The sequence below is a fragment of the Pleurodeles waltl genome, chromosome 9, assembly GCF_031143425.1.
Source record: "Pleurodeles waltl isolate 20211129_DDA chromosome 9, aPleWal1.hap1.20221129, whole genome shotgun sequence".
Taxonomy (NCBI): domain Eukaryota; kingdom Metazoa; phylum Chordata; class Amphibia; order Caudata; family Salamandridae; genus Pleurodeles; species Pleurodeles waltl.
The window spans coordinates 259,426,308-260,579,740 of NC_090448.1; the positions used below are offsets into that span (position 1 = coordinate 259,426,308).

General features: G+C 44.8%; 1 protein-coding gene across 1 annotated transcript; it reads right to left on the reverse strand.

The window, feature by feature from the left end:
- Positions 1-4,686: 4,686 nt before the first annotated feature.
- SLC6A11 (solute carrier family 6 member 11) lies at positions 4,687-973,118 on the reverse strand. The gene is made up of 15 exons (XM_069206667.1): positions 972,559-973,118; positions 971,871-972,104; positions 869,909-870,043; positions 850,820-850,960; positions 782,725-782,815; positions 489,476-489,608; positions 411,959-412,093; positions 247,090-247,193; positions 214,926-215,050; positions 189,240-189,352; positions 177,996-178,133; positions 93,451-93,553; positions 41,365-41,465; positions 27,932-28,102; positions 4,687-10,041 (listed from the first exon to the last, which is right to left on the reverse strand). Exons 2-15 carry the CDS (start codon positions 972,088-972,090, stop codon positions 9,889-9,891), a joined length of 1,863 nt encoding a protein of 620 aa, XP_069062768.1. The 5' UTR covers positions 972,091-972,104; positions 972,559-973,118; the 3' UTR covers positions 4,687-9,888.
- Positions 973,119-1,153,433: the final 180,315 nt, after the last annotated feature.

Below are 1,153,433 nucleotides of genomic sequence, written 5' to 3' on the forward strand. Positions count from 1 at the left end.
AAAATGGATATCCTCATAAATCATCATAATTTAATTTTTGTGACAATTCCCAATTCTGAGCAATGTCATTTTCAAGAAGTTGGTTTGAATAGTTCATTTGCTAAACACTGAATTGGAAGATGGGGGTCACGGTATGTGTATGTAGTTTGAACCACATATATTCAAGGTATATTATTTTCTAACATTGAAATATTAATTTGGCATGCATGTTATTGCTAAGAATTATGTTATTTCATGTTCTACAAAATAAGATGTATGTGCATACGTAGGAGAGTCTGAGTGAATGTAAAAACATGTATAAAATGTACAATAAAATTCTTTTGAAATTAGACATTTTATTCACTATCCCTTTATCTCAATTTTGTGATATCCTGCACCTGGGATTATTTTGCACATTGAGGATATCACTGTGCCTATATTCTGACATATTTCCAATACTGTGCATTTATTTTCATGTAATGTATTAAATCTTTCATGTTAATATTTCGCAAGTGTTAATAAATCCCAAAAGATATTATTATTATTATTATTATTAATATTATTATTATGTTTGGAAAGTCTGTGAAAGTTGGCGATGGGCAGCTTAAATATTATGAAACTGGTGATATTTACATCAATTTATCCACATTAGTTGTAGTGTTTCCTTTTCCCTGAGAGGGGTGCATTTCATACTTGGACTCAGGTAATCGGACTTGGCACAAACTGAAAAAGTGGGTCCTTGTGCAAGACTTAAATTCAGTTTGAGGCCCAAACCCCGTAAGCCTTCCAACAGCACTGCACACCAATAAGTGTATAAATGAGGCCCATCGATGCTGCAGATGTTCAGCTCGTATTAAAAATAGACATTTGCCATGCATTGATCATGTTCAATTTAAGCGAACGATCCTGAAAGTGATCAACCACACAAAAATTATTTTGGATGCCATCCCCATCACACTGCTTTCAAAACTCAGAATACTGATGAACTACAATCTACTAGACACCTAGACCTGAATTACATTGCTGCAGCACTTCATCCTGGTCCGCAATGGGTGCACCATAATCAGGTGCACCTGTCCCAGACAACAACTGTGCCCATGGTAAAAGAAATTGTATGTGCTGTCCCTTCTTCAGGGGCAAACTGACCCCTGTACTGAGGACAGTGCAGCATTATTAGATTTACAGGAGATTACAAACCACAGAAATATCTTTTGAAGTAGGGGGAATTTCATGATTTAACTAGAAGAGCTGGAGCACCAACAGGCAGGAGCAGTGTGCAATTGTGTTTGGCAGTTGGGTGATCCATCAGGGGTCCCTGATGCCGAGGCAAAAGACAACTTCATAGGGACGCACTAACTGCACCACTTTCTAAGCATGAAGGGGCATATTTGTACTTGGCTTGCATTGAATTAGTGCAATTTGTTTGTAAGCTAATTCAGAGCAAACCTAATTCCATAGTCATACTTTGGCGCTAGACACGTCTAGCACCAAAGAAACAGAGTTAAAGTCATTTTTGGGACGTGGAAACCTACCTTGCATCAATGAGATGCAGGGTAGGCGTTGCTGGCTGAAAATTTTCAGTATGGCCTTAGCACCCAATTCAGCCCCCCATGGTAAAATCAAGCACAGGGATGGGGGCCTTGAATAATGGCGCTAAGCTTGTTTAGCGCCATTATTTAACACCTGGGTATAGGCAGGCGTTAGGGGTCCTGTGGGTATGTTTCCATGGTCAGAGACCATCAAAAGAGCCCACAGGTGCCCTTCCCTGGCCCCAGGGACACACCCATCCACCCTCACCCACACCAGGAGGTCAGCCAAGGATGCGGGACATTAGTCTGGGGGGCATGCCTCCTGTGTTCACCAAGACAGGAGTCATGTCCACATGGTTTTAACGTCAGAAAATTACACTAGTCTGGGTAGAGGCATATTTATGCCACTGTCCATACTAGCATCATCCTTTGATGCTAAACCCCCCCGTTCCCCTTACTCCTCCCCCACCTGGTTAGCATCCTTTTTCAAGACGCTAGCCAGACCTTACCGCCGGCTAATGTCATACCATAAATATGATGCCCGCCTGGCGTCTTGGGATGCGGTAGCCAGCGATATACTCTTTAACACTAAACTGCATTAGAGCAGTGTAGCTTCAAAAAGTATAAATCAGGGCCGAAATGTGCACTAATGTGAATGGTATTGAATAAAGTGCCTCACAAGCATCTGCAGCCTCTTGTGTAATTTGGAAGCCCCCAAAGGCATAAACAAATACGTGCAAACACCTATTACACTCCATATCCACTTCCGTAATACAGCCTCTTGTACCAAACACAATGATTGACAATTCTCCATATCAACAGAAATGTGCAACTCTTCAGGAGTACGGAAGCACCTCTGCCACAAAACGCTCTTGCTTTGCCTGGCTAACAACCTACTTAAAGCAGTGACTGCAAAAAACAAAACATGCTTAGATTTAATATAGAAGTATTAGCCTCATTTTTGTGCAAAGGGAAAAACAGCCAAAGAAGAAATACTAAAATAAACATAGCCATTGTCAGACAAATAAAGCCCAAGACATAGCTACAGAAGTGGTAGCAAACTTGCCCAACAACAGATAGAACAATGATGACGTTCAATACTGAAAGAAAGAAAGAAAGAAAGAAAGAAAGAAAGAAAGAAAGAAAGAAAGAAAGAAAGAAACCTAAATATAAGATGAAAAATAAAATAATATTTGCAGAATCTGTTCTGGTTAATAACTAATATGCCTACTCTTTGTCAAAAGGCCAAGACAAACACTTGAAACAATCCCTCTGCATATGTTATAGCACTCTGAGTCACCTTTTGTTGAACTTCACCACTTTACTTGAAGTTCATGTGATTGTTTTCTTCATAGCAGCTACTGAAAGCATCTAGTTCTGTATCCTAGAGCGTCTATCTCTACATGTATGATGTAATAATCAAGAGTTAGTTCTGCTGATGCAACCACCACTTTTAAAATGAGGTTCTTTATTAATGAGTAGACGAAGGTTGCCATTTTCCAAGATAACTCAATGTTTATTTTTTCTAAGTGAATTTGGAATTGTGTGTTAGATATCCAGATGCCCTTGGAACTTTCTATAGTATAGTCGTAGCACTAAGATTAAATTTCATGTATATTTTGGGCTATTGAATGAATATACTTAGCGATGCCTGGCAAATGAAAGGCAAGCCATAATGTCTGTCTAAGTACTGTAACAGAAAAAAAAAAGTTTTAATCTACAAAGTAATGTATTAAAATTACAGTAAGTCCTTAGCAGTGATAATTTTACATTAAATACTTGTGTCTTTCTTCATTAAAAATGTTTGATGGTAAATAAAATACATTTACTTCTAAGGTATAGACAGAGAAATGTAGGCATGGCATAAATAATCATGAATATGCCATGTATCCTAGGTACTGCCACTATCTAGGGATTAAAAAAGCCTTATGACTCTAGAGTCATTCACCTTTTTACTCTTGCCCTTTTACTCATGCTCAATGCACCTATTGTCACAGATAAATCCAGTTTTAGCTAAATTCAGTATCTTTCCAGTTGACAGCTTTTAAGGCTTTTCTCTAATTTGAAACAAACCCACAATTGAGCATTTGAAGGGGCTCTTCTTTATTGTTTAAGTGTAGTTCAACGTTCTAACATCTCTTCAACCTGTCCTGTGAGTCACCTTGGATAAAGTAGTTCACATAGTCCTATTACTATGTATTAAGTCCCTCTTTATATTGTCAGGTACAAGCCTCCTTGCATTACATCCGTTCTAATGATATGCCCTCCGAATATTGAGTAGAAAGTATTGGTGGTACTTACCTAATTCCACATAAACAGACCTTGACTATATTAATATCTTCAAGGTACTCAGATGTGATATTAAGAATAGTGAATCTATACTTTCTCCATATGCCCTTAATTTTCAATAGTTTGCGCCCCAATATTTTATCCATGATGTTTGTGTACCACAATATTCATATTCTTCATATTCAATATAGTAGTCAAATAAAAAAACAGAATATGCAATTCTAAAAAAATAGTTACCTCTCATCCACGTTTAGTTATGGGGCTCTTACCATTCTTTTAATCTCCTTTATCATTGAACTTGCTTGTGAGCAGTGTCTAAGACTGATCAACCATATGATAATAGTGACACTCTACTGAACAAAACTTTACTGAAACTAAATGTGTGTTTTCCTACATTGGACAACATAACAAGTTGAATTTGTGTTGGTCTTGTCCCTTTCATGTTAATGTGGCCTGCTGCTATTATGCAAGGATTAACTGTGTGTGCTGAGATTTAGAACAACTACAGAACTATATGAAATGAAATACATCTATTTGCACCATTTTGCTGCTACAGAATGGAGAATAATAATATTAAACCAGTATGCATCATAGAAAGGTTTTAGAACTACTGGGATACAAGTTGGCAATCCAGATTTGGAAACAATCTGTAACACATATTTTGTTTAGAAGTGCATCTAAGTGTGTGATCTACATTTCAAGAAAGTAGTATTTATCCATAAAGAGGTATTATTTAAAATATGCTGTTTTGCAGAACATGCACTAACTCTGGAAAATTTGGAGTGAAATGTATACACTTTAGACAGTGTAATTGCTGAAAACGAACATACAGTCTGCCTTCACACATACATTATATGCCCTAAGATGTAAAATAATTTTGTCTCTTTTTGATCTAGGCCTTAAACTTGGACACCTATTCAGATTTGAACATTGAATTAATTTTATTGCATCCTCTTTCCACTGCGTTAATATTAAAAATTAATGTGAAATGATTATGCTTTATTAATTACCCTACTCCAAATAATAAGCTTTATTTGTTTATTGAACAAGCAGCAAACATATTGAAAATTGACTTTCTCATTTTAAATAACCATATACTGATAATAGCGAAGTACAACAGCCTGCCAGTATTAACACCACGTAGAATGCAGACTCCAACACTAGCATGGTTATACTATACCTTAAGATAGTGAGACCTATCATTTCTACAAAAGCTAACCCAGACCATATTTGATCCCTGAGATTTTTATCAAAAAGTCATCAGTTTTTGGGCAGGGATCCCAGACAAGGTTCGTAATGCAACGTTGGCATGAAATTTTACTTTCTCATCTAGCAGCTCTCAGCTAGTATTGTCCTGCTGCATAAAATGGGGAGCTGGGGATTAACTAGCCAATTACAGACTGATTTCCCTTTTGGACCGAGTTCGAAATTTCTTTGGCCAGTTTTTGCTCAACTGTTTACAGGGTTGGGTTAACACAAATTATATCCTACTAGATGCCCCAGCTGGTATTTAGAAGAGCGCTAGGTACAGCTGACAGGGAACTGAACCACATATTCACTGTGAAAAATATATCCAAATAAGAGGTCCGCCTATATCTGATCTCTGTTGATTTAAAACAACTATTCATTTGGTCAGTAGGCGCAAACTTTTGAATGAACAACAACCTCTATGCATCGATCAGTCTTTTTTACAGCTATTAAATGCATTTATATGGAAACAATGATCTGTATCACTATGGGCAATCTGGAGGATGTAATGATAGTTTTGTTATTCCATCCGGTGTTTGCCACGTTTGTGTAGTGACTCCTCTAGTGACTCCTCTTTTATTTAGCCTTTTCATAAATGATGTTGCGCCATTCAACTGTGATGGTGCAAAACTGCTTGGCAAAAAAAATCCCATTCTCCTCTACGTGGATGATGCAATTCTACTATCATTGACAGAGAACTTGGTACACATGTTGCTTGATAAAGTTGTAAGTGTTTCTATTAATATTTTAAAATTGACATTCATGTTGATGTAGTCTGTCCCCTCATATGGAAAACTTCAGAACATGTGAAAGTGAGTGATTGTGACTACTTAGATATTTAATAGCACGAGAACCTTGACTGGCTCTCCTACAAAGAAAAAGTTGCAGTTACACTTAAACCAACCTCCACTGAATCCTTGAGTTCAAACTGAATGTTTTGAAGTCCAACATTAAGTGTGGCACTACATGTATTTTGGCAGCATTGGTAGCAAAAGCTTAAAATGGTGCCAAAATGTGAGGCTATAAGAGGGTCCAGGAGATGAAAGTAATGGAAAATAACTTTCTATGCTCCTTGCTAAAGTTAAAACCTAGTACCCTATTTCCAAAGCAAAGATGTGAAAAATGTGTATAATTGTTTCTTTCCTACCTTGTGGCAGATAATATATTTTGTCTGGGCTACTAAAATATTGGTGTTTTACAGATGGCCGTATATAAAGAAAGCACACAAATGGAGTATCTGTATCAAATCTGTATAAAAAAATCTCAGTATGTTTACACGGCTGACACAGAATCAGACATCTGGATGCATCCATAGCCTTAAAGCTAAAGGTTGCACCAATTCCAGCGGTTGTCTACTGGCAACTCGTGCTGCACAATATATATTTTCTTAATCTTAGCAAGACTGAGAGCCACCACATCTTTTTCAAAAATAAGTCTATTTCCAAAGCTGTCTTTGGGTTGATTCTAATTCATTGTATAGTGCAACGCCTGAAAACGTTCTCAGTGTGGTGCTAGACATTGCAATCAGGAAACATGGTAGTGAAAAAGTCCAAAGGCACACAATTCCCTTGACTGGGGACTAAACTGTGTACTTGACAAATGAAGTTTAAAATGGCCCGAGATGTTATAGATTATACACCAAAACACTGTATGCATGCCCTGTCTCCCGGTAAAATTCCATTGCCTTCAACATAATGTATGCACCAGTCTAGAGATAATAAAAGTGAGGTGACAGCCACCAAACAACAATTTAGGCCAAACCACAAAAATAAATCATTGCGTTTTTTTAAGGTGATACCATACCCCTCATTTTCAGGCAGAGGTTTACTCCTTCAATCAATAAAGGAAACATCTTTAGAATTAGCGATGATGTCCTTAAATTGCCTTTTTATTACATGTGGGTACACTAAGGCCCATATTTATACTATTTTAGTGCTGCATTTGCGTCGTTTTTTATGCAAAATCGACGCAAACTTACAAAATAGAACAGTATTTGGAGTTTTGCTGCTTTTGCGTAAAAAAACAACGCAAATGCGGCAATAAAGTATAAATATGGGCCGAGGTGCCCACTATCTTCAGGTGGTCGGAATTAATGGAGATTTCTGGTTGGGTCATGCATACTCACTCAGTGATTACGGGTCCAAATGACTGATAATTCCTCATTCTCCAGCGCATTTTCCTCTATAGGCATTCGCTGCTGTCATCAACTGAAATCTCGCAGGAAAACATGAGAGGAAACGTAGGAGGTAACAGGGTTACCAACCGCTTTAGGAATAATGAGTGAGGTAAAGTCACAATCCTTCTGCAAATGGCATAAGTTTTTTTTTATATGTGTAGTAAGACTTCGAATGTCACAACTTTTGTCAAATTTTAAAAATATGCAATTGCAAAAATATGCAAATACATATTCTTGTGATGCAAAACTAGGATATAAATTACCAAGCTAAAACGTTTTCTTTTATCTATTTATTTCTCCGATTATATTTTAGAATATTCTATCTCATACAGGGCGGGATGCTCTAAGAACATTATTGCCCTTCTGCCTTGAGGTACACTGGTTGTTAAAGGTCCTCACCCTGGGTGTGGGTACTCACCAGGGGCTCGGCCACATACTAGGGTTCAGGGCCTTAAACTTCCATTATAGCCTTTGAGAGCAGACTAGATGATTTATTACAACCTTCTATAGAATCTGATATTAGCTTTGCCAATTACTGGGCTTAGAATTTGGGCAACATATATTGTTGGTTGCCTGCATTGTAAACCTTCCTGAGCTGAGTGAACCTGTAGAGCAGGTATATAAGACAGATGGGCAAAGTAGGCATACATGTAAACATTTGGGGAGGGACATTGAAAGAATGACTGCCACATGCAATTTAGCATTACCAACTAGTAATGGACTCGGCATAGGGCAATAATACTGATAGGTAATGACAAGTTGTTCAGATTTGCATGAAAAAGAACATTAAGTCCTTAAGTCAATGACAATCAAATCAGTCAGAAGCACAATGTGCCCTTTTACATTTTTCCGGAGTCCTACGTCACTTTTTGTTTTACGGAAATAGCCTACCTATTTAATATCTATTGCATGTGAACAATCATGTAAATTATGGGATTATTTTCCCCATGAACATATTCCATATTAATAAAAGAAGCACATTGGCCAAAGGCCATCCGGACTTGCGAAATGAGTTCAAAGACAAAAAGAAAAAACATTTTCTTTTACCTCATCTGAGTTCCCGTAGGCAGAAGGGATCCCTGTTCACTTTCAAATGCACATGAGAAAGTCCCTGAATTGATAGTGACAGGAAACTAGCAGCTATACTGTCCTAAATATGCAAAGGCTCCCTGATCCTTGATGGCTCCACCAGCACAGAATTTCACCATAATATTGAGTTTTAGATATTTAGCACGCCACAATATCATGTCCAGAAGTTCGATTACCACACAAGGTGAGTTTAAATGGGTACGTATATATTTACTATCCACAACATCTACATGCATTGACAGTACTTTGAACTGACTTTAAACTGACGTTGCGTGAGCACACATGCAGCAGATGGTGTTGTTGTTAGGCGTGGCTTGACTGTATGTGGAACCTATTACTCCTAATACTTTCAAACATACAAAGAGTGTGCTTAAGCTCTGCCCAGATAAGTATTTATTCCTCTCACCTCATGCTATTAGCTATTTAGGCCCATATTTATAGTTTTGTAGCTCCGCATTTTGACGCAAAAACGGCACTAACTTACAAAATACAATTGTACTTTGCAAGTTTGCACCGCTTTTGCGTAAAAGAATGACGCAAATGCGGCGCTAAAAAAGTATAAATATGGGCCTTAGTGTATTATTCCACTTCCTATGGATTGATTACATTGAAATCGGTTAAAGACTAGTTTATTTGTTAAAAGTAGACTGAAGCTTCACTTAATAAATTATTCAGCTTATAAGTGCACTGTATATTTTAATAGTTGTTTGCTTTGTTTTTTCACTCCGGCAGGCTTATTAATGCTGTTGTTGGAATTGAAGCCGGAACAGTTGGCATTGCCAGTGCTTGTCTGTTTTTGGGCCGTATATCACTGGTTTGTATATGATACTCCTTCTGCCGGGCTCAAATACAAATCAGTGCCATGCACCTTTCTAAAATATGGCGCCATGAGTCACATTTGATGGAAATTAACCTGTAAAGGTTTTATTCGTCTTTAAGCCATTACTGTGACCCTTTTGCATACAGGCATGTTAAAAACTAGCGATTTCCTTGTGAGGAATTTTCTAATATGTCAGAATATAATGAAACTGTGTTTTGTTTTCTAGGTATAAAAATAGCTGCTGAACTAGAAGCCTCTGGGTATAGTGGAAAGGTAAACTTATCCGTGTGATAAGACAACATCTAGTGCGTGATACAGAAATATATTACAGTCACAGCTTTGTGAATACCACCTTAAGGATGTGCCAAGGTCATTATAGCTCTCTTTATAAACATACATTAGAAGCTGGAATGGTCTGGAATGTTTACATATTAGAAACAGATCAGTATAACACAATGCCTTCAAAAAATCTCAAGTATAAAAGTTTTACAGCACATTATACAAACAGTGTTTTTCTAAAGGTCCTATAAAACATGTACCAAACTCACAATATTCCAGGAAGTCAACACTTGAAAATACCATACAATAAAGGTCTATAAGCAGTTACTTACATAATATTTAAAAAAAAAACACTTTAAACATGTATACAATGTTCACTTTAAAATTAACGTGTTAATACGTTTGTGCAAAACAGGCGAACTTCTAAAATTAAGTGGTGTCTCGATTTTATTTTACATAAAAAAGAAAAGGTGCTTCGTTCAGAAGTGTGTCTCTTTTTCTGTGATGGCAGATATGTTTCCGTCACCTCTCAGTTTAGCCTCACAGTCATTTACTATACTGGTACATGTTCCTGTCGCAACTTTTCCTCTCATCTTCAGGTCTGGACTTGGCTGGATCAGTTTCTTTAATTTCTGTAAATTGGCAAAGAAAATGCATCAGAGGTGTAAACCTTAATTGTCAGGTTAAGTGTGCATCTTCTAAATATAACAAAACAATGTATGGCTTCCGGGAGCAATATTGTGCTCTGGATGGCCTACAGTTTAAAAGCACTGCAGCGAATCATGGCAGGGATAAGTGCCTTTGCCATGGAGGAAGACAAATTTGTATTACTTTAGAGAAGTGGACCCTTTAAGTGTGTGTTATAAGCCCACCGTGGATGTCATTTAGGGGTCTCCAGAAGCTACCGTCTATGGCTTACCTCTTGTGACCCCTGGCACTGACTTGGTGAGTCTTAGCACTGGAGGTAGAAAAATCAGCGCCAAAAATACCGGAGCAGCTCATAGTGCTGAGAATTAAGGCTCCTTGTTTTTCATCTGTTTTTTGTTACCCTAATAGTGAACATTTAATAAGTGCCCTTTCACATCTATGTGACAATTGAGCTTTTAAATACACATCTTGATCTACGTTTCTCACAGGAGACGCCCATCCTCCAAGTCCTCAATAGAAGAGATCTGGCTCAATCACTCTCTACAATTCAGAGCACGTATTATGTCTCACCACTTTTGAAGATCATTTCAGCACTTCAAATTAGGTAGTAGGTAAAATGGGCATTTGTTGCAAGAACGTGGGTCTCATACCTCACATAAAGGCAAAATGCATACTGTCAAAAAGTTTAAGCCAGCGTGTATGCTGTGACAGCAGTTTTCACAACTCATTAAGGGAAAGCACTAGCAAGGGCCATCTGCTAGCAGGCAAATGCTAGTTAGCCTCCTGAATTCCCAGGCAAATAAAGTGTAACTAACGTTTTAAAAGCCGCATTCCTAAATATGTACTAAAAATTTGAATTTGTCCATTAATTTATTTTTTAATAATTATTCAAAATAGTTAATTAATTGCCTCTATAACAGCAGAAGCGTGACGGTTCGTATTCTAAATGTAAGTTTTTCTCATTGGCCTCCCTCAGCCCTTTACCATGAAGAAAGCTCTTAGGGGCTATTCTTTGTACGTACATGCACATTTATAAAATCTAGACAAACTACCTTGAGGGCTACAAGGTATACATATGGGCCACTTCCTTAAGATTCAAAAGTAGAGTTCCTTCATGTCAAAAAGGTTTTTTGATAGGTCCACCTAAATGTTTTAAATCACATCAATCCAGTTACACATAGAGACCTCAAGCCATGTTTTCCTTGTCGATGGTAAAACGAATGCTCCAGTCCACAGGTAACATTTATTTTCCATGCCATTGGTGCATTTTCCTGTAGCATATACAGTGACCGTGTTGTTCAGTTAAATATGTCAATTTAAGAATTAGCCACTTTTGTATCCATGTTTTAGGGGCCAGAGCACATATACTGAGCAGTTAGAGCAGAACTTCTATGTAAAGGTAAACAACCAGTACTATCAGTGGGCAAAAAAATGGGATGACCACCCTGAAAGAGGCACTGTTTAACACCGGTGTTGTGTTACATTAATCACACAGTTACTATGCAGTTGTAATGGAACTTCAGCATTGTCAGTTAATATGATGTCTTCAGGGTTAAGCTGATGTGAGCTCACTCCCTCAGGACATTCAGGATCACAGGCTGTATGATTTCACTTCCTGTAATGTGATTCAGGGCAAACGATGTGTGATGTTGTGAAAACGTTAATTATTAATTGGGGTGGAAGGCAGTCCACCAAACTTTATATTACTACTATCTTGTTAGTAAATTAAAACCTGAGCTCAACTTCTGCTACTATGGCACAGAGTAGACAAGCGCTAAGAAAATGTTTAAAGCATTTATAAGTACCAAAATAGTTAAAAATCAAAAACAAAACACAACATTAATACCACTCTATATTATAAAACTAGATTTAAAAAATAGTGAACAAAGTGACAACAATTCAATGAGGTAGTGAACACATGTATTCCTGATGTTTTAAGTAAAAACAGTTCCAAAAAGAACAAAGCACAAGTGTTAGTCAATGGTCACAGTAGACCAGGACCTAGATGTGATTTTTAGCCAACCACAATGGAATGTGGGTTGGAAACACCAACCAGTAGTGACCCAGTTGGAGGTTTTATCTAGATGTTTTCTGGAAGACAGAATCCCTCAGCAGGGCAAGTCAGCAGATTGTATTCATTGAGGTCTCAATAATATCAGATAGGTGTTATGGAGGCAAGCCAGCAGGTTGTATCCTTGAAGGGCTCCATGATATTGTCTAGGCGTTAAACAAGGTTAAATGATGCATTTGGTTTTGGCAGGAAAATCTCTGAGCAGGAACATTTCAATTGTGCGCTCAGGGAAGCCTTTATGCCAAATGGATACTTTTGGTACCTTTGCACGGTCCAGAATTTTCATCTTCAGACTTAGGCCCTCATTGCAACCGTGGCCATAAATGCTGCCTACCGCCGTGCTGATGGCCGCCAACATACCGTGACCGAGTCGGAAATCCGCTATGGATACTATGACCCACACAGAAAAATCCACCACTATTCAGACACCCATACAAGTCCGCCACACCAAAGGTCAGTGATAAACTGGCGGTACCAAAACCCACACCTTTACTCCAACAGGAACACACCCAGAGTATCACAACCCACGAATCATCACAGCGGTCTTTCAAAAGCGGTAAGCCATTGGCAGTACACACAGCCGCGCTCAAAATACACACACATACTGACAAAACTACACCACATTGGACAATTCCAAACACACACACCTGACACGTATGCACACACCACACCCACATACTCACACCACTATAAAACACACACACACATTACCCAGAACCTTTTACGACCCCAAGGATTTGACAACTGCGAGAGAATCCAGGCAGGAGCACCCACTCAATCAGAGGCACAGAACACCATCACCCATACACCATCCACGCATCTCACACCACACACCACAACACATCACCCCACACATCACCCCACACATCCTCACACCTACCACTCACACCACATCCATGGCACCCCGAAGACACCCCAGGTTTTCAGAGGAGGTGCTAAGGGTCATGGTGGAGGAAATCATGCGGGTTGAGCCACAGCTATTTGAATCACAGGTGCAGCAGACATCCATTACAAGGAAGATGGAGCTATGGCGGAGAATAGTGGACAGGGTCAACACCATGGGACAGCACCCAAGAACAAGGGATGACATCAGGAAGAGGTGGAATGACCTACGTGAGAAGGTGTGTTCCGTGGTTGCAAGACACCAGGTAGCAGTACAGAGGACTGGGGTGGACCCCCACCTCCTCACCCACAACTAACAACATGGGAGGAGCAAGTCTTGGCGATAATGCATCCTAAGGTCCTGGCAGGAGTAGCAGGATGACTGTACTCTGGTAAGTCAAATCTTTACGAGTAAATCCCCCACCCTACCTGCATGCCATAACAAACTCCTACCCCTACCCGCACCCCATCACTCCACCACCTCACAGATACCCCACCATCACAATCCACCCATCTCAATACCAAGCCCTGCATGCAACACCAATGCATGGACACCCATCACAGACCTGCATGGACACCCATCACCACAGCATGTCCATCACAGAGATTCACCCAGCCCACAAAACCACCACGAACACAAGGCCAAGCTGACAGGGAAATCACAATCATACAGGGAAACACACCCATGCACAAGATGGCACACGCAGATACATTTACACTGCATTTGCATCCCCACAGGAAACCTGTTAGACTTTTCATCCTTGGCGTGGTCTCCCTTAACTTTTTGCCTCTGTTCCCCAGGTTGTTGATGTGGGCTGGACTCTGATTTTACTGTTTTTGTCACTCTGGGCACTTTACCACTGCTAACCAGTGCTAAAGTGCAAGTGCTCCTGTTTAAAATGTGTACGTAATTGGTTCTTCATGATTAGCATATTTGTTTTACTGTTAAGTCCCTAATAAAGTGCACTAGAGGTGCCTAGGGACTGTAAATCAAATGTTACTAATGGGCCTGCCGCACTGGTTGTGCCACCCACACAAGTAACCCTGTAATCATGTCTCAGACCTGCCACTGCAGTCTCTGTAAGTGTATTTTTACACTGTAAATTCGACTTGGCAAGTGTACCCACTTACCAGGCCTAAAACTTCCATTTTCGTACATGTAAGGCACCCCTAAGGTAGGCCCTAGGTAGCCCCCAGGGCAGGTATCTGTGTATGGATAACGTAGGACATATAGTAATGTGGTTTATATGTCCTGACAGTGAAATACTGCCAATTTAATTTTTCACTGTTGCAAGGCCTGTCTCTCTCATAGGATAATATGGGGCTACCTTTAAATATGATTAAAGTGTAGATTCCCCTAGAGAGTAGATGGACATGTGGAGTTTGGGGTCCCTGAGCTCACAATTAAAAAATACATCTTTTAGTAAAGTTGATTTTAAAATTGTGCGTTTGAAAATGCCACTTTTATAAAGTGAGCATTTTCTTGCTTAAACCATTCTGTGACTCTGCCATGTTTGTGGATTCCCTGTCTGGGTCAGTTTGACAGTTGGGTTGTTTTTCACCTCACACCAGACAGTGACACAAAGGGAGCTGGGGTGTAACCTGCATTTCCTGATTAGCCATCTCTGCTAGGAGGGAGGGGTGGAGTGGTCACTCTCATCTGAAAAGACTGTGCCTGCCTCTGACAATGCAGACTCCAACCCCCTGGTGTGTGTCTGAGGCCTTGCCTGGGAAAGGCAGGATTTCACAAGTAGGTGTGAGTCCCCTTTGAAGAAAGGTGACTTCAAAGGCTAAAATGGGTATAAGAAGGGCACCCAAATCTACAGACTTTAGAAACACTTCTGGAACCAATAGGAACCTCTGCCTGGAGAAGAGCTGATAGCTGAGGAAGAAGTGCTGCCCTGCCTGTGACTGTGCTTTGTGGAGCTTTCCTGCAATGCTGCTTCTGCCAGAGTAAGAGGGCAAAGACTGGACTTTGTGTGCCTTCCATCTTGTGAAGAAATCTCCAAGGGCTTGATTTAGAGCTTGCCTCCTGTTGTTTGAAGTCTCAGGGACAGCAAAGACTTCTCTCTGCCAGCACCTGGAGTCTCTGGAGAGACTCCTGCTCTGACAAGTGGTGCCCTATCCAGTCCCTGGGCCCTTGAAAGGAAAGCTGGTGGAAATCCAAGGAAATCGACTTCGGCCGACTCCGGACCGACGCCGCTGCTGAATCCGGTAACACCGCCTGCACCCGACGCCGTGACCGTCGCTGGAACGCGACGCTCTTCGCAGGCCCGACGCCGCAGCAGCCCCGCTGAAGTCCGCGACTCCGTGGAAGTCGCCGCACCACGTCGTGACCTACGCTGCTTGAAGTGCACAGATTCAACGTTTCGCATAGACGCCGCGATCCCCGACTTCGCGCATCGGCTTGTTTTCACTCTTCACCAAAGGTACTGTACTTGGGGGTCTACACGACTCCGTGTCCGGCGCCGCTGGTGTCGGCTTGTTGGGAATGACTCCGTCACGACGCCGTGTTAACATCTCATCGAAGCATTTTTGTTTCTAAGCGCTATTTTTTAGTTTAATCTCTAAAAATTCATAACTTGACTCATGTATGTTGGATTTTTGTCGTTTTGGTCTTGTTTTGTTTAGATAAATATTTCCTATTTTTCTAAACTGGTGTTGTGTCATTTTGTAGTGTTTTTCATTAAGTTACTGTGTGTGTTGGTACAAATACTTTACACCTAGCACTCTGAGGTTAAGCCTACTGCTCTGCCAAGCTACCAACGGGGTAAGCAGGGGTTAGCTGTGGGTGATTCTCTTTTAACCTGACTAGAGTAAGGGTCCTTGCTTGACCAGGGGGTAACCTGACTGTCAACCAAAGACCCCATTTCTAACAACCCATACTCAACGTCACCAGAGAGGAGGTGCCAGCCAGAAACAATCCACCCCCTGAAGAGGCCCACAGTGATGACAGCAGCTCTGCACGCCTGGATCAGGATGACCAATCTGGGCCATTAAGGACCTCTGGGCAGTCGGTTCTTCTGCCACAGTCCGAACCTACCACAGAGCCTCCCCCTCAGGAAACACCAGCACAGCATACACCCAACGGGCCCATGCCTCTGTCCCCAGGACACGTCAATCAGCAGTGTGTCTACCACTACAGGGACCCCAGGCAACCCCACAAACACAGGACGATCAGGGACCTGGGGTCAGTGTCAGTGGGCACACAGTTCAAGGGACAGAGGCACAGGACAACAGGGAAGCTGGGAGGACTGCTGTGCGACATGGGGAGGACAGGCCCAGGGAACCCACTCTCCACAAGGCTCTCTCCAACATCCTGGGAGCATACCACCATTCTCTGGAGACTATGGGCCAGATACTGGCCAAGCTGCAGGAGACCCAGCGGCTGCAGGAGGGACAGGTATGACCTAACAAACATCTACACCATCCTGGTCAACATTGCAGGGGTGCTGGGTGGCATGGCCAAGACCATGAGGGAGGCAGTGGCACAACAACAGGCCCCTGACACTAGCCACACAGATGAACAGCCCTCCACCTCCACCGGGGCTAGTGGACAGGAGGCTCCACCACAGGACAAACAGGCCACTAGCACCCCACCCCCTGCAGAAGGAGAACTACCCCACAAACGGTCCCTGCGATCCAGGCAGAAGACAGAGAACATTTCCAAGACCCCCGTCAGGAAATAAGACTCTCCTGATTGTCACCCTTCTGTCCCACTATGTCACCCTGGCCACGTTGAACTGCCATTATTCCCCTTCCTATGCCCCCTTGGACAATGCACCTGTAATACCAAGAGACTGGACTCTAACTGGACCTTCCTCCACCATCACCCCTGCCCATTCCACATCCCCCTGTACTTATGAGCACTGAAATAAACACCCTTGGACCAAATACAAGTATTGTGTCTGTCAATTGATTGCAAAATATATTAGGTGAACAAGCTGTAAACTTTTCAATCCATATGTCCAGTTATATATACATTGGTATGACCTGTAATGGGTAGCAGTACACATAGCAGGAGCCAGAGTGGGCTCACCTATTAGCCACACCTGGTGCCTGTGGACCTGGCCCATCACATATGGGATGCTGCTATTCATCAAGATAAAGACGTCATGCACAGAGCCACGATATTTGGCATTCACATGGGAGATGTACTGGTCCGCCAAACACACCACCTGCACAGTCATAGAGTGATATCTTTTTCTATTGCTGAAAACTTATTCATTTTTCTGGGGGGAGGGAAAATGCCACATGTGTACCATCAATGGCACCTATGATGTTGGGGATATGTCCCAGGGCATAAAAGTCAGCTTTCACTGTGGCCAAATCCTACACCTGGGGGAACATGATGTAGGTGTGCATGTGTTTCAGCAGGGCTGACAACACTCTGGTCAACACGTTAGAGAACATTGGCTGAGACATCCCTGATGCCATGGCCACTGTTGTTTGGAAGGAACCACTTGCCCGGAAATGGAGCACTGACAGGACTTGCACTAGAGGGGGGATACCAGTGGGCTGCCGGATAGCTGACATTAGGTCTGGCTCCAATTGGGCACACAGTTCCTGGATTGTGGCACAATCAGGTTTGTAGGTAATGATAAAATGTCTGTCCTCCATTGTTGCAAGGCCCACCAGGGGTCTGTACATTGAAGGATGCCGCCATCTCATATGCAGCCTCAGCAGTTGGAGCCTATGGAAGAGAACGGTGAGCAGAGGGTCACATTCCCACATCTATTGCACTAATGCTGTTTATTTAACTTTATAAACAAAATGTGAGTCCTAAAATCATTTGCATTGCCAGTGTCTGCTGTGACGAAGTTATGTGCCATGCCCTGAGGCCCTCTGAAATGGTGGATGCCTGACCTGTGAGGAGGGACAAGTGGAAATGAGGTAATTGCGCTGGCATTGTGTGCGCCATCGTGGTAGGCGGTCGATGACCGCTGTGCAACTTCACATTGGTTATCATTGGGCCTTATGGGTTCCAGGACCCAATGGCGATGTATGCCGGCGATGAAAGTATGCACCACCGCGGACGTCACTGCCATTTTCTACCTATCCACTCACTTGCTTCCTGCCCATGAACAGGAGAGGACCTACACTGCAAGCGCTGCTGTGACCTGTGTCTGGAGGCGACAATGGCTCCAGTGTCTGGGGAAAGGGCACCTGCCTTCACTGCGGAGGAGTTGGAGAAACTGATGGATAGGGTCCTACCACAGTACAGGTTACTCTACGGTCCTCCAGACAAACTGGTGAGTACACTGTGAGCATGATGCGTGGGCCATGAATGTCTGGAGTGCTGTGTGTGTAAGCCACATGCTGGGGGGGCTGAGGGGTCCTGGACAGAGTGCAGCATGTAAGGTGGTCAATGTATGTGCGTCTGGGTATGGGTGGGATCTTGTGGACAATGAGTGTGATGGTCTGGACAGGTGAGTAATTCCTTTTTCTGCTGTCTTTTCCCTGCAGGTCAGCGCCCACCAGAAAAAGAGTATTTGGTGTGCCATCGCCAAAGAGGTGCGGACCCTGGTGGTCTTTGACAAGAAGAGCATCCACTGCCGCGAGAGGTGGGAGGACCTGCGCCGCTGGGCAAAGAAGACGCAGAGGGCCAGCTGGGGCTGGCCTCCCAGCGAGGAAGGGGTGCTAGTCGCACCATAACTCCCCTAATGTTCCCATTCTGGCGGTGGCCTATCCAGATTTGAATTGTCACTTAAAGGCATCACAGCAGCCACAAGGGGGTGAGTACTAAATCTGACTCCTGCCTGGGTGTGTTAGGAGTTACTTGGGTGGGGGGTGGGGGCTATTGGTGCTCCTAGCCAAGGGCGAAGATGTCAGGGTAGGTCCCTTGTTGGGCAACTCTGAGGCCCACCTACACCAATAGTGTTAGTGGGTTTCTACTACTGGGCAGGGTCCTTCGAGTTTCTGGGGTGCAGCTGATGGCGTTAGGCATTGTATCCCATGGGCTGGTGGCTATCTTAGGAACTGGTTGGGCATGGCCTAGTGCATAGGGCTGCCCCCTGTGTGTTGTGTATGCCAACAGTAGCGGTGTTGCTGGCATTGACCAAGTGTATCCGCTGTCTCTCCCCCCCTTTTTGTTTTGTCACCCTGTCCTTCTGTGCATTAGCATCATCTGGCAGAGGAGCAGGGGCACCGGCGACAGAGGGAGCTGCATCCCACATGGGCCTGGAGGCCGAATCCACTGAGGGTGAGGGCACCAGTGGGATGGAGGGCGAGGGGAGCTCCATGACAGGGACAGGAGGGGACACCACAGACAGCGACTCCTCCTCCGATGGAAGCTACCTGGTGGTACTTCTGTGCCCACCTCAACAACAGTAACAGCCGCCACCCCCCCTACCAGCACCACCCTCCCAGCAGCCCCTCAGAGTGTTTCCCGTGCCCGCTCACCCAGTAGGGTGGGCATCTCCTTCGCCCCAGGCACCTCAGGCCCTGCTGCGGTCAGCCCTGCTGCCCTCAGTGAGGTGGCTATGGACCTCCTGACCTCCCTCACTGTTGGGCAGTCAACCGTTCTGAATGCCATCCAGGGTGTCGAGAGCCATGTGCAACAAACAAATTCATACCTGGAGGACATTTACCCTGGCGTGGCAGCCCAACAGAGAGCATTTCAGGCTCTGGCCTCAGCACTGATGGCAGCCATTGTCCCTGTGTCTAGCCTACCCCCCCCCAACTTCTTCTATCCAGTCCCATTCCCCTCCACCCCAGCCTATCCCAAGCACATCTTCAGACCAGCATGCACACAAGACAACACACAGGAGTGGTTCAGGCAAACACAAGCACCACACATCATCCCACAGGCACTCACACAAGCACCATCCCCATGCAGATACACCAACATCCACTGCCTCCACTGTGTCCCCCTCCTCCTCATCATCCACCTAGCTCCAAGTATCCGCTCCACTAACACCTGCATGCACTACATCCTCATCCACTACCGCCATCACCAGCATGCCCATCACAACACACCCCTCACAAGCAGTCACCACCCCACAACCATACAAGCGTCCCCTGTGTCCTCTCCCACTGTGTCTGTAACCCCTCCTCCCAAAGTACACACACCCACCCAACAGCCATCCACCTCACAACAGCATCCAGCACATGCACCTTCACCCAAACTCAGCAGACAGACATCTCCTACAACCATTTCCTCTTCCTCCACTCCCAAACCCTCTCCCCCGTCCCGCCCGAGTGTGTCTAAAAAACCTTTCCTAACTAACATTGACCTGTTCCTAACCCGTCATTCCCCTCTGGCCAGGGTGTCCAGAACCCAGCCCAGCACCTCAGCCACCAAGCCGCTGTCCAATGTGGACCATGTGCCCAGCGGCTCAAAGGGGGCACCCGTCAGGAAAACCAGTGTACCACCAACCACTGCAAAGGACCAAACCATACCGCCACCTGCCAAGGTGAAGAAGGGGCCAGCATGCAGCAGGGGCCTGGATGACGTCCCACCCACCAAGGCCTTCTCCAAACCTCCAGCTGACAGAGCCAAGGGCAAAACAGCATCAGCCAAGGTGAGGAAGAGGCAGAAAACAGAAGGCAAGGCACTTCAGCCGACAGAGGATGCAGGTGATGCCCTGGTGCCCACAAGCAGAACTGCCAGCCCTGCCACCTGCACCGTGTGCAGCACCGCCAGCAGCCCCGCCGCAAGCACCGCCACCTGCACCGCCGCAAGCACCACTACTGTCAGCCGCAGCATCCCCAGTGGGCAGCCATCTGAGGCTGAAGGAGAAGGGCTGGAGCCTCCCTCCACCATTGGCAGCACCGGCACCTGCACCACAGCCAGCACTGCCAGCAGCCCTGCAGCAAGCACCACCGTAAGCACAGCCACCTGCACCGCTGACAGTAGTACCACTACCAGCAGCAGCAGCCCCAGTGGGCGGCCGACCGAGGTTGCAGGGGATGGGGTGGAGGCTCCCCCCACCACTGCCAGAACCGACACCAGCACCGCCACTGCCACCACTGAGCAGCCGTCACTGCAGGCGGACAGTGTGTAGTCCTGCCTCCATGGCCTGTTGTGCATCCTGGCCCCTGCGAAGCAATTGGGTGTGACACCCAGTTGAGAGACTGTGACCTTGCACTCCCCAAGATTTGCATCACAGGGCACAATGCCCCCTCCAGGACCAGTGGAAGAAGCCATCCACTCATCCTATTCTTGGCAGGAGGAAGCAGACTGGGCACCAAGCCCCCTCCAGAACCAGTGGAGAAATGCATCCACTCACCCTATCCTTGGCAGGACGATGCACACTGGGTACAAAGTGTCAAAGCCCAGCTCACCTGAGTCCTTGTTCAGTTCTGATGGAGGTTGAAGACAATCCGACCCCACCCTGAAACTGCTTGTTCCAGCACACTCGTTTTTAAAACAGTGCACTAAGAACAGAAGCTCAAGGGAAGGGGGGAAGTGGATAAAATAAAATAAAGAGACAACACCGTTCTTGCGTTTCCACTGTTGAAGTGCTGCATAAATCTGCGGCCCTCTCTGACTTTTGTAGAAACTGGTGCCTAATGAAACATAAACAAAGAACAGATAAGTACAACCTATTCCTAACTGGGTTCCTGACTATCCCTTTATTTATTAGAAATTTTCTTCTAAAAGTACCTCTTGGATCCGGGTCTCTAGTTTCCAGGTTTGGAATGTGTTACTGCTCTGGGATGTGTTTCTATTACTCTAAAGCTTCTAAAACATTAAACAAATACCGTTATCAGAATTACCAATATCAAACATTCATCTTAATATAACTAAAGCCTAAATTCCCAATAGCAGACTCACTTTTCCCATATTTCCAGAATCTTTTATAAAACAAATACTGTACTTTTACGTCAAAATACAGCATGTAATTTGTGCAAGTCCTTGATTTACTGTTTGCCTTGCTGTTAATGGTTTCCACGGTTCGATTCTTAAAAGTTCCATAAAAACAAAAAAATGTTTGCTTCACAAAGTTCCGCAAAGTATTCTTGTAACAAAGAGTTTGAATCACAATGTTCGTGGAAGGTATCTTGTTTCAAATTCTCTATACACAAATCCAGAAATTGTTGTCAAAGTTCTTTCAGGTAATAAAAGTTTTGCACTTACTTGTTGCTGGCAAGAGATACTGATCAGTCTAACCTTGTCTTCTTTCTCTTTTGCAGGTTGCTTGTAGGAGAGAGGCTAAGGCAAGGAGGAACCGGAAACCGGAAGAAGGAAGAGCCAGCAGCTGCGCCCATTGAAGCCAATGAAAGTCTGTAGAGAGCAGGAGTGCCAGCGCCGAGGGATCTGTCCTCAGGTAAGCGGGAGGTAGACGAGCACAAGCACTGGGTGAGGATCGGGGGCTGCCTTTTATAGACAGGGCTGGGAGTGGTCCTCACATGCTGCACATGTTCTTGAAAGGTGTGCAGAGCTGGGTGTGGTTTGAAGAGCTGGGTGTGGTCCTCACATGCTGCACATGTTCTTGAAAGGTGTGCAGAGTTTCAGTTATTATGCAAATGAGTTAAATTAACACATGGCCTAGAGAGGAGTGTTTTAAAGAAGCCTTGGTAAAAGCAAGGCCCAATGTGTAAACAAAACAGCACATTAAACAACATACACAGAAGCCTAGGGGGGGAAGGTGAGATAACAAGAAAGGCTTTCAATAGTAAGTTTAAGAGGGAGCTATTACAGAACCCACTAGTGCAGTGAGAGGGGACATGCTCTTTGCTGTGCACAAACCCTAACACAAAGTCCCCTCCAGAACCAGTGGAGTAAGGCATACATTCACCCTATCCTTGGCAGGATGAAGCAGAATGGGCACCAAGCCCCCTCCAGAACTAGTGGAGAAATGCATCCACTCACCCTATCCTTGGCAGGATGAAGCACACTGGGCACAAGGCCCCCTCCAGAACCAGTGGAAGAAGGCATCCACTTCAGAGACTTGAGAGACCGTGGCTTTGCACTCCCCAGGGACAAGCAGTGGGCAAACCACCCACTAGAGAGATTGTGGATTTGTATTCCCCAGGACCAAGTAGTGGGCAAACCACCCACTTGAGAGAATGTGGCTTTGCACTCCCCAGGACCAGGCAGTGGGCGTACCACCCACTAGAGTGACTGTGGCCTTTCACTCCCCAGATCATTGCTGTGGGCATGGAGCCCCCTCGAGGAGCAGTGGTGTAGTACCATCTTCCAGCTGAGGTGGCCCCCCTTCCCCCTCCCCCTGAGGTGCCTGTGTGTTTTCGACCTGATGCCCCTGCAGTGTTCTCTCCGTATTGAGGCAGGAGTCAAGTGTGGGCTTGGCCCATGATTTTTGGCCCAGTAGGTCACGGATATTTGCAAAGGACAGTGTACGGCCTTCTGTACATATTGTAAATATTTGTATATATTGTTTTTCAATTAGTTACGTATATCTGCATATTTCAAATATTCACTTATTTCACTCAATTCCTTTTGTCCTTGCGTTCTTTCAGGGGTAATGGGGTGTAAATGTACTGTGGTTGAATGTGTTTGTGTGTATGGTGTTGTGGGTGAGGGTGGGGGTGGGGAGGTTGCGTGTGTGTGTGACTCACCCTTGTGCCCTGTGTGCTAGGTGCAGTACTCACCATGGTGGTCGCCGCCGCCTTTGATATTCCTCGTGTATGAGGAGGTAGACCAACATCGGCAGGACCTGCAGCTCGGGCCCCATGTCGTCTTGGTTCTTCATTGCGTGTTGAGCTGTGAGTGGTTTCCCTTCCATAGACTGTTTCCACCCTGCTTTTGATGGCATTGGTACCGCCCCGGAAAAGCTGGCGGATGGTGATGTGGTGGGTGGTACATTGTCCTCTGCCTGTCTGTTGGCGGTGACCGCCACGGTGTTTGTTGCTACCGCTGTTGCGGTCGGAGTGTTAAAATGGCTGTATGTCTGGCGGTTTCCGCCGTGGTTCTGATCCCATTTTTTTTACTGCCGGCCTGTTGGCGGTATTACTGCTGCTTTAACACCGACCGCCAGGGTTATAATGAGGGCCTTAGTCTTTTTTCAGACCTCGGAATCCTCTAGCTGGACAAGGCTATGGACAGTATCAGAAGAGGTCTTTGAGAGGCCAGATTCCTCCTTGGCCAGGTCCAGCTGAACCAGATTTGCTGCTTCAGAGAAGCCCTGAGTGAAAGAAGCCTGCTTCTTCAATGTAGTACTATTGCACCTTGGGTGGATCCACCTGGCAAGTTTGTCCCACTCATCAGGAGGTCCTAAAGTCCAAAAATGTTTTAAGTCACAGGTTTTTTGGGATACTCCAGAAGTCTAGTTAGGCACAACCAAGACTTCAAGGGCTTCAGGAACAGCACATAGTAGTCAAGACTTACTCCAGCAGAGGCCACCAAGAGAGTCTGTGTCAGGTCAAGTTGGTACTGTTCAGGTGGGCACATCACATAAAAGGTTTCCTGCAGGCTGTTGTGGCCCTGTAGTTCCAGGTTTTCTGGGATGCTAGAGAAGTCCTGTTAGACACAGCCAAGAGTTCCAGGACCTCAGGAATAGCACAAGGTGGTCAAGATTCACACCAATAGAGGCCACCAAAAGGTCCCAGTGAGTTCAACTTATTACTGTTTAGCTGGGCACATTGGGTAAAGGTCTCCTGCGGCTTGCTGTGGCACTGTAGTGTACACAGGAAGTTAGTCAACGGACCATTGAAGTTCATTTCTTTGTCTTTGGCACAAGTTGGGGCAGATCCTGTCCTTCTGGTCTCCTTACAAGTCTCACACACCACGTACAGTCCTTCTTCTGTTCTTTCATACATTCATAAAGTATTCTGAAGAAGGTATCTTGGGCTGCCACATTCATGTTTGGCACCAGCGTGTGGAAGACTCCTGGACCCTCCCTAACAAATAGGATGAAAGTTTGAAGGGGTAACCTACCCACTTTTAGTGGAGTTCCTGTGTGCCATTAAGGAAACAATCACAACGTGCCTCTCACTCAATGAACCCTTCTCCCCTTGTGCAGAGCATATGTGCCCATCCATAGGTGTGAACAAGGAAATGATCAGTCCCCTCCTTGGTCACTCCATGGCAGTTCTGGGACAGCTTTCTCTCCACTGGACTTGGTGCTGCATGACTGGGAGGACAAAAGAATGGCCTGTGCAGATGCGATCGGACATCTGCTTGTGACAGGGGAAGCTCCTCTCAAGTAAAATTAAGTTATTGTCCAGCTGGTCTTTCTGCCAGAAGAACAAACCATCTCCCTACACTCAGGCCATTCTCTGTCCTTTTAAAGCAGTTTTCACACCTCATCAGGGGCATTCACAAGTGGGGTGACAGTTGGAGGCTAATCCAAATTAGTCCCTTATCCTTAATATTTATAAAGATCTGACGTCTCTGTGGAGTTGGACATTTAATAAATATTAAAAACATTCCTGGAATAATTTTCCTACCTCGTCTGTAGCCTGAGGTATCAGAAATAATATTTAATGTTGCGTCTTAGTATTTCTCTATGGGCTAGCAAGCCTTCCCACAGTGAAAATAGCATTTGGGGACCAGTCACTGTAAGGGCATGTTGACTTTAATTTTACATCCATCTTACTTTTAAATACCAGGCATCATGCCTTGTTTGCTACAAGCCCTACATACAGTGACTTATTATTATATGTAAGTGAGTTTTTTTTTCCTGTCAAGATGGTTGCAGCATTAAAGCTGCAGCATCCAGGCTCAAGTGGTAGGCTTAGAGTCACATTTGTCTATTCACACTTGTGCATGGCACTTTAGTGCTGTAATCCACAGCTGACGTTTAACTTTCCCTGCCTTTCGTGTACTTTAGGCACAATGTACCATAGCCTTAAAGTTTAATATGCTGATCAGAGTATTAGCCATTTTTAACAAGTTTTAGGGGGTCAGAGGAAATGCACTTGGGCCTGGTTACCAGTGTACCAGTGCACAGAGTAAAAAACAACACCTTAAATTCACAAACAAATGTGGGGTGACCAAGCAAAAAGAGGTACTGTCTCATATTTGGCAATCTGCTACCCATGGCATTTTGGTCAATTGTTATCCATGAAGCCCACAGGGCTGGGATCTTAATATGTAAAAAAAAAAAGCGACATCCTCCTTGTGAGAAACTGAAATATGAACTGGAGTGTATTCTAGTCCTCCACAAGTAGTAAAGTCACTATTTTGTTAGGTCCAGTCAAAGGTTTCAATAATTTAACATGAGCTCAACCGCTGATTGCTGTTGCACAGAGCAGACAGTCTTAACTGTTGAGAAAAGCATAAAATATTTAGAAGAACTAAAGCAGTTAAAAAGTCGAAAACACAACACTATAAAAAGCCTACTCCAATTTATAAAAATAGATAAAGACAGTAATAGGTAAAATGACACCAAAACAACAAAAATCCAATAAGGGGAACTGAAATATGACTTAAGTGGAAAAAATCAAAGAAGCTCAACGTGTCAATGGTAGTCAATGATCAAGTTAAACAGGGACCTAACGGTGTTTTGAAGCCGACAACAATGGGATACAGGTCAAATACACTAAGAAGACTGGCCTGGAAGCAGGGAAGTATAACATTTTCCAAGCCCCAGTTCGAAAGGGACTTTGTAATTTTTCTAAAGAAAACTCTTCTCCTTGTAAGAAGTCCTCTTTTTCTTTTTTGACATTTCTGAAGCCACCCAGGGGATCAGCCATTTGATCCTTGGACATATGTTTGTCTTTAGATTTCAAGTGGAAGGGGGCCTAACTTCCTTAGGGCCTTCTTACAGGCCACAGCTGCCAAGATCAATCGGTTCTGTTTGCCTGGAATCCTTTTACAAGTCCAGTAGTGATGAAGGTTCCTTGGGGTGCCAGATGATGGGTGGGATGTGAGTCCTGGGGTCTCCCTAACCCATTGAGGAAAGGTTGTAGGGGTAAGCCTACCCAATTTGTGAGTAATTCCTGATTGCTTTAATCACAGAGGCCCAAAAAGCCATGTCAGCACCACAAAATAAAATGATGGACTGAGTGTTGAAACTTTTGAAACACTCACTCCCAATCACATGTGTTTAATCCATCATTATTTTGCTCGCCATGTCATCCAGGTTTGGACCCAGCCACATGCAAATCAGTCTTGACTCTGCTCCCCATGGGAATAGTCCAGTCCGAACTACCAAGTCAGGTCCATTCTTAGTTCCTCCTTCCTGAAATGTCAATGAACTATTGCTGGGCTGAAGAAAGTCATGGGTATTATATTCTTGCATAATAGGTAAAACAAATGTGAAGAGTAACAGAATGTCAATGAACCAGGGGCCAGATGTAGCAAAGGGTTTTTCCCATTCTGTGTCAATGGGAAAATGTGTTCGTACATATGGCCCTAGGTGAGGTAGGATACATTTCAAGGTTTAATTCTGTAGCACACGTAGAAAGAGGAAAACGCCTCAGAGGATTGTTTTTTTTTCTATGCAGGAAGGGGGCCTTCAAGTACAAAAACAATCCTGTCTGCAGTGTAGACACTCTTGCACCATGGTGCAAGGATGCCAGCATTGGCACTAGGCAGCATATAATTCTCCAGCGCAAGGGGAGGACAGAAATGCACCATATGTTAAATATGGGGCATTTTTGCCCTTTCCCCATCACACAAAAAGTTCAGCAAGGTGTCTTGCTGCACTGTGTTTTGTGACATTTTGATAAATCTGCCCCCCCTGGTTTGCATGGGTATGTCTGTGTACAAATAATTTGCTTGACCTGTGTTGTGGCTGCAGCAATGCACCAATATCATGAAAAACAGATAGCCTGCTGGCAGGACCCTCACTCTTTAATTCATGGTATTAGGCCTCTTATGGTGGCATTCCAAACTAACTAGAGTCTCTCCCAGTGCATAACAGGAGCTCCTCTATCTTCATGGTCAATTTTCCTTCAAAACGCAAGCAACAGATGACAAATTGTGGTTTGATGTATATGAACACAGAAGTCAATGTCATTATTTTAGTTTAATAATAATAATTTTAAAAATATAAGCAGTACATGATTACCTCCTGAAAGGTTCCTTCCGTTTTCCACATCTTGATGAAGATCCACAATGGGATACAGACCATTGATGAGAGGGCCATCATCCACCCTATTCCATAGCCCCAACTGGGATATGTGTAGACATTATTGTATTTCAGTGGTTTATATTTCACAAGAAAAAATATGAAGGTTCCCTGCAAAAAAACACAGATAGCTTAATCAAAACTGTATGCCACTTAATACAAAAGAAGGTGAATGGCACGTAGCATGCCTGCAATTTTGTCTGACTTGTCCATCATGCACGTACGAATCACTCACCAAAATGTGGTGTAAGTAACAAAAGTATTTCACATATATTTACATATTTTCCTGGCGCGGCTCATAGTATGGAAAAGGGGAGGGCAGCGTGTGGTGAGGGGGGGGTCACAAAAAAAAAAAAAATTTAAAAGTACCCTTTTGTCCCCCGCTGTGCCACGCCTCACCGCAACCATGTGCCCGTACACTGGACTCATGCACAGGCTCACAGCCTGCCCTGCGTCCTATCCTAACTCTGCTTTCATGCTGCTGACAGCAAAAAAGCAGCATTACGATTGGACAGAGCACCCAGTCAGGGTGTTCTGTGGCTGACTGAAAGCCTCGACCTGCTGTCTCCAACCCAGTAACACAGTACCTGCATTGCTGGGTTGGAGAGAGCCCTGTGCACATATTTTATGGTAAAAGTTGTGCAGCTGTTGCTGCTGGCAGGGGGGAGCAACGCTCCTCTGCCCCAATAGAGGAGCCACCCCTGCATATTTTACAAATCCATTGTAAGACCTTTTTGTTTCCTTCATAAGTGTGTTTAGTGCATGAAGAAATGAAAGAACATATGTTTCCTTAGCCTTAGAACTGGGGTTGGAATATTTCAAGGGTCCGACATATTTGTATATGATTGCCCCTAATCCCTCCTCCGATTCACCTCTGGGACAGCTCTTGGTGTAAGTCGGTTAATTGCTACTAGTGGTCTATCTTGGTCTCAGTGAATATTTTAGGCAGGTATATATTGCATTCATTTTCATCAGTTGTGTGCTTTGTAAAACATGGGTAAGTTGCTCTACTCAAACCTGGAAATTTTCATACATCGAATCAAAATTTCTACTGTCCACTAAGAAGAAAACAAAATATATTTCATGAACAGGTGTTTCAGGTTTAAAAGGAACAATACTTGATATTGTGGGCATGAAGCCAATATATCTTATCTGTTAGTAATAACTCAATGAGACAGCGCTTTAGTTCAACTGGTGACAGAAAATAATGTAAATAATGCTAATGTTCAACATCTCATTGGAACTAAACATATCAATCTGAGGCGTCTGTACAACTTGTTGCCCCAAACTGTGGTTCCACATATTTACTATGGCATTGCACAACGATATTTGGAGTATGGCCTCTTTCACAGAATGTATACAATTGACATCAAATAATGGGCACAATTCCAATTTCAAACTTTTCTGTTATGGTAAATATAACAAATGAAGAAGGATAGGATCCCTTTGACATCTCTAGTTGAGTGTTTTTGAGACAACAAATTGCTCATGGCAGACCATGTTGGCAGAAAAGCACCCCACGGAATTCATAGTAATTGCTTCCTCATTGAACAATTTGTAGCAGCCCTCTTAGGTGAATGGTGGAGGGACCTTCATCACTGAGCCTTGTCTTGATAAGAGGCCCACAGCCACTTCAATTATAACTAGTAGATTTCCATTGGAATTGCCACTAAATAGCATTCTGATTGTTCTACAGTCATCTGGAATTCCAACAGGTATTTGTGTTGACACAGGTTATACTTCAGCTTATTAGATGTTGTATTTCCTAGCCCATCCTTTCATGTTGGATGACACATGATGTAGCTGTTAGTCATTATAAATCCATTCTGATAGTTCATAGCACTGAGATATTGTACTGTGCATTAAAGTAATGTGTGTGTTGATAGAAAGTGAAGCTGCTTAGTTGTGTGAACATTACACTACTTCTTCTTGCACACTTTTTAAACTTATTTTGTCTTCTTAAAAATGCACAGTTGCTATCACTTATTTCTGGTATAAAGGGAAAACAGACCCTCTATGTTCAGTTATATTTAATTGGACATAGTTACCTTTCACTAATGGCAGTTTCAGTTCATTGTAATAGAATATATAAGTATAGCAAAGTATAACAAACTATTGTAACTATTTAGTTAGAAAGATCTTCAAAGACAAGTCTGCTTAAGATTTCATTTCTCACTCCTAGTCTTCTTTCTAAGTGGTGAAGACAGAGGTCATCACATGTTTCACCACCTGGTGATTAGTAATTCTGATGGCTTTCTCAAGTCTCAGTGGGGCGTCATTTATTGCAAGCTATCCTCATGGGTTTTGGCAGTGTCAGAGAGTGGGACATGTTTTATTAGTTGGTCCTCAGATATATGTGGGGTCTGCCCTCATGTAAGAATCATCCATAATGATCTTTGTAAAGAGTTTTTTTCTCTTTACATCTGTAATTATTTGACCTATGCTGAATATTTAAATACCTATAAATCTCACTATATTTTTACACATAGGCAATGTACGATAAATAACAGGTAACATAGAGCCAGAGAGTAACTTAATCCTAGCTACATGCAACACGGCACGTATTCGATGCTCTCCAGAAGCAAAGGGAAGTTTGAGAACAAAAATAGAAGACTGCTCAGCTTCACTCCTGTTGCTGAGTCTAGCACAGGGAGGTCCAGTAGATTAGTGTAAGTTAAAGTTGCGTACTTTTACATGTTAGTGAGCAAGTGTGTCACACATGTGAGGACAGGCAAACCATGGCAAAATTAGCAGTTTCCTTGTGTCTTGGAACTAAAGAGTAATAGGAACTGAGCCCAGCCTCCTAGGCGCTTAGCTGGTAGGCTACTACAAGTAAGGAAAAGTAATCATTAGGCAGCCAATGTTACCTAAGGTCCAACCCCCAGACCTCTGTATTGCTCCCCTTCTATCCCAGCAGCCTTTTGAATATCTCCTGTGCCCTGTTTCCATGGGCCCAGGTGAAAGAAAGTTGCATCTTGTATCGCTCTGTCTCTTGAGCAACAGTGGTCCTTGTCCTGGGCTATGTATCTTGGCACTGGTTACAAATCAGGTTGACCATCAATGCTGGAACCAGTGGGCAAGTGGCAGGCAAGCAACATTTCAAAGCCTAGTGGAAATGCCACAAAGTCACTAGATGTAGCTTCAATATTTTAATTTTTAGGTGGGTGATGGTTTTGACATATGCTGACTCGGATGTATTGAGACCACCTTGGATTAATAGCGGCCACAGCTGCAAAAATGGTTGCCTTGGTATAGTGTGGCTATCCGTGGCCTTATGGTGACCCTGTACATTATGTATTCCTTGGCATTACGTTGACAACTACAGATGCAAGGGAATTAATCTCTGGCTTCTGATATGTATTATCTTACATTTAATGGCTTTCCCAGGCATATAGTGAGCGTTTCTGGCATGATGAAGCATACCAAGCATAATTTATCAGTGTTTCAGATGTACATCTGAGTTCGTTATATAACAGGAGAACGTTCTTAAGTATTTATAGGAAAGCTGCTATTTATGGCCTGAGGCCTTTTCAGACAGTTTAATACATCTTAATTTGGTGGAATGGAGTCATTTTATTAAAATGTATTGTTATATCAGTTTTTAAATGAAAAGAGGTTATGAACATAATTTAGAATTAAATTAAACATAGGTAACTTGTTTGTAAATTATTTTTACGAATATATTATATTGATTTATATTTTTACTATTTTAAATGATTTAATTGAGTTTAACATTATTTTTTATGGCCTTTTATTTAGTGTCCCTACCTCCATTGTTTTCTATGGGAAGAAGATGCACTACCAGGAGTAGGACAAGTGTGGTGCTAGATATACTACTATCTTTAGTAATAACTTACACTTGTAAATTAGGCTACTTCCCCGTTTTAGGGGCTGCAGACATGGAAGTTACATATTTGGAATAACTTTACACTCCGATTTAATGAGTAGACAAAAGTAGTAAAATAATCAAAAGTCTAAAAGTAAACTACACATGTATATTCACTCACAAGTGTAAGTTACATTTGTGAATAACACTGTTGATGTTGCCTCTTGTTTTAGCTGTCTATTGGAATATCAAAAATTAGAGTAATGAAAAGTTGATTTTTGGAAATACAGAGTGTGTGACCTGCTAGCAACATAGAAGGAACAAACATATAATCCCTATAGTATGAACTAAACCGCTAGAGTCTTGGTTGTTCCCTTTACCTTTATATTTACTGGACAGTAGAGATACGGCAAAATGTTTATCAACTATGGATTCTCTTAAAGGAATTTTTAAATTGCTCTCAACATTGTAATCCTCTGTTTGACCAATTGATATTGGGCAGATTATTTATGTGTGTACTGCAACCTCAGTGCATTGTAAACAGATTTATAGAAATGACTGAACCCAAAGGTTTGTGAGGCTAGCAGAGAAAACACAAACATGCCCCATACGATGGTATTGTCGACAGAAGTCTATGGTGGTCATTCTGACCGCGGCGGTCGGTGGTCGCCGCCCGCCAAGCGGTTCCCGCCGAAAGACCACGGCGCCCATTCTGGCTTTCCCGCGGGCGACCGCCAGAAGACTGCCGGCCGGCCCAGCGGGAAAGCCCCTTCAACAATGAAGCCGGCTCGGAATGGAGCCGGCGGAGTTGCAGGGGTGCGACGGGTGCAGTTGCACACGTCGCGATTTTCACTGTCTGCAAAGCAGACAGTGAAAATCTTTGTGGGGCCCTGTTAGGGGGCCCCACGGCACCCGTTCCCGCCATCCTGGTTCTGGCGGTGGACACCGCCAGAAACAGGCTGGCGGGAAGGCGGTCGGAATCCCCATGGCGGTGCTGCAAGCAGCGCCGCCTTGGCGGATACCCTGGGCCGGCGGGAAACCGCCGGCTCCCCTTTTCTGACCGCGGCTTTACCGCCGCGGTCAGAATCGCACAGGAAGCACCGCCAGCCTGTTGGCGGTGCTTCCGCCGCCCTCCGCCATGGCGGTCATGGAGCGCCAGGGTCAGAATGACCCCCTATGTTCTTTGAACTGTAGTACCTTCCAACAAATACAGTATAAAACTGAGGCTGTTTGTTGTCCCTATGAGGGCCTAGGGCCATCTACTGTTTGGTCTCCCCACAGACAGCTTTAGCTGTTTGGGGGAACTCTAGTGTGAATACTTTAAAATTTACAATATGAAAAAGTACAGAGAGAGTTGGTGTTTGTTCATGCCCCAGCAGCCATCAAATGTCATGTTTTGTGTTTTGTCCTTTGTCATTCCATGGATAGGTTGGCCATCAAGCCCTAGGCATTTTTTTTAGAAGATTATATCGCCCATTGCTGTTCCCATTAAGAGTGTAATGCAGCCTCAGTGTCATAAGACAAGGACAAACAGTAGTCTCTTTTACAAGATACTGTAATATTGATTTTTTACCAGTTTTTGTCATGTTTCTGTGGACTTTAGGGTACTATGTTTAGTGGTTGTTTGAGTGTATAACACTTGTTTCTGTTTTGTGACATTTTTAACAGCTGTTTGTTCATAGGGCCAGTGGTTAAGTAAGAAAAAAGGAACGCATATGCCATTCTTGAATCACTCCAACATTTTCGGTGGCACATTTGTTCTATTGTCAGCACATTGTAAACGGAACCATAGAAATGACTGAGACCCGAAGGTCTCTAAGGGTAGCAGATAACTCATAGACCTGCCAATAGGATGATATTGTTGACAGGAGCCTATGTTCTTTCAACTGTAGTACCTTCCAACAAAAACAGCATAAAAATGAGGCTGTGTCTTGTTCTTATAAGGGCATAGGGTCATCTACTGTTTGGTCTCACCACAGACAGCTTTAGCTGTTTGGGAGACCTCTGGCACAAATACTTTATAAAATAAAATACAATACAATATGAAAGAGTACAGAGAGTGTGGGTGTTTGTTCAGGCCCCAGCAACCATTAGATGTCATGTATTTTTCTTCCTTTGTCATTGTATTGATGGGTTGGCCATAAAGCCCTTGGTATTTTGGAGAAGGGTACATTGTCCCATTACTGTTCCCATTCAGTTTTTGTGATGGACTACAAGAAGTACTTCTCTACATCATGACTCCTTCACTCCCTGTCTGCTCATCCCTGCTTCTGTAACTGCTTCCCAAGTTCCTCATATTCATAGTTTCCCTTGCTCTCCATCCTCACTTAGTCAAGGCCTTCCCTATCAACTTATCTTTCTTTTTCCTCAGATCCCACCTCCTACTTTATCTCCCTTCATTACTAGTTTCTCTCTCTGTTTAGACACTATCCTTCCCATAAAGTGTTTACATTCCTTATCTGTTTCCCTATTAATACCATCATGGTCCTTGTCATTTTAAAATTCCTTCTGCACTTTCTCGTACCACTTTCTCTTTTCCATCACCATTTTCTCTTTCTGCATTCCAGTCATTGCTTTGACTTGCTCTCCTCACATTCATTTCACTAATTGCCTTGACTGTCCTTACCTACTTTTCTTTCTGGACCTATCAGTTCATGGTTGTGCTGTCCACAAGTCTTGCACTCATTACTTTTGTGAAATTAGAGTGACTCCACACATTCAACTGAGTTTTTAATTTATACAAATGTCTGGTAATACCTATTGATATTAGGGGGACCTGTTCCAGGAGTTGAATTCAGGACTAACACATTATAATCCAGGAAAGCATATTTATTTAGAACACAGAAAAAAGCATAAATAAAATTGCAAAATCTTTGTTGAAGTGATGCCCTCACTATAATTAGTCTGTTAAAAACAAAATTGGGCAGTCAAGTATTTTGCCAGTCTTTATAGCCACTTTCAGTAAAAGGAGACATTGAAAGAAATCTGCACTGTTAATAACAGTAGCAGATGTCAGTGGGCTATCTAGTAGTGGCTTATGACACTACAGCCAGCTTCAAGCAAGGGTTTGTGTGTTACATCAAGGGACCTCTAGCAACAATCTAAGATTTTGCAGCTGGCTACAAAAAGGATGTATGCCTCCTTCAAGGGACCTGTAGTGCTGCCCTAAGTACTGCAGTGTACTACAGTAAGGACATGTGTCTGATGGAAGGACTCTAATTAAATGTCTATGATCATGTTGCATCATGAAAGTGTTGATTACACTTTTCCAATGCTGATGCACTAAGGCTCCCCACATTGTCCTGTGGTAGCTAGGTGGCTGAAGTTTGGACCCAAATATGATATGTGACAGCCCCTGCAAGGAAGCACCAACCGCGAGGATACGGCGGACTTGGGCTGTGCTGAGCAGGGCAACACTGTGACAGTGGTGGCAGCCAGGTTGGTCAGCCAGTGAGGAGCGTGGCAATCCACCGGGGGCCAGTGGAGACCCAACCCGATAATTAAAGCTTCTCATACTCCTGGAGGTGAGGCAGCGGCTGGCAGGCAGGCCCCACCAAGATGCAGAGCATCGACGCTAGGCACTGAGACATGTACATTAGTATTGCAATCTCTCCCGGTGCCCCTTCTCTGACCAACTCCCGCTACAGAGACCTATCGGGTGCTGGTAGGCAAGAGCCTGAAGGCCGTGAGCAGGACCAGGCTGTACAATTGGCAAGAAAGCAATTGACTCAGCGACACCCCGAGGCTCTGTAGGGCGGAAGCCCAGAGGGTCACAATGAGACACTGAAGAGGACCGCTTCCCTACTGCTCCCAAGACAAGGGTAAGGGGGCATGCCTCTGATGGCTTAAGCCCCTGTATTGAAAGAAAACCGGGGGTGAGGACTAGCACTTAGTTGGCCCACACCTCTAGCACTTGGAGGAGAGACCACAGAGTATTAATTGAGGGGCCTTGATGATGCAAATGTTGATCCAAGCCCCTGGTGAGCTGTGAACTATGTAATGGGGAGGGCCCTTCTGGAGTGCTTTGTGCTGACTGCATTGAGTGTTCCTGATTTACACAATGCCAAGGAGGTCTGGAAGATGACAGTGGTCATGTGAATCACAAGGGTATAGTGTGGACCAGTCCTTTATGTGCCTGGAGTGCCTCATTGATGTACTAAGGTCACATCCGGGATCTACTGGCCCACTTTTTAGAAGTACCCAGATGCCAGCTTGTCTGCAGTGATTGTCTGTGTGGGTCCCCTCAGCACAGAGGGTGTGTCTTTGTGACCTGCCTCCTGGCTGGTTAGGAGTTATACAGGGACTCCACTGAATCACCTTTAAGGAGGTACACCAAACGCCTTGAAAGGCATTTGTACTAGTCGCTATTTGATCGTAGAACAAACCTGTTTGGGCCTTGAGGGTGGAAACTATTCCTGTCAGAGCTGGCTGGAGTGCATGATAGGGACTGTACCACCTGCGGGCCAAATGGTGAAGGCCAAATCATCTAGGTCTAGGGGAGGGTGCAGACCCTTCTATCCCTCTTGAGCATAGACCCTACACTCTGGGTCATCTTGAAGCGACACTGCAGTTATTCCACCCAATTCGAGAAAATATTACACGCCATCCTGGACACTAAAAGCACTCTAGAAACCAAGATTGATGCCATTTTGCTACAAGTCAACCTCCTCCAAGCAGGCTATGGAAAATTAGTTGACCTCATGGATGATGCTGAATCCTCACTTACCACTTTGAGACCCATGCTTTAGGAACTCTTGTCCCAGTTGAATGAAATGAAGGCCACAGGACAGCCGAGAATGCGGTGGACCACTCAAAACATACCAATGTTCGTTTCCTGTGCTTCCTGGAATTATCAGAGGCATCGACCATGGAGCTGTTCCTGGGACGATGGTTGATGACCAAGGTACTAATGGGTAATGTCCCTAAGTTCTTCACAGTGGAGAAAGCACACAGCCTACCCAGCAGGCCAACTCTGCAGGGACTCTGGCCCAGTCGATGTTGAAAACAACCTTCTCTGCAGGTTCACCCCCAAAAATTCTGTGTTCCTCATCCTATTTTTGCTGGATATTTAGCAATTGTTGGCCCTAGGACTCCCTGCACTTTACCACTGCTACCCAGTGCTAAAGTGTTTGTGTTCTCCCCTAAAATATGGTTTTATTGATATACACCCAATTACCTAATTGGCATATTTAATTTACTTATAAGTCCCTAGTAAAGTGCACTATATGCTCAGACCCAATTTCTAAAAGCTGGTCGTTGCAATGTTGCTTAATTATAGGGACAGAGACTTGATCCTACAGCTGTTCCACATGAACAGCCCCTAGCAATTTGAAGGCAGCACCGTCTCAGCATATTCGGATTTTACCATGGAGATAAAATGCCTCCACAACTCCTGTGCTGTGGTCAACAAGCGCCTTGAGAAATGCGTCTGAAATATGCCCTCTTTTTCCCTGCCAAGTTTAAGGTGATGGATTGCAATATCGTTCATTTCTTCTCAACACCTGGTGATGCCTGAACGTTGTCACACACCAAGGGACTATTGGGAACAGAAGACCAGGATGTCAATGAGTGGCCAATGCTGTGGCAGCAGTGCCAGAGGCTGTTGGGGACTTGAAGACACTCTTCCCCAACACACTTGGAGGTGGCACTACTGCTTGGCCAGAACTCTTCTGAAGTCCTGAGATTGGACTGCTCATCTGACACTGGGTCAGACACAGCTGGCTCCTTGGCCTCTGATGGGGGAGAATCCCAAAGTCTGGAGAAGAAGCCAATGTTAACGGATGAGCTTTTGTGAGGACATGGGCCTGCACCATTAGGTAAGATCCAGAGGTTGCCAACAAATGTCCAGGTGGCCCCAGGGGAAACACTGGACTCACTGAAGCATTTTGAGGGCTTGTGTGCCTGTGAGCCCTGCCCTTTCGCTGGACACACATCCACTAATCACCAAATAGGACATGTTCTTCTTTCTTTGACTTCTACTAATTGCTGGCTTTTTGTTGACTGCTTTTGGCTGGGTGCTTAGTACAGTGTTTCCTCTTTTTCCCTTTTTGTACAACTGAAGTCTAATATATAGTTTATGTGTCCAGATACTAAAATGGATGAGACATTCGCTTGGTGTCGGCACACTTGGGGGGCCTCCTCATTCCTGTGGGGTTGGGTTGTTATCCTATAGGGAGCTGCACTTGTCATTGCTAACATATATGAGAAGCACATCCAGTCCATGAGCCCCTGAAAGAGAAGCTGGCAGAACCAGAGTAAAAATCCAGCCACTGGAGCTGAGTGGCAGAAAAATCAAAGCAACTCCTGCACAGTGGCTGACAAATTGATGCAGCACCAGTGAAATCGATAATTCACTAGCTCAGCGAAGATTCATCACTGCAGTGCATCCGGATTTTCCATGCATTTTCCCTGGCCATCAAAATCTTCAACGTCACTGCACAGACCAGAGGCTGCTTGTCCCGCACTACTTATCCAGCAGAGAAAGACTCAATGCATGGCCTCACTTACAAGTAAAGAAAAAAGCAAAACATCACTTGCTTATCCGATGCACACTTGCCCGTGCAGCTTTATGTTTGATGCATACCAGGTACTTTGTGCTGAAACAACGCATACATTGATTTTTAGGGATTAAGAATCTTTTTACTTTAAAAATGCATATCTTTGCTTGTGTATTTTAGATTTTAGTTGTCTTGGTCTTGTTTGATTTAGATAAATATTGGCCATTTCTCTAATCTGGTGTGAAGTCCTTTTGTGGTGTTTTCACTGTTTTACTGTGTGTGTTTGTACAAATACTTTACACATTGCCTCTGAGATAAGTCTCACTGCTTGTACCAAGCTACCAAGGAGGTGAGCAGGGGTTATCTGAGCTGTGTATCTCCTTTACCCTGACTAGAGTGAGGGTCCCTACATGGACAGGGTGCAAACTGACTGCCAACTAGAGACCCCATTTCAAACTGCCAAGAAATGCAGAGTGATTAGTAATGGGCACATAAACAATAGTCTTCATTTGCAGATCTCTCCTATTTTGGCTAGCTCTGCTGTTGTCCCTGCTAGGCCAGGTGGAGATCACTAAGATGCTCTTTTTGCTCCGGCTGCTGTACTTTTTTGCTGCCCTGTCCATTTTGCTTCCTAGACCCTTCTTTTGGGAGCTTAATGGAATTCTATGAGAGTTGAATTGGGGATCAGGCAGGAGGTGAGTAGCTCTCACACTCCTACAATGTCCGCTCCTCGGGCGTGGTCTGTGTGCCTCTGATTATGCAGCAGCAGAGCTGCAATGGCCAATGTGCTGAAAAGATGCAACTCCTTGTCCAGAATGGGTGTCCATTTGCCAGATCTTGGATGGGACACACCTGCTCACATGGTTGTTTGACCCCCGGTCTCTGATACTGCACAAAACACACCAGATGAGAGTGCTGCATCGCTGCTGGCAGGTGAATGTACTAGGAAAGGGGTCCTCCCTGCAGTACTCTCCTCTGCTCCCTATATGGACCTCGCCTGAGCTACGAGAAGTGGCCCGACAACATGATGTTCTTACTTGGAGGGAGGTGGAGATTTATCAGCTGGGAGACTTGTTTCTGGAGGGCACCCATATGCCTTATCAGGAGATCATGGACATTTATGGTATACTGGTAGGTCATTTTTGATCTATCATGCCATTCAACACACGCTGCTGGAGATGTGAGGCCCTGTCCGTGCTGAGCCAGCCACATGCCCAATTCTACATGCAATCTTACCACATAGGGGCACAAGAAAACTCATCACAGTCCTCTATGTTGCACTGAGTTTGGTCGTTGGTGCATCAATGCATAGGGTGAGGGAGCACTTGAAGGTGCACTTTCAAGGCCACTCATGGATACTCACTGGACCTGAGTGTTGCAACAAGTTAAGGTGGTTTACCGCAACCCACATTTTCCCTTTACACAATGCAACTTCTTACACAAGGCAAATCTCACACTGAAACGCATCAAACAAATATTCCCCACGTCCTTCCCTGAGTGCCCTATATGCCCTAGATTTTAGTTGCCTGAGGCCAGATTTTTTCATATGATGTGGGACTGCCAGGTGGTGCAATGGGCCTGGAAAGAGGCTACACGAATTACTTCTGCCTTGGTTGAGAGCCTCATTACGCTTTTGTCTGAGCTGTGCCTATTTGGCCTCCAACTCAGGGCCCAGATATATTTGCATAGATTCATGGACCTCATCTTTATCTTTTTTAAACAGCAAACCACGTTGTCTTGGAAGGCTTCAGTGGGACCAGACATTCAGAGTTGGCTTTCCACACTGCTATGATGGGCAAGGGTTGAACGTGATGTTCTTGAGGGGATATGTGTGTTAGGGGTAAGAATGTGGGAGCTGTTGCTGGGACACATATATTTGCAATTTTCCTCCCTTGTTTCCAGTCATTCCTTCTGTTCATTTTCAGTTGGGTTCACTGGGTGCATATAAGGTTTGGTGGGCACCCCTCTGGGTCTTCCAATGGGGGTTTACCAGCTGCCGCTGGGGACCTGAATTTTGGTGTGCTTGGACTGGGAGGGGATGGCTTGGGACTTACAATGATCCTTTCAGATCAGTAGGCTCAGTAAAGGGGGATTGCTCCACTGTCTTCTTAGGCTCCCTTCTCACCTACACGTACTCATCTATATGACGACTGAGTGGGTGTCCTCACGTATTTCCACTAAAAGCACTGCTCACCCGATGGCCTAGGTCTTACCATGATATTCTGCACCCCAAGCCTGCATAGGGGCCTCCCTCATTACCAGGTTCTATCACACTTTCGGCTGAGGGTGTGTGTTGCCCAGGTCTGAGGTGACTCCGCTGTGCTTTCTTTTTAGACTGTTTAACATTATGGTTCTATGTATCTATGACATATGGATGATGGAATAGGTCTCTTCATGACTTCCACTTTTTTATTTTGGTTTTCTTCTTTTTGTTATTTATATGTTAAAATCAATGAAGAAATGTTTGAAAAGACACACTCTATGAGTGTTTTGCAAAGTATGAAAGACCGCATGCATTTGTGCTTGCTTCAAGTAATGCTTGTTTAATGATCAGGCAAATTAACCGTAAAAAACAGCCCACTAGACCATAAAAGAGGCCCAGGGAGAGTCATTATCCCCACATTGTCCTTTCAAACCAGCCCTTTGGGTAACACCTGACACCCTTGCAGACCAATCTGAACCAGACCATTACTGAGAATCGTGCTAAAAGGTAATTTCCAAAATTATTCGCTGTACGAAATTGCTGACCTAAAAATGATAAGGCCATCCACCATACATTTAGAATTCCTACTTTGTTATGTATTTAAAATAAAAGGCGTTATTTCTCTACGGCACTACAGAATATGCATACTTGATAGTGATTAGAAATGAAAAAGGCTAAAGCAATCTGGTCTTGACAACTGAAAATACCACCTGCAAAGTAAATATTGTAAAATGATAGTAATTTTTTTAATACAGAAAATGTGAAATTTTGATTTCAGTGTGAACATGAGGGCTGTATTTCTTACCCTCAAAACACCAGAGATTTTTAAATTTGTAAGAATACTCACAGCACAGATGCCGGGCGTAAATAACATCCAACACCACTTAATTAACACGAATGGCCTGTATCCGATCATGTCCTCTATATTATCATAAAATCGATTGCTTCCTGTAAAATAGAAACCACACATATACTGATTGAAAGCAATAAAACAGTTTACAAACATGGAAGTGATTTCGTCAGTGAAAAGTGGTTCTTGTGTTGCCTGGGCAAGCTTGTCTACAATGTGTGTGTGTTTTGTTTATTATTTCGCTTTACAACTAACAATGTATTTCTTTTGTAAGCGTGGACGTGACTTTTCCAGAAAGGGGTCTGTAATAGGTAAACTGTTTAAGCATTTTGAGACAAAAATCCCTGTACAAACTATGGGCCAGATTGAAGAAAGGTGGTGCACAGTGCCAATTTTCTTGCGCCCCTTTGCGTACCGCTAACACCCCCATTTGTGCACCGTATCTAAGATACAGTGCACCAAGGCTGTAGGTAGCTAGCGTCAAACATTTTGATGCTAGTTCGATGTTTGGCAGGATTAGCATCAAAGATTTTGATGCTAGTTATGCAAAGCCCTTTGAGGCCCATAGTGAACAATGGTGTGCCTCCTTTTAACGCCTGCCCTGAGCAAGTGTTAAAATTGCCAAATAAATGACACAAAGAAATCTTTTAGATTTCTTTGCGCCATTTTTTCAGGCCCCCTAACGGGTCATGCCCCATTTGCATACATAATGTTCTGCCAGGCATAGTGTAGTGGGAAGGGTTACAAAGTGGCGCAATGCATGCATTGCCAACTTTGAAATTGTGTGCAGTGATTTTGGCCTTGTTGGACTATATTAGCGTAAAAAAAAAAACGCTAATGTGGCACAAGGAGGTGCTAGGGGCTCTTAAATCTGCCCCTATAATTTACATTGGAGAAATAACTGAAATATTTATCATTAAAAAAAAATCTTACATTTCTTAAGTAAATCAAAGTCATTGGTTGCTGTTTATTAAACTTTCACTGAACATTTTGATGGGACAGAGGGGAATTAGTACTGTGGCCAAGAAGAATAGGACTCGGAGTAATGTAGATTACCAGTAAGTAAATGTTTCATGATCTCCTTGTTCATCTACATCATTACAATATGCAAATATGTTTGTATGTATATGGTATTTCTTTTGTACAAATGACCCAATAGGGAGTGGAGTGCTGGTACATGGTTAAAGACAAGCATAAAATCAACAAGTAATAAGATAGGAAGCTGGGCTGTAGATGGTTAATACATTGTCATTTAATGTTCTTCAAAGAGGTGAGTCTGCAGCTCGTACCAAAATTGGGGGAGTGTTGTGGGGATCCAGGTGGATATGGGGATGTTGGGCCAGAACATGTGTGCATAGAGGGAAAATGCCGCTCTGTCTTGTTTTTTTCTTTTTTACACTGTTTAGTCTGCATACTGGTGGTGCCTGGCTGCCAGTGTGCTGAAAACCACCAGAGATGATAAGCTTGTTTGCAAGGTAAGCAGTGGTGCTGCCTGTGATAGCTTTGTAGATGATGCATCTGGTTTAGAAGATGGAATGGGCTGGCATGGGTAGTCACTTCATTTGCAATAGGTTGGGTTGATATAATCATATTAATTCAGGCCCTCAATGAGACGTGCTGCAGTGTGTAGCATGCCCCTAAATGATGTGTGACGCCTGGAAGGCCATGGAGTAGGGCATTACCACCTTACAGATGTGAGAATATGAGGGCTTGAACAACAGTTAATAAGTCACTTTCTGGAAGAAAAGGTTTTACTTTCTTTAGAAGAGAGAGCTGATTCCTGACTGAAAAGAAGTTGTGGCAATCAGGTTACTTTTCAAGCTTTATTCACAAAGTGCAACCATCAGCTTAATTTTCAGTTAACCATCTAGGCAGCAACTGTCTGTAACAGAATACCCCCACACAAACTCCCACTACACACTGAATTTTGAATGTACCTTCAGTGAGGTAAGAACCCAACCCACCAACCACCTTTCACTGATAAATGCAGAATAATTGGCCAGCACTTAAAGAAAAAGATAAACAGGAACACTAACCATAAATGAAGCTACAAAATGAAAGCTAACAAGAGTTAATACATTTAGATGTTCTTCAAAACATATTTCCTCAAAGTTTTACAACTCAAAACGGAATTATCACATTCTCACTGTAGCCAGCTGTGATCCAGGATCACTGATCTCACCAGAGCTCCTTTCCATCAAAACATTTCTTAATCATTTTGCCAGCCACCTGTTCTGCAATGGATTTTGCCTTTGAACTATATCTCTTTTTTTTAGTGCTGTTTTTTTATCATTGATAAGACGGAATGATACAGAGCAGAAAAAGGGATCGAAGTCCCTGTACTTTGTGGGAATCGTACAAACTGTATCTCATGGATAGCGGGGTGGGCTAGATACATTCAACAGCAAATTTAAACATTTAAAAAGACACTGGCGATTAAGAGGTTAAGAAATAAGGGTGGGGTAGCAGCAAGGGGGGGGGTGAAAGCTGAGATGTAGGCTGCAATGTGTTGTGTTGCCTAAGGTAGCATGTCGCACTGTGATGGGCCGTGACCTGGAGTGCACTCGCCTCGCATTTTCTTATATGCCCCTGCGGGTTGCTTCCCCTCTAACCTAAGGTCGGGATGTCTGGACTCACTTCGACAAGTCTATGGTCAGTATGTGGGTAGGAGCTATCGTTCTATGTTGCAACTGTGCCTCATTGAGGCCCAGGGTTAAGGGTACCGCATATGGAAGGGAGTGGAAAGCTGAGGTTGATTATCATTAGCAGAGGACATCTGTGGAGTCTGCGTTTGAGTATACCGGATAGGCGGTGTGTCCAAAGAGGAGGGGGGGAAGCAGTGAGCAATTGACAATCGGCCCGGTTGATGAGAGGGAGGGTAAGTCGTGAGGCAATTAATAGGGTGGAGGGGAGAGACTTGTTCGAGGGGAGCGGTCCACAGATCGTATAGTGTATTGTGAATTAATCTGATGGACAATGTGATAGTATATGAACTCTGCGTCGCTACCCGGGATGTAGATGCTAAGGTCTTCGCGGCTATAAAGCAGATCAGCCCTTCATGTTGGGAGAGAGATGTGGAAAAGGAGAGAAGGAGGAGGAAAGGTGGGAGTTAAGAGAGAAAGGGCTGCTGGCAATGAAACAAAAGGAGTGATTTTGGAGGGGGGTGGGGATGGAGTGGAGATGCTACGTGGCCGTTGGCGAGGTCCCCAGAGTGACAACCATAGTGAGCTCTACCGTCTGGAAAGGGGGAGGGAGGAGGAGGTCAAGGGAGGGGTGCAGGAGATGTGGGGTGGTAGTAAACATGTATGTGAAAGGTGCATTGGGGAATGGCAAGGTTTTCACTAAGGAGACAGCTAAAACAAGGGAGGGGAGGGGCGTGTAACAAGAGAGGCTAACAGCGGGTAAGAGTTTCTGCAAGGAAGGGGGTCCACACCTGATTCAGAAGGGCAGCCTAATACTGTAGATTATAGATGACTCTTTTGTGGGCGACTATGCAAGTCATTGCCACGATCCATTTCTCCGGGGTTGGAGGGGCTACCGATCTCTAATGTTGGAGGATACATATTTTTGCAGTTGCTAGAGCCGTGTGCAACAGTCTTCATTGCGGTCTTGACAGGGCCGGTAGAGAGTCCATATCGTGCATTATGAATAGAGAGGGGGATAGCGGTGTTGGAAGCGGTACTGATTCAGCCAGGTTGAGTCCCACAGAGTCCCATAAGGGCTGGAATGATGGGCATTCACTTAGACTATAGAGCAGATCGCAGTGTGTCTCTGGGCAGCACCAGCAGTTTGCGTGCGGAAGAAGCCTAGTCCTGTATAACTTCACCGGGGTCCAGTACCAGTTGTGGATTATCTTGAAGAGACAGAAGTTTAATTGAGTTTCGCGAGTGCCCCTGTCTAGAGCATCCAAGATGTCTATCCAGTTTTCTGTATCAAAGGTCCACTGCAGGCAGGCCTGCCATTGTAGGCTTAGCTTTTCCAGGAGAGGCTGCGAGTGTAGGTGACATGTAATGACCTCATAGAGGCCTGCCATAACGCCTTTGTGTTTCCCCCATGTCTTTTGATAGGTTACCACAGGCGAAGTCTGAAGTCCCCAGCAGGCGATCTCGGCGTTTTGTTGTAGACAGTGTTTGAGTTGCAGGTATCGCCATTCCTGCCGTGGGTGGAGGTTGAATTCCTCCTGCAGCTTGGCGAAGGATTTGAGCACTCCGTCCTCTAAGACCTGAGCCCGGTTGACGATACCAGCTCTATTCCACTGCGGCCAGTTGAGAACCGCTCTCCCTATCTGCAAGCTATCGTTGTTCCAAAAGGGGGCCTAGGCGTTTAAGAAAGGGGGTTCCCCAAGTAGGCGGTGGGCCCTCCGCCATGCCACGCGTGTCGCCTTCAAGATCAGAATCACTGTGCTAAGGGGTGAGGAATCATTACAGTGGTTCCTGCCGAGTCCTCTACCATGGGAAAGCATCTTCTCCATAGACACCCATTGTGTAGCTCCGTTGACCCAGGCAGTGAGTTAGCCAGTTGTGACAAGTGTAGGGCTAGGGCATAATGCACCACCAAGAGGAGCCCCATTCCTCCATGAGTGCGGCGCACTATTAGTTTAGCTGACACCAGTCGTGGGTGTGTAGAGCCCCACACAAAGCTCTAATTGCTGTGTCAATTGGCCTTAATGTTGAGAGAGGTACTTGGAGGGGTAGCAGACCCAAAACGTAAGTGAAGCGTGTACCGTGACCTTTCTCATCGCCTGTATCTTGCCCCACATGGAGAGGCCCAAATGGGTCCATTTCTTGAAGTCAAGCCTCATTCGCGTAATGAGGGTGCCTAGATTGTCTGCCACCATGCTGTCTAGACCTTGGTTGACTAGTACTTCCAGATTTTTGAGGCGTTTTTGAGGCGTTTCGGGGTCCATCGGAATGGGAAGCCAAGAAGTGCAGCCTTTGTTGTCACCTGTGAGAGAGGGAGGGCCCAGCTTTTGTCCCAGTTTACCCTGTAGAGGGGTGCAAATCCATGAATGATTTCCAATTGAGCTGGTAGGGAATGCTCCAGGGCAGTTATAGTTAGGAGGACGTCATTGGCGTCTAAGTAGATTTTGGAGGTTCCGCCCAGCAGAGGGTGACCTACTATTGAGGGAGAGTTACGAATAACAGCTGCTAACGGCTCCATTGCCAGCAGGAAAAAAAGGGGCAGAAGGGGACATCCCTGCCAGGTCCTTCTGCAGATGGGGAAGGGATCCCCAGCAGTTAACCCGCGCCATGGGGTGTTCTTAGAGCAGGCAACTTTGGAGGTGAACTGGTCTCCCAAGCCGAATTTCGCCAGGGTTGCGAATAAGTATGGCCATTCTATGCGATTAAACGCCATCTTAGCATCAATGGATAGGGCTAGTGCAGCCTCCAGTGCATTTCTAGATTCCCATAGGGTATGGCAGAGGGTACATAGGTGATTTCTGGAGGTGCGGCCCGGCACAAACCCTACTTGAGTATGGTGAATTAGGGATGGTATGACTTTACGCAGGCGATTCGCAAGGACGCTGGGCAATATCTTAATATCGCCATTCAGGAGAGATATAGGCCAGTAGCTACTGCAGAGTAGGGGGTCCCGTCCTGATTTTCGGTATGACCCCTATTGTGGCACTGTTGGATACTGCACCCAGAAGGCCCGTCTGGCAGGCCTCGCCCAGTGCTTTATGTAGGACATCAATCATCTCCTCCCCCACCCATTTATAAAATTCCGCAGGAAATCCGTCTTCCCCAGGCAATTTGTGGTAGGGGAGATTATGGATGACCTGTGCAATTTCCAACCGGCTAACTTCCCCTTCAACAGGTGCGGCCCTTGTCAGAGAGAGAGGGTAAGACAATGTTGTTGAGAAAGGACTCGGTTTGGGCAGGGGTGGATGTCGATTCTGGGGTGTATAGGTGTTGGTAGAAGGATGTAAATTCATTGACTATTTCCTGTGGATGCGTGAGTGTCTCTCCTTTGCGGGCGTTGATGGCCAGTATGGCCAGGGCCGCCGTTCTCTGGTGGAGTTGTGATGCCAGCAGTCGACCAGCCTTCTCTCCTTGCTCATAGTGCCGTCCTTGCAAGCGTTGCAGCGCGTATTCAGCCTGGGATGTATATAGCTCATTTAAGGCCATGCGGGCGCGTTCCAAGCGTCTACGTATGGGGAGAGATGGGTGGTCCGTATATTGCCGCGTTAGGCACCTGATATCAGTTTCCAGAGTCACTTGTACTTTTCTTTGTCTGTTTGCCAATGCTGCGACTCACATCATTTGTCCGTATATGGTCGCCTTAGCCGCTGCCCACATGACCCTCTTCGAATCTACAGTACCGAGGTTATCCTAAACGTAGGTGGTTGTATGAGCTCACAACTGTGCTTTACCGTGTGGAGAGCGATAGCGGTGAACAGCAAATCGCCACGGTTTCAACCCGGGGATATCAGGCCCACTTGGACAGCTTTGTGAATTGGGGAGGGGTCCAAGAGACCACCTTCCAGGATTAAGGCATCCTGGGCATGCATCACTATGCTGTGTGAAATGAGAAAATAATCTAAACTGTTGTCCTGCATTACATCCGACTGGAGGGCCCTGTCGGTGCTATTGCTAATATCCAGGGGTCAAGTCCTATCCAAAACTGTGTCTCTAGCTGTGTCTCTAGTCAGGTTCCAGTCTCCCCCGATTACCTAGCGAGTTGGCCCTACTTCTGTCAGAAGGCAGCTGATTTGCAAAAAAATCGATCAGATCAGCCAATATTACCAGGTTTTTTTTTTTTATTATTTATATTGATAAGGGGAGCAAGGGTGGCTCCCGGAGGGGGGGGGGAAATGTTTTCATTAGGCCTTTTCTGCTCCCCCGGGGGCAGATCAGCCTATATTAATTAGGCCGATCTGCCACCAGGGGGAGCAGAAGCCACTAGACACCAGGGATGTTTAAAAAATTGATATTAATAAGGGGGGTTGACCCCTTAGGCAAGGGTCGCTCCCCAAGGGGCAATTTTTTATTAGGCCTTTTCTGACCCCCCCCGGGGGCAGATCAGACTATATTAATTAGGCCAATCTGCCCCCAGGGGGAGCAGAAGCCATTAGGCACCAGGGATTTTTTTTATTTTTATTTATATTGATAAGTGGGGGCGACCCCTTAGGCAAGGGTCGCTCCCCAGGGAACAATTGTTTTTAGGCCATTTCTGCCCCCGTGGGAGCAAATTGGCCTATTTCTATAAGGCTGATCAGCCCAGGGGGGGGCAGAAACCACTTTTTGGGGGGCAGCCCCTTGGGCAAGGTTCGCTCCCCATCGGGCCACATTACTCTTAGCCATATATGCCCCCACCCCAAAATTACAATTACCCCCAATCCACACCCCAGGGGGAGGAAGTCTACTAGATGCCAGATAATTTAAAAATAAACAAAAAATAGTGTGTGGCGGCTACCAACCAGTATGGGCATGGTTATGCCGCCACCCCAACTAAAGGGGGTAACAGTCTTTCAGCTCTCCCACACACGCTAAAACATCTTATTCCACGGAAAGCAAGCGGTCATTTGATTATTTGGGGTTTTGGTTTTAGATTTGGGCAATGAGAGCTTGGCTAACTCTTAAAATTGTCCTACTTGGAATGGTGATGGCTGCACTTTTTGGACTTTGTGAAGCTGCCATGTAGAAAAATCCACAAAACCTAGACATGTCTGAAAACTAAACATCTGGGTGAGTCTAGGGTGGTGTGCTTAACATGCACCCAGTAGCATTTTCTTACCCACAATTCCCTGCAAACCTCCAACTTTGCTGGAAATCACACATTTTTCCACATTTTTGTGATGGAACCTTCTGGGATCTGCAGGAATCCACAAAATTCCTACCACCCAGCATTGTCTCATCTATACCAATAAAAATTGTGCCCCACTTGTCAGCCTAAACATTTTTTTTTTCCAAACTTCCCTTTTGGACCCCTTTTGGTTACCCCTCAATTTCAACATGTTTTTGGCTCTTCCCTGTCACAGGCACTTGGCTAACCTACACAAGTGTGGTATCATTTTTAGCGGTAAACTGAGGGGAACGTTGGATGGTAGGACATTTTTCCCGGTGTGGTGATCCCATACAGAAATGTGGAAAAAAATAGATTTTTTAGCTAAATTTGAGGTTTGCTGAGGATTCTGGGTAAGAAAACACTGGGGGATCGACACAAGTCACACCTACCTAGTCTCCCTCGGGTGTCTAGTTTTCAGAAATGTCTGGGTTTGGTAGGATTCCCTGTATGGCTGCTGAGCCCAGAACCAAAGACGCAGGTGCCCCACCTCCCCCTCAAAAACAGGTAGTTTTGTATTTGATAATTTTGTTGTGTCCAGATAGTGTTTTGGGGAATTTCCTTATACGGGCACTAGGCCTACCCACACAAGTGAGGTACCATTTTTATCGAGAGATTTGGGGGAACTCTGGGTGGAAGGAAATGTGTGGCTCCTCCCACATTCCAGAACCTTCTGTCACTGAAATGTGAAGAAAAAGTGTTTTTTGGCCGAATTTTGAGGTTTGCAAAAGATTCTGGGTAACAGAACCTGGTGAGAACCCCACAAGTCACTCCATCCTGGATTCCCTTAAGTGTCTAGTTTTCAAAAATGCACAGATTCAGTAGGTGTCCCTAGGTGCCGGCTGAGCTAGAGGCCAAAATCCAGAGCTTAGCACTTTGCAAAAACAGCTCTGTTTTCTTTGGAAAAATGTGATGTGCCCATGCTGTGTTTTGGGGCATTTCTTGTTGTGAACACTAGGCCTACCCACACAAGCGAGGTACCATTTTTATTGGGAGACTTGGGGGAATGCTGGGTGGAAGGACAGTTGTGGCTCCTCACAGATTCCTGAACTTTCTGTCGCCAAAATGTGAGGGAAAAGTATTGTTTTTTTGGCCAAAGTTTGAGGTTTGAAAGGATTCTGGGTAACAGAACCTGGTGAAAGCCCCACAAGTCACCCCATCTTGGATTCCCCTAGGTGTCTAGTTTTGAAAAATGCACAGGTTTGGTAGGTTTTCCTAGGTGCCGGCTGAGCTACAGGCCAAAATCTACAGCTAGGCACTTTGCAAAAAACACGCCAGATTTCAACGTAAAAATGTGATGTGTCCATGTTGCGTATCCTGTCACGATCATTAGGCCTACCCACACAACTGAGGTACCATTTTTATGGGGATACTTTGGGAAACACAGAATAGCAAAACAAGTGTTATTGCCCCCTTGTTTTTTCTACATTTTGTCCTTCCAAATGTAAGACAGTGAGTAAAAAAGACATATATTTGAAAAAAGTGCTGTAATTCACATGCTAGTATGGGCACCCCGGAATTCAGAGATGTGCAAATAACCACTGCTTCTCAACACCTTATCTTGTGCCCATTTTGGAAATACAAAGGTTTTCTTGATACCTATTTTTCTCTCTTTATATTTCCGTAAATGAATTGCTGTATACCCGGTATAGAATAACAACCCATTGCAAGATGCAGCTCATTTATTGGCTCTGGGTACCTAGGGATCTTGAAGAAACCTACAAGCCCTATATATCCCCACAACCAGAAGAGTCCAGCAGATATTACGGTATATTGCTATGAACAATCTGACATTGCAGTAAAAAGTCACAGAGTAAAACGTGAGGAAAAATGGCTGTTTTTTTACCTCAATTTCAATATTTTTTATTTCAGCTGTTATTTTCAGTAGGAAAACCTTGTAGGATCTACACAAATGTCCCCTTGCTGAGTTCAAAATGTTTTCTACTTTTCAGAAATGTTTAGCTTTCCAAGATGCAGCATTGGTTTCACACCCATTCCTGTCACTAACTGGAAGGAGGCTAAAAGCACAAAAAATTGTAAAAATGGGGTATGTCAGCAGTAAAATGCCAAAATTGTGTTGAAAAATGTGGTTTTCTGATTCAAGTCTGCCTGTTCATCAAAGCTGGGAAGGTGGTGATTTTGGCACTGTAACCCCTTTGTTGATGCCATTTTCAGTGAAAAACTACAGGCCTTCTTCTGCAGCCATTTCTTCCCATTTATTTGGGAAAAAAGTAAGTCTTTGCTCTATTTTGGCTAATTTCTTGGTCTTCTTCAAGGGAACCCACACACTCTGGGTACCTCTAGAATCCCTAGAATGTTGGAAAAAAAGGACATAAATTTGGCGTGGGTAGGTTTTGTGGACAAAAAGTTATGAAGGCCTAAGCACGAACTGCCCCAAATAGCCAAGAAAAGGCCTGGCACCTGAGAGGGAAAAGGCCGGGCAGCGAAGGGGTTAAATAAAAAAAGAGAAATAGATACTGCAAGACCCACTGTTCTCTAGTTAAATGGATTATTTCTGCTATTTTAATACCTCAGCTAAATTCAACATTCATGAAAATAATTCAGATGATTAACGTCGATCCACTGGAAAACAATAATGTACCATGAACATGAATGTGTGTGGAGTATACCAAATAGATGCAAAACAGATGTCTCTAATTGATGCTTTTTTAAAGATGCTCAGGAAGTGGACATCACCTGTCAAGCTGTCTAGCACTGTTCCTGGAAAATATATACCTGCTTTTTAAAAGGCCATGCTAATGGTCTGTGTCAGCCAGCATCTGAGCGTAGAGAAGAAAGGATTTATCCCTTGTCATAATTCTCCAAATGTTACAAAAAAGCCCACTTTCATAAATGGAGTTTGTCTAGCTACATATATGGATAATGTCTGCTCCTATGGAAATCCAGTGAATGTAAAAGTACTTCCTCCAGAAATGAAGGAGATTTACAACAGACTGAAAACAGAAGCAACTGGTACACACGAAATGAAAAAAGAACATGTGGGTGAAAAGAAGGACTTGGATTTAATATTACCATACTCAGAAAGAATTGAAAAAAGGGCTCTGAACATAATAGAGGTGAAAAATGTCCAATTCTTTTACCTAAACAAATTGCTCTAAAAACTAAATTTATGTATTCTGCTAAAAAAAAGGCACAAGTTTGCATCTCTGCCACTCTAAGAGCCACATGTAAGAACATTTACAATCCAAATCGAAATTAGGAAATCGCAATTCCAAATGTAAGAAACCCTGTTAATTCCTTTTGCGATTCCCAGTAGGTCACAAATAGACATACTTCATTAATATTAATGAGGTTTTTGCATCCATTCACTTTGGACCGCTTCCCCTTTGTTAATGGGTTAACATCAATTTGAAATTGGTGCTAACCGTGATTGTTTTGCGACTGCACTCATGGACACAAAACAATCATACATACTGTCAGACTTGGCATCCTTGGCATGGTCTCCCCTAAATTTTTTCCTCAGTTTCCCAGGTTGTTGATGTGTGCTGGACTCTGTTTTTGCTGTTTTTGTTACTCTGGGCACTTTACCACTGCTATCCAGTCCTAAAGTGCAAGTGCTATTATGTAAGATGTATGTGTTAGTGACTTTCCATGATTGGCATATTTGATTTACTAGTACGTCCCTAGTATGGTGCACTAGAGGTGCCCAGGGCATGTAAATAAAATGCTACAAGTGGGCCTGCAGCACTGGTTATGCCACCCACTTAAGTAGCCCTGTAAACATGGCTCAGACCTGCCCATGCAGTGTCTGTATGTGCAGTGTACTCACTTTCCAGGCCGAAACCTTCCCTTTTTAAAAATGTAAGGCACCCCTAAGGTAGGCCCTACGTAGCCCCATGGACAGGGTGCCGTGTATGTTAAAGGTGGGACCTTACGTGTTTTACATGTCCTAACAGTGAAATACTGCCAAATTGTGTTTTTACTGTTGCAAGGCCTATCTCTTTCATAAGTTAACCTGGGGCTGCCTTAAAATATTACTAAAGTGCAGATTCCCTTTGGCAGCAGATAGACATGTAGAGTTTGGGTTCTCTGAACTCACAATTTAAAAATACATCTTTTAGTGAAGTTGATTTTTAGATTGTGTCTGAAAATGCCACTTTAGAAAGTAGGCATTTTCTTGCTTAAACCATTCTGTGACTCTGCCTGTTTGTGGATTCCCTGTCTGGGTCAGTTTGACAGTTGGCTGCTTGCACCTCTCTCTTGACAGTGACACAAAGGGAGCTGGGTCATAGCTTGCTTATCCTGATGAGCCATATGTGCTAGGAGGGAGGGATGAGTGGTCACTCACACCTGCAGTCTCCAAACCCCTGGTGTGTGTCTTGGGCCTGGCCTGGGAAAGACAGGATCTTTAAAACAACAGAGACTTCTCTTTGAAGTAGGCCTACTTCAAAGGCGGAAAGGGGTATAAGAAGAGCCCCCAAAGCCCCTGAAAATTAGATCACTTCTGGAATCAAGAGGAACCTCTGCCAAGGACAAGAGCTGAAGAGCTGAGGAGAAGTGCTGCCCCTGCCTGTGACTATGCTTTGTTGGGCTATCCTGCAGTTGCTGCTTCTGCTTGTGAAAGGGGACAGACTGGATTTGGTTGTGCATTCCTGCTTGAGTAGAATTTCCAAGGGCTTGAACTTAGCTTGACTCCTGTTGTTGAAGTATCAGGGCCATCAAAATCTTCCCCTGCCAGCACCTGGACTCTCTGCTGAGACACCTGTCCTGCCAAGTGGTGCACTATCCAGTTCCTGGGCCCTTGAAAGGGGAAGTTGGCAGACAAGAGCTGAAAATCCACGCACAGACTACCATGCAGGGAAATGTTTGACGCACTTTTCGTGACGCTGCTGATAAACGTCGCTCCGCTGGCTTCCCGGCTGAAATCAACGATCCACCTGCATCGCAACTGGTAGATCGATTCAATGTGGCTGGAGAAACGATGCACAACACCCGCTAATGGAGGCCGATAATGACGAAACCACACGCACTGTGGTTTTGTGATACTGTGCGACCGGATTTTCAACATTACATCACTGGCCTGGGAAAATCAACGCAGAGCCTGTCCAGACCGAGGTGCCTGTCCGGATCTATGCCTCGCTCTCCTGTGGGAGAGAAGAAATTACACAAACCGACTCGACTGGAGGAGGAATGACCTACGGTCTTGCTTGTGAGTGAGAAATCGACGCATCGCTGGCCTTTTTCAATGCACACTTGCCTGTGCAGCTTTTTTTTTATGCTACCCAGGTACTTTTTTGAAAAAACAGCATGCTCACTGTTTTCTAAGGATGAAGACTCTTATTCTTTTGAAAATTCATAACTTGACTTGTGTATGTTGGATTTTTGTCGCTTTGGTCTTGTTTTGTTGTGTTTTTACTGAGTTACTGTGTGTGTTGGTACAAATACTTTACACATTGCTTCTGAAGTTAAGCCTGTCTCCTCATGTCAAGCTACCAATGGGGTGCGCAGAGCTTAACTGAGGGTGATTCTCTTTTACCCTGACTAGAGAGAGGGTCCTTGCTTGTACAGGGGGTAACCTGACTGCCAACCAAAGACCCCATTTCTAACACATATCATTCAGATTCAGTATTATGAAGGGACGCCCTGAACACGCCCATTCCTAATACCAAATCGCAAGACCCAAATCACAAGTTACGGAATTGCAATTTGGACTTTGTACATCCCAAAAAGCATTTTGCTAGTCACAAACGGGTCATTCTTTATGACTAGAAAAATGCTTTGTATATGTGGTCCTTAATGTCACATTGCAGCACATTGACTGTAAAGAGAGGATTCAGCTAATTCTTTAAAAAACTCTTCTCCTAAAATTGTTAGAACTTCATTTGGATTATGATTATTAAAAGAGGCCTATAAAACCTTGCCCTACATAATTTCTCAAATTTGCAAATGGCTTGTGTAGAGATTAAGGATAGAAGATCCTCTAGACTGGTGAATATGTGGGGCTGTTTCTACTGCACACCACTGCAATTCCAATCACATCCTTTTAAGCTCCAAACCCCCCAACGTAATTGAGTCTATATTGATTCTGGAAGTAGAGAAGCCCTGAGACAGGTAGAGAAGCCAGAAAAGCCAAAGAAAATGGCTAATAGATGAAGGAGCAGAAAATACTATGGTTATCATGGACAACAGGGCAAATCGCAGCCTGATCCTCTTGGATCTTCTCTAGAATGTTGGGGATCAAAGGTTCTGTAGGAAATGCATATAGAGGTTGTTAAACCTGACAGCCTTTGGGTGGTCTTTCTCTGTTTGCCTGCCTCCGTCCATTTTCTAACCTTGTTTTTGCTGGTTTTAGGACTCTGCACACATTACTAGTGCTGACCAGTACAATAGGGCTTGTGCTCTCTCTCTCCTATGCTTGGTAATATTGGCTCTTACCCCATTGGCATGTTTAATTTACTTATAATTCCCTAGTAACTTGCATTAAATGTGCCCAGGGCCAGTAAATGAAATGCTACCAGTGGGGCCGCTTCACTTTTTGTGCTTCCCACATATGTAGCCACTTAACCATATCGCAGACCTGCCATTGCAAGGCCTGTGCATGCAGGTTACTGCCACCTCAACATGGCATTTGAAAATCACTTAAACTTCCCTTTTATTACATATAAGAAACCACTAAGGTAGATCCTATGTGACCTTCTGGTCAGAGCGCAGTGTAGTTCAAAGGCAGAGCATGTACTTTTAAGTTGTACACATCCTTGAAGTGAAAAACTCCCAAAGTTGTTTTTCACTACTGTGAGGCCTACTTCTCCCATAGGCCAGCATTGCAAATTCTTTAATATATGTTTAAACTGTAATTCCTGGTCATAAGAGAGTTGCTACATCATGTTGCATATCTTTGGAATGGTAATGATAAATCCTCAATCAGATTTAACATAACTATTTTAGAAATGCCACATTTTAGAAAGTGTGCATTTCTCTGCTCTAACTGCCCTGTGTGCCTTACAGCCTGTCTCCAATACATGTCTGGGCTAGGTGACAACAAAACTGTGTGCAATTCCTGCAGACAGCCAAAAACAGAGGAAGGCTAGGTGTGGCTGAATACCCATCTACATACATCTGCATTCTAATGGCCCTTTCTGGGCAGGAAGGGATGAAGGGGCTTACACTTTCACTTCATAGGATAGTAGTCTGTCCCCATAAAAAGGACTGATTACCCCCCACAGATAGCCTGGCAGAGAGGATGGGGTTGAAGATGCTACTTGTGCACTTCAAAGCCATTCATTGAAGTCTTCCCCTCCTCAAAGGCATATTTAGGTATAAGTACTGGCCCTCTGACCCCAAAAAGTCGGACACTCCTGGTTCTTGAACTGAATCTCTGGCACAAGGACTGCTATGCTGCTCAAAGGACTCAATTGGACTGTTTTTTCTACAAGGACTGCTTTTCTGCTTGTTGCCCTGCTGCCTGCTTCTCGCTGACTTTGCTGGAAGGACTCTGCCTTCCCTCCAGTTGGTCCCCAATGGCTTGCTGGTTTTCCTCTTGTTGTCTGAAGTATCAGTGACACAAAATACTTCTTGCAATTCTGCTTGTGCTGCTGGACTCTGCCTTCTGTGTGTCTTATCCTTGACTGAGGTGTCCCCTCCAAGCTCTGAGCCTCAGAAGTGGATTTCTGCAGCATTTTCCACCTCAACATCAACACATCAGGGGCTTTGCACTGACCAGAGCTGACACATCAACCCAGACGCTGAATTAGCAGCTGCTTTATAGCATCAGCTTGACCAATATTGCGGCTCAGCATCGATGTAACACTTGCATTATAAAGAGCCTTTATCAACTGTGCGCATCGGTGCTGATGCATCGCCTCTAGCCACAAGATCAATGATGACCCAGCACCCCCTTGACTCCTCGCATCAAGTCTTCGATGTTGACTCTTGCTCCATCCAAGGTGCTTTGTCAGCAGGACTTGTCTAGGTCCTGTAGGTAGCCTACCCTCCATCGTGGTCAGCCTGAAGATTGGATTTGTACCGGTCCCTCACAACCTCAAGTAACCTTTTGACCGCTAGTGACTTCTAAGCAGTGTTTTTTCATTTGTTATCTAAACATTAATATCTTGACTTCTACTGATTGGGTTTTTGTTGTTTTGGTCTTATTTTACTCAGATAAATATTCTCTATTTTTCTAACCTAGTGTTTTCACAGTGTTACTGTATGAGTTATTGCACAAATATCTTACACTTTGCCAGTCTGCTCTGTGTCAAGCTACCGGAGGGTGAGCACAGGATAATTTAGGTTATGTTGTGAGTTACCCTGGCTAGGACTGTGGTCCGCAATTGGACAGGGTGCAAACGTTGACCAAGTAGAGACCCAATTTCTAACAGAAGTCACCATGGCCCCTTCAGAAAAATATCATGTATCCGCGATGCTGTTGGACAAGAATGCACAAACTGAGATAGTTGGTGAACTGGAAGCGTTTATGCAGACCCCGATTCTCAACACACTGCACCTGATTATCCTGGGCATACCCAATGAAGACATCCCACTGAAACAATTGTTGTATTGTATGTTAGATTTTGCGATAGCCAAACATGATCTGTCCAGGTTTGGTGGAGGGGGGTACACACCCACAAAGACCATGTGGTGGGAAAGGATGAATCAGTGTATGGAGGCTGAGAGAGTGGTGACATCAAGCCGGGAATGCCCTAGGAAGTTCAAAACTGTTTGGGGGAAATGGAGGGAATATCACAGATTGACAGAGGGCTTTGATGACTCCCCTGGAGATGGGACTTTGTTATAATGATGCTGGATATGGAGGTAGGATTGGGTAATCAGCACCCAGAACGCCACCAGGGATGCTTGCCAAATTTCTGATTGCTAGGCGGTAGAGTTTTGTTTGCTACTAATATGAGGTCATGGGTGTATTGTGGGGTTACTGAATGTATGTTCCTTTTCTTTTGCTGTTCTGCAAAAACAATAGAATTATGTTAAAAAAATAAGAAAAGTAGAAAAAAATAATGCACAAACTGAATAGAAGCATATCTCATGACTTGTGAATGTTAGACATTAACTCTAGAATCTCTCCACAATCAGCTGAAACACAAATGGACTGAGTCACAGAGCTTTTAAAGTTTGAAAAACATGACTCAAGTGGTCTAGAGATGCATTCTCCATTTGTGCAAGATAGACTCTAATAAAAGCCTGGAGATTTTTCTCTTCCCTAAAATATAGCTCTAAATAATGCATTGTCATTTTCCATTATTGTGTATAATGTAACGTAATTTTGCAGACATTTTCTGTAATTTAATAGAAAGCAAATTGTGCACACCACCAATGTGAATCCAGAATACATGATTCTTTAAAAGGTGAGAACAATTGAGAAAGGTCAGAGGTACTGCTTTCAGTTTTTTTTAAGTTGGATGAGTTAACGTTTTCCAGGCAACCTCTAGACCCCCAGTGCTCAGATCTGTGATGGAAACATATTGGAGATTTTCTGACTTCCACTACCATTGAAGCTACAGTTGTATCTAGCCTATTAATGGAATAAAGGATTCATATTCCTGACAAATTAGGTTAAAATAGGCAAGCATAAATTGTTCCACTGGTTGCAAATGCAATTAAGCCCAAATCAAAGCAGTTAATGTAGAAGACATCAGACCCTGAATCCTCCATCTTTCTTGTGTTGTTGTCATTGGGACTAATAAAAGGACATTTTGATGTGATGTTAATTTCAGTTTTTTGGGGAAGGGAAACTTTCTGAACAACATCTGTGCAAAATAGGGGCCAGTACACTGCAGGTTCTAAACTGGATCTAGATGTGTTATTTCCAGATTTAGGAGAATGTTCTGTACCTGAAGAATGCTGCAGACAACCTGCATTTCTCCCTAAGTCTATGAAAAAGAAGAGGAAGAGATTAACCAGTTGTCCAAATAAAGGAATGCTTGAATACCCTGTGAACATATCATACTTATGAAAATAGCTTAGTGTAGACCCTGGGGGGTTGATATCTGACTAAACCGTAAGCCTAAGAACTGACAATAAGACCTTGAGCACACAATCATAGCTTTGTCGGAGAGCTAGCAAGGTTTGGGATATGAAGATTTACAAGGTCAGGTAAACTCCTTATGTTTTGAAGTAGAACCTTGTCTGCAAGTACACTATTCTAAAGGTTTGACGAGAGATGAAAGAATTCACACTTTTAAGCTCTAACAATGGTCTGAAGCCCTGCAATGTGTTTGCACTTGAAACAGGATGGAAAGCTCACCAGCTGCTTTTTCGCCTGGAGAACAGGAACACTCACTGTTTTCTTCAGAAGATCTTGAATTCCTTCTGTGAGCAATTTGACTATTAGCTGGGGAGGAACATACTACACCACAAGTAATAATGGCTTATTCTTGTTAGATCCAATACAGATTTCAGTAATTTAAACCTGAACTCATCCCCTTTAAGCTAAAGCACAGAGTACACTGGCTTCACTTGAGAAAATGTAAAAGCATTTAAAAGTACCAGAACAGTTAAAAGTTTAAAACACAACACTATTTAAATCCCAGTCTAATTTATAAACAGAGGGAATATTTTAACCGACAAAACAACATCAAATTGACAATGATCCAATAAGGGGAACCAGAGATATGAGTTTTAACATTTTAAAGGAAAATAGCACCAAAAAACACAAAGTGCTAACCACACGCAACTGGTTACTCTAGACCAGGACAAAGGTAGGGTTTAAGGCTGACAACAATAAGGGAGAGATCAGATATGTGGAAAGGTTTGGCCATTGTCAAAGAGTTCCTAGGGATTTAGAAAATTTCCAGAGAAGGTGGAATCTTCAGCGGGGTAGGGCTGCAGACTTGGCCCAAGACTGGCTCGTCAGGGATGGGTTGAGTTTGCAATTTAAACCTACAAAGCCAGGTTACAGGCAGCAGGCTTGCAGTTATGTTTTGCAATGTCACTTTAGTGGTGGTACAATAAGTGCTGCACTCCACTAGAGACATTTAGCTTACAGGTCATGAGTAGTACATTTTGTACCATATTCTAGGAACTATAGGTAAGTTAAATGTGCCCAGTAGGAGTATAGCCAGTTGTGACATGTTTTACGGATCAGAGCACATGAAATAGGGTCTGGTTAGAAGAGTCTCAGTGCACAGATTAAAAAAAGACAGCAGTACCAGTCCAAACGTATGAGGGTGATCCTGCAAAAAGAGGCATTTTCTTACACATCATAGCTCACATTATTTGTTTTGGGAATCGCCTGTGGTACATTTACAGAATGTTGAACATTTATGGAAAGCATATCGACAAGGGCATCTTTTTGAAGCATGGGTTTTGCAAGTATATGTACATGTAAGTTCTGTAGGTAGAGGCTTTAGAAATTTTAGCACCCATCAATATCTTCCCAACCAAATTCACACAATCTTTCTCTACATATGCATAATTCAAAACATTTACACATCTTCTGATGAAGTAGAATGATCTTTAAATGTGTCCAAGCACAGAATATGTCAGTGGAAGGTAACTTATCAGGACTGATCTCTTAAAGTCACTGTACAGAAGATCATCAAATGTGTGACCGTCAGAACTCATTTTCCACACATGCACAAGATATTCTTCTACTTCTTTCAAGTCACATTCTTCTTCTGTATCACCACTTCCTTCTAGAAACTTCATAGGTTCAGGAGTTAAAGCTCCAAGCTTTCTTCCAATTTTGCTCATAGTGTCATCATCTGTAAGAATGTGTGCCTTGATAAGAAAACACTGGGCATCTCTGGGTCAAGTTCCTTGTACAGAATATGAAGCAGGATTAAGGGCCTGATTATGACCCTGGCGGACGGCGGAGGCCGTCCGCCAAGGTACCGCCGCTGAATGACCGCACCGCGGTCAAAAGACCGCGGCGGCCATTTAGACATTTCCTCTGGGCCGGCGGGTGCTCTCCAAAAGAGCGCCCGCCGGCCCAGAGGAAATGCCCCTGCAACGAGGACGCCGGCTCAGAATTGAGCCGGCGGAGTTGCAGGGGTGCGACGGGTGCAGTTGCACCCGTCGCGTATTTCACTGTCTGCTTAGCAGACACTGAAATACTTTGCGGGCCCTCTTACGGGGGCCCCTGCCGTGCCCATGCCATTGGCATGGGCACGGCAGGGGCCCCCAGGGGCCCCGCGGCACCCCCTACCGCCATCCTGTTCCTGGCGGGCGAACCGCCAGGAACAGGATGGCGGTAGAGGGTGTCAGAATCCCCCATGGCGGCGCAGCAAGCTGCGCCGCCATGGGGGATTCTAAGGGCAGCGGTAAACCGGCGGGAGACCGCCGGTTTGCCTCTCCTGACCGCGGCCGAACCGCCGCGGTCAGAATGCCCTGCGGGGCACCGCCGGCCTGTCGGCGGTGCTCCCGCCGACCCTGGCCCCGGCCGTCTTAGACCGCCGGGGTCAGAATGACCCCCTAAGTGTCTCCATAACCCTGACAATCATTGTCTTATGAGCATTGGAATAAATGTAAGTAGCACAACAATAACAGCTAAGCCATTTGACAGTGTAATGATTCTATTGGAACAATTTCAAACAGCCCACACAAAATGTGGCACAGCACGAAGGTGAGGTTCCTCCAATTTGATGTTAAGTTCTTGAACAATATGGCCATACCTTATGAATATATCTCTGCAGGCAGCAACTCTTCATTGCCAGTCATTTCACTTGGAATACTTGGAAATTCATGGTTCACTGTAGCATCAGCAATGGTTTGGTGTTTTAACATCTCAAAGTTCATATTGTTCGATGTTGATGACCGGAATGTATGAAGTTGCACAGGCATAGGTGTTAAATTGTTTAAGCAGGCAAGGTCAATTGTTCCACTTGTTGACATTTTCTGGATCTCTCACATTCTTTGGCAGATAGTTCATGATAACGGTCAAAGACAATATGCAGTTCTTGCAAGGTGCACACTTACTTTGATATCTGTAGAACAGTCTGAATGACCTCTCCGAAGTTTTGCATGGATGAAATCTTGACCATTCACAATGGTAACACATAGTCCATAACAGCAGCAGTTGTCAATGAGGACAACTTTTTAAACTGAGAGCCTCATTTACAAGGCCTTTGCGCCACCATATTTTTTGATGCAGTGGAGGTGCTAAGCAGTGCTTTACACTGCTGCAGGTTTACAAACTGACGCATTGTGCCGAATGAATCAGTTTGTAAACCTTTGCGTCACATTATACCTGTACCACGCATAACTCACACAGTGAAATTTACAACAATTCACTGCATCACTCTGCGACTTCACTGTGTCACAATTTTAACTCCTGCTCAGAGCAGGAGTTAAATTGACACAGGACTTCTGTCTATGGAAGCCTTCCTCACCTGGCTAGAGTAGTATCAGTTTTTTTACACTAGTCCAGCAATGCGTCAGTTTAGTGCCACAGATGCATCAGAGTTTCTGACGCCTCAGTGAAAACGTGTGCCATGGAGCTCTGTATAGTAAATACCACACAACCATGGAGTTGTTAGGGAATCATTGGGCAGCGCAAGAAATCTGACGCCTTAGGCCGATGCATCAGTTTTTTGTAAATAAATCCTTGAAATTCTTCAGATGAAAGGGTTTTTTCAAGCTCTTGTCTGAGTTTGTGCTTCACTGGTTTGGTTGCAGCATCTCCATCAAAAAATGTGTTTGTTGGAAGATGATCATGCAACAGAATGTTCTTGATAAATTCACCCCTTTCTTTTGCTACATCCATCTTTCTATGTGCTTGTGAAAGTTGTTTTTATGTAACCTGTTCTGTAGTGGCTAGTTGGACGAAACTCTCGCTATGGCAATTATAGCATGGAAGTTTAGCTTTAGTGATTATGTCAAACAGCTTTTTCTCCTTCAATACAAATCCCTCCTGCATCAGTTCTGCATATACATTTGATCCATGGTTCAGGACAACTAGTAGACGTGTCTTTATATTGCTATCCACATATTGTTTGGTCACAAAATTGTGTAGTTGCAAAGGCTCAGTCATTTCAAACGGTTTTCTCAGCAGCTGCATGAAATGATAAAGGCTGTCAACATGTTTATTAAAACGTTCTCCTCTATTTTCCACAAGTTCATGGTGAGGAACAGTTTTACAAAGGTCCATTAATTTTGAATTTGTCATCTCTCTGAAAACATTGCAAATAGAAAGGACTTCTTTGTAAACTAGCTGCCATTGAGCAACATGTTTGCTTTTAATTGTGTGACCCACAATTTCCTGGAAGCTTTTCTGTGATATGAAGCCATAGAATTGAACCTTCCCTCTCTATCTTTCACTGCAAAATGTCTTTGGATAAATTTTCTGTAGCGGTATGGTTTTTCCACGGCTAACTTCTTCACACTTTGTAAATACCATGGCCCAAATGTCAGGTAGTTTATGCGATCGAATTTGTGAAACACAGTAATCAGTGACTCCACAGTCTTCACGTGCAGCTCCCATTCACCTTCCCGATCAGCATGTACCAAGTTTTTCACTAGAGCTGTAATGTGTAAAATATTTCTCCAGTACTTGCAAAGTTCTGATTTTTCTTCATATTCTTTGACAAACTTGGGCCCATATTTATACTCTGCTTGCACTGGATTTGCGTCTAGCATAACAAATATGGGGTTTGCATAATTTCAAGGATGAGTGAAACCGTTTTGTGTCAATGAGATGCAAGGTAGGCGTTCCGGTCCAAAAAATGACTCAAACATCCTAGCGCTATATTTTACCAACAGGGCAAAAATGACGCACAGGTGGGAGGCGGACCTGAAAAATGACGCAAACCCCATTTTGTGTCACATTGTAATGCCTGGGTCAGGGCAGGCATTAAAATGAGGCAAACACACCACTACTTAAGGAAAACACACACAAGCAACATCATAGCTCAACAGGACAACATGGAGGTGCTAATGATGCAGCATGCTAGATGACACAGAGCACAGGAACAACAGCAGCAGCCACCACCACCCTAAAGTGGCCCCCGAAGGCAATGTAGAAGGCAGGAGAGGGTCATCAGGACCAGGACAAGCCTCCAGGGCCTCAGGGAACAGGACATTATCGGTAGCTATAGACTCTGCTGGCAAGACATCCAGCAGCTGCTGCGCCAAATTGAGCCACATATAATAGCCAGCCTGCAGACACCACACAATATACCACAGGTGACCAAGCTGCTAGCTGTCCTGCATATGATGGCAAGTGGCTCCTCCTAAACAACGGGTGCCCTAGTCACTGGGGTATCACAGCCCTCATTCTCCGCCTTCCTTCCCTAGGTCGTAGATGCCATCATCTCCCTCACAACCCCTCACATCATCTTCCCCAACACCCAGAAGAAGCAGCAGGAGATCAAATATGGGTTTTTATCAAATGCAAGGCTTCCCGCATGTGCTTGGCGCAATTGACTGCACCCATGTCTGGATCGTACCATCTGCAGCAAGAGAGCATCTATTCCGGAACTGAAAACACACCCACTCCATAAATGTGCAGGCCATAGTTGACCACCAGGGATTGTTCACCAACATCTTGGCCAAGTATCCTGGGAGTGTACATGATTCCTTCATCTTCCGCCCCAGCAGCCTCAATCAGCACTTCCAGGATGGACGATATGGGAATGGCCTTCTTGTTGGTAAGTCCATAAACCTAACAATATACACACGGCATAGCAATCCTGTAGGTCACACAATACAGACACCGCTACATTGACACATGGGCAGGAAGACACTGAGATGTGACACACGTAGTTATGTTGGACACCCTGACACAATGGGATACACACCTAGGGACAAATGACGGCTGCCATTAACATTAGCTGCCACTCTAGAGCTACAAGAGACTAATGTCAAAGCACACAGAAGTACAACTTGAAAGATGAACCATTTACTATTACATTAGGCCACATAATCAATCCAACACCTTCCCAAGCAATATGTAGCGTGGAAGGGGTGTGCAAAATGTGTTGCTGCAGGTCTTACACCATGTGACACATAGCATGCTGAACCAGACTCACATGTAGGTGACATGGAAATACTGAGGCAGTCCCAACATCATATTGATGTGCCACTAATGCAAACTGCACACGGCTGCACACAGTGAAAGAGCCAATTGTCCATCAAAATAACAGATGTACAAGTAGATGGCCCTTACTGCACAGATACATCCACCTCCACAAGGCAGTTAGCCAGGTTCCATGGAGAAAGTTTGGTAGTGTAGGTGCACGGTTGCACATGAGCCACTGGCAGAGGAAACTACAAAGGTTTGCATAGAACTAAGTCACACATGGGACAATTGTACATTGTCACCAAGTCAAATCAAAGGGTCTCACTATTGCACTTCATCTACAATGACATATGTCTAAATGGATGGGATGTCCAGGCCATGTAGTGCAACCATGTTACCACCACATTGGAATATATTGTGTGTGTGAAGTATCCCCTTCAGTGAAAGCACACTAAAACATGTTGCTCACTACACAACGCATGGTACATATACACTGACCAGCAGTTTGGGAACAAAATCATAGATACCAGGTCAAGGAGCCAAACACAAGTTGTCAAGTCGAACAACCGACTGCAGAAAAAACCTCACAGAAGCCCAGGATCTCACACAATCCCACAAACACACATGAGTCACAGATGACACATGATATCAACTGCCATGCTACATGACATTCCTGTTGCAAGCACTAACAAAATATTCACTCCTATTTTTTTTTCAGCTGATCAGGGTTACGGGATCCTACCATGAATCATGACCCCATTCCCCAACTCAAGCACAGCAGCAGAGACTGCCTATAATGAGGCACATCAGAGGACACGCACCATTGTAGAAAGGACCTTTGGCATCCTGAAGTTCAGGTTCAGGTGCCTGGACATCAGAGGAGGCAGCCTCCTATATCCCTCACACATTGTGTGTAAAATAATACTTACATGTGCTATCCTGCACAACATTTGTATGAGGAGGAACATCCCCCTATATGAGCCCGAGCAAGAACTGCCTTCGGAGGAGGAGGAGGATGGTGCTAGGTAAAATGAGGGGGAACATCAAAACACAGCTGTAAGAATGCAACACAGACAGCAGATTGTTCAAAACTTTTTTCACCAATAGTCGCTCTAACCACATTGTTAGGATATGTAATTCAACACCTTACTTTATCACACAATCCTGCTCTGGTTACTTATTTCTCCATCACATGTTCTTTAGGAAGGTGAGTATTACCTCAGGGAGCATGTCACAAATACAAATCTGACTAGTTCTGATGCAACATCAGATGTGATGCGTATGATTGTACAGCAAACATCACACACATATAAAAAAATCATCTTTTGAATTTCACATATGAAGGACAAAATCATAGGACCTCAGCATATGACACACATCCACGTTGCCACAATAGTCTACTGTGGCACATGACACACAGCTATGACATCTCCAATCATAAGGTAAATAAGTGCACCATACATGAGGCAGTGGATGTGAAATATCAGTGGTAACAGGAATGTATGAACAGATCCCTGACATTAGTAAGTGTGCCATTTGTTATCTCTGCAAGGAGCTTGTGAGTACAAGAGGTGCATCATTTCTGAAAATGGATAGCATGAGTGTCCCAGGTATGACAAGCAATGTTTACAACACATGCCCTGTGCAGTCCACCCCTAGAAATAAGTCCTGCCACTGCCATGTGTTAAGTCTCTGTCCTCCCATCTCTAGGGAGTGCTGTGAATAGATTATCTGTACCCTGGGAATCATCATGAACACTCACCCAGACTCCCTTTCTGACTCCTGTTTGCTACCCTTTTCCATATGGCATGCTATAGAAGAACTACATTAGCCTGCGTGGACTTCAGGTCCCATAATGCACTGCCTGATTGTAGGTAAGACCTGTAATCTCTCGATTGCTTCCTATGAGTTGTTTTCTCCCTTTATACTGGATTCTCTCCTCCAGGACTTGTGAGAGACTGAAGCTGCACACACCTGCAACCTCTCTTGTGCAGCCCACCATGTGTCTCTGCCCTGGCCTTGCTGCTGCCTGGAACTGCTTAGAATCTGCCATTCACTGAAGCTCCTCGTCCTGCATTGGAGTACAATTCCTTTGTGTTCCAGACCCTTGTTGGATTGTGATAGAGTCCTGATTACACCTGAACCTGCTCTCTGTTTACACAGTGTTGTTCCTGCTTGTTCCAGTCAGACTCTGCTCCCTGTTTCTCATTCTTGTTCATTTTTAGTTTCATCCAAAGCCTTCTCTGTGGTACCCAGACCTGTTCCAGCCTTTGTGTCAACCATAGCCTGTTCCCTGTGCCTGGCTTTGCCTCCTAGTTGGTTCCCTTGCTTTCTGTTTCCTCTTGGGGTATCGTGTCGGGTAAGTGTACTATCAGTCCTCACCTGTCTAGAAGTGTTTTACTTTGTATTTGGTCTGGCACCTAGTTTCCAGGAAGCTAATCCAGCCCCAATCCTTTGTCTAGTGTTGCATGTAGTCATTAGTGCCTAACAGTGACAGTGTGCTATGTTTGGATTCCAGGAATTGTTACTGTGTCTCCAGCAAGACCAACATGGGCTAGTCTTGTGTAAGTAAGTACAATCCTTGTTTGTGCCCTAAGGGTCCATACACAGATTCACTTCTGCTGCCCCCTTTCTATGGGCCTTGCGTGGTGACTACTTGTGAGATTATTCTGCACAGAGGCACTGACGTTTCCTGTTGCTGTGGGAAGTTCTGAGCCCTACCCTGTGTACAATGTTGGTGATAAGCCCTGCGTGTTTGTCTATTACTGACCCATTCCAAATTTGTCCACACTAAGGTTGCTCTGTATTCAGTTTTCTGTTTTATCTCCCTTATCATAGATGCCCTATCCCCTTGTATGCTTTTAGCTGTTCTTCTGCTTTGGTACACTGCTTCCTTGCAAGATAATCTGTGAACTCAAAGGTTGCCCCTAAGAGACTCCTGAATAGACCCACACAAAACCGTAACACCATGGAGTCCAATCCTGACACAGGGTACACATGCCCACACACTTGAACTGGACACTCCTGTGAAATGCACATCTGAAAATATGTGACCACATGCAGCCAGGGCAGCAGGTCCACCACAGCAACACGAGTAACATAGGTAATTTCCATGAGTCAAACTGATGTGTACATAACATTTTTATGGGTGGAATTAAGGCACTGTGTCTCAAACACTGTACGTACCAAACATGTACACATATGGGTAGTCCACACACAAGTCACCATGAAGTTGCAGCCAACAATTAATGACATATGAGGGGGTAACATATCTGACCTATTACTCATCAGTCATCCTCAAGCACCCCTGAGTTATGTTTGTCGTGTGAAATGTAATGTCCCCAAAGTCAAACAACTACACACATCAAGTGAGTCAACACATATTACAAACACATATCATGACTGTTGTACATCACTGATTGCCATCTGATGTAGATACCCATTTGTAACACATTCATACATGAGCATTATGTCAAATGTATTGAATGTCGTTCAATCAGAAGCACACATATTGTTGTTACAGATGACTCACACACAAAACACATAGGCCATGATTCATACTTTTGCTGCGCTGCATTGTTGTCATTTATTGATGCAAAAGTGGCACAAACTTACAAAATACAATTGTATTTTGTAAGTTTGCACTGCTTTTGCATCAGAAAGTGAAGGAAATGCGGTGCAAATAAAGTATAAATCTTGGCCACAGTTGCATGCTCTACCACATATGGCCAACCACTATACAATACACTGCAGACCATACCATCCTATATCCATCTTGAGACAGGGTGCATGCATGTTAAATAATTGAAAATCACACAAACACAGTTTGAGTCAAAACATTTGATGCAAATGCATAGAAAAACAACCAAACGCTAACTAAACATACATTGGCCCTTAGCGTTAATTCCACCAGTGCACCACACGCATGCGGATATCCATTGAAATAGAAGTTTCCTGGTAATGCCTAGTATTTTGCTGCACATGTTGGTTATGCATCGAAATTATTCACTCAAATATTATATGCATCAAACAAATTACACGCAAGAGGGAAAACGGGCCGCAAAGGGGACATGAAGTGATGTAATAGGAAATCCTGTTTACAGACATGGTACTGGGGGTGTACTTTCACATTACAGTCTGTGCTTTTTCTTGACTGTGTGGCTGTGTCTTGATGTTGCTTGCGTCTGGATTGTGTTTCTTGTATCATGTGGCGTCTCTCTTGGGTCTTTTTGTGTATTCTATCTGTCTATTGAACCTGTGTAAGTGCTTTTGTGTGGTTTAGTGTTTTTTTGGATTTAATTTGTACTGTCTGGTGTTTGTTTGGGGTTTACATTAGTTGGGTTAGTTGGGGTTCGTAGTTTGGGTTGTAAGTTTCCTTCTTTCACATTTATTTTCCATCCTTTTCCCCTTTTTCTGTTTAAATTGTTGTGCATGTCGGGAAGGGCGAGGCAGGAATGAGCACCAGCTGAAGCATCAATGGGCTGACCTGGTGGCCCGAGAATAGAACCGGCTGGACCACCTGGGTGTGGTGATCGGTGGCCCTATTGGTGAGTATCACATTGAAAATGTGAATAAGCGAATGCTCCTGAGTGACAGGAGCAGATATCTTGACGTGCTGCATGCAATGTTTGTAGCCATGTTGAATGCAAGTAGAACAAACTGTTAGTGTCCCAGTACTGAGGTGTATTCCACATGTCTATACATGTTAACAATGCAATCCTGCACTTTGTTGAGTCATGTCCGACTATTATTTAAGGCCACATTAACCAAGCTATTTTTAATTCTCATAAACGGCCTAGTTTTCATATTTATTGTGTTTTCATAAGGAAAAATGTTCATTCAAATGCACACCCCCAATTTTGCCATTCTGCTATCTCATTGCCCAATCACAAAACAGGGTTTTGCTAGTGGCATTTAGGAAGGGGTGTTTCTTTCCTATTAGCGAGTCGCAGTCCGCTGACTGATTCTTTGTTGACTGCAAATGATGGCACTAAACAATTGCAGTTATCATCCATTTCAGGTTGGTGCCAACCCATTTACAAAAGGGGAGCGGTCCCCATGGGATCCCTTCCCCTTTGTGAATGCATGCCCAAAAAATGCTTCTGAGCAGGAAGTTGTCCCACGGACCACTGACTGATTAAAAAAAATTATTTGAGTCATAATATTGGTTTTTCAAATGTAAGGCTGTATTTAAACAAAAATATACATCTCTCTTTGAAAGCAGTCACAGACATGGTGGTCTACTGAGCCCAGCAGGCCAGCATCCTTGTGAGTGCCGCCATTCCCATGGGGTTTACAAAATGAGACCTACCTCATCAAAATTCATGAGGAAGGTCATTTGCTTCCCCATTTGTGATTTGGAAACAGTGTCATTGACAGTGTTGTACCTCAGATCATCCAACTTGCAAATTGCAAGTTGCTAAGTCTCGCAATGTGTGACTCACAAAACATGATCTTTGTACATGTGGCCCTGAGTAACACATTTCAGGTGCAATGAGAACACCTATTCCCCTGCATTCTGTCAATGATGATCAGGTAAGACACTGTCAGCATACCACATTTCACTGTATTGGGACAGCAAAGTGGGCTAGCCATGTTTAGTGCTACATTATCATCATTACACACACATGATCCCTGTCATCATGTTGGCAAAGGGGGCATATAAGGCTTAAGGGACAATGCCAATGGGGCATTTGTTACCTACGCACAACTGTGCCACATCTGTTAAGGACCACTGAATGCATGATAATTGCTGACTGAAAATTGAGCCACATGTCCACCACATACCAACTAGGGTGCCCCTTGATGCACAAGCCACAATACCTGAGTCACTTTTATTGCAGTGCACCAGGGAAATTGTCACCCAATTACAAATCATGACATGGAGTACCATCTGAAATGGATTAGCCACAAATGTGTGTAGCCCAGTGCATGTGTGCAGATGTGTGTCTATCACTCACTGGAGTGTCAGTGTCAATGTGAGTTTGCAGTGGCATGTCTGTTGGAGTGTCTACATGCAGGATCAGCAGCTCACTCATATAAAATGTTACACACTGTGATATGTTGTCCACACGTTTGTACAGTGATCTGACATTGAGCATATATTTTCTTTTCCTGTCTTACAGGTGGACCGGCCCCCTATACCATTGAGATAGTGGCTCGATTTCGGGACCCAGAAATATCCAGTAGGTGTGATAATGTCTGTCCTGTGTAGTGATTGCAGCTGTTGTTTGAGTGACTCGTGTGTTGCACTCATTGCAAGATACGATTAGCTAGCACGTGATCTGATATATTACTTGACTGGAGATTGACATAGTGTTCCATGCAAGGGTTCAACATTCGGAGACAGGGAGTCATATTTTGGGAGTCTTCTGCTGCGCAATAGGCAGCAGCATGTGAACAAGGTGATTAGTAGCCCATGTATGCCCACATGTGACTTGGAAGTGTTCCAGTGTCTGAATATTGTCAACGAGTCATACCTTCATGCACTACCCATGCCAAGTGCACCATGAGTCCCACTTACCGCCAGCCTTTCCATGGCAGTGTTTACCGCCATGGACAGGCTGGGGGTTGGGGACTCATAATCCCCAGGGTAGTGCTGCTTGCAGTGCTGCCCTGGGGATTATGACCACCCTGCGGAAGCCTGGTGGTATACTGGAGGGACCGGCGGTATGACCGTGGCAGGCAAACCTCTGAACTCCTGCCTCCCCTCAGCCCTAATTCCGTCCCCTCCATCCTCATTCCTTATCCAGTTTTTTAGTGGGTTTAGGGGTTTAGTGATAGGTTAGAGTGGGATAGTAGTTTAGATAGGAAAAGTAGGTGGGGGTTCATATTATTACATATTAATTTGTGGGAGGCTGGGTGCTAGTTAATGTTGGGGCTTCTGTGTATTTTATTAAAAACAAAAAATACATATATATATATATATATATATATATATATATATATATATATATACACACATATATATATATATATATATATATACATACATTTTAAAAGAAATACAAAAAAATATTTTTGTTTAGTATTAGTTAGTATCTGTTTAGGTTAGTATATGTTGTCCTACATGTGTCTCGTCATATAAGGGTGGTGGGAGGGCAAATGTTTAGAGTGTGTTGTTAAATGCAGTAAGTAAGCTTAGCATAGGGTAGTTAGGGCCAGTTGTGGGTAATGTACAGTCAGAATAGATTAGGTTAGTACAGGTGTGTTACATAGTTTTAAGTTCTGTTTTGTACATAGTTATTGAAGATTTAGGTACTCCCTTACTGCATGTGTCATATGCTTAGGTCTCTGGGTCTTTGCATGAGTGTACAGTGCCAATTGTCTGTTGGCCTGGGTATTCCGTCCTGCATCCACATCCCTCTCTTGCCATGTTAATTCCCACTTCCAACTGAGCTGTCACATTGGCAGCTACAACAAATCTAATTCTCTATGCATCTGCCATCCATTGTACCCACCACTCAACATGACTGTGGTTCCCATGTATTGGACAGGTAGGTGTCACAGGAATGGTTTTAAAGCTGTCATTGTTTGGTTCCTGTGTCAGAATGTTGGGCACTGTGGGACGTCTGCCTGCAGACTGATGTAGATGTCAACACTGCTAAACTGAGTAGTGTCAATTTCAGATGAGGTCAAGTATACAAATGTCACGCCTATGTGTTTTAATTGTACAGCTGACGTTTTTGGCCAAACACTCCCACACAGCCATTCTTGCTGTATGTTGTGAGTGAGACATGTATGTTTTAAAGCAAATGTCACAGACTCAATGACTTTCTTGTAGGGGATGTGGCCAGTATTGAGTTTCATCTTGTGGATACCTTGGGCCAGAAATATACTATTATTGCACTGCATTTGCCAAATTTCTGGATGCAAACGCAGTGCAAACTTACAAAATACAATGACATTTTGTAGATTTGTGCTGCTTTTGCTTAAAAAATGACGCAAATGCAGCGCTGAAGAATTGGAATTCAAGGCCCTTGGGCGTAAATATCTGCCCACATTATTTCTGGACTCAGGTATTGACATTCTGTGACCATAGACATGTTACATGCATTACAAATCTCCAGTAAAGTATATGTGTCACATTACACAGAGACAGTGGTTGTGTAGGTACTGTTTATTTAAAAGCGCTGTAGTGCAAAATTTACATAGTCCAGGTTTCTGACCCCATTAGTGGAAAGAATTCTATTGTGACACAACACATGTGCAAGGTTGAGGGACATGTCATTGGACATTCTGAGATGAAGTGTTGTTCAGTGCAGAGGAACATGAATTGCCAATTGAGTAGTGAGAGACAATTGCAGTCTATAGTGGTAAGGTTAACAGTGTGTCAGTGAAGAGTGCATGTCACCAGCTATACCAACACTGGCATGTTGTCAAGCACAGGACAAAGGAAAATCAGTGCCCATGTGGCATGGGCTGGTGCTACCGGGTACTCATATGGATGAATATGATCTGTTCCACATCTTCATCCTCTGATGTGTTTGTCATCTCCTCTGCCCTTGATGGTGGTGGTGGTGGGTTTGAGGGTGCAACACACACTTCAGTGGTTGGAGAAGGGAACTCCAAATTCCCGGCAGCTGCCATCTGTGGAACTATGTATGGCATAACTGCAGCAAGGAGGAGCTGCTGATTATTGAATATGGCAGCAACATTCCTGTGGTAGGCAGCCATCTCTGCCCTGAGGGAGTCCAGCTTGTTATCATGCATGCAGCTGCAAGATTGGGAGGGAAGGTGTTGTGACAACTCCCTCACAGAAGTGGTGCGGTCCCTCACACACTGTTGGACTCCTTGTATTAGGGATTTTGTGACTTGTATGGCTGCTGACTGTTCTGTGGACACCATTATGCATATGTGCACCCCCTCAAGGCTCGCTGCCATAATTTGCATCCCCACCCGCACCTCCTTGGCCAGCTCCAGCTGTACCCCCACTACTGTCCTCTCAAAGGTGATCTTTGTGTCAATAGATTCTTCAGCTGTGTTTGAGCTGACAGGTCATGCTATTGGGGTGGTGGTGGGACCTCTGGGTTTATGCTACATGTGTACTTCTCCTTGCGACTGGAGGTGATGTCTGTAGGGTTCCCAGGACATCTTAAAGGGTTTCCTGGCTGATGGTTGACAGCTGGTCATCCAGGTCATCAGGGTAGTCAAGGACAGACAGGTCCCCAGGAGAGCCATGGTCCTCTGCAATGAGATATTGTACAATTAGTGTGTCTGTGTTGTGCCAGCTGTAATGTGACATCACTGACTTCCTAGCGGTGGTACATTGTTATATTGGTTCCCATGCATTGTTCCTGTCATTGGTGTTTGCAGTAGCTCAGCCCTATGCCCCACCTGCATGTCACATGTAGTGTGGGCAGTTTGTGGAATTGTCTGTGTCACATCTTCTACGTGTGGGTTCTGCCCAAATTGTGGCTTGCCAACTTCTTGTCCTAATCAACCCTCCCTCTGCTTCCATTAGCATGGTGAGGCCTTGCAATTATTATTGGTGTGCTGATGCCACATGCACCACACATAACAATATGGCCCTGTCCCAGTCTATCATTTTTCACATACACCTATACAGTGCTGAAACCCAGCACTATACCATGTATTGCATTTCCATAAACGATACAGGGGTCACCATTGGTAGTTTCTCATGTTGATGTTTGCATATGTGTGCTACATTGCATTGCACTGATGGGCCTGACTGAGTTCCATTTCCTCTTATGAATGGGCAGGTGTGTTTGCCTAGCTACACACATATGTACCCCCCCGAATGCTGTTGTCTTAGCACTATGATACCTGACATGTTGGATGGTAGCATTGCAGATATTGTGACACAGGCACATGGGTAAACCCTAGAAAGGCAGCATGGGTATGAGATTAATGCTGTGTACATCATAATGCAGTGACAGTGCCTGATGGTTATTGAGTCTACAGGCATGAGCTGTTGACAGGAGTTGCACTTGAATAGGGATTGATGGGGCTTGATCACATAGTCATACTGAACCCTTATTTTGAGTGTGTTTGGGCCATGGGCACCTAACTGACATTTCACAATTGACCAGCGCACACAGCACAGGTAGTAGTGGCAAGTGTTGTCAATGGTAAATGCTGTTTGAGCCAATGACCAGAGACTGAGCATTGTCCTTTAGTTTACATTCTGACAATACCAGCTGTCCTGTGACAGCAGACCAGTTTTATGTTCTACCCTACCCTCCTGGTCTGCTTCAGCATTTCCAGCAGCCTTGACATGGTGGTATATCCCCATGCAAAGGTTGTTGGTGTTGTGTTGCACCTGGCATGAGTAATGCAGGGAGTCCCGTGCAGTGCCCCTTTGACTTTTCCACTGCCTGAATTTTCAGGGCTGACATGCATTGTGTAGTAGGTATGTGCCTCCCCCTTCTAGCACTTGACATTTAGGCATTTTTGTCCCCATGAAACTTACCCTGCATATTTGTTGTTTCCTGGTAGTCTGCGATGTCCTGTCCTGCGATACTAGAGACGAATTCCTCCAGGATGTCGGCTGCAACCATCTGCTCCATCTCGTCCAGGTCCTCTTGCGGTGCTGGACTCCCACCTCCGGTCTTCAGTGCTGCTTTCATGTTCCTTGACATTTTCTCCTTTGTCCTGCGCTTGGGGTCATGCCAGCGTTTCTTGCACTCCGTGACAGTTCTCCTGACCTTTGCCACACTGTTAATCTTGTCCACAATCTGTTGCCAAATTGCCTCTCTACTCCCAATTGGCAATTTAGAGGTGATGAAGAGTCAATGCTAGTGCTCCGTCACCTCTCTGACCAGGATTTCATGCTCCTCTGCGCTGAAACAACACTTCCTCTTCTTCTTGTCTCTCCACTGGGTCTTGTCTGTGTCCTCCTGGCTGGTTCCTTGTTGTGTGGGGTCTTCCTGGCATCTCCCTTGGTTTCTGGGATCCATTTTGTGGTTCCTTAGCACTATTTGATGCATTTGGGTCTATTTTTAATGCTATTGTGGTGAAAATTGCGCATATCTGTTTTGCGAACCAGGTTAGAGTCATCTTTCCTGCGTTAATGTAATTTTGCCTTACGACAAGGAGCAATGGTTAGCGTCAGGAAAAATGATTCTAACCTGTTCTTAGCACCACGCAGTGTCAAAGTATAAATTTCTCGTCCGGGTAGCGTTAGGGAAATGTTTGAAGCAAAACTGCGTTAGCAGAGTTTTGTGTCAAAAAGTATAAATCTGGCCACTGGTTTCCAGGTTTTCTGATTTTTAACTGAGTATATTGAACATTGCCTGCCTTTGCATTATGGGCCAGATGTAGGAAAATCCAATTTTGCAACTTGCAAATTGCAAGTCTGACCAACTCGCAATTTGCATGTCGCAAAATTGGATGCAGAATGTTGTCTCAGACACCTTCTGCGGCACGCTATGGGGTCGCAAAGACCCACCTCATCAATATTCATGAGGTGGGTTGAATTTTGCGACCCTATAGTGAGTCCCTGCACTCACAGGGATGGTGGCCTGCTGTAGTCAGCAGACCTCCATGTCTGTGACTGCTTTATAAATAAAGCAGTTTTTTTTTTTCATTTTGCAGCCCGTTTTCCGAAGAAACGAGTTGCAAAATGAAAAGTAAACCGAAACCATTTGGTTGCGTTTTTTTTAGAGTAGGCAGTGGTCCATTGGACCACTGCCTGCTCTGAAAAAATATTTTTGTCGACATTCACAAAGGGGAAGGGGTCCCATTGGGACCCCTTCCCTTTTGCGAATGAGTTACCACCAGTGTGATACTGGTGGTACCTGTGAGTTGGTTTGCGACCGCATTCGCGGTCACAAAGCAACTCTAAATTTCGATGCGAGTCGCAAATAGGAAGGGAACACCCCTTCCTATTTGCGAGTCGCATTCCCAAATTGCGAGTTGGTACTGACTCGCAATTTGGAAATGAGCATTGCGTTCGGCCGTTTGCATGCCGCAAACTGCGATTTTTGCAGTTTGCAACATGCAAACGGCTTACTACATCTGGCCCATAGGGTCTTTTGAATGAATAGCACCCTATGCCTTGTTCACATCTGAGATAAAATATGCAAAACCTAATTTGTCATTCTTGTTCCACAAAGTAATCCAACACAATGTTCTATAGCCTCCGATATTATGAGCATTGTAATGAACGAACATAATGAGTTCTGCTCAATACTGACTGGACAGTTAGGTGGAAAATCTTTATTTGATTTCCTGTATTAAAATCATAAAAGCCAGTAATGAAACAAACACAAAATCCAAAACTGTATTAAAAAATATACATCCAAATATTATATACATCAGTGCAAAAAGAGGAAAATAAACATTATACATTTTGAGAAATCATCAATGAGTTCCTGAGCTTATTAGCTGCCCACAGGAACCTCAGCATACTATAGCATTTATGTATATTTGATAAAAAATATAAAAACAAGTAAGCGGGTTGACACTGACTAAAACTATTAAACTTCAAAATTAGCAAATACAAAACTTCCCTAAGTCCTTATAAAATTTGCAGAATAAAACACAACAAATTGTACTCTGTTCAGAAGTAAGATCACAGGGACAGAAATTTGATTCCTGGACCAGTCGTTACTCACCGGGAAGCTGACTAGGGCATGGAATATGTCCAAAAAGCATGCTAAAAAAAATCTATGTTGGGCGTTAGTCATATGCTGTAAACCAGGTTGTAAATCAAATGTGACCAAAGTCATTACGTGCCTATGGACAGTGAGTTTTAATCACCTAACAAGTCAACCTCTGGTCCTCACATAGAGCCAGACAATCTGCTCTAAGTTGTTTTCTACTAGTGTTCCTTACAAGCTCAGATTAGTCAAAGTGTTCCTCGTGCCGCAGGTTGCCCAAATTATTTTACATATTCCAACCAAGTAAGCCGGAAGGCTGCATCTGACTTTAGGCAATCCATGACAATCACAATTGAGGGCAGCTTGCTAGGTAGTCCAAATCTTATGCCATAATACAGTGGGTTGGATTTTCACTAGATCACTGAGAAATGAAATGCCCAGTTCAGCATGACATGCATAAGTTGGACAATTGTCACGCGCTGCATGTACAAATCGCAAAAAAAACATTCTCAACCAAATGCAGCTGTTGGCAGTCAGAGTGCCCCAAAAAACACCATCCCCATAAGTAAGTGTTGACACGCACTTTGCAAAGTAGTTAATAACTCCTTCACAGGTTTCTAACCAAGTTTCCTAATAAAATTATGTAAAACTGCAGTGGTTTTACTATATTGAAGCTTGCTGGTGTTAACGGCCTGCTTCCAACCTCCCTTCTGATTAAACATTATACCTAAGTACACAAATGTTTTTGTAAAATCAATATGGGTGCCTTCTGTAGTTAGGTTCCTGCATTTCACTGGCCTTCTACCACACTTTATGACAAAAGCTTTCCCGTTTTTATTGTAAAGCCCCCGATTTTGTGTACAATTCACAAAAGTGTTCACCAGCCGCTGTAATCCAATAGGGGTACAAGCCATTAGCACCGCGTTGTCCGCATAGAGGAGGGCCTTTATTGGACAACGCCCAACTTGATCATTGTAAAGCTCAATCAAAACCCGCCCCAAGTTGTTAATATAAATAGTAAATAAAAAAGATGCTAACGCAACTTTGCCTGACTCCTCTCATGTGTGCACTCGCCCTTAGTCCTATATCTGACCATGGCTTTACTACCTGCATACAAGTATCTCAAAAATCAACTAGAGCTGGATCTACTCCATTATTGATCATTATACTCCAAAGCTTGTCATGGACCACACAATCGAAAGCAGATGATAAATTTACGAAAGCCAGGTATTTAGATTACGATTTTTAATCAGAGTGTAGTTCCCTATAATTAGTGCCAAATTGAGACCCCGCTCAATTGTGCCAATGCTGGGTCCAAACCTATACTGAAAGACAATTATAATTCCAAAGATTTCAGCCTCCATAAGTGCATATTCTATGCCACATCCACTGAGATAACTTCCTGCACACAGCAGCGCAACTTTTGTTGTGTGGAAAACACCCATCATTGGATAAGGATCATCAAATTCTATTGGATTGCTCATAAAAATGTCAGCTACAATACAGAAAACACCATCATTGCAGAAAATTGGCAGGATAGACAGGTCTTCAATTAGAGCACGTACATTTTGGAACTTTTTTGAAGTTGTCTATACTGTTGCGTTTTTTGTGACTGGAGATGGTATTACTGGTAAAAAATAAACCTTCTTTAGTGGGACGTGATTCTGGGAGATCAGAGCATGAACTCCAGCCCACGGAGGAACTGTCTTTTCTTCATCCTTCATTCCACAACGAATAAGCAATATGAGAAGTTCTCTTAAAGCAGCTTTGTGGACCGCAGCATCAGGTAGAAGAAAATCCATGTCCTCAGCAACTTTGAAACTTTGCGGTGGACTGTGACATGTTGATGGCTTGTAGGGATTTTGCAGACATTGGCAAGGACATTGGGCTGTAAGTTTGCAGCTTCGTTTGTTTATGCCAATAGGATACACATCTTGTTTTCCAGCACCTACTTCATTGGTACAGTCTTAAAAAAGCACCATGGCAGTATCATGTGGGCTGGAAGTTCCAGACAAAGAAGAACTGTCTTCAGAATCAAAATTCTCAAGAGCAGCATTTATATATCCTTTTTTGGTAAAGTGACTTGGAAGTAGTGTGCTGCTATTTTTAAAAATGTCACCCGGAAAAAAAATGGCCCACATTAGCAATGTCTACCCAATCTAAATCACTTCCCTAATGATACAAAAACACAAATCAAAAATAAAAATCTCTGGACACCAATTTTTTCAGGAGCTATATCAAGGGGTTAGGACTGTGTGTGGGAGAGCAACTAGTCAAGGTGCATTTTCAACCTCACATTGTGCATTACAGTAGTGCACAAGAGCACTAGTATGTTTCCGGTGCTAAGAACTTCATTGTAATTGCTAATTTATGTACTATGGTAAGAACTTCATTGTAATTGCTATTTTGTGTACCAAAGTATTTCTTAGAAGGCTTCTAATCATGATAATCAATGCCAGGGTTGTCAAATTCAGGGGTTTTCAGGCTGCCTAGTCTTGATTCCACATCATGCCTCTCTTCTTTATTCTACACTTTCTATGCCGCCTATGTCACTCTTGCAGCTTCCTTATTGTAAATTTCTTATCCTTCTCCTTCTACTTCTTTTTCTGTCTTGCTCTGGGTAAAAGTCTGATGAAGAAAAAAACTCAGAGTCCTTAAAATTAGTGCTGGTGACCACCATCACAACTAATAAAATTACACACTGGCTTGTCAAAACCTTACCACTTTATGTGTAAGTTAAGTATGATGTTAAAGCATGTGACAAGTATACTCTTCTGCTGTGACTTACATGGTTAGGGAACATCGATATATTTTATTCATACTACCGTCATTTGATCCATTTTTAGAGTTAGGCAAATTATGAACATTGATAAAAGTCACAGAAGCATAGAATTACAATGATATATGCATTGGAAAAAATATTTAGATTTGGGACCTGATTACAACTTTGGAGGAGGTGTTAATCCGTCCCAAAAGTGACGGTAAAGTGACAGATATACCACCAGCCGTATTACGAGTTCCATAGGATATAATGGACTCGTGTTATGGTTGGTGGTATATCCGTCACTTTACCATCACTTTTGGGACGGATTAACACCTCCTCCAAAGTTGTAATCAGGCCCTATATATTTTAGTCCAATCAGTTTCATAAACTGTTTTTTGTAACTCCGTTGTTCTTTCTCCACACTTATGTTAAACCTCTGAATTATTTGCAGTACTTTAAAAGTGCCATTTGTTGTCTCACTAACAATAAAACCATATGGAAAAGTAGAGGGCATGAGGGATAGTTGTGACATATAGACGTTTCACAGGTGGGGAGCATGAGAAAATGAGAATCTCCAGCTCTGGGGTCTCCAGCATTGGCCAACGACTTTAGGGGTACTTCCAGAACCAGTCCAAAAGGTGAAACATCTTGCCTTGTGACTGGATCCACCCTGTCCATGAAATTCAGGCAACTAAAATAACCTCTACATGCTTGGGCATTCTGAAATGGTTAAAAATGATCCTATGGATGCTTCCTTTCTCTGCCCAAAGGATCGGACTATGCCAATGTCCTCTATCCTGGGACAGACAAGACTGTGAACGTATGACTCCAAGTGGTACAGAATGCTGCTGCCAGGCTTCTGTTTCATTCACCTAAAAATGCATTGGCATCTGGTCTACTTTGTGACCCATATTGGCTCACAGTTGATAAACACATCCAGTTCAAGGCACTCTGCTATATACACAAAATCACTCTCTTTCTGGACCACAATACCTGCATAAATTGGTATCTCCACATCATCCCTGTCGTGCACTGCCCTCAAGCAACTGGTCACTTTACACAGTCCACAGAATTAAGCAAACTCAGATTGGGGACCATTCCTTCTCTTTTCTTGGACCCAAGCTCTGGAACACTTTCTCAGAGTCTCTGAGAAGCTGCACCTCTCTAACCTCCTTCTGCAAGAATCTGAAAACATGGCTTTTTTAAGTTGTTGTGTGCCTGGCCTCCCTCTTGTTATCTTACACTGGGAAACCCTTGGTAGTAGCTACACACTTTATAAAGCCTCAATAATAATTATAATAATATAATGGTCAACACTGCTTAGGCATGGCTAGAACAGAGGCTGACAATAGCTTATGACAATAAGAAAACAGAAATATAGATTACATAGAATGAAATAGATAACTTAACAGTACGTCATCAAACAAAGAATTAAGGCAAAGCATTCAGTAAAAATCACAACTGTATTTCTACTGATTCCAATTGTAGATAAACAAGTCAAGGAATTACTACTCATCCAAAGAGGAGACAAGGCAAAGGCTACTTCCTTGTCTTACCTTGCAGTAAATTCTTCAAGTTCAATCATTGCGTAACTTGAAAAAAAGTTCTGATCTCTAAAATTAAAGAGGTAGACCTTACCTCCATTACTTTCTTATCATTAGTTGAAACTCCCTCCAACTCTGCACTGCTCCCCAAAAGCCCTGCAGTGTCCTTGCAAAGGCCATGTTCTACTCACTACCCAAATGACTCTTTGGTGCTCCTTCTTTTTACCAAATGACACTACCTAATTCTTTGAACTATGTGCAGATCCTGCCTTTAACCCTGTGCTACACATTTGACCATATGCTGCTACTATTATGTACTCACTTTAGAATCTGTGCGTATCTGTCCCCATTGGTCCAAGAACAACACTTTTAACTCCACCACATACCCCCATAGTACCAATCATTGTGTGTGGGAAGCCAGAAATTATGATGCCCATTCAATGCATGGTCTGTAAGAGAGAAACTTCCCACTCCATAGCCCCATGGGGTATCTATTTGGTACCTGAAGGAATCTTGCACTCTTAGGCCCTCATTACAACCCTGTCGGTCAACGACCACCAGGGTTTAAGTGGTGATCATATCGCCAACAGGCTAGTGGTACAAATCGCCATATTTTGACCGTGGCAATAGCGCCGCAGTCACACTGCCAGGACTGGCGGTTTATTGCCATGGTTGTCCCGGCGGTCTGAATCTGCCCTGGGGATTTTGACTCCCCTTCCTGCCAGCCTGTTCATGGCGGTAGACACTGCCATGGAGAGGCTGGCAGGAAGGGGAGTTGCGGGCCCCTGGGGGCCACTGCACTGCCCATGCACTTGGCATGGGCAGTGCAGGGGCCCCCAGGCACAGCCCTGCCTGGCAGACAGTGAAAAGCACGACGGGTGCTGCTGCACCAAGGCACCGCCACATTGCCGTGAGATCCATTAGGAGCCGGCTGCAATGTTACAGCCCAGCGTGGATATTCAATTGTGGCCAGCGGGTTTCCGGCTGAATGGGTGGCCGACTGGCGGTACAGCCTTGGTGGTCAGCCTTGTCCGACCGCCAAGGTTGTAATGAGGGCCTTAATGTCTTTGCAATAACATTTTTGTGAGGGAATGATACATACACTGCTAATGCCCATGAGGTAAATGTATTGTCTGCCTTTGTGTGAGGCTGAAAGTGGGGAAAACATCACTACCAATGGGCATGGATACTTCTCCATGGCAGAGAAAATTAACTGCCACAACATGAGAACTAAAACAGCAGAAATATGCCACAATGCATCTAACTCCTACAAGCTCAGAAAACAGTGCCATTGATCAGTTTACAAAGCCATGAGCATTCACACTTGAGGTAGCAGATATTTCTTTCCTATAGCAGACTGTAACCTCTATTCACAATTGTTAGAAACTGGATCTCTAGTTGGCAGATGTATGCACCCTGTCCAGGAAGAGACCACAATCCTAGTCAGAGAGAGTCACAACACAACCTAAATCATCCTGTGCTCAACCACTGGTAGCTTGGCACAGAGCAGACAGGATAAATGTAGAAGGAAATGTTTAAAGTATGTGTGCAATAACCCATACACTAACACAGTGGAAATGCCACAAAAAGACTCCACACCAATAAAGAATACTGAGTAAAGCAAGACAAAAATCCATCCAGTGGAAGTCGAGACATACATCTTTGAAGACTAAGGGGGTTATTACAACTTTGGAGGAGGTGTTAATCCGTCCCAAAAGTGACAGTAAAGTGACAGATATATCACCAGCCGTATTATGAGTCCATTATATCCTATGGAACTCGTAATACGGCTGGTGGTATATCTGTCACATTTGGGATGGATTAACACCTCCTCCAAAGTTGTAATAACACCCTAAATGTGAAAACAGTGCTTAGAAGAGTGCTTAGAAGTCACTAACAGTCAAAAGGTTACTTGATATTGCAAAGGACCAGTTCAAATCAAAACCCCAGGCCAGCAAACAGAGGATAGGTCGGTGGCAGGACCCAGCAGGGGCCCCTAAACAGTACCTTTGGTGGAGCAAGACATCCATAGAAGTGAATCTGATGCTTTGTTGTCGGGCCGTGCAGAGGGTCATTGCTGAGTCGTGCAGGCTGTGAATCCACTGTCATCGTGCAAACAATCCATCACTGTTGGGAAAGTGATGTGCTGGTGTTTCTCCCACACTGGAGGCGATGCATTGCTTTTCGCAGAAAGCAGCTGCAGAACCCGCTGCTGAGGCCTGAACATAGAGAGAGCACCTCAGGCAAGGGTGAGACTCATGGGGAGTAGAATCCAGCTGTGCCAGGAGAGCTGTAGGCCATCCTTGTTATCCCTGATACTGCAGGAGAACAGAGGGCAAGCCAGCACGTCCTTACAGACAGAGGCAGAGTACTTCCAGCAGAGCCAGAGACCAACAGGCAGCAGGGCAACAAGAAGAAAAGCCATCCTTCCAGACAAGCGGTCCAGTTGAGTCCTTTGAGCAGCACAGCAGTTCTTCAGACAGAGGTTAAGTTCCAGGTCCAGAACAGCCCCTCTCATCCTTAAGCCCAGGAAGACCCATCAGAATGCAGATTAATGCAGATGCAGTTAAGTGTCTTGTGTTTGTGGCTGTCTGGATGGAAAGTATGAATGTAGATGTCACCCAGCCTAGTCCAGATGTGTATTGGAGATAGGTTGTAAGACACACAGAGCAGTAAGACCAGAGAAATACCTACTTTCCAAAGTGGCATTTCTAAATTAGTAATGTTAAATCTGACTTTACCAGTAAACAGGATTTATCCTTATCATTCCAAAGATATGAAACATGATGTAGCCACTCCTTTCTGATCAAGAATTACAGCTTAAAATTATATTAAGGAATTCCCAATGCTAGCCTATGAGGGGAGAAGGCCTCACTATAGTTAAAAACAATTTGGTTTTTTTTTTTACTACCAGGACAATTTAAACTTAAGAGTACATGTGCTGCCTTTTATATACACTGCACTTTTTCCGGTAGGCCGCATAGGGCCTAGCCTACTTTATAGGTGACTTACATAAAATAAAAAGGGAGTTTTAAGGCTTAGCAAGGGATTTTAAATGGCAAGTCAAGGTGGCAGTAAAACTGCTTACACAGGCCTTGCAATGGCTTGCCTGAGTCAGGGCTAAGGGGCTACTTATGTGGGTAGCACAATCAGTGACGCAGGCCTACTAGTAGCCTTTATTTTACAGGCTCTAGGTACATATAGTGCACTTTACTGGGGAGTTAAAAGTTAATTAAATATGCTAATTGGTAGGAGCCTATGTTGCCATGTTTAGGAGAGAGAGCACAAGCCCTTTAGCAAAGGTCAGCAGTCCTAAAACCAGTAAAAACAAGATCAGAAAAATAGAAAGTGAGGCAGGCAAAAAGTTGGGCGAAGACCATCCAAAGTCTGTCAGGTCTAACAACAGCCATGTCTAGTGAAAACATTTTATGAAAAGCTTGCAATTTATATCAACACATTATCAAAATAACAGTAGGTGAGAGCCTTCTAACACCAAGGAAGCTACAGGTTTGTGCAGTAACTGCAGTTACTAGCCCCAACACAGCTAATATATTCGTCCCATATATAGCAGCTGTGATATATAATAAAACTGTTATTTACAAGCATGTTCTTTTTAAATATTTTCTTAAAAACGTCAACTTTCTATTTTCTAACAAAATACAAATTTCTCCATAAGTAACTGCTTTTCATCATCATCTTACTTTGCTTCGGCAATTGCCAAAAAAGCACAGAAGATGTAATACACTAATACAATAAACCATTCAAATCATTAAAACCATCTCTGTTAAAAGAAATAAATTAGCAAATGAGTAAAAAAAAAAAAAAAGAATGGAAGATCATTCATGGTGTTAAGAAGAGACTTAGGCCCTCATTACAAGGTCGATGACCGCCAGGGTTGAAGAGGCGATCGTACCGCCAACAGGCTGGTGGTACAAATCCCCATATTTTGACTGCGGCGGTAGCGCCACGGTCACACCGCCGTGGTTGTCCTGGTGGTCTGAATCTACCAGAGCAGCACTGCTTGCAGCGCTGCCCTGGGGATTTTGACTCCCCTTCCCGCCAACCTGTCCATGGCGGTAGACACTGCCATGGAAAGGCTGGCGGGAAGGGGAGTTGTGGGGCCCCTGGGGGCCACTGCACTGCCCATGCACTTGGCATGGGCAGTGCAGTGGCTCCCAGGCACAGCCCCGTTGAGATTTTCACTGTCTGCCTGCACCTGCTGCACCGCCAAATTGCCGCCGGCTCCAGGTTTCCGGTCGCATGGGCTGCCCTGGGGATTTTGTCTCCCCTTCCTGCCAGCCTGTCCATGGCGGTGAGAGGCAGGCGGGAAGGGGAGTCGAGGGGGCCCCTGGGGGCCCCTGCACTGCCATGCACTTGGCATGGGCAGTGCAGGAGCCCCCAGGCACAGCCCCGTCGCGATTTTCACTGTCTGCCTGGCAGACAGTGAAAAACGCGATGGGTGCTGCTGCACCAGCCGCACTGCCACATTGCCGCCGGCTCCTAATGTTACGGCCGACATCTCTGTTTCCGCCCGCCGGCCCAGTGGGGATGTCAAAATGCGGCCGGCGGGTTTCCGGCCGCATGGGCGGCCAACTGGCGGTACAGCCGTGGCAGTCAGCCTCGTCCGACCGTCAAGGTTGTATTGAGGGCCTTAGTTATCGGCTGTGTGCTAATAACCCTCCTCCATAATCAAAAAGCGGCATACAATTCATACAGTCACAACCAATTGCATGGTACAACCATAACATGCATACAAGTCCCTGGACCTAGTCAGGTGGCAACAAAGCAACCCTTTTCTGTCTATATCACAACTTATATAATAAATAATAGGAGACACAAATACAAATAATTTAGCTGATCAGATCTTAATATCCTTGTTACAATTTTTCAATCCCTAACATCAAGTTTCTGACATAGCAGCAGAATCCAGGTCTTCCTAAAAGCATGATAATGTGGACAGAAATACAGAACATGATCTAAGGATTCCTTTATCTCAGAACAAAAGTGGCAATTCAACTCTTGTTCGGGAAAGGGCGTCCCCATTTTGCAGTACGAGCTCAAAGTGGCACGGTCCCTATATGATATGTAATGTGCAGAGTTTTTGCAGCCGGAGGCTCAATTGCATCCATATACACTTCCAGAGATTGGCACCTTTGAACTCCTTCCCGAGCCTGTGGAGACCACCATCCACATGGCTCCAATACATCTCTTTAAGCAAAGAACTGGATATACTACATGATGTCTCTGGGTGGGTCCATAAATTCTCAAACCTTATCTCTGTTAAATGTTTGACATACCCCAGCCACAGGATCCTTACAGCCCCAGGGAGCTTTAGCATTTTTTCCAAGCCAATCCGATAAGGTATTAAGTACACAGATGACCAGATCCTCCTCCAGAACTACAATGGTCTGAGTCTAACTATGTGAACAAGCGATAGACTGCCAAGATCTAGCCAGAGTGGAATGAGAAGTGTGCTGGCAGGGAGGTTAGTGAGGAGAAGTATGAAATGATTCTCTGCCAATTCCATGTAATTTACATTATCATGCTCCCAAAGTTCCTCACTGTATAGTGACCTCCCCCACGGGCTTGTAAATTATGGATTTGCAATGCAAGGGTATTCGAAATAAACTAGTGCCCTGAAAACTCCCAAAATGCCACCAACTAAAATACTTGTTGAGTGTATGCCCTAGGTATTCAAAGGTACAAAACCTCTCAGATGGAATGCCATTAAGAACAAGGGGTGTCCGAGACAAATGGCAGTGATTCAGAACCATATATTTAGTTTTATTAAGGTTGATCTTGAGCCCTCTCTGCCTGCAGAAGACACCAAACTGTTTTGCAGGTTTTGAATACCCATTGGTGATTTTGGGACCAGCAAGGTGTTGTCCGCAAACAGGACCACAGGAATCTTCCTATTAGCCAGACCTGGGGCATCATGCTTGCATTGCTCCAGAAAAGTCACAAAATCTTTATTGAAAAACAAAAACAGGGTATGAGCTAAACATACCTCTGTCTTACACCAAGACTTTCCAATGGGGTCTGTCAGCTGCCCATAGGAGCCACACCTGACCTGTGCAAAGTTATGCAGGTGGGACTTCCTGAAGACATCTACTAAATATGTTACATATGTCACCCAAAACTTTCAACAAGGCCTCCCTCGGGACTAGATCAAATGCAGAGTTAAGGTCAAGGAAGATTACATTGAGGCGTCCACCTTTCAAGGTCCTGTATTTCCAGTAGATTCATTGTAATTGGAGTACTTCATTGATGGTACTGGTCTTGGCAGTAAACCCAGCTTGCAAGAGAGTCAACACTCCCACATCCCCCATTCGAGCTTTCAATCTGCTTAACAGTATTCGACTGAAAAGGTTCTGCGAATTGTCGATAAGACTAATAGGATGGTAGTTGGATGGAAGGGACTTAAGGCCCTTTTTAGTTCAAGCTTAGACAGTGCGCATGCACTGTCTGCAAGACCTGTTAGATGACATTTGCTCCCGCATGCCTCTGTCTGCCACTTACAATAAGTTAAAGGCAGTGTTGCTATTGTTGTGCTGCCTCTTAACTGGTTTGGCAGCTGATACGTCACTTCCTGAACTTGGCTTAGGAGCACCAGCCAAGTATACTATAATTACACCTGGAATGTTTTTCTGTTTCTTGGATGGATTACTTTTCTTTGTTTCCTGCCTCTCGTGCTTGTCAGTAAGCACTTGTGTTCACGGGCGTGGCTCCACGTTTGCCCATCACTTGGTCCTTACTTTACATAATCAGTAATTACAAGTAGCTGTTGCTTTATATAGCATGAAATCAACCCAGAAATGACTCCTCAACAGTGGCCCTCCCAACACAGCAGGAGAGCCCATACTACAATATTCACAGGACTCAGGGAAACTCACCCCATAATGATTTGCAGGCATTCCTTTTACAACACGTGTGTGCCCATAACACAGCCTGTGGTGGTCCTAGGGAAATGGGACCACCACCAAAACATTCAGAACGATGTGCTGTTTCTGTACAGGCCATCTTGTGGGTCACACTAGGTGAAAGGGGGCCCACATATCATAACCTCTTCCACCATTCAATGCTTATTTAAATTCTCTTGTATTTGAAACTTTTTACAGCCAAGAGGAGTTTGTGTTATAAGGGTCCTGTTTGTAATAGTATTCTGACAGCCCTGCTCAGCCTGCAAATGTGTAATGCACTATGCTTGCTAAGGGCTGAGGGATGATAATTGCTCCAAGGCAATGCTTACTCAGTTGGCTTGACAGGGACATCTAGCCACTACCAGTGGTACTTCACCTTCTGCTGTTGACCAGGAACATCTAGTAACGACCTGTGGCACTGCACGCTTGTGCCACTGACTCCACAGTTAAATGATTTTTAAAAGGCCTGCTAGGCCTGAAAATGTGTAATACACTATGCTCTCAAGGGGCTAATTATATGATTACATAGCAATATTCTTTATCATTTTTTTATGTGAGTATGCCCTCTAGGCGCTGAATGTATGTTTACATAAAAATGTTTCTTCCAAATGCTATTTTTACTCTGGTGCTCTGTAGATTCAGTTCAGACCATTAAAGTTGAATGCCAATTGTATAAAGGAATGCACAAACATAATTTATTTTAGATAAAGGTTTAATGTCCGTCATGGCTAAATATTTATAAGGTCCTAAATGCAAAGATGTAATTATCATTTACAACGCCAACAGCTCTAACTCTCCTTAATGCGAGACCCATTGCATTGCAAATGCTTGTTATAAATTGGGATGAACTCAGCCCCTGCCCAAGTCCATGACATAGTAAGCACATTCATAATCTTATTAAAATAAAGGGCAAGGTAGGGGCTCCATATCTCCTTCTCAGCTTTAAAGAGATCCCCTGATACCATGTCCAGCCCTGTCCTTTTCCCTGGGGTAATCCAGTCTATAGCATGGGGAACTTCACTCACAATAATAAGGAAAGAAGTGCAATGATTTGCCTTAGTCTACTCATTCTACTGGGAAGCCTATACCACCTAGAGAGCAGGACATGGACACACCTTCAGATGCTCTGTTGCTAGGCCTCGCTACAATATAAGTGGGGAGTATGACCCAGTATGACCAACTCATTCAACCTCGAATCACATGCATAGAGACCTGTAAAATCATCAACCCGAGTGGAATCTGTTATGTTTCTGCACAAAGGGGCAGCAAAGTCTGAACCCTTGTTAGCCAGTCTTTGCCAGAGTGATAGTTTTATCCTTTCCTTGCAAGCAAAGGGACTTCCATTTGGCCACTTCATGGTCTCACTTGACCTTATTTAGAGCAAATTTATAGGAAACTTTAGCTTCCTGGATTATGGTTTGAGGCCCACCTTTGATAGCAGTCGTTAGGGTGCACCTTGCTAGCCTGCAATCCTTGGCATACCATTTGGCCTCATTGGCCCATCTGGGGAGAGACCTAGCAAAACAGGGGGATTGTGGATAGCTACATAACCCTCCCAAGGGTGTACTGTTAGAGAATTCTCTCTCAGGGCTAGTTGGTAGTAGCCTCCTATCAAGAGTTTTTGTTCTTGAAATGGAATGCTATGGCCAATCAAACTCAGCAAGATGTCCAGGGCATTGTGATCACTGTATTGCCTAGAGACAACCTCTATATCAATTATTGGCAACCAGAACCTAATGTCAATCAATATATAACCTATGTGGATAGCGCACCTCTGACGAATGAAGGTGACTTTCCCCTCTCTGTCTGATAGGGTTCTCCCATTGCATGCTTCCTGAACATCATTAAGAATAAAGACATTTAGGACCATATGTACGAACACATTTTCCCATAGACACAGAATGGGCAAAACTGCTTGCTACATCTGGCCCTTAGTTGCAGGGCAGCACCATTTTTTTATCAGTTTGAGCAAAAGCTCCATACTTAACCCTCATTCCCACTGAGAGTATCAGTAGCAATGTCAAGAGGCTAAAAATTGCAATTGAAGTCACCCGCAACAGCCCTGAATGTGTCAGCCATGAGAGAATGCAGGTGTGCATTAATTACATCAATAGCATCTAAGCTAGTCAAGCTACCTTCATGCCTAATGTAAACATTATACAAGCATAGATAAACCCATCAGGAAATTGCAAGAGTACACAAAATACTTCGAGGGATCCACCATCCATAGCTTTGGAAGTACATACCAGGGTGATTTTCAGCCAGGTGTTGCAAGACACCCGACGGCCTGCCCTTACCAAAAAAGAGGGAAGGTCGATCAAAGCTATCAAAACCAGGACAAAATAGAGGTGTAACAGCCCAGGTCTCCTGAAACATGCATATATCAAATTGGTCTACAAGGTCACACCACTCAGGACATGCCATTTTGTTTTTGATGCCAGCAAGGTTCCAGGAGACGATCTTGGTGGAAAGAGCCATACAGGGCACAGGGACACTACCACTGGAAGCACAAGGAGCCGCAAATATGGGAAGTTGGAGACTATAAGGTGCGTGGGGCTGCAACATCTGATTGAGGGGGAAACAAAAAGTATCATGTGCAGAGTAAAGATGGTCCACAACTATGAGGTATGAAGAAGCATTAGAATCAAAATCAGCTTCCATATCACTCAATATTCCAGATCCCCTCTGTCGATCCCTAGATGAAACAAGTCAATTAGTGCCATCCAGACCTGATAGTGGCTAAAATCTATTGAAGGTGGGGACACTAGGGGCACCCAAGGATTCTGGTTGATGACAGGCGATCACTCCACTTGCAGGGTACCTTCAAGGATTTCAGGAAGATACACAGGATCTGGCTCTTCGACAGAGACATTGCACCCCCAGCACCCAGATAACCCTAGGAGGGCAGTGCCACACTATACAAATACTGATTGATTGAGGCTGACCAAAAAGGCTGGGAGGCTGGATTAATAGAAATAACCCAGCAGAATCATGCTTGGGGTTGAACCAATATTACCAGGCCTACAAATAGATTTAAGCAAGTGATGCACCAAGCCTGGGTACCTGCAGTTAATGACCACACAGTCCCCCTCAGATATTTTAGGTTAGCAACCTATCCACTCAATTCTCATCACCAATCATATATCATAGTGCTCTTGTATGGCAAAAGTGGTGTTCTATGAGAGCCAATAGCAGACTTTGTGTGTCAATTCCAGGTGTTATTCCTTCCTGTGAGTTGAAAGGAGCAGTACTCCCACCAAAGCTGCCAAAAACGGACAGCATTTAGGTGGCAGGTCCAGAGTCTGCTCAATTTGTGGACAATTCAGCTAGGGAGGAGGCCTATTAACCGTATTAACCCCATTGGGCCTCTCATGCCCCGGTTCACATATGGCCCAGTTGTTTATGAGGTTAGGCCCTGCCTCAACCGGAGAAATGGATAAATGGACAATTGAGGCAGCTGATTCTACGAGGGACAAGGGCCTCTGATACAGTTATCAGAATCAGTGTTGGAACCATTATCGGGAACTGCTCAGAGAGTTGGGAGTGTAGGGGCAGCAAGTGGCAGTGGATGATTCAGCTTGGAGGACAATAAAGTTTTCTTTCTCCAAATATCACATTGGCACTCTTTAAAATGGATTACTTCTCTCATTATATATACATACTGTAAATTTACCTTAAACTCCAGCTAATCTGGCAAATCACTATTTTTTGCCAGAAATACTCGCTTTTGATATTTGATTAATGCATTAATCATCCCAAAAAAAGAAGCTTGCCATTTTATGAAAACACGGTTTTTGAGATCCCATATAACAGCGTTTGATTTTATTTTATTATATTTGTAAATTTTAACCACAAATGTTGTCCACATGCACATTTATACTTCAGCCCGTGGTCGCTGTTTGGATTGAAAAATACAGCAATAATCAGGATTCAGTGGTCCCTCAGGACACGGCAACTGTGGCACCAATGGAAGCTGCACCCCGGACCTAGAAATGACATTTCTAAGCCAGAGAACGAGATACTGTTTGTTGAAACATATTTAATGGATGGTGGATTTTGCACATTCCGCTGGAATTTGAGCAATTGTTTTCTTTATCATCTGTTTCTGCTAAGTAGCACGTTTCCTTACCATGAAAAAATAAATTATTTCATACTACCAGATACAAACTACTACTGTCCAAAAACATTTTAAGGTATGAGCAGAGAAGGCAATTGCCCATGGCCCCTACTTTAAAAGTGATCTTTTTCTCTACCTTACTTCTGTCTATTTATCTATCTCAGTCTTTATCATATTATTCAATATTGTCTGCCATCATGGGGCTTGAGTTAGACGAAAATGAGTAATAACTAAAAAAAAATTAAAAAAAGTATTCCTTCCCGGGGCCCCACTGCGACAGCACAGATACCGTCTAAAATGTTTGTTTCCATTGTTTAAATCAGAGCCATGTAAACAGTGACGTTTTATTGAAGTAAGATCTTACATTGTCACAGCATGCAAGATACAGTTCATTTAAAATGTTATATAAGGGAATGTAAAATAATGTCACATTAGGAAAACAACATCCTCATTGTGACTTACCATAAACCCAGCCAATGCAAATGCATTCAAATACAGCCACAAACAGAAGGCACATTCCACTAGCCGCATAGGAGTCGAAAAGCTGGAAAACATACATCCCACCCTGTAGAAAAAAAGTAAGAATATTTTGTTCAAAGAGTCAATGAGAAGTATTCGTAGGCGAACTGATTTTAATCACCGAATCTGCTTGTAGTGTAATCATAATTTGTTCCTACATTCACACATAATCAGATGCTCTTTCTTTGAATAAATGCACCAATTTGCCAGTAATCTTTTACTGTTGAAGCACATTTTATTTGGTATTCGCTGTTCCCTGCCCTTCTCCTGCACTGCACATTTGCATTAACGGAGTAAAAATCAACAACTGGAAAAAATAGGACACTTCAGTGAAACTGCTGTGCTTGAAATGCAAATGTGAAAGGCCCTAGGGGGTCATTACCACCCTGGCGGCCGGCGGTAAGTTGGCGGTAACACCGCCAACAGACTGGCGGTGTTCTGCCAGAAAGTATGACCGTGGCGGAAAAGCCACGGCCATACCGCCGGCCCCTCCACTTTCCCGCTAGGATTCCGCCTGGCGGTCATAATCCCCAGGGCAGCGGTGCATGCACCGCTGCCCTGGGGAATATGAGTCCCCGACCGCCAGCCTGTCCGTGGCGGTACACACCGCCATTGAAAGGCTGGCAGTAAGGGGACTTGGGGTGCCCCTGGGGGGCCCAGCACTGCCCATGCACTTGGCATGGGCAATGCAGGGGCCCCCTGGCATAGCCCCGTTGCGCATTTCACTGCCTGAATTTCGGGCAGTGAAATGCGCGACGGGTGCTACTGCACCCGCTGCACATCAGCATTGCCGCCGGCTCTATTATGAGCCGGCAGCAATGTTGATTTGACATTTCCGCTGGGCCAGCGGACGGTAACACTGTTACCGTCCGCTGGCCCAGCGGAAATGTCATAATAGGGAGCCAGGAATACCGCCGGCAATGGCGGTGTTCTGTCTCCCGCGGCCTCGGCGGTCTTTTGAAAAGACCGCCGAGGTCGTAATGACCCCCCTAGTTCTGTAAAGGTGCTTCACGTTCTTTTTAATAACTCCCGCGTTACCGTACAAAGAATTCAGACAAGACTCCAAATCTGGGAATGCTCTCATTCATCTCATAAATATGCAGATGTCCCCTGAATCGAGGACTAGGACAGAGTACATGCGTTTGTAAACAAGCCTTATTGACTTTCAGGCCTTCAGTGATAAATCAGCAAATTAAATTACATACCCTGGAATAATAAACAAGATTTAGCTTTCTCAGTGAAATACACATCTACTCCTTTAATTGGGTTGGCCTGTAGCCCCTTCCAAAGATCGAACATTTATGTGTCTTTTGGAACATGTATTTAACATTGAAAATGGTTACATACAAACCTTTTGAGGAAGATCAAATTGTAACTAACCACTAGCATGTGTAAATCATAACTTGGAGGCTTCTTTTTTAGAAGGACAGATTTATTGCTGTCTGCCAGCTTCCAAACCACCAATTCGAAATAAATAGAGACAAGGGCAATAGGTCAGCACCCCCCTGAGAAATAGTTTTTGTGTCTTTCGTATTTTTGATCCATCCACTTTATAGTTATTGGGTGTTGTAACGGTCTTTCACGAAGCATTATGTATTGCTTTTGTGCTGTTCTGCACACACCCTTACTTTCCTTTAAAGAAGAAAAGTTGCACCACCATTGCAATGCATTGACGACTTAACCACCTCTAAACTCTAGCCACTGTCCTATTACAGAATTTCTCATTCCATTTGCGAGCCCTCCACAGACCCACTTAATAACCACTTACCTGATAAATAGAGCACCACATGACAAATACAAAATTGCGCATAAGCTGTTTATTCTGCTCCTTAGACCCTCATTACTAGTGGTCCAGGCAATTCCAGAATGTGTGGAAACTTCTGTTGCTGTACATACTGGAATTAGGAGTTTTTACTATTAATACTGGACCCCTCAGTATTTCAAAGATTTTTTTGCCAATTAAAACATTAAAACTAGCCGAAAGTTACTAACCAAAAAATGCCCGGAAAATACTAAAATATTCCGATTTTGTTGAGAAAAGCACCATCATTCGATAATTATGCCTTATTTACAGAGGTAAACTCAAAATAGGTGATAATTACTGATGCAATTAACGTCTCATTTCTGGATTATTGACTTTAACAGATGAAATAATTATCACATTTGGGACTAGTGCACTCATAATGAGGGTTTAGGTGTGAGTAGCATAAATCACCCACTGCGAGTGTACCCCTTGCTGATTTTAAAGTGACCAAAATTATCCAAAACCAATACCAAGGAATAACATGTGAGGAAGCAAACCCTGAAAAGCCTTCCACTGTGTATTTCCAGGCTATAAACACAAAGATGAAAAAGAAGATTTGCAAACCTACATTCAGTCGAAGATAAAACCAACCAAATACCGGGGCTGGGTTTGTTTGACTTTCAAAATTAATATGTTTGTTACTTTTGCTTACACTCTATAAAAAATAGAGAGCCTCATTCACAAAAGTAATTTACACTTTTGAGTAAATTTACACTTTTGTGTACGTTTACTACTTTTTGGTATTCACAAACTGGACTTTTGCAATAACTTATACTTTTATAGTAACTGATTAATTTGTCCAGGACTACACATGGCCAATCAATGTTACTGCAGTACCCTCCCATAGGAAATAATAGAGGTAGGATCGTAAAATAGAACCTCATGTGAAATAATGTAAATTAAATAAAATTATTTGAAGAAGCAAAAATATAAACATGTAGTATTTTTATATATTTTACAATAATTTATATTTATTTATCATTTTTAAAGTTCACCCGTCTCTGCTGTTTCCTGAAAAATTTAAGGTGATCAGTCAAGCAAAGCTCAAGAAAAAATGAGGTCTCAAAATACAATATTCGTATGTGTTAGAAATGGGGTCTTTGGTTGGCAGTCAGGTTACCCCTGTCCAAGCAAGGACCCTCACTCTAGTCAGGGTAAGTCACACACAATCCAAATGATCCTGTACCCACCCTCTGTTAGCTTGGCACTGAGCAGTTAGGCTTAACTTAGAAGGCAATGTGTAAAGTATCTGTGCAATAAATTATACAATAACACAATATAGCGCCACAAAAATACACCACACAGTGTTTAGAAAAATATATAATATTTATCTGGATATTTGCATGTCAAAACGATCAAAGATGCAATAAGAAAATGTAAGGATACCACTGAAAAGTGATATAAAGTGTCTTAAGTCTTTTACAAGCAAACAAAGTCTCTTTCAAGCACAAAGTACCTGGTTAGCGTGAAAGGTCTCCGCAAAGGGCCGCAGAGGAGGAGAAGCAGGAAAACAAAGGGGTGTGTGTCGATTTATCAGGCGGCACACAGACAATGCGTTGTTTAGTTTCCATGCAGGGACGGCTGTGCGGAGATTTCCGGCGCTCGGTCGTGGATCCTCTTCGGGTTGTGTGGTTTTCAGACGCCCCCGGGGGCTGTGTGTGGAATCCTGGGCTTGCGACAAGCTCTGTGTCATTCCGGTGGGCGGTGCAGGGAAATCTCTCCCGCACAGCAGGCGCCGCAACGATTTCTCCTCTGTAAGTCGAGCTGCGTCTTCCCAGGTCGGCTGTGTGTCGATCTGGTGGGCCGTGCCTCGAAGTTCCGCTCGCACCGCCGGTGCAGCGTCGATCTTTTCCTTGCGAAGTCGAGCGGCATCGTTCCGGTTCGGCGTGCAGTGAATTTTTCACTGCGGGACAGGCTGTGCATTGTTTTTGGCAAGCTGTGCGTCACATTTTCACCACACAAGGAGTCCAGTTGCAAGAGAGAAGTCTTTTTGGTCCTGAGACTTCAGGGAACAGGAGGCAAGCTCTATCCAAGCCCTTGGAGAGCACTTCTTCACCACAGCCAGGGAGCAGCAAGGCAGCAGGGCAAAGGCAAGGCAGCAGTCCTTCACAGAAAGCAGTCAGGTGAGTCCTTTGGGCAGCCAGCCAGTTCTTCTTGGCAGGATGCAGGTTCTGGTTACAAGTATCTTCTCCAGGAAGTGTCTGAGGTGGTAGAAGAGAGGCCCTGTTTTTATACCTAAATGTGCCTTTGAAGTGGGGGGGACTTCAAAGAGTGGCTTAGAAGTGCACCAGGTCCCCTTTCAGTTCAATCCTGTCTGCCAGGGTCCCAGTAGGGGGTGTGGCAGTCTTTTGTGTGAGAGCAGGCCCTCCACCCTCCCAGCCCAGGAAGACCCATTCAAAATGCAGATGTATGCAAGTGAGGCTGAGTATCCTGTGTTTGGGGTGTGTCTGAGTGAATGCACAAGGAGCTGTCAACTAAACCCAGCCAGACGTGGATTGTAAGGCACTTAAAGATTTAAGTGCAGAGAAATGATCACTTTCTAAAAGTGGCATTTCTAAAATCGTAATATTAAATCCAACTTTACCAGTCAGCATGATTTCGTATTACCATTCTGGCCATACTAAATATGACCTTCCTACTCCTTTCAGATCAGCAGCTACCACTCCAACAATGTATGAGGGCAGCCCGAATGTTAGCCTATGAAGGGAGCAGGCCTCACAGCAGTGTAAAAACGAATTTAGGAGTTTTACACTACCAGGACATGTAAACTACACAGGTTCATGTCCTGCCTTTTGCCTACACAACACCCTGCCCTATGGGTTACCTAGGGCACCCCTTAGGGGTGACTTATATTTGGAAAAAGGGGAGTTTTAGGCTTGGCAAGTACTTTTAAATGCCAAGTCGAATTGGCAGTGAAATTGGACACACAGGCCTTGCAATGGCGGGCCTGAGACAAGGTTAAGGGGCTACTTAAGTGGGTGGCACAATCAGTGCTGCAGTCCCACTAGTAGCATTTAATCTACAAGCCCTAGGCACATATAGTGCCTTCTACTATGGACTTATAAGTAAATTAAATAGTCCAATTGGGGATGATCCAATGTTACCATGTTTAAAGGGAGAGAGCATATGCACTTTAGCACTGGTTAGCAGTGGTAAAGTGTGCAGAGTCTAAAAACCAGCAAAAACAGTGTCAAAAAGTGGAGGGAGGCAGGCAAAAAGTTAGAGGTGACCACCCTAAGGCTGTCAGGTCTAACAGTATGCAATTTTCCAGAAAAAAACTGAACAGTTATACTTGCGAAAATGGCTGAATGGGATAATACCAAATTTTGCAGAAAGCTAGAACCTGGGCCAGGAAGACTGCATTTTGTGAATTAGTTCAGTTGTTTTTGAGAAATTAAGGTTAAAAAACATATATTTTAATGGTTGGATTCACATGAGGCTTGCAAGAGTTCTGTGATCAAACAACTTCAAATAATAGAGTGATCTGATTGGCCCAGTTTTTTTTTTCCCCCATTAGCTACTTTGCTCCTGCAGGAGATAAATGCTTCCTAGCCCTCATGCGGAAACTTGCATTTCAACTGGTTGCCTGTAACATGAAAATAAATGTTGCGTCTGCCATTTCAGGACCTGGAGACTCAGTCTTGGTGTCCTGAAAATTAAAAATAAAAAGGTGAAAGGGAATTATGTGTATGTACTCTGACCCCCCTGGTCCTTCTTGGGGGAATCCCAGAGCCCCTCAAAGCCACATATAAAAGCAATATTTTTACTGTGATCCCATGGGGGTCTTACAAGAGCCAATGTTGCCCCCTGGACTCTAGCGGGAGTCCTACAACAGTGTAGGGGCCATGTTGTCTCCTGCAAGATTCTTGCAGGATTGGGGAAAAAAAAAATGAGGCATGGCCTGAGTGTCTACAGTAAGTTGCTGAGAACAGGTGAAGGCAGCATGCAGCTTTGGAGGAGACTCACTGCCCAATGGGAGTTGAACACAGGGTCTGCCCACAGGTTGCTGTCTGGGTGGGAGAACATGGAGAGATGCTACCTCCGGCCAACATTCGAATCATGTCATGAGTGTGGTAGAAAGTGAAATTATAAATAGTACATAGTAGAGTGCAAGTTACAGTTAGGTCAGTAGACTATAACTCCACTTTAACTCTTGTTTTGTTTTTTAGTGAAGTCATATTTTTTTTTAATATAGCCTAAAATCATATTACCATTCCTAACTAAAACATCACTTTCGTTTTTTAAAAACTATATATGTGTGTGTTGGTATGTATATAAATGTGCATATAGATATGTGTGTATACATATATATAAGCAATACATATTCAAATATAAACCCAAATGTTAAAGTAATTATACTTATGAAACTTTATTTATTCTTTCTATACGATCCAAGCTTAAACTACGCAAACATTAGAAATTTTAAAATTAGTTATACCTTAAATTTATAATGTAAGCACAACCTTCAAATTACTATAACTCTTGCACATGCATACACACTGTTGTTAACTCGCTAGCAACACTGCATTAACTACAACTTGCGCATTCTTCATGAACTGCTTATAAGCTTTCAAATTACATCAGTGATAAATCATAGCATTTCTAATAAGACTCATGACATGTATAATTAAATCAATTATAACACTCTGTGCTTGGTAGAGTGGTGAGTTATAGTTAATGTAGTGTGGCCAGCGAGTTGACAACACTGTGCAGGAAGGTGGTGAGGTGGAGAGTCGAGTGCATACAGCGAAAATGAATAAAGTGGAGTGGCATAGAGTGGAGCGGTGAATAGTGGATTAGCACAGAGTAGAGTGGTGTAAAGTTCAATAATGTAGAGTGGAGTGCCGTAGAGCGGAGGAGCAAAGAGTGGAGTCACATTGATTGGAGTGGCATTGATTAGAGTGGCGTAGACTGGAATGGCACAGATTTGAGTGGCTGTTGAGTGGTGTAGAGGCAAGTGGCATAGAGCAGAAAAGTTTGGAGTGGAGAGATGTAGAGTGGATTGGTGTAAAGTGGAGCTTTATATAGTAGAGTGGCATAGAGTAAAGTGGTGTAGAGTGGAATATTGTTGAGTGAAGTGATGTACATTGGAGTAAGGTACAGTGGTGTGGCATAAAATGAAGTGGCATAGAGTGGAGTGGCTTAAGTGCGGGGGTGTCAAGTGGAGTGACATACAGTGATTTGGTGTAGAGTGGAGTGGTGTTCAGTGTATATAGCATACATTGAAATGGCTTAGAGTGGAGTGGAATAGAATGGTATACTGTAGAGTCAAGTGGTGTAGAGTGAAATATAACCAAACTGCATAGAGTAGAATAGCATATACTGGAGTGGCATGTTGTAGAGTATCGTGGAATAGAGTAGGGTAGTGTCATACAGTGGGCTATGGTGCAGAACTGCAGCATGGAGTAGAATGGAGTAATGTGGTGTGAGGTGGAATAGAGGGAGTTAGCTAGAGTGTTCTACAGTGGAGTAGAATGATGTAGAATGGCATGGAGTGAAGTAGAGTTTTGCAGAGTGGCATAAAGTACAGTGTTGTACAGAAGAAGAGAGTAGAATGTCATAGAATGGATTAGAGAGTTGTACAGCAGAGAGGTATACACTGGAGTGGCATGTCATATAGTTGACTGGCATGTAGTAGAGTGGAGTGGTATGTTGTGGAGTGGCATGGTATGTCATGGGTGGAGTGGTGTTGAGTGTCCTGGAGTGTTGTAGAGTGGAGTGACATGTCATTGAGTGTAGGGTGTCATAAAGTACAGGGCATGTCTTAGAATGGAGTGGGCTGTCACAGAGTAAAGTAGCAAGACTGTTGTTGTGGAGTAGAGTAGAGTGTAGTGGCATGTTGTACAGTAGAGTGGAGTGGCGTGTGATGCAGTGGCATGTTGTACAGTGCCTTGGAGTGGAGAGACCTAGATTGGAGTGGCGTAGACTGTAGTGTGATGTTGTAGCTGGTGTATAAGCAGATACACCAGCATGGGGAAGACCTGCAGCTCGGGCTCCGTGGCGTCCTGGTTCTTCCTTGAGTGTCGAGAGGTGAGTTGTTTCCCTTCAGAACACTGTTTCCGCTGTGCTTTTGATGGCGTTGGTGCTGCCCCGGAAAAGGTGGCGGATAGGCCTCTTGTAATACAGTGGGCGGAACCTTGTCTTCCACCTGTGTTGGCGGTTACCGCTGCGGTGTTTGTTGCTACCGCCGTGACGGTCAGAGTGTTAAAGGGGCTGTATGTGTTGGCGGTTTCCGCTGTGGTCATGATTCCATTTTTTTTTACTGCCAGCCTGTTGGTGGTGTTACCACCGCTTTAATACTGACTGCCAGGGTTGTAATGAGGGCCTATCTTTTCAGATCATAAGCATTGTTTGGTGTATACATAAAAGGATTAAAAACCATCATTATGTGTTTATTTCTATATATATTTATTCTTGCTCTGAGGAGTTATTTTCTGTCTCTCTAAGAATACGTGACCCCCAAAACCTATGTTTTAACATCCAAAGGAAGTGTATGGGTCTCATGGTTCCTGAAATATTACATCATCACTGCAGCAAATAAGCCATTTTAAAAAATTTCATTCTGAAAAAATTTGGCCCAGAGCAGCAATGTCTACCTAAGCTAAATGACTTCTCTAATGATCCAAAAACACAAATGAAAAATGAAAATCTCTGGACAACAATTTTCTTTACAGAGGTATATCGAGGGTCAGGATTAACTGACTGTGTTTACTAATCCCAGCTAAAATAAAAGTGCATTCCAATATGGCTTCTTCATTACTCATCCAACCACTTTCTTCAAGATAAGATAAATCCTGCCTCTCTTGTTTAATTTTTTTCATTTTATGAACATAGGGTAATGCGTTTATCAACCCTGGTGTTTTCTATTTGATCATTATTCTTCGTATACCAATTCTGGTTAAAACAGTAGCATTAGCATCAGACCTCATGAGACTTTAGGGCAGATTCAGAGTTTGGTGGAGAGAGAACTCTATCACAACTGCAATGGAGTACCCTCGGTGCCAAGCTCACAGTAAACCCACCTGATTTAGAGGAGAGTAGCCGAAGGTACGTCGATAACAGAGCCTAGTCCTTCTCCATCACCAGATTACTCTGAAGACCCAACAAGGCTGTTAGAGGTAAGCCATCTGACTGTCTAACCAAATTTAGAGTGGGCAGTTGGATGTTTTTTTTCCTATCACTGCCAGGTAAAACTTAACAATGAGGCAAAAAGGACCACACAACATGGGAAAAATCTCCTGTATTGTTGGGGTTATCAGCTTTATCTTTTTTTAGAGACCAACTCCTGCTTTTAGTTCATATTCCACCTACGGATATTCCTAGTCCAAATTACACCTAAGTCCAGAGGTTTTGGTTTCAGAAAAGCTTTTGGTACACTATCCGTTACAAAGGGTACTACACAACCATTTCAATACAGGAGTAGTGGCTAGGAGGACCTATTCTTAAATAAGTCTTAGGCCAAGTCAGCAGCACAAGGAAACATCCCTCGTAAGCATCACTATGCTTAGAAACACCAGAAAATAGACACAGAAGAAAGATTGTGATTTTTCCATGATTTTTGGAAAGCATTCATTGCAGACAATTGTTCCCTGGAAATCCTGGAAATCCTGAGAGGGATCTTATAAATTCCAGTTGTTTTCAATTTCCCATTCCAAATATGTTAACTGACTTGTAAATCAAAGTGTCATCTATGCTGGCAAGAATTATTAGGATGTGTAAGAGAATGCCTCTTTCTGGACAATCAACCTCATACGTTTGGCCTGATGCTGTTGTCTTTTTTGACTCTGTGAACTTGGACCCTGCTAGCCAGACCCCATTTCGTGTGCTCGGACCCCTAAAACATGCCACAATTGGCTAAACTCCTACTTGGCACATTTAACTTAGCTATAGCTCCTACAATATGGCACAAAATCTAATACTCAGGACATGCAAGTTAAATGTCACTAGTGGCCTGCAGCATATTTTTTACCCCAACTAAAGTGGCAATGCAAAACATAACTGTAGGCCTGCTACCTGTAACCTCGCTATGTAGATTTAAATTGCAAATTCAACCCGTCATCAATGACCCAGTCTCGGGCCACGACCCGCTTAAGATTCCAACTTCTCTGGAAATTTTTAAAACCCAAAGAAACTCTTTGACTAAGGCCACCCTGTCCTCATATTCAATCTGTGCTTTACTGTTGTCAGCCTTAAACCCTACCCTTGTCCTGGTCTAGAGTAACCAGTTGCGTGTGGTTAGCAGGTTGTGTTTTTTGGGCCTATTTTCTTTTAAAATGTTAAAAATCATATCTCTGGTTCTCCTTATTGGATCATTGTCATTTCGGTGTTGTTTTGTTTGTTAGAATATTCCCTATGCTTAAATATTAGACTGGGATTTAGATAGTGCTGTGTATTCAGCTTTTAACTGTTTTGGTACTTATAAATGCTTTAGACATTTTCTCAAATGAAACCAGTCAACTCTGTGCTTTAGCTTAAAGGGGATGAGCTCAGGTTTAAATCACTGAAATCTTAATTGGATCTAACAATACTCATGCCATTATTACTTTTGTTGACTGAGGGCCACATGTACAAAACATTTTTGTAGTCACTGCCAGTTTGCGACTAGAAAAATCACAATTCGGGTTTTGTGATTTGGTATTAGGAAGGGGCGTGTTCAGGGCGTCCCTTACTAATACCGAATCTAATGGCATGTATGATTGTTTTGTGACTGTGAATGCGGTTGCAAAACAATCGCAGTTAGCACCAATTTCAAATTGGTGCTAACCCCTCCCCCTTTGTGAATGCATGGGAAAAAGTTTTTTAAGAGCCCGCAGTGGTTCCACGGACCACTGCATACTCTTCAAAAATGAAACTGAAACAGTTTGTTTTCTTTCTTTTTAAACACAGCCTGTTTTCCTGTAAGGAAAACAGGCTTTGTTAAAAAAAAAAGATAGCTTTATTTAACAGCAATCACAGACATGATGGCCTGCTTACACCAGCAGGCCACCAGCCCTGTGATTTTTGCAATTCCCAGCGGGTCGCAAATTGTGACCTATCTCATTGATATTAATGAGGCAGGGCTATTCGCGACCCACAGAGAATCACAAAAGTAACTCAGTGGGGTTTCCTACATTTGGAAGTGCAATTCCCTAATTGCGATTCGCATGGAATCGCAATTAGGAAATCGCAAATCCAAACATTTGTACATGTGGCCCTATGTTCCTCCCCAACTAATATCCAAATTGCTCACTGAAGGAATTGAAGATCTTCTGAAGAAAACAGTGAGTGTTCCTGTTCTCCTGAAGAAAAAGCAGCTGGTGAGCTTTCCATTCTGTAACAAGTGCAAAAGCATTATAGGGCTTCAGACCATTGTTAGAGCTGAAAAGGGTGAATTCTTTCAATATCTAATCAGAACTTTAGAATAGTGTACTTACAGACAAGTTTCTACTTCAAAACATAAGGAGTTTACATGACGTCGTATATCTTCATATCCCAATCCATGCAAGCTCTCTGAAGAAGCTATGATTTTGTCCTCAAGGTCTTATTATCGGTTCTTAGGCTTACGGTTTGGTCAGATATCACCCCAAGGGTCTACACAAAGCCCTTTTCATAGGTCTGATATGTTTACAGGGTATTCAAGCATTCCCTCATTTAGACAACTAGTTCATTTTGTCCTCTTCGTTTTCATAGATTTAGGAAGAAAATCAGGTTGTCTGCAGCATTCTTCAGGTTCAGAACATTCTCCTAAATCTGGAAAACACATCTAGATCCAGTTTAGAACCTGTATTGTATTGGGTCTTATTGGTCAGATGTTTTCCCTTCCCCAAAAAAACAGAAATTAACATCACATCAAAGATGGAAGAATCAGGGTCTGCTGTCATCTACATTAACTGTTTTGATTTTAGCTTAATTGCAATTTCAACCGGTGGAACAATTTCTGCTTGCCTATTTAAACCCAATTTGTCAGGAATATGAAGCCTTTATTCCAGTAACAGACTAGATACAACAGTATCTTCAATGGAGGTGGAACTCAGACAGTCTCTAATAGGTTTCCATCACAGATCCGAGCACTGGTGGTCTAGGAGCCTGGAAAAATGTAACTCATACAAATGGAGAAAACTGAAACCAATACCTCTGGCCTGGAGGTACTGAAAGCAATACCTCTGGAGTGGGTTGTCGAGTAGAGTGGCATGTAATGTCATAAAGTGTAGTGGCATGTCATAGAGTGGACTGGCATGTGGTAGACATCAGTGTCAGATTCCACATACAAAAGATAGGACAGTCCTATCATTTTATGAGCGGAGGCTGCGTAGTGTTAAGAATACTACCAATAAAATGCCTTTGTGACTTGGAAACAATAGTACACTTACACAGAAGTGTAGGTTTTCCATTGTGAATCATGGCCATGAGATACAAAAATGTAGTGATTTATTGGGCCATTGTGTACTATGGTAATTTTGTGGTCTGCCAGGGTAATTGCCAATGACAGTATATTACTGGCTAATGGCTGCCCTAACAAAATTAAAAGGTACCCTTATTGTTTAGACTACACTTTGACTGTGCTCTGACCTTTAAGTTGATAAATGGGGTCTTACTGTTTTATAAGTGTATAGGAAGGGGCATGCAAGTTTATCTAAGCATGTAAAAGTAATTAAAAGTAGTTTTAATTCTTTTTACATTTTACAAATGTTTGAAAGGTACTTTTGTACTACCATATTGTTTAAACTACACAGTCGGCATTCTGGGTTTTAATTGTGATATATTTTGCAGTACAGTGTTTTTTTCAAGTTTCCTTCAGTATCCTGTAATAGACAACCTTCCCCCTTAAAACCTAGAACGCAGACCAAAGGGGTCATTAGGAGTTTGGTGGACGGAAACATCTGTCTGCCAAACTCCTGAGGAGGAGACCACCATGGTGATGGCAATCTCCCCACTGGCCCCATTACAACTTTCCCACAGGACTGACTGGCAGTGGGAAAGGTGCAGCAGCATTGTTCCCGGTTTACGATTTAAGCGTGCGGTAATGCTGACACACGCAGAGTGCACCAGCACCCTTGAAATTAACACTGTCTACATGGACAGTGCAGGGATCCCCCTGTGCCCTCTGCACCTGTTCTCCACCTGACCTTTCATGGCAGTCAGACAACCATGGAAAGGCTGATGGAGAACAAGTTGTGGCTGATTTCAACCACGATCATGGTCATCCCGTCGGGCATAATTAGGCCCATAGTGTGGTCTAAACAATATTTTGCCCTTCCAAAATTTAAAGTGCAAAATATACATTAGGCCTTGCATAGTGAGCGTTCAGTGTTTTAAGATGAATATATAGTGCAGTACATTTATTTTTAATTTTTATACTTACTTTTTTACTTTTATTTCACATCACACTCTCCCCGCAAAATCTAGAATGCAGACTAAGGGCCTGATTATGAGTTTGGAAGTCAAAAGACCACGAAACCTGTGGTGGCGGTCAGACTGCTGTACTCCTGACGGTCCCACCACCAGATTACGACCCTGGCAGTTGGACCTCCAGGGGATCTCCGCCACTGCCAGGATCATGGATCCTGATGGAGTGGCGGTGGTTGAAGTCATGGTCAGCCACAGAAATGCTGAGTTCAGCACCTCCATGCTGATCACAAGTCCTCTCTTCCCCAACCTGTTAATGGGGCGATCGCTGCCATGAAAAGGCTGTCAGAAAGCCAGTGCTGGGGGCCACAGGGGGTGCCTGCACTGCCCAGGCCCTTTGCATGGGCAGTGCAGGTCCCTCCCTGGCAGCACCCTCAGAATTCCCACTGTCTGTACTCTGTCTGCACTGCAGACAGTGTGCATTCCCAGGGTGCTTTAATGTGACGGCATTGGCCATGATTCCTTTATGGGAGCCAAGGCCAATGCAGTGGCACTGTTTCCACCGGGCTCACTGGTGTAAACGTCACAATACGTTTCTGCTGGTCAGCCCAGTGGAAACATCATAATACGACTGGGGGCGAGACTGCTGGCGTTACGGCAGCGTCCTCTTCGAGGCTTTGGTGGTCAGCTCGTCCGATCACCAATGTCAGAATTAGGTCCTTAGTGTACAATTTAAAAGAAAAAAACATATGTAAATGATTATGAAAACACTGTACTAAACTATATTTTCATTACATATAATGCAGTAGTGTTTTGTAATTTTTTTACATATTTCATTTTTTAATAAATTTCACTGAACATTTCCCCTTACTATGATGTTACTTTAGCCTCTGTGTTTTTCGGTGATTTACTAGGGTTTTTTAATGTAAAGTAATTTTTTATTACCATACGTAAAGCCAAGCCTGCAATAAGGCCTTGCTTCAATGCCCCTGCAGCAGCTACCCCCATGCTGAGATGTTGGCCGGGGCCAATTCCTTTGGGCATGCACAGCAAGGGGTTGGCTGAAGGAGACCAACCCACCCGGGGGCAGTCAACCCCACACTGCACATGACCTTTCATCATGCCCAGTGTAGGGTTAGCCCTGGGCTCAAATTCTAAGGTGAGGGGGAGCGTGGCACCCTCTCTAAGTGTGGGGTAAGCCTTAATAGGCCCCGGGATCCCTAATACCTTAATAAAATGGGAGGTTCACACTGCATCCCTCCCTGATTCTTATTAGGCCCTGGGGACCCCTTTCCTGAAGGGTCTATGTTATGATAAAGGGGAGGTGGGCCACGTGAACCCCCCCAGTCCTATTTTGGCCTCAGGGACCCCATTGCCGCGGCTAAATTCTAAAGGGAGAAGGGGGTGCAGAGCCCCTCCCAAGACCTCATTAGGCCCTAGAGGGCAAATCAAATAAAAAAGAGGAGAGCCCCTCTCCCCATGCCTATTTAACCCCTGGTACCCTATCTCCTGGGGCCCACATTATATAGGTGGGTGTCCCTGGGGTACCCACCATTCACAATGTTTTGGGTTGTGGGGGCAGCCCCAGGGTTCCCATGGCCATGTCCATGCATGGTGCGATAGCAAGCATTTCTTACACTTACAGAGAGCATGTATTCTGATTGCTCCCTTGGGATGGGAGCAATATCAGTTCTGTTTCTCTGACTGCAAGAGTGCAGGCAGGGAAACAGCAAACAAGTCTGCTCCTAGCTGGGGGGAGCATATTGAACCCTCTCATTGGCTGGCAGCATTCTTGAATGTTTGCTCCCGTTTAATGGGAGATTTAAAAATGCTCTAGCCAGACAGGAACAAACATGTCTCCCTGCCCATGGTAATGCACAGTCCCTTCCTCTTTTTTTAAGTAAGCAGACCCAGGCAATTGGGTGCTTGGGCTTTTGAAGGCTTGGTGAGATGGGCTGTGTGGCCCCCTCCCCTTTATTGTACATTTTTACCCTGGGGTTGTGCTCCCCCAGGTCTATAATGGGTCAAGGAAATGAGCCGCACAATCCGCCCGCCTAATGGTATATGGCCCCAGGGGATTGTCCCTCTGGGGATTATAATTGCTCGGGCAGGGAGGGTGTGCGCCTTCCTCCTTTTAAATAAAGAATGTTGCTTTGGGGGATGTGGTCCCCAGGTTCGAAAATGGGCTCAGGGAGGGAAACCCCACTGACGTCTCACTCCCCATATATTTTTTGTTTTTCATTTTTGTCACAATTCTAAAGGAGTCCCACGGGATTGCGGCAAAAATTGCCAATTTGTTTTTAAAATGTAGTCCTTGGGAGGGCCCTGCACTGCCCGCTTATATATATTTTTTTTAATGTCTGGACAGGGGACTATGTTACAGAGTCCTGTAATGGCTGCCAGCAATATTTTCCTCATGTTGCTGGCAGCCAATTAGAGCTCTCGCTCGCATGTACATCTGACTCCCACTAGAGTGAATAGGCCTGTGAGAAAAAAAGCTCCACTGGCCCAGCAGAACCTTAAATTTTTTTAAATTGAGTTTCTGGTGAGAGTCCCTCGGCCCCAAACATCCATATACACAATGATTTTTCAGCTATAGTTTCTTAAAAACTACTAACCAGATTAACTCCAAGGCACAAAAAGCAAAATCTGCAGCCCAAGATTGCCTGCTAAATGTGGTGTAATTTCTTTCAGCAGTTTTTTGTGAAAACTCTTCTGAGAAAACAATCTTAACCTTAAAAAAAGGTGTACGTTTACCTTTGGGAATTAGGGCCCTACAGTACAAGTAAGAGACTTATCTTCACACAAGTGTGTATAGAGAATACATTTATTTTTCACCTATGTATTATTAAAAGTTTGTTATGCTCTGATTAATTTTGTCATTGGCATATTTTGTTGGCAAGTATTATAAAGCTTATTACGCATTGTCTTATGTCATGTATGATGATAAGTTCTTTTGCTTTTGTAAATCTCCTTCACTTTCAGAATGTTATGTTACGTTACTGATGCTTATAAAGCGAGTGTTCAGTGAACCTGCTTCATAGCTCTAGGTGGGGGCAAAAAGGTAAAGGAGAGGGCAGGATGTTAGTTGTATGATTTTGTAAATAACCAGGTTTTTAATGCTTTACTGAAGTTTGTGTAGCAAGAAGCCAATCTGATCTCAAAGGAGAGGGAGTTCCAGAGGTTGGGGCAATGACCAAGAATCTAGTTCCACCCAATCTTTTCTTCTTGAATTTGGGTATAAGGGCAGGGTACAGTGAGGAATTAGGGGTGTACGTTTGGATTTGCGAGGTAATGAAGTCAAGGCTTTTATTGTGGATTGTTTCGAAAGTGATGCAACCAGCTTTGAAGATTGTTCTTTGTTCTACAGATAGCCAGGGGAGGTCTTTTACCAAAGGGGAGATATGGCACCATTTGGGTTGTTTAAAAATTAATCAAGCTGCCTGGTTCTCGATGATTTAGAGCCCTTTAATAAGGCAATTAGACAATCCACCATATAGGGAGTTGACATAGTCTATCATAGAGAGAGAACAAGGGCTATCACAACTTTGAAGAGGGCCTCTAGAGTAAGGACTTTAGCAATTTTCTTGATTCCGTGGAGCATTAGGAAGTATGAAGCTTTCACTGACCCGATTTGTGGCTTCAAAGAAAGTTCAACATCAATGGTCACCCCAAGACTCTTTACTGCTTTTTTAGGGGTGGGGAACTCCCATCTCAGATGGCCATAATGATTCTTTCCAGTATTCAAGCTTATTTTTGGTAATAATGATTTCTGTTTTTTTCAAATTTAGGGATATATTTACAAGCCCCATAGCGCCACCACTTTTTGTAGCTTAATGCCGCCTTGTAAATATGCCCCCCGATGCAGTTTCCTGTGGCAAAGCGGTGTGCAATGAGTTTGATTTTGGTGCTCCACCACAACACCCATTGCTTTTGGCGCTGCTCCAGATTTACAAGAATTTGAAAATCTGCAGCAGCGCCACAAACTATTGCCACCCCCGGTGTGGTGTTAGCATTGAGAAATGCTTTCATTTCTCCTCATTTTTGCTGTTTCTATGTGTGCTGCATTCTTCAGCACACATAGAAAGAGCAAAACTGCCATGAATGATTGTTTATGTGCAGGAAGGTGTACTTTCCTAAACATAAACAATCATTAAATAATGATGTGTTGGTACTTCTATGTGAGCTGCAGAATGCAGCACACACAGAAGCACCAGATCACCATTATAGAGAGTTTATGTGCAGGAAGGAACACCTTCCTGCACATAAACAATCCTTCCCTTCAATGCAGGCACTCTTGCACTATGATGCAAAGATGCCTGCGTTTGTGCTGCCAGTTAAATTTCGGCACCAGAGCTAGAAGACACACTGGGGTGCACCATATTTTTGTAAATACAGTGCATCTTTGTGTTTAGAACTGGCGCAGTGTGGCTCTGCCAATTTTGGTGCGCCACCTCGCTGCGCCAGTTCATTGTAAATATGCTTCTTAGTTTCAGATGGTTGCTGTCCATCCAGTCGTGGATGAATAGCATTGAGGATTGAAAGTGCTTTTTACATTTCAGTTTATTGTATATTCTCAAAAGTAATTGTATATCATCTGCATAGTTGTAAATCATGCAGTTGAGTTTTTTGAGTGTGTGAACTTGAGGGTCAATGGGTTAAAGAAATGTGGGGATAGGGTAGATTCCTGCCCGATTCTGCAATCTAGGTGGACCCTAGATGGTATAGGATGTTAGGTGGACAGACTGAGAGCAATCCTTTAAGAACTAGGTAATCCATTTGGGCGCTGGCCCCTCAGCATTCTATGCTGGGTCTTAATCCTGTGGGAAAGATGATTAATCTATTCCTTTTAACTAAGAGTACATAAACATTGCCTAATTCCATATTTGCTGATGAGTTTTAATGTAATATCTTTAGATAATTGGTTGCCATATCACAATTGTAACATCAGATGCTTGTACAGAAGGGTAAGATATATTCCAATGCTTTTCACGAAGGTTATGTTTCTCCTTAAAACGTGCCCAAACAATTTGTAATCACTATAGATAACAGACTTAACAACCCATTAGCTGGACAAATTCCAAGAAAGCAAACCAGCTTTCTGTGTGTATGTCAGTGATACAGCAATGTCAAGCAGCCCTTAGGCTCATGTTTAACAAGAAAAAAAGAAAAAAAAAATCTTGATCACATATTCTTGAGTGTACATTCCTACAGGATACACTTAAAATGTTCACTTTGTATCCTTCTTTCTCATTTTGGACAAAGTATTGTATGCTAGTTAGAAAGCAGTGGTAACTGTCAAGAAGTTCTTGTGAGAATTTCTTGGGAGATCAGAGCAAGATGGATGCTCCTTGTCATCATTGCAGTTCTTGTCATGCAACCCATTGCTTTGAAAATTAGGGCTAAAGGGTTAGTTAAGATTTAGAAGTAGCACATCTAAGAGTTCATTGTTTATGGATACTATATTGCTGACGCCTCCTTAGCTTGCACTGGGGATCCTCCCGCTCAAAATCAGGACCAATAGGGATTGGTCAGGAATTCAGGCCAAGTTAGCAAAATTGCTAGCCATCCCACTGAAAATTACCTAGGCTAGATTTAGAGAAATATCAAGACAGAAAGGTCTATTTAATAACATTCCCTTTCTAAAACCTCAATAGCTAATTCACTCAGTTCTGTCCAGTGTAACATGAATGAATGAATGAATACACCATTTATAAGGTGCACATCTGCCTTAAGAGAGGTAATCCAGCACTATAGTAAGATACAAGGCTGAGTTAAGAGCTAACCAATGCATGTAGGCATTTAAATAAATATAACAGTTTTAAGTCTTTTTTTAAACATTTTCTATTCCGGTGAGTTGTTTCTTAGCTCAAGACAGAATTTGTTCAAAATTCATGCCACTATAAAAGCCACTATAAAAGGAATGTCCTCCTCTTTCGGCTCTGCAGACTTTGGCACTTGCAAAAAGTCAAGACTGGAAAATGTAAATGATTTTGCCAGCTGAGAAGGTGTAAGCCTTTTTCTGAGATACTAGCTTTATGGTAGAAGGCCCTGTAGGTGGAATCAACAGCTTTGATTTGAACATGTTTTCCACAAGCAGGCAGTGTAGTGTTTTTTAAGAATGGCTGGACCGATTGTCGGTATTGGATCATAAGATTCAGTCTGGCCATCTCATTCTATACCAGTTGTAGATTATGTGACAAATACACTAGAAAACCTAAGTACTGTGCATTAGCATTGTCCAGTTTAGATGTCACTGATAAGTGGACAACCATTCACTTCATTTGATTCAGTATTGGATGAAGCATTTCTTTCAGTGATCTAAGTGTGGCAAAACAGGTAGCAGTCACCATGAGAATATGCAGACTGAAAGTAAGATCTGTTTCAAACGTAAAGCAGATGTTCTTTGCCATAGGAGCAGTGGTCATGGGCATACCCAGCTTAGCAACAGCAACATTTCACCACCAAAAAAGACTTTCAGACATCTGAGTTAAGTTTAAGGCAGCTCTTTCCTATTGAGTCTGACACTGCAATCAGAATACCTGTAAAGGTATCCAGCAACTGTCCACTAATCTCTTGAAAAGACAGCATTAGCAGGGCATCATGTGCATAATATAACACCTACTGTCCATTTTGGTCATGAGGCTGTATTTTGCGCAAAGAAAGCAGGCCTAAATTCTGGGTTACGCGCCTCACATATTTCTGTGTAAGCTCATGTAATTTTGCTGTAACTTTGCATAATTATGATACAGCAAATTACACGTGTTAAGCCACCCGTACTTGATAATCTGGGATCAATATCGATTTCCCTGCTTGTCCGAAATGTGTGATCAGGCAAACTTTTTATTTCACGGAGCTTACTTTTTCATTATTATCACATATGAGAGTTCTTTAAAAATGCTTGAGTTCAGAAAATGTGCTGTAAATGCACCTCTTTTGTTTAATTTTATAATCTATAATATCGTTCCATCCTTAATAAAAGGCTTTACGGTTACATGAATACTGACTTGCCTCTTACTTCACTAATGGTATTGTCATTGATGGAGGGTGAGCAATCACAGGCATGATTTTTCCATAGACCACTTGAAGTTGCTATCTATCAATGCCCCAAAAGGCTGTGCAGGAGAGTTGGAACTCAGGTCAACTGATAATTTTGAACTCTCTGACTTTTACAGAAGTATTGATCTAGACACTACAAACAACATAAATATGAACTACTAATGGCATGTGGCAATAGTCCGAGAGCCCGATTAGAGGATTCTGAGGGATCTCAAGCTGCAGTTTGTCTTCTAAAAATCTGAATATGCTATTTAAAAAATTACCCAGTTTAGTGCAATGCCAAATTGCGTGGAACCAATTCCCTTGTCCATTGTATCACACCTAAAACATTGATTTGGATGATCATTATTTATTTTAGTTAGAAAATTGGGAGTATGATAAATTAACCATTTAGGAAAAAAACAGCATTTTTCAAACAGTTGCACCTTTCAGTGTTTTAAAATTCAATTAATTTATAGCATGCCAAGTCTCTTGTGTCAATGTTATCCCTTGCTCGCTCTATATTATTTTGCAGGGATCTGGCAGTAGAGGTCTACCTTATCACATAATAGTAGATACCTAAACCAGGCCCCTATCTTCTTCTTCTGAAGAATATTGGTTATAGCATCTGCCAACTTTCTCTTCTCAACCATGACCTTGGGATCAATAAGCTGAAGATAGCAAAGAACAGCTCAGCATGACCACTGTAGCCAATATGTATTGCTAGCAATAGAAGATTATATTTCCTCCAAATTCTTCCATTAATCGCATATCAGGAAATCATCTAATTAAACAATCCCATTGGCTGTCAGCTTTTAGCAGTGGCTACATCCATTGTTTGCACATTATCATATTTGATATTCCCTACAATAGACTCTGAATTTATGTAAGGTAGATTATGAAAAATTGTGCTTTGCCTCTAAAAAAACATTGGAGAGTATTGTATCTTGAACAAGCGTAAGAGGTCAAGAATTAGATTATCTAAAATCATAATATCCACAAGATCATTATGCAGATGGTTATACAAATGGCAACATTTTCTAAATCTAAAGGAAAACTTTTAAAATGGGGAAAAAAAAGATCTCAAGTTAGGAAGAGCTAGCCACACATTTTCCCATATTTCTATATAAAATTTCTAGGATTTCAAGGATACCCCTGGGCTAAAAGACAAGATCATAAAATCAACCTTTTAAAAATTGGGAGTACAGAATATAGGACACAGCGGAGAAGAAAAATTAAATAAAGGGTGAACTGCCATCTTTATTAGAGCATCAAAGATAGTAATATCCACTTGTTTAGTAGTGCTTTAACTTTGCTCAAAGGAGCTTTCAAATTCTATCCTACTACTCACCCACATGTTCTGTAACAAAATCGCTCTAAAAGTGGTTTGGTCGGGTATGCACAAAATGCCCTGAAATCAGGAAATAATTTACAGCAGCTACAGAGAATAACATCAATATTGGCCTTATTGACTTTGTATGCCACTAAAATATTGAAGGCCATGAAGATTATAATAAACCTCTCTTTCACTGAAATCTTAGGTGGCAATATTAACATTACATCATTCATAGATCATTTCTTTACATTTTATTAGTTACATTTAATTTAAGTTTAGACATACGGGGCTCTAGAAAATAGTATAAATAGAACAGGAAAGAGGGCAACCCTGTCTAGTTCCATTTATAATTTCAAATAAATCAGTTTCAGATGGATTCAGAATTAACTTCGGCTCAACATTCATATACATTCTCTCTATAAATTATATGGTCTGAGACAAAAAAAACTAATCTCTTAAGAATTACAAAGAGTGTTTCCCAGACCACAAGATTGAACACCTTTTCTTCATCTTAAAGAAGAATTGCTGTTGGGACTATTTTTGTGACACATATATCAACTGCCTCAATTATATAGTTAGTATTAGTATAAAGCTGCCAAGGTGCAATAAACCCATTCTAATCTTCGCTCATCAACTTAGGTGCAAATTTGTTCATCAAATTGCAAATACCTTCATTTTGATTTTGTAATCTGCATTAACTAGAATAGCAGGTTGATAGGAATTAGGTTCTAAAGTGTCCTTATCTTTTTTGGAAAACACACCACATTGCTCCTGTTGAAAGAGGGGCTCCTTACAATATACGATTTTCCACTTCCAATAACAGAGGATTTAAAAGATCCCCAAACACTTTTGGATGGAAATCCATTTGGCCCACCCATTCACCCCCAGGCAGACTCTTCACTACCTTCTCCAATTCTTGGAGAGTAAATACATTATGCATAAAAACCAGATCAGCATTTGATAGAACTGGCATTAGAATATCCTTAAAAAAAGAATCCAACTCCCCCTGATATAAGTCACTAGAGGTACTGTAGATATTTTTAAAGTGCTCCAAAAACACTTTTGATCTCCCCATCAGAGGAGATAATAGCGCCTATCTTGGGGCAATCGATTGTGCTATTTGCACTGTTATTACAGCACTCATGAGTTTGCCATGCCAAAACCATCCCTGCGTGGTTTCTCTCTTCAAAGTGTTGCTGGAGTTAAGTCAAATTCTGAACATAATTTTAGCATAGAAATACACCGGAAGCACTTTTGGCTCATCCAAAGTCTTTCTATTTTCCTGAGGCCTCATCCCGAACCATGGTCACGAAGGTGATATCTTTACTTTGCTCCAGAAAATTCTGAATCTCAATTCTGCAGGTTCTGTCCGCTAAATCAATCTTATCTTTTGGACTTAAGTCTTGGTTCATCTCCCCAGACTTACACCTCTAAGGCCAAATGATCTGAAAAATCATTTGATATCTTATTAAACAGATGTAACCTAATTGCAAGGGAGATCAGGGAAAAAAATCAGTGCAGGATGCATTTTTATACTGATTGGAAAAACAAGAAAATGTCCTTATATTGGGAAAAGTGCACACCAGTGTTAATAGGAGAGAGTCAAACAAACAATTCACCCAACAGCATAAGCCTTAGAGTCATCCTGCCATAAATTAACTTTAACTCTGGCATTCCTATTGATGTATATCACCACTCCAATATGAGCATCCCAAACAGAGGGCAAGCACTTATATCTGGCCCGGACATTAAACATGCTAAACTTATTCAGTTTGCTAGAAGGAGTTAGTGTCTCCTGCACAAATATGATGCTCAGATTGTGCCTTTGAACCTAAGCTTGCTTTTTTCAACTATTGTTCAGCCCATTAGGAGCAAGAGAAAATATCTTGAACCTAGCGTAAGTTAGTTAGTTCTATACTAAAGTATATGTGCAAGAATAAATTGAGGAATAAAGTTTATTATTTCGAAGCAGCAATACAAGATTATAAACAAACTTTCCCAGAGTATATCCCTAAGGTGTATAACATGTAATCTGTGTCAAACCATCTTAAAGTGCTATAAGTGCTGTAAGTGTAGTTGCCCAGAATAACATTCACATCTGCTTCTGATCTTCTCAGTCATATTCCAGTTTCAAAACTTCTTAACCTGTTTCTCAAACTTTGTGCGCACAGGCTGCATGTCATACACCTCCTTTTTTTTCCTGATGCAATCCCTTCCCTCAGAACCCCAAGCCCACGCTCTCTCCCCCTCTCATCCCCCTATTATCCTGCTATTTTCTATCCCTCCCCCTATGAAGTGCCCTTTCCCCAACTACAGGGCCCTCCACCCTCCCACGTAGCATAAGTGTGATGTTTTGGTACCCATGGTCACTTCAGCTGTCCCCACTCTCATTCATTTTGTATTCTTAAAAATTCTTTAAGATAAAGGAAGTTAACACCTCCAATAACTGAAGACTAGTTGCTCAAACAATACCGAATTTCATCAGGAGGTCTCTGAGTGCCTCTTTCTCTAAAACAAACTTGAAATCTGCCTCCCCCAAAAGGTTTAAACATGCTGGTTGAACCAGCTGGGCTTGCATCCCTTTAGCATTGAAATCACTCAGCATTTCTTTAAATTCCCATCATCAGAGGGAAGTCTCAAAAGTCATATCAGGAAACATTTGAAAAGAAAAGTCTTGCTCCATATTTACACTTTTCAACTAATTCCGCAAAACTCGCTCGCGGGTTCTCTAATCCTGAAAATATACTAGTATTGTCCGAATCCTTTTTTTATCTTTAGATGAGCTGCCGTAAGGTACTCCATGTGCTCCAGCAATTGATAAGTCTAAAGCTAGTTAATTGAGCACATGAGTATCTATCAGGTTTGTGACTGCCTCTAGCATTTCAGTTCTCAGGTATACCTACAAGATGCAGGTCATATGAGAAAGAGTGATTCTCCAAATCCTCAAGTTTCCTGTTCATACTCTGCATTACCTTTTGCATTTTTTGGATCCATTAATACCGGTTTGGAGACCATTGGCCAGATGTACGAAGCATTTTTCATGTCGCAAAGGGGCTGATTCGCAGAATCGGCCCGTTTGCGACTTGAAAAATGCTTTTTGGGATTTACAAAGCCCAAACTGCAATTCGGTAACTTGTTACCGAATCACAGTTTGGGTTTTGTGATTCTGTATTAAGAAGGGGTGTGTCAAGGGCGTCTCTTCCTAATACCGAATCCAAATGGTATGTATGATTGTTTTGTGACCTCGAATGCGGTCGCAAAATAATCACAGTTAGCACCAGTTTCAAACTGGTGCAAACTCATTCACAAATGGGATGTGGTCCCCATGGGACTCCTTCCCCTTTGTGAATGGCAGTGAAAAAAAAATTTCAGATCAGGCAGTGGTTCCAGGGACCACTGCCAGCTCTGAAAAAATGAAAAGAAAACTTTTCATTTTTGATTGTGAAATGCATCTCGTTTTCCTTAAGGAAAACGGGCTGCATTTAAAAAAAAAAACATGCTTTATTCAAAAGCAGTCACAGACATGGTGGTCTGCTGTCTCCAGCAGGCCACCATCCCTATGAGGGTGACCATTCCCAATGGGGTTGCAAATTCATTTGCGACCCCATTGGGAATCAAAAACAGTGTAAAGTACACTGTTGTCCATCCGGTTTTGCGACTCGCAAACTGCAAGTCTCCAAAACTTGCGAGTCGCAAAACCGGATCTTTGTACATGTGGCCCCATGTCCCCCGAATTTGACACCCTTTGTTCAGCTGTTTGGAGGGTGCCTAAATCTGAAACTCTGGTTTCTACAGGCTGTAGCCTCACTTCCAATGTACTCATGAGATTGTCTTGGGCTAGTTTAATATCCTGTATTTCCTTCAAGGTCAAATGGAGAGAGACAGAATATTTTCTCCTTCTGGACCTTCGGGGTCTTCCCAAACTGGTGTATTGTTCAAGTCTGAGAAGGCTAAAGGGATGGTGTTGACTGCAGCAAACCTACTGCTTTCCAGGTGTAAACCTGTCAAATCTTTATTAACGGCTGCTAATATATTAGCTTTTTGCGCACTGCCCCAACATTCCTCCTCAGCAACAATATTCTGATGGTGGCCATGCTGATCCAGGGGGGAGTCTCTCTCCTTCCCCATAGATAACCAGTTGCTCTTTGGGTCTGAGACAGTCTTGTTTAAGTTTTTCAGACTGGGTCTCCTAATCGGTGAGGATTTGTGGTAGCAGGTATAATGGAGTGCCCGCCCACTTTTCTAGCCCTGAGGGAAATTGGATATTGAGTTTCACTCTGTAAAATGGCCTTTCCAACTTTATGATTATCCTTAAAAGAGAGCAATGAGAGGTCACTATTGAAAATATGCGCAGCTGGGTTTTCTTCTCACATCAGCTGTTCATTTCTTTCATCGAGCGAGTCCCCCTTCTCTATTGCCTGGGAGTTCAGTTCTGTGTTCATTGTGCCCCAGCAAGAGAATGAAAGGCCACCATTTACATTTGTGCCAATTGTCACACTCTGGCCTTGACTATGGAAGTTTGCATCTTATTTCATGGAATAGTACTTTATATTATATAAGAGTAAATTGGCTTGGAAATGGTATGACTAGTAGTCCTAGCAAGAAAATGAATGCAAAATTCTGGCTGGGTGTTAAGAATTTTCCTTTTGGATGACCATGGCTTGACCACTGCCAGCAGGAAGTCAGAACTGGTGGTTAACAGTGGCCACATAGCAGGGATTAGCCACCTGGGAATGGGGCATTAAGAGGTAGCAACATAAAAGGCAGCTTTCATTATCTTTTCTTTGAGGTAGAGATCCCTAATGTGATTGTCACTCCCAGAGCCACTCTAGACCTTCTGTTTCACCATCAGAAGTGCATATGACAGCTATTCCTGGCAAAAGGGAGACTATGTGCACCTGCTTTGTATGTCCACAAGGCACTGTGATATTACAGAGGGTGTCACAGATGCTTGTGCAGCCCATTCTGTAATACAGATATCGCTGACACACATGTAGCACAAGCGTTATCTCAAGAGAGCTTTCCCTTATTTGCTTGGGGGCGTGGACCCTTGCAATTGAGAACATTTGTTTACCTCTGTGTTCATGCCGTATTATGGATATAGGCATAAAGGCAAAGAAGCCATCAGGAAGTGCACTGAACGTAGGCCCAGGCAAAAGTTTGCTTGCGGAATTGGTGGAATTTGATAACTTGTACTGCCAAATTCCACCAATCGAAGCATGGCAAAATTGTTCTGCAGTTCAAGCAGCATGATTTCATGGGAACAACACAAGGCTCCATCAATGTACGCTTGTGATTGCAAGCAGGATTTGCCAGTGTCTGCTGTGGTTTCTGGTTGCCACGCAGCTTTTGGCTGCCATATTGTAAAGCCGGCAGTCTCGAGCAGTCAGGGATGCTTCTCAAGTGGATTTTCTACTAAGGAAGCAGCTATACCAACCTGAAAATAACATTTTGAGTGAATATTCTACTCAAACAGACAGCCCATGCAGTTTAGTGAAACACACTTTTTTATTCTAATACATTTTTTTATCAGGAAGGGAGTGCCTCAGAAACTCAAACCTCGTCTTTCTGTCCTCCTAGTTTTTTTTCTATCTCCTGGTCAATTTTCATTCGGATTTTGAGGTGAAAGGATCACTCTCTTTGTAATAACTGCTGCGCATACTATTGGATTTTAAGGAGTTTGGCCCAGATTTAAGAGGGCCTAGCTCCTCCTTGCAACACATTAGTGTCATTTTTGTACGCTAATGTTGCCCAACAAGGCCTAAATTGCTGCACCAGATTTACAAAGCACCACAATGTACCACTTGGTAACCCTTGCACCATATTATGCCTGCACCAGGTATAATTTATACAAGGGGGGTGTCCCCTGTTAGGGGGTACAAAACAATGGCACAAAGAAACCTAAAACATTTCTATGCACCATTTTCTTTGGCATTTTAAATGCCTGCTCAGGGCAGGCATTAAAAGGGGGCACACCATTGGTTACAGTGGTTCCCTTTATACTGTTCATGGTTAGTGCCAAAATGCTGGCGCTAACCCTGAACAGTACATCAATAGCATCAATAATTTTGATGCTATTGACCTCTACCTTGCGCCATGGTGTGCTGTATTTTAAATACAGCGATCACATGGTGCCAGTAGGTGGGCACTAAGGGGCACAAGAAAAGGGGTGCTGCACTGGGTGCAGTGCCACTTTTCTTAAATCTTCCCCTTTGTTTTAAATTGTGACATCACAACTTGTAAGTTGAATAACTTTTGGCTAAGGGTGTTGTTTGATGAAGGGCATGTAGCAGGGTGGTCTGAAGTTGTAGTAAAGGCCTATTTTTTGCATTCAATATTTTATCCTTTATAAGTGGGAAAAGGCTGGCAAGTTAAGTACTTTTTCTCCATATTTGTGAAATTTATGCTATTCATTTATTTTTAGGAGTGAAAGATAAATTCAGTTCTGCCAGTGGATTTTGTAGAGTTTTGGACATTATGCATTATGCATGTAACGCAGACTTCCAACTAAGGGGCATATTTATACTCTGTTTGCGCCGAATGTGCGTCAAAATGTTTGACGCACAATCAGCGCAAACCCTGCCCCATATTTATACTTTGACATCCGACCCCCCGGGCGTCAAAATTCCACCATGTGCGTCATTTTTTGGAAGGGGGAACCAGCCTTGCGTTAATTATATGCAAGGTAGGCGTTCCCTTCCAAAAAATTACTTTAAGGATTGTGCCCCTTATTTATACTCTGACGTCATTTTGACGCACAGGAGGGGGCAGGCCTTAAAAAACGGCGCACAGCCTGATGGGCGCCGTTTTTTAAGGCCTGGGTCAGGGCAGGCGTTAAGGGACCTGTGGGCTCGGAAGGAGCCCAGAGGTGCCCTCCCCTGCCCCCAGGGACACCCCCTGCCACCCTTGCCCACCCCAGGAGGACACCCAACGATAGAGGGACCCATCCCAGGGAAGGAAAGGTAAGTTCGGGTAAGTATTTTTTTCCGATATGTTTTGTGGCATAGGGGGGCCTGATTTGGGCCCCCCTACATGCCACTATGCCCAATGACCATGCCCAGGGGACATAAGTCCCCTGGGCATGTCCGTTGGGCAAGGGGGCATGACTCCTGTCTTTGCTGAGACAGGAGTAATGTCAATGAAGGTTGGGCATCAAAAAAAATGGCGCAAATCCGGTTTGAGGCCTGAATTTTGCCTCAGACCTGACTTGCACCGTTTTTTGACGCACAACCCCGATTTTCCCATACGCCGGCGCTGCCTGGTGTGAGTAATTTTTTTTGACGCACACCAGTCCGCAGCGCCAGCTAACGTCATTCCATTAATAAGGCGCCCGCATGGCGCGTTGGAATGGCGTTAGCCGGTGGTAAAATTTTTGACGCACAACTGCGTTGCCACAGTTGTGCGTCAAAAAGTATAATTATGGGCCTAAGTTCCTCGAACCGCTGCATGGCACAGGTTTTTCTTGTGTGCGACTCATCAACTGAAGGTCAGCAAGCGCAAATGAGAACTGGCATCCCCTTGTGTGACTTTTATGTGCTAGGAGGACATGCAGTGAGATTTTCCTAATGTGGACGGTCACAACCATTCGTTATTCGGAAAGCTGCCGTTCCAGTAGAAAGTCTACTCGAGTGGCAGCAAAATCAGCTCGAGCAGCAGTGCTATTCACACCGATTTGTCAGCGTGTAACAAGCTCCTGACTGAAAATCAGTGCAACATGCTTATTTCCGCCCGCTAGCGGAACTTCGAGGAATCTCGTACAGTTTTTATGTAACTCAGTGAAATTCTTTTGAGTGAACCTCACCTTGATCCACCAAGCCTTATTTATTTCACCATGTGGTGTAGTGTGCCCACGAGTCATCCAGCCAGAACTAGGCATTGGGTATAGTGAAATAACTGTTTTTGTGGTATATTTTGTTTTAACGCATCTGTGATGTAGGGAAGGCATTGGATTAAATGCAAAATGCTTTTTTTTTGTATTTCTCACTTTTTTCTGCAACAAAGTATATTTTGTTGGGGTCATATTTTGATACTTTGGGAAATGTAGCATTTTTTGAAAAATGTTATAGCTGAATTTTTTGTTTTTGGCATTGCTGAATTAATTGTAGTGTTGTCTTCTTTGTTTATCATGCCTCCTTTGTTTATTAGCCAACCTGCTATTTTTTAGTCTGGCCAGTGTGCATTTGTGTACACATGTGTGTGTGTTTGCCATTGGCCACCATTTTGTCTTTGTTCTCCATGTCATGTAGCCAGCGGCCATTGTGTATAGTCAGGGTTTATAGCTCTACATGTATTCTTTGTTTTGTTTGAACTTGTGGGCGTCGGGCATTTTGTGTAGTAGTCAGTGTGCTTTTGCCATGTGTTCTTTGTTGTCCATGCTTTTCGTGTGTTCCTTGTTGTCCATGCCTTCTTTGTTGTCCATGTCTTCTTGTTTGTTGTAATTTGAACATGTGCCACTGGCCATTTTGTGTAGTAATCAGTGTGCATTGACCATAGGCCTGTACGTGTTCTTTGTTGCCAGGCCTTCTTGCTTCCTGTTTGATCATGTGACAAGTGACATTTTGTACAGCCAGTTGGTGTGTGTTTACCATGGGCTTACATGTGTTCTTTGTTGTCCATGTCTTCCTGCTTATTGTTGTTTGAATATGTGGCTGGCGGCCATGTTGTGTAGACAGTCAGGGTGCTTTTTCAAAGCCTGCATGTGTTCTTTATTGTTCATGCCTTCTTTTTTGTTGTTGTTTAAACATGTGGCTGGAGGCTAATATGTGAAGCATGCAGTGTGTTAAATCCTTTTTTCCCAGTTTCTAACACATTTTCTAGGGCCATTGGTAGATGAGGGCTATGTCATTTTGTTTTTTGCTCATTGTTTTTACTTTTTCCCTGATATCTGTTTAATGTGCTTGAGGATGAGTGTAGTTTGTATGTACAGTGTTTAGATAATGTTATGTGCATTTTTACCATTTTCCCCTGTACCTCCTTACCTCTCAAAGGATTTTTCATAGTCCCTAGTGAAACAACAACAATTACTTTATTTAAATAATTTGATTTTTACCTGCACAACCTGCTTGTCAAAGGTCTTTTGGGCCAAAGGTGCATATCAGCATTCCTTCTTTAAGGGTTATTTTTTTTTTTTCCTGCATCCCCTGCCTGTCATAGGCACACACCAGCATTCCTTTTTTAGACATTATTTCATTTTCACCTGCACCCTCTGCCTATCATTGATGCATAAAAGATTAATTTTTTAAGGATTATTCGTTTTTCCTCTGCACTCTCTGTCTACCATAGGCTCACACCAGCATTCATTTTTCTAAGGATTATTCCATTTTCCCCTGCAGCCCCGCCTACTACAGGCACACACTAGCATTCATTTTTATAAGTATTATTCAATTTTCCTTTGCACCCCTTGCCTGCCCTTGGTACACATCCCCATTCATTTCTTAAGGATTATTCAATTTTACCGTGCACACCCTGCCTGTCATAGGTCTCTTAGTCCATAGGCATACATCATCAATATTTTTTTAAGGAGTATATATTTTTTCCCTTGATCACTTGCCTGCCATAGGCTCACACCAGCATTACTTTTTTTAACGATTATTCCATCTTCCCCTCCACCCCCTGCCTAACATAGGTGCACACCAGCATTCATTATTTTAGGATTATTCCATTTCCCCACAACCTGTGCATGGCATAGGTTTCTTAGGTCATAGATACACATCAGCATTAAGCTTTTGAGGATTATTCCATTTTCCCTGCACCCTCACCTGCCATTGGTCTCCAAGGCCATAGGCAGATGCGAGCATTATCTTTTTACAGTTTATTTTAATTTCCCCTGCACCCCATGCCTGCCATAGCTGCACACAAGCATTAATATTTTAAGGGATTATTCCATTTTGCCCTACATCCCCTGCCTGCTACAGCTGTTGAATATGTCTTAGAGGCACATAAAGTAACATTTTAAATCTGTATGTTATCATTGAAATATCACATTATGGTTTGGATTACAATGAATACACAATATACATTTTTTGGGATATGTTTGTTTGCTTTGAGGTGCACAAGAGACACTACCCACAGTACAGCCAGACAGAAAGCCAGCACAAAGTGACACCACATTACAGGAGTCCTCCTTTGCATTCGCTTGTGCAGCTAAGTGCCAAATGACAGAGCTTGACGATTGCCCCAAAGAAAGGTGTTAATACCAAGAAAGTGACCAAGGAGGGGTCAAGAAGGAGATTGCCAGCACTGATGTGCCGTCTTCCACCTTTTTCAAGAAATGTGGTTTGACTGCGTCGCCATCCTCCAGACAGCAAAAAGCTCCTGCATTGACAGCACCACCCCAACTTAAACCCAAGTCCATACCTCTCAGTGAGGCAGCCACTGCAGTCATGGCAATGAACACTGAGTAAATTTGATTTGTATCAGCTGCAAAGTACCTAGTCGTTGCCGGAAAATAAGCAAAGTAGACAACAGGAGCTGCAGCCAGCAACAGTTCTTCCTGAAGTAGGAGCGGAACAGGAGATTGAGCTTCTTACTGAGCAAGATGTAGATCTTAAACTATTGGCTGTATGATCTCCAGCAAGAAAAAGAAAGGTTTCTCCACCATCTTCTACAAGCCACTCCTTCTGATGATCTGGACATGGATTTGACCCCGCTGACCTGCCACTAGCAACAAGGGAAAAGGAAAGTTCCTATAAGTCTTAGAATTATGGAAAGTGACAGTGATGAGGATGAGCCATTGACTGTCAGTATGGAGAGTGGCTTAGAGGACACCAAGATGACCCTTCCTATTCAACCTGCTCAGAGGGATGTGGCACTGGCTTCAACACTGCCAGCTTCCATATTTATAGGGCCCGCTGGGACCTGCATCCACTACTACCTCAGTCAAAGTACGCACTGCAGAGAGGCAAATGACACACCCACCTACTTTCAGTTCTTCAGGCATTGGCTGTGCACACTAAAAAAGTTCTCCACAGTTGAGGACTTCTTTACAATTAGCAAGCAGGAGGATAATATTCAAACATGCTCCATATGCCACATGAGTGTTCATTGAGGTAAGCCAGGTTCACACTATGGTACTGGAAGCCAATATGAAAAAAAACATCATACAATCCGTTGGGAGGAGCACCATAAAAAGGTACCTGGTGTTGGGGATGAGAGAGGGGAATCAGTCTCTGATCACGGTGATAGAAGGGCTTGATGAGGACAAAGAGGATGACATCTTTACACAAAGTAGCTCTGTCCCCGACAGTGTGCCAGCATCACCAGCATCGGCATCTTCCAAATGGCACAAGAGTCGAATGGAAACACTACCACATACAGTGATTCCCCCAAGATGCACATTGAGTCTACCACCCCCTAAATCTCTCCAGAAGTTGCCTGTGTCAATCACACCACAAAAGAAAAAAAAGCTATTATGGGCATGTTTAGGCAGCCATGGCCCTATGAATGCAACCATCCAATGGCACATTTGTGCAACAGGATGCTGGTTAAAATGTTAGTGCTGGACCTCCTCCCCTTTTCTTTTGTAGAAGGAGTGGGATTTTTAGAATTTGTGGTGACCATCTTCCCAAAATGGAAGGTTCCCATCCAGACCTTTTCGGTCAGAGTTGCTCTTCCACGCTTTATCATGTTGTGCTGTAATTGTTTGGCCAAGCTATGCAGCATAGGGATGTTCATACTAATCACCTAATGACAGACATGTGGACCAGTTGTCAAGCCATCAATTACAAATTTATTACATGTGCATCACTGCATACTATATAGCTATTGTTGGGGTTAGGCAACAGCTGTCTGCAGTTGTTAGCACTGAGGAAACTTTTAAAGACACTCAGTAGCATGAAACATAAGCAATTTTTACCATGGAGATATTCCATATGGCTGCACACACCTTGCTAGATTTAAAAAGCATGTTATTTGAATGGCTTTAACCTGGAGGTCTCAGAATTGGATTTGTTGCTACAGCAATGGTAGTAATATAGTTAAGGTCATGGCAGATAGTGACATTTCAGGGTTCTGTGTTTGGCCCATTGCATCAAACTGATTATGCAGGACTTTAAAAAAAAAGAAAACATGGTGAGCAACATACTGGTCAACTGCAGAGTAATCTGCACTCACTTCAGTCATTCTATTAAGGCCCGGAAGCAGCCGAGGATCACTCAGTGTACTAATAGAGTACCAGTTAAAGCCCTCACACAGGAGGTGCCAACATGATCAAACTTGCCATACTACATGTTACAACGTATGTTTGCACAGCACTGACCGATCCCTGACTATGTCATTTAAAGAGGAGGGGTTGCAACTGGGGAAAGCATGATCATGGAAATGGGCAAATGGGGGCTAATCAAATGCCTGACCCAAATACTACTTCTTTTTGAGGTTTTCATATGGATGAAATCAAGAAGGAGAGTAAGATCAGCCAAGCAATCCCATTGTTGCATCTGCTACAAGACCAATTAAAAAGGTGTTATAAAGGTTCACCAGTGTGAACGAAGAAGCATATGAATTGGTTCAGAGTCTAATCTTTCGATGACTGTAAATACAAGGCCGAAAAATATATTGTGTCCTCCAAAGAGTACTTCTGTGTCGTAATGCTTGATCCAAGGTACAAAAAGTACTGGCCACTTCAATTCCTTTTTCAAAGGGTATGTTTCACAATACAAGGCTTGGATTGGAATATGTGACAGAACAACTAGATCCTAAACAACTATAGCCTAAACCACTACTGCTAAACAACTAAATAGTCTCTACAACTAAGTACGGAACAACTACTGTCTAAACAACAATTGTGTCTGAATAACAATTGCCTGAAGAAATAATTTATTTATATATATATATATATATTCTAAACAACTAATAAACCATAAAAACCTTACCTTAACATGAGTTGTTCAGGCAATTGTTATTCAGGCACAATTGTTGTTTAGACAGTAGTTGTTCAGTACTTAGTTGGAGATACTTTTTAGTTGTTTAGCATAAGTGGTTCAGGGAAGTGGTGGTTTAGACCTAGTTGTTCAGGATGTTTCCCCTTGGATTGTTCCTAAGCAAGATACCTTGAAGAACAACAGCTGGGTATTAAAGTCCTGGGCAGAAGTTCTGCTGTGCATCCTTCAACCTACAGAGGGATTGTCATCCACCATGAAGATTACCTTCTCCTTGACTCTACAATATTGACATTTACTGTTTTGCAATCCACAGGTCTTCTCTTCTTCTGCACAAAATCTGTATAACATTCCTGCTTACCTTACCAGACTGGTTCAACCATGCACACAAGACAGATATTCTGAGAAGAAGAATGCAGATGTGTTGGCCATTTTGGAATGCATATAAAGCATCATTTTTATTTTCTTAACAATCCTAATTTTTTGAACTGTGTGGGTCTACTCAGCCCTAATTTCTATTTTTCAAACTTAGATGACAGAACAATTAGATAATAAATTAGGTTTCTGGGGCTGAAGGACTATTTGCAGTGCCTTTATTAACTGAACTGTGCCATTTCTTCATTTGGTCTCGCAACAGATTTGATGTTGATGTGCTGCTCATAGACCCGATGACTATTGTTGCTGTGTTTGCCTTAGTAACACCCTTCCCCACCTGCCCATTCCATTCATTCATCCAACCCAGAGGTTGTGTGATATACTGAGGTATGACTTACAAATTTACAACATAAATGGATCATACACTTGATGGTGCGGATATTGTGAAAGCAACACCAACTCACTGTGGGATTTTCTTACCTGAACAATACAATAGTCCATGCCAGTCCCACTCCCCCCACCAGGTAAGAAAATAACAAAATGATCATGGTGCAGAGACATAATTGTATGATGTCTGTCCCCACAGTAGGGAGGGCTAGTGTACACTATCTGGCCTGATTCACAAAGATGTAAGTTTGCTCTTGCAGTTTTACTGAGCTATTAGCAACTTTACTAGTAGCACGTAACGTTAGTAATAACTAACTAATTGTAAGTTATAGTGTAACTTATTTTAAATTGAACACTTACTACTTGCAAAGTTATTAGTCTGAAAGTTATGTATGGAAAAGTTCTTAGTTATAAACTTACACTGCAGGAATAAACTGACAGCAAGAGTGTAATATACTTACCTTTCTTAATCAGGCCTTATGGTGCTTAAAATGATTATCTTTCTCCTGAGTCCTGACTCCTGACTTGAGGATGTTGTATTTTTAGGTTTCTTGTTTTAATAAATGAAATAATTTCTCCCTATTGATTAGAAGTCACTACTGCTAGTTTTTATAATGTGCATTTTCAGTCTAGTTGCCTGTGATGGATAATGCTACTGAAGAATCCTACAGTTGGAGTTCACTTCATTCACAATGGGTGGGAGTGTGACCTAACTTGCAATGTATTTCTTGCTAATGCTAGCCTACTAGTACCACCAGCATTATGAAGACTTTTTGAGATACCTTGCAATTTGATTTTTGAAGGTTAAGAGAAGCAACAGCCATCGCTTCATCTTTTCATGTAAGAGAACTAAGAAGTGAACTAGTTACTAACTTATATTGACATTGTTTTTTGGCAAGCAAAGATAGATAAGTAGGATTAAGATTTCTGTGTATGTTGTAGACATATACATAACCCCTTCATCAATAGTTACACAGCAAGTGTACTATTAACTAACTAGTATGCACTTTGATAATTTGTGTGTGCTGCAAAAGTGGCAAAACCTCATTCAGCAATAAATTAAACAGACCTAGGCCCTCATTCTGACATTGGTGGTAAAAAAAACCTACAGCCGCAACTACGGATGCCAAAAGACCGTTGCCGCGGCTAGCAGCCAACTGCCGTATTAAGGCCACAGCCGGATTTCCGCCAGAAGGATGGAGGAAATTCAGCTTTAGCCATGTCGGCGGATGGCGGTAAGGTGGCTCTGCTGCCAGCAGCAGCACCACGCCAGTAGACCGCTGCCGGCCATATTATGACCAATAATACAGCCTGGCGGTGTTCTGCTGGCGGATGCTGCTGCTGTCAATAGCGTCCCGTCTCCTGCCAGAGGACCCACTGAACACAGGTAAGTCGGTGCTCTGACTTGGGAGGGGGCAGGGGGTGTTGTGTGTATGTTTGAGGGAGTGTGTGAATGTTTGTGTGTGCATGTATGCAGCTGTGTCTTATGTGTTGAATGTGTGTGTATGTATGGAGGTATGAGTGCGTGTATGTTGTGTTGTGTGAATGTGTGTCAGCGTTAATGTATGTAAGTGTGTGCGGATGTGTGTGTGAATGGATGTATGCATGCATGGATGCATGTGGGAATGGGTGTGTGTTTGTGTGTGTGTGAAGGGGGCATGGATGGAGGGGAGTTTGGAGAGGAGAGGGGGTGGGGGGAATCTGGAGAGATGGGTCGGGGTGGGGGAGACCCCTATCAGTGACAGAGAAGAGATTCCCTGTCACTGATAGTGCCTACCACCATGGTTTTCATGGTGGTAAGGAAGCCACGAAAACCATGCTGGTAGGCGGGGTCATAATCCCGTCGGTGGTAAGGTGACGGCCTCCGGGCTGGAGATTGCTATCTCCAGGCCGGGGGTTATTACCGCCGTGGTGGTCGGTGTGGTACATTTGCAGTTTGGCCAATGTCATCATATGGTGGAGAGTACCGCCAGCCTGTTGGCAGTACTTTCCACCATATTACAGCCGACCGCCAGGGTCATAATGAGGGCCCTAGTCTCTTGTTCCCACTGGTATTTGGTATAATGGACTGCAGAAAGTGGATGTAAGTAAAGTAACCTAGCAAAGAAATATATGGCAAGGATTTCAGGTAAGGAAAGTCTGGGGAAAAAGTCGAGGTGAGGTATGTGACTATTTCAGAGAACAGCTTTCTGTCAATAAAGTAACCCTAGTACTGCACTAAAAAGCAGTGCTAAGCGAAAAGACAGATTGGGAGTGATATGCAATAGAAATAAATAAATAAAACATTTATTATTTTACAAAGCAAACCGACCATCTCCTAGCACAGCAGGCCCACCTTTCTCCACAAGCAAATACCCCCAATGTCCTGTCATGTCTGACCCATTCTCCGGCTTTTCTTCCCAATTCCCACCCTCTCCATCCACAGCAACACAGTTCTTCCCACCAAAAGCAGTTCATTTAAAAAGAGGCACAGAGCCCATCTATAGAGGCATGTATGTGGGCCACTTCCTGAGTCAGGATCTACTGCCAATGCCAAAGCAGTGCCAGTTTGTATAGAGTTGGTGGAGAAGGCAGTCTTTCATCGATGTTGATGATGAGGGGTAGTGTTCCAGTGGTCAGCAGTGGACCCTGGCTGCTGCTGGCACTGGCTTTGGTGTGGTCAGGATGGAGGCGGGCCAGTCTTGTGGGAGAAACTAGAACCACATGCCACCTTCTCCTCCACCATGGTCACTTGCCGGGCCACAATAGCCTACATCCGCTGGCAGTGCAGCAAGGCAGCTATCTCCTGTCAGGATCAGTGACCTCCAGCTGCATGAGTAGCTATATAAAGGAAGAAAAAATGAAACCACAAATTGTAATACTCAGTGCTAGCACTTGTTTATAGCGAGACAAGTAGCAGAACATTGCTAGCCCTCTAGGGCCATTGGAATGTTTGATGTGAATAGTCACAGGGCCATCTTAAATTATCTCTCATTAATGAAAAAGGTGTATATTCTGATTAAATATTAGTATACTAAATAGTATATGAGCAACATTAATGGAAGCATGCTAGGGGTTTGCTACACTGCAGCATGTTTTCAGGACAGCTGTAATTAATATTTTACTAACTTATTATAATTATTTCAGTAGCCCTGGTCTTCTCATACTGCCTGTTCAATTCTACCCTGATTCCAAACTTACAACAAGCAGATTGAATACTATGTCACACATGTGATTTATAATCGAGATCCCGTCTGTGTATCTAGGCACAACAATGCACTGCGGTGCAGAGAAGGGAATGGTATAGATTTTATTTGGCATGTTTGTTACAGAGTATCCCATCTGGCAAACTCTAACTCTGGCATTTATTTCCACAATTACATCCTGGCCTCAATCACAATTTTTTTTTTTAAATCTTCACTTCCCAGTAGGGAATGATACTCTACTGTATGATACGTTAGATGGATTAAGCTAGATAGAGGTTTACCTATAGAATAACAGGATCTCACCTATCATGTGCTATGCTTTTGCATAGTCAGTCATTTTGTTTGACGAATGACAAAAGGAAATCAATTGAAACAGGCATACATCTGTCATGGAAGTCATGAAATAGAAATCACTTGGGCAAAAAAAGGCACATGCCAAGAAATAACATTTTAAATTTTTTTGTAGGCTGGGACAGAAGGAAAAAATGACTAAGTGAAGTACTAGTAGTAGGTGACTGAGTGGGCACTGGAAAACACACCTTGTTTTGGCTTATAATGCATTGAAAACTCACTGTTAACTGAAGCAGATTCACATTTCACAGCCTACATGTCAGAATGGAATTGAAAAATGCAGTAGTAGTAGTGGTGAAGCTCCCTGGGCAGGGAGGTGATGGGTGAGATATCTGCCTTGCTTAACAAATACAGTATTGTCAAAAAGCAAGGTGACTCAAAACTTGTCCATGCCACCCCTGGGACTGCACCCACTCCAACTGCCAGGGCCCACTCCGTTCCTGGCTGCTCGCACTGGCTGCAGCACTGGGTACCTGTGTGACTAAAAAAAAACATAAATTACTCATTTTAGATACCAGATTGTCACCTACGTAATTATTTTGCAAAAAGTATAACAGCAATACTGTCTTACACTTTGGTTTGAAGTTTCTTCTGTTGAAACTATCATGTTGGGAGGTTTGCTCTGTGACAACATGCTAAAAAAGCCAGCTAGTCAAGGCAACCAAAAACATTTTTTTCTCTAAATGAATGGACAAGGATATGAAAGGATGAGAGTGAAGCACAATGAAGGGGTGGAAGGCAATGGTCAAATGGTGTAGGTTGGTAATGGGATCTCATTCCTTTCCTGCTATGCTGCACTGTCATGGCAACTGCAGGTATACCATATAAATAAGGCAATATTGGGGGATCCATGACCAAGGCCACTCTATCTCTTTTTGACTGATTAAGAAAGCCTTCTCAACCAACATGTTTGGCAAACAATAGTTTATTTGGGCCATTCTTCTTCACTGTACCAAAAATCTGTTCTCTTAGTCTTACAGAGCCACAGGAAATATAACACTGTTGATGTACAGTCAACTAAAAAGAGAGCAGAAGAAAGCTACGGACAGGAGAAAGGCATATGCAGAAACAGAAAATATAGAAAAACATGGTAATGCAGGAATAACAATCAATAGCTAGGGGAGTTGAAAAGAATTTAGCTTGTAAAAAAATGCCAAGGCCTTATTAATTCACTAGTGGGGAGAGGTAAAATAAGAAATAATAATAAACTGAACTTACTGGGGCCAGCAGAACCATCTGCCATGGCTGTGGCACTGGTGGTAGTTCCACCCGCCGCAGTGCTGGTGGTGACAGCCTTTCACCCTCTGATGCCCTGTTGCTATTGGGTGCAAATAAGAAACAAAGAAGATTGAAAAATGATTAGTGGTATTCTCTAAGAAATATTTTGACAGAGACAGTAGCATTGGACTGTCTAAGTCAGATAGCCTAGTCCTAGGTTCTGAAACCTAAAATCATATTTTGAACTACTTATGCATTGCAATGAATGATCTTCGCTTCTCCACCCCCTTTGATGGTCCAAGCCAGTCTCCCTCTACATACAACATGTCAGAGAGATTGGGACTGTATGAGCTACATAAAGGCACACAGAAAAATGCTAGCACCCTAATATCCTACTACTTTAACAGTGACAGGGCAAGAGTCGCCATCACTTCTTAAATCTGCCCAAGCAAGTACTAAGCACCAGGCTACCTCAAGCTGGAACAGAATCTTGCCAAAATCATTAATTTGACATCCAAGCAACTCCTATCGTGCAACACCATCCATGTTAGGCTGCCAATAAGCACCACTACTTCCAATCCAGGGCCCAGGTTTATCAAGGATTTGTCGTTTGTGTTGGCCTATAAGTATTGTTTTTATTCACGGAGGTGTCACCATCCTACACAAACATTCCAGGAGGCCATGTAATGTATGTGGCACCGTTGTACCATGGCACAAAGGTTTCTGCATTGGTTCTTTAGGTTGCCGCATAGTAATGCGCGAGTAGGAATGTGACATATTATGATAAATTAATAAATATGTTGCATTCCTGTCCTTTCCCTTTGATGCAGTGCATCAAGTTGTATTGCTGCACTCACCTGCATGTAAAATGTAATAACTCTGTGCACCGACTCACTCAGCAAAGTGTAAAGTGTAAAGACAATAAAAGACAATAAACCCAGGCATATTACTGCATCGCCTACCCATTTCTTCAGAAGAGAGACAGTCAACAAACACAACTGCAAGCACTCTCTGATGTTTAAAGTGCATATATTTTGGTGAGTGGAACACACTAACATTAAGAAAAAAATGTGAAAGTTGTCTCAGCATGGTACTACACTCATAAATAAAGAGTTTTGCACCAGAGGGAATAAGTGTCCACAATAATTGTTTTTCTATATATGTATTCTATAAATTTACAAATTATCATAATTTATATTACACAGGCATGTATACATATACATACATATATCTATATATATACATGTATATATATTTATATATTTATATATACACACAAACATATATATATATGTGTGTCTATGTGTATATATATATATATATATATATTTATAGTCAATACCAGAATTTTTAGAAAACAAAAATAAATATTACTCACCGAGCCCCGCAACCTCAACGCCTAGCAGGTCCTGCTCCCGGTCTATGATGTCAGCTCAGTGGTGCGTCAGCTGCTGAGATGTGCACCTCTCTGTTGTGGTGCGCGAACAACCACACTTTCCCCCAGAGCAGACAACGCTCCTGTAGGGACGAAATCTTGCCAGGCCTGCCCCCTGCTGCCAAAATGAGGGGGAGATGGCACTGTACCCAATAGATTAGTTTGGCCTCCTCTGCCTGCTTAAAGTGGGGCAGGCTGCTACCCTTCATACCATCAGCGCCCACAGGACCTCTTTCTGCCACAGAGTGAAAAGGAACTTGGGGAGGAGGACACAAGAAAAGGAAAACAAAAACAAAAACTAAAGTACAAAAAAGTCACGAAAAACACAGAAGGAAATGTAAACACACAAAGAAAGGCAGACAGTGATGAAAACAAGTAAATGACAGGTGGAATTATGATTGGGGTGCTCAGATTAGAGAGGATTAGGTAGGATTAGAAGCAGGCCTGGAGGAGAAACAGAAGCAGGTCAAACAAAATGGCCACGCTTATGCACACTGCATGGTCATTCACCCTGAATTTCAGCTCAGAATGTGCAAATGGTGTGAACGAAACAGTGCAAATAGCAAGAAGATCATTTTGCCACCCATTGGGAAACTACTGCAAAATCTCACTGAGCTTTTTGGAAACTCACCCAGGACTAACTAAAAGTATGCCATAAAAAAGGTGGAGCACTGTCAGTGTTCCCTTGATGGCAGCCTTCTCAAGGGGGAAAAGAGGGCCCCAAGAAGGGCCACCCCAAAACAACACCTTGCAGGTGGGTGTAGTCACTCACTGCACCCACATGCAAGGGAATCTCTAATCCCTCTTAATGTTTGGGAGCGTTGATGCCCGCATGGTGAATCATGGAGCACCTTTAAAGCAGCTGCTACGTATTTCACAGGAATGCACTGACCCCAGGGCACCACAAGTTCATGACTGCCCTGCAAGCATTACATTCTTCATTAAAGGATACACTTTACCTGTTTGTGCACATCACGCCTATTTAAAGGTGCACTGTGGCTCAAACAGGAAAAGTGGGCCCTAACTGTAGAAGGCCCCATGTTTGACTGCCCCACCTAAAAATATGTAAATGCCATAGGAGCAGAGGTCTCAGTTTGTCTGCTCATTTCCCTGGGTACAACTCTAAAAAGAGAGTTTGACTTGTGCTCCAGAACTTTGTTCTGACAGTGAAAGAACTGTACTATCCCAAGCTTGCATTTTAGCAACTGAATGTGCCCTAATGCATTAACCAACCATCAAGTAGCCTTTGGTAGGTGGAAGACATCATCTTGTCAGATTATCTTGTGGTTGGTAATATGTGACAGGATCAAAATAAGAATTAGGTATGGACACGATGCAGAATTAATTATGAGAAAATGTCACTACTGATTCCTATGCAAAAAGAAATATCATTAATTTAGTGTGTAGTGTTTGAGGAAATACAATTTGAAATGTATCACACAGTATGTTCAAACACAATGTGATTTGCGCTGAAAAGTAGGCCTAGAGTAATGCAAAGTAGAGCTTTGAGCTACTTCATGTTACATGGCATCAAGAGGAGTTACATGGCTGGTAAATGGGCATTCACATGCAACCACATGTTTTTTTAATGTAAAGGGTCAACTACCAAACAAGGTTCACAGGGCTTAGTGCCAGTAATATATGCTTTCTTGAGGAAGGTGTAATGTTTGGGAAAACCATATGTATATGTGTGCTGTACTGCATACAATATCAGAGGATCTCAGCAACAGCATCATACCTTTAGATATATGCCACTGTTCTGTTATCACCATTTCACTCCATACAGCACAGCACCTTTGGTTGCTGATTTACGTTGTGTGACATAGTAAACTTGCCTGTCTATGTAATCTGCTTTCATCACTGGCACACAAGACAAATAATAAGTCCTTCTTAATGTTAAGCGACTCTAGTCTTCTCTTTATTAGTATATATTTGATATTTTTATCTCAGCCACTGAATAACATTTTCACTGGGTCAACTAGAATTCAGGAAAAATATTTTTACATTGATTAGGATACAGACGGATATGATGGAAAGAGTACAGCATATATTTCCTTCTCACTTATAAACAACATCAGTTCCAATTGCATACTACCAAGGAGAGATCTACATTAGAAAAAAACACATAAGGTGGTTAAAAAACGAAGGGACTGATTTAAGAAAGGTAGCACTGCACTGGGTTCAGCACTACTATCCTTGTACCCCCTAGCACCCCCTACCTCCACCATGTGTGCACCATATTTAAAATATGGCGTACCATGGAAAAGGGTAGGGTCATTAGCGTCAGAATTTATGATGCTATTTATGTTCTCTGCAGGAGTAGTGCCAAAAGGTTGGCGCTACTCCTGCAGAGTACAAAGGAGCCCATTGTACTCAATGGCATGCCCCCTTTTAACACCTGCACTGAGCAAGCATTAAAATTGCTGAAAAAAAGGGCACAAGGAAACCTTTCCTTGCACCATTTGTTTGCCCCCCCTAACAGTGGAACATCCCTTTTACATACATTATGCCTGGCGCAAGCATATTGTAGTGAAAAGGGTTACAAAGCGGTGCAATGCATGCATTGTGCCACTTTGTAAAAATGGTGTGCCATTTTTTGCCACCAAAATGACATTAGCTTCAAAAAATGAAGCTAATGTGTCTTTAGGATGGCATTAGGGGTTCTTAAATCAGCCGTATGATGCCTGCGCATGCATTGTGCCACTTTGTAAATGTGGGGCATGTAAAAAGCCACTTTCGTGCCACCTTAGTAAAAAGATAATTATGCAATTGCAGCGCTAAGGTGGTGCTAGGGCCTCTTAAATCAGGCCCTAAGTTTAAAAAACGTCTGCTGATAAACTACTTTAAAGCCATTGTCACTCAAGGATTTCCAATTAAATATCAGTTTTTATTGCCCATATAGCTTTCTGTAGGTGGAAAAATACTTCAGTGGCATATTCCCTTTCCTCTAAGAAAGTAATTCAAATACTGACAGAGAGCATCCTCATCAGTATCTATTTTAGATTCAATAATATGGCTTTTTATATTTTCCTGTACGGAGAACAAAGACAAAGAAAGTGATCTTCATTATCAGGATCTTGATAGAAAAAAGCAATAATCACCTACATTTATTAGGCCTCTTCTCAATTGATTTAACCCAGTTCCTTGGACTGTGCTGAAACAGAATAGTAGATATACCTTTGTACTTACTGGGGCTCCACAAAGTTCAGATAAGCTTTGCATATGTGTTCAACCTGAAGTATGAGATAAGTCTTTGTCAATTGACCCAACCGTGCCATTATCACATTAGCTTGCTTCCACTATGCCAGATATAAAGTTTACACTAGCTGGGCATCATTAGGCCTTATATCCTCATATTTAACAATACCTACTGAAGGCCAGAAGTTTGCAGCTGACTGTGGACCAACATAAGCCAAGCCAACTCAGTAAAACCTTTGAAAGAACATCATATAGTCATTCCCTATAAGCATCTACATAAACATGCCCAAATAAGCTGTAATTTTTTTCTATCCTTACCTGTCAATACACTTTAGTATCATATTTATTTTCATCCGAGAAATTAAGCTGTTCAAACACTGGGATATAATGTCCTGCTCCTTATTTGTTCTGTTTTACATTCAACTTAACCCATTTTGTTTAGCATGCGTAAAACAGTCCCATAGCTTCCAAGACCATATCATGTCACCCTTGAGGTACTCTTGACTTCTGAGACATCACATTGTAATCTTTCCACTTCTCCTAATTTAAATTGCTTTTTTGTATGTAGATTTCCTTTTTTCTATAGAAAGTGTTCTGGATGCATTATGGTTGAAATGCTTCTATCTTTGGAATACCAGCAGGACATCTTCATCTACCCTCTACTATAAACCCATTTTATTTCTTCCATGACACATTCTCTACACATCTTTCTCAAGAAAACAGTAGATCTGTTGAAGTAAATTCTCCTTGGAGCACTGTTAGGAATTGGGTTGTTGGTTGACTGAGGCCAGTCCATCAACCTTGGAGAGCCCTGGGCTCCAAGAGCTCTCTCACTCACACTTTCTTTCCAGGCTGAAGTTCCACAGGGGTAGCTGCCCAGTCGTACCACTGCTTCATAAACTTCTGACTATCTTCTGAATTCTTAGAAGCTATCTTTCAGAATTTGGCCATCTGGTTTAAAAGAGCTAACATGCAGCTAACCACTTCCTGTGGTGGATTCTTGGGGGCTTGCTCTCATCCTTCTTTAACTAGGCTGAGTGGTCCCCAGAGAAGGTGACCTTACAGGAGTTCAAATGGGCTAAATCCCACTCCCTTCTGTGACACCTCTCTGTAAGCAAAGAATAGGCATTGTGAGAGAATGCCCCACATCCACATCACAGCCTCAGGCAGGCCCACAGTCATGCCTTTAAGGGTCTCGTTTAATTTTTCAACAAGCTCAGCTGTTTGTGGATGGTAGGGTGTAAAGAACGTGTAAGTAACTCAAAATTACTTCCACATAAACTTGATGTTTGAGGACATGAAGTTGATGCCCCTGTCTGACTCCACTTCCTTGGAGAAACCTACTCTTGTGAAAGCCCATTAGGTCTCTAGCCACTACCGGTTCAGTAATGGTTTTCAGAGGGATGACCACTGGATACATAGAGGTGTGATCAACCAAGAGTAAAACAAATCTACTGCCTAGGGAAGTCTTGGGGTTCAAGGGACCTATAATATTAATTCCCACTCAAACAGTGTGTCAACAAACTGCATGGAAGTCAAGAGAGTTTAAGCGTTTTCTCAGTCTTCCCACAATACTGGCAGGTGCGACAGGTACAACAAATTGCAGATGTGTCTGTTCTCATCATGGGACAATAAATGTGGATGACAAGCCTGTTAAAGGTCTTGTCCTGTTACACATCTCCTGCCAGGGGTATGTCATGAGCCACCCCCGACAGGAAGACAATAAAATATTGGGGAGTTCCTAATGCACACATTGCCCCATGATCAGGGGCGCTAAGCTCACTATACAGGAGATCATTCATCCCAGTACATTAGGTGACTTCCAGAGGTGTCACTAGCTGCCTGGGCTTCAGCTTGCTGCCTCAGGCCCTGAGGAGCTGAGCACTCCTTCTGTGGCTTGCAGAACTCCTCCCTGATGGGCCCCCATTCAACTTACCCTGGGGCGGCGTCCTCTGGTGCCTCATCCACCTGTGAAGCCTTTCTTCTAGTGGCCAAATCGGGATTGGGACACTTTCCCCTACAAACTATTTTGGGGGCTTTTAGAGAACTCCTTGGTTTTATTTTTTTCTCTCCCCTCTTTCTTCTGGTGGGTATCCTAACCACGTCTTCGGGAATCCACCCAGTCACCTTCTTAGGCTTTCTGGTACTAACCCAGAGGTCTGCCTCATCACCAAGCTTCCTGGGGTCAGTAAGCGTGCTATCCACTAGGCATTGGAGCAGCTTTGGAAAACAAGCATTGAGCATATTCTCCCTCAGATTTAGGTTATACAATGTAGCCCAAAAAAATCAGCCACTTTTATGCCCTCCCCCAGCACTTCAGTACCTTTCAGGTATAATCTATGTAAATAATTCAGGATTAATTTGGGAGCTTGTGGATGTCCCTGAACCTCTGACGGTAATTCTCAGTGATGATCCCAAACTTAGCATGAAGGATTGCCTTCATTCGGGCATACATGGTCTGGTCCGCTGCCTCTAGTGTCAGGGGTGTGTCCCTCTCAACCCTGGGTATGTGTTTCCACAGGCTACCCCCAGTACTCTTCTGGGACCTCATGGGCCCAGAGTGCTACTTCATAAGCAGTAAATCACTTGTCTATATCATCGTCCACTACATATTTAGGCACCAGCTCCTGGGGCGTGCGGACCCTCACCTCTCCAGCAGACACTGTTGGTATGCTGCCACCATCACTGTTAGGTCATGTAGGTTTCTTCGCCTTCAGCCCCAGCTCCCTTGTGTGCTTCCTGTCCTCAGCCAAGACCCTCTCAGCGTCAGCCTTGTCCTTTGCAAGGCCCTCTCAGCCACTGCCTGTTCCTTTGCCAAGACCCTCTCAGGTTCAGCCTGCTTTGCCTCCATGGTCAATTTCTTTAACCTCCTTTTTCGACCTTTAATTTGGCCAACTCTAGCCTGAGCTTCCTTTCTTTGATTCTTCCCCCCTGTCCTCCAACTCCTCTGGGGACAGACCTCTGAAAGACACAAATCTCCCTGCTTGGGAAGAAATTGTCAGTCATGGGAGTATGTTACCCACTCCTCAACAAGCTGCATTCCAAGATTCTCCTGCTGGTCTAGCTCTGATCCTTCCTCAGCATCGTCTCACTTCTCATCATCTGTTAGTGACAGGTGGGTCTCTGCCCATGCCCTCAATGCTTTTTTGGGATCCACCTTCCTGGCACTTCTTTTGGTGGGCAGCTCTCTCTCCTTGCAAAACTCATTGAACACAGCCATATTGTTGCTGCCCAAGTTGGCAAGGTCAAGCTCTATCCTTGCAGGAGGGGCACATATAGTCAGATAAAGTTGGGATGAACTTAGAAAAAACAAAATTTAGAAAAAACAAAAAACAATTTGGTGTGAAATTGTAGTGTTCACCACCCCCCTGTAAGACACTGAACAAACAAAAGTAATTTTCTCAAAAGGCCTTTTGCTCAATTTGCCCAGTGCCCTTACCTCTATGCTGATTCCATCCTTACCTGTTCTCGCTTTGATCTCCATTAGCTGCACCTATTGAAGAAATATCCTGCAACTATCTTCAAGTGGTAGCAACCAAGAAAACCAACATAAACATTCGTGATTACCACATCAACAAATCAGCCTTTGCTATTGGAATAGCTATGTGAAAGAGAAGCAATTAAAGTAATATTGACTCATGCTAGTATTTCCTTGCTGATTATTATATCATCTAGCCAACCTGACGTCGAGTTCGTGATGTACTATATTACTAGCCTCATGTGCCAAACCAAATAACCCAAACCATATCAAAAATGCCTGAGCAATTAAAGAGCAATTAAAGAGTGCCCAAACACACTCACATTAAAATTGCCTACTGGCCATCACACTGCAGAGACACATATGTAGATATTTTTTATTAACTAATACGTTCGAGTGTCAACAGAAAGAGCTTGGTTAGTGAAGACATTTTAGTTAATGATAATGAACAGAAAACCTAGTATTCCCCTGCTGTAGAAAGTGAAACCTTGAAACCAATAATTATTATAACAGCAGCATTTGCTTCTGTCAATTCAGAAATCATGAGTTAAGTATTACCATCTTCTGTCCAAGCTCAGCAACTCCAAGCTACTCATTAGGTGCACAAAACGACCAGCTTGAGATCTCCACTGCCTAATTAAGCTAGCAAAGATTCAGATTATCTGAAATATAGAGATTCATGCCCTCATTTTCAGGATCTGAAAGCACGCTTAAATCCTGAGCACAGGAGATGCAGCAGCTAACACACATATTATATTTAATTAAAATTTAGATTTTAGAAGACTACTTAAATTAGAAACCTGTGGAGCTCGTTGACGTTTGTAGACGTTTTAGTAATTCAGACTTGAATTGACCTGTAAACGCCTTTCAAAGACAGACAGAATGTACTTTAAATCGATGCCACAAAAAACAAAGCACACGTATGGATGAGGACTAGTGGCTGCATTTGATGCTGTGTCCAAATGTGTGTGCACAATTGTAAGTGCAGCAGCACTTTTTTTGGCTCCCATTGCATGTGGTACACCATACTTTACACAACCTTTGATGTTGTTTTGTAGTAGTCTTATCATTTCAGTTTAAGGCCGTAAAACAATAGTGTTTTAGCATACAATTCAATATCTTTTTCCCAGTGCTTAAACTGAGCTAGTGGTTGCCGTGGGGCCATCGGCACTCCTTTCTGGTTGCCCGCACTTATTTTTCCTCATCGGACAAAAGAGGGAAAAACGCGCAAAGGGGAAAGAAAGAGAAAAATAAAGACGGAAAAGCTGTCACAAAAGGACAAAGCAGGAACGTGCCAGAGAGATGTCAAAAGGCAGGGAGCGTCTAGTAATCGATTAAAGAAGCATGGGGTCGATTCCGCACTAACAGGCCTTAGTTTTGGCTGCTCCTGTGCCTTCCTCGGGCTTCTGAGCAAAGCTTGGGCACAAGCATTTATTATTCTACAAATTAAACACTGCCTGATCCCCTTAGTCTCAACCCAAATTGGAACATGCTGCTTTCAGCAGTATTCCATTGTATTATTCGTCATCTTAATTTGTGCATGAGCCCCAGGGAAGTCATGCTGAGTAGTCCGGACTTAAGCATCCACCAGTATGCAGGCACCCGAAGATAAAATCTGCTCACTCGATTATCAGATGAAAGATCTATCATGTAAATTTGCACCACTGCCAGTCATTGTTGAATGCAACCAAGAAAGCGTCTTATTTCATCATTACTGTCAATAAAACACTGGATTGAAAAATGGTTGAATGATCTGAACAGATAAAGATATTTTAAAGATGCTTTTATTCATTACTAGACCAGTTCACGCAAAATGTTACTTACACAGAGGTGAAGAGATTGTTTTACTTGTTGACTGTTGAATATACTTTTCCTTAAAAGGATAATTTTCTACATTGACCAACCTAGGAAACAGCGATTAACATCGTATCATTGCCCGTACCCATCATCTTCCTCTACCTTAGTTATGGCAGAGAATTTGGCTATCTTATCTGTCCTTTCAATGATAAAATAAGGTTGCTGGATTCATAGATTCAATTCTACAAGGAGCTAAAATGTGAGTTCCTCCGCCAATCCAACCGCAATGTGTTACGCTTTCGTACAGTTGACATGGTAGTGCATCTTATTAATTTTACCACATTGATATGTCAGAAAATTATATATCACTCTTTGTTGTGTCTGCTTCAATATCCTTGCTGGTCAGGATAAATGGTGACTCTGTGATGCTTTAGGGACATCTGGGATATTAAGAGGAGGTCTTGAACTTTCCCTTACAACACATAAAAAACATTATCTCTCTTGCAGCCCTAGCCTCACTTGTTGTACTCTGACAGACATATTTCAAAACAATCTTGTCATTCCCTCCTTTCATTTCATGATTCCCAATTGCCTTCTTCTATCCAATATGGCCTTGCAGGCCACTCAGCTCTGTATGCAGAAATAAGGAAGAAAGCAGAGAATAACACATACTCTATTGCAGCCAAAGGCAGCAAACGTGAAAATCAAAAGCGTCACAGACATGTCTCAGTAGAATTATACTGAGATCTTGGCATAGTGCTTGAACATTCCATCTAAAACATCCTTACGAGATCACTGGTTTTAACAAGCGATTTATTTAAGCCTAACACATCCTCCCAGAAGAATACACACACTATCAAAATCCACTCTACTTTCAGTTTCTTAACTGAGAGACTTGACCTTTTCCTCACAATTAATGCCAACTGACTGACTGATCAACAGGAGAGGACAATTAAGCTAGGCATCTGCCTGCAAGTCTGCAAAAAAAAAACTATAGATAAGTGTCATGTAAGGAAAATAAACATGCACTTATGCTGAGGCAGAAGCTTGCTTGTGGAACAATCTTGATGGAATCAAGAAGGGACAGAAAAGGAAAAGATAAAATATCAGTTTATGTAGGAATCTGATGTGACGTGCTCCTACTGCCATTGTTTAGTTGATAAATAAACAAAACATATTCCCAATGTAGTTGATAAATTCTGGTCCCAATCAGCTCACACTAGCTCTGTGAAAAAGCAATGGGCACACAAATCATGTTGTGGAATGAGAGGTGGTCATGGCCAAAGTATCGATGAGTTGTACCAATGTAGATTCATGATCTGTGAGACTATTAAATAAACACATTGTTCTTATTTTATACAGGTTATACGAATAAAGTAGGACTGTATATTATGTATATTATGTATATTTGGTCAACATAAACATCGGGATATAAGGACTCAGTCCACATATACCACCTGTAAATATTAACAGGATTCCTAGCTAGTTCACAGTGTCCTGTCTGAACCCCTAAACACAACAGGGTACCAGAAGGGTTTTGAAACCTTGAACATAACTACTCAAATTTGCAAGGAAATTGTGCAAACTGATCTACCCTTTTGTTGTCTCTTAGAGTACCTAGGATTAGACACAAGGAAAAATGCAAAAACGTGTTTCAGAGCATTTATTGTAGCAGCCTTATTCATGCACAAAAAACATGAGTTGTCATTATTAGGCAAATGAGACAGAACATGGTAACCATCATTACAAAGATGATGAAAAAGATAAAAAGTTCAACCATGATTTTGTGATTGTGTTGGTACACTCATCTTTGTGACTGACTACACTGCTGAGAGCATAGTGGAAGCATTCTCTGGCACCTATATTGGGAAACCCCAATCCCCACATCTATGTATGATGTACTGGGATGCTAGGAAGCTGGTTTGATGTACTGCAGGCTATTGGCCCTGTGGAGAGTAAAGGTTGGATTCAGGATCAGCTGCAGACTCAGCCGAGCTGCATCTCAGACACTGCGTGCTACGTTCCAGGATAAGCAAAGCGGAAGTACTCCTCTGTCGCATATGGCCCAGAGTCAGTTTTTGTAATACAAACATCATCTGTGTCACAATGTGTCAGACGTGCAAACTCGATGCTGTGAAATGTCTACAAATGCATAGCTGTCTCCACAGAATCAGATTGTTAAGGCATTGTGTTCTGTGTGCTTAGCCTTGGATAAAGTGTACAGACTAGATGGCATCACTGCATACTAGGAACAAGCAGTATGTACACTGATTTTGCGGTACCTTATCATATGAACAAGAAGCCATATAAAAGGTTACCAACAAAAGGAAATGCTAAGCTAAAAATGTGCATTTAGAAATGGAGGCTCTAATCAGGTCCTAGCATGGTATAGTACATTAAGGTTCATGATCAGTTAAGGAAGGTAGCAGGAAGCTGGAATGAACAGGCTGAGACATCGCAATGTTGTTCAGAGTTGTCGCGATAAGGCAGGGACCAAGCACAATGTGCTTGCATGCGGGATAGCATATTCCATAGAAGCTTGCATGTGTTTGGGAGATGGGATTTCACATGATTAGAGCATGATCTTACCGAAATTAAATTTGAAAGGGCAAGCTCAAGGGATGAAACAGGAAATTCCTATGCATGCCCTCACATCAACTGATGCATGCTGTTGAAGAGAAGTAACATATGATTTTGTCATTTATTTCTGTGATTCCTATTGTTGAATTTAGGTTAGTTATTACTGTGCTTTATTGACTTACTATCCTCCTTTCCTATTGTGGTAATGGGATAAGTTTTGTACTTTCACTATTTCTGAATTAAAATGTGCATGTATAACTACCGTGGGTAGAGGTTTTGCATTCCTTAATGAAATGTAATAATTGCACCATACAAATAACTATTATACATTTTTGTTTGCTGGACTTGCCAGTTTTGGTCCAAATTAATAAGTGTAAAAAGCACCTATGAGGTATAGCTTATGTTTGAAATGGGGTATCTGGTTAGCAGTCAGTTTGCACTCTGTCCAAGCAGGGACCCTCACTCTAGTCAGGGTAAGGGAGGTATACTCCTAAAACAACCCCTGCTCACCCCCTTGGTAGCTTGGCATAAGCAGTCAAGCTTATCTCAAAGGCAATGTGTAAAGTCACAAAACACACAGTAGTACAATGAAAACATTACAAAATTGACACCACACCAGTTTAGAAAAATAGCCAATGTGTATCTAAATCAAAACAACAAAAATCACCTTGGATCCAAAGCAGGTTCATGTTGCTTTTGACACCCAGCGATGTTCCATGTGAAATCCGTCTGCATGGTGATGGAAAACTGTGCTGTGTGGGGTTTGCATTATTTTCAACAGCCTCAAGCAGGTGTTTCGTCCTTTCTCCAGCTGAAATTAAGGTGATGCGTCGATTTTCCAGCCACGATTCACAAGGTGCATCCTTTTACAGCTGCAATGCAGGTGGTGTCAAAAGTTTCCCCTCACTGCTCCTGTGCATGGATTTCGACCTTGGTTCTACCAGCTGCAACTTTCAAGTGCCCAGGGACTGGATAGGGCATCCCTTGGCAGGGTAGGAGTCTCAGCAGAGAGTCCAGGTGCTGGTAGAGGAAGTCCTTGATGGCCGGAGACTTCAAAACAAGAGGCAAGTTCAGTCCAAGCCCTTGAAGACACTTCACAAGCAGGAATATACCACAAAGTCCAGTCTTTGTTCTCTTTCAGGCAGAAGCAGGAACTGTAGGCCAACCCAGCAAAGCACAGTCACAGGCAAAGGGGCAGTACTCCTCCTCCAGCTCTTCAGCTCTTCTCCTTGGCAGAGGGTCCTCTTGGTTCCAGAGGTAATCTAAAAATCTGGGGTTTTGGGTCCACTACGTATACCCCTTTCTGCCTTTGAAGTAGGCAAACTTCGAAGGTAAGTCTCTGTCATTCAAAAGATCCTGTCTTGCCCAGGCCTGGCTCCAGGCTCACACCAGGGGGTTGGAGACTGCATTGTGTGAGGGCAGACACAGCCCTTTCTGGTGTAAGAGACCACTCCTCCCTCCACTCTAGCCCAGATAGCCTGTCAGGATATGTAAACTACACCCCAGCTCCCATTGTGTCACTGTCTAGTGGAGATTCACAAACAGCCCTACTGTCAGTCTGACCCAGACAGGGAATTAACAAGCAGGCAGAGTCACAGAATAGTTTAGGCAAGAAAATGCCCACTTTCTAAAAGTAAAGAAACACAATGACAGACAGAATGCAGAACCAATCAAACACCCCCCCCAGGCACAGATCAGGGTTAATCCATCAATTATTTGCTCCAGGGGCATAGTGAGCCAGGGACCCATGTCTGGGCATACCTGCTGGACTTAGGGCAACAAAAGCAAACAAAAAAAATGATGGACAGAATGCAGAACCAATCAATCATTCACCCCCAATCATAGATCTGGGTTTAATCCATCAACTCTTTTGCTCACCATGCCACCCCGGTTTGGACCCAGCAACATGCAAATCAGCCTTGACCCTGTTCCCAATAGAAACAGTCCAGCCTAAACGTCCAGGCCAGGTCCTCCCTGGACAGAAAAGAAGCATCCAGGGACCGGTGTCAGGGTATTACCCTTCATCAGCCAGGTTAGCTTGAATCCATTTTTATAGTGAGCCCAGGACCCACGTCTAAGCATACCCGGTGCACTTAAGGTGACAAAAGCAAACAAACACAAATGATGGATGGAATGTGGAATCAATAAACCATTAACCACCAGTCAAAGATCTGGGTTTAATCCATCAATTCTTTTGCTCACCATGCCACCCAGTTGACCCAGCCATATGCAAAGCAGTCTGGAACCTGTTCCCAATGGAAATAGTCCAGCCCGAACTGCCAGGTCTGGTCATCCCTGGACCTGAAACAAGCATCCTGGCATGTCAGGCAAAATAACTGATGAATTAAACCTAGATCAGTGACTTGTGAATGTTTGATTTGTTCTGCATTCCGTCCATCATCTGCTATTTTTGCGCTTTCTAAAAGTGGCATTTTCAAACTAACAATTTAAAAATCAACTTTACCAAAAGATGTATTTTTACATTTTGGGGTGCCTTAAATGTATAAAAAGGGAATGTTTGGGCCTGGCAAGTGGGTATACTTGCTAGATCAATTTGCCAGTTTGAAAACTGCACACACAGACACTGCAGTGGCAGACCTGACTCATGTTTACAGGGCTACTCATGTTGGTGGTACAATCAGTGCGGAAGGCCTACTAGTAGCACTTGATTTACAGACCCCAGGCACCTCTAGTGTACTTTACCCCGGACTTACTAGTAAATCAAATATGTCAATCATGGAAAAGCCAATTACAAATACAATTTACAGAGGGTGCACTTGTACTTTAGCACTGGTCAGCAGTGGTAAAGTGCACAGAGTAGCAAAACCAGCAAAAACAAAGTCGAGCACACAGTCACAACATGGGAAGCAGAGGCAAAAAGACAAGGGAGACAACGCCAAGGATGCCAGGTCTTACTGATAACATAAAGCTTCACAGGAATGATTCTGTCTTTATAATAATGTTAATGTCTTGGTGGGCTTGTCTATCTTTAGGACTAAGAATTCTTAATGTCCAGCATTTTTCAGATCAAGCATTATGACTCTCTAATAGGTTTCCAGGCACCAAGCATAGGCCTTTTGGGTAGCCACTAACAAAACTTTTCTCCTTTATATACCATTCCTTCATAAAACGCTGCACAAGGAATTAGTCAGATGTCAAAAAGACATTCATTTTCTGCCATACTAGATACAGACACGAATCATAAAACATTAAAACAAAAAACACATGTTGACAGATTGAATACTTTAGATGTTTGAACAAAACATCAAGTTTTTAATATTGTGATACAATAATATTGAGTCAAAAATATTGTAAGTACAGAAATACTGCATAAAAGAATATTGTTGTCTAGAATATTGCCTTTTGGTACAAGACAACATTATAAATATATTACTTTAATATAGTTGCAAATGATACTATGTTTGTTTAATTTTATATATGTTGGTTAACATTTTTATTTTATGTATTATTGTTAGTATAAATATTTGTAATTTTCTGTACTATTTTATGCACTATAAAATACTTTTTTAAGATAGTAATTTTACATGTAGTAGTGTGTTATTGGGTATTGGCTTTGTAGAGTAATAGGGTGAGATGTAATTTAAATTATGATTAATTTAATGCTATTGTTAATTTTGTATTGCAATTTACATATTTGATTAATTAACACTTATTTAAATTATTTAATTGTTTAATGTTAATTTATTGTATTTAACTAAAAATTGTTAAAGTTAAAATATATATATATATACAATTTTCACAAATTTGATTAAGTATTTTTATTGTAGTAGCATGTTGTTGCTTTTTGTTAGGGAACAGGGTACACATTTTTTAAATTACTAAAAATGTCATACTAATAGTGCTATTAGTCCTAATCAAGTTGTAATTGTCTGTTAAGTATAGACATTACTATAAATTGTTTTCTTTTTTCATTTGTTTGACTCTTTTGAATTTTTAAGTTTACAGTGTTTTAGGATTAATATTTATTTATGTTTCACACTGTATTTAATTGTTTTTATTTTTAGTAGTTATTTATATTTTAGGAGCAGGTTGTTGGTTTTATGGTGGAATATAGTGGGAAGTTATTTAAAGAACAAATAATTTGATTTCAATGGTAAATAATTGTAAATGTTCACATTATGTAATTGCTGATTAATTATGTACATTTTTTGCATCTGTTCTATTCACTTTTTTTATTTTACAGCATATTACATTTTTTACCTATTTCCTAGAAATTCATATTTTGTTAGCAGGGTGTTTTTTGGTGAACTAGGTTGGATGGTATTGAAATTCTAGTATGTTTTTTAAATAATTGTTAATCATATTTAATAAATAAATAATTAATCTTTTTTACTGTTGGAAATGTTCACATTGTCTATTTTATTTAATAGTTTAGTGCTATTTTGTTTTTATAATATTTGTAAATGTATAGTAGTAACATTTTTGCTTTGTTTAAGTAATATACATATTTTTAAATGTTCCATTTATTACTTATGTAATAGTTTGTTGGTGTTTTCATTTTGTGTGCACTAGGGAAGTTCATTTTATTTAAATTTGTGTTTTTTATTTTGATATGCATTTTTGATTTTGAGTAGCATATTATATGTATTTTATATTAATAATATGAATTTTATTTTTTCAGATATATGCATATTTTGGAGAAAATGATTAGGAGGTAGACCTTATTCATAGTCCATTCAAAGTCCTACATTTTCTGTACTGTTGGTTCCAATGGAGTGTGAATAGTCAATCAAACTCTTCCACAGACCAACAATTTCTATACTGTTGCATGGATTGGAGTAGCAATATTATATCTATCTCCTCCATAGTTCAACACTTTCCCTACTGCTGCTTAGATTCAAGTGAGAATAATAAATGTAGCCCCTCTGGAATCTAACACTAGCCCTACTGTTGAGAAACTGAAGTGGGAATAGTGAATCTAACTTCTCCAGAGTTCAACATTTTAACTGCTCTCACTTAGATTGAAATAGGAATAGTAATACTGTAAATAGTAAATCTAACCTCTCCAAAGCCCACCATTTACTGTACCATTTTATAGATTGAAGTAGGAATAGTAAAACTTTTTTGTAAGTTAAATACGTATGTACTTTATGAAGTATGGCTGAAAATAACATTTAGATGTCTGCCCTTAAGCTCCCTCAGAGAACTCCATTAGTTTTCAGACTTTATCTGGACATTCATGCTATTATTCCAACAGTAAGATTGCAACCATTGCTATATTGGTTAAGGATCTGGCTGACCCTGGAGCTGGAACCAAATTGACATGGCCTATATTCCAGGCATGCAAAAAGAAGTTGGCACTCTTCAGTGGCTGAGGTATGTGAGGGCATTGCTAGTATCTCATCGACTTCAGTTACTTTGGTGAAGGACTTCTTTTGCAAAGAGCTTTTTGGAAGTGAAATTTGTCCTTTGGTTTGAGCCATACATGGACAAGATTCATCCACCTTTTACTGTTCTATGTATAATACTCAGGTTCGGCACCTTTGTGCTGGTGTTCTTTAACTTCTAAATGGACGGGCACTAAAGTGGGGAGTAATTGATTCCCAGCATGTACAATGCAGGTGGAATCTGTTAAGCACTTCCTTTTTTGCCCTAAATACGTCAGTCAACATAAAGACTGGCTTGCCTCATTATGTCACACCCCGGGCAAGCATCAACTATGGGTTGCTTTGAGAATTTGTTAGTTTCATATCATACCCTATATTGTATTCTCAGTCACAAGATATTTACAAAGTGCATGCCATTTTTGATCGTGAACCTTACCACTTTCAATCATGTGAATCATGATATTATGCTCTGAGTTATCTTGTCCCAAGGGCACAACTTTAGACGATAAAATGGGATACATTTGTTGTAATACGCTTTTTAATGGAAGATTTTAATTGTTGTGTTTCATTGTTCTCTGGGAAACTGTAATCACTCATGTTTTTTCTTCTTTCTCAGTAGAGACAAATGTGACTGTAGATTAGTTTCATTTTGTCTATCATTATGTGTTTTCCCAAAATGTTTATCATGTTCTATGTATTTATGTTTGTGCTTTTATAGTCTTTGACCAAAATACAGTATTGAATGACTTTATGTAATGTTTTTGAACCCGCATTTGTAGTATTTTGTATTTGTATTTAATAGTGTATGTTTATCTTTTTTAAATTGTTTCACATTATGGTTTATATATTTTTTTTAAATGTTTCAAATATATTTTTATATTTGTTATATCAGTATAATTATTAGCCATATTTGGTGTATATGTTTTTATCATTGTTGTATGTTATAGTTGCTTTAGTGCTGTGTTATAGTTAAAAATCAATAAAGCCCAATGAATGCAGTCCATGTGGCCTGTTTATGGCTTTGCAAGTCAATCTGCACATGACCTTCCCTCCAAAATCAATCCAGCTCCAGGTAATAGGGTACCTGGGGCCTCTAAAAGTCTCAAGGAGGGAGGGTGTGAGCCTCCTTACAATATTAATGGATATGCACCACCCCCAGGACCCAAGCCCACCCCAGGAGGGCAATATAGCATGTGATTTCATACTTTAAATTTTTTTTACCACAGATCCACTGCACATTCTCTGGGACAGCCACACCTGGCCTAGGTAGGAAGGGTATGCCCTAGCCTGCCCTCATATGTTTTTTAATACTTGTCTCTAGGACTGGGGACTGAGCCACTGAGTCCTAAAATAGCGGCCACCAAATCTTTGTTGTAGTCAATCAGATGCTTGAGATCTGTTGGAACTTCAGATTGTCCCAGTCTCTATATATCGCTATATTCTAAATCTTAATTTTTCAAATACTACTGTACAGATTTACACCAAATCAAAAAAAGCACACTTACTACACCAAGATCTAGCTTTCTGCCAAAATTGGTGCAATTTTATTTAGCAGTTTTGGCTGTACCTGTGTTTCATTTTCCGAAGGGAAAATGAATAGAAAAAAACACACTTTAGGAGCCCCCGTTTTGCTTGGCCCTTGTTTGGTGGATCTGCCAAAACTTTCTAGGAAGGATTTGAGGTGGATGAGGCTTTTTTTGGAATGTTTCATGAAGATTCATCAGTTGATACCAACGTTTTTAGAAACCCAAAAATGCTTTTCCTATGGAAACATGGTGCTAAATATAACTACCCATTGACGACTGCCACTTAGTAATATAATATAATATAATATAATATAATATAATATAATATAATATAATATAATATAATATAATACAATACAATACAATACAATATAATATAATATAATATAATAATTATTGCCTAGTGGCGGTCACCGTTATGTAGTTATAGCTAGGACCTAGTTTCTATAGATAAAGCGTTTTGTGACTTGCCTTTATATTTGGTGCCACTTGATGAATCTTCAAGAAATGTTCCCAATAAATTTGACAGTCACGTCAGCTGCTGTCTGAAAGGTTTAGGGGTGATGTGATCTGTCAAACAGAGGCTGAGAAAAGGGGGGGTCAAAAAAGGTGTGTTTCTAATGTTAATTCCCATAGGGATTTTGAACAGGTCTACAGCCTGATCCACTGGATGGAATTAAACCTAATTTGTCAGAAAGGTAGCTCTTGGTCCAGAAAGTGACCTTTCTGTTGTTTGGTGTAAATCTGCTCAGTAGTTTTTGAAAAATTAAAGAAAATCCAAATTTTATATATAGGGACAGAAAGGCTCTGCAAACCCTCCCGATCTCGTGCTGAGATCTGATTGGCTGCCAGCACTTCAACAAGGAAGTGCTGGCAGCCATGGCGGGATTCGTCTTCAGCAGAGTCCCAGAAAAAAGTAACAAAATAAGAAAAGGGGCCAGGGTAGAGTCATCCTGACCCCTTAGCTATGGAGCTGGGGTCCCAGAGGGACCCCTCAGGGATTGAAAAGCATGTTTTGGATATTTTTGGCATGGATCAACCATAGAAATATTTTTTTTAAAACAAATGCATGCTCCAGCACTCCAGGATGGGCCGGGTCCTGGGGGCAATTACCTTTTAAATGGGGGGGCTTGGGCCCCGCAGCATCGGGACTGTCACCTCCCTGGGGCTTTAACAAAATTAATGCCAGGGCCACTCCGGCAGACCCAGAGACCGCAACATCCTGATGGCTTTAAACTAATAAATTATAATGGGCTGCACGGCCCCACTGCAGCCTGGAGACCACATGCTCCCAAGGGGTTTACACTGAAGTGATGAAGGGGCCTTGCAGTCTTTGGGACCACCACCTCCCCAGGACTACAATAAAAGAATGAAGCGGGTCCATTGATGACCCACGTGCCCCAGGGACCACCACCTCCCCAGGGAAATGTTCATTGGAGTGGGGCCATGTGGCCGCCATCGTGAAGCCAATAATGGCCCTGGGACTGCCATCTGCCAAGGCCGGCTCCTGCTATGTTCCGGGGTGCCCACCCTCGGGACATAGCTGTTTGCTTTTCTTGTCAACTCCCACCAAGCAAATGCAAACAAAGTCCACCTTTCCGGCAGTAGGAGCTGTCAAACAGCTCCTGCTGGCAGAAAGCAGAGTTATATAAAAATGCGTGCCGGAAATAGATGAAAACAGATGAAAGCATTTCTTTTTAAAGTAGCTCCCTCCTTGTGAGAGCAATTCTGGCTCTTGCAGAATGTTGAGAGCAGGCTAGGACCATAGTGAGATGGAAGAGAGAGAGAGAGAGATTGTCATTGCAATGGTCTCTCAATGCAATGACTTCAAATAGTAAGACTAGCAAGATGTTTGGTACCAATATTATATTCACGTTGGCATGCAGAGCAAAACAAAGTCACTTCTGGGCTACTGGTCAAGATCTTTTGCTGTCACTCAGTAGGCTGATGGTTCAAATCCTAGTATTGCTTGGCAGTGTGTTTGTTTATTTACTGGTGTTTTGACTGTTCACCCTTCTTAGTGATTGAAAATGTACGTTTTGTTCCAATCACATGCTTGGGTTGACTGTCATAGTTGTGTCTGAAAGAGTATCAGTAAGGAGTCACCTGTGGCCTAAAGGTTAAAGTAACAGACCCTCACATTGAAAGTTGAGGGTTGTACTCCAGGTCTCCAATCTCTTTCTCTTACTCACAGACCCTTGCAGAGCCTTACACACCCACTCACAGACCCACTTAAACACTCAAACAACCACTTAGAGAGCCACTCAGACCCTTGTGCACCTATTCACAGACCCACTCTGACACTCACGCACCCACTCCCAAACCTACTCAGACACTCAAAGACCCACTCAGACTCATACACACCAACTCACAGACCCAATGAAACCCTCACGCTCCCACTAACAGACACACACAGTCACTAATTCAGCCACTAAGACACTGATGCACCCACTCTCACACCTACACAGATACTCTCACAGCCACTCTCACCCCCAGATACACCCTCTCACATATATTCTCACAGGCTAGGCCAACTCTAACCACACATGGCCAAAGGGCTGTGTGCAGCATCAGATTGGGCTGTTAAGGGGGTTGGCCAAAGGGTCTGGCTGCAGTCCTGGTCTTGTAGCCAACCACTGCCACACATGGCTGAAGGCTGTGCAGAGTGTAAGATCGACTGCTTATAGGAGACTGGCCTCAGGGCCTGGATGCAGGCCAGGCCCTGCAGCCAACTGCCTCCATGCTCCGCCAAAGGCAAAGCACGGCAGTGGTTGGATTAACATTTAGTAATGAAAATTACTATACATTAAAAAAAATATATTTATAAATTCACAGAAAAATAACTAAGATTACGGGGACATTATATTTAGGAAATAGAATTTTAAAACCTCCAAAAAATTTGCCTTAAAAAACCTTAGCTTACAGGTAAGTTATAGTTAGGCTCACATTTTAAACGTACAAAACCATAGAAATGCACCTGTTATAGTTAGGGTTATCTCAAGTAACTATAACTTTGTGCCCTAAGATAATCACCCCAAAAACGAAGGCACTCATGACACCTTTGATAACATCATTGATATTATCAATGGAACAATGTAGTCACTTGAGATAACTCTCAATATAACAGGTGAATTTTTATGGTTTTGTACATTTATAATGTCCCTGTAGCCTTTGTTTTTTTCAGTGAATTTCCATGTTTTTTTTTAACGTATAGTCATTTCCATTACTATATGTTAATCAAACCACTGCTGTGCATGGCCTAACTATAATATCCCCATTACCTTTGTTTTTTTTTAATATATAACATTACATAAAGTCTCAACATTGTAATGTTGGAATGATGGCAGGGTCACCTGGTCACCTTGTATAAAGTATGATTAGTTGTACTTTAATGGTTATTGTGTGTAAACAGACTTAATAGGGAACCATTTAACAAAGGTCGAGGCTCACAGTGCTGGTGCATTGTTTCACATTGATCAAGAGATTACATGATTCAGGAGGATATGTAACTCATGGAGTCACTGAGTTTTGTATTACAAAATACCTACAAAATAATTGTCAATGCATTTGTCATGAAATTAATGTTTAATTATGGTAAATAAAAATACATGTATTTTCATGTGTATTGTTATCACTAGATTATGTTGTAATTTTGCACCATCAGTGCATATTTATATGTATTCTGGACTGTTCATAACACAGCATTTGTTTTGTTACAGACCTGAAGAAACAGCAGTGGCCTTGAAACATGTGGGGTGTAAAACGCTTTTTACAAAGAAAGAAGATAACCTTTTTTTGGAAAGTGTTTTTTTTACTCGATAGGGATCGGTACCTACAGCTAGCAATAACATCACAATCACAAAAAAGGTCCAGTCCAAGTCTCAATAAATGAATCCTTGCTCAACCCTTGGGAGTTTGGCTGATTAGTGGTCAGGCCTAAATTAGGACACAGCTGTGTAAAGCATTTAATATCATCAAAACAGTAAATAAAAAAGACTCAGCACACAATAAAAATACAAACCCAATTCATAAAATTAGGATCTTTTTTATTTTTAAAATGACACCAAAATGACCAAAATCCAATGTAGGGAACCAGAGATGTGATTTTTTTTTTTTTTAAATGTAGAAATCTGCTTTCTAGTGTCAAAAAGTGTAAAGCGCAAACTGAGGCTATGTGGTCATACCTGCACAGGAAAGTTAAAGTTTAAGGCCAACTGCAATGAAGCACGGAATGGCTACAATAAGAAGTAGGTCTCGGTCAAACTTTTACCGTCACTCTTAGCAGCTCATTACGAGTTTGGCAGTTGGACGAGCATACTGCCAAACTTGCGGGGAGGAGGTGGCTTTCATCCTGGCTGCCTATCCCCCCACCATATTACAATGTTTCCACTGGGCTGACCAAAGGTCATTCTGAGGGTGCTGGGCAGGGAGGCCCTGGCACAGCCTTTACATTAGCCTTTTCATGGCGGTTGAACCACCATGGAAAGGATGGCAGAAAGGGGACTTATGCTCAGCTTAGCAGTGCTGAACTAAGCACTGCTGTGGCTGAGGAGGAGTCCAATCACCATCAGCCCGTCAGGAACTATGGGCCAGATGTATGAAACTTTTTTGCATTCGCAAATGGTGCGAATCACAAAAATCGGCCGTTCGCGAATGCAAAGACGTGGTCTGCGATGCATGAAAGGCATTCGCAGACCAAAAATAAGAAATCGCGAAAATTGTGATTTTTTGCGTTGCGTCCTGGTTTTGCGAGTCGCATTTTGCGATTCAGTATTTCCAGTAGGAAATTGCGAGGCGCAAAATGCGATTCACAAAATCAAAGTCGCAATTAGTTGAACCAAAAAAATGCGAATTGCGATTTTTTGCAGAATGGCATTTTGTACATGCAAAATACCACTAAGTGAAACCAGGTGGTAAACAGGTGCAACCTATATGAAGAGGCCCAGAATGCCTCAGACTCTTTTTCACAATGGCTGCACTCTACGTAATGGCGAGGAGGACGAGGATCTTGGCAGGTTTGAGGAGAGGGAGGAGGAGACAGGAGCGCATTTTCAGAGTGCACATTATACTTATTAACCAGACTGAGGAGGAAATATTTGAGAGGTATAGGTTGAACTAAGCCATGATACTTGATGTGATAGATGAGCTACAACCCATACTGCAGCGCAGAAAACATAGGACTCACAGTATCCCCACCCATATGCAGGTATTATGCTCTCTTCACCTACTTGCCTCAGGGAGCTATTAAGGGGTCATAGCAGTAGTTGGAGGGGTCTCACAGAATACCCTCTCTAGATTTTTCAATGCATTTATTAACACCATACTGAGCAGGATACACCAGTACATCAGATTCCCCCACACCACACAGGAAATACGGCAGACAAAAATAGATTTTTACCAGATAGCAAAGTTCCCCCATGTCCTAGGTGCCATAGATGGGAAACATGTTGCAATCTGTCCACCATCAGCCACAGAGTATGTGTACTGCAACCGTAAATACCAACATTCAATATACATACAGGTGATTTGCAATGCCTCCTACATCATAACTGATCTCATGGCCAGGTACCCAGGGAGCACCCATGATTCATACATCTTTCGCCATAGCGGCATTCACAGAAGACTGCTAACTGGGGAGTTTGGAGAAGGATATCTACTAGGTATTGTCCCTCTGTACACTGGCGCATTGATGGCGTGCTGATGTCAGATGGCTCTGTTACTCAATATAGCCTCTGTCCCTTCCAGGAGACAGTGCCTACACAGTGCGCACCTACATGATGACGCCCTACCTAAATCCTACTACTCCTGGCTGCTGAACGGAGATACAATGCAGCACACAGGGCGACCCGCAACATGGTGGAGCGCACCTTTGGCCTGCTGAAGAGTCGCATCCGGTGCCTCCACAAAAGTGGAGGGGCACTACAGTACAGCCCAGAGACGACATGTTGAATAGTGGCTACTTGTGCAATCTTGCACAATACAGCTACCACCAGGGGCTTACCTGTGGAAATATCGGAGCCAGACTCCGATGAGGATGATGATCCCATGCCACCCCTACAGCCAGCAGACAGGACCAGTGCAGCAGAGGGAAGGCAAAGGCGTGCTGACATCACACACAACCATTTCAGATGTAAGTATGTAAACACAAATGCACTGACAAATGTACCTGTAGTGAGTAAATTTATTACCTTAAAGTCAGGTAATGTTAGTCCAACGAATACCAACAAAAGTGAGTTTAAAAAAACCAATAGCAGTTCACAGTAAAGCACTATTCCTTCATAGTACTCATTACCCCTCTGGCCACTACAGTCACTTCTTGCGGCCACGCACGCCCTCGGGTGCCCAGTTGCCTCACTGGCACCTCGATTGTCTGCCTCTGTGGCAATGCTGTGCCTGGCACTGTGCCATCTGGTGATCATTGTGGGCACAGCTAGGCTGCTGAGGCTGGATGTGTCGTCCGTGTCCCCCAGTCCAAGCTCGCTAGGTGTGGCTGACCTGTTTCCCATGATATTGTCAATCACATTTGTAATTTGGACTAGTTCGTGAGCCACATCCCTGCTAATGTGTGCTGCCTCCACCTGTGCAGCCACTGCACAACGTGAAATTTGGGAGGTGGAATTAGCCAGCCTAGTGACAGAGCGTCAAAATTCCCTGAACATGCTCATGAAGCGTCGCTCCTGTCTTCGTGGCTCACCCTGTCGTGGCGCAGCTCCTGGCATAGTTCCCTCTCAGCAGAAGTGAGCTGCCTTGTGTCTTGCGATGCCTAGACCTGTCCCTCATGCAGCTGTTCAATGTTTGCATTCAGGCACTCCAGCTGGCGATGCAGGACCCCCATGTTGGCATTATGTTGCTGCATCTGTTTTTGTAATGCAGTGATAATTTTATTCTGCATGCGCTGCTGCTGCAACATAGCCGATTCCAGGCCACCAAAGAAGGAGGTTCCCTCACCTGCCTCATACGCCTGTGCACCTGCATTTGTTGCCATCCTGCGGGGTACTGTGGTCCGCTGCGAACTGGGCTCCTGCATCTGGGTGCATCTGCCAGTTGGGGATGGTGTATGTGGGCCTTCCTGCTGCTCTTTGGAGTCCTGACTGAGTTCTGGCAGTGGCAGTGCCCTGGCCCTGCGTCGGAGTGGCGCAATGTTCAGAGAGCCACTCGTATTGGAGTCTGAAGCAGGATGGGTGTCAGTCTCCCCTAAACTGGCACATGCTGTGGCTGCTGGCCCTGGCCCACCTGCAACGACAATATGCAGCATGTCAGTTATGTTTGTTACAATTATGGTCACACAATGGTAATAAAGGTACAGGTATTTCTTTTCACTGTGTTGTGGGTGTTGTGTTCTTCTGGGTGTCGCTCTACTTAATTACATTGTATGTGCTACTTTCAGCTCTGGGTTGTGGACTGCCACTCCCATAAGGCATTGTTGTGCTGCTTATAAGATGTGGAATGGACTACTTCTCACAATGTTTTACATTACTTGCTAATTCCTAAGGGGCTTTGTGCATACACATATGGGGTTACAATTCAATATTGCAGTTACCTTTGCTGGTACTTGGTGTGCCGGAGGTGTCAATCTCAGTGACCCCACTGACTGCTTCAGGGAGGAGTGTGGACTCCACTAGGTCCTCTATCAGGGTGGAGGATGACCCTATGGGTGGGCTGCCTCCTGTGCTCCTGGCCTCCTGCAGTCTTCTTGCCATCCTCTCCTTGGCACGGGACCGCAGGTCGTACCACCTCTTCTTAATTTCTTCTACCAAGTGCTGTGCCACTCCATCAGCGCAGATCTTTGTTTGTATGTCTGCCCAGAGTCTCCTTTTCTCACTCTTAGGCACCTGGAGTGAGCTTTTGCCAAAAAGCCGAGCATGGCACCTGACCACCTCCTCTGTCAGCACCTCCAGCTCTTGCTCGCTAAATTTAAGCTTGTGCTTTCTTTCTCCCTTCTCCTTTCCTTGGGCAGAGGTGTCCATGGTTGTTCTGGTGTGCTGCCTCCTTCAGAGTGTTGCTCAGTGTGGCTGGTTTGGGTGTGGCACCTGAAACTGCCTGGGATGACTCACTTCCTGCTTGTGATGTCATCAGGCTCCTCCAGGTGTGCTTTGTCGCAATTTCTCACAATTTGCGATTTTCAATTACCGAATCGCAAATTGCGAAAATGCAAATTGTGATTCGGTAAATGGGCCTCGCAAACCACAAATAGCGATTTTTAAGAAATCGCTTATTCCGAATCGCAATTATGATACATGGCCTATTGCGATTCGGAAATAGCGATTTCTTAAAAATCGCTATTTGCGATTTGCAAAGCCATTTCTTCATACATCTGGCCCTATATTCCTGGTGAGGACAGAGTTCCCCTCGTGTTCTCACTGCCAGGGTAGTAATGTGGCAATCAGACCACCGGGAGTGCAGAGGTCTGACCATTACTGTGATTCTGGCGGTCCTTGGACCGGCCGACTCATAGTTAAGCCTTTAGGCCCTCATTATAAATTTGGCAGTCAGAACCACCTGCCCCCCGGTGACGCCCACCAAAAGACTGTCGCCACGGCTACCAACCATCTGCCATATTATGACCAGAGACGAATTTCCACCAGAGTAATGGCAGAAATCTGGCTGTGGCCATTCCAGCGGATGGTGGCGCTGCTACCACCAGCAGTGCCATGCCAGTAGACCGCCGCCAACCGTATTATGACAAATAATACGGCCTGGCGGTGTTCTGCTGGTGGGTGCTGCTGGCGGTAGCAGCACCCTGTCTCCTACCAGAGGACCCGCTGGATCCAGGTAAGTTGGGTCTCCAACAGTAGAGTGGTGTGGGAGGTGTTGTGTGTGTGTGCGGGGGTATGTGAATGTATGTGTGTGCGTGAATGCAGGTGTGTGTTGAGTGTTGAATGCGTGTGTGCATGTACGGACATATGTGTGCGTGTATGTTGTGAAATGTGAATGCGTGTCCGCGTGTATGTTTGGAATTGTGTGTAGATTTGTGTGTGATTGGATGTCTGCATTCGTGTATGTATGTGTAAATGAGTGTGTGTAAGCGTGTGTGTATGTGTGTGTGTGTAGGGGGCGTGGATGTGGTGGGGTGGGGGGTAACTGGAGAAGTGGTGGGGAGACCCCTATCAGTGACAGGGAAGGATTTCCCTGTCACTGATATAGGCTACTGCCATGGTTTTCATGGCGTTACGAACGCCACAAAAACCCTGGTGGTAGGCGGGGGTCATAATCCCGCAGGCAGAACAATGGTGGCCGCCGGGCTGAACATGTATATCTCCAGCCCGGCAGCTGTTACCGCAGTGGCAATCGGAATTGTACATTGGGGGGTTGGCTGGAGCCAATGTCATAATGTGGCGGTAAGTACCGCCAGCCTGTTGGCGGTACTTACCGCCACATTATCGCCAACCGCCGAGGTCATAATGACCCCCTAAGTCACTTTTTTTTAAACTTTTTTCTCAACGTCAAGCAAGTCTCATTGGCAGGCTGGCTTGCAGTTCAATTACAGTGGCTTGCTGCAGCACAAGTCCTTTATAAATCCTGGAGGTCTTGGTTCTCATCATCAATGGTGAAGAACTCTGGAACTTCAGGGGGAAAAATCAGAATTTCAGGCTGAGTTGCAGTTCAACGTTACTGGCTTGACCCGACAACGGATCGGACAACTTAAAGAGATTTTTTCCAAAACGTTTTCAAATGATTCCAAACCTCTGGAGTGTCTGCTTTGTCTTTATTGGGTCTTGAAGGGTCCACAACACCAGCCCAAGTTCCAGAAGTTCTGAGTTGTTCCCTGGAGATTTGTGACTACAGTTCCCAAAATGCAACTGTTCAAATCCTTAAAAGTCCAAGGGACGCTGGTCAGCTGGTCCTTACTTTGTGGAGTTGGTGCAGGTGATTTCTTGTAGCTCTTTTATAATTGTTGCTTTCAGGGAGTCCACTGAAACATTAAAGCAAAGCAAGGTCCTCTGTTATAAAACCCAGAGTGTGCAGCAAGGGCAGTCCTTATGACAGCAGTCCTCATGTGGTACAGATGGGGTGTTCAGCACGGCAGTCCTTCTTCTCTTCATGTTTCTAGGCACGGATCTGAGTTGTCGGGCAACTCTCCTATATTTATTGCAGTTTCTGGGCTGGAATGAAGGGGGCTACCCCTGATCAATGGGGTGCAGGGTGCCACCCTCTGTGATGACCACTTCCTTAAAAGTGTGGCATATTTTTGTCCCAGAAAGTAATTCTCATAAATAAATCGAGAAGATCTCTCCTGGAAGCTCAGGTCTGGCTAAGCCAACCCACAGGTGTGACTAACTCCTCCCTTCTCTTTTCTTTCTGCTCCTCTCCTTATCTAATTAGAGAGGCTCCCATCTACCTGGGGGTGCAGGAAATGGGGGTCAGCCTGGGTCCTGCACTATCTGTTCTTTTCCCTTTGAAGAACAGTTTGGCTAACCAGCCCACCTTCCTCTACTGGCATCTGCAGCAGCAGATCTCCTCCCACCAGATGGTCCTTTTGGCTCAGCCCAGGCTACTTCATAGCTCATCAGAGCAGGTTGGCTCAAGCTGTCAAAGGCTGATCAATCAGAACAGGCTTCTACAGGGCTGATTTAAGGTAACTTTAGGAAAGAATTTCTAAAACTACTTTCCTGCAATACTTATAGAAAATCTAACCGCAACAAGTTGTTAGAATTATTTTAACTATTATTTGGCCATTTTGAATCACTGTTCTAGCTCACTCCTGTCAAAAGTTAGACTTTATTAAAAGTTAATTGGGTATTCCCATGTTAGCCTATGGAGCTAGCAGTGCTACAATGGGGAAAAAATGAAATTTAAGTTTTTCCCTCACAGGGCATGTAAATCATTTTTATAATGTCACTGCTTACTATTACAATGTACACTACCCATAGGGTACCTAGGATAGGCTTTAGAGGTGACGTGTAAAAATAAGTTACTTTAAGACTTTGGACGTGCTTTTAATTCCAAAGTTGATTTTGAACATCTGCAAAAATCCCTGTTTTCTTCCACCTTTGAAGTTTACAATGAATGTGTGATGTATAAATTAAAGATATTTTTGTGATACATTTCTAGACACTGTAGGTATGGCCACAGAGCTCTCAAAGAGTTTAAATGTTACAAGGCTCTGGTTGATATCCAGAGACTGAGAATGCACCTTGTGGGAAACCTTATGACCATTGTTTTTGTAATACAATATATATATGTGTGTGTGTATGTGTGTGTGTGTTTGTGCGTGTGTGTTTTTGTGTAAATAATTGACCAAAACTAGGTAGTTTAAATGTACTTAAATATCAATATTCTTACATTGTTTTGACCATAGTTCTGACACAATATTTTGCCATTCCTCTTATAAGTATGGGAAGAAAATATTAATGTCCATGACATTTTTGAAATAATACTTTTCTGTCTCAATCGTTTAAACTCTATATTGTGTCATGGAACCAACACTTCACAGGTCTGTTATGTGTTCACACACACTTGAATCGTTATCGAAGTAAATGTTCTCAATATGAACTATGCAATTTTGTTTTTAAAGACTGCTCTATTTGGTTTGCTGCATTATAAGCAATGCTCTATTGTGAATACATTCTTCATTGGTTTCTACTGTTTCCCTTGCCTAGCTTTTCACCCACAAGATAATCCAGATATCAGTAGACCTTAGCTGACCTAATGATCCATATCCAGTTCATTAAGAACTGTCCTGGTATTAGCCCTGATTGCTTTTTTATGCCCCATTCAGCGAAAAGATGAGTTTCAAAGTCAAACATGGCTTGCACAGGACCTGATGGTTAATTTATGCTCTGTAGAGATGCCAAAAACTGTCAAAGACATCCCTCAATAGCTGGATGTGAGAAAATGCCTTTTGTGTGGTCACCCCCACACATCCTTTTGCTGGATTTTACTGCTGGTGTAGGACTTTAAATGCTAGGGCGCTTCCTGCTCTGTCACAAAACAATGTGTAGACCTGGCTAATCCTTGACTGTATTTTTAAGTTGACTGTAAGTTCCTAGTCACGCTGTATAACCAGGATCTGAAAATTAAAGGTCGCTAAGGGATTGCCCCTCATATAGTGACTCTAAGCCTGCTCCAGCCTCCTCAGTGTGAAGTTTCAAAACTGCAATTCCAACCAGTTTGAAACCTTCCTTTTTATTATTTATGTTTTTTTAAACGCCCATAGGGTTGGGTGGGAGGTAATTCAAAAGTATGATATGTACACATATGTTTTACATGTTTCACTGTGGCATGCCTGGTTCTCCCAAAGAAAGCCACAACACTGAGTTACATTATAGCACCTTATAATGCATAACTTTAGTTTCAGAATAGATATATGGAACCATAATTCAAATATTCAAATCAATAGCAATTCAATCTAATCTAATGGTCAAGTTTGATTGTAAATTACTATTAAAAAAAGACACTTTTTGAAAGATGGTAGTTTCACGTCTAGTAGCTTTTTCAGATTTAATCACTAACAGTCAACTAGCAGTCTTCTGGTCCCATGCACAGACATGTGAATGCCTCCTAGGAGAGGGAACAAAAGGGCCTTGGCTAGGTGGAGGTGTGACCTCCTCACAGGATGGCTGGGGGATGTGCTCACCATGTACACAAGCTTCAAAGGGGCATCCTTTATGAAAACAGATGTAACTCACACCTAGGCCTGCCCCTGTTTTTTTTTTTTTACAAATAGCCAGAGTTCCAACAAATACCAAAGGGGGGAACCTGTTTCAAAACTGATTTATGGGGAAGTTTCTCATTTCCCCAAACACCTCAGTGGGTGTGCTCAGAGTTCTAAACAAGGGAAGAAAGGTTGTGCAATGTTGAATTTTAATAGAATAATGTACTGTGGGATTGTTTAGGGTGAACTCCAAAGTAAGTGAGGTTGAATTCAGTGAGATAGTCCTTAGGAACTTTTCCCCCATTGATCATGGAGTACCAACCATGCACAAGCTAGTACCAGGCATACAAGTAGCACAAATGAGTACCTTCCTCAGAACACATCTGGACATGCAGAAGACAAATAATGTTCTGTTGAACCTGTGAACAGAACCCCCAAGGGCTGAACGTGCTCCTCACTTGTATGTAGGTCAGAAGAGTGGACTCCATGGGCTAGTTGACTACTTTTCTGTAAGTAAACTTTTCCACCAGGATGAACTTCGTTAATGTATCTGACGTTTGCCTTTGGCTGGGTCTTGCATGACCAGATACCTTTGGTTGGTACTTTGTGGTTTTTAGTGCTAGAAACACCTACAATTTGAAAAATCATATATCCAATTTCCTACATCAGATTTTTGTCATTTTGGTGTCTATGCTTGTTAAAATTGTTTCGAAATTATACATTGGAGTGGGATTTGTTTTGTGTTATGTCTTCTGCTTTTTATCTGTGTTGTGACTGATAAATGGTTTACATATTTCTGCTAAGTTAAGCCTGTGTGCTCTGTGCTGTAGCTACTAAGGGTTGGCTAAGGTTATAATTATTAATACCTCACTGGGCCTAGAAAGGCACAGTGCCATTATTACTTGAAGAAAACTGCCATCCACTTCGACCAATTATCCATTTTCTCACACCAGCATTGTTAAATCACAAAACAATTCCCTTGACTTTGGAAGCAGAATGTAGAACCAGTGTAGAAGTGCATTTAGTAATATAGGTTATGGGGGCATGGACATAAATATATAGTTAATGACTTTATTGGGTAAATATAATGATGTTGAAAGTATTCTATTTGTCACCAGTAGCCAGAGCAGATTACACCTGGACCCAATGATATGATCAAACAGGTGCAGTCCAAGAGCTAGCCTCATGGCTATGTTCTGGATCAGCTGCTGTCTGGAGAGAGGTTATAAAGACAGATCCAAGTACAAGTGTTAATAAGGTCAAGCCTGGATAGAATGGATTGCTGACAACACAGTTGCATGAATTTGTAAAGGATAACTCTGAGAATTTTCCTAAGACATTTCAGTTGCTATGACCTTGCAAATACTACAGAATTAATACATGGTTCAAGGGAAAGTCATTTGCCAACTTAAAGCATAAGGGCCTGATTACGATCTTGGCAGATGGAATACTCCATCACAAATGTGACGGATATTCTGTCCACCAATTTACAAGTTCCATAGGATATAATAGAATCATAATTTGGCAGATGGGCTATCCATTACATTTGTGACGGGGTAACTCCATTCACCAAGATTGTAATCAGGCCTTAAGTTTATCAAAGCAGCTAAACTTACAGGCCGGAAGTAGACATTCCAAAGGGAGTTGGAACAATAGTTCAGAATCTCTGTTTTTTTCAGCATTACATTTCAGCATGTTTGGGCTCACCCATAATTGAATAACAGAAAGGCAAGGCTTACAAATGGCTGTATCTCCCTGTCAGAGTGGGTAAAATGGAAGATAAGCTAAGTGTCATCAGACTGGCCAAATAATTGCATTAGAGGGATCCACCTATCATCCAAATGTGCCATTGATAGTGGTTGGTAATTCATCTGTCAGAAATGTAGAGAACCAGGCAAAAGTTGTACTCCCAGGGCCTACATTTGGAAATGATTGTTATAAATGTCTCAAAAGCTGTGGAAAGATGTAAAAGGATGAGGCCTGCCAGGTGTCCATTTTTCATACTCATGTTTAATTTGTTGAAGATAGAGATCAATGCAATTTTAGTGCCTACTGGAGGTCGAATGCTCATTTGATCCAGATCTAGTTAGTTGTTGTGCTCTAGATGATTCAGTAGCCACTTGGCAGAGTACATTTCGGATTATTTGTAATAAATGGAGAAAGAACTATTATCCTGAAATTAGATTCAAGATATGTCTCAAGATCAGGTTTATAACAGATATTTTCCCCTGGCAAGAAGCAAAGGAATGATTCAAAATAACTGTAATTGCAGAATCACCGTTCTGCTGAGTCATATGGGATTCTGGTAGGGCAAATGTCATCTGGAGAATCTAAATTAAATGGACCTGAGTAGATTGAGTTTGAGAGACACTTTTAGAGCTGGAATGGAATCAACCTTCAGGACTTCTCACCTGTCTAGAGGTTTGAGTACTCCTGTCAGCATCTCTTGTCTGTTTCACTGATTTAGTGAACCTACATGTAAAGTTGGATCATTTCTGATATTGTTTTGATGGTAGAATTATAGTCTGTCACAGTGAGCACCTGGGCACCTAGCCTCCCACTTGCCTGTAGCCTTCAGGTCCTCCTTGTTCCAGCCTGATCCAGTTGCCACCGTTACCCTGGTTTCTAGCTAACCTTTCTTTCTGCCAACAGAAGCCCCACCCACCACAGGACCTACTTAATGCAGGCAGCAGCATGACCACACAGCAGATGCACGCAGCCCATCTGCATCAGTTCATGCCTGGACTGCCTCCAGTGTACTTTTCCAAGCTCTACAACCTGAACCTCAGGGGCATCCTCACCTACCGTCCTCTAGGACCATACCTTCTGCATCTTCATCACTGACTGAAGTTATCGACCCCCTTGCCATAGACTTCAACAATTACATATTCCTCGGGAATCTCAATTTCTATCTTGACGACCACAATGACATCAAATCTGCCAACCTTTCAACAGCAAGAACAACATCGGATTCACCCAACTCATCCACATCCCCATGCACACTGTAGGTGACATGGTAGACCCCATCTTCATCTCCATTGAGCATATCAGGTACAGCCACACCACAGAACTCACCTGGACCGACCACTCCATCGGCCATTTCATCATTACCAGCTTACGAACCTCCGCCCCCCAGTCTGCCCAATGGCCCGCACCACAGCTGAAGCAAAGCCTCCAAGGACACATAGATCAATGCCCTCAAAACCACCCACCCAATCTTTTCCAACAACCTAAAGCAGAAGGCCAGATACTTCAATAATTGGATCACCAACTGCACAGACAGCGTAACTTCCATCAGCAATAACACCCACAGAAGGTCTACCAAGCAGGCTAGCTGCTACACTGACCTCAGAACCACTAAAAACACTGTGAACAACTGTAAAGGAGATGGCACACCAGCAAGGACATGACCTACAAGACCACATTCAAGATAGCCCTCAACCTCTACCATAGACAGTTGATAGAATCAGAGAAAAAGGTCTAACCTCATTCATCAAATGAAGCTCTAATAATTGCAAAGAACTCTTCAACATCGTCAAAGAATTCTCCAACCCCCTCAGCTGCAGAAACTTCAAACCCCAGCTCAAGGCCACCAACTTCTTCAAGCATACCAATGACCCCACTACCACCACAGACATCCGACTTGCTGAATGGAGCCAGCTCTCCCCACAGCACTCCACCTCCATCATGAACTTGGTCCACTCAGGGGCCCCAACCGCCCCATGCCCTCACCACTTCTTCAACCTAGGAGAAGCAAGCAACATACTCACCAACTTGTTCAATGTCTCAATTGCCATGGCCACTTTTTTGCTTATGCAGGGTCATCCCCAATCTTTTTGCCTCCTATTTTGTCTGACCTGTTGCTTTAGTTTTTTTAGCTCTGAGCACTTTACCACTGCTAACCAGTGATAAAGTGCATATGTTCTCTGTGTAAATTGTAATGTTGATTGGTTTATCCATGATTGGCATATTTGATTTACTAGTAAGTCCCTAGTAAGGTGCACTAGAGGTACAGGGGCTTGTAAATCAAATGCTACTAGTGGGCCTGCAGCACTGGTTGTGCCACCCACATAAGTAGCTCTGTAATCATATCTCAAACCTGCCACTGCAGTGTCTGTGTGCGCAGTTTTAACTGTAAATTCGACTTGGCAAGTGAACCCACTTGCCAGGCCTAAACCTTCCCTTTTCTTACATGTCAGACACCCCTAAGGTAGGCCCTAGGTAGCCCCAAGGACAGGGTGCAGTGTATGTTTAAAGTAGGACATATAGTAATGTGGTTTATATGTCCTGACAGTGAAATATTGTTAAATTCATTTTTCACTGTTGCAAGGCCTGTCTCTCTCATAGGATAATATGGGGGCTACCTTTAAATATGATTAAAGCGTAGATTCCCCTAGAGAGTATATGGACATGTGGAGTTTGGGGTCCCTGAACTCACAATTTAAAAATACATCTTTTAGTAAAGTTGATTTTGAGATTCTGCGTTTGAAAATGCCACTTTTAGAAAGTGAGCATTTTCTTGCTTAAACCACTCTGTGACTCTGCCTTGTTTGTAGATTCCCTGTCTGGGTCAGTTTGACAGTTGGGTTGTTTTTCATCTCACACTAGACAGTGACACAAAGGGGGCTGGGGTGTAACCTGCATTTCCTGATTAGCCATCTCTGCTAGGAGGGAGGGGTGGAATGGTCACTCTCATCTGAAAGGACTGTGCCTGCCTCTGACAATGCCGGCCCAACCCCCTGGTGTGTGTCTGAGGCTTTGCCTGGGCAAGGCAGAATTTCACAAGTAGGTGTGAGTCCCCTTTGAAGAAAGGTGACTTCAAAGACTAAAATGGGTATAAAAAGGGCACAAAAATCTACAGACTTTAGAAACCTTTCTGGAACCAAGAGGAGCCTCTGCCTGGAGAAGAGCTGATAGCTGAGGAAGAAGTGCTGCCCTGCCTGTGACTGTGCTTTGTGGAGCTTTACTGCAGTGCTGCTTCTGCCAGAGTAAGAGGGCAAAGACTGGACTTTGTGTGCCTTCCATCTTGTGAAGAAATCTCCAAGGGCTTGAGTTAGAGCTTGCCTCCTGTTGTTTGAAGTCTCAGGGACAGCAAAGACTTCTCTCTGCCAGCACCTGGAGTCTCTGGAGAGACTCCTGCTCTGACAAGTGGTGCCCTATCCAGTCCCTGGGCCCTTAAAAGGAAAGCTGGTGGAAATCCAAGGAAATCGACTTCGGATGACTCTGGACCGCCGCCGCTGCTGAATCTGGTAACCCCGCCTGCACCCGACGCCGTGACCTTCGCTGGAACGTGGCGCTCTTCGCAGGCCCGACGCCGCAGCAGCCCCGCTGAAGTCCGCGACTCCGTGGAAGTCACCGCACCACGTCGTGACCAACGCCGATCGAAGTGCTTGGATTCAACGTTTCACACAGACGCCGTGATCCCCGACTTCGCGCATCGGCTTGTTTTCACTCTTCACCAAAGGTACTGTACTTGGGGGTCTACACGACTCCGTGTCCGGCGCCGTTGGTGTCGGCTTGTTGGGAACGACTTCATCACGACGCCGTGTTAACATCTCATCGAAGCATTTTTGTTTCTAAGCGCTATTTTTGAGTTTAATCTCTAAAAATTCATAACTTGACTTGTGTATGTTGGATTTTTGTCGTTTTGGTCTTGTTTTGTTTAGATAAATATTTCCTATGTTTCTAAACTGGTGTTGTGTCATTTTGTAGTGTTTTCATTAAGTTACTGTGTGTGTTGGTACAAATACTTTACACCTAGCGCTCTGAAGTTAAGCCTACTGCTCTGCCAAGCTACCAAGGGGGTAAGCAGGGGTTAGCTGAGGGTGATTCTCTTTTACCCTGACTAGAGTGAGGGTCCTTGCTTGAACAGGGGGTAACCTGACTGTCAACCAAAGACCCCATTTCTAACAGCCACCTTTTTCAAAGCCTGGAAACCCACAGAAGTTAATGTCAACTAAAGAAGCCACTGGCAGACCCCAGGCAACTCATATACTACCATTCAATCTCCATGATCCCATTCATGGCCAAAGTGTAAGACAAAGTAATTTACTAACACCTCTCCTCACATCTGAACAGAACCTCCTACTCAGCTTCTCCCAATCCAGATTCTGCAGCAACCACACCACTGAGACAGCCCTCATTGTGGCTACCAATGACTGTGAGGAGAGACTGCAGCTCTGATCCTCTTAGACCTCTAATCAGCCTTTGATGTGGTCTCCCACCATACACTCATCACAAAGCTGCACAAAATAAGCATCCAAGGTGCCACTTTCAAATGGATTGCCTCTTTCCTCACCAGAACAATGCTAAAAGGCTGCCTTCCCCCTTTCATCTTTGAACCCAAGGAAATCATCTGTGGAGTAATCCAAGGATCCTCTCTCAGCCCCACCCTCTTCAAAACGTATATGACACCTCTTGTCAGCATTGCCAAAACCTACAGACTCAACATCATATCCTACACTGGTGACACCCAACTCATTCTTTCCCTCTCCTAAGACACCACCAATAACAAAACCAGCTTCCACAACTGCATGACAGATGTGGCAAACTGGATCAATGACAACTGCCTGAAGCTCAACACAGACAAGACAGAGATATTGATCTTTGGAAACAAAAGCTTCTAATGGGATGCAACCTGGTGGCTCTTAAACTTGGACCAAATCTAACCCCCACTAACCATGCTACGAATCTAGGCATCATTCTGGACAGCAAGCTAACCATGATGACTTAGGTCAACTCTGTCTCCTCCTCCTAGTTTTTCTCTCTCCTCATTCTTCGTAAGATATTCAAGAGGCTACCGCCAATCTCAAGACTCACCATCACCCAGGCCCTCACATCCAGCTGACTGGACTACTGCACTGCTCTCTATGAAGGGATTGTAGATCACCTCCTCTGATGACTACAGACCATACAGAATGCCACAGCCAGACTCGTCCTGGATCTCCCTAGACAACCCTACATCAACCTCTACCTCAGGGAATTCCACTGGCTCTCTGTACAGAAATGATGCCAGTTCAAGCTCCTGACCCATGCATTCAAGGCCCTACAGAACTGCAGACCATCCTACTTGAAACACTGCCTGAACTTTCATCAGTTCACCAGCTACTGTTACTCCGCATCCCTTTCTGTAATCCTCACCCCCTCATCCAACATAGCAAATGTAGAGGCTGCTCATTCTCCTACCTAGCAGGGAAGACATTAAATTAACAACCCTTTATCTCCAGAGCTCCTCTTCTCTTTCTGAGTTCAGAAACACCTTGAAGACTTGGTTATTAAACAACTTTAAGAAAGGTTTTCACAATTTGAGAATTTAGTAGCACCTCATGTTTAGCCAACACTTAAATCCATATCAAGGAGATCAATCAATCAATAGATCTGTAGAGATCTTTTTTGTCAGCCGTGAGGGTATCCAGGTGCCGGCATTATCCATTTTATTAGGCGAATAACCATGGTTTGTATTGAGTTTGGTGTGGTTTCAATTTCGGGATGCGTTATTTTCCAAATAATTTTGAATATGTTTAGCGGTATCATGTACAATGTAATTTTGTTTCCCTTTATTCCTTTTTTCGATTAATTAATTCATCCAATATATATCCCTTTTGACCCTTTAAGAACTTTGGATAATGGTACTTAATCTATACCTTCGGGCCTTTGGGTGGTGTCTCTTTAAAAGTAAATAAACATTAAGGCTCTGTCCCCTTTCAAAAAAGCACAGGCAATTAGAGCTATGCGCGTCACGCAGATCGGTGTTTATTTAAACCGAGTGCGTAGATGCTCACGGCTGTTTAAAAAAGAGGCGACCGTGTTTAGATACACACGTAAAGACTGGATCGAGTAAGTACGAAATGGGATACTTTTTGCATTTGGGATACATTACCCATTTTAGCCCTTATATAGTGTCAGCGTATAAGCGCGGACGATTTATACGGATTTAGCGAATATCAAACTAAATATTTGGACATATTATTTCAAATTATTGCACATTATTTCAATAAGTTTCTTTAGCACACAACGGAAGGTTGCCATACTATCATATAAGTATTTGGATATATTCGGCACCCGCTTAATTTGTTTTTAAGTGGTTTACAAAACTGTTGCCAAAAGGGTATTTCTTTTTTTATAAAAACAAGGCAAGGTACTCATATGCTCTTTGATAAACAAGTGACTAAGATGATTGATTTTTTTAAATAATAGAGGGAGTTCAGCAATTTAAGTACAGAGAATTATCCTGTTATACAGAGCATCCCTAAAGGATACTAGGGTGCATGTGAATCTGCGCCATGACAGAGAAGGACTAGATTATTAGATTTCTTTGCTCAACACGGCGAAAGTCATGTGAGTAAATGATAGTTACGGATATCTAAGTTCATGGGGTGCTAAATAATATTTTAATATTTAAGGTCACTAGATGAAAAGAGATACTAATAATAAATAAACAATTGAGACTAAAAAGATAATTATTGGCATTTATTAATGAAAAATCGAATGAGGTATTAATTAATTGCCTTACCATACACTTTTATTTATTATATTATTAAATTTTTTGAAAAAAAATGCTATTGACTTGAAGACACTAATGGAATTAAAGAGAAAAGAAAAAAAATCACAAATATAGGTGCGACCAACACAAAAAGCTTTTAGACTTGAAGATGTTCCTTTAATTAATTTTATATGGGGTTGAAATGTTGACTATCAAATGTGGTTTAACATATAAGGTGACCGAGATACCTGGAATAAAGGTGTCTTTTTGAAGTTCAATGTTCTTCTTGATTGTTTTTAACCACATTTTTGTAAATATTGTATAAAACACTATGGTACTTTAACTATCACTATAATCACTGCACTGCGCCGTTATATTTTAGGAGCACCTATGGTTTAAAATGTATACGTTTTTTACAACTGATGAATGATTTGGTCAGGATGATAAAAATAAAACGTGATTTGTACTGACTTACTGATGGTATGTTTGGTTATAAATAGCTTCTGAATAAAAAGTTAAGAGTGCCGTGGAGGTGTAAACATACGCTTCTCCCGGAGGACTAATGTTTTGATATTTGAGGCAGAAGAATAAGCACTGGCACTCAAAAATAAGTGCCAGTGCTCAGCACTGGAAACAAGCAGCACACATTAAGCACTGATGGGAAGAGTATGCTGCCAGACAGTTGGGACTTAGCGTAGGCATGTACATTGACGTATTTATATTGTAATAGTGAGAGTCCATGCACATACATAGAGCAAGAGATCGTATTCTGAATCTCTAATCACCAAGCTGCAGAAAAGTGAGAGACAAACCAACTGCATGGGTACTCTTCCACCGCAGTCAAAGTGTAACAAAGGTCTGGCAATGACTGTATCCCCAAAATCTTGCCAAGATAACAATCCCTAGAAATAATTTATAATGACAATACAAAGCAATATTTAGCCCCTCCTGATTAAGAAAAAAAAAAGTTTAAAAGCCTTGAGAAACAATAAAAAGCTAACTATAAAAACAAGACAGTGGTCCCACTATGTCAAAGCATATTCGCTGGTGATATTGCAGGTCCATGCACATGCTCAGAATGAGTGCTTGTGAGCAGGACAGCCAGTCACTCAGATGGCTCCTGCAAAGTAGAAGCAAATCTACAGTATGTGTACAGAAAAAGTCTTGCGCCCGAGTCAGTCAAGGTGCAAACAGGTTATGTTACATCTTAACAAGAAAGCTCGGACCAGAATCCAAAGTAACAGCATATTCGTAAACCTTCTTGTGTGGATGCTCATTTTGGGAGGATTAACCCTTATACAACTAGCTCTTAATCTGATCTTTCATTGGGTAGAGTATAGCATTATTTTATGGCGTTTTCACTTTATAAAAAGGGGATTGCCTACAGGAATGTAATTGCTGTTGGTGGTAATGCATTTACCATGGCAGTAATTGTACTCTTAGTGGAAGGTTTAACCATGCAGATTTGTTTTCTTTTGTAACATGCAATATTTACCATCAGAATAATTATCAATTATCAGATCGGATAGTGTAATTAATGCAGTTGATTGTATATTACCACGTAAAGGTAAGATAATTCGAAATAAATTAGGTGTTTCTTTTCATTACTTTTCCCACCTTTCTCTATATTGTAATTATTCATTTCAGATTAAAGCACTATCTACATTTTTACCAGTTTTGGCTTGTAGATGCCCAATGCCACCTTAGCATTTAAAATCTTTACATTTGCACAATTCACATGTTTAGATAAATAACTCATTTATTTTACCCTTTTCATCATGTGGCTGCAGGAGAGGAACACTACACAATACTTTAAGGAACTCAATCTAAATGATCAATATTTGCCAAGTTGGTTGTTTCAAGCTGATTCGGAAACCACAGGTCCCGTCATGCCACATTCCTACTTTCCCTCTTCCTAGACATTATCTTTGCTGTCCACTACCTACAACTATGGGTTAGAAACAATTTTAAAATGGAGAATTACTCTAGAATTTGATTGCAGTAATTACAATCACTGCTGTAATTGCATATTTCTCAGGTGTTGGTGCAGATTTGAAGTACCACGGTATTACTGGTTCTCAAAATTACTGATACCCACAGTAACTGGTGTTAATACAGGTTATTATGTTGTACTCTATTTAAAATGTTGAGTACTAATGATCTAACACAGAAGGGTCAGGAGGATCAGGGATAGTCAGTACAACCTCCAATTAATACATGTTAAAACTGACTGCCTCCGCTTGATGTGTTGGGAAGGACACAACAAATGAAAGGATAGTGTGAGTGAAAACCTTCCCTATTAAAGGATAATAACTCTCTTCCAGCTGCTGTGTGTCACTGGGCCCCTCCTAATGCTTTTCAAATGGAATGCAAGCTACTACACATCAAGTCATTTGGGAGCTTAGGGGGGATCTGGGCTGGTCTTATAGGTGTGAAGAAGAAGAAGAAGAAGAAGAAGAAGAAGAAGAAGAAGAAATTGTTTAAAACCATCACAATATTAACATGTACACGATACACCATAAAACATAAACACATCATAAAATACTTCATTTCAATAGTTTTTCATAAAAATAACGAATTTCATCAAGATACAATTAATGTGGGGGGCCAGAGGGTCAAGACCCTTTGCAACGCCCATTCTGCAGGTTCTGATGCCCCGCTATTAGAGATTTTTTTCACCATCAGGATACAAGTGGTCTTTTAAAAAGAGCAAATGCAAACCACATGAATGATGGCCCTCTTTGTAGCGCCGCATATCTTTTTTGATTGTGAGCTATCAAATTCCAAGATGGTTGATCGGCTATGGATGGCAGGACATCAAATCTGATGCCATCCGTTTTCTTTTTAAATAAAAGGAGTAGGTCATATTTAGATATACTGATGGCTTGAGTTTGCAGTACGACTGGCTTATCATCCAGGCATGCATACGACTGGACAGCGTGTGTTTATCATTTACAAATGAGTGTATTTTTGCTACTTTATTTATTGGTTTGCAAAAAGTAGGGTGGGGTAAGTTCAGGCTCCAAAGATTTGTTGTATTAGTTTCTTGTAATGCTAACCAGAGAAATTTCCGATAAAAGGTACAAGGGTCCTTGTCTACTGACTGCCTTAAAGCATTATGGAGTGAATTGATTTGATTAAACCGTATTTTATACCATGTTTTAATAGTGGCATACTGTCTCCCAGTGAATTGTTTCAATAATCTAAACTCCAGGCACACTTGTGCAGGAGATGCACTCTGAGGCAGTTTAAATACTCGCTTATACATGTTTGTTTGCAGTTTGTCCAAGGATGAAGTGCCAGTTTCACACATGACCACACTCACATAGGTGACCGCCCAGTAACATATATTTACTCTTTTGGACATTGTCTACTAGAATTAATAATGTTGCTAGTGGTAGCTAAAAGGAGTTTAATTGTGATTTCTTTTTACCTGGTACTACAACTCCCAGATGACTAAGGTGGATACCTGCCATCATTTACACTCATCAGATGCAGGTAGTACATAAAACGTTTTAAATTTGATATTACTTTTCAAGCAGAAGGGGCGCCCAGTCCTGATGAATGACACTGACACATCATTAGAAGATTGAATAGGTAGAAACATGTCAACCTCAACTAGTGGGTAGAACTAACGCCCAAATTAATTTTATTCCAAAACTGAGAGGCTTAATAAAATGTGAACATTCCAACCAGTAGGTGGCTGTAATTCATATTATTTCACCGCTGCACGTTACCTTCAAGACCAGATAGACAATAATGGCCTGACAAAGTATCCATCAGTAATCCCCCCCTACGCTCCTCAATGTGTTGATGGGTAATAGCTTGCACTTTACTCCATTGGAAAGGTGCCAGTAGGGGCACGATGATGAAGCATGCCACCCATTCGCGGGTAAGGGTTTTCCTCTTTAAACAATGAAGGTTTCAACTCACTGTCCTCTTCCATGTATTGTTCCCTTCCCTGTAGATGAGAGGCAGTCCGTTCTACTTTGTATTGATGAGCTGCTGAGGATTTCCCAGCTCAAATGGTAAGATCAAGCAAATAGCTTAAAACCAGACAATTTGCGAGCCATTTGTCATGCAATACGTGTGCTTGCTGCCAATACTGCAATCATTTTATCATGTGACGTAGTACATGTGAAAGATCAATCTTACCTCAGTTAACATAATCAATCCAAGGAAAAACGATACAACCGAAAGCGCGAGAATCAGCAGTTCTCTCCTGTATCCCCTTCGGAATGTCTTGGGGTACATATCCACCACCGCTGTCACAAGGCTTTCTACACACACAAACTGCAACACAATCAAAGAAAGGCTTTGAGTACACTATAATTATGCAAAGTGCCTCAACATTAGTGGTATTTTTGGAAGAATTGAAAAGCAGCTGGCGACATTCCCTTGAACAATTATGGACAATGCAAAAAAAAGAGAAACAATTGTATTGAGAGCTGGTGTGTACAAGGGTGTTATAATTTGTACGTATGACGGTTTTCTCTCCAGCAGCCAGAACGCTCTATCACCAAGAGCATTATTCACTTCAGTGAACATTATTCTAGCAACAAAACAACACACCAAAATAATATTTCTGTTTCATGTATAAATTGACACAGCTTGCTAGAATTGTAGAACACGCTATCTCAGAAGCAACTGAGACGTTCTAGAATCTGGATAAATGATAGGTAATGGAGAAAATATTCATTATTTTATTTTTCTGATGGCAAAATTGTCGTGAAACATCAATATCTGTCTTAAACTACTTGGGAATGGTATAATAAACTTTATGCTTAGTCTGAAAAAAGTATTATCCCAATTACGAAATGTTCCAAGAAAAATAATATCTCGCATTAAAGCAAACTATAATCTTCTCTCTGGATTTAGATGCTATTCCTCAATAATTTAAAAGTGTGAATTTGCTCATCTCAGCAATATTACCTTCTCGTGTATGATCTTGAACTGTAGACCATAGAGTGAATGCAAAATTTCTGAAATGTTTAACTGCAATACAACCCCTCTCCATAAGTGAGAAAAAGGGCCATATCACAAACGTTTTTGACTGGCATTATTACATGTAAATGGGGGCAAGTAAAGCAATGCTTGGTGTAAACGTCTTTTACCACCGTACAACAAAAGCAGACTTGTGGAAGTGGTAATCTATGGCAAGATTAGTTGTACAGATCTGTTGTATTGCTTTTTGTTGTGTTAGGGATATGTTCTGTTTGTGTGCTGTTGTGTTTTACTGGTGCTGCGTTATTGCATTATGTCCTAGTTGTGTTCTACTAAGGCTTTTATGTAGCATTCTGTTTTGACTGTTGTTATGTTGTCTAATGACATTCATTTGTGGTAGCAGTGTTATTTCACCTTTCTATCCTGTTATTGTGTTATATTGTATCCTTTATTTACTTTGCTGCTAAACATCCAACCAAAAGCATCACATACCATTAGAATTCCAGTGACAAACAACTACCACTTTAGTAGCATTGCTCCAGCTCTTCAACAATTTAAGATACCAATCAGCCCAAAACTGTGGTAGAAACTGAGGCTAAATTAGCACTTTAAGCAGTGGCGTAGCGTGGGTTGTCAGCACCCGGGGCAAGGCAAGTAATTTGCGCCCCCTAAGAGCTGCGAGTGCGGGGCAAGGCAAGTAATTTGCGCCCCCCAGATGTTGCGCCTGGTGCGGCCGGCCCCCCCTGCACCTCCCATGCTACGCCACTGACTTTAAGTGCTCACTTCACATGATAGTCCCAGAGACCGTTAGCTCCAAAAATCTTAGGGGCATATTTATACTCTGTTTGCGCCGGAATTGCATCGTTTTATTTTACGCAAATCCGACGCAAAGCTAACTCCATATTTATACTTTGCCGTTAGACCCGTCTAGCGCCAAAGATCTTGGAGTTTGTGTCATTTTTTAGCGTGGACAGCTACCTTGCGTTAATGATATGCAAGGTAGGCGTTCCCCTCTAAAAAATGACTCCAAGGCATGTGCACCTTATTAAAACTCCCGTGCAAAAATGACGCACAGGAGTGGGCGGGTCAAAAAAAATGACGTCCAGCCGCTTTTGCGTCATTTTTTAACGCCTGCTCAGGGCAGGCGTTAAGGGACCTGTAGGCTCGGAAGGAGCCCAGAGGTGCCCTACCATGCCCCCAGGGACACCCCCTGCCACCCTTGCCCACCCCAGGAGGACGTCCAAGGATGGAGGGACCCATCCCAAGGAACTTAAGGTAAGTTCAGGTAAGTATATATATATTTTTTTTTTGTGGCATAGGGGGGCCTGATTTGTGCCCCCCTACATGCCACTATGCCCAATGACCATGCCCAGGGGACATAAGTCCCCTGGGCATGGCCATTGGGCAAGGGGGCATGACTCCTGTCTTTGCTAAGACAGGAGTCATGTCAATGGAGGGTGGGAGTAAAAAAAAATGGCGCAAATCGGGTTGAGGCAGATTTTTTGCCTCAGACCGACTTGCCCCATTTTTTGACGCCCAAGCTCCATTTCCCCCTACGCCGGCGCTGCCTGGTGTGGGTCTTTTTTTTTTACGCACACCAGTCAGCTCCGCCGGCTAACGTCATTCCATAAATAAGGTGCCCGCATGGCGCTTTGGAATGGCGTTAGCCGGCGTTAAAATTTTTGACGCGCAACAATTTGTTTTATTTACCCACGAATTGTTAAATGGCTTATTATTATGGCCTGTGTCTTTAATGCAAAAAACTGTCTGCATGATTCTGCAGCTAAATATTTATGCCCTACTATGTGAAGTACTAAGGCCACAACAATGAGCCATTTAGAAGAGTTACACTTAACATACTGGGGTTGTTGGAAAATGGGTTATTGGTAAGGGCAGGTAAGTACCTACACTTAGCAATAGGCCACCAATCTCCACTTAGGTCCAGTTAGGTCTCAGTAAATTAAACCAAGCTCAACCCTTGGTAGCTTGGCAACGAGCGACAAGGCTTAACTTAGGAGACAAAGTGTAAAGCATTCAAATATCACAAAACAGTAACTAAATAAAACACAGGAAACAGTTTAAAAATCCAAAATCAATTTATAAGAATAGGAAATATTTGTAGCTTTAAAATGACACCAAAACGAATAACATTGGATAAGGGGAACCGGAGATATGAATTTTAAAATAATTATTGCTTTCTAGTGCATAGAAACAAAAAGTGCCAATCTGGTCATCTGGGTGCACCTGGACTGGGGCAAAGTCAAAGTTTAAGGCCGACCACGATAGAGCCCGGCTTGGCTACAGCCCGCGGGAGGCCTCGTTAAAAGTTTACCGTAGGACTTAGTCGTTTTTCTGGAGATTTTCTTCAGCGGGATGAACCTGCCAGTCAAATCCAACCTCCTGGAATTCTTCCTCGGATACGCATCGCGGGAGCCCTCAGTGGAGATTTTTACTTTCGGACTTAGTCGTTTTTTCAAGGTGAAAATCCTTTGACCGGAGCAAACCAGATTCTAGATCCGACGTCATTGGAGCCCTCTTTTGATACGCTGGCTGGGAGGTCCCTGTCAACTTCCTATGTTCGGACTTAGGGCCAGAAGTACCAAAGGATTTTACCCATTCTGTGTCTATGGGGAAAAAGCTTTTGTACATATGGCCCTTAGTCTCTTTTTTGGAGATTTTCGCCAACGGGACGAACCTGCAAGTCAGGCCGAGTCTTGGTTGAGGCAAGCCGGCTAGAGTGGCTGCGGCGGGTTGGACCCTCTATGGAGCTTTTTTCCAAAAGTTATCCAAAGTTCTCCAAACTTCTGGATCTTCTTCCAGATGTTCTTTTAAGGGTCTTTTGAGGTCCACGGTTCACCCCAAGGTTCCAGAAGCTCTGATATGCTCCTTGGTGGTGCGGACTATAACTCACAGAATGCACCTGGTACAAACTCCTTTTTGGCCACTGGACAGTGGTCAGCTGGTTGGTTTCTTCAGGAGTTGGTGCAGGGGACTCTGGTTAGCAAGTTTTCACCTGTAGCAAACAGGGAGTTCCTCCTTGAACCAGTTGAAGCCAGGCAAAGTCCTTCTTGTGGTGAAGCCCAAGTATGCAGCTGGTGCAGGGTGCAGGTGCAGGCCAGGGGTCCAGCAGGGCAGTCCTTCTTCTCCTGTAGGTCTTCCTTGTTGGGATCTGATAGGGATCTGAGGTGTGGGTGCTGGTCTTCCAGTTTGATTCTTGCTTCTGGGTGAAAAACAGGGGGTCCTGGTTCTCCAATCAGGGGAAGGGCCATTCTCCCTATGATGACCACTTCCTGGGAAGAGTGGCAAAAATCAATCCCAGTGAGCAACATTCCTCACAAATCCATCATGGCTGAAAGTGATTTTTGAAGGTTACATCTGGCTGAGCCCACCCATTGGTGTGGCTAAAAATCCTAAAAACACCCCTCTCCTGCCCTCTCCTAATCTATTGAAGGGGGCACCTAATTGTCTGGGTTTGCAGGATGTGAAGGTGTTGCTGGGTTGCTCAAAAATGTCCTTCTCCGCCTTTGAAGACCAGTTAGCAGCCCTCCCCCTTCCTGCTTCCCAATCTGCTGAGGGGAGATCTCCTCCCCCAGGCACATCTCTTTGTGTTGAGCCAGACCACTTCACACCTCATCAAGGCAGCCTGGCCAGGCTGCCAGAGGCTGGCCAATCAGATCACAGCAGCAAAAACACTGCAGGGCAAAAGTTGGCAACTTTTCAGGTAAAGTTTAGAACTCTTTACCTGAGCAAGTTATATTAAATCCAACATTTGGAAGTTGTGGGATTTATTATAACAATTAATTTGAAACCAAACTTGTAGTATCTATTACTTAAGGAGATTTTTAAAATTAAAATAAAGTCTCCCCATTCTAGCCTATGGAGGCCATTCACTACAATGAGGGACAATGAATGTGGCTTTTTTACCTCACCAGGGCTAAGAAAACTATGTTTATAAGGTCCCTGCTTATAGTTGCATGGCACCCAGCCCTAGGGGCACATAGGGCATACCTTGGGGGTTGACCTATATGTAAAAATAAGGTAGTTTAAGACTTTGGAACTACTTTTAATTCCAAAGTCGCATTTGCATGTAACTTTAGTTTAAAAGCAGCCAGCAAGGCAGGCCTGCCTTTAAAATGACACTGGGCACCTCAGGAGTGCACCTATGGGGGCACTACCTATGCTGGGCTCCCTAAACCTCCATGCCCTACCATATACTAGGTACTTATAGGTAGGATACATTTGACAATTATAATTCGCCTAATTTGCATATCCACTTTACACAGAGCACTCGCCCTGGGACTGGTAAGCAGTACCCAAGGCTCAGCCAAGAGTCAGTAACCACCAATACCTGTCTAAAAAGTTTGGGGGTGACCAGGGCAAAAAGGAGGACTTTCCTACACTGCCACCCCAGATGAAAGGTGATGGGTACTAACCTACACCCTCGTAGTCCTCATCAGCTAAGTGGAAAAACCGGTAAAGGCCATCTGCATTGGCATGGGCAGTCCCAGGTCTGTGCTCCTCTATGAAGTCCATCCCCTGTAAGGAAATGGACCACCTTAACAGTTTTGGGTTCTCCCCCCTCATTTGCATCAACCATCTGAGAGGTCTGTAGTCAGTTTGTACACGGAAGTGGCTGCCAAACAGGTATGGCCTCAACTTCTTCAGGTACCAGACCACAGCAAAGGACTCCCTCTCAATGGCACTCCATCTTTTCTCTCTGGGGAGTAGTCGCTTGCTGATGAAGGCAACTGGTTGATCTTGGCCCTCTTCATTAACTTATGCTAACCCTGCCCCAATCCCTTCCTCTGAACCACTGTTTGCACTATAAACTCTTTGCTATAGTCAGGGGCCAGTAACACTGGTGCTGAACACATAGCCTGTTTTTGGGTGTCTAAAGCTTTCTGACACTCTGGGGTACAAATGACCTTCTTGGGCTGTTTCTTGGAGGTAAGCTCAGTCAGAGGGGCCCATATGGTCCCATATTTCTGAACAAACCTCCTGTAGTACCCAGTCAGGCCAAGAAAGGCCCTGACCTAAGTCTGGGTTTTAGGAGCCTTCCAACCCAGGATAGTCTGGATCTTGGGCTGGAGAGGTTGTACATGGCCTCCACCAACAAGGTCCTCCTGGTTGCGCCTGGTTTGGGGTCCCTTGCCTCGGTGTAGAGAGCTCCATCCTCCCAGTAAACCTTGTGGGTTCCACTGGTATCCCCTTGTTCTTACCTGGCAGCAGTCTGCCTTAGGCCCTCAAGAGTGGGACACTCTCTTTGTCCCTGGCACAACTCTTCTCTGGTTTGGCCCACCTGCCCCTTGCAGTTCTGCTAAATCAGGCAGAGTTTGCAGGGGAAGTGACCCTCCCTCAGAGGTCAGGTCCTCCTCTTCAGGTTTGGATTCCTCCTGACCCTCTGTACTTGTAGGGGCTGGCAAGCAAGACCCAGTGTCCTTTCTCTTCTTCTTGGAAGCTTGGCCCATTGTTCCAGGGTCCAAGTGTCCAGCACTCCCTGTTGTGCTGCCTGCGACCTGGTCACAGCACACACCCATTCAGGGAGGTCCAGCATCTGTGCATGGACCCTTCCCTCCACCTCTGACCATTCAGATGCTTCATGATAATTTCCCAGCAGACACTCTACTGGGAGGGCGGCAGGCACTACAGCTACCTTCTTAGGGCCAGTCACACCTCCACTTTCCAGGCTCACCATGGCCATGGGATGGAGTTTGGTTCTGCTACCTGCATACGTCACTTGGTGGAAGACACCAGGTAAGACCTGTTCTGGAGAAACCATCTTCTCTGTGACCATTGTCACACTGGCTCCTGTATCTCTCAGAGCTTCCACTTCAGTCCCATTGAATTTAGGCCGCTGCCTATACCTCTCCATGCTGGGAGGTAAGGTGGCCATAGTTGCAATATCCACCCCACTCACGGATACTAAGGTGACCTCGGTGTACCCTGATCCCAGCCCTGGGCCAAATTCCACCCCCATCTCTACACTAGCAATCCCCTGGGATTGCCCACCAGTGGGGGGCTTCTTGGAGCAGATAGCATCTCCTCTTTTGTGTCCAGATTGATGACACTCAAAGCACTTGCAGGCCTTTGCAGGCTCCTGAAACTTTCCTGCCTTAACAGGATCATAATGTTTCCCCTGATAACCTTTCCCATTAGAAGTGGAATGACTCGCCATCCTGAGAAGATTTGGGGACTCTTGTGAGGACTCCTTGGGCTTTTTATCATCTTTCCCTTGGTTCTTCCCCTGAGAAGAACCATGTCCTCCCTTTTTCTAATCACCCCATAGGGGTTTCTGGTTAACCCTAGTTCGTAACCAGTCATTTGCTGCCTCCCCCAGCTCTCTGGGGTTGGTCAACTTAGAAATCAACTAGATACTGGCAAAGCTTCTCTTGGGCACAGTTGGTTAGAAGGTGCTCCCTCATAATCAAATTGTAAACCCCCTCAAAGGTACTTACCCTGTTGCCCTGTATCCAGCCCTCTAGTGCTTCAACTGAGATGTCTACAAGGTCCACCCAGGACTGGGTACTTGTCTTTTGGGTGTTCCTAAACTTGAGCCTATACTGCTCTGGGGTCAGACCAAACTTTTTAGTTAAGCATCTCTTCATACTGGAGAAGAATCTGCCTCCTCCTCCTCCCTCAAGGTTAGGAGCCTATCCCTCCCAGAGTTGGGGACCAACTCCCAAAGAAGTGAACCCCAGTAATGAGGCTTAACTCTCCTCATCTGGAGGTCCCTATCAGAGGCCCTCAGCCACTTATCTATGTCATCCCCCTCCATATAGGCAGGAACCACCCCCTGGGTAATGTGCAGCAAAAAAACCCACCCATGGACACCTCAGCTTCTCTGTCACTGCCACCATCTCTTTTCTCTTCCCTTGCCCACTTTTTTCTTTTCTAGGGCCAGCTTCTCTGCCTCCAAAGCTATAAATGCTAGCTGGGCCTCCAGCTCTCTTTCCCTGAGGGACAGGTTATCTCCTCCTGAAGGGACCCCATTCCCCCAACTAGCTTTGGGTATGCCCCTACTGACTGTGTGCAGTGAGGACCGGTCTTCCTCCTCCTCACTTAGGCTCAGATTCCCTTCCTCCCCTGAGTGGTTGGAGCTAGCATCCTCCCCTGCTTCTTCCTCCTCTGGAGCTTTCTCTGATCCTACTTCTTGGGCCTCAGCCCATGCTGTCAGGGATTCAATCAGGACATGCTTCCTGAGGTCAGTGGTTGCAGGCAACCCCATTGCAGTACACAACCCGCTAAGCTGGACTACTGTCAGTGTGGGTAGGCTAGCTAGATCAAGCTCCATGGTTCCGTAGTTCTGTGTCAACAAAAACGTTTTGCAAAAATTGGAAACAAGAATATAGAAAATTCACAAAAATTCAATAATTGAAATTAATCCAAATTAAAAACAATTTTTGCACTAGGACACTTTAAAGGATTTTAAATTTGTTTTACTTAAAACTGTAATGTGATACTGAACACAAGTGCAGGATTCCACCACTATGCACCAAAAATGTTGGAAAATGGGTTATTGGTAAGAGAAGGTAAGTACCCACACTTAGCAAAAGGCCACCAACCTCCACTTAAGTCCAGTTTGGTCTTGGTAAATTAAACCTAGCTCAACCCTTCGTAGCTTGGCAACGAGCGACAAGGCTTAACTTAGGAGTCAAATCGTAAAGCATTCAAATATCACAAAATAGTAACTAAATAAAACACAGGAAACAGTTTAAGAATCCAAAATCAATTTATAACAACAGGAAATATGTTTAGCTTTAAAATGACACCAAAACAAATAACATTGGATAAGGGGAACCGAAGATGTGAATTTAAAAAAAAGTATTGCTTTCTAGCTCATAGAAATAAAAAGCGCCAATCTGGTCATCTGGGCGCACCTCGACCGGGGCAAAGACAAGGTTTAAGGCCGACCGCAATGGAGCCCGTCTCGGACACAGCCCGCGGGAGGCCTCGGTCAAAAGTTTACCTTAGGACTTAGTCGTTATTCTGGAGATTTTCTTCAGCGGGACGAACCTGCCAGTCCAATCCGACCTCGTGGAACTCTTCCTCGGATACGAGTCGCGGGAGCCTTCGGTGGAGATTTTTACCTTCGTTTTTTTTATGTGAAAATCCTTCGACCAGGGCAAACCTGAATCTTGATCTGACGTCCTTGGAGCACTCTTTTGATACGCTGGTTGGGAGGTCCTGGTCAACTTCCTACATTTAGACTATGGCCCTCATTTCAACTTTCAAAAAGAGGACTTTCCTACAGGGGGACATTTGGATAGTAGTTGTTTCCGACTATTGGAGAAGAAGTGGAAGAGAGATTCCCACATGAACTAATGTCTTTCGGGACGGATGAACTTGCATGACATGTCTTGGGATGTAGGCACCCGAATCATTCACTGACGCACTGGAGTATGTGTCTGCTCTGTAGTTTTTGCCTACTTCCTATTCCGAATCCTGTGCGTGAATATTATATTACTGAATTGTACTCATTAAATAATTGGATTCTGTCTCTAACCAACTACTTACTTTCTGTAATTAATAGTTTGACATTTAAATACACCTATGAACTGAGAACTGGAAGAAGCCTAGTTGTGCACCTTTTCAGCAATAGTTCTGGATGATTATTTGAAAACAGGATTCTCCGTTTCCCACATATCGACCCTACCTAATGTTAATTTTACTGCGGTGTCAACACCATTATTTTTCATAAATGTATACTATGGTATAATTTTACATGTAGTTTTGATAAATACAACAATGATGGGATATGGAGGCACTGCGTTAAAATTGAATCATCCCATTTGTTTGATGGACATTGCCTGACATATCAAGATGTCTGACTGATATGTCAAGGGTAGGATTGGGTTTATTTTAAATTTACCCTTTCTACTTTTCTCTGAAACTAAAGTCAGGACACCCCCTTATTGACTCATTTATCAATCCAATAAGTTTGCAAAGTGTAGGTGGGTGTGTCAATCACTGGCAAACGAGTATGATAGTTGTAAATCTCAGAGGTGAGGATGGGGCACAACAATCCTTTGCACTGAGCTTTATTGCTCAGGCCCTAAAGACAACACGAAATGGCCACTGTTCTGCTGTAGGTGCCTGAGACCACCGCTTGGTTCACTTATATGTCTCATGTGGAGGTAATCGTGAGGGAGTTTGTGGTGTAGGGCCATAGTGTACAGGTAGTGATCCAACAGCCTCCACTAGTTCACTTAATTATCTTTATAGTGGAGAAAATGTCAATGGTTTATTCTCTTTTGGATCTCATGTTGATGGTAAGTGTCCATTAAAGCTCTTGGGCACTTCGTGAGATATAAAAAGCAATTTAAATTTAATTTGAATTTAATTTGTATTGCAAAGGATCTAGGTATTTACGTTCACAAAATATATTTTACATTTTTTTTGGCATAGGTTTACTTGAAATGTATTACCTTTCCTTCAATCCCCCCATGAAAATGGGGTCTAATGGTGCAATTTCTCACACTTTCTGCCCCATGTATGTCTTGTTTTTTTAAGGTGCAACATTAGAAATACTGGTAAAAGTATGACTTTCTTCCCAAATGTTTGTGAATACACCCATATAACTATAACTGCGCTGACATTCAGTTCACTCCATTTTCCCAGCTGCCCGCATGTCACCCTGGAAAGGACTTCTGTTTTTTTCTGCAATCTTTTTCTCAACGTGGTCAATAATTGCAAATGCAGACGTTCCGTATACATTAAGCGGCTGATTTGAAAGCCCCTATGCCTCCTTGCGCCACATTAGCATATTTCATTTTGCGCTAATGTGGCCAGCAAGGCCAAAATCACCATGCCAAATTTACAAAGTGGTGCAATGCATGCACTGCGCCACTTTGTAATGCTTTGCCCTACTTTATGCCTGCGCCAGGCATAGTGTATGCAAAGGGGGTGTTACCCCATTAGGGGGGTGAAAAAATGGCACAAAGAAATCTAAGAGATTTCTTTGTGTCATTCTTTAGGCATTTTTAATGCCTTCTCAGAGCAGGCGTTAAAAGGAGGCTCCAATTGTTTACAATGGGCATCAATGGGCATTGCAGGATTAGCTTAAAAACTTTTGACGCTAATCCTACAAAGCTCCAAACTAGCGTCACAAATTCTGATGCTAGTTGCCTAACCACCGCCATGGTGCACTGCATCTCAGATACGGCGCACACATGGTGGCGTTAGGGGGGTGCAGGAAAAGTGGTGCTGCACTGGGTGCAGCACCACTTTTTAAAAACCTGCCTCTAAATACATTGCACAATGAAAATGACAGGCCTGCCTCCATAACGTAGTTTCTTCCATTGTGAATCACCACGCATGCACGATTTACGACTTTTTACATGCATACTTCAGACTTGCCTCTGTAAAATGCTTAGTGAAATGGAGCCCATTGAATGTGAAAAATGACCTAGCAATATATCCTAGAAAGGTAAACGTAGCTAGTGCGTACAGCCTTACCTGACTGTCCAATCCAAGGAAAATGAGCATCATGAAGAACAGGGCAGCCCACAGGGGAGCAAGCGGCATCATTGTCACTGCCTTTGGATAAGCAATGAATGCAAGCCCTGGACCTGGAATAAAAAAGACAATACACATGGACCTTGCAAAGCCTTGTCTAAGTATCAAGTGAAATCGAAAGGGAATGGTCAAATCTGCCAGATTTTTTGAGAAAATAATCCACCGGATATACAGATTAAACCCCAATAATGCAGATTTCTGTAAATGCTAACAGCAAACAGATGCTTAAAAAATTAACGTAGTAAAATTGGTAATTGATTGAATGTAACCCCTCCTTGCACTTACACATTTCTCTTTGGACAGCTGCTGTAAATAACTGGTAAACCATATTACGTTAGTCTCTTTGCAGTCAAGTAGCAAACTTTCATTACTTCTGCTGTATTGTTGTAGATTGCTTTATTTGCAGAATGTATATATTTTAAATCATGTGTTTCGCTCACAGTATCACATGCAAAACAGAGTCTGCACTGTATCTATTGTAGATGTGCAGTTAATTTGATTTTGCAATATGTGCATACAAATTGCAGACATACATGTAAGCATTCTTAAAATGGACACGAACAGGGAAGGGCTTTGATTGAATTATAGTGGAACAGCAAGGCTCAAAATAATTGTAGATAATTAAATAAATTAAGGCACTATGTGAGAGAACGCAGTCACTGCCCTGTAGTAAGACTGAACTTTAAGAAAATAAAACGTGTTGAAAGGAAGAACTAGCGTTGAATTAACCAGCATTCATATGCTTGTCGATTAGTATTCATGATATGCACTGCCTAACTCAGCACGGAAATTTCGTACAGAAATGTTGCATATGTTTACTTGCTCATTTGTCCGCACTCTACATTTCATAGTGGCCTATTGGGATTGATCTTACTAAACACAGGAACACTCCCTTCTAGGCTGCAGGAGTGTGGGCTTGTTCACGCCCTCGTGGTCTTAGAGTTCCTCAAACCTTCCAACCCGAAAGCATCCTTAAGGTTGTAGGATGCCATTTTCTCCTTGATACTACATGAAATCTGCCCAGAAATGATGCTTCTTAGTATTACATTCGACCCAGAAGTGTTAAAGCATTTTACTTCAGTGATTATTAATTTTTTTGAGTGATTAATTAAAATCGTTGCAATTGATGTAAAAACAAAATGCAATTAAGTGAGTGAAGCCTAAAAGCACTCAGTGTTATCAACTGATAGAATACGCATGTGCTTTGTAATTACCATGGACTGCACCGCAGCCATTAAGAACTAATCATAATTTTGTTGCATCATTATAAAAAAAAAACACTTTATAATAATACGAATAGTTACGGCCTATACACAATGAGAAGTTAAAATGCAATGTACGGTCCAAGTCTGCTACATCTTGAAATTGAGGCATATATACCTTAGCCCCTTGTTCAACGAAGTCAATTTAAATTCCAATCGTTGCCCCAACTCAAACTCAAGGATGATCCACAGTAGGTTCATGCTGTTGGGATGGCCAGGTCTCATTTATGGCTCATAGGGGACACCCGGCATGGTTGTTTTGTTCCCTGCTTCATACATTTTGAAACTCTACCTGTTAGGAGACCTGATTCGCCCCTTAGACACATTTTGACTGCTGCAAAAAAAGGTATGATTGCTCAAAGCTCTGAAAAGGGGTTCAAGGTAGAATTTCCTCAGTATAAGAAGTTTAGGGTCGGTGCAGACAACTTGAGATAGAGTCCCAGTCACAGTTGCGCAAAGTCTGCAATAGCTCTCTGAACTACTCCTAATTTATCAGTACCAATAGGCTCTGAATGGGGTCAAGCCAAACTATATCTCATCAGCCACTTTTTGTCAAACACCATGGGTTGTTTAAGTACAATGGTGCACGGTCGGATTATATAGTGGATTTTTATCTAGCTCTTCCATACCCATCAATCCTGACTGCAGTTTGACCTGCTTATTTAGGTGTTTGTTTTTCACTTTGCCTGGTAACGCCAAGTTCCATATCCTTTTTCCAGCTAACTCGCATATACCAAAGAAAAAGTGAAATATGTGAATAGTGCACACCACTTTAAAGAAAGATATTCTAACACTTGAACTTTACTACTACATGTCTGGTGACATAAGTTTATTCACCACTCTACAGAACAGACTTGTCTAATACGAGGAGGCGGCTGTCAGAGAAACTTACTACCTGGGCATGGAGGCCATGGCCAGAGGATATGGGGAGGGGACAGGGCTGGCAGAACACTCCCTAGGATGCTCCATAAACTTTAGGCTGGTGATTAAATCATTAAGGCCCTCATTATGAACACAGCGGTGTTTACCGCCGTGTTCATGCTGGCGGTCATTTCACTGACCACCAGCACCCCTGGGACCACGCCGGCCGCGTAATGAACAGTCTGCTGGGCAGGCGGGCAGAAACATTGTTTGCACCCGCTGGCTCAGCAGAATGCATGGCTGGGACATTGCCGGCTGCTCCACATGGAGCCGCCGTCAATGCCGATGTGCGGTGGGTGCAGCTGCACCCGTCATGCAGCTCACTGCCCATAAATCGGGCAGTGACCTGCGCAATAGAGCACTGCACAGGGGCCCCTGCACTGCCCATGCAAAGTGCAGCTCTGCCCTGTCGGATAGGAATACACCGCCCCCCCCAGCATTACCGCTGGCAGTGGCAGTGTCTTCCGCCATGGGGTTTTGGGGGTTTTGGGCTGTTCATTATATGGCGGTCTGGGCCGCCATGCTGGATGGCGGTATTTACCGCCAAAGCCGGCATGGCGCCCAGAACTCCATGTACATAATGAGCCCCTAAATGTTTGGATGACCAAAATACAATCCACACCAGCACTGATAACATCATACATACCATGACCCATTGTTACACTGACTTTTACAGGTCAGCTGTGGATCCTGACCCTGATACCTCACACATGTTTTTTGACTAGTGTAGGAAAGTCCTTTTTTTTGCCTGATCACCCCCACTCTTTCTGGATAGGTACTGGTGGTTACTGACTCTTGGCTGTGCCCTGGGTACTGCTTACCAGTCCCAGGGCCAGTGCTCTGTGTAAAATGGATATGCAAATTAGGCTAATTATAAATTGGCTAAGTTAACCTACCTATAAGTCCCTAGTATATGGTAGGGCATGTAGGTTTAGGGACCACAGCATAGGTGGTGCACACCTAGGTGCATTGCTGAGGTGCCCAGTGTCATTTTAAAAGCAAGCCTGCCTTGCTGGCTGCTTTTAAATTAAAGTTATATGCAAATTCGACTTTGGAATTAAAGTTACTTCCAAAGTTATAAACTACCTTATTTTTACATATAAGTCACCCCTAAGGTGTGCCCTATGTGCCCCTAGGGCTGGGTGCCATGTAACTATAAGCAGGGACTTTATAAAAATAGATTTATAAGCCCTGGTGAGGTAAAAACAGCCAAATTCGTTTTTCCCTCATTGAAGTAAATGGCCTTCATAGGCTAGAATGGGCAGACTTTATTTTAAATTTTAAAGTCTCCTTAAATGTTACATACCAAGAATTTGGTATCAAATTGATTGTTATAATAAATCCCACAACTTCCAGTTGTTGGATTTAATATAACTAGTGCAGGTAAAAAGTTTAGACTTTACCTAAAAAGTTGCCAATTTCAGCTCTGCATTGTTTTTGCTGCTGTGCTCTGATTGGCCAGCCTGCAGCAGCTTCTGCCAGGCCACTTTTATGAGGTGTGAAGTGGCCTGGCTTTACACAAAGGAATGTGCTTGGGGGAGAGAATCTCCCCTCAGCAGATGGGGAAGCAGGAAGGGGGAGGGCTGCCAAACTGGTCTTCAAAGGCAGAGAAGGACATCTGGAGCACCCAGCAACACCCCCACATCCTGCAACCCCAGACAGCTAGGTGCCCCCTTGATTAGATTAGGAGAGGGCAGGAGAGGGGTGTGTTTATGATTTTTAGCCACACCAGTGGGTGGGCTCAGCCAGATCTCTCCTCTAAAAATCAGATTCATCCATTTTGGATTTTTAGAGACTATTGCCTTCTGGGATGGATTTTTGCCACACTTCCCAGGAAGTGGTCATCACAGGGGGACGACCCTGTCCCTGATTGGAGGACCAGGGCCCCCCTGCTTTTCACCCAGGAGCAAGGATAAAACTGGCAGACCTGCACCCACGCCTCAGATCCCCACCAAATTTCAAGAAGAAAGAACTACAAGAAGAAGAAGGACTGCCCTGCTGGACCCCTGGCCTGCACCTGGACCCTGCACTCAGAAAGACTGCACCAGCTGCACACTTGGGCTTCACCACAAGAAGGACTTTGCCTGGCTTCCACTGGTTCAAGGAGGGACTCCCTGTTTGCTACAGGTGAAAAATTGCTAACCAGAGTCCCCTGCACCAACTCCTGAAAAAGTGACCAGCTGACCACTGCCCAGTGGCCAAAAAGGAGTTTGCGCCAGGTGCACTCTGGGAGTTGAAGTCCGCACTTCCCAAGGACCATCACAGAACTTCTGGACCCTTGGGGTGAGCTGTGGACCCCAAAAGAACCTTAAAAGAACATCTGGGTGAAGCCCCAGAAGTTTGGAAAAGATTGGAGAAATTTTAGAAAAAAGCTCCATAAAGTGACCGACTCGACGCGGAAATTCTAGCCGGCTTGCCTCAACCGCGACCCGGCCTGACTTCGTGGTTCGTCCCGGTCAAGAAAAACATCCGAAAAAAAGACTAAGTCCGAACGTAAAAAGTTGACCGGGACCTTCCAGCCATCGTATCCGAGAAGGGCTCCACGGACGTCGGATCAAGATCCAGGTTTACCCCGGTCGAAGGATTTTCATCTCGAAAAAACGACTAAGTCCGAAGGTAAAAATCACCACCGAGGAAACCGACTTCGCGTATCCGGACAAGGGCTCCAGGAGGTCGGATCCAACTGGCAGGTTCGTCCCGGGGAAGAAAAACATCGAAAAAGAGACTAAGTCAGAAGGTAACTTTTTGACCGAGGCCTCCCGCGACTTGTAGCCGAGCAGGGCTCCATCGCGGTCGGCCTGAAAGTTTGACTTTGCCCCGGTCCTGGTGCAACCAGATGACCCGATTGGCGCTTTTCGTTTCTGAGCGCTAGAAAATAATAATACTTTAAAAATTCATATCTCCGGTTCCCCTGAACCGATTTTAATCGTTTTTGTGTCATTTTAAAGATAAAAATATAAGCTATTTTTATAAATTGGTTTTGGATTTTTAAACTGTTTCCTGTGTTTTATTTAATTACTGTTTTGTGATATTTGAATGCTTTACACTTTGTCTCCTAAGTTAAGCCTTGACGCTCGATGCCAAGCTACCAAGGGTAGAGCTGGGATTAATTTACTGAGACCTAACTGTACTTTTGTGGAGGTTTGTGGCTTGTTGCTAGGTGTAGGTACCTACCTGCCCTACCAATAACCCATTTTCCAACATAATTGGAAGCAGCGACGGGATCCTGTACTTGTGTTCAATATCACGTTACAGTTTTAGATAAAACAAATTAAAAATCCTTTAAATTGTCCTAGTGCAAAAATTGTTTTTAATTTTTAATTTTAATTTTTTTTTTTTTTTTTTTAAATTAATTTGGATTAATTTCAATTATTGAATTTTTGTAATTTTTCTAAATTCTTGTTTCCAATTTTTGCAAAAAGTTTTTGTTGACACAAAACTAGGGAACCATGGAGCTTGATCTGGCTAGCCTACCTACACTGACAGTAGTCCAGCTTAGGGGGTTGTGTGTTGAGAGAGGGTTGCCTGCAACCACTAATCTCAGGAAGGAAATCCTAATTAAATCCCTGACAGCATGGGCTGAGGCCCAAGAGGTAGAGACAGAGGAAGCTCCAGAGGAGGAAGAAAAAGAGGAAGATGCTAACTCTAACCATTCAGGGGAGGGAAGGCATCAGACCCCAAGTGAGGAAGAGGAGGAACGGTTCTCACTGGACACAGTCACTAGGGGCAGACCCAAAGCTAGTGATAGGAAGAGGGTCCTTTCAGGAGGAGAGAACCCATCCATCAGGGAGAGAGAGCTGGAAGCCCAGCTAGCCTACATAGCTTTGGAGGCAGAGAAGCTTGCCCTAGAAAAAAAGAAGTGGGCAAGCAAAGAAAAAAAAGATGGAAGCAGCGAGAAAGAAACTGAGGTGTCCCTGGGTGGGGGTTTTGCCCCCAGATTACCCAAAGGGGTGGTTCCTGCCTATGTAGAGGGGGATGACATTGATAAGTGGCTGGGGGCCTTTGAGAGGGCCCTCCAGATGAGGAAAGTCAAGCCTCAGTACTGGGGTTCACTCCTTTGGGAGTTAGTTCCCAACTCTGGGAGGGATAGGCTCCTAACCATGAGTGGGGAGGATGCAGACTCATACCCCAGTATGAAGAGATGCTTGACTAAAAAGTTTGGTCTAACCCCAGAGCAGTATAGGCTTAAGTTTAGGGACACCCAAAAGACAAGCACCCAGTCCTGGGTGGACTTTGTGGACATTTCAGTGAAAGCACTGGAGGGCTGGATACAGGGCAACAGGGTAAGTACCTTTGAGGGGCTGTACAATTTGATTATGAGGGAGCACCTTCTAACTAATTGTGTCCAAGAGAGGCTCCGCCAGTATCTAGTAGACTCTAGGTTGACCAACCCCAGAGAGCTGGGGGAGGCAGCAGATGACTGGTTAAGAACTAGAGTTAACCAGAGACCCCCAGGGGGTGATCAGAAAAAGGGAGGACATGGTTCTTCTCAGGGGAAGAACCAGGGGAAAGATGACAAAAAACCCAAAGAGTCCTCACAAGAGTCCCCAAAAACTTCTCAGGGAGGGGGAGCCCCGAGCCAATTCACTTCTAAAGGGAAAGGGTATCAGGGAAAGAATTTTGATCCTGCTAAAGCAGGAAGGTTTCAGGAGCTTGCTAAGGCCGGCAAGTGTTTTGACTGTTTTCAGCCAGGACATAAAAGAGGAGATGCTATCTGCACCAAGAAGCCCCCCACTGGTGGGCAATCCCAGGGGATTGCTAGTGTAGGGTTGGGGGTGGAAGTTGGCCCAGGGGTGGAATCAGGGTACACTGAAGTCACCTTAGTATCCGTGGGTGGGGTGGACATTGCAACTATGGCCACCTTACCTCCCATCATGCAGAGGTATAGGCAGAGGCCTAAAGTCAATGGGACTGAAGTGGAAGCTCTGAGAGATACAGGAGCCAGTGTGACAATGGTCACAGAAAAGCTGGTTTCTCCAGAGCAGGTCTTACCTGGTGTCTTCCACCAGGTGACTTATGCAGATAGCAGAACCAAACTCCATCCCATGGCTATGGTGAGTCTGGAATGGGGAGGTGTGACTGGCCCTAAAAAAGTAGCTGTAGCTCCTGCCCTCCCAGTAGAGTGTCTACTGGGAAATGATCTTGAAGCATCTGAATGGTCAGAAGTGGAGAGAAGGGTCCATGCAAAGATGCTGGATCTCCCTGAATGGGTGTGTGCTGTGACCAGGTCACAGGCAGCACAACAGGGAAATGCTGGACACTTGGACCCTGGAACAATGGGCCAAGCCTCCAAGAAGAAGAGAAAGGGCACTGGGTCTGGCTTACCAGCCCCAACAAGTACAGAGGGTCAGGAAGAATCCAACCCTGAGGGGGAGGATCTGAACTCTGAGGGAGGGACACCTTCCCTGCAAACTCTGCCTGACTTGGCAGAACTGCAAGGGGCAGGTGGGCCCACCAGAGAAGATTTGTGCCAGGGACAAAGAGAGTGTCCCACTCTTGAGGGCCTGAGGCAGACTGCTGCCAGGCAAGAACAAGGGGATACCAGTGGTACCCACAAGGTTTACTGGGAGGATGGAGTTCTCTACACTGAGGCTAGGACCCTCAAAGAAGGGGCTACTAGGAGAGTAGTGGTCCCCCAAAAGTATAGAGAATTCCTCCTTACCTTAAGCCATGATATCCCCTTAGCTGGTCATTTGGGACAGACCAAGACCTGGAACAGGCTGGTCAACCATTTTTTTTGGCCAGAAATGTCAGAAAAAGTCAGGGAGTTTTGCAGCTCCTGTGTCACCTGTCAAGCCAGTGTCAAGACAGGGGGCAAGCCAAAGGCTCCCTTAATTCCACTGCCAGTGGTTGGGACTCCCTTTGAGAGGGTGGGGATTGACATTGTTGGTCCCCTAGACCCACCAACTGCTTCAGGTAACAGGTACATTGTGGTGGTAGTGGACCATGCCACCAGGTACCCTGAGGCAATACCCCTCCGGACAATCACTGCACCCACAGTGGCTAGGGCCCTACTTGGTGTGTTCACCAGAGTGGGATTCCCAAAGGAGGTGGTCTCAGATAGGGGCACAAACTTTATGTCAGCCTATCTGAAAGCCATGTGGGAGGAGTGTGGTGTTACTTATAAGTTCAGCACACCCTACCATCCACAGACCAATGGTCTAGTGGAAAGATTCAATAAGACCCTGAAGGGCATGATCATGGGTTTGTCTGACAAACTCAGGAGGAGATGGGATGTCCTCCTCCCATGCCTGCTGTTTGCCTACAGGGAAGTGCCACAGAAGGGGGTTGGATTCAGCCCCTTTGAGTTACTGTTTGGGCACCCTGTAAGAGGCCCATTGTGCTTGGTGAGAGAGTCTTGGGAAAAGCCTCTCAAGGAAGCCAAGGAGAATGTGCTGGATTATGTACTAGGCCTGCGGTCTCGCATGGCTGAGTATATGAAGAAGGCAAGCAGGAACCTGGAGGCCAGTCAGGAGCTCATGAAGCTCTGGCATGATCAAAAGGCTACCATGCCTGAGTATCACCCAGGACAGCTGGTGTGGGTTTTGGAGCCCATGGCTCCTAGGGCACTACAGGCCAAATGGACTGGGCCCTATCCAATCCTAGAGAAAAAAGGTGAGGTCACCTACTTGGTGGACCTTGGCACCCCCAGGAATCCTCACAGGATCCTGCATGTTAATAGGATGAAACCCCACCAGGACAGGGCAGACATGACCATGCTGATGGTCACTGATGAAGGGAAGGAGGAGGAGGGTGAACCTCTGCCAGACCTCCTGTCCTCAAAGGAAAAAGATGGGTCAGTGGAGGGAGTGGTACTCTCTCCCAAACTGACAGATCAGCAACAACAAGACTGTAAGCAAGTCTTGGGACAGTTTGCTAGTCTGTTCTCCCTGACCCCTGGACTCACCAATTGGTGTGTCCATGATGTTGACACTGGTGACAGCTTGCCTGTCAAGAACAAGCTGTACAGGCTGTCTGACCAGGTCAAGGCCAACATCAAAGCTGAAGTGGCTAAGATGTTGGATCTGAAGGTAATTGAGCACTCTGATAGTCCTTGGTCCAGTCCAGTGGTACTGGTGCCCAAAGCTAGTCCCCAAGGTGGGAAGAAAGAATTAAGATTCTGTGTGGACTACAGAGGTCTAAATGCAGTCACTAGGACTGATGCTCACCCCATACCTAGAGCTGATGAGCTCATTGACAGGTTGGGGGCTGCCAAATTCCTGAGCACATTTGATCTGACCTCAGGATATTGGCAGATTGCCTTAAGTCCAAGAGCCAAGGAGAGGTCAGCATTTTCCACACCAGAGGGCCACTTTCAGTTCAAGGTGATGCCCTTTGGGATGAAAAATGCTCCTGCCACCTTCCAACGGTTGGTGAATAGAGTCCTATCTGGGTTGGAATCTTTTAGTGCAGCTTATCTAGATGATATAGCTGTATTTAGTTCCACCTGGAGGGACCACCTGGTCCACCTGAAGGAAGTGCTTCAGGCCCTGCTTCAAGCAGGCCTGACTATCAAGGCAAGCAAGTGCCAGATAGGGCAAAGTTCTGTTGTGTACCTGGGCCACCTTGTTGGTGGAGGCCATGTACAACCTCTCCAGCCCAAGATCCAGACTATCCTGGATTGGGAGGCTCCAAAAACCCAGACTCAGGTCAGGGCCTTTCTTGGCCTGACTGGGTATTACAGGAGGTTTGTTCAGAATTTTGGGACCATAGTGGCCCCTCTGACTGAGCTTACCTCCAAGAAACAACCCAAGAAGGTCATTTGGACCCCAGAGTGTCAAAAAGCTTTTGACACCCTAAAACAGGCTATGTGTTCAGCACCAGTGTTACTGGCCCCTGACTATAGCAAGGAGTTTGTAGTGCAAACAGATGCTTCAGAGGAAGGGATTGGGGCAGTGTTAGCACAAGTTAATGAAGAGGGCCATGATCACCCAGTTGCCTTCATCAGCAGGCGACTACTCCCCAGAGAGAAGAAATGGAGTGCCATTGAGAGGGAGGCCTTTGCTGTGGTTTGGTCCCTGAAGAAGTTGAGGCCTTACTTGTTTGGCACTCACTTCCGTGTACAAACTGACCACAGACCTCTCAGATGGTTGATGCAGATGAGGGGGGAGAACCCAAAACTGTTAAGGTGGTCCATTTCCCTACAGGGGATGGACTTCACAGTGGAGCACAGACCTGGGACTGCTCATGCCAATGCAGATGGCCTTTCCAGGTTTTTCCACTTAGCTGATGAGGACTACCAGGGTGTAGGTTAGTACCCATCACCTTTCATCTGGGGGGGGGCAGTGTAGGAAAGTCCTTTTTTTTGCCTGATCACCCCCACTCTTTCTGGATAGGTACTGGTGGTTACTGACTCTTGGCTGTGCCCTGGGTACTGCTTACCAGTCCCAGGGCCAGTGCTCTGTGTAAAATGGATATGCAAATTAGGCTAATTATAAATTGGCTAAGTTAACCTACCTATAAGTCCCTAGTATATGGTAGGGCATGTAGGTTTAGGGACCACAGCATAGGTGGTGCACACCTAGGTGCATTGCTGAGGTGCCCAGTGTCATTTTAAAAGCAAGCCTGCCTTGCTGGCTGCTTTTAAATTAAAGTTATATGCAAATTCGACTTTGGAATTAAAGTTACTTCCAAAGTTATAAACTACCTTATTTTTACATATAAGTCACCCCTAAGGTGTGCCCTATGTGCCCCTAGGGCTGGGTGCCATGTAACTATAAGCAGGGACTTTATAAAAATAGATTTATAAGCCCTGGTGAGGTAAAAACAGCCAAATTCGTTTTTCCCTCATTGAAGTAAATGGCCTTCATAGGCTAGAATGGGCAGACTTTATTTTAAATTTTAAAGTCTCCTTAAATGTTACATACCAAGAATTTGGTATCAAATTGATTGTTATAATAAATCCCACAACTTCCAGTTGTTGGATTTAATATAACTAGTGCAGGTAAAAAGTTTAGACTTTACCTAAAAAGTTGCCAATTTCAGCTCTGCATTGTTTTTGCTGCTGTGCTCTGATTGGCCAGCCTGCAGCAGCTTCTGCCAGGCCACTTTTATGAGGTGTGAAGTGGCCTGGCTTTACACAAAGGAATGTGCTTGGGGGAGAGAATCTCCCCTCAGCAGATGGGGAAGCAGGAAGGGGGAGGGCTGCCAAACTGGTCTTCAAAGGCAGAGAAGGACATCTGGAGCACCCAGCAACACCCCCACATCCTGCAACCCCAGACAGCTAGGTGCCCCCTTGATTAGATTAGGAGAGGGCAGGAGAGGGGTGTGTTTATGATTTTTAGCCACACCAGTGGGTGGGCTCAGCCAGATCTCTCCTCTAAAAATCAGATTCATCCATTTTGGATTTTTAGAGACTATTGCCTTCTGGGATGGATTTTTGCCACACTTCCCAGGAAGTGGTCATCACAGGGGGACGACCCTGTCCCTGATTGGAGGACCAGGGCCCCCCTGCTTTTCACCCAGGAGCAAGGATAAAACTGGCAGACCTGCACCCACGCCTCAGATCCCCACCAAATTTCAAGAAGAAAGAACTACAAGAAGAAGAAGGACTGCCCTGCTGGACCCCTGGCCTGCACCTGGACCCTGCACTCAGAAAGACTGCACCAGCTGCACACTTGGGCTTCACCACAAGAAGGACTTTGCCTGGCTTCCACTGGTTCAAGGAGGGACTCCCTGTTTGCTACAGGTGAAAAATTGCTAACCAGAGTCCCCTGCACCAACTCCTGAAAAAGTGACCAGCTGACCACTGCCCAGTGGCCAAAAAGGAGTTTGCGCCAGGTGCACTCTGGGAGTTGAAGTCCGCACTTCCCAAGGACCATCACAGAACTTCTGGACCCTTGGGGTGAGCTGTGGACCCCAAAAGAACCTTAAAAGAACATCTGGGTGAAGCCCCAGAAGTTTGGAAAAGATTGGAGAAATTTTAGAAAAAAGCTCCATAAAGTGACCGACTCGACGCGGAAATTCTAGCCGGCTTGCCTCAACCGCGACCCGGCCTGACTTCGTGGTTCGTCCCGGTCAAGAAAAACATCCGAAAAAAAGACTAAGTCCGAACGTAAAAAGTTGACCGGGACCTTCCAGCCATCGTATCCGAGAAGGGCTCCACGGACGTCGGATCAAGATCCAGGTTTACCCCGGTCGAAGGATTTTCATCTCGAAAAAACGACTAAGTCCGAAGGTAAAAATCACCACCGAGGAAACCGACTTCGCGTATCCGGACAAGGGCTCCAGGAGGTCGGATCCAACTGGCAGGTTCGTCCCGGGGAAGAAAAACATCGAAAAAGAGACTAAGTCAGAAGGTAACTTTTTGACCGAGGCCTCCCGCGACTTGTAGCCGAGCAGGGCTCCATCGCGGTCGGCCTGAAAGTTTGACTTTGCCCCGGTCCTGGTGCAACCAGATGACCCGATTGGCGCTTTTCGTTTCTGAGCGCTAGAAAATAATAATACTTTAAAAATTCATATCTCCGGTTCCCCTGAACCGATTTTAATCGTTTTTGTGTCATTTTAAAGATAAAAATATAAGCTATTTTTATAAATTGGTTTTGGATTTTTAAACTGTTTCCTGTGTTTTATTTAATTACTGTTTTGTGATATTTGAATGCTTTACACTTTGTCTCCTAAGTTAAGCCTTGACGCTCGATGCCAAGCTACCAAGGGTAGAGCTGGGATTAATTTACTGAGACCTAACTGTACTTTTGTGGAGGTTTGTGGCTTGTTGCTAGGTGTAGGTACCTACCTGCCCTACCAATAACCCATTTTCCAACAACTTGATATAGCTTCTCTGGCTGTAAGTTGTCCTTAGGCAGAACATTGATATGCCCTTCTCAGGAGAGGACATAGGACTGTTGAATTTCTGCTTTATTTCTTAAGGTGAAGTTAAATATAATTACAATTAATAATTATAACATCACAAGGGGCCAGATGTACGAAGCATTTTTCAAGTCGTAAACAGGCCGATTCGCAGAATCGGCCCGTTTGCGACTTGAAAAATGAATTTTGGGATGTACAAAGCCTAAACTGCGATTCGGTCTCTTGTTACAGAATCGCAGTTTGGGCTTTGCGATTTGGTATTAGGAAGGGGTGTGACAAGGGCATCCCTTCCTAATACCGAATCCAGATGGTAAGTATGATTGTTTTGTGACCGAGAATGCGTTGCAAAACAATCGCAGATAGCACCAGTTTCAAACTGGTTCTAACCCATTCGCAAATGGGAAGGGGTCCCCATGGCACCCATTCCACTTTGTGAATGGCAGCCGAAAAAAAAAATCCTAGCAGGCAGTGGTCCCAGGGACCACTGCCTGCTCTGAAGAATGAAAAGACAACTTTTCATTTTTCATTTTGAAATGCATCTCGTTTTCCTTTAAGGAAAACGGGCTGCATTTAAAAAAAAAAAAAATACTGCTTTATTTAAAAGCAGTCACAGACATGGTGGATTGCTGTCTCCAGTAGGCCACCATCTCTGTGAGGGTGGCCATTCCCAATGGGATCGCAGTTTGCGACCTACCTCATGAATATTCGCCGGATATTATTGGCACTTTCTCCAGATCAAGCTTTCTACAGTTGCACTTTTGGGAATGTGTAAGCTTCAGCGCGGCAAGGCTGCAGGCTGTTTTCAAAGAATGCTCAATGAAGCTGGATACATTTATCCACAAGGTGTCACTGAATTAAATTTGCAGCTGCAGAGAGGCTCAGAGTGAGAGTGTTAGAAATGGAGTCTTTTGTTGGCAGTCAGGTTACCCCCTGTCCAAGCATGGACCCTCACTATAGTCAGGGTAAAAGAGAATCACCCTCAGCTTACCCCTGCTAACCCGCTTGGTAGCTTGGTACGAGCAGTAGGCCTAACTTCAGAGTGCTAGGTGTAAAGTATTTGTACCAACACACACAGTAACTTAATGAAAACACTACAAAATGACACAACACAGGTTTAGAACAATAGGAAATATTTATCTAAACAGAACAAGACCAAAATGACAAAAATCCACAATACACAAGTCAAGTTATCACTGAAAATGCAAAAAGAGTCTTCATGTAATTTTAAACACACACTAACACTGTTAGCGTGAAAATGTATCTTGGATGAGTCAAAAATAACCCCACTCGGGCAAGTGTGCGTCAAAAAAGGCTTGCGATGCGTCAATTTCACTCATGAGCAAGACCTTCAGTTGTTTCTCCTAGTATTGGGTCGTGCGTGTCATTTCTTCTCCGCCGGAGAACGATGCGTCAATCCGGTCAGCACTCTCGGATCCGGGCAGGCCTTGCGTCGTTTCTACACACCCAGCGGTGTTTGCGTCAGAAATCCAGCCTCACGATGATCTGGAAAACCACGCAGCACCGGTTGGGATCTCACCAGCCTCCGTAAGCGATGCTGTGCGTTGTTTCTCCAGCCCTGGGTGTCTATCTTCGGGTCGCATTGCTGGCGAGCATCTATTTTCAGTCGCGAAGCCAGCGGCACGTCAATTTTTCAGCCACAGATCAGAGTCACGTTGATCTTTTCCCCGAATGGCGTTCTGTGCGTAGATTTTTTCTTCTTAGGCTACCAGCTTCTCCTTTCAGGGTCCCAGGAACTGGATGGCCACCGCTTGGCAGAGTAGGAGTCTCTCCAGAGACTCCAGGTGCTGGCAGAGAGAAGTCTTTGCTGTCCCTGAGACTTCAAACAACAGGAGGCAAGCTCTAAATCAAGCCCTTAGAAATGTTTACAAGAAGGAAGGCACACAAAGTCCAATCTTTGCCTTCTTACTCTGGCAGAAGCACAAACTGCAGGCTAGCTCCAAAAAGCACAGTCACAGGCAGGGCAGCTCTTCTTCCTCAGCTCTTCTTCAGGCAGAGGTTCCTCTTGGTTCCCAGAAGTGTTCTAAAGTCTGTGGTTTTGGGTGCCCTTCTTATACCTAATTTCGCCTTTGAAGTAGGCCTATTTCAAAGCAAGGTCTCTCTTGATTGTGAACCTGTCAAACTCAACCACACAGGGAATCCACAAACAGGCAGAGTCACAAAAATAGTATAAGCAAGAAAATGCTCACTTTCTAAAAGTGGCATTTTCAAACACACAATCTTAAAATCAACTTTACTAAAAGATGCATCTTTAAATTGTGAGCTCAGAGACCCCAAACACCACATGTCCTTCCGCTCCCAAAGGGAATCTACACGTTAATCATAATTAAAGGTAGCCCCCATGTTCACCTATGAGAGGGACAGGCCTTGCAACAGTGAAAAATGGATTTAGCAATATTTCACTGTTAGGACATATAAAACACATTACTATATGTCCTACCTTAACCATACACTGCACCCTGTCCTTGGGGCTACCTAGGGCATACCTTAGGGGATGCCTTACATGCCTTACATGTAAGAAAAGGGAAGGTTTAGGCCTGGCAAGTGGGTACCCTTGCCAAGTTGAATTTACAGTTAAAACTGCACACACAGACACTGCAGAGGCAGGTGTGAGACATGATTACAGAGCTACTTATGTGGGTGGCACAACCAGTGCTGCAGGCCCACTAATAGCATTTGATTTACAGGCCCTGGGAACCTCTAGTGCACTGTAATAGGGACTTACTAATAAATAAAATATGCCAATCATGGATAAACCAATTACATACACATTTTGCAAAGGAGCACTTGCACTTTAGCACTAGTTAGCAGTGGTAAAATACCCAGAGTAACAAAAACAGCAAAAACAGAGTCCAGCACACATCAACAATCTGGGAAACAGAGGCAAAAAGTTAAGGGAGACCATGCCAAGGATGAAAAGTCTAACAGAGAGAAACCTGAATCTTCAGCTTAGTGGCAACACACTTTGGTTTGATCAGCTTGGTATGCACGTATCAGCCTCCAGAGGCCTTGAAGTTGAAAAGGTTTCTAAGCCCCAGGTTTTTAGGTGTGGCTGGAGAAGTCCAAGCACAAGCAGCCCAGGACCTCATGAGCAGTACTTTGAGGTCAGGCTTCAATCCAGCAGAGGCCAAAAGCAGCATCCAGCAGAAGTCCAATTTGAACTGGCCACATGCACAGCTGTAGAAAATGTCTCTTGCAGCTTGTTGTATCTCTATAACTTGGAAAATAAGTCAGTCTTAAACATTGGAGTCCACTTCTTTTTCCTGGTTACAGGAAAGGGCATGTCCAGTCTGTCGGGGCTCCTCTGAGATAATACGCAGTAGGTCCAGTCCTTGTATGTTCTTCCGCAGTTCATAAAAGCATTCTGAATGAACTGTACATCACTGCCAGTGCCCTGGGTCACATGGCTTGTGAATGGCACTGCTGTTGGGATATGTGTATTGCTTCCAGACTGTGAGACAAGAAGGACCTAGGTGTGGATAGCATGGGCCACCCAGACAGAATGACTCTGGAGGAGGCTGTACCTAGCCCCACTTACACTTCAAAGAGCGGTGACTACAGCACACACGAAGGAACCTGAAAACAGGACTGCCTGCCTTTTGACATCATTGACAGTTTGCAGCCTGCACTAGGAGAAAGGGAAGGACTGACCAAACCAGTTTTGGAGGTAGGTCAGTGAATTACCCTACACAAAGGTTGCCACCGGGTAAAAAAAGAGGACCCAAAGAACCACTCATCAGAACCCTCTTACACCTGTAGAAGATTTATAAAAAGGACAGCCCTGCTGCTTGAAGGACCGCCTTGATGTCTCAAGAAGAAACTCTTGAGTGGCTCCAAAAGCCATGGTCTGAGCCACATGGACAAAACAAGCTTCCAGAGTCCTCCCTCCCTCCATCCAGCTGACCTGTGCCCTGCTGGTGGCCTCTTCTGGAGAGAATCCTAATCCTAAAGAGGTCCCCCCTTGCTGGCATCCGTGAGAGCTCCTCCTAAAAGGACAGATGAAAATCCTAACATTTCGGTTACTCACGACCACAAACAAGCCTGCTCATGCCACAACTCTGCCATCCACAATGACCACCAACTCAAAGTTCCAGAAAGACCATCCAAAACAACAAGCAATGCGAGACCTGCACTTCACACTACAGCAGCAACAGCCCATGCTGACCACTAACACAAAACTCCAGCAATGGCTGGACCTTCCTACGGCAGCATACACCGTCTGGGATTCTCGACCTGCCTTTCAGGTTGAAAGCCTCCTCCTCCTCCACGTAAGGAACTGTGCACAGAATCTGAAAAGTTAACTCTTCAGCCAGACTAACCTTGTCCCTTTAGTGACTGGCACTCCATCACAGTCAGACTGAAATTGTGATTTTCCCTGGTCTAGTTCTACCAGATAACGGTGGGTGGCACTTTCTGCTTCTTGGTGCTATTTTTACTATAAACATCACAAATCAATAACTTCAGTTTTACTGATTGGGTTTTGCTTGTTTTGGTGTCATTTTATTTATTAAAACTTACACTAGTTTTCTAAATCAGTTTCGGGTTTTTCTTGTGTTGTGTTCTCACTTTATTACCCTTGGTGTAGTGCATAAATAAATTACACACTGTCTGACTGCTTTTTTGCCATGCTGCCAGAGGGTAAAGCATGGGTTAATCTAGTGTTTGAGTGGTGTTTTCCACCCCGTTAACCAGTAACCCAATTCCGTACAGCTTGCATTTACCACCTACTTTGAGCAGCTGGTAAATGTATGCTGCAGCTTCTATATATGGTGGGATGGAGGGAGATGTGGGGGGTAGAAGAGGGAAGAGGAATCCCCCTCTTCCAGAAAATAAATGGGAAAAGAGCTGCAACTTCATGACATTTTTCCAGGCAGAATTATTGCCCCCTAAAATAGGAGCTAGTGTTTCAACATCCAGGAAAACTGGGTATGAGGTGAACTACCCGCTTAGCATGAGGTGGAGCAGAATTACAAACAGTAATTCCTCTCTGTCTGAATTTATTTAGGGTCTTAAAAGGATATTGGAACTAGGAAGTGGGGGGGGTGACCAAGAACTTTATTTTGTTGGAGAGGGGTTGAGGGGAAATAGAGTGAAGGAGCTTCTGATCTTAGCAAGCATGTTTGAGGCTAAATCTGGCCTATGTGGAAAACAAGATAAAGATGATTATCTTGAGCTGATTTCAGTTAGAAGGCTGCTTGGGCTGTGAAATTGGCAGGATCACAAAGAGTTTACATTTTCTGATGAGTAACTGAACAGTAAAAGAGTAATGGAGATTGCAAACCTGGAATGACTGTTTTTGTTGAAAATTAGATTTCAATCAGAAGGGTGTAGGAGCTTTGAAGTTGGCTGAGCCCTGGGTAGCTTCAGTTTCTTGTTGAGTTGGTGAGCGGTAATTGAGATAAGGAGTTTTTGAACTTGGTGAGTTTGAAGACAGATATGGCCTCCACTAAGAGGTTTTTAATGGTGATCAGTAGCTCAGGATCCAGGTCAGACTGCCACACAGCAACCCCTTCCTTTGGAATGCATACAGGAGCCTTGTCCTGCATGGAAGCATACAGGTGAGTGCTTTTTTTTTTTTTTATGGATTTTCCAGCAGTATCTCCAATGCATAAAGAGGTGGTGGGTGGGCTTGGAAAGTGTTGTGTATTTTCATGCATGTAGGGCTAAGACTGTAGTACAGGAAGACATCAAGGATGGTGGAGTGAGGGTCATGTGTAAGGCATTAAAGATGTTTATATTGTCCATCCAGATACAAGACGCCCAATATATTGAATCACGGGCATCACAACTGGATGCACTTCCCTATCTGCAAGTAGCGCGCGATGTACAAATGAACAATTGAGTTTTGCCATGATGCATAGTTGAACCCAAATGGTGCAGTTTATCATGTCCACTTCAGCTCTCAGCCACTTGTCAGGCAAGGAAAGACTTGTATTTAGGGCAGGGGGGAGCACCATCGGCCCCAATTGCCAAATTAAGTTGGGTTACTGTGGGCTCATGCAGCAATGTGCAAATTGGAAATGCACACAAACATAATAATATTCTAAATCCAGCACGCAAACTTCTCCCCGCTCGAAAGACAAAGTTAATGTCTTTCATTTGACCATCAGCTGTTTACTCACTTAGGCTAGTACGGTAATGTTGGATCAAGCACATTTGAGAAATTTCCGGGTGAGTGGAATCGGAATGCGGACAAACAAAAATAAAAATTTGGGAAGCATCACCATTTTGCCAATGGCCACTCTGCACGTCATAGAGAGTGGCAGATGAGACCACATAGGGAACTGTTCCTCCATTCAGGCAACCATGGTTTTCTCTCCACGTGTTGACAATATTTCTGCTTATCTAAATGCACAGGCACCTGACAGTGAGAGTGCCCATTTCAATGGGTGTTCTGGCAGGGGTAAAGGGAAATATAAACATTTTTGACCAGTTGATGGTTATTCTTAAGTAGTAGCCATCTTTTAGAAATACACTGATTATCAGTGGGATGTTGGCTTTAGGGTCATGTACATAAAGCCTTACATCAGCCACATACATTGACACCAGTATTAGGCAGGCAGTGTAATTAATGGCCTGTGTAACTGACATTGATGTAACTGAGCTGCCAGGGGTTTCATGTTGAATAGAATAGGTGACAGTGGCAGCCTTGTCTAGGGCCTTTGGTTCTGGAGAATGGAGGTGTCATCATTCCAGTCATGCGTAGGCACACAGCGGGCCACATGTAGAGTATACTGATCCATTGAATTAATGGTGTACTGCAACCAATCCACACAAATAGTTTGAATAGGTGTTCCACTCCAAAGATTCAAAGGTCTTTGTTACATATAATAAAATTGCAGTGGCGTGCAGCTGTGGATTCATGGAATGGAGTAATGTGAATATGGTGCATAATTTGTGGGTAGTAGAGTGTCTACGAATAAACCCAGACTGATCGTGCCACACAATATCAGGCAGTAGCAGAAGTAATCTTTTGGCAGGCGGTCTAGCAATAATTTTACTGCCAAAGTTGAACATCAAGAGAGGTGTATATGAGTCACAACAATCTGAGGTTTTCGCAGGTTGTGACTATTACGACCTCACGGAAGAAGGACGAAAGACACCCCAACTGTACAGTTTCTTTGTAGATTGCAAGCAGGTAAGGCTCAAGAATGTAGGCATGTTCTTTATAGAATAGGATGGTACTGGAGTTGGTATGTGTTTTTAGATGCCACACAGTGTATTGTCCAATTTCCAACTCTTTTGTACTTATTGTTAGTTCGCAATCATCAGTGGGGCCACAGGGATAATCAACTTCTACAGATGGGATACCCCATCTGAAGGTGATGCTATTTACTATTTGTTTTTTTGGCTTTGTGTGCACTAGAAGGTTCCACATATTTGCTGATCGTTTAAAATGTAAATGGGAACATTGTTTTTTCATGGCGTAGTTCCCTACATTGAGGGTAGTCCATCTTTTATGTATTAATTGATTTAATTTGATAGTGGGGTGAACGTGGTTGTACATATCAATGTAGGTTGGTACATTTTAGGTTTTTCTGCTAGCAGTGAATTCCTCTTGTTATATGTGGTTCTTTTATGTGCTTTTGGATGACATTCTTGGGGTAGTCCTGAGCACACAGTTTGATTGACATTTCTTCTGCTAGTCAGTCATAATCTCATAGCTGACAGGCTGTGAATTAACACTATGGTAGTGATTTTCTAAAAAAATATTACAGTGACTGACACTATGTTGCAATACTCAAGCTATAAGCGACAAGATCAATGCCCCTATGGAGGAAGATATATGGGAAATTTGATGGTTGGAGTGATTTATTATTACAAAAGAAAGGCTAGATGACCATTTAAATAGGACTTTATTATAACGCAATAATATGTACTTTTAAAAGGATGTAGAAAAAAGAGTTATGTATAGCTAGAGATGTATGTCCATTGTGGATCCATGGTGGCGGACCCGCAAATCCACATGCCAACAGCAATGCCGTGCTTAGCCGGCTGCAACCTGAAAGGAAAGTTGTGGTTGCCATTTTGTGTATTAGCACTGGGTCCTGGGGTGGGAACAATACTTGAAATTGATAGAAGGTGTCAGGGAAGAGGTACCCTGAACTCCTGGGGCTGCTGGAGGAGTGTGCTGGACCCCCTTCTTGGAAAGAAATTGCAGAAACATGATTTTTCTTTGTGCAAGAGGGTCCACAGATCAACTGTGGTGCTCAGCACAGTCCCCCATGTGAATCCACAATGGATTCCCAGATCCAGACCCTATTTGAAAAAAATACACTCTCTCAAATACCAACTCACACGCTCACTCACTCATGCACCCATTCACACTCACACCTCCACTCCTAGAATCACAAAACCACTACCACACCCAGTCACAGACCAACACATCAACTCATACACCCACTCACCTGCTCACATGCCCACTTGAACACCTACACAAGCACTCACACATCTACTCATACACCTATACAGTCCCTCACACCTACTCACATATCCACTTTCACACTCACACAACCACTCACACACCCAAATAGCCACTTGCACACCCACTCACAGACCCACAAAACTACTCACACCCTTACAAACATTCATACACCTACTCACACACTCTTGCACTCACTTAGACACCTACACAAGCACTCACATACCCATACAGCCACTCACACACCTGTCACAGACCCACAAAACCACTCACACACCTACTCACAGGCCACAGGGTCTGGTCATACACACAAAACCATAAAAAATCAGCAGTTATAGCTATACTTATTTCACAAAACTATAATTAGTGCCCTAAGGTAACCATAATTTGTACCCTCGTCATGCACTGCTAATTACCCCACATATTACATCCATCATTACATCTTCTGTGATATCTTTGATAATATCATTGCAGCATTTGCAATAAAAACTTTGATGAGAAAACTGCATGGAGGGGAAGCGAGATATAGTTACCTTAATGCCGAGGTTATCATTTCTTGTGATAAGTACAACTACAACCGCTGGATACATGGACAGGGTTACAGTTAGGCTCACATTTTAAATTACAAAACATTAAAAATTCAGCAGCTATATTTAGAGTTAAAGTAACTATAACTCGTGCCTTAAGGTACCTATAACTCGTGCCCCCACCATGCACAGTTTTTTCCTCAAAAAATGTACTGCAAATATTACAGTGATATTATCAATGATGTTATCAAAGATATCATGAGCATTGATCCATTTAGGAGGGCTGAGGTACCAAACATATCTACCAAATATGGGGATCTATGAAACATAGTATACTCCTGAGTAGCCATTGCTTGTTTTATGCCATTAACTGAGGCCCCAAAAATAAATTTGGTCTAGAAGGGATCCCTAGTAAATCTTAGACTGGTATTTTAGACCAATATATACAATCCTTATAACCCTCCTTGAATACGTTTCTGAAGGACTTGTTGGCTGTAAACCATTTTCCAACAGGCAATATATAAACATCTCTAGCAAAATGCCCCCCCCCACCATTCAGCCCATTCTGAATTACAATGCTATCCCAAAGAGGAGCACAGCCTGATGATGAAGCATGCACCATTGTTGGGTGAGGGCTTGTGCTCCTAAAAAGATCTGCTCCTTGGTTATCTGTCTTTGTCAAAACCCTCACCAATGGTTTTAGAATCCTTTTTTTGGACGGAACGTCACTCTTGAATATAAATATAGACAGGTGGAAATCCCATCTCAAAGTGAAATGCGTGGTACTGTTGCAGTATAGAGCCCAAACATGGTGAAATCACTATGTTAAAACTCACCTAGCATAACTGTATTTGGCAAAATTAACATTAGTACTAACATTTTGTCTAAACAGTGAGGCATTTTGCTCAAAGGCACCAGGACTCGCTCATTCTGTATTGTCCACTTCGCCAGACCTGTATGACCATGGAGGGAATACCATCTTCATGTTGGGTCACTAGGGGTGCCCTGAATTCAGGGTTTGGGCCCAGATCTCTGACTCGGGGTGAATGTATGACATTGCTCAGAGTTCCGCAAGTCATCTTTCTTTTTGTATGTGTCACCCTAAGTGCACCGTATGTGCCCATACTTGGATCCCGGGCTGACTGTGCCATTGTATTCAAGTTAGCCTGGCTGGTGAGAGGTGATACTCTGAAACCAGTCTCAGGATGCTTGTTTCTAGTCCAGGGAGGACCTGTCCTGGCAGTTTGGGCTGGGCTGTTCCTATAGGTAGCAGGGTCAAGACTGATTTGCATATGGGTGTATCCAGACTGGGGTGGCAAGGTGGGTAAAAAAACAATGGATTTAGGCCCAGATCTCTAACTTTCACATTGTTCATCATTCCATCCATCATCTGTTCTTTTTGTATTTGTCACTCTAATTGTGCCGGATATGCCCAGACGTTGGTCTCAGGCTCACTGAGCCACTGGGCTCAAGCTAGCCTGGCTGATGAGGGGTGACATGCCTAAATAAGTCTCAAGACGCTTGTTTTCAGTCCAGGGAGGACATTGCCTGGAAGTTCGGGATGGACTGATCCCAGGGTCATGACTGGTTTGCATACGGTGTGTCTAAACTTGGGTGGCATGGTGGGCAAAAGAAATGATAGATTTAGACCCAGATGCTGTACACATAGAAAAAGGAAAACACCTCTCAGAGTTTTTATGCAGGGCAGTGTAACAAGATGACTGTAAACGAGGGCCACAGTTTAGATGGGTATATGAGAGCATATGAAACTCCAGGTCTCAGGATCAATCATTTGGCAGGCAGAAATTCTTGTTGCACTGCTTGTACAGTCAGGATGCTGTCAGGACACAGGGAGAGTGTGTTACCTTGAATCACTTTTTGGTCTCTAGTCAGCCTCAAAATGGTAATGGGATCTTTGTAGTTTAATAGGTGGCCGAAGATCAGGCAAGCTGGGTCATGCCGGGGTTGGCTAGAGTCCGAAATATCAATGTGCATGTTCCACAAAAACATAGTTATGATGGCCCCTATAAAAATTGAGAGAAACAGATTTTCAATATAGGTTTCAATGTTGTCTATATCCTGGGTCTTAGAAGGCCTAATATGCATTTATTACCATCAGATCTTGCCTCTAGGCCTTTAGTTTTATTTTAAATTATTTTCAGAACTTCCTGCATGAGGAGTAGCTGGTCCTTATTGGCTGTAGATTTATCCTCCTCATCAGATACTCAGATTTCAAGTTGGTTGATTCAATCATCATTTTTATGTATTCATTCTTTCATGGGATAAAGTCTAAAAGCAAGTGTATCAGTTGTAGAGTCAATTGTACAACGGCTTCATTTCACTTAAGCAAGCAGACATTTTATATCTAGATCTGAAGTAGATTCCCCTGATGCCATTGCTGGTAATGGGTCTCTCTTGAGGTCATCACCTGTAGATCTTGTTGGGTGCCTGTTGTCAAATGTCAATTTTGACTGACTGTGATCCTGTTTGCTCATGTTAAGGAGGGTGCGAACATGCCCTCGTTTAGGTATTGCAGGAGTTCTGTTTGTAGGGCTGAATTGTAGCCTTTCTTCTTTTTAGTAATGTTGTATTGTGTAGGGAGCAGCAGGTCCTCCCACACCACACTGATGCCAGCAGAGTCAGCAACATGAGGCACGAGCAGACCCACAACATCATTCAACTGGCTGTAATGTAATCTATTGTGCTGGACATGTCTATAAAAGTACACACCATAGAGTCAATTTACCCAGGTTTATAAGAAGTCCAGATTTAGTACAATAGTCTCTGGTCACTGGTTATGCTCATAGTTTTCACACTGCTCAACCATGTATTTGCGTTGTTGATGGTAAATAGAGGCTAGAAAAGTTGCCTAAGTCCCTCCTATATGGGCAGGTATGGTGCATTTAATAGCAGTGTGGATTATAGCATGGCAGAATGGGCTTGTAGCAAGCTTTTAGGGTGGGAGCTTTATTTTATGCACAGGAGATGTTTCTTCTCTGGGCGCTTGGTCCATATATCAGGTAGGGTCCCCGAATTCCTGCTCCCACCCCAGCATTTCCACTGGCCAGCGCCATGTCCTCACCACAGACTGTACACCTTAACCCCATTACACAACACTCGGACCTCCAATATCCTACTGCCGTTCCATTGTGCTCAGTCCAGTGTTCCTTCTCCCATGCAGGCTGGGCTCTTCATCCTGTCTCTCCTGCTTTGCGAAAGTTTATGGTTAGACGAGGTCACACGGATGATTGTTCACGGATCGGATTAAGCTCTCATGTCACATGTTTGTTCAGGATTATTAGCTGCACCGGTAAAGCCTCGCCATGTTGGTGCCATCTGCCTGCCTGGCTCTTTGGTGCGCATCTCCCTGCAACGTCTTTGAATGCTCACCTTGTCATTCTGAGAGTCAAATGCAGAAACTGTGTACGTGACCAAGTATTAAGAATTAAGTATTAAGAATTAAGTATTAAGGACGGACCATAGGACATCAGAGACTAATAACTTAATCCACCATGGCTGGGGTCCAGTATCTCCTGTCTGGCCTGTGACCCACTTCCCCTGAACAGCTGTGACAAATAACCACGCATTTTGTTAACATGAATTCAAAGCCTGTAATTTATAAACTGGAATGGTGCGCTAATGAAATATTCAATGTTCTTCAATTTACCTGATTCTGCAACTTCAGCTATTGGTACTCCTTGTTCATAAGCCATGAACCCAAGGACAGAAAAGATGGCAAAACCAGCAACAAAACTCGTACCACTGTTCAGACAGCACAGCATAATGCAATCTCTGTAAGTAAAATTCAAGACAAAACGTACAGATGTTTAGTCGTCAAATAAATCACTGTGTCAATCCCCCTAATTATTCATAGTTGTCTAGAGAGAAGAAGTTAGCATAAAATCGTAATTTGGTAGTGGTTACAACATGCAATGTTGCCTGTGGGAACAATAGATAAGAGTTTAAGCTTTGAAAATCGTTTTAGTTTTACTGTGAATACAGTCGTGCAATTGAGAAACGTTACCCTATCCCATTCGGATTTTAATTTCACGTTTATATTATGATTTAATTTTTCAATCCCTCGCCTGTCTTTATAGTATCAACCGTCAAATAGATTACATGTTCCTACTAAACAAGATTAGACAGAAGAAGCTGGAGGCATGGCCAACTCATTGTTACTCAATCTTGTTATCACCAGTATTAGAGTCTATCCTGACATTACAAGGTGTTTTTCAAGCATCAGAGAAAGAAGCACCGAACAGGTTGCCCCAAACAGGTATTCAGCACCATGTTAGAAGCCCGTAGACCTCCTCTAGCAATTGCTACAGTGGAGTGCTATAGTGCAGAGTCAAAGAAGGATATAAGTGACAGAGGGAGTTTTAGGGTCATAATCTGCCAACATTTATGAACATCCTGGTTGGCAAAGCCCACTTCACGTGGGCCAATATAATCGCTTTTAAAGTTATGAGCATCTATTTTCAACCTTACCTAGCGCAAAGGCCTATGAGCTGGCTATTGACTTTATGGTGCTAAACTGAATTTTTATTTACATGGACCTTGTCACAGAATTTGAGGGCTTTAACAGTTCTAAAAATAATCTGCTGCAGGAGGAAAAATATTTAGGCATGTTTGCCAAGGAATGTTGTTTGAGTGATATGACCAACACCCACATTAGAAGTCAGATGATGCTATGAGAACACATTAAATGGTCGTCGTCAACTGTTTGTTTGAGGGCATCGACTGCTGAATTGCAGGCAGGAGGTTTACTGTAAATGTTGAGACTGGAGTATAGTTGCCGCTCATTTAAGATTTAAGCAATGCTCATGGTGTTCAAAGGGCTAAAACTATTGCTTGGCTGGATTTAGAATTTTGAGGCTGCACTCCAAAATTGCATTTGTGAAAATGTGGAATATCATACAATAAATATAAGACGATCTTTTCGTGCGTTGAAATTGTTTGTTGTTCTCTACACAACAGAGGCTATACATTACTTCATTGTGGATAAAGGACCTTTGATTTGGGAAGACACGAGCTGTTAAGGGTGACATGAGCTGCTAATAGCCAACTATATTTTCGACTATGATTTCTTAATTTGACAGAGTCAGGGATTAATGCTGTAGCGCTCAGAAAGATGATGTAGTTACTGGGTGTGTTAATCTCCTATATGTCAAAATGAGTGCCTTCAGTATAATGCAAGTCATAAAGATCCAAAATGCACGGCTTTGGACAGGGTTAGAAGTTAATTAAATGAAATTCACCTATTAAAAATGTTACCTCATTTATCAATCCGTTTCCTTTTGAGAGATGGGAATGGCTTAATATGCTGTATTTTAGCCCAGCGCACTTGCGAACAGATTATTAACATACAGGACTAGGGACCACCAGTATCATTTCCATTCAGAAACCAGGGATGCGCATTTTGCACACCAACCAGTTTGCAAAGGGAAATGGAATTTGTGAAGCAACCTTTTTACTAATAGGTCACATCACAGATTGCTATTTTGCTGGGAGTTGCAAAAAAAACTGCCTAATGAATATCAATTAAAGCTTTATTTGGTAGTTCATAATGCCATAAAAGTGAACCAGTAAAAACATCAACAGAGAAATCGTTAAAAACATTGACCATAAATAGCATCATAATGTCAGCAAATAGGCCGTGTCCACAATTTAAAATGTATTTCCTAAATCAGATAAAAATGCATTTTCCGTAGATTAAGATTGAGATAAAAACAAGAGGTAAGAAATAGGTCAACTTGATCGGTATAGTAAAACAATTATGTATAATGTGATCCCCTAACCACACCATATAGCAGTTGACCAGCACAGCGCCAACACAGCTCTCAGGATGCAACACTCTTCTGCCTGCATCTCCACATGCACAATTGAAAGTGAGAAATAGAGAATACAATTGGAGGTGCTGTGTTGGATTTAAGTATCCTGGATGCTGTCCTGAAGTCTTTGGTCCCCATATTGAGTGATAGAGGCAACATCCATTTCCTCCTACATACATAGTAACATGGGCAGAAAAATTCAAGATGATTAACACATTAGTTTACTTCCAGACAGAAGGGGCAGGCCATGTCAAAATCAGTAGAGGGACATTGCCATTTGGCACTAAAAGAACAGAGTGGCAGGTTCCCAATACGGAACTTGATATAAAATACTTTAGCCAGCAGGGGCTCAATAACATCCATGTGCTCTTCCAAGGTGCAGACATCTTCAAACAATAGGAAGGCCATGATCAAAGGTCCCACTCTTCCACTTCTGAAGAATTCTTCGTCCACATGCCTTCAATACCTCTCCTTGAAGAGGGACTTCAATATTCTTCATGTAGTCCTTGTGTTCATCCACAAATGCTCACACCCCAGTTCTATGAAGCAATATTGAATGTAGCCAAATCAAGGAATCCTGGTAGCTCTGGGTAGCCTTAAAATCTCCTCCAGTCCCATCCAATAAGGCACTAAATACACAGAGGTCAAGATCCTTCTCCAATACATCAAGGGTCTAAGACCTGCTCTATGGGCACGGGATCTAAGGCAAAGTTCTAACCAGAAGGGAATGAGTGGAGTAGCAGAGGGGAGACTGGTTAAAAGCTGTAAAAAACAATGTTCCACCAATTCCAGATAATTTACATTCACATGACTCCATAGTTCCCCTCCATATAATGATTCCAAGAGTGTTGTAAATTATAAATCTGGAGAGCCGGGAATAATGGCTGAGAACTAGGAGCCAGATGTATCAAGCGTGTTTGCATTTGCAAACGGTGCGAATGGCCGTTTGCGAATGCAAAAATGCCTTTCATTATGTATGAAAGGCATTCGCTATGCAATTTTAAGGAATCTCTAAAATAGCGATTCCTTAAAATTGCAAGCCCGTTTAGAGAATCGCAAATTGCAATTCTCTAAATAAGAAATCGCAAATAAGGAATCCTTTTTTGTGTTTTCTTAAGCACATGTATCAAGCTTTTCCTTAATGCGCATTGGGCATTAAGGAATTGCAATTACTACCAAGTAAAACTTGGTGGTAACCATGCGCAAAAATGCATTTTTAAAATTGACATGTAACGCGCACATGCCCCTTTGGCATGTGTGCGCCTTACATGTTCTGAACTATTTTTGGGGGTACATCAGAGGTGTCCTTAGGCCCCCAGCACCCTGGGGTTTTGCATTTCCTAAGTTACGAATAGGTGCAAATGGGCTCAGAATCGCTATTTGCGATTTGGTAATAGCATTTACGATTTTTGAGAAATCGCTATTACATAATCGCAAATATGATACATACCATTTTGCGAATCAGAAATAGTGATTTCTTAAATATCGCTATTAGAGAATCGCAAAGTGGTTTCTTCATACATCTGGTCCTAGACTCTTGGAATGCCTGTGTAATGCTCTAGCTTAACTTTACACTTCTGAATCTGTGCAGCCCAACCAACATGGTCTGTGAGAGTAAACCCTAGATATTTAAAAGTACATACTCTTTCTAAAGGGAAGCCATTTAAGGTCAACGGCCGGTGGGCAGTGTGGCGGGTATCTGGTCTCGTTAAGATTAATCTTGAGCCCTCTCTGCCTGCAGAAAACACCAAACTGGTCCCGCAAATTTTGTAAACCCATAGGATATTTGCAAACCAGTAAGGCATCATCCAGAAACAGGAGGGCTGGGACTTTCTAATTAACTAGATTTGGGGCATCATGCTTACACAATTCTAGTTGTGCCACCAAATCATTCATGTATATTAAGAACAAGACTGGGGCAAGGTCACACCCTTCCCTCACTCCTCGAGTAATTAGGATGGGCACTGTAAATTCCCCGCAGGAGCCAAATCTAACCTGTGCATAGTTGTTCTTATGCAGCCTACTGACGACATCAACAAGGTATTTTTCAGAGCTAGTCAAGCCGGACCTCTCACAGGGAACAAGATCAAAGGCTGACCCAACTACATATAGACAACCAAAACCCAAAGTAACATGTTTCCAGAAAAAAGTTACAACCTAAATACCTAGTCTGTGGTGCTTGTCCTGGCCCTAAACCCTGCTTGTAAAGGAGTCAACAAGACCACTTCCTCAAAACACTCATGCAGCCTACCTAGCAATATCTTGCTAAAGAGTTTCTGCGACCAACATGAGGCTGGTTGGACTGTAGTTGGAAGGGAGGGCTCTTAAGCCCTTTTTGTACAATGGGACAACCTCAGCCCCTGCCCATGTGAGGGGCATTGGCAACCCCTCTAAGATGCAGTTAAAATACAGGATCATGTAAGGGAACCAGATGTCCCTATTAGCTTCAAACAAATCACCCAACACCTTGTCCAGCCCTGGCACTTTCCCTGGGGTAATCTAGTCTATCACTTTACCATCCTCCCTAAGGGTAATAGGACAAATATCCCAGCCAACCCAGGTGGGCGAGGCCACCCAGCGAGGGACATCCTCTGCATGTCTATCCCCTGTCCTTACACTATAAAGACAAAGGTTAGCCGCATCATCAATCGCACAGGGATAAAGCCACAAGAAGTGGTCAATGCAATCTACTGCAGTGATATTACAGGACAATGATGCAGTTGGTTCCATACTCCTATCATCCAAGCTTTTCCAAAATGCACAATGTCGTTCCCTTTTACTACTGCCAGTAGGGCTTCCCATCTGACCACCTCAAACTCATGCTTGGCCTTTAATAGTGTGGCTTTGTAAAAGACCCCTGCTTCCTTAATTAAGACTCTATTTCAACCTTTGATAGCACCCATTAGACCCCTGCAAGGAAGCCGACAGGCCTTACTGCACCAATGCACCGCTTTGGCCCTTTTGGGAAGGGACATAGACTCCACCATAAAAAGCTCCCTTAAGGAGTTAAACAAAGTCATAACAGTGGATAACATTAGAGTCTCCACATGAGTGAGCTGCAAGAGAGTCCCCTCACCTGCTTTAACACAGCTTACAGAGTTGTGGCCAGGACCTCATAAATCTGCTTCTGGATGGCCACATGTGAAGAAAGAATACTCCACCTCAGTCTGCAGTGATCACTAGTGGGTGTAAGCCTCCTATCAAATGGTTCACTATTATTATAGGGTAGGATGTTAGGTCCCAATTAATCCAAGGTGAAATCCAGGGCATTATGGTCGCTATCTTGCGCAAGGTCACCTCCATATCAACTTCATGAGGGCCTAACCTTGTGCCCAATAGTGTATAATCAGCACGAATGGAACTGCCCTGTCAGCTATAAGTGTCCCTGCCCTCTTTTTCTGATGGTATTATCCCATTACATGCTCTCAGACCAATACTATTGAATATTAATTAGGCAGATCGAAATTTGAAATGACCCCTGGCTGCCAGTAGAGGATAGGAAAGCTCACACTGCACAGAAATTGCTTTTTAAAATGGGGAACATTTTTTAAAACAGCCTGTGTCCATTAAAGGAATACTTCTGCCTCAAAAAATATTTCCCATATGAGAATACATCAAGGGCGCAGGCAGTGGTTCTTTGGACCACTGCCTTTTTCCCAGAGGCCATCAACATTATTCATTAAGCGAATGTTGTCCAAAGGGACATCTTCCCATCCTGAATCAGTTACCACCCTAACGCAAAAGCTGGTACATCTTGAATATTTTGCAACCAAAATTGCAGTTACAAGAAACTGATACATTCCTTTTCTAATCAGAAATAAGATGGGGATACCTCTTTCAAGTCTTATACTTTATGCAAATCTGAAAGTATTAAAATTCTCTTTTAAGAGTAGCAAAATACTTTCTGAGTTGTAATAGTGCTTTTCTATCTTAAAAATACTTTTTTCAGTTGTAAACCCTTTGTTTTGTCAATCACAAGATTTGCAAACTCAAAACGGTTTTCTACATCCAGCTCAAGGACAACATTTAGCAGGTGAAGGAAAATACAAGGCAAATTATTTAACTTAAGTTCAAAACAAATTAACAAAGAAAGAAAAGATGTCCTGACAAAATATTTTTAAGTGCAGAAAGAAATACACACAAGCCAATGGGAATTTAGAATTTCTGCCTTAAATTTCTATGTGGCTATTGAAGTCAATTAAAGATTACAAAAGATTACAAAACAAAATCTAAACAAATGCTAGGTGTTATTGTGCATGGTGGGCAGATCCTGTGATGTATGGACATGTATTGTGCCCATACGTCAGGGAGAGCATGTGACTGGAACCAGTATATAATAAACCAGTGTATTTACACAAACGTCTCAATCTTCTACTTCCTTATCCTCAGCATATTAAAGTTGGTTATCATCAATGTCAGAAGGATATTCTGACTTCCAGGTTGTTTAAATAGTCAGCATTATGTTTCTTCACAGCATATCTACAACAATGTCAGACAACAAGACTATGATAAAGGCAACCAGCTTCAGAAAATTAATATTTGCGGCCTGATTTAGAGTTTGGAGAACAGGTACTCCATCACGAATGTGACAAATTAGGTGGATGGGATATCTGCCATATTTACTGTGGAGTGTGGAGTACAGGCGGGGGGAACCTCTGAAAGCTCCTGCCAGGCCTAAGCCTGAAACCTGGCTTAGTTTGAGGTCCTGTTGTAACCTTGACCCCACAACAAGCCAAACTTTCATATGCCTACTACCTAGCACCCTCCCTCTACCCAGGATGTGGAGTTATGCCAGAGCAGCCGACTTTGGGACTGTGGCACCAGGTATGAGTCTCAGGGCTGACTCAAATCCTGTTATTATGAACAAATCATTTAATACCCTCTTCATTTAAAAAATGAATGTCACCTTGTGTAAATGGTGCTCATATAACGCACCCCAATACTCTTGGGTCCAGTTCATGCTATGTAAAAACTGCAGAAAAAAGCAAAGAGGTAAACACAAAACCTTAATATAAGAAAAGAATAGATAGCCATTAACTGTCTGATTTGCACAAAGTGAAAGTAGAAAACCTGGATAAAATGTGGCTTCCCCAGTTAAATTGTGTGATCTTAGGCACATCATTTATTTCACCAAAACTATGTATTTCTTTATTGTCACGTAGAAAAACACTTTCAAATATGTGGACTTCAGAATACCAGTTGTACAAATACCTATTGTGTTTGATTTAATAGACAATAATGCTGCTTTATAATACTGTGGTCCACATTCATGGTTTACATAACAGCTGTCTTAGGGCTAGATGTAGGTAAGTTGGGATTTGCAACTCGCAAATTGTGAGTCAGACCGACTCGCAATTTGCGAGTCGCAAAACTCTATGCACAACAGTATCCCTGACACTGTTTGCGACTCGAGAGGGGGTCGCAAATGCCCACCTAATGAATATTCATGAGGTGGGTCACAATTTGCGACCCCCTTGCAATTCGCTTCACTCACAGGGATGGTGGCCTGCTGGAGACAGCAGACAACCATGTCTGTGAGTGCTTTTAAATAAAGCAGTTTTTTTTTAAGGTATTGCAGCCCGTTTTTGTTTCATGTTTTCAGAGCCATTTACAAAGGGTGCTAACTGCGAATTGCGTTCGCGGTCACAAAGCAATTCTACATTGCGATGGGAATCGCAAATAGGAAGGGGAAAACCTCTTCCTATTTGCGAGTCGCATTCCCATTTTGCGAGTCGGTAACCAGGTAACCATGGGAATGAGCATTGCGATGTGCGAAATTCGCTGTTTGCACCATGCAAAACGCTTGCTACATCTGGCCCTTAGTTCTTAGTTCACTGGTGGTTCATGTTTAAAAACTATCACTTTTAATAAGCACTTTGGGCCTCATTAAGATTTTGGTGGTCATGAGACCACCAAACTCGTCTTAGTGGTCAGACCGCTGCACTCCTGGCAGTCCGACTGGCAGATTACGACCCTGACAGTCAGACTACCATTATCATGGATCCCAATGAGTTGGCAGCGGTCAAAGTTGTGGTCAGCCACAGTGGCACTGAGTTCAGCACCCCTCTGCAGATCACAACTTCCCTTTCCTGCCAGCCTATTCACGGCAGGGTCCCCACCATAAAAAGGCTGGCAGGAAAGGTTGTGCTGGGGCCACAGGGGGACCCCTGCACTGCCCATGACTATGTTGTGGGCAGCACAGGGGCCTAGCTGCCTAGCACTCTCAGAATTCACACTGTTTGCTACGGCAGACAGTGCACATTCCGAGGGTGCTAGGGGCACCCTCAGTGCGACGGCATTGGCATCAGGAGGAGCCGAGACCAATGCTGCTGCACTGTTTCCACCGGGCAGACTGGGGGGAACCTCCTAATATGGATGTTTCTGCCAGTTAGCCTGATGGAAACACTGTAATAGGGCCAGGGGGGACACCTCCAGCTTCTGGGTGGTCTCCTCTCTGTGGGTCTAGCGGGCCGACGGTCGGCTCGCCAAACTGCTAATGAGGACCTTGGTGCAGCACTATAATGTGACATACTAATGTCAAGGCTTGCACATGTTAAAGAAATTCTCTTTTTTTAATTTTGAAGAGACTTTACCATAATGTCTGTGATGCTTGTTGTATGAATCAAATTGCAAACAGTTTCAGGACCCTTGGCTCAGCTCTGGCTCATCTCTACCTGTAAGTTTGGTGACTTGCCCACTTCAGAGTACCCAACCTCCAAACTCTAAATCAAGCCCCTAGAAAGCTACAGCTGAGTGTGCATAAAAAGCTAATCATAAATGAGAAGTCTGTCTTACTTTGCAACATTTGTGGTATTATTTACATACAAATAAAACGCAGTAGCAAAAAACACCAAGGATAAAAATCACTTAAAAGGCACAAAAAAAACATATACAGAATACTAATTGCCTCAACGGGATATGTTTAGGCACCAACAGAAGGAAATGGCAATGAAATGTAGTTATGTAGGATGAGTGCATGACAGTCTTCTAGACACAAAAAGCATAAATATTAAAGGTGGAAGTAAGACGGGACAAAATTTGGAGGGCATTGTGTTTGTTAAAATAAGTGAGAGGATGCAGCCAAGGCAGAGTAAGACAACTAACACACACCAAAACATACATCACTGAATATATAAACATATAGATAATCATACAACTGGTGTTCTCCCATACAACAGTAACCCAGCACACCTCAGTCAGTCACTCTTTGCAGAGCTCACATCAATTTCTGGAGGTAAATGGAATCACAGCTACAGGTCAATATCAAAAAGGGTTGTTAGCATTAAGACAACATATGTATCAATGAGGCCTTTGACACACATGGGCAATGTGGTCCTCACCTAACACATTAAATGCTGACATCTAGAGATAGATTGATAAATGGTTACACTGTGAAGGAATTTGGAAACACTGCCGTACATGTGGAAGATAAATATTAAACAGTACAAGTGACACAAGGTGACTGGTTGTGTTGTTCTGGCATGGGGTCTGTAGCATATACATCAAAGCAAAGACATCCAACCAAGCAAATAAAATCAGTTGAAACAATGATGCGGACATTGATACATCCACACCAAGAGACAACCTCAGCATTGAGCTTGACTGTATAGTTACTACAACTTTGTAACCCTCAAGGAAGCCTGCTCAGGCTGGATTGGTTGGTACACCCGCCAATTCCACGGCATGGGCGAGGCAACATCCTGGTGTGGTGGATCATCAGAAAGGGATCAATGCAGCCCCTCACTATCAATAGGTAGAGGTAATAAAATCAGGTGCAGTGGAAATTGGCCAGTAAGGGCACAATCAAAGATGCCAAGCAGGTATGTGTTCAAAGAAGAATACCAAATGATGCTCAACTATGAGGAGGAGAGTATGGAGGAAGGGGAGATTAGGGAAGTAGATGAAGTTGGAGGAAGGGAGAATCAGTGGTGGGGACAGGGGAAGGGAGTGGGCCGGGAGCTACAATAATCAGAGCGCCCATGAGTGGTTGCAATTAGCTAGTGCTGCAGGAAGGTCTGCCAGTCATGTGGAACCTCTGCAGCAGAGGTAACTAGTGAGGTGGAAGGTTCAGGAATGGCCACTGACCTTGGTGTGAGGGAAGGCTGCAGTGCAGCAGTGGGAGCACAAAGTGTCGGTTGCAGCAGGGGCGAAAGAGATTGATGGCCACGGGGTGGCCCCCTTGCATAGAGGTACTTTTGTACTGGATGCTGGTGTGACGCGTGGGTGATACAAGTGGTAAAAGAAAGCAACAGCAGGGCAATGGAAGACAGCAGCAGGGCACAAGGCAACAGAATTTCCAGGGAGGTACGGGAGCGCAAAGCATTGGGGGAAGGGCTCTAACACCAGTTAAATTGGACAGACTGCAAATCTGGTTAGCACTGTATGACTGCAGAGGAGACAGTCTAATTGTGAGAGGGCTTAACATGGGGGTCTCAACTTGGATACGTTGGACTGAGACAGCGGTGCAGGGCTGACAATATCAAATCAACATGAGCACATAAACAAATAGTACGGAACAAGCTGGACAAAGAGGTACAGGAAGGTCACATGGCAGGCCCTTTTACCAATTGACGGATGCAAAATCTTATAGTTTCCCCAATTGGGTTGTGCTGAGAAAAGAGAAAGGTCAATTTCAGCTCATTCAGCACCTCTCATGGCCAGAGGACAATTCAGTTCATGACTTTATTTTGGAGGAACAGGTGTCAGTCTCATAAGCCTCCATGGATGTGGCAATGGCAATGGTTAAAGAAGTCAGACAGGGGGCACTAATGGCAAAGAGTGGCATAAAGTTGGCCTTTCGTCTGCTACCAGTATACATTGATGACTTCAAGCCTTTAGGAATTCAATTTAATGATTGATGGTATGTGGATAAAGCACTCCCAATGGGATGTTCTATATTGTGTGCCCTCTTTAAGTGTTTTAGTACAATTTTGCAATGGGTTTTCAAAAAACAGACAGGTCGCACACAGATTACGCAATACATGGTGGGTGCAGTGGCATCAGAACACTGCCAGAGTCTGTTGGACTAATTCAAGTTGTTATGGATGACCTGGAGGTGCTGTTGGAGCCAGAGAAAACTGTGAGTCCGAGCATAGTACCGTTGTTTTGGGCATGGAGATTGACTCTGAGGCAGTGAAAGTCCGCCTTCCAGAGGACAAGAAAGTTGGGACTGGCATTGTCAGTGACATGGCTTCCGCATCACCAAGTATGCTTATCGGCGAAGGTGTAAGAGGATTTGCGCATGTGGCAATTTTTCCTAGAGTCCTTTAATGGTACTCTGTTGAGGGCTTGGCAAGAAATGGAATGGGATGCACAGATATTCTCTGTTGCAACAGGCGAAATAGTTTTTGGTCTTTATTGGCAAGGAAGATGGTGGCCCTAAGACTGGAAGTCAGGTAGAGGGACTATTGCATTCTTGGAGTTATTTCCTTTGGTCGTAACAGTGATTATATGGGGTCAGCAATTGGCTCACAAAAAAGTGGTCTTTAGGTGGACAATTTGTTAGTAGTTAAAGTAGATAATCGTCAGTCAGTCAGGGATTCCCAGGTGCCACAGTTGCTGTGGGTATTCTTATTAGGTTTCCTACAGCACATTATTGCATTCAGGGTGAGGCATGTTCCGGGAGTGGAGAGTGACATTTCGGATGCTTTGTCTCATTCATAGTGGGAGATTTTCCATGGGCCGGCCATGGACATGGAGCCCGTCAAAATTATGGAACATAGGAGGAGAGGATGCTGAATCTGGGTCGAAAGTAATGAGCCATCTCTACATGGGAAGCATATGTACAGGATTGGCAGGAATTGTTGTGATATGGGGCATTAAGGCAACAGGCTGAGTGAGAGAGGGTGGAGGATGTAGTGAGGTACATTCTGGCATTGATATATAGAGGACGGGCCAGGGTTAAGATCTCGCGGAAGCATTGCTTTCACAGGGAAAATGTGTTGGGGGTATGCACTGTCTGTGGGTGAGTTGGGTAGGAGGATTTTAGAAGGTTGGGCTAGAGAAGCTGGTAGGGTGGGGATAGAGAGGAATACCCTTATGCTAGAGCTGCTACAGCAGCTGATCAATTTCCTCTCAGCAATATGTACAGGTCAAAATGAGTTATCCTCTTCAGTGCATTGATGTCTTGGATGTTTTTAGGGCCTTTTGCATGTCAAAACTCCTGGGTAGAGGAGGCCGAAGGGGATTACAATGGCAAGACACTTTTTTGGATCAGCAAAGTGTAGGAATTTGGTTACACCAGTCTAAGACAGACCAAACAAGTAAGGAGGATGCAGCATGTTCAAAGAAGTAACCTCTGACTGAAGTTTGTCCGGTATATTGGGGCAAGCAATTGAGAGCACAACACCTAGAAGTAGGGGACCTGGTATTTCAACATAAGGACAGGAGGTCAGAGTTGGCTTCTCAGCTTCTATCTAATATACGTAAAGGGTTGCAGTACAGGGTTTAGAGGCCTCCACATTTGGCACACGTTCTTTAAGAATAGGCATGGCCACAGAAGTGGGAAAGAGGGGATGGAGCAGGGACAGCATCATGCGTCCAGGCAGATGGAGATCAGTTTGCTATCAGTGTTATGTGCGAATCGGGGGGAAGTCGGGCTAACTGGGGGGAGTCTAATGTTTTTATTTGTGTCTTGCAGGTTCCCTGCTGGATCCCGAAATGCATTGGTTATCCATTTGGTTGGTGGGCACTCCTTTCTCAGATGGGCACAGTACCATGCAAAGGAAAGCAGCTGTGTGTTGAATTTGGGTTTTAACACAATGTTCACTGGGAGGGGAAGGGGGATGCGTTGGAGTTATTTGTTACAATGCCTCAATAGATGTTTCATAAGGGGTCAATATCCATATATCTTGCTAATCCATTTAGGGGATAATGACATGGTAGTAAAAAAAGAGCTTAGAGGCAATTAAATCCATGAAGAGGGACTTACAGGAAATCAAAAAGATGTGGTATGGCTGTCACATCATGTAGACAGTTTTTATCCTGTGAAGGTATTGGAGGGGTCACACAGACTGGATGCTACTGAGAGAACACTGGAAACTCAACAAGGAGATGCATTTTGTTTGCTGTGGCAAGGGTATTAGTGTATTGGAACATATCAATTTCGGAATTGAGAGGAGATGGCGTTCACCTGTTCTTTATGGGCTTGGACAGCTACATTTTCCAAATAAAGGACAGATTGAACCAACTTTTGAATGTTTCTTAATTGAACCCTAGGTTGGGGACAGAAAAAGTCAGTAGACCTTCTTCTGGGTGGCAGGACATGGCAAGTTGCCATAGTTAGAGACATTTAGGGTAGTTGAAGATGGCAGTCCAGGTGGTTAACAAAGAGTAGACAACGGCATGCCTCGATGAGCCAGGAAGTTAAAAGTTTGTTATGAATGTAATTTAGTTACAGGTTCAGTGTTTTGATAATTAAAAAGCATTTGATTGTAAGTGCACCTGTTTCCAATAAAGCAGCCTTTTCCACACATAGGCCGTGTGTCTGTGGTTGGTAATGTTCCCTCTTCCCCAAAGACCTGTAATGTGCTGAGAATACAAGCGCTAAATACGTCTGTCAGATGTTCATCCATTTTTCACAGTAAAACCACCTTTGGAAATTATTTTTGGGGGTGTTTGCACTCCTGGTAACTCTAGACATATACGAGATGTTTGTAGATCTGACATTAAGATGGTTTTCCTCCATTTCAGCCCTGATTCCTAGTTTTTCAGAGTAAGTGGTGCTTTTCTCAAATCTGATAAGTAACAATGCCCTGAGCTATGTCATTTATCTGGTGAGATATGGAGGCCCTCATGATGACTTTGGCGGTCTTTTGGCAAGAACGCTGCGGTGGCGGCCGCCAAAAGACGTCCAGTGTTGGAGGTATCACCTAAAAACAGCCACAAATCCAACACCATAGGAAATAGGAGGGTGGGAAACAGGCAGTTGCACCACTTGCACCACCACACCGACAACATTCCACCCACCAGATTACAACCCACAAATCATACAGTGGTCCTTCTTTGGAGGAAAACCATAGGTGGTCCGAAATGCCACGCTCATAATTCACTCCTGTCAGAACACAACACCACAATGGACAGTTTGAATACCACACAATGGACACACATACACACACCAGGCACACCTACTTACAGCACTATACTACACACCCATACACAACCCACAATCCTTTACACAACTAACAATTTACACACACCCTGAGAAGCCACAATTCAATCATATAGCACATGTACATCATAGGCACTCATACACTTCACACTCACCACACAACGCACCACAGCACCAGCAACACCATAAACACATCACATCTAAACACAACTACCACCACCTACCATCACTCACTGCCAATCACCCTCATCCCACCAAGCACCTTACACAGCACCCCACACACACAATACCCCCCCAACGCAACCACCATGTCACACCAAAAGCACCCGCTCTTCAAAAATGAGGAGTTGCAGGTCATGGTCGATGAAATCCTTAGGCTAGAGCCACAACTCTTTGGAGCACAGGTTCAGCAGACCTCCATAGCCAGGAAAACGGAGTTATGGCAGAGAATAGTCGACACAGTCAACTCAGTGGGCAGCCAATCATGCACAAGGGAGGACATCAGGAAGAGGTGGAATGACCTATAGGGGAAGCTGCGTTTCATGGTGTCCAGGCACCAGCTAGTGGTAATGAAGAGTGTCAGTGACACCAATGCTATGGCATTAAACAATGGAAAACTAGCCCAGACACAGCAATGTCATCAATCCAAAGGGCCACTAATCAAGGCACAATACCCTGAAATGGACTAATCCTGGCCATGACAGTAAGGAGGTACACCCCACGCCCAACAGGCACAGACAGGACACTCAACCTTGCATCCACACATACCCACCTCCCTTTTGTACACCATGCTGCAATGTACAGCCATTCCCAATCACATACCTAGCAAGCCAGAATGCCCATTAGCTAACAGGGTAAATCTGTCATGTGAGCCATCACAAAGGAACACAATCAACCCACTGAGCTAAAGTGACCAGGCTGATGCAAACAAGCCCATGGAGCATGGTTCACATGTCTCAATCCACCATCAACAAACAGTGTTAGCAATGTTGTACCTGTCAAAGCCATTTCTAGGCATCAAGTCAAGCCACTGTATGCATCAGACTTACAGATAACCATAAACACCTACAACATGTAACTCTCTCTCACTCCATCCACAGGCACTCCTGCCACAGCAGCAATGGAGAGGTTACCAGAGACTGCTAGCCCTCCTTAGGATGAAGGCCAAAGAGAGGACAAGGCAACTGGATGTCTGGACAGAGACGACCTACCTGGCGCATCTGGGACCCCTGGTCGGTCTGCCACTACCTGCCTCACCATGCCCACACCAACCTCCCCCCCACCTTGTGACAACAACAACTCAGCCAACCCTTCGTCCCCAAACATGTGCCCCAAGGACTGGTCAATTAATAGTGTGATCCACCTGAGTCAACCCCTCACACCCAAGACAATGAAGGACCAGGTGAAACTGGGGTGGGCACACCATGCCAGGGACACAGGCACATGGGGACAGGGGGCGTGGGAGGGAACCTGTGGGCCAGAGGATGGGGCCCTCCAGAGAGGCATAATACCAGGATGCCATCTCCCAAGTCCTGGAAGCATATCAACAATCCCACGACAGAATGGGCCAGATCACATCATATCAACGATGGGGAAAAACCAGAGGCTGCAGAGGAATACCATTAGGAGATCATGCAGCAGTGGCAGGGCTACAATTCCACCATGGCCTCCATTGCAGGGATGCTGATGGACATTGACACCACCCTGCATCCTTCCTCCACCCACCAGCAGGCCCTTTCCACTAGCCACATCACATCAGAGCCCTCTACATCTGCATCTGCTAGTGGAATGGAGGCCCTACAAGAGGAGGCACAGGCCTCAGGCACCCCTCCCTCTGTAACTGGAGAATCCCCCGCAAATGTGGACATCCATCCAGACATCCGGCTGGAACAGATGCCAAGACCAAAACCACTGCCAGGAAGTGACCCTCACCTGAAAGCTCCCCCTTGTGTGCCACTGAGACACACTGTTGACTGTTCAATGCCTACCCTTCTTTTCCCATGGCCCATGGACACAGAGGGGGTCATTCTGACCCTGACGGGCGGCGGAGGCCGCCCACCAGAGTTCCCCCCTCCGAAATACCGCTCCGCGGTCGAAAGACCGCGGAGGGTATTCTAAGTTTTTCCCTGGGCTGGCGGGCGGTCGCCAAAAGACCGCTCGCCAGCCCAGGGAAAAACTCCCTTCCCACGAGGATGCCCACTCGTAATCGAGCCGGCGGAGTGGGAAGGTGCGACGGGTGCTGTTGCACCCGTCGCGTATTTCACTGTCTGCCAAGCAGACAGTGAAATACTTGTAGGGGCCCTCTTACGGGGGCCCCTGCAGTGCCCATGCCAGTGGCATGGGCACTGCAGGGGCCCCCAGGGGCCCCGCGACCCCACCTACCGCCATCCGGTTCCCAGCGGGCGGACCGCCGGGAACTGGATGGCGGTAGGGGGGGGCGGAATCCCCTCGGCGGCGCAGCTAGCTGCGCCGCCTTGGAGGATTCCAAAGGGCGGCGGTACACTGGCGGGAGACCGCCAGTGTTGCCGGTCCGACCGCGGCTTTACCGCCGCGGTCGGAATGCCCTTGGGAGCACCGCCGGCCTGTCGGCGGTGCTCCCGCGGTCCTCCAACCCGGCGGTCATTGACCGCCAGGGTTGGAATGACCCCCTGAATCTGTGCTACCTACAGCTGTTTCACCTACTCTCAGGATTTCTTCTACCATGACCCCACCCATCACCTTTTTGTCACTGTCATAAAAAACACCATTGATCACAGCCACTGCATATGTGTATTTATTTTTACAGTAACAAAAGTATGTTTGCCTATTTGTCATAGTGGAATGGGCCACAATCCAATACGCAGTGTAAAGGACTGCAGAGGCAGGTATCATCTGTAGCAGACACAATATACAACTGATATGTGTGGGAGCTGAGGTAAGGGAGTCACTAGTGTTGCCACACACCAGAGTAAATGTACACATCCAACCTGCAAAGAAACCATTACAGAGATCACCATCAGGATGGTAGGCATGGTGACAGCAAAGCACATATGTAGTCCATAGTGGATGTGCGCAGTGTAGCAGACAACTAAACAAGGCACGACAGGTATCACCTCTACAGCACCAGTCACAGGAAATCCATCACCAAACACTGTACATGGCACCTCTCATGTGCTAAAATCCAACTATGTGCACAGTAACCAAAGGATATAGAACATGCATGCCTCAAGCAACAGGTAGAAGTGTCAAAGATAAACAGTGCACAGTCAGTAGCTGGAATGACATGAGAACAAGAGTATGCAGGACACATTGCACAATACTGACCTGTCCATGAAAGATCTGATGCATTCAACCTGCAGAGAGTACACGTCAGAGAAAATACATTACTACTCTGCAACTTACATGCAGTCAGTCACTTCCCACAACACACACATGGGGAAATGAACATATTACGCCACCATTGAAATACCAAATCAGGAGGACATAGATAAAAAAACCTGTGTTGAAATACCAGACCTGCAAATACACAGACAACATACCTGTATGTTACTGGAAGTACTGATTGATGAGCACAGCCCTTGGCACAGCTCCACCTTCCTCATCTGCCTCCTCATCACTTTCCATGTCAGCATCACCAGCCACTGGTCTAGCTGCATCCTCCTCCTCCTCGGCTAGTAAGGGTATCTGACGTCTCAGGGCTAGATTGTGGAGCATGCAGCAGATTACTATGATCTGGCATACCTTTTGGTGAGTTTAAAGAAGGGCACCTCCAGAGACCTGCAGGCACCTGAGTCTGGCCTTCAGGAGGCCAAAGGTCATTTCTATTACAAGCCTCATTGAAACAGTTTTCACCTTCAGTCGCAGGGTACCTCACTGGTGTCAACAGCCAGGGAAGGTTAGGATAGCCAGAGTCACCTGTGTGCACAGCGGTAGAACCATTTACAGGATGAGTACAGCCACAGGGAACATTGGGATGACAGGTGCCATAACAGGGACAAACAACCAAATGCTTACATACCTATGAGCCAAACCTCTGTAGACGTGTCATCATGTGTGGGACATTGCTGTTCCTCAGAATGTAGGAATCATGCCCAGATCCAGGAAACGGAGCTGTCACTTGGGAGATGTATTGGTCTGCCAAACATACACCTGCACAATAATGGAGTGGTAGTTTTTCCTGTTCCTATACATCTGTTCATTGGCACTGGGAGGGACCAAGGGTATATGGGTTCAAGTGAGCCCCTATCACATTTGGGATTTGGCTCACATCATAGACGTCTGCCTTCACATGGGCCAAATCCCCTTCTTGGGGGAACCTGATACAGCTTTCCAGGTGTTTCAACAAAGCTCACAGTACATCCTTCAACACAAGACTGAACATGGGCTGTGACATGCCTGCTACAAAGCCCACTGCCATCTGAAAGGAGCCTGTGGCAAGAAAGTGTAGCACTGACAGATCTTGAACTGTGGGAGGGATGGCATAGGGATTTTGTATGGCAGGCAATAGATCTGGCTGTAACTGGGTATATAGTTCCATAATGGACTGACGATTCATACAATAGGTCTGAATTACGTGCCTCTCTGCCAGGGTGGCAAGGTCCACTAGTGGACCATACACAGGTGCATGTCTCATTCTTCTCAGTACAGGGTATCTAGGATGGAGAGGAGAAAAGCACAATGTGAAATGCACACCACACATGTTGGCACAGCACATCTCACTTGCACACACCTAATACTGTCCACATGCAGCACACTGCTTGCACATACAACATTGGGCATGCTGAAGCACAATGGACTTCTGCCTTGATGCACATTGCTGCCCCTGATCAATAGTGTCTGACATACATCACACGTGTCAAGCTCCATATGTGGTACACTGACCTGTCCTGCACTGAACCTGTATGTAGTCATGCCATATACCTATACAATGACACGGCCAATCAGCTGACGAGTATCTGGACATGCTGGTCATCAGACACTCAGCCACATAAGGTCACTGTGTCATGCATTTCACATGTATGTGCCAAAACATGATAATACCACTTAGGTCCTACTCCGCTATCTGCTATATAGAGCATTTTTTTGTTCTGCATAATGGCATGATATGTGCCTAAAATGGCAGCCGTCTGACCTGCAGCACCGGACAGGTGGTAGTGACCTAATTCAGCCAGGGTATGTTATCATGGTGGTAAGCGGTCGCAATCGCAGTGCAACTTCTTGTTGGGTAACATTGCTGCCTATGGGAGACTGGGGCCAATGGTGATCACTGCCAGCGGTGACACACCTGTACGCGTCGGCCGTGATTGCCATTTTCTGCATCCTAGCCCACTTGACTCCTGACACGCTTGCAAGCAAAACCTCCATGAGCTGAACTGCTGTGTACTGTCTCTGGTGCTAACATGTCTAGTCCTGCAGGGACCCCCCCTCGCCTTCACCCTAGATGAACTAGAGAGATTGGTGGATGAGGTCCTACCCCTGTATGAACAGCTTAATGGGGCACCAGAGGAGCATGTGAGCCCAATGCCATAGTCATGTATGATAGTGGTGTGTGTAAGGGTGAATGGCGTATGTGTGCCAGTCAGGGGTTACATGCATGCAGGGGACATGGAGTTTAGACTTGTGAATCGTGAGGATGGTTTATGTGTGGGCATTTGGTGGGTCTGATGTTTATACTCTACTGCTGTTGGTATGATGCCAGTCTACATAACTTTCTCCTTCTGTCTGTGATGATGGCAGTTTACATAATTTTCTCCTTCTGTCTGTGTCACCCATGCAGGTCAACGTCCATCAAAAGAAGGGGATTTGGTGAGCCATGGCCAAGCAAGTGTGGACCCTGGGTGTCCATATCCAGCAGAGCACCCATTGTCGCAAGTGGTGGGAGGAACTGAGACGGTGGGCCCAGAAGACTGCAGAGGCCCAGCTGGGAATGTCCTCCCAGTGAGGGAGGGGTGCCCGTTAGACCCTGACACCCCTAATGGCCTGAATTTTGGTGGTGGCTTACCATGAGGTGGATGGGCATTTGAGGGCAGCACAGCAGCCACAAGGGGGTGAGTACTGACTGTATCCTGGGACTTGGCTGCCTAAGTACTGCCAAAGTGGCACTGCAGTTAATGCTACATGTGCATCAACATTTGGAAATTTGAAGTTGTGTCCCCATGCTCTATTGTCAGTGGATTTTCATCTCCCTGTTCCATACCTCTCCAAGTCTGTGATGTGAATATGCACAAAGGACATGGGCACATGTGTGACTCCAACCTAGCCCTACAATGGATGAGAGTGTCAGTAGTACCCTAAGCAATGTGTATGATGAGCCCCAGCCAACTGCATCAGTGGCTCTGAGGTGTTAGTCCACTCCAATCTGTGTAGCCAAACTGTATATGTGACTGTGCGACTCTCCTTCCGTCCCTGAGACTATGTAGATCATGTACCGTTCTAGCACTGCATTGTCCTTCATGGGACAGGAGTACTGGGCTGTGAGCTGACTAGGCATAAATAAGTGACTCTTACACCATAGCTTGGCTATTAGGTTGTGGCAGATTGGGAGTGGTCTGGATATTGCATGACAAATCTGATGTGAAGTGTTTGGGTGTCTGAAAGGTATTGGCCCAATCTGAGTTGTCCTCCATGATGGCCTGTTTATACTGAGAGGGCAGCCATGTTTAGGGTTTAGGGACAGGTAAGTGTAGTGTGCTCAGTGTTTGGAGTTGTCTTCACTGTAATGGACATTTGACAGTGGGCATGGACTATTCAGGTGTTTTCACTGTAAGGGAATGAAGTGTTTTGTTGTGTCATTTGCACATCCAATGGGTGATAGGGGTATGCCGAGGTAAGATATGTAATCAGGCATGATAATGATAGTGCATCGACGGCATTCCTTGCCAGCTTAAGAGGGCATAGGTTGGCATCATGGTGATGAGTCTAGTAGTGCTGTCCTACTAAGGTATTGCTAAAGTTGTGAAGGTGTGCAGCCAAGCGCGGGAAGTAGTGACATGTCATGACATGAAGTATATACTGTGTATTTGGCAATTATATTACCTATGCATGATATTAATTGTGACTGATGTACATGTTTTGCAGTGTCAATGGAGGTGTATGTTAACCATTTTACCCCCTATACCTCTCCCCCTCACTCTCTCATTGTGTGCATCAGCATCATCTGGTGGAAAAGGGGCACAGGCCATGGGACCCAGGAAGGTGGCACCACCGACACCGAGTGACACAGTGGGATGGAGGGCTAGGGGAGTGCCACAGGGGACACCGGATCCAACACCTCTTATTGGAGTCCTTCTTCAGTGGAAACTCCCAAGTGGTGGTGGACCCATCTGGGACCACACCAGCACCATCGTAGTCCACCACCCCCCTTACTATCACTGCCCTCCCTGTAGCTCCCCACCCAGTTGCCCATGCCCGCTCACCGAGGAGGGTGGGCATCTCTTCAACTGCAGGCACCTCTGCCCCTGCCCCAGTCAGCCCTACTGCCCTCATTGAGTGGGCTAATGACCTCCTGAGGTCCATCTCCATGGGTCAGTCCACCATTGTGAATGCCATCCAGGGACTTTCAGCTCAAGTACAACAGAGCAATGTGTTCCTGGAGGTATTCACTGTGCATGGCTGGCCTCCCGAGATCCTTTCAGGCTCTGGCCTCCTCACTGGTGGCAGCCTGGGACCCTTTGTCAGCCGTCCCCCATCCACCTACCTCTTCCAAATTCCATACCCCTCTCTGCACACCCATCCAGAGCACACATTCACACAGGCATGCATCCACCCCAACAGACATGGTTGGCACCACAAGACCTACCACCGGCATGTACACAGACAACACCCATTCCCTGCAAAGACTCCCTCACCAGCCACTTCTTCATTGACACTACACCTGACACTCCTGCAAGCAGCACATCATCATTTGCAGATCCATCTACCAGTCCCATCTTACCCACAGTCACCACATTAGCAGACCCTCAGACATCCACCCCATTCACCACATCCGCACTCACCACAACCACTGACAACACACATGCAGCACATGTACCATACCTGCAGGCACCATCGAAACAGACAGTCACCCATCCAGCATGGCATCTCCCAGCTCCTCCTGCCCAAGAAACCTAAACCCCCACACTCACCCAGCCAACAGATACCCAGCACACATAAGCATTCCACACACACACCCACACCCAAGACAACCGCAAAGACACATCTTACGACCTCTCCCTCTACTCTCAAACTCTTTTCCCATGACACCCCCTGTGTGCCAGAGAAATGTTTCCTATATGAGTTTTCCATGTTCCCCTACTCCTCTCCCACCCTGTGAGACCCCAGAGCCATCTGTATCCCTCCCCAAGTCCAGCCCTTCCACCTCAAAGGTATTCCCTGCTACACCTGCTAGTGCCCCTGCCCCTCCCTCTGAAAAAATGTTGAGTTCCCCCAAGGCCAAGGTCCCCCCCTCCTAGGACCAGACCCATGGACCCTTGCCGAAATTCAAACCCAAACCCATGGACTCCCCCAGCCCAAACACAAGGACCCCCCCAGCCCAAACCCCACCTCCTACTCCCCCTCACCACTGAGGTGCCTGCCTACCCCCGTGATGCCCCTACCCTATGAAGGTCATTTTGTTTCCAGGAGTCACGTTGGGCAGTGAGGTGCCTAATGTGCCTTTGGCACTTTGGACATTGGACTTGCATATGGGCTATTCTTGTACATAGGTGTATATTTCTATTTATTTTAAACATTCAATACATCTGGACCAACTAGCTGTTGGCATCCATCGAACACTACTTGTCCTACCTTTCTTTCTCCATGTCAGGTTTGTGTTTGTGATCCTTAGTTTGTATGTGTGACATGTGTATGTGTTGGCTGTGGGTACTGTTGTGCATGGCCTGCATGTGTGTGTGTGTGTGTGTGAGCCCTGGCATCAGTCCCGCTGTGATGGGTGTGTATTGTGTGTGTGATATGATTGTGTAGTCTCATGCATGTGTGTAACTATATTGTGCATTGTTCATGGTGCAATGTGTTATGTTGGTGTTGTGTGTCATTGTGTGGTTGTTGTGTGTGCTTTTGTGTGTGTGGTATTGGCTATGTCCTATGCATTGTGTGTGGTGTCTGTGTGGTGTGACAACACCTTCGTTGTATGCGTGTGTGTCAGTGTTGGTTGGTTGTGAGGTGTTGTTATGTGTTGTTGTGTGTATGTGAGGTGGAGGTGTGCAGTGAGAGTTGTTGGCAAAGCATATGTGTAGTTTCAGTTGTGATGTGGTTGTGTGAGTCGGTAGTGTTGTGTATGAATGTGTTCGACAGTAACGTTGTTGTGTGTGCACGGGTTGGTGTGTGTGTGTTAAGTGTGTGTTGGTAGTGGTGTGTGTAGTTTGTGTTTGCATGTGTGTAGTATGTGTGTGCGTGCGTGTATGTCGAGGTATGTGTGTGTTCATATGGGTGTGCGGGTACATGTATGTGTGCCAGTTGCAAGGCGTCCCAGCTGTGTGTGTTGTGTGTGGGTGTGTACTAATGACTTTCCCTTCAGTGTGTGCCCGGTGTGTATACTTACGGTTGTTGTCTTCATCACCATCGCTGGATCTGAAGTCATTGTATGAGCAGGAGCAGTGGGAGGACTTCAAGTTCTGGTTCCATGGCGGCTCCGGTCAGTTCAGTGTTCCTGATGGTGAGATTTTCCTTTCATATTATTTGTTTCCACCGGGGTTTTGATGGCAGTGCGACCGCTACGGAAACCCTGGCGGTGTGCAGCCTCATAGTGTGCCTGGCAGAAACATGCCCCCCACTAGTCTCAAGGTGCCCACTGCTGTCCACGGCGGTCAGACAGCATTGGCAGTGTATTGGCTGTATTATGTTGGGAAGACCGCCCTGATCATAATATGGCAGGCTTCTCAGCCAGGCCGTTGGTGGTATGACCAGTGCCGCCAAAATGGCAGTCCGAGACCACCACACTCATAATGACCACCATAGTGTCTATTCCAATTTTTTTGTGAATACCATGTGGATTTTGGTGCCTAATGTACTCAAATATGCATGGTACTGCAAATAGCATACTCTTTTCCCCTGTTAAATTCCGGCAAGTTTGACCTGCCAAAATTTAACAAAAGGTGAGGCATTTAATGCAAGTGGTGTTTACAGGGTGTGTTAAATACTATCCATCTCAGAATATTGACTGTGGGCAAATAGGGGATTGCACAGGGGTCAGAAAATACTGACTCACTCATAACCAAGGCTCTAACATCAGGAAACAAACAGTGGCTTCAAATGAGGAGGAATAAAAAAAGGAGGCTAATAATTCACTGAATTCTATTTGGTTACCCATACATAGTGAAACTCTTCAGTTGAATATTTGTATGATAGCAATTTAGATCAAAAAGATAGAGCCGGGGGGATCTGTCATGTCTGTGCCTCAAAAAAAATTAAGATCCCATTTGGACTGTTAATGCACTCGAGTGACCTGCACCTGTCGGAAGATCTACAATCACTGCCTTTCGCAGAAAAGTCCAATATAAAATTTACACTGCCAACATCCAGCCATCAATTCTTTTTTAACTTATATGAAACAAAGTGTGATCAAGCAAACTCCCCCACATCTTTTTTAGATGCAGTTGAATTTAAAATGTCCAAGCTATAGTTCTCAATTAATGTCCTTACTAACTACGCAAAATCAGAAAATTTACACAATCCTCTTGGAGCCTTGATTGAAGTTGGTAGGCTGCAAAAAAGAGAAGTACGCATGGACTCTATTTACAAATAACTTCACAAAGCTATAAACGAGATTTGTCTACCTTACCAGCCATAATAGGAAGCCATTATTGTGCTCTCTATATCTAGAACCTAGAGGGGAATGGAAAGCAAGTTGCTGATAGGGTAAATAATATCCATCACCAAAATTTGAATTTGTAGATTGAGTTAGTGATCTATGAATGTGATTAATATAATTAAACTTAGTTGTAATAATAAGACAGTATGGGATAAAAATGAACTAACACAAATAGGAAGCAACAGCTAACATCACAAATGTACTACCGTAGATTCATATGCTTATCACTTGTCTAACAGCTCCCCAAGGTGTTCTGACCTTTGAGAAAAAAATAGGAAGCAACAGATTACCATGATCTATATGAGTCTTTTTTCCTACTGTTTAAAAGAAAAATGTATTAGCTTAAATGGAGCAAGTGGGAATATAGTTGTAGAGCTTATTTTTAGAATTGTGTGAGAAATGTCCCACTGAAGTAATAAACACAATCCTTGTCAGGGTGAGTCATAAGTGTCACTAAATAATTCTGTGCTTAACCTTCTGGTACCTTGGCACAAAAGCAGTCAGACTTAACTTAGAGTCAATGTGGAAAGTGTTCATGCAGCACTCAAACATTAATAAAGTAAAAACACAACAAGAGTAAAACCCCAAAATAAAGAATATTATTTTGCTGAATATGATGACACCAAAATGGCAAAAATTCATTAAGTAGACCCAGAGTTATGTTTTTTTTTAATTTCTAGTAAAAATAGCAGCAAAAATTACAATGTGCCATTCACAGCTATTTGGTCACGTTCAACCAGGTCAAAGTTCAGGCTCCCCAGCCTCTCCCCTCTCACTGCACTCTGAGGCTTTTAACAACCTTCCTCCTCCCAAGGACCAGGTAAAAAGCCTTGGTTTTTGGCTGGATTCTCGCCTGACTATGGATTATCAAGCAAAAAGAGTCTCCTCTACATGTTTTGGCATTTTAAGAGTCCTTAGGAATTTTTTTAATCTTCTTCCCCCTACGGCCAGAAGAATCCTCGTTCAAACTTTGATCCTCTCCCGTCTGGACTATGGGAACTCACTGTTTCTCAGCTCCCCGGCCTATGTCATAAAGAAGCTGCAGACAGTCCAAAATGCAGCAGCCAGGCTTCTTAGTAATCTTCCCAGACATTTATCCGCTAAGCCTGCTCTTACAACACTTCACTGGCTCCCCATTAAGCAGCGTACCCATTTTAAAGCCCTATGCATTGTTCACAGAGCCCTTCAAGATAAGGGTCCGATGTTCTTTAGAAAGCAGTTATATCGCTATGCCCCCTCTCGAAGTCTGAGGTCCTCCTCCTCCCGACATGTCATCATCTTGCGGTCTAAGAGAGCTTGGGGAGCCAATTCCTTTTCCACCAAGGCCGCTCGCCTTTGGAACGATCTTCCCTCTGAACTACGTTATGAACCCTCAGAGCAGCTTTTTAGAAAAAAACTCAAGACTATTCTTTTCCGTAGGTAACTCTCTGAATTCTCCTGTTGCCGGCATTGGTCATGTTATGTTAGCGCTGGGATGCTTTAGGGTAACTACGCGCTTTATAAATCCTCAAAACTAAACTAAACTAAGTTCAGGTGGATCGCAATGAAGCATCGGTTGGAAAAAGGGACCAGATTAATTGCAGTGCAGAGTTTACCTTCTCACTGTCCACATCCATGAGAGGAGCTGCAGCAGGAACTTCACCTTGGTAGGCACCACTGGAGCTTTTTGCTGGCGAGAAACATCGGTGGTCCTTTGCAGTCACTAATAGCCTCAAAATTCTGGATGTCAGTCAAGTGTCCAGGACCTGATGTGACACCTCTCAGAACTTACCCCAGCAAAAGCCAGGGAGATCCAGGCAAATCCAATGGGTGCTGATGCACAGAGCAATTGTGGGAAAGGATCTGTACTTCAGGAAGTCAAGCAACTGATCCCTGAAGTCCCTTTTGGTACCCCGAGTTCAAAGCAAGCAGGTCCAATCTTTCTTCTTCAGAAAGCGTGGCAGTCCTTTTTAAGTATCCCACACATCCAGGAGAGCTCTGAACAGAGATTCTGAAGGTTTCACATTTATACATAGTGCCAGCCTATGTGTGCAGGGCAGTCCCTGGCCTACTCCCACACTGGCTTAGGTCCGTTCTTCCTATTCTGCTGGGTTTGGCTCCAAGCTGCTTAGGGTGAAAAAGGCAAGGGCAGGCTTGCTGTTGGGTTCCTTTGCTTGTGCTACAGGCAGGGTCTCTAAAGTGTAATCAGGGCAGGGCACAACTTCTCCCAATTCATCCTTCAGGAAAACCTACTCCCGCTACACCCAAGCCCTTTTGTCCTTATGTCTCGAAGGAATACACCACACACTACAGGGGAGACTTTCACCGTCATATGACCCTGCAAACTGGCAGAAAGGCACCCAACTTTATAAACATTTCAGAACAGTAATCTAAAATCTGATTTAACCATTAAAGGGGATTTTAAAATATAATTTAAATGAGTGTATAAAGTACTTCTCTAACTGTTCTTGAACTTATTGAGTTTAACACAATGTTAGTTTGTGGAAGAGACAGCCTCGCCACTTTGAAAAATGACTTTAGGAGATTTTCACTGTCAGGACACGCAAAACGTAAGCACACGTGTCCTAGTTTTTGAAAACCATGCAACCTGCTCTATGAGCCTTTAGGGCCTGTCTTAGGATTGACGTATAACTACTAAAAAAAAAAAGGCTTATGTCTGGCAAAATCTTTACTGTGCCAGGTGAAAATGACAGTTTTAAAACTGCACTTACAACCTGTGGCAGGCTTGAGGTATATTCTGCAGTGCATTGCAGGGTGGCACAATGAGTTCTTCAGTCCACTAGTATCATTTAATTCACAGGCCTGGGTGCACACAGTATCATTTATTTACTAGGCCTGCATACATAAATTAAATACACCAATCAGGTATAAGGCAAATTACCATGTTTAAGGGAGGGAGTACAAGTACTTTACCACTGGTTAGCACGAGTAAAGTGCACAAAGTGCTAAAAGCCAACACACACATGTTCAGTAAAGAGTAAAGAAAGGCAAAAATTTGGGGTGACCCTGCAGAAAGGGCCCGGTGCAGCACTCAACATTTTTAGTTGAGGAATCTTTCAAAAGAGCTTTATGTTATCTGCATCAAAGTTGAATGATATATTAGAAAGGCTACATGTGGAGGAGAGAAAGTCCATGTAAGTGGTTGAGGTAAAGGAGAGAGAACTGAAAACTGGGAAAGCTTTTGATGCAGTGTTGCAGTGTCAGAGAGGGGTTTAACCATTTTATTATGCACCCATTTTTCAAGTATGACAAGAACCAATTACGCACTGAACCATGAGGCCACATTATGCCATTGAGATATTTCCAGATAATTGTTTGGCTCACTGTGTCGAAGGCAGCTCATAGAAGGATGTGAAGGAAGGAGTTAGCTTCACTTAGAATGTGGAGAGAGCCACAAACATTTTTACAGCCTCTTACAGTTCTTATAAATCACAAACAGAGTTTTCCTGCAAACCACCCAGAACCAGGACAATCAATATACTAAAGAACAATGGTTCCTTGAATGAGGCAATCAATAAAAGTACCATAGTAAGAATTGCTAGAAACGGTCAACAATAATTAATGCAGAACAAATGGTGACAAGAGCTGTGAAACAGATATTTAATTCATAATGACTGTGCTCTGTGTTGAAGGGATCACACAGTGCAGGAGGACCTAGCAAACAAACACATGTGTATAACACAGAAGAGGCAATAGATGATCTAAATAATTATCATAATCATAAATAATAGATCATAAACATCCAAACAAATAGTTATAAAGCACACTAGGACAAGTAAAGTTAATTGTCCAGAGTATTGACAGCACTGTGACCCATAGTAGTTTAAGGGGTCATCACCAGTTCAAGGGATTATTGAGTGTAAGCAATAGTTAATTCAGGTTGTCAAAAAGATCACAGAGGTAGAGGCTGAAATTAACCCAAGAAATACAATTGAAATACAGCATCAGGGGATTACCTGAGTGAGTGGTTAGCATAGCAGGGTCAAGTTGCCATGAACATTTTATTAACTGTCTGAAGTTGGAAGATCAGCTGTAATATTCAGTGCTGCATTAGTGGTCATAGAATGAAAGGACACCACTGCCGGAATCAGCAGACCAAATCAATGATTTAATGTTTGCCTAATTTAACTATACTATGATGATCTGGAGCTTAACTGAGGACCATTATGTAGGTTGTTCTCCCTAATGAAGCGTTTCACATGGATCTTTGTACAGCTCTTTAGCACTTTAGACCTAGGAGGAAGACCAGTGAGAATGTATTCACATCTAAGGGGTGGCCTATTAATATGAAAAAGCTGGGTTTCCCATCTATCAAAAAGCGTTATGTTCACAAGTGTGGCACCAGGTTTTTAGGTTGCTGCACTCAGGCTACAGAGGTTAGGCATGAATGGAGTTGGTAGATGGTACAGGTCAACAGTTATAGATATAAGTATATAATCTATACTTTGACTTTTCCTGTGCAGCAACAACAGTGGCAATGTCATTTTGGGCTTAGTCATTGGGAGAACTTGCCATTTCTAGAGCCACACATTGTCCGCTCTTAAATATTATGTGCTGTACCTTGTGAGCAGCAGGGTTTGCTCAGGTGGGAATTATTTAATATTTAAAATCAGGTTTTCTTACTTGTAAAAAGGGTGATTTTTACATTTATATGCAGTAGGGTTCAAACTGCAGGCTCCCTACAGAGTTCAGCATAAATGTTTGCTCTTACACGTTCCTTATTAGGGTTGGGCATAACTCACATAATTTGCTGCATTGTAATCATGTGAAATGAAAGAAAAATTATGCAAGAGTACACAGTATTATACAATGAGTGAAACCCTGCTTTTAGTGCTGGTGTCTTAAAGCAAAACACATCTTTGTTTCTAAAATGGACCACAGGGTGCATTTGCATTAAGATGACAGTATTAAATCCATCAGAAACAACAGCAGCTAGCTGCCACTCACATTCTGTTCATGTGTTGTTGGGTTGGGAAGGCGATTTTACCCTCAATTATGCAAAGTTATGTTATGTCATACTTTTCAGTACTTTTGCACACAGAGTAACACACAATTACTGAAGTTACTCCATTACTTTGGCATAATTAACAATTCACTAATGCCTAGTCCTTATCTTACTCTGTCCATACCATTTGTTAAGCAAGGTTGTGTGATAGCACCCCTGCCTGTGTGTCACACACTCATGCTACACAACTACAAACATTTCATTTTCTATTCAAGCACTATGGTATCAAAATAACTTTCTACTCCATTTTAATGTATGCGTCCCATACTTTCATATAAGAATATTTAAGTACAACTATAACACCTAACAGCCTGCCCTTATTTGTAGATGCTCCCTACAAATAAATGGGGTTAATGGAAAGAAGTTGTGCAGATCATATCCCATGGTTTAGGAATGTTCAAGTAATATTTGTCGACCAATTGACATAGAATTGCAATTGATTAAGATGAGATCCGTTTCAATCAGGTCATAATAGGCTCTATGCATTTCATTGGAAGAGATGGAAATTTCACCTTTTGTTATTAAAACTTGAATTTGGGCACAAATCATACTGTTTTTAAGAAATGAGGCTCCTGTTTGGTGGACTAAATTATATCCTATGTTGGCCCTCTCTATAGAAAGAGGTACTTTTATATCCATATTCAATCAAGCTATTAATAGTGAATTACATTTAATTGTTATCCAAGCTGCAGCTATCCAGGAGTTGTTGCTGAATGGGATTGATATTTTATGTCCTCAGTCAAATCTGCAAGACCTCTTTTGGAACTAATACATCACTTTAGCATTTGACTCCATGGTTTCTCAAAAAGGCAATGCTGATTAGACACTCCGAACAAAGAACAATGAAGTGTTACCCCTTAAAAACTGAAAGGCCAGTGAATGCTTTACTTTATACAATGAAAAGTACTTTAATAAATTGTTTTATGGTGTGCAGTCATAACAACGACTTATAAACAAATACATGACTACTTGGCAAATGGAAGGTAAAGGAGTCTAGGAGTCAAAAAGACAGAAAGTAATAGCCAATGAGACAATTGAGAGCACGATCAAGGCAGGATATTAGTAAGGGGGAGGTGAACAACAATAAATAACAGGGAGAACAAAATGAGCAGATAATAAAAATGCAAATGTGAACTTCATAAGGGTAGCCCTTTGGCAGAGCAGAGCCTCTGCATCATGCCAGGGCATAATACCAAAAGCATATGCATAACTTGTGAGAACCGAACAACGTGACAGTTATGATTATCCAGTCTTTATTATACATGGGTTAGATTTTTTTGAGGTTGTTGCATTATTTTTTATTTTTTATAAATGTTAGGTTCATTCCTCGAACATTTTGTAATACAATACTATTATTTCCAGGAGTGGCTCGTGGTGTGTTGAAGGGGCGGGGCGGTGCCTGGTGGAAGGGGAATGGGAGGAAAATAATTTTTTGAAAAAGCCACTTACCTGATTCCCTGCCACCACCACTGCACCGCTCCTCTGCCTCCACTGCAGCTGCAGGCACAGGCTCCCAGCCTGCCCTGCAACCAATCCATATGCTACTGTCATGCTGCTTGCCGCATGACAGCAGCATTCAGATTGGCCAGAGTGCCAAGTGAGGGTGCTGCAAGGCAGAGTGGGAGTCTCTGTCTGCTATCTTCAACCCACCAATATAAGGTTGGGTTTGAGAGAGCACGGTATCCATGTGTGTTTGGCCGGCCCGAGACAGCTGGCCAAATATATATGTGTACTGGGGGGAGTGCTGTGCACGCCTCCTCCTTGCTCATCAGAGCCTGTGGCCCCTCTCCATTTACAATAAAATGATAATAAACATAGTTTATTATTGTTTTATTGTAAAGGTTTTGCAGCTGCTGCTGTTGGCAGGGGCAATGCTCTTCCACAAAAGCAGAGGAGCCTGATTATTTTTGGCAATTGTGGCTATTTTTTTAAAACTGTAATTTGAATTGAAACTATACATTTCTCCATGTGTCTTGTCTCTGTTTCAATAATGCAAAATTTGAGTTTTGGAAATGTACTGGTTTTAGAAACAATTATAACATAAAACATGTCAACCAGCTACTTAAGAAATACATAATGGTAAGGTGCTAATGAGCTCACCGATAGCAGTTGTTATTGTAGCGATTGTAACTTCCAAGAGCTGTCAAGCATCCTAAACATATGGCATATGAGAAGAATATCTGTGTGCCAGCATCCAGCCATACCTGTGAGGCAAAAGAACAATGAGGTAGAAAATAAATTGTTGTGTCTGACCTATAGCAGTCACATTTTGCTGATTGAAGACAGTCATAGCTTGGCCATTCTGCAGAAATGTTGTATGAAACATTACTTTGATATCAAAGTTATATTTATTGCTTATATGTGTATTGTGTTATTTGTAATGTATGCATCCAGCACATACAAAGCACCATAGAGCAGCAAAGGTACACAAAAATCACCACTTACTGAATTGGATTGTGCTATTTTGCGATACAACAGTAATCATAGCAATTGTTTTTCAGGTCGTGGTTTAGAGAGCTGCATTGTCAACCAGAGCTATTACTTTTAATAGCTCTAAACCAAACGGAGGGAGTTAGATGAAAAAAAGGTGTTTGCGATATACATCCTAACTGATAATCATAATTGTATGCAAATTGAATATAAATACAGAAGAAGGAATAAAGTGTGAAGTGTGACGGCAGAGGCTCTTAATGCATCACAGGCAGTTGACCTACATTGCATTGTACATCTTTCTGAGTAGTTAAATGTATTTAAGCAGCAGGACATACCCACATGACCAGGCTCAGATTGGCAAGGTGGGCAATCAGCCTTGGGCTGATGGGCCAACTGCTGAGGTCAGTTGGTGAGCCCTTTTTTGACAGGTCTGTCCCCATCTTCAGTGCAAGTGCACGATGTGAAAGACTATTGTTGCAGCCTTTGCATACAAATACTGAGCCTGACCCATGTCAGGCCGGCTAAATGTCCAAAGGATCCTCTCCCAGCTCTTGAAAGTGATAGTATCTCTGTATCAGGGAACTTGGGTCTAGAAAAAGCAAGTCCCACCACTGCAGCAGTCAAGGTGCCAACTAATAACGGGTGCAAACAGGGCTGTGTGTTGGCCTCTCTATTCAGTTGACCTGAGTACCGCACTGGAAGGCCCAGATTAATAACCCCAAGAGTGGGCAGGTGGGCCTTCCTATCTTGCAGTTTTAAGACAATATTGTAAACATGGATCACTCTAGAGTTTGCCTACAGAGAGCCCTTAGTGCCCTACAACACTGCAACCAGGAGAAAAAAAATCTAGGTGAATCAAGGAAAGACCAAGGTCATCATCTTTGGCAAATATCCACACAAAAAACAAGCTCATTGGCAGCTAGGGGACTTACAAATGACAACAACTTTGACTTACAATCATCTAGGTGTCTGGCTTTTGGCAGAGGCCACTCCAGCAGTCCACTTAAGGAATCTCAGAAACAAGTCCACCAGCGTTGTCCACAGCCTGCCATGACTAATAAAGTATTTTGTGCCCCCCAGAAGGCCAGAAGAACAAGGCTGAGATTGGAGCTGGGTCTCGGGAGACCGGACATGTGTATCAGGGAGATTTAGTATAGAACCCTTATAGTACTTAAAGATTTAGTACTATAAGGGTTCTGCAGGCCCCAGAGAACTCCCTCAAATCTTATCTCAAGTCAGTATTCGAAGGGGTGGCCCCCCCAGGCAAACCCAGTTCACAAAGACTATTGATTGTCTTAATATTTTGGCTGCTATCCTGCTCCTCCAAGACATTCCATATTCAGCCTGGCAAAAAGCTGTGAAGAGACGTGATGGAAGTCTCATTTGAACATGATATAGAAAGGCTACAGCCCAGTTTCGGCACCAAGTCACTGAATGACTCCTACATCCTGGGGAAGGCCCAGCCCTACTTTCAACACACTCTCTCACCCCAAGCACATAGGAAAATCCTTTACATGATGCTCATTGCCTTGCCAATTTCTGACTTTAACCCTGCCTGGGCATGGCTGCCTGAGGCTACCACTTGCACGTTATGCAATTTTCCCAGGGAATCATGGGTCCACTTGGTGTGCTGTTGTCTTCAACTTTCTGATGATCGTCGCTGACTGTTACTTCCACTGTTCTGGACTAAAGGCATTGGACGGTACAGAGACCTGTAACCGGTAACACACCAAAGTCCTTAGCTAGACTGGGAAAATGTACAGATTCCATCTGTACTTCCCTCCTTAACGCCTCTACAGGGTGACACCAGCCTCAGTGCATCATACTACAGGCTCTCCTTCTTTCCCCCAAGGATCGGAGACAGTTCCCATAGACTACTGCAAAGACCACATGTAAAAGGCCCCTTGGCCCTGCAGACTGGCTCCACAAGAATGACTGACTTGTACCATCAATCTTCCTGTACCTCCTTTGTGGGCCTCACCCAGAGGGGCTGGTAAGCTTAATCGGCCCAAGTCTAACATCTGATGCCCCCATTAGCTAAGGACCAAACCTGTATAAGGGATAACAATCCCAACCTGATGACACCAACAGGATTCCTTCATTAATTCAACTCTAGGGTACCTGGTGCAAGCATAAGCTTTACAAACCACACTGCTCATTTTTCTCCATTTTTTTACTTTGGACATTATGTCCATGGTACAGAATTGTCAAAAATGCTATGGTCTTTTCTCTACTTTTAATTTTTCACTAATAATTTTTAACACATTTTGACTACAGTGCACTGAGCCCATTTTAGAAATGTTATTATGTGTATTTTATATTTGTCTATAAGTTTCTTTTTTAATTATAATTGCCAATCATTGTACTTTTGTGAAATTATGCTTCTGGCTGTTTACGTGTAATGATTTTAATTAAGCAAACATGAAATAAATAAATAAATAAATAAAATAAAATAATTGGCAGAGGCAGAGTGACAATGAACTGCTCCTTCTATCACAGCATGGGAGTGTGCCTGACCTCTGGCTACCTCGGGTGCAACAGAGGTCTCAAGGAACACCTGATGGGAATCCATTAGCACTACTTTTACAGAGGCTTGGGGTAGGAGGACTGGAGAGTTAGGGTGGTGGGAGGCTGATGAGGGCCAGTGAGGGAGCTCCTGAGGATACTTGTGTCTCCCTTGCCTCATGGAACAGGGGAGAGATACATTTGCACTGTTGTTATCCATTGCCTACCAGTTGACTGGGATAGTATGTGCCCTTTACCAACTTTGAAAATGAGAAACTGGGTTTGACAACTGGCATCAGCTCAACATTCTGTGATTCTGGGAAAATCACTACATCTCCCAACATTCATCCACACAGGCACCCCCACTTACTCGCATTCATCCACACAGACACCCCGTTCACGTGCACACATGTAGACGCACACCCCCATTCATGTGTACACATGCAGACACCCCCGTTCATGTGCACACATGTAGACACACCCCCATTCACTTGCTCCCATGCAGACACACCCCCATTCACAAGCTCACATGCAAACACACACCCCCACTCACTCGCACATACATGCACACAAACATTCACATTCAATCACATACACACATGCACTCACACTACATCCCCCTCCTTCCTCTGCATACATGCACTCACATCACCCCCTTCCCCCTCTGCATACATGGACTCACACTTCAACCCCTCTGCATACACGCACACACGCACCCACACACACAGACACCCTCCCCCCTTTCAGACGACCACTTACCTTCTCCGTCAAGGAGGTCGCCCGGCAGGGGATGGGTCCTGACAGTCTTGCTCGCCAGCACCACCATGCCAGCAGGACTACACCATGCCATTTTACGCCTTTGTAATACAGGGGACGGATTCCTGCTGCTGTGGAGGTGCTGGCGATGCAACCGCCTCTTCGGAGTCAGAGTTCCGCCCAGAAATTGGTGGAAATCCTCCAAAGACTCCCAATATGGTGGGCAACATACCACCTGCAGCGGCTTCAGCGGTTTTGAGAAATGACCACCAAAGTCGTAATGAGGACCTATGTTTGATTTGTGTTTGGTTTGTGATTTTCATATACGGCTTGAGTTTCTTCAATGTAGATATGGTTATAACATGTATGTAGCCTCTGTTTTTATGCCTCATCAGGCAATCCTCATTCAATTGATTCAAGTGATCCACAGGTACACCCTATGCCCATATGTTTCTCTGTGCCTATATCACTTTGAACACTTTGAACAAAGACAATTTTGAAGATTCTTACCCCTGAAGAAGGCCATTAACCCATTTGTGCTTTATAATTGCCTGAAACATTTTGAGCAATGGATCTGGAAATAGTGGCATTTCTTAATATTCACTTTTGCCCTTTTTAATTGTGTAAGTGGCACACCTAACACAATTAAGCTAAGTAAACCAATGGATTATTTTAGATAACTTTTTCTACTATGGGATCCCATTTTCATAATTATAAAAATATACTTTAATTAAAGCTCTTAATCCATTGTCCTTAATGAGGAGAAGAAACCAGAGCTATAGCATGCTACCACTAGTGGGCAAGGATACTGTTTCCTATATAATTATACTGTCAGGATAGCATAATTTCTAAAGCTGAGGGTATGTTGGCCTTAAAATACATAGACGTTGGGTGCACAACTTATCTCCGTCTTTTTGTGGTCTCGACACAGACAGCTTTACATACTGTATTACACAGAGTATACTTTTAGTCAACCCTATACTAATGATTGTATGGCTTTCTTGTCCATTTCAGTTTTCGGCTCTTCTTTGGATGGCTTTGCTCACTAATTCTGTGTTTGTTCCAACCCTTGTAGCGTTTCTTTTCTACATCTGTATTTGTTTGCTAAGCTGTAGGCTTCCACTGCTGACATCATGGAAGTATATTTTATCTGTTTGCTTTAGTTCTCAATTACTATTCCTTGAGTGCTTGTTCTGATCTTTGCTGTCTGCCCTTAGAAAGCATTTGTGTTTATTGCATCACTCTCAAAGTTTTGTACCTCTCTGTCTTTCCACCACATGTCCTAATGCTTTCTCTTTATTTGTGTTATTTTTCCTATTTCTTAAAGCCCTAACAATCCCATTCTCCATTGCTCAGACTCCCTCTTGTCTCTTTTTTTCAACCCTAGTCATCCAATTGTCTCGAACTTTAGCACTGCTGTGTCTAGGTTTCAGGCCCCCTGTACCTTCCTCTGCGTCCCCCGCTTCTCTTACCTTTTTCACACCACTATTCCCTCCTTTCTCACATCTCTGGTCCATTTCTCCTGCTCCCCAACACCCAATATTATTTACTTTGACACTGCCAGATGCTTTTAAAATGTCACTGGCATTAGTAAAACTAATAGCAGCACCCAGCGATCTTGAGAATGTATTTTTCCTACTTTTAATATGTACATCACATTTGACTGAAACACAGTGACCACCACAGTATAACTGACACATTGTGTAGCACCATGGACTATGAAGCAATGCAGCAGCAATACAGAAATTATGGAAAATAATGTTTTCATACTTTTAGGTGGCAATTATATTGTGCCATGTGACATAATGTGATGCAATATGTCTTGAAAGCATACAAGCATTTTATTTACTTTAAAGATGGCTGCTGCATCAACCAATGCTAAGGTGCATCACACATCATGGTGGCAATCTTGAATGGCTTTCATTCAGAATATAAGTTCCTGCTATTGGCTTGACAAGAGAACATTTCAAAAGCATCTGGTATTGACAAGACCAATAGTGGAGACCACAACCCATTGGAAAAGCAAGACTGCTTGGCTTTGTCAATGCTTGATTGAACCACGCTCTCCTACCCTTAGGTCTGAGACTAATTGTCTTGGCCCTAAGGGTAGGGACAGATCAGGGACAGTTCAGGGGTGGATGATCAGTAAGAAGTAGAAGTGGGTATTTAAATGAGTCCCTTGTTGGAGGTAGGTTGGGTCAGCCATGAAAGGAAGAGTCAGTCATTTTTTTAATCACCCGGGGCGCAAACCCATTTGCATTTTTCTTTAGGTATTCTTTGACATTCAAGCTATTCAGGGATTGTCTTTAAGTTTACCAATATATACATGGGGTGCTATCTTCTTTGCTAGATCATTCTGATTTCAGGCTCCTAACTGGATTAGCACTTTCTGTTCACAAGACACACTTCCTCACAATGCATGCTCCAATATTATTTTAAGTTAAAGCCATGTTCAGCTTCTGCTCTCTCTCACATCCACATTGACTGCTGTTTTCACTCCACCCAAGACTGAAAAACACTAACATCTCTTTCAAATCAACAAAGAGTGTCTCTGCATCCTTATCCGTGTACAATACACAACATTTTCTCTTTAATTTTAAGTTTTAATTTGACTTAAAAAAATAATTTATACATTTAGATGGCTGAATTTTTGCCTGCAGCAGGGACTTCTGAAAGTACACAAAAAATGTCAGTGGTATTGAAGCAGGCATTGTGATCAGCCGCATTCAGATGCTCAATTCAACACTGCTGATATACTTCATATACTTTCCAGACCCCAACTGCTAGATTCTATCATGGCTGCTATTCAAAAGTGATGTTCTAATCAGTCAACCTTTAGGGCTTCATGAGTGGCCCGTCGCACATATGGTAATTATCACATCTGTTAAATTTCCTGTGGATCAGAATTTAACACTGAGATAATGATCTCATATTACGACTTCACCTCTTTACAGCGCAGCCTGTCCTATGGATTTTAGTGATTACAACTCCAAAATCTGAAAGCTCTGTATATTTCATGCATTTTTATCTTGGTAAATTTTGGCTGATTTGACCAGTCGAAATTTACCTCGGAGAAAATTGCTGATGGCACTGTATGTATAAAACACCAGGTTCTGGTATATGCGGTGAAAGAAGTTACCATTTAGAGACTGATAAATTAGCATAATTTGCTTTTGTGTAAATATGCAAAACATCTGCAAAATGATGCATAATTAAGTAAAATGCAAATCTGTCATTTCATATAATTTTTTATCACCAAATACATCCTAACGTCATTGTTTGGTGCAAGATCACACTTCACAAAGGTACTGAAGAAAACAGACATTTATGTTCAGATGGGTGCATGCGTTCATGGCAAATTTGAAAGGTTAAAGGAGTGTTCCATGTTAAAAATTTGTGATAAATAGCACATAATTCCTCAAAGTGGTGTAGTGGGTAGTGGCGTAATGTAAGTTATTTCACGTCACAAAAGAAGCGTAACACAAAAAAATCGAAATCATTAAAATTACACTGGTAAAACTTTTGGATAACTTTACTACTTTGTTTATTCACCATTTATGAGTGCAAAGTTATTAAAAAATGTACACTTATGAGTGTCCACCAAGATTAAGCACCACCAGCAGTAATCCCAGTACCACACATGGCCAACCAATGACAATGCAATATCCTCTCATAGAAAATAATTAGAACATATTATTTTATGCAAAACTCTTTTATTCTTAATTTTTTTAATTTAAGATAAATGTGACTGTTTGTAAAATAACTGCATTTTTTTGTTTCCATTCACTCTTATGTTATAGGGCAGACTATAATCTTTTCACTTTGCAAGTGTTACTGTAATCAGTTTGTGAGTTTGTGGGTTCTTCCAAACTTTTCCAAGAAACCTCTTACTTAAAACATCCACTCTCTGCTCTTGAAATATGTTTAACCCCTTCGCTGCCAGGCCTTTTCCCCCTCCTGTGCCAGACCTTTTTTTGCCTATTTGGGGCAGTTCGCGCTTAGGCCCTCATAACTTTTTGTCCACATAAGCTCCTTTTTTTCCAACATCCTAGGGATTCTAAAGGTACCCAGACTTTGTGGGTTCCCCTGAAGGAGGCCAAGAAATTGGCCAAAATACAGTGAAAATTTCGTTTTTTTTTAAAAAAATGGAAAAAGTGGCTGCAGAAGAAGGCTTGTGGATTTCCCCCCGAAAATGGCATCAACAAAGGGTTTGTAGTGCTAAACTTAGCAGCTTCCTAGCTTTCAGGAACAGGCAGACTTGAATCAGAAAACCCAATTTTTCAACACAATTTTGGCATTTTACTGGGGCATACCCCATTTTTGCAAGTTTTTGTGCTTTCAGCCTCCTTCCAGTCAGTGACAGGAATGGGCATGAAACCAATGCTGGATCCCAGAAACCTAACCATTTCTGAAAAGTAGACAAAATTCTGAATTTAGCAAGGGGTCAATTGTGTAGATCCTACAAGGGTTTCCTACAGAAAATAACAGCTGAAAAAGAAAAATATTGAAACTGAGGTGAAAAAAACATCAATTTTTCTCTATGTTTTACTCTGTAACTTTTCCCTGCAATGTCAGATTATGGAAAGCAATATACCGTTACGTCTGCTGGACTCCTCTGGTTGCGGGGATATATAGGGCTTGTAGGTTCATCAAGAACCCGAGGAACCCAGAGCCAATAAATGAGCTGCACCCTGCAGTGCGTTTTCATTCTATACCGGGTATACAGCAATTCATTTGCTGAAATATAAAGAGTAAAAAATTGCTATCAAGAAAACCTTTGCATTTCCAAAAAGGGCACAAGATAAGGTGCTGAGGAGCAGTGGTTATTTGCACATCTCTGAATTCCGGGGTGACCATACAAGCATGTGAATTATAGGGAATTTCTCAAATAGATGTCTTTTTTACACACTCTCCTATATTTGGAAGGAAAAAATGTAGAGAAAGACAAGGGGCAATAGCTAATGTTTCCCCAAGTCTCCCGATAAAAATGATACCTCACTTGCGTGGGTAGGCCTAGCGCCCGCGACAGGAGACACCCCAAAGCGCAACGTGGACACATCCTAAATTTTGGAAAAAAACAGAGGTGTTTTTTGCGAAGTGCCTACCTGTAGATTTTGGCCTCTAGCTCAGCCGGCACCTAGGGAAACCTACCAACCCTGTGCATTTCTGAAAACTAGAGACCTAGGGGAATCCAAGGAGGGGTGACTTGCGGGGCTCGGACCAGGTTCTGTTACCCAGAATCCTTTGCAAACCTCCAAATTTGGCTAAAAAAACACATGTCCCTCACATTTCTGTGGCAGAAAGTTCTGGAATCTGAGAGGAGCTACAAATTTCCTTCCACCCAGCGTTCCCCCAAGTCTCCCGATAAAAATTATACCTCACTTGCGTGGGTAGGCCTAGCGCCGGCGACAGGAAACAGCCCAAAGCGCAACGTGGACACATCCTAAATTTTGGAAAAAAACAAAGGTGTTTTTTGCGAAGTGCCTACCTGTAGATTTTGGCCTCTAGCTCAGCCGGCACATAGGGAATCCTACCAAACCTGTGCATTTCTGAAAACTAGAGACCTAAGGGAATCCAAGGAGGGGTGACTTGCGGGGCTCGGACCAGGTTCTGTTACCCAGAATCCTTTGCAAACCTCAAAATTTGGCTAAAAAAACACATGTCCCTCACATTTCTGTGGCAGAAAGTTCTGGAATCTGAGAGGAGCTACAAATTTCCTTCCACCCAGCGTTCCCCCAAGTCTCCCGATAAAAATGATACCTCACTTGCGTGGGTAGGCCTAGCGCCGGCGACAGGAAACAGCCCAAAGCGCAACGTGGACACATCCTAAATTTTGGAAAAAAACAAAGGTGTTTTTTGCGAAGTGCCTACCTGTAGATTTTGGCCTCTAGCTCAGCCGGCACATAGGGAATCCTACCAAACCTGTGCATTTCTGAAAACTAGAGACCTAAGGGAATCCAAGGAGGGGTGACTTGCGGGGCTCGGACCAGGTTCTGTTACCCAGAATCCTTTGCAAACCTCAAAATTTGGCTAAAAAAACACATGTCCCTCACATTTCTGTGGCAGAAAGTTCTGGAATCTGAGAGGAGCTACAAATTTCCTTCCACCCAGCGTTCCCCCAAGTCTCCTGATAAAAATGATACCTCACTTGCGTGGGTAGGCCTAGCGCCGGCGACAGGAAACACCCCAAAGCGCAACGTGGACACATCCTAAATTTTGGAAAAAAACAGAGGTGTTTTTTGCGAAGTGCCTACCTGTAGATTTTGGCCTCTAGCTCAGCCGGCACCTAGGGAAACCTACCAAACCTGTACATTTCTGAAAACTAGAGACCTAGGGGAATCCAAGGAGGGGTGACTTGCGGGGCTCGGACCAGGTTCTGTTACCCAGAATCCTTTGCAAACCTCAAAATTTGGCTAAAAATACACATGTTACTCACATTTCTGTGGCAGAAAGTTCTGGAATCTGAGAGCAGCCACAAATTTCCTTCTTCCCAGCGTTCCCCCAAGTCTCCCGATAAAAATGATACCTCACTTGTGTGGGTAGGACTAGCGCCCACGAAAGGAAAGGGCCCAAAACACAACGTAGACACATCACATTTTTTTATAAAAAGCAGTGCCTACCTGTGGATTTTGGCCTGTAGCTCAGCCGACACCTGAGGAAACCTAGCAAACCAGTGCATTTTTGAAAACTAGAAACCCAGGGGAATCCAAGATGGGGTGACTTGCGGGGCTCTGACCAGGTTATGTTACCCAGAATCCTTTGCAAACATCAAAATTTGGCCCAAAAAACACTTTTTCCTCTCATTTCGGTGACAGAAAGTTCTGGAATCTGAGAGGAGCCACAAATTTCCTTCCACCCAGCATTCCCCTAAGTCTCTCGATAAAAATGGTACATCACTTCTGTGGGTAGGCCTAGCGCCCACAAAAGGAAATGGCCCAAAACACAACGTGGACACAACATATTTTTTCACAGAAAACAGAGGTGTTTTTTGCAAGGTGCCTACCTGTGGTGTTTGGCCTGTAGCTCAGCCGGCCCCAGGGGGGGGGGCAGAAATGCCCTAAAATAAATTTGCCCCCCCAACCCCCACCCTCCCCTGCCGGGAGCGACCCTTGCCTACGGGGTCGCTCCCCCTGCGTGACATTGGCACCAAAAAACAAATCCCCGGTGCCTAGTGGTTTCTGCCCCCTTGGGGGCAGGTTGACCTAAACTCAGCCAATCTGCCCCCAAGGGGGGCAGAAATGGCCTAAATACAATTTGTCCCCCAGGGGAGCGACTTTTGCCTGATGGGTCACTCCCCATCTCTAAAAAAAAAAACAACAAAAAAAAAAAAACACAAAAAAAAAATTGCCCTGGCGCCTAGAGGTTTCTTCCCCCCCTGGGGGCAGATCGGCCTAATAATAGGCCGATCTGCCCCCAGGGGGGGCAGAAAAGGCCTTCCCGAAAATATGCCCCCCTGGGAGCGACCCTTGCCCAAGGGGTCGCTCCCTTTTGTCAATAAAAAAAAATAAATAATCCCTGGTGTCTAGTGGTTTCTACCCCCCTTGGGGGCAGATTGGCCTCATCAAAATAGGCCAATCTGCCCCCAAGGGGGGCAGAAATGGGCAAAATATAATTTTCCCCCAAGGGGAGCGACCCTTGCCTAAGGGGTCGCTCCCCACCAAAAAAAAAAAAAATGAAACATAAAAAAAAGTCCCTAGTGCCTAGAGGTTTCTGCCCCCCCCCTGGGGGCAGATCGGCCTAATAGTAGGCCGATCTGCCCCCAGGGGGGGCAGAAAAGGCCTTCCCGAAAATATGCCCCCCCTGGGAGCGACCCTTGCCCAAGGGGTCGCTCCCTTTTGTCAATAACAAAAAAAAAAAAAAAAATCCCTGGTGTCTAGTGGTTTCTACCCCCCTTGGGGGCAGATTGGCCTCATCAAAATAGGCCAATCTGCCCCCAAGGGGGGCAGAAATGGCCAAAATAAAATTTTCCCCCAAGGGGAGCGACCCTTGCCTAAGGGGTCGCTCCCCACCAAAAAAAAAAAAAATGGTCCCTGGTGCCTAGAGGTTTCTGCCCCCCCTGGGGGCAGATCGGCCTAATAGTAGGCCGATCTGCCCCCAGGGGGGGCAGAAAAGGCCTTCCCGAAAATATGCCCCCCCTGGGAGCGACCCTTGCCCAAGGGGTCGCTCCCTTTTGTCAATAACAATAAAAATAAAAAAAATCCCTGGTGTCTAGTGGTTTCTACCCCCCTTGGGGGCAGATTGGCCTCATCAAAATAGGCCAATCTGCCCCCAAGGGGGGCAGAAATGGCCAAAATATAATTTTCCCCCAAGGGGAGCGACCCTTGCCTAAGGGGTCGCTCCCCACCTCAATAAAAAAAAATGGAAAAAAAAAAAAATGGTCCCTGGTGCCTAGAGGTTTCTGCCCCCAGGGGGGGCAGAAAAGGCCTTTTCAAAAGGCCTTTTCAAAAAAATGCCCCCCCTGGGAGCGACCCTTGCCCAAGGGGTCGCTCCCTTTTGTCAATTTCAATGAAAAAAAAAAAAATCCCTGGTGTCTAGTGGGGTTTCAAAAGCCGGATTGCAAGCAATCCGGCTTTTGAAACCCTCGGAGGGACTTCAAAGGGAAGGAAATACTTTTCCTTCCCTTTGAAGCCCCTCCGGGCCTCCCAAGTGATTGAAAAAGAAATGCTTTTGCATTTCTTTTTCAATCGCGCTGGAAGCAGAGCTTCCAGCGCGACGAGGGAGGCCCCTGTGACACATCAGCGCGCGCGCTGACGTCACAGGGGGGGGTGGGGGTCGGGGGTGGAAGGGGAAGGTCTTCCCCTTCCATCCCCGACTTAGTGAAAATGGTGCCTAAGGGCACTACTTTCTGTTATCTCACCATGCTAGATCAGGGAACAGTCACAAGTTCAGACTGACTGGGATGGAGTGTGGGTCAAATACAGGGACTAGGGTAGTCCCCCAGAAGAATTACCTTCTCAATTCTGGCGCAAGGTGTTTTGTTCACATTAGAATGGTCTGTGATTAGGAGGTTTTTGGCACATTCATTGATCATTGTGAATTTTCACTGTCAGTGCCAAGTACAGGACTCAAGTTTGCGGTTGTCATGGGTGGTCACTGTTGCCACAATGAGAAGTTCTGAGTGGAACTTTGCTTTGGTGGTCATCACAGGCTGCTGAGTTTCAGTGGTTGAGAAATGCCCAACTTCAGGATTTTCACCTTTTCTAAAGGAGGAGTTTACACTAATGCGAGCTAAAGGTCCACAACCAAGGCGGCACCAGTTGGGGATAGGTACTCACTCCATTTTAGGCCAGAAGCATGGCTTAGGTAGGTCTAAGGAGGTTGAGTTGGTGCTGGTGATCAGGCTAGTTACAGGGAGGCCTCTGAAGCTTGTTGTGTCATTGTAGCTCACAGAGGAGGTTAGCCAACTGACCCTTGGAGTCACTGTGGGTAGCCTGGGATCCAGGCAAGCAGGTTCAGTCTTCCCTCTTCAGCCAGTAAGACAGCACTTCCAGCAGCAGGCAGTCCTTCTTTTGAATCTTCCCTAGGTCCAGGAGTGCTCTAAAAAGTGGATCTTAACATCCCATTTTTATACCTGGTCAGTTTTTCCCCTTCTCCTGGTCTTGGCTCCAAACTGTTTAAGGTAACAAAAAGCAGGGAAGGCCCACTGTCAGCTGCCTGAGTGTGTGCTGCAGGTAAAACCATTTGAAATGTAATGAGGGCAAGGGGCAGCCCTCTCCCCAGCAACCCTATCAGGATGATCCTCGCACCTACGTTTCTTTTGTCTCACTGTCTAGAAGCAATACACAAACCTCAACAGCAGAGCCATTCACAGTCATGTGACCCAGGACACTGGCAGAAAGGCAACTTTGGTTTAGACAAGAAAATGTCAACTTTCAAAAAGTGGCATTTTCAGAATTGTAACTTCAAATCTAACTTCACCATTGAAGAAGATTTAACATGACAATTCATTTGAGTGTAAAAAGCATATTTTTACTTGCTCATGATCTGAAGTTAGTGCTTACTAAATGGAACAATTTAACTGAGGCCATCATTACGACTTTGGCGGTCTTTTGGAAAGACCGCAGTCGTCGCAGACTGCCGTATTAGGACTCATCCATGGATCTCCACCCTTTTCAGGCCTGACTGAAGGCAGGTGCAGTGCTGGCAGTGGAAACGCCGACATCCATCCCTTCCCGGATGACTACCTCGCCCAGACAGGTAGGTGGACAATCTGAAGGGGAAGGTTTTGCATGCATGTGTGTGGTGGTTGTGTGTATGTGTAGCGGTATGGGTGTGCGTGAGTGTATGTGTGTATGTATGTGTGTGTGGAGGGAGTGTGTGTCTGAATGGAAGCGGAGGGGAGGGGGCGTTGGGTTGCAAGTGAGTAGGTGTGTGTATTGGGAAGCATGCGAGTAGGGGTGTTTGTATGGGTGCATGTGAGCAAATGGGGATGTATGTAGGGAATGTGTTGAAATCTACCAATTTTTAAAATGTCATCCGGAAACATTCAGGCTGGATCTGCAATGTCTACCCCAGCTAAATTACTTTTCAAGTGGTCCAAAAACACAAATCAAAAATGACAACCTCTGGACAGCAATTATTTTACGGAGGTATGCCATGGGGTCAGGATTATGAACTGAAACTGAAATGGAGAAATTACAATAACATACAAGCAATTATTACCTTGATGTGCATAAGGTTTAGCACAACAGTAATAGGCATGACTGGGCATTACTATACAAAAAAGGGTATAGGCATCACAGCCATCAAGCTTGCTTTATTATGGAGCACTTTTTTCTACAGTGTTGCAATACCAATTATTATACAAATAACAGTTGTATCATTACTTTATTAATGGTACTGAACTTCTCGATTTTAATTGATGAAAGATTGGTCAATAATCTTATCATTGAGCAGCCAAGTCAGTCAACCATCTTTATAATAGTAAACTCTGTACATTCACGCACCTCTGTTAGGCATGTATATATTTTTTTATGGGATTTTTAACAAACAAATTATATTTTAGATAGCACAGGTGAAAATGGTAACTACATGCCATTCATGGGTCACTGTTTCCTTTTATCATATGCATGGAAAAAATAATGTTGGAGAGAAAGCCTATTACAGGATACAATATGACAATAGGACAATCCTTATGCAGATAATGATCATTTATGAAGCAATCACATGTTTTTCTCAAGAGATTAGGAAATCTCTTAAGGAGTTAAGCAGCATAGCTTAGTATTAACCTAGGAGCAGATGGTCACATAACCAGTGTTTCACAAAATCAAAGAGCTGGCAACAGTAAAATTACTTTTCATAACTTACTGAATCCATTTTGCAATTTAGCAAATCCTTTCTGACTTGCAAAAACAAGTTATCAACTTATTTTGAATGATAATGAGAAAGGACCATGAACAAGGAACCCCCTCTTAATTGTTAATTGCAATGAGAAAGTAGCTGGTAAGTCATTTGCAAAGGGTAAGCTAACCCAATTAGACAGCTTCCCCATTGAGAAATGTCTGAAGGCCTAAGGAAACCACTGCCTGATCCCCACATCAGTTCCCAAATAGGTAAGACATGTTTTTGAAAAAGCACTGGTTCCTTTAGGGAACCTTGACTTCTTGAAAAATATTCTAGTTCAAAATGTAAATGTAGGTATTATAGTCTGTTGTTCCTTGCAGGCCACCAAACCTGTGTTTGTAGCCAGTCAAATGAATTTGCAAAAGGTAACTTGCCTGATTATTATTCTTTAGATACGTCATTTTGTGTCACCCCACTGCTCAAGATTTGGTGACAAGGCCTACGAGTACATAGGTCAGATTAAAAAATAAAAGACTCATTACAAAACACCTGTGCAGTTTGGAACTTTTGCAGGTAAGTGCATTACAGTGGAATCATTATTTTAATGAAAATGTATTTGTTAGGTTGCTCTAGCATTAATGAGATTCTTCATTTCTGCGTTCCTTTATTCATTTTAAAACAACTATTAACAGCAGTATAGACATAGGGCTCTTCAGCATCACAAATTAAAAAACAAGTAATGTACCATAAATGGAGAAAAGTAATTTAAAATAAAACAATCATTTGTTACTGTAATTCACATTTTACATTTGGCATGGCTGATATTTACTGAATAAATACAGCAAATTGGGAAAAGAAATTACAGTCTTTGAGATTTTACCAAAAAGAAATTAGGGTTCAGTTGAATAGTTCGGAGACAATACAGAGAACGCCAAGAGAAACATTTGCCAAATACTTGAGCATAAAAAGGGACTGCCATCAATCAAACACCTATATGAAGGCTAACAACCATGACTAATTCATGTGAAGATAACAAAAACATATACTCCAGGCAAAGATAATATAACACACCCACAACCATCTCCATCAATATATTTACCACCAAACCCACAGGCCTCACATCTCATGAGCATGGGCATATGAAAATGACAGAATCCAGCAATAAATGAACTGCCGTAGACAAAAATCTGCAAAAGCAAAACCCAGTCCACATGTACAGTACAATCCACTTGCAACTGATAATCACTGCCTTTGCAACTACTCCACAGGGTCTGTAAAAAAAAAAGTGCACAGCACATTCATACACAAATACAATTTGTGTGGATAAGTATACATTCTCAAAAGTAGACGAATTTCTAATTCATCTGCAAGATGCTGCCTACTGATAACCCAGCTCCAAAAAGGCACCATAAACTCAATGAATACAACACACTCAGGGCTTGATTACGAACTTAGGAGAGGGGATTACTCGGTCCCAAATGAGACGGATATCCCGTCCGCTGTGTTACAGGTTCCATAGGATATAATCCCCTCCTCCAAGGTCGTAATCAAGCTCTCAGTGTATCAAGTAAAGGTTAAAGTACTAAGATTAACAACGTGCAATACAAAATGGTAAACTACTACCACCATCCATTACATTTACATCTGAATACCCATAGCCACCAGACACCCTAGGTATAATTCCAACAATGAGAAGCATTTACACATACAAAGCACAGCTATCCAGAAAAAATACAATTATTACAGGCATTCATATTGGATAGACAGGAGTCTTGCACACTCTGAGCCATATTTATAAGCCCAGTTGCCTCGCACTTGCACCAGGCAACGAGGTGCATGTGTGATGCAACTGAAAAATGTGATTTATAAAGCCTTGCAAAGTCACATGGTGTGGCTCTGACTGGCTTCATAAATCTGGACTAACACAATGCATTACAAATCGCTGTGTTGTGTTACTCTGCCCCAGGGAAGTTTTTCATGGGTGTTGCGTGGGTGTTCCCTCACAAAACCCATGGATTTTAATGCATTTCCAGATTTACCAGAAGTGGTAGACCTGGGAAAAGCGTCAAAATGCTATGTCTTCCCAAGTGAGGCATAACAAGGAGAAATTTGTTTCTTCTCCTTGTTACTTCCTCTTTCTTCATGTGTTGCATTCTGCAGCACACATAGAAAGAGGTGTATGCCTTAGGGGATTGTTTTTTTGCAGGAAGGTGCCCCTTCCAGCACAAAAAATGATCCTTCTTGCAATGCAGCACTGTTGCATCATGGTGCAGGGGTGCCTGTGTTGAGACTAGGCACATTCCTGCCATTTCCCTGTGACCCAAGGCAGAGGTGCAAGGTAACACATTTTCCGCTCCACTGGTGGAGTTTGTAGAGTTTTGCCCACTCGGTGTTTTACTTGGAGTACGGAGTTCAGGCATAACTCCGGCAACTGTTGCTTGGAGGAATTGTTTCTCGCGACATGAAGCTGGCAAGCCTGAATGAGAATTTGCATCCCCTATGGGGGTTTAGTGAGGTAGAACTCTTCCTGGTACAACTTCTCAACGCAGGCAGTCGCGCCAGGTCGCCACAGTTCTCATTCAGAAAGCTGCTGCTCTCATTAAAAAACCTGCTGCTCAAGTAGAAAATCTACTTGAGTGGCAGGAAGAAGCAGCACCCTCTGGCTTGCATGTGGGGCAGTTCATGCTGATTTTATAGTGCGGACAAGCTCCCAGCACAAAATATTAGTGTGAAGTGCCAAAACTCTGCTGCTCTCCGGATCTCGAGGAGTTTTTTGGGTAACTCTGAGGAATTCTGCAGGGTGAAAATCCAGGAGTTTCATGTAGGCCTAGTCTAGATACATAAGCATGGATTTGAGAATAAGTTAAAGAAACTCTAAATGAGATTAACACGTGTTGGAGCTGTTACCCATAGGGTGGTTTTCTCCCATATATTTTGCTTCTTCCCTCCTGTTTTACTGAATTAGTATCTGTTAGCCTTAAGACTCAAAGCCAATTGTTTATATAATCCTGATATGTTCTTGACTAAATGTGAAGTTGTACTCACAAAGCAAAGAGTTTTTCACAGGCACAATACTACCCCAAAATCATCTAACACTATCTGTGGGACCAGGCCCTTTCTGCAGATTTTTGTCTTGCTCTGTCTTTCTTTGCTAAACCAGTTTTTGTTGGCTCCTAGGGCACTGTGCACTTTACCACTGCTAACCAGTCTAAAGTCCTTATAGTCTCTCCCTAAAACATGGTAAACTGTCTTACCCTCGATTGGTATATTTAATTTACATATAAATCCTAGTAAATCCCACGGTTGGTAAATTATATGCTACTAGTGGGCCTGCAGCACTGATTTTGCCATCCACCTAAGTAGCCTTTTGAAACATCTACCTGGGCTGGCATTTCAGCCTGTGTACAGTTGTTAACTCTTAATTTTGAATTTAATATTATTTCATATGCAGATGACCCACAGCTTGTCATTACTCTCTCCCAGGATGGAGGAACATCTGCAGCCCGGTCTAAATCTAGTCTGACGGACCTTGCAGAATGTATGTCCAAGAGCTGTCTCAAATTTAAATGGGGACAAAACGGAGGTGCTGTTAGTCGGGAAACAGCCTTCAATTTGGTCTTCTGCTTGGTGGCCAGAGGTTCTAGTGCCTGTACCAGTACCTCAGGTGAAAGCGAAGAATCATGGTGTATGGTTCAACACCAAGTTATGTTTCGAAAACCAGATTTCCTGCTTGGCAGGAAAATGTTTTGACATCCTCAAAACTCTAAGCAGACGTATTGGTTTTCTTCCACTGGAGTGCAGGAAATCCGTAATTCAAGCTTTAGTGATGTCAAGGCTAGATTATTGTAACATCCTGCATCTTTGCATAGCACAAGGCTCTTTGTCTAAACTTCAGAGAGTGCAAAATGTGGCAGCTCCCCATCTGCTTAATAATCCTAGACAGGTGACTACGGGGTCTGCTCTTACCAAGTTGCTGTGAGAAATTGGGTTGTTGGTTGACTGGGGTGTGAACCCTGGTCAAGCAACAGACACAATCCCTTGCAGGGTGAACCATAAAAACTCATAAAATTAACCTGTGCTTAACCCTGTCTGGCTTTGCACAAAAAGCAGTCAGGATAAACGTAGAGGCAACATATAAGTATTTATGAAGTACACAAACAGCAACATATTAAAAATACGACACAATAAAAATTTCAAACCAATTTAGGAAAATAAAGAACATTTCAATAAATGATTTGACACAAAAACCATGAAAATCCAATTAGTAAAACCAGAGTTCTGAATTGTTAAAATTTAAGGTTCAAAATAGCACATCATCAGTTTTAGAAAATGTCCTCCTGGGCACCTTTAGCATGACAACCAAGGGTTGAGGAGTGGAGGGAGACCTCTTGGGGGGTGCCCGGCTGGGTCTAGGAGCAGGTTTAAGATGGTTGGAGCCTGTTACGTCCCTGTGGCTCAAAACAGGAGACCAGCTGAACTGGAAGAATTCCAGGCAGCAAAGCAGTCCTTCCAAGTACAGCAGAAGTCTGGCAGGGTGCAAAGCAGGTCACAGCAGCTGGAGGTTCCCTAGGAGTCCTTCAACAGGTCCAGTGGTGAACTGAGGAGCAGGTCTAAAAGCGCTCTTTTTACACCCTGATGCCATGCTCCTAAAAGTTGGGTAGAAGTTTCCAGAAGGGTTCTCTGAAGTTCCAGAAATTTCCTACCTACCCTGCCTGGCTCCTATCTGAGTGGACTGACAATACAGGGTTGTTAAGCCTCTTGTGTGGTGACAGAGCCAAGCCTATTCAATTGCAAGTTGGGCTGTGCTTAGCAACCACCCACTAAACAAGCCAGTTAGTGGCCTATTCAAGTTCTGCTAATCCCCCTATTGTGTAACTGTCTGGAGTGAATGCACAAAGTCCCAACTGTCAGTTCCACCCAGTCATGGGACCAAAGGCAGGTTACAGGTAAAAAAACAGCCAGAAAATGTCAACTTTTTAAAAGTATGCAAGTTCAGTGTTCCTGGAGGAATTATTTCTATATTGTTTTTAACATTATAAAGTATTGCTCAACATAAATATTCAACCAGAACTATATCAGAAATATTATGTCATACATACATCCGTAATGCAATGTGTAAATAAAAGATGATTTAATTATAATATTGCAAACATACAGCAAATACACAATCTGTTTACATAGACCGTGGCCAGCACCACCAATAACAATCCAGCACTGGCACTTCCTCTTCTATGATCAATCTATATACAATTAAAAAAGAAAAGCTTGGTCCTCCTATGCATGTTAGTCCACAAAGGTCAATGTCCTGTTTCTTCAAGCTTTTCAACAATTGACTATTCCACCATATGAAGCTGTGATCATAAGTAGAAAGGACATATTGTTGATGTTTTGGTCTCTAATGCCCAAGAAGTCCACAAGACCATCATCAGGATTCAGTGACAAATAGGAAAGGAAACCTAAAATGCTGAGCCAAACCATAAAAATCAATCACAATTACTAAATACCTGAATAAAACACCAGACATGCGCTCATCACCTACCCACAATTCCACCATGAAAATCCACGCTCCAACTCACTATATGTGCCTGGTGAGGAAATCAACACCGATGTGAGGAAAGCCAAAGCACAACCGACTCAATAATACCCATAACTTGCAAAAACATACAGATGTCAGAAAGAAACAAATTGCCATGCAACCTAACCATCCTTCATCTAACACGGGGTCCAAATTACCCAAAAGAATTTACAGTAACTCTATAAGGAAAGTAAAAAAGAAGGGTTGCCAAATTTATACACCCATGTCTGAACAAAGCCACATCACAAGAATCAATTGGACCTTACCAATTTGTAAATTACTTGAAACTGAGAAACAACCTAATCAAACATAAAAATATACAGTTAGCTCACTCACAATCTCTTTATATCAGTAAGTGTCCCCGCCAGCTAAACTACCTACTTAGCTCGATGGCCTTTCTTCATTAGAATGCATTACCAGAATGAATCAGCATGTAAAAGGTGTAGACTCCATCAAGAAAATGTAATGACCTGTTGAGAGCTTGTCCAACATGCCTACCCTATGTCATGTGATAGAGCCCAAAAATTGTGGTTGCCCTATTGGAGCGGAGAGCAATTTAGATAAATTCTGATGACCAACCCAGTTAGAATTTGCTGTAAACAATTCAGGCTGTGAAGACTGGAGCAAAAAAGGAACAAAAAAAACCTAAGTCCTATAGCTTACCAAAAACTGATCCTTATCCTTGCTCAAATGAAAGGAATCAACCTATGCAACATACAAATGCCATTGCCAAAGTGGAATGATTCAAACAACAGCATGACCAACACACTTATCAAACAGTCACATAATAGTATTCCAATTACGGGGTCCTAAGCACTGGTTAGCAGTGGTATAGTGTACAAAGTTTTAAGGCCAACAGAGCAAATTCCAGACAAAATGGAGGCATGCAGGCAAAACATTTGGGGAAAAACCACCCTAAGGCTGACAGGTATATTAGTTACATTGGCTCCCTATTAGTAACAGAATCCCCTTTAAGGTGTGGTGTTTCTGACACAGAATCTTGAATCAGAAAAGCCTCCAATATCTTCACAATTTGGTAAAAAGTTATGGTCAGAAGACAGACCTGAGAGCCACCAGTGCATTTTGGGTTGTCATTCCTAGAAACTCGAGAGCACACATAGATGGTTGCTCTTTTAGCTTCTGTGTTTCTAAACTCTGGAACATGAAGCCCTCTGATCTAGGTTTTTTTTAAGCAATTGTAACATCTTTGTTCTTGGGTCCTGGGTGGAGTGGGTTCTCTGTTTTGCTGTCAGTGCTAGAACACTCCGCCTAGAGTAACCATGCACCTTATGAATCATTTTATTATTATTATTATTTCCAGGCAAAAACATTCCTTTTCCATACATATGTCATCCCAAGGGTAGGCTTCAAATGGCCTATAGGGCAAGGTACACTGTATTTAAAAAGTTAGATATTTACCTCTACTTTTTACATGTCCTGATAGTGAAAAATCTCAAATTAGCTTTTCATTACTGTGATTAATACCTCTCCTGCAGGTTAACATTGGGTTACCTTATTAGATTTAATAAGTGATAAAATTTGATTGGGAGAAGGTAGGAATGTCATGTCATGTGTAAATTAAAACCCTCTTAATTGGTAAGGACGGAATTTAAAGTCACAGTTCTGAAAATTTAACTTTTAGAAAGTTGACATTTTTTTGCCCTAACCATTTGGTATCTGCAGCCTGTTTCGGGGTCACGTGACTAGGTGTAGTTGGCAGTTGGTCTTTGTGTATTCCTCTCAGACAGCAACAAAATAGAGGGTCTGGGTGGTGGCAGAATGTGCAATTGTGACTTGACAAAGGGACTCTGCTGTCCCATCACTTTAACAACATGGCCGCATCTCACACATAAGGGACTTCCCACTATCCTATTGTGCTCCCATACAAACTGTAACCAGGGCAGGGTGGAAGTAAAATCCAGACACTTCTGAAAGGGGGGGGGGCTGGACCTGGAAGTTGCTTCTACTTCAAATTGGCCACCAGACATAAAAAAGATGACCCACTCTTCAGTATACGCCTTGACCTGTGGATACTACAGAAGAAGGACTGCCCTGCTGCTAGAGGCCTGCCCTTCTGTCTGAGAAGGAAGACTTCACCCTTCGTCTCAGGCTGAAGTGACTCCAAGGTCAGCTGACTGACCTCCCGTTCTGAGCTACAGGTAAACAACATGCTCCAGAGGCTTTCATGCAATTACCAAGCTGACCTGTTGTATTGGACCTGCCTGCCTGCCTGAGCCATGATGGACTCTACTGGAGTGAGTTCCTCATCCCCAGGAGTTGACCATTTGTGAGAAGATCTTGCCGCCCACACTGACCTTCAACACAAAGCTCTGGTGAACACGACTCTTTGTGTTACAGCGGCCACCAGCAACAACAGGCAATGCAAGATCTGCATTTCGGGCAACAGCATCAAGAGTCCAGAGTGACGGCCAAACTTAATTTCCAACAAGAACCGTCTGTGACACCTGATAAGATCTTTCCACTAGATGAACAACCATTCACAACATCTGGTCTGCTCCTCAGGCTATAGTAATGACCATCTGAGATGCTCTCCCTGCTCCTTGCGTCCTCCTCCAATGCAAACAGAACTCTTCCCGCAGGACTTTAGAAGGTACATTTTTCAGTAGGGCTAACCTGGTCCCTGTCTCCTGCTCATGCTCCATCGTAGTCAGCCTGAGCTTGTGACTTTTACTTGCTTTCACACTGTGAGATAATTACAAGTATCACGTTGTGCTTTTAGGTGCTACACTCACACTAAAACTTTTTAATTGCTTAGATCTGATTGGATATTTGCTGTTTTGATGTTAAATAATGTATTACAATTTTTTTGTAAAATTTTAAATTGGTGTGGGGTTTTTCTTGTGTTGTGTTTTTACATTATTACTGTATAAGTATTGCATTAATACTTTACACATTGTCGCTAAGTTAAACCTGACTGTTTTTGTACTAACCTAACATAGGGGTAAGCACAGGTTATTTAGAGGTTTGCTTATGTTTAACCTTGGCAGAAGTTGTGGTTTCTGCTTGAGTAGGATTTCACCCCTTCAAACAGTTTCTCAATTTTCAACATTGGTGTTCAGCGGTGACAGATAGACTTGTCATTGTGCAGTGCCATTTAGTGATTTTGTGTTGCCCTAAACTGATAAATTATTTGATTCCAATTTGAGATATTTTTTTAATTCTCCTGAATTAGCTCTTTTTTACGAGATCTACTCTCATTCTACCGGACTATCAGGTGTCTGTGACTAGACCTTCCAAAAATGGAATACCAAGGTACCAAAGGTTAGCCCACCAATGAGACGTTTTCGATCCCACGCCTTGCCAGCTTGCACCCTGGCCCACCTGCATCTCTGCCATTCTCATGTTGCCAAACCCTCCCTAGAAGCCTCACCAAAGAACGCCTCTCTTTACACTGTAAACTATCATCCCAATTCCTCTTCCACTTATTCATCACCACCATCGAAAATTATCCACTGCTTTGTGTATAGCGCTGCACTATATAGCTCAAACAAACACACACCTTTATACATACACGTTCTCTCATCATACTGAAAACATAGGCATACGGGCATGCTTTAAGTCGTTATCTGCTATGGATTTATCACAGTATTTGTTGCAATACAAGCAGTGCATTTCTTTTATTTCTGAATCATGTCAAACAAATAAGGCAATATTTAATACAGGGTAAACAGCAACATTTTTTGTAAACTAGATGTGTGTGACATTTCGAGCCTCTGAGTGGACACGGCACCCAACCTCACCATTTATGTTAATCGAGGAATTGTATTTGGCACGTAAATACGCCATTTTCATGTCAATGATGTAAGCATTGCTTTCTGGAGTTGTTTAAAGTTGGAAGCGTTTCTATTTCGGAAACGCATTAAGATCGAATTTGATTTGCCTCAGTGGTTTAAATGACTTCACCGCTGTCATGCTAAATAAGACACAGCTGATTGCATCCCAAAGATTCCTTTCTTGCTAGAAAACAGGCTAGAAATGAGAAAACCTTTTGACAGACAAGCTTCTTAATTTGGGCTGGAAGCTTGAGAAACGCTCGAAACAGCATAGGTCAACCGAGAGAAGAGAGTTTGTTTCTTAAGTCTGAATAAAGCCCCAGATTCGGATTCAGTTTTCATAGAAATCTACCAATGTCAGAATGTCAATTTCATGGTTGGCACAGCAGTAGCGTGGTAGCTTTTCATCACCTTATGAGTTAGAAAAGATTTCATTCATAACCCATGATAGAAATGTATATAATGTGTACTAGATTTTCATAGTAATGCCCTGTAGATGGTCATAAATAGTCATAAACAATAATATGCTGCTTTCATACGCAATGTCATCGTTTTGTCGTTTCTAATTACCATTGGTAACAATGTGCCACATACCCCATCTAATGGTCTTCAGCTCATGTGACTTAGAATGCTGAAACCTGGGCTTGCATAGCTTCACACTTGTGACTTGTGTATTACAGCAAGAGTTTAACTTACTGTGCCATTTGGCAAAAATAATTTTTTTTTGCCACTGCTAGAAAAACTGCATTGTATAGGGATCAGAGAGGGTGACCACCTCCATCAAGGTTATTAGGGGCATGGTTTCCACTCCTGTATATTTTGTTTTTGTTGCAGTTGAAAATGTTCCGGACTGGAGAAAGAATAAGATATGTCATGAAAAGAGGTAATCACCTACCAGACGGGTGAGCGAGATCCAAGTTCATTAAAATATTAGTAGCATAGAAGGTAGCATATGGTGATTAGTTATCTTACATTTAAAAGCCTAACAGAGAAAATAACAGAAATGTAAAACGTGCATGTTAGAATTATGGGGACCATGTGGCCGCAATTCGTATTTGACATCACATATAACATGAACAATAATTTTTCATATATATTAAACAAAGTACTAATATGAGCTAATGTTGAGAGTGTTTTATTAAGATAAATATTAGAATTGAAAGAACATGAATTAATCATATTCATATTGATTTAAATTGATTTTATTATCATGTAACATGAGTTACATATGTGCAGAAAAGTGCAAGCACGTTTAAATCAGGTCTAACATGTCATAAATATTGTTTGCCATTAAATATTTAGTTTTTCATATTTGGATTCAATTGAAAGGTGCACATTACGTTTTAATAATGTATTAATTATATTAATGTATATTATGGCATTTTTAGTTTGAGAAGGCCTGAAAGATTCATTTTGCAGCAGTAGAATAAAATTGCTTGCTTAGTCTGTTCCCTCTGACTGGAATTCTTTTTCCTCTATTGCTGATGTGATGTTGAAGGTCCTGTTGTATTGAAGGCAAAGAACATGTTTCAGTGTTAACTAATAACAATATTTGTTCTAGCTGTAAAACAAGACAGGACATTTGTTGTTCTTGTGTAGGAAGTTGCTTAGTTAATTGTGTGTAACGTGAGAAAGGATCCTAGCAAATGTAATATTTTGTCGAAAATGCATGAAATCATTGAAATGAGAATGCACTTTTGCTGAGAAAATCTGCAACAGTTGCAAACTTGATGGTGCCATCTGCAGCCATTTGACGCTGAATCTTGTACGTAAAAATGAGCCTCTCTGAAGGACCAATGAATGGATCATGAGTATTTCTAATTAGTGAGGAACTTTGGAAACTTGGAGGTAGTTCAATAGAGTCTACTCCGGCATCAAGTCTGTCTAGAACTCTGCCAGAATCCATCTACTGCTGTCCTAAGTCGGCGGCTGTCATTTTCTGTCTTCTCCAAGTCCCCTGATACGTTTCCTCTTAGTCTTAATTGCCCTATTTGTTTATGGTGTTCAGTACTAATATGCCCAACAAATTCTAAACTGTGACATCCTATGTGCAGTCCATGTTCTGCACTGTCCTGATGCCGTTGTCAACTGACATCAGGAGAAAGTGACCGTTCTAGCTGATGCAGTATTGCTGTCTGCTGTCCCTTGAGGAGAGGTATAACGAAATGTGGTTTCTTGTTTTTCTTTTCAGCATAGATAATTACACCTGTATATTTTATAGAAAGTAACCCTAGGTAGATGATTTTTCTAAATTATTTTTGTCTCTTCTTTACTTTTGCCCACATGTGTCAGCCCGTTCCCACACATGCAAGTCTAAATTCGTGTTAGTGGTAGGAATGGCCCAGCCCTGAAATTTGAATGTCAAAATTGTATTTTGATGATTCAATCAATCAACCAATCAATCAGGGATTTGTAAAGCGCACTACTCACCGTGAGGGTCTCAAGGCGCTGAGGAGGGGAGGGGGAGAAGGTGGGGAGGGAGAGGAGCTGCTACTGCGCGAACAGCCAGGTCTTGAGAAGTTTCTTGAAGGTAAAGAGGTCTTTGGTCTGGCGCAGGTGGGTGGGAAGAGTGGAGGTTTTTCAGGTGGTCTGTGATGTGGCAGTGGCAGGGGATGTCCATGATGAGGCGTGCGGAGGCGTTCTGGATGATTTGCAGCCTCTTCTGGAGTTTAGCCATGGTTCCTGTGTAGAGGGCATTGCCGTAGTCCAGTTTACTGCTTACGTGGGCTGGGGTGACTGTTCTTCTCGTTTCAGTGGGTATCCATTTGTAGATCTTTTGGAGAATGCGGAGGGTGTTGAAGCAGGAGGAGGAGATGGCGTTGACTTGTTGGGTCATGGATAGTGAGGGGTCCAAGATAAATTCTAGGTTGCGTGCGTGGTCTGTGGGAGTCGGAGCGGTTCCGAGAGTGGCAGGCCACCAGGAGTCATCCCATGCGGAGGTGGTGGAGCCAAAGATAAGGAGTTCCGTCTTGTCCGAATTGAGTTTGAGGCAGCTGCTCGTCATCCATTCGGCAATGGCCTTCATTCCTTCGTGGAGGTAGGTCTTGGCGGAGTCTGTGGTGAGGGAGAGGATCAGCTGGGTGTCGTCGGTGTATGAGATGATGTTGAGGTTTTGGGATCGGGCGATGTTAGCGAGCAGGGCCATGTAGATGTTGAAGAGGGTCGCGCTGAGGGACGAACCCTGGGGTATGCCGCAGATGATTTTGGTGGCCTCCGAGCGGAATGGGGGAGGCGGACTCTCTGGATTCTGCTGGTGAGAAAGGAGGTGACCCAGTCCGTGGCTCTGTCGCGGATTCCAGCATTGCTGAGGCGTGAGCGTAGGGTGTGGTGGCAGACAATGTCGAATGCGGCCAAGAGGTCCAGGAGGATGAGGGCCGCGTCGTCGGTGGTGGTGATGAGGGTGGTTTTGGTGCTGTGGTTGCTGCAGAATCTGGATTGGGAAGGGTCCAGGGTGCTGCTCTCCTCTAGTTGTCTGTTGACAGCCTTCTCAATGACTTTTGCCGAGAAGGGGAGCATGGAGATAGGCCGGATTTGTAGAGGTCGGCAGTAAACCAGAAGGCCTTTCTGTCGGTACGTCTATTGGAGGGATTCTTGATTGGGGTGAGAGTATTGGCACAGGTGCTGACCCATCGCCTGAAGCTGCGGGCAGCTGCATCAGTGTCAGTGGTGTCGATGGGTGGGTTCTGGGAGAGGGTCACGATAAATTGGTCTTTGGTGACCTGTTTCCAACTGCGGTGGGGGATCCGTTGTGGGTGGTGGTGTGTTGTGGGTTTCTTGAAGGAGAAGTGGATGCAGCAGTGGTCTGTCCAGTGGAGTTCGGTGGTGTGGCTGAAAGAGACTTGATTGCTGATGGAAAAAATATGGTTGAGTGTGTGTCCTGCGGAGTGGGTTGGTGTCGTTACGAGCTGTTTGAGGCCGAGGTTGGAGAGGTTTTCGAGCAGGGTGGCAGTATTGTTGTCTTTGTGTTCTCGAGGTGGAAGTTTAGGTCTCAGAGGAGTATGTAGTCAGTGGATGCGAGAGCGTGCATGCTCATGATGTCGGTAATGGAGTCGCTGAACTGCTGTCATAGGCTGGGGGGCATTCAGAGAAGGGTCCATTGAAGGGTAGTGTTTGGGTCAGTGTAGATTTGGAAGTGCAGGAGTTCGGCAGAGCTGAGGGTGTCTTCGGTGTTGGTCGTGATCCTGAGGGTGTTTTTGTGGATGATGGCGATGCCTCCTCCTGGTTTATTGGAGCGGTCCCTGTGGGTGATCTTGTAGCCGTCCGGGATGAGGGTCAGCTGGGTGTCGTCGGTGTATGAGATGATGTTGAGGTTTTGGGATCGGGCGATGTTAGCGAGCAGGGCCATGTAGATGTTGAAGAGGGTCGCGCTGAGGGACGAACCCTGGGTTATGCCGCAGATGATTTTGGTGGCCTCTGAGCGGAATGGGGGAGGCGGACTCTGTGGATTCTGCTGGTGAGAAAGGAGGTGACCCAGTCCATGGCTCTGTCGCGGATTCCAGCATTGCTGAGGCGTGAGCGTAGGGTGTGGTGGCAGACAATGTCGAATGCAGCTAAGAGGTCCAGGAGGATAAGGGCTGCGTCGTCGGTGGTGGTGATGAGGGTGGTTTTGGTGCTGTGGTTGCTGCGGAATCTGGATTGGGAAGGGTCCAGGGTGCTGCTCTCCTCTAGTTGTCTGTTGACGGCCTTCTCAATGACTTTGGCCGGGAAGGGGAGCATGGAGATAGGCCGGATTTGTAGAGGTCGGCAGTAAACCAGAAGGCCTTTCTGTCGGTGCGTCTATCGGAGGGATTCTTGATTGGGGTGAGAGTATTGGCACAGGTGCTGACCCATCGCCTGAAGCTGCGGGCAGCTGCATCAGTGTCAGTGGTGTCGATGGGTGGGTTCTGGGAGAGGGTCATGATAAATTGGTCTTTGGTGACCTGTTTCCAACTGCGGTGGGGGATCCGTTGTGGGTGGTGGTGTGTTGTGGGTTTCTTGAAGGAGAAGTCGATGCAGCGGTGGTCTGTCCAGTGGAGTTCGGTGGTGTGGCTGAAAGAGACTTGATTGCTGATGGAAAAAATATGGTTGAGTGTGAGTCCTGCGGAGTGGGTTGGTGTCGTGACGACCTGTTTGAGGCCGATGTTGGAGAGGTTGTCGAGCAGGGTGGCGGTGTTGTTGTCTTTGGTGTTCTCGAGGTGGAAGTTTAGGTCTCGGAGGAGTATGTAGTCAGTGGATGCGAGAACGTGCATGCTCATGATGTCGGTAATGGAGTCGCTGAACTGCTGTCATAGGCTGGGGGGCCTTCAGAGAAGGGTCCATTGAAGGGTAGTGTTTGGGTCAGTGTAGGTTTGGAAGTGCAGGAGTTCGGCAGTGCTGAGGGTGTCTTCGGTGTTGGTCGTGATCCTGAGGGTGTTCTTGTGGATGATGGCGATGCCTCCTCCTGGTTTATTGGAGCGGTCCCTGTGGGTGATCTTGTAGCCGTCCGGGATGGCTATGGCAATGTCAGGCGCTGAGGAGGGCTTCATCCAGGTCTCGGTCAGGAAGGCAACATCTGGGGAGGTTGAGTCGAGTAGATTCCATAGCTCTACTGCATGCTTGTGGAAGGAGCGGGTGTTGAGGAGGATACATCTGTGATGGTTACGTCCTGCCTTGGTGGGTCGTTGGTGTGGAGGCTGGTGAAGGTGAAGTTCTGGCAGGAGAAGGGTCCGCGGTGGTCTTTGGGGAGGCTTGAAGGCAGGTGGGAGAGCGGCCTGTGTTGAGGGCGTGGAGGGTGGTGGTGTCATATTGAAGACGTGCGTGGTGGCGGTGCGGGGGACAGGAGCCAGGGGTTCTAGTGCTGGGCGCGGTCCCAGAGGTGCTAGGAGCCTTGGATGTTTGTTTGGGCTCCAGACGATAGTTTGGAAACTTTTAAAAGCTTTTCCTCCAGAACTTGAGTAGGGCCTGCACAATAAACATCCAACTGGCAATTCTAACATGGTTGAAATGGATTTCAAATTCATCCTGCCCAAAGGCACCCACACTTCCAAAATATGACCAAGTCCCATTCTCCATTGTGATTTAGAACATTTTCAGTGACAAAGCTCCAACTGGACCAACCTGCTTCATGTTTTTTGCCTTCAGTTCCACCAGGAGGCTTTAATGTTAGAAGCAGTCCACCATGGGAGGATTTTTCTCCTCATAATTATGACAGTCCAGTTCGGCTGAGGGACTTCGAAGAAATTTCAATGGTGTTCTTCATAAAAGTGAAAAAGTCCCCTTATTTTTGAATTCCAGCCATTTCACGGGGATCAAATCACTTTGCATATTTGACTAGCACTCCATCATGGTCAGCCTCAAATCTGGTCTAGGTTCTAATCTTTGCTTCAACAGGCTATTTCTAGAGCTTTGTAGTCTTTAGTGCTACCTCTTATTAAATTGTTACAATGGGTTGGCAATACTGTTAATTTAGTGACTTTAAGGGTTTCACCTGAGAAGGAATGTTATTTTTCCTTGAGGTGAGCAGTTGCCTGCCACCAAATAAATATCAGCTCTCTTACAATTTAGGTTTAAGTAGCCCGGGCAATAGCAGGGTCTCACCTTGACTGCTGCATTTGACATTATCTCTGAATTCCAGGCATCTCGATGTAGCAATTGACACTTGTTCCGAACTAAGTAGCACACCTGATACCAGTTTTTCTCTGGCTGGCATTCATCTGTGGTCACTGAATCTCTTCATCATATGAATACTTTCATACACACCCAGGACAGTCTATGATCAGTAGCACAAGTGCACCCTCACTGGTATTTAGATGCTCTATAACTGTATAAAATAAATAAAAACATGAACTATTGTAAGGCAGATTAACTATTACAAAATCATAAAGTTGTTTTCAATTAAAATAATTTCACTGACAAGGTTTTTCAGTGAATCAAGGACTGTGTTGCTCCATCACAATGCACTGATCACAAACTCATGCACAACATAATTGATGACATCACTGATGACAATACCCATGATGTGGCCAATAACATATCTAAAATCCCTTATTTAACTTTATATTTTGATGTGATACAAAAATCTAAGGCTGCAGTACCACTGATTATTACTATGGACATGATTTAAAACTCTGCAGAGGGCTTACACTGTCACAATGGTGATAGATATCCCGTCAACCGAAATCTAAATCCCATAGAACATATTTGGATTTAGATTTCTGTGGACAGGATATCCGTCATGGTTGTGATGGAGTAACTCATCTTCTGAGTTCTAAGTCAGACCCTAACAGACCTAAAAGCAGTTTTAAATATGAACAGTGCAAAAATAAATCACTAATAGGCCTAAGCAAACTTGAAATTACATCAGCTTGAATTCCATAATTGAAGGAATTTTGTGTTACGCTTTGAGTGCAAAATTTCCAAAATTACGCAATTTCTAATAATTATGCACCATGTACAGTAAAAATTGACCATGAATGTGCTGGAACAACAGAACACGAGTAGTTATTGCTTATGGTATTTTCGTTTAATGCATCGTTGCATCAAAATTTATGCCAGGATGTATTTTATGTTAAAATATAGTGCAAAATAACAGATTATCATTTCATGTAAAACCAAGTAAATTATGCATAATTTTGCTTCAGTTTGATATAGTTATACAAAATCTAAATTACTCAAATTTTTCAAAAGTTTTGCTAAAAACACTAATAAGATGTACTATCTTGTAGAACACAAAGCCAACTGATCACTATTATATTGCACTCTCATATAGAAAACAAAGGCTTAATTGAGAATGCTTTTGCAGTATTTAAAGATATTGTTCTATTGGCTCTCGCTTTCAAACAACTGTAGCTATCTTGTCACACTCATGTATTCCCTAAAATTTGTATCAGAAATATATTCATGTACACATAAACATAGGAGATTCTGGTCACTCCTCTTCAGTCATTAGCCTGGTCAGGTCTCATTCACATTTGCTTGTGCACATGTAAACATCCAATTAATAGTGGTCTGCTTCACAACTAAGGCCAGTAGATCAACCTTTGCTCTTATTTCTACTTTCAGAACATGTGCTTTTGATTTAATTTATATTTCCAATGGGCCATTGGTGAACTTATTTTTTCAAACATATGCTCACTACATGTGGGGCATGGCCAGGCCAGCCAAGATGGCAGAGGGGTCCTTCTAATGCTCCATCGGCCTGCTTGAACATCAACTGACAATCAAGCTGGTATCTGGGTAGAGTGGTTACTGGGGGTCTCGGTTGCCTCCTGACACTGTATTTTTCTACGTGCTGGACCTCTAATTGAGTCCCGATTGTGCTTGAGAGGGGGAGGCCCTTGAGCCTCGTGACATACGGATCTGCAGTAGCTCGCCATAGCTTCATACTGGTGTGGATCCTGTGGACTGACAACTGAAATGAGGCCCTTCACCCTTGGACCATTGACTGAGCAGAACCCCTTCTACGACAAGGATGATCCTCTTTTGAAGGCCCTTTGGAGAGCTGATACGGGCTCCCCTTGTATTGTGACCATGCAACTGCTCGTCTTCCCTGCCTCAGTGCCATTATCGAAGTGCACAGGGAGCACTGTGTCTTCATAGACAGCCCATGGCAGAGTAAAAAAAAACAGCCCTCCAGCATGCAGGCCATATACATCGCAACACAGACTCTCCGGCTACCCTAGGGCCACAGATGAGTGGGGGTGACTACACCATTAGCGGGGGTTAGATGGGGGTCTTTATTTCTGCACTGAGCCAACAGTGTATTGTCACACTTCCACACTGCGTATCTCTCCCTCCCTCCCCCAAAGCCTCTGAGGAACCAGCTTGGGGGTCTTGGGTCTTGGTGATGTCATGCACCTGTTGACTACTTGCACTCCCCTGGACACCCCATGCTCTAAGTATTAGATGAACTTTTGGCCCTGACACCTCAGGCCAATCACTGGGACTCTCTTTGCCTTCCACACACTGGATTCCACTCATCAGCTCCATCATTAAGGTACAAGTGCTGGCATCACATAATTGCAATGGCAATCTGCTTGTCCCGGTAAAAGGGACTCACTCACCATCCTGTGGCCTCTGACCCGCGGCACCACCACAGCAATCATACACTGTGCCATAACCCTGCAGAGCTCCTGGGTGAGAGACACGGCCTTTAGTGACCCCCTGGAAAATTTCCCTTGGAGCAAGTACCATTTGGAACATAGTTATCCCAGAGACTATAACCCACATAAGGTGGCCTCCCCTCATAATCCTAATAGGTGTCAAGTAACCCCCGGACAGTCCTCCCCTGTGCTGACACTGATATGTGTGTGGGCCAATTAAATCATGCACCAGATTGACAAAGCTCTTGTTAGAGAACTCTGCCCCTTCAGTCACCATAAGAGCCCTCAAACTGTAACATTTTGGAGGACCCAGACACTCATAACCTACAACACCTTTGCTGCTTCTCAAATACCACTCCCCTTCCCAAAGTAGCATTGCATGCTGGCCTGGCTAGGAGTCCCGAGCTGGGCACTCAAAGACCTCATTTGTTTCAGCCTCCAGGTCCCATTCGTAATGGGGCCACATTTGAGACATGCACGGCATCTCTGCTGTGCTCTGAAACTCTGACCTGCATTTGCATCATATCGCCGCCTTCGCCCAGGAATTAGTTAATGCCACTAGATATTTTTACAGCACGACCAGCAATTACAGCACTGGCACACCTCCTTTTAATCCTCTGCATCCTTCAGAGCTGTGTGACACTTCCAACTTTTGAGCCCATGACTTTGGGCATCTCTTCCAATCACTCTTCCTTTAGCTAAAGGTGCTTGCTAACCAAGTGCAGGCTCTGCTCCACTAAAACTGTCCTGCCATCAATCTCAGCAAACCTATCCTCCATGATCCCAGACACCCCTCAGCTGGACGACTCACCATCTCTCTCCACTTCGTATAAACTAGACAAGGCATTGGCAGTAATTGAACACTCTTGATTCTCCAAGGAGATTGAATTTGAATCCTTGACTGGATAACTTAGTTTCCAGCACAATGACCACCGAAAACTTGCAGATGGTGAGGAAAAACCTTGCTGCCCTGCAACCACTATGGCAGTTCACCAAACTACAATCCAGTACTTGCAAGGCCAGCGCCTTGAGTACAGGGCGGACAACCTGGAGGTACACACCTGTAGTAGCAACATTCACATCTTAGAGCTTCCAGAGGGAATTGAGGGAATTGATCCACTTGAATTTCTGGAGAACTTGTTCAAAACCTTCACTCCTGCATCAGATTTTTTTACCTTTCTATTCTGTGGAATGGGTGCATCATGTGCCTCCCCGGCAACCTTCACAGGGGCCCACATCCCTGCCCCATGATGGCACAACTTTTAGCTTTCAGAGCCCGTGATACAATCCTTCTTGCAGTCAGTCATACAGGACTGCTTCAGACGGAAGACAAGGCTTTCATGCTGTTCCCTGATTACACCCAAGCAGTCCAATGTCAACGCTCTTCTTTCTTTGAGGTCAAGAAACTTCTTTGCCAGCTGGGAGTACAACACTCATTATTATTCTCATCTCGACTCAAAATAATGTTAGATGGCACTACCACCTTCTTCACAGACCGAAAAAAAGCCTGGGACTGGACTGACCAACATCTCAAGGAGATGCTGCAGACCCCTACCAAACCTGCATCAAACCTTTTCAAACCTTGGGGACAGCGATGGGAAAAGCCTTGTGCAAAACCTGCACCAGGGCCACCCCCATCCAACTCACCTAACCTGGAACAAGTAATTGCAGATCGCAGATTAGCCCTTCATGCTGCTGCTAAATTAGGAACTACCTCCACAGACAATGAGAATGGCCTGCATATTTTGTCCTCCGGCAAAGACACTATCTAATGTGAGGACTCTCTAGGAAACTCCGAAACCCCTCCAATTGTGACACCAAAAATGGCAGAAAATCCTATCTTAATATTAGGTCCCCAGAGTGCCCCATAGTTAACTATACCACAACACCGATCCATACTATATATTAGCCTACCAATGAAACATCACTGCTGCTTCAAAAGCCCTTTTCACCAAGCTTTCATCTTGCCTAGTGTCCCCCTCTCCCCCAAAAGCCCACTGTCTCAGTGCTCTGCTTGAGCTGGGTCTTGGCGTGGGGTACCTGGGCCTCAGATGGCCTCCTGCTGAGCTTGTCACAATGCATTTCTAGCTTACTAATGGCACCACAGCCACATTACTATTGCCGGACAAAGGCCATTCCCTCATGATCGACTAGAGTTTATTTACTACGTCAGGTTTGGGCATACCACCCATTATGGTAGGCCCCCAGTATTGGGACCTTTTTGCCCCCTAATTGACATAGTTTCCCCGAATTGTTTCCCTGTCAAACCTACTTATTCTCCACGGCTGACCTTATGATGGCTATAGAGCAAGACCTATGTGGCATGACAAGGCAGCCTATCCCAAATGCTACCCATCACCTCCCCATGTTATCATGACTCCCTCAGCAGACATATACTTCCTCACATTAAGCATGCAAAGTATGCACACAGCTAGTAAATGCTATGCCATCTATTCATATATTGAACGCTAACAGGCACAGATTGTCCTCTTTCAGAAGACCCATATCACCAATAAAGAGCTAGACCGCTTGCACAATCAGTAGGGGGATCCAACTGCCCCACTTCCTACTCGACATATGCGCTCAGCACCATGATATGGATTTTTCCTTGAGTCCCATTTCAAGAAATGAGTTCAACCATTGACAAGGAAGGCCAATACATACTCCTTGAAGGCCACCCCGGCGGCCAACAACTACTCATAGGGAACATTTATGTCCCCAATACCGAACAAGGTACTTTTTGAGACACACTTTCCACTGCACTTACCCATAATATAAGTCACCCATAAGGTGTGCCCTATGTGCCCCTAGGGCTGGGTGCCATGTAACTATAATCAGGGACCTTATAAAAATAGTTTTATAAGCCAGGGTGAGGTAAAAAAAGCCACATTAGGTTTCCCCTCATTGTACTGAATGGCCTCCATAGGCTAGAATGGGGAGACTTTATTTTAATTTTAAAAGTCCCCTTAAGTAGTGGATACCAAGTGTTTGGTATCAAATTAATTGTCATAATAAATCCCACAACTTCCAGTTGTTGGATTTAATATAACTTGTCCAGGTAAAGAGTTTTTAACTTTACCTGAAAAGTTACCAATTTCAGCCCTGCATTGCTTTTGCTGCTGTGCTCTGATTGGCCAGCCTCTGGCAGCCTGACCAGGCTGCTTGATGAGATGTGAAGTGGCCTGGCTTCACAAAAAGAGATGTGCCTGTGGGAGGGAATCTCATCAGATGGTGAGGCAGGTAGGGGGAGGGCTGCCAAACTGGTCATCAAAGGCAGAGAAGGACATTTGGAGCAACCCAGCAACACCCCCACATCCTGCAACCCTAGACAACCAGGTGTCCCCTTGATTACATTAGGAGAGGGCAGGAGAGGGGTGTGTTTATGATTTTTAGCCACACCAGTGGGTGGGCTCAGCCAGATGTAACCTCCACAAATCAGATTCAGCCATGATGGATTTTTGAAGAATGTTGCCTCCTGGGATTGATTTTGCCACACTTCCCAGGAAGTGGTCATCACAGGGGGAAGGACACTGCACCTGATTGGAGAATCAGGACCCCCCTGTTTTTCACCCAGGAGCAAGGATAAAACTGGCAGACCTGCACCCACACCTCAGATCCCCATCAGATTCCAACAAGGAAGAACCAAAGGAGATGAAGGACTGCCCTGCTGGACCCCTGGCCTGCACCTGGAACCTGCACTCAGAAGGACTGCACCAGCTGCACACTTGGGCTCCACCACAAGAAGGACTTTGCCTGGCTTCAACTGGTTCAAGGAAGAACTCCCTCTTTGCTACAGGTGAAAATTTGCTAACCAGAGTCCCCTGCACCAACCCCTGAAGAAATCAACCAGCTGACCACTGCCCAGTGGACAAAAAGGACTTTGTGCTGGGTGCATTCTGGGAGTTGTAGTCCACACCCCCAAGGACCATCTCAGAGCTTCTGGACCCTTGGGGTGAGCTGTGGACCCCAAAAGAACCTTAAAAGAACATCTGGGAGAAGATCCAGAATTTTGGAGAACTTTTGAAAAAAAAGCTCCATAGAGGGACCGACCCGCCGCAGCAACTCTAGCCGGCTTGCCTCAACCACGACCCGACCTGATTTGCTGGTTCGTCCCGGTAAAGAAAATCTCAGAAAAAGAGACTAAGGGGGTCATTCTGACCTTGGCGGACTTTTCGCAAGACCGCCGAGTTACCGCCGCGGTGAAGACCGCCGACCGCGGCGGTATGCCGCTGTGCGCATTCTGACCGCTGGGAGCGTTCCGCCGGAAAACCGCCAGCAGCCACACTGGCGGTCGGCGGGAAAGTGGAGACTGGTCAACCTCTACCGCCACGCCAGCAGAACACCGCCCACAGAATTACGACCCACATTTCTGTGTGGCGGTCTTCTGTTGGCGGTCTTCTGTTGGCGGTCACCTCCCCATGGCTCCTGTCACCTCCCGGCGGACCAACGCACAAGGTAAGTTGATCGTCCGTGAGGGGAGGGGGTGGGGGAGTGTTGTGTAATGTGTGCGTGCATGGGGGTGTGCGTGTGAGTGTGTAGAGGCGGTGTGTGAGTGCGTGCATGCGGGCGGGGAGTGCTGCTGTGCCTATGGGCAATGTGTGTAGTTCGGCGGGTGCGCATGTCGGCATGTATGTGTGCGGGTATGTGTCCCCGTTGTGTATGTGTGTGTGTAGGGGGTGTGTATATGTGCATGTTGGGGGTGTGTGCATGTCGGGGGGCGTGTATGTGCATGTCGGGGTGGGGGTGGGGAGGGGGTTCGTACCACCTCTGGGGGGTGGCAGGGGGGTGGAGGGTGTGGGGGGAGGACTCGGGGGGGCAGTGGGGGGTGGGGGAGACCCCTATCAGTGCCAGGGAAGGAATTCCCTGGCCCCGATAGTGGCTACCGCCATGGTTCGCATGGCGGTTCCCGAACACCAGAAACCGCGGCGGTGAGCAGGGTCATGATACCGTTGGCGGTCTTGGGTCGACCGCCGGACCGGAGTGCGCAGACTCCAGCCCGTCGGTCATGACCGCCGTGGCTGTCGGAGTGGGGAAGTGGCGGTCGGTCGCGGCGGTGACCGCCGCGGTCAGAATGCCATTTTTAATACCGCCGGTCTGTTCGCGGTCCGACCGCCGCCTCTCCGCCGACCGCCAAGGTCAGAATGAGGGCCTAAGTCCGAAAGTGTATCTGAGGAGGGCTCACAGGACATCGGATCAAGATCCAGGTTTACCCCAGTCGAAGGATTTTCACCTCGGAAAAATGACTAAGTCCAAAGGTAAAAATCTACACTGAGGATTCCCGCGACGCGTATCTGGAGAAGGGCTCCAGGAGGTCGGATTGGACTGGCAGGTTCATCCCGCTGAAGAATATCTTCAGAAAAGAGACTAAGTCCGAAGGTAAACTTTTGACCAAGGCCTCCCGCGAACTGTAGCCGAGCAGGGCTCCATCGCGGTCGGCCTTAAACTTTGACTTTGCCCCGGTCGAGGTGCAACCAGATGACCCGATTGACGCTTTTTGTTTCTAGGTGCAATAAGTCTTTAAAAATTCATATCTCGGGTTCCCTTTATCTGATTTTATTCGTTTTTGTGTCATTTTAAAGATAAAAATATAATCTATTTTTGTAAATTGGTTTTGGATTTTTAAACTGTTTCCTGTGTTTTATTTAATTACTGTATTGTGATATTTGAATGCTTTACACTCTGTCTCCTAAGTAAAGCCTTGTCGCTCGTTACCAAGCTACCAAGGGTTGAGCTGGGTTTAATTTACTGAGACCTAAATGGATCTAAGTGGAGGTTGGTGGCCTATTGCTAAGTGTAGGTACCTACCTGCCCTTACCAATAACCCATTTTCCAACAAAAGGTCACTTCATAGGTGTATGATTTTGCTGCCTGGAATCCTGACAATAGTGACTCACGTCTACAGCCACCCTCCAGTGGCAGTAATTAGAATTCTGCTGAGAATAAAACAACTTCATTTTAGAGAACAATAGAGGGAGATTTCATGACAGGAAGGCTTAGCTGAGGCCCTGCTTTTGACATAATTATGCTAAACAGACAATTAATGTGTGAGAAGCCTTCAAACTCTGCTCCCATTTGGCCAGAATCCTGTTTCCAAAGGAGTCTGAGAGGTTTGGCTGAAGATTTGGATCTTTGGTCTTTACAGCAGAGGTTCTGCCATTTTAAATAACAAAAGCCTGAGGTACAAATTGCTACAAGCCAAACATGAATTGTGGGGCAGTGGAAAAATGGTAGGATTGAATGAGAAGTTGTGTCAAATTGCTAGATAGCGTGCACGATAAAAATGGGATCTAATGACCAGCTCATCAGAAAATAGCTGGATTTTGGAAAACACTTCAAGAATCAGAACAAGACATCTGCTGGCTCCCCGCCTGATGGAGGACTAGGGCCTTCACCTACATTTCTAAGTTCCTAAGGCTCTGGAATGTCTCTCAATGTTAGATAAAGGGACAGAAAATGCTGAAGACTGGTTACTTGTGGAAATATTTTGTATTGGGACTTTGTACTTTATTGGATATTTTTGTACAAAACATCTTACCAAATAATATGTGCAGTTTTCTTACTCAGATTGAAACCGATTTTGCTTAATTTGGGTATTAATAAATGTTTTGTTTTTTTCACGAAATTGCTTTGGTTGTTTTTTTTATTTGCTTTTGTGTCCTTAATATTCTTTAGTTGCTTTAATAATTAACACATTTTTCTCACAAAACGCTTGCTTCTTTAGATCGTGACTGCCAGTGTTTAGGCCTAGATTTTCTAACTGAAATTGTGTTTTGAGTTAACAAAGAGTGTGCTATGTGGACGTTGATGTAATCCTACCATTTTAATAATCGCTAATCTCAAACCCCCTAATCTTGATGGGAGTGTAGAAGAATGGACTGTCTTGTGGTAAAAAATGTTTTCACAAGCTTTAAAGAGCATACACATGTGCAACTGTACATTAGGTCTGCATTTATTGTATGCCAAATTGTATCTTGCATGTGATTTCACTTTGGGAAATAACAACGCCAGAAACCTCCATGGCATTACCATTAGTAAACAAGGAAAGGTGAGACCAAGGCAGATTCCCTGTCCTACCACTTGAAAATGTTTGTGTACACAGAAAACTCTTAAATGAGAGCCTGACCATGGTACTAGTTTTACAGCTGCAGATTTTTGCTTTCCTTTTGTGAATCAGGCCTATGGGATTTTGTGAAATAATACTCCATATGGTGCTAAACATTCTTAAACACCCGCAAGCTTGCAGAGCATAAGTGAAACATATAGAAGAAGATGGTTATGCTGTCAGGTTCGCACATCCCAAATGTCCATATAGTTGCTGGGGAGATAGTGTTCCGATCGTTACAGAGATTCTTCATCTAGATGCCACACTGATGTGCACATTCAACCACCGAGGGTGTCTGTTGCGTTGACTGGAAGACCACCTGACCAAAGTTAATTCATAAGGTCACCAGGGCGCACGAAAAAATTTGCAGAATGTCCACATATGAAATCAAGTAAATCAATTAAAGCCTTAGATATGTCCTGTAATTTCTTAAGATTTATTCTTTCCAAGGCATGTGACATCCAAGCTGTGGTGTCCGAAAGTTGTTGAACAATTTCTTTACTATAGTCCACTTTGTTCATCAAGACTATGGGGGACATCACAACATTGGCGGTAAAAGCCGCTTACCGCCGTGCAGAAGACCGCCAAAACACCACTGCGGCCGCGGAATTCCGCCACAACTATTATGACACACATCTCGGAATCCGCCGAAATTCAGACACCCACACAAGTCTGCCACACCAAAGGTCAGTGATAAACCGGCGAAAACAAAACCTCCACCGTAACGCCAACAGAAACACGCCCATGCTATCATGACACACGAATCCACGCAGCGGTTTTTCAACCGCGGTATTCCATTGGCGGTACACACCGCCGCGCTCAAAATACACACACATCTCCAAAACACCGCCACATTGGACAATTCCAAATACACACACCTGAGACACATACAAACAATACTCCCACACACCCAATTCAATATAAAACACACACCCACAAACCCCTACGACCACAATTCACGGATGAAGGCCAGAGAGACAGAGAGCACAGCAACTGAGAACCCCACCACACAGAGGCACACAACACCATCACCCATACAACATTACAGGCACAAAACACCACACACCACTACATATCACCACACACATCAACACTTACACCACCCCACACATCACCCACACCACCTCATGTCACGCAAAAGACACCCCCGGTTTTCCAAGGAGGAGCTCAGGGTCATGGTGGAGGAAATCCTACGGGTAGAGCCACAGCTATTCGGCTCACAGGAGCAGCACACCTCGATAGCCAGGAAGATGGAGCTATGGCGCAGAATCGTGGACAGGGTCAACGCTGTGGGACAGCATCCAAGAAATCGGGAGGACCTCAGGAAGAGGTGGAACGACCTACGGGGCAAGGTGCGTTCTGTGGTCTCCAGGCACAACATCGCGGTACAGCGGACTGGCGGCGGACCCCCACCTCCTCCCCCACAACTAACAACATGGGAGGAGCAGGTCTTGACCATCATGCATCCAGAGGGCCTCGGAGGAGTTGGTGGAGGAATGGACACTGCTAAGTCAAATCTTAACTATCAGATCACCCACCCATACCTGCATGCTATCACACACCCCCACCCTCATCCCCTCCCCTATCACTCCAAATCCTCACTAATGTACTAATAACACAAACCACTCATCCCAACACCAAGCCCTGCATGACACAACTAAGCATGGTCACCCCTCACCAAAGCATGCCCACTGCACATACCCATAACAACCCCCTAAACATCATCACACAAACCCACACACAGGAATGCATGCACTGGGGTACACAAACACGCACCCATTGCACACCATTATACACACACATGCAATAATCATGCTCTTATATCCCTGCAGGACCACTAAGGAACGTCACCACACCGGATGGTCCAGACATCTCCACTCCACCCACAGAAGAGGCCCTCAGTGACGACAGCAGCTCTGCCCTACTGGATCCTGATGACCAGCCCGGACCATCGTGGGCCTCGGGACAGTCGGTTCACCTTGCACAGCCCAACACTGACCTTCCACCCTCTGGTAACACCAACACAGCACCCACCCAGCGGGCCCAGACCTCCGTACCTAGGACACGTCAATCAGTGGTGTGTCCACCACTACAGGGAACTCAGGATAACCCACCACCCCAACAACAACAGGGACCTGGGGGCAGTGGTAGTGGGCACACAGTCCAGGGGACGGAGGCACAGGAACACAGGGGAACTTGGAGGGCTGCTGTGTGACAGGGGGCGGACAGGCCAAGGGAACCCACTCTCCACGAGGCCCTATCCTCCATCATGGGAGCATACCACCACTCCCAGGAGACGATGGCGACGGTCCTGGCCAAGTTTCAGGAGATCCAGCGCCTGCAGGAGGAGCAGTATTTGGGGTTCAGGGAGGAGCTCAGAACCATCAGCTCCGCCCTGGGCACCATCGTAGGGGTGCTGAAGGATATATAGCAGACCATGAGGGACACCGTGGCACTCCAAGGGGCCCCTGACACTAGCCTGGACGATGAACTGCCCACCACCTCCGCCGGCGCTAGTGGACAGGACGCCCCGCCACAGGACCACCACACCAGTACCCCACCCCCTGCAGACGGGCAACCACCACTCAAGCGGTCCCTGAGATCCAGGAACAGGACAGAGCAAGATGGCAAGACCCTGCCAGGAAATGAGACCACCCTGATTGTCCTCCCACTGTCCCACTTTGTTACCCTGTCCATACTTAAACTGCCCCAGCTCCACTTCCTGTACCGATATGGGCAGTTCACCTGTGTGACCAATTGACTGGACTCTGCCATGGACATTCCTCCACTGTCCCCCATCACCATATTACAACCCCCATCCATTTTTGAGCACTTAAATAAACACCCTTGAACCACAAAACAATCTGGAGTCAGTCTGTGATTTGGTAAATTTGTATTATCAATGACAGTGTCATAATGCATTCTGAATTGTAAAGCCAACATACCTATGTCACACATCACAAGTCCTTGAAGGATGCAAGCAGATGACACACGTTGGTAACCACACCTGTAAAACCGTAATGGAAAGGTACAACTCAGTGACCAAATACTGCTATTCAATGACAGACAGGATAATGGTAGAAGTGTGAAAGTGTATGTAATGGTAAAAAAAAATGTTCTCACCTGTGTGTCACTGGAAAGATTGCTGTATGACTGACTCCCTGTTGTCTATGTCTTCTTCCTCAGCTTCCTCCTCATCACTGTCCACAGGCTCCACAGCTGCCACAACACCGTCATCTAATCCATCCTCCTGCAGAAAAGGCACCTGGCGTCGCAAAGCAAGATTGTGAAGCATTGAGCAGGCGATGATGATCTGGCACACCTTCTTCAGTGAGTAAAATAGGGAACCACCTGTCATATGGAGGCACCTGAACCTGGCCTTCAGGAGGCCGAAGGTGCGTTCGATCACCCTCCTAGTCCGCCCATGGGCCTCCTTGTAGCGTTCCTCTGCCCTGGTCCTCGGATTCCTCACTGGGGTGAATTGCCAGGACAGGTTGGGGTAACCAGAGTCCCCTAATAGCCACACACGGTTCCTCTGGAGTTGACCCATCATATAAGGGATGCTGCTATCCCGCAGGATGTAGGCGTCATGCACTGAGCCAGGGAACATAGCATTTACCTGGTAGATGTACTGGTCTGCCAAACATACCATCTGTACATTCATGGAATGATAACTTTTCCAGTTCCTGTACACCTGTTCAGTCCTGTGGGGGGGACCAGAGCTACATGGGTCCAATCAATAGCACCTATGATGTTGGGGATATGTCCAAGGGCATAGAAGTCACCTTTCACTGTAGCCAAATCCTCAACCTGAGGGAAAACGATGTGGCTCCTTACATGTTTCAGCAGGGGAGACAACACTCTGGACAACACGTTGGAAAACATAGGCTGGGACATCCCGATGCCATGGCCACTGTTGTCTGAAAGGACCCACTTGCAAGGAAATGGAGCACTGACAGCACCTGCACATCAGGGGGGATTTCAGTGGGATGGAGGATTGGTGACATCAGGTCTGGCTCCAACTGGGTACATAGTTCCAGGATTGTGGCACGGTCAAACTTGTAGGTGATGATTAAATGTCGCTCCTCCATTGTCAACAGGTCCACGAGCGGTCGGTACACCGGAGGATTCCGCCATCTTCTCAAATGTCCCAGCTGACGGTGCCTAGGAAGGACAACAGCGACCACAGAGTCAACAAAATCCCAGGTATGTACCCACAGATACACAGAACACGACACCAAAGACAAAACTCTTCCTGTATGTGTGTCAAGTGTAGGCCTAGGTATGTGTGACGCAGTAATAAATGAAGCCATGTGGGCCCCTGAAATGGCGGCTGCCTGACCTCTAAACTGGGACAATGGAATGTGAGGTTTCTGCGCTGGCGTTGTACCCCTTCACGGTAGGCGGTCGTAGACCGCGGCGCAATGCTACATTGTTTAACATTGGACCCTATGGGTCCCAGGAGCCAATGATGAAGTACGCCGGCGGTGATGATACGCACCACCGCGGACGTCACCGACGCGGACGTGACTGACATTTTCTATCTGTTCAATCACTTGATACCTGATCTTCGACAGAAGACGACCTACACTGCAAGTGCTGCTGTGACCTCGGCCTGGAAGAGACAATGGCTGCTGCGTCTGGGGAAAGGGCCCCTGCATTCACTGCTCAGGAGTTGGAGAAGCTGGTCGACGGGGTCCTCCCCCAGTGCACGCTACTCTACAGTCCTCCAGACCAACAGGTAAGTACACAGGGAGCACGTTGTATGGGCTATGCCTGGGTGGAGAGGGCTGGTTGTAAGAGGGAAGGGGGCAGAGTTCAGGGAACATGAAGGACTGTGAATGCATGTGCCACATGGCAAGGGTACGGATGGGGGCCACTCACATCGACGGTGCAGTTGGTAATGACTTCTCTTCTTCCCCAGTGCATGTCATGTAGGTCAGCGCCCACCAGAAGAAGGACATTTGGCGTGCCATCGCCAAGGACGTCCGGACCCTGGGGGTCCACCAGAGATGGGGCCCCACGGCTGGAATAGATGGGAGGACATTCGCCGCTGGAGCAAGAAGACGACGGAGGCTCAGCTGGGGATGGCCTCCCAATGTGGGAGGGGTGCCCGTCGCCCCATGACCCCCCTGATGTTACGGATCCTGGCGGTGGCCTACCCGGAGTTGGATGGGCGCTTGAGGGCATCAAAGCAGACACAAGGGGGTGAGTACACTCTCATTCTGGGGACTTTGCACACAGTGGAGGGGTCTGGGTGGAGGAGGAGGGCTGTGGGTTTCCCTAGGCCAGGGCGACTTACGTAGGCTAGGCCCCTCCGTAATGCAGGCCCTGTGGCACTCCACCCCACCTCAGTAGAGGGCCAAGTACAGGTATACATGCCCCTGTGGCATCCATGTGTGCAGATGTCCACCATAGCCATGTAGGCCAGATCCCAGGAATTGCAGCTGTAGAGGCTAAGAGCATGGCGTAGTGCAGGGGGCTGCTGTGTCTGTATTGTCCGCCAACGGTAGCGGTAAGCCATGCACTCAACTTGTCTTTCTTTTGTCGTTCCCCCCCCCCCTTTTTGTGCTCTCCCTGTTCTTTTGTGCATCAGCATCATCAGGCGGAGGTACAGTGGCACCGGAGCACGAGGGAGCTGCATCCCACATGGCAATGGAGGGCAACACCACGGACTCAGAATGCACCAGTGGGACGGAGGGCGAGGGGAGCTACACGTCGGTCACCGGATCACCAACCAGCGACACAGACTCGTCCACCGATGGGAGCTCCCTTGTGGTGGCGGCACCATCTGTGCCCCCCACTTCTACAGGTACAGCCGCCACCTCCCCTACCAGCACCGCCCTCCCAGCAGCCCCTCAGCATTCGCCCCGTGCCCGCTCACCCAGGAGGGTGGGCATCACCTTCGCCTCAGGCCCTGCCCCTGTCACCCCTGCTGCCCTCAGTGAGGAGGCCATTGACCTCCTCAGGTCACTCACTGTTGGGCAGTCTACCATTGTGAATGCCATCCAGGGTGTAGAAAGGGAGTTGCAACACACTAATGCATTCCTGGAGGGCATTCATTCTGGTCAGGCCGCCCATCATCGAACCCTGCAATCTCTGGCCTCAGCACTGATGGCAGCCATTGTCCCTGTGTCTAGCCTCCCCCCTCCAACTTCCTCCACCCAGACCCAATCCCCTGTACCCCAGCCAAGCACACCATCAGACAAGCATGCATACACCTCAACACACACAAGTAGCTCAGGCAAACATAGGCACCACACAACCCACAGACACTCATGCAAGCATCACCAACATTCAAACACAGCAACATCCACTGCCTCCACTGTGTCCCCCTCATCGTCGTCTCCCTCCTCCCTCCCAGTGTCGTCTACACTCTCACCTGCATGCACTACATCTACAGGCACTAGGACTTGCACCAGAACACCCAGCACCACACCCCGCTCAGCTGCACTCACCACCCCCACTACCATTTACACGTCCCCTGTGTCCTCTCCCAGTGTGGCTGTGACGCCCCCTCCCAAAGTACACAAACGCGGCCACCCACACACCCAACATCCATCCACCTCACGAAAGCCTCCAGTACCTGCACCTGCACCCAAACCACCTAAAGTGACACCTCCTACAACCACCTTCTCTTCCTCCACTCCCAGACCCCCTCCAGCTACCCATCCCAGTGTTCGTCAGAAACTCTCCCTCACCAACGTTGACCTCTTTGCCCCCACCCCTCCAATTCATAAGTCCCGTAGTAGCGCCTCAGCCAAAAAGACTCCAGTACCAGTGGTGCATGTTACAGGTGTGTGGAGTGCACCGGCCACCAGGGCAGCCAGTGTGACACGGAGCCAAAGCACTGCCAGTCCACCCCCTGTAAAGCATCTCAAGTTGGAAAGTGGCCGACGGGACAGGGTGAAGACTCCTGGCCGCAAGACTGCTCACAAGGGTCCCAGGGGGATTGCAGAGTCAGCTGTGACTCCTCCAAAGGTGGCGAAGTGCCAGAAGAAGTCTGCACAGTCTGGCAAGAGCAGCACAGCGGAGAAGGGCGCCATCCTCCCCGGCAGCCGGGACGCCACCCCCAGCACCGTCGTCACTGGTCAGGTGACCACCGCCAGAGTCAGTGCCCAGGAGGGCAGCAGTATCGCCACTGGTCAGGAGACCACCGCCGGAGTCAGTGCCCAGGAGGGCAGGAGTATCGCCACTGGTCAGGAGACCACGCCGGAGTCAGTGCCCAGGAGGGCAGCAGTATCGTCACTGGTCAGGTGACCACCGCCGGAGTCAGTGGCCAGGAGGGCCCCGGCTGCCACAGCCCCGCTGGGCAATGAGTGACCGTCATGCCACACACCAATGCACAGGTCAGAGACCGCCATGGCAAAGCACCGCTGAACAAGGAAATCACTGCCATGGTGAAGACCGCTGAACAGGGCAAAGCACCGCTGAACAGGTTAGAGACCACCATGGCAAAGCACCACTGAACAGGGCAGAGACTGCCATGGCAAGGCACCGCTGAACAGGGCAGAGACCGCCATGGCAAGGCACCGCTGAACAAGGATATCACCGCCATGGTGAAGACCGCTGAACAGGGCAAAGCACCGCTGAACAGGGCAAAGCACCGCTGAACAAGGATATCACCGCCATGGTGAAGACCGCTGAACAGGGCAAAGCACCGATGAACAGGGCAAAGTGGTGCACGCACATTGATATGTGCATACCTGCACTACTTCTCGTAATGTATATAATTTTGAATGTGTATGTATATCTGTATATATTTGGTAACTGTATTTTGATACATTACAATTTTTGAACTGATTTCCTTTTGTCTTTGCATTCTTCCGGGGGGGTTGTGGGTTGTTACTGTGATGTTTGGAAATGCATTGGTGTGTGTGTGTTGTAATGTGCAAGGAAGGGGGTGGGGGTGGTGGTGTTGTGTGTGTGTGTCCCTGACTTTTGCCTCCCCCCCCTATGTCGTAGGTGCTGTACACACCGTTGTCTTCGGCGACGCCGTTGCTGGTGTTCGTAGATGAGCAGGAAGACAAGGGCAGAGAGTATTTGTAATTCCGGCTCCATGGTGTCCTCCTTCCTCGTGGAGTGTGTTAAGGTGAGCGTTTTCCCATTGCAAAAGCTGTTTCTGCCGTGTTTTTATCCACGGTGAATCAGCCCCGGAAAAGGTGGCGGATTGGCGGGTTGTGATACTGTGGGTGGTACATTGTCTCCCGCCTGTCTGTTGGCGGTAACCGCAGCGCTGCTTGTCTGTACCGAAGTGGCGGTCGGAGTGTTAAAGTGGCTGTCTATGTTGGCGGTTTCTGCCACGGTCACAATTCCCTTTTTTTTTCGCTGGCCTGTTTGCGGTATTACCGCACCTTTTACACCGTTCGCCAGGGTTGTAATGACCCCTATATTCCCTCCTTTGTCTGCTTCTTTGATAGTAATATGTGCCTCCATGAGCGAATGAAGTGCCTCATTTTTTTCCAGTGATGTTATGTTTTATGTGTTTGTAACCAGTAACATATAGGTCTTCCGAATTATAGAGATCCAGAGTTACTCGTTTGTGAAAAATATCAATCACATTACCAGGGGATGAGACTGGTGTAAATTTGGTGTCATTTTCTTCCCTTTCATTTGTCATAAACCCTTTAGGGGGGAAACATGGCAAACAGAGCCACAAACATACTAGATGAGCCATTGTGCCACTGGTGTTCTGTTGTCTTTCTTACTTTGGCTCAGGAACCTTGACTATGTAAACTCTTTCTACACTTGACTCACGGGGTAGTGTGGGTGAGCAGTCAAAGACTGCTCAGGGAGGTGTGGGTGCCAGAGATTCAGAACTCAAGCAGTCATGCTAAAGAGAAAGAGACCACTATCCAGCCCAGTGCATATTTTGTTAGTGAAATAGTGCTTGTACTACCACAGCGGACATGAATAATACACTTTTAGATAAGGGTACAGCAAAAAGCTTAAGAAGTCTTACCCACAGGCTCCTAGTACTTGTAACAAAGCTGTATACCCTCTAATGTATTCTCCAAACTATTTGGGTTGCCCTATTTTGCAGTAACCACTCTTCAAGTTGAGTTTAGGCAACATTAGTCACAGATGCAAGTTCACCAAGCTGTCTCTCAGCAACTTGTAGCACAGTTTGAGCAGTTCTTAGAGTAAAGAGTCTCACCTGTATGGAAAACTTTCTACTGCAGGTTTATCCATGTGTGCTATAGTGTTCAGTCTTTTGAGGCTGGTCTTTGCCCTATCTGCTCAGCACAGGTTCAAGTGGGCTGAGGATAGATGGTGCACGGTCAGCTTACGCAGTTGGCATCTACCTTGGTGTTGCTTAATCATGAATGTGGTTTTGCTTCTCTTCATTGAACTGCTGAAGGTAACAGTGTGGCATTGTAGACTTGTATTTGCTACTTTTCAGCAGTTGTGGCCACTCGGCCAGACTGGCAAGTGCTGCTAGAGTGTTTCCATTTTTAACCTAGGATGAACATGAAATTTCAGTAGGCTGGAACTGCTGGGAACATCTGTACTAAAGTCATCAAAAAGGTTCCGAATGTTGGCAGTCTCAAAATAATAAAAAAATGTAGGGGGTTGAATTCAACCCTAATTCTTCTCTGAACCTACTTTTCAGTATACTGCATGTGACAACAGTTCTGGGCAGTGACAGAAATAGAAATGGTCCGGGCACCAAAGTAAAAGTGATCCCCCAGAGGACGATTTTATCAGGCTAAACGCTGAAGTGCTGTTTTGTTGACTTTAAGGCGGCCTTCGACTGGGTCCCCTGGAGCACTAAACTGCAGAATTGTTTTTCCCCCAGTACTCCTTGGTACCATCATAGATCTTCATACAAATATTGGGTTCGTATTAAGCTCAGTGATGGGTGTTGTCTTTCTAGAAAAATCCCCACCTTTTGTGGTGTGAAACAGGGATGTGTGCTTACTCCTCTTCTTTTAACTTTGTTTATTGCAGATCTATCAACGTCTCTCGATGTTGTTAATTCTCATTCCCCTAAGATTGGTGGCCTAAGGCTCAGTCATCTGCTTTATGCCGATGACCTTGTACTATTTAGTTATACTAAGATTGGCCTTCAACAGCTGCTTAATCAACTTGCATCCTAACTTCCGAGAATCAACTGGAAGTTAATTTGCTTAAAACCAAAGTGGTTTCCTATGGAAGAAAAAAACATTCAGGTTTCAGCTGCTATTATAAAAGCTGTAAACTTGTCTCCGACCAGTCTTACAAATATTTAGGCGTGCATTTTGACTCTAGGGGCAGTTTTGTTAAACACAAGAAGGAGATCGAACTCAAAGCTGTTGCATTGCAGGTGGCCTTATCCAAATTATCCAAAGCTTTAAGGGCGCTGACCTTTCTTCCCTTAATGGAAGTTATGAGAGTAAAGATTATCCCTTCATTGGTCTATGGTCAAGAAATTCTGTTTAGCAAAGGTTCCTGCCTACTAAATTGGCTGGTTAATAAAATCTATAAAGTTGTCTTCTATGTTCCATGCCTTGCCTCAACTGCGCAGGTACGGTTGGAATTTGGGCTTCTGGATTTGGCAGCAGTTGGTGCCGGTGCTTTTTTGAAGCTCTGTCATAAGCTGCGCAGTGCCAAAGACGGACGTTTAGAGGCAGTCTTGTGGCAAGAAATCAGTGAGTCCAAATCGAAGGGATTTGGCGGAATGCAAATGTCGACTGGGCGTTGATGATCTCTGGGAAAGTAACCTCTCCCATTCTCTGTTCAAATTAGGCATAAAAACGCTTGTTCAACAGTATTAGTATCACTCAAATCGTTCCCTCCTTGTTCAACGGAAGAAAGCCTGGTTAGTAGCTAATGCCTTTAAGCCAGGTATGCCTTCTAGCTTCTTTTCCTGTTCCTATGGGTTTCGGTTGAAAATTGACTTTTTGGCCTTAAGGATGGATGATTGGGGTTTTTTGAAACATCTACCGAGATGGCGGCTATCCTCTGGGGAAGGGGTGATATGCAGAGGCTGTAATATTGTGGAGGAGACTCTAGATCATGTGTTCTGTCTGTGTCCAGCTTTACTTAATGAGCGTAGATCTTGCTTCGGCGCAAATGGAATGAATTGGGAATTCGCTCCTGTCGACAGGCTATTATTCAGTCTCTGGACCCTGCTAACTCAATGCTAAATATGTTACTGATTACATTTGTTAAAATTTCTCAATCTACATTTAGTGGCATTGCGAGCAAGGGATAGGCAGGATTGAAATTTGCTCTTGCCACGCCGTTGCTGTTGGTTAAGTTGTGGGTTTTAATGGCAAATGCTGGCACTCGTAGTCTTTTTTTGTACTTTGCAGTTTAGGGCCTGAGCTTATGTATTTTAATTTGTTATGCATTATGTAGAGTTCCGGGCTGGTGGTTTATTCTATTTTTATACTGAGGACTGTTTTTATATTTTTAGGTAGGAATGCTTTCTTCTTGTTATTATGTGTGTTCTAATTATGATGTGTTTTAGTATGTATTTAGCTTCTGCTTGTATTTGCATTTCTTTTTCCTTCTGTCCAATTGTATTGGATTTTATTATCTGTACAATAAATATGTTTACGAATATCGGGAAAAAAAATCACGACAGTTTTGCATTTTTTAAAACTGCTATATATTTGTTCGAGGAATAGGATTTGTGCATTGCTGCAGGCAATGTTTGGGGTAATATCAGGGAAATCAACAGTAAAAATTAACCCTTCAGTCCTTAAAACAGTACCACAAACTGCCAAGAAACCGGCAAACACACTGATCTTTCAGAGCAGCCATTCTAGTAATGCCAGATTTCCCTATAAGCCAATCAAACCCCAGTGTGACAAAAGAAGGTTGGGTGGCGATTGACCTATCAGTGGTTACTCAAGATGGAGTGTTTCTGATAACATTGAAGGCTAGCAGTGCTGGGGTGTTCTGTTTCATTGTTGCTCGTTACATTGTTATCAATAAATGGATGTGAGAAAACAGGGCTGATTGCAGAGGCCCCCTAACTTTTTGCCCCCATTTTCCACTTTTTGCTGGTGTTTTCCTGACTCTGATGGTGCCCTGGGTACTGCTAACCAGTCCCAGGGCCTGTGCTCTGTGTAAAATGGATATGCAAATTAGGCTAATTATAATTGGCTAAGTTAACCTACCTATATGTCCATAGTATATGGTAGGGCATGTAGGTTTAGGGACCACAGCATAGGTGGTGCACTTTAAGTGTCATTTTAAAGGCCGGCCTGCCTTGCTGGCTGCTTTTAAATTAAAGTTATATGCAAATTCGACTTTGGAATTAAAAGTAATTCCAAAGTCTTAAACTACCTTATTTTTACATATAAGTCACCCCTAAGGTTTGCCCTATGTGCCCCTAGGGCTGGGTGCCATGTAACTATAAGCAGGGACTTTATAAAAATAGTTTTATAAGCCCTGGTGAGGTAAAAACAGCCAAATTTGTTTTTCCCTCATTGTAGTAAATGGCCTTCATAGGCTAGAATGGGGAGACTTTGTTTTAAATTTTAAAGTCTCCTTAAATGATGCATACCAAGAATTTGGTATCAAATTAATTGTTGTAATAAATCCCACAACTTCCAGTTGTGGGATTTAATATAACTTGTTCAGGTAAAGAGTTTTAGACTTTACCTAAAAAGTTGCCAATTTCAGCCCTGCATTGTTTTTGCTGCTGTGCTCTGATTGGCCAGCCTGTAGCAGCTTAGCCAAGCTGTCTTGATGAGGTGTGAAGTGGCCTGGCTTCACACAAAGGAATGTGCCTGTGGGAGAGAATCTCCCGTCAGCAGATGGTGAGGCAGGAAGGGGGAGGGCTGCCAAACTGGTCTTCAAAGGCAGAGAAGGACATTTGGAGCAACCAGCAACACCCCCACATCCTGCAACCCCAGACAACTAGGTGCCCCCTTGATTAGATTAGGAGAGGGCAGGTGAGGGGTGTGTTTATGATTTTTAGCCACACCAGTGGGTGGGCTCAGCCAGATGTAACCTCCAAAAATCAGATTCAGCCATGATGGATTTTTAGAGAATGTTGCCCACTGGGATGGATTTTTGCCACACTTCCCAGGAAGTGGTCATCGCAGGGGGAAGGACCCTGCCCCTGATTGGAGAACCAGGACCCCCCTGCTTTTCACCCAGGAGCAAGGATAAAACTGGCAGACCTGCACCCACACCTCAGATCCCCAACAGATTCCAACAAGGAAGAACTAAAGGAGAAGAAGGACTGCCCTGCTGGACCCCTGGCCTGCACCTGGAACCTGCACTCAGAAGGACTGCACCAGCTGCACACTTGGGCTTCACCACAAGAAGGACTTTGCCTGGCTTCAACTGGTTCAAGGAGGGACTCCCTGTTTGCTACAGGTGAAAAATTGCTAACCAGAGTCCCCTGCACCAACTCCTGAAGAAAGCGACCAGCTGACCACTGCCCAGTGGCCAAAAAGGAGTTTGCGCCAGGTGCATTCTGGGAGTTGTAGTCCGCACCCCCCAAGGACCATCTCAGAACTTCTGGACCCTTGGGGTGAGCTGTGGACCCCAAAAGAACCTTAAAAGGTGAAGCCCCAGAAGTTTGGAGAAGTTTGGAAATTTTTTGTAAAAAAGCTCCATAGAGGGATCGACCCGCAGCGGCAACTCTAGCCGGCTTGCCTCAACCGCGACCCGGCCTGATTTGCTGGTTCGTCCCGGTAAAGAAAAATCTCCGAAAAAGAGACTAAGTCCGAAGGTAAAAAGTTGACCGGGACCTCCCAGCCATCATATCCGAGAAGGGCTCCATGGACGTCGGATCAAGATCCAGGTTTACCCCGGTCGAAGGATTTTCACCTCGAAAAAACGACTAAGTCCGAAGGTAAAAATCTCCACCGAGGATTCCAGCATCGCGTATCCGGAGAAGGGCTCCAGGAGGTCGGATAGGACTGGCAGGTTCGTCCCGCTGAAGAAAATCTTCAAAATAAAGACTAAGGGGGTCATTCTGACCCTGGCGGTAAAATCCACCAGGGCCAACGACCGCGGGAGCACCGCCAACAGGCTGGCGGTGCTCCCTTGGGCATTCTGACCGCGGCGGTACAGCCGCGGTCAGAAACGGAAAACCGGCGGTGTACCGCCGGTTTTCCGCTGCCCTGGGGAATCCTCCATGGCGGCGCAGCTTGCTGCACCGCCATGGGGATTCCGACCCCCATACCGCCATCCTGTTCCTGGCGGTTTTGGCCGCCAGGCACAGGATGGCGGTATGGGGTGTCGTGGGGCCCCTGGGGGCCCCTGCAGTGCCCATGCCATTGGAATGGGCACTACAGGGGCCCCTGTAACAGGGCCCCACCAAGATTTTCAGTGTCTGCCATGCAGACACTGAAAATCGCGACGGGTGCAACTGCACCCGTCGCACCCCTTCCACTCCGCCGGCTCCATTCGGAGCCGGCATCCTCATGGAAGGGTGTTTCCCGCTGGGCTGGTGGGCGGCCTTCTGGTGGTCGTCCGCCAGCCCAGCGGGATACCCAGAATACCCGCGGCGGTCTTTTGACCGCACAGCGGTATTCTGGCGGTCCCAGCCAGGCCGGCGGCTTCCGAATGACCCCCTAAGTGTGAAGGTAAACTTTTAACCGAGGCCTCCCGCGACCTGTAGCCGAGCAGGGCTCCATCGCGGTCGGCCTGAAACTTTGACTTTGCCCCGGTCGAGGTGCAACCAGATGACCCCATTGGCGCTTTTTGTTTCTAAGCGCTAGAAAAATAATAATTCTTAAAAAATTCATATCTCCGGTTCCCTTTATCCGATTTTATTCGTTTTTGTGTCATTTTAAAGATAAAAATATAAACTATTTTTATAAATTGGTTTTGGATTTTTAAACTGTTTCCTGTGTTTCCTGTGTTTTATTTAATTACTGTTTTGTGATATTTGAATGCTTTACACACTGTCTCTTAAGTTAAGCCTTGACGCTCGTTGCCAAGCTACCAAGGGTTGAGCTGGGGTTAATTTACTGAGACCTAACTGGACCTAAGTGGAGGTTAGTGGCTTGTTGCTAGGTGTAGGTACCTACCTGCCCTTACCAGCAACCCATTTTCCAACAATGGAAATATCAGATCAAGGCAATAAGGTGAGCCTTGAAATTCAAAGCACATAAGCATGTGCTCAAAATCCTCTCACACCTACGCTCCAAGGATGTATGACAAGTACATTAGAAGAGAGCAAATCTTCAACCTTCACTGACTGACAGCTTGAGAAGCACCTCTGCATATTTCCATTTGCTTGTTCACTAATATGCAAATAGTGCTACTTAATTGTGCAGAAAAGTCACCGGATTCTTTCAGTCAAATACTTATTGTTAAAAATACTCACAAATGTAGGTAGACTAGCATCCTAGATATAGTATTTAGAATGAAAATGTCAAACTAGTGATTTAATTAATCATTTTAACGTGGCCTTCTGTAGGGAGAATATTTAAAAAGAAATCGTAGGCATTCAGATGTCAAATAATAATTTTCGATTGCCTGTTTATTTTGTCACTCCACAAGCCAGCAACGTGTATAGTCTAATAGGAAAACAATTGAAAGATTTAAGAACATTTTTAAATCCACGTTCTTTATATAAATTAGTTAAGTTGCGTATGCTTATATACCTCTTGTATCCAAAAGCTATTTATCCAAAAGATCTGAGTCACAATGTTAAAGTGCTGAAAGAAGAAAATATGACATGACGGTGAAATTAACTGCATTTTGGACACCAGGGAGTTAAGAGGAATTAATGGGCAATAAACATCAAATCAAAGATCCTGAGGTGGATCTGTAAAGATCCTGGTAAGCAGGGTATGGGTCTCTAACTTACTAGGATACCACCATTCTTTAAAAAGGCAGAGGGCTCTGCACTACCTTTTACCAATATTTAACATTTCAGTATCTTACGTGTATTTGAAACTCTTTCTTGGAGTGAGCAATCACCCACGGTTACCTGTGCACTTCTTGACATATCCGTTCAGCTTGTAGATGAACTATACCTCCATGATTGTTTTAGCTCTGTTTTACTGAAAATGTATTGGCTCCCACCAGAAACGCACATACACTTCCACACCTTAGTCTCAATTTTTAGGATATTTAACCTTGATGAGTGTTGGACTTTTTTGCTTATGCAGGGTCATCTCCCACCTTTTTGCCTCCTGCCTCCTATTTTTTCTGACCTGTTGCTGTTGGCTTTTGAACTCTGCGCACTTTACCACTGCTACCCAGTGCTAACGTGCATATGCTTTCTGTGTAAAATTGTATGTAAATGGTTTATCCATGATTGGCATATTTAATTTACTAGTAAGTCCCTACTAAAGTGCACTAGGGGTGCCAGGGCCTGTAAATCAAATGCTGCTAGTGGGCCTGCAGCACTGGTTGTGCCACCCACATAAGTAGCTCTGTAATCATGTCACAGACCTGCCATTGCAGTGTCTGTGTGTGCACTTTTTAACTGTAAATTCGACTTGGCAATTGTACGCACTTGCCAGGCCTAAACCTTCCCTTTTCTTACATGTCAGACACCCCTAAGGTAGCCCTAGGTAGCCCCAAGGGCAGGGTGCAGTGTATGGTGAAGGTAGGACATATAGGGCCAGATGTAGCAAGGCATTAGCGCCTCCCAAACGGCAAAAAACGCCGTTTGCGAGGCGCTAATGACTGCACGCGATGCAGAAACACATTTTGCAAGTCAGAACCGACTCGCAAAATGTGTTTCCGACTCGCAAATAGGAAGGGGTGTTCCCTTCCTATTTGCGACTCGCACCGCAATGTAAGTTCGCGGTCGCAAAATCAACTCGCAGTTACCATCCACTTGAAGTGGATGGTAACTCATTCGCAAACGCCCTTCCCCTTTGTGAATGAGCACAAAATAATTTTTCCTATGGACCACTGCCTACTCTGAAAAAAAACGAAACAAAAGGTTTCCTTAAAGGAAAACGGGCTGCAGATAGAAAAAAATAACTGCTTTATTTAAAAGCAGTCACGGACATGGTGGTCTGCTGTCTCCAGCAGGCCACCATCCCCGTGAGTTCCTAGACTCGCTATGGGGTCGCAAACTGCGACACCCCCTTATGAATATTTATGAGGTGGGTCTTTGCGACCCCATAGCGAGTCGCAGAAGGTGTCTGAGACACCTTTCTGCATAGCAAATTGCGAGTTGCAAATTGCGAGTCGGAAGGACTCGCAAGTCGCAATTTGCTTTCTACCTACATCTGGCCCATAGTGAGTGATTTTTTTTATATGTCCTGACAGTGGACTATTGCTTAATTTGTTTTTCACTGCTGCAAGGCCTGTCCCTCTCATGGGTTAATATGGGGGCTACCTTTAAATCTGATTAAAGTGTAGATTCCCTTTGGGAGCGGATGGACATGTGGAGTTTGGGGTCTCTGAGCTCACAATAAATCTTTTAGTAAAGTTGATTTTAAGATTGTGTGTTTGAAAATGCCACTTTTAGAAAGTGAGCATTTTCTTGCTAATACCATTTCTGTGACTCTGCCTGTTTGTGGATTCCCTGTCTGGGTCAGTTTGACAGTTGGGCTGGTTGCACCTCACACTAGACAGTGACACAAAGGGAGCTGGGGTGTAGTCTGCCTTTCCTGATGAGCCATCTGTGCTAGGAGGGAGGGGAGGAGTGGTCACTACACCTGAAAAGGCTGTGCCTGACTTTACTTTGAAGTAGGCCTACTTCAAAGGAGAAATTGGGTATAAGAAGGCACCCAAAACCACAAACTTTAGAACACTTCTGGAAACCAATAGGAACCTCTGCCTGGAGAAGAGCTGAGGAAGTGCTGCCCTGCCTGTGACTGTGCTTTGTGGAGCTATCCTGCAGTTGCTGCTTCTGCTGGAGGAAGAGGACAAAGACTGGACTTTGTGTGCCTTCCATCTTGTGAAGAAATCTCCAAGGGCTTGATTTAGAGCTTGCCTCCTGTTGTTTGAAGTCTCAGGGACAGCAAAGACTTCTCTCTGCCAGCACCTGGGGTCTCTGGAGAAACTCCTGCTCTGACAAGTGGTGCCCTATCCAGTCCCTGGGCCCTTGAAAGAAAAGCTGGTGGAAATTCAAGGAAATCATCTTTGGACGACTTCGGACTGCCGCCGCTGCTGATTCCGGGGACACCGCCTGCACTCGACTCCGTGATCTTCGCTTGAATGCTACGACCTTCGCAGACCCGACATCACCGCAGCCTTGCCGAAGTCTGCAACTCCGTGGAAGTCGCTGCACCATGTCATGACTGATACTGCTCGAAGTGCGCAGATTCAACGTTTCGCACAGACATCGTGATCCCTGAGTTCACACATAGACTCGTTTTCATTTCTTCACCGTACTGTACCTGGTGGTCTACACGACTCCATGTCCGGCACCGCTGGTGTCGGATTATTGGGAACAACTCCGTTACGACGCCGTGTTAACACCCCACCGAAGCATTTTGTGTTTCTAAGCACTATTTTTGAGTTTAATCTTCAAAAATTCATAACTTGACTTGTGTATGTTGGATTTTTGTCGTTTTGGTCTTGTTTGGTATAGATACATATTTCCTATTTTTCTAAACCTGTGTTGTGCCATTTTGTAGTGTTTTCATTAAGTTACTGTGTGTGTTGGTACAAATACTTTACACCTAGCACTCTGAAGTTAAGCCTACTGCTCTGCCAAGCTACCAAGGGGGTAACAGGGGTTAGCTAAGGGTAATTCTCTTTTACCCTGACCAGAGTGAGGGTCCTTGCTTGAACAGGGGGTAACCTGACTGACAACCAAGGACCCCATTTCTAACAATGAGCCAACTAATTTAAAGAACAGATTTCAATATAATTAATCAGGTAGGGTTTTAAGACCCACAACCTAGATCTCTTAGTGGTCCCACAGGGTTAAAAAGACCACACTTTGAGGCTACTCGATTAGACTTATTGGTGCAAACTGACGAAATAAACTGCATGTAGACAGGAAAACTAGCTTTAGGTAATTTAAAGTAAATTTAAAACACGCTTGTTGGAGAATATTTTTTTAAGTTTCAGTCCTGCTGACCTGTCCGTGCCAGAGATATAACTATGGGTTTAGTGTCCAACACCTTTCAATTGACTAAACTTGGTAATTTCTCGTCATTTTATTACCTTTAATTTATTGGAAAGCAATCCTGGATTTTTCCTATGATGGTGATAAGGACCATACATGCTTATATGATACATCATGTCCATAAAACATTATTTTGACCTGGACTCTTGCAACAGTTTTTCTTTGCCAAGACTACATCACAGACACTAAAAGGAGGAGAGAATGAATAGCAATATTCTGAGAAGTGGTCATTTGGGGAAGGTCTGCCATCTCTAACTAAACCTGAAATAAGATTAGTTCCTTTTAACAGATCTGAGAAGACTGGAGACAATGCAACCATTCTTTCCCTCCCATCGAACTTCTGGGGTGAAACTGCACCAGTGGCCTGTGCACGGGCATCAAGCATGAGGTAAGCTTTCTTGTGAAAATTAAAATCTTGACTTTGGCATTGTCACTCTTAATATCTTGAAAATCCCTCTAAGCTGTCCAATCACACTCAAATGATTTATCCTTACACAACACTGTTATCATAGACTATGGGCCTCATTACGAGTTTGGCTGTCTTTTCGGAAGACCACCGCAGTGGCAGCCACCAAAAGACCACCATGTTGGCAGTAATCCGGCCACCGCATTACGACTCACAGAGTGAAGACTGCCAAAAAACAGCCACAAATCCAACACCACCAGAACATTGGAGGGTGAGAAAGAGGCGGTTCCACCACCAGCACTGCCATGCCAACACAATTCCACCCACCAGATTACAAGCCTCAAATCAGCACAGTGGTTCTTTCAAGGTGGAAAACAATTGGCAGTGTGAACCACCATGCTCAGAATCCCCCACTGTCAGAACACAGCATCACATTTGAATATACCACACCTGACACACGTACACACACCTGACACACCTACTCACTGCACTATATAACACCCCCCACTCAACTCGCAATCCTTCGCCACAAAATTGACTTACACATACACAGAGAGCAGGCAAATATACACATATAGCACTGTTACACCATAGGCACAGATACACATCCCACCAAAAACACACAACACACCTGCACTACCAACACAAAACACACATAATGACCCCACACACACACACTACAAGCCTCTATCAACTCATCCACTGTGCACCACCCACACCACCATCAATCACCACATACTGCATCCTTACATACACAAAACCCCCCTCCCATCCACAACACAACCACCACCATGTCCTCACAAAAGCACCCACAGTCAACAGATGACAAGTTGAGGGTCATGGTGGATAAAATCATTAGAGTACAGCCACAGCTTTTTGGAGCACAGGTCCACCAAACCACAATTGTCAGGAAAATGGAGTTGTGGCAGAAAATAATTGACAGGGTCAATTCAGTAGGCAGCAATCCATGCACTAGGGAGGAAATCAGGAAGAGGTGAAACGACCTCAGGGGGAAGGTGCGTTCCATGGCATTACAACACCAGATCACTGTGCACAAGACTGGCGGTGGACCCCCAGCTCCTCCCCCACTATTCATGTCTTGGGAGGAGAAGGTCTTGAACATCCTGCATCCCAAGGGCCTGACTGGAATACCTAGTGGACTGGACTGTAGTAAGTGCAAACAACCTCCATTTCACGCAACTGTGTAGTACAGCATGCTTCCTCACAACCCAAATAATCCCCAATGTACTGCATGTCTCAGTGCACATCCCACTTGTCCATCTAATGTCCCTCTCCTGTATGCCACACTTCCACCCAGCCCAAATGCCCACACAGCCCATAGCAAAGACATGTCTAGCCTGGGCTAAAATTAAGACTACAACTCCCACAATTCACAAGCCCATCTACCTGAATACCTGGAATGTGCACATCACATCACATCCCTTGCATGAATGCCTATTGGACTAGCCTTACTAACTAGATGTTATGACATAGGGCCACTACATGACAATGCCAGTAATGCAATGGAACAGCACAATGCTGAACAAGGCTAAACACAGCTGCAGCACTGTGATGAATTCAATTGGTCACTGATCAGGATCCACACCCCAGAAAGTAACCCACCATGGTATGGAATGTCAGATGGCAGACTCCATGCAGATGCACAGCATGCACAGACAGCTGATTTAACCTTCCATTGTCCCATACCCTCCACCCACTGGGACACCATGCTGCTATATCCAGCCTTCTACCACTCACAACTACCAGGGGTAAATTGTCAGTAGCTAACAGTGAAGAACAGTCATGTGAACTAAAAGTCTGTGCAAGTACCCCTCCACGCAGCCAGGTGTACTAAACCTGATTGACACCTACCTTAATGGAGTATGGAACACATGTCACACACCACTACCTAACACCAATTTATGCTGTGCAGCATCTGCCATTGTCATTGCTGGGAATCATGTGATGCATATGTTAAAGAGTGAACCAAATACATTTTCAATATGTAACTCCCTCTCTCAATCCATCCACAGGTACCCGTGGACTGCCACCATGGAGAGGACACCAAAGACTTCCAGCCCACCACAGGAGGACCACACGCCTGGATGTCTGGACACTGACAACCTACCTGGCCCATCTGGTACACCTGGTCAGTCTACCACTCCCTGCCTCACCCTGCCCACAACAATCCCCTCAAACCTTGTGGCCTCAACTTCACAGCCTACCCATCATCCCAAAACCTCTGTCCCTAGGACAGATCAAGCTATTGAGGGCCCCACAGTACATGGACCTGAGTCGACCCCTCACACCCCAGACAATGAAGGTCCTGTGAACACTGGGAGTGTGCATACTGTGCCAGGGACACAAGCACATGGGAGGGAAGCTGTGGGCCAGAGGATGGGATCCCCAAGTGACTCTACTGACCAGGCTACCATGTCCCATCCCAGGACAGGATGGATCAGATCAAAACCATGCTAGGCGTAAACCAAAGGCCTTAGAGGGAATACCACCAGGAGGTCATGCAGCAGTGGCAGGCACACAATGCCACCACAGCCTCCATTGCACGGGTGATGAGGGATATCAACACCACCCCGCATTCTTCCTCCAACCATCAGCAGGCCCCTTCTGCTAGCAACACATAACATCAGACCCATCAACATCAGTGGTAGCCAGCAGATTGGAGGCCCTTCTAGGGGAGCCACAGGCCTCAGACACCCCCTGTAGATGATGAACCCCCCACAAATGTGGACGTCGAGCCAGACATCCGGCTGGAGCAGATGGCAAGACCACACACAGGAAGTGACCCTCACCTGATTTGCCCTCCTTGTGTGCCACTGAGACACTCTGTTGACTGTTGAATGACATAACTACATCTTCCCATTGGTAATTGGACTCTGGACCTATGCAAACAACAGCTGTACCACCTACTCTGATGAATTAATATACCATGACCTCATTCATCACCTCTTGGACAATGTTACACCATTTATGTTTGTTACCATTTCAATAGAGGCACAATAAACACCAATGGAACACAGCTACTGTATAAGTGTCTTCATTACAACATCAATAAAAGTCATTAGTGCCATATGTGAGATGGCTATGCACACCTACATCCAACAGGCAGACAAATGGACAGGAGATGGAGGTATCCTCAGCAGGAGACACGTTACATACAATACGTACCAGGACATCTGTCAGACAGTCCACAATCCTAAGCCACACAAGAGTCTAGTCAGCATGCAAACCTACAATAAGACAATTACAGAGAGTACCATCAGGATGGAAGGCATGGAGCCACAGAAAAGCACACAAGCATCACATAGAGTTACTCCCTAGTGTAGAATACCACCTAACCAGGGTTCTCCAGAGATTACCTATACAACACCAGTCACAGAATATTCATCATGTAGCAATGTAGCTTGCATCTGTCATTTACAACTCCCAGTTCTCTAATCATTCAGCAATGGCTAGTGAACATAAAAGCCCAAGCTATAGGTAGAATAGGCACATGTATTCATAACACATTCAGTAGGTGGAATGACATGACTACAGGAGAATGCTGCATACATTGCTAAATACTGGTCAGTACATAGAAGATTAAAATCATGGACACGTCAGTGGGTACACTTATTAGATATGCTAAATAGTTACTCTGCACATGACTTACAGTCTGCTTACCCAACACACATAGGTATAAGAAAACATTAAACCACCACTGATGAGTTAACTCTGGAGGACTATTGTCAGCATTTCATGTGGACATTCAACACTTGCCAAACATAAATCACCATACCTGTACACCACTGAAAGTACTAATTGATGAGCACAGTCCTAGAGTCAGCTGTACCTTCTCACTCTGTGTCCTCATCACTTGCCATGTCAGCACTCTCATCAGCTAGCAATGGTATCTGGCGTCTCAGGGCTATGTAGTAGAGGGGTGAGTAGAGGAGGACACCTCCAGATAGGTCTAGACACTTGAATCTGGCTTTCAGGATGCCAAATGTCCTTTCTATTACACACCTCATCCTTCTGTAAGCCTCATTGAAACTGTCTTCCCCATCCATGTCAGGGTATGTCACTGGTGTCAGAAGCCAGGGAAGGTTAGGGTAGCCAGAGTCACCTGTGTGATAAAATGTAGGACCATAGACATAACAGGTACAGTGACAGGGAAGAATATGATGACAGATGCAACTACAGTGAACCAGATTCTAATGTATACATACCAAGGAGCCAGATCCTCTCTGTGTGTAGCCATGCCATCATGTGTGGGACATTGTTGTTCCTCAAAATGAAGGAGTCAGGTACAGATACAGGAAACTTGGCTGTGACCTCTGAGATGTACTGGTCTGCCAGACACATCAGCTGAACATTAAGGGAGTGGTAGTTCTTCCTGTTTCTAGATACCTGTTCATTAGCACTGGGAGGAACCAGAGCTATATGGGTGCCATCAATGGACCCTATCACATGAGGGATATGTCCCATATCATAAAAGTCTGCCTTCACATAGGCCAAATCAGCATGTTGGGGGAACCTGATGTAGCTGTCCAGGTGTTTCAACAATGCACACAGTACATCCTTCAACACTAGACTGTACATTGCCTGTGACATCCCTGCTGCCAAACCCACTGTATTCTTAAAGAAGCCTGTGGCAAGAAAGTGCAAAACTGACAGGACTTGTACTGTGGGAGAGATTCAATAGGGATTCCGTGTGGCTGGAACCAGATCAGACTCTAACTGTGTACATAGATCCATGATGGTATGATGATTCAGAGGATAGGTTTGTATGACATGCCTGTCCTCCCTCGTTGCAAGGTCAACTAGTGGATGGTAAACGGGTGGTTGTCTCATTCACCTTATGGCCTCAAATTTAGGTAGAGAGAAGATAATGTTCTTTGAGAAAACTGTTTTACATACATAAGTTGAACTTTTCAAATTTAGCACACACCTAACCTTGTAAGACATATGTAGCACTGCAGACATATACAAAAATGGGGATGCTGATGCACTTTAGACTACAGCCTTGCAGCACAGTGCTGAACCTGTAACTCCCTTAGGACAGATGTCACATGTGTCAGCACTACCATGATGGCATAACATGGGGTTCCCCCCCAGTGTGTTCTACAATGTATATGGTGCACATAAATTGACACATCAATACATGAGATGTGCACAAAATGGCAGCTGCCTCTACTGCAGCACTGGGCAGTTGGAAGTGACATAACTCAGCCGGCGTATATCGTCATGGCGGTAGGCGGTCGCTACTGCAGTGCAACTTATCATTGGTTAACATTGCTGCCTATGGGGGATTGGGTCTGGTGACGATCCTGCACGTGGCGGCGTGACTGCTATTTTCTGCATTCCTTCTCACTTGACTCCTGACACTGTTGCCAGCAAGACCTCCACAACCTGAGCTGCTGTGCACTGTCTCTGGGAGCCATCATTTCATGCCCTGATGGTGATAGGGCCCCAGCCTTCACACCAGAAGCGCTTGTGGATGGGGTCCAATATTTGTATGGACAGCTATATGGGGCACCAGAGGAACAAGTGAGCCAATGCCATAGTCATGTGTGATAGGGGTGCGTGTGACGGTGTATGTGGTAAGTCTACCAGTGAGGGAGAATAGATGCCTGCAGAGGGCATGAAGTGAAGGCGTGTGGGCAGTGAGGATGGGTATGTGTGGGCACTTGGTGAGTCTGAAGTGTATAGGCCTCTCCTGTTAGTATGGTACCAGTATACATGACTTTTAACCTTTTGTTTGTGTCATTTATGCAGGTGAATGCCCATCAGAAGAAAGGGATTTGGTGTGCCATTGCCAAGAAACTGAGGACTCTAGGGGGTCCATAGCCAGCGGGGCACCCATTGTCTCAAGCGATGGAAGGATCTGAGACGCTGGGCCCGGAAGACCACAGAGGCCCAGCCGGGATTGTCCTCCCAATGAGGGAGGGGTGCTTGCCGGACGCTAACCCCCCTACTGGCCCGCGTATTGGCAGTGGCCTACCCTGACGTAGATGGGCGTTTGAAGGCAGTACTGCAGCCACAAGGGGGTAAATACTAATTTTAACATACAACTTACTAAGAGTTTATGGGATTAGCTGCCTCACTCTAGCTATAGTGAAAATGTAGTCAATGCTACATGTAAATAGACTTAGGGGTAATAGGTAGTAACCACCCGTCCTGAACATTAGTTGTAGATGTGTCTTGATGGATTGCTATCAGTGGATGTACTTCTCCCATATCCAGAATTCTCCATGTCTACATTGTGAAGCTGGTCTAATCAGATTGGCACATGCGTGACTCCATCCTACCTTTACTACGAATGTGAGCTTGTGTACCACCCTAGCCATTGAGTACTACCTCGTCCATCTCTCGGATTATGGGCATTTGTGGCTCTAAGGTATCATTTCACTCCCATCTGTATGGCACAGCTGTATATGCAACAGTGTGACTCTGCTTTTACCATAGGGACAATAGTAATCAGGTACTGGTAATGGTGTAGACTCAATTGGAGTCAGCGATTACATTTCCACCACATATACGGCTTGTGTATGACTGGACTAATGGCTTTACAGTTGTATCCCCATATATTGGTAATCTGATATCTATTGGATATGTTAATGATTGTAAAAGAGGCTCATTTGTAATGTAGCTTTGAAATGGTATGATTGCAAACACCCTGCATGTCTAAGTGCTAGACTTGTGGGGATGAAACCTTAAACGCAATGGGATAGTATTAGAGGTGGTAAGTGCCTAGACAGAACCCTACATTCACAATGTGTAATGTAAATTCATGTTTGCCAATGCCCTAGCTTTTACATTGCTACATAGCTTATTATCTACCTACATCATGTCCCAATTGTTACTTGAGGGCAAATCTGATGAAGTGGGAACATGTCAGCTCACCTTAGCCTAGCTGAAGTGGGTGATTAGGACAGGATTGGGTATTTTTTAATAATGATATGTTGATGTGAGATGTATGTTGCATTTCCACTGCTGAGACAGCCCTATGTAGTAGTGTGATGTGTTGTCAGTGCCAATGCGGGCTGTTGGGTAATTTGTGCATATTGCAATCATGTACTGAGTGTCCATGATGTGTGTTGTCAGGACTTAGGTACATGTATTCACTAATCTGGAATGGTGTGATTGAGGGTGTGGTTCAGATGCTGTGAAGTCCTACTGGTGAAAATGCATGTGTGGTGGTTTTGTCTCTAGACCATGATGTCATATGCGTGTTCCTGATGTTCATCAGTTGTGAAACTGCACTCAGTGAATGGGTATAGATGTGTTATTTGTGCAAAATGGCCTATTGTAGAAGCACTCAGATGTATGGTTAGTAGTGATAGATATGTAATTGGTGTTTGTAACTTTACAGGCCTGATGAGGTAGGTTAATTCTGCTACAATTCCAATAGGTGATAGGAGTATGGAGAGGTCTTCTGTGAATTCAGGTATACATTTTTACTTCACCCAGGGGGAGGATGTGCATGCAGATGTGGCTGTGGTTGTTATCATGTGGATGACTCTTGTGGTGCAGACTTACTTGGATGTTTATGTGGGTGTGAGGGTTGGCACACAGGGGTGGGTATTGGTGACATGATGTGAAATGATGTAGGACATTTGTATTGGCACCTTAGGTTGAAAAGCAAGGGTATGTATAGTGACAGATGTGCTTGCTTACAAGTGTGTATGTGAGGTATGTGTTAACCCTCTCTCTCTCTATCTTTCTCCGTCCCTCCTTTTCTCTTTCTATTTGTGTGCATAAGCATCAGCAGGTGAAAGAGAAGGGGCACAAGTGAGTGGGGATTCTGCAGGCCACGGGACCCAGAGTGCTGCTACCAGCAAAAGCGAGGGACCCAGTGGCATGGAGGGCAAGGGGAGTGTCACGGGGGAGACCAGATCATCATCATCATCATCTTCAGAATGCTTTTCCAGTCAACACCTGGTGGTGGTGGACCCTTCTGGGACCACCCTAGCACCATTATTGTCCACCACCCCCCTTCCTACCACTGTGCTCCCTGTAGCTCCCCACCCAGTTGACCATGCCCGCTCATCCAGGAGGGTGGGAGTCTCCTTCACCACAGGCACCCCTTCCCCAGTGAGCCCTGCTGCCTTCAGTGAGGAGGTTATTGACCTTCTGAGGTCCATCTCTGTGGGTCAGTCAACCATCATGAATGCCATCCAGGGACTGGCAGCTCAAGTCCAGCAAAGCAATGCATTCCTAGAGGGCATTCACAGTGCACTGGCTAGCCTACAGAGATCCTTTCAGGCTCTGGCCTTCACACTGATGGCAGCCGGTCACCCTTTGTCTACCATTCCCCCTCCACCTACCTCTACCCAAACCCAAACTCCTGTTCCCAAACCCAGCCAAAGCACACAGACACACAAGCATGCATCCACCTCAACAACCAAAAGTACCACTGACAAACACAAGCACCACAAGACCCACCACTGGCATGCACACAAGCAACACCCACCTGCAGACACACTAACATCCACTATCTGTACTGACTCCTCCACCACCCCCTGCTTCACAGACACTACACCAGACACACCTCCACCCACCACACCAACTTTGACAGATCCAGCCACAACTCCTATCTTACCCACAGTCAGCACAATAGCACACCCACAGACATCCACCCCAGTCACCACATCCTCAGCCACCACAAACCAACAACATACCCACATGGAGCACATATACCATACCTGCAGTCACCACCCCAACAGACAGTCATCCATCTAACATGGCATCTCCCAACACCCCCCAAAAACACATAAATGTCCACACTCACCCACCCACCACACACTTACCACTCACAAGCTTTCATCGCACACACTTGCACCCAAAACATCTATACCAACACCTCCTACAAACACTATGCTGACCTCCACTCCCAAACCCTTTTGCCATGACTGGCCTAGTGTGTCTAAAAATAATTTCCTCATAGAGATTTTCCTCTTCTATACTCCTCTCCCACCCCATGATACCCCCAAACAGTCTGTGTCCCTCCCCAAATCTAGGCCTTCTACCTCCAAGTCCTCTCCTGTGTTCCCTGCTAGTTCCCATGCCCCTCCCCTTGCCAAGAAGTCGACCCCTCCCAAGCCCAAGCCCAAACCAAAGAACCCCCTCCCAAACCCAAAGCCCCCCTCCATGGTCACTAAGACCAGCGTGCCTGCCTACCCCCTTGATGCCCCTACCCTGTGGAGCATCACAGTTTGGCTGTTTGGCAGTCAAGAATCATGTAGGGGCACACAGAGGTGCCAGTTGTGCCTTTGACTTTTTAAACATTTGGCTGCCCAATGGGCTGATAAATGTATATAGTTATTTATTATCTTGAAAAAAAAAATATATTTTAATACATCAGGCCGAACGGTTGTTTTGATGGTAATGTACTTGTCTTGCCGCTCTTTCAACATGGCTGTATTGAATGCGGCACCTTTGCTTTGTTTGTGTGTGACGTGTGTGTGTGTGTGGGTTGTGCTAGCTATAGTGTCTGGCCTGCATGCATGTGTGTGGCCCTGACTTTTGTCCTGCTGTGATGGCTGTGTATTGTGTGTGGGATATGGTTGTGTTTTGTACATGCATGTCTGTTGATAAATATTGTTTTGTTTGTGTTTAGATGTGTAATGGTGGTGTTGTGTGTCCTTGTGTGGTTGTTGTGTGTGCGTCTGTGTGTGTGGTGATGGATATGTCAGAAGTGGTGTATGTTATGTTAGTGTGGTATTACCTATGTTTCATTGTATACTGTGTGATTGTGTATTTTATATATCAGATGTTGTTATGTGTTGTAGTATGTATGTGGTGTCATGTGGAGGTGTACTGAAACACTTGATGAAGATGTTGTGTAGTTACTGTTGTGGTGTCTTTTTGTGAGTTGGTGCTGTTGTGTTCAACTGTGCCGGTGCTGTGTATCTGCAAGTTAATGTGTGTCTTTCAAGTGTGTGTTGGCCGAGGAGTGTGTAGTGTAGATGTGTGTGGGTGTAGTATGGGTGGGTATGTGTGTATGTAGGTATGGGTATGTATGTCCATATGGGTGTGCAGTTATATGTGTGTGTCATCTGCCACCCCAGATGTGTATGTTGTGTGTACATGTGTATGTCGGGTTTTCCCTACAGTGTCAGGTTGGAGTGTAGACTCACAGATGGTGTCTTCGTAGCTGGTTCCGAACTCGCTGTGCGAGCAGGAGCATTGTGAGGACTTCCAGTTCGGCTTCCATGGCGGCTCCTGGCAGTAGCTTGGCTGTCTTCTGTTGGGAAGACTGCTATGCTCATAATTTGGTGGTCTTCTCCACCGGCCCGTTGGCGGTATGGCTGCCGCCGCCGACATGTCGGTCATAGAACCACCAGACTCATAATAACACCCTATGTTTTCTCTACTGATTTACTTTGTTAGGCCTATTAATGACCTCAAATAGTTTGTGCCAATTGGTTTTGGTGTGGGCCTTTGTGGGCCTTATTGCTCTCAATAATTTTGATTTTGGTCTCACCCCACCACTGGATGTTTGATGTCATAAATATTAAAAATGTGTCTCTAAGAAGTGTCCTTGCATATTTTCAAATCTGCCTTCCCCAGCCTATCTAGGACATGCCTAAGAAATGTAGTATGCTCTGCCACTGCTTCTCCAAAAACAAGGATCTCATCTTGGAAAAACTTCACACATTTGATCATTGAAAAATTTGACTTCATCCAACCAAAGATTCAGATAATGCAATGGCAAATGAGAAAACTGTAAAATGGCCTTGATCATAATAAAGTCTATTAAGGTAACCTTATCTGATATTATGCAGTTTTGATGTTTAATTAGAAAAATATGATGCACACTTCAGAAACACCACTTCATTATTAAAGTTACAAAGGAAAAAAATATCAATCAGGATGTTTTCATTAGTGTCCACAAAGAATCTTCACCTCACATCCTCCTTTCTTGTGATAACCACAGAAGACAGCCATCCAAGGTTTAATACCAGATTGAGCCTCCTTAAACGTCTATTTTGGCATGCCCTTAACCTTATTTTCAAATGGCACCAATATCAATTAATTGTGATGTAGGAATACCACATACTGTTTAATTATTATAATGTATCTGGAGCTTTGTATGGACCACCACACTTTCTTAAAACAAATCCTTGGTTCCCCTTGGAGTCCCCTACAGATTGGTTTCTTCCACCACAATACCTTAATCCAGAGACCTGACACCGTTGACGGATCAAGTATAGCAATACATACGTTTCCTTTGGATTTGAAGAGTAGTAATGTCATACTTCATGGCCTTTCAAACTCCAAACTGGCAACATTTAGGGGTATCTTGTACGTCCAAAAAGGTCTTACTAGGGCCTGTAGAAATATGAACACATCACCCCTATCCTGATGGAACTCCATTGGCTCCCCTTGCTGGCCTGTGCCACCTTCATAGCTAGTTGCATCATTTACAAAGCCATCACAACCAACACCCCTTAATTTGGCAATATCTTTTACATAGGAGAGGGGGCACACTGCCAGCATATCATCAACAGTTCTCACAAGTGCTTTTTGGTGAATGTAGTTGCTTGTTGTAGGAGGCTGGACTGGCTTGTAGTGAGTACCTAGTGGTACTTGCACCTTGCACCAGGCCCAGTTATCCCTTATTAGTGTATAGGGTGTCTAGCAGCATAGGCTGATAGATAATGGTAGCTTAGCAGAGCAGCTTAGGCTGAACTAGGAGACGAGTGAAGCTCCTACAGTACCACTAGTGTCATATGCACAATATCATAAGAAAACACAATACACAGATACACTAAAAATAAAGGTACTTTATTTTTATGACAATATGCCAAAAGTATCTCAGTGAGTACCCTCAGTATGAGGATAGCAAATATACACAAGATATATGTACACAATACCAAAATATGCAGTAATAGTATTAGAAAACAGTGCAAACAATGTATAGTTACAATAGGATGCAATGGGGACACATAGGGATAGGGGCAACACAAACCATATACTCCAAAAGTGGAATGCGAACCACGAATGGACCCCAAATCTATGTGACCTTGTAGAGGGTCGCTGGGACTATTAGAAAATAGTAAGGGTTAGAAAAATAGCCCACCCCAAGACCCTGAAAAGTGAGTGCAAAGTGCACTAAAGTTCCCCAAAGGACATAGAAGTCGTGATAGGGGAATTCTGCAGGAAAGACACAAACCAACAATGCAACAACAATGGATTTCCAGTCGTGGGTACCTGTGGAACAAGGGGACCAAGTCCAAAAGTCACAAGCAAGTTGGAGATGGGCAGATGCCCAGGAAATGCCAGCTGTGGGTGCAAAGAAGCTGCTACTGGACAGTAGAAGCTTAGGTTTCTGCAGGAACGACAAGGGCTAGAGACTTCCCCTTTGGGGACGGATCCCTCACGCCGTGGAGAGTCGTGCAGAAGTGCTTTCCCACCGAAAGACTGCCAACAAGCCTTGCTAGCTGCAAATCGTGCAGTTAGTGTTTTTGGATGCTGCTGTGGCCCAGGAGGGACCAGGATGTCGCCAATTGCGTCAGGGGACAGAGGGGGCATCGAGCAAGACAAGGAGTCCTCTCAGTAGCAGGCAGCACCCGCAGACGTGCCAGAAACAGGCACTACGAGGATGCGTGAAATGGTGCTCACCCGAAGTCGCACAAAGGAGTCCCACGTTGCCGGAGAACAACTTAGGAGGTCGTGCAATGCAGGTTAGAGTGCTGTGGACCCAGGCTGGACTGTGCACAAAGGATTTCTGCCGGAAGTGCACGGAGGCCAGAGTAGCTGCAAAAGTCGCGGTTCCCTGCAATGCAGTCTGGCGTGGGGAGGCAAGGACTTACCTCCACCAAACTTGGACTGAAGAGTCACTGGACTGTGGGAGTCACTTGGACAGAGTTGCTGGATTCAAGGGACCTCGCTCGTCGTGCTGAGAGGAGACCCAGGGTACCGGTGATGCAGTTCTTTGGTGCCTGCGGTTGCAGGGGGACGATTCCGTCGACCCACGGGAGATTTCTTCGGAGCTTCTAGTGCAGAGAGGAGGCAGACTACCCCCACAGCATGCACCACCAGGAAAACAGCCGAGAAGGCGGCAGGATCAGCGTTACAGAGTTGCAGTAGTCGTCTTCGCTACTATGTTGCAGTTTTGCAGGCTTCCAGCGCGGTCAGCAGTTGATTCCTTGGCAGAAGGTGAAGAGAGAGATGCAGAGGAACTCGGATGAGCTCTTGCATTCGTTATCTGAGGAATCCCAAGAGACAGAGACCCTAAATAGCCAGAAAAGAGGGTTTGGCTAACTAGGAGAGAGGATAGGCTAGCAACACCTGAAGGAGCCTATCAGAAGGAGTCTCTGACGTCACCTGATGGCACTGGCCACTCAGAGCAGTCCAGTGTGCCAGCAGCACCTCTGTTTCCAAGATGGCAGAGGTCTGGAGCACACTGGAGGAGCTCTGGGCACCTCCCAGGGGAGTGGTCACTCCCCTTTCCTTTGTCCAGTTTCGCGCCAGAGCAGGGCTAAGGGGTCCCTGAACCGGTGTAGACTAGTTTATGCAGAAATGGGCACCATGTGTGCCCATGAAAGCATTTTCAGAGGCTGGGGGAGGCTACTCCTCCCCTGCCTTCACACCATTTTCCAAAGGGAGAGGGTGTAACACCCTCTCTCAGAGGAAGTCCTTTGTTCTGCCATCCTGGGCCAGGCCTGGCTGGACCCCAGGAGGGCAGAAGCCTGTCTGAGGGGTTGGCAGCAGCAGCAGCTGCAGTGAAACCCCGGGAAAGGCAGTTTGGCAGTACCAGGGTCTGTGCTACAGACCACTGGGATCATGGGATTGTGCCAACTATGCCAGGATGGTATAGAGGGGGCAATTCCATGATCATAGACATGTTACATGGCCATATTCGGAGTTACCATTGTGAAGCTACATATAGGTAGTGACCTATATGTAGTGCATGCGTGTAATGGTGTCCCCGCACTCACAAAGTCCGGGGAATTGGCCCTGAACAATGTGGGGGCACCTTGGCTAGTGCCAGGGTGCCCACACACTAAGTAACTTAGCACCCAACCTTTACCAGGTAAAGGTTAGACATATAGGTGACTTATAAGTTACTTAAGTGCAGTGTAAAATGGCTGTGAAATAACGTGGACGTTATTTCCCTCATGCTGCAGTGGCAGGCCTGTGTAAGAATTGTCAGAGCTCCCTATGGGTGGCAAAAGAAATGCTGCAGCCCATAGGGATCTCCTGGAACCCCAATACCCTGGGTACCTCAGTACCATATACTAGGGAATTATAAGGGTGTTCCAGTAAGCCAATGTAAATTGGTAAAATTGGTCACTAGCCTGTTAGTGACAATTTGAAAGAAATGAGAGAGCATAACCACTGAGGTTCTGATTAGCAGAGCCTCAGTGAGACAGTTAGTCATAACACAGGTAACACATTCAGGCACACTTATGAGCACTGGGGCCCTGGCTGGCAGGGTCCCAGTGACACATACAACTAAAACAACATATATACAGTGAAAAATGGGGGTAACATGCCAGGCAAGATGGTACTTTCCTACACTTGTACTTATTAGTACTCAAAAGTAAGAGAACAACCCATGCTGAATATCTCTAAAATATGTTTCTTTATATTTACCACTCACCAGAACAGAGTAGTCTTTAGGTTTTGGTGGTTGATTTGTTGCGTATGGTTCATCTGGTAAAGCGTCTTGTCAAGCTTCAGGTTCATCTCCTGACTTGTCAGCCATAGCTATCCAGAAGAAGCCAATTATATCTAGGTGGTGGGCATAATATGCCACCATATCAGCACCAGTTCCTTCAATTACATTGTGGCTGAAGCATGTTCATTATATTTAGTAGGACGCACAAGTAAAATTTGTTTGCCACCAACGTTCGAGCAGACGGTGCTGGACATTTCTCAACACATGTATTGCTCTCTATTTGCCATTTATCAGCATGCTTTTGTGGTTTTGCATGTCTACTATGCTCCTTATGACTTCTCAGGTCAGGTGCGTTTGAAAGCTTCAAAGGCATCCTGAGATTATTCAACAACAAATCTTCAGAAAATATCAATCAGTTATTATGGGTTGGAGCACACTACAAGCATGTGTGGCTGGTGGTTGCAAGTTGTGTAACGGACTGATGTTCGTGAACACTTAGCATAGCACTGAGAAGCAGGGATAGTTCCTAGAAGTAGTGATAGGAACTAGGAGTAGCTTAGGATATATAGCTTTCCAGAATACAGTCTCTGTATAACACTTGAGCACAATCCTAAATGGTTAACAATATATTTAGAAGATGTTGCATGATTTTACAAAGAAGCAATACTGAGGTTCACAGAGCTGCCTTATACCAGGATCCTTCATAACCTAGATAAGATCTACCATGGAAATGAGAGGAGCTGAGAAAGACTCTTACTCTTGTAAACATAGTTATCAAGTGTTCACTTAATGCCGAAGCTTCACAGATCACAAGCATGTAAAATGTATGTTCACTTGTTGATAGCATTATTTGCCTAGAGACAATTTTGGGAATCAGATCTCTTCTAACACTAGAGTAATAGAGAGAAAGTATGCATTACACAATGGGTGACAACAGGTGCGGAGCCACATAATGAGGAAAAGTACAGTGAGTGGCTATAAGCACCTCAAGAGCACAATGAATTGCTTGTGAATACAAGGCTGCCTAATAGACATTTGGATGGAGATTAACTGCTCTGCCTTTGTGCAATGTGCCTTAGATGTATGGCGAAGTGTATCTTTTATCATCAGCACAGTGCAAAGTAACATGACAAAACACAATGCAACTGCTTGTTTGATAGCTTGTTTCATTGTTATAGATGCCTCACTATTCCTCATGCAACATGTTACACTTTATTATAATAAATGCATGGTAAAACATTCACCCCAGGGTTTGGCTTAATTTTGCTTACTGAGCCTGAGTTGAAGAAATGCACCATTGCCACAAAACGTTGGAGCTGGTTACAGATTATAATGAATTCAAATATATTTTTAGCCTTATGTGTGGACACAGCCAAGAGACACTGAAGATTTAAACAGAATATTTCAAAATGTCAGGAACCCACCACTTAAGCAACAGTTAAGTGCCCAAAACAGAAAATTAAAAAGTGTTTCACCTGAATAATTTCTTTTTTTCTGACACACACTTCTAGAAATGGCCTTTCTGCAGGGTCACCCCAAACTTTTTGCCTTCCTCCTTCTCTTTTTCTGACCTAAATTTTGCTGGCTTTAGGACTTTGCACACTTTACCACTGCTATTCTGTGCTAAAGTGCATAAGCTCTCTCCCTAAAACATGGTCACAATGGTTCATACCCAATTGGCATATTTAATTTACTCCCTAGCAAAGTGCACTACATGTGCCCAGGACCTGTAAATTAAATATTATTAGTGGGCCAGCAGCACTGGTTGTGCCACCCACATAAGGTAGCCCTTAACAATGTCTCAGGCCTGCCACTGCAAGACCTGTGTGTGCACTTTCGCTGCCACTTCGACTTGGCATTTAAAAGTAATTGCCAAGCCTTAAACTCCCCTTTTTCTACATATATGTCACCCCTAAGGTAGGCCCTAGGTAGCCCATAGGGCAGGGTGCTATGTAGGTAAAAGGCAGGCCATGAACATGTGTGTTCGATATATCCTGGTAGTTAGTGTAAAACTCCTAAATTCGTTTTACACTGTTGTGAGGCCTGCTCTTTTCATAGGATAGCATAAGGGCTGCCCTCACATACTGTTTGAGTGGTAGATTCTGATCTGAAAGGATTAGCCAGGTCATATTTAGAATGGGGAGAATGGTAATACAAAATCCTGCTGACTGGTGAAGCTGGATTTAATAATACTATTTTAAAAATGCCACTTTTAGAAAGTGAGCATTTCTCTGCACTTAAATCCTTCTGTGCCTTACATCCCACGTCTGGCTGGGTTAGTTGACAGCTCCCTTGTGCATTTCACTTAGACAACACAGGATGCTCAGCCACACCTGCACACATCTGCATACTGAATGGGTCTTCCTGGGCTGGGAGGCTGGAGGGCCTGACACTTACATGTCAAAGGACAGTGGCCTTCCCTCATACAATGGACTGCCAAACCCTCTAATGGGACCCTGGCAGACAGGATGGAACTGAAAGAGGACCTTGTGCACTTCTAAGCCTCTCTTTGGAGTCTACCTCACCTCAAAGGCACATTTGGGTATTTAAACAGGGCCTCTGACCCTACCAACTCAGACACTTCTTGACAAGATACCTACTGGGAAAGGAAATCTGAACCAGAACCTATAACCTGCTAATGTAAGCTGTCTGGCTGCCCAAAGGACTCACCTGACTGCTTTGCTGAAAAGGACTGCTGCCTTGCTGTTGCCTTGCTGCCTTGCTGCCCTCTGGCTCTGCTGAGAAGTGCTGTCCAAGGGCTTGGATTGAGCTTGCCTCCTGTTTACTGAAGTCTCAGGGCCAATAAGAGTTCATCTCTGCAAAATAACTCCTTGTGCGATGATAATCGACACACAGCCTGCCAGAATCGATGTACAGCCTGCACCGCTGTGAGAAAATGACTGCACCCCAAAAAGGAACAATGCAGCCCGGCTCCTCGAGTGGAGATCGGTGCAGCGCCAGCGTTGCAACCGGAACTTTGAATCACAGCCCACTGGATCGACTTCCTGTGAGAGGAATCAACGCAGCGCCTGCTGTGCAACAGAAATTTCTCTGCATTGCCCACTGGATCGATGCAGCTCCTGTGACTTCACCCTGCACGGCCAGGATTTCTTTGCATCATCCCCGGGGCGTCCACATACCCCGCAACCTGAAGAGGATCCATGTCTGCATGCCCGAAAGCGACGCAAAGACCTTGTTGTGTGAAAAAGCATTGACGCATCGTGTGTGTGCATCCGGAGAAACAGACGCACACCTCCCCGCTTTCCATGCATCTCCTCCTCTGTGGTCCCTTGCGGATAACTTATACGCAAACCAGGTACTTTGCGCCTGCAAGAGACACTTATTGCTTTTAAGATCTTAAGGCTATTTTTATCATTTTTTTTAAAGTGATATTCCAATGTGTACTTATCAAATCTTGATTGTTTTGACCTTATTCTACTCAGATACATATTCTATATTTTTTTTAACCTGTGTGGTGTATTTTTGTGGTGTTTATAGTGTGTTATTGCATGATTAATTGCAAAAATACTTTACACATTGCCTTCTAAGTTAAGCCTGACTTCTCAGTGCCAAGCTACCAGAGGGTGGGCACAGGATAATTTGGATTGTGTGTGACTTACCCTAACTAGAGTGAGGGTCCTTGCTTAGACAGGGGGTAACCTGACTGCCAACCAAAGACCCCATTTGTAACACCCACCAATAAGGGACTTTATAATAGAATTGCAAAATATTATAATAGCTATTTTTCTCATCACTGAAGTGTTTGTCACTGAATATGAAAGGAGAGATCCTGACCATAACTGAAGATGTGGTTCTAAAGAAACAGTAACTGTTCACTAAAATTTCAATGTAAAATGGATATCATGTAGTAGCCAAATGGGGTTCCGGAAAGTGTACTAAGGTGCCCCTTTAGTGCAGTAACAAGGCAGTGTGATGGAGGGGGTAAAACTGAGTTGGAAACTGGCTACAGGAGACGCTGGACACGAAAGTGTGGAAAACCAAATGGAGACGTTGGAAAAATTAAGTGAGTTCATGGCTTACACAGAGCAAACCCTCCAAAAACATTTTCAGGAGACACAAATAGTGCCAGATTTCAGCACCATTGAATTGAATATTTTTTCTTCAGCTTCAACCCCTCTAGGAAAAGTGTTGGTGATCTTTTTTCAGAGGAGGCCATATATTTGTACTTTAATTTTCATAAATAAACTATCAAGGATTTACACCAAATGATGTGAGTATCTGGTTTACTATTTGCATTAGCATTCTTACTTGTGGTTTTAATTGTTGGAGGAAATTTTACTCCATAAAGTGTCAGTTACATTACATATGTAACAAGATGACCACAGCACACAGAAGTGTATAGTCCAATCGTGTAGCAAGGATAAGTATCCCTCTTAGTGTATTTGAGGTCGGAGAAAGCAAAAAGTTGTAAAAGTCCTGAATCTTGTTTGTAGAAAGTGTCTTTATTTGTAGGTACTTCTGGTGAAAGGATTGTGCCTTCGTCGAGATACAGCCAACACGTGTTTCGTCACTCAGGTGACTTCATCAAGGGTGGGCCGTCCGGCCAAAGAGGTAGGTTGCGAACGAGCCCTGCGGTGAGATGAGTGGGCCTTGGGTGGTGGGTTAAATCTTCATATAATGGAACTATGAGTTGGCGATCGTGCCCAAAACAGCAGCAGGTGAGTACAGATGGTAACCGCGTGAGGTTAGGGAAGTAAAGGAGGCCCTGATAAGCCTGGAGTCCCATCCTGGGAGCAGGAGTGGAGAGGTGCGGCACACAGTCGTCGGCGCGTAAAATGGTCATATGTAACTGGAGGATGAGTCAAATAAACAGAATACAGCTAAAGATATTAAGGCAATGATCATTAGAATTTGGACCATTCACTCCATGGAGATCCTAGAACCCAGATTCTTGCCAATGCACTTGGAACTCTGGGCACTATAGGAGGGTAAAAGAGGTAGATTTTCTTTGTAGTATTCAGATAACTTCAAGGTTGTTGATCAACTCATTTTTGACATTGTTTTGGACCTTGTAGCAGTTTTGTTAGATGCAACAATGATGCCTGAAGAAACGTTTCTCAACAACTTAAAATTATATAGAAGAATACAGGGACTGCAGCCCCCTACTGTGGGACAGCCTTTTATAAATTCCTTTGGTGTCATAATCTCATATTAGGATTAATTGGTTAAATCCAATACGGAACAACGGTTTCTTCCAGGGCATAACTTTAGGATCCAGACATTTAGTTGGATAGGTTGTGCAAATGATGACCAAATTTGAGAAAAGATAAAGTATAAAACACAGCAATTACTATCTTCAAAAAAGAATTGCTAAGGATCTGAAAGTGGGATATCATGTGCATTAAAAATGCATGTATGCTAATAAACTGCTTTCCTAGTCAGTTAGGGAAAAACATAGATAAATAAATATCTTACATCCTAGATTTGATTACTGGTTAGATTACCACTTAGTTGTAAGAGGCAATTATGATCTTTCTTGCCCACTATCAACAGATATACCTAACAAATACCGAGCTGTTTAATTCTAATATTTTCATAGAATAAGAAAAATCCACAACATGTCCCTGACAAAGCAGCTAATCTTATTTCTCCTTATTCTGCAAAGAAGACAGAGAGGTTATTTTTAGACTCTACAATGGCAAGACTAGTCGTTATGACAGACTCTCCGATGAGTTAAATTAATTATTCATGAATTAAGACCACTAATAGTTCTGTACAGCCATTTGTCAGCAGAAAGGAATGTTCTTTTGTCCTTCCATTCAGGAATTTTAGCTACATTTTAAAAGTTAGGTGAGCAACAGAGACATACTTCTATAGGCAACTCATTGTTCAATATTGATTGCAATACTTTTATCTAAACTCCAGATATTATAATTTGCAACCTTTGCTGAGTAAATGATCCATAAAGTGAATTCCATCCTTGTTAACACATACTACCTTGTTTAGGCAACCGTCTTATTTACTGTACAGAGTATAACAGCTTTTATCACTCTAAAGGAGGCAGAGAAGGTGTTTGATGCAAAGAGGTGAGCCGCAGTTCTCCATCTTTGCGTACAATGAATTTACCCTGCCAGTTCACAGGGATTTCTGATCTCTGAATCAGGGTTCTAAAGTCATTGTAATTATCAAATCAGCAAAGGTGGAAGAGGTGAAGTTAATATGAAGGTCTAGTGAGAGTTGCCACAACTCTCTAATTGAATTTGCCCTTTCCAGTAAGCTGTTGGTTATCTCAATCAGTCATCCCTTATATTCTACCCCAACATCAGGTTTTGATGATATTCATTCATCCAGCAGGCGAACCACTTAAATATACAACAAACCATATTTTATAACCAGAAGTTTTCATCAATGAGGTACTGGATATTCAACCATTAACTATGAAAGATCTACTGATTAATGTTTTAAAACAAATGACATCGCCCCCACTTCAAGACGGCTAAATTAATGAAGCAAAGTTATATTTGAGAATACCGGTCACTGAGAATTGAATAGGGATTTATGCCCTTATGTATGTAGCAATAATTAGTAAGAACAAAACATTTGATCATTGGTATTTCCTCTCCCTTTAACTTACGACAGTGTTGCATCAATTATAATGTCAAACTTACATCTTTTTTATTTTGCTTATTCATCACACTGCGTGTTTTGTGTAATCAAACCTTTTAGAACGATTGAAAGTATTTTTTCAAATGTTGTACGGAGAGGTAATCATCATACATCCGCTCTGTAAGTCTGCTTTAGAAGGCAGACTCACTCATTCAAAATATGACCTCACAGTTTTTGCTTCTTGGCCTCTCACTCCAGGACCAACATTTCCATTTTTCCAACCTAACAGTGAATTACCCGGTTCCTTACATGTGCCATGAAGCTCCCAATCAGTATCCAATTAGGCTCGGTCCACACTAATAAAAGGCAAGACAGCCTTTTACATGGCATTTTAAGTACCTGAGATCGATTCCAAATTCAACTACTTGTCTAAAACATTACATTTACTGTTACTGATAAAATAACTTTTTCTGTGCGGAAACAAAAAATGAGAAGTGTAAGAGGTTTGTTGTCAGGATAAAAGATGTATGTGAGCGCGCGAGATAAAAGACTAGAGTGAACAAGAATTGGCAATGGTTAGCCTCTACGAAATCTATTGGTTTTGTCAATGTTTTAGCAATGTCACACAGCAATGCTAGTTGCTGTGCAGCATGTCTTAAAGTAAAAAAAAAAAACACTAAATTAACCACATTAAAGTTTAGTGGTGACCACGTCATAGTGATTTTTAAAAAACTTTAAGACATGCTACACAGCAGCTATCGCTTCTGTGTTACATGTCTAAACAAGCTGACAAAACCAATAGATTTTGTAGAGGCGAAACATTTTGGTTTTGCCATTGCTTGTTCTAGCTACTCCTTTTAACAGACAGTGAAAGTTACTGTGAATTCTCATCGGTCTGGACTCAATTTTATGTCAGGCCGGAGGCTCCTATTATGCTTTTCTTTTCTTACTTTATTCAATAGCAGTAGTCAAGAAAGACTACAAATCCCATGAGGCTAACCATGAACAGCCAATGGGATTCAAAAAATAGTTCCAAACATAACAACCAATAAGGATACACATGTAGCATTATGATGTCACTTGACTGCGAGCAGCCCTCTTTTCTTGCTGCTGCAGTCAAGAATAATTACAAATATCACGTTCCTCTTCAAATTGTATTCATTGTATTGTTATTTTGGTTGTGTACAGCTTAATATTTGCGTCTTCTCACTGTATTGTTATTTCGTTATATGTCCGTACTCTGTTTATTGTCAGTCGGCAAGTTGCTGCATTCTTTATTCCAGCACTCCTCGTGCGCTGCGCTTTAACCTTCTTTTTACCTCGCCTCAGGCAGCAACCGTCATTCGCGTTGCATCTGAGGCAGGGAAATATCTATGAGAACGCGCTCCGCTTAAAATAAATTTTTCCTCTCCTTTTGGAAGCTGCCTCACACGACGAAGCCTACGTTTAGCCTGCTCATTCTTTTTGCCAGCGATTCGCTCTTCGTGATAACTCTGCCCAGGGGAGGAGTTTGGTTTTTCTGCCCTTCCCCTCAGGATTTTAACCCCTTTTCCCCTGCTTTGCAGGCTGCAAAGCTTATAGCTTTGTGTTTCCAACCATTATTATGGAGACAGACGGTTCTTCAATGGAACAGGGTGTTCCTTTGATCTAGAAGACATTAGACATGAGCTTTGCACGTTTATTAGAAGTTCTGTGCATCAAGCCGTGTCTTCTTCAATTCAAAAGCTATCTAAAAACCTAGAAACATCTTTTTAAAATCTCATTTCCAGATATTCGGCCCAAACTGCGGGGGAATGCAGTCAGCGGCTATCTCCTAAAAGTCCCTTAATTTGGCGCAAAAGTATAGTGAGCTTCTCTCACACATGACAGAGGACGCGGTTCCTCAAAAGGCTCCTGCCAAGGAGTATAATAATATGGGTTCTTCAAAGCCATTCTTAAAGCGTAAGTCCAAGTCGCATAATGTCATTCCACCTGCTGCAGTCTCTTCCATCCCTGATACAGATGACGACATGCCTGATGTGGACTCAGATTCTTATTTATCTGACAAGGATGATGATGATTTGTTATCTGTCCCTCCTCTAAAGAAGCCCAAAGTTTCCTCCGTTATTTCCCCCCTTTGTGATGCAGAGGGTTTTCCCATGTTTGATTCTGGTCTATCCTCCACCCTAACTCAACTGAATGGTCCCCCGCAGATCATGTGGGTCGATATGTGGTTGTGAAATTATTTTCTCCATTAGACAAACAAACAAGAGCCAAGCTGAGATCCGAACGTCCTCACCCTGCTCTTCCACACAAGGCTACCATCACTCCCTCCATTGATCAACCTCTGTTGACATTTTTCACTAAGCTGGGCAAAGACCCTCGTAAGGGGGTTGATAAGGCTAGGTCGTCCTGTCAGGACAAACTATTGGATGTCATTGGTCCGCTTACATGGATTTTTGACCTGGTTGAGTCGGCCAGGTTAGAGGGTACTTTTATTGACCCGGAAGAATTATCATTGTGTGTCCAATGCTATTTTTGCCTCCTTGGGAATGCTAATTCTACTCTCATTCATGAGTGTAGAAAGGGTCTTCTTCTCAAACTGGACCCGAAGTTAATCGACCTGGCAACCGTTCACCCTCATATTAAAACTGTAGGACTACTTTTTGGTGATTCTTTTATTAAAGACTTAAGTAAATACGTTGCTACATTCACTTCCCTGGAAGTCCATGAAGAAAATGTTTAGTCAAAGTGTTTTTGCCAGGGCCGGTAGAGGCAGGAGCCGCTTTACCGGCCGCGGATTCATCAATCAAGGCTCCTGGGGATATTACAACACTTCCTACCAGGGATTCAGACCACAATTTTATCCCCAACGGGGCAGAGGCACCCGCTCCAGGTCCTTCAGGAATTCAAGAACCTCCAATCCAACATGTAAGCCCTCATATCGGATCTCTTCCGATAGGAGGTCGTATTTCCCATTTTCTTTTAAATTGGTTAGCAATTACCTCGGATCCTTGGGTTTTAGACACTGTTCAGGGCTACAGGATAGACCTCTACACAATCCCTGTCCAAGTAGATACTCTTCCTTCTCCTAGTTTTTCCTCAGAAATGACCCAACTCATTTCTCTCAAGGTAAATTCTCTCATTCAAAAACAAGCGATATCGCTTACCCATCCTCACCCGTTAGGATTTACCAGTCCAATTTTCTTGGTTCAAAAGAAAAACAAAAAGATGACACCAGTTATCAATCTCAAACACTTCAACCGATTTGTGGTGTATCGTCATTTCAAAATGGAGACCATCCTTCACCAAATATCTTCAGTTTCGATGGATGGACCAAACATTTCACTTTACCTCTCTTACCTTCGGACTATCGTCAGCTCCTTGGTGCTTCACCAAGCTCATGAAATCTGTAGTAGCTTATCTGAGAGCTCAATGGATAAGACTTCTAATCTATGTAGACGATATCCTCATCTTAAGTCAGTCTTCTCAGACTCTTCTCGCACATTTAAAGATCACCTGCTCTCTCTTAACAGACTTAGGTTTCATAGTAAACAGAGAGAAATCCCTTCTAATTCCCCACTCAACTCATAGAATTCTTGGGATTCCAAATCAATTCTCTTTCCGCTACCCTTCCTCTCCTAGCTGCAAAAATGAAATCCATAAAGTCAGAAATTCTTCAAATCCTACGCAGCTCCCTCATATCTCTCAGGTCATTAGCTCGAATAGAAGGTCTTCTATCCTCCTCTATCCAAGCAATTTTTCCAGGTCCTCTTCATTATCGTTCTCTTCAAAGACTGAAGATTCAACACATGAGAAAGGGGCTGTCGTATTCAGATACCATCCCTCTGGACCTCGAGTCTTGTAGAGAGCTTAAATGGTGGATAGACCATTTAGATGCTTGGAACGGAAAAAAGTATCTTTGCATCAGCCCCAAATCTTGTGTTAGAATCAGATGCAAGTCGTCTGGGCTTGGGGCCTGCTGTGGTCCCGTCTTGACTGGAGGTTCTTGGTCATCAGAGGTCCAAATTGCACATCAATTGTTTAGAGATGCTTGCCGGCTCCTTTGCAATCAGAAGCTTGGCAAAACACAACGTTCACTCTGTCATCCTTCTCAGGATGGACAATATCTCAGCGGTCCAATATATAAATCACCTTGGGGCACGGAATCCAAACCCTTAGCGGATTTAGCCAAGAGCTTCTGGGAATTTTGGCTTTCAAACCATCTTTCGGTTCATGCAGAGTATCTTCAAGGGGCTCTCAATTCAGTAGTGGACTGGCATTCTCGTCATCTTCGAGATGCCAGCGATTGGAAACTTCATCCAACAATTTTTCAAAAAGTTCAGCCTTTATGGGGTCCTCTTTCTATTGACCTGTTTGCCTCCCGTCTAAACTCTCAACTTCCTCAATTTTTCAGCTGCCGCCCAGATGCCTTTTCACAGGATTGGTCTCTTTCCCTCAATTACGCCTTTCTCCTTTTATCATGATCAGCAGGGCTCTAGCACAGCTCAGACGTCAACCTGCCACTTTAATTCTGATAGCCCCCTTTTGGCAGTCTCAAATCTGGTTCCCTACTCTGTTAGAACTTTCTGTGGACTTTCCCTTGCTCCTTCCGTCCTTCCCAGACCTATTGTTGGATCTTCTACAACGTCCCCACCCCCTTATTATGGACAAACTTCTGACCCTATCCGCCTAGAAAATCTCGTGACTTCACACCCTGTCCCTGTCATTTCGTCAGAAGCTTCACAATACATCTCAAATTCCTGGGCCCCTTGAACCAAGAAGGCTTACAAATCAGCCTGGTCTTTATGGCACGGCTGGTGTTTGGGAAAACATATTGATCCTTTTTCAGCAGATGTGATATTTATAGTCAATTTTCTTTCTGCAGAAGCCAGCAAAGGTAAGGCCTTTGAACTATCAATCTTTACAGGTCAGCCATATCCTCTAATCATATCCATGTGAACGGGAAACTGGTAGGAGAACATCCGCTAGTCTGCCGACTTTTGAAGGGAGTAAAATTTTTGAAACCTCCTAAACTCAAATATAGTCAGCTGTGGGACGTTAATGTTGTGTTGAAGTTCTTGGTTTCACTACCTGATAATTCTATTCTATCCATGAAAATGTTATCTGTTAAATTAACAATGTTATTTTGCCTGATTTCTATCAAACGACTGTCTGACATCAAAGCTTTGGACATCTCCAATCGTCAATTCACCCCTTCGGGCGTGTTATTTACAGTGGTACGGTGAACTAAGACTAACCTAACATCAGTTTTCTATCCCTATTTTCCGCAATATCCGAAGTTATGTGTGGGTCAATGTTTAAAGGTTTATGAACAAAAGACTGCAGATTTTTTACGAACATCCTCTGTCTCCCAACTCCTTATTTCCTTCAGGAAACCCTATAATCCCGTCTCTTCCACTACCTTAGCCCGTTGGGTTCGATGAATCTTGTCCTTAGTGGGTATTGACACTTCCATGTTTGGAGCTCATTCTTCCAGAGGAGATATGGCTTCCAAAGCCTTTTGGGCTGGTTCCCGCCTGATGGATATTCTGAAATCTGCAGATTGGTCTAATGATAATGTATTTAAAGTTTTTATTGCAAATCTGTGGATAATGTTTCATTCAATGTAAGTAATATGCTTTAAACTCTCATAATAGGAGCCTCTGGTCTTGACATAAAATGTAAATTTTCCTAGTCTATGACGGAAAGTCTTAATTTTATTAAAGACACGGAGGCGAGTATTATCCCACCTCTGGTATAAATATTTTCTCCCTCCCTTTTCTACCAGCGCCAGTTTCCACCAATCAACCGGCTTCCTAACCCTCCATCCTGCTCCAATGCTATGCTTTAGCCGAAATCTTTGATCCCTTCAAATTATGGAATATCACCATCTGGATTTACGTAGCGTACTTACCTCAATGGATTTTTGGACTTCTGTTCTGATGAGTTAGACTTTGTTATGGCTTTGTTTATTCTTTGTTCCTTATTCCCTTTATTTACTTCTGATTGACCCGTTCCCCACGAAAAGAGGGCTGCTCGCAGTCAAGTGACATCATAATGCTACATGTGTATCCTTATTGGTTGTTATGTTTGGAACTACGTTTGGAATCCCATTGGCTGTTCATGGTTAGCCTCATGGGATTTGTAGTCTTTCTTGACTGCTGCTATTGAATAAAGTAAGAAAAGAAATGCATAATACTCGCCTCCGTGTCTTTAATAAAATGAAGACTTTCCATCATAGACTAGGAAAATCTGCACTCTACTTGATACTGCCTTCCCATTGTGACAAGGTCAGCAAAGTTGGCCCTCACTTCTACATAACTGGTCAATAAGGGGCTGGTAGATAATCATTACCCAGATAATATTGGGCCCTTCCCCCCAACATGAAAAGTTTTGTCCCAGAGACACGCCGGTTGCAGAACTCGCACCCGAGCCTGTAAGTGAATGTGTGTGCATTGCAGAGCAGCAGTTGGTGTGTCAACAGTCTGTGCTGATCCCACTGTTGCAACATAATGTCTTCCCTGTGGTCCAGGCTCCAGACCTTTCTGTAGCTCTCCTGGCAAGATGCAGGCTTGGCTGTTGCACCCAGCAACAGCTGGAAGCCCCAGGCTCACGGTTTGCTAAGGTCTCTAAACCCTGATCTGTATTTTTCAGTAAGTAATTTCATTGAATATGTGTTACTATTTCCAGGGTGGATCATAAAACCACACAGTTAAGTTTTAGGAGACATTTTTTAGAATGACTTGAATAGTAAGAAAACATATGAAAGTGACAGCAGCCTCTGCATGATGAGGACAATTCTGAAAGGTGTACTGCTCTGGGCATCAATGCATTACCGACTCACGTAGATAAGAGCTCAGTAGAGTGGGAAAGGCCACATTTTGACTTTTAAAATGTGCTGAGACATTTAACAGGCATATAAGGGGACCACAGATAATCCCAACACCCAAAACTCCCATAGGTAAATTAAGAGATATGCAATTATATGTAAGGCAAGTCAAAATAGCAACATTTCAACACTGGGCTTCTTTTAGAGCCTATATGGTAATTCTAGTTCAGTATTGAAAGATTTAGACTATTGTATGTAGTTCACTGATGTGGGAGCTCCAGTGCGCTCAGTTCTGTTCCCGCTAGTAAAACACAAAGTATGCTGATCCAAGGTGCGGGCCATGTAGATTGCCATGTTGTTTAAAAAAAAGGGATGTGCCCCAGTAGTGTCAGTCCTTTAGGAAACAAACATGCGGGTGCTCCATTTAAGGGAGTTAAGGTAACCTCTGTTGCCAAAATGGAGGGACCAGAACTCAAGAAAATGCTGCAGCAGTGGTGAGGGACGATGGAGCACACAGGGAGTTAGGCGCCTAACATGGGGACTGCACTGGTCCATTGTGAAAATACACAAATCTGTCCCTTTAAATTAACCTGGTAATCTGGGATACCAGTGCTAGCATGTTGAGAAGTATCTCAGTGAAGAACACAAATCAGGCTTCCAAGCCTTTTAAGGTGAAATTAATATTGTGGGTGCTGCCTTCCCATAGTTATGGTATCAATATAAAAGCGAACTAGAGGTCTCCTCCCCATTAAAGCTACTGCTGTGCACACAGTATTCATGGAATGGAGATGAATACAGAATCACCAGATAGAGCTAGCATAAGGGTTAGAGCAGCTGACCTTGAAGCTGGGGAGCAAGGTTGGAATCTTGGCAGGTACCACAACGTCCAGTGTTGCTATTCAAATCACGTAATCTCTACGTGCCTGTGAAGAGCTCTGATACCTTTGTTGGGGTTTGTGCTACATCAATTAAGAAAAAAAGTTCCACCAAAGCGCACGAAAACAGTACCTGGGCACCGGGACACTGACAAGAAAAACACATAAGAGGACAACTGGAAATAGTATGCTACCGTCAATAGCAATGGAAGAAAAGTAAGCAGCGAGCGCACAAAACAGTGAAAAGCAAGGGCGCTGTGTAAGCTACTTTTAAGATTTATATTGAATACAATAGATTTCACAAGCACAGCACAAGGGCAGGCGCAACTTAAAAAGCTCTGCTGGGAGCTTCAATCTGCATTCAATAGCCAATCAGTGATAAGATGTAAACAGAAATCTGTTTTGACACTTGTACACAATTTTCTTCAACTTAATTGCTGTTTTTCCAAAGCCTGTGACACCTTGGTTGGCTCTGTTTGAATATTTATGTCTTATATCATCTTGAAATCTTGAAACCGCACAAGCCTTGCCTCTGAGCCTTTAGACAAATAAGCAATTGCACAATTACTGTAGTATTCAGGACTGTCTTAAATTGCCCTCCAAAACCTAAGAAAGGATTTAAAAATAAATTTGTCATCATGTTGTCTTTGGCTACTTGTATGCTTAGTCCTCCTACACACTGCAATGACTACCTCAAATTTTACTGTTTTTTCAAGAACAACAAGATATAATATATGAGGGGGAGTTTTATTGCTACACATCGCCAACCTGCAGGAACGCTGCCAAGATGCCGAGAGTCAGTTTTATTTTGCCACTTGTCTTGTTAATTCGCCAGATGAAAGCACCGACAAGTATTTGTCTCTTTGTTAAATTACAAAGAAATTAATCAATATTTATCCCCCCAAGCCGGAACCAAACTGTGATTTTTTTAGCTGTTCATACCATGGAGTTTGTGTTTTAGTCATTACGTTGCAATAATTAGAGATGTGATAATTACTCCTTGCTATTTATTATGCAAATCTTCAAATGATGCGCCAGAAAAAAGTGGAAGTGGGAAATTAATGTTTTCGTGATGCTGTAAAATAACCTATGATCTAAGCCATGATTAATTAGGGATTTTAAACACATATTAACTGGCTTATGTTTTATATTCCTAACAATCAGAGAACAGAATGACAAAATGAACAACACACACATACAGGGCTTTTATTGTACAAAATGCAGATGGATTAAAAACCCATGTTTCACAGGGACCCAAGACATGTGAAAATATTTCACAACGCCTTGTGATATATAGGCTTCATCATAATAAACCCCTAACACATTTCTGCAGACCTTTACCATAATTAGGATCACTGGGATTATGCAGCAATGGAAGACCAAAATATACAGCAGGGCTATCTAAATTATGCAGCAAAAAAGTGACATTATGCATTGCTTTCTCTGGTACTGTTGTTTTAATTTATTTGAACTAGAATCGACATTCTTGCTGACAACTGCACATTATGCAAATTATGCAGCTAGTAATGTGGAAAGTGTAGCAGATCCATAATTATATGGTAAATATCACAACTATAGAATTGCTTTGTGGTTTACAATGTCACCAGAACTTCTGGGTGAAAATAATGGACCAAATTACATGATTACTCATGCAAATTATTAGCTATGGTCTAAGTGTGGATATAGACTTATTGTACAAGTCCAACACATTGACAATGACAATATACATATTACCAAATGGAGGTCGTCACTAGGTAGTTGTAGTTAGGACCTAGCTTCCATAGGCAAAGCATACTTTGTATTGCTAATAATTGTGTCTCCATTTCATGAATCTTCACAAAAAATTCAAAACTATTTTGCCACTCACTTCAGCTGCTGTCTTGAAAGTGTTTGGGTGATTTGTCAAAAGGGAGCTAAGAAAAAAAGGGGGGTTCCAAACCACGTTTTCCCCCATGTAATTCCCGATTTTGAACATGACTACAGCCCAAACTTCTGTATGGAACTACACCAAATTTGCTGAAAGCTAGATTTTGGTCCAAAAAGATTGCTTTTTTTAATTTGATGCAAATCCATTCACTAGTTTTTGTGTTAATAAAGAAAAAAGAAATGAATATATCTAGGTATGTGGAGGGATTGCGGATTCGACAGATCTCATGATAAGAACTGAATGGATGCCAAACTCTTCAACCAGGAAGTGTTGGCAGCCATCTTGGGGCTTGGATTAAGCTGAATCTCAAGGAAAAAGAAAAAGAAAAGCAGAAGGATCAAGGTAGGAATACTGTGACTCCCTAAGCCTGGCGGTAGGGTCCTAAAAGGACCTCGCTGGGACCCAAAAAGATTTTTTTTAAAACACAACTCCCATTGAGCCTCCCATGCCAATACTTTGACACCTTTGATAGTAACCTTAAACCAGATATCAGCATTTCTATCTTTGACTGATAACTTTCCCCTGCACAGCCAATAATGTGGATTTACTAACCTTCCAATTTTTGGATTCCTCCAATTCATTAACATCTACAAACGTATCATTTTTTATTAGTTATGAATGTCTAAGGAAAACAGAAGAGTGCCATGAGAGAAATCTCTTCTCCTAAAAGAGTTGCAAGCAGCACATTCCTGTCCTTTACTCCTGTGCTGGCGCACAATGAGCTGCCTACCACCAATGCAAGGGTGCCTGCTTGGTATGCATGATTTTTTTGTGCAGGAAGGGACAACTTCCTGCGCGAAAAACAATTCTGGGAGACTTTTTCCTATTTCTATTTCTATGTGCGTTACAGCAGGCTGCACGCATACAAAGAGAAATGAATGTGGAAAAATAGTGATATTTCTCCTCTTTGCTCCTCCTCTTGGGAGGCATAAGGTTTTGGTGAATCCCCAGGTTTACAACATCTTGTAAATCTGGGGATGCATCAAAATCCATGGGGGCTGTTTGGGAACACCCACACATTGCCTATGGAATGCCTACCCAGGACAAAGTAGTGCAACGTGGTGCACTACTCCAGATTTATGAGGCCACTCAAAGCCACACAAAGTGGGTTCATGTAGCTTCAAAAATCTGACTTAGAGCCTTGTGTCACACATCTACCACTCTGTGTGGTACAAACATAACACATGACTCTTGTAAATATGCCCCTAAGCTTCTAAAAACATCAAACTCTGTTTCTTTTCTTCATTGGAACAATTGTCTTTACATAAAATATAATTGTCATTGACTCTATCCACTTTAGATCTGTGAATATTACCTCTCGATGCATTCTAGAAAACTGTCCAGCTTTTCCACAATATTTGATTTTTTTCGCTATGGCAGGGAAATTCTTGGATGAGGCTATTTGGCGCTCCCTCATTTAAAACATCTGTGATCCTCTTTCCGTATTTTCTCTCTTGCTGCTTTATATTACGACAGCTTACAATGCACACTTTTACATTTCCTTTACCTTTTTTCTTCTCATTCAAAGAATTTATTCTAAGACTCGGCTCAGGAGCAGTTATACTCTCTTGTAACGTAGGCTCACCAGTGACCTACAATTGTTCCTGAGTTTTCCTATTTTAGGTCTTAACTCCTCATCAACTATATTGCCAAAATTACCAGTCAACGCCAGTCAGCATGTCCCTTTCAAAAATTCATCAAAAGATTTTTCTTTCTCTATGAGAGCTTGTGTAAGATCTATAACTTTCTAGCAAGAAGTAGCAAAAGGGTTAAATATTTTATAACCTCAATAATGCCTAATTAGTTCATTAATTTTACCTTTTCACCTGTCGGTTTGGGGTAATATTCCAAGCATGTAAGCCCAAACAATGCAATAATAAGCATTGACATCTGTTCATAGCTTTCAAACATGTTAAGTAATCATTTTCTCATCTCTTCGGGGAAGATAAGTGGCTATCTTGTAACAACGTTGGCAGGGGGTCAAATATCATTATAACAATAAAAACCAAACATGCCTCTGAGATGTTAACAAGCAAACAAAACTGCAAAAGAAAGCTTAATGCCAATTAACAGAACATACTAATTCTACAAAACAGAAAAAACTTCCAATCCTTGTGTGAAATTCCACTTATAATGAAAATTATGCTTATCATAGTTATTTGAGTATTTATGTGTATTTGAACGTTGAGATGCACAATAGAGGCCGTTATGTAGGTGAGGTATACTATTTATATGCACATTTGAGTGCCTATAATGGTTGATAAACACACTAGTAATAGGTAGTTTTCAATCAAGATCGAACTTCATTATGAGAGTACAGCCCAAACTCAAATATATGCTGGTGACAAGTAAACAAAACTATGAAAGCTCCACTTAATAATGTTCAGCCCATTTATTTGAGAGTGTGTGTGTATCACAATTGACAAACACAACATTGACAGTTAAATACGGGATTTACACCTGTAAACTTGAACATTTGTTTGCCTGTCGCAGTTGATAGGCACAATAGCTGTAGTAAAAGCTGTGTGTGCATCACAAATGATATAATTCATCCATGAGTGATTATTGCACTTAATTCTGCTTTAAAATCAATACATTGAGTTCCTGTGGCAGTATGAATTTAATGGAATTTAATATCCTGGAGATGAAAGCTTCGCAACTCTGGAAGACACAAACAAGCCTAACAATATCGATATCAGCCATGCCACACAGGACCGCATTTCAGCCTCTGTTCTCTATAGCCGTGATGTCATCCTAAAATGGCCTCATGTGGAAACGAGGCTTGAAGAACATGTGCTGTGCCTTGTCAAGATAATGACCCCACACAGGAATGACGTTTGAGCTGCATGTGCTCTGACTGCTCAGTACAGGAGTCAAGGCTTACGACTTTGGTTAACAAATTCAGCATTCATTTACAAACACATATACTTCTGTGAGATGCATAATGTACACTGCTTGCACTTGACAAAACAAAAGCGCATTCCTGAATATTGGAGTTGAGTTCAATATGAATTTAGAATAAGCATCACTGTGTTCCAATGCCTATCATTTTAGAATACATGGATGTGAAAGTGAAGAGGTGGTTGCAGCTTGTTGACACAGTTATGTTGATGAGGATAAGGGTGAATAAAGCTCAGACATCTATAAACGTTCTTAACCATTAGGACTCAGCATTGGAATGGGCAACTGCCAGGGAGAGTCCAAGGAAAATAACCGTCTTAACTTTGCATCACCTGGACTCATTGGTGGCACAGGAAAGAAGGGAAAGGCAAGATATTAGGGAAACTGAATTATAACACATACAGAAATATGTTAAAGAATAAACTTTCACAAATAAATCACTAAAATGAAACAGTGATAATGGAAAATGTAACAGTGTAATGGAAATCGCCAAAAATGTAACAAATGATTACTGGGGTAGGAAATCACATAAAATGGGAAAGGGATTCCACATCAGACATAACTGTTCACAATTCTTAAATGCAGATTTGAAAATTTTTTCAGATGTATAACCCAGAGACTCCATTTTATGGGGTTGAAGAATTGTATTTTTCTTGTGGCCTTCCATTTGAAAATGGAAACACCTACCAGGTCCCTATCTCGATTGTATGTATAAAAAAAAACAATTGTTCAACAAAAGTCATGATCCAGTCAATTCTTCATAGATAAAAAGGAACAAATAACAAACGACTACTCTGGGTGAGATTGCTCAATAAGAAGTACCTATTTAAGACCAGTGGAATTTGAAGATGCACCATGCATCCCTAAGTTTGCAGGAGTGTATTTTTAAATATAGTACAACATGGTGAATATATATTTGAGATTCTTAAAAGTATCTTTAGATTTTTAATTCGTATTTCGACGTGTAGTTGTTAAGGCTATCTTGATACATTTATTAGGCAGTACCACATTTTTGGGAAGGACACTCTTGACTTGAAATCTAATGTAAAAATATATATTTTGAACATTCACCATGGAGTGGGTCTTCAGGTCTTGTTGAAGAGAACTTAAAGGACATTTTGAGTGTGATCAGACTGAGAATGTATCAGATATTATGGCACAGAATGTCACAGCAAGGTTACCCTCCACCCAGAGAGAAAGCTCTTTAACCTCCGCTCTGCTGTTTTAGTCTAGGTAGCACCAATAATCATTGATCCAGGCTTCTTAGTAGTCCATCTAGCCAGATTTAATCTTTGAGTTACATATTACCAGTCTGTTTATTGCAACTGAATGTGTCACATGAGTTCACTAGTGCCACTGGTTTTAATAAAATTCTGTCTTCTATAGACAGACGTGGAGGGCAGACTTGCCCGTTAGACAGGTTATCTTCTTTACAGCATTGAAATAACAATTAAGCTGTAAGAAGGATTAAAAAAGTTTACATTACAAACCGAGTGTCATATTTAGAGTTTTGTGGGTGGCCCACCATCTGCCATAGAAACAGACTATCACCCACCAAGTATAAAGATCTTACAGAGATCTCTGAGCCTTGATAGGAGCCTCTGAAGGTACTGAAAGTTTGCTGAGCATCCATCATGATTCATGTGGCTGCTAAAAACATTTTTGCTCTACAGTCCCTGGAGTGGAGTGTAATTCTTTTTCCATTGTGGTTCCAAACAGAAAATAAGTATATCAGACCGTCCACTTTAGATAGAGTGTATAGCCTCATATAATGACATAAAATGACAGCCCAGAGTCCTTAAGGTGATCGGTGAAGGTTTCCACTGGGCCAGAGGGGGCTTCATCAGCAAAAACATGGCTGTCTGTTTGACTCTTAATAGAGCGGACTAACCGTCAGTTTGCTAAACAGGGGAATCAGGTCACTTTTGTGGTGGAGTGCCCTATTCGCCAAACTCAAAATGATTGCTGGTTTTCTCTATGCTTAGCATGTTAATAGTAGTTTAAACCTGCTGAAAACCAATCTGGTGAAACCAGCAACCACATAGTGCCTGATTTATATTTTGACAGATGGCCTGCAATTCCTCCATGGGGATGAAATAAATTACTCTGTCCCCAAGATTAAGGGATGGCCTGTCAAATTTATAAATGACTGCCAAACTGGTGGTTATTTATAATACATTGTCAGGAACCACCATCACAGCAGTTCCTGTTAATGCATATTGCTTTATTATGCAGGGCTGCATGATGCAATATCAAACCAAACATTCTTTTTTTCTCATTAAAAAGAAAATCCTGAAGAGGATTTTTTTTTTTAAATATAAAAATGTTAATATTCCCCTCGCCATGGGAGTCATCTCTCAAGGTGAGGGATCATTATTTGGTCTCAGGGTTTGCCTGCAGTGATGGGCAGTAAAAAAAATGGCCTGATTGGGTAGGTAAACATATAGCTATTTCTCTAATGGCCCTTTTTCCATTGAGCCATCCGAAAGGTTTTGCTACAAGGTGGCAGAGTAGTCACCTCTATAGCCAAACTAAAGGTCTGCACACATTTAAATGGGGCAGGCGGCCTTTATGTTGGTGGTGTGTATAATCCATTGCCAGTGCCCCAATATTTAATTCAGGCCTATAGTCATTGCTTACTTTCTTTCCTTTCTGATACAACTGACACAGAGGCAGGTTTTGAAAATGTATCTGAATTTTTGTGTATGATAATATGAAGGGTTTTCTGCATGTGTACTTGTACATATCTGTAAACTTATGTAAATGCGGAGTAGCACATTTTTAGGGTCGAGCGCGCGAAATGCTCTGTCCCTGGTGTAATCTCTTTGTGGGCTTTTAACCACGGCCATGCCACGCCCATCAGTTGGTTGGTTCGTGGACTTGACTTTTAAAATTTGCTTGATTTCGTTAGTGAAAGGCATGCATATGTCATGCTTTTTCTAGTGTTTAGCCATCCTTGAGCGCACCAGCCAACTACTGAAAACATATGAGGCTCCATGTTTTTGGTGTGACTTCTGGACTAATTTTCTTTTCCACAGATGTCGGATGGGACGCAGATGTCTTAAATAGAAATTATTAATGAATGTTTATGTATTTTGAATAATGACTTATGTAGAAAAATGAATAACGTAGAAAAATAATGTGCACGTTTGAAAATGTGACCTCAAAGAATGGCCACCAGTGTTCACGAAATGTACTAAATAATGATCAATCCACATGAAATATTGAAAATGTATTAGATTAATGTAGTATTATTTCATACTAAAGGATATGAATTATGTTTTTGCTTATTAATTGTAGGCCTTAACTTAGCAAGTGTCTTGGCCTAGTTTTGCTAGTCCTTGTTCAGAAGCTGTGTTTCTTAGTGTTTAATGATAAACGCTGACAGAGTGAACTAACTGTGACATGCTCATTGTTTTAATAAAATGCTTAGCAGAGGCTTTCTATGAGAACCGATGGACAGGAGATGAGGTCTCTCGTAAAAGTAACCAAATGTGTGTAAAGTGTGCAAAGGGTTCTTTCCCAGGACGCGAATAATGAAGCCACTGACTGGGGACGAAGAAGCAACAATTTAGATACCCGACGAGCCGGATGATGAGAACATCGTAAAGCAGACCAATCAATGACTTGTGAACTGTGAAATATTAGAATTCATAGATTTGGTAAAAAGACTTTATTGGGTAGAGTGATAATGTACAATTAATTTAGCAATTGGAAATTGGGGGATGGTTTGGGGAACTTCGATATAACAACATAACAGAGGGAAAGGACTTCAGATTTTACCCAGAGGCTTTTTGCGATATTGAGAAGAAGAGATTCGGGATTCTGTTGTTCAAGGTACCAACTGCGCTGACTTAATACTTTTCTTTAGGTACATGTTTTTCAAATTTGTGGTCTAAATTGTTTTGCATGAAGCCCCACATGCTGATGCTAATTGGTGTTAGCTGACGTTATTTACATGACGACTGACAATTACAGGGACAGATGGTTGATGGACTATATTGCTGAACTTCATGGATGCCATAGTTTTCTTGAATTGGGCTTTATTAATGTCATGTGTTGATGCCTTAGAATGTCTTTTGATTCACGCTTTTATTAGATCACGCCTTCTGCGACTTGCTAATTAACAACTGTTAGAAATTGTTTTAATTAAAGTTGTTATTTAAAATTCATGACTTAGTATTGTTAACAAATAGGGAATAAACTCACTAAACTTATAACTAAAGGTGTGATTATTCATGGCTGAAAAGTCATGGTGTGTGAAATTTACTGACTCCATTGATTATAGATTTGATGAATGGTTATTAATTATTTTGAGTGTTGATTATTGATTCTGTGTCGAAACTATGGTAAGAACACCCTATACGAATCAAAAGGTTCATCGATCTATACGTGTGCCCTTGTAAGTTTACTTGTTAAGGACCGAAGCGCCAACACCCACACATACTCCACAATCTTTCAAGTAGAAATCCCACCTGCAAAAACCCCAGATTTACAATGTCCAAAGTCATTCAGGGATAACATTATACAAAAATGAAAACAATTAGGAGTGTGAGGTCACCTTTTGTGAACGAAATCAGACTTCCAGGTGATTTGTGCTGTCAATGTTTCATTTTATTTAGCTTACCACTCTGCGGTGAAAAGAAAGCTGACGGGGGAGTAGATGAAGCCATCCCACCCAAATTCACTCAGGAACTCCAAACCTGGGTACTGTGCCATAGAGGCCCCTGGAGTTCGGCCCCCTCGGCACAGTCTTTGTTAAGCTACTTTTATCACTATAATTTATTTTAGATTTAATTTCTTAATTTGGTTTTATTATGGTAAATCGTTATTGTTTACTCCACTGTGTAAAAAAAACTGTTATCAAGTAAGTACTGTGCAAGTTCGAATTTTTGCATCTGCTTAGCTTGTTTTCATCACCAATTCTACAGAATTGTAAAACAAATTATTTCATAGATGTAGAAAAAATTGGTTGAGAATTGCAGAGCATATATATTTTTTTAATGTAATTACATTCTGGGTTTTTTGGGAAGCCTCCATTGAAATCCAAGTGGATTTCTTAGAAAGAAGGCAGAACATGCAGGCTAGGCTTGTGACTGTTTCTCACAATGTATAAAACTAGGTTGGCGGAAAAACATACCAGCTCTGTTTCAAGCTATCTACCTGACAACAGCCTTTGTACAAGTGAATAATGACAAGAAAATCTCTTCCTTTCTACCCCTCTTTGGGAATTCTGTGGGTTGCTAGGAAGTGAATTTCCCCACATCCTGCTTATTTTAAATACAAGTTCGAATAGATACAGTACAGTCACTGACAGCTAACTCGGGCAAAGAACTGAAATGCTCAAGTTTTTGTTTGTTTTCATTGCAGCCTTCGGAGGCACACACCGTAACTAATTTCATTTACCAGAGCCGATATTGAAATGCTAATCCACACAGAACTGAACAAATGGTGCGTCACTACTAAGTTTTTTTTTCAGTATTTACGGATGCCTAAACGCTGCAAAAATGTTTCAAATCTCAATCATCCTAGCTTTCTGCGAATCAAAGAAAATTATCCAAGCTTTTGCCCTACAGGTAGGTAGGTAACACCTACATCTCAATTTTCTGCAGTAGGGCTTAGTTATGTAAATAGTAAACACAAGTCATGGCTGTTTTTATTTTTCTGTATTTGTAGCCCTTGCAGAAATTGTGGGAATTTGGAGAAATATGACGTATGTCCCTCTTGCGAGTAGGATGGTACTGGGCCATGGTAAAATCGCATGCAATTTTACTTTTTGCTGTCCGGTAAAATCATCCTAGTACCTCGCCATTGCAATTAAAACTCCATGAAAATGGAAGATACAATGTGGTAAACACATGGAATAAAGCATTCAATGGGATTTTACCACATATGTTGCCGGTGGTTAATCTATGCACGAGCATGTGGGTACACCATGGGTCCGTGCAAACATTTTCCAAGGGGCCAAAAAGCACGGTCTGTGGTGCAGCCAAGGGCTGCACTGTCAGCAGGGTGGGGGTCAGGGAACGGGAGCATGTAAAGTGGGCGTAGGTGGAGCGAAGGATGTACATGCTGTGGACTGTGCGTTGTGGAGCTGTTTTGAGCGTTTAATTTCATACTGCCTTCTAAATTTTGTCCCTAGTTTCTAGGAGAGAAACACATTTGACAAAACTCTGCTATGCTGTATTTGGGTCACTACCCCTCTGCCATACCCTGGAGTAAGCAATCTCTGCTTGCTATCATTACCTTTGGTGAGTCTTGTGGCCACATGAAGTACCTTGGTTATTAAAGTGAAATGAAATAGAATCTACGAGCTTGCAATCTCCTTATTCCTTTATTTCCTTACCTGTGGATATTAAGAATTCTTAGAAACAGGACCAGTTAAGGTAGCAAGTGCTATACCATCTCCCACTCCCCCACCCACTTGGTTAAGATCTGCACTATAAGTGTTTCTGGTAAAAGAAGCATATTGTGAACACTTCTTTATAGCTTTTGATTATCTCACACTATAGTTTTAGATTATTGGCAAAAGTCCTCTGAATGTGGGTTGTATGATGGAACTTTGCTTGCGGCAACCACGCATGCCTGAACAACGCAGTCAGAACAACAACTGTGTTGTTTCTACGCATGCCTTTACCACCCATGCCTTTACAACGAATTTTCACTGTAAAGGCATGCCTAGTAAAGACATGTGTGGAACCAGCATGCATGGTTGTCGCATGCCACCCCCAACCCTAAAATCAGAAGTACCCCGACCCCACCCTTAAAAATGATCCCGGTAACCCCCACCCACCCTGAGCCCCAAAACTGAGCCCCACCCCAAAAATAAAACAACCCAACACCTAAAAACAAAAATACCCTGACCCCCCACACCACCCCTAAAAACAGAAGTACCCCAACTCCCACCTTTAAAAACTACCCCAAACTCCCACCCACCATGAGCCCTAAAACCAACCCCCACCCGCCAAAAATAAAAATACCCAACCCCTAAAAACAAAATTACCATGACCCCACCAGCCCGCCCTAAAACCCCAACCCCTGCCTGCCCTGAATTGAACATTACCCCAACACCCCACACTGGCCCCTAAAAACCCGACCCCCCCCACCTGTGCTAAATAAAAAATGACCTCGACCCCCCTACCCCTAAAAACACGCCCGCCCTAAATACAAAATTACCCTGATCCCCCACCCCTAATAACCCGCCCCACCTGCCCTAAATACAAAATTATATCAACCCCCCACCGCTGCCCCTAAAAACCCAACCCCCCCACCTGCCCGGAATACAAAATTACCCCAATCCCTTACCCCGTCCCTAAAAACCCTACCCCCACCCACCCTTCAAAAAATAAATAAAACCTAACCACCCTAACCCCTTCATCCCCAGCCCCCACCCCTAATAACTACCCCAACCCTGCCCCAGTCCCACTTACCTGACCACGTCCTTTCCCGATAGATCTCCCTTTTTCTCTGCTTTAACCATGCATGTGCGTTGTTCAGCACATGCATGGTTAAGGCAGAGAAAAAGGCCTGCGTTGTTCAGACAAGCGTTGTTCCGCTTGCGTGAATAACACAGGTGTGGTTCCAGATGTGTTGTTCTGGATCTTTTCCCTGAATGTGTCCCTGCATTGTTTCAGCAAATTCGAATATAATCTGTTACAATGCTTTGGGGAGATGTGAATTACAAATAATACAGTGATCTGTATATATACTTCCAAACTCTCCACATCAATGTATGACTTTACCCAAGAATCCATTATGTATCCTAACCTTTCCAGATTGTACATGGCTCTGCCAGGACTCCAGTTGGAGAGACTATTGGTCTCCAATAATATGCAGAGGACATCAAACTGTAATTAAAGATCTTAAACATCAATAAAATCCAGCTCCTAGAATTTTGTCTGTAAAAAAGAATGACTCTGACATCTTAATAAACTTCCTCATGATCATTAGTTGGAAAGAGCACTTTGGTCTTCATACCAAAACAATCCACCATAAATGACGCGTCATACAAATTAGTATAACATTTGATAACTTAATTCCTACTTCCTCCATTCTAACAAAATTAATATGGTTCAGTCTAGACATATTACATGCAGATATAAATCAAATACATCAGCAAATCATGTCTGTGGCAAATGCCTTCTGCAGAGCTATGCACACTATGGTCACATCATACATTGTTTTGGAAATGCCCAACTTGGATTGCTTCCTAAATCCACCGTGACACTATTAAGACTGGATCCACTATTAGTTAGAAAAAAATATTAGCACATGATCTCTACTACATTGACTCATTGGGGGCAAGAATCACTTACAAAAAAATGTGTTGCTGAGATGATGTTAACATATGAGTCACTCCATTATTATTGCAAAGCTGTGTTTGTCGTAGTGAGGGGGGCTTCTGCCCTCCTACTGCAGTTGCCCTGTTCCCAGATACATGAATATGGACATTTTCACTGAAATAGGATTATAGTAACATATGTTTTATGTTGAGTAGTAAGGGAAGTCCTACGATTTAATTCTCTGCATTGGTGTTCATTTAGTAATTAGTCTAATCCATTGGTAGCACGGATGTGTTCAAAATATATGAAGAAAAAGTAGGCTAGTAAATTTTATCGAAATAATATGACTTCTGTAGGCAGCAGACTTGCCCTTGTGGGCATATTTCTATTTATTTATGGTTTGGAAATTCACACTCTTATTGTATTTCTCCTCTTTCGTTTTGCATCCAAGACATGAATGGTGTATCTTCCTATTTTACATTCAAAGTTGGAATGGTACACCCTACACGCTTTGCCCATTCTGCTGTTAAGCAGTGAGCATTATCAAGGCTTATAAAGAGTTCTTTGAGGTCCCTGACATGAAACTCCATCTGAACTTGGGTGGGTGCACTTGTCCTCTCTGTATTTATTGGGTGAGATACCCTTATAGTCTCGCTGTATTTTTGGATGGGATATCCTATGCTAGTAGGAACACATTCCCTCTAGCATTGTTGGGCAGATTGAGGTCTGCAGTGAGGTCTAGCCTAAACTATACTCCATAACATACAAACATGTACTCTATCAAATTCCCTTTATCTCACCAGGATAGTCTATTTATCTGGTTTCATTAGGCTCAGAAGAAGAACTTTCTTAAGATTTAGAAATTCTAAAGTTGCAAATTAAGCATTACTCAAATTAAATATTCATAATAACAGCAATCAAATATTGGAAAACCTTATCATCAGTCATGCATATTTTACCCTCCCTTGGGCTTTTTATTAAAATCTCAAAGGTTTTCTTCTTTCAAAATATATTATTTCTGCTCTGGACTGTTACTCATTCAGTTGTTTTTAATTATGTATCTCTCCCATTACTATTTTCATCTCCACTCCCCAACTACATTTGAAAAGGTGTGCCCATCAGACTTTGGCCCTCATTACAACCCTGGCGGTCGGTGATAAAGCGGCGGTAATACCGACAACAGGCCGGTGGTAAAAACAATAGAATTATGACCATGGCGGAAAACGCCAACACAGACAGCCACTTTAACACTCCGACCGCCATGGCGGTGGCAATAAGCACCGCGGCAGTAACAGCCAGGCGGCAGACAATGTACCGCCCACTGCATTATGAGAGGTCAATCCGCCACCTTTTCTGGGGCGATACCAACGCCATCAAAAGCACAGCAGAAACAATACACAGAAGAGAAAAAACTCACCTCTTGACACTCAAGGAAGAACCACAATGCCATGGGGCCCGAGCTGCACATTTTTCCAATGTTGGTTTACCTCCTCATACACCAGGAACACGCACGCCGGCGAAGACGACCACAGTGAGTACTGCACCTAGCACACAAAGGGGGGAGAGAGTGACACACACACGCAGCATGCAACACCCCACCCTCACCCCCAACACCATACACACAAACAGATGCAACAACATTACATATACACCCCGTAACCCTCAGGAATAATGCAAGGACAAAAGGAATGGATTAAAATGAGTGTAATAGTACCATTTTAGATAAATATGTCCTTGAAGCAATAAACATTATGTACAATATATACAAAAGAAGGGACAATGCCCACCCCAAAATGTCCGTGGCCCACGTGGCCATAACACATAGGCCAAGGCCACACTTGACTCCTGCCTCAATACAGAGAGAACACTGCAGGGGCATCAGGTCAAAAACACACAGGCATCTCAGGGGGACAGGGAATGTGGGGGCACCTCAGCCAGAAGATGGTACAACGCCACTGCTCCTAGAGGGGGCTACATGCCCACTGCAATGTCCTGGGGAGTGCAAAGCCACAGTCTCTCTAGTGGGTGGGTTGCCCACTGCTTGGTCCTGGGGAGTGTAAAGCCACAGTCTCTCTAGTGGATGGCTTCTCCACTGGTTCTGGAGGGGGCCTTGTGCCCAGTGTGCTTCATCCTGCCAAGGAGGGGGTGAGTGGATGCCTTCTTCCACTGGTTCTGGAGGTGGCTTTGTGCCCAGTGTGCTTCATCCTGCCAAGGAGGGGGTGAGTGGATGCCTTCTTCTACTAGTTCTGGATGGGGCTTTCTGCCCAGTGTGCTTCATCCTTCCAAGGAGGGGGTGAGTGGATGCCTTCTTCCACTGGTTCTGGAGGGGGCTTTGTGCCCAGTGTACTTCATCCTGGATGGTGCAAGGTCACAGTCTCTCATCTGGGTATCACACCTACAGGTGTTGCAGGGGCTAGGATGCACTGCAGCTCATGTAGTTACGACTACACACTGCTCGCTGCCGGTGACGGCTGCTCAGTGGATGGCAGTTGCTGTGCAGGTGTTGGTGCTGTCAGTGGTGGGGGGAGGCTCCAGCCCTTCCCCTGCAGCCTCCGACGGCTGCCCACTGGGGCTGCTGCCAGTGGTGCTGGTGGCGGTGCAGGTTGCGGTGCTGGCGGCAGTGCAGGTGGCGGTGCTGTCAGTGGTGGGGGGAGGCTCCAGCCCTTCTCCTGCAACCTCGGATGGCTGCACACTGGGGCTGCTGCTGCTGTCATTGGTGCTGGTGGTGGTGCAGGTGGCAGTGCTGGCCGCAGTGCAGGTGGCGGTGCTGTCAGTGGTGGGGGGGAGGCTCCAGTCCTTCTCCTGCAGCCTCGGATGACTGAAGTGCCATGGCTGGTATTGTGTGCCCCTTCCTGCCCTTGGCAGATGATGGTGCTTCCTTGCTTCTGCCAGCTGGTGTTCCCTTCCTGCCCTTGCTGGCTGGTGGTGCCTCCTTCCCCTTGCTGGCTGGTGTCCCCTTCTTGCCCTTGCTAGGTGATGGCACTTTCTTGCACTTGGCAGGTGGTGCAGGCACATTGGCTGTGCTGACGGGTGCCTCCTTGGAGACTCTCACACCTGCAGTAGCTGCAGAAACCACAGTGGCCGTGGACTGGGTGGCTGAGGTGCCGGGCTGGGTTCTGGCCACCCTGGCCCAAAGTGAAGGACTGGGGGCAGGGAATCGGTCAAGGGTGGTGAGGAAAAGCTTCTTAGGGACACTGGGGTGGGAAAAGGATGAAGGTTTGGGAGTGGAGGAAGAGGAAGTGGTTGTAGGAGGTGTCTGTCTGCTGCGTTTAGGTGCAGGTACATGGGATGGATGCTTTTGTGAGGTGGATGGCTGTTGGGTGTCTGGGTGCTTGCGTTTGCGTACTTTGGGAGGAGGGGGCACAGACACAGTGGGAGAGGACACAGGGGACGTGTGCATGGACGTGGGGGTGATGACTGCCAGTGAGGGGCGTGTTGTGATAGGTGTGCTGGTGATGGAGGTAGTGGATGAGGATGTAGTGCATGCAGGTGTGAGTGGAGACGCTACTGGGAGGGAGTGGAAGATGAGGAGGAGGGGGCCACAGTGGAGGCAGTGGATGGTGGTGTGTCTGAATCTGGATATTGCTTGGGTGAGTGTCTGTGGGATGAAGTGTGGTGCTTGTGTTTGCCTGAGCCACTTCTGTGTGTTGATTTGGGTGCATGCAGGTCTAAAGGTGTACTTGGGATAGGCTGGGGTTGAGGGGATTGGGACTGGGTAGAGGAAGATGGAGGGGGTAGGCTGGACACAGGGACAATGGATGCCATCAGTGAGTTGGCCAGAGCCTGGAATGCCCTCTTTTGGGCTGCCACACCAGAGTGAATGCCCTCCAAGTATGCATTGTTTGTTGCAAAGGTCCTGCTAGACACTGGATGGCATTCAGTTTGGTTGACTGCCCAACAGAGACGGATCTCAGGAGGCCTCCTCACTGAGAGCAGCAGGGCTGACTGGGGCAGGGCCTGAAGTGCCTGGTGCGAAGCAGATGCCCACCCTCCTGGGTGAGTGGGCACGCGAAACACAATGAAGGTGCTGGTACCTGGGTGGCGGCTGTACCTGTAGTTGGGGTGGCCACAGAGGTGTCGGCCACCGCCAGGGAGCTTCAATCGGAGGAGGAGTCGCTGTTGGTACTGTCCCCTCCTGTCTCCGTTGTGGTGCTCCCCTCACCCTCTGTCCGACTGGTGCCCTCACCGTCGGAGGATTCGGCCTCCAGACCCATGTGGGATGCAGCTCCCTCCGTCACCGGTGCCTCTGCTCCTCCACCAGATGATGCTGATGCACACAAGGACAGGGTGACAAAACAAAAAGGGGGGAGGTACAGAGGATACACTTGGCCAATGCCAGCAACAACACTACCGTTAGCGTACACAACTCACAGGGAACAGCCCTATGCACTAGGCGATGCACTACCGGTTACAATGCTAGTCACCAGACCATGGGGTACAATGCCTAACGCCATTAGCTGCACACCTGAAACCCACAGGACCCTGCCCTTTAGTAGATGGCCACTAACATAATTGGGGTTGGAGTGCATCTAAGCTTGCTCATCATGGAACCTACCCTGCCATGTTCGCCCTGGCCTAGGAGCACCCACAGCCCACATCCCCCACCCTGGTAACACCTTAGCGCGCACAAAGTCATGATTCTGAATCTGTACTCACCCCCTTGTGGCTGCTGTGATGCCTTCAAGCGCCCATCCAACTCCGGATAGGCCACCACCAGGATGCAGTACATCAGGGGGTTCAGGGTACGACAGGCACCCCTTCCTCTTAGGGAGGCCAGCCCCAGATAGGGCTCTGCCATCTTCCTTGCCCAGCGGTGCAGGTCCTCCCACCGTTTGCAGCAGTAGGTGCTCTGCCTGTCAAATACTCCCAGGGTCTGCACCTCCTTGGCGATTGCACACCAAATACCCTTTTTCTAATGGGCACTGACCTGCAGAAAAAGATACAGCAGAAAAGGCATTATTCATACTGTCGGACTGTTATACTCATGGCCCAACATATACCTCCCATCCCATTACGCACATACATTGCCGACCATACATGCAGCACTCTGTCCAGGACCCCTCAGCCCCCCACTTCACGCGGCTTACACACAACACTCCATACATTCATGCCTCACGCATCGTGCTCACAGTGTACTCACCTGTTTGTCTGGAGGACCATAAAGTAAACGGTACTGGGGTAGGACCCCATCCACCAGTCTCTCCAACTCCTCCGAAGTGAAGGCAGGGGCCCTTTCCCCGTCACTTGAGCCATGGTTGCTTCCAGACACAGGTCACAGCAGCACTTGCAGTGTAGGTCCTCTCCTGTTAAAGGTCAGGTAGCAAGTGAGTGAACAGATAGAAAATGGCAGTCACATCCTTGGCGGTGCGTACCGTCACCGCCGACGTACATCACCATTGGCTCCTGGTACCCGTAGGCCCCAATGATAACCATTGTGGTGTTGCACGGTGGTCATCGACCGCCTCCCGCAACGGAGCACAACGCCTGCGGAATTACCTCATTTCCACTTGTCCCTCCTCACAGGTAAGGCGGCTGCCATGTCAAGGGGGCACAGGCAATGGCACCTAACTGCGTCACAGCAGACATAGGCCCATCAACGGACCTACACGTTCACATACTGTTTCTGTAAAAGAAAAATAAAGCATATTAATCTGAGTATATGTTTGAATATGACCATCTGCTCACCGTTTTTCACCCTAGAGTTCAACCACTGCGGATGAATAGGAGATGGAGACATACTCCCGTTTACAGACCCCTGGTGGACCTGGCAACAATGGAGGACAGGCACATTATCCTAACCTACAGACTTGATAGGGCCACAATCCAAGAGCTGTGTGCCCAATTGGAGCCAGACCTGATTTCAGCTATCTGCCACCCGACAGGTTTCCCCCTCTAGTGCAGGTCCTGTTAGTGCTTCATTTCTTTGCAAGTGCTTCCTTCCAAGCGACAGTGGCCATAGCATCAGGGGTGTCACAGCCTATCTTCTCAAACGTGCTGACCAGAGTGTTGTCTGCCTTGATAAACACATGCGCAGCTACATCGTATTCCCCCAGGTGGATGATTTGGCCACAGTGAAGGCTGACTTCTAAGCAATGGGACATATCCCCAACATCATTGGTGCTATTCATGGTACACATATTGCCTTTGTCCCCCCCGGAGAAATGAACAGGTGTTCAGAAAACGAAGAGTTTTAACTCTCTGAATGTGCAGATGGTGTGTTTGGCGGACCAATACATCTCCCATGTCAATGCAAAGTTTCCTGGCTCTGTGCATGATGCCTTTATCCTGAGGAATAGCAGCATTCCACATGTGATGTCTCAACTCCAGAGGCACAGGGTGTGGCTAATAGGTGAGCCCATGGTACCCACACAGTTGATGTAGGTATATGGGTGTGGGGTTGGCCCTAAGGGTGAGTGTCTGGCTAACAGGTATCCCTCAATATCTGCAGGTGAGTCTGGTTACCCCCAACCTTACACGGCTACTGACCCCAGGGGGGAAAGCCAGGACCAGGGCAGAGGAAAGTTACAATGAGGCACATGGGAGAACAAGGAGGATCTTTGAGCACACCTTTGGCCTCCTGAAGCCAGATTCAGGTGCCTCCATCTGACTGATGGATCCCTTTACTACTCACCCAAGAAGGTGTGTCAGATCATCGTTGCATGTTGCATGTTGCACAACCTGGCCTTGAGACGCCAGGTGCCTTTTCTGCAGGAGGATAAGGCTGGAGATGGTCATGTGGCAGCGGTGGAGCCTGTGGACAGTGACGAAGAGGAGGCAGAGGAAGAGGATGTGGACAACAGAACTACTATAATTCAACAGTACTTCTAGTGATACACAGGCAAGACACTGTAACTTCACCTTCCATTGCAGTTGGACATTGTGCATGGCAGCCTGAATTTCAGAATTGTGTGGTCACTTACTGTACCCTTTGGCATCTCTATTTACAGATATCTATGCCCCACCCTGGCTCCTGGTGTGTTTACTGCTGCCCACTACAGGTCATACCTATATATATGTAACTGTACATTTGAATTGCAATGTTTACAGATTGTTAAACTAATATATATTTCAATCAATTCACTCCATACTTGTATTAGTTCCAACAGTGTTTATTTCTGTGATTATAAGTGTAGGGGGTATTACAATGGGCTGGGTTGATGGTGGAGGAATGTCCAGGGTAGAGTCCAGTCTATTTGTATCACAGGTGCATTGTCCAAGGGGGCATAGGAAGTGGAGCTATGGCAGTTCAAGGTGGACAGGGTGACAGAGTGGGATACAAGGGTGACATTCATGGGAGTCTTATTTCCTGGCGGGGATCTTGCCAATGTACTCTGGCTTCTGCCTGGATCGCAGGGACCTTTTTGCGTGGCTGTTCTCCTTCGGCAGGGGGTGGGGTGCTGGTGGCCTGTTGTTCCTGTGGTGGGGCCTCCTGTCCATTAGCATCAGCGGAGGTAGAGGGCTGTTCATCGGTGTGGCTAGTGTCAGGGGCCCATTGGTGTGCCACTGCCTCCCTCATGGTGTTGGCCATGTCCGCCAGCACCCCTGCAATGGTGACCAGGGTGGTGTGGATGGACTTCAGGTCCGCCCTGATCCCCAGGTACTGTCCCTCCTGCAGCTGCTGGGTCTCCTGCAGCTTGGCCAGTAGCTGGCCCATGGTCTCCTGGGAATGTAGGTATGCTCCCAGGATGTTGGTGAGTGCCTCGTGGAGAATCAGTTCCCTGGGCCTGTCCTCCCCCTGTTGCACAGCAGTCCTCTCAGCTTCCCTGTTGTCCTGTGCCACTGTCCCCTGAACTGTGTGCCCACTGCCACTGACCCCAGGTCCCTGATCGTCCTGTGTTTGTGGGGTTGCCTGGGGTCCCTGTAGTGGTTGACACACTGCTTAATGACGTGTCCTGGAGACAGAGGTATGGGCCTGCAGGGTGGGTGCTGTGGTGGTGTTTCCTGAGGGGGGAGGCTCTGTGGTGGTTTGGGAATGTGCCTGGGTCATCGACTGTCTAGAGGTCCCTGATGGGCAAGGTTGGTCATCCTGATCCAGGCGTGCAGAGCTGCTGCCATCACTGTGGGCCTCTTCTGAGGGGGGCTGGATGGTGCTGCACTTCCTCTCCGGTGACGTTGTGTGGGGGTCCCGTAGGGATGTAAATGCAGTGTTATTGTTTCTGCATGTAACATCTTGTGCATGGGTATGTTTCACTCTATGGTTGTTATTACCAAAGCAGCTTTGGCTTTTGTGAGTTGTGATTTGGTTGGCTAAGTGATTGTCACTAGTGTGCATGCTGTGGTGATGGGTTTCCATGCAGGTCTGTGATGGAGGTCCATGCATTGATGTAGCATGCAGGGCTTGGTATTGGGATGGGTGGATTGTGATGGTGGGGTATATGTGAGGTGGTGGAGTGATGGGGTGAGGGTAGGGGTAGGAGTTTGTGATGGCATGCAGGTATGGGGGATAAAGTAGTAAAGATTTGACTGACCAGAGTCCAGTCCTCCTTCTACTCCGGCCAGGCCCTCAGGATGCATGATCGCCAAGACTTGCTCCTCCAATGTTATTAGTTGTGGGGGGGGAGGTTGGGGTCCACCGCCAGTCCTCTGTACAGCTATCTGGTGTCTTGCTACCACAGAACGCACCTTCCCCCATAGGTCGTTCCACCTCTTCCTGATGTCATCCCTTTTTCTGGGGTGCTGTCCCACCACGTTGACCCTGTCCACGACACTCCGCCATAGCACCATCTTCCCACCAATGGACTTCTGCAGCACCTCTGATCCGAATAGCTGTGGATCTACCTGGATGATTTCCTCCACCATGACCCTTAGCTCCTCCTCTGAGAACCTGGGGTGCCTTTATGGTGCCATGGGTGTAGTGTGAGTGGTGTGTGTGAGGGTGTGTGGGGTGATGTGTTGGGGTGTGTGCTGTGAGTTGCCTGGATGGTGTATGGGTGATGGTGTTTTGTGGCTCTGATTCAGTGAATGCTCCTGGTTTGTCTCTCTCTCAGTTGTCAAATTCTTTGGGTCATAAAGGGTTGTGGGTAGTGTGTGTTTTATATTGGTGTGGGTTTGTGGGTGTGGTGTGTGTATGTATGTCAGGTGTGTGTAGTTTGAATTGTCCAATGTGGTGGTGTTTTGTTAGTGTGTATGTATTTTGAGCACAGTGGTCTGTATCACCAATGGTTTGCCATGGTTGAATGTCCGCTGCGGTGATTCGTCGGTCATGATGCTGTGGGCGTATTTCTGTTGGTGTGGGTTTTGATACCGCCATTTTATCAGTGACCTTTGGTCTGGTGGACTTATGTGTGTGTCTGTATAGTGGTGGATTTCTATGTGTGGGTCATAATACGTGTAGCGGTATACCACCGCGGTTTGTTGGGGGCAGTCAGCATGGTGGTAAGCGGTACTTACCGCCATTGTCATAATGAGGGCCTTTGTCTCTTTATTTTGTTATCTTTGAGGGATCCTTGTACCTCATTTCTGTTGGAAGGTGTGTCATTAGTTGTGTGGCCTGCACAAGTATTGAGTCTGCACACAACCACCACTGGGAACCAAATACCCCATTGTAGCGCTTGATTCTCATAGGGTAGCGTTGCAGAGCAGTCCAAGGCTTACTCAAGGGAGGTGGTGTGGGCTAGTAATCCCCATTCACAAGCACACAAGCATGACTCTTAATAAATGATTTTCCAGTCTGTGCTTTTTTCTTTTGATAAAGTAAAAGTACATTTATTGCTCACACACACACTACGCAATACTATGCAACAATCTACAAATATACACAAAGTGATGGAATCACTCTGGGAGGACATTGTGTAATCTTTCATGTCTCCTCCAAGGGAGGATATAATCCATCAACCCACATGGTAAAACAATCCCTGGTGTCCCCCCTGCGACATTTTACCATTTGACAGTAATGTGGAATGAACACACCTACATCTGCAATGAAGTACATCTATCTTCCCAAGAGGTGGCTGTCAGACTCATTATTCAAATTAGCATCAACAGAGAATATATAGGACCATATTCAAGCAATTTAACCATTATAATTACATTTGAATTACTTTCAAATTACTCTTAACTGACCATCAAATAACAGTTGAATACATTGGGTAATATCAGCCTACACCTCTAGTAGGCACAGTCCCACAAACCAGAACAAAAATCTACATAAGCATGTGCTGTAACAAATGGTAGAACCGTTGTGGGGTTATCATTCCTTTGTCCCACCCTACCTAGGGTGGGGACACAAACTGCGTGGGGGGGAGGCTGCGCTGCTCCTGCAGCTCCCCCTGTCCATGGGCATGGATTTGGTGGTGGCCCCATCTCCTTGAGACCACCATAGGCTGGTTTAGTGGACTAACCCCCTGCTCCTGCCCCGCAAAGCATGCTGGGGCAGCCACATATGGAATGAGAAGCTCTCCCGCTGCGCCGGGAGAGACGCTGTGCTCGCAAAAAATGATCCTTCTTTCTGAGGGGTGCCCGGTCCCACCCAGACACCCCCACACAAGATAAGTGCTTCCTTGTTGGAGGGCGGTGCAGGGAGCCCACCCCTGGCTGCCCCCACCGGCTCCAAGCCCGGCCAGCACCTCCATGTGCTGCCGCCGGAGCCGGCCTTCTCTGTGCTGTCTGCCCGCTCCAGCGGAGGCTCGCGTCAGACGGGCCGACTGGGGGAGTGCAACAGCACTCCCCCTTCCTCCCTGCAGCTTCGGCTCCGCGATGCCATCGTCTTCATGGGGCCCCCGGATGGGGTCGATGCCACCTTTTTCTTGGGGCCCCGGGATGGGGTCCGAGGCCCCCTTGGAGGTTTTCACAGGGGCGCGATGGCACCCCCCAATGTAACTTCTGCTGGGGGCCCCAGGATGAGGTCTGGGGCTCCCTCGGCCAATCTTCACAGAGAGCGCAACGGCGCTCCCCGGCTTCTTCTTTGCCACCAGCTCCTCCACAGCCGGCGGCCATCTGGCAAGGGTGCGCGATGGCGCCCCCCCCATTCCTCTTTCTTTACTGGGCCCCGGGACGGGGTCCGGGCCACTCGCATCCAATCTTCAGACTTTACTTAAGCCACAGGGCGCCCCAGGATGGGGTCCGGGGTCGCTACCCACTGCGGCAGGGGGGTGCGCGACGGCATCCCCCCATCGAATCGAATCAGGCCAGGCTTCATGTGGCCCCAGGATGGGGTCCGGGGCTCCTTTGCTCCTTTTACTCCTGGGGCAGCCCCCGAGCCCTGGCCCACCCTGGGGGCACAGTCTTGAGCAGCTGCGGAGCCCCACGTGCTTCGTAGCTGCTTCTCAGAGGTCAAAGGTCGCCTTCCATCTTCCCTAGATATCTTGGGCCCCCAAGGGCTGATTTTCATCATGCTGGTGTCGTTTCGCTCCTGGTGACAAGCCCTTGCCAGCAGGAGCCCTCTCCTTAGGCCTCCTGGCCTCGAAGGGTCCCAGATCATAGGGAGCCAGTCCCACTGACTCCCTGCACCAGCCTTTCCTTTGGGTTCCCTCTTTTCCTTCTGGGCAGCGTGCTCTCCTTGCGCTAGCCCAGTCCTTCCCCCAACTAGTCCTCCGGGGGGGGGTAAGAGGCCAGCTTACCTGGCCCTGGCATTCACCTCGTTGGCCTGGAGTCCTTCATGGGCAGAGTCCCTGCCCCAAGGGCCATCAGGAGTTTCTTCCTTCCAGTTGTCCATGACGCCCATCTGCAGTCCCAGTGTCCAGCAGTGAAGCACAGCCAAGAGAGAGATAGCTCTCCCTGTGCAGGACCTTTTAAGTGGGGGTGGAAGTGTCCAGCAGGTCTGCATCTCTGGCCTATCCAGATGTGCCACATCAATTCCTTGCCCCCATCCCCTCCTTCTTGCACAGTCTTCTGGGATAGCTCAAAATGGCATCCCCCAGGAGTTAGTTGCCACATGTGCTTTGAAAGTCTCAGCCCCTCCTCACTGACATTCCTCGCAGGGCCTCTCCAGCCTGCTCCTGGCATGGAATGACAGCAGGCTGATTGATGCAAGGCCCTGCTCAAGCAACTGGACAGAGCAGTAAATGGCCCTAATCCTGAGCTGAGTCAGAGAAGGATCACATCCATGGATGACCCATAAGGTGTACAACTGTGGTTTTGTAACCTACTGCATCCTTCTTTTCTTACCGATTGCAGTGTACTTTGGTGTGACCATGGTCTCGGTGGACTCCAGAGAACTGGAGTGGCACCCTAGGCTCTCCTTTCCCATTGACATTTAATGGAGTATCCCCACAATGCAAATACCTTAAGCACACTGACATTGGCATTGAACTGAGTGTCCCTACAGTGAAAAGACAGTAAGCACACTGACTCTCCCTCACATGTGTACACCTCTCTCATGAGACCTGGTCCAGGTCACCACCCACTCTGCATAGTTCCTCCTGCACCAGGCTAACCTAAGCGCAGTTCTTGGGCTGCGCACACCAGGAATCCTCACCCAACAGCCTTCACATGGGTGCACATCCATGTGCACACATGATCACATGTAACCCACCCTGGGCCTCCTGCCCTTGCTGCGTCACAGCAGTCTTTCCTTAGCACGGCGGCACCGGCGGTAAACATGTGCAGTCAATTTTACCATGGGTTTACTGTGCGTGAGTCCCCTCATAGGAGGCTCCCTCCCAGTAAAAAGTCAAAAACCAAGTGGTCAAAAAGCAAAACATCAGGGTAGACCTGATGGTCAGAACCGTCCTCTAACAGTTTCTGAACAGCACTAAAGGAATAATACATGAATATATTAAGACATTTTTTTTCTGCACAATATTTGTATGGTTAGGAAAGAAATAAAATAAGGCTAAGATATGGACATTTTTAATTCCCCCCCATTATTTTGCTACATAAATGAAGATTCTGGCTTAGCTCTGCAAGGTTTGCTTTCCCACCCACATATACCTGAACATTGTTCAGAACATCAGTGCTTGAATGTGAAAGTACATGTGGTTGTAGTATCACAAAACTCCACTCAATACACAGTTGATGTGGTGTCCATTCTTTCTAGGTTACTATCCCCCCTTTAAAACAGATCTGCGATGCATTGGTTATTCGTACCTGATTATGTGCTTCTTATTATCACATGTACATACTGCACTAAGAAAAAGACATTTCATATTTAAAAGTGTTTTATTTCAACATGCTCATCCTGTTGCTTAGCACGTGTAAAATAATTACAAAGATTATTATTAAAATAGCACTAATACATGTTGCTAACAATGAGAATGCTGTGACCATTTCTGCCATTATTAAAATATCATTTGGCAACCTAATACCATAAAGCCCACTTTTATGTGCAAGAGATCATTGAGTAATTTAACTTGAATCTAGAGTTTCTTAGGATTCAGCACACTGCATACCTGTTTACAGCAGGATAATGTAGTTAACAGTAGCCAGCAGTAGCCAGGAGAGAGTGTTGAAAGAAAAACAAATATTAGCTGGACTCAGCTCCTCTTCTCTCAGACTGGGCTCTGTGTCGCTTGCCACATATGACAGGATGCTGCAGCAGTACTTCAATCTGGCAGCATCTTTTGGCAGCATCTTGTGAGGTAATCTAGCATGAAAGACCTCTCTGTCTAAGTGGCCACTTGAATGAACCTTTTGTACTGTTGACCATTGACCTACCTTACATGTAGATTTCAAGGAATTTCTGAGATAGCCTGTGTGCATCAACATGCTAGTCATAGATGCATTAGTATGAACAAATATTGTAAAAATATGCCAATTCAGAATACATTGTTTATATTAGTGTTGTTAGCTGACCTTGAAATATAGATAACAATGCACTTGTCCCAGACTAATGGCGCACTAGGTTTTCTATCAATGTCATTGTCTAGATGACTTGACACCGTCACAGGGTCTTAGAAAGATATCAACACAAGTCTTCTGCTTCAAAAATTAATGATAATCAGCAGAAAATGGAATCTTGGAGCCAGAGTCTGATTGAAATAGTATGGCCTCATGGTTTTTATGTCAATTTCACATTTATATTTCACCATTTGGTAGGAAGATTAATAGTTTTAATTAAACTTTTAGTATAACTATTGCTCCATTGTAACAGGAGAACCATTTTGCTCCTAGTTCCTGTGTATGGCTACGGTGATAGTTTTGTGTTCCTTATGCAAAAGTCCCATAGAGAATAGATTCCCTTTTGAATTTTTCCTAGTCGAAAGTAAGGAAAATCCTTCATTGGTTTTCTTGGCAGCTAAAGGAATGTACCTATCAAACTTTCCTATTTTAGGTCTGAGGAGTATTTTCAAATTTATCTTGAGATCCCAGAGAAGAATACTTATGTCTGCTTTGGACCCAGAGAAAATCAGTTGCAAAACTTAAGACATGATTCATTGCAAATGTTGATATTGTGCATTAGTGTTGCTGTTCAGAATGTAATTCATCTGCAATATTATGTAAGTAGTGGTTAACACAACTTTTGGAATGTCAAAACTACACATATGGTGTCCTTTGAGAGAAATTCACAGTACATGTGATCAGACAATGGTTTGCTCCTGTGATGATCAAAAGTAGAAATAAACCCCAAGTTTTGAATTATTTTGAATGCCTTTTAATGTTTAACAATAAAATACCACTTGCGAGTAGTACATATGTCCAAAAAAAGTCATTATGTTTTTAATGATGTCCTCCTTGAAATACAGTCACAAAATCTGTATTTTATTATTACGTATTTAGTAACAACAGTGACAGAAATCAAAGCAGTTGAACATTTGGTACCCTAACCTGTAACAGGTACCAACCCCAATGCTCTTTAATCATTCTCTGATCTAATCACCCTTGTCAAATGCACATTTTTTGCTTTGGTAATTAGATCAGTGGCAGATTACAGGCCATTCTGAAATCCTTGAAGTCTGATTACACTACTTGATATTCATTAGTGTACAGTACACAGAAGAATTAGGGCCTCTTTACCAACCTGCACTTTGTAGAATACCTTGTAGTACCCCAAAATGTGATAGAGTGAACCACTAGGTGTAGGTTTTTCCTACATTCAAACATGCAGTGCTCTTCATCCTGAGTGCTGAGATTCAGCACATGTAAGTATAATTTTTATTACATAACTGTGGGAGGGACACAGGAGTAAGTGATAAAAGGGGCAGACTGCAAAAAGGGATGAGATTAGGGAGTAGTAAGAGATAATTGGTGAGGGTCAGGGATGGTTTTAGAGAGGGAAACTACTCAGTCACACAAGAATAAGACAATTGCATTAATCTGTGGGTGGAGACGTGTAACCTGAGCTTTTGTAATACGTTTACACTCTGGGTTTGTGAATACTGAAAGTAGTGAATTTATTACAAAGTGTACATTTACTCAAATATGGATTAGTCTCAATGAATTAAAATGGGAAGAAGAAGCTCCATTTGTCAAAAAAGAACAAGGGAGAAAGCACATCTCCCCAAATTCTGACCCAGAATATTAGATATTTAAAATCCAGGACCCTAGCATATGGTTCCTAACTCCTGATCTAGTGCCTATTAATGTGGAACTGCTCACCACACTAACAGTAGGAGGTGTCAAATTTTAATGACCAATACACTATATTTTATAGTTGTTCAGTGGACCACTCATATATGATGGCATTTAGTAATTTTATGTAACAATAATTATTGATATTATTTCCAACGTCTCAATTGGCCATTGTATCACAGAGGACCTGCACAGTTTTCTGCTACAGCTACAGCCTCTAATAGGTTATGCGTAGTTCACAGATATTTTAATGCTTAGGTATGTTTAGCATCTATCGATCCTCTAGCAGCCCCAACTAATTCCATATTCTACCACTTCTCCTGCAACTACACTAATATCTCTGATGGGGAAGTTAATGTAGGGAGCGCTAGCCCAAAGGGTTCTGGTAGCAAAAACGCCAGGGTCTCAATTTATTTTATTAGCTTGAACTGCAGCTCCCTAATAAGCCACCAGTAACCTATTCATGAAGCTTTAGTAGACAGGACCCTGGATGCCTTGTTTCTGACAAAAACTTGGCTGCATGAGCTGCAATGCTAAAAAGCTTTTGTATAGTCAGAATGGACCGTAAAAAGAAGGCAGGAGGTGGGATAGATATTGTTTTTTAAAATATCTTTCAATGTAAAATTGATGCACTTGCTTTCCAAGCTTGTGAAACTTTATTGTTTTAACTTTTTCCAACACCCAATTACACAGTCTTGAGAGACTTAGGCCCTCATTTTAACCCCGGCGGTCTTTTGACCGCCAGGGTTAATATGGCAGTAGTACCGCCAACAGGCTGGCGGTACATACCGCCACATTATGAGTGTGGGGGGTTGGCGGCAGCCAACCCTGCCGGTTCTACACTTATACAGCCATGGTGGTATGAGACGCCGGACCAGAGATATCAATCTCTGACCCTGCGGCCCACAGAGTACCGCCGGTGGCATTATGAGCCTGCCTACAGCCATGGTTTCTGTGGCGTTAGCAACACCACGAAAAACATGGTGATAGCCCCTACCGGTGACAGGGAATTCCTTCCCTGTCACCGATAGCTGGCTCCCCCATCCCCCCAACACGCACCTGACACCACCCCTCCATCCAAACACCCACTCCCCTGATTCACCCCCAAACGCCCACACACGCAGACATGCACCCACCACACACCTGCACGCAACCCCAAATAACGACACATGGATTCACTCATTCACTGGCATACACGCATTCATCCAAACATACTCACACACATTCTTACACACAGGCACACTGTCATGCAGACACACACTCACTTCTTACACCTATTAACCCACACACATACAACCGGGCATACAACACACAGACGCACACGCACTCACACACTCAGACACACAGAGCACCGCCGACCCTCGCACCTCCCTCCCCTGTGGGAAGCCCGGCATACCTTGGGCGAGGAGGTCGTTTGGAAGGGGCCAGGAAGGGGCGCTCCTACCACCATCAGCGCCCCGCCAGCAGCACTCCGCCAGCAGAACACCACCAGGCTGTATTTCAGCTCAAAATAAGGCTGGCGGCATTGTACTGGTGGAGCGGTGCTGGTGGCAGCAGCGTCAGGTCACCACCGTCCACCACCGTCCACCAGTATGAACACTGCCGAATTTCCATCCTTATTGTGGTGGAAGTCAGGCAGTGCTGATATTCTGGAGGACGAAGGATCACAGTGGTATGCTGGAGGCCATCACCGCAGCGCTAGGCATCAATAACCGCTAAAATCATAATCAGCACCTAACTCTGTCATCCTCTGAGATATGCTGGGTCTTTTTGCTTGACAATCCCTAATTTAGTTGATCCCCATGTACTTAAAAGCTCCAATTTGATCCTACTGGGAGATCTATACATTTACTCAGAAGACTGAACCTGCAGGTTCAGCCAGACCTTAATTCAGGACCTAAATGCCCTGAGCCTTAAGCTTGCTAACTTTGCTCCCACTCACAAGGCTGGTCCTCTCCCCGACCCCGTATTCTCCTACTCTATGGGTCTTACTATGAAGTCTTTCGCCCCCCTATTCTGGACAGATCACTTTGCAGTGCCTTTTCACATGCCTGTCTACTCTTTACCCTCTTTGAGGGTAGCCAGGCCTTAAATTATGATTAGAAATCAGTGTAAACTAGATGTTCCTTCCCTTAACACCTCCCCATTGATTAAATGCCCGCAGTTGGCACAGAAGGTTGAGTTAGACCAGCCTATGGTGGACACTTGGATCCGTGACTAGATGAACTCAAAAAGTCACCTAGGATCTAGATGCATGCTCGCAATTTAACAAGACTCTACTTGAAGAGAAAAGAAACTCTGTAAGAAAATGTAGAGGTCCTGGTGGAAATTGTATGATTAGAGTCTAAAACTCAAATACAAAGCAGCTTGAACTCAATATCATGTGTACTGAGGAGGCGCATGTGCCTTATTTTATCCAATGAAAATTTATGAAGCACAAAACTGTCCAAACACACTTTTTAAAGTGGTCCAAGAACTTTCTGACCACAGCAATACTGCACTGCCCCTTTGTTATCACAATCTCAGTGTGAGGAACTTGCAGGTTTTTGTACCAAGAAGTTGACACAAATCCAGCTCTCTTTATCCACAGCATGAACAGCCAAACCCCAATTGGAGATTAATAGTCAAAACAAGAATTCAGCATAACTCCATTCCAGGAATGGAAATGCCCAGGATGTGGGTTATCTTTCTTCAGAAATGCAGACGTGGGCCCGTCTCTCTAGTTATGACTTTATTGCAATAAATAAAGTATGGCTCGCCGCTAGATCCTCTTCCCCAAGCCAAACATAAAACTCTGTGCCCACATCTAATTCAACTCCTGGTTGGACTCCTGAATTCCTCCCTTCAAGAGGGACATATATCTAAAGCATGGAAGCATGCAATGGTTTTACCTTTATTAAAAAGCCCCATCTGAACTTGTCTACCTGGTGCAATTTTAGACCCATTTCTATGCTGCCCATTTTTGCAAAGGTGCTGGTGAACCTTGTCAACACTCTACTCACTACTGAGTAGAGACCCAAGGCCTTCTTCATCCTTCACAGTCTGTTTTCAGGTCAGGACACAGCACTAAATCTGCTATTCTGGGAGTCACTGAACATCTTAAATTCAGGCGCTACCACAGCACTGATTCTATTGGATCTCAGTGCAGCCTTCAACACTATGGCCCTCATTACAACATTGGTGGTAAATCCCGCTTACCACCGTGCAGAAAACCACCAACACACCACTGCGGCCGCGGAAATCCGCTACAGCTATTACGACCCACAGGCCGGAATCCGCCAAAATCTAGACACCCACACAAGTCCACCACACCAAAGGTCAGTGATAAACTGGTGATAACAAAACCTCCACTGTCACGCCAACAGGAATACGCCGACACTATCACGACCCATGAATCCACGCGGTGGTCTTTCAACCACGGTATTCCATTGGTGGTACACACCGCCGCGCTCAAAATACAAACACATTTACAAAACACAACCACATTGGACAATTCCAAATACACACACCTGATACACATACAAACACCACTCCCACACACCCAAAGCAATATATAACACACACCCACATCACCCACAAACCCCTGCGACAAAAATTGAGAAAGAGACACCACCATCAACTAACTAGCATCCACATGCACACAACACCATCACTCACACAACATCTACGCACCTCACACAACACACACAAACACACCCCCTCACAGATCACAACACACACCACCCCACACATCACCCACACCATGGCACCGCAAAGACACCCCAGGTTCTCTGAGGAGGAGCTCAGGGTCATGGTGGAGGAAATCGTCTGGGTAGAGCCACAGCTATTCGGATCACAGGTGCAGCATACCTCCATTGCTAGGAAGATGGAGCTATGGCGCAGAATCGTAGACAGGGTCAACGCAGTGGGACAGCATCCAAGAACACAGGATGACATCAGGAAGAGGTGGAACGACCTACGGGGGAAGGTGCGTTCCGTGGTCTCAAGATACCGGATTGCAGTTCAGAGGACTGGCGGCGGACCCCCACCTTCTCCCGTACAACTAACAACATGGGAGGAGCAGGTCTTGGTTATACTGCATCCTGAGGACCTCTCAGGAGCAGCAGGAGGAATGGACTCTGGTAAGTCAAATCTTAACTATTACATCCCCCACCCTACCTGCATGCTATCACATACCCCCACCCCCACCCTCACCCCCATCACTCCAACACCTCACATATGTCCCACTATCACAAACCACCAATCCCAACACCAAGCCCTGCATGCAACACCAAAGCATGGACACCCATCACTAAAGCATGTCCACTACAGATACCCACACAGATTCCCAAACCAAATATCACACAAGGTCCTAGACAAGAATGTAAGCACAGGGGGAACAGGGTCACCCACCCATTGCACACAATGGCACACACAGATGCAATATTCATGCCTTTACACCCCTGCAGGACCCCTACCCAACGTCACTGGACAGGAGGTTCCAGACATGTCCACCCCCCCACAGAAGAGGCCCACAGTGATGACAGCAGCTCTGTCCAACTGGATCTGGATGACCAGCCCGGCCCATCTGGGACCTCGGGACAGTCGGTTCCCCACACACTGGCACATGCCACCATAGAGCCTCCCCCTCAAGAAACACCAGCACAGCACCCACCCAGCAGGCCCATCCCTCTGTACCCAGGACACGTCAAGCATCAGTGTGTCCACCACTACAGGGAACCCAGGCAAACCCACAAACCCAAGAACATCGGGGACGCAGTGGCAGTGGGCACCCGGTTCACGGGACAGAGGAACAGGAAAACAGGGGAACTGGGAGGACTGCTGTGCGACAGGAGGAGGACAGGCCCAGGGAGCCCACTCTCCACAAGGCCCTTTCCAACATCATGGGAGCGTACCATCATTCCCAGGAGACAATGGCAACGGTACTGGCCAAGTTTCAGGAAACCCAGCGGCTGCAGGAGGAACAGTATTTCGGGATCAGGGAGGAACTTAGGTCTATCAACACCACCCTGATCACCATTGTAGGGGGGCTGATGGATCTTGTGAACACCAGGAGGGACACTGTGGCACAACAAGGGGCCCCTGACACTATCCTCGATGATGAACAGCACACTACCTCTGCCGGAGCTAGTGGACAGGAGGCACCGCCACAGGCCCACGACCCTTGCACCCCACCCCCTGCAGATGGAGAATCACCCTGCAAACGGTTTAGAGATCCAGGACAAAGACAGAGAACAATGCCAAGACCCCTGCCAAGAAATGAGACCACCCTGAATGTCATCCTTATGTCCCACTTTGTCACCCTGTCCATCCTTAAACTGCCCTAGCTCCACTTCCTATGCACCTTTGGACAATGCACATGTGAGGCAAATAACTGGACTCTGCCATGGACATTCCTCCACCATCACTCCTGACCATTTTCCAACCCCCTCCACTAATTTGCACTTAAATAAACACCCTTGAATCACAAAACAATCTGGAGTCAGTCTGTGCTTTCACAAATGTGTATTTGCTTTAACTAAGGAAACTAGCAATGTCCATTGTATTGTCAACATACCTATGTCACACAGCTGTAGTCCATGAGGTAATATAGCAGAGGTCACACAGTGGGACCCACATCTGTGAAATGGAAAGGCAAAGTGACAAGTCAGGGTCCATACACTGGGTGAAAGTGACAGACATATGATAGGTCTAACAATTGTATGAGATGTAGGAGGCAGTGATGTCTTCTTACCTGTGTCTCACTGGAAGTATTGCTGGATCATGTTGTTTCTGTTGTCGATATCCTCTTCTTCTGCCTCCTCTTCTTCACTGTCTACAGGCTCCACAGCTGCCACAAGACCTCTTTCTGGACCACCCTCCTTCAGAAAAGGCACCTGTCATCGCAAAGCCAGGTTGTGCAGCATACAGCAGGCCACGATGATCTGGCACACCGTTGGTGAGTAGTAGAGAGAACAACCTGTCATATGGAGGCACCGGAACCTGGCCTTCAGGAGGCCGAAGGTCCTTTCGATCACTCTCCTAGTTCGCCTATGTGCCTCATTGTAGCGGTGCTCTGCCCTTGTCCTGGGATTTCTCATTGGCATCAGTAGCCATGACAGGTTGGGGTGCCCAGAGTCACATGCAAATGTAGAGGGACAACTGTTAGACACACTATAAACCCTTAGGGACAAACCCATACCCAGACAATCATTCACATGGTATAGGGTACTTGTCCTCACTTATTAGCCACACACGGTGCCTCTGGAGTTGCCACATCACATAAGGGATGCTGCTATTCCTCAAAATGTAAGCGTCATGCACTGAGCCTGGAAACTTGACATTCACATGGGAGATGTACTGGTCGGCCAAACACACCATCAGCACATTCATCGAATGGTAGCTCTTCCTGTTTCTGTACACCTGTTTACTCCTGAGGGGGGTACCAAGGCCACATGTGTCCCATCAATGGCACCTATGATGTTGGGGATATGTCCCAGGGCACAGAAGTCACCTTTCACTGTGGGAAAATCCTCCACCTGAGGGAAAACAATGTAGCTGCTCATGTGTTTCAGCAGGGCAGACAACACTCTGGACAACACGCTTGAGAACATAGGCTGGGACATCCCTGATGCAATGGCCACTGTTGTTTGAAAAAAACGATTTGCCAGGAAATGGAGTACTGACAGGACCTGCACTAGAGGGGGGATTCCTGTGGGATGGCGGATAGCTAAAGTCAGGTCTGGCTCCAACTGGGCACACAGTTCCTGGATTGTGGCACAATCAAGTCTGTAAGTGATAATGATGTGTCTGTCTTCCATTGTCGACAGGTCCACCAGTGGTCTGTACACCGGAGGATGCTGCCATCTCCTCACCTGCCCCAACGGACATGCCCTATGAACGAGAACAGCGAGCACAGAGTCAGCCAACAATGAGGTAGTAAAAAAAGTATTTATTGCACAATCCGCAATGTGCCTGTCACTGTGTGTATACAAGGCCTAGATAGGTGTGACGCATTTAAAAATAATGCCATGTGGCCACCTGAAATGGCGGTTGCCTGACTTGTAATGTGGGACAAGGGGATGTGAGGTAACGGCACTGGCGTTGTACACCGTCGCGGTAGGCGGTCGAAGACCGCGGCGCAATCCTGCATTGGTTAACATTAGGCCCTATGGGTCCCAGAAGCGAATGACGATGTACGCCAGCAGTGACGGTACGCACCGCCGCGGACGTGACCGCCATTTTCTGTCTGTTCACTCACTTAATACCTGACCTTCGATAGGAGTGGACCTACACTGCAATTGCTGCTGTGACCTCAGTCTGGAAGCGACGATGGCTCATGTGTCTGGGGAAAGGGCCCCTGCCTTCACTTCGGAGGAGTTGGAGAAGTTAGTGGATGGGGTCCTCCTCCAGTACACGCTACTCTACGGTCCTCCAGACAAACAGGTGAGTACACTGTGAGCATGCTGTATGGTCAATGCCTGTTTGGGGGGGACTGAGGCCTGCATGAGCGGACAGTGAGTGTTTGTGTGTCAGGGCAAGGGTGGGAATGTGGGCCATTGACTGTGATGGTTCGGACGGTTAAAGATAATCCTTTTCCCCTGTACTATTCCTCTAGTTCAGCACCCACCAGAAGAAGGATTTTGGTGTGCCATCGCCAAGGACATCCGGACCCTAGGGGTCCACCACAGACGGAGCACCCACTGCAGGGAAAGATGGGAGGACATTCGCCGCTGGAGCAGGAAGACGGCGGAGGCCCAGCTGGGGATGGCCTCCCAACGTGGGAGGGGTGCCCGTCGCACCATGACCCCCCTGATGTTCCGTATCCTGGCAGTGGCGTATCCGGAGTTGGATGGGTGCCACAAGGGGATGAGTACCGTCACATCCATCTGACTCTGCGTGCATTATGAGGTGTCTGGCTGGGGGAGGTGGGCAGTGGGTTACCCTAGGCCAGGGCGAGTTTGTAGGCAAGGTCCCTTTGTGAGGCAGGCTATGTGGCACCCGAACCCCACCAGTGGTAAGAGCCATCTACACCTAATCAGGGTCCTGTGACTTCCATGTGTGCAGCAATCGGGCATAGGCCTTGTACCCCATGTACCTGTGATTAATTAGGGAACTCTAAGTGCATGGCGCAGTGCAGAGGGCTGCTGTGTCTGTAGTGTCCGCCGGTAGCGATATTGCATGCACTGAAACACTGAACATGTCTTTCCTCTTTCTCCCCCCCCCCCCTTTTTGTGGTCTCCCTGTTTTTGTGTGCATTAGCATCATCAGGCGGAGGAGCAGTGCCACCGGAGCAGGAGGGAGCTGCATCCCAAATGGCCCTTGAGGGCGAGACAATGGAGTCTGAAGTCACCAGTGGGACGAAGGGTGAGGGGAGCTCCACGGCGAGGACAGGAGCAGAGACCAGCAACACTAACTCCTCCTCTGATGGGAGCTCCCTTGCGATGGCGGGCCCCTCTGTGCCCACCACATCTACAGGTACAGCCGCCACCCCCCCTACCAGCACTGCCCTCCCAGCAGCCCCTCAGCGTGTGTCCCGTGGCCGCTCACCCAGGAGGGTGGGCATCACCTTCTCCCCATGCACCTCAGGCCCTGCCCCAGTCAGCCCTGCTGCCCTCAGTGAGGAGGCTATTGACCTCCTGAGATCCCTCACTGTTGGGCAGTCTACCATTCTGAATGCCATCCAAGGTGTAGAGAGGCAGTTGCAACAAACAAATGCATACCTGGAGGGCATTCATTCTGAGCAGGCAGCCCAACAGCGAGCATTTCAGGCTCTGGCCTCGGTAATTATGGCAGCTATTGTCCCTGTGTCCAGCCTCCTCCCTCCAATCTTCTCCACCCAGACCCAATCACCTGTACCTCAGCCTATCCCAAGCACACCATCAGACCAGCATGCACACACCTCAACACACAAGGGTGGATCAGGCAAACATAAGCACCACACATCCCACAGGCACTCACACAAGCATCATACCCATGCAGACATACCAACATCCACTGCCTCCACTGTGTCCCCCTCCTCCACGTCTCCCTCCTCCCTCCCTGTCTCATCTCCACTCACACCTGCATGCACTACATCTTCAACTAATATCTCCATCACCAGCACGCCCATCACCACACACCGCTCATGTGCACTCACCACCCCTCTACCATTCACACCTCCCCTGTGTCCTCTCCCAGTGTGGCAGTGAGCCCTCCTCCCAAAGTACACAAATGCAGGCACACACCCACCCAACAGCCATCCACCTCACAACAGCCTCCAGCCCATGCACCTTCACCCAAAGTCAGCAAACGTACACCTCTTACATCTACTACCTCTTCCTCCATTCCCAAACCCCCCCATCTACCCGTCTGTCAGAGTCACCAGATCCTCGGGGTCTGTGCATGTTCCCAATACGTCCACCACTGAACAGCTCCAAGACTCTGATAGATAAATCACTGAGACTGAGAGAGTTCAAGAGGGGGATTAGGAAGGGAACAGCTGGGAAGGAGACCTGTAGTAAGAAAAAGGTTAGAACACACAATATGAAAATTATATCCCCTGAAATCAATACTAGACTATGATTCTAAGCCTAGTCACTCTGAAAACATGAACAATCTAAGAGTTAAGTTTAAAATGGCCGGATACCTGTAGGGGAATCAAGATGAATTAAATGAAAACTTTCTTATTCAAGTACTTTCCTTTACATGAGAATCATAAAAACCATCTGACTAAATTTTAAACCAGTCATATAAATCCTGTTTTGAGAATGTATACTAGGACCATACAATATTGCATCTAGAAACTCTGGCCTTCTGTGTGCTCTTAACATTTTCAACACAAATTACGCATATTGCAGATATATATATACATATATATATATATATACATATAGTAAACACATAAAAGGATTGTGCACCATGAATAACACAATATGGATTCAGGAAACAAATCACATAACTTGTCAACTCGAATATTACATAATAAATATCTTAGAACAGTAGCATACAATAAACAACATGAATTAAACTTGAGGAGAGAATCGTGCATCTTGCCAATTCGAGTGTTACCATGTAAAATACCAAGAAATGGTAGCACGCAATGAATATCAAAGTCAAATAATCATTAATCGAATCGAGCGTCTTGCTGATTCGTAAAACACGATGTAAATGTCAAGGAATAACAGCACAAAATAAATACCAAGATCAAAGTACAATGAAACGAATCGCGCTTCTTTTGCCGATTCTTAAGCCACCATGTAAAATGTCAAGAAATGGTAGTGCGCAATGAACAACAAAGTTAAATGCTCATGAAACGAGTTGTGCATCTTGCCAATTCGTGACACATCATGTAAACATCAAGAAATAGTAGCACGCAATGGACAACAATGTTTAAACACCATAAAACGAATTGCGCGTCTTGCCTATTCTTAAGCCACCATGTAAATGTCAAGAAATGGTAGCGCGCAATGAATAACAAAGTCAAACCTTTATGAAATAAATCGCGCGTCTTGCCTATTTGTAAACTACCATATAAATGTCAAGAAATGGTAGCGCGCAAGTAATCTGTTACTCATTTAAGAATTTAAACCAAGAATATGAAAATTCTAAATAACGGTGTCGGGACAGTCCAACCACTCTGTTACCGCCTGGAACAATGATCACCAATGAAGGATTAGGGCAGAAGACTGGAAGATCCAAACAGGCCGCCAGGACAGGAGCTTAGGAAGAAGCTGCTGCTCTGCACCGGGACCTCAGAATACTGAGCACTGGGAGTTGGGCTGGCTCTCCATTATAGCTTCTTGGCCCAGCCCAGAACCACGCCCAGGCATGTTGCAGGGAAAGTCTCTGGAAGGCCCTGGAAAGGGGCCACACCCTAACACACTCTGAAAACCTGCAGCAATACATTGCAAATTAACAGTATTTGTAAGCATATTAACAATAACTTTTCAGAATTGAACTCTGCAATGCAAAAGGTTAAACCACAACATATAAGCACAATGCATAAATTACTTTGTTTTGAGAGTGTTGGGTTTTTGCAGTTGAGTCGCCAATAGAGCGCGTACTGCTCTGGTGTTGACACCGTCCCAGTGTTTCTAAAAAGCTTTTCCTATCAAATGTTGACCTCTTCCCTACACCTCCCCCCGTCCATCCCCTAGGGCCCGCATTTCCAGGTCCCAACCCAGCACCTCAGACACCACATCACCGGGCACAGTGGTGCCAGCAATAGCGGGATTTTGGGTGCGCCAAGCCACAGGGCTGCCAGTGTCCCAAGGAGCGAGGGCAAGGACATTCCCCCACCTCCAAAACTGAAAAAGTTGCCCACATCCTGAAGGAAGAAGGCGAAAACACCTGCCACCAAGGGCTCAGGCAAAACAAAAGTGGAAAGTGGCAAGACAGCTGCACCACCATCCAAGGTGGGGAAGGGCCAGAAATTCAAAGGCAGGTCCACGTCGATGCCAACCTGCACGGCGGACAAGACCACCACCTGCAACGCCGCCACAGACATCGCCGGCAGCACCGCAGATACTGAGCCCGCCACCAGCACCACAGTCAGTGAGCCTGCCACCAGCACCGCAGTCAGTGAGCCCGCCACCAGCACCGCCGCCACAAAGACCGCCGCCAGCACCGTTTCCTCAGAGCCCACCGCCAGCACCGATGCCACAGAGCCCGCCGCCAGCACCGATGCCACAGAGTCCGCCGCAAGCACCGATGCCACAGAGTCCACAGAGTCCACCGCAAGCACCGATGCCACAGAGTCCACCGCCAGCACCACCAGCGGCCCGTGACATCCTGAGCCGGTGGCACCACTGCAGACATGGCTGCCATCCCCAGTGGTCAGTCATACGAGGCTGGTGGTCAGTCACAGGAGCCTGGCCAGCTTGCATGTTGCACCACTGTCAGTGGAGTGTCACATCCACTACCTCAGTCCTTGGCAGGATGAAGCACTCTGGGCACAAAGCCCCCTAAAGAACCAGTGGAGAAAGACATCCACTACCTCAGTCCTTGGCAGGATGAAGCACTCTGAGCACAAAGCTCCATCCAGAACCATTGGAGAAAGACATCCACTACCTCAGTCCTTGGCAGGATGAAGCACTCTGGGCACCAAGCCCCCTCCAGAACCAGTGGAGAAAGGCATCCACTTGAGAGACTGTGGCTTTGCACTCCCCAGTATAAAGCAGTGGGCAACCCACCCACTGAAAAGGCTTGAGAGACTGTGGCTTTGCACTCTCCAGGATAAAGCAGTGGGCAACCCACCCACTGGAGAGACTTGAGAGACTGTGGCTTTGCACTCCCCAGGATACATCAATGGGTATGGAGCCACCTCGTGGAGCTGGAGTCGTGCACTCATCCGGCTGAGGTGCCCCCCTTCCATTCCCCCTTAGGTGCCTGTTTCATTTCGATCTGATGCCCCAGCAGTGTTCTCTCCGTTTGGGGTCTGGTATCGAGTTTGGGCCTCGCCCATGTATTTTGGGCCCAGTGGTCCACAGACTATGAATGGTGCACTATCCGGACTTGTATAGTTGGTGTACATAATTGTTTAAAGTGTATTTAAAGTTTTGACTAATGGATTTTTATTGATTACAATCGTTACAATCATTTCCTTTTGTCATTGCGTTTTTTCAGGGGGGTTGGAGGCTGTAAATCTAATGTTGCAGCATGTATTGGTGTGTGTGTGTTGCTGTGGGTGAGGGTGGGGGTGTTGCGTGTGTGTGTGTCACTCTCTTTTCCCTCCACCCTCCCCTGTGTTGTAGGTGCAGTACTCACCGTGGTCGTCACCGCCGTCCTTTGTGCTCCTGGTAGAGGAGCAGGAAAACTATCGCAGGGAGGATTTGGAGTTCTGGCTCCATGGCGTCCTGGTTCCTCGTGGGTTGTATAGAGGTGAGTGTTTTCCCTTCCAAGTCCTGTTTCTGCCGTGTTTTTGTTTGCGTTGGTGCCGCCCTGGAAAAGGTGGCAGATTGGCCTCTCATAATAGTGTGGGCGGTACATTGTCTTCTGCCTGTCTGTTGGAGGTGACAGCCATGCTGTTTGTTTGTACCGCCATGGCGGTTGGAGTGTTAAAGTGGCTGTCTATGTTGGCAGTTTCCGCCATAGTCGTGATTCTATTTTTTTTACCAGGGTTGTAATGAGGGCCTATGTCACATGACATTCTTGTTGAGAGACTGTCCAAGCTGGGTCTTCAAAGGACAACACTTTCCTTTCTGACTGACCATCAACTTCAGGTCTTCTTGGCAAATGCTGTATCCCGCTTTCTTGTCCTGACCGCAGCCCTCAGCCCTATGCAGCGTAACATATATATCCACCAATTAGCAGATCTGGTGGAAAGCTGTGGCCTTACCCTGTTTTATTTTTTTCATTTGCTGATGACAGAAACCATTTTTTGTCATTAGAGCAGGGACACACCACAGGAGATTTAAATGCCTGTCTTAGTCTTGTCTCTTCCTGGGTGAGTTCCAGCTCTCTAAACTAAACGGTGAGAGGACCGAAGTAATGGTGGTACGGGGCAAGAATCACCAGCTCTGGGGACCCCAGCACTGGCCAGCTACCTTTAGAGTCCTTCCAGGACAGGTACAGAAGTTTGAAAATCTTGGATTCTGGCTAGATTCCACCATGTCCATGAAACCTTAGGCAACCAAAATAGCCTCTACAAGCTTTGCCATTATGAAATGATTAAAAAAGATCCTATGGATGCCGTTTTACTCTGCCCAAAAAGACCGTCATTCAGGTCATGATCCTTTCTAGATTGGACATTTGCAACTTCCTGCATCTTGGGACAAACAAGATTGTGATCAGACACCTCTAACTGGTAAAGAATGCTGCTTCCAGGCTTCTGCTCCATCTGCCTAGACAAGCCTCGACATCTGTTCTACTTCATGACCTACACTGATTCACAGTTGACAAATGCATCTGGTTCAAGGCGCTCTGCTATATGCCCTAAATCAACTTTCAGTCTGGACTACGATACCTGCATAAACCGGTATCTCTATACCATGCCTCTTGCATGTTGTACTTGAGCAAATCAGTCACTATATACAGTCTCCAACATTTAAGGAACTCCAGTGGGGGGGGATTCCTTTTCTTTTTTTTGGCCTCAAGCTCTGGAACACTCCATCAAAGTCTCTGAAAAGCTCCAACTCTCTAACCTTCTTCTGCAATGATCTGAAAACATTGCTGTTTTAAGTTGTTATGTGCCTGGCTGCCCTTCTGTTACCTAGTGCCGGGAAACTCTTAGGGGTAGCTACCCTCTTTATAAAACTTCAATATTAGTATTCCTGGAAATAATCAGACATAATTGATGCAAGGAAATAAAACATAGGATCATATTTCACAGATTAACATTTAGAAAGGTGGTGTTGATGTTTTTTGGATTCTTGAAACTGGAGAGTTAGGTGAATTAGTTTTGAACATGAAGTACCAGCCATTTCAAAACAGTTTCTGACCATGAAGCAGTTTACAAAAGGGATTGTTTACTATTCAATTGTTTAGTTTCCAACATGTAGATTAAAGATATTAGCAAATTGGTTGGGGGGTGGACACCGTAGCCAAGCAAAAACAACCACCATGCTTGTCAGGGTGACCAACATCATTCGCTAAATTAATGGGTGCTTAACCCTCTGGCAGATTGGCATAAGATAGGCTTAACTTGGAGGCAACATGTAACGAATGTGTGCATCACGCCAACAGTAATAACATTAAAACACAATACAAGAAAAATCCCAAACTAATTCAGAAAAATAGAGTACATTTAAATAAATGATATTATATCAGAAAATGACATCAGTAGAATTTGAGATAGGCAATTCCAAAGTTTTAAGAAGATATAGAGCCTAAAAGCACAAAGCATCACTCAAATTCATCTGGTCCTGCTAGACCGGGGAAACTTTACAAGTTCAGGCCAACCACAATGTAGCTGTGGCCAAATGCAGGGAGCAGGTTAGGCCCTCTGGTCATTGTTGGTGGTCACTATAGCACAAACAGTTGGACTCACCAGAGTTTTGCCTTTGCGGTCATCATGTGAGGCAGGAAGAGCCCAAAAATGCAATTGTTATCCTTCCATCTTAGCAGGAACTCAACTGATGCCAGTCAAAGGCCCAGGACCTGGAGAGGTACTACTTGTGGATCAGAAAGTCACTCCAGCAGAGACTAGTAGGGCTAAGGCTGGTCTAGCTGAAGGGTAAGGCAAGTCCAGTGCAACAGGTCAGCTGGCAGTTGCAAGGAGGCCTCTGGGGATTGTTACATCCCTGTAGCTCAGACAGGAGGTCAGCCAACCTGACCCTTGGAGTCACTTAGTTTAGCCTTGGATGAAGGGAGTATGTGCAGTCTTCCTTCTATGACAGCAAGGCTGATCTCATGCAGCAGGGAAGTCCTCTGGAAGCAGAAAGGCAGTCCTCCTTCTGGAATGTCCACAGGTCCAGGTGTATACTGAAGAGTTGTTCTGAGTGTCCAATATTTATACCTGATCCAGCTTTTGTGTGTGGTATACACCCTGTCCCACTTCTGGTTCTGGAGGGTTCTTCCCTTACCCTGTCAAGGGTCCAAGAAGTCTGGGTTGACAAACGCCTAATGTCAGGTTCCTTTGTGTGCTGGAGGCAAGTCCTTTAAAGTGTAAGTGGGACAGAGGACATCTCTGACCCCAGCAGTCCTCGCAGGATGCCCCATACTGTCCATAATTAGTCCCCTTGTCTGTCACTGTCTGTGAAGAATACACAACAGCAGAGCCATTAACAGCCATACCAAGTGCACTGGTAGAGGCACACAATGGTTAGGATACGAAAATGCAAACTTACGAAAAGTGGCACTTTCTGAATTGTGGCTTAAAATCTGATTTTGCCATTAAAGAGAATTTTCAACTACAATTCATTTGAGTCCAAACAGACTATCTCTCTCTGTTCCTAATCCAAAGTAATCATTTATTACATTTAATAATGCAACATAGTGTTAGTAAATGGGAGAGACCGGCCTTACAGCAATAAAAATAACTTTCGATGTTTTTCATTGGCAGAACATGCAAACGCTAAATACACATGTCCTATGCTTTAAGAACAATACACCCTGCCTGTTTAGGGTCTACTTTAGAGGTGACTTATATGTATTAAAAGGAGAGGTTTAGGCCTGGCAAAATGTTTACATTGCCGTGGTAAAATGGCAGTTTCAAAATGCACCGCAGGCTGCAGTGAACTGTACATGTTTTAAAAGGCTACATTGGTGTAGGCACAATGGGAGCTGCATGCCCACTAGTAGCATTAAATGTACAGGCCCTGGGTACAGGGAATATCGCCTTACTAGGGGCTTACAAATAGATTAAATCTGCCAATTAGGTGTCAGGCAATTTTACCATGTTCAGGGATGAATAACAATCACTATAGCACTGGTTAGCAATGATAAAGTGCATAGAGTCCCAAAAGCCAACTAGAATGGGTTCAGCAAAGGAAGAGAGTGAAAGCAAAATGTTTGGGGTGACCATACAGAGAGGACCAGGTCCAGCATAGATGCTCTGGTTTATCAGAACGAGAAAGATTCTGGATGTATATAGAAGGCATGAGAGGTAAGTAACAGAGAAAGTGTAACACATACAATTTTAAACATAAATCTTAAATACTAAAGGCGATAGTGTACCATTTTAGGTCTCACTTATCAGACAGAGCAAGCTGTATGTTGGTAAAAAGACCTTTTGCTTACTATTGGCTGGCTCTATTTTGACTATTATTTGCTGATTTCAATTCACCAGCTTATAAGGGCTTTACTTTCACTAATTGTGTTGATCCTCCCCTGAAGCATGGACCTATTACTTATGTAATTCCACTTTTGAAACTCAATTTGTTTCTTCTTCTTTATGCACTCTATGTGAGTGCATGTGTTTTCCAGTTGTCTCCCTCTTGAATCGCTTTCCCTATTCTGCTGCACTCTATTCGCTCTCTCTCTCACCTGTGTACTTCTCTAACTGCGTGTTACACTCACCCATGTGCTTCTGTCCCCTGCATTGCAGTCTCATCTGTGTACTTTCCTCAAACAGCTCCAAATTGCTTACTTTTCCCATATGCTTCCTTTTACCCCTCACGCTCTGGTGCTTCTCGCTCCTATTTTGCTTTGTCCCAGTGGTATTGCTTCCTTCTCCACCTATGCCCTCCAGTTTGCTTGCCCCACCCGGTTCCCAAAAAAAAGGAAGAAACTATTTAAACTACTTTTTAAACTTTTTTATTTTCCAATCCAACTACATGTAGTGTCTGGCTCTAAAATGAAGTATGCCATTTTTCTGTTTACTTTTTAGCCATACTACACTGCATCTGGGATGCTGTACTTTATTACAAAAACCATTGGCAAGGGCAATAGATCCCAAAGGCTCTTTGCCGCTTCTTTGCCACAGCATTGCCACTGTTTCATTAATAATGGGTATGCCCAGACATGGGTCCAATGCTCACTGCGCCACTGGATTCAAGCTAGCCTGGCTGATGAAGGGTTATACACTGAAACTCGTCCCAGGATGCTTCTTTCCAGTCCAGGGAGGACCTGGCTGGTAGTTTGGGCTGAACTGTTCCCATCGGGAACAGGGTCAAGAATGATTTGCATATGCCTGGGTCCAAACTGGGGTGGCATGGTGGGCAAAAAAAACGATGGATTAAACCCAGATCTTTGTGACTGGCGGCGACTGTTTGCATTGTTCAGCATTCCGTCCCTCATCTGTTCTTTTTGCTTTTGTCACCCTCAGTGAGCAGGGTATGCCCAGCTGTGGGTTGCGTGCTCATTGCACCACTGGATTCAAGCTAGTCTGGCTGATGAAGGGAAATATTCTTAAACTGGACCCAGGGTGCTTGTTTCCAGTCCAGAGAGGACCTGGATTGACATTTCACGCTGGAGTGTCCACATAGGGAACAGGGTCAAGACTGATTTGCATATGGCTGGGTCTAAACTGGGGTGGTGGGATGGGCAAAAAAGCAATGGATTAAACCACGATCTTTGTGACTGGGGTGAATGTCTGCATCGTTCAGCATTCTGTCCATCATCTGTTCTTTTTGCCTTTGTCACCCTTAGTGGGAAGAGTATACCAAGACGTGGGTCCTGTGCTCACTGCACCACTGTATTCAAACTAACGTGGCTGATGAAGTGTGGTACCCTGAAACCGGTCTGAGGATGCTTGTTTACAGTCCAGGAAGGACCTGGCTTGCCAGTTTGGGCAGGACTGTTCCAATGGGGAATGAAATCAAGACTGATTTGCTTATTTCTGGGTTCAAACTGGGGTGGTGGGCAAAAGACCACTGAATTTTATCCCGGATCTTTATGACTGGGGATGAAGGTTTGCATTGTTCAGTATTCCATCCATCATCTGTTCTTTTTGTTTTTTTTCATTAATAATGGAACCAGGTTATTACTTTCACCACAATTTCCTAGCAATAATATATGTTTATTCTCTTTCAAAAACATGAATTCATTTGTCTAGCATCCACAATGTTGTGATCAGGTTTGACCATAAATGTACTGTTTTGATGCTGAAGGTAGTTAATTCATACATCATAAGAATAAACAAAGTAATGGTAGGTAAATGCTCACGAAAGCACCACCCACACTGTCTTTATTTATAAATAGTGAAATCTGAAAGAAACACAAGTTTATCAATCACAATTTAATTTGTTGGTAACTTAACCAGCCTCATGCTTGGTTGTAGGTTCGATAAACACAATCAACACAGGCATTTTGATTTTTTAGAATACACCTTATCCTTGATTATATGATTTTTGAGATTTGGTATGTTTGTTAGACCAGTGGATCATTGTGAGAAAGTAAATTATAAATTTTGAGAGGGGTATTCACAGCAAATTAATAAGGCAGTATCTTGCTAATTGGGAACACTCTGGTCAACCTCTGCTAGCATTGGCACAACTAACACTTAGGCCCTGATTTATACTAGCGCAGTTTTGCATCAAAAAGTTTAGCACCGGCTTGCACCATTTCTGTGCACCAGCCGGGCACCATATTTATGGAATGGTGAAAGCCAGTGCAAAGGGTAGGCTAGCACTAAAAAATATGAAATTAGTCGGGTGGGGCTGGCGGTATGGAAGAAGGGGGTTTTGCACATCCCCTCTAACCAGATTAGCGTAATTTTATGGCGCTAAACCTACTATGTCACATGACTCTTGCCTTAGAAAAGGCATGAGTCATCCCCACCACCCCAATGGTCAGTACAGGGGACAAGGGTCCCTTGGGCATGGCCATTGTACCCTGTGCCATGTATGGGGGCCTATTTCAGGGCCCATTTGGCACTTTAATAAATAAAATAAAATAAGTACCTTTAATTAGCTGGGATGGGGACCCCCATCCTACGCTGTCCCTCTGGTGGGGGTGGGGGTTTCCCTGGGGCCTGGGGAGGACACCTGTGGGCTTATTCCATGGTGTTCCACCATGGAAATAGGCCCACAGGTCCCCTAATGCCTGCCCTTATCCCGGCGATAAAAAATGGGGCAAAGCAAGCTTTGCACCATTTTGTGACCCCTCCCTCCTCCTGTGCGCCATTTTTGCACAGGAGTATAAATATGGGGCCAGATGTCTCAAGCATTTTTGCATTCGCAAACGGTGCGAATGTCCGTTTGCAAATGCAAAAATGTGTTTCACGATGCATGAAATGCATTCGTAGTGGGAAAATAAGAAATCGCAAAAGTTGCAAATTTTTGCAAATGAGAGACGAATTTGTGTGTCGCAAGCAGCATATCGCAAATAGCAACATGATTAACTGAATCGCTGTTAGCGAAACGCTAATTGCGATACAGAATAGCGAATTGCAGATAGCGATTTCCTAAATCGTGCCGCTATTTGTGAGATGCAGATTGCGACACGCAAAAATTGATTTGCAATACGATGTAGCAAAAAAACGCAATTTGGGATTATTTGCAGAATGGCCGTTTACACATTCAATTCACCACGAACTGAAACCAGGTGGTAACCAGGTGCAACCTATATAAAGAGGCCCAGAATGCCTCAGCTCCTCTTCCACAATGGCTGCACTCTACGTCAAGGCGAGGAGAATGAGGATCTTGGCAGGTTTGAGAGGAGGAGACAGGAGTGCATTTTCAGAGTGTGCATAACAATTTTTGATCAAACTGAGGAGGAAATTTATGATAAGTACAGGTTAAGCTCAGCCATGATACTTGACCTGATAGCTGAGCTACAACCCATATGCTGCAGCGCACAACACACAGGACCAATAGCATACCCACCCATGTACAGGTATTATGCTCCCTGCCCCTACTAGCCTCAGGGAGCTATCAAGGGGTCACAGCAGCAGCTGGAGGGGTCTCACAGAGTGCCCTCTCTAGATTTTTCAGAGCATTTCTCAATGCCATGCTGAGCAGAATACAACTGTACATCAGATTCCCCAACACCCCACAGGCAGTACAACAAACCAAAGTTAGTTTTTTCCAGGTAGCACAGTTCCCACATGTGCTAGGTGCCATTGATGGGACATATGTAGCAATCTGTCCACCATCGGCCACCAGGTATGTGTATTGCAACCGTAAAAAACATCATTCTGTGAACAGACAGGTGATATGCAATGCCTCCTACATCATTATCGATCTCGTGGCGAGATACCCAGGGAGCACACATGACTGCTACATCTTTCGCCACAGCGGGATACACACAAGACTGCTAGCTGGGGAGTTTGGGGAAGGATATCTACTAGGTAATTTGATAGTTCACAATAATAGATTGATGTAAGCATGATGTCGGACAGCAAATGTACCCATTGTTCTCTCTGTGCATTCAGGAGACAGTGCCTACGCAGTGCGCACCTATCTGCTAAAGCCCTACCTGAGCCCTGACACCCCAGCAGAGAGGAGGTACAATGCTTCACATAGGGCTACCGCAATGTGGTGGAGTGCAACTTTGGGCTGCTGCAAAGCTGTTTCAGGTGCATCCATAGGAGTGGAGATGCACTACGGTACAGCCCAGAGACAACATGCAAAATTGTGGCCACATGTGCAATCCTGCACAACATAGCAACCACCAGGGGCATACCAGTGGAACTCACAGAGCCAGACTCAGATGAGGATGATGATCCCTTACCACCCCTTCTACCAGTAGGCAGGACCAGTGCAGCAGAAGGCAGGCAAAGACTTGCTGACATCACGCGCAACCATTTTTGAAGTAACTAATGACATATCCACTTCAATATTATGTGTTTTAGTAGTTGGCATCTTTATTACCTTGACTTTATGTAAACATTGTGTCAGTAGGACATAGCTATTCACATATAGGCAGACATGATCTATTAACAGTGTCACACTATTAGCATCATAGCATGACTTTATGACACATGGTGAGGTGGTCCCCTGTAGCCCTCAACATAACTTCTTCCGTCCACGCACTCCACTTGAATGCTCAGTGCCCTCGCTGGCACCTCTAGTAGCAGGTTCACCTGCAGTACTGTGTCTCGCACTGCGACGCCTCGGATCAATCACAGGGACTGTCAGACTGCTGATGCTAGAGGACTCCCCACTGTCACCAACACCCAGTTCGCTGGTTGTGGCCCTGCGTGCTGTTTGCACGGCCTCCACTATGTTGGTAATTTGCACCAGTCCCTGTGCAATGTCCCTACTGCAATGTGCCATCTCCACCTGTGTGGCAATGGCATGCCGTGATATCTGGGCTGTTGAACTTGCAAGCTGATTGACTGATCTGCAGAAGCTGTCAAGCTTAGACAAATATTGGTGATGGCGCCTGTGCTGGCTGACGCGCTCCTGCCATATCTCTGTGCATAGTTCCCCAATGGCCTGTGTCAATTCCTTGGTGTTCTCAGCAACTCTTTGCTGTCCCTCAACCAGGGTCTCCAAGTGCTTGTTTTGTAACCCCAAGTTGCTATTGTGAGACACAAACTGTCTGTGCAATGACTTCAAATGTTTGCATTGCAGGCGCTGTACCTTCAGCATGGACGCTTCCAGGCCACCAAAGATTGATGGTCCCACTCCTTCTTCTGTGCCCTGTCTGCCTGCATCATAGCGCCTCCTGAGGCGAATTGACTGGTGCTGGTGCAGGGACTGCTGTCTTCCTGTGGGACTCAGCTCTGGTGATGGTGTGGGTTCATGTTCTGGCATCTCATCTGAGTCCAGGTTGTACTCTGGCAGTGGTAAGACCCTTGCCCTGCGTCTAGTTGGAACAATACTGTAGGACTCACTTGTATTTGAGTTGGGCTGTGGCTGTGTTTCTGCTTCCCCCACTTTTTCTGATCCTGCAGCAGCAGGGACCGAGTCATCTGCAAGGATAATGTGCAGCATGTCAGTTCTAGCATTTGTCACAGATTTCCACAGTGTTGCTTTATATGTACAATTAAATTGTGTCACTCTGAGTCATTTGTGGTGTTTTTCTATGTGGCTGCCCACTATCTTGCTATTTATGTGTTCACCTTACGGTTGTGTACTACCACTCCCACAAGGCACTGTTGTGTTATATGTAAGATGTGACATGGACTACTTTTCATTGTGCATCAAGCTATGTTCTATTTCGTAAGGGGCATGTGTACATGCACATGTGGGGATACACATAATCACTGGCTTTACCTTTGCTGGTGCTGGGTGTCCCTGAGGTATTGATGTCAGTTACGCCACTGACAGCTTCTGGCAGCAATGTGGACTCCACCTGGTCTTCCATAGGGGTGGACGGTGTGTGGGTGGATGGTCTGCCTCCGGTGTTCCTTGCCTCCATAAGCCTGCTGGCCACCCTCTCCTTGGCACGGGATCGCAAGTCGTACCATTGCTTGCGTATCTCCTCCACAGAGCGCTGCGCACCACCCACTGCGCATATTTTTGTCTGTATGTCAGACCAGAGTTTCTGCTTCTCACTCTCAGGTACTTGGGGTGAGCTCTTGCCAAGCTCACAACAACCTCCTCAATGAGCACCTCCAATTGTTTCCCACTGAATTTCAGCTTCCTCTTCCTGTCTCCCTTCTCCTTCCCATTGCCAGCATTGGCCATATTGCAGTTTGATCCTGGCTTCCTCACAATGCTGACTCCCTGGTGCTGGTCTGTGTCTCTCTCACTGCTCCTTTTGGGTGTGGCTCCTGGAAACAGCCTGGGCTCACTCACTTCCTGGTTGTGATGTCATCAGGCTGTTCCTGTTTGCCGTTTTCGCTATTTGCGATTTTCAAATACCGAATTGCTAATTATTTTGGTATTCGGTATTTGCATTTCGCAAATAGCATTTGCCAATTTTAGGAAAACGCTATTTGCGATTTTCTGATTTGATACATCGTGTTTTGCATTTCTAAAATTGCGATTTCTTAAAAATCGCAATTTGGAAATCGCTAACTGAAATCTTGATACATCTAGCCCATGGAGTTAGGGACATAGAGTCATTTTTTGCACAGGAACGTCTACCTTGCATCTCATTAAGGCAAGGTAGGTTTCCACTTCAAAAAAATTACTTTAACTCTATTAATTTTGTGCTAGACGGTTCTAGTGCCAAAGTATAAATATGGAGTTAGTTATTCACCAAATTAGAGTAAAAAAAAAGTTACGCTAATTCAGTGCAAACAGAATATAAATATGCCACTTATTTTCCCTGAAAATGTTTTGATAGGTTTAAGCAGTACTAAATAAAAGTCAAGTCAAGAAGACAAGTCAGAAATATTCCCAAAATAAACAAAACAAACAATCATTTCGTAGGGACAATAACACATTATAGTTAAAATCACATCAAGGAAACCAAAGAGATGAATTTTCTAAGTTTTCAGGCAAATTGGACATCTGAAAATGTGGTTTGTGCAAAAAGACTCCAGCTGCAGTGCTTGTGTGACCCCTTGTTGTTTTGGTATATATGTGTAAATATGTAAACACTGTCACACACTGAGCAATTTCTTTCACCTTGTGCTGTCTGCACTTATAAACAACATCTACTGTTGTAATATGAATTATAAATAGTACAGTATCATTAGTCAAAGAATCCATAGGTAATAAAGTACAGCATTATTCCCATACGCTTCATAAAGTGGTGGCATCAAATGCTATAAATTGATATGCTCAGAGCATTTAAGGGTTGTACATATTATTGTTCTCCCATGTGTGACCTTGGTTCAGGAACTGCAGCATTTTGATATTAGCATGTTGCTGCCACCATTCTTAGACAGGCCATTCCCCTCCTGTTTTGCTATACGCGTGCCTGACCACCCTCCCCGACCTGCATGGTTTGATTTGGCTCAGGATCTGCGTGCCCTTAATCTCTCACAAATGGGAGGCTGTGGTCCCTGGGGTTTAAGAACACCAGAAATATTTTTGTGTAGTAAGATTATTTTTCAGTCACGGCTAAAATGAAACAAATGCATTGGGCTTGGCTCACAAAGTCATTTGCAGCTACAAAATGGTTAGATTTACAACTAGCCGTTCACATGATATGCCTAGTGGACTCAAATTAATTTACACATGTTTGATTGTTTATCAAGAAGGTGTGGAATTGTTCAGTTGTAAATAAGGCTTCAGGGGTGGGAAGTAGTCATTCCACGAAATGGTCAGTTTGGTGAGTTTGTGAACACCAGAAACACATTGGTTTCTGAGGATTCACAGAAGTGGTCTTGCAAAGAGGTGGAGAAAATCCATTTCCTTGGTGGGAAAGGGAACTGTATGCCCCCAAACTAGTGGGGGCATTTTAAAAGGGTTTTTTAATCCGGAACAACGTTTTGCCAGTGAAAAAATTAAATATTGGGAAATTACATTTGTGTGTCCCCCAATCCCTCAATATGAACTTGCACTTTGAGTGCAATTCTGCATTGTGGGAACCCTAGCATTTAGAAAAACCAAGCGATTTTTCCAGCAATATGCCTGTAAAGATAGATACAACTCTCAAAGCCTTTCTGCGGTAATAGTGGGGATGTCTGTAAATTAAAACCTAAAATAGCAAAAGTGAGTTTAAGTGTAAAATACAATCTTCATTCACATGTTTACACTTGTTTTAGGGCCAACAGAAAGTAGGAATTATGATTTCCAAAGTGCAATTCTTACCTAATAGCAATTAGGAGATAGCAATTCCTTATGCAAGAAAACATACACATTTTAATTAGCGATTTCTAGTGGGTTGTAAATGGGAGTAAAACATATATTTTTTAAATGCAACATCTGTTCCTTAAAGGAAAACTGGATGCATTTAAAAAAAAACATTAAACTTTGAAGCTTTGATTTTTAAGAGTAGGCAGTGGTCCCTGGGAACACTGCATGCTCTTAAAAATACTTTTTCAACATTTTCAACATTCTCATTTGAGAATGGATTCCTCCCACTTTGAAAATGGTGAAAAAGTATTACTGGACCGGATTGGGCCGCAAAACAGTACTACATGCCAAAATTATTTGGTATTTGAAAGGGACATGCAAAGCACGCCTCCTACCAAATGCCTAATTGCCAACACCAATTTTGACTCAGGAACAAATTCTCGAATTTCAAACGACCCATTTATGTGAATCAGGGCAATTCCAACCAGAAAAATGCTTTGTAAATCTGACCCCAAATAAAAACGTTTCATGGCCATTAGTTTATCCATTGATGGTCTAATTAATAGAGCCTACCTTGCCGCTTTTTAGAGTCAAAATCTAACTGCGATTAGGAGCATATTAAGTACTTCTCTCATCATTGCCAAAAGACAAAAGAATCACTCGCGCACTTTATGTTCTCTTGCCCTAGATATCTGGTGCCCAGGAAGAAGTGGATTGCCCCGTTATGTAGGTTAATGGGGATAAGGGAATGGAACACAGCCTTACGTCTCTTCATAACTGACACAAATGACAAAATAGTTTTTTCTGTCACAAGATACCTGCAAAGTGCATGGGCAGTAAGAAATAGAGAATTGTTATAATTGTGTGTTTTAACATATCGGATCTAGATTTTACTTATCTATTTATCTTACGAAGTAAGTTGTAAATTGTCCAGAGCCAAGATACATTGATCCCCGTACTACATATTTAACACCTTAAGACAAAAGATTTTTAGAATAATGTCTGTTTTACATTGGTTTTACAAAAAGCAATCTTATTATTTATTCAGGGTCTTAATGCATAATGTGGTAATTGTTGCTGATTTCCATTTGTAACTGGCATACTGCTCAATTACGATATGATGTTTTATTGCTACTTTTATGGCTTTTAGCCGAAATAAAGTATAATTTCAAAGTACTTCTCTCAAGCCACACAATGTATGTAAATTAAAATTAATATGTAATATTTAACAATATTGTAATCTTTAAATCCTGCATATGGAATACCGTTTTGGCTCTGACATCACAGATGCATTCACAGCAATGATGTTTCATAAAATATAATTTGGTGATAAATGTACAGAACAGTATGTTAATCCAAAATGTATTCTACTGTGCTAATGCAATTGTAAAATGTTTTCAAGACAATCCTTCGAAAGCAGAAAATGTGGATTAAAATACATTGGATTTATCATGTGATACCCCTGGAACTTTGTTTCAAAGATAGTGCAGTAGATGATCACACAGTTTCCATGGCAACAATGCATTCATACAAAGGAGTCTATGTCATTCAAATTCTCTTCGGTTTGGCAGTCAAGAAGTTACAATTGCTTTAGGAAGAAAAAGGGCAACTGTTCAAAAATACACATGGATTCAATTTTTAAAGTGGTAATTAAACAGCATTGCTCATTTTCTGGGGAAATGGTGGCGTGGCCCCCTGAACTGAACATTAAACACCAAAGGAGAGAATGGGCTTCAATTCCCTAACCTAATAATAACTATAGCTTTCAAAATATATGCGTACTCTCTAGATCTGCCTACCAAAAGTATATATTATATATGGCTAAATGTATATATAACTATATAGTACAAAAATCCAATAGGGTGTTTGATAGGAATGGCACTCACAATATCCCACCCCAAATCTCAAATATAAACAGAGTCTACACTGTGCTCATGGAAAAGAGGACCCACCCTACTCCCCCACAAAAACAAAAATCAAGAAAAAATAAACATATGAAATCCAAAGCACTCGTATCAAATAAGTATGGCCATTATACGTATCTCTGTGTTCAGCAGATCCACTCATTTTTATTAACTGTGTTCTTCAATTCCAGCCAGTCTAGCAAGCATGTGTTTCGTCGTGAGAACAATGCTCGCTTTGACTTCGTCAAGGCTTTATTCAAAATCTCAAGGAATCAATCTTCCCAAAAAGTTACCACAACGTCCTCATAATCTTCTGGTAACAAGTTGTATTCTTATGTAAAGTGATGTTCCAAGCACTACTCTAATGAATTCCCATGCTTCGTCTCGCTCATTTATCGGTATCTCGCTATATTAGCATATGGGTCAGTGTCCCGAGAAGCGTGTATGCGTTCAATCATCTAACCCCTATAACTATATAACTATATATATATTATTCCATTCTTAACATGTTTATAGATCATTTACATCGTTTTTTTATATAAGTTGGTATATTAGATGTTAGATGTTTATAGGTCTCTGCTTCCTGTATCTATCACAATAGGTAAATATTATCATAACTATTTACCTACAAGCAGTTCACTATTGAAATATTGAGGAAAAGATAAAATAAAAAAAATAAAAACATTGATTTACAAAAATATACAATTAAATTACCTTCAAGCACTACAACGCTTGAAAGTCTATGTTTATACAATTCAACTTTATATCTCAATTCATTATCTTCCTTATACATATACACCCTTTATATGTAGTCAAGCGTCTATATAGAAGAAGAAAAAAATGTCTCTCTCTAATGCATTATTCTGTCTGATCCTATGCCTCTCTCATTCTGTCCTCTGTCTCCACTCTCTGGCTCATCACAAACCTAATTCTACTACTATGATCTCCAAAATACCCCTTTCTGGACTCTTCCCCCATCCCTCCTGGCACACTCCAAACTTAATTTAACTACCATAATCACTCCAAAAAAAAACCTTCTAACTTTTTCCCTTATATATCTCTCCTTTTACTCATCTCAAACCTCATCTTAGTACTATGATCTCTGAATTAATGCGTTTTAGATTCTTCCATCTTCTATCCCCACAATATTCTATTCAATAGAGATTAACACCTAATTCCCTATACTAATCCACCACTGTTCCTTGTAGGTTCTGGAGTGGCATGCGACTCACTGAAAAGCACTTTCATGGCTCATCAGGGGTAGTAAGCACTTTTTAAATGTGCAATGTGTGTTTGGAATATCTATCTATCTATCTATCTATCTATCTATCTATCTATCTATCTATCTATCTATCTATCTATCTATCTATCTATTTATATATATTATATATAAAACATATATATATATGTATATATATATATATACTGTACCTTATATGTTATATAAGGTATAACATATACGTTATATAGACCTGGCATCGTTGGTGTGGTGTCCCCTGTCTTTTTTTCCCCTGCTTACCATGTTGTGACTGTGTGCTGGACTATGTTTTTCATGGTTTTGGTAATCTGGGCACTTTACCACTGCTGACCAGTGCCAAAGTGCAAGTGCTCCCTATGTAAATTTGTGTAATAGTTTTTTCCATGATTAGCCTATTTGATTTACTATGAAGTCCCTAGTAAAGTTCATTACATATGCCCAGGGCCTGTACATCAAATGCTACTAGTGGGCCTGCAGCACTAATTGTGCCACCCACATGAGTACCCCTGTAAACATGGCTGAGACCTGCCGCTGCAGTGTCTGTCTGTGCAGTTTTTAAACTGCCAATTCGGGACTGAACCTTCCCTTTTTATACACTCAAGGCTCCCCTAAGGTAAGCCCTAGGTAGCCCAATGGGCAGGGTGCAGTGTATGTTAAAGGTAGGACATGTGCTGGTGTACTGGTGTATTTTGCATGCCCTAACAGTGAAAATGCGGTTTTCACTGTTGCAAGGCCTATCTCTCTCATATGTTAACATGGGGGCTGTCTTTAAATAACTTTTAAGTGCAATTTCCCTTTTGGAAGCAGATAGAGGTGTGGAGTTTGGTGTCTCTGACCTCACAATTTAAAAATAAATTGTTTAGTAAAGTTGTGTTTTAGATTGTCAGTTTGTAAATGCCACTTTTAGACAGTGGTCATTTTCTTCCTTAAACCCTTCTGTGACTCTGCCTGCTTGTGTATTCCCTGTCTGGGTCAGACTGACATTTGGGCTGTTTGTGTAGCCTGCATACCCTGATGGGCATCTGGGCTAGAGTAGAGGGAGGAGTGGTCACTTACACCTGAAAGGGCTGTGCCTGCACTCACATAATGCAGTCTCCAACCCCATGGTGTGTGTCATGGGCAAGACTGGATCTTGTGAACAACAGATACTTTCCTTTGAAGTTTGCCTACTTCAAGAGGCAGAAAGGGGTATTTGTAGTGGAAGCAAACCCACAGATTTTTAGATTAGTTCTGGACTCAAGAGGAACCTCTGCCAAGGTCAGCTGGTATGGGTTTTGGAGCCTCTGGCTCCTAGGGCACTTCAGGCCAAACGGACTGGGCCCTATCCAATTTTGGAGAAGAAGGGGAAGGGCACCTACCTGGTGGACCTTGGCACCCCCAGGAATCCTCATAGAATCCTGCATGTCAACAGACTGAATCCCACCAGGACAGGACAGACATGACCATGCTGATGGTCACTGATGAAGGGAAGGTAGAGGAGAGTGAGCCTCTGTCAGACCTCCTTTCCACAAATACCCAAGATGGGTCAGGGGGAGTGGTACTCTCTCCCAAGTTGACAGCCCAGCAGCAGAAACACTACAAACATGTTTTGGAGCAGTTTTCTGGCCTGATCTCTCTGACCGCTGGGCTCACCAATTGGTGTGTCCATGATATTGACACTGGTGACAGCTTACCTCTCAAAAACAAGCTGTACAAGCTGTCTGACCAGGTCAAGGCCAACATTAAGGCTGAGGTGGCTAAGATGTTGGAACTCAAGGTAATTGAGCCCTCTGATAGTCATTGGTCCAGTCCAATGGTACTCGTACACAGACCTAATCCCCAGGGTGGGAAAAGGGAAGTAAGATTCTGTATAAACTACAGAGGTCTAAATGCAGTCACCAAGACTTATGCTTACCCATACATAGAGCTGATGAGCTGATTGCTAGGTTGGGGGCTTCCAAATTCCTGAGTACATTTGATCTGACCTAAGAATACTGGGAGCTAAGGATAGGTCACCATTTTCCATACCAGAGGGCCACTTTCAGTTCAAAGTGACGCTCTTTGGCCTGAAGAATGCTCCTGCCACCTTCCAACGGTTAGTGAACAGAGTTCTTTCTGCATTGGAATCTTTCCGTGCAACTTATCTGGATGGTATAGCTAACTGTATTCAGTTCCATCTGGGAGGACCACCTGTTCCACCTGAAGGAAGTGCTTCAGGCCCTGATTCAAGCAGGCCTGGCTATCAAGGCAAGTAAGTGCCAGATAGGGCAAAGTTCAGTTGTGTACATGGTCCACCTTGCTGGTAGAGGACATTTAAAGCCTCGGCAGCCCAAGATCCAGACTACCCTGGATTGGGAAGCTCATAAAACCCAGACTCAGTTCAGGGTCTTTCTTGGCCTGACTGGGTACTACAGAACGTTTGTTCAAAATTATGGGACCATAGTGGCTCCTCTGACAGAACCCACCTCACAGGAACAGCCCAAGGAAGTCATTTGGACCCCTGAGTGTCAAAAATCCTTTGACACTCTGAAACAGGCTATGTGTTCAGCACTAGTGTCACTGGCCCCTGTCTATAGCAAAGAATTTATAATGCAAACAGAAGCTTCAGGAGAAGGGATTGGGGCAGTGTTAGCACAAGTTAATGATGAGGGCCAAGATCAACCAGTTGCCTTCATCAGCAGGTGATTACTACCTAGAGAGAAAATATGGAGTGCCATTGAGAGGGAGGCCTTTGCTGTGGTCTGGTCCCTGAAGAAGTTGAGGGCATTGCTGTTTGGCAATCACTTCCATGTACAAACTGACTAAAGACCTCACAGATGAATGATGCAAATGAGGGGGGAGAACCCAAAACTGTTCAGGTGGTCCATTTCCCTACAGGGGATGGACTTCACAGTGAAACATAGACCTGGGAGTGTCCACGCCAACGCAGATGACCTTTCCAGATTTTTCCACTTAGCTGATGAGGACTACCAGGGTGTAGGTTAGTACCATCACCTTTTATCTGGGGGGGGGCAGTGTAGGAGAGTCCTCCTTTTTGCCCTGGTCACCCCCAAACCTTTTGGACAGATACCAATAAGCAGGTACCTTATAAAATAGTTGTATAATCTCCGGTGAGGTAAAATAGCCAAATTAATTTTTCCCTCACTGTAGTGAATTGCCTTCATAGGCTAACATGGGAAGACTTTATTTTAATTAACAAACTCCACTTAAGTGTCATATACCACAGGTTTAATATCAAATTAATTGTTATAATAAATCCCACAACTTACAATTATTGGATTTAATATAACTAGTTCAGGTAAAGAGTTTTAAACTCTACCTAAAATGTTGCCAACTTCAGCTCTGTAGTGCACTTCTCTAATTGGCCAGCCTCACTTGATGAGGTGTGAAGTTGCCTGGGCTGAACACAAAGGATGCACTTGGGGAGGAGAACTACCTCAGCAGATGGGGAAGCAAGAAGGGGGGGAGGGCTGCCAAACTGGTCTTCAAATGCAGGGAAATACATTTAGAGTAACCCAGCACCTCCCTCACATCCTGCAACCCCAGACAATTAGGTGCCCTCATTATTAGATTAGGAGAGGGCAGGAGAGGGGTGTATTTAGGATTTTTAGCCACACCAGTGGGTGGGCTCTGCCAGATGTAACCTCCAAGAATCAGTTTCAGCCATGATGGATTTTTGAAGAATGTTGGTCATTGGGATTGATTTTCGCCACACTTCCCAGGAAGTGGTTATCACAGAGGAAAGGACCCTGTCTCTAATTGGAGAACCCAGGCCCCTATTTTTCACCCAGGAGCAAGGATAAATATGGCAGAGCTGCATCCACACCTCAGATCCCAACAAGGAACGACATAAGAAGAAGAAGGACTGCCCTGCTGGACCCCTGACCTCCACCTAGACACTGCACTCTGAAGGACTGTATCAGCTGCACACTTGGGCTTCACCACAGGAAGGACTTTGCCTGGCTTCAACTTGTTCAGGGAGGGACTCCCTGTTTGCTACAGGTGAAAAATTGCTAACCAGAGTCACCTGCCTCAGATCCTGAAGGAACGGACCAGCTAAACACTGTCCAGTGGCCAGTTTGGAGTTTGAGCCAGGTGCATTCAGGAAGTTGTGGTCCACACCCTTAAGGAGCAACTCATAGCTTCTGGAACATTGGGGTGAGCTGTGGACTCCTAAACGACCTTAAAAGACCTTCTGGAAGAAGATCCAGAAGTTATCAGAAGCTTGGAGAACTTTTTGTAAAAAGCTCCATTTAGGGACTAACCCACTGTGGCAAATCTAGGTGGCTTGCCTCAACCGGGACTTGGCCTGACTTGCAGGCTCATCTCGCTGAAGAAAATCTCTGAAAAAGTGACTAAGGGGGTCATTCTGACCCTGGCGGTCCATGACCGCCATGGCGGAGTGCGGCGGAAGCACCGCCAACAGGCTGGCGGTGCTTCCTGGGCTATTCTGACCGCGGCGGTAAAGCCGCGGTCAGAAAAGGGGAACCGGTGGTTTCCCACCGGTTTTCCCCTGGCCCAGGGAATCCGCCATGGCGGCGCTGCTTGCAGCACCGCCATGGGGATTCCGACCCCCTTCCCGCAAGCCTGTTTCTGGCGGTGTCCACCGCCAGAACCAGGATGGCGGGAACGGGTGCCGTCGGGCCCCTGGGGGCCCCATAAAGATTTTCAGTGTCTGCTTTGCAGACACTGAAAATCGCGACGGGTGCCACTGCACCCGTCGCACCGCTTCAACTCCGCCGGATCCATTGCTGTAGCCGAGCAGGGCTCCATCGTGGTGAGCCTTAAACTTTGACTTTGCCCCAGTCAAGGTGCAACCAGATGACCAGAGTGGAGCTATTAATTTCTAAGCAGTAAAAGACACGAATTCTTCAAAAAAATCATATCTTCGGTTCCCCTTATCTGATTTTATTCATTTTGTTGTCATTTTAAAGCTACAAATATTTCCCAATTTTTGTAAATTGGTTTTGGATTAATAAACTGTTTCTTGTGTTTTATGTAATTACTGGTTTGTGATACTTGAATGCTTTATACTTTGTCTCCTAAGTTAAGCCTTGTCTCTCGTTGAGCTGGTGTTAATTTATTGAGACCTAACTGAGCCTAGTTGAGGTTAGTGGCCTATTGCTAAGTGTAGGTACTTACCTGCCTCTACAAATAATCTACTTTCCAACACCAGGCCACAAGTCTTCATAAAAGTGAGTAAGTGGTTCAAATGTTGCAACAGTTGCAACTGAAAGTGAACCATTAATGCCAAATGGCAGACCTGTATCTACATACAATGCACTGCACCATTACCACGTGCTGCACAAGCTGAATTTCCAAACCAGGTAATGGCTATCATAACAAGCAAAAGAAGTGATGGTTTAACCAAAAGCACAGCTTAGAGGGGAATTTCAAAACCCTTGAACAAAGAATACTTTATTGGTAAGTTGATGCAATAGTTACAATTTTATGCATAACTTATTACAAACATATGTCATAAAAAGAGGAAATCTGATGGTCATATGCTTCCACAAAGAAGTCATTGTATATTTTTGTAACAGAACAGATGTTATCTAGCCGACAAGAAGGTATGCACGTTCATTTAGAAAAGGTGTAGGAACCTTGTTAATGTAATGTTAACATGAATACATACTTTAAAACCACAAGGATGTTTTTGAAAAGTGAAGACAACGAATGGAAAGGAAAACGCATTTGCAAAGTATGGTGGAGTCTTTCTAATCTCTGACTGAAGTGCACTTCTTTTTGTTTTTGGGCGGATATGCACTACTGATCAGAATAAAATACCTTCACTCATAGATTAGGAGAGCCAGATGACTAAAGTGGGCGGTTCCATTACCCCATGCTGTAGTGGAAGGAAGCAAAATGTGAATGACAATGACATAGACCAGTGGATGAAGAAGGTTCACTGAAAGCCATCTATGTAGGCATATTTGTATGTGGATGTTTGTATGTTTAATGCATTCATCAAGGTAGGCAGCTACAGCTGCCACTTGGATCAAACTAAACATATAACCTGTCAATGCAGTACTCCAATTGCTAGAAGTAGTTTGTGCAGTTTTCTTCAGCTAGGTTTCATGTTAAAATTGGGACTTTTTATCTGCTACTTATAAAGAGAAAAAAAATAATGCCACCACCCATCTTGTTTCAAAGTTGTTAGGGAAACAGTAGTATAGTTAACTCACAAGAAAAGGGCACATTGATATTCAGTGCCAACCAGTGCTTGTGAACAAGTATTGCCAGCCTGAGTAGAAAACCAATGCAAGTGCACGAACATAGTAGACACAGTAGTAATGGATGAAAAGCATTGTATACATCTAATAGTAAGTGATAATAACTCATATTTTGAAAGTAATATTATGGAGCCAAACAATGGACAGATTTCTGAATTAGAAGGAGGATAGATTCAAAAATAGGACTAGTAAAAAACAGACATACTTATACTCATTACTTCAGGTTATGCAATAGGCACCATAACGTGTACAGCAATGTAATGAAAAACCTAATTGTCTCTAGTTTGAAAAGAATGATGAAAAGCTGAACCCCTCCCTTAGGAGATCAATGATCTATAAAGCTATTGTAAACACTACTAATACCCCTGGGTCACATAGATCTGATGTATGATAGTGTTTCTTAACACACTTGTCAGTGCAACTCACTATCAATTTAAATTGAGTCACAACAAAAGCTGTTCTTGCCCAGGTCCACACAATTCTCTCCCAGAGATTGCATAACAGACCTTGAGACACAATAACTAAACATGGAAAGTGAACCTCAATGTCCAGTTGCTGACACAGTAACTCAGGACCAGTCAGCTGTCCATTCAGCAGCAACCATATACACCTGGCTCACCAATAATCACCTGTATGTGAACCTTCCCTAACTGAAATCTGCCAACCTGATTACCCAGATGAATCAAAAGGAGTCACTTTCTATGCCTTTAGACGAATAAAGCTCTTATTGAGAGATTCCAGTTTAGTGACCCTTGGTCTCCTCAAGCAGATTGTTTACCAAGGATCCTTACATGTGCATTCTTCCCCACCACATATGGTGACTGGAAAAGCCATCACATGTACCTCAACACCACTGACCGTACACATGATTGCCGTTTTTTCACTCATGCTAGACCTGGAATAGGAATATATATCATCAAATCACCTTGGGGAAACAAAAGAGGAATAGACACCTCATACCCTCCAAGAGCATTACACAAAAACAAGCAAGAAGCAGTAAATCTATTTATAGGGGATAGGTTTCTATTCCTCAATCCTCATGTTTAGGTTTATGGGTTCCTTGTGGGTCATAACAAGATTTGGATGAGGTGGTCTCACCCACATGATGGGTCAAGTTTCATAATTGGCCACCTCATCCTACCCTGGTAATATGGTACTACCTGGGTGGACTTAAGGAATACCGTAGCTGTAAACTTTATTTTGGGGTACCTTAAGTATGATTTAGAAAAAAAAAAAAAGATCATTGGAAGACTCCGAGTACCATAACCTCACCATCCTTAAAATATGCCAACATGTTTCGGCTTGCTTAAAGTGCCAAAAATGTGGTCAGGGCCATTCCTCAGAGCTATAAAAGGATGCATAGCTTCAGTTATATTAGTATATTTACTTCTTAGCTAAGACAGGAAATTCCTACTTTTCCTTTTTACAGCTTTGTGACCTAGAGTACAAAAGCATGATTAAGAAATTGCACAAACAGCCTACACACTGGAGTGGTTGTTCTCCAAATGTTTTGATACACAGCACGGGTGACATGTATGGTGGCACTGCAAAAACACACACACTAACTTGACATACATTTGAATGCTAGACTTTGTGATAATTCTGAAGCTTGTCGGGGGGTCTATTCTTACCCTAATTAGAGTTGTACACTTCTCCGCGGTCTGGTTGGGGTGGGCTCCTCCTGTAGTCACACAATTTATATATGAAGTATGGAGGGTTACTCATTTATGAAAAAATGTATTGCAAAACACATTCTCCACTGGTTATATTGGGAGACAAGATGACCCATGATTAAACACCTCAGATTTTGAAATCGATGTAGTTACATAATTTGTATAAGAATTCTCACTTATTTTTAAGGTAGAGATAGTAAAATGCCTAACACAACCTATATTCAATGCCCTTATTGTGATGGAAATAAAAGGTTCATTAGTGAATGTATTTATAGCATCACAAAAGGCTAGACAAGCTGTGGGAACCTAGTCTGGTTTCAAAGATGTGATTTAGCACTGAGGTCGATATATTCCTGACCCTCATCATAGAGGAGCCTGGGCAGCCTACTCCACGAGTAATAAGACAGCAAGTACTTAGGGCCACATGTACGAAGATCCGGTTTTGCGACTCGCAAACTGCGAGTCTTAGCGACTCGCATTATGCAAATCGCAAAACCTGATGTACAACAGTGTCAATGACACTGTCTGTGATTCGCAATGGGGTCGCAAATGACCTACCTCATGAACATTGGGAATGGCGACACTCACATGGTCTGGTGTCAGCAGACCACCATGTCTGTGACTGCGTTTAAATAAAGCAGTATATTTGTTTTTAAATGCAGCCCATTTTCCTTAAAGGAAAACGAATGCATTTCGAAAACAAAAATGAAAAGTTTTCTATTTATTTTTTTAGAGCAGGCAGTGGTCTTTCAGACCACTGCCTGTTCTGAAAACATGTTTTTGCATGAATTCACAAAGGGGAAGGGGTCGGTCCCATGGGGCCCACTTTCCTTTGGCGAATAGGTTGCCACCAATTTGAAATTGGTGCCAACTGCGATTCCTTTGCGACCTCATTCGCGGTCACAAAACAATCATACATACCATTTAGATTCAGTATTAGGAAGAGTCACTCTTGACACGCCCCTTCCTAATACTGAATTGCAAAACCCAAACTGCGATTCGTAGTTTGGTCTTTGTACATCCCAAAAAGCATTTTTCTAGTCACAAATGGGTCGATTCTGCGAATCGGCCCCTTTGTGACTAGAAAAATGCTTCACACACCTGGCCCTTAGTTCCTCAAGGTAGCAAGCCTTCAAGAGTACCTATTACTTCCTTCATACTAGCTAAACTCCCTCCTGACAGAAAGACACTTTTGTCAGCTACTTCAGGCTAGCTGGTGACATTGGGGAATGGTTACATATACCACGAGGTGTATCACATGATGATGTGACATGATGTGTAGTTCTCCTTTGGGGAGTGATTTTCAGGGCAGTTGGAAAATGTAGGCCTATATTTATACTTTTTTAGCATCGCATTTGCATCAGTTTTGCATCAAAAAGCGGTGCAAATGCGGTGCTAAAAAAGTATAAATATGGGGCGTAGTTCCTTGTGTGCCATGAATGCAAGTTCATATGAAATGGATCTATCACAAAGAAATAGTCACACATCTCTTTGTGACCTACAAGGGGCCTATAAACCTACAGGTTGGAATGAGGAATAGAAAATGTATACCCTATAATAAATAGATTTAACGCACCTTGCATGTTTTTGTCAAAAGAATATATATGCCATTTCTTGGGCATTGCAGGTGAAAGTAATGTAACATTGTTTTCAGTGCTGAAGCTGTCGAGGTCACACCCTCTTTACGGTCTGCAGGAAAATCCTTTTTGCTTGAGAAAGAGAATAAACAGTGGCACTCAAGCCCAAAGCACACTGTTAACCACTCCTAATTCATTTATTGAACCACCCAGCTGTCAGCTCCATTGTGAATTAGGATCGCAAATGGCCTATTACCAATCATGAGGCCATGTGAATTGACATCCCCTGTAGACACCAGGGTGCAATATTGTGTGGCTATGGGGAGATGACACTCCTATTAGATACCAGGGATTGTAAACAACCCATCTGGTAAAAGACATGCTCTCCTGATTTCCATATACCCATTAGGTGTATGCTCCCCTATGGAACAAGTACAGAAGGGTACATTTCTGGTCCCATCCCACAGGGAAGCAAACTACAACTACTCAACAGGTTTATGTCACATGAAAAGAAAAACTTCAGGGTTGACATTTTTTTCCTTGCCTAAAACAGGGTGTTATAAGCGTGAATAAATTGCTTGAGAAAGAGAATAAACAGTGGCACTCAAGCCCAAAGCACACTGTTAACCACTCCTAATTCATTTATTGAACCACCCAGCTGTCAGCTCCATTGTGAATTAGGATCACAAATGGCCTATTACCAATCATGAGGCCATGTGAATTGACATCCCCTGTAGACACCAGGGTGCAATATTGTGTGGCTATGGGGAGATGACACTCCTATTAGATACCAGGGATTGTAAACAACCCATCTGGTAAAAGACATGCTCTCCTGATTTCCATATACCCATTAGGTGTATGCTCCTCTATGGAACAATTACAGAAGGGTACATTTCTGGTCCCATCCCACAGGGAAGCAAACTACAACTACTCAACAGGTTTATTTCACATGAAAAGAAAAACTTCAGGGTTGACATTTTTTTCCTTGCCTAAAACAGGGTGTTATAAGCATGAATAAATGTAAAGGCAATTCTATTTTATTTAGAGGGATAATGCTATTGTCAAACATCTCCTTTGTATATAGGCCTTTCCTATAATTTATATGAGTTATAATGTTTGATAACAGTTAAAAAAACTAGTCTTTAGTTCTTAGGCATTAACACTCAATCAATAGTACCCTACCGGTGCCTCCTTAGAAGGCAGAGACGAATGGATCAACCGGGAGCTTACTTTAGAATGTTGAGTTGACTGGGCTGTTAAGGTGGCGGATGGCGAGTGAGGAGTTCTTGGAATAAAGACATCTTCTTCCTTTTCAACAATTGTCAGTGTCTTTATAACAATGAAATATTGGCGACTAGGATGGGATCCTGCGCAGGGGGCAGTTGAACTCCTCGTCCCTGATATTCTTTGCCATTGTTGGAAGAACTGACTCCCTGAGTCATTGTAAATCCCTGCTTTCTCTTTGTTGTGGCGTCATTGGAGTCTTATCAGTAGCCCCAGTATCAAGGACAGAGCTTGCCAAAGTCGGGATTTGCGTTGTTTTCCCCAGTGGGCATTTGTGAGCATTTATCCCAAAGCCTAACCGTGTGGAGAAGGTATCCGTCTCAGGGACGGCAGCGCTGGAAAGTCACGTGGGTGCTGTTGCTCCGCGTACGTCTTCGCTCGTTTGGAGGACGGTGAGGACTTCGAGGGCGGAGCAGGGCGGCATGTGGAGGAGGTGTATTTCCATGGCACTTGCGCACGGCGCAAGCAGCGAGAGGTTGATTTCCTTGTTTCCTGTTCAGTGTTTGTTGTTGGGCGTATACGGGTGCGCTTTCAACTGTCGGCTGAAGTAGGACGCGACCTGAAAACGAAGGAAGATTGAGCTGCGTCCTGTAAAAACAGACAAGTTCCTCATGCGTGGTGGACTTTGGTGATGTTCCCTATGGCTCAGGGAGGCACAATGTCACCGCACTAGTAAGTTAGTATGGTACAAACTTATGATTAAGGTTGCAGACAATTTTTTGGGTGAACTCTAGCAAGTGGAGCTGTCTCCAGATTCTCCATTAATTATAAGTACTTGAAAGAGGAGTCTATCTCCATTGTAACTGTGCCGTTGGGGGTATGACATTTGTTTTGTATGTTTACTTCAGGTTGGAAGAGTTTAATTCACATATGTGGGGATAAGTTAATACTTTTGTACAATTCCACGTCAAGATCGTTCAAGGGAATTATATTCAGTAAGTTTGGATGAGTACTATTTTCATACAGATTACTGTATAAGTATATAACTTATAGTATGGTAGCTGCTAGCATGTTCCAACCTCCTCCGTTCCTAAACGAGGTAGGGAAACCTAGTCTACCTTGGAAGGACTGAAAACAAATATTTTAATCTTATCTAATTGCTATTGGAGGAGAGAAATTCTCACCATTAAGGAAACAACACATTCTCCTCCATAATTTAGTTATTCGTGGACGGAAACTTTATGATAATTTATCGATTCCTGAGGAGGAGGAGGAGGAGGGAGATGAATTAGATGATTATGAAAAAACACTCAAGAAATTAGAATGTCACTTTGGTTTAAGAGTTAATGTTGTTTTAGAGAGGCACAAGTTCTTTAATAGAATGCAAGGCAAAGATGAGAAAGTTTCTAGCTATGCTGCATGCTTGAAAGGATTAGCCACCACTTGTGAATTTGGAAATCTAGAGGACTGTTTAATTAGGGATCAATTGGTAAGATGCACCAATAATATTAAGGTACAGGAAAAATTATTGATCCTAAACCCTGCCTTAAAAGAAGCTGTAGATGTTGCCAAGAGTATCGAACACACAGCAGAGTGTATGAAGTTAATCAAAAATGTCTCCATTGAGCATGAAGTAAAGGAAATCAAATCTAGCTCCAAGCAGGAGTGTAGGGAACCTAAACTAGAGGATGATGCTAGAGTCCATGGAGTCTTACTTAAAAAAAATAATCTTGAAGGCGTAAAAAATAGGTGTTTCCGGTGTGGTAATAGTAGACATCTAGCTAACAACCCAGTGTGCCCGGCTCGTAACTGCATATGCCGGAAATGTGGAGCCAGGGGGCACTATGCTTGTGTATGTAAGGGCGACAAAAATGAACGCGATGAAAGGAAAGTGGTGCATAAAGTGGAAGACTCCCAAGATCTACAGGGCAAATTTGTGTTGCAAGTAAAAGAGGATGAAGAGATCAAGTGTGGAAATGAATCATACCCTTCTTGAGATATTACTCTGGATGGTGAGCATGTAAGAGTGTTTGCAGATTCATGTTCCCCGTTCACCTTCATAAATTATAGCATTTATGAATACAGTTTCCGGAAGAAAGGGTATGTGTTCCAACCTGTGGACATTTCTCCGGGTGGGTATAATAATGATCCCTTACCATTGAAGGGAATGTTATGCATGCAAATAACATTTAAGGGCAGGCAAACCACAGGCAAAGTATATTTTACCAGCAAGGGATCCAATCTGTTAGGTTGGAAACATCAGCAAGATTTGGGCATATGGTTAGACCCTAACATGGAGGAACCGGTTCTACTAGTAGATGCTTTGGGTTGTGAGTATGGTGTGTATAAGGAGTTCCCTGAAGTATTTGAAGATAAATTGGGTCTGTTGAAAGCCTACCAACATAAAATCATTGTAAAGGAAGGGGCAGTCCCAGTGGCTCACAAGGTCAGACCTATTCCGTTCCTGATGCAGAAACCCTTGAGACAAGAATTAAACAGACTAGAACTGTTGGGGGTCATTGAACCGATTGAAAACTCCTTATGGCTGGCTCCCATTGTGGTAGCTTGGAAACCTGGCGGTAAGGGTATACATGTGTGTGTGGACTTGAGGGATTTAAACACCAATATTTGGGTGGAGAGGTTTCCCTTGCCTAGGATTAATGAAATGTTAAACACCATGGGTCCAGCCAAGTTTTTTAGCATCATATACTTATCCTCGGCCTACCAACAAGTCGAATTGCACCCTCTTCACGTTCTTTGACCTCTTTCATCACACTGTTCAGGGCTTTCAGATATTGCAGGATGCCATTTGGCCTGGCATCTGCAGCGGCTGTAATCCAGCGTATTATGCAAAACATTTTACATGACATTGACTGAATCTTATGTTTTCAGGACGACATACTGATATATGGTATCAGTAAAGAGAAGCATGACGATACCTTAAGAAAAGTATTCAAAGCACTAAGACAAGCTGGTATGACAATTAAAAGAGAGAAATGTCAAATTTGTGTGGAATCAGTAGAATATCTAGGACACAAAATCACAAAAGACGGCGTTCAACCTAAACATGATTTAGTAGTGGCAGTGAAGGAGGCATTGGCACCACTAAAAAACAGGAACTTAAATAATTTTTAGGTTTAGCCGAATACATGGCGAAGTTTGTGCACAATTTTGCTGCTGTCACTGCCCCTATGAGGATACTTTTACAAAAGGATGTTCCATTTGAATGGAATACAGAATGCCAATTGGCATTCAGCAAGGTGAAGGAAGCTATTGTTCAGTCCCCACATTTAGTAAACTTTGACTAAAAAAAAAAAACGTGGGTAACAACGGATGCCAGTGGCCAAGGTATGGGGGCGACGCTGTCTCAGTGTGTTAACGCACAAGAAAGAATTGTAGCATTTGCATCTAGATCATTGTGTGGGGCAGAACAAAAATATTCCACTATTGAAAGAGAAACCCTAGCATGTTTTTGGGCCATAACCCATTTTAAATTCTTTTTGTGGGGTTTACCTTTTACGATCAGGACAGATCACAAACCTCTCATCAACATATTTACTACCAAAGTTAGAGAACGTGCCACTCCACGCATAGCTAAGTGGATGATGGGCCTTGAGGGTTCAAATTTTGATGTGGAGTACATCCCAGGTAGAAAGAACACTATAGGCGATTATCTGTACAGATCTCCAAGGAGTGGTCCAATAGAGAAGAAAGTGCAGGATTGTGAGTCAGGGATGCAGGCACTAGAACCGGTATTACTAGTATAACTAGCAGGTCTCACGAAAGAGGAATGGGTGGAAGAGACCAGGAATGACCAGGTATTACAATTGCTCAAGGAGAAAATCATCAAAGGGTGGCCAAATAAACTAAAGGATGTAGAAGAAGATTTAACGGGGTACTTGGATATCAGATCGGAACTTCACATTTCTAATGAGCTGGTAATGAGAGGAGAGAGAGTTGTACTTCCTAGCAGATTGTGAGATAAATTGGTGGGGCTAGCGCATGAAGGACATTTAGGACGTAGTCTCACGAAAAACAAGTTGAGAGCCACATATTGGTTTCCCACAATGGATCAGTTGGTGGAATGCGTGGTGAGAGATTGTGTCACATGCTCCATGAGAGATAAAACAAATCTGACACGTAGGACGCCGTTGTCACCTATGAGTGTCCCTGTGAAACCTTGGGATAAACTAAGACTAGACATATTAGGACCTGTAAACAATTTGGGTGGCAGGGGGCTTTATATCTTTGCATTGGTAGATTACCATTCGCATTGTACAATGATCAAAACCGTGACCCAGATAACAACCCTGGAAGCAGTTAACTTTTTATCAGAAGCATTCATGAGAGAAGGGGTTCCCAGTATGCTTGTGACTGACAATGGTGTATAATTCACTTCTGATGCCATGAAGGAGTTCCTCAAGACGTGGGGTGTTTGTCATTTCAGAACTGCTCTATATAATCCCTGTGAGAACGGTCTGGTTGAGAGAGTGAACAGAACGATTAAGGAGTGCCTTCAAATGGCATTGGTTTCTGGAGTGTCGGGGGAATCAGCACTAAAACAAATGTTATGGTAATACCATACCACTCCTAATATACTTACGGGGGTGTCGCCATTCCAGTCTGTTGGAAAATGGGTTATTGGTAGGGCAGGTAGGTACCTACACCTAGCAACAAGCCACTAACCTCCACATAGGTACAGTTAGGTGTCAGTAAATTAATCCCAGCTCAACCCTTGGTAGCTTGGCAACGAGCGTCAAGGCTTAACTTAGGAGACAAAGTGTAAAGCATTCAAATATCACAAAACAGTAATTAAATAAAACACAGGAAACAGTTTAAAAATCCAAAACCAATTTATAAAAATAGTTTATATTTTTATCTTTAAAATGACACAAAAACGATTAAAATCGGTTCAGGGGAACCGGAGATATTAATTTTTAAAGAATTATTACTTTTCTAGCGCTTAGAAACAAAAAGCGCCAATCGGGTCATCTGGTTGCACCTCGACCGGGGCAAAGTCAAACTTTCAGGCCGACCGCGATGGAGCCCTGCTCGGCTACAGGTCGCGGGAGGCCTCGGTTAAAAAGTTACCTTCTGACTTAGTCTTTATTTTGAAGTTTTTCTTCACCGGGACGAACCTGCCAGTTGAATCCGACCTCCTGGAGCCCTTGTCCGGATACGCGATGTGGGTTTCCTCGGTGGAGACTTTTACCTTCGGACTTAGTCGTTTTTTCGAGATGAAAATCCTTCGACCGGGGTAAACCTGGATCTTGATCCGACGTCCATGGAGCCCTTCTCGGATACGATGGCTGGGAGGTCCCGGTCAACTTTTTACGTTCGGACTTAGTCTCTTTTTAGGATGTTTTTCTTTACCGGGACGAACCACGAAGTCAGGCCGGGTCGCGGTTGAGGCAAGCCGGCTAGAATTTCCGCGGCGGGTCTGTCCCTCTCTGGAGCTTTTTTCCAAAAATTCTCAAATCTTTTCCAAACTTCTGGGGCTTCACCCAGATGTTCTTTCAAGGTTCTTTTGGGGTCCACAGCTCACCCCAAGGGTCCAGAAGTTCTGTGATGGTCCTTGGGGGGTGCGGACTTCAACTCCCAGAATGCACCTGGCGCAAACTCCTTTTTGGCCACTGGACAGTGGTCAGCTGGTCGCTTTCTTCAGGAGTTGGTGCAGGGGACACTGGTTTAGCAATTTTTCACCTGTAGCAAACAGGGAGTCCCTCCTTGAACCAGTTGAAGCCAGGCAAAGTCCTTCTTGTGGTGAAGCCCAAGTGTGCAGCTGGTGCAGTCCTTCTGAGTGCAGGGTCCAGGTGCAGGCCAGGGGTCCAGCAGGGCAGTCCTTCTTCTTCTTTAGTTCCTTTCTTGTTGAATTCTGGAGGGGATCTGAGGCGTGGGTGCAGGTCTGCCAGTTTTATCCTTGCTCCTGGGTGAAAAGCAGGGGGGCCCTGGTTCTCCAATCAGGGACAGGGTCGTCCCCCTGTGATGACCACTTCCTGGGAAGTGTGGCAAAAATCCATCCCAGAAGGCAACAGTATCTAAAAATCCAACATGGATGAATCTGATTTTTGGAGGTTACATCTGGCTGAGCCCACCCACTGGTGTGGCTAAAAATCATAAACACACCCCTCTCCTGCCCTCTCCTAATCTAATCAAGGGGGCACCTAATTGTCTGGGGTTGCAGGATGTGGGGGTGTTGCTGGGTGCTGCAAATGTCCTTCTCTGCCTTTGAAGACCAGTTTGGCAGCCCTCCCCCTTCCTGACTCATCATCTGCTGAGGGGAGATTCTCTCCCCCAAGCACATTGCTTTGTGTGAAGCCTGGCCACTTCACACCTCATCAAGGCAGCCTGGCAGAAGCTGCTGCAGGCTGGCCAATCAGAGCACAGCAGCAAAAACAATGCAGAGCTGAAATTGGCAACTTTTTAGGTAAAGTCTAAACTTTTTACCTGAACAAGTTATATTAAATCCAACAACTGGAAGTTGTGGGATTTATTACAACAATTAATTTGATACCAAATTCTTGGTATGTAACTTTTAAGGAGACTTTAAAATTTTAAATAAAGTCTGCCCATTCTAGCCTATGAAGGCCATTTACTTCAATGAGGGAAAAACGAATTTGGCTGTTTTTACCTCACCAGGGCTTACAAATCTATTTTTATAAAGTCCCTGCTTATAGTTACATGGCACCCAGCCCTAGGGGCACATAGGGCACACCTTAGGGGTGACTTATATGTAAAAATAAGGTAGTTTAAGACTTTGGAAGTACCTTTAATTCCAAAGTCGAATTTGCATATAACTTTAATTTCAAATCAGCCAGCAAGGCAGGCGTGCTTTTAAAATGACACTGGGCACCTCAGCAGTGCACCTAGGTGTGCATCACCTATGCTGTGGTCCCTAAACCTACATGCCCTACCATATACTAGGGACTTATAGGTAGGTTAACTTAGCCAATTATAATTAGCCTAATTTGCATATCCATTTTACACAGAGCACAGGCCCTGGGACTGGTTAGCAGTACCCAGGGCACCATCAAAGTCAGGAAAACACCAGCAAAAAGGGGAAAATGGGGGCAAAAAGTTATGGGGCCTCTGCAATCAGCCCTGTTTTCTCACACAGTCCCTCAAGGGAAGGCATCCCGGAACTAAGCTAAATCCTAATTGGTTGAAGGGAGGGGAGCAAGTGTGTGAGCAGAGGGAGGTGATTGCTGAATGTGTTTGACAAAATCAGGAAAAATACAGAAGATGGTATAATGATAAAAATAGTACTATGGACAGATTATGGCAGGTAAGGCAATGGGTCAAGGTCAAGCTCCCCGTTCCCAAGCACAATACTTGCAGCAAGTTTTCCAAACCACTTAGAATTAGAGAAGTTTACAAAAAATGTTTTAAATTGGAGGATGGTAGAATCTGGAGCATGGACCATATTGTAGACCACCAAGAACCAGTGGCTAAGCTGGGTTGGAACTCAAATGTGGAAGGAAATGACCCTGGTCCAGTAAATGTACAGAACAGGAACAGGAGTACCCGGACCAAAAGAAGCCCATCATGGCACAAGAACTTTGTATTTCCACATTAAGGAGGGGAGATATGTTATAAGCGTAGAATAAATGTAAAGGCAATTCTATTTTATTTAGAGATATGATGCTATTGTCAAACATCTCCTTTGTATATAGGCCTTTCAAATAATTTATATGAGTTATAATGTTTGATAACAGTTAACAAAACTAGTCTTTAGTTCTTAGGCATTAACACTCAATCAATGGTACACTCCCGGTGTCTCCTTAGAATGTTGAGACGAATGGATCAACCGGGTGCTTACCTTAGAATGTTGAGTTGACTGGGCTGTTAAGGTGGCAGATGGCGAGTGAGGAGATCTTGGAATAAAGACATCTTCCTTTTCAACGATCGTCAATATTTTTATAACACAGGGTTTGAAACCTCTTGCTCAGTTCCATCCCTTGCCATGTGTTGCCTCATCTGAGGTGTGTAAATGGGTGCTACATCCTTAGTGGAATGGTTAACCCTATGTGCAACACAGATGATGTAATCATCCAGATATGGTATGGAATATTATGTTCAGCCTTCCTCAGGATGTTTCTTGATTCTAGGGAGGGAATCTCTCCATTCATTGGAAATTAAATAAGTGGACAACCTGTTGGACCCCTAAATACCACAGGTAACCTGACCTGCAACTTTAACCCAGTTTATGGATTCAGACAGTGACAATTATAGTCACAACCTAGATGTGTTTGTTGTGTCAAATCCACAACTCCTAATGCATACTTTTTATTGTGAAAACAAATGTTTCCTTATTGAGACACATAATTATTTTATTTTATTGTTGGTCTCATTCATTTCCAATCTTTTGAGACTATAAAGATACTCTATACTTTCACCAGTCACCTATCAATGTCATTCATATATGTAATCTTACTACTGGATCATAAATTAAAGAGTATTACAATTACAATACAATTAAATCACCAGCATGATGGAAAGATTTCCCAATCTAATTGCAGTTGTGACACTGGGTTTCAAAACACTTGCTTTTTGGATGTAGCATTGCAATCCAACAACTATGTTTCATGCAAAAAAATGATATTGCACCAATAATTAATTCAAATTACAGTCATTTACTGATTTCAACTTAGAAAAAATAAATCTTCTGCAAAACTAAATAATAAATAACACATTTTACTAACTTGAACATAATTTGTTTGCAAACAACTATTAATAATCTGGTAACATTATTAACATATTTATTGTTGCTTCAAATATCACTAAAAAAGAAAAATGTGAGATCCTTTCAGTTTTTCAAAATTATGAAGCTATCTGCTTTGTCCTACCTGAGGGTCAGCCAGGCGTGAAAGGTCTGGATACAGGTAGAATCTGATTCCATCTGCAGCTCCAGGTAATGTTACTCCACGAACCAATAGTATCAGCAGCATTACATATGGGAACGTTGCCGTCACATATACAACCTGTATGGTAGAAGATAAAAAGGATCAATCAGAGTGATCATGAGTGATATCATATGTAAGGTCATAAGCAGTGCATTCCGGGTTTGTAAGTTATAGTTAGCTTAGGTAACTATAACTGCTGAATTCCTATGATTTTGTGCATGTGAAATATGAGCCTAACTATAATCTCCATGAAACCTCTGGTATTCACTCTAATTTCAGTGAATTCTTAAGGTTTTTTTTACTTCCATTTCCTAACAATAACGTCCCTGTAATGTTAATTTTGTCAGTGAATTTCTATGATTTTATTGTTATTTCCTAACCATAATGTCCCTGTAACCTTAGTTTTTTTTGTGAATTTTGAAGTTTTGTATTCAAAAGAATTTTATTTACTAACTGTAACCTGTAACCTTTGAGAGTGGGTGCGTGAGTGACTGTATGGGTGTGTAAGTGGGTGTCTGAGTTTCTGTATGAGTCTGTGACTGGGTGAGTGAGTGGTTTTGTGGATGTAAAAGCAAAACCAGTATTGACAAAGCCAAAAGACTGTCAGTCAGTGCCATATGTATTGGTTAGTGACTACAATTTATTTTGTGATGCACGCTTTCGGCTTTCTCTATCCCCTCTTTACTATATCGGCCTTCCATTGGAATTTGAAATCTCTTCATTTTCTTCCACTTCCTCTTGCCCCGGCCTTGCAAATGGTCTTACCCATTTGAAATAGTGGCAGCTCTCTTGCACGCTCATTTTAAAAATACTTACATACGAAGCAGCATGCATACAAATTCATACTAGTATGTGTTTTTAAGTTAATCCTTTCTGTCAAAGTCATGCAGTGTCATAGCACTGCATATAACATGTTACTGTTGCCCAACTGTAGGGATGAAAAGCCAAGTTGTCCATAACAATCTTACTGAAGTAAAAAATGTAATCGCTCAGCTACCTTACATGTTGTAAGTGCCATGTCACTGTATCTACTGGCAAGATAGCTCAGTGGGTTGATCTGTGTGCAATCTGGAGATCACAGGTTTAATCTTTAGAATTATGTTTGGAGTGAATGTACTCACTGCTGAACTCTGAGTTTGCTGGTCAGATGGCATGATAGCTCAGTGTGATAACTCCATGCTGCGTAGATCTATTTGCATCCTTCATGGCACGAGATTGCACACCAGCAGAGCTAGCTGAGACTGAGTTTTCTAAAGTTGTTTAAATAAGTAGCAATGACTTTAGTAGTAACTAATTGCTGCTGTGAAGCAGTCACAACTACATTGTTTTATGTTCTGTGCTTTCTAAATGGTAAGACTTAGTACATGGAATTAGCTAGATCAACAAATACACTACACACATAGTAAACATCTAATAACTGTGCTATGACTATATCATTTACCTAACATGAACAGCAGAACACAGCATAACTTGCTGATATTTCCAAAGAATTCCCATGGGGGCACATTTTAGTTACTTTTTCTACGGAAATATGTTGCCCTTTCATAGAGCAAGCAACATACATCCCTTACATATCTCTGTTTTTCTGTTTCCCTCATCCGAGCATAGTCAATACTTTACAAGTGTAAGGCTACAGAATGTTTCATGCTAGAGGGGAGGTTTATGGTTTTCTCTTTCTACAGTTAAATTAGGTACAAATTTCAAACAGTACCCACCTCGGAGATAGACGGGCTGCATTAAATGCCTGAAACTCCAAGATAAACCTTGGATAGACCTTGCCAGGTCTGCTCTCCATCTTTCGCACCCATCACTCCCATCCTCCACATCCCCTCATTGTTTTATTTATTTTATTTTTCTAATTTGATATAGTGTGGACATGGCCCAAAGGCATCAGAGCGTTTTACAACACACAGAATACAGGGTTACTCTAGGTTATACAGTATTTAATCTACTTGTCATCCCACAACACTTCGCCCCTTCCTTCCCTACATTCCATCCTAACAATAGCCACTCCTTCTCTATGTTATTCTTCCATCCTCCCTCCCCAGCCACACCCTATGAGCTTATCTTTTTTTCTGAGATGCTTTCTGGTTCCAGGTACCACTTCATAGATACCTTAAGCCAGACTGTCCATTCATTCTGCTTGCGCAGGCTGCATCTTCAGCCTACAATTGTTCTGTATAGTCTACAGACTCGAGATCGCTAAACTTTAGCATCTTTGATCTTCATTGAGGGAGTGGTGCTAAAATGATATTGAGCAGATGCCATTCTCTCAGGTCCAGATAATAGTATCCTTTAACACGCGTCACATGCTTTTCACAAGTATGTGCACTTACATCATGCCACCTTTGGATTGATAACAATCATGTGCCTTCACAGGTAGTGTGCATGACCTGTCATAATTGTGTAGAGCAGTCTTTCAAGTCACCACCCCAAATACTTCTAGATATGGGAGTAAGGGAGCAATTGCAGGGAAGCATGTGAGTATTAGCCAGTGTAGATTAAACTGTACATCTCTTTCAGAGTGTTACAATTAAGCAGTTCATTAGCTGACACAAAATAGGCTCTAGTGTTGGATTCAGAGTGGTCACACACTCCCCATCCCTCGTTATACAAGAGAGTGTGACAGAAATCACACACCTTGAGATTTTTGTAAATGAGTTACTTGGATTGTTTGGGAGATTGTATTCACACAGGTGGCATTCAGAAGTATTTAATAAATGCATATACACACGACCTGTGTCTCTGTGCTGTTTGTGAATTTGATAAAACAAGCATCCTTTGGGGGGTTCAATGATGTGTGCTAAAACAGTTGGAGTGTAGGGGTACTCCCAGCATTTGTCATTAGTTCTAGACTAGCCAAGGAAGGGACCCCATGGTCGCCTCACCCTCACTGTTAAATTGGGGTGGCCTCAGGAGGTAGCAGTCCCTGGAGGGGGTCCGTGAGGCACCCCTCCACTACTATTTAATTTATTGGCCTGGCCCCAGGGAGGTGGTGGTTGTGGGACCCGATATCGGCCATGAGGGGGGATTGTCGCATGAGCCCCCCTCCTCAAAATTCATATTTAAATTAGCACCAGGACCTGGCCCACCCAGGGGCTCATCTATAAACAAGTGTGGGATAACGTGTCCGTTTTAATTTTTTCACTTTTTGCTGCAGATTTGGATCCACCAAAAGTTTGTTTCAAAAATGTCAAAAACTGCTTTTTTGCCCTGGTGGAGTCATGTGGGACCACAGCACCAGGGCTAGGGGGTTAGGGTATTCCCTCCTCATTTCTTTTTCTTTAATTAAATAATTACATTTTTGTGTCTCGGCTGAGTCCCAAAATGGCTGCCAACACTTCCTGGTTGAAGCCAATCAGATTTCAGCACAGAGTTATACACATTTCTTTTTCATTTAATATTTAGAAAAATACGGAATAGATTTACACCAAATCACAGAAAGCACACTTTTTGGACAAAGAACTAGCTTTCTGTCAAATTTGGTGTAATTCCGCCTAGCAGTTAGAGCTGCAGTCCAAGGGACTCAAACCTTTTTCCTGGTCACTGCTTGACAGATCACCTTGAAACTTTCAAGACAGCAGCCGACGGCAGTGGCAAAGAGGTTTTCAAAATTTCATGAGGATTTGTCAATCAGCGCCAAATTCATTCGCAAATATAAAAATACTTTTCCTATGGAAACTAGGTCCTAATTTGACCTACCTACCGGCAACTTGAATATGTCAGTGATCATGGCCTTCTAGTAGTAACTTTAAACCTGTGGATGGAGCAGTGGCCAAAACTCAGCAGAACCTACTGGTCAAGAAATCTCATTATGATGCCAACTTGGAAACATTTCTCATGGCCAGGTGGTTGACCCTTCAAATAATCTGATAAATCATGCCTTCAATAACTGTTGAGATCAAAAGTGTGATAATCTTTTATCACCGCTTGATCAAATTAAACCAGTGGCCCCTTTTAGGCCGGCATCCTTTTTGGAAACCACAGCTAAGCTTGATCTATTTAGAAGATCAACCATGCATGGCTAGCTAGACTTCAACACTAATATGAGCCTCATATGGTTTGATGACAAATGCCTTAAATTAAAAATGGCCTTGGCACTGGCTCTATATTCCAGAAAGAATTCTGTAATGGTCAAACAACACTTTCAGTTGCTAAGGAAAGAGTACAAGCAGCTGATTAAATTTAAAAAACAGACTGCATGGCAAAGTTTGGCTTACCTCTCAGTGACTACTGTGGCACATACCTTCTCTTGTGTCAGGATAGTTATTAGTTGAATCGTCAGAGCTGCACAATCCATTGCCTGTGTTGTCTTGTGTATGCAGGGCACAAAACAACAAGAAGGGCCCTAGTGTACACAGGACAGAAAAACAAGAGGTGGTCCTCATTTGTATCTGTCTCTCTGCACAAGAGGCATAAAAGTACCTCCATTTGTGGTGACATTTGCTAGCTTCAAGGTCTGTAGCTTGAATCTTATGTAAAGCGACTTAGTAGAGAGGGGTCAATTTCATCAAGGAATGTTTCGAACATCGTAGTTAACTTGGTGTCTGAAAATTGGTCAGTCAATCTTCTCTGATGCATTGATTGGGTGGTATCACACAAGCTTTATTCTGTCATAAATAACTATCAAATCAATAAAAACACATTAATCCAAAAGTTTAAAATCTTAAGAAGAAAAAAATAAAATCATAGGTAAACATTTACAATAAAATAAACCCTTTCATTTCATATCCTACGATACATATTTACAAATGTCTACATATTTAAAAGACGGGTGCGTATATGCCATGCAGCCACAAGGAACTTGCTAAATGCAAAGATCATAGGAGTCGAAGTGTCACTTTTCAGGGTCCTTAAAGCAATACCATATTATCTTATGCCCAATTTCCGACAAACTAGGAGAATCCACTTACGTCAGGGAAGGACATACACTGGACAAAAAAACATAAAATGTTCAACAGACTCTGAGGCATCATTACAGCCAGGACATCAGTCCGAAGTTGATGAAAATCTCCAGCTGCCGGTTAAAGACAATAATGGTAGACATCCAAAACAAAAACGGGTATACATACTCTTGCCCAGTGAATCAGGAATAAGATCTAAATAAGATTCAAACTGGGGATACCACTTGAAATCAAGAAATTGATTAGTCAATGGACCATGTGATATACAAAGAAGGTGATTATTTCTTACATAGGACCAGTAGACAGATTTCAAAAGTTGTTTCTGATCCTTTCCTAAGTTCTGTGGGTTCTCCCAATAACTCTCAAGACCCAGAATGTGAGACCATTTTGACACATGCCTAAGCCATGGAATAGAGACTGCGCTGTTTTTTTTTAGAATGTTAAGGAGGGAATCCCTGTAGGTTGCAAGCTCTGGAGTAATCCAGATCTTTACCCAGAAGAGTAGGGGTCTCAGAGCTATCAGATCAGAAATTATATTGAACCCAAGTTCCAGGAAAGTCGGGATCAGGGGTGTACTATGTGGGCATACAAGTATTGTCCTAGCAAAGCAGTTTTCACCCACAGACAACTTGTTAGTGTTTCAAGATCCCCACACCTCAGCACCATAGGCAGCAGCACCCTGCGCTTTTGCCAAGTAGATCTTAATAGCCGGAGAGACGGCTTTCATGGCAGTACTTTTATAAAAGCGCAAGATAGAGCCTGACCTGTGTTGGAGAAGTGTCACAGTTTTACCAATCTGAGCCTCCCAATGTAAATTGTTCGAGATCCTAACTTCCAAATAGTCTATTGAACTGACCTTACTCAAGGGGGCCCCATCTAAAATAATTGTGCAACTCCTAGCTGGTCCTGAACTAAACACAATTAATTTGGTTTTGCTAGCATTTAGTTCCAATCCATAATCTACACAAAAAGATTTGAACTTGTCGATAAGAATCTGGAGGCCCATTGGGGTCTTAGAGATGAGGAAGGAGTTGTCTGCGAAAAGTAGAATAGGAATTTTCTGTCCATTCAGGGACAGGGCATCGTTTTGGCAGAGAGACATAGCTCGCACCAGCTCTTTTATAAATAAAGTGAATAGTGATGGTGCTAGGACACATCCTTGGTGAACTCCCCCCGCAAAATGGGTATATGATCTGTTAGTTCTCCCTGATTACCTCATTGCAACTGGACATATGTATTCTCATGTAGCCGTTGTAGTAAATGAATTATATTGGTAGGTGTGCCCATACTATGCAAGACATCCCATAACTTCTATCCAGGGACCGTATCAGAAGCAGACCGAAGGTCCACAAAGACTTCATACAGATTTTTCTTGGCAAGGACTATATATTTCCAGCATAAGAGCATCAGCCTAAATACCTGATCCACCGTGCTAGTTTTCGGGCGGAAGCCCACCTGAAGTGGAGATAATACCTGGTTATCTTCAACCCAATCAGATAACTTGTCCAGAAGCTGCTTAGCAATTAATTTCTAGAGGTTGTCAATAAGACTTATAGGTCTATAATTAGAAGGGGAACTTACGTCACCCTTTTTATTGATAGGGATTATTTTGGCCCCTTTCCAAGTACTGGGTATTGGGCCCCAAGCTGCTATAGTATTTGAAATCGTATTTATGTACCAAGACCATATTACTGGTTCAGATTTATAAAGATCCCCCAGTATCTTATCTGGGCCTGGGGCTTTTGCGGATTTTAGAGAATTAATTGCAGCAGTAGTTTCTCCCATCATAAAAACAATTGGGTCAGAAAGGTTAGGAATGTCCCTTCCTTGATCATCAGGGAGATGACACGTTTCAACCATCTGCTTGGGAGGGGGGTCAAAAATTCGGAGATTGCTAGGTGAAGCATAAAGTTTGGTAAAATTATCCACCCAGCTTTCAGGTTGAATATGGGTACAAATAGCACTCTTGACCCCTCTGTGTCTATAGTACAGTAACTTCCAAAATGTCACATTATGCTTAATTGAGTCAAGCAAGTTCTGCCAGGTCTTATCTTCCCAACTTTTTTTTGCCTGTGTTATGGTCTTATTGTAGGTAACTTTGGCTGTTTTTATCACCCCCTGTTAATGGGACATAATGACTGATTTTAATACTAATTTTGCGTTAAAGCAGTCCATATTAAACCACTTGCTAGTTTTGTGGTTATCATCAGGTCATTTAGTGGTTGTCTTCCTGTAGAAAATATTTTGCAATTCCTTCATCATTTCTTCGTGGATGCTGAGAATTTGAATATTGCTGATTTCGAGCTCCTCGTAATCAGTCAAGGTATCAACAAACAATTGGTAAATACCCTTGATCAATTCAGGATTGGACAATACTTTAGGCCAGCTGACGCAGGTATGACCATTAGCCAAAAGAAGCTCTGGGACCTCAGTAAGGTGAATATTCCGCGATCTCCTAAATACACCACTATATAAAACGAGGAGCAGGGGATTATGATCGCTCTCGTGACGAGAGTCTACCTTCATATCTTTTTAAAGATGGCCATAGCCTGACATCCACAAAAAAATAAACAAAAACACTTAAGGACTGACCTCGCTTGAAGGTAAATGTGGTGCTCAAATCAGAGCGTGTATGGCCGTTGCAGGCCCTACGTCCATATTTAAGGCACAAGGATGTCAGCTGTAAGGCAGCACGGGAGCGGGTACATGATCACCTCTTCATCAATTGTGGAATACCCCAAAGTTTATCCTCTTCGGCGGTTAGATCACTGCTTACGCAAGTGGGTTCGAAAGTGCAATTCATATCTCCTTCAACCACTAATTTGGTCGAAAAATGCAGGGTATCCATATATTCAGACAATTGAGCTAAAGTCTGTGACTCTAAGCCCCAAGGAACAGACCTGGCATATACATTAATTATAGTCATCTTAAAATCTCGATCAAATATAAGCTGGATGCCCAGGAAGTCAGGGGAATCTATTTTTAGTGCAAAATGGTCGCACTGTAGTTTATTTATCAATATCAGAATACACCCTTTGGCACGTCTAGTGCCCCCCTGTGCAGGCTGGGCTGTGACATACTATGTTAAGAACCCATCCAAGGAAACTAGGCAATCCTCCCAAGTCTCCTGGAATAGGCATATATCCTGTTTATTTATATAGTTGACCCACTCAGAATCTCCCAGCTTCCTCGCTAGCCCAGCCAAATTCCATGACATAATGGAGAGTTCAGAACTAGTTGTCAGTGCTCTCGGTCTGGGATACTGAACTTCACTATAGTTTATAATCTCATCTGACACTCCTAATTTAGCCTCAGAGGTTCGAGTTATAGTGATTGGGTAGGGGTTGGAATGTAGTCAATCAGCCTTAGGTAAAGTCTGGGACAAATTTATTGCTGGGGTCAGAGCACGCTCCTGAATAGAATCTAGTTTTCCGCTGGCTGGATTGCCATATAATATACATGGACTACCAGTAGGCGGAAAAAGTTTAAGCCTAATACCAACCTCACTAGGATTTCTAAGGTAACAAGTACGTAGTTCAAAATTAATTAGTTGATACACCAACAGCCTGTCCACAAAGCATATAGAAATAAAGTCAAAATTTGAACCAACTTTATTCTGTCTGCCCACCTCAAGAATGTCTGCACGAATAACAGAAAGACAATTCCTCTGAAATCATAGCCAATAGATTACCTTATTTAACAAAGAATCATGGGTTTCCCGAGAGACGGGGGCAACTTAGGCACCTCAACCATATAGATGGTGCCTGCTTTGTTCCGCAGGCCTCAGCCTGGTTCCTTAGATACTGCCCATCTGATACCAGCCTGACACACATCATCATCGAATGGCGCAATATGTTGTTGTATATAAGTAGCTACCCCAACAGGCATTTGGGTGCCAGTGGCCCCCCACAAACCCTTAGTATGATCAACAGTAGAATCAGCAGACTGAGCTTTATCAGGCTTCTCTAACCCGGTGATATTCCTGGCCTTTGTAACAGGGTTAAACTTCCATCTTGCAGTCGCAGGTGCAACTTGAAATCCATCAGCATGAGATGTATGGAAGTTCTCAGGAGGGGGCGTTGTAAGAAGCCCGCGAGAATGGTTACCAACTCGAAGCCTAGATTCAGGCATATTAATAACAGTTGGCAAACCCCCTGGAGCAGGCCAAACCCCATCCCTCATGCATTTCCACACACACACTTCTGTGCCAGATCACCCGTAAATTGGTTCATCAATAGTTGCACCAAACTCTTGACTTCATCCAGCTTCTGGTAAATGGAAGCCAAATCAGGTTCCCCATTAAACGGAGACAGACTACCCTTGTTCCAGGGGCAATTTGGCTGCTATGTTATCATCAGCACGGGCTTCAAGTTGTAAATGTGTATCACAATCATGGGGTCTCCCCTTCTCTGCCAGAGACCCATACTGATTAGAACGCAAGATGTTCGGAATCACCAGGATCTCAGGACTGAGTGGTAAGCGGGGGGTCGCTTTCCCTATAGGAAGACCGTCTGTGTCACCGGGTGCAACATCTGAGTCACTGCACAAAATAGTAGTCAATGCAGTAGATGGGTTAGATATTAAGGCTTGGGGTATCGTGTTTGGACTGGTTTCCACAGGGGAATTAAGTGGCTGCAACTTCTTCTTAAATATATCTGGAATTGTTTTAAAAGAAGTGCTGCTTTTTGTAGGTGGTATGTTAGAATTATTTCTCAAAATAGCCTCCACCTCTTCGAACAGGATATCGATCTCTTCTAAGGGATAATTCCCTTTAGTGGGCAGAGAACTCATTTGATTATCTGGCCGTTTTTTTGTTTTTTTCTTTATTCCGCTAGATTGGACAGAAATATCCGTAGCTTTTTGCTTCCCCATCTCTAGCAGCAAATGGTATGGATAGAGCAGAAAATACACTTGTGATCAACTTCCAGAAAAGAGGAAAAACTTACTTCACAAAGGTGAAAAGGGGAGCTCCCAGCCCAGCTGCTATTGGGCGATGACGGGCGAAGATGGGCCCGTCTTGGCCCGGTCTTGGCCCGGGCATGCCGCGCGCGTCACGCGCTGCGTGAGTCCAACAGCGCTTTAGAGCGTGAGATGTAGGAAAGTAGTTTGGGGGATGTAGTCCCACCCCAGGCAAAGTGACTGTGTGCCAGGCCCCAGCAGCTGTCAGCTCGTCACACGCTGCGTGAGTCCAACAGCGCTTTAGAGCGCAAGATGTAGGAAATGAACCTGGGGGATGTAGTCCCATCCCAGGCAAAGTGACTGTGTGCCAGGCCCCAGCAGCTGTCAGGGCGTCCCGCGCTGCGTGAGTCCAACATCGCTTAGGAGGGCAAGATGGAGGAAATGAACCTGGGGGATGTAGTCCCATCCCAGGCAAAGTGACTGTGTGCCAGGCCCCAGCAGCTGTCAGCGTGTCACACGCTGCGTGAGTCCAACAGCGCTTTAGAGCGCAAGATGTAGGAAAGGAGACTGGGGGACATAGTCCCACCCCAGGTAAAGTGACTGTGTGCAAGCCCCAGCAGCTGTCAGCGTGTCCCGTGCTGCGTGAGTCCAACAGTGCTTTAGGGGGCAAGATGGAGGAAATGAACCTGGGGGATGTAGTCCCATCCCAGGCAAAGTGACTGTGTGCCAGGCCCCAGCAGCTGTCAGCGCGTCACACGCTGCGTGAGTCCAACAGCGCTTTAGAGCGCAAGATGTAGGAAAGGAGACTGGGGGACATAGTCCCACCCCAGGGAAAGTGACTGTGAGCAGGCCCCAGCAGCTGTCAGGGCGTCCCGCGCTTCGTGAGTCCAGCATCGCTGAAGAGCGCAAGATGGAAGAAAGGAACCTGGGGGATGTAGTCCCACCCCAGGAAAAGTGACTGCGTGCAGGCCCCAGCAGCTGCCAGCGCGTCCCGCGCTGTGTGAGTCCAACAGCGCTTAAGAGCGCAAGATGAAGGAAAGGAGCCTGGGGGATGTAGTCACACCCCAGGCAAAGTGACTGTGTACAGGCCCCAGCAGCTGTCAGCGAGTCCTGCGCTGCGTGAGTCCAACAGCGCTTAAGAGCGTGGGATGGAGGAAAGGAGCCTGGGGGATGTAGTCTCACCCCAGGCACAGGGACTGTGTGCAGGCCCTAGCAGCTGTCAGTGCATCCCACGCTACGTGAGTCCAACAGCGCTTAAGAGCGCAAGATGGAGGAAAGGAGCCTGGGGGATGTGGTCCCACCCCAGGCAAAGTGACTGTGTGCAGGCCCCAGCAGCTGTCAGCGCATCCCGCGCTGCGTGAGTCCAACAGAGCCTAAGAGCGTGAGATGAAGGAAAAGAGCCTGGGGGATGCAGTCCCACTCCAGGCAAAGTGACTGTGTGCAGGTCCCAGCAGCTGTCAGCGCGTCCTGCACTGCGTGAGTCCAACTGCGCTTAAGAGCACGAGATGGAGGAAAGGACCCCAAAGAGTCAAATTTTGAAACCTTTTCCAAACCTACTTTGTCCAGTTTCAAAGAACCTCTAAAATGTTTATGGGTGGTTATTGTCATGAATTTGGTCTTGTGAGAATTCATGATTAAGTCATGATTAGTACAGGGAAGATTAAACATGGCAAGAAGACTCTCAATTCCCATTGGGGATTTTGATACCAGTAAGGTTTTGTCTGCAAACAATAATGTTGGTGTTTTTGTGCCATCCAGTAATGGAAGTCATTTTCAAAACCCAATAGAAAATCTACTCACCACTAATGAATAGCAGAAAAAGGGGAGGGATAAAGACACAGCCTTGCCTGGCCCCTTTGTCAACCATTAGTCAATCAATTGTTTCACTATTAATTCTCTGTCTTATTTGTGTATAGTTAGCTGTTTGGAGATGCACAATCATATCTGACAGAGGTATTAGATGGCAATAATCCAAAGTGTCTTAAAATAAGCTAGTGTCTGCCTCTTGGAACCATATCAAAGGCAACACTTAGATTAGCAAATGCTATATAAAGTCTGCCTTTGTTTATGTTCACAATTTTCAATCTTAGCAACTGGAACTGTGACAGTATTTTATTGTCCTCCACCCAAGACATCAAGTTGTCCAGAATTTGTTTGCAAAACATTTCTGGACATTGTCGATGAAACTTATTGGATAATGGTTGGCTGGGTTCGATCTTAGGCCGTTCCCAAAAGTAGGAATGATCTCCGCTCCTGTCTACATTGATGGGATTGGAGCACCAGCCAGCAGCCCCAGAAGTACACATACTGCAGTGGCCTTGCAACTGGGGAACACCCCACTGTTGGCCCTCATAGTGGGCTATGCCCCTCATAAATGGTGAGGGTTCAAAACAGATATTGAAATTACCAAGGGCCACGACTGCAGTGGATTTACTAACCTCTGCGATGGACTCTGACAACATTGATAGAGTTAGGGTGTCAGCAGTAATTAAGTTGCTTCTACATAATACATTGACCATATCGATCTATTTGCCATTCCGTGAAGAAAACTCTAGCCCCAGTATGTTAAGCGAGTTAATATTTAATTGCTTTACCTGGCATCCAATGGAGCTACCATCCCAAACAACAAGACCCCCAGATGATCTGCCAGCCCTTGATGTCAATGTGAGAATAAAACAAAATCTATATCCTTGCCTGTGAAGTTGGTGCTAGCAGCACTACCCTGGGGATTACAACCCCTGTGTCCGCCAGCTTTTGCATGGCGGTTCCATTGCCATGCAAAGGCTGGCGGAGACGGGGTGCCTAATGGGGGACCCTGCACTGCGCATGCACTTGGCAAGGGCAGTGCAGGGGCCCTGATGTGCAGCCCTGTCGCGCTTTTCCCAGCCTGATTTACAGGCAGTGAAAAGCGCAATGGGTGCTATTGCACCCAATGTGCTGCAACATTGCCGTCGGCTCTATTACGAGATGGCATCAATGTTGTGAGGAATTTCCCGCTGGCCCAGCAGGAAACTCATAATAGGGCCAGCGGGCAGAATACCGAACTGGCGGTCTTCCGGACGCGCACGTTTGGTGGACAGCCTTCGCCTCCCACCAAACTTGTAATGATGCCCTCAGTCTTATTCCCTTTAGGGCATTGGCTTGTGGACCTGTCTGCCTAGGGATATCTCGAAAGGTGTTCAGTCAGCAAATGTTCTTTAGCTCTTAGATCAGTTATCTCAGCCCTCATGAGGTCAATGATATCCCATAATGTATTTATTGTGCCATTTGGTTTAACAGTACTTGTAGGTTCAATATTCCCTGCTAGTCGGGAAGAGTGCTCTTTACTCTGTGTGACACTAGGGGATTATGGAGCATATCAGTTAGTACAAAATATATGAGGTTGTCATGGGACATTTGGTCCATTTGTAGTTCTACTAGTGTTCTTTTGCTGCTAGATGGAGTAGATATCAAGTTATCCTGGATAGGGGGTTTCTTAGTCAGGAATGTTCTGTTTTTTGTTCTTTTTTTGGATGAATAATGGGGACACTCTTGAATTCTTTTTGGTGGAGTTTGCTGACTTGGGGTTGAACATAATATTTGCTTCACCTCCTCGATGATATCATCAATGTCTTGTAGGTTGCAATCATTTGGGGCTGTTTTAGAAGCTTTTCTTACTTATGGGCTCCCCTAGATATTTTCACTAGTTTCCCATTTCTCAATGAATAGAAGTAGTCAGTTAGCTTGTTTCTGACAAATGGCATTTGTTGTTAGCTTATGTCACAAATAGCGGATACAGCTCTATTAAAAGGTGTCCAAGACAATTTCAGCAACTAAACATTAACAGAGGGGTGCACATAAACATACAGAAAGGCAGACAAAAATTGATTGCTCACCTTAAGTTAAGCGCCTTCTGCAAAGGCAACAATTTTCTTGTATAAACAAAAGTATGCTGTGTAGGTTTAAGAAACTCTACTGATGAATCAGCAGTTGCCCGCCAAAGTAAATTCTTTCAGAGTCGAGGGGACGACTCCCCTGCAAAATTTCTAGAGCAAAAAATGGGACCCTTAGTCATGGGCCTTAATAGTCAGCATGGCTGCAATAATCATTGGGTCCAAATTATCAGTATGTTTTTATACACAATTATAACATATGTGGGGGAGGCCAAGAGTACCTTAAATAAAATAAAGCCTCTTCCAGGCTATGATGGGTGCAAAAGGCCCGCCCCTGGATGGGGCTTTCTCCAAGCACAACCTGTGTGAGTCCTTTGTAGTGAGGCAATGCTGGTGCTTTATAGTGATATGGAAGGATCCTCCTCTGCTCCTTCCACTCCTGCAGAAAAGAAGTCTGGGACAAATAGTCCCAGCAAAGATTGTCGGGCCCCAGAAAACTGAGACAGTACTGGAGCGTCAGAGCACTATGAGAGGATCTTCCTCTGCTTCTTCCCCTCTGGGTAGTCCCATGCAAAAGTCATCAGCTTCAGCAATCAAATGCTGTTCCTCACTTTAGCAGCAATGTTGGCGAAGATAGATCATGCCAGCTCTTTGAGCCTACCAGCCCAATGTACTCAACACTTTTATTAAATGGGGCCTCAGGGGATTGGGCTCCTGGGGCAGAATACAGTTCAGGGAGTGGCCACAAAAATGCTGGCAGTCTGCCTAGTCATAATACCGATGGCGGTATTATGGCTACCGCTGGGCTGGAGGAGCTCACCGGGTCATCTGACCACCCCAGAGGTAAAGGTGGTGTTTCGGCAGTTTGGCTTCGGCCAAACCGCCAAAGTCTTAATATGGCGGTCTTTACCGCCGGCCCGGTGGTGGTAAGACCAAGGACATCCATACTCATAATGAGGGCCTAAGTATGCAGGGATAAATGTTTCATCTCATATAAACTGAGACAAAACTGATCCAAGGGTGCGAGGGGTTACTTTATTGCTACACCAAAGTATGTGTAATTTATATAGGAACGTTCCAAACTGTAATTATTTTTTTACTTTTTCATTATGATTGACTGTCTCTCATTTTTACTAATAATGTTTTAATATTTTTAAGCTGTGTTCACATCCTATCTTTGCCCTTTTTATTCTATTAACCTGTAAATTTTAAGGCAATAACCCAATTACCTACAACATTGTTGTCAGATTTCACTTCTGCATTCTCAGCAGAACCATTAATACCTGTAATCACTACATGTTTTGTTCTATAGATATGCATGCAATTTCCCTTTCTTACTCTGGTTTAAACAAGTTATGACTCTCTACTACAGTGTCATCTCTTTTTTCAAGGCATCTGTTTTTGTAGAGTATGAACAACCATGTGTTATACTCACATGATATTAGCAAAAATGTGCTGTGTGTTGGTGACTTCAGAAATATCATATGATGTTATGAGGCATTTGGAGAGCACGTGTTCCTCTATAAATGTATATATGTTACTCCCATAACAATTTGCAAATTTTTTAAATCACCACAGATGCAAGTTCATTTTTTCAAGTGTAGATCTTTAGTAGTTGTATAATACCTAAACATGTAACATTGACCTCAACATTCTGATATTTTAGTATCCTAAACTATTAGGAACATTATAAAATGTGTCTAAGTTATTGATACTTCTCAAGTTCTGAATTACTTTTTATAGTCCTTTGTGCAAACTTGCACAAGAAAAGAAACTGGATACTGTCAAGAGGGCTCAGTGAGTTAAACACTGTTTCAATTGCTTTATTCAATTAAAAACAAGTAGTTAATCACAAGACTTACAAGTAGATTTAAATCAATACACACCATAAAACAACATGACAGATCAGTCAACCTAAGAACACCTAACTTTATCATCAGCAGTTAAAACTGTCCACATTAAAGGTAATCAATTTATCATGGAGCAATTGTAAAAACATTAGATTGATAGGTAACATAAAATAATGTATAGGATCAGTCACCACAAGAACACCTCAGATTAACAGCAGCACTTACAAGACTGGCACTCACTGCTCACATCTGCTAAAATCTGTGGGTCCCAAGCTAAATTCCTTACAAGGCTTACCCATCGCTCTATCATTCTGAGGTCAATAAATTGAACACCAGCCACTGCAATTACAACATTTATAAAGTGTAGATGTGAGGAACGAGGCACTATATAAAACACTTGTTATTACTTTAATTTATTAAAAAAAAAATCATTATGCTACATAATGGATCAAGCTTGTCTTTACTATTTACCTGATCTAAAATACTGCTGAATTATGTGACAGAACAGAGCATCCATCAATGCAATTTTATCTGACAATGATGCTCAAAGTTCTTTAAAATGTTTCAAGAATCTTGAAAATATGAGGCTTATTCTATCATGTCTGAGGTTTGAGACACACCAATATCAATTTAGTGAAGTTCTACTGATTTAAGAATTAAAGCGAGAACACAATGCATCCATGCCCCTGCACATTTATGATAAATCTAGACAACTAATTAATTATAAAAAAGGGACCACCATGAAGAAGGCCATTGCTGAACTAAAGTGAAGACTAAACTTTGTTAGTGCTGAAATTGTAGAAAAATGTTAAATATAGCTATCCTTACTGAAAACATTAAAATTATTGCCATGAATTATTTTTTTATTTCAGTTTTAGGTTCATAAAAATGAATAAAGCGTTTTTCAGCTTTTTTTTTAAATGAAAAACATTTTTCTATCGAGACGTGCAGGAAAAAAGAGGAACTGTAGAAAGGTTGATCATTGTTGGGAACAATACACAAATAATTGGTTAGTGGCATTTTCTAGAATTTAACCTGAAAATAGACCCTGTCTCTTTGACGACTTAGCACCATTCATAAGTATAGGCATAAAATACGCTAATCCATGTCAATACATTCTGTGACACTTCAACTTATAAGGCATGGGGAAGAAATGTTTCAGCACTCTTTTCCTCATGGAAAACATGAATAATAAGGTGTATGGTAGACAATACTGGCACATGACAAGTTCTGTCCCTGTCGACATTGCTTATAGTTCACTCCTTAACCATTAGAAATGTTTGTAAATGACAAAGAATCACTAGTATGTGGGCATTCACTAACTCTCAAGGCAAACTTCACCTTGATCCAGCTGCTCCCTAATCTTTGTGAACAACTACCCAATAATAAACAATTTGTGCTGTTCCAGGTGTTAAAGTAGATTATTAGTTGGGGGGTTGTTAGTCCACTACAAATAGTCATGGCACTATTCTTGTTAGGTCAAGTAAAGGTGTAGGTAATTTAAACCTGAGCTCAACCCATGGTAGGTACGGGACAAAGCAAAAAGGCTTAACTTAAGAAGACATGTACAGCTAAACAGTTAAAATGTAAAAAACACAACACAATAAAAATCCCACCATGGTCTATAAAAATAAAGATTATTTTATTGAACCAAATGACACCACAATGGCAAAGATCCAATAAGGTGATACAGAGTTATGAATTTTAAAATGTTTAAATAAAATAGTGCCAAATAGCACCCAACACAAAGCACAGGCAACTGGCTGAGCTAGACTGGGACAAGGGTACGGTGTAAGGCCAATTAGAATGGAGTGCGGGTTGGATAAGAGGATCAGGTTGGTCCCAGTCAAAGAGATGCCCTTGGACTTAGACTGCAGGTCCAGATTAAACTGATAAGCTGGGCTTCTTGCAGTTTTTATGTCCATGTACCTTAACAGAAGGTCAGCCAACTGAACCCTGGAGTCCACATCTTCTTCTTAGGTGTAAACGGGAGCAGTTCCAGTCCCTAGGGATCTCCTAAAAGGTCTCAGCAACAGGTGCAGTTCTTCTTCTGTCTTCCACAAGTCCAGTAGTGATCTGAAGAGGGTGCATCAGGGTGTTACATTTATGTCTAGAATTAGCCTGTGGTTGACGGTGACTCTTGACCCCACCCAATCCAACAAGGAAAAAGTCCCTAGGGTTAATCATAACTAAATTTGTAACATTTGTAACTCTTCCTTTGTGACCTACTGCAAACAATCTCACAGTGCCCCTCTATACCTAACACCAAATGGGAGAACATTTCTTCCCTTGTGCAGACGTCCTGTTCTCACCATAAGGGTGTGACCAGAAAAATGATCAACCTCTACTTTGTGGTCACTTGAAACTGGTTCTGGGGGACAGCACCTCTCCCACTGGGATTGGTTCCTGGCTGGCTAACAGGACAAAAGAGGGTGCAGGCCCAGGTGTTGGTAAGTAACATCTGCCTGTAATAGTATAGGCCTCTTTGAAGATAATTAATTTCCTGTGCACTGCTTAGATGGCCATCCTGCCAGAGGAACAGAACACCTCCCAACAACCGTGGCCTTTGTCTCAGGTCAGGGAGCAAATTTACAGCTCATCAAGGAGCTATTCAGCACCTGGATGACAGATGGAGGTTCATGCCACTATGCTTCTAGATTCTTTAGGCAGGTAAATGATGAATATTTGTAAAATATTTAGTACACATCTGACTTTACCAATTAATTGGATTTGTGATAAACGTTTTAAAAAGTACACACAATAAGTTTTTAGCTAGTTCCTAAGCAGATATGACATTATTTATTTTTATTATCAACTGCAATTGCTTGCCTATGGACTAGCTAACCCTGCTACAATCATAATAGCTTTAGGGGTGCTGCCACATTAAGGGCATGTTTTACAATAAACTCTTACATGTCGTTCTTTTAAATGTCATGCACCCTGCATTATTCGGCATGAAGGCTTATTTACATGTACTTAACAACATTTAAAAGGGAAATTTAGGTCGGTCAAAAGGGTATTGAATTTGCAGTTTAAACCTGTACAGTCAGGGTAATGGTGGCAGGCTGCGGTCATGTGTTGAATTGTCATTATACTGGTTGCATAATATGTGCTCCAGACCATTATTGATGTTAAACTTACGTGCCCTGGGTACACTTTTTAACCATATATTATGGACAGACAAGTAAATTAAATTACCAAATTAAGAGTATTTCCAATTCCAGCAAGTTTAGTGGTCACATCACATACACGTTGGACACTGAGGTGGTCATTACAACCCTGGCGGACGGTGTTAAAGTGGCGGTAAGACTGACAACAAGCCGGAGGTAATAAATTTGCAATTACGACCGAGGCGGAAACCGCCAACAAAGACAGCCACTTTAACACTCCGACCGCCACTGCGGTACAGACAAACAGCGCGGCGGTCACCGCCAACAGACAGACGGGAGACAATGTACCGCCCACACTATTACAACCCACTAATCTGCCACCTTTTCCAGGGCGGATTCACTGCGGATAAAAACACGGCGGAAATAGGATTCCGAAGGGAAAACGCTCTACACACCCCACGAGGAACGAGGACACCATGGACCCGAAACTCCAAATTCTCCCTGCGATAGTCTTCCTGCTCCTCTACCAGGAGCAGGAACGCCGGCGGCGAAGACCACGATGAGTACTGCACCTACGACAGAGGGGAGGGAAAAAACAGGGACACACACATGCAACACCCCCACCCTTACCCACTACAACACACACACTAATACATATTGATACATCACAGTTACACCCCCCAACCCCCCTGGAAGAATGCAAAGACAATAGAAAATGAGTGTAACCATTGTAATATATTAAAATCAAGTAGGCAAAAAAAATAAAAAATATATATATTTATATATATATATACACACCATTTACAAAATAAGATACCAAGCATAGTATTCCAGGTAGTGCTCCAATTAAGTCCGTGGAACACTGGGCCCACACGGTATGGGCGAGGCCCACACAAGATCCCCGACCATGACGGAGAGATCACTGCAGGGGCATCAGAGAGCTGCTTGAGTGCACAACGCCAAATCCACGAGGGGGCCACATGCCCACTGTACAGTGGTGGGAAGTGCAAAGCCACAGTCTCTTAAGTCTCTACAGTGGGTGGTTTGCTCACTGTTCCATCCTGGGGAGTGCAAAGCCACAGTCTCTCAAGTCTATACAGTGGGTGGGTTGCCCACTCTTCCATCCTGGGGAGTGCAACGCCACAGTCTCTCAAGTGGATAACAGTCTCCACTGGTTCTGGAGGGGGCATGGTGCCCAGAGTGCTTCATCCTGCTAAGGACAGAGGTAGTGGATGGATCTCTCCACTGGTTCTGGAGGGCGCATGGTGCTCAGAGAGCTTCATGCTGCCCATGACGGACTCAGTAGCGTCAGTGCCCTTGGCGCTCATGGGCCAGCGGTGCATGAGACGGCGGTGCCCTGTTCAGCGGAGCTTGAGACGGCGGTGCCCTGTTCAGTGGTACTTGAGGCGGCGGTCTCAATTGCAGTGACTCAGCTGCTGGTGGACCTTCATGGCCCAGTGGAGCTTTTGCTGGTGGTCCTTCATGGCCCAGTGGGGCTTGTGCTGGCGGTGGCCTCCTGGGCAGCTGGGCTTGTGCTGGCGGGGGCCTCCTGGGCAGCTGGGCTTGTGCTGGCGGGGGCCTCCTGGGCAGCTGGGCTTGTGCTGGCGGGGGCCTCCTGGGCAGCTGGGCTTGTACTGGCGGGGGCCTCCTGGGCAGCTGGGCTTGTGCTGGCGGGGGCCTCCTGGGCAGCTGGGCTTGTGCTGGTGGGGGCCTCCTGGGAAGCTGGGCTCGTGCTGGCGGTGGCCTCCTGGGCAGCTGGGCTTGTGCTGGCGGTGGCCCCCTGGGCAGCTGGGCTTGTGCTGGCGGTGACCTCCTGGGCTGCTGGTCTGGTGCTGGCAGTGGCCTCCTGGGCATCTGGGCTTGTGCTGGCGGTGGCCTCCTGGGCAGCTGGGATGATTGCGGTCTTCTCCGCCGTGCTGCTCTTTCCAGACTTGCTGACCTTATTGTGCCCCTTCCCCTCCTTGGAAGCTGTTGCAGCTGACTCCACACTCCCACCTGTACCCCTGGGAGCGGCTTTGGTGGCTGGGGTCTTCCCCCTCTCCCGCCGGGCATTGGCCAACTTCTGATCCTTCACCGGTGGGGGACTGTCTGTGCTGTCGCTCCGTGCCACACTGGCTGCCCTGGTGGCCGGTGCACTCCAGATTCTGGTGACTACAGGGACCACTGGTCCCGGAGATGTTGTGGCTGAGGTGCTAGTTTGGGACCTAGGAGATGGACGGGGTGGGGGAGGTGTGGGAAAGAGGTCAAGGTTGGACAGGAAAAGTTTTTGGGACGGGAAGCTGGAGGGGGTTTGGGAGTGGAGGAAGAGGTTGTGGTTGTAGGAGGTGTTCATTTGCTGACTTTGGGTGAAGGTGCATGCGCTGGAAGCTGTTGTGAGGTGGATGGCTGTTGGGTTGGTGTGTGCCTGCGTTTGTGTATCTTCGGAGGGGGCATCACAGACACACTGGGAGAGGACACAGGAAACGTGTGAATGGTAGTGGGGGTGGTGACTGCACGTGAGCAGGGTGTGGTGGTGGGTGTGCTGGAGAGGGACGTAGTGGCTGTAGAGGTAGTGCATGCAGGTGTGAGTGTATTCAAGACAGGGAGGGAGGAGTGAGACGAGGAGGAGGGGGACACAGTGGAGGCAGTGGATGTTGCTATGTCTGCATGTGTGTGATGCTTGCGTGAGTGCCCGTGGGATGTGTGGTGCTTATGTTTGCCAGAGCTTCCCTTGTGTGTTGAGGTGTGTGCATGCTAGTCTGTAGGTGTGCTTGGGATAGGCTGAGGTACATGGGATTGGGTCGGGGTGGAGGAAGTTGGAGGGGGGAGGCTAGACACAGGGACAACGGCTGCCATCAGTGCTGATGCCAGAGTCTGAAAAGCTCGCTGAAGGGCCGCCCGACCAGAATGAATGCCCTCCAGGAATGCATTGGTTTGTTGCAACTGCCTTTCTACACCCTGGATGGCATTCAAAATGGTAGACTGCCCAACAGTGAGGGACCTGAGGAGGTCAATGGCCTCATCACTGAGGGCAGCAGGGGTGACTGGGGCAGGGCATGAGGTGCCTGGGGCGAAGGTGATGCCCACCCTCCTGGGTGAACGGGCACAGGACGATGGCTGAGGGGCTGCTGGGAGGGCGTTGCTGAAAGGGGGGTTGGCGGCTGTACCTGTAGATGGGGGGCACAGATGTTGCAGCCACCACAAGGGAGCTCACATCAGAGGACGAGTCCATGTCACTGGTCTCAGCTCCTGTCCCCGCTGTGGAGCTCCCCTCGCCCTCTGTCCCACATGTTGAGTGCATGCATTACTGCTACCGTTTGGAGGCCACGACAGATACAGAAGCCCCCTGCACTACGCCGCGCTCTTGGGCTCCACTGTTCAATTCCTGGGTAATGGCCGACAAGGCTATGGATGACATCTGCACACATAAGATGACACATGGGCATGACTAGGTGTACTTGGCACTCCACAGAGGTGGGCTGGGGTGCCACATGGCCTGCCTTATGAAGGGACCTTGCCTACTAAACTCACCCTGGCCTAGGGAAACCCACAGCCCAACTCCCCCACCCAGACCCCTCCACTGAGCTCAAAGTCAGCAGAATGCGAGTGTACTCACCCCCTTGTGGCTGCTGTGATGCCCTCAAGCGCCCATCCAACTCCGGGTACGCCACCGCCAGGATCCTGAACATCAGGGGGGTCATGGAGCGACGGGCACCCCTCCCACGTTGGGAGGCCATCCCCAGCTGAGCCTCCGCTGTCTTCTTGCTCCAGCGGCGATTGTTCTCCCATCTTTTCTGGCAGTGGGTGCTCCGTCTGTGGTAGACCCCCAGGGTCCGGACGTCCTTGGCGATGGCACGCCAAATATATTTTTTGTGGTGGGCGCTGACCTACATGATTTGAACAGGGGGAAGAGAAAGTTATTACCAACTGCACCGTCAAAGTGATTAGCCCCCATCCCTACCCTTGCCATGTGGCACATTCACTCACCGTTGTTTCATGCACACCGCACTCTCCCCCTTCCTTCTTACATCCACCCCTCTCCACACAGGCATAGCCCATACATCATGCTCTCATTGTACTTACCTGTTGGTCTGGAGGACCGTAGGGTAGTGTTTACTGGGGGAGGACCCCATCCACGAGTTTCTCCAACTCCTCCGATGTGAAGGAAGGGGCCCTTTACCCAGACACTCGAGCCATTGTCTCTTCCAGTCCGAGGTCACAGCAGCACTTGCAGTGTAGGTCCTATCCTGTAGAAGATCAGGTATCGAGTGAATGAATAGATAGAAAATGGCGGTCACGTCTGCGGCGGTGCGTACCGTCACCGCCGGCGTACATCGTCATTGGCTCCTGGGACCCATAGGGTCCAATGTTAACCAATGCAGCATTGCGCCGCGGTCTTTGGCCGCCTAGCGCGATGGTGTACAACGCCAGCGCAGTTACCTCACATCCCATTGTCCCACTTTACAGGTCAGGAAGCCGCCATTTCAGGGGCCCACACGGCTACATTTTCAACTGCGTCACACATACCTAGGCCTAGACTCAACACACATACAGGCCACTTTTTGATTATGAATGGTGTTCTGTGTAAGCTGTGGGTAAGTACCTCTGAGTTGTTTCACTCGGTGCTCGCTGTTGTCCTTCATAGGCACCGTCCGCTGGGACATGTGAGGAGATGGCGGCATCCTAAGGTGTACCGACCGTTTGTGGACCTGTCGCCAATGGAGGAAAGACATGTGATAATCACATACAGGCTTGACCGTGCCACAATCCAGGAACTGTGTCCCCAGTTGGAGCCAGACCTGATGTCAGCTATCCACCATCCCACAGTAATCCCCCCTCAAGTGCAGGTGCTGTCAGTACTCCATTTCCTTGCAAGTGGGTCATTTCAAACAACAGTGGCCATAGCATCAGGGATGTCCCAGCCTATGTTTTCCAACGTGTTGTCCAGAGTGTTGTTTGCCCTGCTGAAACACATGCGGACCTACATCGTTTTCCCTCAAGTGGAGGATTTGCCTACAGTGAAAGGTGATTTCTCTGCCCTGGGACATATCCCCAACATCATAGGTGCCATTGATGGGACACATGTGGCTTTGGTACCCCCACACAGGAGTGAACAGGTGTACAGAAACCGGAAGAGTTATCATTCGATGAATGTACAGATGGTTTGTTTGGCAGACCAGTACATCTCCCATGTGAATGCCATGTTCCCTGGCTCAGTGCATGACGCTTACATCCTGCGGAATAGCAGCATCCCTTATGTGATGGGTCAACTCCAGAGGCACTGTGTGTGGCTATTAGGTGAGCACAAGGAAGCTAGTCAGTGGGAATGGCTGTCTGGCTGTCTGGGTCTGGGGATATCCCTCCAGGTTAGTGTGTGTCTAACAGTGACCCCTCGCATTTGCAGGTGACTCTGGTTACCCCAACCTGTCATGGCTACTGACCCCAGTGAGGAATCCCAGGACAAGGGCAGAGGAAAGCTACAATGAGGCCCATGGGTGAACTAGGAGGGTGATCGAGCGGACCTTCGGCCTCCTGAAGGTCAGGTTTAGGTGCCTCCATATGACAGGTGGTTCCCTATTCTACTCACCAAAGAAGGTGTGCCAGATCATCGTGGCCTGCTGTATGCTTCACAACTTTGCTTTGCGACGACAGATGCCTTTTCTGCAGGAGGATGGTCCAGATGGCGGTGTTGTTGCAGCTGCGGAGCCTGTGGACAGTGAAGACGAGGAAGCAGAGGAAGAATCCATGGACAACAGGGACTCAGTGATCCAGCAATATTTCCAGTGAGACACAGGTAAGAATACAAACTTGCCTACTACATGTACTTTAACAGTACTACCTCTCTACTGTCTGTCGTTTTCACCCAGTGTATGGTCACTGAGTTGTCACTTTCCCTTACGATTTCACAGATGTGGGTCCCACTGTGTGACATCTGCTTTGATTCCTCATGGACTAGAGCTGTGTGACATAGGTATGTTGACATTACCAATGAAAAACCTTTTTGCTACAGTTATTGCCAATACAGTATTCCGAAATCACAGACAGACTCCAGATTGTTTTGTGTTTTAAGGGTGTTTATTTAAGTGCTCAATATTGCAGGGGGTTGTCAAATGGTGAGGGGTGATGGCGTAGGAATGTCCATGGCAGAGTCCAGTCTATTAGTCTCACAGGTGCATTGCCCAAATGGGCATAGGATGTGGAGCTGGGGCAGTTAAAGGATGTACAGGGTGACAAAGTGGGACAGTAGGATGACAATCAGGGTGGTCTAATTTCTTGGCGGGGGTCTTGGCATTGTTCTCTGTCTTTGTCCTGGTTCTCCCACTGCAGGAGGTGGGATGCTGGTGTGGTGGTCCTGTGGTGGTGCCTCCTGTCCACTAGTGCCGGCGGAGGTGGTGGGCAGTTCATCGTCCAGGCTAGTGTCAGGGGCCCTTTGTAGTGCCACAGTGTCCCTCCTGGTGTTGAGTACTTCCTTCAGCACCCCTATGATCGTGCCCAGGGTGGAATTGATGGTTCTGAGTTCCTCCCTGAAGCCCAAATACTGTTCCTCCTGCAGCCGCAGGGTCTCCTGAAACTTGGCCAGTACCGTTGCCATCGTCTCCTGGGAATGGTGGTAGGCTCTGCTGATGGAGGAGAGGGCCTCGTGGAGAGTGGGTTCCCTGGGCCTGTCCGCCCCCTGTCGCATAGCAGCCCTCCCAGTTCCCCTGTGTTCCTGGGCCTCCGTCCCCTGGACCGTATGCCCACTACCACTGCCCCCAGGTCGCTGTTGTTGTTGGGTTGGTGGGTTAGCCTGGGTTCCCTGTAATGGTGGACACACTGATGATTGACGTGTCCTTGGTACGGAGGTATCGGCCCGCTGGGTGGGTGCTGTGCTGGTGTTTCCAGAGGGGGGAAGCTCTGTAGTGGCCTGTGACTGTCCTGAGGTCCCCGATGGGCCGGTCTGGTCATCTAGATACAGTTGGACAGAGGTACTGTCATCACTGTGGGCCTCTTCTGTTGGAGGTGTGGACATGTGTGGACCCTCCTGTCAGGTGACGTTGGGTAGGGGTCCTGCAGGGGTATAAAAGCATGATTATTGCATCTGTGTGTGTCAAGGTGTGCAATGGGTAGGTGACCATGTACCCCAGTGCTAGCATTCCTGTGTGGGACCTTGTGTGATGATGGTTTAGGGGGTTGTATGGGTATGTGCAGTGGACATGCTTTAGTGATGGGTGTCCATGCTTTGTTGTTGCATGCAGGGCTTGGTGTTGGGATGGGTGGGTTGTGATAGTGGGACATTTGTGAGGAGTAGGAGTGATGGGGGTGAAGGTGGGGGTATGTGATGGCATGCTGGTAGGGTGGAGGACGTAATAGTTAAGATTTGACTTACCAGAGTCCATTCCTCCACCTACACCTGCGAGGCCCTCAGGATGCAGAATCACCAAGACCTGCTCCTCCCATGTTATTAGTTGTGGGGTAGGAGGTGGGGGTCCGCCGCCAGTCCGCTGAACCGCAAGGTAGTATCTGGAGACCACGGAACGCAACTTCCCCCATGGATCGTTCCACTTCTTCCTGATGGCCTCCCGATTTCTTGGGTGCTGTCCCACTGCATTGAACCTGTCCACTATTCTTCACCATAGCTCCATCTTCCTTGCAATTGAGGTGTGCTGCACCTGTGATCCAAATAGCAGTGGCTCTACCCGAAAGATTTCCTCCACCATGACCCTGAGCTCCTTCTCCGAGAACCTGGGGCGTCTTTGCCGTGCCATGGGGTGGTGTAGGTGATGTGTGGGGTGGTGTGTGGGGTGATAAGTGTGCTGATATGTAGTGGTGTGTAGTGTGAGGTGCGTGGAAGCTATGTGGGTGATGGTGTTGTGTGCCTGTGAATGCTAGTGTTGTTGATGGTGGTGTCTCTCTCTGGCTTTCGTTCGTGATTTTTGGTCGTAAGGGTTTGTGGGTGATGTGGGTGTGTGTTTGATATTGTATTGAGTGTGTGGGAGTGGTGTGTGTATGTGTATCAGGTGTGTGTATTTCGAATTGTCCAATGTGGCTGTGTTTTGGAGATGTGTGTGTATTTTGAGTGTAGATTCATTTGTCGTGATACTGTGGGTGTATTTCTGTTGGCGTGACGGTGGAGGTTTTGTTTTCGCCAGTTTATCACTGACCTTTGGTGTGGCGGACTTCTGTGGGTGTCTGAATTTTGGCAGATTCCGAGCAGTGGGTCATAATGACCGTGGCGGAATTCCGCTGCCGCGGCGGTGTGTTGGCGGTCTTCTGCACGGCGTAAGCGGCTTTTACCGCCAATGTTGTAATGAGGGCCTGAGTCTTAGTGCAAAGACTCACAAAATTATTTTTTAATTATCAGCAGCAGTCCAAAATATGGGGTGATCATGCAAAAAGAGGCATTTTCTTACAGGTATCCATGTGTGGGTACCTAGTAGCATAAATAGAGCTAATTGTGCTTTTAAACATCAGTTTAATGTGAGTGATTTTCCTTAAAAAGTACAGTTTTCAAATGAGGCCTATATTTCACAACATCCATGACTAATATCAAAATCTTACAGGAAAGTGTGTTTTTATCTCAATTTTTGCATGTTGTGTAATATAGGAGATGTGAGTTTAGGAAGGTGACCTTGGAAGAAGATGTAAAACATTATTTTAATGTTAACAATACAGGTTACATAGATCTCTCTGATGGGCTGTAATCTAGATCAGAAACAAAGAAAGATTAACTTTCTGTTTAATGCGAACATGCACTCGGCATGCAGCACTTATGAGTTTCCAATTCAGCAGGTAGAAGGTGGCTTCACATGGACCCTTGCCGTAGTTGGACTCGCACTCCTAGGGGAGACTGCTGGTTTAGGGATGACAGCACTTTTGTTTGTAGGCGGCTAAGCCAATCCTACAACACTTTGCAACTGTCGACCAACCCCTCCTGGCTCACAAGCAGTACCTCACCAAAAACCCAACAGTAAAAGGTGATTTCTGGCAGCTTTTACGAATGGAGCCTAGAATGCAACATCTCAGGGGAGTCGTGGTGGAACTGAAGTTATCCTTTTCTTACATTACCAATAAGTCTCAATCACACAAAAGACTGCAATCTACTGTAAAATGCATGAGCTGTAATGATTGGGATAATTAATTATGCAAAAAGCAAAATTGTAATGATGAGAGTTGTGGATACAAAGACCCCCACCATCTTGCAATAATCATGAAGTGAAAAAATCCCTAAAACCCTAGCATGAAGAACCTAATCTCTAACCTAATGAGAGCTAGGTGTGCTAAACTTAATCTGCCAGTACCAGGTCAATGAGGAGCGTCCTCCAGCCCGTGTTACCTTGGAATGAGGTCACAAAATCAGACTTGATGTTGACACGAAGGCTGGGTCTGCATTAGGGTGACATGAAGCATAGATGGCGTCTATTGCATCTGGCAGGAAGCCCTCTGATAACCTTGTCTGCATGTGATGTATTTATACAGATATTGTAGGACTCTTGACGCAGGTATGTTACCAAACAATATATAAGGAGGCACGCTTGAGGCAGCAATAATATGAACGATTCCTTCCAAAAGTACATTATGTTCCTGTCACACGAAGTGGGAAAGGGACATGATGTGAATACCAACATATTTCACTTTACTTTGACACTGATAGTGACGCCTTCACAGAATGGCACTGATAACATAAAATTAAAACATTTCACTAATTTTAAACATAGCAGCCATTTTGAAAGAAATAATTAAATAAATAGGCTAAGGCAGAGGAAGCTAAGTAGGTTAAAAGTCACTGGGTGATGGGGGCACAGACCTGCATGCAAGCCAGAAAGCTAAGCTAAAGTCCTGATTCCCATTAAAACTAAATAGTATACACTACACCCTGCTGAGGTGACTTTTAAAGAATGTTTCAGCAAAGAGTTAACCTGCTGGGACTGAGGCAATCCTTTGACATGATAAAATTTGCGTGAAAGCTAGATAAGGTTAAATATAGATTTGCCTTGCTACTGTGCAACACAACCTGTCATTCCAATGTTCACACTCTACATCACTGAAGACATTTTATATACAGGCAGATTTAGGCTGCAATGCAGTGTCTGAGATGAACTTTCAACCTTTAATCTTGAAGCCAAAGAAAATGTTCTCTCTACAGAATGCTGAACAAAATAGACAACATAAATCTATATTGGTAGGTTCTCTTTTCAGTTTAAAATGCGTTTATGTTTATGTTAAACCACTTAAAACATATATTGCAAACTATATCATGCCAAGCATGGATAATTGTGGGGCTATTCCAGATAAAGAACATTCGGATTCAGAGATCCGAGAACATCAACAGGATTTTTTTTTACAAATGTTAATAGAAATATTTCAACTCCACAATCCTCCAAAATTATTTAAACAATTACACCATAAAAGATAGACAATATGACTTTCTTCGTTCGCTTCACAATAACGAGATCTCCGAGCATAGCCCTGAATAACTTTTCAACCTAACACTGTTAGATTCCCGAAACTGAGTTATGGATCACACCACAGAATCAGGCAAGATATGACTGGGCAAACGCGTTTTCGAAAAGATAAAGATAATCAGATGTTGGCACCCCAGGACAATATGAGTGTAAGTTATCAATAATAACAAACAGGGTTCGAATGTGTTGTTCGAAAATAAAAATATGATAAATTCTTAATATGAACCTATCAATAATTGCATTGTTAATATCTCCAGAGGATGTGTAATTGGCAAAACGGGTATGGTCCTTTCTGTTTTTAGAAGAAAGAGAGTGTTGATGTCTTTTTATGTAAGTTGCAGCTAGCAGTGGGCAGTGCTTGAAATTATACTGAGGTTTATTTGACCTTGCACAGATAGAATGTTGATTTAACAATGGACAACAACAACGTTGGGTACAGTGGTTTGGGGATGTCATTATGATGAAGTAAACTATATTTCACTGGGGTCCATGAAATATTTTCTATACTTCACAGCGACTCATGAAATCGTTTCCATATATTTCCTAGCTGCAAGACGTACAAAGTTTCTATGTTTCCTTGCAGTAATTACACCAAGAAACTTTGGCTGGTGCTTTCGCACCAGTTGCAATCTCTCTTTGGAGTCAAATGCATGTTTGCTTCAAATGGCACAGAACTGAACATGGCGTGCTAAAAGCATAGTTTACACGTGTTTCGGCCATGGGTATGTCTGCCAGTTTCTTCTTTGCCTGGACATGTCTCGAGTGATTTCCGTAACAAAAATGACTACAGAAACTGCACACTTTTGCTTGAGGATAATCATATTGATCATGGATTAATCAGTCATTAAGATTGTGCTTAAACTTGTGCCTTTCTAAACAACGAATGCCACTCCTATTTTTTTATCAATCATAACGCACAATATTTTGATTGAGGCTTTAACAAATATGGTCACCTCTTTCTCATCTACGCACTTTTTATAACAGAAATCTCAGGTGACTATTTTACCTTTTATTCTACAGCACAAGTGACTGCGAAATTATGAGAAATGTTGTAATGTAATTCAAGAAATACTTTTCATGTGTAAATGTGGCTTTATCTTTTGTCAAATCTCTGCAGTTTAAAAAATAAACAATGCTAACTATTAGAAATATGTGGTTTTATAATATTAAGCACTTGTTGACTGATTGGTTTGTTCATTCATTGCATATCTTTATTTGATTATACAGATATAGGGGGTCATTACGACCCTGGCGGTCAAAGACCGCCAGGGGTAATGTGGCGTCCGTACCGCCAACAGGCTGGCGGTACGGAGACCCTTATTACGACCGCGGTGGCAGCCCCGGTGGTGATAATCAGCCAGGGCAGCGCTGCAAGCAGCGCTGCCCTGGGGATTATGACTCCCCTTCCGCCAGACTATTTCTGGCAGTTTGCACCGCCAGGAAGAGGCTGGCGGTAAGGGGTGTCCTGGGGCCCCCTAACAGGTTCCCGGCCAGCTTTTGACTGTCTGCATAGCAGACATTGAAAAGCGCGACGGGTGCTACTGCACCCGTCGCACGGCCGCAACACCGCCGGCTCCATTAGGAGCCGGCTCCTATGTTGCGGCCTCATCCCCGCTGGGCCGGCGGGCGCAATTTAGGTTTGCGCCCGCCGGCCCAGCGGGGATGTCGTAATGGGGTCCGCGGGAGTGCGGCCGCATTGGCGGCCGCACAGTAGTTACCGCTTGGTGGGCGGAATCTCGTAATGACCCCCTTAGTCACAAAAGAGCAGAGAAAATTCAATGCATTAAAAATCGATGACCACTTCAAATAATTATAAACAACAACTGACTAAAATTTCCTACTTACTAATGTATCATCTTCCATATGAACAATAGAACCAGAGCACAATAAAGGGCGTTACAAATTCACAAATGCAAAATATGCAAGAAGTGTGTATAAAACACGAATAAAAAAAAAATACATATTTATGTAAAATACAAAAATAAAAATTAATCTTCTTAGCTCAACAACTTTGGGTGAAAAATGATCAGCATATATCCTTAGAAAGAAAATAAGATAAACGGACGCATTTATAAAGGATAAAAATCAACAGTCTTGTGCCAGCATAAAGCATTTTTTAAAAATTATCCCAAAGAATAACACAACAAAATTAGTCAACATACGAAGAAAATGTAATGGAGGTTTATATTGATAAAAGATACACGTTTTAACAAGTACCAAATATTTATGTCTGAAAGGCTGATAAAATGTACAGGTATTCAGAACTTAAATATAATACCACTCAAACAATTTAAAAGTCAATTTAATCGGATGTGTTATAGTGATTGAGCATTTTCATAAAAACATTTTCATTACTTTCTGCAAGAATAATAATGATACAAATTCAGGTTTTTCAATTGTTTTCATAGATGAGTTTGCCTCATTTTCCAAATTTCTTTCCTCAATCCCGTCCCTGCTCAGTAAACATTTGCCATACATTGAAATAAGTAAAAAATATATACAAATAATGTCTTGTATGTAATGCTTTATAACACAGTATTGGCTATTTCAAACTAGGTTAAGTAAATTATCCTGCTGTCACATTTTATAAAATTCGATTCACCAACATCAGATCCATGAAAGGCAGAGTTAGGATTCCAATACATATCGTGCAGGACACAACAAAGGTTTGCAGCAAGCACTCATCTCGCAGAGTGATCTTGCAAGGAAACTGCCCCAGTTTGCATTCATAGCTTGTATAGCCATGTTGGGTGGGTGGCTGTCTGTTGGGGTGGTGACAGCAGGTATAGTGGATGTGCTGCATGTAGGTGTGTCAGTGGTTGTGGTGTCTACAGGTGTGGTGACTGGGATGGATGGCTGAGGGTCTGCTGGGGTGCTGTCTGCAAGTAGGATAGGTGTGGTGGCTGGATCAGTGAGGGTTGGTGTGGTGTCTGCAGGTGTGTCAGGTGTTGTGGCTGTGATGCTGTGGGTGGTGGGGGTATCAAGGAAGATTCTGACTGTTGCTGTGTCTGCAAGTGGACGTTGTCTGTGTGCGTGCCTGTGGTGGGTGTAGTAGTGCTTATGTTTGTCTGTGCTACCGTTGGATGTTGAGGTGGATGCATGCCTGTTGGTTTGTGTGCTTTGGCTGGGTCTCGGAAGGGGGATATGGGCTGGGAAGAGGAAGGTGGAGGGGGACAGTAGACAAGGGGTGACTGGATGCTGTCAGTGTGGAGGCCAGAGCCTGAAATTATCTCCGTAGGCCAGGCGGTACATTGTGAGTGCTCTCCAAGAATGCATTGCTCTGTTGGATTTGAGTTGCTAGTCCCTGGATGGCATTCACAATGGTCAATTGACCAACAGAGATCGACCTCAGGAGGTCAATATACTCCTCACTGAGGACAGCAGGGCTAACAGGGGCTGGGGCAGAGGTGCCTGTGGCAAAAGAATGCCCACCTTATTGGATGGGCGGGCACGCCCAACTATGTAGGGAGCTACAGGGAGGGTGGTGATACAATGGGGGTTGGCAGACAGAGTTAGTACTGGGGTACTATTTCCAATGTTGATACATTACTCGGCTTTTCAATTGATACATGATGTTGATACACATCTGTCCAGAATGTAACTGAATAGGCTACTATTGTCATATGTGCACCATTATATGCAATGGTACTGAGGGGACAACGTAGTTGAGTAACATGCCTCTAAATACATTTGTATGTGCACACCTGTGTGCTGTAGATAGATAAGGTGGATTAATGTGTACACAGGAGATCTGTGACACTTCACTTACCACATTGTGGCTGCTGTGCTGCCTTCAAACACCCATCAAAATCAGGGTAGGCCACTGCCAAAATGTGGGCCATTGGGGGGTCATGGTCAGACAGGCACCCCATCCTCATTGGGAGGACATCCCCAACTGGGCCTCTGCTGTCTTCCAGGCCCAGCATCTCAGATCCTCCCTCCGCTTCCAACAGTGGGCGCTCCGCCGGCTTTAGACCCCAAGGATCCACTTCTTTGCAATGGCATGCCAGATCCCCTTCTTCTGATGGACGTTGACCTGCATGGATGACATAGATAAAAAAAAGTATGTCATGTCCACATGTACCATGCTAAAACAAGCAGGGTCACTAAGTAGTTAGTACAACAAGCCAAACAAAGACTGTCTTACCATCCCCTCCACTGATAGATGAGCATATGCAGTCAAGCCAGATGTGAGGTGGAAACATGCATCTCCACAACAGCTATCATGTTGTCACATATGACCAGACAGCAAACACATTTCAAAATATGGTATTTCAGGAGGAGTCTGGTATACCAACTCCTTCTGCAACAGTCACAAAATGGGTCAGGGAACATACATCAAATACTCTCCACAATGTCTCAGGACTCAAAATCTGTCACCAAACAAAAGCACATGACCAGGAACTCATCCCATTCTATCCTAACTTTGGCACCGCATAGAATTTAAGGACACAATCTGAAACATTTCCCATTAGCCTTTGCTTACTAAAACAAAGTATAGTTGAGGTAATTAAATATTTATGCAGATGGTGCACTTACCTGCTCCTCTGGGGCACCATAGAGCTGTTTGTACAGGGATAGGACCTCCTCCACCAGCTTCTTCAGCTCCTCGTGTAAGAAGGCAGGTGTCCTATCACATGTAGGATGTGACATCATTGTTACCAGAGGCAGTACACAGCAGCTCAAGTCATGAAGGTCTTGCTAGAACAGTATCAGGAGTCAAGTAAGAGATGAAGTATGAAATGGCGGTCACGTCCACCACGTAAGAGACCGTCACTGCTGGCGGTCATCGCCATTAGCCCAAGACCACTAAAGGCAGCTATGTGTTCTAATGGCAATATCCACCGCAGTACTATCTGCCTTCCACCATGATGACTTCCGCCGGCAGATGTACGGTCATTTCCTGATGTCCAGTACAGTAATTCAGGCAGCTGAAGTTTTAAAATCCTTAGATGGTCTGGAAAGTTAAATTAAGAATGCGTTACGGGGGTTAGAAACACATCTACCCCATAGTTCTCAGTGTTGGCTATGAGCAATCATGTTTTTCAAACTTGATTTAAATGCATGTTGTAATATTCATGGTATGTGAGTAATGTATCATTAGTGGCATAGTCTGCACCCTCATGGCATTTGGATAGAAGGTATTTGTGTCTTTTATATGTGAAACATGGAAAGAATGTCATTATCACTGAGACTTTCAGTGACATGCGTATCCATTTCCAAGTCACAATTGAGGAAAGGGGATGACATTGTAGCAATAAGCCATTATTTCACTTTAAGCAAGCCTTGAATATTTGTAAGTCTAGAATTACTTTCTATAACATGAAATATCACATTCAAATATTTTAATGTGAATCTTCCTCCTTCTGATGGTTGCACAGCAATCATTACTATTATAATTTTCCTTAAGATGGTTCACTTTTATGTCTGGCCAAATATTCCTTGGGAACACAAGCCATCTAATCCAATCTTAAGAGACTTGTGACTCCTGATTTGATGGGGTAAGTTGCAGGTACCTTTTGACTTGAAGGGATATGCTCCCTGTGATGAATTTAGGAACCTGCTTATTCTGTTCATGCTCCTTTTTCAATTAAGTAATTATTTCAATAACATGCAATTCATCCAGTAGCACGTGTGAGATTGCTGGGAGGAAGCAGACTTTGTCCAAACAAATTAGTGTAAAAGTTTGAAATGTTTTCATTATCTGTGTTGTGACTTGTGGCTGGTGCTTTCTCCTTACCTTGCTTTCAGGAATGGGGTCTGCTTGGACACACTCTATAAGGCATCTTTCCTTTCAAACCATGAATTTTGCGAATGGTGCTTGTTCATATCTGAGTCTGTTCTGCAGGTGAATTGCTGTATTTCAAGAACACTAATACTTCTCAGTTGTTTGTTCAAGATTCAGTTGCATGTTTCCTCTGCTCTGAGTCTTTCAAGAAAAGCTATGATCCCCTAGGACAGATCTGTGCCATTCAATTAAAAATCCATGCCAGAGGCTTGCTACTGAGTTCACAACTGCTTAGCACCTTTTTAGTTGTTTTATTCTGAATGCAAGCTGGTACTTAGAATTGTTATTCCTTTTTCTTGACTACTCTCAGGTCTTTCCACATAGAAAGGATTTGAGAAGGTCCTGAGGTGTGTCACAATGTTGTTATTTTGCTGCTGTGCACTTCAGAGGATTTGCTTGTCTCCATGTTTTCACTGAAAATGTACTACTAAGCCATTCTAGAATTTTCAAATGTAACCTGTGATCATGATTGCCTATTTAACCAATAATGTATTTTTTTCTGAGTTCAGTTTTCCCCCCTCTTGAATCTGACTGTCAGCTTTTTTGATAACTTCTCATTCTGTACAATCTGGAAAAGGAAATAGTTGTAAGGGGCGACAGGCGCTATCTTCTTACCAAGAAGATGTGATCTATTTCAGTGTCATGCAAAAGATCAACTGTTGCCACACACCTGTAATCCTTTGCATAATGTCAAGACAATGTATTTATTTTCAAAGAAACATATATTTATTCAAATATTTAAGATATAGAAAATGTTTACAGATATTGATGCCTTATTATTTTGGTAGGGATATTTTGCAGACAGAGTGCTAATTTTTCTTGTTAGCATCCATTGTGTATATTTTGTGAAAGGAAAAAACTGCTCATATTTCATAACTCTTATTGCGGAAAGATGAGTAAGGGGACATGTCTATGTGGAAAACCCCAGCAAACAGCATTTGCTGGAGTTAATGAAAGAAAGTGTATGATTTATTTGTTTTATGGTGGAAACTGTGCAGGCAGGATCTTGCCAAACTGTCTTCCGACCCTGTATTCTTTGAATCAAATCTACATACTCAGCTTTCTTATCACAATGTCTGGCCCTTTCTGCAGTGTCATCCCCAAACCTTTTGCCTTTGCTCATCACTTTTTGCTGCATTTGTTTTTGTTGGCCTTAAGACAATGCACTTTATTACTTCTAACCAGTGCCAAAGTGACTGTGCTCTGGCTTTAAAAACGTAGTAGAATTGACTTAAGCCCAATTGGCATATTCAATGTATGTGTAAATCCCTAGTAACAGGGTATTACATGTTTCCAGGACCTGCAAATTAAAAGTTACTAGTGGGCCTACAGCACTGGTTGTGCCATCCACCTAAGTAGCCCTTTAAATATCTGTCAGGCCTGTCATTGTAGAGCCTGTGTGTGTAGTTTAAACTTCCAATTCGACCTAGCAAAATAAACCTTTGCAGTCCCAATTCTTCATTTTTAGCACATATGGCACCCCTACAGTAGGCCCTTTTCAGCCCCCAGGGCAGAGTACAGTATATTTGAAAAGTTAGATATGCATTTGTGAGTTTTTCATGTCCTTGTAATGAAAAACTCTTACTTTCATTTTTCACTACTGCAAGGCCTACCTCTCCCATAGGATAACATTGAAATTACCTTCTTACACTTCATAAGTGTAATTTCAGAATGGGTAAAGGTACTTGCTCATATTTGGTGTCTCTGAAATTCTAAGTTAAAATCCTAACTTATCGTGATGTCAGATTTTAAATTACAATTCTGAAAATGCAACTTTTAGAAAGTTGGCATTTTCTCGCTAAGCCATTTGGTTTCTGAGACCTGTCTCTGGTCACATGACTGGGTATAGTTGGCAGTTTGGCTTTGTGTAACTCTTCAGACAGCCACACAAAGAGAGCTTAGGTGTGACTTGATGAACCATCACTGGCAGGATGGGAGCTCGGAGCTCGGCGCAGCACTACTTACACTTGAATGGGCTGTGCCATGTCTCTTCACAAAGAGCTGCATAACCCCAATAATTAGTCTGAAGCCAAAGCAGGAAAGGCAGGGCATTTTTGCATTTCAAATGCATGCCCCTATAAGCTTCTCCCCAATTTAAAGACACAACTGTGTGTAAAAGAAGAACCTCAGACATGATCTCTTCAATATGCTTCTGGATATGTGGTCACTCTGCCAGGAAGAAGGACTGTTGTGCAGCTGTAAGGACTGCTACTCTGCTGCACCACTACTTTGAAGGAGCTACTGCCCTGCTGTGCTGACCTGCTGCTCTCTGGCCTGAAGAGGAAGAACTGGACCTGCAACCCATCTTTAACCCAGGATCCCAGAGTGACTCCAAGGGCTAGTCTGCTGGGCTCCTGATCAGGGCCTTGGGGACACAAATGGCTCCCAGACCAGCTCCTGGACCTAACTACAACAGGTTTCTGACCCCCAAATTGTGCCACTGATGTCCTAGACTATTGGTGTTGCTCACAGGCTCTTGAAATCAAGCTTTTGGATTATTTACAATTACAAAAATGCCCATTTGGACCGGAACCACACAGCTTGCACTGAATTTTAGCACAAGCCACTGTCAGCCTGTCTCTTCACGCAGCAAGCATCAATTGCCCGTGGAGGACTGCCACCACAAAGCTTTAGCTGGACCGTCTACTATGCCCAGTCTGCTCTTCGCACCACATCAACCACTACCAGGGATGCTCTCTTTGCTCCCTACCATATTCTCCAACATGACAGTCCCCTTAGCACAAAGCTTGAGAAGGTAAACCTCCATGGTGACTAATCTGGGACTCCATTCGACCTGCAGATAGAGTCCCAACTTTAGTCGTTTTATTTTTCAGAATGAGCTCTATTTTTCTAACCTGGTGCAGGAACTTTTTGTTTGGTGTTTTTACTGTTTTTCTGTTTTAAGTGTTGCACAAATACTTTACACATTGACTCTAAGTTAAGTCTGACTGCTCTGTGCCAAGCTACTAGGGAGATGAGCACATGTTAATTTGGGGTTTGCTTTTGCCTTACCCTGACTAGGAATATGGTTGCTATTTGACTAGAGCATACACCCCAGTCAACCAACAACCAAATTTCCAAAAGAGATGCACTTAATTTCAGTATGCATGAGGTGGTGCTTAATTACATCATCCTTTCACAATAAGTTCGAAGAAACTCAAGGGCACTGACAGCAGATCCAAGGCTCCTTTTCAAATATAGATTGATCTGCCCACTTGTAGGCATTGCAACTTTGATAGTGGCTATGCCGTGTCTGATCAGAGGAACGCTGGAACAGGAGTAGGCTGTGTATGCTTCACAATGACAAGTGTCAACACACAAAACACCCACACACCCAAACAAACACTCACACACACATACAAATATGGGATAGTAAGTGTGAAGCTGTACTTTTTGTGCAGGATAGTGTTCTGTGTTTGCACTGACTTAGGACACCATTTTTTTTAACTTTATCCCACTTTGATAATCAATGCCTCCATCTCTTCAAGAGGCCATCTGTCATGAAGGGTCCTTTTAAAAGAGAATACATACTCTAAGATATGATACAAAATAGTAGTACGCTTAGTGAATGGGGGAACAGGTGAGTGTTGCCAAGTTAGTAATTGTGTGAATAAATCCACTATACATGCCTGCTTTCTGCTTAGGTGCTTTCAACCATGACGTCAGACACCTTCCAGTTGAAACCAGCATATGTGCAAACTGTGATTTCACTTTCACCTTTCTGACTAGAGTCACTAGTCGATAGTGTGTGAGAGGGAGAAAATGATCTATACTCTCTCACTCTCCTTTATAGCCTACATTCTAGCTAGAAAAAATGGTGTATAGTCTGCTAGATATAGACTTGGGAGGAATTATTAATTCTCGAGGCTTATTCCATGCCTTTCCCTTTCTAGTTTCTGAGGAGAGGGGTTGTAAAAATCTCATAAGGCTAAACCTTTCACAGCTCATGGCTAGCTCCCTCAGGACAACAAATGAATATTATGGAAGGTAGCTGAAAAAGGTGAAAAGACTAGAGATACTCTGGAGCCTGTATCCATCTGTCCTCCAATGATTTAAATAACAACACATATACTATTATTCTAGGCCAAAGGCACTCCTGAAAAAAATGCCATACTATAGTATTTCTGAATTTGTATTTGCCTGGGGAAAAATTTGATTCCACAAGAGAAAATTTTAAATCTCAGATTTTTAAAAATGTAATTGTAAGACATTGAGTTATTGGGTGAAAGGGGTAGAATCCCCACTCAGGCAAAAACCACAATCCTTGTCGGGGTGTACCACAAAAAGTCACTAAATTAACCCATGCCTCACCTTTTGGTAGCTTGGCACAAAAACAGTGAGCCTTCACTTAGAGGTAATGTGTAAAATATTTATGCAGCACATAAATGGCAATAAATTAAAATTACAAGAAAAATCTGAAACCTATTTAGAAAGATAGAGGACATTTCAACAAATAAAATCATTTTAGAACAAGAACAATAGAATTAGTAGAACCGTGTCTTTAGGCACAAAGTCCGCTTGTGGTCTTCTCCACTCTGGACCATAGGAAGGTCACAAATTTAGGCTGACTGCAATGGAGCACGGGTCAGATATAAAGACCAGGTTAGTCCCACTGGAAAGTTACCTTCTCAAGTCGGGCATGAAGAGTTCAATGCTCGTTGGAGGAACTGCAAAGAGGAGGCTTTTGGCGTGAAGAGCAGGTTGAGCATCACAGATGTTTATTGCTGTAGCGTGAATTTCTGGTCCTTGCTGGAACTTGCCGTTGGTTGATATAGTGCAAGTCTCAGGCTGCAGTCCCTGTTGACGCTAAGAGCTGGTCTCTCCAGAGCTTTGCGTTGGTGGGTGCAACAGGTGGCAGACTTTCAGTGTAAATTGGCCTGTGCATTGATTCAAGGAGCCCAAACGTCAGGATTTTCACCTTTTCTTTTTGGGGGAGCTTACACTGATGCCAATTAAGTATCCAGGACATGGTGGGCACCTCTTGAAGATGAGGACTCATTCCAGCAGAAGACAGTAGCAGGGCTTAGGCAGGTCCACTTGTAGCTACTCACCTTGGTAGTTGCAGGGAGGCCTCTGAAGCTTGTTGTGTACTGTAGCTCACACAGAAGGTCAGCCAACTGACCCTTGGAGTCACTCAGGGTAGACTGGTATCAAGGCATGCAGGTCCAGTCTCCCTTCTTCAGACAGCAAGGCAGTCCTTAAAGCAGCAGGGCAGTTCACTGGCAGCAGGGCAAATCTTCTGAATCTTCCAAAGGAACAGTAGAGTTCTGATGAGTGGTTCTGGAGATCCATTTTTTATACCTGGTGTCAGCCTTTGTGTTGAGGGGTGGACTCCCTGCCCTACCACCATAATGGTTCTAGAAAGTTCTTCCCATTCCCCTGGTCCAGGCTCCAAACTGTTGGGGTGTAAAACAGCAGGGCAGACCTGGTGTTATGTTCCTTTATGTGTGCTGTAAGCACATCTGTTTGAAGTGTAAGTGAGGCTTGGTACAACTGCTCCCCAAATATCCTGTCTGGTTGACCCATCCTATCCACACCCAAGCCCCCTTTATCTCACTGTCTCTAAGCAATACACAATATCAACAGCAGAGCCATTCATAGTAATGTGACCCAGGACACGGGCAGGAAGGCAATTTGGTTGAGACAAGGCAATTCCAACCTTCTAAAAGTATACAAAAAATTATGGATGGAATGTTTGAAAAATCAGCCTTGACCCTCCTTCAGTATGAACAGTCCATTATTAATGGAGCAGGGTCAAAACTGATTCGCATACAGCTGGTTCTAAACTGAGGTGACTTAGGGCCGATGTACCACCCAGAGTTTTGCGACTAGCAATTTGAGACTCATTTGCGAGTCGCAAAACAATATGTACAACAGTATACTTCACACTGTTTTCGATTCCCAATGGGTTTGCAAATGACCTACCTCATTAATATTCATGAGGTAGGTCGCATGTTGTGACCCCATTGGGAATGGTTGCACCCACAGGGATGATGGCCTGCTTGGGGCAGCAGATCACCATGTCTGTGACTGCTTTTAAATAAAGCATTTTTTTTTAGAAATGCAGCCCATTTTCCTTAAAAGAAAATGGGATGCATTTCAAAAACAAAAATGAAACTTTTTTTAAAAAAAATTCAGAGCAGGTAGTTGTCCGTGGGACCACTGCCTGCTCTGAAAAAATATTTACGATACCATTCACAAAGAGGATTGCGAATGGGTTAGAACCAATTTGAAATTGGTGCTAACTGTGATTGTTTTGTGACCGCATTCATGATCACAAAACAATCAGACATTGCACTGCGACTCGCAATTAGGAAGGAAATGGCTCTTCCTAATTGCGTCTCACAAACCTATTTTGCGATTAGGGAAATAGATTACTGAATCACAAAATAGGGGTTTTACATACCAAAAATGCTTTTTTCTTGTCGCAAACGGCAACATTCTGTGAATCGGGCCATCTGAGACAAGAAAAAAATCTACGTACATCTGGTCCATAGTGTACAAAATAATAATGGATTGGGAAGTGGCCCTGAGTAATTACAAGTAGCTGAGATGAATTCAAGTATTCTAGCAATCCCTTTTTTCTATACATAAGTGTGTCACCGTAAGCTGGCTGGCTATGCCCAGATGAGGGTCTTGTGCTCTGTGTGTAACTGGGCCCAAGCTGTACCAGGCTGATGACCCCATAACTAGGGAGAAACTGGTCCTGGGCTGTTTGTGTTCCAGTTCAGGGAGGACTTGGATTGCCATTTTGGGCTGGACTGTTCTGATTGGAGCTGGAGCAAGACTGATCAATTGGAACAAGGTAAGACTAATTTGCATATAGTTGGGTCCAAACTGAGGTGACCTGATGTGCAAAATATTAGTAGACTTGGATGCGTCCCAGAGTTTTTACCAGTGCCTGGGATTAATTCAAGCATTCCATCCATCACTTTTTTGTATTCTTCAGTAAGTTGCCCTAAGTGGGACATTTATGCCCAGATGTGGATTCCGGGCACACTGTTTCACTGAAACCAAGCTGTACCTGGCTGATGAGACAATAACTAGGGCCTGGGCTACTTGTGTTCCCGTTCAGGGAGGACCTGGCTTGGCGGTTTGCACTGGACTGTTCCGACTGAAGCAGAGTCAAGACTGATATATATAGATCAATCCAAACTAAGGTTACATGGTGTACAAAACAACAAGGGATTGGGATGTAGCCCAGAGTAGTTACTAATGGCTGAGATTAATTCAAGCATTCCACCCATCACTTTTGAGTAATCTCTCTAAAAGTGGCATTATCAGAATTGTAACTTAAAATCTGGCTCCACCATTAAAGAGGATTTAAATTACAAATAATTTGAGTGTAAACAGTATATCTCTATCTACTCCCTTTCTGAAGTTAGCATGTATTAACTGCAAAAAGGTAACCCAGTGTTAGTCAATGAGAGAGATAGGACTGAAAAAATTACAAATCAGCTTTAGGACTTTTTCATTGCTACTACATGTAAAACGTAAGTACACATACCCTACTTTATAAATACAATATACTCTACCCTATGGGCCTTTAGAATCTGTTTTAGGGGTCACTTATATGTGCTAAAAAGGAATGGTTAGGCCTAGCAAAAGGTTTATCTTGCCAGGTGGAAAGGGCAGTGAAAAAATTTACACACAGGATGCAGTGGCAAATCTGAACCATGTTTTAAAAGACAACATTAATGAATAGCACAATGAGTGTTGCAGCCAAAGTGCAGCTCACTAGTAGCATTTAAATTACAGGCCCTGGGTATACGGAGTACCATTTACTGAGTACCTACAAGTTAATTAAATGTTACAGTTAGGTAGATGCCGATTGTACCATGTTTTGGAGAGCAAGCTCAAGCTCTTGAATACTTGTTAGCTGGGGAAAAGTGCAGAATCTTAATGACAACAAAATTGGTTCAGCAGCAGAAGGCAAAAAGGGTCAGGTTCAACAAGTGTGGTTTCAACATGTGTCCAGACATAGGTTGTGTAATTAAACAATAAACATTTAAAAATCAATGTATCTCATTTAAATGTTTGCATATGAAAAGGGAAGATAAAGCGGTGTGAGTAGTGCGACTGAGGCATTTTTCCATTATATTAAGAGTGGAAGAAATAGTGCACACAAATGTAAACCTTTGGAATTAAAAGGCCAAATCAGCAGGCTAGTGATAGTAATTGGAGGGGAAGGCAATACATAACTCATGAACCTCATTTTACATGCAGAGGATGCTCTTCGCATCTCCACTTCCAGACCCAAGAGTGCATTTTATCCTTAACTACCAAGCACAGCCAAAAATGCTATTTTCAAATGAAAGAACATTTCATTGTGTAATGAAAATTATAATGAAGCACATTTTCACGTCTACCAATATTGATCTCGTGTAAGCAGTGGAATGAACTGCACCATAAACACACTGCATAATCAAAGGAAATAGATTTACAAGAGATCTCTCTGAAGTTACAGGGCTCTGGAATGAAATAGAATTGAATAGATACGTCTATAAGGGGTAAAGTGCATAGTTGATTACCAAAAGATGACAGTAACAGAGCTAATTGTAACGATCATTAACCCCTTTGGCCAGCTCTACTAGGGGGCATATTTATGAGATGTTTGCACCATGCTACGTAGTACATCTGTGGTGCAAACCACTGTTTCATATTTTTTAAGCCATGCAAAGCCACTTTGCATGGCTTTGAATGGCTAGAAAATATGGAGTAAGGCAATACAGTGCAGACCGCTGTATTGCTTTACTCTGCACTAGGGAAGCATTCCATGGGCATTATGTGAGTGTCTCCATGCAACTCCCATGGTTTTTGCTGCATTCCCAGATTTATCAACCTTGGTATCCTGGGAGTGCTCCAAAATCCTATGCCTCCCCGGGTGTGCCGTAACAAGGAGAAATATATTTATTTCACATTTTTCCTCCTTCAATGTGTGCTACCTTCTGCAGCACACATAGAGGAAAATGTCTCTCGGGATTATTTTTGTGCAGGAGAGTGCCCCTTCCTGCACAAAAACAATCTTGCATGCAACACAGGCACCCTTGCATCATGGTGCATTGGTGACTGCGTAGGGGCTAGGCTGCCAAACGGACGCCAGTGCAGGGGGAAAGGACATGAATGCACCATACTGAATAAATATAATAAATATAGCACATTTATGCTCTTTCCCTGTGACCAAGTGCAGCGCAGCAAGGTGACTTGATGCGCTGCCCTGCTCCACAAAGCCCATATTCTGGGGCCACATTAGAAATTGCCACTACAGCAAGTACGTTTTTATCGAGAGTGGAATTATCTCACCATCACAAGTTTTGGCTTCCATGAAAATGGAGAATTAAACCGGGATCTGTTCACTAATTTCCCCACATTTTCCCACATTATGCTTCTTTTTACCCAGCTTTTCTATGTAAAGTGATTCTTTAGACAAACTTTTAGGCGCAGGTTATTCCCATACCATTTGTAATAATTATTCGGCCGGTAATTCCTGTTGCTGGACTAATCAGAAATTAAACATGATTTAGCATTGTGCTACGGTGCAGTTGCAAGTGAGTGGTGAGACGTGCACGCACCCGGACAAATTACTACAATTAAACAATCGCCCAGCATTGGAATTGTTAGGGAGTTACATGTATTGTGCATGGGAAATCCCCTTTTCCCATTGGGGATACCTCTGTGGTCGAGGTCACACTATTTGCATGACTATTTCCATGACTTTTTTTTTTACTTTTAGTGTATTCCTTTGAAATTCTGTACCTTTCCAATCCCATATTACCTCCTTTGCATAAATGATTGCGGGGTTGGCCTACGCAAAGCAAAGCCGATCCTCGGCTCCCATCAAATCTCGTTGTAAAAATCCCTTTTCTCTCAAATGTTGATCACAGTTGCTGTTCACATTGCTTTGCATTATGTAACGACCTACAGACTCTTGCAAGTACCAGCAGTAAACTCCACTGAACGGTACGCTCAATGTGTTGGCCTTCATGTGTTAAATTTCTCTATTCTCCTCTAGAAATCAATTCTATGCCTTCACTTTTTTAAACTGATTTCCTTAGTAGTCATTCTAATGTATCATATGAGTTATTTTGCGTTTTTTGTAGAGCTGCAGATATAGCCTTCAAATGATGACCATGATTTCGGTGTGTGCACTATTTCGCCCATGAATTTCACTAGAGGACTTGTCCCAAGACAAATCTACTCCTAAAGAAAGGGCAAACATAGATCATATTCCATAAGCTCCCTGGACGCCAAGGATCTTTGTGTCTTCTTTTGTGTTGGGGTACTTTATAATTACCTAATGCCAAAGAGATGTTTGTGTAGATCCTTCTCTAAATATGTATTGCATGGATGCATGTTTTTTTTACGTATCCTAAGAGGGTATAGCGTCCTTTGCTTGAGTTTGTGACCCATGCAAGGTAGGGGACTCCTTTGTCCCAGCACCCACTCCATATTACAGATGCATCACGGGGAAATGCACTAAGGCCCATATTTATACTTTTTTTGTGCTGCATTTGCGTCATTTTTTTTTTTTTTATGCAAAACCGGCGCAAATTTACAAAATACAATTATATGTTGTAAGTTTGCAATGCTTTTACGTCAAAAAACGACGTAAATGCGGCTCTAAAAAGTATAAATATGGGTCTGAGTGCCACCTTTAAAGTTGTGCAAAGTTAGCTCCGAGTGACACCATTAGGGGAATGCTTGTAGTGCCCCTGGGTGCAGTGACCTGGGACCACAGTCTGCTGGAGAGCTCCGCTCCTGTCCACTGACGGTAAAAGACTGAGCTGAAGGTGCGTACTGCTAGTGTTCAAGTCTTATAGTGTGCAGTGTCGGGATCAGTGCCCGTTGCACCACATTGAGGATGCAATACATTGCAGACCAGGACTGTGGCCCTTTATGGTAATTAATTTTCTGGGTTGCCAAAATTTCCCTGGGTTAAAATCGTCCAACTAACCCAGACTACAGATGACCTTTTGTCATTAGGTAATAATCCATTTAGCTCTTACAGACACTTGCAAAAACTGTTGTATTGTTGTCAGAGTGATTTATACTGTGAGAACCAAAACGGAGAAGCCGTGGACGTTTTTAGACCTGAAACTACCGTACTGGGATTGTGAATCACACAGAAAACACGAAAACAAACCTTCTGGTGGGGGATGGGGGTGGGGCATAAGTATTGCACAGACAATGTACGACTTCCAAAAAGTGCTAGAAGCAAGCTAAAGAAATCGCTGTATTTTTTTCTTGCCTTTGGTCTCTGGTGAAAAGCTGACTGCTAGTTTGAGGCTAATAGCATTCTTCATCTATTCCATTAAAAAAAAAACGATAACGTTCTCAGATTATGATGATTTAGACGGCATCACCGTCCTTTTGACCCTGAGAATGCAAATCTAACATTGTCGATGGCTCTGGCAATCCAAATACAGCAGGGACTACAAAGACCGACAGGTAGAATGATACCTCGGTTCTGCTCTTTCTTTAGATATGAATCTGTAAACATGACACTTTTTGAAGTAGAAATGAGCATGTTTGCTTCTCAGTTCAACTTGGGGCTGCACATTCAGGCCCATATTTATACTTTTTGACGCACAACTGCGCCAACGCAGTTGTGCGTCAAAACTTTTACCGCCGGCTAACGCCATTCCAACGCACCATGCGGGCGCCTTATTTATGGAATGACATTAGCCGGCGCTGCGGACTGGTGTGCGTAAAAAAAAATTACTCACACCAGGCAGCGCCGGCGTATGGGAAAAAGGGGGTTGTGCGTCAAAAAATGGGGCAAGTCAGGTCTGAGGCAAAATTCAGGCCTCAAACCGGATTTGCGCCATTTATTTTTACGCCCAACCTCCATTGACATGACTCCTGTCTTAGCAAAGACAGGAGTCATGCCGCCTTGCCCAATGGCCAAGCCCAGGGGACTTATGTCCCCTGGGCATGGTCATTGGGCATAGTGGCATGTAGGGGGGGCCCAAATCAGGCCCCCCTATTCCACAAAAAAAATCGGAAAAAAATACTTACCCGAACTTACCTTTACTTCCCTGGGATGGGTCCCTCCATCCTTGGGTGTCCTCCTGGGGTGGGCAAGGGTGGCAGGTGGTGTCCCTGGGGGCAGGGGAGGGCACCTCTGGGTTCCTTCCGAGCCCACTGGTCCCTTAACGCCTGCCCTGACCCAGGCGTTAAAAAATGGCGCCCATCAGGCTGTGCGTCGTTTTTTAAGGCCCACCCCCTCCTGTGCGTCAAAATGCCCTCAGAATATAAATATGGGGCACAGGCCTTAAAGTCATTTTTTGGAAGGGAACGCCTACCTTGCATATAATTAACGCAAGGCTGGTTCCCCCTTCCAAAAAGTGACGCACATGGTGCAATTTTGACGCCTGCGGGGTCAGACGTCAAAGTATAAATATGTGGCAGGGTTTGCGCCGATTGTGCGTCAAAATTTTTGACGCACATTCGGCGCAAACAGAGTATAAATATGCCCCTCCGTCTCATAAAATTAGTGCAGACATGCACTACACACTGTATATACCACTGGTAACCACGTAAATCCAATGTGCTGGGATACTTTATGCAATCAGGTTACCTCGGAATTGCAAGTGATTCGATATGTTTCTGGGGTAAAAACTAACTGCAGAATGACACGTTGGTGTGTCATCCACGACTTAATTTTCAGCATCCTTTGTTATTTTTCATTGTACCGAGAAAATTGAGGGGGTGAACCTATGCATTGCATCTCGATTATGTTCCAAGTCGTAATGTTTTATTACAAGATTGCAATATTCTGTTTCACTGTATCAATTTTATATCCAGTTTCTTGTGGTAATCAACACTTAGCTCGGCCATTTTGTGTGGTTGCCACTTATACTAAGCTTTTTTTACTGGTGTAAGTAAACACTCCTAGATGTCCTCGCACCACTTTTGAGATACACACAATTGTGTATTTTAAATTAACTTTCATAAAATTTAATGAAAATGCCATGAAATTACATTTCCATTGCAAAGTGTGATTGGCCAGTATCTCGTGACTTTTTGATTCAATGGCATACCTCCCATAAATAAGAAGTGTGAGATACAAGAAGAAAGACACCGGTTTAAGCAGAAAACATTTCTCAAAGGGATACACAGCATCAGGAGATGAGCCTGAGCATACCGAGGCCGGACTACAATTCTCAGGCCACCTTCAACTCCAGGAGGAGGCAGGGAGCATCATTGCACTGCGTTGTTGTGCATAAAATCACCGTTGGTGCCCCGCAGCATGGGGCGCACCCCTGCATGAAAGGATGGAGACCAGGCCTGTCTTTGTCCGTCATCGGCCTAAAGAAGCCAGGACGGGACACCTCTCTGACATTTTACCCATTGAAGGGGGTTTTATTTTGGGCGTAAGATAAGGCACATGTGAGGCGAGCCTGTGAACAACCATGGGGAAAAGAAAGTGCAGCGCACAAGTAAGCAAAGGTGGCTCTCAGTCTCCCACTCAGTCCTCAATTTCAAATGACCTGTCTTTAGTAATAGGAGCAATTGAGTCTGAGCTGGTACAAGTAGAGGAAAAGATCGGGACCATGCAGAAGTTGGCACAGAGACTGCCACTGGACCCACATGTTATTATTGACTCTGCCCCCACGTCCCACATGTACCTATGGTACTATGCCCTATGGACACAAACCCAGCTCAGGAAGGACAAAAGCCAAATCCATTCCATCCGAGTATACAGCCAACAGGCCTGTTATTGAGTGTGGCCAAAGATACCTCCCCAGTGAATTCCCGTGCAACCAAGAAGAGAAGGTAGGGAAAAAAGATGGATAGTTGTAACACAGCAAAAAAAGAATAAGGACACTTATATAGAGAAAAATAGGGGGGGAGCAAAGGATGGATGAAATATTGTTACCAAGAGATGGTAATAAGGGGAATGACTTTTCAAGTTATCTCACCTACAAAATTGATTTGATTTTAAAATCCTATTGCACTTCCCTGGAGGAGAAGATTATCAATTTAATTAATGAGAAAATTGATCGATTATATGCTCATGTAGGTAAAATAAATGGGGGCATCTTATCAGCTGAGCAAAATCATAGCATGCTAGCTACAGGGGATGTAAATGCAGACCTTTACAGGCCTAGCACAAGGGAGCCTGGCTATGATACAGATCAGGAAGACAATCCTCAAAAAGAGAGGTCCTGTATCTGAAAGAACAAACTTTGGAGTGCCTTAAAGGTCCAAGTTTCTTGTGTCTAACTGCAGACAGTCCAGCAGCCATTCTGCAATTACCTCCAGAAAGTGCTCCGTATGTATTGATTTTGGAAAAAGTTCTGTTACTAGTGTCAAGCGTTAAAGAAAATACATTTGCATTATTCAGAAAGTCAGCCCAATGGCCACGGCTAAATTCAGGTTTCCCTGATGACTTGAATACTAAGGGCCCGATTCACAAAGGTAAATCTAGACCAAAAATCTAAGTTTGGACATAAAGTCTAACTTTAAACGTAGTAAAGTTACACTTTTGGTCTAAGTTTAGACGTTTGGTCTAAGTTTACCTTTGTAATTCAGGCCGTAAGATCATACACGCACGGAGAGTGAAATGGATGGGTTTTACAAGGAAATGCAAGAAGAGATTATAAGGTTACACTTGAAGAGAGGAAGCAGCAAATAAGAGAAGAAGCTTGAGAGGATTTAATTGTAGCCTCTTCACTGAGGGACATTTCCACGTTTTTTGGGGGGGAGGTGATAAAGTACCTCTTTTTCTCTTACCAGGACACAAAACAAAATGAATGCCTGATTTCGGGAGATGAATGAGTACATCATTATTTAGGGGTTTTACAGCCAGATAGGGAATGTCTACTAACAGGTAGTGAAGAATACAGCAAATCCCACCCAGAGCCAGCACCAGAGGCCCTGGGTACCTCTATTGAGTTACAAGAGGCAGGTTTGGCAATAAAACAATCTGTCTCTGGGAAGGACCAGATGGGGTTCCTGTTGACTTATTTAAATTGAATTTGCAGCTTTAGGGGCCCTTAATAACAAATGTTTTATGAAGTGTAATCAAAAGTGATATTTCATCCTCCTGGAGATTGGCCATTTTTGTCCGGCTTTTAAAAAAAGGTGATAAGCAAAATCCAGCATGTTATAGGCCAACTTCTCTTATTGATTCACTAAAAAAATCTTAGGGCACTTGGTTTTGTCACAATTGGAGGTTTGGGTGGCAGAGAAAAGAATCCTCTCCCCAATACACTTTGGTTTTAGACCAGGCCTAAGCACAGTGGACCAAGCTCTAAATTTGCCTTTAATTAATAGTAATTATTTTCTAGCAAAAAAGGGACCTTTCACATGGCTTTCATTGATCTCTCAAGTGCCTTTGACCTGATAAATAGGGAGAAGCTCTGGGACATAATGGAGACATTGGGTGTGGATTTAAAACTCTTGAACTTAATAAAGCGCCCACATTTTGATTCAAAAGTGACAATATGGTTTGGCACAAGTGGTGGGAGAACACCCCAAATATCCTTGAGGTGGTGAGTAAGACAGGGATGCATCTTAGCCCCTTTTCTTTTAGTGATTTATCTAAATGGGATATTTGATGATTTGACAAGGCATGAAAGGATCTACCAAGAATGTGTTGAAGAACGATGCAGATACGGCTGTATGCAGACGATGCAGTTCTAATTTCTCACACAGCAAATGGCTCCAAGGTCTTCTAGATCTTATGCAGGGCCTGGACTTGAAATGGAATTTTGCCAAGTCCTGCGTCATGACTAGCGGCCCGGTACACACTAAGACAAGACAGTTTAACATGGGAAGGACAGTCCTAAAAAAGGTTAAGGACTTTTTTTATTTAGGCATGTTCAGTTCTTTTCTGGCATGGAAATTTCATCTATTGGCTAAGACCCAGCTATTAGAAAGAAACATTGAGGCCATTTTTGGATTCACTAGTAAACCTGGCCAAAGACCCATATCTCACATGTGTACTCTTTACAAATCTAAATGTGTGAATGCAGCTAGCTATGGGGCGAGGGTATGAGGTTTTTATAAAGCAGATTCCCTACAGCGAGTGGAAAACAAATTCATAAGTATACTACAGGCAGTACCTAAGAATATTACGAATAGCATCTCCCATGAGGAATTATTTAGAGGAACAGATTGCCGAATTCCCAATTCTTCCCTGGATTAAGTGCTGGAAAAATCCAAAAGCTAGTTTGGTGTTGAAGTTTTTGATAGACTGCTTATACTTAGCATTAGTGAACAGAATTATGTAACTCACTTATTTAACAATGTCTTTTGAACTCCCGGGCCGTACTAATATGTTTTTAGTTCCACAAATCCTCCCTGTAAATTCAAAGCAGACCGTGAAACATCACCACAGGGAAATGGTTTTGGTAAATAGACTGGACAGCGCTCAGAAAATGAAAACAGTTGAGTTATATATTCCAATCTCAACAATAAAATATTCAACATAGTTTGAGAACTCCCTGCAGCGCTCTTATTTAACGCTGGTCGGAAGAAATGTAATTCATTTCAGAGTGTCATTTCCAAAACAGTATACGTGGAAAAAGGATCTACCTATTTACACTTGCATTGTTTTGTCTAATCAGAGCGCGTGTCATTTCTTACTTTTTTGCACATTGTTTTCAGCACCATGATCTGTCTATATATTGCCAATGCTATGCAGTGTAAATGTTACACATTTCTCAAAAGTGATGGAATATATTAATAAATGTTCCATGTTTGAGATTTGTTACTCTGTATTAAATTTTGTAATATCTGCTGGCTATTCGGAAAAGGTATGAGCTGATCCCTGGTCTTTATCCGCTGAAAGATCTAGATTTAAATATGAGATTTTACCTGCATGTTTTAAAATGCTTTAAATTATTACTGTAATTTTATATTGGTAATTTATAAATGGGTTTTTTAATGTATGTGATTTTATGGCAGAAACCGAATAAATATATTTTGACTGACTTTCATTTCTCGATAAAACATTTTCTGGAAAACCCAAACTTCTGCATGTAAAATATTATGTGAAATGTGAAATTTTGAGAATTTTCATGAATTTCATACTACACTAAACGCAGGGAATTTGCCTGCATAATTACAATTTTGGAATGCCTAGTCACTATGCATGGTATTGCATATTCCAATAGATTAGGACTACTAAAAGTATAGTTTATATTTAGATTTGATATTGCCACCTCTTATGAAATGAGAAAAATAGTTTTTGTGCACCATTTCTAGCTCTGCAGTTCATATATACTTTATTTTAGTCAAAGGCTTTAGAAGCAGTGTAAACATACTAAACATCACAATATCCATTTTTTCATGCGGGACAACAATTACAACAAACACAATTTTAAATCAGGGAAAATTGTCCAAGAGAACAAATATAAAGTTTTACATAGAAATCTTGCATGTTGTGTTAATATAATAAAATATATTGATGTTTTAGAAGGAGGAATTGATACTAAAATGAAATGGGCTTTTTCTACTTTAGGATACAATTAGGCACAAAAAGGGCACCAGCAGTACTGGAGAGTTATCACCAGAGATATCAATAATGGTGTCCCCACAGTATCAGAACAATAAAGTACAGATGCTGTTGCACAAGCTTACATTCTAGGCAATATACTGGTTTCTTTAACCCATTGGTTTAGTTAAACGTCCGTCACAGTTACAGTTAGAGGCCACGTGTGCCACAACCTTGGTACAGATGCACCATGCTGATTCAAGATATTTAGCACTGCAAAAAACTATACATGACCTGGTGTCAGACCTGCAGACCCTTAAGGCCATTTTATATTGCAGGATTCCCAAATATCGGCAAAGGGGCACAACACAACGTCTGTGTTGTCTGTCGTACACTGGACAGAAGAACAAAAGACGGCCATTAGTTTCATCCATTTCCCTGCATGCAGGACAAAGCACACTGCCCCCTGGTGAACTATTCCATTTGCTAGTGAAGGTTACAAGCTGTAAGGTTTCCAGCCTGAATCTTATGCAAAGAAATGTGGTAGATAGTGGGTTGATCTCATCAAGGAACATCTACAAATTTGGAACTACCTTTAGCTCTAGGAAATGGTCTGTCAGTCTACAGTGGCATGTTAATTACGATAACTTAATCCCTTCATTTTCCCAGACCAGTTTCACCAATTTGATGGAAGACTAATTAATAGATGTAGGATCTTGCCAAAGATATAGAGGGTCTGTTTGACATACTTCAGCCACAGTGGTGTTTCATACATTGAATGCCAAGAATATCCTTCAGTCCTATCCTGAAGAGTTACAGCTCATCGATTATCCATAGCCTCAGCCTATGCAGTATGGGTTTGAGCCTGACCGTAACAGGAATTGGTTGCATGTCCAGATTCGTTTTAAAGAAGGCTAGGGGCATGCTTTAAGGAAGTTTTAGTGAAACTCTCAAAAATGTATTCTCAGTGACTCCTAGGGGCTTTACAATACTGTGGTCTCAATGTTCAGAAGCATATGCTGTTGCAGCCACTGCTTGAGCTCTCCAAATTTCCAAAACAGGTGACTGTGGATGGAAAGAAGTATTCTTTGCAAAGCTGAGTGTAGCTGCTGCCCTGTTGTTAAGGAGAAGCGTGTTCTTAGTAATCTAGCTGATCCAAAAACTAGCACTAGATAGACAAATACCTAGGTAGTCTAAATCCGCTACCCTTACAAAATTTACACCCTCAAATCTCATGACAGGTCTAAAGGTCTGTGGGGATGTATTGCAATAAATTTTAGTTTTGTTGGCATTTATGGCTAAACCATGGTTAGTGCAGAAAAGACTGAATCTGAATAGAAGAGTCTTGAGTCCCTTGGAAGTTTTTGACACCAAAGGGATGTAGTTGGAGAACAACAAAGTGGGGGTTAATTGGCCACCCTGGGCTGGAGAATCATGTTTACAACCCAATAAAAAATCAATACAGCTATTTATAATTAGCAAAAATATGGTAGGGATGAGGACACAACCTTGTCTTACTCCTTCATAGACTAATAGTTGATCTGTTGTCTCCCCATTAGGACTCCACCTAATGTGTGCATAGCTATCAGTATGGAGGCGCACTATAATATCCAATCAGGTAGACAGCAGCCCAACATCTCTTAGAATGTTACACAGTTTATTTCTAGGGACCATATTGAATCCTGTCTTCAGATCAACAAATGTTACATATACTACCTCTGTTTATGTCTACCACTTTCAATCTTAGCAGCTGAACTCTGAAGATTTGATCGGCAGTGCTCATTTTACTATGGAACCCTGCTTTGAACTAGAATAGTTTTGTATTGTCCTCCATCCAGGTGACCAATTAGTCCAAGATTTGTATACTAAATATTTTTTGAGCAGTAGTGATATGTCAATCACGCTCTTAGGCAGTAGATGGTTGGATCAGATTTCAAATACTTCTTAAAAATGGGGATAATCTCTGCACCTTTCCAAGTAGAGGGAAGTGGTGCACCAGCCATAATGACACTGGTGATTTGACTTAAGTATACTAGCCAAACATTTGGCTTCAAAATTATACAGATGCCCATGGATCTTATCCGGGCCTGGGCTCTTACCCCCTTTCGGCTCACAGTTAGCTCAGCATGTTTCTTCCAGAGAGAAACATATTGCTAGAGCAGCTGCCTCCCATGAAAAGCTAGAGGTATCAACCAGTGAATCAATTACTAGTTCAATGGACAAAGCCTCCCTAAATGGTGTGTCAAGATCTACATTATCAATATTACCACACTGCAAAGGTATTGAAAATGGATAATCCAGTCCTGGGGTAAGAAATTGGACTCATCATGTTAGTTTTGCCACCATGATTTATCATGTGCCAGAAAGCTGCCTGGTTTCCAGTGCGGACAGCATCCAAAATATCCCCTATACAGAATTGTCCAAATATATTTTGGCTTGTTTTAGAAACTCTTTATAGTTGGCTCTAGTGGCCTGGTTTTGGAATTGGAGGCTACTTTTAATGGTTTTGATGAGACTTTGATTCTCTGGGAAGCAGTGTGAGGAGGTGGGTTTAGTAAAGCAAAAGTTCTTCAGGTTCTCAAAACAGTTAGCGTGGAGGTTCATAACAGCAAACCGGGAGACGCTGGGGTTGCCTAATAAAGATAGAATTGGAATTAAGTGACAATATAGTTGGTCATGGGCGACCTCATTGCTGACTACAGTATCCCTTCTAATATTCCTCCTATTATTAGTGATAGTCAAATCCCCACAGGGCAGCCCAGATCAAGGATTAAATGGTCTTGGCTGCCATGGAGTGTGAGGAGGAGGGGGAAGTGGTCACTCTCATATTGGGATAAGACTTCCATGTCGATGAGGGCTGGCCACGAGTAGAGATCTAGAAGCATGTAGTCGATGTTACTTTAGTATGCGCTCCTTCTAAACATGAGTTTTCTTATAAAATCTGAGGCAGTTTGACCATTGAAAGCTGTCACGCGGCAGGATAGTTAAAGATCTACCATGTGCGGATGGCCTTGGACATAGATGGAATACAGGGACCTAGCTGTTGGGGGATACTCCTTATTGATCTTCATCATGGGCTATATCTCTTTCAAGGGCTGATAGCTCAAAACATGTATTGAAATCTCCATCAAATATAATGGCCGAGGTCTTAGTATCCATCGGTATGCAGTCTCTCAGTAATAATATGAACTGTGATTCAGTTACTTTTGTAGTTCTTCTATTATAGACATTATACAGAGGGAGTTTTTTGCCAATCCAAGACAGAGTTCAAGCCCTAGTATATCAGGAGAATCAATATTTTATTGTTTCACCCGACACCCTAGTGAGCTGCTACTATGGTATGGTTCCAAGATTGTCTGCCAGGCAGCGTTCCCAGGGCTGGTGTGGGGAAGGTTTTGAAGCCTTGCCTATAGAATGGAACTAGATCTCATGTTTCCTGGAACATGATGACATTTGCTCCTTAGTACTGCTGTGTTCCATGACACTACGTTTAGGGTGGTAATTCCTGTAGAGTCAATTATCTGGTATCCCTGTGAGGGTGTTTGTGTTGCTATTGTGATTGTATTTTGTACAATGGGGATATGTACATTGCCCTCCCTCTGGAGATTTTTAGAGGCCAGATTGCGGGAAGCAGGTAAACAATCTGAAGTTGCACCAACGTTATCTAATGTATTCCTCTGACTTAAATTCATCACTTTTCTAGCAAATCCTCTAGAAACGTTATGGGCAGTCATCTCCAGTTAACAAATAAGGGATGTATGAGAAACAGCTCATGATCTCTCAGTTCTTTTTGGCACAGGGGGATGAATTTTACATTATATTTGAGTGTTTAGTGGTGGGAATATACGGGCATCGAGGAGAGGAGGCTACTTATAAGATGTGTGTATCTAAATGTCAGCCTAACATAGTTAAAATTGTCCAGTTCGGAGGGTAGACAAGATGCCCCAAGGATGTCCGAATGAATTAAACTATGACACTTTCAAACACCCCTGATCCAAAGAGTGACCTTGCTGGATAAGGAAACCTCATTATTTTTAAGATGCGGTCATCATTTTGGGACACCTTTCATGTACACTGTCCTAATAGAGGGTGGACTTCAGCTATGTAGGTCCTCCCCTAATACCTTCTAGAACTAGTTGGTGGAAGTTTGGGCTAGATCAAGCAATTACGAAGTGTTGGGGATCTGTGGGGTTTAAAAAAATGATAGAATTATTGTCTAAAAGGGGTTTGGAATGAGAGAATGTCGCTTCAAGAGATGAGCTCGCTTTGTGTCACTCATACACGCTTTGTAAAGAGAATTTGAAAATCCATGATGGTGACTATTTTTCCTAATTGAAGGATTAATTCCATAATAGGCCATGTAATAAGGGAGATACATACAATTAACTCCCTTAGCTGAGTGCAAGGTATAGGGATCAGTTTTCCAGATACATAGCAGGGTGGAGCATGTTGGATGGAGTATTGAGTCCTCATTCTCATTGTGCCAGATTAGGCTGGGGAATAACTTCCCTACCATACTGGGGTAGTTAGGAGCTACTCCAAAACCTTGGTTCCAACCTTCCTAATGGAGTGGTGTGAAGGCATAGATTCAGGATATCTCACAAAAGAGACTCTGACAACAAGCATGCCTTGTCTCTTAAATCTATAATCTCAGCCCTTATGATGCTGAAAATGTCCGAGAGTTCCTTTAGTGACCACCTAAGTTCACCGGGGCTTGGTAACTGGAGATTACTGGCTGGTTGCAGGCTCTGCCCCATATATGGTGCATACCTTTGCCAACTAAAGACCCAATTTCTAACACAATGATAACAAGTCTGTATTCAAGACAATATACCTGACCTAGAGAGAAGTCTGAAGCAGACAAATAGATGCCATATATCTTTGAATGAATCAACTACATTCATATTCAAGAGTTCAAGATCAGAATGTATCTCTTCCTCCTCTTTGATGCAATTTAATGTTGTTTGGAGATTACCACAAGGCTGCCACCCCATTTTTCCTTCCTATTCAAAGTAATTATGGGATAGTCTTATGTGACTGACTCATTTAGAAGAGTAACACAATCCCCTCTTAAATAAATTTCATAAATATTTCAATATATTTAAATAAAAATCAACATCACATTTGTTAATTAAGACATAAATATTATGCCAAGCAGGCGTTAGTCAGCACCATTTTACAGCTTTGCAACTTCTCACTTGAACATTAGCATTAAACATGTTTCCGTCTAATGGATTACTTAGTGTCGACATTGCTTTAACATGACCATCTGCATGGGTAAAATAGAGAGCTGCCACCCCACTTATCTCATGATATTTTACGTCAATTGATAAAGCACCCTCCTGTGTCATCAGTTTGCACAGTATAGCCACAATTTTTTTTTTAAATACACTGAATTCCTATATTTGGACAGTATTTCGGGCTACAGGTCCCAGTCCAATAGGGTTGATGTTGGAACAAGAATAACATGGCAATGGAGTGCAACCTGTGCAGATCCATATGTAATACACCTAAAAATCTGGTGTGGTTCTGCTACTAACAAGGAGAACTAGAATGCCAAGAAAAATGGCATGCTAGTAGGTCTCCTAGAAGGACAAACCTGCAACACAAGCAATCAAGCAGTGCAGATGACGAATCTCAGACACTGTAAAACAGTCCATTTTTATTGCCCACCATGCTCAGATTAGCTGGCAATTTAATTTAATTTAAATTTAATTGAAACGAAGTGCCCAGTAGTCAAAATATCCACAGCACCATAAAACAATGTAAGAAAGAGTAAAACATTGGAAAAAATGCTAATGTTCCCATCCCCAACAAACAAGGGGCCTCATCTACAATAAACTGATGCATCAGCCCTGATGCATTAGATTTCTTGTGCTACCCAATGATGCCATGGATGCATTGTATTTACTGTACAGAGCTCCATGACACACGTTTTCACAGATGTCTCAGAAATTCTGACGCAACTGTGGTGCTAAAGTGACACATTGCTGGATTAGTGTAAAAAAATGACGATACTGCAGCAATGCGAGGAAGGATCCGATAGACAAAAGCCCTGCATCAGCCTGCTCTGAGCAGGTGTTAAAATTTTTACACAGTGAAGTTGCAGAATGACACAGTGAAATGTTGTTCATTTCACTGCATCAGTTCTGTGTGGCTTTTTGCCCGGGAATGCCTACCTTGCATACATTATACCTGGTGCAGGTATATTCTGACACAAGGCTTTACAAACTGACACATTGGGCCCAATGCGCCACTTTGTAAATCTGGAGCAGTGTAAAGCATTGCTTAGCGCCACTGCTGCATCAAAATAAATGATACAACAGTGGTGCAAAGGCCTTGAAAATGAGGCCCTAGACATTTAAAAAGGCTATTGCTCCAGACTTCTCATGGTCTCTAAGTGAGCTAAAGTGTTTAATAGTAAAGCAGACCAAATAAATACCTGGTCAAACTAGCACAAGCTGGTTCAGCATTTATTGTAAACAACTTCAACGGTAAAACAAATTGTGTTGTGGGAAAACTGGGCTGATTGCAGAAGCCCCTATCTTTTTGCCCCCAATCCTAGCTGATAATGGTGTTTTCTGACTCTGCTCTGGGCACTGCTAACCAGTCACAGGGCCAGTGATCTGTTTAAAATGGTATATGTAAATTAGGCCTAATTATAATTGCCTCCAACAACCTACCTTTAAGTCCCTAGTATATGGTAGGGCATGTAGGTTTAGGGACTACAGGGTAGACAGTGCCCCCTGGGTCCCTGGTGTCATTGTAACAGCAAAGCAGGCCTGCCTCGCTGACTGCTTTTAAGTTACAATTAACCCCAAATTCAAATTTGGAATGAAAAGTACTCCCAAATTCTCAAACTACCTTATTTTTGCATATGTCACCCCTAAGGTCTGTGCGATGTGCTCCCAGGATTGTGTGCAGTGACAATATTAGCAGGGACTTTATAAAATATGTTTTATAACCCCTGGTGAGAGAAAAACAGCCAAATTCATATTTTTTTCCAATTGTAGTTTTTTCCATAGACTAACATTGAGAGACTTTATTTTAACATTTTCAAAGTCTTATTTCCAAAGAGATGAGCTAAATATAGCAAGCTTGATACCAAATTAAATGTTATAATAAATTCAAAAACTTGCCAATGTTGAATTTAATATAACTAGCACAAAGAAAGTGTTTTAGATCTCTTTCTGAAAGTTACTAAATTCGGCCTTGTAGTGCCCTTTCCTGTTTGGTCATCCTTGGGCAGTCTGAGCCAGGCTACCTTTATGAGGTGTGAAGTGATGTGGGTTGAGACAAAGGAAACATCTGGTGGATGGAAAACTGCTGCAGCAGATGGCAGAGCAGGATGGGTGAAGAGAAGCCAAACTTCAAAGGAGATAAAGCCACATGGGACAGAAGATGGACCTCCCCCATTTCCTGCTCCCCAGACAGATGGGAGCCCCACTGATTAGATTAGGAGAGCGGCTGGAAGGGGAGTGTTAAGGGAGATGTAGCCACCCCAGTGGGTAGATTAATGGGTTTTTAGAGAATGTTCCTTTCTGGGATTCATTTTTGCCACACCTCACAGGAAGTGGTCAGCACAAAGGGGGTGGCCTGCACCCATTAGACTGGAGCACCCCTGGCTTCTCAACCCAGCAGCAAGGATAGATATGGCAGAGTTGCCCCACAATTCAGAAACCTGCTGGAAGAAGATATTGGAGAAGAAGGACTGCCATGTTGAACCCCTGGTCTGCACCTGAAGGAGTGCACCCATAAAGACTGCACCAGCTGCACACTTTGGGCTTCACCAAGAAAAGGGAATTGCCTTGCTTCTGCAACTCAAAGAGTGGACTTTCTGTAAGCAACAGGTACAAAGGAGCTGACCAGAGATCCTTGCATAAAGTCTTGCAAGAAGAGCCCAGGTTACCAGTGTCCAGTAGCCATTTGAGGATTCTGACCTGGTGCATTCTGGGTATTGTAGTTTTAACTTCCAAGAAGTTCTGGAACCTTGGATGAAGTTTGTGGACACTTCAAAGACCCAAAAGGACCTCCGGAAGAAGGTCCAGACATTTGGAGAAGTTTGGAGCAACTGGTGTAAAAAGCCCCATAAGTTGGAAAGGTGCATTGTGGGAGTTGTAGTTCCAGACCCTAAGAGGCAAATCAGAGCCTCTGAACCCTTGGCTGGTGCCTTGAACCACTTTCCTGAATCAAGAAACAGTTTTGAAAGTAAGTTTAAAAGTGTTACATTGTTAGTGGCCTGAACTCTGGACTTTTTCCCTGTGCAGTGCAACCTTTTTTAACCCTCTCAGTGCTATTTGCTTCTAAGCATTAGTTTTACTTTTAATCTTTACAAATTCATATTTTACATTGTAGTTTTGTCCTTTTAAAGATAAAAATAACTCCTATTTTCATAAATTGGTGTAGGGATTTTTATTGTGTGTTGTGTTTTACTTATTTACTGTTTTGTTGATAATACATTCTTTACACACCTGTCTCCTAAGTTAAGCCTAACTGCTCATGGGCCAAGCTACCAAGAATTGAGCACGGAGACCTTGACTGGACCACATGGGGGGTTGTGGTCTATTGCTAATTGTAGGTACCTACCTGCCCTTACCAATAAATCACTTTCCAACAGGGAACCTAGTATGTCTGGATGCTAGTTGTACTTTCTCAAGTGCATTCCCCAGATGACCTGGTTCGTATGCCAATATGGTCAATTTAAACAAAAATAAACAAGTTTATTTCAAACGTAAACCACGATTATGTTGCTCATTTATAGTTATTCTTTGTGATGATTAATCATCATGTTTTTTGTGATGTTTCCCATGACTTGTGATGTCACCAATCAATTTTGACCATTGTATGTCTACAAAATGAATTAGTATTTCACGTTTTCAGTGTATCATCAGGTTGGAGGACACAAACTGATTGCATTGCTAAACTGAAAAATGTGGCTTAAATTGTGTACACAGGTATGAATTTTAAGGCCATCATCTCAAATTGATTGCTGTCCTAGTATGTATACTATTAACTGCAAACACACAACACAAGCAATCCAGCAGGTTGGAAATTAGAAGTTCCTCATCTTCCTTAACAATTGCTGGATGGTACACAAATGTCATGCAGATCCAGTTGAAATGAAGTGCCCAGAAGTCACAGTATCCATAATAACATCAAACACACTGTTAGAAATTGGGTCTTTTGTTGGCAGTCAGGTTACCCCCTGTCCAAGCAAGGACCTCACTCTAGTCAGGGTAAAAGAGAATCACCCTCAGTTAACCCTTGCTTACCCCTTTGGAAGTTTGGCACGAGCAGTAGGCTTACCTTTAGCGTGCTAGGTGTAAAGTATTTGTACCAACACACACAGTAACTTAATGAAAACACTACAAAATGACACAACACAGGTCTAGAACAAATAGAAAATATTTATCTAAACAAAACAAGACCAAAACGACAAAAATCCAAAATACACAAGTCAAGTTATCAATTAAAAAGCAAAAATTGTCTTCATGTAGTTTTAAACACAAACTAACACTGTTAGCGTGAAAATGTACCTTGGGTGTGTCAAAAATAATCCCGCACGGGCGAGTGTGTGTCAAAAAAGGGCTTGCAATGCCTTAATTTCACTCATGAGCGAGACTTTGTGTTGTTTCTCCTTTCGTCGGGTCAGGGCAAGTTGTTTCTTCTTTCCGAAGGAGAGCGATGCGTTGATCCAGTCAGCACTCTCGGGTCAGGGCAGGCCTTGCGTTGTTTTTACCCGCCCAGCGGTACTTGCGTCAGAAATCCAACTGCACGATGATCTGAAAACCACGCAGCGTGAGTTGCGATCTCCCTGCCTCCGTCAGCGATGCTGCATGTCGTTTCTCCAGCTCTGTGCGTTGATTCTTCGGTCCAAACCAAACTGTGCCACCCTAACTGTTTAAACCCAGTGTGGACATTTGTATTTCTTGGATTATTTTTTATACTTCTAGTTTAACCCTATGTGTGCAGGAAAGTTATATGTGATATAATTAATGCCCTTGTTTGTCTTTCATGTGCATGATAAATGCAACCACAGTTCTAATTGTAGTGTGCAACAGTGAATGTCTGTGAAGCCAGCCCTAATGTTGCAGTACTTATTGTTATGGTACTCAGTTTGGGTTTTTGGTAATGCAGTATTAGTAATTGTTGCAACAGTTATTATTATCCAAGAAAAGTGCTGGAGCATCCCGGTGTTCTTCTACCACTCCTGTGCCCATATCAGAAAGAGAGATTCAGTTTCAAGGAAGTTGAGTGCACTAACTCTACAATCACTCTGTCAACAACGACCTGCCCCCGAAGATACAGGGTGCCTGGCTGGATCGCCAAGACGTGGCAGTGTTTTGTCTCTTTCTCCTCCACTCCCCCTTTCCTTTTGGGACACCTGCCAGGGTTTCTGTATCCTCCAGGAAGTGCTGAGAGGTGTTCCAGGAGGGCATGTCATCGCCCCTGCAGACATCCTGCTTTTCAGGTGAGTGACCCGTCTCAACATAAAAGCCAATCCACAACATACAGGGCTGCCTGGGCGATGGATTCCTCAATGGGTACTTTCAAAGGGTTAGCACAGGCTTTGCCAGCTGATCAGGATGCTCCATCTTAATTAGATTTAACTAGGGCCCTAGTGGGATTACAGAAGGAAGTTCTTTCCTTAAAGCAAGAGAACTTGGAGTTGCACACTGAACTACAGCGGTATAAACCACAAGAAACCCCCGGGGAGGAGTCAAACTAAAACAAAGATCTCCAGTACTACAGGCCCGTCGGTTTGACCCATCTAATCATGTTTCTAGACCAGAGTCAGGCCCAACGACTTCCGCCACACAACCTATGCAGGTAATGTCCACAAAACCAACCCCTGTGCCCTTAGTTCCTCCAGAGAGGTTTTTTGGAGAAGTTCAACATTTTTCTTAACCAGTGCCAGCTACAGTTTTTGTGTCAGGCAGTTGCATTCCACAACAATGCTAGAAAGGTAGCTTTTATTATCTCGTATTTGGGAGGCAATGCAGCTAATTGGTCTATTCAGCTGGTGGAGCGCAATGAACCTATACTGTATGATTTCAACTGGTTCAAGGAAGCCTTGTGAAAACTGTTCGCCAAAATCTCTTTGTGCAAGCCAGTGACAATGAGTAGTTGAATTTACACCAGGGAAACAAGGATCTACTGTCCTATATCTCCTCTTTTAATCGGTTGGTGGCAGAGACTGAGTGGCCCGAGAAGAAGAGGACCTCTCTCTTCTATCGTGGCCTTTGGGACGATCTCAAAGATGTTCTAGCCCAAATTGTGGAACATCCATGATGTCTTTAGTGAACAGAAGGCCACCCAGCTGCTGCCACATAGGTCATACGACTGTCATATAGACTTGATTCCAGGGGCAACACTACCATGTAGTAGGGTGCATGCTCTTTCTGAGCCTGAGAATCGTACCCTGCAAGACTACCTGAATGATCTGTTGGCTAAGGGTTTCATTCGTCAGTCAACGTCACCAGTATCGTCATCTTTGTTCTTCTTGCCCAAGAAGAATCACAAGCTGCGCGCCTGTATAGATTATCACGCAGTGAACAAAGTGACCATAAAAAATCGGTAATCTCTTCCGTTGATCCCGGTACTTTTAGATCAGGTACTTCAGTTGACCATTTATACTAAACTCCACCTCCAAGGCGCCTACCACTTGATCTGAGTGATGAAGGGGAATGAGTGGAAGATGGCGTTCTGAACTAAATTCGAACTCTTCGAGTACACAGTGATGCCCTTCAGGTTGTGTAATGCTCCTGCAGCGTTTCAATTTCTCATCAATGAAGTGCTGCAGGAGTTTCTGGATATCTGTGTAGTGGTATACATAGACGACATTTTGATGTATTTGTCTTCCACTGAGGAACATATAGGGCATGTAAGAGCAGTTTTGCAATGGCTTTGTGAGCATCATCTCTTGGCCAAGCTGGAAAAATGTGTTTTTCATGCTACAACTGTATATTTCCTGGGATATGTGATCACTCCCAATGGAATTTCCATGGATAGGTCCAAGGTACAGTCCATCCTGGATTGGGTAGCCCCAAGATCCATCAAGGAAGTGCAACAGTTTTTGGGCTTTGCAAATTTTTATCGGAGATTTATACCCTACTTTTCTACTGTGGTATCTCCCATAACTTGTCTCCTACGAAAGGGGGTTAAGTTCCTCTGGGATGCAGAAGCTGAGAAAGCCTTCCAACATCTTAAAAACACATTTCACTGAAGCACCCATTCTCCATCATCCCGACCCGGCTCAGCCATTTTCCGTGGAAGCATACGCTTCCCAAATGGTAGTGGGTGGTGTCTTGCCCCAACGATATCCTGAGCCTGGGCATTTCCATCCAGTAGCTTACTTCTCAAAAAAATTGCTACCCGCAGAGCAAAATTACACAGTGGCAGAGTGGGAAATTCTGGCCAGCAAGCTACCTACTAGGAGCTAGACACACCCTAACTATTTACACAGATCACCGTAATTTACAGTTTGTTCAAGCGACAAAGGCACTGACACCTCGTCAATTGCGCTGGCTTCTATTCTTTAATGAGTTTGACTTTGTAATCACCTATAGGCCCGGTACTACACAACAAAAGGCAGACACGTTGTCTAGGATGGGTTTCTCCTCTGATGTTGCGCTAGAACAGGTCAGAAGCATTATACCCCCAGAAAAAATCGTGGCTGTGTGCACTTCCCAAGAGTTCCTTGAGAAACTACAGGTAGCCCAACACAAGGTTCCCTGTTCAACTGATGTGTCTGAAAAAGAGGGTTTACTGTACCATGCTGATCAGTTGTACGTCCCTACCAAAGAATTACGGGATACAGTGTTACATTGGGGACATTATTCTGTCCTTGCAGGTCACCTGGGTGAGAAAAAGATGTCAGATCTCTGTCAAAGATGGCTTTGGGGGCCCACACTTGTGCAGGATGTCAGAAGCTACGTCCAGACTTGTTCCACCTGTGTTCGGGCTAAGGCTCCACATACTCCAGCCACAGGATTGTTACTTCCCATGCCAATTCCGGTGGCCCCATGGCATACCATAAGCATGGATTTTATTTCTGATCTCCCAGCTTCCAGTGGACACACTATCATATGGGTGGTTGTAGATTACCTAACTAAAGTGGCTCATTTTGTTCCATTAAAATGCCTCCCCATGGCTTCCAAGCTCTCTGATTTGTTTGTCCAACACATTGTACGACTTCATGGGTTGCCCACCACAATTGTTTCTGATCGTGACCCCAATTTATATCACCGTTTTGGCGTAGCTTCTGTTACTCTGTCTGTATGGACGTCTGCTTGTCCTCTGCATATTATCCACAAATGGATGGGCAGACAGAACGTACCGACCAATCGCTGGAGCAAATCCTGAAAAGTTACACTGACACATGGTCTACTGAGTGGGATAAGGCTTTTCCTCTTGTTGAATTTGTATATAGCAACAGTGGCCACATGGCTAGAGGAGTATCCCCATTTTACTGTTTGTTTGGTCTGCATCCAAGAATGCTACATAGAACTGGGTCCCAAACATCCACAAGAGTCCCATCAGTACAGAAGCACCATAAAGAGTTACAGGAGATTCAAAAACAAGTACAACACCATTTAAAACTCTACCAAGCTCAAGTAAAAAAACAAGCAGACAAAAGAAGGAGACCTGCTCCATCTTATCAGATAGGAGATCAGGTGTGGCTCTCATCAAGAAATCTCTATCTTGCAGGATCCAGAAAATTAAACCCCCGATTTCCAGGCCCCTTTTCTAGTGCCAAAATCATCAATCCTGTGGTAGTAGAACCGACATTGCCAGATGATTTTAAGGTACACCCCGTGTTTCATGTGTCGTTACTCCGTCCCTATTCCCCTGATACCCACGATGCCCCACCACCTCCCCGGTAAAAGAACATGGGCAATGGGAATTTGAAGTGGCCAAAATTCTTGACTCCAGGCATGTCCGTGGTGTCCTTACCTATTTATTGGCTTGGAAAGGCTATCGGCCTCAGGTCAATTCCTGGGAACCCGCATTCACAGTTCATGCTCCACGTCTTAGTAAAAAATCTAATCTCCTGCACCCTTCCAAGCCCCGCCCTTTGAGAGGGTCCTAGGTGGGGAGGACTGTCAGGAATCCCCAAAGGGCCTCCTGCGTTATCTGTCAGCATCCCCTGGGATTAGGGTTAAATCATATCTCTGTTCTTGGTTAAACCTTCATGTTCTAAGTAAACAATGTGCTGTGTTACACAATTGTTTTTATCAATTCTTGTTTGCTAATGTGAGCAGGTGTAGACATGTGCTTCTAATTGGGTGTGATGATTCATCCACATGTGGAAACTCAACTGCTTTCCTGATTGGCTATTAATAGGAGAGTGAAGCATGCCTCCCTGCTTGGCTTTGTTTTGCTTCCTGATCTCAGCATCTGATTTGGCAGTTCAGCCCCTGCTGTCATCCTCGTATTCAGGACTTTTGAGGCAATTATTTTCTACGTTCCTGTACCAGCTGACACCTAGAATTCCTCCAGCACTCCGGAAAAGACTGCAGCTAAAAGACTAGTATTCTCTAAGGAGTTTGTTATTTGGGCACTGCGCTTTCCTGGAACAGCTGGTGTATTTCAGACCTCGTATTTTGGCAGAGTGCTTATCTTGAAGACACTAATGCATTCCTGAACATTCTACATTATTATTGTAGTTACTTGCCTAAATGTGCTTCAGGAAATCTGCTTGAGCTCAAGTACTACAAAAAGTGACAGTGCAATTTTAAAAGAGCATTTATGTGACTTTTCTTTCTCTAATAGCATAACTCTTGAATTTAAATCGTGTCATTCATGGAGGGTCTTCTTTCAGAAACAAGATAAAAAAATGGTGTACCACAAGGATCTGTCCTCTTCCCACTATTATTCAATATGTATGTGAATCCACTGGCAAACCTTGATTCAATCATTGGACCGGTCTGTAATCATGTATGCAGATGGCATGAAATGATGTGCAATTTCTGTTCAGAATTAAGGACAAACATGCAAAGATGCTCTGCATGTGTAAGCAAGGTGCAGATGTGGCTGACCTTGAATGCACTAAAGGTTAATGTGGATAAAATGCTGAATGGTCAAAGTAATACAATTAAATGCAATTAATTTGGGGATTACAATTTTTGGCCTACCTTGAAGGGAACAAAAATTTGCATGCTAAAAAAAAAAAAACATCTAGGGATGAGAATCAATTCCAAATTTATGTTAGGAGGACAAGTAAGGTGTGTTGTAAAAAGGCAGTTTTTCATGAATGTGCATGGAAGAGAATTTTCCATTTATTCAACTATTCTCAGAGACCAGATTCAGAATGCATTTGTTTTGTCAAGATTGGACTATTGTAATAAGATCTATCCCAGCTCAGCTGCCGAAATTTTGAATGAATTATAAGTAGTTCAAAATCCAGTGGTCAGGTTAATTCGCAACTTTAAAAGTAAAAATGAGAACATTCTGCTCTAGGTGTAGTACATAGATCACTATATGGTAGAAACATCATGTCTTAATCTAAAAGATTTTTGTTTTGTATATTCCGCAGTGCAATCAAAGATCTACAAATAATTGCAGGCCTAATGATCTTCGTTTCAAATCAATGCGGGGCAGTTCTTTATTTGTGGTAACTGGCAGGTTTTGGAATGAGGTTACTTTGGTGCCTAGAAGTGAATCTAGTTTGATGAAATTTAGGAAGCTGTTAAAGCTATGTTTGTTTTTTTTCCATGATCAAAGCATAATCCAGCTGGTTGAATATAGAAGTTAAGGTAGGGCTGATTCTTATTATAATATATGAATTATGCATAACAGATGCACCATAGTATTTTGATTAACAGTGCATAGATACATTTCTGTGATTGTGCTCTTTAAAAATATCTTAATCAAATAAAGACAATTATTATAGTTTGGTATCTCCCAGATATCAGAGCAACTTTTGGAATTGTTTCTTGTCCTCCAATCATGTTCAACTTGTTTCAGAGTCATTAATTTGGACTTTTGCCTCTGGTTGGACTACTGAGGCTACTGTCATGCAAGAATGCAAGAGTTTTTTGCCAGCATGGGAATCACTTTTAAAATCAATAGCCCTTCTGGAAAGTCTGTAGACCACAGCTATCAGCCAAATCTGTAACAAGAAAGTAATGCATAGTCAGCATAAGATTTGTCCCAGTTTAGACATTGCTGACTCTAAAAAGTGATTGAAGTGGTTATTTCTGCATGGTGAAATATAGCTGTGTTTAGAACTGTCTTTCATAAACAAAAGCCACGTGTTTCAGATCAGTCACCACATTGGGAGTACCACACTAACATGTCGCACACCGATTTAATTCCTTTAATTCCTATCAGACTGAAGAATGAAGCCACAACATTTATATTAAACTTGTGGACTGCAAATCACATGGTTGCAGACAACTCCCATTTTAAGATTGCTTGCAACTACAAAGGATGAGGAAAGCATCTATCTCCTCACACTAGTTCAACATTTTGTTTTGTAGTACTTAAAGGCATGCTAATGATGTGGAAAAGTTCAGTGGAAGATAACTAATTCAGGTATTCGTGGTTGCATTACAATTAATGCACGGCTTGTATGCCACGGTTTACCTAGGACAAGCCACTGCAGCAACCCTGCTAATTAGTCAGATTGGTTTCAATATTTTAAATTACATTTTAGGGTAGTCGAAAAGGGCCCAGGTAGCAACATTTTTTAATATCTACGCCCAAAATTAAATATGCAGAAAATGCCACCTGGGGATGTAAATTATATTGATGAACCTTGCAACCACAGAAAACGGGCCACCCAGTAGGAGTGTCTAAGCATTACGACTGGGGTTTAGTGAGAAAATGGGTGTTGCCAGAGGTGGGTTGGGGAGATAGTGGGAAGGTTGTGCTCTCATAAATCTGTAACCTTGTGTATAGTGATACATTGTCAAATACTTTTCCACCCATCTTTCTTATCTACACTTACTGTTATACAATGTTGGAGTCAATCTGAAAGCTTTGAAGGTATGGCCAAAACCGTAAAACAACAACCACATTCCATGAGGGTGGCAATTTTGCCAGTGGGGAAAATATCATGGAAGATATAAAGAGAAAAACATGCAGACATCCTAATGTAGACTACTTGTGAGAAAACAGGGCTGATTGCAGAACGTTTTGTCCCAATTTTTCACTTTTTGCTGGTGTTTTCCTGACTCTGATGGTGCCCTGGGTACTTTTAACCAGTCCCAGGGCCTATGCTCTGTGTAAAATGAATATGCAAATTAGGCTAATTATAATTGGCTATATCAATCTACCTATAAGTCCCTAGTATATGGTAGGGCATGTAGGTTTAGAATCAGCATAGGTGCACTGCTGATGTGCCCAGTGTCATTTTAAAGGCAGGCCTGCGTTTCTGGCTGATTTTTAAATAAAGTTATATGCAATTTTGACTTTGGAATTTTAAAGTACTTCCAAAGTCTTAAACTACCTTATTTTCCCATATAAGTCATTCATATGGTATGCCCTATGTGCCCCTAGCATTGGGCACCACCTAACTATAAGCAGGGACCTTATAAAAATAGTTTTATAAGCCCTGGTGAGATAAAATAGGCAAATTTGTTTTTCCCTCACTGTAGTGATAGGCCTCCACAGGCTAAAATGGGGAGTCTTTATTTTAATTAATATAGTCCCCTTAAGTGTCAGACACCTTGAGTGTGGTATCAAATTAATTGTAATAATAAATCCCACATCTTACAATTGTTGGATTTAATATAACTAGTTCAGGTAAGGAGTTTTAAAACTCTACGTGAAAGTTGCCATCTTTAGCTCTGGAATGCACATCTCTGATTGGCCAGCCTCTGGCAGCCTGGCCAGGCAGCATTGATGAGGAGTGAAGTGGCCTGAGTTGAACACAAAGGATGTGCCTGGGGGAGGAGATCTGCCTCAGAAGATGGGGAAGCAGGAAGGGAGGAGGGCAGCCACACTGGTCCTCAAAGGCAGGGAAGGAAATTTGGAGCAGCCCAGCACCTCCCCCACATCCTGCAACCCCAAAAAGTTAGGTGCCCTCTTGATTAGATTAGGAGAGGGCAGGAGAGGGTTGTGTTTAGCCACACCAGTGGGTGGGATCAGCCAGCTCTAACCACCAAAATAACTTTCAGCCGTGTTGGATTTTTGAGGAATGTTGCTCCCTGGGATTGATTTTTAACACACTTCCTAGGAAGTAGTCATCAAAGGGGGAAGGAGCCTGCCTGTGATTGTATACCAAGGATCCCCCTGCTTTTCACCCTGGAGCAAGGATAAAACCTGCAGAGCTGCACCCACACCTTAGATCCCTTCAAGGAAAAACATCGGAAGAAGAAGAACTGCCCAGCTGGACCCCAGACTTGCACCTGGACACTGCACTCTGAAGGACTGCACCAGCTGCACACTTGGTCTTCACCACAAGAAGGGCTTCGTCTGGCATCAACTGGTTCAAGGAGAGACTCCCTGTTTGCTACAGGTGACAAATAGCTAACCAGAATCCCCTGCATCGAATCCTGGAGAAACTGACCAGCTGATCACTGTCCAGTGGGCATTTTGGAGTTTGAGCCAGGTGCATTCTGGGAGTTGGAGTCCACATCCTCAAGGAGCAACTCGGAGGTTCTGGGACCTTGGAGTGAACTGTGGACTCCTAAAAAACCTTCAAAGACCATCTGGAAGAAGATCCAGATGTTTGGAGAAGACTGGTGAACTTTTTGGAAAAAACTCCATAGAGTGACAGACCTGCAGCGGTGAGTCTAGCCGGCTTGCCTAACCCGCGAGCCCGGCCTGACTTGCAGGTTCATCCCGCTGAAGAAAATCTCCCAAAAAGTGACTACGTCCGAACGTAGAAAGTTGACCGGGACCTCCCGCGCAGTGTATCCGAAGAAGGCTTCAGGGGCGTTGGATCAAGATTCAGGTTGGGCCCGGTCGAAGAATTTCGTTTTGAAAACTCATCTAAGTACGAACGTAGAAATCTTCACCGAGGTCTCCCGCGATGCGTATCTGAGGAAGGGCTCCAGGGAGGTAAGATCAGACAAGCGACTTCGTCCTGCTGAAGAAAATCTTTTAACCGAGGCCTCCCGCTTGCTGTAGCCAAGCAGAGCTCCATTGTGGTGGGTCTTAAACTTTGACTTTGCCCCTGTCAAGGTGCAACCAGATGACCAGATTGGCGCTCTTCATTCCTATGCGTTAAAAAACACTAAGGGGGTCATTAAGGCCCCGGTGGTACAAACCGTCTACTGCCGTGGTGATGGCCACCAAAAGATCATCACCGCGGCTACCAGCTGCCTGCCGGATTGTGCCCACAGCTGGATTTCCGCCAGAAGGATGGCGGAAATCCGGTTGTGGCCATGCCAGCAGATGGCAGTAAGGTGGCGCAGCAGCGCTACACCAGTAGGCCGCCGCCGGCCGTATCATGACACATGATACGGCCTGGCGGTGTTTTGCTGGCGGACACTGCTGCTGGCAGCAGCACCCCATCCCGTCTCCTGCCAGAGGACCCCCTGACAACAGGTAAGTCGGGTGCTCCGACAGGGGATGGGGTGTTGTGTGTGGGTGTGTGTGTGTGTCTGTGCATGCGTGTATGCAGGTGTGTGTTGTGTGTTGTATGTGTGTGCATGTATGGATGTGTGAGTGCGTGTATGTTGTATTGAGTGAATGCGTGTCTGCTTGTATATATGTAAGTGTGTGTGGATGTGTGTGTGAATGGATGTATGCATCCGTGGATGAATGTGGGAATGGGTGTGTGTATGCGTGTGTGAAGGGAGGGGCGTGTATTAAGGGGGGCTGGAGGAGAAGGGGTGGGGTGGAGGAAAATCTGTGGAGGGGGAGAGGGGAAGACCCCTTTCAGTGACAGGGAAGGGATTCTTTATCACTGATAGTGCCTACCGTCATGGGTTTGGTGGCAGCAAGGTTGCCATGAAAACCATGGCTGTAGGCGGGGTCATAACCCCACAAGTGGGCAGGTGACGGCCGCCGGCTGGAGAGTGAAGTTATGTTTATGCAAGATTTTGTTCATCGAATTGCACCTCCTTTAATGAGGAATGGAAAGAACTAAGGGCCTCATTCCGACCCTGGCGGTCATAGACCGCCAGGGTGGAGGCCGGAGGTAGCACCGCCAACAGGCTGGCGGTGCTACATGGGCAATTCTGACCGCGGCTTAAAGGGAAACCGGCGGTTTCCCGCCGGTTTACCCCTGCCCAAGGGAATCCTCCATGGTGGCGCTGCTTGCAGCGCCGCCATGGGGATTCCGACCCCCTGCCCGCCATCCTGTTCCTGGCGGTTGTTACCGCCAGGAACAGGATGGCGGGAACGGGTGTCGTGGGGCCCCTGGGGGCCCCATTAAGATTTTCAGTGTCTGCCTTGCAGACACTGAAAATCGCGACGGGTGCCACTGCACCCGTCGCACCCCTTCAACTCCGCCGGCTCCATTCGGAGCCGGCTTCATTGTTGAAGGGGCTTTCCCGCTGGGGGCGGCGGGCGGCCTTCTGGCGGTCGCCCGCCGGCCCAGCGGGAAAGTCGGAATGACCGTCACGACGGGGTTACTTTGGCGGGTGGCCTCCGCCGCCCGCCAAAGTCGGAATGACCCCCTAAATGTTGATGAACTAAACCCAAGTTACACATTAACAGTGATTGATACATGGGAGGAAATCAAAAGTTTGCAAGAAAATGTTTCTGAAGACGAAAGAAAGGTTGGATGAATTTGAAATGTTTTCAAAATGGATGCTGATGATTTGGGTTTCAAATGAAGGGCAACTGGGTTTGCTAATTTGTCTACTGATGCAAATGGCAAGATACTATCATGGTCAAGCACACATTGGCAGAGACTCACTCATTTAAACAGTTCTGATTCGATCCATGGTATAGACAGGTTGCTGAAGCAATTTGTCACAGACGCATTACATGCCAACAGATGAATGTAGGGAAAAGAACAATTGTCAATTTGAGTCACATTGGAAGAGGAAGAGGTCCATTCAACATAATGCAAATGGATTTAATTGAGATGCCTATGTGTGGTGGGTTGAGATATGTGTTGGTGATTGTCCGTATTTTTAGTCTCTGGATTAAAGGCTGAAATGATAGTCTCACAGTAGCAAAGCTGTTACTTAGGAAGTTGATATCACGTTTTGGTTTTCCAGCCTCTTTAGAATCAGATAGAGGAAGTCACTTTAATACCGAGGTGATGAAATTACTATGATCAACCATAAACATTGAGCAGAAGTTGCACTGTAGCTATCGCCCTGAAGCTTCTGGATTAGTAGAGCGAATGAATGGAACTCTGAAGGCATGACTTGCAAAAATGTGTGCAACTACAAATCTGAAGTGTCCAGATGCATTTTATTTGGTTCTGATGAGCATGTGAAACACACCTGACAAAAAGACAGGTCTTTTTCCCCATGAAATTCTCATGGGCAGAGCAATGAGATTGCCAGATGTTCCTGCAAATGTACTTGTGAATATAACAGATGACATGGTGTTAGATTACTGCAAGAGTCTGGCTGATGTGGTTCGCTCTTTCTCTCAGGTGGAATCTACAGCTGTGCCGCCATCCCAAGACCAGTGTCACAGTCTGCGAGCTGGTGATTAAGTGGTCGTCAAGAATCACGTGTGGAAAACCTTTTGGAACCTAGGCAAGAGGGGCCATTCCAAACCGTACTCATAACAATGACTTCTCTGAGGTGTGCTGGGATCCCAAACTAGATTTACACCATCTACACTTGAAAAGTGCCCTATACTTTGGATGATGAAGAAGAGTTGTTGAGAGAACCAACAACTACTATACAGTCTCAAGGATCAAGATGAAAGACTGTGGAGAAAGAAACAGAGACAGTGCAATCTGGTGAGGATCCAGGTACACCTTCAAGGGATGAAATAGCGGTTCCTGAAGCTGCTCGAGCATCAGTAGATATAGCAGGATAGTCAAGTCAGAGGAAGACTCTTCCAGAAGCAGACAATTTGGAAGGTCAGTTGAGACAAATCACATTGAGACAAATCATGTTTCACGCTGAGAAGGGAACTTCGTTGAATCAAAGTCATGCAGATTTGACTCTTCCTGAATTAGCTAATGTTGTGGGTACATCAAGTCAAAGTCAAAATCCTGCTGAATCAAGAAGAGTAGTAAGTCAGGTTTTGCAAATGACACTGTCAAGAAAAGCTGTGAAAGGAGGCAAGAGGCAAACTGCAGACAGGTGAAAATGTTCCAGATGTAAATCAACAATAAATGAGGAGCGAGACACAACCAGAGGAGATACGGACGAAGATATGAGTGAAGGAGAAATAAGTGCAATTCAGAGATCAAAAAGAAAGAGTTACAAGTCGATGATACTCAGGACCTGAATGGGCGAATTTTACAACAGAAGGATGCAACATGATTTTCTGGCCTTTTGTTTTCATCTGGAAAATCCAGCTCAATATTTTGGAACTTGAAATTGCTTTTGATCTGAAATTTGAAACTGCATTGCTAACTGAACAAGAGAGACTTTATACATTATAAGTTATAATTACTGAACAATAGAATATGATCTACTGAAGAGTCTTTTGAAAAACTGATTTCGGCAAGCTGCTCAACCGATTTTTGACAAAGTTCTGGAGAAAAGTCTAAAAGCTGCTATAAATAACTGCAAAGAAGACTTACGATTATTTTTTGTTTTTGATTTTTGTTTGGCTGCATAGGTAAATGTATTTTCTTCAGATTTTTTATTCTTTACAGGTAAAGGATAATAATTAGAATCACGTTAAAAACGATAGGTGTTGCAAATCTATGTCTGTTGGATTAGAAATCTTATGTGTGCTAGTATGTTTGTTATTGATTGTGAGTATGAGTGTTTCTAGCAATGCTGAAACTAATTATACTCCCTCTTCAGAGACTACTACTGTGTGTCATCTGTATAATCAGATTTTACAAACTATACACATGAATGAAAAGACAAAGGATAAAAAATAAACAAAGAAGACATTAAACTAGAAAAGATGAGACACAGTTACTTTCAAGAAAACCGAGAAACAATACATATTTTAGACAAACTAAATTTTAAATTGACTCACAAGTATTAAAGAGTATGTTTTGTGACACCATATATAGTCGCCAGAGGAGGGATTGTTGGAGTGCAAACCTTATAAATCAATATTGTGTCACTCAAATGTAATATGAAATATCATGTATTAAAAGGTCTAGCTGAAATCATGTATTAATTAATAAAAATGTGTAGCTGTGGTGGTGGACACCATAAACGACATGTATTAATATGAGAAACTAATGGTCTAATGAAAATGTATTGTAATTAAATGTACTGAAAAATCAATATTAATTTGTACTAAATGGATTAATAATTTAAATATTTTGAAATGTTTTATTCTTCATGTTTTAGCATTAGTTTAAAACGCCTCACGTTTTAGTAATTTTCTAGAGGCAAGGTTTTATAAGTGCTAACTCAGCAAAATTATGTTTCTCTAAGCATCCTGTGTGACTTGCTCACTGTGTAAAAAAATATATTCTTCTATTGTAACATTTTCCTGTCTTCCTGGGATGAGATAGTGTGTACCTAGGAACAATAGCCTTCAGTGCTCCTGTATAACTTACAACAATTGTATTCTACTGCAGAAACAGGTGACCATAGCAAAAGAAGAAAAGCCAACCGTGTATGCACAAAATGAAAAAAGATACTTTTGAAACATGGATCAGAAGTTATTGGTCAAACACTAAACCTCTCCACTGTCTGACCAATAGTAATTTAGCTAGTTGCTTTCTAGGGTTTTAACATAACAATGTTTCAATGAGGTCAGGACAGTTATTTTTTTACTCTGCTAGTGTAATGATGTGTTGTGTCCTTAGATTTCTGCCATTGAATGTATTCCATTTCTATCATTCATCTGTTATTGTTGTTATTCTGCATGGTTGGTCTTGAATGTTTAATGATAAGTAGTCTGTCTAGGTTAAGATTCTTCCAAAGATTTGGTCAGTCTGTAATGTTCTTGTACTTTTATCATTTGATCTTGTGTTTGATTTACATGATCTTAGTATTGTTAATCTAAAGGGCAATAAATGTTTAAACTTTACTAAACTGATGTGGTGATTCATGGCCACCAGGTCATGTTGCGTATAAATTACTGACTCCAAAGTTGAAATTGATGTTTAATGATTTGATATCAATAATATTAATTGTTAGGACATTATCACACTCCTATCTGAGTACCCTATATGTGTAACCCTCTAAATAAAATATCAAAGGAAATATAAGGCTGGAGACACCCACAGTAGTGAAACCTGTGCAGTAATATTATTGTCCAGCGATGGAAGGGACACACCTTTCCTATCTTTCCCTGAATTGGCTGCAGTAATTTGAAAGTTCACCCGCTCACATTTTTTAAACACAGATCCAGCCTGGGATCAGTCTTTGCTTTTCGTGGAAGGTTGCCACTGTGTTTGGCAGTAATGCGTAACAGAGTAATGAGTATGAAAGGTATGAAAGAACAAGATCAAGTGAAAGAAGGAAAGGAGAGTAGGTGAGGAAGTACTAAAGGGGAGAAGGAAATAATGCTGTTGCAGGAAGATAAAAATGTGCAAAAGAGGCAAGTGGAGAGGGTCCAGAAATAAAGATATCAAGAGAGAAGGGAAGAAAATAAGGATGATTGAGAGACAGAAGAGGGGAGGTGAGAGGTAAAGGGGGGTTATGAAATAGAGAGTGAAAAGAAGAAAGGAGACTAGAGGACAGAAGGAAGGAGGGAAGGATAGAGGGAAGAAGGAAAGGTGGGTAGAAAGAGAAACTTGGACTCTCATAAGCAGCTAACACAGGTTCAGCGCATTAAAAGACACCATGCTTAAGGAGCCCGCTTCACCCCAATTCTGTTTGCATTGTAATATCGATGCAGGGGAGTGGTCCCATTTTCAATGCTTGCATTAAGGCCCATGACACCCAGGCTACTTCAAACGTCATCTGTATTATCTATGTGACATAGAAATTATGCAGCCATTTTAAATTATGGAACAAAATGTAACTCTCTGCAATAACAATGTATTTTTAATTCCCTCAAAACAATCAGGATTATTATACTGACTAAATTAACATGTGGAATGAAATAAGATGGAAATCCGCAGCCAAACTCTAACACTGCAAATGCATCACTGCCATTGTTTTCTTTTTTTCAATCATCCGTGACTGGTTCATATTAAATCTCAATACTGACCTTTCCTGTAGACTTTGGTCCTTTCCAGATGCAAAAGTAGCAGACTGTCCATGCCCCAAGAAGACATAGTGCCAACTCCCAGCGCAAATTTCCTATGTGTTCAATCCCGCTGGATATGCCTAGGACCCTCCGCCTGTAAAGAAAAATAAGCAATGGGCATATATTCAACTGAATAGCATTATTCCTTTTTGGAATAGTACATTATATCTGTTCAATAAATCCAAATATAGAAACTAATTTAAATGTAATATAAATCCCTATACTGTATATGTCATTATTAGAAAAGGATTAAGTGATATTTACCCCATCGCCAAATAGAATAGTAGCTCACCAGCGGAAGGAAGCCACCTAAAATCCCCTTGACACTGACCCAAGTGGCTTGCCACCACATCAGCCTTTACAAACCAATCCTTCAAAAAGGGGCCCTGGATAATTTCATTCAAAGAAAAAGTCAGACATAAATATAAACTGCCCCCAAAATTCTCAGCAACTGCATTGTTATGTATGGCAATAGGGTTGTCATGGTAACAGTACTGTCATACATAGCAATGCTGTTTGGGTGTTGAACATGCCCACATTTCATATTAACTACAAAAGTGGCATGCAAATAGCAGTTAGAAATACTGAACATTAAAGTCAGTTTGCATCTGAGAATGGGCCATCAGTTTGGAGATGAGTAAGCGAGCAACAAATAGTTAAGAGGTTTGATCTCAGTAGTACGGAAAGCTTCACAAATTATCTATCTATCTATCTATCTATCTATCTATCTATCTATCTATCTATCTATCTATCTATCTATCTATCTATCTATCTGTCTATCTATCTATCTATCTATCTATCTATCTATCTATCTATCTGTCTCGCTCTCTCTCACTCTATATATGTAATATATATATATATTTATAGATTTATATATATATATATATATATATATATACATATATATATATATATGTACATATTTTCCTCCAAATGGCCCTTATCAGAGTGCGCTCCATTGAGTCGGTGCTCGTGTCAGGGATGGGCCAACCCTGTAAAAACTTCTCTACCAAGTAACACAAGGTCAAACACAGCACACACAGGGAACCTTGTGTTTGAAAATGTATTTTTCCAACAGAGATGAGTAACCCAAACTCCACCAACGCGTTTCAACCACCAAAGGTCATATATATATATATATATATATATATATATATATATATATATATTCACTGAAAAAATAAAGGTTTAAATTATCCTTATAGTTAGGTTGACGTTTTACCCTCACAAAACCATAGAAATTCAGCAGTTATAGTTATAGCTATACTTATGTTAAGAAGCTATAACTCATGGCCTAAATGTACTTAATGGCACAAGTTATAGTTTCATCAGATAAGTATAACTATAACTGCTGTATTTCTAGGGTTTTGTGTGAGTAAAATTTCAACCTAACTATAACATCCATGAAACCTTTGTTTCTTCAGTGATTTTTTTTTTTTTTTTAACGTGAAGTATTAGATAAATGCTGTACGTTAATGCAACCACTGACATGCACAGTCTTCATCCGTGCAGGACAGATGTTGACAGCATGACCTGGCCTCTGTCCAGGCCCTGCAACCAACCCCCTCACATGTGCCCATCCCAATTCTGCGCACAGCCTTTGGTCATGGCAGCGGGGGTATGGTGTGTGAGTGGGTGAGTTTTTTTCTGCAACATTGTTTTCAGGAAAACAGACATGGTCTAGAATAAACTTAAAGGTGAATGCCAGTTATTCTGAGACTGAATATGAGCACTCACCCATGATGCGTATGCTGCCCAACAATCCTGTACCGCAAATTGCATTAATTTGTTGGAAATGGGTTATTGGTAAGGGCAGGTAAGTACCTACACTTAGCAATAGGCCACCAACCTCCTCTTAGGTCCAGTCAGGTCTCAATAAATTAAACCCAGATCAACCCTTGGTAGCTTGGCAATGAGCGACAAGGCTTAACTTAGGAGACATATGTGTGAAGCATTTAAAAATCACAAAACAGTAAATAAGTAAAACACAAAACATAATAAAAATCCAACACCAATTTAAAAATTAGATTATATTGTTATCTTTAAAATGACACCAAAACAAATACAATTGGATAAGGGATACCGGAGATATGAATGTTTTAAGAATGAATGCTTTTTAGCACTTAAAAACGAATAGCGCCAATCTGGTCATCTAGTCGCACCTCGACCCGGGGAGAGTCAAAGTTTGAGGCTGACTGGGATGGAGCCCTGCTCGGCTACAGCTCATGGGAGGCCTTGGTCAAAAGTTTGCCTTCGGAATTAGTCATTTTTATGGGGATTTTCTTCAGTTGCCAAGTCACCAGCCCAATCCGACCTCCTGGAACTCTTCCTTGGATACGTGCTGCGGTAGTCCTCTGTGGAAATTTTTACCTTCGGACGTAGTCATTTTTTTTAGATGAAAATCTTTTGACTGGGACAAACCTGAATCTTGATTCGATGTCCCTGAAGCCCTCTTCGGATACAATACTTGAGAGGTTCCGGTCAACTTCCTACGTTTGGACGTAGTCACTTTTTCATAGATTTTCTTCACTGGGACGAACCTGCAAGTCAGGCCGGGTCGCGGTTGAGGCAAGCCGGCTAGAGTTGCCACGGCGGGTCTGTCCCTTTATGGAGCTTTTTTCTAAAAGTTCTCCAAACTTCTCCAAACTTGGGGATTTTCTTCCAGAAGTTCCTTTAAGGTTCTCTTGAGGTCCACAGCTCAGCCCAAGGTTCCAGAAGCTCTGAGATGCTCCTTGAGGGTGGAGACTACAACTCCCAGAATACACCTGGCACAAACTCCTTTTTGGCCACTGGGCAGTGGTCAGCTGGTCAGTTTCTTCAGGAGTTGGTGCAGGGGACTCTGGTTAACAATTTTTCACCTGTAACAAACAGGGAGTCCCTCCTTGAACCAGTTGAAGCCAGGTAAAATCCTTCTTGTGGTGAAGCCCAAGTGTGCAGCTGGTGCAGTCCTCTAGAATGCAGTGTCCAGGTGCAAGTCAGGGGTCCAGCAGGGCAGTCCGTCTTCTTCTGTAGTTCTTCCTTGTTGGAATCTGGTAGGTATCTGAGGTGTGGGTGCAGGTGTGCCAGTTGTATCCTTGCTCCTGGGTGAAAAACTGGGGGGGGAGTCCTGGTTCTCCAGCCAGGTGCAGGGCCTTTCCCTCTGTGATGACCACTTCCTGGGAAGTGTGGCAAAAATCAGTCCTAGGGAGTAACATTCCTCAAAAATCCATCATGGTTGACAGTGATTTTTGGAGGTAGCATCTGGCTGAGCCCAACCACCGGTGTGGCTAAAAATCTTAAACACACCTTTCTCCTGCCCTCTCCTAATCTAATCAAGGGGACATCTAGTTGTCTGGGTTTGCAGGATGTAAGGGAGGAGCTGGGTTGCTCCAAATGTCCTTCCCTGCCTTTGAAGACCAGTTTGGCAGCCCTCCCCACTATCTGCCTGCCACCTGCTGAGGGAAGATCTTCTCCCCCAGGCACATCTCTTTGTTTTGAGCCAGGCCACTTTACACATCATCAAGGCAGCCTGGCCAGGCTGCCAGACGCTGGCCAAACAGAGCAAAGCAGCAAAAACACTGCAGGGCTGAAGTTGGCAACTTTTCAGGTAAAGTTTAAAACTCTTTACCTGAACAAGTTATATTAGATCCAACAACTGGAAGTTGTGGGATTTATTATAACAATTAATTTGGTACCAAACTTGAGGTATCTTTTACTTAAGAGGACTTTAAAAATTAAAATAAAGTCTCCCCATTCTAGCCTATGGAGGCCATTCACTACAATGAGGGAAAAACAAATTTGGCTGCTTTACCTCACCAGGGCTTATACAACTATTTTTATAAGGTCCCTGCTTATAGTTGCATGGCACCCAGCCCTGGGGGCACATAGAGCACCCCTTAGGGATGATGTATATAAAATAAGGTAGTTTAAGACTTAGGAACTCCTTTTAATTCCAAAGTCGAATTTGCATTTAACTTTAATTTAAAAGCAGACAGCAAGGCTGGCCTGCTGTTAAAATGACACTGGGCACCTCAGCAGTGCAACTATGGGAGAACCACCTATGCTGGGGTCCCTAAACCTACATGGCCTACCATATACTAGGGACTTATAGGTAGTTTGACTTAGCCAATTATAATTAGCCTAATTTGCATACTCATTTTACACAGAGCACAGAGATTGGTTAGCAGTACCCAGGGCACCATCAGAGTCAGGAAAACACCAGAAAAAAGTGAAAAATGGGGGCAAAAAGTCAGGGGGCCTCTGCAATCAGCCCTGTTTTCCCACATAATTGTTCTATTTGACATGACCTTACCAGACAAGGATAGGGACATGTGAAACTAACGTCTCTTGTTTTGATTAACTTTCTAATTGCTTAACCACTGCATCTGCATATGTTTATTCAATAGTATTTATGTTTGATTGTTTAAGAAATATGTAAAATGTGTTTAGTGTTGCATTCTTTCTAAGTGTGCCTTTTTCGTTACATTATACCGTAACAAACTACCTGATTGTTACCAATTAACACATGGCAAGGCCCATTGGGTTGTTGGTTGAAGGGGCTGTGAGCACTTCTCAAACAACAGTGACAATCTCTGTCAGGGTGAACCACAAAAAGTCACAAAATTAACCTGTGCTTAAGCTTAACTTCAAGGTGCTATGTGAAGTATTTATGCAGCACTTAAATAGTAAGAAGGAGAAAACACAACACAAGAAAAATCCCACAACAATTTAGAAACATAAATTAAAGTGCTATAAACTATGTGAAAAGAAAAAAAGAAAAATCCAATCAGTAGTTCTGGAATTATGAAATTTTAACGTTTAAAGTGTAAAACAGAGTCTAAAAGATCAAAGCGCCTACGGCAGACATCTAGACTCGTGAGACCGGGGCAAAGTCAAATGTTTTGCCGACTGCGACGGAGTGCGGATCAGGTTCATGAAGTGGTTTGCTCCCGGTCTCTGCTTGCTTTCAGGCATAGAAGAAATTTAGAAGAGTTCAACTTGTCAAGGCAGCCAGCGGTGTTCAAGGAGAAGTGCTAGATGAACTCTCAGTGAAGATTTGTACATTCAGACTTAGGGCCTGATTTAGGACTCAGCTGATGGTTTACTTCATCACAATGGTGACAGATATCCCGTCCGCTGAAAACTAAATCCCATTGTATTCTATGGGATTTAGACTTCTGCAGACAGGATATCCATCACCATTGTGATGGAGTAACCTATAAATCAGACCCTTAGTCTCTTTTTAGGAAGTTGAAATCTCTAGTGGGACAAAGCAGCAGGCTGTGGCTGCCGAGGGCTCTGTAAAGAGCCACTGAACAGGATTTGCTGCTGTGGAGAGGAATGTTTCGAGAGCTACTGCAAAGTCAGGCCAACCGGCAATGCACCTAAGGTGGATCGGCAAGCAGGTTAGCCCCAGTCTCCTCTCGGTTCTCACAGCACTTTTTGGCTGAAAATTTTCCAAGTCCCAGGATTTAGATTTGGGCTATCTGGGTATTGTTAGCACCACTTCCAAGGACCCAGGACAGGAGGGACACCAAATCCAGGGTCAGGACTCAGGCTGGGTCCAGTTGTGGGTTCAAGATGGTTGGAGCCTTTGCTCTCCCTGAGACTCTGATCAGCAGGCCTGCCAACGTGCACTTGGAGTCACTCTGGTATTTCTGGGTTTAAGCTGAAAAACAGGTCTCATGCAGCAGGGCACTCCTCTGAGGTCCCAGGCAGGCTTCAGGCAGTAGAGCAGTCCTTCTAGGTGCAGTAAGGCAGCCCTTTGAAGTACACAGCAAGCTATAACAGTAGGCAATCCTCTGAGAGCCTTTCCACAGGTCAAGGAGTGAAACAAAGAATAGGTTTGAGGGTCCTAAATTTATACCTGGTGTCCCCCTTTGACGTGGGAGAAGCGTCCGGTGTCCACCCCTTCATAAGTGTCTGGAATTTCCTGCACTCCTGCCCTCATCCAAGCCTGACTGCTGGTACAATAGACTAGTGTGAACGTTTTTGCAGGAGAGGTGAGGCATAGTAGGGTTGTGCACAGTACTGCCTCTCCATCTTGTCTGAGATGGCCCATGTAGGCACACCTACTCCATTATTGTGTGGCTGTCTAGGAGAAAAACATAAATGCCATCTACACCTCATCACATGACCCAGAAATAGTCTGAATGCACCAAATTGTTTGGACAAGAAAATGGCAACTTTCAGAATTATAACAAAAACAAAATCCAACTTTACCATTAATGAGGATTTTAAATTACAATTTTTCAGACACCAAACAGGACTTGCCCACCTGTTCACAATCAAAGGTTAGCACTTAATAAATGTAATAAGGTAGTCCAATGTTATCATGTGGGAGAGTTATGCCTTACAGTAGTGAAAACCAATTTGTACATGTCCAGCCTAGGGACTTCCTTAGGTGTGCCTTAGATGTAATAAAATGTAGTTTAAGGTATGGCAAGGGTTTTTTGTCAAGTTTCAAACTGCCAACAGGCTGCAATGGGAGATATGGGACATGTTTCAAGGGGCTACCTAAATAGGTTGCACAATGTGTGCTGCTGGCCCACTAGTATCATTTAATTTACCAGCCCTGGGTATTTAGTGTACCACTTCACTAGGGACTTAAACTAAATGAAATATACCAATCAGGTATAAGCCAATTTTACCACGTTTTAGATAGTGAACGCACGCACCGTAGCACTGGTTAGCAGTGATAAAATGAAGAGAGACCTAAGGCTAACAAAAACAAATTCAGAAAAATAAGATGGGAGAAGGCAACATGTTTGAGGGAACATCACCCCCAACAAGTCTGACAGGTTTAACAGTTGGCATTATGTAATGAACCTCCTCTAACTCTTTCACAATTATTATATTTTGCTTTTAAAGATGCCAAAACATTTAGGCTCTGGTTTTACAACAATGTTTTTAATTGCCACATATTGGTGTACTACATCCTAGAGATGCAAAGACACTACATTAGGGATTTCTCAAAACTTTCTGAGGTGATTCATGAAACGTGCCATCTGAAGCTTTCCAGGTGTAGTCAAGGGAGAGTTGTGAGAATTAAATTTTTTGAAGCAGAAATTTGAGCACCTTGATTTTTGCATGAGAAAAATTATTTAGCAATTTCTTTAACTACGAAGAAAATATTTTTCCATGTAAAGCCCCTTTCCTTACACTTTCTCCAATATTTTGGGTCTCCCCTTTCTCTACCAGCCCTAGAAATAGAATAGAAGTCTCAGACGTGAGTCTGAGAGTACCACACATCTCCAGAGTATTCCTTCCCTGGTGTATCATCTACCCTTCCACTAGATATTTTATTCACTTGGAAACTATTTTTTAGTTAATTAAGTTAAAAACTGACGAATGAATTCCAAAAGTCATGTTCAGCTTTAAAAAAAAATAAACATCTGTGTGAGAAAATCTTGCACCTGCAAATAGGTTTATGAATCATGCCCCATAACTAAAAGTCATGTTCACTAATAAATAATATATCTCCTTCTGGACTGCATGGTCTGAATGCAGAGGTATAAGAAGCTAAGGAAACCTATCTCAAATTCTATTTACCAAATAACACACATGTTCAGAACCAAATGCATAATCAGTCTCTACTTAGAGTTGGAATGTTAATTTTCACTGAGAAATAAAGATGAAGCCAAGTGGACTAGAGTGCAGACAATACATGTGCATTCAAGAGCAGCTATCTTCCAATCTGGTGCCAGTGAACACTGCTTTTTTTGCAAACATATTGTGATTTTAAATAAGGTCAACTTAAGACAAGCACAAATCATGTATTTTATGTTAATTCATGAATTTGCAGTACAATCAAAGGTATAAAATAACTTGCAAACTGCATTTATACTACAGAAGTATCAGCAGTATGAGAAACAACAAGCAGCTATAAAATCAAATCATATCAATCTCAGCAAACTACCCATCCTAAAATTGGCTTTATTCCAAGCTCTGCCCCAATGAAAAACTGTGGTTCAGAGTGGGGTTTCTATCTAATCTCTTCCCAGAACTGAAGGAGAAATGTGTCATAGATGGGATATTTTGATGGGTCTTATAATATTAAATCTGAAGAAGTTAGAGCCCCAGTGAAACCCTATAATTAGGAACTAAATGGGACGGCCAGGCTATTCAGCATTGTTTGGTAGAGATCCCACATATGCTGAACTATAAATAATCTCCATTAGCAAAAACTGTCTGTTAAAGGGCACTAAACTGTATGGTGAGACATTTGTTCTAAACATGATGAATTCTCAATTATTTCCTAGGTGTTTTCATTTGAGAAAATTCTCTCAAGTACATGCTTATGCTCCACATCAATAAATAAATATTTATACAGAAATAGTCTTTACTCACCTTTCAACCAAAAAGACACTAATTTGTTTAATTTATGACCACTTTACTGTCACTAGAAGACTTAAGAAATATTGACCATGTTCTATTAACATTGGAATAATAGTATCAGTAAAATAGCAAATATTTGTGTTAGGGTTGAAGTATTCTGTGTTCTGTTTATTATAATAATACCAAATTTAGATAACAGCAAGATATTTCACTGTCCTCACTACTGAATATATAACTTATTTTTAGATGGCAAGCACTGTCAAGTTCACTATGTTACAGTTATGAAGATGCATAAACTGATGGCTAGTTACTAATTGCCTTAGTAAAAGGTATTGATGGAATTATTAGGCCTTGAGCATTGTTTGTATTTGTTGATCTAGTTCACAAAATCCACTTAACAGACAGGAATAAAATCATCATAGACTTGTTCTAACAATCTAAGCAAATTTGTTTACTTATCGAAGATTCCCTGAAACCACCCAGGAGCACTCATGCAAATATATGCACATTTTAGATTTCCATGTGCTTTTACATTCCCCTGAGTCTACTCTTGCAAATTGTCTGTAGGGTAGACAGTCCACAGAAATATGTGCTAATATTATGCCCACCAGCATGCTAACTTTATGTATTTTCTTTTTTTTTTTTTTTGCTCCCTTAATTCAACCTTATTTGGGAGTAAATTTAATGGTTCAACATAGAGTGTGCAAGGATTGTGCTTACTTGGTAAACAATAAGCTAATTTAACCCTCTAATTGTCAGCATGTGACCTCATAACATAATATCTAATTATCTATTATGTTTCCTCTCCTGTATTTATAGCTAATCCTTATGATTACACATTCCATCCAGTTTCCTGTGTTTCAATTTTTATGTATTCACTTATTTAGACTCTTTAGCTTTCATTGTCTTGATTGCAGCTATCTTCACCATATTATATTGAGTATTGTGCAGGTTAATTTACTAATTTTGAAACACTACCAAACACTTTTTCCTCTACTCCTTTGTTTTCATGATTATGTCAAATCATTAGCAGAAAATGTAGTCACTACTTTGCATTGCGCAAGGGGTAAAACATAGCACAGTATATTAGGGTTGATGTGCAGCAGGTGTTCCAAAAGGATTCTTTGCATGATGCATAGCATTTCAGAAGTCAGTTTGCACTGTCAAGCAAAGGAATTTTACTGGAAGCGTACTCTTCCAGTACAGATTGCTAACTCTAGACAATCAGAAGAATCCCATGCACAGGATGTGTAAGGTGCACTTCGGAAACATAGACAATGTTTGTTTTTTTGAGAATTGAAAACATTTCTCCTTATTAATAAAGGTTTTTTTCCAAAGCTCAGATTAAGCTTTTTACAAAACCTATGGGTGTTTGCAATGATACAACGAAGTATCACACGAGTAATGGTACCCCCAATGTGAAGGGATGCAAAGCAGCACAAAGTGCATGCTTAGAAATCTGGGAATATTTGTGCATCAAATCAATGTTCAAATAGTAGAAAAGAATAAAACGAAAAGAAAGATAAAAGAATGAGAATATAGAGGCAAAACTAGATGGCTGAGTTGCACACACTATACACTTTCAGAAAATGATCACAATCATTAGGATACTCTTGAAAGAGTAACAAATGTAACACAGGGTCAGGAACCATGGACCTGAGAGACCAATAGCTGCTGTGTGTCCATGGTCTGGTGTCTTCATGGCCCAATTATGGGATGTATGTAGAGATGACGTACACCTTTTCCTCTACTCCTTTGTTTTCATGATTATGTCAAATCATTAGCAGAAAATGTATGTAGAGATGAGGTACTCATGTTCTCAGAGGCTTTTGAATATAGATGAGGGATCAAACCTACTATGTAAGTCAATTCTCTGTTGCTTGGGTGGTTACTCTATCCTTACTTGAAAGATTCAGAATGTGTCTGTGATTCTGGACAGCCTATTCAGGAACCTAGAGAAATGATTTAACTTGTTTTTCATTTTAAAGTGTACTTTAATCAACTCCTGTGAAATTGGTCAAGATTTGCAGTATTTGCAAAATCTCTGTGGGTATCATGGCAAGACCCCTCTGTATTCTGTACCTCTCTGGTTCTCAATGCATTTATTTTAGCATCAGCTGAAGAGACACCTGTTGTCTGCAGGACGAAGTAGCTTTCTTGTTCCAGTTCCTTTCTGATGAGGCTGTTTAGGACCTTTTGCCCATTGCTCATTTAATGACAGGGTATCATCAATATTTAAGTCACAAGGGCTTTGATGTATCAAATTACTGGTTGCAAAACATAGTCACAAATTGCACACTGAATTTTTACAATCAGTTTTAAATTTTTGTGATAAGAGCTTTGTACTAATATGTTGCCTCACACAATGTGGAAATGTGAAGTCATGGGGTGGGTTTATTTAGTAAATGTTGATGAGACAAGTCACTAAATGTGACCCCATGTGATTGGCTACAGACACAGGGATGATACTGAAAAAACACTAGATCACCATCCGTGTCCCAAATGCAGAAAACTTTTTTTAAACGACTTGTATTCCTTGAATAAACTGGCCCTGTTCTATAATATCTGTTTGCAGGAGGAACAGTAGTGGTCCCCTCTGGAAGTTTTGACCAGAACAATGATAGTTTGCAGTCATAAAAGGCAGCACAGATTTTTTCATGTATCATTCTAATAATATGGTATTGCCAGAAAGAGTGGCAGTAATTGCACTGGTGCACTTTTTCACTATTTGCACAGTATGTTGCCTATGTCTATCAATCGTGAAAACATATTTTCATCAGGTAATAGGTATACACTTTCAGTTGTTGACAAAGGAAATCTGTCCAATGGAATACATAAATTTATTTTGGTCTCCCGAGTGCAAGTACCCTTCTTGCAAGGAGGAGTGGTGTTTCTATGGACAAACTCTGCACCCATTGCATTGGCTCTGGCATCATAGGTGCATTAGACTCACAGTTGGAAATTGGGCTGTTGGAAATTGAGCTATTAGTTGTGTGGCCAGCACTAGAAACAGTTTCTCAGTCGTCTTCAGTGGGAATCAAACATCCCATTGTAGTGACTGACTCTCACAGGATAGCAAGGCAGAGCAGTCTAAGGCCTACTCAGGGGAGGTAGTGTGGGCTAGCAATCACCAATCACTGGCACACAATAATAACACTCAATAAATTGTTAAGTCAGTAGTTTTTCTTTAGAAAGAGGAGAAGTACATTTATTATGCACACACTACTAAATACTACGTAGTAACTTACTTATATACATTGGCAGTTAGAACATACCATACATGTCATGGTCCGGGAAGCATTTGGGGTGGGGAGGTCAGTTTCTCCAATATGCTAAACTGATGAACACTGCACAAGGAATGTGGACGGACTTCCTGAATGTCCCACGGGGGAAGAATACTCTACATTTAATGTTAACGGCTGGAGAGATGAACTACATGGTGAAACATCTGTATAAGTACATTGCAGGTGAACAGGGTGTGGAAGGAGCCGGTTGCAGGACTGGCCTGGGAGAGAGAATTGGCAACACTCCTTACTGATTCAGACTGGGATGCGAAGTTCGAGCTACTTAAGATGGTTTCCTACAATGCAACATTTAAAGGTGCATTCTTCAACTGCCTACACGCCAAGTACTTAACACCAATAAAACTCAGCAGGGTGTAGTTTGGTAGAGGGGTGGTTTATCACAGGTACGGTATGAATGGGGCCTCTTTCTTACATTTGGCATGGGATTGCCCAACTGTCCACCAATTTTTGCAGCAGACGATGGAGCACCTAGGGGAGGTGACAGCAACTGTCCTTGAGAAGTCCCAATAAGTTTGCTGGTTGGGAGTTATTAAGAAGACTAAAGGAGATAAAATCTGATGAAAACTCCTACAATTGGCTTTAGTATTGGCAAAAAGAAGGGGTGGCTGAATGCAAAGACACCCTCCATCAAGTTGTAGCACAAGGACGTGGCAGAATATGCCCTTGGGGAAGAAGTCAATATGAAAAATATTCATAGGGACAACAAACTTGAGAAGGATTTGGAGATTTAAGCTGCACTGATGGAGAACATAGGCCTGCGACTGGTTGGAAATGGGGAATGGTTGGAGCCCACACAGGACACAGAATTGCTTGCCACCCAAGGGCAAGACATTGGGGGTGCAGAAGTGGTGGGGATCAATGTTAACGTGCAGTGACTGAGGGAGTTTGGGTGGAAGGTCATGAAGGAAATTCATTGGAAGTGCAAGTGGAGAGAGTATATGCCTGAGCATTGGAGGGTAACTGAGATCGAACTGAACATAGAGATGGGAACTTTCTGGGACAGATGGGATTACAGGAAGGATTGAGAATGGTTTCTTGACACTATCAGATGATGTAATCAGGGATTTGAAATGGCCGTACCACGTAAAAGTTTAGAGTTAGTTCGCTGTTAAAAGTTACTTTATAGTCATAATGGGTGGAATACTGCTTACATGTATGTGTTATTGATGTGTACCTATGCTGTGCCCAATGAAGAGTATTGTCTGCCTAATGACTAATAAAAAGAGATTTAATTTATTTTAATTTAATGGTGTAATCACTGGTAACCCCCTAGAGGGGTCACCAAAACATATCAAGTGAGTTTCAACAGTCATTGTGTAGTAACTATATTACTTTGGCAGTAATCATTATCATAATTGCGATAAGGATGTATCAATAAAACTTGAAGTTCTCATGAAAATCCAAGTAAACATTTATAAGGAAGTGATTTTGTGTTTGTTCAATCTTTCATATACTTGGCACTAACTTGTAATGGTGAGAACAACAACTAGAGGGCATCACAGTAAAACAACATGGTGAAAAAGCATTGCTCTGTAACTGTACAATGAGCCCCTAGAGGGCGTAACCACATGAAAACAGCATAGTGAAAAGCATTGCATTGTAACCATACATTCAGCTCTTAGAGGGCATAACCACACGAAAACAGCATGGTGAAAAGCATTGCAGTGTAATCATACAGTCAGCCCCTAGATAGCATAACTGCATAATAGTGCATTACACATTTTCAGGCCTTCTAAAATGGAATCATACACAAGGCCCCTAGAGAGCAAACCACTCCCGGCTGTAGAGCAAAAGCATCAGGCATGAGAGAACTTATTGTTGGAGGGCAGCACAAGGAACTCACCCCCGGCTGCCCTCACTGGTTCCCCATGTGCAGCATGACCGCATGCTACCATGGGAGCCAACAGAACTTCTGTGTTCAGCGGGCAGACATGAATCATTAAGGCCACCTTCAGCGGCATTCCGGATCCCAAAGATGCAGTCCTGGGCCCCTCCTGGCTCAACGGGGGAAGCACAATGGTGCTTCCCTGCATCCTTGCAGTACTGAGGGTCTAGGGATGGGGGTCTGGCCTCTTCTGTCATCCATCCAACCATGGAATAGGGTCCCTGGGTGAGCTAGGAACTCAGGGAGGAGGCCCCATGCACACTCTCTCCCCCAACAGACCACCATCAGATTCTTTGCAATGTTCCTCTGGGCCCTGGTCCACCATGGGGAAAACCAATCAGCAGGCATTGGAGTCTTGTGCACTCTGAAGGGAAAAAATGAGGTCAAAGGTCACCAAACTTTAAATAACAGGCCCCATTTGGTCAATTTGGATGATCCTGGGCTCATTTTACTTCTGGTGACAAGCTCTACCTAACAGGGGAAGTTGCAACAACCTTCTTACCTCCAAAGTGGTGCATTCCTCCAATTGTTTGTCCTCCTGGCTCCCTGCGTCAATTCTCCTTTGTGCTTTGTTAATTGAGTATACAAAAGTCCAGTCCAGGGCTTCCCACAACTGGTCTTCAGGGAGAGGAGTAAGAGGGCCAGCCTCACTAGCCCTTAGAGAGACCCACTGGTGCTGGCATCAACTGGACAGAGTCCTGAGTGGGGATCTGGGAGTTCCCCCTTAGAGTTTGCCTTGGCAGTCACAGGATCCAGCTGTGCAGTAGTTAGAAAATCTGCACTCAAGCTAGAGCCTTCCTTCTACATAATGGGGAAAGCAAGGTTCCAGAAGACAGGTACCCCTAACCATTCCTGGGATGCCACATCATCTCTCCACCCCTGCCCCATCCCTCCTGCAAAGCATGTTGGGAAAATCCAGAATTGCATCATCTAGGAGCCACTGGTCACATCAGCTCCTGGGGACTCAGGTCCACCTCTCGCTGACATCGCTGCCAGGGACTGGTACACTAGAATTTAAAAAGGCCCCCCTGTGGTTTGGCTCCAGTAAGCTAGGACTCTCTTTTGTTCAGTGGGCATGGGCAGGCCCATTCCTGGTGCAGTGTGACAGCTGGGCGATTGATACAGATCATTCTGCCCCACTCCTTTCCTCCTCAGGAGTAGTGATGATTTCCCCTATTGTGTGGGGGGGGGCCTTTGTTCCTGTTTCTAAGGAAATGTAAATACTGGACAGAGCAGGGTGACAAAAAGCCTGGGCTCTGATCCTGGGCTGAGCCATGAAAACATGTAAACTCTTAATGTACCACAAGATCTACAGTTACCATTTTGGAAGTTACAAATTTGGTTTTCTCACATAGGTTACACTCTGATTCAAGACATCAATGGTTTTTGGGGCTAAGGAGAAGAGAAACTATATTCTAAGGAAATTCCCTCCTACTTGTATAATGATGTGTCACTGTAGTTAAAACAGTAAAGCACACTGACTATCCTTAATGGTGTACACTACCCTCATGACGCCAATACCTATCCCTGCAGAGCCCCCATTGCACCAAGATCCATATGCACCGTTACTGGGCTGAGCACAACAGAAGTCCCTCAAAAGCAGCCTGCGCAAGTGTGCACAAACGTGTTCTCACATATTCATATGTAACAACCAAGTATCCCTTACCCTTGCTGCATCACAGCAACCTTATCTTAAAAAGCAGACCCGGTGGTAAACACACACAGTTTGTTTAGCATGCAAATACCGTCAGTGAGACACCAGAAGTAAGGCTCAACCACAGTAAAAGGTCCAAAAACCAGGTGATCAAAAAGGCAATAAATCTTGGTGTATTGTTAAGGCAGAACCCAGTGCAACATCAACTTTGTAGGAATGTTCCCTCATTCAGGGACTGTGATGGCTCCTGCTGTTCAAAGTACTTTTGACAATTGTGAGCATGTAGGTCATTTAAAGCTGTTTGGACACAGAGTGGGACGGAGTGAACTAGCACACTTTTTTACTATTTGGCACGTACTTTCTCACATCTTTAATCAAAATGAGTGGGTACTACTTCCATGGAGAAGGAGAAAAAGATGGATCATTAAGCATGATCTTGAGCTCTTCTGCCAAAATCTGGTTGGAGACTGCTTGACATCATGGCTGATTCACTAAGTAAGAGTAAAGAAGCAATCCATATTTAACAAGGCTGATGCCTTTATGGACAGTACCAAAACAACCAGCATGAACACCAGCATGAGTCAAACTTTAAACAGAAATTATAGATTCATGTAAAACTGTCCAAAAATATAAACTGCTGATGGGAGATCTCCTCTCTAGAAAATTATATTGAAATCAACAGAGTACCCAGTGGTTTCCAAATCTGTATTTACCAACTTCCAAAGAATCCAGTATTACAGAATAATTGAGGAATGGGCAGCACTAATGGCTATTACTTACAAAGGCACAATGTGGCTAATAGTCAAACATTCAAAAATAAAATTGGATGATGCCAATAAGAAATTGGCAAAATTGAAATATGAAATCCAGTAGTACGAAGACAAGGGAATTGTAAAATCTTTTCTCTGTACTATGTAAATCACACTGGTGAAATAGGAGGGGTAACTTAAATATGAAAATTCAGCAATATCACAACTGAACTCAGAGAAATAATCAATCAAAAAGACAGGAATAGTTGACTTGTGAATCACGATTACATGCTGATTCAGATACTGACATTCAAGCAGGAGGTCAAAGGACTCACACAGGACAATAACGCACATTTCTATACACATTTCAACTTCTCCAACAAACCAAACAACTAGGTAAAAAAATGAGAGGTCACCTCAAAAGAAAATGAAACAACAAAAATGGAGAAGAAGAGGAAGTTACCAGAAAAAAGTGATTTCACACCTTTGGGACAAATACCAGGCAGATAACAAGGAGTTTTACAAATAAGAGCAATATAACAGTAATTTGTTTATCTTCGCATACACTGACTGAAAATGAGCTTGTACTATGCCTCTTTCTGTGTGGACTCTGACTTTGATTACATGAAAACAGAATTTAATTTTTCCTGTTTATCAGAAAATTAAAACTTTTAAAGATTTGTGAACTGAACAACAGGAAATTGTCATCCACAGATTACTAGCGGTTCTAGTAAAGGAAAGGCATTTGTACTGGAGATGTAGATAACCGAATGACTTTATATGCGCAAAAGAGCAGTAAAACAGGCATTACGATTTTTCTGAAAAAGGTTTGCAGAATGAATTAGGACTTGTTTTTAATAGACCTCGGCCCATATTTATACTTTTTTAGGGCTGCATTTGCACCGATTTTTGATGCAAAAGTGGCTCAAACGTGCAAAATACAATTGTATTTGGAAGTTTGCACCCCTTTTGCATCAAAAAGCGGTGCAAATGCTGCACTAAAAAAGTATAAATATGGGCCCTAGTGTGAGTCATTTTAGTCTTTACTCTAGGTGTAACCCAATCTTTGACTTGCACATGACAATATAAACACTTTCCATGAGTTGGTTATCAGGAAGTTAATGACATTTTAAACTATGAGCCCACATTAACAGTATTTTTCACACAAACAAAATACAGATCATGCATCATCATAAGGTCCTCTGATAAGGGGGAAAAGTACAGTTTTCTGGGATAATCATAGATCTTGTGAGGGAGCGCACAGATAGGTATACAATTCAGGATGCTATGACCCTATCTCCGCTAACTTATGAAAGTCTAAAATCAGAACTTACTTTGATGTTATGTTAGATTGGAAGATTCAGGGGTTACTAAGTTTTGAAGAATATACTTTCCTAAAACAGACAAATCAGTGCCCCCTTGTCTTCATTATTTCACCAGGGAGACTTTATTTTGTCGAACAATGGCTTACTAAGAACAGAGGGGGTCATTCTGACCTCGGCGGTAAAAGGCCCTTACCGCCGGTCAGAAGTCCGCCATTCTACCGCTGCGGCCGCGGTAAACCGCCACGGTCATTCTGACCACCAACTGTGAAACCGCCAAAAATCCAACATCCAAGGAAGGCCGCCTCATCAGCGGGCCGCGGAAAACTGGAGATGACCAAACCTCCACCGTCACGCCAACACAAACACGCCCATGCCATTCTGACCCACGAATCCACGCGGCGGTCTTTCAACCGCGGTATTCCATTGGCGGTACACACCGCCGCGCTCAAAATACACACACAGCTCCAAAACACAGCCACATTGGACAATTTGAAATACACACACCTGACACACATACAAACAACACTCCAACACATCCAATCAACTATAAAACACACACCCACATCACCCACAAACCCCCTCTAGTTGGAAATCGGAGAGAAAGAGATAGAGAGCGAGCACAGCAAACAAAAACCCCAACACACACAGGAACCCACCTTCATCACCCACACCACATTTACGCACACATCACCACATATCACCACGCACATCACCACAAACACCACCCCACACCTCATCCACACCACCCCATGGCACCCCAAAGACACCCCAGGTTCTCGGACCAAGAACTCAGGGTCATGGTGGAGGAAATTATAAGGGTTGAGCCCCAGCTCTTCGGCACACAGGTGCAGCACACCACTATAGCAAGGAAGGCTGAGCTATGGCAAAGGATCGTAGACAGGGTCAACGCTGTGGGACAGCATCCCAGAAATCGGGAAGATATCAGAAAGCGAAGGAACGACCTACAGGGGAAGGTGCGCTCGATGGTATCGCGACACAACATCGCTGTGCAGAAGACTGGCGGCGGACCCCCACCCACTCCACCCCAATTCACTGCATGGGAGCAAGAGGTAGTAAACATCCTGCATCCTGATGGCCTCGCTGGAGTACACGGAGGAATGGACTCTGGTAAGTCGTATCTCAACTACTTCACCCCCCCAACCACCAGCATGCCAACCCCCCCTCACCCCCAATCTCAACCCCCCAGCACACAACCTCCCTGTCAATGTCTCACCAGCACAACCCACCCTAAACAACACCAACCCCTGAATGCCAACACAAACCATAGACAGCCACCACCAAAGCATGACCATTGCACATACCCATACACCCCCCCCCCCCACCCTCACAACACCTCCCACAGGGGAATGCCAGCACTGGGGGACAAGGGCACTCAAAATGCACGCCATGGCACACACAGAAACAATAACCATACTCCTTTACCCCTGCAGGGCCCGAACGCCAACACACCGCCACGGAGGGTCCAGATTTGTCCATCCCACCCCCAGAACAGGCCCCCAGCGAGGACAGCAGCTCTGTCGACCTAGAACCTGATGACCAGCCTGGACCATCGGGGACCTCTGGACAGTCGGTTCCCCACACACAGACACAGTCCACAGCAGACCCAACCCCCTCTGGGAACACCAGCACAGCTCCCACCCAGCGGGCCCATGCCTCTGTCTCGCGGACGCGTCAATCAGCGGTGTGTCCGCCACTACAGGGCACCCAGACTGACCCAACACCCCAACAACAACAGGGACCTGGGGGCAGTGGTAGTGGGCACACCGTCCAGGGGTCAGAGGCCCGGGGAAACAGGGCAACTGGGAGGGCTGCTGTGCGACAGGGGGGGGAGGACAGGCCCAGGGAACCGACTCTCCACCATCATGGGAGCATACCATCACTCCCAGGAGACGATGGCGACGGTACTGGCCAGGTTCACCGAGATCCAGGCACAGCAGGAGGAACGGTACATGGGGTTCAGCAATGAACTCAGGAACATCGCTACCGCTATGGGGACCATAGTCCAGGCCCTCAACCGGATAGAAACCACATTGCGGGACCATGTGGCACCACAAAGGGCCCCTGTCACTAGCCAGGAACAGCCTACCACCTCCGCCGGCGCTAGTGGTCAGGAGGCCCCCACAGAACGACGGGCCCCCAGAACCCCACCTCCTGCTTAAGAACAACCACCCCGCAAGAGGAACCTGAGATCTCACAGGAAGACAGAGTAGGATGCCAAGACCCCCGCCAGCATAAGATACCCCCTGATGTCATCCCACTGTCCCACAGTATCACCCTGTCCAACCTTGAACTGCCCCTGCTCCATCCTTCCACAGGCATATGGAAAATGCACCTGTGAAACTGAGAACTGGGCTCTGCCATGGACATTACTCCACCCTCACCCATCACCGTTTTAATATCATGTACCAATATCTAGCACAAAAAAGAAATCACTCATTGCACTGAAATCATTCTGGAGTCATCCTGTATTATTTACAAATGTATAACACATTACTGATCAATAATGTTCTGTTATTTTTGTGATGACAACATACCAATGTCAATAAGCATTAGTCCATGGGCTAACCAAGCAGAAGTCATGCAGTGGGTCCTACAGAACTGAAAAGGGAAGGGAAAATCAAACATCAGTTTAAAAGAACTGGGGGGAAATACACAAAGTAAAGATGCAGGGGGCTTTCAGTAAATGTTAAATGGCGTGGGTGATTCTTACCAATGTGCTACTGAAAATACTGTTGGATAACTCTGTCCCTGTTGTATGGGTCGTCCTCTTCGTCTTCCTCCTCTTCACTCTCCGCAGGCTCCACAGCTGCTTCAACACCACCATCTGGACCATCCTCCTGCAGGAAAGGCACCTGACGTCGCAATGCCAGATTGTGAAGCATACAGCAGGCCACGATGATCTGGCACACCTTCTTTGGTGAGTACATCAGGGATCCCCCTGTCATATGCAGGCACCTAAACCTGGCCTTCAGGAGGCCAAAGGTTCTTTCTATGATCTTTCTAGTTCGCCCATGGGCCTCATTGTACCGTTCCTCTGCCCTGGTCCGGGGATTCCTCACTGGGGTCAATAGCCAAGGCAGGTTGGGGTAACCAGAGTCACCAATTAGCCACACACGTTGTCTCTGTAGCTGTTCCATCACATAAGGGATGCTGCTATTACGCATCACATACGCGTCATGCACTGACCCAGGGAACTTGGCATTCACATGGGAGATGTACTGGTCAGCCAAACAGACCACCTGGACGTTCATAGAATGGTAACTTTTCCTGTTTCTGTACACCTGCTCATCGTCTTTTGGGGGTACTAAAGCCACATTCGTCCCATCAATGGCACCAATTATGTTGGGGATATGTCCAAGGGCATAAAAATCACCCTTCACAGTGGCCAAATCAACCTCCTCAGGGAATACAATGTACCTCCGCATGTGTTTCGTCAGGGCAGACAACACTCTAGACAAAATTTTTGAAAACATAGGCTGAGACATTCCAGATGACATGGCCACTGTTGTCTGGAATGAGCCACTTGCCAAAAAATGGAGGACTGACAGAACCTGCACTAGAGGGGGAATTCCTGTGGGTTGGCGGATGGGTGACATCAGGGCTGGCTCCAGCTGGGCACACAGTTCATGTATAGTGGCTCGGTCAAGTCGGTATCGTAGTATGATATGGCGTTCTTCCATTGTCAACAGGTCCACCAGCGGTCGGTACACGCGAGGATTCATCCTTCTCCTCGCAAGTCCCAGCGGACGGTGCCTAGGAAGGACAACATGGAGCACAGAGTCAAGCAAATCACAGGTACGTTCACCACAGCATGCCGAGCACACGGTTATCTATGTATTGAAAGGCGTGTATGTGTGGCAATGCAAGGCCTAGGCCTGTGTGACGCAGTACAAAATATGCCATGTGGGCCCTTCAAATGGCGGCTGCCTGACCTGTGAAGTGGGACAATGGAATGTGAGGTCAATGCGCTGGCGTGGCACACCGTGGCGGTAGGCGTTCGAAGACCGCTATACGAAGCCGCATTGGCTAACATTGAAGCCTATGGGTTTCAGGAGCCAATGACGAGGTGCGCCGGCGGTCGCGGTACGCACCTCCGCGGTACGCACCGCCGCGGGCGTGATCGCCATTTTCTATCTGCTTAATCACTCGAGACCTGATCATCCACAGGAGATGACCTATACTGCAAGTGCTGCTGTCACCTCGATCTAGAAGTGACAATGGCTGCTGCGACTGGGGAAAGGGCCCTGCCTTCACTGCCGAGGAGTTGGAGAAACTTGTGGATGGGGTCCTCCCCCAGTATGCATTACTCTACGGTCCTCCAGACCAACAGGTAAGTACACTGGGTGCACATTGAATGGGCCATGCCTGTGTGGAGTGGGGTGGATGTAAGTTGGTGGGGTGGGGTGTGAATGAGGAGTGCAACGCACGACAGATGAGAGCATGTGCCATATGGCAAGGTTGGGGAGGGGGGGCCAATCGCATCTAACATGCAGAAAATTTATGATTTTTTCCTTCCCACCCTGTACATGTCAAATAGGTCAGTGCCCATCAGAAAGTGGACATTTGGCGTGCCATCGCCAAGGAAGTCCGGGCCCTGGGGGTCCACGTCAGACGGGGCACCCACTGCCTCAAGAGGTGGGAGGACATCCGCCGCGGGATCAGGAAGACCGCCGAGTCACTGCTGGGGATGGCCTCCCAACCTAGGAGGGGTGCCAGTCGTACCCTGACCCCCCTGATGTCCCGGATCCTGGCGGTGGCCTACCCTGATTTGGATGGGCGCTTGAGGACATCACAGCAGACACAAGGGGGTGAGTATCAGCACAATCTGCTATCTCTCTGCGCAGTGGAGGCGTCTGGGTGGGGGAGGAGGGTTGTGGGTGACATTAGGCCAGGGCGCTTTCTGTAGTGTAGTCCTCTCCTTTAGGCATGGCCCTGTGCTCCCGGCCCCCACCTCTGTAGGGTGACAAGTACAGCTATCGATGGTCCAGCATCACACATGTGCGCCTTTGTCGTCTCTAGACCTGTTGTCCTAGTCAGAAGTACTGAGTAGTGTACCCCGAATGCGCGGCTTAGTGCATGAGGCTCCTGTGTCTGTCCTCTCCGCCAACGCTGTTGACATTGCATGCACTCAACCTGGTCTTCGTTTTTCTCCCCCCCACCCTTCTTCTTCATCTTCTTGTGCATGTGTGCATTAGCATCATCAGGCGGAGGAGAATTGGCATCGGAGCACGAGGGAGCTGCAAGTCACAAGGCCCCGGTGGGCCCAGGAACAGACACCGAGGGCACCGGTGATCCGGAGGGCGAGGGGAGCACCACAACGGGGACCGGTGGTGACACCAGCGACACCGACACGTCCTCGGATGGGAGCTCCCTAGCGGTGGCGGCAACATCCGGGCCCCCCGCCTCTACAGGTACAGCCGCCACCCAGCGCACCAGCCCCGCCCTCCCAGCAGCCCCTCAGCCTACGCTCCGTGCCCGCTCGCCCAGGAAGGCGGGCGTCTCCTTCGCCCCAGGCACCTCAGCCCCTGCCCCTGTTACCCGTGCTGCCCTCAATGAGGAGGTCATTGACCTCCTTCAGACCATCATTGTTGGGCAGACTACCCTTTTGAATGCCATCCAGGGGGTAGAAAGGGAGGTGCATCGGAGCAATGCCTACCTGGAGGGCATTCATTCGGGTCAGGCTGCCCATCAACGATCGTTCAATGCTCTGGCCTCAGCACTGACGGCAGCCATTGTCCCTGTTTCCAGCCTCCCTCTTCTGACTGCCTCCAGCCTGTCTCTGTCTCCTGTTCCTCAGCCTATCCCATCCACACCATCAGACCAGCCTGCACACACCTCAACACCCAAGGGCAGCTCATCCAGACACAAGCACCACAGAACCCACAAGCATTCATGCAAGCAACACCCAGATGCAGACATTCCAAAAGTCATTACCACCTCTGTGTCCCCCTCCTCCTCGTCTCCCTCCTCCCTCCCTGTGACGTCTACACTCACACCTGCATGCACACCACCATCAGCCAGTGCTTCCATCACCAGCACACCCTCCAGTACAGTCCGCACACGTGCAGTCACCACCCCCACTACCATTTACACGTCCCCTGTGTCCTCTCCCACTGTGTCTGTCACCCCCTCTTCCAAGACACACAAACGCAGGCAGACACCCACCCAACAGCCATCCACCTCACGTCAGCCTCCAGCACAAGCACCTGCACCCAAAGACAGCACACCTGACTCTCCTACAACCACATCCTCTTCCTCCACTCCCATCACCACTCCTCCTACCCTTTACCTTGGTCCTAAAAATGTTTTCCTCGCTAATCTTGACCTCTTTCCCTCCACTGACCCACCCCCTCCATCTGCAAAGAGTCCCAAGAGCACCTCAGCCACCACCAGCCCAGCTTCGAGTGTCACTGTGGTGCATGGGTTCTGGAGTCCACCCTTTGCCAGCAGTGACACTTCAATCAGCAGCAAGGGGACAGCCAGCCCCCCCCCAGGCAAGAGGACCTGGAAACTAAAGGGCCGCCGTGAGAGGACTGACACGGCTGCCCCCAAGGAGCAAAGTTCGCCCACTTCACCAGCCACAACATCTAGGGGAGGCAAGGGCCCGAGAGCCCCATCTAAGGAGCGAAAGGGCAGCAGGGCGGAGAAGTCAGCCAGCAGGAGCGCGGAGCAGGAGGGGCCCACAAGCCCCATCCTGGGTGTTAGGGAGGACACCAAAGGGCCCAGGACTCCGTCACCGAAGGGTCCAGCAACAGCACGGTCGGAGGGCGACTGAGCAGGGAGTCCAGGCCAGGTCTGGCCTCCTTGACTTACTGGACGAGCACCGCTGAAGAGGGCCCCGCCGTGCAGAAGAGCACCGCTGAACAGGGCCCCGCCGTGCAGAAGAGCACCGCTGAACAGGCCCCGCCGTGCAGAAGAGCACCGCTGAACAGGGCCCCGCCGTGCAGAAGAGCACCGCTGAAGAGGGCCCCGCCGTGCAGAAGAGCACCGCTGAACAGGGCCCCGCCGTGCAGAAGAGCACCGCTGAACAGGGCCCCGCCGTGCAGAAGAGCACCGCTGAAGAGGGCCCCGCCGTGCAGAAGAGCACCGCTGAACAGGGCCCCGCCGTGCAGAAGAGCACCGCTGAACAGGCCCCCTCCGTGCAGAAGAGCACCGCTGAACAGGGCCCCGCCGTGCAGAAGAGCACCGTTAAACAGGGCCCCGCCGTGCAGAAGAGCACCGCTGAACAGGGCCCCGCCGTGCAGAAGAGCACCGCTGAACAGGGCCCCGCCGTGCAGAAGAGCACCGCTGAACAGGGCCCCGCCGTCTCAAGCACCACTCCGCTGGGCCCTTCCTGTCAAGCACCGCTCCGCTGGGCCCTTCATCGCAAGCACCGCTCCGCTGGGCCCTTCCTGTCAAGCACCGCTCCGCTGGGCCCCGCCGTCTCAAGCACCGCTCCGCTGGGCCCCGCCGTCTCAAGCACCGCTCCGCTGGGCCCTTCCTGTCAAGCACCGCTCCGCTGGGCCCTTCCTGTCAAGCACCGCTCCGCTGGGCCCTTCCTGTCAAGCACCGCTCCGCTGGGCCCTTCATCGCAAGCACCGCTCCGCTGGGCCCTTCATCGCAAGCACCTCTCTGCTGGGCCCGTCATCGCAAGCACCGCTCCGCTGGGCCCTTCATCGCAAGCACCGCTCCGCTGGGCCCTTCCTGTCAAGCACCGCTCCGCTGGGCCCTTCCTGTCAAGCACCGCTGCGCTGGGCCCTTCATCGCAAGCACCGCTCCGCTGGGCCCTTCCTGTGAAGCACCGCTCCGCTGGGCCCTTCCTGTCAAGCACCGCTCCGCTGGGCCCTTCCTGTCAAGCACCGCTCCGCTGGGCCCTTCATCGCAAGCACCGCTCCGCTGGGCCCTTCATCGCAAGCACCGCTCCGCTGGGCCCGTCATTGCAAGCACCGCTCCGCTGGGCCCTTCATCGCAAGCACCGCTCCGCTGGGCCCTTCCTGTCAAGCACCGCTCCGCTGGGCCCTTCATCGCAAGCACCGCTCCGCTGGGCCCTTCATCGCAAGCACCGCTCCGCTGGGCCCGTCATCGCAAGCACCGCTCCGCTGGGCCCTTCATCGCAAGCACCGCTCCGCTGGGCCCTTCCTGTCAAGCACCGCTTCGCTGGGCCCTTCCTGTCAAGCACCACTCCGCTAAGCCCTTCCTGTCAAGCACCGCTCCGCTGGGCCCCGCCGTCTCAAGCACCGCTCCGCTGGGCCCCGCTGTCTCAAGCACCGCTTCGCTGGGCCCCGCCATCTCAAGCACCGCTCCGCTGGGCCCCGCCATCTCAAGCACCGCTCCGCTGGGCCCCGCCGTCTCAGGCACCGCTCCGCTGGGCCCTTCCTGCATGCACTGTTAACGGTTCACTGTGCCCACCATGCCTCCTCCTTGACCAGTGGAGACTGTAATCCACCTGATGGACTGTGGCTTTGCACTCCCCAGGATGGCACAGTGGGCAACCCACCCACTTGTGAGACTTGAGAGACTGTGGCTTTGCACTCCCCAGGATGGCACAGTGGGCAACCCACCCACTTGTGAGACTTGAGAGACTGTGGCTTTGCACTCCCCAGGATGGAACAGTGGGCAACCCACCTAGTGTAGAGACTTGAGAGACTGTGGCTTTGCACTCCCCAGGATGGCACAGTAGGCATGGTGGCCCCTTCGTGGTTCTGGCGTCGTGGACTCATGTGGCTGTGGTGCCCCCCCCTTCCCTTCCCCCTGAGGTGCCTGTAGTGTTTTCATCAGATGCCCCTGCAGTGTTCTCTCCAGAGGACTCAGGTCTCCTGTGTGGGCTTTGCCCTTGTGTTGTTACACTTTGGCCCACGGACACTTCGATTTTCTTTTGATGTGCAGGACTAATTGCCTCGGTTATCCATTGCACTGTATATAGACTTATTTTGATATTGATTTTTTGGCTAGTTGACCATAACTTTTCAGAGCCTATTTTGTACATAAATTTTTATTCACAATTTAATTATGTCTTTGCATTTATCAGGGGGGTTTGGGTGGTGTCACTGTGACTTGTTGCTCTGCATTGGTGTGTACATAGTTTGGGGGGGTGGGGGTCGCATATGTGTGTGCCGTAAGCTTTCCTCCTCCCCCCTCCCGTGTGTCGTAGGTGCAGTACTCACCGCTGTCGTCTGCGCCGGCGTTCGTACTCGTGGTAGATGAGCAGGTAGACGAGAGCAGGTAGTATGTTTAATTCGGGTTCCATGCTGTCCTCCTTCCTCGTGGAGTGCGTAGAGGTGAGCGTTTTCCCGTTCGTAGTCTGTTTCCGCCGTGTTTTTATCGGCGGGGCTCCCGCCCCGGAAAAGGTGGCGGATTGGTGAGTTATGATACTGTGGGCGGTACATTGTCTGCCGCCTGCCTGTTGCTGGTGACCGCCGCGCTGTTTGTCTGTACCGCCGTGGCGGGCGGAGTGTTAATGTGGCGGGCTGTGTTGGCGGTTCCCGCCAGGGTCAGAATTCCATTTTTTGGACCGCCAGCCTGTTGGCGGGTTGGCCGCCGCTTTATCACCGACCGCCAGGGTTAGAATCACCCCCAGAGTCTTTTACTAACATTATATTCTTTTAAATGTTGTGTTGTTTTTATCCTCTTGCTGCTGAGACACGTCTGATTTTCTATTGAGAATCATTGACATGAATTGGGAAACATCTTATTTGCACATTCCCATTGGCATCACTTCATTTTACACATGCTACACACACAAACAGACTTAAAAGCATGTGGACACTCAAAGGAAAATCTAATTATTAGAACACACACAGATGCTCCTTTCAATAACTGGTTTTGTTTAAACAATAATAAATGCTAACATATCTATGGGCTAGTAGGAGGGCCACATGGTCTGGTCCACAAACTGGGAACACATGAAAAGTCACATCTTACTATTGAACCATTACAAAGACAACATTTTTATAGTTTGGAATGGTGACAGAACACTAGCAAAACAGATGATTAATTCCTTATTGGACAATGACCTGATTCTGCCTTTCACTTAAGACATAAATTAAATGCACACCGATTTTCTTGGTCTAAAAGGTGCTGGTGTTTAGTGACAAGTTATTTACCAGTCTGTTTCATAAACAGATGGTGGTCATAGTCTGTTTATGTTAACAGTTTTCATTCCATCAAACTCCAGTGGCACATTCCTCATGGGGAATAACTTAGGGCTGGGCGCAATTACAGTACAGACATTGGATTTTAACACAAAAAGATACCAAGCTTAAAGTGATTTCAAGATTAGAAGGTACTCCAACATAATCCTCAAAAAAGTCATTCAAAAAGTAGATTTAAAACACAGATATGAGTTATGCCTAAAAGAGCAAGATAAAAGAATGGAAACTAATAAATATTATGAGATTCATTGCTACTTTTATTCAAGAATTTAGCAATTTCAAGACAATGGGCAGTAGTGAAAGTTGAATGACATATTACTGGACCTTCATCTTAATTCACAAAACACTCACACCTGAATTCAACCATCGGCAGGGTTAATTGTGTGTGGGAACTGGAAGGCCTGCAAGAATAGCAGTAACTGTAGAGAATACAAGCAATGTACAGGTAAGTGGAGAAAAATAGGAAGACATACAAGCTGCTCCTCTCATGTTTGTGTTTATATTATCCAACACGTGAGTGATTTTTAATATGCTGCTAACACTATTTGTCAAGTGCACAAACATATTCTAGAAAACAAGAGCCATTGGAAATGACAGTCCACCATACCCAGTTATGAGGTGTTACAAGGAATTTCATAATCACAATTCTGAACATGCGCATTCTGACATTGCCTGGATTCTTCAGAAGAGAGGAGGAAATACAGAGATGGCTCTCAAAGAGATGTGAGTCAAAATATATAATCACATTGAACACTAAACATCCTTTTTGACTAAACTTGGATGAATGACTGTCAGTTCACATTGGTTGACAGTATTCAATATTCTCTCCCACATCTTAAAAGTATTTTGAACATCACTGGTGTAGGAACATGCCTTATAGCAATACAATGTGGTATACGTACAAATGACCTAAAGTTTGGTTTCATGGCAATCTGTTGACCACACTGTCAATCTGTCTGTTGTAACCTTGAAATGTAGAGTAGATTGAGTTTGCAGTTTCATGAAATGGGGAAAACATAAGTAATCTTCTTCCCTGGGGCCTTTAATAACAATGGATAAATCTGAAACCTCTCTTTATTATTTATATATGTCATACCATCAGGCAATTGGATATGCAATTCCACATTAAGGTGGATACCCTCCCCCTTTAGGCCTGGTGGGGCCTACCAGAGGGAGCCACCCTGAGGCCGAATCACACATTTTTAAAAATGTTACAGTAAATTCATGGAGGATCTGCTGTAGTTTAAAAAAAAAAAAAAAACAGGCTGACTCCCATCTTTAAAAAAAAATGGGGTGGGAAGAGTCCGGGAGTACAGCAAAGGGACCCCATTCCTCAGGACCTACAATTGATTTAGAAAAGGGAGGGGAGTTTTGCGACCCCCCAGGCCTGTGAGAGACTCCGGGGACCCCCATCCCCTGGGGCCGATTGATTTAAGAATGGGAGAAGGGAGTGGAGCCACCCTCCCAGGCCTCAGAGGCCCTGGGGACCTCATCTCCTGGGGCTGTATGTCAACCTTAAAGAGGAGGAGGACATATGTGCCTCCTTCCCAGAACCATGCTATGGCCCCAAGGATCCCAATTCCTATGGCAGGCTCTGTGATGGGGGACTTCAGATCATGGGGAGTAAAGTCTTCTGTGCTCCTACCCAGCAAGAGCAAAAAAGGTCTCACCAGATAGGGGCAGAAATTTTTCTTGACTGTCCAGTCTAACTTGAATTTTCTCCATCTCACACTTAAATTCCTCTGCACTGCATTTCTCTTGTAGTGCTAAAGTATATTTCTCCATTTCCATTGCTGCTTTCTCCACATTCTTTTTCGCATATTTAATGAGTATTTTTAGCATACCAATTGAACACTGATGATTATTATTTGCCCATTCTTCAATCATTTCCAGATCAGGATTAATCATTGTTGGTAAAATAAATATTCTCAGTCCACGTGGAACTCGATTCACTTCAACATACTTTTGAAGAGTGGTGGCCTCCCACCAGTTAGCTTGTTCACGCTTAGAAGCTTTCCATAGATTATCCCATACTTTTTTCTTACTTACTTCATCACTTTGTTCACTTAATTCCTCAGAAAGACTAGATCTTCCTCCTGAAGATATAAACAATTTGGCAGCTGCCTCTTGTCGTCTTTGTTCTCTTATGGATGTCATATTTATGTACTCAATTAGCAAAAACCCAAAATTGCAGAAACTCAAGGATTAATGTCTTCAACTTGTTTATCATTTATACCACGTTCTTTTGTTTAGCAATAAACACGTTCTTGCTTGGAGTCATGGCTCGTTGTTTTTCGTCGAGGGATTTTGTCCCTTTGAGGCTTGGACAATGTTTGATGGATTTATGAGGGGTCGCCTGCCCTGCTGTGACTCACCGTTAGTAAGTGGCTGGCGTGAAGGTGATGCTTTTTTGTATTATATATATATATATCTATACATATGCATGTATATTGTAATCTATAGGGACAATAAAGTTTGCTAATATGAACGGTATGCATTATTGTTTACACATTTAAATATGGCTGCCACAGTACAGATTTCAGAAGATGTTCAGGCATAATGAGTAAATTTTTTATGTTAATGCTTTGAAGAGTATTTGGGTGTGTAAATTGTAAGTTGCATAAGTGTAATGGTTACCACATATCAAGGAGCTGTAATCTCCTAAACACGCTGGGAAAGTTTTTGTTGTTTATTACCATGATGCTATAAAATGCTACTGCTGAGTGAAGTTCATGGTCACAACTGTTTTCTGCTAGCGAAATAGGAGAAAGTGATACCCCATGGTAATACGATCTTAGTTTACATTATAAATAACTCAAGAAATTCAGAGAAATTCCGCGAAATATTGAAATAAGAAAAAAAAAACTAACCAACCAAAACAGTGAAATTTACCCATTGTAGTTTACAGAGCTAACGGTAACTTGCACCCTCGGCATGCACTTCTTATCACCTTACATTTTGTAGTGCACCTGACATGTTAAATGACATCACTGATGGCATCATGCAGTCTTTGTGACAATTTCTTTTAACACAAGGTAAGATTATATTACCAGACCTAACTGCAACATAATTTTAACCTTTGTGTTATTTTAATTGAATTTCTGGGGTTTTGATCATATACAGCTGACTACAGCGTTGTGCAAGGCCTTCTACTGTGAGCAGGGTGGGGGTGGGGGTTTGCTGCAGGGCCTTGCTTCCTGCCAGCCCCTTAACCAAATCACTGTAGAAGCTCACAGCCACCCCTATCCCCATGGGAACCCAACTTGCACTTTATTTTTACTTGTTTAATTTTATTTATGTTTTATTTGTACTCTTGCAGTACTGCTAATTAAGCTTTACACCCAAGTTCCTATTGGAATTAACATGAGAATTGAAATATTTAGGACCTCCATTTTTTCCTACTTGATACATCATTGCAAAAAGTTTAGGGAATGAGCTAGGTGGATAAACTTTTTTTTAAAGTTTTGTGCAGGTTTATCAAATGGCTCCTATGATATTAGCAAAACAAAAACCACGCTATATATGGAAACTCTGACATAACTGTAACTACATAATGGCAACCTCCACTTTGTAAAGTCTACATAAATACATTACAGTTTATTCAGAAATGAACCTTGTATTAAAAAACAAAAATGTAACAGAAACAATAGGACACAAGCAAAAAATATATACATGTCTTCAGGAGGAGAAGAGTTTGATTTTTTCACACTATCTCTCTTTGCGCTCCACAAGAGAAGACCTTGCTGCACACAAAACAATGCAAGGTGACAGTTGCAAAGCAGGGATCAATCTCATCTTATACCTGCTGCTGGACATCTTCCAGCAACCTTTTCCTAGAAGGGATGGTGTGCAGCAAAGCTGAAGCAAGAGTAGTCACCTCTTCTCTATCTCTGTTCCTATTTTTCAGCATAGAACTGCAATCATGCAAAGCATTAAGGTGCATCAAAGACATCTCAAATGCTTGACTACCCCTGCTTAGCTTCTTATTGCACAAAGTGCACATCTCCCACTTTCAGGACATTTTTATAAGCAGGTGGAAAGTGAAAGAAATTCCAAACAGTGGATTTGGTAAAGATGTTAAGTCCAAGTTGTGGACAGCTCGTTTACCTTCTCCTGTCTTCCTATCAAGATGCAATTATAAAGGAGCAAAAAGTTTTGGGTCCTGAAAGAAGAAAAGCACAGCAAAGAACCTAAACAGAAAACTGTGCTTCAGAGCTGTACTATGGCATGGAGTGTACAATCACTACGAAAAAATACCAAACCACTTGAATGTTGAGCACTACATTGCCAGTAACCAATCAAATCTCTTCATTGGCCCATAAGGATCCACAGTTATTCAAAGGTTTATGGAAATAGACATGGGTTGACCAGGCATACACTTGATCTTTAGTACCAATTCCAGATACTACAAATTAAAAAAAGTTTGTCATATGGAAATTTTGAGAAGTGCTGCTGTAGATGATGGCTTTAAGTTGCACAGAAGGGACCCGTTACGAACATAGAAATAAATTCATTTTCTTACAAAACATTAAAAAAAAACATTTTTAAGGAAGGGGGTTGAAGCACCCCTTTTTGTTTTGGGGTTGTGGCAGACAGAAAGAAAATTCTTTGTCTTGCTGTAACAAGAGCTGCACATCCATAAAAAAGAGTTCTGGCACTATGGCATTGTTTCAATTGGAGGACACACATACAACTTTGAAATCTCGGAGCACTAAAAGCAATATGTATCTGATTGGTTAACACTACAAACTCCCCACCACCAAATAAAAATCCACAGCCTTTATCGAAAAGGAGCCCATTCCTTAGAGAATATCATTTTTTTCAAATTGTTCCCGGAGACATCGAGATGAAGATGTGTAACCAAAATGTCAGCACAACAAATTGAACAAGTTATTTTTTTGATTTTGTTATCTAGGGATTGAGGACACAAGGTGAGGGCCTAACATAGGTACAGAAGCTCTTGCTGTGGTTCAGAGAGATCGCAAAACAGGGAGTCATGCTGGGGTCTGCAAAGCATGGCTCCAGGGCTGCAAACCCCATGACAAAATTAACTTTTTTTTAAAATGAATGTGGGTACTCTGGGACCCCCACTAGAACCAAGGCATCAGGGGATGTTCCCTCTCCCTCGTTATGTCCCCTTTAATTTTTTTCAGGATGCAGGGACAGCCCCCAGCATTTCATAATACCAGGACAATTGTTTCTCTATTTACACCAGCCATTCAGAGAGCTTAGGGCCCTCCAGTGTGGACATGACATCATTTGAAGGTGAAATGCTCTTTCATCCATTATGATTGGATTATTTTTTAAATTTAATTCATGTATGGTCAGCAAACTCCTAGCGATGTAATATTCCAGATATTTCCAACTTTTAAACGCATTCGAGCATTCACCAAAACATTTTTAAATGCCAATTTCTTTTCAAAAAACTACTTCACAGATTTATGTCAAACCAAGCAAAAGTACTTAACCCCTTCCCCGCCAGGGACGTAATGGTTACGTCCATGGCAGCGCCCGTGTGGCGCCATGGACGTAACCATTACGCCCTGAATGCTGCCCTCGGGAAAAGCGCTAGCGCTCCTCCCGAGGGCCACCCCCCCACCCCCCTAGGTCAGGGCTGACAGGGGAATCCCTTCCCCTTCAACCCCCGACCCCCCCCCCACCCCCTCTGTGACGTCAGCGCGCGAGCGCGCGCTGACAATCACACAACCTCCCCCATCGCGCTGGTGCTCAGCATTTCTCTTTCGATCACGTGGGGGAGGCCCGGAGGGGCTTCAAAGGGAAGGAAATGTATTTCCTTCCCTTTGAAGTCTCTCCGAGGGTTTCAAAAGCCGGATTGCTTGCAATCCGGCTTTTGAAATCCCACTAGACACCAGGGATTTTTTTTTTTTTATATGTAATTGACAGAAGGGAGCGACCCCTTGGGCAAGGGTCGCTCCCAGGGGGTCATTTTTTTTTAAGGCCTTTTCTGCCCCCCCTGGGGGCAGATCGGCCTCATAATAGGCCGATCTGCCCCAGGGGGGGCAGAAACCTCTAGACACCAGGGATACTTTTGTTTTTTTTGTTTTTTGATTTGTTTTCTTTTGTGTTTTAGGTGTGGGATGCGACCCCTTAGGCAAGGGTCGTTCCCATGGGGGGCAAATTTATTTTAGGCCATTTCTGCCCCCCATGGGGGCAGATCAGCCCATTTTTATTAGGCCGATCTGCCCCCACGGGGGGCAGAAACCACTAGGCACCAGGGATTTTTGTTGTTGTTGTGTTTTACAGATGGGGAGCGTCCCCTTAGGCAAGGGTCGCTCCCCTGGAGGGGCAAATTGTATTTAGGCCATTTCTGCCCGCTTTGGGGGCAGATCGGCCGATTTTAGGTCAATCTGCCCCCAAGGGGGGCAGAAACCACTAGGCACCAGGGATCTTTTTTTTGCGCCGTCACGCAAGGGGAGCGACCTTGTAGGCAAGGGTCGCTCCCCAGAGGGGGGGGGTGAGGGGGGCAAATTTATTTTAGGCCATTTCTGCCCCCCCTGGGGGCAGATCGGCCTATTGGTATTAGGCCGATCTGCCCACAGGGGGGGCAGAAACCTCTAGGCGCCTGGGCAAATAGTTTTTTTGTGTTTTTTTTTTGTTTGTTTGTTTTTTTAGAGATGGGGAGCGACGCATTAGGCAAGGGTCGCTCCCCTGGGGGTCAAATTGTATTTAGACCATTTCTGCCCCCCTTGGGGGCAGAATGGCCGATTGTAGGTCAATCTGCCCCCAAGGGGGGCAGAAACCACTAGGCACCAGGGATCTTTTTTTTGCGCCGTCACGCAAGGGGAGCGACCTTGCAGGCAAGGGTTGCTCCCCGGGGGGGTGGGGGGGCAAATTTATTTTAGGCCATTTCTGCCCCCCTGGGGGCAGATCAGCCTATTGGTATTAGGCCGATCTGCCCCCAGGGGGGCAGAAACCTTTAGGCGCCAGGGCAAATTTTTTTTTGTGTGGGTTTTTTTTTGTTTGTTTTTTTTTTTAGAGATGGGGAGCGACGCTTTAGGCAAGGGTCGCTCCCCTGGGGGGCAAATTGTATTTAGACCATTTCTGCCCCCCTTGGGGGCAGATTGGCCGATTGTAGGTCAATCTGCCCCCAAGGGGGGCAGAAACCACTAGGCACCGGGGATTTTTTTTTTGCACCAATGTCACGCAGGGGGAGCGACCCCATAGGCAAGGGTCGCGCTCCCGGGGGGGCAGGGGGGTTGGGGGGTGGGGGACAAATTTATTTTAGGCCATTTCTGCCCCCCCTGGGCCCGGCTGAGCTAGAGGCCAAAATCCACAGGTAGGCACTGTTTTCTATGAAAAAATATGATGTGTCCACGTTGTGTTTTGGGCCATTTCCTGTCGCGGGCGCTAGGCCTACCCACACCAGTGAGGTATCATTTTTATCGGGAGATGTGGGGGAACGCTAGGTGGAAGGAAATTTGTGGCTCCTCTCAGATTGCAGAACTTTCTGTCACTGAAATGTGAGGAAAACATGTTTTTTAGCCAAATTTTGAGGTTTGCAAAGGATTCTGGGTAACAGAACCTGGTCAGAGCCCCACAATTCACCCCATCTTGGATTCCCCTGGGTTTCTAGTTTTCAAAAATGCGCTGGTTTGCTAGGTTTCCCCAGGTGCCGGCTGAGCTAGAGGCCAAAATCCACAGGTAGGCCCTGTTTTCTATGAAAAAATGTGATGTGTCCAGGTTGTGTTTTGGGCCATTTCCTGTCGCGGGCGCTAGGCCTAACCACACAAGTGACTTACCATTTTTATCGGGAGACTTGGGGGAACGCTGGGTAGAAGGAAATTTGTGACTCCTCTCAGATTCCAGAACTTTCTGACACAGAAATGTGAGGAACATGTGTTTTTTAAGCCAAATTTTGAGGTTTGCAAAGGATTCTGGGTAACAGAACCTGGTCCGAGCTCCGCAAGTCACCCCTCCTTGGATTCCCCTAGGTCTCTAGTTTTCAGAAATGCACAGGTTTGGTAGGTTTCCCTAGGTGCCGGCTGAGCTAGAGGCCAAAATCTACAGGTAAGCACTTTGCAAAAAACACCTCTGTTGTCTTCCAAAAATTTGGATGTGTCCACGTTGCGCTTTGGGGCGTTTCCTGTCGCGGGCGCTAGGCCTACCCATACAAGTGAGGTATCATTTTTATCGGGAGACTTTGGGGAACGCTGGGTGAAAGGAAATTTTTGGCTCCTCTCAGATTCCAGAACTTTCTGCCACAGAAATGTGAGGAACATGTGTTTTTTTAGCCAAATTTTGAGGTTTGCACAGGATTCTGGGTAACAGAACCTGGTCCGAGCCCCGCAAGTCACCCCTCCTTGGATTCCCCTAGGTCTCTAGTTTTCAGAAATGCACAGGTTTGGTAGGTTTCCCTAGGTGCCGGCTGAGCTAGAGGCCAAAATCTACAGGTAGGCACTTCGCAAAAAACACCTCTGTTTTCTTCAAAAAATTTGGATGTGTCCACGTTGCGCTTTGGGGCGTTTCCTGTCGCGGGCGCTAGGCCTACCCACACAAGTGAGGTATCATTTTTATCGGGAGACTTGGGGGAACGCTGGGTGGAAGGAAATTTGTGGCTCCTCTCAGATTCCAGAACTTTCTGACACAGAAATGTGAGGAACATGTGTTTTTTAGCCAAATTTTGAGGTTTGCAAAGGATTCTGGGTAACAGAACCTGGTCCGAGCCCCGCAAGTCACCCCTCCTTCGATTCCCCTAGGTTTCTAGTTTTCAGAAATGCACAGGTTTGGTAGGTTTCCCTAGGTGCCGGCTGAGCTAGAGGCCAAAATCTACAGGTAGGCACTTCGCAAAAAACACCTCTGTTGTCTTCCAAAAATTTGGATGTGTCCACGTTGCGCTTTGGGGCGTTTCCTGTCGCGGGCGCTAGGCCTACCCACACAAGTGAGGTATCATTTTTATCGGGAGACTTGGGGGAACGCTGGGTGAAAGGAAATTTTTGGCTCCTCTCAGATTCCAGAACTTTCTGCCACAGAAATGTGAGGAACATGTGTTTTTTTAGCCAAATTTTGAGGTTTGCACAGGATTCTGGGTAACAGAACCTGGTCCGAGCCCCGCAAGTCACCCCTCCTTGGATTCCCCTAGGTCTCTAGTTTTCAGAAATGCACAGGTTTGGTAGGTTTCCCTAGGTGCCGGCTGAGCTAGAGGCCAAAATCTACAGGTAGGCACTTCGCAAAAAACACCTCAGTTTTCTTCCACAAATTTGGATGTGTCCACGTTGCGCTTTGGGGCGTTTCCTGTCGCGGGCGCTAGGCCTACCCACACAAGTGAGGTATCATTTTTATCGGGAGACTTGGGGGAACGCTGGGTGGAAGGAAATTTGTGGCTCCTCTCAGATTCCAGAACTTTCTGACACAGAAATTTGAGGAACATGTGTTTTTTTAGCCAAATTTTGACGTTTGCAAAGGATTCTGGGTAACAGAACCTGGTCCGAGCCCCGCAAGTCACCCCTCCTTGGATTCCCCTAGGTCTCTAGTTTTCAGAAATGCACAGGTTTGGTAGGTTTCCCTAGGTGCCGGCTGAGCTAGAGGCCAAAATCTACAGGTAGGCACTTCGCAAAAAACACCTCTGTTGTCTTCCAAAAATTTGGATGTGTCCACGTTGCGCTTTGGGGCGTTTCCTGTCGCGGGCGCTAGGCCTACCCACACAAGTGAGGTATCATTTTTATCGGGAGACTTGGGGGAACATAGATTAGCAAAACAAGTGTTATTGCCCCTTGTCTTTCTCTACATTTTTTCCTTCCAAATATAGGAGAGTGTGTAAAAAAGACATCTATTTGAGAAAAGCCCTGTAATTCACATGCTTGTATGGTCACCCCGGAATTCAGAGATGTGCAAATAACCACTGCTCCTCAACACCTTATCTTGTGCCCTTTTTGGAAATACAAAGGTTTTCTTGATAGCAATTTTTTACTCTTTATATTTCAGCAAATGAATTGCTGTATACCAGGTATAGAATGAAAATGCACGTCAGGGTGCAGCTCATTTATTGGCTCTGGGTTCCTCGGGTTCTTGATGAACCTACAAGCCCTATATATCCCCGCAACCAGAGGAGTCCAGCAGACGTAACGGTATATTGCTTTCGATAATCTGACATTGCAGGGAAATGTTACAGAGTAAAACGTAGAGAAACATTTATGTTTTTTTCACCTAAATTTCAATATTTTTCTTTTTCAGTTGTTATTTTCTGTAGGAAACCCTTGTAGGATCTACACAAATGACCCCTTGCTGAATTCAGAATGTTGTCTACATTTCAGAAATGTTTAGGTTTCTGGGATCCAGCATTGATTTCATGCCCATTTCTGTCACTGACTGGAAGGAGGCTGAAAGCACAAAAAATTGCAAAAATGGGGTATGTCCCAGAAAAATGCCAAAATTGTGTTGAAAAATTGGGTTTTCTGATTCAAGTCTGCCTGTTCCTGAAAGCTGGGAAGCTGCTGAGTTTAGCACCGCAAACCCTTTGTTGATGCCATTTTCAGGGGAAAAACCACAAGCCTTCTTCTGCAGCCACTTTTTCCAATTTTTTTGAAAAAAACAAAATTTTCCCGGTATTTTGGCAAATTTCTTGGCCTCTTTCAGGGGAACCCACAAAGTCTGGGTACCTCCAGAATCCCTAGGATGTTGGAAAAAAAGGACGCAAATTTGGCTTGGTTGGCTTATGTGGACAAAAAGTTATGCGGGCCTAAGCGCGAACTGCCCCAAATAGGCAAAAAAAGGCCTGGCACAGGAGGGGGAAAAGGCCTGGCAGCGAAGGGGTTAACTGAGCAACTTTCTAGTTTCATAGGAAATGAGCCAAAAAGTATGTTTTTCTGCAGTGGAGAGATTCTAAATAAGTTAAAATAGAAATGTCACTTTTATGACACCTTCTTTATACCGCATTTACAATGTCAAAACTAAATTGGATGACAGGTTTTTTTTCAGAAGTTTCAAAAGACTTGTCAAATGCCACCAAAGTTCTTATCATTATTTTAGGTAAGCAGCACAATTACTAATCTACACAAATGTGCATTTTAAAAGTTTGGATACCCATATGAAAACAATAGTAAAAGAAATGATATGAACTTTTGAGGTCTTTTACTATGAGGTTTTAAACATTTTTCAGTGTTAGGAGCTTTACGATATAGCCATTGTAAATGTGCCTAAATGTTGCAAGTAACCAACTAAGTTTCAAAGTCTCTGTGTGTAAAATATTTGTAATTGATCTCTATTTTTCACTGAGGTGTGGGTTAAGGGATATAAATATGAATTATGGACGTAAATGCTGTGACTAGCCTGGGTGAATGCTTTAAGTGAATATTGTGTAAATTATTTAAGTGCGTAATGCGTGCCTTCATTTCTCCATCACAGTGAAATCTACATAAATAATTTGAATGTAAATATTCTGAGTTTGTGTTACTTTTTCAAATGGTGTGATTGCATGTGGGCACTTATATTAGTGATGGTATATTTGTGTATTAACTGCATATGGCACATATATGTGTGCACGCATGCTTGAATTAAAGTACTGGGGAGCATTTATGCCCCAAATCTGGACTTACTTCCATTCCTTAATTCCCTTTTGACGCGACTACCTCACTTTCCAGACGGGGCCTTCCTGCTTGGGGGTGCTTTAATGCCATTCTTGACTCAGTGTTGGACTGTTTGCTCTCTCCGCTGCGGGAGGCGGCGACCGCTAGGGTTGCGGTAGCACTAGGGACATGGTTATCTCAGTGGGATATGGAGGATATTTGGCATACCCAGCATCCACATAGCATGGGTTATTCCTTCTATCCCCCCTTTACCGAGTGCACACCTGAATAGACCGTATTGTATGCTCTGGGTCCCTTCGTGGCTCGCTTACATAGTCTGGATATCTGGGCCGCACGGTGTCTGACAACAGCCCGCTAATTGTGACACTGGAAAAATCCAAACATCACCCTCCCATCCCAACATGGCATTTGTACTCGAAAGCGCTCACAAATGAGGTGTACCGAGATAGCATCTAGGGTAATGGAGTGTCTCTGCCAATCACAGAACAGCCTGCGACAGGGGAATTGAGTGGGAAGCCTTCAAAGTGGTGGTGCAGGGACAATGCCTGGGAAAAATGGTAGGCATTATAAGAGACCTAGGCCCGTATTTATACTCTGTTTGCGCCGAATTAGCGTCGTTTTTTTCGACGCAAATTCGGCGCAAAACTAACGCCATATTTATACTTTGGCGTTAGACGCGTCTAGCGCCAAAGTATGGGCAAAGAGCGTCATTTTTTTGCGTGAACGCCTTCCTTGCGTTAATGAGATGCAAGGAAGGCGTTCCCGTCTAAAAAAATGACGGCGACGCAAATGCGTCGTATTTATACTCCCGGGCAAAAATCACGCCCGGGAGGTGGCGGGTCAAAAAACCCCGCATTTGCGCCACTTTTTAATGCCTGGGTCAGGGCAGGCGTTAAGGGGCCTGTGGCCTCAAAATGAGCCCACAGGTGCCCTCCCCTGCCCCCAGGGACCCCCCCTGCCACCCCTGCCCACCCCAGGAGGACACCCAAGGATGGAGGGACCCACCCCAGGGACATTCAGGTAAGTTCACGTAAGTATAATTTTTTATATTTTTCAATTTTTTTTGGGTGGCATAGGGGGGCCCTTTTTGTGCCCCCCTACATGCCACTATGCCCAATGACCATGCCCAGGGGACATAAGTCCCCTGGGCATGGCCATTGGGCAAGGGGGCATGACTCCTGTCTTTACTAAGACAGGAGTCATTTAAATGGCGTCTGGGCGTCGAAAAAATGGCGCAAATCGGGCTAAGATGATTTTTTAGCGTCAACCCGACTTGCGCCATTTTAAGACGCCCTAGCGCCATTTTCCCCCTACGCCGGCGCTGCCTGGTCTACGTGGTTTTTTTCCACGCAAACCAGGCAGCGCCGGTCTGCTTGCGCCGGCTAACGCCATTCCATAAATACGGCGCCCGCATGGCGCTTCGGAATGGCGTTAGACGGCGCTAAATTTTTTGACGCTAAACTGCGTTAGCGCAGTTTAGCGTCAAAAAGTATAAATATGGGCCCTAGTTTTAAGCATTGCGCTCCTTGAAGCTCATCTACATAAATGGGGTATTGCCCTGGGCACAGACCCGGAGGCCCAAAAACACCTGCTGGGAATCTGTGTCCTTCCTAACAAGGCGAAGGAAAACATCTGCTGCCATGATTTTAAGACATATACATCAAGGACACATGAAGAAGAGGGTAGAGCAGGTCAATTCCTGGCCTGGCTGATTCACACTGAGGGTAGGGGCTCACCCATTACCCATATGACATTGCAAAAGGGAGAAACTTTGTTCTTGCCCACACACTAATGAAGAGTTTAGAGCCTATTATATGACCATGTATAGCCCCCTACCGCCAGGTGGAGCTTCCAGACTCATTGGGGGGCTTCTTGGATTCCCTACCACTGCCGACTCTGGCAGAGATGGAACCGAAGGCCCTGGGAGCACTGATAACCTTACAGGAGGATAGGGATGCTGTTAGGTCCCTGGCATCCTGGAAGACACCGTGAAAGGACGGACTTCCACCAAAATTTTGTAAATGGTTCCTGGGACAATTGTCATCCAAGCTCACAGAAATGTACGCTGAGGAATATGAAAAGGGGGATTTGCCTCCTTTGACCAGGGAGGTATTGGTAGTGCCTCTCCCTAAGGGGAAGGGCCCTGAAGGGATGGTCTCTGATTTCAGGCCGCTTTATATGCTGAACACTGACTTTAAAGTGCTCAGTAAGGCATTGGCCACTAGTTTGTTGCCTCACATGCAAATGCTAATCTATGATGACCAGAATGGGTTAATTCCCTCCCACAGCACATCTCAAAATTTGCAGAGACTATACTCCTAGCTCTAAGATAAGGTGCACCTGCCCAACTAGACTGCAATGACAGTGTCATTGGATCTAGAAAAGGCCTTTGACATGATCCATTGGGACTACTTGAAGGCCACAAAGTTGCAAATGGGGCTAGGGCACCCGTGGGCGAGATGAATAGATTTGCTGTACACCCATCCTATGGTTAAAGTGAAAACTGGCTGTACAATCTCGAACAACTACGAAATCTACCATGGAACCAGACATGGTTGCCTATTGTCCCTGTTATTGCTCACCATAGCCATAAAACCACTGTCTGCGAGGTTGAGGTTACAAGGTCAAGCATGGTGTGTGCTGAAAGGGGGGACACCACATGTCATCTTCCTGTATGTAGACGACCTCCTCATATACCTGTGACGGAGAGACTGTGTTGCCTCGGGTGCTCCAACTACTGGAGGAATTTGGGAGTTACTCTGGACTCCGCCTGAACCAACAGAAAACCTGTGTCTTCCCAATAGTGGATGGCATTTCCCACCCCCTTCCTGCCCAAGTGTCCTATCTTGGGCCCCACTCACATTCCGTTATCTAGGTGTTCAGATATACCATGGGCTGTGGGATCGCCTGGAGGGCAGTCTGGGCTGGATTATGCCACTCGCTGAAGATGATGGTGGCTTTCTGGAGCTCCGTAAAGCTCCATATTATGACACAAATATCCATTTCTAAGATGGTGATGCCCCTTGGTTTTTGTATTATTTTACTAATCTGCTGGTGGTTCTACTGGGGTCATGGTTCAGGGTACTGGATGTGCCCCTACTACTGTGGGATGGGTAGTGACACTATGTGGCACTTTCCACCCTCTGCTTCCCCCCCTGAGAGTGGGGGGCAGGAGGTCCAGACTTTACTTCATAGCGGCTCAATTACAATGGCCAGGGCGGTGGTTTCATGGACGGGGCTTGACAGAATTGGGTTTAGACAGTGGGACTCGACACAGCAATAACCTTATGGCACAGTTGCTTAGACCGAGCTGTGGAGATCCCAGAACAAATATATTGATTGAGGTCTGCCTTGTGGGTATGGCACAAAGCCATTGAGAAAACAGACATAACTACATCATGTGCCCCAGCAATTCCGTTAATTAGCCTACCACATGGAGAGAGTATATTGGCACAATTAGATGACCTGATGGACCAGATGGGACTGCCCTCAGGGTGGTTTTAAGACTGTGGTGCAGACGGTGTGGGGACTCTGGGGGAGTGGCATGGAGGCCCTCCAAGACTGAGGATCTCCATACCATCTTGGGAATTGGTGAGGGATCACACTTGGTTACTTGGCTGTACCGGGCACTGAATGAGATGATGGATGAGTCACTTGGTGACCTATGACATAACTGGGAGCTGGACCTAGAGAAAGCACTGTCAGACTTGGAGTGGGCCAGTGTTCTTGCCAACGCACAAAAGGTATTGCACAAAAACCTGCCTGTGAAATACATACAATACACACAGGACTTATTTTACTCCAAGCAGAATCAACCTGATATTTGGGAGAACGACAGGGGTTTGCCCCCACTGCCAGTTGTTAGACTCAGACTTCTGGCACATGACATGGAGATGCCCCAACCTGTGACACTATTGGGACGAGGCAGTTTCTAGGATTAACCATACCCTGAACAGACAATTGGAGAATGCCCTAGCACTACGTCTGTTGGGCATCTTTGATAGAACGACCTCTAAGATAGTGGGCCACAGGTTCGTATATTTAGCCCTGTTCCTGGCACGAAGAAGGGTGGCAATGGCCTGGGAGCATAAGATTGGAAGTTGACTGGACACTTTGGTGGCAGACGTCACATATTGGGCATGGACTCAGGAGAGGGCACTATGGAGAGAAGAACTGAGAGGAATCAGATGTAAACCCATAGCACCCCTGTGAACAGAAGTGGTTGAGACATGAGAGACAATAGACACGGTCACCACTACCGGAAACCCAGATGGAACGCCCACAGGGGACTCACAGAGCGAGCCACAGGGTGACCCAGCGTTTCCATTCTGTGACACTAGACAGACACATCAACCAAGTGTATTATGCACGAGTGCAGAGGCTGGGGCTCTGTTCCCTTTCTCCCTCCTTCTTACCTCCCCTCAGGGTTTTTTCCTCATCCTGACAGCTCCCCCCTTGGGGGGGATCTTACATAGGGGGCACCCGTAAAATCCAGTTTCTTGGCATGGACCATTCCGACAGCCGCAGGAAGCAGGAGGTGTATATTTAGACAAGGCTTTCAATTGGTTATTGGTTGCTGTTCAGAAACCTTAACACGCATGTTTATTTCTTCTTTGGACATGCAGTTCTGAAAGGCAATGGGTGCCCGATGTCTTGGCCCTGTTGATGGCCCTGGCATGCATGCTTATTACCTCAGTTAATGGGATTTCTCTGTGATGTTAACCAAAACAGTCTGATAAATTGGGTGGGGAGACCTTACTCACACTGATACAACAAAAGCATGTAATATGACCCCAATGTTAAAAAGCTGACTGTTTATTCCCACAGGATGTTTGCTTCTGGTAACACTGTATGGTATGTCCTAACTTTTGAAATGTCAATAAAACGAAAATGTTAAAAAAGAATCTGTGCATGCATGCCCCTTTTCTATCTCTTTATGTTCATCACCTGGCATGAACTGCCACAAAACGAACTTTTAAGGCTTACCTTTTAAAATAATAAGTTCTGATACCAAAAGATTTCTTGGAAGCCCACTACTGGCAAGGCAAAATGTCCTGGTTGCCTATTGTTTTTGCTGCTTAGTCTTGAGTCCACCTCAGGACTCTTCCATCCCCCTTGCATTTCTTACTCCTTTATCTCACTCTTGCAGGTTTTTCTGTTTTCTACATTGGTCGCTGTTTTTCCATCTTTCTATACGCCTTCATTCCCCATTTTTGTTTTTTTTTCTCACTTTCTCTGCGTCAAAGTATTCTGAAGAAAAATGAGTACTGATGAGTACCAGTCCTCAAATATGAGTGCTGTTAGGTCCCACCTGTAACCACCAGCACAAATTAAGCACTGCTCCTCCCAGTACTACCTGATTAGCAGTGACTGCTCTCTTATGTTTACAGCAGGGAGGCGGGGTGAGGGGAACACAATACAAATAATAAAACATTAAAGACAAAAAATGGCACTTACCTTGAGACAACTTCCTTGCTCCGTCCTCCTGCTCCTGGAAACTTCAAAGCACGGGACCAGGAAACACCACTACTAAATCCTGACGCTGCTTTCATCCTGGTAAACAGGATGAAAGTAGCGTCAGGATTGGTGGGAATGGGCTCTCTCAGCACTTACCAGGGTGCTGGAGGCCTGTGCCTTCTCTAACTCAGCTGTCTTAAGAAAGCTGGGTTACAGATATTTAAAGTGCACATTTCTGGCTGGCCGTCACAACGTGACCAGCCAAAGGGACATGCGCACTTCGAACAAGTGCACAGCTCCCTGCTGCCACTTGGCAGCAATTGCCCCACCCCATCCTGACACTCGATTCAGGATTGGGCGGTGAAAAATAAAATGGTAATACACAAGGTTTATTACCATTTTATTTTTCTATTATGGGGGTCATTTTTTTGTGGGGTGATGCTCCTCCATTCAAATGGAGGGGCCACCCCGGCTGATCAGAGCTACCAAACCACACCAATGGAAGTCATTTGCAGCCATTTTGATAATCATAGCAGCAGTACGAGTTCCTAAACCAACAACTTGTCAGTTTTAAAATGTTCTGAAACTGGTATCATTTTCAGACGTGTTGTGGCCTAAATCTCCATTTTCATGAGTCTGTTACCAGCTTTCACCCAGCTTCCTCCCTACCAATTTCCATTGTCTACAACTAGAATTTAGCATTTCTTTTCTTTAACTGTTTCCTGACACTGCAATAGGCCTCTGCAGTGACTTGGGCAGTCAAAATATTCTTGAATTCCTATTATGGTTCCTGCATTGTTTCAGGAATCCCAGATGCTGTTTTTGATTTTGAATATGCCTGTAATGCATTGACAAACTCGTTTTTCCCATTTTTTTATTCCCATGTCTATAGTTTTAAACAGAGCTGAATGTACACGGAAGGATAGGTTAATAAGAGGAGCTGAGGTAAACAGCGGGAAAGTCTGAGACTCAAGCTCATTTCAGTTATATGAATTGATACATAATAAAACAAGAAACAAACATATCAGGCAAGAAGCTGCGATAATCTGTCCTGTGCAGTTACAAAAGTAAGGAAGGGTCATATTTTGGGTGTAATGATGCATTATTCTGCTTATTTTCTCCTACTTATCATGAGAAATTTGCGAATTCCCATCCTTCCAGTACAGAATTGGCTAGTTACCATATCCTTTGCACAACAAACACCGTTGCTAATCACAACCTTCCTCTGATGTACTAAATTATCCTCACTTCATAAAGAACAGGACGACTGAACACAGGACGACTGAACCTCTCAGAAAAATAGCAAATTGGCTGGTCAAAGCTCTTTTGTTTAACCCGCCCTCAACCTCGTTCCTTTCCTCCTCCCCGTTTTATTTATATCTCAGAACTGATCTCGATGAATGCCACCTGGACCACAGTGGGTGTTTCACCATCAAAGCACTCCAGTTCTACTAACTTCTCTTATTCTGTTATTTACTGTGAGAAAGAGCGACATTCAAAGGAGGGTTTTTCCATGGTAATGTCCCAGTCATTTAAACTCACACAATGGGATCATGCAATACACAAGTACAAAAGAACTTTGTAAAAGTTTGACAATGAACCTTCTTCACCAGAACATTAAGAGCGACAGCAATTAAAGGCTGGAAGAAGGGGACTCAGACCCTTTCATAGAGTGAGATATTTCTTAGAGAAAGTTTGCAAACTATTGAATAAGCCCACTAAAATACTCTCAATTATTATGTTTGGAAGTTGGAACGCCTTCATAAAATATATTCTCACAGGTAATTTTAAACAAGCATTGACATTTGCCAGTAGGTCTGGCTTATAAAGGAAAATGCCTTTCCTGTCACTGATGAGTTTATGCACTGAATAGGTCATCATATATTTCACTTGCATTTGCATAAGCAAATTAAAACACATACAAACTAAACAATATTCCGAGTGTAAATCAAAAGAATACAAGATAAAAGAAAACATGCCCCGGTCTAAATACATCAGGAAAACGTTTGTAGTAGCAAATCTAAAGAAACCAGCGGGTGTCAATTTTGCAGTGGGATTGTAGATAGGCCATTATTGTTTGAAAATTCTAGCAGTACCTCCACATTTGGAACTAATATGATGGCCATCTTTGAATGGTAAACAATGATACACTATGGATAACAGCACTCCATAATGGTCTCTGAGTAAGACGAATGACCATGTGAACTGCACTTCATTGAAGATAAAATGCTTGGCATTTCAGTGGCCCCATAGCACTAGCTATGAGGCTGTAGTATCCTCTTAAGGAAGCTTAAAATAAAGAAAAAAGCAAAGAAATTATAGGGGATCTATTACAAAAAGAAACTGAAAACTAAAAGACTCACCAAGCCGCCCTGATACTAAAGTGTCTTTATTTTCAGATGAATGTGCGCATGTAATCAGAAAATGCCTTAATTCACAGGAAATAATGACAATGGCTGAAATGGACTGAAATATTAACCTCTGCAGTATGCTGCAATGGATGGAATCAGAGTGTAAATAGCACTCAGGCAGAACAATGGCTAAAAAATTCTGACCCAAAGACCTTTTAATTATTTATAGGGATGCTTTTCCCTGCACCACGTTTAAATTTAAATGTATATGCTCTTTTTACAATATATTAATTAGTGGGAGCATGCTGATGTTATGATGCCATGATCTGGTGTGAAGGTTTGAGTAAAATTGAGTACCTATCATGCGATTAGGGCAGGTGTAACCATCGAACCCCATGCTGTGCACGGCATTCAACCGCTTGCAGCAGGGATTGGCCTGTGGCCAGTCCCTGTAGCCAACCTTCCCCTAACCACTCTTCCCTGTACTGTGTATGACCTTTGGCCATGTGCGTGGGAGTTGGCCACAAGGCCTGTCTCTCTGGGTGTGAGAATAGGTGTGAGAGGGTGTCTCAAGGTGTGGGAGTGGGTTGGTGAGTGTCTGAGTGGGTCTGTGAATGTATGTGTGAATGTCTGAGTGGGTCTGTGAGTGGGTGTATGAGTGTCTAAGTGGGACTGTGAGTGAGTGTGTGAGTCTCTGAGTGGGTGATTGAATGTCTGAGTTAGTCTGTGAGTGGATGTGTGAGTCTCTGAGTGAGTCTGTGAGTGTGTGTGTGTCTCTGAGTGGGTCTGTGAGCGAGGGCATGAGTCTTTGAGTGGATCATCTCCTGGGGCCCACCTCTATTCAGTGGGGGAGGATGGACATGAGGCCCCTCCTCTCAGGGCTGATTTCAGCCCTGGAGACCCTATCCACTGGGGCTCGCCATGTCACCTGGGTGCCCTGGGCATCCAGTGTGCAAGATGGTCCCCACAGAGGAAACCTCAAGGTTCTGCAGTTCCAGCCAGCTCCCCACCTCCTGTAGGAGCCAGCATTACTATTGCACACAGGGAGTTGCTAAACATGAAGCTCCCCGTGTGCAAGAGCAATAGTTTCATCTCTTTCTCTGCCCGCAACTGTGTGGTCATGGGAAGAGAGAATATCTCTGCTTCCAGTGGGCCAGAGCACTTTGACAGCTCTTGCCCACTGGAAGCAGAGTGTTTGTTTGCTCTGACTTGATGGGATCTGCCAAACTTTCTGCCAAGTCAAGGCAAAGAGCTATGTTGCATGAGTAGGCACCCTGGGATATAGCAGGAGCCGGCCCTGGAGGGTGGAGGTCCCCAGAGCTATGTATGGCTGCACAAGGGCTCTGCGTGGCCCCCCTCCAATTTTTACTTGAGGTCCTGGGACGCAGTGGTCCTCGGGCTGTGACAGACCCCCTTCATTATCTTTTTTCAGCCACGGGGAGTTGGCGGTCCCTAGGGCTGTGGGGGGTGGACAGGCCCAATATTGAGCCCTGGGGAGGTGGAGGTACCTGGGGCTGTGCAGGAGGCCATACAGGCCTCCTCCATTTTAAATAAAGATTTAGCCTTGGGGAGGTGGTGTTCCCCAGTGCTGTGGGTGTGTGACGGACCCCCTTTGTTATCTTTTTTCAGTCACGGAGAGGTGGTGGTCCCCAGGGCTGCGGGGGAGACCAGACGCCACCCCCCTTCATTAGAGCAAATTGCCCTGGAGAGGTGACGGTCCCCATGGTTACCCTCCTGCACAGATTCCATATTTAGCCCAAGGGAAGTGAAGGTCCCTGGGGCTGTGTCGGAAGCCATGCGCTCCTCCCCTATTATAAATAAAGATTTTCCCCTGGGAAGGTGGTGGTCCTCGGGATGCAGGGGGGCCGGGCAGTACCCCCATATATTTCTGCACAATCAACCCAAGAGGGTGATGCTGGTGTGTGACAGAATCCCTTCATTATACTTTTTCAGCCCTGGGGAGCTTTCATTAGTGCAAACTGCCCTGGGGAGGTGACGGTCCCGAGGGTTACCCCCCGCACAAATTCCATATTTAGCCCCAGGGAGGTGGAGGTCCTTGGGGCTGTGCTGGAAGCCATGCAGGCCTCCCCCATTTTAAATAAGGATTTTTCCCTAGGGGGGTGTTTGTCTCCAGGATGAGGGGCCAGGCAGCCCACCACACATTTCTGCAAAATCACCCCACGGGGTGGTGGGCCACGGGGCTAATATAGGCCCTAGGAGGGGGTCCCAATGCACCCCCCTCCTTTTTAAGTTCTCCATGCCCCAGGGACCAGTCCCACCTGGGAGCCAAAGAAAAGAAAAGGGAGGGAGACTGGTATTTTTGTGTTTTTCAAATCTCAAAAAAATCAGTGGATGCAGATCAGGAGATTTAAAAAAATGCTTTTAGCCCTGGCACGGTCCATATGGGACCCCTAGACAAAGACTAGGGGCTCAGGGTGACCCTACCCCGACCCCTTTTCTTTTTTTTCATGTAACTCGACTGAAGCAGTGTCACAAGATGGCTGCAACACTTACCTGCTAAAGTGTTGGCAGCCAAACCGATATCAGCACAGCGATCTGCAGAGGATTTGAGTACTTAGATATCTATATTTTTGCCCTTTATTATCTCTAAAACTACAGAACGGATTTACATCAAATCCCTAAAAGCACAATCTGCACAACATGATCTAGCTTCCTAGGGCAGGGGCAGCAAAATAAGCCCAGAGGTTAAGCAGGAGGGCTATGATGGGGCATAGAATTGGGCAACAAAGGGCAGGTGGAGTGGGCAGGGATATCTAGCTAAATGGAGGACAGTGGTAGCACACTGGACCATGCAGGGCAGGAGGGAGGGGACATGTGCATAGGCTGGACAACAGAGGTTAGGGAGGAGGTGGATGAGGCAGCAAGTTAACATTTCAGGGCAGGTGGGAAGGTCAGTGGCAGAACAACAGCCACACAGAGCTGTAATGAGGGAGCAGGGGCATGGAGTTGGACAATGGATGGCAAGGAGGAGGGGGGACAGGAGTAGCAAGGTTAGGTGGGGACAGCACAACGCCAAGCCATGCCCTGTGTTCAACCCCCCCATGCATTGTGCTAGACATCTTACTTAACGTTAAACAAAACTTAGAAATACACTAAAACCAAAGGTCACAAGGACAATATAGTTAGGACATAGAATATAAAAACCTTCGAAATTCACTAAAAAAACAAAAGGTTACAGAGATTGTATATATATATATATATATATATATATATATATATATATATGTGTGTGTGTGTGTGTATACATGTATATATATATCTATGGCCACCATCCGAGAGACAGTATACTGTTTAACACACAAGTAAACAAGATGAGAAAATTAGATAAACAGCAAAATCATTGTTTTATAACTACTTATAATAATGCACACACACAGGTGAGAATGATATTGCAGAAACATTGGCACATGTTGAAGAGTGACCTTATCATAGGAGGATATATTAAGAAAACCCCTACTCACTTATCACAGAGGGAAATCTATGAGAGAAGTGACATTAGACAGAATGAAAAGAGTAAGACCAGGTTGAATCAGAAAGATGGCTTCATTAAATGTTTTAAATGTAAGCCATGTAAATACAGTAAAAATGTCAAAACAGTTGAGATAATAGGTAGAACGGTGCATAAGATCAGGGGATTATATACTTATAAAAGTGATTATGTAATATGTACCTTGAAATGTAGTTGCCCTAAATTATACATGGGAAGTACAAAGTTACAAGTTCATAAACGTATTGTACAACATCTACGAGCTGTTCAGAATAGAGATGTCACCTATCCAGTTGCAAGGCACATTCATGAGATACATCGTGGGGATGCAAATTTTCTCAAATATAGTGTAATTGATGGAATATCAAAGAATGTGAGAGGAGGAGTTAGAGAGAAGATGCTGAGGATTTTGGAATCAAGATATATATTAGCTCTTGACACTTAAATACCGAATGGACTGAATAGGAATGAAGAATTATATATACACCTAAAAAGTAAAAAATTGATCTATAACAACATGTTCAGTATCACACATAAGAAACAATGATATATTTCAACCCTAATTTTAGACAGTCTGTTGAGCACAATAATTTAGTGTAATCGAGTGAGCCCACTGGGGCAGAATCAGTAGTGAGTAACTAGCTGAAGAACTGACTTGCAGCATGGACCAGTTGAATTACAGAAATTCACAAAAGGCTATGCTTCATATGTGTATGGATGTTTTGTGAAAGAATATATATATATATATACATATATATATATATATATATATATATATATATATATATATTATGCAAAGAATTTGCTCGTTCCGGGCTCGGGACGGCCCGCGAGGGGTGGTGCAAAAACCGTCAGGAGCAAGTCAGTAATCAATCAATACAAAAGAAAAGAACCACTAATAATCGTGCACTCAGGACTTCAGAACAGAAACAGAACTTTAATCACAACGTGTTTCGGCTGTCACGGCAGGCTTGGTTTCTGTTCTGAAGTCCTGAGTGCGCGATTATTAGTGGTTCTTTTCTTTTGTATTGATACATATAAATATATATATATACATACATATATATATATATATATCATATATTACATCTATATTAGAATAGACTGCGAGACACTATGGTGGTCATTCCAACCCTGGCGGTCCATGACCGCCGGGTTGGAGGACCGCGGGAGCACCGCCGACAGGCCGGCGGTGCTCCAATGGGCATTCCGACCGCGGCGGTAAAGCCGCGGTCGGACCGGCAACACTGGCGGTCTCCCGCCAGTGTACCGCCGCCCATTGGAATCCTCCAAGGCGGCGCAGCTAGCTGCGCCGCCGAGGGGATTCCGACCCCCCCTACCGCCATCCAGTTCCCGGCGGTCCGCCCGCCGGGAACCGGATGGCGGTAGGGGGGGTCGCGGGGCCCCTGGGGGCCCCTGCAGTGCCCATGCCACTGGCATGGGCACTGCAGGGGCCCCCGTAAGAGGGCCCCTAAATGTATTTCACTGTCTGCTGCGCAGACAGTGAAATACGCGACGGGTGCAACTGCACCCGTCGCACAGCTTCCACTCCGCCGGCTCGATTCCAAGCCGGCTTCATCGTGGAAGCCTCTTTCCCGCTGGGCTGGCGGGCAGCCTGAAGGCGGCCGCCCGCCAGCCCAGCGGGAATGTCAGAATTACCGCCGCGGTCTTTCGACCGCGGAACGGTAACCTGACGGCGGGACTTTGGCGGGCGGCCTCCGCCGCCCGCCAAGGTCAGAATGAGGGCCTATATGTCATTTATGTATTGGAATGTGTGTGTGGTAAAAAATATGTTGGAAGTACAGTGAATAAGTTAAAAATGAGAATCTTACAACACATGAGGGCGATAAGCAATCAACACATGACATATTCAATAGCAAAGCACATATGGGAAGAGCATCAGGGTGAACAAAAAGACTTGAGATACTACCGCATTCAACATATTAAACAGAATGATAGAGGTGGAGACCGAGAACAAAGATTGAGGAGGATGGAATCCAAATGGATTATTCTAATTGGAACTGAAATGCCGTGGGGGTTGAACATGGATGCAGAGTTACATAGACACCTATAGGAGATAAAGAACAGATAAAAAACAATAAAAAACAGAAAAGATCCAAAAGAAGACATTTGATAAGAGACATGTTTTGAACTTGATTGTCCATCTTGAACCTTCGTGAAGAGTTAGGTAGACCTTAGAGATGATTACCGAAAGATATCATGGGGTTTTGAAATTAATGAAACAAATAAGATCCTCATGGGAAAAATTATCCCCTTTACATAAAGTTGCAGAATTTAGCAGCCTTTTTGTTTTGGTTATGCTTCATATTTAGCTCAATATGTTCTAGGTACTTTACCGTGAATAAATAACCCAATGTGAGGAGAGATATAAAAATTATATACAGTGTTTATAGAACAATCTTTGTTTCAAATGGAATCCCCTAATGTTGATAAATGTGCATTGTTAAACAACATAGAAATGGTACTTTACCTAAAAAGAAAATCTTTAAAGGAAGGGAATAAACATATATATTGTTTTAATGAGATACATTTATGTTTAGGGTAAATTTGACCTCCAATTGAGAGAAATTAACTAACTTTGGGGTACAAAACCGATTAGAAATGCTTTTCAAGTGATATAAAAGGATCATGGATTTTTATTGGTGAATGTTGGGTGATCACATGATTTAAAAACACTGACTTCACAATTTACTCTACGACCAGTCGAAGGCTCACGCTGAAACGTGTTGCCATTTTGTCTGGAGAGCACTTTTCACTTTGTACTTAATAAGAAAATAAGAAAATAAATTATCTTTCGAGTTGATGGATGGTGCCTGCATCATTCCTGCTTTGAGAAGCTGGTAAATATTGCCTCTTGGATGCTGTGTAATGAGTCATGTTTAATGCATATATATATACTGTATCCAACCAGTTCCAGACTCCCAGGGTAACTTGATGTGGAAGCCTGAGCTGTATGTATGTCTATCTATCTATCTATCTATCTATCTATCTATCTATCTATCTATCTATCTATCTATCTATCTATATATACATATATATATATATATATATATAGGTATATATATATATATATATATATATATATATATATATACACATATTTATATATAGATTGTACATTATAGGTAGGGCCTATTTTCAACAGAAAGAACATTTTTTTTTTGCCTATAAATTTGGCGGCGCTAGACGAATCTTCAAAACATTTTCAAAACTTATACTTTGCTAAGTTCAGCTTCTGCCTTGAAAGTTTTGGGGTGATCTGTCAAGCGTGGGCAAAGAAAAAGGGGCTCCCAAAATGCATTTTCCCATTCATTTTTATATAGAACCTTTAGGCACGCCTACAGTCTGAACCACTGAGCGGAATTACACCAAATTTGTCAGAAAGCTATATTCTGTTCCACAGATCACGCTTTTTCTGATTTGGTTATAATCAGTTCAATAGTTTTGCCGAAATTTAAGGTAAAAAAATATAGATTTATAGGGACGCGGATCCTCTGCGGATCCAACTGTCCCCATGCGGATATCTGATTGACTTCAGCAAGGAAGTGTTGGCAGCCATCTTGAGGCTTGGCTTTAGCCGAGTCCCAGAAAAAAAGACAACAAAAAAATGGGGCAAGATAGAGTCACCCTGGACCCTTAGCCACTGGGTGGACCTGGTCTCAGGGGCATCATAGAGCAGGGGGGTGCATGGGGCCCCCCTCCCTGGGTTTTAATAAGCCCCAGGGACTGCCACCTCACTGGGAAAAATGTCCAAATAAGAGCAGGAGGGCCACACCCCCCACGCCCTGGGAACCACCACACCCCCACAGTTTTTTCATCAAATATTTTACTGCAAATAGTACATTGATATTATCAATGATGTAATCAAAAATGTCATAAGTGTCATAATTTGTGGGTAATTACCAGTGCATGGTGTGGGCGTGAGTTACTCTAGGGCATGAGTTATAGTTAGTTGAGATAACTCTAAATATAACTGGCAAATTTCTAAGGTTTTGTATGTTTAAAATGTGAGCCTGCTTATAACGTCCCTGTGACCTGTGTTTTTTCGGTGAATGTACATATATATATATATATAGATAGATATATATGTGGGTGTGTGTGTGTGTATATAAATATATATGTGCATATATGTATATGTAAATTATTTCAGGTTTTTACTATATCCAGCTGGTCAGCTAAAACTGTCAGTCCTTCAGAAGAAATTGTAGCAAAAATTATTACAGTGCAAATCTACTCACAGGGTTGTCAAAGCTGTAGCTTCAGTGTTGTAATTAACATCAGAATCCTTTCCCTAAAAGGTAATCTGTTAGATTTCTTGTAACAAAATACCTGATTTAGGTTTTTAACACAATGCAAAACCAATCCACCCCTAAGGGCCTATTGGCTTCAAGTTCTATGTTACAATGTAAAACAATTAAACTATACTGCCTTTGTCATAACAGATCATACACATGGAATCTAAAATAAGTTTTCTTAGTGAACTGATCAGGCCTATGGCTTTTGTGATTGACTTCCCATCATAATCAACTCAGGTCTGATTAAGCTTTCCTACAAGGCAACCATTAGGAATATGGTAATACTGTGATACGATTTCAAATATATATAAAATTATAGTTTTCAAGGCAATATACAGAAGAGAGCCTAATGAACGTTATCAAAGTGCACACCTCCTATTCCCATGGTTTATTTAGGTGAGTCACTAACACCAAAACCTCTGCCTACTACAGTATTCTGTGTGATTCAATGTAATATAATGCCTGCCTATAGGCGTATCACAGTGCAATATCTATCCAGCCCTAAAAGCCTATTGACTTTAAAACATGATTTTCACAATATGTAAGTCTGACCTACTGGCTTTGTCATAACTTTTCATTAAAAAAACATATCAAACATATGGAATGCGGCATAACATTTCTCAATGAGTGAATAAAATCTATACCCGTTTCCATTGGCTTGACACCATAACCAACAGACCTCTATTCAAGTACAAATAAAATGGAAATCCAGAGGGTGTTGGGACTGGAAAACAGCAATACAACACCATAATATACCCACTTACCTAAGACACTTTACCAGCATTACAGTGCCATGTGACTGCCCCTGAAAGGTGGCCAACCCATTTAATTATGGTACTTTATGATGTTGGTCAGTCTTCTCTGGACAGCCATACGGCTGCTAGCTCAGGCAGCTGAATAAACACACTTAATAATAACAGCTGTTTTGAGGGGAAGCCCTACTTCTGTGGAACTACACACTTTGTGCTCAATCAAAACATGTTCTCCCGTCCACCAACATGTGTGAAGAGCTAAAGATCCTTTTTCAGGTTCATCACATAAGAGCAAGTGACAGCTGCACTGACAAACTACACTTGATGATTTTCTTTTACTCGCATCAAGGAGCGCTCTATGAAACAACTTCCCAAAATGCTGATTTAGAAATTGAAATATTCAGTCCTTCTTTTCAGAGCTCAGCGGGATTTTCTTCCTAAATGTGCAACATAATGAGTTCATTTGCACATAGCTTCTTTATTTGCCTCATCTGTGTCACCAGACAGACTGTGTTAATTACAAAATTCACACAAATCCTGATGTGGGATATTACTTATTAGAGAAATTAAGCTACAAAGTTTTCTTTTTAAGTCACTAGGATTACCAATGTCTGTGTTATTTTCACATTTATATAGTCAGATATAGAACGTAAACAGAACAATACATTTCATCTTTGCAGCTTTTCTCAAGAATGAATGGAAATGTAGGTATTCTATTAATTGGCAGCTAAGACAATGATATAGAAATCTTCACTAAAGAGTTATGAAAGTATTGTATCCTATAGAAAACTTAAACATAGTGTACTGTCTTCGAACATGTGTTCCTCCACAAATGTTTTTTTTTAATTCACTGGGTCCTTGCCAATAAATAGAATATCGTGGTGCGGAAACCATTGGGGCCAATCATTTTGACTTCTACTTATTTTCTACATTTTAAGTCTAACAGACAATATTGGAAACATGACATGTGCACTGCAAAACGCTGATTTTGGCTAGTAGCACATAGGACACAGACAACTTATATTAAACCCTCTCCAATCTGTCTCCTGTGACCTACTCTGAAGCAACCATTATACTCATAACTAACCTTATCACAACCCAACATCAAAATAACCTCATATCCATCCTGTTACTCCTTGATCTATTGGTAGCTTTTGACTAAATTGACCATCATATTTTACTCAGCACCCTAAGAAACCTTGCTATTACAGGCCACACTCTGAACTGATTTACTCTCTGGCTGGCCCTTCTCTGTTGATACCCCATCCTTTACATAGTCTTATTGCCACTTACCACTTTCCAATCACCTCTGGATGGCCATATGCTTCCTCATGAGGACCTCATATAAAAAAGAAGTCCTATATTTTCCCTTCCCCTCTTTGACTTCCTATACCCTTAAATTTATCAGGTTTGCTCTGGACACTTGATTGACCTTCACCACAGGCAATACATCTGGGATTTTTTTTAACCCCTTTATGTAATTGGAGTCTTCACCACTACCGCGAACACTGCAGCAACATTTAAAATTATAAAATATATGTAAAATCCACCATCCTGTCCCTTTTCCTACGCCAAAAAACTGATTTTAGATAGGGAAACAGACTCTCTCATGGAATGATTTGCCTGGTAATGAGACATTTTGAATGGTATCTAGCCCAGGTTACTCTCTATATCATATTATTTACTAAAGAGAGATATGTCCTCTTCTACTTGCCATCAATTGTAAACACAGCACATTTCTAAAACATGGGGAAGATTTATCCTTTTCAGTCAAAAATCTGCACTGAGACATGCTTTAAAACTTTCCAAACAGTGTTTGACTGCTGTACAGTGCAGCACACATGCAATGTTTGAAATGATTAGATCAGTTTTTCCCAATTTTTGGTGAGTTGCAACAGTCCAAGCAATGAATAAACATGCCTTTAAATTCTGTATTTATCTTGCCACATTTGATGTATTTCAAAGACAGAGATCAAATGTCAGGCTATGAATTTTGACAAATTGCTGCTTATAGTTTTAACATGGGGATTGGTGTTTACAAACCCCTCTCAGTTTGCAGTCAGAGAAAAAAAAGGAAAGTGATTAAGGAAGGTGTGAAAGGAAAGGCTGTAGGATGTCACTTTTTTAACACACAATAAAATGCAAAAGAACTGTATACATTCAGGTGCTAGTAAAGCAAAATGGAACAGGTAATTCTAAAGTGTAATGAAAGCAACTATTATAATAGGATCAAAATAAGTCAAGACATTTTTGTTGGTGATGCACAAATGATAAATATTCACTGAAAGCCTATTTCCATACATTATCATATGCGTGCAATATAGTTTTACCGTTAAATCTGTATTTCTGTGCAACCTTGTGTGTCCATTTCAATGGGAAATGTGTTGTCTGTAAATGACAGTGCACTGTAACACAATGCTTTAGTAATATTAAAACTATATTCGCCACATGTCCACTAAAGCTAGGTGGATTGTAAAAGTTTGTTGTTCTAAATGTTGAGTAGTTGTTCTAAAATGTTGGGTAAGCACTGGCTTAGGGAATCAGAACATCTATCCATGTTAATACCTGGTTCAAAGAGGTGTTCATTTTTGGCACAAATCCTACTCTATAAATGTTTTTAGATGGGCTTTGCAACAAAAAACATTGGTAGTAGAGGAACGCCTATGTACCAGCCATGTGAAACCCATAAAGGAAAGTAAGACAGAGTAGAGCAAAGGGTTAGTTTGTGTTACTTTTAGGCAACTATCTGGCAAAAAATCTTTTGAACTAAAAAGTAAATAATAACTAAACACTTGGCACCAGTTTTTGATCCATTTGATGACTTTGCACAGACACAAAGCGTGGAAAATCTGTTTTGTGTACATAGTACAATTCTAAAAGAAATCTATTCAAACAACATTGCGAAATAGGCATTCTTGTTTTTCTTTGTATGGATTCACAAATGCAGAACTCAGTAAATACTATGACTCCGTGCTAGGAAAGTTGAATATTTTCAGATACAAATCATTTTGCATGAAGCCATGTACATGAGTATGGTAAAACTGCCAGTGGTGCAGTGAACAAATAATGAACAGATGCCTGAAAACACAATGGTAACTTGTCTCAAATGTGGCCAGGCTGAATCTTTTTGGAAAATAGTGGCAATACACATGAAATGTTAATCAAAAGTAATAAATATCAAGGGACCAGTCCAAAAACGCCACAAGCCTAACTTGAGAATAGAAGTAATGTACTACAGTTCTATGTAGCAATAAGCTTGCCTGAAAAAGGCAAAAGAACGTCTAGTTTGTGAAAAAAGAATTGAGCTTAGAAAAACATAAATAAATCACTTTCATAAAGGTTAGCTTTGTCTAAAGCTAAGTGGTGTATCTTATTCAAACGTTACCACTTTAAAGATGGCAGGGCCTGAACCTCCGTGCTGTCAAAGTCACTGTCCATTTGTCAAATAACAAGTCACTAGTGCAAGAAAATAAAAGGAATGTGCATTAAAAATAGTCATTGCATTAGAGTCTTTCCGGATACTAGACAAGATATTGCAAATGCATGCTACACATGCACAGTCAAGTCTGTGCCTTTCTGAGGGAATCGATAAAGTGAGAAGTATTGATTAACACATTGGTCATAAGTAACCTGGGTATTGCACCCATCCTTTGGTAGGCCTTTTGCATCACTCATGCATACCCTCCATCCCCTTGACAAGTCCTTCAACTTTTCCAATAAAGAAATGTACAACTTCCTCAGAACCACTCCTACCTCACACCATTACAATCAGGTTAGCTGTCTATCCTCTAGTATTAGTGACCTTTGGAGACCTGTAATGCTGGTCTTTATGGTCATCCATGGGTACCTTTCGGATACTTTATCTAAGTACATTCTCTGAGGCAACCAAAGATCAGCAAAACTTTGATTAGGCAAGCGCATAACTGAGACAGGAGGGAGCGTGTTATTTTTTAATGGAATGAACTTCGTGCCAATCACTTTAAAATAATTGTTGCTGGCATTCTAAAAACTGTAGATTCTGACTTACAATACTGTCAGCTAATGGCAGTCAATGAGTACTAAAAAATATGAGATGAAAAACATATGTGAGTATGGCATATGGTACACAGTCTGTGTGAGTGGGAATGTGTCAATTTCTACATTTCTATGTGCTTTAAAAAAGCCTTTACAAACAGTTAAAGTATGTAATTATTATGGTGACCTAATACAGGAAAATCAGTAGCACAATGTTCCGTCTTCTGCTGCCATTTGAGCTTTACAGTAACAAAATATCTTTACTATTTTTGGTTACTTAACATCTATACAGAAATACAGCCTAAGGGTGGCTGTAGATAGCACAACACAAAATTTCCCCAAATTACGAACAACAAAAGCCAGTTATATTGCATTTTCAAACTTACACGCTAATGCCAAAATCTCCATTATATTGTCATAAATCCTTTAAACATACAGACGTTTTGAATTTAGTAGTGACTACACCAACCTCATAACTGTTTACTTTAATATGTATTTTTATTAAAGGAATAGAAAACTGCAATGCATAATATAATAAATTAACACAGTCTGTGCAGTGGAAAATATCTGTTGTATTAAAAGAAAATACTAGGATGAAAACGTCACAGAATACAAGAAATATTTGTTTGTTGGCTGAAGTTGTCCAAGAAACCAAATCTGGCCAGAAGCGATGGGTTGCAGGGAGAAAGAAGGATGCAACAGATTCAACATAGTCAGAAAAAAATCACATATTTGGACTGTAAAAAACCCTTCAAGTATCAAAACGTTAAATGCAAACCTAAACCTCTCCAGATTTTAATACAATGGACACTCAAATAGACACAAAAAAGGAATGTGGCTCTACATGGTAGAAGCCTAAAAGTCACATTTATGTTCTGGTAGGCAGCTCGCCAGGTTAGCAGTAGCTCTAGCCTCTATTATTCTGACAGAGGTCTACCCACCATAAGAAGTGATTGACACCTACAAGCAGGAATCTCTATTTCTTAAGTGCACCCGGCCTGCTGTTGAGTTCACTCAACCAGGCACAATATTTTTGGCACAACTCTGCATTCTTTTTTCCTTCTCTGAATCAAATTCAGAAAGTGGGAGGTTTTTTTTTCAGAAAAACTGATGCACAGAGAGTTTTCTTCCTATGTATCAGGGCAATTGTTTATATTTCCGTGGTGAGTCCACTATGCCTTGCATGCCAGTCCTGGACTGGGAAAACCCGTAACAATCACCTTGTACTATGTAGAACAGAGCAACTGCCATTGTGGCCTGGCAGTCCGAAGACTGACAGACCACTGGACCAATGGTTTCCTCCAGTGGAGCCATCTAAAGCTCTACTGGTGTAAATCAAGTATTTCCACAACTTCTTATTGGATCGGGGTGGGGGATTATTTGACAAATGACCCCTAAACGAAGTGAAGTTCCCAGGGGTGGTTCATCCATTGATATCCTTCTATAGTTTAAGTATCTCATTGACAGCCTCTGTTCAAACAAAAAGATGTATCTTACAATCATTATCTACAATAAAACATAAAACAACAGAGATGCACCCATGCCAATGGAGAAAAACATGTTTAATATTATGCAACTCCTACTTTCTTAGCACCATAGTACGATTTGAATCATGAATAAAATGGACTCTTTAACAACTGTCCCACTTGTACCACAATTGCCCTGTTTGCTGCAGCTACTCATGATCCCAAGCTTCAACTGTCCCAGACTACCAGTTCAACTACCAATGACCCAATGGATGAAATCCCACAAGTGGAAGCCCGTATTGGGCATCTAGTGATATGCAGCACCTCAGTGTTCATCATATGAGACAATCTGAAAGCCGCATTTGCCAAAAAATGTTGCACAGCAACCTTAGCATTCCATTAGTTGCAAATGAATCAACGCCCAGAACAGTGATTTTGGAGGGTTTCACTGCAATCTCACAGAGTACTGCCTTCTTTTCTAGTTGAACATTAGAAGGCATGACAGGTTTCTCAACATGCTTGCACCGCCTGGATTCCACTGTGGTTCAACACTCTAAAAACTTTCATGCATGTCTCAGATTTAGACATAACTTTTTGAATGCAACTTTGATTGTCATCACTTTTTTCTCAATTCTTTGCAAGGATTTGTATAGCTTCTTCATGGGTGTCAGTGATAATGCCTCACCATTTGTCATCAATGGAAACAGCATCATGGGTCATAGATTCTTTTGGAGCTGTAGACTTTGAAAAATTTAACTTTTGTCCATCAGGTTTTCCAGACACCATGCAAACATAAAACTGACATAGAAAGGTGGAAGTCCTGTTCATTCCTTTCCGTTTTGGAACCTTCTTTAGTTTTTTTATTGCCACTGCAACAGGGACAATACATGACCGCTCTTAACTCAGGATAGTAGCCCCCGCTTAATGAAATGGCACACTACCAAGCATCTTACCCTAGATCAGTAGAGACCACTAGGGTGACCATGAGGGAAATGACAGAAAGGTGAGGAAAGCACCATAGGCTATCACTGGCTATGACAGTTTCTGATAGAAAGTCCACCATATCAAAGTCCACTCAATCCACAATTATCGATTTTGCCAGGTTTGCTAATTCAGCCACCTCATGCTGCACAGCCCTTGGCCTAGTGAATGCTCTGATGGGTCCAGAAGTGGCGGAATTTCAGCTAGATGATGCTGCTATGCTGCCACTCAATTCAGTCGATAAATGTAGAAACAGCTTTTCAGAGGTAAAGGCTCTCCCCCTTGTCACAAGATGCTTTAGGCAGTTCTGAGCCACAGAGGTCTGCAGTGTGCCCCAAAGAAGACAATCTGTCATGTCAAAAGGCCTCCACGGGTTAAATTGTCACTGTTGAGCCAGCTCTTAGTAGTGCATTGCATATTTGAAGAAGATGAGGGACAGCAGGGCCACAGAGATGTGAAGACTGTTTTCAAGGAAAGGGCTGCCCTTCCAGCTGCCTTCTGCTTCACTCCAATCTGAAATTTAACATATATAAATCCAAAAAGCAAAAGGTAACCTTGCTGATTCCCTTTAATAATTCCTGTCCAGGGTCCTCAAATGTTCAGACAACTATGTAGATATCCCTTGAGCTATGAGCTATGAGCTATTTCGGACGGGGCCAACTAAAAGTTGGTGGCACCACAGTTCTGGCCACTCTTGAGAGGAAGCCACAAAATTAGTAGCATATGCCTTACTAGGGTGGAGCTATTGTGACATACCTCAATTAAAAAAAATATTCTTATTGGCAATATGTCTGATTTCCCCTGGCCCCAGTTTCTACACCAAATCAGGCTTCAAATGTAGAACTTTCAATTCATAGCCAACCTGGTAGTCCTCAGTCCTGTATTACTGTCTCAACCAGCATGCATAATTATATAACAGACAGCGTTAGAGGATATTTTTGTTGTATGACTGGTGACTAAAGCTTCCATTGTTGAGGCCTGTCATAATATGTCAATCGTAAAATATTTATACCCATTCATTTTATGGGAAGATCGTGTCAAAGAACTAAGGACAAGATGTACGAACAAATTTCCTAATAGTGAATTTGTGCAATTAGCTATTAGGAAATCACAAACTGTAATGTACTACAGTGTCTCAGACACTGTTTGCAATTCCCAAATGGGTCACAAGGGACCTAACGACTTTAACATTCATGAGGCAGGTCACATTTGGGAATGGCCACAATCACAGGGATGATGGCCTGCTGGGGTCAGCAGACCACCTTGTCTGTGACTGCTTTTGAAATAAAGCAATTAATTTTCTTTGTAATGCAGCCCATTTTACTTAAAGGAAAATGGGCTGCATAAGAAAAATGAAAAGATTTCTCTTCATTTGTAAGAGCAGGCAGTGGTCCCTGGGACCACTGCCTGCTCTTAAAAAATGTCTTCACCCACATTCACAAAGGGGAAGAGGTCTGTAGTGGACCCTTTCTCGTTTGCAAACGGGTTACTGCCTCCTTTAAAGAGTCAGTAAAATTTGAATGTTTCGCAACTGCATTCTGGATCCAAAACCTTCATACATACCAGTGCTATTCAGTATAAGGAAGGGATGTCCTAAACACAGCCCTTCTTAATATCGAATTGCAAAAGCAAAATGAGATTCAGTAACAAGTTACTGAGGCCTTTTTTGCCTTTTGTACATGGCAAAATGCATTTTAAAGCTCACAACATAGCCCCAAATGACTTAACTATTTGTTTAAAATATTTATTTCGGTTCCAGTCAAGAGATCCCCCAATTGGCTACACTACACATCTGTAAGTTTATGACTCTCCAACATGCATGATTAATGCCAAATCCAGATAGAGCCAAGAGGCTCATTGGATAGGAAAATAGAGACAATGTACACACTAGGCATCTATACAAGTTAATTGAACATCACCTCTCTCTCTGTTTTATAGACTTCTTATATTCATGATGGTGCAAGCAAGGAGACATTTGTTTATTTCTGGTTTATGCTCACATTACATATGTCCTCATTACAAAAGCAGTGTTTTGCAACTGAAAAGCCCACATTTGACCATGCCTTATAAACATTATCGTCTTTGCTGTTCATTTAGTGGAACACTTTCTCTTACAGAGAAGGGGACAGAGTGTGTGCGTTTTTGGCTGTGTGTACAGAAACATTCCAGATTCAATCCCACAGACACCTCACCATACCCTACTGAAAGCACCTGTACCCAACTATTTTCCAGAAAATAATTTTTTAGGATGATGTAACACCCCAAACACCCCCCTGAAGCTATGCCCCTGCTCATCAATGTCTCCTGGAGACCGCATATCAAATACTGTGATCTTTGGCAATAGATTAAATGTGAATTTGCTCAATCTATTTCAATTTTCTTTCCAGCACGACTGAGTAATGTTACCCATTGAAAATCAGAAATAGAGGATTGATTCAAGAAAATCATGCTTTAGGCGTATTCTTTGCAATTGCAATCAAATGCTAGTAATGCTGATGTTTGTGCTGCACCTGAACTTGCAAACACATGACAAGGACACTTTACTAATAACATCAATGGGGAGATCAAAGGGAAATAGGTTCCAAAAGCAAACTGCAATTTTACAAACCCAAATAGTTGTTGAGATAGGGCAAGAACATAACGTTAGTGTGTGGTTAATGCACGCCGTCAGTTGTATAAAATTGAAGACAACAGTAATCTACGTTTTTGTTATTTTTGGTGAATGGTTTATTTTGTATCTCGTTTTTCTGAAGGAAAGCGTGCACTAGGCCACACAGCATGAATGCGCTTCACAAACAGCATAATCTGGCTCAGTAAACAAAGGCAATGAAAAAATACCCCATGTTAAATAACCTATAACAATTTGACAGAATAAACAGCATATAGAGACTTCATCATTTGTGAGAAATAATGCTTTTCTTCGATCCAACTAGTCCTTAAACTGTCTGAGCATTGAATATATTTACCTTGTTGAAATGTTACAGATCATTATGTACATTTCTAAGTCAGCAGACTTCCCAAAGTCTCACAGCATAAATAATGTGTGCACTCATAAGCAATAAAGAGTTTATTCAACTTTGTGATCAACTAGACCAAAGGACATATGGACGGGTATCAAGCATAAAGGTAAAGTATACCAACACAATCACCATGGATGTATGGCTGATGGATCTGAAAAGTAGAGTGTGGGAAAAAATAAATAAAGATTAATAAGACAATTAAAAGAAATTGATTTTGTTTACTATTGAATGCATTGCGGGAGGTGGTAGTGCAAATGACTGCTGGAGGGATTTCATGACTTTGAGTTCACATCCAGGGCTTCATTGGTTAAAGATTCATTAAAAAAAAAAAGAATTGGGATTTCCAATAGTAAGGAGTCAGAGTTGCATAGTTGATTGAAGTTGCCAGAGATCTTCATTTTTTTGCTAGGTAGTTAAACTTGTCAAACTGGATGACTTTATGAACTATGCAAGTAGGAAGCCAATTCAATGAGTGAAGGAGTGTCAGGAGGGGACCAAAGATGAAGCATGCCAGCACCATGGTGGATGAGGGCCTTCGTCCTGTTGATTGCCAGAAAAGGAAAAGTGCAACTAAACTTATATACTTTATATACATTAGAAAGACACAGGAGCACCATAGAATAAGAGAAAAGGGTTATGTAGATAGTGGAAGGGATGAAACAAAATTTCAGAAAAGCATGACCCTTACAATTAACAGTTTTGTGGAAAATCCAAAATAGATTGCTTTGCCATTGATTGATAGTATAGTTTGGATAAGTGTTTTGAAATGAATGAGTCTTGGGGTACATTAAGTAAAGAAATGTAACTGTATTTAGACAATTTGAAGCAACTGCTCTGAAATTATGAAAGTCCTAAATATAAAGACTTACATTACCCTAGGAGATAATAAATGTACAGAAAACTGAAAAACATCTGTATGAGGCAAAAGAGCTAAGACATCTTGGATATCTTGAAACATCTTGGACATCTTGAAACTGTAAAAACAAGATGAGATTTCTTTGTTAATTAGGGGCAAAAAAGATGATCTGGTTAAAAAGAAAGCCCAGTTTGGGGACAGATGCAAGTGTAATGGGTGGGGAGCCAATATCAATTGGCCACCATCTATGTGCGCAAATTGTAATTTGCCCACCAATCAACCAAATCGTCTGTAGTTTTGTCCGAATTTAATTTAAAGAAATGATCCTTCTTCCACACAGTTACTTCTTACGGACACTTCTAAAAGTTCTCTTGGGCATCTTTCATGCTACCATCAAGTCTCACAATAATTTGAGTGCCATCCACGTAGGCAATAAAGGAAGAAACAAAAGAGCAGTAGCTGAGCTAAATCAAACCTTTGGTGCTTTTGCCATTTGGTTAACCATACAGAGATGCAAACATTTTTCATGAATGGGACATATCTGATAGAAAATGGCTGATACCAAGTAAAAAATACATACATATCCCACAACTTCTTGCTCATTCTGCTTCCTTGTCTCAGATGCTTGGAGAACCTTAATGCTTGCTGTCATGTAGGCAATAGTCCCACAATAAACAGTTGCTGACTAATTGCCAACCTATCCAGATATTTAGTTAAAATCACAGAAAATACTCCAGACATCAGTACTTTACCTCAATGCGCCACTCTGCACTGCAGGAAACACTTTAATGTTTTTCTTTCTTTCAACAGAGCCTTTCACCTCTTTAGTAAAGAATAACAAATATTCATGGTCCTATTGTGATTCACTTCCTGCTAGTTTATATAAACCTATTACTGTTAAAGCAAAACACACTACAAGTCATGAATCATGGCCCATCTTGCCTGTTTTTTCTGAAAACTGGGGTATCTTCTTGAGGCCTTCCTAGTTTTGTCACTGACCTTTCCAGAGCAAACTCATTTCTGTAATTATTGCAATTTTAAGTAGAAAGTTGTGACTGTGCTTTTGACTAACCCCATGACATGTGCTTCCTGTAGAGATGTTAAGCTTCCTTAAGCTTAGTCAGTAGTTCAATCAACTCTATTTGAGAAAAAAGGTGCCAAGCAATCTGCTAAACAACCATGCCCTTTGGATTAGATCACTATGCAAACTGAACATATTCTTGTTTCTTTATGGAATTTCATCAAACATAATCCAAATCAGCCAGTTATGAACATTCTATAGACTGGGGATAGATTCAGTCTTGAAACTGCTGTCACAGTTCTGTGATTTCTATTCAAGGCCACTGGTCATAAAAACACCCATATAACTAATGGACCCTAAGAACCTGTTGGTCTTCTTAAATAATGTGGAATTTGACCAATCGAGAAATTGTTTTGATCTGTCTCACTATTGACAGTTTCTATAGATGTTTTCCACACGGTGAAACCATAAGGGTGCTTCAGGAACTATTCTCCTCAGAACATTGGGAATATTAGAACCTCAAGCATGCAAGATTAGCCCTAACAAAAAACAATTTTAAATCCATGGGACTTCCATGGGGACTAGTTGTGTTCATATTACAGCTGGGTTTTATGAACACCATTTTGAACAAAAGTACATTCTAGATGACGGTAAGTAATCCTTTCAGATGTAAGATTATTACCTGGAAAAGGTATATAGATGATGTACTGGAAGGAGACAGCGTATCGATTCAAATGTTTTTTCATGGTCGACCAACTGTGCTATACGTTTTAGAATCACCCAGACCATCAGTAATGAGGAACTGACTTCCCTAGGTCTAAGGACTTCCCCAGAAAAAGGGGGGCTATGTACAGATACTCATCATAAACCAACTTTTAAAAGTAATTTATTGAGGTTCAATTGTTTTCACCCCAGACCTGTAGGGGAGTGTGTGTGAAATGGGCAAATTTTACACCTGAGAAATTGCAGAAAGGGTACAGTTACTCTCACCAAAAACTGAGGGGCCTATCTATGGAAAAGCCATGCAGTTCAATGCAGCACGTCACCATGCTGCACTGCATTGCATGCCAGGGAAAGGGCAGAAATGAGCTGTATTTAAGGTAACTTCTGCCTTTTCCTCCACAGTGGTGCCCTTTTGGCAGTCTAGCGCCAATGCAGGTGCCCTTGCACCTTGAGCATGGGTGTCTCCATTGCATACAGGATTGTTTTTGTGCAGGAAGACACACCTTCCTGCACAAAAGCAACCCTGGGCAGCATATTCTACTTTCTGAGTCTGCTTCACAATGCAGCAGACACAGAAAAAGGAAGTAACATTGAGAAATCAAAATATTTCTCCTCGTTGCGCCTCTCCTGAAAAGGTGTATCCTTTTAGCACATCCCCAGGCTTACCAGTTCTGGTAATTCTGGAAATGTGGCAAAAATCATGGAGTTGCTTGGGAACACCCACACAATGCCCCTGGAATGTTTTCTCAGCACAGAGTAAAGCAACACAGCGATTTGTGCTGAGTTACCTTAGTTCACATATATGGAGACACTCAGGGCCACACAAAGTGGCCTTGCATGGCTTCATAAATCTGAATTAGGGCTTCCATTGTTCCTGCACCACGTTGTGTGGTGCAAGAGCAGTGCAAGCCACCTTCAGATTGACCCCTAAATGAACTACATTATCTGGAACACATCACATAGAAGTTCATGAAGAGAACAAGGAATCAGAACAGAGAGGCTCTTTTAGATACCTAGAAACTCATGGAAATACCAACTGATCTGTGTAGCCACCTACAATATACCCATAAACCTAATAAAGAAAATCATCAAAAAACTGGTATCCACTGAATACAAGGACTATGGGTCTGATTTAGAGTTTGGTGGATTGGTTACCTCCATCAGAAATAAGACAGATATCATGTCTGCCATATTACGATGTCAACAGGACATCATAGAATTGTAATATGGTGGATGGGATATGCATCACATTTGTGACAGAGTAACCATCCGCTAAACTCTAAATCAGGCCCTATGTCATTGGAACAACCAATGTTCTCACACAAGAGGGGACGCAGCCTCGAGGACACCTTCGTACAAACCCAACACCATCCGTCCAAGACAAATATGGTATTTTAACAACTAATTTGCAGGGTCTCCCTAAGGTAAAAGGACACCACTCTTTCAGTTATTGGAGAGTATGCAGGCTTATGTCAGAAACTAAAACTCTGGATTTAGTCCTTGGCACACTTTGGCTACTAAGGAAACACACAAATTGCAATTCTGAAAGAACAATCTACATGATTACATGTCCCTGCCATGTGTGGAAAAATACAAACCCACATTTTTGAGCAAACGCAATATAACAAAAATGGCAAACTAATATATTACACGAGGCCACTGCGTAGAAAACTGGATATGGTTAGTGTTAGACCTAACATCCTTGGTGTGATATTAGCCCAAATATTTAGCCTTCAACCCCTTATACTGCAGTATTTGCGTTTGTTGTCATGATGACTCTGTGCACATTACTGATGCTAACCAGTGCTAACATGCTTGCACTCTCTTGGTAAAACATGGACAAATTGGCCTACACCTAATTAGTATATTATATTTACATTTAATTCCCAAGTAAATGGTACTACTTGTATCAAAAGCCTGTAAATCAAATGCTGCTAGTGGGCTACAGTAATCATTGTGTCACCCATTAAAGTAGCCTCTTCAAACCTGTTTCATGCCTGCCAGTGCAGCTTGTAGGGCAGTTGTAACCAGATTTTTAGTCATTATTCTGATAAATTGGCATTTTACTGCCTAAAAGGTACCTTTCAGCCTGGTCTTGGGTCGCATGACTGAGAAGGCTCTGCTGTTTTAAGTACTGTATTGCTTTTAGATAGCGAGGAAAAGGAAACCTAGGTGTGAGAGGAGAGGGTCTTCCTAACAGGATTGCAGGGGAGGATCTGTACACTGTTCTAATTAAATTTTAAAGGGCCCTACTTACAGTACAAATAAGGGAACCCAACACTAGGCATATCATTGTCCTTGTCACCCTAGACAGTTTGGAGCCAGGAAGGGTAAGAACTGCTCAGAACTAGTTTTAGGGGTAGGACAGGGATATCCCCCACACAAAGTCAGGTATAGAAGTGGGAATGTCAAAACAACTTGTCAGAACACTTCTGAGTCTGTGGAAGATTCAGAAGCAGGACTATCTTGCTTTTAGAAGGCCTTCCCTGCTGCTACAAGGACTCCCTTGGTGTCTGAAGAAGGAAGATTGGACCTGCTTATCATGATCATAGACTTCCCAGAAATTACTCCAGAAACTTAGCTAAGTTGCCACTAATGTGGGAAGTTCCAATAATATAAGGTCCAGTTGGCTGACATCCAGCATGAGCTACAAAGACACAAAAAGCTTCCAGAGGCCTCTCCTGCTTCCCACCAGGCCTTACCCAACTAGACCTGATCTGGTCCCCTCAGATTTCCTTTCTGGCAGTGAGTCCTGAACCGCTAAGTGCTGTTTTCAAGGTTACTGACCCTAGGGTAGAGTTAGAATGTACTGCTCTCTGCACTAGTGAGATTTCCCCAGAACCAATGCAGCACGATGCAAGCTGATGCAGGACCTTGCATTTCAGCACCTCACATATCCTGCTTGGTGGGTTCTCCAGAACTGACGCAGCAAGGCACAACCTAATGGAGAACCTCACATTGCAGTACCTCACAGATATAAATCAGTGGCTTCATGAAACAGATGTAGTTGGACTCAATCTGACCCAGGAACAGACATCACAGCACCAAGGACAAAAAAGTACAACTCCCAGTGGGCATAAGTTGGTTCTTTTTGGCATAATTTTCTCCAGAAACTTTAAACCTCCTATCTCGGTTTCAACTAATTGAATTTTGATAGTTGTGGTTTCATGTTACTTAGTAAAAACGTTTCTATCTTGCAAATTGGTTTGGCATTTTTCTTGCGTTGTGTTTTCATTTTATTACTGTTAGTGTGCGGCATAACTACTTTAAACATTGCCTGTAAGTTAAGCCTGACTGTGTTTGTGCCAAGTTACCAGAGGGCTAAGAACAACTTTATTTAGTGAGTTCTGTGGTTCACTCTGACAGGGATTATGTTTCTTGTTTGAGTGGAGCATCCACCCCTTTCAACTAATAACCCAATTTATAAGAGGTAGTTATTGAACAATTGGACAACATAAGTCCGCATCCAGAATGTTTGTTGTTTGAGAAAAAACAGAGCTAGATTTATAGACTCTCCACATACAGGAGAGGTCCCAGTGATGATATCCCATGAAGAACTTTGAACAGAATACACACACAACAAATTCAGCTAAGTTGCCACTAATATGGGGAGTTCCAGTAATATAATATGAGCTCAATGGAATCAGTGTACAGGCACAAAAACATGAACCTTTTTCTGACAGACACTCTATCCTCCTGATGATGAAATCAATATATCATGGACATTCCAGGATTAATGTGATTGTAATGAGGAATAAACAAATTACATTACCAACACCATTTTTATAAATATACCTGCCTCAATCCTTTGGTTTGTTTTTTAAACATATCGACAATAGAGAACTAACAAATGGATCACTCTATCACATAATGAGATGACATTGTGTGCGATCACGCAATATATGACCCTGTCACATGCTGTAACCATGACTGCAAGATGCTAGAACAGTTAGAGCTAGATGGCTCAGGCAATATGCAAAGTTCAGAGGAATGGGACATCTGGAATCAGGCAGAAATCCTTGATGAAGTAAATCAATGAAATGGTTGGACGTGAAAATTGGGACGCAACATTACTGGTGTACTAATTGGACTAACATTAATATTTTCACTTACAATGAGTGACTACAGAGTATGTGCACTTCTAAGGCTATGTAGGGCACAGAATGAGCGTAATACAACTAAACACACATGTTTTGTTTTTCTATGCTTGTATCTATGCACAAGGTATGGGTTTTCTGTAATAATGTCAGATGGGCAGATCTCATATCCCCAGACAATATGAACGCTATACCTATAGTTTGGAAACAATGCATGAGCTTGTGTGTTACAACTATACACATTAATATGCAATGTTCATAGTGCATCACACAGTATGAAATTGACTGCCAAAGTCAAAATGAGGGCCTAGGTCTTATTTTTTCATCAGACTTTAACCCACAGCAAGAGACAGAAAGGCAGAAAAAAGAAGCAAAAGAAATGAAGGAAAACATTGGCAAAGGAAGAAAGAAGGAATTAAAAATAATTTGCAAGTGGGAGAAAAAAGAGGAATGAAGTGCAGGGAGATGTATTAAAGAGGCATGAAGTGGATTCAAGCCTAGACAATATTGATACAGGACAACCTAACATTTGGAAGCAATGGCGATAGGCTTCTGAGAAAAACATTGGGTCCGAGTCCATATTCTTTTTACAAAGTAAACATTGTTTGATATGAGACTTCAACCTGAGACAAATATTATCTTTTGGCAATATATGTCTGATTGTTTACTTTTTTATAGGGTACAGCATTTATGTTTTCTGCAAACATGATTCAAATAAAGTCACACTCCGTCTTCAATTAAGAGGTGATAAGCAACTTGCTTGTTTAAAGTTGTAGTTGAGATGTTATGTTTCACTACAAAGTGTCTATACCTATGAGAGTGGCCTAGTCAACTAGGATTCATGTTTTCATGTAACACATTTCAGCAAGGTAGCTTTTGTGTACACAACATTTTATAACAACAGACAGCAAGATAAAAAAATAAAAGTCTAAAATTATTTGTAAGGCTTTATACAAATAGAAACCATTCAATTGTAGGGTAAATAAGGAGTTCCTACATTAAAGTAGCATATGCGGCGTGGTACAATTTAGAACCACAAGCAGTGAGTTGTAGCCATCATCTAAATGGAGAAAGAATGATTATAAATGTTGGACTTTACTGTGAATGTCAAAGTTCTAGGGTTGGCCAATTTACCAAAAGTATGAGGGAAAGATTTGGGTTAAAATGTATGTTGTCTACTTATTCAAGATCATAATGAGCAAAGTATGAGACTTGGAAACTTCCTTTCAGTTACTTGGTAAATTGTGGATCCTCTAACAAATCATCATTTTTACAGCATCCTTAGGCAACACAGGCCTTCTTGTTCCTTTTTAAATAGTACAGTCAAATGACCCGTGACCTTCTCTTCATTTGGGGACATACATTTTCTGAAAGACATACATTGATGCAGGACCACTATAGCTTGTTTATGATTGTGATAATGTTGTTTAAACTATCCTTTATTTGATCCTAAAGTGATTCATGCCCCTCCTGTATTTCTGCATTAAAACTGACATCCTGCAGATAGTTTAACTTCATTTGGGTACATGGCATTCAATGTCAGGCCTCCCTGTCATTGAATGGGTGTTTGTCCTGATTTCTTCTTTGCCTACACCCTCTTTGTTTCAGCTCAAAATGATGGGGTTTGGAGGATTATTCTTGTTGTCATTGTGAGTTGACTTCAATGATTTTATGGAATTTGAGAGAAGGCACTACACTTTTCCATTGATTGTATCGGAAAGAATTTCGGAGAATAGCTTCTTGGAATCTGTTTGCTTAGTTGTTGCTATAAAACCACAAACAATGTTCAGATTGCATAGTCTTTTTCTGAAAGGGACCATCCAGGGAATGATGTTTGAATTCTGAAGCTTTAATAGTAGTCAGATTGAACGAGTACACTGCTATCTAGTTGGATCCCTCTACAAGGCACTAACTTTTTCGGTTGGTCGGGTTGCCTTTAACCATCTGATGCAATAGTGGTCATGTGCGTCAGATTTACCCGGGTCATCCGCGCACATAGCACTTGAGGGATTTCTTTTACAAAGAAACAGCCTCAGGAGATGGAGGAGAACCTCCCCATCTCCTGAGGCTGTTCCACTGTTTTCCTTGAAATGACCATCAGCGCACACTTCACGCTGACGCCATTTTAATGAAAAAAAGTGAAATGAGCTCTTTCACTTTCCCTGCCTCGGTGCTTAGGGGACTATCCCGACCCCCAGGAGCAACGAGGCAGACAAGAATGGTATCAATGGGAAGGGGAGAATATCCCCTTTCCAATGGTACCCCTCCCAAATGTATCCCTGCGTGGGTATAGCTGCAGGAGGGTGATTTCCAAGCTGAGATCCACTCTACTAGACACCAGGGAGGGGAAGAGCCCCTGACCTACCCCCCTGGGGCAGAAAGTGCACTAGGCACCAGGGACATTTATTTATATTTTAGAGAGGTGGTGCACTGCCAAAAATGTCATGCTAATGATCCCTACGCACCTCTAAATATGTAAACAATCTTTCTGCCCCTGAGGGGCAGATGGGGGCAATAGCCCCTGATCTGCTCCCCCAGAGGCAGAAAGCCTACTATGCACCAGGGATTACTTTTTTTCAAACTTTGGGGTAGAGGTGGCCCAAAATTGGCTTACCAATGCCCACCACCTGCCCTAAATATGCAAAGAGTCTTTCTGTCCCCCCGGGGGGAGAGGGGCAATAGGCCCTGATGTGCACCCCTGGGTTGGGGGGAAGCACTATAGGCTCCAGGAACTATTACTTTTTTTCAAACTAAACTTTTGGGGGCTGCCCAAAATCGTTTAGCCCTTGCCCCCACCCACTCAAAACATATAAACAGTCTTTCTGCCTCCTGGGGGATGGGGTCTGTCCCTGGGGGGTAGAGAGCTCACTACATACAAGGGAAGATTTTTTTTTAGAAAAAGGAGGGGTGGGGATATAGCCATGCCCTCACCCCAAATAAATGGGGACAAAGTCTTTCTGCCTCCATTAGAGGAAGTTTGGGTAATTACCTTCGATCCACCCACCGGGGTCAGACAGTCCTCTAGACACATGGGCATTAAAAAAAAAAGAGGGATAAGGCCGACCACAACCATGGCATGGTTATGCATCCCACCCCAACTGAAGGGGGTAACAGTCTTTCAGCCCCCCGTGGACTAAAGCATGTCATCTCAATGTCAAGCAAGAGGACATTTGCCTTGTCTCGGTTTTGATTTTACCTATGAGAGCTTGGCTAACTCCCATTATCATCCAACTTGCAATGGTGACCAGTTGCACTTTTTGGACTTGGGTACGCTGCCACCTGGAAAAACCTACCAGACCCAGACACATCTAAAAACTAAACATCTGGGGGTGTCCAAGGTGGAGTGTTTCACATGCAACCCACGCCATTTTCTTACCCACAATGCCCTGCAAACCTCCAACTTTGCCTGACATTACGCATTTTCCTACATTTGATTTATTGGCTATGGTTTCCTTGAGCTCTTGGAGAATCTACAAGCCCTATATCACCCTGCAACTAGAAGGTTCCAGTGGACGTAACAGCATATTGCTTTATAAATTCTGTCATACTTAGAAAAAGTTACAGATGAAAACTTAAACACAAATGGGTGTTTTTCAGCTCCATTTCATTTTTTTTTTAATTTCAAGTGTTACTTTCTATAGGAAAACCCTGAAGGATTTACACAAATGTCCCCTTGCCTAATTCAGAATGTTACCTACTTTTCAGAAATGTACAGCTTTCTGAGATCCACATTGGTTTTACACTCATTTCTGTCACTAGCTGGAAGGAGGTGGAAATCAATCAATCAATCAATCAGGGAATTTTTAAAGCGCACTACTCACCTGTGAAAGCACAAAAACTAGGAAAAATGGGGAATGTCCCAGTAAAATACCAAAACTGACTTGAAAAATGTGATTTTCTGACTCTAGCTTGCCTGTTCCTCAAGACTGGGAAGATGGTGATTTTAGAACCGCAAACCCTTCATTGATGGCATGAGAAAAAAAAACAGATGCTTTCTTCTGCAGCACTTTTTTCCCATTTTCCCTAAACAACCCAAAAAGTAGCTGTATTTTTTCTAGTTTCTTTGTCCCCTCTAGGGGAATTCACATATCCTGGGTACCTTTAGCAGTCACAGAATGTTAGAAAGAAAGACACAAATTTGGTGTGGATAGCTTAGGTGGACAAAGCGTTATGGGGGCCTAAGTGAGAGCTACCCCAAATAGCCAAAAAAAGGCTCAGCATGGGAGGGGAAAAGGCTTAGCAGTGAATGGGCTAAAATCTGAAATTGGTTCAAACCATGGCAGCTATGATAGTTTTAAGTCTGAAGAGAAATTAGTCTAACTCTACCACTTTGACTTCAATTTATTGACTTTTGGTCAAACAAATGTTTATTTTGAAATCTCTCTGTTTATTCCATAAGGCCTTATACAATCCATACCAAAACTCCTCTGTGTCTAGGTTAAAACTCATATTTGAAAAAGCATCCCTGATATATGTACCACATTTTCAATGTACTACTCTTGGGGCATGAATGTTCTCTGTTGCAACAGCCAAACAATGGAATTTTCAGCTGTTATCCCTCTGTTCTCACAGTTCTTTGCTACAATTTAGGAAATTATTGAAAATTTGGATCTTCCCAAAATAGATGGTATTTTTTTATTTGTTTTTAGTGACAAAACACATTTGGGTGTGAGAGCTCACAAGTGTGTAATTTGCAATCTCTCATCTGATTGAGCTTTTTAATTAAGTTGATTGAGCTTCCCAGGGATCTAACAATAATAAAACAACTCAATTTTCATGAAGCTCATTTGGCCATACAATAAGGACCATGAATTAGTGATTGAAGTTAAGCAATTTTATTTCAGGTCAATAATCAATCCAATGTATACGCATGTCAGAGGAATATTAAAGAGAAAAAAGTTACAGTTGGCAAGCTGAAATATTACAATTGGTTCTGTCTCAGTCGATTAAGATACAAAGGCCTAACAACCACTGAAATACAGAAAATGAGAATTAGAAAGGGGTCTTCCATTAATAAACTCTTGCTTGCTCTCCTTAGCATGAAATACATCTAAAAACATCTGATCAGAGTTCGAAATAAGGAATGAGGATGGTTTGACTGAAGTCTTAATGGAATTCAGAAATGTGTGAAGATGTCAGCATGGTAAAAACCCCTGAATAAGTTGTCCAGAATTGAAATAGGTATTGAGCATAAGGCTTCACACTTGCAACAATAAAGGAAGCAGAGAGGTGTGTACCCCTCTTAGTCTAAAGGGAATCTGCCCAAACCTCTGATGGAGAGAACATTAATGAAAACAAACCTTCTGTAACAATCACCTCTCTTCCCTCTCCACCAAGAACACATTGTCTCTCCTCCTGTTGTGCATTTGCAACACCACCTGAATTTCCCACCCACAGAAATTCGACTGTTGCTGCAGCCTTGAGCAACCCTTGCACCTGCTACCTGATGAATAAAAGGTTTCAGCTGCTCAGTAGTTCTCATTTCTTGCCAAGATTCCTCTTCTCAGGTTTTGCTATCAATAAACTACTACATTCAACAATACTGTTGTCTTTAGATAAAGCAACCCTGAGAAGGCATCTGCAATAGAAAGAAACCCTAACCTAGCAAAATACATTTCAAAATGAAGGCCTATAGTCAGGCTAACTTTAACTAAAAGTTTAATGTGAACTTTGAATATATGATAATACATGCATATACATTACTTTTCAAAGTAAATGCAAAAAGTGAGTAAGAAAATACATGTTTACTTATGAAATGTAAATATATAGCATGAATATTAAAGATCTCTGTATGAATTTTAAATGAACATTACTGTACACGTTTATAAAGCTTCAGTTTCTCAGTGATTCCATTTTAATAATGTGTTTAAAGTTTGACACATGTTAATGTCATCAAGACGCACAATAAATATGTCGAAATAAATCCCTATTTGTGAAATGATAACATGAAAATAAAGGAACCTAAATTGTGCTGCTCTAGGTTGGAAGTTCGTCCTCTATAAATTTCAAAATTAAATTAAATGCATGACTATAATTTAGTGCAATGCTAAGTTGCGGTTGATGCTAAAACACGAGACACAATATCAAGGTTGTTTCTTTCAACCTGTGTCTTAGTACATGTAATAACAGTCATGGTCCTTAAATTTAGACATAGAATCTAAGAGGGGCTCGGTCTCTTTAAGGCTCTTTTTGCTAATCGGTACTTTAGAGAATTTCAAGTGGAGCCTTGACTTGTGTATGTTTAGATACAATAGAAGGAGAGAACTAAACAAGCCATAGAGCTAATTGTTAACATAAATAGGGACTTAAAAAATAATTATGAACTACTGTGCCCTATTCTCTTGTAGTTCAGAGTGCTGCTCTGCCCTGAGCTCTACATAGGCACGCATTACCACCATCTCTCCACCATCTTAAGTGCTAACTACTTGTTGCATCATGCCTAACATTGACATTCTGGAGAAGCTACCCACTTAAAATATTAGGTAAACTCAAACCCCCACAGTAGACTGGAAAAATCTCCCTCTGTTTTAATTATCTACTGTTCACTGTTAGCTGGCTTTGTACAATGACCTCCTCATCAGTATTCACGCAAGATGTGGTTTGTAGATTTCTGACCTCATTCTAAATGCTACTGTAACTTTAAACTCAGGCACCCATGTTGTTTCTTGTGGAATTTAAATCATAGTTTCCTCCTGATCCGAGGACCTTTTCCTGTAGGTAATACCTAAACAATTTTGTGAGTTTAATACAGAGTATTAAGGGCAACAGCATGCACTAACACAGGTCACAAAGGCTGTAACAGCACATTATTACCCACTACCACGATTAAAAACAACCTTATCTTGTACGGTAGTGGTATTTTATGCAGGAGCCTGGTTTTCTAACACACTTGTAAAGACACTACTAGTCTTCCAAGTTGTAGCATCAGCAGCAACCACAGAATGTATGTTATTAGTATTTAGGAAGTTGGAGAGTAAAAAAAAAACTCTTTACTCTGTAGGACATCTTTTTCAAGATATTATCATGGCTGACTTCGAGACTCCCTTTGGTGCTTACAAAACAACCTTGGCACAATCAGAATAAATTGAACTCCTAACCATTATTGTTCCATAGACATTTAGGGGCATATTTATGGAAAGTGGCGCACCAAGTGCAGCACCACGTTCCCTGCACCCCTCTGAACACCACTACCACCACCATGTGTGCGCCGTATTTAAAATACGATGCACCATCGCACAGGGTAGGGGACAATAGCGTAATTTCTCATTAAGCTATTGATGTACTCTGCAGGAGTAGCACCAAAATATTGGCACTACTCCAGCAGAGTTCATATGGCGCCATTCTAAAGAATGGAAGCCCACATTTAAACCCTGCTCTCGAGCAGGTGTTAAAAGTGCTATAAAAATTGGAACAAGACTCTCATAGATTTCCCTACCCCATATTTCTGGCTCCCCTAACGGGGGAACACCCCCTTTGCATACATTATGCCTGGCGCAGGCATTATGTAGTGCAAAGGGTTACAGAGTGGTGGAATGCGCATGCCACCCTGTAAATATGGCAAGGGGATTTCAGCCTCATTGGGCCACATTAGCGTAAAAAATAATTACATTAATGTGGCACAAGGTGGCTCTAGGGCATTATGAATATGCCCCTTTGATTTATTTTTCATTGTTAAATATAAACATTTACCTCAAATTTCTTTTGATACGATTTTTGTTCCAGCTTTCAACATAATGCCTATTTGTTTCAGAGGCAGATACAGCCAAAGTGAATTGCAGGGATTCAAAGATAATGCTTCTTTGCGAATACTCATTATATTATGATTTTTCGATTACATCAAATGGATACTTTATTAGAAAGACCGATACCCGCAAATGCCTAATGTCACGCTAAATTCTCACAGGGAGCCGATAAAAATAGTTCACTGGAAACAAGACTGGTTAAAGTGAAGACATTTTTATTTTGAAGATGAATGTATCGCATCGCTGATAGCAACTCGATTGGTATATAGAACTAATGGGTTTGGTTTTCAAACCAGTTATTTTTCATATTGTGTTACATATAATGACCATTCATTTAGAGCACACCACACCATATGTTGATTCTTGGAAGTTAATGATAGGTGTCACTGTCAACGTAATCAATGTTCTAATTTTATCGAACCCAGTAGCAAAACATGAGTTGTCTGAACTACATTTTCTAAACACTTAACTTCCTTTTAGTCATAGAGTTCTGTAGCGATGCTAGTTTTTATTAGCTATCTTAATTTATTTATTTTTGTGCTTATAACAAATTAGCTATTTCCTTACTCCCGCACCCCACATTTCGTTTCAATAATAATAGCACAATCAGCACCCAATTCTCAGTGAATAAACTTGCACGAGCCAATTATCAGTGCACCATGGGTAAGGAGCAATACGTTCCTGTAAGAAGGAAAAAAGTCTCAAATTGTTCCTGTCCTGCTGTAGCCCAATCACAAAAGATTTCTGACTGGCAATTACATGTCCTTGGTGCAAACAACGTGTGTCATCGTACAATGAAAGTAGAGTTGTGGAGGTGGTGATATACGACAACAATATTTGTACTTGCTTGTTGTGTTGCATTCTTTGATGGTGGTAATGTCATTTGTTTCTTTTTGCTGTTATCTGTGCTGCATTACTGGATTGTGGTTTTGGTGAGCTCAAATGTAATTTTTCTGTTGGGTTCTGTTTCGATATGTTGTGTTGTATCATTTTTTTGTATTATTATACTGCTTTGTGTTACGTTATTGTGCTCTTTTCTGTAATTACCATAAAGATGCCCACAAATGATGCGGTTGCATTTCCAGTCAAAAACAGTACTTTATTTCAAAATTCCCATAGACATGCAACCATCTTTGGCTGTCTAAGGTGGTGAAATACAGATGTCGCAGTTCAACTATTTGTGATACCTGTCAGACCAAAACTATGGCAGAGTACTCTTAAATTAGTACGTTGAGTGCTCACTGTCTCTGAGGTGGCCCCTAGGCTCTTGACTGAAGCCCTATTTTAAAGGCCGTGTTGCACGGACTGCAAGTCAAAGGCCTTTAGCACAGCTGCAAGTTAACTTTGTAATCGTGCATACTCCATAATAATTTTTGTACAAAAGGGGTTACATCTCATGCACGTGTGAATATTCCATAATATTGTTCAGGGCTAAATTAGCATGAGGACGGTGACTAGTGCAAGCATGCCCATGCGAATTTTGTGCAATTTATGTCCAATGGCATCCAATGTGAATCAACCATTTCTATTTCTATGTGCGATATTTTTGACGTAGATTTGAAAAAAGCACAAATATAGCTACAGAAATGCACTGTATAGACATCACTAATTGCTTCCCAGGGCATCCAAAAAAGGTAAGTCATGGAATCAATGACGGAAAGGCAAGGTACAAAGAGAATTGGAGCGATACTCCATGAAACATAGCAAGATATAAAGAGTGTGCAATCTGCAGGGTAATTTCAGTTTGGGAAGAGCACTCTTCCTGGCACTTACTACATCCACAAGCTGTGAAGACCTATATTATCCGGAATTTCAGTTTGCATGCAGGTACATCACTTAGTAATTGTTCAGGTTACAAAGACAGCCTGCATATTACTCAGCATGGTGTGCAGCAGCAAATAAATAATCACAAGGACTGAAGAGTGCAGGCAATCTAGTCTAATTATCCATTAGCAACCCAAATTGCATGCAAATAATACATTTTTAAGTGGTTCTCGATGTATTTATTATTGTATTTCTTGCATAATGCAAAGACACACACAGGAGCCTGGTTTGGCTATGACCATGGAACAAGCATTGTTGAAGCAAAATTGTCTGTTCTTGGAAAACTGGTGTGATGGGTAAATGTTATTCTTTTCATTATTTTATTTCAAGCACATGAAACAAAAATAAACAAGCATTTGCAATGCAATGTGTCTCGCGTTTGTTCAAGTTAGAGCTATTAGCGTTGTAAACTCCTAACCGGACTCTTCTTGCCAAATAAACTGAAAATGAAAAATACTACAATTTCACATAAGGGAGCCGATTTAAAGCACCACGCCATGAGCATGAAGGTGACTAATCAGAACAAAAAGACCAGTCCGGTTTCGCCTTTTCATAGTAATAAAGAACAAACAAGCACAATTGCGCTGTGTAAAACCTAGAATTTGTGAAGGAGCGCTAGGATTAACAATAGAATTAAACTGGTAGTCATGAAAAGCACTTCTAGTTTACTGCCCAGCGAGATCGCGCTGTGTTGGATAATGGGTTACTGGTAAGGGCAGGTAAGTACCTACACTTAGAAAATAGGCCACTAACCTCCATTTAGGTCCAGTTAGGGCTCAAAAAATTAAACCCACCTCATCCCTTGGTAGCTTGGCAACAAGCGACAAGGCTTAACTTAGGAGACAAATGTGTAAAACATTTAAAAAACACAAAACAGTAAATAAGTAACACACAAAACTTAATAAAAATCCAACTCCAATTATAGATTATTTTCATATCTTAAAAATGACACTATAACTATTAAAATCGGATAAGGGGAACCAGAGATATGAATTTTTAAATAATTAATGCTTTATAGTGCATAGAAATGAATAGCGCCAATCTGGTCATCTGGTCGGGGCAAAGTCAAAGTTTAAGGCCGACCACGATGGAGCCCTGCTCGGCTCAAGTCCGCGGAAGGCCTCGGTCAAAAGTTTACCCTCAGACTTAGTCGTTTTCTTGAAGATTTTCTTCAGCGTGACCAAGTCGCCAGTCCAATCAAACCTCCTGGAACTCTTCCTAGGATACACGTAGAAAGATTTTTATCTTCGGACGTAGTTGTTTTTTCGAGGTGAAAATCCTTCGACTGGGGCAAACCTAAATCTTGATCTGACATCCCTGGAGCTTTCTTTAGATACACTGCCTGGGAGGTCCCGATCAACTTTCTACGTTCGGACGTAGTCACTTTTTCAGAGATTTTCTTCACTGGGACGAACATGCAAGTCAGGCCGGGTCGTGGTTGATGGAAGCCGGTTAGAGTTGCCGTGTGGGTCGGTCCCTTTATGGAGCTTTTTTCCAAAAGCTCTCCAAACTTTTGGATCTTCTCGCAGATGTTCTTTTAAGGTTCTTTTGGGGTCCACAGCTCACCCCAAGGTTCCAGAAGCTCTGAGATGCTCCTTGAGGGTGCGGACAACAACTCCCAGAATGCACCTGGTGCAAATTCCAAAACGTCCACTGGACAGTGGTCAGCTGATTAGTTTCTTCAGGAGTTTCAGGAGTTGGTGCAGGGGACTCAGGTTAGCAAGTTTTCACATGTAGCAAACAGGGAGTCCCCCCTTGAACCAGTTGAAGCCAGACAAAGGCCCTCATTACGACCTCAGCGGTCTTTTCGCAAGACCGCCGATGTACCGCCGTGCTGAAGACCGCATGTGGTGGCGGTCTTCCGCGCCACATGTTATGACCGCTGGCAGCCCTCCGTCCTTTTCCGTACGGAAAGCCGCCAGCAGTCATACTGGCCGTTGGCGGGAAAGTGGAGGCTGCTTAACCTCCACCGCCACATCAACAGAACACCGCCCACAGAATCACGTCCCATGATTCGGTGTGGCGGTGTTTTGGTGACGGTGTGCTGGTGGCGGAGCTGTCCCCATGGATCTCGTCCCCTCCCGGAGGGCCAACAGACAAGGTAAGTTGATCGTCCATTAGGGGAGGAGGGATGGGGGAGTGATGTGTGTTGTGTGCGTGCATGGGGGTATGCGTGTGAGTGTGTAGAGGGGGGGTGTGAGTGCGTGAATGGGTGCAGGGGGTGCTGTGTGTATGGGAAATGTGTGCGGGTTGGTCGGTGCGCCTGTCTGTTTCTATGTGTGCTGGTATGTGTTGTCGTGATGTATGTGTGCATGTAGGGGTGCATGTATGTGTATGTTGGGTGTGTGTGCGTGTAGGGATGTGTATATGTGTATATATACAAGTTGGGGTGAGGGTGGGGAGGGGGGTTGTCCCACCTTTGGGGGTGGCAGGGGAGCATGGGATGTGGGAGGAGGACTCGTGGGGGGTAGCGGGGTGGGGGAGACCCCTATCAGTGCCAGGGAAGGAATTCCCTGGCACTGATAGTTGCGGTTCCCAATCATCCGAAATCCATGACGGTATGCAGGGTCCTGATACCGTTGGCGGTGTAGTGACGGCCACCGGGCTGGAGACTGAAATCTCTAGCCCAGAGGTCATCATCGCCATGGCGGTCGGAATGGTGAAGTGGCCGATGACCTCATAATTCTATTTTTTTTTTCGCCGGCCTGTTTCGCGGTCTTACCGCCGCTTTACCCCTGACCGCCAGGGTCGTAATGAGGGCCTTAGTCCCTCATTATGACATTGGAGGTAAAATCCGCTTACCGCCGTGCAGAAGACCGCCACCACACCGCTGCGGCTGCGGAATTCCGCCACAGCTATTATGACCCACAGTTCGGAATCCGCCAAAATTCAGACACCCACACAAGCCCGCCACATCAAAGGTCAGTGATAAACTGGCGAAAACAAAACCTCCACTGTCACGCCAACAGAAATACGCCCACACTATCACGACCCACAAATCCACACAGCGGTCTTTCAATCGCGGTATTCCATTGGCGATACACACTGCCGCGCTCAAAATACACACACATCTCCAAAACACAGCCACATTGGACAATTCAAAATACACACACCTGATACACATACACACACCACTCCCACACACTCAATACAATATAAAACACACTCCCACATCACCCACAAACCCTTATGACTACAAATCACGAACGAAAGCCAGAGAGAGTCACCACCATCAACAACACTAGAATCCACAGGCACACAACACCATCACCCACATAACTTCCACGCACCTCAAATAACACCCCACTACATATCAGAACACTTATCACCCCACACATCACCTACACCACCCCATGGCACAGCAAAGACACCCCAGGTTCTCGGAGGAGGAGCTCAGGGTCATGGTGGAGGAAATCGTCCGGGTAGAGCCACAGCTATTCAGATCACAGGTGCAGCACACCTCCATTGCAAGGAAGATGGAGCTATGGCGAAGAATAGTGGACAGGGTCAACGCAGTGGGGCAATACCCAAGAAATCGGGAGGACATCAGGGAAGAGGTGGAACGACCTACGGGGGAAGGTGCGATCTGTGGTCTCCAGACACCACCTGGCGGTTCAGCGGACAGGCGGCGGACCCCCACCTCTTCCCCCACAACTAACAACATGGGAGGAGCAGGTCTTAGCGATTCTGCATCCTGAGGGTCTCGCAGGAGTAGGTGGAGGAATGGACTCTGGTAAGTCAAAGCTTTACTATTACATCCCCCACCCTACCTGCATGCCAGCACATACCCCCACCCTCACACTCACCCCATCACTCCTACACCTCACAAATGTCCCACTATCACAAACCACCCATCCCAACACCAAGCCCTGCATGCAACACCAAAGCATGGACACCCATCACTAAAGCATGCCCACTGCACATACCCATACACCCCCCTAAACCATCATCACACAAGGTCCCACACAGGTATGCTAGCACTGGGGTACACGGTCACCCACCCATTGCACACCTTGACACACACAGACGCAATAATCATGCTTTTATACCCCTGCAGGACCCCTATCCAACATCACCGGACAGGAGGGTCCACACATGTCCACACCACCAACAGAAGAGGTCCACAGTGATGACAGCGCCTCTGTCCAACTGGATCTAGATGACCAGCCCAACCCATCGGGGACCTCGGGACAGTCGGTTCCCCACACCCAGTCACAGGCCACTACAGAGCTTCCCCCCTCTGGAAACACCAGCACAGCACCCACCCAGCGGGCCCATTCCTCCATCCCCAGGACATGTCAATCAGCAGTATGTCCACCACTACTGGGAACCCAGGCTAACCCACCACCCCAACAACAGGGACCTGGGGGCAGTGGTAGTGGGCACACGGTCCGGGGACAGAGGCCCAGGAACACAGGGGAACTGGGAGGGCTGCTGTGTGACAGGGTGTGGACAGGCCCAGGGAACCCACTCTCCACGAGGCCCTCTCCTCCATCATGGGAGCCTACCACCACTCCCAGGAGACGATGGCAACGGTACTGGCCAAGTTTCAGGAGACCCAGCGTCTGCAGGAGGAACAGTATATGGGCTTTAGGGAGGAACTCAGAACCATCAATTCCACCCTGGGCACGATCGTAAGGGTGATGAAGGAAGTACTCAACACCAGGAGGGACACTGTGGCACTACAAAGGGCCCCTGACACTAGCCTGGACGATGAACTGCCCACCACCTCCGCCGGCGCTAGTGGACAAGAGGCACCGCCACAGGACCACAACACCAGCACCCTACCCCCTGCAGATGGAGAACCACCTCGCAAACGGTCCCTGAGATCCAGGACAAAGGCAGAGAACGATGCCAAGACCCCGCCAAGAAATGAGATCACCCTGATAGTCATCCAACAGTCCCACTTTGTCACCCTGTCCATCCTCAAACTGCCCTAGCTCCACTTCCTATGCCCATTTGGGCAATGTACTTGTGAGACTAATAGACTGGACTCTGCCATGGACATTCCTCCGCCATCACCCCTAACCATTTTCCAACCCCCTCCAATATTGAGCACTTAAATAAACACCCTTAAAGCACAAAAAAATCTGAAGTCTGTCTGTGATTTTGGAATATTGTATTAGCAATAACTGTGGCAAAAAGCTTTTTCATTGGTAATGGCAACATACCTATGTCACACAGCTCTAGTCCATGAGGAATCAAAGCAGATGTCACACAGTGGGACCCACATCTGTGAAATCGTAAGGGAAAGTGACAACTCAGTGACCATACACTGGGTGAAAACGACAGACAGTAGAGAGGTAGTAGTGTTCAGGAGGCCGAAGGTCCGCTCGATCACCCTCCTAGTTCGCCCATGGGCCTCATTGTAGCATTACTCTGCCCTTGTCCTGGGATTCCTCACTGGGGTCAGTAGCCATGACAGGTTGGGGTAACCAGAGTCACCTGCAAATGGCGAGGGACAACTGTTAGGCACACACTAACCTGGAGGGATATCCCCAGACCCAGACATCCATTCCCACTGATTCCCCCTAGCTTCCAGGTGCTCACCTAATAGCCACACACTGTGCTTCTGGAGTTGACCCATCACATAAGGGATGCTGCTATTCCGCAGGATGTAAGCATCATGCACTGAGCCAGGGAACATGGTATTCACATGGGAGATGTACTGGTCTGCCAAACATACCATCTGTACATTCATCGAATGATAACTCTTCTGGTTTCTGTACACCTGTTCACTCCTGTGGGGGGGTACCAAAGCCACATTTGTCCCATCAATGGCACCTTTGATGTTGGGGATCCGTCCCAGGGCAAAGAAATCACCTTTCACTGTAGGCAAATCCTCCCCCTGAGGGAAAACGATGTAGCTCCGCATGTGTTTCAACAGGGCAGACAACACTCTGGACAACACGTTGGAAAACATAGGCTGGGACATCCCTGATGCGATGGCCACTGTTGTTTGAAATGACCCACTTGCAAGGAAATGGAGCACTGACAGCACCTGCACTTGAGGGGGGATTCCTGTGGGATGGCGGATAGCTGACATCAGGTCTGGCTCCAACTGGGTTCCTGGATTGTGGCACGGTCAAGCCTGTATGTGATTATCACATGTCTTTTCTCCATTGTCGACAGATCCACCAACGGTCGGTACACTGGAGGATGCCGCCATCTCCTCAGATGTCCCAGCGGACGGTGCCTATGAAGGACAACAGCGAGCACAGAGTCAAACAACTCAGAGGTACGTACCCACAGCTTACACAGAACACCATTCATTCTCAAAAAGTTGCCTCTATGTGTGTTGAGTCTAGGCCTAGGTATGTGTGACGCAGTTGAAAATGAAGCCATGTGGGCCCCTGAAATGGCAGCTGCCTGACCTCTAAAGTGGGACAATGGGATGTGAGGTAACTGCACTGGCGTTGTACACCATCGCGGTAGGCATTCGAAGACTGCGGCTCAATGCTGCATTGGTTAACATTGGACCCTATGGGTCCCAGGAGCCAATGACGATGTACGCCGGCGGTGACGGTACGCACCGCCACGGACATGACCGCCATTTTCTATCTGTTCAATCACTCAATACCTGGTCTTCGACAGGAGAGGACCTACACTGCAAGTGCCGCTGTGACCTCGGTCTGGAAGAGACAATGGCTCGAGTGTCTGGGGAAAGGGCCCCTGCCTTCACATCGGAGGAGTTGGAGAAACTCGTGGACGGGGTCCTCCCCCAGTACACACTACTCTACGGTCCTCCAGATAAACAGGTAAGTACACTGGGAGCATGATGTATGGGCTATGCCTGTGTGGAGAGGGGTGGATGTAAGAAGGAAGGGGGGAGAATGCTGCGTGCATTAAACAACGGTGAGTGCATGTGCCACATGGCAAGGGTAGGGATGGGGGCCAATCACTTTGACGGTGCAGTTGGTAATAACTTTCTCTTCCCCCTGTACAAATCATGTAGGTCAGTGCCCACCAGAAAAAACATATTTGGCGTGCCATCGCCAAGGACGTCCTGACCCTGGGGGTCTACCACAGACGGAGCACCCACTGCCAGAAAAGATGGGAGGAAATTCATTGCTGGAGCAAGAAGACGGCGGAGGCTCAGCTGGGGAAACCTCCCAAAGTGGGAGGGGTGCCCATCGCACCAATACCCCCCAGATGTTCAGGATCCTGGCGCTGGCGTACCCGGAGTCGGATGGGCGCTTGAGGGCATCACAACAGCCACAAAGGGGTGAGTACACTCGCATTCTGCTGACTTTGCGCACAGTGAAGGGGTCTGGGAGGGGGAGGTGGGCTGTGGGTTTCCCTAGGCCAGGGCGAGTTCCGTAGGCAAGGTCCCTCCGTAAGGCAGGCCATGTTGCACCCCACCTCTGTAGAGTGACAACTACACCTAGTCATGCCCCTGTGTCATCTATGTGTGCAGATGTCGTCCATAGCCTTGTAGGCCATTTCCCAGGAACTGAACAGTGGAGCCCAAGAGCACAGTGTAGTGCAGGGGGCTTCTGTGTCTGTCGTGTCCGCCAATGGTAGCGGTAATGCATGCACTCAACATGTCTTTCTTCTGTCATCCCCCCCCTTTTTGTGGTCTCCCTGTTCTTGTGTGCATTAGCATCATCAGGCGGAGGAGCAGTGGCACCGGAGCACCAGGGGGCTGCATCCCACATGGCCATGGAGGGCCACACTACGGAATCGGACTTCACCAGTGGGACGGAGGGTGAGGGGAGCTCCACGGCGGGGACAGGAGCTGAGACCAGTGACACAGACTCGTCCTCTGATGGGAGCTCCCTTGTGGTGGCGGCAACATCTGTGCCAGCCCCATCTACAGGTGTAGCCGCCACCCCCCCTTCCAGCACCGCCCTCCCAGCAGCCCCTCAGCCTTCGCCCCGTGCCCGCTCACCCGGGACGGTGGGCATCACCTTTGCCTCAGGCACCTCAGGCCCTGCCCCAGTCACCCCTGCTGCCCTGGGTGAGGTGGCCATTGACCTCCTCAGGTCCCTCACTGTTGGGCAGTCTACCATTTTGAATGTCATCCAGGGTGTAGAAAGGCAGTTGCAACAAACCAATGCATTCCTGGAGGGCATTCATTCTGGTCAGGCTGCCCTTCAGTGAGCTTTTCAGACTCTGGCCTCAGCACTGATGGCAGCCATTGTCCCTGTGTCTAGCCTCCCACCTCCAACTTCCTCCACCTGACCCAATCCCCTATACCCCAACCTATCCCCTATCCCAAGCACACCTACAGACCAGCATGCACACACGTCAACACACAAGGGAAGCTCAGGCAAACATAGGCACCACACATCCCACAGGCACTCACGCAAGCATCACACACATGCAGACACACCAACATCCACTGCCTCCACTGTGTCCCCCTCATCCTCGTCTCCCTCCTCCCTCCATGTCTCATCTACACTCACACCTGCATGCACTACCTCTACAGCCACTACGTCCCTCTCCAGCACACCCACCACCACACCCCGCTCACGTGCAGTCACCACCCCCACTACCATTCACACATCCCCTGTGTCCTCTCCCAGTGTGTCTGTGATGCCCCCTCCGAAGATACACAAACGCAGGTACATACCCACCCAACAGCCATCCACCTCACAACAGCCTCCAGCGCATGCACCTTCACCCAAAGTCAGCAAACAAACACCTCCTACAACCACAACCTCTTCCTCCACTCCCAAACCCCCTCCAGCTACCCGTCCCAGTGTGTCAAAAAAACTATTCCTGTCCAACCTTGACCTCTTTCCCACACCTCCCCCACCCCGTCTTTCTCATAGGTCCCGAACTAGCACCTCAGCCACAACATCTCCAGGACCGGTGGTGCCTGTAGTCACCGGAACCTGGAGTGCACCGGCCACCAGGGCAGCCAGTATGGCACGGAGCCACAGCACAGACAGTCCCCCACCTGTGACGCATCAGAAGTTGGCCAGTGCCCGGCGGGAGAGGGGGAAGACTCCAGCCACCAAAGCCGCTCCCAGGGGTCCCGGTGGGAGTCTGGAGTCAGCTGTGACACCTTCCAAGGTGGGGAAGGGCCACAAGAAACCCGGCAAGTCTGGGAAGAGCAGTACGGCGGAGAAGACCCCCATCATCCCCGCTGCCCAGGAGGCCACCGCCAGCACATGCCCAGCTGCCCAGGAGGGCACCGCCAGCACCAGTCCAGCTGCCCAGGAGGCCATTGCCAGCAGCCCAGCTGCCCAGGAGGCCAGCACAAGCCAATCTGCCCAGGAGACCACTGCCAGCACCAGCCCAGCTGCCCAGGAGGCCACTGCCAGCACCAGCCCAGCTGCCCAGGAGACCACCACCAGCACCAGCCCAGCTGCCCAGGAGACCACCGCCAGGACCAGCCCAGCTGCCCACGAGGCCACTGCCAGCACAAGCCCAGCTGCCCAGGAGGGCACCGCCAGCACCAGCCCAGCTGCCCAGGAGGCCACTGCCAGCAGCCCAGCTGCACAGGAGGCCAGCACAAGCCAATCTGCCCAGGAGACCACTGCCAGCACAAGCCCAGCTGCCCAGGAGGCCACCACTAGCACCAGCCCAGCTGCCAGGAGGCCACCGCCAGCACAAGCCCAGCTGCCCAGGAGACCACCACCAGCACCAGCCCAGCTGCCCAGAAGGCCACCGCCAGCACAAGCCCCGCTGGGCCATGAAGGACCGCCAGCAAAAGCCCCTCTGGGCCATGGAGGACCGCCAGAAAAAGCCCCGCTGGGCCATGAAGGACCACCAGCACAAGCCCCGCTGGGCCATGAAGGACTGCCAGCAAAAGTCACACTGAGCCATGAAGGTCCATCAGCAGTTGAGTCCCTGCAATGGAGACCGCCGTCTCAAGCAACGCTGAACAGGGCACCGCCGCCTCAAGCACCGCTGAACAGGGCACCGCCGCCTCAAGCACCGCTGACCAGGGCACTGCTGCCTCAAGCACCGCTGAACAGGGCACCGCCGTCTCAAGCACCGCTGAACAGGGCACTGCCGTCTCAAGCATCGCTGAAGAGGGCACCGCCATCTCATGCACCGCTGAACAGGGCACCGCTGTCTCAAGCACCGCTGAACAGGGCACCGCTGCCTCAAGCACTGCTGACCAATGCACCGCCTCCTCAAGCTTCGCTGAACAGGGTACCGCCGTCTCAAGCACCGCTGAACAGGGCACCACCGCCTCAAGCACCGCTGGCCCATGAGCACCAAGGGCACTGATGCTACTGAGTCCGTCACAGGCAGAATGAAGCACTCTGGGCACCATGCCCCCTCCACAACCAGTGGAGAGATCCATCCACTACCTCTGTCCTTAGCAGGATGAAGCACTCTGGGCACCATGCCCCCTCCAGAACCAGTGGAGACTGTTATCCACTTGAGAGACTGTGGCTTTGCACTCCCCAGGATGGAACAGTGGGCAACCCACCCACTGTATAGACTTGAGAGACTGTGGGTTTGCACTCCCCAGGATGGAACAGTGGTCAATCCACCCACTGTAGAGAATTGAGAGACTGTGGCTTTGCACTCCCCAGGATGAAACAGTGGGCAAGCCACCCACTGTATAGACTTGAGAGACTGTGGCTTTGCACTCCCCAGGATGGAACAGTGGGCAAGCCACCCACTGTATAGACTTGAGAGACTGTGGCTTTGCACTACCCAGGATGGAACAGTGGGCAACCCACCCACTGTAGAGACTTGAGAGACTGTGGCTTTGCACTCCCCAGGATTGAACAGTGGGCATGTGGCCCCCTCGTGGATTTGGCGTCGTGCACTCAACCGGCTGAGGTGCCCTCCCTTTTCCTCCCCCTGATGTGCCTGTTTAGTTGCTCTCTGATTCCCCTGCAGTGTTCTCTCCGTCATGGTCGGGGATCTTGTGTGGGCATCGCCCATACCGTGTGGGCCCAGTGTTCCACCGACTTAATTGGAGCACAACCTGGACTACTATGCTTGGTATATATTTTGTAAATGGTGTATATACATATTTTTGCCGACTTGATTTTAATATATTACAATGGTTACACTCATTTTCTTTTGTCTTCACATTCTTCCGGGGGGGTTGGGGGTGTAACTGTGATGTATTCATATGCATTAGTGTGTGTGTTGTAGTGGGTGAGGGTGGGGGTGGGGGTGTTGCGTGTGTGTGTGTCCCTGTTTTTTCCCTTCCCCCTCCCCTGTGTCGGAGGTGCAGTACTCACCATGGTCTTCGCCGCCGGCGTTCGTGCTCCTGGTAGAGGAGCAGGAAGACTATCGCAGGTAGAATTTGGAGTTCAGTGTCCATGGTGTCCTCGTTCCACATGGGGTGTGTAGAGGTGAGCATTTTCCCTTCGGAATTTCTGTTTCCGTCGTGTTTTTATCAGCTGTGAATTCGCCTCGGAAAAGGTGGCGGATTGGTGGGTTTTAATATTGTGGCGGTACATTGTCTCCCGCCTGTCTGTTGGCGGTGACCACCGCACTGTTTGTTTGTACCGCCGTGGCGGTCGGAGTGTTAAAGTGGCTGTCTTTGTTGGCGGTTTCCGCCACGGTCGCAATTGCTAATTTTTTACCGCCGGCCTGTTGGCGGTCTTACCGCTGCTTTAACACCGTCCGCCAGGGTTGCAATGACCACCAAAGTCCTTTTTGTGGTGAAGCCCAAGTGTGCAGCTGGTGCAGTCCTCCAGAGTGCAGTGTCCAGGTGCACGTCAGGGGTCCAGCAGGGCAGTCCTTCTTCTCCTGTAGTTCTTCCTGGTAGGGGTCTGAGGTGTGGATGCAGGTCTGCCAGTTTTATCCTTGCTCCTGGGTGAAAAACAGGGGGTCCTGGTTCTCCTATCAGGTGCAGAGTCCTTCCTCCTGTGATGACCTTCACCCTATGATGACCACTTTGTGAGAAATGTGGCAAAAATCAATCCCAGGAAGCAACATTCTTCAAAAATCCATCATGGCTGAAAGTGATTTTTGGAGATTACATCTGGCTGAGTCATCCCACTGGTGTGGCTAAAAATCTTAAACACCCCCTTCTCCTGCCTGCTCCTAAACTAATCAGGGGGGCACCTAATTGTATGGGTTTGCAGGATATGAGGGAGGTGCTGGGTTGCTCCAAATGTCCTTCCCTGCCTTTGAAGATCAGTTTTTCAGCCCTCCCCCCTTTCTGCCTCTCCATCTGCCGAGGGAAGATCTCCTCCCCCAGGCACATCTCTTTATGTTGATCCAGGCCACTTCACACCTCATCAAGGCAGCCTGGCCAGGCTGCCAGAAGCTGGCCTACCAGAGCAAACAGCAAAACACTGCAGGGCTCAAACTAGCAACTTTTCAGGTAAAGTTTTAAACTCTTTACCTAAACAAGTTATATTAAATCCAACAATTGTAAGTTGTGGGATTTATTATAACAATTAATTTGATACCAAACCTGTGTCATTTGTCACTTAAGGGGACTTCATAAATTAAAATAAAGTCTCCCCATTCTAGCCCATGGAGGCCATTCACTACAATGAGGGAAAAAAGAACTTGGGTGTTTTACCTCACCAGGGCTTATAAAATTATTTTGATATGGTCCCTGCTTATAGTTACATGGCACCCAACCCTAGGGGCACATAAGGCACACCTTAGGAGTGACATATATGTAAAAATAAGGTAGTTTAAGACTTTTGAACTACTTTATAATACCAAAGTCGAATTTGCATGTAACTTTAATTTAAAAGCAACCAGCAAGGCAGGCCTATGGGTGCACAACCTATGCTGGGGTCCCTAAACCTACATGCCCTACCATATACTAGGGACTTATATGTAGGTAGACTTAGCCAATTATAATTAGCCTAATTTGCATACTCATTGTATACAGATCACAGGCCCTGGGACTGGTTAGCAGTACCCAGGGCATTATCAGAGTCAGGAAAACACCAGCAAAAAGTGAAAAATGGGGGTAAAAAGTCAGCAGGCCTCTGCAATCAGCCCTGTTTTCCCACATACTGCCTATGGAATAAAAAGAAAAAGTAGTCCAGAAACCATATGGAAAAAATGGAGCCTTGTATGTTTTAAGTAGTTGGCGGGTGCTCTCGAGGAGGGTTAAACACCAGAAATGGCATAATGTATGCATGTCTTTCACTAATGAAATCAAGTGAATTTTAAATGGCAAGCCCATAAACTATCAAAAGTGATGTGCGTGACATAGGCATTGTTAAGAGCCCACAGAGAGATTATAACAGGGTCAGAGGGGTTGCGTGCTCGACCCAAAAAATTAAACACTGCCTAAATGTGACAGCCATAAGCTTGCAACAAAATTTAAATTAAAAAAATAATTATCGCGCATAATTTTCATAGAACAGCTTGGAAGCTTCCTAACTTGTAGGTGTGCTTAGAACAGGTACAGAATGTGCTTTTAGTTTTAATGTATTTCACAGAAAAATATGATCATTACTGACACAAAAATAATCTATTTACTAAAAGTTACTGTAATCCGAAAGAATATCTGAAACTAACAAGGATGACTAAAAAAATTTGCAAAGATAACACAAAGATTTCAAAGAAAAAGACAATGACAAAATACTACATTCTCTTCCACGTTTAGAACAGAAGAATACTTTTTTACATGAATGTGCACATGTGATCAAAGGCAAAATCATCACTCACTGTGCAGGAGAGCCAACGTCTGATGTGGGTTGAGTCCTTGCCCCATGAGGTACATGGTGATGGCCGGAAACCAAATGACAATGACAGTTGATGAACACGGATTACCCAGAGTCCCTCTGAATACAAAGGGCCTCATTACGACTTTGACGGTCATTTCGGAAGACCACCATGGTGGCAGCCACAAAAAGACCACCAAGTTGGCGGTAATCTGACCACTGTATTAAGTGTCACACACTGAGACCGCCACTAAACAACCACAAATCATACACCACCAGAACAAAGGAGCGCAGGAAAGAGGTGGTTTCACCACCAGCACCGCCATCCTGACAATTTTCTACCCACCAGATTATGGGCCACAAATCAGCACAGCAGTTCTTCCATGGTGGAAAACCATTGGCGGTGCGAGCCACTGTGCTCAAAAACTCACTTCAGACAGAAAATCACACCACATTGAACAGTTCCTATACCCCCCACCTGACACACATACAAACACCAGACACACCTACACACTGCACACCCCCACACAACCCACAATCCGTTGCTCCAAAATCGATTTTCACACACACCAAGATCAGGCAAATACACTTATATAGCACCATTAGGCCACAGGTGCATATACACTTCCTGCTCAGCACACACCACACAACTGCATGAACAACACAATACACACATAACATGTAAACGCAAAGAGCACATCCGACCATCACACACAACAAAACACCCCCACTCCACCAAGCACCCTACACTGCACCCTTACACACACAACACTCACCCTCACCCACACCACAACAACCACCATGTCCTGCCAAAAGCACCCACGCTTCACAGTTGATGAGTTGGGGATCATGGTCGATGAAATTGTCAGGGTAGAGCCACAACTGTTTAGCGGACATGTCCAGCAAACATTTATTGCCAGGAAAATGGAGCAATTGCAAAGAATTGTTGACAGGGTGAACTCAGTAGGCAACCATCCACACACAAGGGAGGATATCAAGAAGAGGTGGAATGACCTAGGGGGAAGGTGCATTCCATGGCATCACGTCATCAGATTGCCATGCACAAGACTGGTGGTGGGCCCCCATCTCCTCCCACAGAGTTCACACAGTGGTAGGAAAAGGTCTTGAACATCCTGCATCCAGAGGGCCTGACTGGGATACACAGAGGACTGGTCTCTGGTAAGTAACTACCACTGCCCTGGCACACATTTGTCCTGTCTGCATGCTTCCACCCACCCAAACACTCCCCAATTCACTCTATCTCCCACTATACCTCCCACCTAATCAACTAATGCCCCTCTCCTGCATGCCACACCACCACCCAGCTCCAGTGCCCACACAGTCCCTGGCAAGTGCACAGATAGCAGTGCCAATAACAATCACTGCAACTCCCACAATGCACTAGCCCATCTACATCAAAACCTACAATGTGCACTTCACATCACATCTTATGCATGTATGATTATTGCACTAGCTACACCAACTAGATGCCTTAACTAAGGACTACTACATGGTGATGACAGCAATGCAATGGCACAGCGCAATGGCAAACAAGGCCAAGCACAGCTACAGCACTATCACCAGACCTAATGGCCACCTATCCTGAACAACAACCCTGAAATGGACTGATCATGGCTTGAAAATAAGTAGGTATACTCCATGCACAACATACAAAGACAGGGCAAGCAACCTTGCATACACACATGCCATCCTCCCACCTAGACCCCATGCTGCAATGTACAACCATTCCCACTCACACGTAACAAGCCTGACTTGCCACTAGCTAACAGGGCACACCTGTCATGTGAGCCATCACACAGGACCTGAACCCACTCACCCACCGAACAAAAGTTGAGCTGATTGACACCAACCTCAATGGAGCATGGTACACATGTTACAATCCACTTTCCACAGTGGCCCCAGTGAGGACAACGGTTCTGGATGTCTGGACATTGACAACCTACATGGCCTATCTGGGACACCTGGTCAGTCTACCACTCCCTGCCTCAACCTGCCCACAACAACCACCCCCACCCTGTGGCATCAACATCACAGCCGACCCTTCATCCTCAAACCTGTGTCCCAAGGACAGTTCAATCAATTGTGGGCCCCACAGTACAGGGACCTGATTTGCACACTCATACCCCAAGACAATGAAGGTCCTGCAAACACTTGGAGTGGGCTCATCGTGCCAGGAGCACAGCCACATGGGGGCAGCGGGCATGGGAGGGAACCTGTGGGCCAGAGGACAGGGCACCCAAGGGTGTCAACTGACCAGTAAACCATCTCCCAAGTCCCGGGAGAATACCAGCAATCCCAGGACAGGATGGGCCAGATCATTACATGTTGGGGGAAACACAAAGGCTGCAGAGGGATTGCCACCAGAAGGTCATGCAGCAGTGGCAGGCCCACAATGCCACTATGGCCTCCATTGCAGGGGTGCTCACGGACCTCAACACCACCCTGCGTGAATCTTCCACCCACCAGCATGCCCATTCCTCTAGCCACAAAACATCTAAGCCTTCCACATCTCCCACAGCTAGTGGAATGGAGTCCCTGTCAGGGGAACCACAGGCCCCTGGCACCCCTCCTTCTGTAGCTGAAGAACCCCCCCCCCCGAACGTGGACGTCCATCCAGACATCCGGCTGGAGCATATGCCAAGACCAAACCCACTGCCAGGAAGTGAAACTCTCCTGATCTCTCTCCCTTGTGTGCCACTGAGACACCCTGCTGACTGTTCAATAACATTACCCCATTTTCCCATGGCCTTGGACCTGTGCTACCTACAGCTATGCCACCTTTTCTGATGATTCCAACTACCATGACCCCACTTATCACCTGATTGTCACAGTATGTACCTTACATTTATAAATCACATTTCCATGGTATGCCCAATAAGCACTACTGATCACAGCAACTGCATATGTGTCTTTATTTGAACATTTACAAATGTTATGTCTGCAAACTGTTATGTGGGTACGGCCTCCTTAACCAACAGGCAGTGTAATGGACAACAGAGGAAGGCATTATCTGCAGGAGACACAGTACAGCAGATGGCCCAGGGCAGATGTAAAGGAGTCACTATTACAGGTACACACTAGAGTACATTTATGTATCCAACCTGCAAAAGAGGCCATATCAGAGATTTCAATCAGGATAGAAGGCATTGTGTCACACAAAGCACGTATGGAGTTCATAGTTGTTCTAACTACTGTACATTGCCCCCGAAGCAGGGCACAGCAGATATTATTTCTACATCCTCAGTCTCAGGAAATACATCACAAACTACTGTAGCTGGCCTCTATCATGTTCAAGACTCTATTCTGTAAACATTTACCAAATAACAATGACCATGAATGCCTCAAGCCATAGGTAGCAGAGGCAGTGATTTATATTACACAGTCAGTTGGTGGAACAGGAGAATGCAGGACACATAGCTCAATACAGGTCTGTCCATAGGAGGTGTGAATCTAGCAACCTGCAGTGAGTACACATGTTACAGAAGATACATTTGAACTCAACACCTTATTCAATCAGTCAACTTCCCCAACACACAGCTAGGGATAGGGAAACATTACAACCCCACTGATTATTCAAATCAGGAGGACCATTGTCACCAATCAATGTGGATATACAACACATGCAAATACACGTTCAGCATACCTGTATGTTACTGGAAGTACTGAATGATGAGCTCAGTCTTAGAGTCAGCTGCATCTTCCTCATCTGCCTTCTCATCACTTTCCATGTCTGCATTACCAGCCACTGGACCAGATGCCTCATCATCACCAGCTAGCAATGGTATCTGATGTCCCACGGCAGTATTGTGGAGCATGCAGCAGGCAACTATGATCTGGCATACATTTTGGGGACTGTAGAGGAGGGTACCTCCAGAGATGTCTCGGCATCTAAATCTGGGTTTCAGATGGCTAAATGTCCTTACGATTACACGTCTTTTCCTGCCGTGGGCCTTACTGACACAGAGTTCCCCTTCCGTGGCAGGGTACCTCACTGGTGTCAACAGCCAGGGAAGGTTAGGATACCCAGAATCACCTGTGTGCACAAAGGTAGGACCTGTTACAATACAGGTATAGCCACAGGGAAGAATGTGATGGCAGGTGCCATAACAGAGACACACATCCAAATGTATACATATCAATGAGCCAAGCCCTCTTTGTGTGTAGTCATGCCATCATGTGTGGGACATTGCTATTCCTCAGAATGTAGGAGTCATGCACAGCTCCAGGAAACTTGGCTGCCGCTTGTGAGATGTACAGGTCTGCCAGACACACCACCTGAACATTAGTTCTTCCTGTTCCTATACACCTGTTCATTGGCACTGGAAGGGGCCAGGGCTCCATGGGTGCCATCTATGGCCCCTGTAACATGAGGGATGTGTCCCATATCATAAAAGACTGCTTTCACATAGGGGAAATCTGCATTTTGGGGGAACCTGATGTAGCTGTCCAGGTGTTTCAATAAAGAACACAGTACATCCTTTAACACAAGACTGAACATGGGCTGTGACATCCCTGCTGTCAAGCCCACTGTATTCTGAAGGGAACCAGAGGCAAGAAAGTGTAGCATTGACAGGACTTGTACTGTGGGAGGGATGGCATAGGGATTGCGTATGACAGGCAATAGATCAGGCTCCAACTGGTTACATGGATCCATGATGGTGTGAAGATTCAGACAATAGCTCTTGGTGAAATGCCTGTCCTCCAGGGTTGTAAGGTCAACTGTGGTCTGTACACTGGTGCATGTCTCAATCTTCTCATGGCAGGGTATATAGGATAGAGGAGAAAATGTACAAAGCAATACGCATGTCACATATGTAAGCAGAACATGTCATCATCGCACACACCTAACACTGTAGACATCCTTTGCACTGCTGACATACTATGATGGGCATGCTGAAGCGGCTTGGACACCATCCTGCACATTGCTGAACCTGTAAAGCATTTGTGAAACATATCACATGTGTAATGTACTATGTGTGGCACACTGACCTGTCCTGAACTGATCATGATTATAGTCATACTATTTACTTATATGGTTACACAGCCAATGTGCCTCAGAGTATCTGGAAACGCGTGTCATCTGACATTCGGCCATATCACAGTAGTGTTTAATGCATGTCACATGTATTAGCAAAACCATGATGCACAACATAGGCCTACTCCGCAGTTTGGCTAAAAATGTGTATTGCACAGTTATTTAGGGACAGCAATGCATGATATGTGCATAAAATGGCATCAGCCTGTCTTGCTGCACAGGACAGTTTCAAGCAACTACTGTGTGACTTCTCATTGGTTAATATTGCTGCCTATGGGGGACTGGGCCCAAAGGCAATCACTGCCAGGGGTGACAATCCTGGACGTGGCAGCCATGACTGCCATTTTCTGCAGCCTTGCTCACTTGACTCCTAAAACTCTTGCAAGCAAGACCTCCACAACCTGTGCTGCTGTGTGCTGTCTCTGAGAGCCATCATTCCACATCCTGCAGGTAGTAGGGCCCCAGCCTTCACCCCTGAAGAGCTGGAGAAGCTTGTGGAAGGGGTCCTACTAATGTATGGACAGCTGTATGGGGCACCAGAGGAGCAGGTAATCCCAATGCCATTGTCATGTGTGATAGGGGTGTGTGTGATGGTGTAAATGGTAAGTGTTCGGGGAGGGAGAACATACATGCAGGGGACATGGAGTTAAGACGTGTGAACCGAGTGGAAGGATATTTGTGTGGGCAAAAAACAGAACAGTGGAGCACACCAGGGCTGCCAGGAATCCTGAAGACACACAGGAGGGACTGAATTTTGGAATCTTATGCCTGGATATACCAGCTAACGCAACGTGGGTTAATCAGAGTCATATAAAGATGGATAACTTGTTCTATGATACATGAAAGAAAGTTTTGATGCTCGGCATTGAGATCGAATTCGAAGAGCCTTAAGAGGTGGTCGACTTTGGTTAGAAACAGTTTACGATAGACATAAGTGGGATATGAGCGTAACGGACGAGTAAGTGACTAAAGCCTTGAAGAAGTCCGGTGAGGACGAAACACGTGTCGGCTGATGGCTTTCTATTTTGTATTTATATGTTTTTCGTTTCTATGTATATATCTATGTTTATAAAAAATATACTTTCTTTGTATTAAAATTCTCCTTTGTATGGATTAATTCTATTTGTGGATAGTATTGTTTTATGTACATTTCTCTTTTGGTTAGTACATGGTCACCAAACACTGTCTAAGAAAAAAGCACTATAGTGAAATTTATTGTGATTTCTCAATTTGTTTTATCAGACATTACTCGTTCTTCAAAGTATAAGATACATTGACTGTTCTGGTGTGCTCCACTGTTCTGTTTTTTGTTTCTAGAACGGGTTTGTTTTTTAGTAAACCCAGACTTACACATCAAGGCAACGATGTGTTTCAGTGTATGAGCACCCATAATTATTTTTCGAATACATAATCAGAATGTGCATTTATTTCAATCAATGAGTTGCCATTTGTTGTCGATTATATTTGTGTGGGCACTTGGGGAGTCAGATGTGTATTGTCCACTGCTGTTCGTATGGTGCCATTGTACATGACTGTCTCCTTCTGTCTGTGTCATCATCCATGCAGGTGAACGCTCATCAGAAGAAAGAGATCTGGCATGCGAATGGCAAGCAAGTGCAGAACCTGGGGGTCCACAGCCGGTGGAGCACCGATTGCAGAAAGTGGTGGGAGGACCTGAGGCGCTGGGATTGGAAGACCATGGCGGCCCAGCTGGGGATGTCCTCTGAACAAGGGAGGATGCCTGTCTGACCTTGACCCCCCTAATGGCCTGCATTTTGACGGTGGCCTACACTGAGATAGATGGGCGTTTGAGGGCAGCACAGCAGCCACAAGACAGTGAGTACTGAATGTATCCTGGGGCTTGGCGGGGCTTAAATGGTATTAGGTGCCTCACTGCAGGCAATGTGACATTGTAGTAAAAGCATCCTGTTTTTAGTCAATTAGAAATGGGTATTGTATCACCCTAAGCATTGAGTATGACCAGCTCCATCCATCTGCATTTGTCACTCTGAGGTGTCAGTCTACTCCTACCTATGTAGCATACCTGTATATGGTACTGAGTGACTCTCGTTTTCTCACAGGGACTATATACATCATGTATTGGTAATGGTATAAACTGAATGTGGGGCCTTCATGGGACAGGATTATTTGCTTGGTAGCTGTATAGCCATATATAGGTGATCTGCTAACAGTAGGGTATGTGAAGGTAGCCACATTGAGATACAGATATATGTTTAATTGATGATTTCCGGTTAGAGGCATCACGCATTCCTAGGTGCAAGAATTGTAGGGATGTAACCGTTAAACCAATGGGATGAAACTGGAGGTGGTAGCTGTCTTGGCAGATCATATTTCTCACCATGGTATGTATATGGCATGCATGACAATGCCCTATCAATTGCCATGCCACATTGCTGAGTTACTGCCTACATCATGGCCTCATGGTTAGTTGGTGGCACACGTGATGGGCTGGGAGTTTTATGCTTGCCTTGGTCCAGCTGAAGTGGCAGATTAGGAGAGGTTGGGCTATAGCATGAAACATGGCATGTTGATGTGATTCAAATGTTGCATTTAGTCTCTTCAGACTGTCTCATGTAGTAGTGGGATGTGTAATTGGTGTACAGGCAGTGGGGTTGGTCCATGTGTGCCTAATGTATCCAGACATTTACAGTCTTAGATGTCTGTTTTCTGCACTCAGTGACAGGTATTGTCATTTCTGGAATGGTGTGTGAGGGTGGAGTTGTCATGTTGCACAGTCAAACTCGTGTAACTGCATGTGTGGTAGGATTGTAAGTGGACCATGATATGATGTCAGTGTTCCTGAAATGCATCTGTTGTGACACTGCACACAGTGATTGAGTATGGATGTGTTACATATGCTATATGGGCCATTGTAGATGCACTTAGCAGTATGAAAAGTTGTGATATATGTGTTTGGTGCCTGCTGATCTCGCTCCGTGATTGGGTCGGACTGTTCACATGGCTATACCACAGACTCATATTGTACACATCAGATGTAACCTGTTTGGCTGTCTGACTTGTAATGGCTAAATCTGAGTTGAGTTCTATATTGGCATCATGGTACAGAGTGTTTGGTCTGCCACATAATGTGACAGGCAGGTGCTGTGTGGTCTGTGAGTAGAGTTGTCTTCACTGTAATGAAAATATTACAAAGGGCATGGACTGTCAGATGTTGTAACTGTAGAGGACTGAGGTATTTTGTTCAGTCAGCTGCACATCCAATGGGTGACTGGAGTCTGGAAATGTATGATGTGTATTTAGGCATTCAATTGATACTGCATCCAGGGCATGGTGTGCCAGCAAATATGGTTATGGTTTTCTTTATGTGGATGACTCCAGTTGTGCTGTCCTACGTATATATTGATGAAGGTGTGAGGGTTGGCATATAGGTGTGGGTAGTAGTGATATGTTGTGGCATGATGTAGATAATGTGTATTGGCACCTGCAACATCCTAGCCAGGATATGTATTGTCACAGATGTGCATGTTTACCAGTGTGTATGAGAGTTATATGTTAACCCATTTTCACCATTTCTCTTTCTCTCTCTCCTTCCCCCCTCTCTCTATTTGTGTGCATCAGCATCATCAGGTGACAGAGAGGGGGCACAGGCGAATGGGGAAGCATCAACTCACGGGACCCAGGAAGCTGCTACCAGCGGAGAGTGAGGCGAGTGCTACAGGTGAGACTGGATTTACCACTTCTTCTTCTGAATCCTCCTCCACTGGACACCCCCTGCCAGTGGCAGACCCATCTGGGACAACCCCAGCACCATCTTTGTCTACCACCCACCTTCCTTACAACCCCCACCCTGTAGCTCCTCACCCAGTTGTCCGTGCCCGCTCACCCAGGAGGGTGGGCATCTCCTTCGCCACTGGCACAGATGCCCCTCCCCAATCAGCCCTTCTGCCCTCAGTGAGGACGCTATGGACTTCCTGAGGTCCATCTCGGTGGGTCAGTCCACAATTGTGAATCCCATCTAGGGACTAGCAGCTCAAGTCCAACAGAGCAATGCGTTCATGGGGGATATTCACAGTGCCCTGGCTGGCCTCCATAGATCCTTTAAGGCTCTGGCCTCCACACTGACTACAGTCAGTCTCCCTTTGTCTATCATCCCTGCTCCACCTACCTCTTCCCAATCCCAAACCCCTCTTCCAAAACTCAGCAACAGCACACATACACACAGGCATTCATATACCTCAACAGACAAGGGTACCACTGACAAACACAAGCAGCACAAGACCCATCACCGGCATGCACACAAACAACACCCACCTGCAGACACACCAACATCCACTATCTACACTGACTCCCCCACCATCCCTCCTTCACAGACACTACACCAGACACACCTGCAGCCACCACACCATCATTCATGTATCCAGCCACAACACATGCCTTACCCACATTCAGCACAGTATCAGACCCACATACATCCACCCGTCACCATATCCATACCCACCACAACCATGACACCCCCAAATGCAGTGCCTCTACCATACCTGCAGACATCACCCCAACAGTTACCCATCCAGCATGGCATCTCCCTGCACCCCCATGACACATAAACGCCTGCATTCGCTCACCCAACAGACACCCAGCACCCACGCACGCACTTGCACCCAACACATCTACATCTTACAACCACTCCCTCTCCCTCTACTTCCAACCCCTTTTGCCATGACTGCCCCATGTGTCTAAAAAGCATTTCCTCTCAGAGTTATCCTTGTTCCCTATTCCTCTCCCACTCTGTGTTACCCCCAAGTGCTCCTTGTCCCTCCCCAAGTCCATCCCTTTCAACTCTGAGTCTTCCCCTGTCCCCTGCTAGCTCCCATGCCCCTGCCAAGAAGTCTACCCCTTCCAAGCCCAGGCCTAGTGCCCCCCTCCCAAGTCCAAGCCCAAGGACCCCCTCCAACACCCAAGCCCAAAGATCCCCTCCCAAGCCCAAGCCCAACCCATCCTTCACCCCCCAACTCCTAAAGTGCCTGCCTGCCCCCTTGATGCACCTACCCTGTGGAAGTTATATTGCAGCCAGGAGTCAAGTAGGGGCACACTGAAGTGCCATTTGTACCTTTGGCACCTTGGACTGGCTAATGGCCTTTTAATTGTAAACATGGTCATATTATATGCCATCTGTAAATATGCTTATTTTAAATGATATTGCTATTCATAATACATCTGGCCCAACTTGTTGTTGGATTCGATGGTAACATACTTGTCCTGCCTTTCGTTCTACATGGCTGTTTAGTGTTTGTGGCCTTTGGTTTGCGCAAGTTTGACATGTGTGTATGTTGGTTGTGCTAGCTGTTGTGCCTGGTCTGCATGTGTTGGTGTGGCCCTGCCATTTGTCCCACTGTCATTGCTGTGTAATGTGTGTAGTATATTTTTGTGTTTGTTACATGCATGTATGTAGCAAAATTTAGCGTTGTTTGTGCTGACATGTTTAATGGTGGTGTGGTGTGACCTTGTGTGGTTGTTGTGTGTGCGTTTGTCTCTGTGGTGATGGCAATGTCATATGCGTTGTGTGTGGTATTAGTGTGGTGTGACATATGCTTCATTGTATGGCAGTGTGATTGTGTTTATTGTTTGTCTTGTGTAGTTATGTGTTGTTGTTAGTAAGTGTTATCATGGTGTGCAATGACATTGCTTGGCAAAGCATTTGTGTAGTCGCGGTTGTGATGTCATTGTATGAATCAGTGCTGTTGTGGATGGTTGTATTAGACAGTGCCGACTGTCTGCGGGTTGGTGTGTGTTTTGCATGTGTGTTGACCGTGATGTGTGTAGTACGGGTGTGTGTGTGTGAGTGTTGGTGTGCAGTTACATGTGTGTGTCGCCGTCCCAAGCCGTCCTGGATGTGTATGCTGAATGTCTGTCTGTAGTTTGGGTTCTCCCTCCAGTGTGTGGTAGTTATGTGTACTCAGGTTTATTGTCTTTGTCACTGGTTCCGGAGTCGTTGTGCAAGCAGGAGCGGTCAGAGGACTTCCAGTTCAGGTTCCATGGCGGCTTCAGTCAAGTATGTGTTCCAGAAGGTGAGTGTTTTATATAGTTGGTTTCCGCTGGGGTTTTCGTGGTGGTGCGCCAGCAGCGGAAATCTTGGTGGTGTTCAGCTTCATAATATGCCTGATGGAAACATGGTTCTTGCCGGCCTGAAGGTGCCTACCGCTGTCCATGGTGGCATGTCCACACAGGCGGTACTAGCGATTGTTTGGCTGTGTTCTGTTGGGAAGACCGCCATGGTCATAATTTGGCAGTCTTCACCGCCGACCCATTGATGGTACGACAGCCACCATCAACATGACGGTCCTGAAACCGCCAAACTCTTATTGACCCCAAAGACATTTTTAAATAATTTTTGTATTGCATGAGGCTGCTGACAAAGCTGTGGCTGTCTGTATGCCAGTCCTAAAAATTACGCTTACAAATGGGGCCACACTTTAATTTATTGTGAAGAATGTGTGGCTTATGAATATGAGGCAAGCAACTTAACCTCCTATTACTAATCTCCTAACATAATGTAATCAATTTTTACAAGGATAAAAGTCTTATTGAAAATATAGCATGGTAATTAACACGCATAATGCTTTTTTCCCATTAACAAGGCTATAATACTATGCCTGCAATAGATACAGAATCCATAATAATGTTAGTGCCCTCCAATGTTGGTGCCTGTACCATACTCAAGCACTGTTTTCCATGGGCTGCGCTACATATGAGACAAGCTAGAAGAACTTTGTGACCAGGATAAAGTGTGGAGAACTGCCTTAAACACTTTAAAATTCCATCCTTGAAGGATATTGATTAAATTATTCCTTGTTCCTTAAGCAGTGCAGCGATTATCAATGTGTGTACATAAAACATGACAAAGTTTTGTATTTAGCAATGGTCGCCAAGGACAGGATCTCATTAAGTCAAAAGCATAGTTTGTTTTTATTCAGGTTCACACAGTCCATCACCGGTCTCCACTAAAGTATTGAAAGAACAAATGAGAGTGAAAGGCATTAGTATTCATACATGTAGCGTCCTACCTCGGAAACCACTGTCGACAAGTAACATCTAATTTCCTCACACACCTTTTCAATCACTAATAAAGCTTCATGCGTAACCTATCTACTTTTATATGTAGAATTAATCCAGGGTGAAGTGAACCAATGAGATTCATTAGTGTTTCCACACTGGGTTCCACACGGATCGATTCTGTCAGTCTCTCTTACCTATGCATTAACCCTCCAGCAGCACTCTTGGAACGTTAGATCTTCAATCACAAACAGCCTGAACACACTCATAATTATATGAAACATGCTTCAACCAAAATATCTCTAACCTGCTAAGGTTCTCTCAAAAATATAATTATGGATGGCTGACAAACATCTAAAACCTAACTTGATATCATTCTAATCTCCTGTGCTAATTTTTCAGCACTTTTGTGCAATCTTCGCCTGAAAATATCAACCTACTGGACTGCAAACCTTCAATCATCAATTGTTTCAAATCACTGGGATTCACTCTGGACAGAAACCTTAAACTCAATGCCCACATAAACACACTAGCCAAAAGGACTCAATATCAGATCAAACTCCATAGGCGGATAAGCCTCTCATCAAGATTTTAAACCAATGGTACAATCCTCAGTGTTCTCTGGTGTTTACTATGAGAATGCACGACAGACAAGGATTGACAAATTGGATGTGGCTCTAGGAGTTCATTGCAGAGATAGGTTAATTTCAGGATCCAGATGTTTTGACCACATCAGCCCAGTTCTGATCACACTCAAGTGGCTCCCCATCACAACTTAAAACACATTTAAAAAGGCACACAATGTGGCACATACTAAAGCCTGTGCTCTAGAAAGTGATAACATCTGGCATACTAATTTGGCCAGTTTTGAGGAACATCACTTTGGCCACAACCTATATAAGTCTGGACTTACAAGATGTATTTCTTTAGTTCATTTGAATTGTGATATGTTGTGCCCTGCATCCACACCACTTCACAAGAGTTAAGCTTTGATGTTAGTAAAGATACGCTAAGGTAAACCAGACGTACCTTAGGTAGGCTAGGTTCATACTGGTCTGTGAATCATTGATCCTAAATGCTGTGCAAGATTGGGTATAGACAAACCAGGTGTTACACTTTTTCTCATCACTAGCAGAAAAGCTGTTATTTGTTAGGGGAATAAAGGAAGGACCATAACTTTATTCTTATTTGACTATTTATACTGCAGTCATTTCCAAAGATTAAAGACATATTATTGCATTCTCTGATAATACTGCTACAAGCTGCCCTTTTCTCCGGCTCTATTTATTGCCCAGCGCGTAGAGATGAATTAGATGAGTGACTCTCAGACAGGGAGATATCTAATCTGGAATTATTGCTTTTTTGAAACACTTGCTGATGCACCAATACATTTAAAGGTAGGCTATATGACAGTATATTAGGTAAAAAGTGGTCACTCATTGATGAATTGCCAAAGCCAATCAAGAGCTGAGGAGTGCCCATTGTCCAGGACTGTATACCTAATTGAAGAAAAGCCTTCTAACTTTTCACCTTATGGCCACTGTTTTTGTTTTTTTTTTTAAGTGCAGAGGCTTAAAGTGTTATCCAATTGTAAGGGTTTCCGAACGCCAAGGTTGCTGAGTCTTAATTCCAACTTCTGAGGAAATGCCTTTTTTTGCATGTTCACTCCCCATTTGAACATGCTGATGCTACAGGTTTGTTGACTAAGAGTGTGCACTGAGCCATGCTACCCAGACAGGGTTCTTGTCGGTAAGGACAGACTTACTTATAAGCCCCTAATACATGGTGTCCAGGGCACCCAGGGCATGTAAAAAAAGTATCCACTCAGGGCTGCAGCTCTGGCTGATCCACCCTTCATGTGACAAGGAACAAAATGGCTTCCAGCCTGCCAGTGCAAGCTGGAAAGTCAACGATTTCACTGTCAGTTTGACTTTGCCATTTAAACCAATGACGAAGCCACCCTATCCCTCAATATTATATATACGTCTCCACTAAGGAAGGTCTATCAAGGCCTATGGCAGGGAGCTATATTTTGTTAAGTAAGACATATGTTTTCGATATGTCTTAACAGCAACACTTACAAATTGTTATTTTGCTACAGATAAGGTTAGTAGCTCCACTGGCTAACACAGAATTACAGGGTGGCATCCCAACCCGCCTAATTCTGAATGGGGATACCTAACAGGGTCATGTAAGGTATCAAAATAATTGTGGCATTACATGCGACTTAATGGTCAAGTTGAAATTAATGGTACTTTTAAGGTTAAGCAGCTTTTAGAAAGTTGCCACTCTTTGTCTCTAGTCGTCCAGTGGCCTCACAAAGGCATACACACACATAGACACCTTTCTGCCTGCCTGGAGAGAAGTCTGAATGACTTCCAGGATCAGGAACATTGACAGTTGCTTCAGAGCGATGTGTTTACCTCCTCTGCCAGGATGGCCACTCGGGGGTTAGCCCAGAAGACGATCTTCAAAGGGGATGCCCCCTCTGATGGGCCACAAGCTACAACACACCTGAGCAGGATGCCTTTTGTTCTGGTAAACAGAATGGAGAAAGGGCCAGAGAGGGGAAGCTTTCCCCTAAACCGGTTTTCAGATGAGCTTGGAGCCCTTGGGTAGACACACCTCTATGATGGGCTATCAAGCTCCTGATGACCGAGGAAGAATCATGCTATCTTGAAAGGGGCAAGAATGTGGCATTCTATGATAGCAAGAAAGCACGCATCACAGGAATTTGCGGTAGGAGAGGACCCAGTAGCTCATTGGCTTGTGATTCCATTGTCCCCTTAGGGTACTTTCCTGGGATACATCTGGCACCCCTGACACCCTGACCCTCGGATCACTCTGCAATTGGAAAGAGGATTGAAGAAGGACATTTCAGCTGCCCTTGAACCCACACAAAGAGAGGCTGCACTCTAGGACAGACTGCACCTGTAGCCCTTTGGGTTACCAAAGTTTGGACTGTGCCTATGGCTCCTGGCCTAGGGAAAAGTTGATTCCTGACATCCAGCAACAGCAGTGCCTTTAAGGATCTGTCAGCCTATCTCTTGGGACCAACTCCAGGGGACACCAGAGCTGAGGGAGCCTAAACTGACAATCTGGTAGCCACTGTAGACATTTTGCTTCTACCAGTCCCTGGGCACCTATGAGGACAAATCTGAGACAGAGAAAACCTGCACCCTTGCTTGCTGAACCTGGGAGTGCTATCAGAGTCTGGATTCATCATATCCACTGGACACTAGCCCCCACTTAAGGATTTTTCCAAAGCAGTGATGCAGACTGACAAGTAGTTCAGCATTGGCTGGCCTGCCACTGCAACACAGAGGACTTCCAGGGACCTCAACTGCTGTGGCTAAGTTTGCCCCACTTTACTCTTGGGCAGAGGAGCACCGACAAAGTTACCCCCATTGACCACACCACAACCGGAACACCCTTGCAGCATCTTACTGCCTGCATCCCTCAGCATTAGGACTACTCCATTGATGACTAAGGCAGTTGTCATGTAAAGCTTGGATCATGCTTTAAAACAAAATCTGGTGACCAGGTATCTTTCCAAAGTATTCTTTCTGGCCCCATAGACCTCTGCCAGACTTAATTATCCAACTTGGGCCAGAGTTGCTAAACTAACTGTTTCAAACTTTTCAAATGTTTCTAAACATTTTGTTGGCCAATGCTTATTTGTCGTTGAGATAAAAGTTATTTATTGCTTATAAATACTGTGGGCCCAATTCACAAAGGCAAACTTAGATGTTTGGGCTAAGTTTAGACCAAATGTCTAAGTTTAAAATTTTTGGGGATTCACAAAGGGCATTTACGAGTAGTATCTTTGTGTCTGCACTCATATCTCCACCCTGAGTGTGGATGTAAATATACTACTGGTAAGAGACAGAAAAGAGAATTAAGAAATAGAATAAAGAGAAATAAGGAAAATAAAGATGACAAAGCACAGAAAAATATGCGGAAATAAGGAGGCGTTCCACAAGTTCTAATGAGGCATTCCACTGGTTGCACATGGGCATTGCCATAAAACCACTAATGGGGTTTGACATAAATCCCTATCCACAAGTAATTGTAGACAGAGATGTGTGCTCACAATTTTGAAAATCCTTGGGCTGGAATCATGATGAGAAATGTTTTAATTTCTTTTTTTCCCTACTTTTTATGTGTGCTTCATTGTACATACAGCACACATACAAAGTAGGAAGAGCCTTAAAAATAGCTGTTGCACTAAAAGGCCCCTCTTACAGCGTAAAACATATGCTTCCTATAATCAGACCCCCTTTCAATATGGTACAAGCCTGTCTGTGAGCCAGTGCAGGGACATAGAGCTGAACAGTGCCACGGCTTAGTAGATATGGCACTGTTCTGCTCTCTCGCTTTCATGCAATGCCGTAGAGCAGCTTTACTTGCTGCATCGTATTGCATGTCTTCTATGTAAGCCTGGGCCAAAGTATCTAGTGAGCATTGTTAGATCTATTAACTGGAAATTTACGATTCATTTGTTTTGCTCTGGGTTCAGCTCTGGGGCAATCATAAAAGAATCAACATTTAGGAGTTCTCTAGAAGATGTACTGGCTCTTAAAACATGTCTAGCTCAGTTTCGTCCAAAATGATTTGGAATGGCAGAACAATGGCAGCCCTTGGAATAAACCTACCAGTACCTCTGAAAGCAATTTTACTACTATAAAGATTTTCAGTTGAGTCCAACAGTCGAGAGACATGTGCAGTGATTACAATAATTAAGAACTCTTTAATTGGATTAGTTTACTGTATTTTAGGAACAAATTGTATGGCCATGTATCTTCATTTTACTAGATCTTGTTCAATCAGAAACAATTTCATGTTTCATTTTTGCACCCCTATTACAGTGCCATCATAAAGCAAACACTAATAAAGTACTAATGTGGTTGGGTTGGTGTTTTGTACATCAGCCAACTCTTGTTTAACTGACTTTGTTGCAGTATTTGAAGTAAATAACTATCTGATCCACGGCAGTACATTAACTAATTGTCTTTTAAACTGTGATCCATTTTATGGCCCTCATTACAACCCTGGTGGTAAATGCCGCCTACCGCCGTACTGACGGCCGCCAAGATACCGTGACCACGGCGGTAATCCACCACGGATATTATGACCCACACAGAGAATCCCGCCACAATACAGACAGCCACACAAGTCCGCCACACTAAAGGTCAGTGATAAACTGGCAATAGCAAAATCCACACCGTTACGCCAACAGAAATACGACCACAGTATCACGACCCATGAATCAACGCAGCGGTCTTTCAACCACGGTAAACCATTGGCGGTACACACCGCTGTGCTCAAAATACACACACACTTACAAAAGCCCACAACACATTGGACAATTGAAAATAAATACACCTGACACACACCACGCCTACACACTCATACCACTATAAAACACACACCCACATTACTCACAATCCCTTACAACCCCAAAAAAGAGACCAATCAGAGAGAGAGACAATCAAAGAGCACACACTCACTCAGAGGCACCGAACACCATCACTCATACACCATCCACGCACATCACATCATACATCCCAACACATCACCCCACACGTCACCTCACACATATCACTCACACCACATCATGGCACCTCAAAGACACCCCAGGCTTTCTGAGGAGGAGCAAAGGGTCATGGTGTAGGAAATCATCGGGGTAGAACCACAGCTATTCGGATCACAGGTGCAGCAGATGTCCATTGCAAGGAAGATGAAGCTATGGCGGAGAGTAATCGACATGGTCAACGCCGTGGGACAGCATCCAAGAACCAGGGATGACATCAGGAAGAGGTGGAACAACCTAAGGGGGAAGGTGTGTTCTGTGGTATCAAGACACCAGATAGCAGTACAGAGGACTGGCAGTGGACCCCCACCTCCTCCCCCACAACTAACAACATGGGAGGAGCATGACTTGGCACTAATGCATCCTGAGGGACTTGCAGGAGTAGCAGGAAGACTGGACTCTGGTAAGGCAAATCTTTACTACTGTATCCCCCCCACCCTACCTGCATGCTATCACATACCCTGACCCGTAACCTCACTCTCATCACTCCATCACCTTACATGCACCCCACCATCACAACCCACACATCCCAATATCAAGCCCTGCATGCAAAAACAATGCATGGACTCCCATGAAAGCCCTGCATGGACACCCATCAACACTGCATGCCCAGTAGAGAGACTCACCCTGCCCACACAATCAGCTCTCACACAAGGCTAAGGCGACAGGGAAAGCACAAATCGAACAGGGAAACACACCAATTGCACAAGAAAGCACACACAGATACAATAACAATGCATTTGGATCTCAACAGTACCCCTATCCAACATCACCAGACAGGAGGTGCCAGCTACATCCAGTTCCCCACCCAGAAAAGGCCCACAGCGATGACAGCAGCTCTGCACGCCTGGATCACGATGACCAACCTGGCCCATCAGGGACCTCTGGACAGTCGGTTACCCTGCCACAGTCCCAACCTACCACAGAGCCTCCCCCCTCAGGAAACACCAGCTCAGTTACCTCATTTCCCTTTGTCCACCCACCTAGCGGGCCCATGCCACTGTCCCCAGGACACGTCAATCAGCAGTGTGTCCACAACTACAGGGACCACAGTCACCCCACTAATACAGGACGATCAGGGACCTGGGGTCAGTGGCAGTGGGCACACGGTTCAGGGGACAGAGGCACAGGACAACAGGGAAGCTGGGAGGACAGGCCCAGGGAACCGACCCTCCACGAGGCACTCTCAAACATCATGGGGGCATACCACCATTCACAGGAGACCATGGGCACTGTACTGGCCAAGTTCCAGGAGACCCAGCTGCTGCAGGAGGGACAATACATGGGGATCAGGGATGACCTCACAAACATCTACACCATCCTGGTCACCATGGCAGGAGTGCTGGCAGACATGGGCAAGACCATGAGGGAGGCAGTGGCACAACAACGGGCGCCTGGCACTAGCCAACCCGAGGAACAGCCTTCCAACTCCGCCGGCACTAGTGGACAGGAGGCCCCGCCACAGGACCAACAGGCCACCAGCACCCCACCCCCTGCAGAATGAGAACCACCCCACAAACGGTCCCTGCGATCCAGGCAGAAGACAGAGAACATTGCCAAGACCCCCACCAGGAAATAGGACCCACCTGATTGTCACCTTGCGGTCCCACTCTGTTACCCTGTCCACCCTGAACTGCCATTGCTCCCCTTGCTATACCCCCTTGGACAATGCACCTGTGATATCAAAAGACTGGACTATACCATGGACCTTCTTCCACCATCACCCCAACCCTTTGCACATACCCCTATACTTATTAGCACCTAAATAAACACACTTGAAACAAAAACCAATCTGGAGTCAGTCTGATGATTCACAAATGTCGTAGTACAAAATTAGCAAAGTATTGTAAGGTATATGTTCATTAACTCATACCAATGTATGACAGTTGTTGGGCAGCATTACACGTAGCAGAAGCCAGAATGGGGTACACAGATATGAGAAAAGGAAACCCAAAGGGAACAGTCAGTGTCCATTGACAGAGGGTAAGAGGCTGCCATGTACAATGTCCTAAAGTATACTGAAATGTGAAGAGGAGTTACAGTCTCTTACCTATGTGTCACTGGAAGTACTGCAGGATAATGTTTGTTCTATTGTCAATATCTTCTTCCTCTGCCTCCTCTTCGTCACTGTCCACAGGCTCCACCACTGCCACAAGACCATCACCAGGCTCATCCTCCAGCAGAAAAGGCACCTGGTGTCTCAGTGCCAGGTTGTGCAACAAACAGCATGCCACGATGATCTGGCACACCTTCTTGGGTGAGTAGTACAGGGAATCACATGCCAAATGGAGGCACCCGAATCTGGCCTTCAGGAGGCTGAATGTCCTCTCAATATTCCTCCTAGTACACCCATGTGCCTCATTGTAACGTTCCTCTGCCCTTGACCTGGGATTCCTCACTGGGGTCAGTAGCCATGACAGGTTGGGGCAACCAGAGTCACCTGCAAATATCGAGGGACAATTGTGAGACACACACTAACCCTTAGGGACAACCCCATACCCAGACACCTACTCATACTGTGTGGCGACCTTGGGCTCACCTATTAGCCACACCCAGTGCCTCTGGAGTTGGCCCATCACATAGGAGATGCTGCTATTTTGCAAGATATAGGCGTCATGCACAGAGCCAGGATATTTGGCATTCACATGGGAGATGTACTGGTCCGCCAAACACACCATTTGCACATTCATTGAATGATAGCTTTTTCTATTCCTGTACTCCTGTTCATTTTTGCGGGGGGGCATATGCCACATGTGTACCATCAATGGTATCAATGATGGTGGGGATATGTCCCAGGGCACAGAAGTCAGCTTTCACTGTGGCCAAATCCTCCACCTGGGGGAACACGATGTTGCTGCGCATATGTTTCAGCAGGGCAGACAATACCCTGCTCAACACATTTGAGAACATTGGCTGAGACATCCCTGATGCCATGGCCACTCTAGTTTGGAAGGAGCCACTTGCCAGGAAATGGAGCACTGACAGGACCTGCACTAGAGGGAGAATACCTCTGGGCAGGCGGATAGCAAACATCAGGTCTGGCTCCAATTGGGCACACAGTTCTTGGATTGTGACACAATCAAGTCTGTATGTGATTATAATGTGTCTGTCCTCCATTGTTGACAGGGCCGCCAGGGGTCTGTACACCGGAGGATGCCGCAGAAGGTCATCTACCACATAGATAGCACAACTGTGTCTGAATTAATGTTACAGAAGCAGTGTGTGAAACGAGAGTCAGTATATGTGCTAATATGTGCTGTGACACAGTTAGGTGCCATGCCGTGTGCTCCCCTGAAATGGTGGCTGCCTGACCTGTGAGGAGGGATAAGGGGAAATGAGGTAACTTCGCTGGCGTTGTGCACCATCACAGTAGGCGGTCGAAGACAGCCGTGCTACTCCGAATTGGTTATCATTGGGCCCTATGGGTTCCAGGAGACAATGGCGATGTACGCTGGCGGTGATGGTACCCACCGCCGCGGACGTCACCGCCATTTTCTACCCATTCACTCACTTGATGCCTGATCTTCAACAGGAGAGGACCTACACTTCAAGTGCTGCTGTGACCTGTGTCTGGAAGCGACAATGGCTCATGTGTCTGGGGAAAGGGCCCCTGCCTTCACTGCGGAGGAGTTGGAGAAACTGGTGGATGCGGTACTCCCCCAGTACACGCTACTTTACGGTACTCCAGACAAACAGGTGAGTACACTGTGAGCATGATACGTGGGCAATGCCTGTTTGGAGTGGTGTGGATGTAAGCCACATGTTGCAGGGTGTTAAGGTGTCCTGGCCTGACTGCTGCATGAGAGGTTGTCAGTGTATGTGCGTCAGGGCATGGGTGGGAACTGGTGGGCAATAAGTATGACGGTCCGGACTGGTGAGTAAAAAAATGTTCCACTGTCTTTACTCTCTAGATCAACGCCCACCAGAAGAAACGTATTTGGCGTGCCATCGCCAAGGAGGTGTGGACCCTGGGGGTCTATCACAGGCAGAGCACCCACTGGCACAGGAGATGGGAGGACCTGTGCCACTGGACCAAGAAGACAGTGGAGGCCCAGCTAGGGCTGGCCTCCCAGCGTGGAAGGGCTGCCCGTCGCACCATGACCCCACTGATGTTCCTCATCCTGGAGGTGGCCTATCCAGAGTTGGATGGGCACTTGAGGGCATCACAGCAGCCACAGGGGGGTGAGTACAGTTTCAGAAAGCTGACTTTGCGCGGTTTATGAACTAGATGGCTGGGGGAGGTGGGCTGTGGGTGCCCCTAGGCTGGGCGATCATGCCAGTGTAGGTCCCTTGTTTGCAGGCTCCGTAGCACCCCTACCCCAATAGGACAAGTGGCCAACTACTACTGTGCAGGGTCCTGTGGGTGTCAGCTGTGCGGGTGCTGGCGTTAGACATAGTACCCCATGGGCTGGAGACTACCTTAGTGAGTGGTTGGGCATGGCCTAGTGCATAGGACAGCTCAGTGTGTGTTTATGTACACCAACGGTAGTGGTGTTGCTGGCATTGACCATGTTTGTCCTCTGTCTATCCCCCCTTCTTGTTTTGTCACCATGTCCTTGTGTGCATTAGCATCAACTGGCGGAGTAGCAGAGACATCGGCGATGGAGGGAGCTGCATCCCACATGGTCCATGAGGCTGAATCCATGGAGGGTGAGGGCACCAGTGTGATGGAGGGTGAGGGGAACTCCACGACGGGGACAGGAAAGGAGACCAGTGACAGCGACTCCTCCTCTGATGGAAGGTCCCTGGAGGTGTTAGTCACCTCTGTGCCCACCTCAACAACAGGTACAGCTGCCACCCCCCCCACCAGCACCGCCCTCCCAGCAGCCCCTCAGCGTGTTTCCTGTGCCCACTCACCCGGGAGGGTGGAATCTCCTTCGCCCCAGGCACCTCAGGCCCTGCCTCAGTCAGCCCTGCTGCCCTCAGTGAGGAGGCCATTGACCTCCGGAGATCCCTCACTGTTGGGCAGTCAACCATTCTGAATGCCAAACAGGGTGTCGAGAGGCATTTGCAACAAACAAATGCATACCTGGAAGGCAGTCACTCTGGCGTGGCAGCCCAACAGAGAGCAGTTCAGGCTCTGGCCTCAGCATTAATGGCAGCCATTGTCCCTGTGTCCAGCCTCCCACCTCCAGCTACCACTACCCTGACCTCTACCACAGCCTATCCCAAGCACACCTTCAGACGAGCATGCACACACATCAACACACAGAAGTGTCTCAGGAAAACATAAGCACCACACATCATCACACAGACACTCACACAAGCACCATACCCATGCACACATACCAACATCCACTGCCTCCACTGTGTCCCCTCCTCCTCTTCCTCCTCCTCCCTCCCAGTATCGTCTCCACTCACACCTGCATGCACTACATCATCAGCCACTGCCTCCATCACCAGCACGCCCATCACAACACACCCCTCACGAGCAGTCACCACCCCCACAACCATGCACTCGTCCCCTGTGTCCTCTCCCAGTAGGTCTGTGAGCCCACCTCCCAAAGTCCACAAACACAGGCACACACCCACTCAACAGCCTTCCACCTCACAACAGCCTCCAGCCCATGCACCTTCACCCAAACTCAGCAGGCGTACACTTCCTACAACCACTACCTCTTCCTCCACTCCCACTCCCACACCCCTTCCATCTTCCCGTCCCAGTGTGTCAAAAAACACTTTTCCTAGCTAAAGTTGACCTCTTCCCTACACCTCCCCCCTGTCCTTCCCCTAGGGCCAGGATGTCTAGATCCCAGGCCAGCACCTAAGCCACCAAATCGGCATCCGTTGTGGTCCCTACAAGTCCAAGAGATTCCAAGGGGGCACCTGTCAGGGCTGCCAGTGTGCCACCAACAGATGGTAAGGACCACCCGATACTGCCACCTGCCAAGGTCAAGAAGGGGCCGGCATGCAGCAGGGAAAAGTCGTACCACCCACCCAGCAAGGCCTCATCTAAACCCAAAGAGGACAGTGCCAAGGTCCCAGCCGCGACTAACAAGGTGGGGAAGGGACACAAAAGCAAGGGCAAGTCACCTCAGGGCATGAAGCCTCCTGGTGAGCACCATTTCCCCAGACAGGCCACCAACCTGTACCACAGTCAGAACTGCCACAACGACCACCACCTGCACCGCCACATGCACTGCAATCTGCACCGCCACCTGGGCCGTCATCTCCACCACCCCCTGCACCACCGTTGCCAATACGACAGTCACCAGCATGCTCCACAGTGATCAGCCGTCCGAGGCTGCTGGAGACGGTCTGGTGTCGCCCTCCACTACTACAGACACCTGCACCACAGGCAGCACCGGCAGCATCTCCGCCGCAGACACTGCCGCATCCACCACCACATGCACCGCCATCTGCACCGCCACGTGCCCAGCCAGTGCCACTATATCAGACATCAGCAGCATCCCCAGTGGGCAGCCGTCCAAGGCTGCAGGTGACACCCTGGACCCTGCACACACCACATGAGGCACCACCAGCAGCACTGGCACTACCAGCAGTTTGCAGCCTAAGTCGCAGCAGGATGGAGTGTGGCTCTGCCTGCATGGAGTATCATGCTACCTGTTCCCTGCACATCTTGTGGTTCAGACACCCAGGTGGGGAATGGGAACTGACACACCCGAGGTGCAGCATCACTGGGCGCAAAGCCCCCTCCAGAACCAGTGGAGATATGCATCCACTCCCCCAATCCTTGGCAGGATGAAGCACACTGGGCACAAAGCCCCCTCCAGAACCAGTGGAAGAAGGCATCCACTCCCCCAATCCTTGGCAGGATAAAGCACACTGGGCACAAAGTCCCCTCCAGAACCAGTGGAAGAAGGCATCCACTTCCCCAATCCTTGGCAGGATGAAGCACAATGGGCACACAGCCCCCTCCAGAACCAGTGGAGAGATGCATCCAAACCCCCAATCCTTGGCAGGATGAAGCACACTGGGCACAAAGCCCCCTCCAGAACCAATGGAAGAAGGCATCCACTCCCATTTACAAGGGACAGTGTACGGCCTTCTGTACATAATGTAAATATTTGTAGATACAGTTTTTTTTTATTCGATTGCTATATATGAATGTTCCAAAATAACACTGGTTAAACTCATTTCCTTTGTCCTTGCGTTCTTCCAGGGGGGTGACAGGGTGTATCTGTCATGTTGTTAGATGTGTTAGTGTGTATGGTGTTGGGGGTGAGGGTGGGGGTGTTACGTGTTGTGTGTGTGTGTCACCCTCTTTTTCCTCCCCCTCCCCTGGGTGCTAGGTGCAGTACTCACCATCGTCGTCGTCGCCGCCTTCATTCTACTTCCTGGCGTATTAGTAGATACACCAACATGGGGAGAACCTGCAGTTCGGACTCCTGGTTCTTTGTGGAGTGTCGGAAGGTGAGAGGTTTCCCTTCCAAGTCCTGTTTCCGACATGCTTTTGATGTCATTGGTACCACCCCGGAAAAGGTGGCAGATGGGTCTGTCATAATAGGGTGGGCGGTACGTTGTCTTCCGCCGGTTTGTTGGTGGTGACCGCTGGGGTGTTTGTTGCTACCACGGCAGCAAATGACCCAAAACACAACATAGACACATTACATTTCCCCAAAGAAAACTAACCTGTATTTTTCAAAGTGCTTAGCTGTCGATTTTGGCCTCTAGCTGATCCGGCACCTAGGAAAACCTAGCAACCCTGGATGTTTCTGAAAATTAGACACCTTGGGGAACCCAGGATGGGGGTAACTTGTAGCGCTCTCATCAGATTCTGGTACCCAGAATCCTTGGCAAACCTCAGAATTTGGCAAAAAAATACACTTGTTCCTCATATTTTGGTGCTGCAAAGTTATGGAATCATGGAACCCACAAACTTCCTTCTGCCCAGAATTCCCCCACATCTCCCGATAAAATTGGTACCTCATTTGTGTGGGTAGGCCTAGTACCCGCAGCAGGAAATGCCCAAAAAACACTAAGTGGACACACCAAATGATCAAATACAAAACTACCGTTTTTTGCGGGAAGGGCACCTGTGTTTTTGGTCCTGTGCTCAGCAGCCATCTAGGGAAATCTACCAAAACCCAGACATTTCTGAAAACTAGACACCCAAGGGAGTCCAGGGAGGTGTGACCTGCGTGGATACCCCAGTGTTTTACTACCAAGAATCCTCACCAAACCTCAAATTTAGCTATATAAATCACATTTTCCCCACATTTCTGTGTGGGAACACTGCACCGGCACAAATTTCCTACCACCCAATGTTCCCCTCAGCCTCCCGATAAAAATTATACCTCACTTGTGTAGGTGGGCCAAGTGCCTGTGACAGGGAAGAGCCACAAACAGGTCAAAATTGAGGCGGCACCAAAGCGGGTCCAAAAGGGCAGTTTGAAAAAAAACATTTTTAGGCTGACAAGTGGGGCAGAATTTCTATCAGTAGAGATGCGATAATGCTGGGTGGTAGGAATTTTGAGGATTCCTGCAGATCCTGGAAGGTTCCATCATAAAAATGTGGAAAAAATGTATGATTTCAAGCAAAGTTGGAGGTTTGCAAGGCATTGTGGGTAAGGAAATGGTGCGGGGTGCATGTGAAGCACACCACCCTGGACTGACCCAGATGTTTAGTTTTCAGATGTGTCTAGGTCTCGTAGAACATTCTGCATAGCAGCGCCCCAAAGTCCAAAAAGTACAGCCCCCACCATTCCAAGTGGGACGATTTTGAGACTTAGACAAGCTCTCATGGTCCAAATGTAAAACCAAAAACTAAAATAATCAAATGTCCTCTTCCTTGGCGTTGGGATAAGATCTTTTAACGTGCAGGAGAGAGCTGAAAGACTGTTACCCCCTTCAGTTGGGGGGGGGGGCATAACCATGCCCATGCTGGTTGGTAGCCACACCGCACTTTTTTTTTTTATTCCTTGGCATCTAGTCGGCTTTCTGCACCCTGAGGGTGGATCGGGGGTAATTGTCCCATCTGCCCACAAGTGGGAAGAACAACTTTGTCCCTATTTATTTGGGGAGGCGATATGGCTATACCCCCACTCTCTTTTTTTGAAGAAAAAAAAATCTTCCCTGGTCTCTGGTGGCTTTCTGCCCCCCTTGGGGGCAATAGGCCAATCTGCCCCCAAGGGGGGCAGAAATGGCCAACGGTAATGTGTCCCCATGGGAGAGACCCTTGCCTAAGGGGTTGCTTCCCATCTGTAAAAAATAAAAAATAAAACTCCCTGGTGCCTAGTGGTTTCTGCCCCCATTGGTGGCAGATCAGCCTAATTTTAGGCAGAAATGGCCTAAAATGAATTTGCCCCCCCAGGGGAGTGACCCTTGCCTAAGGGGTTGCTCCCCTTGCATGAAATTGATGTAAACATAAAAAATCCCTGGTGTCTAATAGTTTTTGCCCCCACTTGGGGCAGATTAGGCAAATAAAAATAGGCCGATCGGCCCCCAAGCAGGGCAGAAGTGGCCTAAAAACAATTTTCCCCCAGGGCAGCGACCCTTGCCTAAGGGGTCACTGCCCATGTGTAAAAAGTAAAAAAGAAAATGATCCCTGGTGCCTGTGGTTTCTCCCCCCCCCCGGGCCAGATTGGCCTAATTAAAATAGCGATTCTGCCCCCAGGGGCAGAAAAGGCCTAAAAAGAAAATGCCCAAGGGGTCGCTACCCTTCATTGTTTATAAAAAAAAAAAACTCCCTGGTGTATAGTGGGCATTCCTGCAGCCCATTCGCTTTACAACCAGGTTGCAGAAATACTAAAAAAGACATGAAAGGAAAGGAAATGCAATTCCTTTCCTTTCATGTCTCTCTGCCTGCACCGATCGGAAGAAAAATGTCTCCCTGCCTGCCCTGATCGGAAGAGAAATGCAAGCAAGCATTTCTCTTCCGATGGTGCTGGAAGCTGAGCTTCCAATGCGATGGGAGCAACCTCTGATGAGGTCAACACAGGATCGCGTGCTGACGTCAACAAATGTCACAGCGTTGGCGGGGGTGGAAGTGAAAGGGGAAGTGATTCCCTTTCCATCCCTGCCCTGTGGAGGAGGGTGGGAGGCCCACCGGAGGCTGCTTGTACTTCCACCGTGGATCAGTACCAGGACATAATGGTTACGTCCGTGGCACCCCAGTGCTGCACCACCAGACATTACCATTACGTCCTTGGCGCCGAAGGGGTTAAAATGTTTCCTTTAATAGCTCATTTACTTGAACTTTCTAATTGTCTTTCCTTAAAATTGATTCTACATGAACTGGTTTCCTCCAAAGTGATTTCTCAGTTTTTGTTTTTTCTTTAATTAATATACATCTTTTTTAATCCGCCCGCCACAACACTGAGCAATGGGTCAGCCCACTTTATCCATTGTCTACCTGGCATTGTGAATGGAAGTATTTTGCCTTATCATATCTGCATAGCTATCCTAAAAGAACTGTACTTCAGTGCTAGGGCTGGTGTGGCTAGGCTGCTGAGTCACACCTTTATTTTTATATGTTTGGTATTTTTGGCAACTTTTCCTGTTTATTGTAGATTTCTGGAAAATAAAATTCCTACCACAGACCTATCAGCTCTGGAAATGCTATTAGATTGTTTGCATGTGCAAACACACCTTGCATGTGAAAGAAAATCCACAGGTACATACATTGAAGAAATTAGCACGATGCCATATTATACTGTTTTGTTTTACAAACCACATACTTGCTTTGCAAATGCAATCTTATAAATGAAACAGATATTGTTTGGCTAGACAAATGAAACAATTCAACTCAACCCACAAATACAAAGTACTAATGGTTAACATATATATACTGAGATGGGAAAATATATGGCAGGCCCACACAGAAGACAGATGTTTTCATTATCCATATACGGTATGTGATTAAAAGCTGTTGCGCTATGGTCCAACATTGTGCTGTTCTGAGGCAGTCTGGCTCCCAGTAAGGCTACACGCCCAAAGAATTACTTAGATGCAGATCCCTATATATACAGACGCGTCTATATGGAGTGTGACCCTCTTTGAGTTGACGGCAGGCAGACCGTCATGTTGCAATGAGCTGCTGTCACACAAAACAACAGTGCTGCTGAAAGGTAAATCCCTTATCACATAGAGCAGGTGAGTAAGCATAGAGGAAACTACGCACACTATCCCACTCAATTTTATTCTGCCAATGTCTGAGCGTGTGTAAGGCTCGGCCAATTAAAAGGCAAATTGGCAATATTCAGAGTAACCGACAGGAGAGAGAAGAGGTTTAGACAACCAGAATTTTAATCACTGAACAACTGTCAAAAGATTTGCTAACAACCCCAAGGTTGATGCACTGTCAAACTAGCAATAAATTATCTTTACATGTTCCTGATTGGTCAGGAACGCTAGCTAGAAAAAGACATGATCCTGCATGTGTTATTTATAGGACACAAGCTGTTCATGAAAATATTTATTTTGACCCTAAAGCTTGTTGCAACATCTTGAAACAGTTTTACTGTATTGTTAATATTACCCATTTATGGAGACGCGCGCACAGGAGCAAACAAAATGGCCACTCAGTAGCGTCGCTACTGAGTCACAGAGGAACCTTTTTTTACTGAGGAGCGGTTTCTCTAATGTTGGGGGAAATGCTTTATGAAATACCAGGGAGCAGCATGGTGAGTTTATCATATTTTTAACTCAATTCTTACAGAGTTTAACTTTCTCAACCTGCTGCTTCCTTTTCCCTCACATATACGGCCGCCATTTGAAAAACAGGAAAATAAATGTTTTTGTTTTTCTCTACAAACAACCAAAACTATTACTATTAAAACCAAATGAGGAACTTTAGTACTACCTGACTCTTAATGTTGCCTATGATGACCATTTTGATTCAATCTTTGCCTACTTGTCCACTGAAGGAAAAGGAGACTCAATCATGTGACTGTATTAATTATTAACATTATCACTGAAAGGGAAGTTCCTCATACTTCAAAAGTCTCTGTTCCCTCTGTTTCTAACCCTAATGGCTGTAAGGAAACCGGAGGCACCAAAAAAGTTAAGAAAGCTCTGTCTTCTCCCACAAAGTCTCCACTCCCTCTTACACTGGAAGATATTATGGACAAACTAAAGCTAATAAAAACTTTTGTTATGGAAACAAATTTAGTGTTACAAAGAATTGAAGAAAAGTGGTTATGTCTAGACTCTAGACTTACTGAGGTGGAACAAAGGGTTAGTGACGTTCAAGATACTGTTGTCAAGGTTGATATTATGGTTAAAGAAATTGCTTTACTTAAAAAACAAACAGAAGACCTAGAAAATCACAACCAGCAAAATAATCTACGCATATATAGTATAACGGAAGGTCAGGATATGATAACATTTTTGCAAACTCACATTCCAAAGATTGTTGGTCTTCAGCTCACCACTGTCCTTAATATTCAGAGAGCTCATTGTATTGAACCATCTCCAATATCTTCTTCATCTAAACCCAGAGGAATTATTGCTCTTTTTCTACAATACTGAGACCTAATGACAGTTATAACAGCAGCCAAGCAACACAAACAAATGTTATGGTCTGGCCAAAAGATTTTCCTCATTCAAGATGTGGCCAAAATAACAACTACTAGAAGAAAGGAATTTCTAGATCTTTGACCAGCTTTAAGATCTATGAATGCTATATTTGGTCTTATTCATCCATGTTTACTTAAAGTTACCTTCAAGGACAAAACAACTACTTTTGAGAATCCATAATATCTGAAACAATTTATATATACTCACCAAGGAGAAGCTATGGAACTCAGTAAGACTTGAAGAAGTACTGTGTAACTCTCACATTTTTTTCTTTTCTTCTTTTCCTCCAAAGGTAATTCAAATTGTTGATACATCAAGTCAAAAACTCCCCTTCCCTAAGTGTGTCCATAGTTTTGTAAATCTCGTCACCACTGTGTTCTTTCCCTTGTTGGTAAGTCTTGTCATCAAATGTTAACATTGTTCAGTACATATATCTATTTTTATCTTTCTCCTCCTCTGTACTATTTAGCATTTCATTTCCTCGGGGATGTTGATGTTGTCTGGCCTGTTGCTCCACCCCTTCTCCCATGCAAATTATTTTCTCTCCTTTTTCACGATAATTCTGACTAAAGCTCTTTGGCTTTTAGTCATATCTTTCTTCCTCTATTACTGGGGTGTTATTGCCACTCCCCTACTCCTTTTTCTCCTTAATGTTTTCTTCTATCTCTTCTTTTCTTTCTTTTCACTTTTCACTTTATAATGCGATGCTGGCATCAACAAGCAACCACCCACAGATGCAAGCCCACAATTTTCTATTCTATCTTATTCCACGATCCATATGTTGTCAGCACTTTAAGTTTACTTATGGTTTTGTTGTTTAAATGTCTCCCATTGTTTCATGGAACATCAAGAACAAAGAATATTCCAACACCTCTCTAAGTTAAATTGTCAGGTTACTCTTATACAAGAAACCCATCTTAAAGAACAAGACTTTAAAAGTTTGAGTAGAAATTGGGCTGGTCATGTATTTGGTTTCTCTGCAATTCAAAATAAAAATGGCGTAATAATTTTGTTTCACAAATCTCTACAATTACAGGTTATAGATGAAGTTAAAGTCGATGCAGGCAGATGGATTCTATTGACAGCTAAGATTAATGGCACTCTATTTTCCATATGTAATGTTTATGGACCCACTGGAGTAGAACCTCAATTTTGGGTTAATTTTTCTTCTGTATTATTATCTTGCAAATCAGATACTTTTGTTCTAGGTGGTGAGTTGAACCAGCTATTGGATCCTTTTGTAGACCATTGTTCTCAAACTTGTTATATCCCTGACAAAATATAAAAAACAATTTCCTCTAGAGGACTACACGATGTATGGAGAACTGCTCATCCAGACATGTTCAAATTTACATTTTATTCTCCAGTTCATCACTCACACTCCAGAATAGATTACATTTTTGTTACACAAAATATACTACAATCATGTGGATATTTGATCTATTCTTCTATCCGATCATGCTCCGGTTATCATTGATTTGAGTATCCAAAGCTGTTCCCCCTCTTCTAAATGCCAGAGATTTAACAATTCTCTATTACAGGACAAGTCATTTATTGAACAATTCACAGTTTTTTCAAATGTATTTTTTGTGAATAATCTACCCTCTGAAACTCAGATGAATTTATATAGGATGCTGTTAAAGCTACTGCTAAAGGTTTTATTATAAATTATGTTGCAACCAAAAAGAAAGCAAATCTTAGAGCTTCCACACAATTGCTTGCACAAATCAAACATCTTGAACATGTGTACTTCTCCTCTAACAAACCAGAGCTCTATCCAGATTAATTGATGCTAAACTTCAATATAATAAGCAGTCTTTGGAAAACGCGTGTGGTACTCTACTTAAAATTAACTCAGAATGTTATGGGGGAGGAATAAAGCGGACACATTATTGGCAAACTATTTAAAAATTAAGAAACAGAAATCTAAAATTACTGTTATTACAGACAAACGTGGAAACAAACACACCAGTGACTCAAAAATCCTAGACTGCTTTACTGACTACTATACTCCTGAAAGCACTCCTAATGTAAAAAAGACGTTGATATGTTCTTTCAAGCGATCCCTAAATCAACGACACAAGAGGTAGATTTGTCTCCTTTAGACTCTGAATTATCTGAGGCATAAATAAAAAATGCCATTTCCAACCTTCCAAAAGATACAGCATCTGGTCCTGATGGCGTCTCAGTTGAATGTTATTCAGAATTTGCATCTATTCTGGTTCCAAAGCTATTATCAGTCATTACATTTTTCATAACGCAAGATCACACAAAGGGTAAATTTTCTGAAGCCATGTTATGTCTAATTCCTAAAAAAGATAAAGATGTATCAAAATGCGGAAATTACAAGCCTATATCCCTTATAAAATACAACTGTAAAATCTTTGCAAAAGTCCTCACCTTACGTATCAATCTTTTCATCCCAGACCTAATAGATATACACCAGTCAGGTTTTGTCATAGAACAAAATATATCAGATAACTCCTGATCTTTTCTTAACATTCTCCAGCTTGCTTCTAAATCAAAAGATCCTACTGCTGCTATAACTTTAGATACTGAAAAAGCATTTGGTCGAGACTCATGGGACATCATGTTTGGAGCATTAAAATGGCACAGTTTCAGCCCTCATATTCTTAAACTTATTAGACTTTTCTACTCCTCACCATCTACATCTATATTAGCTAATGGTAAACAGTTCCAATACTTTCCTTTATATAGAGGTACAAGACAGGGATGTCCATGATCACCCCTTTTATTTATTTTAGCTCTTGAACCCTTTTTAGAGAAAATTTGTAGATCTCTAATTTTTATGGATTTAAACATAATGATTTGGAAATCAAATTCACAGTATATGTGGATGATATTTTGCTTTTTATCTCGAACCCCCAAAATACTATCCCTGAATTCTTTCACTTATTGCAAGAATACTCCAAGGTCTCAGGATATAAACTTAATGAAGACAAATCAGAGGTTTTGCCATTAAATGCTTATTGTTTTTCCAACATGTTTAAAGATACTGGCTTTACTTAGAATTCTAAGCATATCAAATGTCTAGGTATCTTACACTCTAATTCTATTAAAGACACTATCCAACTCAAATTTAAAGAAGTTGTGTAAACAATTTCTAAACTGTCTGATAGATGGTACCCCTTATATTTAACCTGGTGGGGAAGACTGACCACAATTAAAATAATAATGTTGCCTATCCTAAATTTTTATTTGTCTATGCTCCCGATTAAACTTCCCTCTTTTTTAAAAACTATACATACACTATTTATGAAATTTTTAGGGAATAAATGTAAATCTCGCATATCATTACCTAAATTACAGGAATCTAGAGAAAATGGAGGTGTTCATTTTCCCTGTCTTAAACGATATCACTCCGCTTTTGTCCTGAAACAAATATGGTCGTCCCTTTCCTCTACCTTCCAAGACAAAACCACCATTTTGAGTCAATTAGAACATTCGCAAATCATACCTTTTACTTTCAAACATTAAATCTGGCTTTCAGAATCCCCCAAATCCTTTTTTTCTCCAATAATCACCCACTCTATCTCTATTGCTATGCTATTACTTATTGCTGCTCATTCCCCACAGGAGAATCTCAAACAAACTCCTATATGGTATAATAAGGATATCAAATTAAATAATAGGGTTCTAGCCTGGAAAGAATGGATAATTTCAGAAAACTGTATAATTGACTTTCAAGATATACACCAAAGAATTAACATTTCCTCTCATTATGCTGTGCAATATCAGTTCCTCCAAAAAACCCAATATAAAATGTTATTTAAATTTTCTTATTTCCTTCCCCCCACAGACCAGCTCCCAACTTCATAATTTTTCATCACCAGTCCAAGCGTCTTTTATGTACAAAACTCTCACTAACACCTACATTGTGAGACCAAAGTCTAAAAAATAGAATTACTATGGGAATTACGCTTCAACCAACAGTTTCCTCTACATATATGGAAAAAATATGGTTAAAACTCCACACAACATCTCGCTCTGCATCCACAACCCAAACACTATTTCATTTTTATAACAGACTGTATTATACTCCTACAGATCTATATCAATTTGAGCTTATTGCGGACGACAAATGTTGGTCATGTTCTCAAGTCAATAGTCATTATATGCACATGTTTTACGAATGCGTTTTTGTTAAAACATTTTGGATACATGTTTGGGATAAAATCAATTAGATCTTGTCTACCAATATACCTCTCAATATTCTACATATGTTTTTGGGTAGTACTTCTTCAATATGGCAGTCCCAGACCATGCTTGATAAATTAGTTAATCTACTTATTGCATTGCAAAATATTACTTCTAATTGGAAAGATACCACAAATATATTGGTTGTCGAATGGTTGAATTTGATTTGGTATAACCACAGAATGGATCGTACAAATGCTAACACTACCCAAATGCTAATCAAAAGAGACAAGTTATGGTTTCCCCTTACTTCTTTTCATACTAATGCCAATGCTGTTTTTGAACCTCCTTGATTGCCCATTTATAATCCATGATTACTCTATTATAAGTATGTGATTTTCAAATTGCATTATTTATTCTTCTCTTCTGGTCTTCGCTTTTCTCTATCTCTCTTCTCTTTACTAAAACATCATAAAAATGCAAGTGTTTTATAGTACAAGTTTATTATCCTGTAGAGTGTATTACCTGTTTGGTAGATATGATTACCTCTATACTTCTCTAGTTCAATATGTTATTTTTTTGTTGTTGTCAGAAACATGTAATATAATTCGATATATTTCCTCTTGTACTAATGTATGTTATCTTACTTAATAAAGCATTATTAACCCTAAAAAAAATTACCCATTTATATGACAGAAATGTTAAATGACTAAACTATAAAACAAACTCTAAAATAAATCTGTAATAAAAATAAATACTACTTATATAAAACAATAAAAAATTGATTTTATGACATTGCTTCAAAAAGTGTTTGCTTGAATGTCAAGAGCTACTGGTGTATTGTTCAACAAAATGTTATATTTCAAGATAACTATCTAATTGGTTTAAGTAAAGTGGCTAAGTAGTCAAACACAGAGAAACAAAATTGATTTAGAAAAAGTTGTATCGCCAAGAGGCATGATGAATGTTTTTATTGTAGGTGGAAATGTGTTGCAGCCTGTACCTGAGTTTTAAAGTTGTCTCTCTAAACAGTTCACCCTCGTGGAATCAATGCAACACTACAAAAACCCTAATTAAAAAGGCTAAATTTTTCATACTTCTACTTATAAATAACAGCCAGGGTACCTCCTTCACTCCCACTTAAAAAGAACCAAAATATGCATTAGCCTCCTATATATTATTTTAGGCTACTTTACAATGTTATACGCTTTAGGAATCGAGCACAGCCCAAAATAAACACGAGTGGCGCCCCCTCCTTCCCACCCCGAGTCTCCTTGTTGATCAGTTTTCTTTGTAAACGCACACCTTTTGTCTTATAAATAAATTAATTCCTGCTTTGACCTACTTTTTTCGCTGACTAAAATGGAAGATCCCTGGCAACATGTTCTTCACACATCTCTATCACACATTATTTTTCAATCTGCGAACGTTACGGTACTCAGTGGAATTTCCCCGCAATGTTAATTTCATGTTCCTTCTTATTGCTAGGAAATATCTTCTGTAAACAAAGCTGTTACTTTTCTGCATCCAGATGAAAGATTGCTCTTTGTGTGAAAATCGCTACTTTGTGAGCTTATTATTTCTGTAAAATAATAGATTGCCTTTGCTGATTTGTTTTTAATTCGAGATGTTATTTCTTATAGCATTTTATACTCAGTACTTTCCAAGCTACAAACTTCTCAACAATTGCAGCAAGCAACAAATTTCAGAGGCAATTCTGGGATGTCCGGTGTCTCCCTTACATCCATGCAACAGGGCCACAAAGAATGCAGATCCGTGATTCACTTGAGTGTGATCTGTGTATTGCGTGAGGGTCCATTGGTGGATACAATTGCTGGCAAAACGTGGTTCTCAACAGCCTTTCTCAGTATCAGCTCTCAGTTATTCATTGGTGCCCATGACCCACGTGGATATAGGGAAAAAAGGAGATTTACATCACTATTGTGATTTGGACACCGACAAGAGAGCTTAAAAAGCACGCCCTGTACAGAATATGTTTTTGTTCTTTTACTAATAAAGGAACGGTCTACCGGAAAATGTATGGTCACGTACATACAATGCAGTAGCAAATCAAGAGGGTCTCTGAACTGAGGACAAAAGCAAGTTGGCATGGCCATTTCACTCTGCCTAGTCTGCAACTATGCATGAGACAAATAAGTAAACACATATATGTAATGTAAGGGAATCGTAATGTAGGTAGATTACCTTAGTGAGCATTAACTGTTTAGCAGTTTAGATTAAAGTAGAATATTGATAGAAAATTGATCAATAGGTTGACACTTAATGAGTGCTGAAAAATGAAATGATACAAGGATTACATCTTTAAGGGCCAATCAACTGCACTAGGGCTTTACTCTCTTGCTTGAACAGATTCTTGGATATTTTACCTTTTGAATTGTTCTGCAGTATTAAATCTTAGGCTAAGCACAACCGCACAGGTTCTCTGAAAAGCTTCAATGTAGTCATACATCATGGGCCGTGTCCTGAACATTCGCCTTGGCTCCCAGCTAAGCTTCTGCTTTCATGCATTCACACAGTCTAAAGAGTATATAAATTAATCCTGAAAACCTTACAGAGCATAAAGTCGTTTTTAGCACTGTCAGTCTGCTGGGCTATCAGACAGTGAGACAGGATCCAGTGATGGCAATCTGGAGAACCCAATTTCACCTGAAAGGCCTTAGGGCCACATGTACGAAATTCAGGTTTTGTGACTCGCAATTTGCGAGTCGCAAAACCGCAATTTGCGACCCCATTGAGAATGGCTGCCCTCACTGGGATGGTGGCCTGCTGGAGACAGCAGACCACCATGTCTGTGAATGCTTTTAAATAACACAGTTTTTTAGTTTTTTAAATGCAACCCTTTTTCCTTAAAGGAAAACGAGATGCATTACAAAAACAAAAAATGAAAAGTTTTCTTTTCATTTTTTCAGAACAGGCAGTGGTCCATAGGACCACTGCCTGCTCTGAAAAAATATTTTCGCTAGCATTCACAAAGGGGAAGGGGTCCCATGGGGACCCCTTCCTGTCTGTGAATGGGTTAGCACCAATTTGAAACTGGTGCTAACGGCGATTGCTTTGTGACCGCATTCGCTGTCACAAAAACAATCATACATGGTACTGCAACTCGCAGTTAGGAAGGGAACACCCCTTCTTAATTGCGACTCGCAAACCCTTTTTGCGATTCGGTAAATAGATTACTGAATCGTAAAAATGGGTCTGTACATCCCAAATTACATTTTTCAAGTTGCAAATGGCCTGATTCTCCGTTTGGGACTTGAAAAATGCGTTGTACATCTGGCTCTTAGTGTATTAGGCTGGTTGAGTGGTGCGCAAGAGGATAACAGGGCTGGGAGTATAGTGTTACACACAGCACAAAGCCGCCTTCAGGGCAGATGAACACCTTTTCAAGCACTGGCAGTGTACAGAGCTGATAAAGGACAAGGCTTGTGTTTCTAAAGGATGTATTTAAAATTTGTAGAGCAAAGAGCTGACAGAGTGAAACCCTTGTGTGGTTCTAACAGTGCCAGTGAATAATATGGGTGCCAGGGCGTGGAAATGTGAAGCACTGGCAGTGCACAAAGTTGCTTTCAACAGTGTGGATACGTGGCCGGCCATGTGCATGGTTGACAATTAGCAGTGCTACCTTCAGAGCTGGCTGAGTTAACACCATAAAGATCGCAGTTCTCCTAAAGCACAAGTCTAGCAAAGTGAAAGACAGCGTTTATTGACAGAAGCCTGTAGGGATTGAAAACACAATGCAGGACTAGATAGGTGCAACATTTCAGAGCTGTCAATATACCAGGCTTAGCCACTGTTTGAAGGGCTGGAGGTGCCCAGGGCTCCAAGGGTACTGGCTGGCATCGTGCCTGGCAAATGGCAGGGCTGGAATACAGTGTTTCTGACAGGTACAGCACAGTATTGGAGAGAGTGTACAGACCTGACAGAGCATATCTCTGGCTTAGCACAAGACCAGCTCAGTGCATGGGGCTTCAGAGACCTGATGAACCCTGCTTCTTTGTGTGTCTTCTTGTGTGTTGTTTGATTATGTATATGTTGAGTGAGGCTGTGTGTGTTTCTGCCTGGTTTTTGTCCGAGCGTGCCATTCTGTGTGTGTTTGTGGATATTGTCACTTGGTTGTTATTGGCTTGCCCTGGCTTCTCTTAAGCTATCTAACATTCGTAGCTTTCCTTCAGGTTCAGATTTTTTATGCTATTTTCCAGACAAATCATGGCAAATACACCCTACTCTCTCCGGCTTCCTTCCTTTATCTCTTACAGCCTATTTTAATTTATGTTTTCCTCCTTGCCCTTCTGTTTTTCTCTTTTCCAATTTCCACTCTCCTGTCACATCTAACACTAGGAGATGGCCTTAATGAAGCATAAGGCAATATACATGAATCCAGTAAAACAACAAAATCCTCCTTTTCTGTGTTTATGGATGCCTGTTAGTTTTGAACATGGGTGCCAGTTTGTTTGATTGCGATAAAGTCATCCTTTTGACCTGATCACCCCCACCTTTTGACTGAAACTGGTGGTTACTGACCCTGATAGTGCCTTAGGCCCTGCTAACTAGATTCGGGGCCAGTGCTCTGTGTACAAGGAATATGCAAATTAGGCATACATTTTAATTGGCTATGACAGCCTACCTATATGTCCCTAGTGTATAATAGAGCTGGAAGGAAAAGAGGCCCAGTGGATTAAATGCACTCTAGTGTGCACTGCTGTAGTGCCTGCTGTCAATTTAAAGGCAGCCCTGCTTTGCAGGCTGTTTTTAAAAGCAAACTATATTCTAATTCATCTTTGAAATTAAAAGTACTTCCAAAGTCTCAAACTACCTTATTTTTACATATAAGTCACCATTAATGTCTCCCCTAAGTGCCTCAGTGGCAGGGTGCCTTGTAACTATGAACACAGACATGATAAAAGATGTTTCATATACCCTGGTTTGGGAAAAACTGCCAGTTTCGTTTTCCTCATTGTAGTACAGTAGCTCCATTGGTTAAATTTGGAATTTTTTATTAAAGTATAACTTTTGCTAGAAATGAGCTACAATTTCTATTCCTGGACTGAACATGATAGTTAGAATAAATCAATCTGTCACTGTTAGATGATTATTAACTATCACAGAAAATAAGTTATAGAACTTTATTTTCTGTAAGCTAAAATCCAGCTCTCCAGGTGCGCTTCTCTGATTGACCAGGCTGAGCCAAGGTGCCATAATTAGTTGTGAAGAGGCCTGCATTGTAACAATGGGACATCTGGGGAGGGGAGATCTTCAAGCTGCACAGCAAAAGGCAAGAAGGGAGCTGGTTAGCCAAACTGGTGTTCAAAGGAAAAATTACACTTAGGACAGGACACAGGCTCATCTCCGCTTCTTGCCATCCCACAAGATGGGAGCCTCAGTAATGAAATTAGCAGTTGGACAGGAGGGGGAGTGTATAGGTAATTAAGCCAAACCAGTGGGATGGGTGATCCAGATCTTCACTCCAAGGAGGGACTTCCTCCATCTTGGATTTTGAAAGAATAGTGCTTCCTTGGATTGATTTTTGCAACACTTCGGAGGAAGTGGTGATCCCAGAAGGTGGCACCCTGAACCCCAATGGTCAGGCGTGCCCCCGCTCGCCAGCCCAGTAACATAGGATAAATATGGGAGTGTTACCCAGCAACTTAGAACACTGTCTGAACTACAAGGAGAAGAAGGACTGTCTTTATGGAACCCCAAAGGGCTGCACTATGCATGACTGAACCTGCTGCACACTGAGGATCTACAGCTCTAAAGACTTTGCCTGGCTTCAAGAGAGGGAACAAGTGGACTCCTTGACAGCAAAGGGTTAAAAGAGCTTCAGCTTCAATATCCCCACCAAGGAGGACTCAGCTGATCAGATCCAGCTGGACCTTCGAGGATTTGCCAGGTGTATTCTTGGAAATGTAGTCCCAACATCTCAAGGACCATCACAGAGCTTCTAAACCCTTGGATTGGTGTTTTGGGCCACCTGAGACCCAAAGGAGCACTTTTAGAAGGAGATCCAGAAGTTTGGAGAAGTTTAGAGAAACTTTGGAAAAAAAACAACTCCATAAAGTGACCTATCTGGTTACAAGAGTCAGGCCGCTGATGTCAAACCATGACCCAACTTGAATTTCAGGTCTGTCCCACTGAAGCTCTGAATATTTCCCCTATCAACCAGATTTCCAGTAGTTGACTTGGTGCCCGCACTGAGCCAAGTGGACATTGTCGCATTGAACATTGGCCTGGCGAAGAGCTTTGCCCGTCGACAAGAGAAAAAGCTCCAGAAAAATGACTAAGCCTGAAGGGAAAACTTTGACCTGGGCCTCCTGCTCAGTGTATCCGAGCAGGGCTCCATTCAGACGGCTTCAAATTGTAACTTGGTCCCAGTCAAGCATGACCTGATGTCTGCAGTTGATGCTATTGGTTTTTAGGCATTAAAAAGCACATTTTTTGATGTATTCTTTAAAAATTCATATCTCTGGTTATCTACATTGGATTTTATTTGTTTTGATGTTATTTCAAAATAAAAATATTTCCTATTTTGTAGAAGTTGGTGTGGATTTTTATTGTGTGTTGTGTCTTATTTAATTAAAGTATTGGTGTTTTAAAATGCTTGACACACCTGCCTCCTAAGTTAAGCCTGCCTGCTCTTTGCCAGCTACCAGGGGTTGAGTAAGGGATTACGTTATTCAGACCCTGACTGAATCTTACTTGTGATTGTGACCTTATTATGAGTGGTAAGTCCCTACTTAGCACCACTAATAATCCACTTTCCAACACCAATGCTTTACACGTGCACTAAAGGTTATAGGTAGGTTGACCTATGTCTGTAGGGATGCTGTTCTCATTGCCTGGTTGCATGTGTATATCATCTCAGGCAATATGTGTGTGGATTTTGTTAGTCTGTATGCATGTATGTTATGCTATAATAAGTTCCAACCAATTGGCTTTGTTACTGCCTAAGACAGCTACCAATGTGGTTCAAAAATCATTTTGGTTCATTGCCTTCAGTGCATGATTTGTAATAGCAAAAAACGACAGCCCTGCAAACATATGACAGCTTTAAAAGAGGACACATACTAAAAAAAAAACAATATAAGACCCGATCTAACACTAACAGTCCCACATACCACTAAATTTACGTACATGTAGGGAACATGGGGGTTGAGGCCAACAAGATGGCCAATTAGACATGCTTGCTGGGGCTCCTTCCAGCCAAATATGGAGTCCTGAGCAATCTGTGCTTATTGCACCATCATATCCCCCTGTCTGCCCGGTAAAGTGGCTGCAGTAGAACTGGCACCTAGTTACATCTGAAAACATGAGGGTAAATAAAAGAGAACTGCTGCACTGGCAGAATGTACAACAGGCTTTTCAGTGAGCTTATAGCCTCTACTACATGCCTATGAGCCCACAGACTTTGACCTCTCCAGGAGGATGACTCAGCTGGGAAGGGGATGTCTTGAGCTTCAGCGAGACACCAGAATGCCAAATTACCACTATTAGGCCCCAAAAAATGAGCAGCTGCCTTTGCAAAAACCTCAGATTGGGTGAAGCCACCCAGCTTAGTGCCAGAAGCACTGAAACAGGCCTGCTGCATTCCTGGAGTGCTGGTGTGCAGCAACTTATGAGAGCTGGAATGTATTGAGGGTCTCATGCACCATAACCAAGCCTGGCAGTGCAACGAGAGGGCCCATATTATGCATGGATACCCACACCTGACATGAGTGGAATGACAGCGGTCAGTACTGGTGCCAGCCTGCAATTTGATGCAGCAGCAGAACCTATGACTTGACAAGGTGGCAATGCATACAAAATGGTGGCTAATGTTCTCTGGGCCTAAGGATGGGAACTGCGTAGAGATCCTGGAGTGATAGAATTAGAGGTGAGCCTGGCTGCAAGGTGAAGTGTGTTGACTCCTGGAGGTCAGATATTCCCGTGCACCAACCAGCCATGGTGACTGTGTTTCCAGGATCCTGCTGTATGTGTTGGGATATTGAGGGCACCATGAACCCTGCTGGCACCCCCTGCCTTAGCCCCTGGAGGCGTGGGGACGCATGTTGCTACAGGCATAATACCCAATAGCTGAGTTGCCTGACAACTGGACACAGCTTTTTCACTGCATGCCTGGGCCTTTGAATGTGGTCACTGTGCAGGGGAGCCTCCCTGTTAGATGAGGTTTGTACCAGCAGGACGCGTCTGTGTAACTGGCCAGATCAAAATGTAATCCTACATTGGGCTCTCAGAGAACTTTCCACAATAGAAACTGCACCACTAGTTGCCATGTATCTGCCACACGGTTGTCGGGCTGTTATCTGGCTTGAGGGGCTCACATGACCAGACTCACCTGCGATTCTCAGGGGGGCTGGCCAGGGAGCACTCCTGACTGGTCAGGGACAGGATGTTGTAAGATAAGATAGTGCATCAACAGCAGACAAACACATTTCCATCCTATATACCCAGCAATGAAGCAGCGGAAAGACCGGGGGAGCCCCTGAAAAATGAACAACAGGATAGTACCCCCAGCACAAGCAGTACAGGGGCAGTCCCTGTCAGATGTTATGGAAGCAATTAAAGGAACCCGTTCCAAACTTGTAGTTTAAATTGACTCAGTTGCAATTGATGTGAATCACCTGAGAACGGTTCTTCGCAAGGTGGCAGAAAAAGTAATGCGGACTGAGGAGAATGTTGGAGACTGTCAACGGGAGGTGGCTACTTTGAGGGAAACTGTGCCCTCGCTGCAGAAGATGTCAGTGTGATGGTGGGAGTGAGTGGAAGATGCAGAGGGGAGATCAAGAAGGAACAATCTGCGACTTGCTGGGTTCCTGGAGGGGTCACAGAGTTGGTCAACTGAGACTTTTGTAGAAGAATGGGTCATGTCAATTATGCCAATTCAAGGACAAGCTTTTTCACAATTGAGAGAGCACATCAAGCCTTGAGCCTGCTGCTGCGCCCTGGGGTAGAACCATGTGAGATCATTGCCCACTTGTTTAATTATAGGGACTGAGACCCTATCCTGCGCCATGTACAGTTGAATGAGCAACCACAATTTGAAGGCAAACCAATCTCCATCTTTACTGATTATACACAAAATGTACAAAATCAACAAGAAAACTCACTTGAATGTTAACAAGCATCTGCGAGATTCGAACTTAATATACAGCCTTATTTTCCCCACAAAATTGAGCGGTCCTCAAGGGCAAGGTACATTTCTTTTTCAGAGTCGGGGGGGCAGCGATTGGGTGGATATTGGCTTGGGTTTCTGACTGAGGATCTATAGGCGGAATCCAGTCAAACTCTGGCGGGTCGATATATCTGTTCAAATGCAGGAATCAGGATAAACATAAAGAAGACCAAAAAGCAACTGGACCATCAGGCCGAATAGTGGTTGGGCCAGATGGCACCCTCATGGAGGCAGCGATAAGGGGATGCCACCGAGATGCATTTAAGGAGCGACAAAGCCACCGGGGATCAAGTATGGACAGTATGGAAGAGGTAATGAACTGAGGACTGTGTGGCACCTTTCAACATGACTGAAGGCTGGCTATTACCCTAGCTAACTGTGATAGTTGGGGACTAGAAACTTTGGGTACTATTGCCTGATCCATGTCTCCTGAAACACTAATTTGTTTATATTATAGGGAGGCGGACCTTGGTGTGGCACATCTAACCTTTTCCATCAATGATGAGGGGGACTATTGATGTGGGTAATTCAAGGACTGACTTAATATTGCATTTCCTATGCTGACAGGGGCAGTAGGGAACAAGGGGCACAGGTGGGGCGGGGTTGCTTGAGTACTTCATTCCTGCGACTCCTACGACTCACTGACCTCTAGATTACTATTGGAAAGTGTGTTAAGTGTGTTGGATTAGGAGTTTGACTCCACTGCAGAAGGGAATTGGGGTGGGTTATGCAAGTTTGTGCCCAGATGCAAGTTAAACTGAGTAAGATGACTTCACTGTTCATGGGATGGAGGGAGTTGGGAAGCAGTTGTGGATTGTAATCTTTTCTGTTTCAAGGGGATGAATGCTACTTGTATGAATGAGGATCATTGTGCTTACAACTCGGGCATCCCACAAACTTACTTGGTGCTGGTACGTTGATGGGAACTGCTGGGAGAGAGCCCCTGACACAAGACAGAGCAGAAAGGATGAGGTATTGACATGTATGATGTTGAATGTGAGTGGCCTGGTGCAATTTGAGATGCACTGAAGAGTACATGCTTATCTGAAATTATATTGAGTATTGATTGCTTTCCTGCAGGAGACAAATGGGGAGATTGTATGCCTCAAGAAGAGGTGGAGGGGCAAATCTAAGCCACATCTTACTCAGGTAATGCACATGGGTCATTGATCTGGGTGGATCCTGGGGTCCCCTTCCTTCACAAAGGCCATATACTTGACCCGGAGTGTAGATATGTGATTTTATTTGGTTCTCTGGACGGACGAGTGGTGTGCCTAATAAATGTGTATGGACTAATCTTGATTGTGGGGAAATCTACAGTGGGGTGGTAACTGCTGCCACTCTGTATTTCAAGGCGGACATAATTCTGGTGGAAGACTGTAAGTGTGTATTTGATGGTGAGCTTGATCGCGAGCCCCAGATGATGCCATGAAACCACACGTCAGGACAATTGGTAGACCTCTTATTTTAACTTCAATTAATAGATATAGGGCAACCGAGGCACCCATAGTCTAGAGTATAGTCCTGTTATACGCCAGCTACTGGTACATTCAGCCGATTAGATAACCGTTTTGTGTTGGTGGTGTTGGCCCCACTAGTTAAGGGCACCTCTTACCTTACACAATACGTCTCTGACCATTCCCTATTGCGGATGAATCTGAGTAGAGGGAGCAATGCATTCAGTGGTTCCACTCTGGTGACTACAGGCGGAGCTGCTGACTGATCGTTCTTTCGAGGCCACATTGCAAGAGGAACTTTCTCTGCATTTCAATGAGAAATGGGGCACAACGAATAGTAGGACTTATGACTGGCAGGAGATGAAAGTAGTGTTGAGTGGATTTTGACTTAAATCTACATATGGTGTGAGAAGACAGCTGGAAAGAGTTCATACCCGTCAATAGGAACACTTGCAGACCCTGGAGAGGAATCTACCTTCCCAGCCACATAAACGTGGGTTCTGGCAACAAACTCACAGGGATCCCCTCACTAATTGGCGTAGGTTAGAGAAACATTTAGGTACAGCCTATTGACAAAGATTACATGCCGAAGATGACAAGACAGATGCTATACTAGCATGTCTGCTTAGACAACAGGAAACTCAGGAACTAATTATGGTACCTCAGAAAGTGAATGGGGTCTTAGTCAATATGCAACTGGCGGTCAATAAAGTATTTCAGGCACATTTGAGCAATTTATAAGTTGATCATGGGCATAAAAGGGGGAACATGGTGCCTCCCTTCTGGTGCAAATCACTCTCTCACGACTAGGGGAACAGGTGCTTGCCGCTTTGGATGAAACTCTTACATGTGAGAAATTACTAACTGCTATCAAGCGACTTAAAATTGCTAAAACACCGGGGTAGTTGCATCCCAGCTGAATGTTATCAGCACTATGCTGGTGCAGTAGTGGAGAAGTTGCTGGATGTCTACAATGAGGCATGCCAGAGAAAGTGCCTGTCTGACTCTATTCTTGAAGCACTCACAGTGTTAGTCCCCAAACTAGATAAAAACCCTATGGAACCCTCGTCCTACAGACAGTTGGCCCTCCTGAATGTTGATGTTAAAATACTGAGTGGAGTTCTAGTGGCATGGTTGCTTCACACCTGCCCACACTCAAACAAGCAGACCAATTCATATTTATACCCATAGGAGAACTCTGTATAGCCGTAGATGCTTAGCACACATGTATCATGCTCCCCATCTGAAGGAAGGCCCTTATGTCCTCGCTTTTCAGGACATCGAACAAGCATTCAATTTGTTAGAGTGGGAATATGTATGGTCAGTACTAGCTAAGGTGGGACTTGGCCCGCAGTATATTGCATGGTTTAAACAACAGTATACAGACCCCGGAGCGCGAGTGCATACAGGAAATCTGGTGTTAGACAGGTTCCTTACTTCATAGAGGCATGCAGCAGGGTTGCCCCCTGCCCCCCCCTTTAAGTTGCACTAGCCAGGGACCCGCTTACTGAGCTGCAGTGACAGGGGTTGGGGCCCTGGGAAATTCAAGTGGAAGATACCACTCATGTGGTGCCTCTTTCTTCTGACAATGCCCTGGTTTACCTGAGATGTCTGGACGTCTCCATAACCATACTACTGACTAACCTGTAGACCTTCAGGAAGGTGTCCGACTTCCTTGTTAATATTCATAAATTGCATCTATTCCCACTGGTCCACTGGCGGAGACACAGCTAGAGTCTCTCCCATGAGTGGGACTTCTGTCGAGGGGAGATGGGATCCACTGTATAGGCACAAGAATGTCCCACACAATAAAAGTTCCTAGATCTTAACATGGCTAGAGTGGCGGAGGGTTTGAAACTGTCGATCTGTTTCTGGAAAGAACTTCCCCTGTCATTGATAGCAGGGTGGCCGTGGTGAAGATGGTGATGCTCCCCAGATGCCTGTACGGGTTACAGGGAACTTCTTATGAGACCTTTCAGCAATACTTCACTGAGATAGATATCCTGGTTACTGAACTATTGGAAACAAATAAGACTACTTATTCTCAAGCAGACCTGGGAGGTTGGGAAAATTGAGATCCCTATTGTAGAACTTTACTACTTGGCAGCCCACCTTCAACACGTAGTCCACTGGCTGGCCAACGATGACAACTGGGAAAAAGCTCTCTTGAAGGGCATGCTTGGAATACAAATGCTGCTGACCCTACTCATGAGTGGGGCAAGGATGCCAGTGGAGATGCCATACATTATACGTCAGGTGGGCTGGTTATGGGAGCACACTGTCATCCACGTACTAAGGTGTTTCCCTTATGCAAGAGACATGCCAATTTAGGATATGGTGGCTGTGAGATCCTGGATGATCTCTATCTTGGTGATAAATTTGTTACACAGGAAGATGCGATGGACTTGTTTGTACACAGAACAGACCAGTATCTGCAGTACAAAAAAACTGCAGCAACAGGACAGGAACTGTGGCCATGTTTCCCTGACAAGTCCCCTGTCTCCCATACACTGACCACACGTTTAGACATGGCAGGAGGCAGCAGATTAATATCCCATATCTATAGGGCTTTACAGGGGGATTTACACAAGTTGACCCACAAAGCACAGGGGAAGTGGGAAGTGGCATTAGGACACACCTTGACTACACATGAGTGTGAGAGAGTACATTCTGGGGCAAACGAAGTGAGCTCCTTTGCATGTTTTAAACTAATACAATTCAATTTTACACATCAAGCATACTAAATCCCCAAAATGCTACATCACAATTACAGCACCCTGTTGGATGGCTGCCCCCGATGTGGGACCCGAGAACTGTCCGCTGCCCAATTCCAGAATGTTTCTGGAGAGAGACAGTAGAGCATCTAAACAGTGTCAAGGGATGGGAGATACCATTTACCTCGCAGGTCATACTGCTTGGACTTCTCTGGTCACTAAAAGAGAAGTAGCTCAGCCATATATTTGTGCTTTGGAAAAATGCTGCATTGCCTTTAAATGGTATGTTACCAATATGAGAACTGGCTTAGGGTTATAGTAGAATGGGTAGTGGCTGAAGAAGTGCAGATGAAGCATGTGCTGAGAGATGAGAAACTGGTGGATGACCTAGCTGCATGGGCAAAGATGTAACATGAATTACACGTCCCGAAAGAGGGAACACAGAGAGATGGGGAAGCAAGTGACCTGAAGCAGACCGAATCATCTGTTCCTACACATGGGCAGGCGAGGCAGGAGATCAGACTACTCTAGGGGATGGCCAGTCCCGAAAGGATATTGTCCAGACAGAGGGAGAACCTGGGGGACTAGTTGAGGCTTAGCTGCAATTGAATTGAGATACAGAAGTCCCTTGATGACTGGCACACAAAAAGAAGAATGGATCACAATAAGTACATATTATGCATGTACCCATATTTCAGGTGACAGGGATGTATGAGTAGCATGGGGGGTGCAGAAGAGGGGGATTATTTGTGGCAATATTTAGCTGTACTAGCAGAGTTAAACATGCAATGAAGTGCTGTCAGTATCAATGTCTCAACTGTAAAAGTACTAAAAAATTATATTTAAAAATAAATGTGGGGGAACAATGCCCTTGGTCATTGTGATAAATCCAAGAATCCCCCAAGACCCAAATTATAGGCCACCAACTACAGAGAAAGGTGAAGAATTGGCCTGAAACAATCTTATTTTGCATTTGAAAAGTCAGTTCTCTGGCCGTATTTATTACAAAACAGGATAGGATTAAACACTTGACTACCATCAGACAATGTACATACTTTTACGTTTAAAATGGAAAAGAGTTAAAGAACTTCTATACATTGGAATCACCTAACCACATTGAAATCCTTAGAGCACTGACCTATTGACTTGAGAGCCCAAGAACCAGCCACCGAGTCCCCCCAGATATAATCTTAAAAACACATACTTCTCTGCTCCCTCACAAGGAAAGAAGTCAAAGGCCAGCAAATCAGATAAGCTCCTTAAACATCCTTGTCAAAACAACTCAATGAGCCATGCCGCCTGGCACTTATTGAGAGATGGACCTTGGAAACCAGGCCATGTCTTGGAACCCTGGCACAAGCTTCAAGTCCACACAGTCCCCATGGCAGTGCCGTAGACTACCTGGAAAACAAAGGACAATCACTGTACTGAGCATTCCTAGCCCTGCGTTACAAACTGTAGTACGTCTGCTACAACTTGATCAAAGATTTAAAGTAAAATATATTTAGCATTTTCCTGCCTTCGTGTTCCAGATGCCAAGGGATCTAGTAGCTGTGAGGCCAAACCTGACTCCATCTGCACAATAAATCTGACAAACCATGAGGATAAACATAGAAGAAACCAAGATGGAGAAATTCAACCATCCACAATCATAGACCTCCCCTCCCCTGAATTACTGAACTAAGATGGGCAGGTTAAAGACGCTTGTGTCCAAGGCAACAGGTCACATCAATGGTCAGCAGTGACACAGCCAATCAGGAAGTGATGTGGGTGCACAAACAATCCACAGCTTACATGCCAGTTTCTGTGCCCCTGCCCACTGCCCAGGTGGCATCTATGATCCCTTGAAGCCAATTGACACTAAGTGAAGTCTCCTGGGGAACCTGGGAAAGAGTGAAAATTTTAAAAATAAACACAGAGTGAAAAATGCTGTTGGTGTGTCCCTCCCTTATGTCAGATATCAGCCTCACCTGTTCCGGGGCCCGCAATCACAGTATTGCCCCTCTTATCAATTTGAGCAATGTAGTAGGTGATGTGTTGATTGCTCATTGTACAACAGGGACGCAAATGTCTACCATCTCCCTCCAATGATCTATTCATTTTTATGATAGTTCAATTGATTGGTAAGTTAATTCTAGTCTATGAAATAGCTATGTAAGAGATTCAATACAGTAACTCCAAGATCAAATTGTTTTTTTTATGTGTGTTTGAATAATATAAATCATAAATTGTTTTGGTCACTGGCATGCACTGTGTTTGTTTTGGGTTAGGTGTTAAATCTTCAATATCATAAGATTCTTTGCTTCTGAATTCCCCTCACAAACAATATAATGGCCTTAATGAAAGGATTACAGTCATAGGGAATCTAGCAAAAATGTCTGATTTTCCTTCTTCAACTCAGGCAATATCAGTGCTTAATTTGTAAAAAAACAAAATATACTACTACTAATAAAATATGAGCTGATGCCCACATTTGGATGACAGGCATTACCTTGAGCATCAATATTGCCTGGAGACTATATCACCTCTGTTAGCAGCCCCCTTTTCAATCGTACCATCATCCTCGTGGGCAAGGAGTATGCACGCCGACTGGGAGAGGGAACACAATGAAATGGAGAAGAATCATTGTATTGGCTGTCCTGCTATTTCTATGCAAATGTTGGGAGGGCTGATCTGCTGGCCCAGTTGGGGGCTGTGATTGTGGAGGTAGTGGCAAGGGTTATAAACCCTCTGAAGAAAGAACCAGTGGTTCCCACTGGCAACCACCGCTACAATGAACCAATGACATGACAACAAACCCACTTAAACCATCACCCATGCAAACCGATGAGACACTTTCATTCGGCATGAGTTCCACAAATTTCTGCAGGTCACTCAAAGAAATATTTTGTTAAAAGCCACTTAATATAGAATCATTGGTCCCCCACAGTGCCCTTTGTCATTAATTACACGAAAATATGCCTCAGGTTAGGTGGTCAGATGTTCAGAGGAAGCTAAATATTATAGCATTAGTGTTTTTGAACATGTCCTCCCTCATGTCATGGGCTTCTACGTATGCAGTGAGGCTGAAACCCTATCTGAGGAGGGGGGCATTTCCAGTGCTCACAACTACATGTAAGGTGGATTTTCAACTACCACCTTGGTTTTTGTTGTATGTCTGCCAACATTGCAGGCGAAGAACACACAGCCAAACTCTGTCAGCTGATAAATGCTCCTGCCAGGATTCAGAAACGAGCTGAAATCTTAAGATTTATTTAGCTTAATTGTGTTTGCTTCTTAATATGAAATGTGCTCTTATTCATTGTTCAAAGCATCAGGAAGATTGTGTTTGCATCTAGATTAGAAAAACTCAATCCAGTTTATAAAAGAATAAGATATGTAATATATTGTTATAGTGCAGAGATGGCTTGTAATAATGGAACTTTTTAAAGATGAAGAAACCTGAGAATCATGTTGTGCCTGTTTTGGTTCATCTTGGAAATGCGGTTTCAATATTCTTGTCTACCTTTCACACCCACATGCTGATCTGTACTTGGAAAACTCAATAATTCTCCTTCTTGGACGTCATGCAGTCTGACCACCAGGGAAACATCACAGAAATTTAGCAGCAGTTTTTGTAAAACATGAGCATTTCTGCTATTGGTAATTTAAGTTTAAATGAAATATGATAAGATGGTCAGCGAGGATAATCAGTAGCCATTAGTGGTCCAGTTGTTCTAGACTGTTTCTTGGACCAAAGCTTCATTTTACCACTCATTCATTACCTTTCCGACTGGTTTCCCTTTCTATTCACTGAAATTTAAAATAGTCTTATAAAAGGCAATTTTGTTAATTTCTTTTTCTACTCATAGGCAGCGTTTGCTTCACATCTCCAGAGTACATACTTAGTATCTGTACTTCTATGAGATTATCTAGCACATGACAAGTAGACTCTGCTAGCTTGGAAGTCTGAATTCAGCCTGTCTGTATCCAAGGAGATTCTAAATTGAGCAGCAGCTTCCTCCTACCCTCTCCCCACAGGGGTTTGGGCTTGCTGATTGGCTCTATAACTCCCAGGCAACCTGAGCCCTCCTCTCACACCTGCACTAGCCCTTTAAATTTGTGGAGGGACCCTCAAGACAGCCACCACCATTTTATGAGCCCAGCTTATTCCCTGCACCCTAATACAGCCCAGTGATCAAGAAATCCTAGGTAAGGAGCCACAGATTTTCTGGGAAATCTTGTTATTTGTTAAAAAATGTTTTGTGCTACTACCCGTGCCTGTTTACTATAGGTTCCCTGTGTGTCAGGCAGCTTGGCCTTTTTAAATTGTTGTTTGAAATTTGCCTCCTAGCTTGTGGCAAAAGACTGCATAAACCCCCCCCCCTTGTAAAAAGGCTACATACTCCTCAGTGACTAACCTGAGCGTGTTTAGGAGACTGCATAATCTGTTTCTGTGTTTAGAAACTGTCTGCATCACCTGTTTTTGCCTTGAAAAAGACACATTTCTGAGTGCATGACAGGCCATATTTAATTTTTTTTACAATCTCTCCCTTACCTAGAAAGTAGACCCTGGGTTGGAAGTGTAAATTTAGCCTGTCTGTCTCAAAGGACATTCTAAATAGGGCAGCAACCCCCTCCTCCCTCCCCACAGGGGCTTGGGCTTCAGTTGACTTAGCCCTTATATAAGTTTCTATAGGTTGTTGCATATGTTGTTGTGCTTGTTGTGATTGGTTGATGGGATTAGTAATTCTGTTGGTTTGTGGATTAGGGTTGGTGTTGTGATTGGTACTAGGGTTGAGATTCCTATTGGTTCATGTTTTTAGGGAAGGGGCTGTGATTGTTACTAGGGTTGAGATTCCTATTGGTTCATGCTTTTAGGGTTGGGGTGTGATTGGTACTAGGGTTGAGATTCCTACTGGTTCATGCTTTTAGGGTTGGGGTTGTGATTGGTACTAGGGTTGAGATTCCTCTTGGTTAGTGGTTTTAGGGTTGGGGTTGTGATTGGTTGTCAGGACTAGAGGTATGATTGGTGAATAGGGATGGGTCCCCCATTGTTGTGCGGTTTAAGGTTATGCATCTGATTGGTTAGGAATAGGGTTCTATTGGCTAATAGGGCGATTTATTCTTATGGCTCAGGGCATCTCAGCCCAGGCGTTGAGGCTAAAGATGGAGAGGACAAGGGTATTTGCCCGTTTGGGCCTGTTTGGGCTGGGTCGGGCTTAGGGCCAGAAATGCTGCCCAATTATCTATTTACCAGAATGAATCTTAATCCCTACACATCCATCAACATGTAAACTTATTATCAGCAAAGACATCTAACTCATGCATCTCAAACTGACCCCATACAGATTGCAATGTCTCATCAACCAACACAAAACCCAATATACCACACTTATACACATATCCACCACACCTAAAACAGTAAAACACCTTCATTCTCATAGGAAACACCACTCTGTCCATTCCCATTAACACAACCTGCCATGGCCCACACAACACAAAACCACATTATAAATCACTTTCAAACATCTGATACACCCTTCACGTTCATATAAACCAACAGCGCTATCCTCTATTTGCTCCACAAAGACCCCCTTTTATCATCACAGTACCTAAACTCAGCCTTTCAACACACCATCTACAAACACCCTCCCCCTCTCTTCACCAATTACACAGAACCATATAATCCCCACACTCCACTCCACCACACATATTATCTCTTCCAGTGATCAAAACTAACACAAACATCCCTGACCCACATCCGTTCCCTCTTACACATCTCACACACTCTTCTCCAAAACACATCAACACCCCGTATGATGTTCTAATACCACTTTCCAGCACTAGCCTACATACAAATCCTTCACAGAAAACCACTACATCAATTTCTCCTCTCACTATTCCACAAAAACAAAACAGACCACACACATCAGCACATCAAAATAACACAAACTTTCATGATACCTTCCATCACACCCACCCTCATGACTACACAAAGAATACTAAACCTGACCAATCTTTACCCCTACATTCTCACTCTTCACAAAACTCTACCATAAGCACCCCCGGCACAGCAACATTCAGGCACCCATCTTTCATCCTTTGCACAGTGTAGAGCCTTACATTATGATCCACATGCTCCTCCACCACCCCTAACCCATACTTCTTCCACACTAAACAGACACAAACAAATTAAACAAAATGCCACTCTTAACAAGTTTGCATCCCCTTATCTATTACATAATATGGCTACTCTACAAAAAAAGTACACTCTTCATGTCCCTCTCAGCCACCAAGTCCAACACACACAGACCCAACAAAATGCCTTCTAAGCCTGCTGGAAGAGGAACACTATATTGAACCAGAGGACTAATGTGACCCTCACACAGTTATCATAACTAACAACACACCTACTGCAAGCTCAAAATATACTGCTTGCCCTTCTCCAAAACAAAATCGCTGGACACATCCTAGATGTCATTTTTGCAAAGCCTGAACTAGTTACCATTCATAGCATCACACCAATCACATGGTCAGACCACCATTTGAAAACTTTCTAACATGAAATACCACAAATAAACACACCCTATAGCAACTTACATACAAGCATTTTTCAACCATGTAGCAAACTCAATTTTAAAGACTTAGAAACAGAACTAACAACCAAAAAAGATCTAGATACAATTAATTTTGTTCTAAAACTTTATAGGTGCCTACAGAAACCTTTCGATATCCTAATACCACTCAGAAAAACTTAAACAGGACAAAAGAAAACCAACACCTTGGAGAAAAACAGAACTTAGAAAGATAAAGCAACAAATCAAAAGGTTGCAATGGACCTTGCTCAAAACAAACAACATTCAAGACTAACTTCAGCTACACAAACTTAAAAGAATATACAAATCATCAATCAAAAAAGCTAACTCAGACATGCAGAATTCTAAATGCTAAATCTGCAACCAAATAAATTTCAAAAACCTAACTGCACAGAAGGAAATTATCCCACTACTCAAGATTTCACAAACAAACTGGCAACCCATTACACGACCAAAGCAGACACATTGGACTTTTATTTAAAACAGAAGAAAACCATCAGCACCAACCACTTCCCTAAAATCCCCTTCAAGAATAAACCAACCCAGCCTCTGCATTCCTGCCACACCTGTAAGAAGAATCATCAATAACTCTTTAACTACAGGAACTTTTCCTGAAGACCTGAAAAAGGCATACATACATCCGTTATTAAAGAAAACAAACCTAGACCCATGGAACCCCAACAACTACAGAGCAATCACAAGTCGACCTTTCCTGGGCAAACTGATAGAAAGAGCTATCAAACTGCATTCCACCCAGGAAGAGGCACTGAATCGGCACTCATAGCGATCTGGAGTGATCTTAAAAACACAGTCGACTGCAATAGAGTTGCTACACTACTTCTCCTGGACATCTCGGCTGCCTTGGATACTGTTGACCATGACACCCTAATTCAAAGCCTCCAAGAAGCTGGCATAGCAGGGACTGCTCTCACCTAGATTACATCCTACCATCAAAACAGAACTAATATTTTCTATTCTCCCCCCTTCCCATCCAAACCCTACCTCACAAAAGCGTGAGTCCCCCAAGAGTCAATCATCTCATCTTTGCTTTTGAACTATGCAGAAGACACACAAATATTACTTAAATTGGAATGCCTCAAAATCATTTAAAAATCACAAATCTTCAGTTGCCTCAGAGTCATTGATCAGTGGATGACTTGGAGCCATCTCAAATGAAATGCTTCTAAAACAGAAATACTCACATGTGTCATCTGGAAAAATTATGACCAACTGTGCGCCTGGCATGACGATCTCCGACCACCTCCTCAAGTATCCAGGGAGTTTAAAAACCTTGGAATTACCATGGACTCCAAGTTAACAATGAATGCCCAAGTGGACAAATTAGCACCATCAAGGTTCATCACCTTGAAGACTCTGCGACGCATCTTCCCCTACCTCGATTTCCACACAAGGTACAGGCTATTATCTCTCTTTTACTATCCAAACTAGATTATGCCAATTGCCTCTACCAATGTATCATCTCTATCTATTATGAAAAAACTACAACATATTCAGAACTCTGTTGCCAGGCTACTTTTACATGTAAAGCAACAAACCCGCATCTCTGTCACTGATAATGCCACGAAAACCATGGCGGTAGGCGAGGTCATAATCCCACAGGCGGGCAAGTGATGGCCACCGGACTGGAGAGTGAAGTCTCCAGCCTGGTGGTCGTTACTGCCGTAGCGGTCGGTGTGGTACATTGGTGGTTTGGCTTTTCATTCTTGGCGTGGTATCCCTTAACTTTTTGCCTCTGTTTCCCAGGTTGTTGATGTGTGCTGGACTCTGTTTTTACTGTTTTTGTTACTTTGGGCACTTTACCTCTGCTAACCAGTGTTAAAGTGCAAGTGCTCCTATACAAAATGTGTATGTAATTGGTTCATGATTGGCATATTTGATTTACTAGCAAGTCCCTAATAAAGTGCAGAGGTGCCCAGAGTCTGTAAACCAAATGCTACTAGTGGGCCTGCAGCACTGCTTGTGCCACCCACATAAGTAGCTCTGGAATCATGTCTCAGACCTGCCACTGCAGTGTCTGTGCATGCAGTTTTAACTGTAAATTCAACTTGGCAAGTGTACCCACTTGCCAGGCCTAAACCTTCCCTTTTCTTACATGTAAGACACCCCTAAGGTAGGCCCTAGGTAGCCACAAGGGCAGGGTGCAGTGTATGGTTAAGGTAGGACATCTAGTAATGTGTTTTATATGTCCTGACAGTGAAATATTGCTACATTGCTACATTTGTTTTTCACTGTTGCGAAGCCTGTCCCTCTCATAGATTAACATGGGGGCTACCTTTAAATATGATTAAAGTGTAGATTCCCTTTGGGAGTGGACAGACATGTGGAGTTTCATGTCTCTGAGCTCACAATTTAAAAATACATCTTTTAGTAAAGTTGATTTTAAGATTGTGTGTTTGAAAATGCCATTTTAGAAAGTGAGAATTGTATTGCTTAAACCATTTCTGTGACTATTCCTGTTTGTGGATTCCCTGTCTGGGTCAGTTTGACAGTTGGGCTGGTTGCACCTCTCACTAGACAGTGACACAAAGGGACCTTGGGTGCAGTCTGCATTTCCTGATGAGCCATCTGTGCTAAGAGGGAGGGGAGGAGTGGTCGCTCACACCTGAAAGGGATGTGCCGGCCATCACACAATGTAGTCGTCATCCCCCTGGTGAGTGTCTGGGGCCTGGCCTGGGCAAGGCAAGATTTCACAATCAAGAGAGACTTGGCCAACTTCAAAGAAGAAAATGGGTATAAGAAGGGCACCCAAAACCACAGACTTTAGAACACTCCTGGAAACCAAGAGGAACCTTTGCCTTAAGAAGAGCTGAAGAGGTGAGGAAGAAGAGCTGTCCTGCCTGTGACTGTGCTTTGTGAAGCTATCCTGCAGTTGCTGCTTCTACATGTGCTACAGGACAAACACTGGACTTTGTGTTAACTTCCTTCCTGTGAAGATCTCCAAGGGCTTGATTTAGAACTTGCATCCTGTTGTCTGAAGTCTCAGGGACAACAGAGACTTCTCTCTGCCAGCACCTGGAGAGACTCCTACTCTGCCAAGTGGTGCCCATCCAGTTCCTGAGACCCTGAAAGGAGAATCTGGCAGCCCAAGAGTGAGAAATCCACCGCCATGCGGGGAAAAGATCAACGCGATTCTGATCTGCGGCAGAAAAATCGGCACGCCGCCAGCTTTCTGGCTGAAAATTGATGTTCGCCTGCAACGCGACCAGGATATCGACGCCCGCAGCTGGAGAAATGATGCACAGCATCGTTGACGGAGGCTGGTGAGATCGCAACCCGCGCTGAGTGGTTTTCGGACCATCGTGCGGCTGAATTTCTAATGCAAACACCGCTGGGCATGTAAACATGACACAAGGCCTGCCCGGACCCAAGAGTGCTGACCGGATTGACGCATCACTCTCCTGCGGAGAGAAGAAACGACGCACACTGACCTGTTTAAAGGAAAAATGACGCAAGGTCTCTCTTGTGAGTGATATCGACACATCGCAAGCCCTTTTTGATGCACCCCCACCCGTGTGGGGTTATTTTTGTCGTGCCCAAAGTACATTTTCATGCTAACAGCGTTAGTGTGTGTTTAAAATTACATGAAGACTCTTTTTGGTTTTTAATTGATGACTTGTGTATTGTGGATTTTTGTCATTTAGGTCTTGTTTTGTTCAGATAAATATTTTCTATTTTTCTAAACATGTGTTGTGTCATTTTTGGTGTTTTCATTAAGTTACTGTGTGTGTTGTTAGAAATACTTTACACGTAGCACTCTGAAGTTAAGCTTACTGAACTTTCCACGCTGCCAAGGGGGGAAGCAGGGGTTAGCTGAGGGTGATTTTCTTTTACTCTGACTAGAGTGAGGGTCCTTGCTTGGACAGAGGGTAACCAGACTGCCAACCAAAGACCCCATTTCTAACAATACCCATTATTATATTACTTGCACATATATTCCCTTACTATGTATTTACATATCTATTATTATAGTCCTACTGTACTAGAGAAAAATTAAAAACAAAAAAATTAAATAAAATCTATAAATAAAATTCAAATGATAAAAAAAGTTAAACAAATATATATATATAAAGAAAGAAAAATGAAAATAAAAATAATAGTTAAAATACATATATAAAATAATAAAAAAATAAAAAAATATAAATGTACTCTCTTGTAAGCTTTTCTCTGTCTGCCCATCACGCTATGTCTCTATCAATCTATTCTCCATCCCCACTCTGACTCATCCCAAGCCCATTCTACTACATTCATGTCCAGAATAACCCTGCCTAAGCTCTTGCCTCCTCTACTACATCTGGCTCACCCCAAACCTCAGATTACTACCATGATCTCCCAAACAACTCTATTAAATTCTCTTTCATTTATCTCACGTTTGACTCATCCAAAACTCCTCCTGCTACTGTGATCCCCCTAACCCTTCCCACAGACTCTTCCCTCCTCCATCTCTCCTTTATTCATCCCAAGGCTCATCCTATTACCTTAAACTCCCAATTAACACTTCTGGATTCTTCCTTCATCTATCCCTCCTTAACCCACATATCCTCTGCTCAAAATAACTCATAATAATACTAATACTGTACTCATATTTCCTTATCCTAATCCACCAGTAACTCCTTTTGGGTTCCGAAGTAGCGTGCTACGCGCCGAAAAGCGTTTTGACACCTCCTCAGGGGTACTAAGCGCTATATAAATACAATTACAATACAATACAATACAATACATGTCCCCACAAAGGTATAGTAATTTTCTCAATTATATTAGCATATTTAGTATCTGTAAGGAAATAACGTCTACTATGAGTTTCGTTTACATAACTACCAAGAGCAAAGGATTTATACTGAACACAATACAGGGCACAACTACTCAGATATTGGAAATCTATTCGTGTATAACATAAAAAAACAAGCATTGAAAATGGCAATTGGTCTGGGTTTAAGGAATGTTTCATGGTAATGTGAAGGATTACTATTAAATAGAAAGTGTGGAAGCAAAAACTGCATAATAATATAGCTGTAGGTTAAAGGTCAACAGTTACAATGCCAAGCTAGACCTAAAAATCAATTTAGGTTAATAACTGCCTTCCTATCATTTGTGCTGCTGCCAGAGGAAAAAAATATAAATTATCTAGTTATCCAAGACACTTTCATAGCATTCCAATATCATGTGTGTGTCCCTGAATGTTCAAGTGTAGGCAGCTTAATAAATAAACAAATTGATCACAGGTGGTCGAGGAAAGACACTTTTTTGGAGGGAGCACACAATTCTGCTTGCTCAAAACATGTACTCCTGGCTCCTAATGTGTGGGTGGAGCTACAAACCCTCTATAGTGTTGCTCATATAAATGTCTGGCAGCAGCCGCACTGTCAGACCAGATCATAATGGTCATTTTCCGGCCATATTAAAACTATTATGAGTTGATGGAGAGGGCTATTAACATAGAGATGTTGACAGTTCTAGGCACAACCAAGTGCTTAATCTTAATAACCAGGAGGCACCAAATCCCTTCTTTCTAAGACCCGTTGGAGGTAGGTAAAGCTTGGCCTAATGCATGATGACCCACTTCTATGTGACATTTGCCACTCCTGTTTCTTATGATTTATTTTAGCTTACTAGATCTCTCGTTCTTGAAAGGACATGCACCTTTCAGGATAGGAACTATGTTGTAACTTGACCATTGTTTTGCTGACTAATATTTTTGGCAATTATATGAAAACTCTTGCTGTGTGTGGTACCCCCTCCCTTACCTTGCAGTGTTCCTGCGTACTAGCCCTGTCTGAGTGGCTGCATCAGCTCTGAGGCTTGCCACACTTGTCCTAACAATAGTCTCCTTCAAAATCCTACCAGACACCGGACCCTTTTGATAAAAAGTGATACTGCTGTCACAGACATAGGTGATGCATTACAAGCAGCTCACTCACACTGAACTAGGCAGCTTTGAAAAAAAAGCTTGTGCTATTTATATTGAGTGGAATGGACTCACAGTTGTTTACTGGTTGAAATTGGGTGCACGTTGAGGGGGGATGAAGCCCTTACTCAAGAAACAACCACAATCATTATCAGGGACACAAGCAATCTTCAAATTAATCTGTGCTACACCCTCTGGTAGCTTGGCAGAAAGCAGTCAGGCTTAACTTATAGGGAATTGTAAAGTGAGATGGGCACAGACAGCTGGTATTGGGTACCCCAGTGACACACACATTGTGCTTGCACGTGTCACGCTTGCACAGTGGCCGGCATTATATAGGTCCTGAGCGGGAAAACCCAGGCAGAAACGGTGTCTTTGGTCAAACGTTTGCAACTGGATCAGGCTGGAACATGAAGAAACTAGACGTCACAGGCAAGTAGCAAACTATGTGCCCAGGCCTACTATTGTGGTCACGCTGAGGACTGCATTAAGTAGGCTGGGTAGGGCTTCTGTTGGCAGGAAGAATGTGAGTAGAAAAATTCAGGTGGCAAAATCTGGACAGCGGCAGTGTCACTTGGTCAAATGACAGCAACTAGATCAGGCTGAAAAAAGCAGGAATAGAGGCAACAGACAAGTAGCCAGCCCATTGAAAAAATGGCTCCCTCTTTGATAAACGGCAAAGCAGTGATACAAAATGCATAATTTTTTTTTATTCAGCTCTACATGTTACTGAAAGTTGGGGGAAGGTGCATTTAGTCCAGGAAATGGTTTGCTGATGCCAAATTTTAGGAAAAAGTAAGACAATTTTGTACAAAGAGCCCTTTACCTATTTTTCTATTTTACTCAAAAAACTAAAAATGTTGCTGTATATTACCTATTTTCTCTGTCCCCTCTAGGGGAATCCATAAACCCTGGGTACTTTTAGAATATCCACCATCAGAGTTTGCAGAATTCTGGTACTTTGCATGAGGGGGAGTAGTGTGGAATTACTGAATTCTGCAATCTGGCACAGAGCGGAGTTCTTTACTGCGCGTGGAATTTGGTTTTGGCATGCCACAATACTCTTGGCCTACTACCAAGCAAACTCAACACTGTATTTGGTTGCGCTGCATGTGTGCAAGACTTGGCACTAACTCGTGCTACATCTGGTCGCGATGGAGGCCAAAACAGTCTTGCTTACGAGCACAAATGCACCTGGAGTAGATTTTCTACATAAGTTACATCTAAATCTAGTCAAAAAGAGGTTCATGAGTGGATTTTCTTCTCAAATTGACCCTTCAAGTTGTTTTCTAGTGTGAGAAGCCTTTTTTTTAAAAAATTCCAACATGAAGGAAGTGCCCAAGAGACTACAACTTCCTGTCCAGCAGGTTTCTCCCAGTGCTTTTTCCATCTTCTGGTCACTTTTCACTTAAATTTTGAGGTGGAAGGATCACTATTGTTGTCTGCTGGATATATAACTTTGGTTTAAGGACTTTGTTATTGTGAAATCACAGAAATAAGTTAAAAAAATATTAAATAAGGGTATGGTTTGTTTGCTTGGGCACACACTAGCATTTCTTTGTTCTTTATAGTGGCGGGTGGCCTCGAGTTAAGTAAGGGCCAAGTTATTATTTATTTTGCATTATGTTGGTAATTTTTTAATCTTTTGGAAAGGAACGTTGTTGCACAGCTCAGTACTTTTTCTACATGTTTTGTAACATTTACAATTTTATTATACAATATGACCTAGATTTCCAAAGGACCATCTAGTGAGTAGGCTCAGCACTAGTAGTCATCAGTGCATGAAATAAATGTTTCAGTGGCATATGTTTTTAAAACGTCAATCAATTAGGGTTGAAACGGCATTGGATTAAATTAAAATGTTGTCTATTGTTGGCATTTCATTTTTTTTTTGCAAAAAGAGTATCTGCTGAGGGATAATAATTGATGGCATTGGAGGATGTGTACTGTTGTTGTGAAATTTTTATAGCTCAGTTAATTTTTGTGTTATATATTGCTGAATTCATCTTTGTGTTTTCTTCAGTTTTACCGCCATGCCTCAGTAATGGCCAATGTGTGTGTGTATTTGCGTGTGTCTGTGTGTTTGTCATCATCCACCATTTGTCTTTGTTCTATATGCAGTGCGACCTGGGGCAATTTTGTGTATTTTATGTACATTGGCTTGCATGTGTTCGTTGTTCTCTATGCCTCCTTGTTCGCAGTTGTTGTCTGACCATGTGACTGGCTGCCATTTTGTGCAACCAACCAATACGCCTTTGTAATAGGATTGCATGTGTTCTGTGTTCTCCTTGTTCCTTGTTGTTTGACTATGTGGCTGGTGTCCATGTTGTGCATCCAGTCAGTGTCTCTTTGACATAGACTTGTGTTCTTTGTTTGCCATGCCTCCTTGCTCCTTGTTGTTGTTTGCGCATATGGCTTTTAGCCATATTCAGCCAGTGTGTCTAAGTCATAGGCTTCAATGAATTCTTCTTTGTTCCCCATGCCTCCTTGTTCCTTGTTGTTGTTTGACTATGTGTCTGGTGGCCATTTTGTGAATACAGCCAGTGCCGCATTGCCTTAGACTTGCATGTGTTGTGTTGGCTCTCATTATAGCAATGAGATTATTGGATTCTGTTGGCAGCATCATGGATTGTGGGCAACTGAGTCCAATTCAACACCATGTGACAACTGTCGGACTAACCCTTCTGGCCAACTAGCAGTACCTCACTAGTATCTAAGAGTAGAGGTGATTTGTGGCCGCTCTGCGTATGACATTCTGATTTCTCAAGGAAATTGTGGTAGAACAGATCTTGTCCTTTCCTCTTAGTTACAGTTGTCTCAGTCATGCAAAGACAAACATAAGCAAGAATTGGTTCAATTAATATTATTGAATCAGCTGTATTCCAGATAAAAAGGTATGTGCTGCAATGATAATGAAACATGATAATAGCAGAACAGTGTTGAAATAAAGGTCTATACTGGAGCACAGTAGTGTTAGCCCTATTCCGCTCTTCAGGACCCCTGAGAAGACACCATCCCCCATACCTGAATATGGTAGTAGCAGAGAGGGCTGTTGGTCTACTCAGAGTCTTTTACCATGTAGGCGGAAAAGATGTCTAGTCTCAACAGACAGCTGCAGTGAAGCAATCAGCATGCAGTGGAGACTTCTGGATGGAATTTCCCTCTAACTTATAGGGGGCAGAGAGGTGTTTTATAATAAAATATATGGTGTGCTGAGAAAACTGCCATAATGTAAAAACACATATCTTTCTATGAAATGACAGGAAATATGATGTTCTGCTTTGTACCAACAACATTATCATGTAGAACCTTGCCAAAGCACAGAGTGAAAATGTTGTTCTAAAAAATGAAAACAGTTTCTAAGCAGAGCGCACAACAGATAAAAAAATAAAAACTTCACCACAAAATGAAGCTTTTGCAACAATAATAACATGAATTGTTTTCTAGACTTAAGGGCACAAGCTGCAGGCCTATGGCTAAAATAACGTGCACCCAAAAAGCTGCTAAAATAACCTTACAGCACCTTCCCCTTGGTGGTTCAAAGTGTGGAGGTAAGCCCAATTTTACTACAAAAAAAGAAAACTAAATTATGTACACAACTGTTCAAGTTGACAAGCAAACATACTGAAGCAGGCCAAATAAAAATGGTAAATTTATAATTTAGCAATCTTGCTAATTAAGGCTGAATGTCAACATTATATCAAAAGTCGATGTCATTTTGAAAATCGCAAATTGCATCCATGATAATTGAATCATGGAAATATTCCACTTTTGCAGGTGTTAGTATGATCAAATCAGTGCCAAGGAAAACGAAAGACCACTCTTGTTCCAAAGCTCCAGCTCCAGCCAATGCGGCAGCATTCCATGTAGTGGCAGACGTTTAAGTACCAAGAGTCAGATGATCCACAAAGGGTGGCTCATAGAAAGTTTCTGTAGCTAACGCACCCTCAACATGCATGTCTGGTGATGAGCCCTCAGGGAGAACATCAAGAGATCAGCGTCCAATGAAAACAAGCACCACATAGAAAGACACAATTGCAGTGCACATTCGAAAAGGCACCAAAGGCAACAAAACATAGGCTGCACACAGTCCAGGACTGTTCTAAACAATAAATATCAGTTCCACTCCAGTTCCTCAAGGAATGGTGCTCCAAAATACTACATCATGTGTTCAAGACACAGTTGCGCTGGTGGAAGCACCATCAGTCCTCCTTGTTGAGATGGGGCAGCCACTGTGAACAAAAATAGCAACAGCAAAACGCAACCAATTAAGGCCAAAGTAATCAGGAATCCCACGAAAACTCAAAATTATTGAGTGCATGGCTGAAAGTATTATACCAAATATGGACAAAAAGGTGCTAACGAGCACTGAACCAACAGCCTTAAAGAAAACTACAATCCCTGTAGTATCGGATCCGTTGAAAATTTGTCCCACAAGTTTGTATTTAAAAAGGACTGCATCTCTGCAACTTACCTCGCTACTTGAAGCACATAGGTCTCACAGGCAGATGTCAGTGCCACATGTTTCTGAAACAATAGAGCTTTTAGTATGCTTAGCCTGCTAAAATTTACATTAGCACAGCATTATGAGGCCAAATATCTGCTACTTTTGTCTGTTGGGCTGGGGGAAAACGCAAGTTAAGAAAACAGGTAACAATTTGGGAGCTCAAAACTACGTAGGCAATTCCGGCTCACATTCCGCAACAGCCTTCACTATTTAGAAGCACATAACTTCCATTTGAGAGCACCTGGAATGCTGGTCAAATCTAGGGGACAGGAACTCCCTTTAGATAACAAGCCACATTTGCTGCAGAATTGCTCCATGCTCCATGCAAGGACAGCTGTTTACAAACCATTGAATGGTTCACAGAGGTCTCACATTCGCTGCCACTAAGAAATACTTCTTTCATGTCATTGAACATTTGTATGAGAAGGGTAGATCTCACACCTCATGAATGTAGCTATCTCCCAGCCTATCATATCTGTTCATTGGAATATGCTTCAAGTAAGATGTGAACAGTAGTGTTGAAATATGCAGATTGATAACCTCCTGAATTAACCATATTGCAGGTGGAATTTCTGCCTCAGAAAAAAGCACCTTTTTTAACTTTTTGATGTTCAACCAAACATGTCACTTCTTTCTTAGCCATTATTTGTTGCGGTCATGTCAATATAAATGGGGCATGCAGGTCTCTTGCTCTAATGTGTTGCTAGGGAAAGCGACCACTTTTCAATGTCTGGTGTGTCCAATCCAACTGCATAATGAACCTAAGAAGACTCTGCCCATGCTGAATGTATTTGCGATCAGATAAGGTGTTAATCTCATTATCTACAATGGCTAATGTGTTCTGTAAGTTTCCCGCTCTATTTGCCTTAACTGGGCAGCGGCTTCTTGTGAAAGTTTCTGAATTTCATTATAAACATGCACATAAGAAACACTTTTTATGTTGTTTTCTGGGGCCTAAGAGGAAATCTTGTAAGTCTGTATTTCTTGACAGAAGACTGAGGTGTTCTTTTACAGCATCTAGTGAGGAACCTTTTAACTGTTTTTGGCATATTTTTCTTACACTGTATGTCCTCACAATACCAAAAAGTTCTGATGACACATAACAAGGGTCTGGTCTGTTCACTTTGAAACTCCTATGGAGTTCACAAAGCGTGCATGACAACCATTTGTGTCTACTGGCCAAAATAACCACCCGCCAGGACTTGAATGTGTGGTGTTAAGTGTTCCATACTAGACTGTCAAGCCGTTTCTTAGTTGCATTAATGTATTTTTGCCATTTGTAAAGTTTAACAGGAGTGGAGATACTGGGCACATTGAATCCTTTTATTTTTGCCAAACCTAGAAAACTTGTTTGTTTCACAGTGTTATTCAAGAATATCATTTGTAAAGGTATCAGGCATGCTCCAAATAAAGCTTACCTGCCCTGTATTTGCAACTTTTTAGTTCCCCAAACACTCTTTAAGCTAATAAACTTCATCCAATGCTCAAAGCCTTCTATAGCCAACTGGGAAACAAAGAAATCTGAATAAATCATTTGTTTTCAGTTAACAGTACATTGTGCATTTCTATTGGAAGCAATTTAAAACAATAGGACTCAGCATTTTGGATATCATGCCCAGAGAAATATGCAAACTTTCCCATGTCTGTTTTAGAACTCCCCACTGGTAGGGTAGGACCATATTCACATTACGTAAAATTAAAAACAGCCTTCTGAGTGCTCGCTCTATGAATGAAATGATGGCCATAATAATTACAACAGAACATATCTCCATAATTTTCTTTTGTTTGGTAAATATCTGCACTTTCAAATACAGTAAAATATTCAAGCTCAGAAAGCATAGAATCAATTGTTTTTACATTTCAGTCATCAGAAACAGCGCCAGGTATAATCACAGCATTCACTGACAACATTATCGTGTTCAGTGTTGAGCAAAGCACAGAGTGAAAATGTTGTGCTAAAAAATTTAAATAATATCTAAGCAGAGTGAACATAGACAAAAGAATAAAAACATCATCACAAAATGAAGCCTCTGCTAAGATAAATAGAATTGTTTTCTAGGCTATATGACTAAAATTATATGCTCATAAAATGCTGCTAAAGTAATCTTTGACACGTGTTCTTTAATCCCCATGCCTCCTTGCTCTTTGCTATTGTTGTTTGACCATGTGGCTGGCAACCATTTTGTGCATCCAGCCAGTGTCCCTTTGCTGTAAGCTTGCATGTGTTCTTTGTTTGCCATGCCTCCTTGCTATTGTTTTACCATGTGGCTGGCAGCCATTTTGGGCATCTAACCTGTGTGTCTTTGCCATAGGTGTGCCTGTTTTCCTTGTTACCATCCCTCTTTGCTATTGTTTTACCATGTGGCTGGCAGCCATTTTGTGCATCTAGCCAGTGTGTCTTTGCCATAGACTTGCATGTGTTCTTTATTCCCCATGCCTCCTTGCTCTTTCTTGTTGTTGTTTGATCATGCGGCTGGCCCATTTTGTGCATCCAGCCAGTGTCTCTTTACTATCGGCTTGCATGTGTTCTTTGTTCCGCATGCCTCCTTGCTCCTTGTTGTTGTTTGACCATGTGACTGGCAGCCATTTTGTGTATCCAGGTAGTGTCCCTTTGATACAGGCTTCCATGTGTTCTTTGTTTGCCATGCCTCCTTGTTCCTTGTTGTTGTTTGACCATATAGTTGGCAGCTATTTTGCGCATCTAGTCAGTGTGACTTTGTCATAAGCTTGCATGTGTTCTTTTTCCACATGCCTCCCTGTTTCTTGTTGTTGTTGTTTGACCATGTGGCTGGTCCCTATTTTGTGCTTTCAGCCAGTGTGTCTTTGCTATAGGCTTTCATGTGTTCTTTGTTCTCCTTGCTCCATGTTGTTTTGGTTTGACCATTTGGCTGACAGCCATTTTGTACATGCAGCCAGTCAGTGTGCCTTTTCATGGGTTCGCATACAAAGATATGTAATGATTGACATCATTTGCTTATTTTAAGTTTATATTTACATTTTTTATTTTTATTTTCTATTAACTTTTTTTGGGGTTATTATAATGTTATTGCATTTCTTTATTTTATATTTTATTTTATTTAAATTTTTTGTATTTCATTCCTTTGTTTTTTTATTTGTATTTTCATATATGTTAGTTTTTCTATTTCTTGTTTTTATTTTAATTTTGTTTTTTTATTTAAGTTTTTAAAATGTCTTTCTTCCATTTTTTTTAATTCCCCATTTTGCCTTGATCCATCCTCCGTTCACCCAACCATTCATCCATCCACATCCATCCATCAAACAAATGCGCAAAGTCGCACTACGACATTTGGTTTCTTTAGGTGAATAATTCCATTTCCTACTGGACACACTGGCTGCAGCGCACTTCAGACAAATCAGCAGCATAATTCATTTTTTAATGATTATTTCATTTAACCTGGACTACCTTGCCACCATAGGTTTTTTAAAGGATTATTCCATTGTCCCATTCACTTCTTTCTGACTACCACAGGTGTCTCCTTAAAAACAGATGGAGATACAGCAAAGACTTATATCTGCATGATGCGCTGCCTGATTTGAAATTAAATTTTATGGTGTGGTGGTGTAGTTTGACTTTACAATGTTTGATTAAATTGGTATTTATTACATGAGTAAATAATCACAGTAATATTGGATTTGTCTGTACTATTTCAACCTGCAATAACTACATGTTTTTCTTGCCTGGTTGCTTTTAGGTTCACAAGAAAAGGGGCTGCATCACCTACAGTACTGCCAAAGAGAAGCCCTGTACAGTTAGTCCTCCGATCTCTTCCACTTGTGCAGCTTAGTGCCGTTGCCAACTGAGAGCTTTAAGTTGGCCCCATAGAAAATTTCTCCCAAGAAATTGGTAGGTGAGAAGAAGCAACCTTTTTCAGGTGATGTGTGCCTGCCACAAATGCCTACAGGAAGGCAGCAGCACTCCCACTTCTCCAGCACCACCCCAACTTAAGCCCAAGACCATGTCTGTCAGTGAAGCAGCCACTGCAATCCTGGTGACGCTGATGAGCAGTGATGTAGGATTGGATTTGTCCCTTTTGCAAGTAGTACCCAATCGTTTCAGGAAAAAAAGCAATGTGGTCATCAGCTGCAGCCAGCAATAGTAGATTTTCCTAAAGTTGGAGCAGAACAGGAGGTCAAGCTTCCTACTGAGCTGAACCTCCTATTTTAGAATAAATGGCTCCCAGATCTCCTGCAGGAAAAAGGAGGTATACTGCTTCACCATCCTATCCAAGCACTACTTCTGATGCTGATGATAGGGACATAGAGTCAACCTTGGCCAGGAGACACCAGAAGAGGCAAGGGAAAAGAAAAGTTCCAGAAAGCCGTGGAATCATGGAAGGGGATGATGGTGAGGAGCATGATGACGATTAGCCAGTCATTGTGGAAGCTGGTACAGAGGAGTCCGACATTACTATCTAACCTGCTCTGGGGGATGTGGCACAGGCAGCACCACCAGCCCCCATAGCTGTAAGGCCTGAGCAGAGATCTGCACCAACCCATACCTTAGTAGAACTATGCACTGCAGAAAGACAATCAACACACCCACCTATTTTGTTTTTCTTCAGGCATTGGCCATGGCCCAGTAAGAAAGGACTTCTCCCTAGTTTGGGACGATTATCAAACAGGAGGAGAACATTGAAATATGCTCCATTTGCCACATGAGTATTCAGGTAAGCCTGGTTCACATTATGGTACTGGACGCCACACGACCCACATGAACAAACATCACGCAATCCTGTGGGAGAAGCACCTTATAAAAATTGCTGAACATGGTTGCAGTGCTGAAGGTGAGGAAAGGCAGGAAACATCAGCTACAACTGATAACAATACATGGAAGGTGAAGAAGAAGAGGATGGCATCCTCACACAAAGTAGCCCTGTCCCCATCAGTGTGCCAGAATCACCCACCTCAGTGACTTCACAATGGCAGAGGAAGACTAAGAGTCAGATGGAAACACTACAGCATATGGTGACTGCACCACGAAGCATATTGAGTCTATGACCACCCACATCTCAAAAGTCACCTGTGTCAGTGTCCCCACAAAAGAAGAAAATCCAGGCTACTATCACCGGCATGTTTAGACAGGAGGGGCTTATGGCATGTTTGCACAAACGGAAGCTGTCAAAAAGAATTTAGCGCTGGACCTCCTCCCTTTTTCTTTCGTGGAATGAATGAGATTCGTAGAGTTCATGGCAGCCATCTGCCTGAAAAGGAAGGTTTCATGCCAGACCTATTTTCCAAAGTTGCTGTTCCTACACAGCATCATAATGTGCTGCAATTGGTTGGACGAGTGGCATTCAACAGTAGCCATGTTCGCCATGAAGAAATCACATACAGCTGCAAACATCCTGGACAAATTTAATAGCAATGTGTCTAAATGGCTGCAACCCAGATGTTTCCAAACTAGATTTCTTGCCATGGACAATGGCAGTAACATAGTCAAGTGCATGGCAGATGGTGGATATTTCAGGGTCATGTGTTTAGTGCACTGTATCAACCTGGTTGTGCAAGACTTTCTAAAAAAAGAAGACATGGTAAATAACATACTGAACACCTGCAGACAAATCTGCACTCATGTCAACCATTCTTTTAAAGCCTGGAAGCAGTTGCGGATTATTCAGCATGGTAACAGACTACAAGTTAAGGCCCTGACACAGAAGGTGTTAACGCATTGGAATTCAAACTATTATATGTTGCAACATCTGTTTGAGCAGTACAGACATATCAATGACTATGTCATTCTAAGAGGAGAGGTTGCGATTGGGAAAGCTGTGACCATGGATGCGGACAAATGGGGCCTTGTCAAATGCCTGACACAGATGCTGCTCCCTTTTGAGGTTTTCACGCATGAAGCAGGACATTACAAATGGGACAAGCTGTCCTGTTGTTGCATCTGCTACAGGAGCAGCTAAAGAAGGTGCCTGAAAGTTTTGCACTCGGATGTGTGAATGAAAACATAGAAGAACATGCCTTGGTTGAGAGCCTACGGTATAGTTTGACTTGTTGTGCATAGCTGCAAAATGATATTATTAAGTCCAAAGAGTACATCTGTGCCACCCTACTTAATCCACGATACAAAAAAATTCTTCCCACTTTCATTCCTTTTTCTGTAGGGTATGTTTCAAAATTACAAGAGGTTGATTGTTGAGCAAACTGGAGAACTGGCAGAACAGCTAGAACTTGGAGTACCACTCCACAGTTCTGGGGTGCCGCCTTCAACTTCCAGAGAGGGCAGTCTTGTTTCACAGCAGCCAACACCAGCAACAAGAACACCGGCATCAACAGCATCAGAAGAATCGGACCCAACCTCTGCATTGGCTTGGTTTCAAGTGGCAGGTCTTAAGCCCAGTGCAGAGGTAAAGGTAAAAGAGGTTGAGTAAGTGGCAGCAGCAATGACACTTCAGAGGGTGTTGTAGTAGTATCTGGATCGCCCAAAAGAGGTGTATGTGGATCAAAATTATTGGTGTATTGGTATGGGAAGATGCACCAATGGCCAGACCTCAGCAGACTGGCAATTACTTATTTGACTTGTCCTGCAACCAACGTATCTGTTGAACATGTATTCACAGCAGCTGGAGCAGTTGTTACAGGGAGAAGGACCAGTCTCTTGCCTCAAAATATGGAGAGATTAACCATGATCAAAACAAACCAGCATTTTATGCCACCTGATTACACTGTTCCCGAAAAACCAAAGGAAGAGGAAGAGGATGATTGCTCAGAGTCAAGGGTGTTTGCTGACCAACTTCTGGGTGAACAACCTAAGTTTGAGGATGAACTCTACTTTCCGGACTGAGTATGCCAGTGCCACCATAGAACTTTTTAATTATTTCTCATTGAACTTCTTTCTTTATTTCATTTAAAAAAAGAACTAGCTAGTGGACCATTGTGTTGGATTTATGCTGCCCCACTGTTTATTTATAATACAAAAAATACATATTTATAATAATCACATATATGGCCGAATTGGAGTTGGATTCATCTGCAGTGAAGAAGCCCCCAAATTCCCTTCAGGACATTTGGGACAATGCCTGCCTCTCTTACATGCTCTTGCCTATCCTTTTTTTATATTTTTTCATCACCTATCCGGGCTGCCCCAGAAGATTATTGATTAAAAGACTGCCAGTGCCAATGCCTAATTCCAATGAACTGCTACCATCAAGATAAGATAATATTTTTTATCAACCACCATGTTTGGTTTAGAAGAGGTAACTACTAACTATTGCAACTAAGAGTGTTGATATATTGAGTTAGATACCAAACACAAATCTACACAAAATACTCCAATTCTGTTTCTCTATTTGTTCTTCAGCAGAAGTCCACTACACAGGTCTACCTTGCTCAGTTTGGTACTGGGAACAGACTTACTCAGAATCAGGAGAAGGAGAAAGAGGACTGAATGACTCAGGGCAGGACTACCTCAATAGCTTGTAGGAGAAAATTATTGACTTCAAAGAGGAACAATGATGAGGTTGAAGACTCTGAGGCCTATTACTCACTCGGTTCTGTGGACTGGAGAGGTGTGTTGATTTTGGAAAATGCTGCTGAGTGTGGGGTTGCTGCATTGCTGGCCCAAAAGTGAAACTCTTTATGAGGTTGCCTTGCTTTCTTTTGTCCTTCTCCTTTACTCTATAATACAATTACTGTTTTTCAATATGCAAGCTTTCTCCTAGTTCTCTTCTACACAAACAAAACATTCTAAGAAGAATGGTGTTGCACTACCCAATTTGGCAATACAGTATTATTTTTCTTTTACCAATCACAATTTTTAGAATTGGGTGGGCTAACTACAATCCTCCATAATTTGAATTTTTTAAACCTAGAAGACATAACATTTAGAGATATGCTATCTTGGGTCTCTCTGTAGCAGAAAGACAGTTTGCAATGCATTTACCTGAATTGTGTCATACGTATCCCTTCATTGATTCCTCCTGCAATAGATTGATGATGATGTACTGCTCAGCGCCCTGATGATTATTGTCATGGTTTCTTTTGTGTAGTGTTTGTCTTTGTTACACCTTTCCCCAAATCTCCTTTCCCATCCATTCATCATGCCCGGGCTGTGTTATCCCTTGAGATATGACTTAATTTTACAACATAAAGAGATCACACACTTGCTGGGCGGATGTGGTAAAAGAGATACCAACTAACTGCATAACCTTCCATTGCCTGAGCAATATGCCACACTAGCCCCGTCAATATCATAATTAAAGCCTAGTGTTGTGCGTTGCATGAATTCTTAACCTTGTCAAATCACTTCTAACTCTAAGCCCACTTCTCCTGGCTCAAGGACTTCATTTCCTAAGATTAGTTTTCAAATACTAGCTTCCCATTGCTCAGAAGATGTTGATATGCTAGTTTTTATTTTCATATTAGGTCTTCTTTGTTGTGTGTCAATTACTGTCATTGTGGTAAGCTGGTCTCAGTATTCCTAAAGTTATGTTATAATATGTATCCTACTAACTCTCAGTTTTCTTTTAATCTTGTTAAAAGTGATGGCTAACCCTTTCACTATACCTGCAGTTGGAGTTCACACAGGTGGGAGTGGTACCTTGTGTCTTCCCTGTTAGCACTCTAGTCTGCTACTACTACTAGCCCTTAAAGTTCAGATGCCACCTTGTGAAAACCATGCAGTAAGAAGTAGGACATATCCGCCCTCACTTCATCCATTCCGATAAGAGAACAACTATGAATTGAAGTGAATTTGTTTAATTAGTAATTAACCTCTACTGAAGAAGATGTTGTTTGTGTGCATCTAGGTTTTTGTAGGCAAAGTAGGCAATGACAATCATCGTCTAGTGGTCCATACAGTTACATTGGGCAGTAGAGTAAGGTATACATAAATGACATACACTTTTTTAGCAGATTTAAAATACAGGCTACACTAAAAAGACAGCAGTGTAAATTAAAACACCAGAAAAACATTTGCGGAACAAATGAAGTAAATAGATATCCCCTTTTATTTCTAACAATAGTATACCACCAGATTACAACACTGGCAGTCGGACTGCCAGGGGACCGCTGCCATCGCCTGGAACATGGATCCCAACAGGGTGGCAGCAGATAAAGTTGAGGTCAGCCACTGCGGCGCTGAGTTCAGCACTGCCATGCTGATCATATCTTCCCTTTCTGCCAACATTTTCATAGTGGGGTCCCCACCATGAAAAGGCTGGCTGAAAGACAGTGCTAGGGGCCACAGGTGGGCCTCTGCACGGCCCACTACCAAGTCTTGGGCAGTGCAGAGGAACCCCTGCCCAGCACCCACAGAATGCGCACTGTCTGCTACGGCAGCCATTGTGCATTCCGAGGATGCTGGGGACATGCTCTATGCAACAGCATAGGCCTCGTCTCCCTGTGGAGCCAAGGCCAATGCCGCAGGACTTTTTCCCTCATGGCTGACCTTTGGAAATCTCCTAATATGGAAGTTTATGCTGGTCAGCCCAGTAGAAACATTGCAATAGGGCCGGGGGGGTAGACCTCAAACTTCACGGCAGTCTCCTCCCCACAAGGCCCTTTCTTTCTCCCCTGACTCCAAAGAGGCAGATTAATAATAAATAAGATACTATGTCACACATGTCACATATAAAATATGGGTATATTTTCTTGTCTGCCATCAGTAGACAGTGGGGAAAACGATGCACTGCACTACGGAAAAGGAACGGTCTATATAGATTGTATTTGGCAAGTTCAGCACTGTGTATCCCTTACACCAATCTTTAAATCAAATCAGGCACTTACTAGTCCCACTTTACTCACTGACCTCTCCTCCCATCACAAATTATTTCCATCAAATTCATTTGCTGTGCTGTAAGGAAAGGAAAGTTAACTTACTGTACTGCAGGGCAAGGAAGAGGGATTAAACGGGTAGGTAAAGAATAGAGGGGTGTCACTGATCATCATGTGCCTAAGCTTTGGCTTATTCAGTCACTGTATGGGCAAAAGTCTAAAGGGAAAAATCTGAACAGGCATAAAATAAATCGGTAATGAGAAACCATGAAATATATATTGGAAACACTTCACCTGGCCATAAAAATGTAGTACATGCTAAGAATGGATTTTTCAATTTTTTTGGTAGGTTGGGATGGTAGAATTTAGGAAAGAAAAAGAGTGAAGTACTAACAGGTGACTGAGTGGGCGAAGAAAAACACACCTTGTGTGTTCGGTTTGCAGTGCATTGAAAACTTTGAAAATGCCACATTAACTGACGCAGATGCACATTGTACAGCCAACACTGCAGTCACAAATTGATACTGCACTTCTTCGGTCATAGGTGTCGAAATGCCATGGGCAGGGAGGGAGTTGATGAATGGTGATGGGTGGAATACATTTCTGCCTTGATTAACAAATACAGTGAGTCAAGGGATTAGAACACAAATTAAAATGCCCCCCACTTTGAACCATAGCTTTGATAACCATACAGCAATGTAAGTGAAGTAGGTGAGTAACATGCTCCTCTACAGAAGAGATCCCTTGTTTATTCATCCAAGCAATTATTCAATCATCCTTTCATTCTTCCTACTATATTAATCCATAGCCTCCATGATTTGAACTTTACTTTCTCTCATCCAACCTTTCACCAAAATGCCCACTCCATTATCCATCATTTCAGTATCCACCTTTTCTTTCAATCATCCTTTCACCCATACATCAATTTACCTGATACTCACCCACTCATCCTTTCACCAACCCATGCATTCTTTCCTTTCACTCATTTCACCCATCCTTTCTTTTAACCTGTTCCTTTATGTTTCAATCAAACCATCGTTTTTAGCATACATTAGGTGAACTTTCTCTGAGTTGCAGTTAGAAGAGGCCATAACTCAACCACCACTGTAGCTGGTAAGGCAGAGGGGTGCACAATCACAGTGACACACTTGTTGCTAGTGACTATAATAGCTATTGTCAATAAGCAAGCAATGTTACTTACCACTGCTGGCATTCCCCCCACCCCCCAAATTACTCTCCTCCAGCAGCAGCACTTATACCAGCACCACTGGTAGTCAGTGGGGTTATAAAAAAAATTATACATTTTTTATATGCCATATACGCCTCTCCTTATTGTTTTAGTAAAAAAAAGTGCAACTGCAATACATTACTACAGTTTGGCTAGCACTGCAGTAGCTTCTATCAAAAATATCACTCTGGCGTTCTGTTGTTTCACAATGTCAGAAAAGTCAGGTAGTCAAGCCAACCAAAACTTTTCACAATGAAGGGGCAGAGATATAGCCTATGATGATGATGATGACTGAATCATTGAAGCGCAATGAAGTGGTGGAATAACAATGGTTAATGAAAGGCAAAAAAATAATGCAGGGAATTGATAACAGGAATTAAACAAAAATTGGATAGGCGAGTTGGAAAAAAAGGATACAGTATTAAAAAAAACAAGGTAAAACTAAATATTGTATAAAAGTGGGCAGAGGTAAAAGTTAGGGAAATAATAATAATAATAATAATAATAATAATAACAATAATAAATAATAGGACTTCCTGGGATGAGCAGAGCCCTCAGCAGTGGCACTGGTGGTCGACACGTCCTCCTCCCCAGCTCTTCCAGCACCTACCTCTAAACTGCCCCTCTTCTTGCCCTTGGGTGCCGATATAAGAAATAATGAAGATAGAAACAAAATAGATCAGTGGTACTGTTAATCTCCACAAAATTATCATAATAGACAAATGCAGTAACATTGTACGTATCTAAATCAGATCACCTTCAGTACTAATATCGACTATTGTTGAGTTGGCTACACTAATCCTAAAATCCCTATTCCAAATGTCCTTAACAAAACTACAGTTGAATCTAATACATTGCAATGAATGATCTTCAATTCTTTTCTCATTTCTCAACCCCCTGGATGGACTAACTCAGTCCCTCTTTTTTGCAATGAATTGATGCATAACAGTGGTACTACACATCACTCTGAAATTGCATAGAATGTACGAGCTTCATAGATAAAAGTCACAGAGAACGCTAACTCACTGATATCACTAATTCACTATGGTGACAGGAGGACAGAAGAGTCTGAATTGCAATGGCTTTTTAAATCATCAGCCAAATCGAGTACCAATGAGTACAAGTAGGTAGCCCGGAGCACCTGCTTAGCTCAAACTAGATCACATATATTCTTAAAGTAAACTAAACGTAACTTACCTCTTAATGTGTGCAGCATGTTAGTCTGAAAAAAGTTAGCATTGTAGAACACAAACACAACAAATATTATAATTAATAGTCACCTGTTCCCAGTCGAGGATATCCACCCTAAGGTGTATCAGCTGCTGGGTGGTGCGTTGGCCCTGGCAGGTGTACTGCACACACCTGCGCACCATCCCCTAATGCAGCTAATATTCCCGTAGTGGGGAACCCACTGTCAGGCTTGCCATCTGCTGCCAGCATGGAGGGGAGGTGGTGCTGCACATAAAAAATAAACAATGCAGCTACCTCCACCTCACAAAATATCAGCCTGGGCTGCACCCCTTGGTGGTGCCACTGCCCACAAGGTACATGGTTGCTACGCAGGGGGGGCCTGGCATCGCCACTCCCCTGCTCACCACCCTCCTCTGCCTTGGTGCTCGGTGGGGTAAATAAAACAAAAAAAAAGGAGACGAAAGTAAGGAAGAAATAAATAAGTAAAGGAAAAATAAACAAAAATCTAAAAAGTAATGAAGACACAAAAAATTATAAAAACTTAAAATACACAGACTCAAAAACACACACTAATACAATAAATAAAAATGAGGGGTAGATTAATGAGGAGGGGGGATTGGAAAGATATAGAAGGATTTAAAAAACAGGCCCTGCACCATGAACAGAGTAATAAAAACAAGATGGCCACGCCCCTGTGACCCACGTGGTGTCATTCTCACACAATTTTGAACACAAGTATGTAATTCACATTGAATTTGATGAAAATGCAAATGGGTGTGATGGGGAAACTACCCCTGGCCGCGGAACTCCGCATAGTGTGGTGACTTTTTTTACCACTCCGTGGAGTTCCGCATAGTGTGCCTCCGCTAACTCCACCAAGGCCTGAATAAATTGGCACAAATTCTGGGGTGGATACCGTAGCGTGAACTACCGCAATTAGCTAAAAAAGTTCTTAGCACTGGGGGTATGGGTGAGACGATTCCCAGCATAACATATTTCTAGAAACAGCACTGTGTTTAACTTACATGATAAGTATGTCCTAGTTACAGTGGATGTCAGCCATATCTAGATTTGGATGTGTATGCTACTAACTAAAATTCTTAAATTGGACATTTCTTATACAAGCAAGATTTGTCTGCATTTATGGAGCAAGTCTTGAGATGTGAGTGAAGTCTTGCTTTTAAATGTATCTAAGAGAAATCATGGACAAATAGGAACTCTCTTAAATCCATATGAATAGTTGGTTCATTCAGATTCTGTGACATACCACCACCTAGAATCTCTCTGTCTCTGGTGTGCTCTTCCAGGATGGAGGTGTTGGTGTCTGGGTGACCTGATATTGCCATTAAAGACAAGCATGTAGTTCAGCTGTCACCCACCCATGACAAAGCATTAGAGGAGTGAAGGGTGGTATGGAATAAAGCTACTCGGACTTACAAAACATCTCCAAACTGAGGGGGTCATTATGACCCCAGCAGTCGGTGTTATAATGGCGGTAGTACTGCCAACAGGCTGGCGGTGCATACCTCCATAATATAACATTGGCAGTTTGGCAAAAGCCAAACCGCCAGTGTACCACACTGACCGCCACAGCGGTAACAATCGCTGGACTTGAGATGACAGTCTCCAGCCCGGCGGCCGTCACTAGGCCGCCCGCGGTAATATGGCCACGCCCATCGCCCTGGTTTCCGTGGCTTTCTTACCACCACGAAAACCCCGGCGATAGGCACTATCAGTGCCAGGGAATTCCTTCCCTGGCACAGATAGGGGTATCCGCCGCCCCCCTTCCCCTCCTCACAGTCTTCCCTGCCCCTCCAGACCCCCGACATACACACACCTACACTCACAGACATACACACGCATACACACACACATAAACACATTCCCCCACGCATGCATAGATCCATGCACACACACATCCACACCCACTGACATACATACAAGCACACACACATTCACACAACACAACATACACGCACACTCATATCCATTCATGCACACACGGATTCCACATGCCCCACACCCGCATGCGCGCACACAGAAACATACACCCCCGACACACACACACACAACACCCCACCCCCCTCCCCTCCCCTGTGGGAGCACCCAACTTACCTGCTTGAAGGGGGTCCTCCGGCAGGAGACGGGACAGAGCACTGCTGCCAGCAGCAGCGTCCACCAGCAGAACACCGCCAGGCTGTATCATGGATCATGATACAGTCTGCAGCAGTCTACTGGTGTGGCACTGCTGCTGGCAGCAGTGCCACCTTACCGCCGTCTGCCGCCATAACTGTAGCCGGAATTCTAACAGCTTTCTGGCGGAATTCCGGCTACGGTCATAATATGGCAGTCAGCTGGTAGCCACAGCGACGATCTTTTGGCAGCCATCGCTGTTGCGGTAGGCGGCATTTACCGCCTATGTCATAATGAGGGCCGGAATCTTCTATTCATGCAGCTGTTCCATGTACCAAAAACTCAGAAGAGGGTCCCTCATATGCTTTCTTTAAAACCATCCTCTTACATTTTCTTTATGAAATCGTACTAGGCTAGTGCCAAATGCTAAGCAATGATAAATATATAAAGTACACTCGAGCTACACCCTCGTAATGAAAATATAACTGTTTGACACAATTTTTAATAGCAATATTGGATTCAGACAGACCAATCAAAAAGCTTTCTGGGCAGGGTAGATATTTACAGAGAGTTCTCTGTTCATCGACTGAATGAGAATAAAAGAGACTCAGCAAACATATATAAAGCTTTGCCTGGTAAGGAATTGTTACATAGAAAAACTGTGTACCAACACAACTAGTTTTGCATCAAGAGCGAGTTATCTCACTTTAACGGAAAAAGAAAAACATTCTTTTGTTGATCATGAGCTGAGACACATGTGTAAAGATGTCATTTATACAAAAACTCACATTTTTATACGCTCACAACCACCACATTAACATATGTGCAATATAGTTTCATGGTTGAAAAGACAAATGGTTTAGAAAATAGGATAACATTTGCAATCAGCAGCCATCTTTTATAAAAATGTTCACAAAACGGCCTCATTCATGGGTATTACTTCATTCAATGGACTGATTGTTCTTTTTATGTGAACGCTTGACTGCTGTTGTTTGTTTTTATAGTAGGAACAGTACCTTGGTGACATTGAAAACTATTTCTACTCACATTTATTTTTAGTTATGTACAGCTTGCCTTCAAAGGCCAGATCAGTTAGACAATATTTGCCTACAGTTGGACTTTTTTTCCTTATGGAGGGTCATCCCCAGTCTGTTTGCCTCCTGCCTCCTATTTTTTCTGACCTGTTGCTGTTGGCTCTAGGACTCTGAACACTTTATCACTGCTTACCAGTGCTAAAGTGCAGGCGCTCTCCCATTTAAAGTTGGTATGACTGACTTATACCTAATTGGTATGTTTAATTTACTTGTAAGTACCTTGTACAGTGGCATTCCTATACTCAGGGCCAGTAAATTAAATACTACTAGTGGGCCTGCAGCGCTGCTTGCACCACCCACTGAATTAGACTTTCAAACTTGTCTCAGGCCTGCTAGCGCAGGGCCTGTGTGCACAGTTTTCTGCCACAAGGACCTGGCATCTAAATTTACTTGTCAGGCCCAGAACTCCCCTTTTACTACATGTAATTCACCCACTAAGGTATGCCCTAGCTAGCCCTGTGGGCGGGGTGCCATGTATGTAGAAGGCAGAACATGTGCCAGGTTGCGTGGCCTGTCCTGGTAGTGACAAACAGCCTAACTTGGTGTCTCACTGCTTTGAGTGCTCTCTTCTCCATTAGAAATGCCCTGCCTTATGTGTAAGGGGTATTGTCTGATTTATGAGGGGTAGCGTAGGTGTGTTTGGTATGGATGTGATGGTGATAATAAATGCTGCTTACTGTTGTGGGTGTATTTTTTATTACTATTACAGAAATGCCACTTCTAGAAAGTGCGCATTTCTCTGTGCTTATGACTCTGGTGTTTTGCAGCTTGACTCCAATCCATGTCGGGGCAGAGTGACAGTTGGGGCTTTGAGCATACTTTTCAGACTGCCTGTACAGAGGGAGGGTAGAGGTGTCACAGAGGTGCCTCTGCATACTGAAAAGTCTTCCTGGGCTGAGAGAAGGGAGAGGCGGGGCACACCTACATTTCTAAAGGTTGTGCCATGGCCTTACACAATAGGGTCGTTTACCCCACACTGATATTTGGAGCCTGTGCTGAAGGAGAGAGGGAGCACTCCCAGAACCAGTTGTAACTGGCTGGAACCTCCTCTCCCACCATTGTAAAACACTGTAAGGGCTGAGTCTAAGTACATGGGAATTTTCCCCAACAATTTGGAGACTCTTGGAATCATCTTGGAACTGGACAGAAAGGACTGGAAGGACTCAACAGGAACCGCCAAGGACTGCTGCTGCTGTGCTGACCTGTGTCCTGCTTGATCACTGTAAAGGACTTGCCACCTGCTTGCATCCCCTGTGCTGGCCTGTTGCTTGGCCCCTCCTCTTGTGGGCCTTTTTCTCTGACTCTTATCCCCCAGGGGCAGGGTGCTGTGCCCCTGACCCCTGTGACAATCTTAATGCATGAAGAGTGCCTCAACAGGTTTCTTTGACTAGCGCTGTGGAAAGTGCTACTTCTGGAGTGCTGATAGCGCTTGAAAAGTGTTTTTTCAGATTGTGGCAAGAAATTCACCACCGCAACCCAGGCTTAATGTAATGCCCAAGCGATTTGAAAAGTGCATTGATGTGCCCCGTTTTCACCGCCGCAACCTGGGCTCTGTAATTGACTAAGCGCGTCAGAGACACGCTGTTCTTGGTGCCCCCAGGGCATGAGGAAAATCCAAGAAAAGTAACTCGGAGCAAGCGTGCTCCTAGCGGTGCCCCCGGGGTAAGGATCGCTCCGAGGTATGCCCCTGGTGCACCAGGAGGCCCTTACTTGGGCCCAAACACCACTGTAACTCCCGCACCAGATTGGATGCGGGCATGTGCCTTCCGGCGGCCCTAGGAGGAAGGGAGACCTCATCTGAGGTCTCCCTTTGGATCCCAGGGCTGTCCTGGGAGCAGGGCATGGGAGGTGAGGGGGAATCCCTCTCCCTGGCGCTCTGCGTGAGGAGCATGATCGCTCCTGGAAAGCTCACAGCATTTCCCTGATTTTCGTCCCCCCCTTGTAAGGGCTGGTGGAGGCCCAGGGGGGCCCCCAGGGATCGTGGGCCCCAGGAGGGGCCCACCCTGAAAGCAGAGGGGGTGCGTGGTGCTCCCCTCCTTCACAAAACTATTGGCTGGCCTTGACCCCCCCTGGTGAGGGCCGGTGGAGGCCTGGGGGGGCCCCAGCAATCGCAGACCCCAGGAGGGGCCTGTCATTAATACAGAGAGGGTGCGTGCCTCCCCCCTCTGCCTCAAAGTTTATCAGAGGCCTCTGTTTGGCGCAGAGGAGCGCTGGGGGCCCCATGTTTCATTCTCCAGGCACTGGACGTGCCTTCATCATCAAACCAGGTACTTTTAAAGGGACAATATATATCTTAGGTTCTTTCTAGAGACTTTGTTGATGCATATTTTGCCTACCTGTTTATGATGCCTTTATATATGTATGCAAATGTTCTTATTATGGGCATACCATGCTAGTATGTGTTTATGACTTGCCATTTGTTTTATAATGTTCCTACTATGGTCGTTTATGATATTCTTATGACAAGTGCTTTGGTGTGATGACGTGTTTCCTGACTACTGCTTATGTTGCAGAATACTGAGTAACCTGTGTGTTATATGTGACTACTGCTAGTTTGCAGAGTAATTAATGTATACCGTTCTGACAATTGCTAAGGTAGCAGGATACTACTGATTTGTGATGTTTAGTCTAACAATTGTGTTGTGTACAATACAGAATATTTTCATATAACTGGGTGTTGTGTTTCCTTTGTGGTGGGGATAGTGTGTCACGTGTGTTGTGTGTGTTGTGCAAACGCTTTACACATTGCCTCTGGGATAGGCCTGACTGCTTGTGCCAAGCTACCAGGGGGGTAAGCAGGGGTTATCTTGGACGTCTAACTCCCTTGCCCTGACTAGAGTGGATGGGTTCTGCCTGACTTAGGTGCATACCCTAGCCAACCAGAAACCCCATTTCTAACATCTACATAGCTCAAAAGATCGAAACTAAAAAGCAATTGCTGTTTATTGGGTGAATAAAGGTAATTTTCAGTAATACATAGGCACAAAAGACATTCCTTATTTTCTCTGTTGACTAGTAAAAGAGCATAAGGGTCACTGCAAGTCTAGCTTTGATCTGATACCCAATATTTTATGCCTGATTTGGAAATTAAGGTCCTCATTTATGAGGCCCATGGCGCAGGGTGGCACAGCAAGTGTCTTGTGGCGCCACACTGCGCCATCGGGAAAGGGCAGAAATGTGCTGTGTTTACAAGATACAGCACATTTATGAGATACCTTCCTGCACAAAAACAATCACAAGAAGTGTTTTCCCCTTTCTATGTGGGCTATGTGGGCTACAGAATGTAGCCCACATAGAAATAAGAAAAAATAGAGAGAAATAAAAATATTTCTCCCCTTTGTGTCACTCTTACACCACCCCTGGGGTGGCGTAGGAATCTGACACATTCCCAAACTTGTAAATCTGTGAATGCATCAAATTTCTTGAGGCTCCATGAGTGTTGTGTGGGAACACCCTAAGTAACACCCATGGAATGCCCCTTTCACACAGTGTTATGCGTGAAAGGGGTCCATATTTACAAGGCCATGAAATGCCATGCAAGGCGGCTTTGCCTGGCTCATAAATATGCACTGGAACACAAAAAATGACGCTCTGGTGGCGCAATGTGCCGTTAGGGCATCATAAATGAGACCCTAAGATTAAAAAATGGAAGCTTTTTTGACATATGGAAGGTAAATACAGGGATATAAAGGTAACTCACAATGTTAAGCATTTGAACATTGATTATCTGTGGGATTCATAAATTCCTTGCTAAATGATTCAATGGGATGAAATTGTAAACAATCTACTGGAGGTTCCAAAAACAATGCACTCACTCAGATAAGAGGTTGGCTGGTCATGATGCTGAGTTATGGGAGGTGAAGTGTGACAACAGGTACATATTTCTGTTTACATGGGGAACAAACTGATACAAGTTAGGAAAATCTCTCTTTTTTAAAATTAATTGAAACATGGCCAGTGAATTTGGTATCATAACAAAGCTTGATTACTCTTACTGTATTGAGAAAGTGTTTTTAACTTTTTGTCTGAATGAGAGCAACAAAAATGGAACAGTAGGTATAGGAGGAAGAGAGTATAAAGAAAAAGCATTGGCAAACCGAGTACGTCACAACTCTAAAGGCCAGATGTACAAAAATGCAATGTTGCACTTCTTAAATAGTGACTTCATAGAAATCGCTATTCAAGAAATAAAAAAATGCTGTGTACAGAGATACTGATTTCCTAATAGCGATTCCTACAAAGTAGAAATTGCTATTAGGAAATCGGTATTAAGAACTCCGATTGCTTTTTAGTCAATGGGCCATTTTTGCACTTATTAAGAAATAATTATTTAGGAAATGCAAAACCAGGGATGGCAAAGGGCAAACAGCCCCCCTTGGTGCACCGCAAAAATAAGGGTGCATCTGTAGAGCACACATATGCCTAGGGGGCATGTGTGCACTTTATTGCAATTTAAAAAAGCACCTAGGGTGCTTTTTTTTTTAATTGAACCGGTTACCACCGACTTCAAATCGGTGGTAATTGCATCTCCTAAATGCCCAAGTCGCATTTAGGAAATGCTTTGTAGATCAGAATTCGAGTCGCAAATAGTGAATCCATATGTGCAATTTCCTATTCTGGGAATCGCATATTGCGATTTCTACTAGGTAGGTGGTGCAGACCCATTATTATGACAGCGGCCGTTTGGCCACTGCCAAACCGCTGTGTCCCTGCCTGTCCCGCCGCTTTACCGTGGCCTGCCGGGCTGGAGGTTTCCACCTGCAGCTCAGTGGGAGTCTGATAACTGCCGAGGCCATTCTGACTTGGGACACTGCCAGCATTTTCCTGGCTGTCGCCGGGATACCCCCCAAACACCTCCGCACTCACCAACGCATGCACCAACACACACACAATCACACACAGACCCACTCACACACACACTCACAACATTCACCCCATAGACATGCATACATACCCATTCACATCACACATGCACGCATAGACTCTCCATCCCCCTCCCTTCAAGTACATATATACATCTATACACGCACCTGTACACACTCACTCACACCCCCTTACTCCTTAGTCATTCACCCATGCACACACCCCTACCCGTCCACATGCATACACACACGCATCACCATCGCAACATTCACACACAGGTACACATGCACGCATGCACAGACACTCAACTTCCCTCCTTCCCATTCATGACACGCATAAAAACTCTCACACAATCACACACACCCATTCACACCCACCCCCCTTCACTTGCAGACAGCATTTACCTCGTTGACGAGGTGATCCTCCTTTAGGGGATGGGACCAGCAATCCCACTGCTGGCACCGTCTTTTTCTGGCGTGGCGGTGCCAGCGGTGAAACCACATAAGGCCTGCTGTGATGAAAGCCGCTGGATATCCAACCACTGGCGGTGCGGATATCTGGTGGCATTCAAAATACAGCAGTGAGAAGACGCAGTCATAATGAGGGCCTTAGTTACTTGCTTTCTAATCATTCAAATAATAAAGAATAAAGAATTTCAGGTGGCATGAAAAATTTATTTGTAACTTGTAAATTAATTTAATGCAATAGAAGAGGCTTGCCAAACCTGAAACTCTCTAAACAGCTCCTGACATTCCACACATTTTTCATTCTCTTTTTAGCAGTAGTGCATAGAGATACACATACTGGGAGACTAGTCTAACGTTTAGGGAAATCTCCCAGAGCATAACATTAAAGTCCAAGAAATAGGTTCCTAGGTTGGGGAGCTTCAACAGATTACAGGGCCAAATAGGTTAGCCTAAAAAACTCCACACTTTGGCCCTCATATTGATCTCGGCGGTAAAAACCACAGAGATCCTTGCTGGCGGTCAGTAGAAGACCGCCAGCGTGACTACCCTGCCGCTGGCCATACAATGTATTCCCCGCTGGGCCGGCGGGCGGGAACGGTGTTTCTGCCCGCAGGCCCAGCAGGGAAAAGGGCCGTAACATTGACAGCGGCTCCAAATGGAGCCGCCGCCAATGTTGGTGTGCAGTGGGTGCAGCAGCACCCGTCATGCAGAGACCTGCGCGATGGGGCACTGCACTGGGCCCCTGAGCACCCCTTCCTCCAGCCTTTTCCTGGCGGGGGAATCTGCCAGGGAAAGGCTGGTGGAAAAAGGGATCATTAACCAAGGGGCAGCGCTGCTTGCAGTGCTGCCCTGTCGGAAAATGATTCCCTCCACCGTCAGGCTGCCTGTCAGCTGCAGCCTGGAGTTGGAGGAGGGCCGCCATAGGTGGCCCTCACTGTCTCCATTATATGGCAGTTCAGACTGCTGTGCCAGTGGCGGTCTTTTCACCTGCCGCCGGCATGGCGGTCTGAACCACCAGGGATCGTAATGACCCCCTTAGTTGAGCTCTGATGTAATGCCTTTGTCTTAAAGGGACGCTGTTTTACTTTTAGCATAAAATCACTCCAAATCTTGCTGGTCGCCCAGAAGATCTATGGCAAACTGGTTTCCTGCAGTATAGTTAACAAACTAGTCAGGATCATCTGGACAGAGTGGTCACACACAATTCCAAGGGAGTCACCCATGCAATGTAAATGACCATGGCTGAGCAGCAGTGATCATTGCTGCTATTTCTGGCCTCAATGACCTTTTATGGAAAAGGTTTTGATGGTTGTATTCCTGGGGCATGCTTCACCTACCACAAGAATTAGGTTAGGAACATTAACCTTTCATATGGAGTCATTTAATGCCTTTTTCCTAACAACAATGGTCTGTAAGGCCTGGTTCCTGCCCTCTTTTGCTGGCCCTTTGGTAAAATTCTGACTCATACTCCTCCCGCAGCAGTACTCCATGTCCCTTAGGCAGATGATTCCCCCTTCTGGCTCTCCCCATGGCCATCAACCATTTGTAAGAAGCCTGTGAATCCAACATTTACCTGTGGCAACCTCTTCTAGGGCACCCACAGCCCAGTCTACTGATGTCCAAAGGCTCTCTCTACCTTCACGATTCCTAGTATTTCCATCCACTACTGCCTCAGAGAGGGAGGGAGAAAGCTAACGCCACTAGGTCTTGCAACAGAGAATACTGGAATCCAAGGAAAACATCTCTCCTTTACAAATAGAGGTTCATCAGCAAGCTGATTTGTTGCCTTCCTTTTTAGTGGTTCCGCTCCTCTCAAGGGCTCTTCCCTTGATCAGCGGTTTACAAATGGAGATTTCTGGAATGTGGGAACCTTTATCCAGTATAGCAATGCCACATCATCCCTTCATTATAACTGATATTGTCTTGGGGCAGCTCGCAGGCTGCCCAACCATCAGCACCCACACATACAATTCTGGGAACTTCCATGATGGCAATTTCAATCAAGGTTGAGAAGACCATACTCTGAGACTTACTCCACTCAGCCAGAAGTGGTGTCTTCCCACCAATACATCATAAAGAACTCCTGGGGTGAACTTTGGTAGAGTTCTTTCACCCCTCCATTTGATTCTGTATGATGAACATGCTTATTTCCATACCCACTTTCTCTCCCAGTATATGTCTAATTCCTCAAATGGATCTATGGTTTTGGGGGGCGGAAGACTTTGAATTGCCAGCCGACCAGCACGTCTGCAGTGAAAATTATTTCAATGTTAAAATACATAAATGAATGCATACATGCCAAAACAGACACTGAAAATTCATTTTGGACCCCAAATTATTGGGAAAAGACACAAAACAGCTTTTCTGTGCTATAGCATGCATAACTTGCTTTTAAGGCACCTTTACACCCAATGTATACAAATAATTAAACTTCAGCCAAAAGAAATGGGACAATGTTTTCTCCATTAAAACTGCATTGCTAAATTGACCTTCCTTTTTTTTTAAATGTTCTCATTTTCCATACCCCTTTCTTTCTCTAAAAGTTCTGTAATCCTCTTGCAACTTTACAGACCTGCTTTCTGTCAGTTATGGTTGCTTCTCTAGAAGGTATTCTCTGGCCCAGGCAGCATTGTACCTGGAATCTTATGCCCTCATTATGACATTGACTGTAAATCCCGCCTAATGCCACAATGACAGCCACCAACATACCGCCACAGTGGTGGATATCCATTCACCATATTATGACACACACACACACACCAATCCGACAGAATACAGCCACATACACAAATCCACCAGACCAAAGGTCAGTGATAAAGTGGTGGTCCTAAAGCCCATACCGTTACGCCAACAAAACTAAGCCCACCACATTATGACCCACAAATCACCATGGTGGACATTCAACAGCGGTAAACCATTGGTGGTACATACCACTGCGCACAGAATGGACACTCACATACAAAACAACACAACATTGCCAATAACAAATACACACACCTGACACCCATACTACCCACAACACTTTGCCAACACCAATTGGCACCAGGAGACTGAGAAGAAGAGCACAGAGACAACTAGACACACACACCACTTACACCCATACACCCCTCACGCACTCCACATCACACACCCCACCACATTACCCACCACACCCTCACCAACACACATCACACAACACCAATGGCTCCACAAAGATACCCCTGTTTCACTGAGGAGGAGTTAAGGGTCATGGTGGAGGGAATTGTCAGGGTAGAGCCACAGCTGTTTGGAGGATAGGTCCAGCAGATATCAATTGACAGGAAGATGGAGCTATGGCGGAGAATCGTGGACAGGGTGAACGCCGTGGGACAGCACCCAAGAACAAGGGATGACATCAGGAAGAGGTGAAACTACCTGTTGGGGAAGGTACGTTCCATACCAGCAAGGCACCAGCTCGCCGTACAGAGGACGGGCGGTGGACCCCCACCTCATCCCCCACAGCTCACAGCATTGGAGGAGCAAGTACTGGCATTACTGCTCCTGAGGGACTTGCTGGAGCAGCCAGAGGACTGGATACTGGTAAGTCAACATTTACTAATATCATACCCCCAAAAACCTGCATGCCATCTCACACCCACACCCTCACTCCCATCCCTCCACTCCAACCCACACACTGCACCTACACATCTCACTAACTCCAATGCCAAGCCCTGCATCCCATACCAATGCATAGGCTGTCCTCCTAGCCCTGCATGGACACCCGTCACTAAAGCATGCACAGCATAGGGAAAATAACAATCCCACAATACATCACAATACACAAGCAAAAGCTGACAGGGCCACACCAACCAAAGAGGGGAAGCTAGGATGTATAAATGTCATACACTTGAAGCATAATACATCACTTACATCCCCACAGGTACCCCAGCCAATGTCAGTGGAAAGAAGGTGCAGCCACTATTCAGTCCTCCAACAGAAGACGCCGCCAGTGATGAAATTAACTCTGGACTTCTGGATATGGAGGACCTACCTGGCCCATCAGGGACCACTGGACAGCCGGTCACCCAAGCACAATCACAGACCACAACAGAGCCTCCCCATCAGGATCTAACAACACAGCACCCACCCAGCGTACCCAATCAGCAGTGTGCCCACCTGCAAAGGGACCCCAGGCCACACCTCACACCCAAGACAATCAGGGACCTGGGGTCTGTGGCAGTGGGCACACCATTCAGGGAATAGGAACACAGGCCAACAGGGAAACTGGGAGGACTACTGTGCACCAGGGGGGAGGGCAGGACCAGGGAACCGACTCTCAAGGAGGCACTCTCAGAGATCCTGGGAGCCTACCAACATTCCCAGGACATGTTGGGCTATATCCTAGTAAACGTGCAGGAGAACAGGTGGCTGCAGTAGGGACAGTGTCAGGAGATCAGGTAGGACTTGCAGGCCATTAACAACACCCTGATCTCCATAGCAGAGGTGCTAGTAGACATGGCCAACATCATGAGGGAGGCAACAGCACACCAGCGGGCCCCTACCCCTAGCCAGTCCATTGACTAACCCTCCACTTCTGCTACCGCTAGTGGGCAGGAGGCCCCGCAACAGGATCCACAGGCCACCTGCACCCTTCCCCCTGCAGAAGGTGAACCACCACGCAAACATTTCCTGCAACCCAGACAGAAGCCTAAGAAACTTACCAAGACCACCGTCACAAAATGAGACTCTCCTAATTGCTCCCCTTGTGTCCCACTCAGTCACCTTGTCCACCTTGAACTGCCATTGCTCCCCTTCCTATGGCCCCTTGGACACTGCACCTGTGCTACAAACAGGCTGGCATAATACCACCCAGGACTTTTCGCCATATTGAGGGTATGTCCCATTGCATAGAATCCAGCATTCACTGTGGCCAAGTCTTCCACCTGGGGAAAAGCAATGTAGCTGCACATGTGTTTTACCGGGGCAGACAAGACTCTTGCTAACACGATTGAGAACATTGGCTGTGACATTCCTGCTGTCAAGCCCACTGTCACTTGGAAAGAACCAGTTGCCAGGAAATGGAGCACTGAGAGAACTTGCACAAAGGGGGATCCCAGTGGGATGACAGATAGCTGATATAGGGTCAGGCTCCAATTGGGCACACAGCTCTGTGATTGTGGCTCTGTCCAGTCTATAGGTGAGCATAATGTGCTTGTCCACCAGTGTAGCTAAGTCCAACACAGGTCTGTACACGGGGATATTTCTCCATCTCCTATTCATCCACAGCCATAGGTATCTAAGGGACAGAAGAGTGAGTGGGCTGTCACAATTTGAACAACTAAACCACAACAGCAGTCCACATCGTGCAATTAGGTATTGGGACAGTGTAAATATCTAAGTATGTGCTTATTTATCCTGTGACACAGCAATTATCGATAGGCCTGTTCACCCCCTCCCTTGAAATGGCGACCGCCTGTCCTGTGTGGAGGGACAGGTGGAAGTGAGGTAATTACGCCGAAGTTGGGTGTTGTGATAATCCTTTAGGGGAGGCCCTGGTAACCCCCACTGTGTCAGGGCCAATACATCAATCCAAAATGCAGATACACAGGGGGGACAAATATATATTGATAATTATCTGAAGTTGGGTGTTGTGGCGGTAGGCGATCGTGACCTGCAGTGCAATTCCTCATTGGATAATATTGGGGCCCATGGAGTACAGTGGCCAAAGGGGATCTACGCTGGTGGTGACGTTGTACACCACCGCAGACATGACCGCCATTTTCTAAATCATTCTTCACTTGCTTCCTGACCTTCAACAGGAGAAGACCTACACTGCATGTGCTGCTGTGACCTGTGTCTGGAACCTACCATGGCCTGTGTGACTGGGGAAAAGGCCCAAGCCTTTACCTTGGAGGAGTTGGAGCGACTGGTGGATTGGGTCCTACCCCAGTACGGACTGCTATGTGGGCCTCCAGACCAACAGGTGAGTACACTGTGGGCACGATGCATGTGGCATGGATGCATGGAGATGTGTGTGAAGGTATTGTGTAAGGGGCGATTATCTGTTGGTGGTGTACATGTTGTGCGTTGGGCAATGTGTGTGCCAATGGTGCTGGAAATGGGATTGGGGGGCCATGTGTATGACAGGCTGGACTGTTAGTTTAATGATGTTCTCCTGTCTGTATTGCCTCTGCAGGTCAGCGCCCATCAAAAGAAGGGAACATGGCATGCCATCGCAAAGGAGGTGCGGACCCTGGGGGTCAATGGCAGGCAGAGCACCTATTGTCGGAAACAGTGGGAGTACCTGAGACGCTGGGCACAGAAGACCGCGGAAGCACAGCTGGGGATGGCCTCCCAACGAGGAAGGGGTGCCCGTCGGACCCTGACCCCTTTGATGGTCCACGTACTGGCGGTGGCATACCCTGAGCTGGATAGGCACTTGAGGGAATCACAGCAGCCACAAGGTGGTGAGTATAGTGGGAATCATTACACATTTTGGCTGGTGGGGTGGTATCCAGGTGGTGGTTGTGTGTTAGTGGATGCCTCTAAGCCAGGCCAGGCATTGCAGCGTGGGTCCTCTGAAGGGTAATGGTTGCATGGCAAATACGGGTAACCTAGCTTGTTAGTAGTCACTTTCAGACAGGGCATCATGGGTCCAAGGTGTGCTGCAGTTGACAGTGTGTGCTCCTCATCATGCCTTGGTGACTAGCCATATCACTGGTAGTGCACTGCATATTGTGTGTGAGGGTGCTGTGTACGCCAACGGTGGTGTTGGTTAAGTCATTGACCCAGTGCATCCTTTGTCTCTGCCCCCCCTTTCTTGTTTGGCACCCTGTCCTTATGTGCATTAGCATCATCTGGCGGAGGAGCAGAGGCACCAGCGATGGAGAGAGCTGCATCCCACAGGGCCCAGGAGGCCGAATCCACCGACGGTGAGGGCACCAGTGGGATGGAGGACGAGGGGAGCACCACGGCGGAGACTGGAGGGGACAGTTCGGACAATGATACCTCCTCCGATGGAAGCTCCCTGGTGGTGGCGGACACCTCTGTGCCCACCCCAACTACAGGTACAGCCGCCACCCCCGTAACAGCAACTCCATCCCAGCAGCCCCTCACCGTGTTTCCCATGCCCACTCACCCAGGAGGGTGGGCATCTCCTTTGCCCCAGGCACCTCAGGCCCTGCCCCAGTTAGCCCTGCTGCCCTGAGTGAGGAGGCTATTGACCTCCTGCAATCCATCTCTGTTGGGAAGTCAACCATTGTGAATGCCATCCAGGGGCTGGCAGCACATTCGCAACAGACAAATGCATTCCTGGAGGGCATGCACTCTGGCATGGCGGCCCAACAGAGATCAATCCAGGCTCTGTCATCCTCTCTGATGGCAGCCAATGTCCCTGTTTCTAGCCTCCCCCATCCACTTTCCTCTACTTAATCCAATTCCCCTCCACCTGCAAGCTTAGCTCCATTATTTAAGGCCCTCCTCCTCCCGTGTGTCATTTTTGCATGAGAGAATTAATTAGGCGCTAAGGACTTAGAGTTATTTTTTGCCTGGGAATGCCTACCTTGCATCTCATTGATGCAAGGTAAGTTTTCACGGTAAAAAAATGACGTTAACTCCAATATTTTGATGCTAGACAGGTCTAGCGTCAAAATATAAATATGGAATTGAGTTTGCACCGGATTTGCATAACAAAATGAAGCAAATCCATCTCAAACAGAGTATAAATATGACCCTTAATCTTTTAAATCATTTTGCTAACCAATCCCCTGACCTTAATATAGATGATCAGGTTTTGATCCTACACTCTGCAAAATGTCATTATTGAATATTTATATTATTGCATTTCTTAGTCTCTCGAAGATACCCTCTGCATGTTACATGCATTAAAACTTTGTAATATAGCAATACATACTGGGACCCACTCATAAAGCTTTGTGTATTTAAAGAAAAGTGTATCACACATGTGGTTACGATGACTCATTCATATTTGGATGCTCAGTAAAAACAAATCTCAATGTTTGGACTAATTTTCCATTTGTACAGAAAAACTCTGCAAATGCTAAGTGCTAAATATGTGGAAATATAAATGTGGAGAGGAGAGAGGACACAAAAATGGGTACTATCTATTCCCAAGGAGAAAAACAAAGAGAAACACGAGGAAGGCAATGCAAATCCACAGACGTGCCTCCAAAGAGGTAAGCCAGGCCAACTAACAAATGGTACTGCCAAAACTACTCTGGAAGTATCACTGGTCAACCAGTTCCACCCAGCTTTCAATTACCATTATAGAAGGCCACTCATAGAAATTACAACACAATTGCACAGAAACTAATGGAGTCTTGGACTAACACTCCTAGGCAAAGGTATAAAAGTTAAGTATATTATAAATGGCAAAATGCTGAAGACAGCAACATTTAGGGGGTCATTCTGACCCTGGCGGCTGGTGGCTGCCAGGGCCACCGACCACGGGAGCACCGCCAACAGGCTGGCGGTGCTCCCACGAGCATTCTGACCGTGGCGGTTCAGCCGCAGTCAGAAGCGGAAAGTCGGCGGTCTCCCGCCGACTTCCCACTGCTCGTGGGAATCCTCCATGGCGGCGGAGCGCGCTCCGCCGCCATGGGGATTCTGACACCCCCTACCGCCAACCTGTTCCTGGCGGGTCTCCCGCCAGGAACAGGATGGCGGTAGGGGGTGCCGCGGGGCCCCTGGGGGCCCCTGCAGTGCCCATGCCAATGGCATGGGCACTGCAGGGGCCCCCGTAAGAGTGCCCCACAAAGTATTTCAGTGTCTGCAATGCAGACACTGAAATACGCGACGGGTGCAAACTGCACCCGTCGCACCCCTGCAACTACGCCGGCTCAATTCTGAGCCGGCGTCCTCGTTGCAGGGGCATTTCCTCTGGGCCGGCGGGCGCTCTTTTGGAGAGCGCCCGCCGGCCCAGAAGAAATGTCTGAATGGCCGCCGCGGTCTTTTGACCGCGGTGCGGTCATTTGGCGGCTCCCTCCAGGCGGGCGGCTCCCGCCGCCCGCCGGGCTCAGAATGAGCCCCTTAGTGCTTTAACGTTCACACATATACATGTCTGCAATAGAAATACATTTAAAATGAAGTTGCACAAATGGATAACACAGCCACTGGAATCAAACCACATTCATCAAGATCCACACGTATACACACATAGGGGGTGATTCGCCGCCCGCCAAGTGGGAACCGCCAAAAGACCGTACCGCGGTCAAAAGACCGCGGCGGTCATTCTGGGTTTCCCACTGGGCTGGCGGGCGACAGCCGAAAGTCCGCCCGCCAACACAGCGGGAAACACCCTTCCCACGAGGACGCCGGCTCAGAATGGAGCCGGCGGAGTGGGAAGGTGCGACGGGTGCAGTTGCACCCGTCGCGAATTTCAGTGTCTGCAAAGCAGACACTGAGATTCTTTGTGGGGCCCTCTTACGGGGGCCCCTACAGTGCCCATGCCATTGGCATGGGCACTGTAGGGGCCCCCAGGGGCCCCGCATCACCCCCTACTGCCATCCTGTTCCTGGCGGGAGACCCGCCAGGAACAGGATGGCGGTAGGGGGTGTCAGAATCCCCATGGCGGCGGAGCGCGCTCCGCCGCCATGGAGGATTCTCAAGGGCAGCGGGAAGTCGGCGGTACACCGCCGACTTTCCGTTTCTGGCCGCGGCTGAACCGCCGCGGTCAGAATGCCCAGCGGTGCACCGCCAGCCTGTTGGCGGTGCTACCGCGGTCATTCGCCCTGGCGGTTTTTACCGCCAGGGTTAGAATGACCACCATAGTGAGCTATAAAAGCATACAAAACTTTCAAATCACACCATACGTCTAAGTACATAGTGAAATCTATAAACAGCAAATAAAAAAAATTATATGAAAAAGTATGCGAGATACATAAACATCTGCAAATCAACTGGTAGGTAATTGACAACACAGTTGTTACTCCTCGATTGAGTTGTGCATCATCAAACTGCCAACCAATCACACATAGGTCAGCACCAAAATTAAGACAGCTATAGGAAGAACAATATTTGTGCAACCTTAGCATCAGTGGTCATTGCACTGTCCTCATCTTGAGAAACACCTAATTGAGGATGAAAGAAAAGATATATAACAAAGGGAATGGTTGCAAAATGGAATAACTTTCCCATGACCCAGCTCCTATTCCACTCCTACCCATGTCAACAAACTAACAGCTACTTACTTCCTATCCACTGGAACATTTCAGAGGACTATTGGAGCCATTGCTGGCTTTCACAAGCAAGCCATCCCCAAAGCATATACCAGGTATTGACGAATTTCACATTATGCTTGATATGCAAACTTCCCAATATTACACTATTGCTCCACTTCATGCACTTAGGTTCTATCCATGCTAACAATTTACCACAAAATGCACCATTTGTGATGCAAAGTTTACCCTGAAAGCACATTATTGTTCTCAGTTCTTTATTTAAATGCATTCTCATGCCAAAAATTGATGTAAATTTGCAATTTGCACTAAAATACACAAAATGTCATATCGGCATTTCATGTATTTATGCATAATTATGTGTAATGTTGATAACGTTTCAGGCACTTACTTGAAAGCGAATTATACAAATTTCGCACACACCCAGTAGTGACCTGCAATATTAGTCAAAGGCGGTACTGCACTGTAAATTGTACTCCAGTTGTTTGCAAGGGATTATACTGACATTTCTATTTAATTGACACAGAAAGCACACAGGAAGATATCATATGTACTTGGACATCACTGCATCAGCCACACATCAGCACAATCTTCTGAACATGAACCATCATGAATGATGTCAATGCATCAGTGAAAAGTAAAAGAGTGTGAACGGAGAGAAACTGTAATGCATGTGTTCATATCTTTGCTGCAGATTGTGATACATATGAATTCACTTCCATTTTTCTTTCTCCTTTAAAGGTGAACATCCACTGTGCCTCAATGGAAGTATAACAAAACACCTACACCAACCCAAGGCTTAATTATGCTCTTATTTTGCAATCTCAATTTACACATCACAAGTGTCGATCACACATGGGTGTTTGTTTACTCTCCTACAGTGTTGGACAACATTAGCATTGACAAAAATTGCACAGAAATATTCAAATTAGGGCTGTGCAAAATTAGTTATTTTTTACCCCCAAAATGCCATGCAATGCCATAGACATTATTGGGAATTACTCTTTGAAAATGAGATGTAGTTTGAGGGTATCTCATGTGACTTTATTTACACTGTTGCATACTTTATGTAAAACAGTCATATAATATACTGACAAGAGAATTATTCAAGCATAATCTGCCTTTTAAGACATTTTGGGCCTGATTTATGAAAAGTTAGCACTGCCTTTACATAATTTTTTGACGCAAAAGTGGGGCAAATTTACAAAAATGTTGTACGTTTGCACCACTTTTGCATCAAAAATGGCATAAAAGCAGGCACTACATTTTCATAAATCAGGCCCTTTATGAGCAATTGTGACTAATTCCATGCAGAAATATTTACAAAATGGTGCAACATTTTAGGCATTTTTCATAACACAAAAATAGTTAATTATGGAAATTGCACCTATATTAAGTAAACATCAATTGTCACCTACTAAATAATAAAAATTAACACAATGAGAAAGGCAATAGCACGCATTTAATGTTGGATTTTCAGCAATTGAATGAATAGTAACTAGTTGCTCTATTGTTAACCAATATTTCCATACAGAATTGTACTTTTCAATGCAGTAAGTGATGGCATTTGTGGCTAGCTCAATATTGAAATTAAGGAATGTAATCGTGCTATATGCAGCTCAATCTGTGTTCCTAGCAAATACATCAGACAATCTCAGGCAAATAACAGCAACTACAGAATCCTGTTGCGCACCCAGAGGAACTCAAGCAAAGATAATAAAATCCAAACAAATGCTCTGTCGTGCAAGAAACATAGCAATAGAAGAAGAAAACATGCTTTTGAATGAAGAAGCCATGAAGAAGCCATTGAACAAGTATGATGATTTAGATTGCTTGGTATCCAATGAAACATAGCTCATTTTTGGCATCTCCCTACAAACCAGTCTGTCTCTCTGTCATGGTGGTGGATAGCCAGCACCTTCTTAAGATAAAGCTTACCAAGATGGCAGTGCTCTTAACTTCTCTTGAAATGCCCTTTTGGAATGAAAGTATATGGTCCTGGGCCTAGGCTCTGTTACCCCCAAACCTGGGAATTCATAGCAACCATAACCTATCTCTTAAAACCCATTAGGTAAAGGTGAAACTAGAATGCCTGGATTATAAGAAGTGAATATATCTGTCAAAACAGAGAATTTGTCTAATCAAGTCCAATTGGTGAACAGTTCTATAGCCCTCTTGATCATTGGGCTATCAAAGCAGGATTGTATTGCTTTCACAATATAATGGCTACATTATGGAGGAAAGGTCATATGTTACGTCATTATTGTTAATCAATCAGCCGTTTATCTACATTCTCCAGATTTCCTGGTCTCTAAATGTAATTGATATGTACACAGACTAGACATTTCATTTAGCTGATCTACAAATACCTAAATCTAGAGGTGCTCCTGAAGGTTACGCTTTCTTCATTGTTACTTCCAAACATCCAAGTTCTGGAAATCTCCACCCAAATACTGTTTATTGGAGTATAGGGTACTTCACAATTTTAGACATAATTTCTCCTATTTTTCAGGAAGTGTTATACTTCTTATCTTTTGCCTCCTGACAGCACCTTGAGACTTTGGCATCTTTGTACTTTTAAAAGTAATTTTAAAACTTTTCTGGGTTCAATATTTTAAGCAGCAAATAGACTGGACAACCATAAATGAAGATGGCATATACAAAATCTATAACAAAAACAGGGTGTAAGACAACACTTGTAAAAACAAATGATAACACATGTTAATCGAAACCATTTTCAGGGCAGAATCAAATACATTATTACAGTGCAATAAAGTAAACATTACAGGAAATTTGTTTGATTTCAATAGGCTGGACCAATGTCTCTTCTGTAAGTGGCCTATGTTTTTCTTGTTGATCCACCATGCACTGCATGCCAAATGAGGAATACAGTAAATAGGGTACAGTAACAAAGCAAAAAAAAATGAATCTAAGAGGACTGGACATAATTCTTTAACTCTGCATGTAATATACATTTGAAAAAATGGGGAAAAGCAGTAAAACCTGTAAAACTTAAAAGTTAAGTTTCTTAAAAGTGGCTGACTCTATAAAGAAGCAACTTCATAAAGCATATCTAATATTTTGGTCAGAAGTCAGGGAGGATTTAAAAAAAATCAAATGATGTTTGTGGGAATGCATTTTTAGCAAGGTAGTGATCATGTAAATTACACTGTTTGTGCGAATATCTGAATTATAGATGTTTGTATGGCAAGAAAAGACTCAATGTTGTTAAAATTGCAAACTTCGAAAAAGATGAAAGGATGCATGATTACAGGGTTTTTTGTGAGGGAAACCACAAAAATGAAGTGTCAGATTCTCTGCTTTGCATTTGGTACCATTTTATAATGACATGGCAGCATGATGAAAGGAGCATTACAGATACTAAGAAATTGCAAGATGTCTGTTGATGGACCAATTTGAAAATGTTAAAAGCAAAACAGCAATTTTCTTTAAGAGAACATTTCAGCTGAGAAAAAAACAGTATGTGAATCATCTCTATTATGCAAGAAATAGTGATAAGAAGGAGTGTTGCCACAAAATAGAATAGTTGACTGTACAGTGTGTATTTGATGTGAAAAAATGGTACTGAACATACTCCCATTCTGTTACCATACATAAAGGCTGACTCTCAATTTTTTATTGAAAAGATAATAGGGGTCATTCTGACCTCGGCGGTAAAAGGCGCTTACCGCCGGTCAGAAGACCGCCATAACACCGCTGCGGCCGCGGGAAACCACCACGGTCATTCTGACCCGCAACAGGCAAACCGCCAAAAACCCGACATCCACAAAAGTCAGCCACACCAACGGCCAGCGAAAAACTGGCGATGACCAAACCTCCACCGTCACGCCAACAGAAATACGGCCATTCCATTCAGACCCACGAATCCACGCGGCAGTCTTTCAACCGCGGTATTCCATTGGTGGTACACACCGCTGCGGTCAAAATACACACACAGCTCCAAAACACTGCCACATTGGACATTTTTAAATACACACACCTGATACACATACAAACACCACTCCCACACACCCAACACAATATAAAACACACACCCACATCACCCACAAACCCCTACGACCACCATTTATTGACTAAGGCCAGAGAGAGACACCACCAGCTAGTACAGAGCATTCACAGGCACATTACACCATCACTCACACAACATCCACGCACAAAACACCACACACCACCACACTCACCACACTCATCACCACAAACACCACCCCACACCTCATCCACACCACCCTATGGCACCCCAAAGACACCCCAGGTTTTCAGACGCTGAACTCAGGGTCATGGTGGAGGAAATAGTTTGGGTAGAGCCCAAGCTCTTCGGGACACAGGTGCAGCACACCACCATTGCCAGGAAGATGGAGCTATGGCAAAGAATAGTGGACAGGGTCAACGCTGTGGGTCAGCATCCATGAAATCGGGACGACATCAGGAAGCGCAGGAACGACCTACGGGGGAAGGTGAGTTCCATGGTATCCAGACACAACATCGCAGTGCAGAAGACTGGCGGCGGACCCCCACCTCAACCCCCAGAATTTACAACATGGGAGGAACAGGTCTTGGCGATCCTGCATCCTGAGGGCCTCGCAGGAGTAGGCAGAGGAATGGACTCTGGTAAGTCTAATCTCAACTACTTCATCCCCCCCCACCCACTGGCATGCCAAATCATACCCCCACCCTCCCTCCCACCCCCATCACACATCCTCCTTGCTAATGTCTCACCATCACAACCCACCCATCCCAACACCAAGCCCTGCATGCGACCACAAACCATGGACACCCATCACCTAAGCATGCCCACTGCACATACCCATCCCCCCCCAAACCACTGTCACAACAGCCCCCACAAGGGAATGCCAGCACTGGGGTACACGGACAGCCACCCATTGCATGCTATGGCACACACAGAAGCAATAACCATACTCTTATACCCCTGCAGGACCCGAACGCCACGACACCGCCCAGGAGGGTCCAGAAATGTCCATTCCACCCCCAGAAGAGGCCCACAATGATGACAGCAGCTCTGTCTCCCTGGACCCAGATGACCAGCCCGGCCCATCGGGGACCTCGGGACAGTCGGTTCCCCTCAGACAGCCACAGGCCACAGCAGACCTACCCCCCTCTGGGAACACCAGCACAGCACCCACCCAGCGGGCCCATGCCTCTGTCTCCAGGACACGTCAATCAGCGGTGTGTCCACCACTACAGGGCACCCAGGTTAACCCACCACCCCAACAACAACAGGGACCTGGGGGCAGTGGTAGTGGGCACACGGTCCAGGGGACAGAGGCCCAGGGAAACAGGGGAACTGGGAGGGCTACTGTGCGACAGGGGGGGGACAGGCCCAGGGAACCCACTCTCCACGAGGCCCTATCCTCCATCATGGGAGCATACCACCATTCCCAGGAGACGATGGCGACAGTCCTGGCCAGGTTACAGGAGATCCAGGTACTGCAGGAGGAACAGTTTATGGGGTTCAGGGAAGAACTCAGAAACATCAGTTCCGCAATGGGCACCATCGTTGTGGCTCTCAATCAGATTGTCAGCACATTGCGGGACCATGTGGCACCACAAAGGGCCCCTGTCACTAGCATGGACCAAGAACAGGCTACCACCTCCGCCGGCGCTAGTGGACAGGAGGCCCCGACACAAGAACAACAGGCCACCAGAACCCCACCCCCTGCAGAAGGAGAACCACCCCGCAAGCGGGGCCTGAGATCTAGGAAGAAGACAGAGTAGGATGCCAAGACCCCCGCCAGGAAAGGATACCCCCTGATTGTCATCCCACTGTCCCACATTGTCACCCTGTCCAACCTTAAACTGCCCCTGCTCCACCTTCCACAGGCAGATGGACAATGCACCTGTGAGACTGAAAATCTGGACTCTGCCATGGACATTCGTCCACCATCACCCATCACCGAATTGCAACCATTACCCAAAATTGAGCACTTTAATAAACACACTTATTGCACAAAAATAATCTGGAGTCTGCCTGTATTTTTGAACAAATGTATTACACAGAACCGTGCCAAAATGTCCAGTTACATTGTGATGACAACATACCACTGTCACACAGCTGTAGTCCATGGGGAAACAAAGCAGAGGTCACGGAGTGGGGCCCACATCTCTGAAATTGGAAGGGAAAGTCACAACTGAGTTAACATACACTGGGGGGAAACTCAGACAGTAGAGAGGCAGGAGACTTTAAGAAAATGTAAAATGCCCGTGTTGATTCTTACCTGTATGTCATTGAAAATACTGCTGTATTACTGTGTCCCTGTCTGTGTCGTCCTCTTCGTCTTCTTCCTCTTCACTCTCCGCAGGCTCCACAGCTGCCACAACACCACCATCTGGTTCATCCTCCTGCAGGAAAGGCACCTGGCGTCGCAAAGCCAGGTTGTGAAGCATACAGCAGGCCACAATGATATGGCACACCTTCTTTGGTGAGTACATTAGGGATCCACCTGTCATATGGAGGCACCTAAACCTGGCCTTCAGGAGGCCGAAGGTCCGCTCGATCACCCTCCTAGTATGCCCATGGGCCTCATTGTACCGTTCCTCTGCCCTTGTCCTGGGATTTCTCATTGGGGTCAGTAGCCATGACAGGTTGGGGTAACCAGAGTCACCAATTAGCCACACACGGTGTCTCTGAAGTAGTTCCATCACGTAAGGGATGCTGCTATTTCGCATGATGTACGCGTCATGCACTGACCCAGGGAACTTGGCATTTACATGGGAGATGTACTGGTCAGCCAAACAGACCACCTGGACATTCATGGAATGATAACTTTTTCTGTTCCTGTACACCTGTTTGCTCGTGCTGGGGGGGACCAAAGCAACATGTGTCCCATCAATTGCACCAATGATGTTGGGAATATGTCCAAGCGCATAGAAATCACCCTTCACTGTAGCCAAATCGCCCACCTCAGGGAAAACAATGTAGCTCTGCATGTATTTCAGCAGGGCAGATAACACTCTGGACAACACCTTGGAAAACATAGGCTGAGACATCCCTGATGAAATGGCCACTGTTGTTTGAAATGACCCACTTGCCAAAAAATGGAGTACTGACAGAACCTGCACTAGAGGGGGGATCCCTGTGGGTTGGCGGATGGGTGACATCAGGTCTGGCTCCAGCTGGGCACACAGTTCCTGCATAGTGGCTCTGTCAAGCCTGTATGTCAGTATGACATGTCTTTCTTCCATTGTCGACAGGTCCACCAGCGGTCTGTACACGGGAAGATTCCTCCATCTCCTCGCAAGTCCCAGCGGACGGTGCCTAGGAAGGACAACATGGAGCACAGAGTCAATCAACCCACAGGTACGTTCCCACAGCTTGCACAGTACACGATTCTCAATGCATTGAATGGCTTCTATGAGTGTTGATGCAAGGCCTAGGCATGTGTGATGCAGTAGAAATAAAGATATGGGGGCCCTTGAAATGGCGGCTGCCTGACCTGTGAAGTGCGACAGTGGGATGTGAGGTCAATGCGCTGGCGTGGCACACCGTGGCGGTAGGCGGTCGCAAAGCCGCATTGGTTAACATTGAACCCTATGGGTTTCAGGAGCCAATGACGATGTGCGCCGGCGGTCGCGGTACGCACCGCCACGGGCGTGACCACCATTTTCTATCTGCATAATCACTCGATACCTGATCATCCACAGGAGAGGACCTATACTGCAAGTGCTGCTGTGACCTCGGTCTGGAAGAGACAATGGCTGCTGCGACTGGGGAAAGGGCCCCTGCCTTCACTTCTGAAGAATTGGAGAAACTCGTGGATGGGGTCCTTCCCCAGTATGCGCTACTCTATGGTCCTCCAGACCAACAGGTAAGTACACTGGGACCATGCTTTGTGGCCAATGCCTGGCTTGAGTGGGGTGAATGAAAGATGGTGGGGAGGGGAGCGAATGAGGCATGCATCTAACGACAGATGAGAGCATGTGCCACATGGCAAGGGTGGGGATGGGGGGCCACTCACATCGAGCATACAGAAGGTAATGATTTTTTATTTTCTCCCCCTGTACATGTCACATAGGTCAGCGCCCATCAGAAAATCGACATTTGGCGTGCAATCGCCAAGGACGTCCGGACCCTGGGGGTCCACAACAGACGGGGCACCCACTGCTGGAAGAGGTGGGAGGACATCCGCCGCGGGAGCAGGAAGACCGCGGAGGCTCTGCTGGGGATGGCCTCCCAACGTAGGAGGGGTGCCAGTCGTACCTTGACCCCCCTGATGTCCCGGATCCTGGCGGTGGCCTACCCCGATTTGGATGGGCACGTGAGGACATCACAGCAGACACAAGGGGGTGAGTACAAGCACATTCTGCAGATTTTGCGCACATTGGAGGTGTCTGGGTGGGGGAGGAGGGCTGTGGGTATCCCTAGGCCAAGGAGATTTCTGTAGGCTAGGCCCCTCCGTTAGGCATGGCCCTGTGCCCCCGCCCCCCACCTCTGTAGGTTGCCTAGTACAGCTATTCATGGCCCTGTGTCACCTATGTGTGGAGTTGTCGTCCATAGGCTTGTAGGCCATGTCTCACGGATTGAGTAGTGTACCCCAAGTGCGCTGCGTAGTGCAGGGGGCTTCTGTGTCTGTCCTCCCCGCCAACAGTGTCGCCAATGCATGCACTCAACATGTCTTTGTTTCTCCACCCCACCCCCCTTTTTTGGTGGTCTTCCTGTTCATGTGTGCATTAGCATCATCAGGCGGAGGAGAAGTGGCATCAGAGCACGAGGGAGCTGCATCTCACATGGCCATGGAGGGCCATGCAACTGACTCGGATTTCACCAGTGAGACGGAGGGCGAGGGGAGCTCCACAGCGGGGACACGTGGTGACACCAGCGACACAGACACGTCCTCGGAAGGGAGCTCCCTTGTGGTGGCGGCAACATCCGTGCCCACCGCAACAACAGGTACAGCCGCCACCCAGCGCACCAGCTCCGCCCTCCCAGCAGCCCCTCAGCCTTCGCCCCGTGCCCGCTCACCCAGGAAGGTGGGCATCTCCTTCGCCCCAGGCACCTCAGGCCCTGCCCCAGTTACCCCTGCTGCCCTCAGTGAGGAGGTCATTGACCTCCTGAGGACGCTCATTGTTGGGCAGTCTACCCTTTTGAATGCCATCCAGGGTGTAGAAAGGGAGGTGCACCGGAGTAATGCATACCTGGAGGGCATTCATTCGGGTCAGGCTGCCCATCAGCGATCGTTCAACGCTCTGGCCTCAGCGCTGACGGCCGCCATTGTCCCTGTCTCCTGCCTCCCTCCTCCAACTTCCTCAACCCAGTCCCACTCCCCTGTACCTCTGCCTATCCCAGACACACCTACAGACCAGCCTGCACACACCTCAACACCCAAGGGAAGCTCATCCAGAGATAAGCACCACACATCACACAAGCATTCACCCAAGCAACATCCACATGCAGACATGCCAACAGCCACTGCCTCCTCTGTGTCCCCCTCCTCCTCGTCTCCCTCCTCCCTCCCTGTGACGTCTCCACTCACACTTGCATGCACCACATCTTCAGCCACTACTTCCATCACCAGCACACCCACCAGAACACTCCGCACACGTGCAGTCACCACCCCCACTACCATTTACATGTCCCCTGTGTCCTCTCCCAGTGTGTCTGTCACCCCCTCTTCCAAACCACACAAACGCAGGCAGCCATCCACCCAACAGCCATCCACCTCATGACAGCCTCCAGCACAAGCACCTGCACCCAAAGACACCAGACTTCACTCTCCTGCAACCACATCCTCTTCCTCCACTCCCATACCCACTACAACTACCCGTCCCTGTCTTTCTAAATTGATTTTCCTTTCCAACCTTGCAAACAATTGGGGTGTAATGATAGGGGAATGTTGGCGCTCAGGAATCTATTTGGCCAATATAGTAGTAGGGGTAGCCTCCACAAGGGAAAACACCCATCCCTTAAGGGTTAAAAAACCCAACAAATATTTTTACACAATGTGAGGCGCCCTCCTTTTTCTTATACCATTTTCTTTCTTATTGTTATTTCTCAAAGTTTACCTATTTAAATTCAATGAGTCAAATCTCAAGTAAGTGAAATTCAAAGTCAAAGTAATCTTGAATACATCGCTAATCTTAGTGAGTGAATTTATATTATTCCATATTGGGGAACCCAACAATAAGTGACATAATGGGAGGTTTTCTCCCTTATTTGTTCAAAAAGTTATATGAATAGGTCAAATCACAAGTGAGTAAATTTCAAATGAACGCAATCCCAAATATCACGCCAGTCTTTAAAAGTCCAATCATATCCAAGGTTTATTGGATCCGATCTTCAGATTATCAGCATGCTTCATGAGGATAAACATTGAGCCAACACGTGTTTCGTCAGGGGAAAGTCCTATGTTCCCCAACGACTTCTTCAGGGCTATTCTCATATAATGTTAGAGTTACTTCAAAATTAATGTCCTTATTATGACTGTGTAGTACATCAAGAATTCGCACATCAAAATCCTTGATTCCCAATGCTCATGATTTGATAACCGTATATTCCCAAGCTACTAGTATTTTCAAAGAAACCGAGTATTCCGTCCCTGTGTGTAGGCAACGTTTGGTTGCGAGTGCGCCAACCTTGACCTCTTTCCAACAACTGACCCACCCCCTCCATCTCATAAGACTCCAATCAGCACCTCAGCCACCACAAAACCTGGACCTACAAAGACAATAGTACAAGGATTTTGGAGTCCACCACCTTCAAGGCCAGCTACTTCGGCTAGGAGTAAAGAGACGGCCAGCCCACCCCCTGAAAAAAAAGCCAAGAAAGCCAGTGCCCGGCGCAACAGGCCAAAGACAGCAGGCTCCAAAAGCACTACCCTGGCACCGTCAGAGAGTGGGGTGCCACCTGGCACACCGCCAAAGGGAGGAAAGGGCCACAGACGAGCAGGGAAGGGTGGTAAGGCAGCACGCCCGACAAGTCTGGCAGCAGGCGATCTGCCCAGGAGGGCCCCACCAGCCCCATTCCAGGTGTGCAGGAGGACACCCACGGGCCCGGGACGGCAGCACAGGAGGGCCCCGCAAGCGAGAAGACAGATGTGCACGAAGGGCCCGGCAGCCACATGTCAGGTGGCGAGTAAAATCCATGTAATGGCCGGATCTGGTGACCTGGACACACATGTCAAGCACCGCTGAACAGGGCCCTTCAAGTCAAGAACCGCTGAACAGGGCACCACCGTCTCAAGAACCGCTGAACAGGGCCCTTCAAGTCAAGCACCGCTGAACAGGGCCCTTCAAGTCAAGAACCGCTGAACAGGGCACCGCCGTCTCAAGAACCGCTGAACAGGGCCCTTCAAGTCAAGCACCGCTGAACAGGGCCCTTCAAGTCAAGAACCACTGAACAGGGCACCGCCGTCTCAAGAACCGCTGAACAGGGCCCTTCAAGTCAAGCACCGCTGAATAGGGTCCTTCAAGTCAAGAACCGCTGAACAGGGCCCTTCAAGTCAAGCACCGCTGAACAGGGCCCTTCAAGTCAAGAACCGCTGAACAGGGCCCTTCAAGTCAAGAACCGCTCCGCTGGGCACCGCCGTCTCTGCACCGCTCCGCTGGGCCCTTCATCTCAAGCACCGCTCCGCTGGGCCCTTCAACTCAAGCACCGCTTCGCTGGGCACCGCCGTCTCCGCACCGCTCTGCTGGGCCCTTCATCTCAAGCACCGCTCCACTGGGCCCTTCAACTCAAGCACCGCTCCGCTGGGCACCGCTCCGCTGGGCACTGCCGTCTCTGCACCGCACCGCTGGGCCCTTCATCTCAAGCACCGCTCCGCTGGGCCCTTCAACTCAAGCACCGCTCTGCTGGGCCCTTCAACTCAAGCACCGCTCCGCTGGGCCCTTCAACTCAAGCACCGCTCCGCTGGGCACTGCCGTCTCTGCACCGCTCCGCTGGGCCCTTCATCTCAAGCACCGCTCCGCTGGGCACTGCCGTCTCTGCACCGCTCCGCTGGGCCCTTCATCTCAAGCACCGCTCCGCTGGGCCCTTCAACCCAAGCACCGCTCTGCTGGGCACCGCCGTCTCTGCACTGCTCTGCTGGGCCCTTCATCTCAAGCACCGCTCCGCTGGGCCCTTCAACTCAAGCACCGCTCCGCTGGGCACCGCCGTCTCTGCACCGCTCCGCTGGGCCCTTCATCTCAAGCACCGCTCTGCTGGGCACCGCCGTCTCTGCACCGCTCCGCTGGGCCCTTCATCTCAAGCACCGCTCCGCTGGGCCCTTCAACTCAAGCACCGCTCCGCTGGGCCCTTCATCTCAAGCACCGCTCCGCTGGGCCCTTCAACTCAAGCACCGCTCCGCTGGGCACCGCCGTCTCTGCACCGCTCCGCTGGGCCCTTCATCTCAAGCACCACTCCGCTGGGCACCGCCGTCTCTGCACCGCTTCGCTGAGCCCTTCATCTCAAGCACCGCTCCGCTGGGCACCGCCGTCTCTGCACCGCTCCGCTGGGCCCTTCATCTCAAGCACCGCTCCGCTGGGCACCGCTCCGCTGGGCACCGCCGTCTCTGCACCGCTACGCTGGGCCCTTCATCTCAAGCACCGCTCCGCTGGGCACCGCCGTCTCTGCACCGCTCCGCTGGGCCCTTTATGTCAAGCACTGCTCCGCAGGGCCCTTCATGTCAAGCACCGCTCCGCTGGGCCCTTCATGTCAAGCACAGCTCTGCTGGGCACCGCCGTCTCTGCACCCCTCCGCTGGGCCCTTCATCTCAAGCACCGCTCTGCTGGGCCCTTCATCTCAAGCACCGCTCCGCTGGACCCTTCATCTCAAGCACCGCTCCGCTGGGCCTTTCATGTCAAGCACCGCTCCGCTGGGCCCTTCATGTCAAGCACCGCTCCGCTGGGCCCTTCATGTCAAGCACCGCTCCGCTGGGCCCTTCATCTCAGGCACCGCTCCGCTGGGCCCTTCAACTCAAGCACCGCTCCGCTGGGCACCGCCGTCTCTGCACCGCTCCGCTGGGCACCGCCGTCTCAAGCACCGCTGGCCCATTGGCAGAAGGGGCAGGCCCGCATCTGTGTCTGGCAGGGCTGCACGAAGCACTCTGGGCACCATGCCTCCTCCAGAACCAGTGGAGTCTGTAATCCACTTGTGAGACTGTGGCTTTGCACTCCCCAGGATGGCACAGTGGCCAATCCACCCACTGTAGAGACTCGTGAGACTGTGGCTTTGCACTCCCCAGGATGGCACAGTGGGCAATCCACCCACTGTAGAGACTCGTGAGACTGTGGCTTTGCACTCCCCAGGATGGCACAGTGGGCAATCCACCCACTGTAGAGACTCGTGAGACTGTGGCTTTGCACTCCCCAGGATGGCACAGTGGGCAATCCACCCACTGTAGAGACTTGTAAGACTGTGGCTTTGCACTCCCCAGGATGGCACAGTGGCCATGAAGGCCCCTCGTGGATCTAGCGTCGTGGACTCATCTGGCTGAGGTGCCCCCCCTTCCCTTCCCCCTGAGGTGCCTGTAGTTTTGCTATCTGATGCCCCTGCAGTGTTCTCTCCATTGGAGTCGGGTATCCTGTGTGGGCTTTGCCCATGTGTTTAGGCCCATTGGCCCACGAACAATGGCTGATACCCAATTTGGACAGGACAATTTACATATGTATATATAGTTATAGATGTTTGATATATTTTTTTACTTAGCCGTACAATATACTTCAAATTTCATGATCATTTTATTTTGTCTTTGCATTCTTCCGGGGGGTTTGGAGGTGTCACTCTGAGTTGTTGCTCTGCATTGATGTGTATGTAGTTGTGGGTGAGGGTGAGGGTGGGTGTGTCGCGTATGTGTGTCCCCGTAATTTTTTGCCTCCCCTGTGTCATAGGTGCAGTACTCACCGTTGTCTTCTGCGCCGGCGTTCGTGCTCCTGGTAGAGGAGCAGGAAGACAATAGCTGGTAGGATGTGTAGTTCGGGTTCCATGCTGTCCAGATTCCTCGTGGAGTGTGTAGAGATGAGCGTTTCCCGTTCGTAATGGCTGTTTCCGCTGTGTTTTTATCGGCGGGGCTACCGGCCCGGAAAATGTGACGGATTGGTGGGTTGTGATAGGGTGGGCGGTACATTGTCTCCCGCCTGTCTGTTGGCGGTGACCGCCGCGCTGTTTGTTTGTCCCGCCGTGGCGGTCGGAGTGTTAAAGTGGCGGTTTCTGTTGGCGGTTTCCTCCAAGGTCAGAATTCCTTTTTTTTTACCGCCTGCCTGTTGGCGGGTTGGCCGCCGCTTTAACACCGACCGCCAGGGTTGGAATGACCCTCAATATGTCTTTAGGCTCAGTGTATTTAATCCATTTCCTTTTTCTATTTCTCTTTTTGAATATGCACATGCAATTGAAATGTGAACATGATTCAGAGAACATCAGGGAGAGAAGAACAGAATCAACATTTTAAAAAAATCCTTCCTTGACAATTAATTTGTAGTTTTTTCACCCACAGAATGCCATTATACTTCTAGTGTCAAATTAACTTCTTCCTCTATCTGGTAACAAGCAATGAGTTTAGAGTTCCAATATTGCTACTCTGAAAGGTCTGACTGAGTCCAGTTCCCAGTTTTTTCCCATAAATCATCATCATTGCAATGGGCAAAAAGGTGAAGAGAAATTAGGGTGTTCTTTAATCATCTTATTAATTAGTTGTCCAGAATAAAGTACTTTATGCAGGTGAGAAAAAAAATCTCCCTTTAAGGAACACCACATTTCAAATGCTTTCTCCAAAGATTTTTTGGTGACTTGAAGAGCTCCAAGATATTTGGACAATGCCCTTAAGGAGCATATTAAATGAGGGACAATGTTTGTCTAAAAATGTGCTGTTTGCCTAGAATTGGGGTGAATGGTATAAATAAGATAGTGTTTTATAGAATTGCAAATTCACTTTAGTGAGAATTAGTCTACAATGCGTATTCAAGATCAGACATGGTTTCGGCTCAAAATGCCCTAGTTTGTATATGAAGAGGTACATCTCCTGTAGGAACTAACTTTGGTAAAAATACATTTGCCATATAGTCATATCGAGAGTATGGGAAAATACATTAGACCAGAGCATTCTCAGCTGGCAGAGAATCTGCCAATGATGTATTTACCATTTTAATAATTAATGAGAGATATTTAAGTAGAACTTAACTCTTAATCAGGCTTTATATTTTTCCACTTAATATAACTGACCAGAATTATGCACAACAGTTCTAATTGTTACACGTGGTTCATGAAAGATATCTATCAGAGACCTATTTATCAGATCTTAGATGGGTAGCATATGTTCAGAAATGTTGGTTCCAATTTTCGACGTGATTTGTAACTTTTCAAATTTAGTGTTTCTGTAACAATGTGAGTGCGAGTGGTATGACAGTTGTCCGGTTTTCTCACTGGAATAAAGTGTATCCTAATCACGCAATAAATGGGTACACTGTTCCAAAGAGAAATAAATCTAGGGGAACTTAAAAGTTCAGGAGCAAGAGCACTCACACATCCAAATGGATGTCATGCTTCATCATCGGGTTGCTCCTCGTCAGACTGGCACTACAATATCTGACGGGCTCCCCGTTAGAGGGCTCTTTGCCGGAGATCTTTTTATAAGTGGCTGCCATCGTGATAAACACTCACTGGAAAATTGTAGAGATCAGGCACTAATTCTGGCAGGAGGGTAGTACGTTAAAATTGGTTCTAAGCCCCATAAGAATCAGCATTATTTATGTGTCAGAAAGATAGGGCTAAGACTAAGATTAAAAACACAAGGAAAGCGGAAAATGAGAGTTAATGCTCAACCACTTTCTAACTAAACATGGAGATATGGGAAATTATCACCTATCCCCTAAGACATGGTCAACATGTTTCGCATACGATGGTCTATACAGATTCTATGACGCTTCTTCAGGACCAACAGTTAACAGGACTTCCCCTGACTCATAATAAGTTAAGGGGAATTTAATAATTTTTAGATCAAATACAAAACTACTTTGTGTATGTATAAGTTACAGTCACTTACATTCGAGTAAACTGTCTGTCAAAAATAAGGAACAAAAAAGGTCGCCCGTAAATTACGCCAGGGTAGGTGATATTGACCGAGACCAGCACCTAATAAGAGTGACCGTTTGTGGCATACTACTTCCTAAGGGGTCCCCCCTATGATGAGGGATGGGCAACCTTTTTTGTTCCTTATTTCAACCACATTGTTACACTGTTGTTCGTTTAATGTTTTCTTTTTTCAATGAGCAGGTCTGTAAATGTGCTTGCATCAGATCCAGTATTAAATTTGCGATCTAAGTTTATCAAACAGGGCCATTTTTTCTGCTACTTCCCATCATTTAAACTCTCCCAAAATATTACCTAGTAAAGTAAAATTAGATGTGAAATGAAATTAAATTACATTTATAGAGCATACCACTTCACAAGATCTGGGTACTGACAGGTTTAACTAAGGAGAAGAGCGAAACAAAAATTTGGAGTGACATTCTAGAGGAAAGACAAAGGGTGACATTTGAGAGGTTTGTGCAAAAAACTTCTAAGCTTTGGTGATGACTATTCCAAATGGAAGGCCTTCTGCTCATGATTGTTTGAATTTAGAATTTAGAAATTGTGAGGAGACTGGTCCTTGTAGAATGGAGTTCGATGTAGGGGTGCATTCCCAGGAACTGCTTTGAAATATATACATGTAGGCCCTGATTTCAAGTTGGTCAGTATGAAGGTGACATTTATAACACCTCATGAATACCAATACCCCTTAGTGCATTAATAATCAGGTGCAACAAATAGCACCTATTGTGAATTAATGGAGAATAGCATAGAGATTTTGGGGCTTACCTCACCAAAATCCACATGATATAGTATTTAGCATACACTTTTCTTCTGTTAATTTCCAGCAGGTTTGACTTGTTGAAAAATTATGAAGGATGAGGTATTTGGTAACTGCCACCTGCTTTAATTGAAAGTTATCTTGCAATTCTGACTGACCCTTGTGGAAATAGAGGCTTACCAGGGTTTGGAAAACACAGACCCAATCATAATATGGGACACACATTTGTAGATAGGAGGCTTTGAAATGGACCTATACATGTTAACTTCAGTTTAGTCCAAGACCTATTCTGGCTGCAGTATTTTGAACATGCTGCAAAGCGCAAGCATAACCTAGTAGACCTACATACAAAGAGCTTTAATAGTCAGGACCGGATATACTGATTTGCAACAACTAAAAGGGAGTATGTTTCAGTGGATTCTTAATGAGAGGAAGTATACAGCTGTTAGTTGATTGATTTGTGAAATGAATGATAAAAATAAAATGAGGTTGTCAAAGATGATGCTCAAATTGTGGACTGATGAGACTAGGGTCGATGGAGATGCTAGCTCCAAGAGTATCCAAACTGAGTTACAGGGAGAGGATTTGCCAATGAATCCATGAGCAGTATTTCTGATTCAAAAGGGTTTAGACATAGTAAATAGCCATCCAGTGCAAAATAGTTCAAATGCACTCCCTGAAGTGAATATGGGTGCATTCCAGATCCAGGTTGAGTTTCAAAACTGTTCATCACCAGTATATGCAAATAGGATGAAACCAAAGTACTGAATGAAACAAGCCAAAGATGCAGCAGATACATTATGGAAGTCAGGACTAAAAATGTAGTACCCCATGTAACATTAATTTAAAGATTGATTTATCTAGGGCCGTAGATGCTGCCTTTGATCTACCCAATGAGAGAGAAGAGAGCCATGCTAATGTGTTTATCAAACTATGTACTGCTGTTCAACTCTGCATTGGGGCAGGATGTGAGACCATGTCGAATGGGTTTGAGAGGACTACCCAAGTCTCTCTACTCAAGTCTATAGTCATGCAGATTTTATTGATATTTGTGATCAACATTGTTCCCCTGCTGAAGAAGGCTTGAAGGTCAGACTATTAAAGTCTGAGAACATTATGACCTTCAGAGATCTTCAATGTAGGTAGAAAGAGATTGTTGACAAACGTTTCTACCATCTTTGCTGAAAAGGATAGAAGGAAAAATGTCCTACAATTCCAGAATGGGAGGAAGGTTTTGCCATGTTTTTTAAACAGGAGCTGGGCAATGGACTCTTTCTACTTGGGCGTTTTTCACATCTGTTGGCAGAGAGACTTTACAGGAATTAGTTATAGACATGACAAGGACAGTCTTAACCTGTTCTGCTCTCTTTGTGGTACATGAATGTATATGAAAGCCAGAGGAGAAAGTTACCTTTTTGAGATAATGAAACATTCTGAGATAGTTCCAAAAATACTGAGGAGCTCATAATGGTGGAATTGTCATCAGTAAGGCAGTGCTGTATTTTGTGGCTATTGAATTTCTGATATTTTTGATTTTCAACCAAAACAAATCAGATAGACTGCTATACAACTAATGAGATGGAAAAATGGATGAGTTATTAGCTGACGATGATGCAACATTCCTTTATATAATTGGTTGAGTGATTGGCTTGGGCTTCACAAATTTATTTTCTGTAACTTTTAGGTCAGACAGATAGACCATCTTATCATAAAAGGTGTAAAAGTTATTACACCATTTTAGTTTAAGTTGTTTACACCATTTTTTTTAATCACTGAGAGTACTTGTTGCAAGGGTGGTGATTTCACAGTTCTATGAGCGTTTAGTTGTTTAACTGGAATAGTAGCATCTAGCATGTGAGATATTCATAAATTGTTAAGCACAAGAATCAGTATCCAGGTTATTTTCACAATTGGCAATCTTGCTGTTGGACTGTAGTTTGAGCCTTGCTCTGCCTTTGTGAGCCTGTAGCTTTGGGGCTCTGTGGGAAGAAAACACAAACTGATCCTATAATATTCTGCCCAGTTTAGTTAAAAAATATGAATTGAAATATGTTTCAGCTGGGAAAAACAGTTTTAACATGTTTCTCAATGTTGGTGCTCTTAATAACCTATTATAGAGGAAATCACTTGGCTGTCTGAGGGTCGTATAGTCAAGAATAGCTTTCAGTTACAAGATTGTATGTGAGCAATTCTAGAGAATGTAGGGCTACAACAGAAGCAATAGATTGTGATGGCGTTTTTATAGATTGTCAAAATCCCTCCTGCAGGGTAGACTAATCTGTCCTTTCAAGGTATCTTCTAGCCCTGAGAAAATGCAATGAAGCTTTACCTGAGCATGGTTGAAACTTGTGAATATATTCAACATATGTTCAAGATAAGTCACCTCACAGCAGCATAAAACACCAAACATAAAAACATATAATAAAAATAAAGAAATACATTGTCACTCCATAAGTGTAGTTTATTTTTAGGGACACAGAGATTGGGAGACCTAGGGCCAAATGTATGTAGCTTTGTTTTTGTGATTTGCTAATTGAGAATCTTTGCATTTCACAATTAGGACATCACCCACAGCTATGTGCAACAGCGTACCTAACACTGCTTGCGATTTGTAGTGGGTCACAATGGATCTCCCTCATCAATATTCATTCGGTAGGTCAGAATTCGGGGCCAACTGAGAATTGCTAAAGACACAGGGATGGTTGCCTGCTGGGGACAATAGACTACAATGCCTGTGTTTACTTTTAAATAAAGGATTTTTTTTTAGATGCAGCTCCTTTTCCTTAAAGGAAAACAGAATGGGTTTTAAAAAATGAAACGTTTACTTTCCATTTTTTAAGAGTAGACAGTGGTCCATCGGACCACTGCCTGCTCTTTTAAAAGGTTTTTATGACCATTCATAAAGGAGAAGGGGTCCCTTGTGAACCCCTTCCCATTTGCGAATGGGTTACCACCAAATTTAATTTGGTGGTTAAAGGCAAATGTTTTGCGACCATATTTCAGTCAAAAAACTTTCATACATACCACTGTGAGTCGCTATTAGAAAGGGATGCCCTTGACACTCCCCTTCCTAATACTGAATGCTTATCTCTAATCTCTAGTTGACAGAGGTATGCACCCTGTCCAAATAGGGACCACAATCCTAGTCATGGTAAGTTACAACACAACCTGAATTATTATGTGCTCACCCTCGGGTAGCTTGTCACAGAGCAGGCAAGCTCAATTCAGAAGGCAATGTATAAAGTATTTGGGCAGTAACTTATACAGAAACACAGGGAAAACACAATAAAAAGTGCTCAACACCAGTTTAGAAAAATAAATAATGTTTATCTGAATAAAATAAGATCAAAACAACAAGAATCTAACATGCACCGTCAAGATATCACTTTTTAGAGGTTCAGCAACCTTTAGTCAATAGGAATCAATTGATGTGTCTTTTTAGCAAAACGTACATGGGATGCGTCAATAATAATGATGCAGAGTGCTGCAGAGGAGGTGATGCATCAGAAAGTAAAGCGATGCTCTGGTTTTTCCGGTGCAGTGGAGGTGATGCATCAATTTCCGGGTGGGCAAGCTTGGCTCCTTCCTGTGGTGCGGGAACATTTTGATGCCCAGGGATGATGCATTGAAAATCCAAAACCTTGTGCAAGGATGAAACAGGTGCTGCATCGATCTGGAATGCGCGGCAGCAATTTTCCAGCCACGAAACAGGTACTGCGTCAATTCTTCAGGCGATGTGCTGATTTTTGCAGGCATTGCGTCAGTTTTTCCAGCGCAGTGGATTTTCTCTCTTTTTGGTGAAGTCTTTGATGGCACTGAGTCTTCCTAACAGGAAGCAAGCTCAGTCCAAGCCTTTGGACATCACTTGTGGGGGAAGGCAAATTCCTTCCAGCAGAGTCAAGGAGCAGCAGGCAGCAGGGCAACGAGCAGGAGAGCAGTCCTTCCAGAAAATCAGTCCAAATGAATCCTTTGGGAAGCAGGCAGTCTCTCTGACAGACCTATTGTAGGTCCGGAAGTGTCTGATTTTAGGGGGTCACAGACCCAGTATACATACCCAAGTGTGCCCTTGAAATGGGAGAAACCTCAAAGAGTTGTTTTAAAGTGCACCAGTTCCGCTTTCAGCTCACTCTTGTCTGCCAGGAGATCTTTGGGGGGTTATCAGTCCTTTTTGTGGGGTCAGGCCACTACTCTTTGAAGTGTAAGTGAGAGCCCCTCCACCTTTCCTGCCCAGGAAGACCTATCAGTATGCAGGTGAATGCCTACTGCAGCTGAGTTCCATATGTTTATGGCTGCCTTAGTGGAATGCACAAGGGGAGCTATCAACAAGTACAGTCAAGATGTGGTTTGGAGACCGGCTGCAAGGCACAGACAGCAGAGAGCAGTGCAGATAAATGCCTACTTTCTAAAAGTTGCATTTCTAAAATAGTAATGTTAAATTCAACTTCACCAGTAAACAGGATTTCTCACTACTATTCCAGCCATACCAAACATGGCAATACCACTACTTTCAGATCAGAAATTACCACTGAAAAGTATATAAGGGAATTTCCAATGCTGGCCTCTGATAGGACCAGGCTTCACAATAGTCAAAAATAACTTTGAGTGTTTTTCCCTAACAAGACAATTATAACTTATAAGTACATGTCCTGCCTTTTACTTACATAGCACCCTATAGTCCTATGGGCTAGCTAGGGCCTATCTTAGGGGTAACATTTAATCTAACAAAACGGGTGTTTAAGGCTTGGCAAGTAGTTTTAAATGGCAAACTGAAGTGTCAGTGAGACTGCACACACAGGCCTTGCAATGGCAGGCCTGAGCCATGGTTAAGGGGCTAATTATGCGGGTGGCACAATCAGTGCTGCAGGCCCATTAGCAGCATTTAGTTTATGGGCCCTGGGCAGGCACAGCTAGTGCACTTTACTAGGGACTTATAGGTAAATTAAAAATGCTAATTGGAAAAGAGACAATGTCGCCATGTTTAAGGAAGAGAGCAGAAGCACTTTAGCACTGTTCAGCAGAGGCAAAGTGTGAGAGTCCTAAAACCAGCAAAAATGAGATCCGAGAAATTGAGGGAGGCAAGCAAAATGTTGGGGAAGACAATCTGTCAGGTCTAACATGCGTCCCTCCCAGCTGAAAGTGGGGAGAGCCACCAAACCCTTTGGGAGCTCAATTCACTATGGCGGATGGAATCTGGAGAGTCAATCAGCATTTGTGTGGTCAGTCCCCAGGTGATCCTTCACCGTAAAGTCCATTCCCTTTAAGGAGCTGGACCACCTCAAGAGTTTAGGATTTTCACCCTTCATTTGTGTGAGACATCTCTGAGAGGCCTGTGCTCTGTCTGGACCCAAACAGGTATGGTCTCAGCTTCTTCAGTGCCCAGACCACAGTAAATGCTTCTCTTTTATTGGCACACCACCTCTGTTCCAGTGGAAGTAACCTCCTACTAATGAAGGCTACTGGCTGGTCTATGCCCTCCTCATTCAGCTGTGCTAAGACTGCCTCTATGCTATGCTCTGAAGTGTCAATCTGCTCTATGAATTCCTTGGAGTAATCAGGGGCCCTGAGTACAGGTGCTGTGCACACAGCTTCCTTGAGGGCATCAAAGGCTGCTTTCTAACAAGCCTCTGTCCAAATCACCAACTTAGGCTGCTTCTTTGAAGCCAGCTCAGTTAAGGGGGCAACAATGGTGCATAGCCCTTAACAGATGGTCTATTGGTGCCAGTGAGGCCTAGGAAGGCTCTCACTTCGGTTTGGGTTTTAGGAGGTTACCATGCCATGATGGTTTCATTCTCGGCCTAGAGGGGCTGTACCTTGCCACCACCTACCAGGTGTCCCAAATACACCACAGAACCCTGCCCTATTTGGCATTTGCTGGCTTTGATTGTCAGTCCTGCCTGTTGCAGGACTTGAAGCACCTCTTGGAGGTGATGCAGGTGTTCCTCCCAGCTGGCACGGTAGACAGCAATCTTGTCTAAGTAGACGGCACAGAAAGCCTCCTTGCCAACCAAGACCCTGTTAACCAACTGTTGGCAGGTATCAGGGACATTCTTCAAGCCAAGGGGCATCACCTGGAATTGTTAATGGCCTTAGGGGTTGAGAATGCTGACCTTTCTTTTTCCCTCCCTCAGTCAAGGTGATCTGTCAGTACCCGGGTGTTAAATAAAAAGACCTGAGGAATTTATTTGGCAGTGCCTAGCCTGTCAATGAGCTCATCAGCTCCGGGAATGGAGTCTGTGTTAGTCTTGGCAACAGAATTGAGAACTCTGTAGTCCACGCAGAACTGAAGTTCTGGTTGGGTGCCCAGTGGGGCAGCTTTTAGTACCAGCAACATGGGGCTGGACCAGGGACTGCTAGAGGGTTCAATAACCCCTAAAGCTAGCATCTTGGAGACTTCCTTCTGGATGCTGACTCTCACCCTGTCTGACAACCTGTACATTTTGTTCTTTACAGGGAGACTATCTCCTGTGTCAGTGGCATGGGTGCACAGATGTGTAAGCAAACTGCCTCATCAACTGGTAACAGTCACCTTGCTGTTCTAGGTCAGGGGATGGTTAACATCCTCTCCGACCCATTGTGTTCCTGTGCAGAGAGGAGGTCAGAGAGAGGTTCACACTCTTCCTCCACATTCTCATCTGTCATAAGGAGTATGTTCTCTCAAAGTGAGGCTTGAGTCGGTTGATGTGGAGCACCTTAGGGGGTTCCTGGGAGTCTGGAGGTCCACTAAGTTAGTGGCCTCCCAAATATTGTCCTTAATTTTTGTGTCGGTAAGTCCAGCGGTCCTGGAGAGTTCTGGCTTTACTGGCTCCATGACCCATGCCTTTTGGCCAGGTTAAAACTCTACCAGAGTGGCCTTCTGGTCATACCATTGCTTCATTACCTCCTGTCTGGCCGCAAGGTTGCTCTTTGCCTTTTTTCAGAAGCAGTGCATCCAGTTCCAAAGGGCCAACATGTAGCTGACAACATCCTGGTGGGGGTTATATGGGAGCATTTTCCCACCCCTCCTTGACAATGCTGAGAGGTTTTCTGACAGGTTTGCCATAAAGGAGTTTGAAGGGACTGAACCCTACTCTTTTCTGTGGCACCTCCTTGCAGGCAAAGAGAAAGCATGGCAAGAGCACATCCCACTTATTCCTCATGGCCTCCAGTAGGCCAGCAACCATGCCCTTTAAGGTCTTGTTGAACCTCTCAACTAGACCATTGGCTTGGGGGTGATAGGTTGTGGCTTCCTTATAAGTTATCCCACATGCATCCCACATGGACTTCATGTAAGCAGACATGGGGAACCCCACGCAGGTTAAAAAACCCTATTAGAGTTCTGGTCACCACAGGTGCAGTGATTATCCTCAGAGGGATTGCCACTGGGTAGTGTGTGGCATGGTGCACCAAACCAGGATGAGTCTGTTGCCTGCGGCTGATTTAGGGTTCAATGGACCAATGGTGTTGATGCCCCCCCATCAAAGGGGGTGCCAGTGACACGAAGTGGGATCAGGGGAGTTTTCAGATTTTTTCCTGACATCTCACTGGCCTGGCAGGTGGGACTGGACCTGCAGAATGTATCTGAGGCTGTCTTCACTCTGGGTCAATAAAAGTGGGGGCAAGCCTGCTGAATGTCTTTTCTTGCCCTAAATGTCCTGCAAGGGGTATGTCATGAGCCAAACCCAGTAGGAAGGCCTGGTAACACTGGGGGACCACCAGCGCATGTGGTGCCCCAGCACCCTGAGCCTAAGGCTTGCTGTAGAGGAGATCATTCTCCCAGTAAATTAGGTGATCCCCAGAGGCTTCACCTGCTGCATGGGCTGAAGCCTTTTGCATCAAGCCCTCAAGAGTGGGACACTCTCTCTGTGCTTTGCAGAATTCTTCCCTGGTGAGCCCGCCCTCAACTTGCCAGCCAGCAAGCTTAGGTAGGTTACCTAGGGCAGCAGTCTCCTCCCTGGTTGGCTCTGGGGCTTTCTCCTCAGGGATCCCATTGACCTCCACCATGGGAACTTCAGGGACAGGTTTCCCTCACCCATTGCCCCTCTCCTTAGCAGCTCTCTGTGCCATTGTTCCAGACTCCAGATGGCCTTGACTCCCTTGCTGGGCACCCATGGAATGTGTGGTCATACAGACTCACTCAGGCAATCCCATAATTTCCAAGTGAGACCTGAGCTCTACCTCCCTTCAGGTAGTGTGCTCCAGGTTATTGCCTAACAGACAATAAACAAGCATGACAGGGCTCACAGCAGCTTTCAGAGTACCAGAGATCCCCCCACACTCAAAGGGAACCAGAGCCACTGGTAGATGGCTCTCACAATTGTTAGTGACTATAACTTGTTGGAATATGTTTGGTAGGACCTGCTCAGGTGATACCAGCGGACACTTGACAGTTGCCATGCTGGTTCCTGTGTCATGCAGAGATTACACCCGTTGCCCATTAATGGTGACCCACTGGCTATTCTTGGAAGTTTTGGCAGGCATGTTGGATTTTGGCACCATGTCTTTATCTCCCAGGTACACTAGGGTTACCTCTGTCTGTCCCCCAAAACCAGCTGGGACTATCTCCTCCCCGAGCGCTACACTGGTCAACCCAGTGTCTGTCCACCAGTGGGGGGGCTGTTCCCTCTTGGGAGATTTGGAGTCGCCCATAGAGTGACCACACTTGGAGCACTCTGTACACTGGGGTACAAGCCTCTTTATCTTATGGTCAAAGAATCCTATATTTTTAGGATCAGACTGGGACTGGCTACCACTACGCCCTTGGGAATTATTTTGGGAGACTTTAGGGAACTCCTTATTTTTAAGTTTTTCTCTTCCCTCTTTTTTCTAGTGGGAATCATGACCACCTTTGTGGGTGTCCCCCAGATACCTTTTTGGATACTCTGGTAATAGCCCAGAAGTCTGCTTCCTCAGCAAGCTTCCTGGGCTCAGTCAGCTTACTGTCAACTAGGTGCTGGTACAATTCTGTAAACCAGATACTGAGCATGTTCTCTATCAAGATTAAATAGTACAACCCAACATAATCATTGATTTTGTTGCCCCGCACACATCCATTCAGTGCCTTACTAGAGTAATCAATAACAGGATTGGTAGGGGAGCTTCTGACTGTCCCTGAATCTTTGGCAATACTTCTCAGGGGTCTGTCCAAATTTGGCAGTCAAAATGGGTTTCAAGGGCATGTACTTGATTTGGTCACCAACCTCTAAAGTGAGAAGAGTGTCCCTTCCAAGTGTTGGCATGTGTTTCCACAGACCCACCACCCAATGCTCTTCAGAAACCCCATGTACCCTCAGTGCAACTTCATAAGCAGAAAAACACTTATCAATGTCATCTCCCACCACATAACCAAATCCTGGAGTATATGAATCTTCTTGTCTCCATCAGGTACTCCAAATATGCTGCCACCATTACTGCTGGAATCCGCCTGCCTGACCAAGAGTTCCAGCTCTTTTAGACTCAGTTCATGAGCCAGAAGTAGTTTCTTTTCTGCTAAAGCTCCTTCAACTTCCCTTTCCACTCTTTCAGCTTCAGCTTGCTTGGCTTCGCAGTCAGCCTCCATTTTTAATTTTGCCAATTGCAGCTGAGATTCTCCCTCTTCTCCCTTTCCTCTGAGGTCAGGCTATGAGTAGAGACACTGCTTCCTACCCTCACAGGTAGCATAATTCCTGGGGTGTTCCTCTCAACTGCAGCAGGTAGCTCCTCGGGCGAGCCATTCACATGCTCCCCAAACTCATCACCCTCATGGGAGCGGGCCTCTGCCCAGACCCTCATTCCCATTTGAAACTTCACCTTCTTGGTGGCTCCTCACACAGGTACCCCCAACTGTTTACAGAAGTGGTTTAACTGGTTAACTGTGTAATCCTCCAGCTTGGCCAGCTCAAGCTCCATGGTTCCAATTGTAGAACCAGCCAGAGACATGATGTATAGGACATATTAAAAATGCATTCAGGGAAAATTGCATAAAAAGAAAAAAATCTAAATAGTTTTATATGTGGGTATGTAGTGTACACGTAGCTATTGTATGGCACTTCTCAAACACAAGTCCTATCCTCACCGCTGATCACCAAAGTCAGAAATTGGATCTCTAGTTGGCAGAGGTATGCACCCTGACCAAGTAGGGACCGCAATCCTAGTCATGATATGTCACAACACAACATAAATAATCCTGTGCTCACCCTCGGGTAGCATGGCACAGATCAGGCAGGCTTCACTTAGAAGGCAATGTGTGCAGTATTTGGGCAATAACTCATACAGTAAGACAGTGAAAACACCACAAAAGGTACTCCACACCAGTTGAGAAAAATAGATAATATGTATCTGAATAAAAGGGAACTGATACACTTCAAAACCACTCTTGGAACTTTCCCCTACTTCTACAGAACACTTGGATATTTATACCGGGTATGTGACACCCCAAAAGCAGACACTTCTGGACCTACAACTTGACTCTGTCAGAGGGAGCACCTTGAGGCTGTCAGGTCTAACACTGGATGGCTAACCCATTTTGCAATTCGGTAATGGTTACTGAATCATAAAATAGGGGTTGATACATCCAAAAGAATCAGGCTATTGGCAGCCTGAATAAAGCTTTACACATCTGGTCGCTGGTGTCTAATGTATCAAAGAGTTTTTTGTCCATTTTGAGTAAATGGGAATATGTGTTAGTACACGTGTGGGCCCTAGCAAGCTGAGTCCATGCCTGTTTTCAGTTTCAATGTTCCATTTTGGTTCTCTATAATTTCAAATCAAAAGGACGGAGTTGAGAACCTAGTGTGGCAGAGGTACTTGAGCTTGTGGAACGTCACTCTTTTGCAGCTAAATAGGCTGGAGTTTGATTGAAATGTAGTTATGTTATGGCCCAGTCTTAGTGTAGCACGCGTATCCAGTCTAGCTGTGTTCAATATTTTAATAAAGTGGGTTTGAATTATGTTATAAGTGACTTCTAAAGAGGCACATCAGTACCAAGCAAAATTCTGTGTAATTTTTATCAAGTAATTAGAACTTAGATTAACTTTTATAAACTTTTCAACCTTCCACTCGCCGAGTGATTAAGGTTATAGTGTAAAAATACCAATATATAGAATGGCTTTAAAAGCCAACCTCGCAATGGTGGGCTCTGGAATGTTATGTCATAAATATTGGCCGTAATTAACAAAGAATGATCTCCGAGTCCGAGTGACTTACTCTTGAAATACTCCTAAATTACTCTTGATTTCAAGGAGTAAGCCAGCAGTACTCTTGACCTACTCCTAAAATGCAGGAGCAAGTTGATAGCACTTCAAGAGTAAGTACCAGTAATTACTTTGTGAATTGGGCCCAATTTAAGTGTTATTCAGTGGGCCCCATGATACCTGTTTTGAAGCTTCAAGACGAACCGAGTAAAGTAAGAATTGCTTCAAAATGAGATATGTTCATGTAGCTATATAGCAGTTACTGTGGGTTTATTACAATCATGTACATGCAGATAAGAGGTGTTGTCTACTCTAGGAATTATTAGAGACTTTTGAACATACCGTTTTACATTCACAACGACCTCGCTGTGCGTGTGTTTTGCTTGCTCTTGTAGTACAAATATTCTACTACGCAAATTGGATTTATAGCTAAGCCAATTAGTGTTACTATCATGGTAGCGATGTTGCACATATGAGAGCATGTCGAGAGTGTAATTTATATTTATATTCTGGCTGTTTGGAGACCAGGATTGCAATTTAGCATGGCATGCTGGGAGCCATGTGCATATTATTACGTAAATTGGTGCGTTTGCCTATGTGACAATGTGGACATTGGAATCATGGTAATATAGTGACATGATGGGTAACCTATGCCTCACCCTTTGAGATCAGTAATTTCAGGGTAAAACAAATAGCATCCCCAATCCTACTATCCGGAGTAAAAACTCAGTCCCAGTGTGCAACTCTTTTGCACAACAAGCAGCCCTGAATTATCAGAGCATCAGTGATCACAGCTGATAGGCTGGCATATTGAACCAACTAGACTTAGTTGAGCACCATCATGGTGGACCCATTGAGCATCACGTAATTAGCAGCACCACAACGGTCATCATTGGCAGCACCACAACAGCAGAATTAGCCTTACCCTTGACTATTTCAGCGACACTGAACAATATATGGTAAGTACTCTGACATATTGTGTTCGCACCACTCTTTGAAACACCACGTACAGCCAATGCTGCCTCCTGTAACTGTCTTGTCAGTGATTTGTTTTTACGCAGGTCCCACTGCATAGGAAGAGCTCTGCTTCTGCCTTGGTATGAACATTTTCCTGTTGTGTAGCCAGTCAGTTATGACATTCACACACATGTAAATCAATGTTACCCTGAAATGCGCGGCAGGTCCACGCATACTGAGTTTTTATTTCGTTCCCCTACAAAAGTACCTGCAATGTCTAGCGTTCTAACAAACGCAATTAATCCAGACTTTTCTTTAGGGTTTGGGGAGGACCACCCTAAAACTCCCCGAAGGAGACCAGGCACCTGCCCGGGGTTGATGAGCGACATGTAAGGCTGTTTTGAAAACAATTCCCAGGGCTGACGTGGGTTCACAGATAACGAACACGTTTTAATTCAATTCATTATAGAAGTCAGATTGCTATAATTCTGATATAGCATAAGGGGCGTATTGTCCCCTGTAGCAGAGAACCTAGTTTACTGCATTGAGTTACAAATCCTGTTTCGGGAAACCAATATAGCGGGTTATTTTATGAGAACCATATCTCTTTGCTATGCTACACATCAGAAAATTTGGAAGCAAAGTTTTCGCTCCTAGGACATAAAACACAACGAGAAAAGAAGAATACACACGGGCTAGAACCAGTAGCGTAACAAAGATGCCATGACCTGGTGAAAATACTCCCTTCGATTGCTGTTAGGATAGAAAAATACAGCAATTATCAGAGTTTAAAGGGTCCTCTAGGGTTCTTGGCCACGGTACCACTGTACCTGTTGCGCCATCGGTGGCTACGTCTTTTGCTAGAGGGAGAAAAATATATGTCTCATATAGCGGGGATTGTATTTGGAAGTCGCAGTGGATTCAAGGCAGATTCGCAAATTTACTCAGTAGCAGTACATTTCTGAATGCCCCCCCCTCCCTCCAATTTGTTAAAATTCTGCTAAATTTCAGCACCCTTCACTGCATGAGGCTGATTCATTAACAGCGACTCTCTTTTAGAGTCTATGTTGCTCTAAAAATAGCATGGAATGGAATAAAATACCCTCTTAAACACCATTCTACCCTGCATACTCTGGTAGTGTAATTACTGAAGAGAATATGTGCACGTACCCAGTAGACAGTAGAGTCCAAATGTAAACACATGCTTTAGAATAGTCTCACCGTGATGGCATATGGGTAATAGTTAAAATAGTAGAGAGGAAAAGATCACTCACAGAAACTAGAGAGAAAACGGTAATGCAATATTTAATGGTTAAACCTTTCCTTGAAAGAAGCACTGAATGACAGCATCATTATATGTGTTTACTCAAATTCACTACTGCATGGAGTGCGAATTGCTATGGTTACTGAAAACAGTTAAAGCTTTTTTTCACAACTTGCTCATCTTAAATAAAACCCTTGCGCCAACCTGTTTTACTTGAATGTGTTCGCTCTAATGATGTGTACGAGTGTTATTTGTCCTACATTCTATGGTCTGTGACAGCAGTAAGGGGGATGGGGGAGGTTTAGCATTAAAAACATTTTTGTATATTGAAAACGTTGCATTGAAAGAAAACGTATGCATAAAGGAAGAGTCCGAGTAGAAAATATATTTGCATATGTAGGATTAGCCTTAACCTGCCTTTTTTATAGTGCAAAATGACAAAATAGAATAAGCATTGTCAACTGACTAGCCCTATAACATAAGTGCCAAGTGATTTATGTTGAAGTATTTTCACTGTAGAAAACCACAAATAATTATACTTTATCAAAATTAGGATGTACAATGACATTTTCAGGTACCATACTGTTTAAAATCGGTGATCTTTTCTACTGCGTGTATGTTTCTGATGTGTGAACATGCTGCACTCAGAGAAGCAAATAATGATCAGAAACGTGAAAAACATTATTAAAGAACAAAAAAAAAACACCTACAAACTGGTACCCCTCACCAATAGCGCCTAACTAGGCCACTGCTTGTCAGAGCCACAGAAATTCACTGTTTTCATTGTGAAGAATATTGAGCTTACCCCTAGTTTGGATATTTTCATACCTTTGAACTGTGCCACATTTGGTTGTTAGATCAATTTTAGTAATCCGGTTGCCCTTCCACAGTCAAGGGCACAGGATTTTCTCACTTCAGTTTGATTTCACTTCTATGACCTACATAATGCTAAACAGATCACTTAAGATGGAGGACTTGACTGCTCACCGTTTTGCAGCTACTGTTTGGCTCACATACTTCTGAAAGCAGAGTTTGAAAGTGAAATTTGTCACTTCAACCAAATGTTTAATGTTTTGTTAGCTTTTATTATTCTTTCAGCATATTCCCGAGAAATCAATATTAGGCATGATTGTTATAGTCTTTTGTGTTTCTATAGTTTGAAAGTTGCAATTGATTTCGACAATAATAAACCGTGTATTTTCGTGGTACGTGTTCACATCACATAAACAAATGGACAAGAGGAACAGTTTTAGGGTGGGGTGATTTAGAGCGAGGTTTTAATAACTTTATTCTACACCTCACCAATAGACCAATCCACATTTAAGGTGCTGTTCAATCACTTATAAAACAACATTTTTTCTTCACTGCAGGTGGCAGACCGACAGTAGTCTTCAAGATAAGAAAAAATGAAGGATACAGGCATGGAGAAAATATGCAAGGTAAAGCGTATGTTAAAAATGGCTCTCTCCGCAGGGTCACCCCTAAACATTTTGCCTTCCTCCCCCTACTTTTTCTGAATTGTTTTTGTTGGCTTTAGGACTCAGAGCACTATAACACTGCTAACCAGTGCCAAACTGCTCTCTCATTAAAATATGGTAAAATTGGCTTATCATCAATTGGCAGATTTAATTCACTTCCCTAGTAAAGTGCAGTGCATGTGCCCAGGGCCTGTAAGGAAAATGCTACTAGTGGGCCTGCAGCACTGATTGTGCCATTGTTAGAAATGGGGTTTCTGGTTGGCTAGGGTATGCACCTCAGCCAGGCAGAACTTACCCACTCTAGTCAGGGCAAGGGAGTTACACGTCCAAGATAACCCCTGCTCACCCCCTTGGTAGCTTGGCACGAGCAGTCAGGCTTAACCAGGAGGCAATGTGTAAAATGTTTGCACAACACACACAACACATGTGACGCAATATCCCCACCAGAAAGGAAACACAACACCAGATTATATGAAAATATACTGTATTGTACACAACGCAATTATCAGACCAAACATCACATATCAGTACTATCCCGCTACCTTAGCAGTTGTCAGAACGTAACACATTAGTTACTCTGCAAATTAGCAGTAGTCACACATAACACACGTTACTCAGTATTCTGCAACATAAGCAGTAGTCAGGAAACACGTTATCACATTACAGCACTTGTCATAAGAATATCATAAAATGCCCATAGTAGGAACATTAGAAAACATATTGCAAGTTAGAAAAACATATTAGCAAGCATCTCCATAAAAGGAACATTTGCATACACATGGCCTTTCCACCAAGGGGGGGCCCCACAATAATGCCCGTTTTACCTAACAGTAGAAAAGGAGCGTCCTGCTCCTAACGCAGAGGCCAGGGGGAAGGGGGCACTCTCCGTGCCTTCCCCTAGTCCTGCCGTGAAGCCACAAGAAGATCAGACCCCTCCTTGGGCCCGAGCAAACACTCGCCTGCACCCGATGCGGTGCGCGACTGTTCTTCCAGCCTCCCGGGCCGCTGCGGTGATCTTAAAAGGGCACAATGCAGCAAGGAGCCTACGAGCTCCCAAGTCTCCATAAGCGCGCTGCAATCAGCGCTATGGCAGCCGCAACCATGGAGAAGCACCCCTCGTGAAGAAATGGATGCAGGGGTCAGGGGCCACAGCACCCTGCCCCTGGGGAGCAGAATCTTAAGACAAGGCCCTCAGGTGCAGGGCCCAGCTACAGGCCAGCACAAGGGAAAGGCAGCAAGTGGCAAGTCCTTCACAGTGACCAGGCAGGTCACAGATCAGCACAGCAGCAGCAGTCCATGGCGGTTCCTGGTGAGTCCTTTCAGCCTTTGGTGTCCAGTTCCAAGATTATTCCAAGAGTCTCCAAATTGTGGGGAAAATTCCCCTGTACTTATAGTCAGTTCTTACAGTGTTTTACCATGGTAGGGAGAGGAGGTTCCAGCCAGTTACAACTGGCTCTGGGGGTGCCCCCTCTCTCCTTTCAGCACAGGCTCCAAACATCAGTGGGGGGTTAACGACCCTATTGTGTGAGGCCAGGGCACAGTCTTTACAAATGCAGGTGTGCCCCGCCTCTCCCTTCTCTCAGCCCAGGAAGACTATTCAGTATGCAGATGCACCTCTGTGACACCTCCACCCTCCCTGGGTACAGGCTGTCTGAAAAGTATGCACAAAGCCCCAACTGTCACTCTGCCCAGACGTGGATTGGAGTCAAGCCTCAAAACACCAGAGTCATAAGCACAGATAAATGCGCACTTTCTAGAAGTGGCATTTCTGTGATAGTGATAAAAAATACACCCACACCAGTAAGCAGCATTTATTATCACCATCACAACCATACCAAACATGCCTACGCTACCCCTCATAAATAAGACAATACCCCTTACACATAAGGCAGGGCATTTCTAATGCAATCCTATGAGAAGACAGCACTCGCAGCAGTGAGACACCAAGTTAGGCTGTTTGTCACTACTAGGACAGGCCATGCAATATGGCACATGTCCTGCCTTTCTACATACATGGCACCCTGCCCATAGGACTAGCTAGGGCGTACCTTAGGGGTGACTTACATGTAGTAAAAGGGGAGTCCTGGGCCTGGCAAGTACGTTTAGATGCCAGGTCCCTGTGGCAGAAAACTGCGCACACAGGCCCTGCGCTAGCAGGCCTGAGACTAGTTTGAAAGTCTACTTCATTGGGTGGCGCAAGCAGCGCTGCAGGCCCACTAGTAGTATTTAATTTACAGGCCCTGGGTTTAGAGATACCACTGTACAAGGGACTGATAGGTAAATTAAATATAACAATTAGGTATAAGCCAATCATACCAACTTTAGATGGGAGAGCACCTGCACTTTAGCACTGGACAGCAGTGATAAAGTGCTCAGAGTCCTAGAGCCAACAGCGAGAGGTCAGAAAAACCAGGAGGAAGGAGGCAAAAAGACTGGGGATGACCCTGCGTAAGGCAAAAAGTCCAACAGCCACACTCTTAAGTACCTCTTCAAAACTGTTCCAGGCCTGCCAATGCAGAGCCTGGTTGTGCGGTTTTGAACACCAGAGCCTGTGTGTGCAGTTTTAAACTACAAAGTCGATAGGACAATATAAATCCTTTGCCAGGCTCAAACCTTCGTTTTTAATACATGTGTCACCCCGAGGGTAGGCCCTGGACAGCCCAGAGGCCAGGGTGCAATTCATTTAAAATGTAGGACATATACTTTTAAGTTTTACAAGTCCTGGTAGTGAAAAACTCTTAAATCCGTTTTCACTACTGCAAGGCCTATCTCTCCCAAAGGATAACATTGGGATTAACTTGTTACATTTTATATGTGTAACTTCCAATCATGAAGAGATAAACTTTTCAAGTTTAGTGTCTCTGGAATTCTAATTTAAAATCCTTATTTATTGTGAAATCAGATCTTAAATTAAAATTCTGAAAGTACTTCTTTTGGAAAGTTGCCATTTTCTTACTTTAGCTATTGGGTGCCTGCTGTCGCCTGTCTCAGGTCACTTGTCTAGAGTGGGTGACAGCTGAACTTTGTGTATTCCCTCTAGACAGCCACACACAATGGGAGCTTTATTGTGGCTTGATGGGCCTCAATGGGCCATAATTTGGCTTGATAGTGGGATGAAGCTGAGCAGTACCTCACACCAGAATAGGCCCTGTCTTGTTCCGGCACTGCATAACCCCCTGTTGTGAGTCTCGAGCCAGGGCAGGAAGGGGAGTGACTCTGTGCACTTCAAAGACATCATTTGAAGCCTCCCCCACTTCGTAAGTTCTGGATGGCTGACACCACCAACTCAGTACACTTCTGGACCAGTGGATACTCTGCCATGAAGAAGGACTGGTGTGCTGCTACAAGAGCTGCTACTCTGCTGGACTGGTTCTCTGGAAGAGCTGCTTTCTTGCTGTTCTAACCTGCTGCCTGCTACCATCCTTGCCTGGGTGAGAAGGACTGGACCCACAGCATTTAAACCCAGAACCAGAGTGACTCCAAGGGCTTGTGTCCTATCCTCGAGAAGTCTCAGGGACACAGAAGACTTCCAACCAATCACCTACAGCACCTGGGCTCTGCCATCTGTGAGTGTTGCCCTGCCAAGTGATGCCAATCCAGCCCTGGGCCCTTGAAAATGGGTATAAAGTGCTAATCCAGTCCAGAGTCCATGCACCATTGCCATTGTGCCACTCAGAACTGATGCATCATCTACATTAGAAGGATCAATGATGACTCATTGCTTCCTCTGCTCCTCACATCTTCTTCAACTGCAACACAAACAAGTTACTATTTTAGCATCACTCTGCACTTGGACACAGGGGTAGAAGGCTGGGCTGAACCACACCTCCCAGCTCAACCAGAGGGAGGAGGCCACCCACAACACTCCGAAGCACCAAAGGCGCCATAATTGGGACTCGTGCTTCCGCTGCGCGCATCACTCTGCACTTGGACACGAGGGCAGAAGGCTGGGCTGAACCACACCTCCCAGCTCAACCAGAGGGAGGAGGCAGCCCACAACGCTCCGAAGCGCCAAAGGTGCTATAATTGGGACTCGTGCTTCCGCTGCGCTCATCACTCTGCACTTGGACAGGGGTGCAGAAGGCTGGGCGGAACCACACCTCCCAGCTCAACCAGAGGGAGGAGGCCACCCACAACGCTCCGAAGCGCCAAAGCCGCCATAATTGTGACTTGCGCTTCTGCTGCGTGGAACGCGTCTGGGGGCATGCCCGGGCAAAAACTGGGCCAAGAGCAGGCCCGTCTGGCCCGTCAACGGCCGACAGAGGCTGGGCTGGGCCCACCCTATTGGCTTTAATTTTTAGCTCTTACTCCTCTATGTTTTAAACTTACATATATTTTACTTACAATTCACTAGTATTTAGCATACACTGTGACAGGGTCTGAACTGCAATTAGGCCAGAACTGATACCATAATCCCAGGCTTCTGGGAAGAAGCCATAGTTAGCCTATGATTACTTAAGGAGGTGTTAAATTTATCATGGGTAAGAGAAAGGTGTGGGGCAAAGGGTGGACACGGAACCCAGCTGCACAACTATTGACTCCTTCCTAGCTAGAGCGGTAGGGGTCATTTCAAAAGAAATCGACCTGGCGGAAAATAGCTTATCTCTGGGGAAAGCAGGATTAGGAGAAGATATAGGTGGAACCCGAGCACCACATGTACACACACCAGCTATTCATCCCTCAGCTGACACTATGTCTCTGATGAATGGAGACTCCCTGATAGAACCTATGACCCGACTAGTAATAACCCCACATCACCAAGTCAGTTGCCCAATATAAAAAGAAAGAAACGTTGAAGAAGGGGGGGGCTGATAGCAACTTGGGCCCTAATTTGGGCAAAAATATGGTACCTATTGACTGGAAAGACCTCACACTCCTCCTTGATAACTTGCTTAAACCCATCCTTATGAAATTGGATAAATTGGAGGAGGAGGCGGGAAAAATTCTGGAGACCTGCCAGAAACCCCTTCTACCAACACCTTCCCTAACCTTATGAACACTACTTCTAAGGTACAAGGCCACTCGCATGTCTCACAGGGCACAGATACTCTAGACCTGCACGGAATGGTATCGAACACTAACCCGCAAAATATAGCCTATAAGAACATACCAATGGGTCCCGCCCAAGATGACGCTCACTTGAGACCAAAATATTCAGCTGTAGGACAACATTCCTTGTACCCGCTGAAATATAGCCCCGCCCACCCCCACACAGGCAAAGATCTGTCTACTGTTAACTTATCCCCTGAGTCCTGCCCCTATGTAATTCTCATGACCAAAGTCCCCCCTCTACGGGCTGGCCAGACAGAGCAACAAGCAGGCCTGAAAAAGAAGGTTATGCATTGGTTAGCTCAGTACAATATTTTCTCAATGAATGATGCCCATCAGATAATCCTAACCCGAAGAGTAGGATGGGTGGGCCCCTTAGGGAAAGACCAAGGGGGGGATTATGTTATTATTAATTTCAGAAACCCCTGTATGGCCAGGGACATCCTGTGCAGGGACTTGTTTCGACCGAAAGCCAGAAGCTCACCGGAACTGTTCCCGCTAGGTGTATTTTATAGATATCTACAACCAGGCCAGCCAGGATGTCAACCCATGTCCAGCATGCCGCCAAGATCTATATTGACATACCCTGGCCGCAACTTCATTAATAACTCTACCACCCCATTACCCTTAAGCAATAAATATCAGATTTTAAGTTCATTATCAGATAATGATTGACTGGAAAGAGAGGGTTCTGCAGGCCATGAGAGGAGGAGGCCAAGGGTAAAGGAATCAACCAACCTTGAGTCGGACCCGAGCCCTAACAGGCTCCCATTAGTCCTGCAGGATAGGGATGAGATGGAGATCAGGGATATAATACACAATGGGGATGGCGAACCAACTTAGGTAGCCATAACTGTAGCTAGTTATGGCAGGGATGATTCACGGACCCAGGAACCTGTCAATAACACAATTGGCCACCATTAATCTTGCTACATGGAATGTACAGGGCCTACATGGCAAAACTGTGACTGAAGAGTGGGGTTCACTTATTAGTAAGTTTGATGTGCTTTGCATCCAAGAAACCTGGTGCACTACACCTTCTCATGTGCATGGACTCACCTCACACTCACTGCTAGCTACACCGTCACCATCTGGGAGGGCTAAAGGGGGGGCTCATGGTGCTTTTTTCTAACAAGCTTCCCGTAGTGGTTAAAAAGATCTCAATGGGGACCACACATTTTTAACTCTTGTGGTTGAAACACAAGAATAAGGTTCATATGGTCATTATTAACTTCTACAATAATATCTTTGACTCCACCAAATATAGGTTTGCCCATGCCCTGAAACAAAGCCTAGACAAGTTCCTAAAAACCATCAGCTCCAATCCCATTATTATTTGGGCCGGTGACTTTAATATCCAGCCTTGCACTGGCACCTCACCCGGGTCTTGCGCTTTTACTACCCCATATGGGTCAGGATATGATCACTTTTCTCATAATGAGTATGGAAAAGCCCTTAATCTGATGTTGTCCACCTATGACCTAATGCTCTTGGCACGCAAACACGGTCTCTCCGACAGGGGCCCAAACTCAATTTCAGTCATAGACCATATCATCCTGTCATCATTTGCACTAAATGGTACAGACACACTATACACAGTGCTGACCCTCCTTACTGATTATGACCCGATTATCCTTCCTATGTCCCTCTGGGGTCCAAGGGATGTACTTTATACTACCCCAAATCAGATTGAAGTACATAGAACCACGAGGTGAGGCAAAAATGGGAGGATATGGTGCCAGCTGAGATTCTGAGAGACGTTATATATGGCTGCCAGCAGGAAGTAGGTTATTGTCTAAAGGAGGATATTGAGGTCACCAGGGTATTAAAATGTTTTGGAACTATTACCACATACATACAGGGGCTGCTGACACAGTCCACTTCATAGATGACCTTTGCATAAAAAGGGGTGGTTTGACCAGGCCTGCACAAAAGCAAGGAGGAATCTCAAACTATCCTTGCAGTCATCACCTAGAGACCCAGCAGGTATTCAGTCCCTTAGAATAAACTATAAGAAGACTCTAGAACGAAGGAAACAGGAACTAAGGGAAGAAGCATGGTCTAAATTAGCTCAGGCGACAGAGACTAATATCACTAAATTGATTTGGGAAACTATTAACGCCCCCTTTCTTTCAGAATGGATGCCATCAGATCTGGGATCTAGTGTAGATTGTGCAACATGGGTGGCCCATTACTACGAGGTCTTCAGGGAAAGGACTGGGTTGCAAGATCTAATCAGGCAGAACAACCAGGGCCAACCTAACTTTCTAGAGATCACAACAGATGAGGTCCACTCTGCAATCCTTGCCGGTGTAGTAGGAAAGGCTCTACGGCCAGATGGTGTCCCATTGGATGTTTTTAAATATAACATCTCCTTCTGGGCTCCAATTTTGACTAGAATATTCAGCTTGGCCCTATCTGGTGATATCGCACTGACCTGGTATACATCCATTATCATACCAATTTATAAGAAGGGAGACAAGACAGACCCTAAAAACTATCGACCAATCTCACTGCTGGACTCCTCTTTGAAAACATGTAGCAGAATGCTATTGGAAAGATTAAATGACTGGGTGGAAGAAAATAACATTTTGTCACTGGTTCAGTATGGTTTAAGGAAAGGTCTAGGAACTGTAGAGCAATTTCTTAAGCTAGACCTAATTATAGGAACGTGTACCAAGGCTAAGAAAGGTGCCCTATATTTATGCTTTCTAGACCTTAGTAGTGCTTTTGACCTAGTCGAACATGCCCTTTTATGGTCCACCTTAATAGAGATGGGTGCCCCCAGGTATATTATCAACTTATTTCTTGGCTGATCTGTATAGTGATCGGACATGCAGAGTCCGATTCGGCCAACTTGGCGAATGTACCACCCCTTACAAGATAAGTAGAGGCATCTGCCAAGGCTGCGTCCTTGCCCCACTGCTGTTTTTGCTATACATTAATGGGGTAGACAAACATTTGCAGGGCCTACAGGCAGACCCCCTGTACGGGGCTGGTCACCCAGTTCATGCCCTAGTCTATGCAGCCAATGTTGTCATGATCTCTAGAACACCAATGGGGCTCCAAAAGTTAATAAGCGGCTTCAAACAGTTTATGTCATCTAAGGATATGATTATCAATAAATCCAAAACATTTACTATGGCTTGTGGCAAGAAGGTTAAGAAATGTAGAAGCTTTTACATCCAGAATATGGAGATTAGTACAGTTGACTGTTTTAACTAGCTGGGGGTATTATTCGCTAGCAACGGAAAATGGGACCAACAGGCTTGTTCAGGTAGGAACAAACTTAGAAGATATTCAGGGGAGCTATATTCAGATTTTTAAGCAAACTAGGGAGTCGTCCCATAGGCACCATGTTGGATATCTACAGGGCCAGAGTTATCTCTATGGTTGCGTATGGACCTGGGGTTTGGGGACACACCAAAATGACTCCCCTACAAAAAGAAGAGAATTGCTTCCTAAAATGTATGTTATGTCTACCCACTTCAGCCTCTAATTGGATTATGCACCAAGAAGTGGGTTTACAATACCTGGAAGATGTGCTGCAGGTGAGACCCCCTGCTCTTATGGCATAGCATATGGGCTAAGGAAGTGACTGGTTTCACTAAAGACCTTATACTGGATTGTTTTAAATTGGATAATGCCATGTGCATAACCTGGATAGCTTTTATTGAATCCTCTTTTAAATCCGTCTTTAACAAATCTGTTAAACATAACCCAGAGGATGCACTATCACTTTCAAAAGAATCCATCAAGAATACCTTTATGAAAGTCAAGGCGGACTCAAGGAAGCTAATTGAATCTACTAAAACCATTGTTGGGTTTTACCTATCTTTTTCCTTGAATGCAAGTATATTTGGCTATCTTTCCATGGTCACTAAAATCCAGCACAGGTTAGCTCACCATCTAGTAGCATACCCTCTTATTAGGCATTGCCCTTTGGAGTCAGATAGATGCCCCTGTGATTCAGTGAGCAAACAAAGCACTTTACACTTCATTTTATTCTGTAAATTTTATGAATATATTAGAGCGATTTATCTAAAAGAAGTTTTCAATCTATTTAATATAAAAACCCATCAGGAAGCATTGTAACTCATGTTAGCCTTAGACTCCCCGAATGTATGCTATACGGTAGCAAACTTTATCATAAAACCATACATATTAGGAAAAGTCTTATTACACCCTAAAACCTGGTTTCATGTACTAGCGGTATTTCAACTGACAAAACTGTTAATTTAAAACTTTTATAAGCCTATTGTGTTATGTATTATCTTATTGTATATATTATGTACTTTTATGGCTTACTTTTGGTATAGCCGATTAAAGATTATGAACTGAACTGAACTACTATTTTAGCAGGCCAAGACTGGACCCTGTATCCAACCCATGCTCCATTCCAGTCAGCCTGACTTTTCAGATTTGACCCGGACCAGTGCAACTAGATAGCACCAGATGGCACTTTGTGATTTTATGAACTACAGTTCTGCTTATAGGATTTTTGTTGTTGTGCTCCTGTTTTGTTAATTAAATTACGCTCTAATTTTCTACCATGTGTTCGAAATGGCCTTTCTGCAGGGTCACCCCCAAACTTTTTGCCTTCCTTCTTCCCTTTTTCTGACCTCATTTTTGCTGGCTTTAGGACTCTGCGCACTTTACCACTGCTAATCAGTGCTAAAGTTCATATGCTCTCTCCTTAAAACATGGTAACATTGGCTCACACCCAATTGGCTTATTTAATTTACTTGTAAGTCCCTAGTCAAGTGCACTACATGTGCCCATGGCCTGTAAATTAAATGCTACTAGTGGGCTGCAGCACTGGTTGTGTCACCCACATAAGTAACCCCTTAGCCATGGCTAAGGCCTGCAATTGCATGGCCTGTGTATTCAGTTTCACTGCCACTTCGACTTGGCATTTAAAAGTAATTGCCAAGCCTTAAACTCCCCCTTTTCTACATACAAGTCGCCCCTAAGGTAGGCCCTAGGTAGCCCGTAGGGCAGGGTGCTATGTAGATAAAAGGCAGGACATGAACATGGGTGTTCTATATGTCCTGGTAGTGTAAAACTCCTAAATTCTTTTTACACTACTGTGAGGCCTGCTCCTTTCATAGGATAGCATTAGGGCTACCCTCATAAACTGTTTGAGTGGTAGATTCTGATCTGAAAGGAGTAGCCAGGTCATATTTAGTATGGCCAGAATGGTAATAGAAAATCCTGCTTATTGGTGAAGTTGGATTTAATATTGCTATTCTAGAAATGCCACTTTTAGAAAGTGAGCATTTCTCTACACTTAAATCCTTCTGTGCCTTACAATCCACGCCTGGCTAGGTTTCGTCGACAGCTCCCTTGTGCATTCACTCAGACAACCCCAAACTCAGGATGCTCAGTCACACTTGCATATATCTGCATATTGAATGGGTCTTCCTGGGCTGGGAGGGTGGAGGGCCTGACACTTACATGTCAAAAGACAGTAGCCTGCCCTCACACAAAGGACTGCCACACCCCCCTACTGGGACCCTGGCAGACCGGATGGAACTGAAAGGGCACCTTGTGCACTTCTAAGCCACCCTTTGAAGTCTCCCTCACTTCAAAGGCACATTTGGGTATTCAAGCATGGTCTCTGACCCTACCAACTCAGACACTTCTTGACAAGGTACCACTGGTGAAGAATCCCTGAACCAGAACCTGCAACCTGCCAAGAAGAACTGCCTGGCTGCCCAAAGGACTCACCTGGACTGCTTTTCTGAGAAGGACTGCTGCCTTGCTGTTGCCCTGCTGCCGCCCTGCTGCCTTGCTGCTCTCTGGTTGTGCTGAGAAGTGTTCTCCAAGGGCTTGGATAGAGCTTGCCTCCTGTTCCCTGAAGTCCCAGGTCCAAAAAGCCTTCATTTCTCCGTGTGCGGTGAAAATCGACGCACAGCCTGCAAGAAATGACGCACAGCCTGAACCGCGGTGCAAAAATCAGCACACGGCGAACCGAATCGATGCAGCCCGACTTCCCGAAGAGGAGAACGATGCAGCGCTAGCATTGTGACCGGAACTTTGACGCACAGCCCAATGGATCAACACAAAGCCGAGCCAGAATGACGCAGCCCGACTTCCTGAGAGGAATCCACGCAATGCCCACCGGATAGACGCAGACCCTATGACTTCATCCTGCACACCCAGGATTTCAATGCATCATCCCTGGGGAGTCCAAAAATGCCACAACCCGAAAAGGATCCCAGTCTACGCACCAGAAATCGATGCAAAGCCTGCCTTCTTGATAGTTTTGACCTGCGTCTTACCAGATAAATGCTATATATTTTTCTAAACAGTCTGTGGTGTATTTCTGTGGTGTACTACTGTGTTATTGCATGATGTATTGCACACATACTTTACACATTGCCTTCTAAGTTAAGCCTGACTGCTCAGTGCCAAGCTACCAGAGGGTGGGCACAGGATAATTTGGATTGTGTGTGACTTACCCTGACTAGAGTGAAGGTCCTTGCTTGGACAAGGGTTAACCTGACTGCCAACCAAAGACACCATTTCTAACACCATCTCATAACTTTTTGGGTAGTATTTTCACTATTTTACTCTTTTCAAGCATTGCACAAATACTTTACACATTGCCTCTTAAGTTAAGCCTCACTGCTCTGTGCCAAGCTAGCATGTGAGCAGCAAATGAGCACAGGTTGATTTAGGGTGAGTTAGTGATTGACCCTGACTAGGACTGTGGTTCCTGTAAGGACAGGGTACATAACTCTGCCAACCAGACACCCAATTACTAACAATGTGTAAACAAACTCTAACAATATAAGCTGTTAATTAAAACAATCCGTTAAAACTGTCTCCAAGGGTAGTCTTCAGACTAGAGATTTTGAAGGGATGGTCCAGTGATTGTTCTAGAGATTTATTGTGGTGGATGTTTATCAATGGCCAAAAATGCTGGTTTGTCAGTCATCACAAACATTTTCCCCACCGATTCATTCAAAGGAGGCCAACAGAGATTTAGGGGGTCATTCTGACCTTGGCGGTCCATGACCGCCATGGCGGAGGGCGGCGGTAGCACCGCCAACAGGCTGGCGGTGCTTCCTGGGCGATTCTGACCGCGGCAGTAAAGCCGCGGTCAGAAAAGGGGAGCCGGCGGTTTCCCGCCGGTTTCCCGCTGGCCCAGGGTATCTGCCATGGCGGCGCTGCTTGCAGCACCACCATGGGGATTCCGAGCGCCTTCCAGGACACCGCCAGAACCAGGATGGCAGGAACGGGTGCCGTGGGGCCCCTGGGGGCCCCTGCACCGCCCATGCCACTGGCATGGGCAGTGCAGGGGCCCCCTAACAGGGCCCCACAAAGATTTTCACTGTCTGCTTTGCAGACAGTGAAAATCGCGACGGGTGCCACTGCTCCCGTCGCACCCCTGCAACTCCGCTGGCTCCATTCCGAGCCGGCTTCATTGTTGAAGGGGCTTTCCCGCTGGGCCGGCCGGCAATCTTCTGGCGGTCGCCCGCCGGCCCCGCGGGAAAGCCAGAATGACCGCGGAGCGGTCTTTCGGCGGGAACCGCTTGGCGGGTGGCGACAGCCGACCGCCGCGGTCAGAATGACCGCCTTAGTGCCTTAGAGTTTTGTGGACAGGATGCTCTGTCAAAACTTTGCAAAGAATATGTCTCATGTATTACAAGTATCAGAGGCTATAATATAATTATAATAATTTGGATGGCACATCTGTCACATTTGGGAAGAAGCATCCAGTCTGCCAAATTCTAAATAAAGGCTCTACTCCTGTCAGGTAGGGGAGTAATACCTTTTCTAGGGTGGAAATAGTAGAGGAACAACTTCCTCAAAAAAGGAGGCATGTTTAGTAACTGGTTTCTCTTCATGTGTTTTAATTGTGGGGAAAATAGAGAAAGAAGTAGCTAGCAGATTTGTACTTGCTCAGTGATTTTTACATGGACAAATTTAAACATGAATATTTGGTATCATGAAAATGGAATTTAGAAATACATTCCAGGAGAAGTCCCAGAAATCTGCAGCTTTTGCAGGTCCTCAAAAGTTCTCCTGGTTATTGTTTTCAGTCTCTAAAGTCTCTAAAAATCTGAAATCTGCATCCCTGGGAGGCAGTAAAGATGCAGGTGCATATCTGGATTCTATTCAACTCTTTCGCAGCTAGGCCTTTTCCCCTAGTGCTGAGCCCTTTTTGGTTATTTGGGATAGTTTGCACTTAGGCCTCCATAAAGGTTTGTGCACATAAGCTATCCACACCAAATTTGTGTCCTTTTTTTTTAACATGTTGGTGATTCTAAAGATGCCCATGGTTTATAGATTCTCCTGTAGAGGGGATCAACAAAATAAGCAAAATATAGCTAATTATTAGTTTTTTTTTTTAATTAGGCAAACAGTGCTCCAAATAAAAGTGTATGTTTTTTTTCCCCTAAAAATGGCATCTACAAACAGTTTTCTGTACTAAAGTCACCATCTTCCCAGGGTTCAGGAACATGCAGATCTGAATCAAAAAATCACATTTTGTACCACACTTTTAGCATTATTCTAAGGGGGAGTCTATGTTCCCTATTTGTTGTGCTCTTAACCTACTTTCAGTATGTGGTGTAAACCAATAAAAAAGCCACAGGTGTTCCAGAAACAAAGTTGATACAATTTTAAATTCAGCAATGGGTCATATGTTTATGTCCCTTAAGATTTTCCAAAGGAAAATAACTGTTGAAAAAACAAATATTGAGAATGAGTAGGAAAAAACTGGCATGTTTTAAAAACATTTTCATCTGCAACGTCTTGTCACAATGGCAGATTGACAAAAGTAATATACCATATGTCTGCTAGACCCTTCTCGTTATAGGGGTGTATAGGGTTTGTACATTCTCCAAGAACCCAAGGGACACAGAGCAAACAACTGAGTTGCACTGTACAATGCTTTTTCATTGAATACCAAGTATAGACCACATTGTCACTGCAGCCAGCTTGGAGCCAGGGGAGGAAAGCCAGAAAACTCCATTCACTTCAAAGAAACCTTCGATAAAGCTTTTCCCTTCTTCCAGAGAAAGGGGCACCTGGTATAAAAATAGGTCCTTCAGACCCACTCTTCCGTTGACTTTCGGGACTTGCAGAAGGACTTGCAGAGAATTTCCAGCTGCTGTGCCCTGCTGTGCACTGTGCGAGAATGCTTTACTTGACTTGGAAAGAGTGATTTGCTGCCTAGAGTCTGCCTTGAAACCTCAGAGCCCAGCCTTGCTGCTAAACCCTGAATCCTTACTTCTACCCAAGACTACAAGAGTGATTCCAATGGCTAGTTTGCTTGTCTCCTGTTCAGGACCACAGGATACCACAGGCTCCCACCATTTTGGATCCATATCTAGACCCAGCTGAGTATGTCCGAACTACCAAGTGGTGCCCCAGCAGTCTTGGACCCATGGTTGTCGTGCTAAAGTTGCCCAGATGGCCAATACTCAAAACTGAGTCCTAAGCTTTTGTACGAAAACTGTTCTGAGAACCAAGTGGAAAACAGGACCCGCCAGTTCACCTATCTGCCCGAGGTGCATCACCAGTTGGATTGACTTACCAGCTTCTCCCGCTACATTCTCCACGGCAGCAAATCCTGTTCATTAGTCTTTCGCCCAAGGCGTATCTGAGCCCCTGGAACTATCTTCGGTTACATCCTCCTGCTTAGTCCCGCTGGAGATTTTTTTCTTCTAAAAAAGTCTAAGCATAGAAATCTTCACTGTGGCTTCCCTGATGATGAGGGTCCCTCCTGGGACATTGCCTGCAGCCTTGACCTGCTGAACATTATCTTCTCAGAACATTTTCCAAAAATGTCTTCTAAGTCCGAAAGCAAGCACTGACCGGGCCTAATCCACTTCTTGTACCTGAATCCATTGTGGTCAGCAATATATTTCGACTTTGATCGGTCTCGCGTCACTAGATGTTTGTTCTTGGCTGTTTGATCTTTTACATACTAGTTTTTACTAAAAACTTAAAAACATCATAAATTGAGGTTCTACTGATGGGATTTTTGTTGGTTTGATATCAAATAATGTAATAAAACTTACTCTGTATGTCTAAATTGTTGTGGGATGTTTTTTGTGTTGTGTGCAGCATAAACACTTTACACAGCAAAGAGCAACCCAGTTCTCACATTACTGACAAGCGGTGAAGTACTTTACTAACTTTCTAGTGAAATAAGGGATGTAAATATGTGTATGTACGTGAAAGCAGATTTTATGTTAGCAGTATTGAAAAACTAAAAATATTAAAGTTATTCAAACTTAAAATACATATATATGCAGAACACTGTGAATTTACAATGTGTTCATGTTTTAGGAAAAATTATAAAATGTCTAAAAGGCACGCACTGCCACTCCTGCAAGTCTATTCAGATGACTGTATGATTTACCAAATCAATTTTACACATCAGAAATTGTAAGAACGCAAACCAGTTAGGAGACAATAAAAATGCAATAACTGTTTGGGCTGCTAATAAAGATAACTATGAGATGACAGAGGTTACATTATTCCATTCTGTACAAAGTTGATCTTTGCAAATGGGTGAGAATGTGTATTCCAAATATTATCCAATCTGCACAAACCTATTTGCTGAGATAAATTTCAGAATTAAATAGAAGTCATTGAAACTAGTTAATTTCCATCTTCTAGACACTTCGGTTAGTTGAGCAAATCTCAGCATTTCATAGAGTTCTAGGAGTTCATTTTAACACTTGCTTCTTTCAAGCAAGAGTTCCATTTTATGTAAATACATTGCAATCCTTGTGATATGCTTATGCTATTGTTTTAGTGAGTTAAGTGTGATACCATGTATTATAGAAGGTAACATCCATTCAAATCATTTTAGTTCATTGAGTTATTTCAGATGGCAAATTAAAAATGCTCCATTGGCTGTTTAGAATTTGTTAATCATTCTTTGTAATGGCTTGTACAGATCACAATGCAGTTGGAACAGAGCAAAATTACTTTAAAAATATTCTTCTGGGAGGCGTAAAGAAACTAAATTAAGTATTTATAGGTTGGGCTAGAACACATATGTTTCTGTGTGTGTCTGTGAGTGTATACAGTGGAATTCACTGAAAAAAACAAAGCTTACAGGGACGTTATAGTTAGGAAACAGAATTTAAAAAAAACATGGACACTCACTTAAAAAAACAAAGGTTACAGGGATGTTATAGTTAGGCTCATATTTTAAATGTACCAAATCATAGGAATTCCCCTGTTATAGTTAGAGTTGGAGTAATCTCAAGTAACTATAACTCGTGCCCTAAGGTAACAATAACTAGCGCTCCCGCCATGCACAGTATTTTCATTAAAAAAAATGTACTACAAATATTACATTCATGTTATCAGTGATGTTATTATTAAAGATGTCATGAGTGCTGTAATTTGTAATTAGCAGCTCCACATGCCCCCCTTCCCAGTCAAATTCGACCCCTGGGACCACACCCAGCAGGGCCTGCCATAATTATTATTTTTTGGGGGATGGGGCTGAGGGGCACCCCTCCTCTGGGCCAATCTGGGCCCCAGGGACTCCTTTTCCCAGGGCCTGGCTTTATAAAATATATTTTTTAGAGGGAGGAGGGCCACACAGCCCCCAGGATGATCTTGGCCCCAGGAACCTCATATCCTGGGACCCGCCCTAAATATTGATATATTTTTTGTTGTTTTTGGAACAGAGAGCAGTGTGACCCACTCCCCAGGCCGATCAGGGGCCCCATCCCATGGAGCCTGGCCTAATTTTTTTTTTTGGGGAGGGGGCCTCATGGTGTGTTCTTTTTTGCCCTGTGAGATCCCTCTGGAACCCCACCAGTCGAGCTAAGGGGTCAGGGTGTCACCACCCTTGCCCCAGTTGTTTTTGTAATCTTTTTTCTGGGACACAGTTAAGCCGAGCCACAACATCGCTGCCAACCCTTCCTTGTTGAAGTGTTGGCAATCAATCAGATCTCAGCACTAGATCGGAAGAGGTTGCAAATCCTTTGTGTCCGTATATATGCAAATTTGGATTTTCTTTATTTTCTCTAAAACTACTGAACGGATTTACACCAAAAAACAAAATGGGTGCTTTCTGGACCAAAAGCTTCCTCACTGCCAAATTTGGTGTAATTCCGTCCAGTGGTTAAGGTGCTATCACTGTTCAAAATCCCTATGGTAATTACCATTGGAAACTCTTCTTTTTTGACCCTTCATGTTTCTTGGCCCCCGCCTGACAGATCACCCCAAAACTTTCCAGCCAACAGCTGACAGCACTGTAAAATATATTTTTTAAATGTTGTGAGGATCAAGTGGAGCCAATGACATATGAACGTAAAAACCTTTTTTTCTATCTAAACTACTAAACTACGCCCTAACTAAAACTAGCAATTGTCACTAGGTAATATACATATATATATATATATATATGCCTGGGGGATGAGATCTGCCTCAGCAGACGGTGAAACAGGATGGGGGAGGGCAGGTAAACTGGTCTTCAAAGGCAAAGAAGAACATTTGGAGCAGCTCAGGACCTCCCCCATTTCCTGCAACCCCAGACAATTGGGTGCCCTCTTGATTATATCAGGAGAGGGCACGAGAGGGGTGTGTTTAGGATTTTTAGCCACACCAGTGTGTGGGCTCATCCAGATCTAACCTCCAAAAATCAGTTTCAGACATGTTGGAATTTTGATGAATGTTGCTCCCTGGGATTGATTTTTGCCACACTTCCCAGGAAGTGGTCATCAAAGGGGGAAAGACACTGCCTGTGATTGGACAGTCACCCCCCCCGCTTTCCACCCCAGGAGCAAGAATAAATACGGCAGAGCTGCACCCACACCTCAGATGCCTACAAGGAACAAGAGAAAGAAGAAAAAGGACAGCCCTGCTGGACCCCTGACGTGCACCTGGACACTGCACTCTGAAGGACTTCACCAACTGCACACTTGGGCTTCACCCCTGACTTTGCCTGTCTACTACTTCTTCACGAAGGTACTCCCTGTTTGCTACAGGTGCAAAGGAGCAGTACAGAGTCCCCAGCATCAAGACCAACATTCAGTGGCTATTTGAGGATTCTGACCAGGTGCATTCTAGAAATTGTAGTCCCAACTCCCATGGGGCAACTCAGAGCTTCTGGAACCTTGGATCAAGTTGTGGACACTTCAAGGACCCCAAAAGGACCTCTGGAAGAACATCCAGAAGATTGGAGATGTTAGGAACAACTCCATAAGTTGAAGAGGTGAATTGTGGGAGTTTGTAATCCCAGATCCCAAGAGGCATACCAGAGTCTCTGAACCCTTGGCTGGTGCTGTGGACTACTTTCCTGAATCAGGAAACACTTCTGAAAGTAAGTGTGACAGTGTTACCTCATGGGTGACCTTTTTTAACCCTTAGGGCGCTAGTTGCTTCTATGCAATAGAAAACATTAATTCTTTAAAAATTCATATTTCTGGTTCCCCTTATCCGATTTTAATCATTTTGGTGTCATTTTGAAGATGGAAATCTAATCTATTATATAAATTGGTGATGAATTTTGAGTTTGACTGTCTAGTGATTTTTAAATGCTTTACACACCTAAGTTAAGCCTTTTTGCTTGTTGCCAAGCTACCAAGGGTTGAGTTCCATTTAATTTATTGAGACCTAAGTTGGGGTTAGTGGCCTATTGCTAGGTGTAAGTACCCATACCAATAATCCACTTTCAAACTATATATATATATATATATATATTACCGAATTCTAATTTCCATAGACACAGCGTATTTTGTTTTGTCAATAACTTTGGCGCCGCTTAACGAATCTTCACAACCTTTTCAAAATGGATACTTTGGTTGGTTCAGCTGCTGTGTTTAAGTTTTGGGGTGATCTGTCAAGCAGGTGCTGAAATAAAGAAGGACCCCAAAACACTCTTTCCCAATTTTATGCCAATGGTATATTTGAAATTGTTGACCACGACTACAGCCCAAACCGGCGATCAGAATTACACCTAATTTTGCAGAAAGCTAGCCTTGTTCCAGAAAGCATGCTTTTTGTGATTTGGTGTAAATCCCTTTAGTAGTTTTGGAGAAATTAGAGTTTAAAAAACATAGATATATAGGGAAGCACATCCACTGTGGATCCAACTGTCCCTGTACTGATATCTGATTGGCTGCCAGCACTTCAACTAGGAAGTGTTGCGAGCTATCTTGGGACTTGACTTCAGCTGAGTCCCAGAAAAAAAGTAAAAAGAAAAAAAGAAAATGGGCAAGTAAAGGGACACTGACCCCTTAGCTCTCGTGCTGGGGTCCCAGAAGAACCCTGCCAGAGCTAAAAAGCAGTTTTTTTAAATGTCAGAAAAATCTATGGATCTGCAGATTTGTCTGACTTTTTTTTTTTTTTAAAGGGCTGTTTCCCGCCCTTTTCTTTTAATTAGACCTGAGTGGGCCAAGTCCTGCAGGCATTAGGGGCTTTAATAAAGGGGGAGGGCACATGGGCCACTCCTCCCAGGGTCTCTATTAGCCCCAGGGACCCCCAGTTCCCCAGAAAGATCAGAATGAAAAATGTGGGTTCCCCCTACCTGGAGCAAAAGATTACTTTCATATGGGGGAGGACATATGGCCTCCCCCATAGCCCCAGGGACCGCTACCTCCCTGGGGGCTAAAATAAATATGCATGCTGGGAGCCACGTGGCCCTTCCCACAGCCCTGGGGGCCACTGCATCCCCAGGGCAAAATAATGTTATAAAATGGGAGAAGCCCTATGGCATCCCCCAGAGCCTCGGGGACCATTACCTCCCTGGCGCTAAATAAGAAGTTTGTTCAGGGGGCCGCATGGCCACCCCACAGCCCCAAAGACCGTCACCTCCCCAGGGCTTACACTGTATAATGTGCAGGGGCGTATGGCACCCCTGCAGCCCAGAGGACTGCTACCTCCCCAGGGCTTACATTGTATAATATATAGGGGGCCACATGATCCCCCACGGTCCCAGGGACCGCCACCTCCCTGGGGCTGAATTCAAAGAAAGACGGAGGTCCATCACAGACCCCAGGCCCTGGGGACCACCAACTCCCCAAGGCTATTTACATGTTGGAGGGGAGTAGCTCCTTCCTGTTATGTCCCAGGGTGCCACCCCCGGGACACAGCTGTTTGCTGAGACTTAACAGGAACTTTGACAGTTCACGCAAAGTCACAGCAAACACACAGCCTGCAGCAAGTGAGAGCTGTCAAACTGGTCTGACTTGCTGATAGCGGGGTTTCGTTCTGTTTCCCTGCCCGTGGGATTGACATTGAGTCATTATAAATGAGTCCTCCACCAGGAGATGACTCACAAAAAGTCTCAGGGACAAGAGTATGGAACCCATTAGTCAGCTCAACAGATGTCTACACTCTCTGTCGGAAAAACCAACCATCCTTCTGTAGTGTTGAGGTATATAAATGCAGGTAAACTATAGGTCCATCATAAATGCTTTCCCTAACATTGGCTGCTTCTGGCAAATCCCCAAGGTTTTTTGCAACAGGCACAGTTTGGGTCGGGGTTTAAGTAAAGACAGGGATAGAGAAAAATAATAAAAGAAAAAGAATGATCAGGAAGAGAGAGAGGATGAAGAGGGAGAGAAGAGGAGACCCAGAATGAATTTATTGAATGGGAATGTGTTTTTAAACAGGGCTGCTTATGGTTCCCATTTGGGCACTAGGGCCAACACAACAAGCAAATAAGCATCCATTATAAACAGGCAAGGTACTGCACTTTTCTTTGCAAGTAAGATAGCTTGACAAACATATGAATTTCTAACAAATTGTAGGACTGAAAAGGAATGTTCATACTAATTATATTTTCAAAACCAATAACAAATCTGTGGTTCTAACATATACAAATAATCCTTTCAATAGTTTTACTGGAGACCAGCAAAGCATACAATTACTTTCTTTAGTCACACATGCTTTATAAAATTCATTAGACAAGAAACAGTGTGGAAATCAACTCAGAGATTAACAACCCTTATACTCAGGAAATCAATGTCTATGATATCTACATATTTGATCATAAAAGTGGAATAACATCCTTGGGAAAGCAATTCATTCTCAAACTATCAGGTGTTCATGACTACATTACTTTAAGAGATTTGTTTAATTTTCTTTGTATCTAGCAGTCTGCCTTAATCTTCCTTTATTTGCTATGTTAAACACCAAAATAAATACAAAAACAATACTTTCCAGTCAATTTCCTGTAACATGATCCACCTTTAAAAACTATAAAGCACCCCTTCAGCTGAGCTAGGGCCACACAATAAGAAAAGTAAATCTTATTTCTCACAGTAAAATGTAGGTCAATGAAACAACAGACAGGAAAAAACATGCTCATTATCTATCTATCTATCTATCTATCTATCTATCTATCTATCTATCTATCTATCTATCTATCTATCTATCTATCTATCTTTCTATCTATCTACCATATCTTTCATATGAAATTGAGGCAGGTTAAAAAAATATTCGTCATCCACAGAAACTGGCAGAAAGAGGGTATGTATGTCAAAAGACAAAGGGGGTCATTTAGAAGATGTTAGATATGGGGCTTCAATCAAAATAAAAATAAAGGCTGCCCTGTCTGCCTACTGCTCAGTTCCCGCTCCCTATTTAAAGGTGGGGGAACCTTAGGTTTTCACTAGTTTATCTTGAGCCTTTTTTGCCAATGGAAATCCTAGAATTAGGGCTCTGAGTCAAAAGACTGCTAGGTCACAGTGGAGGGTGCCCACTACTAAAAAGGATGGGTAGGGTGACCAATGCTGAGCTTCCCTGCCTGGGACTGACTGGCAAACTGAAGCAGATATGGGCAGTTAAAACAATTGATGGGCAAGACATGCAGAGAGAAAACTATATGTATGTCAGGGTGACTGAGTTTTTTGTTTTTTTTGTCCTAAAACTTTTGTTACAGGGATAGTACTGGTATGGTACTGTCACAAACACAAGAAAAATACAAAAAAAAAATTCAACCTTCAGTAGATGTGATGCTATGATGTGATGCTATGGTTACACTGCAGAACCAAATTTTATAAATCATCAATGCTCTTCTCATAACATCACAAATGACTAAAAAAATGACATCATCAACTACATCACTATAACCGATGACAACTCTGGTCCCTCCAACAAGCTGTGAGGAGAACGGAAGATGACTTGCTGCTATGTCTTTAATTTAGCAAGCATTTTACACAAAGCCTTTGGCTTTAGTTTGTCCCTGTAAAGACAGTCCCGTAAGCCATGAAGCACATGATATGTGGCCTCACTGCACACCAGGAAATAATGTAAACTTGCTTTTAACATGCAAAGACAAAGTTCTGACCCCTGCTCTAACCCCACTACTTACAAGTGGATGGTGCATTCCACTGGGGACCTGGTGTTTCCTTGAGCTCGGTAAGTAGGATGTACATGACATATCCTTTAGCCATGCCCTGTTTAGAGTGCATGGTTAATGAAGTCATCATTCAATGATTATATGGTGCTGTTATTCATTTAGTTGATGTTTTCACCTGTGATATCAATATGACATCAGAATGTCAGTGTTTTCTTTTTATTGTGGATAGTAACTAAAATGTGTCTTCATTTAAAGGACATGGAAATTCATACTTTTTTAAATATTGGTCTACATCGGATGCTAGTATAGAGCCATTACATCCCTATAAAACATATGAATTTTCCATTGCCTTGACTTTAGCCATGGCTTGAGACCAATACCCATTCCATCAGTACTAATACCAAGCCCTTCAGGAGTTAGAACAAAAGACATGATTTATGACCAGTCCCCTCACAACCTGCATTTGCATATCAAGATGTGCATCACTGTCATGTGGACCCTCACTACAAGGTAATATATTTCTATATACCCTAGCGTTCAATACACCCAAAAAATTTCTTCCTGCCCTATTCACTAGGTACTTGGCACAGGACATCATTTTTGCTCTTGTGCTGCACAAAGCATCCATGGTCCTTTGCTCCTTCTTTCCATTTGTTTCGCATCCCATAGAAGTCTTTATCATGTTTGCCACAGTAACTGAATGGGTGTTCACATATTTGTATGTGTAGTATACAACTATGAAACTGCAAACCATTCCTGAACCCCACTAGCAAAATCTGTCTTTTACTGTCACATAGATGAAGAGCATTAACATCACTGGGAAAATGGCCAACGGTCATGTCATATCCCCATACAATCACAGGAAATAAACATATTGGGGATGGTCCTTAATCAAGCCCTAAATGAATGACAAAGAGGGCACAGCTTTCATTCAGGCTACCTGGATAGTCATGCCATGCTGACATATGGCAAGGAGAATACTTTTGTCATTGTCATATGCCTGCAGAACCTATAGCATGTGGCCTTCAGCTATGCTCTGCTGCTCATGTTTTATAACATGCTGTCGTTTGCCACAGAATGTGACATTTGAATGACTACATGACACTAAAGAGTGTTCTGTCAATGTATGGTACCTCGGTTTGAGCTCTTACTTTTAACATGGCATGACCTGTTTTTAAGTCGTGAGGCTACTGGGCACATGCCCTAGCCTTGCTATTTCCACACCCAAAGATCAACGCTCTCCTGTTTATTTTAGGTCTAAGGTTGCTAAGTGTTAGCAGGTGTACACTGTGGTCATTCTCTAGAGCTATTGGGCAAACAAAACTGTCTTTGGCCATGCCATCGACAACCTCCTTCATTCTCATTTTTTTTCAAATTTGTAAACCTTCAATGAGGTCTTCCTCCATATGAGAACTTTTTAGGACACTCACTGTGAAACAATGTGACCTAAAATGTGCTTTTTCCTAGGTATTAATATACTCCTCCAGTTCTTCAGGTCTGTGTACTACCTATCAAACTGCAGATCTTATTCTTCTCAAGGACACCCTTGGTTTATCCCATGTCACTGAAGTATTGAGGGGGCATACCAATGTTGCTGGTTTGTGGGAGCATTGTAGTATTTTGCGGTGCTGTAGCAGCACCCAGGGGTGAGGAGACTAGAATCTACATCTGAATGATATTCAGTAGCATGAGATATGTGTGGTCTCTTCTGGATATTTTTTTAAAAACGAATGTAAATGTTTGTGAGTATTGTGCGCATAAGCTTAGCAATAAATATTGGGGACATAACAACATTTGTGAATGTAACATAGTTTGTGATCAGTGTACATGCCAGCAGGGTTCTTTAGCTGGTAGTAAAATGGTGCATGGACGGTCCTTGTAAAATGGAGAATGGCTGCTACCATAGTAAGTATCCAGGAAAACACAATACCATACTATTTCTTTTGTTCCATTTCTCTCAAGAGTCAGAGTAAATGTAACAGAGAAGGTTTCCCACAAAAGCAGAATGTAATGGTTGTATTTGATAAGCTGCATGCTTACTCTGAGCATCACACTGCATTCAGATAAGACTGCATGGAAAGCCCTTCTTAGAAATCATTCTGAGGCAGATCTGTCACATTTTGTTTAGATGGATTTATACGTTTAAGATGCTATGGCTCTGACTGACAGCTGGCTGCAACCCAGCAGCCAGGCTATGAACAAAAAAACTGTGGCTTAACTCCACCTTGAGGTCTGATTTAATCAACAGTGATCGGACCTGTATTGACCCACTAAAGGTGCAGCACATACATAAATCTGACAGCTGCCTGTTTTCTCTTGGTAACAGCTAGAAGTTCAAACCAGATTTAGAGACCAGAAGAAGTCTGTATCAAACAATCAATATGTCCTAAAGGCAGACAAGCTTAGCGAGGACTCTCTCTGGTAAACAAACTTCATTGCTGGACCACCTTTTATTCCTTTGTTTCCCCGCACACCATGCTTTATGTGTGCTGAGTTTAATTGGAGTAGTTTTGGCAATTTTAAATTGATCTTTGAAGAAAAATTACCAAAATTATGTGATTATGTGAGATCACATAATTATAAGCAATTTGGTAAAAACTCCAACTACAGGAGCACAGGAACAACAACTCAGCAAGCGCAAGCAGCTGCTGCTGTTCTGTTGCATTTAGCACTATTTACTTAGCACAAAATGTGCCCTTTAGTCTAAGATGATGAAACCCTTCTCCCCTTGTGCAGTGTTTGTGTGCCCCTGCCTGAGGGTTTGGCCAGGGAAATGAGCAACACCTGACCTGCGGTTACTCAAAACAAGCTCTGGGGGCAACCTCTATCCCACTGTGAGTGTAGCCTGACTGGTTGGAGGAACAAAGGAAAAGCCTGCCCAGGTGCCAGCTAAGATTTGCCTGTGACAGGGTAGGCCACACTGAAGTTAGTCAAGTTCCTGGGCACAGCCCACATTGTCATCCTGCTAGAGGAACAGAAACTCTTCCCCACTTCCAAGCTTTTGTGCTTCTCTGGAAGAAATGTTCACACATCGTGAAGGGGGGTATTCAGTTGATCATCATCTTTTTCCAAAATATGTATTACAAATCTGACAACAGGTGAATTGGGCTCTTAATAAGTAAACATTTCAAAGTCCAATAATTAGATTTGTAGCCATTTCTTAGCCAGTGATAACATCATTAAATGTATTATTGTACTCCAATGCTTTCCTATAGAACAATCAGCTTTGCTGCAGTGAAAACAGCTTGTGTGGCTCTTTGTCTGTAAGGACATGTGTAACATTAAACATTTACATGTGCTACTTTTAAATACCAGGCACCTTTATTCATTGGCAGTAAGGCCTACTTATGGGTGACTTATTAATATTTTAAAAAAATGTTTTTGACCTCTCAACAGGGGTTATTTTAACGGGTTGAATTCACAGTTTTCAAACTCCATAGCCAGGTTACAAATGGTAGGCCTGCAGTCATATTTGTGCTGTTGCTGTAGTGGGTGGCACAAGGGTGCTACAACCCACTAGTGACATTTAAGTTACAGTCCCTAGGTTCCCTAGGTACATTATACCAAGGACTTGAAATTAAGTTAAACATACCTATCAGGGGTATGCCTGTTTCATCACGGTGAATGTAGGGCAGGCATAACACATAACAAGAGGATACAAAATTATGCAAGGTGCATGACCCTGCACTTAGTACTATTTTCAGAAAATAGTACTAACTTCAGCAGAACAGGAACAGCAGCAACCAAGTGTCACTCATGCTCTGTTCCTGTGTCATTCATGCTCTGTACCTGTGAAACGCAAAATTATGCATCATAAGAGTAAAGCAAAATTATGTTAATTACTCCGGTGTGATTAAACATTTGCACAGCCCTTGTTGAAAGGGGGACCACAGGCACTTTACCACTGGTTAGCTACAAAGAGGTGGTCATTATGACATTGGCGTTAAATGTCGCTTACTGCCGTGGTGGCGGCCGCCAAAGTACCGTCGCGGAGGCGAACATCTGTTCGCCATATTATGACACACACACACTAAACCGACAGAATACTGCCACAACAAAAATCCGCCAGACCAAAGGTCAGTGTCGATACAAATACCCATACCGTTCCACCAACAAAACAACGCCCACCACATTATGACCCACGAATCACCACTGTGGACATTTAACGGTGGTGAACCATTGGCGGTTCACACTGGCACTGTTGGAATGGCCACCCAAATACTAAACAATACAACATTGGTCAAAACTAAAATCACACACCTGACACTCATACACACACCACACCCACCCACAGCATAATAAAACGCACACCCACATTACACACAACCCTTTGCCAACACGAAAAGACTTCAATAGCTAGCCACGTAAAACACAGACAACTACACACACACACCACCCAGACATCAGTCACGCACTCCACATCCCACATGCCACCACATTACTCAACACCCTCTGCACAACACATACCACACAACACCCATGTCCCCACTAAGGCACCCCGTCTCACAGATGAGGAGTTGCAAGTCATGGTGGAGAAAATAGTCAGGGTAGAGCCACAGATCTAAGGAGCAAAGGTACAGGAAGTATCCATTGCCAGGAAGATGGAGCTATGGTGGAGAATTCTGGACAGGGTGAACGCTGTGGGTTAGCATCCAAGAACAAGGGACGCCATCAGAAAGAGTTGGAACGACCTACAGGGGTAGGTACTTTCCGTGACAGCAAGGCACCAGCATGCCATCCAGAGGACTGCGATGGACCCCCACTTCCTCCCCCACAGCTGACAGCATGGGAGGAGCAAGTCATGGCAATCCTGCATCCTGAGGGACTCACTGGAGTACCCGTAGATCTGGACACTGGTTAATCAATATTTTGCGACTTATCACCCCCCATACCTGTGCGCCATCTCACCCTGACTCCCATCACTCCACTCCATCCCACACAGTGCACCTACACATGTGACTAACCCAAATGCCAGGCCCTGCATGCCATACAAATGCATGTATGGCCCTCCCAGCCACGCAGGTACACCAATCACCAATGCAATGCACAGCATGGAGAAATAACAATCCCACAATACATCACCATACACAAACAAAGGTAGTAGGGCAACAGCAACAATATAGGGGAAGCTAGGAATGCACAATATCTCTCAGACAATGAGCATAATACATCACTTACATCCCCACGAGTGCCCCAGCCAATCCCAGTGGGGAGGAGGCGCTACAACTATCCAGTCCCCCAACAGAAGATGCCCCCAGTGATGACAGCAACTCTGGACTTCTGGTTCTGGATGAACTACATGGCGCATCAGGGACCACTGGTCAGTCGGCCACCCCAGCCCACTCCCAGTCCACCACAGAGCCTCCCCCTCAGTGTCCAACATCACAGCACCCACCCAACGTCCTCACACCTCTGTACCCAGGACATGTCAATCAGCAGTGTGCCCACTTGTACAGGGACCCCAGTCCACACCTTACAGCCAAGACAATCTGGGTCCTGGGGTCAGTGGCAGTGGGCACACCGTTCAGGGGACACAGGCACGGGGGACAGGGACACTCGGAGAACAGCTGTGCACCAGGGCGAGGACAAGCCCAGGGAACCGACTCTCCAGGAGGCACTCACTAACGTCCTGGGGGCTTACCCACAATCCCAGGACAAGATGGGCCAGATTCTTAACAACATGCAGGGGAACAAGCGGCTGCAGGAAGTACACCATCAGGAGATCAGGGAAGATTTTCAGGCCCCCAACACCACCATAGCAGGGGTGCTGGCAGATATGGCCATCATCATTAGGGAATGGACAGCACACTAGCGGGCCCCTACCACTATCCAGTCAACTGAACAGCCCACCACATCTGCTGCCACCAGCACCCCTCCGCCTGCAGGTGAACCACCCCACAAACATTCCCAGCGACCAAGACAGATGCCAGAGACACTTGCCAAGACCAAGACCACCGCCAGGAAATGAGACCATCCTGAATATCCACCTTGTGTTCCACTCAGTCACCTTGTCCACTTTGAACTGCCATTGCTCCCCTTCCTACAGCCCCTTGGACACTGGACCTCTGCTACAAACAGACTGGACCAATACCTTGGACTTTCCTCTACCATCACCACACTCCATTGCACTATCCCTTCAATTATTTGCACTACAATAAACACCGATGAACACAACTTGAGTTACAAATGGTGAGCTGTAGCTGTCTGTAGTCATGACATCAGTGCAAAGTAGTAATAACACCAATATCTGCAAATAGAGAAGGCATAGGTGACAGTCAGTTGAGATGCAATGGAAGTGACTGCCATCCTGCTACAGCCACGCTGAAAACATAAATAATTAGAGAAATGTTAAGTTCCACTGTCATCCTCACTGTCCTCAGGGTCCACTGCTGCCACAGGGGCATTTCCAATCTCCTCCTCCTGCAGATAAGGCACATGTCATCTGAGGGCCAGGTTGTGCAGCATGCAGCAAACTACAACTATCTGGCAGACCTTCTCAATGGAGTAGCACAGGGATCGACCTGTCAGGTGGAGGCATCTGAACCTGGCCTTCAGGAGGCCGAAGGTACGTTCTATGATCTGCCTGGTTCGCCCATGTGCATCATCATGCTGATTCTCAGCCCCTGTCCTGGTATTCCTCACAGAGGTCAGGAGCCACAACAGGTTTGGGTAGCCAGAGTCACCTGCAAGAATTGAGGGACAAACATTAGCCTTGCAGAATGGTATGGGGGATGACTCCAGAAGGCATACACTGACAGATATTGGGTAGGGACTCTCCTATTAGCCACACCCTGTGCCTCTGTAATTGTGCCATCACATTTGGGATGCTGCTATTCCTCAGGACGAAGGTCTCACGCACCGACCCGATACTTGGCAGTGATGAGGGAGATGTACTGGTCCGCCAGGCACACCATTTTCACATTGAGTGAGTGGAAATTCTTCTGATTCCTGAACACCTGTTCATTGTGGCAGGGGGAGACAAATGCAATATGTGTTCCGTCAATCACCCCAATAATATTAGGAATATGTCCCACTGCATAGAATCCAGCCTTCACAGTAGCCAAATCTTCCACTTGGGGGAAAGCTATGTAGCTGCACATGTGTTTGAGCAAGGCAAACAAAACCCTTGCCTGCACTATTGAGAACATTGGCTGTGACCTTCCTGCTGCTAAGCCCACTGTCACTTGGAAAGAACCAGTTGCCTTGAAATGGAACACTGATAGAACTTGCACAAGAGGTGACATCTCAGTGGGAGGATGGATAGCTGATATCAGATCAGGCTCCAATTGAGTACACATCTCTGGGATTGTGGCTCTGTCCAGTCTATAGGTCCGTATTATATGCCTGTCCTCCGGCGTAGCCAAGTCCACAAGGGGTCTGTACACAGGGTTTTGCCTCCTCCTCCTATTCCTCCACAGTGGTAGGTATCTAATGGACACAATAGTGAGAAGGGTGTCACAAACTAAACAATAGAGCCACCACCCCAATGTAACTGAGCATGTATGTAATCGGACATTGTGAATGGCAATGTATGTACAATTCACAGCAATAATGCAGTTTCCAATTTCTGATTGTTGTCTACCACCATAAAATGGCGACCACATGTCCTCTAAGTATGGACAGGTGGAAGTGATTTAACTACGCCAACATTGGGCATCATGGTGGAAGGCACCACTGTGCTATTCCTCATTGGCTAAAATGGGGCTCAATGGAGTACAGTGTCTAATAGGGATCACCGGCGGCGGTGACGGTGTACACCGTAGCGGACGTGACCGGCATTTTTTATCTATCACCTCACTTAATTCCTGACTCTCCACATCACAAAACCGACATTGCGTGTGCTTCTGTGACCTGTGTCTGGATCCTGCCATGGCCTGTGCGACAGGGGAAAGGGCCCCTGCCTTCACTTCAGATGAGCTAGAGCGCCTGGTGGATGGGGTCCTAGCTCTGTATGGACAGCTGTTTGGGTCTCCAGACCAGCAGGTGAGTACACCATAGGGACAATGCAAGTGACAAGGTTGCATGGAGATGTGTGTGCTGGCAGTGTGTCATTTGGGTGGTGGGCATGTCTGGTGGTAGTGTACATGCAGGGCTCTGGGTGATGTGTGTGCCAATGGAGATGGAAATGTAATATGTGGGCCATATGTGTGACAGGCTGGAATGGTGTCCTCCTGTCTCTACTACCTCCGCAGGTCAGCACCAATCAGAATAAGGAATTGTGGCGTGCCATCACCAAGGAGGTTCAGACCCTGGGGGTCTGTAGCACCCACTGCAGGAAAGCGTGGGAGGACCTCAGACGCTGGGCCTGGAAGACCCTGGATGCCTAGCTGGGGATGGCCTCCCAACGAGGGCAGAGTGCCCGTTGGAACCTGACCCCCCTGATGGCCCGCATACTGGAGGCAGCCTACCCAGAGCTGGATTGGCGCTTGAGGGCAGCACAGCAGCCAAAAGGGGGTGAGTACAGTGAGCACGACAACCATTTTTGTTGGCTGGCATGGGATCCTGGTGGTGGGTTTCAGTTAGTGGGTGCCCCTTAATGCCAGCTCAGATATTGTTGCATGGTCCAACACAAAGTAAATGGGTGAAGAGCAAAATCTTGTATTCCAGCTAGGCGGCACTCGAGGTTAGACAGAGCTTTGTGGGTCCCAGGAGGGGTGCAGATGACGGTGGTTGGCTCTCATCTTGCTGTGGTACCTAGCCAATGGAATGCCAGAGTGATGCATAGTGCTGAATCGTGATCCCTGTGTGTGATGGTAATGTGTATGCCATCTGTGGTGTTGGTGCTGTAATTGACCCAGTGTTCCCTTTCTCTCTCTCCCCCCATTTTCTTCTGTCATCCTGTCCATGTGTGAATTAGCATCACCTGGCGTAGAAGCAGGGGCACCGATGCCTGAAGTAGCTGCATCCCACAGGACCCAGGAGGCAGAGTCCACCGACGCCGAGGGGCCAGTGGGACGGAGGACGAGGGGAGCAGTACGGCAGAGACATGAGGTGACAACACTGACTCTGATTCTTCCTCCGATGGGAGCTCTTTTGTGGTGGTGGACACCTCTGGAACCGCCCCAGATACTGTCGCCACCCCCGTAAAAGCACTGCCCTCTCAGTAGCCCCCCACCGAGTTTCCAGTGCCTGCTCGACCAGGAGGGTGGGTATCTCCTTTGCCCCAGGCACCTCAGGCCCTGCCCCAGTCAGCCCTGCTGCCGTCAGTGAGGAGGCTTTTGATCTCCTGTGATCCATCTCTGTAGGTCAGTCAACCATAGTGAATGCCATCCAGAGGTTGGCATCACAGATGCAGCAAGGCAATGCACACCTGGAGGGCATCTATGATGGCTTGGCGGCCCTACAGAGATCATTTCGGGTTCTGGTCTCCTCTCTGATGGCAGCCAGTGTCCCTGTTACTATCGTCCCCCCTCCAACTACCACTTCCCAGTCCCAATCTCCTCAACCCCAACCCATCACATGCACACATACAGACAAGCATGCAAACAAAACATCAGACAAGAGTAGCATAGTCATAACACAGGCAGCACACTTCAGGTCACAAGCACTCACACAAACAACGGACAGTTGAATACACAACCACATCCACTGCCTCCACTGTCTCCCCTCCTCTTCCTCCCCCACAGTCACATCTGCACTCATACCTGAATGCACTGCATAAACAGCCACCACCACCATCACCACATCATGCAGCACACACACCTCACTTGCAGACACCTTCACAACACCCATCCATATGTCCCCTGTGTCCTCTCCCACCCTGTCTGCCCCTCCTAAAAGACACAAACACACACTCAGACTCACAAAAGCCATCAACCTCACACACGCACACTGTCCATGCACCTGTATCCAAGCCCAGCAGACGTACACCTCTGACAACCACTCCCTCAACCTCCACTCCCATCTCTGCTCCCACATCCTGCCCCAGCGTCCTTAAGAAGCTTTTCCTTGCCCATCTTGATCTATTCCCTCCGCTTCCACCCCTCCGGTCCTGTCCATAAGAGCAGGGTCCCCACAACCCAGCACAGCACCTCAGCCAAACAGTCTGCCACTGCTCCCATCAAATCCTCAGCTGCTGCCACAAAGGGGCCCAGAGTGTGATGGCTGCCACTCCTACTGTGAGCACACCTCCACCTCAGAAAGGGAAGACTAGGGTGTTGAAAATGAAGGGACAGGAGACGGGGACAGTGGAGGCACCTGGAGACAAGAAAAGGAAGATTCCCAATCCTCCATTCAAGAAATGGAAGGTACCCACTCTTCCACCCAAGAAAGGGAAGGTACCCACTCCACCAGCAAAGAGAAGCAAGAGGCCCCCTCCACCAGCAGAGGGCAAGGAGCCCTCACTTCCAGCAGAGGCAGCCAGGGTAACATCTCCACCAGCAGTGGACAAGGAGCCCTCACCTCCAGCAGAGGCAACCAGGGTAACACATCCACCAGCAGTGGGAAAGGAGCCCTCACCTCCAACAGAGGCAGCCAGGGAAACACCTCCACCAGCAGTGGACAAGGAGCTCTCACCTCCAGCAGAGGGAATGGAGGCCACCCACCAGAGACAATTGGGCAAGGAGCCCTCACCTCCTGAACCAGTGGGCATGTTCCCCACTACAGAGACTGTGGCTTTACACTCCCCACCAGGGACAGTTGGGCATGGAGCCCCCTCTAGAACCAGTGGGCATGTTCCCCACTTCAGAGACTGTGGCCTTACACTCCCCACAAGGGACAATTCAGCAAGGAGCTCCCTCCAGAACCAGTGGGCATGTTCCCCACTTCAGGTGAGGTGCCTCTCACCCCCACCCCCTTCCTCCTGAGGTGCCTGCCCATTTCCAACATGATGTCCCTGCAAGATGGAGTCTGGATACTGTCAGGAGTCAAGTTGAGCCTTGGACTGGGGCCATGTGGGCCTTTTGTACTTTGGAATGGCCATTGGTCCTTTCTGACCATTGACTGATGCTTTTGTTTTCGCATGGACAATATGGTAGCTGTTGGCATCAAATAACAGTGTCACTTAAACCTCAATGTGGTCCTTGTTGTACTTAGACGTGGGTCCTGTGACATTGGTTTAACTCTGCAGCTGGTTGTGCATATGGTGTGTGTGTGAATGGTGTGTGTTATGCCTGTGTGTATCACTCTCCTATTCCTCCCTCCCTCCATTGTGTGCTAGGTGGCTGTATTCACCGTCGTCATCTTTGTCGGTGTTGGTGTTCCAGAAGAACCAGGGTGTAGAAAAGCATCAGGAAGACTTTAAGTTCTGGTTCCATGGCGGCGGTGGTCTCCTCTGTGTCTCTGATGGTGAGTCTTTCATTTTCTATGCAGTGTTTCTGCCAGGCTTTTGATGGAGTTGGTACCGTCCCGGAAATGTTGATGGTTCGCTATGTCACAATATGGTAGGCAGTACCTTGTCTTACGCCTGGCTATTGATGGCTACCGCTGTGGTCAGTGGTGTTAACACTCTGGCGGTTGGAGTGGTACATTGGCTGTCTATGGGAGGTATCACCGCTATGGTCATAATTTGGCAGTAATTACGCCAGCCTTTTGGCGGTATTACTGCCAATTTAACAGTCACCGCCAATGTCATAATGAGGGCCAGAGTTCTTTATCAAGCAAATACAGTCATGGCAAAGATCTATCACACCACCCAGTTGATGGTTATTATAAATGGGGTCTTTGGTTGGCAATCAGGTTACCTCCCGTCCAAGCAAGGACCCTCTCTCTAGTCAGGGTAAGCCACACACATTCCAAATTATCCTGTGCCCACCCTCTGGTAGCTTGGCACTGAGCAGTCAGGCTTAACTTAGAAGGCAATGTGTAAAGTATTTGTGCAATAAATCATTCAATAACAATACAAACACCACAAAAATCTACCACAAAGGTTTAGAAAAATATTGAATATTTAACTGAGTAGAATAAGGTCACAACAATCAAGATTTGATAAATACAAGTTGAAATATCACTTTTGAAATTATCAATAAAGTCTTTAGTTCTTAAAAAGCAATAAGTGTCTCTTGCAAGCACAAAGTACCTGGTTTGTGTCTAAATTATCCGCACAAGGCCACGAGGAGGAGGTGAGTGGAAAACGACCCAGGGACGATGCAGAGAAATCCTGGGCATACAGGATGAAGTCAAAGGAGCTGCGTCGATTCGGTGGGCAGTGTGGAGAAATTTCTGTTGCACGGCAGTTGCTGCCTCGATTCTTCTCACAGGAAGTTGGGCTGCGTTGTTCTGGGTCGGCAATGCATCAATCCAGTGGGACGTGCGTCGAAGTTCCAGTTGCAACGCTGGTGCTGCATCGATCTCCACTTTGGGAGCCGGGCTGGGTTGTTCCGGTTTGGTGTGCAGCGATTTTCTCACTGCAAGACAGGCTGTGCATCATTTCTGGCAGGCTATGTGTCGAATTTCACCGCACAAGGAGTTCTTTGCAGAGATGAAGTATTTTTGTCCCTGAGACTTCAGGAAACAGGAGGGAAGCTCAATCCAAGCTCTTGGAGAGCACTTCTCAGTAGAGCCAGAGGGCGGCAAGGCAGCATATCAAGAGCAGGACAGCAGTCCTTTGCAGAAAAGCAGTCAGGTGAGTCCTTTGGGCAGCCAGGCAGCTCCTCTTAGCAGGTTGCAGGTTCTGGTTCAGAGTTCCTTTCCCAGAAGGTATCTTGTCAAGACGTGTCTGAGTTGGTAGGGTCAGATGCCCTGTTTAACTACCCAAATGTGCCTTTGAAGTGGGGGAGACTTCAAAAAGTGGCTTAGAAGTGCAAAAGGTCCCCTTTCAGTTCCATCCTGTCTACCAGGGTTCCAGTAGGGGGTTTGGCAGTCCATTGTGTGAGGGCAGGCCACTGTCCTTTGGCATGTAAGTGTCAGGCCCCCACCCTCCCAGCCCAGAAGACCCATTCAATATGCAGAAGTGTGTAGGTGTGACTGAGCATCCTGTGTTTGAGGTTGTCTGAGTGAAATGCACAAGGGAGCTGTCAGCTAACCCAGCCAGGCGTGGATAGTAAAGCACAGAAGGATTTAAGTGCATAGAAATGCCCACTTTATAAAAGTGGCATTTCTGAAATAGTAATATTAAATCCAACTTCACCAGTCAGCAGGATTTTGTATTACCATCCTGGCCATACTAAATATGACCTTGTTACTCCTTTAAGATCAGAATTTACCACTCAAACAGTATCTGAGGGTTGTCCTAATGTTAGCCTATGAAAGGAGCAGACCTCACAGTAGTGTAAAATGAATTTAGGAGTTTTTCACTATCAGGACATGTAAACTACATAGGTACATGTCCTTCCTTCTCCCTACATAGCACTCGGCCCTATGGGTTACCTAGGGCCTACCTTAGGGGTGACTTATATGTAGAAAAAGAGGGGTTTAAGGCTTGGCAAGTACTTTTAAATGCCAAGTCGAATTAGCAGTGAAACTGCACACACAGGCCTTGCAATGGCAGGCCTGAGACATGATTAGGGGGCTACTTATGTAGGTGGCACAATTGGTGCTGCAGGCCCACTAGTAGCATTTAATCTACAGAACATGGGCACAGGTAGTGCACTTTTAGCAGGGACTTATAAGTAAATTAAATAAGCCAATGGATTATGAGCCAATGTCACCTTGTTCTAAAGGAGGGAGCATATGCACTTTAGCACTGGTTAGCAGTGATAAGGTGCGCAGAGTCCTAAAACCAGCAAAAACAGCGTCAAATAGTTGAGGGAGGCAGGCAAAAAGTTGAGGGTGACAACCCTAAGGGTGTGAGGTCTAACAATGGTCATTTCCAAAACAGGCTGATTGCTTTGGAGTCAATATGTTACTCCTTAATAAAGAACAGCACAGCGGTGTTCTTGTCTATGTTCTGTTTGTGATATTCCAGCAGAGCTTTCAAATCAGGCTTGCATATTACAGCAATTCTACAGAAAATGTGTCCCAAGGATGCTTCTGTGTACTGGACTCACTGGCAAACTAGCTGAAAGTAACACTGTTGTCAATATTTAATTTAAAGGCACAAATCTTGCAAAACGGATCTTTGATATTTAATCTTGATTTGTTATTCATGAGGATGCTGAAGCAAGTACACATGCTTGTTTGCCGATGAACATCTTTCTACAACCTACTTCCTAAAGTTGCAATATGTTCTGTAAGGGATCTTGCCTACAGTCTAGAAACGATTTCTAGACAAGATGTTGATAAAACTTTAAATGACACAGTATCTACATGTTTAGATCAGTGTTAAGCTGCAATCTTGTTTCCCCTTCGGTTTCTACAGGCTGAAGTAATTATCTATTTAAAAAGTTGCACAAGAGGTATGAGACAGAAATAAGGCATACCCAATGGAGCTCAGCAACTCAAAGAAAGAAAGATCGAAATCTTATAGTCATCTAATAGTGATTATTAACATCCATTTACGGCTTTAACATAAAAGGCCAGATAAGACTTTTATTCCACCGGGCATTTCCCCAGTAGCTTGAAGACCTTGGAGGCTGGTTTTAAAAATGCAAAGCCGCTGCTAGTACCTCAGTCACTTCCCCCAGCTCCTCGAGGTTCTTGCTGAAAGCACGGAGAGGCTTCAAGAGAGAGAAATGAAAGGGAGCGAAAACGTAGGGAGAAAGTAATCAGAGAGAAAGAAGAGAGACTGAAGAGAATGGGAAAGAGAATAGATGGATGCGAACTGAAAGACTGTGCTGGTTTGATCACTTTGCCAGGTCTGATCTGGTTCCCTAGTCCAGCCTTGTTAATATGTACGTGAAAATGCACATTAGTAAAATTAAACAAATTACATGCCAAAGCACTAGTTTTTATTCCCATAAGGCAGTTAAAAAATATTCATATTTTAAAGAAATGAACTCATAGGCTCTTAATGTGTAATTTTTCTTACATTGATAATGCAAACGTTAAGAAATGTAACGTTTAATTCTCACATAATTTGAATAAACCGGGAATGGTAAACTACCTAATACCCGTGTAGTTATCCTTGTGGAATGTTGGGCTGGAAGGGGTGAGGTATAGTCTGTACTCCGTACATTTTGGTACCGCGTTGTACAGTGTTTATTGAGTGTGTTAAATATCACATATTACACGTTTTACTCAGGAAAATGAGGAATTAGATGTAGGGTTTAGGCCTTTTCTATGCCAAATTGTCAATATTAAAAATGAGGGTTTGTGGTGATAGCTGGAAATCTCAGAATTCAAAATAGAATTTCAGTGGTGATCGGAGCCACTGGGGAAAAAAAACTTTGGATGAAAGAGTTGGACAGCAATGGAAATCAACATCTTGAAATTCAGACATTGCTGAAATTCTGTTGTGAGCAGATAGTAGAGTTAATAATAACTCTATGATAGTAAAGTTAATAATAACTCTACTGCACATGGTCAGGGCTCCCGACTACCATTAGTTCCATGGGTGTCAATTCACCAAAATGCCAGGGGGAGCAGAAGTGACATCACACTCCATTTCATCTTTACTTTAACTCACACACACATGCTTACACAAACACACATTCACTCATACACACACTATCTTTTAAATAAGTACACTCTCACCAGCAAGCATGCACACAATATACATTTAACAGTGTTTTTTTACTTTCCTCAGTTACCAAAAAGGGTCATATTCCTGCTAACTGTACTCTATTTTTTATTTCACTAATAGTGAATAACATATCATTCACTATCAGTCTAATAAAAAAACTGATTGGATTGAAAACAAGAAAGTAAACCCCTAAGCAACCTCCATAAAGAGGAGCTGTCCCTGTTTTGCTGGCACAGATTTTGCCAGCTCTGCAACCCCTAAATGATGTCCATGATCAGTTCCATGAGTGTTTGCATTCTAGTTAATCAAAAGGAAGGGCCATATGTCAGCACCGACTTAACATTCACAATCGTTCACCAACATGGAAAAATGAACTTGACATACAGCTCTACATCCCATGTGGGTTATTAAAAAAACAAACGAGTCAAATTAGAAGATTGTACAATTAATTTTACCTATAAAGTAAAATCAACAAGGAAACCATTGCCTCTACTGTTTATTTTCACTATTTAATTTTACATCATTCCCTAAAGTGCTGCAGTTCAAAGACACGAGTGCAAAAACTTGCAGGGACACAGTTGGCATCTCCTAGCACAGAGAGCATAAGTGCTTCCTTTTTTAGTTCCTACAATCCCTCAAAAGTAAGTGTAACATGCCATTCTAGTTCCCTGTCTACATGATAAATCCATCCCTCTCACAGACAAGTTTTTATAAGAACTGAGATTCTATTGTGCCAGATGTATGACATAGAAACATTTATTTCTTTAAAATATTTATCACCTCTCCACCTCATTACAATACACTATGGGGCATGTTTACAAGCCCCTTGTCTCTCCATGCGCACCCTAGAGTCTTTTTTTATGCTAAGGAGGCATTAGGAAGGCCCCCAGCACGTGCTATGTTTACAAAGTGGGGCAAAGCATGCATTTCACCACTTTGTAACTCCTTGTACCACATTATACCTGCACCAGGGAAAATGTATGCAAGGGGGGCATTCCCACACAGGGAGGCCCAAAGAATGGCACAGTGAAATTTACAAGATTTTACTACACCATTTGTCTGCTGTTTTTAATGCCTTCTCAGGGTAGCTGTTAAAGTGACACTCCCATGATAGCCTATGGGCCTCCCTGTGCTTTGCTGGACTGGCACCATGATTTATGGTGCTAATAGAGCAAGGTACCACAAAAGCATCACAAATTATGATGTTATTGTGCTAAGGTGCACTATGTTGCGCTCTATAGTGAATACAGGGTTACCATGGTGACGTTAGGGAAGGCGCAGGGCAATGCAAGAAAAGTGGTGCATCAGAGCTGATGTGACACTTTCTTGTAAATATGCCCCTATAGCTTCTACCAGGTTTGCTACATGCTGGCTATAAATGTGAATTGCTCATTGATGTACTGAACTACATTTACAGCTCGAACCACCATTGTGAACCCCTTAAATTCACTACTTAAAAGTTACAGCACTTCTGCCACACGTCATTATCAGATTCTTCCACCAACACTACTTATGTATGTGGCACTTTTTCACTACAGACACTAGCCACCATGGACTCCATGTTGGGTGACCACACAGTAAATTTCATCCAATGAGAGCATTCTACTACTTAGCTGAAACACAAAATCTGACCATATCTAACTAATGTCTTAAGCAGGGGCTCAGAATTCTGTGGCTACTGTTCCAGCAAAGTAATCTCAATCAAGCAGCCTTGCGCCAGAAACTAAATTAATATATAGCGATGCTGAGCATGAATAGAAAATGCAGAGCTCACATACAAACTGCATGCCATCAAGAAAAATTACAGTTACTAGAAATAATTGAAATCTGATTCACTGAATCCTACCTAAATACGCTAAGAACTATATAACCCAACTTACGCTGGTAGTCAGATGCTCCTCTTTTTTGGTGTTGTCCAGTGGCGGTTTCTGTATAAGGGCGCCGGGGCTCCGCCCTCCTTACATTTAAAGTAAAAACGTGGCAAACATAGCAATGCCTAATCTGTTTAATATATCCTTGTAAATTGCTTTGGGGCACTGTCTGTCTCACTCACTGTGTTACTGCTGTGATCGTCGATAATAGTAGGGGACACACGTGACTCATGCTCTTTCACAGCTTTTCTCAACATTTCCTGGGCGGTCCAAAAGTCTAAGTATTCGCCGGGCTGACAGCCTCACAGCCGGAGACCTGTGAGGTCATCAGCTCGGCAAAGACTGAGCATCAAGGCCCAGCCTCCTCCCCCTGATGACGTGGAGGTAAAGTTTGCCACGGGCGTTGCAGATGCAAGCCCTGTAGCTCTAAGCCTCCACGTCAATCAGGGAGTGAAAAGCATTGTCACCACACCCTTTCCCAACTTGTCACATGGTGGGGTGGGACCCACACCCTGTGACGAGATGGAAATGGGTGTGGTAGACTGGCTGCAGGTGGGAAGGCTAGAAATCGAGTCTACGCAGACTCGAGTCAACTTGTGGTGTGAGTGAGAAACACTGCTTCGTGCACATGATTTAGAGCTGGATGCCATTTTAGCTCCGGTGTGTGGCTGAGTGTTCAGACACATGGCTGGATATTTACTGCAGTCTGCAGAGTCGGCAGTGTCCTTGTGAATAGCACTTCAAGTTCGTGTGGTTACTCTACTTCGACTCATCCGGTGACGTAGTGCTTTACACCTTCTGCACAGAGTCAGTGACGGCATTCTGCACACGGACAGCAGTTGGTTTGTCGACTCGTCTTCCAGGTAACGCACATGTTGCAGGCCATCTCGGAATGGGAATACCGACCAGGTAAGAAGATGAAATGAAACTGAAAGTGGTGGGAAAGGGAACCTCGGCAGGGAGATGTCAAACAGAGCGAAGTTTACTTCCGAGGTATTTTTAACTGTTGCAGCTAGCTAACTGTAGCACATGGATATTCATAGGAACAGGTCTGGACTGAATCTCAACTGTTGATGCTCTGTTCATGCACCCTTGATCCACAGTAATCAGGTTATAACCCATGACAAATATTAGGAATAAAAAGAGTTTTTCTTTTCATAATAGAAGTGTGCATCTGGACAAGGCAACTTAACAGGGCGAGATGAGCCATGAAACTGTAAGACTGGGTCAGGTTATGAGTTTAATCCTTCCTCACAAGTATCGGCAGACGTACAAAAAGCGTACGTACTATAACTGATCTGCGCTGCAAAGTGGGGGGAGAAGAGTGAAATGTGTGCCGTTCTGTTGCACCAATTCTGTATTTTTCAAGTGCCAATACTCTCTCCTGTTCTGTCATTCGCTGCCTCGATGACCTGCTTTTGTATGGGGTGGCACCCGGTGAGTCTGTCATTGTTTCCACCCTACAATCCCTAGGTTTTTGTTTATCCGAGTATTCTCTCACTGCTGCCCTTCAGTGGTACCCTGGGCCCCTCTCTCACATTTTCTTTCTTATGTACAGCTGATTATCCCAAAGAAGGATGTTGGAGCGCTTTACATCATACACACACACGTTGTACAGACACTGTGAACCAAGAGTGTATCTGTGTTTGTGAAACATTGTGAAAGACAATGGGTGCTATACTGTATGAGAATAGTGCATCATTCACATTAGCGATCACTGTATGTGTAAAGTATCTACTCTGGGGAAACACAGCTCAGCTTTGGGATAGGACATTGTGGCTGGGGTTGTCTGTACTAGTGGGCATTCATTAGTATCCAGGGGGAACCCTTCTGGAACCCTGGAATAGGGAAGGATTGAAAGAGATTTTTTTTTTTAGCCAGTACCTCCCAGTTTGCATGCAGTGCTGAGTCGGGTTCATGGCTCACTGTGCTACCTTTGAAGGACTGTGACAGGGAAATGCAGGTAACAGAAGGATTTCTGTCTGTGACATGGATGGTGACCCACTGAGCTGTTTACTCGTGAAACAGACCTATGACCTGCATGTTACATGTTGTGCTTAGCAACAGGCACGTTGACCCTCTGTTCTGCTTTATTTCCTTGTTGTGAGTGTTTTTAAAGACCTGGCTGCACACAAAATGCCATGTCTCTAAAGCAGCAGGTGAGATAGTATCAGTCTTGGAGAGACGGAGATCAGTGCAGTAAGAGGCTGTATGTACAGTTTTCCATGACGTCCAAGTAAGTTTTTAGAGCTCCTAATGAAACTGCTGGCATTAACACTCTAAGGTAGAGCCTGATGTTGCCTGTGATTGATGGATGGCAGTGTTGCCTCCTGAGATCCCAGCGGCACAATGAGGAGTCAACAACCTAAGTGATATGACTGAAATCTATAGGTATGACTCACTCTGCATGAATAAGTGGCTTTTTTAACATGCCGAAGAGTTTCACATTTTTAGATGAGATTAGATCACTAAATTAATGGAATTAATTTAAAGAGATAGTTTCTAAATGTGAACTTATTAGAAACATTATGCCCTGTGAGCCCCCGCCACAACAATAATGCCAGTAGTGAATTATGGCAAGTCATTTGTAAAGTACAGCCAATATTTGGCCAAGATTCATTCCCGACATGGAAAAACGTAATCTAGTAAAATATACACAAGAGGTTTTTGTACTGCCTGAACTTCTCTATTTGAAGCTTCTCTTATATGTGATAATGAAGAGAGTGGAGGCTCTCTGAAATAACATATCTACATAGAATCACACCGTTTGGTTAAGTGGGGAAGCTGGGATTGGCACCAGAAATTCTGTATTCTCAGGATGCACTTCAGGCACTGGGTACCTTTTTCCATTTTATATCAAAGGTTAATGCTCTGTCTTTAATTCTTTGCACATGAGGTTAGTATGTGGGTGGCAAGCAGAAGCTACACGAAGGCTTTGTTTGATTTGAACCTCAAACTCAGCAAGAGCCAGGCATCTGGCTCAAGTCTTCAGTCCCTTGGTCCCCTCAGTTTTATAGTGGTATGCATGCAGCGTAATTCTCCAAGATATGGTCACTCTTTCAGGTTTTTAAATATTGAAGACTACATGGTCAAAGTTGATTTTTTCACCAAATTCTTTATTAAAAATTAGCTTTAAAAAGCAGCATTTGCTCCACTTTATTAAATTTTTTCTTTGGTGGGGAGAACTTCCGTCCACCCAACCCTTCCATGTCAGTCTGGCTCGCTAAGGTAAACTCGCAACATCTTTTACGCCCCACCACCTCCAAAAGTCACCGGCCACCACTGGTGTTGTCCCAAAGTAATTTGGCATCACAAAAGGTATCACTGATTGTTTTGGTACCTTGTATTGTAGTGATGTTTGTGCAAAGCTGGTGTTCGTGGCACTTTCTCATCTGCAGGAAAATCAACCTTATACAAACAGAAGAGTCCTTCGGTCCTTGTGCATACTCAATAAGTGTGTGCGTCATGAGAAAAAACTGGGCGAAGTGGCACACATACTGAGTCACCCCTGGGTGTTTTTGAGAGGGGTTAAAGAGGTAACGGAATTCCTCTTCGGCCTTTTTTAAAAAGCAGTCTGAGGTGACCCCTTGCATAATAATTGATTTCATCTGAGTATATGCGGTGAGTACCAGCAAATCACTTTACACCCTGGTCCGCTAATGGGGTTACTGAAGGTCTTCCTGAGGGTGGGTGCTGTATGTAACGGCACTCACCTTCATGGAGGTCTTTACCGTTCTTCTGCTATGTTGTAGACAGCTGCAAAACAAACACAGTTCAATTGGCGAGCCATTGCTACATGTTTCTATGCTGTGCCCTCTTGAGTGTACTGAAACTTTGGATTCCTGCATGCACTGAAGAAACTTTGGGGTTTTCTAATAGTTCCCGTGGCCACAGGCAAAAGCAGGCACAAAGGAAGTTGATACTTTCTGATGCAAACTCTAATAATCAGCAAAGGGGTTATGAAAAACATGTTAATAAAAGGTCACCCGTGCACTAGTGATTTATAATGAGAAGGCAGAATGCTGCTACATCCCAATTGTGTACTAAAGTTCCTTTGAACCTCTGACAAGAAGATGATGCCAAATCGCTAAAACATCTTTACAGTTTAATATGAATTTCCCCTTTTGATTGCTTCCACCAGGTAAGAATGGGCTAGACCTGGGGGATTTATGTTTTTGCAAAAAGCCTAATTTAAACAAGCATTTGCAATGCAATGGGTTTTGCATTTGCTTGAGTTAGAGCTATTAGCGTTGTAAACTTCTAAACGGAGATTTCTTGCCACATAAATTGAAAATGAAAAATAAAACAGTTTCACATAAGCAATCTAATTCAGAGCACCACAGCTGCCATGAGCATCAGCTTGAAGAGACACACACAAAAGGAAAAAGAAGTTCGCTCACAGTCAAACTTATAGGCAAAAGTGCAACTAGCCACGTAACAGGGGCGATGGCCAAGGCGGTAACAAAACCTCCCCAAGGAGGGACAAAGGTAAACCATTTACCAATGTCATCAAAGGATTTTTGAAGGGCAAGCACATGAATAAGTGGTAGTGATGGACGTGAGGTGGGCGTTGTTAAAAGCCCAGATACATACCAACCACATTGGAAAAGCAGTGCTTGAGCACTGCTATGCTCAACCTAAAAACTGCACAATGTACCCTTTTCAATTTTTTTCACTTCTGTGACATTTTGGTAGTTCATGACATCTTGCACCAGGTTGGTTGATGAATGGCTAAAATTCCAAAAGACATTTAGGCGGTCATTATGACAATGGCGGTGACTGTTAAAGTGAACGTAGTACTGCCAACAGGCTGGCAGTAATTACCGCCAAATTATGACCAGGGCGGTGATAACTCCCATTGACAGCCGATGTGCCACACCAACCACCAGGGTGTTAACACCACTGACCACGGCAGCAGCCATCAACAGCCAGGCGGAAGCCAAGGTACCGCCATATTATGACATAGCAAACCGCTACGATTTCCGGGGCGATACCAACGCCATCAAAAGCCTGGCGGAAACAGTGCACAGAAGACGAAAGACTCACCATCAGAGACACAGAGAAGATCAGTGCTACCAAGGAATCAGAACTTCAAGTCTTCCCGATGCTCTTCTACGTCATGCTCCACCTGAAACAACAACACCAACGAAGATGATGACAGTGAGTACAGCCGCCGAGCACACAAGGGAGGGTGGGAGGACAATATATAGGTAAAACTGATATTGTAATTTGATGCCAACAGCCACCATAGTGTCCATGTGATAAAATAAATTTTAGTAAATGTTCAGAAAGGGCCACTGGCCAGTCCAAAGTACAAAAGGCCCACATGGCCACAGGGCACAGTCCAAGCCCCAACTTTTTCCATGACAATATCCGCACTACACTGTTTAGGGGCATCATGTTGGAAATGGGCAGGCATCTCAGGGGGAAAGAGGGTGGGGGGCACATCAGCTGAAGTGGGGAATTTGCCCACTGGTTCTGGAGGGGGTTCCATGTCCATTTTCCTTTGCTGGGGAGTGCCAGGTCACAGTCTCTGAGGTGGGGAACTTGCCCAGTGGTTCTCGAGCGGGATCCATGCCCATTTGCCTTTGCTGGGGAGTGTACGGTCACAGTCCCTGAGGTGGGGAACTTGCCCATAGGTTCTGGAGGGGGCTCCTTGTACAACAGTCCCTGGAGGGTTGTCTACATGCCCTCTGCCAGAGGTGAGGGCTGCTGTGTCCCAGCTGAGGTGAGGGCCCCTTGCCCACTGCTGTTGGAGGTGTTACCCTGCCAGACTCTGCTGGAGGTGAGGGTTCCTTGCCCACTGCTGTTGGAGGTTTAACCCTGCCAGCCTCTGCTGGAGGTGAGGGCTCCTTGCCCACTGCTGTTGGAGGGGGGCTCTTGCCTCTCTTAGTTGGTGGAGTGGGAACCTTCCCTTTCCTGGGTGGAGGAGTGGGATCCTTCCCTTTCTTGGGTGGTGGACTGGGATTCTTCCCTTTCTTGCCTCCATGACTAGGAGGTGCCTCCACTGTCCCCGTGGACTGTTTGGCTGAGGTGCTGGGCCGGGTCATTGGGACCCTGCTCTTACGGGCAGGACAGGGGTGGAGGAGGGGGGGGAAGAGGTCAAGTTGGGCAAGTAAAAGCTTCTTAGTGACGGTGGGGTAGGATGAGGGAGGAGGGATGGGACCCTGCTCTTACGGGCAGGACAGGGGTGGAGGAGGGGGGGGAAGAGGTCAAGTTGGGCAAGTAAAAGCTTCTTAGTGACGGTGGGGTAGGATGAGGGAGGAGGGATGGGAGTGGAGGTTAAGGGAGTGGTTGCTGGAGGTGTAAGTCTGCTGGACTTGGGTGCAGGTGCATGGGCAGTATCTGCAAGTGAGGTGTGTGCAGCTTGGTGTAGTGATGCTGGTGGTGGCTGTTGATGCAGTGCATGCAGGTGTGAGTGTGGATGTGACTGTGAAGGAGGAGGAGGAGCAGGAGGGTGAGACAGTGGAGGCAGTGGATGCTGTTGTGTGAGCAACTGTCTGTTGTTTGTGTGAGTGTTGTGGCCCGAAGTGTGCTGACTGTGTTTGTCTGTACCACTCTTGTGTGATATTTTGTGTGTCTGTATCGGTGCATGTGATGGGTTGGGGTTGGGAGACTGGGACTGGGAAGTGGTAGTTGGAGAGGGGATCGTAGGAACAGGTACGATAGCTACCATCAGAGAGGAGGCCAGAGCCTGAAACGATCACTGTTGGACCACCAATCCACCATGGATGCTCTCAAGGAATGCACTGAAGTGCTGCATCTGGGATGCCAGTCCCTGGATGGTATTCACAATGGTTGACTGCCCTACAGAGATGGATCTCAGGAGATCAATAGCCTCCTCAGTGAGGGCAACAGGGCTGACTGGAGCAGGGTCTGAGGTGCCTGGGGCAAAGGAGATGCCTACCCTCCTGGGTGAGCGGGCACGTTCAACTCGCTGAGGGGCTACTGGGAGGGCGTTGCTGGTACGGGGAGTGGTGGCTGTACCTGTAGCTGGGGTGGTTCCAGAGGTGTCCACCACCACCAGGGAGCTTCCATCGGAGGAGGAATCAGAGTCAGTGTTGGTCACCTCCTGTCTCCGACGTGGTGCTCCCCTCACCCTCCGTCCTGCTGGTTCCCTCAGCGTCGGTGGACTCCTGGGTCCTGTGAGATGCAGCTCCCTCTGTCGCCGGTGCCCCTGCCCCTCTGCCAGATGATGCTAATGCACACATGGACAGGATGACAGAAGAAAAAAAGGGGAGAGAAAGGGAGCACTGGGTCAGTTACAACACCAACACCACATATGGCATACACATTACCGTCACACACAGGGATCAGGATTGACTACCATGCATCGCACTGGCATTCCATTGGCTAGGTACCACAGCAAGATGAGAGCCAAACACCACCAACTGCACCCCTCCTGGGACCCACTAAGCCCTGTCTGACATGGAATGCAACCTAGCTAGGTTACCAGATTTTGCAATACACACATTACCCTTGAGCTGGATCATGCTGCAATGTCTGACCTTCCATTACGGGGCACCCACTAACTGACACCCACCACGATCCCATGGCTACACTGGAGGACAGGCACATTATACTGACCATAGACTGGACAGGGCCACAATCACAGAGCTGTGTGCTCAATTGGAGCCTGATATGATATCAACTATCCGTCATGCCACTGGGATCAACCCACATTCTATCTGTGCTCCAGTCCCTGGCAACTGGTTCTTTCCAAGTGACAGTGGGTTTGGCAGCAGGAATGTCACAGCAAATGTTCTCAATCGTGCGGGCAAGGGTTTTGTCTGCCTTGGTCAGACACATGTGCAGCTACATTGGTTTCCCCAGGTGGAAGATTTGGCCACTGGGAAGGCAGGACTTTATGCAATGGGACATATACCTTATATTATTGGGGCGATTGATGGAACACATATAGCATTTGTCCCTGCCACAGTGAACAGGTGTTCAGGAATCGGAGAGTTTTCACTCACTCAATGTGCAAATGTTGTGCCTGGCTGACTAGTACATCTCCCACGTCACTGCCAAATATCCTGTGTCAGTGCATGACACCTTCGTCCTGAGGAATAGCAGCATCCCAAATGTGATGGCACAACTACAGAGGAACAGGGTGTGGCTAATAGGTGAGCCTGAGTCCCCACCCAATGTATGTCAGTGTATGCCTTCAGGAGTGAACCCCATACCATTGTGTAAGGCTAATGTTTGTCCTTCAATACTTGCAGATGACTCTGGCTACCCAAACCTGTCATGGCTCCTGACCCCTGTGAAGAATGCCAGAACAGGGGCTAAGAATCGGTATAATGATGCACATGGGTGAACCAGAAGACTTATTGAAAGGACCTCCAGTCTCCTGAAGGCCAGGTTCAGATGCCTCCATCTGACAGGTGGATCCCTGTGCTACTCACCAGAGAAGGTCTGCCGGATAGTAGTAGCATGATGCATGTTGCATAACCTGGCAATCAGATGACGTGCCTTATCTGCAGGAGGAGGATATGGGAAATTCCCCTGTGGCAATAGTGGACCCTGAGGTCAGTGAGGATGAGGAGGCAGCGGGTGAGGATGTGGACAACAGAACATCAGTTATATGTCAATATTTCAAATGGCACACAGGTGAGACAGTGTAACTGACCATTCCTCTGACTATTGATGTTTTCTGTGTGGCTGTAGGAGGATGCCATTCACTTCCTTTGCATCTCAACTGACTGTCACCTATGTCTTCTAATTTTGCAGATGTTGGTGTTATAACAACTGTGTACTGATGTGATGACTATCAACAGCTACCTGTCTTCATTTGCATGCTATCATAGTGTTCAGATCATTTGCACTAGATGTGACTGTTTCCTTAATTGCACATTTTCATAACATAAAACACTATCGCTCATGTTGTGTTCAAGGGTGTTTAATGTAGTGCAAATATAGACAGTAAGGTGCAATGAAATGGGGTGATGGTAGAGGTAAGTCTGTTTGTAGCACAGGTCCTGTGTCCAAGGGGCCATAGGAAGGGGAGCAAAAGCAGTTCAGAGTGGACAAGGTGACAGAGTGGGACACAAGGGGGACAATCAGGAGAGTCTCATTTCCTGGCAGTGGTCTTGGTCTTGGCAAGTGTCTCTGACTTCTGTCTGGGTCGCAGGAACGTTTGTGGGGTGGTTCACCTTCTGCAGGGGCTGGGGTGCTGGTGGCCTGTGGGTCCTGTGGCAGGGCTTCCTGTCCACTAGCTGCAGCAGAAGTGGAGGGCTGGTCAAGAGACTGGCTAGTGGTAGGGGCCCGCTAGTGTGATGTCCATTCCCTCATGATGCTGGCCATATCTGCCAGCACCCCTGCTATGGAGACTATGGTGTTGTTGAGGGCCTGCAAATCTTCTCTGATCTCCTGATGGTGTACCTCCTGCAGCCACTTGTTCTCCTGCATGTTGGTAAGGATCTGGCCCATCTTGTCCTGGGATTGTTGGTAAGCCCCAAGGACATTAGTGAGTGCCTCCTAGAAAGTCGGTTCCCTGGGCCTGTCCTCCCCGGCGCACAGAGGTCCTCTGAGTGTTCCTGTTCAACTGTGCCTGTGTCCCCTCAACGGTGTGCCCACTGACACCAGGCCCCTGATTGTCTTTGGGGTGAGGCGTGGACTGAGTTCCCTGTTTAGGTGGGCACACAGTTTATTGACGTGTCCTGGGGACAGAGGTGTGGGGACTTTGAGTGGGTGCTGTGGTGTTGGATACTGATGGAGGAGGCTCTGTGGTGGACCGTGAGTGGGCTGGGGTGGCCGACTGGCCAGTGGTCCCTGATGGGCCAGGTAGTTCATCCAGATCCTGAAGTCCAGAGTTACTGTCATCACTGGGGGTGTCTTCTTTTGGGGGACTGGATAGTCGTGGTACCTCCTTGCCGCTGGGATTGTCTGGAGCACCAGTGGGGATGTAAAAGACGTATTATGCTTTATGTCTGTGACATATTGTACATCCCTAGCTTCCCCTCTGGTGTTGCTGTTGCCCTGCCACCTTTGTTTGTGTATGGAGATGTATTGTGTGATTGTTAGTTCTCCAAGTTGTACATGGGCTGGGAGGGCTGCACATGTATTGGTATGGCATGCAGAGCTTAGCATTGGGGTTAGTTATATGTGTAGGTGCGCTTTGTGGGATGGAGTGGAGTGATGGGAGTCAGGGTGAGGGGGTGAGATGGGGGTGATATGTAGTAAATATTGACTCTCCAGTGTCTAGTCCTCCGGCAACTCCAGTGAGTCCCTCAGGATGCAGGATTGCCAAGACTTGCCTCTCCCATGCTGTGAGCTGTGGGGGAGGAGGTGGGGGTCCACTGCCAGTCTTCTGGATGACAAGCTTCCCCCGTCCACCTCTTCCTGATGTCGTCCCTTGTTCTTGGATGCTGTCCCACAGCATTCACCCTGTCCACAATTCTCCGCCATAGGTCCATCTTCCTGGCAATGGATATTTGCTGTAGCTACGCTCCAAAGAGCTATGGCTCTTCCCAGACTATTTCCTCCACCATGACCTGCAGGTCCTCATCGGTGAAACAGGGGTGCCTTAGTGGGGACATGGGTGTTGTGTGGTGTGTGTTGTGCAGTGGGTTTTGAGTAATATGGTGGGGTGTAGGATGTGGGTTGCATGACGGGTGAATGGGTGTTTGTGGTGTCTGTCTCGTGACAATTTTTGGTGTTCGTAAAGGGTTGTGTGAAATTAGAGTGTGTGTTTTAAAATGCTGTGGGTGGGTGTGGTGTGTGTATGAATGTGAGGTATGTGATTTTCGTTTTGGCCACTGTTGTGTTGTTTTGTATTTGGGTGACCATTCTGATTGCGCCGGTGTATACAGTCAATGGTTTCCCGCCATTGATTGTCCGCCGTGGAGATTCATGGGTCATAATGTGGTGGGCATTGTTTTATTATCGTAACCTGTATGGGTGTTCGTACCGACACTTTAACACTGACCTTTGGTCTGGCGGATATTTGTTTGTGGCAAAATTCTGTCAATTTGGTGTGTGTGTGTCATAATATGGTGAACGGATGTTTGCCACTGCGACAGTATGTTGGCGGCCATCACCGCCGCGGCCAATGTCATGATGAGGGCCTTAGTTCCAGAAAATCTGCCTGTGGTTCTGATTCACAAACCAATCTTAAGAATCCGATTATTGAACCCATTCCATCAGGAAACCGTCTCACAACTAAAGAGCCCCAAACACTTAGAAAGTCATTCCTTGTCATTAAAACATAATGTGATGAGAAAAATGCTGACAATTGACCCACTATCTAGAAAGAATAGGACATCAGGAAATAAATGCGAACAGAAGAAATTAATGCTGCATTAGGTACACATTATGCATTAAAAGCTGTATATTTGTATGTCCTTCTGAAGCTTTTGCAATCAGATTTGGATGATGTGGGTAGAAAATAATTTTTATCACTGTGCCTTGGGGAGGAATGATTTTCCTCTTAGTCTTTCTTTCAGAAAATGACGGTAATTTATTCTTAAGGTTTTGTCGATCCAGTTGCACGTAGTGGTACGAAGCTTTCATACTGAGGGCCTTATTACAACTTTGGAGGACGGTGTTAATCCGTCTCAAATGTGATGGATATACCACCTACCGTATTATGAGTTCCATAGGATAAAATGGACTCGTAATACGGTAGGTGGTATATCCGTCACATTTGGGACGGATTAACACCGTCCTCCAAAGTTGTAATAAAGCCCTGAGGGGGTTATTCCAACTTTGGAGGAGTGTTAATCCGTCCCAAAAGTGACGGTAAAGTGACGGATATACCACCAGCCGTATTACGAGTTCCATAGGATATAATGGACTCGTAATACGGCTGGTGGTAAATCCGTCACTTTTCCGTCACTTTTGGGACGGATTAACACCTCCTCCAAAGTTGGAATAACCCCCTGAGTGTTTTCCAGTAGTTTCAAAGATTGTATTTCACAAAAAATCGATTTAACTGTGAATTGTTTTACTTAATTCACAGCGCTGAATTTATTTGCAGGACGTTTAGTTTCCCTAAACAAATACAAAAGTTAAATAAAGGTTTAAGTTTACATTTAGTTTTTTGTCTTTCAGCTTTTCGTTTTTTTTTCTCTCAGTGATGGTAGTAAAAATTATTTCACTTTCACAATAACAGCTCAGCTCTCAGAACATTAGTCATCACACCAGACACGCTCACCCTTGCAAGAACATTGTTGACACAAGCATGCACCAATTAATCCTGCCCAGTGTGGGAAGATACACAATGCAAACTGTCAAAAAAACATAGGGCCTCATTATGACCCTGGCGGGCGGCGGAGGCCGCCCGCCAGGATCCCGCCCTCCAAATTACCGCGCCGCGGTCAAAAGACCGCGGCGGGTATTACGAGTTTTCCCCTGGGCTGGCGGGCGGTTCCAGTAAAACCGCCCGCCAGCCCAGGGGAAAACGACCTTCCCACGAGGATGCCAGCTCGTAATCGAGCCGGTGGAGTGGGAAGGTGCGACGGGTGCAGTGGCACCCGTCGCGTATTTCAGTGTCTGCAAGGCAGACACTGAAATACTTTTCGGGGCCCTCTTACGGGGGCCCCGCGACCCCCCCTACCGCCATCCTGTTCATGGCGGCTTTCCCGCCATGAACTGGATGGCGGTAGGGGGGGTCAGAATCCTCATGGCTGCGGAGCGCGCTCCGCAGCCATGGAGGATTCCAAAGAGCAGCGGAAAGTCAGCGGGAGACCGCTGACTTTCCGCTTCTGACCGCGGCTGAACCGCCGCGGTCAGAATGCTCATTGGAGCACCGCCAGCCTGTTGGCGGTGCTCCCGTGGTCGGTGGCCCTGGCGGCCACCGGCCGCCAGGGTCAGAATGACCCTCATACTCTGTCCTACATTACACTTTATTTTCTTTCTTTATGTATGACTTCCTAAACCTTATGACTTTGACCTATGGCAAAATACATTGTTGAATAAAACCCATTTTAAATATTAGCACATTATCTCCAGCAAAAACACGTGGCAAATCAGTGACTGGCATATTTGCAGTCTCAGAAAAACAACAAACGCTAATCAAACTCAGATCATTTTAAAGAATACTAAAATAACAATAAATACCAATAAATCATGCAATATAAAGTTACATAATGAGTAATATTTTAAATGTGGTCCTATCATGCCATGTGGGAGTCAGGTGACATATTTAAACCACTCAGCATTTGTCCTTGTGGTGTATAAATGGCACCAAAACCTCTAGGCACAACAGAGCTCTATAACATTTAGTTACCCATAATGAATGTATTGTGAGTGTGTGTACGTATAATCCATGCTGTAAGGACAGGATCGGTCCTTATAGCGATGGTGAACACTGTTGTGCCCAGACAAACATTATTCTTTTGAGGACCAGTATGTTATGAGGACCCATCCTCGTATTCTGTTTAGGTAGTTTTGAGCGAGTGTATCAAAAAACTAAAAGTGCACTTCATTACGGTCAGAGGATAGGTATACTATGTTGTGTGTGTGTGTATATATACATAGGGCACAGAGTTTGCCTTTGGGCACCAGAGTGCCGGCAGTGCTCCATGTATAGCTCTTCCACTACAGTTTCAATCTATCACTCTTCCCAATCCATAAATTCAGGACACTCTGGAGATTACTCCTTCAATCCTTTACTCCATGTGATTGTGAGAAAGGGTGAAAAGCCAACACTAATTGGTGCTTGTTTTTTTCATCTCTGCACTTTGAACTTTATGGAATAATGGTATAAAGGGACAAAGCAGCACGCTCCGGACATATAAATATATATATATATATATATATATATATATATATATATATAATTGCATTTAGGTGAATTTGTCAGTGACATCATTCATTTTTTTAACTAAAAAACATGGATGTGCTAACTATAACTTGCATCCCCCTCCTTGCACTGCTCATCACTTCACATATCATCAAAACCTTAAAATTGTCACGTGGGGCTGATTTAGGTTCAGCTATATTCCACTTGGTCTCCGAGCTCTAGAATTAATCTATATCAGTTTAAAGTGTTCAAAATAATTGTCAACAGTCTTATGGATGCTAAAAATAATTGCAAAAAAATAAATAAAGCTGGTCTCAAACATCAATTTCAACATAAGTGTATTCTTTGTAGTTTATAACATCTGTCATGGTACAGTGTGTTAAGGTGTGATTTCCCAATGGTAACATCAAGAAATTACTATCTGAAGTAGTCCATAAATGAGGACTCCACCCTTTTATCAAATCAGATCTTAAACTATATGGGAAAATAAGTTGACATTTCAACTTCAAATTACTGTAGAGGTCTCCTCAGGACACCGTCTTCTACCACTCACACCTATGGGAACTGAAAGAATCAACATGAGAACCAGCAATCTTAAATCTAATAAAAGCTCAGCTAGAGAGAGTCCCACCACCAAAGAGGGAACTCTCACACAGTTTACAATATCCACTGTATGTGATCAATATACAGCTGATATTTCTACCACAACCAATATGACAACCACAAAGCATAAGTAAATCATCATAATGTGATTTAGTGGCTTTACCTCTGTGTACTCAACAAAGTAACCATCACAACGAGACCCATGTATCATATTGCATATAACTTACATTTATGTTTGCCTTTCTCAGTGGTCCCTTGCAAAATTCAATCATGTGCCTCATATCACCCATCAATTGCTTTAATCCAACTCTGAAATGAAGTGTGATGAATACACGTTGATAAAAAACATGTACACGATATGTGAAAGTGCACTTCCACACTGTGAGAAACTGAATGTTTGAAACTTAGATATCCAAAGGTAACCTGGCGAGTATTCTCAATTCCAACTGTGTGTATTCACAATGTCAATACTGCGCTGTGGGTGTAAATATATTATTATAACCACTGACACTAGCTGTCCAAAAAAAAAAAAAAAAACTTACACTGCCCATCCCAGAAGTACTTACATTAACTCATCCACCAAGTTCCGCCGGTGTGGTTTCAAGGCTCAATCTTATAACCACAACAACGCACTGAGTGAAGGACCCTCACACCGGCTCAAGGAGGCATGCTACTCACCTCCACGTCGATTTTCACAATTCCTACATCACCACACAGTAAAGGAAGATGCGGTCAATGAGCTCTGATTTTCTAAATGCAAGAGGTCTAATTACTAGACCGCCAGTCTATCACCACCATCTTGCAGGTATCACACACTTGCAATATTTCAATCTACATGGGGCCAGTTACTTAAAACTACCATCATATAGATAGCCAAAAATCCTCCTGTTACTGTGTAACTTTAATCAATGTCACATATGTCCGCAACCCTCAAGTCACGGGTACTACATAACTCTGTATCACCCTCAATGTACAGGGAATATATCCCCTGGCAATATAGGGCAACTGAGGACTGGAGGTTCCCCCATTCACATGGACTGAATCCCCATCAAGAGCAAAACGGTAATCTTGAGCCCATTAACTTCAAGATGCAAAAGGAGGTGCTAATCTCATTTGCCTAAAAACATTAGAACCTATCTGATGGTGTGCTAAAACAATGGCAGTTCTGTGTACTGCAATCATTTTACAACAAGACGTTGCTTAAACTCAATCCGTATAAATATGTTAATAAATGAGAAATACAACATCACCATTGTAGCACTTCAAAAATTGTCCTATGTTTCATCCCCCATATCATGAATGATAGGTCTCATGTGATATAGCCGGACAATCTGTCAATATTCAATTGAGGAAAGCTCAACATTACACACGTCTCATGTCATCAAAATTGTTGAGTCCAGGTGCTTTTTAAAATGTCAATTCATTTTCACTCTTTAACACTCAGTAGATTCATCAAGTTACCTCCCCTCTTCAGTATGTTGACAAACTTCCAAGGCTTACCAGTATATGTCATCCTCAGAATGGCCATGGCCTTTGAAATGTTTTACCAATGGGACTCCTTCAACCCTGTATCTTATTCTACTCCGATTCTGTGGAATCCATTGACAAATCATCTAGGATGTTTGACCTGCATACACCAGCATACAAAGACACTGAATTACATAGATTACATTGTGGGTATTACAATTCAAAAATGACCTTATGATTAATGTTCTGCCATTCGTTTTCAACTCTTTTGGGTTTCCTGTGTATTAAATAACTGAACAATTACCACACCTGAAGTGATCCACTACTGTACGCAAGCCCCACAATGTGCCTGAATTTATCTTTTTAGTCTGTTCTCTGTATGCCTTAACTACATAGTCTTTGATATTCTTATTTCTTTGGAATGCAAACAGTGGGGTTCAGAGCAGATGTCATTCAACATAGGGCACAAATGTAGGGTGATATTTTTGACCTCATCGTTGACAGGGGAGAATGCACTAACTATTACTATTCTCTTTTGCTCCTTATTCCTAGGTCTGGATGACAGTAATTCCTCCATAGGACAAAACCACACTCTCCTAAGTGCCCTAGAGATTGTTTTCCTAGGATGGCCTTTCTCTAATAAATTCTGTTTCAGTATATTGGCCTTCTGGGAATAATATTCCTTATGTGTGAAACTCCTCCATACACCGAGAATTTGTCCATATGGTAGATTGTTTCTTAGTGCCTTCGAACGGTGACTATTATACCAGGGAAGTGAGTTGGTATCATTAACTTCCTATAAAGGGTAGTGTACAGTTTACCATCCAAATGTCTAACTACTAGGTCCAGGAAGTGTATTTCTTTTTTATCATAATGCATTGTGAAATGTAGGTCCTGACTTTGATTACTGAGCCTCATGTTAAAGTTTTTAAGTTCCACCTTGCTACCTTGCCCAATGAAAAAGACATTGTCAATGTACTTCTCCAGTGAATGGAACTTAAGAGCTTTAACATGTGGCTCAATAATCAGGAGGCCAAACTCTGTGGCCAACCCCCACTTCTGCAAACTCAGGCCATTCAATTACTGTCTGACCCCAGCCTGCTGCAAATGCATTGGCCATACCGCTTCAACTTGAGCCAATAGACTCGTCACTCATAGTGGCACCAGGCGTAATCATAGGACCGTTTATTCTACCAATCCATTTGCCACCATACCACTACACCTATATTAGTCAGTCCAGATCCTGTTAGACCTACTAGCCTTGCACACAATGTCCAACTGACAAGTTCAATGTACTGTCTTGAGCCAGTCTATTGTGAAGGGGAGATGGATCAGTCCAGCGCTTACAAATCTCTCTTCTGGCAAGGAATACGAGATAAAATGACATACCTCTCTGTGCTCTACTAAGGATGCCACATGAGACCTAATCTACCCCACACAAAACCAAGCTGAGGTTCAACTTGATGTCAACCCCGAAAATGTCCTTTATGGGCTCAACATCCTCCCAAAACCCTATAATGCCCGGAGAAGGGTAATAAAAGATGTTTTTCATTAGCTTTCTGAAGGCCACACCATTGGTACCTGGGGATTGGCGCCTGGATGAACTATGTGATCTTTTGGGGAGTCCAGTATAGCCAATTGATAGTAAAAGAAGTGATTCCCCTTCAGGTTAGCTGCCTTAATCACTGAGTACAACTGTTTCACAGATGTTTTCCACAGGACGTTTAAATTGCTCCCCTGTATGATTCCTTCCCAGACTGACTGTGGTGCCATCATTTTCCTGTCATCAGCCTCAAGGAACTTCTAAATCCAAGCCACAATCTCATTAATTTAGGCCACACGTCGTGCAATGACGACTTGTCCTCTCAGGAATTTCCTGATGCCTGGGAAACACTTGCAAACCAGAAAAATAGTTGCAGATATTTTAACCTTGATAGGGATTCTCCAGTCTTAGTTTTCAATATTTCCCTAGGTAAAACCCCCTGAACAGAGGACAGCTCCCCCCAGGTAATAATACTAACCTCCCTTAATGGGAGGCTCAGCTTATCTCGCAAAAACTCTGGGTACCCGGGGAATCCCAGATAGGTGCAAAATCTGAATTACCATCTTTGCCAGAATCTCCTCCAAGCAGAGGTGTCTGGAATAACCAAAAGCTATTTTTGAACTGAAAAGCCACACAGTACAGATTTAGGTCCAGCAGAGAAAGGCTTCCCTTCATGGGCTTGTTCCTCAGTTTTTTCCACGTGAACCTTGCCCCCAGAGGCTCATATAAAACTTGCTATTTTCCCCTGGATCTTGTCAATGGCTACTCTTGGAAATATAGGCCGGATGCATTTCAAGATTTAAATAGGTAAGTCATTTTGGGGAGATTCATCATTTTAAATAGATTCACACACCCATAGATATTTAAAGACAAGTTCTTCCACCAGGTTAGTAATACAGCACCTCTTTAGCCACCTTCCTCAGATTGTGCTGCGGGATAGCCTCCAAATGGTTAACAATTACAATGGCCCGAATATTTAATCTTCACCAGCACCTCCCTTGTCCAGTTTTCTACATTCCAGCACATCACCTTTGACTTGGAGATATTTACGGAGTACCCTGATAGGGCCCCAAATTCCTCAGCCAACCTATCCACCCTCAGAATAGTCTGAATCAGGTCTGAAGTTTAGGTAACCAAATCATCCGATTATAGTGCCATCTTATTGCTATAATGCACTGCCCGGAACCGGATAACTGGAGGATCCCTTCTAAGCTGCTTTGTGAATGGCTCGATATATATATCAAAGGGGAGGGGGGACAAGGGGCACCCCTGTTGTGTTCCCTATAGTAACCAAAACTCCTGGTCAATGGCCCATTGCGCAGAATCCTTGCCGAAGAATTCTTGTAAAGCCTCTGCAGGGTCAGAATAAAGGAAGAATTGAAACCCAGCACTGCCAACACCTGCAAAAGATTAGCCCAGCGCACTTGATCAAATGTCTTAGCAGCATCTATTGTGGCCACTCCCAAGGGAATCCTCCATGTAGTAGCTAAATCTATAGAGCCTAGCAATTGCTGAGTGAACTCATAAATCTGCATTTTAGGCACAAAACCATTCTGGTCTAGATGTATTAATTGTGGGGCTAGTTTAGCCAGCTTCTGACCAGAAAACTTACAAAAACCTTATAATCTCCATTTAGTAAGGATATTGGGCTATATGGGTCAGGCTTCCTGGGGTCCTTGGTAAGGGTGGGCAAAGAATTTGGCTCAGCCAGCGGAGTTCGCAGAGTTTTGGCCACTCTGCGCGGAGTGCGGAGTTTAAAAAAACTCTGCAAAGTGATGCGGAGCAGAGTTTTATCTCTTGCACAGCTCACTAACGTTAAGTGTGCAAGCGCGAGAAATGGCTATGTTGGCGTGTGACATTTCTGAAAGCATGTGGTCCTGGCAGGTTGCTATCTCCCGCTTTGAGAAATCTGCGGCTCACGTTGAGAAAGCTGCCGCTCAAGTAGAAAATCTACTCGAATGGCAGAAAGAAGTGAGCCTCTTCTGGCGATCTGCACAATGCCGTTTGCCGTGATTTGACATCACAGGAGAAACTCCTGCTGCTGAAAATCAGCACAAGCAGCAGCAAAGCTACCCAAACTCCCCCGCTTGTGAGAATCTGGGTAGTGCGGCAGAGTTGTTTTGGCACTTCCTGGATTTCCGTGTAGCAGAACTCTGAAAATTCCTCTCAGGCCTGGTCCTTGGTTGGCTTTAAAATCAAGGTAATTGTGGCTTCCTTCCATGAGTACGGGACCTGAACCATACCCTTATGTATCACATTAAACAGGTACTCCCACAATGTCACCCCTTCCTCCTTTAGAAGCTTATAAAGCCCCAAGGGGATGACATCAGGATCAGCCACCTTTCCATTTTTAACAGAGGCGAAGTGTTACCTAATTTCTTCCTGGGCAATCTCTGCCTCCTTACATTCTCTACCCTCTGCAGTAAGTCCAGTCCGGTGAATGATCCGAGATATGCCCAAGAAGATGTTTAATCTCCTTTACTGTAGTCACTAGTCCCCTATAAACAAAAAAGTCATCTAATTTGGAACAGTTGCCGTACTTTTTACAGTGAAAGGTATAGCCTCTCGTCAGATCATTAAGATATCTCCAAACATCTGCCAACCCTAACTCCTGCAACATGTTTCTGAGGACCTGCCTAGTCCTTGGCATTTGGGTATGATCTCTCTGGGTCAATGTATCTAAGGTGGCATCTAGTAAGGTGTTTAAATCCCCTCCAAGCACCACAGGGGCTGTTAGCTTCCTTACTAAGAGTGCAACCCCCTTGCAATGCTCTAATTAATCAAAAAACACACATTAATCCATCCATCTAACCCTAGAGAAAAGCGCTCTGCTCTTGCTGTTTGTGAAATTTGTTTACTGTAAGGTTTTGATGCGGGCCACGCTTTCTCAATGTACCCCATCAACATTCTCCACAGACCCTGACTCCTTAAACCATTAACATTCTAGGTCAGGAAACTCATCTCCTTACTCCATCTCATTGTCTCTGACAGAATTCTTCCACCTCCCTTGATAGTTTGGCTGAGGTCTACTCAAAAGAAACCTATGTCTTGGTGAAACCGAGGACATTTTTTCTATTTTTCTCACTGCACCCCACCCATTCTCCTTCCCCCGTCCACCCTGTATCCCTCCCTGGAGAGCCCTCCCAATACTTGCAGACATTCAGAATGCCTACGGGCTTTCTGCAGGTGATGTTACCACAATACTCTAAAAAAGCAAGGATTAACCACAGCGTGCCCCCTCTGCCACCCACCCCTCCCCACAACCCTGACATCAATAAAAAGGAAAACATCCTGGGGGAAGGAATCAGGAATTTGCCCCTTTTTTGATTGTAACAATCAATGCATCCTCATCCGCCATTTCACAATAGTTATAGATTTGTTTACTCCACATGATGCAGAGTATTTCTGGAAATTTCAGCTGCACTTTTGCCCTCAGTTTTGACAACTCCTCCATTCTCCTGCCAAGCTGCCACTGTCTCTAATCTGTAACCTTACACACATCTAATCTGATGGTAAAGGACAACCCTTTCGTGTTAAAAGAGCCACTTATTAGGGCGCTAGCCAATATTGCACATTTGCTGCATATGAAAGAAAACTCACCAGGATCTTCCTTGGTCTCTGCCCCTGAGGGTTCCTGTTAAAGGGGTCTCTGTACGCTCTCTGTATTTCTTGCTCCAGGTTTATATCTGGTCTGTCCTTTAGTATCACCTCCCGGAACAAAGAAATTGTAAAAGACTTTGTGTCAGCACCCTCCTCAGCCTTGGAGACATTCAGAAATCTGAAGTTATTCCTTTGGGAGTGATTTTAATTTCTCTCAAGATCCTCTTGCAGACCTGAGGTGTGGTATTGGGACCGGGGAACATGGTGGCTGTGCACTGAGCGGCTGCGGCTTCCCCTAGAGTGGGAGGACGATCACCGCCGCTTGCACACCTAAGCCGCCATCACAAAGTGAATTCCTGACAATGCTTACCTGCCAAAATGATCCCTGAAATTTCCTTTCAAGCCATTGCCCTATTTCCTCTTCAGTTGACCCTTGAGAAGACCTTCAGGGGGCTTTCTCCCGACGGGGCTACCAGTGCAGGAGTCTCGTGCTGGGAGGCAGCCACGCAGGAGTTACAGCGAAGTAGAGTTACCCCATCGCAGACTCATATTTGTGGAGGCCGTATCAGCACAAGACAGGAAACAAGAAGGGGAGCCTCCCTTACTTGTGCAGAAACAAGCATTGGTGTGCAAATTAGAGCCTGGACTGAGGGAGGTAACTTGTAGCAGCAGAGCATTGGGAGGCATGTAAAGGGGTAAAGAGGGCTCAGTGCCCCACATATATGGAGCAGATAGGTTAAATTACCGGCAAGACTAGAAGAGATCAAGGTGTATACTGTGTAACAGTGCTGCTGTGGCAACTAGGATAAGTCTTGTTTTGGATTTCACCCTTACGGATTTTACAGACACTGCAAAGGCACAAAAGTATATGTTGGGTGGTGTATTGGGTGCTGCAGCCACAAAATTGGGGAAAACTAACAGGCCACCTAGCAAAAGTTCCAGAGGGAAAGTGCCAGCTCCACATGTTAAGATAATTCCCCCCTAAGTTCCTTCTTTAGAGCCTTGGCTTCCCGAGGCATATGGAATTTTGAGGAGAACCTCAGGGAGGGGGAGGCAGAGTGGGAGGGAGGACATTCCTTCTACTGTGGGCACTCCTGACACCACCATCCTTGCTGCTCCCATAGGATTCTGGGGTGAAGGTTATTCACATAAAAGCACAGATCACCACTAGCAACAAGTTTGAAACTCTTGTAGAAGTAGAGGTGTTGGCTCAGGTTGATCAACAGGGCCTGGGCAGTGATGAACAAGGGGGCAGCAGGGGAGGCAACAAGAAGCGGCCATGGATGAAAAAAGATCAGCGCTGCCAGTGGAGTCACTTGCCGCGATTCTTATGGGCGTGAAAGAAGATATTAAATCTAGATTTGAGGTGTTGGAGGCCAACAAGTTGGGTATTCAATCCTCCTGCTCTGCTCTGTTACAGAAGTTAGATGAGGTGGCTGCATGCATGTAGGAGGTGGTGCAGATCAACAAGGATGTCACAAAGAATGTTTCTGGGATAACTCTGCTGAACAAGTTAGGAAATAGAATTTTTTTTAAAACATAGAAATTCAATAAAAAAATACAAAGCCCCTCAAGTGAATTTCTCTGTGTTTTTTAAATTCTATTTCCTAACTATAACATTCCTGAACCCTTCCTTTTTCAGTGAATGCACATATGTACACACACACACACACAGACACACACAAGCAAAGACAACAGTGTAATATGATTTCATATTGTCATCATGGAGTTCAGTTGAGTTTAGAGTAGTTATCTTGAAAAATGAGTTTTCTTCAAATTACAACTAACATTGGCCAATGACTGTAATTTTGTCATTAGAATTTTTAGAATTACCTTACATTATTTGTTAATAATATCATAGAGAGTGGTGAGGCCTGAGCATTTATGCAATTCTGAGGAAACACTATTTACTGAATAATTACAGACGTGCTGCATTTGCTACATATTTTGACAGATAGTACGCAAAATCTGCATTTTTAACCAAAAATATTGTTTCAAGCTAAATGTGCGAATAATTTACAAATGTTGTTGCATAATTAGGAAAACCTTGTATTATAACTCTAGTTCCATGTTCCTACGAGCCCAGACAACGGTATAGCTCTGCAGTGTTTACGGGGCTATTATTTTAATACTGAAACCTGTTTTTCACAAGGAAACGTAAAATATTTTCCAACTTTCATGGTTCATTGTAAAATATGGATTTTTAAACCACTGTATTTTGTGCAATAAATGCATCCAAATATGTAACACACACACATAACCTCGTTTGTAGCTATGTCTTCTTGGACCAATGTATACCACCAGATCGACCAAAAAAGTGGTTCAAGAAAAAATGACCATCATTTTCTGATATAGTTAGTGAAGGTAGCCAAATATGATGTGAACGACAATTAAATAATTGCTAATGTAATAAATGTATACTTACCTATATAAACATTTATTTACAATATTTTATTAGTCAGTATCTTCGCTACAATTGTTTTGTAGCACACTATTTTTCTGTTAAATATTCTAACATTCAACCGGTAATTGCACCACAAAATTTGGAAACCTTCCTAAATTAACTATGGACAATTTGCTGGAAGAAGTGAGCAAATAGAAATACATGCAGAAAAAACACATTTAAAACCAGTTTATCCCTTCATAGATTTTGAAATGTTTGCTCATGTTTTCTTTATTTACACTGGTGGCCATGGTGGGTGTTGCTTCTGATGGACACTGGTAAGTTGTAGTGCTGTGCACGACAGGTTCTTGTGCTGCACAACTTTGGCGGCATGTTTATTAAGCGTTACCTGATCTTTTTCTTGTTTATTTTGGCTGGTGATTAGTGTTGTGCTTTATCTTGTGGGAGACTGTAGTTTGTTTATATATAATACTCAATAAGAGGAAAATCAGTTTGTATTACAGAATGCTATTTATGTGTTTAAAAATATTGCTTGTAACACATAGCATATGATTATATTTTATAACATGGTTATTATATTAATAGCATGTGATGTTACTCCTACATTGATAGTATTATTATATAAATATATCCTGCAGTGAGCAACATGGAGCAGGGAAGAAAAACAATGAAGGCAAGAAAGGGAAAGTTACCACCTCCTTCCAGCCTGATGTTAATTATGTATCTGGGAAAATGATGCGGGCTCTTAGCTCGGCATATTTATACTTAGCAAGGTTGCTTCCCTTTTATGAGCTACAGGAGAATTACTTAAACTTTAATATTCAATAAAAAGAAAAAAAATGATCCGTTTACACTTTTAAACACTAAAGAATCAAAACTATTTTAGTACTTTTACATATTTTAGGTCATGTGTTTTCATACATAAAGAGAAGAATATATCTAGGTTTTCCAGGTTATTTTAGTGTAGATTATGCAAATATTAGGGAAAACAGCCTAAACCACGAACCAAGAACAACGAAAGTGGAACAACAACTCTATTGTTCTCTGCATTAACCACGCATGTCCTGAACAATGAACATGTGTGGTTAAGGCAGAGGAAACAGACTAAGGATCAGAGAGGACACGGTCAGGTAAGTGTGGCTGGGGTAGGGTTGGGGGTAGTTGTAGGGGCAGTGGGTTGGTTTAGTTTTTAAGGGCGGGGGTGAGGTCGGGGTAGTTTTAGTTTTTTAGGGGTGAAGGTGGGGGCCGGGGAAATTTTAGTTTTAAGCGGAGCGGTGGGGGGGTCGGGGTAGTTTTAGGGGCGGGGTGGGAGGTCAGGGTAGTTTTAGGTTTTAGGGACAGGGTGGGGGGTCAGGGTAGTTTTAAGGACAGGGGTGGGGGAGCGGGGTAGTTTAATTTTTAGGGGCGGGGTGGAGGGTCAGGTAGTTTTAGGGGTGGGGTGGGGCGTCAGGCTAGTTTTAGGCTTTAGGGGCGGGGTGGGGGTCAGGTAGTTTTAGGTTTTAGGGGCAGGGGTGGGGGGTGTGGTAGTTTTAGGGGTGGTGGTTCGGGATAATTTGAGTTTTTCGGAGCGGGGATGGGGGTTGGGGTAGTTTTAGGTTTTAGGGGTGGGGATGCAGTAGTTTTAGGAGCAGAGGTGGGGTGTCAGGGTATTTTTAGGTTTTAGGGGTGGGGAGGGGGTTCCTGTAGTTTTAGGGGCAGGGCTGGGGGGTCAGAGTTATTTTAGTTTTTTGAGGCAGGGTCGGGGTATTATACCTTTTAACTTTTAGGGGCAGGGGAGGGGGTTGCAGTAGTTTTAGGGGCAGGGGTTGGGGGTTGAGCAAATTTTTGTTTTTAGGGGCGGGGTGGGGGCTTGGGCTAGTTTTAGGTTTAAAGCGTTGAGGTGTGGCGTATGGGTAGTTTTAGGGGCGTGTAGCTTAAGTTTTAAGGGCGGGTGAGTGGTTGGGGTAGTTATTTTCATTTTTGTAGGCAGGGTCGGGGTATTATAACTTTTAACTTTTAGGGGCAGGGTTGGGGGTCGCAGTAGTTTTAGGGGCACAGGTGGGGGGGTTGAGCTAATTTTAGATTTTAGGGGTGGGTGGGGGTTGGGTAGTTTTGGGTTTTAGGCATGGAGGTGTGGCGTAGGGGTAGTTTTAGGGGCGGGTGGGGGAGTTGGGGTAGTTTAAGTTTTAAGGGTGGGGATGGGTGGTTGTTTTTTTTTTAGGTTTTAGGGGTGGGGGTCACAGTAGTTTTATGGGCGGGGTGGGGGATCCGGGTAATTTTAGTACTTAGGGGTGGGGAGTTTGAGTAGTTTAAGTTTTAGGGGCGGGGTGGGAGGTCGGGATAGTTTTAGTTTTAAAGGGCGGAAGGGGGTGTGTGGTATTTTTAGGGGCAGGGTGGGTGGTCGGGGTAATTTTACTTTTTAGGGGTGGGTTGGGGGTTGGTGTAGGATTGTTTTTATGGGTGGGGTAGGGGATCGGGAAAGGATTGTTTTAGGGGCGGGGTGGGAGGTCAGCGTGGTCTCATGCTGGAACCATGCATGCCGTTCCACGCTTGCCTTTACCAGGCATGCCTTTACAACAAAAAAAATAGTTGTTAAGGCATTCGTGGTAAAGGCATTAGTGGTAACAATGCGGTCATTGTTCCGACCGCATTGTTCAGGTATGCGTGGTTCTAGCATGCGTTGTTCCATCCTATATTCAAATACTAGCAGTAATAAGATTGCTTAAGAAAACAACATTGACTTTTGGGTAGTTTACAACAGTGTGGTTCTGACAAATGTCCAAGGACAGAAATAAATAAGCCTTGACAGCAAAGGGCATTCATGAGAAAGACTAGAAGCCTCAGCGAGGAGACATGGAATATCAGAGACAAATATCATTAGAATGCTCATGTGCTCCTATTCCATAAGCCCTGTACAAACATGAAGAAGAACTAAATCTGTAGCGGTTTCTCTTTGAGGGCGGGGGAGTGTCGCACCCCCACCCCCTGCGAGCCGAGTAGGAAGAAATAGAATGGCAATGAAAAAATGGCATTGCCATTTTATTTCTTCCTACATAGCACCCACCAGCCTAAAGACATGCTGGGCTTGCCCTCTGCTGCCAGAAGCAGAGGTAGCACAGGACTGCCTCTGATTCCGGTAGCAGAGGGCTCGAGCAGTGCCTGGAATGGATGCTCCAAAGTGCGCATGTCACTTTGGCTGGCTGCTTTGCGCTGAACAAAGTGACATGCACACTTTGAAGCTCCCCACCCAGCTGTCTTCAGACAGCTGGGTGAAGGCCAGGCACAGGTATCCAAGGCCTGAAGGCGCATTCAGTCATGGCCGCTCCATTCAATCCGGGCACTTCTTTCATGCTGGTTAACAACATGAGAACAGCGTCTGGATTGGTTAAGGGAGCTCTTTCCCTACCTTCTGGGGAGCATAAGCACAGGAGAAGGACGCACAGCCCGTGGGTAAGTACCTTTTTTATTTTAATGTGTGATGCATGTGTGTGTAATGCATTTTTGTAATGTAAGTAAATGTTTAGTGCATGTAAGTTTAGTGTTTGTGTTTTAGTTAGTGTTGTTTGGGCTTTTGGTGGGAGGGGTGGTTTACTTTAGCATTTTGGAGGGAGGCACTGTTGTTTTATTTTTTGCAAAGCTGTGGGGCACTTCACTCACTTCACCACTTTAAAAGGGTACAGACCGCTGCTGAATAAAGTACAGACAAGGGACATATTGATACAAAAAGGAAGAAATAAAAGAACACCAGTATTAATGGAAATATCCTACTTACAATAACAAAAATGAGATATAACATTGAAAGCCCGTTAATAGGTCATTTAGAAAAGAAACAAGACACAACTATGTTTGAAAATCAGAACACAAGAACTATGTCACACAGAAGAGAACATTCGATGGAGCAAAATAAATGTTAAAATTCTAAACTTAGAAAAACGTTTCAGACTTTGACACGTTCAAATAAACGTTTAGGAAAAAAAGCCCACCAACTCCCAACTCCAAAGAAAAAAACATTTGATAACTTAAAACATAATATATTCTTGCAAGTATTAAATAGTAATGAAGAACAATATTTATCAATGGTTTGTTGGAATGTATCAGATTGACACAGAGGACTCAAAACATAAAATATTGAAAATAAACAACACCTAACTTCAATAAAAGAATATCCCCACTATCCAATGCATGCACTACAGTTCAAGCACTAAGAAAAGTAAAATAATATACAACAGATTAAATCACCAATCTGACCCACACTACTGACAGAACCAATGAACTTTGCACCAACATCTCTAGAAAATGTTCCTGTCGGTGCTGTAGTTGCAATTTATATGTGTACGAATCATTTAGTGCAAATGATTATGTGGTGTTAATGCCATGTTTACAGTTGTCAGGTGGTGCAAATGTACAGATAAAACTGACAGCAGTGTTACATTCAAGGTATACCAAACGTTGTGAAATAGTGCCTAACACTGGTGCAAACTATGTAATGCATATACAGAAATAAATCTACTTTGTATTGTCTACCAGCTAAAAAAACTAAAACTTAATTGATAGAACATGGTGGGATTTGCAGCAGCAGATTTATTCTATATTTTGAACCATTTGCCAGCACTGACTGCTTCAACCATGTAAACTGAACTGTGTGACAGAATGAACTGAATTGACCAATACATGCACAACAATGAACAACATAACAAAAGGCCTCCATGCCGCACTTAAAATGTAAACAATAAGAGGATAATATTTTAATAATACAAAACAAGTTATTATTTAGATTGGCTAATATATAAAGACAGAACTAGAGTAAATAGGATGCAGGATTTGAAGAAGATACTTAAGAAGAAGAAAAGGAAAACTATTGCCTCCCTTGGGATTGGATATAATATTCCAAAGAATAATTGAGCAAACATAAAAGCAGAAAAAACAATTTGAGACACTGTACAAAAAGAAAACACAACACAACAGGAAGCACAAAAAGTGTGAATTGTAGATTGTAGAAAAAGCATCTTATTGTCCTACAAAAAGATATGGTGCCCTGCACACCCTTACGCATGAAGCATTTAAGTGCAGTTCTCTACATTGAAGGATACTAGACATATGTGTCATTGGTCCTAAAATTATGATTGGCACAAAGACTGCCATGCTTCAATAAACAGATTATGACACCTAGAGTGTGGAGGAAGCAGAGAATGGCTTAAAATGTGTGCAGCATGCATGCTAGAGTATCTGGGCTATTATAGAAAGCAGCCAAGTGAAGTATGACAGCAATTTCCCAGCTAAATACTAAGAGCATCATTACGGGTCTGGTGGTCTACTGACCACCAGACTCGCGGTAGCTGGCGGCAATCCAATCACCACATTATGACTGCAGTGGTTGCACCAGCACCGCCAGATTTCATCTGGTGCTGGCCATTCTAATCAGCTTGCAACGCTTCCCTGGGGATTATAACCCTCTTCTCCACCACCGATTTCATGGCAGTAACACAGCCATGAAAAGGCTGGTGGAGACAGGGTACGAGGGCCCTAGGGGGGGCCCGTGGTACTGTGCACTGTCTGCTTTGCACCCTACGCAGTACAGCATGCCACCGGCTCTATTACGAGCTGGAGACAATGCTGTAGGCCATTTCCCACTTGACCTGCGAGCAGAAACTGAGTTTCCACCCGCTGACCCAGCAGGAAACTTGTAATGGCCCCGGCAGGGAGGTTGCCACACTGGCAGCAATCTATCCATCGGAACTTCAGCAAACTGGCTTTTCCTTCCACTGAAGTCATAATCAGGCCCTAAGTGATTCACTACCTTCATGCATGCAGTGTTGTTCGTAGACCTATAACATTCCATGCATTTTTGCAGGTGCCAATTTATCCCCTTGAGTGGCCACACTAGTGCTTCTGTATTGGTAAAAGTGGATAAGCATCTATGAAACTCCAAACTATTGGGCTTTCCTGATGAGGCTCTATAGCAAATATTTCCATAAGATACTTGGGGCCAGATGTACAACCTTTTGTTTTGTAATTTGCAATTTGCGATCCATTTGTGAATCACAAATTGCGAGTCACAAAACAAAATGTGCAACAGTTTTGAAAGTACACTGTTTGCGATTCCCAATGGGGTCGCAAATGACCTACCTAATCAATATTCATGAGGTAGGTCGCACTTTGCAACCCTATTGGGAATGGCTGCACTCACAGTGATGGTGGCCTGCCGGGGACAGCAGACCACCATGTCTGTGACTGCTTTTTAAATAAAGCCGTTTTTTTTAAATGCAGCCCATTTTCCTTAAAAGAAAATGGAAAGCATTTCAAATTAAAAAAATGAAAAGTTTTCTTTTAATTTTTTCAGAGTAGACAGTGGTTCGTGGGATCACTACCTGCTCTGAAAAAAGTATTTTCACTTCCATTCCCAATTGGGAAGAGGTCCCTTTTGGCGACCCCTTCCAAATTGGGAATGGTTTAACACCAATTTGAAATTGGTGTTAATGGTGATTGTTTCGTGACTGCAGACATGGTCACAAAACAATCTTACATACCACTGCGACTCACAATTAGAAAGGGACACCCTTGGAATGCTCCCTCCTAATTGTGACTTGCAAACCCTTTTGGCGATTCGTAAATAGGTCACCGAATTGCAAAATTTGGTTTGTACATTGGGAAATGCTTTTTTCTTGTCACAAATGGCCTGATTCTACGTATCGGGCTATTTGCAATGAGAAAAAAAGCTTTGTATATCTGGCCCTTGATTCTTTACCAGGGCTGGACTACAGAAAAGAAAAGCAGCCTTAAATCAGTCCCACACCCATTCTCTCCTCGTTCTTTCCTTTTTTTTGTTTTTTAAAAACATCCATCCATTCTCTGTCTCCCCTTTGCTCATTTCCTTTTTCCCTCACTGATCTCTCACTCTCTCCCCCTCTTTATCGCTGTGCCTGCTGCAAATAATCTCAGGCAACTGGGGAGTGTGTCAGAGGCAGAAGGAGCAACTCTGGAGTTTTATAACCAGCCTCCTATTCCTCCAGCCCACAGAGGAAATGCCTGATGGAATAAAAGGCCAGTCTGGCCCTGTTCTTCACATCACTTGGTACGCAAGAAAATGAATGCTACCCAACAATTTAAGTCATTCATGACTTACATTAGCCGGATTGAGTTGCTTTTCTATGTCCACAAACTCTCGATCTACAATAAAATGCACCCTAGACCTGCAATTACATCCTTGTATCCATCAAGAAGGTTCCAACTCTGTTTCAACTTTAAAAGGTGCAGAAGACACTGGTCTTTACAAAACACTACACCGCCAACTCAATTATTGACCGTATGTTTGCCTTTGAACCAGAATAGAATTCTGCTTCCATTTTGGTTATGTTTTTTATGAACAAATTACACACACATTTATATATAGAGACACAGCCACTACAAAACTACAAAACAGTGCAGAAAGTGTGAGTTGGTGCAGAATTGTGTGCACAGCCAGGGAGTAAATCATGAAGATAGCTATTCCTTTCTAAGGGCCTCATTACGAGGCTGGTGGTCTTGAGATCGCCAGCCTCGCAGTTGCAGTCCTGACCGCTGCCAGTTTGATGATCCAACCACTCAATTAAGACTTTGGTGGTTGGACAGCCAAACAACCGCCATCTCTGCTGAGAATAATGTTCTTGATGGGATGACAGCGGTCCAGGTTGGAATCAGCCTGCTGATTACGATCTGGTTGTCTGCTAATTACGACCTAGTTCTCTGCTGATTACGACCTGGTTCTCCGCCACCCTTTTCATGGTGGTTTTCCCACCATGAAAAGGCTGACGGAGAACAGGTGCAGGAGGCCACGGGGGGCCCTGCACTGCCCATGCACTTGGCATGAGCAGTGCAAGGGTCCCTTGCCCAGCACCCTATCAATGCTCACTGTCTGCAGCATTGCCGCCGGCTCTATTATGAGCTGGTGACAATGCTGCCACCAATTTCCCACTGAGCTGATGGGTGTAAACCTCGGTTTCTGCCCGTCAGCCCAGCTGGAATGTCGGAATGGGTCCAGCGGGGAGGTAACCAGTATGGCGCCAACCTCCCCGTCAGACATTCTGAGGATAAGTCATCCTGTCCGCTGCACTCATAATCAGACCCTAAGTCTTTACATTTAGCAATACAGTCGTGATTTCTTTCCTCCAAATTAGAAAAGTATTCATGGTTGCCTTAGGAAATAGAGGCCAGGTTATAACAAGTGATTTAAATATGTAGACTTATAATTTGTATCTGGAAATAGGAAAGAGCTTTGACAAACACAATTAACCAAGTAGCGATTTTGAACAAATTATCAGGATATTTCAATAACTAAAACAAGATAGATATCCACTTACTCCCAGAATTCCATGACTGGAGAAGTAGCATTTGCCAAAGACGTCTGACTGCAATTGCTCATGTTCAATTTTTGAAATTCCACACAATTCTCTGCGAAGGAAGAAACACAAGTCAAGTACAAATATAAGCAAATCATATTGCTAGCATTCCAATCAATATGATTAATGCTGTTAGACATTTAAGAAGGTTGTAATTTCAATATAGTTCCTGATTCGTAACAAAGCTGACACTTTGACAGGCAAGATAAATAAGATAAATACCATTTGGTAATAGGTGCGGTCAACCAATTAGAGGAAAAATGTTTTTAAATATAGCCACAGTAGGGATGGCACAACTTATCACATTATCCACTGGATGATGCATTGTACTAAGCATGTGTTCTCCAAAGTCACAGATTCGTTTTAAGAACCATTGTCAAAGCAGACATGGAGATTTGAAAAGTAAAGAGGCTTCTTCAATAATTGGAGAGTTTGTTTGTGTGGTTGTATGGATCGGTGTGCTGATGAAAGTGAGAAAGCAACAATGGATGTATGGACTAGTGAGAGGATGGATCAAGGGGGTGAATGCTGGACTTTGAGTGCCCAGGTCCCTCTGGGTCCCACACTTGGTAGTAATTAAAAATGGAAAATGAAACTGGTTCCTGTCAAGCCGATATTCGTGTCCTTAACTTTACAAGCAAAAACATTGATCTATTTCTGACCAATGAATGGAAAAATATTAAGACAATCTATGTCTTTCCTGTTTATATTTCAAATTATTGACCTATTCCTGCATTCCCTTAGAGTGTTTGCATTTTCCAAGATGTTGCTTTTCACTAGTTTTTTTGTGTGCAGCATATTATTCTTATATAGTGCATACTTTGAACACCGCCAAGGTTTTATAACGGGACACGATTAAGAGCTCTGGAGCTGAGGCTGAAAGAAGTATGAGTTTCTCACAATGCCTATCATTGGCTCAAAACGATAATCAATATACATGGAAATTCAATCCTTGACCTCTCTGCAGAGTGCACAGAGCACTGAGCATTTAATCCTATTGCAAAGTAATTCTATGCAAATGTGTGTGAAGGAGGTACACAGATATTAAAATATTGACAAGGCGAAAGTAAAAGAAAATTCAGTGCTTGCATGTGAGTGGGTGTGTTCTGTGTTTGTGTGGTGGTAAGGAGAAAGAGATGTGAGAAAGTATGTGAAAGAGAGAGTGAAAATGATGTGCAGAAGACAAAATAAATGAAATATTAATTTGGTGAATTTTAGACAAATGTGGGGAGAAAATGCTTAAGCAACTAATGTACAAAGTGGTGAAAAGAAAGAACGGCAGTGACTGAGGCACTGTTAAGACCAATAGCCCTCCCACAGTTCTTAATAGTGCTTAATTCAGAGTCTTGTATTTTTAGAATAGAGACATTTTCAATATTCATTTAAAACAAAGCCATTGTTGTTACTCATTTATCTTAAACAATTAACAACCATCGGCAAACCCAGTAACCTGTCAGCTGTTGGGTTATATATCTGGATGCAATTACAGAAAGCTCAGAGGCATCAAAATACTGGTCGGATGTCAAGCAGGGAAGCACAGATGTCTGATTTACGTGTTTTAGCCACACCCTTAATTACAAGTGCCACACCTCTTTGAAAGGATTCATATTTCCAGTTCTCAGGCCACACCACTTTTGGATATCCCTTACTTTTTCATCTCACTTAAGGCCTTGGATGGTTAGAGAAATGAATGAGAGTCAGTGCGTAACTTGAGTCAATTGTTACAGCTGCGCCCTACCAGCACTCATTTTCGACAATGTCTGTGCTGTGTGTCACGTGCTCTGGCTCTGTGATAGGGTCTGATTACTCACATGGCTATACCACAGATTCAAATAGTACACATCAGATGTGGACTGTTTGGGTGTCTGACTAGTATTGGCTAAATCTGAGTTCTCCTCCATGATGACATCAGCATACTGAGTGGGCAGCCATGTAGGTGCTGTGGGGTCTATGAGAGGAGTTGTCGCAACTGTTATGGACATGTTACAGAGGACATGGACTAATCAGGGGTTGTGACTGTAGAGGCCTGATGTGTTGTGTCTAGTCAGCTGCACATCCAATGGGTGAAAATGGTATGGAGAGGCAAGATGTGAATACAGGAATACGATTGCTACTGCATTCAGGGCATGCTATGCCAGCTAAAGGTCTTTGGTTGGCATCTTTGGGATGAGTCTAGTAGTGCAGTCCTACTTAGGTATTGCTGTAGGTGTGAGGGTTGGCAGTCAGGTGTGGCGAGTAGTGACATGTCATGACATGGTATAGGTAATGTGTCTTGGCAAATGCGATGGCCTATCCATGATATGTATTGTGACAGATGTACATGTGTAGGTGTGCCAATAGGAGGTATATGCTAACCATTTTGCCCCCACTCTCTCTCTTCCTCTCTCCCTCCCTCCCCTTCTCTCTCTCTCTCTCATTGTATGCATCAGCATTGTCTGGCAAAGGAGAAGGGGCACAGGCGAGTGGGGAGGCAGCAGCCCATGGGACCCAGGAAGCTGCCACCAGCGACACTGAGGGACCCAGTGGGAATGAGGGAGAGGGGAGTGCCACGGGGTAGACCAGATCGAACACCTCATCCTCTGAATCCTCCTCCAGTGGACACTCCCTGGTTGTGGCGGACCCATCTGGGACCATCCCAGTTCCATCTTTGTCTGCCACCCCCCCTTAATAGCACCGCCCTCCTTGTAGCTTCCCACCCAGTTGCCCATGCCTGTTCACCCATAAGGGCGGGTCTCCTTCAACGCAGGCACCCCTGCCCCAGTCAGTCCTGCTGCCCTCAAAGAGGAGGCTATTGATCTCCTGAGGTCTATCTCTGTGGGTCAGTTGACTATTGTGAATGCCATCCAGGAACTGACAGCTCGAAGTCCAACAGAGCAATGCATTCCTGGAGGGCATTCATGATGCCATGGCTGGCCTACAGAGATCCTTTTAGGCTCTGGTGTCCACTCTGATGGCAGCCAGTGTCCCTTAATCTCCCATCCCCCCTCCAACTACCTCTTACCAATCCCAGACCCCTCTCCTCATACCCATCCTAAGCAAACATACACACAGGCATGCATTCCCCTCAACAGACAAGGGTAGCTCAAACAAACACAAGCACGAGAAGACCCACCACTGGAATGCACACAAGCAACACCCACCTGCAGACACACAAACATGTACTCCCTGCACTGACTGCTCCACCATCCCCTCCCTCACAGACACTACACCAGTCACACCTGCAACCAAAACACCATTATGCATGAATTCAGCCACCAGTCCCATCTTACCCACAGTCAGCAAAATAGCAGACCAGCAGACATCCCCCCAGTCACCACATCTGCACCCACCACAACCACCGACACCCCATATGCAGCACATGTACCATAACTATAGACACCACGCCAACTGTCAACACCAGAGCAGTACGCGCTCTATTGGCGACAAAAATGCAAAACCCCAACACTCTCAAAACAAAGTAATTTATGCATTGTGCTGATATGTTGTGGTTTAACTTTTTGCATTGCAGAGTTCAATCCTGAAAACGTATTTTTAATATGCTTACAAATACTGTTCCTTTGCAATGTATTGCTGCAGGTTTTCACAGTGCGTTAGAGTGTGGCCCCTTTCCAGGGCCTTCCAGAGACTTTCCCTGCAACATGCCTGGGCGTGGTTCTGGGCTGGGCCAAGACTCTATAAAAGAGAGCCAGCCCAACTCCCAGTGCTCACTATTCAGAGGTCCTGGTGCAGAGCAGCAGCTTCTTCCTGAGCTCCTGTCCCGGTGACCTATTTGGATCTTCCAGTCTTCTGCCCTAATCCTTCATTGGTGATCATTGTTCCAGGCGGTAAAACAGTGGTTGGAATGTCCTGACACAGTTATTTTGAATTTTCATATTCTTGTTTTAAATTCTTAAATAAGAAACAGATTACTTGCGCGCTACCATTTCTTGTCATTTATATGGTAGTTTACAAATAGGCAAGACGTGCAATTTATTTCATAAAGGTTTGACTTTGTTATTCATTGCGCGCTACTATTTCTTGACATTTACATGATGTTTTACGAATTGGCAAGACGCACAACTCGTTTCATGAGCATTTAACTTTGTTGTTCATTGCGCGCTACCATTTCTTGACATTTTACATGGTGGCTTAAGAATCGGCAAAAGAAGCGCGATTCATTTCATTGTACTTTGATCTTGTTATTTATTGTGAGCTGTTATTCCTTGACATTTACATCGTGTTTTACGAATCAGCAAGACGCTCGATTTGATTAATGATGATTTGACTTTGATATGCATTGCGTGCTGCCATTTCTTGATATTTTACATGGTAACACTCGAATTGGCAAGACGCACGATTCTCTCCTCGAGTTTAATTCATGTTGTTTATTGTATGCTACTATTCCTAGTCAGAATGTTTTTTCTGATTCTCATGTAAAGGAAAGTACTTGAATAAGAAAGTTTTCATTTTATTTATCTTGATTCCCCTACAGGTATCAGGCCATCTTGAAACTTAGTCATTTTAAACTTAACACTTACATTGTTCATGTTTTCAGAGTGACTAGGCTTAAAATCATATTCTAGTATTGATTTCAGGAGATATCATTTTCATATTGTGTGTTCTAACCTTTTTCTTACTACAGGTCTCCTTCCCAGCTGTTCCTTTCCTAATCCCCTCTTCCCCTCTTGAACTCTCTCAGTCTCTGTGATTTATCTATCAGACTCTTGGAGCTGTTCAGTGGTGGACGTGTTGGGAACGTGCACAGTCCCCGAGGATCTGGTGACTCTGACAGAATAGTGAGCCCATTAATTATTATCCTCCTGGCTTGTTTATGTTCTCAGCATGGCCACGCTAGACGAGTTAGTCAAGGCTATCACCAAGCTCCAAGCAGAGGTGGTATCATCCAAAGAATTGACAACTAGCTTAGCAGAGAGAGTTTTTGATCATAGAACTGTAACACAGTCAGCAGATTGTGAATTATTAGATTTACGCCAAGGAAATCAAGACCTAGTGTTGTATTTAGCCAACTTTAATCGGCTGGTTGCAGAGACATCCTGGCCTGAAGAAAAACAAGCGGTCTTGTTTTACAAGCGACTCAAAGAGGAATTAAAAGATATCTTAGCGCAAATCGATCCACAACCTACAGACTGTCAAGAATTAATAAATCTTGTCTTGAGACTTGATCATCGTTTAGCAGAACGTAAAGGAACGTGCAAAAAGATTGAAAATTATTCATGGCGCGTTCATGATAACAGAGACGCAAGAACTCCGAAAGAAAGAACGCCAGAACCGATGGAAATTGGAACCATCAGAAGACCTTTGACCAAAGATGAAAAGGACCTCCGCAGAAAAAATGGACAATGTCTTTATTGTGGACGAAAAGGTAATTTTGCCAAAGATTGTCCAATCAAACCAAAGAACAAGCAAGGTCCAGTTCAGAAGGTCGCAGCCAATGCACCAGTCGAGTTGGAAAACTAAAACACCCGAAATGCAGAGAAGGGTTGCTCTTGGGTGTCACCGTGGACCCTTCACAATCTAGACATCTTAAACTGGAATTAAGAGTTCTGGTCAAGAAAAAGATCTATTTAAAAAAAGCTCTAGTCGATTCTGGGGCTACTGGGAATTTTGTTGATGTCCAATTAGATCGTGCATGGGGGATCCCATGTATTGAAAAGAAGACCCCAGAAATCATCAAGGCAGTCGATGGAAAACTCTTGACTGGAGGTCCGGTAACTCTTCAGACTATCCCCTTGTCGATGATTTGTGAAGATAAGATTCAAAGAAAGAAACATAAAGAGAAAATCATCTTTGACGTGATCCATGCTCCCCAATATGGGATTATCCTCAGCTTGCCATGGTTAACTCATCACAATCCGGAGATCAATTTGGCAGAACGAAAAATCGTGTTCTCATCTGCGCTATGTAACGAACAATGTCTCCAAAAGATTCAAGTACCAAAAGTTTGCAACTCTTACATAGCTACTGCCGCGGAGAAAGAAATTCAGCTGCCCAAACAGTATTCATCTTACAAAGATGTATTTGATGAGAAAGGAGCAGAGACTCTACCTCCTCATAGATCTTATGACTGTCAAATTGATCTAGCCCCAGGTGCGATACTTCCCAACTGTCGTGTATATGCCCTGTCAGAACATGAAAATCAAAATTTACGAAAATATCTAGATCAATTTTTGGAGAATGGCTTCATTCGCCCCTCTAAGTCTCCTGCAGCTTCACCTTTTTTTTTTGTTTCAAAAGCTAATGGAGAACTTCAAACTTGCATCGACTATAGGGGTTTAAACAAAGTCACCATCAAGAATAAATATCCTTTGCCCCTAATTCCGGTCTTATTGGAACAAGTAAAGAAAGCAAAAATCTGCACGAAGCTTGACCTTCGAGGTGCTTATCATTTGGTCAGAATGAGAGAGGGTGACGAATGGAAAACAGCGTTCAAGACAAGATATGGCATTTTTAAATACGTCATGCCCTTTGGTCTGTGTAATGCTCCAGCAGCATTTCAATTTTTCTTGAATGACGTTCTTAGAGAGTACCTAGACATATTTGCCATAGTCTACATTGATGACATTTTGATCTACTCAGACAATGAAAACAAAGATGTCCAACATGTCAAGAAAATTCTTGCAGCCCTTCAAAAACACCATTTATATTGCAAACTAACCAAGTGTGAGTTTCATGTTACCACAGTTGAGTTTTTAGGGGTTATTCTTACCCCTCAAGGTATGGTGATGGCAGAAAAGAAAGTAAAAGCTGTATCTGATTGGCCCACCCCAAAGACTGTTTGTGATGTACAATTTTCCTGGGGTGTGCAAATTTTTACCGGAGGTTCATAAATCATTTCTCCCAGACAGTGGCTCCAATCACTAAGCTACTAAGAAAGAAAGAAAAGTTTGTATGGTCCCCAGAAGCTGATCAAGCCTTCTCGACTTTGAAGGAAGCTTTCTCCACTGCCCCAGTCTTGACTCATCCTGATGCGAATCAACCTTTCATAGTGGAAGCTGATGCTTCAGATGTAGCAATAGGAACTGTCTTATCACAACGAAATAAAGACACTGGTCAACTTCATCCTGTAGCTTATATGTCTCGGAAGTTGAACGAAGCCGAACAGAACTATGTCATTGTTGAAAAAGAGCTTCTGGCGATTCGTGACGCCTTTAAAGAATGGAGACATCATTTATTGGGTGCCAAATACACTGTTACAGTACATACTGATCATCGTAATCTTCAATTCATGAGTTCCGCCAGACTTTTGACCCCTCGGCAATTACGCTGGATGCTTTTTTTTGCCGAATTTTATTTTGTAGTAACCTTCCGGCCTGGTAAAGATAATCGCAAGGCTGACGCCTTGTCCGGTCAAGAGTCTACCACGTTGCCTGCATTTCAAGCCTCCAGAGCTATCATTGCTCCTGACAAGGTTTTATGTATCATAAAAACTGAAGATTTCTTTGAAGAAATTTGCAACTCTTTCACTGTTGAAAAATGGCAAACATGGGCCCAAGCAGATCCCAAAAGGTCAATCAAGCAAGGTTTACCCTTTCATGACGCTCGTTTGTTCGTACCCACTACCAAACTTCGCAGGATAGTGTTTCATTGGTTGCATGTTATACCTACGGCAGGTCACCTAGGTACTCCTAAAACTCTTGAACTGATCCAACACTATTGAGGGTGGCCTAGCCTAAAAAAAGATGTAAAAGCAATGGTAAACAACTGTGAAGTTTGTGCTCGCATTAAAACAAGTCATTCAAAACCAAAAGGGTTGTTACATCCACTTCCAACCTCAAGTCGTCCATGGGAGCACATTTCTGTAGACTTTATTACCGGTCTGGCAGTGGTTCAACAGCATTCAGTAATTCTGGTGGTAGTAGATAGTCTCACGAAATATGGACATTTCATCGCCTGTAAAAAATTGGCCACTTCTAGTGAATTGGCAACTATTTTACTGAACAGAGTGGTTCGTTATCATGGACTGCCAAAGGTTATCCTCTCCGATCAGGGGTCACAATTTTCCTCCAATTTCTGGAAGACATGGTGTAAAACACTCCAAGTGACATCTACGCTATCTACTAGTCACCATCCTCAAACAGATGGTCAAACAGAGAGACTAAGGGGGTTATTACAACTTTGGAGGAGGTGTTAATCCGTCCCAAAAGTGACGGTAAAGTGACGGATATACCACCAGCTGTATTACGAGTCCATTATATCCTATGGAACTCGTAATACGGCTGGTGGTATATCCGTCACTTTACCGTCACTTTTGGGACGGATTAACACCTCCTCCAAAGTTGTAATAACCCCCCATATCAGACTTTGAAACAATACCTACGTGGCTACGCTGAAAAGGCACTTCATTCTTGGACATCTATGCTCTGGTTAGCTGAGTTAGCTTACAATAACTCATTCCACACTTCTATTGGTGTTACACCTTTTTTTGGTTTATTTGGCTATCATCCTGACACCTTGCCCATCACAATTCCTCAAGAAAGTTCTCTTACTCCAGCTGTGTCAGAAACCATTCAGCATTTACATCAAACCCAGAAACTGATTCAACAGCATTTAGAAAAAGCCAAAGAAAAATATAAAAGGCATTATGACAAGAAACATTGTGAGGGACCGCAATATCAACCAGGTGACAAAGTGTGGCTTTCCGCAAAATATATAGACTTCAAGAAGAAGCACATGTTTAACCCTAAATTCAAAGGTCCTTATACTGCCCTTCAGCAAATCAATCCGGTGACCTATAAACTACAATTGCCCAGATCTTTACATATTCATCCAGTGTTCCACACTTCACTCTTGAATAAAGGCATTCCAAAAGGTCCGCCCTCATCTAGCTCCTGTTCTAGTACAAGGGGAAGAAGAATACGAAGTCAAGAAAGTGTTCGATTCTAAACTGAGAGGGCGTAATCTATGGTACTTAATCTCATGGAAAGGTTATGGTCCTGAAAGTAACTCATGGGCTTCCGCATCTGATGTTCATGCTCCAGTACTTCTGAGACGCTTTCATCGTCTTATTCCAATCAAACCAGGCCCTAGAGCGCGTCTGGGAGAGGGGAGTACTGTCAACACCAGAGCAGTACGCGCTCTATTGGCGACAGAAATGCAAAAACCCAACACTCTCAAAACAAAGTAATTTATGCATTGTGCTGATATGTTGTGGTTTAACCTTTTGCATTGCAGAGTTCAATCCTGAAAACTTATTTTTAATATGCTTACAAATACTGTTCCTTTGCAATGTATTGCTGCAGGTTTTCAGAGTGTGTTAGGGTGTGGCCCTTTCCAGGGCCTTCCAGAGACTTTCCCTGCAACATGCCTTGGCGTGGTTCTGGGCTGGGCCAAGACTCTATAAAAGAGAGCCAGCCCAACTCCCAGTGCTCACTATTCAGAGGTCCCGGTGCAGAGCAGCAGCTTCTTCATGAGCTCCTGTCCCGGCGGCCTATTTGGATCGTCCAGTCTTCTGCCCTAATCCTTCATTGGTGATCATTGTTCCAGGCGGTAAGACGGTGGTTGTACTGTCCCGACACCATTATTTAGAATTTTCATATTCTTGGTATAAATTCTTAAATGAGTAACAGATTACTTGCGCGCTACCATTTCTTGACATTTATATGGTAGTTTAGAAATAGGCAAGAAGCGCAATTTATTTAATGAAGGTTTGACTTTGTTATTCATTGCGCGCTACCATTTCTTGACATTTACATGGTGGCTTAAGAATCGGCAAGACGCGCGATTCGTTTTATGGTGTTTAAACATTGTTGTCCATTGCGCGCTACTATTTCTTGACATTTATATGATGTTTTACGAATTGGCAAGATGCACAACTCGTTTCATGAGCAATTAACTTGTTGTTCATTGCGCGCTACCATTTCTTGACGTTTTACATGGTGGCTTAAGAACTGGCAAAAGAAGCGCAATTCGTTTAATTGTACTTTGACCTTGTTATTTATTGTGAGCTGTTATTCCTTGACATTTACATCGTGTTTTACGAATCGCAAGACGCTCGATTCGATTAATGATGATTTGATTTTGATATTCATTTCGTGCTACCATTTCTTGGTATTTTACATAGAAACACTCGAATTGGCAAGACGCACGATTCTCTCCTCGAGTTTAATTCATGTTGTTTATTGTATGCTATTATTCTAAGATATTATTATGTAATATTCGAGTTGACAAGTTATGTGATTTGTTTCCTGAATCGATATTGTGTTATTCATGGTGCACTATCATTTTATGGTGCTTAATATATATATATATATATATATATATATATATATATATATATATATATATATATATATGCAATATGCGCAATTTCTGTTGAAACATTTTAAGAGTACACAGAAGGCCAGAGTTTCTAGATGCAATAGTGTATGGTCCTAGTATACATTCTCAAAACAGGATTTATATGACTGGTTTAAAATTTAGTCAGAATGTTTTTTCTGATTCTCATGTAAAGGAAAGTACTTGAATAAGAAAGTTTTCATTTCATTCATCTTGATTCCCCTACAGGTGTAGTGTGGTCAGTTTTATTTATCCTTTGTGCATTAGCTTCAGGCTTTAGGCCTTTGTGCACTTTGCCCTGGATGTATGTTATTCCTTTGCTCGCAGCTTAGAGCCTCTGTGCACTTTGCTCTAAATGCTTTTTATTCGGCTTCGTACTGTTAATTTTCAAATAACCAGTTCTACAGTCAGTTTTATTTTTTATATCACACTGTTTAGCCTACTTCAGCACTGGAGGTCTCAATAACACATCCCTGTTCACTCTGTGCTTCAGTCAAGGATACAGTCTGGTACATTGCCGATAGACATGGTAGGAGTTTAGTCTTTGGCGTTCTTGCGTAGGCACATTTTGTGATCACGCTGACATGTTAGTTATAAAACACTTCCTTGTCCAAATACATGCAAGAGGGAGATTCCGACCAGGGAACCACAACTAGACGCTGACTGCCTCGTAGCAGATGCTGAACCAGATCACAGGCCTTTGCTCAGGTATGGGGGTTGATGGCTTCCCAGAGAATCTGAAAGGCAAGTTAGAAGCTTAACATGCTGTGCTCGAAATGGAACTAGCTGAGAGAGAGTAGAAATTGTTAACACCATGATAGCGTTATTCTTATGTTTCACTCTCCTCGTGACTATTTCAATCCTACTGTGTTGTATGGTTCTGGTTATTGCGGCTCACGTCTTAATATCTAAAATGCAGTCGTTTTATTAAAACAATATATAAAACTTAAACTGCCTTTGTCATTTGTATATGAGATCATACTGTAAATGAGAGAGTTGGTTTGGATCTGAGTGACCACGACTTCCCTGAGAGGTTCCAAAGATGTCATGCGCTCGGCTGCCCAATCATCCCTTCCCCATGGGAGAGATGAGGCACTGCTAGTTATCCGGAGCAAAACCGGATTTAGGGTGACAAAGGTCCTTCCAAGTGGGTCAGACTCAGTCCCCCACACCGTCAACGATCCTGCTACCTAGAAATCCAGTAGTCTCATTTAGGATAATGAGAGCGCACGCGACATGGCGCCGCCAACATTTGGTCTGGCTCTAATTTTCGGGTCCGGCTGACTCTCTCGGTATATATTGACTCCTCGGTTCCGTTAACGGAGACGTCCGTGGGGCTGAGGGTTTCCGCCACCACGAGATAGGTACATCCTATTGCTTAGTGGTCGGTTGTTCAAGCTTGAACTTCGAAAGGAAAAACCCCGATATTGGTGTGCCTTCTCTGCCCTAGTGCTGTTTTATAATGGCAAATCCTCAAGTAGTGAACATAGTGCTTAATATGCGCCAACCGCTCACGGGACATCTGATAGCACATGGTCTCACGAACCAGGGGGGTCCGGTCACGTTTGTGGTGGACGCCCATGCAGCTTATAGAACAGAACTTTTTTATTCTTGGGTTGTATTTCCAGCAGTCGATGGAGGTACAAACACTTTTCACAAATACACTCTTGCTAATGTCCCTGGACAATACAGCGCATATGCATATTTAGAAATACCTCTATCATATCAAGAACATAATAATTGGCTTGATGACGCCCTACTCCACACCATAGCACCTGTTAGGTTAGGTCCACTGAGTAATGATGGTCCTACCCGGCCTTTATTGGCTACATATACACCACATCCTGCGGTTGCTCAATTGGCAGTGGCTGAAGTTCGTTGCTTATATACGGAATTAACGGCTACATATAGACGTTTGGTTCAATTTGTGATGCAGACACTTAACACAAACCCAGCGCGTGCTGCTCCGGTGCAACCACATGCAGTGGTTCCGGGGGTTAATCCGACCACTGTACACTCAGTTATGGGTAAAGTCCCAGCAAAGCGGGAGGAACCCCCATTTTGGCTGGCGCAAAAAATTAATACGCTGGAAGCAGTATTTCCCCATACGGGACGTCAGGATAAACATAGAATATTGACGTTGTGTTTGCCGTATGGAATGGTTCCTCCTGTGGACCATTGTAATACTTGGGGCACGGTATTTGCCGCGCTCTACACTACAGCACACAGTACACCCACATTGGCTAATCTACCAGAAGTGCTGAAACAAATTCAGGATGAATATGGAGCTGCCCCAGCCTTAGATTTGGGGATGCAGCTGATGGGCAATTTTGCCGCGGTTTCTTCTATGATTTTGAGTAATCTCAAAGGGGAGGCAGTAGCACTAGAGGTGCGTATGCATCTTCAAGACGTCCCGCAGGGTAACCAGGAGTGGGAGCTGCTGAGAATAATAGCAGAAACATATTTGAGTATGGGTCGTGATAGCCTGGGGGCTAGACCGCAAGAACCCCAGTTACAGGGTAAGAATAGTTAAGATACTACTAAACAACAGCAACCTGAGGGTACTAAAAAGCACTGGGAGAAAAAACAACAGGCACCTAAGAAAGATAGGGGACAATCTCCGCAACCGGAGACCCCGCAGAATAGGTATAATCTCAGGAATAGGGATAATTTGAAGACGCCTGATAGATATCAATATACTGATACACGCCAATCTCGTTCCTTTCAGGACTCCTCGGAAAAGAGAAATGAGAGAGGTGGGCTGTCAGAGCGGAGAACGGAGTACGTGAAACCGAGACAGGAGTCACAACGCTCATCAGAGGTTTCAGTCAAACAAAAAGAGAAACCGATCCAACAAAGCCACAATTTAAAAAGAAGAAAGTGGCAGCGGTCTCAGTTAGACATGTCACTCAAGAAGAGAGTTCTCTTGAAGAACAAGACATGGGCGTTAGCACTGTTAGACAGTGCGGCAGAGGTCACAATAGTTTGCCGGAGTCTTCTAGAGCATCTGGAGGTGAAAGCCACTTATGACTTCATACAAGTCGAAACAGCAGATATGCGTGTCTCTGATCCCAATAGAGTTTATACAGTAACTTTACAATTAGAAGGGGACATTGAACGCACTATAAACGCCATCTTTTGGGACCTTGTGGTCAAATTGTATGACATTCTGCTGGCCGAACAGGACCTGACTTTGTTCGTGACTGTCCAGTTGGGGAGGAGGTTATTACACCTTCATTCTCACCACTTGTTCCGGGAGAACTAGCAGAGTCCTATAGTAAATCATGGGCTCTAGCACAGGCCCCGCCCTATATAGAAATAATGTGGGGTGGGATAGAAATTCATCTTATCATGTAATTCTGATAAAAGGTGAACCTCAGCCGCAACCGCAGTATCCTATAAAATTTGAAGCAAGGGCATCGGTAAGGAAAATTCTTACACAATTGGAGTACCAGGGAGTAATTGAACCCTGTGTCTCGCCGATGAATAATCCCTTATTTCCGGTAGCAAAACCGGACCATTCTTATAGGATAGTGGTGGATTACAGACATTTAAATGGACATACACGCACATATGCAATACAGAATTCACACAGCGCTGCGCTCATGAATAATATAGTGCGTAAGAAATACAAAACAACTTTAGATATCTTGAATGGATTCTTCTGCCAGAATATAGCGCCCGAAAGTAGGGACTACACGAGCTTTACAGCGTTTGGCTCTCAAAAAAGGTTTTGTCGTCTGCCTCAGGGGAATAAGAATAGCCCAGGAATATTTTTGGCTTGTGTAACTGAAATTTTGCACGAGTTGGACCCCGAAGCATTATCTTATGTTGATGATATATATCTGATGGACGATGAGTTGCTGCAACCTTTAAGGCGAGTAGCGCGCATTGTTGTGGGGTTTGCTGACATAGGCTACAAATTTAATTTACAAAAATCAAAGATTGCCTTCCTCAGCGTCATTTTCCTGGGATATGAGTTGTCGAATGAGGGCAAGAGCTTAGCGCCTCACTTTTTGGAGAAATGTGCTCAATTGCAACCTCCTAATACGATTCAGAAACTCCAGTCATTATTGGGGTTTCTAAATTTTGGCAGAACTTACATTCCTGATTACGCTACATGTATCAAACCATTATACGAGTTGATTCAGCGGAATTTTTCGAGTAGATTCTGGACGAATGAACATAAACAAATTCTTGGAGATTTACAAACTGATCACTTAGCAGTAACACATTTACACACTCGGGACAATAAAACGCATCTGGTCATCAGGGTTATACCTGGTGCCATTGGGTTTACTTATGTCACCTTTAATGAGGGTGACACAGTCCCGATAGCATACAAGTCGCACTTGTATTCTGCTGCAGAACACCGTTTTGCACAAACTGAGAAAATTCTCACTGCAGTACAGATGGCTGTGATTAAAGAATGACCTCTTGCCCAGGGCCAACGCATCATTTCCCCAATTCCAGCCATAGAGGCTGTTACAAAAGCGAGTGTTCCTAATTCGAAAGCTTTACACCTGCGATGGATTCAATGGGCTACGTCTTTGACAGCCACTGATGTAGATTACATATTTGACCCTAAACTGCAGACTCAATAATTCCTTCAATAGGAAATGGGGTACCCACTTCCCGCTGGCACATTGCCTATTGACCAATATGAAGTGGTCATGTATACAGATGGCTCTGCGCAACCAGCGGTTGGGACTAAACAACAGTATTCTGCTGCATGTGCTGTGGTGAGCGGCTATATGCAGGGGGAAGTGTTCTGCCCCCGACATACTTATACACAGACCTTGGGAGATTGTACAGCACAGTTGGCTGAGCTGAAAGCTCTATTGTTAGCCTTAGAACACGCGGATCCGGCAATATTGACATTGCTGGTTTGTGACTCCTATTACTGTGTTCAGTCTTTCAACGAATATTTGCACTACTGGAGAGTGAATGGGTTCAAAGATTCCAAAGGTAACACCATTATACACAAATTACTGTGGGGGAAGGTTGCGGATCTGAAAGAAACGCTTCCTAAGGTCCATGTTGTACATACACTTGGACACCAGCGCATTGGAATACACGCTGGGAATACTTTAGCTGCTGAAGCTGCAAAATCGGCAGTGGCTGTTGCCACTGTGGCCGCAGTAACTTGTTCGAGTTCCAAACCAGACACAGAGATTTTGGCTGCCATAAAAGCTAATGGCTGATGGTACGCTTTTTCCTAAAGGATTCCCTTCTAACTATAATTACTGTATGGGTGGTATGCTGAATGCTGTAGTTAATATCCCCGGCGTTGGTGTACGTGAAATGGCCAATAAAATTGAGCAACCTCGATTAATTACTGCAGCATATGAGGGGTGGCTTCTGCACATGCGGGCGTGGCTGTCACGATTTCACTCTTACAGGCTCGTTATTGGTGGCCTGGTCTCTATAAAGAGACGAAGCAGTATGTCTTTTGTTGTGATGTCTGCCAACAAATTAAAGTTTCCACGGCTAGACGCCCGCAGCAGATGCCCCTTCTCATATCAAATAAACCTTTACAGTGTGTGTACTTGGATCATTGTGGTCCGCTGACACCAGATAGTGCATACAAATATATATTGGTTGCTGTAGATTCGTGCTCCAGATTTGTGTGGGTCTGGCCACAGCGCTCGGCTGACGCTCGAACTGTTATTAAAGACCTGCGCATCTTTGTTGATACATTTGCAGTTGCGGCTTTTCATTCGGACCAGGGCCCTGCCTTTGCCTCTAAGGCATTCAGGGACACCATGGCTTCTTTGGGGGTCCAGCTCCAGTTCTCGTCTCCATTTCATCCCGAGAGAAATTCTGTCGTGGAGTGTTTAAATCGCGATTTAAAGCAATCCTTAACGGCCAGAGTTATAGGTACGGGTCGTAGTTGGCTAGCCCACCTGTATGGAGTACAGAGAGCACTTAATAACTTGCCTAGAAGGTCCCTGTGGGACGTACTTCATATGAGTGCCTGTTTGGAACACAAATGTATGTTCCTGATCTAGATGGTCCTGGTGTGGAGACGGCGGATACGCCCTTTGACATAAATGAACGTGTCACTGTCTTGCAGGATTTACAGCAATTCCGTGAGGAAAGCTCTTCTGCAAGTGCTGCCTCCACAGGAATTAAGGATGAACCGGTAACGTCTACTGGTTGGATTCCCAGGATTGGGGATCTTGTGCGTGAAAGGGTTGCAGTAAAAAAATAATTTGGTCCTTCTTATCGTGTGCCTGTCCCAGTGATAGGGATCAGCGGCACCAGAACTGTAATTTTGCCGCCGTTGCAAGGGGCCAAAAGAAATCGCTTTGTTTCCATTGATAATGTCAAGTTACAACATGTGGCCGATTCTGCACAGCAGACCAAGGGGGACACCCAGTAGTTCCGGAATCCCTCTCACTACTGGGGAAGAAGTTCCGCTGCAGGTGATTTGCACTGACGCTATTTCCTCTCCGAGCTTGGGGAGGGTGGACGCTGATCTTGCGATTGTTCCACAGACGATGAATGATTTGGAATCTTTTAAATCAAGCTGCAGTACGTTCTACTGATATTGCTGAACATGTGGTTTATAGCGTGCCAAGGCGAGAGCCACCATCTGCTTCTATGTTTACGGTTGCACCTTTTGCGAGAACTGCCTCCGGCTGCTTCAACACCACTGGTGATACTGTATCGGACTCCTCGTCCTCTACAACCTCAGCTCCGGGTCTGCGTAAGCTGCTGTGTTGGCTTAAACACACATATTTTGTTGTTCCTTGGATCTATCTGTGGCTTTTTATGACTGTAATGACTGTTTTCTTGTTGCTGGGGTTTGTGGTTACCTTTTTTCTGGTAATACATGGTCATTTTCTTCCTGAACGATCTGACATTGAGCACGTGGAGACGGTGTTGAAACCACATTTTTCATCACATATGGCTCGAAGAGACTTATCCTTTGTGAACATTTCTGCAGTGCCAATTCCAGATGGGATTGTGTGGGACAGAGTAATGTTTGATATATATGGTCCCACTGAAATAATTCAAATACCGTATGTTCTCAAATTATCAATGAATGATATAGTTATACCAGGCATTGTATCTGATGATTGGGATGTAAAGACAGTGGATTCTATGTTGACGGAATTACAATGCTATACTGTCTATGAAAATGAGGATGCTTACCTATTTAGAGATAATTATGGTGACATGTTTTGCTACAATTATTATGGACACCACTTTATTCATAAAGCTAGTAGCCGTAAATCGATATTTGAATATATGCAATGGGAACATTGCCCGACTCCTCCACAGAGGAGCTCTAAAACATATTATGATAAATTTGCATATTTTTCTGGGCATAATCAACAAAATGCTAAGTCTTACTATTTTAAAGTTACTCCGCATGCTAATAAGCAAATATTATTGATTGATACTAAATTACTATATTCAAATTTGTTTGTATCCAAACTTGCGGTTGAGGGGTATGAATACTGGTCCAAAACTGTTGATTTGAAAATTGTCTGGGGAACGAAAAATTGGCAAATACGGGGCAGGGACACATTGTTTAGGGCGTGTATTATTCCTGTCCAAATGATTTTCCTAAATGACACTGTACAACAGACTAGTTGCATGGGCTTAGCAACGATTAGAGATTTGAATTTGCCTAGCATACCTGTCCCTTCCAAATTGAACAACTGGCAGCAATATATTAATGCCACGTTTAGTGAGCTTACAGACTGGGTCCAGAATGGTACGCTTAACACTTCATTGATACGTCCGGGCAGGTGGTTATTGTGGCCCATAGACACTAATGGGTGTCATCAACGTTTTGTCACCTCTTCGGGGGGGGTTCAGGACTAGTAGGGCAGACCCTCGCTACATATCACCAGAACATGCTGATATCATTACTACATACAGTGTGGGGAAACTTTGTCAACAATGGTTCAAGTCGTCCACGCTGGATGCAGTTAAGACACATCTCACGTAACTGTCTAATGATACTGACTTGCAAGATTTTTTGTCAGGACCAAGAATGACATGGAATAAATGTTTTTTATATGAGGTATATAATGAGATTTGGAAGCTTTCACAACAAGAGGCAGCCGCCCGGTTGCGGCAAATTGATCCAGAAAATTTGATACAGGCTTTGTCTGTTGTGGATAATAGGATGCATACCCTGTCAGACCGTGTATACACAATTGATAACATTGTTTCCTCTGCTATAGACATTATTAAATCGGATATGTCTTCTTTATATCATGGGCAGAGTCAAACGCGGTCAGTCATGCAGTTGGGTTGGACTCTACAGACCTTAAAGGCAGGTCGCGTTCCGTGTGAGACTTCTGTCAGCCATTCAATGGTTTGTAAACAGCTGTCTTTGCACGGGCGTGTAATGCCTCGATTGCTAACTTAGCTTGTTATCTAAAGGGAGTTCCAGTCACGGTAATTAAAAACACTTTCCAGGTGCTTTCAAACGGCAGTTACATCCTTCATAACAGTGAACCTTGTTGTGGCATGCGTGCCGGAATAGTTTATGTAGTCGTTGTCACCAAGGCCGTTACGTGCTGCGGAATGTGTTGTTTCCCTCCACTCAAATTAGGGAGGTAGCCTCATATTGCTACTTCCAAGGTGAATTTCGACAAGTTGAGTCGGCTGAAAGCTCTATTGTTTCAATAGCATGTGTCCCTTACATCTGCTAGTGAGACCTACGCACTTCAGGTGGCGAGGTCATCTGCGGAAATACAGTCCCTTTTGAATACTAACTTTCCGAGTCACTTTGGTGAACTCGTGGAATGAATATTTAACGCATCCAGCACTGCTGGAATTGCAAATTTTTTCAAAGCCGTTGGTGTTGGTTTTGCTCATACCTTCTCTTCCATATTCGGTTTAATACCTTTGGCTATTCATTCTATTTTCTGAAGCATTTTTGGAGGATTCCCGATTACTTTGGCTTTGTTGGCTGGGGTTTTGCTGTTGCTGCTGTTCATCCGCAATGGCTGTCCCACTGCGACGAGATCCCGTATTAGAGCTCCCATCAGCGCAGCTGTGTCTTGAACGCATGATGCAGCATTTCAGGCAACACTCCTGGGACATTTGGAGTGTGACTGGTCTCTATCATTCCGACCGGTTTTGGATTGTGTGTAGCCCGTGTTTCGGTGCCTTTGGTGCTCGTTTGAACATGCACTGGCTCTCTGTCTCTCACTGCAGCGCCCCCCAGTGGTCGATACTGGACTTTTGATGTTCCCGATTAGGACTCATTCCCAGACTTGTGCACTGCGGTTGCATTTGCTTCATGAGGAGGTTTATGAGATTCCCTTCCTGGAAGAAGATGGTATTGTCTCATTCATAGGCCCTGCTCGTGGTGCCGCCCCGGACGGTTCTGGGGCTTTGGAACACACCTGCTCCGTGTTAATTTCTGGCGTGGATTTTCCGATGTTGACATCTGTCGAAGTGGAGGATCTCCTGCTTTCCGTGGCTTCTGTCTAATAATTGGATTTTTTTTAAATTGACATTATATAAAATTTGGCTTTCCTGTCACATGCTTCCCAATTTAAATTTGTTTTCTGCTTTATTGTCCTCTGATCTTGTCGAAATATGTTAGATGTGTTTTTGTATCAGGGGCATATTTTTCTATTTTTAGAACCACTTGCTACCGACAAGGGGAGGGTGTAGTGTGGTCAGTTTTATGTATCCTTTGCGCATTAGCTTCAGGCTTTAGGCCTTTGTGCACTTTGCCCTGGATGTATGTTATTCCTTTGCTCGCAGCTTAGAGCCTCTGTGCACTTTGCTCTAAATGCTTTTTATTCGGCTTCATACTGTTATTTTTCAAATAACCAGTTCTACGGTCTTGTTTTATTTTTTATATCACACTGTTTAGCCTACTTCAGCACTGGAGTTCTCAATAACACATCCCTGTTCACTCTGTGCTTCAGTCAAGGATACAGTCTGGTACATTGCCGATAGATGTGGTAGGAGTTTAGTCTTTGGAGTTCTTGTGTAGGCACGTTTTGTGATCACGCTGACATGTTAGTTATAAAAGACTTCCTTGTCCAAATACATGCAAGAGGGAGATTCCGACCAGGGAACCACAACTAGACGCTGACTGCCTTGTAGCAGATGCTGAACCAGATCACAGGCCTTTGCTCAGGTATGGGGGTTGATGGCTTCCCAGAAAATCTGAAAGGCAAGTTAGAAGCTTAACATGCTGTGCTCAAAATTGAACTAGCTGAGAGAGAGTAGAAATTGTTAACACCATGATAGCGTTATTCTCATGTTTCACTCTCCTCGTGACTATTTCAATCCTACTGAGTACACAGAAGGCCAGAGTTTCTAGATGCAATATTGTATGGTCCCATTCTCAAAACAGGATTTATATGACTGGTTTAAAATTTAGTCAGAATGTTTTTTCTGATTCTCATGTAAAGGAAAGTACTTGAATAAGAAAGTTTTCATTTCATTCATCTTGATTCCCCTACAGGTATCCGGCCATCTTGAAACTTAGGGGATCATTACAACATTGGCGGTATAAGGCGCATACTGCCGTGCAGAAGACCGCCAATACACCGCTGCTGTGGCGGTAGACCGCCACAGCTATTATGACACACATCACGGAATCCGCAGAAATTCAGACACCCACACAATACCGCCACACCAAAGGTCAGCGATAAACATGCGGAAACAATTCCTCCACCTCCACGCCAACAGAAACACGCCCATGCCATTACGACCCATGAATCCACGCGGCTGACTTTCAACCGCGGTATTCCTTTGGCGGTACACACCGCCGCCCTCAAAATACACACACATCTAAAATACACCGCCACATTGGACAATTACAAATACACACACCTGATACACATACACACACCACTCCCACACACCCAATACAATATAAAACACACACCCACATCACCCACAAACCCCTACAACCAAAAATTCAGAGAGAAGGCGAGAGAGAGAGCACAGAATCGAGAACCCCATCACACAGAGGCACACAACACCATCACCCACACAACATCCACGCACAAAACACCACATACCACTACACTCACCACACTCATCAACACATACACCACCCCACACATCACACACACCACCCCATGTCACGCCAAAGACACCCCCGCTTCTCCGAGGAGGAGCTGAGGGTCATGGTGGAGGAAATCCTACGGGTAGAGCCACAGCTATCTGGCTCACAAGTACAGCACACATCCATAGCCAGGAAGATGGAGCTATGGCAAAGAATAGTGGACATGGTCAACGCCGTGGGACAGCACCCAAGAAACAGGGAGGACATCAGGAAGAGGTGGAACGACCTACGGGGGAAGGTGCATTCCACGGTATCCAGGCACCACATCGCGGTACAGCGGACTGGCAGCGGACCCCCACCTCCTCCCCCTCAACTAACAACATGGGAGGAGAAAGTCTTGTCCATCTTGCCTCCTTAGGGCCTCGGAGGAGTCGTTGGAGGAACGGATCCTGGAAATCTTCACTATCATATCCCCCACCCTACCTGCATGCTATCACACATCCCCACCCTCACCCCCTCCCCTATCACTCCAACTCCTCACTAATGTACCCATAACACCAACTACACATCCCAACCCCAAGACCTGCATGACACAACTAAGCATGGACACCCATCACTAAAGCATGCCCACTGCACATACCCAGAACACCCCCCAACCATCAGCACACAAGCCCCCACACAGGAATGCCTGCACTGGGGTTCACGCACACCCACCCATTGCACACCATGAAACACACATGAGCAGCTCTGCCCTACTGGATCTTGATGACCAGCCCGGACCATTGTGGGACTCAGGACAGTCGGTTCCCCTTGCCCAGCCACAGCCCAACACCGAACTTCCACCCTCTGGTAACACCAGCACAGCACCCACCCAGCGGGCCCAAACCTACCTACCCAGGACAGGTCAATCAGCGGTGTGTCCACCATTACTGGGCACCCAGGCTAACCCAACACCCCAACAACAACAGGGACCTGGGGGCAGTGGTAGTGGGCACACAGTCCAGGGGACGGAGGTACACGAACATAGGGGAACTGGGAGGGCTGCTGTGCGACAGAGGGAGGACAGGCCAAGGGAACCAACTCTCCACGAGGCCCTCTCCTCCATCATGGGAGCATACCACCACTCCCAGGAGATGATGGCCACGGTCCTGGACAAGTTGCAGGAGACCCTGCGTCTGCAGGAGGAGCAGTATTTGGGGTTCAGGGAGGAACTCAGGACCATCGGCTCCGCCCTGGGCACCATCGTAGGGGTGCTGACGGACATTCAAAAGACCTTGAGGGACACCGTGGCACTCCAAGTGGCCCCTGACACTAGGCAGGACGATGAACTGCCACCACCTCCGCCGGCGCTAGTGGACAGGACGCCCCGCCACAGGACGACCACACCAGCACCCCATCCCATGCAGACGGACAACCACCACGAAAGCGGGCCCTGAGATCCAGGAACAGGACAGAGCAAGATGGCAAGACCCCCGCCAGGAAATAAGACCACCCTGATTGTCCCCCCACTGTCCCACTTTGTTACCCTGTCCAAATCGGAACTACCCCAGCTCCACTTCCAATGCCCAGATGGGCAGTGCACCTGTGAGACTAATAGACTGGACTCTGCCATGGACATTCCTCCACCATCACCCATCCCCATTTTACAACCCCCCTCATTTTTTTGCACTTAAATAAACACCCTTGAAACACTAAATAAAATGGAGTCAGTCTATGTTTGTAATTTTGTATTATCAATTACAGTGTCATAATGGGTTACCCATTGGAAGGCAAACATACCAATGTCACACATCACAAGCCCTTCAAGGATGCAAGCAGTTGACACGTAGGTTACCACATTTGTGAAACTGAAATGGAAGGGGACAACTCAGTTAACAAATAGTGAGTAAAATTTCGGTACAGGATAGAGGTAGACGTGTGAAAGTGAATATAATGTTAAACCTGAAAATGTACTCACCTGTGTTTCACTGGAAATATTGCTGTATGACTGACTCCCTGTTTTCTTCTTCCTCAGCTTCATCCTCATCACTGTCCACAGGCTCAACAGCTGCTACAACACCGTCATCTGGATCATCCTCCTGTAGAAAAGGCACCTGGCGCCGCAATGCCAAATTATGGAGCAGGCGATGATGATGTCGCACACCTTCTTCGGTGAGTAGAATAGGGACCCACCTGTCATATGTAGGTACCTGAACCTGGCCTTCAGGAGGCCGAAGGTGCATTCGATAACCCTCCTAGTCCGCCCATGGGCATCATTGTAGCGTTCCTCTGCCCTGGTCCTGGGATTCCTCACTGGGGTCAGTAGCCAGGAAAGGTTGGGGTAACCAGAGTCCCCCAATAGCCATACATGGTGCCTCTGGAGTTCACCCATCATATCAGGGATGCTGTTATTGCGCAGGATGTAGGCGTCATGCACAGAGCCAGGGAACATTGCATTTACCTGTGAGATGTACTGGTCTGCCAAACAGACCATCTGGACATTCATCGAATGATAACTCTTCCTGTTCCTGTACACCTGTTCACTCCTGCGGGGGGGACCAGAGCTACATGGGTCCCATCAATGGCACCTATGACGTTGGGGATATGTCCAAGGGCATAGAAGTCACCTTTCACTGTAGGCAAATCCTCCACCTCAGGGAAAATGATGTATCTCCTTACGTGGTTCAGCAGGGCAGACAACACTCTGGACAACACGTTGGAAAACATAGGCTGGGACATCCCTGATGCCATGGCCACTGTTGTCTGAAAAGACCCACTTGCAAGGAAATGGAGCACTGACAGCACCTGCACGTCAGGGGGGATTCCAGTTGGATGGCGGATTGGTGACATCAGGTCTGGCTCCAACTGGGTACATAGTTGCTGGATTGTGGCACGGTCAAACCTGTAGGTGACGAATAAATGTCTTTCTTCCATTGTCAACAGGTCCACCAGCGGTCGGTGCACCGGAGGATTCCGCCATCATCTCATATGTCCCAGCTGACGGTGCCTAAGAAGGACAACAGCGAATAAACAGTCACTATTCCTCCAGGTATGTACCCACAGTTACACACAAGACTACACCAGACAATAAACCCTTCCTGTATGTGTGTTGAGTATAGGCCTCGGTATGTGTGACGCAGTTGAAAATGAATCCATGTGGGCCCCTGAAATGGCAGCTGCCTGACCTCTAAACTGGGACAATGGGATTGTGGGGTAACAGCGCTGGCGTTGCACACCGTCGCGGTAGGCAATCGTAGACCGCGGAGCAATGCTGCATTGGTTAACAGTGGACCCTATGGGTCCCAGGAGCCAATGAACAGGTGCGCCGGTGGTGATGATACGCACCGCCGCGGACGTCACCGCCGCGGACGTCACAGCCATTTTCTATCTGTTCACTCACTAGATACCTGACCTTCGACAGGAGAGGACCTACACTGCTAGTGCTGCTGTGACCTCGGTCTGGAAGCGACGATGGCTGCTGCGTCTGGGGAAAGGGCCCCTGCCTTCACTGCACAGGAGTTGGAGAAACTTGTGGATGGGGTCCTCCCACAGTACACGCTACTCTACGGTCCTCCAGACCAACAGGTTAGTACACAGGGGGCACGTTGTATGGGCTAGGCCTGGGTGGAGAGGGCTGGGTGGAAGAGGGAAGGGAGCAGAGTACATTGAACAGTAATGCATGGGAATGAATGGGCCACATGGCCAGAGTAGAGAGGGGGCCACTCACATTGCCGGTGCAGTTGGTAATGACTGTTCCTCTTCCCTTGTGCATGTCATGTAGGTCAGCGCCCACCAGAAGAGGGACATTTGGCGTGCCATCGCCAAGGAGGTCCGGACCCTAGGGGCCCACCAGAGATGGGGCACCCACTGCCGGAAGAGATGGGAGGACATTCGCCTCTGCAGCAAGAAGACGGTGGAGGCTCAGCTGGGGATGGCCTCCCAACGTGGGATGGGTGCCCGTCGCACCATGACCCCCCTGATGTTCCGGATCCTGGCGGTGGCCTACCCGGAGTTGGATGGGCGCTTAAGGACATCACAGCAGACACAAGGGGGTGAGTACAACCTAATTCTGCAGACTTTGCGTGCAGTGGAGGGGTCTGGGTGGGGGAGCTGGGCTGTGGGTGTCCCAAGTCCAGGGCGAGTTAGGTAGGCAAGGCCCCTCAGTAATGTAGGCCATTTGGCACTCTACCCCACCTCAGAAGAGTGTCAAGTTGAGGTATAGTTGCCCCTGTGGCATCCATGTGCGCAGATTTCCACCATTGCCATGTAGGCCATATACCAGAAATTGCATGTGCAGAGGCCAGGAGCACGGCGTTATGCATGGGGCTGCTGCGTCTGTCTTGTCCGCCAATGGAAGCGGTATGCCATGCACTAAAACTCTCTTTCTTCTGTCTCCCCCCCCTTTTCCTGCTCTCCCTGTCCTTTTGTACATCAGCATCATCAGGCGGAGGTACAGTGGCACCGGAGCACGAGGGAGCTGCATCCCACATGGCCATGGAGGGCCACACCACAGACTCTGAATGCACCAGTGGGACGGAGGGCGAGGGGAGATTCACGTCGGCCACCGGATCACCAACCAGCGACATGGACTCGTCCGCCGATGGGAGCTCCCCTGTGGTGGCGGCACCATCTGTGCGCCCCACTACTACAGGTACAGCCGCCACCTCCCCTACCAGCACCGCCCTCCCAGAAGCCCCTCAGCGTTCGCCCCGTGCCCGCTCACCCAGGAGGGTGGGCATCACCTTCGCCCCAGGCACCTCAGGCCCTGTCCCTGTCACCCCTGCTGCCCTCAGTGAGGAGGCCATTGACCTCCTCAGGTCACTCACTGTTTGGCAGTCTACCATTGTGAATGCCATCTAGGGTGTAGAACGAGAGTTGAAAACACGCTAATGCATTCCTGGAGGGCATTCATTCTGGTCAGGCTGCCCTTCAGCGAACCCTGCAATCTCTGGCCTCAGCACTGATGGCAGCCATTGTCCCTGTGTCCAGCCTCCCCCCTCCAACTTCCTCCACCCAGACCCAATCCCCTGTACCCCAGCACATCCCAAGCACACCTACAGACCAGCATGCACACAAGTCAACACACACAAGTAGCTGAAGCAAACATAGGCACCACACACACTACAGGCACTCACGCAAGCCTCACCCACATACAGACACAGCAACATCCACTGTCTCCACTGTGTCCCCCTCCTCCTCTTCTCCCTCCTCCCTCCCAGTCTCCTCTACACACACACCTGCATGCACCACATCTACAGGCACTAGGACTCGCACCAGGACACCCAGCACCACAAGCCGCTCACCTGCACTCACCACCACCACTGCCATTTACACGTCCCCTGTGTCCTCTCCCAGTGTGTCTGTGACGCCCCCTCCCAAAGTACACAAACGCCGGCAATCACTCACCCAACATCCATCCACCTCACGACAGCCTCCAGTACCTGCACCTGCACCCAAAACAGCTAAAGTGACACCTCCTACAACCACCTCCTCTTCCTCCACTCCCAGACCCCCTCCAGCTACCCATTCCAGTGTCCGTTAGAAACTGTCCCTATGTCAAATTGAGCTTTTTGCCCCCACCCCCCCTCCAATTCATCAGCCAAAAAGCCTCCAGTACCAGTGGTGCATGTTCCAGGTTTTTGGAGTGCACCGTCCACCAGGGCAGGCAGTAGGACCCGGGGAGCCAAGGCACTGGCAACCCACCCCCTGTAAAGGCTCTGAAATTGGGGAGTGGACGACGGGACCGTGTCAAGACTCCTGGGGGGACAACAAGTGAAATGGGATCCAAGGCGATTGGTGAGTCAGCTGTAACTCCAAAGAAGGTGGGGAAGGTCCAGAGGAACTCTCCCCAGCCTGTTGTGAGTGTCACGGCGGAGAAGTGCGCCATCATTTCCGGTGGTCCAGACACAACCGCCAGCACCGTCGTCACTGGTCCAGAGACCACCGCCAGAGTCACAGCCCAGGAGGGCCCAAGTATTGTTACTGGTCAGACCACCGCCGGAGTCACAGCCCAGGAGGGCCCAAGTATCGTTACTGGTCAGGAGACCACCGCCGGAGTCACAGCCCAGGAGGGCCCAAGTATCGTTACTGGTCAGGAGACCACCGCCGGAGTCACAGCCCAGGAGGGCCCAAGTATCGTCACTGGTCCAGAGACCACCGCCAGAGTCACAGCCCAGGAGGGCACAATTATCGTCACTGGTCCAGAAACCACCGCCGGAGTCACAGCCCAGGAGGGCACAAGTATCGTCACTGGTCCAGAAACCACCGCCGGAGTCACAGCCCAGGAGGGCCCAAGTATCGTCACTGGTCCAGAAACCACCGCCAGAGTCACAGCCCAGGAGGGCCCAAGTATCGTCACTGGTCCAGAAACCACCGCCAGAGTCACAGCCCAGGAGGGGACAGGATGCCACAGCCCCACTGGCCAATGATGTAACGTCATGCCACACAACAATGTCCAGTATGGAGATCGTCATGCCACACACCAATGTCCAGTGTGGAGATCGTCATGCCACACACCAATGTCCAATGTGGAGACTGTCATGCCACACACCAATGTCCAGTATGGAGATCGTCATGCCACACACCAATGTCACTATCAGAACCGCCATGGCAAGCACCGCTGAACAGTCCTGAACCGCCATGTCAAAGCACCGCTGAACAGGGCAAAGACCGCTATGGCAAAGCACCGCTGAACAGTCCTGAACCGCCATGTCAAAGCACCGCTGAACAGGGCAAAGACCGCCATGGCAAAGCACCGCTGAACAGGGCAAAGACCGCCATGGCAAAGCACCGCTGAACAGTCCTGAACCGTCATGGCAAAGCACCGCTGAACAGTCCTGAACCGCCATGTCAAAGCACCGCTGAACAGGGCAAAGACCGCCATGGCAAAGCACCGCTGAACAGTCCTAAACCGCCATGTCAAAGCACCGCTGAACAGGGCAAAGACCGCCATGGCAAAGCACTGCTGAACAGGGCAGAGACCGGCATGGCAAAGCACCGCTGAACAGTCCTGAACCGCCATGGCAAAGCACTGCTGAACAGTCCTAAACCGCCATGTCAAAGCACCGCTGAACAGGGCAAAGACCGCCATGGCAAAGCACTGCTGAACAGGGCAAAGACTGCCATGGCAAAGCACCGCTGAACAGGGCAATGCACCGGGTAGGAATGAATGGCCCGCCACATCAGGCATCCTTATCCAATGTGCAGCTGGGACAATGACAGGACACTACCTTTCACAGGGAGACACATCCAGTCTGGGCACCAGTCCCCCCCAGTACCAGTAGAGACCTGCATCAACTTGAGAGACTGTGGCTTTGCACTCCCCAGGATTGCACAGTGGGCAACCCACCCACAGTAGAGACTTGAGAGACTGTGGTTTTGCACTCCCCAGGATTGCACAGTGGGCAACCCACCCACTGTAGAGACTTGAGAGACTGTGGCTTTGCACTCCCCAGGATGGCACAGTGGGCAACCCACCCACAGTATAGACTTGAGAGACTGTGGCTTTTCACTCCCCAGGATGGCACAGTGGGCAACCCACCCACTGTGGAGACTTGTGAGACTGTGGCTTTGCACTCCCCAGGATACATCAATGGGCATGGAGCCCTGTCGTGGATCTGGCTTTGCAGTCATGTGGCTGAGGTGCCCCACCTTCCTTTCCCCCTGAGGTGCCTGTAGTGTTTCTATCTGATGCCCCGGCAGTGTTCTCTCCGATTTTGGCCAGGTATCTATTGTGGGCCTCGCCCATGCATTTTTGGACTGTTGGTGCACGGACATTGTTGTGTACATATCTGCACTACTTCTTGTATTGTATAGATAATTAGGAGTGATTTAGAGATATATATCTGTATATTTTTGTATGAAATGTATATTGGCACATTACAATGTTTGACCGAAATTCGCTTTGTCTTTGCATTCTTCTGGGGGGATTGTGGGTTGTTAATGTGATATTTTTTACTGCATTGGTGTGTATGTTGGAATATGCGAGGGTGGGGATGGGGGTGTTTGGTGGGTGTCCCCCTGACTTTTGGCTCCCCCCTCCCCCGTATCGTAGATGCAGTACTCACCGGTATCTTCTGCGCCTACGTCGCTGTTGGTCGTAAACGAGCAGAAAGACAAGGGCAGGTAGTATTTGGAGTTACGGGTCCATGGAGTCATCGTTCCTCGTGGGATGTGTTCAGGTGAGCGTTTTCCCATAGCAAAAGCTGTTTCCGCCGTGTTTTTATCCACGGTGAATCCGCCCCAGAAAAGGTGGCGGATTGGCGGCTTGTAATGGTGTGGGCGGTACATTGTCTTCCGCCTGTCTGTTGAAGGTGACCGCTGCGCTGCTTGTCTGTACCGCCGTGGCGGACAGTGTGTTAAAGTGGCTGTCTTTGTTGGCGGTTTTTGCCAGGGTCATAATTCCCTTTTTTTGTCCGCCGGCCTGTTTGCGGTATTACCGCACCTTTTCCACCGTCCACCAGGGTTGTAATGACCACCTTAGTCATTTTAAACTTAACTCTTAGATTGTTCATGTTTTCAGAGTGACTAGGCTTAGAATCATAGTCTAGTATTGATTTCAGGAGATATAATTTTCATATTGTGGGGGTCATTCTGACCTCGGCGGTAAAAGGCGCTTACCGCCGGTCAGAAGACCGCCATAACACCGCCGCGGCCGCGGAAAGCCGCCACGGTCATTCTGACCCACAACGGCCAAACCTCCAAAAATCCGACCTCCACTGCAGGCCGCCACATCAGCGGGCAGCGATAAACTGGAGATGACCAAACCTCCACCGTCACGCCAACAGAAATACGCCCATGCCATTTCGACCCACGAATCAACGCGGCGGGCTTTCCAACGCGGTATTCCATTGGCGGTACACACAGCAGTGGTCAAAATACACACACAGCACCAAAACACAGGCACATTGGACAATTACAAATACACACACCTGATACACATACACAACCCACTCCCACACAATCAATCAACTATAAAACACCCCCCACATCACCCACAAACCCCTACGACCACAATTACTGAGAGAAGGAGAGAGAGACACAGCAGACAATCCATAGCAATACACACTGAGGCACACTACACCATCACACACACCACATAGTAGCACAAAGCACCACACACCAACATACTCATCATCACATACACCACCCCACACCTCACCCACACCACCCCATGGCACCCCAAAGGCACCCACGCTTTTCGGACCAAGAACTCCGGGTGATGGTGGAGGAAATCCTAAGAGTGGAACCCCAGCTCTTCGGCTCACAGGTGCAGCACACCAGTATAGCTAGGAAGGCGGAGCTATGGCAGCGGATCGTGGACAGGGTCAACGCGGTGGGACAGCATCCCAGGAATAGGGAGGACATCCGCAAACGATGGAACGACCTACGGGGGAAGGTCCGATCGATGGTCTCCAGGCACAACATCGCGGTCCAGAAGACTGGCGGCGGACCCCCACCCACCCCTCCCGAATTTACATCATGGGAGCAAGAGGTCTTCAACATCCTGCATCCTCAGGGCCTCGCAGGAGTAGCCGGAGGAATGGACTCTGGTAAGTCCAATCTCAACTACTATATCCCCCCACCCCACCAGCATGCCAACCCACAGCCCCACGCTCACCCCCAAACCCCCAGCACACATCCTCGCTGACAATGTCTCACCAGCACAACCCACCCATCCCAACACCAACTCCTGCATGCCAACACAATCCATGGACACCCATCACCCAAGCATGACCACTGCACTTAACCCCCCCCCACTAACTACCCTCACAACACCTCCCTCAAGGGAATGCCTGCACTGGGGGACGAGGGCACCCATAACACGCACGCCATTGCACACACAGAAACAATAACCAAACTCTCTTACCCCATGCAGGACCCGAACGCCAACACACCAGCCAGGAGGGTCCAGAAATGTCCATCCCAACCCCGGAACAGGCCCACAGTGAGGACAGCAGCTCTGTCGACACTGAACCTGATGACCAGCCCGGACCATCGGGGACCTCTGGGCAGTCGGTTCCCCTCAGGCAGCCACAGGCCACACCAGACCCGACCCCCTCTGCCAACACCAGCACAGCTCCCACCCAGCGGGCCCATGCCTCTGTCTCTAGGACACGTCAATCAGCGGTGTGTCTGCCACTACAGGGCACCCAGGCTAACCCAACACCCCAACAACAACAGGGACCTGGGGGCAGTGGGAGCGGGCACACCGTCCAGGAGACAGAGGCCGGGGGAAACCGGGCAGCTTGGAGGGCTGCTGTGCGACAGGGGGGGGAGGAGAGGCCCAGGGAACCCACTCTCCAAGAGGCCCTCACCACCATCATGGGGGCCTACCACCACTCCCAAGAGACGATGGCAACGGTACTGGCCAGGTTCACGGAGATCCAGGCACAGCAGGAGGAACGCAACATGGGGTTCAGGGAGGAGCTGAGAATCATCGGGACCGCAATGGGTACCATCGTCCTGGCCCTCAATAGGATAGAAGACGCGTTGCGGGACCATGTGGCACCACACAGGGCCCCTGTCACTAGCCCGGACCAGGAACAGCCTACCACCTCTGCCGGCGCAAGTGGACAGGAGGCCCCAACACCACGACAGGCCACCAGAACCCCACCTCCTGCTGAAGAACAACCACCCCGTAAGAGGAGCCTGAGATCCAAAAAAAAGACATAGTAGGATGTCAAGACCCCCGCCAGCAGGACATACCCCCTGAACTCTTCCCACTGTCCCACATTGCCACCCTGTCCAACCATGAACTGCCTCTGCTCCATCCTTCCACAGGCAAAAGGACAATGCACCTGTGAGACTGAGAACTGGACTCTGCCATGGACATTACTCCACCCCCACCCATCACCCTTATAATCACATGTACCAATATCTAGCACTGTAAATAAATCACATATTGCACACAAATCAGTTTGGAGTCATGCTGTATTATTAGCAAATGTATTACATATTACTGTTCAATATCTGTTCTGTCAATTAGTGATGACAACATACCAATGTCAATACGCTGTAGTTCATGGGCAAACCAAGCAGAAGTCAGGCACTGAGTCATACAGCACTGAGAAGGGAAGGGAAAAACAAAAATTACCCAAAAAGATCTGGTGGGAACTACAGAAAGTACAGATGCAGGAGGCTATAAGCAATTGTGAAATGGCGTGGGTGATTCTTACCTGGGTGTTACTGGAAATACTGTTGCATCACTCTGTCCCTATTGTCTGTGTCGTCCTCTGAGTCTTCCTCCTCTTCACTCTCCACAGGCTCCACGGCTTCTACAACACCACCATCTGGACCATCCTCCTGAAGGAAAGGCACCTGGCGTCGCAAAGCCAGGTTGTGAAGCATACAGCACGCCACGATGATATGGCACACCTTCTTTGGTGAGTACATTAGGGATCCACCGGTCATATGCAGGCACCTAAACCTGGCCTTCAGGAGGCCAAAGGTTCGCTCAATCACCCTCCTAGTACGCCCATGGGCCTCATTGTAGCGTTCCTCTGCCCTTGTCCGGGGATTCCTCACTGGGGTCGGTAGCCACGGCAGGTTGGGGTAACCAGAGTCACCTATTAGCCACACACGTTGTCTCTGTAGCTGCTCCATCACATAGGGGATGCTGCTATTTCGCATCACATACGCGTCATGCACTGACCCTGGGAACTTGGCATTTACATGGGAGATGTACTGGTCAGCCAAACAGACCACCTGGACATTAATCGAATGATAACTTTTTCTGTTTCTGTACACCTGCTCATCGTGTTTTGGGGGTACCAAAGCCACATGGGTCCCATCAATGGCACCAATGATGTTGGGGATATGTCCAAGGGCATAGAAATCACCCTTCACTGTAGGCAAGTCACCCTCCTCTGGGAAAATGATGTAGCTCCGCATGAGTTTCATCAGGGCAGACAACACTCTGCTCAAAATCTTAGAAAACATAGGCTGAGACATTCCAGATGACATGGCCACTGTGGTCTGGAATGACCCACTTGCCAAAAAATGGAGGACTGACAAAACCTGCACCAGAGGGGGAATCCCTGTGGGTTGGCGGATGGGGGACATCAGGTCTGGCTCCAGCTGGGCACACAGTTCATGGATAGTGGCACGGTCAAGTCTGTATCGAAGTATTATATGGCGTTCTTCCATTGTCGACAGGTCCACCAGCGGTCGGTACACGCGAGGATTCCTCCTTCTCATCCCAAGTCCCAGCGGACGGTGCCTAGGAAGGACAACATGGAGCACAGAGTCAGCCAAACCACAGGTACGTACAGACAGCTTGCACAGTTAAAGAATGGCAATGGGTTGAAAGGCGTGTATGTGTGGCAATGCAAGGCCTAGGCCTGTGTGTCGCAGTCAAAATTAAGCCATGTAGGCCCTTGAAATGGCGGCTGCCTGACCTGTGAAGTGGGACAATGGGATGTGAGGTCAATGCGCTGGCGGGGCACACCGTGGCGGTAGGCGGTCAAAGACCGCGGCGCAAAGCCGCATTGGTTAACATTGAAGCCTATGGGTTTCAGGAGCCAATGACGAAGTGCGCCGGCGGTCGCGGTACGCACCGCCGCGGTACGCACCGCCGCGGGCGTGACCACCATTTTCTATCTGCTTAATCACTCGAGACCTGATCATCCACAGGAGAGGACCTATACTGCAAGTGCTGCTGTGACCTCGGTCTGGAAGATACAATGGCTGCTGCGACTGGGGAAAGGGCCCCTGCTTTCACGTCTGAAGAGTTGGAGAAGCTCGTGGATGGGGTCCTCCCCCAGTATGCGCTACTCTACGGTCCTCCAGACCAACAAGTGAGTACACCGGGTGCACATGGAATGGGCTATGCCTGTGTGGATTGGGGTGGATGTAAGTTGGTGGGGTGGGGGGCGAATGAGGAGTGCAATGCCCGACAGATGAGAGCATGTGCCATATGGCAAAGTTGGAGGGGGGGGCCAATCACATCTAACATGCAGGTCATTGATGATTTCCTCCTTTCCACCCTGTACATGTCAAATAGGTCAGCGCCCATCAGAAGATCGAGATTTGGCGTGCCATCGCCAAGGAAGTCCGGAACTTGGGGGTCCACAACAGACGGGGCACCCACTGCCGCAAGAGGTGGGAGGACATCCGCCGCGGAACAAGGAAGACCGCAGAAACACTGCTGGGGATGGCCTCCCAACCTAGGAGGGGTGCCAGTCGCACCATGACCCCCCTGATGTCCCGGATCCTGGCGGTGGCCTAACCTGAATTGGATGGGCGCTTTAAGACATCACAGCAGACACAAGGGGGTGAGTATCAGCACATTCTCCTATCTTTCTGCGCAGTGGAGGCGTATGGGTGGGGGAGGAGGGCTGTGGGTGACATTAGGCCAGGGCGCTTTCTGTAGTGTAGTCCTCTCCCTTAGGCATGGCCCTGTGCCCCCGGCCCCCACCTCGGTAGGGTGACAAGTACAGCCATTGAAGGTCCAGCATCTCCCATGTGCGCGTTTGACGTCTCTTGGCCTGTTGTCTTAGTCAGTAGTACTGAGTAGTGTACCCCGAATGCGCGGCTTAGTGCATTAGGCACCTGTGTCTGTCCTCTCCGCCAACGGTGTTGACATTGCATGCACTCAACCTGGTCTTCTTTTTTCTCCCCCCACCCTTTCTCTTCATCTTCTTGTGCATGTGTGCATTAGCATCATCAGGCAGAGGAGATTTGGCATCGGAGCACGAGGGAGCTGCAGGACACAAGGCCCCGGTGGGCCCAGGAACAGACACCGAGGGCACCAGTGATCCGGAGGGCGAGGGGAGCACCACGACGGGGACCGCTGGTGAGAGCAGCGAAAGCGACACGTCCTCGGATGGGAGCTCCCTAGGGGTGGCGGCAACATCCGTGCCCCCCGCCTCTACAGGTACAGCCGCCACCCAGCGCACCAGCCCCGCCCTCCCAGCAGCCCCTCAGTCTTCGCTCCGTGCCCGTTCGCCCAGGAAGGCGCGCGTCTCCTTCGCCCCAGGCACCTCAGCCCCTGCCCCTGTTGCCCCTGCTGCCCTCAGTGCGGAGCTCATTGACCTGGTAAGGACGCTCATTGTTGGGCAGACGACCCTTTTGAATGCCATCCAGGGTGTGCAAAGGGAGGTGCAACAGAGCAATGCGTACCTGGAGGGCATTCATTCGGGTCAGGCTGCCCATCAACGAGCGTTCACTGCTCTGGCCTCAGCACTGACGGCAGCCATTGTCCCTGTTTCCAGCCTCCCTCTTCTTACTGCCTCCAGCCTTTCTCTGTCTCCTGTCCCTCAGCCTATCCCATCCACACCATCAGACCAGCCTGCACACACCTCAACACCCAAGAGCAGCTCATCCAAACACAAGCACCACAGATCCCACAAACACTCACCCAAGCAACACCAAGATGCAGACATGCCAACAGCCACTGCCACCCCTGTGTCCCCCTCCTCCTCGTCTCCCTCCTCCCTCCCTGTGACGTCTACACTCACACCTGCATGCACCCCAACATCAGCCAGTGCTTCCATCACCACCTCACCCTCCAGTACAGTCCACACTCGTGCAGTCACCACCCCCACTGCCATTTACACGTCCCCTGTGTCCTCTCCCACTGTGTCTGTCACCCCCTCTTCCAAGACACACAAACGCAGGCAGCCACCCACCCAACAGCCATCCACCTCACGACAGCCTACAGCACCAGCACCTTCACCCAATGACAACACACCTGACTCTCCTACAACCACCTCCTCTACCTCCACTTCCATCTCCACTTCTCCTACCCTTTACCTTGGCCCTAAGAAACTTTTCATGGCTAACCTTGACCTCTTTCCCCCCGATGAGCTCCCCCATCCATCTTCAAAGAGTCCCAAGAGCACCGCAGCCACCACCAGCCCAGCTTCGGGTGTCACTGTTGTGCATGGGTTCTGGAGCCCACCCTTTGCCAGCAGTGACACATCGATCAGCAGCAAGGACACGTCCAGCCCCCCCCCCGGCAAGAGGACCCGCAAAAACAAGGGCCGCCGTGCGAGGACCGACAGGGCTGCCCCCAAGGAGCAATGTGCGGTCACTTCACCACCCACACCATCTAGGGGAGGCAAGGGCCCGAGAGCCCCATCAAAGAAGCGGAAGGGCAGCAGGAGCGCGTAGAAGGTGGACCCCACATGCCACATCCCAGCAGGGAAGGAGGACACTAAGGAGGCCAGGAGTCCGTCCCCGAAGGGTCCAGAAACGTCACGGTCCGAGGGCGACTGAGCAGGGAGTCCAGGCCAGGTCTGGCTCCCTTGACCTGCTGGATGAGCACCGCTGAACAGGGCCCGCCGTGGAGAAGAGCACCGCTGAACAGGGCCCGCGGTGAAGAAGAGCACCGCTGAACAGGGCCCGCCGTGGAGAAGAGCACCGCTGAACAGGGCCCGCGGTGGAGAAGAGCACCGCTGAACAGGGCCCGCTGTGGAGAAGAGCACCGCTGAACAGGGCCCGCCGTGGAGAAGAGCACCGCTGAACAGGGCCCGCAGTGAAGAAGAGCACCGCTGAACAGGGCCCGCCGTGGAGAAGAGCACCGCTGAACAGGGCCCGCCGTGGAGAAGAGCACCGCTGAACAGGGCCCGCCGTGGAGAAGAGCACCGCTGAACAGGGCCCGCAGTGAAGTAGAGCACCGCTGAACAGGGCCCGCCGTGGAGAAGAGCACCGCTGAACAGGGCCCGCCGTGGAGAAGAGCACCGCTGAACAGGGCCCGCCGTTGAGAAGAGCACCGCTGAACAGGGCCCGCGGTGAAGAAGAGCACCGCTGAACAGGGCCCGCCGTGGAGAATAGCACCGCTGAACAGGGCCCGCCGTGGAGAAGAGCACCGCTGAACAGGGCCCGCCGTGGAGAAGAGCACCGCTGAACAGGGCCCACGGTGAAGAAGAGCACCGCTGAACAGGGCCCGCCGTGGAGAAGAGCACCGCTGAACAGGGCCCGCTGTGAAGAAGAGCACCGCTGAACAGGGCCCGCCGTGGAGAAGAGCACCGCTGAACAGGGCCCGCCGTGGAGAAGAGCACCGCTGAACAGGGCCCTTCTTCTCAAGGACCGCTCCGCTGGGCCCTTCCTCTCAAGCACCGCTCCGCTGGGCACCGCCGTCTCAAGCACTGCTCCGCTGGGCCCTTCTTCTCAAGCACCGCTCCACTGGGCACCGCCGTCTCAAGGACCGCTCCGCTGGGCCCTTCCTCTCAAGCACCGCTCCGCTGGGCACCGCCGTCTCAAGCACCGCTCCGCTGGGCCCTTCTTCTCAAGCACCGCTCCGCTGGGCCCTTCCTCTCAAGCACCGCTCCGCTGGGCCCTTCTTCTTAAGCACCGCTCCGCTGGGCCCTTCATCTCAAGCACCGCTCTGCTGGGCACCGCCGTCTCAAGCACCGCTCCGCTGGGCCCTTCTTCTCAAGCACCGCTCCGCTGGGCCCTTCCTCTCAAGCACCGCTCCGCTGGGCCCTTCTTCTCAAGCACCGCTCCGCTGGGCCCTTCATCTCAAGCACCGCTCCGCTGGGCACCGCCGTCTCAATCACTGTTTATGGTTCACTGTGCCCACCATGCCTCCTCCTTGACCAGTGGAGACTGTCATCCACCTGATGGACTGTGGCTTTGCACTCCCCAGGATGGTCCAGTGGGCAGCCCACCCACTGTAGAGACATTGAGAGACTGTGGCTTTGCACTCCCCAGGATGGTCCAGTGGGCAGCCCACCCACTGTAGAGACATTGAGAGACTGCGGCTTTGCACTCCCCAGGATGGTCCAGTGGGCAGCCCACCCACTGTAGAGACATTGAGAGACTGTGGCTTTGCACTCCCCAGGATGGTCCAGTGGGCATGGTGGCTCCTCGTGGATCTGGCGTCGTGGACTCATGTGGCTGTGGTGCCCCCCCCTTCCCTTCCCCCTGAGGTGCCTGTAGTTTTTACATCTGATGCCCCTGCAGTGTTCTCTCCAAAGGACTCAGGTCTCCTGTGTGGGCTTTGCCCTTGTTTCTCAAAACTTTGGCCCACGGACATGATGAATTCGTAGGATGTGCAGGACTTGTTACTTCAGTTATACACTGATGTGTATGTCATTTGTTTTCTTGTGAATATCTTTCATGGTTGTACGATATTTTTCAGGACCTTTTTGCTACATAAATATTTATTCCAAATTTGATTATGTCCTAGCATTTTTCTGGGGTGTTTGGGTGGTGTCACTGTGACTTGTTGCTCTGCATTGGTGTGTACATAGTTGGGGGGGGGGGTCGCATATGTGTGTGCCCGTAACCTTTCGTCCTCCCCCCTCCCGTGTGTCGTAGGTGCAGTACTCACCGTTGTCGTCTGCGCCGGACTTCGTACTCGTGGTAGATGAGAAGGTAGACGAGAGCAGGTAGGATGTTTAATTCGGGTTCCATGCTGTCCTCCTTCCTCCTGGAGTGCGTAGTGGTGAGCGTTTTCCCGTTCGTAGTCTGTTTCCGCCGTGTTTTTATCGGCGGTGCTCCCGCCCCGGAAAAGGTGGCGGATTGGTGAGTTGTGATAGGGTGGGCGGTACATTGTCTGCCGCCTGGCTGTTGGCGGTGACCGCCGCGCTGTTTGTTTGTACCGCCGTGGCGGGCGGAGTGTTAAAGTGGCTGTCTGTGTTGGCGGTTCCCGCCAGGGTCAGAATTCCATATTTTTTACCGCCAGCCTGTTGGCGGGTTGGCCGCCGCTTTAACACCGACCGCCAGGGTTAGAATCACCCCCTGTGTGTTCTAACCTTTTTCTTACTATAGGTCTCCTTCCCAGCTGTTTCCTTCCTAATCCCCTCTTCCCCTCTTGCACTCTCTCAGTCTCTGTGATTTATCTATCAGAGTCTTGGAGCTGTTCAGTGGTGGACGTGTTGGGAACGTGCACAGACCCCGAGGATCTGGTGATTCTGACACCAACAGACAGTCACCCATCCACCACAGCATCTCCCAGCACCTTCTCCCCATCCTCCAAACACACCTAAATGCCCACACTCACCCACCCAACAGACACCCTGCACCCACAAGCATTCCACCATGCACCTGCACCCAAGACATCCACACCTACACATCTGACAACCAATCCCTCTCCTTCCACTCCCAAACCCTTTTGCCATGACCACCCGTGTTTCTAAGAAGCATTTCCTCTCAGTGTTTTCCCTGTTCCCTACCCCTCACCCAACCCGTGAGACCCCAAGCACTCTGTGTCCCTACCCAAGTGAAGTCCTTCTACCTGCAAGTCCTCCCCTGCCCCCTGCTAGTGCCCATGCCCCTCCCCCTGCCAAGAAGTTTGCCCCTCCCAAGCCCAGGCGCAAGGACCCCCCTCTCAAGTCCAAGCACAGACCCCTCCAAACCTCCCCTAATCCCTGAGGTGCCTGTCTGCCCCCTTGATGCCCCTACCCTGTGGAGGTAATTTTGCAGTCAGGAGTCAAGTAGGGGCACAGTGAGGTGCCATTTATGTCTTGGGCACCTGAGACGTTGGACTGGCCAATGGCCTTCTATTTGTATATATTATTTTATCCGCAGAATTGTTTTATACATCTGGGCCAACCTGGTGTTGGATTAGATGGTAAAATATTTGCCCTGCCTTTCTTTCTACATGGCTGTTAGTGTTTGTGTGCTTTGGTTTGTGTGTGTGAGATATGTATGTGTGTTGGTTGTGCTAGCTGTTGTGGCTGGACTGCATGTTTGTGTGTGTGGCCCTGCCATTAGTCCCACTGTCATTGCTGTATTTTGTGTGTTGGATATGTCTGTGTTTAGTACATGCATGTGTGTAGCCAAATTGTGTAGAGTTTGTGTTGGAATTGTGTGTGCGTCCGTGTGTGTGGTGTTGGCTATGTCATATGCATCGTGTGCAGTGTGGGCATGGTGTGACAAATGGCTTGTATGGCAGTGTAATAGTGTTGATTGGTTGTGTGGTGTTGTTACAAATGGTTGTATGTATGTCTTGTCATGTGGAGGTGTGCAGTCAGAGTGCTCGGCAAAGCATTTGTGTAGTTGCGGTTGTGATCTCGCTGTGTGAGTCAGTGGTGTTGTGTATGATTGTTTTAGACAGTGGCGGTGCTGTGTGTGTGCGGGTTGGTGTGTGTATGGCATGTTGTGTTGGCCGTGGTGTGTGTATTTTATGTATACGTGTGTGTGTTCGTATGGCTGTGTGATTATGTGTGTGTGTGTCCGATGCAAGCCATCCTGGATGTGTGTGTGTACCAGTGGCTTTCCCTGCAGTGTGTGCTAGGTGTTTGTACTCATGCTTGTTGTCTTCATCACCGTCGCCTGTTCCGGAGTCGTTGTGCGAGCAGGAGCAGTGGGAGGACTTTGAGTTCTGGTTCGAGGGCGGCTCCGGGGCAGGTATGTGTTCCTAAAGGTGAGTGTTTCCTTTTATGGAGTTTGTTTGGGCCAGGGTTTTGGTGGTGGTGTGACCACAGCGAGAAGCCTAGGGGTATGCAGTCTCGTAGTGTGTCAGGCGGTAACATGCTCCACGGTGGTCTGAAGGTGCCTACCGCCATTTGCGGCGGCCTGTCTGAACTAGCGGTTCTGGCGATAGTTTGGCTGTGTTCTGTTGGGAACACCACCATGGTCATAACTTGGCGGTCTTCACTGCCGGGCCGTCGGGATATGACCGCCACCACCAACATGCCGGTCCTGAGACCGCCAAACTCGTAATGAGTGCCTATGTATTCTCTTGTAGGACTATAAAATGCTGCTCCTGTAATGTTCAACACATTCCCAAAACAATTTAGATGACAGAGGCATAGTACATTTAGCTCCTTTAGTGCCCACAACGTTCCCCAAAATGGTTTAGATTGAAATGGGTATAGTAAGTCTAACCCCTTTTGTGTCCAAACTTTCCTCAAAATGGTTTTCATTGGAGTGTGAATATTAAATGTAAAACCTTTGGTGTGCACATCCTTCCTCAAAATGGTTTAGATTGGAATGGGAATATACAATGCAACCCCTTTAGAATCTAGCATCTTCACTAAAATAGACTGGAGTGGGAATCCTACATGTTGCTTTTTTATTGTCCAATACCTTTCCCAAAATATTTCTTTGTGGAGTGAAGTAAGTACATTTTACCCTTTTAGTGTGAAACATCTTCCCCCAAAATGGTCTGTAGTTTGTACTCTTGTATAGTGCCAGGCTTTTTGCAATAATAATGAATACATGTCAAAATGTTTATGTATGTTAAAACTTATGTATTGTTATCATTTTATTTAATGCAACCTGCTTGGTATGGGGCTGCATGAGAAAAAAGTGAGAGTCCTCTTCTTATACTCACCTGCTCTACCACTAGCTAACAATCCTACACTCCATATGATGAGTGAACGCATAGTGTTAAATTTGATGTTTAAAATGGGATTGTAAAAAAGGGGAAACATATATTTGAAAGCTAGTTCATTGTGTTAGAACAGCTTCAAGTGGGAGGTGAGATCCCCATGCAAAGCTAGATTAACCATTAAGCAAAATGAGCACATGCTTAGGGTGCCAACTGAAGAGGGACACCACAGAACTTTTCCATTGCTGGATTTACCATGGACCTTTTGGTGCAAAACTGCATATGGTGCAGCTGAACCAGGTTCCACAAAAAAGGGATCCCACAACAAATGAAAAAAATATTATATATATATATATATATATATATATATATATATATATATATATATATATATATATATGTATATATATATATATATATATATATATATACACACACATATATATATATAGATACACAATAATAACAATAACAATAAAATAGTAATAATCAATTAATCATTAATCTTGAGAATACAATGATGATGAATATTGATTTTATTAGTTAATTAAAACCATAAAACATTCCTTCCGCATAAAATTGCACAAAACATTATTGGTACAATGAAACATTAATAGTGCAATAAAACAGGACATAATTAGTGCATTCGGCAGGTTAACCCCACTTAGCTCCGACTACAAGTATGAGACTTAATCACAAGGATAATTAAAAACATACCTACATGGAGTAATGGCCCTGCCTCTTTCTACCCTGTTTTTTCACAGTAGGCAGTTCCCATGTTTCGTAGTAAAAATGATTCAGCACCCCTGGCGTGGTTCCTGTCAACTAGTTTTTGACGGGGTGATTAGGGAGTTAAATAATTCCAGAAATTGAACGAGCTTAATATTCAGTATGGTGTTACTTGGGTCAAGTGCTTCAATTAGAGCTTGTCTACATGATCTGATCCCTAATTCATTTTGTTATTTCTTCTGTATTTTTCTTCTTTCTATGGCCAAAGCTTGACAAATACAGACCAGGTGCACTAGGGTTTCTACCGCCAGATGACATAGGCGGCATTCCTGGTTGTCTATTTGCAACACCTTCTTCCAGTTTGACATGAGGTTCCTTGGTTCTTGGTAAATCCACTTTGATTTATGGTAAGAATGTTATTATCAGCAATCTATACGTCTAAATGTTGCAGCAAGCATACCAAAAAATACTTGAGGTCATCATCCACAAAGGCAATTAGTCTATAATTGCTTGAGAGGCAGCCTTCCCTCCCTTATATATGGGGTGGATTATTGAGTCCTTCCAACTTGCCGGCACAATCATCCCAGTTGTAAGCATCTGATTGAACATTGCAGCCAGGAAATCTGCCTATCTTTCTGTTGCTTGTTTAAACAGAGCTTGTAGTAGACCGTTGGGCCCAGGCGTGCAATCAGTTTGCGACCTCCCAATGATTTTCATTGTCTCTAATTCTGTGATGGTCAAGGTATTCAAGGCGTCGGGTTCCCAAGTGTTGGGTAGCACTGCTTCTCCAGTGGGAAGCTCCCTTAGATGTGACTTAAGGTGGTCCACCCATACTTCCTCTGTTATATTTGCATTGTTAGCTGCTTTTGGACCCTTTTCAATGGAATTAATTAATTTCCTGCATTTTTTTGAGTCTGTTGATTTTGACGCATGGGTTAGCTCGGCCCAAAGCGTTTCCTGCTGATGTTTTTTAAAGGACCATGTTTCCTTTTTTAGGTGTTTCCTTTGCTCTTGCAAGGAGCTCAGAAGCTTTCCATTCTCTGGGAATTTGTGCAGTTGCCTCAGCAGCCTACCTACTGTTGCGTTCCTCCTGCAAACAGGCTGTGGTATATGTATGTGGTTATGAGGGTTCAGTTCTTCTCCCTTATTGGTATTTCCCAAAATACCTTGGCTTGTAAGGTCCTTGACAAAGATTTCCCAGACCGTTGTCAAATTTGTGGTGTCCGTGGCCATGGATTCTAGCCTCAACAGTGCCTCTTCTGCTTGAATTTTGATGGAGTTGGATGACCATTTCAATCGTTTGAGGTTTTCAGTGCTGATCACCCCTTTCAGGAAGACCGCTTTCTCTGGCTTATGCAGTGTGGATTGTATCCTAATTGCCTGTGGATTATGGTCGCTTTCTAAACGGTCCAAAATTCTGAAGTTTTCCACCAACGTGCACAGTGAAGGATTGACCAGAGTATAGTCTAAATGTGATACCTTTTTCTGGAGGATCTTGTCCATGCTGGCGGGATGTCAGCCTGGTTCCGACCATTTAGTGCAAAAAGGCCGACAGACTGATACTTATGTATTATCTACTCCCTTATCTTATCTTTCTTACTGTTCACTGGGAGAATTTGTCCAGGCACTGCTGCTACTGTCCTGACCAGGGTTATGGAATAAGTAGAGGTTAAAATCACCCGAAAGTAGCCAATGTGCCCGGTGTACTGTACTTTTTGTATACACCAGATGCTTTATTTGGTTATTAACTTCAGCTGAATTCTTTTTTACATTGATATTTATATTAATTAGAAGCAGTGGGTTATGTATGTTCTTTCCCCTGCCATCTAGCCTAACTAGTTGGAACAGTAGATCTTCCTCTTTAATGTCTGAAGTCTTGGCGAGGATACTTGTGCTGACATAAGTTACTAGGCCTCCCTTTGCCCTATCGACTCTACTAGTTTTCGTGGCCCATTTAAAATTCTGTGTATCCAATCAGGGGTATGGACTCCTTGGCCCAGGACTCCTGTATCAGTATGATGTCAAATGAGCTGAAGAATTGGATTATTACTGGATCCTCCAATTTTGCCTGTAGGCCTTCTGTATTCCATGGGCAAATGTTTAGTACCCCCTGTGGGAGTTGTTCCTTTACTATTCAGCTTTTACCAGCCATTCCTGAGGATAATGCTAGTGGTAGCCACCTCCAGTCGGGCTGTGATATCTTGTTTGATACTAGTCTCTTTCTCCTTTTTTCCTTCCATATTTGAACTCTTAAAGGGGACTGATCTGCTGCCCTTTCACTAGTCTTTCCTTCAGTAGCTTTGCTTAAATTAAGATTAGCGTGTGCTCCATGCAGGACTGACCATGCACCTTTGGATTTGTTGGGGTGATTATTTTGTAAAAACGGGTGCTGATATCTCTCACCTTGATATGTTACCACCTCAATACCCCAGGCTCTAAAATGGTCCTTCCTCTCCAGGATTTGTTTCAGGAGATCAGGATCTGAGAAGATAACAGGCTTTGAGTCAATAAGCTAGTTGCCTCTTGCTTGGGTGAATTTTATAGCAACAATGTCTTCTTTGGACACATGTTGGAGGTCTGGAAGTGCTTTTATGGGTTTTAAGATGGTAGAACTGTTAAGTACATCTGAGGGGGATCTTGAGGTAAATTCCGGGATCCAAAGCAGCTGATGGTTCAGCTTGTGACTGTTCATGCGTTGTTGCATTGACCAGCTTTGCTCCTGTGTAACAGGTTGTTCTTTCTCATGCTGCTTGCGTTGGTCAGACTTAGCAGGCTGGTCTCTCCTTTTGTATTGCTTTTTGGCGTTACACTCTGCTGACCCCTAAAGGTACTTGCTCTTTCCTCTTTGGGGCCTCTGGTTAGTGTGGATGGATGGTATTCTAACTAAGTCCTTAACATCGTAGTGGTGACTTCTAAATCAAGGGAGTTCTTTGCTGCTACGTTTGAGTTAACATTTGAGTTGACATGGGAAGTGCTATCCTTATTTTGCCTTCCCTTAGAGCTGTGTCCTCTTTTCTTGATTCTATAGGGGTAATCTCAGTAGCCTTTGTGGTAATTAGATGGAGAGACCGGGCTGACTTCCTGCCCTTTCTTGCATGTTTTCGTTCTCTTTTTGCTATTTTGCGGGTTGTGGGATTCTCAGAATTCCCGGGATTGATAGCAGCTAGTAAGTGTGCTGGTGCCTCAGAGACCTCGATGCTGACATTTGCAGTTACATTACCTTCTGCAGAGTCCCTTTTCTCTACTGCGATCAAGGTTGGGGCCCCTTGGGGGATATGGAGCCTGCCCTCTGATATCTCCATGAGGGGAGAGAATGTCAGCATCGAGGCAAGCGGGATGACATCTGTGTATTCCTCTTTGTGGGCAGTGCAAACTTCTTTTAGTATTCCTTTCAGAATTAGCAGCAGTTGGGATAATCTATCTACCACCTCTTTGCATGAGCAGATAGTAAAGTCATTGAATTGTCTATCTTGGGCCCTTGATATCAGAGCATTTAAGCCCATATTTATACTTTTTTAGCTCTGCATTTGCGTAATATTTTGACACAAAAGCGGTGTAAACTTATAAAATACAATTGTATTTTGTAAGTTTGCGCCACTTTTGCATCAAAAAGCAGCGCAAATGCAACACTAAAAAAGTATAAATATGGGCCTTAGTTCTTCCAGCTTGCTATCTATTCCAGAGACAAATACTGCCAGTGTGTTTAACAGATCGACCAGGATGTCCATTTTGTTAGAGTGAAACTGAAGCGCCATTACTGTTGCCTGCATTGAGTTCAGGATTGCGGGCCACATTTCATTCCCACTGGTTACCGCTGGCAGTTGTCAATTAACATTGTGGTCACCCCTTTGACCTCTCTCAGTTGTTCTTACATTAAATATTTCTTTCTGTGGGGCATTCTCTTCTTCTGCCATTCTGTCTGTGGAAAACGGTTTTGTCTCCTCCTGATCCGTACGTCGGGAAGGAGTAGAGCTCAGGGCTGAACCTCATTAAGCCATCTTGGGGGGACTCTTGTTCTAAGATTTCAGTGGTTGCTACCATCTCTGAGTCAGGAATGGATAGGTTAACCAGGCTGGACGTCAGTTGGGGATTTTCAGGCTCTACACATTTGTTTCTCATGATTTTCTCTTGCTTGGGGGTATGAAGGGCTCCTAAAGCGAGGATTGAGTCCAAAGGGGCAATATACGAATCGCCTCCCACCGAAGGTTGCTTCCCCATAATAAATATTTTTGGTGAGAGGGGAGATGGAGGCAGTGACTCTTCCTTGGACTTCTTTCGAGAACCTCGTTTGATTTGCAGGACCTGAATGAATGATGGACTACCCCGTGGGATTTGCTGGGTTGTGGCCAGTGAGTCCCTCTTACTTTCACCATTGATGCTTGTAACAGGATAGTAATCGGTTATATCACAGAAATTGAGTACAACATCATGCTTTGCTCCCTCCTTCTGGGGAGTGCTTCTTTCCATCTGATCTGTCTCTCTCCTGTTCTTTTTTCCATGCTGTTATTTTGCTCTGCCGGGCTCCTGCCAGATTTATTGATCGTGCCCTATGCCCCGAATGGGCTAAGGCGGTCTGAGTCACTGCTCTCTCTCCTATTTGCACTGACATCATCAGAGACCTGATCTCTTCCTTTTTCTTTTTCTTTTAGTTTAATTGGTGGCAATGTTAATGGTGTTGTTTCGTGCTTTGCCTGACCTCATGCTCCTCCTTTTTCCTAGTTAATTAGTTTGTCTGGTGAATGGGCAATATAATCCACTCTGGGGGCTGTCCAGCCGTGTACCATAAGTTAGTTAATACTAATATTCTGTTCTTGTTCTGTTCTAATGTATTCAAGTCTGCTCTCCAGTTGTTAGGTTATACACCAAATATTAGAAATTATTAGGTATCTCCCTTGATTTATGAATCTGACTATGCCTGTCATGGCACGTTCATATTCTGGTGCCCCAAGGGAGTTGAGATGGGAGTGAAGTTGGGAGTTGTAGCTGCCCTGTAAACCACATCCGGACCTAGCCGGACCGCTTCTGCAGGAGGGCTGCAGCTCGCACTCTGCGATAGCCAGCTATGGCTATCGTGCTTGCTTCACCTGACCACTCGGGTGGTTAATGCCGGTGCAACGCTGAAGGCTATGCTGAGGGTTATGCTGGTATGGGCACCAATACTGGTGCTGATAGAGCAGGCAATGGTAGTGCTGGTAATGCGGGCTGGGGGCTGTTGGCTGTTGGCTGAAACAAATGTCTTTTTACAGTTCTCTGCTTTGAAGTTTGAAGTTTGAGGTCGGTTTTAAGGTTTATTTTAGGGTTGTTCCCTGCTTTCAGCACCGTACCTCTCCACTTCTGTGCTGTGCACCATGCCTCCGTACTTCAGTGCCTTGCCACGCTGCCCTGTGCTGCTCCAGGCCACTACTCTGGGCCGCTAGACCGCTGGGCTGTCTCAAGCTTTCCAGGCAACTCTCTCCAGATGGCTGAGCCCTGTACGGCTCCTTGAATCGCCACTCCTCGCGGGGCTGCGATCACAACGGCAACCGGTCCTTCCACCAGTCCTTCCTCCGAAAGGAGGGGGAGCGTCCACCTGGACTGCTTGTGAGGACCACTGGTGAGGACATCCAGGATGCCTAAAACACCCGGGAGATCTAGCAGCAGCTGCTCCCCTCACTCTCTGCGCTCACCGCTAGCCGCCGACTCTGCACTGCTCTAATCTGCACTTCCGCTTCCGTATCTTCTCTGCTTCCTCTGTCCTTGTCTGGGTAGCCCGGCGCTCTGCAAAAAGACTTCCATGTCGATGCTCAGGTTGTATCTTGAGAATCTTGAGAATATAACAAAATTAGAGTCTGGTGAACTTAAAAACATGTGCAGATCATTAGCTGACCAGCTGTGCACTTCACGAGATGTATTTGAAAGATATGAAGCAGCTACAAAGAAATGCCAGCAGATGTTGATTACAAGGCACCTCAAATTTGCAAATGTATCAGAAAGAAACTACCCAATGATGGAGTTGCTGCACTAGAAGTATATCTGAATGCCAGAGATAAATTTTGTATCATCGCCTTTTACACAATTGTTGATAAACTGAGATGACAAGAAGAGGAGAGATATACAAAGAAATAGCAGAACGATTTTCTTTTCAAAGTGATGTGCCACATAACGTCAATTCATCATCTACTGAAATTGAAAGGTATTCTCATTGCTGTCAAAGGCATATTGATGCTTTCCCAGAGGACTTGAACACTAATTTCTCAGCTGAGCTTTAGCAGTTTCACTCATACATGCATAATAAGTTCAGTGCAACAAAAAAATGAAAAACAAAATTCAGTCATGCTGAGCTTTATAAAATAATTGTAGAGCACAATAATGAGTGTATCTTTCCAAATATAGACATCTGTTCTTGTATATTTTTAACATCAATGGTCACAAGTATACAGGCAGATGTTTTATGTAGAATTAGCTTTGAGGATCTGATGCAAGACTTTGCAATGAAAAAAAATAGGAGAAAACCTTTCAAATATGAAGTACAAGTATATAAAAATAAACATTATTGGTCCTGGGGTGTACAAGGCCACAGTCTCTGTAGTGGATGGCTTCTCCACTGGTTCTGGAGGGGGCTTTGTGTCCAGTGCTCTTCATCCTGCCAAGGAGGGGCTGAGTGGATGGCTTCTTCCACTGGTTCTGGAGGGGGCATTGTGCCCAGTGTGCTTCATCCAGCCAAGGAATGGGTGAGTGGATGCATTTCTCCACTGGTTCTGGAGGGGGCTATGTGCCCAGTTTGTTTCATCCTGACAAGGATTGGGTAAGTGGATGCATTTATCCACTGGTTCTGGAGGGGGCTTTGTGCCCAGTGTGCTTCATCCTGCTAAGGATTGGGTGAGTGGATGCATTTCTCCACTGGTTCTCGAGGGCGTTTTGGGACGAGTGATGCAGCACTTGGGGTGTGGCAGTTCACATTCCAAACTTGGGTATCTGAGGCACGAGATTTGCAGGGAACAGGTTGCATTATACTCCATGGAGGCAGGGCCAAACTCCATCTTGCGGCGACTAAGGCTGCAAATTGCTGGTAGTGCCGGTGCTGGTGGGGGTGCTTCCGGTGCTGGTGGGGGTGCTTCCAGTGGTGGTGGGAGGCTCCAGGCCGTCTCCTGCAGTCTTGGACGGCTGCCCACTGGAGATGCTGCTGCTGACATTTGTTGTGGCAGCAGCGGGGCAGGTGGTGGTGCTTGCGGCGGTGAAGGTGGCGGTGCTTGCGGTGGTGCTTGCGGCATTGCTTGTGGCGGTGCTTGCCAAGGTACAGGTGGCAGGGCTGTCGGTTCTGATGGTGGGCACCAGGCCCTCACCTGGAGCCTCTGAAGCGCCTTGCTTTGGCTTTTCTGCCCCTTCCTCACCTTGGCAGATGCTGCTGGGACCTTGGCACTGGCAGCTGGAGTTTTGGAGGAGGCCTTGCTGGGTGGGTCATGCTCCTTGGCCATCCTGCATGCTGGCCCCTTCACTTTAGGTGGTGGCGGAATGGGTTGGTCCTTTGCAGGGGTCGGTGGCACACTGGCTGGCCTGACAGGTGCTCCCTTTGATCCTCTGGGAGTTGCAGGTACCACAGCGTCCACCGACTTGGTGGCTGAGGTGCTGGCCTGGGATTTGGAAACCCTCGCCCGAGGGGAAGGACGGGTGGGGGCAAGGCGTAGAGAAGAGGTCAATGTTAGCCAGGAACAGTTTTTTAGACACACTGGGATGGGAAATGGAGAGGGTTTGGGAGCAGAGGAAGAGGAAGTGGTTGTAAGAGGTGTCTGTCTGCTGAGTTTGGGTGAAGGTGCATGGGCTGGATGCTGTTGAGAGGTGGATGACTGTTCGGTGGGTGGATGTTTGCGTTTGTGTACTTTGGGAGGAGGGGTCACAGACACACTGGGAGAGGACACAGGGGATGTGTGCATGGTTGTGGGGGTGGTGACTGCTCGTGAGGGCTGTGTTGTGATGGGCATGCTGGTGATGGATGTAGTGGATGAAGATGTAGTGCATGCAGGTGTGAGTGTAGGCACTAGTGGGAGGGAGATGGACGATGAGGAGGAGGGAGACACAGTGGAGGCAGTGGATATTGGTGTGTTTGCATGGGCTTGGTGCTTGTGTGAGTGCCTGTGAGATGAAGTGTGGTGCTTATGTTTGCCTGAGCCACTTTTGTGTGGTGATTTGGGTGAATGCTGGTCTGAAGGTGTGCTTGGGATAGGCTGAGGTTGAGGGGAATGGGTCCGGGTAGAGGAAGTTGAAGGGGGGAGGCTAGACACAGGGACAAGGGCTGCCATCCGTGGTGAGGCCAGAGCCTGAAATGCTCTCTGTTGGGCCGCCACACCAGAATGAATGCCCTCCAGGTATTCATTTGTTTGTTGCAAATGCCTCTCGACACCCTGAATGGCATTCAGAATGGCTGACTGCCCAACAGTGAGGGATCTCAGGAGGTCAATAGCCTTCTCACTGAGGGCAGCAGGTCTGACTGGGGCAGGGCCTGAGGTGCCTGGGGTGAAGGAGATGCCCATCCTCCTGGGTGAGCGGGCACGAGAAATATGCTGAGGGGCTACTGGGAGGGCAGTGCTGGTAGGGGGGGTGGCGGCTGTACCTGTTGTTGTGGTGGGCACAGAGTTGTCCGCCATCACAAGGGAGCTTCCATCAGAGGAGGAGTCGCTGTCTGTGGTCTCCCGTCCTGTCCCCGTCATGGTGCTCCCCTCGCCCTCCGAACCATTGGTGCCTTCACCCTTGGTGGATTCGGCCTCCAGGCCCATGTGGGATGCAGGTCCCTCCGTCGCTGGTGCCTCTGCTCCTCCGCCAGATGATGCTAATGCACACAAGGACAGGGTGACAAAACAAAAAGGGGGGGAAGAGACAGAGGATACACTTGGTCAATGCCAACAACAACACCACAGTTGGCCTACACTACACACAGGGATCAGCCCTATGCACTAGGCCATGCCCAACCATTTACTGAGACAGTCACCAGCCCATGGGGTACAATGCCTAATGCCAGCATCTGCACACCAGATACCCACAGGAACCTGCCCAGTGGTAGATGACCACTTACACCATTGGGGTAGGATTGATCCAGAGCCTGCCCAACAACCCTGCCATGACCTCCCTGGCCTAGGTGCACCCACAGCCCACATCCCCCACCCAGATACCTCCTAACGCACGCAAAGTCAGCTTTCAGAATCTGTACTCACCCCCTTGTGGCTACTGTGATGCCCTCAAGCGCCCATCCAACTCCGTATAGGCCTCTGCCAGGATGCAGAACATCAGGGGGTCATGATGCAATGGGCACCCCTTCCACATTGGGAGGCCAGCCCCAGCTGGGCCTCCGCCGTCTTCTTTGACCAGCGGCGCAGGTCCTCCCATCTCTTGCGGCAGTGGGTGCTCTGCCTGTGAAAGACCCCCAGGGTCCGCACCTCCTTGGCGATGGAACGCCAAATACCCTTCTTCTGGTGGTCGCTGACCTGGAGGGAAAAGACAGAAGAAAAGGAAATTACTCACCCGTCCGGACCATCATACTCCTTACCCACCAGTTCCCACCCATACCCTGACGCACATACACTGACCACCTTACATGCTGCACTCTGGCCAGGACGCCTCAGCACCCCCCAACATGTGGCTTACATCCACAGCACTCCAAACATTCATTGCCCACGCATCATGCTCATAGTGTACTCACCTGTTTGTCTGGAGGACCGTAGAGTAATGTGTACTGGGGTAGGACCCCATCCACCAGTTTCTCCAACTCCTCCGCAGTGAAGGCAGGGGCCCATTCCCCAGAAACATGAGCCATTGTCGCTCCAGACACAGATCACAGCAGCACTTGCAGTGTAGGTTCTCTCCTGTTGAAGGTCAGGTAGCAAGTGAGTGAATAGTTAGAAAATGGTGGTCACATCTGCGGCGGTGCGTACCGGCACCGCCGGCTTACATCGCCATTGGCTACTGGAACCCATATGGCGCAATAATAACCAATGCGAAGTTGTGCAGCAGTCATCGACCGCCTACTGAGACGGCGCACAATGCCAGTGCAATTACCTAATTTCCACTTGTCCCTCCTCAAAGGTCAGGCAGCCACCATTTCAGGGGGCACAGGCATGGCACCTAACTGCGTCACAGCAGACATTGGCACATCAACTGACTCTTGAGTTCACATACTGCTCTGTAAAGTAAATTAATCAACATTAGTGCAATAGATATGGATATATGACCCTCTGCTCACCATTCTGTTCCATAGGCTTCAACCACTGAGGCAGAATATGAGATAATGGCATCCTCCGGTGTACAGACCCCTGGTGGACCTTCTGACAATGGAGGACAGACACATTATCATCACATACAGACTTGATCGTGCCACAATCCTAGAACTGTGTGCCCAATTGGAGCCCGACCTGATGTCAGCTATCCGCCAGCCCACAGGAATTCCCTCTCTAGTGCAGGTCCTGACAGTGCTCCATTTCCTGGCAAGTGGTTCCTTCCAAACAATAGTGGCCATGGCATCAGGGATGTCTCAGCCAATGTTCTCCAACGTGTTGACCACAGTGTTGTCTGCCCTGCTGAAACACATGGGCAGCTACATCGTGTTCCCCCAGGTGGAGGATTTGGCCACAGTGAAGGCTGACTTTTATGCCCTGAGACATATCCCCAACATCATTGGTGCAACTGATAGTACACATGTAGCATTTGTCTCCCCCCCCGGAGAAATGAACAGGTTTACAGGAATAGAAAAAGCTATCACTTGATGAATGTGCAGATGGTGTGTTTGGTGGACATGTACATCTCCCATGTGAATGACATATATCCTGGCTCTGTGCATGAGGCCTTTATATTGAGGAATAGCAGCATCCCATATGTGATGGGCCAACTCCAGAGGCACCGGGTGTGGCTAATAGGTGAGCCAAAGGTCCCTACTGAGTATATGTTGATGTCTGGGTATGGATTACCCCTATGGGTTAGTGTGTGTCTAACAGTTGTCACTCTATATTTACAGGTGACTGTGGTTACCCCAACCTCTCATGGCTATTGACCCCAGTGAGGAATGCCAGGACAAGAGCAGAGGAATGTTACAATGAGGCACATGGGCATACAACGAGGATTATAGAAAGGACCTTCGGCCTCATGAAGGCCAGGTTCCGGTCCCTCCATCTGACAGGTGGATCCCTGTACTACTCACCCAAGAAGGTGTGATCACCTTGAGACGCTAGGTGCCTTTTCTGCAGGAGGATGTGCCTGGAGATGGTCTTGTGGCAGCGGTAGAGCCTGTGGACATTGACGAAGAGGACGCAGAGGAAGAAGATGTGGACAACAGAACAAACATAATACAGCAGTACTTCCTGTAATACATTCGTGAATCATTAGACTGACTTCAGATTGATATTTGTTTCAAGGGTGTTTATTTAGGTGCTAATAAGTATAGGGGTATGTGCAAGGGCCTGGGGTGATGGTGGAGGAAAGTCCATGGTAGAGTCAAGTCTCTTGATATCACAGGTGAATTGTCCAAGGGGGCATAGGAAAGGGAGCAATGGCAGTTCAAGGTGGACAGGCTAACATAGTGGGACAGAAGGGTGACTATCAGGAGAGTCCTATTTCCTGGCGGGGGTCTTGGCAATGTTCTCTGGCTTCTGCTTGGATCGCAGGGACCGTTTGTGGGGTGGTTCTCCTTCTGCAGGGGGTGGGGTGCTGGTGGCCTGTTGATCCTGTGGCGGGCCTCCTGTCCACTAGCACTGGCAGAGGTGGAAAGCTGTTCCTCGGTTTGGCTAGTGTCAGGCGCCCGTTGTTGTGCCACTGCCTCCCTCATGGTCTTGCCTATGTCAGCCAGCACTCCTGCAATTGTGACCAGGATGGTGTCCATTTTTGTTAGGTCATCCCTGATCCCCAGGTACTGTCCCTCCTGCAGGCACTGGGTCTCCTGCAACTTGGTCAGTATCTGGCCCATCGACTCCTGGGAATGGTGGTATGCTCCCAGGATGTTGGAGAATAGCTCGTGGAGAGTGGGTTCCCTGGGCCTGTCCTCCCCCTGTCGCACAGCAGTCCTCCCAGCTTCCCTGCCTCTGTCCCCTGAACCGTGTGCCCACTGCCACTGACCCCACGTCCCTGATCATGCTGGGTTTGTGGGGTTGCCTGGGGTCCCTGTAATGGTGGACACACTGCTGATTGATGTGTCCTGGGGACAGTGGCATGGACCCGCTGGGTGGATGCTTTGCTGGTGTTTTCTGAGGGGGAGGCACTGTGGTAGGTTGGGACTGTGGCAGGGGAACCGACTGTCCAGAGGCCCCTAATGGGCCAGGTAGGTCATTGTGATCCAGGCGTGTAGAGCTGCTGTCATCACTGTGGGCCTCTTCGGGGGGACTGGATGTAGCTGGTACCTCCTCTTTGGTGACGTTGAGTAGGGGTCCTGTTGGGATGCAAATGCATTGTTAATGTATCTGCGTGGGCCATATTGGGAATGGGAGATGTGTTTCCATCTATGATTGTGATTTCCCTGTTGGCTTGCCCTTGTGTGAGTGGTGATTTTGTGGGCTGGGTGAGTCTCTATACTAGGCATACTATGGTGATGGGTGTCCATGCAGGTATGTGATGGGTGTCCATGCATTGTTGTTGCATGCAGTGCTTGGTATTGGGATGGGTGGGTTGTGATAGCGGGGCATATGTGAGTTGGTGGAGTGATGGGGTGAGGGTAGGGGTAGGAGTTTGTGATGGCATGCAAGTAGGGTGGGGAGGTGATAGTAGTAAAGATTTGCCTTACCAGAGTCCAGTCCTCCTGCTACTCCTGCGAGGCCCTCAGGATGCATGATCGCCAAGACTTGCTCCACCCATGTTGTTAGTTGTAGGGGAGGAGGTGGGGGTCCACCGCCAGTCATTTGTACAGCAATCTGGTGTCTTCATACCACAGAATGCACCTTCCCCCGTAGGTCATTCCACCTCTTCCTGATATCATCCCTGGTACTTGGGTGCTGTACCACAGCGTTGACCCAGTCCACGATCCTCCGCCATAGATCCATCTTCATTGCAATGGACGTCTGCTGCACCTGTGATCTGAATAGCTGTGGCTCTACCCGGATGATTTCCTCCACCATTACCCTTAGCTCCGCCTCAGAAAACCTGGGGTGTCTTTGGGGTGCCATGGATGTGGTGTGAGTGATATGTGTGTGGATGTGTGGGGTGATGTGTGGGGTGATGTGTTGTGGTGTATGCTGTGATGTGCATGAATGGTGTATGGGTAATGGTGTTCTGTTCCTCTGAGTGGGTGCTCTTGCTTGTCTCACTGTAAGGGGTTGTGGGTAGTGTGGGTGTGTGTTTTATATTGGTTTGGGTGTGTGGGTGTGGTATGTGTATGTGTGTCAGGTGTATGTTTTTTGAATTGTCCAATGTGGTGTAGTGTTGTAAGTGTGTGTGTATTTTGAGCGCAGTGGCATGTACCGCCAATGGTTTACTGCGGTTGAAAGACCGCCACAGTGATTCGTGGGTCGTGATACCTTGGGCATATTCCTGTTGGCATAATAGTGTGAGTTTTGCTATCGCCAGTTTATCACTGACCTTTGGTCTGGCGGACTTGTGTGGGTGTCTGTATAGTGGCAGATTTCTTAGTGTGGGTCATAATAGGGGTGGCAGATTACCACCACATTCATGGTGTTTTGGCGGCCGTCAGCACCTGCCACCAGTGTTGTAATGAGGGCCTAAGTTTGGCGGTCGGACTGCCAGACCGCCAATGTGGTGGTAGGGAAGATGCCACCAAGATGACAGCCTACTAATCGCTACATTATGATACTACAGCCAGGCTACGGTGGTAGCACTACAACAGCATGCCTCCGTTTATAAGTGAGCCTGAAGCACATGTCACCGCAGTGCAGCGCCAGATACACCTCGGGTGCACTGATGGCATGCATAATGTTGTGCATGGCAAACAGTGTGGACCAACAGTGCAGGCATAGTGGGGGCACAACATCCCCCCAGCCACTTTACCCATTGGGTAAAATTGCCCTGGGGCCAAGTTTGGGACACTTGACTGCCTTTCCACTGGGCTTTTCATTGCATGGTCCCCACCAATAAAAATCTCAGCGGAAAGGCAGGTCGTGTTCTGCACGGCTGTGCTAGCATCGGCACTGCCACATGTGACCATGGCTTTCCCTACCGCTGCTGCTATGGGAGCCGATATATAAATATATATGTATACACACACACACACATGCACATATCTATGTGTTTTTATATGGGTATTATAAGTATATATTTAGAAGTAGTGTTTGATATTGCATGAATATATTACATTTATAATATATTGCATTTATATATTTATATATTAAACTATTTAGGGCTTGAATTATGAGTACAGCATTCCTGGCACTGCTGCACCCGTGCTGGCGGTTCGACTGCCACTTCTTCGGCAGTGCAACTGCCAGATTACAAGGATGGCAGTCCGACCACCACAAGATCACCTCAACCACCAGGATCTCGGATCCCGTGGAGGTGGAGGTAGGGAAAGTTGTGGTCACATGCAGCGGTGCTGATACCAGCACGGCCGGTCTGATCATGACCTGCCTTTCCACAGACCTTTTCATGGTGGGGATTCCGCTACTACTACTTTCCCTATGGCCGCAATAACATTAGATTGAAAAAAAGCTTGTGATTGTGTTAATTGTGATTTCATTACTTTGGCATGGCTTTAGTCCTCATATAATAAATATAACTTATTTTAATCTGCAACCTCTACTTCTCTTTATTTGAATTGTCAGCAATCCCAATATTTCCTACTGTACAGAGGTACCTATCCCTTCTTTCATTCATTTTATCTTTGGAACCATTTCTGGGAAAGATCTGCAGATCTTCTACCTTTTCTGGTTGCAAAAATAAGGATGTGGAAGTTAAATTTACCGCATATGCAGATGACATTCTGCTTTACATCTCTCATGCCCAATGCACCATTCCTGAGTTTTTCCATTTCTTTCATAAATAGTCAGAGGTATTGGGCTATAAACTAAATATAAATAAATCAGACATCATGCCTTTAAATAAATATTGCCTCCCAAAAATGTTTTCAGGTTCATGTTTTTCATGGAGCTCCAAAAATATCAAATATTTAGGAATCCTATGGTCCAATACCATTAAGGACACTATTCATGCCAGCCTTGAAGCACTCAAAATGATAATAGCATCTGTGTCTGACCAATGGTCTTCATTATTTTTATCCTGGTGGGGTACGTAAGCAACCATCAAAATGATGTTTCCAATTGTTATTTTTTATTTATCCATGCTCCCTGTTGCCCTCCCACAAGCATCTTTTAAATCCCTTAAGGATACCAGTGGGGTAACATTTTTTACACAATTTTAAAAAATACCAATCTGTTTTTATACTTAATCAAATATGGTTTTCCCTTGAAAACATTTCACAAACTATTTCAACCATTTGCCATCACCTGGAACACGCTCTCATCACACCCTTTTCTGTACAGGATCTGTTTTTTTATTTCACAACCCTCCAAGTAATTTCTCACACGAATACGCACTCATTCTATTAAGTTAGATAATCCCCTTCTTACTGATTCTCCCTCCACATCAGTTACTTTTGAATCTTCTCCAATTTGGTACAACAAACATACTCAGCTCCAAAAAAGAGTGCTCACATGAAAAGACTGGCTTCAAAAAGGGACAAAAATTATATGTGAGCGATTCTCATAGGGGGCCCTCCTTGCCTTCCAAGACCTACAACTTAAATATGGCCTTCCGTTCACTCATGCCACTAGATAGGAAAGCCTCAAGCCTATTATTTTAGGTATCTCCTCTTCATTTTCACTTACATCATTTGATCACCATAACATCAGTGTCGGCAGTGGCGAGGTATGAGGCGAGAAGCAGAGGAAGAGACAGAGGCTCTGGCTGCAGCTGTGGATGCCGGCGGTGATGTTCATTGAGCGAGGAACGGAGGAAGAGGCTGCCGGCAGCTCCATCTACGGCACGGAACAAGGAATAAGGAACGAGCAGGCAAGCGGGTGGCAGGTAGCGGTGGAGTCAAGGAGCAGTGTGCGGGTAGGGTGGGTGAGAGGTGGCGGAATGGTGGTGATGGCCAGTTGGAGTCCTGAGTAGAGCCCCAGTAAAGCCCCAGTAGAGTAGAGCTCCTGGGAGGTGTATTCTATCCTACTCCCAGCTGTCTCTTGCCCTTGCTCACCTCTGCTCACGTTCATCAGCGGTTGTCGCCCCTCCCTGCCCCACTCCCTCCCTGCCCTCTTGCCTTTGCCCGCCCTGCTGCCACAAAATATCGGCCCACCTGCTCACGCAACGTACACCTAACGCACACTGCCGGCACCGTTCTCTAGCTGGAGCCCACCTCTGGTGCCTACACCTTTAGTACCAGGCACCAGTTCCAGCACCAAGCCTTTAGCATCCAGTGCTCCCCTGTGCACTCCTCCGTGCTCTCACTGCACCGCACCCAGTACCTGGAGTGCAACTGGAGGGGCTGCAAGGTTGCTGTGGTGTTTCAGGATTCTTTTAAAGTCTCTGTCTCTAAGACAAGCGGCACAAGTGGTCAGTGACCTACCAGAGACTAACTATTCCTTAAATGATGATGAGGTCGGGTAGGGTCAGGCTCCATATAGAGGGTAAATTTAGGAACCAAAGGAAGGTGCAAAAGAAAAGGAAGTGTTCCGGGCTGGAAACACAAAACGGTAATCTTGAACAAACACCGCTTCTTATCGCTTTCCAGGCCTATTTTAAGAAGCCTGGCAGCATTGGCAAGTTTGCCTTTCTAAAGACCCAACCGCTGTTATCTACTCAAATTCTGAAGATATTGAGGGCCTTCCCACCCCAATGGCCCCTCAAATATTGGGCTCTACCAAATGCAGCAGGGTGCATCTGTTGACAAAACTTCATCATTAAACCCTACTTTTTCAATGATTTGTTCGGCCTCATTCGAAGTTGGAATCCCCTCTTCAAAAGTCTTCAGATAAGCAGTCTGCCTCAGACCTAGACTTAGATCTAGATCTAGACCTTGAGCAACCCGTAGGCCTCCAGGATATGAGGATGATTTCTAGTAATGCTTCGACTCAAAAGAAACCACAGGTGAACAGTACTTTGATTGAAGCCCTGGCTCATATCCGAACAACAACCATGGCTCATAACATTGGGCAGCAAAACATCCAACTGAGTACAAACACTACAGATAACCCATGCGGCCTACAGCTGTAAATTATTCTCAAAGACCAGGCGGAGGCACCTAAGGACTCGCTGTCCATCGGAACTCATATGCAGTCAACTCCTGTGTTGCATTAAAATCCAGATACGCAGGGGCCCAACAGGAGGCCAGAAGCCTGCAGTGGTCTATTTACCGCTGAGTTGGAACATTCCTGGTTGCAATCAATTTCCATAACAAATGTTAAGGATCTAGTCCAGGCTCTGGACTTTAGCACCTTTGTCTTGTCAAATACCAAAGTGCAGCATTTGGACCAATCACCATGGACACAAGAGGCAATGCTATGCTCTACTGCACCACACTAACAAAAAGTATCCACCATGGTTATTGAAATCTCCTGTGGTTGGAGTGATCTACATCATGACTTAGGCTACCAACTAAGGGAATAAATGAGCTCAGCAATATGGATATTCTAGCTAGTAGCACCAGTCAATGGGCTCTTCCAGACATCAGCAAAAGTGAAACCACCCCCAAAAGTCAACTTCTAGCTGGCCCCAGCACTTGCAAGATGGGGGATCTTACTCAGTTACATTCTACGCTCTTAACTGCCCTCCATACCTCAATGACAGCACTTAATATGTAATCGGATAAATTAGATCTGCAGATTGACCTAATGAACGTCTTGGCATCACATATCATTGACATTAACCATAAACTGGATAAGTTAGTCAACTGGCTGTCTTTTTTAAAGGCCATAACTAAGCTGCAGCAAGAGTCTTGTAAATGTGGACCTATCATAGACAAGTTGAGCACTCTGCCTATCATCTTAACAAATATGCTAGATAAAGAGTAAGTTCTGTCTACCCAGTCATGCAATGCAACAATTAATCTATCTAGTCACTCAACAAATGAAACCAAGAGAAGAACTGATCAAGGAATCAACATCCGGACAGTCCAACAATAAATGGGGTGAAGGATTTGGGCACAATTATCATCTGCCCAAACTCTGGTCTAAAAGCTCAAAGCAGGACACTGACACCTTTGGATACCTGCAACATCTCTCAGGCCAACAAAATGGGGCAGACGCCTAAGCCTGTGTTGCTGAGAACAAAGCACTCAGACGAACTACTTGTACTGATGCCTAAGCTTTCAATCAAATGACAAAATAAACAAGCCAGAAAGGCTAGGACGAAAAAAACTAAGTGAATACAGCAGTTGTCATTTTACCCCATATTCACGGTGCAATCAAAACTGCTGACACAGAGTTTCCTCCCTTCAAGACAATTGCAGTCTCCAAACTCTTCGAAAGTTACACGGGCAGGGGCAGTAAATGGCTCAGTACAGTTAATTTACGATGATATCAATTTCTCCCCATCATACAAAACACGTAGTGCACAGCATGATGGAACAACACCAACTTAACCCATCCTATCTGGTCATGAGGGATGTAACACACAAGGTCTTGCTTTCACCTAAAAATTCAGAAATACAGGGATGCTTGACGACTGCAGCAGAAAACAAGCCAGCACGACTTCCGAAAGACGCCGTCAGTAACAGCTATGAAACCAATGATTGGCTCTGGCAGAGGCATTGGGAGTTAAGTTGCAACCCGGGAATCTGACAGCTCCAGCACATTCAAAGCTGCCACACAAGATGATTCCTCCAACTTACAGTTGATTGTCTGGGTGTCAAAATTGGTGACTTGCAGAGAGACAAGCCACAATTACCAAACCTTTGTGGCTCAGATCAAATACAGTCTGTTTGTCAGTCCAATGCATCACCAACCTGTGCAAAATGTGTGCGTTGTAGCACCAAGAGCACCCAGCTTATGGAAAACATAATAGAAACAATTCCAAATTCCAATCACCCCCCTAGAGTGGTTACGAGAAGGGTCTTACAACTACAAAAGTAATGACCCAAAGTATACAAACCACTACAGTGGATTTGTAATACAAGTCTCCTCGAATCAGCCAAGTGGGCGGTCCTATGAGGGGCCAAAATAGTGAACAGCGAGAGGTCGAATAGCCGATGAAGTGAGCACCACATGCAATCACAGATCACGCCCTTCAACTTCAGCACTGTAATAATTAACGAAATAGTTGGGAATCAAGGCAAATTATTTTAACTCATAGTACACGTCACAAGGCCAACAAGACTGTAACATCCTGAGGCTGCTAGCTGAGTTGCAGCTAACCCAGAGGATAATGTCCACAGATTCAATATCGGTGATATTTCTTCCTAGTAGCGACGGCCAGGGGCCAGGACAAAACGCACACGTCTAGAGATCGAGGGAAATCTCAACACTGATCCTGGATGCCAAAACTCAGTTTGAAGCATGGGGAATAGTCGTTTCAGAGCCACCTAGGCCACGCTTCCTGTTTCCTTTGTTTGCCACCAGTCCGAAAAAAAAAAATCACCATTCTGACCTAAAGGATCATGCACCTGCATTGGGAATTAAATCCATTCAGTTGCGGAAGAGATAGCAAAGAAGGCAGGAATCCATGCTAAAACCTGCATATGAACCCCAAACACTGGTAATTATGTGTCTGTAACCCCACAGTCACAGAATGATTCTCATACAGAATGGAGATGGATGGCTCATACCTTAAATGCACCAAGGAGCAACTGACTCCAAAACCATAATGCAGAAAATATAGATTAGGGGAATGCCGTAAGTATTTTGTCCTAGAACATCGCTGGAGCAAAAAGTATCCTCTCAGACTGCTTTGCATTACCAAATAGCAGCAATTACAAATTAACTACATTGCAAGAAACATGGTTAATAGACCCAATTCACCTAGGTGGTTACATACTACACCATGTTAGTGCCGCAAAACCAAATAGATCTGGCAGACTGAGTGGAGTCCTAGCAATTTATGTTTCAACAGCGCTACGAGTAACAACAGAGCAATTAGCATTCTCAACTGATAATCTGCAGACCACGAAACTCATCTTTGGAGATAGCCGACAAGCAACTCCTTTCATAATATTTAACGATGACGCCCATCCACGGAAAAACTCAGGTATGGCTTGAACGTAAGAAGGTGGAGGACAACTTTTGGTCAAAACTGCTTTTCAACTCAAAACCTGTAAATTCCAAGCCTTTGTAAGCAAAGGTTAATGGCATTGACCGGACATCTAGGGATATCAACTTCTTGTCAATTCCTGAAGAAAAATGGGAAAATTATCTGGCTAACATCTTTTCTAACCCAGAACCACCTAAAGCAAATCCACACCTAAAGCAGCCAGCAAGTTCCAACCATCTCTGCCAGAACCACGTAAAACACAATGCAAAGGCAGAATCTCTAGTTATTAAGAAGGGACTGGCCCAAATGGCCTTGCACAGGCGGTATTCAAGAATGACCCTTAATACTGGTCTACATCACTTGTAATTCTTTTTACGGAAGTAGAGCGAACCAGAATTATCCCAGATAGTTGGAGAGGACCTATTATCAATCCGATATTTAATGGGGTGGATCGAGCCAATCCGGGTAACTGGAGATTGATCGGCCTAATTGACTCTGAGGCAAAATACTTTGCCTTAGTGATCTTGGATGACCTGCTTGACTGGTCCAACTCAATCAATCTAGTTCCCCTGAATCAAACTGGCTTTAGGAAAGGCTATCGCAACATGATAAACATACTAGCATTAAGCAATATTGCTGACAAATCAAAACACCTAAAGAAAAAACTACATCTATGTTTCATAGACTTTAAAAGCATTTTTGAACGTGTAGACAGAGTCATTCTTTGGTGTAAGCTGCGAAGCTGAGGCCTGCACGAAATAATTCTCCGAAGCATTCAAATGCTATGTGATAAAACCTGGGTGCCCAATCAAGTTAGCAGATAGCACAAAACTTTCAAGGAGGATCCCAACAAACATAGGTCTGAAACAAGGATGTGTCCTGGCTCTGTACCTGTTTAATCTTTTCATGGCTGATCTTTCTCCAAAGATGGATGCAATCAACTCACACCCTCTGAAGTTGGGAAATCCGCCTATAGCATATCTTTCATATGCAGATGACAGTTTTATTGGGCCACACAAAAGTATGGTTACAGTGGTTTGACTTCACCCTGGTCACTTTTGCAATGACAAATAAACTGCAAATCAATATCACTAAGTCAAAAACTATGTCCATGGGGGTGCTCCCTTAATCCTGCATTAAAACTCAAGCTAGGCAATGCAGGACTGGAAGAGATCAACCATTACAAATATCTGGGACTCAACATAGAAAACAAACTGAATTTTGCGCCGCAAATAAAGCTTATCGCACAGAAATGTAAAGCATTAACATGTGCCTTTTGTGCCCTAGCCAAAAGGTTAATGGGCCATCTTATAAACCTCTACTGTCTGTTATGTCCGCCAAACTCGTTATAGCCATCACATATGGAAGCATGGCTCTACATGGGAAAGAGGCTCTAATCCTGGAATGGCAACAAATAAAAATCTATGAGCAAGTTTTTTGCCTCCCTCACACCGCTTCTTCTTAACAGGTTAGGCTAGAGTTTGGCCTCAAACAGCAACAGTTTGACAGGAAATTTAATACGATTAAAATTAAGACCTGGTATAAAATAAGAGGAAATAAAATGAGCCTTTTGGTTTTTGCTTTTTGGAACTCTGTAGCTAAAGACCCAAAGTCAGTATACAATAGGTACCTACTGTGCTCTTTGCAAGAGACTCAAATACCACACTTATGGGACTCTAATATGTCATACCCCCTATTTTGTTGTGCTCTAAAAAGAGAAATCAGACTGCAATCTTTACTGGACAACAAGTGCAAATTTGCAGGTCACCCGCATGCTTGGATTGTCATACACAATTACAGCAGTTTGGCACCAACACAACACTTCCGGTGCACATTAAACGTCAGCAGCTTGCCATGCGACTAGGGTTCCTTCCGTCCCTAGCGGATCAACCAACATGGAAGAATGGGGGCGAGATACTATGAAGCTATGCAACTCTGGCAGAGAGGACATGGTTCACCTGATTTGTATCTGTCCGGCCCTAAGAGAAGCGCGTCGTCAACTGTTAAAACAAGTTTTTATCAGGAGTGGGGTCCTTACCTGTCGGCTGGCAGTTGTGAAAATGTTCGATCCAACCAAACCACAGGAAAAACTGTAGGCTTGTGAATTCCCTAGCCTTGCAAGTTAACTCGCTACCTGTGATCATCACTTCATAGCTAATGTAAGTACACCATTATGATCTAACAACCTCTGATATAAATGGTATTGAGCTAGCAGATTACATGAATTTGCCATTTTTAATGGTTGAGACCAAGCAATTAGTACAGGTTTGGTAATTTATAGGGTTCATTGTAATCATTCCCAATGAACAGTACGTATACTTTTTGCTTTCCCACCATTACCTTTTTCCGTTTAAAATTTCCAGTATTAGGAAAGATTTTATACTTAACATAATTTTAATAGACTTATGTAAAGTACTGTACTGTGAATGCAGGGTTTTAAATTGCGCTTTATATTTTAACAAATTTTAGAGGACTTTCTCGTGACTCGAGGCTCGCAATAGTCATTACGATCCTGTTTAAAAATTTTATGAATTGTGTTGAAACCTATGGATCGCACATAAGCACGTGGTTGCAATGATCATATATTCCGTATGTTTTTTCTAAGAATTTAATTAATCATGCAAATAAAGAATCAATGAATCAATCAATCAGTCAATCAATCTTACAACTTCTCCGGCTTTCAATTTTTCATCAGAAGTATGTGCCTCCTATATAAATCCCTGCACAATCCCCAGAACGCTACGTCAAAGATCAAAGTAGAATCATACTGGGAGAATAATTTCCACCAAACCTTACCCCCTACAATTTGGAAAATATGTGGTCCAAAATTCACTCTATTTCTCATTCCACCAGCACAACACAAGCCTTATTCTTTTTCTACAACAGACTATTTTTCACTTCCTTATCTCTTCACAGGTCTAAACTCTCCACCAATAACAATTGTTGGTCATGTTAGAAGGAAGAAAGCAACAGTTTTTAAATGTTCTTCGAATGACACTCAAACATAACTAGTTTGGGTCAAGATATCAGATATTTGTTCTATGAATATACTTTTTTACAACATGCAGGAGGTTCATCATATATATGGTATTCTCAAGTCAACATTGGAAAAAATGTCGACCTATTCATTATCGCATTACAGATTATTACGTCAAATTGGAAGGAGACTACTAAAGTCTTGTTTGCTAGGTGGTTGAGTATGATATGTCACTATCATAGACTTCAGTAAATACTATTTCCACGCACTTCATGATCAAGTGAGACCTACTATGGCAGCAGTCTGTGTTATTTTTATCTAGAAAATATGTTACTCCTCCAGCCACAATTACCAACTTTGGCCCTCCATGACTCATAGATTTTATGATTAACAGACTTGTTGTACTACATATTGTGTAGCACATACTTATTAATTTTTACATTTGCTTATATCTGCCTTAATGAGGTTCTTTTCCATCACATTTTATAAAATGTTAAACTTTTCTTTAGGAACTTCACAATAAGCAACTTGTTTTGACTATCTCCCTGTACTCTATAGATGCATCTACATGTTCTCATTAATTGCTGTTATTCTATGTTAATACGATCTTGATTCAATAATGCATTTTCAAACTACAAAATAACAGTAACTATGAGATCTCAACTTCAGCACACAGATGTAGCCATGTGAGCAACAATTGTGTCTCTCCCAGTCACTGCTGATGGAGCAGTCTCAAGAGTTTATTCCCTGCATTCACAAGTGCTTGGTGGCCCTTTTCCTTCTCATCCATATGCCCCAGTACGAACTGTAGCAGCTTCATAAAAATAGGACAGAAGGTTAAAAGCTGCTGTTCTGGGAGAGTTGTTAAATCTGCTATGTCATTTTCTGTGAATGTGTCTCCATCACACATTATTCATCCCTATGAATTTATTTGGCAAATTGACTTAAGCACACAACATCTTGAATGTATAGGGCACTTTCTATTGTGCTTACTGTAAATGAATTACCTATGAATCAGAAAACAGAAGAAACAGAAAAGCCACAACATGTAGCAAGGGAATCTTGCCTTTTTGTTAAATACCACTTTAAACCTGTAACTTCCCTGGGAGACAAAGTTTGTCACAGTAATGTCTGAACATTTAAAACCTGCATCCGAAGCAATTCTAATCTTTGAAGTTAAAGTTGAAGCTCATAAACCTCTAATGTCCATAAGAAACTCTAAAAGTCAGTGACTATAGGTTACTTTTGAGTGATGCTGCTGAATAAGAGATGTTGTTTCGTCTAACAAGGGTTGCAGAGCTGAAAGTGGGCAGCCATCTTGAAATTGTAAAATGGCTAATCTATTTTATTTAAAATGCTTGCTTTTAATTACACTGATGGCACAATTTAAATTTGATTAGTAAATGCGGATAAATGTGCTAATTTGTTCTCAAAAAGTAAAACAATGTATTTTCTAAAAAACATTAATAGTTGTGAATAGTTGGCCTATAAGTTCAGTATAAATTTGCATTCAGTGGCTAATGAGTGAGATTTCATGTAGAAAGGAGGACTCAGTTTGAATGAAATAAACAGCAATTCTAAGTCTACAAGATTTATACTGCTTCATGTTCAACAAATCAGAGATGTATCCAATGTCATTACTCTGTTTATAATGCTGTGAACAGGCAGAGCTTCACTCATTTACTCATTCACTTGAGAGGTTGTAGGGATATAAGTTTTAAAGCCTCCAGGCAAGACACAGGTGTGTAAATATGACAGATACTGGCAATGTTGACTGTACTTAATATTTTCTGGGTGAGCCGGGGTGTTTGTTCTACATCTACATCTACTCTCTGCAAGTGGCAGACAGACTCATTTTCACTAATAGAGCACCCACAGACATTATTGTGACGACATGTCTGTGCAGCATGGTCGGAGTTGCAGTAATGGAGGAGACTCTGGTGAGGTGCAACTCTTCAGCAACACTGGTGCTGCCACCTCCAGAATCCCACATCTCACTTGCAACAGCAAGAACAGCACCCTAAATGCCAGCCTTTTCCCAACTGTCATTAACGATCATAGTAATGTCTAATGAGGAGGCCTTCTCTACCTGCTAGTGTCAGACCTTCACAATTTGAACTTAGACATGTAAATTAGAAATTTACCATCATTTGTGATGCCAGACCTTAAAATCTCCAAATTTATGTTCTGTAGGCGGATCCAAAAATGTGAAAGACATAGCTAAAAAAGCAATGAATGAATGAGGCTGCCTCATTGCTACACTCTAGCGCTGTATGTTTTCCATCATTGCAAACAGTCTGGCAGACAGCAAAACAAACTTTATGCTAAACCTAATACATGTAAAGTGTAGACTGGGGTTCCTAGTCAATAGCTACCTCTCTTTTCGAGTGGCAATAAATTCACAATAGGTAAGAAATGTTCTTCCTTAATTGAAAGCTAATCAGTCAGGTAGTTTGTTGCTTTAAGCTATGTAGTGAGTCATTCCTAATGGATATTGACACTGTATGTAATAGTAAGAAGCAGAGAAAAGTCATTGTGGCACACCCAGTTACTTTTCATGGCATTGCTTGGAATGGTCTTCTTTGCCTTTCACCTCAAGAGTGTTTTCTTGTTTGCTTGATGCTTTTGTGTTAGAGCAATTAATATATATGAGATAAAATACAATAAACTAGGGAATACACATTTGAACTAAAAATTGTAAAATGCTTTCAAATCAAAGAAGACATCCTACCTGAGTTCCATTCGTGCCCACATGTGGCCCAAGGAAGCTCTGCAGAGAAGCAGTTGAACAGGTAGAAAATTGCCCAGGCAAGAATAATGATGTAATAAACATTCAAGTGTGCTTCTATGACCTGCGTGGCATATCCAATACCTGAATAAAGAAAGCTAAATTGGTATCATAAACCTTATTATTTTGAGAAACAGCAAAGAGACTGTATTTGCAGAACACCAATACTCACCCTTAATCTCAAGTGATTGTCTCTATTCTTAAACAAACACCTGCCATTTTCAATAGAACATTTACAAAATGAAAGCAGACTCCTACATTATCAAACACATTAACATCTAAATATTTTATATATCTGTTTTCACAACAAGAGCACAAGGTTGTTAGAGGGGTGGAAAAAAAGGTTTCCCTGGGCACCTTCTACATATCTTTCAGTGAAAATGAGAAATATGCAATTTATGTATTTTTAAATACCTGTTTACTCACCAAGAGTTCCCAAAGAAATTCATGTAAATCGTAATATGCCATACTTATACCTCCTCCACTAAACTTGGGCTCAAAATTCATGAGTAAGCTGTGAGGATTTCTGCTTTAGGATGAAAGAGTTTTTTCATCTTTGTTTCCATTGTTAGATATAATAGAACAAATCTTGGAGGTGTAACATCCCTCTCCAGTGCATCTTTACAATAATCTGCCAGGGGTGTTGTGTGTTTAATTGATTCATAACCTATGAGCCTTCCCCTCTGGGGAGTATTGTGGATGGAGGTGATGATTCTTAAAGAGTTAGTCTGCTTGATTAATTATAATTTAATACTGCCAGCATATGATGCAGTTAACCTCAATAATGTTTTCACTGATGTTTTTACATTGCATCACAATTAAGTGAGGAATTAAAGCGAAAGTTTGATCTCATTAATGCTTCCTGCTGTGCAGAACTTTCCATTGTTGAACATTAACTGAAAGCTTGCTAATTTATTTGATCAAATGCATTAATTGTGCTACATCCTAATAGTTTAAGTTTTCCTTCCTATGGACTAATCTTCAATGGCAAAGCAATGGCAACAGTTACTAGGACTTTACAGAAGCAAAACCGTAAAAGTACTTATTCTCATTCTTCTCATTCGTGTTGGCTACAAGAAAGGTAATTGAAGAACCAGAGATAGTTGCAACACCGTATTTTTGAACTTTTAGACTACAACCTGAGTTTGCACTGGCAGAAATAAGGAAAGGTATGGAGATGAAGACATTTGGAGGATATCTAACTATTAGATTCTAGTTGAGTTAACCCCTTCTGTGCCACGGACGTAGTGGTTACGTCCCGCGGCACAGTGCTGCTGTGCCGAGGACGTAACCACTACGTCCTCGGCACACAGCCCAGAGGGAGCGCTCTCGCTCCCTCTGTGTGCTTCCCCCCACCCCCCCAAAGTCAGGGATGGAAGGGGAAGCCCTTCCCCTTCCACCCCCGACCCCCCCCACCCCCCCATAATGACGTCAGCGCGCGATCGCGCGCTGACTTCATTATGGGGATTTCGCCGCACAGGAAGCCATTTGCTTCCTGTGCGGCGACGAGGAAAGAGGTGAGTTCCTCTTCCCGGTGGGTGGGGGGTTTGGGCTAAAGAGGCACCGGGGGAAAGGAAAGGCTTTTCCTTTCCCCCGGTGTCTCTTTGAGCATTCCTGCTGCCCGATCGCATTGCGATCGGGCAGCAGGAATGCCCACTAGACACCAGGGATTTGTTTTTTTTTTTGTTCTTTACTGTTTCTTGTTTGCGGGGAGCGGCCCCTTGGGCAAGGGTCGCTCCCCTTGTGGGGGCAATTTGTTACGGCCATTTCTGCCCCCCTTGGGGGCAGATTGGCCTACTTTTTAGGCGGATCTGCCCCCAAGGGGGGCAGAAACCACTGGATCACCAGGGAATTATATTTTCTGTGCAGGTATGTTGGGAGGGGGTGCCCCCTTGGGCAAGGGGCGCCCCCCCCAAGGGGGCAGAGAACTGTTGGCCATTTCTGCCCCCCTTGGGGGCAGATCGGCCTATTTTTTTTAGGTCCATCTGCCCCCAAGGGGGGCAGAAGCTACTTAGGCACCAGGGATTGTGTGTGTAGTGGATGGGGGGGCGCCCCCTTGGGCAAGGGTCGCTCCCCTTTGGGGGGCATGTCTTTTAGGGCCATTTCTGCCCCCCTTGAGGGCAGATCAGCCTATTATTTTTAGGTTGATCTGCCCCAAGGGGGGCAGAAACCACTAGAACGCCAGGGATGTTTTTTTATGTGTTTATTTTTGTGGGGGGGCGTCCCCATGGGCACGGGGCGCCCCCCCAAGGGGGGCATTGACCTGTTGGCCATTTCTGCCCCCCCTGGGGGCAGATGGGCCTATTTTTCTAGACCCACCTGCCCCCAAGGGGGGCAGAAGCCACGTAGACACCAGGGATAGTGTGTGTGTGTGTGTGTGTTAGTGGATGGGGGGGGGCTTGGGCAAGGGTCGCCCCCCACTTTGGGGGCACATGTACCCAGGCCATTTCTGCACCCCTTGGAGACAGATCAGCCTATTATTTTTAGGCTGATCTGCCCCCAAGGGGGGCAGAAACCACTAGAACGCCAGGGATTTTTTTTTATGTGTTTATTTTTGTGGGGGGGTGTCCCCTTGGGCACGGGGCGCCCCCCCAAGGGGGGCATTGACCTGTTGGCCATTTCTGCCCCCCCTGGGGGCAGATGGGCCTATTTTTCTAGACCCACCTGCCCCCAAGGGGGGCAGAAGCCACGTAGACACCAGGGATAGTGTGTGTGTGTGTGTGTGTTAGTGGATGGGGGGGGGGCTTGGGCAAGGGTCGCCCCCCACTTTGGGGGCACATGTACCCAGGCCATTTCTGCACCCCTTGGAGACAGATCAGCCTATTATTTTTAGGCTGATCTGCCCCCAAGGGGGGCAGAAACCACTAGAACGCCAGGGTTTTTTTTTTATGTGTTTATTTTTGTGGGGGGGCGTCCCCTTGGGCACGGGGCGCCCCCCCAAGGGGGGCATTGACCTGTTGGCCATTTCTGCCCCCCCTGGGGGCAGATGGGCCTATTTTTCTAGACCCACCTGCCCCCAAGGGGGGCAGAAGCCACGTAGACACCAGGGATAGTGTGTGTGTGTGTGTGTGTGTGTGTTAGTGGATGGGGGGGGGCTTGGGCAAGGGTCGCCCCCCACTTTGGGGGCACATGTACCCAGGCCATTTCTGCACCCCTTGGAGACAGATCAGCCTATTATTTTTAGGCTGATCTGCCCCCAAGGGGGGCAGAAACCACTAGAACGCCAGGGATTTTTTTTTATGTGTTTATTTTTGTGGGGGGGCGTCCGCTCGGGCACGGAGCGCCCCCCCAAGGGGGGCATTGACCTGTTGGCCATTTCTGCCCCCCCTGGGGGCAGATGGGCCTATTTTTCTAGACCCACCTGCCCCCAAGGGGGGCAGAAGCCACGTAGACACCAGGGATAGTGTGTGTGTGTGTGTGTGTTAGTGGATGGGGGGGGGCTTGGGCAAGGGTCGCCCCCCACTTTGGGGGCACATGTACCCAGGCCATTTCAGCACCCCTTGGAGACAGATCAGCCTATTATTTTTAGGCTGATCTGCCCCCAAGGGGGGCAGAAACCACTAGAACGCCAGGGATTTTTTTAAATGTGTTTATTTTTGTGGGGGGGCGTCCCCTCGGGCACGGGGCGCCCCCCCAAGGGGGGCATTGACCTGTTGGCCATTTCTGCCCCCCCTGGGGGCAGATGGGCCTATTTTTCTAGACCCACCTGCCCCCAAGGGGGGCAGAAGCCACGTAGACACCAGGGATAGTGTGTGTGTGTGTGTGTGTTAGTGGATGGGGGGGGGCTTGGGCAAGGGTCGCCCCCCACTTTGGGGGCACATGTACCCAGGCCATTTCTGCACCCCTTGGAGACAGATCAGCCTATTATTTTTAGGCTGATCTGCCCCCAAGGGGGGCAGAAACCACTAGAACGCCAGGGATTTTTTTTTATGTGTTTATTTTTGTGGGGGGGCGTCCCCTCGGGCACGGGGCGCCCCCCCAAGGGGGGCATTGACCTGTTGGCCATTTCTGCCCCCCGTGGGGGCAGATGGGCCTATTTTTCTAGACCCACCTGCCCCCAAGGGGGGCAGAAGCCACGTAGACACCAGGGATAGTGTGTGTGTGTGTGTGTGTTAGTGGATGGGGGGGGGGTTTGGGCAAGGGTCGCCCCCCACTTTGGGGGCACATGTACCCAGGCCATTTCTGCACCCCTTGGAGACAGATCAGCCTATTATTTTTAGGCTGATCTGCCCCCAAGGGGGGCAGAAACCACTAGAACGCCAGGGATTTTTTTTTATGTGTTTATTTTTGTGGGGGGGCGTCCCCTCGGGTACGGGGCGCCCCCCCAAGGGGGGCATTGACCTGTTGGCCATTTCTGCCCCCCCTGGGGGCAGATGGGCCTATTTTTCTAGACCCACCTGCCCCCAAGGGGGGCAGAAGCCACGTAGACACCAGGGATAGTGTGTGTGTGTGTGTGTGTTAGTGGATGGGGTGGGGGCTTGGGCAAGGGTCGCCCCCCACTTTGGGGGCACATGTACCCAGGCCATTTCTGCACCCCTTGGAGACAGATCAGCCTATTATTTTTAGGCTGATCTGCCCCCAAGGGGGGCAGAAACCACTAGAACGCAGGGATTTTTTTTTATGTGTTTATTTTTGTGGGGGGGCGTCCCCTTGGTCACGGGGCGCCCCCCCAAGGGGGGCATTGACCTGTTGGCCATTTCTACACCCCCTGGGGGCAGATGGGCCTATTTTCTTAGGCCCACCTGCCCCCAAGGGGGCAGAAGCCACTTAGGCACCAGGGATAGTGTTGTGTGTGTTTTTTTTGTTTTTTTTTGTTTGAGGGCTGTCCCCTTTGGCAAGGGTCGCTCTCCATGGGGACACAGTACTAAAGGTATTTTCTGGCTTCCTTGGGGCAGACAGGCCTATTTTTTTAGTAGGCCCATCTGCCCCTATGACAGAATCCACTTAGGCACCAATTTCTAAAATGTTTGATGGTGGGGTGTTTGTCAACTGAAGAAGTCTTTGCATTTGTGATAAAAGAATTTTTCCTCCTTTTTGTTCTAGTTCAAAGCTTTTGCTTTATTTGCTGTGGCTCCTTGCGGTTTTGGCGGTGGTTGACCTGCAGTTTGCACAGTTGCATGTTTTAGGTAAGTAAAAACAATTTACTCCAAAGGAGTATTGTTGCCATGCATGAATGACATGTTTGTAGGGGGTGTACTAAATGCAGGATTGTGTGTGAAATTGTCCTTAGGTTTGTGCACAATGATATTTGTTGTGTCTTATTTCTAATTTGCCTTTCTTTCTTTCTTTTTAGTGGGATATCATTGGTGATTGCTGTGTAGTTGCTGGTGAATCAAGCTTTTTCAGGCAAGTGAGCGGTATAGTTTTTGAGTTTGTAACTCTTACTAACAAAGCTACACTTTGTTACTTGTCTTACACAGTGCTGGTTGTTGGTGGTGAATTTGTCCAGTTAATTTTAGCAGGAGAGATCATGGCTAGCCGCAGGATGACCGCTCAGCAGGTGGTTGGTATGCTTTTTGAGTCACAGTCTGATCATGACTATGAGACGGACTCTGCATCTGAGGCAGAGGAGGAAGTCAGAGATTCTGGCAGTGATGTTTCTGTTGGAGGGGAATCTTCTGATGATGAAGCCACACTCAGTGCAGATGAAGGTTCTGTTTTAGAGGAGGACATTGATGTGCCAATAGTGCAGCAACCTGGGGCTGAAAGGTTTCCCGTTAGAAGACCTGATGTCTGGGTTGCCCCAAACATGGAGCAGCCAGAGTTGCCTGCCTTTACTGGTCTCCCGGGGTGTAACGCCAATACAGAGAACTTTATGCCTATCAATTTCTTTGAGTTATTCATGGATGATGTGTTTTTGGAAGAGATTGTTGAGCAGACTAATTTGTATGCGGAGCAGCATTTGAGGGACAACGCTGCTAGACTTAGGCCACACTCTAGAGCTGCCCAGTGGATTCCCACAAATTTGGAGGAGCTAAAAAAGTTTTTGGGTTTGACTTTTTTGATGGGGTTGATAAGGAAGCCGTCACTGGCTTCTTATTGGTCTACTAGTCCCTTGATGGCAACAGCTATATTTCCAGCTACCATGAGTCGTAATCGGTATTTGCTTCTTCTTAGGATGCTGCATTTTGTTGACAATGCATTAGCCTTGCCACGAGATCACCCAGATTCTGACCGTCTTTTTAAGATTAGGCCTGTCCTTGATCATTTTGTAGATCGGTTTTCGGAGGTCTATGTTCCAGGCAAAGAGATAAGTGTGGACGAGTCTTTGGTCCTCTTCAAGGGTCGTTTGGTTTTTAGGCAGTACATTCCTAGCAAAAGGGCACGATATGGAATTAAATTGTATATGCTGTCTGAAAGTAGGACAGGATATGTGTATAGTTTCCGTGTGTACACTGGTAGGGATTCCAATATTGACCCCCCTGGTTGTCCTCCCACTTTTGGAGTTACTGAGAAAATAGTGTGGGATCTTGGTAGACGACTGTTCAACAAAGGTCACCATTTGTATGTAGATAACTTCTACACAGGTGTGCAGTTGTTCAAGGAATTGTTTAGAGTGGACACAGTTGCTTGTGGCACAATCCGTTCTAACCGGAAAGGCTATCCAAGGGAGCTTGTCTGTAAAAAACTTGAGAGGGGACAGTGCTGTGCCTTGCGGAACGAGGAGCTGCTAGCTTTGAAATTTTCAGACAAGAGGGATGTCTACATGCTAAGTACCATCCATGATGAGAGTACTTCCCCTGTGACTGTTTGGGGCCAGGTTGCTGAAGTGCGCAAACCTGTGTGCATTTTAGATTATAATAAGCACATGGGAGGTGTAGATAGAGTTGACCAGAGGTTGGAACCTTATACTGCTATTCGTAAGTCTTATGTTTGGTATAAGAAGTTAGCACTTCACCTCTTCCACTTAGCAACCTTCAATGCTTTTATTGTGTTTAGGGATAGGTCTCCAGACTCAAAGATGACATTTGTGAAATTTCAGGAGTCAGTGATAGAGAGCCTTATTGTGGTGGAACAGGCCAGAGTTCCTAGAGAAGCAGTGGTGGAGGATGTGGCTAGATTGAAAGATCGCCACTTTGCTGAGCACATTCCTCCCACACCCAAAAAAGACTTTCCAGCTAAGAAATGTAGAGTGTGTTTTCGAAGAGGTATCCGGAGGGAGTCTCGAATGTACTGCCCAGATTGTCCTTCAAAGCCTGGGCTGTGTGTCGGTGCTTGTTTTAAGAATTACCACACCCAGAAGAATTTCTGGGAACAACCATGAGTGTAAACTCATGTCTGTTTTGTATTTTCATGTGTTTAGTTTCATGGTTAGCATTTCTGTCATGTTGTTAGTTAGAGCTTTTGTGTTTGTTGTTTTGTAATTCTTTCTACTTAGTTAGGGGTTCCTCTGTTAAAAAAAAAAAAAATATGATGCCATTGTGTGTGGAGTGGGGCTTGGCTGAGACTGTACATATTGACTTGATGTTGGCTACTGCAACACACTGCAAGCCAAACACCAGTCCACACACTCCCATCAGCTGGTGTGATTGTTGTATCAGGCATGTGGGCGTATGTAAGTGATGGGCCCTTGAGTGGCGCTGTCTGTCGATGTGAGTGTTGTAATGTGCTGGGCCCGTGGCTGGCGGTGTGAATGGCCTTGTGTGTGTCATGTATGAAAGTTGTGTGAATGGACTGTAAAGCGGTTGGTGCCTTGTCGCGGCTTTACAGCTCACGAGCTGTGAGTCATTGGTTCAGTTTTTTGCCTTTCAGTTACTAACAGTGCTTTTCATTTTTGTGAAAGCTCTTGTTAGTAAAATTTGATCCACTGAACCATCACTCACCCTCGTGCCAAATCCAACCAGTATGTGTGGTAAAAATGACCAAACCTGCTCCGCTGTAATCAGGCGTCGCAGCACACCTATGACACGCTAGGTGCCTCAGGTGGGACCCCGATGATGAAGCATGCCACCAACTTGGTTGGTGGGTGAGGGGTCTTTTTCACATAACCTAAGTGTGTTTCTTTTCAAAATTTTAGTGTTTGGCACATCACGGACGTATGTGGGCACATCAAAACGATATATTACAAAACTACCTGTGTTTGGGGGGGAGAGGGCACCTATGTTTTTGGTCCTGTGTGCGGCCTTCATCTAGGGAAACCTACCAAACCCAGACATTTTTTAAAACTAGACACCCCAAGGAGTCTAGGGAGGAGTGGCTTGCGTGGATCCCCCAACATTTTCTTACCCAGACTCCTCTGTAAACCTCAAAATGTGCTTAAAAAAAACATATTTTCCTGACTTTTCTTCGTACGATCACCACTCCAGCACAAAATTCCTACTCCCCAGTGTTCCCCTCAGTCTCCCAAATAAAATGACACCTCACGTATGTGGGTCCCCAAAGCAGAGTCAGTCTAAAGATGTATAAAAGAATATGTCCTTATAAACTCGCATTACTATCCCCTGTATCTCTACAAGTTTTGGGCCTTATTCTGTTGGAGGCACCTGGCCCACCCACACAACTGAGGTATCATTTTTATCGGGAGACTTGGGGGAACGCTGGGTGGAAGGAAATTTGTGGCTCCACTCAGATTCCAGAACTTTCTGTCACCGAAATGTGTGAAAAATGCGTTGTTTTAGCCAATATTTGAGGTTTGGAAAGGATTCTGGGTAACAGAACCTGGTCAGAGCCCCTCAAGTCACCCCATCTTGGATTCCCCTAGGTCTCTAGTTTTCAGAAATGCACAGGTTTGGTAGGTTTCCGTAGGTGCTGGCTGAGCTACAGGCCAAAAACTACAGGTAGGCACTGTTTTCAATGAAAAAATGTGATGTGTCCACGTTGCGCTTTGGGGCGTTTCCTGTCGCGGGCGCTAGGCCTACCCACACAAGTGAGGTATCATTTTTATCGGGAGACGTGGGGGAACGCTGGGTGGAATCAAATTTGTGGATCCTCTCAGATTCCAGAACTTTCTGCCACAGAAATGTGAGGAACATGTGTTTTTTTAGCCAATTTTTGAGCTTTGCAAAGGATTCTGGGTAACAGAACCTGGTCCGAGCCCCGCCAGTCACCCCTCCTTGGATTCCCCTAGGTCTCTAGTTTTCAGAAATGCACAGGTTTGGTAGGTTTCCCTAGGTGGCGGCTGAGCTACAGGCCAAAATCTACAGGTAGGCACTTCGCTAAAAACAGGTCTGTTTTCTTCCAAAATTTTGGTGGTGTCCACGTTGCGCTTTGGGGCGTTTCCTGTCGCGGGCGCTAGGCCTACCCACGCAAGTGAGGTATCATTTTTATCGGGAGACTTGGGGGAACGCTGGGTGGAAGGAAATTTGTGGCTCCTCCCAGATTCCAGAACTTTCTGCCACAGAAATGTGAGGAACATGTGTTTTTTTAGCCAATTTTTGAGCTTTGCAAAGGATTCTGGGTAACAGAACCTGGTCCGAGCCCCGCCAGTCACCCCTCCTTGGATTCCCCTAGGTCTCTAGTTTTCAGAAATGCACAGGTTTGGTAGGTTTCCCTAGGTGGCGGCTGAGCTACAGGCCAAAATCTACAGGTAGGCACTTTGCTAAAAACAGGTCTGTTTTCTGTGATGTGTCCACGTTGCGCTTTGGGGCGTTTCCTGTCGCGGGCGCTAGGCCTACCCACACAAGTGAGGTATCATTTTTATCGGGAGACGTGGGGGAACGCTGGGTGGAAGGAAATTTGTGGCTCCTCTCAGATTCCAGAACTTTCTGCCACAGAAATGTGAGGAACATGTGTTTTTTTAGCCAATTTTTGAGCTTTGCAAAGGATTCTGGGTAACAGAACCTGGTCCGAGCCCCGCCAGTCACCCCTCCTTGGATTCCCCTAGGTCTCTAGTTTTCAGAAATGCACAGGTTTGGTAGGTTTCCCTAGGTGGCGGCTGAGCTACAGGCCAAAATCTACAGGTAGGCACTTCGCTAAAAACAGGTCTGTTTTCTTCCAAAATTTTGGTGGTGTCCACGTTGCGCTTTGGGGCGTTTCCTGTCGCGGGCGCTAGGCCTACCCACGCAAGTGAGGTATCATTTTTATCGGGAGACTTGGGGGAACGCTGGGTGGAAGGAAATTTGTGGCTCCTCCCAGATTCCAGAACTTTCTGCCACAGAAATGTGAGGAACATGTGTTTTTTTAGCCAATTTTTGAGCTTTGCAAAGGATTCTGGGTAACAGAACCTGGTCCGAGCCCCGCCAGTCACCCCTCCTTGGATTCCCCTAGGTCTCTAGTTTTCAGAAATGCACAGGTTTGGTAGGTTTCCCTAGGTGGCGGCTGAGCTACAGGCCAAAATCTACAGGTAGGCACTTTGCTAAAAACAGGTCTGTTTTCTGTGATGTGTCCACGTTGCGCTTTGGGGCGTTTCCTGTCGCGGGCGCTAGGCCTACCCACACAAGTGAGGTATCATTTTTATCGGGAGACGTGGGGGAACGCTGGGTGGAAGGAAATTTGTGGCTCCTCTCAGATTCCAGAACTTTCTGCCACAGAAATGTGAGGAACATGTGTTTTTTTAGCCAATTTTTGAGCTTTGCAAAGGATTCTGGGTAACAGAACCTGGTCCGAGCCCCGCCAGTCACCCCTCCTTGGATTCCCCTAGGTCTCTAGTTTTCAGAAATGCACAGGTTTGGTAGGTTTCCCTAGGTGGCGGCTGAGCTACAGGCCAAAATCTACAGGTAGGCACTTCGCTAAAAACAGGTCTGTTTTCTTCCAAAATTTTGGTGGTGTCCACGTTGCGCTTTGGGGCGTTTCCTGTCGCGGGCGCTAGGCCTACCCACGCAAGTGAGGTATCATTTTTATCGGGAGACTTGGGGGAACGCTGGGTAGAAGGAAATTTGTGGCTCCTCCCAGATTCCAGAACTTTCTGCCACAGAAATGTGAGGAACATGTGTTTTTTTAGCCAATTTTTGAGCTTTGCAAAGGATTCTGGGTAACAGAACCTGGTCCGAGCCCCGCCAGTCACCCCTCCTTGGATTCCCCTAGGTCTCTAGTTTTCAGAAATGCACAGGTTTGGTAGGTTTCCCTAGGTGGCGGCTGAGCTACAGGCCAAAATCTACAGGTAGGCACTTTGCTAAAAACAGGTCTGTTTTCTGTGATGTGTCCACGTTGCGCTTTGGGGCGTTTCCTGTCGCGGGCGCTAGGCCTACCCACACAAGTGAGGTATCATTTTTATCGGGAGACGTGGGGGAACGCTGGGTGGAAGGAAATTTGTGGCTCCTCTCAGATTCCAGAACTTTCTGCCACAGAAATGTGAGGAACATGTGTTTTTTTAGCCAATTTTTGAGCTTTGCAAAGGATTCTGGGTAACAGAACCTGGTCCGAGCCCCGCCAGTCACCCCTCCTTGGATTCCCCTAGGTCTCTAGTTTTCAGAAATGCACAGGTTTGGTAGGTTTCCCTAGGTGGCGGCTGAGCTACAGGCCAAAATCTACAGGTAGGCACTTCGCTAAAAACAGGTCTGTTTTCTTCCAAAATTTTGGTGGTGTCCACGTTGCGCTTTGGGGCGTTTCCTGTCGCGGGCGCTAGGCCTACCCACGCAAGTGAGGTATCATTTTTATCGGGAGACTTGGGGGAACGCTGGGTGGAAGGAAATTTGTGGCTCCTCCCAGATTCCAGAACTTTCTGCCACAGAAATGTGAGGAACATGTGTTTTTTTAGCCAATTTTTGAGCTTTGCAAAGGATTCTGGGTAACAGAACCTGGTCCGAGCCCCGCCAGTCACCCCTCCTTGGATTCCCCTAGGTCTCTAGTTTTCAGAAATGCACAGGTTTGGTAGGTTTCCCTAGGTGGCGGCTGAGCTAGAGGCCAAAATCTACAGGTAGGCACTTTGCTAAAAACAGGTCTGTTTTCTGTGATGTGTCCACGTTGCGCTTTGGGGCGTTTCCTGTCGCGGGCGCTAGGCCTACCCACACAAGTGAGGTATCATTTTTATCGGGAGACGTGGGGGAACGCTGGGTGGAAGGAAATTTGTGGCTCCTCTCAGATTCCAGAACTTTCTGCCACAGAAATGTGAGGAACATGTGTTTTTTTAGCCAATTTTTGAGCTTTGCAAAGGATTCTGGGTAACAGAACCTGGTCCGAGCCCCGCCAGTCACCCCTCCTTGGATTCCCCTAGGTCTCTAGTTTTCAGAAATGCACAGGTTTGGTAGGTTTCCCTAGGTGGCGGCTGAGCTAGAGGCCAAAATCTACAGGTAGGCACTTTGCTAAAAACAGGTCTGTTTTCTGTGATGTGTCCACGTTGCGCTTTGGGGCGTTTCCTGTCGCGGGCGCTAGGCCTACCCACACAAGTGAGGTATCATTTTTATCGGGAGACGTGGGGGAACGCTGGGTGGAAGGAAATTTGTGGCTCCTCTCAGATTCCAGAACTTTCTGCCACAGAAATGTGAGGAACATGTGTTTTTTTAGCCAATTTTTGAGCTTTGCTAAGGATTCTGGGTAACAGAACCTGGTCCGAGCCCCGCCAGTCACCCCTCCTTGGATTCCCCTAGGTCTCTAGTTTTCAGAAATGTACAGGTTTGGTAGGTTTCCCTAGGTGCCGGCTGAGCTAGAGGCCAAAATCTGCAGGTAGTCACTTCGCAAAAAACACCTCTGTTTTCTTCCAAAATTTTGGTGGTGTCCACGTTGCGCTTTGGGGCGTTTCCTGTCGCGGGCGCTAGGCCTACCCACTCAAGTGAGGTATCATTTTTATCGGGAGACTTGGGGGAACGCTGGGTGGAAGGAAATTTGTGGCTCCTCTCAGATTCCAGAACTTTCTGTCACTCAAATGTGAGGAAAATGCGTTTTTTTAGACAAAATATGAGGTTTGCAAAGGATTCTGGGTAACAGAACCTGGTCCGAGCCCCGCCAGTCACCCCTCCTTGGATTCCCCTAGGTCTCTAGTTTTCAGAAATGCACAGGTTTGGTAGGTTTCCCTAGGTGGCGGCTGAGCTAGAGGCCAAAATCTACAGGTAGGCACTTTGCTAAAAACAGGTCTGTTTTCTGTGATGAGTCCACGTTGCGCTTTGGGGCGTTTCCTGTCGCGGGCGCTAGGCCTACCCACACAAGTGAGGTATCATTTTTATCGGGAGACGTGGGGGAACGCTGGGTGGAAGGAAATTTGTGGCTCCTCTCAGATTCCAGAACTTTCTGCCACAGAAATGTGAGGAACATGTGTTTTTTTAGCCAATTTTTGAGCTTTGCAAAGGATTCTGGGTAACAGAACCTGGTCCGAGCCACACAAATCACCCCATCTTGGATTCCCCTAGGTCTCTAGTTTTCAGAAATGCACAGGTTTGGTAGGTTTCCCTAGGTGGCGGCTGAGCTACAGGCCAAAATCTACAGGTAGGCACTTTGCTAAAAACAGGTCTGTTTTCTGTGATGTGTCCACGTTGCGCTTTGGGGCGTTTCCTGTCGCGGGCGCTAGGCCTACCCACACATGTGAGGTATCATTTTTATCGGGAGACGTGGGGGAACGCTGGGTGGAAGGACATTTGTGGCTCCTCTCAGATTCCAGCACTTTCTGCCACAGAAATGTGAGGAACATGTGTTTTTTTAGCCAATTTTTGAGCTTTGCAAAGGATTCTGGGTAACAGAACCTGGTCCGAGCCACACAAATCACCCCATCTTGGATTCCCCTAGGTCTCTAGTTTTCAGAAATGCACAGGTTTGGTAGGTTTCCCTAGGTGGCGGCTGAGCTAGAGGCCAAAATCTACAGGTAGGCACTTCGCTAAAAACAGGTCTGTTTTCTGTGATGTGTCCACATTGCGCTTTGGGGTGTTTCCTGTCGCGGGCGCTAGGCCTACCCACACAAGTGAGGTATCATTTTTATCGGGAGACGTGGGGGAACGCTGGGTGGAAGGAAATTTGTGGCTCCTCTCAGATTCCAGAACTTTCTGCCACAGAAATGTGAGGAACATGTGTTTTTTTAGCCAATTTTTGAGCTTTGCAAAGGATTCTGGGTAACAGAACCTGGTCCGAGCCACACAAATCACCCCATCTTGGATTCCCCTAGGTCTCTAGTTTTCAGAAATGCACAGGTTTGGTAGGTTTCCCTAGGTGGCGGCTGAGCTAGAGGCCAAAATCTACAGGTAGGCACTTTGCTAAAAACAGGTCTGTTTTCTGTGATGTGTCCACGTTGCGCTTTGGTGCGTTTCCTGTCGCGGGCGCTAGGCCTACCCACACAAGTGAGGTATCATTTTTATCGGGAGACTTGGGGGAACATAGAATAGCAAAACAAGTGTTATTGCCCCTTGTCTTTCTCTACATTTTTCCCTTCCAAATGTAAGACAGTGTGTAAAAAAGACGTCTATTTGAGAAATGCCCGGTAATTCACATGCTAGTATGGGCAGCCCGGAATTCAGAGATGTGCAAATAACCACTGCTTCTCAACACCTTATCTTGTGCCCATTTTGGAAATACAAAGGTTTTCTTGATAGCTATTTTTTACTCTTTATATTTCAGCAAATGAATTGCTGTATACCCGGCATAGAATGAAAACCCACTGCAGGGTGCAGGTCATTTATTGGCTCTGGGTACCTAGAGTTCTTGATGAACCTACAAGCCCTATATATCCCCGCAACCAGAAGAGTCCAGCAGACGTAACGGTATATTGCTTTCGAAAATCTGACATTGCAGGAAAAAGTTACAGAGTAAAACTAAGAGAAAAATTGATGTTTTTTTCACCTCAATTTCAATATTTTTCTTTTTCAGTTGCTATTTTCTGTAGGAAACCCTTGTAGGATCTACACAAATTACCCCTTGCTGAATTCAGAATTTTGTCTACTTTTCAGAAATGTTGCGGTTTATGGGATCCAGCGTTGGTTTCATGCCCATTTCTGTCACTGACTGGAAGGAGGCTGAAAGCACAAAAAATCGTAAAAATGGGGTATGTCCCAGTAAAATGCCAAAATTGGGTTGAAAAATTGGGTTTTCTGATTCAAGTCTGCCTGTTCCTGAAAGCTGGGAAGCTGGTGATTTTATCACCGCAAACCCTTTGTTGATGCCCTTTTCAGGGAAAAAACCACAAGCCTTCTTCTGCAGCCCATTTTTCCAAATTTTTTTAAAAAAATGAAATTTTCACTGTTTTTTGGCTAATTTCTTGGCCTCCTTCTGGGGAACCCACAAAGTCTGGGTACCTCTAGAATCCCTAGGATGTTGGAAAAAAAGGACGCAAATTTGGCACGGGTAGCTTATGTGAACAAAAAGTTATGAGGGCCTAAGCGCGAACTGCTCCAAATAGCCAAAAAAAGGCTCGGCACAGGAGGGGGAAAAGGCCTGGCAGCGAAGGGGTTAAGGTAGGCGCTCTTTAAATGTAAACAATACAGGAAATGTTTATTTATTTTTCTAATCGTTGCTTGTATTAATCTTGTTATAATTTTTATTAAAATAAATGCACATTTTCAAAATGACAAGGCTTAAACATAGCCGAGTCTTGATTATATATATCTGGTCTGGACTGCCTAAATAGGAATGTATGATGATTGTACTTATGCCCAGAATAAAACAGATAGCAAAAAGATAGTCAAAAACCTCTAAATCTTGCTGGTAAAGAAGTAGGAGAGAGGTAATAAAGAAACTGCTATGAGCTGACAAAGTCACATACTGTCAAATCAAAGAAACTTTAAATCTCAAGTTCAATCCAATGCCAAATGTTGATTATGAAAGATGCATTGTCAGTCTAGAACAGCAGACAGCTGGTGAAACAATCATTAAGTTTGTTCAGACACTTGATAAGGTTATCAAACACTGTAAATGCAATTAATTCAATGATGAGGTAGCAATATTTCTTTGAGTTATCGACGGATGTCTGTCAGAATCATTCAGATGACGAATAGTGAGAGAAACCCTTTGTCTGGAGCAATTTTTCATGGATGCTAGAGCTGAGGAAAATTCTGATGGACAAGCTGCTGACATGTAGGGCTAGAGGTGCCCAGAATGAGTCAGTCATGAACATGAAAAATAAGCAGAAACACAAAGCCCAAGGACATAAAAAAAAAGAAACCGTGCTTTAGATATGGATTCTCATTTCCACACGAAGGTAACTGTCCTGCCATTGGACTAGTATACAAACACTGTAGGAAGGAGAACCATTTTGTCATGACTGAAAGGATAAGGAAAAGCTAAGTGCATCATGATGAGAAAACAAAATGGATGCCTGAATGTTCCAGAAACAAAGTTCTATACACACCGACAAGGCCAAGCGGTTACATCAGCTGAGGCAAATCAACACTAAAGAAAGCTGATCATCATTTAAATCTTTGTCCAAGAGTTCTTCAGTTTTATTGTCAAGTGAAAGAGAGGAAGACGGATGTGTGATGTCGATATTTACCTTCGAAAAATGTATACATGCAAAGAATACAAGTCAATGAAAAGTTGACGATTAAAATCACAAAAGTAATTCAAACATTGTCTGAAAATTACACTAAAGGTAAACAGTTGCTTCATACCTTTTATTATTGACAGCGGTGCATCGATAAACATTATGCCTGAGGAGAAATACAATGAACTATCTAAATTGCCCTGTATCATACTGTGGATTACTAAAGTGTATACATCTGCTGAATCAACACCATTAAAGAATCAAGGTTCATTCGTAGCAACCATGAGACGCAAAAAGGCAAAGGTACAAGCCCCCTTTCATGTACTTCAAGGTACTGCGTCAAGTGCCTGTTTACTCATTAAAACATGGTAAGATTAGTTTATATTTGATTGACATATTTAATTTACTTGTAAGTGCCAAGTACAGTGATGCTACCTCTGCCCAGGGCCTGTGAATTAAATGCTACTTGTGGCCTTTAGCACAGATTGTGCCACCCACATAAGTAGCACTTTTAAACATGTCTCAGGTCTGCCATTGCAGCCTGTGTGTGCAATTTTAAACTGCCATTTTGGCCTGGCAACATACACTTTTGCCAGGCCCAAAGCATCCTTTTAAATGCACGTCACCTCTATGGTATACCTTGGACAGTCCACAGTGCAGTGTATTTAAATTATTGACCATGTACTTTTAAGTTTTACGTGTCCTAGTAGTGAAAAACTATTAAATTCATTTTTCACTACTACAAGGCCTACCTCTCCCATTGGATAACATTGGGGTTTCCTTATTACATTTCATAAGCTGTAACATCCAAATGGGAACAGGTAACTCATTTATGTTTGGTGTCTTTGGATTTATAATACAAATTCATAACTTATGGTTACGTCAGATTTTAAATTTGCATTTTGAAAATGCCACTTTTAGAAAGTTGGCAATGTCTGCCTTAGCAGTTTGATGCCTGCAACCTGTCTCTGGTTCACATGACTAGATGTATTTGACAGTTGGGCTTTGTGTATTCCTCCTAGACAATCACACACAATAGGGGGCTTAGGTGTGCCCTAATGGGACATCACTGGCAGGATGGAAGTAAGTAGCTGGGCACATCCCCACTTATACTTGAATAGGCTGTGTCCTGCCTCCACACAAAGGGCAGCACACTCCTGTAGTTGGTCTGGAGCCAGGGCAAACACAGCAGTGTATCTGTACACTTCAAAGGTCACCCTCTGGAAGATTCTCCCCAGTTCAAAGGCACACCTGGGTATAAATATTGGACATCAGACACCAACTATTCACCTCTGGACCTGTAGATGCTTTTCCAGGAAGAAAGACTGCTGTGCTGCTCAAATGACTGCCACTCTGCTAAACTGCTGCTCTGAAGGACAGCTACCATGCTATGCCGATCTACTGTCTCCTGCCCTCTTGCCTGGATGAAAAGGGCTGGACCTGCATCTAATGAACCCATAACCATAGAGTGACTCCAAGGACATGAGATGGCTGTCCTCCTGACTTTAGCCTCTGGGACAGAAGACTCCATCAACCTCGACTCCAGCACCTGGACTCTGCAGTCTGTGATTATACCCTACCAAGTGTGCCACCCCAATACAGGTCCCTGGGAAGTCTGCCAGCCTCTGTGGATCGAGTGGAACCTGAGCAACTTCTTTGCTACATGACGGAATACTGAGTAAAACCAATGCATTGTCACCACTGCGTGGGTCTTCCCTGTCCCCAAAGACCTGTATCAAATCACAGCCCGCTGCCTCATTGGAACAGCACTGTGTGACGCATCCTCAGTGCAGGCCCTCACATCCCTCTTCGAAGGCAGCCTCACTATGACACCGGATTCCACATCGCAGCCTTGCAGCTCCTTGGAACCAATGCATCACATCCTTGGCACTTGACTTTGCAAGCCCTCACCAACGCCATCCTCAACGACCGCATAGGACCTCGCATTAAAGCCTTATTGTAACCTAAAACCAATACATCGCTTTGGCTGCACAATGCATCTTTGAAACAGACTCTTGCAATGCTCCACAAAGCTAGATTTAAGGCACTTTGATCACTGTCAGTGGCCCTAACTGTGTCTCTGTAGCCGGCCTGCACTCCATTGCAGTTGGCCTGAACTATTGATTTTGTCCTGGTCCACTGCAAGCAGATATCCACAGTTGGCTTTTTAGCGATATTTTCACTGAAATCGTTTAAATTGTATATCTCTGGTTCTACTGATTGGATTATTTTCATTTTGGACATGTTTGTTTCATTACAAAGAATAACAATTTTCTCATGTGGTGTGGGCTCCTTTCTGTGTAGTGTGCTTCACTTTACTGTTTGAAGTGTTACACAAATACTTTATGCATTTCCTGTGAGTTAAGCCTGACTGCTTAGTGCCAAGCTATCAGAACACTGAGCACAAATTAAGTTATGGTTGGCTTATGCCTCTCCCTGACAAGGGTTGTGGTTGCTGAATGACCAGAGCTCTCACACCAGCCCACCAACAACCCGATTTCGTACAATGTCTGCCCTAAAGTGGTCCTTGTAGAAATAAAAAACCCAAAAGCTATTTCAAATTGTAGGCTTTGCTAGAATGTTCCCTGAACAGGCCTAAATGGGTGTAAATTCTTTGTATCCTATCTACAGTTGGGAAAATACTAGACAAATGCTACAAAATTATCTATTACTGAATTATAAAACAACTCAATTAAAGAAAAAATCTGATCTGACATAAGTGGAGAGGCAATTTCTGCTTCGTAAAAAAATACTGTTACCTTCAAATAATGGGCAGACTTTTCTCCAGCATGTAATGCCTCCTTCACTAGTGAATTGTCCGAGTGCTGTCTCCAGGAAAAATACCGGTATTCCACAGAAAATGAAGAAGATGACATAGGGAATAAGGAAGGCACCTACAAAGAAACATTTATGTGTTATTATCATACTAGGAATGCACAGTATTATTCTAAAGAAAACATAGCTCAGTGATCAAAAGTCATAACATTTCCATGTTAAGCAAAATTAAATGCAGTAAGTCAGAAATATTTGGTTTTGCAATCAATTAAATAATGGACATATTTAAAAAGAATATAGATCAATACAGTGCTGCATGCAAAAGTACCAAGAATATAAACATTTTTGATCAACCATCAAATCAATTAAAAAGCAGTTGAACCTTGTACTAATGCACTAGCACCATTATGAGCAAAGTCGAAAAATGTACTCATTTGGTGGTCTTTTTCATGCTTGCTAACATTTTAATATCATCCAATGACCCTCCCTAACAACCATGAATACAAGTGTATGTGTAGTATTTAAAACTTGTGTGATACCTGATAAAATGCAGTGCTGGTGATGAATCATGAAACAGATGAGCAATATATGTACCAGCCATATACGTCATGGATCAAGCAAGAGAGAGAGATTGGTTCTCTCCAAGGGGTCTCTCCTTCATCCTAAGCGACTTTAAGAAGTCAAGGTATTCGGAAAATTATAAGTAGGGTTCTCACTCTGTGGAATTCCGTGGAGTTAAATGAAAACTAAACAAGATTCCATGGAGTTCCGGGAACGGGCAGAAACTGTCAAGTTGCTCTGCTCACGCTGATTTTTAGTGCCGGAACTCATTCCATGCTGAAAAATCTGCCCGAATGGCACCATGCAGCACACCAGAGGGTGCTGCTGCTTGAGTTGATATTGTTGTTGTTAGAGTAGATTTTGTTACCGTTGTGGCTGTTGGCAGAATTTTGCCAGAATTTTACATTATGTAGAGTGGGCAAAGTTCCACCAACACCTCCTATGGAGCAGAATTGTTTGCCCACTCCCATTTATAATGAGGCACTTATGATTCATTATTCATGACTACTATGTCTCAGCACCTGAAAATCATGTATGTGTGATCAGAAAAGTTATGCGGCTATTATACAAATATGATGTAGGTGTGTTCAATGTCTAAGCAACCTTGTTAGGAGCGCTTCTTGAACATACCACTGCTGGTCATTATGCAAGTCTATTGAGTTGTCCTGTTTCCCTGGAACAAGTGAATTTTGCATGATCAGGCACTCCCAATGTGGAGCTGCATCTAGAAGTCACCAAAGAGGCCGTGCTCAGAACTTTCTAACTCCACCAGGGATGAAGAAGCTCCAAATGCATTCCCCAAAATATGGAGGATACAAGTAAAACAATATGTATTTATTTTTAATACTTAAACCTATGTATGGAAGAGGAAACTCTAGCAATACCAAGATCAAAGGTTCTGCCATTCCCAGTGAAAATGTACTGCAAGAATGTAGCAGTAAACAATTTCTTGTAAAGTAGTTTTATTTTCTACAGACACACATTTATGGTTGCATGCAATTCACATTTTTAAGATTCAACCTAAATATAGCCCATGGATTAATCTTGCTATAACTTGATACATAGCAAAGGGATGTTAGAACACTAAGAGATCCTACCACCTAGCAATGCAGAGGACCAATATCTCCAAGGCAATATAGTTTCTCAATTTATGTCTGGTCCAAAAACAGCACAAACTGAATTTTCACACAGTTACATCAGCACCACAAATGGGGAATAAATAATGCAACATATTTTCCTACGGTTTTACCCAAATAATGGTTGTTTTTCAGTTTCACCCTTGAATTTACTTTAAGCTAAACTCTGGCAGTGTACATTGGCCTCTCCCCACTTACTTGTTCATTAAAATATGTTTGATGCCCACTATTTTTTATATCAACTACCAGAAGCCCATTGTGTCCATCTGCAGCTAGTGTCTTGCTCTCTTTCACTGTCGTGGCCATCGCCCTGTTATACACCTGCTATTTATGTTGAGGTGCATGAAGTTCTACAAATGTGCCTAAGTAGCAACCTGTAGCAAGATAGAATTGACTCTTGCATGTAGGATTTGTCAATATGAAAACTGTAAAAGTGTTAGGAAAGTTCTTCCTTTGTACATAAGGGATTAGCAAACTGTTACTAATTGGGAATGACTGAAGCAGAAAAAGATGGTTAGCATCCAGAAACACCAATATTTTGCAGATAGTTTCTCATCATGAAAACGAATTCATATTTATTCCATACAAGGGCAATATGAAGTTAGTTTCCAGGGTAAAAATTGAAAGTAATCACCATGAAAATTGATAGGGTTATAGAAGAAAGGGTTTTTTCACATGGCTAAATAATTTCTATTTAGAGTAAAATTAAAATAAAATATAAGTGATCATGTACTTTTGTCTTATATAACACCTAAAAATGTTGGTGTATTATCTACAAGTGATGTGGACATTCCAAAAATATCTGAAATTTAATGTAAGTGTAGAACACCCTTAAATGACCAAGGGCTACATGTCTCAAAGTGTTTGCGAGTTGCAAAACCGTATGTAGTATAGTGTCATTGACACTATTTGCGACTCACAAGGGGGTTGCAAATGGCCACCTCATGATTATTCATGAGGTAGGTCACAATGTTCGACCCTCTTGGGAATGGCAGCCCTCAGAGGGATGGTGGCCTGCAGGAGACAGCAAACCACCATGTCTATGACTGCTTTTAAATAAAGCCGTTTTTTTTTTTTTTTTGTAATGCAGCCCGTTTTCCTTAAAGGAAAATGAGATGCATTACAAAATAAAAAAAATCAACGTTTTTGTTTCATTTTTTCAGAGCAGGCAGTGGTCCATAGCACCACTGCCTGCTCTGAGAAAATGTTTTCAGTGACATTCACAAAGGGGAAGGGGTCCCATAGGGACCCCTTCCCATTTGCGAATGTGTTAGCACCAGTGTGACACTGGTGCTAACTGCAATTGTTTTGCGACCGAATACGCGGCCACAAAAAAATCATACATGGGACTGCGAGTCGCATTTAGAAAGGGAACACCCCTTCCTAAATGTGAGTCGCAATCCCGTTATGCGATTCAGTAAAAAGTTTACTGAATCACAAAACTGGGTTTGTGCATCGGGAAGTGCATTTTGCACGTCGCAAACAGCCAGATTTGCTGTCTGCGACGTGCAAAATGATTAGTATATGTAGCCTTGAATGCCTTATTTAGAGTTTGGCAGACATCATACTCTGTCACAAACATGGCAACTGTCTCATCTGTTGTATTACAAGAGCCATTGATTATAATGCGCTTGTATTACAGCAGAGAGGACTTCGGCCTCATATGTAATGGAGTGTCCCATTTGCCAAACTCTAAATAAAGCCTTAGTTTCCAACTTTTTTTCTGGAGGTATTTTGAATTGGGACAAACATATTAAACTATGTTATTGTTCTGCTAATAGACCTGAGTCCTCCTGACCTACTGTACTGTAGAATCATCTACTACCAAAGCTGTCTGAAACAAAAGATTATTTGTGCAGGAGACCTCAACCCTGATGTGCAGCACATACTACTGTTCCACTACAAGCCTTATGTCCTTTGGAACAGTCTTGCACAACAGACATGCTGTCAATACTTCAATTTAATTTGAGTGTTGACCAACTCAGCAGTTTAAGAGAGAGGCCTCACTAAACCGCACCACTTACCACTAATGTGTTAGGAAAATTTATACATTTAGAACAGCGGAAGATATCAGATAGTCATAAATGGGAAATCATTGGGCACGTAAGGTGGTTGGGATGTATAATTACTAATCCCAGAATAATGCTGTAATAGCACATTGTAAATTATCACACACAAAGCTATCAGGTCTTTCAGTTGTGGCTGGACTAGTAAGGTGCGGGGTACAATAGGTAACTAGAAATCTAGAAAAAAAGCAGTTCTATTTTCCCTGCCTTGAATCGCTAACAATCACATTAGGCATTCTAAAGGTTGAACTTAATTGTGTAATTAGCATATTCTATGAGTGATAATTGAGTTTTTTTAACTCACAAATATAATTTGTGCATGTATAAACATCTTTACTCACCTGGAGGTTTCTAGGGCGGGGGTGAGTGTTCACGGTCAAAAATGCACAATGTGAAAACCAACAACCATAAAGATTTGTAGGCATTCACTAACTCCAGTAAGAGCCCTAACCACCCTGGAACTGGCTAATATGTTGTCCTCAAAAAGCTAAGAGTAAATCACTTTCCAAGGCAGAAAAGTAAAGCCAAGAGCCACCAACATTAGAGTTGTTGTAAGGGAAGGTGTTTCTCCATGGGAGAACATGCTTACTCCAAGAAGTAACATTTATTAAGCAAAATTTCACCTTTTCATATGCAAATATATATGTATAAAAGGTTATAATTGAGCAAACAAAACTCTCAAACCTTTACCAGGATTAGCTGTGAAGCTACAAGAGGCTCTGGTATTCAGGCCTAACCTGGAATATGTTTGAGAATCCCAACAGTCATAAATCTGGACCCGGCATAAAAAAATTTTAAGTGTGTTTTTAATTTAATACACTTTTAGTTATTTCCCTATAGTTCACCACAGAGAGATCTCTGCCTGAGCTCTTCCTCCCTATGGTATAGTATGGGAAAAGTAACAACGTTTCTTAAACTTGAGTATACATTTTAAAAATATTTTCATGTTAAATATGAATGTTAATCTATTTTAAATGTTCACATTAGAATTTTAAAAACTGCTTCAACACTACTAACTTAATTTTGAACATTTAAGGAATTTAAATATATTAAATACAATTAGGTTTACATGACAAAAGTCACCTAAAGTAATTATTAAAATGGATGAACAGAATTAATTAAATATACTTTTATTATGGGTTAATGAAAGATAATGTTACAATCATTTTAAAATTCAAAATGGTTACTAAAATGTGTTAAAATAATTTATTTTATTTTCTATTGGATAGCATTTTAGGTCCCTGCTTTCACTGTTTTCAATGGTAGGGTATTGCAGTACTAGTGGATTGTCATGTGTTGTTGTGAAGCTACTACTGCTCTTTTTTGACAGTAGTAACTTACACTCATACATTGGTCTTCTCACCTGGTTCAAGGGGTAGAGATGAGTAAGTCTATAGTTTTTAGTAACTTTACACTTATAAATGGTGAATGTACATGTGTAAATCACTTTTACATGTAAATTACTTTTCTGTATAGCCCTGCTCCAGTTAAAAATATGAATACATTATATAACAACATTGGTAACAGTTAACACAATCTGAGAAACTAAATTAAAAGGTGGCGCACACAAGCGCAAAGGCCGGCTCACCATTTATAGACGAGAGAGATTTCAGTTTACAGACAATTAGAAAGTCTTTATTCAGTGCATAAAGGAACAAAGAGAGGCCAACTGATAACCTGAACTTTTATGAACTGTCCAAATGTGTATTTGTTCCATCTATTAATTTATGGCTTTATTCTACCTGTCTGGAAGGGTGGCACAGAATCAGCCATTTCCGTGAGGCTTCAGTGATTTACAGGTTCATAGTTCATGTGCTCCCAATAGTAGTGATACTAACATCTTTACTCCACTCATCTCCTATTTATTAACACATTGTTGAATGTGTGCCTTTATTGCTCTATTGATATAAATATTAGCAATGTTGGCACTCACAATAGAGAGATATAAAATCTGAAACTTGATCAAGGTATAAACCATTTAGACCCCAATTACAAGTAGGGAAGAGGGCTAACAATTATTTATTGGGCTCAGTAAATGCCTCCAATTCTTGTTTGGAGTTCAGAAATTGGGAATTTGGTGCTTATTTTACTGAATTTTGAAATTTTCCCCAGACATTTTGGCAGATATGACTGGTTGAAATTGACCTGGGGAGCAGAGTTTACACGACCTGATATTTACCAGGGGCTGTAAACTGCCCATTGTATGAAATATTGAGGCCTGCAGAAAAAAGAGTTGTCACAGGGAACCAAAGTTTACCTCTCTATTGAGGCTGAAGCATTAATAGCCAAGCTGAAGTCTAATAATGTATTCTTTTATGTGAATAAAACAAATCACCTTTGGCTTTTTTAAGTGAATCTTGGCTGTTACTGATTAAAAGTGACCTGAAGGCCACAACTAATGTGTATGAAATTGGGTTACTGGTTGGGGGGGGGGGGGGGGGCTGAAACCCTATTCAAGCAGAAACCATAATCCGTGTTAAGGTGAATTCACAAGCAAACCCCAAATTAACCTGTGCTCAACCATTGGGTAGCTTGGCACATAGCAATCTGGCTTAGCTCCGGCAAAGTGTAAAGTATTCATGGAACACTTCAAATAGTAATACAGTGAAAACACATCACAAAAGGATCCATCACCAGTTTAGAACAACATAAAAATCTAATCAGCAGAAGCAGAGATACACAACTTTAAATATTACAATAGAAATTGCACCAATAAGCACAATGGTTCAACTCCGGGTCACTGGTTACACCTGGTCATGGAGAAGGTGACAAGTTCAGGCCAACAGTGAATGAGCATGGGATGGGTATAAGGTCCCAGTTAGGTCTATTTAACAATGTACCTTAAATCTGGGTTTGCAGAGCATTGCGAGGGTCCACGTCAAAGATGTGTTGCACAGCCAAAGTGATACATCAGTTCCGAGATGTGGCATGACTGCAGTGTGAAGTCTAGTGTCCTCGTTGAATATCCTGGGGCGATGTGGCGGTTCTGAGGATCTGCAAGGATGAAATGTGAAGTTCAGTGTCATCACTGAAATGATCATCAATGAGGGATGCAAGGGCTTGTGCCATGGATGTGTAGAGCAGCAGCAGTTCCAATGATGTGACAGGCTGTGATGCACTAGTTCTGCTCTGGGATGCGTTCAGCAGCAGAAGAGATGCATCAGTTCTGCTGGATCCACGGAGGCTTGCTTAGCTCCTTAGGTGCACTTCCAAGGGTCTATGACATGGAATTTCACCAGATGGCAGGGTAAAATCAAAGATTGCAGAGTTCAGGTTCCGGTTCAAGATTGTGGAACCTTCTGTCCCTGAGGCTTTAGTCATGAGGTCATCCAAGTAGCCCTAGATTCACTTTGGAGTCCTGGATTCAACAGGTGCAGGTCCAGTCCCTCTCACCGAGGCAGAGGGGCAGCAGGTAGCAGGTCAACACAACAGGGCAGAAGCCCTTCAGAGAACTACTTTAAAAACATGTCAACAATGTGCAAAACAGAAATGCAGCAAAGAGCCAGTCCTTTTAGCAGCACAGCAGTCCTTCTTTTTGGCAGAGTATTCACACGTCCAGAAGTGTACTGAAGAGGTGTGTCTGACGTCAATTATTTATGCCTGATTCCCTTCCTCTGGAAGATCGGAGAAGATTATAGAGGTTTCCATTTCAATTCCACAGGTATCCTACCTTCCTTGCCCTGGCTTCAGACTAACAATATGGGGAATTCAACCCTTTCTGTGAAGGCAGGACACATCCTATTCAAGTGTAAGTAGGGCTCTACTCAGCCCCACCCTCCCATACTGCCGATGATGGCCCATCCAGGCACACTTAACCTCTCTAATGTATATGGCAGTCTAGGAGGAATACACACACTTGTAGTATTTAATTTACAGACCCTGGGTACACATAGTACCACTTTACTAGGGGCCTTTAAGTAAATTAAATATACCAACTGAGGATAAGCCAACATTACCATGTTTATCGAGTAAGTACACGCACTTTAGCGCTGGTTAGCCATGGTAGGTGTGTAGAGTTCCAAGGCCAGCAAAATCAAGATCAACAAAAATGTATAAAGAAGACAAAAAGTTTGGGGGAAGATCACCCTAAGGATGACAGGTCTAACTTAATGGTCTAACAAAATTATTCTACAAATGATGAAAAGTCCTTCAATGAAGTGAGGTTCCGTCATTGCAAAACTAATTTTAGCATGCACCACACTGGGAAATATGCACACCATAGAGATTTTGAAATGGCCGGGATAATTCCACTTTTTGGTAAATTCCCAAAACTATACTGTTAAAAAAATGTCCCATGTCTTTGTTTGTGGATATTATTTTGTATAGCTTCCAGTACCAGATGGATTATGGATTATTTTCCTCATGAGCAAATTTGAGTGTGACAAACATTAAAGGAAACTATTTACTTCAACGTGTTGGTAGCTCTCTCTATTGTGCCTTATTCTTATGCCATTCAATAACATGCCTTGAAAGTTCATATGCCTTATTAAAGCAAAAGCCTGCAGATAAGCTGTATTCACAGTATCTACATGTCCAAAAATATTAATAAATAAAATCTAAACTTCTGTACATACAGAAAGGGCTCTGTGTCAGCTCTTTTCACCTATTGCCCTGTTTATCTGCATGCATATTTTTCTTCCACCCACCATAGCAAAGCGCATGGGCTAATGGCTCAGCATGCTGCAGACACTGGCTGTCCTACACTGTGACTGATGGCATTTCATCTGATCATGAGTAAATATTTTCTTAAAAAGAAGTGAACTTCAATGCCAGAGCTGGTGTGGTAGTGAAAAAATTAGGTTGTTGGTTCATTGGAGTGTGAGGCCTGGGAAAGCAACAGCCACATCCCTTGCAGGGTGAACCACAGAAGTCATTAAATTATCATGTGCTTAACTGTGGGTAGCTTGGCACAAAAAGCAGTTAAGCTTAACTTATTTATGCAGCACACAACCAGTAATAAAGTGAAAACACAACACAATAAAAATCCCAAACTAATTTAATAAAATAGAGCACATTTTAATAAATTATTTGACACCAAAGTGACGATTACTCAAGCAGTAGAACCAGAGTTATGAATTTTGAATGTTTTAGGTTCAAAGTAGCACCTAAAAGAGAAAAGAGCCAACTTCGGACATCTGGTCATGCTTGACTGGGGTGAAGTCAAAAGTTAAGGCCAACTGTGATGGAGCACATTTCGGATACATGAAGTAGAATGGGACCAGTCAGCGCGTACCTAAAGGCTTGGGAACCCAACTGTGAGTGTGGTGCATTCAGGAACTGTGGAATTACTATGTATTCAAATGTTTCAATATACATGGGTGAGCTAAGATGGAAAGTGTTACACATGAAGAACCTGGGAACTTTTACTAATGTTGCAGTCTGAGCCTTATGACTGCTGGCTATTGGACATTTTCATTTTTTACGTCATATGGAGTGATGGTTGGCTGAATCATTGTGCCCTTTGAACTTTAATATGCCATTCCTCAGATGAACTTGCAGTACTCTCCACTCGTCCCTGTCGCAGACCTTCTCACTTTCCCTTCAGGAGCTGAGCCCTCAGATTTTGAGAGGTATAGTCCTGTCTACCCTTGCTGAGACTTAGAGCTTTTTACCCTGACGCAGAGAAGAAGCCTCTTGAACGAGCTTCTAAAATGCTGATGCCTTCCCTTTTACTTTTTACTCACTTTTTGTCAACCTTAGTTAGTAACCTGTTTCGCCAGATTTTCCTTTTCTAATTTATTTTTGTTCTTTTTGTATTTTTTGCCTTTTTGCCCACATGTGCTTGTCCTAGCACATGCTGAATGGATTGGCTAATTCATATATTTGACATCATCGTGTGTCACAGTGGTATAGGCCAGTTGGTGTAAAGCCACACTGGTATAGGTGGACGGTGCTGCTATTGGTTGAGAACATTGAAAAGAGGATTGTAGGGATGAAGTTACTTCCTGATTCAAATGAAAAGTTATTGTGATTTATTGAATTTAACTGAAAAATAAGTTCTTTAAAGCATTAAAAAATGCACTGAGTAGAGATTAATTTATTACAATGAGAAAAGGTATAGATACGCCACCCAAATATACTGCAGGTCATTATGTAATGTCCAACAACGGTCTTCATGCATGTTTGTGGCTTGCGCAGTGGTGCAAAATAACAGAGAAAAAAGGCACATTAGCATTTTTTTGCCATGTAACTTTTAATATAAGAATTCTTGAGAACCTGGGGGTAGTACTTTATGAGGTGAAAACTGCCTTTGAGACCTGAACAATTTGAAGTACTTAATATTTGGGAGCACATAGCACATCAGTAAACTTAAACAGAAGTATGAGAACCAATTGCAGAAAGTATTAAAGACATATGCAGAAGCATGATGGAATGAAGTGCAGGAAGCTCAGAGATCAGAAATTATTGAGGGAACTAGATTGTATCCAGCTATTTTAGTGAAGAAGGAGAAAGGGAAAAACAGAAAAGACAGCAGATACCGAAAAGAAAAAGATTGAGACATACAAGAATGATTCAGATGATGAATTTATGAATCAGATATTGTTCAATCATCTGTAGAAGTAAGCACACCAAGTGAAGCTGCAGGAGATGTAACCCTTAATATGGTGACTGCTCCAGTTGCACAGACCCCAAATCAAATAGTGCCAGATACATCTACAGGGTCAGTGTCACAGATTCCTAGTGTGACTCAACCAGTTGTAGCACAATTCAGCCTGAACAAAGTTCTAATGTGGATCAAATTGTACCAAACTCTAAAATGAACCAGTCAGTGCAAACACCTTAAGTGAATCAGACAGCAAATAATCTGGGCTCGAATCAGTCTGTGCAAACGTTTAGTCCAAATCAGCACATACCAAATGTTTCTCCGACTCAAACAGGACACAGTTTCAGCATTATCTTGTCAGGACAAGGTGGAAGAATGACAGTTCCTCAGAACTAGAAAAATTATATTGGTCCAGATGCATGTAACTGTAGGTCCAGTTGTTCCTTTGTACGATCCAGGTATGTGTGGAAGTAATGCACATTCATTAAATGTCCGGACTGTTCCCAATACACCTGTTACATCCAATGGGATGTCACCAAACAGTGTGGAGAGATCAGTATAGTCAAATGATTCAACAATGGGGGGAATTCATTCTCTTCTGAGACCATTAACCCATAACTAGATTTTAAACTCAAATTTAATGACAGGTCAGACAGGTTATACTCCTGATGCTAGGTTTTGTCAGAAATCCTCACCTTATTTTCTGTCCAGATCAGAGCAAACTCCAAATCTGAAATGTGGTAACTCACAAGGAAGAATAACTTTTAACATACCAAAAAACATGTCTTTTGCAAGTACCCCAAATCACCAAGTTGCAAAATAATCCAGTAAGTTTATTAGAATTCACTGTGCAGCATTTAAATGATTGCCTAAATAATTTGAGTCCTGAAGGTGCAACAGGTATAGCGAATTGCAGAGCAAAATCAGAGAACATTCCTGAGAAAGAATCATCACTGAAAGTGTCCAGACTGAAATTGGAAGTAAATGATATGATATTAGGAGCCTTGGATACAGCCCAATTGGACGTGTATACAGAGGACAACCTATGGTTTTTGTGCAAAGACATTACCAAATGTGCAGGATTGGCTTATGAAAGGTTATCTGAAATGGCTGAGAAATGTGATGTTGATTTGGAGAAATCAACGCCCTTAAAGAGAAGTTACAGATTGAAGTTTAGTGACAAAGATATATTGAACATGAGACCTCCTGGAATCAGACTGCAAACTAGAGAGTTCATCGTGTACATCCATAATGGGGAGCCATAGATAAGTGGGAAGATAGATGAGTGAAGAAAAGAGATCAGGAAAAACTAAATCAGATGGGTTTCCGACAGGAGCAAATCAAGTTGAGGTTAATGTGAAGATTCTTCCTATGAGGGGAAACTCCAGGTGGACGTTATGTTCATGTACCTTGGAGTAGAAATTACATTTTATCATCCACAAATAATTACTCAAAATTGAGAGAAGCCAGTGGAATGGTATAAGCAGACAGAAAGATTTGTGAACATTTCCAAATGACTGTGGGAAGATTTGAATACTCTGTTTGACATTGTGGTTCCAAGTGACTGGTAGACTGAATGCAAGGCATTTGCTGATTGGCCTAAGGGTGAATCTCCAAGAGAGCCAGTAACAGGTGCACCCTTTGAAGAGGTGGTGATGAACAAGTATGATAAGGTAATTGACCTTTTGAAAGACAAAGGGGGTCATTACGACCTCTGCGGTCTTTTCAAAAGACTGCCGAGGCCGCGGGCGACAGAATACCGCCATTGCCGGCGGTATTTCTGTCTCCCTATTATGACATTTCCGCTGGGCTAGTGGACGGTAACAGTGTTACCGTCCGCTGGCCCAGCGGAAATGTCACATCAACATTGCAGCTGGCTCGTAATAGAGCCGGCGGCAATGCTGATGTGCAGCGGGTGCAGTAGCACCCGTCGCGCATTTCACTGCCCGCAATTCGGGCAGTGAAATGCGCGACGGGGCTATGCCTGGGGGGCCCTGCACTGCCCATGCAAATTGCATGGGCAGTGCAGGGGCCCCCAGGGGCACCCCAAGTCCCCTTACCGCCGGCCTTTCCATGGCGGTGTGTACTGCCATGGACAGGCCGGCGGTCGGGGACTCATAATCCCCAGGGCAGCTGTGCTGGCACCGCTGCCCTGGGGATCATGACCGCCAGGCGGAATCCTGGCGGGAAAGTGGAGGGGCCGGCGGTATGGCCGTGGCAATTCCGCCATGGTCATAATTGCTGGCGGAACACCGCCAGCCTGTTGGCGGTGTTACCGCCAACATACTGCCAGCCGCCAGGGTCGTAATGACCCCCAAAGTGCCCTCGAAAGACCTTGATTGGATGAAAATTGGCAGATCTCAGGAATTTTAGGAGTCAACTCATTACTATTATGAAAGATTGTTGCAGGCCTTCAAACATTATAGTGGTACAGACACCATTGGAGATAAAAATATGGGTCATTTTGTGTTCAGATTCATGCAAGGATTGAAACCAGAGATAATTCAAATGATTCAGCAGCATTTCATTTGTTGACAGAACAAACTGGTAGATGAAATCCTGTGCTATGCAAAGTATTGCAGTGATGAATTGAAATTAAAGTAGAAAAAACTAAAGGAGAAGGTAATGGTGATACAACTGAAAGCTGCAAAGAAAGCTAGTCAAAGTCTGCAGATGGAGGTAAACCATGGAGTTATGCAAGGAGTGCAACAGCAGGTAACTAATGTTTTCCAACCTAGAGGTAGAGGATGTAGTGCCTAGGTAGACCAGAGTGGGGTTGTTGATGGTCAGACTTTTAAAAGGACTAATCCGTGTCACAAGTGTGGAAATTTACCACATTGGAGGAGAGAGTGACCCTTTAATGTGAATAATAGCTGGATGCAAAATGGAGGTGCACTGCAGCCACAAGGTAATAATCAGGTTCATATACAGAGACTTTAGAGCCCTGTAATGCTAAATGTTAATGTGTCCCAAGGACAGCAGATGTATATACCCCAACCTCTGATGGCTCAACAGCAGATAGTTATTCCTCAACATAATTTGAATCAGGTTGCAAATGTAGATGTGAATCAGTTGATATAACAATTTTCCTCAATGGTTTTGAGTGATGAGGATTTTTCAGAAATTCTTCAAGTGGTTTGCTCGGATGAAGAAGATTGCATATTGAGTGCTTTCTGTGAAGTAGATCAATGTGGTCCTTATGTAGATACCGATGTAATTGGTCACATTGTGTCATTTCTGCTTGACACTGGGGCTGCATGCTCCACTGTCAGAACAGTAGAAGTACCAAATTTACCCCTTTCAGGAAGGAGAATTCAGGTTGAAGGAGTTGCAAATAACCATTTGTCCAAACCAGTAACAGAATCTGTCCCTGTAAAAATAGGTTCCTTTGAAGATGAGCATTAGTTTGTGGTGTATGATTCTAGCCCGATATGCTTGTTAGGACGTGATCTGTTGTGTAAGCTAAATTAGTCAATTAGATGTGTTGATATGCATAAAAATAATGCCAATGTACACCATGATATTTGCCAGCACAACAACAAACTTGCTTTGCTATTGTCGATTCCACCAACATGACTTCCCTGTTAACCTCGAGCCAGAACTATGTGGTCAAGCAGGCCCTGTAACCTAGGCCTGAAGGAACTGATTAGCAGATCACAGGTGGGGTGACCCATAGACGAATGCGTCAAAACAGGAAAGACCTAGATCGAGTCCCTGGATAAGCATCAACACCACAAAGATCATAGGATATCGGTCCGCAATAAAGCACATTTGGCCGGAGGGGAATTCATTCCCAAAACACCGTGATGTTAGAAGCCACATGAAGTTAGGAACACATAGACAACCAGAACACAACACACACACTGCATGCAGTGATCACGAGCTCGCCATGCCAGACATCTGTATATGTTACCTACTGGCCCACAGTATGCACACTTTATCAGATCGTCGGATTTATGGCCTTGTGACCAGGCCCGATTCCTCTTTTCAAAGAATGTATTCAATCATTTTATTGCACCTCAAGACAATGTATAAAAAGACACTCTCTGACTCTGTACTGCGCTCTCCCAGCCACTGCATTTAATTAAACAGGCATTGCCTGCTTTCCCAAACGCCGCTTGTCTTTCAATAATGTAAGGTAAATCCACATTCAAGCAGCAGCTACACACCCTGTGAAATTGAAATCCAGACAAATGATGAAGACATATCCTTTAAAATTGTGAAACAGTACCTGAGTGTCACATTGTACTCAATTCTGATATGTACTGATTTTACAGAAGATCTGATAGACACTGTGTCACCTGAAGTTTGGGACTTTTCAGGAAAAGAGATGGGACAAATTAAAAGAGATGAGCCCCTAAAAATAACAGTGAAGCCAAATGCAGTGCATCCAAAAAATCCCCCATATAACATGACACAAGAGATAACATCAGGAATTACTCTGTTGATAAATTGTTTATTTGAACAGGGTATCCTAAAAGAAATAATGGGAGATCCATATAACTCTCCCATTATGGTACTTCAGAAGCCCAGTGGACAATACTGGATGGTCCAGCACCTTAGAAAAGTTTACAAAATTGTTGTCCCATGTTGTCCTGTGGTTCCAAATCCAGCTGTGATTTTTTTTCCAAATTCCATGTGAAGCAGAATGGTTCAAGATGAGTAACCTTTACCGAGCATTCTTCTCCATATCGTTGTGTAAGGAGAGGCAGTTCCTCTTCGCGTTGCATTTTAGCAGTCATGTTTTGGCAAGGTGCCGAGTTTCAAAAGGGTATACCAAGAGCCCATCCATTTTTAACCAGATCTTGAAAAAGAATCTGTAAATCTTTAAAATGCCCTACTGTTCAGCCTTGGTCCAATACATTGATGACCTACTCGTAGCATCAAACACTCAAGAAGCCTGTAGACGACACAAAATTGCCCTTTTGAATCATAAAGAAGAAAATGAGCATAATGTTTCCCTGACTAAATTACAGTATTGTCAGAAAGTAGTTCTGTACTTAGGTCACCACATTCAGAAAGGTAAACGGAATGTGTCACAAGAAAGGATCTCAACCATTTTGAAAATGAATCCCCCTACCACTCAGAAAAAAGTTACAATGTTCCTGGGAATGGTTGGCTACTGTTGTTAGTAGATTCCAAACTTTTCCCTTTTGGCCAAGCCTTTACAGAGGCTGACATACAAAGATGTGTCTGAAACAGTACCATTGGATTACAACTACGTACATGCCTTCACAGAGCTGAGAGAAAATCTCTGTCATTGCCTGCTCTGGAATTGTCTGATTATAACAAATGTTTTTCTTTGGACTGCTGTGAGAGGGAAGGATGTACTCTCTCAGTTTTGACTCAGTAGCACAAAGGTGCAACAAGCCTGTGGCTTATTTTTTTGCCACACTTGATCCTGTGGCTTCAGCTTAGCCTGGTTGGTTAAAGGCAGTTGCCGCAGTAAGCGTCAGCATCGAACAGTGCAAAGGCATTGTTATGGGTCATCCCTTGAATATTTCTGAACCTCACTCAGGGAAAAATTGTTAACCCGAACCAAGATCCAACATCTTACTAGTGTACATTTGACCCATTATGAGCAAGGCATCCTTGCTGCACCCAATATTGCTTTCAAGAGATGTACTGTGTAAATCATGCTAACTTGTAACCTACCCTGTTGAAAATGCTAATGATTGTACGGAGGAAATAAAGATTGTTCTTGAACTATGCACCAAGTGGAGACCTGATATTCAAGACATTCCCCTAACTAAAACTGACTGTCATATTTGTTGATGCCTCCTGTTTAAGAGACAAAGATAGTACCACGAGAGCTGGTTACACAGTTTGCACGGTCTCAGGTGTGATCAAAGCTTCTTGGCTTCAAGGAGACTTTTGTGCCCAGGTAGCCAATATATTTGTTCTTAAAAGAGCATGCTGTGTTTCTGAGTAGCTGAAAGTGACAATTTTCACTGATAGTCAATATGACTTTGCTGTCATTCACGACTTTGGACAGTTTTTTTAAACATTATTTTGGAGTTTTACAGCCTCAAAGAGGAAACAAATGTGAAAGAGAAAATTACAAATGTACATTTGGTTTGGCAGCTTTTGACTATAACTACATGGTACATCATTAGTGTTGAGTAACATATAATAGCTGAGTCTACGGTATGTTTAACAGGTGGGTCACAAACAGAGCAGTGTGTTAAACTTAGATAGTGCTCGGGCTCCCTTCCCTATACCATGAGTTGAGCAACTATCCACTGGGCACAACCTGCACAGTCTGAGATGGGCTAAACAGCAGCTCTGTTTCAGCTACCTCAAAACCCACATCCACTCAATACATGCTAAGTATGCACGATAGGGCCCCACATATCTTTGGGGAGACTGCACACTGGCAACAGTTCACAGTAAACATCTGATAGTGTGTTACAGTAAATCATGTCTGCAAACCATTCCTGTAATGTCAAAGCAGATTTCTATTTTGTGCCATGCTAACAGTAACCCCAAGGCAGCAAGAAATCTTACAGCAGATGACACCTCCTTGTCATAACCCAGCAAGGCAAGTTTAGGTGTGATCGCAAAACTCTCTCCACTTGTCTCGGCAAGTTCTGCCCCAACTGCCCTCCAGAACCGCTGAATGCCTCTGCAAAACTAGCCCACATATGTGAAATCCATGTTATCTGCACCACAGCGATGACAGTCTGCATTATTCTGCAGTCCATAACAATGCAAGCGGGCCAGTTTGTAATACACTCTGTTGATATACTTAATGTCAATCAATCTATGCTGGCTATTCAAGAAGATGGAACGTATCACTGAACTGCAATATGCCCACTGCTTGTCGCTGATACTAACTGCCAGCTCCCTGTGCCACTCTAGTGGAACCTTAGTAATCCATGTGCTTCTTGAGTAAATGGATATAATTGGGAAATAATGTTCCACAGCCTGCTCATGCATAACAAATATGTCAAAGCTGGCACCGGTGGTGACTCAAGCAGATAACCCTCCAAAAAGTCCTGCATCATGTACGGGGCCCCAAAGTACTGGAATCATGCCAGTATGGAGGGCCTAGCCTCATGATCTTCTAACTGCTCCCATGTGCGCATCTTACAGTCCAGAAAAAATCCCCCATGCCATGTAGTCCTAGTTCCTGCAGCACGTCTGCCACACCCCTCTCCTGTCCAAGAGGGAAAAACATGCAATGCTCTATCGCAATGCTGGGCAAGTAAAGGAGAGAGCCAGCCTGCCTCTCGAGTTCTCTGTGCCAAGAGTCATAGACATAGACAGCGGGTCTATTATATTGTACCACCAGGTGGGCTTCGCAAACATTGTCTTGGTGAGTGACAACATGGAAGCAGCATCTCCCTCAGATTGTAAGTGTGGCAGATCTTTTGGCCTGTGTATCCAATAATGTGCATTCACAGTATGCACTGAGGTGTGGGGCATTGAGTCTTTCCATATTGTATGGTAGTGTAAGTGTACATCAAATGACTCTTTGCTGCTTCCTTCCCATGCAAGTCTAGTTAGGATCATTGGTAAGTTATGGAACACCACTCAAGGGAAAAAGATTGGAATATTAGCGAAGAAATAAAAGAGACAACACTACCATTTTCAATATGGCCAGTGAATGAGAGCGGGAGTCCTATCCAATTCGGACAATTTATGCACAACTTATCCATAATTTTCTTGTATAACTACTGATGGGTCTATGTGCACCTGGATCACCAAGTAGCGTACTGCGTCCGTTGTCTACTGGAGCGAATACTCCACGGGCACTGTTGCCACAGGGAGGCAAACATTTGTGATTTATCCCCTGAGTGTCTTTCTGGGAGCACAGAGCATGAGTAGGTGTTCACCACCTTGTGGACTTACAGAGCTCGGTATTTAGACCAGCTTGGACCACTGATGCCTGTTGCTATCCCCATGGGGCCTATCCTTTAATATAAGGAGGGTTCCTGTGAAATGACTCAATAATAAGCTTAATGGAATATAAGGATTACTGACTTTAAATGCGAGAAACATGTTGATCTTTGCTTGAGGCAGTATAGGGATTACTGTACTGGCACTCCACACACTCTCTGATTATAGGGACTGTAGATGAACTTTTTTCATAATTTTTTTGATTAAGGGTCGATTAGACATTATAACTAATCTTTTGCCCTACACTACTGTTTTTAACCATGGCAGGGGTTTGATTCCTATTAAATATTAGTTTCATAGACCTCTAGTCATTTTTATCCTCACATATATTTTTTGTACTAATCCCACATTCTAGCACTCACCAACCAGCATTTCTATACTAAAAACATCTCCGGCAAAGAACCCCCTGGAGGGGCCCGTCAGACATTGCAGTGCCAACCTGACGAGGAGCAAAGCTCGATGATGAAGCATGTCACCAATTGGTGAGTGAGGGCTCTTGTTCCAACCAGATCAGACTCACAGGAACATCGCTTTATTTGTTCTGTTATTATCCCTTTCATTCTGGAACTGTGTACTTTCTATTGTTTGTTATCCCCTGAGTGGCCACCAAAAAGCACCACGTAACCGAGAACAGGTGACAGATTTTGCTCCAGGTTACAGATTTACAATAGGGTGTCATCCACATAGGCTGAAATAATCAAGTTGTATGAAGGGTTTCAGGCCCCTGTAGGCATGATTTTCCCTGAAGGTGCAGGCTAGCGGTTCCACCACAAGTGCATACAGCAACAGTGACAATGGGCACCCAAGCCTAGTACTTCTAGTAACTTTTGTGGCGTCCGTAACTGCTCCATTTATCTGTATGTGTGCCATTGGTTTAGTATGTAGTACCTAAACTAAGAACAGAAACATATCACCTACACCTAATTGCCATAGCACCAGATACATGAAGCTCCATTTTACAGAGTGAAATTCCTTTTAGGCATCAAGAAAAACATCTGCCATCTTCACCTCAGGGTTCAGTCACACTATCACACCGAATAGGGTCCAGAGATTGCATGATAATGTTCTACTTTGTATGAATCTAGACTGTTTTATGCTCACTATCCCTGGGATCATGGGGGCTAATCTACTGGCCAACATCTTAGCATATATTTAGGTAGTAATATTTCAAAGTGATAGCGATCTGTAAGAAGGACATTTATCAGCCAGTTTACCAGGTTTTTAAAAAGTGACCTGCCATGCCTCTCTCATCACAGGGAGCATACCATGATATTCACAAAGGGTATTTATGAGTATAAGGGTATTTACAAGTAGTGTCTTTCGCCCCGAATGAGGACGTACAGATACTACTCGTAAATGCCCTTTGTGAATACCCAAAAATCATAAATTTTAGAGGTTTGGTCTACATTTAGACCAAACGTATAGGTTTACCTTTCTGAATCGGGGCTCTGTTGTATATCCCTCCATTGCAACAAATTGGAATATAACTTTTTTGTGTAAACATATTTTTATAGCATTTTACATAGGTACATAAATCCAATAGACAACCCCAGTTGATTCATCCACAGGTAAGCCAATATTGAATGATTTGTGTGGCACAAGGGTCAAACTCACACTAAGACGAGCCATTTAAATGTACCATCCGTTACACAGAATATGATGAAGGATAGGCACCCATGGTTTACTGTGGCATGCAATCACCCGCCCAAACCCCCCCTGCAAAAACTACAATGCCCCCTCCCAATACTTCCCTGCATCTGCTCTGTATGTTGGGCAATGTATCAATGTTCCTGAGTATCTCATCCTGTAGCATGTGTCTAGTCATTGTGATTTGGACCCTGAGTAATCCCAGGTTCAACCCCCCACTGCATGGAGAGTGTGTCAGGAAAGTGTCAGGGAAGTCTAAGTCTGGCTTCAGCAGACAGGCCACTGGATGGTCCCATGTCCTGGCTTTCTCTGGTATGCAGCAGCCCCTTGCTGCCTCCTGAAGGAGAACACTTTCTTCTGCCTCCACCTATTTTAGCAGCACATTCCTCCATGCCTCTAGGAGAGGGCCACTGGGAGACTTCCAGTGTGGTGTAATGTCCCTTTTTGCCAGAAATAGGACAACTTCTAAGTATTTTAAGGTGATTTTGTGTGATCTAGGACATGGGAAGCCCCCCAAAAGAGCCACCAGGGAGGAGGCCGGGAGTCTTCTATCAGGCCACCTCATATATGCTTTGAAACGCTCCTTCCCAGTACTCCTCAAGGTGGGACATGTCCACAGCATATGGAGAAAGTCTGCAGCCTGCTCAGCGCAATGTGGGCGGTTTGCATCCTCCACATCAAACAGCTGGGTTATTTTATTCGGGTGAGGTAGGCCCTATGGAGGATGTAAAAGTTAATCAGTTTAACAAGAGTGTTTGTGGAGACTGTGTGTGAGTGCAAGGTAATCCTGGCCCACTGAACATCATCGACGGTGGCATTGATATCAAATTCCTAGCTATGCCTCAATGTGTCTAAAGGGAGCAGGGTGCCTTTTCTCAGTGCTCTGTACGGGGAGTTAATTGCTTTCACCTTTCCGGTGATGGTAAATAGGGTCTGGAAGTCCGTGTGTTGCCAGTTCTGCAGTCCTTTGTTGCTAGTATTGTCTAAGTGTGGTTGTCAATGCCTTATACGGTAAAAACTGCCCTTGGGAAGCCCATAGCTGCCAGCCAGGGTGTCAAAGGGTAGAAGCTTTCTATAGATCCCCAAGTGTTGTGATATTGTGTTCAGCCAATTTTGACACTCTCCTCAAGGCTAGGTTTCCCAGTATAACAGTCCACCCACTGAGGGGTATCTCCGGGGTGTAGGGCAAGGAGGTTCTGGTGTGCTTTATGACTTGGTAGCCGATGAAGCAGGACAATGTCCTTCCCCCCGGGCTTCAGGAGGATGCACAGCAAGCTATGATATGGTGGGGCTTTTATTGCCTATCCCCAACAGGTTGGGATACTTCATGCACCCATTGCAGGAACCATTGGAGTTGTCTCACCAAGTAGTATAATTCTACTTCTGGTGCCGCTAGCCTTCCATCCTCCATGGGGTGCTGAAGTTTCGCCAGAGCTATTCTATGCCTTCGGGTCTCCCAAATGAGGTCTGTCAATATAGAGTTAACTTACCTGAAGAAGGAACCAGGGAAGTACAGTGGCAGGGTGACGAAAAAAGAAATCAAGCGAGTCAAGGCCACCATATTAACAAGGTCAACGCGGCCCTCCACTGAGAGGGGAAGCTTCCCCCAGAAGGCCACCTCCACCCTAAGCCTCTGAATTGCCCTACCCACGTTGCCTTCCAGAAGGTTAGCAGGCTCGTGGTAGATTTGTATGCCGAGGTACTTAAAAGTGGAGGAGACCCTGGAGAGACCTGGAGGTCCCAATCTGGGGGCGAGCGCTGCTGCAGTGGGTATATGTGGGACTTTGGCCAGTTTATGCGTAGCTCAATAGGTCCCCAAAGCGCTCAAGTAAAGGTATTGCCCCACTCAGCTCTTGATTGGCATCATTAAGGAAGAGCACCATGTCATCCGCATAGAGTGCAATTTCCTTTGCTCGTCCATCCACATCCAGCCCCTGTAGAGATGTCCCATTTTTGCTGCTTGCGGCAGTGACTCCACTACTATTACAAATAATAAGCAGGAGTGGGGGCAGCCCTGCCTCCTACCCCTCCCCATCACATAGGGCTCAGATATCATGCAACATGTCTTGACTTGGGCCGCAGGGCGGAATTGAGCAGCTGAGTACAGCCAATAAACTCTTTCCCCAGTCCCATCCTCTCCATCGTTTGGTAGATGTAATCCCTATGGAGACTATTGAAACGTTTTTTGATGTCATTTGCTATTATCACTGCATCCTCCATTTCGGGGGATCACTGCTGGAGGAGGGAGGCCAGCCGTCTGATATTAAAGTGAGCAATATAAGTGCACTTCCCTTGCAGGCCCCGGCTTTAGGAGTGGCACTTCTATGGCTTCATTGGTGGAGGGGGTAGAATCCCAATTTCAATCGCCTCTGCATAGACGTCAACCGGTTTGGGGGCAAATGTGTCTCTATATGTGCTGTAGACCTCTGCTCGAGACCCAGCCACCCCTAGTACTTTGCTTCTAGCCATTGACTTTATGGCTGCTCGGATTTCTGGGAGGGTGATAAGGGCCTCCCAGGGTCAGGCCTTCTGCTACCAGCAGCTACAGGAGCTCAAGGTTCTCCAGAAACCTCAATTGCATAGGAGAAATGCATTGGCAGAGTATATAATGAGGTGTAATATTCCACAAATATAGAGTTTATCGCTCCCTGTCAATATAATCGCTCCCCACTCTTGTCTTCAATCTTCAGTACCATTGAACTCCTGCAGGAGGGGTTCGCCAGCCACGCAAGGAGAGAGCCTGATCTGCCCCCCTCTGCATGAGCCTGTGGTATGTAAGCCCTGTGGGCAAAGCACCTCAGCTTCTCAACGAATGCCGCTACTTTCTCCCTGGCCATCAGCAGTAACCGGCTGGAGTTTGGGTTATCTGGTCTTCCCCGCTCTAGTGCAAGTGTGCAGTTTTATGTTCTTCGATGTCCCTCTCAAGCAGGCGTCTAACTCCAACTACATCGGCTATACATCTGCCCCGATCACTGCCTTAATGGCCTCCCATTCCACCGCCTGGAAGGCCATGGAGGCATTAATGTTTGCAAAATAGGTTTGGATGGCCTCTCCAATTGAGTGACGGAATATGGCATCCTCGAGTGTCTCAACTCTGAGCAGACAATCCAGTATACAGGGTCACTCTCTGTGCTACTCCAACAGGAGCAATAGGGGAATGTGGTCCGAAATCGTGTGACAAAGGTATTCTGCAGTGCGAACATTGTTATGGACGTCCGGGGTAGCCAAGAAGGCATCCAACCTGACATCTAATTTGTGGATTCCTGACTAGAACATGTAGTCTTGTTCGGCAGGATGCAGGTGTCTCCACGTGTCCAGGAGCCACCAATTTTATTGTCATTTGTTAAAGGACTTAGCTGTCCTGTGTATGGACAAGCTCCCAAAGGAAGGTGTGAGCTGTTAAGAGCAATATTTGAGACACAGTTGTAATCCCCTCCTATCAGGGCTGCCTAGATTAGGTGAGGGCCCAGTGTGTTAGACAGTGTAGTAAAGAAAACGCCCTGCTCATGGTTGGGTGCATATATCCCTACTACAGTAAGGTCTCGGTCTTCTAGCCGACCTGAGACCAGGTTATAGAGGCCTTCTGAGTCTATTAGTTCTTTTGCGTCCTGAAAGGGAACACTCTGGAAAATCCATATCAGGACAACCCTGGCAAATGCTGAGTAAGTGGTGGCATATTCTTGCTCACGCCAACTTTTTTTGATGGTGTTCCGCTCCTGTGTTGTAAGGTGTTTCCTGAATGACTGCTACATGCACTCCTCTCCTCTTAAAGTGGGAATAGTCCTTGTAGTGCTTGGACCTGCTATTCTGTTCCCTGACATTACATGTAATGAAGTTATATGTTAGAGGGGACGTCGGGGGCCAGTGGTGTTGAACAAGTGCGTGTTGCAAGATCGTGGGGTCCGCTACCAGTAGGCCCGGGAATAAACCTCAGAAATGCATAAGATAATGAGTGAGCAGATGCAACCCCCTATCAAGTCCCATAACCAACAAAACAACTAAGAACAGCCCAACTCCCCTTTCCCAGGGCCGGGACTAACAACATCCCCATCCAAACTCTTTTTAAAAACGTTTTCAACCATCAAAAATCAAAATTGGGGGGTCCTTGTAAGGAGATTCAGTCAGTCTCTCCCAGTGACACTTCGCACCATCCTCTCTGCAAGGAGTATCAGAAGACCCCCAGTCATGCCGCCGGGTGTGCCTGGCCACTGTACATGGATCGATGCTGTGATGAGCTGAGAGAGCACCTCCAGTGCTCTAGTCGAAGTGAGCAGGGTTGGGCTCCCAGCAGCTTTACCCCAAGTCAGCAGTACAGGCTCATATGTTTCTCTCTGAAGCTCTGGTACCTAGTGGCCATTGAGGGGCATGAGTCACCAAAGCAGACCCATGAAGTGATGGAATTAAATAATTTCATTGGAAGTTCCGGGCGTCACCACCTGCGGAGGGTACGTCGAGTCCATGGAGAGATCCATGCACAGTTCAGGCACAGTCAGACAGTGAGTCCCAGACTGACAGATTATCTGTTGGTTTTTAGATGCTAGGGCTCCCTCCACTAAGGGTTGGTGCCATTTCCACAGCCTTGCATCTCTCCTTGAGTGCCTGCTTGGTTGACGGGGGCATGCCAGCTCTAGCTTTCCGAGATGTTCCCACAGGCTGCCCAGAAGGGCCTGGGCTGCCCCCTAGTCCTCTCTCGAGGCAGAGAGGCTCAACTCCATCAAGTCCCACACCTGTTGAGGGGAAGAGAGGAAGAGTGTGGAATTGTTTGTAGTTACACAGAGTTTAGCAGGGAACAGAAGGGTGTATTGGATCCCCAGATCTCTTAATTTCTTCTTTGCCTCATTGAATGACACTCTTTGCCTCTGTGTTTCAATTATAAATTCCGGGAATATCATGATGCGGCGGTCCTCAATTTTAAGCTCTCCGCAGAGCTGTGATTGGGCCAGGATATGATCCCAGACCTTGAAATGAAGCAGTTCGCCGATCACTGGCCGGGGATGTGCATCCAGCAGGGGAGGTCGGGACAGCACCCGGTGAGTTCGCGCAAAGTCTGGTTATAGTCCCTCAGGGTCCACGTTAGTTTGAAGCCAGTGTTCCCAGAAGACAGTCATGTTTTCTGCCGTCCCTTCGATGTTTTCAGGTAGGCCCACAATCCATATGTTGCTTCTTCTTGCTGTTTTCCACGTCTTCCATCCGTGCAATCAGGAATTCCACTTTGGCTTCAATCTTGGTCATGCAAGTTTGCATTTGGCGGAAGCCCGGGCAAGGTCATCAGAGCTCGCTCTGTTGTGGTGATTCTGTCAGATAGTCTGCAATGATCATCTCTGAGGACACCCAGGTCAGTGGCTATTGTATCAATTTTTAGTTCTAATGCCTCCAGGGAAGCAGCAATGGCCTGAAGAATCGTGTCTAGTGTGGTTTGCGTGGGCAAGCTCAGGGATGAAACAGTAGTTCTAGATTTCCCGCTCAGGTGGCGTGGGGCAATGGAGCTGCCCAGGTCCACCACTTCTCTCTTTCTCGTGAGTTTGTCCATGGCGGTCCATGCAGTAGGGCGTCAGGTGAATCAGCACCTTGGGTGGTTGGCCATAGCGCTTCATGTCCAAGCTGTGAGCCCCCAGCCTTCGACCGGCCAGCACCTCAAGTCTCTCTGTCCGCTCCCCTCCACAGGGGCACCCAATGTGCAGTCTCAGATGCTTTCTTCAATGGTCAGCAGCCAATGTCAGCTCCCGCTGCACCACTAATCCAAGCAAGTGGAGTTGTGGGCTGGTGGCGTAGGTCCAAAGGTAAGGGCTGCAATACCACACCTGTGTAGAGTTCACCACTGTGCCAACGTCTCAGGCTCCTGTATGGCCTCTCCGCTGTCTCCCGGCCTCAATCCGGCACAGGGCAAGCGTTGGGGCTGTCAGTGCAGTGCTTCTCCAGGCAGGCCCCAGCACCCCTTCTTCTTCTCCCAGGCCCATTGGGGCTATTTCTTCCCCCACAAGGACTGCCCCCACCAGGAGCTCCCCACCGGAGTTAGCTGGAGGCCAAGGCAGCAGGGGGGACCAGGGCAGCAATGGGTCCGGCACTGTCTGCCCCAGGATTGCGCAAGTGTTCTTATTGCATCAGGGCCGAAGCCCCCACACTCCGGGGAGTCTTCAGGCCCTCAGAGACCAGGGCCACTCCAATCGGAGAGGGAGGCAAGTGATGGCCGCAGGGTAGTGCTGTTCAAGTGAGGTGCCTCCTCCCCCGGGTCAACCACCCTGCTCCCACCACCAATATGACCCTAGTCCGCCATCAGCTCTTGGGGTCTCTCCCAGGCGCTGTCAGTCCTCACTCTATATCCCAGTGATCCTCCACCTCCAGGTTCACACAATCAGGCACTGCCTCCTCTTGTGAATTTGTGTTCAATTCTAAGCTTCAGTCAGTTCCCTCTGCCCCCATCCACCATGGGTGCTCTCACCACTGCAATGTCAGGGCACTCAGCAAGTTCATCTCACATGTCCACAATGTGGCAGGGGATGGCAATAAATACCTCCAAGCCCCCCAACCTTGAGCAGGCAGGAACTGCCCACGATGATTGACTGCTGGCTCTTCAGGAAGGTAGGGCCACACCCATCCATGCAGGTCTCACTCCAACTACAGTTATACTAGGTCTGATCACAGGGCCTTGTCACAACAGTTGCCCCAGCCGCGATCCCTGGACAGGGCTCAAGTTAGTCCATAGCAGTTACTAGGCTGTTGATCGTTTCACGCATAGCCTTGCTGCACTCATTTGCAGCCATGAGCCGCGTCCGCCATTAACTGTGCTGCCTAGGAGTCTGCCAGCAAGATCATACAACAGTCTTCTTTGGCGGCAGGACAGCACCCCTTTTTCAGTCCGATAGGCACACTGTGCATAGGGAATGCCTTGCAGGCAATTATAGTGATATTTCTATCACAAATGTCACCACGATCATGAAGGATAAAGATACGGACAAAAGAGCTCACCTACAAGGTGGCCAGGCCCCCTCAACTTTGGAGAGTTATGGCTTTATGATCTCTTCTGGTTCACCAACTAGGAACGGGAATAAAATTGATAATTTGTTGAATGCATTACAATTGCCTGCCAAAATTGCAGTTGTGAAATGTGCTGCACATCGAAAGTCTACTGATTCTGTAACTTTGGGAAATATATGTTCATACAAAGTGGCGAGATTATGTGCCCTAATCTGCACATCCTTTAATGAAGAGTGGAATAACAAGGCAAGTGATGAGACAAGTCAAAATTTCCTGCTAACGGCTGTTAATACATGGGAAGACGTTAAATGGTTGCAGGAAGAAGTGAGAGAAGAGGAACAGCAGAGCTGGGTTATAGAAGGATGTGTCAAAAGAGATGAAGATGATATTTGGGTTTCAAGTAATGGGAGAGCTATGTTACCAAGTAGTTTGTTACCATCATGGCTAGAGATTACCATGGACAGGCTCACATAGGTCATGGCACAATGCTTAGGACCTTTAGGCTGGCATGGTTTAACCCCAGATTCTGACTCATAGGTGAAGCTGTATATCACAGATGTGTTACATGCTAGCAGATGAATTTAGGGAAGAACAAAGTAGTTACATTGAGTCACATAGGCAGATCAGGAGGACCATTCTGCAGAATGCAACTATACTTCACTGAGTTACCTGCTTGACTGATGTATATTTTGGTTGTTGTGTGCATGTACTCTGATTCGGTTGAAGCTTACCTGTCCACAAGAAATTATAGTGTCACAGTAGTGAAGCTGCTACTTAGGGAATTGATTCCAAGATTTGAATTCCAAAATTCTTTAAAGTCAGACCGAGGGAAACACTTCATCAGTGAGGTCCAACAATTATTATGTGCTGTATTACAAGTTGAGCTCATCCATGACCTGTGTCCAGGCAAGTGGGTCATGGCCAAGAAGCATGTGAGGAAATCCTACTTGGAACCACAATGGAATGGGCCTCACCAGGTAGTGTTGGTCACTACAACAGCTATGAAGTGTACTGATCTCCCTAACTGGGTGCATGCGAACCACACTCACAAATTTCCGGGTCCCCCAGATAATACAGCAACTGTCCCTGAAGGGTCGGTTACAGTGAATGAGATGGATCAGGTTAGTCAAGCTGTTGGTGCTGGATAAGTGGCAATTACAGCACAATTGCCGTCTGAAGGGGGTCTGAGTGAGTCAACAGCAGTGGTTGGGACAGAAGGGTTGAGACAGAATCAATTGACTCATGAAAGCTCAGATGCTGATGAAGGACCAGATGCTGTAGTGAAAAGAGTTGTGCCTGGATAATGTTGGCCAAGTGAGCAAACTGTGGCAGCGGTACAAGTGCCCCCAGCTATTGCTGAAGAAACTGAGGACACAAGTCAAAGTGACAGTGATGCTGAAAGTTAATTAATGGGGAAATCGAAAAGAAGGAAAGTACCCAGTTGGAAATATTCAGCACCTGAATGGACATACTTTGCAGCAAGCAGATGGAAGAAGGAATTTGCAACCTTTTGCTTTAACAAATTGAATCCACTTCAACCTTCTTGAGCTTTTGATTGCGGTAGAGCTGAACTGAGGAATCTTATTACCCCTTGATGAACATAGACATTATAGTCTGGAAGTAATTATTGGTGATTATGAGTTGTGTTTTTGTTAGAGACTTTTAAACATTTATTTGAGGCATTTTGACCATTTACTAGAGAAACACCTGATGAACTTTCTAGAAGATCAAGGAACTTTTGTGAAATAATTTGAACTTTTGCCAAAGAGACTATGTTGTTTATATTTGCTTTGCTAAAAAGAAAAGGACTGAAAGAGACAGTTGACATTCTGCAGCAGCATACACATTTTCAACTTTTGATTTTTTTGTATTCTTGGTCTAAAATTAGAGAAGTCATGGAGTCTACTGGAAATAAAAAGAGTACATTTAGGTGCATATGTGTAGGATTATTAGTTGTGACAGTCATAATGATCACATTATTGTTCATTTGATTGAGATTTCCCGCATTTAGGGATTCAGAGAAGGTTAAATCCACAGATGCTCCACATTTTGCAAGCTCAATAGTAAACAAAATATCTTTAATCAATTACAACAAATTACATGCAGATGGATCCAAAGGTCATTAATCAACAAATGTCTATTATAAATTGTTGAACGAGTATCTAAATGTGATGGAGGTTAGAGATTGTTATGTATGCACACAGTTGCCTTCTTCAGTCAGTAAAGGAATCACTTATCATAGTATTCTCTTAACCTATGGAATTTCCTGTAGCCTGTTTTATATCAGCAAGAGCAATTTCAGTATTACTATTACGACTTGGTTTTATCAATTTTTCTGGAAATGAAACATTTGAGTAGCTTTGCTAAAGCAGACAACATTGACACAGTAGGATGTTTTTGTGAGCCTACACTGACATTTGTAACAGTTTTTGCTCATAGAAACAACTTGACCTGTATTCTTCCCAAAGTAGAAAATGAATTCATTGGACAAGGTCAAGACAGAAGCAGAGCTATGAAAGTTAAAGCAGGGAAGGGAATAGTGTTACCAAAGTGGGAAAGAGAAAAATCTCATTCATTAGCAGAGATTAAAGAATCTCTTGCTTTAGTTTGGCAACATGTAGGAAAATTATGTATAACTAGACCCAAATCGGAAACTGACAAAATATTTGTAGGGACTAGTGAATGTAGATGTGTTTTTGTTTAGAAGTGATTGGAATAATATGTTAACTGGACAAGACCCCACTAGACCCACTGTTTATTTCATTTGTGGGAAAAACTCATCTTACAAGCTACTGAAAGGCCGGTATGGTACCTGTTATCTAGGCATAATCTTTTCAAAGATTTACCATGTGGAGAATTTCAATGACTCTGTCATTAAGATTGTAGGTGATATTTTTTGTGCCATAATCCCATCAGTGGGTGTGATCTTGAATGATCACAAAATAAGGAAGTTGTCAGTGATAGTGGATAAGTTTTGTACAGATACAACAGGTGCCTTCTTGTTAGTAGACACAGAAATGGTTGCCGAAACTGTCTTGTGTTAAACATCCTTCTTGCAAAGAGGGAAGAGTTTGGAAAATGTTAATAGTTCAAAAGTGCTGCACGTACATTCCTGATAATAGTAAGAAGCTGAGAGAGTATGTTTTAAACATGACAGAATTGAAAAAGGACCTAAAAGAGATGGAAGCGACATGTGCCTGGGAAGCATAGGTGGTGGTTTTTCAGCAGTTGGAAAGTGGTTTAGGAGCCTAGGGAAAGGACTATAGCCTGCGTGCCTTAGTTGCTGTTGGTCTTTATAAGTTGATCAAGAAGCTGAAAGAAATAAAAGCAAAGAGATGAGATAGGAGAGAGGAGCTTGAGATGAAGACTAGACAATGTCTTTAATACAGAGACATCAAGCAGATAGAGGAGTCTGGAAGATCTTTCCTGGGTCAGCCTATGAAATTATGAGCTGTCTCATTGAAAATGAGAAATTGAATTTATGTGATGGCTTGATTCACTATCAGAGGGGGGACTGATGTAACAGAAATTTTAGTGCTGTCCTTTATGCCAGAATGATCATCCATATATGATAGTTTATGCATTATGGTAATTTAATTCATTTTAAAGTGGCGCACTGAAAAGCCATATTAACTTATATTCACTGTAAGATACTAGTCAAAAGGCATGTGGTATAGCCTTTTCTACTTTAAATTATATTAATTAATTTCTCCCACTTCCTTTCTATTTTTAGCTCCTTGTGTTTTCCAGTGTGAACGGCTGGCACACATTGAGGACTGTTACTTGGAGCCTTTCATCCGGCACCACAGGGTTAAGAAATTGTTCTAGATTTGCATTTACCATTTTACGTTCTATATATATGAATATCAAAGGCATTACTGTTTGCAACAGTTTATTTGTTGGGTCTTTTGGGATTTATTTGCATGATAATTGTTTTATTACCCCTATTGTTTTTTTGACAGCACCCATCCACACTAGTGCTTCATTGTCCAGATGATGGCCCTAAATCACTAGGGTTGAAACGCTATTGACGTTAATGCAGTGGATTGTTACAGCCATTGGCTTAGGATATGATGATTCAAAATTATTCATCCCCATCTCATACCTAATACCTACAAAAAAATGTTTGCCATGTTGCTGTGTACATTAATGTGTTTTACTTGTTTCTATATTTGTTTCGTTTGCGCCATTTATTGTAATAGTATTTATATAGCGCTTCATACCCTTGACGAGGCGTTGAAGTGCTTTTTGGCGAGTAGCACGGTACTCCGGAACCAAAAAAGAATTAGTTGTGGATTCGTATAGGGAAATATGAGCATAGTATTAGTATTATTAAGAGTTAATTTGAGCCGCGGATATGTGAGTTTGTTAGTTGGATTGACTGGAGTAATGGAGGGGTGGAGGAGGGAAGAATCCAGAAGTGTTAATTGGGAGTTTATGGTAATAGGATTTAGGCTTGGAATGAGTAAGGGGGGGATGGAGGAGGGGAGAGTCTATGTAAAGGGTTAGGGAGATCATAGTAGCAGGGTGAGATAAATGAGGGGGAATTTAGAAGGGTTGTTTGGGAGATCATGGTAGTAAAGTGAGGTTTTGGGTGAGTTAGATGTGGAAGAGGAGGGAAAAGCTAAGGCAGGGGTATTTAGGAGATGAAAGTAGTAGAATGGATTTGGGATGATTCAGAGTGGGAATGGAGGATAGATTGATAGAGATGATATATGGTGATGAGTAGATAAAGTGTGATATAAAAGGAGAGCAGGGATTCATAAGTATCCAATATAACAACTTATCTAGAAGTTATGCAATGACCTATGAACATGTTAAGCATAGAATGACATACACACACATATATATATAGATATATATATATATATACACATACACATACAAACACACATGAATACACACACATATGCACACATATATATACATACATATACATATTAAAAACCATGAGTAAATATATATTAGTTAAACAGGTTTAAAGAGTATGTGTGTAGTTTATTGTTAAGACATAGTAGCAATACATATTTTCTAAAGAACTATATATAACTAGAATATACACATAAACAGATAAAAAATATTTATCAACAAAGGCATATGCAATCAATAGCTGTTTGAATATGGTGGTTATGAAGGAAAGAGCCAACTCTTGAGTAGTTTTCTGAAGACAAGATAGTTATCTGTGGCTCTTATAGTTGGGGGTAATGAATTCCAAAGTTTGGCTGCTTGAACGGAGAAGGATGTACCACCATCAGTCTTTTTCTTGTATGATGGTGTTCTAAGGTGGGGTGCCAATCTTGAGAGGAGGTTCTTTGTTAAATGTATTTGGTTATTTTGTTTCTGATAAAGTGCGATCCTGTTCCATGTATAGCTTTGTGGGTGATACAAAGCAGCTTGAAGGAGCATCTTCTGGCAATGGGTACCCAGTGTAGTGCTCTTAAGGCAGGAGAGATGTGGGCTTGTGGCTTTACATGTAATAGTAGCCTGGCTGCGGAGTTCTGAATACATTGTAGTTTTTTCACAATAGATAGAGAAGATCCATGGTAGAGGCCATTGACATAATCCAGTTTGGATAGTTCAAGTGAGATAGTAGCTTGCACCTTGTTTAGAAATCCGAGTTGGGGGAAGATGCATCGTAGACTCTTCAAGGTGATGAAGCTTGTTTGTGTTAATTTGTCCACTTGGGCATTCATTGTTAACTTGGAGTCCATGGTGATTCCATGGTTTTTAACTTCCTTGGATAATTGAGGAGGTGGTCCGAGATCGTCAAGCCAGGCGCACAGTGGGTCATCATTTTTCCAGTCACCACATATTAGTGTTTCTGTTTTGGAGGCATTTAGTTTGAGATGGCTCCAAGTAATCCACTGATCAACAGCTCTGAGGCAACTCAAGATTAGTGAGTTTTCAATGTTTTTGGGGCATTCTAATTTAAGTAGTATTTGTGTGTCATCTGCATAGTTGTAGCATGTGAGATGAAAATCATTGATCAGTTCTTGTAATGATATCATGTAGATGTTGAAAAGCAAACGTGAGATGATTGATCCTTGGGGGACGAATACATGATATTAGTTCTTTTTTGAAGGTGAGATGTAATCCAGTCGAGAGCAGTCCCTTCTATGCCGGCTTTGTGGACTCTTTGAATTAGAGTGTCATGGTCAACTGTATCAAAGGCAGTCGAGAGGTCTAAGAGAAGTAGTGCAGCAACTCCATTGCAGTCAACTGTGTTTTTAAGATCATTCCAGATTGCTATGAGTGCGGATTCAGTGCCTCTTCCTGGGCGGAAACCAGTTTGGAAGTCAAAGTATGGAATTATCTTCAATGCATTGTGACATCTGGGTGAATGCTGCTCTTTCTATCAGTTTGCCCAGGAAAGGTCCATTTGTGATTGGTCTGTAGTTGTTGGGGTCTTGCGGGTCTAGGTTTGTTTTCTTTAATAACGGTCATATGTATGCCTTTTGAGGTCTTCAAGAAAAGTTCCTGTAGTTAAAGAGTTGTTGATGATTCTTCTTACAGGTGTGGCAGCAGAAGTAGATAAAAGAATGTTCTTGAGGGTCAGAAGGGCAACCAGAAGGTCTGCTTGCTTTGACTAAATCCATAAATTCACCTTGTGATATTTGTTTCCCCCATGAGCAAGCACAATGTATTCACCTTTGAATTCCTGCACTATACATTGAGTTTATGATGCTGTCCTCTTTTATTTCATTGATGGAATGACAATATAATTGTCATGACTGGTAGTTTACAGTCCTTTGTCCTTCTTTCAATTTGATTTTGTTACCTATTGAAACATTATTTTTTAATGGAATAGTTTTCAGAAGAGTTTACTACAAATAGACATTGGCCACCGAACACCTTCCACAAACATCTTTCTAAACGTGACTGGAAATTCAGATGTTGGGGACATATTTTTCCATGAAGAAATGATCTTTATAAAGTGCTCAGTGCTTCACTTCCATAGTCTTACGCATCTCTAAAAATGTAATAAAATTGTAGAGCTTCCATCTGGTAGGCATTGGCATTCCAATTCACTGGGTTAACTCCTTACCAAAAGTCATGGACATTGCTACCATACTATGATCAACAACCTGCACAATTGTCAGTCATCTTGGGACATTAGGTTGTATAGGCTTGACTAATCAGAATGAGCATGTTTTATATGTTACATTTGTAGCTATAAAGAAGAGTTTTAACTACATTATTCAGTGGTACTAATTTTGTTATCTCATTGGGATGAAAGGCTTGATTGGGCCTCACATATGTGACCTGCAGTTGGAACTCATGTTGCTCCAATAGGCACATTAGTTCATGTAGCTGTAACCGTCTTCAGTGCTGTCAAGCTCCTCCAACTATGTTTCCAGCATTTAATCATTTTTAATTCAGGAGGGTATTTTTTATTTCTAAAACAAATGGCATAGACCAGGTAATTTATATAAAGCATTGGTAAAGCTACTTTCACTATCTATATGAATTTTCTGTATGTTTATATAGAAGGCTGCTGTAATAATCAAGCCTGAAAAGGGAACTTCAATTGTGGGATTAAATAAATTAACTTTCTTATTTCAATTCACTTAATATTTTGACTCTTGCAAAATGTCATTCTCAAAGGTATTTATATGTATTTCAGTGTCAGACCTGGCCTATTTAGTGTGGTTTCCTCTAACTTTTTGCATTCAGACCCATTGTTTTGCTGACTTTGTTTTTGCTCTCCTCGGGACTCTATAATACTGCTAACCATGCAAAAGTGCTTGTGCTCTTTCTGTACAACATGGTAAGATTGGCTTTTGGCACATTCAATTAATTTGTAAGTCCTTAGCAAGGTGGTACTACCTGTGCCCAAAGCCTGTAATTTAAATGCTTCTGGTGGGCCTGCAACACCGGTTGTCCACCCACTTATTAGCACTTTAAACATGTCTCAGACCTGACTTTGCAACCTGTGTGTGCAGTGTTCAACTGCCATTTCAACTTGGCAAAATAAACCTTTTGCCAGGTCCAAATCATATTTTTTACAACATATATGTCACCCTGAGAGTAGGACCTGGACAGCCCTGAGAGACATACCTTTAGGTTTTACGTGTCCTGGTAGTGTAAAAACTCTTAAATTAGTTGTTCACTGATACAAGGCATATTTCTCCCTTAGGATAGCATTGGAGTAACCTTATTACATTTAATATGCTGTAATTTCGAAATGTGACCATGTAACGAGTTCATGTTTGGTGTCTTAAAAATTGTAATGAAAAATCCTAATTAATAGTGAAGTCAGATTTTATATTAACATTTTTAAAATATCACTGTTAGACAGTTGCCATTTTCCTACCTTAGCCATTTGGTGTCTGGACCACATGACTGAGTGTAGTTGACAGTTGTTCTTTGTGTATTCCTCTTAGACAGCCACACAAAATAGGAAGCCCCACTTAAACTTGAATAGGCTGTTTCCTGCCTCCACACAAAGGACTACATACCAATCGTGTTAGTCTGGAGGCAGAGAAGATAGGATGCCTGGAGAATTCAAAAGGAAACCTCTAGGAGCTTTTCCTACCTTCCAATGGAAGGCACCAGGTACAAATATTTGACCTCAGACACCATCTCTTTTGTACACTTCTAGGCTTGTGAATACTCTGTCAGGAAGAAGACTACTGTGCTGCTGAAAGAATTGCCACTCTGCTGGATTGCTGATCTGAAGGACTGCTGGCCTGATGCTCTGACCTGCTGCCTGATGTTCTTTTTGCCTTGGTGAGAAGGACCGGACCTGCATCAGTTGAACCCAGGACCCCAAAGGGACTCCAAGAGCTAGTTGTCTGGCCTTCTGACTAGAGCCTCAGGTACAGAAGACTCCATCAACCTTAAAACCATCACCTGGACTCTGCCATCAGTGGACCCAATTCAAAAAGGTAAACTTAGAACAAAAGTCCAGGTTTAGACCTAAAGTCTAACTTTACTCATAGTAAAGTTAGACTTTTTGTCTAAATTTAGATAAAAAGTCCAAGCATAGACCAAATGTCTACTTTTACTCGTCCTTAGACTTTTGGTCTACGTTTACTTTTGTGAATCTGGCCATGTGAGTATGCCCTGCCAAGTGGTGCCACCCCAGTTCTGGACCCTTGGAAGTGCTCTGCCAGCCTCTGTGGATCCTGCAGAACTGACACATCTCCTCTGCTGTATGGTGCAACCCTGAAAGAACTGACTCATCATCATCATAAAACATATAAAACTTTATTCTGTCCATTTGTTGACCATAAAAGCACATATAATAATACATCTCCATAACACATAATAAAATTGGATCAAACAATATTTACATAACAATTTGACAAATGGGCTACAATTTCATACCTCTGCCCAGCACCAATAAATATACCTTACAAAAAAATCATAAAAACGTCATAATAAAAAATCCTTAAAATTCCATTCTAAATACCATATGATTTCTGTAGTTCAAATGCAGCCCTAATGTAACTCACAACAGAAAAACACATTTCCAGAGTAGTAGCAGATTGCAGATACCTCAAACCGCCTTTAAAAAAACATAAAGTGCATTGTTGATTGTGTTGAGACATCATCACAAGGACAGCGGGAAAAGTAAGTTAATCTCGAGGCAGCTACGCGAACGGCAACAAAATGATGTATTAAATCGAGCCTTAGCCTGGTCTATTAGAATCTGTGCTGGGTATTAGTTAACCATGTCAAATACAAATTCATACCCAAAATATTAAAGATCTGCATATAATTCATTACAGAGACCGTCTTAAAGGATCTTACCATACGTCTTTCCTCTTATGGGACAGATAACTATTTTTGACACTTTCCTTTATTTGAGGGAAGGTCTCTTCAGGAAAATCAAAAGTGAATTCAGACCAAGGCTGTAAAAATTGCTCTTGACATAAACCAACCAGGGAATGGCATGTCAATTGTCCAAATTCACGTAGTCCGCTACTACTTCCCAGGAAAATCCGGCCTTAGGGGGTGCTCCAAATTTTAACCCATAACAGCAGGTGAGCCATACCTACAAAGTCCTCCAAGAACTCCATTGTAAGTTCAACATGGGAAATAAAGCTTGCCGTACTTTGAGGTATTGCTAAAAGGCTGCAGAGAAACTTATTCTCAGTTGCCTGCAGTTTCCCTGGAGTTGCACAACCCCACATACCTGCTCCATACACACCAAGTGAGAAGCATTTACTACTGTAAATCTGAATCAGTTCCCTGATTGGTTTGCAACTTAACCATTTGGCAAATCTAAATAACAAATCAGACACTTTCACCATTTTCAATGCTCTTTGGGCAATAAGCCTCACCCAGGAACCAGAGGTGTCAAACAACATTCCTAAGTAGCTTTTATTATTGGGGTCCCCAATAGTTTTGGTGGTTTTGGGTCCACAGGTCAAACTAAACGATTTGTGATAATTGACCTTAAGATTTAATTTAATCATAAAATCATTGAACCCATGAGACCGACTCATCACTGCTGCTGTGTGGATTGGCTCCAACACAAAGACTTACATTGCATTGAAGCCCGTTGTTGCATTGGACCTGCTGCTGTGCAATGCATCCTCAGCACAGACCCTTGCATCCCTCAACAACAGTAGCCTCAACGATGATGCCTGACTCCGCATTGAAGCCTCTCAGCTCCTCGGAACTGAAAAATTGCCCTGACTGCACACAACATCCTCAACGCTGATCTTCGCATCACAAGTGCTTGTCGACAAGATCCTCGATGATGACACCGGACCTCACACTGCAGTCTCACTGCATTTTGGCACCCAACATTGCATCATCTGTGCAACACATCTTTGTGACAGACCCTCGCAACCCTCCGCAAACCAAGATTTAACATACTTTGTTCAGCGGACCTAACTGGGTCCCCGTAGCTAGCCCACACTCTATCATAGTTTGCCTTGACACGTGGCTTTGTACCGGTTCAGCAACCAGATATCCACAGTTGCCATTTTGTGCTTTATGAAGCAGTTTTTACTGAACTGTTTAAAATTGCATGTCTCCGGTTCTACTCATTGGATTTTTGGTCTTGTTTTATATATTTAAAAAACTAACCATTTTCTAAACTTGGTTTAGTATCCTTTTTGGGTGGTGTTTTTCAAATTATTACTGTCTGATGTGTTGCACAAATACTTTACACCTTGCCTCTACACTAAGCCTGACTACTCTGTGCCAAGCTACAAGAGGGTTGAGCATAGGTTAATTTAGAGCTAATTTGTGCCTCACCCCAACAAGGATTGTAGTTGCTGCTTCACCACGGCTGCTACACCAGTCAACCAGCAACCCAATGTCTTACATACAGTATGCTACTGAGCATGAGTTTGTTTCTGTGACAAGATACTGCACTTAATTTGTACATATTTGTCACATCTGGACATTCGCTGATCTTAAGGGGTAACTGGCATTACATGTTATGCTGCAGGAGACACACAAAGTTGCCTACATACATGGCTAGAGCATTGAATTCAGGTAGTATAATGGGGACCTTTGAGGGAAATCTTGGCCTTTAACAACTTACCACCCTCAGAGCCCTTCCACTTGGAAAACATAGGGAGTTATTATTTCCTAAGGGCTAAGCAGTTGCTTGTTTAGTGCTGCATAATTTTGTGTTGTGCCTGCAAGGTTTTATAATGAAAAGTGAATTGATACATTGCTTTGCGTCACTTTGTGCCATGGTCATGCTCATGCAAATCCTTAGTAAATCATCCACAATAATTGTTTTCTTCACATATACACTACGTTGTTTTGAAGTTCATTTGCTGTAGTTATTTTTATACTAACATGACAGGAGTTGTAATTCTGGCTATTTTGCATTTGTAGCCTCACCATATATATCTAAAAAGCAATATTTAATTTGCTAGCAGTATTGGAAATACTAGAGTGTAATAGCTGTTGTTCTGCTCTGAACATAAGAATCTCACACCCTAAGTTAATATGCAGTTTCCTTTTGTGTCTAGTTTAATCCATATCTGTCACTATGCGTTAATGATTTCCGGCTCACATAACATGCATTATACACCCCAATATTATTTATAGGCTAAATGTTTCATTGTGTTACATTATGAGGAAATTTGGAAGTATCCAGAGATTGGCAACAATAAAAAAAAAACACCACTACCACAAAACTGAAGAGTGATTCTTTCTGCAGTTAAGTACACCCCTTCATTCTCAAGGTCAGCCGCCAGATCACAGCTAATGTTAGTGGATATGCCATATTGCAGTATTGAGCTAGTCTGTAGAATTAAATGCACTATCTTAACCTTTGATCTGTAAATTAAAAGGTGCCTATCTACTCAAACAAGCAACGAATAGCATTACAAACTTGGATATACAAATCCCAAAATTCAAACTTACACTGGTCAAAAGGTAATAACACCTGATTTCTAACAAACATATGAATTCACCTTAGTAAATTGCTGTGCTTATTTATTTCAGAGTTTGGCAGGATAGGGTTGCTAAAATAAATATTTTACCTTGCTACCCTTTATCTTTCTGGCAAGTATCCTCTGCTGCTACCCAGGTGCTACCTCTTCTATGTAGTACTGAAGTTTGAATTATTCTTATCAATACCCAAAGTCACTACTTTATAACAGTGTTCAACTCTTATGGCTCTTCAGGACATTAATGACATGCAATTCATAGTGTCCCTTTAAAGATATAAGCTAAATACCTTGTTCTGCAATTGTTCCCCAATGGACAGAGCTACTGAGGTGGTCAAATTCGTAAATTAAAGGAAACAATCACAGCTAGACATTTTTGGCCACATTTTATATGAAATGTTTGATATTTCCTGAAAAGGTTACAAAATTATGCTTTTATAGTAGAAAACGAGTTACTGGTATTTCAGGTGATTTTTTGTGCTGCCATGCATTTTGTGTAAAAACAATAATGCAAGAAACCAGCAGAAGAGTGACACATTTTGAATTAATTTTTGAAATGTGTATAATGTGAAATATGAGATTGGGATTTACAAAAATTACACAACTTTCACTGGTATGATCACAATTTTGCCGAAGCCTAGTTTAACTGAAGTACACATAATTTATGTATATATATTCAGTATAAGTATTGATAGTTTTAGTTATGGAATTTAGGTACACAGCATAGGGACAGCATAGAACACAATGCGTCGTCAAACAAAGGAATATATCAGGTAATGTGCAATGCATATTTCCTCTACAACATAGGTGACGAGACACCATTCAACATCTTCACACACAACCTGAACAAAGATGTAACAGTGCATTTGCGAAGGCACACACTACGTTAGACATATGTTTTAACATCCAAACTCCAGATTACAACTCATAGAAATGTCAGGGCTATTGTCATGCAGCTTTGAAGGAAAGGGAGGTAAAAATGCCAGGAAAACTTTATTAGACATTTTGAGAGAAAAGTTCAAAGTTTACAATAAAGTGCAGCATGTGCTGATGCAGAAAATAACTGTTTTAGAACATATTGGCAAATGATGATAACAGTTGGAAGGGTAAAAGAAGCAAAAATTCTACAAGTAAACTGTGGATGATATGCTTGAAGTGCAATGGAATGGGATTTTGATAAAAATATAGTTTGTCCCTGGAGAACACATCGCTAAAAAATGGTAGTGATTGATTGCATGATGATAGAAACATCCCAAATGTGATAAACTATGAATCTTAAATGCTTTCCGGAAGGAATCAAGTTTAATATTACTTCAATAGAAGTGTACAAAACCAATTATAATTGAAGAGTGGATATCTGAGGTGGTCAACCTAGCCACCAGGGAAAGAGTTCCTATAAAAAATGATTAGACAAGGAGTCTTCTACGGTGCTACTTTATTGATCTACATGCAGAATAAAGCAGTTTTACTAGCTGCTCAGTATAATAATTCTGTTATCTGTCCACTGAAAACTGACAGTATGTAGTGGAATAGAGAAAAGGTTTGTTTACCAAGATTCAAAGCCAACTACTTTTTTTATACTGAGAATTTTGTAGCGCAAAAGCAAATGCACTACTAGTGATATAGCTTAATTCAAACCATGAACGTTTTATGTTCTGTCTCTACTACAAATGCCTATGTTTATTTATGTGGGGTTGTATACACTATTAATGATTTGGTTATCTGTTTATCTAAACACATTTTCTTTTAAAAAATAATTTGATACACGTACAATTACCAAAGGTCTCTGGGAGTGTGACTGTGCTGCAACCATTGCAAGAGTTTGTAACCAGGTCTGTCATCAAGTAACATATGTTTACATACTCCAAATGTTTATAGGTTCTTGGGGACTTATTCATGAAAAAAGTTGTAAAAGTACAGACAATTAAACATTTTTGATTTTTTTGTTTCACAAACATTCCCAGAAGTACATCTCCAAATCTGCTATACATCTTTTTTTATCCTGTGCGGAGCTCTCTATAGAGGAAAACTCTGCATAGGAAGAATGTTCAGAGAAAATATTATTCCCATGGAACAGTACTTTCCCCACCTCCAGCAAGTCCAGACGTAGTCTACTCCTATTCTCATCCTGCAAGTGGAGTTATTCCACACTTTAAATCTCCAAGCATTTCCAGGATGGAAATGGGTCGGAGAACATAGCCAAGATTCCAACTCCATCCACACCTTGGAATGCCCCCTACCCACTATTTGAGTGGAATTTACTACTGTAGATTTATTTGCACTTGTGGTGGAGAAAGATACAATACTAAATGATTTTAAACCTGTCAGGAACCTTTTGCAAATTCTTCAAAAGTGAGAAGTGAAAATTATGTTTATGACTGGTTCTGCTTCTCTATATATAGCCCTTAGACTAAGCACTTCATACATTCCATTTCCTTAATAATTGTCATGCGGAATCAACATACATAGAGTGCAGATTTGAAGTTTTTAGGCAAAACGTGTAAAGAATTCATATGCAGACAATGTTAATTCATAGTTCATTTGAACAAAACGCCTTCGTGAACTGGGTTGCATAAACTGCCCAGCTGGTGTTTATTTGTTACAAGGTGCTATTAAATAATATATTATTACATATTATAATAGAGATTTTTGCTTTAATCTGTTTCGATTTGCAGTGGTGAATAGTGCAGTTTTGAGAATGAAAAAATGCAAACATTAATTTTTGTTGACACTACAACACATTGGTATATTAAAAAATGGACTCATAAAATTGTATACACCTATAAAAAGTAAAGGGGTCTTAACTAGCACCTTAAATCAAATTAGAAATGCCCATCACTTGCATTACAAAGTAATTTCATACCAGTGTTCATATGCACAATATACCTATTAATAATACTTCATGCTCACTTTTTGTTCACCATTACATCTTTTCCACAAAATTCCTGAACATAGTTCACAGGCATATGTTGTATTACCATTGTATGTATGCAGAAAATGAGAGTCAAAAGCTTATATGCTCGTAAGTGTGTCTCAGTTACAGACAGCATTAAGCATCCGAAGGCAGACCTATTGTTTTTTCTGTCATATCATATGCACAGAGGAGCCTTTAAGCCAGCTTCTTTCTGATGATTATATTAGTTTTCTACCTCAGATACTTAATGGCCATCAGCAGTATTTACTTCGAGCTGGCGGTTTCCAATGCTCAGCACTGACACTTAATTGTCAACACTGGTACTTATAACATCTGCCACATGGTGTCACTGATCGTGTAAATTAGAGATGTACAGAACAAAAGTTATGTATCAATTCAATATACATTAAAAACAACTAATACCTGCCACCCAAGCCATTCTGATAGCTTTGGGTGACTTGAATAGTCTGAATAGTCACAGTTTGTAGGAGTGTGATGGTTAGTAGTTGTACAGGTACTGTCATTGGAAACCCTGGCAGTGGCAAGGGTGGTACAATCTCCTGACGAGGGCCCTGGCACTTATTTTGTTTACAAATTAAGCACTGGTTTTCCTCTCTAGTCTTGTTTTTTGTTTACCAGAGATCAGATTGATAGAATGTTTGCCAGGAGTTCAAATGTTGCTGTCTTTTGACAGAGATTGTATGAATAGTGTAAGTACTCATAGTTCTTATGCATGTAATGGAAACCCTGGCAGTGGCAAGGGTGGTACAATCTCCTGACGAGGGCCCTGGCACTTATTTTGTTTACAAATTAAGCACTGGTTTTCCTCTCTAGTCTTGTTTTTTGTTTACCAGAGATCAGATTGATAGAATGTTTGCCAGGAGTTCAAATGTTGCTGTCTTTTGACAGAGATTGTATGAATAGTGTATGTACTCATAGTTCTTATGCATGTAATGGTTGAATTCAGTTTTTTCACAACCACTTGACCAGAAATCATAATGCTTGCTTCTAGCATTTATTTACTAGGCTCCATGTTCAGACTAAACATTACAAAGCATATTGTGCGTAAAATAGTTCCTATACGTTTGTTGAAAATGACATTGCTTAGTTCACTACTAATGTATATATATATATATATATACATTTTTTCTAGTCATTCACCTCAGACTCCAGGTCGTCTCTTAAGCTTTCCATCCGATACCGCCATTGCTTTTGAGTTAACTTTTTGCACAGAGAAACCTCATCTCTTTCTCATGGACCTTAAGTTAAAGCCACATCTCTAGCCAAGAGAATTGAGAGGAAGTGTAATCATTGGATTGAATGACGAGAGAGCCTCCACATATATACTGATCTTACTTATTACCCTTGCAAAGACTGATGTCCCCCAACCCATCTAAACAGCATCTGCCAAAAACCATTTCTCTCTGGAGGGTCTGCCTGCTATAGCCATCTTCAATGTTTATAGGAGTGATCCTAGCCAATCTGCATGGCACAGTGGGGTTCTTCCTACTTAATTTAGACATATTTCCCTCCTAGCCAGGAGAGTAGAATACAAAAGAAGCTTTTTCCTATCCCTGATAATCTGCTCAGGCCTATCCACAGACCAAAAATAATTAAAGAGAAGTCTATCTTCAAAGTTATCCCCATAATGCTTGACAGTGTGCTACCCAATTCCTCCCAGAATGGCAATATTGCTGGACAGTCCATAAACATGTGAGTATTTGCAGCATCTTCTAGTCCACATTTAGCACAATTAGCAGGCCCCTTTTTACTTCTTTTTAAGAATTTGTATGGAGCTAAATAAGCCCTATGAATTGTAAAATGGTGGTTTCTTCTTAGCGAGGCCGTTTTGATGATGGCAAATAGTCTCTGAAGTTATGTTTGCCAGATGTCCTGTACTTGATCCCGCAGAAAAAATCCTCCCAGGAGGTCTTCTGGCAGTGTAAAATCCCCATCAAAAGCCTGCAGAATCTGCCAATACCAAATGGATACTTCTTTCCTCCTTGGGCAACCCCCACAAGCTGTTGTTCTAAATGGTTTACTGAAGCCAAGTCCCCTTGCATAGTCTTCACCCAACAAGCCAACTGCAAGTACAATAAACTTGAGAGGTTCCGCCCAGTTTTTGCACATAGGTCTTCCCGGGATAGTAGCCCCCCTTTACATGATCACCCCAGTTTTCAAAGCCTGCCCTCTTTATGGGTAGAGCCAACTTATCCTCTAGACATGTCAGATGTCCAGGAGAGTCCCAAATGGGGGCCTTATAGCTATAGTACCCTATCTTGAACCCCTTCGCTGCCAAGCCTTTTCCCCCTCCTGTGCCAGGCCTTTTTTGCCTATTTGGAATAGTTCTCGCTTAGGCCCTCATAACTTTTTATCCACATAAGCTACCCACGCCAAATTTGTGTCCTTTTTTCCCAAAATCCTAGGGATTCCAGAGGTACCGAGACTTTGTGGGTTCCCCTAAAGGAGACCAAGAAATTAGCCAAAATACAGTGAAAATTTAGTTTTTTTTAAAAGCAATTGGAAAAAAGGGCTGCAGAAGAAGGCTTGTGTTTTTTTCCCTGAAAATGCCATCAACAAAGGGTTTGTGGTGCTAAAATCACCAGCTTCCCAGCTTTTAGGAACTGGCAGACTTGAATCATAAAACCCAATTTTTCAACGCAATTTTGGCATTTTACTGGGAGATACACCATTTTTACGATTTTTTGTGCTTTCAGCCTCCTTCCAGTCAGTGACAGAAATGGATGTGAATCCCAAAAACCTAAACATTTCGGAAAAGTAGACAAAGTTCTGAATTCAGCAATGGGTAATTTGTGTAGATCCTACAAGGGTTTCCTGCAGAAAATAACAACTGAAATTCAAAAATATAGAAATTGAGGTAATAAAACAGCAATTTTTCTCTACGTTTTACTCTGTAACTTTTTCCTGCAATGTCAGATTTTTGAAAGCAATGTGCTGTTACGTCCGCAGGACTCTTCTGATTGCGGAGATATATAGAGCTTGTAGGTTCATCAAGAACCCTAGGCACCCAGAGCCAATAAATGAGCTGCACCTATACAGCAATTCATTTGCTGAAATAGAAAGAGTCAAAAATAAGTATCAAGAAAACCTTTGTATTTCCAAAATGGGCACAAGATAAGGTGTTGAGGAGCAGTAGTTATGTGCACATCTCTGAATTCTGGGGTTCCTATACTAGCATGTGAATTACAGGGCATTTCTCAAATAGATGTTTTTTTTACACACTGTCTTATATTTGGAATGAAAAAATGTAGAGAAAGACAAGGGGCAATAACACTTGTTTTGCCATTCTATGTTCCCCCAAGTCTTCCGATAAAAATGGTACCTCACTTGTATGGGTAGGCCTAGTGCCCGCAACAGGAAATGCCCCAAACCTAGAGAAACCTACCAAACCTGTGTATTTTTTAAATTAGAGACCTAGGGGAATCCAGGAAGGGGTGACTTGTGGGGCTCTCACCAGGTTCTGTTACCCAGAATCCTTTGCAAACCTCAAAATGTGGCTAAAAAAATACTTTTTCCTCACATTTTGGTGACAGAAAGTTCTGGAATCTGAGAGGAGCCACAAATTTCCTTCCACCCAGCGTTCCCCCAAGTCTCCCGATACAAATGGTACCTCACTTGTGTGGGTAGGTCTAGTGCCCGCAACAGGAAATGCCCCAAACCACAAAGTGGACACATCAAATTTTCTCAAAGAAAACAGAGGTGTTTTTTGCAAAGTGCCTACTTGTGGGTTTTGGCCTCTAGCTCAGCCGCCACCTGGGGAAACCTACCAAACCTGTGCATTTTTGAAAACTAGAGACCTAAGGGAACCTGAGATGGGGTGACTTGTCAGGCTCTCATCCGGTTCTGTTACCCAGAATCCTTTGCAAACCTCAAAATGTGGCTAAACAAATACTTTTTCTTCACATTTCGGTGACAGAAAGTTCTGTAATCTGAGAGGAGCCACAAATTTCCTTCCACCCAGCGTTCCCTCAAATCTCCCGATACAAATGGTACCTCACTTGTGTGGGTAGGCCTAGTGCCCGCGACAGGAAATGCCCCAAAACACAAAGTGGACAAAACACATTTTCTCAAAGAAAACAGAGGTGTTTTTTGCAAAGTGCCTACCTGTGGATTCTTGCCTCTAGCTCAGCCGCCACCTAGGGAAACCTACCAAACCTGTGCATTTTTGAAAACTAGAGACCTAGGGGAATTCAGGATGGGGTGACTTGTCGGGGTCTCACCAGGTTCTGTTACCCAGAATCCTTTGCAAACCTCAAAATGTGGCTAAAAAACACTTTTTCCTCATATTTCGGTGACAGAAAGTTCTGGAATCTGAGAGGAGCTACAAATTTCCTTCCACCCAGTGTTCCCCAAGTCTCCCGATAAAAATGGTACCTCACTTGTATGGGTAGGCCTAGTGACCGCAACAGGAAATGCCCCAAAACACAAAGTGGACAAATCACATTTTCTCAAAGAAAACAGAGGTGTTTTTTGCAACGTGCCTACTTGTGGATTTGGCCTGTAGCTCAGCCGCCACCTGGGGAAACCTACCAAACCTTTGCATTTTTGAAAACTAGAGACCTAGGGGAATCCAAGATGGGGTGACTTGTCAGGCCCTCGCCAGGTCCTGTTACCCAGAATCCTTTGCAAACCGCAAAATGTGGCAAAAAAATAAAATGTTTACTCACATTTCGGTGACAGAAAGTTCTGTAATCTGAAAGGAGCCACAAATTTCCTTCCACCCAGCGTTCCCCCAAGTCTCCTGATAAAAATGATACCTCCCTTGTGTGGGTAGGCCTAGTGCCAGCAACAGGAAATGCCCCAAAACACAATGTGGCCACATCAAAATGATCAAATAGAAAACTACCTGTTTTTGCGGGGGCACCTGCGTTTTTGGTCCTGGGCTCAGCAGTCATCTAGGGAAACCTACCAAACCCAGACTTTTCTGAAAACTAGACACCCGAGGGAGTCAATGGAGGTGTGACTTGCGTGGATCCCCCAATATTTTCTTTCCAAGAATCCTCAGCAAATCGCAAATTTAGCTAAAAAATCTAATTCTTCCCACATTTCTGTGTGGGATCACTGCACCGGGACAAATATCCTACCACCCAACGTTCCCCTCAGTCTCCCGGTAAAAATGATACCTCACTTGTGTAGGTGGGCCAAGTGTTTGTGACAGGGAAGAGCCAAAAACACATCGAAATTAAGGGGGAACCAAAGTCAGTCCAAAAGGGCAGTTTGAAAATAAACATTTTTAGGCTGACAAGTGCAGCAGAAATGTTATCGGTATAGATGAGACAATGCTGGGTGGTAGGAATTTTGTGGATTACTGCAGATTCCGGAAGGTTCCATCACAAAAATGTGGGAAAAATGTGTGCTTTCCTGCAAAGTTGCAGGTTTGCAGGGCATTGTGGGTAAGGAAATGGTGCGGAGTGCATGTGAAGCACACTACCCTGGAATCAACTAGATGTTTAGTTTTCAGATGTGTCTTGGTCTTGTGGATTTTTCTACATGGCAGCGTTCCAAAGTAAAAAAAATGCAGCCCTCACCATTCCAAGTGGGACGATTCTGAGAGTCACCAAGCTCTCATGGCCCAAATGTAAAAAAAAAAAAAAATCAAATGTCCTCTTGCTTGCCATGGGATATGATGTTTTAGTGTGCGGGGAGAGCTGAAAGACTGTTAGCCCCTTCAGTTCGGGTATGGGCATAACCAAGCCCATGCTGGTTGGTAGCCACCACCCCACTATTTTCTTTTATTTTTTTTATTCCCTGGCATCTAGTAGACTTTCTTTCCCCCCGGGGTGTGGATCGGGGGTAATTGCCCAATCTGCCCACTCGTGGGCAGAACAACTTTGGCCCCATTTATTTGGGGTGCGGTATGAACATACCACCAACCTCTTATTTAAAAAAAACAAATCTTCCCTGGTCTCTGGTGGGCTTTCTGCCCCCGTGGGGGCAGACGGGCCTTCCAAAAATAGGCCAATCTGCCCCCAAGAGGGGCAGTCATAGCCACCGGTAATGTGTCCCCATGTGGAGAGTCCCGTGCCCAAGGGGCTGCCCCCTCCAAACAAAACACACACACACCAATCCATGGTGTCTAGAGGTTTCTGCCCCCTTTGGGGGCAGATTGGCCTAACAAAAATAGGCTGATCTGCCCCCAAGGGGGGCAGAAATGGCCTAAATACAATTTGCCCCCCAGGGGAGCGACCCTTGTCTAAGGGGTCGCTCCCCATACATAAAAACATAAAGTAAATAAAAATATATATATATCCCTGGTGACTAGAGGTTTCTGCCCCCCCCCGGGGGCAGGTCCACCTGATTATATTAGGCTGATCTGCCTCCGGGGGGCATAAAAGGCCTAATAATATTCCCCCCCCAGGGGAGTGGCCCTTGCCTAATGGGCCGCTCCCCTTATGCGTTAGTATAAAAAAAATAATTCCCTGGTGTCTTGTGGTTTCTGCCCCCAGCGGGGCAGAAATGGCCTAATAATAATTTGCCCCCCTTGCGATCCTTGCCCAAGGGGTCGCTCCCCAAACATTAAAAAATAAAAGTAAATAAAAAAAAATTAGCCCTGGTGGCTAGTGGTTTTCTGCCCCCCCTCTCCCCCGGGGCAGATCGGCCTAATAACATTAGGCCAATCTGCCCCCGGGGGGGCAGAAATGGCCTAGAAATAATTTGCCCCCGAGGAGTGGCCCTTGCCCAAGGGGCCGCTCCCCTTACTTGAAATAGCCCACACAAAAAAATATTCCCTGCTGTCTAGTGGTTTCTGCCCTCCCTGGGGGCAGAAATGGCCTAATAATGATTCGCCCCCCCCGGAGTGACCCTTGCCCAAGGGGTCGCTCCCCAAACATAACATTTTTTAAAAAACAATAAAATAAATTATCCCTGGTGTCTAGTGGGTTTGCTGCCCCCCCCCTGGGGGCAGATCGGCCTGACAATATTAGGCTGATCTGCCCCCAGGGGGGGCAAAAATGGCCTGGAAATAATTTGCCCCCGAGGAGCAGCCCTTGCCCAAGGGGCTGCTCCCCTTACTTCAAATAGCCCACCAAAAAAATATATTCCCTGGTGTCTAGTGGGTTCTGTCCCCCCTGGGGGCAGATCGCAAGGCGGATCTGCCTCCAGAGGGGGCAGAAATGGCCTAATAATAATTTTCCCCCCCCAGAGCGACCCTTGCCCAAGGGGTCGCTCTCCAAACATTAAAAAAAAAAAAAAAAAAAAAAAAGAATGTATCCCTGGTGTCTAGTGGATTTCTGCCCCCCGGGGGCAAATCGGCCTACTAATTTTAGGCCGACCTGCCCCGGGGGGGCAGAAACAGCCAAAAAACAAATTGCCCCCCTGGAGAGCGGCCCTTGCCCACGGGGCCGCTCCCCTTACTTGAAATAGCCCACACAAAAAAATATTCCCTGCTGTCTAGTGGTTTCTGCCCTCCCTGGGGGCAGAAATGGCCTAATAATGATTCGCCCCCCCCCCCCCGGAGTGACCCTTGCCCAAGGGGTCGCTCCCCAAACATAACATTTTTTAAAAAACAATAAAATAAATTATCCCTGGTGTCTAGTGGGTTTGCTGCCCCCCCCCTGGGGGCAGATCGGCCTGACAATATTAGGCTGATCTGCCCCCAAGGGGGGCAAAAATGGCCTGGAAATAATTTGCCCCCCGAGGAGCAGCCCTTGCCCAAGGGGCTGCTCCCCTTACTTCAAATAGCCCACCAAAAAAATATATTCCCTGGTGTCTAGTGGTTTCTGCCCCCCCTGGGGGCAGATCGCAAGGCGGATTTGCCACCAGGGGGGGCAGAAATGGCCTAATAATAATTTTCTCCCCCAGAGCGACCCTTGCCCAAGGGGTCGCTCCCCAAACATAAAAAACAGAAACAGCCCAAAAACAAATTGGCCCCCTGGAGAGCGGCCCTTGCCCAAGGGGCCACTCTCCTTATCATGTAACTAAAAAAAAAAAAATCCCTGGTGTCTAGTGGCATTTCTGCTGCCCGATCCCATCGCGATCGCATCGCTCGTGAAGCCTGAAAGGAGAGGAAAGGCCTTTCCTCTCCTTTCAGGCTTCTCTGACCCCCTCCACCTGATTGGAGGAGAAATGCTTTGCATTTCTCCTCCGATCGGGCACTGGAAGCTAAGCTTCCAGCACCAGAGGGAGGGCCTCTGATGAGGTCAGCGTGCGAAAGCACGCGGATGTCATCAGACGCCACGGGGGGCCCTGTGGGGCGGGGGTGGAAGGGGAAGCGATTCCACTTCTATCCCTGCCTAGGGTAGGGGTGTGCCTGGCGATCGGGGGAGCGCTAGTGCTCCCCCGGGGGCCCCTAGCAGGACGAGGTGATCTCATCCAAGGCACCGGGGAACCGGCGCCTTGGACGAGATCACCTCGTCCTGGGCACACAAGGGGTTAATACCCATCTAACACAGGACCAAACCTTTTCCATTACTTGCAGGGGTTTTAATTTGATCTTTTTGAAAAACTTTGGGTTTCTATTTTTGAACAGGAAATAATTGTCTCTCTCATTAACCTCCCATAAAATGGCTTTAAAGAGGCACCCAATCCGTGAAGCATAGGAGGAGTTAAAAAGCCCAGGCATATAGCATATCCGGCAAAGCTAGGCCCCGCTTTTCTCTCCTTCTTCACAACTTCTTCCACACAATTCGTGGCCCTCTATATGCCCATACAAAAGAATGTATCATCTGCTGTATCGTATTTAGATATAACTTACTCAATTTGAGTGAAATTGCAATAAAATGGAAACTAAACTTAGGCAATATCACCATTTTAACTAAATTGACTCTGCCAAAGATTGTCGATGGGAGATGAACCCAACCTTGCATCAGCGTGTTGGCTTCTGTCAGTACCTTTTTCAAATTAGCCTCTGTTATCCTGTTAACATATAGGACTATACTAAGCCCTAAGTATCTCATCTCACTTTTGATTGACGGGTTTTCCACTCAATGGTCACACACCATAATCTCCATCTTCCCTCCATTAACAAGGTAGCCTGAAACTCTCCCAAAGTCTGAAGTTATTTTTAATATGGCTTAGAGGGCTGATAACAGGTCTGTTGAGTACACCATAAGATTATCAGCACAGACAGATTTTTTTCCGCACCCACCACATCAAAAACGAGAGATTTGAGGTTCCTACCTGATTATTATAGCAAAAGGTTCAATCTAGAGATCAAACAGCAGTGGTGATAAAGGTCATCCCTATCTGGTTCCTCTAGAAATACTAAAAGAGAAGATTTACATCTCATTCATCAAAACTCCCGCAGACGGAGCATCATAGATCTTACTAATCGCCCTACAAAATGTCTCCCCCTTAAGTTATACAGTTTCAGGATTGTACCCAGATAGGTCCAATTTACTATGTCAAATGCTTTCATTGCATCTAAAGTCATAACAGCCATGGGAACCTTGTAGTTTGTAACCATATCTATAGTGCCAATCAGTTTAAAAGTAAGTTCATGCAAAAACCTACCTCTAACAAACCTCTTCTGGTCTGAACGCAGCAGACCCCTCACCATCCTGCATAGTCTGTCATCCAGGACCTTTGCAAATAGCGTATAATAGCAGTTCAATAATGAAATTGGTCTATAAGACTCACACTGCACAGGTGATTTCCCCGGCTTTAAAATCAGAGTAATAGTTGATTCCTTCCACGATTCCGGCAAGGAAGCACTACCCTCTGAGATCTCCTCAAACAATTCAGTCATATCAGGCATTATAAAGTCTCCCAAGGGCTTCTAAAGCTCCATGGGGATACCATCTGACTCCACGCATTTAGCTCCTTTACAAAATGTTACTACAACCCCTATTTCTTCCTGGGTAACCTGCTGATCTAACTGGGCCTGCTGTATGATGGTGAGTCTAGGCAAATTATACAGTCTTACCCGATTGCTCACTTCCTCCTCAATCACTTTTTTATCTTCTGTATATAATTCCTCAAAGAACCTCTGAAATGCCTGCTCTATAACTGCACTAAATGCACATTTCTCACCTGGTCACCCGCACACAATCTACTTGATATAGTTTCTAACTAAAACTGTCTTGGTCTTACTAGCTAACAGCTTTCATGCACTTTCTCCATTTTTGAAATGCACAATCTTGCTTGCTTCCCATTTCTTTGTTAACCTAGTTTGAAATAGCACATCAAGTTGTTCCCTTAACTAGATCATCTTACTTTCTAGTGATACCTTGACTCCAGCCTCTTAACGTTTGATTACCTACAATTCACATTTGGCTGGCTCCGCCTCTAAGGAGCTCACCTCGAGCCTATATTTCCAATTCCCATGACTCATCACACTAATACTTTTCCCTCTTAAGATGGCCTTAAAAATGTCTCATACAACTGATATAGAGGCCCAGCTCCTATGAGCCTTAAAACATTCCACTGTCTCTGTGAGAAGTTGTGAAATCACCTCATCATCAATCAGTAAGGTATGGTCCAGGGTCCATCTCCCAACCTCTTCCTTTATTTGTAGTGCCATCGTCAACATTACTGCTGCAGGATCTAACAAGTTAGCTAGTTCATAAGTTATATTATTAACTGCTGCCACTAACACCTATTCAATCAGAAAATATTCTATTTGAGAAGTGTGGCCAAACTTTTTGTTATGGAAACTGTAACCCAGCCGAGATCCTGCTCTCTGTCTCCACATATTACACACTCCTGATTGCACCATCATACCTTTAAGATAAGCCTATGACTTTGGGGTCCCCACCAATCTACTAGCAGCCAACTTATCCATTTTATTATCAAGAATCACATTAAAGTCGCCTGCCATAATCACTGGATGTACAAAATCAAAAAGTTTCAAAAACGCCTGCTTAAGTGACTTTGTTTCATCACAATAAGAGCCATGGTACCCTACTAATGTGAAGATCGTGTCATATAATTGTGTATTTACCGTAACACATCTCCCTGATTTACCTGCTACCGTTCTCAGAAGGAGTGCTTCAAGATGGTGCTTCACTAAGATGGCAACCCCTTTTGTATATACACCTTGATCGGTACACGCACATAATTGGACCCATTTTTTATATTTAAATAATGCTTCACATTCGACTTTCATCAGCTTTTTTCCTGTAAAATAAAAATTTGGGCTGGAGAGTCTTTCTAATATTGTAGAATCGTATCCCTCCTCCCTATAGTACGCAAACCATTAACATTCCATGATAAAATCTGCATAAATCTACCTCCAGCTCCTCCCTAGGTAGAGTCTATCTTACTTATTTCCTGTATCCAGAAAAGTCCTGTCTAAGGAGTTTGACGATTTTATTATTTTTCCCCCATGCTCCTTACCCAGTGCTCCCCACCCTTCATATCGACCTGACACTAGCTGTTCCCTTTCTTCCTCCTCACCCCAGGGAAAACCCTTCCTTGCTTCCAACTGGACTGGATTTTAGTTCAATTTTAGAGTGCCTGTTAGACCCCCACCGACCAGGCTAGAAAAACATATTATCTACCTCCATTGGAATTGTACACTACACCATTTGTCTTTCCACATGTAATATACAACCTGATTGAGAAAATGTTCTCAGATGCCTGCGCCTCCCGATAAACTCCATCAACTCAGCTGCCCTAGAGTCCTTGGTAGACCATTGCAGCTCGCAATTAGGCCAGACACTGGGGCACAAACCCCGGCCACTGTTTTCTTTTGATATGCGATGTACATAGGGATCTGGATGTGCCCCCCTGCCTGTTTTGGATCGGTGATCCAGAAGGGGAAAATAGGAGTTTTCAGCAGAGCGGCCGTGTGCTGGTTGGAAGCTGCCCTCGAGCTGAGGAAGAACCAGAGGGCCGTGTCACATGTTTCCCTCCTGGGAGGCAGGGACAGTGGCAGCACAGGCAGGAGAACTGCTTCAGATGGGGTAGGACGTGCTTCCAGACATGAGGGGAGCAATAAATCCAATGCAAGCCTGCCAAGGAAGCGAGAAGGCGGTAATCAATTTGGATGCAAGTGATGAAATCATTCAGGAGCAGGTGAGTCTTGGGAAGAGGGGGACTTCACAAGGTAGACTCTATTGCCTATGATTGGGGGAGGAAACCCCCACCCCAAGCAATACTTTTGGTCCCTCGCCAGGGTATTTCTTTAACTTTAGAGACTTCCTTACAATCTTTAGAACAACATCAGCAAGCCCAGTCAAGGATCGGCGATTCCTGCAAAGGTAAAAAGACATAAAAGAGTAGGTTCATCAGTCCACCTTTCAAAAAGTACGCCCTCACTCTGATCATTGTTTGAGGTCTTGTCTATGGAGGTGGACTTTTGGGGACTGTTAGGGGAGCAAGAAGGGTATGGGAAGTGGGGAGAAGTGGCAAAGATGCAGTAACACCTCAATCTATGATGGCGTTCGGAGGTAACCAGGCGTGGAAAGAACAGAACAGGTTTGAGGCCTTGACAAGTATGGAAGAGACTCCTGAGGTAGTTGAAGGAGGGGAGGAAGAAGGTATCAGAACCCAAAGTGGTAGTGAGGTGCCCTCATGCCCCACCCTTGTAACCCAGAAGTCAGCAGGAAGATCATTTTCACACAAGGAGTTTCCTACAATGGAGGGTAGTGGTCCTTTAGAGTCCATGATCTTAGCTCTTGATGCAGATGTTAAAAAGTGCTTTTCTGAGGCTAACCAGGCCAAAATAAGGAGCTCATGGTAAGTGCTTGAGAAAAAGCTTGACATATTAAGCACGAGGACCTAATGTCTGGAGGATACGTTAGATGTTTTAATAGTAGAGCTGGGGAAAAGTCTGACGGATATACAGCTATTAAAAAGTAGGGAACAGGAAATGCAAAACAAATTAGAACAGCTAGAGAACAACTCATGCCGGAATAATTTAAGAATGCTGAATGTTCCGGAAGCGATGGAAGGAGATAAGCTTAAGACATAAGTGGTTTCCGTCCTAAAAAATACAATACCATTAGAGGAGGAGGAGGAAGACATTGCAAGGGACATTCAGAGAATCCTTAGGGACCCGCTCAGGAAAAAACTTGATAGAACAAGGCCTTGGAAAATTCCACAACATTTTCAGACTTATGCTTTGAAGAAAAAAATACTACTGAAAGCATTGAAAGTAAAATCCTTGAGAGGGCCAGATTTCTCCTTTGAGATTAGATTAGATTTAGCCAAGCAACTATAGACCGGCAATGGGAGTTAGAGAAGCGTACTGATGAATTTAAGAGATTCCTGGGTATGCTTCAGGTTATGTATGATAATAAGTTGTTTAAGTTCACTACTGATATTGTCATAACCCTACAAACGGACACAACTATTTTACGGTGAAGGGTATTATTGGCTTAAAATCAAATACTGTAAACAGTTTTCCCGTACTATAATAGACAGTTTACAGAACTGTAAATCTACAGTACAGCATGTTTTCGTATAGGCTGACATATTTAAAACACCAATGACAGTTTATTAGATTTTATAGGTTTGTTACAAGAAAACTTCACGCATAAAGAAAATGATATATTCATGCCATTTGCATACATAACAATAGGTTGTCATGGTAGCTGCATAAAAAGTATCTCACATTACGACACAAAGAGAAAAAAGCCAAACTCCTATTATTTTGCACTTAAGATGTCTCAAGTTCAAACAAACAACCCATATTTTCTCTTTGCTAATCCATTACCTATAAACAGTGCAAGCTGAAAACAGAGAGAAGCAATCCATGTTCATTTGGTGTAGACTGCCAATATAGAATCCCGGATAAGAACAGCAAAAAATACTGTTACAACAGTATCAGGTAACAAAATATTGACTTTCTACATATACACCTAACTCTACATATACTTTGGCTGTATATAAATCTTCAAGTTACATACATGTGGAGTTAAGAATAGTACCTTTCAATAGTTTGTCCTTTGAAATTGATGTAACCATAATATGTCCTGTTGGTATTCAAGAATCCCAGACACAATCTGTTTATTGCTTTCAATTTGTGTTGTATGCATTTCATCTGAGTTATATGTATAAACTTTAAAAATCTCCAATGCAAAAATACAGACACTTATCTCTTCTTACCAAAAGATGAATAGCATCCAGGGAGTGACAGGGCCATTAAGAAGGTGACAAAGTGACAGCAAGCAAAGAACCAAGACACTCTACCTTGGAAGGATTAGCGGACAAGTTGAGATGGTATTTAAACTTTAGCCTGCAGAGGCTGCCACCTTACACATAAAACTGCAGCAAGTGCTTTAACCCACCAAGCAACCTCACCAGCTCCAATCCTTTGCTGTCATTTTACTCTCTGTTTCACTTTATTCCTTTCTCATCGGTTACCTCCCTATTTTTCCATTTACCAAGCCCTGCATTTGTTGGCCTTCATTCACTTCTTCTTTCCACCATAAATTTATTTTATTTTCTCCTCTGTTGCACTTCCTTTTGTATTCATAATTTCTTTGCCTCCATTTCAATCATTGAAAGTTTATTTATCATTATTTAAACATTACTCCTCCCTTGTTCCTTTATCGCTTAGGCTTTCTTCATCTGTTTACTTCAGACTCTCTATCCTGCTTTCTACATTCCTCTTTCTTTACATTATATGATCTTTCAATTTTTTTTTTATCATCCCCACTTTCTCTTTCTGTCACCATCTTTTTTAGTAAGAAGAGAGGACTTTTCTCGAGATTAAGGCCCTCATTCTGACCCTGGCGGTTTGAAACCGCCAGGGCAGAGGGCCGCGGAAGCACCGCCAACAGGCTGGCGGTGCTTCATGGGCAATTCTGACCGCGGCGGTAAAGCCGCGGTCAGAAAAGGGCAACCGGCGGTTTCCCGCCGGTTTACCCCTGGCCCAGGGAATCCTCCATGGCGGCGCTGCTTGCAGCGCCGCCATGGGGATTCCGACCCCCTTCCCGCCAGCCTAAGAGGCTGGCTGGAACGGGTGTCGTGGGGCCCCCTAACAGGGCCCCATAATGATTTTCAGTGTCTGCTTTGCAGACACTGAAAATCGCGACGGGTGCAACTGCACCCGTCGCACCCCTGCAAATCCGCCGGCTCCATTCGGAGCCGGCTTCCTCTTTGCAGGGGCTTTCCCGCTGGGCCGGTGGGCGATCTTCTTGAGATCGCCTGCCGGCCCAGCGGGAAAGTTAGAATCACCGCCGCGGTCATTTGACCGCGGTGCGGTGTTTGGGCGGTTTCCGCCGACCCCCTAAGTTTCGTATTGGGCAAAAAAACATAACAAATTCAATAACTTAGCCTTTTAGAACTGAGGCATTTTAGCTTTTCCAATCTGTGTACATAAGTTCTAATTGTTCACCTCTACTTTATAGCATCCTTATGCTTTTCATTTTTTTTTCTTTTCCTGTTTCCCACATTTATACCATGTTCCAGATCCAATCATCCTATAAACCTCTTGTTCCTTCAGCGTCACTTCTTTCGCCATGTACCCCTCATCTCTTTCAGAGTATCGTTTATTAATTTTCCTTTAACCGCACACTGTTTTTCTATGCTCACAGTTTTTCCTCTTCCCTGTCAGGCATATGGGCTGGAATGTCAGTAAAATATCAGTAGACACCCGTGCAAATACACCCATTCCTGTAAATATTCCCTATTCCTGATGCTGCAATTTGTAGTCTGAAGAAATTCCCATATCTAGGAATTACCAGTCCCCCATGATATTATTCTATTTTTGGGTGCAAAACATGGGAAAACATAATGTTTTTATCTCATTATAGGCGGAATTTCTACTTGCAACATTTCTTGTGTAATATAATCTACCTTTATAATTTATTTTGTAATAAATGAATACGTGGGGAACAGTAATCACTTTCCAATTCTGAATTTCATATTTATTGATGTCAGGATGTGCTTCTAGTAAGGAAATGATGTAGCTAAGTACTTGTGATAACAAGTGGGCAGTCACATCACTGCACCACATACTCTATGCACTCTGTAGTTCAGCACTACAACCCACTACTGCTTCACATGAAAAAAAGGGATCAACTTCAGCTAGAAACAGCACTGTAAAAGTGAGCTACATGCACTGGTGACAACTTGCCTTTTCACACTACCAACATTACACTAATGTTCCATGCTATTGATCTCCAGTTTACCCCAGAACATTATTCTGACACTTCCCCTAGCCTCAAACTCCTACTCCTTCAAGCACCAGTCACCTACTTGCTTATGTGCACATCTCCTTCCCAAGCACCATTCACCCAGTATCTAACATCAGCTGGCATCCTAAGCAGAAGATTGCCTACCAAGTCTTTCATTTTTATATGACCCAACCTCTCTTTAATGCACCTATATTCCTGGAGGAGTGATGAGTGGAACTGGTTTTAGCCAGTTCTGGCCCAGATATCCTAAAGTACATTTTCATTAACTTAGTTTTCTACTAGTGCTAGAAGCCTGATGTTACTGTTAAATTGGATTTTGAGAATTGAGCAGAAAATAATGGAATTATTTCTCCTAGTGTTCCACAAATGAAGATTAAAAAAATATTTGAATTAGGCTGTCTACTACAACATGGAGATAAGGCTCCACGTAGTACATAGCCTTTAGAATTTTTGTCACTGCGAAGGAACATATTTTAAATATAAAGTGTTCCATTTTATTAAATATTAGGCACCATGTCATACAGGCTTACAAGACACAATGTACACCATCACCACAATATAAGTTAGCTTTTGAAAGGAGAATACTTAGGTGATATATCGAAGGCATGGTATGATCTCTGAAGGAGGCAGACACCATTTTATTTATTTGTCTGCAGTTTTCTCATATTTTCCAGCATTTGCTAAAGAATACTTCCATTTTATCCTTTGACAGGTGATTGAGTACAGAAAATGGAAGTTAGGAAATAGAGTCATTAAATATGTAAAGGTCCCTTTCATCCCTATTTCAATTTGAACGCCAGTGATGTGACTAATATCATTGCCCTCACAATGAATAATTATAAAATGTGGATCTTCACAATCTCTAAGAGAAGAAATGAGAGGCAGAATGTTATACCACCTCAAACCTCTTTCAGCCATTCATATGATTTCAATGTGTGATAAACCTAAATTGTGCTCAATTCCACACTTCTTGGCATACTCTGGAGCCCAAAAGATATAACAAAATCAACACTTATAATTATAATAACCTTAGTTATACTTATGTCAAGAAACTATGGCCCTTCCTTCCCTGTCACTGAAAGGGATCTTTCTCACCCCTAACCCCTCCCCAGATTCTCCCCCACACCCCCTTCCTCTCCAGACCCCCCTTCTTTTCACGCCCCTCCCTTCACACAAACATGCATACACACACCCATTCCCACATTGATCCATGCATGCATACATCCATTCAAACACACATCCGCACACACTTACATACATACACGCACACATGCATTCACACAACTCAACATACACGCACTCCCACCTCCAGACATGTACACACATACAACATGCAACACACACCCGCATACACGCACACACAGACATACACACACACCCCCACACACATATATAACACTCCCCACCCCACTCCCCTGTCAGAGCCCCCACTCAGACGGGGTGCTGCTGCCAGCAGCAGCGTCTGCTAGCAGAACACTGCCAGGCAGTATTATTTTTCATAGTACGGCTGGCAGCGGTTTACTGGCGTGGTGCTGCTGCTGGCATCAGCGCCACCTTACCACCATCCGCCGACATGGCCACAGCTGGATTTCCACCATTCTTCTGCCAGAAATCCGGATGTTGTCATAATCAGGCGGACGGCTGGTAGCTGCGGCAACAGTCTTTTGGCAGCCGTCACCGTGGCGGTAGGCAGTTTTTACAGCCAAGGTCCAAATGAGAGCCTATACCTCGTGGTCATAGTTACTAAATGGCACAAATTATAGTTTCCTCAGATAAGACTAACTATAACTATAACTGATGAATTTCTATGGTTTTGTGTGTGTAAAACATGGCACTATATATTAATGTCCCTGTAACCTTTGTTTTTTCAAGTTAATTTCAATTTTTTTTAGCGTAAAGTAAAATATAATTACCATAGGTTAATACAACCACCACCACGCATAGCCAAAGGTGGTGGTTTGCTATGTGAGTTTGTGCATGTTTTTTTTTTCTTTGGCCTACAAATCCACAAATCATTCTGATTTTACACAGTAGTTTCGGATATACTTGAAGAAAAACAAATATGTATATCTAGAGGCGCAAACACTTCGGGAATCCCACCGATCTTGTGCAGTGATCTGATTGGCTGCCAACACTTTAACCTGGAAGTGTTGGCAGCCATTTTATAGCGTGAGGGATAGACGCAACCCCCCTGGCATGTTTATTATTTTAGCCCTGGGGAGGTGGTGGTCCTCGGAGCATATTATAGACCCATGAGGGTGGGTCTGCACGGCCTCCCTCCTTTTTTTAAATAAAGCCCCAGAGAGGTGGTAGTCCCCAGGGCTTCAAAGAGCCCAATGGAGAAGTGTCCATGTGGCCCCCTCTCTGATATTACCATAAAGGCCGGGGGGGTGATGGTCCCTGGGGGTCAAAAGGGCACTAGGAGAGGGGCCCGTGCACCTGCCTCCTTATTTTAATATATCAATTTGCCCACAGGATCTGACCCACCCATGGACTAAACTGAAAACAAAGGCAGGAAGGGTTTTTATGAGTTTTTGCAGTGAATTAGTGTTAGAAATGGGGTCTTTGGTTGGCAGTCAGGTTACCCCCACCCAAGTAAGGACCCTCACTCTAGTCAGAGTAAGTCACACACAATCCAAATTATCCTGTGCCCATCCTCTGGTAACTTGGCACTAAGCAGTCAAGCTTAATTTATAAGGCAATGTGTCAAGTATTTATGCAATAACACAGTATACACACCACAAAAAACACCACACAGGTTTAGAAAAATATAGAATATTTATCTGAATAAAACAAGATCAAAACGATCAAGATTTGATAAGTACAAGTTAAAATATCACTTTAGAAAATGATAAACACAGACGATGCATCAATATTTTTCACGCAGCCAGGGCCTTGCATTGATTTGCGACGCGCAGACTTGGATCCTCTTGGGTTGCAGGGTATTTGGACGCCCCAGGGACGATGCAGGGAAATCCTGGGCGTGCATGATGAAGTCACAGGAGCTGCGTCGATCCGGGGGCGATATGGGGAAATTTCTGTCGCATGGCAGGTGCTGTGTCCATTCTTCTCGCAGGAAGTCGGCCTGTGTCGTTCCGGCTCGGCTACGCGGCAATCCAGTAAGATGTGCCATGTTTTAAGGGAGAGACCATATACACTTTAGCACTGGTTGGCAGTGGTAAAGTGCGCAGAGTCCTGAAACCAGCAGAAACAGTGTTGAAAAAGTGGAGGGAGGCAGGCAAAATGTTATGGGTGACCACCCTAAGGCTGTCAGGTCTAACAATTAGCAAATCTGCTGCGATTTTGTGGCACCTTTTAAAACAAAAAATTTTTGTGCTCTGCCAAGGTCCCAGGGGTCAGGGTAGAGGTTCAGGTTATTCATACCCTGCTCCCTTTTCTTTTCTTTCCAAAGGCAATGCCTGGCACAAGGTTAGTTGCTTAGTGGGCCCCAGTCATGCACAGCCAAAGGCTGTGCTAGACATTGGGCCCTGCAGCTAACTCCCACCATGCACGGCCAAAGGCTATGCGTAGCATGGGGTTGGGTGCTTATAGGGGTAGGTCACAGGGCCTGGCCATGGGCACCGCCCTGCAGCCAAACCTTACATCACATGACTAAAGGCTGTGTGTGGCATGTAGTTTGTTGCTTATAAAGGGTTGGCTGCAAGGCTGGCGATAGGCGGGGGCTTGGGGTCAACCCCTGCCATGCATGGCTGAAGGCCATACAGGGCATGGGGTTGAGTGCATATAGCGGCTAGGCTGCAGGGCCTGCCTGCAGGCCAGGTCCTGTGGCCAACCCCCACCATACACAGTTGAAGGTCATGTGTTGCACTGAGTTTGGTGCTTATAGGTGGTTCGCCAGGCCCTGCGGCCAACCCCCCCCAACAAACGGCCTTCGGCAATGCGTGGTGGTGGTTAAATTAATGTCAAGTAATTAAAATTACTTACTGTTAAAAAAACATAGAAATTCACTGAAAAAAACCAAAGGTTACAGGGGCGTTACAGTTAGGAAATAGAATTAAAAAGAACATATAAATTTACAAACAAAGGTTAAAGTGACATTTTAGTTAGGTTACATTAAACCATAGAAATTAAGCAGCCATGCACTGAGAATTACCCGACATTTTACATCACTCATGACATCTTTGATAACATCATTGATAATATCAATGTAACATTTGCAGTAAAAATATCTAGGAGAAAACTGTGCATGGCGGTGGCATGAGTTAGAGTTACCTTAGGGCATGAGTTCTAGGTATTTTAGATAACCATAACTATAACTGCTATATATCTCTGGTTCTGTGTGAGTAAAATGTGAACCTGTAACCTTTGTTTTTTTATGTAACTATATATTCACTAAAAAGCCGAATGTTACAAGGACTTAATAGGTAGGGTCACTTTTTACACTCAAAACACCATAGAAATTCAACAGTTATAGCTATACTTATACTTATGTCAAGAAACTATAACTCGTGGTCTATGTTACTTAATGGCACACGTTATAGTTTCTTCAGATAAGTATAACTAGAAGAATAACTATAACTTCTGAATTTCTATGATTTTAATAATGTAAAACATGACCCTAACTATAACGCACCTGTAACCTTTGTTTTTTCAAGTGAATTTCTATGTTTTTTTTTCACATAAAGTAATATATAATTACCATACGTTAATTCAACCAGGCCCCTGCATGGCCAAAGGTGGTGTTTTGCTATGTGAGTGGTTGCGTGTTTTTTTTTTTTTTTCATTGGTCTTTGGATCCGCAGATCCCTTTTTTTTATATTGATGGTCAGGTGAGCGCTAGAGAAGATCTATAGATCGGCCCAAAAATAATTGGGGCAATTTTTTTACCCATAAGCAGTCCCTCAGAGACCTCCCCATGTTTCTGTGGGGTCAGTATGCCTCTATCCTGACCTCTTATGTGATATTTTTTTAATAATGTCTTCCCGGGGACCAGCCAAGAAACAAAACAGCGGCTGCAACTTTCCTTTCAGTTTGTGCCCAGGCAATCAGGGACTTGCTTTTGGGTTCAGATCCATGAATCCCCCATGGGTATCTGTGGATCCCCGAAGCATCTGCATCCTTAGATATCTATACATCTTTTCTTCAATAACTCCAAAACTACTAAACAGATTTACACAAATGACAAAAGGGCTCCTTCTGTACTAAGAGCTAGGTTTCTGCCAATTTTGGTGAAATTTTGCTCTGCGGTTTGGATGGTAGCAGTGCTGAAAAATACCAAAATCTCCATAGCCATTGTATGGGGAAAAAGTGTCTTATAACCCCATTTTTCTCTGCCCCCACTTGACAAATCACCCCAAAACTTTCCAAACATCACCTAAAGTGAGTGGCAAATGAGTTTAAAAAATTTGGTGAACATTCAGCAAATTACTCAAAAGTTATTAGCAAAACAAAAAACATTTTGTCTAAGGGAAAAGTTGGTCCTATTTTGGCAAACAGAGACACACAACGCATTTTGGCTGCACACCAGCCTTCACCACACTGTGAGAAGTCATTTTGGTGAGTGTCTAAATACCTATATTGTGAAAAACATAAACAAAAGACTGTCGCCTGTCATAGATTTTGAATTTGCCATCAATATGACATAGCACTTTGACCTATACAATGTAATTCTTTCTACTGTTTAGTTATTATCAACCATCGTTGTTATGTAATTAAGGGCCAGATGTAGGAAACTTTTGTGAGTCGCAAATGGCCCGAATCGCAATTTGCGACTCTGCAAAATCGGAAATGGGATGCAGAAATCCCATTTCCGACTCGCAAAATGCGACGCGAGCCATTACCGACTCGCAAAAATATCAAGCCCATTTTGCGAAGCGCAAATAGGAAGTCGCAATTTGCGAGTCGCAAACCATATGCAATAGCCACTCGCAAAAAGCCCATTTTGTACTTCCAATTTACCACTAACTCAGAGCAGGTGGTAACCATTACCAAAGTATAACAGGAAACCCAGAAGCCATCTGGGTTACTCAAGATGGCGGAGATATACGTGATAGGAATGAGGACGAGAGCCCACGCTGCACAGCAGAGGAGGAGGAGGAGCCAGAGACAGGAGAAGATATACAGAACCAGACAGACACTTTTCCAACAAACTGAGGAGGAGATTTATGATAAATATAGACTCAGCAGTGCAGCAATACTAGATATAATAGAATTACTCAAACCACAGCTACAACGCCAGACTGTGCGCGGTTGCGCCATCCCTACGTATGTGCAAGTGCTTTGCTCACTGCACCTCTTGGCCTCGGGTAGCTATCAGGGGGTCATTGCCGTGGCAGGTGGGGTATCCCAGAGTTCACTCTCACGGTTCTTCAGGGCATTCCTAGATGCCTTACTCACACACATGTCCAGATACATATACCTACCCAGAAATGAGGGAGAAATCAACAGCAGCAAGTTGGAATTCTACAGGATTGCCAACTTCCCACATGTAATAGGGTGTGTAGATGGGACACATATACAAATATGCCCACCTGCAAATCTGGAATATCTGTTCTGCAATAGGAAGTGTACCCACTCACTCAACATCCAGGTGGTATGTGACGCCCATTATGTTATCACTGACATGGTTGCCAAATTTCCTGGGAGTACACATGACTCCTACATTTTCAGACACAGTGGGATACATCAACGCCTAGAACGTGGGGAGTTTGGAGATGGATACCTCCTAGGTATAGCTGAATACACCTTGCAGACATACACACAGGTCAATGTGGAACCCATCAATGCCCTGTTAACATTGTGCATTTTGTGCCAAACAGGTGACAGTGCATATGCACTTCGACCATGGATACTTAACCCGTACTTAACACCCAGCAATGAGACAGAGAGGCGATACAACAGTGCACATAAAAGGACCAGAAATATAATTGAACGGACCTTTGGACTGCTGAAAGCAAGATTCAGATGCCTCCACAGAAGTGGGGGTGCCCTCCAGTATACCCCAATGACAGCTTTCAAGATTGTTGTCGCATGCGCTATACTGCACAACATTGCCACCAGACGTGGGCTACCTCTCACCCCTGAAGACCCAGATTCGGAGAATGAAGAGCAAGAGCTACCACATCGCCATCATGGGGATAGAAGCATCGCAAATCAAGGCAGACTGAGACGGGAACACATTGCAAACCAATACTTTGGAAGGTACGTGCTAACTGTCACCACACTCACTAATGTCACACACAAAGAGTCCAGGTGTTAAGTGGAACTAACAAGTGATTTAATTTGTGCAACAAAAAATTAACTATATACAATGACAACAGTTCAGGGGCTGTAAAAGTCCACCTGGCATGAGACACATTGACCTCATGTGCCCCAACCCCAGGACAGTGTGGAGCTCAAATCCTACGCCGGCCTCGGCCAGCATGGCTGGTACTAGGGGTGTCAGCAGTGCCCTGCCTTGCGCTTCCACTGCTCCACTGCGCAACACCCTGATGTCACTGGCAGAGACACTGCTGATGGTGGAGCCCTCCTCGCTGTCTTGTGGCGTGTCGGCCCCGCCCCTGGCCACCTGCTGTGCCTCCATTATATCAACAGCGTGGCTGAGACGGCCCAGTCCACGTGCCACATCACTGGCAAAGTGGCCCATGTCAACTTGGAGGCTGACTGTGCGCCTAGAAAGGCCAGTAGTGTTCACAGCCAGCCTGACTATGGAGGCAGACATGCGGTTCAGCCGGTTCAGTAGCTGCCTGTCACGACGCCTTGCACCCTCTGAGTTAGGAGTCCAGCCACAGGTTCTCGCATGGAGAGTGCAAGGTCGCCCATATGTGTGTTCATTTGTCGCAACTCCATGTGCACAAGCTGAATGCTACTGCCTTGGTTTCGCTCCATGCGCCGCAATGCCCCTGTAATTCTCCTAATCTCCTGTGTTTGCAGGAGGTGCTCCCGTAGGAGTGCGGCCTCAGCACGCGACATAGAGGCGTCCCCTGACTCTGCCTGCCACTGTGATGGTACATGTACATGTCGCCTGCGACGCAGTGGAGGCTCTGTGTCTTCTACGGTGGCACTGTGGCTGGGACCAGGTGCTGGATCAGACACCAGTATGGCAACTGGTGTGTCATGAGGGGACTGAGTGTTGGTGGTGCAGGTCTCAGTTGTGGCTGGTCCTGAGTCATCTGTTGGCTGCGGACTGACCATTGGCCCCTCAATGCTTTGGCTGGTGGGGGTGTCTTGTGGGAGACCTGTGGGACATAGGGAACACACTGTCAGTATCTACTATCTGTTATCAACTTCCTAATAAACTGTTGCCTATCAACTGCCTACTTGACTACATTGCCCATAATGCACCATTCTGGTGGTTGCAACTCTGAAATGGAGCTATTTTGGTTGTGCGTGCTACTGTGTACAAGGTGGGTGGGGGTATGGCATTATTGAGGGTACATGCATGTCTCATGGTACTCACCGGTTGATGGTCCTAGCTCTGATGTATCCAGCTCTCCCATCCCGCACACTGCCTCAGTCTCAAGGGTCTCCTCTACTCTTTCATCCAGGGGTGTGGGTGGTGGTATTGTGGACGGTCCCCCTCCAGTGCCCCTCATCTCCCGGAGCCGCTCTGCCACCCTCTCCTTGGTCCGGGAGCGCAGGTCATACCACCTTTTTTTGAGTTCTTCGATGCTCCGGTGGCTGGCACCCAGGGAGTTCACTTTGTCTTGGATGTCCATCCATATTTTTCTCTTTTCCACCTCTGGCACGGTGAGGGCTGCCCTCCCAAATAGTTGGTCATGGTGCTGGCAGCACTCCTCTGTCAGCACCTCCAGCTCCTTCTCTGCAAATTTGAGTTTGCGCTTCCTTGGTGTCTCAGCCATGGTAGCTGCTGTTCTCTCTGTTTGCAGTTCTGCTGTTAAAATGGGTGTGGTCCTCCCAGGTGTATTTGTAAACTTCCTGGCTATGATGTCATCATCATGAGCCAGGAAGTGTTTTCCAGAGTGTTCTGCAGCACCTGCATTCAATTTGCGGCACAGTCGCAATTTGCGACACCCACTCGCAAATTGCGTGTTCATTTTTAGCGCGGTCGCAAAAAGCGACCTCGCAAACAGCAGACTCGCCATCTGCGGTGCAACTTCATTTGCGAGTCGCAAATTGAAGTCGTGTTTTCTTCTTGGATACCATTTACCGAGTCGGAAATTGCTAGTCGCAACGATTCGCAATTTCCGACTCGCTAAATTTTTCCTACTACATCTGGCCCTAAGTGTTGAAAGCCACAGCGCAGTACATTACACCAAGTATATCACTGATATCACAAAACTGTATAGCTCACCGTTATTACTAGTTTTTCCTGTGTGAGCTTCTGTACCAATCAATATTTCCAATCACTCAATCTGCAAAGTTAAGAAAGTAAACTAAAATAAAATGCATTTTCTTTAAAGTTCACAAGCACTACATGTGAAATATAGCCCTAATCAAAGCATTATGGCAGTTGTACTATGCATCGCCTCTGAACCAGTGTCTCTATCAGGGTCTTTGTATGCATTTAAGAGTAAGCCTTGGTGTTTGGCTTGCTTAAAAAAGACGTTTATGCTATTTGGAGTCACCAGGACCCATTGTGGGGCTGCGGAGAATGTAGTGGGAGAGGGCCTGTGGGAGGGCGGATGGGTGAGGTGGATCACTTGCCCCAACCAAACACTGCTTAGAATTGTGTCCTCAGATAAATCAGGGCCCTCTAGTGCTGGCCAGGGATCTGGCATGTTGCAGAACGACAAGGGCAGTTGGGCTGGAAGCAGGGCAATGACTCACGCCGAGGAGTAATTTCTGATGTAGTCCATGGCATAGTGGTCAAAATGAGGGGGCACAGTAGGGAGAAAGATATATATGGCCCACTGACTATTAGGAGCGTACGGCTGAAAGGGTCGGGAGCCACTGCTCGCAGAAGAGTGCCTCGTCATTAATGTAAGTAGGAAGAGCAGAGCAGAACAAGGCCTCCAGGACTATGTGGCATGACACGGCAGGACAGTGTCGCCTAAGGGTGAGGAGTGAGTGCAGGAAACAGTCACAGTGCATCAGGACAGTGGAGTGATCGAGGCAGCCCCAGCGCAAGCGGGGCAGTTAACACACCAGCTGGCCCCAAAGTTTGGTGAGAAGGAGCTGAGGTCGCACTACACAACCCACGCTATCCCCAGGGCTGCAGCAGTGGTGGTGGTGTGGGTGACTCCAGTCACGACAGTGGGGGGACATGAGGTATGTGTGACAGCCCTACCTCAGCCAGCAGCATTTCAAGGAGAGGCTCCTGGTCCCAGCGGGCCACTCACCTGTGGCCCCTGTCACCATGGGGCCTCCGAGGCGGATGGCTGAGTCTGCTGCTCAAAGAATTGATGAGACAGCAAAGGAGGCATCAATGCCATCAACAGGTGCTGTGCCCTTCAGAGCTGCCGATCCCACTGTCTTGGTGCGGTCAGATAGCATGGGTGTAGGAAAACCTTCAAATTAGGGGCCCATTGCAGCAAGAGCTTCACTGCCAAATGGCCATCTTGGTTGCTGGTGTGGCCATGCCCCTCCATTTCCTGTTCTAAACTACAATACCGGGTCAGCCCCCAGTCACTTCTTGTTCTTTGCTTTCAGCATAGTATGTTGCAAGCTGTGAAGGTATGTATATTTTACATGAAATAAGCTTCATCCAGCTCCTCAAGTAAGAGCATTATTGCTAAGCAGACATGCCGGGGGGAGCAGGTGGTTGAAGGGTAATGCCGAGCATTCCGCCCCATCAAACTGGTGGCCAAGAGCATAACATAACATATAACTTAGAACAAAACAGGATCTTTGCAAAATGTCTCAGTCATACATCTGTATAGAGTTGAGTATTGTTTTAAACAAAACTCACAAAGGTTGAAGATCACAATGGCTGGAGCTCTTGAAAGCAACTCGCTGAGGGATCAGGCCAGAGAATTTCTGAAACTGCCCAAAGCATATATCCTTGATAAAGGAACTATGGTTTCTTATGGGCTCATTCTTCAAAGTTACATCATTAATAAGAGGCTCCCTTATGCTTGAGGACCATTAAGTGAATATTTTCAAGTAGCAAGCAAACTATAGTCTGAATTGACCAATGTTGTAGTTCTGGGAATAGGTTTTGAAAGCAGAATATACACAGGTATCCAGGAATATTGATATTCTTCTTTGTAATGTGTTCAGAATTCAGAAAGTCTTCGCTACAGCGCCACTTCTAAAGGACAGGTGAACCTGGAAGTGCTTTGTTTGTTCTGGCATACGGTTCAATCATAAGTCTAGTTCAGGGATTTCTGAACACCTCATTAGGATACAAATGTAAGAGGCCACAGTTACTCCCTAGACATCTGAAGTTGTTTTCACTACTAGGGTACTTTGCCCATCTCATCATTCATTCGGCAATAATGCAAGAAGGCCTATTACTTTCTGTGTAAGCTTTATTTGCAGTTTTGCTCTTCAATGTGATTTAAATTATTGATAGAACATCTACGGAGACAAATACAAGGTGTCCTAAGAAAAATTTCTTACACATGAAATTTTCAAAAATATTTCTCATTAGAAATAGACTTCCAGGCTAATGTATTTATTTTAAGAGGCCTGTTCAAAAGTCTCATTGTGGAAGAGAGACATCTTACTGTTTGGTAACAGAACTTTTGAAAGCATTTGATGCACGTTGATTAATGTGAAAAACAGAACATGCAGGTAGGAGTCCAAAAAGCCAGAGAATCGTTAAGAAATGGGGCTGAAGAGGAAGATAAGTAGTAAAGAGAGAATTTAATGCATCATGAAATTAAGATTTGCAGGCTGCAAATTGTATAAAAATATAGCCCAGAGAAGTCCTCGCTCTGCACATGCAATCTAAACGAGTTAAATCAAAAAAATCAAAGTATATTAACTTACTTTCAGCCAAAGTATTGAATTTGACAAATATACTCCATCTTCACAGACAGAATTTGAATACTTCACATTCAGGCAACTTAACATTGTGGAATTACAACACCTTGGCCAAGTATCTAAACATCCCTTAGCAATTCTGTTACTACTTTTCTATTATATTTGATATTTCTATATAGGTGTGGTATTAATATCACCAGCTTCCCCACTGAAAGTTAAAAGGAACTGTTGATGATAATTTGCTTTTCAACTTTCAAACCTCTTAACCATTTCCCTGGAGGTTTTATTAACATATTTTTCTGTGGACATTGTTGATGACATTATTTTTTTAATTTCTTTTATTATATTATTGTTAGCTTTTATTATTTATTTACTACTTGAAACATTTACTGAAGTCTGTCTTTCTTTTCAGTTGAAGCTTCCAAAATAAACAAACACTATTTTCTTTTGATAGTAGCGTGACTGCTCAGCCACAACTCACATCTACAGATATCTCAAAGCCCTAAAAACCTGGATGTCAATTCACCAAAATGCCATGGGTAGCGGAAGAGATATCACTCATCCTTAACCTACATGACACCCATGCTTAAAAAGTTTTTTTTAGAGCAATGTTTTACAAACCTGCAGAACAAAGCAAGATTAAACCAGATATCGCTGTCTACCAGAAGGATCCCGAGGGAAGAACAGATTTTAGACTCATGTACCTGGTGCAGGACAAACTTTGGCCCAGATTCACAAAGGTAAACTTAGACTTTTAGTCTAAGTTTAGACCAAAAAACTAAGTTTATAACTTTTTGGTATTCACAAAGGTAAGTTACAAGTAGTATCTTTATGTCAACATCCAGGGCTGAATCGCCACCCCAAGTGAGGAGATTCCACTCTGCATCCGGAGTGTAATCTTTGCACCTGGAGTGTACTCTCCACACCCGGAGTTGGATCTCCGCAGTCGGGGTGGATCTCCTCCTGAGTGTGGCGAATCTGCCACGAGTGTGGATGTAAAGATACTACTCAAAACTTACCTTTATGAATAGTCATAAACTTAGACTTGTTGTTAGACCCAGCATCCTTGGCGTGGTCTCCCCTGTCTTTTTTGCCTCTGCTTCCCATATTTTGAGTGTGTGCAGGACTCTGTTTTTGCTGTTTTTTGTACTCTGGCACTTTACCACTGCTGACCAGTGCTAAAGTGGAAGTGCTCCTGTGTAAAGTGCATGTGTAATTGGTTTTTCCATCATTGGCAGATTTGATTTACTAGTAAGTCCCTAGTAAAGTGCACTAGAGGTGCCCAGGGCCTGCAAATCAAAGGGTACTAGTGGGCCTCCAGCACTGGTTGTGCCACTCACATGAGTAGCACTGTAAACATGTCTCAGACCTGCCACTGTAGTGTACTACCAATTCTACCTAGCAAGTGTACCTACTTACCAGACCCAAACCTTCCCTTTTTTATACATTTAAGGCACCCCTAAGGTATGCCCTAGGTAGGCCCATGTCAGGGTGCATTGTATGTTAAAGGTGGGACATGGGCTGATGTGTTTTACATGTCCTAACAGTGAAATGCTGCCAAATTCAGTTTTCACTTTTGCAAGACTTATCTCTCTCATAGGTGTAACATGGGGGCTGCCTTTAAATAACCTTTTAGTGCAGTTTCCCTTTTGGGACTGACATAAATTTGGAGTTTGGTGTCTCTGCACTCACAATTTAAAAATACATACATCTTATGGTAAAGATGGTCTTTAAATTGTCAGTTTGAAAATGTCACTTTTAGAAAGGAGGCATGTTCTTGCTTAAACTATTCTGTGACTCTGCCTGTTTGTGGATTCCCTGTCTGAGTCAGACTGACAGTTGGCCTATTTGTGAATCTTCTCCAGACAGTGACACATAGGGAACTGGGGTATAGCCTGCATATCCTGATGAGTCATCTGAGCTAGAGTGGAGGGAGGAGTGGTCACTTACCCCCGAATGGACTGTGCCTGTCCTCACACAATGCAATCTCCAACCCCCTTGTGTTTTTCTGGGGCCTGACCTGGGCAAGGCAGGATCTTGTGAACAACAGAGTTTTTCCTTTGAAGTTTGCCTACTTCAAAGGCAAAAAGGGGTATAAGTAGTGGAGCCAAAACCCCAGACTTTTAGATTACTTCTGGAATCAAGAGGAACCTCTGCCAAGGAGGAGAGCTGGAGAGCTGAAGAGAAGTACTGCCCCTGCCTGTGACTGTGCTTTGTTGGGCTATCCTGCAGTTTCTGCTTCTGCCTGTGAAAGGGGACAAAGGCTGGACGTTGTTGTGCATTTCTGCTTGAGAAGAATCTCCAAGGGCTTGAACTGAGCTTGCATCCTGTTTTGAAGTCTCAGGGCCATCAAAGACTTCCTCTGCCAGCACCTGGACTCTCTGCTGAGACTCCTGCACCACTTGTCCTGCCCTGACAAGTGGTGCCCTATCCAGTCCCTCGGCCCTTGAAAGGTGAAGTTAGAAAAACAAGGACTGAAATCCACGCACCGTGCGGGGACATTTTTGATGCACTATCTGCAACGCGGTTGATAAATGACGCGCTATCTGCTTCGCAGCTGAAATTGATGCTCCACCTGTATCGCGGCTTGGAGATAGAGGCATCGCGGCTGGAGAAACAATGCAACATCCACTTGCAACTGATGATAACAATGCAAACCCTACACGCATCGTCGCTGGGGGTCAAAATCATTGTGAACCTTTGCGGATCCAAGGTGCTCTGTCCGGAAATTGACGCATTGCTCTCTTGCGAGGGAGAAAAGCAACGCATCACCTACCCGACCGGTGAAGAAACGACACGCAGCCTCACTTGCGAGTAAGAAATTGACGCATTGCTGACTTTACTGATGCACACTCGCTCTTGCAGCTTTATTTTTGATGCAAAACAGGTACTTTGTGTAAAATCAATGTTTCCTTTGTTTTCCATGTAGTAAGTCTCTTATTCTTTTGAAAATTCATATCTTGACTTGTGTATGTTGGATTTTTGTCATGTTGGTCTTGTTTGATAAATATGACCTATTTTTCTCAACCAGTGTGGTGCTCATTTTGTAGTGTTTTCATGGTATTACTGTGTGTGTTGGTACAAATACTTTACACATTGCTTCTGACATAAGCCTGACTGCTTGTGGCAAACTACTAAAGGGTGAGCAGGGGTTATCTTGAGTGTGTCTCTCCTTTGCCCTGACTAGAGTGAGGTTACGTGCTTGGACAGAGTGCAAACTGACTGCTAACCAGAGACCCCATCTCTAACACTTTTGGTCTTAACTTAGACCAAAAATCTAAGTTTACCTTTGTGAATTAGGCCCTTAATTTTCAGCATGGCTTTAAGCTGCAAAAGAAATCAGGCAATCAACTATTTTAGAATATATTGAAGGCTGCTTCTACCACTCAGGGTTTCCTGTTTTGTTGAGCTGTCTCAATTTTAGTATATGAAATGTTGATGCAAAACTGGTGGACACTGACAAAAAATTAGAAATCCTATACTTTTATAAAGGATGTAAAAAAAAAAAAAAAATAATAATGCTATTTGTTGGAAAATGGGTTATTGGTAGGGCAGGTAGGTGCCTACACCTAGCAACAAGCCACTAACCTCCACATAGGTACAGTTAGGTCTCAGTAAATTAATCCCAGCTCAACCCTTGGTAGCTTGGCAACGAGCGTCAAGGCTTAACTTAGGAGACAAAGTGTAAAGCATTCAAATATCACAAAACAGTAATTAGATAAAACACAGGAAACAGTTTAAAAATCCAAAACCAATTTATAACAATAGTTTATATTTTTATCTTTAAAATGACACAAAAACGATTAAAATCGGTTCAGGGGAACCGGAGATATGAATTTTTAAAGAATTATTACTTTTCTAGCGCTTAGAAACAAAAAGCGTCAATCGGGTCATCTGGTTGCACCTCGACCGGGGCAAAATCAAACTTTCAGGCCGACCACGATGGAGCCCTGCTCGGCTACAGGTCGCGGGAGGCCTCGGTTAAAAAGTTACCTTCTGACTTAGTCTTTATTTTGAAGTTTTTCTTCACCGGGACGAACCTGCCAGTTGAATCCGACCTCCTGGAGCCCTTGTCCGGATACGCGATGTGGGTTTCCTCGGTGGAGACTTTTACCTTCGGACTTAGTCGTTTTTTCGAGATGAAAATCCTTCGACCGGGGTAAACCTGGATCTTGATCCGACGTCCATGGAGCCCTTCTCGGATACGATGGCTGGGAGGTCCCGGTCAACTTTTTACGTTCGGACTTAGTCTCTTTTTTGGATGTTTTTCTTTACCGGGACGAACCACGAAGTTAGGCCGGGTCGCGGTTGAGGCAAGCCGGCTAGAATTTCCGCGGCGGGTCGGTCCCTCTCTGGAGCTTTTTTCCAAAAATTCTCAAATCTTTTCCAAACTTCTGGGGCTTCACCCAGATGTTCTTTTAAGGTTCTTTTGGGGTCCACAGCTCACCCCAAGGGTCCAGAAGTTCTGTGATGGTCCTTGGGGGGTGCGGACTTCAACTCCCAGAATGCACCTGGCGCAAACTCCTTTTTGGCCACTGGACAGTGGTCAGCTGGTCGCTTTCTTCAGGAGTTGGTGCAGGGGATTCTGGTTTAGCAATTTTTCACCTGTAGCAAACAGGGAGTCCCTCCTTGAACCAGTTGAAGCCAGGCAAAGTCCTTCTTGTGGTGAAGCCCAAGTGTGCAGCTGGTGCAGTCCTTCTGAGTGCAGGTTCCAGGTGCAGGCCAGGGGTCCAGCAGGGCAGTCCTTCTTCTTCTTTAGTTCCTTTCTTGTTGAATTCTGGAGGGGATCTGAGGTGTGGGTGCAGGTCTGCCAGTTTTATCCTTGCTCCTGGGTGAAAAGCAGGGGGGCCCTGGTTCTCCAATCAGGGACAGGGTCGTCCCCCTGTGATGACCACTTCCTGGGAAGTGTGGCAAAAATCCATCCCAGAAGGCAACAGTCTCTAAAAATCCAACGTGGATGAATCTGATTTTTGGAGGTTACATCTGGCTGAGCCCACCCACTGGTGTGGCTAAAAATCATAAACACACCCCTCTCCTGCCCTCTCCTAATCTAATCAAGGGGGCACCTAATTGTCTGGGGTTGCAGGATGTGGGGGTGTTGCTGGGTGCCTCAAATGTCCTTCTCTGCCTTTGAAGACCAGTTTGGCAGCCCTCCCCCTTCCTGCCTCACCATCTGCTGAGAGGAGATTCTCTCCCCCAAGCACATTCCTTTGTGTGAAGCCTGGCCACTTCACACCTCATCAAGGCAGCCTGGCAGAAGCTGCTGCAGGCTGGCCAATCAGAGCACAGCAGCAAAAACAATGCAGAGTTGAAATTGGCAAGTTTTTAGGTAAAGTCTAAACTTTTTACCTGAACAAGTTATATTAAATCCAACAACTGGAAGTTGTGGGATTTATTACAACAATTAATTTGATACCAAATTCTTGGTATGTAACATTTAAGGAGACTTTAAAATTTAAAATAAAGTCTGCCCATTCTAGCCTATGAAGGCCATTTACTTCAATGAGGGAAAAACGAATTTGGCTGTTTTTACCTCACCAGGGCTTATAAATCTATTTTTATAAAGTCCCTGCTTATAGTTACATGGCACCCAGCCCTAGGGGCACATAGGGCACACCTTAGGGGTGACTTATATGTAAAAATAAGGTAGTTTAAGACTTTGGAAGTACCTTTAATTCCAAAGTCGAATTTGCATATAACTTTAATTTAAAAGCAGCCAGCAAGGCAGGCTTGCTTTTAAAATGACACTGGGCACCTCAGCAGTGCACCTAGGTGTGTACCACCTATGCTGTGGTCCCTAAACCTACATGCCCTACCATATACTAGGGACTTATAGGTAGGTTAACTTAGCCAATTATAATTAGCCTAATTTGCATATCCATTTTACACAGAGCACAGGCCCTGGGACTGGTTAGCAGTACCCAGGGCACCATCAAAGTCAGGAAAACACCAGCAAAAAGAGGAAAATGGGGGCAAAACGTTATGGGGCCTCTGCAATCAGCCCTGTTTTCTCACACTATTGATACACAATTATCAGACATTGACAAATGCAAGCAATGTCCTACTTGTACATGCAAGTAAAGCGTTTACATGATATGATGCAGGATTCCAACATTCGCCTTTCCTTAATGTGTCCAACATTGTTTGTTTATGGTTAAATATTAATGATGTAAAGGTGTGTTCATTAATAAACGTGTGCCTGTTTGTTTGCAACGTAAATGTGTTACAGATTCGAGTGACAAATTATTTTGATTGATGGCAACCAAAAAAACACTGTGAAATGTAGGTACCAATGTTGTTATGGTGAAATATGTAACACTGTAATGTCTCCTTCTGTTTAGGAAATGAGCACACAGTCGAAATAAAGGATAACTGCAAATGTTGATGATTGATGTAACAAGTAAAGGGTCACGTTAAGTTGAAAAATTTCCCAAATTAGCAGTTGGAATAAACATCCTGTTCTATAACTGCACAATTGCCTTTCTTATGAAAAAAAGCAAACAATGTTTTGGTAACATTCAGTTTCTTATGTTTGAATTACAGACCACTTCACATACATTTGCAAATCTACAATTTAGGGTAAATCTGTAGCAAATATCTTACCAAAAGTAACTGTCTGACCACATTAATGGGTTAGGACCGAAATGCAATTTACAGTGTTTGTTGCTCTGGCACCTAAAATCAGATAAGGACAAACAGCACCTTGCACACTGGTAAAAATATTATTTGAATCAGACTGAACTGTTGGGCAAAAATTAAAGGAAGGTATACATGCCTATGAACAAGGACTTACTAGAATCTGTATTACTGTGCAATATGTACTTCGCCCCTTCTTTAAATCTGTGACATTGACTTAACTTGCGGCTTAGGGCTTTACTGCAGTAATGGGAGGACTCAAAACCAAGACTTCATTTAAATCCAAACTAGCTTCTACATAGTCCATAATCAATGTTTCTAGATGCCTAGTTACAAGTGTTTTGCTTTCTAGCTACTGCCGTGGTTATTTTCGTGTACCCACTGGATCATACATTGTTCTAAATGAAGTTCCAGACTAAAATATGATTCTTGTATGGGCACTTCAAAGAATTTATTTAATTATAATTAGCAGCTCACTTACAGATGTTTTACAAACTTGTTCTGCTTTTTGCACCCTTCTATGTGCAACTCGCACAAAGGTGAAATTGCATGTCTGCAACTTTCATGATTGTGCACAGAACTGTCCAATGTGTTGACTGGGGCATACTATAGTGTATTAATAATTTAAACATAACAGATATGTTTTGTGTAAATAATTACCTTCTCAGTCACTGCTTTTTAATATGAACAAGTCTCTGTAGTCTAAACAGGACTATTGTAATTTGATCTGTGACCTTTGAGGCATAAGCATATTTCTTTCATGCAAATCCTATACCGGTCTTTTTTATCTGGTGATATGCATGGACTTTTCATACAATGCTGAGTATTTTATACACATGACATGATTGGACTCTGGATTGAGGGCCTGTTTCACAAAGAGCCTCCTCACTTGCGGTGGAGTCTCCAAAGATGCGGTGGGATCTCTGCACTTGAGGCAGGATCTTTGCAATGAGAAACTGCAGTGCGGAGATCCCGCCTCGAGTGCAGATGCTCTTTGTGAATCAAGCCCAAGTTTCTTCATACAACTCTGCAGTAAACTTACTAAATCCCACCATTCATTCCCAGAAAAAAAATCTTGTATGCCCCCACCCACAGGTTGCAGATTTCTATAGTGATTGCTCCTCTGCATATAAGTTAGAATGATACAATATTTTGGAGCCTAAGTGTGCACGCTTACCCTAACTGTTTGTTGCTGAGATGGATCAAAGACTGAACCATATCAGGAACGTTTGATGCCCTCTACTCCTTTTAATCTTTCTTGATAGAAGGGACATACTATCACATTGTTTATGCTCAGAAGCTGGTGCAGGTTACTTACAAATTTGTTCAATGGCTTCTGTGAGGTCCATTGCTTTCTACGCTCCTTGTGTACCTTCCTTAGCCCTCCAGTGCTGCCTGTGGAATTCTGAGTAAGTTTTAATTTATCTTTAATTTGGGCTTTACATCCTTTCTTACATCTCTGGCCAGCCTCTGTCTTGAAAAAATGCAAAAAGAAGTGATGGACGGAATGCTATCTTGAAACCTACTAAGAAACATAATACAATGGGCAACTTTTGAGAGTTTTCCATACTAGAAGTGTACTGATACATTTGGGTAGCCAAAGTCCATTGCTTCTTAATTGAACAAACTAATGGAGGGAAGGCACTTAATTGGTCATCATTATAAGTTACCTCTGTGTCTAATGTTTATAACAACTCCACTTGGACATCTAGGGGCAGATTTTAGAGATGTTACACTGCACCTAGTGCAGCGACACTTTCCTTGCACCCCTTAGCGCCCCCTACCACCACCATGTGTGCGCCGTATTTAAAATACGGCACACCATGGCGCAGGGTAGGGGGTAATGGCATAATTTGTTTTGGCACTATTGATGTACTCTGCAGGATTAGCACCAAAATGTTGGCAGAGTACTTAGGGGCACATTATAAATCATGGAAGCCCCCTTTTAAAGCCTGCTCTCAGCAGGCATTAAAAGTGCAGAACAAAATGGCGCAAGGAAATTTCTGAGATTTCCTTGCACCATTTTTTAGGCCCTCCTAACAGGGGAAAACCCCCTTGCATACATTGTGTCTGGCGCAGGCATAATCTGGCGCAAGGGTTTACAAAGTAGCGCAATGCATGCATTGTGCCACTTTGTACATATGGCGCTGGGAAAATGCCACTATAGCGCCACCTTAGCATAAACAAATTATGCTATGGCAGCGCTAAGGTGGCGCTAGGGGCTCTTAATTCTGCCCTCTAGTTTTTTCAAATGGCATGTGGGCACAGCAGTTATGGCTTATAAAGAATGCAAATGGAAAAAATATAAAAAAGTATATCAACTCAGGTTGAAAACATTTTTCTGTTTGTACCGTTGTCAGACAGAGAAAATAATTGTGAGGGTCTATATAACAAGAATTATTTGTTTCACCATCAACGTATGCATACTCACAAAAAAGCATCCACAATTGAAGCTTGAGGAGACCCGTCAATACAGCAAGTTTCAATAATTGAGTGGGAAAATTCTGAAATTATACCCATCCACGAGACTCTGACAATTGGCCATTGCAGATTGTGGAAAAGGCTTGTTTTCCATCAGTCCCAGAATCCTATTTTTTAAATCTAGCTCCACAAGCTAGACCTTGTTTCCCCCATTCCTCTTATCTTGTATTTACTATTAGGAAAGTTGGACAATCAATTATAAACTCCTAGGGTGTTCTCAACTGGCAGCATAGCCCACCAACCAGCATATAGCTAGTAGGCTAGATAGTAACCCCTTTTCTCACTCTTCACACAATTCATGTGTAGTTGTCATGTAGTCATCACACGCGCTGTAGTTCCACTTCAGTGCCTGTGCTGTCTCTGAAAGTCCAAAAATCAATCAGGGTATGCAAGTGTCTCTAACTCCATCCATTCCAGCTCACAAGAGAAACAGTCAACTTGTGTGAAGTAGACACATGAGACAGAAGTTTGGACTCAGGTCAATCTAAAGTGCACTGGTGTTTGTATTAGGTATTGACATTCCATCATCTATGCCTTTTTAGAATATGCAATGACCAAGTGTCTCTGGTTTGCTCCCATCTAACATGTAAAAAAAAATAGGACAATAATTGCTGCAACTAGAGAATCTAGGGCCAGATGTATCATCCATTTTTGCATTCGCAAACGGTGCGAATGGCCGTTTGCGAATGCAAAAATGCCTTTCAGTATTTATGAAAGGCATTCGCAATGCAAATTCAAGGAATCGCTAAAATAGCAATTCCTTAAAATTGTGAGCCCATTTAGAGATTCGCAAATTGCAATTCTCTAAAAAAGAAATCGCAAATAAGGAATCCTTGTTTGCGATTTCTAAACCATATGTAACAAGCAATTCCTTAATGCGAATTGGGCATTAAGGAATCGCTATTACCACCAAGTTGAACTCGGTGGTAACCATGAGCAAATTTTAAAAATGCATTAAAAATACCATTTTTAAAATTGACATGTAACGCACACATGCCCCTTTGGCATGTGTGTGCCTTACATATCCTTGATAAAATTCTTGGGGTGCAGCAGAGGGGGCCTTAGGCCCCCAGCACCCTGGGTTTTACATTTCCCATATTTGTGAATTCCAGTTAGGAATTCGCAATTTGGGAAATGCAAAAAATTCACAAATACAGGCCCGTAGGTGCGAATGGGGCCGGTATCGCAATTTGTGATTCGGTAATAGCATTTGCGATTTTTAAGAAATCGCTATTGCCGAATCACAAATATGATACATAGTATTTTGCGATTCAGAAATAGCGATTTCTTAAAAATCGCTATTACTGAATCACAAAAGGCTTTTTTGATACATCTGGCCCTCAATGCCTTACTCGTGGTAAATGTTGAAGAACTTTTTAGAAGTGAGGTTTGTATGTACATTGCAAAATATATGTTAAAAGACTAAGAAATATGTATCGTAAAGAGGATTTACCCTTTTCAGCAATTTTGTGGCTACCTTTGTTTTACACAGTTTTCAAATTCCACCTCAAACAAGTCCACAACAGAGTAGTTAAAAGCCTTTGCTCATTGCAGAACAATAACCCCCCCACCGTCTGCGCATTGTTTTTATATTTTTAGGGCCATAATACATAACAAAAGATTTGGACTGATTTATTTTTAAATCCATCCCCTCCATATATTCTACAAACAGATTTAGAAACATCTGAAGAATATTTTGGGTTTGAACTAATAAAACCGCATCATCAGCATAGAGGAGTATAGGGAGTGGAGCCCCTCCCATCCTCGGAACATCCACACTAACCTTTTTAAGATAATCAACAATATCATTTATATGAAATAAAAATAAAAAAGAGGCCAAAATGCACCCTTGTCGTACCCCTCTCATCAAATTTATTTGTGAAGAGAGTTCTCCCTGGGGCCTATATCGAACAGCCACTTTTAAACCATAATGAAGACACTATAACAAAATAAGGAGATCAGATTTAAAGCCCATTTCCTCCATTAGAGCCCGAAATTTGTCACTATTTACTAACTCAAAAGCACTGGACAAATCTACAAAGGCCGTATCGAGAGACCCCTATTTACAGTTACATATTTACTGATAATCAAGTGGAGATTTAAAAATTGTTTGATCGTGCACACCCCTGGCCTAAAACCAAACTGAACAGGAGTTAGGGCCTTATGTTCCTCTGTCCAAGTTTCTAGGTAACCCAGGATTACCTTCGCCAAAACTTTAATTGTAGCACAAATCAGAGAAATTGGCCTGAAACGGGCTGGTGGAGAGGTATCTACCATCCTAAAAATTTGCACCAAATCGCTAATCTCCTAGAATCAGGAATCTTATCTTCCACCATGCTTCTAAAAACTTTGGTTAAAATTGGGCCCCGTAAGACAGTATCTAATTTAAAAATATCTACAGGCACTCCATCTGGGCCTTACCTGGAGTCAATAGATTTAAGGCCCCATATCTCCTCTCTTACTTCAACCGGCCTTGATAACGGTACCGGGAGGTGTTGTACCACCCATTCATCACTAAACTGCTGAATAAATGCGCTGGACTGAAAGACTCCCTTGTAATAAATTACCAAAGTGGCTTCAGCGATTCCACTTTTGTGATATTTATATCTAAAAAGAGGGTTTGATATATAACACTCCAAAGCATTGAACTGTTTCTTAGTGTGGCAGCTGCGGTCAAATTGTCCAAGGCTTTCACACTAATTTCATCCTTTCTCACCTCCAATATAACTTTATAATCCTGTCTGGCTTTATGAATCTTCTGCTGGCATTGTGGCACAGTTTTTAAGGGTGCAACAAGCATTTATGGGCTGCTGAACATGCCTTATTAAACCACCATTGAGGGTGGTTAAGTTTAGGGGGTCTTTTAACTGTCAAGCCCACATTAATTAATCTACACAACTAATTAAAACCTGCTAAAATGTTCTCATTAGTGGACTTCTCCACTAGGCACAGCTCTAAAAAAAATATATTTTCATAGGAAGGATTCTACACCCTGTACTCAATTTAACACACTATGGCCCTCATTTTGAGATTGGTAGCAAATGCCGCCTACCGCCAAGGAGACAGCCACCAGCATACCGTCACCGTGGCTACCGGCCATCCATGCCATTTTGACCGTAGATGGAATACTGCCAGAAAGCTGGTGGAATTCCATTGACGGTCATGACGGTGGACAGCAGTAAGGTGGCGCGGCTGCCAGCAGCAGAGCACCACCAGAAAAACACTGCCTACCATATCATGTTTCATGATACGGCCTGGCGGTGTTTTGCACGCGGACGCTGCTGCTGGCAGCAGTGCTGCGTCCTGTCTCCTTCTGGAGGACCTCCTGCAAGCAGGTAAGTCTGGTTCTCCGACAGGAGAGAGGGGGTGTTTTGTGAGTGTGTTTGAATGCGTGCATGCATGTGTAATGTGTCTGTGCATGAGTTGGTGTGTGTATATGTGCATGTTGTTTCGTGAGATTGCATGTGTGCCTGAAATGTATGTTCGTGAGTGCTGCTGTGAGTGTGTATGAATGTATGAATGCGTGGGTGAATGTGTGTATGCGTGTGTGTATATCGGTGTGTATGTATGTGCGTTTATGTGTGTAAATGTGTAGGGGGTGAGGAGAGGGAGGGGGAGGGAGGAGGAGAACTCTGGGGAGGGGGAGGGGGCAGGGGAGGCCCCTATAAGTGCCAGGGAAGGAATTCCCTGGCACTGATAGTGCCTATCTCCATGGTTTCAGTGGTGGTACAGAAACCACTGAAACCACGGCAGTGAGCGGGGTCATAATGCCATGGGTGGCCTAGTGAGGGCCGCCAGGCTGGAGACTGTAGTCTCCAGCCCGGCGGTCGTTACCGCTGTGGAGGTCAGTTTGGTACATTGGCGGTTTGGCTTTGGCCAAACCGCCGATGTCATAATAGTGGAGGTAGGTACCGCCAGCCTTTTGGCGGTAATACCTCCACCTTTCCAACAACCGCCAGGGTTGTAATGAGGGCCTATATCATTTATTAAATTTAAAAACCAAGGCTGACGATAGACTCCCTAAGTTATGCTTGGCTCTCCTTTTGTAAGGGTGACCAAGTTGAAATCTTGCACATCGGATTATTTCTAAGTACAAGTTACGTCGCTAATTGTCTTGATTCTCTAGGTAGGAATTTTCTCTTCATTCTGGAGCTTGTGCTAAAGTGTTCCACGTCCTTGAGCAGTCTTTCTATATTTCGTTACTATTGCCTAATTGATGGTAAGCAGTGCAAAAAAACGTAGCCGGGTAATACAACGTCTGGGTGAGGCCACTGAGAGCTATGAATCTTAATATCATAAATAAGATTCCACACAAGAAGAACACAAACAGATTTATAGGGTTGCTTATATTTGAAACAAAGCACTAATCTCCCAATGGAATACAAAGAGTGGCATCACTGATCTGCATAGGTTTTATGGATAGAGTTTAATGTTAAACACAAATGATATAGGTGCATTAAATCCTTTGGTAGTAGAAAAGACATGTTTGTGGAAATTGTTACATTTCTCTAGGACTGTGCTGTGACCGGAGGTGAATTACAATGTTTGGTGCATGGCAGAGGTTATATTCATTAATACATTCCTAATGCCTGATATACAAATGGGTGGTAATGGAAAAACCTATGATTTATGGAGAAATAAAGAATCCAGAGGAGAATTAATAAGCAGAATTTCCTTATTGATGGAACATTATCTTGAATGAAATCCCACCAAAGGACAAATGGTTCCCATCTATATTAATCACTTCCTCCACAAATCAGAAGTTTTGTTTAGCATCCCCAATGGTTGGTACCAACTGCTACCTATGGTTAAATATTGATTCCTGTAAATACCTTCAAGTAAACTAGCTGAAAAGCAGACAGAAACAACTCTGCGATGAACCACACAATTGAAATAGATTCTCCTTCACATTCTTCTTACAAGGACTAGAACATTATTCCAAAAACAAGGCCAAGTTACTTCAAACTGTTCTAGTTCAAGGGCTAAGACTTGTCCCCCCCCTTTGATGGGGCAGAGTAGTCCAAACTGTCTAGGGTCGATGCCTAAACCTATCTACTTGTAGAAGATTGCCATTCAAATGATAAACTTAATATCAGATTGGTTAAAAAGGATAAAGGTTGCCTAAAAGGTTTCTGTTCTCAAGCCTACTATGCTGACAATATCATTCAGCAACACTGTTCCTGTGCTGTTGACCCCTCTACTGGCTTACTGTTCTGTAAGTTAAGCACTTGGATGTCAACATTAGCTTTTGTGTATGAACTACAAAAAATTATAATAATAGTATGCCGCTTTATTTAAAGACTATAAAGGGGTGTTCTAAGGAATGATGCATATTTCATGCTGCAAATAATTGCATCTGTGCAATTTGTGCCATTTCTAAGCAATGCAATGTAATAGAAGTTCATAAATGCTATTCAGATGCATGGCAACCTGCATTTTTCATATATAGTCCTTTGGGCAAAAAGACAGAACTTTACATAATTTTCAGGGTTTTCAACAGATTTTTGAGAGTCAATGCCAAGCTACATTACAAATGGAGGATGTTCATGCATTTTACACAATTTATGTTTGCAGATGTATGCAGTCTGACTAAAGACAAAGAATTACAATATTGTTTTGATGAATACTTTTTATACGGCCACACCTGTACCTGTACACTCCTATATATGCATCGAGAATGCTCAATTTTGGTGTAAGGTTGTGCTACTCTTTTTTGTACATGATAAAACAATCTGTGGAAAACACTTTGTTAGCATCACTAAAAGGAAGCCCATAAAATAAACCGGCACACAACTTTATCTCACATCCATAAAATGAGTAGGAGCATTGGAAGTTGTGAAATTAGCTGACTCACAACTTTTCATATATTTCTTAAACTTTGCAAGCCTTGCAAAGTTAGAAGCTGACATGCGTGAGAACTTGAACACCCATTTGCAGTAGCAGGAAATTGTTCTCGATGCCACTTGGTTGCTCAGCGCAATGAGAGGAATGCAATGCCCGTGCCAAAGGTTCCATTTCCCTGCTCTGTAGCCCACGCATCCCTGTAGTAATCCTTCTCATGTCCTCCTTTGCCATTGCCCACAAATTGTGACTGTATGGGAAGGGCTGCAGACACGATTTCCTGTGGAAGGAAATCATAAGCACTCAACAGGCTTCCCTTCATAGGCTATCTGGGCTTCCCCTTTGTCCCTATATTTTTTTTTATTATTTTTTTTTTTTTTTAGAAAAAGCCCTTTACTGGCTATCTGGGACCACAGGGGAAGCCTAAAGACCTCCCCCCACAGTCCCATTGCTCGGCAACTACAGAGCTGCTTTAAGTAGCGGTTCTAATGCTGGAGGAAACCTTAAACCTCTGTTCCGTGCATACATACCTGTGTGCAGGGAACAGAAATGAAAGTTCCACTTTTTGACGGCAGGACCTTCTTTACCAATCCCACTGTCAAAAAGTGGAGCATTTGCTGTGACTTGGCTGCAGCTTCAAAGCTTCAGCAAAGCTACAGCAAACAACTATGATCCGGGGGTGTGCATCCCGGGACATAGCAGGAGCCGGTCCTGGGGGGTGGTGCTCCCAGGGCCATCAATGGCTCAATGAGGGGGGCCACACGGCCCCTGCAATGTGCATAAGTCCCCGTGGAGGTGATGATCCCTGGGGCTACTGTGGGAGAGGCCATCGGGCCTTCCCCACAAATTAAAAGCATTTTTGCCCTGGTGGTCCCCAGGGCATGGGGGAGACACGTGCCCCCCATTCATAATTCATTATAGCCCCAGGGAGGTGGTGGTACCCGGGGTCATGGGGGAGGCCATCGGGCTTCCTCCCCATTTGAAAAGCATTTTTTCCCCATGGGGTAGTGCTTCCCAGGGTGTGGTGGCTGCGCAGCCCCCTGCTCACAATCTTTATAGCCATGGGGAGGTGGTGGTCCCCGGGGCTGTGGGGGAGGCCACCGGGCCTCCCCACATGATAAAAGCATTTTTGCCCCGGGGGTGGTGGTCCCGGGGAGTGGAGGCTGCACAGCCCTCAGCTCATATTTTGGTACTCGCCCCTAGGAGGTGGTGGTCACCGGAGCTGTGTGGGGGGGCAGGAGGCCCCTATAAAAAAAATAAAAGAATGCCCCTCGGACCTGGTCCTCCCAGGGGCTTTTTTAAAAGCAAGCCCGGAAGCCCACGCTTGTGTTTTCTTTTCAATTTTTATTGTCTCATGACCCTGTCACAATTCTGCAGTAAAAAAAAAATACAAATGCTTTTAAGCCCTAGGGGAGACCCTTTGGGTCCCCAGCACCAGAGCTAAGTGGTCAGGGTATTCATACCCGGGCCCCTTTTGTATTTTGTATTCTTTTTTTCTGGGACACGGCTCAAGCTGAGTCCCAAGATCACTGCCAACACTTCCTGGTTTAAAGTGTTGGCAGCAATTAGATCTTACCACGAGATCTGGGGGGATCGCAAATCTCTCATGTGCCTACATCTACAAATTTGGATTTCCTTAAATTACTCAATACCTACTGAACAGATTTACACCAAAGTACAAAAAGGGCTCTTTCTGGACCAAGAGCTACCTTTCTGCCAAATGTGGTGTAATTCTGTCCAGTGGTTTTTGCACTATTGCTGTTCAATTTTTCCTATGGGAATTAACATTGGAAATGCTCTAAACTTCACCCTACTTTATCTCGACCCACACTTGACGGATCACCCTGAAAATGTCCAACCAGGAGCTCATGTGACTGTCTAATTGTTTTGGAATATTTTGTGAATTTTTGTCAAGCCTGGAGGTCCTGTATCCAGAATTACCACTACCACTATTCCAGCATATGACATTACTGCTTTTTCACTGATGATAGGGGAATAACTGTAGGAATCTGTATTCTTGCACTGCCTTGTTATAAAAATATGTTGAGTACTGATGTTTGTCATGTCATGTGCTATGCGTGTTGAAATCCTTAAATGAAGTATCCATTTGTAAAATTGCATTTGAATTCCTCTTAGCATCTGTGTTTAAAATTGGCCCTCACTGAAGGGTCACCTGAAACTTTTTGCCTTTCTCCTCCTCTTTTTCTGACCACGTTTTTGCTGGCTTTAGGACTCTGGCCACTTTATTACTGCTAACCAGTGCTCAAGTGCATCTGCTCTCTCCCTAAAAACATGGTAACATTGGCTCATATTCAATTGACACATTTAATGTACTTATAAGTGTAATAATTTAAAGGACACTACATGTGACCAGGACCTTCTAATTAAATGCTACTTGTGGACCAGCAGCACTGAGGCCCATATTCATACTTTTTTAGCACCGCATTTGCTCCGCTTTTTGACACAAAAATGGCACAAACTTACAAAATACAATTGTATGTTGCAAGTTTGCGCCGCTTTTGCGCCAAAAAATTACGCAAATGTGGCACTAAAAAAGTAAAAATATGGGCCTAAGTGTGCCACCCACAATGGTAGTCCCTTAACTATGCCCCAGGCCTGTAATTCCACAGGGTGCATATGCCAGGACGACATGTTCCCTTTTTATACATATAAGTCACCTCTAAGGTAGACCCTACACAAACTAGAGGGCAGGGTGCAATTTACTTAAAAGGTAGGACATGTACTTGTAAGCTTAACATGTCCTGGTCGTGTAAAACTCTCCAATTCATTGTTCACTACTGCAAGGCCTATCTCTACCATAGTTTAGCATTGGGATCACCTTATTTCATTTATAAGTGTGGTTTCCAAGTGGGACAAGATAGATGTTTCAAGCTCGGTGTCCCTATACTCTCAATTTAAAATCACAATTTATAGTGAAGTTTGATTTTTAAGTTGCAAGTCTAAAAGTGCCACTTTTACAATGTGGGCATCTTCCTTACTTAAACCATTCTGTGCTTCTGCCTGCCTCTAATACGTGTCTGGGGTGAGTGACAGCTTGGCTTTATGCATTTCCTCCAAACAGACACACACAAAGGGGACTTAGGTGTGCCCCATGGTCCATTCACTTCCTCATGGCCTATCATCAGGTTGATGGGTCTTGCTGGGCCGCTGGGACACTTGCACCTCAAAGGGCTGGGCCTGTCCCACGCGAAGAGCTGCATACCCTCCCTGTGGTAAGTCTGGAGCCAGGAGAGAGTAAGCAGGCACCTTGTGCACTTTAAAGTTTTTCTTTGAAGTCTCCTACAACTCAAAGGCACAAGTGAGAATAAGTACTAGACCCCTGAAATCACCAATTCAGTACACCTGTGGACCTGTGACTACTCTGCAAGGAAGAAGAACTGCTGTGCTGAAAGGACTGCTACTCTGCTGGACTGCTGTATTGCAGGACTCTGCCTCACTTTGCTCTTGACTTGCTGAGTTGCCCTGCTGCCTGTAGTTCCCCTGCCTGGGTGAGATGGACTGGACATCCAGTACTTGACCCCAGAGGGTCTGCAAGGGCTTGCTGGCTTGTCTCCTGTTGCCTAAGTCGCAGGGACACAAAAGACATAGAACCCTCCCATTCCAACCCCTGGGCTGATATTCTGGTCAGTCTGACCTGCCAAGTGATGCCACCCCAGTCCTGGACCCTTGGAAGTGGACCTAGGGGTTATCATCAGTTGATCCAACACATACTCTGCTACAAAAAGTAGAATCAATGCATCACCGATGTTGTGAGTACCGCATCGTTACATTACACTCGGAACCACAGCATTGCACTCAGAGCTACAGCTCAACAAATTGCCTCTACAGTTTGGAGAGACACAGCACATCACATTCCGAACTGCCGCACTTCGGAACTGACACTTTGCTCATGGACCCAGTGCATTGCCACAGTTGTGTTGAGAAATTTAGTGCAATTCCCGATCTGCGTGGAGGTCAATGGCGCATCTCACTATTGTGACCAGAGCAAAGCTACATTTGTGCCAGTGTATGCGTGGGTCCTTTATCCGGGCTGAGCTCCATCACAGGAGGCCTGAACTCTTTACTTTGTCCCGGTCCAGTGTGGCCCATTATCTCTTTGAGCACTATTTGCTTCTAAGCACTATACTTGCCTTAAATGTTTAAAAAATCATATATTTACTTCTGTGGGGTGGATTATCTTCATTTTGGGCTTATTTTATTCATAAAACCATAAACTATTTTTCTAACCTGGTGTGGAATCTTTACACATTGCCTCTTCAGTTAAGCCTGAGAGCTCTGCGTTAAGCTACCAGTGGGAGAGCACAGGATAATTCAGGGTGTGCTGTGCCTTACCCTGACTAGGATTGTGGTCTTTACTTGGACAGACTGCATACCTCTGCCAATTAGAGACCCAATTTCCAACAATCGGTATTTCCATGCATGTGATTTTTTTATACTGAAATACTGAAGATATGTTCTTAGTCAAAAGTAGCCTATGCACACTGTAAGATACATCACTGCATTGGATCACTTTAAACCTAAGGATCTCTGATATATATTCAACAGAAATATATAATATAATCTCTCTAGCCAGAATCATCCTCTCTCATAACATCAAAGTCCTCTCCTGTGTCAACGACGCATAGCTCATTCTCTCCTTCAGGGACAATATGCCCAGTACCAGAACAAGTTTAATGTATGCATGACTGAAAGTGCCTAATAGATGAAGTCCAAGTGTCTGAGGCAGAACACCGACAAGACCAAAGAAAAGCACTTCACTGTGGTACTCTACCTGGAGGTCAGCAGAGCAAGGGCCGACACCTATCTCCTCCAACAAACAACCTCAGAATCGTCATAGACAGCAAACTTAACATGGACTCCAAAGTCAACTCTCTCTCAGCCTCATGATTCCTTACCCTGAAGATGCTGAGGAAGATTTTCAAATGGTTCCCAATGAGCTCCTAGAAAACTGTCACACATGCCCTTGTCAGAAGAAAGCTATGCTACGGAAACACCCTCTATGCTGAGATCAACAAAAATCTCACCAGAAGGCTGTAGATGATTCAGAACTGGGTAGCCAGAATCGCTCTCAACCTCCCATGCTGCACTCACATCATACCACACATGAACGAGCTCTACTAGGTCCTTTTTAATGAATGAGCACAATTCAAAAACCTCACCCACACTTTCAAGGCACTACAATCTTTCACAAACCTACCAGTCACCTCCATTCATCGGGACTCCTACTTGCACGCATCTCACAGATACAGAAAAGCAAATACGGAGGTTGAGCTTTCTCCTACCACAGCCCTAAAGCATGGAATGACCTTCCGCTACATGAGAGCTTCCTCCTCACTTCTGACTTTTCAAGTAGTCCCACTAGGACATAGGTTTGGCTAGATTCACACCTGGTCTGCATCAAGATACCCTCCGTGGTGATATTACGCACTACAAATCCACATAACCTAACATATGCAGCACTGCGGACATTGCAAATAGACAGTCTACACTATTTTGTTGCTAGCCAAGACTGAATTGGGACCTAAAGTTATCAAATGCATGAGCACGGGTAGAAAGTCTGTATTACATGACATATGGTAGGTGTATTCAATTATTATAGCTATAAGTAGACATCATCCCATATGATGCAGGACACTGGGATGACTGTAGACTTTGTCAGTTATACTTTATCAGTTGAAGTGGTGGGGTGTATCAATTTACAGCATGACAACACTGTTTATTTCAGTCCCTTGGTGGTACTGATATGCACTTATGTTTAAATGGACATCATTTACCATGGCTCTTTGGTGTGTACAGGCAAATTCATGTGCAGCAGATTTAGTGCTTTTATATTCACTTTGCTTATTTGACTGTGTAGCGTAATACAGAGAGGAGCAATGCCCATGAGTGCTTAAGCCGGGAGCATATGGTAACTATAGTCATAGTTCCATAGCATCTGATGGTAAACATGTTAACATTTTCCATCCTATTAGCTCTTGAGAGACCTAAGCATTAATAATATCATCACTTTTCTTCAAGTTCTACTCCTCTTTCTGAGTTTTCAGTTGGTGTTGCCCCCTATTTTCTACAATACAATAGGTTCAAATATTGTGGTTTGCTGTCATCACTTTGCCTGACAGAGAACAATTTGAGGGACAGGTTCTCAACAATAGTTTTTGTCTTGTCATTAAAACAACAGTAATCCTTCACCAGGATGATGTCTGGTAAATGCACCGGGTACAAAATTGAAGCGTGACAGGCCATTCCTACAGGGAAAAAATCCAACAATGTTTTTTCTTTCCAACACTGGGTCTTCACATCTCCCTCATGTACCATTCATCTTCAAAATCGTATTGCTCAAAGAAGTGCTCAAATCTTTATTATACAAATGTTGTGGAATGGTGAGTAGTGTGGGAGCTCCTTGAATTTTTTCCATTGGTCCTTAGAGTAAATGTGCACGCTATGGACGTAGCACGAAATATGATGTTTTTTCTTCAAAGTAAACCTGTTGTATTAATGGTACAATGGATTCTTAGAGAGAGACTAGTTCTGAGTTGGGATACATGCTGGATTTGAGGAGAACGGGCCTTATTTAGATTTTGGCGGATGGGATACTCAGTCAAAATATGTCAAATTATTACAGTTAACCCATGAACTGTATTACAAGTGTCTTGGGTATAAAGCACTTGTAATAATGTTAATGAAGCCTATGTGAGGTTTGTGAAGGAGTATCTCAAACTCAAAGTAAGGCCATGACAGCACTTTGACATTCACAAGACAGGTTTTGTGAATAATCCAACCGGAAATAATATTTCCCTTTCTGTAACAAAGAACCTTTGGCAGCTTCAGAACTGTTCCTATTTTTCACTAGATATTATACATTAACAGTTAAGGAAGTCCTACTCAAGTCAAGTATAACTTTATTTGCCACATTTCTGTAGCATAAGAGCATCTTAAGAAAAACACAGTGCAAACAAGAGAGATAAATATCAAGCAATCTAAGAAAAATAAAACACCTATACATAATACAAAATAAACAAATCACAAGTCCTACCCAACCCTTTTCTGATCTATTACTAGGTGAGACCCTATGTACTCTAAAGAATGTTCACTTTCTATCTCTCAGTAGGTACAAATGTTTTTAAGATGAGAGCTCATTCAAAAATATTATCTGTCTCTCCAACCCTTATATATTTTGGATTATTTTACATGTTGAATTATTCAATAAAAGAGACTGCAGTTTATCTGGTCATTTCTTTATGGTTATTCTCCACATTCCTCCCGAATCAGGAGGATATGTCCAAAACTGAGATAAGAGAATTGTTAAGAATGTATTGGATAATTTTACATATAATAATATTAAAGAAAACATAAGTAAACCTAACATCTCATCAGAAGTGCCCTTATATTTCAATCAGACCCCCACTCACTGGAGTTCCAAATTCCGAGGGTGTCAGTAACTCAGGGGAGGGAAATACCAGAGCACTAGGAGTGAAAACCCTGTGATCTGACTATGAAATGAGCAACTACAGGAAGAATCAGTAATTCTGTGCACAGTTTTCCTGGGAATTCCTCATTTTTCAAGATACTTTTACCAAGACCTTTTGCTTGCTAGAAGCAGATGAAGACCAAGAGTGAATTACTACTGTAATCCAACTCAGTTCAATCACAATAAATCTGCAGATCAAGCAATTCTGGTGGGTAACTCATAATGAGGCCCAGTAGCTTCACTTTTTTGCACCATTCTGTAATTTACAACTTTCACTTTTTTAAACAATTAGACTCAAATTACAAATGCTGCAATGAAAATAATACAAAGGGTAGTACAGCCTGCTCAGAAACTGATACCAGAAGCTTGGTTTTGTCTGGTTTGGTGTTACCACCTCTCTCCCTGTTCTGCAGGCCAGACTTGGGGATAATGCTGTAAAGCTTCAAATGTTCTCCTCTGCTGTGGTGCAGAATAACAGAATACTGCAGTTTTCTCCGAACACAAATTTGTTTAGGTTAATATATCACAAGTGGTGTAGGGAAAACCGGTAGCTGGTAAAACTTTGCTATCTACCTGTAACCATGATTCTGGGACAAGTCTAGATTGAGCCTTATCTAAGATAGCCAAAATGTGTCCCTTATCTCTGCCATACCCCAAGGGTTTTCTCTTCTTGTGACCCTTGATTTATTGTACTTGACTAGTTTCTCTTGCAAGGCAAAATAACACAGGTCAAGCCTACAAGGCAGCATGAAACAGTACAACACAATTTACAAGTACATTACCTGTTACACACCACACAAATTGAATTAAGTAACAGTGTGTCAATTTCTTCCTACGTTGGCAGTTTGTAGATAGGCATGAATGTTAATGCTAGCTGGACTTTTCAATCAAAGTTATAGTGTCACAAAAATGCACTATTTGTAACTAATATTCTTTAAGTAGCTGAAATGTTTTTTCTAAAAACTGAACTTTAGGAGGCAGGTCACTTCATTTAAAAAGAGTAATTACATCTCCAATGGGTAAAGCATATTTGTTTGCACCAATTAAAGCTAGAAGAAAATGAAACATTCTCTAAGCAGATGTACAGACTTATGAATAAAACTACTTTAGAGGGAAAAAACTCCCTTCATTAATCAGTGGCCACTGGGTAGTTTTAGTTAGGTCAGCATTCCCATCAGAAATGCGATTTCTGTGTTGCTAAAAACGTTGGCACCATTTGACGAAACTCCATAAAACTTTCCAAAAAGATGCTACATTTTGACTATTTTGTGCATGGACTGTTTTGGGTGATCTGCCAAATGGGGTCCGAGATAAAAAAGGGTCCCAATAACGCAGAATCCTCATGCATTTACAATAGACTTCTTTAAGAAGCGCTACCGCAAAAACTGCTGAATGGAATTACCCCAAATTTGGCAAGAAGCTAGAACTTGATCTGCAGATTGTGTCTTGTGTGATTTGTAAACCTGTTCAGTAGTATTTGAGAAATTAGGGTTCAAACATATTTGTATATCTGGATGGTTGGGTTCAAGGGACTCTCACAAAAGACAGTTAAACCTAATTTTTAAAAAATAGCATGTTCTGATTGACCAAGGGAGTTTTTTACCCCTGGGCCAATTCTCTCCTGCTGGAGTCAGACTCTCATGAGAGCAAGTGCTCTGATTGGCTGCCAGCCACATGAAAAAAATGTTGCTGGCAGCCATTACAAGACTCAGGAGCTTAGGGCCTTATTACGAGTCTGGCGGTCCAAGGAGCGCCAGACTCACGGTGGCCGGCAGTCCAAATGCCACATTACAGCCCTGGTGGTCAAACCACCAGGGGACCGCCGTCACCACCAGGAACCTGGTTACTGATGGGCTGACAGCAGTCAGACACGTGGTCAGCCACGGCAGCACTTACGTCAATACTACCCTCCTGATCACAACTCCTGTTTTCGCCAGCCTTTCTATAGCGGGGACCCCACCCATGGAAAGGCTGCTGGAAACACAGTGCTGGGGGCCTCCCTTCCCAGTACCCTCGGAATGTGCACTGTCTGCTGTAGTGCTATGTAGGGAGCTGAGACCAATACCGAAGCACTGTTACCACAGGGCTGTACTGTTACCACCAGGCTGAATGGCGGGAAAGTCGTAATACGATGTTCCTGCCGGTCAGCCCAGTGGGAACATCGTAATGTGGCGAGATGAGGTAGCCGGCTTGATGGCCGCTTCATCCCCCTGAGTTTGGCGGTCAGCTCATCTGACTGCCAAACTCATAATGGGACCCTGAGTCCTTCGTCCTGAGGTAAATAAAAGAAAGTAATATATGGGGGCAGGGTAGAGATACCCTGTCACCTTAGGCCCCATGGGGAACCGCTCAATGGTCAACATTGAAAAAGATGTCATTTTTTTGTCATCAATGATATCATTTGAGATGTCATCAGTAATGTCATAAATGAGGTCCTACAACATGTCATGAATGATGTATTATCAAAGGTCATAAGCAGTGCATGTAGAGAATCCACTTAAATGTACCTTTATGTTTTTTTTTTACATTTTGCAAACATTCCCAGAAGTATGCCTCAAAGCTTCCCAGGTACCGTTCTCCAGGTGTCAGGTGACATCTTCCACAGCCTCCTATAAACTCTATGTGAAAGCTACACAGTTCTCTTTTCAAATTAACAATTTTTCTCTCCCTCCCACTTCATCCCACCCCCAAAATCTGGGGTTCATTAGCTTTCTGTCCGTGGCTGAATTACATTTTTGACTATTTCCAGGATGGGTGGAAGTCCAAAAGAAGTTTAGGAATGTCCACAAATATGCATGTTTTGGGGAATTCCTATTCTTACAAGGCAAACGAAGGCTTGGAACACTCGCTTTCCATCCATTGTGTGGGTATTACTGCTGCAGATGTCTCTGCAATCATGGCAGACAAATCTGTATCATTAAATCCATTGAGGCCTGCCAGGAATCCTTTAGTGAATTGTTGGTGGGCATCGAAGGAAGTATTTTCAACCAAACACCTACATTTACAGCCCTGAATACCTTTTAAACAGGGGCCTTTGGCTTTACTTTCAGCTGCTTTGTGAGTGCTAGTACCATGACAAAGCCACAAAAGCTAAACGTGAGACGTCATATGTGCTAACATCATGTTGAAAAGCTACATAACATGCCAAAGATGGAGTGTAATTTTGCAAACAGCAACCAGTGCACAGCAACAAGAAAATACAAAGCCTAATTATTGCATCAATCAGTTCCTACAAATGTTTTTATGGCACAGATAGATCATTGAGTGTAAAGGCTACTTTAGACATGCGTGATACAAGTGGCCCCAAAATTGTGTGGCAGAAATGCATAGTTCACGATTGTCCTTGCTTTCTCAAGGAAACTGCACCCGATGATTTCATGAACATGTCTAAGCCAGAGAATTAATTTCTATACCAAGTGCATTTTGTCAATTTAGAATTTAAGGCAATGCTCTGATAACTGCTTTCAACTCTTGATAGAATTTTGATCTATAAGAAAGTCTTGGTGTTGTGTGCTATGAAATGTGCTTTGCTGACTGAATTATCCAAACAAATATAATTAAATGAAATGATGTACTAAGATAAATTATACCCTCTGGGCCAAACTCTGTCCGATAACTATTATGGCACTTATAAGCTCGACTCAGCCTTAGAGCCTTAACGCACAAAAGATGTGAGTTTGTACTTTTTCCTGAATATTTCCAAAACAATGGCCTTTCAAATACATCTTGAATATATAACGCTAAATCTAAAACACTATTGGAAAGTAAAACATTTTGTCCTAGTAAGTGTTCACATTTTTGTCCTTTAGTATTGTACTTCTTTTCTGGCTCCTATCTTATCACATTATTTAAAACAGTCTTTGTCTTAATTTATGTTTTACTGAACTGCTTTACATTGTGCTTGCTACTGTCTTCATTCACTAGCATCCCCGGCAAGGCAAACCCTGCAGTTTGGCAAAGTTCTCACAATATAAGTCAAGGACATCCTAGATAGAGAGTTTGAATAGCATGCTTCTGTTCTTGAACTGCTAAGTTGAGGCTGACTTAATTATCAAATTGAATGTATGTTAAGAAGGTGTTTTAAAATATTTGAAAGTGGTTCATATTCAGAATTGGTATTGTTTAATGCATTTTTATTTGGAGAGAACACCTTCACTGAGGTCTTCATTAATGTCAGAAAACACTAAGCCAGGAACATATAAAGAAGGTGCCAACAAAAACTCTGAATGGTGTTTTGTTCAACCAAGTGTTAAAGGGATAACAATCCAAGAGCCCATGTATCTGTATAGGCAAATCATTACAGAATTTGGGATCAAGGACTCAAAAGGGCTACCGCCCTATCCGCCATAGGTGTCTGAGAGATTTCCAAAAGAGCAAGGGCTACTGCCCTATCCGCCATAGGTGTCTGAGAGATTTCCAAAAGAGCATGGGCAATAAATTGTAGTTTCCGGCAGGCACATAAGGTACCAACAAATTAGAAAGATGTTTAAACCAAAATGTATTGTTCACCAAACTAGTAAAATGTGCTAATATGATTAGTTGGCTGTTGAAAAGGCATATGCCTATTTCCCGTAGTTTATTATCTAGCGGGTCTATTACTTGTTGTTGTTACACCACATTTTCTGAGGTGAAAAAAGGCCTCAGTACATAAATTTGAGCTAATAGAATATGAATTAACTCCAACATTTTTTAAAAAGCTTTACAAATATTCCATTTTTTCTCTCCGGGTGTAGATTTCTTGATAGCCTTCCAAAGCTAAACAGAATGGTACCTTAATGTTTAAAGTTCACACCTTATGTTATTTGTCATTAAATTTAATTTATGTAATATTGTATATCTATGTCTGGAACAGAGAAGAGAAACACAATAACAAATGAATTGCCATTGCTGTGCTGCTCTAGTTGGTTACACATTAGACTATTGTTAGTACAGATATACTTTGACAGAAATAGTTAGATTGGGTGTGGGTGTTTTAGTGTTATCTCCAATGGCAGAATATTTTTCTCTATAATATTTAGGATAAAATATTTTTATCAGACAATATTTTAGTTACGATATACTGCTCCTGCATCCAGTCTTTTTCTCTAAATTCTTCTTAATTGTAATTTTTATTTTAGTTTATCTTTTGGCCTGACTTTATCTATAAAAACACAAATTTCAGATCTCCCACATTTCATTAACAGTAATTTTACAAAGGAATTCAGGCCAATGCATCCCAGTTTACATGAGCTGCAGTTCTCTTATTGGCATAATTTTCCAAATTAACATATACAATCTCTTAAACAAATATTTCTTTCAAATCCACATGTATGCTTTTTATATTTCTTTAACTGACTACACAATATACAACACTTATATTTACTTCACATGATTAACCCTATTACAGCTCACTGTTACCAAATGACACCTTTTGTATTAACTCTACCCAACCACTATTTCTCTCTCTCCTCCTAAATTCTACATTCCTATAAAAAATGTTCCCCTTTTCTTTAAAGCAGCAATTGCTTTAATTCTTCCCAAATCCCATCTGAACATCAATTGCAACAGTCTAATTATTGTCATATGTGCCTTTTGCATGATGTTTTGAATATCATTAGTTCATTAGCTGCTTTTGTTTTCCCTTATCTTTCATTACCTATCATGCTCTCAGACTGTTTTCAGTCCAGGAAATAGAACGCAAATTGTAGTCTTTTCAAAATATGTACAAATCTCTCTTATATTGTGTTGAATGTGGCCCAGACTTTCTCCCTCATGATAAGGGCCTAACCCTATTTCTTCATAACTCATTTCAAGATCAGCATCAACAATGTTCCACCAGGTGGGTTCTTCTTGAATCCTCTGCTACCTTTGATACTTGTGTTATGCTAAATCTTACTACAGCTTTTTGTACACACTGGATTTCAGACAATGTCTCTGACAGTTTTAAATCTCTTCTTTCATTTTGTGGGATTTCAGTCTTACTGAAAAGTTCTGTATTTTCTTTAACGTCATTGTCCTCAGATTTATAGGCCCAATATTCAGACTTCTTTCTTTCCCCTTCCTGATACTTCTCTTGACTACATAACCTCTTCCTTTTTTTTAAATATGAATTTAGTTTTCACATTACTTTCCTTCAATGATTTCATATACACTTCTTGTTATGTCAGAGATAGCTTTATGACTTACTGTCACCATCTTAGTCTTTCAAAATGGAAATATTTTCCTTCCTTGCCATCTATGTTTTATGGTCTCATACCCACCTCGCCCGTGTTGAAATTTTTTATGCCATTCCCCTGAAATCTATAATTTTTATCAGCATTACAATGTTCTTTCAACTATCAGTTGTCACAGACAGCTGTCACCTTTAAATACACAACACTGAAAAAAATGGTACTACTAGTTCTTTTTCACAAACGCTACTGCTGCAAATGTTGTCTGCCCTCTTTATTTTTATTTTCCAAATTATCCTTACCTTCATTCAATCGAGTCTTTACTCTCAGATCTACAAACCTGAAAGATCTTTCAGAACCTCTTTTCATCTTCCTTAATCTCACTTAATTATACTTACTTCAAGGCCACCGCAATTTTGGTATAATTTCAATAGTTTTCACATGTATTACTTCTCAGCCTCCATACTTGATCGCACTGCCATCCATCTTTGTGCCTTTATCTATTATGTGGTTAGCCAATCAAGTATGTTTTTTTCTATTCTTGTCAGGTTTTGCTATATTATTGTACTTGTGATCAATCTTTGGAATACAGCTTGCATTATTCTTGTTGCTTTATCTGACACTATAAAATATGCCTTAAAATACGCCATTATTATTTCTACTCCTTAATTTAATGTAATCATTTTGCACTTCTTGAATGCTTTTAAATGATTTTTTTTTTAACTGTGCATAGGGATGTGGATGAAGTTGAACATTTAAACATAATTAAACAATAATACTGTTCCACCCCATTTACTTTACTTTCCAACACAGTTCAAAAACAAGCACAGTGTGTTAATACTGTTGAGTTCACATTCTTCTACTGTAAAATAGAAACAATTAATTAAATATCGTACCAATAAAGTTCCTTATGTCACTTGAGACTTGCAAATATGTAAACATGGATCATGATACAATTTTTCATTTCTGACGATAAAATTGAAAGCCATTTCAGAGTCATGTAAACTCCCAAAAATGCATAGTTCTCTCAAATCAAAGTAGATAGCGTAATTAATACACTGTTGAAGACAATCACCTAAACAACCACATGATTTTGCGAACGAAACCACCAACAAAGCATCAAAAAGCAACACACTTGCTATACTAAAAACCACTACTGGAGTATGTTACAATATTCCTTGACATTTCTTTAAATTAAATCCTATGTGTTAACCATCTGCTGACTCTTCTTCCCCAAACCAAAGTTGACTCTGGTGTAGGGTAGAAATATTGGAACCATTAGAAAAGTCACTTTATGACTTTCAAAAAGTGTGGAAAACCCATACTAATGACAGACCATGTGCTTTATTAACATGCCAAATAGCAATAAAACACTATAACTACATTTATTTCAAAATATCCAAATATACTGAAACCAGAAATCGTTATTTTTCATAGACATGTGATGCCTTATTTTGATGTTTTCCTAAATATTTAATTTTCCCTTGGTACATTTAAGACTTGCACATGGAAAAGTCAGAAACGGCATGCAAAACTGAACAGCGAACCACAGAGTGTTTATGCAATCGTTAGGGTGGCATAGTCACTTTCGGATATGCATTTTGCAATACAAATACAGACAGTCTTTGATAGTTTTCATCATACGTGTGTGGGTTGTCTCAGAATTTACCAATCCCATTTATGTTTATATCTTCTGTTCCAAATTTTAATTGAATAATCCAGATGTAGGTGGTGCTGGCGGTCTGGAAAGTATAACAGCAACCTTTATTGTTTCAAACGGGGTGGGGTGAAACCACTAACCTTAAACAAATAATTTTCCATCAAAACTTTTCGTTTTATTTAACTCCTCTAATGTACTAAACATGTGTTGGTTTCGCGTACAGAGTCAATAAAGATAGGGAGGTACACATATTTGTAAGAGTTGTCTTATCTGACTGAACAATTGCAATATGGACTCGTGTGTGCCTCAACCTGGATTTGAAAGCATTAAAATCTAAATATGCACCAGAACACCAGCAATGGTATTTACCCTCATTTGTGTGCCTGTGTAGTACTGTGAAACCACCCTAAAAGGCGCTTTAAGTGATGATTTACGAATACCACATATCTTATTTCAAAACAAAGAAGGCACTATTTGTTTGTGTAGTTAATTTTTTATTTATTGGACTGTCTCAGAAAGTAATAGCCTGTAACCTTGCAGCATAGCCATAGCAAAAAATGAATGAATAAATCAATCAATGAAACGACAATGTTAAGAATGTACACCATTTCTGACTGTTACCATCAGCATTGGCAAATTAATTATGCATATTGCCCATAAAACAGATTTTTTTTTTTACGAAATCAAAAAAATCACATTCAGTTTGTGGATTTTTCTAGCTCATTAAACACACTTTTCCTGCCAAATGATATTGACAAATTCTAGTTCAGTGAGAACGTTCTTAAGTATTTTAAACTTAAAACTAAATTTAGGCTGTATAGTTTCAAGAGGGAATCTACATAACAATTCGAAAGCAACAAGCAACAAGTTTATCACCCATTAGTTATTAGTCATGTATCCACACGTATTCAATGCCCCGAAATTTTTGTGACCATGTTTATTTCTCTGCCCTTTGCTCCTTGAAAATATTTCCAAAATGGGCACTTTTTGCACAAATTTCTTTGTTGCTCATGGTGATCCAAAACCTGCCTAACCCAAACGGCCATGACCAATTCCATGGAAGAAAAGTTATTTTGAATGTATAATTTATAGCCTGTATTTTCTACGGGTAATTGCACAAAATTGCGCAATCTATAATATGGTCATACACAGACATACATGACGTCCTCCTTCACATCTTCACATCCTTCACATCCTCCACATCTTTCTAATATGACAACTCCAAGCAATAATGCCATCTTAAACAACTTTGCGTCGACTTTGGTATATTACACACCCACTCTGCTAAATAAATTATTTTAAAATGAAAAGATGGCTACTTTTTGAAACAGTTAGACAAACCTTACTGGGATAGTGTGTAGAAACCAGAGGCGTGTCAAACAATGTGAACAGTGGCTTAGTAGTAAACAAAACAGCTCTATGGTGCATCACTGACAACCTGAGCTCTATCAGGAATATAGTATTTTTGATTAACAGCTTATGTGCAGCAGTGATCCCGGGTGGGGGGAGGAGGAAGACTCTGACCGATAAGACACTTTGACAGCCCAATCAGCGGATGCCTTCTCTCTGTATAATCACCTCACTTGAGAATACAAACAGGTTCAGCGCGCGCCGTGCTTTGTGAAATATGCTTGCTTGTGCGCCTAGCTGAGGAACTACCGACACCGTGATGCCATCTTACCTCCTCCATTCTTGTAACAGAGATAAGGAAACCTCCACACATTTCCGAGTCCAATAATCTCCCCGGCGACGGAGAGCACAAATTCCACCTTATTGTTCCAGTGGCCCCTCTGGTTCAGTTTCTTGTCGTTGCTGTGGACCAGGTTGGTGTTTGACGCTTCCGGGTCCAGGGCATCTTCGGGCTTGCCATTAATTACCGGGATAGTCTTTTCAGCTGTCATGATTCCCTTTCAGCCTAGGAGAAAGGAAACGAATCTTAAAACAGCTTTCATGTTATTTAAATCGCTTGCCTTCCCTTCAAAGGCAGCTTCATAAAAATGCGTGGCACTGAACCCAACCGGAACGTTAGCCTGCTAATTAAAACTTTCAAATCATAGTTCAGGATGTGGCAGCTAATGAAATCACAGCTTCATATGGTAAGCGAGTGGTCAGACGCTAAGCTGATGTTAAGAGTCCAACATACATTTCCAACCATTCTTGAGGAAACATAGCCATTATTGTAACACACGCAAAAAAACTATGAGCTCACTAGTCGCAGAATAATACGAGCAACAGAACCCACGCAGCATGAAAGCCAGCATTGATCTCAGCCAAACGTTCTGCATCTTCCATTTAAAGTGACAATTAGGCAGAAGGAAACACATTGTGCCCCCCCACCCCAAATTAGGGAAAAGCGTCCCGCTACTCACCAGTAAGTGTTGTGACTGGTGGAGTGAGTGGTCTCCCCGTCTTACAGCAGCAAAAAAAAAAAAAATCGATGCAGCGCCGCTTAGTGAAGGGTTGAACGGGAGGTAATTACGCACAGAGATGTATTTACGTTTTTCTGAGAGGATTTCGGGTTTTTCGGTCCTTGGTTATGGCTACGCTCCGTTCTTTGCTACCCACGCAGTGGATAATTTGCAAATGTTCTGCTTCTTGCCTGAGTGATCTGATAACAACCTGCCTCCTTCTCCTCCTCCCCCTGCGTCTTCCCCCTGCCCCCTCCCTTATTCTCACAGTCTATTTCTCCTACTCTCTCCTTCCTTCTTTCTCCGTGGATCAAAGCCAGTCCTGTGTCGAACGTTGAAGCGCCGTGCAGCCTCTCCATTGCCCATGAAATGAAGCTGTGGATCAGATGGCTTTTCGCTGGGGAGCACCAGTCAAGACCTAACCCTACAAATCACATCCTGGGCGGATATTACTCGACTGCTGCTGCTCGAGGGGATACAACGGGCGGTGGAACCGTGGCACTAAAAGCTAAAGAAGCAATATCTTACAATATCAAGCGCCCCTGCCGCGCAAAAGGTTCAGATCCGCCTACAATAAAGAAAACGATGCAATTCCGTGTAATACAGAAACGAAGATTCGAAAAGAGCCACGAATATGCAGAAACTGTTTTGTTTCTGAACATAGGTAATGAAGTCTGCTGTGAAGTTGTATCGCACCAAAGGTGTAGTAATGGCATGGCATTATGGCGTGCACTTGTATGTGGTACCGCGGAAGAGCAGGCTCTATCAGCTGTCACAATTAAAGCATGATGAGAGGCAATTAAAAGACGCACACGTGTATCTGACGCCCTTCTTTTCAGAACTGTTTATATTGCACAAAACATACTCTGTTGTCCCGCAGACCACCCTTGTTCAAGAAAACAGTACAGGTTTAGGACCTTGTTGCATCTCTCACCCTCTACAAGAGTATAACACACCCATCTGAAAAGCTAATTTTTACACTGTTCCATGGACCGTTCAGAAATTAAAGGGTAGAGTGACCTGAATGTTTGAACATTTGACTAGTCTGGTTCTTTGAACGTGTTCTATGTGCACCACCCCTTTCTTGAAATATCTAATTTCATGGCCTTTGACGCTGTGCAATGAGCATTGGGATTTGCCTTTGCTTAAGCCCTCAAACAAGTCTATATGTTTCAAGAGCCCACAGGGCTGAGTGGGCAGGACGTGACCTCCACTAGAGGTAAACAAAATTACAAAAAACATATAAAGTAAAGTGCACAGTGTATGAATTACAAATCTGGTACACATTTTCCAGAGGTTATTTGTAGTTTAGTAAAACTGTCTTAGGAGAATCTGAATTGAAAACACACATTTTGACAGCTTCCTGAAAGCTTTGCCACACCAATCTGTTTCAAAGTTGGCAATGTCAAATTTAAATGTGTTTGTACGTGTATTGTAATCACCGAGTCACTTTCCTAAAGGTATGCTCTACTTAAAGTAGCTTACAACCTATTAACGTGTTGTTAAGACCTCAAAAAGGTGATCTTAAAGTTCCTATGAAAACTTGAAATCCCCTGAAATTCCATCAACAGTGATATTACTGACATCTCAAATCACATCGCCGATGATACCACTGATTAGATCACCACCAATGACATCATCAATTACACTATCCAGGGAAAAAAGTATTACAAGTCAGATGAATATTGTATTAATTTCTCGCAATTTTTCGCAAGAAACACAAAATAGATCATACTCCAAACATAATTTGTCTACACTGCAACAGTGCAGACATAAAATCTGGCCACACATTCACATCATGTACAAACAAACACACACACACACACACACATGCACCCCTCAACTCCAAAAAACAATTGAAAGCAAATCTGGCTTACTTCCAGGACATCACATATTCCCTCTCAACTCCTGCGGCACAAGAAAACTGTACAGAAAAATCAGACAACAATGCACGTTTATTACCAGATGGACACAAAAATAGTCTACCAAACCAAACTATCAATGAACAGAGTATAACAGCATAACCATGCTACCAACATAGGAGAAAGAAAAGGTAGTACCCTTCGTCATATCAGTCTGGCTGTGGCTTGTGTGTAATACAGAACTGGACTGAGATACAAGACTATTCACTTGTTTCACCCCTGAACAGCCACAGAATAGTTAAAAGAGCTACTGCTCATTACAATCCCTAAGACTCATAATTAGCATAAATTGCTCCAGATCTTAAGAGTATTCCATACCTAAATTTATAGGGCACTTTCAAAACACACCAGACGTGCACCTATTCCCTTTCATAACGAAGAACATGATGTAGTCACCACACCTACACAATTTACTGAAGGATGTCCACCTTCTCCAATCTGCCATGCAACCATAAAACATGCGACCATCACTAGCATGAACTCCGAAAAATGCCACAGCACCAATTCAAGCATTCAAAAGTGGAATTATGCAATCCTTAAAATCATAAGATTTCCTGCAAAATAAAAATGCTGCAGCAATAGGCACTAAGCATGCCACCACTATTCTAGCTAAAGAAACTAGACACATTGTACATTGTTAAAATACCTTCACATAACTTGAAAGTTGTTTGCACAAAGAAAGAAAATACAACACATTGACAAAGTGATCCTGTAGGAAATCCATGTTTTCCTTGTAATCGTTTCATATTTTTCGTCTTTTGCTGGACACTCTAGTGGTCATTACAACCCTGGCGGTCGGTGTTAAAGCGGCGGTAAAACCGTCAACAGGCCAGCGGTAAAAAAATTTGAATTATGACCGTGGCGGAAACCGCCAACAAAGACAGCCACTTTAACACTCCGACCGCCACGGCGGTACACACAAACAGCGCGGCGGTCACCGCCAACAGACAGGCGGAGGACAATGTACCGCTCACAGTATCACAACCTACCAATCTGCCACCTTTTCCGGGGCTGATTCACCGCGGATAAAAACACGGCGGAAACAGCCATTTCAAAGGGAAAACGCTCACCTCTACACACTCCACGAGGAACGACGACACCATGGAGCCAGAACTCCATATTCTGCCAGCGATAGTCTTCCTGCTCCTATACGAGGATCATTAACGCCGGCGGCGAAGACCACGGCGAGTACTGATCCTACGACATAGGGGTGGGGGAGGGAAAAACACAGGGACACACACAACCAACATCCCAACCCCCACCCCGACCCTCACCCACTACAACACACACACCAATGCATATCCAAACATGACAGTAACAACCCCTAACCACCCCGGAATACTGCAAAGACAAAAGGAAATGAGTGTAACCATTGTAATATATCAAAATACAGTAACCAAATATATACATATATATATATACACATTGAACAAAATATATACCACGATTAGTAGTGCAGGTAATGCACCATTCATTGTCCGTGGACCACTGGGCCCAAAATGCATGGGCGAGGCCCACACTAGATACCTGATCAAAACGGAGAGAACACTGCAGGGGCATCAGATAGAACTACAACAGGCACCTCAGGGGGAAGGGAAGGGGGGGCACCTCAGCCGGATGAGTGCACCACGCCAGATCCACGAGGGGGCTCCAGTCTTTCAAGTCTCTACAGTGGGTGGGTTGCCCACTGTACCATCCTGGGGAGTGCAAAGCCACAGTCTCTTAACTCACTACAGTGGGTGGGTTGCCCACTGTACCATCTTGGGGAGTGCAAAGCCACAGTCTCTCAAGTCTCTACAGTGGGTGGTTTGCCCACTGTTCAATCCTGGGGACTGCAAAGCCACAGTCTCTCAAGTCTCTACAGTGGGTGGGCTGCCCACTGTTCAATCTTGGGGAGTGCAAAGCCACAGTCTCTCAAGTCTCTACAGTGGGTGGTTTGCCCACTGTTCAATCCTGGAGAGAGCAAAGCCACAGTCTCTCAAGTCTCTACAGTGCGTCGTTTGCCCACTGTTCAATACTGGGGAGTGCAAAGCCACAGTCTCTCAAGTCTCTACAGTGGGTGGGTTGCCCACTGTACCATCCTGGGGAGTGCAAAGCCACAGTCTCTCAAGTGGATGCCTGTCTCCACTGGTTCTGGAGGGGGACTGGTGCCCAGAGTGCTTCATCCTGTGCACGACAGACGGAGTGGATGCATGTCTCCACTGGTTCTGGAGGGGGACTGGTGCCCAGAGTGCTTCATCCTGTGCAGGGCAGACGGAGTGGATGCTGTTCTCCACTGGTTCTGGAGGGGGACTGGTGCCCAGAGTGCAGCACTCACCCTGTGACAGTCCCAGTTGCGTCACTGCCCCTGCCGCTAATGGGCTAGCGGTGCTCGCCTTGGCGGTCTTTGCCCTGTTCGGCGGTCCTTGCCCTGTACAGCGGTGCTTGCCATGGTGGTCTTTGCCCTGTTCAGTGGTGTTTGCCATGGCGGTCGTTGCCCTGTTCAGCGGTGCTTGAGTTGGCAGTTTCTGACCTATTCAGCTGTGCTTGCCCTGTTCAGCGGTGCTTGCCATGGCGGTCGTTGCCCTGTTCCTCGGTGCTTGATTTGGCAGTTTCTGACCTTTTCAGCGGTGCTTGCCATGGCGGTCTCTGCCCTGTTCAGAGGTGCTTGAGTTGGCAGTGTCTGAGCTGTGCAGAGGTGCTTGTCCTGTTCAGCGGTGCATTCCATGGCGGTCTTTGCCTTGTTCAGCGGTCCCTGGCCTGTTTAGCGGTGCTTGCCAAGGCGGTCCTTCATTGCCCAGCAGGCCTGTGGCTGGCGGTCCTTCATGGGTCAGCTGGGCTCCTGGTCAGTGACTCTGGCGGTGGCCTCCTGGCCAGTGACGATTGGGCTGGCCTCCTGGGCAGTGACTCTGGCGGTGGCCTCCTGGCCAGTGACGATGGGGCTGGCCTCCTGGGCAGTGACTCTGGCGGTGGCCTCCTGGCCAGTGACAATGGGGCTGGTCTCCTGGGCAGTGACGACTGGGCTGGCGGTGGCCTCCTGGGCAGCGGGGATGTTGGCGGTCTTCTCCGCCGTGCTGCTCCTCCCAGACTTTGGAGATTTCTTCTGCCCCTTCCTCACCTTGGGAGGAGTCACAGCTGAGTCGACACCTCCCCCGGGACACTTGTGAGTGGCTTTGCTGGCTGGAGTCTTCCCCCTCTCCCACTGGGCACTGTCCAACTTCTGGTGCTTCACAGGGGGGGGGACTGGCTGTGCTGTCGCTCCGCGCCACACTGGCTGTCCTGGCGGGCGGTGCACTACACATACCTGTAACAGGCACCACTGGTCCCGGAGATTTTTTGGCTGAGGTGCTAGTACAGGATCTATGAGTTGGGGGTGGGAAAGAGGTCATGGTTGGCCAGGAAAAGTTTCTTAGGAACACTGGGACGGGTAGCTGGAGGGGGTTTGGGAGTGGAGGAAGAGGTAGTGGTTGTAGGAGGTGTACGTTTGGTGACTTTGGGTGAAGGTGCATGGGCTGGAGGCTGTCATGAGGTGGATGGCTGTTGGGTGGGTGTGTGCCTGCGTTTGTGTATCTTTGGAGGGGGCGTCAAAGACACACTGGGAAAGGACACAGGGGACGTGTAAATGGGAGTGGTGGTGGGTGTGCTGGTGCGGGACCTAGTGGCTGTAGTGGTAGTGCATGCAGGTGAGAGTGTAGACGAGACTGGGAGGGAGGAGGGAGACGAGGAAGAGGGGGACACAGTAGAGGCAGTGTATGTTGGTGTGTCTGTATGTGTGTGATGCTTGTGTGAGTGCCTGTGGGATGTGTGGTGCTTATGTTTGCCTGAGCTTCCCTTGAGGGTGAGGTGTGTGCAGGCTGGTCTGATGGTGTGCTTGGGATAGGCTGGGGTACAGGGGATTGGGTCTGGGTGGAGGAAGTTGAAGGGGGGAGGCTAGAGACAGGGACAATGGCTGCCATCAGTGCTGAGGCCAGAGTTTGCAGGGTTCGATGAAGGGCAGCCTGACCAGAATGAATGCCCTCCAGGCATGCATTTGTGTGTTGCAATTCCCTTTCTACACCCTGGATGGCATTCAAAGTGGTAGACTGCCCAACAGTGAGGGACCTGAGGAGGTCAATGGCCTCCTCACTGAGGGCAGCAGAGGTGACAGGGGCAGGGGCTGAGGTGCCTGGGGCGAAGGTGATGCCCACCCTCCTGGGTGAACGGGCACGGGGCGAAGGCTGAGGGGCTGCTGGGAGGGCGGTGCTGGTAAGGGGGGTGGCGGCTGTACCTGTAGAAGTGGGGGGCACAGATGTTGCCGCCACCACAAGGGAGCTCCCATCGGAGGACGAGTCCGTGTCACTGGTTGCAGATCCTGTGACCGCCATGGTGCTCCCCTCGCCCTCCGTCCCACTGGTGTGTTCTGAGTCTGTGGTGTGGCCCTCCATGGCCATGTGGGATGCAGCTCCCTCGTGGTACGGTGCCACTGTACCTCCGCCTGATGATGCTGATGCACACAAGAACAGGGAGACCACAAAAAGGGGGGACGACGACAGAAGAAAGACAGGTTGAGTGCATGGCTTACCGCTACCGTTGGTGGACAATACAGACACAGGAGCCCCCTGCACTACGTCGCGCTGTTGGGCTCTACAGATGCAATTCCTGGGATATGTCCTACATGGCTATGGTCGACATCTGCACACATAGATGACACAGGGGCATGTATACCTGTACTTGGCACTCTACAGAGGTGGGGTGCCACATTGCTTGCATTACAGAGGGGCCTAGCCTACGGGACTCGCCCTGGCCTAGGGAAACCCACAGCCCTCCTCCCCTACCCAGACACCTTCACTGTGCGCAAAGTCCGCTGAATTATGTTGTACTCACCCCCTTGTGTCTGCTGTGATGCCCTCAAGCACCCATCCAACTCAGGGTAGGCCACCGCCAGGATCCGGAACATCAGGGGGGTCATCGTTCGACAGGCACCCCTCCCACGTTGGGAGGCCATCCCCAGCTGAGCCTCCGCCGTCTTCTTGCGCCAGCGGCGAATGTCCTCCCATCTTTTCCGGCAGTGGGTGCTCCATCTGTGGTGGACCCTCAGGGTCCGAATGTCCTTGGCGGTGGCACGCCAAATATCCTTCTTCTGGTGGGCGCTGACCTACGTGACATGTACAGGGGAAGAAGAGAAGTGATTAGCAACTGCACCGTCGAAGTGAGTGGCCCACATCCCTACCCTTGCCATGTGGCACATGCATTCACAGTCCTTCATGCACGCAGAACTGTGCCCCCTTCCTTCTTACAACCAGCCCTCTCCACACAGGCATAGCCCATACAACGTGCTCCCTGTGTACTTACATGTTGGTCTGGAGGACCGTAGAGTAGTGTGTACTGGGGGAGGACCCCGTCCATGAGCTTCTCCAACTCCTGAGCAGTGAAGGCAGGGGCCCTTTCCCCAGATGCAGCTCCATTGTCTCTTACAGACCGAGGTCACAGCAGCACTTGCAGTATAGGTCCTCTCCTGTCGAAGATCAGGTATCGAGTGATTGAAAAGCTAGAAAATGGCAGTCACGTCCGCGGCGGTGCTTACCATCACCGCCGGCGTACATCGTCATTGGATCCTGGTACCCATAGTGTCCAATGTTAACCAATGCAGCATTGCGCACGGTCTTCGACCGCCTACCGCGACGGTGTACAATGCCAGCGCAGTTACCTCACATCCCATTGTCCCACTTTAGAGGTCAGGCAGCCGCCATTTCAGGGGCCCACATGGCCTAATTACCAACTGCGTCACACAGACCTAGGCCTTGTCGCACAACACAAATACAGGCCAGATTTTGTGTATGAATGGTGTTCTGTGTAGACTGTGGGTACATACCTCTGAGTTGTTTGACTCTGTGGTCGCTGTTGTCATTCCTAGGCACCGTCCGCAGGGACATGTGAGGAGATGGCGGAATCCTCCGGTGTACAGACCGCTGGTGGACCTGTCGACAATGGAGGAAAGACATTTGATCATCACCTACAGGTTTGACCGTGCCACAATCCAGGAACTGTGTGCCCAGTTGGAGCCAGACCTGATGTCAGCAATCTGCCATCCCACAGGGATCCCCCCTCAAGTGCAGGTGCTATCAATGCTCCATTTCCTTGCAAGTGGGTCTTTTCAAACAACTGTGGCCACGGCATCAGGTATGTCCCAGCCTATGTTTTCCAACGTGTTGTCCAGAGTGTTGTCTGCCTTGCTGAAACACATGCGGAGCTACATCATTTTCCCTCAGGTGGAGGATTTGCCTACAGTTAAAGGTGACTTCTATGCCCTTGGACATGTCCCCAACATCATAGGTGCCATTGATGGGACCCATGTAGCTCTGGTCCCCCCCACAGGAGTGAACAGGTGTACAGGAACCGGAAGAGTTATCATTCGATGAATGTACAGATGGTATGTTTGGCAGACCAGTGCATCTCCCATGTAAATGCTATGTTCCCTGGCTCTGTGCATGACGCTTACATCCTGCGGAATAGCAGCATCCCTTATGTGATGGGTCAACTCCAGAGGCACCGGGTGTGGCTATTAGGGGACTCTGGTTACCCCAACCTGTCATGGCTACTGACCCCAGTGAGGAATCCCAGGACCAGGGCAGAGGAATGCTACTATGAGGCCCATGGGTGGACTAGGAGGGTGATCGAACGCACCTTCGGCCTCCTGAAGACCAGGTTCAGGTGCCTCCATATGACAGGTGGTTCCCTATTCTACTCACCAAGGAAGGTGTGCCAGATCATCGTGGCCTGCTGTATGCTTCACAACTTGGCTTTGCGACGACAGGTGCCTTTTCTGCAGGAGGATGGTCCAGATGACGGTGTTGTGGCAGCTGTGGAGCCTGTGGACAGTGATGAGGATGAAGCAGAGGAAGAAGACATTGACAACAGGGACTCAGTTATCCAGCAATATTTCCAGTGACACACAGGTGAGAACACATTCCTGCCTACTACAAGTACTTTCACACTTCTACCTCTATCCTGTCTGTCGATTTCAACCAGTATATGGTAACTGAGTTGTACATTTCCCTTACGGTTTCACAGGTGTGGTTTCCAACGTGTGTCATCTCCTTAGATTCCTCATGTACTTGAGATGTGTGACATAGGTATGTTGACATTACATTTGAAAGCGCATTTTGTCTCTGTCATTGCTAATACACATTTTCGAAATCACAGAGTGACTCCAGATTGTTTTGTGCTTCAAGGGTGTTTACTGAAGTGCTCAATATTGGAGGGGGGTTGTAAAATGGTGAGGGGTGATGGTGGAGGAATGTCCATGGCAGAGTCCAGTCTATTAGTCTCACAGGTGCATTGCCCATATGGGCATAGCAAGTGGAGCTCGGGCAGTTCCAATATGGACAGGGTTACAAAGTGGGACAGTAGGATGACAATCAGGGTGGTCTCATTTCTTGGCGGGGGTCTTGGCATCGTGCTCTGTCTTGTTCCTGGATCTCAGGGACCGTTTGCGGGGTGGTTCTCCGTCTGCAGGGGGTGGGGTGCTGGTGTGGTGGTCCTGTGGTGGGGCGTCCTGTCCACTAGCGTCGGCGGAGGTTGTGGACATTTCATCGTCCATGCTAGTGTCAGGGGCCCCTTGGAGTGCCACAGTGTTCCTCCTGGTGTTAAGTATCTCCTTCAGCACCCCTATGATGGTGCCCAGGGCGGAGCTGATGGTTCTGAGTTCCTCCCTGAACCCCAAATACTGTTCCTCCTGCAGCCGCTGGGTCTCCTGAAACTTGGCCAGGACCGTTGCCATCGTCTCCTGGGAGTGGTGGTATGCTCCAATGATGGATGAGAGGGCCTTGTGGAGAGTGGGTTCCCTAGGCCTGTCTGCCCCCTGTCGCACAGCAGCCCTCCCAGTTCCCCTGTGTTCCTGGGCCTCCGTCCCCTGGACCGTGTGCCCACTACCACTTCCCCCAGGTCCCTGTTGTTGTTGGGGTGGTGGGTTATCCTGGGTTCCCTGTAGTGGTGGACACACAGCTGATTGACGTGTCCTGGGGACGGAGGTATGGGCCCGCTGGGTGGGTGCTGTGCTGGTGTTACCAGAGGGTGGAAGGTCTGTGGTGGCCTGTGACTGGGTGTGGGGAACCGACTGTCCCGAGGCCCATGATGGTCCAGTCTGGTCATCTGGATCCAGTTGGACAGAGCTGCTGTCATCACTGTGGGCCTCTTCTGTGGGTGGGGTGGAGATGTTTGGACCCTCCTGTCTGGTGACGTTGGGTAGTGGTCCTGCAGGGGTGTAAAAGCATGATTATTGCATCTGTGTGTGTCATGGTTTGCAATGGGTGGGTGGCCGTGTACCCCAGTGCTAACATTCCTGTGTGGGGGCTTGTGTGATGATGGTTCAGGGGGGTGTTATGGGTATGTGCAGTGGGCATGCTTTAGTGATGGGTGTCCAGGCTTTGTTGTGTCATGCAGGGCTTGGTGTTGGGATGGGTGGTTTGTGTTATTAGTACATTTGTGAGGAGTTGGAGTGATAGGGGAGGGGGCGAGGGTGGGGTCTGAGATAGCATGCAGGTAGGGTGGGGGATATGATAGTTAAGATTTGACTTACCAGAGTCCATTCCTCCACCGACTCCTGCGAGGCCCGCAGGATGCAGAATAGTCAAGACCTGCTCCTCCCATGTTGTTAGTTGTAGGGGAGGAGGTGGGGGTCCGCCACCAGTCTGCGGTACCGCGATGTGGTGTCTTGAGACCACGGAACGCACCTTCCCCCGTAGGTCGTTCCACCTCTTCCTGATGTCGTCCCGTTTTCTTGGGTGCTGTCCCACTGCGTTGACCCTGTTGACTATTCTTCGCCATAGCTCCATCTTCCTAGCTATGGAGGTGTGCTGCACCTGTGATCCAAATAGCTGTGGACGATTTCCTCCACCATGACCCTGAGCTCCTCCTCCTAGAACCTGGGGTGTCTTTGCCGTGCCATGGGGTGGTGTAGGTGATGTGTGGGGTGGTGTATGTGGTGATAAGTGTGGTGATATGTAGTGGTGTGTGGTGTTTTGTGCGTGGAAGTAGTGTGGGTGATGGTGTTGAGTGCCTGTGGCTGCTAGTTTGTGGATGGTGGTGTCTCTCTCTGGCCTTCTTTCTGAATTTTTGGTCGTAGGGGTTTGTGGGTGATGTGGGTGTGTGTTTTATATTGTATTGGGTGTGTGGGAGTGGTGTGTGTATGTGTATCAGGTGTGTGTATTTTGAATTGTCCAATGTGGCTGTGTTTTGTAAGAGTGTGTGTATTTTGAGCGCAGCGGTGTGCACAGCCAATGGAATACCGAGGTTGAAAGACCGCCGCGTGGATTCGTGTGATAGCATGGGCGTATTTCTGTTGGCGTGACGGTGGAGGTTTTGTTTTCGCCAGTTTATCACTGACCTTTGGTGTGGCGAACTTGTGTGGGTGTCTGCATTTTGTCGGATTTCGGGATGTGGGTCGTAATAGCTGTGGTGGAATTTTGCTGATTTTCAGACAATGCATAATGGGCCAGTGCTGTTCAGTGCCCAGTGTATCTGCTCTTACCCTTCAAACATGGAGAAATTGGTTAATCTGTGTTAGAAATGGGGTTTCTGTTTGGCAGTCAGTTTGCACTCTGCCCAATCAGGGACCCTCACTCTAGTCAGGGTAAGGGAGATTCACACCTAGGATAACTCCTGCACACCCCCTTGATAGCTTGGCACAAGCAGTCAGGCTTATCTTTGAGGCATATTTGTAAAGTATTTGTACCCACACAAACAGTAACACAATGATAACACCACGAAATGACTTAACACCAGGTTAGAAAAATAGGCAATATTTATCTGAGTAAAAAAGGACCAAAACAACAAAAACCCATCATACACAAGCAAAGTTATGAATGTTTAAAGAATAAACTTCAATGTAACCCTTAGAAACACAAATGCTTTGATTTGGTGATATTACGGCATTGTAAAGGAGTCATTCCCAGCAATCTGACACCAATGGCCCAGTCACTAAGTCACACGGACCCCCAGGTGAAGTACCTTCTGAAAATGATGAAACAAGCCAGTGCACGGAGTCGGGGATTGCGGCTCCATTAGTTCCAGTGCAGCCTCTGTTCCAGTGCTGAGGAATGAAGGAGAGGAGGCATTGGTGCGAGGTGTGGGGTCCTTGCTGCAGAGCTGTGGAAGTGAGACAGTATCAGTGTGAAGCGTTGGATCCATGCACTTCTGGCAGGGTTGATATCCAGGGGTCACGCGTGGTGCGTAAAAGTCAGGATGTCGGTGACACAACACTTCAGGACTCATGGAGTCATAGACTTTGGCAAGGCTGAGGTGGCATAGGGTCTGCGGGGCCATTTCACTTCAGCGAGGACCATGACTTCAGTTGCAGGCTGCGTTGCAGAATCCAGCAGCAGCGTCAGTCCGGAGTCGACAGAAGTCAGTGCACTTGGTTCTTCTTGGTTTTTCACCAGCTTCTTTCAAGGGCACAGGGACTGGATTAGTCACCACTTGGCAGAGCAGGAGTCTCAGCAGAGAGTCCAGGTGCTGGTAGAGGAAGTCTTTGATGGCCCTGGGAGTTCTGAACAGGGGCAAGCTAAGTCCAAGCCCTTGGAGACACTTTACAAGCAGGATACACATTAAAGTCCAGTCTTTGTTCTCTCTAAGGCAGAAGCAGCAACTTTAGGCCAACCCATACATAGCAAAGTGGCAGTACGCCTCCTCCAGCTCTTCAGCTCTTCACCTTCGCAGAGGTTCCTCTTGGTTCCAGAAGTATTCTAAAAATCTGGGGTTTTGGGTCCACTACTTATACCCCTTTCTACCTTTGAAGTAGGCAAACTTCAAAGGAAAGTCTCTGTTGTTGACAAGATCCGGCCTTGCCCAGGCCCGGCCCAAGACACACACCAGGGGTTGGAGACTGCATTGTGTAAGGACAGGCACTACCTATTCAGGTGTAAGTGTCAACTTCTCCTTCCCCACTCTAGCCCAGGAAACTCACCAGGATATGCAGGCTGCACTCCAGCTTCCTTTGTGTCACCATCTAGAAGAAATTCACAACAGCCCAACTGTCATTCTGACCCGGATGTGGAATACACAAGCAGGCAGAGGCACAGAATGGTTTAAGCAAGAAAATGCCAATTTTCTAAATGTGGCATTTTCAAACTGACAATCTAAAAACCAAGTTTACCAAAAGATGTATTTTTAAATTGTGAATTTAGAGATCCTAAGCTCCATATCCCTATCTGCTCCCAATGGGAAACTCCACTTAAAAGTTAATTAAAGGCAGTCCCCATGTTAACCTATGAGAGAGAGGTTTTGCAACAGTGAGAACTGAATTTGGAAGTATTTCACTATCAGTACCTGTAAAACACATTAGTGCATGTCCTACATTTCATATAAACTGTACCCTGCTCATGGCGCTACCTTGGGCCTACCTTAGGGGTGTCTTACATGTACAAAAAGTAGCATTTGATGTACAGGCCCAGGGCACCTATAGTGAACTTTGCTAGAGACTTCCTAGAAAATCAAATATGCCCATCATGAAAAAGCCAATTACACATACAGTTTACACAGAGAACACTTGCACTTTAGCACTGGTCAGCAGTGGTAAAGTATCCAGAGTACCAAAAACAGCAAAAACAGAGTCCAGAACACAGTAAAAGAAACACAGGAAGCAAAGGCAAAAAGCCAGGGAAGACTACACCTACAATGTCAGGTCTAACATATGTCTCCCCCAGCTGAAAGTAAAGAGAACTACCCAACCTCATGGGAGTGCTCATCACTAGGGTAGAAGAATCTGGACAGACCATCAGTATTAGTGTCTTCGGTTCCAGGGCAGTGTTCCACCATAAAGTCAATTCCCTGTAGGGAGATAGACCCCCTCAACAGTTCTGAGTTCTCACCCCTCATCTGCATTAACCATCTGAGCGGCCTGTGGTCAGTCTGAACCGGAAAGTGAGTCCCAAACAAATAGGGTGTAAGCTTCTTCTGTACCCGGACTACAGCAAAAGCTTCACTCTCAATTTCACTCCACCTACGTTCCTAGGGAAGTAACCTCCTAGTAAGAAAGGCTACAGGCTGGTCTACGCCCTCTTCATTTAGCTGCACAAGTACTGCTCCCACATCATGCTCTGAAGCATCAGTCTGCACAACAAACTCCTTGGAGAAGTCAGGCGCCTTCAGCACAGGTGCCGTGCATAGAGCTGCCTTCAGGGCATCAAAATCGGCCTGGCAAGTCTCAGTCCAGATCAACTTTTTGGGTTGCTTCTTGGAGGTTAACTCAGTTAAGAAAGCAACAGTATTACCATTCCCCTTGACAATCCTCCTGTAGTGTCATGTGAGGCCTAACATGGCTTTCACCTCTGTCTGGGTCTTGGGAGGTTTCCAAGCCAGAATGGTGTCAATCTTTGGTTGTAGGGGTGCCACTACCCACCTGGTGTCCCACATATCCCACAGAATACTGCCCTATTGGCATTTACTAGCCTTAATAGTGAGCCTTGCCTTTTGTAGAGCCTTCAACACTTTGCAGAGGTGCTGCAGGTGTTACTCCTAGCTGGAGCCTAACACTGCAATACCATCCAGGTAGGCTGCACTGAAATCCTCAAACCCAGTCAAAACCTGGTTGACCAACCTCTGAAAGGTGGCAGGGGCATTTGGATCCCAAAAGGCATAACCCTGAGCTGGTAATGCCCATTTAGTGCAGAAAATGCTGACCTCCCCTTTACTCCCTGGGTGAGTGCAATCTACCAGTACCCAGATGCTAGATCAAACGTGCTGAGAAACGTTGGTGCTCCCAACCGATCAATGAGCTCTGGGGATGGGGTGCACATCAGTTTTCATGATGACATAGAGTCCAAAGTAATCCGCACAGAACCTGAGTTCTGGGGTGGCACTGGGGGCAGCAGCCTTTGGAACCAAGGGTAGGATGTAGCAAGCAGTTTTGCCCATTCTGTGTCTATGGAAAATGTGTTCGTACATATGGCTTCAAGACTACTGGGCTGGTCCAAGGACTACTGGAAAAATCAATAACCTCTAACACTAACATCTTGGAGACCTCATGCTTGATGCTAGTCCTGACCTTGTCAGTCACTCCGTAAATCTTGTGCTTTACAGGTGGACTGTGCTCAGTGCCCACATCATGTGTGCACAGATGAGTGACTCCTGGGTTCAAGGAGAACAAGGAGGCAAATTGTCCCAATACCTGGTGAAAGTCCCTCTGTTGCTTTGGCGTCAGTGAGGGGGAGAGGTACACACCCTCCACAGACCGATCTTTGTCCTGGGCAGACAGGAGGTCAGGAAGAGGCTCACTCTCTTCCTCCACCCAATCATCGGTTGTCTGTGTGCATTGTCAACTCAGGCCTCTCAAAGTGAGGTTTGAGGTGGTTCACATGCAGGACCCTTAAAGTGTTCCTTGGAGTCAGGAAGTTCACCAGGGAGGTGACCTCATTCTTGCACTCCACCACCTCAAAAGGCCCAATTCACTTATCTTGGAGAGCATGAGGCTCCACTGGGGCCATGAACAACACTTTCTGGCCAGGGTGAAACTCAACCCGAGTGGCATTCTGGTCGTACCACCGTTTCATGTCCTCCTGGTTAGGTCCCAGGATCACCTGAGTGAGTTTCCTGAGGCGTGCTGGGTCACAAAAGCCAGCATGTAGCAGTAGGCCAACTGAAGGCATGGCAAGAGGATGTCTCAATTACACGTCATGGGCTCTGACAGGCCCATAATCATGTCCTTCAGGGTTTGGTTGAATCTCTCAACCAACCCATTTTCTTAGGGTTGATAAGGAGTGGTGGACTTGTAGGTCACCACACACTCCTTCCACAGAGACTTCATAAAAGTAGATATGAAGTTGGTATCCCTGTCAGATACCACTTCCTTGGGGAATCCCATGCGGGTAAAACCCCCTATCAATACCCCACTCACCACAGGGGCTGTGATTGACTTGTGTGAGGGATAGCTCCTGGGTTCCCGGTGGCATGGACTACCGGACCAGGATAAAATTGTTGCCCATGGCTGTCTTGCAATCCAGAGGCCCCACAAGGTCAATATCAACCCTTTTAAAGGGGATGCTGATCACAGGAAAAGGTTGGAGGGGAGCCTTACACCCCCCCCCCCATTCTTGCCACTTGCTTGATAAGTTTGGCAAGACTTACAATATGCATCAGAGTGCCTGCACTTTTGGGGCCAGTAGAGGTGGGTGACAATCCTTTCAAAGTTCTTGTCCTGCCCCCATTGTCCAGCTAAAGGCACACCATGAGCCAAACCCAGTAGGAAGGCTTTGGAGCACTTGGGTAGCACCAGCACACATGCTGCCCCAGGCTCAGCAACCTTATGCTCACTATACAAAGGGCATCATCCCAATAAATCCAGTGTGATCGAGACTCCTTGCCAGATGCATGGTCTGCAGCCTGCTGCCAAAGACCCTCCAGACAAGGGCATGATTTTTGTGCCTCACAGAATTGGTCCCTGGTGGGACCCCTTCCTGCTGTTAATGGGCCAGCTCAGACACCTCCCCCAGTTCGGCCACCTGTTCCCCTGCAGGCTCTGTAGCATCCCCCCCAAGTTCAGCCTCCTCGTGGACCGAGGGAACGCTGGGGTGGGTTCCCCATGTCCCTTTCCCTTCTTTTTTCTGGCATGCACCTGGGCCACTCTTTCAGGCTCCAGGGCCTCCTGATCACCCTGACAGGCTGCTATTGAACTCGGTGGTCACACATGCCCACCGAGGCAGACCCATCATCTCCAAGTGTGATCTGTGTTCCACCTCACTCCAAGGGGAATCCTCCAGGTCATTGCCTAGCAGACAATCAACAGGCATGTTTGGACTTACAGGTACCCTAAAGGAACTTGAGTCACCCCCACTCAGAGGAAACCTGCAGCACTTTGCACAGGCAGTCAGAGTTGTCTACTGCAAAGTACTTGGTATAGTGCATGAGGAACTACCTGCTCGTCAGACACCAGGTGACTTCTCACAGTAGTCACACTGGCTCCTGTTCAGTGGCAGGTCTGAGCCATGTTTACAGGGCTACTTATGTGGGCGGCACAATCAGTGCTGCATGCCCACTACTGTAGTAACATTTGATATACAGGTCCTAAGCATCTCTAGTGCACTTTGCTAGGGACTTACTAGTAAATCAAATATGTCAATCATAGAAAAACCAATTACACATACAGCTTACACAGAGAGCACTTGCACTTTAGCACTGGTCAGCAGTGGTAAAGTGCTCAGAGTAACAAAACAGCAAAAACAGAGTCCAGCACACTGTCTAAAACACAGAAGGCAGAGGCAAAAAGACAGGGGGAACTATGCCAAGGATGCCAGTTCTAACAATCTGTGCTTGGTACATAATTTTTCTATAGGGCTATAGAGTATGGTGTTGAAATACACCAGTGGCATGAAACTATCACGTGGATATCTGTACCTTCCATTAATGTGACAAAAACATGATCTCAGTCCTAAAATGTAGCCTACCTACTGCAGTGTAAACCTTGTAGTGCAACCTGTCAAAACAACACTTTTGTCAAGTAAAATACTCTCTTTTAATTACTAGTAAGTCGTGCCTATATAAGCCTTGTTGTCCACAAAGTAGGATGCAGAGAACTTAAAAGTGGAACATGTAGTGTTAGACCTGGTATCCATGGTGTGGTTTCCCCAACCATTTGTCCACTGACCTCTTGTTTTGCTAACCTTTTCTTGCTGGCTTTGGGACTCTGGTCACTTTACCACTGCTAACCAGTGCTAAAGTGCATGTGCTCTCTACCTAAGACATGGTAACATTGGCTTATCCACAATTGGCATAATTAATTTACATATACGTCCATAGTAAAGTGCATTACATGTGTGCAGGGGTTGTAAATTAAATGTTGCTGGTGGTTCTCCAGTACTGATTGTGCCACCCAATTCAGAAGCCCTTTAAACATGACTCAGGCCTGCCGTTGCAGAGCATGTATGTGCAGTTTTAAACTGACATGTCTACCTGGCAAGTTACACCTCTTGCCAGACCCAAACCTCAATTTTTAATACAAATAAGGTACCCCTAAGGCAGGCCCTGGAAGCTCCAAGGGCAGGGTTCAGTGTATTTAAAAGTTTGGACATGTACCTTTAAGCTTTAAATGTCCAGGTAGCAAAACAAACTCTTACATTTTTGTTCACTACCTCAAAGCCTATTTCTCTCAAAGGTTAAGGTTAACATTTTGATTGCCTTATTACATGTTGTAAATGTAATTTCCAATTGCGAAGATATGGGACCCTCATGTTTGGTGTCTCTGAAATCGCACTTTAAAATCACAACTGAGAGTAAAGTCAGATTTTAATTTGTAATTTTCAATATGCCACTTTTAGAAAGTTGCCATTTTCTTACTTTAAATTGTCTATTGCCTTCTGCCTGTCTCTGAATACACGTCTGGGTGGGTGACAGCTGGGTTCTTGTGCATTTCCTCCAGACAGCCACACACAAAGGAAGCTTAGGTGTGAATGAGTGGCTATCTGCATGTTGATGGTCGATCCTGGGCAGGAATGGAGGGAGGAGCTGAAGACTTACACCTAAATGGGTGGAGTCCTGACTCCTAATCCCACACAAAGGGTTTCATAAGCCCCTGTAGTGAGTCTGGAGCCAGGGGAGGAAGGCCAGGGACTCTGTGCACTTTAAAAGCCTCTTTATGAAGTCTCCCTCACTTCAAAGGCACCACTGGGTATAAGAACTGGAATTCTGATCCCCCCAAATCAGTATACATTTGGACATGAGGACATTTTGCCAGGAAGAAGGATTGCTGTGCTGCTAAAGCGACTGTCACTCTGCTGGACTATGCTGGACCTCTGCTCTGCTGTGCCTGCCCTGCTGCTCTCATTGCCTGGGAGAGAGAAGGACAGGACCTTCTTCTCTACATCCCAGCACCAAAGCGACTCCAAGGGCTTGATGGCTTGGCTACTGTTCTGAAGCTTCAGGGACATCAAAGACTTCCCTACCATTGACAAATTTGTTTGCTGCGAGTCTTGCCCTGGAAAGTGGTGCCAATCCCGTCAATGGCCCTTGGAAGTGAGTATTAAAATCCTCTATCTGCCAGAAACTGTGCATCAATGCTGTTCCACTGATCAGAACCAAGGCATCTCTTGCTGCGAGATTGTGATCGATTCATCATGCATCACGGCTGCTGCAGGGACAGACCAGAATTCAGAACTGCCACATCACCTCCAGAACCACCACTTAAGAACCAGCGCATTGCCGCCACTTCGTGGAGAAGATTGATGCATCCCCCTCCACCTTGGCTCAACCTGGTGCATTCCATTCAGAATCGCCGCACTCGGAACCAGAGCATCGCCACAGTTGCATCGCGAAATACAGTGCAACACCCCTAATGCATGGGGATCATCGATGCATCTCGTATTGCAACAAGGATTAAGGTACTGTTGCTCAGATGCCCTGTATGGGTCCTGTAGCCAGCCTGCACTTATCGTGGCCAGCCTCAACTCTTGACTTTGTCCCAGTCCAGTTTGGCCAGATGTCATAATGGGTGCTTGTTGATTCTAAGCGCTATTTAGAAAGTTATTCTTTAAAAATTCACGTCTCAAGTTCTATTTATTGGATTTTTGTAATTTTGTCTAGATTTTCCCATTAAATTAAGCTCTATTTTTCTTACTATGTGTGACGTTTTCACTAGTTTGCTGTATTCAGTATCGTACACATACTTTACACATTGCCTCCTCAGTTAAGCCTGCCTGCTCTGTGCCAAGCTACCAGAGGGTGAGCAAAAGTTAATTTATGGTGTGTATCTGGCTTACCCAGACTAGCACTGCAGCTCCTGCAACCCAATTTCTAACATGTAGTAAAATCATATTACCACTTCCCTACAGTGCTAATGCCAAAAAAGGTATTTTCACTGAGGCAGGCCTAGTAGAACTTTTCAGAAAACCAGCGTATAAATTAAACTACTAATACTTCTAACCCAGGAAAGAAAATGGGTAGTAGATAAATAGACTACTATATGTAATAGTTCTTAAAATTCGATTAAATGGATGTTTAATACATATTAAGCAAAAATAACTTTAAAAGGTCACCTTTTCGTTGCCTGATGTTTCTGGAGGCTAATTTACTTTAGCTCTCTAGCTTCTCCTGGCCTGTGCTTAGCCTTGAATAGTTGTGAAGGAGGTTTGGAATGCATCCCAGGACCAAACAATAGAATGATTTGAATGGACAGAGATGACTCATCCGAACTTCATAGATTACTCAGAGTGGGGGCGGTGGGCATCCTGTGACACCGCAATTTCAAATTCTGCATGACAGGCTTGTTGAGCCACATGTAACAGATGGGACACACTTAAAAGGGAAAGAACAGGATGGCAGAACAATTCTTGAGTATCCTATGCCTGGTTCCTGAAAGACCATGCTTTTGTAATACCTGATTTCTGCTCTGCCTGTTCTAAGTTGGATTGTAGTATTAAATGTCAAACACTGATTATTTCCCTATGACACTCCCAAACAGATCCCCCAGTTCTCAGATCCTACATTTGGTATGGCCAAAGAATTTCTCAATCTTGAAAATATGCTGACACATGGCATTTTGGGCCAGTTTGCAGCAGAAAAAACAGGAGCTACTGAAAAAGTGGATAGGATTGGCCCCAAGACCTTTTACCCCATTGGTTAGGGAGTGCCCAGGAGCCAGTCCCACCTACTAGCTGCTGCTAGGCATAAATGTGGCACCTCCACTTCAGAACACTTTCCAGACCTGTGGAAGATCAAAAGATGACTGAACCAGTTGTCTTTGACCTGAGAGGAGCCCTGAAGGACTGCACCTGCTACTTCTTGTACCCAGGACAGAGAAGTGGACTCCAAGGATCAGTTGGCTGATCTCCTGTGTGGCTACAAGGAGACCAAAAGCTCCAAGAACCCTTTTACTGGAAAAACACAGGTGGCTAGTGGCAAAATAGCACCCTTGTCCGGGCCTACCATAACCATTGACAATATTTGGTGCTTTAATTTTTATTCAAACAATTTATTTTTAAATCTTTAAAAATACATATTTCTGTTTATCTATTGGATTTTTGTTATTTTGTTGTAAATTGTATTGTTATTTAATTATACTCTACGTTTTCTAATTTGGTTTAGTATTTTCATTGTTTTGCATTTTTACTTTATTACTGTTTTGGTACTGCATAACATATTACACATTGTCCAAAGTTAAGCCTGTCTGCTCAGTGCTACAGCTGACTGTGGTGGAGATCAGGTTAATTTACTGACTTTAAAGGTTCACCCTGGCAAGAGTTGTGATTACTCCTTACGGTGAGCAGTCCCCCACTCCAAATAATAATCCAATTTCCTTTGTGCCCCCTATTTAGTACAGCTAATATTCCTGCTTTGCATAGTCAACCCCTTATTATTAAACTGTCCTGTAGTCTAACAAAAGCTTAAACTGCAAAATATAATTATTCGTTTTCTTCTGGGAGTGCTTAATATTTGGGATGCTCCATCTTCAGACCACAAATCCAAGTGTCTGACCCATATTAAGACATTCCCCCTGTTTATAATCAAATATAGACTTTTTCAATAGGTGTCATTTTCTGGGTCTCTGCAGACACAGTGGTATCATTTTCAAGGCTCCTGTTGACAATGAAGACTTAAATGTCTATGAGTATATCTAGGATGAGATCCATCTTAGTGGAAAGAAAGGAGGGGTAAAAATATGACTCTTGATATTTATAAGAATTCATGTTATAAAAAAGGTGTCACTCTGTCATTGAAAGATGAGTGAAAGAGGGAATTTTATATATCTGGGCAGAACTTTGTCTAAAAAAGTATTAAATAAGAGGGAGGAGAGAGCTTCCCACAACACCAGGAAAGACTTGAGAGTGGGTAAGAAACAAATGGCTCATTGTTTTAATGATGAGATTCAAAGATCCATTTCCAGCTGTCAGCTGTGTGTCTATTTATGGCTAAATAAAAATATGTTTTTAAAATTCCAATATGATTTCTGTATTTTGCACATCCTGAAAAAAGTAAAGCATAATTAAAAATCACAGTGCAGCTATGCATGGCAAAGATTATGCACACTGACCACTATGATCTCTGTTGATGTTTCAAGGCCTGAGACTATGCCCTGTTCTCAAAGAATGCAGTGCATGGTCAGAGATTATGCACAGCTGGTGTAGTGACATAGATGCCTTTGCAGGTCTTGTTATGTAAAGCTGCCACAGGGTTCGTACAAAGAGCCTCCTTTGAAAGACTGAGTGCACACATATTTACTTTGCCAAGACCCCACTCCTTGAGGGAAGAACACTGTTTTCTCCTTCATTTCAACAGCATCCTGCTTGTGCAGCCTGCCAGATGCATTCGGCCGAGGTAGCGATGGTACACAGCAGTGACAGTTGGGCTTGAATGCAAACTGGTCTGCCAGGATACCTCTGAGTCCTTGCCCTCAACTCACGGGAACCTTGACAGTGCCCCTCTGATCCTTTTCTTCTGTGCCGCCAGTCCTAACGCAGCTGACTGGGGTGACAATAAATTACACAGTTGGCAGCTGGGCACCCCTGTGGCCTGGATGACCATAGGCCAGCCAGGACACTATTGGGGCCTGGCCCTGCCTCGATGAGAACCTGGAAACCCTGTGGAAAGTAGCACCCAGGTGGAGCCGAAATAATTTAATAAATGCAAAACAAACTAACACACAAACTGTGCAACAACAAAACAGCCTTTGAAACTTGGTACTCAATTATATTGTGAGACCTCCAATTGGCTCAACAACCAAGCTGCATTATGACAGTGGGTGGCTGTGGTTCCATATGGAAGGAGAACAGTCCAGGGCAGCCCTCTTAAGGACATACAGCCATGCCTAAAAAATGGCCCATTTATGCAAGTGTGCAACATCGGCAAGCTTGACTGGTCGCAAACATGACTCACATTTGAAGGCAACAAAGAGACTTGCACAGACAACATCAGCTTTTGAGAATGAGAATGGTCTGACTGAACAGGGTACCCAAAGGGACACAGATGTCAAAACTCTACTACTGGATATGCAGGGCAGTCTGGTGGGATTAAACACCAAGATGTACTAACTGTCACAGCATGTGGACATCATGAAAAGGCACTGGAACACCAACATACCTGACTGGATTTAGTCGAAAGGAGAATCTCTGACATGGATGATGACGCTATACAACAGGTGAAACTACAGAGTGAACTGAGTGTTGAATCTGACTGTATTGAGCCAAAAGTAGAATCTCTGGCATTGAAGATGATGCTACACAACAGGTGAAACTACAAACTAAACTGCATGCTGAACCTGACTGGATTTAGTCAAAAGGAGAATTGCTGACAAGGAGAATGATATTACACAACTGGTGCAACTTCAAAGTGAACTGTGTGCTCAAGTCACTCACCTGATCTCCAGGCAGTTCTGTTGGTGTGACGACTGGACCCTTTGCCCCTGAGAAGTAACCTTGGTAGCAGCCACTTGAACATTGTACTGGCTGAAGTTCCCAAAGGGAAGTAGGGCTGGGATAGAGAAAGAAGACAAACCACACTGGTCTGGACACATCTTCTCGTTGGGGTGTACAGGAGCACATGGTTTTGGGGCACTGCACACTTGAACCAAAGCTGGTCTCAGGAGCCCCAGAGTGATCAGTAAATGCAAAGCTTTTCAACCACCGTGATAGAGCCACCATCCATAGGTTAGCCTGGGATAGAGGTGCATTCCAGGACAAATGTACTACGCTATTCTTCCATCCAGATTTCACTTATGCGGGCCAAGATGCTAGATTAAAGTTTATGCCGGTCAAGAAAAAACTCTGCAACCGCGATCTGTAAAACACAATGTCATCTCTTGCTAAGCTGTGCAGAACATACAATGGAAATCCAGGCAATTTTTCAACCCCAGAAGAGGCACACACATTTTTGAAACAACTGCAGTGCGAAGTGAGGGAGTCCAGTCATCCATCTTCTGGATCTTCTGTGAACTACTCAAGAGGTGATGTGGAATGATTTCTAGGATACAGCACCCTTAGCCACATCCTGGGACTGCTCTGCCTGGCCACTGCTAGGCCCTGGGGTCACAGCTGCACCAGACCTCATGAGCTTATTGCATCAAATTGAACTATGTCATCGACTCAACAGTGACAAGACAGATTAGTCCCACATGACTGTCACCTCTGGCCTAATCTGAAGAGGATGGGATGTTATGACAAATCTAAAAAGGGGATGTATGCATTTGTTCTCTAGTTATTGTGTTAATGTTTCAAATGGGTCATTTTATTGGGAAGTCCGGGCTCCATGTGTGAAGGAGGGGGGGTCATCTGCTACATTGCAACACACATCGTACCGGCCGGTTACACTTTTGCCTCACACGCAGTTGCAGCTCAATCGCTTAGAGCAATGTGCACACATTCACATACAGTCCTACACGAGTAATGCCCCTGACTACTAATACTTTCAACTTCTTGACATGGAATGCGAGGGGAATGGAAAATCCCTACAAAGCCTGCTTGATCCTATTGTATCTTTCCTGACACAAGATTGATGTGGCTTTTATTTAGGAACCCCACTTTATGAAAGCTTTGACCTCCACATTTATGCATAATGGAGCTCACATAGCTTCATCTCCTCATACTCCACATATGCAAAAGTGGTTGTCATCCTATTCCACTGGGGGTACCTCTGCCACCACTGGGGGTGATGACAGATGAACAGTGCTGCTACATAACAATGGCAGATACACAGATTCACAATGGTCAATGTTTACAGACCTAACATACATGACCCGGACTACTATGAGAGCCTGGGATACTGCCTAATGACAGATAATCACCACACAACAATATGGGGGGGGGGATTTTAACCTATGCTTGCAGGCTAGTGTGGATACCGCAGGAACTGGGGCAGTGCAACACATGTGAGACTGCGTGATACTATGGAATGTGATGCTCCAATGGGGCGTTGGAGATTTTTACTGAATCCAAAATCCTGGGACTTGGGCTTGGATCTTTCATACTGTGATACACAATTCTCACTCAAGGCTAGACTACAGGAGATATGTTAGAATGACTTGATAGGATTGAGCACATGTCACAGACATTACTCGATCATGCACTGGTGGCCATCAGGTTACAGATCCATAAGATGAATCATGACACAAGAATTTGGTGATTGTGCGCAGTGGAGATGCTAATCGAATATTTTACAATTGAAATCCAGCAGGAACTATCCTCTTACTTTGAGCTAAACACTGGTTCAGTATGCACGATGGGCAAACTTTAGGAGGCTTTCAATGTAGTCGTTAGAGGTGAATGTATTTTGTATTTCCAAGGGACAAGGCATACTGAAATATATAAAAGGGGACTTATTTCAGCTAGAATCTGAAATTTCTCAACCGTAAAATTTGGTGGTGAGATTCCTGGGTAAATATGCAGTGGTCAGTCACTATGGAGAGCAGGAGCATCCCGGCAGATCACTAGATGGCATTCTGCACCCCCAACCCCTGGGCATCAACTCAGATAGCAGATATTAAATCATAAGAGGGACAGCATATTACAAGTCAGGGAAAATCCGACATAAATGTGTCATATGCTACACAGACCTCTACACAATGAAACACTCCTCCTCTGCACCCCAAATAAATGAATACCTATGATGAGCTACATTTTCCTGGTTAGACAAGCACCATAGGGAGCCCTGTCCTCCCTTATCATGATAAGGGGGATTAGGGCATGCATTTCAGAGATGCAAGATGGGTCCGCAACCGGAGTGGATGGGCTCCCAGCTCAGTTCCACAAAATGTATGCTGAAGAGCTATCCCTGATACTGCTGGATATATACACAGAGGGGATCGAACTCCACATCCTCCCACCCACTATTCGTGAGGCCATAGTAATTACACGCCTCAAGCCCAGCAAACCAGCACACTTCTGCAAATCATATCACCCTCTTTCATTGACAAATATGGACACAAATGTTTTGGCTAAAATAGTTTCCAAAAGATTGCTCTCCATACTCCCCTATATGGTAAGGCCTGACCAGGCCAGAGTTGTACCAATCCGATCCACATAGGATAACTTGTGAATGCTATCTGCCCTTGCCTACCAAATTGACCACTCATTGGCAGTGGCAGCAGTCATCTTGGACGTGGCCAATTCGATTCAGTGAAATGGCCATATCTCCTGGTGGTGCTAGGGAGTATGGGAATGGGCAGGCAGCTGATATGATTTGTCATGTTTCTGTATACTGAACCCCAAGTTTGGATTGGCATTGATAATTTGCTGTCCCACCTGGTGCCGATCACAAGAGGAAAATGACAGGGATACCCCCTGTTCCTGGTCCTGTTCACATTATTGATGAAACCCCAAGCATGCATAATACACCAGCATCACTCCCAGCAAGGGATTCAGTTTCACCCAAGCAGGCTCATTACATTGCTCTACGCAGATGATATTCTACATATAATGATATACCCAGATAAGGACTTAACACCGGTGCTCTAGGAGGTCATGGCCTTTTGAACCAGATCAGATCACAAATCAATTGAGACAAGTCACTTATCAGACTGCTGACAGTGTCAACTGCTTGACCCGAGATTGATTTTCCTTACTGTCATTGTTTTATACTAATGTGGAGAAATTACAGCAAAAATGCCGGGCCATATTTACAAAGTGGCGCAATGCATACATTGCACCACTTTGTAACCCCTTGCACCACATTATGGGCCTGATTCTAACTTTGGAGGACGGTGTTAAACCGTCCCAAAAGTGGCGGATATACCACCTACCGTATTACGAGTCCATTATATCCTATGGAACTCGTAATACGGTAGGTGGTATATCCGCCACTTTTGGGACGGTTTAACACCGTCCTCCAAAGTTAGAATCAGGCCCTATGTCTGCACCAGGCATAATGAATGCAAGGAGGGTGTTCCCCCATTAGTGGGGCCAAACAAATAGCGCTAAGAAATCAAAAAAATATTTCTTTACTCCATTTTTTCAACATTTTTAATGCCTGCTCAGGGCAGGCATTAAGAGGGGGCACACCATTGGTTACAATGGGCCCCTAAGTAATGTTCAGGGTTAGTGCCAAGATTTTGGTGTGAACTCTGAACAGTACATCAATAGCATCAAAAATTCTGACTCTATTGCCTCCTACGCCACGTCATGGTGTCCATATTTTAAATACTGCGCATACATGGTGGTAGTAGGGGGGTGCTAAGGGATGCAGGGAAAGTGACGCTACACTGGGTGCAGCACCACGTTTCCTAAATCTGTTCTTTAGTGAGCGGCTCCTATTTATATGTGGCCAGGAGAAATTGGCCACCAGAGTTTGAGACTATGGTTTTTCAGCAGAACGACTCTCCCACAAGGCCCCTTCCTGATGCTCCCACTAACTCAATGCAGCTATCAGGAACAGTTAAACAAAGCCTATGATCACACAGACCGGCACCAACCAACTCCTAAAGCATTGCCAAAATCCATGATAGTTCCAACATGAATGTGACAAGCCCAAACATTGGTGAAAGTGGAAGGGGTTTAAGAGAGATTTCAACTCATGATGGGTGCCACCATGAAAGTTAAACATCACAGTGGTAGTTGGGTGTGCATGGATTGGGTTGTGCAACATGTGACCAAGCTTTCTGTGCACTGGAAAGGCAGTGCATAGTGAGTGTGAGTACACTGGAGGTTGGGAAATTGTCTGGTCTGCTGCCAACCCCAAAGGTGTGTGAGTGAAGGGCATGAGCAGCATGGGTTGGGTGCAGAGGAAGCTAGGCACACAGTATGTCCAGTTGACATTGTCTCCTTGTGTGTTGGGTCACAGTGTAGGAGCCTTTATGATGACTGGCATTTAGCAAAACATATGTACGGTTACGGAGTATGCTAAAGCCAATAGGATTGCATTTTTGTTGCAGTTGTGAAATAGACAACAGAAAGTGTGGAGGTACTGTAGATATTTTCTTATGAATTTGTACTTTTCATGATTTTGTGTTTGTCATTGTTGTCCCTCAAGATGCATCTGCCCTTTTGAACAAGCAGAGGAATGAGCAGACTCTATTTTTATCCTTAATGGCTTTACATTCTGATGAAGTTGAAAATATTCTTTATTCCAGTACTGTATACAATGCAGTTCTAATCTCTTAACTTTACATCAGGCAAACACGGTAACACAGACATTGTTTCTTTGTGTGATGTGACTCTGTGCATTTATTACCTGCTTTGCATGCCCCCCCTAGCATATAAATGTAGCATAGTCATCCTGGAAATTTCACATTTTTCTAGAACACTTGGTTGCTAGTATTAGCATTCTGTGTACTGACACCGGGATTCAAAACACAGTTTGTGAACTCTGTTCCAAAGATGTTACAGTTAAACATTTTTCACACAATTGTCCTACTTAAATTTCCAGTAAGGCCATTGTAGGCCACAGTAAGACCATGGTAGAAAATGCAACAATGCACCCATGCCATGGGAGCTAAATTTACACAACTCAAATGACAGAAATACAGGGCTATCAAGAACAAATCATGTCTCCAGATGGGATGCAGTTTAAAAGCGATTCAGTGACATACAGCAAGGAAAGGTGTCTTTGCTATGAATTAAAAATCACATTTACATATTAAAAAGTCATTCTCCCTCTATGGAATTGGCAATGCCAAATGGGGCTGACAGGATTTGCTCCCATTAATTTTCCCAGGCGTACTAGAGTCTCTGTTCCCTGTTCCAGTAGGAGAAAATACTGGTTCATAACCTCGACAGAGGGAAGAGACCTCATCTAAATAAGGGAGTGATTTAGGAATGACATGCCCACTCGTTTCAAACTTAAACATCTAAGATCAAGGGCTCTTACTTTGCCTACAGCAAATTTGAGCTCATTGAGCCATCCCTTCATCCTATTTATGACGTGAATGAAGCAAGTATAGAATCCCCATAAAGGTGCTCTGACATACACAATGATGCTATGTTGGATGGACTTTGGTTCACAATATGACACAGTAACATGAGGAGACACTAAGGTCCATGAACTAAGATGCATTTACCCTTGTCAGAGTGGAAGCTTGAAGCCAAAGCCCCTTCATTAAAGTTAAGGCGTCAACACTTTCATTACATGTCTCTCTACGATCATTTCTCTATTGCAGTTTAACATGAGGCACACACCCCAGCAATATAGCATGTTAAGTCCTATGTTCAAGAAAGCACCAAAAAAATCCAATCACTTTGACAAGCATATGCAAATGGCAAAGAATGTGGATATAGGACAGTCCAATAAAGCATTTAGGTTGTTCCGTTATACTAAATTTGAATGCATTATTATCCTGTGTTAACTTTCATCACTGCCTGAAAGTCGCTGCCAAAATTAAGAGTACTTGCAGGGCTGCAACGTAACCAGCATCACATGGCTTGGAAAAGTATGACATTTATTATGGCGACATCAATGGTCTGTAGAGAAACCCGTAGGTTCTATGCCACTAAGCTAATAACAATTAATGGAAACCTGCTAAGTGTTAGACCTGTCATCCTTCATGTGGTTTCCCCTAACTTTTTTGCCTTCAGACCTCTTGTTTCTGCTGACATCTTTTTTGCTGGCCTTAGGATTCTGAAGATTTTACCACTGTTAACTAGTGTTAAAGTGAGTTTGCTTTTTTCCTAAAACACATTAAAATTGGCTTATCCGCAAATGACATATTACATTTACTTACATGTCCCTAATAGAGTGAACTTCATGTGCCTAGGGCCTGCAAATTAAATACTACCAGTGGGCCTGCAGCACTGATTTTGCCACCCACTTAATTAGCCCTTTAAACCTGCCTGAGGACTGCCACTGCAGAGCCGGCTATGGTGACCTGGCGAAGTAAACATTTTGCAAGGCCCAAAACTTTCCTTTTAATACATATGTCACCTCTAAGGTAGGCCCTAAACAGCCCGAAATACAGGGTGCAGTGTATTTAAAAAGATGGACATGTATTTTTAAGTTTTACATGTCCTGGTAGAGAAGAACTCTTTAAATGTGTTTTACACTACTGTAAGGGCCGTTTCTCCTATAGATTAACATTGGGATCACATTATTACATCTTATAAGTGTAATTCACAATCTAGAAGAGATAGACCATTTGAGTTTGGTATCTCTGGAATCACAATTTAAAATCACAACTTATGGTAAGGTCAGATTGTAAATTGCAGTTCTTTTTTTAGAAAGTTGGCATTTTCTTACTTTAACTATTCTGTGCTTACTGCCTGTCTCTGATTAAATGTCTGGGGTAGAGTGACAGCTGGGCTTTGTGTATTTCTCCTACACAGCCACACACAATGGTAGCATATTTGTGACCATATGGGCTTTGATGAGCCACCATGGATAGGAAGGGAGGGAGAAGATGGGCATAGCCCCACTTACACCTGAATAGGCTGTCTCCTGTCCACACACAAAGTGCCTCATAACCCCCTGAAGTAAGTCCGGAGCCAGGGCAGGAAGGACAGGGACTCTGTGCACTTCAGAGGCATGTCTTTGAGGTCTTTCCTACTTTAGTGGCCCAACTGGGTACAAGTTCTGGATGTTTAGCACCACCACTTCAGTACACTTCTGGATCTGTGGATACTCTGCCAGGAAGAAGACATGTTGTTTGCCGGACTCCTGCTCTGTTGTGCTGACCTGCACCTGCTGCCCTCTTGCCTGAAGTGAGAAGGACTGGACCTGAATTTCCCCAAACCAGAGCGATTCCAAGAGTTAGTCAGCTGGCTTCCTGAACTGAAGTAATAGGGACATAACAGACGTCCAATCATCTTACTCCTGCACCAAGACTCTGGCCCTCATTCTGACCCTGGCGGTCTTTGACCGCCAGGGCGGAGGACCGCGGGAGCACCGCCGACAAGCCGGCGGTGCTCCAATGGGGATTCCGACCGCGGCGGTAAAGCCGCGGTCGGACCGGCACCACTGGCGGGGTCCCGCCAGTGTACCGCGGCCCCATTGAATCCTCCGCGGCGGCGCAGCTTGCTGCACCGCCGCGGGGATTCTGACCCCCCCTACCGCCATCCAGATCCCGGCGGTCGGACCGCCGAGATCCGGATGGCGGTAGGGGGGGGTCGCGGGGCCCCTGGGGGCCCCTGCAGTGCCCATGCCACTGGCATGGGCATTGCAGGGGCCCCCGTAAGAGGGCCCCTACATGTATTTCACTGTCTGCTGCGCAGACAGTGAAATACGCGACGGGTGCAACTGCACCCGTCGCACAGCTTCCACTCCGCCGGCTCGATTCCGAGCCGGCTTCATCGTGGAAGCCTCTTTCCCGCTGGGCTGGCTGGCGGTCTGAAGGAGACCGCCCGCCAGCCCAGCGGGAAAGTCAGAATTACCGCCGCGGTCTTTCGACCGCGGAACGGTAACCTGACGGCGGGACTTTGGCGGGCGGCCTCCGCCGCCCGCCAAGGTCAGAATGAGGGCCTCTGTCATTTGCGAATCTGTACTTCGAAGTGATGCCACTCCAGTTCTGGGCCCTTGGAAGTGGAACAAAGGTATTTGCTTCAGTGTAACCAACACATTATCTGCTGCATGGGCAGAACCAATGCATCACCACTTTGCACAGGAAAAATCAACGCATCACCTTCGTAACTGATCCTGCAGGACTTTCTCCAGCTCAAGGTCCCTGCATCCCCATTGACAACAGCATGAATGACGACAATCCTCATTGCAGTCTCAGCACCCATCAGATTCGGGCACATTGCCTGGACGTCAATGCAGCCAGATCCTGCCCCTGAACTCCACCACATCTTGGCACCAATGCATCGCCATCTCTGCATGGGGAACTTTGGCACATCTCCTGGACTTCGTGGGGAAAAATGGATGCAATTCCCCAAAGATGGGGTTTGAAACCAATGCAATACTCTGCAACTCAGATTTAATGTACTTTGGTTCATCGAGCCTAATGGTGCCCTTGAAGCCGGCCTACACTCCATAGCAGTCGGTCTGAACTTTTGACTCTGTCCCAGTCTGGCACAACCAGATATCTCCAGGTGCCACTTTTGGCATCAGAGTGGTAGTTATAGTTTAGTACTTAAAAAAATCAAATCTCCAGTTCTACTTATTAGATTTTTGCCACATTGGTTACGTTATATTTATTAAATTAAGTTCAATTTCTCTCAGTTGGTGTGGGTTCATTTTGTGTGGTGTTTCTACTGTTTTACTGTTTGATGTGTTGCACAAATACTTAACACTTTACCTCTAAGTTAAGTCTGGCTGCTCTGTGGCACAGAACAGGTTAATTTAGGGTTGACTTGTGCCTAACCCTGACATGAAATGCTGTTGCTGCTTGACCAGGGCTCACAACCCAGCTAACCAACAACCCAGTTTATCACACTAAGCCAGCTGCAGATCTTTTAGAAGTTGCTCTTTGCAATATGATAGTTCTGGCATTTCACTCAAAGGAAAATTGTAAAATTGTAAATCAACTTTTTAAAAGCAGCACGTAGTACAAAACGCTTTGGATCTATACCATGCAGGTTCCGTAGCCAGAATGACTAATTTAAACATAGCAAGTTTAAAGGCGTGAGGTAGAGGCAGGATGGTAAGTGACAACATTGTTTTCAAGGCTTTAGGCATGATTTAGATCTTGACAGTACTGTTGCCAGTCCACAGTGGTGGTGGTCACTAGCACTCCCTCGAGCTGATGGTGTTCTGACCACTGTATTTAGATCTATGTCTGTTCAACCACCATCCACATCAATGGAGAGTACTCCATATTGCTAGCTGCATCCTGCAGCTGATGCGGTAGACTCCAGTGCCGGCGAGTAGCGCTCCTTCACCATCAGGACAGTGGCATTGCTTCAATCTTATTTACATAACACAGTAGAGCTAGTGGTGTATCAGCGGCATTCCCATGACCCAGAGAGTACATCATGGGACCCGTTCAACATTGTTCTACGGGTGTGGCTTTTGAATGGATGTTAACAGCTCACACTTGATGTACATTGGACAATTGTGAACATCTGCAAAGCACACTTCATCTCAGACCAATGTTTTTTGCCATTCCACTGCTGACCACCATTCTGAAGACATCCATTTTCGTTTTTTCATTATTCTTCAAATCACTGTAGGGACACTGGTATATATTTTTTTCTGATCACCATGGCATGGGGAGCATCCCACACTTTGTAGAGGGAGAATCGACAGTCATGGTGGATGAAATTATTAAAGCAATGCCACAATTGTTTGCCGCATGTTAGAAATGGGGTCTTTGGTTGGCAGTCAGGTTACCCCCTGTCGAAGCAAGGACCCTCACTCTAGTCAAGGTAAAAGAGAATCACCCTCAGCTAACCCCTGCTTACCCCATTGGTAGCTGGCATGAGCAGTTGGCTTAACTTCAGAGTGCTAGGTGTAAAGTATTTGTACCAACACACACAGTAACTGAATGAAAACACTACAAAAGGACACAACACAGGTTTAGAAAAATAGAGAATATTTATCTAAACAAAACAAGACCAAAATGACAATAATACACAATACACAAGTCAATTAACAATTAAAAAGCAAAAGAGTCTTCATGTAGTTTTAAACACACACTAACACTGTACCTTGGCTACATCAAAAATAACTCCGCACAGGTGAGTGTGCGTCAAAAAGGGCTTGCGATGATTTTACTCACAAGCGAGACCTTGTGTTGTTTCCCCTTTCGTCGGGTTAGGCGTGTCGTTTCTTCTCTCTGCAGGAGAGCGATGCGTCGATCCGGTCAACACTCTCACGTCCAGGCAGGCCTTGCATTGTTTTTAGACGCCCAGCTTCCTCTTAGGATGCCAGCTTCTGCTTTCAGGGTCCCAGGAACTGGATGGACACCCCAGGGCAAAGTCTCTCCAGAGATTCCAGGTGCTAGCAGAGAGAAGTCTTTGCTGTCCCTGAGACTTCAAACAACAGGAGGCAAGCTCTAAATCAAGCCCTTGGAGATCTTCACAAGATGGAAGGCACACAAAGTCCAGTCTTTGCCCTCTTACTCTGGCAGAAGCAGAAACTGCAGGATAGCTCCACAAAGCACAGTCACAGACAAGACAGGTCTTCTTCTTCAGCTCTTCTCCAGGCAGAGGTTCCTCTTGGTTTCCAGAAGTATTCTAAAGTCTGTGGTTTTGGGTGCCCTTCTTATACCCAATTTCTCCTTTGAAGTAGGCCTACTTCAAAGTAAAGTCTCTCTTGAATGTCAAATCCAGCCTTGCCCAGGCCCTAGACACTCACCAGGGGGTTGGAGATTGCATTGTGTTCGGGCAAGTACAGCCCTTTCAGGTGTAAGTGACCACTCCTCCCCTCCCTCCTAGCACGGATGGCTCTTCAGGAAATGCAGACTACACCCCAGCTCCCTCTGTGTTACTGTTAGTGTGAGGTATAACCAGCCCAACTGTCAAACTGACCCAGACAGGGAATCCACAAACAGGCAGAGTCACAGAAAGGTATAAGCAAGAAAATGCTCACTTTCTAAAGTGGCATTTTCAAACACACAATCTCAAAATTAACTTTACTAAAAGATGTATTTTTAAAATGTGAACTCAGAGACCCCAAACTCCACATGTCCATCCTCTCCCAAAGGGAATATACACTTTAATCATATTTAAAGGTAGCCCCCATGTTAACCTGTGAGAGGGACAGGCCTTGCAACAGTCAAAAACGAAGTTAGCAATATTTCACTGTCAGGACATATAAAACACATTACTATGGTGGTCATCACAACATTGGCGGTAAAAGCCGCTTACCGCCGTGCAGAAGACCGCAAACACACTGACGCGGCCGCGGAATTCCGCCACAGTCATTATGACCCACAGCTCGGAATCCGCCAAAATCCAGACACCCATACAAGTCTGCCACACCAAAGGTCAGTGATAAACTGGCGATAGCAAAACCTCCACCGTCACGCCAACAGGAATACGCCCACACCATCACAACACACAAATCCATGCGGTGGTCTTTCAACCGTGGTATTCCATTGGCGGTACACATCGCCCGCTCAAAATACAAACACTTTTACAAAACACAACCACATTGGACATTTCAAAATACACACACTCCTGATAAACATACACACACCACTCCCACACACCCAATACAATATAAAACACACACACACATCACCCACAAACCCTTACGACCAGAATTGCGACTGAGGGCCAGAGAGAGACACCACCACCTACAAACTAGCATCCACAGGCAATCCACACCATCACTCACACAACATCCATACAACTCACACAACTCACCTCTAAATATCACCCCACACATCACAACACACACCACCCCACACATCACCCACACCACTCCATGGCACCGCAAAGACACCCCAGGTTCTCTGAGGAGGAGCTCAGGGTCATGCTGGAGGAAATCATCCGGGTAGAGCCACTGCTGTTCGGATCACAGGTGCAGCACACCACCATAGCTAGGAAAATGGAGCTATGGCGAAGAATCGTGGACAGGGTCAACGAAGTGGGACAGCACCCAAGAACTAGGGTTGACATCAGGAAGAGGTGGAACGACCTACGGGGGAAGGTGCATTCCGTGGTCTCAAGACACCACATCGCGGTTCAGAGGACTGACGGCGAACCCCCACCTCCTCCCCCACAACTAACAACATGGGAGGAGCAGGTCTTGGCTATACTGCATCCTGAGGGCCACGCAGGAGTAGCTGGAGGAATGGACCCTGGTAAGTCAAATCTTAACTATTACATCCCCCACCCACCTGCATGCTATCACATACTCCCACCCTCGCCCTCTCCCCCATCACTCCAACTCCTCACGTATGTCCCAATATCACAAACCACACATCCCAAACTCAAGCCCTGCATGTAACACCAAAGCATGGACACCCATCACCAATGCATGGCCACTACACATACCCATACACACCCCTAAACCATTATCACACAAGGTCCTACACAGGAATGCAAGCACTGTGGTACACGGTCACCCACCCATTGCACACCACGGCACACACAGATGCAATAATCTTGCCGTTACACCCCTGCAGGACCCCTACCCAATGTCACCGGACAGGAGGGTCCAGATATGTCCACTCCACCCACAGAAGAGGCCCACAGTCATGACAGCAGCTCTGTCCAACTGGATCTAGATGACCAGCCCAGCCCATCTGGGACCTCGGGACAGTCGGTTCCCCTCACACTGGCACAGGCCACTACAGAGCTTGCCCCCTCTGAAAACACCAGTGCAGCACCCACCCAACGGGCCCATACCTCTGTGCCCAGGACATGTCAATCAGCAGTGTGTCCACCACTACAGGGAACCCAGGAAAACCCACCACCCCAACAACACCAGGGACCTGGGGGCAGTGGTAGTGGGCACACAGTTCAGGGGACAGAGGCCCAGGAAGACAGGGGAACTGGGAGGGCTGCTGTGCGACAGGGGGAAGACAGGCCCAGGGAACCCACTCTCCACGAGGCCATCTCCAACATCATGGGAGCCTACCACCATTCCCAGGAGACGATGGCAACGGTACTGGCCAAGTTTCAGGAGACCCAGCAGCTGCAGGAGGAACAGTATTTGGGCTTCAGGGAGGAACTCAAATCCATCAGTTCTACCCTGGGCACCATTGTAGGGGTGCTCAAGGAACTCGTGAACACCAGGAGGGACACTGTGGCACAACAAGTGAAGATGAACTGCCCACCACCTCCGCCGGCGCTATTGGACAGGAGGTACCTCCACAGGACCACGACACCAGCACCCCACCCCCTGCAGATGGGGAACCACCCCGCAAGCGGTCCCTGAGATCCAGGACAAAGACAGAGAACAATGCCAAGACCCCCGCCAAGAAATGAGACCTCCCTGATTCCTTCTGTCCCACTTTGTCACCCTGTCCATACTTAAACTGCCCCAGCTCCACTTCGTATGCCCCTTTGAACAATGCACCTGTGAGACTAATAGCCTGTACTCTGCCATGGACATTCCTTCACCATCACCCCTGACCATTTTACCACCCCTCCACTATTGAGCAATTAAATAAACACCCTTAAATCAAAAAAACAATCTGGAGTCAGTCTGTACTTTCGAAAATGTGTATTTGCAATAACAGTGGCAAAATGTTATATCAAATGTAATGTCAACATACCTATGTCACACAGCTCTAGTCCATGCGGAAACAAAGCAGATGTCACACAGTGGGACCCACATCTGTGAAATCGTATGGGAAATTGACAACTCAGTGACCATTCACTGGGTGAAAAAGACAGACAGATGAAAGGTAGTAGAATTAAATCAGATGTAGCAGGCTGTGTTTTCTTCTTACCTGTGTCTCACTGGAAGTATTGCTGGATCACCGTGTCCCTGTTGTCTATGTCCTCTTCTTCTGCTTCCTCGTCTTCACTGTCCACAGGCTCCACAGCTGCCACAACACCTCCATCTGGACCATCCTCCTGCAGAAAAGGCACCTGTCGTCGCAAAGCTAAGTTGTGAAGCATACAGCAGGCCACGATGATCTGGCACACCTTCTTTGGTGAGTGGAATAGGGAACCACCTGTCATATGGAGGCATCGGGACCTGGCCTTCAGGAGGCCGAAGGTCCTCTCTATAACCCTCCTAGTTCACCCATGGGCCTCATTGAAGCGTTCCTCTGCCCTTGTCCTGGGATTCCCCACTGGGGTCAGTAGCCATGACAGGTTGGGTAACCAGAGTCACCTGTAAATGGTGAGGGGCAACTGTTAGACACACACTAACTCATAGGGACATCCCCAGACCCAGACAACTATTCACACTGTATTGGGTCCATGTCCTTACCTAATAGCCAAACACGGTGCCTCTGGAGTTGCCCCATCACATAAGGGATGCTGCTATTTATCAAAATGTAAGCGTCATGCACTGAGCCAGGGAATTTGGCATTCACATGGGAGATGTACTGGTCTGCCAAACACACCATCTGCACATTCATCGAATGGTAACTCTTCCAGTTTCTGTACACCTGTTCACTCCTGCGGGGGGGGTACCAAGGCCACATGTGTCCCATCAATGGCACCTATGATGTTGGGGATATGTCCCAGGGCATAGAAATCACCTTTCACTGTAGGCAAATCCTCCACCTCAGGGAAAACGATGTAGCTCTGCATGTGTTTCAGCAGGGCAGACAACACTCTGGACAACACGTTGGAAAACATAGGCTGGGACATCCCTGATCCTATGGCCACTGTAGTTTGAAATGACCCACTTGCTAGTAAATGGAGTACTGACAGCACCTGCACTTGGGGGATTCCTGTGTGATGGTGGATAGCTGACAACAGGTCTGGTTCCAACTGGGCACACAGTTCCTCGATTGTGGCACGATCAAGTCTGTAGGTGATGATCACATGTCGCTCCTCCATTGTCGACAGGTCCACCAGCGGTCTGTACACAGGAGGATGCCGCCATCTCCTCACATGCCCCAGCGGACGATGCCTATGGAGGTGAACAGCGAGCAGAGAGTCAACCAATTCTGAGGTACGTAAACACAGCTTACTCTGAAATATTAGCAAATCGACATATGCCTGTATGAGTGTTTAGGCAAGGCCTAGATATGTGTGACGCAGTCCAAAATAATGCCATGTGGGCCCATGAAATTGCGGCTGCCTGACCTGTAAAGTGGGACAATGGGATATGAGGTAACTGCGCTGGCGTTGTACACCGTCGCGGTAGGCGGTCGAAGACGGCGGCGCAATCCTGCATTGGTTAACATTGGACCCTATGGGTCCCAGGAGCCAATGACGATGTACACTGGCGGTGACGGTACACACCGCCGTGGACGTGACCGCCATTTTCTCTCTGTTCAATCACTTGATACCTGATCTTCGACAGGAGAGGACCTACACTGCAAGTGCTGCTGTGACCTCAGTCTGGAAGAGACAATGGCTCGTGTGTCTGGGGAAAGGGCCCCTGCCTTCAGCTTGGAGGAGTTGGAGAAACTCGTGGATGGGGTCCTCCCCCAGTACATGCTATTCTACGGTCCTCCAGACAAACAGGAAAGTACACTGTGAGCATGCTGTATGGGCAATGCCTATGTCGAGTGGTGTGGATGAAAGATGGGGGGGTGAGAATGAGGCGTGCATGAAACGACGGTGAGTGCATGTGCGTCATGGCAAGGGTAGGGATGTGGGCCACAGACTGTGACGGTGCGGACGGTAATAACTTCTCTTTTTCCCATGTACTATTCCTGTAGGTCAGCGCCCACCAGAAGAAGGACATTTGGCGTGCCATCGCCAAGGAAGCTTGGACCCTGGGGGTCTACCACAGACAGATCACCCACTGCCGGAAAAGATGGGAGGGCATTCGCCCCTGGAGCAAGAAGACAGCGGAGGCCCAGCTGGGGATGGACTCCCAACGTGGGAGGGGTGCCTGTCGCACCATGACCCCTCTGATGTTCAGGATCCTGGCGGTGGCGTACCCGGAGTTAGATGAGTGCTTGAGGGGATCACAGCAGCCATAAGGGGGTGAGTACACTCTCATTCTGCTGAGTCAGCGCGCATTGGAGGTGTTTGGGTGGGGGAGGTGGGCTGTGGGTTCCCATAGGACAGGGCTAGTTTAGTATGCAAGGACCCTTCTTAAGGCAGGCCCTGTGGCACCCCACCTGTGTACAGTGCCAACTACACCTAGTCAGGCTCCTCTGACATCCATGTGTGCAGCAATCGGGCATAGCCTTGTAACCCATGTCCCTGGGATTGAATAGGGAACTCCAAGTGAGCGGCATAGTGCAGGGGGCTTCTGTGTTTGTATTGTCCGCCAACGGTAGCGGTATTGCATGCACTCAATATGTCTTTCTTCTGTCTTCCCCCCCTTTTTGTGGTCTCTCTGTTCTTGTGTGCATTAGCATCATCAGGCGGAGGAGCAGTGCCACCGGAGCAGGAGGGAGCTGCATCCAACATGGCCCTGGAGGGCGACACTACGGAGTCTGAATTTACCAGTGGGATGGAGGGCGAGGGGAGCTCCACGGCGGGGACAGGAGCTGACACCAGCGATACGGACTCCTCCTCTGATGGGAGCTCCCTTGCGGTGGCGAGCCCATCTGTACCAGCACCGCCCTCCCAGCAGCCCCTCAGCGTTTGCCCCGTGGCTGCTCACCCAGGAGGGTGGGCGTCTCCTTCGCCCCAGGCACCTTAGCCCCTGGCCCTATCACCCCTGCTGTCCTCATTGAGGAGGCCATTGACCTCCTCAGGTCCCTCACTGTTGGGCAGTCTACCATTTTGAATGCCATCCAGGGTGTAGAGAGGCAGTTGCAACAAACCAGTGCATACCTGGAGGGCATTCACCCTGGTCAGGCAGCCAATTAGCCCCGCTGCCCAGGACACCACCCCCAGCAGCACCGCTGCCCAGGACACCGCCGCCAGCAGCCCCGCTGCCCAGGACACCGCTGACAGCAGCACTGCTGCCCAGGACACCGCCGCCAGCAGAACCGTTGCTCAGGACACCGCTGCCACCAGCCCCGCTGGCCAGGACACCGCCGCCAGCAGCACTGCAGGCAAGTGAGCGCCAATGATTCCGGCGATACTGAGGCCGCCACGGGCAGGATGAAGCACTCTGTGCACAAAGCTCCCTCCAGAACCAGTGGAGTATCACATCCACTCACACAGTCCTTGGCAGGAGGAAGCACTCTGGGCACAAAGCCCCCTCCAGAACCAGTGGAGAAAGGCATCCACTAACACAGTCCTTGGCAGGAAGAAGCACTCTGGGCGCAAAGCCCCCTCCAGAACCAGTGGAGAAAGGCATCCACTCACACAGTCCTTGGCAGGATGAAGTACTCTGGGCACAAATCCCCCTCCAGAACCAGTGGAGAAAGTCATCCACTCACACAGTCCTTGGCAGGATGAAGCACTCTGGGCACAAAGCCCCCTCCAGAAACCAGTGGAGAATGTTATCCACTTGAGAGACTGTGGCTTTGCACTCCCCAGGATTGAACAGTGGGCAAACCACCCACATTGCACAGTGGGCAAATCCCCCACTGTAGAGACTTGAGAGACTGTGGCTTTGCACTCCCCAGGATTGAACAGTGGGCAAACCACCCACTGTAGAGACTAGAAAGACTGTGGTTTTGCACTCCTCAGGATTGAACAATGGGCAAACCACCCACGGTGGAGACTTGTGAGACTGTGGCTTTGCACTCCCCAGGATACATCAATGGGCATGGAGCCCCCTCGTGGATCTGTCGTCGTGCACTCATCCGGCTGAGGTGCCCCCCCTTCCCTTCCTCCTGAGGTGCCTGTTTTATTTCTATCTGATGCCCCAGCAGTGTTCTCTCTGTCTTGTTCGGGTATTGAGTGTGGGCCTCGCCCATGCCTTTTGGGCCCAGTGGTCCAAGGACTATGATAGTGGAATACCTTGGACTTGTCTTCTTGGTGTATATATTTGTTTATAGTGTGAATATCTTAAAATATGTATATATTTTTGATTACTGTCTTCGTATATATTACAATCATTCAACTCATTTCCTTTTGTCCTTGCATTCTTCCAGGGGGGTTTGAGGGGTGTAACTGTGATGTATCATGATGTATTAGTGTGTGTGTTGTTGTGGGTGAGGGTGGGGGGGGAGTTTTGCGTGTGTGTGTGTCACTGTTTTTTCCCTTCCCCCGCCCCTGTGTCATAGGGGCAGTACTCACCATGGTCTTTTCCGCCGGCGTTCGTGCTCCTGGTAGAGGAGCAGGAAGATAAAGGCTGGAAGAATCTGAAGTTCAGGTTCCATGGCATCCTGGTTCCTCATGGGATGTGTAGAGGTGAAAGTTTTCCCTTTAAAGTCCTGTTTCCGCCGTGTTTTTGTTCGCATTGTATCTGCCCCGGAAAAGGTGGTGGATTGGTGGCTTGTAATAATGTGGGCGGTACATTGTCTTCCGCCTGTCTGTTGGCGGTTACCGCCGCGGTGTGTGTTTGTACCGCCTTGGTGGTCGGAGTGTTAAAGTGGCTGTCTATGTTGGCGGTTTCCGCCACGGTTGTAATTCCATTTTCTTTTGCCGCCGGCTTGTTGGCGGTTTTACTGCCACTTTAACACCGACCGCCGGGGTTGTAATGACCCCCTAAATGTCCTACCTTAACCATACACTGCACCCTGCCCTTGGGGCTACCTAGGGCCTATGTAGGAAGTTGGCTCTGTATGTGCTATTTCAAAGTAAGGAATAGCATGCACAGAGTCCAAGGGTTCCCCTTAGAGGTAAGATAGTGGCAAAAAGAGATAATACTAATGCTCTATTTTGTGGTAGTGTGGTCGAGCAGTAGGCTTATCAAAGGAGTAGTGTTAAGCATTTGTTGTACATACACACAGGCAATACATGAGGAACACACACTCAGAGACAAATCCAGCCAATAGGGTTTGTTATAGAAAAATATATTTTCTTAGTTTATTTTTAAGAACCACAGGTTCAAATTCTACATGTAATATCTCATTTGAAAGGTATTGCAGGTAAGTACTTTAGGAACTTTGAATAATCACAGTAGCATATATACTTTTTACATAAAACACAATAAGCTGTTTTAAAAGTGGACACAGTGCAATTTTCACAGTTCCTGGGGGAGGTAAAGTATTGTTATTTTTAGCAGGTAAGTAAATCACTTACAGGTCTCAGTTTTGGGTCCAAGGTAGCCCACCGTTGGGGGTTCAGAGCAACCCCAAAGTTACCACACTAGCAGCTCACGGCCGGTCAGGTGCAGAGGTCAAAGAGGTGCCCAAAACACATAGGCTTCAGTGGAGAGAAGGGGGTGCCCCGGTTCCAGTCTGCCAGCAGGTAAGTACCCGCGTCTTCGGAGGGCAGACCAGGGGGGTTTTGCAGGGCACCGGGGGGGACACAAGTCCACACAGAAAGTACACCCTCAGCAGCGCGGGGGCGGCCGGGTGCAGTGTGCAAACAAGCGTCGGGTTCTATGTAGATTTCAATGGGAGACCAAGGGGTCTCTTCAGCGGTGCAGGCAGGCAAGAGGGGGGCTCCTCGGGGTAGCCACCACCTGGGCAAGGGAGAGGGCCTCCTGGGGGTCACTCCTGCACAGAAGTTCCGTTCCTTCAGGTGCTGGGGACTGCGGGTGCAGGGTCTTTTCCAGCCGTCGGGACTTTAGGTTCAGGCAGTCGTGGTCAGGGGGAGCCTCGGGATTCCCTCTGCAGGCGTCGCTGTGAGGGCTCAGGGGGGACAACTTTGGTTACTCACGGACTCGGAGTCGCCGGAGGGTCCTCCCTGAGGTGTTGGTTCTCCACCAGTCGAGTCCGGGTCGCCGGGTGCAGTGTTGCAAGTCTCACGCTTCTTGCGGGGAGTTGCAGGGGTCTTTAAATCTGCTCCTTTGAAACAAAGTTGCAGTTCTTTTGGAGCAGTGCCGCTGTCCTCAGGAGTTTCTTGTCTTTCTTGAAGCAGGGCAGTCCTCTGAGGATTCAGATGTCGTTGGTCCTTTGGAAAGCATCGCTGGAGCAGGTTTCTTTGGAAGGCAGGAGACAGGCCGGTAAAACTGGGGCCAAAGCAGTTGGTGTCTTCTGTTCTTCTTCTGCAGGGTTTTTTCAGCTCAGCAGTCCTCTTCTTCTTGTAGTTTCAGGAATCTGAATTCTTAGGTTCAGGGGAGCCCTTAAATACTAAATTTAAGGGCGTGTTTAGGTCTGGGGGGTTAGTAGCCAATGGCTACTAGCCCTGAGGGTGGGTACACCCTCTTTGTGCCTCCTCCCAAGGGGAGGGGGTCACATTCCTATCCCTATTGGGGGAATCCTCCATCTGCAAGATGGAGGATTTCTAAAAGTCAGAGTCACCTCAGCTCAGGACACCTTAGGGGCTGTCCTGACTGGCCAGTGACTCCTCCTTGTTTTTCTCATTATCTCCTCCTGGACTTGCCTCCAAAAGTGGGGGCTGTGTCCAGGAGGCGGGCATCTCCACTAGCTGGAGTGCCCTGGGGCATTGTAACACGAAGCTTGAGCCTTTGAAGCTCACTGCTAGGTGTTACAGTTCCTGCAGGGGGGAGGTGTGAAGCACCTCCACCCAGAGCAGGCTTTGTTTCTGTCCTCAGAGAGCACAAAGGCTCTCACCGCAGGGGGTCAGAAACTCGTCTCTCAGCAGCAGGCTGGCACAGACCAGTCAGTCCTGCACTGAACAATTGGGTAAAATACAGGGGGTATCTCTAAGATGCCCTCTGTGTGCATTTTTTAATAAATCCAACACTGGCATCAGTGTGGGTTTATTATTCTGAGAAGTTTGATACTAAACTTCCCAGTATTCAGTGTAGCCATTATGGAGCTGTGGAGTTCGGTTTTGACAGACTCCCAGCCCATATACTCTTATGGCTACCCTGCACTTACAATGTCTAAGGTTTTGTTTAGACACTGTAGGGGCATAGTGCTCATGCACATATGCTCTCACCTGTGGTATAGTGCACCCTGCCTTAGGGCTGTAAGGCCTACTAGAGGGGTGACTTACCTATGCCACAGGCAGTGGGAGGTTGGCATGGCACCCTGAGGGGAGTGCCATGTCAACCTAGTCATTTTCTCCCCACCAGCGCACACAAGCTGGCAAGCAGTGTGTCTGTGCTGAGTGAGGGGTCCCTAGGGTGGCATAAGACATGCTGCAGCCCTTAGAGACCTTCCCTGGCATCAGGGCCCTTGGTACCAGGGGTACCAGTTACAAGGGACTTACCTAGGTGCCAGGGTTGTGCCAATTGTGGAAACAATGGTACATTTTAGGTGAAAGAACACTGGTGCTGGGGCCTGGTTAGCAGGGTCCCAGCACACTTCTCAGTCAAGTCAGCATCAGTATCAGGCAAAAAGTGGGGGGTAACTGCAACAGGGAGCCATTTCTTTACACAAGCCCCCCCCCCAGCCCACAGGCCAGGAGACTCAGCCAAAGCTGGGAGAGTCTCCCTAGTCTGTCAGGTGAGGAAGAGTAGAGGAAATAGGCTGGTTTGTTGCAGGGCCTACTCTGCCTTACATCCTCCTGTTCAGGTCATTCCCTCTGGGGAACTGACCCACTTCCACAGTGATAGGACCTAGTCTGAATTGCCTTGTGTCTGTACTTTTTATGTCTCCACCCATTCTCTCTATTTTGGGGTTAGAGGTATCCACCTCTGCTAATCTTATCTTAGCCAGGGTCACCCCTAGCTTACCCAAAGAGGTTACCCAGAGCTGGAGTAACCCCACCATGACCAACAGGGTCAGGGGGCCTAACTTGTTATTTGGCATGGGGTCTGACCACCATGCCAAGGATAGTGCATCCATAAAGGCTAACACCCAGCAGAGGCCACTGACAGCTGTCAGTGCCCAGAACCCCACCTTTAGCTCTTCACCTACAAGGGAAGGGGCTAAGTTACAGGCTTCTTTGGGTTCAGGGTGCCTGTCTGCTGTATTAGAGTTGGGGGTTACCACATCTTGTAGTAAACACCCTTCTTCCACTCTTTCTTCTGTTAGCTGAGGAGCCACCCACTCAGGTTTAACAGTTGCCTGACTAGCCAGGACTTCTTGTGGGTCAGGTTGGACTTTATCAGAGCCACCTTTGGAGTTCTCCCCTACTGGAGCAGAATCTCCTTGGCTTGCTGGAACCTTGGCTAAAGGTTGTCCACCCTTCCTACACTGTTTTCTATTCTTTTTCTTCTGGGGCCTGCTTGCAGTTACTGCAGGGGCAGGACCTCCAGAATCCTTGGGAGAGGACTGGCCGTGGACCAGTTCTTCTCTTGGGCTCTGACTAACCTCTGGGTAGTCATTTCCAAGAAGACAATCAAGGGGGAGGTCTGTACTGACTACCACCCTTCTCCAGCTAAAAGTCCCACCCACTTCTATGGGCACAAAAGCCACTGGCCTATCAGTGACCCTGTCTGGGCTAACTCTTACTCTGGCAGACTCACCTGGGATGTACTGGTTTGAGAACACCAGCCTGTCATGCACAATAGTGTGACTGGCACAAGTGTCTCTCAGGGCTGTGGCTGGGATTCCATTCACCAGTAGGTGGTGGAAGTGTCTACTTCCCTCTGGAATCTCCAACTCACCTGTTGGGCCCTTTTTCCAGTTGAAGGCTATGAAGACCTCCTCATCTGAGGAGTCATCCCCAATGGCTACACTGGTCACCCCTGGGATTTTACTAGGGGATTTGTTTTTGGGACAAGAAGTGTCCTTGGTGTGGTGCCCTGTCTGTCTACAGTTATGGCACCATGCCTTAGTGGCATCCCAGTTCTTACCCTGGTACCCACCTTTGTTTTGGGTTGTGTCTCGGGACCCACCCACCTGGTCTGGTTTTTGGGGGCCTACAGAGGACTCTTTTTCTTTGTTTCTAGTGTCACCCACTTTCTCCTGAGGAGGTTTTGTAACCCCTTTCTTTTGGTCACCCCCAGTGGAAGTTTTGGTTACCCTAGTCTTGACCCAGTGGTCTGCCTTCTTTCCCAATTCTTGGGGAGAAATTGGACCTAGGTCTACCAGATACTGATGCAACTTTTCATTGAAGCAGTTACTTAAAATGTGTTCTTTCATAAACAAATTATAAAGCCCAACATAGTCATGCACTTCATTTCCAGTTACCCAACCATCCAGTGTTTTCACTGAGTAGTCTACAAAATCAACCCAGGTCTGGCTCGAGGATTTTTGAGCCCCCCTGAATCTAATTCTATACTCCTCAGTGGAGAATCCAAAGCCCTCAATCAGGGTTCCCTTCATGAGGTCATAAGATTCTGCATCTTTTCCAGAGAGTGTGAGGAGTCTATCGCTACACTTTCCAGTGAACATTTCCCAAAGGAGAGCACCCCAGTGAGATTTGTTCACTTTTCTGGTTACACAAGCCCTCTCAAAAGCTGTGAACCATTTGGTGATGTCATCACCATCTTCATATTTAGTTACAATCCCTTTAGGGATTTTCAACATGTCAAGAGAATCTCTGACCCTATTTATGTTGCTGCCACCATTGATGGGTCCTAGGCCCATCTCTTGTCTTTCCCTTTCTATGGCTAGGATCTGTCTTTCCAAAGCCAATCTTTTGGCCATCCTGGCTAACTGGATGTCCTCTTCACTGGAGTTATCCTCAGTGATTTCAGAGAGGTTGGTCCCTCCTGTGAGGGAGCCAGCATCTCTGACTATTATGCTTGGAGTCAGGGCTTGAGAGGCCCTGTCTTCTTTAGATAGGACTGGTAGGGGGGAATCACCCTCCAAGTCACTATCATCATCCTCTGAGTTGCCATCCTCAGAGGGGTTGGCCTTTTCAAACTCTGCCAAATGCTCCTGGAGCTGTAGTTTGGAAGGTCTGGGGCCCATTGTTATTTTCTTTATTTTACAGAGTGACCTTAGCACCCTCATCTTAAGATGGAGGTAAGGGGTGGTGTCTAGTTCCACCACATTCATCTCTGTACTAGACATTATGCTTCTAAAAGTTGGAATACTTTGTAAGAATCTAAAACTAGTTCTAGGTTCTAATTCAAACTTTCACAAACTTTTAATCTCTAAAAGAAATGCTAAACAGGATCTAACACAAGGCCCTGGCAGGTCTTTTAAGAATTTAGAAAAATAGTTCAAATTGCAAAAATCAGTTTCTAATGACAAGTTTTGGAATTTGTCGTGTGATCAGGTATTGGCTGAGTAGTCCAGCAAATGCAAAGTCTTGTACCCCACCGCTGATCCACCAATGTAGGAAGTTGGCTCTGTATGTGCTATTTCAAAGTAAGGAATAGCATGCACAGAGTCCAAGGGTTCCCCTTAGAGGTAAGATAGTCGCAAAAAGAGATAATACTAATGCTCTATTTTGTGGTAGTGTGGTCGAGCAGTAGGCTTATCAAAGGAGTAGTGTTAAGCATTTGTTGTACATACACACAGACAATAAATGAGGAACACACACTCAGAGACAAATCCGGCCAATAGGGTTTGTTATAGAAAAATATATTTTCTTAGTTTATTTTTAAGAACCACAGGTTCAAATTCTACATGTAATATCTCATTTGAAAGGTATTGCAGGTAAGTACTTTAGGAACTTTGAATAATCACAGTAGCATATATACTTTTTACATAAAACACAATAAGCTGTTTTAAAAGTGGACACAGTGCAATTTTCACAGTTCCTGGGGGAGGTAAAGTATTGTTATTTTTAGCAGGTAAGTAAATCACTTACAGGTCTCAGTTTTGGGTCCAAGGTAGCCCACCGTTGGGGGTTCAGAGCAACCCCAAAGTTACCACACTAGCAGCTCACGGCCGGTCAGGTGCAGAGGCCAAAGAGGTGCCCAAAACACATAGGCTTCAGTGGAGAGAAGGGGGTGCCCCGGTTCCAGTCTGCCAGCAGGTAAGTACCCGCGTCTTCGGAGGGCAGACCAGGGGGGGTTTTGCAGGGCACCGGGGGGGACACAAGTCCACACAGAAAGTACACCCTCAGCAGCGCGGGGGCGGCCGGGTGCAGTGTGCAAACAAGCGTCGGGTTCTCTGTAGATTTCAATGGGAGACCAAGGGGTCTCTTCAGCGGTGCAGGCAGGCAAGGGGGGGGCTCCTCGGGGTAGCCACCACCTGGGCAAGGGAGAGGGCCTCCTGGGGGTCACTCCTGCACAGAAGATCCGTTCCTTCAGGTGCTGGGGACTGCGGGTGCAGGGTCTTTTCCAGCCGTCAGGACTTTAGGTTCAGGCAGTCGCGGTCAGGGGGAGCCTTGGGATTCCCTCTGCAGGCGTCGCTGTGGGGGCTCAGGGGGGACAACTTTGGTTACTCACGGACTCGGAGTCGCTGGAGGGTCCTCCCTGAGGTGTTGATTCTCCACCAGTCGAGTCCGGGTCGCCGGGTGCAGTGTTGCAAGTCTCACGCTTCTTGCGGGGAGTTGCAGGGGTCTTTAAATCTGCTCCTTTGAAACAAAGTTGCAGTTCTTTTGGAGCAGTTCCGCTGTCCTCGGGAGTTTCTTGTCTTTCTTGAAGCAGGGCAGTCCTCTGAGGATTCAGAGGTCGTTGGTCCTTTGGAAAGCGTCGCTGGAGCAGGTTTCTTTGGAAGGCGGGAGACAGGCCGGTAAGACTGGGGCCAAAGCAGTTGGTGTCTTCTGTTCTTCTTCTGCAGGGGTTTTTCAGCTCAGCAGTCCTCTTCTTCTTGTAGTTTCAGGAATCTGAATTCTTAGGTTCAGGGGAGCCCTTAAATACTAAATTTAAGGGCATGTTTAGGTCTGGGGGGTTAGTAGCCAATGGCTACTAGCCCTGAGGGTGGGTACACCCTCTTTGTGCCTCCTCCCAAGGGGAGGGGGTCACATTCCTATCCCTATTGGGGGAATCCTCCATCTGCAAGATGGAGGATTTCTAAAAGTCAGAGTCACCTCAGCTCAGGACACCTTAGGGGCTGTCCTGACTGGCCAGTGACTCCTTCTTGTTTTTCTCATGATCTCCTCCTGGACTTGCCGCCAAAAGTGGGGGCTGTGTCCAGGAGGCGGGCATCTCCACTAGCTGGAGTGCCCTGGGGCATTGTAACACGAAGCTTGAGCCTTTGAAGCTCACTGCTAGGTGTTACAGTTTCTGCAGGGGGGAGGTGTGAAGCACCTCCACCCAGAGCAGGCTTTGTTTCTGTCCTCAGAGAGCACAAAGGCTCTCACCGCATGGGGTCAGAAACTCGTCTCTCAGCAGCAGGCTGGCACAGACCAGTCAGTCCTGCACTGAACAATTGGGTAAAATACAGGGGGTATCTCTAAGATGCCCTCTGTGTGCATTTTTTAATAAATCCAACACTGGCATCAGTGTGGGTTTATTATTCTGAGAAGTTTGATACTAAACTTCCCAGTATTCAGTGTAGCCATTATGGAGCTGTGGAGTTCGGTTTTGACAGACTCCCAGCCCATATACTCTTATGGCTACCCTGCACTTACAATGTCTAAGGTTTTGTTTAGACACTGTAGGGGCATACTACTCATGCACATATGCCCTCACCTGTGGTATAGTGCACCCTGCCTTAGGGCTGTAAGGCCTACTAGAGGGGTGACTTACCTATGCCACAGGCAGTGGGAAGTTGGCATGGCACCCTGAGGGGAGTGACATGTCGACTTAGTCATTTTCTCCCCACCAGCACACACAAGCTGGCAAGCAGTGTGTCTGTGCTGAGTGAGGGGTCCCTAGGGTGGCATAAGACATGCTGCAGCCCTTAGAGACCTTCCCTGGCATCAGGGCCCTTGGTACCAGGGGTACCAGTTACAAGGGACTTACCTAGGTGCCAGGGTTGTGCCAATTGTGGAAACAATGGTACATTTTAGGTGAAAGAACACTGGTGCTGGGGCCTGGTTAGCAGGGTCCCAGCACACTTCTCAGTCAAGTCAGCATCAGTATCAGGCAAAAAGTGGGGGTTAACTGCAACAGGGAGCCATTTCTTTACAGCCTACCTTAGGGGTGTCTTACATGTAAGAAAAATTAAGGCTTACGTCTGGCAAGTGGGTACACTTGCCAAGTCAAATTTACAGTTAAAACTGCACACACAGACACTGCAGTGGCAGGTCTGAGAGATGATTACAGAGCTTCTTATGTGGGTGGCACAACCAGTGCTGCAGGCCCACGAGTAGCAATTGATTTACAGGCCCTTTGCACCTCTAGTGCACTGTACTAGGGACTTGCTAATAAACCAAAATGCCATTCATGGATAAACCAATTACATAAACATTTTGTAAGGGAGCACTTGCACTTTAGTACTAATTAGTAGTGGCAAAGTGCCCAGAGTAACAAAATCAGCAAAATCAGAGTCCAGTACACATCAACAACCTGGGAAACAGAGGCAAAAAGTTAAGGGAGACCATGCCAAGGATGAAAAGTCTAACAGAGCACAAGTACAAAATAGTACCATAACTCAAAAAAGGTAAATGTGGGACAGAGTAGCCAACAGAGTGAATGCTGGCTGCACTCAAAGACACCTTCACTTTAGGCCAAGATCAAGCTTTCAGTGAGGATACCACTCCTGCAAGTCCGGATGATGAGGTGATGCTTGGTCCATCTGTCTGGGTAGACCGCCCCAGTAAGCCACACTCGGACAACACCTATACCTCCCACCCCAGCTGCTCCAACAACTCACCCTATGGATACCTCTATAACCTGGGTCCAGAAGAATACAACTTCCATCTTGCGCCCCCCAGTCCTGGCTACTGTTAAGCAACCACTACCTCCTCCAGTTGTGCCAGGACCCAGTGGGATGGGCTACACTGCCTTAAGGACACAGGGTAGTAGGGGTAGGCATTTTAGGAGGGAATCTAGTGGGCAGGAAAGTGAGGCTATTGGCATCATTGCCACCCAGACTACCATTGGCCGAGTCTTGAGAGCAATACAACAGTCCCAAGACATGATGGGCCATGATCATAACAGAGATCCAGGACCCTAAGCAGGTTCAGAGTAAGCACATTCTTAAGCTGTAGAATCATAATTTAATTTGTGCTCCTTGACTGGGGTGATGTTTGACATTTATCATCACATGTACAGTGCTTTTCCTGTACCAACACCAGGACAAAATATACCTCCCATGGCCACAGACAGGGAGGTCCTGCCACAACAGGAAACTGATCCACTCACCCCAGTTCCTGCACCTTTGCACCATCCCAGGAGATGACGGTCATCCAAACCACCCCGAGAGGATGGCAAGATTTCCATCACCACCTCCAAGAAATGTCAAACCTAATTTACTCCAGTGTGTGTCTACCATTCACTCTGTGGACTATTTCAGGGAGAGACTTACCTTTTTTGAAGAGAGATGTATTTTATACATTGTGCTCAACATATATAGTTTCATCTACCAATATGAACTTTAGTATTTTATTCTTATTCTTTTTCATTCCGGTTTCAAAGATCTTGCACTCGTCTTTTTGTTCAAAACAAACACATATAAAACAAGGTCAAAGACTGTTGTTTATTTATTATGGCAATTCTCTACGTCTTCTATACACCATGATTTTTTAAATCGGTCAAACTTTATGATTCTAAAACAACGTACAGATACTAACTTGGTAATGTGTTTCCCATGTTAAAAAAGATGGAAAAAGAAACAATGAAATATGGATGTATTGGTGTCATACATTTGTAGGCAACAAGTCTGTGACATAATCAAATACGCTTTTCACAGACCATGCAGAGGACAAACAATCTATCTATCTATGCCATTTAGAAGTTGACAATCCAGAAAATTAACACCATAGAAGAAAAGGAAATATTTAATGAAATCAAATTATAGGCAACCTATTATTGATTCATGACCTCAGCTAGAGCCAGACATCTTGCCCTCACAATAGGAATCCTACGTCAATAACGCCAATTGTCTACATCATGGGAGCAAGACAAGTAGAGGCCACATGAACATTTCAGGACACTGTGCCAGTACCTGGTGCAATGTCACAGCCACCATTCAGTTGATGTACTAACAAAAATCTTTCAACTATGAAAAGACACATCAACAGCTTCCTACACTGAACACAAATTGAAGATTTAGCCAATGAAAAGGGAGGCCAGTGTACTATGGTTTGACATACACATATGGTTAGAGCAAGTTAGGCAGCACATATTACCTTGGTGGCAATATTCAACCAAAAAGAGGTCGGATAAAATCTGAAGAACTACCATTCAATCCCTGTGCAAGCTGTCTCTGTACAAGATGTGTCCATCCAAACTGGGTGTCTGTCAAATATCATTTTGTACTGCAATTGCTACATTATCATGGATTTATGTAGTTACTATTGAGGATACTGTTTAAGTATATGATATGATAGTTTACGTAAAATCTTTGCACACACCTTTTTAAACACATTTCAAGCTTGGATTGATGTGACTTTTGTGTAGGCATTCATTACCATGAGGCAGGTGGTACCAGATTGGTGTGTGTTTCTGATATATGGAGGTGTGTTTTAAGACATATTTATAACTACAACATTACAGACATATGCATTGCACATCCTTCTACTATCGCGTGCAAGTATTTGTTAAACATGCATGAGTCCTGTGCTATGGTACCCCGACAATTCAGAAGATGGTGGTACAGTGACTTACCTTCTGTTACAGCAATGATTGGGTTGATTTTTGTTTTGGTCCAGGAACAGCATCAATGGCAGGACTTGTATGCCTGGTTCATGTGGCAGAAAATGTGAAGACTCAAAAAAAGGTGAGTTTCATCCTTTTATCCCTCCCAATCTGCCAACTCAGGGGTGGCAGTTTAACCACAACAGTTGCATCAGTGAGAAGGCAAATCATGATTGGCTTGATGGTAAAAGTGGTCGGAATCACCAGACACTTTTGCCTCCAGCGTCGTGGATGCAGATGATGATTCATGGTGGTGACGGTGGTTTTTGGCTATCTTTTATCTATAAACCCACCAACAGAGGGCAGATTGCTTAATAAACCGACGGGAAATTCAGTGGAAAATCGACAGCAGGAATATCACTGCCAAGATCTAAACAAAGCCCTTTATCTCTATTGCTGTTAAAAATTGGGTCTCTTGTTTGAAGTCAGTTTATACCCGGTCCAAGTAAGAAACCTCACTTTAGTCGGGGTAAGGGAGATACACAGCTCAGATAGCCCCTGCTCACCCACTTGGTAGCTTGGCACAAGCAGTCAAGCTCATATCAAGCAGCCAGGGGCCAATGGTCAGCCAGCACACACAGGAGACAAAAGGACCTGCCACCACTGCTACCTGCACCACCAACACCATGCTCTCTCAGGAAACACCTGTTGCAACAGTGGTGTGCGAGCCTGCACCAGGTACAAGCCAGAGTGCCACGGCAGACAATACAGGGCCTCCACCGCTTCGCAGGCGACGTAGGATATCAACAGCAGAGCAGCAGGCAGAGTCAGTGCATGCCTCTACATCACCAACAGAGGCCCAACTGCTATGGGGTCAGCGCCTGCAAAACCAACAATTAAGGAGGATTAGTGGGGTATTGCAGCGCTTTGAACGCAATCATGCCCTCAGTATGCAGCAGGTACATTCGGAATTGCAGGTGATCGGTAACAACACGGGTGACCTTGCACTGTCTATGCGCCAACTAGTGGCAGGACTGCTAACGCAGAGTGACAGTGCACTGCGCAGGGACCGCCAGCAGCTGCAACGCCTGGACAGGATGGCCTCCTCTATAGTTAGGCTGGCTGTCAACACAACAGGGCTGTCTAGGCGCACTGTCAGCCTCCAGGTGGACATGGGCCACTTTGCGGGTGATGTGGCACGGGGACTGGGCCGTCTCAGCCATGCAATGGACCTCATGGAGGCACGGCAGGTGGCCAGGGGCACAGGCGACACGCCACAGGACAGTGAGGAGGGCTCCACTGCCAGCAGTGTCTCTGCCACTGACACCTGGGTGCTACGTAGTGGAAGCACAAGGCAGAGCACTGCTGACCCCCCTAGTACCAGCCAGGCTGGCCGACCCCGCCGTAGGGTGTGAGCTCCACGCTGTCCTTGGGGCTGGGGCACATGACGTCAATGTGTCCCATGCCAGGTGGACTATTGAAGCCCCTGAACTGTTTCTATTGTATATAGTTTTGTTATTTGCACTTATTAAATCACTTGTTCTTTCCACTTAACACATGGACTCTTTGTTATATTGGTGAGTATGGTAAAAGTTGGCACGTACCTTCCAAAGTATTGGTTTGCAATGTGTTCCCGTCTCAGTCTGCCTTGATTTGCGATGCTCCTATCCCCATGATGGCGATGTGGTTGCTCTTGCTCTTCATCCTCTTAATCTGGGTCTTCAGGGGTGAGAGGTAGCCCACGTCGGGTGGCAATGTTGTGCAGGATAGCGCATGCAACAACTATTTTGAAAGCCGTTATTGGGGTATACTGGAGGGCACCTCTACTTCGGTGGAGGCATCTGAACCTTGCTTTCAGCAGACCGAAGGTTCGTTCTATCATGTTCCTGGTCCTCTTATGTGCACTGTTGTATCGACTCTCGCAATCATTGCTGGGTGTTAAGTACGAAGTCAGTATCCATGGACGTAGTGCATATGCACTGTCACCTGTTTGGCACAAAAAGTACAATGTTAGCAAGGCATGGGTGGTTTGCACATTGACCTGTGTGCATGTCTTCAAGGTGTATTCAGCTCCACCTAGGAGGTATCCATCTCCAAACTCCCCACTTTCCAGTCGTTGGTGTATCCCACTGTGCCTAAAAATGTAGGAGTCATGAGTACTGCTTGGAAATTTAGCAACCATGTCAGTGATGATATAATGAGCGTCACACACCACCTGAATATTGAGTGAGTGGGTACACTTCCTATTGCGTAACAGATATTCCAAGTTTGCAGGCGGGCATATTTGTATATGTCTCCCGTCTACACACCCTATGACATGGGGGAAGTTGGCAATCCGGTAGAAATCCAACTTGGTGGTGTTGATTTCTGCCTCATTCCTGGGTAGGTATATGTATCGGGACATGTGTGTGAGTAAGGCGTCTAGGAATGCCCTAAAGAACCGTGAGAGTGCACTTTGGGATACCCCACCTGCCACAGCAATGACCCCCTGATAGCTACCCGAGGCCAAGAGGTGCAGTGAACATAGCACTTGCACATGCGTAGGGATGGCACAGCCGCGCACAGTCTGGCGTTCTAGCTGTGGTTTGAGTCAATCTATTAAATCTAGTATAGCTGTGCTGCTAAGTCTATATTTGTCATAAATTTCCTCCTCAGTTTGCTGGAAGAGTGTCTGCCTTTTTCTGTATATCTTCTCCTGTCTCTGGCTCCTCCTCCTCCTCTGCTGTGCGGCGTGGGCTCTTCTCCTCACTGCTATCAGGTATATCTCCGCCATCTTGAGTAACCCAGATGCATTCTGGGTCTCCTTTTATACTTTAGTAATGGTTACCACCTGCTCTGAGTTAGTGGTAAATTGGAAGTGCAAACTGGGCTTTTTGCGACTAGTCGCAATTTGCGAGTTGCTATTGCATATGGTTTGCGACTCACAAATTGCGACTTGCTATTTGCGGGTCGCAAAATGGGGTCGCAAATTTTGCGAGTCGGTAACGGCTCGCATCGCATTTTGCGAGTCGGAAATGTGATTTTTGCATCCCATTTCCGATTTTGCGGGGTCGCAAATTGCGAATCGGGCCATTTGCAACTCGCAAAAGTTTGCTACATCTGGCCCTAAGTACCATAGATTACGCCCTCTCAGTTTAGAATCCAACACTTTCTTGGCTTCGTATTCTTCTTCCCTTTGTACTAGAACAGGAGCTGGATGAGGGTGGACGTTTTGGACTGCCTTTTTCAAAAGGGAAGTGTGGAACACTGGACGAATCCGTAAGGATCTGGGCAATTGTAGTTTATAGGTCACCGGACTGATTTGCTGAAGGACAGTATAAGGACCTATGAATTTAGGGTTAAACATGTGCTTCTTCTTGAAGTCTATGGCCCTCATTCCGACCCTGGCGGTTTGAAACCGCCAGGGTGGAGGGCAGAGGAAGCACCGCCAACAGGCTCGTGGTGCTTCCCGGGCCATTCTGACCGCGGCGGTAAAGCCGCGGTCAGAAAAGGGGAACCGGCGGTTTCCCGCCGGTTTACCCCTGGCCCAAAGAATCCTCCATGGCGGCGCTGCTTGCAGCGCCGCCATGGGGATTCCGACCCCCTTCCCGCCAGCCTGTTTCTGGCGGGAACGGGTGTCGTGGGGCCCCTGGGGGCCCCTGCACTGCCCATGCCACTGGCATGGGCAGTGCAGGGGCCCCGTAACAGGGCCCCACGAAGATTTTCAGTGTCTGCTTTGCAGACACTGAAAATCGCGACGGGTGCCACTGCACCCGTCGCACCCCTGCAAATCCGCCAGCTCCAATCGGAGCCGGCTTCCTCTTTGCAGGGGCTTTCCCGCTGGGCCGGCGGGCGATCTTTTGGAGATCGCCCGCCGGCCCAGCGGGAAAGTTAGAATGACCGCCACGGTCATTTGACCGCGGTGCGGTCTTTTGGCGGTTTCCGCCCGGCGGGCGGCGCCCGCCACCCGCCGGGGTCGGAATGACCCCCTATATGTTTTGTGGAAAGCCACACTTTGTCACCTGGTTGATATTGCGGTCCCTCACAATGTTTCTTGTCATAATGCCTTTTATATTTTTGTTTGACTTTTTCTAAATGCTGTTGAATCAGTTTCTGGGTTTGATGTAAATGCTGAATGGTTTCTGACACAGCTGGAGTAAGAGAACTTTCTTGAGGAATTGTGATGGGCAAGGTGTCAGGATGATAGCCAAATAAACCAAAAAATTGTGTAAGGCCAATAGAAGGGTGGAATGAGTTATTGTAAGCTAACTCAGCTAACCAGAGCATAGATGTCCAAGACTGAAGTGCCTTTTCAGCGTAGGCACGTAGGTATTGTTTCAAAGTGTGATTTAGTCTCTCCGTTTGACCATCCGTTTGAGGATGGTGACTAGTAGATAGCGTTGTTGTCACTTGGAGTGTTTTACACCATGTCTTCCAGAAATTGGAGGAAAATTGTGAACCCCGATCGGAGAGGATAACCTTTGGCAGTCCATGATAACGAACCACTCTGTTCAGTAAAATAGTTGCCAATTCACTAAAAGTGGGCAATTTTTTACAGGCGATGGAATGTCCATATTTCGTGAGACTATCTACTACCACCAGAAATACTGAAAGTTGTTGAACCACTGGCAGACCGGTAATAAAATCTAAAGAAATGTGCTCCCATGGACGACTTGGGGTTGGAAGTGGATGTAACAACCCTTTTGGTTTTGAATGACTTGTTTTAATGCGAGCACAAACTTCACAGTTGTTTACCATTGCTTTTACATCTTTTGTTAGGGTAGGCCACCAAAAATAGCGTTGGATCAGTTCAAAAGTTTTAGGAGTACCTGGGTGACCTGCCGTAGGTATAACATGCAACCAATGAAACACTATCTTGCGAAGTTTGGTAGTGGGTACGAACAAACGAGCGTCATAAAAGGGTAAACCTTGCTTGATTGACCTTTTGGGATCTGCTTGGGCCCATGTTTGCCATTTTTCAACAGTGAAAGAGTTGCAAATTTCTTCAAAGAAATCTTCAGTTTTTATGATACATAGAACCTTGTCAGGAGCAATGATAGCTCTGGAGGCTTGAAATGCAGGCAACGTGGTAGACTCTTGACGGGGCAAGGCGTCAGCCTTGCGATTATCTTTACCAGGCCGGAAGGTTACTACAAAATCAAATTCGTAAAAAAAAGCATCCAGCGTAATTGCCAAGGGGTCAAAAGTCTGGCGGAACTCATGAATTGAAGATTACGATGATCAGTATATACTGTGACAGTGTATTTAGCACCCAACAAATGATGTCTCCATTCTTTAAAGGCGTCACGAATCGCCAGAAGCTCTTTTTCAGCAATTACATAGTTCTGTTCGGCTTCGTTCAACTTTCAAGACATATAAGCTACAGGATGAAGTTGACCAGTGTCTTTATTTCGTTGTGATAAGACGGCTCCTATTGCTACATCTGAAGCATCAGCTTCTACTATTAAAGGTTGATTCGCATCAGGATGAGTCAAGACTGGGGCAGGGGAGAAAGCTTCCTTCAAAGTTGAGAAGGCTTGATCAGCTTCTGGGGACCATACAAACTTTTCTTTCTTTCTTAGTAGCTTAGTGATTGGAGCCAATGTCTGGGAGAAATGATTTATGAACCTCCGGTAAAAATTTGCAAACCCCAGGAAACATCGTACATCACGAACAGTCTTTGGGGTGGGCCAATCAGATAAGGCTTTTACTTTCTTTTCTGCCATCACCATACCTTGAGGGGTAAGAATAACCCCTAAAAACTCAACTGTGGTAACATGAAACTCACACTTGGTTAGTTTGCAATATAAATGGTGTTTTCGAAGGGCTGCAAGAATTTTCTTGACATGTTGGACATGTTTGTTTTCATTGTCTGAGTAGATCAAAATGTAATTGATGTAGACTATGGCACATATGTCGAGTTACTATCTAAGAACGTCATTCAAGAAAAATTGACATGCTGCTAGAGCATTACACAGACCAAAAGGCATGACGGTGTATTCAAAAAGGCCATATCTTGTCTTGAATGCTGTTTTCCATTCGTCACCCTCTCTCATTCTGACCAAATGATAAGCACCTTGAAGGTCAAGCTTCGTGTAGATTTTTGCTCTCTTTACTTGTTCCAATAAGACCGGAATTAGGGGCACAGGATATTTATTCTTGATGGTGACTTTGTTCAAACCCCTATGCAAGTTCCAAGTTCTCCATTAGCTTTTGCAACAAAAAACAAAGGCGAAGCTGCGGGAGACATAGAGGGGCGATAAAGCCATTCTCCAAAAATTGATGTAGGTATTTTCGTAAATGTTGATTTTCATGTTCTGACAGGGAATATACACGACAGTTGGGAAGTATCGCACTTGGGGCTAGATCAATTTGACAGTCATAAGATCTATGAGGAGGTAGAGTCTCTGCTCCTTTCTCATCAAATACATCTTTCGAAGATGAATACTGTTTGGGCAGCTGTTAGAACACACAATATGAAAATTATATCTCCTGAAATCAATACTAGACTATGATTCTAAGCCTAGTCACTCTGAAAACATGAACAATCTAAGATTTAAGTTTAAAATGATTAAGTTTCAAGATGGCCGGATACCTGTAGGGGAATCAAGATGAATTAAATGAAAACTTTCTTATTCAAGTACTTTCCTTTACATGAGAATCAGAAAAACATTCTGACTAAATTTTAAACCAGTCATATAAATCCTGTTTTGAGAATGTATACTAGGACCATACAATATTGCATCTAGAAACTCTGGCCTTCTGTGTACTCTTAAAATGTTTCAACACAAATTGCGCATATTGCATATATATATATATATATATATATATATATAGTAAACACTATAAAAGGATTGTTCACCATGAATAACACAATATGGATTCAGGAAACAAATCACATAACTTGTCAACTCGAATATTACATAATAAATATCTTAGAATAGTGGCATACAATAAACAACATGAAATAAACTCGAGGAGAGAATCGTGCGTCTTGTCGATTCTAGTGTCACCACGTAAAATACCAAGAAATGGTAACACGCAATGAATATCAAGGTCAAATCATCAATAATTGAATAGCGCGTCTTGACGATTCGTAAAACACAATGTAAATGTCAAGAAATAACAGCTCACAATAAATAACAAGATCAAAGTACAATGAAACGAATCGCGCTTCTTTTGCCGATTCTTAAGCCACCATGTAAATGTCAAGAAATGGTAGCGCGCAATGAACAACAAAGTTAAAACCTAATGAAACGAGTTGCGCGTCTTGTCAATTCGTAAAACATCATGTAAATGTCAAGAAATAGTAGCGCGCAATGGACAACAATGTTTAAACACCATAAAACGAATCGCGCGTCTTGCCGATTCTTAAGCCACCATGCCAATGTCAAGAAATGGTAGCACGCAATGAAAAACAAAGTCAAACCTTTATGAAACCAATCGCTCGTCTTGCCTATTTGTAAACTACCATATAAATTTCAAGAAATGGTAGCGCGCAAGTAATCTGTTACTCATTTAAGAATTAAACCAAGAATATGAAAATTCTCAATAACGGTGTCGGGACAGTCCAACCACTGTCTTACCGCCTGGAACAATGTTCACCAATGAAGGATGAAGGGCAGAAGTCTGGAAAATCCAAATAGGCCACCGGAACAGGAGCTCAGGAAAAAGTTGCTGCTCTGCACCGGGACCTCTGAACAGTGAGCACTGGGAGTTGGGCTGGCTCTCTTTTATAGAGTCTTGGCCCAGCCCAGAACCACGCCCAGGCATGTTGCAGGGAAAGTCTCTGGAAGGCCCTGGAAAGGGGCCACAACCTAACACACTCTGAAAACCTGCAGCAATATATTGCAAAGGAACAGAATTTGTAAGCATTTTAAAAATAAGATTTCAGGATTGAACTCTGCAATGCAAAAGGTTAAACCACAACATATCAGCACAATGCATAAATTACTTTGTTTTGAGAGTGCTGGGTTTTTGTATTTTTGTCTCCAATAGAGCACGTACTGCTCTGGTGTTGACAGCTTTGTGTAAGGACAGACACAGCCCTATTCAGGTGGAAGTGTCAGCTCCATCCTCCACTCTAGACCAGGAAGACTCATCAGGACCTGCAGGACACACTTCAGCTCCCTTTGTGTGACTGTCTAGAGTGAATTCACAAACAGCCCAACTGTCAGTCTGATCCCGACGTGGATTCAGAAGCCAAGCATAGGCACAGAATGGTTATGCAAGAAAATACCCACTTTCTAATAGTGGCATTTTCAAACTTAGAACCCAAAAACCAACTTCACAAAAAGATGTATTTTTGAATTGTGAGATCAGAGACAACAAACTCCAAATCTCTATCTTCTCCCAGTGGGAAACTGCACTTAAAAGATATTTCAAGGCAATCCCCAAGTTAACCTTTGAAACAGATGGGCCTTGGAATAGTGATAAACAAACGTGTCTGTATTTCACTATCAGGACATTTAAAACACAGCAGTACATGTTCTACCTTTAAATTGCACCGCAGCCTGCCCACGGTGCTGCCTTAGACCTGCCTTAGGAGTGACTTACATGTAGGAAAAGGGAAGGTCTGGGCTAGGCATGAGGGTACCCTTGCCAGGTTGAACTGGCAGTTTAAAACTACACACAGGCACTGCGGTCACAGGTCTGAGGCATGTTTACAGGGCTACTCATATGGGTGGCACAATAGGTGCTGCAGGCCCACTAGTAACATTTGATTTACAGTCCCGGGGCACCTCTAGTGCACTTTACTAGGGACCTACCAGTAAAACAAATATTCCAATAATGGAGAAAATCAATCACCAACCCAATTTAGATAGAAAGCACATGTGTTTTAGCACTGGTTAGCAGTGGTAAAGTGACTAGAGTCCTAAAGCCAGTGAAAACAAAGTTCAGCACAGGAGGTCAGAAGCCATAAAGACAGGGGAAACCACACCAAGATCTGCTAGGTCTTACAGTTGCCAATAACATGAAGCTCTGCAGTAGTGGGTGGGATTTGTCCAGGATGAGAAGACTCAAGCATTTGAACTTGACTCTTATGGGCCATGATTCTTATGAGTATCCGTATTCTGTAGATTACTGTCTCTTGCTGCTGTAATTTTTTAACTCACTGCATGCTCACTTCAAAAGTGTAAGACATCATTTGCATATAGCAATTTAAAACTAGTTCCAAATAGGTGAGAGTTCCTCACCTATAACTTTGTAAAACACAAAGGAGTACAGATGTAGTTCCAGGCTACTTAATTCAAATAAAGACAGGAAAATAGTTAACCAGCAATATGAAAATGTATGTTTGTAAATTGACTGTTATTGCAGCCTAGACCTTTGATGATTTATAAGCCAGAAAGCTAGAACACAAACTAGTCTGTTTTAACCAGAAATAAAGCAGTGAGTCTGGGAGTATTTCTATTCCGAACATGTAAGGGCAAATGGTCTTGGAATGAAATCAATTTGATTACTTAAAAGCTGTATCTTCCTGAAATCAGAAGATGTGTTTAAGCATGTACACTGTACAGAGAAGAGGCCTTTTGCCCCTGTCATACATCAAAACTAATTATCAACATAAACATCATGCTTTCGGAATCAGAACAAAAGATTGTTAGCATTAATCACATCAAAAGCAGTCTCCTTTTTGTTGCCTTGCTCCCGGTCTAGGGTGGGACTGAAGATTAACACTGGATAATGGCCCTAAATGTTACAACTGTGTTCTTTTACCATTGGTCCATGAACTGCAGTGCCCCAACTGGGAACCAAGTACCCCTTTTTAGCACTTGATATTTAGGGTAGGTAGAAGAAGCAGTCTAAGGCTTACTCAGAGGAAGTGCTGAGGGTTAGTGAGGCAGCACTTAACAACTCAACACAGACTTACTAAATTACTGTCCAGTTAGTGCTATTTCCCATAAAAAGGAAGCGTATATTACCTTGTGGACGATTAAATACTAAGCATTTACTTACAAGTATGTACACAATGGCAGGCAGCAATGCCTATCATGGCACTTACTGTAGGGTATCATAACCATAGGGGCCACACCTCAAACAAAGTTTTAACATTTTAGCTGACCCTATAAATGTATCTTGTGCCCCTTGACATTGGGGCACCCTTGAATGTATCTGCACTAGAAAACCCTAAATTGTAAAAGCACAAAACGTAACCATCTGGGAGTAGTTAAGAAAAGTAAGAAATACTAGCTTGGTCAAGGTGTCACCACAATAGTTACTGGAGAATTGTAAGGTCAAAACACATGCCATGTGTGAGAACCCCTTTCAAAGGACCACGGGCACAGAGGTGCTACTGGGATAAACCGTAGAGGTTGTGACCTTTCACTCCTGATGTCCTGGGACCTGACCTATTATGGATCTTCTCAAAGTACCTCTTCTGGACTTGACTCTCAGTGGTAGCTGTGGTCGACCAGTCAAGGCTCCCTCTGAGAGAACGTAGATACAGGTGAATGATTAAAGCTCATAACTCAAAATGCTAAAAGTATGAGCAATAAATCAATATTCAGCCCAATACTTGCCTTTATAAGAAAAAAATGTATTTTATTGCTAGCTCCACACATGCAAATAGATGCAACATTCAAATGCAACAACCCAATCCCTCTTGAGGTTGAGACTCTAGTGGTTGTCAGGTGAGTCCCTGTCCCACCCTCCTTCGTGTAACATGTTCAGGATTATTTCCCTCAGTGGTGGCCGCAGCATGGAATGCAAGCTAATAGGCTACACTCAAGAGTCCTCCTTTTGGCTCTTCAGGATTTCAGTCAAAAGTTCCTATGGTGCCACAGCACCTTCAGAAGTAAATCCCCAAGTCCTCAAAGGCCCTAGTACAAGTATTACTAGCTCCTGTAGCACATAAGAGTTCGTAATTACAGCTGATGCCTTCAGCACAGACACTCACAAGATCCCATCCTACTCAGTGAAATGAGGCTGCTCGTGGTATGTGCAGTAGTGTCGGGCAGGCAGAGGCTCACTCTCTGGGATGATGCAGCAGCTCTACCTGGTGATCAGAGCTCCTTCCAGCTCACAGTGACGTGGTAAGATAAGTTCTCCCCATTGGGGGAATTCAGTCTCTTGGTTCTGGACCGGAGTCACTTGAAAGGTGTGTTGTCCTCCTCGTAGTCCCCCTGGTCCATGGGGGTCAGTAGGAACAGATCCTTTGGTGCGGCTAGACCTGCAGGCCACAGCTTCACTTCAGTCCTGGGTGACAGCCTGAAAGCTTTGATAATTTGGGCCCAGAAGCCCCAGAACTGTCTGTTCTGGATGTAACATAGGCTCCTCAGGTGCCATTGCCTCCACCACAGTGGCTGCATGAGTGGGTCAACTCTCATGCGTTTACCCATCCTGGCATACAGGTCATAAAACTTTTTCACCTGCGACCCCTGCTGGCATATGGGGGTCACTTCAACAAGGACATATGGGCTCAGCGCAACCATCATAGCACTTGGTGCTGGGCACAGTCAATGACAGCCCTCTCCAAGCAAACAGGGTCACCAAAAACAGTCTTGCTCATGGGCTACGGACTGATCAATGCACATCCAAATCCTCACATCTCGCACAGGGAGTCCTCATGATAGGGCGCCCAACTGGACCTTGCTCCCTCCAACGCTCTCCTTTTCCTGACAGGGCACACTGGTCTGGGCAACCAGGCAGGCACTGGTGCTCTAGGCTCCATGACAAGTGGTCTTGGTTTTCCTTGGCCTAGTCCCCCAGTCCTGGTCACAGGCAAAGTCTTGCAGAGCTTCACCTTCTCACACAGCCCATCTGGCTATTTGACAGATGACCAATTTTTGGGGACTCAACTTCCCCTTCTTATAATCCTTTTTCCAGGCACAAAATGTAATTTATCATCTGGGTCTTCGAAATTTTATCATGGGGTTATGCTTTCTTTGAAGTGGACCATCTCCTTTACATCTTCTTTCATTAAGGAGGTCTAGAACAGCAGGCACATCTCCAAGGCTGATGTTCTACAGCACAATGCATGGAAGTGACCAGAGTTCACAACTGGATATCAGCCACAGTGATAAGTGCATCAAATGGTTAATCCCATCATCCAGCTCTACTCTTTATGAATCTCTTATCAGCCCTATCTCTGGTCCTGAGATGTGTCCAGGTCCCTTCCTTGTGATCTATCAATTAGTCAAAGAGCAGCCTTTAGAAATGTAAAGGGAGTATCTACCTTCACCTCCAGTGTGCCCCCACACTGCACATAGGAATGCAGCAATACACAAATCTATGTGTAGGGTTCCTCTCCACTTCATGTCTTTAACAGACAAGCCGGGGCTACCCAAAATGGATTCCAGTGTCCTCCATACAATGTACCATTGCAGGCACACTCTCTCAGTGAACATTCATAGCACACACCTTCTGGTCAGCACTAATATGTCTATTCATTCTACTCTCAGATGTAGACATGCCTTCAATACACACAGTCAATCTGTGCTCACTTTTAAGAACTGAAGCTTTTCTATCTTTAACCAGGGTATGCTCTTTACAAACACACACTGCCAGAACACACACTCACTATGTGCGTACTGCACAACACTTCACCCTTCATGCATTGTACTTTGTGCAAGCACACATACACCCAACAAATGCTGCCCCTGAGGAAGCACTGCCCATCTCTACATCTCTCATGTAATGTATTCCTCCCAGGCATACAAACACTGAGTGCATGTGCTCACCATACATATACTGCACAGTACTGCTCCTTCCTTGTACTATACCCTTCCCTGGCATCCATACAGCTAACACAGAGTCATTACTCCTGGGCTAATCAACACTCCACATCTGCCTGATGTAGACCAAGGGTGAGTGAAGCACACAGCAGTGGAACTTTTAAGAAGGTAAATTAGCCCATGTGCCTCACCCAGGTGAAACAGCGTAAAATGTTCCTATTTACTACTGATCACTACACAGTAGGCCTATGTCATTGCACACTTGCATGATCTGTGTTTGCCTATGAAAAGCAATTAGCATCAGAGTTCCAGGCAACAGTACACTTGGACACTGAAGGCAGGGGTATATGTCTCTTACTTTACAGAGGACTTTTCCATCCCAACAGTATGTTAACATTTCAGAATAATAGCATTTTTCAAAAGCCTTCAAAATATGTGCATTCATTCCTTGTCAATACTTTTAATACAGATTGCAATACCTAAGGGTCAACATACCAGGAATCTCAAGACAGGCTACCCTTCTGGTCCACGCACCACACGCCCTGCAGTTTCTCTACCACTTGCAGAGCACCTATGTATCCTGCAGAAGTCAGGTAATCGCCATTTATGGGTCATGCCCACAGGATCATTCCACAGAAATTCCAGGTAAACCCTTTCCTCTAGGGTTAGCAGCAAGTCCACCCTTCTACCGTTTCCCGGATTAAGTGGACAGGGCAGTGCCATTGGACCCAGAGGCACAGATCCACAGAGTCCAGGTCAGTACACATGCAGAGTGCCTACCCCTTCAGATGGGGGTTAATTGATTAAAAGTCCTGACAATCTAGTACTTCTCTCAGTCTCTCCCTGCAGCATATGCTTCTACATTTGCTGATCCATGCTCCTCATGACCTGCAGAGAAAAAAGAGCACACAAAAAATCTGTTGCCACAGGAGGGGAGAGAGAAAAGAGGGAGTCCAGCTAGATGCAGGGGCCTTAATAGCCTATACCTCTTTCCATCGCAAAGGACTGGAACATCGTCTTCAAGTTTTTTTACAAACTCCCATAGGAGCTGTTGGGACCAGCATTGAATCACCAGTCAGAGTGACACACAGAGCACCCTTTTCTGGCAGTGCAGATATGCTCTGTGATGCCACTACCTATTTATGCTTCATCTTAATACATGTTGCCCTGATTTATTGCTTAGAAACAACAGCCAAAAAAAAGTAAACTGGTAGAGATAGGTACGCAACAGGAAAGAAGTTGTGTGGTGGCTGCTAACATTTTGACCAAAAGCTTCAAACATTTACTATGCATGAAAATAGAAGTATTTTTTGTTATCATATTGTGACATGGGAAGATATTTTTCATTTCTAAAAAGCTGAAAAGCAGAAATCAGAAACTATTTACCTAACTTGATTGCCGCCAGGTTTTTTGTTTATGGCTTTTATGTAAAAAATTAGAGCATTGTTGGACAGGTGACTTCAATTAATCAAAGCATTTGCTACCAATAGTTACTATACAGAATGTTCATAACTAGATTCTCATTCTGTGGCTTAGATGAAGTGGTCTAACAAAGTTAAAACTGTGTGATATATTAGTCTTGAAGAATTAAAATACCCTCCTACAGATTTGCAAAACCCAGGACGAAGATTGAGTCGTCTTTAAAGTTCACAAATACTCATTCAGATTCGTGAACATCAAAGCTCGTGGTCCATCTTTAGGAATCCTTCTAAACTGCTCTGAAGTCCACCAACACTAGGCACATCTTTTTAAACTTTATTATCATTATCAGCCACTATACAGTAGATGGAGGAACACTGACAAGATACAAACTTTTCATGTGTGATGAGTGCAGGCAATGCAATGATGTCAAATAGTCAGGGTACCAATTATAATGATATGAAGCAATACAGAAGACAAAGTGATGGTGCCACCGGTGCATTCTTCCAAGAGCTGAACTCCCAGCCCAGGGGGTGGTCAATGGCCTTTGTTGTAGTCATCGCCAGACTTGAATGGTGAAGAGTGTTCCCACTGCTCCCAGTTTCAAAACCAAACGGCTAAGATAGCACATAACCCTACAGCCACAGGTCACTGACCAATGAATATTAACCCAATGGCAGCATTTCATCCTCCTCTGCAGCTGCAGTTTTGGTATTGTATTGTATTGTGGGTTATTTATAAAGCGCGTTCTGGCCGTAGCATCGAATCAATGAAGAACGTAACATCAGAGGGAGTCCTAAAAAGAATAAAGAAAGAAAAAAAGAGGGACCAATAACCAGTTTATCAAAAAAGAAGTGGGAGAATAGCAAAGAGGAAACCTGCGCAAGAAATGCTCAATAGGGCCCCAATATATCTTTTGGTCGACTACGGACCGGCATCAAGTAATAATAGGCATCCGACTGCGTGTTGCAATACTCTTGTCTGCATGCCATTCTTTCAGTGTCGGAAGTGGCCCCTTGGCCCAATGAATCACTCTTCTGCACTTTCCAACCAGTAGTCCCAAGGTGACCAAGCGCCAAAAGGTTTTTAAAATATCTTTGTTGTAGCCCAGTTATGCTAGCAAGGGGGAAGACACAATACTCCACCAATGATCTTCCATAACTCCCCCAAAATTGCAGTCCAAAAGCGCTGCATGCCAGGGCAGTACCATGCCACATTGACAAATCCCACATCCTCAACCCCGCAGCAAAAGCAGTGAGAAATATCTCGTAAGCCACAGTGGAACAGTTAAGCAGGCATGTAATAGATTCTGTTAAGATACTTGAAATTAATTAACCGTGCCGACCATTAAGAGAATTGGACCTAACAACCCATAATATGCAAGTCACAATCTTCCTGCCAGTCTAACTGTATTTTCCGAACACACAGTCGCTGTGCCTCCTGAGAGTATGTATAAAGGTTAGCTATGATGCACTGAGGGATGTTCGCCTGAAACAAGTCTGTCAAAGCAGTCACTTTCTGTGGCTCTGAGAAGGCCTTGCTCAGTAAATCCTGCAGCATGTGGCAGGCCCGGAAGTAGTGGAACTGATCAAGAATAGTAGGTGTGTCAATCTGCATGCTCACCTGCTCCCAACTTCGGAAACACACCATCTGCAATGTAAGCACCCATGCATCTTAATCTCAGCAGCAGTAGTGCACTCGCCGCCACCATTTCCTGACCTTTTGGGAACCAGCTGCAGTTCCACTCCAGTGGTACCTGTGAAGAGTATAGTGAGGAGCCAGCTTACAATGCAGCCATTCTCTGCAAAGCACATTTTGTGGTGTACAGTAGGTCAATTACATGATAATGACGTATTGATTTAGCAAAAAGTGCCTTTGGCATTGTCAGAGGGGTAACTGCATTGTGCTAAAGCCGCAGGTGAGGGAGGTCACCAGGGCCATTTACCCAATAATCAGCGAACATACATTGCGCTGCTCTATAATAGGTCTGAAGGTCTGTGCCATTCAGGCAACCCATTGCATAGCGGAGAGTAAGTGTGTCCAAGCTCACTTGTGGCTGCTTCCCTTGCCAAGTGCACCAACAAGAAGCACAAGTTGCTGAATACCACACTAGGCAAAAGAATCAGGATATAGGAAAACAGGAACAGAAAATGAGGTAACACTACCATCTTCATAATAGCAATGTGGCCGCATAACAACAGAGGAAGGTGGATCCAGCGTTTGAATGCCTCTGTGAGCCGCTGTATTGCTCTGCCATAGTTATCGAACAATAGCACAGGGGATCCGTATGCAACTGAATCCCTAAATACCATAAGGAGTCCATTGTCCACTTGAATGGATACTGCATCTGTACTGGTGAGGTGCTTCATGTAAGAGGGAATATAAGGGATTTGCCCAATTTATGTGTAAACAGGAATGTCCACTGAAGAAGACAACCTCACAAAGAAGCAGGGGTAAGTTATGCTCTGGATTCCCTACATAAAGAGGTGTATAGTCCTCATAGACAGACACTATTAAATGATAGTGTGGGAAGTAGAGTCCATGATGTGCATGATATTTTAGCAACGCGCAGGCCAACCTTTTGGCCACCAAAGCATATCAAATAACAGTGGTGACGGGGCAACCTTGTCTTCTACCAATCGCGATATCAATTGGACTTGAAACTATCCCATTTATGTGAACTCAAGCAGTTAGTCCAGTAAAGAGCACATTGACTAGCTGTTAAAAGACATCTCCAACACCCATGTAGTGCAACACTGCCATTATAAACCCTTTTTCAGCGTCCAAGAACACAGCAGTAGCATAAGCTTTCTGAATGATATATGAGATCGCACCAAACAGGGTCCTGGGAATAAATATTATTGACTGCCCTGGTATGAACCCAGTCTGCTCCATGCCCACAATGCCCAGAAGTAGAAGATCCAGCCAATTAGCTAAGACCTTTGAAAGATTTTCATGTCTGTATTCAGCAGTGACAATGGTCTATAGGATGAACAACAGTCAGCATCTTACCTGGCTTTAACTAGGTAACCAATACAGCCTTGTGCATTGTAGGGGGAAGGTACCCTTCCTGTACCATTTCCTCATACAAAGTAACAAAGTGTGGGATAGGTCTATCTTGGTAGGCCTTATGAAAAGCTACCGTCAGCCCTTCCCACCTGGCATGTCCTTCAGTGCTGCCATAATCTCAGTAAGGTAGAGAAGCACCATAAGGCATTCCCTACGTGCCACTGTGAGCCACCTCATTGCGATGTGAGCAAAATAATCTGTTGTGGCCTGCTCATCATGCAGTTGACATGAGGTATAAAAATCCACACAATATCAACAGAACCAATCTGCCACCTGGTTAGCAGCATAAAGAGTCTTTCCACACTCATCCTGGACCATCAGAACTTAATGGATGCACACGTGTTGCCATCATATCACCTGATGTTCGCTCTCGCGGTACACCTTCGCAGTCACATAATTTCCTAGATGAGTTATTTGACTTTATGTTACCTCATGATACTCCTCCAACCTTGGCCTGATGTGACCCAACTGACTCTTTGCAGCTGCTTTTCTATGTGCCCATTCTAGATCCACTAGTTCTGCCCACAGCTGCGACAATCGACCGCAAAATGACCAGAGTACACCAGCATGTTTGGATATGGTGACCCCCTCAATATAGGCCTTAAAGTCCTCCCAGACCATGGCAAACTTCTCCACAGTCCCTGTGTTAGTTGTGAAGTATGCGTCGATTGCCTAAGCAAATTCTTCACGAAAACAGCATCCAAAAGGGAATACTGTTGAGAATGCCAAAAAATGAAGGAGGCTGCTGGCAATCCAACTCCAGAACTAGGAGCACCGCTGAGATGTCAGAATATGCACATGGTGGATGATCACATCGTCAAACTCGAGACACCAAGCTGCAGGACATTAACCAGTAGTCAATAAGCATGTGTATGTCATGAACCATTGAATAATGAGTGTAATCTTTACCCATTGGGAGCCTGTGCCAGCAAACATCCAGTAATCCACATTGCTTTGCTAAATATTTTGGGGTGCATGCAGTTTCCAAGGACCTCTGAGGTGGGCCCCAGGAGTCATCACAAGCAGGGCTCAATACACAAACAAAATCACCTCCACATAGCTGAGGTAGGTCCCCACAGTGTATAAAACTGCGAGTCATCATAGTTGGGACCATAGACCCTCACCAGAAGAACAGCCAAATTATCTTTGAGACAGCATATCACAACATAGCGGCCACCCTGACCTAGGCACAATTCCTGTATCCTAATGCCAGAGTTCCGCTAAATATAAATCAGCACACCCTTGGCATGTGCAGTGAATCCTGCTGCATAACACATGCCTTTCATGGCCCACTGTATGCAGAGTCCACTACTAGGAACCAAGTGTGTTTCCTGCAGTATTGCAACATCTACATGGTGGCTCTATAAGTATGCCACCACCTTGCACATTTTCCTGCAGTCATTCAGGCCTGGGACATTCTAAGATTTCAATCCAAACAGCAAAGGACTATCTGCGTCATACCAGACTTCAGCACGCCTCACAAATTGTTGGAGCCAAGTTATGGGCAGACCACAAATTGTAGTCAGCTCTCGCCAGTGATGCACCTTCCACCATGTTACACCTCCCACTTGCACTGTGATCACCAGCAAACTATACAGGAATATACACCCCACCGAAAACCCACCCTGTACCCAACCAACATAACCCAAATAAAAATGTTGTGGAGCACACATGGGGACAGATGTTACCCTGCCGGGCATCCAAGCTACACCAAGGTGCAGGGGGCCACTACCACACAAAGTGCATACTAATACATCCACAACAATTACTAAATATTGGAAATCCAAGCCCCCACCATTGGGCCATCGATTGCGTGTGTTCCTGCCAGCCAGAACCCACTCAGCATCAGCTTAGAAACATGCTGCACAGCCAGGCAATGTTAAATCAACACTTTGTGGGCACAAACAAAACCATAGTATACCATTTGCAACATATCCGATAGCCATTGTCTCTGCCATCCTAAACCAGCAATCAAATATTACACAAATACTATGGCCCTCATTACAACCCTGGCGGTCGGTGTTAAAGCAGCAGTAATACCGCCAACAGGTCGGCAGAAAAATAAATGGAATCACGACCATTGCGGAAACCGCCAACATAGACAGCCACTTTAACACTCCGACCGCCACGGCGGTAGAAACAAACACCGCGGCAGTAACCACCAACAGACAGGCGGAACACAAGGTTCCGCCCACTGTATTACAACACGCCTATCCGCCACCTTTTCTGTGGCGGTACCAATGCCATAAAAAGCACAGAGGAAACTGGACTTGGAACGGAAGCTACTCACCTTTCAACACTTTATGAACAATCAGGACGCCATGGAGCCTGAACTACAGGTCCTGCCCATGCTGGTCTACCTCCTCTTGTATCAGGAGCAGGAAAGACGCAGGCGACGACCACGGTGAGTACTGCACCTAGCACACAGGGGAGGGGGGAGGGAAAAGAGAGTGACACACACACGCAACATGCAACACCCCCAGCCTCCACCCTCACCCACAACCCCATACACACAAATACATGCAGCAATATTACATATACACCCCGTCACCGCCTAGAAGAACTCAAGGACAAAAGGAAATGATTGTAACAAGTGTAATCAATTAAATATCATATAGGCCAAATTCAAAAATCAGTATATACAAATATGTACACCAACTACACAAGTCCGGATATTAATTAAATCATTGTCCGTGGATCAGTGTTCCAAAATGCATGGGCGAAGCCCACACAAGATACCTGACTCGAAATGGAGAGAACACTGCAGGGGCATCAGATGGAAAATAAACAGGCACCTCAGGGGGAGCGGGGGGCACCTCAGCCAGATGAAAGGACGACACCACTGCTCCACGAGGGGGCTCCATGCCCACTGATTGGTCCTGGGGAGTGCAAATCCACAGTCTATCAAGTCTCTCTAGTGGGTGGTTCGCCCACTGCCTTATCCTGGAGAGTGGAATGCCACAGTCTCTCAAGTCTCTCCAGTGGGTGGTTTGCCCACTGCTTTATCTTGGGGAGTACAAAACCACAGTCTCTCAATTCTCTCCAGTGGGTGGTTTGCACACTGCTTTATCCTGGGGAGTGCAAAGTCACAGTCTCTCAAGTCTCTCAGTGGGTGGTTTGCCCACTGCTTAATCCTGGAGAGTGCAAAGCCACAGTCTCTCAAGTGGATAACAGTCTCCACTGGTTCTGGAGGGGGCATTGTGCCCAGAGTGCTTCATCCTGCCAAGGACTGAGGTAGTGAATGTGAATCTCCACTGGTTCTGGAGGGGCATTGTGCCCAGAGTGCTTCTTCCTGGCAAGGACTGAGGTAGTGGATGTGAATCTCCACTGGTTCTGGAGGGGGCTTGGTGCCCAGAGTGTTTCATCCTGCCAAGGACTGAGGTAGTGAATGTGAATCTCCACTGGTTCTGAAGAGAGCTTTGTGCCCAGAGTGCTTCACATGCAGTGTGGCAGGTCCCATTCCCTCACCTGGGTGTGTGTGCCACAAGATTGCCTGGGAACAGGTAGCATGATACTCCATGGAGGCAGAGACACACTCCACCCTACTGCGACTTTGTCTGCCACCTGCAGGTACAAACAGTGCTGGGAGTCATGCCTCATGTATGCTGGGCAGGGTCCAGGATGTCTCCTGCAGCCTCGGACGGCTGGCTACTGGGGATGATTGCCATGTCAGCTGTGGTAGCACTGTCTGAGCATGTTGCGGGGCTGGTGGCAGTGCTTGCGGCGGTGTCTGTGGCCGAGGTGCTGGCGGTGGTGCATGTGTCTGCGTCTGTTGGGTGACACAGCAGGACGTCTCCTGCAGCCTCGGACGGCTCCCACTGGGGATGATGCTGGGGACTGTTGCTGAGGCAGCAGACGTGCAGGTGGCGGTGCTGGTGGCAGTGGTGGTGGCGGTGCAAGTGGTGGTGCAGGTGGCGGTGTCCACCGCCGTACAGGATGATGTTGTGGTTGACGAAGGGGTGACTCTGTTCCCTCAGCCTGAGCCACCGTGCACTGTCCTGACCTGCTCTTCGGCTTGTGTCCCTTCCCCACCTTTGATCTCACTGCTGGTGCCTTGCCACTGTCCCCTTTTGGCTTGGAGGAGCCGTTGCTTTCTGGTAGGTGCGTTTTTTCCTTCCGGCATGTGGGCACCTTCTTGACCTTGGCAGGTGGTGGAATGACCTGCTCCTTGGCCTCAGTAGGTGGCACACTGGCAGCCCTGATGGGTTGCGCCCGCGATGAGACCGTACTTGCTGAGACCACTGTGCTGGAGGATTTGGTGGCTGAGGTGCTGGGCTGGAACCTGGGCAGCCTGGCCTTAAGGGAAGGACGGGGGGAGGCGTAGGGAAGAGGTTAATGTTAGCCAGGAAAAGTTTCTTAGACACACTGGGACGGGAAGATGGAGGGGGTTTGGGAGTGGAGGAAGAGGTAGTGGTAGTAGGAGGTTTACGTTTGCTATATTTGGGTGAAGGTGCATGGGCCGAGGCTGTTGTGAGGTGGATAGCTGTTGGGTGGGTGTGTGCCTGTGTTTGTGTAGATTGGGAAGAGGGCTGACAGACACACTGGGAGAGGACACAGGGGATGTGTGAATGATAGTGGTGGTGGTGAGTGCACATGAGCGGTGTGTGGTGATGGGCGTGCTGGTGATGGAGGTAGTGGATGAAGTAGTAGTGCGTGCAGGTGTGAGTGGAGATGAGACAGGGAGGGATGAAGAAGAGGTGGTGGAGGGGGACACAGTAGAGGCAGTGGAACTTGGTGTGTATGCATGGGGATGGTGCTTGTGTGAGTGCCGGTGGGATGTGTGGTGCTTATGTTTGCCATGTCCACTCTTGTGTGTTGATGAGTGTGCATGCTGGTCTGATGGTGTGCTTGGGTTATGCCGAGGTACAGGGGATTGGGTCTGGGTGGAGGAAGTTGGAAGGGGGAGGCTGGACACAGGGACAATGGCTGCCATCAGTGCTGTGGCCAGAGCCTGAAATGCTCTCTGTTGGGCCGCCTGGCCAGAATGAATGTCTTCCAGGTATGCATGTGTTTGCTGCAAATGTCTCTCAACACCCTGTATGGCATTCAAAATGGTAGATTGCCCAACAGTGAGGGATCTCAGGAGGTCAATAGCCTCCTCACTGAGGGCAGCAGGGCTGACTGGGGCAGGGGCTGAGGTGCTTGGGGCAAAGGAGATGCCCACCCTCCTGGGTGAGTGGGCACGGGAAACTCGATGAGGGGCTGCTGGGAGGGCGGCGCTGGTAGGGGGGTGGCGGCTGTACCTGTTGATGTGGTGGGCACAGAGGTGCCTGCCACCGCAAGGGAACTCCCATCAGAGCAGGAGTCGCAGTCGCTGGTGTCAGCTTCTGTCCCTGTTGTGGAGCTCCCCTCGCCCTCCGTCCCACTGGTGCCTTCTGACTCCGTTACTGCACCCTCCAGGGCCATGTGGAATGCAGCTCCCTCTTGCTCCAGTGCCACTGCTCCTCCTCCAGATGATGCTAATGCATGCAAGGACACAGTGACAAAACAAAAGGGGAGGGAGACAGAGGAGACACATGGTCAATGCTTGCAACGCCACTACCCTTGGCGGACACAACACACAGTGAGCAGCCCTATGCACTAAGCCATGCACTGACAGGACAGAAGAAAAGCACATGCCCATAGTCAACTCTGTCGAGAAACATTTTATGCACAGCTGGGAGCCATTGGAGCCTGACTAGGTGTAGAGGGCAAATACCACCTTTGGGGTTGGACAGGGAATGAGGCTGCAAATCAATGGATCTACCTTTGCGCGTCTGCCCTGGCCTAGAGGAACCCACAGACCACCTCCCACACCCAGACACCTCGTAATGTGCGCAGACTCAGCTGAATGAGAGTGTACTCACCCCCTTGTGGCTGCTGTGATGCCCTCAAGCGCCCATCCAACTCCGGATATGCTACCACCATGATCCTGTACATCAGGGGGGTCATGGTGCGACGGGCACCCCTTCCGCATTGGGAGGCCATCACCAGATGGGCCTCGCTGTCTTCTTGCTCCAGCAGCGCAGGTCCTCCCATCTTTTCCGGCAGTGGGTGCTCCGTCTATGGTAGATCCCCAGGGTCTGTACTCCCTTGGCGATGGCACACCAAATCCTCTTCTTCTGGCGGGCGCTGACCTAGAGGAAAAGTGAAGTTATAATGGATGTTACATTCCCGTACAGTTCTTCTCACACATTGCCCACAAACCTCCCACCATGGCCCAGACATACATACACACACCATCCTCACATGCTGGCCTGTCACCCCCTGTCTCTTCCATCCACGACACTCCATACAATCATGTGCCATCCACCATGCACACAGTTGACTCACCTGTTTGTCTGGAGGACCGTACAGTTGGTGTACTGGGGAAGGACCCCATCCACCAGGTTATCGAACTCCTCCGCAGTGAAGGCAGGGGCCCTTTTCCCAGACACATGAGCCATTGTCGCTTCCAGACACAGGTCACAGCAGCACTTGCAGTGTAGGTCCTCTCCAGTTGAAGGTCAGGTATCAAGTGAGGGAACAGATAGAAAATGGCGGTCACATCCACGGCGGTGCGTACCGTCACCACCAGCGTACATCGTCATTGGCTCCTGGAACCCATAGGGCCCAATGATAACCAATGCTGAATTGCTCCACGGTCTTTGACCGCCTACCACGACAGTGTACAATGCCAGCGAAGTTACCTCATTTCCCCTTGTCCCACCTTACACGTCAGGCAGTCGCCATTTCAGGGGGCCACATGGCAGGCCAAATAACTGTGTCACACCTATTTAGGCCATGAATACGGACAGACAAAGGCACATAGAGAAATGTTAACGTTTGTGCTAAACAGCCTTGTGAAACCCATGTGTTGTATGACCCTCTGATCACCGTTCTCCTCCATAGGGCACGTCCGCTGGGGCAGGTGATGAGATGGTGGCATCCTCCTGTGTACACACCCCTGGTGGACCTGTCGACAATGGAAGACAGACACATAATTATCACTAACAGACTTGATGGTGCAACAATCCAGGAACTGTGTGCCCAGTTGGAGCCTGACCTGATGTCAGCAATCCACCATCCCACAGGAATACCCCCTCTAGTGCAGGTCCTGTCAGTACTCCATTTTCTGGCCAGTGGGTCTCTTCAAACAACAGTAGCCATGGCGTCAGGAATGTCCCAGCCAATGTTCTCTAACGTGTTGTCCAGAGTGTTATCTGCCCTGCTGAAACAGATGCGCAGCTACATCATTTTCCCTCAGGTGGAGGATTTGCCCAAAGTGAAAGGTGACATCTATGCCCTGGGACATATCCCCAACATCACTGGTGCCATTGATGGTACACATGTGGCATTTGTCCCCTCCCCCCGCAGGAATGAACAGGTGTACAGAAACCGGAAAAGCTACCATTCAATGAATGTGCAGATAGTGTGTTTGGCAGACCAGTACATCTCCCATGTGAATGCCAAGTATCCTGGCTCAGTGCATGATGCTTACATTTTGAGGAATAGCAGCATCCCTTATGTGATGGGGCAACTCCAGAAGCACTGTGTGTGCCTAATAGGTGAGCCTAAAGTCCCCACACAGTTTCATTTGGTATCTGGGTATGGGAGATTCCCTAATGTTTGGAGGATGTCTAACAGTTGTCCCTCGATATTTGCACGTGACTCTGGTTACCCCAACCTGTCATGGCTACTGACCCTAGTGAGGAATCCCAGGACAAGGGCAGAGGAACACTACAATGAGGCACATGTGTGAACTAGGAGGATAATAGAGCGCACATTCGGCCTCCTGAAGGCCGGATTCCGGTGCCTCCATCTGACAGGTGGATCCCTATACGACTCACCGAAGAAGGTGTGCCAGATCATCGTGGACTGCTGTATGTTGCACAACCTGGCTTTGCGACGCCAGGTGCCTTTTCTGCAGGAGGATGGGCCTGATGCTGGTCTTGTGGCAGCTGTGGAGGCTGTGGACAGTAAAGAAGAGGAGGCAGAAGAAGAAGATGTAGACAACCGAAACAACATCATCATGCAATACTTGCAGTGAGACACAGGTAAGAAGATGGAACTGCTTCCCACATCTCATACTATTGTAGGACCTAGCATAAGTCTGCCTTTTTACCTCTGTGTATGGACCCTGACTTGTCACTTTGGCTTTCCATTTCACAGATCTGGGTCCCAATGTGTGCCCTCTGCTATGTTTACTCCTGGCCTCCAGCTGTGTAACATTGGTATGTGAAGAAGTACATTAACATTGCTATATTTCAGAGATGTTGCAATTACACATTTGTGAAAGCACAGACTGACTCCAGATTGTTTGCTGATTCAAGGGTGTTTATTTCTGTGCTAATGAGTGGAGGGGGAGTGAAATGGGCTGAGGTGATGGTGGAGGAATGTCCATGGCAGAGTCCATTCTTTTGGTCTCACAGGTGCATTGTCCAATGGGGCATAGGAAGGAGAGCAATGGCAGTTTAAGGTGGGCAGGGTGACAAAGTGGGACAGAAGGGTGACAATCAGGAAGGTCTTATTTCCTGGTGGGGGTCTCGGCAATGTTCTCTGTCTTGTTCCTGGATTTCAGGGACCGTTTGCGGAGTGGTTCTTCTTCTGCAGGCGGTGGGGTGCTGATGGCCTGTTGGTCCTGTGGCGGTGCCTCATGGCCACTAGCGCCGGTGGAGGGCTGTTCATCGTCCAGGCTAGTATCAGGGGCCCGTTTGTGTCCCACGGTGTCCCTCATGGTGTTGACAAGGTCTGCCAGCACCCCTGCAATGGTGGCCAGGTTGTTGTTAATGGACTTCAAGTCCTCCCTGGTCCCCAGGTAGTGTTCCTCCTGCAGCCGCTGGGTCTCCTGAAACTTGGCCAGTACCGTGCCCATGGTCTCCTGGGAATGCTGGTATGCTCCCATGATGTTGGAGAGTGCCTCGTGGAGTGTCGGTTCCCTGGGCCTGTCCTTCCCCTGTCGCACAGCAGTCCTCCCAGCTTCCCTGTTATCCTGTGCCGCTGTCCCCTGAACCGTGTGCCCACTGCCACTGACCCCAGGTCCCTGATTTTCTTGGGTTGGTGGGTTTGCCTGGGTTCCCCGTAGTGGTGGACACACTGCTGATTGATGTGTCCTGGGGACAGAGGGATGGGCCCGCTGGGTGGGTGCTGTGGTGGTGTTTCCTGAGGGGGGAGGGTCTGTGGTGGGTTGTGACAGTGGCAGGGGAACCGACTGTCCAGAGGTCCCTGATTGGCCTGGCTAGTCATCTTGACCCAGGCGTGCAGAGCTGCTGTCATCACTGTGGGCCTCTTCTGTGGGGGGACTGGATATGTCTGGCACCTCCTGTCCGGTGATGTTGGGTATGGGTCCTGTTGGGGTGTAAATGCATAGTTTTAGTATCTGTGTGTGCCATCTTGTGCATTGGGTGAGGTACCCTCTATTCCTGTGCTTGCGTCATTGTGTTTGCCCTTTTGTGATAGTTGGTTTGGGGTCTGTGTGGGTATCTGTACTAGACATGCTTTGGTGACGGTGGTCCATGCATAGGTGTTGCATGCAGGGCCTTAGTATTGAGATGTGTGGGTTGTGATAGTGGGACATATGTGACATGATGGAATGATGGGAGTGAGGGTAAAGGTGTGGGTATGTGATGGCATGCAGGTGGGGTGGGGGGATATGGTAATAAAGATATGACTTACCAGAATCTGTTCCTCCTGCTACTCCTGCGAGGCCCTCTGGATGCAGTATTGCCAAGACTTGCTCCTCCCATGTTGTTAGTTTTGGGGGAGGAGGTGGTGGTCCACCGCCAGTCCTCTGTACAGCAAACTGGTGTCTGGATACCACAGAACGCACCTTCCCCCATAGGTCGTTCCACCTCTTCCTGATGTCATCCCGTGTTCTTGGAGGCTGTCCCACTGCGTTGACCCTGTCGACGATTCTCCACCATAGCTCCATCTTCCTAGCAATGGAGGTGTGCTGCACCTGTGATCCGAAAAGCTATGGCTCTACCCGGATGATTTCCTCCACCATGACCCTGAGCTCCTCCTCTGAAAACCTGGGGTGTCTTTGAGGTGCCATGATGTGGTGTGGGTGATGTATGAGGTGCTGTCTGTTGTGATGTGTCTGGGGATGTGTTGGTGTGTGTTGTTTGAGGTGCGTGGATGTTGTATGGGTGATGGTGTTGTGTGCCTGTGGATGCTGGTGTTGTGTTTGCTAATCTCTCTATCTGGGCTTCTTCCAAACAAATGTTGTTGTAAGGGGTTGTGGGTAATGTGGGTGTGTGTTTTATAGTGGTGTGAGTGTGTGGGTGTGGTGTGTGTATGTGTATCAGGTGTGTGTATTTTGAAATGTCCAATGTGGTTGTGTTTTGTATGTGTGTGTGTATTTTGAGAGGGGCGGTGTGTACCACCAATGGATTACTGCGGTTGGAAGACCGCTGCGTTGATTTGTGGGTCGTGATAGTGTGGGCGTATTCTTGTTGGCGTGACGGTGTAGGTTTTGGTATCACCAGTTTATCACTGACCTTTTCTGTGGCGGTCTTGTGCGGGTGTCTGTATTGTGGCGGATTCCAAAATGTGGGTCTTAATACCTGAAGCAACGGTATGTCGGTGGTCTTCAGCACGGCGGAAAGCGGGATTTACCACGAGGGTTGTAATGGGGGCCTATGTGTCCACATAGGACCAACAGATTGATAGGCATGGTCAAACAATGATGGACTTCAGAGGCATACAACAAACACCAACATTAACCAGTTCAAAGGGTGTAAACAGTATTAGTCCTGTTAGTCATGAGACGTCACCCACTATCCCGTCTCAGAGCAAGGCGAGCACTGCTGAGCTCCGGTAGCCATAGGCTGCTTGAGGAACTGCTGCAACAATTTTGGATCATTGAAAGTCTTTGATTTCCCTTCTACCATGACCCGAAGGCTTGCAGGATAGAGCATAGCATACTCCAGTTGCACTTCTTGAAATATGCACTTAGCCGGAAGAAACTGCCTCTGCACATTTAGGACCTGCTCCGTAAAGTCTGAGGTAATGGCAAAGAACCTGATGTTCTCAGATCAGCAGAGTGCTGCATCCTTGTCTCTCTAGTTCAATAGCCTTGTGATGATCAGGCAAGTCCTCACCCCCCCGGCACCCAGTGCAGCGCTAGGGATTAGTGAGCACGTTCCATAATGAACATGTTAGAGCATTTCTCATGCCATAGTACTTCTTCCGCGTACTTCTCCAAGTTGCCCATATTCATAGACTGAGCCAGCTCCACAATGCAGAGTTTGCAGCAGCAGAATCAAGCTTCCAAATCCTCTGTTTTTGTTGTAAGGAAGTGAGCACTTTCTCCACTGATTTCTGGGACACGGCCATGGTTACCTCTTCATCTTCTGCCTCTGACAGAGCTCTTTCTACCATGTCAAGGCTCTCTGCATCTGATGCATTCAGCATCAATCTTAGCATCAATTTTACTGAGGCTATGCTGCATAGCAGTCAGGATCTGCTTCAGCTTACAGCCCATCTCAGGTTTGCAGTATCTTAAACAGCCAAAAGCGGGGCCACGCCATTGTCGCGGGGTTTAGGAATTTTCTGCAGCTCGAATTGCAACTTTGGTTGTGTTTTATCTATTTTGCCCTTTGTGCAATGCCATCACCTCAAAGCACACCTAATGGCAAGCACAGCCACACAGACACCACAGGTAACCAAACAACAGGTAAGACTCACAAGAACAAGAGTTTTATGAGCACCAGGGCACCTTTCAAGTCAATGTTCCGAAATATCGAGAGTGATCACCTCAATGCAGGCCTCTTAACACCACAGAGGCCCAGGTGATGCCACCAATGTCATATACACCCCGTTCCAGGGCCCTTCCCAACTCAGGACCCAGGACACCTACCAGCACTGCGTGGTGAGGTAAATGGCAGCAGACACTGTTGTTGAGGCAGGCAGCGGGTAACAGCTGTAGCTTCCAAAGTAGGCAGTCGAGATGCTGCTCGCTGGGGACTGCAATACGACCATATGCCGTAGAGTGGAAGCAATGGCCAACTCCCTGGGTACAGCAATCTGCAACTCCAGCTGTGCTAAGATTGTCCGCACCTCACAGTGCCCCAACAACACCAGGTGGGGGCAAAGGCAGATGATTCAGCCCACAGGCCGACACTGAATGAACACTGAAATAAAGGATAGGTCACATATCTCGGCCCGGACATCATGCTTGCACACTCCAGAGGCCCTAATCTGAGGACTCTGGCCAGCTGCTCCACTCAGGGAGTGCCCTGCTCTGGGGACTGGTGATGATGCAGCGGGACCATCTCAAGATCAGTGAGGCCCTGCAAGTGGGATTGCTGACACAGCTGTTTTACAAAGATTATTTGATTTCCCAAAGCATTCTTCAGAAAGAGCCTCAAACTCCCCAAAATATATATTTAAATAAAATATACGTTTGACCAAAGCTATTGATGCAGTGTACTTTAACCAAATACAACTGCATCCATTCTGCTTACATTTTGAAGAGCAACTTCAAATCTCCCCATTAAAATTATTGTTTTTCCCATTATTTCAGCATTTACCCATCTTGCTTGCCTAATGTGATTTAAAAGTATGTGACAGAAGACACTAAGGGCCCGATGTAGGTAGCATTTTGCATGGTGCAAACTGCGAAAATCGGTACCGACTCGCAAAATGTGAATGCGACTCGCAAATAGGAAGGGGTGTCCCCTTCCTATTTGAGACTCGCACCGCGATGCTAAATTGCTTTGTGACCGCGAACACGGTTGCAAAGCAATTCGCAGTTACCACCAGTGTCACACTGGTGGTAACCCATTCGCAAAAGGGAAGCGGTCCCCATGGGACCCCTTCCACTTTATGAATGTTGCCAAAAACGTTTTTTCAGAGCAGGCAGTGGCCCAATGGACCACTGCCTGCTCTGAAAAAAACAAACCAAATGGTTTCATTATTTATTTTGTATTGCAACTCGTTTTCCTTTAAGGAAAATGGGCTGCAATACAAAAAAAAAAAAAACTGCTTTATTTAAAAAGCAGTCACAGACATGGAGGTCTGCTGTCTCCAGCAGGCCACCATCCCTGTGAGTGCAGGGAATCGACCCACCTCATTAATATTAATGAGGTAGGCCTTTGCGACCCCATAGCAATTCGCAGACGGTGTCTGAGACACCGTTCTGCATCCGAATTTGCGATTCGGAAATTGCGAGTCGCACCAACTCGCAATTTCCTTATCGCAAATTCGGAAATTGCTACATCTGGCCTTAATTTTCAAAAAGTCCATGGTTTCAGCACTTAAATCTCCTACGAAATTTGCTCGATGTATGACTTTGTTTAGCCATCAATAATTTATGGAGTAACCCCTTTTATAAAGGCACAGTGGATAGGGCTCAGCCAAACCAACACAAAACAACTTTTTAAGTATTTTGATTGTATACAGTTGTTTTCTACATTATTTTTAGACCAACTGTTTTTTATGATGTATCTGGCCTAATGGTGATGACCTATATTAACAAATGACACTAGTATTCATGTGTATTTTATTGCATAGTTATAAGATCCAAAATATTGTGATAGAAGCATAATTGACTATTGTTTGGGATCGAAGTTATAACCGTTGCTCTTGTGTTGATAATTAAGCATCCACAGTACGAAAGTTTGGATTTTAAGAATACGGCCAGGAGAAAAACCTTTGTATTGGTTTGTCCTTCTTTAGAACCAAATTCATCTGGATGACTGATGTACACGGTAACATACAATAGAACACATAGAACAGATAATAATTTAAACATTGACTGCCATTTTAAAGTTCATGTTGAAGAATGGAGTTAATTGTCATGAATGAGGAGGCTGTTACATAGGATTGTTTGTGCAAGAGAGGAAGTTGAGGGCATATTTGGACGCCGTTAAGCACAACATAAAATGCAGAGCACACGTTCCACTCAGCGGAGGTTGCTTGATGCAATTGAGAGATAACAGATGTTTATTTTCTCTAACTCAATGGCACTTACTCTGTTAGCCTCAAGGATTCAAGCCTGTGACTATGGTACCTAATACAGATCCCTGGAGTGGATGCATTCTTCAGTCCTGGAAGCCACCAAATGCGGCTAAAGAGTTAGGTATGCTTGGAATGTGGCAGGAGAAAACCTGTTTTAATCCTTTTGCTATTTTTCACTTTTGGCATTTCTAGGAACAGTGATTAAAGCTTGTTCTAAAATATTTTGCTATTGTTACTTTTTATATTTCCATATGTCGAATCTGATTTGCTTCCGATATAGTAGTACTGGATCACCAGACTTAAGAAGGGACGGTTTGAAATGCATTTCCGTGGAGTTCACTCGAGGGAGATGGAAAATGCTACACAGGCATCAGTTCATTTTTATCTCTTGGAGCAATTTGAGGTAAATTTACTGTTTGCAAGTATTTTTTCCAAAATATTGTCTGTGGTAAAACGTTCATAACATTATGCACCTCAAAATCTTAGCACAGTGCACCTTGTCCTCTGAATAGCTGGCTGGGTGAATTTCACACAGTACTTCATGCATCTCTCCTTTTAGATTTAGATTTAGGTCTTCAAACTATGGAAACCTGGCTACAGGCCTTTTCCTGATTATTTTCTCAAAATACTCAAGATCATACAGAGATTACGTGGATGGTACTGCTGAATGGTAATTTTCTTAATGAAGAAAAGTATAACTTTTTGAGAAAACCGTCGACTGAGATCAGTCGCACCAATGCAAGAAAAATACAACCACTTCAGATTGTACATTTCTCTCTCTCGCTCAATAGAGAATGTGGGGACTTATTTATGAGAGGCTTACACCTCCGGAGCATCACTTCATGTGATGCTCTGGCAGCGCAAACCTCTCAACCACATCTATGAGGCTCCACAAAGCCACTTTGCGTGGCCTTGAATATCCTCAATTATATAGAGTAAAGCAAGTAGAGGAAGTCACTACATTGCCTTACTGTGTGCCAGGGAGGTGTTCCATGGGGATTGCAGTGGATTTTTCCTAGTCAACACCCATAAATGTTGATGCTGCTCCAGATTCACCTAATCATATAAACCTGGCGAATTGCCAAAACCTTACGCCTCCCAAGGGGAAAAATATATATTTTTTTATTTCTCCTCATTTTTTCCGCTTTCCATGTGTGATGCATTTTATAGCACAAACAGAAAGAAGAAAATGCCTCTCTGGATTGTTTTTGTCAGGATGGTGAACCTTCCTGCAGAAGAACAATCATGCATTCAACGCAGGCATCCTGGCACCATGCTGCAATGGCACTAGTCTGCCAAAACAATGCCAGCGCAGCGGGAGAGGACATGAATGCACTGTTTTACATAAATACAGTGTGTTGCACTAGGTTCTGTTTTTTTGATCCACAGTTTATGTACTTTAACTGCTGGTGAGCCTCACAACCGGTGTCTCACCCATGGTAATCACCCAGTAAACTGACTGTGCACTGGGTTCTGTTTTTTTGATCCACGGTTTATGTACTTTAAACTGTGGGTGAACCTCACGACCGGTGTCTCACCCATGGTAATCACCCAGTAAACTGACTGTGCATGTGTACCACTGGAGGAACTGCACAAAAAAGTCAGATTATTTTAAAGAGTCAGATATTCTCATATTAAGATTTATTGAGAGAGATTATCCTAAAAGACTGGTTAAAAGAGCAAGAAAGGGAGCATGGTACAACCATAGAGAATGTCTTCTAGAACCGAAACCCACTAAGGAAAGTAACAACAGACTAGCTTGTGTTACAACATTCAGCCCAGCCAGTAATGATATCAAAAAGATTATTGTGCATGATTGGGAACTAGTCAAAGAACATCTTACCACACAAGATTTACCCCTCTTTTCTTTGAAAAAAGGAAGGAACCTAAGAGACACACTGATAAGGGCATCATTACCACAAACACCAAATACATAAAGCAATACAATATGGGGGCTTCCAGCCATATTGGGAAACTATAAATGTGGACAGTGTATGGCATGCAAATTCAGTTTTAATACAACTTTTTGTTTTGGAGACAACACATTCTCGTTGAGTTCATTCACAAATTGTAACACAATGGATGTTATTTATGTAATCTGGTGTAATCTGGTGTCCCTGCGATCTGATGTGTATAGGAAAAACGACACAGAAAGCAGAATGTAGGATCTTGCAGCATAGAAGTACAATCAAATGTAAAACTGTGGGGGCTTCCATAGTGGAATATTATCACAGGTGTGAACACAATAGTGATGAGTTGAGAACTTTTTTTGAAAACGAATATATGAATTTGATACGTGAATACACATTTGACACTATCATATAAAAAATATCTCTTTCTTGGAATTACATGGCTAATACAACAGAGACAAGAAAATATACTGGTTGGCCATTAAAAATGGAACACATAATAAGCCCAAGAAGCTGGTGAAGCCTCTTGCGATCACCATTTTTACTGGGCGAATTATCTCCTTTACATTGAGCCTATGGCTCCGGCCGTTGGGGCAGCATGTGTGCTAGTGGTCCCCCAGTGTTACTGTGCCTTCCTACTGGGTCTGGCTCATGACATCCCCCTGGCAGGACATTTGGGCCAAGACAAGACCTTTGCCAGGCTTGTCACCCACTTCCATTGGCCTAGAATGCAGGTAGCCTCGGATACTTTCTGCAGGGCCTGCCCCACCTGCCAGGCTAGTGGGAAGACAGGGAAAAGGCTTAAGGTCCCCCTGATCCCATTCCCCATCATTGGCACCTCCTTTGAAAGGGAAGGCATCAAAGTAATTGGTCCCTTGGACCCCAAAACGGCCTTGGCAACAGGTTTAGCCTGGTTTTGGTGGACCATGCCACCCGCTATCCAGAGGCAATCCCTCTGAGAACAGTGACTGCACCGGTGGTGCCCAGAGCCCTGATGGGAATATTTACCTGTGTGGGATTCCCTAAGGAAGTTGTGTCTGACAGAGGCACAAACATCATGTCTGTGTACATGAAGTCCATGTGGGATGAGTGTGGGGTGACCTACAGGTTTACCACCCCTTATCATCCCCATTCCAATGGGCCTTTTGAGAGATTCAACAAGACCCTCAAAGGCAAGATCACTGGCCTACCTGAGGCCATGAGGCATAAGTGGGACGTCCTCTTGCCATGCCTGCTCTTGGCTTATAGGGAGGTGCCCCAGAAAGGGGTAGGGTTCAGCCCCATTGAGCTTCTCTATGGTCACCCTGTCAGTGGACCGCTAAGCATAGTGAAAGAGGGCTGGGAGAAAGCTCCCAAGACCCCTACCCAGGATGTGGTCAGCTACATGTTGGCCCTCCGCAACCAAACCCAACGCTTCTGGAATCAGGCCAAAAGTAACCTCGAGGCCAGGCAAGAGGTGATGAAGGAGTCCAATGACCGGAAGGACACTCTGGTTGAGTTCCCACCTGGAGACAAGGTTTGGGTAATGGAGCCAGTAGAGCCTAGAGCTTTCCAGGACCACTAGTCTGGCCCATTTGAAATCAAGGAGCAAAAGGGTGAGGCCACTTACCTAGTGGACCTCAAGACTCCTAGCCACCCCCTCAGGGTTCTTCACCACAACCGACTCAAGCCTCATTTTGAGAGGTCTGAGGTCAATATGCTCCTTGTGACAGATGAGGGCATAAAAGAGTAGAGTGAACCTCTTTCCGGCCTCCTCTCTTCCAAAGAAGGTGATGGGTTAGTGGAGGGTGTCAATCTCTCTGACTCCCTGACTCTAGATCAGAGAGGAGACTGCTACAAGTTGTTGGAGCAGTTCTCTTCCCTGTTTTCCCTCATTCCTCCCGTGTCAATGTCATGGACACACAGTCTCCCTTTAAAGAACAAAATTTACAGGTTGTCAGATAAGGTGAAGGCCAGCATCAAGGAGGAAATTTCCAAGATGTTGGCCCTAGGGGTTATTGAGAAGTCCATCAGTCCCTGGGCCAACCCTGTGGTGTTGGTACCCAAGGCTGCTGCACCCGGTGCCAAGCCAGAACTCCGGTTCTGTGTGGACTACTGGGGTCTCAACTCAGTCACATGGACTGACGCTCAACCCATCCCCCGAGCTGATGAGCTCATAGACAGGAAAGGCCCTGCCAAATTCCTCAGTACTTTTGATTCCACATCAGGGTACTGGCAGAGCGGCATAAATGAGGGGGCTAAAGAGAAAGCTGCATTTTCCACACCTGAGGGCCATTACCAGTTCTGGGTGATGCCCTTTGGTTTGAATAATGCCTCGCTACCTTCCAACGGTTGGTTAACAGGGTCCTAGCCTTCATAGACTAACATTGGGGCTAACCTCGTATATTGTTTGAGTGGTAGCTGATGATCTGAAAGGAGTAGGAAGGTCATATTTAGTATGGCTGGAATGCTGACTGGTGAAGCTGGATTTAATATGACGATTTTAGAAATATCACTTTTAGAAAGTGAGCATTTCTCTCCACTTAAAGCCTTCTGGTCCTTACAGTCCATGTCTGGCTGGGTTTTGTTGACAGCTCCCTTGTGCATTCACTCAGACACACCCCAAACATGGGATACTCAGCCTCATTTGCATACATCTGCATTTAGAATGGGTCTTCCTGGGCTTGGAGGGTGGAGGGCCTGACAATTGCATGTCAAAGGACAGAAGCCTGCCCTCACACAAAGGACTGCCACACCCCCTACTGGGGCTCTAGTAGACAGAATTTTACTGAAAGGTGACCATGTGCACGTCTAATCCACTCTTTGAAGTTTCCCCCACTTCAGAGGCACATTTGGGTCTTTAAACAGGGCCTCTGCCCCTACCAACTCAGACACTTCCTGGAAAAGAGAACCTGAACCAGAACTTGCATCCTGCCAAGAAGACCTGCCTGGCTGCCTAAATGACTCAACTGTCTGCTTTCTTTGAGGGACTGCTGTCTTGCTGTTGCCCTGCTGCCTTGCTGCTCCCTGGCTGTGGTGAGAAATGCTCTCCAACGGGCTTGGATAGAGCTTGCCTCCTGTTCCCTAAAGCCCCAGGACCAAAAAAGACTTCATCTCTACAAGAAGGACTCCTTGAGCAGTGAAAATCGACGCACAGGCTGCCAGAAATGACGCACAGCCTTTACTGCATGAGAAAAATTCACTGCACGCTGAACCGTAATGACATAGCCCGACTTCGCAACGAGAAGATCGATGCAGTGCCAGCATAGCGACCGAACATTTGATGCACGGCCCATTGGATCAACACACAGCTGAGCTGGAACGACACAGCCTGACTTCCAGAGAGGAATCGATACAGGATCTGCCGTGTGATAGAAATTTCCACGCAACGCCCACTGGATCGACGCAGCCCCTGTGACTTCGTCCTGGTAGTACCAGAAATCTACGCATCATCCCTGGGGTGTCTGAAAACCCCGCTACCTGAAGAGGATCCACGACCGAGTGCCGGAAATTGATGCACAGCCATCCTTGCATGAAAACTAAACAATGCTTTGCCGTGTGCCCACCCGAGAAATTGATGCACACCCCTTTTGTTTCCACGCATCTCCTCCTCTGCGGTTCTTTGCAGAGATTTTGAACGCAAACCAGGTACTTTGTGCTTGAAAGAGACATTTATTGCATTTAAAAGACTAAAGGGGGTCATTACAATCCTTCCGGACGGTGTTAAAGCTGCGGTCATACCACAAACAGGCCGGCGGAAAAAAAAAGGGAATTATGACCGTGGCGGAAACCGCCAACATAGACAGCCACTTTAACACTCCGACCTCCACGGTGGTACAGACAACGAGCGCGGCGGTCACCACCAACAGACAGGCGGGAGACAAAGTAGCACCCACAGTATTACAACAGGCCAATCGGCCACCTTTTCCACCGTGGATTTAAACACGGCGAAAACAGCTTTTGCAATGGGAAAACGCTCACCTTAACACACTCCACGAGGAAGGAGGGCACCATGGAGCTGGAACTCCAAATACTCCCTGCGCTTGTCTTCCTGCTCCTCTACAAACATCAGCAACGGCGGCGCCGAAGACAACGGTGAGTACTGCACCTACGACATAGGGGAGAGGGAGGCAAAAGTCAGGGACACACACACGCAACACCCCCACCCCGACCCTCACCCACTACAACACACACACCAATACATTTCCAAACATCACAGTAACAACCCCCAACCCCCCCGCAAGAATGCAAAGACAAAAGGAAATCAGTACAACCATTGTAATGTATCAAAATAGAGTATGCTCAAATATACATAAATATATACACATTCCAAATAGATACATCACGATTAGTAGTGCAGGTATGCACAATTCAATGTCCGTGGACCACTGGGCCCAAAATGCATGGGCGAGGCCCACGCACGATACCTGTCCAGAAACGGAGAGAACACTGCAGGGGCATCAGATAGAAATACAACAGGCACCTCAGGGGGAAGGGAAGAGGGGGCACTTCAGCCGGATGCCAGCACCACGCCAGATCCACGACGGGGCTCCATGCCCATTGATGTATCCTGAGGAGTGCAAAGCCACAGTCTCTCAAGTCTCTCCAGTGGGTGGTTTGCCCACTGCTTCATCCTGGGGAGTGCAAAGTCACAGTCTCTCAAGTCTCTCCACTGGGTGGTTTACCCACTGCTTTATCCTGGGGAGTGCAAAGCCACAGTCTGTCAAGTCTCTCCACTGGGTGGTTTGCCCACTGCTTTATCCTGGGGAGTGCAAAGCCACAGTCTCTCAAGTCTCTCCAGTGGCTGATTTGCCCACTGCTTTATCCTGGGGAGTGCAAAGCCACAGTCTCTCGAGTCTCTCCAGTGGGTGGTTTGCCCACTGCTTTATCCTGGAGAGTGCAAAGCCACAGTCTCTCAAGTCTCTCCAGTGGGTGGGTTGTCCACTGTACCATCCTGGGGAGTGCAAAGCCACAGTCTTTCAAGTCTCTCCAGTGGGTGGGTTTCCCACTGTACCATCCTGGGGAGTGCAAAGCCACAGTCTCTCAAGTCTCTCCAGTGGGTGGTTTGCCCACTGTACCATCCTGGGGAGTGCAAAGCCACAGTCTCTCAAGTCTCTCCAGTGGGTTGTTTGCCCACTGATTGGTCCTGGGGAGTGGAAAGCCACAGACTCTCAAGTGGATAACAGTCTCCTGGTTCTGGAGGGGGACTGGTGCCCAGAGTGCTTCATCCTGTTGAGGATTCAGGTAGTGGATGCTGTTCTCCACTGGTTCTGGAGGGGGACTGGTGCCCAGAGTGCTTCATCCTGTTAGGGATTTGTGTAGTGGATGCTGTTCTCCACTGGTTCTGGAGGGGGACTGGTGCCCAGAGTGCTTCATCCTGTTAAGGATTCAGGTAGTGGATGCTGTTCTCCACTGGTTCTGGGGGGGGACTGGTGCCCAGAGTGCTTCATCCTGTTAGGGATTCATGTAGTGGATGCTGTTCTCCACTGGTTCTGGAGGGGGATTGGTGCCCAGAGTGGATCACGCTCCCCGTGACGGTCTCAGTTCCATCACTGTCCCAGCCGCACATGGGCTAAGGATGCCTGAGTTGGCGGTGCTTGCCCTGTTTAGCGGTGCTTGCCATGGCAGTCTTTGCCCTGTTCAGCGGTCTTTGCCCTGTTCAGCGGTGCTTGCCCTGTTCAGGGGGCTTGAATTTGCTGTCTCTGACCTGTGCAGCGGTGTGTGGCATGGCGGTCCCTCAGTGCCCAGCGGGGCTGTGGCTGCCGGGGCCCTCCTGGGCACTGACGCTGGCGGTGGTATCCAGACCAGTGACGATAGTGCTGCCCTCAAGGGCACTGACTCTGGGGGTGGTCTCCGGACCAGTGACGATAGTGCTGCCCTCCAGGGCACTGACTCTGGTGGTGGTCTCCGGACCAGTGACGATAGTGCTGCTCTCCAGGGCACTGACTCTGGCGGTGGTCTCCGGGCCAGTGACGATGGGGCTGGCGGTGGCGTCCTGGTCAGCGGGGAGGATGAGCTGGTCCTGGTGAGCTTGGGAGGAGTTACAGCTGACTCGCCACTCCCCCCGGGACCCTTGTGAGCGGCTTTGCCGGCAGGAGTCTTCCCCCTCTCCCGTCTGGCACTGTCCAACTTCTGGTGCTTTACAGGGGGTGGACTAGCAGTGCTTTGGCTCCGCGTCACACTGGCTGCCCTGGTGCCCGGTGCACTCCACATACCTTTAACAGGCACAACTGGTACTGGACTTTTTTGGGCTGAGTTGCTAGTACGGGACCTATGAATTGGAGGGGGGGGGACAGAGGTCAAGGTTGCTCAGGAAAAGTTTCTGTCGTGAGGTGGATGTATGTTGGGTTTGTGTGTGCCCGCGTTTGTGTACTTTGGGAGGGGGCGTCACAGACACACTGGGAGATGACACAGGGGACGTGTAAATGGTAGTGGGGGTGGTGAGTGCAGGTGAGCGGGGTGTGGTGCTGGGTGTTCTGGTGCGAGTCCTAGTGGCTGTAGTGGTAGTGCATGCAGGTGAGAGTGTAGACGACACTGGGAGGGAGGAGGGAGACGACGAGGAGGGGGACACAGTGGAGGCAGTGGATGTTGCTGTGTCTGTATGTGGGTGATGCTTGTGTGAGTGCCTGTGGGATGTGTGGTGCCTATGATTGCCTGAGCTGCCCTTGTGTGTTGAGGTGTGTGCAGGCTGGTCTGATGGTGTGCTTGGGATAGGCTGGGGTACAGGGTATTGGGTCTGGGTGGAGGAAGTTGGAGGGGGGAGGCTAGACACAGGGACAATGGCTGCCATCAGTGCTGAGGCCAGAGATTGCAGGTTTCGATGATGGACAGCCTGACCAGAATGAATGCCCTCCAGGAATGCATTTGTGTGTTGTAACTCCCTTTCTACACCCTGGATGGCATTCACAATGGTAGACTGCCCAACAGTGAGTGACCTGAGGAGGTCAATGGCCTCCTCACTGAGGGCAGCAGGGGTGACAGGGGCAGGGACTGAGGTGCCTGGGGCGAAGGTGATGCCCACCCTCCTGGATGAGCGGGCACGGAGCGAAGGCTGAGGGGCTGCTGGGAGGGCGGTGCTGGTAGGGGGGGGTGGCGGCTGTACCTGTAGAAGTGGGGGGCACAGATGGTGCCGCCACCACAAGGGAGCTCTCATCCGAGGACAAATCCGTGTCGCTGGTTGCAGATCCGGTGACCGACGTGAAGCTCCCCTCGCCCTCCGTCCCACTGGTGTATTCTGAGTCCGTGGTGTGGCCCTCCATGGCCATGTGGGATGCAGCCCCCTCATGCTACGGTGCCACTGTACCTCCGCCTGATGATGCTGATGCACAAAAGAACAGGGAGAGCACAAAAAGGGGTGGGGAAACAGAAGAAAGACAGGTTGAGTGTATGGCTTACCGCTACCATTGGTGGACAATACAGACACAGCAGCCCCCTGCACTACGCCGTGCTCTTGGCCTCTACAGATGCTGTTCCTGCGATATGGCCTACTTGGCTATGAGTGTCATCTGCCCACATGACACAGGGGCATGTATACCTGTACTTGGCACTCTACAGAGGTGGGGTGGAGTGGCACATAGCCTGCATTCCGGAGGGGCCTAGCCTACGGAACTAGCCCTGGCCTAGGGAAACCTACAGCCCTCCTCCCCCACCCAGACCCCTCCACTGTGCGCAAAGTCAGCAGAATGAGAGTGTACTCACCTCCTTGTGTCTGCTGTGACGCCCTCATGCGCCCATCCAACTCAGGCTAGGCCACCCCCAGGATCCGGAACATCAGGGGGTCATGGTGCGACGGGCACCCCTCCCACGTTGGTAGGCCATCCCCAGCTGAGCCTCCGCCATCTTCTTGCTCCAGGGGCGAATGTCCTCCCATCTTTTCCGGCAGTGGGTGCTCCGTCTGTGGTGGACCCCTGGGGTCCGGATGTCCTTGGCGATGGCATGCCAAATATCCTTCTTCTGATGGGCGCTGACCTACATGACATGTACAAGGGAACAAGAGAAGTCATTAGCAACTGCACCGTCGAAGTGAGTGGCCCACATCCCTGCCCTTGCCATGTGGCACATGCAATCACACTCCTTCATGCTCGCAGAACTCTGCCCCCTTCCTACTTACATCCAGCCCTCTCCCCCAGGCATAACCCATACAACTTGCACCCTATGTACTCACCTGTTGGTCTGGAGGACCGTAGAGTAGCGTGTACTGGGGGAGGACCCCGTCCACAAGCTTTTCCAACTCCTGTGCAGTGAAGGCAGGGGCCCTTTCCCCAGACGCACGTGCCATTGTCCCTTCCAGACCGAGGTCACAGCAGCACTTGCAGTGTAGGTCCTCTCCTGTCGAAGATCAGGTATCGAGTGATTGAACAGATAGAAAATGGCGGTCACGTCCGCGGGGGTGACGTCCGCGGCGGTGCATATCATCACCACCGGCGCACTTCGTCATTGGCTCCTGGGACCCATAGGGTCCAATGTTAACCAATGCAGCATTGCGCCGCGGTCTACGACCGCCTACCGTGACGGTGTACAACGCCAGCGCAGTTACCTCACATCCCATTGTCCCACTTTACAGGTCAGGCATCCGCCATTTCAGGGGCCCACATGGCTTCATTTACAACTGCGTCACACATACCTAGGCCTGGACTCAACACACATACAGGAAGAATGTTGTATTTTGTGTCGTGTTCTGTGTAGCTGTGGGTACATACCTCTGAATTGGTTGACTCTGTGGTCTCTGTTGTCCTTCCTAGGCACCGTCAGCTGGGACATGTGAGGAGATGGCGGAATCCTCCGCAGTACCGACCGCTGGTGGACCTGTTGACAATGGAGGAGCGACATTTAATCATCACCTACAGGTCTGACCGTGCCACAATCCAGGAACTGTGTACCCAGTTGGAGCCAGACCTCATGTCACCAATCCGCCATCCCACAGGAATCCCCCCTCAAGTGCAGGTGCTATCAGTGCTCCATTTCCTAGCAAGTGGGTCATTTCAAACAACAGTGGCCATGGCATCAGGGATGTCCCAGCCTATGTTTTCCAACGTGTTGTCCAGAGTGTTGTCTGCCCTGCTGAAACACGTGAGGAGCTACCTCGTTTTCCCTCAGGTGGAGGATTTGGCCACAGTTAAAGGTGACTTCTATGCCCTGGGACATATCCCTAACATCATAGGTGCCATTGATGGGACCCATGTGGCTTTGGTCCTCCCCCACAGGAGTGAACAGGAGTGAACAGGTGTACAGGAACCGGAAGAGCTATCATTCCATGAATGTACAGATGGCATGTTTGGCAGACCAGTACATCTCGCAGGTAAATGCTATGTTCCTTGGCTCAGTGCATGACACCTACATCCTGCGAAATAGCAGCATCCCTTATGTGATGGGTCAACTCCAGAGGCACAGTGTGTGGCTATTATGGGACTCTGGTTACCCCAACCTGTCATGGCTATTGACCCCAGTGAGGAATCCCAGGACCAGGGCAGAGGAACGCTACAATGAGGCCCATGGACGGGCTAGGAGGGTGATTGAATGCACCTTCGGCCTCCTGAAGGCCAGGTTCAGGTGCCTCCATATGACAGGTGGTTCCCTATTCTACTCACCAAGGAAGGTGTGCCAGATCATCATCGTCTGCTCGATGCTTCACAATCTTGCTTTGCGACGCCAGGTGCCTTTTCTGCAGGAGGATGGTCCAGATGATGGTGTTGTGGCAGCTGTGGAGCCTGTGGACAGTGATGAGGAGGAAGCAGAGGAAGAAGACATTGACAACAGCAATATTTCCAGTGACACACAGGTGAGAACAATTTGTTTACTATTACATTTACTTTCACACTTCTACCTCTATCCTGTCTGTCAGTTTGAAGTAGTATTTGCTAACTGAGTGGTACATTTCCATTACGGTTTCACAGGTGTGGTTACCAACGGGTGTCATCTGCTTGCATCCTTCATGGGCTTGTGATGTGTAACATAGGTATGTTGACATTACATTTTCGAACAGATTTTGTCATTGTCATAGATAATACACATTTTCAAAATCACAGACTGACTCCAGATTGTTTTGTGGTTCAAGGGTGTTTATTGAAGTGCTAATTATTGGAGGGGGTGGCAAAATGGTGATGGGTGATGGTGGAGGAATGTCCACGGCAGAGTCCAGTCTACTAGTCTCACAGGTGCACTGCCCATATGGGCATAGGAAGTGGAGCTGGGGCAGTTCCAATATGGACAGGGTAACAAAGTGGGACAGTGGGATGACAATCAGGGTGGTCTCATTTCCTGGCGGAGGTCTTGCCATCTTGCTCTGTCCTGTTCCTGGATCTCAGGGACCGCTTGCGGGGTGGTTCTCCGTCTGCAGGGGGTGGGGTGCTGGTGTGGTGGTCCTGTGGCGGGGCGTCCTGTCCACTAGCGCCGGCGGAGGTGGTGGGCAGTTCATCATCCAGGCTAGTGTCAGGGGCCCCTTGGAGTGCGACGGTGTCCCTCATGGTCTTCTGTATGTCCTTCAGCACCCCTACGATTGTGCCCAGGGCGGAGCTGATGGTTCTGAGCTCCTCCCTGAACCCCAAATACTGTTCCTCCTGCAGCTGCTGGGTCTCCTGAAACTTGGCCAGGACTGTAGCCATCGTCTCCTGGGAGTGGTGGTATGCTCCCATGATAGAGGAGAGGGCCTTGTGGAGAGTGGGTTCCCTTGGCCTGTCCACCCCCTGTCGCACAGCAGCCCTCCCAGTTCCCCTGTGTTCCTGTGCCTCCGTCCCCTGGACCGTGTGCCCACTACCACTGCCCCCAGGTCCCTGTTGTTGTTGGGGTGGTGGGTTATCCTGGGTTCCCTATAGTGGTGGACACACAGCTGATTGATGTGTCCTGGGTACGGAGGTATGGGCCCGCTGGGTGGGTGCTGTGCTGGTGTTACCAGAGGGTGGAAGGTCAGTGTTGGGCTGTGCCTGTGCGAGGGCAACCGTCTGTCCCGATGCCCACGATGGTCCGGGCTGGTCATCTGGATCCAGTTTGCCAGAGCTGCTGTCATCACTGTGGGTGTCTTCTGTGGGTGGGGTAGAGATGTCTGGACCCTCCTGTCTGGTGACGTTACGTAGTGGTCCTGCAGGGGTATAAAAGCATGATTATTGCATCTGTGTGTGTCATGGTGTGCAATGGGTGGATGAGCGTGTACCCCAGTGCAAGCATTCCTGTGTGGGGGCTTGTATGATGATGGTTCGGGGGTGTTATGGTATGTGCAGTGGGCATGCTTTAGTGATGGGTGTCCATGCTTAGTTGTGTCATGCAGGGCTTGGTGTTGGGATGGGTGGTTTGTGTTATTAGTACATTAGTGAGGAGTTGGAGTGATAGGGGAGGGGGTGAGGGTGGGGGGGTGTGATAGCATGCAGGTAGGGTGGGGGATATGATAGTTAAGATTTGACTTACCAGTGTCCATTCCTCCACCGACTCCTCCGGGGCCCTCTGGATGCATAATGGTCAAGACCTGCTCCTCCCATGTTGTTAGTTGTGGGGGAGGAGGTGGGAGTCCGCCACCAGTCCGCTGAATCGTGATGTTGTGCCTGGAGACCATGGAACGCACCTTCCCCCGTAGGTCGTTCCACCTCTTCCTGATATCCTCCCGATTTCTTGGGTACTGTCCCACTGCGTTGACCCTGTCCACGATTCTTCGCCATAGCTCCATCTTCCTTGCAATTGAGGTGTGCTGCACCTGTGATCCAAATAGCTGTGGCTCTACCCGTACGATTTCCTCCACCATAACCCTGAGCTCCTCCTCCGAAAACCTGGGGTGTCTTTGGCGTGCCATGGGGTGGTGTAGGTGATGTGTGGGGTGGTGTATGTGGTGATGAGTGTGGCGATGTGTGGGGTGTTTTGTGCGTGGATATTGTGTGGGTGATGGTATTGTGTGCCTCTGTGTGGTGGGGTTGTCTATTGCTGTGCTCTCTCTCTGTCACCTTCGTCTCTAATTTCGGGTCCTAGGAGTTTGTGGGTGATGTGGGTGTGTGTTTTATATTGAATTGGGTGTGTTGGAGTGGTGATTGTATGTGTATCAGGTGTGTGTATTTTGAATTGTCCAATGTGGCGGTGTTTTGGAGATGTGTGTGTATTTTGAGCGCGGCGGTGTGTACTGCCAATGGAATACCGCAGTTGAAAGACCGCCACGTGGATTCGTGGGTCGTAATAGCATGGGCATGTTTCTGTTGGCATGACGATGGAGGTTTTGTTTTCGCCAGTTTATCACTGACCTTTGGTGTGGCGGACTAGTGTGGGTGTCTGAATTTCAGCGGATTCCGAGATGTGGGCCATAATAGCTGTGGCGGTGTATTGGCGGTCTTCTGCACGGCGGTAAGCGGCTTTTACCGCCAATGTTGTAATGACCCCCTAAAGACACTTTATATCACTTTTACAGTGATATCTCAACATATACTTATTGCATTTTAATCGTTTTGACCTGCTTCTTATCAAATAAATATTATATATTTTTCTAAACACTGTGTGGTGTTTTTTTATGGTGCTATACTGTGTTATTGCATGATTTATTGCACAAATTCTTTACACATTGCGTTCTGAGTTAAGCCTGACTGCTCAGTGCCAAGCTACCCGAGGGTGGGCACAGAAGAATTAGGACTGTGTGTGAATTACCCTGACTAGAGTGAGGGTCCTTGCTTAGACAGGGGGTAACCTGACTGCCAACCAAAGACCCCATTTCTAACACTCCCCATGGGGGTACATTACTGTTGGCCATATCTGCCCCCCCCCCCCTTTGGGGCTGATCAACCTTTTTTTGGAAGGCCCACCTGCCCCCAAGAGGGGCAGAAAGCCCACCAGAGAACAGGGAAGATTTTTATTTCCAAATTAAGAAGGTGGGGGTATGGCCATACCCCCACCCCAAATAAATGGGGCCAAAGTTGTTCTGCCCACCAGTGGGCAGATGGGGCAATTACCCGCTATCCACACGTGGGGGGGGGGGGCAAAAAGTCTATTAGATGCCAAGGAATAAAAAATATAAAAAAATAGTGGGGTGGTGGCTACCCACCAGTATGGGCCTGGTTTCGCCCCCACCCCAACTGAAGGGGGTAACAGTCTTTCAGCTCTCCCCCCACACACTAAAACATCTTATCCTATGGCAAGCAAGAGGACATTTAATTATTTTGGGTTTTGGTTTTACATTTGGGCCATGAGAGCTTTGCCAACACTCAAAATCATCCCACTTGGAATGGTGAGGGCTGCACTTTTTGGATTTTTGGACTTTTGGACGCTGCCATGTAGAAAAATCCACAACACCTAGACACATCTGAAAACTAAACATCTGGGTGATTCCAGGGTGGTGTGCTTCAAATGCACCCTGCACCATTTTCTTACCCACAATGCCCTGCAAACCTCCAACTTTGCTGGAAATCATAAATTTGTCCCACATTTGTGTGATGAAACCTTCCGTAATCTGCAGGAATCCACAAAATTCCTACCACCCACCATTGTAGTGATAAAAATTCTGCCTCACTGTCAGCCAAAATATGATTTTTTCAAACTGCCCTTTTGGATCCGCTTTGGTTCCCCCCCCTCAATTTCGACATGTTTTTGGCTCTTCCCTGTTACAGGCACTTGGCCCACCTACACAAGTGAGGTATCATTTTTACTGGGAGACTGAGGGAACGTTGGGTGGTAGGAAATTTGTCCCATTGTGGTGATCCCACACAGAAATGTAGGAAAAATTAGATTTTTTTAAAACAAAATTTGAGGTTTGCTGAGGATTCTAGGTAAGAAAACATTAGAAGATCCACGCAAGTCACACCTCCCTGGATTCCCTCAGGTGTCTATTTTTCAGAAATGTTTGGGTTTGATAGGTTTCTCTATATGGTTGCTGAGCCAGAACCAAAAACCCAGCCCCCCCCCTGTAAAAACAGGTACAAAAAACATAGTGTTTTGGGGCATTTCCTTTTGCGGGCACTAGGCCTACTCACACAAGTGAGGTACCATTTTTATCGGGAGACTTGGGGGAACACAGATTCGCAAAACAAGTGTTATTGTCCCTTGTGTTTCTCTACATTTTTTCCTTCCAAATGTAAGACAGTGTGTAAAAAAAACCTCTTTTTGATAAATGCCTTATAATTCACATGATAGTATGGGGTCCCCAGAATTCAGATATGTGCAAGTTACCACTGCTTGTCAACACCCTATCTTGTGCCCATTTTGGAAATACAAAGGTTTTCTTGATACCTATTTTTCACTCTTTATATTTCACCATATGAATTGCTGTATACCCGATAGAGAATGAAAACCCATTGCAAGGTGCAGCTCATTTATTGGCTCTGGCCCCCTAGGGTTCTTGATGAACCTACAAGTCCTATATAGCACCACAGCCAGAAGAGTCCAGCAGATGTAACCGTATATTGCTTTCAAAACCTGACATCACAGTGAAAAGTTACAGAGTAAAACGTGAAGAAAAATTGCACGTTTTTTTTCCCCTCAATTTCAATATTTTCTTTATTTCAGCTGTTGTTTTCTGTAGGAAAACCTTATAGGATCACACAAATGACCCCTTGCTGAATTTAAAATGTTGTCTACTTTTCATAAATGTTTGACTTTCCGGGATCCAGCATTAGTTTCACACCCATTTCTGTCACTAACTGGAAGGAGGCTAAAAGCACAAAAAATAGTAAAAATGGGGTATGACCCAGTAAAATTACAAAATTGTGTTGGAAAAGTGGTTTTCCGATCCAAAAGTGTGCCTCTTACTGAAAGCTGGGAAGCTGGTGATTTTAGTACCACAAACCCTTAGTTGATGCCATTTTCAGGGGGAAAAACACAAGCCTTCTTCTGCAGCCCTTTTTTCCAATTGTTTTGAAAAAAACAAATTGTTTGCTGTATTTTGGTTACGTTCTTCGTCTCCTTCAGGGGAACACACAAACTCTGAAATCCCAAGAATGTTGGGAAAAAAGGAAGCAAAATTGGCGTGGGTAGCTTATGTGGACAAAAAGTTATGAGGGCCTAAGTACGAACTGCTCCAAGTAGCCAAAAAAAGGCCTGGTACCTGAAGGGGAAAAGGCCTGGCAGCAAAGGGGTTAAAATTATTTTTAACAAACATTTTAGGAAAGAATCAGTGTCTACTATCACCCAAGTATTGGCACACAAACACTGAATGATCTATACAGGCCTTCATGCCCTATTTCACGATTACTCCTCAAAGGCAAACCATATCTCCTAAAATGAATTTAAAACCTATGTAAATCATATCACTACCTTCTATAGTATTTGGTTCACACTGACTTATTTCTGTGTCTCAAAGCTAAAACTCAACAGACTGAAAGTTAGTAAGTTGAAATAACTGACACTCACTCCAATTGTGTCAGACCACTACTGCTGAAGAACAGATAAACTTATTTAGATGGTGTAAATCATTATCCCTTCTTGGCTACGGTACGGACAATATCTAACCTTATTGCAATACGACTCAGATAAGTGGGACATTTGTTGGTACCTATGTTGTGAGACAAGCACCCTCATTATCCAATTACGGCCATTCACCTGTAGCCTGGTGTTAGACCTGGCCCTTTTTGTGGGTTCATCCCTAGACTTTTTGCCTCCTTCCTCCTAATTTTCCTGACCTCCTGTTGTTGGTTCTAGGACTCTGACACTTTATCACTGATGATCAGTGCGAAAGTGCAGGTGCTCTCCCTTCTAATGTTGGTATGCTTGACTTGCACCTAATTGGCATATTTAATTTCCCTTTAAGTCCCTTGTACAGTGGTATCTCTATACCTAGGGCCTGTAAATTAAATGCAACTAGTGGGCCTGCAGTGCTGCTTGCGCCACCCACTGAAGTAGCCTTTTAAATCTGTCTCAGGCCTGCTAGCACAGGGCCTGCGTGCGCAGTTTCCTGCCACAGGGACCTGGCATCTAAATTTACTTGCCAGGCCCAGAACTCCGCTTTTACTACATGTACGTCACCCTTAAGGTAGTCCCTAGATAGCCTTATGGGCAGGGTGCTATGTATATAGAAGGGAGAACCTGTGCCTGATTGTGTGGCCTGCCTGGTGGTAACAAACAGCATATTTGGTTTTTCACTGTTGTGATTGCTGCTTGCTCATAGGATTGCATTGGAAATGCCATGCCTTATGACTAGGGCGTATTGTCTGATTTATGAGGGGTAGCGTAGGCATGTGCAGTATGGTTGTAGTGGTAGTAAAAAATGCTGCTTACTGGTGTAGGTGGAATATTTATCACCATTATAGAAATGCCACTCTCGGAAGTGAGCATTCCTCCCTGGTTATGACTCTGGTGTTTTGCAGCTTGACTTCAATCCACGTCCAGGGCAGAGTGACAGCTGGGATTTGTGCATACTTTTCAGACAGCCTGTTCACAGCCTGTGGAGGTGTCACAGAAGTGCATCTACATTTTGAATGGTCTTCCTGGGTTGAGAGAAGTGGAGACGGGGCACACTTGCATTTGCAAAGGCTGTACCCTGACCTCACACAAAGGGCTTGTTTACCCCCAACTGATGTCTGGAGTTTGTGCTGGAGGAGAGAAAGGAGATTCCTGGAACCAATTGTAACTGGTTGAAACCTCCTCTCATCCTCTTTGTTAACACTGTGCAAAACTGAATATAAGTACAGGGGTTTTCCCCATGTAATAGAGACTCTTGACACTTTTATCATGCTTGTAACTGGACACAGAATGCTGCTGGTGGGACTCACAAGAAACCACCTTAGACTGCTGTGGGACCAGGTGGGAGAGACATCTCTCCTGGAACCGCAGTGCAGGCGCGTTCTGCCCTGCATATAGACCACATGTTTCATAGATCTGGGCGTCTAGGGTGATATATGTTCTGTTTATAACTTCTCCAGTGTTTGTTGATGTTCCTGCTATGTGCATGCTTAGTGGCATGTTTATTATGACCCATGCATTTATGCTAATATGTTTTATGACTTGCCATGTGTTTCCTGCTGTTCCTGGTATGGGCGTTTATGAGGATCTGGTGACGTGCATTATTGTAGTAATGTTTTTCCTGACTACTGCTTCTGTTGCAAAATAATCAGTAACCTATGTGTTTTGTGTGGCTACTGCTGGCTTTTACAGAGAAATAGTACTGTGTAATGTTCTGACAACTGCTGGGGTAGCGGGGTATTACTGACATGTTGTGATTGGTCTACTGATGTTGTGTACAATACAGTTTAAGTTTATTTTTATGTAACTTGGTGTTGTGTTTCCTTTGTGGTGGGGGTTAGTGCATCATGTGCTGTGTGTGTTGTGCAAACTCTTTACACATTGCCGCTGGGATAGGCCTGACTGCTCGTGCCAAGCTACCAGGTGAACAGGGGTTATCTTGGATGTGTAGCTCCCTTGCCCTGACTAAAGTGGGTTGGTTCTGCCTGACTTAGGTGCATACCCTAGCCAACCAGAAACCCAATTTGTAACACCTGGTATTGTTGTAAATACCCAAGCACAAATTAATTATCCACTGTATGACCATAATAAGGGCCTATATGTGACACAGACTGTGATCTCCCACGGGAAGTAGGGAACTTTTTACACCACCTTCCTTTACCTCTCTGTTTCTTATAAGCAGCCAGACTCCTTTGATTGCCCATTCACATTGGCAGAGATATGAGTAATAGTCATGGAGCTTGCGTGCTGCAAAGTTCCTGGTACCAATGGTTTCCATTGTGAGTGTTTTCGGACATTTGGGTTCTTATTCGTAATTTGAGATATATGGAGACAAATGAGTATGGTGATCTTCCCAATTCCATTCTATGGGTACAGCTTCTGGTACCCCATAATTACACCTGCAACACATTGGATATGACCTCCTTCCACGTATTGTTGATGCTCAGTACGAATTACAAGGTACTGGGTAAGATTCTGGTAAATCACTGTCTTCCCTGATTGTATATGTTTGTCCGCTTAGACCAATCAGGGTTTATCCCAGTCAGAAGCACTGCAAAAAATATTAGAAATCTCTTTCGGATCTTGGCAGATCTTGAGTTGGATATAGGCACTATGGTGGTAACCATTGATGTGGGGAAGGCATTCTCTTTGACACTGTTGAATGGAGTTATGTGTTTACTGTGTTGGCCAGGTTTGCATTGGGCTCGAGATGCTGTTGTGGATCCGCCTGCTTTATATGAAACCCCTAGCTATGGTTTGACTTTCAAACTGGGGGTTGCATTTCTAGATAATTTACAGTTGAGCATGACACTAGGCAGGTGTGTGCCACTCTCACGCATTCCTTACTCCATAGCAGTTGAGCCTCTTGTAGCTGCTTTCAAGTCGATGGGGGGGGAGAGATGGGGTAAAGGAGCAAAGGAGCCATTTGCAACATTTAAAGATATGCCAATGTTGTCCTTCTTTATCTCTGCTACACGTCAGCTTTCCTACCGGACGACTTGCAACTTTCACAGACTTGAACCTATTTATTCGCACTTTGATGTGGTTGATGGTAATCTGCATAATTCTCTATTTACCACAAGGGCATCTGTAGGGTTTTGGATGCAAGTCACCCTTTCAATAATGGGCAGAATAGCTATTTTCACAATGACCATACTACCGCAATTTCTATACTTTTTTTTACAACAATATCATTACGCTTACCAACACTGTTCTATCAAGATCTAAACTCCCTTTTGCAAGACCTTTTGTGGAATATGGAGACACATTTTAGCTCTTGACAGACTTAGGTGCCCTGTGGAAAGTGGGGGATTATCTGTTAAAATTTTGAACAATATTTCCTGGTGGCCTAGCTACAGTGAGTGGCTGGAGTGTTATCACCCCCAGAGATGCCTGAGTTTTGGAGGCTCAGGAAGCCAATGGATGACAGACCCCTAATTTTGAGGTTCTTACTCCCAGGCAAACACAGTTTGGGGGCCCTCTCCTGACGGTGGCAAACATCATTGGAGAAAGAGGTTGCTTTGTAAAGCCTCTGTCCAGAGTTCTCTCTCGCCTAATCTTTCCATATGGCGCATATCACATGTGAGAGCAATGGTCTCTGCTTTGGATGAGCATGCTAGGGTGGAGGCAGGTGTCTCTTATGCCAGCAATGTATTTAAAGACAATGGTACTCATGCATTCGAAAATCTGAGAAAGGACTTTACCTTTCACCCACAGCAGTTTTTATGTTTCCTGATTTTGGCCAAAACAATCAAAACTGTCTGGCCAATCTAAACTGAGCCACCTCCGACACACCAGGTACTGGACACCTGGCTCACTATGGACAATGCATAAAAGCCATACCCAGACTGTACGCATATTACAGGTTTTGCAACCCTCAGGGAGACATGGGAACAAGATTTACAGTCCTCTTTGGCTCCAATGGATCCAAAAGTAAGCATACCCCTGGGTGGTCTCCAGGAATGTTTGCTTTACAGTCATTTACACAATCTCACCCACTGCACGTACTTGACCTCTTTGCATCCGAATAGGATGTTCCCTGCCGACCCTGACCCCGACAAGATGATTATCCTCAGGGACCTCCTTCACATGTGTTGGCGATGTGGCTCATTGAGAGGATTATGGAATCACTTTAGCTCCGTCCTTACTGCCATCACTGGTGTTCACTTGAATGTCAGTCCCGGCCTCTTCTTCATGGGCATAATGTCACGGCATGATAAGTGCAAGTCCCAAAACTAGAACGTTGACCTGCCCCTGCCTCTAAGGAAACATCTTGATGCTCATAAGTAGAAATCTCCACAGCCTCTATCATATGAACTATTGAATGAGGAGCTGAACAAATGGGCAGAAGGGGAGGCTATTGCCACTCAACCGAGACACCAAGACAGTCGCACCTCTCTGACACAATTAGATAAAATGACGTTGCTCCTACCAAAGGCCAGGACAGGAGAGCCACCGACCTTTCTTGATATAGCATTTTACATACTGCCCCTGGTACTCTTCCCTTGCAGCTTATTGACCTGCACAAGAAGGCTATATGCTGAAAATGGTCCCAGGATGCTTGTTTCCTGTACAGGTAGGACCTGGCCTAGCAGTTCTGGCTGGACTGTTTCCATGGGGAACATCGTCAAGACTGATTTGCATATGGCTGGATCTAAACTGGGGTGACATGGCGAGCAAAATAACAATGCATTAAACCCAAATCTGTGACTGGGGTGAGTGTTTGAAAAGTTTCAACACTCCCTCCATCATTTTATTTTGATTTGTGATGTTGCTTTGTGTGCCCTAAGTGGCAGGGGCATGCCCAGACGTGCGTCCCTAGCTCGCTGCACCACTGGATTCAAGCTAGCCCGGCTGATGAAGGGTGATACCCTGAAACCAGTCCCAGGATGCTGGTTTCCTGTCCAGGGAGGACCTGGCCTAGCAGTTCGGGCTGGACTGTTCCCATGGGCAACAGGCTCAAGACTGATTTGCATATGGCTGGATCTAAACTAGGGTGACATGGTGAGCAAAATGACAATGGATTAAACCCAGATCTGTGGCTGGGGGTGAGTGTTTGAAAAGTTTCAACACTTCGTCCATCATTTTATCTTGTTTTGTGGTGTTGCATAAATAATGTCATCCTTAAAACTTGCTACTGATATTGCGTTTTTAGCAAGCTGATTAAGACTATTGATGGATGGGGCAGAGAACACTTGATTGCTTATCGAATGTAGTTTTTGTGCTGCCCACAAGAGTTCGATTTTAGTAGCAGAGCAAATGTTTTATTCCCATCACTAACTCTTCTCTAATTGCCTTTGGAAGGGTATTTGGTTCTGCGTTGTGCATTTTTATCACCATCTCGTAATTGGTTCACAAACCATATGTTAAATACTAATTAATCAGAGCTCAAGATAAATGGCTTATTTTGAAAGGTCTTTCCTGATATTAAAAAATGACTTTAATAACTAGCCTTCAATCAAATTAAAAATAATATTTCCCAGCGGGAACACACATAATACCAATTTAAATGGATAGTTGAAGTTTTGCATTGTAAACTCTTATCAGGCATCCTGTTTCCTATTGGTAGCTTCACAAATTGAAATGAGGCTTGCCTCAACTAAGGCACCTTTTACCATTAAATGTTCCACATACTACTGGGTAGCATTGTACTGTTCTTTTGCTTACCATGCCACCTAAGTTTGGACCCAGTCACATCTAAATCAGTCTTGGCTCTGTTCCAATAGGAACAGACCAGATCTAAATGCCAGGCAAGATCCTACCTGAACCGGAGCAATAACAACCTACAACCGGTTTTGCTTTGATTAGTGCTCACCAGTTGATTATACTTTAATCAGGGCGAAATCAGTCTTGGGATTTTCTACTTGCAATCTCTACCTCAAATGACTGATAGTGGTTAGACAAATTGCAAGCATTCTTCCCATCACGTTTTGTGTGTTTTATGTTCTACCCCAAGTGGCAAGGGTATGCCCAGACATGGTCCAGGGCTCTATGAGCCACTGTAGTCATGCTACACATGACTGAGGAGCCACAATCAGAATGAAACTGGTCTCTGATTGCTTCCATTTCAGGTAGGACCAGGCCTAGTAGTTTGACCTGGGTTGCTCATATTGGAACAAGGTCAATACTGAATTGCATGTGGCTAGGTCCAAAATAAGGTGGCATGGTGGGCAAAAGAACGATGGGTTGGAATACAACTCAAAGTGATTGCTAGTGCTTAGACAAACTGCAAGCATTCCACCCCTCACGTTTTGTGTGTTTTCCGAGACTTATTTATGAATTCTAAGAAATGTTTAGTTTGTTTTCTTTATGAAAGATGCAATTAAAGGTTATAAAACGTCTCATAGGCCTCACGAAATTGTTTCAGTGCAGAAAAGGGAAGACAGTTTATTTGTGGAGGATGTTCAGCCTTCATAAAGGATTACAATCGATTCCCAATATATACATTTGAGATTGTTTTACCTGATCTCCCTCATGAATAGAATCGTTTTATGCGTGTTCCTTTGTCCTAGATATCTTAAGCATACCTTTCCAATATTTCGTATGTTTTTTTGTGGCCCCTGACCACCATAAATCGGCATCCTTCAGCATAATCTGTTTTCACCTGGTTTTACAAAAATGCCTCCCAATAAGCCTAATTCCTTTGTTAGAACGAACTGTGGAAAATAGGCTTGTTAGACTCTCTCAAAATGCGTTCATCCTTTGACTAAGGTAAAACTTCAGCATCCCTTCTTATCTCCATTTAAATAAAAACATGATTTCACAAAAGGAGATATCTAATGAAGTACATAAATAATTACATTCTTAATCACTCACGATTGTTAAAATGTCTGATGGGTAAATTACTGTAAAGAAAAGATAGAAAAGAGTTTAGCACTGATCAGCCCTTTGGAGTTGTCATCATAAACGTTAGTGGTATACCCCTCTCACTCCCAAATAAAATTACACAATTCAGTTTGGCCATTACCATTAAAAGTATATTCTCCGACCTATCAGATTTTTGCGAAATTAATGTGACTATTAAGATACCAGGGCCCGTATTTATACTCCGTTTGCGCCGAATTAGCGTCGTTTTTTTCGACGCAAATTCGGCGCAAAACTAACGCCATATTTATACTTTGGCGTTAGACGCGTCTAGCGCCAAAGTATGGGCAAATAGCGTCATTTTTTTGCGTGAACGCCTTCCTTGCGTTAATGAGATGCAAGGAAGGCGTTCCCGTCTAAAAAAATGACGGCGACGCAAATGCGTCGTATTTATACTCCCGGGCAAAAGTCACGCCCGGGAGGTGGCGGGTCAAAAAACCCCGCATTTGCGCCACTATTTAACGCCTGGGTCAGGGTAGGCGTTAAGGGGCCTGTGGGCTCAAAATGAGCCCACAGGTGCCCTCCCCTGCCCCCAGGGACCCCCCCTGCCACCCCTGCCCACCCCAGGAGGACACCCAAGGATGGAGGGACCCACCCCAGGGACATTCAGGTAAGTTCAGGTAAGTATAATTTTTTATATTTTTTAATTTTTTTTGGGTGGCATAGGGGGGCCTTATTTGTGCCCCCCTACATGCCACTATGCCCAATGACCATGCCCAGGGGACATAAGTCCCCTGGGCATGGCCATTGGGCAAGGGGGCATGACTCCTGTCTTTACTAAGACAGGAGTCATTTAAATGGCGTCTGGGCGTCGAAAATAATGGCGCAAATCGGGTTGAGGCGATTTTTTTGCCTCAACCTGACTTGCCCGACGCCCTAACGCCATTTTCCCCCTACGCCGGCGCTGCCTGGTCTACGTGGTTTTTTTCCACGCACACCAGGCAGCGCCGGTCTGCTAGCGCCGGCTAACGACATTCCATAAATACGGCGCCCGCATGGCGCTTCAGAATGGCGTTAGACGGCGCTCAATTTTTTTACGCTAAACTGCGTTAGCGCAGTTTAGCGTCAAAAAGTATAAATATGGGCCCTTGAACCTTAGTTGTTCATCATCTTCCCAGAGAATTAATAAAAGAGTAAATGTAGTATTAAAATCATCAACCATTAAAAGTTCCATTAATCTACCGCTATAGAGGATGCTACTAATCTCTATAAAAGCCTCACTCATTGACTTGTCATTATTTTTCTCACATTTTCAAGATAAATGGTATATAACAAAATTAGCATCACTATGCAAGGAATGAACAATTTTAGACAGGGAAAATAATGAGATCAGTGAAACGGACAAATTAATCTGGTGTTAAAATGATCAACATTCCCCCACTTAGACGACCATGATAAATGCCAAATGCTGGTTTGCGAATCGTATAGCATTCTTGAACTTACCAGTAACCTATAGACCATGGGGCAGATTTATGGAAAGTGGTGGTGCACCGAGTGCAGCGCCACTTTCCCTGCGCCCCTTAGGGCCCCTCCTATCGCCACCATGTGTGCGCTGTATTTAAAATACGGTGCACCATTGTGCAGGGTAGGGGGCAATAGCGTAATTCTATGTGACGCTATTCGTGCACTCTGCAGGAGTAGAGCCAAAATATCGTGCTACTCCTGCAGAGTACATAGGAGCCCATTATAAATAATGGAAGCCTCCTTTTCATGCCTGCTCTGAGCACGCATTGAAAGTGCTGTAAAAATTAGATTTCCTTGCGCCATTTTTTCGGTCCCCCTAACGGGGTAACATCCCCTTTAAATACATTACATACATTATGTCTGAATCACAATTAGGTAATCGCTATTTGAATGCATGAAACTCTATAAGTTTCATTTTGCATTTCCTAATGGGTCGCAAGCGACCTACCTCAAAATAATAATAATGAGGCAGGTCACAATTTGTGACTCACTGTGTCTGTGAATGCTTTTAAATAAAGCAATATTTTTTTTAATGCAGCCCGTTTTCCTTCAAAGAAAACGGGATGCGTTAAAAAAAAAAAGTAAAGTTTTATTTTTATTTTTTTAGAGTATGCTCTTTAAGAACGTTTTTGCTGCCATTCACAAAAGGGAAGAGGTCCCTTACTCGTACTGCTGCTATTCGGTATTAGGAATGGATGACTTTGACACACCCCTTGCTAATACCCGATCAATATGTATGCGCAATTCCAAATTGTGGTTCATTATGTTACTGAATCGCAAATTGAAATTCATACATGCCAAACTGCATTTTTGCAGTCAAAAATGACCCTTAGGGACCCCTTCCCATTTGCAAATAGGTTACCACCTACTTGAAGTAGGTGGTAAAATGAGAATGTTTTGCAACTGCATTTCGGTCACAAAACATTCCTACATACCAATGAGCCTCCATGGGCTTTGTATGCTTAGCGTCAAAAGTTTTGACGCTAATCCTGAAAAGCTCCGAACTAGCATCAGAAATTCTGATGCCAGTCCCCTAACTACCTCCATGGTGCACCATACATTAAATGCAGCGCACACATTGCAGCGTTAGGGGCATTAAGGGGCGCAAGAAAAGTGGCACTCCACTAGGTGCAGCAACACTTTTCATAAATCTGCCCCACTTTTTTTTTCTATGATTTAAACATTTTGCCAGCCGTCTTGAGACACAACAAAGTAGCTGAAAAACGTCGAGCTTGAAGGTGATTATATTCCTTTTGCTGACCTTATGCCAATTGCATCCTCAGAAGAAGTCTAAGTGGATACTGACTGGTTTTCCAGTTCGGTTTGTGTGGCACAAGATTTCCTCATCAGTGGTTCTTGACCTGACAATGAATATCATAGTAGCTAGAATATGACCTGAATTAAAGGTTGTTTTTTCCATTAAATTAACCATCAAAAGAACATTTTTGTTTACTGCAAACAGTCCTTCTAATTATTCTATGTACTTGCTGGGGAGATGGTGTGGATCCGAATCTTTCAGATTGCGCAAAGTCAGTAAGTGTGACCATTCATTTTCTTTACCCACACCTGTTGGGCCTGGCTTTTTGACAGGGTCATCCCCAAACTTTTTGCCTTCCTCCTTCTCTTTTTCTGACTTCATTTTTGCTGGCTTTTAGACTCTGCGCACTTTATCACTGCTAACCAGTGCTAAAGTGCATATGCTCTCTCCCTTTAAACATGGTAACCTTGGATCCTACCTGGTTGGACTATTTAATTTACCTATAAGTCCCTAGTAATGTGCACAATAGGTGCCTAGGGCCTGTAGATTAAATGCTACTAGTGGGCCTGCAGCGCTGGTTGTGCCACCCACTTAAGTAGCCCCTTCACCTTATCTCAGGCCTGACATTGCAAGGCCTGTGGGTGCAGTTTCACTGCCACCTCGACTTGGCATTTAAAAGTACTTGCCAAGCCTAAACCTCCCCTTTCTCCACACATAAGTCAACTCTAATGTGTGCCCTAGGTAGCCCCTGGAGCAGGATGCTGTGTGGGTGAAAGGTAGGACATGTACCTGTGTAGTTTACATGTCCTGGTAGTGTAAAACTCCTAAATTCGTTTTTACACTACTGGGAGGCCTGCTCCCTTCGTAGGCTAACATTGGGGCTGCCCTCATACAGTATTGAAGTGGTAGCTGCTGATCTGAAAGGAGTAGGCAGGTCGTATTTAGTATGGCCAGAATGGTAATATCAAATCCTGCTGACTGGTGAAGCTGGATTTAATATTACCATTCTAGAAATTCCACTTTTAGAAAGTGAGCATTTCTTTGCACTTAAATCTTTCTGTGCCTTACAATCCACGTCTGGCAGGGCTTAGTTGACAGCTCCTTGTGCATTCACTCAGACACACCCCAAACACAGGGTACTCAGCCTCACTTGCATACATCTGCATTTTGAATGGGTCTTCCTGGGCTTGGAGGGTGGAGGGCCTGCTCTCACACAAAGGACTGCCACACCCCCTACTGGGACCCTGGCAGACAGGATTGAACTGAAAGGGGACCTGCTGCACTTCTTAGCCACTATTTGAAGACTCCCCCACTTCAAAGGCACCTTTGGGTATAAAACAGGGCCCCTGCCCTACCTCATCAGACACTTGCTGGAGAAGAAACCTGAACCAGAAACCACATCCTGCCAAGAAGAACTGCCTGGCTGCTCAAAGGACTCACCTGCCTGCTTTCTCCAAAGGACTGCTGCCTTGCTGTTGGCCTGCTGCCATGCTGAACTCTTGTCTGGCTGTAAAAGTGCTCTCCAAGGGCTTGGATAGAGCTTGCCTCCTGTTCCCTGAAGTCTCAGGACCAAAAAGACTTCTCTTTTTCACTTGGACGCTTCATGCCCCAAACTTTTCGACGCACAGCTTGTTCCGCTGCGAGAAAAGCGCCGCACACCGACGCTGATCGATGCAACGCCTTCAGGATGACCGGAACTTCGACGCACGGCCTCGCAAGGACAACACCGCCCGACCTCCAGAGGAGAAATCGACGCAACGCCTGCCGTAAGAGCAAAACTTCGACGCACAGCCCCGCGGAATAACGTGCAGCCGGAAAACAAGCAGGAGAATCCACGCACAGACCCGGGACATCTGGTAATCCCCGCGACCCATAGAAAGAGACTGTCCATGCGCCGGAAAACGACGAACGACTTCTCCGCGTGAAAAATAACGACGCACGTCTGTGTGTGCTGGGGAGAAATCGACGCACACACCATTTTTCCATGTATCTCTTGTTCTGCGGCCCTTTGCAGAGATTTTCCACTCCAAACCAGTTACTTTGTGTTTGAAAGAGACTTTGTTTGCTTTTTAAGGACTTAAGACACTTTATATCACTTTTCAGTGATATCTTTACAAATTCATATTCCATCTTTGATCGTTTTGACCTGCATATACTCAGATAAATATTATTTATTTTTTTAAACATTGTGTGGTGTATTTTTGTGGTGCTCTATTGTGGTATTGTATGATTTATTGCACAAATGCTTTACACATTGCCTTCTAAGTTAAGCCTGACTGCTCATGCCAAGCGACCAGAGTGTGGGCACAGGCTAATTTTGGATTGTGTGTGACTTACCCTGACTAGAGTGAGGGTTCTTGCTTGGACAGAGGATAACCTGACTGCCAACCAAAAACCCAATTTCCAACAACACCTGAATAAGATTCAGAGGTGTCTAAAGGAGTATCAACAGCAGAAAGGAATTTAAGTCCTTTCCCTATGAAGTTCATAGTAAAGTTAACACTCCAGACAGTGAAGTCCTTGACATGGAAAGTTTGCTCCTCACATTGAACTCTGTGAGATAAAAGACCAATATGGATTGGTTTGGTACAAACTGTTTCCTTCTTAGAGGGAACTGGGACATTACACGTGAAGAAAAATGTCTTGTATAGTCACTCCCATTTTTTCTGGCATGATGTTGGAAGTGTTTTAGACTGAGCACTGGGCCACTGCTAACCAGGCAGCAGTGCATGTGTCCTGACCTCTACAAAATGTAAAATTGACTACCCTTCTGATTTATCATATGTATATTACTATACACCCCTTGAATATGATACAAAAGTGTACGTAAGTCCTGCAAATTCAATGCCACTATTGGACTGCAGCACATATTGTGCCACCACTAAAATGATCATGCGAAGCTTGTTTCAAGGCCTGCCATGCAGACTTGGTAGGCAGTTTTAGAAGTATCAATTCAATCCAGCAAAATGAATCTTCTGCCAGGCCTAAATATTCCTTCTTAATATTTATGCCACCCCTAAAGTAGGCCCCAAATAACCATAGGGCAGGGTACATTGTATTTAAACAATAGGACATGTGTACTGATGTTTTACATGTCATGGCAGCGAAAAACCTCCAAAAATATTTTTCACTCTGGTAGGCTTGCCTGTCCCATAGAACAACACCTGGTTCCATTACAACACCTTATAATGCATAACTTTGGGCTGGGAACAGATAGAAAAATTATTCAAGGAGTCTTAATTTAATATTAATTTACAATTAAGCATATTGGTCAAGTCTGATTTTATATTACACTTTTGAGAGTTACAATTAATAGAAAGTTGTCATTTTTCTCCCTTAACTAAACATTACTTTCTGCCAATGTTCATTGTAACCTTTCTACCTATGACGAGATGTGTATGACTCCCAGACAGTGGACAAAGGGCTTTGGTATGGGAGATGTTTTCTCCCTGAGCATGATGGCCCAGAGGGCTGTGCCCAGCCCCTTCCTGAGCTTCATAGGAAGCTCACCTGTCACTAGCAAATGCAGCTCACACCTAAACATGCCTCCCTTTTTTCTTCATAGCCAACCTGTCTCCAAATTCAATGGAAATTGGAGCTACCCCAGAACTGGTTTGAAGTGACCATATAGGAAGGTTTGATTACCACAGGCACACCTTGAGGTGGACACAGGGTGCCTTGCACAGGGTAAGAACAGTCCTGTTACCTTGTTTTAGATAGGGAGAGCACCATATGAAGTAAAACACACAAGAAGTGCTATAAAAGTGGGCAGTTTACCCATAGACCTTTTATCCCATTGGTTAGGTTGTGATCAGGAATTTCCCCCACCCAGGGATTGGCACTGGGCATAAATGTGGAACTCCCAGTACCCTACTTAAAACACTGCTGGACCTGTGGAAGACAGAAAAAAAACTGCACCTGTCGTTGTGACCTATCAGGAGAACCCTAAGGGCTGTACCTACTCCCACTTGTAACCAGGACCAAGAAGTGGATTTGAAGGGTCAGTTAGCTGCCCTCCTTCTTAAGCAAAAGAGATTCAAAAGCTGCACGAAGCCCCCCTTTCTGCTGAGCTGACCAGTTCCAACTGGGCCTACCACGGACCCTGCTGGTGGCCATAACTTTGACTTTGTCCTGGTCTAACTTGGTTGTTTTTTTGCACCTCAATTAATTTGAAATGTTTAAAATCTGTATCCCCAATTCCCCTTACTGGGTTTTGTAATTTTCGTCTCATTTTGTTCATGAAAATGTTCTCTACACTGAAGTGAGGCTTTTATTGTATTGTGCTTTCAACCGAGCTGCAAGACCAGGTCACCTCCAGGTGGGAAGGCAAGCAACCGTTTTTGACCAACCTAGGTCTCATCAGTGAGATGCAACTTGAACCATGTGGCAAAATGAGAATCGGACCCATGTCTGGACACACTGGATGCACTTAGGGCATCTGAAGCAAAAACAACAGGGTGATTGAAGGATTACTTGAATTAATCTTAGCCACTAATAGTGAAAGGTGGTGGCAGCATATCATTTTGTAAGCTATAGTCATTTTACAGGCCCTTTTTACTGTTCCAACAATGTGCATGATGCCTACTGGCCACTTATATGACATCTGCTTGTGTTTCATGCCCAGATTCTGCACTGGTAATACCTTCTTCATGTTGAATTTATGTTATGTGTAGGTGCTTGCTAGCAATACTCCATATTGTTTATAAGTAAATATGCAGTGGGGCCAGTGGTATCTATTTGGATGGTCCTTGGTTTGGACATGGCAAACGATGGAGATGGTGGTATGGCCTCCCCAAAGAGGGGAAGTGAATTGCTTTCACTCCTGAGCTGGAAGGTGTATTTCCAAACACTGAAGTGTGAAAGGGAAGGAGATAGTGATATTTTTAGACATTCCATGTGACCTATTTAGCAACAGACTGCTGATTTGTCTTACTTGAGCACTGCCATTTGAATGATGGCAAGGGAATGGGGGATGAGGCAACAGGTTCAGTTGTTGGAGGGACGGATGTATCTTGGTATGGCTTGGGTTCTCTTTCTTTCTTTGAGTGGGTCATTCAAGCAGGCTGAGGATGGGCAGGTGAAGGTTTACACACCTATTAACATCATGTTATGACTGCCTGGAGCCAACATTATCACTACTTGTTGCAAGAGCCATCACCTTAAATAAAGTATTGTCTGCATTTCAGAAATACGATGAAGTCATGAAAAGGAACCACTCAAAACTGGTTTCTCTACTGTAGACACAGGATCCACATCCCCTGCCTGAAAATTATGTTTGAAAGTGAGACTGAAAACGTATCACTTTCTTCAAGTTCCAAGCAGTTTTTTGACCTAGGAAGGAGTTACTCTCCAAGGTACTCAAAGACCTTCTGTGGTCCAGGGTTGGTGTCACGGATAGTCAGTGACCTGAAATCCCCACAGCTTGCTGGAGAACCTGTGTGTCTGCATGAGAACAAGGGGTCTGCATGTCTGCTGAAAGGGGAGAATGGACCTTCTTTTGTTACAGAAGCTGTCAGCCACAGGAGGAGAATCCCAGCAGCTGACTCCAAGTAGATGAGTGTCTCAGAAGACACAGATTGCCAAGGAAGTATGCCTCTCAAGAACCATTGTGTAACTGGGGCTATCCCGACCTTCCTGTTGGACCAAGAACCTAAAGGCCATATTTATGAAGTATTTGCATTACTTTTGCTCCATGCAACGGGCTGCAAGCACAATGGTACTACTAAATGTGACTTATCATTGGGGGGCCTTGAGTGGCTTAATAAATCCAGAGTAATGCAATGAAGCACAAATCTCTGAGTTGCATTACTCTGGCCCTGTGAGGGTTTCCATGGGTGGTGCAACACCCATGGATTTTAATGCATCCCCAGATTTACCGTATGTGGTATACCAGAGACTGTGCCTCCCCAGGTGAGGCGTAACAAGAAGAAATATTTGTATTTCTTCTTGTTTTTTCCTCTTTCTATGTGTGTTGCATTCTCTAGCTCACATAGAAAAAGGAAAATGTCTCAGGGTCCGTTTTTGTGTAGGGAGGTGCCCCTTCCTATCAAAAACAATCCTGCTTACAACACAGGCACCCTAACACCAGTCCTCTATAGTGCTTGGCAGCACATTGTGCACCACAGACGGGAAAAAGGGAGGAATGCACTGTATTATTTTAAATACTGGTCATTCCTGCCATTTCCCTATCAAGCAACGCAGCACGTCACCTTGCTGTGCAGCGTGATTTCTACATAAATATGCCTCCAAGTTCTCAAGTGATGATATGCCACTATCACTACTATTTGTCCAGTAACCAACAGAAAGGAAGCTAGAACACCTGTGCTAGCTTTACATTTGTCAAACCTAAGAAACTAGCTCCAACACCAGAGCCTGCAGGTAAAAGATTCTGCGATGGTTGGAACCATTGTCCAACATATCTTCACAGAGGCACTGCAGGTTTATCGGCGAATGCAAAGATAAGGAGGTAGGGCACTGAAGAAAGTGATGACTGGTGACAAAATGAAGTGGTGCTGATACTTTCAAACTAAGAGAAAAAAAGATCAACGTCCTTCTTGTGCCTCGAGCAGGTTAATCTAGAGTCTGATTGGTACACCACAAAGCCTGTAATAAAAGTTCATATTTCTATTTCCTAGTTTATGGGATGACAACATGGCTGCTCGGTAGAAAGTATCCAGTAAACTGCAACCAACCACTTCTACTTTCACGTCCACTAAACTAACCAGCTGAGATTTTATAGTCACAGTTAAGATTGATCTTAGCCTGTTGCCTTGCTATAGTGCAGGTACGTTTTTTTTTTAATTGAGTTTTAAAGGTATCACAGTGCCTATTAAGCATGATATATCTAAAATTGTTCAATCAGAGTAACAAGATTGATGACATATCGCTGCCTTTTTGGTTTGAGTGTCTAGCTATGGTTAAATGTACAGATTGAGGTGCTCATTACGACTTCGGCCGTCTTTTACGAAAGACCGTCGAAGCCCTGGGTGCCGAAGACCACCATATTATGACGTCATGCTGATTTCTTCCCGATTTCGGGCAGAAATATGACACCATCTGCCTGGCCGATGTGATTGAGGAAGTTTCTACCGATGACACTGCCACTGCAACAGGACGTCGCCCCCCGCATTACGATCCGTAAAACAGCACAATGGTTTTCTGCATGGCAGTGCACTCCTGGACGGCCACCTCGCCAAAGCAGGTAAGTTGATAGTCCAAAAGTGGGGTTGTTGTGTGAATATGTGTGGTGTCTGCGTGTGTGTATGAATGCGGGGGTATGGGGTGTTGTGTGTGTGAGTGCTTGTATGCCGAGGTGGGTGTTGTGTGTGTGTGTGAGTGTGTGTATGCCGAGGGGGGTGTTGTGTGTGTGTGAGTGCGTGATGCCAAGGAGGGGGTGTTGTGTATGTGAGTGCATGTATGTTTGTGTGAATGCGGAGGGGGGAGTGGGTGTAAGTTTGAGTGCATGCATGCAAGTGTATGTGTCTGTTTGAGTGCATGCATGTGAGTGTATGTGTCAGTTTGAGTGCATGCATGCATGCGAGTGTATGTGTCAGTTTGAGTGCATACATGTGAGTGTATGTGTCTGAGTGCATGTGTGCGTGTGAATGGGTGTGTTTGTGTGTGAGTAAATGGGTGTATCTGAGTGTGTGTTTGGGCGCGAGCGGTGTGTGTAAGCAAATGCATGCATGAGTGGGGGTGCGTGAATGTAGGTGCGTGATCGTGTGGGGGCGTGTCTGCCGGCAACAGAAATGGAGATTTCTATCACCGGGTGCATAGCCGCCAGAATTTTATGTGGTGGTGCGACCACCGTAAAAATACTGGTGGTCAACCAAGTCGTAATTAAAGTAAAAAACTGTACAATAAACATCATAATCATAGTGAGAAATGAGTTCACAATTTTAACATTATTATAACTTTACTTTTTTCGCACTCAGTAAAAGTAAAATTAATGATGCACCCGAAATTCTGAACAAAGCAAAACAAGCAAACACAGTATAAAGGAATGGATACAGTAAAACTGGTTTTCAATTACCGTTGGAGGAGATCCTGAACAACATATGATGTAAAATGCTGTTGAAAATATGACTTTTCGGGTTGGTCCTTTCAGATTGTCACCTATTCCTGGACCTTATTTTTGCTCGTATTAGGCCTCTGTGCTCTATGGCGATGTTACTCCGTGTCACAGTACGTGTGCTCTGTCCATAAAATGGCACTGGTAACAATGGATTCATTTAGATTGGTCCCTTAACCATTCCGGTAATGCTATAGTAAATGGTGCTGAAAATCAATAGCAATGGATTTAACCATAAAAGTTTACATTTTTTAGTGAATGTCCTACTTTAGCTTAAGTTACTACTTAGAAAAGGCAGTAGTAAGGGTGTGGGCATGCCGGTGTGTTTAATGGCCACCCATTAGTGAAGCTGTACAGGACATTCATTTTTGACCCCCAAACTACAACCAAGGCCATCGGGAGCATGCTGCTTACTGCCTCACCTGTGCTTCATTTGCGGGGCCAACTTAAATGAATGACGGCCGCGGAGGAGCCGGAGGAGTGCTCCATGTGGCTGGTGTCCCAGCCTGTGTCTCAGAGGACCGTGGTGACAGGGACCGCAGATGAGCCTGAGACGCCTGAATACCCAGCCCTCCTGGGCCGCATGCACCCTGCTTAACTACATCTGACCCTGCACATATGACTTCAGCTGCCGACTTGAGACCTAAGCGATGCCTCAGCCAACCAGGTGGCACTCCAGCTCCGAGGTACAGACCGGGAAGCTGGGACATATCCTCGGGGGTCGGGTCGGTCTGCGGCGCTTCTTCCATCTGCACCTTGCGCCCAAGGCTTGTATCCTGCTGAGTGCATTCTCCAATATGTGGACCCGTATACATTATGGCTAATCTCAACATTGACCTTCTCCTGGGTAAGCAATACTTTTCAATTTCCGAGCACACTGTCCGATCATTCTTAGATTCAGATGATATTCATACAGCCCATATCAGGTGGTGTTGAACGCCAGTGGCGATTTCCATACAATGCCATACTCGATGAGGTTTTCAGAGAGGAACTCCACACAACTATTGTGGACTACTTTGAACTTAACGTAGTATCAGTCTCCACCCGTGCTACTCTCTGGAAAGCCTTTTAGGGCTACATGCGGGAGATTTGATTTCTAAAAACACGAGGATGCTGTGATATATAAGCAATTCACTATCACAAGTTTGAAATGAACTAAGGGACATAGATGATGCAGATGTCCAACATAGCTGCAGACTGCAGCTGCTGTGACACACAACCTTACTATATGAGTTCAGCATGCTAGTCGACCAGGAGGTGGCCCACTTGGGGAAAAACATCAGCACCAGGCGCTATGGGGAAGGGGACCCCCCGGCTGTACCCTAGTACACATGCTTCACCCCCCACGGGGAAATGGCTACATCCCAAAACTGCTCCTAAGCGGCAGTTCTCACACGACTAATAATGCTGCCATTTTGGCTGAACTTCAGCAGTATTATAAGTAACTCTATGCTACTTGCAGTACCAATGAGGGGGATGATATGACACACTACCTCTCAGAGATTGCAATGATCTGGCTCTCGGATGCTCAGAGACAATTCCTCAGTGAGCCAATCTCTACTGAGAAGCTGGTGCAGGCCATTGATTCCCTGGACCACTCCAAGGCTCCTGGCCTGGACAGCCTCATGGGCATGTTTTATAAAATCTACAATCATTTCCTAGCACCACACTTGCTGGAAATGTATGCTGAATCCCGGGATGCTGGTGCCCTCCCCCCTAACCTCCGAGAGGCAGTGGTGGTCTTGTTGGTTAAGCTGGACAAAGATCCACTGCACTGCTCGTTTTACAGCCCCTATTCTTTTTGAATTTTAATAATATCATTCTTGCTTAAATCCTTGTGACTTGGTTGACACTCGTGCTTGATTGCTCCTCCTCCCTCAATTTGCGTGCACTGTTTTCAGTGCTGCACAGACTCTCCCCGGAGGTTGCGGCGGTAGTGGCCTTACTAGATGCAGGGAATGCCTTTGACTTGCAGTAGATGCCTTTCCTACATGCCAAACTCCGAAAACTGGAAATACTTGGGCGGGGGGGGGGGGGGTGGCACTTCCTTTATATTGCTACTATACTCCCAGCTAGTAGCACCGATATGCACCTAGGGCTTTCTTACCCCTCCATACAATATTGCTAGAGAGACAAGGAAGTGCTGCCCCCCTCACTGTTATTTCTTATCACAGTCAAGGACCCTCTTCTCTGCCATCTGCAGGAGAAACACCTTGACAGTAGCTTGCCACTCAGGCCTGCTCCTCTGCTAGTCTTCCTCTACGTGACTTTCTGCTGTTTTTGCAACACCCTGTGGAAAACGTAGCCCCAATAGTGCACAAGATTATGTGATTTGGTCGGTAAATCAGTATTCAATATCATTTGGGACCAATCCAGTTGTTCCCGCTTATGGACACCACCAACCCACAGGTAGGTGACTTCCCTCTTAAGAGGTGCACTGATTTGGTCAAATACCTGGGTGTCCGCATCCACCACAAGAAGGAACAAATCAGCTGATTGGAATACAGCCCTGTCATTGACAACCTAATAGCACAGGTCAAGTGGTGGATTTGACTGCTACTTTCCATGGCTCGCCGGATTGCCATCATCAAAATGGTAGTACTCCGTCCATTTTTTGTCATTCATTTTAAATATACCCATCCCTTCTCACTTACTTTTTTTTTCAACACTTTGAGATCCATCTGATATGGGCAGGCCACGGACCCCGAATCGGCTGGGACACATTAGTGCTTCTATACGAGCAAGGAGGTTTCTGTGTACTGCATTTTCACCTCTATTATCTGGTGGTGCAATGTCAATTTTCATATCACTGGTATGACAGGGATGTTCTGCTGCCGTATGACAAGCCCGAATATGAGTATGTAGGTACGATGCCAAAACATGCCATGGAACCACAAGGACTGCCGCTGGACCAAGCCAATATCCAGATCCTCTCCACTGTCAGTTGAGCTTGGCACAAACTTCTTCACCTCCTTGATGGAGAAGTGTTATACTCCCCCTCCCTGCCCCTCGTGCACATCCAGTGGTTAACCCCTCCTAGTGTGTTGCTGATCAAGTGCACACTATCTTGTCATGCACTGCACACATTCGCCTATCTTTGCCCTGACAGGCATGTCATAGCCTACACAGATGATATTTGGATTGCCAATGCCACCCTTAAGGTCCGATTTGTACTATGTTGTCTTCATAGTGCCCTGCACTTGCAGCTCTCCACTTATCCCCTGGCCCCTGAAGAGTTTACAGCACTGACAGCAGATGGTAAGCATTTGGTATCAAAGCTATATCATCTTAGTTTGACACTGCTGCCGACATGAGATGAGAAGCTGAGGGAGACATGGGAACAAGATTTGCAAAGTCCACTCATGGAAAAAATCTGGTATTACTGTTGCCAACAAACTAAGCTCATATCCCCTAACCACAGACACAAGCTCATACATTTTAAATGTTTATGACTTGCATATACAACACCCTGCACCTTGTCTAGACTTTATCCCTCCAGACACTCGCATTGCCCTAAGTGCCATGTAGATGACGCTGATTTTGCACACCTGACTTGCACCAGGTGGGAAGTTTCTGGAAGGATGTTTTTTCTCTTCTCACCTGCATGATAGGGACTACTCTGGAACCTGACCATCTCACTGCCCTGTTTGGGTTTGTGCAGGATGTGCGGCAGGGTATCTGCAGGCATACAGCAATGGCATTACTACTAGCGAAGCGTGAGATCGTCTTACATTGGCACTTGGCCTACCCACACAAGTGAGGTACCATTTAAATTGGGAGACTTGAGGCAATGCTACGTGGAAGAAAGTTTGTGGCTCCCTTCAGATTCCAGAACTTTTCATCACTGAAACGTGAGGAAAAAGGTTTTTTTTTGCCACATTTTTAGGTTTGCAAAGGACAGAACCTGGTGAGAGCCCTACAAGTCACCCCATCCTGAATTCCATAGGTGTCTAGTTTTAAAAAAATGTACAGATTTACTAGGTTTCCCTGAGTGCTGGCTGAGCTAGAGCCCAAAATCCACAGCTAGGCACTTTGCAAAAAAAACACATTTATTTTCAATATGAAAATGTGATGTGTCCATGTTGCATTTTGAGGCATTTACTGTTGCGGGCACTAGGCCTGCCCACATAAGTGAGGTACCATTTTTATTGTGAGACTTGGAGGAACACAGAATAGAAGTGTTATTTCCAATTGTCTTTCTCTACATTTGTGCTTTCCAAATATAAGACAGTGTGTAAGAAAGAATGGGTGTGAAACCAATGGAGAATCCTGGACAGTTAAGCATTTCTGAAAAGTAGGCAACATTCTGAATTCAGCAAGGGGTCATTTGTGTAGATCCTTCAAGGTTTTCCTATGGAAAGTAACAGTTCTTTTGAACAAGTATTTTAAGAAACATCCTGTAATTCACATGCTAGCCTGGGTACCCCTGAATTCAGAGATGTGCAAATGACCACTGCTTCTAAACTCCATATCTTCTCCCCATTTCAGAAATACATAGGTTTACTTGATACCTATTTTTCAATCTTTATATTTTACCAAATGAACTGTTGTATATTCAGTATACAATGAAAACCCATTTCAACCTGCAGCTCATTTAGTGGCTGTGGGTACTTTGGGTTCTTGATGAACCTACAAGCCCTATATATCACCACAAGCAGAATGGTTCAGCAGATGTAAAAGTATATAGCTCTCAAAAATCTGGCATAGCTGGAAAAAGTTACAGAAGAAAACGTAGACAGAAATTTCAACTCAATTCTAATACGTTATTATTTAAACTGTTTTATAAGGAAAACATGAGAGGATCTATACATGTATTTACTTTTTTATTATTTAATATGTTACTTACTTATGCTATACTTTGTTTATTTGTATTACACTTTAATTGTTGGATGTTATGTTTGTGGGAATCATGTGTGTTATTTTTATTAAAGTATTAATATGTGTTTTAATTGATAATAATTATTTAAAACTGTAATAGCTATGTTATTTTTTAATTTCTTGTTAAAATTAAGACATTTAGGCCCTCATTACAACCCTGGCGGACGGTGTTAACTTGGTGGTAGCACCGCCAACAGGCTGGTGTTAACTACCGCCAAATTATGACATTGGCGGTTTGCCTCATGCCCATTCCTTCCCTGTCCTATGAGAGTCACCCCGTCCCCCTCCCTCTCCTCACAGTCCTCCCCCAACAACCATGGCCTCCCTTCCACCCCCCCAAAGCTGATAGGGCCCCCTCCCCCGCTCCTCTCAACTCCATGGCTCTCCATACATACCCCCACCTCCCCACTCACACATGCACACACCACACACACATATACATGCGCACACACATGCACACATGTACACACATGCATGACACCCCCCCACACACACCACACCCCGCATTCATACATGCACTCACACACCTCCTCTATACACACACAGTCACACCCCATTCATGCACACACCACACAACACCCTACCACCCCCTTCCCCTGTCGGACGATCACCTTACCTGTCTCGGTGGTCGTCCGGGAGCGAACGGGTGCCATGGGGCCTGCTCCACTGCCAGCACCCTGTCAACACAACACCGCAATGCCGAATACTGTAAAGTAATTCGGTGGCTGGTGTTGTGATGACGTGGAGGTGACGGAGGAGCAACCTCCACTGCACCGCCGACCGCCAGTATGGCTGATGGTGGCTCTCTGCCCAAATTTTGGCGGAGAGTCGCCAGCAGTCATAATATGGTGGTCTTCAGTCTGGCAGGACTTCGGCGGTCGTCTTAGAACACCGCCAAAGTCATAATGAGGGCCTTAATTTTTGTAGTTAGAATTTGCATTTCTTTTGCATTTGTTAGAGTTATAAAAATTGTATTTGTTTTAGGCAAAGTACTCTCTCTGTACTATAGCAGTGAATGGAGTGGCAATAGCAAAGTTAACCCCTTCAGAGTCTAAAGCTTTCCCTTCTGTTGCACCGACTGGAGTGGGAATAGTACATTCTACCCCTCATGAGTCCAGCACTTTCCCTACTGTTGTACCCATTTAAGTGGGAATAGCAAATTTAACCCATCCTGAGTCCAAAGTTTTCTCTAATGTTGTACCTACTAAATTTGAGATAGTACACTTTACCCCTCCTGAATCCAGTGCTTTCCCTACTGTTGTACACACTGGAGTGGGAATAGTAAAATGTGCCCCTCCTGAGCCCTATGCTTTCCCCACTGTTGCACAAACTGAAGTGGGAATAGTACATTTTACCCCTCCTCAGTTCAACGCTTACCCTACTGCTGCATCAACTGGTGTGGGAATAGTAAATTAAACCCCTCCTGAGTCCAACACTTTCCCTACTGTTGCACTGACTGGAGAGGGAATAGCAAATTTAACCCCTCCTCAGTCCAATACTCTCCCTACTGTTGCACACACTGGAGTGGGAATAGTAAATTTAACCCCTCCTGAGTCCAACGCTTTCCCTACTGTTGCACCTACTGGAGTAGGAATAATACATTTAACTACTGCTGATTCTAACGTTTTCCCTACTGTTGCACAAACTGGAGTGGGAATAGTAAATTGAACCCCTCCTGAGTCTAACTCTTTCTCTACTGTTGCACACAGTGGAGTGGTAAAAGTAAATTTAACCCAACCTGAGTCCAACAATTTCCTCAGTGTTGCACACACTGGAGTCAGAATAGTAAACCTTACCCCTCTTGAGTGCAACGCTTTCCATAATGTTGCACACACTGGAGTGGTAATAGTAAATTTAACCCCTCTTGAGTGTGCAGTGCCTACTGTTGCACCGACTGGCGTGAGAACAATACATTTTACCTCTCCTGAGTCCAGCACTTTCACTGCTGTTGCATTCATTGGAGTGGGAATATTACATTTAACTCCTTCTGAGACTAATACTTTCTTTACTGTTGCACATACTGGAGCGGGAATACTACATTTCAGCCCTCCTGGGTCCTACGCTTTCCTTACTGTTGCACACACTGGAGTTGGAATATTAAATTTGACCCCTTCAGTGTCCTATGCTTTCCCTACTGTTTCACCTACTGGAGTGGGAATAGTAGATGTAATCCATCCTGAGTCTAATGTTTTTCCTACAGTTGCACACACTGGAGTCAAAATAGTAAATTTTACCCCTCCTGAGTCCAACACTTTCTTTACTGTTGCACACGGTGGAGTTTGGAATAGAAATAGTAAATTGTACCCCTCCTGTGTCCTACGCTTTCCTTACTGTTGCACACACTGGAGTGGTAGTAGAAAGTTTTACCCCTCCTGAGTCCAACTCTTTCCCTATTGTTGCACACATTGGAGTGGGAATAGTAAATTTAACCCCTCCTGAGTCCGCATTATCTGCTGTTGCACCAACAGGTGTGGGAATAATACATTTTACCTCTCCTGAGTCCAGTACTTTCACTGCTGTTGCATTCGTTGGAGTGGGAATATTAAGTCCTTCTGTGTCCAGGGCGTACTGGTTACGTCCTCGGCTACAGCGCTGCTGTGCCAAAGATGTAACCTTTATGTCCTGGAACCGACCCATGGGGGAAGCGCTGGTGCTCCCCCCGTGGGCCACCTACCCACAGGCCCCCACCGGGGATGGCAATGGAATACCTTCCCTCGCCACCCCTGAACCACCCCTCGGCGATCTGATGGCATCAATATACGCACGGTACACCCACATCATCAGAACAAGGAATATTATGCGGTGTGTTTTGTGTAGCTCGCAAAAGCATTACCTATCTGGAAGCACTTGTAAATGGTTGATTTATCAATGATACTTAGGGATTTTATTTCATAAAGTAATTGGTGAATCAAGATTTTTTTTATGAACCATGTACTTACCCTCATGCCAAATTCAACCAGTATGCCTGAGATGGACTAGTGGGTGGATGTGCAATAATGTTTTGATGGTTCTCTTTGCTTTTTACCATCTAGGCAAACTCTCTCTGAAGCGAACACCTTGCTGTCACATCTTTTTGGAAACTAGCCACTGAGGAAATAATATGTGGTGTGTTTTGTGTGGATCCCACAAGGTTTACTCATCTAGAAGCACTTGTATATTTATTCCCTTCGTTTCCAGGCCTTTTTCCCCTCCTGTGCCAAGCCATTTTTTGGCTATTGAAGATAGTTTGCTCTTAGGGCCCCATAACATTTTGTCCACATAAGCTATCCAAGCCAAATTTGTGCCCCATTTTTTCCAACATCCTGGAGACTCTAAAGGTACCTGGAGTTTGTGGATTCCTCTGATGGGGACCAAGAAATTAGCCAAAATATACCTAAAATTTGAAGTTTTGGGGAAAAAAATAGAAAAAAGTGCTGCAGAAGAAAGCATCAGGTTATTTCCCTGCAGATGGCATCAACAAAGGGTTTATATTGCTAAAAAACACCATCTTCACAGCTTTCAGGAACAGACAGACTAGAATAAGAAAACCACTCTTTTCAACACAGTTTTGGCATTTTACTGGGACATACCCCATTTTTCCTATTTTTTTGTGTTTTCAACCTTCTTCCAGTTACCAATAGATATGGGTCTGAAAATATTGGTGGATCCCAGAAAACTATCTCTCCTGTGTGCGTGCCCAAAGCAGTGTCAGCCTAAAACCTAAAAACAATTATGCCCTTCAACTCGCTGTGATATCCCCTCAATCTCTACATGTTTTTGGCCCTTCCCTGTTGCAGGTGCTTGGTCCACTCACACAAGTGAGGTATCATTTTACTGTGGAGACGAAAGGGGATGCTGGGTGTTAGGAAATTTGTGTTGGGCTGGTGATCCCAGACAGAAATGTAAGGAAAAGGTGATTTGTTAGCTAAATTTGAGGTTTGCTGTGTTCAGAGAGCCATGACTGGGTGTCGGGCCCCTGCCGGACCCTGCAGCAGGCGCTCTCTTTCTCCAATGTGCCATATGCTGAGGGGCCTGGAGTCTCCCCCTGCTGGTTTGGGTTCAAGGGCCTGGCCAGGCCCATCCTGAGCTTCGTCCTCTGGCCTGCCGTGTGGCAAAGCACCTGGGACGGGGTCTGGCGTGGCTGTGTTCAGAGAGCCCTGATTGGGCCCCTGCCGGGCCCTAAGGAAGATTCTCCTTCCTCCAGTCTGCCGTACCCTGAGAGGCCCGGGCTTGGGAGTCCACTGGGCCCAGGGAGGCTTCCCTTTCCGGTTTGAGTTCAGGGGTTCCCGCCAGGATCCAGGCCAGTGCTCCAGCAGGCCCTGGGGGTAGGAGCCCCCTACCTGGGCTTCATCCTCCAGCCTGCCAGGTGAAAGGTACCTGGGACAGGGTCCAAGGGGGTCTCCCCTGCATAGCCATGTTGAGGGAGCCCCGATCAGGCCCTGGCCCCCCGCCGGGTCCTGGGACGGGTGCTCCCTTTCTCCAGCCTGCTATACCCTAAGGTGCCCAGGCCTGGGAGTCCACTGGGCTCGTGGCTGCTTCCCCTGCCAGTTCGAGTTCAGGGGCCCCAGCTGGGCTCCTGGGTGGGAACCCCCATCCTGGGCTTCATCATCCGGCCCGCCTGGTGGCAAGGTGCCCGGATGGGGTCAGGGGAGGACTCCCCTGCGTGGCTGTGTTTAGAGAGTCAAAACGTGGCCCTGGGCCCCTACCAGGCCATGGGGCACGTGCTCCTTTCCTCCAGCCTGCTGCACCCAGAGGGGCACAGTCCTGGGAGTCCGCCAGGCCCGGGGAGGCTTCCGCTGCTGGTTTGAGTTCAGGGGCCAATGCCAGGCCACGGGGTAGGAGCCCCAATCTGGTTTTTGTCCACTGGCCCACCGTGTGACAAGGCACCTAGGATGAGGTCCGGGGAGGCCTACCCTGTGTAGCTGTGTTCAGAGAGCCCCACGGGCCCTGGGACAGGTGCTTCCTTCCTCCAGCCTGCCATACCCTGACGGGCCCAGGCCTGGGAATCCACCAGGCCCAGGGAGGCTTCCCCTGCCAGTTCGGGTTCAGGGGCCTGACTGGGCCCCGGCAGGCCCAGGGGTGGGAGCCTCTTTCCTGGGCTTCGTCCTCCAGCCCACCGGGTGACAAGGCACCCAGGACAGGGTCCAAGGAGGACTCCCATGCATGGCTGTGTTCAGAGAACTATGACTGGGCCCCAGGCCCCTGCCGGGCCCTGGGGCTGTTGCACCCTTCAACAGAGTACAAGAAAGGTGGGTAGCCTTCCTCCAGATTATGGTTCTGGGACTAGGGACTGCAAGGGCCTGAGCTGGCCTGCCCCGGGGCCTGGGTGTGCGCCCGCCTTGCAGCCCTGTCCTATGGGTCTCTCCTCCAAACATGGATTAAGGGAGAGCAAACTGACATCCCAGAGCCTGAGTTGGGCAATCCCTTCCTCCAGCCTGCCATACCCTCGAGGGCCTGGGCGTACACTGGGCAAAGGAAAACTTCCCCTGCTGGTTGGGGTTCAGGGGCTCCGGCTGGTCCCTGGGCCCCAGGCTAAGGCTGTGGCAGACCCCAGGGTGGGAACCCCCTGTCTGTGCTTTGTCCCTGCCCCACTGGGTGGCAAATAGCTTGGTATGGGGACCCGCTGGCCCTGAGAGGGCTTTGCTGGTGTGTATAGAGGCCTCCAGGCCCTGGTTCAGAGGTCCGTTGGGGCCCCTTGCAGCCCATGCCTGTGGGCCAACTGGGGCTCTGAGAACCCAGGCCGCAGAGTCTCCATCCCCTGCAGGGGCAAGCCAGGGCTCCTTATGTCAAGGCAGAGCGCAACCTGATGACCCTCCCCGTGGGCTGGCATTCTGGTTGCTCCGACAACCTAGGGCATCTGGTTGTGCACCATGAGTCCCTGTGGTACGTCCAGATAGCCACGCTGCCCCGAAAGTCCAGATGAGAGCTCATTTGCTTCCTCAAGCCCAGCCTGGGCTCCACAAGGTCGGGTGCGTTCTCGGCGACGGTCCCCTCTGTCCCTCGGTGCACATGGAGATCAAGAAAAGGGGCTAGCCTTCCTCCGGATTACTAGGAACAGGCTACTCCAGACCCCCTTGGGGTCCAGTAGTTCTTGACTGGGTGCCGCAGGTGCCTTGGCCAGCCTGCCATGGGGCCTGGGTGTGTGGCCACCTTGCAGTCCTGTCCAATGAGTCTATTCTCCAAACCTGGCTTCCCAGAGAGCAAACTGTCATCCTGGAGACTGGGGTGGGTGCTTCCTTCCTCCAGCCTGCCGTACCATGGAGGGCCTGGGCGTACACTGGGCCAAGGAAAGCTTCCTCTGCTGGGTTGGGTTCAGGGGCTCCAGCTGGGCCCTGGGCCCCGAACCAGGGCTGTGGCATGTCCCAGGGTGAGATCCTCCTGCCTGGGCTTTGTCCTCTGTCCCGCTGAGTGGCAAATAGCCTGGATGGGGTCCTGCAGGCCATGGGAGGCTTTACTGATGTGTAAAGATGCCTCCGGGCCCCAGTTCAGAGGTCAGTTGGGGACCCCTTGCAGGCCCATGCCTGTGGGCCAGCTGGGGTTTTGAGAACCCAGGCCGCAGAGCCCCCATCCCCTACAGGGACGAGCAGGGGCTCCTTAGGTCAAGGCACAGTGCAACCTGAAGGCCGTCCTCGTGGCCAGGCCATCTGGTTGCTCCCATAACCCAGGGCATCTGGTTGTGTGCTGTGCATTCCTATGGCACATCCAGATGGTCAGGCTGCCCTGAAAGTCCCTTTGCGGGCTCATGTGCTTCCTCAAGCCCAGCCAGGGATCCACAAGGTTGGATGCATTCTTGCCGATGGTCCCCACTGTACCTCGGTGCGTTCGGCATACAAGAAAGGGGGGTAGGGACATGGTGTGCCAGACCCCCTTGTTGTCTATTGGTTCTCAACCGGCGCTGCCAGGGACCAGGCATGTGCCGGCGAGCCCTGGGGCTCGGTGTGCAACCACCTTGCAGCCCTGTCCAATGTGTCTCTCCTCCGAACCTGGCTTACCAAAGAGCAAACTGACATCCCCATGCAAGGTGGCCTGCCGCCCTACTGGCTTGGGAAGAGTTTCCAGCCAGCATTGTACTCTGATTGATTGGGCACACTTGGTCTGTTTTTGGATGGACTGCTTGGCCGGCCTCTGCTGTTGTTTCAAGCAAACAGCTTCCACCCCTCCAGGGACCATCCGACTCAAGGCCTGTTGTTTGCAGAGGCCCTTCCCTTACCCAGCAGAGTGAAGGCCAAGCAGCCCAGCAGCATGTGCCCCTCCAGTGGTCTGACCAGAGTGGAAGCTGTTGGGCAGTGCCAGGTCCTGCAAGCTGCTTGGCAGTCCAGGCACATGTGTGCTATCACTCTCCTCCACCCAGTGCATTTCTGCAGCAGCTTGGAATGACCATTCCGCGGGGTGTCCTTGCTGGCCTGGGCTGGCAGGCACCCCTTTGTGTCACTCAGGCTGTGCCTTGGCCTGGCTGCCTCCCTCCTGTGGAGACGGCTGGAGCCTGCTGGTGTCAGTGTGACCACCTGTCCTCCCTATCAAGCCCCAGGCAGGGGCTTCTCCACAGCAGGCTTCCCCCGTGGGGTGTGAAGGTTGGTCTGAGACAGGCATGCAGCTCCCCCCTTCCAGCAGGTGTGGCTACCTGGTTGATCCTGCCAGTAGCATATGCATTAAGTCATGCATGTGTAAGTACACACTTCTGGTACAGTCAAACTGCAAATGGCTCATTAAATCAGATATGCTTCCTTTGATTGTTCCATCTGTTACTTGGATAACTGTGGTGATCCTAGAGCTAATGCATGCTCATGAATGCTGACCTCTCATGATGCGTACCTTTATCAGATCAAGACCGATCTGGGCTTGCCCTGCTGCTTTGGTGACTCTAGATAACTTCAAGCCAATGGCACATCCCAGTGATAGCAGCAATACATTTGAATGTCTGCCCTATCAACTTTCGAGATTACTTTCTGAGCCTACCATGGTGACCATGGGTAACAGGGAATCAGGGATCGATTCCAGAGAGGGAGCCTTAGGAACTGCTACCACATCCAAGGAAGGCAGTAGGTTCACAAATTACCCACTCCTAACTCAGGAAGGTAGTGATGAAAAATGACAATATAGGACTCTTTTGAGGCCTTGTAATTAAAATGAGTACACTTTAAAATCCTTTAACGAGGATCCTTTGGAGGGCAAGTCTGGTGCCAGCAGCCACAGTAATTCCAGCTCCAATAAAGTATATTAAAGTTGCTGCACTTAAAAATCTCATAGTTGATTAAAAGGGAGGGCTAGGGGCATTTGTATTGTGCCATTAGACGTGAAATTCTTGGACCGGCGCAAGATGAACCAAAGCAAAAGCATTTGTCAAGAATGTTTTTGCTAATCAAAAATAAGAGTCTGAGGATTGAAAATGCTCTGTCGGTGGATGGGCGGTGCTGCCATCCTCCTGTCTCTCCTGCACACGCAAGTGGATGAACAATGAGAAAAGATTCCTATTACTCCTGTCGGTGGATCACTCGGAAGCTAGCTGCGTAAATTAGTGTGAATTCAGGACACATTGATCATCAACGCTTCAAAAGCACCTTGCGGCCCCGGGTTGCTCCCTGGGCCAAACTTGTCTAAGGGTTGCTTGATTGTCAATCGCTCTGGGGCTTTTTCCATGGTGCGGCTGTCACAGAGTAGCTCTGCTCCCTTTGTCCCCCCCAATGTCAGACCCCACCGATTGCCTGCAGCAAGATCCCACCCCATGTCCTGTCATGGAGGTATGCTGCCGGAGTGCCTAGCCTTGCCACTCCACCTCAGCGGAGGATGGGAATGGGACTGGTCTGCCCTGGGCACGTCCTGGGGCACCGTTGCTGCAATTTGCATGTTGTTGTCTCTGGTGTCCCACAGCTGTCTGCGCACACCGCCCTGGGTGCACACCTCTAGGGGGGAGGGCCAACTGCTGGCCTAAGGCTTCAATCCAGTAATAAGGGTCTACTGCCATATTCCTCTGTACCCTGCAGCCCAGAAGATGGTGGTCCTGGCTTCCTCCACTGCTTCAACATCTGACTACGACCTCAGATCAGGAATGGCAACCTACTGTATGTAAGTGGGTGTGGACAGAAGGGGGGCGTCGCCATCACCCTTAGTACACCTCATGTTTGTTGGGCACTTAGCACTAAATAATTTGCAAATTACAGGATTCCATGTCAGGATTTATTATGTAGCAGAGCAGCTCCTTTTCAGCGATCTATTGAAAGTCATCCTCTGAGCCAAGCTTTTGCCTCCGTTGGTGGGTGCCCATGTGTCCCCACAACCACACTCGGAGGGGTGGTGGTGGTCCTTCTGCCGCCAGGCCGGTGGAGAGGGAGAGGACTGTGGACCCATAGGAGGCTGCCTTCACCACATGCTACTCAGCACGGGGACCTCTGGCTCCACCCTGCGCCACTGGCTGCAGGGGCGGGGGCCACAATCCCTTGCAAGTCAGCAGGGCACACTAGTTGTCAGGAGGCAGGTTGCCCCAGGAAGGAGCCTCTCAGAGTGCACGGCCACTTTTGCCTTCTCCCGGCTGACTGCCATGCTGCCTGGGTCACACCAGCCGCTGGGTTGTGCCTGGTCACCGAGATGTCCTGGGTTGCCTTTGCCCGGCTGACTGCCATGCTGCCTGGGTTACACTGGCCACTGTGTTGTCTCTGGGCACCGAGTTGTCCTAGGCCACCTAGCAGCTTGGCTAGTTGACCAGATGGCCCGACTGCTGTGTGACCAGATGGCCGGCAGGCTCGGCCACCGGGCTAACTCCGACTTTTGTCTCCCCTGAGGTTCTGTAAGCCCCCGATCCATGCAGGCTTAATAGTTGAGGAAAATGGACAGCTCAGTGGGAGAGAGGGTGTGAGCCAGTCCTGGCTTAAGCCTCCTGGTCATCCCGTGCCCAGGCTCCAGGAAGGTGGAAGATACCCGCTCAAAGACAGCACCCTGAGCCCACTGTATGATGAAGGCAGTCACTACACAGGTCAGTGTAGCTGCAGACCAGAGAAGACTCTTGTGCTTCCCCACCAGGTTTGGGCCTAGAGCAGTGTTTAGCCCTGCATGTAGGCCTAGCACCCCCCCTTCCTGCCAGGTGCTGAGCTGGAAGAGGAGGTGGGGAGAGCTCTGAGAGGTACTCAGCAGGGTCCATATTGGACAGCAGTGCTGCAGCTGAGGAAATAACCATTATGCCCTGGACACAGAAGGGGTTAAGGCTACAAAGTATTCCTTCTACATAGGGCTATGGAGCTCCAAGTCGGGTAAGATTACAGGTGTTTCCCTTGGATGGAAGTGAACAAAAAAGAACACTCACATGACCCTAAAAGGTATATAAACTCCTTCACAGTATCAGTTCCTGAGCCATCAGTTCCTCTTGTCCATTTCTAGACCATCAGTACCTGTTTTAGTGATATTTTTGACATTTTTAGTTTTTCTGGTTCAAGGGTGGCAACGTCACTCATTCTACCCAGGGCTATGGAGCTCCAAGTTGGGTAAGATTCCAGTTTTTTCCCCTTGGATGGAAATGAACAAAAACCCACTTCCCATGGACGAAAAAGGTACATAAACCCCTTCACAGTATCAGTTAGTGAACCTTCTGTGCCTCTCCCTCGTTTCTAGCCTCCCAGCACCTGTTTTAGTGATTTTTTCAACATTTTGAGTTTTTCTGGTTCAAGGGGGCAAAGTCACTCCTATTACCCAGGGCTATGGAGCTCCAAATCGGGGAAGATTCCAGGGTTTTCCCTTTGATGGGAGGGAACAAAAAAAAACAAAAAACTTCACATTGACCAAAAAAGGTACATAAACCCCTTCAGAGTATCAGTTTGTGAGCCTCCAGTGCCCCTCGTCCATTTGTAGCCTCACAACACCTCTTTTAGTGATGTTTTTGACTTTTGAGTTTTTCTGGTTCAAGGGTGCAAAGTCACTACTTCTACCAAGGGCTATGGAGCTCTAAGTCTGGTTAGATTCCTTGTCTTTCCCTTGGATGAAAGTGACCAAAAAACACTTCATGTGGCTCAAACAGATACATAAACCCCTTCACAGTATCAGTTCCTGAGCCTTCAGTGCCTCTGTCCCTTTTCTAGCCTCCTAGCACCTCTTTCAGTGATATTTTCGACATTTTTAGTTTTTCTGCTTCAGGGGGGCAAGGACACGCCTTCCACCCAGGGTTGAGGAGCGCCAAGTCGTGTAAGATTCCAGGTTATTCCCTTGGATGGAAGGGAACAAAAAATACACTTCAGATGATACTAAAAGGTACATAAACCCCTTCACAGTATTAGTTCCAGTGCCTCTAACCCATTTCTAGCCTTCCAGCACCTGCTTTGAGGGACATCTTCGACATTTGAGCATTTCTGGTTCAGGGGGGCAAAGTCATGCCTTCTACCAAGGGTTATGGAGCTCCACATTGGTTAAGATTCCAGGTTTTTCCCTTTGATGGAAGGGAGCAAAAAAAATAACACTTCACATGGCTCAACAAGGTGCATGAACCCATTCACAGTATCGATTCCTGAGCCTTCAGTGCCTCTGGCCATTTCTAGCCTCTCAGCACCTCTTTTAGTGATATTTTCGACATTTTGAGTCTTTCTGGTTCAAGACGGCAAAGTCCCACCTTTTACCCAGGGCTATGGAGCTCCAATTCTTGTAAGATTCCAGGTTTTTCCCTTGGATGGAAGTGAACAAAAAAAACCCAGTTCAAATGGCCCAAAAAGGTACATGAACCCCTTCAAAGTATTGGTTCCTGAGCCTTCAGTCCTCTGGCCATTTCTAGCCTCTCAGCACCTGTTTTAGTGATATTTTTGACATTTTGAATTTTTCTGGTTCAAGGGGGCAAAGTCACTACTTCTACCAAGGGCTATGGAGCTCCAAGTCTGGTTAGATTCCTGGTCTTTCCCTTGGATGGAAGTGAACAGAAAACACTTCATGTGACTCAAACTGGTGCATAAACCCCTTCAAAGTATTAGTTCCTGAGCCTTCAGTGCCCCTGGCCCTTTTCTAGCCTCCTAGCGCCTATTTTAGTGATATGTTCGACATTTAGAGTTTTTCTGGTTCAAGGGGACAAAGTCACCCCTTGCACCCAGGGCTATGGAGCTCCAAATCGCAGAATATTCCAGGGTTTTCTCTTTGATGGAAGGGAACAAACAAAAACCACTTCACACGGCCCAAAAAGGTACATGAATCTCTTCACAGTATCAATTCCTCAGGCATCAGTGCCTCTGGCCTGTTTCAAACCTCCCAGCACCTGTTTCAGTGATATTTTTCGACATTTTGAGTTTTTCTAGTTCAAGGGGGCAAAGTCACTCCTTCTACTCAGGGTTATGGAGCTCCAAGTCATGTAATATTCCAGGTTTTTCCCTTTGAGGGAAGGTAACAAAAAAATACACTTCAAATGACCCATAAAGGTACACTAACCCATTCACAGTATCAGTTACTGAGCCTTCACTGCTTCTGGCCCGTATCTAGACTCCCAGCACCTGTTTTAGTGATATTTTTGACATTTTGAGTTTTTCTGGTTCAGGGGAGCAAAGTCACTCCTACACAGGGCTCTGGAGATCAGCCTTGCTCTCAAATTTGCAAATGCACATCTTCTAGATCACCTGCTTTCCCACCAATCAAATTCTTGTAAGTTGAGACAGTGCTTTTTTGTAATGTGGATCCAGTATTGTGTCACAGTTGTATTCTTGTGATGACACAATATTCTTTTGTAGTATTTGATGTGTGTTGAAAAAAGATGAAGCTGTTGACCAAAGCATCTGATTTTTCATTAACATTGCTGGATGCTTGTTCCGCCTTTAGCAAATGTTTAAGCGGAAGGTGCAAAAATGGGATATCTTGGCTCATTATATTTTCCTCCTTGATGACTTCTTGTTTCATAATTTGGTCAGGATCTCTAATAACCCCTTTGTCCACCTCTATTGAAATCACTTAGGCATTTGCACCTCCTTATCTTTATTGTTTCTAATTACTGATAGGCCTACATTCTTTGTAGTATGCAGTAGGAGCGTTTCAATGTGTTGGCACCTTATATATGAGAGATTTTACAAGGACTTAATTACCTATTGAATGATTATCACATGTTTCGGGTTAGGAATAATGACTAATAGGTGTGCTAATTCTGCAACAAAATGACCAGTATGTAGTTGACTACTCTTTTGAGGAAGTTCGGCACAAGTAGGTTTATGCAATGTGCTAAGCACAGTACTTAAACTATCATCCATCAGTCATGGCTTTTACACTATTACTACTATTTTGAGTGGTAAGGAATCCAGTGAGGAGTCCTCAGGGCTGAAGCCAATCATAGACTGTTTTCATTTTCTCCATGGGGAACATCACAGCTGTTGAATGCTGCTGAATGTCGTAAAAAACATCATTAGCAGTGAGACCAGCAGCTAGCCTTTGCTTCACTCCCTTGAAAGAGATCCTGTGCTCAGTGATACTCACATAATCTATTGCTTAACAAGAGGTCCACATGTCTACAGTGAGGTGGATGATCTGCTCTCTTCATAGATTTACCAACCAATTTATCTTGATGATGCACCACTGGCATAGAAGCAGTGGAAAGAGGGAGCGGCTGGGTGAATTCCAATTTGGATACAGCATTCTTCACAAACTCCAGAAACTCTTTTCTGTCCATGAAAGAAAAAGAGAGGCGATCAAAAATTCACATTTTGGCCAGCTTCCCTTACCATAGTGTAGGAAGTTGGCTCTGTATGTGCTATTTCAAAGTAAGGAATAGCATGCACAGAGTCCAAGGGTTCCCCTTAGAGGTAAAATAGTGGTAAAAATAGATAATACTAATGCTCTATTTTGTGGTAGTGTGGTCGAGCAGTAGGCTTATCCAAGGAGTAGTGTTAAGCATTTGTTGTACATACACATAGACAATAAATGAGGTACACACACTCAGAGACAAATCCAGCCAATAGGTTTTGTTATAGAAAAATATCTTTTCTTAGTTTATTTTAAGAACCACAGGTTCAATTTTAACATGTAATATCTTGTTTGAAAGGTATTGCAGGTAAGTACATTAGGAACTTTGAATCATTTCAATTGCATGTATACTTTTTAAGTTATTCACAAATAGCTATTTCAAAAGTGGACACAGTGCAATTTTCACAGTTCCTGGGGGAGGTAAGTTTTTGTTAGTTTTACCAGGTAAGTAAGACACTTACAGGGTTCAGTTCTTGGTCCAAGGTAGCCCACCGTTGGGGGTTCAGAGCAACCCCAAAGTTACCACACCAGCAGCTCAGGGCCGGTCAGGTGCAGAGTTCAAAGTGGTGCCCAAAACGCATAGGCTTCAATGGAGAGAAGGGGGTGCCCCGGTTCCAGTCTGCCAGCAGGTAAGTACCCGCGTCTTCGGAGGGCAGACCAGGGGGGTTTTGTAGGGCACCGGGGGGGACACAAGCCCACACAGAAATTTCACCCTCAGCGGCGCGGGGGCGGCCGGGTGCAGTGTTAGAACAAGCGTCGGGTTCGCAATGGAAGTCAATGAGAGATCAAGGGATCTCTTCAGCGCTGCAGGCAGGCAGGGGGGGGCTTCCTCGGGGAAACCACCACTTGGGCCAGGGAGAGGGACTCCTGGGGGTCACTTCTGCAGTGAAAGTCCGGTCCTTCAGGTCCTGGGGGCTGCGGGTGCAGGGTCTTTTCCAGGCGTCAGGACTTAGGTTTCAGAGAGTCGCGGTCAGGGGAAGCCTCGGGATTCCCTCTGCAGGCGGCGCTGTGGGGGCTCAGGGGGGACAGGTTTTGGTACTCACAGTCGTAGAGTAGTCCGGGGGTCCTCCCTGAGGTGTTGGTTCTCCACCAGCCGAGTCGGGGTCGCCGGGTGCAGGGTTGCAAGTCTCACGCTTCTTGCGGGGAGATTGCAGGGGTCTTTAAAGCTGCTCCTTTGGATAAAGTTGCAGTCTTTTTGGAGCAGGTCCGCTGTCCTCTGGAGTTTCTTGTCGTCGTCGAAGCAGGGCAGTCCTCAGAGGATTCAGAGGTCGCTGGTCCCGTTGGAAGGCGTCGCTGGAGCAGAGTTCTTTGGAAGGCAGGAGACAGGCCGGTGAGTTTCTGGAGCCAAGGCAGTTGTTGTCTTCTGGTCTTCCTTTGCAGGGGTTTTCAGCTAGGCAGTCCTTCTTCTTGTTGTTGCAGGAATCTAATTTTCTAGGGTTCAGGGTAGCCCTTAAATACTAAATTTAAGGGCGTGTTTAGGTCTGGGGGGTTAGTAGCCAATGGCTACTAGCCCTGAGGGTGGGTACACCCTCTTTGTGCCTCCTCCCAAGGGGAGGGGGTCACAATCCTAACCCTATTGGGGGAATCCTCCATCTGCAAGATGGAGGATTTCTAAAAGTTAGAGTCACCTCAGCTCAGGGCACCTTAGGGGCTGTCCTGACTGGCCAGTGACTCCTCCTTGTTGCTTTCTTTGTTCCCTCCAGCCTTGCCGCCAAAAGTGGGGGCCGTGGCCGGAGGGGGCGGGCAACTCCACTAAGCTGGAGAGCCCTGCTGGGCTGTGACAAAGGGGTGAGCCTTTGAGGCTCACCGCCAGGTGTCACAGCTCCTGCCTGGGGGAGGTGTTAGCATCTCCACCCAGTGCAGGCTTTGTTACTGGCCTCAGAGTGACAAAGGCACTCTCCCCATGGGGCCAGCAACATGTCTCTAGTGTGGCAGGCTGCTGGAACTAGTCAGCCTACACAGACAGTCGGTTAAGTTTCAGGGGGCACCTCTAAGGTGCCCTCTGGGGTGTATTTTGCAATAAAATGTACACTGGCATCAGTGTGCATTTATTGTGCTGAGAAGTTTGATACCAAACTTCCCAGTTTTCAGTGTAGCCATTATGGTGCTGTGGAGTTCGTGTTTGACAAACTCCCAGACCATATACTCTTATGGCTACCCTGCACTTACAATGTCTAAGGTTTTGTTTAGACACTGTAGGGGTACCATGCTCATGCACTGGTACCCTCACCTATGGTATAGTGCACCCTGCCTTAGGGCTGTAAGGCCTGCTAGAGGGGTGTCTTACCTATACTGCATAGGCAGTGAGAGGCTGGCATGGCACCCTGAGGGGAGTGCCATGTCGACTTACTCGTTTTGTTCTCACTAGCACACACAAGCTGGCAAGCAGTGTGTCTGTGCTGAGTGAGAGGTCTCCAGGGTGGCATAAGACATGCTGCAGCCCTTAGAGACCTTCCTTGGCATCAGGGCCCTTGGTACTAGAAGTACCAGTTACAAGGGACTTATCTGGATGCCAGGGTCTGCCAATTGTGGATACAAAAGTACAGGTTAGGGAAAGAACACTGGTGCTGGGGCCTGGTTAGCAGGCCACAGCACACTTTCAATTGTAAACATAGCATCAGCAAAGGCAAAAAAGTCAGGGGGCAACCATGCCAAGGAGGCATTTCCTTACACAACCCCCCCCCAAACGAAAGAGGATGAGACTAACCTTTCCCAAGAGAGTCTTCATTTTCTAAGTGGAAGAACCTGGAAAGGCCATCTGCATTGGCATGGGCAGTCCCAGGTCTGTGTTCCACTATAAAGTCCATTCCCTGTAGGGAGATGGACCACCTCAACAGTTTAGGATTTTCACCTTTCATTTGCCTCAGCCATTTGAGAGGTCTGTGGTCAGTTTGAACTAGGAAGTGAGTCCCAAAGAGGTATGGTCTCAGCTTCTTCAGGGACCAAACCACAGCAAAGGCCTCCCTCTCAATGGCACTCCGACGCTGCTCCCTGGGGAGTAACCTCCTGCTAATGAAAGCAACAGGCTGGTCAAGGCCATCATCATTTGTTTGGGACAAAACTGCCCCTATCCCATGTTCAGAGGCATCTGTCTGCACAATGAACTGCTTAGAATAATCTGGAGCTTTTAGAACTGGTGCTGAGCACATTGCTTGTTTCAGGGTGTCAAAGGCCTGTTGGCATTCCACAGTCCAGTTCACTTTCTTGGGCATCTTCTTGGAGGTGAGTTCAGTGAGGGCTGTCACAATGGATCCATATCCCTTCACAAACCTCCTGTAATACCCAGTCAAGCCAAGGAATGCCCTGACTTGAGTCTGGGTTTTTGGAGCTACCCAGTCCAGAATAGTCTGGATCTTGGGTTGGAGTGGCTGAACTTGGCCTCCACCTACAAGGTGGCCCAAGTAAACCACAGTTCCCTGCCCTATCTGGCATTTGGATGCCTTGATAGAGAGGCCTGCAGATTGCAGGGCCTTCAAAACCTTCTTCAGGTGGACCAGGTGATCCTGCCAGGTGGAGCTAAAGACAGCAATATCATCAAGATAAGCTGTGCTAAAGGACTCCAAACCAGCAAGGACTTGATTCACCAACCTTTGGAAGGTGGCAGGGGCATTCTTTAAACCAAAGGGCATAACAGTAAACTGGTAATGCCCATCAGGTGTGGAGAATGCTGTTTTCTCTTTTGCTCCAGGTGCCATTTTTATTTGCCAGTACCCTGCTGTCAAGTCAAAGGTACTTAAGAATTTGGCAGCACCTAATTTATCTATGAGCTCATCAGCTCTAGGAATTGGATGAGCATCTGTCTTGGTGACAGAATTGAGCCCTCTGTAGTCCACACAAAACCTCATCTCTTTCTTTCCATCTTTGGTGTGAGGTTTGGGGACTAAGACCACTGGGCTAGCCCAGGGGCTGTCAGAGCGCTCAATTACTCCTAATTCCAGCATCTTGTGGACTTCCACCTTAATGCTTTCCTTAACATGGTCAGACTGTCTAAAGATTTTGTTTTTGACAGGCATGCTGTCTCCTGTGTCCACATCATGGGTACACAGGTGTGTCTGACCAGGGGTTAAGGAGAAGAGTTCAGGAAACTGTTGTAGGACTCTCCTACAATCAGCTTGCTGTTGGCCAGAGAGGGTGTCTGAGTAGATCACTCCATCTACTGAGCCATCTTTTGGGTCTGATGACAGAAGATCAGGGAGAGGTTCACTCTCTGCCTCCTGATCCTCATCTGTTACCATCAACAGATTCACATCAGCCCTGTCATGGAAGAGCTTAAGGCGGTTCACATGGATCACCCTCTTGGGGCTCCTGCTTGTGCCCAGGTCCACCAGGTAGGTGACCTGACTCTTCCTTTCTAGCACTGGGTAAGGGCCACTCCATTTGTCCTGGAGTGCCCTGGGAGCCACAGGCTCCAGAACCCAGACTTTCTGCCCTGGTTGGAACTCAACCAGTGCAGCCTTTTGGTCATACCAAAACTTCTGGAGCTGTTGGCTGGCCTCAAGGTTTTTGGTTGCCTTTTCCATGTACTCTGCCATTCTAGAGCGAAGGCCAAGTACATAGTCCACTATGTCTTGTTTAGGCTCATGAAGAGGTCTCTCCCAGCCTTCTTTAACAAGAGCAAGTGGTCCCCTTACAGGGTGACCAAACAGAAGTTCAAAGGGTGAGAATCATACTCCCTTCTGTGGCACCTCTCTGTAAGCAAAAAGCAGACATGGCAAGAGGACATCCCATCTCCTTTTGAGTTTTTCTGGGAGCCCCATGATCATGCCCTTTAATGTCTTGTTGAATCTCTCAACTAAGCCATTAGTTTGTGGATGGTATGGTGTAGTGAATTTGTAAGTCACTCCACACTCATTCCACATGTGTTTTAGGTATGCTGACATGAAGTTGGTACCTCTGTCAGACACCACCTCCTTAGGGAAACCCACTCTGGTAAAGATACCAATGAGGGCCTTGGCTACTGCAGGGGCAGTAGTCGACCTAAGGGGAATAGCTTCAGGATACCTAGTAGCATGATCCACTACTACTAGGATGTACATATTTCCTGAGGCTGTGGGAGGTTCCAGTGGACCAACTATGTCCACACCCACTCTTTCAAAGGGGACCCCCACCACTGGAAGTGGAATGAGGGGGGCCTTTGGGTGCCCACCTGTCTTACCACTGGATTGACAGGTGGGGCAGGAGAGGCAAAACTCCTTAACCTTCTGGGACATATTGGGCCAGTAGAAGTGGTTGACTAACCTCTCCCATGTCTTGGTTTGTCCCAAATGCCCAGCAAGGGGAATATCATGGGCTAAGGTCAGAATAAACTCTCTGAACGACTGAGGCACTACCACTCTCCTAGTGGCACCAGGTTTGGGGTCTCTGGCCTCAGTGTACAGGAGTCCATCTTCCCAATAGACCCTATGTGTTCCATTTTTCTTGCCCTTGGACTCTTCAGCAGCTTGCTGCCTAAGGCCTTCAAGAGAGGGACAGGTTTCTTGTCCCTTACACAGCTCCTCCCTTGAGGGTCCCCCTGGGCCTAAGAGCTCAACCTGATAAGGTTCAAGTTCCAAAGGCTCAGTTCCCTCAGAGGGCAGAACTTCTTCCTGAGAAGAGAGGTTCTCTTTTTCTGACTGTGTTGCAGTTGGTTTCCCAACTGACTTTCCTTTTCTCTTGGTAGGCTGGGCCATTTTTCCAGACTCCAGCTCTACTTTTTCACCCTGTGCCTTGCATTGTGCTCTTGTTTTTACACACACCAGTTCAGGGATACCCAGCATGGCTGCATGGGTTTTTAGTTCTACCTCAGCCCATGCTGAGGACTCCAGGTCATTTTCAAGCAGACAGTCTACTGGGATGTTTGAGGAGACCACCACCTGTTTCAGGCCATTGACCCCTCCCCATTCTAAAGTTACCATTGCCATGGGATGTGCTTTAGTCTGATTGTCAGCGTTGGTGACTGTATACGTTTTTCCAGTCAGGTATTGGCCAGGGGAAACCAGTTTCTCTGTCACCATGGTGACACTGGCACCTGTATCCCTCAGGCCCTCTACACTTGTCCCATTAATAAAGAGCTGCTGCCTGTATTTTTGCCAGGCAGCTAGTGTGGCTAAATCCACCCCACCCTCAGAGACTAGAGTAGCTTCAGTGTGGACCCTGATTTGCTCTGGGCACCCTGTTGATCCCACTTGGAGACTAGCCATTCCAGTGTTACCTGTATTGGAGTTTGGAGTGGAACTTTTCTTGGGACAGGCCTTGTCTCCAGTTTGGTGTCCAGACTGACTACAGTTTCGACACCAGGCCTTTTTGGGATCAAAGTTTTTACCCTTGTACCCAGGATTGTTTTGTGAAGAGGCTCTGGGCCCACCCTCCTGTGCAGGTTTTTGGGGGCCTGTAGAAGACTCTTTACTATTTTTAGTTTTGGCTGTCTCACCACCTTTCCCCTGGGGAGGTTTTGTGACCCCTTTCTTTTGGTCACCCCCTGTGGAAGTTTTGGACACCCTAGTCTTGACCCAATGGTCCGCCTTCTTTCCCAATTCTTGGGGAGAAATTGGTCCTAGGTCTACCAGATGCTGATGCAGTTTATCATTGAAACAATTACTTAACAGGTGTTCTTTCACAAATAAATTGTACAGCCCATCATAATTACTTACACCACTGCCTTGAATCCAACCATCTAGTGTTTTTACTGAGTAGTCTACAAAGTCAACCCAGGTCTGGCTGGAGGATTTGTGAGCCCCCCTGAATCTAATCCTATACTCCTCAGTGGAGAATCCAAAGCCCTCAATCAGGGTACCCTTCATGAGGTCATAAGATTCTGCATCTTTTCCAGAGAGTGTGAGGAGTCTATCCCTACACTTTCCTGTGAACATTTCCCAAAGGAGAGCACCCCAGTGAGATCTGTTCACTTTTCTGGTTACACAAGCCCTCTCAAAAGCTGTGAACCATTTGGTGATGTCATCACCATCTTCATATTTAGTTACAATCCCTTTAGGGATTTTCAACATGTCAGGAGAATCTCTGACCCTATTTATGTTGCTGCCACCATTGATGGGTCCTAGGCCCATCTCTTGTCTTTCCCTCTCTATGGCTAGGATCTGTCTTTCCAAAGCCAATCTTTTGGCCATCCTGGCTAACTGGATGTCCTCTTCACTGGAGTTATCCTCAGTGATTTCAGAGTTGTTGGTCCCTCCTGTGAGGGAACCAGCATCTCTGACTATTATTTGTGGAGTCAGGGCTTGAGTAGCCCTGCTCTCCCTAAGTAGGACTGGAGGGGTTGAATTTCCCTCCAAGTCACTATCTTCATCTTCTGAGTTGCCACCCTCAGAGGGGTTGGCCTTTTCAAACTCTGCCAAAAGCTCCTGGAGCTGTATTTTGGTAGGTTTGGGGCCCATTGTTATTTTCTTTAGTTTACAGAGTGACCTTAGCTCTCTCATCTGTAGATGGAGGTAAGGTGTGGTGTCGAGTTCCACCACAGTCACATCTGTGCTAGACATTTTGCTTCTAAAAGTTGGAATACTTTTTAAGAATCTACAACTAGTTCTAGGTTCTAATTCAAACTTTTACAAACTTTTAAACTCTAAAAGAAATGCTAAACAGGATCTAACACAAGGCCCTAGCAGGTCTTTTAAGAATTTAGAAAACTTTTCAAATTGCAAAAATCAATTTCTAATGACAATTTTGGAATTTGTCGTGTGATCAGGTATTGGCTGAGTAGTCCAGCAAATGCAAAGTCTTGTACCCCACCGCTGATCCACCAATGTAGGAAGTTGGCTCTGTATGTGCTATTTCAAAGTAAGGAATAGCATGCACAGAGTCCAAGGGTTCCCCTTAGAGGTAAAATAGTGGTAAAAATAGATAATACTAATGCTCTATTTTGTGGTAGTGTGGTCGAGCAGTAAGCTTATCCAAGGAGTAGTGTTAAGCATTTGTTGTACATACACATAGACAATAAATGAGGTACACACACTCAGAGACAAATCCAGCCAATAGGTTTTGTTATTGAAAAATAGCTTTTCTTAGTTTATTTTAAGAACCACAGGTTCAATTTTAACATGTAATATCTTGTTTGAAAGGTATTGCAGGTAAGTACATTAGGAACTTTGAATCATTTCAATTGCATGTATACTTTTTAAGTTATTCACAAATAGCTATTTCAAAAGTGGACACAGTGCAATTTTCACAGTTCCTGGTGGAGGTAAGTTTTTGTTAGTTTTACCAGGTAAGTAAGACACTTACAGGGTTTAGTTCTTGGTCCAAGGTAGCCCACCGTTGGGGGTTCAGAGCAACCCCAAAGTTACCACACCAGCAGCTCAGGGCCGGTCAGGTGCAGAGTTCAAAGTGGTGCCCAAAACGCATAGGCTTCAATGGAGAGAAGGGGGTGCCCCGGTTCCAGTCTGCCAGCAGGTAAGTACCCGCGTCTTCGGAGGGCAGACCAGGGGGGTTTTGTAGGGCACCGGGGGGGACACAAGCCCACACAGAAATTTCACCCTCAGCGGCGCGGGGGCGGCCGGGTGCAGTGTTAGAACAAGCCTCGGGTTCGCAATGGAAGTCAATGAGAGATCAAGGGATCTCTTCAGCGCTGCAGGCAGGCAGGGGGGGGCTTCCTCGGGGAAACCACCACTTGGGCCAGGGAGAGGGACTCCTGGGGGTCACTTCTGCAGTGAAAGTCCGGTCCTTCAGGTCCTGGGGGCTGCGGGTGCAGGGTCTTTTCCAGGCGTCGGGACTTAGGTTTCAAAGAGTCGCGGTCAGGGGAAGCCTCGGGATTCCCTCTGCAGGCAGCGCTGTGGGGGCTCAGGGGGGACAGGTTTTGGTACTCACAGTCGTAGAGTAGTCCGGGGGTCCTCCCTGAGGTGTTGGTTCTCCACCAGCCGAGTCGGGGTCGCCGGGTGCAGGGTTGCAAGTCTCACGCTTCTTGCGGGGAGATTGCAGGGGTCTTTAAAGCTGCTCCTTTGGATAAAGTTGCAGTCTTTTTGGAGCAGGTCCGCTGTCCTCAGGAGTTTCTTGTCGTCGTCGAAGCAGGGCAGTCCTCAGAGGATTCAGAGGTCGCTGGTCCCGTTGGAAGGCGTCGCTGGAGCAGAGTTCTTTGGAAGGCAGGAGACAGGCCGGTGAGTTTCTGGAGCCAAGGCAGTTGTTGTCTTCTGGTCTTCCTCTGCAGGGGTTTTCAGCTAGGCAGTCCTTCTTCTTGTTGTTGCAGGAATCTAATTTTCTAGGGTTCAGGGTAGCCCTTAAATACTAAATTTAAGGGCGTGTTTAGGTCTGGGGGGTTAGTAGCCAATGGCTACTAGCCCTGAGGGTGGGTACACCCTCTTTGTGCCTCCTCCCAAGGGGAGGGGGTCACAATCCTAACCCTATTGGGGGAATCCTCCATCTGCAAGATGGAGGATTTCTAAAAGTTAGAGTCACCTCAGCTCAGGGCACCTTAGGGGCTGTCCTGACTGGCCAGTGACTCCTCCTTGTTGCTTTCTTTGTTCCCTCCAGCCTTGCCGCCAAAAGTGGGGGCCGTGGCCGGAGGGGGCGGGCAACTCCACTAAGCTGGAGAGCCATGCTGGGCTGTGACAAAGGGGTGAGCCTTTGAGGCTCACCGCCAGGTGTCACAGCTCCTGCCTGGGGGAGGTGTTAGCATCTCCACCCAGTGCAGGCTTTGTTACTGGCCTCAGAGTGACAAAGGCACTCTCCCCATGGGGCCAGCAACATGTCTCTAGTGTGGCAGGCTGCTGGAACTAGTCAGCCTACACAGACAGTCGGTTAAGTTTCAGGGGGCACCTCTAAGGTGCCCTCTGGGGTGTATTTTGCAATAAAATGTACACTGGCATCAGTGTGCATTTATTGTGCTGAGAAGTTTGATACCAAACTTCCCAGTTTTCAGTGTAGCCATTATGGTGCTGTGGAGTTCGTGTTTGACAAACTCCCAGACCATATACTCTTATGGCTACCCTGCACTTACAATGTCTAAGGTTTTGTTTAGACACTGTAGGGGTACCATGCTCATGCACTGGTACCCTCACCTATGGTATAGTGCACCCTGCCTTAGGGCTGTAAGGCCTGCTAGAGGGGTGTCTTACCTATACTGCATAGGCAGTGAGAGGCTGGCATGGCACCCTGAGGGGAGTGCCATGTCGACTTACTCGTTTTGTTCCCACTAGCACACACAAGCTGGCAAGCAGTGTGTCTGTGCTGAGTGAGAGGTCTCCAGGGTGGCATAAGACATGCTGCAGCCCTTAGAGACCTTCCTTGGCATCAGGGCCCTTGGTACTAGAAGTACCAGTTACAAGGGACTTATCTGGATGCCAGGGTCTGCCAATTGTGGATACAAAAGTACAGGTTAGGGAAAGAACACTGGTGCTGGGGCCTGGTTAGCAGGCCACAGCACACTTTCAATTGTAAACATAGCATCAGCAAAGGCAAAAAAGTCAGGGGGCAACCATGCCAAGGAGGCATTTCCTTACACATAGTATAAATGGTTTTAGTATAGGCTTGATGTTACGATGACTCTTCGGTGACCATAACCTTGATAATTGCTTGTTGTGACTGTTCTCTTTAAGATACCTCTAATTGAGAGCTACAGGGAGCAAGTAGGCTCCTTCAGTCCTTTGGAGTAAATGTCTTCCTCTGTCCCTTGTGTCCTTCTGAGGTTGCAACAGGTGATGACTGCACGTTATGAGTGACAATCATAGGGCTGCTTTGCATGATACTAACATCCTCTTCTTCTCCCTTAGCACCACCCCTTCTATCAGTTCAATTTCCTCTCTCTTGCCAGCCTCTATCTTTTTATAGTGCTCTTCACACACAAATGTGTGTTTATTTTTCGGATGAGCCAGTTGCCCCAGAAATGTTGATCTTCACCTGGCTTAACACAATGAACTTTTTGTGGCAAAAAGAGCACTTGGAGAAGCTAGGGGAGTGTTCCTTCTTTTCCTTGCTGGAGATCGTGATGGTGATGTTGCAAATTTAAGAGGTCACATCAACATTGTGTTGTGAAGAAAGCTCAATGTTGTGCTGTCCTCCTACCTCTGGAAGATTAGGTGTTGTACATTGTTATCCCTAAAGTTGTCTTTCCTGTGAAGATTTGGTTTGCTATTGGGAAAAATCGATTTCAGAATCAGTGCTCTCTATAACTGTAGCCAAACAATAATCAAATTAATTAATCAAAGCAACTGTGTATTACAGACAATCAACCACAAGCACAAATAAAAATATCAGGAAAAGTATATGATAAAAATGAACAAAATTGATATAGGCTTCTTTTTATATCAATACCCATAAAAAAACGGAATAATGTGATGATTAATCAGAAACATCCACTGAATCAACAAAATGGTGTTTGCTCACCTCATAGCAAGGAACATCAAGGAAAGAGTCATGGAGAGCAATGCAAAATGACCAGCACTGCGTGGCCAGATAGGAAGAAAGCATGGGAACAAATACAAACTGGTCTATGACATACAAATACAAGCGTGCACATGCAAACACACACACACACACAATGGCCATAACTACTTGCTAGCATGGAAAATAAAGAGAACACAGCTGGCCGACTGTGACTGGACAGGAAAATGAAAACATTATGAAAAGTTAAAAATAAGCTTTAAAATGACCAAAACAAAACAGCACAAAGCAACTAATACCCCTGCAAATTACTTTTAAAAGTCTAAGGGAAATAATCAGCAATCTGACCCAAACAGACACACAAAATTGACAGGCAAACAAATGGGGAAGAATAAAGAAACATTTAAAAATTCACAAAAAAACAAGGAGAGGGAGAAAATGCAGGACTGGATTTGAAAAAATGTGCAAACATTATCCCTTAAAAGCCCTTAATCCCACTTCAACACTCATAGTCATTCCACAACAAACAAACAAACATGAAAAGAAACAGAAAAGGTACAAAACATAGTAGTGCATTGAACTTCATTGATGTTTCCTAAAAAGTAAAAATTCCAAGACTATAGAAGCAGCAAAGATTGTAGACAAAAAAGAGTGAAATTTTCCCTCTAAAATCCAGTTTCAAAATGACCAAGGGCGGAACAAAGCAACAAGAGGAGTCTTTAGAAGAGGAAAAGGAACTTACTACTGTATGTTCAGTGGCCTTCTAGTCTCTATTAGCCCTCAGCAACATTTAAATCACATTGTCCTAATTTGCGTGATTTCAGAATTTTGCATTTCACTTGTTGTTGTTGTGTTCTCATAATTACGCCACTTCCGTGAATAAGGTATTATTCACCATAAGAACATTTAGAGAGAATTCGCCATTCATAGTAAAAGTTTACCCAGGACACATGGAAAAACAGAGCCTGAATGGCTTTTATTTGCAATGTTTTTGTTTAAGTGTGTCTTTCCATTAACATTAATACACAATTCATGCTAACATTTTGCACCAAATAATGGATTTGATGTAATTAAGTGTCATTTTGGCTAATTGTGGTGAAATTTCACATACGTATATTATAGTAAAGTACACAAATTTCATGCACCCCTAGTGTCTATGGCACACAAAAAGGAAATGTGTTTCAGTCGAAAAAAATACCCAAATAGTCTATTGGGGTAAAAATGAAACTCGAAAATGTATGATCAAGCTGATGTTCGGATGCTTGCATTAAAATAACTGACGTTCATGTAGAGAACTGCGATTTAATGCTTTAATGCTTTAAAAATGAGAGAAACCGTCCACTTGGATAAAAAAAAAATCAACGTGAAATATATGTTGATCACCCGTGTTAAAGAACTACTACTTGCGTTTCTTAAGTGCTGGTCTCCTTTATTGGATCTCATTCTTACTGTGGCTCTCGAGGTAGGATTTTAGCCCAAATAGAATTCTAGTTATACGACACGGAGTAATGGCACAATCTAATGCACTGCAAGTTTATGTTATTACGTAAAATTGCTCAGATTACACAGGTGTGACAAAGATTATGAAAGAGCAAAGTTTGGTGGTATACAAAAGTTGCAGAAACCTTGACCCATGGTTTTCAAGAATAATTCTACGCTTTCAAGGAAAGAAATATGTTTGAGAATTAAAGCACTTAGATCATGGGTCATGACAGCCTCCAATCTCAGAAACACTCCACCTACCCTGCTGTCTTCCATGATAATGTTACAGAGGAAGTGATGGCTATTCAGTTACATTATTATTTGAAAAAGGAATATTTTCCCTAAGGAAACCTAGTGCCTCAAAATGATAGAATAGTCTTTTAAATATGGCATAACATACCTGCACATGTGCTACACAGTAAATAACTTAAACAAAGTCAGCCTTTGATGCACTCATTTTTGCAAAGAAGGAAATGTACAAGAAACAATAATGAAATAGTGATCACTGAAGGTGTATGTAAACATAATTTACACATTTTAAACGTACTGTTTAAAAGCTGTAGTGGAGGTCGGACAACCGCCAAAGCAGCAGTCCAGCGTCCACATTACGACCTTGGCGGAGCTGCTATAGTCGGACAGCCAACACCCCAAAAGTTGCCGCCAGCCAATAACATGGCAGTGCCAGTGGTCTCAATCCGCCCTGGGGATTCTGAGTCCCCTTTCTGCCAGCCTTTACATGGTGGTAGCTGCTGGCGGAAAAGGGGTGCTGTGGCCCCATGTGGGCCCATGCACTGCCCATGTACTTGGCATGGGCAGTTCAGGGGCCCCCATGGACAGCCTTGTTGCGCTTTTCCTGCCCAAGTTACGGACAGTAAAAAGCGCGAGGGGTGCTGTCGCCCTCGACACACCGCCACGTTGCCGTCGGCTCAATTATCAGCCAGCGTCAATGTTAAGGCCCGGTGGGGGAAATCCTAATAGGGCTGGCGGGCGGAAGACCAGCATGGCGGTCTTCCGTGCAAATGAGTTTGGAGGGCAGCTTCCACTGCCCGCGAAACTCATAATGAGAGCCACAGTGTTACTATAATGAATATGGTTATTTTATGTTGTCTAATTCATAGTGACCACCTTTTATTGTAATATTTCATTAATGTAGATAAATGTGTACTACAACATGTGGTATATGCTACAGACCCTAAAGCAAAATTCCACGAAACAGAAAAAAATATTTAAGTTGATAATCAATAGCATGCAAAAATGATTTTAAAAGAAATATTTGGTTTGTCAATGTACATTTGCACTGTTCAAACATACATTTTCTTTTTAATCAATGTGTTGATTGTTACATTAAACAACAATGAAGCCAACATTTGATGAATTAATTTGTAAGGGCAATTTATTTAACTGACAACAAGGACATAACATAAAGATGATACATTTGAGACTTGACTAGGGAACACTTTCAAAACGTTTACACACTTTACTTGCTACTTTCTGCTGCTCAAATGTTTTCAGCAGAGTGTGCAGTGAAAGCCAGGCTGTTTAAAGAAGTCTTCTGTTCAGTGATGTCATTTGGTGATGCCGCAAATATGTCTTGGAAGATACCACCAAAACATTTTGTGACTTAAAATGTACCCATTGTTGAAAGGCTGCTCAGAACCTGTGGCACCCCCCCTCTCTTCCGGTTTGGATGCACACTGCTTATGGCTTGTGCACTTATGTGTGCCTTTTTGTACATCTGTTCAGGCTGGGCAATTGGATGTCTGTCAGATGGGAGTGAGGCAGTGCGGAAGGCATACCTGGCATAATCAGCAATAAAGATATTGGAGTTTGGTTATGCTTTTTATACTATCCTCATAAGATCATATAATCTATACATGCATGCAGATCATGTTATGGAGATGTGTATCGCTTATGATGTAAGGAAGTAGTGATTGACAATATTTCAGATGTCATTCCCAAGACACATATGCAGATCTATTGAGAATTATTACAACTTACCATTTAGCCTTATGTCACTGCAATCGCTAGCAACTAACCAACATGCAAGAGGTTACAGATGGAAGATGTAGCTGTCCTGTGTGCTTTCAGGAAAGGTGATTGACACATCAGTGAAGCACCTTCTAGCATCCTAGGCAGCTTGCTCTTTCAGTGGTGCCTGTTGCTGAAATTGTGTTTCCTGTGGCATGTTGCTTAAAGTGCCTTGTGGGGGAATGTAGGTTATGATGGAAATAGACAAATCAACTCAAGCATGTTTTCTCATTTACATTAATTTAGCACCAAAGAGCCCCAAAAAGGTCTGATGTGAATGAAGGAATGAGCCCTTCACTCTACAAAGTGTTCCATCCCAAAGGCTAATTTGGCCCTCACTGTCATTCTGTATTGACAGTATTTATGATTTGTTAAGGTTAACATTATACGCTGATATTTTACATCACTTGAAGCTACAGGGGCAGAGAAGTTTTTCTTTCTAGCATATATAGCAAGACATTATCAGCAGATAGTGTGATTTCCCAATTCTAGCATTTCTCTCTACAAAACAGTTCAGGTCATTCAGTGATTTACACTGGCATATTTTGTGTTATTTCAAGAAATTCACATTATACTTGCTACGGAATAATCGCTAAATTAAGCCATTATGCCACATCATGTAACTACCCACAAGTTATGGTCACACTCCACTGTAACACATGCCATTCATTGAAAACATTTACTGCAAACACACTGGAACAACAGAATGCCAAGTTTGTGGTGCTTTTGTTCAAATGTGTCCTTCTGCCAAAAACTGACATGAGAGACACTTTCTGCAAAAATATAGCATGAGTAGATTTGAATTTCAGGTAACTATGCATAATTTTGCTATAAGGTCACATAGCTATGTGAAAGGAGCTTACAGGAGGTTCTTACTACTTTTCAAAAGACTTTCTTCATGAGTTGGATTAATCTTCACGGATGATGTCTGATAGAATCTGTGCCAAGTCGTTAACTAATATTCTCATGTCAATCTTGTTCTCCATGTTTTAGAGTGTAATAGATCTGTGAAGATTTAAAAGGTGTCCCCTCTCCCAGGATGTGGGTGGGAGAATCATGACCTTGGCCCGCATTATGATCTCGGTAATCCAAACAGTGGACCGCCGAGATCACCGCCACAGCAGGACCACCGGTGCTGGCAGTCTTATGACCACCATATTATGACACCTGGTGGCACACCGCCATTGGTGACGGTGTAAACCACCAGACGCCATACTGGGGGTCGGTGGCGGAGGTGGATGCTGCTCCATCCTCACTGCCATATCAGCCAGACACCGCCACGCCTATTATGATGCACCTCCCAGAGCAGGGCCATGGAAAAGGTACGTGCTGTCTGAGAGGGAAGAGGGGGTGGTGGGATGTGTAGTTGAGTGATTGAGTGAGTGCATGGGGTTGTGCATGTGTGTGGGAAGGGGGGATGTGTGTCTGTGTGTATGTATCCATATATCTGTGAATGGGTGCGTGTGTGACTGTGGGTGTTGGTGTGCGTGTGTGCATGTGTAGGCATGTGTGTGTATGTGTGCGTGTATGCTTGGGGGTGGAGGGCATGTGGGAGTGTTGGTATGTATGTGAAAGAGTGTGTGCATGTGTGAATGGGTGTTTTTCTGGAGGGAGGGGGAAGAGGGTCCTGAATGGAGGTGGGGGTGGGGGATGGCGAGGGGGGGTTGGGGAGGGCCTACGGGGAGATCAGGGGAGGGAAGGTGGGGTTTGATTTCAGGGTTCAGGTGGTGGAGGTGGGTCTAGGGGCTTAGGTGGGTGGATGGGGGATGTGGCAGTGATGTGGGCTGGCATGTCACATACTGGTGACAGGAATGAGAATTCCTGTCACCAGTATGCTTTCTGCCAGGGATTATCTGTCGGGGTATCCCGGCAGGAAATCCCTGGTGGAAATGGGATCATTATCCCACCGGCGGTCTATGGTCCACTGCCAGGTCGATGGTGGCTACCTTCGGCCTGGCGGTCGACTCAGCCCTGGCAGTGGGTAGTAGTGAACTGGCTGCATTGCTGCCAGTTCACTACTTGCATCATTATATGGGGGTTGAGCACCGCCATGACGTTGGCGGTCAAACCGCTACCGCAGGTGTGGTGGTGCTCGACCGCCAACATCATAATGTGGGCCTTTGTCTTCAGAATTTGAGTCTGCTGCTATTACATTCTCATACAACTTGTGGAAGACCCACATCATTATTGGGGCCAGCATCACTATTGGCAAACATTTTTCAAAAAAATCCATGCATCCACCAAGACTCAAGGAGGTGAAGGAATTTGGGTATGGAAAACCTTATTGCAGTAGCACCACTTTACATATTCACAAAAGCTATTCACAAATATCCATCCAGATATTGCTATCTACTTCTGCCCTATTACTTGTGTGTAATCTCTGACATAAGTTTGAATGTCTTTGCAGAAGGAGATATCTATGCTTGTAGTAAGTATGGGAGGGCAGGGGAATGGTTGGAAAATGGGAAATATTTAGTAGTAAATGGATGGAGTTAAGAAAATGCATGAAAGAGTTTAGGGAGGGACATGCAATGACTTAAACACACACATAAAAAACACAATTGCTATTCACAAATATTACATATATGTCTAAGTCAAAAGTAGTGCCGCCATAACAAGCTCAAAATTACTCCATCCATGCCATGCAGTAAGCTAGTCACTGATACTGCAACACTTTCTCTAATAGAAGTCATTTGAGGTAGGAAATACAATTAACACCACACAGGAAAAAATGGGAAAAAAGATGGAAAAATATTTGTGAAAAAAAGAAAAGATTAACTAATATAACAACAACATTAATGTAAGCTTCAAGTTATGTAACTCACATATTTCTACAGGGCATCAAACAAATGCAGAACACATTTAACTGCAATTACTCAATCATCAGGACTCCACTGCACCTGTCAATGTGTGAGACTCTTTACAGTTATCAACCAGTCACTCATTACCATAAAACTTTATTCTGTTTGCCAAGTACCATCAAAGTTTTCACAACAACAATGATAAAAGTATAAAACAATACTCATACAAAGAACATTAAAGTTTGCTTTGTAGTTCCTTATAACTCATCATTCTTTATGGCTGGTCAAAACATAGTTTTCTGTTATGCACAGTGCCTGGAGCAGATAGAACTACACAAGGATGCTAAGATGCCAAGATGCACAATATGAAAGGTCATCTAATAGACCAGGGTAGATCACTAATTTACATGTCGGGCAGTGCAAAGTGTTAAGTGCATGTAAGGAGCAATACAAAATTGAAATGTGCAGGGAAGAGAAATGAGCACATGTGAAACATAAAAACTGAGGCCTAAAAGGTCACACAATAACAAAGAAGTTAACCATTTTAATCTGCATCAGTATATGAGAAGATCCTAAGAATACCCACAAATAGGATAAAAATGTGTACTCTTCTTTGCTAATAAGCAGTCTTTGATCACCTGAACCAGACATTTAATAAAACTAGACCGACCGAATAAACAATTAGTCCTAAAGTATCAGCCTTTAAAATTCTGAGTGCACTAAATAATTTTAAACTCTCAGGTTCAGGTACACTGGGCGTATTCACCTTCTGTGGGGGCCACAGTATAATGGGTAGAAGAACAAACATGTTACTTCATCTCAGAGGCCAAACTGCAGGTGGGGCACATTTCTAAATCATGATCTTTCACTCCTTTATTACAAGAGGTCTGAAGAGGTAAAATGCTGATGCAAATTCGCACATACAGACTTTTAGCTAAGGGTGGATGTAAGGACACATCTCAATTGATGGATGGGAATTCTACTGGTCAATTCACCCTGACTACTGCCCATTGCACCTGAGCAAAATTATCTTCATGCAGTCTGGCAATCAGGGTGACCAACTTGGTAGGGGCTCCTAGTTCTATTAATACTGTCCCCAGATTATTGTGAGGCACTCCTCTTGTCCACATAAGGAAGCAAAACTCAGACAGAAACATCATTTCATTTCACCACATCAGTAAATTTCTATGCTGTCTTGCCCTTTATTTTTCAGGGGCAATTATTTGAGAAGGGGAGATGATTTACAGGCAGATGATCAACCTCACGGGCATGTCCAGGGAAGCAATTATTGCTAGATGCTGGTTCTAAGCTAATGTTCTCCTTGATCTGTTAGCAAACTCTGAGCAGAAGCTCAATTCCCCTAAGTCCAGGTTCCAAGCCATAGCAGCACACATCAATATGATGGCTGCACTCTCATTATCAAGCCACGTTATCCTTCCAGAGGGTCAGTTAAGGCACTATGCCATGTCAAAGGTAAGCTAGTCATGTGCTTGAAACAGGTGCTGAGATACATCAACAGCCAGGTGCACCAGTTTATCACCATGGCACAGTGGAAGCACTTCAGTTCCAATTGTCACTAACAATGCATTAGATGTGGGCACTGAGGGGGTCATTCTGACCCCGGCGGTAAAAGGCGCTTACCGCCGGTCAGAAGACCGCCATAACACCGCCGCGGCCGCGGAAAGCCGCCACGGTCATTCTGACCCACAACGGCCAAACCTCCAAAAATCCGACCTCCACTGCAGGCCGCCACATCAGCGGGCAGCGATAAACTGGAGATGACCAAACCTCCACCGTCACGCCAACAGAAATACGCCCATGCCATTTCGACCCACGAATCAACGCGGCGGGCTTTCCAACGCGGTATTCCATTGGCGGTACACACCGCCGCGGTCAAAATACACACACAGCACCAAAACACAGGCACATTGGACAATTACAAATACACACACCTGATACACATACACAACCCACTCCCACACAATCAATCAACTATAAAACACACCCCCACATCACCCACAAACCCCTACGACCACAATTACTGAGAGAAGGAGAGAGAGACACAGCAGACAATCCATAGCAATACACACTGAGGCACACTACACCATCACACACACCACATAGTAGCACAAAGCACCACACACCAACATACTCATCATCACATACACCACCCCACACCTCACCCACACCACCCCATGGCACCCCAAAGGCACCCACGCTTTTCGGACCAAGAACTCCGGGTGATGGTGGAGGAAATCCTAAGAGTGGAACCCCAGCTCTTCGGCTCACAGGTGCAGCACACCAGTATAGCTAGGAAGGCGGAGCTATGGCAGCGGATCGTGGACAGGGTCAACGCGGTGGGACAGCATCCCAGGAATAGGGAGGACATCCGCAAACGATGGAACGACCTACGGGGGAAGGTCCGATCGATGGTCTCCAGGCACAACATCGCGGTCCAGAAGACTGGCGGCGGACCCCCACCCACCCCTCCCGAATTTACATCATGGGAGCAAGAAGTCTTCAACATCCTGCATCCTCAGGGCCTCGCAGGAGTAGCCGGAGGAATGGACTCTGGTAAGTCCAATCTCAACTACTATATCCCCCCCACCCCACCAGCATGCCAACCCACACCCCCACCCTCACCCCCAAACCCCCAGCACACATCCTCCCTGACAATGTCTCACCAGCACAACCCACCCATCCCAACACCAACTCCTGCATGCCAACACAATCCATGGACACCCATCACCCAAGCATGACCACTGCACTTACCCCCCCCCCCACTAACTACCCTCACAACACCTCCCTCAAGGGAATGCCTGCACTGGGGGACGAGGGCACCCATAACACGCACGCCATTGCACACACAGAAACAATAACCAAACTCTCTTACCCCATGCAGGACCCGAACGCCAACACACCAGCCAGGAGGGTCCAGAAGTGTCCATCCCACCCCCGGAACAGGCCCACAGTGAGGACAGCAGCTCTGTCGACACTGAACCTGATGACCAGCCCGGACCATCGGGGACCTCTGGGCAGTCGGTTCCCCTCAGGCAGCCACAGGCCACACCAGACCCGACCCCCTCTGCCAACACCAGCACAGCTCCCACCCAGCGGGCCCATGCCTCTGTCTCTAGGACACGTCAATCAGCGGTGTGTCTGCCACTACAGGGCACCCAGGCTAACCCAACACCCCAACAACAACAGGGACCTGGGGGCAGTGGGAGCGGGCACACCGTCCAGGAGACAGAGGCCGGGGGAAACCGGGCAGCTCGGAGGGCTGCTGTGCGACAGGGGGGGGAGGAGAGGCCCAGGGAACCCACTCTCCAAGAGGCCCTCACCACCATCATGGGGGCCTACCACCACTCCCAAGAGACGATGGCGACGGTACTGGCCAGGTTCACGGAGATCCAGGCACAGCAGGAGGAACGCTACATGGGGTTCAGGGAGGAGCTGAGAATCATCGGGACCGCAATGAGGACCATCGTCCTGGCCCTCAACAGGATAGAAGACGCGTTGCGGGACCATGTGGCACCACGCAGGGCCCCTGTCACTAGCCCGGACCAGGAACAGCCTACCACCTCCGCCGGCGCAAGTGGACAGGAAGCCCCAACACCACGACAGGCCACCAGAACCCCACCTCCTGCTGAAGAACAACCACCCCGTAAGAGGAGCCTGAGATCCAAAAAAAAGACAGAGTAGGATGTCAAGACCCCCGCCAGCAGGACATACCTCCTGAACTCTTCCCACTGTCCCACATTGCCACCCTGTCCAACCATGAACTGCCTCTGCTCCATCCTTCCACAGGCAAAAGGACAATGCACCTGTGAGACTGAGAACTGGACTCTGCCATGGACATTACTCCACCCCCACCCATCACCCTTATAATCCCATGAACCAATATCTAGCACTGTAAATAAATCACATATTGCACACAAATCAGTTTGGAGTCATGCTGTATTATTAGCAAATGTTTTACATATTACTGTTCAATATCTGTTCTGTCAATTAGTGATGACAACATACCAATGTCAATACGCTGTAGTTCATGGGCAAACCAAGCAGAAGTCAGGCACTGAGTCATACAGCACTGAGAAGGGAAGGGAAAAACAAAAATTACCCAAAAAGATCTGGTGGGAACTACAGAAAGTACAGATGCAGGAGGCTATAAGCAATTGTGAAATGGCGTGGGTGATTCTTACCTGGGTGTTACTGGAAATACTGTTGTATCACTCTGTCCCTATTGTCTGTGTCGTCCTCTGAGTCTTCCTCCTCTTCACTCTCCACAGGCTCCACGGCTTCTACAACACCACCATCTGGACCATCCTCCTGCAGGAAAGGCACCTGGCGTCGCAAAGCCAGGTTGTGAAGCATACAGCACGCCACGATGATATGGCACACCTTCTTTGGTGAGTACATTAGGGATCCACCGGTCATATGCAGGCACCTAAACCTGGCCTTCAGGAGGCCAAAGGTTCGCTCAATCACCCTCCTAGTACGCCCATGGGCCTCATTGTAGCGTTCCTCTGCCCTTGTCCGGGGATTCCTCACTGGGGTCAGTAGCCACGGCAGGTTGGGGTAACCAGAGTCACCTATTAGCCACACACGTTGTCTCTGTAGCTGCTCCATCACATAGGGGATGCTGCTATTTCGCATCACATACGCGTCATGCACTGACCCTGGGAACTTGGCATTTACATGGGAAATGTACTGGTCAGCCAAACAGACCACCTGGACATTCATCGAATGATAACTTTTTCTGTTTCGGTACACCTGCTCATCGTCTTTTGGGGGTACCAAAGCCACATGGGTCCCATCAATGGCACCAATGATGTTGGGGATATGTCCAAGGGCATAGAAATCACCCTTCACTGTAGGCAAGTCACCCTCCTCTGGGAAAATGATGTAGCTCCGCATGAGTTTCATCAGGGCAGACAACACTCTGCTCAAAATCTTAGAAAACATAGGCTGAGACATTCCAGATGACATGGCCACTGTGGTCTGGAATGACCCACTTGCCAAAAAATTGAGGACTGACAAAACCTGCACCAGAGGGGGAATCCCTGTGGGTTGGCGGATGGGGGACATCAGGTCTGGCTCCAGCTGGGCACACAGTTCATGGATAGTGGCACGGTCAAGTCTGTATCGAAGTATTATATTGCGTTCTTCCATTGTCGACAGGTCCACCAGCGGTCGGTACACGCGAGGATTCCTCCTTCTCATCCCAAGTCCCAGCGGACGGTGCCTAGGAAGGACAACATGGAGCACAGAGTCAGCCAGACCACAGGTACGTACAGACAGCTTGCACAGTTAAAGAATGGCAATGGGTTGCAAGGCGTGTATGTGTGGCAATGCAAGGCCTAGGCCTGTGTGTCGCAGTCAAAATTAAGCCATGTAGGCCCTTGAAATGATGGCTGCCTGACCTGTGAAGTGGGACAATGGGATGTGAGGTCAATGCGCTGGCGGGGCACACCGTCGCGGTAGGCGGTCGAAGACCGCGGCGCAAAGCCGCATTGGTTAACATTGAAGCCTATGGGTTTCAGGAGCCAATGACGAAGTGCGCCGGCGGTCGCGGTACGCACCGCCGCGGTACGCACCGCCGCGGGCGTGACCGCCATTTTCTATCTGCTTAATCACTCGAGACCTGATCATCCACAGGAGAGGACCTATACTGCAAGTGCTGCTGTGACCTCGGTCTGGAAGATACAATGGCTGCTGCGACTGGGGAAAGGGCCCCTGCCTTCACGTCTGAAGAGTTGGAGAAGCTCGTGGATGGGGTCCTCCCCCAGTATGCGCTACTCTACAGTCCTCCAGACCAACAAGTGAGTACACCGGGTGCACATGGAATGGGCTATGCCTGTGTGGATTGGGGTGGATGTAAGTTGGTGGGGTGGGGGGCGAATGAGGAGTGCAACGCCCGACAGATGAGACCATGTGCCATATGGCAAAGTTGGAGGGGGGGGCCAATCACATCTAACATGCAGGTCATTGATGATTTCCTCCTTTCCACCCTGTACATGTCAAATAGGTCAGCGCCCATAAGAAGATCGAGATTTGGCGTGCCATCGCCAAGGAAGTCCGGAACTTGGGGGTCCACAACAGACGGGGCACCCACTGCCGCAAGAGGTGGGAGGACATCCGCCGCGGAACAAGGAAGACCGCAGAAACACTGCTGGGGATGGCCTCCCAACCTAGGAGGGGTGCCAGTCGCACCATGACCCCCCTGATGTCCCGGATCCTGGCGGTGGCCTACCCTGAATTGGATGGGCGCTTTAAGACATCACAGCAGACACAAGGGGGTGAGTATCAGCACATTCTCCTATCTTTCTGCGCAGTCGAGGCGTATGGGTGGGGGAGGAGGGCTGTGGGTGACATTAGGCCAGGGCGCTTTCTGTAGTGTAGTCCTCTCCCTTAGGCATGGCCCTGTGCCCCCGGCCCCCACCTCGGTAGGGTGACAAGTACAGCCATTGAAGGTCCAGCATCTCCCATGTGCGCGTTTGACGTCTCTTGGCCTGTTGTCTTAGTCAGTAGTACTGAGTAGTGTACCCCGAATGCGCGGCTTAGTGGATTAGGCACCTGTGTCTGTCCTCTCCGCCAACGGTGTTGACATTGCATGCACTCAACCTGGTCTTCTTTTTTCTCCCCCCACCCTTTCTCTTCATCTTCTTGTGCATGTGTGCATTAGCATCATCAGGCGGAGGAGATTTGGCATCGGAGCACGAGGGAGCTGCAGGACACAAGGCTCCGGTGGGCCCAGGAACAGACACCAAGGGCACCAGTGATCCGGAGGGCGAGGGGAGCACCACGACGGGGACCGCTGGTGAGAGCAGCGAAAGCGACACGTCCTCGGATGGGAGCTCCCTAGGGGTGGCGGCAACATCCGTGCCCCCCGCCTCTACAGGTACAGCCGCCACCCAGCGCACCAGCCCCGCCCTCCCAGCAGCCCCTCAGTCTTCGCTCCGTGCCCGTTCGCCCAGGAAGGCGCGCGTCTCCTTCGCCCCAGGCACCTCAGCCCCTGCCCCTGTTGCCCCTGCTGCCCTCAGTGCGGAGCTCATTGACCTGGTAAGGACGCTCATTGTTGGGCAGACGACCCTTTTGAATGCCATCCAGGGTGTGCAAAGGGAGGTGGAACAGAGCAATGCGTACCTGGAGGGCATTCATTCGGGTCAGGCTGCCCATCAACGAGCGTTCACTGCTCTGGCCTCAGCACTGACGGCAGCCATTGTCCCTGTTTCCAGCCTCCCTCTTCTTACTGCCTCCAGCCTTTCTCTGTCTCCTGTCCCTCAGCCTATCCCATCCACACCATCAGACCAGCCTGCACACACCTCAACACCCAAGAGCAGCTCATCCAAACACAAGCACCACAGATCCCACAAACACTCACCCAAGCAACACCCAGATGCAGACATGCCAACAGCCACTGCCACCCCTGTGTCCCCCTCCTCCTCGTCTCCCTCCTCCCTCCCTGTGACGTCTACACTCACACCTGCATGCACCCCAACATCAGCCAGTGCTTCCACCACCACCTCACCCTCCAGTACAGTCCACACTCGTGCAGTCACCACCCCCACTGCCATTTACACGTCCCCTGTGTCCTCTCCCACTGTGTCTGTCACCCCCTCTTCCAAGACACACAAACGCAGGCAGCCACCCACCCAACAGCCATCCACCTCACGACAGCCTACAGCACCAGCACCTTCACCCAATGACAGCACACCTGACTCTCCTACAACCACCTCCTCTACCTCCACTTCCATCTCCACTTCTCCTACCCTTTACCTTGGCCCTAAGAAACTTTTCATGGCTAACCTTGACCTCTTTCCCCCCGATGAGCTCCCCCATCCATCTTCAAAGAGTCCCAAGAGCACCGCAGCCACCACCAGCCCAGCTTCGGGTGTCACTGTTGTGCATGGGTTCTGGAGCCCACCCTTTGCCAGCAGTGACACATCGATCAGCAGCAAGGACACGTCCAGCCCCCCCCCCCGGCAAGAGGACCCGCAAAAACAAGGGCCGCCGTGCGAGGACCGACAGGGCTGCCCCCAAGGAGCAATGTGCGGCCACTTCACCACCCACACCATCTAGGGGAGGCAAGGGCCCGAGAGCCCCATCAAAGGAGCGGAAGGGCAGCAGGAGCGCGGAGAAGGTGGACCCCACATGCCACATCCCAGCTGGGAAGGAGGACACTAAGGAGGCCAGGAGTCCGTCCCCGAAGGGTCCAGAAACGTCACGGTCCGAGGGCGACTGAGCAGGGAGTCCAGGCCAGGTCTGGCTCCCTTGACCTGCTGGATGAGCACCGCTGAACCGGGCCCGCCGTGGAGAAGAGCACCGCTGAACAGGGCCCGTGGTGAAGAAGAGCACCGCTGAACAGGGCCTGCCGTGGAGAAGAGCACCGCTGAACAGGGCCCGCGGTGAAGAAGAGCACCGCTGAACAGGGCCCGCCGTGGAGAAGAGCACCGCTGAACAGGGCCCGCGGTGAAGAAGAGCACCGCTGAACAGGGCCCGCCGTGGAGAAGAGCACCGCTGAACAGGGCCCGCCGTGGAGAAGAGCACCGCTGAACAGGGCCCGCCGTGGAGAAGAGCACTGCTGAACAGGGCCCGCGGTGAAGAAGAGCACCGCTGAACAGGGCCCGCCGTGGAGAAGAGCACCGCTGAACAGGGCCCGCCGTGGAGAAGAGCACCGCTGAACAGGGCCCGCGGTGAAGAAGAGCACCGCTGAACAGGGCCCGCCGTGGAGAAGAGCACCGCTGAACAGGGCCCGCCGTGGAGAAGAGCACCGCTGAACTGGGCCCGCCGTGGAGAAGAGCACCGCTGAACAGGGCCCGCGGTGAAGAAGAGCACCGCTGAACAGGGCCCGCCATGGAGAAGAGCACCGCTGAACAGGGCCCGCCGTGGAGAAGAGCACCGCTGAACAGGGCCCGCGGTGAAGAAGAGCACCGCTGAACAGGGCCCGCCGTGGAGAAGAGCACCGCTGAACAGGGCCCGCCGTGGAGAAGAGCACCGCTGAACAGGGCCCGCCGTGGAGAAGAGCAACGCTGAACAGGGCCCGCGGTGAAGAAGAGCACCGCTGAACAGGGCCCGCCGTGGAGAAGAGCACCGCTGAACAGGGCCCTTCTTCTCAAGCACCGCTCCGCTGGGCCCTTCTTCTCAAGCACCGCTCCGCTGGGCCCTTCCTCTCAAGCACCGCTCCGCTGGGCCCTTCTTCTCAAGCACCGCTCCGCTGGGCCCTTCATGTCAAGCACCGCTCCGCTGGGCCCTTCTTCTCAAGCACCGCTCCGCTGGGCACCGCCGTCTCAAGCACCGCTCCGCTGGGCCCTTCTTCTCAAGCACCGCTCCGCTGGGCACCGCCGTCTCAAGCACCGCTCCGCTGGGCCCTTCTTCTCAAGCACCGCTCCGCTGGGCCCTTCTTCTCAAGCACCGCTCCGCTGGGCCCTTCTTCTCAAGCACCGCTCCGCTGGGCACCGCCGTCTCAAGGACCGCTCCGCTGGGCCCTTCTTCTCAAGCACCGCTCCGCTGGGCACCGCCGTCTCAAGCACCGCTCCGCTGGGCCCTTCTTCTCAAGCACCGCTCTGCTGGGCCCTTCTTCTCAAGCACCGCTCCGCTGGGCCCTTCTTCTCAAGCACCGCTCCGCTGGGCCCTTCCTCTCAAGCACCGCTCCGCTGGGCCCTTCTTCTCAAGCACCGCTCCGCTGGGCCCTTCATCTCAAGCACCGCTCCGCTGGGCCCTTCTTCTCAAGCACCGCTCCGCTGGGCCCTTCTTCTCAAGCACCGCTCCGCTGGGCCCTTCTTCTCAAGCACCGCTCCGCTGGGCCCTTCATCTCAAGCACCGCTCCGCTGGGCCCTTCTTCTCAAGCACCGCTCCGCTGGGCCCTTCTTCTCAAGCACCGCTCCGCTGGGCCCTTCCTCTCAAGCACCGCTCCGCTGGGCCCTTCTTCTCAAGCACCGCTCCGCTGGGCCCTTCATCTCAAGCACCGCTCCGCTGGGCCCTTCTTCTCAAGCACCGCTCCGCTGGGCACCGCCGTCTCAAGCACCGCTCCACTGGGCCCTTCTTCTCAAGCACCGCTCCGCTGGGCACCGCCGTCTCAAGCACCGCTCCGCTGGGCCCTTCTTCTCAAGCACCGCTCCGCTGGGCCCTTCCTCTAAAGCACCGCTCCGCTGGGCCCTTCTTCTCAAGCACCGCTCCGCTGGGCCCTTCATCTCAAGCACCGCTCCGCTGGGCACCGCCGTCTCAAGCACCGCTCCGCTGGGCCCTTCATCTCAAGCACCGCTCCGCTGGGCACCGCCGTCTCAATCACTGTTTATGGTTCACTGTGCCCACCATGCCTCCTCCTTGACCAGTGGAGACTGTCATCCACCTGATGGACTGTGGCTTTGCACTCCCCAGGATGGTCCAGTGGGCAGCCCACCCACTGTAGAGACATTGAGAGACTGTGGCTTTGCACTCCCCAGGATGGTCCAGTGGGCAGCCCACCCACTGTAGAGACATTGAGAGACTGTGGCTTTGCACTCCCCAGGATGGTACAGTGGGCAGCCCACCCACTGTAGAGACATTGAGAGACTGTGGCTTTGCACTCCCCAGGATGGTCCAGTGGGCAGCCCACCCACTGTAGAGACATTGAGAGACTGTGGCTTTGCACTCCCCAGGATGGTACAGTGGGCAGCCCACCCACTGTAGAGACATTGAGAGACTGTGGCTTTGCACTCCCCAGGATGGTACAGTGGGCATGGTGGCTCCTCGTGGATCTGGCGTCGTGGACTCATGTGGCTGTGGTGCCCCCCCCTTCCCTTCCCCCTGAGGTGCCTGTAGTTTTTACATCTGATGCCCCTGCAGTGTTCTCTCCAAAGGACTCAGGTCTCCTGTGTGGGCTTTGCCCTTGTTTCTCAAAACTTTGGCCCACGGACATGATGAATTTGTAGGATGTGCAGGACTTGTTACTTCAGTTATACACTGATGTGTATGTCATTTGTTTTCTTGTGAATATCTTTCATGGTTGTACGATATTTTTCAGGACCTTTTTGGTACATAAATATTTATTCCAAATTTGATTATGTCCTAGCATTTTTCTGGGGTGTTTGGGTGGTGTCACTGTGACTTGTTGCTCTGCATTGGTGTGTACATAGTTGGGGGGAGGGGGGGGTCGCATATGTGTGTGCCCGTAACCTTTCGTCCTCCCCCCTCCCGTGTGTCGTAGGTGCAGTACTCACCGTTGTCGTCTGCGCCGGACTTCGTACTCGTGGTAGATGAGAAGGTAGACGAGAGCAGGTAGGATGTTTAATTCGGGTTCCATGCTGTCCTCCTTCCTCCTGGAGTGCGTAGTGGTGAGTGTTTTCCCGTTCGTAGTCTGTTTCCGCCGTGTTTTTATCGGCGGTGCTCCCGCCCCGGAAAAGGTGGCGGATTGGTGAGTTGTGATAGGGTGGGCGGTACATTGTCTGCCGCCTGGCTGTTGGCGGTGACCGCCGCGCTGTTTGTTTGTACCGCCGTGGCGGGCGGAGTGTTAAAGTGGCTGTCTGTGTTGGCGGTTCCCGCCAGGGTCAGAATTTCATATTTTTTACCGCCAGCCTGTTGGCGGGTTGGCCGCCGCTTTAACACCGACCGCCAGGGTTAGAATCACCCCCTGAATGTTCTAAAGGTATAGAACATTGAGAATACTCTTAACAATTTTCTCTCTGGGAAGGGTGGTGTTGAATATAAATGTAATTTGGTGATACAAGAATTAGTTTCAATGTGCGTGGGGGATCCACTGGGGTGTATTGAGTTCAAAGCTGACATTAAATGGGGGGTCCCTGGACAGACAGGTCATATAGCAGGTCAGAGTACATAGTGGTTGACCACACTAACAATGCATTGACCTAGCCTGTCTGCCACATAGCTTTCTTCTCTGCTCCCCTGAGCATGTGCAGAGGCAGACCTTAGTATTTTCTTTTAATGATCAATTTCAAAACAAGGTATGTTTCCTCACTGGGTAAGTGCCTATTTCTCTTGAGTAGGGCTGGCTGTATCTCCGAATATCTAGGCTTTGTGTTTCATCATGTTAGTGAGGCAGCTCAACCTGAAGATGACAGAGCATAGGATGTGGGGTGTAGAGTTTAATGTGTGTCAAGTGTTTAAGATTTGGGCAATATGTATAGTTTTCACCCATTCTCCTCCATTTGGAGTTCTCTAACGTAGTGGCATAGATCTCCACTCTGGCAGCAAAATTTGCAAGTGCTGTGACTGAGAACTCCCCTAACAGACATATGGCAGAAATCTGTCAGATTAGTGATAATATCTGCTGTAGGAGTCTCCACCTCCTTATTTGAAAAAGTAGAGGCTTTTAAAACCTACTACTAGAGGGAAATATCCTCCTGGAATTTGTGAATACCTTCCACATAAATATTTCAGCCTCGGTACAGCAGTAATCTATGTGTGCATCGAAAACCATCTTTCCATTGTGATTCTGGCCTTTTGTATTTTTGATTTCTTCTAGCACTTTCTTTTCAGAGAATGTAATGTGAGATCTTCCTTCTGCTTGGTTGTGATTTTTGAGAATTTCAACCCTCTAAGTATGTTGCCTCATTTGTTTACCTCGTGCACAGTACAATAACTGAAACAATTAGTTGGAAAATTATTTTAAGGCAGTCCCCTTCTATATATCTTTAAATAATAGTTTCCAACGTTATCCTTTGAATCATTGCATTCTGCCCTTGTTCTGTTTTGCTTTCAATGCCCTCAATAGAACACTGTAAGTTTTATTTCCATGTTTGTACATCTTACAATTAAAAGAAATAAGAAATGTTACTCTTGCTTTTTTGTCAGTAATGAATTTAGTTGACTTCTAATTATTTTAGCCTTCTGTAATCTGGCCCTAGTCTTTTTCATCTCTAGTTTCTGCTTCTTGAAGATCTGATTCAAACTTCTTGTTCATTAGCTCTCTATTCTTCCGTGCTGCCTCAGCCATCATTATTACTTTACACGTCTTAAGGACTTTAAGGGCTTTCCACAGCTAGTCTTTAATACCCTATCTATGATTGGTGTCTACCAATGTTCCATTTCCTATCTCTTGGTGACGTTTCCCTAGGTCACTATGCCGACCGGAAAGTAATCTGAAATCATGATTGTTTTTATGGTGTCCTTGATTATCTGCCCCACTAGTCTTTTTTAAATAAACACAATCTCAATCATGGAGCTCGAATGATTGCGTTGTACGCAAAATGTGAAGGCCGTGTCATGAAGGTAGACTAGATACCACACATCAACCAGACCTTCATCTGTAAGACATTCTATAATAACCACTGCCATTCTGTTCACTCAGGATCATCTCTCACAAAATTGTTCACATTCGCTATCCACACTCTGATTGAAGTATTTATTGTGAAGAAGTCTTAGCATAGTCTACATTTACATATCACATATCTGCCCTGCCTGTCAGTCAGATTTCTAAGATCACCACTCCCAGTGTATTACTGAGTCAAGTGACCACTCCATATTTTTTTGTGTCTGCTGTTGTTGGATTTGAAGTCTCCCACTATTTCAGCAACAGATCCTTTCCTTGGCATACATTTGTGATTTGTTCACTGTGGTGTTAATCCATAACATTAAATGGAAGTACTCTCAAAGATGAAGAGTTTATATTTCTCAACCCACAGCTATTCTGTCTTCCAAACTACTTAACAATTCAATACAGAAAAAATACATGTGGGAACTATTTTCATAATTCACAAATCTAATTTCCTACTGTTAGAAATGGGGTCTTTGGTTGGCAGTTAGGTTACCCCTATCCAAGCAAGGACCATCACTGTAGTCAGGGTAATGGAGAAACACATGTAGATAACCCCTGCTTACCTCCTTGGTAGCTTGGCACAAGCATTCAGGCTTATCTCAGAAGGAATGTGTAAAGTATTTGTTCCAACACACACAGTAATACAGTGAAAACACTACAAAATGGACATCACACCAGTTTAGAAAATAGGTAGCATTTATCTAAATCAAACAAGACCAAAATGACAAATATCCAACATACACAAGTTAAAATATGAATTTTCATAAGAATAAGGGCCATATGTACGAACACGTTTTCCCATAGACACAGAAGGGGTAAAACCCTTTGCTACATCTGGCCCTAAGAGTCTTACTCTATAGAAAACAATGGAAATGTTGATTTTCTACAGCGTACCTAGTTAGCGTAAAAAATAAAGCCGCATTGGTGAGCGTGCATTGGAAAAGGCAGCGATGCATCGATTCCTTCCTCTCAAGGGAGGCCGTGCACCATTTCTTCTCCTGTCGGGTCAGCGTTGAGTCCTTTTTCTCCCTCACAAGGGAGCGATGTGTCAATTTCTGGAAGGGGCACCTCGGATCCATGCAGAGTCAGGTTGACGTTGACACCCGGGGACGATGCTTGGAAAATCCTGTTGCACGGTGTTAGAAAACCGCGCTCCGTGGGGTTTGCGTCATTATCAGCAGCTGCAAGCGGGTGCTGTGTGTTGTTTCTCCAGCAGAAATGTGTCGATCTCGCAGCCGAGATGCAGGTGGAGCATTCATTTTAGCCGCAAGGCTGGTGGTACGTTGTTAATCAGCTGCGTTGCACATGGTGCATTATAAATTTCCCCGCACGGTGTTCTGTGTGTGGATTTTCAGCTCTTGTCTACTAACTTCACCTTTCAAGTGCCCAGGAACTGAATAGGACACCACTTGGCAGGGAAGGAGTCTCAGCAGAGATTCCAGATGTTATCAGAGGAAGTCTTTGAGAGCCATAAGACTTTAAAATAGGAGACAAGCTCAGTTCAAGCACTTGGAGATTCTTCTCAAGCAGGAATATACCAAAAAGTCTAGTCTTTGTCCCCTTTCACAGGCAGAAGCAGCAAATGCAGCATAGCCCAACAAAGCACAATCACAGGCAGGGGCAGCACTCCTCCTCAGCTCTTCACCTCTTCACCTTGGCAGAGATTCCTCTTGGTTCCATAAGTGATCTGATTTTCAGAGGTTTTGGGTCCAATACTTATACCTCTTTCTGCCTTTGAAGTAGGCAAACTTCAAAGGAATGTCTCTGTTGTCCACAGGGTTCTGTCTTGCTCAGGCCAGTCTTCACTTTTGTTGCCTGCTGGTGACATTATCCATATATTTTTCCTATGTGTATTTATTCTATGTACTAGACTGACGATTTAAACACTATGACCCAAGGTGACTGAGCTCTTGCTTGACCCTTGCGTTGTGATGTGTCATTTAGTAAATACAGCTCATCCACGAGGCAAAAAAGCAACATAACACAAAATAACCTTTTCTGATGCAAGGCTAAGCACTGCAGTGTTGCGTGAATCTTAGTAAATGTGGACCTATGTCTATCGCCATCATTACTCATGATCAAGGCACCTGTGCACTATAACACTATGGGTGACAAGAGGAATGCATGTTCTTCTATTGGCAAATGCTTCCTTAGAGTATGCAAAACCAACCTAACACACATTCCTGCACTCTGCTACTATTATGGCAGTCATGAGGCTTCTTTGTCAGGACTGGATTTTAAATATCTATATGTATGTATGGTCACTTAATTATGAACAAGCTGTTCGCTGGTACGTCTAAATGAGTAGTTAGTATAGCATCATTTCGGTATGACCGCGTCATAGAGCCATTACGCCTTCTCCTTCACAGAAATTAACTGTGCCACAATATAAGAGGTATCAAAGTGGCAGCAAATGCTGCTGCCGATTTTATGTGCATGCCTACTCACTCAGGCTCACCATGTGATATCCCTCCCATGGACTGAGTCCATGTTTTTAATAAATTTGTTTTCGCTCATTTTTGGCTAGAATGGCTCTATTCAGAAGCTCACCCACGCTATTTTTATTTTTATTGCAGGCTGTAGAGGTTACGAGCTAGGTACAAATTCAGTGAGTAAATACGTTTTCATTGTACTTAATATCATATTCTTTCGTGTACCGTGATTAGTTGATATGTCAAATAAAAAAACTGCTGCCTTCATGATATGCTGTTTTAATGCAACATTTTTAAAAAGCTTTTGGTTTTTATTTTGGGTCTTTATTTTGGCAAGTGTTTTTTTCTGTTGAATAGGGAACATGGGTTAAATCTGCTTTATTTACGCATAACACCGTTACAGCTGAAGCAATATTACATTCCCTAATAAAAATTAAAATGGCATGTATGCTCCATAAATTAAACTCAAATATCCTAGCAAGTGTACTGGTTTATTTTGATTCAATATTTGCAGGCACAGCAAATGGTAGTTGTATGCAGCTTCAATAATGCCAAGTATGGTGTTGTCGTAGAGCCGGATTACCAAATAGGAAAATTAGTCACCAGCCGATGGGCCCCACTCCTTTTGAGGGTGCTGCAACAACAGATCAAAATAATATTGATTTGATCTTGAAACAAAATTACAATCAAGCTTTCTTAAATTGTTTCAAAAGGATAGAAAAAAATGAATCAACTCAAGGAAACAAAAACTTTACATTAAAGACTATGTTGAGAAAATACTGTATTAATGTAATGTGCCCATTAACAACCTAAGGTACATAACCATTGACATCAGCTTCAAATAACAGTAATGTTTAGTTTTGTGTAGTAAAATTCACATAACAGTTGTCTCTTGAAAGCTTATCTTCTGTCAGCTATCAGTTTGTAAAACAAACGGTGCAAACTACATACACCCAATGCTTAGTTTTGTGTAATAAAATTGGTTTATTAGAATTGTTGGTTAGTAAAATTGAAAAAGTACTAGGAGATAATTTGAGAGGGGGGCCCCGAAGTTTCAACTGCTCAGGGGCATCCATAGGGTTTAATCCGGCACTGCATATCACCTTGCCTAACTATGTAAATGCATCTCTAGAAAAAAACAATGAAGGACAGTGCCTTTCACCACTTGACTTCTCCCCTTAAGAAAACATTAATTGCAAAAAAGCAGATGCATTACAATTGTCTGCCCTACTCCCTCAGTCCACTGGATCGAATGCCATGGGCATGTGAACAAAGTCGGTATCGTCCTCTGTGCTGTTGGTAATTAGTAGCTTAACCAAAGATTAAAGGACTCACCCGTTAGTCGTACCAAATGTACTGAATATGATGTTACACTATGTGCACTGGAGACTTTAAAATGAGTATTTAAGTACTAGAACCTAGGTCTCATTTGAAGGAGCAATTTAATTGATGACAGGTCATCAGGTGGAGGTTAACAGACGAAAACGAATGCAGTGGAGAATAGCAGATGCCTCTTTGATAAGAATTTTAAGGCCAAACAAATAGTTAATGTGGAACTTTAAAAGCAAACTGCCAGGTTTACAAAATAAAAAGTAAGTCTGTACTGCAGGTGTATGTCTACACAAGTGTGTAGGTCCACTACTTTCCAAGATACACAAGCATTCCCTGAAGTATGTCTGTAAAAATGCACCTGGCACAGATTACCTGGAATACTTTGGGGAGGGTGGTTAAACTATTCCCAAGGACTCCTATTTCCCCTGAGCAGTCTCTCTAGTGAAGAAGTCAGCATAGGGACAAAAAAGTCTTCTGTGCAAATATATATTTTCCAGTTTTCAGAGCAGTGGGTTACTCCAGCCCTTTGCTACAGGTAGGGGCATATTTATGAGCAAGTGGTGCATCGGTCCAGATGCGCCCCTTCTCATGTGTCGCCCTTGCCCCACCTGACAACACCATTGTTGCGCCGTATTTACAATATGGCACACCATGGCGGTCATTACCACAACAGCGTCAGAATTTTTTATGTTGATGTGGCGCTTTGCTGCACTAGCACCAAAAATGTTGACACTACTGCAGCAAAGCACAGGAAGACCCACTAATTGTACTGGATGCATCATTTTAACTCCTGCCTTGAGCAGGTGTTAAAAATAGCAGAAAAATGGTGCAGTGAAATCTAGTAAGTGTACCTGTGCCATTTTTTTGGGCCTCCCTGCATCGGAATGCCCGTCTTGCATACATTATGCCTGGCGCAGGGTGAGGTGTTGCAAAGTGGTATGATGTATACAGTGCGCTGCTTTGTAAACTGGCGTGGGGGAAAGTCCACCTTAGCACTGCATTAGCTTAAAAAATATGATGCTATGGCAGTGCTAAGGCGGTGCAAGAGGCATGTAAATACGCCCCTTAAACTCTTACCATTTTTCGGTTGAAATAGGGATGGAAAGAAGTTTGGGAATGCCTGCAAATGTACAGGTGTCTGAACGTTTTCAAACTCCAAAGGCTAATAATGTTTTAAAATGGCTAAATGGGGTTTACGGGTACGGGTTTCTTCCAAAAGGTAGTGGAGAAATCCAGACGAAATGTATATACGTTTGCCAGAATTCCTTTGTGGGCTCAAGGCAGACCAAGAAAAAGTCCCTTTTTCTTGTAAACTTACATTTTCGGCCAGATTCACCTTTGTTACCTTCGTTTACAGTTCGCTGGCAAATAAATTTGCTAACGAAATGTAAAAAGATTTTAACAGAAGAAAATATATTTTTCAAGTCGAAAAAGTGTGTTGGATTCTGCTGTGTACAAATGTAAAAAAACAAATCTTTCGAGATTATTTTACAGATGCTTACGTAAAGGTTGTAGAGATTGGATAAAGGTACATAGAGCTCAGAAAGGCTTTCATCATGGCCTTCTGAATGCCTAATGAGCAGCTGCGTTTGACACCTTTACACTATAATCGCGCTTTCCTCTTTGCGATTTACTGTTTTACCCTTCTGACATCATGAAGAGAGTACTGTAATTATATGAGCTATTTTCACACTCTGCTCTTTTCAGTGTCACAACATTCAGCACTTTGTGACATGCTTTTCATGGCAAATACTGGAGAGTCCTGAAAGACAGTAGGCATGGTCTCTGCTCTGTTCAAGTAATTGCTTGTTAGCAGATTTGTAGGGGAAAAAAATCACCTCAATGGATGGGACAAAAAGCATAAATGCGTGAAATAAATTCTTATGTAATGAAACATTTCACAATCTTACTGCACGCTTTTAATGTCATATTCATGGAAAATGCAGGCTATATATATTTGGCCAGATTGCTATAGACTCAATCAAAAATAATTTATTTCTAAATGAATTAATTAAATCACTAACTTACAAACTATACATAAAGAGATACACCTGAAATATTTAGATTTTTTTAAATGTCACCAAATACATTATCCAACTGTTTTTGAACAAGGGCTGGACAAAATGTATTCAAATGATTAGTTATGCACATTAATTGAGCAAATCACTCCCCAACACGCTGAAAATTGGGGAGTATTAGTTCTAACATCTTATCATGTTGTTCTACTGGCTCAAACACTTTTTGTGGTAGATACACTATTGTTATGAAACTGATACAAACACGATTTTCTTTTTATTGCATTTGCCCGATAGTAATATCATGTTGCTGCTGTTGACTGCTCATGGGAAATCCATTTTTGGAAAAATATTATCGGTACCTGCTTAAGCGTACTGGGGAGGCATCTTATTGTGATTTAAAGATATATGATTGGGGTGGAAGAAAAACACGGAGGTGATCCCGGCAACCATCCCAGGTTTTACAGAATTCGTCAATTAATCTGAAGTGCAATTGGTATGATCAAGACTAAAAGGACTCAAGCAGTTTCCAGAAGTGATCATACCAACTCTTGATTAATCGGTCATTCATCACTTGCAGAGTAGTGTGTTATTATGTAGGACAAAGATGACTCACTCTGATAATATTAGTCTGCTATTGGGCTGAGTTTACTAGATAATGAAGCCCACGATTACACAATGCATGCATGCTGAAGCAGAGTGACCTGTGTTTGAAGAATATTGGCTGATTTGTTAGAAGTACTATGCACTGATTTACACATAAAAGCATCTTCTGTCAACAAATCTATCCGGTCATAAGGTCAAGTGTTCTACATAGTCCTAAATGCTCTGTATGCAGGAACAACAATTCCATGTAGTGATGTAAGGCATCCTGTGTATGACAGCACCACCAGGCGATGGCAAGTTACAATAAACCGCTTGAAACTGTTTTCCAAAGGTACATTTATCCTTGACAAAGAGCCTGATATACTATTTACATTCTCACCCCAGGATGTAACAGTTCACACAATTTGATCTTTGAAAAGAAATGACGTGTGTGAAGTGTCCTATGTTCCAATTCTACACTTGTAGAGGGGGTCAATCAGAACTGCCTCATTAATAATAACTAGGCAAGTTGCACTTTGTGGTCCCCTTTTATTGGCTGTGAATGCAAGGATAGGGATCAGCAATGGCAGCAGCTCTCTACCACTGCATTTACATTCCCAAATGAGAAAGAGTTTTTCAAAGAATGTTAGGATATTTAAAGGGACATGTCCAGCTTGTTTGAAAAAAAAGTTACTTTTTTGGGACCTATCCTGGAGACACAGGTTGTCATTCCGACCCTGGTGGTCCGAAGATCACCAGGGCCGTGGTGGCGGTCTCACCAGTGACGGGCTGGTGGTCAAAATGACCACATTACGAGTGTGGCGGTTTGGCCATTGGCAAACTACCACTTTTCTGTGCATACTGCCAGGGTGGTCAGACTGACGGGCTGGAGATAAGCATCTCCGACCCAGTGGTCCACCCAATACTCTTGGAGGGGAATACTGTTGTCAGGGATTTCGTAGCGGAAGCACTGCCATGAAATCCCTGGTGGAAAGGCTACAGGCGACAGAAATTTGCATTCTTATTGCCGGTAGACGAGTCCCCCTCCCACCTATCTATCCAAGAGCCTCCCACCTCCCTCTCCCTTACAACATTCCCACTCCCTCACCTCCCTGAACCCCCAGTAACCCCCACCCCCCGCTCCCAGTAGTGACCCCAGCTCCCAGTAGGGACTCCCCCACCCCCTGCTCCCAGTAGTGACCCCCCACCCCCTGCATACATATGCTTACTTTCCACCCCCCACATACACACATGCACCCAAACGCACCCACAGACATGCACACCCCGACACTCACTCACACACACACAACACCCTTACACTCATGCTCACACACACGCGACCCCCAAATCCATGCACACAGATATGCACAACACCCTTACTCACACACGCACTCACAATATTCACCCCATTGACATGCATGCAGACTCCATCCCCCACCCTCTACTCTGCTCAACATACATACACACACAACCCCTGTCTACATGCATGCACACAAGCACCCCGACCCAGCATTCACATTCAACCATATACTCAGCGCCGCATTTACACACAGACACGCACAAATACTTCCCTTCCCTCCCTCATTCATGACACAGTTACACACACTCACACACATCCATTCACACACCCCACCCCCTCCCCTTGTGGAGGACACTTACCTCGTCTGACGAGGTGCTCCTCCCTGAGGAGACTGGACATGGCTCTCCCACCGCCGGCAATGCCCCACCACCAGGACACCGCCAGGCAGCAATACTGGTCGTCATATGGCTGGCGGAGTCCTTTTGGGGGGGCCGGTGGTGGAACCACCTCTGCGCCCTGTGCTACCAGCAGGACTACTGGAGGATTTCTGCCCAAATCCTTCAGTACTCGTAATATGGCGGTCGGTCTACTGGGGCCCACTGCTTCGGTGGTCTGAGGAAAAGACTGCCTAAGTAGAATGACCGCTACTGTCAGTGCCCTCCATGCCCAGCAACACTGTCCAACCACACTGATGAGAATATGTCTCATGGGGATTGCTTCTCCTTTGCAAAATCAGTTCATTATCTGACGTTGCTGAATGCAGCACTGCAGAGATGAATTGACTTTTATTAACATCAGCAATCAAACTAAGCAGTGTGTGTGTGGTAGGCCAATTGGTCAATCCACATGCACTGTTTAAGCTTTAGGGTAGGGGAACAGAAGGATTGGAATTGGTAACACAGCCAGCAGCTCTCTCCTAGAGCACTGTGGATCTGTGTCTCCAACCTATCTTGCTTATCTGGCAGATTTGGATCGCCACCCAGAACCTTTCCTCACATGGAAACACATTCAAACAAACACTATGCTTAATGTGGCAAGAGGCAAGAAATAAAAGGACTTCTGAACACACACTCATTCTTACATGGCAAAGGAGATTAAGGGGTGTCATTAGTTGTGCAGCAAAGGGGTGTGGGCTGAATTCTACCCATCAATGAACCCTAAAAATCCCTCATCGCCCCTAAACGTGACCGACACATAGGGGGTGATTCCAACTCTGGCGGGCGGCAGTAGCCGCCCGCCAGGCGGAAACCGCCATTTGGCCGCCATGCGGCCAAATTTCCGCAGTCCCCATTCCAACATTCCCGCTGGGCCGGCCCAGCGGGAATGAGGCCGCAACACAGGAGCCGGCTCCGAATGGAGCCGGCGGTGTTGCGGCGGTGCGACGGGTGCAGTTTCACCCGTCGCGCTTTTCACTGTCTGCTAGGCAGACAGTGAAATGCTGGCCGGGGCCCTGTTAGGGGCCCCCAGGGGCCCCAGGACACCCCTTACCGCCAGCCTCTTCCTGGCAGTGAAAACCGCCAGAAACAGGCTGGCGGTACAGGGGTCAGAATCCCCAGGGCAGCGCTGCTTGCAGCGCTGCCCTGGCGGATTCTCCCAGCCGGGGCAAAAATATCGGAATACCGCCGGCCCCGGCAGGGCGACCGCGGCTTTACCGCCGCAGTCAGAATGCCATTTGAAGCACCGCCAGCCTGTTGGCGGTGCTTCCGTCATTCGTGACCGCCAGGGTCAGAATGACCCACATAATCTAAAAACAAACCCTCACTACCACTAATCTTCACCCAAGGATGTGGTTCTGAATGTTGCCTTAAAGGACCTTTCCTTTAAAATGTTTCCTTTAATTTTCAGTTTCTTTGTATTGTTCTAGTTTTTCCATTAATACACATACTTCACTCAGTAAGATCAGGCTAGTTTGGCATGTCATAAAAGTATTACAACAGTTAACAAGTGACTTTTCAGATAAGTTTATAAAATCGATTCAATTTTTGCATTTGTTTAATTTGCTACTGCACAGGTCAATGTGAACCAAGCACCATCCCCTGTGCATCTCTGATTTAATTCAGTTGCTTGCTTCATTTAAAAAAAGTTATGTAATCTTTGTACATCCCAAACTTTCAAAAATCATCATTTACTATTTATTTAAGAATGCGTGACCCACAACTGAATTACCATACAGTTTTATATATCGTGCTCACTGAGAGAAGCAAGTAGAAATGCATAACATCACAGATTTTGCAGCAAGGTTGTTAGTCAAGGAAAGTAAGGCAAAGATGTGGTAAAATGGCTGGTAGAGCAAGTGTAGCATTAAAACCCAATAATTAGCATATTTCACTCCATTCTTTGCACCTAAACTAAGGTGATATTGCACCTCCTAAATGTAGTATTTTTACAACCACATAACAATGTTACCCAATGATTCTGTAGTTAAATATAAATAAACACAAGCAGCAAAAGTGTTTGCTTTGCATTTTATGCAGATGATACTAAAAGTAAAATGAAACAATGACACCAGCTAACCGGCCTTTCACTAAGCTATCAATGTCATCATGTGATAAAGGATTTTGGTTTGCACACGCAGAAGAGCATTAACAACCTTCAAAATGGACATGTGAGAATATTCAAGCACTCTAGTCCTTCTAAACAACTCAAAAAAATAAAAAAAATGTAATACATTTAGAAAAGCTGGAAATAGCTGCAAAGGCAATCATAATATTCCTGTACCGATTTAGATGTAACACCTTAACATGTTTAGTACACATCTTTAAGCCCAAATGGGATGACCAATTTTGGAACCACAATAAAGTCCCATTACCCCTTAAGAACAGATCTTTGCAAACCTGAGCTGTTGCAGGGAGCCGTATTGTAGCACCCCTAATATTTCAAAATCTCCACAAAATGTAGAAACAAATAAAGCAAGCATTAGACAAAAACAAATCATGTTAGTAAAATCTCTGTTATAGACAAAAAGACATTCTAGTGCAGTGTCCAACAAGTAACACATGACATTTATCAGAAATGTAAAAAACCTATTTCCTCTTCAGCAGCATGTTTGTCTGTTAATAAATCATAGTGAAAACAGCCAATGAGTCCTTCCCAGACATCCTGAAAATGTGAAGACCTCCACTTGACAATCCCTCTTCCACTTATGTGAACAATTCCCTCACAGGGAGAAATAATAGATGGGGCACAATGGCAAGATGTTAAAACTAAAGATAAACAAAATGCAATTTCATACCCAGAGTCAGAGGAGCCTTCAAGAACAATCACTCATTGGCGGTACCCAGAATTCACCTAGGCATCAACAACACACATTTAGACCAAGATCAAGAAAGGTTATGCACTGGCCTCATGCTGAGAGGACATCTGACACAACACAACTCAAGCACCAAGATGTCTGTCTACAGGAAAATGATTTATATCCAATCTCAAACCTGAGCTTCACCTTGTCCTAATCATAAAGCTTGCATGCATTGTAACCATTTATCCCAACCCACTTATTTAATAAAACTATTTATGGGTTAAGTCATCATAAATGCACAAGGGAAACCAGCTTCTTTCTAGGTCATTGCTTGCTACTGAGATAGTTGAACTACCTCAGTAGCAAGTGATGATCTAATGGTCTGTATTACATCTTGGATTTCACTGGAAGAGGGGAAGGCGGTCCATATATCTGTGTTAGATAAGTAGTGCAAGTACTTATTTTCAGCAATACTAACAAAATACTGCATCAGATTGTAAGCCATTTACAAAAACGTAAAAAGCATTTATCAGTGATGTCAGGAATAGGACACTCATACCAGTGTGCAGCATTAAAGGATTGGTGCAGCTGAAATGTGGCTGCTATCTTTGACACACAATGATGATCTGTTTGTGACAAATTTTACATGATATTAAATGAAGCACTAACAAGTTAACTGTGGTACACTGAAAGCCTGTATTAAAGTGCATTCACTGTAGACTAATGTTCTGATATCTGTGGTATAGCCCCATAAACTCAGGCATAATCATTAAAGTTTATTTTATGTGTTTCCCCATGATGTTAAACTTTAAATTTATTTCCAACTTGTCTTTTCCTTGTGTGGACAAATTCACCATACTGTAATTTAAATGTTGATTGACTGTTGATTGATTGTGTTGTGGATTTTTCTCTTACTCCTTAGCTAGAGTGAAAAGATCTGTCAACCTAATTTAGAACATACCTGAAATGCTCCAGCAAACCTGGTAGCAGCGGACAGTTTCTCCCACACAGGAGGAGAGAATAATTAGGCATAGTGTTAGGGACTCCCTAGTCCTAGTCCAATTATGAAATTGTCTAAACCAAGCCCAAATGATGATCCCATGGTTTGTTCAGAAGATTGATGGAGTTCTAGTGTCGTTCCTTTGTGAGTATTAATAAGGTTTGTGCTTGTTGTGCTTTGGCTTTAGATTGTGGAGAAGCGTGATGTTGTGAAGTGTTTTGCAGAGTTTCCAAAGTTTTTGTGTGAATTTGGTGCTTTCTACCAAGAAGCTGTGTTGGTTAACAGAGCCATCGTGCCTTGAGATCCCGGGATAACCCACAAGTGTATAAGACACTAGATTAATTTATTGTTTGCAGTGTAAGGTGCAGATCATGAGATGTCGTCAACAGTACAAGTAGTATTCCTGGTGTGAACATGGGTGGCTGGTGCTAGTGAATCCCGAGTACACATGGAGAGACTGTATTAATCAGAGTGAGATCCAATGGTCGAGAGTCATTTGCTGTATAATTCTGAAAGCATAGTCAGAAGCTTATCTCTTAGCTGCTTTGGGGTTGATTTCTTGATCCTTTAATGAGCAGACAGATGTTGTTGGTTTTGCTTGCATTATATTGCATTAGGTGTGCGTGGAGAGTGAAAGTGTGAGAGAAAATTGTAAAGTAGGGCGAGCTGGTGAGAGGAGTGAGACTGATGTCACACTGTGTCGCCCTAGTGTAGGTAGGTTGGTGTAAAGTTGCTCTAGTATAGTTGGAGTATGTCATAGAGTGCCTCACTGCTATTGGTTGCGAACATCACGGAGAGAATTATGGGAACAGCGTTACTTCCCGATTGTGAGGGAAAAGTAAATTGTGAATTATTGAGATTTGATTGAAAATGAAGTTCTTTAAGTCATTGAAAGGTTTGATGAAAGGCGATGTATTTATTCT

What these genes read in the sequence shown, in the direction of transcription:
- SLC6A11 (XM_069206667.1), bottom strand. Translation starts at nt 972,090, where the DNA reads ATGACAGCTGAAAAGACTATCCCGGTAATTAATGGCAAGCCCGAAGAT. An exon ending in CACGCCTGGCTGACCCTCAG is followed by an intron (nt 247,194 to 411,958) that starts GTAGGACAAAGC and finishes TTTGCCTCACAG; the next exon opens with GTATGGCTGGATGCTGGCAC. An exon ending in TCCTTGGATTGGACAGTCAG is followed by an intron (nt 178,134 to 189,239) that starts GTAAGGCTGTAC and finishes ATTGTGTTGCAG; the next exon opens with TTTGTGTGTGTAGAAAGCCT.